Source organism: Filicampus tigris, chromosome 17 (assembly GCF_054856515.1).
Source record: "Filicampus tigris isolate MCC_2025a chromosome 17, RoL_Ftig_1.0, whole genome shotgun sequence".
Taxonomy (NCBI): Eukaryota; Metazoa; Chordata; class Actinopteri; order Syngnathiformes; family Syngnathidae; genus Filicampus; species Filicampus tigris.
Genome location: NC_141233.1, coordinates 12,687,807 through 13,568,027, shown reverse-complemented (window position 1 = coordinate 13,568,027; position 880,221 = coordinate 12,687,807). Strand labels below are relative to the sequence as shown.

General features: G+C 42.9%; 60 protein-coding genes, 2 long non-coding RNA genes and 1 other non-coding gene across 124 annotated transcripts in view; 31 read left to right on the top strand and 32 right to left on the bottom strand.

Annotated features, from left to right (window-relative positions):
* The window catches only part of zbtb20 (zinc finger and BTB domain containing 20), a 74,680-nt gene extending 50,370 nt beyond the window's left edge, over positions 1-24,310 (bottom strand). Inside the window, exons 1-3 of one of the 2 annotated variants that reach the window (XM_086013026.1) lie at positions 24,228-24,310; positions 24,096-24,132; positions 5,886-5,968 (exon numbers count right to left, since the gene is read on the bottom strand). The gene's annotated coding sequence lies outside the window, so the exon portion shown is untranslated. Of the gene's footprint in view, positions 1-5,885; positions 5,969-8,087; positions 8,140-24,095; positions 24,133-24,227 lie in introns of those variants that run through there. The other variant, XM_086013027.1, reaches the window with a different exon arrangement.
* On the top strand, positions 175-44,591 carry dlg4a (discs, large homolog 4a (Drosophila)). Of its 2 annotated transcripts, none has more exons than XM_086013022.1 (22): positions 175-231; positions 19,984-20,145; positions 25,135-25,191; positions 31,473-31,526; positions 32,572-32,622; positions 33,102-33,226; positions 33,816-33,985; positions 34,112-34,248; positions 34,721-34,865; positions 35,513-35,648; positions 35,719-35,875; positions 35,965-36,067; positions 36,147-36,261; positions 37,498-37,674; positions 38,241-38,283; positions 38,367-38,397; positions 38,559-38,606; positions 38,718-38,819; positions 38,942-39,114; positions 39,808-39,920; positions 40,002-40,093; positions 41,642-44,591. In XM_086013022.1, exons 1-22 carry the CDS (start codon positions 190-192, stop codon positions 41,746-41,748), a joined length of 2,340 nt encoding a protein of 779 aa, XP_085869148.1. In that variant the 5' UTR covers positions 175-189; the 3' UTR covers positions 41,749-44,591. The 2 variants fall into 2 exon arrangements, with proteins under 2 accessions (XP_085869148.1, XP_085869150.1); XM_086013024.1 differs by lacking the exon at positions 175-231 and adding an exon at positions 9,600-9,904.
* A 7,169-nt stretch (positions 44,592-51,760) lies between these two features.
* Positions 51,761-86,587, top strand: ephb4a (eph receptor B4a). Of its 2 annotated transcripts, none has more exons than XM_086012179.1 (18): positions 51,761-51,909; positions 51,995-52,546; positions 69,091-69,161; positions 70,588-70,869; positions 72,583-72,973; positions 74,268-74,420; positions 77,180-77,515; positions 77,610-77,734; positions 79,116-79,281; positions 80,240-80,339; positions 81,363-81,427; positions 81,564-81,677; positions 82,033-82,280; positions 82,369-82,584; positions 82,990-83,139; positions 83,811-84,004; positions 84,439-84,597; positions 85,386-86,587. In XM_086012179.1, exons 2-18 carry the CDS (start codon positions 52,468-52,470, stop codon positions 85,492-85,494), a joined length of 2,958 nt encoding a protein of 985 aa, XP_085868305.1. In that variant the 5' UTR covers positions 51,761-51,909; positions 51,995-52,467; the 3' UTR covers positions 85,495-86,587. The 2 variants fall into 2 exon arrangements, with proteins under 2 accessions (XP_085868305.1, XP_085868306.1); XM_086012180.1 differs by having other exon boundaries at positions 51,792-51,909; positions 52,358-52,546.
* A 10,781-nt stretch (positions 86,588-97,368) lies between these two features.
* Positions 97,369-122,086, top strand: LOC147133467 (voltage-gated potassium channel subunit beta-2). Of its 4 annotated transcripts, none has more exons than XM_086013034.1 (14): positions 97,371-98,019; positions 115,570-115,613; positions 115,699-115,736; positions 115,911-115,990; positions 116,253-116,297; positions 116,727-116,771; positions 116,892-116,935; positions 118,098-118,184; positions 118,269-118,354; positions 118,445-118,565; positions 118,650-118,744; positions 118,911-119,031; positions 119,294-119,382; positions 120,379-122,086. In XM_086013034.1, the coding sequence occupies exons 1-14, from the start codon at positions 97,718-97,720 to the stop codon at positions 120,466-120,468; spliced, it is 1,287 nt and encodes a 428-aa protein (XP_085869160.1). In that variant the 5' UTR covers positions 97,371-97,717; the 3' UTR covers positions 120,469-122,086. The 4 variants fall into 4 exon arrangements, with proteins under 4 accessions (XP_085869157.1, XP_085869160.1, XP_085869156.1 ...); XM_086013032.1 differs by lacking the exon at positions 97,371-98,019 and adding an exon at positions 100,740-102,062; XM_086013031.1 differs by having other exon boundaries at positions 97,369-98,019; positions 118,098-118,354.
* Positions 122,087-124,267: 2,181 nt separating this feature from the next.
* LOC147133466 (sialidase-3-like) lies at positions 124,268-128,246 on the bottom strand. The gene is made up of 3 exons (XM_086013263.1): positions 127,885-128,246; positions 127,507-127,744; positions 124,268-127,063 (listed from the first exon to the last, which is right to left on the bottom strand). Exons 2-3 carry the CDS (start codon positions 127,729-127,731, stop codon positions 126,068-126,070), a joined length of 1,221 nt encoding a protein of 406 aa, XP_085869389.1. The 5' UTR covers positions 127,732-127,744; positions 127,885-128,246; the 3' UTR covers positions 124,268-126,067.
* A 6,633-nt stretch (positions 128,247-134,879) lies between these two features.
* On the bottom strand, positions 134,880-139,914 carry chrdl2 (chordin-like 2). Its single transcript, XM_086012983.1, has 11 exons — positions 139,527-139,914; positions 139,139-139,251; positions 138,962-139,055; positions 138,106-138,248; positions 137,535-137,628; positions 137,280-137,341; positions 137,010-137,163; positions 136,091-136,279; positions 135,840-136,013; positions 135,663-135,755; positions 134,880-135,559 (listed from the first exon to the last, which is right to left on the bottom strand). Exons 1-11 carry the CDS (start codon positions 139,591-139,593, stop codon positions 135,432-135,434), a joined length of 1,311 nt encoding a protein of 436 aa, XP_085869109.1. The 5' UTR covers positions 139,594-139,914; the 3' UTR covers positions 134,880-135,431.
* A 158-nt stretch (positions 139,915-140,072) lies between these two features.
* Positions 140,073-142,772, bottom strand: spag7 (sperm associated antigen 7). The gene is made up of 7 exons (XM_086012984.1): positions 142,627-142,772; positions 141,958-142,025; positions 141,786-141,874; positions 141,614-141,698; positions 141,434-141,523; positions 140,920-141,076; positions 140,073-140,834 (listed from the first exon to the last, which is right to left on the bottom strand). Exons 1-7 carry the CDS (start codon positions 142,709-142,711, stop codon positions 140,719-140,721), a joined length of 690 nt encoding a protein of 229 aa, XP_085869110.1. The 5' UTR covers positions 142,712-142,772; the 3' UTR covers positions 140,073-140,718.
* A 1,229-nt stretch (positions 142,773-144,001) lies between these two features.
* On the top strand, positions 144,002-144,955 carry LOC147133463 (uncharacterized). The gene is made up of 3 exons (XR_015081897.1): positions 144,002-144,172; positions 144,391-144,502; positions 144,662-144,955. It is a non-coding gene; the product is annotated as an uncharacterized LOC147133463 (long non-coding RNA).
* A 2,220-nt stretch (positions 144,956-147,175) lies between these two features.
* mepcea (methylphosphate capping enzyme a) lies at positions 147,176-153,411 on the bottom strand. Of its 3 annotated transcripts, XM_086013224.1 has the most exons (6): positions 152,667-153,163; positions 150,309-151,897; positions 150,126-150,215; positions 149,176-149,394; positions 148,953-149,076; positions 147,176-148,867 (listed from the first exon to the last, which is right to left on the bottom strand). In XM_086013224.1, the coding sequence occupies exons 2-6, from the start codon at positions 151,845-151,847 to the stop codon at positions 148,833-148,835; spliced, it is 2,007 nt and encodes a 668-aa protein (XP_085869350.1). In that variant the 5' UTR covers positions 151,848-151,897; positions 152,667-153,163; the 3' UTR covers positions 147,176-148,832. The 3 variants fall into 3 exon arrangements, with proteins under 3 accessions (XP_085869350.1, XP_085869349.1, XP_085869348.1); XM_086013223.1 differs by lacking the exon at positions 152,667-153,163 and adding an exon at positions 153,242-153,411 and having other exon boundaries at positions 150,126-151,897; XM_086013222.1 differs by having other exon boundaries at positions 150,126-151,897.
* A 189-nt stretch (positions 153,412-153,600) lies between these two features.
* LOC147133461 (serine/threonine-protein kinase PAK 3) lies at positions 153,601-180,575 on the top strand. 9 transcript variants are annotated; one of them, XM_086013202.1, is made up of 19 exons: positions 153,601-153,675; positions 154,511-154,613; positions 157,049-157,238; positions 157,754-157,990; positions 167,467-167,660; positions 167,771-167,871; positions 169,038-169,191; positions 169,276-169,313; positions 171,520-171,582; positions 172,706-172,864; positions 172,953-173,127; positions 174,092-174,161; positions 174,776-174,824; positions 174,924-175,036; positions 175,366-175,483; positions 175,935-176,034; positions 176,122-176,318; positions 176,426-176,563; positions 176,995-180,575. In XM_086013202.1, exons 5-19 carry the CDS (start codon positions 167,489-167,491, stop codon positions 177,082-177,084), a joined length of 1,737 nt encoding a protein of 578 aa, XP_085869328.1. In that variant the 5' UTR covers positions 153,601-153,675; positions 154,511-154,613; positions 157,049-157,238; positions 157,754-157,990; positions 167,467-167,488; the 3' UTR covers positions 177,085-180,575. The 9 variants fall into 9 exon arrangements, with proteins under 9 accessions (XP_085869328.1, XP_085869331.1, XP_085869324.1 ...); XM_086013198.1 differs by having other exon boundaries at positions 153,603-153,675; positions 172,703-172,864; XM_086013203.1 differs by having other exon boundaries at positions 153,606-153,675; positions 172,703-172,864; positions 174,098-174,161.
* A 76-nt stretch (positions 180,576-180,651) lies between these two features.
* On the bottom strand, positions 180,652-191,351 carry LOC147133460 (calpain-5-like). Of its 2 annotated transcripts, none has more exons than XM_086013196.1 (13): positions 191,150-191,351; positions 189,434-189,622; positions 187,847-187,978; positions 187,390-187,598; positions 186,669-186,861; positions 186,399-186,589; positions 185,601-185,678; positions 185,311-185,506; positions 185,083-185,205; positions 182,967-183,169; positions 182,378-182,499; positions 182,144-182,280; positions 180,652-181,541 (listed from the first exon to the last, which is right to left on the bottom strand). In XM_086013196.1, exons 2-13 carry the CDS (start codon positions 189,596-189,598, stop codon positions 181,359-181,361), a joined length of 1,932 nt encoding a protein of 643 aa, XP_085869322.1. In that variant the 5' UTR covers positions 189,599-189,622; positions 191,150-191,351; the 3' UTR covers positions 180,652-181,358. The 2 variants fall into 2 exon arrangements, with proteins under 2 accessions (XP_085869322.1, XP_085869323.1); XM_086013197.1 differs by lacking the exon at positions 191,150-191,351 and adding an exon at positions 190,394-190,559.
* Positions 183,698-215,072, top strand: LOC147133458 (uncharacterized). 2 transcript variants are annotated; one of them, XR_015081910.1, is made up of 8 exons: positions 183,698-183,747; positions 186,774-186,889; positions 187,857-187,957; positions 190,032-190,098; positions 199,246-199,402; positions 208,298-208,415; positions 211,514-211,582; positions 214,869-215,072. It is a non-coding gene; the product is annotated as an uncharacterized LOC147133458 (long non-coding RNA). The 2 variants fall into 2 exon arrangements; XR_015081909.1 differs by lacking the exon at positions 199,246-199,402 and having other exon boundaries at positions 208,298-208,359.
* Positions 193,181-211,509, bottom strand: LOC147133459 (neuronal migration protein doublecortin-like). The gene is made up of 7 exons (XM_086013208.1): positions 211,371-211,509; positions 208,288-208,713; positions 205,863-206,206; positions 199,233-199,335; positions 197,897-197,986; positions 195,579-195,676; positions 193,181-195,507 (listed from the first exon to the last, which is right to left on the bottom strand). Exons 2-7 carry the CDS (start codon positions 208,649-208,651, stop codon positions 195,451-195,453), a joined length of 1,056 nt encoding a protein of 351 aa, XP_085869334.1. The 5' UTR covers positions 208,652-208,713; positions 211,371-211,509; the 3' UTR covers positions 193,181-195,450.
* Positions 215,073-218,329: 3,257 nt separating the features above from the next.
* Positions 218,330-228,050, top strand: LOC147133457 (transmembrane protein 47-like). Its single transcript, XM_086013209.1, has 3 exons — positions 218,330-218,714; positions 222,842-222,982; positions 227,298-228,050. Exons 1-3 carry the CDS (start codon positions 218,414-218,416, stop codon positions 227,477-227,479), a joined length of 624 nt encoding a protein of 207 aa, XP_085869335.1. The 5' UTR covers positions 218,330-218,413; the 3' UTR covers positions 227,480-228,050.
* Positions 228,051-230,555: 2,505 nt separating this feature from the next.
* Positions 230,556-268,974, top strand: LOC147133454 (U2 snRNP-associated SURP motif-containing protein). Of its 3 annotated transcripts, XM_086057229.1 has the most exons (27): positions 230,556-230,671; positions 241,630-241,777; positions 242,611-242,687; positions 244,088-244,232; positions 259,885-259,969; positions 260,057-260,168; positions 260,365-260,474; positions 260,572-260,639; positions 260,744-260,847; positions 261,634-261,698; positions 261,779-261,944; positions 262,045-262,244; positions 263,423-263,466; positions 264,461-264,565; positions 264,642-264,708; positions 264,910-265,079; positions 265,389-265,551; positions 266,002-266,081; positions 266,175-266,262; positions 266,335-266,463; positions 266,538-266,727; positions 266,804-266,884; positions 266,949-267,012; positions 267,113-267,260; positions 268,024-268,134; positions 268,397-268,569; positions 268,665-268,974. In XM_086057229.1, the coding sequence occupies exons 5-27, from the start codon at positions 259,892-259,894 to the stop codon at positions 268,777-268,779; spliced, it is 2,631 nt and encodes an 876-aa protein (XP_085913355.1). In that variant the 5' UTR covers positions 230,556-230,671; positions 241,630-241,777; positions 242,611-242,687; positions 244,088-244,232; positions 259,885-259,891; the 3' UTR covers positions 268,780-268,974. The 3 variants fall into 3 exon arrangements, with proteins under 3 accessions (XP_085913355.1, XP_085913352.1, XP_085913353.1); XM_086057226.1 differs by lacking the exons at positions 230,556-230,671; positions 241,630-241,777; positions 242,611-242,687; positions 244,088-244,232 and adding an exon at positions 257,983-258,114; XM_086057227.1 differs by lacking the exons at positions 230,556-230,671; positions 241,630-241,777; positions 242,611-242,687; positions 244,088-244,232 and adding an exon at positions 258,190-258,434.
* Positions 231,997-235,675, bottom strand: il13ra2 (interleukin 13 receptor, alpha 2). Of its 2 annotated transcripts, none has more exons than XM_086012696.1 (9): positions 235,648-235,675; positions 235,384-235,487; positions 235,113-235,264; positions 234,877-235,033; positions 234,680-234,800; positions 233,656-233,840; positions 233,372-233,529; positions 232,929-233,061; positions 231,997-232,850 (listed from the first exon to the last, which is right to left on the bottom strand). In XM_086012696.1, exons 2-9 carry the CDS (start codon positions 235,478-235,480, stop codon positions 232,834-232,836), a joined length of 1,020 nt encoding a protein of 339 aa, XP_085868822.1. In that variant the 5' UTR covers positions 235,481-235,487; positions 235,648-235,675; the 3' UTR covers positions 231,997-232,833. The 2 variants fall into 2 exon arrangements, with proteins under 2 accessions (XP_085868822.1, XP_085868823.1); XM_086012697.1 differs by having other exon boundaries at positions 233,381-233,529.
* On the bottom strand, positions 239,134-256,864 carry lrch2 (leucine-rich repeats and calponin homology (CH) domain containing 2). Of its 3 annotated transcripts, none has more exons than XM_086057232.1 (21): positions 256,427-256,864; positions 249,847-249,991; positions 249,533-249,659; positions 248,757-248,862; positions 248,522-248,658; positions 248,300-248,430; positions 248,116-248,203; positions 247,727-247,823; positions 247,493-247,590; positions 247,236-247,303; positions 246,631-246,735; positions 246,345-246,413; positions 245,317-245,376; positions 244,252-244,300; positions 244,026-244,166; positions 243,558-243,608; positions 242,916-242,979; positions 242,228-242,340; positions 241,622-241,759; positions 241,456-241,533; positions 239,134-240,339 (listed from the first exon to the last, which is right to left on the bottom strand). In XM_086057232.1, the coding sequence occupies exons 1-21, from the start codon at positions 256,725-256,727 to the stop codon at positions 240,220-240,222; spliced, it is 2,286 nt and encodes a 761-aa protein (XP_085913358.1). In that variant the 5' UTR covers positions 256,728-256,864; the 3' UTR covers positions 239,134-240,219. The 3 variants fall into 3 exon arrangements, with proteins under 3 accessions (XP_085913358.1, XP_085913356.1, XP_085913357.1); XM_086057230.1 differs by having other exon boundaries at positions 247,493-247,566; positions 256,427-256,746; XM_086057231.1 differs by lacking the exon at positions 246,345-246,413 and having other exon boundaries at positions 256,427-256,746.
* wdr44 (WD repeat domain 44) lies at positions 268,183-277,557 on the bottom strand. The gene is made up of 21 exons (XM_086057225.1): positions 277,429-277,557; positions 277,049-277,190; positions 276,647-276,680; positions 275,893-275,967; positions 275,121-275,706; positions 273,814-273,962; positions 273,630-273,725; positions 273,376-273,512; positions 273,010-273,093; positions 272,798-272,904; positions 272,440-272,591; positions 272,222-272,360; positions 272,077-272,141; positions 271,853-271,969; positions 271,646-271,768; positions 271,361-271,552; positions 270,741-270,842; positions 270,489-270,604; positions 270,090-270,217; positions 269,872-270,006; positions 268,183-269,786 (listed from the first exon to the last, which is right to left on the bottom strand). The coding sequence occupies exons 2-21, from the start codon at positions 277,147-277,149 to the stop codon at positions 269,698-269,700; spliced, it is 2,727 nt and encodes a 908-aa protein (XP_085913351.1). The 5' UTR covers positions 277,150-277,190; positions 277,429-277,557; the 3' UTR covers positions 268,183-269,697.
* A 1,353-nt stretch (positions 277,558-278,910) lies between these two features.
* On the top strand, positions 278,911-302,501 carry klhl13 (kelch-like family member 13). Of its 5 annotated transcripts, XM_086012737.1 has the most exons (10): positions 278,911-278,990; positions 279,878-279,938; positions 280,093-280,163; positions 289,401-289,472; positions 292,931-293,072; positions 293,306-293,438; positions 294,163-294,359; positions 294,617-295,412; positions 297,921-298,034; positions 301,504-302,455. In XM_086012737.1, the coding sequence occupies exons 3-10, from the start codon at positions 280,111-280,113 to the stop codon at positions 301,989-301,991; spliced, it is 1,995 nt and encodes a 664-aa protein (XP_085868863.1). In that variant the 5' UTR covers positions 278,911-278,990; positions 279,878-279,938; positions 280,093-280,110; the 3' UTR covers positions 301,992-302,455. The 5 variants fall into 5 exon arrangements, with proteins under 5 accessions (XP_085868863.1, XP_085868859.1, XP_085868860.1 ...); XM_086012733.1 differs by lacking the exon at positions 289,401-289,472 and having other exon boundaries at positions 301,504-302,461; XM_086012734.1 differs by lacking the exons at positions 279,878-279,938; positions 289,401-289,472 and having other exon boundaries at positions 301,504-302,461.
* Positions 302,502-309,376: 6,875 nt separating this feature from the next.
* On the bottom strand, positions 309,377-314,758 carry LOC147133451 (LRRN4 C-terminal-like protein). Its single transcript, XM_086013418.1, has 2 exons — positions 314,643-314,758; positions 309,377-312,552 (listed from the first exon to the last, which is right to left on the bottom strand). The coding sequence occupies exon 2, from the start codon at positions 312,542-312,544 to the stop codon at positions 311,828-311,830; it is 717 nt and encodes a 238-aa protein (XP_085869544.1). The 5' UTR covers positions 312,545-312,552; positions 314,643-314,758; the 3' UTR covers positions 309,377-311,827.
* A 4,449-nt stretch (positions 314,759-319,207) lies between these two features.
* On the top strand, positions 319,208-323,056 carry LOC147133450 (uncharacterized). 2 transcript variants are annotated; one of them, XM_086013362.1, is made up of 3 exons: positions 319,216-319,322; positions 319,607-320,259; positions 320,650-323,056. In XM_086013362.1, exons 2-3 carry the CDS (start codon positions 319,794-319,796, stop codon positions 321,594-321,596), a joined length of 1,413 nt encoding a protein of 470 aa, XP_085869488.1. In that variant the 5' UTR covers positions 319,216-319,322; positions 319,607-319,793; the 3' UTR covers positions 321,597-323,056. The 2 variants fall into 2 exon arrangements, with proteins under 2 accessions (XP_085869487.1, XP_085869488.1); XM_086013361.1 differs by having other exon boundaries at positions 319,208-320,259.
* Positions 323,057-325,078: 2,022 nt separating this feature from the next.
* On the top strand, positions 325,079-358,143 carry ltbp3 (latent transforming growth factor beta binding protein 3). Of its 4 annotated transcripts, none has more exons than XM_086012891.1 (28): positions 325,083-325,848; positions 340,865-341,143; positions 341,324-341,487; positions 341,570-341,675; positions 344,171-344,257; positions 344,884-345,000; positions 345,084-345,230; positions 345,499-345,606; positions 345,689-345,745; positions 346,308-346,385; positions 347,462-347,587; positions 348,343-348,474; positions 348,551-348,679; positions 348,752-348,871; positions 349,006-349,128; positions 349,799-349,921; positions 350,050-350,169; positions 351,203-351,331; positions 351,776-351,946; positions 352,653-352,733; positions 352,828-352,956; positions 353,113-353,250; positions 353,328-353,468; positions 355,216-355,344; positions 356,066-356,227; positions 356,306-356,395; positions 356,478-356,606; positions 357,474-358,143. In XM_086012891.1, the coding sequence occupies exons 1-28, from the start codon at positions 325,611-325,613 to the stop codon at positions 357,626-357,628; spliced, it is 3,708 nt and encodes a 1,235-aa protein (XP_085869017.1). In that variant the 5' UTR covers positions 325,083-325,610; the 3' UTR covers positions 357,629-358,143. The 4 variants fall into 4 exon arrangements, with proteins under 4 accessions (XP_085869020.1, XP_085869017.1, XP_085869016.1 ...); XM_086012890.1 differs by having other exon boundaries at positions 325,084-325,848; positions 347,459-347,587; XM_086012894.1 differs by lacking the exon at positions 355,216-355,344 and having other exon boundaries at positions 325,079-325,848; positions 347,459-347,587.
* Positions 358,144-362,267: 4,124 nt separating this feature from the next.
* On the top strand, positions 362,268-396,885 carry sptbn2 (spectrin, beta, non-erythrocytic 2). 2 transcript variants are annotated; one of them, XM_086057444.1, is made up of 40 exons: positions 362,268-362,819; positions 369,504-369,699; positions 380,167-380,318; positions 380,488-380,661; positions 380,772-380,863; positions 380,980-381,060; positions 381,782-381,897; positions 382,118-382,230; positions 382,324-382,511; positions 382,614-382,731; positions 382,816-382,974; positions 383,078-383,380; positions 383,489-383,642; positions 383,741-384,135; positions 384,229-384,492; positions 384,566-384,777; positions 385,337-385,474; positions 385,559-385,778; positions 385,852-386,388; positions 387,033-387,235; positions 387,319-387,409; positions 387,512-387,658; positions 388,260-388,523; positions 388,609-388,833; positions 388,930-389,019; positions 389,156-389,434; positions 389,528-389,658; positions 389,738-389,942; positions 390,029-390,403; positions 390,874-391,118; positions 391,187-391,325; positions 391,427-391,511; positions 391,633-391,829; positions 391,953-392,080; positions 392,159-392,234; positions 392,686-392,763; positions 393,461-393,633; positions 393,728-393,901; positions 394,113-394,155; positions 394,242-396,885. In XM_086057444.1, the coding sequence occupies exons 2-40, from the start codon at positions 369,543-369,545 to the stop codon at positions 394,464-394,466; spliced, it is 7,146 nt and encodes a 2,381-aa protein (XP_085913570.1). In that variant the 5' UTR covers positions 362,268-362,819; positions 369,504-369,542; the 3' UTR covers positions 394,467-396,885. The 2 variants fall into 2 exon arrangements, with proteins under 2 accessions (XP_085913570.1, XP_085913571.1); XM_086057445.1 differs by lacking the exons at positions 362,268-362,819; positions 369,504-369,699 and adding an exon at positions 372,917-373,490.
* Positions 396,886-398,228: 1,343 nt separating this feature from the next.
* Positions 398,229-405,664, top strand: dpf2 (double PHD fingers 2). 2 transcript variants are annotated; one of them, XM_086013078.1, is made up of 12 exons: positions 398,229-398,367; positions 399,765-399,925; positions 400,116-400,223; positions 400,315-400,493; positions 400,834-400,926; positions 401,068-401,149; positions 401,342-401,383; positions 402,563-402,700; positions 402,808-402,939; positions 403,023-403,135; positions 403,222-403,303; positions 404,187-405,664. In XM_086013078.1, the coding sequence occupies exons 1-12, from the start codon at positions 398,336-398,338 to the stop codon at positions 404,267-404,269; spliced, it is 1,245 nt and encodes a 414-aa protein (XP_085869204.1). In that variant the 5' UTR covers positions 398,229-398,335; the 3' UTR covers positions 404,270-405,664. The 2 variants fall into 2 exon arrangements, with proteins under 2 accessions (XP_085869204.1, XP_085869205.1); XM_086013079.1 differs by lacking the exon at positions 401,342-401,383.
* A 124-nt stretch (positions 405,665-405,788) lies between these two features.
* On the bottom strand, positions 405,789-422,647 carry LOC147133446 (sodium/potassium/calcium exchanger 3). 2 transcript variants are annotated; one of them, XM_086013074.1, is made up of 17 exons: positions 421,712-422,647; positions 418,121-418,222; positions 413,794-413,870; positions 413,638-413,712; positions 413,436-413,520; positions 412,841-412,944; positions 412,680-412,754; positions 411,810-411,835; positions 410,604-410,657; positions 410,371-410,513; positions 410,029-410,195; positions 408,956-409,169; positions 408,718-408,884; positions 408,496-408,610; positions 407,239-407,351; positions 407,077-407,142; positions 405,789-406,987 (listed from the first exon to the last, which is right to left on the bottom strand). In XM_086013074.1, exons 1-17 carry the CDS (start codon positions 421,809-421,811, stop codon positions 406,877-406,879), a joined length of 1,794 nt encoding a protein of 597 aa, XP_085869200.1. In that variant the 5' UTR covers positions 421,812-422,647; the 3' UTR covers positions 405,789-406,876. The 2 variants fall into 2 exon arrangements, with proteins under 2 accessions (XP_085869200.1, XP_085869198.1); XM_086013072.1 differs by having other exon boundaries at positions 418,121-418,225; positions 421,712-422,645.
* A 1,269-nt stretch (positions 422,648-423,916) lies between these two features.
* sipa1 (signal-induced proliferation-associated 1) lies at positions 423,917-454,597 on the bottom strand. 2 transcript variants are annotated; one of them, XM_086013070.1, is made up of 18 exons: positions 454,200-454,597; positions 452,248-452,290; positions 450,222-450,415; positions 437,664-439,128; positions 437,158-437,282; positions 436,889-437,077; positions 435,411-435,585; positions 434,700-434,803; positions 434,028-434,185; positions 432,850-433,456; positions 431,441-431,715; positions 430,988-431,356; positions 430,393-430,519; positions 430,154-430,283; positions 428,623-428,721; positions 427,985-428,045; positions 427,279-427,357; positions 423,917-426,202 (listed from the first exon to the last, which is right to left on the bottom strand). In XM_086013070.1, exons 4-18 carry the CDS (start codon positions 438,772-438,774, stop codon positions 426,059-426,061), a joined length of 3,753 nt encoding a protein of 1,250 aa, XP_085869196.1. In that variant the 5' UTR covers positions 438,775-439,128; positions 450,222-450,415; positions 452,248-452,290; positions 454,200-454,597; the 3' UTR covers positions 423,917-426,058. The 2 variants fall into 2 exon arrangements, with proteins under 2 accessions (XP_085869196.1, XP_085869197.1); XM_086013071.1 differs by lacking the exons at positions 452,248-452,290; positions 454,200-454,597 and adding an exon at positions 442,692-442,880 and having other exon boundaries at positions 450,222-450,547.
* Positions 454,598-454,737: 140 nt separating this feature from the next.
* Positions 454,738-462,894, bottom strand: LOC147133444 (histone acetyltransferase KAT5-like). Of its 3 annotated transcripts, none has more exons than XM_086013077.1 (15): positions 462,776-462,894; positions 462,628-462,694; positions 461,569-461,637; positions 461,353-461,489; positions 460,420-460,488; positions 459,124-459,342; positions 458,974-459,048; positions 457,770-457,832; positions 457,296-457,544; positions 457,118-457,207; positions 456,887-457,027; positions 456,705-456,798; positions 456,475-456,634; positions 456,302-456,383; positions 454,738-455,869 (listed from the first exon to the last, which is right to left on the bottom strand). In XM_086013077.1, the coding sequence occupies exons 1-15, from the start codon at positions 462,803-462,805 to the stop codon at positions 455,735-455,737; spliced, it is 1,680 nt and encodes a 559-aa protein (XP_085869203.1). In that variant the 5' UTR covers positions 462,806-462,894; the 3' UTR covers positions 454,738-455,734. The 3 variants fall into 3 exon arrangements, with proteins under 3 accessions (XP_085869203.1, XP_085869201.1, XP_085869202.1); XM_086013075.1 differs by having other exon boundaries at positions 459,124-459,294; XM_086013076.1 differs by lacking the exon at positions 460,420-460,488 and having other exon boundaries at positions 459,124-459,294.
* Positions 462,895-466,410: 3,516 nt separating this feature from the next.
* Positions 466,411-480,006, bottom strand: abcg4a (ATP-binding cassette, sub-family G (WHITE), member 4a). The gene is made up of 15 exons (XM_086012286.1): positions 478,951-480,006; positions 475,185-475,411; positions 471,827-471,944; positions 471,535-471,667; positions 471,165-471,215; positions 470,782-470,927; positions 470,564-470,687; positions 469,658-469,772; positions 469,431-469,570; positions 468,619-468,717; positions 468,370-468,538; positions 468,191-468,291; positions 467,858-468,016; positions 466,969-467,087; positions 466,411-466,880 (listed from the first exon to the last, which is right to left on the bottom strand). Exons 2-15 carry the CDS (start codon positions 475,408-475,410, stop codon positions 466,655-466,657), a joined length of 1,926 nt encoding a protein of 641 aa, XP_085868412.1. The 5' UTR covers position 475,411; positions 478,951-480,006; the 3' UTR covers positions 466,411-466,654.
* On the top strand, positions 479,383-484,635 carry LOC147133442 (cobalamin binding intrinsic factor-like). Of its 2 annotated transcripts, XM_086012292.1 has the most exons (6): positions 479,383-479,505; positions 482,067-482,124; positions 482,207-482,357; positions 483,228-483,369; positions 483,443-483,576; positions 483,980-484,635. In XM_086012292.1, the coding sequence occupies exons 3-6, from the start codon at positions 482,243-482,245 to the stop codon at positions 484,045-484,047; spliced, it is 459 nt and encodes a 152-aa protein (XP_085868418.1). In that variant the 5' UTR covers positions 479,383-479,505; positions 482,067-482,124; positions 482,207-482,242; the 3' UTR covers positions 484,048-484,635. The 2 variants fall into 2 exon arrangements, with proteins under 2 accessions (XP_085868418.1, XP_085868417.1); XM_086012291.1 differs by lacking the exon at positions 479,383-479,505 and having other exon boundaries at positions 481,659-482,357.
* On the bottom strand, positions 484,623-488,752 carry LOC147133441 (complement receptor type 2). Of its 3 annotated transcripts, XM_086012289.1 has the most exons (6): positions 488,618-488,752; positions 487,320-487,509; positions 486,325-486,492; positions 486,071-486,238; positions 485,782-485,982; positions 484,623-484,892 (listed from the first exon to the last, which is right to left on the bottom strand). In XM_086012289.1, exons 2-6 carry the CDS (start codon positions 487,411-487,413, stop codon positions 484,879-484,881), a joined length of 645 nt encoding a protein of 214 aa, XP_085868415.1. In that variant the 5' UTR covers positions 487,414-487,509; positions 488,618-488,752; the 3' UTR covers positions 484,623-484,878. The 3 variants fall into 3 exon arrangements, with proteins under 3 accessions (XP_085868415.1, XP_085868414.1, XP_085868416.1); XM_086012288.1 differs by lacking the exon at positions 488,618-488,752 and having other exon boundaries at positions 487,320-487,764; XM_086012290.1 differs by lacking the exon at positions 488,618-488,752 and having other exon boundaries at positions 486,325-486,489; positions 487,320-487,764.
* Positions 488,753-488,758: 6 nt separating this feature from the next.
* hinfp (histone H4 transcription factor) lies at positions 488,759-492,569 on the bottom strand. The gene is made up of 9 exons (XM_086012287.1): positions 492,169-492,569; positions 491,558-491,784; positions 491,328-491,439; positions 491,096-491,248; positions 490,934-491,011; positions 490,586-490,706; positions 490,324-490,462; positions 490,045-490,169; positions 488,759-489,954 (listed from the first exon to the last, which is right to left on the bottom strand). The coding sequence occupies exons 1-9, from the start codon at positions 492,326-492,328 to the stop codon at positions 489,594-489,596; spliced, it is 1,476 nt and encodes a 491-aa protein (XP_085868413.1). The 5' UTR covers positions 492,329-492,569; the 3' UTR covers positions 488,759-489,593.
* A 266-nt stretch (positions 492,570-492,835) lies between these two features.
* dpagt1 (dolichyl-phosphate (UDP-N-acetylglucosamine) N-acetylglucosaminephosphotransferase 1 (GlcNAc-1-P transferase)) lies at positions 492,836-496,615 on the bottom strand. The gene is made up of 9 exons (XM_086013492.1): positions 496,129-496,615; positions 495,933-496,053; positions 495,492-495,705; positions 494,945-495,091; positions 494,757-494,841; positions 494,474-494,662; positions 494,282-494,369; positions 493,693-493,848; positions 492,836-493,621 (listed from the first exon to the last, which is right to left on the bottom strand). The coding sequence occupies exons 1-9, from the start codon at positions 496,281-496,283 to the stop codon at positions 493,556-493,558; spliced, it is 1,221 nt and encodes a 406-aa protein (XP_085869618.1). The 5' UTR covers positions 496,284-496,615; the 3' UTR covers positions 492,836-493,555.
* A 905-nt stretch (positions 496,616-497,520) lies between these two features.
* On the top strand, positions 497,521-515,066 carry c2cd2l (c2cd2 like). Of its 4 annotated transcripts, none has more exons than XM_086012073.1 (15): positions 497,521-497,826; positions 498,063-498,494; positions 506,021-506,116; positions 507,106-507,225; positions 508,140-508,250; positions 509,267-509,377; positions 509,630-509,729; positions 509,796-509,928; positions 510,076-510,140; positions 510,822-510,940; positions 511,204-511,360; positions 511,455-511,523; positions 512,238-512,332; positions 513,302-513,512; positions 513,814-515,066. In XM_086012073.1, exons 2-15 carry the CDS (start codon positions 498,135-498,137, stop codon positions 514,056-514,058), a joined length of 1,992 nt encoding a protein of 663 aa, XP_085868199.1. In that variant the 5' UTR covers positions 497,521-497,826; positions 498,063-498,134; the 3' UTR covers positions 514,059-515,066. The 4 variants fall into 4 exon arrangements, with proteins under 4 accessions (XP_085868199.1, XP_085868197.1, XP_085868198.1 ...); XM_086012071.1 differs by having other exon boundaries at positions 512,199-512,332; XM_086012072.1 differs by having other exon boundaries at positions 511,425-511,523.
* Positions 515,067-515,696: 630 nt separating this feature from the next.
* On the top strand, positions 515,697-516,357 carry h2ax (H2A.X variant histone). The gene has a single exon (XM_086012151.1). The coding sequence runs from the start codon at positions 515,810-515,812 to the stop codon at positions 516,236-516,238; it is 429 nt and encodes a 142-aa protein (XP_085868277.1). The 5' UTR covers positions 515,697-515,809; the 3' UTR covers positions 516,239-516,357.
* A 497-nt stretch (positions 516,358-516,854) lies between these two features.
* Positions 516,855-519,374, top strand: hspb9l (heat shock protein, alpha-crystallin-related, b9-like). The gene has a single exon (XM_086012076.1). The coding sequence runs from the start codon at positions 518,264-518,266 to the stop codon at positions 518,891-518,893; it is 630 nt and encodes a 209-aa protein (XP_085868202.1). The 5' UTR covers positions 516,855-518,263; the 3' UTR covers positions 518,894-519,374.
* Positions 519,375-519,529: 155 nt separating this feature from the next.
* fam53c (family with sequence similarity 53 member C) lies at positions 519,530-526,723 on the bottom strand. Of its 2 annotated transcripts, none has more exons than XM_086012074.1 (5): positions 526,450-526,723; positions 524,537-524,839; positions 524,011-524,068; positions 522,591-523,564; positions 519,530-522,438 (listed from the first exon to the last, which is right to left on the bottom strand). In XM_086012074.1, the coding sequence occupies exons 3-5, from the start codon at positions 524,015-524,017 to the stop codon at positions 522,127-522,129; spliced, it is 1,293 nt and encodes a 430-aa protein (XP_085868200.1). In that variant the 5' UTR covers positions 524,018-524,068; positions 524,537-524,839; positions 526,450-526,723; the 3' UTR covers positions 519,530-522,126. The 2 variants fall into 2 exon arrangements, with proteins under 2 accessions (XP_085868200.1, XP_085868201.1); XM_086012075.1 differs by lacking the exon at positions 526,450-526,723 and adding an exon at positions 525,911-526,364.
* A 571-nt stretch (positions 526,724-527,294) lies between these two features.
* Positions 527,295-531,486, bottom strand: slbp2 (stem-loop binding protein 2). The gene is made up of 9 exons (XM_086013368.1): positions 531,337-531,486; positions 530,485-530,637; positions 530,111-530,191; positions 529,956-530,033; positions 529,749-529,892; positions 529,135-529,308; positions 528,859-529,021; positions 528,134-528,260; positions 527,295-527,930 (listed from the first exon to the last, which is right to left on the bottom strand). The coding sequence occupies exons 1-9, from the start codon at positions 531,387-531,389 to the stop codon at positions 527,866-527,868; spliced, it is 1,038 nt and encodes a 345-aa protein (XP_085869494.1). The 5' UTR covers positions 531,390-531,486; the 3' UTR covers positions 527,295-527,865.
* A 317-nt stretch (positions 531,487-531,803) lies between these two features.
* Positions 531,804-534,585, top strand: zmat2 (zinc finger, matrin-type 2). The gene is made up of 6 exons (XM_086013369.1): positions 531,804-531,907; positions 532,689-532,788; positions 532,896-533,019; positions 533,149-533,222; positions 533,504-533,649; positions 533,915-534,585. Exons 1-6 carry the CDS (start codon positions 531,806-531,808, stop codon positions 534,056-534,058), a joined length of 690 nt encoding a protein of 229 aa, XP_085869495.1. The 5' UTR covers positions 531,804-531,805; the 3' UTR covers positions 534,059-534,585.
* Positions 532,669-575,323, bottom strand: LOC147133429 (uncharacterized). Of its 2 annotated transcripts, XM_086013372.1 has the most exons (9): positions 573,622-575,323; positions 566,036-566,185; positions 565,495-565,550; positions 562,660-562,741; positions 561,950-562,109; positions 542,347-542,535; positions 536,380-536,483; positions 535,944-536,114; positions 532,669-533,076 (listed from the first exon to the last, which is right to left on the bottom strand). In XM_086013372.1, the coding sequence occupies exons 2-6, from the start codon at positions 566,115-566,117 to the stop codon at positions 542,532-542,534; spliced, it is 384 nt and encodes a 127-aa protein (XP_085869498.1). In that variant the 5' UTR covers positions 566,118-566,185; positions 573,622-575,323; the 3' UTR covers positions 532,669-533,076; positions 535,944-536,114; positions 536,380-536,483; positions 542,347-542,531. The 2 variants fall into 2 exon arrangements, with proteins under 2 accessions (XP_085869498.1, XP_085869499.1); XM_086013373.1 differs by lacking the exon at positions 573,622-575,323 and having other exon boundaries at positions 566,036-566,460.
* Positions 536,108-546,921, top strand: lcp2a (lymphocyte cytosolic protein 2a). Of its 3 annotated transcripts, XM_086013366.1 has the most exons (33): positions 536,109-536,492; positions 537,976-538,038; positions 538,283-538,329; positions 538,630-538,695; positions 539,190-539,218; positions 539,326-539,360; positions 539,464-539,662; positions 539,780-539,868; positions 540,397-540,454; positions 540,608-540,673; positions 540,843-540,862; positions 541,047-541,066; positions 541,483-541,563; positions 541,631-541,649; positions 541,724-541,739; positions 541,824-541,902; positions 541,988-542,040; positions 542,214-542,248; positions 542,369-542,558; positions 543,235-543,329; positions 543,649-543,724; positions 543,835-543,900; positions 543,991-544,010; positions 544,117-544,136; positions 544,336-544,452; positions 544,522-544,540; positions 544,612-544,627; positions 544,719-544,794; positions 545,255-545,307; positions 545,619-545,695; positions 545,827-545,901; positions 546,053-546,202; positions 546,284-546,921. In XM_086013366.1, the coding sequence occupies exons 1-33, from the start codon at positions 536,415-536,417 to the stop codon at positions 546,425-546,427; spliced, it is 2,247 nt and encodes a 748-aa protein (XP_085869492.1). In that variant the 5' UTR covers positions 536,109-536,414; the 3' UTR covers positions 546,428-546,921. The 3 variants fall into 3 exon arrangements, with proteins under 3 accessions (XP_085869493.1, XP_085869492.1, XP_085869491.1); XM_086013367.1 differs by lacking the exon at positions 546,284-546,921 and having other exon boundaries at positions 536,108-536,492; positions 543,263-543,329; positions 546,053-546,200; XM_086013365.1 differs by having other exon boundaries at positions 544,336-544,540.
* Positions 548,583-550,580, top strand: foxi3a (forkhead box I3a). The gene is given in 3 exon segments (XM_086012768.1): positions 548,583-549,064; positions 549,799-550,338; positions 550,341-550,580. Coding segments are annotated over 3 exon segments (1,014 nt in total). The 5' UTR covers positions 548,583-548,619; the 3' UTR covers positions 550,370-550,580.
* On the top strand, positions 564,502-569,954 carry LOC147133430 (uncharacterized protein C11orf87 homolog). Of its 2 annotated transcripts, none has more exons than XM_086013371.1 (2): positions 564,502-564,817; positions 564,913-569,954. In XM_086013371.1, exon 2 carries the CDS (start codon positions 565,029-565,031, stop codon positions 565,431-565,433), a length of 405 nt encoding a protein of 134 aa, XP_085869497.1. In that variant the 5' UTR covers positions 564,502-564,817; positions 564,913-565,028; the 3' UTR covers positions 565,434-569,954. The 2 variants fall into 2 exon arrangements, with proteins under 2 accessions (XP_085869497.1, XP_085869496.1); XM_086013370.1 differs by having other exon boundaries at positions 564,504-564,817; positions 564,943-569,954.
* A 151-nt stretch (positions 575,324-575,474) lies between the features above and the next one.
* mybbp1a (MYB binding protein (P160) 1a) lies at positions 575,475-588,851 on the bottom strand. The gene is made up of 27 exons (XM_086013364.1): positions 588,594-588,851; positions 588,033-588,128; positions 587,850-587,933; positions 587,690-587,764; positions 587,247-587,354; positions 586,823-587,013; positions 586,181-586,348; positions 585,634-585,751; positions 585,042-585,334; positions 584,867-584,971; positions 584,154-584,279; positions 583,608-583,814; positions 583,394-583,502; positions 583,096-583,186; positions 582,456-582,619; positions 582,271-582,381; positions 582,082-582,192; positions 580,979-581,152; positions 580,740-580,897; positions 580,513-580,647; positions 579,416-579,503; positions 578,520-578,651; positions 578,350-578,418; positions 577,327-577,440; positions 576,954-577,055; positions 576,745-576,869; positions 575,475-576,039 (listed from the first exon to the last, which is right to left on the bottom strand). The coding sequence occupies exons 1-27, from the start codon at positions 588,768-588,770 to the stop codon at positions 575,664-575,666; spliced, it is 3,807 nt and encodes a 1,268-aa protein (XP_085869490.1). The 5' UTR covers positions 588,771-588,851; the 3' UTR covers positions 575,475-575,663.
* A 724-nt stretch (positions 588,852-589,575) lies between these two features.
* On the bottom strand, positions 589,576-594,212 carry tbl2 (transducin beta like 2). The gene is made up of 7 exons (XM_086013461.1): positions 594,012-594,212; positions 592,209-592,333; positions 591,923-592,107; positions 591,005-591,156; positions 590,790-590,916; positions 590,565-590,717; positions 589,576-590,320 (listed from the first exon to the last, which is right to left on the bottom strand). Exons 1-7 carry the CDS (start codon positions 594,136-594,138, stop codon positions 589,861-589,863), a joined length of 1,329 nt encoding a protein of 442 aa, XP_085869587.1. The 5' UTR covers positions 594,139-594,212; the 3' UTR covers positions 589,576-589,860.
* Positions 594,213-595,042: 830 nt separating this feature from the next.
* pom121 (POM121 transmembrane nucleoporin) lies at positions 595,043-601,977 on the bottom strand. Its single transcript, XM_086012788.1, has 13 exons — positions 601,341-601,977; positions 600,334-600,540; positions 600,081-600,230; positions 599,872-599,952; positions 599,620-599,791; positions 599,432-599,520; positions 599,279-599,358; positions 599,077-599,198; positions 598,873-598,972; positions 598,420-598,689; positions 596,740-598,260; positions 596,450-596,554; positions 595,043-596,195 (listed from the first exon to the last, which is right to left on the bottom strand). Exons 1-13 carry the CDS (start codon positions 601,883-601,885, stop codon positions 596,095-596,097), a joined length of 3,543 nt encoding a protein of 1,180 aa, XP_085868914.1. The 5' UTR covers positions 601,886-601,977; the 3' UTR covers positions 595,043-596,094.
* A 490-nt stretch (positions 601,978-602,467) lies between these two features.
* LOC147133425 (G protein-activated inward rectifier potassium channel 4-like) lies at positions 602,468-604,698 on the bottom strand. Its single transcript, XM_086012789.1, has 2 exons — positions 603,407-604,698; positions 602,468-602,844 (listed from the first exon to the last, which is right to left on the bottom strand). Exons 1-2 carry the CDS (start codon positions 604,443-604,445, stop codon positions 602,648-602,650), a joined length of 1,236 nt encoding a protein of 411 aa, XP_085868915.1. The 5' UTR covers positions 604,446-604,698; the 3' UTR covers positions 602,468-602,647.
* A 1,598-nt stretch (positions 604,699-606,296) lies between these two features.
* zw10 (zw10 kinetochore protein) lies at positions 606,297-613,244 on the bottom strand. Its single transcript, XM_086013330.1, has 16 exons — positions 612,991-613,244; positions 612,489-612,623; positions 612,310-612,411; positions 611,839-611,916; positions 611,554-611,713; positions 611,308-611,460; positions 610,508-610,705; positions 610,146-610,282; positions 609,872-610,054; positions 609,445-609,674; positions 609,174-609,245; positions 608,843-609,012; positions 608,316-608,446; positions 608,108-608,239; positions 607,438-607,640; positions 606,297-607,083 (listed from the first exon to the last, which is right to left on the bottom strand). Exons 1-16 carry the CDS (start codon positions 613,093-613,095, stop codon positions 606,963-606,965), a joined length of 2,310 nt encoding a protein of 769 aa, XP_085869456.1. The 5' UTR covers positions 613,096-613,244; the 3' UTR covers positions 606,297-606,962.
* A 578-nt stretch (positions 613,245-613,822) lies between these two features.
* On the top strand, positions 613,823-618,602 carry mks1 (MKS transition zone complex subunit 1). 2 transcript variants are annotated; one of them, XM_086012613.1, is made up of 18 exons: positions 613,823-614,140; positions 614,310-614,431; positions 614,506-614,558; positions 614,631-614,792; positions 615,317-615,414; positions 615,488-615,616; positions 616,029-616,133; positions 616,209-616,317; positions 616,430-616,486; positions 616,887-616,929; positions 617,024-617,086; positions 617,162-617,232; positions 617,308-617,377; positions 617,457-617,564; positions 617,721-617,854; positions 617,943-618,025; positions 618,103-618,200; positions 618,304-618,602. In XM_086012613.1, exons 1-18 carry the CDS (start codon positions 614,064-614,066, stop codon positions 618,393-618,395), a joined length of 1,674 nt encoding a protein of 557 aa, XP_085868739.1. In that variant the 5' UTR covers positions 613,823-614,063; the 3' UTR covers positions 618,396-618,602. The 2 variants fall into 2 exon arrangements, with proteins under 2 accessions (XP_085868739.1, XP_085868738.1); XM_086012612.1 differs by having other exon boundaries at positions 615,314-615,414.
* A 339-nt stretch (positions 618,603-618,941) lies between these two features.
* Positions 618,942-630,627, top strand: ap2b1 (adaptor related protein complex 2 subunit beta 1). 2 transcript variants are annotated; one of them, XM_086012373.1, is made up of 22 exons: positions 618,944-619,104; positions 619,958-620,012; positions 620,137-620,242; positions 620,533-620,668; positions 621,106-621,351; positions 621,862-622,052; positions 622,987-623,208; positions 623,285-623,405; positions 623,523-623,618; positions 623,812-623,927; positions 624,037-624,202; positions 624,414-624,512; positions 624,672-624,931; positions 625,007-625,199; positions 626,279-626,320; positions 626,789-626,944; positions 627,051-627,196; positions 627,278-627,407; positions 627,493-627,577; positions 627,714-627,800; positions 628,892-629,046; positions 629,272-630,627. In XM_086012373.1, the coding sequence occupies exons 2-22, from the start codon at positions 619,976-619,978 to the stop codon at positions 629,341-629,343; spliced, it is 2,862 nt and encodes a 953-aa protein (XP_085868499.1). In that variant the 5' UTR covers positions 618,944-619,104; positions 619,958-619,975; the 3' UTR covers positions 629,344-630,627. The 2 variants fall into 2 exon arrangements, with proteins under 2 accessions (XP_085868498.1, XP_085868499.1); XM_086012372.1 differs by lacking the exons at positions 628,892-629,046; positions 629,272-630,627 and adding an exon at positions 628,008-628,883 and having other exon boundaries at positions 618,942-619,104.
* A 44-nt stretch (positions 630,628-630,671) lies between these two features.
* LOC147133421 (serine/threonine-protein kinase pim-1-like) lies at positions 630,672-634,777 on the bottom strand. 4 transcript variants are annotated; one of them, XM_086012378.1, is made up of 11 exons: positions 634,559-634,777; positions 633,884-633,953; positions 633,684-633,817; positions 633,464-633,589; positions 632,906-633,015; positions 632,758-632,802; positions 632,469-632,684; positions 631,539-631,719; positions 631,302-631,475; positions 630,911-631,021; positions 630,672-630,806 (listed from the first exon to the last, which is right to left on the bottom strand). In XM_086012378.1, exons 1-10 carry the CDS (start codon positions 634,707-634,709, stop codon positions 630,930-630,932), a joined length of 1,299 nt encoding a protein of 432 aa, XP_085868504.1. In that variant the 5' UTR covers positions 634,710-634,777; the 3' UTR covers positions 630,672-630,806; positions 630,911-630,929. The 4 variants fall into 4 exon arrangements, with proteins under 4 accessions (XP_085868504.1, XP_085868500.1, XP_085868502.1 ...); XM_086012374.1 differs by having other exon boundaries at positions 633,684-633,953; XM_086012376.1 differs by having other exon boundaries at positions 632,469-632,681; positions 633,684-633,953.
* On the top strand, positions 633,207-640,317 carry LOC147133420 (hepatic and glial cell adhesion molecule-like). Of its 2 annotated transcripts, none has more exons than XM_086012380.1 (7): positions 633,207-635,402; positions 637,279-637,620; positions 637,816-638,097; positions 638,554-638,647; positions 638,717-638,784; positions 638,987-639,057; positions 639,138-640,317. In XM_086012380.1, exons 1-7 carry the CDS (start codon positions 635,294-635,296, stop codon positions 639,258-639,260), a joined length of 1,089 nt encoding a protein of 362 aa, XP_085868506.1. In that variant the 5' UTR covers positions 633,207-635,293; the 3' UTR covers positions 639,261-640,317. The 2 variants fall into 2 exon arrangements, with proteins under 2 accessions (XP_085868506.1, XP_085868505.1); XM_086012379.1 differs by having other exon boundaries at positions 639,125-640,317.
* Positions 640,318-640,661: 344 nt separating this feature from the next.
* On the top strand, positions 640,662-645,151 carry tmem120aa (transmembrane protein 120Aa). Its single transcript, XM_086057145.1, has 12 exons — positions 640,662-640,862; positions 641,946-642,064; positions 642,163-642,294; positions 642,409-642,468; positions 642,547-642,642; positions 642,750-642,839; positions 643,306-643,371; positions 643,455-643,516; positions 643,607-643,699; positions 644,256-644,320; positions 644,612-644,680; positions 644,762-645,151. Exons 1-12 carry the CDS (start codon positions 640,788-640,790, stop codon positions 644,873-644,875), a joined length of 1,041 nt encoding a protein of 346 aa, XP_085913271.1. The 5' UTR covers positions 640,662-640,787; the 3' UTR covers positions 644,876-645,151.
* A 6,721-nt stretch (positions 645,152-651,872) lies between these two features.
* On the top strand, positions 651,873-686,657 carry mcama (melanoma cell adhesion molecule a). 3 transcript variants are annotated; one of them, XM_086057144.1, is made up of 18 exons: positions 651,873-652,025; positions 652,239-652,415; positions 655,687-658,186; positions 678,095-678,228; positions 679,187-679,415; positions 679,514-679,584; positions 679,681-679,768; positions 680,024-680,203; positions 680,763-680,890; positions 681,484-681,634; positions 681,745-681,860; positions 682,414-682,555; positions 682,655-682,785; positions 682,896-683,037; positions 683,677-683,712; positions 684,729-684,855; positions 684,938-685,061; positions 685,777-686,657. In XM_086057144.1, exons 3-18 carry the CDS (start codon positions 658,126-658,128, stop codon positions 685,777-685,779), a joined length of 1,863 nt encoding a protein of 620 aa, XP_085913270.1. In that variant the 5' UTR covers positions 651,873-652,025; positions 652,239-652,415; positions 655,687-658,125; the 3' UTR covers positions 685,780-686,657. The 3 variants fall into 3 exon arrangements, with proteins under 3 accessions (XP_085913270.1, XP_085913268.1, XP_085913269.1); XM_086057142.1 differs by having other exon boundaries at positions 684,726-684,855; XM_086057143.1 differs by lacking the exons at positions 651,873-652,025; positions 652,239-652,415 and having other exon boundaries at positions 655,472-658,186; positions 684,726-684,855.
* On the top strand, positions 670,316-670,387 carry trnaw-cca (transfer RNA tryptophan (anticodon CCA)). Its single transcript has one exon. It is a non-coding gene; the product is annotated as a tRNA-Trp (tRNA).
* Positions 686,658-689,310: 2,653 nt separating the features above from the next.
* LOC147133416 (E3 ubiquitin-protein ligase CBL-like) lies at positions 689,311-700,003 on the bottom strand. Its single transcript, XM_086012403.1, has 15 exons — positions 699,373-700,003; positions 697,616-697,863; positions 695,901-696,047; positions 695,655-695,811; positions 695,138-695,259; positions 694,888-695,025; positions 694,149-694,236; positions 693,942-694,073; positions 693,624-693,836; positions 693,146-693,262; positions 692,663-692,961; positions 692,369-692,539; positions 691,984-692,081; positions 691,671-691,859; positions 689,311-691,265 (listed from the first exon to the last, which is right to left on the bottom strand). Exons 1-15 carry the CDS (start codon positions 699,514-699,516, stop codon positions 690,937-690,939), a joined length of 2,592 nt encoding a protein of 863 aa, XP_085868529.1. The 5' UTR covers positions 699,517-700,003; the 3' UTR covers positions 689,311-690,936.
* A 960-nt stretch (positions 700,004-700,963) lies between these two features.
* On the bottom strand, positions 700,964-702,818 carry alkbh4 (alkB homolog 4, lysine demthylase). The gene is made up of 3 exons (XM_086012404.1): positions 702,649-702,818; positions 701,812-702,000; positions 700,964-701,737 (listed from the first exon to the last, which is right to left on the bottom strand). Exons 1-3 carry the CDS (start codon positions 702,748-702,750, stop codon positions 701,216-701,218), a joined length of 813 nt encoding a protein of 270 aa, XP_085868530.1. The 5' UTR covers positions 702,751-702,818; the 3' UTR covers positions 700,964-701,215.
* A 250-nt stretch (positions 702,819-703,068) lies between these two features.
* On the top strand, positions 703,069-710,455 carry lrwd1 (leucine-rich repeats and WD repeat domain containing 1). The gene is made up of 16 exons (XM_086012337.1): positions 703,069-703,123; positions 703,885-703,971; positions 704,049-704,283; positions 704,463-704,582; positions 704,659-704,805; positions 705,175-705,246; positions 705,661-706,005; positions 706,106-706,220; positions 706,309-706,403; positions 707,196-707,406; positions 707,495-707,567; positions 708,332-708,475; positions 708,554-708,657; positions 708,917-709,075; positions 709,594-709,703; positions 709,783-710,455. Exons 2-16 carry the CDS (start codon positions 703,892-703,894, stop codon positions 709,927-709,929), a joined length of 2,157 nt encoding a protein of 718 aa, XP_085868463.1. The 5' UTR covers positions 703,069-703,123; positions 703,885-703,891; the 3' UTR covers positions 709,930-710,455.
* A 516-nt stretch (positions 710,456-710,971) lies between these two features.
* On the top strand, positions 710,972-719,999 carry bckdk (branched chain ketoacid dehydrogenase kinase). The gene is made up of 11 exons (XM_086012338.1): positions 710,972-711,428; positions 713,021-713,089; positions 713,177-713,287; positions 714,305-714,352; positions 715,662-715,781; positions 715,884-715,982; positions 716,103-716,176; positions 716,471-716,599; positions 717,779-717,868; positions 717,949-718,104; positions 718,801-719,999. Exons 1-11 carry the CDS (start codon positions 711,192-711,194, stop codon positions 718,943-718,945), a joined length of 1,278 nt encoding a protein of 425 aa, XP_085868464.1. The 5' UTR covers positions 710,972-711,191; the 3' UTR covers positions 718,946-719,999.
* A 1,369-nt stretch (positions 720,000-721,368) lies between these two features.
* Positions 721,369-727,073, bottom strand: orai2 (ORAI calcium release-activated calcium modulator 2). Its single transcript, XM_086012339.1, has 3 exons — positions 726,759-727,073; positions 725,229-725,476; positions 721,369-724,872 (listed from the first exon to the last, which is right to left on the bottom strand). Exons 2-3 carry the CDS (start codon positions 725,469-725,471, stop codon positions 724,324-724,326), a joined length of 792 nt encoding a protein of 263 aa, XP_085868465.1. The 5' UTR covers positions 725,472-725,476; positions 726,759-727,073; the 3' UTR covers positions 721,369-724,323.
* Positions 727,074-727,803: 730 nt separating this feature from the next.
* usp28 (ubiquitin specific peptidase 28) lies at positions 727,804-755,908 on the bottom strand. 5 transcript variants are annotated; one of them, XM_086012081.1, is made up of 27 exons: positions 743,762-743,922; positions 743,579-743,668; positions 741,438-741,515; positions 741,172-741,292; positions 740,759-740,843; positions 740,023-740,185; positions 738,609-738,695; positions 738,368-738,505; positions 738,205-738,275; positions 737,264-737,340; positions 737,046-737,194; positions 736,821-736,948; positions 736,285-736,380; positions 736,023-736,202; positions 735,398-735,603; positions 735,229-735,299; positions 734,385-734,613; positions 733,744-734,094; positions 732,956-733,086; positions 732,283-732,576; positions 732,030-732,125; positions 731,739-731,917; positions 730,972-731,050; positions 730,433-730,512; positions 730,239-730,362; positions 729,749-729,947; positions 727,804-729,093 (listed from the first exon to the last, which is right to left on the bottom strand). In XM_086012081.1, exons 3-27 carry the CDS (start codon positions 741,504-741,506, stop codon positions 728,918-728,920), a joined length of 3,579 nt encoding a protein of 1,192 aa, XP_085868207.1. In that variant the 5' UTR covers positions 741,507-741,515; positions 743,579-743,668; positions 743,762-743,922; the 3' UTR covers positions 727,804-728,917. The 5 variants fall into 5 exon arrangements, with proteins under 5 accessions (XP_085868207.1, XP_085868204.1, XP_085868206.1 ...); XM_086012078.1 differs by lacking the exons at positions 743,579-743,668; positions 743,762-743,922 and adding an exon at positions 755,876-755,908; XM_086012080.1 differs by lacking the exons at positions 743,579-743,668; positions 743,762-743,922 and adding an exon at positions 745,230-745,472.
* Positions 743,255-748,828, top strand: htr3b (5-hydroxytryptamine (serotonin) receptor 3B). Of its 2 annotated transcripts, none has more exons than XM_086012084.1 (9): positions 743,255-744,041; positions 744,473-744,636; positions 744,800-744,844; positions 744,928-745,037; positions 745,258-745,427; positions 745,837-745,994; positions 747,165-747,375; positions 747,468-747,662; positions 748,215-748,828. In XM_086012084.1, the coding sequence occupies exons 1-9, from the start codon at positions 744,011-744,013 to the stop codon at positions 748,478-748,480; spliced, it is 1,350 nt and encodes a 449-aa protein (XP_085868210.1). In that variant the 5' UTR covers positions 743,255-744,010; the 3' UTR covers positions 748,481-748,828. The 2 variants fall into 2 exon arrangements, with proteins under 2 accessions (XP_085868210.1, XP_085868211.1); XM_086012085.1 differs by having other exon boundaries at positions 743,282-743,355.
* htr3a (5-hydroxytryptamine (serotonin) receptor 3A) lies at positions 749,764-754,317 on the top strand. Its single transcript, XM_086012083.1, has 9 exons — positions 749,764-749,868; positions 750,267-750,430; positions 750,566-750,610; positions 750,698-750,807; positions 750,889-751,058; positions 751,434-751,594; positions 752,305-752,515; positions 752,589-752,825; positions 753,188-754,317. Exons 1-9 carry the CDS (start codon positions 749,796-749,798, stop codon positions 753,487-753,489), a joined length of 1,473 nt encoding a protein of 490 aa, XP_085868209.1. The 5' UTR covers positions 749,764-749,795; the 3' UTR covers positions 753,490-754,317.
* Positions 755,909-756,939: 1,031 nt separating the features above from the next.
* On the bottom strand, positions 756,940-865,373 carry zbtb16a (zinc finger and BTB domain containing 16a). The gene is made up of 7 exons (XM_086012401.1): positions 865,136-865,373; positions 862,099-863,406; positions 822,898-822,995; positions 798,728-798,814; positions 773,391-773,561; positions 766,853-767,023; positions 756,940-763,750 (listed from the first exon to the last, which is right to left on the bottom strand). The coding sequence occupies exons 2-7, from the start codon at positions 863,316-863,318 to the stop codon at positions 763,521-763,523; spliced, it is 1,977 nt and encodes a 658-aa protein (XP_085868527.1). The 5' UTR covers positions 863,319-863,406; positions 865,136-865,373; the 3' UTR covers positions 756,940-763,520.
* Between the last annotated feature and the right edge of the window lie 14,848 nt (positions 865,374-880,221).

Here is an 880,221-nt window from a genome sequence, read left to right as displayed (position 1 = left end):
CTTCCAGGAAAACTCTCTCCTCTCGTCTACTACGACATCCCCCCCCCCTTCCCCTTTCCCTCTCTCCCCCTCCTTCTAGTCTGCCCCCTTACCCTTCCCCAGTCTCTGTAGCTGTCTCCCCATCCCTCTCCTCCTCCTCCTCCTCCGCTGCGGGTGTCTGGGAGGCTGTTTTTCCTCTGTCTCTCGCTCATGAAGGGCCGCACTAAGCTGCCTTCTCTCTGCCCATGTGTGGTAGGTAAATTCACCTCTTGTGTTTGTGTCGTCCTCTGCCTCCATCTCACTGCTGACGTCTTCCTCTGTTTTGCATGTTAGCTCGATGCCAGCTAGTCGTACTGGCAAGCTTACATTGGGGTGGGTGGGGGGGTGGGGGAGGGGGGGGGCGTTTCGGGGGCGGAGGCGGGGGGGGGGGGTTCTCCGTTTGCGCACATTGCATCGAATGTGATTCCAGAGTCATAGTTGAATCAGGAGAGTACGTATGAGGGAATGAGCCATCTACGTGTGCGCTGGCTATGTTTATTCATGCGCTGGGTATGTTCGGTATGAGCGTGGCCTGACACATGTGGGCGTGCATGAGCCGGTGAGCACGCTAGGACATGCGGAGGGAGTGCAAGTCAAGCAGACTTGTTGATTAAACCATGAGGGAATTGGTAAATGCAGATACTTTATGCGTTTCCTGCACGGGACAATATAGGCGAATATAGTGCAATTAGCGTGTATGTCCCTTTATGAGGACATGCGCGCATGATTAGTTGAGACGATGACGGCAAAATTGAACAAAATGGTGATATGGTTTAAGGGAGCTAATAATAGTTTTATGGTTGGGTAGGGTCATCAGTGAGTGTCAGCGTAAAAAAAACAACAACAAAAAAAGGTATGCATGTGATTAATAGGAGCATTGATAGCAATGTTCAATAATAGTTTCTTTTTCCACAACCTTTTAAATTATTCTATATATTATTTTTTTATTGTTTTACATGGTTGCATTGTGTTGGTTAACCACAAAATAATTTGTGTTTCACAAAATTGAATTCTTCCTTATTATTGTTATTGCTCTTTTTATATTTTCCTGGTCAACAAAATTGTAGGTATGTTAATCCAGCAAGAAGATTTTGATTTCATGCTAGCTCAACTATAACGACAGAAATCCCTACTTAATATTTTTATTTTTTATTGACATGGACAGGATTCCATACAGCATATCTGATAATGAGTACCTTCATATGTGTTTATTTGCATTTGTGTAATGTTTGGCTTGTGTGCGTGTTTTGTTTTTTTTTTGTTTTTTTTTTAACCCCACACCGACTTAATTATAGTACTACAGTCAGAGCTGATTACACGCACACGTGCCAGTGACAAGCATAAGGACCGCAGCACACCAATAAATCCTCAATGGACTCGCGACAAGACGACAAACTCTCCAAGAGGTTCGATTACAGCCACAAGGGGCTAAACAAGGTCTGCAGGAGTGACTTAGAAAGAGCGACAGTGGATTTGCTGTGACAGAGTCATTTGAATAGGGACCACGACGGTACATTCAAAATGCAAGTATATTTCGACCACTGAGATCCAAATCTATGCATCACAAAAAAAACAATTACACTCTCCTCCAAAAAAAAGGATAGCCTACGTGGCTACTTTTTCACTGGTTTGAAATTTGGAAGACATTTGGCATCTATTTTGGATCGAGGGAGGAGAACTGAAATCACCTCAATTATTAATAAAAGTGGCGCCTTGAGATGTGATTGGACCGAGCGGATTATTTTTTGCTTTGACGTGAGGGTGCAAACTTGCTGTATTGTTGCAGGTGACTCAATTCACTTCACAACAAGTAACAGTTTGGCAGATATGATTAAATATTCTTCAAAAGAAAAAAAAAAAGACTTAAAGCTGTTTATTACCACTCTTGGCTGAAGGTTACTGTCAAACTAAACCTAAAACAAATACATAAGTCGTATATTTAAAACAACTTCATAGCCTCCGCTAGCTTAATGCTAACATACAATGGAGAACACCATAGGCACACAATTAGCATCTATATGACACTGTTGCTAAATTTCAAGCAACAGACATTTGGATACAAATTATGCACTTGCAGGCTTATAACAATACCTACAGGTATATATTCTTTATCCTGTACGAAGAACAAATCTTACTGCCATACTGGGAAGGCATTAGAGTAGTTGATTCTCCAGTACAGTATATGCACGCTTGTCTGTCTTTGTCCAATTACAACTTTCTGTAGTTTTTGTGGGGGGGACTGTAACTGATTAATGGTGTTTCTGTTCATTTCAATAGGGAAAGATGATTTGAGATACGAGCGCTTTGAGTTACGTGACCCCCCCCCCCCCGAACGAATTAAATTTGTATCTCGAGGCCACTTAAGTGATCATGCATTTTTTTTTCCTCTTTAACACAAAACAGAAACATTTACAGATTAAGGCATGTGCTGAGCGTTAATTGAAACTTTCATGAAAATCATAAACTAATGTGGAAAATTCTAACTGACATATGGCGCAAGTGAAAAACAACCACTAGTGTATGAGTAATGCCGGCACAATATGCCAACGTTGAGTGAACTCTTCTCCATTCCCTTTTCATCTCAGGGGGAACCATCCACTTATTTCTTTCAGTCCAAGCAGAGGCCAGCATGATTATCGGCAACACGTTCTCATGAGAATTAAGAAGGAAATCGAACACAAAGTAAAAGACCGGACTAGTTGGAGCATGCGTCACCGTGCCTGCGTGTGTGTGGGCGCAAACCACCACAACCACAAAGAAACCTTCTGCAAAATGATCAAACACTTCAACTTTTCCAAACATGACATTTTTTTTTTTCTCCATTGAATAAGCTGAAAATGTCGACTTTTTTCTATTAATTAGTTGGAGGATAATACTATCGAGCTGCGTGCAGAAAATCAAGCATTCTTTTTTTAACATTGATATGCGCGATACTCACGTTGAGCATGAACCATGATGAATACTTTCGCGTCTTAGCAAACGGTGCACATGGCTGAGTAGGCATCGTTTATCATAATACCCACAGTCAGAACCACCCTGGTATGCGTGCATTTGACTTCATGAAACCCTGACTGTGGATGATACGATAAACAAGGACGCCGTCTTGAATTGAAGCAGGCGTAGCTAAAATAGCCTTTAGAGCCGAGATTGTGAGGAATTCCAGTCTGTTGTCATGAGTTTCTATCAAGTAGACAAAGTTTGGAAAAGCCTGTACTAGACTGATCACAACAATCACAACGTGAAATGGCTTCCTACCATGTGCAGTTCACATTATCGCGATGCAACACAGAAAACATTTGTTTTCCTCAAGCACAGTGTCACAACACTGCGCTGTCATTTAACAATGTCATGGTTGCGCGTTATTCGTGCACCATGGTTTTCCGCCACTCTTTTCTCTCGCCCAAACTGATTGGATGCGATGGTTCAGCAGCGAGCTGTCACATATGTTAGATTGCCGTGAAGCGCTTCATACTGAATTTCTGATGGCACATGTGATTAGCACATTGATCCACCCACAAAGAGGAGAGCGCCGGACTTGGTTGCATGCGTGCATGTAAACAGCATATTTCCTCAGCCTCTGAGAAAAAAAAAAAAAAATATATATATATATATATATATATAATCATGGTATCTGTAAATCATCATGTAAAAGTTGGCATTTTTACATGTGCAGTTACGTAACTAAATTCCCCGAGCCATTAAATGGGAAAACACAGTACGCTCGTTTTTTCCAGGTGTTAGTTTTGTGTCAGTTGCAGCTTGTAGACACCTGGTGGTTCTGTGTTTATCTTCTTGGCCGGAAAAGCATGGCCATGGATGACCAGTCTGGTAACACGCTGTGCTCGCTCTGTGCCAAGCTAAAGCTATCAGCGGTGTCTCTTTGTTGCATTTCATGCATTTCCCCCCTCCCACAAAAAATTAAAAAAACTTTGCACGGATTGCTTCAATTGGGATTAAAAAAAAGAAACAATTTTAATTCCTATGCAACATACATCAGCAGGCTCACCACATTATTCTTTTATAAGTCATACATTAATGCCATTCTGACAAACATAAGTCACAGATTTTTTTTTTTTTTCTTCATCTTAAAACTTCTCCTTTAGGTTTTTGACTATGTGGCAAATTTGTAAGGCCACACGCTGGTGCTTTACGCCACCCGGTTGATCATTTCCATTCCCGTGGAAAAGAAAAGTTAAAACCAGAGGGAGTAGGTGGGTGTGGGGTATTATGTAATGATTAGCAATGTGCTGCCCACTAAGGGGAATGAGCAGTCATGGTCATGCTAGAAAACTTACACAATACTGTACCACAATGCACATCTCGTATCGGAATGTGTATACTGAGCTGGAATGATGCCGCCAGGCCAAATATACTGCACGGCAATTATGGTAAAGAATAAAGCACTATTATTTTGATTGATAATGAGATCACAATGAATAAAAACGATTATTCATTCATTTCAAAACATACTATTCAACGACCAAAAGTCATCGACTCAAAATTACCACCATAGCCGTCCTTCACAGATTGGGAATGATATGTGCCTTTGAGTATTGTTATATTACCTGTCAGGATGTGTTCTTACAGAAATTGTCAGTGAATATTTGTTCTTTGAAGGATTATCACTCCTGGAAGTCGATGCTAGCTTCACATTAGCATGTCAAAGGGATTTTACATTGACTTTAGCATTAGCAACGCCAATGTTTTGGAAACAAAGCATTGTATTTAAATGTACAATATGCGTAATTATTTTTGTCTTGTGTTTAGTTTTACACTAAACTCCAACTGGGGTGTCATTAAAGAGCTTAAAGTGCGCTCAGGGAGGGCAAAATCACACACACGTCACATGCTTACCATGCAAGTAATATGGTGCATTCGGGGTATTTTCACAAAGTCGGGAACTCACACGTAGGCGGCGCCCTTTGGCAATTGTTTTTCTTCGATTAGAGTATTTTAAAGATTGAGAGAAGCCAAAAAATTGAAATCACAATTAAATCTCGACTAATCACCAAGTTTTTCTAATTTAAAAACTAAACTGACAAAACTTTGAAATCGTTTGTTACAACAGTAGTGGTAATTTTTTTTTCACACCTCATACTTCCTTGACACCAATTACTACTTTCCTATCCCCTACTATTTCCTATGGCTTGGGCTCCATCTTGTGGCATCTGACAGTGTTACAGCAATTGCTGAAAATAGGTTCCGCAGACCAAAAAAACACAAAGAGGTTAATTCATGAACGGCAAACAGCAAATAGAAAAAAAGAGTCAATCGTACTTATTTTAGAACATGTTTACCTAACGAACCCGAGAATGTACAGTATATCTTGTGGGGAATAATTAACACACCGACACGAGTCAGACTCGACTCGAGCCTGACAAGACGCTTGTCAGCTGTTGGTTGCTCAACAACGGACAGCGATGGAAACAGGATGAAGCACGAGCTGACAGTCAGCAGCTATCTTTCATCCAGATTTTTTTTCCTCATCATTTCAAACCCTCCAAAACAGGAAGCCAAATGCCACGGCTTGGCCGGCACTCGGCCGTCTACTTTAGCTGAGGAGGGGGGACAGGCAGCAGAGGCCGGCGCCATGCTGGAGAAAGTGAGGCGATGGCTTTATAAAATTGGAGCGGCAGTTGCTGTGTCACGTTCTGGAAGATCATGTATTAGCCCAGTTCAGGTGTTATTTAAGGTTGATGCTCAGCCATTTCACCCCTAACTACATCATCTATTTTAAAGCCACGCAGCAACTAAAAGGAGAAGTTGAATAAATGAGGACGGTAAATGTGTTGCAATTTGCAAAGGGGGGGGGGGGGGGGCAATGCGGCTTTTAAAAGTATTTTTGAACTATAACGTGCACACCATACCTCATGCATAATGCAGTTCTCCGGGTCATCACTATTGGTGATGACTCCATTCTGGCATGTAAAATTTACACAGCTGGGTGGTTCTGCAAGACACACAAGCAAGAATATGTGATGCGGAGTAGTATGGTTAGTGTGTAAGAGCGGCAGAGTGAGCTTTGAGTGCTCCTGCTGTTTACGTCAAGGCTGAGCGAAAGCAACGGCATGCAAGATGGCTGTTGTTGTTGTTGTTGTTGGGTTTTTTTCCTCTCATTTAACTGGAACATTTGTGATGGTTTAAGAATAAAACACTGCACGCACATGAATGCTGGGTTGCTTTGCTAACCCACTTGGTGGGCAACTGGGCTGATTATTTTCACCCATCAGATTGAGTTGAAGATTGGATTTGGGTAGGCTGAAGAGCTGGCTGCCATTTTGCACAGTTTTGTTGTGTACTGAAATTGAAGTTGCTTGTTCCTCTTAGAACATGATGGTAATACAATACATTTTAAGCACAGCTATGCCGATAAATCCTGAAAACACATTTCTTGCTAGCTTTCAATCATCAGTATTGGTAGTTTGACCCTTTCTAGGATCAAAATCTTGTGTTGGGTCAACTCCTCAAAGCCAATGTGGTGGGTATAAATAACCCAGCATTGGCTCGATCATGAAACACAATTCACCCTGAGAAAATAATGTTTTGATATGTCGACCCTATACTAGTTTGTAAAATGTAAGCAAAAGTCAACCAGATCAATAAAGTAACCTCCGAGCATGAGTGAGCTGATATGAGGGTGAATCCTGTCAGCCAAACAGCTTGCAGCATGTCCCGAGGAAAATTCCGGTGTGTCTCATTTGTGTCACACGGAGCGCTTTTTTTTTTTTTTTTTCTTTCTTTTTTTTTTTCTCCCCTCTCAGTGCTCAACCAGTTTTGACGGAAGCAGTCATTCCATAAATATGGTGATCTGAACACTGTTGGCAAGTGGAGCGTTTGTTAGACGTCTGCCACCCCTTTGCACACGTTGTCATGGAAACACTCCAGCTCTTTTGGGGTTCTCTCTCACTCTCTTTCACACAATGCAGCATTACGATGTTAAAACCTACACAGTGGAATACCGCGGCTCTACTGTGACCGTCATGCCTTACATAACACTGAGGTAGAGCAGGTCAAGTTCAGTTAACAGAGCGCCGTATACAGACTCATACACATATTCCTATGTCCAAAGTTGTCGGAAATGCGCCGTCATATAAACTATATTTTAGGGTCATGCAACATTTGACTTTTTGGAAAAAGCCATAACAGGTGAATATTTCCTCAAATTCGGTTTCATTTCTCTTCTGTTTTTATTTTCAGTCTCTTTTGTATCATTTGATTTTGTGTTACTATTGTGCTTGATTTTAAAACCACTGCACATGGTTGATTTTTATGACGGATCGATGGAGCTGCTAGCACATATATACGCCTCACAGGTCCGAGGTGGGGAATTTGAATCCAGGAACTTCTACGGGTACTCCGGCTTCCTTCCACATCCCCAAAACATGCATGTTAAAATCATTGAAGACTAAATTGTCCTTAGGTGGGAATATAAATGCTTGTTTGTCTGTATGGGTTCACCCAAACTCTGCTGGGATCCCCTTCAGCTCACTCACAACCCTAATAATAAGTGGTACAGAATATGGATGGGTGGATATTTAGCTTTAGCTTAAATTATTTTGGACGGAAGCAGGAAAGTGTTTGCAAAGTGATAACATCACCTAGTGAGTTTTTTTTTTTTTAAATGAATGAATTATCTGTGTATGTAGTTGACACCTAATCAATTAGTTTGCTCATTTGTGCTGAGCTGCGGGACACTTTATTATCTCACTGTGACTTCCATATCCATTTCCATTACCTCCATTTGCACGTGCACGTACACGTGGGGGCGTCTACTTGTGGCAATTATTTCGCACGGAAACTCTTGGCAGTAGCAAAGTCGGATAAAACATCTCTGAAGTTACGTTAACCGGGTGATGAGCCAATAGTTTCAACATGTCAGTACACTCTATCTCCTTAGGAACGTGTTAATTATCAGAGTTTGATAATGGGGATGTGAAAATACTGTAGATCTGATATAAAGGGAACCTGTGGGAAATAAGTGGAACCACCAGTGTGTGATTTAGAAAAAAAAAAAAAGGGCCTATTGCTGGCCTATTACTCATCGCGGCAAGCTCACAGTGAACACTTACAGCCGGAGAATTAGAATGCATTAACTGCTGCAATGAAGGACGTCTGTGTCTCGTCTTTAACAAAGCAATATCCATGGAAACCATGATGTGAGTTTCAGAAGTCATCTCGGGGGGGGGGGTTGTTATGTCATCTGAGAAAAGCACAGAATGACAATGAGGAAATGCGTCATTTAACTTTGGAGACGTAACACACACGCCCTCACATTTGTCATCGTCACTTTTACACATGATAATCCAAGCACCAAAAGTATACTGTATACACTCAAATAGACGGACTGCTTGGTTGAGGGATGTAACACTAAAGCACATTTTATAGTAACCCCTTTGGGCCTTGACCTGATATCCTAGACCCGCTAGCATGCTTCCCAGGATATCCCTCACGAGAGAGTAGTGAGCGGTGAAGTCGCTTGTGTATTGGATTTTTTTTTTCTTTTTTTTTTTTTTCCCTTTCTTAACCGCTGACGTCACCTGGGAGCATGGAGCCCAGCGCCGCAGTCGGTCCTGAGATGAATGCACAATATTTAAATGTAACCTAGCCGGTTCTCTCACTCCACCCTGTGGGCTTTTCATGTCAACACAGTCCTGCACGGGAGACACATTGCACTGTAACTCAAAATTAAGTTGCATATGGGTGGATTTTTTAAAAAAAATATCTACTCCAAAAAAATACAAAGCAACATCAATTTCTGAAATGAATGGCTCCCATGATCCTCCATCGCAGTGTACTCATATTCACACGGACTGTAAATTCTTTAAATAACTGACCATGCATGTTTTGGAGCTGTGGGAGGAAACTCGGGTAGCTTGAGGAAAAACAACGTAACCACAGAGAGAGCATGCAGACTCCCATGATTGAGATGATGACAACAAATAGGCCATTGTTAAATCTAGCATCTGCAATACTATTGCAGGCATTCCAATAACATTACAGCCTTCCGTTTAACTGAGGCGTCAGCGCAGTAAGGGCAAACATGAAAGTAGCTTAATGCATCACCTTTGTGGTTTTGTGTGTGTGCCCGTGTGTGTGTGTCACTGACACTTTTGGACTCATTTATTAAAGGCGAGGTGGAAGCCACCTTGAGCGAGCACGCTAATGAATGGCAGCGGGGTTCACCTCAATCACTAAAGTAGACACACCACATGAAGGCACTTTGTCTTTCAGCACCACGGAGAGATCCACTTCCGCTGGCTCTTTCTGTGCCGACAGGGGGCGCAGTCGTCCCACTCCGCGCGGCGACAGAAACATACCATCTAACTTACAGCGGGGTGATTTAAAAACAAAAAATAAAAATAAAAAATAGCTAACATCCGCTTCCTGTGAGTGTTGTTTGTGCTTAACCGGCTCTCAATATCGTCCTGGTTTGATTCCGGTTGTGTAAACTTTCAGTAAATTATTAGAAGAGCGAGCGAGAGAGCGGAAGAGAGCGAAGGGGGGAGAAAGGGGGTGGGGACGTATATCACGAATGCGCCCCCACGTCAAACCACAGTCCGTACAGTATAGAACGCCTTAAAGGTGGCCAACATGCAAAAAGTTGCTTAAAACGCGGTTAGTTGGAAGCCGGGTTTGTTCCCATTAGCGTCGGTTATTACCCAGCAGGGACCCCCGCCCACCCCCCACTCTCGCGGCTCCCAGGCGATCGTGTCGCGGCGCGGCGGCGGCGGCGGCGGCGGCGGCGGACAGAGCAGCGGTGTGGATGTGAGGCTTCAGACTGATGTCTCTGCCTAATATCAGGAATTTAAAGTGTCTCTCGCCGGTCATGTGCCAGTGTAAGGTCATCTGCAGCAACCGGACCCTGTCGCTCATGTTCGGGTGTAAGGTAAGCCGAGCCCCGGGGGGGGGGGGGTGCATGCGGTGCCGGACGCTGGCTGCACCAACGCCCGCCGTCAGGTCCTTTCGCGGAAGAGGGGAGATTCCGCGCAAATGTGGCCGTTGAGTGAACGTGATTGATTGCCATCTCATACGCTGGAAAGCTTGCGAGAGAATGTTCGCGGCTGACTATATGATTTCTTCCTGCGCGTAGCAGTTGCGGCTTCACTAGTTTCCTGCAATGAATGAAATCACTATCTCCACAGTAGGCCAGGTCCTTCAGGGCTAAGCGGAGCTATTCATGCTGACTGGTCCACATTTAGGTTTGCATCATAGCAGAGGGGAACTGCACTGCATGATTTTTGACCTTGGGAAATGCACTTTGTCTAGCCCAGAGCCACTTGAACGTCCTTCATCACCAGGGAGAGCCTATGTGAGGCTTTATCCCTTCTTGGAATCAGATAACGAGAACGCTGCCTCCTCTGTTCTCTTATGGCCCAAGGAGGAATCTGAAGCAGGCAGCTGCTTTATATCTGTAACAATGAATAGCAGCCTATTATGTTAAACTGTGCGTTTCCAGTACTCCGGCTTAGTGGTAAATATATATGAGGTGGTCTTTTTTTTTTTTTTTGTCATGAATTCCAGTTTGCCCACCTTGGCCGTCCCTCCATGTAATGCACCTGGCTTTTTCAATGTAATTTCAAAATACTGAACTGTGGCATTGTGCTTACAGGGCTTCAAATTAATTGCAGGTTTGTGACAGTTTGTTTTTTGTTACAATGTATTTTCTCTCATAACTGTAGGAATCTATTCAAAAAGTTCACCCATATACAGTTTAACATTTGAACTAGACTCCACTAATATGGTGGGCTTGCTGCGGACCAAATGTGCTTAACACTGCATTTTCTATTTGTTTAGTTTAATGCAAACAGGTTTGCATTTATTTGTATATCAAAACGAGTACTTTTTTTTATTTTTATGGGTGATTCCTGTGAGAATTGGCTTTTAACAAATACTCACTAATTGTAAAGGCACTGTGTGATGACCATGTTTAAATCTTCAAAATTCACAAACCCACTAACATATGTTTTGGTGTGTGTAGCAATTATGATGAAAATACAACACAGACATTCCCATCACATTTTCAGCATCATAAAATGGAATAATAGCCTTTGCAAATGTGTGCAGATCAGTATATGGAATTATGGCATTATAAGCACGGAGCGGCAGGCGACTTTGTATCGTGAGAAGCCAATTAAATCCACTTGAATGGAAGGGAAAAATGTTTTCCTTATCCCGCAGAAACACTGAACGCATGAATTAATTGAAGGTCTTTGGTCAAAGCTAAATGTGTTTACCGCCTACACGCGCACCTAATACAGTGACCAGTGAGTATTCCTGCTGACAATCTACATACACAGAGCTGCTGTAGCAAAAACACAGTCAATCACATGACTTAGTGGCCCACTCCCCCCTCCATGACTTCTTGCTTACCTCCCTGTGAGATGCCACGCCTCCCTTCTGGCAACTATTAACCTCCCGTTTCCACATTACAGACCTCGCATTAACGTGAAAATAAAATGAAAAAAATAAAAATTGGACATGGTGTTTTTCACAGGACAGCGACTATATATATATATATATTTTTTTTTTTCCTTTTTTTTTTTTTATTTAACCTTTAAAACCTGCACAACTTAAATTAAATTGGAGAAATGAAATAACAGGGATGAAGCTGTGTTTAAAATGAACCAATCACATGCAACCTCGTGTAAAATGGGAGCCCGCACACACCTGTCACCATTTACAGTACCTCTGATTCACCCCAAATAAAGCTCAGCAGACCATAATACATTTTCTCAAAAGTGTTTGAAAGATTTCGTCACAGTCCAATAAAACCGAGGCTGAACCTTTGGGCCGTAATTGCTGCATCACACTTTAGGGCTGTTTTTCTTCAGCTAGACTTTAATTTGGGGGGGGGTTAATCAGAGCCATCTATGTGCTGATCCTATTTAACATAACTTTGAATTTGATCGCTTAATTCTGAATACTGCCACATCCCTGTAACAAAGGGCTGTGGCCATATTTTTGCAAACGTATTTCAATTGTTTATTTTTAACATAACCCCTTGAATATATATATATATATATTTTTTTTTTTTTTTATGGAGTTGTACTGTTCCTATCGGTCACATGAAAACCTGGCAATTGAAGAGGGGTGTGTAGACTTTACTTTTAATCCACTGTAGTGTCAATAAACACATCATACAGGAACATAAACATTTATATTTTGAACATTATTCTTGTTTTCGTCTTTCATGCTTTGTTGCAACCATGTCCTTCTTTTGGAATAAATGCTGCAAAAGGCAAAGCATGTCAATTTCACCCCGAAACCGACATCATCGGCGGATCAGAGTCTGAAGTACGTTCCGCAGAAAACGTTGGTGGGATTCCTTCTTGCCCCACGTCAGTTTGTATTTTGAGGCTCCACTCCACTCGTTATGCATCCAGCAGCCTGAGTGGCCTTTAAACAGATTGTGTCCGGTCTGTTGTGGTCCCATAGTGGCTTGTTATCTTATTTGACCGAGTCTTTTGGGACATGATGTATCGACAATACACTGCAGGGCTACCAGGCACTGTTTGCAGCTTTCGTCAATTCTGTATGCTTGGTGCGGATCTGCGCGGTAACCCCGAGAAGGATCATCTTTTCCAAGGTGATGTAAGGTTGCTTACATAATTGTTGTTGGATGGAGCCTCTCAATCATCTTATATTCAGCATCTTAATTAAAAGGGTCTTTCATGTGTCTCGAAGCATTCACGAGTGCTTTAATGGGCTCTCTTATGCTTAATGCTCATTGATGGCTGCGCGAGGTTTAATGAAGACGGACCGTCCCCGATGAAATGCGCCTTTAAAGATACGGTGCGGCGCAGCGCGCGGACTGGAAGGCGGCGAGTATCGAGTTTAAACGGCGCACTGACGCATTTAACGATTTCAGGCTCACATCGGGCGCGCTGTCATCTCTAGATCCCGATCAATGATCGCCTCGCTCTCAGGATCGATTCGGGTATGGCTTTACTGGAAAACGGGCGAGGCGGTGGCCTGCTGTCGGACAAACAATGAAACAAGCAAGAGTCACGGGGATTTCGATATCAGGAGCCGGCTATGATGTACATTATGAATCACTGGAATCACATCATCACTTCACAGCTTCGTATGGATCCGAGCTATTTGCGCCTCGCTTGCCCCCGAGACGAGTGCCGTATGCCTCAAACTGTGACAGCCTGGGAAGCGGCACGAGGAATGAGTGGCAGCACATATTTACTGATGCGGTTCATGTCGAAGTCTGAACCATGCGGGGTCACCTCTACCTCCTTCACTCGTTCTTTCCACTTCATTTGCTATCAAACACTACAGCTGTTCCTTGCGGCTCGTAGGTGCAAGCAACGCTTACTTCAGAGTCACCTTGATGTCGTTCACGTCTTATAAACGCGCCCGCCGGATCGTTCCTCGTGGGCTTTTTTGAAAGGAGAATGAAATGAGGTTCTCCTTGGCCAGGAGCTGTCAGATGCTCAAGGCCTTGTGACCAGGTGCGTTGTTATAGTGACGCAGCCATAAATTGTCCTGTCACAACTCTTTTTAGCAACAAGTGGCTGTACGCAGAAAAAAAAAATTATCTGAAGAATCTGTGCCTGCTAGCTAGTAAAAAAAAAAGTACTGTATAAGCTTTGTAAACAGAAGACAGTGAGACAGAGTACTCTAGCCTACCTTATTTGCGTCCCGATATATTTTTCCCCGATTTAAAAATGTGTAATCCATTTTCAGACTTGGCGGGGGGGGGGAGGAAAAAAAAAAAAAAAAAAATACCATTCACTTTTCCCGGAAACTCCCAACGCACCACTAAAACCAATCATGCATCACTTCCCTCGTTCAAAATACGCTTGTACAGTGGGCTGCGTACGTCCATGAGCACCCATTTGGCATTTGAATGCGCAAAGTGATTATCTATTAAGCCGCCTTCGCGCTGATGCTCGAAGTGAACTTCTGACTTCCTCGTGTTTGTGCACAGGCAGCCAATAAGACACGTGCATCTTATTAAAAGTGCAGTGTGCTGACAGGGAAGAATCGTCCGGCTGCATCAAAGGGCTGCTTCTTATCATGCAACCAGAGGCCAACGGACTTGTGTGTTTGTTCCCGGTCAAACCATGAAAGCGGAAGTCAATCCAAACACTTTTTTTTTTTTTTTTTTTTAAAGAATGCGTTCTATAATCAGATTTCTGATTAATATTGCGTTTGTGGTATACAAGTTAAGCAGTAAAATCCACCCGTTTTTTTACGTCACTTCTGTCGACTGAAAATGACATCACAACTGCTCAGGGCTCAGGTAACGACCAATCATGGCTCAGCTTCAGAAAACAGGTCAGACATGATTGGTCGTTATCTGAGCCCTGAGGGCGTGTTATGTCGTTTTCAGTCGACAGAAGTGACAAAATGGCCGCCCGATGAGATGGCTAAAAACGGGTGGATTTTGCTGCTTAACTCATATTTAATATTAATCATATTGCCTTGTTTCAAATAGTGGGCCTGCATAAAACATATTCTTGAAAAAAAATGTGTGGGTTGACTCCCCCTTTAAGCAGTGCACCGTTTAAAAAAAAAAAAAAAGTTCCCCCTTCTCGCATGTTTGAGAGCGCTGCAAAGTTAACAATTGAAGAAAAATAAACAAATTGTCTATTCAGCATAACGCCATTATGTTCTCAAGAAAATCGTTAATCATTTCATCCCAAGTGTGATAGGCATCACAACTAATCGTTTTTAATACCGACGTATTAGCGTAACGTTTGAAAGAGGATTGAGGTCTTCGGGGTGTAATGTAACTAAATAAGGTAGCCAAAATATTCAAACCATCTTTTCGCAAACAAAAGTAAACCACAAACCGCAATCATAAGTAACATTTTCCAACAAAATAATCACCCTGTTTGTAAAAGGACATTTCTTGATGCATCCTGTGTATTGGATGCCATTATTGCCTTCGCTATTTGTTGTTTTTGTTTTTTTGGTTTTTTTTGACAATACAATTATATTCTGCTCTATTGATCAGATAGGTGTACCTTCTGGGAAATGTAACATCATCTTTGTCCGCCTTTACTTCTCCTGCCAGTCCTCCATTTCCTATTTTGGAGATAAGGATGCGAGGATGCCAACATAGGTAAATGTCAGATCAGATTTGAAAATATGATGATACATTTGTGCGGGTCCCGTCAACGTTGCAGACGGTTCGTCCCACAAAAACAAGAAGCGGAGCCTCCTTAATGCAAGAAAACAAATTAAGTAGAATTTACTAGGGCGAGGACACGAGCAGAGAAAATGCCAAATTGAAAGGGGGGGGGGGGGGTAGAAGAAAAGTTGTTTTCCTTTATGTATTTTTTATGCTTCCCTCTCTGCTTCCCTGTTGTAATGCAAACCCTCTGCACCCAAGCAGGCTGCATTGGGAATACAGTACATATTTTTAGTCTTGCGTTGTATCACTGAGAGTATATTTTACAGGTCATATGAAAGTTTTAGTTGCATAATCCAAATACTCCTGGGCAGAGTCAATAATCATTAACGCAGTAGGTTGCGGCGTCTGCGTTATTTTCCATCAAATGTGCGCAGGTTGCGGCTCATAGGTTGCATTATAATAACGAATACATCTTGATCGAACGTGAACACTTGCATCTTAAATGATCTGGAAGTGGTTTCAGTGGGGCATGGGATATTGTTGTTGGTTTCAAAATGCACCCGTAGACCGTGTGCAGCATCCCCGCTTTGATTGTAAGCAGAATAGATTGGTACAATATCCTGCCTGGCAGGATTTTTTAAGTATTTCGGCCCGAGTGTGTTGTTGTACCAAACATAGCTACGGGAAGACTAACACTTGTCAAAGCGGTGCGCGGAAACACCTCGGAGAATAGTCCGAAGGTAGCACTGGCAGAGGATGAGTGGACCGCCTTGTCCTCGTGAGGCGCACGTCTACATGGGAAAAAAAAAAAAAAAAAAGAAAAAAGAATCCGTACTGTCGGCTGGCAACTGAAATTGCTCTCATTGCTGGGCTTGGACACTCAACAAATGAACTGAGACGATAGTATTTTTGCTATGGTGACCTGGAGTGGAAATGACAGAATGAAGGAAAGAAAAAGAAAGTATCTTTGTGTTTTTGCCTGTATTGAAATGAAAATAAGCTATATTATTATTTTGTATCTATTGATTTATTTTTTTTAACCTGACGATCGTCATATACGTACCCGTTAATTGGACGGTGTTCCCTGCTTCTCTCCCAAAGTCAGCTGGGAAAGGCTCCAGCTCACACGTGTTCTTTTTATTTTCCCTTTTTCACGTTTAAACCGCGACCGATCTGTCAGGACCATCCAGGTTAGAATGTCTCTTGGAACGCATCTGTGTGGAGTTGGCATGTTCCACGCGAGCTTGCGCGGGTTTCCATCCGCATCCCAAGCACATGCTTAGCTTAGGCTAACTATGACTCGAATTTTCGAATGTGTGAACGTGAGCGACAGCGGTTGTTTGTTTTGTGTCCTGCGATTGACTGCCAACCAGTCCAAGGTGAACTCAAGCCAATCGGGATCACGTCCAGTTCCCTACGACGCTAATGAGGACAAGCAGTAGTGACAATGGAAGGATGGAGGCACAATACAAATAAACTACAGTAGATATAAAAAGTCTACACACCCCTGTTCGAATTCATTTTTTCATTCATTAAAATTAAGTAATTCAAAAACTTTTTCCACCATTGATGTGACCTCTTTTTAAGTAGGAGGTGAGTAAAAATAAATAACTAAGAAGCACTTTTAATACTGGCGTGTTTGTGACGACTCCGGTTTAGCACGAGTTGGAATGCAATTGGTTAATTCTGAACATAGCCACACCCCCAGTTATAAGGGCGTGCGCACGCTGGCGCAACCGCATGATCTCACCTGTTTATTTTTTACTTCCTCTCGAAAAGATTTTTTTGTACAACTGATAGGTCACATTGATGGTGGAAACATTTTTAAATGAAACGTATTCATCTTATTTGGTTTCTAACACAAACGGCTCAGCATTTGAACAGGGGTGTGTATAACTTTCCCCGTACACGTTCGGGTGACTTATTCAATTAGGCTTGTTGTCTGTGTGAACACATGACGGTCGTGTGTAAGCTCTCCCCCGCCCTTTTGTGTTTGTAGCCGACTTCACGATAAAGGTCATTTATTACCATCTGGTGGCTTACTCACGTGAGAAGGCAGGATTCTAATTGTGGAAATTACAGCTCACCGTGATGTTATTAAAGCGTGCAAAAATAGCGCCCTGTATTGTTTTGCTGTATCACATTTGTTGACAGTCAACTTAGTGGTGTTTAATTCACATGTTTCTCTGTCAAAATCTATTATCTTATTGTACTGTACATGTCACATTAATAACGCTGTCACGGCATGCTAACTGAACACACACCATCAGACACCCATCTTAGCAGCAGCTGTTTGAATTAATAATGGTTATTTTGAGAAGTATCAGTGTGGATTTTCTTTTTTTTTTTTTTTTTTTGCAAAGTAATGCATAAATGACGAGCTTCTCGCAGGTCTTTTCACATTTGCAGTCTGAAGGTTCTTAGGCAAATTACTTGCCTGAGAGGGCAAGGTTGAATTTCCTTCCTTCACCTAATGCGCCGTCATCTAAAAGCTCAAGCTGGCTCCTTGAATTACAAACGGAGATGATGGAAGATAGCATTTGACATTTGCTCTACATTACGTTAACTCATCGAACCATTAAGGGAGCGGCTTATATTCCGCCACTCCGCGTAGGATGATGATCACAATACATGAAAATGCAGACTTTGTTACAGTGACCTTATTGTTCTTTTTAAGAATGGTGATATACTAATTCAACAAAGCTGAGCAGAACCAAATATATACTTTTGTTTGGCACTTTAGAGGTCTGGTAGAGATGCTTATTGTCGCAAACTGCGATTAACGCAGTTGTTTGCGTCAACAGAAATCATGGGAAACCGTTTCTGCACATGCGGTCCAATTATAGTAATTAAATCTGATTATACCTTTTTCATTCATTCCTGTGAGTGAGGGAGTGCACAGTATATTTAATCATAAATGAAGACCAACAAAAGGCTGTTTAAAGGCATTTTGCAATCACAATTCCATTTTCTATCACGAGGGATTTTGTGGACGTGAATTGCGTATTTTCCTTTTTAAATCTTATCGTGTTCAAATTTAGCTCACCAAATCATACTACTGTACATAAAAAGACAATGTAGGACGGTAGCAAATAGGCGTTTCACATGCATTGGCCAGTGGCGCACAAAGCAGATCATTTAGTGGTCAGACTAAGCGCACCTCAAGCCCCAACCCAAGAGACATTGTGCAAAGAACGCGAGCATCGGCTGCCACCTCCCCCACGAGTGGGACAGAAGGCAACATGGCAACGTGATGCTTGGTCATGCAGGAAAGTGCTTCGGGCGATTTCGTGTCGTTGCTTGTGTGATTGACTTGCTTTGTTTACGTTTTTTTTTTTTTATTCAATATATCAATTTAGTGATATTAGGCAGGCTTGCTTTCAATTAGGAGACGCAGGTAAAGGATAAACGAAAAAAAACAACAACGACATACTTGTATTTAATGAAAAATCAGCTTTGAATTATGGCACCGCCAACAACAAATCATTCCCCCCCCCATGGTTGCTGTGCTGTTGTTTTCTGCTTCAATTTGTCAATTGTCATTTACAACCATCCCCCGCCCTCCCCTCCACTCTTTTTCCCCTCCTTCTCTGACTTGCTGTCTCAGTGAAATGCGATCCAGGCCCGATGCCGGCACCCCCCAACTGTGGCACTGCAATCTCTGTTCTGCTCTGGTTGCTAGGCAGCCTGTCCGAGACGGGCCTCGGTCACGTAGCTCCCGCTACGTCTGCCTCCCCCAAAAAAAGAAAAAAAAAAAAAAAAAAAAAAGGAAAAAAGAGACCGAGTAGGCTAGCCATCAGACAATATCCGGATGATGCCTTCCAATTTTTTTGTCCGTGGCTCATTTGGAGCGCAGCGCTGCAAACCGTGCGCAGAAGGCGAGGTGCATGTGTGTATCCAAACATAAATGGCAAGCTAAAGGACAACTGTGCCCACCTTTTGACACGCATGTGATGGAAAATGCTGCCTGCAGATTTTCCTGTCATCACACCTCCAACAAAACCTGCCGTGTATTGTGGGCTGCTGGGCCGGCTGCCCGTGTGTGGGCTAACGGCAGGGAGTGGTGGCGGTAAGGTTACGGGGAGGAACGCGCATGATCTCGACTGAAGCGCTACATGAGTCACGGCGCCGCATGCTCCGTGAGGTTGTGGAGGACGCCGCCTTGCCAGATCAGATGGCTTCACTTTGTACTTGGAGACATCGCATACGGCATTGTGCTAAATTCACCAAAAGATTACTGGACTTTATTGATATAGTCACTTTATTTCCATAAATCTCCGCAAGTCTTCACATGTTCAATAGATCACGTCGATAAGATTCCTAGGAAGTCATAATGTCCCGTCACTGGTGAGCTATTTTTTGAACAAACCCGCGGGCTAGTTATGTGGTTCTTGTGGGCCACCTGGTGCCCACGGGCGTTATGTTGGTGACCCCTGCACTGCATGTCATATCCCAAATAAAATTAATATAGGATATAATATTCATAAAAACACTGTATTTTTTAACGGCCCGACCGATATGGATTTTTTTAGGCCGCCGATAACCGGCAGACTAATTTAGAAAATATATAAGGAGTAAAATAACGTATTCTTTGGTCCCTTAATGAATTTGACTCAACAGAGTGAAAGATGGGCAAAAATCTGCCAATTTTTTGCAGATATTTTTGGGCGGGGAAAGGGGGGCACTGGGCTTGGTTTGAAACCTGTCTTATGTAATGTGTTAATAAGTAAAATAGAAAAAAATTGGCAAAAAAAAATAAAAAATCAGTTGGCAATTAAACCAGCCTGTCGATGAATCAGTCAGGTTGTCATTTTTCAAAAATCCACACCCGGCTTATTTTAAATCGAGTGTCACTTCCGTCCTTGTTCCTGCAGAAGTACAGGTACCAGGATGAGGAGACGCCCCCCTTGGAGCACAGTCCAGCACATCTGGCTCCAGGGAAAAGTGCCGAAATGCTGCACATGAGCGACAAGAACCTCGCCGCCATGGAGGCCATACACGGCTACACGCCACACACACATATCTCTCCTGTCAAGGTGAGGACAACACACACCATCTTATGCTTGTTGTTGATCAATACCTAACACTATTAGAGCAGCTCAATGCACTTGCCAGTCAGCACTTGTGGACCGTGCATTGCGCGGCATAGACATGAGCCCAAACATTTTTGCAGCATACCGCAATCACTCTCATCGATCCAATTCGAATATTTTACATCAACCCAACGATGTTCACCACAGCAAATCTGAATTCAATTCTGCCGGTTATTAACAATGTCACAACCTTTCCGTTTAAGAGACTTTGTTTTGTGATCATAATCAGGTAAAAGGCCCAATCCAGTGCATAATTACACTTTGCACCAGCAGGAAGGAGTATTTGGATTAATTACTAGTACAACTTTTTTTTTAAGACACTGAAAAAGGACAGTGGAGAACTTTACCAAAACGCATCTGGGTAAAGGTTTTGGCCTTGGTGGTGGTCGATGCTGCTTTTGAAGAGTACTGCACTGTAAGAGATTTACAATATTCCAATCCTCACTTTTAAAAATTGTACTAAAACAAAACAAAAACAAAAAACAAAAAAAACGGAACCCGAGTATTTACTTTGGAATTGTGGATCGCATAGACGACAGCGCAATTGGGATAAAGTCCCTTCGGCTCCCTCTACAGACAGCAAACTGCTGCGCGATGTTAATATGACACACTGCCACACGTCTTGAAACGCAAACACAACTAGACACCAGAGCAAACTAGCATCAAAGAAACATGATCGCTGTCACTTTGACAGCATTGCATCGCAAATGGAGGCAAGAGTAAGCGATAATGCCCACTTACTAATGATCCATTTCGCATGCCCATCCGTGTTGTTGAACACCTTGAGCGGCTTTTAAGTGTCTGCAGCCAAGCGAGTCACGTGGGACGGCGATGTCACGGCGGAGCAGATATGTCCATTATCGGCTCTTTTTTTAATGAGCAGAGAGAAGTGACTGAGACACTGAGCTCTGCCCCGGTAATTTAAATCAGGTCCCGCTCAGGTTGAGCTGCGGTGGCCATGGAGCTTTGTCCTGCGGGGTGCTGTGAGGTATTTGGGGAGAAGCTGTCAAACTGCCAGCGGTGTGAATAAACGGGCAGTCGGAAGTGAGGTACCGCAGCTGCATGGAGCAGCTCGTTAGCGGACACAGTGCATCAGACTACAGTCTCGTTATGAGGTTATTTTAATGAGCATCACATCCGCGTGCTAGCATGGATTAGGAGCAGGTAGTAAAAATGATTCCACTGTAGAATTGATTGAAATATTGAAAAAAAGAAAAAGGAAGCGCTGTATCGGATCGCCGCTGAAGTAACGCAATAAAGCCGCTGTTCCACTGAGCGGCGAACAATGGCGAGTGTTTTCGAAGGCAGCGAATGTTGCCTTCACGTCAGTGTTGGTCAGGGGCAAACGTCTAAGTGTTTTTTCTTGTCGCAAAGGAATTTTGAACATGTTCTCGCGACGACAAAAGTACTGACGAACGTCTGCCGACCGCTTGGCGACCATTTGCGAACTTTCTAGACTCGCACTAAACTTCCCAGCTTCTTCGTTGTAATTTAACACAATTATATCGTCACTGTCCTGTGAAAAACACGCATGTCCAATTTATTATTTTTTTTTTCACGTGAATGGGATGTCTGTAACGCAAAAAAAACCTTTCACATAAAAATAAAACTATTGAAAAAAATGGACAAATGTGTTTTTCTACAGGACAGCGACAATATGTGGCTTAATTTGCTTTGTTGGTTTGTTATTTAAAAACAGTTGTTTTAAAGTGAAATTGTTATGTAATATTTGCCATTCATGTGCTGCTTTAAAAAAAAAATTGATCGGCCATAACTCACCAGTCACTAGTAGCTTTTTCTCTGAATACTCTTACAAAAGTAATTATTTGGAGGACTACTTTTTACTTGAGTCACATTATCAAGTAACAGTACACTTTTTTTGCATTAGAAATTATACTGAAGCTCAAGGAAATCAAATGCACACAAAAAGATCTTTTGGCCTGATTTCACTCGTTTGAAAAGGTAGGAAATACAATGTACCTCACCAATGTTTCTTGGCGGCTTGATTAATTCCCTTAAATTTAGGGGAGGTCGTCATCCAGCACCGAGCTGTGGAATCAGTCATTATTCAGAGATGAGAGGTGCACCATTTATAATGGGGACATGGGGGGGGGGGGGGAGACGTGCTTCTTTCCCTAAAATCTACCATTACCAGATAATCAAAGTCTATTTAATTTCTTTTTTTTTTCCCACTCTGTGGTGTGTGCCAATCCATTACTTGAGTCACGCATTCCTGCCTGGGGCGAGTGGTCGCAAAAAATGTATTTCTTCTCTCTGCATGTGTGAGTCCACTTGGGAAGACGACTTAGTCTGACTTTTATTCTAACTCCATGGATGAGGAGACATTAGACACATACGACGTAACAATCCATCTACATGCTATTGCCAATTAATTCACCCCATTATCATAATGGGACAGACAGTCAAATCGGGCCAAAACATTTTTTTTTTTCCAACATGCGTGTTCCAATGCATTTATTAGAATCCATTAAAACTGTCTTCATTGCAGAGTAGTAATGAGGCATTTAATGGCACAGAACAACGCACTGACGCAAAAGTGATTAACTATAGGGTGTGTTTGCATATAATACGCAGCCACCTGCTGACAGTTTATCTCAGTGCACTTAATGGATAATGTTGGCTAATATACTGTATATTGTTTTTGGTGTAGCTTTGAGTCTTTTGTTTACATATATCATGTATATAATAAAAAAAAATTTTTTTGCATGTTGTGTGCGCTTTTCACTGCTGTGTTGCGGTGAGATGTTTCCCTCTCCTGCATGTGGCCTATTTCCCATATTATAGTTTCGCACAAGCTATTGATTTGCAAGTTTCTCCTCCCTCTTCGCACTGCACCAACACCTCCTTGATCCCGTTCTCACAACAATTTAGTGGGATTTCATATATGAAAAGCAATGCATATTAATTGGTAAAAGGTACATATTTGGTAATCTTATGAAAGACTTCCTATTAAATTTGTGACATCACATTGCCTACATACCCTCTCTTGCTTGTTGGCAGCAAAGTAAAAAAAAAAAAGGAAGAAATAACAATAAAATGCAAATTACAATCCAAGTTCTAACCCTAACAATTAAAGACACTATTAATATGTGCAATGAAACATCTTAGATGCCATTAAAACTCAATAAATCAGCTTCATAGAGCCTGTCCAGACTATTTGGCTTTAATGTTGAACAGTGGAGTGGAGTTTAATTACTGGTAGGTGTTGATGACAACTTGGAAACAGTAAGGGCAAAGACATAAATAATCAAGGTCTGGGAAAATGGTGTCCTCACATTTGGCAGAAGAAGAGAGGTCACAGTGAGAAGCCAAATGAGAAAATAAAAGGCCAGGGAAAGGATGCTTAGGTCTCTGGGGGTTAAATTAAATGCTTAAACTCTGCTATTTTAACCACTAGTGGAATGTGCACCTGAGCAAGGCAGATTGCCTTCATAGGAACTGCTATTTAGTAGGCTGTGTACATATTAGAAAAGGGAGTTGTTTGCAGATTGAATTGCTGAAAACGTGTCCACTGGAAGCAAATACAGTATTATGGGCTGCAACTCACTCTGTAATGTATAGCATGGCATCTTAACCAAAATATGTTTGTTGTCATTATGATTACAAATGCAGTGGAACAAAAGGTTGAACTCATTCTGTTTCGGGACACGGGTGGAAAGTCAAAGTTGTTTGTTTGAATTTTGAAATAAATGTCCTCAAATGAAATAGAAAGCGAAGCTTATGATTTTACAGGCACATTTTAAGGAGCAATTAATTGTCAGAACAGGAATGGCAAACCAGGTTAATCTGTTCATATTTACACATGAAACCAACAAAAAAACACTCAATTCAAGTCTTAACTTGAATCTCAAAGGCGTAATGTAAATACTCACTTCATAGAAGTCCTCAGGTACGTTGTGTATGGATTACCTATTTGTTAGCGAGAAAACCCAAAGGGAAAAAAACAACATAGGCGCATAGTTATTCCTTTAACACTGGCAACAAAAAAGGAAAGCAATTCTTACCTAGCGTCGCGTTCCATTGCATTTAATTAACAAAATCAGGGGAACAATTCGAGCCAAAAATCAAACACGCGAACTCTTCGCCAGTGAATGACGTCACTTGGTGGCTCTTTTTTTTAATTGGTTGCTGATAGATGATGTCGCTTCCGTGCGACACAGATTGGGAGGACTACAACTCCCAAGCAACTGCTCGACAGTCTCTTCTTCCGGCTAACGGACGTACAATAATACAGAAATAAATACATTTAACCCCAAAGGCTGATTTATTAAATTAATTGGCAACGAGGAAAACGAAGTATAATTACGATAGGATTCTAGTTAGTTTTGTAAACGGTAAATCTAGTTTCAGTGGGTTTGCGTTTTGTTTTTTTAAGCATGTCGTTTTTAACCTTATCAAATGTGCAATTTTAGTCTACGTTATTTCGTTAGTTTTCGTCAATTAAAAATAACCTTGCTTCATAGGCCTATTTTACTGAAAATATTGGTCGAATTCCGACAATTAGTACACCAACTATAAAGGTTGTAATCTAAGGCGTTTTCACTCCCAATATCTAATTCATGCCAATCAGTACAAGGGCTTTTTTGAACTACAGTGTGTTATAAAAATGAATGCGTACATAAAGCAGGAATATACGTTCAGATTGAAATGGGCGTGGTCCAAACTAGGAACTCGGGAGCAATATAATATGATTTTAATTATAGCCTTCATCAATATTTATAGTAGCTGATCTCGGTTCTTGTATCAGCTCTGGTGACCTGCTTTCCAATATTTTCTGCTGAGCGCTCACTGCGACATGAAGCTGTCAGCATCCGCTCTGATAAATTAAAACATAAAACAAGCCTTTGTTCTCTCCCTTGAGCCCACTCGCATGTCCAGCACAATTACCCTCTCCCTTTTGTTGTTTTGCAGCCAGTGTTGATGTCTACAGGACACACTCCAATGTACACTTCTGCTGTTTCCACACTGGTAAGAGCACTAACCCGCGCCTGTGAGGAAAGCCTGAAAGTTGTCATTATCTGTCGTCACTGTCCAGACTTGCTTGTGTGCTCGTTTCCTGACATTTTCCTCAGTCTGGTTTTGGCCTGGTGCCTTACCGATTAAAATGACATAATCATCCATCATTCCAAGATATTTATCTGTAGCAAGGATGAGGTCATATTTTTGATGGTTGTCTCACAGTGTCCATCCATTCATTCATTTAAAAAATGTCTCGGTGCATGAGAATATCTTCTCTGCGGTGTGTGATACACTGTAGATTACAGGATTGTAACAAAAGTTTTGCCAGGGTAATTTAGCACATACAGAGATATACTAAAACATGTTGATGAGCACGTCAGTGGTAAGAGCAATGACGGAACACATCCCTCAGGGGTCACTTTTCAAACGTCCGTGGCCTGCGGTTTAAAGAGAAAACATCAATAATCTTTATTGCAGATCACACATTAACCTGTAGGTGTCAGTGTTTAACCGTGCAAAGTGGCGTTTCCTGACCTTGAGCAGATCATTATTATGATCTCTTAATAAACTTGTCATAATCAGACAGGTGGCGTTAAATCTCATGCCCCATGAATTGCTCACATCACTTTTTGGAAACCAAAAAGTCAACCGCCACAAGGGCGCAACAGCGACCGAGCATAATACATTTCAAATGAATGTTGTGAATCTCACACATGCTTACTTCTATTTTTCTCACAACGGTTTGGCGAAGAAGACACTGCCTCTGTGATGCATTGCAGTATGTGCGTGGGCACCGATGCAGCTGGTGTAGTACTCGCGTGGTCGTGTTAGTGTGTAGGTGGTGTCGTCAGTCTGTCGCTTTATTGCATTAATGGCGCAGGCCTCGCCAGCACTCCAGGCCTCATTGATTTACAGGTAGGAGGCTCTCAGTGAACACTGCAATACTTTAGCAAAGTAAGGAAGAGGAGAACTCGGGTGATGTGATCGATCCAGCAAACATCTGGTTTAGCTTCAAAACACGCTTTAGTCGGGGTCATAACGGTCAATACTCAATATGAGACTGCATTTTAGGCTGAGTTTAGTCCTATAGTTTGGTGAAATATCGGGAGCCAATGTAAATATGGATTTGCGATTGGATGAGCGAGTCACGTGCCTCCGACGTACAAATGTGATTTTGGGGGGCCACATTTACAGACAGCTGTAACCATCCGTTATCGAAGCAGAAAGTATTTTGCCATGATAAAAAAAAAAAAAAAATCTCACTTTTTACACAAATAAGAGTGGTTCCCAAAAATAGGCGTATTTGCAAAAATGGGGTGGGGGGGGTCCAAAGTAGCAGATTAGATCTTGGATTAGATTGTATCCTAATGGAGGGCAATGAGTGTGTATTTGAAATCCCAAATAAAGATTACAGTACACACAACATGCTGTTAGTCCCACACCTGCACAGCTAGTAGAAAGAACCAGTAGGCATCTTTTCTTATCTTACACTTTGTCTCTTCTAATCTAAAAGAGATGCAAATCACTGTCGCTCTAACAGAAAAAAAAAAAAAAAAAACCCTTCTTGTTTTTCACGCTAATCATCCTCAAAGACTGTCAACCCTTTACAGATGTCTCTGACATCCATCTTTAATTCCAGGCTTCTATAGCATTTCCCCAAGAGATCTCTATTATACCATCCCCTCTCTGCTCTGCACTTTTGTCGTGCTCTATCTGCTGTCTATCTTCATTTTCCTCGTCCTCCTTACTTTTTCTTTAATAAATGTTTAAAGATGTCCCTGCAGCTTCAGTGTAATTACTGTGCGGCAGCAGTCCAGGTCCGCTGGGAAGGGAAGGGCATAACTATGCATGAAAAAGGAGGGGGTGAGAGCCGCTCACAGTGTATGAATGACAGAAGCCAGATAGAGAGGGCCCACACTTAGAAAGGTGACATAATTGGAAAGGTAAGATGGAGGAGTTTTCTCTAACAAAATGAGAACGTCAGCTGACAGCTTGTCCTTCCGCATGTCCTTACATAAGTATGATCAATGGGTGTGGTACGTCTACTGCAGGGACGGGCAACCCGCAGTCCGCGACCACACTCTGAGTGGCCCCTTGATTCATTTATAAAAAAATTTTTTTTTAAAAACACCAACATCAGATTGAGTTTACTTTATTGTAGCCGACTCGCTACCCAAGCAGGACTTCTTAACCTGCTTGTGATATTAGCTGCTTGTCCTTCAGAGTTCCACCACAGCAGAATTCCTCTCTCGCGTCACCACCGTGGCCATTATATTGAAAGACAGCCAAGTAATTGCCAGCAAAATTCCCCGCTTGCTCCTGCTTTGCCTCGGCGCCACGGGAGGGGAGGAGTAAAGTACAGTATAGCAGCAGAAAACATGAACTGCATTTTTCACCGAGCACAGACCGGCAGCAGAGCGACGTCGCTATCGCTGCCCGCTGATATGGATGATGGAGGACGTCAGGGATTAGTTCTTTTCTTTTTTTTTTTACTCTGGATGGGTGACTTCTTAAGACAGGGCGACTAGGACTCGGATAATAGCCGCGAGTCATATCGAGGATGGGGAATTTGCCAAGCTCAAGCTGCTGTTTTGAGGGATGCAGATGAGGTCTATTGCGTTCAGAAAGAGCAAAAAAGAGGAAGGCACTAATTGGGTCACGCTCACCGAAGTGCATGTTGTGCCCCAAAGCTCTGCACGGTCGACTCAAGTGGTTCATCTATGTTGTGGATAATAAGCAGGTGTTAAGTGGAAACACTGTACTGTATGATTCTGTTTTATCAAAGTGACGTGGAGGCTACATGGACTTTGATCCAATGGATCACTTTGCATGAGCGCTTAAGCAGTGTTTTGGAAAGCAGGCACTTCAAGCGTGCACTGGAACTCTTCTCGACACTCGATTATCGAGTGGGTGTGTCGTTTTTGAGATGTGGGCAGGGTTTACTCCCTGACTAAACCACCGTTTAGACCTCTGGGCTGAGATAAAATGTTCATGACTGTGTGGCATGCGAAAAAGATGGGCTGCCAGCTCCTCAGCAATGTACGCAAAACCAAGAAACGACCACGTCATACAAGGGTAGGTTTGCAATTCCTGTTCAATTGTAGTCGTTTGTACATTAATGGTTGCGAGAGTAGAATATTGGATGTGTAAATCTATCCAATTTAAAACTGTTTAGTTGCGTTCCAGTCTCTATCTTTTTGGGTCAGTGTTAATGAAAATGTTGATGACAGGCGTAAATCCTCTGCAGTGCACGCCATAACTGTGCGCGGAGGCGGGTGAGACCCAATATTGGTATTTTCGCAGATGACCTCAGGCGAGGGACGAGGAGGGCTGCGCCGCTGTGGGAGTGGTCAACTCCTCATTACTATTAAATGCGGCATGCTAGGCGCTCACATTGAGGAAGCACGATATCGTCGCTGGCCTGTGAAGAAGACTTATGTCCATTTTTTTCAATTTTCTTATTTTTTACGAGAATGGTGTTTCTGTTACAGACATGGCATTAACATGAATTTTTTGTTTTTTTTCCAAAAGTGTTTTTCGCAGGACAGCGACTATATTCGACATTATCATGAACGATTGAATGATTTCTCACGAATAAATACAAAACAGATAAATATCAACAGGCAACCCTTTTATTTCTAAAAAAAATCCGCCAGTGTTCACACAGTCAAAGGACCACTTCTACAACATTCCGAGTAAATCACAATGTCCCACCATTGTTGACCTTTTTTTTTTTTTTTTTTTCACCGGCCCACAGGCTACTCATGTGATCCTTGGCGGCACCAAGTTGGCGACCCCCGGTTTTAAATCCTATCCACTGCATGTTTGTGACTCAACTTCTATTCATGTAAATTCCAGCAAACGTGGAGGTGGTGGCCATCTGCGCACACATAAATGCACGGTGCCACCGCTCCTAACACTCCACGCACAGGATTTAATAGTGTGCCCAACGAATAAGAAATCTGCTTAATCTGACATCCAAATTAACTTCTGTCCAGCCATGCACTGAAATTAGAACACGTAGCTTTTAGCATGTTGCCTGAAAAAAACATGGCCCAACTCGCCTGGCACAACTAGTACACGTTAATAAAACGCCTCACACACACACACACACACACACAATGCTTCTCATTATACAGTCTTAATGCAAGACTCACTCTACGGCACTATTAGCTAACTTGTTGTGTCTCAAGTAATAGTTAAGACATCCGTCCTTACTGTACTACGTAGAAACATTTTGGGCTTCCCACAATGCCTGTATGCTTAATTGTTGCGGTAATTTATTGGGTATTTGAGAGGAAAACATTAAACCTGTTGACTGTTTAATGGGCCTTCCAACTGTGAGGTGTACGGTTATGTCTTAACTCACCTCTCTGATGCATCATTTGCGTTTCACAAATTGGGGTGGAGAGGGCAAACTCCCATTAGGTGATTGACTGACGGCGATTGTTTGTGTATTTTAGGAAAATAATGCTACAGGAAAGACATGTCGCGCATATCTGGATGCACATCAAACCAACACGCTGGCTAATATTATTTCAATCTGCTACTTGACTCTGATGAGGATAATGAGACAAAGCTGCCAAATTCGGAAGAAAATCCTGAAATTTCCAGCGACCTGCACTGAAAAACGGTCCCCGCATTGGCTTAGATTTCTGATGGCTATGTTCGTTATTTCTGTCTGGAGAATAGACGAGGGTGGATTTGACGTAATGTTCAACGGCACGGCCCGCTGGACGCGGCTACACGTTGATGCTATGCACAGGCACGCTTTTCATGGCAGAGTGAGCATTATGTGGAGGCGGCCGGAGACTTGTATTTATCGTTTATGTAGGACTATTTCGCGTTGCTGGATTAGAAGCGTTATCATTAACTTGAGGCTAACAGCAACCCTCAAGGTAATGATTTCAGATTGTGTTTCATCGGCTTTTTACAGCTCTTTCTGTCATGTAAATGCTGCAAATACGCGGCTGTGAAAAATAACCTCAATTAGAACTTGCACTAGGCCCAGTGTGCTCATTGCACAAATAGTTTAGCGCTTGAACTCGAATATTTTCCGGCATCGTGATCATCAATCCGTGGCGGATATGGTGCATGGGAACGCGCAAAGCATCCGCGAAATCCAAATAGAATGTCTGTGAGGCTGAAAGGGCCTGCTGAGAAATTAAAGTGTGTTTTGATGTATTTGTAAGGACAGTAGAATCTGACTTGAACTCACTTACGGTGCTTGAATATAAATAGGGCCGTGCAGTTTTTTTTTCCCCTCAAAGAAAACGATTCAAATATGGCTAGAAGTGCAGTATAGTGTAGTACCTCGTGTCAATATTTTGTGCAGAACCATGTTAGATCAATACATGGATGCTGCAAGTCGCTTGTGTCGGCATGATCGTGCAATAATATTTCACAATACAACTAAACGCACGGTATTGACATTTTTTATGCACGCTCAACAATGAGTGCTTTTCTGACGCTTTTATGGCATTTATGAACATCATCATTCGATAGGATAGGAGTAAATAAATGCTGTAACCTTATGTTTGTGCAATAAACAAGAGTTCAGTGATCGAGGACTGCTTTTATTGTCACCTGCAACTATGTTTTTGCAGTTAATGTTTGCGTTTGGATTAATTAATGCTGTGTGTCTAAGAGCTGTCAGGACAGTGAAGGTCAGCAAGCTGATTCGACGCCACTGCTCTCGAAAGCACTTTAAAATGCCCGGCGTCTGAATACAGTACACGCATGGCAGAAAGTAGCATGTTCATAAATAGCGGGTTTACATCCTTGACGCACCAAAGTGTGTGATAGGAAATACAAGGAAGGAGATTAAAAGCCGAAGAACGTGCATAGATGATCTTTAATTTGTCAACATGTTCAGTCTGTTTACTCTAACGGACGCTTACAACGAGTACGTTACAATCATGCCGCATTTTGTTGGTAGAAATTGCCACTTATAGCCTCAATAATACATGCGGCGCAGTTATTTAAAACAGCTGCGCCAAGATAAGGCAACGGCTTCGAGTTGAGGAAATAGTTAGCATGAATTATTTCTCTGACCGTCATGAAAACATAATAGCGACCGGCAACGGGCTCTCACTCGCGATCTTTTTTCCTTGAACATAACAACCGTACCAAAGTGGGGGGAAAGCGGTGCTCAGAGCTGATATGGCCAATTGTCATTGCTGTGACGGAAGGTTTCACGGTTATTCTGATGAGCGCTGCCTTGTCTTCGAGTTCCCGGCATGATTCTCTTATATAATGTACATCGCTTCTCTCCCTCTCTCCCCCTCCAGGGAAACAGTCCTCCTGTGGTGGTGAACACGGACACGCTCGATGGATCGCCATATGTAAGGACCGTGTCGAATCTCTAACACGACTTGGCGCAGTGACTTCACTAGAAATTCCTTTGCATGGGTGTCGACCGATGGTCGCCGCGCTGATTATTTAACTCATTTCAACTTCAAGTAGTTTCATTTGGTGGAATGACAACATTCGGTTCAGGTCCTGCTGTCATCGTGAGTGCGATTGATTGTATGTTTTGTGTCATGCCCGTATTAAAAGCCGAAGTCAACCCAAACATATTTTTCTCAACAATATGTTCCCAGCAGGCCCACTAGTTGAAACACGGCATTCTGATTAATTTTGTGTTTGTGGAATATAAATTAAGCAGCAAAATGCACTCATCTCCGGGGGCGGCCATTTTGTCTTCTGTCGACTTAAAATGACATAACTGCTCACAACGACCAATCACGGCTGACCTGTTTTCTGAATCTGAGCCGTGATTGGTCGTTGTGAGCAGTTGTGATGTCATTTTCAGTCGACAGAAGACAAAATGGCCGCCCCCCCAGAGATGGCTAAAAACCAGTGCATTTTGCTGCTTAATTTATGTTCCACGAACGCAAAATTAATGGATGGATGCATTGAATTACTGAAAAAAAGCATTTTGAGGATCAACAAAATGAGGCTTGTGAAAAAGGCTTTCCATACACGACTATTTTTGTCCCACTACAATGCTGGGGGGGGAGGAAGAAAGTTTTCTAGGTCAGACATCAGTTCCTTAAATTCCATTTTCCACAGGGACGCCCTTAATTGCCGAGGTGATACTGATGGGTTGTTATGCTATTCAGCCGGAAGGTAAATTACACCAAAAGAACAATGTGGCTATTCATCAATCGGATACCTTACTGGCATAATCAGAATAATGCTTCCCGCAAAAATGGGTAAATATAGCAAGTATAAGTGCCCAGCCATCATGTCAGTGTCCATGTCATTGATTACCAAAACTTAACCACTTTTTTTTCCTCCCAATTATTATTAATATTTCTACTTTTACAAATGATTTTGCATCTTATTCTCTCTTGAAAGTCAATCAACTCATTTTGATTCCGGCAGGTGAATGGAACCGAAGGGGAGATCGAATATGAGGAAATCACACTGGAAAGAGTGAGTCCCAACAACAAATTAATCGTCGCGTTAAGCTGAATCGGACTCAGCGCGATTATGTTGATAGAAATAGTTTGAATCTAAAAACTGAAGTCTTAGCCATGTCCTTCTCCTTTCTGACTTATCTTAAAATGGATTAAACTAAAGCCTTAGAACTACAGTTAATCTTTGGTAGTCAATTGATCCACGAGATAGATTTTCATTGGTGGACAATGGACATAATGAAGAATGTTGACGTGTTGCAGATCATAGCTCTATTCTTTTTTTTTTTATTTCTGCATGGGTTGTTGACAATTTAGTAAATGGGATTTTCGAATGACCGCGTACGTTCACAGCAACGTTATGTCGTGAAAACATGATGGATACGGAATCCTTACCATCACTGAAACGTGATAGATACAGAATCCATAACATCACTGAAATTCCCCTGACGTGATGAATTATTCACTGTGTGTTTCTACTTGTCATTGCTACTGCAGGGGAATTCAGGCCTGGGCTTCAGCATAGCAGGAGGAACAGACAATCCCCATGTGGGCGACGACCCGAGCATCTTCATCACAAAAATCATACCTGGAGGAGCAGCGGCCCAGGATGGACGCCTGAGGTAACGCACGCCGGGCTTCACAATGAACACGACTTACAAGTGCAAAAAGGCGTCCAAGACACAACATAACAGGAATATGTTAGCAGATTTAGCATTTGGACGTCAAGACATTCACTTTATCCAAAGCACTTTTTTTCACTGGAAGAAGAGGAATTTTCCGGAATGCAGCATATAACAACCCCGGCTTCCCTCGAGAGCCATGAGCCAAACTTTGTGCAGCCCTCAGCAAAGAGTCTTACAAAATCGAGCACGGTATAATTGAAATGGCCATGAAATCAATTTCAAGCACATGCAAATGGAATCGCGATAAGATAAGTATTTAGTCGCTCGGAAAAAGGACTGTGGAACATTCTAAAAAGAGGGGAATGAATTTAAAATTTGAAACGCGGCTTTCCGAGTGCCGATAGGAAGACCCTTGATAACATTCATCATTACCTCAACTTTTTAGCTGCCATTCCTTTTTCTATGTCGCTATTGATGGACGGCTGGATGGACACAATTTGGGATGAGGTTGTAAGAAAGGTCTGACGTGACCTTAGTACTGATGACTTCTCCCATCTTTTGTTCCTTTCTCTCTTCCCTTCGGTAGTGTGAACGACTGCATCCTATTTGTGAATGACGTTGACGTGAGAGAGGTGACACACAGCCAGGCCGTGGAAGCTCTTAAGGAAGCAGGTGCTATCGTCCGCCTCTACGTTCTCCGACGGAAACCGGCGGCGGAGAAAATCACTGAGCTCAAACTTATCAAAGGGCCTAAAGGTACATGAAATTGTGGATTGAAGATTATGCGTGCGTTTAATGATGTGCTCGTAAGGGCTTGAAAATGCACCCTCTGCATTCCGAGGTATTTACCGATTCCTCTTTGGTTGGATGTGCCATTCTCAGGGCTAGGTTTCAGTATTGCTGGAGGAGTGGGAAACCAGCACATACCAGGAGACAACAGCATCTACGTCACCAAAATCATAGAAGGGGGAGCAGCACATAAAGATGGACGTCTGCAGATCGGGGATAAGATCTTGGCGGTCAGTGACTCTTTTATGACATTGGCGCCCACCACCTCAATGTCACAATATCAAAATGGCATTTTCCAGGGCCCCTTCTTCACTTTCCTCCCCCTTACAGAGCCGCTGTGTCGTCCAAGTGCCACATAGCCACAAACATATGTGCTCACATTGCTTACATGTTTGACTAAAGAAATGATAGTACATTCACAACTATGTTAATATGTGAGTGGGATGTGCTCGATGCAATGTCAGAACGTTACTGCCCCCTGCTGGAGAGCAGGCACAATAGCAGCTGACTTCTGCCTTGGGTTTATTGAGTGGGCAATTCATTTGTAATTATGTTGTTTCAGCAATGAAAATGAACTTCTTATTGCTCCCTCTGCTCTCTGGGAGCATCGGATTGAGCCTTTATTATTTCACGTCTCGTTCGCGTGAGCCTCTTGCGCCGTTATTGATTGCGTTCTCCTGTCTATTGATGGGCAACAATTAGGTAAACAACGTCTGTCTGGAAGACGTCATGCATGAAGACGCGGTGGGGGCACTGAAGAACACAGCCGAGGTGGTGTACCTCAGGGTGGCCAAGCCCAACAACCTGTTTCTGACCAACTCCTATAACCCGCCAGATCTCACCAACAGTAAGTCTGTCTCAAAAGGGATGTCGCAATGCATGGAATATCGGATAGGATTATTACTAAAATGTCCAAGCTTTTGGTGAATGTGCTTCCAATACACCCAGTGAAAGAACCAAATTTAGAATAGCAGTTTAAAAATAGAGGAGCAAGGACATAACATCTTTCTAAACGACTGGAGATGAATGTGGGCGCTGTGTGAGAATTCAAAGACGAGGTCGAAAGGTTCACGCCTTTTTATTAGGGATGCACTTTTGAGTAAAAATACTTGCATTGAGCATGGCAAGAGTTCCTCTCAAATAAAACACTTTTTTAGAGTAACAGCTTGTTGTTACTGACATTTTAACATCCAAACTGCATGTTTCTCTAACAGCCTTGCCAAACATTTTACTTAAATGTCACCTTTAATACTGGCTATTTTAATTCTCGAATAAAACTGGCAGGACAACTGAAGTGATGCATCGCACCACCGCTTAGCTCTCCTTCCTCTGACAGGCAAGCGAAACTCGTAGGTTGACCACGTGAATACCGACATACCGCTACCGATACTGCCTTATTTTGTATTATGAGTAAACGGATTTGCTATTGATGACTTCTATGAAAAAAAAAACAACAACCTCTACTTATAAAACCTTATCATGTTTATTCCCCAGCATATTCCCACATGGATACTGAACTCAGCCACCCCAACTATCTCGGCTCAGATTACCCACAAGCCCTCACTCCCACCTCACCGAGTCGGTTTTCACCTGTGCTGCATGGCCTGATTGGAGACGATGATATCCCAAGGTGAGAAATGTCACTCGAGACACATTTACGGGTTTGTAGCATTCCCGTTCGATTTCCTCTCCTTTTCCAGAGAACCTCGCAGGGTTCTGATTCACCGAGGCTCGACGGGTCTCGGATTCAATATCGTCGGAGGAGAAGACGGAGAGGGCATTTTTATCTCTTTCATCCTGGCGGGAGGGCCGGCCGACCTCAGCGGAGAGCTTCACAAGGGCGATCAGATTCTCAGTGTAAAGACGTGTTCAACAGCCCTCCGACAATTACGACACGGCCCTTTGAGTGTGTGTCTGCTAACACGCACCCGTGATACGTTTGTCAGGTGAACGGCGTGGACCTGCGAATGGCCACGCATGAGCAGGCGGCTGCAGCTCTGAAGAACGCTGGCCAGACGGTGACCATCATTGCACAGTATAGACCAGACGGTAAAGCCCGGACCGTACGTCAACAACCAAATGTTTCTTTCAAGAATCTAAAATAAGATTTCTGATTTGCCCCCGTTAGAGTACAGTCGTTTTGAGGCCAAAATCCACGATTTGAGGGAGCAGTTGATGAACAGCAGCATGGGCTCTGGGACCACCACGCTAAGAAGCAACCCGAAGAGGGGCTTCTACATCAGGTACGGCACCACCGGCGGAGCTAGAGGGGGGGCCGCAGAGGCACTAACCTCCTACCCCCCCCCACCCCCGGAATTTGCTTGGACACCCCTGGTGTCGGACCAGAAAATTTCACCTTTGGGTATTTTCACATTTTTTTCCCACATTTCCTCCCGTCCCTCGTTGGGAACATATAAGGAATTTTTCTCAGCATTTTATGAAGATTTTTTTAGGTTTGTAAAAAAAATGTTATTCGAACTCCCACAGATATCCTTGGCCACCTCCCCCATGGCCCCAACGTAAATTAACGTCATAAGTCACGCTCGGCTAAAAAAAAAAAAAACAAGAGTGCTGGTGAGGTGGCAGGGACTGACATTAGAGGTAAACTGTGTGAATCCGTCGTATTTCATGGCCAAGAAGAAAATGGCCTCTCCGTGTCACAATACTTTAATCTTGGTTAAATTCAACTAAAGTTATAAACACGTAATTTATACAATGCATAGCTGAAGCATTGCTGTCCAAACATCTTGGGTTTTGAGAAAAAAAAAATCTAGACTCCTCACTATCCGAGTCAAAGTCAAGTTTGAGACACATCACCGTCCCAAAAGCAGTCTTCAGCTTTCAGTCTTAATAGCAGAGCCAGAAAGTAAAAACTGCCGGTTTGGCTTTAGCCACAGGTGCTTCAGGCAGCCGAGCTCTTGACTATGGCAGGGTTTTTTACTTTCTGGACCTGGATTTGACACCTCTGCTCAATACCGAGCCCGATCTCGCGTGCTACCGCATTACAAGGCAAAAGCTTAAGCTTGTCTTTTTGAGTTTAGAATTCTAATGAATTGTGGTGGATTATGTAATTTTCTACTTAGATTTACTATAGTGTGTGGGCAGTATAATCATATGCTGATTCTGATCATTTGATTGCCTCTGGGAAGATCCATTTTATCAGTGGCCTGCAGGTCATTATCATAAGCCTTAAAAAACCCAGGATGGGGTTGTAGTTAAGGGCTGAAATGTGCAGGAATAAATGGCATTCGGGTCATGCTTCTTTTACAAAACAGGGTTTGGTGTCTTCGGTTCAAATTGACAATTTAGATCAAACCTCGTGACAAACCTTAAACCTTGGCGGAGGTCATGTAGTCGACAACAGTACAAGAATTTCCAACTATATGGAATGAAATGGTCAACATCCCTGCACCAATTCCAAAAGGTTTGCGATTGAAAATGTAAAGAAGCGGACTCAAAGAAATTGTTGTATTTTACAGGGCTCTGTTTGACTACGACAAGACGGCGGACTGTGGCTTCCTCAGCCAGGCGCTCGGCTTCAGGTTTGGGGACGTTCTCCATGTGTTGGACTGCGGGGACGAGGAATGGTGGCAGGCGCGCAAGGTCAGCCCCCAGAACGAGGCTGAGGAGGTTGGCTTCATTCCCAGCAAACACAGGTCGGACGCACACTTGGTCAAGATGATTTGTCTTTGTTAAAGCGGAAGTCAACACAAACATATTTTTTTTCAAGAATACATTCTATGCAAGCCCACTAGTTGAAACAAGGCGATATGATTCATATGAAATATGAGTTAAGCAACAAAATCCACCAGTTTTTAGCCATCTCAGAGGGCGGCCATTTTGTTACTTCTGTCGACTGAAAATGACCTCACAGACCGTCCTGGCTCAGATAACGACCGATCACGGCTCACCTTTTTTCTGAAGCTGAGCTATGACTGCTCGTCATCTGAGCCCTGAGTAGTTCTGATGTCATTTTCAGTCGACAGAAATGACAAAATGGCCGCCCCCGGAGAAGGCTAAAAAAAACGAGTGGATTAACCCTTATTCCGCAAACACAATATTAATCAGAATGCTGTTTTTCAACTAGTGGGCCTGCATAGAAAATATTCTTTAAAAAAATATATGTTTGGGTTGACTTCCGCTTTAATCACGCAACTAACGCAACCCCTCCCCAATCCCTACCTGTATTTGCTTTTTATATGCTTCCCTGCGCCCTCCGCAGGGTGGAAAGAAAAGAGTGGTCACGCGTCAACACCAAAGAGAGAGTAGGTTCCATTAAGCTCATCATTCCAGACTGGCTCGTTTGGACTGGTTTCTAGTGTGTAAATCTTTATTGCTGTCCTTATAGGATCACGGTCGGGACACCATGGGAACGCAAGGTAATTAGCAAGCTTCCCATTGTATGAATTTGCAACACGACAGCATTTAACATCCATCGCACGCTTCTTCACAAATGAGCTCACGCATGCCAACACAAATGAATGTCACATGATGATGGCAAAAAGAAATCCGGCTGATTGCCTCCCTGATCTGTCGCCAGGGAGGGATAAAACATCGCACAGTTATGAGACCGTCACCCAAGTGGAAGGTAAGGCCGTAAAGTAATATGTAAAGTCCATTACTTGAGGCGATAAATGCGGGGTTTTATTGTCATTTGCCATGAATGCTGAATGACCATGCTCTCTTCTCAATTCATTAGTTCACTACGCGAGGCCCATCATCATTCTGGGCCCTGTGAAGGACAGGATAAATGATGACCTATTGTCCGAGTTCCCTGATAAATTCGGCTCGTGTGTCCCTCGTAAGTAATTGCGCTGTCAGTCACTGACACGCAGCCGCGTCGTTGCTCCCGCGAGATGCATTTGCTACCATTTTGCGATTGAAAAAGCCGCGTTACGCTGAATGTTTTTGCTGCGTTAACAGACACCACGCGTCCCAAACGGGAGTATGAAGTGGATGGGCGGGACTACCACTTTGTGTCGTCAAGGGAACAGATGGAGAAGGACATCCAGAGCCATCGCTTCATCGAAGCGGGCCAGTACAACAGTCATCTGTACGGCACCAGCGTCCAGAGTGTCCGCGAGGTGGCGGAACAGGTGCGCAAGGGGCAATGATAATCATGAGGATGCTCAAACTGTTTTTTTAATACACTCCTGAATTTTTTTTAATTTATTTTTTTAATATAAAGGGTAGTCCAAGAAATGAAAAACGTGCTTTTAATTGTCTGGGAAATAGATTGTCTAGGCCAGTGTTTTTCAAACTTTTTTGAGTCAAGGCACATTTATTTCATTGAAAAAAATCGCGCGGCACACCAGCAGCTGAAATTGTGAAAACACAAGCTGATTTGAACAAGATAAGTGTTATATTGTTTATATAAGCATTTTTAACATTGAAGAATGACGTTATATTATAACGTCTTGAATAGGAATTAAATAAACACAAAGAAAAAAGTATTTTATAATGTTTCATATTGATACTCAGTGTGAAACATGGGCCTGTTTGGATAATCATGTGTCACTAATTCGCTTGTCTCTAAACAATGACAATTAGCTACCTGCTGCTGCTGCCACCTGCTGGTATAGAAGAGTACTACAATGTAGTAAAGACATGAGTACGCTGCCAGATGCTAGACCACACATGCACACAAATTAGATAATTTCCCACGGCACACCTGAGAATATCTCGCGGCACACTGCACAATTTGAAAAAACACTGGTCTAGACCAATGGTTGCTATTTTTGATCTTTCAAAACTCAGCATTTAGTTACAGCCTTTATATGTGCACGCAGCAAGGGAAACACTGTATTCTGGACGTGTCGGCCAATGCTGTACGACGACTACAAGCTGCTCAGCTTCATCCTATTGCCATCTTCGTCCGGCCTAAGTCACTGGAGAATGTTCTGTACGTCCACTTGAACTTGGTTGAAAATGGATTCGATTTGCTATCAAGAACTATAACATATGATTTTGCCCGTGTGAACAGAGAGATTAACACCCGCCTGACAGAGGAGCAGGCCAGGAAAGGAATGGATCGAGCCCTCAAGCTAGAACAGGACTTCCTCGAGTGTTTCTCCGGTAAGAGCTGAATGTAGCGGAATGCTAAAATGTAGCTTGTATTGGCAGCCAACAGGAACAGGTGGTTGCACACTTGAATCATAGCTGACAAGAATATATATAGAGCCAACAGTTTTGCCAACTGTCTGTATACAGGATAAACGTACAGCATGGAGTGCTACCTTCATGTTTTTCACAAGTATTACAGATATTTATAAAATCCTGGTACTATGTACCATAGTAATAACTGAGTCCACTCTAAAAGTTAAAGGGGAAAGTCAACACAAACATAGGCAATATGATTAATGTGAAATATGAATTTAGCATCAAAATCCACCTGTTTTTTTTACCATCTCAGGAGGCGGCCATTTTGTCACTTCTGTCATAACAGACCCTCAGGTAATGACCAATCAGGTCTCACGTGTTTTCTGAAGCTGAGCTATGATTGGTCATTATCTGAGCATCTGTGATGTCGTTTTCAGTCGACAGAAGTGAGAAAATGGCCGCCGCCAGAGGTGGCTAAAAACGGGTGGATTTTGTTGCTTAAAACGGAAGTCAACCCAAACATATTTTTTTCAAGAATATGTTCCCAGCAGGCCCACTAGTTGGATACGGCATTCTGATTAATCTTGCGTTTGTGGAATATAAGTTAAGCAGCAAAATGTTTTAGCCATCTCTGGGGGCGGCCATTTTGTCTTCTGTTGACTGAAAATGACATCACAACTGCTCACAATGACAGGCTGACCTGTTTTCTGTTTCTGAACCGTGATTGGTCGTTGTTGTGATGTCATTTTCAGTCGACAGAAAACAAAATGGCCGCCCCGAGAGATGGCTAAAAACGGGTGGATTAACTCTTATTCCACAAACGCGATATTCATCAGAATGCCCTGTTTCAACTAGTGGGCTTGCACAGAACACATTCTTGAAAAAAAAAAGGATTTTTGGAAAACCTAATCATTAAAAAAAATGGCTAGCATTCATGCGTATATCAATAACTGTAGACGGGAATTTGTTCACAACAAACCCGAAACCTAACCTACTTGGTCGCGGTAGTAATGTGCGCACCTGTCAAAATAGAAAGGAAGGTGCAAAGTTGCATCCCTGTGCATGACTTTCATGCTTACCAGTGAATTTGGGTAATGGCAACAGCAGATGGTAAACGTGAGCTGAAGCATCTGCATTTGCACCCCACTGCACTTTTAGTCGTAAAATGGCTCCATTTAATGCAAGAGAGGCTTTCAATACAGATTTGAGTACATATTCCCAGTTCATTGCGCAAGCGTATTTGATCGCTCCAGATGGCTGTAATATGTAATTTTCTTAAACTCTACCGACAAATGTTAAAACATGCACTTTTTTTGCAGCAATGAACGTCACATTTACATTTTGGGTGCTTGACTTGTGAGGGGCCTCGGCATGTTTTAACATTTAAGAGACATTTTCAGGGCAAATACCAGCAGTTGGAGGAATACAAATGAGGCCGCGCACCCGCAAGAATCCAATAGCGCCTGCGCTTGCTATCAAGTCTTGAACCTATTTTGCTTTCCCTTCTCTTTCCTCGTCCTGCAGCCGTCGTGGAAGGAGATAGTTTTGAAGAGGTCTATCACAAAGTAAAGACAGTGATCGAGGAGCAATCAGGGCCTTACATTTGGATTCCCACCCGGGAGAGGCTGTGATGCCCTCCCCCCACCCCCCACCCCTCCCCGCATATCATCCACCGACTCACGCCGCCAAGCCAGCCTCGCCTCATGGGCCGTCCTCCAGAGAAGTCCGCGCTTCACTGAAGGAGACAGATAACAAAAACACAGGAAGTGACACCGTGAGAATGACACCAGAAAGAGACTGACGCGAGCCGATGTGTAAATCGACTGAAACGGACTTCATTAATTTTCCACTTTCACCGGGCGGGGCCGAGGCCCACGTTCACACTTGGCACTAAAAAGCCATTTCGCCTCAAACTGGGGACGCAGATGTCTTCAAGCGCGTCGCTGCCGGACGCTGTTGCGCGAATATGACGAGGAACCACCTCACTTTCCGTTTCCTCACATACAAGGGAGTCTAATCAATGTGATTAGGGTCCGGCGTGTTCCGGATGCATTTTGGTGTCAAGTGTGAACTGACGCATATCTCATCAGTCTTGAAACAGTCTGGAGGTAAACGAGACATCAGGTTTGAGCAGAGATTTAAAAAAATAAAAATAAAATAAAAAAGGTAGTACAGGGTGACATGGGTGGACCCCGAGGTAGTTTCAAGCCTCCACCTGAGATGAAGGTGCCCTAAAAGACTTTGGTTACCACCGTTTTTGTAGAACATCTGTCCACCAGTCAACTCTGCCTTGTTTCAGGACCGAAAATGAGTAGTGAGTGCTGCTGAGACCCTCAAGACCACAAGTCTTCTCCGGGCTAATCAATGTTTTTTTTTGTTTTGTTTTGTTTTGTTTTTTCTGTCTTGTTTCTGAGGTGAACTCGGAAATTACAACCTCAGTGACCAAGACTGATGCCCTGTCAAATATTACAAGGCACTATTATTTAAACGGCAGTGAAAACGATTAGAATGAGGTCAAAAGAAGAAAAGAAAAAAAAAAAAAACGAATATGCATTGTGCATGCATCCTCAAAGACAATGGAAGGACAGGACACGGAACCAAGAAAGTTGTGAGGACAAATCCTTTAAAAAGGCGAGTTAAGTAGAGCGTGGGCGAGTTTTTGAAGCATGTCTCATGATGAAGGAGAGACACACGGTCACCCGCGTGTGAGCAGAGCGGGAAACTATCGACACACACGTTAGCCTCTTATGCGCACACGCCCACGCACGCCCGCACACTCGTGCGCCACAACATGTCGAATTGTCACCGATGAGCCCCCTCTTCAAGAGGTGGGGTGTGTGGGGAGGTTGGGAGTAGGGCGGGGCCTTTGTGTGTTTCCGACCTTTGTCTGGTCACAAACCTGGATGAATGTTATCACTCTCTGGGCACGAACTGCGGAGCCTGAACGCACCCGCCATCACTCTTCCGAACCAATCCCTCAGCCACAGACGTTCACACTGTTTTCCAGTGGCTGTCCAAAAAGCCATGGCGTCACGGTGTTTGTGTGTGCGCATGTGCGTGCGTGTGTGGGAGCTTACAGGTCTTCTTTTACTCTCTTGCTTCCAGTTCTACTCTGCTTTCTCCCTCGTGTGACCATGCATATTAAAGCTAAGTCACCAATAAATGGTCTATATATATACAAATATAAATATATACACATATATCTTTTGTATGACAATTTCTAACAGGACTATAGTCTGTACAAAAAAAAAAAACAAACAAAAAAAAAAAAAAAAAAGGAAGAATAATCGCCAAACACGTTCCCATTGGTTCCTTTGTTTGAATTTGCAGTTTGGTTTGTGGAATTTAATCACTCAGCCAAAAAGCTACACGGAAATGTTGATGTAGACGAGACCTCACGAGGATATTTGACATCGTCCAGTCATGTTGGGAACCAATGGAAGCACCTATACAATGCAGATATGTGTGAGTGTGCGCAAGTGCAAGGGTACAGCAAAAATATGAAATATAAATGATAGCATATGAGAATATCTCTCTTTTATAACACCCACAATCAGTTGTAATGTTGAATAGATAAATGGGTGGTGAGCGTACGGGTGCAAGGGCGAGTGGATGACGCGCACATGATGTCGTGCAATATGGCTATGATGTTATGCAAAGAAGAAGGTTATATGTGTGTCCAGATTTCAAATTATTAATTGCACTGACAGCATTTTATGCCACAGGTTTAAAAAAAAAAAAAAAAAAAAAAAAAAACACCAAAAAAAAAAAAGGCGAAAAAGCAAAAGGATTTCAAGGTTTTATGAGCATGTGTTTGTGTTGAGTTCTTTTTTTCTTTTCACTGAATTCTTAAGAGTGCAGGTAAATTATTGATTGCTCAGTCATATTTATTGTTGATTTTTGCTCGCCGACTTCCTCCGGCTCGCAAACGGAGCAGCCGGGGCTTGTTGATGACAAACACCGATTTATGTTTTGTTTATTTATTTGGAATTGTCTGTATATTTTTTATATTATTTTCCACATTGAGAGAGTTTTTGCGGTCTTGCTGTAAATACGATGCCGGATGGCTTTAGATTTAGCTGTGGACACTGCAGAATTGATGCAGGCTACTGAATCCAGAACTACAGCCCAGTTTAACAGCTCCGACAAAGAAACATCCGCACACACACACACAAATATATAAACAAGCATCCAGTCACCTCCATGAATAGAATGTTTTCAGTTTGTTTATTTGAGGGTTCCGTGTATTTCTTAATATCTCTCTCAGCCATCCATATCATATAGTGTGATATTCCTTATTAAAAGAAAGTATATTGATTTTTACAGAAAAGACTGATTATAACAAAGTTGACTGATGCAGAAAATTATATTTAACAATGACAATATCGAGCAAAATTAAAATGTTCCAGTTCAGTGAAGCGCTTGTTGTAAATTAGCTATGAAATAATAAAATTAATTTAAAATGCTTTTGAAAGTGGACTCAGAGGGCTTGTTTATTTTGATCCATCTTTGATGTGAATGTGTTGCGTAATCTGTGTTGGTGGTTGTCGGTGCGACCAGGGGAGGGCACTCCTTCTCCGTTTGTAAACTCTCAAGCTGAGCTCTTGCCTCCCACCTTCCTCATCTCAGCAGCCATTTTCTCTTGACGAAAGCATAGTGGGTGTGCGCGTGTGCGTTTGTAATGCAAAACATGGAAAGTGTCATTTAATGCCAAGACTTGTTAATAGAAGAAGAAGAAGGAAAATATGCAATAAGGAAAATATAAGGTAAACTGCTTTATCAATACTTGAGGCAAACATAAAATTGCATTCTTTAACACATAGATCGTAAAAATGCACCCTGGTCCCACTTTAGATACAGTAAAGTTCTAAGACAACAACAATCAACCAAACGCCCTGTAGAGAGTAAGCATGAGGATTACAACTGCCATGGATATTTGGATTTTTTTTTCTCCCTATCCAGTCTGTTTCTTCAAACAAGCACAGAAATTATGATCATAAAATTCTCCAAACATATATGATGACATAAGTATGTACAATATACAGAATGAAACAATTTATGCATCATGATTATTTAATTTCTGGCGTGCGCGACTACTAGAGCAGAGGATAAAGAATATATGCCAGGGAGTATTATTATATTGTCTATCTACATGTGTTGCTGCGCAAACTGTAGATGTCATTCGCTAGCCCATCTATGGCATTTCCCATTACGCTAGCAGAGTTAGTAGCAGTAGCAAGGTGCTGTGGTTATTTTAAATGCACTATGTGATTCTTAGTTTTATCTTTCGTTGGACAGTACATTTCAACTGAAAGTGACATTAAACTTAAGGCCTCTTTTTTTTAAATAATTGACAAAATGCTGCCGTCTTTTCTGTTTTATGAAAGGTACAGTATACGCAGGTTACTTGTACCCTCTGTCATGTAAAAGTAAAAAGTAAATGAAAAAAGACTGATTGTTTGTCCTTCATAAATAGTATTGATGTGTACCAACAATCCTCCTAAAAGTCATTGCAACGCATTCGACTGAAGACTGAATGTGCAGACAAAGATTGAACATTGCAAACAATGTAAAGGCCGTCACGGATGTAAACATTTTTCTGTAAATACCGCAGCTTTAAACAGGATATGCATGCATAATAACACAAACCCATTCATCCACCTTCTCCTTTTGTTTATTCCGAGAGGAAATCTTCCCCTGCAAAAAGAAGCATCAATTAGTTGATAACAGACGATAAGGCAGAAAGAGGGTTGAGTGTCTATCAAAGGTCAAGAACGAGTATGGCAGATATCCTCCATATGAGCCGTGAGCAGGTGTCCACCGCAAACAGAACGCCATGGAATGCATCGGGCCGGCTGGTGGGACATGCATGCTTCTGTTCTTTGCAAGACAGATGGATGACTAGAAAACCATCGAAATGGGTTCTCTTTTGAAGATGTCCGCAATTGAAGCCACTCGGATAAAAGAATTTAAAAGCACATTTCGCTGTCTGTGAGCATACACTCAAATTACAGGAGGTGGCTAAACAGAAGCTGGGAGAAAGTCATTTCTGGAAAAGGCACAAGAAAAACAATGGTAATCATAATAATAATAATAATTTTCCTTGGAGGTTTTGGAAGGGGATTTTTTTTTTAAATGGCTATACAGAATCTATCCGAGTTGTAGAAGAAGAAGAATGTGTATTATTATTTAAAATGATTTACATTTGATTAATGTCCTACATTTTGAACCACAGCAAATTACCTTTTTAGATTCTGTAAATGATCTTATATTCATATCAGTACTCATAATTGCCAACAATCCAACTTGGAAAATTCACTACATTTTCACAAGGCAATAACATCGTAAGAAAGGTCATAAAAATATTTTTTGTTTCTCCACGAAAATGATCAAAACCTTCACCCTAACTGCTGTTTTCAAGAGATCATTTTATTGACCTGATCACAATAGGCTGGAAGTATTTTTTTAACATAATATATGTCTTTAAAAATACCCGTGGTCACATGGTCATGTGTTTTCTCTTTAATTTGAAAAACGTCATGATGTTCCAAGTCAGAAATGCGCCACTAATTTAGTGCAAGCATCCTGTTATTGCTGCCAGCGAGCCAAATAAATCTTACAGAAGAAGCGAAAGGAATGCTTCCAAATTGTATCATTAAATCAAGCCGGTGATTAGGGTACAATTTCAGTCCCTACATAAGTGAGCATAGAAGCTTGCAGCGAGAAATTAGCGTGATGATTTGGTTAACTATCAAGGTGAAATTCTTTTCATGTCATCCTATTGAATTACCAAGAGAATTTATTGACTTTTTTTCCCCCCAAAAAGAAGCTGATTTCATCACTGTAATTCTGCAGTTGCTTCATTGGGAAAAAGAAAAAAAAAAAAAGGAAAAAAAAAAACTTGGATGAATTAGCAGCTGATATATGAGGAGCCTGGTGCGTAGTGGAAATTTGAGCTGGAGAATTGGAAAGAAGGATTTCCGAGGCGACTTAAAAGTGGTTGACTTCTGTCTGGAACCATTGAAGCAGTGCTGCGTTACACAAGCGATCAAAGACGGTGTCATCATCACCAAACCAAAAGGCACAACAGATGCCATTTGGAGCCTTTGCAGTCTCCTTCCTTGAGTGCCGCAAAGCATCGAGCCCAAAAATGAGCTTTAATTAATGACATGTTGCTTGAATGATTCCATTGCATGAGATATTTGACGCGCGCCTTTATAATACTGTGCAGATTTGGAAACCAGGACGAATGCGTGGTTATCTCTCAAATTCAGAAAATTCAGCTGCTAGTCATCAGTCGGCCGGAAGATGACGGCTATCGGCGTCATTTGTTACTACCTCCGTTGCAACGTGACAGCTCCAGTCGGGAGTAGAGGCTCAAACAGCTGCCTTCAATTGTCATATTCTATTATTTATTTCAGACTGCTGGGCTGCTTTTACTCATTCACTCTTTGCATCGCCCACCCCCCAACTATTTTTCAGGGCTATTTGGCCCATCAAGGTCCCAGCTGGCCGCTTCGAACCCTGCACTCATTTGCTACGTGTTGGTCAATCTGGTTAATGTCATGTACAGCTCTATCCGTGTACCATGGGGAGGTAACAGAGATCACTTGATTCATACTCAGACGTGGTGATACCTGGTCCTATTTGAGAAGAGCTACATGTTTTGTTTGTGGGAGAAGTACACACCTGCGGCCTGATGCCACCACGCTTATATTAAGGATCAATTCAGTCAGAAAAACAGAGTTAGCTCAATGCGAGGAATGTTCTTCCTAGTGCAACATTGAAAAGGGTTGAAAATGACAAGTGACGAATGGGGTTTTTCGTTTTTATTGCTTTTCATTGTCAGACCAGAAAAGTCGATGATGGTATAAGGCAGTGTTTTTCAAACTGCGGTGTGCCGCGAGATATTGTCAGGTGTTATCTAATTTGTGTGCCTGTGCGGTCTAGCGCCCGGCAGCGTAATCAAGTCTTTACTACATTGTAGTACTCTTCCAGACCAGCAGGTGGCAGCAGCAGCAGGTAGCTAATTGTCTTTGTTTAGACACAAGCGAATTAGTGACGCATGTTTATCCAAACAGGCCCGTGTTTCACACTAAGTATCAATATGAAACATTATAAAATACTTTTTCCTTTGTGTTTATTTGATTCCTATTCATGACATTATCATATAACGTCATTCTTCAATGTTAAAAAAAATGCTTATATAAACAATATAAGACTTATATTGTTAAAATAAACTTTTTTTTTTTTCACAATTTCAGCTGCTGGTGTGCCGCAGGATTTTTTCAATGAAATAAATGTGCCTTGACTCAAAAAAGTTTGAAAAACACTGGTATCAAGCTTTTCTCGGTGAATAACAAACCTTTCACAACACGTCAAGATCATTTAGCCATTTTCACACTGCCCATGAAAACCAGCTTTTTCCCCATTTTTACCCACACCCCGTGTAGCTGGTCTTGTGAAAATGACCAGCCCAGAATAGGAAGATAAAGGGAACACATGAATAGTATCAGTGGTAAAATTGTGAAAGTGAATTGCAGAAGGCCGAGAAATACAGTATGTGTGAAGTTTAACACTCAACAAATAGTTATACTGCCCCTTTGTGTTGAACGCAATTGTCACTGTCTGACTGACATTGTATACGTCACACCAGACGCTGGCGCGAACATCGGCACACAGCTAATTGTCCCGTAAAGTCTCTGTAAAGGAAAATAAATACGTTTTCGATATTTGACACCACGGCGACCAATAAATTTGAATGGTTAAAAGAAGTCAAGGTGTTCTTTCCACTGTCAACCACAAAACCGCAACCTTGCTGAAAAATAGATCGCTAGATTTTCCATCGAGCAACTTTCTGATGCCAACAATGATGCATATTTTACCCCCTTATAGTCTCTGGTGGCTAAAAATCCCACCGGGTCATCGTGGGGCTTTCCATCCCGTGACTTGAGGCACTATAGCCACCAGCTAGCCGCATAGCTAACAGTCTTCCGGGCTCTCTTTGGCCGGCAGATGGGCCTCGGGCTCTTCCGTGGTATCGCCTCCTCACTTGCGAACTGATATATTGACACAAACTGATCTGTAAAGTGGAGCATCCAGTGAAGATGCATTTTCAGGGTGCGGTCATAGCTAGCCAGCTAGCTAGCTAACTGCTTGCTGCGCATGCTGTAATGGTAGAAATGATCTATCTATCTATCTATCTATCTATCCATCAATCCATCCATCCATCAGCTAAGGCAGTGTTCCAGTTTTATCTCCTCGCTCTAATAGGATTGAACTTGTTATAAAAGGCAGGAATTGTGTTAAGAATACAGCTTTGAGTGTGGCGTTAGCTGGCCCCTCTGGCCCCGTATTAAAGTGGCTGGAATTAGCCAGCCACCGCCCCTTTAAATGCAGCAATCTAATCCTATTCATTTTCGACTGAGACAAAAGACATCTGTCCAGCAAGCTACCTGTGTTCTCTCTAAAGTAAAAGCCTCCCTGCATGCCGCCTTCCCACAGGCACCCGCATTGATTGGCTTCAATGAAGTGTAAACACATTTAAACAGTTTTTTTTTTTTTTTTTTAAATCCGGTTTAGGGTGCTCTTTGGTCTGCCTTCTTCTTTTGAGAAGAGGCTGTCAGATGATCACGTTTCACAATTCCTCCTTGACACGACTTGAAGAGGAATGTAAAATACCTTAAAGTGGGATGATGTGTTCTCCAAGCTGCAGAGTCCTTTCAAAACTCTGCGGGAGATAAGTCAGTGCTCCTTTTCTTGGGTTTGTTGTTTGCAGTGTCCCCACAAGGCCTGCTTGGCCCACATATGACAGCTTTAATCGACAGTAGCTCGAACTCTATCACAGAAACGAGCTCGAGGTGATGGCAATGGGAGAGAGCCATTGAAATGTATTCAGTTTCTCATTTATTCAACTTCTGCCAAAAAGATACACAAGCAGAACCCCGAAAACAAGAAAAACTGGTCACGCCTTGCCGAGATTAAACCCTGCCTGGCCTTGTTAGTCAGCTGAATTTCTAATGTCGTATTTATATTTTGACATTTAGACTGGCAATTTGCATTTGCTATTATTTATGTAGCTGTCTTTCACGGATCTCTTTCAAGAAGTAACTCAATCATCCCCCTTGAGAAAAGGACTCATTAATTAATGAAAAAAAAAAAACTGCCTATGCTGCATCACTGATGTAATGAATGCATAATGTTATGACTCTCATTAAAAAAAATGCTATGTTCAGATGGCTTGTTAGAAAAACATTGCACAAGAGATGTCATTAGACGTACACGTATCAAAGGCACCACTGTGTTAGCGCAAACGCATGAAAGCTACTTTGGAATGCTGGCAGGGTTTAATTATGCAACTTCAATATTATCTCAACAGACTCTTTCCGCGGACTAGCTTGTGAATGTTGCAAAAGCTGCAATGCCTATATTTGGCAGAATGGAAATAGTCTAGTATCTACATTTCACAGGCTTCAGCCAGTTAAATCCCAGGTTAAAGGTTATCTGGCCTAAGGGATTGTCCTTGAAAGCTCATATTCTTCAGGCCTGAACATGTATTGTGGCCTAGAAAAATCAGATCACTCCCCCACCGCCAGCAGAGCCAAGATAGGGGCCAAATTCAGGACAGAATCGGGCCAACTAAATTGGGATAGACTGATAGTACCCGCGCCGACCACCAGGTTTCATCTGGCACAATTTAACAGCATGCACTGGGTTGCTCGTTAATTCAAGAGAAATGAAAAACGGAAATGAAAATAATTGTATTTCAAAATAAAACAATGGTTTCATTCGGGGCGCCCTTCTCTGTGTGGGAATAAACAAACAACACAATGAGGCAGACGCACCTCTGAATTGAAAGGATGCAAAGAGCAATTTAGGGGTATCACCTAGGTATGATACATTCCCAGTATAGTCAGGCTAAGACCTCATTTCAAAGTGTGAAATACCAAGAGAAGAGGACAGTTTCAAGTGTGGCTGGCGAAAACACTTTCATCATTTGGGTTGTCTGTGTTCTAAAAGATCAAGTGTGAAATGTAATGTGCGTTAATGGTAAATGGGTACGCAGCAACCTTTTGCAGTTAAATTAAAATTTGAATGTCATTACTGTGGAATTTTGTCGCAGCATCGAGAAAAAGTTACATTTGTGAATTGAAACTACAAGTTGATATGTGTACATATCAATCATAAAAATAGTGCAAAAATATAATGTATATCCATTTTTCTATCTTGCGTCTCCGGATTAAGGTAGCTAACTTTGGGTACACTGTGGACTGCTTGCCAGCCACTTAGAGGGCATTTATAGACAAACCATTCACTTTCAAGAATTACATGGCATGACAGCACATAACGGCTGAAATTTGACAGGACAAATAAAAATAAAAAAATCTAACATCCACGTACACTTATTGGAAGCAGTGACGCCAAATCAATTGTTCCAAAAATGAAGAAAATAGACGGATGGGATTAATTAATAAAATATTAAAATTCAGGTTGTCCATAGGTCAGCGCTACTGACAGTGTTCTGTCCACGCTTTTATTTTGACGGTACTTTCCGGAATTAGTCCTTGATATCACTCGCCCCTGACGTCCGCTGTCCTGGAGACAGAATGGGCGGAGCTTGCGAGCGCTGCCTGCCGCTGGACTCTGGAAGCTGCGGCGAGGATGAGGAGAAGTCACTTACGGGTGGGCAGCTTCTCTGCAGACGGCTTCAGACAGCGCAAGTTTCATCAAGCGCATCATCTTGCTTATTGTCGTTTTAAAAGAGATTGACAATTTTCATCCATTGTCGCCAGGTAAGACCTGTCGTGACCTTATTTTCGTATATAATCGTTTTATTTCACCGGCGAGCCAACTAGTGTGGTGCATTTGCATTTGCAGCTGAACCACTGAGCACGTTGCCTCGTTTTCTTGTGCTGCGTTTGACGAAAATGAACAAGAAAGGACTCATAAAAAATGTGAAGTGTTCTTGTTGGAGATTTTGACTTTTTGGGTGGCACCTTCTTGAAGACTTTGGGAGAAGTCTCGTGGTGCACTAAGAGCTTATTAAACAACAAGTTGTCACCATGACAGGAAACTTGTGATTTTGCCAAAAGGACTTTCCCAAGTTGGACTAAAAGTGACGCGCCCCTAATTTGTTTTATTTCATTTTTCATCATCACACGTATGGCGTCTTATCATTTTTATTAAAGCGCACTCCAGCTCCAGTATTTTTGGCCTCTCAGTCGTCCACTTTAAATGCAGACTGGTCTGTGGTCAACGAGAACACAGCCGAGACGCCGGTGCCATCTGATTGTTCATTCAAGGCTAAACAGAGGACACAAGTCCATTGTGCGCCATTCGCCATCATCACTATGGAGCTGACATACAGGATCATAGGCCTGCTGGGATGCATCTTCCTGGACTCCGCTCCTCTGACTTCTGCTGAGGAAGGTGAGTCCCAATTACTTTGTTTGTTTTATTGTTTGGCCAGGGGATTTCCAGTTTGGAATAGTCCTTAAGAAAGCGCGTGGATACCAAACCGCAAGGAATTCTCAAATGAGGCTTCTGCAAACATCACTTAAGTTACATTTCATGCCAGTAACCATGGATACGTCGGTGCAGGCGTGCCATGAATCCCAATGGGAGTGTGTGTAAATGTTCCTATCATTTAAGATTATTTTGTAATGTATTTCTTATAATGGGTACATTCGCATGACATTCAGTTCGTGAAGTGCCTAATTGAAGTTGTCAACACGCGTCTTGTAATGGGGAAAAACTTGTCCATTGTTTACTCTGGACAGGATCCAGATGAAATTATTCAGTGCATTAGGCCGCAATTACAATTCAACAGTTTCAGACAATTATTTTGCTGCGGTAAATTGTTTATTAACGATCTTATTACGTATCTTTAGATCTGATCAAAATGAAAATACAGTATATGAACATTCAAGTTCAAGAAACAAATGGTTACATTTCATAGGGGGTCAAAGTGCATTTAGTTTCATCGTACTTAGGTGCCCAGAAAGAAAAATCTGAAATGTCTGTTGTTCTTCATAAAGACCTCAACAGTTGTCCTCAAGTCATTATTGTGTTGGTTTGGCTGATTTTGTATTTTGATATAAGTGCTTTTGGGAATTGAGGGTGTTTGAAGGATCAGTATACCAGCTGTTAAGTTTGTATTCTAAACAAAAATCCTGTGTGAGGCTTTTGATCCCCCGTCAGGTTTTTCTGGTTAATGATATTTACATATGTTAAGCACGCACAACCACCGACAGTCATATCTTTTCCTTAATCCTCCTTGCCGATATCTTGAAAGTTGCCGCAACTCAAATAGAAGAGGTTGCGTTGTGGTCGCCGCAAATTCTTTGGCTAATATCCCAAACTATTCCAGCACTGCTCATCACTTTCGAACGTGCAACAATGCATCTCATGCCAAGTTTCAATCAATGCTGGTTGTCAACAGGAACGCACGGAACATGCTTGACTTCACTTATTCTGTGGCAGGAACTCCAATCTGTCAGCTGCCTCTGGTTGGCCCTTTCTTGGAGGGGGGGGGGGTGGCTTTACGGTGTCTCTTCTACTATAGAAGCACAATGATGAGGTCAGCTGCGCTTTTGTTGTGTGCAGTCAAACATTAAAATGTTCAAAATCTACATGATAAAGGTCTTGATGACCAGTGAAGTTGTGCTGTTATTGATGCTTTCCAGATGTACAAATGATGTAATGTCAAGCAGATTTTTTTATTTTTTTATTTTTTTTTTATTTAGCCTCCTATAGACAAGAATTGTTTGTTTGGTGGTTACGCAATGTGATTTCCTGTGTTGTGGATAAAGGAACGGCCGTCTCTCTGGTGACACACTTTGGACAACAGTGGAATCTTAAAGTTCACTGCCCCCTTGTTTGTTTACACTGTGAAACAAGTTCCCTTAACTTATCCATTTGGTTACAATTGCAACGCATACCAGACGGGAGAAGCCGAAAGACAGCCAAGAGTACCACTCTCGGAAACCCTAAACGATAATCGCAATTTGAAAGGGTAATCCGTAAACATTTCATCCCTGTCGATTTGTCGACCCTTCAGCCGCATCGTGGACAACTTTCAAACGTCAATAAGATGAGTCATGTTTTTGTCATCCGAGTATCCCCTTGTGTTGGCATCGCTTCAAAAAAGCCAAAGAAAAAGCCAAACAGGCTTTTGTTAATCGGTGACAAGCTTTATCTTGTGACTGACATGCGTGATATCATGTATCGCGATTCATGACTTTTTAAGTTCAAAATCCTACGACCATCAGGGCATTCGAATTCGGACTTGCCGCTATGTCGTCATCTAGCAAATTGTTGATTCTGCACTGAAGTGAGTGCAGATGATACTCGCAGCTGCCAAGCCGCTCCTTTTCTATTTTAGCCAGGCCGTAAATGACTTACTACATCGTTCCGGGGTTGGATCTCTCGTCGTTCCATCCCTGCGAAGATTACAACCCAGACCTCTTGATCGGATAATTACTTTGGCTGGAAATTGATAACAAACTTTGAGGGTTGGGGCTTCAAGTCGGAAAGTGGTAAAAAAAAATAAACAAAAAAGCTTTTTGCCCCCCCTCGCATGTAGGAATTACTCCTTGTATACAAAAGTACAAAGCAAGGCCCGCAAATTGACAAAGACAGAAGCTTTCAGTTCTTATAAGACGACACGCTATGGTAGGAGATTAAATTATATGAGTGTAAGATTTACATTACTGAGCTTCTGTGGTGGCGTTAAAAACCACTTAGAAGACGGTGGCTTTTGTTCATTACCACATTTGGAAGAAAAACACCACACTACTGTAAACAGAGCATTATTTTGAGGGGCAAGCCAACCCCTGTGATGTGGCAGCGTTCATGTGGACATTTGTAAAAGCCTCTAATGTACTGCGCCCGGTTCCTGCGTCACTATGGTGCACCATTGTCCCATTCCACCAAATGGGACAACTTCCAGTTGTCATGCTAAACACAGGTCTGTTCCATTCAGGTGTGTGTACGATACTAATACTTGTGATTTGGCGTTGTCTGCCGGTGTGTAAGAAGCAAGGTTCAGGCATTGTCATTTCTGAGAAAATTGTCAATTCTTTCGTACTGTAAAGAAGACTCATCTTTAACCTGCCGTATGGTAGGTAGCAGCAATTGATACTTTCTCTTTTGCGAGAGAGTGAAGTCGCCGGTCTGGTTTGTTTAGCGGGGGCCAGCCTCATTGTGGCGGACGAAAAACGTTGACGGCACTCTTTTAGCCGCTATCTAAAAGGGGGGGACAAGGGAGGTGCCACCCTGACTGTTGCAAATTTGACTATGGTGCTCCATATGCAAATTGTCCAAAAAAAACTGCAGAATGCCATGATTTGTAGTTATCACACACACACACATATACATATATATATATACATATATATATATATATATATATATACATATATATATATATATATATATATATATACACATACATACATACATACATACATACATACATACATACATACATACATACATACATACATACATACATACATATATATATATATATATATATATATATCCTGGTGATGTCTGTTTATTTAAACAACATATTCCATATACCTTCTATTTTTTTCCACCTCATGCTGGGCATGACAAGCAAAAAAAAAAAAATACCACAATGTTTCTTAACTGAAACTCTCATAGTCTTCAAAACCATTAATCCTCAAAGAGAGTTTTTTTTTTTTTTTTGGGGTATCCGCTACCCACAAGGCCTCACGTGAGCCACAATCCTTTTTCCTTTAACGCACATGTAGGCTTTTCTTTTGCCGCTCTTTTTGCACATCCTCTTGTCTCCTTGATGCCTGACTGCAGCTATGCTATTTATTTCGCTTGCTGACTCTCTCGCCCTGCCGCAGAAATGTGGATCTTTTCCCAGAAATCCTTTTAAACGGAACCGATTTTTATAAGAAAGGGATTTGCATTTAAAGCAAGTCCCCCAGCCCCCCCCCCCCCCCGTTTCTCACCCTCTCTCCAAAAGCTGCTCGCCCGTCATCCTCGGCACCTCAATCCCGTGATTAGCTTCCTCAAGAGTTAAACAGGCATCCGAGTGCCACAAGTACCCTCGTCGCGCGGATGCGTGGTCCCCCGTGGAAATGCAGGTGGATGACAGTCGAGAGGATGCGAAACCCCCGCCCCCGCACCCCCACCGCCAACCGCTCCGAGCCAAGCCATACATCCACATCAGGCATTCACTTTGGAGAGCCCGTCTGTCCTCCACCCACACTCTGCTCCTTGAGAGTGGGACACAATGAGGACGGGCTGTAGCAGAGTGTGAATGAGGCCACTGCCTATCTGCCTGTAAGCACCACGGAGAATGGCACTTTTTCATGGCGGGGGGGGGGGGTCTCTTTTGAGTCATGAAGAGATGCGAAGACTGACCTGAGCCCGCGTATATCTGCATAATGAGCAATTTGCATTTTATGATGACACACACCTGGGGCCATATTTGAGATCATAATGAAGTGATTAAAGGGCCTTTAATTAGAGGGAAAACTGCTGATTACCTCTTGTTTATCATTCTCGTTTAACTGCCATTCCGTTGCTTGCGCTTCGGCTGGAAATCCACTTTTGTTGCCATTGTTTTTCCCCCCTCATTCAAGAATTGAATAGTAAAAAAAAAAAAAAAAAAGCAGCTTACAGTCATCTGCAGTATCTACAACCTGGTTGTGCAATGACGCCAAGAAGCAAGCTCTTGAGCCCGTGATATTTCCCTCCCTGACCTACATCGTATGTCGCATGCGCACACTTTTTTTTTTTTTTTTTTTTTTTTGAAACTCAAAATGCAACTCGGAGACCCCCTCGCACCCTAAGCGTATGCACACCGGCTCAGCACGTCTCGGAGGGGCTGGCTTGCGTGCACTGCGCTGTGTGGGTTCTGCTTTCTGCAGCGTAACAGAGACATTCCTGTGAGCGGGCTGCCCTCCTACAGCTGCACGCAGTTAAGAGCTTAAGCGGGGAGTCGCGTCTTAAAGCCGAGTCGGGGAGTTTACTTTACGAAGCATTCAAACGCCACGTTTGGCAGCTGGCTGACTCCTCTTTTTAAGGAGTGCTTCACCTAACTGGTTCCTTCGCATTTTGTCTGAGCTCGTTGTCATTTGTAATTTTATGTACCCTTGCGCAATGTAATGAGATTTGTAACTGACAATCGCAGAGTTTTATACGATGGTGGTGTTGTGGTTTGCAGTGGTGTAAAATTGTATTGTATCCTACTGAGCTGTTTGGGATATTTTGGCCTATTTAATGCAGATCGGCTGATAGGTTGGATCTTATCAGACAGTTTAGGTGTACATAATGAAGAGCCCCGGTGACGATATTATTCTGATGAGACCATGAGATTGGACAGAGTCGGTGTTTTGCGTTTCAAAAAAAGTTTGGAAAACGTGATTTGGCGCAACAAAGAACAAAAACGGTGCTCTCTGTAGTCTGATGGCTTCGCATCCAAAGATGAGCCACAAACTTGCACACTGGCTAGTGTAATGCACGGACTGATTAAAAGAGTTCAATTATTGTGTGTCTATTGTGATTTTGAATGACTAAAATCAGGACGTGTCCAAATTACATACTTTTTGGGTTCGGGGGGAGTCTTGTCATAGTTCTTGGAAGGTTTATTTCAAGACAGCACTGCTTGGAGCGGACCACCTCCACAGCAGATTAGTCACTGTGGTATTTTTTTTTTCTCCTCCCGAAATACATTTTGCATCTAGCTTTAGTAAAATATTTTAGCTATAAAAATAAAAAAAAACTTAAGTACATAAGCAAACATTTCTGGGGCTTATATGTGCTTTGGCATGAATAGGAGCATTTGCTTTTGGATTATGTTAAAAAAAAGTTTTCGGATGGATTTTCAGGGGCAAGAAATTGAGGTGGGATAAATATAATAAAATAATGTGACACTTTGTTGTAGAAGACTGACAAATGATCAACTCAGGTGATTAGAACAATCCAAACTGGGGGCGTGGCGGTCTCACGCTGGTTTAGGAGATCATCCCAGATTTTATCCCTGCATGGCTTCAAATTGTTCAAGCCGCAGGAGGTCACTGACCCCTGAACCCTGGGCCTCTTTGTGGACAGGGGAAAAGAGGATGAAAATGCTCCTCCAGGAGAAAGAAAGCACACCAATTCTTTCCCATGGTGCTTTTGTTGGGATGACACACACAATCTGCTGCCCGTGTGCATTGATGAAGATGATAGAAGCTTCGGACTACTGTAGTCGGTAGGTCGAACGTGCATTTGTTCAGTGACACTGGTTGCCCTCTGATTCAAACTGCCAGCGTCAAAAGACATTTAGCAAAAAAAAAAAAAAAAAAAAGCGTATTTAACTTTTAGCTGAGCAACATTTGTGCATGCTAAACAGCCATTCAAGTGTAAAAATATGCTAACCCATGTAATATTAGTACCTAAAACCATAAAACACTCTTTCAACACTGTTAAAAAACGTTCTTAATTTTGCTGTGTGTACCAGGCGTGAAAAGAAGCTAGCCACTAATGTAATGTATAATGTCAAATCACTACAATCTTTGATAAGTGATGATACGCCCGTACGTGGCTAGCTGTTTCCTGGCTAGCGATAGCAGCTAACATTAGCAGCCGACGCCTCATTTTAGACACGCAGAAGTTTTACTGAATTAAGTAAATGAGTTTTGTTGAAGTCTGGAGTTCTTACAATAAGCCCAAATTGTGTAACTGCTGTGACTGTGTTTTTTTTTTTTTTTTAATGAATGTGCTTTAATATTCTTTGTCGCACAACTTGAAAAAAATACTGTTACATCAAAGTCTTGGGAAATGATATCATCGGGGACCAACATGCATCTGTTCTCTGAGCAGCTGCATGCTTTTTGGCCTATTAAATCCTACGGAGTGATATTTTGGGTATATTTCATCAGTTCAGCTCCAAGCTTCCTGCGGTGTGACAGTTTACATTATGAATAAAAATGTTCTTGGCTGCGTTAATCAATACAAGTGACCCACATTTTTGCGGCGCTTTTCTCTCCCACCATCAGCAAGGATTGGAGATTTGGGGACGTGCAAATTGCTTTGGAGTCCATTTTTTTTTCCCCCCTCCTGAGCTCGGAATTTGACAGGATAAGAGGAGGTGAAGATTGTTGAGTGAAGATGGGAAATATGGAAGATGAGAGGACGTCTAAACACAAGAACTCGTTTTTTTTTTTTTTGTTTTTTTTTCCCCCACTCTGAAAGTCACTTTCAAATGTTGCCTCCTTTTGCTTCCCATTGCTCTTTATTTAAAAAAACGCATAGAAAACCTGTGAAAAAGTTTGCCTTTCAACTTTTCTTTTGTAATTCATTCCTCCTTTCTAAGGATTGCGTATCAGTAAACCACCGGGGAGATGCAAAAGTGCTTTCAAGGAGCTCTTGATTTTTTTCACATGGCCGGTTTATCTTTGAAGAGCGCTTGGGAGAGTGGTGCCCATAATTGGAAGACGAGGGAGGTGAACTCACTTAGTGGCGGATCAATATTCCGGAGATGCTGAAATGTGCTGTGGAGCGAAGCATTTGCATCACTCATAGCGGGGAGAGTGCATCACATTAAAGGCACCGATGTGTCGATGAAAGAATGCGTTTGAAATGACGGACGCGTACACCAGTGGAGTCAAACTTAAGTTTAGATTTCTGCCCTCGTGTCATATTTGTAATCAAACAAGAAAAGTCACAAACGCTCCAATCTATTTTCCAACAGTCCTGGGCAAGTCCTCGTTAATTTTTCATTGCCTACAATGGTCTCCTTGGGAATAGTTTGGGCCAGAGAACTGTGTGCGAATGTTGTTTATACAAAGGGAGAGATTGTTTGAGTCCAAGACGCGCAAGCGCCGTGCAGCATTTGACACCCCGGGTCAGAACTCATTACTTGTGGGCGGTGATGTAAATGGCGCAGAACCAAGTTGATGTCTCATATCCTTTTCAACCTTCTGTTAACCTCCCATTTCACGCCGGGGTCAGAACTTTTCTACCACCCCGATGGACGTAGCCATTTGAACTTGTGCGACTTTGAACGATGTCGTGTTTTTTGTTTGCTCCTGAATGACTATTAATTCAGATGGAATCGCGGTGAGCATTTGTTTTGTGCTCAAACACCCCCCCCCCCCCCCGAGAGAAATTCTTTCGCTGAACGCTTTCTGTTGTTATCGCACCACTCAGAACTATTTAATTTAGGACATTTAGGCAAACAAAGACGGTTGCCCTGCCGGTGAGAACAAAGTTAGGTTGAAAAAAAAAAAAAAAAAAGCCAGAAATGGAAGCAATTTCGGGCTTGTGCTGCAAAAAAGGAATACTCAACCTTTTGCCACTTAAAAATCTGACCTGTGCAAAGTCTGACACGGCTATAATTTAGGAAAGACACACCTTTGACTAAGAAGAAAGGATCATTGAGTGGTTTCTGCTGCAAGCCTCCGCCATTGTGAATACTGTCGACCCTTGGAAAGGAAGTCAACCCAAACATATTTTTTCAAGAATATGTTCTATGCAAGCTCTGTAGTTGAAACAAGGCAATATGATTAGTATCAAAATGTGAGTTAAGCAGCAAAATCCACCCATTTTTAGCCATCTCAGGGGGGCGGCCATTTTGTCAGTTCTCTCGACTGAAAATGACATCACACACCCTCAGGGCTCAGATAACGACCTATCACGGCTCACCTGTTTTCTGAAGATGAGTATGTGCGATGTCATTTTCAGTCGACAGAAGTAACAAAATGGCCGCCCCCAGAGATGGCTAAAATCGGGTGGATTTTGTTGCTTAATCAGAATGCTGTGTTTCAACTAGTGGGCCTGCATAGAACATATTCTTAAAAAATATATGTTTGGGTTGACTTCTGCTTTAAAAACTGTCTACCAGGGACGCTTTGGGGAGCTAAACGTGAACCGTTTCAACAACAGACTCCAGTTGTTGTAATCCTGACTTTTTGTGAACATGACAAAAATTTGGAGCCCCAAACATCGGGTTTAGAGTTTCTTTCACACACAGATTCTTTATCAGATCCGTAACAACAACAAAAAAAAGCTACCTTTGCTTTTTACGAAGAAGCCCATCTTTTACACAGTGAGCTAGCATCCCAAAATCAGACAATTAGATGTGTAACATGAGCGCCGCATCCCTATCCAACAATGTCAGTGTTCACCTTTTACACAGACGTCATCCCAGATCTGATAACTACCCTCAAAGGCAGAATATTGGCAGAACAACATTCCAAGCCCTTTATAACAAACAGTGACCCAGAAAAAAAGGACATATCCTGGCTTGAAGAGGCAATATAAAAGGGCGTTCATAAATTGATAGCATTACCATTTCAGTCCAAAAGCTGAAAGTGGTTGTCCGTGTAAACAGAGGATATTACTTTATGAAGTTCATATGTGAATGGAATGGAGGGTAGTTTGTTTGTGAATCTTTCCAAAAATCTCTTCCGAGTACCTACTTTTTTTGCAATATTCTCAACTCTGTTGCCATGTAAATGTAACCCAAGTCCAACCAGAACAATGTCAGCTTCATATTACCAGAAGGAGCGGATGATTTCTACACTGGAGTTTGTTTTGTTCTCGGAGGTTTTGTTCAAATGTGAAATAGGACACAAGAAATTGTTTCTGCTGCAACAAAAAAAACAAAACAAAAAAAAAAAAAAGGGGTTGTCAACTCATCGGTTTATGCCACTATTGAAGCAGAAAGCCAGACATGGACAATTAGGGGGATTTTCCTGTCAATGTTCTTGCCACCTGGTGAGTTCCTGTTCTGCGAAACCGCCTATTAAAGTAATATGTTTGTCCACTCTGATGAATGTGTGGCTCTCGGCCAAAAAATTCAGAGTCTATGTTTCCGAAGAAGTGTACTTTCACCTCCTGTGGATCTGATTGACAGCGGCGTGGATCCTCTCTGGTCCTGTCTATAGTTTCTGTCCAATTTTGAGAAGACTCCAAAACTAGGTCACATCCTGTCCCGGGACGGAGAACAGCACTGGCGCTTATTGATATGCATCCCCAACAGACACAAAAAAAAGGGGGAGAGGCGTCAAACATTAACACCTTTCTTTCATCTCAAACTCGCAGCTCTCTCAAACCAATTTCATGAGCTCACACGTACTCAAACTAGCTGAGCACATCCACGCGGGCCACAGGAGGCTTTTGTCATTCAGCGTTGAGCAGTTAAACAGTGTCTGGCTCGCTTAACGTGAATGGTTTTGCACGTCGGCGAGCTACCCCCCCCCTCCCCCACACAAACACCCCCCACCAGACCCCGGACACAGGAAGGGGACAGGAATTACAGGAAGCTGAGGTTTAATCCGACTAGACACAACTCTGCCATAAGACATACAAACACGGCCCCGCGCACACACTCGAGGTTGTATCTAAATAGTTAAATTGACAAATGGAAAGCTGACACGGCATGAAAAATTCCTGATCTTTTGCACTCGCCGCTAACAATAATGTTTGTTATACATCACCACTGCCGAGAGGAATGGCATTCCCATCAAACGAGCACGATAATCCTCTGCAATTATTGAAATTCTCATCTGACAAAAACTGCCGTAATTAATCCCAGGCGTTCATACTCAAAGTAATGTTAAAAAAAAAAAGGGAGCCATTAATTTACTCCACTGTTATGTTAGCAGGCAGAAGGAATTAATCTAAATCGGGGTTCAGAGAACTGAACTGCCTTTTGGAAAAGATGCATATTTGCTTTCCTAACAAGGCTTCTAAAAATACAAGTATGTCTGTTTGTCATGAGAGTAAATGAGGTGGAAACAGCCAAACTGGCTCTGTCCAAAGATAATAAAACTCCAATTCAAACAACAGTTCAGATATTGTATTATTTTGAAAAATATATTTTCTTAAACCAAAGCAGGCCAGCTGTCCTTTAGTACACCGTTTTCATGCTAAGCTAATTGTTCGGCACCATTGCAAATCAATCCCTTAATCTAACTATGGGCCAATAAATCTCTTCCAAAAGCTTCACTTGTAATTTTGAAACATGCGTCTAATTTCTTTAGGCACCAGTCAGACCGTTGACAAAAATCGAAAACATATGCAAGAGTCCCCCCCATCCAGTTGGCCATTCGTCAGGGCGCTTACCAAAAAAAAAAATCTTAATTTGTTGCTTTGGTTACTGCAAAATTAGGACCATATTAAAAACTAAAAATTCCAATTACAAAAATATGGATTTTAATCCCCATCATATTAAAGCATTTTTCTTGTAACTCTATAGCTGGATTGTTGTAGCAGTCATTGTTTTCTTTTCGGCATGGCCCTAATACTAAAGAAACAAAAGTAAGGAATTTGACATTAACCATAGGGGGCGCTAGATCGAAATGTTTTTAGCCTTCATATGCTGGCTGACCTTTACCGCTTCTTGCTCATATTGAGTTACTTGAAAACCTTCAGCTTTCTTCTCAAATTTCACTGTCATTTTTGGCTTATCCAAAGCCTTTTGTGTTGCAGAATATAAAGGAAGCTGCGCAAAGCACTTCATTTATTTGAATTCCACTAAGTTTATTGACTAGTAATTTTCTAACGATAGTCTTCAAAATGCGTATTAGGATCAAGTGACGCCCAGGGTACCATTACTCATAAAAGCAATTACTTTCCGCCTCACAACAGACAGAAAACAACTACATGTGCATAAAATGCCCTTCTTATGCTGTATACATTTTTTTGCACACTAATTGCTGATCCTTTTTTTTTTTTTTTTTTTTCCATGACCATTTATTTTTCTCCTGAAGGTGTGCGAGGATAAATGAGATTTTTTTTTTTTTTTTGTGAATTAAACAAAGTCTAATTTTAGCAGAAGTGCTCCTGTTAGCTTCCCCGAGCCGCAGCCCGAGCGGCAAACAGCGACGGGAAAGCCGTAACGCAAGAACGATGAAAGCTCTGTGAACCGTCCTGAAATTGAATATTACTTTGTTAATCTCAAGCCTGAAGACAGACTTAGACAAATTGAGGGTGCAGTATTGGTTTTTACCCTCCCCTTTCGTTTTAAAAAAAAAAAAAAAAAAAGAAGAAGAACAAATACAAGGTCAGGTTTTACATTTCAAAAGAGATCCACGCAACACCCTCTATTGTTGTCTCCCTTTCTTGCAGAAAATTTAAACCTTCTCATTCCCCGTTTGTTGTACCAAAATGGTTGGATGATTTGTATTACGTAACCCACCTACTTTGGACTCTCATTTTCTTGACTTAGAAGCATGGGCAGGCCTATCTGGTTTCTTTCTTTGTAAATATATCATGTACAGGACCATTATTGTTGACCACTCAAGCTTAGTGTCCACCTCTCTAATCTGACTCTAATAAGGACAATTGTACTGTAATTACTGTGCGAGTGTTTGTTTTTGTGGTTAAATATGGCCAGATGACGAGACTTTATTGTTTGTACTGTTTTCTGTTATTGTGAAATTGGGGGGGGGGGGGGGGGGGGGGGGGCAATTTTCCGGCGGCTGGGTGGCCAACACCGCTGCTGCTGAAAGAATGTGGGGGAAACGCCGGCTTCCTCTAATGAGACTTAATTCTGAGTCTACTTCAGTGAGAGGCAAGGCCATGCGAGCACATAATAGAAAACGCTCACCATCTCATCCGAAAACACTGACGCTCACGCATCCTGTCTCATAAACTTTAATGATAGAGCCGCGATAAACAGTGATTACTATGCTTGGGATGGGGCGCGGGTGGGATTGCGGGTTGGGCGCTGCTTCTTTTTTTACCCCGTCCAATCAACATATGAAAGTGTGGCAGGTGTGCACTTGAAAGAAGAAGAAACAGGCCAGTCGGATCGGGTGGGATGAATCAAGGGATGATACAATCTCAAACTTTGTCTTCCAATTATCCTCGTTTGTACATTTATGGCCGTGCCACACCAGATTGAAGGGTAAGAAAATAACCTAGCAAAAATGTTTTTTTTTTTTTTTTTTTTATCTTTGTCAAAATGCGTCTCGCTGCCAGTAGCTAGGTGTCAGTTGGTAATGAAAAAAAAAAAAAAACGCCATGCTTGTTGAGCCATTAACGTCGTACTGTCAAAGAGCAAGCCATTTTCGTCACTTTAGATTGGTCAATAATTTGTAAAAAAAAAAAAAAAAAACAGAATAAATAAATAACAATAATAAGAACACCCTTGTGGTAACTGACCAATAGTATCAACATGTAAAATAACATTAAATTGGCCAAATTTGGACATAGGAGGTTATCACAAATGCCACGACAGTGCAAAATGTCCTCTTTGAATCCTAAAAGATACGTTTGCATTTTCTTCCTCCAAAATTGCAGACATCATGTAAACAAACAACCTAAACGACACCGTTTTTTTTTTTTTTTTTCTTTTTTCCTTTTATCGGTTTGCAGTTAAAACATCCTCACGTAAACATCCGACTGAAGCTGCTGGGCTTCTCTGCTTTTCAAGTGGAAATCGATGTCAAGCTGGTTGTTATTTTCCAAGGAGTGAAAATGTTGATAAAATCAAGCATGGCACTCAGGAGAGAGCAGGCTCGGCGCAAGCCAAACAATCCTAATTTGAGTTGCCTTTGCATTTATCGTTACCCAACCCACCTCTCGTATTTGATCATAAGGATTCCCGCATTATCCACCAGGAAATATAAACTGAAAACATCTTGGATTTCTATTTCTACCTTCATCTGCATGCACAAAAAAAATGTTCACTAGCGAGTCGTTTTTCGGTAACTCCGAAAACAAACAAAACTTGGACTTTAATTTGGTGCCATAATCCTGCATGTTATGCAATAACGAGTCATGTATTATTTACTAATAAGTGAGAAATATACATTGCGGTAACATGATGTCATGTGAGCTTTACTGATATGAACGAGGCAATATCCTAATATCCTGTGTTTGGATACTGCGTTGGAGAACAGTCACCCAGATGAGAAAACAACACTGAGGTGGAATGCTGTAAGAGAGATTTAGGCAATTTTGTTTTGTCACAGCGAGAGTCGAGTCGGGGATTGCTGTGAGTTCTGCATTTGTGTGTTGCGCGTGTTGCCTGAGAAATGTGTTGAATTAGCTGGAGGCAAGATGTGAGCTGCTGTGGGCGTGAGCAGCAAAACAAGGACACCAGGAGTCACCTGACATCTGATATTATTTATTTTGCGCTCAAATGTTATCTTAAGAAGGAAAAGCAGCTGTACAGAGGAGGATGTCCAATAATGTGCATTTAATATTTGGTGTGTTTTTGTAGAGAAAAAAAAAAAAAAAAAGGGGGGTGCCTCTCGGTGTTGCTCTTTGGGGTGTGTTAAGTGTCTCACTTTACGCAGGATCACAGAGATGAATAAGTGTAGGCACTGCAGTTCTTAGCGTAATTAAATCAAATACAGCCAGTGGTGTTGAACACTCGGGAGGCGCTGACTGGCTCACAGCTGCTAGCCGTCTTTCAACTGATGGGAGTCGGGGAAGGAATTTTAGACCCCGCGTGCAGCCGTGAACATTTCCACCCGTGTTGTGTTTCATACTTTTGACAAGTTGGAATATGAACAGTGGTTGACGCTGCGGGTGAAGTTTTCATCACGAACATTAACCGGGGGATGGGAGTTGATCAATGTGCTGTGCATTTGGTAGAATATTCCTGATTTGGATTTTCTCACGTCACAAATATATGCGAAGACACCTTGCCGTTTTAAGAAATGTGTCCATGTGTGCATATTAAATATATTGCAGTGCTTCCAAATCAAATCTACGACTGGCACGGCCAAATAACTCCGATCAAAACGGAGCTTTATTATCTTTGTAAAGGCCCATTTTTTGATAAGGAGCTGTACCGAGTCCCCTCACATTGTACAGGTGTGCCTAACGATGTGTCAGTAAATCTGAGTCGCCCACCCCATGCGATGTGAGCATGTGCCGGACAGCCGAGCAACGTGTTGAGGCGAGTCCGGGGGTAGAAACGAGCAATACACCACTGTTTGACTTTGTGGCAAAAGTGAAACTTGTGAACGGATTTTATTTAAGACAGACAAGCGGCAAACTCTTGGTTGTGTGCGACAACAACGGTGTCATAAATCCCAACAACCGCGATAGAGGGAGGAAGTCTCAGCCAAAGGTGATGCCTCTGATCACCGTTTGATCCCTGGTTGTTGATTTTACAATCAAACAAGAGTTCCTTTCCTGTGTAAATGTGAGCAGTTGAAAGATTGTTTTGTCACTGTCAAGCTTTTTTTTTTTTTTTTTTTTCCCCTAATCTCCCTCATTGCCAGAAAAGCCGTTTAACTAGTAGTTTTATTGACAGTACAGGTAAATTGTAATGGGAAACGATACGTAGTAGACGGCAATAGATCATGGCACATCAGACTGATTCAACCGAGCAATTTAATAATTACAATGATAAATGCAGCCCGAAAACTCAATTTCCTTCTACATCCATTTTCATGCACTTGATGGTGGCACATGAGAGAGTTGCATTAAATCCTGTTTATTGGTCCAACCAAACTGCCGGACCCTGAAGATGAGATTTCAGGAGGGAACGCGGTGGCCTCTAAAACCTGATCCCAGCCACAATTCTTGTCGAAGAACTGCGAGGCCAGCTGAGTGCCGCAGGCAAGATGTCCTCCGGTGAAAAGAAGTCATTTTAAACCAAATACTTCGCATGCTGTTCAGGTTTGACTGAGATCTTCAATCGCTGTACAACCTTATTGGTTGGTTTGTCGGCTTGCGGCCTTCCCCGTGAAAGATAACGCGGGAGGGAAAAAAAAAAAAAATCCATTCAATTGTAAGAAGCAGATCGGGACCGGAAGGGTTTAAGTCCTGATATACAATATGAGTATCCATGTGTGTTTTTGAGTGCAAGTGTGGTCGTTAAGCCGCTTGAGCGTGTCACAGGAAGCAGGCGAGACGTGGGAGAAGGAAAACAAATATGAGAAAGAATGGGATTTTAGAGTGGTGGCGATCTTCCTGTCTGTAATTCACTGGCCAAAATCCTTCATGCTGAATGTTTGTATCTTCACAATATATTAAGTCTTTGCATTTAAAAGACGAGTCAACCCAAAAATGTTCTTTACAAAAATATGTTATATGCAGGCCCATTAGTCCAAACATGGTATTCTGATTAATGTTGTGTGTGTGGAATGAGTTAGGCAGTCAAATCCACCCGTTTTTGCCCATCTCAGGGGGCCATTTTGTAATTTCTGTCGACTGAAAATGACACGACAGTTGCAACAACCAATCGTGGCTCAGCTTCAGAAAACAGGTGAGCTGTGATTGGTTGTTACCTGAGCAAATGTGATGTCATTTTCAAGAACAGAACTGACAAAATGGCCGCCCCTTGGTGGATTTTTATGCTCAAAGCGGAAGTCAACCCAAACATAATTTTCTCTAGAAAATGTTCCCAGCAAGCCCACTAGTTGAAACATGGCATTCTGATTAATTTTTGCGTTCGTGGAATATAAGTTAAGCAGCAAAATGCACTCCTTTTTATCCTTTAGCCATCTCTGGGGGAGGCCATTTTGTCTTCTGTCGACTGAAAATGACATCACAACTGCTCACAGCGACCAATCACGGCTCAGATTCAGAAAACAGGTCAGCCGTGATTGGTGAGCAGTTGTGATGTCATTTTCAGTCGACAGAAGACAAAATGGCCGCCCCCAGAGATGGCTAAAAAGGAGTGCATTTTGCTGCTTAACTTATATTCCACAAACGCAAAACTAATCAGAATGCCATGTTTCAACTTAGTGGGCCTGCTGGGAACATATTCTTGAAAAAAATATGTTTGGATTGACTTCCGCTTTGACTCCTATTCCACAAACGCAATATTACGTGTTTAGACCAGTGAAGGCGCATAGAACACATTCTTGTAAAGAATGTTTTGGGGTTGACTTCCACTTTAACCTACACAAGTCTACACCCTCTAAATGGAATTGAATGATTCAGCAGTTTTTAAAATTGCGCAGGTGTAACTAATGTTGCGGCTGGCATATTTTTGCCGTGCGTATCTGAATCCATGAAAATGTCTTTCACAGAAGTGCTGATGAATACCAAGATAGAGACGTCTGATCTGAGATGGACCATCTTCTCACGGGCCAAACCTGAGGTATGTGAGCACGGCGCCGCCACCTTATCAGTATTTCTAACCCAGACCTCATGGTGATGGGAGAGATTTGGGGGGCATCTAGTTATTCTGTCGGCGATGAAAGAGCTCCTTATATGGCAGGTAACCTCGGAGCGAGCGAATGTGCGATTTGAGACTATATTGGAAGCAGATGCTTTGATGCACCCCATCAACAGCGGAGTGGAATCCACTGGCAGCCCACAATTTGGGATTCCAGCAACCCCAAAAAAGAAGCAGATTTGTAATTTGATCAACCAATGAGTGGTTGCTGGGTTATTTTTGCCGGCAGCGACCATATCTTCGCCTCTGTTCGTGTCTTGGATGGGAAAATGTTCTCAAGACATCTATAAGCGGTCTTCTAAACAGGGAAAAAAAAAAAAAAAAGACACGTTGCTTTGATAAGTTGTGTAAATGTTCTCATCCGCGGCCCCTCGATCAACAGTTAGGAATATGAAATGGTGAAAGTATATGCTGAGAAAACATTTTCTTAGCCCCTCTACCGCTCTCTTCGACTGAATGACTCGAACGTCCTTTGAGATGATTAAACGTGTTTTGGCACATTTCGAGATTCATACAAACGTGGGCAGGATTTGACATGATTGAAGTCAAGAGCGCGTTCTTGTTGTCACTCCCGCGGACTGTCAGACGTCGTCGACACGTGCAGCATTTGTTTTTTTGAAAACATGAGCTGCCGCAGTCCACATTGTTTCATTAAGGATTAAGAGGGAAAATCTCTCTCTCTCGAAAAGGCTACGAACCCGCGTCAGCGCTCGCCTGCTCGCTCTCAGCCTCTTTCAACGCATCATCCGCACGCTGATTTTTTTTTTTTTTTTTTTGTAAACATTTACATATTTACATAAGTGACATTCTTCAGCACATCTGCTCGATTCCGCCTTGATTATGTTCACGTCGAGGGCGTTCCCTGCACTTCAAAACATTTGATGATGAGCATGACCTCGGTGCAATCAAATATTTGATGCTGCATTTGGTATTTTGCACGTTTGTGCAAATTTGTTCCATAACTCGAGCATTCCTGTTTTTTTTTTTTTTCTTTTCTACCGAATAGACTAGTCTAGCTTGCCGCAATGTGCTCTGCTTGACAAGTGAGACTTCAAAATCCCACAAGCTGCACTGCAGCTCAGCGTGCGGAATGATTTAAAAAGCCGGAATCCAAGTCGCGATGGAGCTGAATTGAAGTCTCAGAGAGGGACTGCGGTAGCCGAAGCAGTGGGCCGGTAAAGAACGGCGCATTATTTAGAGGAGAGACTTTTAATGCGGTGGCCTCGAAAAGACTCCGGTTTTTACTGGACAATTAAAAGCAGCCGAGCTAACAGAAACGTTCTACTGTTTGGCTTTCTGGGTCAGATTCCTTTTCAAGTGGCGTTGAAAAACTTGTCTTTGCTCTCAGTGGGAGGAAGTGAGCGGTTTAGACGAGGAGAACAACAGCGTGAGGACCTACCAGATCTGTCAGACTGACAGCTCATTCAGCCACTGGCTGCGAAGCGGCTTCATCCAACGGCGCGGAGCCTCGCAAGTTTACGTGGAGCTGCGCTTCACCATGATGGAGTGCTCCTCGGGGAACAGCCACCACCGCAGCTGCAAGGAGACCTTTAACCTCTACTACTACCAGGCCGACTCCAACGAGGCCACAGACACGTACCCGCCGTGGATGGAGAATCCGTACACAAAGGTATGCCCGCTAAAGGCGGCGCTGTCGTCCAAATGCAGGCGCGGAAGCAGAATCGGAACAATATTGAGACGCTTTATCGTTCGGTCGATTAATCGACAAGAATGGACCAAACTGGCTTATCAATGTAATCCAAAAGACTTTTTGTCTTAATGACCTGGTTTCGCAATAGTTTTGGACGTTATAGTAGATGTAGTGACCTCTTTCCCATCATTTTATTCGTTTAATTTAGAGATCGGCCGCCAAGTTTTTCTTTTCAGGGCCGATACCGATTATTAGTGGTAGAGATAGACCGGTATGTTTTTCTCAAGGCCGATACCGATTACTGGTAGTCAAGGAGGCCCATAACCGATATTAGGGTCCGATATTCATTTTCACTAAAAAGGAAAATATTGGTGTCAAAATAAAAAATAAAAAACTCTGAGCTTTGTTTAATCGTCTTTGACCACAAAAAAAAAAGTCATTATTATAAATGTTTGCCAATGTGGCCATCTTTGTTGTAAAATTCTTACAAAAAGAGATTGAGATGTATTGACTTCAAATAAAAACAAAAGGTGCAGTACCCAGGGTCAGTAGAATCTCTTATAAAGTTCACTGAATATCTAAATAAATACTTCCTTGAAGTTAACACTGTTTTAAATTGATTTATTATCGGCCATCAGCTTTTAAAAAAAGGCCGATACCGATATTCGCCAAAATACTGAATATCGGCGCCGATAATCGGCCCGGCCGAAAACCGATATTTTGAGCTGTTATCCATTTTCAGCAAAAAGAAAAATATTGGTGTTAAAATCTAAAAAAAAAAACCTTAACTTTGTTGAAAAATCTTGAAGCATACGTTTATTGAACAATTGTTCATATTTCTGTAATGCTAATTTTATTATTATTATTAATATTTGCCAATATACATCTTTGTAGTCAAATTCTAACAAAAAGGCTCAACACCAAACGTTCAATGAAAACTTAAACAATTACTCCATATAGTTTTCTACAGTACATAAAGTCCTCCAATGGTAATGGTAAAATTCCACTTATCTTTGTTTTGATTTCAAACAAAAACAAAAAGTGCAGTGTTTCCAGGGTCAGTAGAATCTCTTATCAAGTGAACTGAAAATTTAAAAAAATAGTTCCTTGAAATTACATTTTTTAATTAATTTAATAAATAATTCGCCTATCAGATTTTTTAAAAAAAAGCCTGATGCCGACATTCGGCAAAACTCTGAATATCGGAGCTGAATTAATCAAAACCGATAATTGGTCCATCCCCGTTTAATTCTGCAAACTTCATAATAATGATGCTTTTTTCTCCTCAAAATTCCCCCCAGCCATTTATAAAGTATCGCATATTTTACGCTGTTCTTGAGCACACTGGGAGGCCTTTTGCGAATGGCACGCTCCTTCAAATTTACCACCACTCTGAATTGTTTTCTTTTTTTAACTCATGAAATGCTCACTGCGATGAACAGCCGCAACACACTGGGGCATGTTTCGCCTCTCCGCGTATAAATGTTTATAGCACTGGGAAACAACGTTTGCCAGGGAGGTAGTAAATCAACGTGAACCCCTAATAGCCTGCTTGGAAAAGTTTCAATAATGTAAAGCAGATGTGACGTGTCGTTAATGTTTTCAAATCTGTTGAATGCTGCGAAAGCTTGTTGATCCCGTGTGCTGGAATCTGGCCATAGTAAGACTTAAACATCTTTCTTCCTGTCCAAGGTGGATACAGTGGCTGCAGACTTTCTCCTCAGGAAGGGCGGCGAGCGGAAATCCAACGTGAAGACCATACGACTCGGCCCTTTATCCAAGAGGGGCTTCTACTTGGCCTTTCAGGCTCAGGGCTCCTGCATGGCCTTGCTCTCCGTCAGAGTTTTCTTCAAGAAGTGTCCCCCGCTCGTCAGCGCGCTTTCCTCTTTCCCCGAGACCATTCCTCGCACTCTGGTGCAGGAGGCGCAGGGCGTGTGCGTGGAGCACGCGGCGCAGCAGGGGCCCCGCGCTCGCTCTCCCAAGCTTTTCTGCGGCGAAGATGGCCAGTGGGTGGGCCAGCCGACCACCTCCTGCGCCTGCGTTGCCGGATACGAGGCCGCCGAGGGACACACAAGATGCACAGGTGGGGAGGAGGCGGGGTTAGCTGTGCCTACCGCCGGCAAGCGGCGATGCGGGCGACGCCCACAAAGGAGAAAACAATGGCGAGCCGCGGGCGGGGCTGCGCCGAGGGTCGGCGCTTTGCAGAGGACGTGGGAGAGCGGTGCACATAATGAGGAGGGGAAGCGGTGACAGAGAGAGGACGGGGGGGGAGAGGTCAGGTAGAGCAGCACTTATCTCAGAGGGGAAGAGCAGGGTCAAAGGCTGACTGCTGGGACAACTTATGGTTGAGTGCGATAGAGGGATGGTGGAGTAGAGGGAGGGGAGGGGGGGTTGGTCGGTTTGTCTCCATATGAAGGGCATATCACTTTGAGAACATCAAATCAAAGGCCGGGAGAAGCGGTAGGAGTTTTGCAGCAGCTTTGCCTAATGAGTCCAATTAACAAGCCCCTCCCCCAATACCCTCCAAGTGTGGATTCTATGTTGCACGCAGAATGCGGAGAATGATTTTGCGCATGTGGCCAGAGCTAAACAAAAATAAATAAATAAATATTCGGACTAACCGAAAGCAGCGCTCGGCATTTGGCAGCTTTCTGTCATTGACGAGAGCTGTGAGAGCTAAAAGCAAGCGCCAGAGCATTAAGGGAAATTGCCTTTATAAGAAGATTGAACGGTTAATTAGCTTCGTAGGCTAACCGTTTTGGAAAATGAAATTGAGTGAGCTCTAATCCCATTATCTTGCGCGTAAGCAACACGTGTGTTTACTGGCCCAAACAAAATGTACAAGACGTTACACGTTGATTCGGTTCGATGGATGTGCTTGATCGTTTGGGCGGAGTCATCGCAACAAAGCTCTTGCTGGCCATCGTTTACTCCTCTCAAGTCCAGTTGTTATTTCCACTCAAGGCAACGCTGACTTGTCGCTCTTTGTGAACTCAAGTTCATCTTTGAAACAAACAATGCGATGAAGGAACTTCCTGTCGCCGAGCGAAGCAACACCGAAGCACTGAAGGAGCCTCGACTTGAAATTGCTCGGCTCAAAGACGACCCCTCTGTTTTTCGTCCTGGAACAGGAAATCTGTTTGTTTTTTTCCCTTATCTCTCAAAGGACTATCATGTTTTGGCTAACCCCCCCCCCCCCCCCCCCCCCCCCCCATATAAATGACTATCTGATTTATTACTTAGCTCTCATTACATTCTTCCTTCAGCCCATCTGCAGCCATCTGGCACCTGAGCACAGTTAACACGCATGTCGGGGAGCCACAGGTCATATCCAATGTAAGAGCTCATAACGCTTTTCCTTCATTTGTCCTCTGCAGCTTGTCCCGTGGGTCACTTCAAGTCCAGCACGGAGGGACAGTGCACAGTCTGTCCGGGAGCGAGCCACGCCTCCATCAGGGGGGAGTCAGTATGCGCATGTCGCCCCGGATACTTCCGAGCACAATCCGACACCCCCGGCACCCCTTGCACCAGTGAGTAACCACCGAAAAAAAAAAAAAAAAATGGCCGATGAATTCATTCACGCTGGCAAACGTAAAAGCGCACACACGCTCAACTACGAGTTTTGCCGGCTTTGTTTTTTTGCCGCCTCTCGTGCTAATTGCCCCCCCCCCCCCCCACTTCTTGAATCTGCTTTGTTTCTTTTGTGCCACAGCTGGCCATTGTGTTGTATGTCATTAGTGACGGATTGTTGCGGGGGGCTTCCACTCAAATGTGAAGTAGCCAATTGATGGTCTTAAGTGACACCTCCACGCCGATTCCGGAATTCAAGATCATGTGCGAAAGGAAACCGGCTCGACAGTGAGGTGCACTTTCTCGGATTAGCAATCGGGAGGATGTGAAGTATTGATCACATGTATTGTTACCGATAACTTTGATGACGGCACCTTAATCCTCCCATTTTTACTTTAGCCGTTGTCTTCATTTGGCGGCACGGGTGAGCCGGAGCCAATCACGTGGCAGCGATGCAGCTTTTAGAGCTTTTGAATGATCGATTCGGAGCCCTTTGACAAAGCGTCTTTAAACGTTGTATTTCCTCGCGCCTGGATTATTTCAGCGCAGCGTGACAATTGTCCGGTGCTGGCTTTTTCCCAGAGCAGTTTTGCTGTGCGTCGTGCCGCGCCAAGTTTTAAACGCAGTGTTACGCGGGATGGCCACTCGGGATGAGTTAAATAAACAAAACACAGCTTTTATCCAGTCGCAGGCTTCACCAGAATTATCACAGCAATAGATTTATTTTCTGTAGCTCAGTGATACGGCTTGTTTGTTTTCCTCTAACACTTCCAATTCCATCTCTTCGAGCTTCATGTTGCGCTTGCTTGCTCTTCAATTGTCCAGGGTGAAAACAGGGGCGGAGCCAGACGGTGGCTAATGATTGAGCCTGGAAAAATTAGGGTGGGCCTGAATATTTCTCTCTGAGCGCAATCCTCCTATCCCGACATATCCTATATTCAAATAAAATGACTACGTGAATAATATGAAGTTCAGATCTTCCTTAGACAACCACAACTTATGCCTGTCTTAATATTCAACAACAACAAAAAAAAAAACAACGAAACACAAATTCAAAAATAATTTACTAATAATTTTCGAAAAATAGAAAAGCATATATTTTTTCATGAATTTCACTGGGTGGGCAGTCTGCCAATCTGGGTGGGCCTGTGCACACCCACGCCCACCCGTGGCTCCGCCCCTGGTGAAAACCCTACCTAAAGCACAAAAGCCTATTTCAACGTCTGCTACTTGGGATCTTAGTAAATCAGTGCGTTCTTACTTTGGATTCAAGCTTCCACTTATTCTCAACTGGCTTTTTCACCCGGGATGAAATCTTTTACCAGACATATGCGGGTTTGATTCTGATGATAAAATGTAATCTGATTGTTAAGTGGGGAAATGAATCCCCTCTAAACTACCTACCCGCAGGTGATGAGTGCAGAATTCATACCTCAGCCACAGTCTGTGATGTTGCCCCACTTGGGCTTCCGCTGAGAAAACTATTTGCACGCAAGACAGCTGGAGGCTCTGTGACAAAGCTGCGTCTCCTTGGCAGCGGCAGAAGCTCTCGGTCTCAGCGGCGGAGCGCTTCTGCTTTGGCTCGAGGCGGCGACGGCTATCTTCTCACCGTTTTTCGCGCAACGATCATTATCGTCCACGTTTCGGCGCGGTGTAATTGCACCACTTAAATTCTGCCACACGTGCGCTCCGGCTGTGACGCAAACGCTCCGGAGGATCATTGTTCTGCTTCCTGGCTACATGTAAAGACTGAATAATATGTCATTGCCTATATGAGAAACAAATGGACTGCGGAGGTCGCAGAAAGGTGAAAACGGCCTAAAAACACAACTGCGGGGGTTATAATTGGATTTAATGGAAAAAAAATTGGGCATGCCCTGATTGCATCAGGTTTAAAAACACGCCCAGCAACGAAATTATGATTAATTTTTCACAATGTAATAAGGATGACACAATATTCGTGACTTTTGGAAGGTTGTTAGTTCACTGAAGTGTTATGCTGATTTGCCTCTCACTGCTGTTCTTTACTAACCTGTCAGACGTACGGTGCGCTGTTTTTTTCTCTCAACAATTATTCATTTTTGAGTAATTATACCATTCACAATAAAAATGATCAATAAAAATATCAAAGGGAAAGAAAAGGTTCTATGCAGCCCGACTAGTTGAAACACGGCATTCTGATAAATATTGCGTTTGTGGAATAAGAGTTAATCCACCCGTTTTTAGCCATCTCTGGGGGCGGCCATTTTGTCACTGCTGTCCACTGAAAATGACATCACGGTTGCTCAGAGCTCAGGTAACAGCCAATCATAGGTCAGCTTCGGAAAACAGGTGTGCCGTGATCGGTCGTTACCTGAGCCCTGAGCAACTGTGATGCCATTTTCAGTCGACAGAAAGTGACAAAATGGCCGCCGCTTGAGATGACTAAAAACTGGTGGATTTTGCTGCCTAACTCATTTTCCACAAACGCACTATTTATCAGAATAATGTATTTAGACTAGTGAAGGCCGCATAGAATATATCATAGTAAAGAAATTTAAAATGTGTTCTAATATGTCTGTATATAGTTTAATATGTAATTTCACACAGCTGTAGTGTGTTAAACGAGCATAAAAATGCACATTGAAAGTTCTTAGCATGTGCCTTTGATTCCACCTTGCACAATAACCAAATTTCCAATGTTATAGTAGTTTGTTGATGACTAAAACTTTGCCCACAGGGCCTCCCTCAGCACCCCGCAGCATCGCCTCCCAAATTAACGGCACTTCGCTACGACTGGAGTGGAACGAGCCTCTGGACAATGGCGGCAGAGCGGACCTCAGCTACAGCATCAGGTGCCTCATGTGCAGAACGCCGAGGGGCTCGTGCGTGTCGTGCGGCGACAGCGTCAGCTACCGGCCGGCTCAGCACGGCCTGACGAGTCGGCGGGTGGAGGTGTGGGGCCTGCTGCCTCACACCACGTACACCTTCGCCATCCAGGCTCTCAACGGGGTGTCTCAGCTCAGCGGCAAGGAGCCCTCCAGCGAGGGTGTCAATATCACCACCAGCTACGATGGTAAGAAGCCGCTGGGAATTGCTCGAAAAAAGGTATGAGGTAACGGGGACATTTTTTGTTTGTTTTTTTTAATTCCCTCCGGTTATCTGCACAGTGCCGTCACTGGTGTCCGTGATTCGTAAAAGTGACTCAACGGAGAGCAGCTTAACCCTTCACTGGTCCGTCCCTGTGCAGCCACACTACACCATCCTGCAGTATCAACTCCGCTACTGTGAGAAGGTACGAGCGTCCGTTGGAAAACGTGCTAACAAACTAACCGTTCAGATGTTGTCTTTGTGCTTGCCAGTCACAAGATTAGGGATACCTATCTGATTCCAAAACTGTATCAACAATTTGGCTTTTGCTGAGTTTTGTTCGGCACAGTCAGGCAGAATTATATTAGGATTCAGTGGACTTTATAGGGTGCAACAATCAACCGGATTCTATTGGATATCACAGTTGAGCTATTTTCAAATCGCAAAGGCTGCAATTTGGGGGGGGTAAAAAAAATCTGCTTCATTCCATTCAGTCAGTAGGCTTTATTTTTTGAAATACTTATATTTTATTAATATAGTGTATAATTTCAGTGCTCAAAGCGGAAGTCAACCCAAACATATTTTTTTAAAGAATATGTTCCCAGCAGGCCGACTAGTTGAAACACGGCACGGTTTGTGGAATATAAATTAGGCAGCAAAATGCACTCCTTTTTAGCCTTTAGCCATCTCTGGGGGCGGCCATTTTGTCTTCTGTCGACTGAAAATGACATCGCAACTGCTCACAACGACCAATAACGGCTGACCTGTTTTCTAAATTTGAGCCGTGATTGGTCGTTGCGAGCAGTTGCGATGTCATTTTCCGTCGACAGAAGTGACAAAATGGCCGCCCCCAGAGATGGCTAAAAACGAGTGGATTAACACTTATTCCACAAACGCGATATTTATCAGAATACCCTGTTTCAACTAGTGGGCTTGCATAGTACATATTCTTGAAAAAAAAATGTTTGCGTTGACCTCCCCTTTAAGAAGCGCAAGTCCACATGTTTACATTGTTTCATGAAATGTGAAACATTTGTGGCGATTTCTTCAGATTTCTTTTCCTTATTGTTGTAATTTGATTTCTAATTTAATGACGTACGTTTATGCCACACTGATATGATTTTGTCAAGTTGTCATAATTGACACTTGAGTTTTTTTATATTAGATTAAACCTAGCCTATTAGATCAAAACATGTACTGTATGTATCATTTATTTTAATACAGATGAATTTATTGTCCATGCGAAGAGGAATTTGAAAAAATAATCTCATAATAATATTGAGGGAAAAAAAAGAAAAAAATCACAATTAGATTATTTTTCTAAATCGCTCAACCCGTAGTATTTTATGAGCAATATTCATTTTGATGTTACCACCATATAATTATCGTATTTGTTCTGTAATGAAATTCAACACGTCTTGATTAATTTTGGCATAAACCACCGGAATTCCAAGCTGTGTTACAAGCACAAGCGCTGTATTGTAGCTGTCTGGCGCCCGTGTGCGACGTGGCTGTCGTCTCCTCACTCGTTGCTGTTTCACTCACACCTCCATCCCTGCCAAACTGTGTTTTCGTTCTGCGTATAGGAGCGGCGCAGTGAGGATCCGTGCCACTACGCGGAGAGTAACAAAAACCAGGCCGTGCTGACGGACCTCCGCAGAGCCACTCAGTATGAAGTGCAGGTCCGGGCGCGTACCATGGCCGGTTATGGCAGCTTCAGTCCTGCAGCAGTCTTCCGCACCCTGCCTGATGGTAATACTAAAAACAAATAGGAATATGACAGAAACCGCAAAGGCACTCATGTGAACGTCGGACACCGCCAATGCCAAACGACCCTGTTCACCTCCTGCTTGTGTCTTTCAAAGCCCTGCATTATTCAGGATGAAAACCTAACATCTCGCAATGTGAACAAAAGTGCACAACATTCCAGAGTCCGCCCCAAGATCGAATAGGTTCCCGCCGAGGCTTATGCCCCGACCCTCCGGAGTTTAGTTTGTGTGTAATCTCACTTACTAAATACTGAATGTGATGAAAGCAAAACCTCCTTGAGGGAGTTTAAAAAGAAAGGCTTGATTTTTCTCACTTGGTTTAACAACATTCTAAATGTGTAATCTCTTTAAAAGCGGAAGTCAACCCAAACATATTTTTTTCAAGAGTATGTTCCCAGCAGGTCCACTAGTTGAAACACGGCATTCTGATTAATTTTGAATTTGTGGAATATAAATCAAGCAGCAAAATGCACTCGTTTTTAGCCATCTCTGGGGGCGGCCATTTTGCCGACTGAAAATGACATCGCAACTGCTCACATCGACCAATCACGGCTCAGATTCAGAAAACAGGTCAGTCGTGATTGGTCGTTGTGAGCGGTTGTGATGTCATTTTCAGTCGACAGAAGACAAAATGGCCGCCCCCAGAGATGGCTAAAAATGGCTAAATTAATCAGAATGTCATGTTTCAACTAGTGGGCCTGCTGGGAACATATTCTTGAAGAAAATATGTTTGGGTTGACTTCCGCTTTAAATGAAATTAATGTTGTCCTTGTGTGATTATCGTCTTTGCACTGACAATCTTACACTGTCATGCATTTGAGTTCTTTTTCTGCTTCCCTTCATTTCCTGCACTTCTCATACTTTTGTTCTCCGTTGATGTGAATCTCCTCCCTTGACTTCTGTGGCCACTTTAAATTCTTTGCTCTGTTCTACTCTGCCAGGAATTGACTCTTCCTCCCAGTTCTTGGTGCCGGGCATCCTTATCGCCATCGGGATGCTGCTGCTCGTCACTTTCATCTTTGTGGCGGCTTACTGCATACGGTGAGAATAAGGGTGGGGAGGAGACACACGCCGCAAGAATAACAAGAAATGGAAAAACGAGGGGAATGTGGCGTTTTACTGTCACACGGCGCCGCTTTGCTCGGTTGTTTACGCAAATCATTTGCTGTCTTGCACTCTGCTTTGCTCCTTTGTGAAGTGGAGCGGCGCGCTAGTTTTGCTAGCACAGCTAAAACTTATCCTGTTCATTAAGGACGCGTTCCTTGGGCTTCATTGTTTGGAGTGAACCGCGTGCGATGGCGTCTCAAGTTGAGAGAGTGTGTGTTTATATACGTCGCTGCGGGCGAGAGAGCTTGCGATGACGGTAGAGGTAGCAGGCAAGGAGAGACAGGATGCAGGCGTCCCAACCCTGTTTCCACAGGACAGGAGAACAATAGCAGTGACCTTGTGACACACACAGACACACGCTCACGTACACACACACACGTACACACACTCACAAACCGGTGGCGGAGGCCCAGATCTGCTTCTAAGGGTGGTGCATTAATGCTATTTTAGGCTTATGAGGTGGGTGAGGGACTAGAAATGGACGGCGGCAGGGTTCCAGCTGCTACATGGCGCATGCAGTTTTACAATATCGTAATTAATAATGTGTCAAATGCATGTCATTTGTGTTAGTAAAAAAAAAAAAAAAAAAGTGAAAATACAACAGGTGGGGAAAAACATGATTGTTTTTTGATGAGAAGGTTGTTGCCTAACTAATCTCCACTAGTGATTTAAAAAAAAAATCTTTGTCATTGAATAGCGGCTACAGAAATATGCCTTTTTTTCTTTTTAAGTCTAAATAATCATATCATCGTACAGTTTTTTTTCCTGCAGATTTTCTCAATTAAAAAAAAAAACATCCGCCATTTTGTTATTGTTTCTTCTTCATCTTCTGCATCTGATCATTTGCATTCATTTCATTTGACTCGCATTTGGCCAATGGAGCACGACAGTCCAAAAAGCGAAACGTGCATCTCTTTATCGTCCCTCTAATGGTATTTTGTCTCCGTTTACCTGCAGCAGACACAGCCGCGTAAAGGATCCAGAAATGAGCGACAAAAACAGCCAGTACTTAGTAGGCCAAGGTAACGCGCTCGTGACAATGTGCTAACATCAGGAAAAATCCTCCTTTCATCTCGACGCCGCTTGTCACTGCTCATACTTCTCTAACCTTTGTTTTCTCTTCCTTTCCCACGACTTTTGTGTGCTTTACTCCCATAGGGGTCAAGGTTTATATCGACCCCTTCACCTACGAGGACCCCAATGAGGCAGTGCGCGAATTTGCCAAGGAAATCGATGTTTCCTTTGTGAAGATTGAGGAGGTTATCGGAGCCGGTAAGCCGCCAGTTGTATGCGTTCGACAGTGAATAAAAACTTTGTTTCACAGATGTTCTTTTGAGCTGCAGATTATCTTCTTTTGAAATGTCATTATTTGGAGTGTATCTAATTTACTAAGCTAAATGGATGCAGTGACATTTAAAAGCAATTTACCGTATTCTTCTTTATCAGGCTGAATTCAATGTTGCGGCACAAAGCTATTAACTGATAAACACGTTAACCATATTAACGGCGCCTATTCAAAGCAAAAGGCCAGCACTAGCTGCAAGCAAGCTTTACATTACCTCGCCCTCCTAATGAGGCAAGCGCCTTTGTGAAGTGGCTGAGCGCGTTTGCGTCCGTGTCGCGACAGGAGAGTTTGGGGAGGTGTGCCGAGGGCGGCTGAGGGTCCCCGGGAAAAAAGAAAACTACGTAGCCATAAAGACGCTAAAAGGCGGCTACACCGAGAAGCAGCGGCGCGACTTCCTGTCCGAGGCGTCCATCATGGGCCAGTTCCAGCACCCCAACATTATACACCTGGAGGGCATCATCACGGCCAGCTGTCCAGTCATGATCCTCACCGAGTTTATGGAGAACGGTGCTCTGGATTCTTTTCTGCGGGTCAGTTTGGGGGGCAAACTCGCCAATGCTCAACAGCGCGTTCTCGTTGCCTTCTCCAACGGAAACTTTTCCTCCGTCCTCCGCGTAGCTTAACGACAGCCAGTTCACGCCCATCCAGCTGGTGGGGATGCTACGCGGCATCGCCTCGGGCATGAAGTACCTCGCGGAGATGAGCTACGTCCACCGAGACCTGGCGGCCCGCAACATCCTGATCAACAGCAACCTGGTGTGCAAGGTGTCCGATTTTGGCTTGTCACGCTTCCTGCAGGAGAACTCCTCCGACCCAACCTACACCAGCTCCCTGGTAAGCGCACTTAACTTCATGCCCAGGTCACAAAGCTGATCATCTGAAAATCAACTGGTGGATAGATAGGTAAACCGGACTTTCCGCAATCAAGTGGAAGAACATTTAATCGTTCTGCCTACCGCTATACGTCGCTGGTGTAAGTGCAGTGGATGAACAATGATATGTTATTTGTGGTAAGCAAATCATTTTTGGGGCCAATTTAGTCAAGTTGGATCATTTCCTGCACAAACGATGGCCAGACAAGATCCAGTACCAGAACTGTGTTAAAAAAAAACAACCATCTTTTGGAATTCTCATTTGATTGGACACCTACCAAATATATAATATTTTATACGGTGAATGTGAATTGGCATGATCAAAGTTCGACATGAAGGCTTCACTTTTTCTTTTGCACTCGTGCAGGGAGGGAAGATCCCAATCCGCTGGACGGCGCCGGAGGCGATTGCCTTCAGAAAGTTCACATCGGCCTCAGATGTGTGGAGCTACGGTATCGTCATGTGGGAGGTCATGTCCTTTGGAGAGAGGCCCTACTGGGATATGAGCAACCAAGATGTAAGTTGGATGACAAAATCCACGTCAGGATAATATGAACCAAGATGTAGTCACTTATTAGGCACCTCATTAGGTATACCCGCACAATCGAAGGAGATCTGCTACAAGAGCTGTATAAAAATGGGCCACAGTAATACACAAAGGTTTTAAATCAATACCGTCTTGTTAGTTTTACTCTACAGCTGGCATTAGTACTATTCAAACCGATTTTTGGATGTAGCTCTTGTATTGGAGTCAGATTGCGAATCTTAACGCGTGAACATCCACCTATTCTTATTTCACTATTCACAAAGTGATCTAGTCACATTTTTTTCTATGTTAGCTATCCCCGGCTATTTTTGGAAAACTCACCGAGTCGCGGCTCTCTATTTTGATCCTGTAATGCCCTGAGATGTTTGCTCTTTGTATGTTGAGGAGGAGCTAAGTTTAACCTGGGTTGTTAGCGGAAGATACAGAGAGTCTCTAACGCATCTGTGTGTGGTTTTGCTCTGATGAGTGGCTATTAGAATCGTCGAGCTAAAGGGTAATTCGCTATTTGCAGCAGGCCTCGGCCTCGATCTCTGCAAGTAGTGGATGTATGTATTTTTGTTCAAATTATTTTTCAAATCTCAGAAAATGAAACGGCTCCACATGTGTGTGTTTTCCAAACATTTTTTTCCCCGTTGGTCCAGGTCATCAATGCCATAGAGCAGGACTACCGGCTGCCCCCTCCGCCCGACTGCCCCACCCACCTACACCAGCTGATGCTGGACTGCTGGCAGAAGGATCGCTCGGCGCGGCCTCGCTTCGCCGAGCTGGTCAGCGCCTTGGACAAACTGATCCGGAACCCCGCCTCGCTGAAAATAGTCGCCCAAGAGGGAGCCGGGTGAGTGGACGCTCATGTGCCCGACCGACCGATAGGTCATCGGTCAGATGAGGAGTGGCGGCGACGACGACGACGACAACGAGCGCGCGCGTCCTATTGTGCCGATTCCTCTGTCGTGTCAGTCATGTGACAGGCATCCCCCCCGCCCCCCCCCCCCCTTCCTGCTGTTCATCTTACGCACCACCCTCAAGTCCTGCTGTGACCTGTCAGCAGCTTGCTGTGCACGTTTCCCTCTGTCCACATTCTAACTGTCCCCAAGCTCGTATACAGTAGAGGACACTCCACCCCTGACAAATGCCATTGTTTGTCCCTGTCAATCACGTGGCCTCACATGACAGGAATCTCTGACAGGAATGCGGCACAAGTATGTAAGCTTCTATCTCTTTTTTTTTTTGGGTGACTTCCTTTGTTTCCTCTCCTCCTTCCTCCCCCAGCCCCTCCTACCCCCTGCTCGGCCAGCGGTCGCCGTTGGCCCTCTCGTCCTGTGCCTCGGTGGGGGAATGGCTGAGGGCCATCAAGATGGAACGCTACGAGGACAGCTTCCTGCAAGCCGGACTCGCTACTGTGGAGCAGCTGGGACAGATCACAACACAGTCAGTTCTTACAGAACTTACTTACTACGTTAAAGTGGAGAGTCAACCCCCCCCCAAAAAATTTTTGCAATAATGTTATATGTAAGGTCGCTAGTCTAAACACGGCGTTCTGATTAATATCGCGTTAAAATTCAAATCCACCCGTTTTTAGCCATCTCAGGGGGCGGCCATTTTGTCACTTCTGTTGACTGAGAATGACATCACAACTGCTCAGGGCTCAAGTCACGACCAATCACGACTGACCTGTTTTCTGAAGCTGAGCCATGATTGGTCGTTAGCTGAGCCCTGAGCATCTGTCATGTGCAAAAGAAGTGACAAAATGGCCGCCCCCTGAGATGGCTAAAAATGGGTGGATTTTGCTGCTTAAAGCGGAAGTCAACATATTTTTTCAAGAATATGTTCTATGCAGGCCCACTAGTTGAAACGCAGCATTCTGATTACTCCACCCATGTTTAGCAATCTCAGAGGGCGGCCATTTTGTCACTTCTGTTGACTGAAAATGACATCACAGTTGCTCAGCTAACGACCGATCACGGCTCACCTGTTTTCTGAGTAAGCCATCGCGATGCCTCGTTTCGACTAGTGGGCCTGCGTAGAACGCTTTCTTGTAAAGACATTTTTGGGGTTGATATCCCTTTTAACCACTTCTTACTAGAGCTGAACAATCTAAACTGGTCTGAACTCATCAAATAACAACATCGCAATGTAGTACAATATATGTATTTGTGTATGACTGAACTGAAGCTGAATTGCAATTTCGTTGTATTTTTTTTCTTTTCTTTTTTCAGAGACTTGCTGCACATGGGTGTGACTTTGGCCGGCCATCAGAGGAAGATCCTCTCCAGCATCCAAAACATGAACTTCCAGAACAAGAGGACAGCACCAGTGACCTTCTAGCTCGCCTGAACACTGATGTCAGAAAATCAGCCCGAAGCGCTCTGGATCCTCTCCTGAGACTTTAACTCTGGACCCGAAGCGACACATTGGCAGAATTTATTATTCACCACCCGGAAAACCCGAGAATCAATGAGAGTTGCCCGGAGCTCAGTCATCACAGACGACTGCCGACACGTGTAGAGGGACTCCTCGCTCAGTGGGCCACGCTTATGTGTCCAAGGACCCCCCCCCCCATTTCAAGTGCCAAGCCGGGAGAAGAATAAAGAACACGGTGATGAAAAGCAGCTGCTTGTCAAATGCAGCAAAAGAAGCTAAAGGCCAATGAAAAGGTCTCACACTGCTGTGTTAATACACACAAGGACCACTCACACACGTCTGCTGCCATCTGGATCACAGCTTTCATATCACCAATTGAACACTTGAACTGTGTTGGAGTTTTTTTTTTTTTTTTTGATTATTCATTCGATTTCAACGTGACCTCTCTTTACTCAGGTGTGGCGTGTAAAGCAGGCTTTGCCGTGCTCGCTTGTCATCATAACTCCTCTCATCCTCCTCCGTCTGGCTCTCGCGTGGAGGAGAAAAAGAAAGACGGCGCTTGTCGCTAGAGAGGGAGTTTTAATGTCCGTTCGCGCTGTGTTTTTGGAACATTTTCTACAGCATGCTTTTATGGAAACTTGAACAGGGACCGAACATGGTCTCAAATGTCAGTGCTTATGTCACATTCATTATCTTCCAGTGCCATTCTCGGTTTTTTTTGTATGTGTGTGAAAAAGTGTCAATTTTTGAGCAGTAGAATATTTTTGCTTGATTTCAATGTACAGCAAGTGTATTTTTATTCCATTATTATTCTTTTCAACATCGTACGTCGTTTCTGTTTTTCGCCTCAAGCTGTACAAAAAGTCTTCTTAAAGACTCAGATTACAAATAATGCACCCAGTGTGCCGAATCCCCCGGTTTCAGAATGGAATGCTAATAACTGCACAGAGCTGCTGTTTGATTAGCACCGCCACCCCGCTCCTTGTTTGACTGACTACAGGCGCTTGGTAAAGAAAAGAGATTGTAATTCTGTTTTTTTTTTTTTTTTTTTTTTTTACTCTCAAGATTTTGCATCTTTTTAAAGGGTAAGGCCAGTTTTTCTGGCATTTACGGCTATTAGTTTGCATAACGTCCCCCAGGAGGTTGACAGCCGGCATGCATGGGGGGGAATGCATCCTGCCAAACAGTAATGTCGGATACGAAAAGGCGCACCACTTCTTTCTAAATGCTTCATTCTCTGGGCCATAAGACACAGAATCCTTTTTTTAGCTGGCATTTTAGATTTTTAATTTGCACCACTGAAGATAAGTGAGGTAATGCAGAACCCCCCCCCCCCCCCCCTCCTTTTCTTTTCTTTTTTTTTTCCCCCTCGCTGTACCTGATGGGGCAGATTGTAGCGCACAGGAGCTTAAACATGGCTTTTCTATCATCCGGGATCATTTTCGGTGGCTTTAAGAAGATTGAGGCGCAATTAACCCTAGCTGATTAACAAGAATCCGTCGAAATGAGGTGCAGGAAGCGTGCGGCCATTTTATGGCTACACTTTTAGAATCAATACAGAGTGGACTCAAGACTCCAATCAGTGTAAATCAACCCTGCGCTTAGTGTGCCATTTTTTTCAATTTTTTTTTATGCTCATCTAAACCATGACAAGCCTTCATCCAAAGCACTGGGGATGCGACGTAAGTATGTCAGACGTTCCTTATGAAGGATGGTGGGAAATGTGGTCTTCATATTGAAGATCTCAATATACTCCACTTTGAAATAATAGATTAAAAAAAAAAAAAAAAAAAAAAAAGAGATGTTTGATTACTGTCCTGTGTGTAGGCTAATTTGTATTCAGTATTCATAAATAAAGATGCTCATAAATAGTCATTGTCTAAGATGTTTTATTTGTCAGTTAGATAGAAAAAGCAATTTGAGCTCCGACAACATCTTAAAAATCATCTGGCGCGTTTAGGGAAAAATAAACCTCTGAAGTCACACAAGAAAAACTCTGTAATTGGCACAAGTGGGATTTTTTTTTTCTTCTTTTTTTGTGATGCCACCACAGAAAACTACCAGGAATAACTAAAAAAAAAAGGGAAAGTGCGATAACCATAGAACCCGAAATATTTATTTCAGATGATAGAAATGATTAGGAAGCAAAGTAATCCATGTGTCCTAGCCAAAGCCTAAATTTGTGGACATCAATAATAAAGTAACCGGCTCATATACTGTACACTGAAAAGTCAGAACTATGTAGCAATAATGTGAAGAGACTCGCACAATTTACAGTTCTTACTCGTCTTGATGCTAAATAACAGGATTGAATCAATGACTTAAAATTTGTCAGCACAATGTTATATTACTAAAGGTTTGATGCTGGCAGCAGATTGAATGTGGAGCAGAGTATTTCTTCTTCCCATTATTCCTTTCCTTTTTATGTCTCGTAATTTGAACAACCTGTTTGGAAAGACTGCGTTGGCCCTTTCAGCGTTTCCCGGTACAGTACACCGAGATGACATCACAGAGTCCCCATGAGGCCTTCCAGCGAAAATCCACGTCATTAGCCTGTCTTCGGTCTCTCCTGACAGGCCCATGTGACCCGGCTGTGACTCCTGTCTTCAAGTCTAATCGGTACAATAAAGCAGATCCACCTTTTGACCAAAGACATTTCCAGATCGGTTTCAACCTCCCTGTTGTAAAGTTATTTTCATCGCTAGCAGATGTGAAGTTGCAGCTCCTTGTCTCTCTTGTTCATATATATAAAAAAAAAAAAAAAAAAAAAAAAGCTAACGGGGTGTTTTTCTACCTTTTTTTTTTTTTTTTTTTTTTCGGTCTCTCTCATCTATCCCGCCGCCCCACTTTTATTAATAAGAGCGCAATACCGAGGCTGACTCCCGGCTTGTGTTTCTCCAGAGAGCGTTTGCCCCAAAGGCTGGGAGCTTGTCCTCTCCTATGTTTCCCTTCCTGGTCCTCAGCCCCTTTTTAATCAGGAGGAGATGTTCTTTTCTTCTTTCCCTGCCTCGGGCTCAGATGGGCTCACAGCGAAGGAGACGAGTCTTAAACTCTGCTGCTCCGCTTCGTACCATAACCGGGCGAACCTGCCGGGACTTTTTAGACGCCGGCCTGATTAATGCACTTTGATGATCTCTTTCCTGACTCGTCGCTCTACTCGCGATGCTCTTGTGTGGCCCGGAAGCATCCCGGCAGCGGCGGTAAATAAAAGGCATATATTTTGGTTTAATCAAAAGACGGACGGACCCGCATTCATCTCTGGTTTCTACTTCTGTCAGTGCTCGGGGTGACCCTTGACCTCGCCGTATAGCGCAAATCCAGCTGCAGCTTTGTCCCGCCGTCTGAATGGCTATTCATTAGCGAGCAGGCCGACCAGCTTTTTGCGTTTGGCGGATTGTGTCGTTCCACTCGCATTCCTGTGTGCATTCAAGTGTGCCTCGTTGTGTGTGTGTGTGTATGTGAGGGCGTGGGGGGGGGGGGTCTGTCAGTGGGACAGGTACATGTGTGTGTATGCGGAAGGAAAAAGGGGGGGGGGGGGGAGGGGATGCAGCATGTGATCCTATATGGAAAGAAAATAGTTTCATTACTCTGCCAAATGCATAATGCACATTGCCCGGACGTAATCAATAAAAATAAGTGGAGCAATTTGCCGATAACTATTTATGTTAGTTCAAACTGTATGGTGCTCATTTGGTTTCTCATCCTTCTTATGTGCAGTCAGATGTGTGTGTATGTGTCAGTTAGACAGGTACGGTGTGGAGTTTGAAAGTATAAGTGGGGAAGGGCTTTGGAGGAGGCTCTAAGCAACATGTGACCCTGGAGAGAGAGAAAGTAGGTTCAATAATAATACATATGCGTAGTACGTGTGTGGCAAGCGTGTAAAGATAAATAAATAAATAAAGAAAAAGCCAAATTGACAAGCAACCTGTCAGGAAGAATTAGTATTTTAGCGAGTCTAATAGTGGACTATGCTTTACAATGTATTTATAAATATAATCAGCGGAGAGGAAAATGCACTGCCGATAATATACTGTACATTGTATACAATATTATTATGTTACAGTATATGAATTAGATGAACTTTTGGACAACCGCTCCAGGATGTTCCCCACCTCAAGCTGGAATAGACTCCAGTTGACCCATGACCCCCTAAAAAAAAAAAAAACGGGTAGATGTTGTAATGCAACGGCAACTGGCGACAGAGAGTGGAGTCGCATCATGCATCTTACTTTTTGACAGACTAATTGTCATACAAGTGGGGAAAAAGATCATTACTGTTAGTAGTGAAAAGTAAAAACAACACAGCAGTTGAGAGCTCTTGACATTTTTTCGCATGACTTGGATCTCACATTAGGCCGTTCAACTCCGGGGAGGCTCCACTGTATTTATATTATCCACCCTTTATAATCAGACTTGACTGAGCTAGTTTGGCTTCTCCTCCTACTTTTTCGTCCTTGGAAGCAGAAAGAAGGACATTTAGATTTCAAACTAAATCAAATGCAAACTTGAGCTGCCAGATCTGCTTGGAGCCAGATTTGCTTTTTGGCAGACAGTTTTGATCCAAATGTCTTGATGTTTGTGGGTCAAGCAGCCAATGTAGATGACGCTTCACCTTAGATCACCCATGTATATATACATATATACATATATATATATATATATATATACACTGTTCCATACCGTGTTTTTGGGCATTCCGTTATTTCCAGCGATTTTACACGGCCCTACGATGGCAACCATAACTACGACTTTGACACCCCTGATGAAGCACTTGCCCAACAATCCAGCCTCCAGCCATCTTTTGGGTTGTCCTGTCATTCCCTGCTGCTCGCCGTCCTGTCTGTTGACTTAGTTGGAGCCAGGCAGCGGCTGGCGCACCTGCTCAAACAGAGCGGCTAAGACTGCCATTACGTCCTCAGGCTGCAAGGGAAGTCGACGTCGAATGAAGTTTGGACTTTCCACCGCCCAGCTCATCTGCGGGCGACAGGCCCCCTGCTGTCTCCTCAACGTTATGATTACCGTCACTGCTACTTCATTTCTCAGGGAGATTACTTCCGAGCTGTCGTCTTCAGAATGCGTTTGTGCAAATTGCATTCTTTGACTACCAAATTAAAAAAATGTGCAGAAAGGTGCGTAGACAGAACTGCTGCTCCTTCCTTGTTTCGACTTTAATTGTGCTACCATTATCCACTAATTCAAACTAAAGAAGTAACATTTCCTATCGGCAAAACAAAGTCTTCAATTTCTGTCTTTTACAGGATGAGGAACAATATATGGTAACTTAAACTTGAGTCCAATTGAACTGCAAAATGAACCATGTGACTGCTTCCAGCCAAGCAACGAAGAAAGGAAATGATAATAATTCAATATCCAAATCTAATGTACAAGTCATGAACAAAAGGTTAGACGGGGAAAATTAGATTTGAATATTACAAATATGACTCAAGTAATACAAAAATCCTGTAAAGTTATCTATGCTGAATTTTGAATTCAAAAATCTACCAATGTTCTATACTATATCTCCTGTGCAATGTCACGTGAAGCTTATCCCAACTTACTTGGGCAAGCGGCAGACTACGCCCAGGACCGGTCACCCGCCAACCGCAGGGCTCAGCAAACAAGCAGTGACATTCATACTGTACACCCACCTAAGGACAATTTAAAGTCTTCCATAACATGCATGTTTGGGAGACATGGGAGGAAGCTGGAGTACACAGAGGAAACCCACGCAAGCAGTGGGAGAACATAAAAACTCCCCACAGGAAGGCCAACCCAACCCAGAGTTTGCCTTTTATTTATTTAAAATTTTTATTTTGGTTTATTTATTTATTTTTGTTGGAAAACATGTTGAGATGAAGCCTCTAATTCCAGTCATCTTTCTAAGTGTTTAATAATAGCAAAATAAAGAAATTTCTACATAAATCAATGAATTTTTTTTTTTATTGCATATCAAACACATCGAAGTAAGTTGTGTTTGTTAAAGCAAAAGTGCACGTATGTAAAGTGGCCTTTTATTGTGACTCACCTTTTTGAGGAATAATCATGCCCTTTTTTGCTCATATCAATGCCTAAATAAGTTTCTCTTTTTTTGTTTTTTTACACCAAGTAAGTACCACCTAAAAAATTAATAATTTGAGTATTGATTTTTGTGAAAAAAAAATTAAAAAATGCACAAAAGTAGCACTTTATGTTGATTTCTTGTCCGGCAGTTTAATGCCATCCTTGAATAATCATTTTTATGCAAAAAGTGAAAAAAAAAAAAAAAAAAAAAAGAATCTTGTACGTGCTTATTTTGTTGTTTGCTTCCAACCCTTTGTCGTTGGGTTCGGATAGTGGCTCTTTTTTTTTTACATTCATTGAAAAATGTAGTAACAAAAATGAAAATATATTAACTGCACATATTCTACATGTATTTGGTCCCATGTTGGCCCCCAGTAGCACTGATGAAAAAAAACGGGGTCTCCTCCAGCACTTAAGCTGCCCATCCCTGCACTAGTGGGACCCGTACCACACTTTGAGAATCACTGTACGAAAGTACATTATTATACAGTAGTATGGTACAGTAGGCCTATATTGCTCACTAATACAGATTTGTGTGACCCAGAGCCGAGAGAAGGAAGGCTTTTGTTTGCCCGTACGCAATTCACGGCAAATGGGAGCAAACACAATATTTTGCTTGGATTATTCAAAGGTTAAACCGGTTTTCCCCCCACATGGCAGCGCTCCAAAACGTCCATAATTCAGACGACTTCAAAGCGCGGATCATATTTTCACTTGGAGGTGTCGCTGGGGTGAAGAATGTGAACATGAACACTAACACCTTCACAACAAGCGTCTGGGCCTCCCCGGCTCCCCTGTGGTGCCTTTTTTTTTTTTTTTTTTTTTGTTTAGCGCCAAGATGGCTTCTCGCGAGGAAATGAAAGAAAGTGTGAAGCTCCCCCGATCGCTTCTCAGTGTGAATCGTCTCGGCCCGGATTCGGAAACTCGATCCTCGTGCCAGGGAGGAGGAGAGCGGGGCGAACCGTCGAATCCCTCCGTCCGCGTGAGGTCGTCTTTAATGCGTGAAATCGCGCGAGCGCGTCCAGCAGCATGTTCAACATGTTTGTGATCGCTCTGATGGATTTCCTTCTTGAACTCTGCTGGCCAAAAAGTCTGATTGATGGCTTTACGCTTTTAACCTTTCACGGAGGCCTTCGCCCGCACGTGCTAGCTCGCCCTGACTCACCCTCTCACCTCGCCATTCCTCAAAGATAACCCCCCCGCACCTTCGCGCTGAGCATCATCATCATCATTCAGTTTTCACAACCCCCATCAGAGTGCGCCTGAAATGACTCTTAAAGGGCCTCTTTTAATCCATGATGACCACAAAGACAAGCAAAAGTTGCCACACCAGACGTTTCTTTCCCATCAAGTCTGCCTTTAGGGTGCATAATAAATACGGCGCCCTGATGCCCTCATGCTGTGTCAGCCCGTTTTGGATGAATGACGGCCTATCATAACTGTTGAATTATACTGTAAAAACACGGCCACTCACGTCTATTACTGACCGTGTGCGTTTTGCCGCATATTGTGTCAATCTGCAGGGCAGTTGGGGGGCGAGCCGAAGTGTGTGCGTGCGCCGTGCGGTGCACCCCGTTTAAAATCCGCAGCACATGGTTGTAATTTGAGCAACATCTGGATGCAATATGAGACAAAGGGGGACAGGGGGCAGCACTGCGTGTTTGTGGAAAGTGAAACTGTAATCTGGAAAAAGTAATCAAATTGCGGGTGGTTAAAGTAATCTGATCGGGAAATTAAACCGTCTGCAATAATCTGATAACAACCGCACAGAAGTCACCATTGAGGAAAGCGTATTCATTAATGACGGCAATTTGATCATGTCGAGGTATCTGATGACAAGGAATTTGGTAGCTAGGGTTGAAAATGGCAAAAAATGATATTAAACAGCAATCTGATTACATTGAGGCACAATGACATGGAAACAAGGCGGCTGAGATACTAGAATTCACAATTTGAAAAAAAAAAAGGACTCTCAATACAGCCATCAGAGTTCACTTGCAATTGTTTTATAGTGATACAGTGCAATCAGTAAAGTGATTATTCTCATGCCATTTTAACAGTATTCACATTACATTTGGGGAGTGATTTGATTTCAGATTACAAACACAGTACAACCAGTAATTCAATTACAGAGAGAAAGTGTGGGGTACAGTAAAGTGTGGAGCTCCAAGCACATGGTTGGTTAACAGAATGAATTGTATTATTAGGCCTTCACAATTATTGTTGTTTTGCAATGTATTGTATTCTTATGTATGCATTTGACTTTATTTTTTTACATTTTTATTATTACAAAGACAGCCGGGATAGGCTCTGGCACGCCCGCGAACCTCGTGTGGATAAGTGGTTCGGATATTGGATGGGTGGATGGATGGATAAAGCAGTGATTCCCAACAAGTGTTGAATTGTATCACATGATGTATCTTTATTCACCATACCCATGCCAGCAATGTATAGTAGTGACTGGCAAAGAGTATCAAAAGGAAACCTTTAGTATTGTTCAAAAAAATCTGCCTCCACGTTTTACATTTCAGAGCTGTCCATTGATCTGCATCTTGCAAGCGCTTCTCCATCTCGAACCGCAGCGGCACACTGCCTCCCTCTAGCGGCAAAATGATCACATGACACACAAAAGTAGCGCGAGATCTTATATGGCGCTGCCCTCCATCGGCAATATACATGTATATGCTTACAAAAGAGCTCCAAAATCCGTTTTCACCATGGTGGAGGGGGGGGGGGGGGGGAGTCATCATTATAATTAAAAAAAAAAGGAAACCCTAATAGATACAGAACATGTAATCCCCCCGCCCCTCCACCAAAATGCTTAAAGTATTATACTAGATACAATTTGTGTTAAATAATGTAAAGAAGTCAATTAGAATATAGACTCACTGAAAGCAATGAGTCATTCACAAAAGTGACCTCGTTTGTATACACTATTGTAATTTGTGGCTTGAACTGAGGTGCACATTTTTCATTTCGATACTGATTTGAGCTCTATTAGCCGGGGAATCCTTTTCCTATTCTCTATTTCAGTTTCTATAACGGCCCTTTGAGCGCCATACAAAATTTATGAAAAGAATATGACTCAATATATCACAAGCTTTTGTGGGGTCTAATGTTTTGGGGGTTTATGGCATTCAACAGTCCCTCTGAGGCTCTATCAACTGCAAAATGGAACAGATCAAATGCTCTTGTGGGCTGTACGGTTCCCCATTGCTGCTTTAAATTATTCAAGCGTTTTTGGATTTCCTCTCAAAACATACATTGACAAAGATGTTTTGAAATTGGTCATCATATATAAATAAATATGATGTTTTGTGTGTGTGTGTGTGTGTGTGTATTGTTATAAAACCAGGCAGTGTGAACTGAAGGAAGGCAAAAAGTCCATTCATCATCATTTCGATAGGTTTATATAGGCACAATGTTCCGAAACATTTTATTGCATACTGGCTGGGTGCAAGGCGGGAAAAAAAAAACAGTTTTGTATCGCTTTTTCGACAGTGTTACTTTTTGCTCAAGTTATGCAACAAATGACTATAAACAAAACGTGAACTGTCCCAAGCCGGAACTTCACGCATTGTTACGCAACACCAAATCCAGACATATCCTATATATATTGGTTCATTTCATCATACAAAATCTCACCACTTTTTAACTACAGCTGTACGCCGACACAGAGGGGGATCAAGAATGAGCACCCCCCCCCCTCCCCCCAGCCATCCCACCCAACCCTCCATCTGCTTGTACAGCCGCAGTCAATCGCAAGAGCGCTTATAGCGGCTTAATCCCAGATGATCTGTGCTTTCAAAAGCCACTGCTGCAAAGAGGCCGACGCAGATGTGGCTCTGGGCGCAAGTGGGATGCTGAGGGAACACACTTGAGAAGACGCAGGCATGAATGGATCCTCGCATTGTCAATGAACGGGACTTTTCTGAACTCATGTACTCGATTCATTCAGTTATGGCCTCGAGAAGGTCACGGCCTTTTTTATTTAATCCTTCCTGTCTGATCTTTGACCAGCACAGGAAATGCTTCAGAATAATAATAATAATAGAATGAGAATAATTGCATCTATTTCATTTTGTAGTATGGAAAAATCTGACTAAGAACTTCAAGGTGGGCATGAGGAACTTTTATGTTGTTCAAAAAAGGAAATCAAAATATTTCAAACATCCCACAGTATGATCCATTCATCCATCCCATCTTGATATCGCATTTCTAATTCGGGTCATGGGTGATTTGGAGTTTATCCCAGCTGACTTTGGCAAGAAGTGGGGGCACACCCCAAAATGATTATAGTCGACAAAAACGAATGTAACACCTAAAACAAAAATTTTAAAAAAACGTTTGCGTTAAGGACATTTTACATTTATCAAGCTAATTACAGCTAACTGTAATTATAGCAAAGCTCTTTTGTAGTTTATTACACAGCATCTTATATTTTGATCTTGAGCTTGTGTTTTTTAAAAACTAAAGCTAACACTAATGAAAAACTAAACTAAAACTGAGCGTTTTTGGAAAAACTGAAAAATCACAATCACATTCACAACTTAGAGCAGGGGTGATGGGCAAAGAATGTTTTCTTTCGTCAATTTAGCTGCTTTAGATTAGCTAAATAAAACGCTTTCAAAACAACTTAAATCCATGTATTTTATCAAGTAATTTTGGGGTAAATAATGACATTTTACAAGGCTGTCTTCTTACGTCATTCTTTGTGAATAGGAAGAAGCCTTGATGGACCAACAAAAGCAAATAGGGTGCTCCTCCATTTCCGTTCGTAGTTCAACCTTCCCTCGGCAAGGTCCGCGCCGTACACAATGTTCGGCTCGTTTTTGGTAAAGTCTTTTTATTTTTTATTTTTTTATTTTTTTTATTTATTTATTTTTTTTTTCGCACAAGCTTTTTGTCCGTTTTCTAACAGTAAATGGAATTCATTCCTCCAGTCGCCGTCAAGGTTCCAACTCACTCACCCAGTCACACAATGACTCGTGGACTGTCATGATTGCAAAGAAATGCCTGTCATTACAATTGTGAAGGCATTCCTATAATAAAGCATCTTTCATAACATTGGATAGCTTGCTGGCGACTATAATTTAACCTGCATTTGTTTGTGCAAATCCTGCCGTTAACCTACGCAAGTCGCTTTTTCCTCCCGCGGTCAAGATGAAATGCTCGATTCATCCCCGCAGAATTGACTATTATGTGCTTTGTGTTACTTTCACGTGAACTAGCGTATGCTACAGTAGATGAGTCTATGTCAGGGAAGCAGTGGCAGGGCGGTGCTTTTGGCACCCGGGCCTTCAGTGGGGACTTAATCCACCTCTTAATACCACCGCTATCATGTCGCAATTATAGAAAGCATCAAGATGACGAAGACCTTGGGCAGATGAGATTAGCACAGCGGCACATCGAGATTGACATGCGGATTTGGGCAAAAAAAAAAAAACAATCTGGCGGTTTCCCGTCGGCGTCGTCGTGAGCGAGGGAAACGCATGCTCAATTGTTTTCAGGTCAGGTGATTCACTCGGCCACGTTGGTTGTATTTCGGCCGGCATGCGTATCAGATCGTCAACGGGTCCCTCTTGCGCAAAATTGTCTCCTAAGGTGAAGGTCAGAGCGTTGAGCCGCATCAGCCCGGCCTCTTCCAGATTACAGCGAGAGCGGAGTTACTTCATCCGCCCCGGTAATCTGAACAAATGTAAGCCGGTGGGGCTTGAGCACAAATCCCCCCCAGTGTCCCTCCTTTGAGAGATCAAGAGCGAAAGATGCGGATTGCTTTTATTCCGATCCATTTTTTTTTTTTTTTTTTTTTTTTTAATTCAAAAGAGCCACCTCACATCAGCGCGAGCGAGCAGTTTGTTTGTTGCTGACAGGTGTGCTCTTTGGTTTTATTTTAGTCATAGACGCCGCAAGGAGCAATCCGCGACTTTTTTTGATGTTTCGCAGGGCCCGCGCGTGCTCCCCTGCAGACGTTTTGATGCCCGACACCCTCCAATCTTCACCGATCTTCATCAAGGAAGCGCCGCCTCGTTGTTTTGTCCCAAACTCACAAGCCGCTTTTGCCTAAAGTAGCTGACACAATTGAGCTAAAGACTGATTAGTTCCAGCCTTTTGGTTCGGGATAACGATGTTCGCCAGCCGCGGGGGCACCGGAGGAGGCAAGGGAGGGAAATACTCCGTGGAGGATCTCTACGGCATCAGCAAGAAGCCCAAAGCGTCTTCGTCCTCGGGGAGTATCGTGGCCAAGGCCGGCGGAGCCCGGAGCGGCAAGACCGGCACGGAGCACAAGACGGATTCCGAGGCCCTGGCGTCTCAGATCCTGGAGGCGGCGCACAGGCTGGTGGAGCGCCGGCGACTGGAGCTCTACCTCCGAGAATGCGGCCTCTCGCTGGCCGACTGCGAGGCGGAGCGCTCGGCCATGTCGTACAGGTGAGAAGAACACGCTGAAACTGCCTTTACTATATTAAAACATGATCAAAACTCATTCCACACGACCGCTTGGACATTTGTTAAGATGATTTTTGTTTAGTATCGTTTTTATGTTATTTATTCTTCTATTCTATTTATATTCGAGGCAGTTCGAGTTTCATTGTCAGCGTCAACAATGACAATATCGGCTTTGTAGTTAATTCTGTGCGATGCATTTTTTTAGTCACCTATTAAACACATAAACGGGGAGAAGTTTCTGGTGGCTACTTAATATTGCTGGCCACAACTTTAGGCACACTTGCACAATCTTGTGAGAACTGAAAGATCTGCTTTAAAAATATCTCACAATGCATTATATACATTTTTAATTGGAGGTATTTATTGAACAGTATTTATTCAATAATATTGTTTACCCCAAAACATAATGGCATATATCATTTTTGTTTTTTTGGAGCAACAACAACAAATTCAACAAACAAGATGAGTCCATTTCCATTTAACCTTTGCGGAATTACCATGACCTGCTTGGCTGAGAATCTACGCAGAAATAAAGAAAAAAACACACAATTTTTTGCATTGTGACAGTTTCGGGCATTTTTTTTTTTTTTTCCCCCTTGAAAGCTACAGCGACAGCAAACATTAAAAAAATCCTCACAGCATGATGCTATAAATGATGATACTATAAAAATCAATCAATCAATACTGAAAACCTTTAGATGATCAATTAAACGACAAGAGTTTTTCTATTGTCGCTCATGCATGTTTAAGCAATGATGGAATGGAAGGTTGTCACTTCGCTGACCCAGAAAGAACCGTCACACCGTTTGATGATATTTCAAAGCTGAATAAAAGTGTCTTGACGTCTTTGAGGATCTCTTGTGTCCCCCGAAGCCCCGCACCCCCACCTCCCAGAGATGCTCTCAAGCTTGACAGGGTCAGCAGCGTCACCAACAATGGGGGTGGGGGCTTGGTATTTGAGTTTAGTCATACTGGAGGTCAGTGACGCATGTTTTGACAGGCGGTTGTTTGTCTCACTGGCTCGCTTACATCTCACTTTAAAGTGCTCAGTGAAGCTATTCTGGGATTTTTTTATTTTTTTATTTATTTTTACAGAAATAATTCTGGCAATGTTGGAATGAGGAGACCTTTTGATATCATCACATAGGCCACTTATGAAATACATGCATTTCATTTTCATATTATTATTATTATTATTATTATATTTTATTAATATTTTTATTAAAATAGTATGCATTTCTGCATTTAATTCTGCGTATGACTGGGCAATTTTCTTTTGTTTACGTGGTAATGTTGAAACTGAGCATAATGTTTCACTGGCTAACAAAAATATTCAATACTGTTTTTAGGGGAAAAAAACTCTGCCTTGTTATTTTGAACACTTTGGCCTACTACGCAACTGTTTTTCAATGTTTGTCACCGTGCTGGTACTTAATTGAAAGCCAATTGTTTTTGAGGTGCTACTTGCTATCAAAAATTGACACACCACTGTCCCAAAAATGCACCCTGCACGTCTGACGTTTCCCAACCAATCAGCATTAAAAAAAAAAAAAAAACATAATATTAAACAGCACCGTAATTTTAATCAGAGAAGACGGTCACTAGGTGGCAGTATTATCATGGCCCTTCCCTGCCGTACAGATGTGCACTTCTATCACTTTATTCTTAGCTCTTTGCAAAATAACCTACATAATTTACCGAATCGATCAAATATGGTTGCATGAAAGGGACACAGTAGCGGGGGCCTGCTTGACTATAATTTTGGAAACGTACGACCCAATTTTCCTCCCTTTCAGAGCTTCGCGAGGGATAAATGAACTCAGGATTCAAGTTCATGTGCGCTGCAGGGAATCTTTTTCAGAATTGTATTCCGATGCAAGCCAAAAGCAACTATTAATGGCAGAAGTCAGGGAAATGTTTTAAAAACACACTAATGCCATTTTACTTTTGGGTGTAGTTTCGATTCATCGCTTTATTTAGCTCCTATTTGCAGAGGTGTGGAGAAGACTCCTGCATTTTCACCTGATATTTTTAATCGACAGTCTTTTTTTTTTTTTAATACAACACATGGCGGTTTTCATTCTAGTGGAAAGTTACCAGCTTAACAAAAGTTCCACTCTGCTGCTATGCAATCTGCTGTGGGACTGCAGAAGGCTCCAAAGCCAGCTTCCAGTTGACATATAAGCAAACTGGCAGAAAATGATGAATGTGTGCAATTTTATTTGCAGACTGGGATGCTTTTTTGTTGTTGTTGTGGTGGTGGTGGTGGTGGTGTGCAGATTTTGAACACGTACCATAGACGTGACTCGTCATTTTTAATGCGATTCAATGTGTGTGATGTGTGTTGTGATGATGTGGCATATGCACTCATCTGACTCACACCCAGAGATGGCACAGATGTTGCAGTGGAATTGCGATGGCTGCTCATTCAGATAAATGGGTGTGGTGGTGGTGGATGAGATGCAGAGCTGCACAAAATGCCTTCACGTATACGTATGGAGCTGTAAGTGCGATGTGGGGAGGGGGCGGGGGATGTGCACAAATCATTATGCGATACGCGGTTGTAATTTATTTCCAATTCTGCCACAAGGCAACATTGCATAAGCAGCACACACATGATGTGAGGAAATTTGTTCACCCGTGTGATGAATGGGAGAGTCGGAGAGAGAGCGAGGGGGGCGGGGGGGCGGGAGGCGCGAGGGGGGGGGTGAGATAGGTTGCGCCGTGTGTCAAGAACATTTTGGGGAGCTTCTGGAAAATGCAAGAAGGGCAAAAAAAAAAAAAAAAATGTAAAAAATAACGATGAAGGGATGACGCTCACTGTGAGCCTTTTGCAGCTGAGTTGCAGCTCTACAACGCTCAGTGCGTTTTGCTCCGTTCCATTCTGCGCGAGACGAAGAAGCGGGAGAGCCGCGCACGGCTCGTACAGCTGCTGCCGGCATGTTCGCCGCTCCGCACACTGAAGAAGGTAATTCTAAAAAAAAAAAAAAATCCATTTGTGGGATTTGATGCCCTTTTTCTCGATCGCCTGCTGGGGGTTTTTTTTTCCCCCCCCTTTGCATCAAACTGCGCGCAGCTGCCGCACGCATGATGATGATGATGATGACGATGATGATGCACTGAATTTTTGATGTAAGCCCGTGTTTTGCCACCTTGCGACAAAAAGAAGACGGGAGGAAAATGCTCGACTTCGACGCCAAGTGTGAGGATGTGTGTGTCATTGCTGCGGCACGCCGGCGAGCTCTCCGGCTCAAGGCGGGAACAAGTCACCTCAGCTGAAGAGGAGACACAAGCCCCAGGAGCCTGTGTTCATATTTGTGGGCCCCTCTGGTGAGGACTCCCTTAAGAACACCCCCCAAAATCTGCAAGCAAGCATCCTAGTGCTTTTTTTTTTTTTTTTTTTTTTAACGAAAGTGGACTGCAGTCCTGATGCATCTTGTGAAAAGTCAGAAAGCCTTCTGTCAGGTTTGCATCAGCAGACAGGAGACGGAGCAGACGGCAGCTCTGCATGTGTCATGTTAGAGGCTGGACACTTGCCTGCACCCCCTCCCCCTGGAACTCTCAGGCAAAATCTTTAACCTGGGCCCACCGGAGAGAGACCCCATCAGGTGGAGCAGCAGCGAGCGAGCGCTAACTGATTCAAGTGGACATTTGTGAAGTCAAAGGTTCGACTCCTAAAGTCAACCCCCGGAAACCAGGGTCAGGATGCAGGTGTCCTTCGCCTGCACCGAGCACAACCTCAAAAGTCGCAGCGAGGACCGACTTTGTGGCCTTCGTACCGCTCCGCCCCCGGGAGGCAGCAGCGGAGGAGTAGGAGGAGGTGGCGGCGGAGGAGGTGGCGGCGGAGGAGGTGGTAGTGGCGGAGGAGGCGGCGGTGGAGGAGGAGGGAGCGGACAAGAGCGCAATGGCAACTACACGTCCCAAGGGTCGGTCAAGACCAGGGAGGGCTCCGGGTCACGCCAGACCCCTCAGGGCCACGCGCACATGAAGGAGGCCATCGGGCGCCACACTAGTATGAAGTACAGGTGAGTGTGCGACAGGTGGAGGACAGGATAAGGACATAGGTGGCTGAAACACACATCCGGTTTGATCAGCGTGTCCTTTTGACCTCCAGATAATATAACAAACCGAGCCACGGCAACAAACATTTACAATACAGAGGTGCTTTCAAGTCCGAGTGACACGAGCCGACGGTCGGCTCATTTTTTTTTTTTTTTGCTTTGACTTGATGCAAGCTCTATAGTGGCAGGTGACTCAACTCGGCAGATATAATTTGTAAATATTCTTCAAAAAAAGAAGCGGTTCTTTTTTGCTATTACTACCTGAATGCTAACAAAGAATGGGAAACTCCATAAGCACATGAGCTAGCAATTAGCATCTATGTGGCGTTGTTGTTACCCTTTAAGCAACACATAGACACAACACAAATACTAACTGGCATGTATTCTTTATCCTCTGTGAAGAATGACTTGGTTACTGTCATATTGAGAACTTGAGAGGAGATGAGCCTACAGTACAATATAACCGTATGTCTGTCTTGTAGCGCCCCCGGTGGCCAAAGCGTGCATATCAGAATGAGCAGTACAATCGAAAGAAAAAGTGTGACAAAAACTGTTTGCCTCCACCAACTCCCCCCAAAAACTTCCCACCACCAACGTTCCCCTCGTCTTCATCTCATTCATGCTATGGATGAGAAGGCCAACTTCAAAACAAACCTAACCTGAGAATAATGGACATCAATGCCTCGCCCCGGAACGCTTTTATTTTGAAGTTGTTCCCAGCAGCGCGCGGTGGCATGGCAGCTGTCTTGATTCGTCTTATATTGCCATCACAAACTGTTGCCACCAATACAATGTCATCCAGAAATTATGTTCAATCACTAATTAAGGATGCTAAAAAAGCTCGAATTAATTACCGTTCTATTGACATACGGCGCCTGTTGCCAGCGTTAGCGTCTAGTGGCTAACGGCTAGCCACGAAGCGAGTGCCACATAGGCTGGCAAGAGCCGTCGGACTACTCCTCAAAGGCGGTTTAATAGGCCAAAATGACTCTGCACACTTTTGCTGACACTCTAACACAGTTGCAGTTCAATCTGATCAATGTTTTAACAAACCAGGCTTACTCAAATATGCTGTTTTAAGCGGCAAAATCGTTCTGATGTCACTTCGTCGTCTCATACTCGCTAATGGTTCTAGAGAAGAAAACACAGTTTGTTGCTATGCAGGGTTTAAAGTAGAAAATGTCATTTTATTTGAATACTTCATTATTTGATAGAATTTTCAGTGGGATATCAGAATAACAAAATATTAAATAGCTGCAGCCCGAACAGTGGCGGAAACCAGAAAGTTGCTAATGGGTGGGCCTGGAAAAATCAGGGTGGGCCTATTTCTCTCACTTCACGCAATCCTCCTGTCCCGACACATCGTATATTCAAATAAAACGACAAACTGAATAAAATAAAGTTCAGATCTTCCTTCGACAACCACAATTATGCCACGGCGGGCAGTGATGGAGCCAGAAAGTGGCTAATGGATGGGCCTAGAAAAAATTAGGGTGGGCCTGAATATTTCTCCCTCTGAGCACAATCCTCCTGTCCCGACACATCGTATATTCAAATAAAAACGACAAACTGAATAAAATAAAGTTCAGATCTTCCTTCGACAACCACAATTATGCCACGGCGGGCAGTGATGGAACCATAAAGTGGCTAATGGATGGGCCTGGAAAAATCAGGGTGGGCCTGAATATTTCTCTCACTGAGCACAATCCTCCTGTCCCGACACATCGTATACTCAAATAAAACGACAAACCGAATAAAACAAAGTCAGATCCATCTTGGACAACCACAAGTATGCCACGGCGGGCTGGAATTACCACAATCATGCATGTTCCAGAATAAAGTAAAACCACTGACTTACCATTACAGAAGGCGGAGTCTTCTGGACTTTGAGTTAGAAGCATTGAAAAGTCTCTCGACGCTGCAGGAGGTCAAAGGGAGCGTTGTGATGACTCTCAACAGACTGTTGATATTTGGAGAAATGTCCGATGGGCAGCTGTCCTATATTTCCATCAATGTGGGAAAGTGGTCCCGATTCGTTTTCCTTCTCATGTGCTGAGTGAACACAGTATATCCAGCATCAGATACCTCAATCTCATACAAGTCACACGGTGCCTTGAAAATGTCTTTGTCACCAAAAGTGGCTGACGCAGGTGCAAAGGAGGCCGATGCTCTCATTATCCCGTACGTGTTCTTAAATCGCCGGTTTAACTCTTTCTGCCTGTCAAGGATGCTGTTCCACAGGGATTTCAAATCACTGTTACTTTTGATCGGCGATGTTTTCCCCAATGTGTTGGGGAGATGCAGCACAAGCATAAGAGGTCTCCTCCTTGGATGGCGACAAGGACGTGTTTCCTTCATTTCCCGAGGCAATAAACGTCTCGTGGTGACCAACCTCAGCAGCTGCTAGACCTGTACTCGAATTTTCTATGCAAGGTTTTTTTGGGGTTTTTTTTTTAAAGTGGCTCATATGCAATATTTTTGCCATTGCTAAACTCCACCTGCTGCGCTAGCGTAGCGACCAGCTGTGGCGCCATCCGATTGTTGATGAATTTGAGTGTCGCGAGGCGACGAAAATAAACAGCGAAACGCTAATTAAAAAATAATTTAATAGTGATGTTTTTTTTTTCACGAATCTAACTGGGTGGCCAGTCTGTCAATCTGGGCGCCGCTAACAACTGCCAGCTGTGGCGGCGTCTGATTGCTAATAAACCTGAGTGTCGCGAGACGAAGCGCGATCATGTGAAACACAAAGGATGTTTTTTGTTTTTTGTTTTTTTGTAATGCGCTATGTTCAATTCTTAACATTCAATACATCAAAAAAAAAAACGAAACGCAAATTAAAAAATTATTTCATAATGATTTTTCTTTTCCATGAATCTCACCGTGTGGGCAGTCTGTCAATCTGAATGGACCTGGCCCACCCATGGCTCCGCCCCTGCGCCCTAATGAAAATTTGTAGCCAAATTTTTCCTTGTCATTTCCATTCTGGTGAATGACTTGGAGGACACAAACAGCCAATGCAATGATTTATTCTTCAATTGCTGAAATCTGGCATCAACGCAAGCTTAAGTTGGCATTTACACATCTCACAACAACACATGAGCAACTTGGAAGAAAATCGGTTGGCTGTAGACTAGAAAAGCAGCATTATTTTTGGCTTGTCGCCATGAGCTTTGTTGAGTCCCAATTTATCATTGTTATCATGTCTTTCCTTCTGATTGGCTATGATAGCCTGAGGGGTGAAGGGTTACAGCACCACCTGTTACTTTGGAAGGCCCTTGGAAAATTGGGAGAGCGTTTTAATGTAGACAAATTGTGTGAAAAATAATAGTTTTTCCTCATCCTTATGCAAGAGTGACGCCAGGTGACATTGAGGTCGCCTACAAACATTGTGGAACATAATGTGCAGGTTGTCTACATGTGCATTTAGCTCAGCCCCCGCAGCGTTTGCGTTATATAGTATGTGTAAAAAAAAAAAAAAAAACAGAGAGAGGGAAAAAGACAGAAAGAAAAAATACACTTTAAGCCCCTGCTGGACATGAGCATATTTATTTAATCCACAACCAAACTTTTTTTTTTTTGCCACAGATTACTGTTAATGTCCACCTCAAAGAAATTGTTTGTTTCTCAAAACGATCCGCACCTATCTTGGAGGCTTGAAAAAGCTTTTTGTGTGGCCGGAGAGAAAAAAAAAAAACATTGCAGCACACAACATCAAGTCTGAGTCATGATGTATGAAAACAGAGCAACATCATATTCTTTTTGGATTTCAGCGTGTTGAGGTTTAGACACGGAATACGTTTGTACAAAAAAAAAAAAAATCCTATTTGTGCGCACATACTATCATACGATGCTTCATCTGTTCGCTGCGTCATTGCAGAATCCAATAAGTAGGAAGGGGTTCTTCTCATGATCGGTTTCCCTGCTAATCAGGTTGATTGAACCAATTGCGTCTTTTCTTCAGTTCATTTGCTTTTCATTTATGAGCTCTTCAAAGGGGAGCAAAGCACGCAACCAATTGCGGTCATGCAACATGCACACTTTTTGGATTAGTCTCGCCACTCCGCCATTCTCGAGAAAGTGTCGCTAATCGCCAGCGCTGTTGTCGATCCGGCATATGGCCACCTCCAGTTGCCCATGGCAACACCCCCCCCCCGGCATAGCCTTTAGTTTATCACCAACACCGCAAGCGTTGCTGCTGCTGCTTATCAGGCCTACGCTGGCCGCAGTCCGTGCTGTGCATTTTTAGAGCATGGCGAGGAAAATCAAAGCTCAGCTACTGTAGCCTTTGTGCTGCTGACTTTGTGTAGCAGACGTTAGGACTCAGTGATACAGATGTGACACGAGTCACACCTTGCAGATGGCACCTGTCGTTCCTGCTGTTTGCTCATGTTTGCTAATCCCCGTGGGCCACCTCATTAACCTGAGTAGCACTCGGTGACAGTAACACCTACTGCATGCTATCCCCTGCTGGAACTCAAGTTTGTTGATTAATCATGTCTAGGCAGATACTGACGGCATGGTAAAAAGAAAAAATATCACATATTAATCTAAAATGTATTACTTTCAAACGCTTTTCTTAGATGAATGCACTATTTAGGTCGGTAAGTAAACGTAAAAAGAAAAGAAACGATTGATTTTTTTCTAAACGAAATCAAAATGTAGTACAGCAGTAAAAGTACTTATTCCTCAGATAATAACTCACTCCTTCTGTGTGCTTCTTAGTTTAGCAAAGTAACACAATAGCGTAAATGAACTGATGCTAGCCATGCTAGTTAGCTAGTTATCTGCCTGGGTAGGATGTCAATAGTACAGTGGTGCCTTGAGTGACTCGGCTGGTTATTTGACATCACGGCGGTCATTCAGATGATTTTATCACACCTGGGCATTTTACAAAAAAATTGCGGTCCATTTATCTCCTACCCAGCCAGGGTACCCTTCCGCAGTTCGTTTATCCGCCATTTTGTCCGGCCGGACCAAATAGTAATCACCTATAGGCCGGTCCGTTTATCATTTTAAACGGACTTCCGTTAGCATTTCTGACGACCAACTTCGACAAGCTACCACTAGCATTTATTTCTTAATATAGTAGATATAAGCCCAAGAGATATACACTGTTTAATAATTTATGAGCATATTTTCTATTACTAATTCATCTCAAAATCCCAAAATCTCACAGCAACAAGGATCTTTAGACCTGTAAAGGTGTAAGCATGCTAAGATTAGCACAAATCGGCTATCAAATAGACAGTCGCTCACATCCAATTGAGACCTTGGAAAATATTGCTAAAAATAGCTCCCGCTCTCTCACATGAGCAATACAGCAAGATACAAACTCCGTGCATAGCTGATGTATATGTACTGTATATGCACATGTAATATGAATGAATTATTGTTGTGATGGAGAAATGAACGGTTGCGACGTGACTGGGTCAGTCCACTCGAGCAGGAAATGTGCAGGAATCGCCCGGGGCGGGCCACCGTTCCGGCAAGAAGCACCAGGGGCGTTGTGGCGTGAATGCTGCCGAGCGCCACCTAGCAGGATGACACCCGACTTCCCGAGCTCCGCTCATTAGCCCATTGGGCGTTTCCGTGGAAACCAGGCCCTCATTTTTTTTTCTTTAATGGGGAAGAAACAACAAGCAGGGAAGGAGGTCAGAATTATTTCCAGCACAGCTTCACTTGCCACGATTGGATGTGAAAAATCCACTGAGCTGCACGACCAGTGGAATGCATCTTCATCCCGTTTTGGCAAACAATGGCAGCATTTGATTACCCCAAATGCTCCATTGTGTATTCTACTTTTCTTGCCAGGGCTGGAATAAGTTGAAAAACCGAAATCTTCCGATGAATCTTTCCACAGATTCGGACGTGTCACGTTGTCCTCGGCCTTGCTTTCAGCAACTCCGCTCCAGCGATGCGCGAGTGCTCCAAAGCAACTTCTGAAAGTCAACATTGCGTTAGAATTAACATGTTTTCCGAGCTCCGAAGTGATCCCGAGCACTCGATACTCTGGCTGTGGTTAGACAGAGCAGTGCATTAGCATCAATTAGCATTGCGATGTGAGTGCGCTGACATTGAGTCTGCTGCTCTCTCGGGGTGCACTTCAACTGTGCATTTTTAAATGGCTCAACCCTCAGCAGCACATGAACAAATCATCCAACCTCAACAGCCTTGTCAAGTTTTGCCCATATTTTCCCTTCATTAGGTGCCCGGACATATTGAATGACCTTCATTATGCTCCTTTAGACTGCTTCAGTTTGTTGATCTTAACCAGTGTTTGACAAACTTTATTGATCCAAAGCACATGCAGCCGTGCCTTGAGATCAGGGTTATAATAGGTTGGGATTTTTTTTATTATAGTTATTTTTTATTTCTTTGAAAATGTTTTGTTTTAGTTTAGTTTTTATTTGCTGTATTATTAATTTTATATACATGGAGTATTTGTTGAGTGCGAGACAAAAAATGTAAGAAATTAATTGACAAAGATGATATCCAAGAGTATTTTTACAATAATTATAGCTAGTTTTAGTTGTATAAACATAAAATGTAGTTTCAGTTAGGTTTGTCTTTTTTTTATAAAAACACGCATTTTTATTTTATGTTGTTTTGGAAAACGTTTTTTTCAATTTTAGTTGTAGCTATTTTGCTCATTTTTGTTAACTATACTAACCTAGCTTTACATACAAGTTTAATTTATCATTGTCAAATCCAGAGCTGGGCATTTTACAAAAAATTGAGCGTCCGTTATTCGTCATACGTCTGCAGCTTGGGTACTCTTCGGTCGTCCGTCATTCGTCTTTTTTTTCAGGGGGAAAAAAATAGTACCCATCTATAGGCCACTTTCACTCACTTGTATCTTGGTTCTGGCCTTACAGTGTGGAGTTTATTTACATTGTTCTCCCTGTGATTGTTTTGTGCCCTGCGATTGGCTGGCGATCAGACCAGTTAGCACCCCACCTAGGCTCCAACTCACTTTCCACCCTAATGAGGACAAACGGATATAGAAAATGGATGCGTGGGTAGAATATTTGCATCTTTTTTTTTTTCTTTTTTTCAGCTTGTCGCTGTGACAGCGAGTAGCTCAGCTCATATGCTTTCCATCACGCAAAAATGCATCAGCTGACATCCTAATAGGCCCAAACATGTGGACAACTGCATTCAATCATGTTAAATTCCTTGAGCCGTCCAAGCCTATGAGGTATAGTATTTATGAGGCAGCCGGCCAGGGAAAGTGAGCCGTCATTCAAATATTCCGCTTCATCGCTTATTGTCCAGACATAGTAGAGCAAGTTGGCAGGTGGCACTGACCTTCCCATATATCTCATCTCATTATTAGGCTAACTCTGGACCAAAATACACATTTCAAAGTCCTAGTAAAGTCAAAAATAAATATGGCTTTTAAATCTGACATAGCGCAGAGAAGAATTAGCAACCCTGCTGTTTTTGAATGCTTAAAAATAAAAATAACCCGGCATATTAAAATGAGGCTTCAAAGTCAGCCCCAAGCCGCCGGTCCACATTGGCAAGTCTGACTTTTAAAAATTTATTTCTCCCCCTTCTCACGCCTCCTCCCACTGCTTGACATGCGTGCACTCTCAGTCGGCAATGAGGCGCTCTAAAGCGGCCACACCGGCAGATTATTTCAAGGGAAGATGTATTTTTCGCGTGTAGGCCTAGCAAGCTAGCTAACCGCGCGTCGTGCCATTGCATCAGATAACAATTGATGCGGTTGAAAGCCCAATCACTTATATAGCGTGGGAGGGGCCAGGGCTGAGATTTACACAATTCATTTATCAGTCTTTGCATATTTTCAGCAACTATCTTCAAACACGTATAATGTATTTGGAAACTGAATTTACATTACTGGGTCTTCAAACCACTTTTAATCGTACTCTAGTAAAATAAAAACCTTTGAAAACCATCATTATGTTTCTGACGTAGGAATTATATGTGTGCCTTTGTCCATGACCGTGTCTCCTGGGACCTTTCCAACCGTCATAAAGTGGTTCACTACTTTAATATCAACTGGAGCTGCTCCACTTCATTACGTGCATTTTAATAGGAGGGTCGTGACCGCTAATAAAGCTGTATGAGAGAGACGGAGCAGTTTTTTTCCCCCCATTCAGTTCTCTCGCAGCATGTGCACAGTTTCTTTAATTAGGACAGACCCACTTTCTTAACTGTTTTAATATCTGAACAAAAGACGTCCCGTTACACAATGATTTTATTGTTTAGCACGGCTCATTAATAATAGCTGAGGTGAGAAGCAGAGCACTGACAAGAACTACTTCTGTCACACGCTAGAGTTTAAGTGAGAAACACTTAAAAGGCTTCCGCCAAAACAAATGAATGAAAATATGAAAATTGCTAAAGGGGAAGTCAACCCAAACATATTGTTTTCAAGAATATGTTCCCAGCAGGCCCGCTAGTTGAAACACGGCATTCTGATTAAATTTGCGTTTGTGGAATAAGTGTATATAAATTAAGCAGTAAAATGCACTCGTTTTTTAGCCATCTCCGGGGGCAGCCATTTTGTCTTCTGTCGACTGAAAATGACATCACAACTGCTCACAACGACAAATGTGAGCAGTTGTGATGTCATTGTCGGGCAAGAGAAGACAAAATGGCCGCCCCCAGAGATGGCTAAAAACGAGTAGATTAACACTTATTCCACAAACGCAATATTTATCAGAATGCCCTGTTTCAACTGGTGGGCTTGCATAAAACATATTCTTGAAAAAAAAAATGTTTGCGTTGATTTCAGCTTTAAGAGTCCATGATGACCAGGGATTAAAATTAATACGTGAAAAAAAAGGAACACTATACAATGGTCTAAGAAAAAAATTTTGAGTAAATTATTCGTGCATTTACTCAGCAAGAAATAGTAACTTATTAGATGCAGTATAACAACAATATGATAAACAAAGTAGAAATGTATTTATTAATGAACTATTTCACCTTTCAGCAAGATATTTCTGCAGCAATTGCAAATTTAATCGACGTAATTTTGCAAGGGCGTTTGGGAATCTCTGCTTGGGCTAAACAAGGGCAAGGGCAGCTATCTCAAGTGACGGTGCGGAAACTTCTGTATCGGGAAAAATTTGTTCTGCCTCTAACTGCGGTGCATTATTTATAGGAGCCACGAATAAAAGACATAAATAGAAACTGCAAATGTGAAGCAGTTGCATTCTCATCGTAACACGGAAGTACTTCAGCATGATGAACTCAATCCTTACAAAAGCATTTGCATCAATACAGGCCACCTCTTAAAAAGTCCCTTCACGGTGGAGCAACACATGTAGACAGATAATACGGTATACTGGAACAACACTCGCTGGCATATATTCTTTATCCTCTGCAAAGAGTGACAACTATGTTATTCTTGACATTGTATTTAATTATGCCATTCCTGTACGTTTTTATAAATTACAACATTATAAAGTACTATTTTTTTTATATTTTGGAGGAGGTGGATAAGAAGAGATAAATATTCTTGGTACATTTGCGGTCCAAAAATGTATTCTGTTGTTAAGTATAAGGTGTCCCTTAAGTCTTGACACACTGCCGCGTTTTCGCATCAAGTGCACATGAATCTAGCAATTCCTTAGAAACACATTCTGTGTTCTTTCTTATAATTGAAAAAAAAAATGCTCTTCAAAATGTCATTTCTCGAAAATAAGCATTTTTGCCAACAGTATGTGTCCAGACTTAAGGCACCCTGTAGATTCCTTTCATGGCCAACAGCCTCGGGGCATCGTTAAAAACATGCGGACAGTCTAAAATCTTGCCACCAATTTGCATAGGAAAAATTCACATTCAAGCAAACCTGCATACACACACACACACACACACACACGCACATTGGCGTGAGTGTTATTAATAATATCTAAGGTGTGCTTCCCTGTGGAGAACAGCCTGCTCAGCATGAGTGTGCCTTCCGAAGACAACTGCACGGCGCAAAATATCCATCAAGTGCTCGAGACCATCTGCACGTATTGTCTCGCTGCCGCCGCGGGTGCGCGCTAACTGGAGGTGTCAGCACAGGTTAAAATGCTGACTACACCATGACAGAGCACCTGTGTGCCTTCCTGCCCCGCGCCATGAATAATGTATCATAACAACCGAGTCCCGTCCAATCACCTTGTCTGGGCTTTGTGAGTTATTGTGCGACAGAAAGGAGAATACCGAAGTTAGCAAGCGCCGCTTCTTACGAACGCCGGAACAGCATCTGCGTGCGCCGCTCATGCGTGCATTCATGCCGCAGCCATATGCAGATGTGCGCCCGTGTTGCAGCTCCGTCGCCGTCGAGCGTGAACGGGCCCGTCGACGCAATCGAGCGGCCGCCCGCCGTGCTTGCGCGGCAGATAATGGATTTTGCCAAAGGGCCTCAGTCAGATGAAATGGCATGTCGGCGGACTTATGTCTTGGGCTGCGTGTTTGTTGGGTAGTGTGAGGAACGTGAGGGGCAGGTTGTCGGCGAAAGCCAAGAGCGAGCATGTGCTCTCTGCACTCAGTGATAGTAAATAAGCAGACTGCAGCACTGCAGAGAGCTGTGGAGTTGGGCTCAGTGCGGGAGGGTGCAGATGGAAGAGAAACACTGATAAACTCCATTGAGTTTTCGTTTGTTTTTTTTAAGTGTATATACTGGTGCACTGTACATGTGGCGCATGCATTTAATGCCAGGATGTTGCGTGTTTGAAGCCTATTTCATGTACGAATATATCCTTGCAGATATCATACTAGTCCATAGTATGCCCAGTTAGTGACCTTGGCTCTAATACACACCAATCCCAATTACTACGGTGTGTCATCCACTTGAAAAATAAATTCTTACCCACGAATACAACAACACTTGGTAGCTCTGAAATTACCTTTATGATTAGCCACATTTCACACAGTGCATTCGGTACCTTCAGTGGGGATTTACTGCCTTAATCCATCTCTAGATATAATGTACGTCGCAATCATATAAACCATCAAAACTACACAAAACACAATTTAGGATCAATATTCCCCCAATTGAGGGCCAGCGCCGGGACCCTGTGAGGATGAATTTGAAATCCGATTGGATAAGTCGTCCCATTGCTGATAGCTTTTAGTTACATCCGCCAGTACTACTGATTCTGAAGTCTCACTGTGACTGACTTGGCGCCACAGAGAGAATCTGATTGGACAGAAAAAAAAATAAACAAATCTTACATCCACATACAGCACACAAGTGGAAGCACTGCAGCCAAGAATATAATGCCAAATAAAGACGATAGACCGTTGGGACTCAATCATGACAGTTTCATGGAACAAATATTTGAATTTAGCTTGTAAATGTAGGTCAGTCCTTCTGATAGTGTTTAGGCCTGCAGCTAGCTAGCCATAGCTAGCCATAGCTAGCCATAGCAAGCTAGCTAGCTGGGTGACTATCTATCTATCTATCTATCTATCTATCTATCTATGTATCTATCTAGCTATCTAGCTAGCTAGCTAGCTATCACAATCATTAATAGACAAAGCAAATGAAAACAATTTAGATGTGTGATCAGAGAAAGGCTTTAGAAATCCAATGTGCCTCATATATGATATCGCCAATGTTCAAAGTGAGTGTGCTGCCTGCTGGTCTCAGAGGAGTCATGCTGTCAGTCGGTTGGGAAGCCGTGCTGGAGAGTCGGCTTTGCATCCCAGGAATCGGCTTTAGTCGAGCCCACTTGCCTTTTCCTTGCATCCTCCTCCCTGCAGCCAAGCAATCCTGACCCTGCTGGAGTGTGCTATTTTGACAGAGTCTAAACAATGAGCATTTCACACCCACACGCCGCATACACTGCAGCGCGTGTACGCACGCTCGCACACACACCCGCACAGCAGGACACAAACGCTTACATGTACAGAAATCTAAAAATAGCTCAAGGGTCAGGCATTAAAAATAGAGCAGAGAAAATAAAAGCAGGGCTCGCTGGGCTGAGTCTAAATGCTCTGACAGACTGTCTTCCTGCATTTGGTTATTTGTGGCGTACACAGGCAGGCAGACAGGCAGTGTAATGGGTGGGGATTGGGGGGGGGGGGGAGCACTGGCAATGAAAAGACAGCGAGCAGCTAGTAGCTCTGCAGTTCTGATGCTCCTCTCCCACCCTTTTACTTGTCTCTAATTAGGATTTAGGAGAGCACACATGCAGGAGGGGATCCCGCATCTAGCCATTTTATCCGTACATGCTCCCGTAGTCACAAGCAGCTCTTTTTTGCCCTTTAAAACTCTGCCGCCTGGGTAATCTAATGTGGCATGTTGGGTAATAAATATCTCCTCAGCTCCTGCTGGTACATTTTGGGCCATTTAGCGCTCAGACCCGAGGCTCTGGGCTTTTGGCTCGGACTCCATCTGAGCTGGCTTCCTCGCGGCTATTTTGCTGAAACGGACCACGACTGTGAGCTGTTAACATATGAACGGCAGAAGGTCAACTGTTCTCGCAACAATTAGACACATTTTAACCACAGGCACACTGGCACTGGAACAGCACGGCGGAAGCAAGCATTCATATGTACCGGTACACGCTAACGTGATTTACTTTTCATTCACTTGGGAAGATGAATTCGCGGTATAACTTTGAATCCCGTTATATTGTATCATTTTGACACCCTAGCATATCATTTTGTATTGCGTCACGTATCATTCATGGCAGTAGTTGTTGGTTCCCCTCGGAGGGCTTTATGATGGTGAAAACAATATCAAAGTACAGTCAACGCATGTTAACAACAAATTGAATTTGTAAGCACAAGTCATGGATAATTGTGGCATGCAAATATCGAAGTACAGTCATCCCTCGCTAATGTTGAGTCTCACTTATTGCGGGATCCGTGCCTCGTGGAATTGTTAAATTGTACAGTACAGTACAGTGACTAAACTGCACATCGTCGGTACACAATGTTCGCTAACTGAATATAGCCCAACACTAGTTAGTACAAATTTTAATCATCCAGAACAGGTGGTTTAGATAAAGGGAGGAGGGAAACAGCTCAGTCAATTGCTTTATTATACAAACGGTAACGAAATACGGTAAACAGAAGCACAACTGCTGGTGGCCTCAATTGACACTATCACTGAACAGCAGAATGGCGAACGCTACAGCCAGGAAATGAAAGTATGTCTTCATACGCTCCTTTTTTCAGGAGTGCAATGAGATTTCAAAATAAAGACATACATGGTGACATGGCCTGTTTTTTTTTTATTTTGCTTCTCGTTAGCATTTACTGTATTAGTGTATTGATCAATCAATCAATATATATCACTCAAGTCATTTGTGCAACTGTCAACAAGTTGAGCTCCCTGCTTCAGTGCGATTACTGTGATAAATATTGTGAAGGGTTAAATGCAGAGGGCGCATTTGCTGAATATATGCCCGTACAATGCGGATCGTGACAATAAAGGTGCTTCTTTAAAATTATATTTTATTTCAGAGGTTGTGTCTTCTCTGTCTCCTCACAGGAACCTCGGGAAATCCGGTCTCCGCGTTTCCTGCCTCGGCTTAGGTGAGTTCCCAAGTGTGAAATAAAATCCCATCGTTCTCTCATGGCATCAAATTTAACACACATCCATAACTCTCCTCTCATCCAGGCACATGGGTGACATTTGGATCACAAATATCTGATGAGGTGAGACCTTACTCACAAACATCCTTTTTGGGGGGGGGGGGGGGGGGGTCACAATTATTACAAAATCAATAACCACGGCTTCTGTATTCTTTTGTCGTGTGGTCATGCCTGGAGTGGTTGCTACACATCCATCACATTCCTCTCTCAGACTCAACTTCTATTTTCTTCCCTCAGATGGCAGAGAACCTGATGACCTTAGCGTATGAGAACGGGGTCAACCTATTTGACACCGCAGAGGTTTATGCTTCTGGAAGGTCAGACGTCATATATGAGCTAGTCTGTATATATATATATATATATATATATATATATATATAGATAGATAGATAGATAGATAGTTTATGTATATACAGTTTATATATATATATATATATATATATATATATACACACACACACACAATGCACCTCCCTTCAGTCGCTTTAGTCATATATCATGTTATATAGGTGTGTGTGTGTGTTTGTCAGTGTGAATTATCATTATGAAATTAAGTAGCCTTAATGTGTCTCTCCACAGAGCAGAGATCACCCTGGGAAACATAATCAAGAAGAAAGGATGGAGGTCACTTACTACTACTTATTAATCCCACTACTACATGTGAAATACATTCTTTGTGTCCTTGTGGCTTGCTACAAAGCAAATACTTCACAGTGGTGCCTTGGCGTACGAGTTGAATTCGTTCTGTGACCATACTCGCCTTGGCCACCAGGGGCAGCGTAATACAGACCTACAGTACATATACAAAGTGTATTTCTATTTTATCACTTACAAAAAGGTCAATTTTGCATACTATGTCCACTTTAAAACATTTGCTGCATATTTTCGATGGTCAAGCGCCACCGTTGTCGGGATCACTCTTTCGAATGTCTCGATGACTTTGTTAAGCTATATGGAAACAACAACAAAAAGATTGTATTTCATGTATTATATTGTACGTTGGGCAAATATTGTTTTTAAACCAAATAATCAATAATTCCTATTTCCTAATAGACGCTCAAGTTTTGTCATTACGACAAAGATCTACTGGGGAGGCCAGTAAGTATTTCAGAGATATTTTTCCAGTACAGTATTACTATAATTTCAAATCAGGATGTTGTTCCCTTTTTAGCTGTGCTCAGATCGGGATAATCCGAGTGTACTTTTGTCATTTCACAGAGCAGAAACAGAGAGAGGGCTCTCCAGAAAGCACATTATTGAAGGTAAAGCATCATCCCATTGCTTTTTGGATGAAACTATCTGGTGTGAATTAGTGACTCAGGGTCAGCTGAGGGAACAAAAGAATACGATGAAGCTCCCATGGAAAATCCAACTCGGGATCATTGTTTTTCCAGCCGTCTAATCGTCTCTTCCCGCACAACGTAATCCTAAAGAAGGCTACTTTTGTTTGTTTAGCGCATACTGTGTAGCATGGCCTTGGGCTGTCCAATTAAATGAGGATTTGACTGGGCGTCATTGTCACAAGCCTTTCGATTTGAGGCCGTTACGTAACACAGGTCAAGTTTGTGCAGCTTTTAACGTTTGCACGGCACGCCGGGACGGCGCTCATACTTGAGCTTTTAGTCGGCGTCAGGCCTGTCACTAAAATGTGGACAAAAATGATGACACACGCACGAGGTTGGAACGCAGGATTGACCCATGACATTTGACAAGAATACATAACAGATGGGCTTTAAGTCGACATATCCCTTCTAAAAACAGATTTGTTTCCGACCCAGCAGTACTGCATTGTTAAAATTGTTTCTGACTCAGAAGTTGGTTTATTTTTATTATTATTTTTTTTTATGTTCCTTTCACGAGTTGTACGACTGAATTCAAATGTCAAATAAGACTTTTCCTCTGGCGTCATCATGAGTCTGACATTTGTCGTTTTTTTTTTTTTTTTTTTTAAATAACTTGGCAACTGCCATGCAAATTGCTGTAAGACACTCGTGTCCTTCTGAAATATGCGACAATATTTGCGAACAACTGAACCAAGCAGGCTAATATGCTAATAAGACCATTTTCAGCAATAGGGAAGTATTTGATACTGCATGTTTAATTTTGTGCGTCTATTTTGTAGTGGTTGCGTCATATTTTTTCTAATTAATAAAAAAAAAAAAAAAAAAAAAGTTTGGGCTTTGTTACCGTATCGTATGATCATATTGTACTGGATGTAGGGTTTGTATCATTTTATTAGTATCATAATCCATTGTATGATATTGCGCCGTATCGTAACACAATATATGGTATCGTTTCACGCGGTATTGTGTCCATTTACATTGTATTTTGGTACTGTTTTATATCACATCATATCATCACATTGCATCATGCTGCAATGTTTCATACATCGTTATATCGTATAACGTCTCTTATCCATGGCAGGTTTAAGAGGATCTTTATCAAGACTCCAACTCGATTATGTGGACATTGTTTTTGCCAACAGAAATGATGTCAACAGTCCAATGGAAGGTAAGCGTGGACATGCCTACGATCACGTGTGGTATTCAAGTAGAGTCAGGTATTCAATCCGGCATTCTAAACTGCCATCCACAGAGATAGTGCGGGCCATGACGTTTGTCATAAACCAGGGCATGGCCATGTACTGGGGCACCTCACGCTGGAGCGCCATGGAAATCATGGTGACCTTCGATCATTGCTTGCCATTGTCCCGCTTTCACTTTGTGAATACAGATGGATAACCATCTTTTTCCAACTCTTTCCCGCATTAGGAAGCTTACTCGGTAGCCCGCCAGTTCAACTTGATACCACCTGTGTGCGAGCAGGCAGAGTATCACTACTTCCAGAGGGATAAAGTCGAGGTGCAGCTCCCCGAGCTCTACCACAAGATTGGTACAGATTCATCCAATAGTTAGATTCCAGTAGATCACCTCTGCTTAATTGTTGAATAGGAAAAAGACAACTGGTTTCTTTCAGGTGTCGGAGCAATGACCTGGTCACCGCTGGCGTGTGGATTAATCACTGGAAAGTACAGCGATGGAGTACCAGAGTGCTCCAGAGCAGCAATGAAGGTCAGTTTGATTTAACCGGCCTTCCTGTGGGATTTTTCTCAGTGTAATTCCCCACCCAATCAGCGGGGTGTTTTTTAGTGCGAAATCAGTAGAGAAGCACTTTCGCACACTCACATCAGCACCCCCCCCCCACCCCCCACCCTCTTCCATTTGGCTGCGGATAAAGGGCTACCAGTGGCTGAGGGAGCGAGTGAACAGTGAGGAGGGGCGCAGGCAGCTGGCTAAAATCAAGGAGCTCCACCTACTGGCAGACAGGCTGGGATGCACCGCCGCACAGTTGGCCATCGGTATCGCCCAGACAACACTTCACAGATATTTAAAAAAATAAATAAAAAGTAAAATAGCACAACTCTAATCCGTTGCTATGGAGAGTTTAAAAAGACAACATCAAAAAATTGCCCAAATTTTGTGGCCTGTCTCACAGTCAAGAGGTTTGGTTTCTGTGGATTTTTTTTTTTTTTGAAAGATATTTTGGTCATTGAACAACATAAGCATGTATTCCATGTGATTCTCTTTGCATTTAACTTTCTAAACTGTTTTCGCCCTCAGCATGGTGTCTTCGCAGTGAAGGAGTCAGCTCAGTGCTTCTGGGTGTTTCAAACACAGACCAGCTACTGGAGAACCTGGGCGCACTGCGGGTAAAGGTGTTTTTTTTCTTCACGTCAATCGGATAAATTTAAGTTCACTGGATGTGGTTATGTTTACACCAACGATCTGGTTTTCAATAGACGGTCTCGGTATGTCTCACTCCACCTTTAGGTATCGTACAACAGTAAACAGCAGCTATTTTGGTAGCCTTATGAACTTTTGAAATGCAAATATAACTCAACTGAACTGTACTGCTCGATGGAAACAGGTCTTAATGCACAGTCAAGTTACAGTATTCATCCTTTTTGGCTTATTTGTTGACATTTAGCATAAGAAATACTTGTCGAGTCAATGCTTCAGATCAGGGGTTGGCAGACTTTTGTGGTCAAGATACTCATGCGATTTTTAAACAGACAGCTGGGCCAGAACATTCGGGAATGTGATTTGGAAATAATGTATTTATTGGAGTTTTACATTTCTTAATATTTTCTGAGTCTGTGTTGCAATTTTTCATATTTTAAGAGTTTATATTAGTTGCTGTATACACGAATTTGGAGTATTATGTTTTTGGGGTTTGATTTTATCTTGTTAGGTTGCAGAGGGAAATGAGCTTTCTGCTAAATGTGGTGCAAACATCACTTGATATATATTGATTAATGTGCAAATTGTGCATAAACTTCATTAAAAACGTTGTTTATTTTATCATTATAATAATTTTTATAAAAAAATATTTAAGTAAATTATTTTTAGGTAAATAAATGAAAATAACCCTAACCCAAAATGAACATTTTGATTAATCAATTCTAGGGGGGACAAAATGGCTACATTCATGCAACAAATATTACAGGACTCTGATGTAAAGCGGGCCGGATTTAAGAATTAAGTGGGCCGCAAGTGGCCCACGGACCATACTTTGTTTACCGTGCTTTGGCTATTCACTGAACGGAATTTTCACATTTGCACATTTTGATCATCTTCTGAATTCACCCCATTGTAGTTAAGTTACTATGCGGCCAGCATTTCATTCCCCTATTCCTCCTTTACAGATTTTATCCCAAATGACCCCCCAAACAGTGACGGAGATGGACGCCGTGCTGGGAAACAAGCCGCACTCAAAGAAGGAGTCTCGCGCTTGAACGTGGCCCACGAGCAAAAGCGAAAAGAACGACCAAGAAGACAAAAAGACTTTGCTTTTTCTCTGCCGTATACTCAACAACTTGCATGTCCTCAGCAACATTATGCTACCAGAATGAGCGCATAAACCATTGTGCGCAATACATTGTATCATGTATGGGAAAAAAAAATCTTGCAGTTGTTAATCAGAACAAAACAGGTCATATTAACACTCACTGACTAGAAAATTATGTCTACTGTAGAGGAGGTCAAAGGATATAGCGAATGGTTGCAAAAAGCAAATAAGACTTTGAATGAGAAAAGGGGAAGACGACGACACCGCCTCTGTGCTAAAATGCAAACTGGCTGAGTCGGTGGTGCGTTCGCTGTACATGGGAATCTCCGGCTTCCCTCAGGCTGCATCTATACGGTCTCAACTGTGCGCCCAGCAGCAGAAGAAGCATCAAGAGGGGGCAGAGGTTGGTTCAAATGTGTCGTGCCTAACTTTCCCCCCAGTGTGCATGCGACTGGTCCGGCAAGGAGTCACTGTTTTACCAAATTGGGCACAGTGGATCACTTGTGAGGTTAAAAAAAAAAGAGGAAGATTACATCACATGCTTTTTAGAAATAGGCAGATTACTCAAGAGGTACGAAAAATGCACTAAGAGCGCGAGATTATAGTTTACAAAGTTTGGCTGAGAATTACTGCTCTTAATGATAATGAATGCGTTTCAAAAAGTAGCGGAAAGATTGAAGTCTTTGGATTATCATGTGTATTTTTATGCATTACGTTAATGGGGTTAAAGCGTGGTCACCGTCTACGTACATTTTCCAACCCTGCTGCTCTCTTGGCAGTGTCTTTTTTTTTTTTTTTTTTTTTTGCCTCATCTGTTCCTCAACTGTGCGCATGTCCCTTTAAGAGAGAAAAGCCCCACCAACAGGTTGTCAAATATGGCATGGCTTTTATCGGTGTATGTAGATTTGCAGTAGCCTTGAAGGCCGGACTTCACGGCAAAGGATCAAAGAGCTAAAGCTTGAAATGATTTGTTGAAGACATTTAGAGTACAGGTCACATGGGGTGAAATTTAGCAAATGTATGCTATTTTTTTTTATTTTTTTTTTTATGGTAGCCTTTTATTGCTTCTTTAATCATCTCTCTGGGAATTTCTGTTTATGTTTCCTCGTTCTGAGCATTTACTACTCTCGTTTCCATGCCTTTTCCTTTTATTTTTTTATGACCTATATGTAGAGTGAGGGTTGTGTTCCTTTTGTCATTACCCACCATCGGGACTCTTGGGTGGAGAGTGTTATGATGACTTGTTTAGGTTGGCACACAATTCAAGTGTATATAGGCCTATCCATGTGGCAAGCAAGGCAAAGGGGCTCGTTTAGGAATCGCGAAGGCGTCGCCCTCTGTTACTCTGTGACCATGTACAGTCCGACTGAGTGTTGCGTCCAGTCTACATGAACTATTCAATCCAAACTATGAGAAAATGTAAACTTTGCCTGCATAACTTCTATTTTACTGTCTTGCAACAAAGAGAAAGTGCAAAGAGGGGCAACAATACATGCTGAACATGCCGAATGTAACGTGTCTGTTGCTGCGTCTAAAGGAAAGCACATTACATGATTTAAAGGCTCCTTCTCTCTTTGTTGTTGGTTTTTTTTTTGTGTGAGTCTTTTTATAACACGATCAAAAAGTTGGGGGTTCATGCGCACGTACGTCTTAGCTTATAATTACTGTATATCCCACTTAATTCATAGTTGTCCATCTGAGGAGATTGTTTGTAATGGTACTTGAAGTTAAGACATTTTTCTCTTCTACAATCATTAATGCCGTTGGATAGAAAGTTACATTTCATTTCAGCAGACCTTATTATTAGAACATGAGCACTTTCATGGTGTATACATGGAAATTAGTGATCATCTACAACCCACCTTAAATGGGATGTGTACTTTGCAGAAAGTTCAGTTATACAATGACATTCTCATCCATCAACATATTGCCAGTTGATGACATTTAGGACTCCTTTACAGTGTCCAAATCGAGCAATAAATAAACACGCCGCTACGAATGAATTCCTCTCTGGCAGTGACATTCAAAACTCCGCATGAACTCTTTGTAAAGGCAGAATATTTTATACAGAATTTTTTGGGATTGGCTACCGTGAGACTGAACAGATGTTCGCGCATGCTTCATATTTAACTGGTTGGAACAGCGGCGTGTCCAGCGATAGGAAATTTAAAAAAAGAGCAACGATTGCAGAGACATTTGCCACATCAACAGCAAACATCTGTTCCGCCCAAACTGGTGAGCCTCACTGAATATCATCAGAGCAAAGATGACAAGTGTGTGGGTGTGCGTGGGTGTTTTTACAGTCACTCTGTGATACAGATTAGCATATGTGCTAAAGAATTGTCACCAAAAACACTGCGCGGACATAAAATCAAATCAAAATAAACGTGAGTCATAATGTGAGTCATCCAATCTGGGAAGGTTCTGATCGGGAAAAAAATGATAACAAACAGGGAATAAACAGCCCCATCTCTAATAAAGTGTAGTACTATGTGTGTAGCTTAGCAATTTTCGTCACCTTTGTTCTCTCTGTGTGTCATTGTCAATGTCTTCACATTTCTGCTATTTAGCCATTCGTTTGAGTCAAGTCACGAGTACACATTTCATCCTGAATTTCGCCAAACATGCGTTTCACTGTCTTTAATTTATCCTCAGAATGACATTGGACAAGGCACAAGGCAAGCTAAAGTGAAAATCCATTGCGTGATTTTGCACATGACAGCTCATAAGCTTTGCTTTGCTGCTGAGGAATTCAAATGGTACAAGTGATCAATTGTCAAGGAAGAAGGAAAGTCAGATTTGTTTCAAGCGGAAGTCAACAGAAACATTTTTTTTCAAGAATATGTTCTATGCAAGCCCACTGGTTGAAACAGGGCATTCTGATAAATATTGAGTTTAATAAGAGTTAATTTGCTCGTTTTTAGCTATCTCTGGGGGCGGCCATTTTGTCTTCTGTCGACTGAAAATGACATCATAACTGCTCACAACGACCAATCGCGGCTCAGATTCCGAAAACAGGTCAGCTGTGATTGGTCGTTGTGAGCGGTTGTGATGTCATTTTCAGTCGACAGAAGACAAAATCTGCCGCCTCCAGAGATGGCTAAAAACGAGCGCATTTTGCTGCTTAATTTATATTCCACAAACGCAAAAATTAATCAGAATGCCGTGTTTCAACTAGTGGGCCTGCTGGGAACATATTCTTGAAAAAAATATGTTGACTTCCCCTTTCTCAACGCTCAAAAAATGCTGGGTTGTTTTCCAAACCTAGCAGATTGGGTTACTTTCACCCCAAATTGGGTTCATTGTTTTGACCCAACAGATTGGGATGAAGAGCCGAAGCCGGTCGCCATTTTGCATTTATGCGCTGAAGTTGAAGTACGTTTGATTTAACATTCTTCGAAGACATTGGCGGTGATTCGTTCACAAAGCCAAAGAGTTTTTTGTCGATGATATTTAGTTTACTTGAGAGACATAACCCAAGGGAAGATATTTCCAGTTTAGCAGCTTTATGCTGGTATGCTAAATATTAAAAACCTCGGGACAATGTTGTGTAACCAGTCTTGTTTGCATACTCAAAGAAATGCGTTCGACTTTTACATTCAACATTTGAACCTCCCGATTTATTGTGGTAGTACATAAATATATAAAGTCATGAGATTTACTGTATAATAGTTGCATGGCAGTATTTTATATGTTCAAACTTAGACCTCTGACAGCGTAAAAGTACAACGTGACAAAGAGCCAGCTGATTCCATTATCGTGTTTTATTTTATACAAAAAATGCCATGCAGCTTTTATCACTTTCCACAACAGTCAACACAAACACACTTGACGCTAGTGAAGAATCACTTGGAGAATCATGAACATTTGGCAAAGAAGGATCCTAAAATGATTCGCTCCTTAGTGCGTGCAATTTCTTTTGGAAATCTTACAAAAGTCATCATTCGACAACCACCGGGCGCTTGACAAGAATTTTGTAGGATTTTGGATGAAAATTGGCTGTGTTGCGTCAAAATTTGTAACTTTTTCTGTGGACTGTGGCGCTGTTGCTGGAAAGTGAAACCGTTAAATAGTCCAATATACATGTCGACAGATTTACAGTCCAACGTTGGTGTGATTTCCGACAAAATTCTTGCGAGGTCATGTTATTTTCAACCAGTCTATTGCACACGCTATTCAAAGTTGTCGCCTTCAAAAACGTTCGACAGAAAGTCCCAATATGTATCATGAAATACATACATGGAGAGGTAAATTGTAAAAAATATGAATTCATTTGACTTCATATGAGCAATACGTAGAAAGAAAGAAATCCCCCCCCCCCCCCACACCGGTTTTAGATGACTTCTATTTGGCACGGTTTGGACGTGGCAAACTGGTTCTACTGCCCCCCCGCATGAAGGCCGCATGAAGGCATACGTGAATCACAGTACGGTACGATGAAATTAGAGGAAAGCTGGATCGTGGACGAAATGCTACACTCCTTGATTGAAGGAAAAATGAAAAGAGGTAGGAAAAAAAATCTGCAAAATGGAGACAAGTTCATAAGATGCGGGGAAGCGATAAGGAGCACTTGTCAAGCATGCTACGCAAACGCGCACATTCACTCACACGCGCACACAAAGCCAGTTAACGGCAGAGCAGCATGCTTAAAATCAGCCGACAAAACAGTTTGATTCCTTAAATAGCTTATGTCCTCAAATAGTGGCCTCCACGCCTTGAACAAATAACGAGATAAAACAGCATTTGACCCCAAAAAAAAATTGAGCGTCCGTTATTCGTCGTCCGTCTGCCGCGTGGGTACCCTTCCGTGGTCCGTCATTTGTTTCAACGGGGGGGGGGGGGGGGGTGGGGGGTAGACTTTTCATATCCAATGTATGCTTCCGGTCCCACAACGGACCGCCTCCAAGTTTTGTTACGTTCACGCCCGTTTTACGCCGACCAACCAAGACTGTCATGGCAAATGTTTTTTTTAACAGATTCAAAATTTTGTGTAAACATGATGCAAACGTATCATGAAGGCCAAATGGTGATTTTTATTATCCAATTTACCTAACCCGTAGGTATTGTATTTATAACATATATAACATCATGCCAGTCCCGAGTAAAAGTTGCAATGACTCAAATCACCATTTCTGTTTACTACTTTGGGAAGCGAAATCTACCTCGACTACACGGCGTTCATTGATAGAGGCCAAGAATAAAAGGGAAGAGCAAAAAAGGAAGCGCTAAAGCAAGGGAAGTTACACAATCTACTGGAAAAAAAGAAGTGAAATTCGTCCCGGACAAGACATCGGCGTGTAAAGCTCTAACTTTACACAAGCATGATACTGCAGTTGAATACATTTGCACCCTTGCCACTATTTGAGGAAATACGGTAGCACAATGGACTTCGGTACATCGTCATGTCAATAAGTAAACATCAGACCACACGACTCCTGCATGCATGCGCACTTCCACGAAGAGGAACACGAGTAGACACAGAGCGATGTTAGCGTAGCCTCGTTTCATGCTTCGACGTCGAGCTTGCGCAGGCGACGCTTTGTCGTTTAGCACGCCTTCCCGTTTGTCTGCATGACCTCTTTGAGCGTGAACGACATGAACGCGATCTGCTCAAGTTCGCTTTCTTTGCCGCACTCCATCAGGCACGAGAACAGATCGCTGTCCCGGTTGTAAGCTAGGTCTGAGTAGCCGCTGGGCCCGCCGTGGACGATCCTGGGCCGGTCCCACCCTCGCGAGTGCAGGGGGGACCGGTTCAAGTACACGCCCATGTCCTGCCGGCTGTGCTTATTGGTCGGGTGCATGAAGAGGAGCCAGGTTTGCGTGTCGGGGGAGAGCGGGGACGTGTCGCACGCTTTGCTCTCGCCGTCCTCACTTGGGATGAACTCGGGGGCGGGGAAGCCGATGACGCTCCCTTGGCAGCCTTTGGGCTGTTCCACCAGCTCTCGGGCCGTGCGGGGTTTGTCGAAGCAGACGCCGCTGTTTTCGCTCAGCGCCTCGCGCCTGTGGCCGCCGAAGTTGCGGGCGTTGCAGTACAGGTGACTTCGGCCCTCGTGATCGATGATCTCCGCCATCTCGCACTCGCACGACTTCTTGAGGAGCATCTTGCCCATGTGCCACGTCTTGCCCAAGTCCGCGCTGTAGAACGTCAACGCGCGCGGGTAAACCGTGTGAGGAACGGGGAAGGAGAAGCACCTGTACGGGATGTAGTAGGCGTAGGCTGGGATAATCAACCTCCCGTTCTCCAGTTGGACCCCGTGGCCCGGGCCCACGGCGAACGTGGCCCATTTGCGGAGAGTTTGTCCGATCGCGCTTTCCGTCACGTCTTTGGCCTCGCTCCAGGTGCGGCCGTCGTCGCCGCTGCTGACGTAGCAAAGGCGCGTCTTGTTCTTACCTGTGATGATCTGCCTCTGCTCCGAGGTGTTGCCCAGGATGCAGACGAAGAATAAAAACAAGGTGCTGGTGTTTTTCTCAAACACGGGGCAGGGGTTCATGGTGCGGTGGTCCGGCAGGCATGCCGTTGACAACTCCTCGCTCGACAGCCACTGGAAGGATGAGACTGGGGTTGAAAATACTCACTGGACTCTTTATTAGGTACACCAGCACACTTGAATAACATTCACTCAGCTGCCTCCAAAGATAATCATTCTCAGTTTTGACCTTTGCCCATGCACGGTGGAATCAAAGTATAATAAAATCATATAAAGTATGATGTACCCTTCTTATGTTATTGCCTGGCCAAATGTAGTCCATGAATAAGAAACATGTCAATGTGCACACAGAAATGTAATTTTGTCAATATGTGTTTCGGTGGTGCCACCAATGTGGCAAAGCTCGATTTTAGATCACTGTGGTGGTGACCCCTTCCATCCAAGGTGACACCAGTCCTGGGACTTTTCTTACACACCTCGTAGGTTAAACCCAAAGGGAAAAATGAGCACAATCATTGGGAGTAGAGTACATTGGTCATTTTTGTTTAATTGCCTACCTGAACAGATCCGTCATCACTCCGCACCCCTCTTCTCATAACCAGAAGTTTGGCATCACAGTCACGTGAAGAGGTCCTCTTCTCTGCAAAGGCAAGAAAGGTGCCACTGTGCCTCAGGTAGATGAGAGCGGGGATTCTGTAGGTGATACCACTTGGCTCCCTCTCAAATAAAGTTGTTTTTGGTGGCTCCTCTCTGGCGTCGCTCTTCGATGGCGTGTTCCCCATGATGCACCAGCTCCTATGGGGGGGGGCATTCAGCACGTTTATTATCAAGTCACAACATCTTGGTTGCATACGTTCTAAAGCAGGGAAGAAGAGTTCACACTCACACGCATCGCGTCGTTGCGCAACAAGGCACGAGGGGGGGAAAGTCCTTACCTTCACTTGTCACGCCTCACATTTGTCACCTTGAGCTGATCGACACACTGTCTCATTTCATTAAGTGAAGCAAAGAGCCCCGGCGATCATGACACTGACGCCGAGGGACGAACGCAAGAGAAGAAGACGCGGTAGAGAGAACTACTTCCTACACACTTCCGTGTTCGCTTGGGCGCCGCTTTCCCAAACCTGCACCGGGTTTTACCCCACAAGGTGCCATAATTGTTATTTGCTCGTGGCTGTGTGCTGACATTTAGATACTATCCATTGACACGACAGAAATCATTCGAAAAACGAAATGAAAAGAAATAATGTCCCTGCGCGTCCAGTCGAGAAGCCATTGCAGCGCATGCGCAGTGTGACGTCTTCAAAATCCTTCGCAGTGATAATGTTGCCAACACCGAGTTGATAGAAATATTACTCCGATCAATATTTTTTTAGAATAGGTGTCCGAGGCCCGGATTTTATTCTTATTTTTTGTTCTAAATATATGCATTCATAAATTGCTGGCGTCTCGCTTCCGCGTTTGCCAATAAATTCTTTATCGCCACCCATTGGACAGGAGGTATACTGATGACTTCGCTGTTGCTAGGAGATATGGCACACGACGTGGAGGGGGAAAAAATTCTTGGGATATGACTGCTTCTGTCTTTCAGAGTTAGCTTTGACTCAGTAATTCCAGAAAATGTTTTCCAGCACAGACATTTCATATAAAAACACCAAGCGAGTAAACGATTCCTCCCGAAAGAAACACATTAACCTGCTAATTAAAGAGCCATCCTGGAGGGCGCACAAGAGCAATTAACAATCCACAGAGTCTGGAGTAGTATTGTTTTATATTTCATTTTATTTAACTTGGATGAATATTGATCAAGAACAGAATACCATTTTAAGTTAAATGTCTGAATTGAGGATGTTTTATAAATTGAATTAGTCAACTTTATATAGTATTTGCTTTTTCGAGCTATGACAATTAAATGCTCTTCCACTAGATGGCAGAAGTTACAGTTAAACACCCACCTGTTGCCATTCATACAACAGAATTTTTTTTTTCAGTCCAGTATATACTGTGGTACTGACCAATGTCCTATCTTAGTAGGTCCTTTGACCGGGTGATTGCAGAAAAGCAGAGAAGCAAAAAGCATGACTTTTGTCACTAATGCCTGTTGGTGACTGTGTTTGTATCTGTAACTCCCCAAATTAAGAATCTTGTTTGACATATTTGAAATTGGCCAGCAGGTGGTGCACAACTGTCAAAATGAAAATGACCTGCTCAGAGTTCTTCAGAGATTATTTTTATGGCATTCTTTTGTACAAGCGTTCTGGAGACAGTTTAACGCTGATGCTTGATGACAACAAACTGTCCTCTGACGTCTTTAGAAGCTTCTCAAACTTTAAGAGGTAATTTATGTGTTTGTTTTGTAATCCTACTGCCTTCACGGTATTTCGGCATTACAATAGTTTGACTTGTGTTATCATTGTTTTTTTTTTCATCTAAAAATCAAAGAAAAGTGTTGATTCATATTATTCGGAGGGCACGCAGTTTGACACAGTCTATACATGTGCACGTTTCACATACATCCTTCAAATCCTTGAAAATGACACATATTAACTATTTATAAGCCTAAAAATGCTTAGCTCTACAAGGCATCATGTCAAGCATTAAACTACAGTAGGCTAGTAAGTCTAGGTTTTCATCAAAAAGACAAAAGTTGTACAGTAATTCTAAAAAAAGTACATGTAATATACTTGTAAGTCATTGTTACATAATGCAAAGTTTAGATATTAACACGGCAATAAATGTAGGGGAAAACTGTGCTTGAATAACAATTCAATGAAACTGTATTCGCACGTAAAAATGTGCCTAATTAATTTTTAAAAAATAAACAGTTCTTAAACATTAAAAACAAATGTATTGAACTTAAAAGTGAAATACAACTGAACTGTACTCGGGCAGTGTTTCTTTGGTGTACCACTAGATGGAGCCCACGTGCCACTACTTCGATCATTTGACAGAGTATTGACAAAACTACATTTCATACTTAATAGAAAATTATAGAAAAAAAACTTTCTGACTTCAAAACTGTGTTTATTATTAAAATTATTATACTAACTTTTATTTAGTGAATAGATATACTACTTGTAAATTATTAAAATGTGCACTTCTATATATGCCACTATTTCCCCTTTTTTCTTATTAATCTAATTTTTTTTCTTAGCTAACTGGGTGTGCTACAACAACTGGGACATCTGTCCACTTGTCTCTCAATTTTCATACTTAACATTTATTGAGGCCATAATAAAAGTAGGATAATCCAATGTGATGCATTATTAAAGAAATGAAAGCTGATAATTCAGGGCAGATACATACGGCCTTAACGATACAGATGCTTCTTTGTTGCTCAGGCAATTGACATTCCTAAAGACAAGGGTGAAAGTTTCAAGAGACACGGGGATGGGGCTGCGCCTGAGAGATTCTCTCCCCGCACAAAGAAGATGCAAGCTTAAATCAAATCCTGATGTTGCGCGGCCCGATAGTGAGGACTCGCGGCTAGTTTTATTCGGCAGAATTTCTTCCAGGCCGAAAAACTCGTTGGCTGCACAATGGGCCCCATGGTGAAGAGGAATGCCCATATTCTTTTTAACGGGACTTCAAACAGCTGCTCAGACGTTGGAGAACACACTGAATGAAAGAATCTTAATATTTACAGAGGCTCCAAAGCAAGACTTGATATCATCCAGACGCCGTACACACACAACTCCTTTGCATGTATGCTTTACATTACAATCTAGAGAATTATGATAACAACTAAACATTATTTTTTGCACGTTAATCAAGGAAATTGAGAGCGAGTACAACACTAACTCACTCACAATTGTGGCGCAACACCCTTTTACACATGTAAATTTTCTTCTTTTTTTTTTCCCCCACTTGTGTGAAGAAGACAGAATACAAGGAGACGCTTATGCTGCTGAGGGATTCGGAGACAAAATACGGGCGCCTTCTCGGGAGAGAAATGGAACAATGAGTTGAAAGAGTTGCTTGAGTGTCATCCAAGGAGAAAATAACTGAAAACATGTCATAACTCGTGCGTGTGGATTATATTTATAGAGGCAATGTGCAAGGACACCAAAACAAAGGACTGATATTTATTTAACATGGTTACATTGATCAGAAAGGATTGTGAACGACATGTTATCGTTTTGAATAATAAACAAACAACTACTGCCCAACAGCCCATTTTCTATGCCGCTTAATTGAACCTGACATGATATACTGTAAACCTGCTGGCTATTATTGTGTTGCCCCCAAACCAATCAGATGACGGTGTTTTTATGACATCATCACAACCACTTCCTGCTCCCGACACAGTTTACAATGTTTAAAGCTCCTCCTTCCAATGTTCATGTGTCACCTTGCAGCGGTGCTGCATTTTCGGAGCAAACTCCTGTTTGTGATTATTTGTGACAAGTTACAACAACACCACAGAGGAACATCTGGTGCGCAGCAGTCTGAACTGAACATGAAATCTACGTCTACACTGGCCAAAGACATAAAAGGCAAATTGTCCTATCCACGTATTGTTGACTATTAAGATGAATGTTGTAGTTTCATTTTTAAAAAAAATTAATAAAACATAAGTGAAGTCAACCTAGTTGATAATTGAGGTTCACGAACTGATATTTGCATTCAGAGTTTGAAATTGTGGAAATTAACAATGGAGGTAAAGTATAGCTGCCATTAAATGTCGATATAGCAAATGTAAATACATCCCAGCATATCATAGAAATTCCCAGATACCTGAAAAGTGCCCCCTAGTGGTTGTAACAAGCATAGTATCGGCATCTGATCAAACTGATTCGATGTTAGCGAGTGCTTTCATCCGCTGATTCCTTTTACATATTTGTATTTGTGTGAATGCTTGACTCTCAGCATTCACATTGCAGTCAGCTGCCTCTAAAGAATTAAGGAATTGTCCCGCTGAGCAAAAAAGACGCACTCTCGATAAGACCTCTTTTGTCCGAGGACCATTTTTAAAACCCGGTGGAAGACACATTTCTATTCTCTGGCTTTTGATCAGACTTGAAATTATTATTGTCTTTATTTATTGTCTACTGTTTGTAAAGTGCTTTGTTACAGTTCAAGCTGTTATGAAATGCGCTATATAAATAAAATTGTATTGTATTGTATAATGTAAATACTTAAAGCGGAAGTCAACCCGAACATATTTTTTTCAAGAATATGTTCCCAGCAGGCCCACTAGTTGAAACAGGGCATTCTGATTAATTTTGCGTTTGCGGAATATGAGTTAAGCAGCAAAATACACTCTTTTTTAGCCATCTCTGGGGGCGGCCATTTTGTCTTCCGTTGACTGAAAATGACATCACCACTGCTCACAATGACCAATCACGGCTGACCTGTTTTCTGAATCTGAGCCGTGATTGGTCGTCGTGAGCAGTGGTGATGTCTTTTTCAGTCGACACAAGACAAAATGGCCGCCCCCAGAGATGGCTAAAAACGAGTGGATTAACATTTATTCCACAAACGCAATATTTATCAGAATGCCCTGTTTCAACTAGTGGGCTTGCATAGAACATATTCTCGAAAAAAAAAAAAAATGTTTGGCTTGACAACAACATGATACGTTTCACTCCCAGCATTCACGTAATTTTATTGACGTTGAAAATGCTAGGCTCTCAGCATTAACGCGTTACGGAATTAAGATAAACACCCTGTTTGCTGAAACAGCATCACATAACACCTCCATTATCCAAAATCAAAGATTCTAAACGACTAGAAAAGTCCAAACGCTTTGGACAGCATTGTGCAAACTGTTTACCTGACTGTCCAAGCGAAGGTCAGCCACTCGAGCTCGGCTAACAAGGCAGCCGACACCGAATCGGGCTGCGACGAAAAGGGACCTCATCAACACTGCTCATTAATCAAGTGCCAAATGAGCTCGCTCCAGACTGGCGCCGTTCAAGCTTTTTCCTTTGATGAAACACACTCATGTGTACGGTTCACATCCCAACCACTGAAATGTGCTCGGCTCTATTTTCTCTTATCACCATCTTCTTTGCGAGCGCGCGTTGTAAAAAGTTCACATTTAAAAGGCGATCACGAGGGGCATCGTGTTCATGACACTTCTGCTGTTATGAGTCCTTGGAATGACTCACACTAGGGAGTGAAAAAAACAACAGGCCCCTCAGCATATTTCTGAAGTATTTGTCATGAAGCATAAACACGGCCGAGTGCATGAATCAGCTATGAAAGCAAACACGCCTGTAAGGCTTAATTACCTTTTAACACAATTTGTTGCCAATCCTTCGGTGCTTCACTTCCACTCGAACACCATGGAAAGTGCAGTTAGCCCGCTAGCTAGCTAGTCTCAACATGGCATGGAAAGCCCCGCAAAGACCCTGGAGAATTTACTGTAGACTTTAAGCGGATACATTTTCACGGCTCAACTATGGAAGGGAAGTTTCATAGGAAAAATATGACACTAAGTAGCGCCCATTTTTCAACGGGGCATGCAGACGCGGCCACAATGTTTGAGGGTGTAGACAACGGGTTGATTTTTCATGATTTTGAAGCCTCATTTTGTATTCTTGTCTTCTTTGTTTTGCTAGTGACTGCTAATGTCACTTTGTGGCGCGTCAAAAACCATGACTGTTTATCATACTAAATCGTGATCGTGTTAAAAGACTGAAGTCGGTCAAAATCCAACGAAGGTGGCGACCCCGATTCTCAAAAAAATGTGCTTCGCTTCTCCCTCACGCTGTCCTGCATGGCAGCAGGGTGGAGTGAACGTAAACGGAGGCCCGGGCAAGTGTGTGATTTATACCCAGTGACCGCCCCCAGCTGCTACAGCTTGCCGAGCCAAGAGAGTAAGCGCGCCGAGCTCAACTAGCGCCTGTGACAAATTCAAACCTCGGGTAAAATAAACGATGGGCTTTTCCCGCTGGATGGCCCGACAGAAGTGTATCAACGTGAAATGAGAGCGGCGGCGCAAGCTGTCGGCTTCGGAGGCTCGCGCAAACATTTTTTGTGTGAGTAATGAAGGCACGCAAATTGGAACTATCTCCTGTAGTGTGAGAGGGAGCGAGCGATCTGGCGCTAAAAGTGTGAAAGGAGTACAATGAGTCATTGTGGGAGGGGAGGGGGCACACGAGGAGTTCATAGAGGAGCAATATTAGTCCGGAGGCTTCTGGCAGCTCTCACTGAATCATGGGAAACACGCAGATAACTTGATACCTGTTGATCTTGAGGTGAACTGTATCTTGGTGTTTAGAGCTTACAATGGTTACAGTTGGGTGTATAATGGACAGCTGAATTGAGTGAAATAGCTAACTCAGTGCTGGGTCCAAAGGGGACCGGGCCATTGGTGGGTTATTTATACCCAGTGGGTTGAAGATTTGGCCCAGCATGTTAAGTCAAGGTTTTGATCCCACAAGGGGAAAAAAACTATCCATGCATTATGAGTTAAAGCAGCACTGGGCAAGAATTCGACCTTAATAAAAAAATGTTCACAGCTCTTTTGATGAAACATTGACTTACAAGTAGTTGGATGGGACTTTTGTCATGCCCCGGGGGGGTTATGTATCGTTTTTATTGGCACTAAGCAACTTTGAGGAGGATGGGAGCAACCCTGGCACACAAAAAAAAGTAGCACTGATGAAAAGTTGTGGCCCCCTCCAAACGTTAAGTTGCCCATCCCTGATTTCAAGTGTTCACGGAACCTACCGTGTATGTTTCTGGAATGTTTAAGGAAGCCAAAGTGCCCAGAGAAAACCCACGCAAGCAAAGGGAGAACATGCAAACTCCACACAGGAAGGCCTGAGTTGACATTTGAACTTCTAACCATTTAGTTTGCTGCCACATTCTGACATTTTTTTTTTTTTTTAATCATACTGTCATTACGTGCCTATAATCATAATAACTCCTTTTTACGGAAGTCCGGAAGCAAGTGAAGCAAAAAGCAAGGGAAGGCAAATTATAGTTTGGACATCAAACAGGTTATATTTTGGCGGATTCTGAAGGACAACATATCCAAAATATTGAAGCTGAGAAACGCGTGTCCTATTATAACCACACATTTGCCTTTGTTGTCTCGTTGTCATCTCGTACTGGGAGAGCACTGTACAACAACAAAAAATCACGATGGACATAAAAGCTTCCACTCTAAGTTTGGAAATGTGTAATTGTGCTATTTTTCTTTCCTTATAGGCCTCTGGTTAATACATCACAACATATTCTAGTAATCCCCAGACAGCAAGTTAATGGGCCCATTTAAAGATCTTTTTACAAGTTTTTTGTTTTTGTTTTTTTTTGGCAGTTGCCCTCAGCAGGCCAGTAAGGGCACTCTACTAACAACAACTTTACATCATGTGAGAACATGTCTTATTTACAATAAATATGTATATTAAAAATAATAATTGTACATACCAAGCAGCTTGTGGCCTCATATCCTGGAATAGCAAATGATTTCCATGCATTTAAAGTATGCGTTAATACTGTCCAGTCACAGTCCAAGAGCGAACGCCAGTTAAGGCGAGCAAAGGCCTTCGACCTGCTTGGGATTGAGAAACGTCACCATCTCCCGAATGCCATCTTCGCAAATGGTCGCCGCTTGATCCACTTTGCCTCCTCCCTCTTTGAATTTCCCCCACATCTCTGGAAAACAAACCCCAACAGGAATCAGCAACAACATCCTAAGCAATGCAATTATGATTCAGAATCATGCATGAAAATGTGCAGAAAACGCTGCGGAAGAAACCTTCGTCAACCGTTGTCAGTAACGTGTAATTTTCCGGGTGATTCTGAACATCTTTCCGTTGAACATCCCCAATTTCCATCAGTTGTGAAATACCTGTAGGAAAGACGTCAGTCATTTACATACCAGGAATAGTGTTGGAAAAAAAAAAAAAAAGTACAAATATGAGATGTACTGTACCATCTACCATCTTCCACACTTGCACCTCCACCTCGGCAGTATTTGCTCTTTCAATAGCTATTATCCGAACTGTGCTGGGGGAGTCCACTTTCAAAGCCGAGTCCACTTTATACACCAAAAGTTTGTTTTTGTGTCCCGAGAAACACCGAGTCTGGTTACTTGCAGCTTTATGTTCTACATGGAAATATAAGTGGAGCATGCGGATGAGTTTCAGCGGCTAATAGAAAACACAGCGCGCCGCGTTTGGCTACCTGGACACATTTTGCAGCACTTTCCCGGTGACTTCACCGGATGTTGGCACGCATACTGGCTGGGACACGTGATGCGTTTACACTCCTGCAGGCCGTCGCTACACGAGCACACGATGCATTCCAGGACCTTCCCCAAAACCGGGTGCCACATGTCTCCATGCGAGTATGTCTTGCCGTTGTATAAACATGCTGATGAGAGACGGGGGGGAAATAATGGTAATAGTTGACTGGAGGGGAAAAAAGTTTAAAAAAATTTTTTTTTAAAAAGATCTTAGGGAAAAATCAAACCCCAGTTCCCCACCAGATGGCGCTGATTTTCTTTCTTTTGTTCAAAAATGTATTTTATATGTAATACAGAGTCATGCATGTCTGTGTAGAATAAACCTGTTGCCTCTAGTTGTCATTTAAAGCGGAAGCCAACCCAAGCATATTTTTTTCAAGAATATGTTCCCAGCAGGCCCACTAGTTGAAACACAGCATTCTGATTAATTTTGCGTTTGTGGAATATAAATTAAGTAGCAAAATGCACTTGTTTTTAGCTATCTCTGGGGGCGGCCATTTTGTTTTCTGTCGACTGAAAATGACATCACAACTGTTTACAACGGCCAATCACGGCTGACCCGTTCTCTGAATCTGAGCCGTGATTGGTCGTTGTGAGCAGTTGTGATGTCATTTTCAGTCGACAGAAGACAAAATGGCCGCCCCCTGAGAGGGCTAAAAACGAGTGGATTAACACTTATTCCACAAACGCAATATTTATCAGAATGCCCTGTTTCAACTAGTGGGCTTGCATAAAAAATATTCTTGAAAAAAAATATGTTTGCGTTGACTTCCGCTTGTCGTCATTTCGAGCACTCCCCCTCCCTTCGCGTGCAATGGACTAATCCATCTTCTTAATCATAATAAACTTGAGGCAAACCTTTCTGATGCTTCCTCTGCAACAAAATTTTCACAGTGGTCTCTGCAGCCCCTCTGAGGTTAAGTTTATTGAGGCTCAGGTGTCTGAGAGAAGTCCTGACCTGGGGGGAGTCTGCTCTGGCCAGCTCTCCCGAACACTGGTCCACTGAATGTCTCTTTTAGAAACACACATACAGGACAGGTACTTGAGCAATGCAAATATTTTGGAGCAAAAATAGATTTAAAAACAAAAAAACAGTGTAATTTGTGATGTATTCGTCAAATAACACACAACGCCTCTGTTCAGCTGCTGGTTTCCATCCTCTGCCAATGACAAGCCACTGGTGCCGGAGTCTAAAGGGAAACAAATTGTGAATTTTCAATCGATCTAATTGCACAACAACATGAAAATATAATTTAAATATTAGCGCTTATTTCCAAATTAGGAATAAATCCGAAAATGCGCTCACTCAGGCCCTGACCAAATGATTCCAGAGCAAGTTGGAAAGAGATGTGTTTCTTTGACAGCTGGAAAAAGTTGGACTACCTTTACACACCAAACAGCAGGTGTCGGCAAGCGTGACCGGGGAAGAGCAACTGATTGGTTGGCAAGTTTTAACTGCGCAGAAGATGTTTCCATTCTAAGAGGGGGAAAAAAATGTCAAAGGTCTTTTTAGTTCCAAAAGCAAAGAGAAAAGAGCTTTTATGATTTATTTTCATGTGGTATAATGGAGAATAATACAAATTGTAGTACTGCACAGCTACAATCTGGATCAGGAGAGGTTAACAAAGTAAAATATGGATTTTGTTTCAGGAACATTGTGATATCATCTGAGAATAGAATATCCAATTAAACATGCATACAATAAATGTTTTCGGAATGTGAGAAGCTAAAATGTATTTTTATATGTTCACTTGGGTGTGGTTAATTTTTGACTTTAGCAGTTTCTTCCACTTCCACTATTTTCAGTTCCAAAGATAATAAGATGGTATCATACTATACCATTGTTAACATATCGCAATAATATCGGCTCATGAGTTACTGCCCCCCCCCCCCACCCCCCCCACCCGCAATTATACAATCTCCTTTCACTGCAAATGAAAATGATGTGACTCACGGAGCACGAGCACATGGCACACTGGTCGCTTGGCTTGGCTGGTAGGTTATGCTTGGTGAAGGTCTCTCCGGGTTGATAGATAGTTCCATTATATCTGCACACCTTCACAGGAGCTCTCAGACCTGCTGGGACCTTGGGCTCGTCTTAGAAAAGAGAATACCACATTGTATTGGGTCACAACAAGCGCGGCTTTGCGTGGCCGCCGAGATTACCGACCACTGTGCCACGGCACATTTAGTAAGATGCTGTATTAGTAGTCCTTCTTTGTAGAGGACAAAGAATACATGCCCGTGAGTATTGGGAAATCATATTGTATGTCAGCATGTGTTGCTCCTCCATTTGTGTTCAAATATCTGTTGCTTTTGAAACCGCAACTACCCATGTTACCCGTTAGCATATAAATGGCGTTTTGTATTGCTTGTTAGCATTATGCTATTTTCCTAAGGCTAAGCTATGTGGTTATTCGGTTTATCTTTGGCTTATGTTTAGTTTGACAGTAAATTTCAACTTGTAGTGGCACTAAATCGATTGATGCCTCTTTTTTGATGTATCGTTCACCATTTGTCCAAATGTTTATTGTGAAGTGAGTTTAATTGAGGTTACTGCCACCAGACAACAATTAAATGTTCTTCCACTAGATGGCAGAAGGGGCAATTAACCTGTGTATCCACCTGTTGCCATTCATTCAACAGAATAACAGCTTTATGTTCAGCTAAACAGGTTTCGCAGCGAATAAGAAACTTTGTGAGTAAACCGACACCACAATACCTTTTGAAACTTGTTTGTGGATGTGCAGTGATATTGGAATGTAAAATATGGTTTGCCTTGGCTCAATAAATGTTGGGAAACGCTGTACCTGTGCATCGTGGACAACACTGCTGTGGGTCGGCTACTGGCCTGCCACACGGCAAAGGAGGACACTTAATTTTACTGCATTTTACATGGCCTTTCTGAAACAAACCACGTCGTGTATATCACATCATATGTAATCATAATCCTCGTTTGGATTTTAAAGTTACACAAAAGTACGTACCTCAGTGCAAGAGCAGCGCATGCACAAAATGAGTCCGAAGGGCTCCAAAAAGGGATGCCAACTGTCTCCTGGCTTGAATGTCTTGTCTTTAAAGTTGCACAACACCCCTGGACCTGCATTAGTGATTACAAATGAGAGGATAAGCTCAATAGAACGAAACGAAAACGTATGCATGTGATCAAATGATAAAACAATTACAAAGGGATAGCAAAGAAAACTGGATTCATTCAGATCTCAGTGCAGACTTTATGCGGCAAAAAGAAAAAAAGCTTCTACCCCAAACACCAAACTGATTGCAACTTTGGAGAAGAGCGAGAAGATCTTTTTTCCTTTTGGATTAATGTCCTTCTTGAAAGGCTACGCGCGTGGCCGAGAAGTGAAGTCTTACCTTTGCGGCCTCTCAGCTGAGCATCTGCACACCAAACGAGCATCAAAGACACCCACAAGGACTTCATTTTATCAAACCCAACTCGTGCGCGATACGGTCCGAGAAGTAACAGTCAAATGCGTTAAGTTTCTACGCGAATCTAAGAGCACGGCAACGCGAGGGAAGTTTTGCTTCATTGAGCGGTGGCGCCTCCTGCAGGATAAAGAAAATCATGACATGCGATCACAGAAATTGTTTTGTTGTTATCATGATGTCTTGGAAAATGATTTTTAATGAATTATTACTAAATCTAAACCTGCATCCAGGACTATTATATTCTGTCTGGTTTTAATCATAATATAAATGTAAATACGAAAAATAGCCCAAAATAAAACTAAATATCCTAAAAGAAATTACTTGGTTGCCATTGCCATTCCATGACTACAATTATAAAATATAGATTACCATAATTAACTGCAATAAAGTAAAGTATTCAGTGCAAGATTCAAGCAAAATCCGTCAGGGGTGTGACTACTACAAAGTAGGTTCAAGAATCATTATACCAAGTTTGTTTTTTTTCTTTATACATTTTATACATTGGTGATAAAACCAAGAAACCAAAAATAAACCAAGAAACGTTTGTCTTAAAAGAATAACCAAAGAAAGGACATTAAATAAAACATGACGTCAGATGCCTCGGCTCCATCGCTAATCGTTGTACACACTGACATGACATCATGGAGTTGTGGTTGATGACAGATTATTTAAACAAAAAAAAGCCCTGACGCTTAAAACATACATTTGTATTGATTAAAAAATCTTTGAGCTGTTTAAATCTTAAATCTTGAAAGATTCTGACTTGTAAAAATGGTCATGGGGGTGGGGAGAGATTGGTGACATAATGATGTATGACCTTTAAAAACCATGGTCATGTGATCTCAGCACTTTCAATACTAAGAATCTGCATTAAAATGTCCAAATCCGTAGTGTAGATAACACTTGGGGCATCCTATTTTAATACACGCATGCTCCTTATACTGTCAGTGGCTCAATTATGACCGAGAAGTTATTAGCTAACACGCTGTTAAGAACTCAGAAATCCTGAGTGACAATCAGGATCTGAATAAAGCATCCACCTGCCATATATAAAGTCTCTGGAGTACAGAATAATGAATTTCTAGTCAGGGACGTCCACGCGGTCACACGAGGCGACTCAGAAAGCGCTGCTGTGTGCGCTTGTGTCGTCTTCTAACTTCTGCCGCTTCTTGGCTCGGATTGCGTTCATGGCTTCTTCTATGGAGCGAGTGTCCCTCTTGTTGGCAACCGGCACTGCGTAAAGTGACGTCAACCAGAGGGAAATGATGACACGGGAGAGTGCTTGCGTGCTCTAGCGGATGCTGTTAGCGACACTCACCACATCCATATGCCTGGTTGGCTTCCAGTGTGTGTGCTGCATCTTTGGCTGCAGACGTGCCAATCAGGTGCACGTACTTGTCTCTGTAGTTGGAATTCGGGCACACCTCCGACTTGTTGCTCTGCCGGGATGCTTCTTCTTCCAGAGCCGCCTGCTCCTACGGTAGTCAAGAATAAAAAATAAAAGTTCCATCGTAAGACACGGCGACAACATGATAAACCGGCGTGCTAACGGGAAATAAATGGGCAGTAAGTTGCTAATAGGAAGAATAGAGAACTGTTTCTAATATTTTGCACCTCTTAAATATCTTATAAAGGGAAACAAAAAATTAGAAACACCTCTCAGTAAATTTTCGTGTCAATTACTGCACAACCTAAGGTCATTTTTATTGACAGTGTAAAGTCTGAGTAGTTTTTTTGATTGTTTTTTTTTTAATGCAGCTCCTGTATTACAGCCCATTAAGGCTAACCAGGAGTACCTAATCATACGTCCGGTAACGGGCCTCTTATCTTACTTTTAACCTGCGTCGCTGCTCCGCTAATTGAGGATCCCACTCCTCTCCTTTGCGATAAGCCTCCAGCTCCTCGTCGGATGGCGCAAACTCCTACAAAAGCATAAAAGTAGAAGCTCATCACGGTGCCTCGTATTTATGTCAATATCAAGTGGATTAAAAAAAAAAAGCATCTTTTCCGACCTTCTTGAACAACATGACGTAGCGGCTCTCTTCATCCTCCCCGAAAGAAAAAGAAGTCAGACCAGCCACTTCAGCGACATCGTGCCTGCGAGCAGAACAATTATTGTTGGGTATTTACATCTCTTCAAAAACAAATTTCACTTGTGTAATTGCAATATGTAAGAAACCTTACAATATACTTCGCTCAATCTTGCCCATTGGGTTATACTTTCGCTTCTGTTGTGTACTGTCTTGGATGAAATCTGACACTTCTTTCTCCATCTAAACATTGAAAGAAGCGGTTAAGCATCACTCTGCATGCAAGTCAATGTCAAAAAACAGCATCACTCGGATCAAGTGCTCACCTTTTTCCTGAATGCTGCTTTCTTTCTTTTCTCCTCTTCTTCCATCTTCTTGAGCCTTGCTGCTTGCTCTGCAAATGTCATAAAAAAGTTGAGAAGGTTCAGCTACTCCAGATGTCCTCATACGATCCCACAGCTCCTCCTTTTACCCTGACATGCGCTTTTTATAAATCCAACACTACGGTGATTAAGTAGGCAATAATAAACACCATTAAAACAAATGGATAAAATAAGGAAATCTATTTCCTCATATTGTAAATCCACCGTTAATGAGTTTTTTTGGACACCGGTTGGATCGTTTGGCGTAGACATGACGTCACAGGTTTTTAACGGAGGAACCAATCACAACACTACGAATACGTCAACAGCCAACCAACACTGGGTATACAGACATAAAGCTATTAGCCAGTTTGTGTTGTGCCCAAGGTAACGCATCTTCCCCCGAGATAGACCTGCGGAGTCTGATAATGAACATGAGATCGTGGGCGGTGTCTTTGGCTAGGGAGGAACTATTTCCCAACCGTGAGCTGGATGGCCAAACCGGCTTATAGCAGCACCAGAAATAACCTCGTTTGCCCTTTCCACATTTTTCTCAGTCATATATCATGTCACTTGATAACGTTTTTAAAGAACGCCGATTGAGTTGCTACAATGGCCAATATATTGTTATACCTCGAGCCTTTCGCCGGCTTTCCTGGTCGCCGACTGTTGGAGGTTTTTCCATCGAGTTTAATATTGAACCTAGTAGATCCGCCATCTTGACTTGATAGCAAGAACACCGACTACGCGTGCGCACCTAATACGGTCTTCTTCGACGGCTCCATAATCGGTAGGTAATATACTTGGCGCCTCCAAGTGTGCAAATCGCATAATACACATACTGTACTGCATTATTTTGGTTGGTGGACAGTTTCGCGTTTTCTGGACTTTTTCTTCTATAACTTAAGAATACATTAGATACATGAACTATTTTCAATGTTGCCAGATTAGGCATAGTTTAAAACACAGATTCGCATAAGCTTAATGAGGAAGTCACCCCTAAAATTTTCTTTACAATAATATGTTCTATGCAACTCACTAGTTAATACATGGCACGCTGGTTAATATTGCGTTTGTGGAATATGAGTTAAGCTGCAAAATCCGCTTGTTTATAGCCATCCCCGGGGGCGGCCATTTTTTTCACTTGCTGTTTACCGAAAATGACATCACTCTTGCTCAGGGCCCAGGTAAGAACCAATCATGGCTCAGGTTCAGAAAATAGGTGATTTTGGACACCTGGTTTTTGACATTGACTTTATTTATTATTCTCTTGTAAATCGTTGCTTGTCTTTATGTGCTTGGTGATTGACTGGCGACTATATTCTGCCTCTTGCCTGGTACATAAAGTATATGGATGGACATTAATCCCCAGCCAAACAATTTCATAGTCATTCCGTGGCTGGCCTTCGCCCCTAAAAAAAAAATCATCATATATATTTTTTTAGATTGATTAACCATAGAATCATAGATTACAAAAGAAACAAGCTGGTTCAAACATTTTAAACAATCACTAGGGGGCATGCTGCACAAGCATCTGCGCAGCTGCATGTGTCCATGCCTTGTAGTCTTATTGTCTGGATGACAATTCGCCCTGCGTCATGGCAGCAGCATGTTTTGTATAGTTTGATTGTGGTTTCTCAGCATCAGCAATAACCCATTAACTACTGCTGCATTCAGATGTGGGCAGAGCAGTGGGCGAACACAGGGCAACCCTAACACGAAGCAGGGCACACTGTCTTTCAAACTAGACGTAATCCTCGAATATTACCTGTTGGGGGGGGGGCTTGCTCATTAGGTGGCACCTTCTCTGCCATATGGATGTATATGTAAGTAAATTATATCACTCACCCTTTCTTCTTCGGATTAAAAACAAGGAATTGTTGCAGCATAATATGTCCTGTCCAATACTGAAGAGGCCACACATAGCAGGTTGACTCAACTGGGTGAGCTGGCGGCCGTGACCTTCACTTCTCAGACTCCCTCCATTCAAAGACACTTTGTTACTGGGATTTGGACAGAGCCCGGCCGACTCCACCCCCGCGATTGAAATACTGTATAAATGCAGCAGCAGCAGCAGCAGCGTGCCCACAGCCGAGTCTGAAAGCTTATTGGTGCCCAAACATGAAGGGACTAGGCTCGGTTCTCCTCGTGCTTCTCCTGCTGTTTGCCGTCGGGGAGGGTAAGCAACAGATCTGACCATTTTCTTAACGGTGTGACATCAAGTCAACACATGTTTATGTAAAGGCATATACAAGGATCCCTTGTGGTCCAACTTGGTCAGTCATACGTGGAAGTCAAACGAGTTGCCAGGGGTTCTTCAAATAATGTCTTTAAGAACCGAGAATAGTGTTGTATCTGTAATAATAATAATAATATCATTAATATTGTTCTCTCCAGGCAATGATCCAGAACCACAATATTGGACATGTGGGCACAGAGGACTCTGCAGACGGTTCTGCTATGCTCAGGAGTACATGATCGGTCATCATGGGTGCCCTCGGCGATACAGGTGGGCATGCAAAGATCCTGAAATATACACTTTAGGCTCACGCAAATGAATGTTTTGCATATGGAATAGAAATTTCATGAGAAAGTTCTGAGGACACCGTTATATATAGCTTAGATGGAATTAAACGTGTGACGATCACGTGTCCGTGTTGTCTCGCAGGTGCTGTGCTATACGCTTTTAACGCCTGCCAGTCTTCAGCTGGAACCTGCGAGAACAGTCACAGAGTGATGCGGGTTCTTCCGAAGCCTCGAGTCCTGCTTCCAGCCCTCTAAAATTCAGCGTGATTTGAAAATGAGCACTTTTGCTGTGAATCTTTTACCTATAGCCTCATAAACATATCACTTTGTTTGAAATATTATATGATGTATTCTGCAGCTTCTATATTTTTAAAAATGGACCATTCCAAAGATCTTCTGAAATGGAGTCTTACTAATAAAGGTGTGAAATTACAAACTCGCTGTTTGGTTTGTCTGTGTGCTACAACCTTTTATTTCATTACCCCAAAAGCAAAGCAGAAACGTTGACATTGTCAACCAGTTCCGCATGGTCATATTTTGTGATAAACAAAAGCGGATACAGCTTTTGTAACATATTAATAATTGTGTTTCAAAAAATGAAATTTGATTATTTGGAATCTGAAATATATTTTAAAAAAATGTAAAGTAGACTAGTCAGGATTTGTTTTTGGAATTTATAAATTTTCTACACAGCACTGCTTGTCCTCATGAGGGTCGCAGGTGAGCCGGATCTGATCCCAGCTGACTTTGGGCAAGCGGTTGGGTACACCCTAAACTAGTCCTCAGCCCAATTTGTGCTGCCACTGTGTTTGCATGGACATAAAATGTGGAAATGAGTCCAATTCTGGCCAATGAGTCCAATTCTGGCACTGACGCGACACAATAAGAGTCAAGTGACTGATTCAAATCGTAGCAGTGGTGGGCCAGCGCTTTTGTGAATGAAGTGTCTCTTGTTTTTGTTCTCACCATCGTGTCTGCCTGTCTGTCTGTCTTTCTGTCTGTCTGTAAACAACATTGCCGACCAGACATCAGACATCACAGTTCAACAGTCTTGATTGCGAAGCACATTCTTTGTTATTCTGCCTGTGAGACAGAAAGGTCAAATGTCTATGCAGGTGAATGTTGACAAACGAGACCACGAGTTACAATCAATAACGGACACTGGCGATGACTATGATTACTGGCCGCTCGTTTTTGAGCGAAGCTATACATTTTAAAGATGCCTGAGGGGATGGCGGGCATTAAAAGTATGGATGCGATTTGTCAACACAAGCCTCTATTGTGTCATGCATTGTCATCTGGTATGAATTTCTGTACGCCAACGTGACCCAACGTCAAAACAGCAGACCCCCACAGACTTGTTTACGCCAGGCTGTCTGTCTTCGCTCTGCTAACGTGACAGCTGAGAACTAAAAAAAAAAAAAAAAAAAAAAATCTGTCATTCCAGGTTTTCCAAGCAGGGTTACTACACAAAGGTTGACTCATGGAACCATGCTGAGGTCAAAGAGTAAACAAAAGCGACAAAGGGAGTCAAACCTCACGGAATAGTTTAAATGACTTGAGTGGATATAGTGTCAACTATTTTCACACGTGGCTTTTGAATTATTGTTTCACTGTGGCCGAGTGGTTAGTATGTCTGCCTCACAGTGAGGGGATTGAATACATAGTCTCAGAACACTTACTGGTTGTTGATAATGTCATCCTTATATGCTTAATTAGCAGCACAGTTCTTTCATTTTTCAAAGACAAGAGAAGGCTTGACCAATCGTGACTGCAACCATTTTTAATCCATTTAAATTGTAACCATGTCGCCTAGAGGCAGGGAAATCAAGTTTCCCTGACTGCAGGTAAATTTCATTCTGACATCTCCTCATCCTCACCTCCCCCTCCAAATCAAAACAAACATCAAGATGAAAAACTGAAATCTCTCCTGCAGAAATGTACTTTATTCCCTCAAGTCATCAGTGCAAAATCAACATGAAATATAGTGCAGCTAAAAATCATAAATCCCTTCAGTTCCTGTATCTGTTGTGCGACTGGAGGAACTTATTTTGCGTGTGAGGGAAATCCAGCAGAAATGTCCATACATTGGCATTTTGCTACCTATAAAATAGAATGACTGTACACTTTAATTCTTACAGTGCATATATTTCATGTAATGCTATGTGCAGCAAAGACACACTTCCGCTTTGGATACTTGGTTGTGACATTTTCAAAGGGAAGACACCACTGCTGAGACAGTTAGGTGCAAACAGGCAAAAATATTACAGCACATGTATTAGCATATGTTCATAAATTGGCTCTTGGTATTACAGCCAAGGGCTGATTTATGCCTGAGAAGCCGATTGTCTTAGCTTAGCAGAAATATGTTATTTGGTGAAGTCAATTAAACTTCACTTAAATTTTGTGTTCTATAACTCAAGTCACTGCCAGACATTTTCAGACCTCTTTTACCCTAACGTTTGAAAAAATTTGAAACAAAAATCTAAATTCCTGCGATTGAACGGCTGGACTGTGAAAACACAAATAAGTGTCTTTGGCAGTGAATGAGTTAAATGAATGATCTGATAGTGGTGCAGTTGAATTTAGAAAAATCTAATTGAAACAGCATATAGAATGAAGACAAAAAAAAAATTAGAGTGCATTGACACCAACGCTCCTTTCAATCAGTTTATATTAGAAAAAAATAACCATTAAAGTTGCTGATGAAATATTCCATCCATGTGCCTTCTGGGGGAGAATAAGCAAACGATTGCAATTTACATCATTCATCAGATAGATTAGTGATCCTGTTTAGGACAAAAAAAAAAATTAAAAAAAAACCCCAAAAAACTTCACCTCACAAACGGGAGGCAAAGGCAAACACAAACCAACTATTCACAAATAAGCAGTCAAGAAGTCAACAATGACAAGACTAAAACAAAATTCCAAACGTATGTACATTGATCATTCACAGAAACACGTCATTTATCTCCTCGGAATAAACGTGAATTTCAGATCAGCAGTGCTTGTGCACACCAATGCAGGTACAATCAATCGCTGACTGCCTGTAAATGACAACGAAACAGCTGACATACGGTCATCAAAATTCAAGTGCAAAAGACCCATAAAACATTTGGCAGCACCTTAAACTGCAAATGATCAGTACACGAATGTGTTTCTTAAAACAAGGCATGGTACGGTCTCGTGGTTTGTAGCCATCACGTTAGAGTGCATTCATTTGCGTTGACATTGTGCATAATTGGCAGATATTGGATTTGAAGTGTGTTGAAGATGCTGCAGCAACTCTGCCATGGGTCCTTTGCTGCTTCAATTCCACATGTATGAGCGCAACACGGATATGATTATAAACAGGACGTAAAAGTAGAGGTATGGCGTCACTGACATGCCACACCATATTGCCAAATAGACAGCGTCAGGTCTCAAATGCCGGCTGACGCAATGTGACCAATGAGCGCCTCCTCCGAAACGTCCAAATTTGAAAATGTGACGTGACATTTAAAGCCAAGTGGGGGGGGGGGAAGCCTCGTTGTCAAAAGAAACATTTCAAACATGAAATCAACTACGAACTGGGGGTTAGGGGTTGCTAACTGACCATGTTTTTTGTCTGATGTGAGTGCAGCTTTTACAATACAGACTGTCATGTTTTAGATGATGGCTGCTTCAACTTTTCATTTATTCACGGTGAGTCAACTCATTTTTTTTGCAATAACGTGTGCCAAAAACGGAACATCAAGGCTGTGATTTGGCAGCAATCCATGAAATTTAAGGCTGATGGACTAAAAGCAGAATTTCAACTTGGCTATTTTCATTAACGGAACGAGAGCGATGCGTTTAGGCCACGTCTTGCTAGTATGATGGGGGAATGAGTCACTAGCTCAACTTTGGCCACACTGAGCTCATGGAAGTGAATAAAAACGGCTTTTCGAAATGGTAATTACGGAACATTCGACAAGAGCACCCAGACCTGCTGCATGTGTCGCCGTGGTGGCACACGACACGGAATTCGTTTAGAAATAAAAGATATATAGCCCAAGGTATCTCGAACGCACCACAGGGCCATGCATCACTCGTATCATTTGAAAATTGTCAAGTCCGAGCAGAGTGCCTCTTCCCTATGTGACTGGAGAGTCTTTTCATCTTCACAAAATGAAAAAAAAAGTTAAAAAAAAAAAAACAGAAAAAAAAACGATCCTGCTTTTGGTCCCCTTCTTAGAGAATGTCCTTTGTCAATAGTCAGAGGCGCCGATGGAACCGTCCAACAGCTGGCTGTGTGGTCACTCACATTCAGTCCCCTCACAAGGCAGAAGCGGTCATTTGTGAAAAAGGTAGATTGGCCTCTGAAAACCTAAGGGAAGAAGTTGATCATCAAACCACAATTCAGAACAATCATGTTTTTTTGGGTTTTTTTTTTTTAATGAATAATTCCCCACCTCTCATTAAACTTCTCGGCGTCCCGAGGAACTCGCAACTGGTGAAGCCCACTTCATTGGTGAGATAGGATGAAAACTGATCGGGCTTGAGGCGAATGCTGTGAAAATTTCTGTTGATGTTATCCTAGTGAGCAAGGCAGAAAACAGTCCGGTCATTATTATTATTAAAGAAGAAAGGGGGGAAAAAAAAAAGGCTTGGGATGAAATGACTTTGTGCTTTTACCGTCAGCTTCTTCCTCTTGACGTAGGATTGCCAGGGCTGCGGCTCGAGGATGAAGAGGCCTCCGGGATGAAGGTGTCTGTAGACTCTCTTGAAGAGGCGCTTGAGGCCGCTGTCGCCCCAGTTCAGGTGAACCCATTTGGTGACGCTCAGACACAGGATCACGTCGTACTCGGGCCGCTGGGTCACCAGCAGGTTGTCGTTTTGCAGCACATAATTGGCCTGAGGAGAAAGAGAAAATGATTCAGCAACTTGCCTCGCGTTTACAGAAAAAAGGGAAATATCAACAGCACTGCCTGAATCTTTAATGTTAAGAGGCCATTTTGGACTACAGCCGAGTGCTTATGAACCACTTTGTGTACTGTAGCTATTTTTTTTTTTTTTTTTTTTGCTAATGTTAAAATAAGTGCTCACAATCTGGCAACATTGACAGATTCAAAATGCAATGTCTTTGGCATTCTTTGAGTTGAGCTGACCACAATAAGATTTCGGACGGAAAAGCCTACTTTAGTTTGTGTTATGTAAAACACATAATCGCACTATCAGTATCCATTAATGAATCGAACGCAGACGAGGGCATGGGGTCGTTTATTAAGACGTGTCTTTTGCGAAAAGGCTCATTTTGAGTTTTTAGAGCTGCTGCTTATAGGTGACGATCCAGCACCAACCGATGGGAGTTTTTTTTTTTTTGTTCCTCACACGTGGTAAACTATTACAGCAGAATGCAACGCAAGGGCGACACAAACCCTTGACATCTTGTTACTATAGAAACACGAAAACGACCCAAGTCAATCGCTCAGTGGAAACGGGGCTTGTCATGTAATGTTTAAAAATAGAAGGTGGCCAGCTTTTATAAATGAAGCTGAATACTTCATATATTCACATGGCTGCTTTTGTTGTTTTTTTTTTCAAAAATAATGGACCAGCTCAGTTTACAGAAGACGCCATCTAACCTTGATGAAGGACACATTGGCGGGGAACTCCCCTGGCTTCGCGCTGGCGGATTCAGTAAGAGGAGGTGCAGCAATGGGCCCCCGGGAGATCTGCAGGGACAGAGGGAAAGAGCAGCTCCCGGCCTGATCGCTACCTACGTGCGGCATTTCTTCCAATTTGCCATCCTGTCTCTGTTTCTCGACCTGTTCCGTGCCACAAGACTCCCTGTGGTCCGCCGCCTCTGCGAGGCCGCTTTCCCCTTTCAGTGCGTTGCCGTTTTCCCTGCTCTCCGTGCGCCTCTCCTCACCGCCACAGCCGATGCTCTCCCCCCGCGTCGCCCGCCTGGCCTCTTGCGTCTGCATCTCCGAGAGGTAATGTCTGATGTTCTTGCGGGCAGCGTGCACCAGCCCGTTGTCAATGTCCAAACCCAATATGCGGGCGGGCCGCAGCATTTTTGCAATGTAGAGCGTGAGGTGGCCCGAGTTGCAGCCTAAATCGAGCACGCGTTTACCTTCAAACCACTCGGGACGAAGGACGTGCACGCGCGGGTCTTCGCTTGCGCTCGGGTTGCGGTAACCGTAGTATTTGTTGTAGTTGCCATACTGGAACTTCTTCTTCTGTTGGTCCTTGGCCTGGTTGTGGGGATGCTGGTGCTGGCGACCTCCTGGAGCAGATTTGGTTCCACTCCTGGGTGTGTGGAAGGAGTTTTTGGATCCCCCTGGTTTATGATTTTGCTCACCAGATGCAGATTTTGCTACAGGGGTAGAGTGAGTCACAGGGGGGTCCATTTTGCCAGAGTTGCGCCGCCGCTTGCGCCTGCTTATGTGCTGGTTAGCCCCCACCAGAACGGAAGAAACGGAATCCTCCGCAGACACGGACGTGGCTTCTTCCTTCAGGTTAGACGAGTCGTCTGCAGAGTGGTCACGAGAGTCCCCCTCGCCACCGGAGATTCTGTCTGACGCTTTAGAGACTTCCACATTAGAACGGGTTACCGTACCAGGAACGGAAAGCGAGTCTCCAGTTTTGACCTCATTTTTCCCATATTCCGAAAGATGTAACTGGGTTGAAAAGCTGCCGCCGTGATGCCTGTTGCGATGCCTCCTCCTTCCGCCGCTTTTTAAGGGGGACACCAAAAAGCTGCTGTCTCCTATGCAGCTGTTCAGATTGAGAGGATCTGTGATGTCCCGGGGGATGAGGATCTCCACAGGGTCTCGACTCTTTGCCGGCAACGGGGACGATTTCGGGGTTTCTGCGTTCAGCGCCCTGTTGACCTCCTCATCCTGCAGGCTGTTGAGATTTAGTGGGTCAAAAATGTTCCCACCTAGCAGGAAGTTAGTGGGCAGGACGGAGTCACTTTCTGAGTTTACCCGCCGTCTCCTTTTACCGGAGCTCGGATGCTTGAAACTAAAGTTTGATGTGTTGCGTCGCTTTGCCACTCTCATTTGTTGATGCTGTTTGGCGTGATGGAAGCTATTCCTGCGATTGATATTCGTCTCGTTCCCTTTGGATCTTGGCACAGCGCCATGAGAGTGGCTCACGGCGTCCACTGTGCTGGTGTGTTTTGGTGAGGCGGCGGTGCCGGGGACTGGACAAGAAGCCGCCAAGTCCGAGACGGCCACGGCTGCACCTTCCGCTAAAATTGAAGCGCCGCTAAAACTTCCAGAACATTCTGAAATCTGCAGCGATGAAGCACAGCTAGCCTGTGGGCTAGCAGTTTTTAAAGTGTCTTCATCAACAGACATTGCGCTTGAGTTCCAGAGCCACTCTGGACATGGAAACACTTATATTGGATCTGGAAGTTAGAGAACAGATCAGATGGAAAAGTTAGAAAAAGCAACATCATTTTAAACGGAACACTGACAACAATAACGACACTCTAAGGAGCAACGTGACAAGTGTATGCCATCTTTGTGTGTGGGGGGTGGGGTGTAATGGGCAACCCCTCTAAACTCCCTGAAAATTTCGGCCCGTACAAGCTTATTGGTGGATATTTTCAACAAAAACTTGTCATTGAACTGAACAAAACAAAAGAGTCAGAAACATATATTTAGAAATAATGAACTTATGTTTTACTCTCAACTAGGTGTTTTTTTGACCAGATTTTCTATAGGTGATAGCACACAAAAACATTTTGAAAGTCTGTCTTACAAGAACATTAACTACACTTCTTCTACAACCAATACAAATAAGAAATAAACTTACTTTTCAGAGAGTCTTCCTTACAAAATCAGGCTACCTTGTCTTTCACACTTACTTAAATCTAACCACTATCAAATTAAAATGTTGGCATATCAAGACAAGGCAGGGGTTAATGACGTGAAAAAGTTCGAGCCACTATGCTGGACAGTTATCCTGTTAGCATGTTAGCTCCTAGCATCCGGGCTAACGTCGAATAAACGTTCAATTTAAAAGACATCCGACAACCACAAAAAGTCCCCACTTCGGCTTGTCGCTGCCTATAAAACCCCCGTGTGATTCGAACGGTGGTGAGTATGTTTTGGCAATGGTCACCTTTTCGAGCTCAGTCCAGTGTGTGGACACCATCAAAATAATAGACTCACCTCGCAGCTCTCCCCGCCTCCGTCCGGACTGTCACTAGCCGAGCTAATGTTAGCTAGCGGCTAACTAGCATATAAGTGCAACCACATCGATGCTAACATGCGGTTAATACAAATATTATTATTAATAAAAACATCAATCATAGCACGTGTGTCTGCACTAGTTTGGTCGTGGTACTGGCTCCAATGCACAGCACACGCTCCTATCTACGTCCTCGGTCAACTCTCGATACGCGTGCCAGGCAGGTAGGTGAATAAATGACTGTGGCGTTGGAGTCGCATGGCGGCGCATCCGGGCTAGGTGATGTAGCTTCAAGCTAACGGCGGGGGGCGGAGACGATTTAGGCGAGGATTGATGGCGAGAGGCCGGCCTGATGTGGGACAACTAGCAGCCTCTTTGATCCACATGTCGGTCACCATCAGGACAAGAATGCCACCACTGCAGGCTGTATGGACACACTTTGCCCAAACTTGACGTATTTGTTACGTATGCAATGCTGCTCCCCTTCTCTATGTCAACGCCCCCCCCCCCCCACACACACACACACACACACACGCACACACACACACATGCTTGCCTGTATTAATTGACGCTGTCAGAGAGTATAGGTGGCAAAGTACGCACTCCCATGCTGCAGAAGTTCAGATCTTTATATAAATAATAATAATAATAATAATATTTAACAATACAATACAATTAAATAAATAAAATCTCTTTAAGGACAATCTACCAAGAAAGCACAGCACAATTCACGTCATAACTATAACGCAGAAGAACACAGCCAAGTAGGCATAAAAGTCTAGAAAGAACAAACTATCGATAAGACTACCCATTGACCATATATGTACAAAATGCAAGCATAAGAAAACAACAGCAGTCTCGCACATCACAACACAATCAAGATTTACAAAGTCAATGTGCAAAGACAAGTGCTACACGTCGGAGCAAGAGCAACTGATATCAAGAAATTGAACACTTTTTAGTTTAAAACTGTACAAAGAAATCAACGAGGTTGGTTTGAGTTGACTTAAAATATCTCAAGACCCTGCTACCTGAAAAATCTACGTCAATACAGTAATAAGTATTTGTACTTTGTTACTTTCCACCAATGCTAGAGTGCAATTACACATGTGTACTGTTAGACGCTGTGGATGCCCGAACTATTTCCACTAAGACACACATGCAGAAGTGTTGTTTAAGAAACGTGGCTAAAAAAAAATCAGTATACTGTAGGTCAACATATGCTAAACACTGCAGATTAACATTTGAAGGAAAAAAACATTCAAAATCTCAGCTTTGTCCATCGGTTATTGTTACGCAAAATGTTATTACTATTATGTAATAATAATATTATATTTTAAGATAGAATTTATTGTGTGTGCTATATAAATGAAATTGAGTTGAGTTGAGTTGTTTTTCCGCAAAAGGCCACCAGAGAGAGACACAACGTCAGATCAACTTTTGAAGGCCGCCTGCCGGTCCACACTTGTGCAGTCTCTTCCTTATCCTAGCCTGAATGTTTTTTTTTTCTGTAAAAATTGTCTCACGTCAGGTTGTTCTATTATTTCAGTGTTTGTTTTAATTAAAGGGCAGTCATTTGAAAACAAATATTTACCAAAACAAATTCTGGATAGGGGAGATACGAAACTGTAGATTAAAAAAGAAAGAAAAAATCAGCCGTTGATATTCTCTGCCCTTGATCTGACAGCTTGTTCTTAGTTGGGTTCTAAACCAGTACCGCCGTTGGGTAAATGCACCCCACTCTCTAATCTCCATAAAGGAGGGGAAATAGGGGAGAGGGTACCTGTTCCCCCACTTATGTCAGTCTCTTTTCTCATGGAAATAGGGGTGCGGCCCTCGATTCCGGGCACCATCTGCCCTTCCTCGGGGTTTGGGCCCCAAGCACTGCAGACATGCTCTATTGTTTGTGTGCGTCCAAGCAGAATGTGGTGAGTACACGCGGCCCTTGTGGCCCAAAAAAGCGCTTTGCATCAAGAGCACGGGCCTGCTGTTCATTAGCATCCATGTGACAGAAGTGGGGTGGGAGGCTTCAAGCATGGCCTGTGTGCCATAACATCAGGGAGTGTGTTTTGCCTTTGAGGTCTGGTCAGGCTTCACGTGTAATGTCATTCAAAGTACCCGTTAAGTTGACGAGTCAAATGCCCTTTTGTGATCATGAGTGACGCTTTCTAGCTAATATGAACATATACGTCATACAAAAATGCATTTGTTTTAGCTGAGCTTTGCCAAAGTTGGATGTCTTAAGATGTAACACAAAGGAGGCAAACCGATCCTTTAGTGACTGACCCTTTGCAGCGATGTTGTTGTGTGGGCCAATGATTTGACTGATTAAAGTGTCATCTGCCGTCTTGGAGCGAAAACCTTTGAATATAATCATTTAATTTCAAAATGAATAGGAACATTAAAAAAACATAACAAATCCTGGATAGTACTGCTCACATCTTAATGCTCATTTTGGAACCCGTATGAAAGTGTCCCAAACTTAACTCATGGACTGTTCAGGCCGGTGTGCCTGTCATAGAAGTGATTTAGAAAATAAGTAGGAAACTAGTGGGTCTGCCTCGAAATGCACTGCATTAAAGGAAAAACAACAATAATAGGACATATGAAGGTAGTTAGATGTTCAATGATGTCATTGACTTACTCAAGAAAAGTTGCATGCACATTTTTGGACTGGTCAATAAATCATAACGTGACCTCAGTACACTAGACCCGCCTGCCCTCCTCATTTTCCAATCTCCACGCTGCCGGCTGCATTGAGATTAGTTATTGAACTGGTCAAGCAAAGGGAAACAAGGCCGCTTCAGAGACTCGGCGCACAATAAGCCAGCTGTCAGCGGGTGGGGCTTGCCCGGACCGCGGTTGTCATGGCTAGTTCATTGCGTCGCCTTCACAGAGATGATCGGTGATCCTATGCGAGTTTGACGGGTGCTGATTAGTACTAACAGAAGGCTTGATTGGGCCAGCTGGATTTATTCAAACTCTAAAATTCCAGCAACGCATTTAAGGCCAATGTAAAAGTAAACGCCTTCATTTTTTCATTGAGGATGACCATTTCTGGCCAGTGAGCTTTACCGCATTACCTTTTGATGATGCTTCCAACTGCATAATAATCAACACTAGTGTCTACATGTATTCATGAACATTAAAGGCCTCTTCCCAAGCCACAGAGGCTCCACGTTTGCCTCTCTGTTACTCTTTTATATTCAAAAGGTCATCCCAGCCTCATCTGAATCAGCGCGGATGTCCTTTGAGGTATAAAAGAGGAATTAGATTCCCAAGATTCTGATCTTTATCCACCTTTGGCGAGTTTTATTAGAATAGACAAACGGCATTCATTCAACCACTTTGATTTTCACATGCATCAGATATGCTCTGTGTTAGCTCCCACTGAGCCTTATTATCCCCTTTGATGCAGCAGGTTGAAACGTGTCATACAACCTAAATTTCAAAACTTGGCAAGGCCTTCCAAAGTATTAAGTGCACGACATTTAAAATCAAGCCGTAATCTGCCATTACTGTGCTCAGCTGTCCTGGTTAACTTGCTACAATCAGAAAAAAAAAAAAAACATCAATATTTACTTGTGATCAACTGGATAGAGGCCCACTAACCTCAATTAAATTCCTTTTTTTTGGGGGGGTGGTGCTTGGTGGTAATCTGGCGTACCAACACACACATACTCGCACAGTAAAAGTAGTCGTTGTGTTGGTGGATGCAGCTGGAGCATGGATGAGCGTGACCTATTATTATGTTCTGCATGCCAAGTTTACCAGTGAAAGGCTTAAAGGGATGTAGTAAAATGAAGCGCATTTAATAGACTGTCCATAGCGGACATTAGTGTAGTTCCATCCATTCCACTAATACTGGACATTGCTGTTGTTACCTCTTGTTTGAATCATTGTGCAATGTAATATTTAATACATTTGTCATTTTAGTAAATAATCCTTACTTTATATTTAAAAAATGTTTGATTTATAGTTTCTAATTTATAATGGTATGTTCTGTTATACAGTACATATTTACTCTATGTTGTCCCTGATTCTACAAATTTTCATTATGATTTAGTGACGTGTGTCCGACTCTCGTGCCTACTTGAGAATGTTGGATTTAAAATTGCATTTGTCTGTATTTTCAATGTCACGGCTTAAGATAAGCACTCATGAGAGTTCAAGAAAAATTAGATAGTCAAAAGATGCGTGTCGGATTATACTTCATCTGCCACATATCTAAGACCTCTCGGGATAAAATACAGGGACCTTTGCTGAGATTTTGAGGTTGAAAAAAAGGCATTTTAACTGCGCCACATTTGCAGTGATAATTAGGAAATGCCTGAAATATTTTTCATGGTGTTGTCTTTTCAAGTCACCAAGCTGTCCATTTGAGTCAGTGCTATCAACGAAACATCTACGTTGCTCTTCGACAAGGAGTGTCAACGTTACAGGCGTTGTCAGGACAACCAGCCAGGATCCACAGGGCCCTGGTGAAGCTTCCACCTTGAGCTAGATGCTAGCCATGAGACTCAGCAGATGCTGTGCTCTTCAGCCAATCACAGGTGAGCTCGAGCAAAAAGATGACATCATAGGCAAATTAAAGGCAAATGTAGGCAAGATTTTGCTTGCCATGTCTGCCTGCCTCTGAATCCCCAATTGCTTGTAGGCTGTATAAATGACGCTGGGTTATTTATTGGGGCACTTTTATTTAAAATACTTTAATTTCTGTACCACAATTTCATTCAAATCTGGCAACAAAGTTTTGTCATGAGACAAGGACACACCATGTGCCAATTAAATTGTTCTAATGAGTAGATTTTTGTCCAGATTTGTGTGCATGCACTAAAATCGTTACAAATCTACAGAAAATCTGACATTGTATTTTTTCTTAAGAGATGAGTAGTTAAAGTATGCACAAAATGGTGGGGGGGCAGAAAGTGGTCATTCGGTCCCACCCTCCCGACCGTCTCACTCAGCAGTTTGGTCTGTCAAACAGAAAACCAACGGTGTCTTGGTCTCTGCTGGCTCCTCCCCCAGACCTGCTTCTCTCATTAATATTCACGCTCTCGACCAATAGGCGAAACTGGGCGGATGACGTCCCGAGCTAGGGAACAGCGAGCAGCCAGCCAGTGAAGCGTCCAAGCCAGCCAGCCTGCCGAGCAAGCCTGCTTTTAGGGTCAGGAACTGGTCTGACAAGAGAATGGCAATCTTGCGCTAAACTGTCACTTGGACCAGGACGAAAGACGATGGTTCCACCACAGGTGATGGCTCATAGGCGTAACACGGACCGAGAGAATGTGAAGACATATTTCAGGTAATTCCCTCTCTGTGTATGCAATTGAATGGGGATGTTAGAGAGGGGGAGGCAGGAGGAGGACGGGAGTGGGGAGACAGTGTATTTATGTCGGGGTGCTTTGTAGTCCCTTTTACCCGTCTTCCACTCTGCAATTGGCCCCGGCTAAGGAGGCAGCTGTTTGATCTGCAGTCTGTTCGAGTGGGCCTGGGCGACTGCATTCATTAAAATGGGCTTGACGTGTTCTTTTTTTTTTTTCTTTTTTTTTTTTTTAACCATCCTATATCTGCGCCCCCACCTCCACTCTCCTCTGCATCTAATCAACTCTGCACGGAGTGCAGGCACCCCCTCGCAAATTAGTGATGGGGAGGTGTTTCTAATCAATAGTGGCGTTTGTGTAGGCCCGCAGCAGCTGCAGTTGCAACACAAGGACCCCCCCAAATAAAAAAGAAGCCTTGCTATTTTGGGTTGAGACCTGAGTCTGATGATTGGATGGGAGCTGTATGTGCGGATGCTTCATATGCTCACGGATGCTCTTTTGTTACCTCTGTGGTGCATCCTTTTGAGGCCTCCCTACAAAGGATGATGTCGGAGGAAAATGTCTTTTTTGGGGAGGGGTGGGGGGTCAAAACCATACACAAAGCCGGGATGTGCCTCTGTCTCCCGGCTTTGACATGTGCAGCAGTTTCATGGCGGCTCCACCGACAAGCAGATATACAACATCTGGTCATCTGGTCTGACTTCTTTGGGGATGGGAGTGGGGGCGGGGGCCGGTCCTGTGAGAGCCTAGCCGCTATTAGTCAGATTCATCCACAGCCCATCGGTGGAGGACGATCGGACGGATGCGATCCAGATTGAATGTGCGTTTCCACCGTCACCTCCGCTCATTTTAGTGGCGGCGTTCAAGTGAGCTAAAGGGAGAGATCCATCTCCGACGGCGTCCGTCCCTGAGATTTGTGAGGCGCAAGGCCTGCTGGGAAACCTGTTGTGTAGCTGTCAGGCGTAAGAGAGATTTTAGGGAGTCAACCCGGTGATGGAGGGGAGGGCGAGATGATAGCAAGGAGAATTGGGGGATGGGTTACAGAAGGTGTTACTCCCTGTTAACACTCGTCTGTTGTATATTGATAGTCAGGAGCTTCAATTTCCACGTCTAACAGCATCCAGCACAGGAACGTCCCTCTGACATCTGTCTGCCCACCACCACCGCTCAGAATTCACCGTATTCGGCCTCTCTATGTTGTCTCTGTAGGTTACATGCAACTCATGAAAATTTCATAGCTGAAAACAAGTAGGCAAAAGGTGACATGGCCCATTCCCACAACACTCGTTTGTATTTCAGCGTTAGTGGAAAGATCGGTAAAACTGCACCGGCCACTCCGCTGTTTGTATAGTAAACAAATGTAAATATGCAGGCGATAGGGAACCAACACAAGTTATGATGCTTTATTCGAACAACTTTCAGTCTGACAAAACTTTCAGATTAGGATAAATTAGCTTTCCGCTTTTGCTTGTATTTGAGATTTTCCTTCTGAGGGATTCCAATCTGAATCTTGACGACAAAATGCAGGAGGATTGCGATTGTTTGACCTTGGCAGAGGTTTGCTCTCCACTGAGTGATACCATGAAAACAAAAAAACCAACAAAAAAAATACTGGATGATTTTATGATGGCCTATTTTCCCTCGCCTGTTTGCATTTCTTCGGCCTCCTTATGTTTTCCATTATGGCAGATGTAACCCAACACACGCAGCCTCGCTTACCTCGCCTCGACTAACAAAAGCAGCAGAACGTCGTCTTGGCCTGCAGCCCACTTAAAGTGGACTCTGTGAAATCTGATACACGTACAAGGAGGCCTCCATCTGTTGGAGTCGGGGTGAGACTGGCTGCCGGCTAACGTATTGTTCCGTCAAAGTTACCGTTAAGGTCTCCCGTGTCTTCCATCAATGTTATGCGGGGTGTGCGCGTGTTTGTTTTTCGGGTCGAACTGCCCCCAGCAGTGCATTGTGGTAGGTGTGTCAGGGCTGCAGCGTGAGTTGTGTGTCATGGATTAGCATGTAGGATTGGAAGCCATCTGGCCATTTTGTCCACGTTGGGGAGGGGGAGTAAGTGCGAGCGACGGACGGAGGGAGACACTCACACACTGACACATTGACACAGCTTCAGCCGTAATCTCCCTACTTGATGCCGGTTGCTTCTCACAATACACTTGCTCGTCCCAGCGCATTCATGTGTTTGTCCGAGACTCCGCGATGGCGCCCTCCTCGTTCCCATGCGTCAAACTCCAGCTGTAAATTTGACTTTAAGGACGGTCCAGAGGCTTTTTTTTTTGGGGAGGGTTCGACCTTCCAGCAAGTCAGAGCTACACCCTTTGACTGTAAGATGACTCAGACGATGACGATGGACAGAGACGTGCTGAATATAAGGATGAAATGTTGCAGAGTTGGAAGAGGTTTAAGAGATTAGCAAGTTTCACTGGGTCAGGCGTTCGCCCAGGGGTTGGCTGAACTCAAAAGTCTCGCGTTGGAGAGGCCCGAGATTGGGAGATGTTCAGGGAATTCGGAGGATGACTGCAGACGCCCTCTCGTCGATTCACATTTATGTTGTAAACGCACATTTTGGCAGCTCTTTTTTTGTGACGGCTCTGGATTTGACTTACAGCGGGGGAGAGCAACACGCCGCACGCTCCAGCGGCAGTATTTCACTGCTCTTAATTCCCCAAAAAGCGGTTTTGGCGAGCGTGCGATTCAAGCTCTGCAAATGCAGGTGAAAGGGAAGATCGCACAGTGTTGCTTCGCCTCCAAAAAGCTCCGTTTATTTTCTCAGCTGTGGGGAGGTGCAACTGTTGTGCACGCTTTCTGGTAATTCGCTCAAAAGTGAATATGAGGCTCGCGAGAATGTGTATTGGGAGGGAGCAGAATCCTAGCTTGAGCAAAAATATGTGTCTGTGCAATTTAGCATTTATTTACAAAGTAACAAATTCTAATTGGTGTGTTGAAGTACTTCACTACTTTATATTGAGATGTCCTACCGTAATATTATGCCTCTGTATAACGGAATAAAGTAACTAAAATATTGTAAGAAATAATAATTGTAGCCAGCTCTTGCATTTATTACTTGTGTACTTTATGGAGTGTCTGCTGAGTGTAACGACTTTTCAATCATGTATTCCTTGAATGTGAGTGGAAACGCAAATAAACCCAAAACACGGCCGTAGGGACGTTAAAAAAAGGAAGCAAATGTAGGTTACAAATACATTTCCTATTCCAAAGTGTTAGCTAGTTAGAATAAATTTGTTATATTTATGCCCCTGGCTTTCCTGCACACGCACGCGCACGTTTATCGGTCAGCATTTCATCACTGTCTGCTCTCGTTTTCTCACTGCACTCTCTTTCTGTTTTTAGGTCACATGCCAATGACGCAAACCACAACAGCACACCTTGATTGCGCACGCTTGTCGAGGAGTGTGTCATTTGTAGCACACCCTTGACGAGAATTGATTGGCTGTTCCTAAAACAGGCATTACAGCATGCTTGTGCAAGAGAACATGTGTATTTGTCATGTGGCATCATTGCTAGCAACTCTGACCGCTAATTGAAACTGCTGCCTGCTTGCAAAACATTTGGACAGGTCCGGAACGGCTTCTCTTTTTAATACAACGAATATGAACCAAACAAAATTAAATTCAAACTCAACATGTGTAACATACTTGAACATTAATACAAATGCAACACCAAATATTTGAATTCTTAACGTGCTTGTAGCTTATTTCAAACTGTAAAACGCCAGGAAGTAAATACCTGTCAAAATAAAAGACTAATCATGAAGATATGCCTTCAATACTTCCCCTTTAAAGCAGAATAATTAAAGCCTTTAAAGAATATGTTCCCAGCGGGCCCACTAGTTGAAACACGGCATTCTGATTAATTTTGCGATTGTGGAATATAAATTCTGTAAGTTAAGAATAAGAATATAAGTTAAGCAGCAAAATGCGCTGGTTTTTACTCATCTCTGGGGGGCGGCCATTTTGTCTTCTGTCCACTGAAAACGACATCACAACTGGTCACAATGACCAATCACGGCTGACCTCTTTTCTGAATCTGAGCCGTGATTGGTCAGTGAGAGCAGTTGTGATGTCATTTTTAGTCGACAGAAGACAAAATGGCCGCCCCCAGAGATGGCTAAAAACGAGTGGATTAACACAAACGCAATATTTATCAGAATGCCCTGTTTCTGCTAGTGGGCTTGCATAGAACATATTCTTGAAGAAATGTTTTTTTGCGTTGACTCCCACTTTAAGGAGGAATTGTTGTTTTCATCAAAAACAACTTGTTAATTCTCCTTAAATGCTTTCAGGATCCGACAGATGTCGTCCAAATGATCGGCGTTTTTGTGTGTGCGCATGCTCCTGCAAGTGTGACTACGATATAGCGGCACACAGCTAAATATTAAATGGCAGACAGTCTGGGCTTTCACACCTCCCCCCCCAGCAGGGGGGTTTAGGAAGGATGAGGCTTTGGTGGTGAATAAATTAGTCTGCAGGATGGACTAACCAGTTTTCTTAGTTTGTTTAATAAGGCGAATGTTATCCCTCAGCCGTTGGAGCTGAGCAACTGAATCCTTCAAAACTCTGGGGAATGCAGGTCTAATTTGACTTGTAATAAACTTGTATTAGAGCAGATGTAACTTCATCTTAAAGATTTAAAAAAAAAAAGGGGGGGGGGGGCACCTATATGAACACGATGTAATTCTTGGTTTACAGATTATTTTGAGGCAATCCATGAAAAGGCCACAACCAAGTAAAACAAAAGATGACAGTGACATCTGGCTAGTGGCTAATAATAGCCCCCCTGCTATCTGATTAGCGATGTTTGTGCTCCGTGCTGCATGTAAACGAGCGGCTGAGGGATAGCGTGCTACAGGTTTGTCTTTGAAAAATAAATAAATAAATAAAACAGAACCTCCCTTCCAGAAGTATGTGAAAAGAGAAGTCTTCAGAACTAAGCCGGTTTTCAAGAGGTCAGTCAGAATGGGAATCGTAGAATCCATTAGCCTTAGCCTTTGATGTTGCGCAATCATGCTCTAGTTGGCATATTATGGACGAGTATAGGCCTTTTATGTCAACACAAAATGTTAGCATTTTCCAAGGCGTGGACAACACCTGCTAAAAATAGACATTTGCTATTTTATGAAGAAATCGTAATTGTATTGGAATTAAATAATCACACTAACAACGACTTCGGCGAAGCCATTACCGGCCTGCCGTGGATTCAAGATCAGAGGCTCTTCCTGTGTTAGCAGTTCATATTCAGCATTAATGTTTGAAAGGCCCACTCGTCATGGTGAGATTAAAATTTCATGAGAGGGAAATGTGAAAACATCCTCTGTAATATCCGTCTTGAGTGTTGAAGTGTCAGAGTTGTTTTTAAATACATTCCGATTCCACATTTAGCAAAGGACACTGACACAATTATTGACATTGTTTACATTTTATTAACTGCTTTAAAGAAGAATATAGAAAGGTGTAAAGGCCAAATGCAGACTTTGAATCAAGGACATTCTCATTTTAGGGACAGTGCAGCTTGCCTGGCAGTTTGTATTGTAATTGGGTCTTTTTTTTTTTTTTTAATGCAAGGGAAAAATCAGGGTTGTCTGGGAAACATCTGACTACTCAAGCAAAGCTCCAGCAGCCAACAGGTGATTAGAAAGACAACCACTGAGGAGCAGAGTCCAAAAATGGTGATGACTACATACAATACAATTCTTATTATTATTATTAAGTGGTCACAATCTGGTTTTAGGTGATTTTTGCTGCACACTAAACATACTGAGTTGTTGTGCTGTGGATTTTGAGCAGATTGGGTTACTTTTACCCAAGGTTGGGTTCATTATTTTGACGAATATTAAATTGGATCAATTAAAACATAATAGGTGTTCAAACTTAATGTGTAGTTTTAAGGCTTTGTATCAGCTTCATCATAGTTAAGTCTGGTAAACAATTACTTTTGGGGACTAGTCTATTTTTGTAGCTGTTGTCTACTCAGGTGCCAAATGTGTGTGTTTTTTTTTTCCATGTGTCACAAAGGAGGACCTGAGGTGTTGGGATTAAGTATGAAGTATATTGAGACTCATCTGCATGTTGTCAGCTGAGTTCATTATGTGGTGTTGTTACTATTGATCAATTTTACCTCTGTAATTGGTGACCAGATAGTGATCCCCCATTGATCGCATCTCAGTTGCACTTGTCATAAGCCATAGTGCTTGACCAGTCCTCACAATGATATCGTCATCATTAGCTTTAACGGTACTGCAGACTTGCATCAATGGTGAGTCACATATAGCCTTCCTAAAATAATAGCCCAATCATATTTTGACAAAAATCTATGTCTTTTTTTGCCTTTTTTTGGAGAATGTTATGTAAAAAAGGTTTTTTTCAACATATTCTGTATCTCCACAAAAATCTAAATACAATTTTCTGATCAATGTTGCGTTGTGAAAAATCCACCATCTCAGGGGTCGGCCATTTTGCATTGTATTGAAACATGCTGGCAACTGAAAATGACATCACGGTGCCAAACGGCTCAGCTTGCAAAAGTCACATGACCAAATCCAAAAAACCGGTCACAGAGCCCTTAGGCACTGTGATTTTCAGTCGACAGCAAGTGGCTGTACAAGGCAAAATGGCCGCCCCCTGAAATGGTTAAACACAGGTAGATTTTCTGCACAAACGCAATATTAATCAGAATACCGTGTTCAGAGTAGTAGGAGCACACAGAACACATTATTGTAAAGAACATTTTTGACTTAGCGTCTCCTTCAAACATCTCATGAAAACTATACTATAATCAGTTGTCTCAGTTGTTCATGTTTTCTGAAATAAAAACCCTGAAAATATGACTGAGGCCATTATTTTAGGAAGGTGATGATATAATCGTCCGGCTTTCGACCTCCACGTTGTTGTCACACGCACCGTGCTGCTTTAGACAGTAAACAACGGTCGCAGACCCAACCGGAAAATATCTTTCTAAAAATACATTAATGAGCTCAACATTTCATTTATAGTTTGCCCTTCTCACACTGGTGTGCAACAATGGTAATGTAATGAGAACTCAAAAAGCACTCTTGTCAAAAAAACAAAAAAGTTAGTGTTTTTGTTTCAAACAGCCTCACATAAGGTGAAAGCTTATAAAAGGTTGAACGTCCTTCCTTGTTGTCCTTTGTTGCTGACACAGCTTTTGCTCCAAACTTCCTGAGAGACAGACAAGACATCTCATCAATTAATCAATCAGGGGCTGGACTAATCCCCGCACTTCCCCAGAATCTTAATTCTGCATTTTGCCAAGCGCGTTTGGACAATCTGGCCTGTGCTGTGCCTGAGTTTACAAATCAAGGTCCTTAAAGACAGTTTTGATGTGGAACATATTGTGCTGTCCACCTTGATGTAAGTCCGGCATCAACATAGTGACCTTGAGGACTTCTTGAAATTTCTCTCTGAGGTCTACTTTGAGAGTGAAGTTGTCTTCTTCTGCCTGGAAGCTCTGATCAGATGGGTGAGCTCCTTCATCCAAAATCAGGGCTTCTTGAAAGGTCCTATCCCTGCATGCAGAGTTTTCAGTTAAGATTTGACACCTTGTGGTGGAGAGAAGACTATTTTTTTTATTTATTTATTTTTTAGCATATCTTGTCTTGGTGGTGTCATCACAATCCCTTCATCCTGCCCATCAAAGCCCAATTTAAAGCCTACTCCGAAAGTCCTTTTTCCTCAACTGTCTTTTTTTTCCACTCTGGATGATTTTCTATTTTCTTGAGCACTGAGGGTGCAATACTTCATTCTGTAAAGTCTTTTCCGTCAGAACATTGGAGACTGGAAGGTGTCACCTCTGCATCAACTAGTGAGTTCCTTCCATACCTTTTGACTGACCCTCTGACCTTCTGTAAAGCTCTCGTGCCTTAACATTCATCTCATTCGTCAAGTCAAGTTTTTAATTGTCAATGGATATTACATAATGTTAAATATGACTTCATATGAGTTAAGCAGCAAAATCCACCCGTTTTTAGCCATCTCGAGGGGCGGCCATTTTGTCACTTCTGTTGATTGAAAATGACAAATCAGTTGCTCAGGGCTCGGGTAATGACCAATCATAGCTCACCTGTTTTCTGAAGCTGAGCCATGATTGGTCGTTATCTGAGCCCTGAGCAGCTGTGATGTCATTTTCAGTCGACAGAAGTGACAAAATGAAGAAGTCACTCTGAGATGGACAAAAAACGGGTGGATTTCACTGCTAAACTTATATTTCACAAACGCAATATTAATCAGAATGCAGTGTTTAGACTGGTCGGGCTACATAGAACATACTCTTGTAAAGAAAATTTTGGGGTAGACTTCCACTTAAGTAAAGCCTGTCACATTCATAACGGTCTGATGATCGAGACAGTTTGACTCAGATTTTCACTTCTTTCATTATTTCCTCTACTGTTGGACAACAGTATTTCAGTTGAATATGAATAAAATGGAGCTCGACCAAGCAGCCCGGTTTTGTGTTGGGCCTTCGAGGTTCAACTGTATAACAAAATATCAATCTGAAATTGTTCTAAAATGGAGCGAGTTGTCCTTCTTCTGTGAGAGTAGATTTTTTTTTTTTTTTTTTACACGAGCACCAACATGTCTTATGAATAGCAACAGAAATGAGAGCAGAGAGTCTTTGTCATAGTAATGGAGTTAATAAATATCTAGTTTCATCATTTCTTTTGACAAGACGACGAATACGACCTAACCAGCCATGTTGTCGAATGCAAAGAGACGGCCACTTACAGTAGTATAACCTAATGGTGACACGTGCGATTTGTGAGATTCAGAGTGCACGCTGTGTAAGAGCTCAAGGGGTGGCTTTTGTTTGTTAATGTAGGTCTCCATGAAGGGGGCGGCCCGGCTGGCCCGCTTTTTCTGGGACAATCGTGCAGCACATCACATGATGGGCTTGGCCTCGGGGCGAGGCGGTGAAGGAGTCTAACACGCTAGTGGGATGGGGAGGTGGAAAACGACTACATGAGCGCTGAATATCTTAATTCAGTACACAGGTCGTCACAATGTGAGACATTTCAATTCACTTTGTGGCGGCCATTGCTGCTTTAACCAGGTTGCTGCTGTTGGAAGGCAAAAATAGGCCAAAGCTCAGACCACTTTGCACCCAGCACTGTGAACATGTTCCGTGATCCGTCTGACGTGACAGTCACATTACCCCAATTCTGCTGCCGCGGAGAGCAGCTGACCAGAAAAGGAACTGTGGACATCACTACCCTTGACTGGACTTTTAGCACCGTTTTGTGGGATGTCACATCACAGGAAACAGGAAGTGCTGTTCATCACTTACCACACTCTTTCCCTCTCTGCCCTAATCAATTTTTTTACACAGTTCTCTAGTCTACATACACCGTCCAAAATGATTTACGTTGAAAACGTGATTGTCCCGCTGCTCTAAGCTGACTCTTTCTCTTTTCCAGGACATTGTGAGTGCTACTAAAGATGTCTGATAGTGTCGATATTGAAGAGAAACCGCCAGCCCCCCCCTTGAGAATGAACAGTAGCTCCAGAGACTCTTCATCAGTGAATCCCGCCTCCAAACCGCTTCCAATGGCCCCTGAAGAGAAAATCAAGAAAGTGCGCCTGCGCTCCATCTTCCCCGGAGGTGATAAGAGTGAGTACCCGTCGCCCCATCTCGTCTTCACGCTTCGCCCGTCCGTCACTTCTCCTACACAAGTTCAATATGTACACAAGCGTTTGAAATCGCTTTGTCGTTTTGTTCAGCAAACAAGAAGAAGGAGAAGGAGCGTCCCGAGATATCGCTCCCTTCCGACTTTGAACACACCATCCATGTCGGCTTTGACGCAGTAACGGGAGAATTCACAGTGAGTGTCGATTTCACCTGATGGAACAGCAACCGATCGCCCATCTGGCAGCACTCATCAAGAAACATCACACTTTCTCAAGGAAGCCGCAGTCCACTCATAAAATATTTCCATTCCTAATATGCTGTTGAGACCCGAATTTGAATATTTTATATGGCATTGTTTTTTTTTTCCCATTCTTTCATATCCACTCGGAATTATTAATAATAGTAGGCAGGTGATTCCCATAAACGTTTTTGTGTGAATCCACCAATTGATACCCATAGCTACAAATATTTGTCAAATTGCTTTTATTCGTAGTGTATGTGAGAATGAGAAACATCTAAAAAAAAAATTATAATAATGTCAAATATGACCTAGTTCAAACTCAGTTTATATTTATAAATGACAAAATCTGTGATTTTGCATTATTCACTGTATTCAATGGACGCAAATAGCAAAAAAAAAAGAACAAAGTCTCACAGCTTTTGATTTGGGAGCACGATTGCTTGTTAGCGTGGATTCCAAACGCGTAATTGTGTAATTTAAAAATAACAAACAAGGCCTCGTTTGTTCGACAAATCTGCGGCACAGCAGTGACGTAGTGTGCTTGCTTTTGACTTGAAGTCTAAATTCCATCAGTTGCTCAAAGCTACAAAGTCGACGTTTATTAGACATAAAACAAAGCATGTCGCATCCTTTAGTTCCATTCACTCACAGATGAAAAGTTTTGCCTGCAAGGAAAGTAGCGACGCTCATTACGAGTCATTTTGTACAGTATATAATTTTGTAATATTAGAAAAAGACACTCATGGTTTTTCAATTCAAATGTTCAAATGTCACAGGTGGCATATTGGCTCTGGCCTTCCTTTGTGGATTTTGCATATTTTCTCGGGAAATGGATGAATGGAAATGAACACTTCTCTGTCTGTGACATACAGCATCGACATCATGTTTGCCCTTTTTTTTTTTTTTTTTTTTTACCGTTTAGTCCACTGGTCAGCCAGTGCCTTCTGCAGTTACCATGGTAACAGCTCGGCGAGTTTACAATTTTTCCTGACGTATTAGGATGGAAACCAATAACTGTTTGAAAGAAATACATATATATCATTCCAGGTGTTGTATTTGTGTATTTATTTATTTAAAGTGTGAACCTTTGGAGTTTGACTTCCTGTGTGTGGTTGCAGGGCATCCCGGAACAATGGGCGCGCCTCCTGCAGACCTCCAACATCACCAAGCTGGAGCAGAAGAAGAACCCGCAGGCTGTATTGGATGTCCTCAAGTTCTATGACTCCAAAGAGACGGTCAACAACCAGAAGTACATGAGCTTCACCTCGGGAGGTACGGAGCTCCAAAATGCGAAGAAATGAACGACAGAAGGGTTTTTGAACAGCGTTTGAATGAGATTGTTTGTTTCTATTCCAGACAAGACTGCCCATGGTTACATAGCGGCAAACACTCTGGTGAGTCATTGTATAATTTTGCTTTATTATTTAGTATGTTCATATTTTTCGATTTATGCATGCTACTTTTTGCTTCAGGTGGCTCCTTTGGTCTGTTTATTATTAGCGCTTTCCCCACGCTGTAAAAAAAAAAATCCACATTGATTAGATTACACAGTGCAATCACTCAAAAGTCTTAAAGGGGAAGTTAACCCAAACATATTTTTTTCAAGAATGTTCTATGCAAGGCCACTAGTTGAAACAAGGCATCCTGATAAATATTGCGTTTGTGGAATAATAGTTAACACACTCGTTTTTAGCCATCTCTGGGGGCGGCCATTTTGTCACTTCTGTCCACTGAAAATGACATCCCAACTACCCAGGGCTCAGGTAACGACCAATCATGGGAGCCGTGATTGGTCGTTACCTGAGCCCTGGGTAGTTGTGATGTCATTTTCATTGGACCGAAATGACAAAATGGCCGCCCCCTGAGATGGCTAAAAACGGGTGGATTTTGCTGCTTTAACTCATATTCCACAAACACAATATTAATCAGAATGCCGTGTTTCAACTCGTGGGCCTGCTGGGAAAATATTCTTGAAAAAAATATGTTTTTTTTTTTGTTTTTTTTTTAAATAGAGCAAGGCACATTTTGTCTTAATTTCCACAACAAGTGTAAAAGTCTAACAGGTAAGTTGGAACATTTTGTGCATTCGGTTCATGGGCGTGACCGTTGGAGTCAGTGCACATGCTTCCCTTTCATGGGCAAAATGTGCACATTCCACTCATGATGCTTTCCCAGCAATTCCCTGAACTTTGCAGCCATCCCAGTCAGTTTTTTGCACTCACAAACTGATCCACTGTGAGAACGAGCGCTGCTCATGGTTTATTTTTCCGATCTACTTAACTCGATTTTGAAATACAAACAATAGCCCGAGCCTCAGTCAAGGCTCAACTGCACCGAGGACGACTCCCACTAGGCTGACCTCATTCCTAGCTTTGACCGGAGTAATCTACGCTTTTAATGCCTTTCCCCGCACACACGCTCGGCCGGGTGAAGAAGTGCAATCCGAGTCTGGCGGGGGGGCGGGGTAGGGGGGGATTCGCCGCCCCAGGCCAATCATGCGGGGCTGCTGCTTGGGTAGCGCCGGCGAGTAAAGCGAAGAGGTTGCGTGTGAGAGCGTATTTGAGGGTGTCTTGCAGCGGTTCAGGACTCCGAACTTGTGCCATAGATGGATCTTAGTTTGTCTCTTAGTGTGTCCAGCGGTCTCAACTATCAAAAAGTGGACGCAAAAGAAGAGGGTTGCTCAAGTCAGTCTCGAGGTTGACACTTGTGTGTAATCAAGGGTCAGGATTTTTGTGAGGTTTTAAACCATTATCTCGTGATGCTCTATTTAAACAATATAATTCTAATAGACACGCGCTAGCTGTTTATCACATTGCATCTGTATTCATTTAACAGCTTGTATTGGAGCTCACGAGGTTGTGCCTAATGTTGAGACAAAGTACCTAATGTGTATTGATTGGTCTCTTTGAACGTCATTTCAGTTGTCAATTCACATTTTGGAGCGACGAGACACAAGCACCGAGCCCCACCTTGACCTCAGATGAGTGGATTGTCCGATTGTCATTTTTAGCTTTTCAAGACTTTGATTTGAAATCATACCATAATTATGAGAGCGTTGTTGTTTGAAGAATGGAAAAAAAATGCCCTGATAAGTAGTCTTTGGATTTGTTGACAGCAATTTGCCATCAACACACCAAATTGGCGTCAGTGTCAGCTTTGATATGTTTATTGCGGCTTAGGCCACCGAGGTTCATTCAATTAGAGACAAGTATTGAGTTTCGGAGCCGTAAATGCGACGATGATGAGATGTGACGCAACGGTGACTGCCATCACGCCGCTGTCATTTGTCCTCTTGTCTGTTTTCTGTTTTGGAACGACGTTGTCACCTGCCGACAGTAAGGATGCTGATATGTGTAATCCCATTTCTCGATTGCGGACGATTTGTTTGACGTTTGTTTTTACTGAATGGAAATTAAAGACTCCTGACGCGGCGTCCGTAGCCCCAGTTCAGTTTTATGGAGACGACCTCCATCCCTAATTAGCGACCACCCACATAATTCCCCCCACCAACCCCCCTCCCTCCCCTGAAGTCCACTCACTCTTCGACACTGTGTGGGTTTGTTTTGAGTAAATCCTCCCATTTTCAACCTTCACATTCAGAACCGACTGCTGTCATCTGGGCCTCCTGTCAGCCTTAGAACCTGCAGCGCATTATTTGACAAGGTAACTCCTCCATATTACTATTGCACATCTCTGCATCGGCTTTGAAGGTCCAATCATTCGATCCAAATGACGCCCCCTGGCGAGTACAAAAGAGCTCGTGCGAATTTTCTTTTTTGAGGCATCATCATCACTCTCTGCGGTCAACATTGCATTCACGGTGTCGGGAGGCGGGGGGGTGTATATGAGTAAGAGCACCTCTCGCTGGTGGTGGCAAGGCAGGGGCGCATGCCACGAGGGGGGGGGGGGGGGGTGTGCTGACTTTAAATCCGCATGTTCCGCAGCTCATCTTCTTTCCGACTTGATTGAGAAGTCTCCCTTTTAACTTCATCACCATTGACGGCATAACCGCATGGCCTTTTTTTTTTTTCCCCCCCTAAAGACAAGACCACATTTCACGACTTACAAACATCCTGAGTCTAATTTGTGCACCGTCGAGTCGACCCAATCCTTCTTGGAGCCGGTGACAGGCCTTGAACGAAGGACTGGATCTTCCCTTCTTTGTTTAATCGCCAGAACTAAGCTGCACTGCTTCATTTATGCATGACAAGACTGGAAATGGATGTTTCCATAAGAGGAAAACGATACAAGGCTAATTGACTTTTGGATGAGGGGTTAGGGGGCAAATACTCCGGGTTAGGCATAATAAATATGTCTGAAGCATATTAGTGTAGACTTTTGCGCTTGGTGGCAGGTATCGTGCATATCCAGGTTGTCTGCGGGTCATCCACGCATTGCACTTTACTGCAATGTTGCAGCATGTTTGCTCCACTTTAGCATCGTCGAATACGTAAGCGCGTGTCCCTCGCAGAAAGTGCATTCTCATCCCAGGTTCTTGGCACACAGAACCGAACCTAACTCCTTTCGCTCTGACAAAAGTGCACCTTTTCCCTTGAGCTCTCACTCAACCGCTAACACGTTCCTGCCCTTTAGCGCAATTGTTCCTGACAATTGTGCCGCCTCATTTTCCTGACACGTTTAATGATATGACACGGCTCTCATTTACAGGATGGTTTTTTTTAGGTTTATAAGATGAATTCGAACAAATTTAGCACATCTCCCGGTTTGGGTTCCGCACGCTCGGAAATTTTTTGTGGTGTTTACATGGTTTTTTTTCATCCAGCAGGGTGCCAAAACCTCAACGTCAGAGCCCCCGATTGCTCCACCTGTGTCCGAAGAGGAGGATGAGGAGGAAGAGGAAGAAGAGGAGGAGGAAGAGGAGGAGGAGGATGACGACGACGAACTGCCGCCCGTCATTGCGCCTCGACCCGAGCACACTAAATCTGTGCGTTTTATTTTTAAAAAAATTTTTTTATTAAGAACATGCTAAATCAAATCTTGAGATGACTCCAGCGTGTCACATGCTCTCGCAGATCTACACGCGCTCAGTCATGGACCCGCCCAAGCCTCCCACTCCCATCAAAGAGGTTGTGACGCCACCCGAGTCACAGGTCCAGCCCGACAACACATCGAGCACAATGTACCGCCACACTGACCGCCAGAGGAAGAAATCCAAAATGACAGATGAGGAAATTCTGGAGAGACTCAGTATGTGTCTTTATATGCTGCTGCTTATTGTCCTGCCTTTATAACTTACAAGTTACAAATTCTGCCTACAAGAAGATCATAATGCTTAAAAGCGGAAGTCAACCCAAACATATTTTTTTCAAGAATATGTTCCCACAAGGCCCACTAGTTGAAACACGGCATTCGGATTAATTTTGTGTTTGTGGAATATAAATTAAGCAGTAAAATGCACTCGTTTTTAGCCATCTCTCGGGGCAGCCATTTTGTCTTCTGTCGACTGAAAATGACATCACAACTGCTCACAACGACCAATCACGGCTGACCTGCTCTCCGAATCTGAGCCGTGATTGGTCCTTGTGAGCAGTTGTGATGTCATTGTCAGTCGACAGAAGACAAAATGGCCGCCCCCAGAGATGGCTAAAAACGAGTGGATTAACACTTATTACACAAACGCAATATTTATCAGAATGCCCTGTTTCAGCTAGTGGGCTTGCATAGAACATATTCTTGAAAAAAATATGTTTGCGTTGACTTCCGCTTTCAGCTTTGATCATTCTAAATTTGGTATTTAAAAAAAAACAACAACACATCTCTGTACAGGGTAAGAAACATAAATGTATTTTTTCTCCAGGGGCGTTTTACTCAGATGAAGAGAGCACTCCACTTTTTTTTTTTTCCATTATAGGGAGCTGCCTTTTTGAGAGAGTGGCACTATTTGAGGATAGACGGTGTATATGTAGTCCCATGCCACTGCAAACTCCAATCGCAATGTTGTGACCAGCGAACGTACGCATTCATTCACTGCCGCTCTCTAAGTTGTACTATGAAAATGCTTTGGCTTAATTTCTAAAATTAGATGTGCTCCAAGGAAAAGTGTCTCTGCCGTGCCCAGATGATTTTTTTTTTTTTCTTAAGCATTTACAAACCCACACAGACGTAGAAACTCAACAACATGCACAATCATTATGCACGTGTTTTGTCTCTGACTCAGGGAGTATCGTGAGTGTGGGGGATCCCAAAAAGAAGTACACACGCTTTGAGAAAATAGGACAAGGGTAAGTGTGTGTGAGTGGAAACTTGGAGCCTTGGGAGTTAAACTGAAAAGATATTCAATAAATAAACTGTAACTATTAGCAACTGTAATATATAGAAAGTAAAGACCTCTGTTTTTTTTTAATCTATTATAGCCTCTGATGATGCTCTCCTTTTGCTTACACTAAGATAAGCAAATCCACTGGGTTGGAATTTGTTCTCCAGTGTGTTCAAAGAACTACAAATTTGTCCTTCTGCATAGTATCGACTTCCCTGTGCTATTTCTTGGAACTTTGCTTTATCATCAAATCTGCCATTGTTACCGCAAATTGTTAGCATTTCTAAAAATGAAATCAGGCCTTTTGTGTGTCCAGTCTGATGATTGAGCAGGAAATGCGATACAGTGGATGTGTTGTGGATTATTGTCATGTGCCAAATACAAATTGAATTTCCCCTCAAAAGTATAGTCATTGAATGAAACGGCGTTGCCTTGCAAATTATGATGAGTTACTTACTCTCCATTTTTATGTGTATAATGGAACCATAGAAAACAGTTTTGAAATCACTGTATTTAATTTAGCTTTAAAGACCAAATCATAAATGTGCATGTTTATTGATATCATTTCTTTGTCTCCAGAGCTTCTGGCACTGTGTATACAGCCATCGACATAGCAACCGGCCAAGAGGCAAGTGACAATTGTGGCCCTAATTATTCAAATGTCATTAGTTCATTGTTTTGATCCATATATTGTTTTGTTTTTTTCCTCTTACTCCTTTTATATCAGGTGGCCATCAAGCAGATGAACCTGCAGCAGCAACCCAAGAAGGAGTTGATCATCAATGAGATCTTGGTGATGAGGGAAAACAAAAACTCAAATATAGTCAACTACCTGGACAGGTCAGTTATGAACTTTATAATACCATCCCTTCAAATTTGAGTCGGAATGCATCAAAATGTTTGACCGACTGTATTAGAGTGGCGCAGAAAGTTATCTGATTCTTCCACTTGTCTTTTTGCTCCTTCCTCATTGGTTTTAGTGGTCAGCATTATTTATAAACTACATTACTGCCCCCTACTGTTGAGGAATGAAGAATAGGGACAGTAATAACTGCTTTGCTTCAGTTTTATTGTCATTTTTAGAAATAATGACACAGTCATGATGACAAGCACACAAGAAGATACATTCCTGGTTATATGTGCTTCTCATGTATTTTATTTTTTTTCAGTTACTTGGTAGGAGACGAGCTCTGGGTAGTGATGGAGTATTTGGCCGGCGGCTCGTTGACGGATGTCGTGACTGAGACCTGCATGGACGAGGGCCAGATTGCAGCAGTTTGTAGAGAGGTAAGAGACGCAGCTGAGGCCTCAGCAGCAACAAGCACTCCCAACTGAGTCCTTGTTGAAATGACCTTTATTTGAGGTCCAATTGGTAACGGGGAAATCAAGCCAAACATATTTTTTTTCAAGAATATGTTCTATGCAAACCCACTAGTTGAAACAAGGCATTCTGCTAAATATTGCGTGTGTGGAATGAGAATTAACCCACTCATTTTCTGCCATCTCTGGGGGCGGCCATTTTGTCACTTCTGTCCACTGAAAATGACTGTAAATCCAAATCTAAAATCTCATCCACAAAATACTACAGAGTGAAGAGAATGGCTGTTGGGAATGAATAAATTCAATTTCATGGAATAGATATTGGAATGTAGGTCAGTGTTTTGATAGTGTTTTAGTCAGCCGCTGATCCTGTGCCGTTATTGAGCGAATACTCCAAATGTCTTTGTGTTCTCGTCAGTGTCTTCAAGCGTTGGATTTCCTACACTCCAACCAGGTGATCCACAGAGACATAAAAAGTGACAACATCCTTTTGGGAATGGACGGATCTGTCAAACTCAGTACGTTTCTGACTCTAACTTGACATTTGCCAAAGGAAGACGCTTTTAAGTGTTGGCTGATGATTTTGCCTTTGTCTCTCGCTACAGCCGACTTCGGCTTCTGCGCCCAGATAACTCCAGAGCAGAACAAGCGCAGCACAATGGTGGGAACGCCCTACTGGATGGCACCAGAGGTGGTGACCCGTAAGGCTTACGGCCCAAAAGTAGACATCTGGTCTCTGGGAATCATGGCCATTGAAATGGTGGAGGGAGAACCTCCGTATCTGAATGAGAATCCTCTCAGGGTAAGAATTGCCTGGCCAAGGTGTTCATTCATCGCACTGGCAAGGAGATTCAAAATTCATGCTTTCTTATATGACTCCCTCCATTTTGACCATGCCCGTCTTTGCAGGCCTTGTACCTGATAGCTACCAACGGGACGCCCGAGCTCCAGAACCCAGAGAGACTGTCGTCCGTCTTCAGAGACTTCCTCAACCGCTGCCTGGAGATGGATGTGGACCGCAGAGGTTCTGCCAAGGAGCTGCTTCAGGTAATAGCGGGCTGAAAAATGAAAGTACAGTAGACTGAAGGGAAGTGGACAGTTTTTTTTGGGGGGGGGGGGGGGATTTAATGTCGTCTTTAAGGCAGACCTCACTAGTCATACCGATATGACACGGCATACTGATTAACATTGTGTTTATGAAATATAAGTTAAGCAGCAAAATCCCCCTGTTTTTATCCATCTCAGCGGGCGGCCATTTTCTCACTTCTGGCGACTGAAAATCACACTTGTGTAACAAGCGATCACGGCTAATTTGTTTTCTGAAGATGTGCCGTGATTGGTTGTTAGCTGAGCCCGAACAAGTAACAAAATGGCCGCCCCCTGAAATAATAATGAAAGCTTGTTTGTGTTCATGCTTGACACGCATTCCGTCTATTGTCTTCTTTATATTACATCCATGTCCTTTTTCCTGTGTGCAGCATTCGTTCCTGAAGCTGGCCAAGCCTTTGTCCAGCCTCACGCCTCTGATTGTAGCTGCCAAGGAAGCCATAAAGAACAGCAGTCGCTAGGGGGCGCCCTCTGTCCTCACCCAAGGCTGGACCCCCGCCTGCTAGGTGTGCGTTCATGAAGGTGGAAGGGTGCTTCTGATATTTGCGGGCTGGGTGATGTGACAGCCAAAAGTGCAGAGGGGGCTGGGTGGAGCCCTGTGACTCCCCTTCTCAAACGCCTTCACCCCCCACCAGCAGCCCCCCCCCCTTACCCCGCCCAGCCCACCCATACGTACAGTGCGTCGGACGAACGGCGGCCTTGCAGCCTCTCGGCACCGTGCTGCTAAAAAGACCTTTTTGTTTACGTCTTCAGCACTCTGTACATGTGTAGAGCAGTCTGTCACTAGTGTGTGTGTGTGTGCGTGCACATAGGTTCTGTGGGGGGAGGGGCGGGGGACAACTGCTTACAAACCAAAAAAAGAGGGGGACAAGGGCCTCAAAGAAGAGCTTTTGGTAGAGTTTCCTCTTCCTCTCGTGTGGGGTAACACATCACGCCTGCAGTGTTCTATCAGAGTCACGCTTGGACCCAAACTGTGCTCGTATGACTGCGGAGGAGCTGACGGTGGCTGTGTGTGCGTGTGCACGCGTGTGTAAAAGTGCAGTTACAAGGGGAAAGCCATGGTTAATTCAACCTGACCAAAGTTGGATTTGAGCATTCTACACTGATCCTGCTTCATTTTAGCTTAGCATTGCCCTTATTTATTAGCTCAGTTGTCTGACCCCATTTCAAATTAAACCAATATATAATATTGAATATGGTATAAGGGTATATTTAACCTTGATCCGGTATGCTTAGACTCCTATTAATATTCATAGTTATTACTAAAGCCCTTCGTTGTCCCAAATTTGCATGTATGTGCACTGCCGATTTTATATTCCATTATTTTAAAACACATGTACAAATGCTCAGCGGCATATTTTGTTGACATGCATTTTAGCGTTGTTACTAAATAGTTCTCATCGGTTTAACGAACTATAAATCTTGCTTCAAATGTAAATGAAAATCCTTTTATAAATGCAATTTTACAGTGTACGTTATTGATAAAAGTAGACCAAGCGCATATTTAAATATGGTCCCTTTCTCCTTTTCACATACTAATTTATAGATGTGGCATATAAAACTGCATCTTATGACATTTTTTAAAATAAAAATATGGCCATTCCCTCCATCATCATTATGAATTACGATAAGGTGACCACCCACGTCTACTTTATTTTTTGTTTTATTCTTAATCTCATTGTCCAACCTCACCCTAAATTATTCATTTGTTCTAAATGATCAATTGCGGAACTATTATGATCGCAACTTCCTCATGAGCCCAATCAAAAATTGAAACGTCACATTTGCGCACATTCATCTGCGCGCATATACGACACAGTAGACAGCCTTGTTTGTGTTGGCGTATCCCCACGTAGCTACACTACGGCGTGTGCACATGCGTGTTTGTGTGTGCGCGCGCGCGCGCTCTTGTCTTCCTATCGTTGTGCGACATCTTTTCACCCTATTCAATTGCGTGCGCGCGAGTGTCCGAGGGCTACCTCAAGTCTGCACGAGTCCAATCCTCCACCGTGACTTTGAGGTGCGGGGGGAGCCGCCCAGCCACATTTTGTACCTCCATTGTACAGCAAAAGTCCACAAGATGGAGCGATGTGACACATGAGTCGTGCATGTAAAACAACCAACTATACACTGTATCTCATCGTTCACTTAGGTTAAGATTGTTAGGATATGTGCAGTGGATATAAAAGGTCTGCGCACCCATGCCTAAATGCCAGGTTTTTGTGACACAAAATGAGACCAAGATAAATCATTTCAATATTGTTTCCTCTAGTGATGTATATAATCTGTACAGCTCAATTGACCAAAAAAAAAAAAAAAAAAAACTGGAGGGGAATGGGTGGCTGCACAAGTTTGCACACCCTATTGTATACCACCATTTAAAGTGCCTCCTGTTAACCCCAAATACATCTCAGATATTTAGCACGTTTTTTCTGACTTTTTTTTTTTTTTTCTTTTCTAGCAGATACCCTAAAGGATTTGTGTTACCCTGCATAAAAATTGAAAGAGTTCATACCTCCCTCCACCTTGAATTGGGCACCCACTCCAACTGATAAAGACAAAAAAGATTTGATTTCAAAATTTTGGTAAAGCAAAGCACTCTCCCAAATGCAAGGGGAAAAACTTTTTTTAACTGTCATTTCAAATTGGTACAAACACAACAGAACTCATCACAATGAGAACACAATTGCTGCAGCGAAGCAGCATCATGCTTTGGAGCTGTTTGTCTTCATGTGGAACGAGAGGTCTTTGACAAGGTGGTGGCAATTATGAATTGTTCAAAATGCCAGCCGGTGGTAGCACAAAGCCTCCAGGCTTCTGCCAGAAAACAAAGAAAATGCCAGGAAAAGCCTCCTAGAACATCTGAGATTTATTCTGGATGGAGCAGAGGCCCTTTAAATGGTAGCAGTTGTGTTCTGGCTCCTATGTAACATGATTTCAAATGTGATCGGTAAATTCCAAACAGCCACATGCCAAGTTATGAGGGTGTGCACACTTGTGCAACCACGTTATTTTATTAATCACGTTATTTTATTAATCCCACTCTGGCTGCACATGTTCTAGGCTACCTAAATGACAGAAAAGCCTTTGAATGGATTTTTGTTCTTTTTATACCGCTAAAAAAAAAACAGTCATTTGAACAGGGGTGTGTAGACTTTTTGTGTCCACTGCATGTACAGTATGTATGTATGTATGTAAATATGAAAGAGGGGACCGTCCCCTCTACCCCCACCTTTTTTTTTTCAAACGATGTAACTTCAAAATAAGACATTTCAGGGTGCTTTATGTATGTAACAGTCAATGTTTTGCACTCTGCAAATGGAACAAAAAGAAGAACACGCACACCCTCTGCACTCCAGGGGCTCCCATTTTGGGCCCAGTAAGTCGGGACACTCCATGTGGACTATGAACTGCCGAGTGTGTATGCGTGCGATGGGTATGGCTGGCCCGTGAGGACGCTTGGTGCAAAAGGCGTCAGTGTCGCCCATGTACGGGCGCGAACTGTGAGCACTGAGAGGTGGAGGACGCCTCAGATGTGCCGCCTTCCCCGTTCTGTGGTTGCTCCTGTGCATTCCTATCTTCTGAATGTGTCAATCTGTACACGTGGTGTGAAAATTCCTCTATTAATGTGTATCAAGAGAATGGAACAAAGACAAAAAAGGTTACTTTTTAAATTATTATCATGATTACTACTCTTATTCTTGTCAAGCTTTGTAAAACTGCTGATCCATCCGGCGTACCTCAGCAGACTGCTCCCCGCCTTTGAGAAAGGACAAAAAAAAGCACGACGGGGGAAATTAGGTTTTGGATAAACTATTTTTAATTGTGGTTGAAGCAATAGACTTTTTGAACTTTGAATTGTGCATGGCTGTGTCTTGAGTGTAAAAAGAAAAAAAAAATATTGCAGTTTGGGAACTGGACTGAAATAAAACGAAACTGTTGCTGTAATGCATCTTGGCTATGGTGAGTTGCATTCAAGGTGCCATTTTTTTTGTGGAATTTTGCAGCCCTAAATGCAGAAAAATGAATCCTGGAAGGTGGTTTATTGTGTTTTTATATTTTGCTTGCAAGTTATACACTCACAGAGGACACAACGTAATCCAATACAAGAGCTGTATTAAAAAAAGATAATACTCAGATGTAATTGACACTGTCACATATTAATCGGGTTTCAATGCATCATACTTGGACCTGTTTCTAATATTTCGCCCCTTATAATGTAACCAAAATATTAGAAACACCTTGCAATATGATCTTCAAACATCTTCAAAACCTGTTCAATGAATTTAAAAATGAAAAAAAAAAATCATTGAATCTATTAAAGCAGAAGTCAGCCCAAACGTTGATTTTTTTTAAGAATATGTTCTATGCAGGCCCACTAGTTGAAAAAGGCATTATGATTAATATTGTGTTTGTGGAATATGAGTCGAGATGGCTAAAAACGGGTTGATTTTGCTGCTTAACTCATATTTCATATTAATCATAATGGATCTTTTCTGCCTGCATACAACATATTCTTGAAAAAAATATGTTTGGGTTGACTTTCCATTTAACAAAACGAACACCTTACAGATTATAAGTGTACATAATTCATTATAAAATGTATAAGTTACAACAACATACAAAGGAGGTTCAAAAATTGGCATTCACACGGTGCTTTACTTGACAAATAATGCGAATCATGATGACCTTAATGGCAAGCCGCTGTCAACGTTTCACAGTTCCGTACGGGGCCTCAAATGGTGGTGAGCTGAGTGGAGGTGATTACTCTCAGACTGACGCTGCCGGGCATCTCGTCGGCCATGTTACGACCTTGCTTCCTCAGCCGCAGCCTCTGAGGATCGGTGCTGTCCTTTGCCGAACCAGACAGCACCACTTGGCCCATGAACTGGTCCTGCACAGCATTGCTGTTCCAGATCTGGTGTCGGGCAGGCAGTTTTGAGAGACAAAAACAATCTTATGAGAAAACACTTATGGATATACATGGAGAAGGAGGAGACGGTCTTAATTCCTCAGAAAGATGCAGTAGTTTAATAGTGATGGCAGTTTGATTTTTTTTTAAACACTGACCCCAATGCTATTAATTAGCCCGTCTATGGTGTTTTACATTGTTTGCTAGCATTAAGCTAAACTGACTTTCCTTAGGTAAACCCTATGTGGTTTTGTTAGATATACAAAATGTAATTCTCTTGGTTTTAGGTTTAGTTTGACAATAAACTTCAACTGGGAGTGGCATTAATCAGCAAGAATTGTTCACTATTTACCAAACTGCTGTTTGTTGTGAAGTGAGATGAATGGCGTTCACTGCTAAGTCAAAGCAAAAAAAGAAAAAAAGAAAGAAATCGGCCCAATGACGACTTGTATCGCAAGGCACCACTATATAGTGCAAAAGTCAACTACCTCATAGTGAGGCATTCTGTGACCAATGATCATGTTTCCATGACTAATACAGGACTACACAATAAACCAGGAGACGGAGTATACATAATGTTAGTGAAAACAAAAATATAAATGCCTTACCTGCACCGTTAAAGGCTTCCTGGGCTTCTTCCTGTAAAAAACACAGCTGGTTTCAAACTCCGGTGTCAAAGTGTCCTTCTGAATTGTAGATTTTACTGAGTGGCCCTCGCAGCTTATGATCACATATGGGTCTGCACCTGTGTGGAAGCACGGGGATGGTGAACCTCAGCAAAACTCAGCAGGATGCCATTTTCAGGATAATGCATAAATTTGGGTTTAAACCAAATAACTGACCCCCTGTACTGTCCTGGTTCTGCAAGCCCTCAGCAGCGTGGACATAGACGTGGGTCACGACTTGTGGGTATCCCAGGAAAGAACTCCAACATCTCACCCTTGGCTTATCCTCGCTCAGCTCCCTGGAAGCACAGAAATTTCACACTTGACTTCCTAGATCAGGGGGCCCCAACCACCGGGCCGCGGACAGGTGGCGGGCCGCAGGCCACTTTGCACCGGGCCGCGGCGGGCAGCACAGACGAAAGAAAGACAAAAAAAAAAGTACAGTACTTCCGGTTTATTTTTTATCCGAGGCTGAAAAAAAAATATTTTGAAAAGTGACCGGATTGTTTCCGTTACATCCATCTATGACTGACTCTTAATGCATGGATGGCAAATTGTCTCCGTCGCGTAACGCTAATAATAAATTTTCAAGATAGCAAATGAGTAAAATAAACAGAAGTATTTGGAAAGTTTCCCTCCCAAAGACAGTTCAGCAGTGTGCATCATAGGACAGGAGCGAGGCGGTTAACAGCAATGAAAGCCAACATAAACAACAAGCCTAACTCAGCAACAGGAATCCTAACGTGTGTTGTGGTGTTGACAGTACCTGCAGCCCGAGTCCAGGTCAGTGAAGAGTCTAATCATGTAGTCGCCCAGAGTGTGAGGATTGAAAGTGGTGGGCAAGATGACGTAGCGGCCCTGCTGCAACGTGCACCTCATGAACACCGTGCGAGCGTTGATGTAGGTCGACGTCGCCACGCACTTCTGCGTCAGGATATCGTGAAGTCTGTATTTTCTGTTCAGTTCAACCTGATAGAGAGAAAGAGCAGAAAATGGACTTGTCTGAACCGTCTAACAGTTTCAATGAGAGAACTTGTGTTTTTCTGCCCCCAGGTGTCAGAGTTAAGAATTGAAACCTGTGCGTAATAGGGACTGTACGGCACTGTAAATAGCTGCTAGCATCCACTAAGTGTAACATTTAGCAAACAATTGAATCGAACATTTTTTTTAGCTGTCTATTTTCATTACAATGTCTGTGAGCGATTGTTTTCCAACGAATCTGGTGGGGTGTTTCTTTTTATGTTGATTACTGAGATGTTTATGTGATGGTTAGACATTATAACCTTAATCGTATTTGATATGTATATTGTTTAGTGCAGTGCTTTTCAAACTCTGTGTGCCGCGAGGTATTGTCAGGTATGCTGTGGGAAATTATCTAATTTGTGCGGTCTAGCGCTCGCAACGTAATCATGTCTTTACTACATTGAAGTACTCTTCCATACCAGCGGGTGGCAGCAGCAGCAGCAGCAGGTAGCTAATTGTCTTTGTTTAGAGACAAGCGAATTAGTGACGCGTGTTTATCCAAACAGGCCCATGTTTCACACTGAGTAAGTATCAATATGAAACATTATAATATACTTTTTCTTTGTGTTTATTTAATTCCTATTCAAGACGTTATAATATAACGTCATTCTTCAATGTTAAAAATGCTTATATAAACAATATAACGCTTATTTTGTTAAAGTAAGATTTTTTTTTCACAATTTCAGCTAGTGGTGAGCCGCGGGATTTTTCAATGAAATAAATGTGCCTTAACTCAAGAAAGTTTGAAAAACACTGGTTTAGTGTAATGAAATTAGCTTAATATTTCACTGTCATCCTATCACATTTGGTTTAGATCTAGATTTAAAAAAAAATTGACCTCTTTGGGCAACTATTAGCATAGATGCTAACCCTCTGTGTCATTGGTCTTGTTGGTAAAAATTAAAGTCTTGCCATCATATCATGTAAGATGAACATGTGCTTATTAAATTTGCAGAAAACATGCCTTAATCCACGATTAGCTCGAAAAGAATATTGTTGACGTGAAAAATTCTCACTGAAACACCTTTCCCCATTTTCCCACCATGTTACAATGAATCTCATGAAGAAAGAAAATAATATTGACAAGATGAGATAACGAGGGATAAATGAATGTTTCCAGTTGGCCATGTGCAGACAGCAGCTTCTTAAAATGACATTTTGATTGTGGTACTGAGCTCAAATGCTGTCCAGAACCTTCACAAGTGTCAGCAATCAGCACGATAAGAGTGCATGATGTGTGTTTGACCATAGCCAGATGTCAAAGTCAATTGCATTAAAGGAAAAGGGTTGGCACAAACCGATGTGTGGAAAGCCTAAACTGAGAAAACGTAATTCGAGCCTGAACAGAAAACCTTTGTGAGAAAGCGTGTATTTTAAAACTAACAACGTTTGTTGTGTCACTGCCTGGAGTGTTCTTTAAGGTTTCTTCAGCTTGAAACAATCAACTTCAACGATTGCATTATTTGGTGTGATTTAGTGTCTTGCTGAAAAATGGCCTGATAAACGTAATATGTGTCATTAAAACCACTTGTTGAGTCTTCGGCCAAAGCCAAAATGTGAACAAATGAGCCTTCTTTCGTCCCCAAACAAATTCTTTTCTGGCCTGAGTCGACACATCCCAGACAGGAGACATTTTAATGAAGCATGCCAAGAAAGTAATCAATGTCTCGAACTTTTTTTTTTTTTTTTTTTTTAACTTTTTTTACATAACAAAATATTGAATCCTATAATTTCCATGAATTACTTGCTTGCCTTTGTTCTACTCAATGAGCCTTCATCATGAGTAGTTTTACTTTATTTTAAATGTACTTCATCTACATTGTTTAACGTCACTATTATTTCCTGTGAGATTATTTTACCTTGAAGATGCCGAAGCCGATTGTTAGATTTTCCCCTTGACCGAATTTCCTGTGGATTTTCATATCTCTTTGTTGTAAGGAAACGAGGACTTCGTCGGCCTCCTTTGTCACATCAAACATGTACTACAAAAAGATGTTGGAAAAAAGAAGTCAGAACAACACCCTTATAACATTTGAAAATGCTTTTGGCATGAAGTACAGGTATTGTACACTGTTGCTCCGTAGTACCTGCGGGTTCTGCAGAAATGTTTGCTTGTGGTTGGCACAGCCACCACAGCGGTTTAAGAGAGGCTCCGCTTGCTTGGTCCAACTCCCAAAGTGGACGATCTCATGCCAGGTCTTATGGATGCTGATGACCGACGTATTGATGAGACGACACACGTCGGCATCCGTAAAGTGCTTGCACCAGTCCGTGAACGACATCCTGCATGCGGTGGGTCAGGTCGAAATGATTTCAGCGGGTGGTGGGCGTGGTCACTTACGGAACATCGTTTGCAATGTGTAAATCGATTGCATACCAGAACTCTCCATTGTCCTCCACTGTGATGCCAAGGTTCCCCCTTTCGGTGTCACCGACTTTTGACCATTCCTCAGAACTGATGATGATTAAAAGAGGGATAACTATAGATTGCAAACACTACCCTGTTAACATATCATCAGGCTTTTAATAAATGTGTCTTCGTGAGGATTGGGACAACCCAGCTGACTTTGAGCAAAAGGCAGCCTGAGTAGTTATCAGCCGGTCACAAAATTGCCGTTGCCATGAAAAAAAGGCAACTTGAACAACAAATCTAACCCAATAACGTAACCATCATAATGTGTGAAATGAGATACCATATAGGTTAGGGGAGAAATTCAAATGGGAAGTCAACCCCAAAAAATGATTTCTAAAATATGTTCTATGCAGACCCACGAGTTAAAACAAAGCATTCTGATAAATATTGCATTTGTGGAATATGAGTAAAGCAGTAAAATCCATCCGTTTTTGTCCACCTCAGGGGGCGGCCATTTTGCCACTTGCTGTCGACTGAAAATGACATCACAGTTGCTCAGATAACGACCAATCATGGCTCAGAAAACAGGGTGAGATGTGATTGGTCGTTACAGGAATTCTTTCCCCTCAAATCCACACATTCAGTTGTTTATAAACATTAATATTTAAAATATTGACAGTAAACGGATGTGCATGGCCTCCGGACTGGGTATGTGAGTGTAAATGATTATATGTGCCCTGATATTGACTGGCGACCCCAATGACAAGGACAAACGCCATAGAAAACGTCTGGATGGATTTGGATGCATGCTCGGGGTCCCACCTGTCACTCCAGGCTCCATTCCACTCAGTCTTGCCCCACGGATTCCTCATGCGGATCATGGGGATGGTTTCATTCTTGAAGTAGGCCACCAGCCCGTGACCCAGACGCACCCTGTTCACCGCTGTCACCGAGTAGGCGTGACCTTTCACCAGCCCGTTGGCCATCTTCAGCTCGTTTTCATGAGGTTGTGCCTGATGAAAAGAAAACACCTCACGTGAGGAGCATTTCGTTTCAATGTTGACAGCTCGGACGCGAGGACACGGTGCGCACCTTAATGGAGCAGCTGATGATTCCGCCACGGTCGTACACCTTGAGTAGATCCGCAAAGAAATGCTCCAGCTTCTTCTGGTCTTTATAGAAAGCCTCTGCTTCCAGGTTGACGGCCTCAGCTACAGCTCCACTGAAGTCCACCACAGCGTCTCCAGTGTTGCCCCCCTCCAGTGACTCATAGCAGCCAGAGAGCCTGGACACACAGTGCAAGGCACCTTAAGGTTGTATTTTCACTATCAGTGGCATTTTATCAATGGGACAACCGGCACTTGTTGATAGGAAAAGTTCAAAGGCCCACACAAAGGAGCTAACAGTACTAGGAGTTGTTAATGGGAAAATGAAGCTTCAGATTTGCTTCATGAATCAGTTGTTGTATTTTTTGACTACTCTAGATGGCACTGTTGGTTTAAATAAATGGGTTTAAAAAGGGCAAGCCAGTGTGCTTTCTTTGGAGGCCCATTCCTGCCAGTAAAAAAAAAAAAAAAAAAAAAAAAAAACACTGGCGGAAACAGACTTATGTTATAAAAAAAAACTGTCGCGAATGGGCTTCTTCCAAAGTAACAAAAAAGAAAAAAAAAAAGAAAAAACTTTTTTTTTTCTCTTCATTTTCCCATCACTACTAGGAGTACAGTACAGTAGAATATTATCAGTCCAGAAGGAGTTGAGTTGAGTTTCTACAATCCACAATTCCAAGATGTTGCATGAAAAGTGGTTGACTCACTTTGCATAGGCTTTCTCCAGCAAAGCGCTCCAAAATTCATTGTTGTCATTGGAGTGACAGTAGATGAGCTCGCCGTTGATTGTAGGAAGCCGGTCATCCACCACCACATCCACCCACTCTCCAAACACCCAAAACTGAAAGTGAAAGATTCCGGCATAGTTCTCCGGGTGCTTGGCGTCCCACTCCTGCTCCTTCCAGTCAGGAATTACCTGGATACACAACCGAAATCCTTTAATTGTACCGATATTTTAGAAGTTTAAAACACTTTATTTTAAAGGTTTCAACACTACTTTGAGTTCATTTTTAAACGCCGTTCAAGATAATAAAATGACGACAAGCAATGCAAAAAAAAAAACAACAATGGCAAAAGAAACATAAGATTCACTAAGAATTCCTACTGTCAGCTAACGTGAACCTTCTCGCATATAGCTCAGCTCGCTCAATCCATTAATCTCACTTTCTTCCAGAGGTTCGGCTTCAGCGCCAGACACGAGCAGGCGGCCACAAACCAGCAGTTCCCCACGGAGCCCTGGTTCAAGTCGTGCGAGCTGACACCCTCCACAAACAGGTGAGGGTCATTGCTGATCTCCTGCAGCACAACAGCGTGGATGGAAACATGAAAATCACATGAGAATATTTGGCCACAAGGAGTAGTTAAGCAGCACCGATCACATTTGGTAACTTGACATTTGTCACAATTGGCGCCGCATGCTTCAGAAGGCAGCCAAACCATGTGAGAGGACGTTTAGTAACCGCTACGATCGTCTGGAAATACCACTGAAAGGGGAAGTCAACACCAACATTTGCTTTACAATAATATGTTGTTATGTGTGTGTTTATGGGATATGAGTTACAAAGCAAAAGCCACACCTTTTTATCCATCTCAGGGGGGCGGCCATTTTGTCACTTGCTGTCGACTGAAAATGACATGACAGTTGCTCAGGGCTTAAGGAGGACCCAAACATATTTTTTTCAAGAATATGTTCCCAGCAGGCCCACTAGCTGAAACGTGGTATTCTGATTCATTTTGCGTTTGTGGAATATAAGTTAAGCAGCAAAATGCACTCGTTTTTAGCCATCTCTGGGGGCGGCCATTTTGTTTTCGGTCGACTGAAAATGACATCACAACTGCTCGCAACGACCAATCACGGCTGACCTGTTTTCTAAATCTGAGCCGTGGTTGGTCGTTGTGAGCAGTTGTGATGTCATTTTCTGGCGACAGAAGACAAAATGGCCGTCCCCAGAGATGGCTAAAAACAAGTGGATTAACACTTATTCCACATACGCAATATTTATCAGAATGCCCTGTTTCAACTAGTGGGCTTGCGTAGAACATATTCTTGAAAAAAAAATGTTTATGTTGACTTCCACTTTAAGTAACAACCAATCACCTTTTTCCTTGAAGCTGAGCCGTGATTGGTTGTTACCTGAGCCCTGAGCAACTGTGATGTCATTTTCCATAGACCATAATTGACAAAATGGGCGCCCCCTGAAAAAACAGGTGGATTTTGCTGCTTAATTCGTATTCCACAAACACAATATTAATCAGAATGCCGTGTTTCAATTAGTCGGGCTGCATAAAACATATCGTAAAGAAAAATTTGGGGTTGACTTCCCATTGTAGCTTTGCTTTTTGTTTTCAAATGTATTAAACATCAGTTTGTAGCTTGCATTATTTAAGACAAATTTTCCTAATGTACATCAGCAATAGAATGGGCTTCTCTCAGTCTTCACTTTTTTTGGCTTCTCCTTTGGTGCCTCTGGCATGATCACATAAATGATCCGCCCTTTCATTCAAAAATGTTCCTTTTCTTGCGCCTAATTCACTTGTTTGCGTGGAGCGCATTCTGCCTGCGAGTCAGAACTGATAAGCGATAACAGCAGGTCACTTCAGGTCCACAACCGTACCCAGCACCATTGATGAGATTTACACAAGATCACTTTGTCTGCATTCTCAAACAAACTATGGAATCTTAGTCCCGTAAGTCTGGATTGTTCATTCTTGGCATGCCATAATTTCCCAAGAGTAAACAGTGCCACTCACCCCAGGACGTTTCCATTGCACCATACCAGGAGGTGGTTTCTGAAAATACACTGACGCATTCACGCACGGGAACTCGGGATCCTCGAACAGTTTCTTGCTCTTGACGCAGTCCTTCTTCAGCTCACTGTAGTGCTGGTTCTTGTAGGGGGTCGCCGAGGAGAACATGGTCCACAAACGGAAGACGCACAGCTGTACAAGGGCATGACACACACTTTGAATTGGATGCGCATTGACCTTTCCCCCCCCCCCCCCCTGCGTTTTTTGAAGATCCTGCCGGTAGATGTCTGCACTTCTTTATCCCCAGAAGAATATTGTGAACACCTCTGGAGAGTATAGCTCTGGAAATATTGGAATAAGTTACCGACGCTTTTTAAAAACTGAAAGCATACGCAAAATGAACAGGCAACAACATTCTCATACGCATCTTTTTTTTCTGTTTTGGGTGAATGCAACGGTAATCACGTTTTGTCCACATTGGCCCAAATTGCAGCTAGAGCAAAGCGCCACATGACTAAAGGAGCAATGAACTATGAAGCCGTATAACGGATGTTTTAACTTTTGACCCAACAAGCTAAACTCCTTCATTCTTTCTACACAGGCCAAAATGAATAGTACTGAAGTGAACCAATACTCCCAAGACAACATTGAAACAGACTTACATCAAAGTAAGTAAAAGTCATGTTTTATTTTACGCGGCCAAAACATTAGATATGTAATACAATTCAAATCTGTTGATGTATCACAAATGTTGCCTTTTAAAAAAAAAAAAAAGAAAGAAAGTATCCTTGTTGAACTTATGCCACCACACAATCCACATACGTGTCTTTCTTATCTTTCCCTACATTGCGACGGTGGTAGATAAATGAAAAGGAACAAGCTATTGTCTATGCTCGATTCTGATGAACAATTCCATGTAAACAATTCTGGATCCGATAGAAGAAGCAAATGAGTTGACCATACCTCCGCCACGCAAATGCCTTCCTGCTCCACAATGAGGAAGCTCCTGGGTGTTTTTACCTGCCCGCCTTTGCCCTCCCACACACCGTCGGTGCATTACAGCATTGTTGGAGCCGCACCCTGCCTGTTTTTCACCGCTCTTCTCTTAAGCGTAAACTTCCTCTGATATTGTTTTGTGTTCATTTGACGTATGAGAAATCGCTCAACTCGGATTACTCAGCTGATTTATGGTTTAATTGAGGCGCCTGTGCATGGGGCAGAAACTACTGGATGCAGCACTGACTCCTTGTGTGTGTGTGTGTGTGTGTGTGGAGGGGGGGGGGGTGTTATCTATTTTAGAGTTCCAGGCTAATGTGATCATGCAGTGTATTTTGGTAAGGTGTCTGTATGCAAGTAAGACCATAGGCATCATTTTCTTTTTTTTTTTAAGACTGCATGTTTCAGTTTTTTTTTTTGTGTGTGTAAAGAAGAAACACATCCAATCCAAGATCTGTATCCACAAACAAAAGATAATAATGCCCCGTTTTGACTGGCAGTCTCGAACAAGAACATACTGAAAGTTTTGGCTAATATTTTGGTGACCTCATTTAGTTCTGAAATATTACAAAGACTTCCTCATGCGACAGATCAGTATCAGATTTTTTTTTTTTTTAAAGATACAAATCATGCATGCAAGTATACCTAAGCAAGTGAGTTAGGTCACAAAAAGGCATTCGGTAGATAAAAGCATCTGAGGAAAGCATCTAAGATAACACTCACCTGTGGAGGGGCCGCCTTGTCCTTGCTTCTCTGAGGTGAGTCACATTCAAAATCCCTAAGGCGTCCCACGTTTGGGCTTCAAAATCTGTTTCCATAAAACGCGAGAGGGGGACGGGCTCAAATGCAGATTGTGAACTGTGCAAACTCCCTGAAGCCAATAGTTGTAATCAGGCCCCAAGCAGGAGTAGAAAACTGGTCTGACCAGCGGCTCCGTGCATTCATGCAAAGACTGCCGAGGAGAAAGAGGAGGGAAGGGGAGACTGAAACGGAATACTTCAGAGCTCCCCGTAGGTGAAACAAGCCAAAACCTGTTGCGTTTGATTTGCATCACGGCCGTAAACCATCAGAGAGCACTGTGCGTGTCTTTGATATAGTGGCCGTTCTGTTTGCAATCGCCTAGAAAGAGGCCAGAGGTCAGTCGTATTTAAAAAGGCTGACAATTACCAGGACTAACAGGGCATTCGATGTGCACACTAGGTGAAGTGTAGTCAAAAAGACAAACTGGCATTCACTCTGTTGTCTGGATTGAAGTCGGGGAAGGAGCACAAGGAGCTCTTTGACTGTTTGAGACAGAAGGGGAAAAGAAGGCTTTCAGATAATCTTCCACCGTGAAAGGAAAAAGAGGCCAGAGAAGAAGAATGTTCCGTGACAGCCAAAAGAAATACGACTGGCTCATGAAGAAGTATCGAAATTAAAAGTAAAGCTCACGGATCTCCATTGAGCTGAGAAAGAGATCGAGGTGAGGTTTCAAACTTAAGTCACGTTCACGCGAGAATGATGACTCGCACGCACTTCAGAGCTACAATATTTTTCACATTTACTCGAGCCGTCCACTTTTCTTGTCCGATTGAAACCATTGCAACTTTAAAACAGTCAGATTACTCAGGATGTCTTTGGGAGCCATCACATTGCCCAAATTCTTCAGTTTTCCCAATGAAGTGCCCAAATTCAGATCTATGTTATAGAGTTCACCTTGTACATTGCAGATTTTCCGCATTCCCCCAAATCCCTCCATCCGCAGTTCTTCCAGTCCCAGGGTGAGAGGTGGGGTACACCCTGGGACGGGCTGCCAGCGGACATATTGACAAAAATCAGTTCACACACATTAACATCGATCAATCCATTTTTGGAGTCAGCGATATCCAACATGTTGTTTGTGGAATGTGGGGGCAAGCCAGGCAGGCAAACTCCACACAGGAAGGCCAAAGCAGAGATTTGAACCGCAAACGCCAAAACTACGAGGGCAGATGTGCTAACCGCTACTCTAATGTGCTGCCTCCTAGTTACAAATAAAAATATATATAGTGAATGCTTAGGTTTGTTCCAGAATGCAGTGAGTTTGAGTAAAGTCGACAACTGACAGGTTAAAACTGGTTTTATCCCACACTGATAAAAATCATAATTATGCTTCCGGTATTTCTTTATCGTCTTTCCCAAAAGAATTACAAATAAAAAAAAAAAAACACATCCAAGAGCAAATCACACACCCAGTGAATGAGTCTTGTGTTTAAATGTGATTGAAACAGGCTGGGTCAAATATGTGCCCCGCAATGTCACAGACAGTTCAGCCAATATTTGTGAAACATGAAGCAATTTGTCTTCATTTATTGCCGCAACAGACTGGGGTCACTTTTGTCTTTACCCAGGTCAAGTGTTTGTGAACGTGCAATAAAATGCCATTTAGCTTTAAAAGCCCACGAGTACCACGAGCTGACAAACATGACTTTTTAAATCTCGTGTTACAAATTCACTAGTAGGCAATACATTGTTTTAAATAGAGGACAGTTGCCCGATAAGAGCGTTTTCCATCTTCTGCTTCCTTTAATTGATTTTGGGCAATGTGACAATTTAAAAATCTATGTTTAGATGAACTCTAATGTTTAGCTTTAAGCATTTCCTCCACCGCGTTAACCCCCCCAAAGTCGCAGCAAGGGCCACAAAACACCACTGTACAATCAAAAGATATCAGATTCCTTTTAATAATACTTATAACTCTTCCTTTTAAAGTGAATAATGATGACAGAGGTGAAGTATTTGTACAAGTGTTTTAATTGCAAAATGATACCAGTTATTACATTGAATGAAGCACTGAAACAAGCCACTGTTTAACATTGCAAAATACCACCCAAAAAAACATTGTAAATTCCAAAGAAAGAAAAAGGTTATTTATTTAATGTGAAAAGGCATAAGTGGAATATAAAAAGAGTACATGAGGGAGGGTATTTACACCATGATAAAGTGTCTAAGTCTACAAAACAAGTATTGTTGCGAGGCCTCGTTTGAAAAACTAGTTAAAAAAGAGCAAGCAAGGTTTCTCATTTCTTGTTTTGATCAAAAACAAGGCACCGTTGTAGGTGACGATTAAACCACGCTGGCCATCTTACGCCGCAGAGGCCAGTTTACACAAGACAGACGTATTGTATTGTTTCATATGCCGTAGAAATAAAGCGGTAGGATAAGGGGAGGAACACATCCAAGTGTGTGGAAATTGAGCTGTGGCAGTGAGAGGAGGGGGAAAAAAAAAAAAAAATCATACAAAATGGTGAGCAAAACCTTGTATGGCAGCGCCCTCTGTTGGAAAATGATTGCAATGACAGCATAGGCGCATTTATTGAATGTCCTACTCGTGGGCTGAATTGTTTATGAACTGGTCAGCTCTAGTAAGAAAATTCAGCACACTAGTGGAATGACTATGTGCACTAGTAGAACTCAATGACGTTTTTGTCACTATTGTATGGCTTTTCTGCACACTAGAAAAATATCGAATAAACGATTGAAACTGCTTTTCATTATGTGTAAGCTTGTTGACGGGACACGCAATCTTCATCGTACTCAAAAGGCATGGGTATTTCATCACTATTCCTAAAATCCAAATGCATAGATTTTGAATTGGAAAAACAAAAAATAGGATGCTACACAAGCAGCAGTTTGTTGATTTTAGTTCACGGGGTAAATTGTGGTCCTGCATTGTGACGATGCCATGCAGACATTCAAAGTGCCTGCAGTTGGTTGTGCTTCAGTGTCATCCAATTGAATCAAAAGAGTCTCGGGCTTGATTGCCTGCAAACCCTGAGAAAACTCTTAAGAAAAAAAAAAACCCATACTTTTTATTATATTAAAAAAAGAGCTGCAAAAGGAGCCTTAAAAAAGTACTAGTGCTCATAGCTCACAAGTTCAAATGTAGAGAAAAATCCAAGACGTACCTTTCATATAAATTAATAAACTTTATAACATATTAAAAGCAACATGTAATATGGCAAGCCTGCGGAGGAACATGCTTAAATCACCAGGTGTTCCTCTTTTTTTTTTTCCTTTTTTTTTTTTTTTTTAATAAATCCTGCAACACTTTGGCTTTGCGACCTTTACGTAATTTATCTGTGACTTATTAAAATGCTCCCTAAACACTACTGTATATTGACTGGCCTAATTTAACATGTTGAACTTTGGTCAATCTTATGCATCATTAGGTCCTTCCTTTTTTTTTTTTTTTTGCACCTATAGCTTTAAAATAATTCACCAGTATCATGCAATGCGCAGTATGTACAACATAGAAGGTATATGATGTAACCAGGTATAGCCTGCTACGGGATGTATGGAGCCAATTTAAAAGAAGAATCACCTGAGGAATGTGTGGAATGTTTTTCCTCAATGTCTTTGTGGTTATTGCAAATCTTGACCAGGATAGCTTCCTTTGCAGGAGATCTTTCCACACATTTCTCCCTCAAGAGTTCTTCTTTCACTTTGACTACACACTGAAGAAGTTGAGCAAATGTTAAGACGACATAATGGAAGCACAGCAATGGTGACCGGAAAACCAGGGGAGGTTAGGAGAACTATGCACAGTATTTACAGAAGGGTCAGATCACTGGACCTTCCTCGAGAAAAAAAAAAAAAAAGACTAGCTTTTGTGCCCTAAAAATCGGAGGGATACATGGGGAGGGGCTGCGTCACGGATAAAAAGTCGTACAAAATTCAGATTTGACCCCAAAAATCACCCGTTTTGCTGCTCGGAATTTTGTGATTAAATGTGTCCAAGAACCAAAGTGAAAAGTCGAAACAGTGAAGTCTGCTAGCCAGTGAACAGTATAAATACATTTGTGCCATGGTGAGACAAATATTTTGGTGGTAAAAACTGATTAAAACCAAAAACAAAAAAAAAAGTGTTTTTTTTTGTGTTCAAGCAGCAAAGCGCATTCTAGTTGACACATCAGTAGATCTCCCAGACCATAAGGTGGCGCTCTAGAGGAGCTGGAAAGCCACACTGGTTTAAAAAAAAAAAAAGTTGGGGGGGGGTTCAGAGTCTACATGGACTCCCCGATAGAATCATCGTCATCCAGAGATAAGGGCAGGTAGAGGTCCTGTAAACAAACACAAAACATGATGAAATGATGTGTTTAAGGATTAAAAAAAAAAAAATGTGCGTTGGTACCTTCTGCTTGTTGCTGAGCGCAGGACTGGTAGGGGTGGAGGTGGGGGAGTGCTTTGAGACGGGAGTGGAAATCTGACTGCTGGAGCCTGTCCCGTTGGCTGAGAGGACGCGGTAAAAAAGGCAGATTGCATTCATTAGAAGGTTCGGACTTTGATTTCTAATTCACAATTTTTTTTAATTCTCCGTTATTTGCTGAAAAACTCATATGCTGTTTTTGTGCTCAGGCCAAAGCACTGTTTAATAAAAAATATTACCATAGCGTCCTATTGTAGCATCTGATGTCTACGAACTACGTAGAAGTGAGTTGAGCCTAGTACTTTTTAGTACTTTGCCATCATCCTGTGACAACTCAATGACTTGAGGATATTCAAGTAGTGCTTGCGGAATCTGCGGGGAAATTAACCTGCCCCTTTTCTTCCGCTTGACTGTTACATTACATATGACAATTTAGGATGATTTGGAATAAGATGCCCATCTTGGTTTTGTCCTCAATGTGCTTTTGACTACATTGTTTTTACCAAAAGGCCGCTCCACCGCTCACATTTTGTTTCATTTAAGAGCAAAAACAGCCATTGCGCAAGCAAGCATCAAAAGGATTGTTTAATTTGACATAGCACCATAGACTGTTTTCCTCCAAGACCACAACCTTACCCTGTGATTTCCATTCCTCCCAAAGTTGAAAAAGAGTCATTTGTTTGGTTCTCATTGTGTCGCATTGTTGGATTCCATCCACATCCAAGTGGTTTAAAAGGAGCTTTTTGTCTACGACTACAAGAGATAAAAAGACTCGCGCAGCCTGCCAGCCAGGTGGCCAGTGAGTGTTTTAAACACAACTTTGACAGAGAATCATTGTTAAGATGAATGCAGGCTTCATTTAAACTACTCGGTCAGACTAAGTGTATCATTACGAAGAAGCCCACCCAAAAGCCGCGACACCATTATCACATTAGTACATAAACTCCCCCAAGCATTACAGACCACATCGAGGATTGGATTTCTTACAAGCATTTAATAATATTCCACGGAAAAACAAAACCAGGACCTAACGGAAACATTTATTTCATTTACCGCAGGCAAACGTCCATCTGGCGTACAAATGCAATCAAAGTAGCGCTAATGTCTGCAACCAGCTGCATGGCATCCCCAATCAATACAAATCAATAAGGCAATCACGTCAGCTGAATAAGACCGAAGGATTGTACCTCCACCCCCACCGCTATTGTGTCGTCTCCTCTTCCGCCCAGCAGGAGGTTTTACATGTCACCCGCAGTGTAGCTTGGTCAAGACGCTTGAAGTGAGGCCAGTGACGTGACGCCAGTAACGCCAGGAGGAGAATTTAGAAACGAAATTCCGAAATCCCCTCCCGACAGAGAGATGCAGCATTGTTGTATTGCCTCCGTGAAATTTTAAATACCACACCAACAAAGAGTGGGAGGCTGTTTATCTTTTGATGACAGAATGTAATTTAGCACAGTTATCTCATCCTTTTCCTCTCAATGGCTCAAAGACTCAGAGATATTTTAATTGAATAGTAAAATAATGACGTAGACATTTGGACCATTCTCCTTGTAATGAGTCAACATACCAACTAACTTATTCTTAGATGGAATGGCTTCATTTATTTATTTATTTATTTATTTTACTTTAAAGCGGAAGTCAACCCAAACATTTTTTTTTTTCAAGAATATGTTCCCAGCAGGCCCACTAGTTGAAACACGGCATTCTGTGTTTGTGGAAAATAAGTGAAGCAGCAAAATGCCCTCGTTTTGAGCCATCTCTGGGGGCGGCCATTTTGTCTTCTGTCGACTGAAAACGACATCACAACTGCTCACAACGACCAATCACATCTCACCCGTTTTCTGAATCTGAGTCTTGATTGGTCGTTATGAGCAGTTGTGATGTCATTTTCAGTCGACAGAAGACAAAATGGCTGCCCCCATAGATGGCTTAAAAAAAAGAGTGCATTTTGCTGCTTAACTTATATTCCACAAACGCAAAAATCAGAATGCCGTGTTTCAACTATTGGGCCTGCTGGGAACATTTTCTTGAAAAAAATATGTTTGGGTTGACTCCCGCTTCGAATCAGCTGCCTTTGATTTTCTATAAGAAGATGAAGCCAGCAATTGCTAATGGATCTCAATGTGGTTCAGACACTACGTTACTAATGGTACTGATAACTAAACAATAAAATAAGAAACAAGCTATGTAGAAGGGTATAGTTGTTGACCAGCACAGTTTCTGATAGACCAGCACAATTTATCTGATCTTTTGAATTTTCTCCCGCGTTCCAATTAGCCAAGTTGAAGAAAAGAGCTTACTTGATTCAGCAGGGGACTTGCAGCGTTTGACAGATACAGGACTCTTGATCAAACTACGATGAGCTTTCTGATTCTTCATCACTCTACACTCTGCAATTGAAAAACAAAAAACAAATCAGCACTTTATTTTAACAGCGTTTTACAACAGTTATACTTGCTGCCCAAATGCTTTTTTATTTGAATGAATCATGTACAAGTTTGCTTGAGGGTTAAGCTACAAATTGTTACCATTTATGTCTGCTGACAAATATGTTGCCAGGAAGAATTTGTCTTAAATGCTTTGCGCTAACAAAACCAAATATTTCCTTCGTTTTAATGTGTTTGGTAGTCTTGCATTCCATCCTTATATTAGCTGCCTGAACTAAAAGCACAAAATGACCTTGGCGGCATGTAATGTGCACCAAAAAAAACAAACAAAAAAAAAAAAAAAAAAACATTCAAACACAAGTTCTTGTGTATTTTTATTAAGTGGAAAATGTGGCGAGTTGGATATTGCCCAAGGCCACAGACCTCATTTACGGTTGCCGGGTAACCTCTTGGCGGGGGCCCAAATACCATGAAGATGAACTAGCGCTCAATGATTGCTTTTAAAACACAATTCTTATGCAAATAGAAGCATGACAAAATTGTGTCTTAATATTGTGGCGAGCAATGATGTTAAAATAGACACTTTCTTCTCTTGGTACTAATATATTGTCAGTGCACCCTGCATGCCCGTCTTCATCCTAACCTTCAAACAAAATCCACCCAATAGACGCATGTGCGACTGTTGACAACTCAGAAGTGCACTGCGTCATATTGCGAGGTGGTAGACAAAGAGAAAACGGAGCGTTATTATCCTTGGGAGGCGGAATTCTGTTAATATTGGGAGGAAGTGGCTTAAAAACGGCTAAAAGAAAGAACAAAGACCTGATGGGCGTACGGAGACTCACTAAGAGGATTGCTTGAACATTTCTCTGCAGTATCAGTCGCGGCACATCAGCTGGTCTAAACCTGTCACCGGGCAGATTAATGGTGCTTTTTCTACCTTTTCTTCATTCCCGCTGCTGCCTGCTGATAACAGACTGCCTTTCTGTCTCCTCATTGGCCTCCCTCTGACTGCGTCCCTCAACAATCATTGAGCACCACATGCAATATTAAGACTACTGTATTTAGCCACACTTGAGGGACAAAAATAACAGCTCTCGGGATATTGCCGCGCACTACTGCAACCACAATAATAAACAAAAATAATATAGCTTTTAGTTTTATGAGAGATTTTGTTTTTGTCATACAGTTTGTGTATTGCATATGCATACAGAGGTCATTTGGATCGTTTGCCTCATGTGCAAATTACCATTCTCATCCAGAGAGAAGTCATCCTGGGCGTAGCGGAATTTCTCAGGTCCACATGCAACAAAGACATCATCGTCCCCAAAGAAATCTTGAAGACAAGTAACCTATGAGGTTAAAAGAGAAAATGTAAGCAGGACTACAGGGCATGACAAAAGTCCCATTCAACTACTTGTAAGTCAATGTTTCATTAAAAGAGTTGTGAATATTTTGTATTAAGGTCGAATTCTTGCCCAGTGTTGCTTTAAAACAAAAACCCTTTTTGGATTGAATTTTTACACAAATGAGTGTATTTATCTGGCTATTCGCAAACGATGCCATGTTGAGACAGGATTATTTATTTTAATTTGACTTTTTCCATGGTTAAAATCAGGATCATTGTTGCAAGTTCACAAGTAGTAGTTTTTGGTATCCCCCCCCCATTCATTTTCACTTCATTTCTTTCAAGCAGCCTTCGGAATTCTAATCTCAGCCAGCGTGTCGCTTTTGTGCTTTACTCGTCATGTTAACATGCTTCCAGCCACAGCGAGTGCCAAAGGCAAAAGGCCCACCTACGCAAAAGGCTCTCAGACACTGCTATATGAAGTTACACCTTTGCTGTAATGTTTAATGACTCGACTTTCATCGCTGGGGGGGACTTTTGAGTCCGCAGCAGCTGTTGACAAAATGTGCTCTTCGCGGACAGATGTCTGCAGCCACACCTTCTGCTTTTCTTTCCAGCCTAAAAAGGCCTCATTATCACATTAGAAATGCTTGTTAAAGACATTCACGCCGAAATCTCTTTACTCCATATTTCTGCTTGCCAGATTATCCATTTGGTAGTTTGGTACAGAAATAAACGAGAAAAAAAAAAAAAGACCCATAGGAACCCAACCCACCATTTAGATAAAAAAAAAAAAACAGTGAGTAACATATGAACTATAAGTCACAGAAATGCAAGACTCAATCTAAGTGACAATGTCCTGAAGACTTGACATGATGGATGCCACTGCAGTGTCACATTTGGGGATGGCGGCGATGCATCATGGCGCATTTGCTGATACACATCTCAGCTATGAGCTGCGGATAATTTGGGAAGGCCCCACCCGGCCCAGCAGCTGTCCTGGCCGACAAGTTACAAGTGTGTGCTGGTGACTTTCTGGCGTGGCATCCAACAGCTGTACCCTCCCTCTCAATGGCCCATAGTGTGCATAGTGCCTGCCCCCCCCCCCCCCGCCAACTAGATTAAAGGCAGGATGATCCACATTGATGCGCAGAGATGGTGCTTTGACTCTAGGGATTAAATGCTAATTAGCTAGCCAGGACAATTTTTCAGAATGTGTATGGTGTTTTTACCATGAACATTGGCAAAGGGATTATGCACGTTACTTTCATTGCTGCTGTGTAGCAAGAGGAGACGGAAGCTTTTGGGAGGCACTCATTTCTTTCTCAGAGGAAGAGAAATGGGCCAAAATGGGTCTGCAGGGGCGAGGCACGAATGTTTTAATAGCTTTAAGAACAGAGCTGATTAAAAGGGATAACGTGGTTATCCTAAAGATTGCTACCTTAAACTCTCAGCAGGAATATGTGTGCAGAATAAAGGCAGTGATGCCCTCTGTGCAGGCCCTGCGGGGGATTATGCTCATTCATGGATTTTTCCAAGATCCATTTGACTCACCGTACAATCCTATAAACAAATGTGAATATATGTCAACTCAATATTTTCTTCCATTTTCTTTTCCTGAAGGTGTGTCAAAATGTAGCTCCAGGGGAAAGTCAGTAAAGAGTGTCTACAAACCCCAAAATAACCTGCATAACAACAACAACAGCGGATCCCTCTGAGCCAAGCACTCAGACTAATCCCATTGCCAACAGGGATCATAAAAGTTTCACATTATCTACACAGCTGCTTTTTACAAGTTGTAGCATTTAAAAAAATGTCTATGAATAATACTGTACATCTAGTGCGCATTGGTCTTGCAGCTGATAGAAAAACAATCTCGCTTGCTCTCCAAATGACATGGAAAGCATGGGAGGGAAAAAAACTCATATGTGACACTACAACAACACTGCCAGCAGAGCTCAGGTGTTTGAAACCAATTTTAAGTATTGTCCTTATTTGAGTGCAATTTATAAGAATGTGCGTGCACATTGGAAATTAGGGGGTCCTAACTGGCTCCTTTCAGACCCCCTTAAACGCCCTCCCCCAAACACCATCCACTCTCCATGCCACCCAGCCCATCCCCTAATCTCTGCTTGACCAGCTGTCAAGAACACATGACCCCCAGAAAACTCGAACAACTGAATTATTCCAACTGACCGACGGTCAAGTTGTGGGACCAAGAGAAAAGAGAAATTGGGGTTTTACCGACCATTTGAAAGTTAGGAAGAAAGGTTTTCCTACTGTGGTTCTACACTAAGATAGTCCAAATTTTACTCCATAGTTTATATGCCGCACACTTCAGACAGCTTCTACCTTGACGAAATACAAATGGCCATTAGTCCATTTGTCACCAGGAAGAAAAGAAATCAGATTTAGTTGATTTTAAGTTATGAAGAAACTAGGTTCCCACCGTAGAACGCCAACACCCTTTGAGAGCTAGTTCAGTGAAAGTCATGCTGAGATTCCACTCCGCGAAATAATGACCGCGGAATCTACTGTGCAGTGCGTCCTGAGCGACTCGCATTTGCAGGATTCACCACAAACTGTGACCTACGTATAACCTTGGCGCACCAACTCGCAGCATCAGCACGTTCCCATCAATGCTCATCTGAAGCACAGATGAGCGACTCCGGCAGAGATATATCTGCACAGTCATGGGGGCCAGCTGGTGTCTGATCTGTTCAGCCCCCCAACCCCCCCCCCCCTCCCATTCCTATCCTGGAGGAAGCCAGCATCGCATTTGTCTGACTGATGTTAGCTAGAGCGTCATTAAAAGACGATTCTTCCTCTTCCCCCTGGGTTATGTTCACTAGTTGATGCTGTTTAAGATGGCAGCAGCGTACACGGAGACCACGCCCCTAGATGAACCTAAGCGCATGTGTGTGTGTGCGCGTGTCTCTCAGGGGTTGAGAGATTTTCACGTGACTGAATAAAATGAGCAAAGTAGACAGGTACGACTCAATGTAAATTACAAAAGGCCCACTCAGCATATCCCAGCCTTTGTCCAAAAACGGAATCCATCCCGGCAGAGCTTATCGCCATGACAACAGCTTCTGCAGTGAGGCCAAGAGCGAGCAGACTGCAAAAGCAGACTATTCTCCCCTCTTAGCAGATGTATTTAGTCGTTAAGACGCCACAAACACGTCTGCGGCCGTCTCCCATGCTGCAAATCATTCCCCGTAATTAGCTTTTAAAGCAATTGGGAATCTTCCCCCCCCCTTTCTTCTATTGTGTTATGTTTTGTTGTGAGAAGCATCCTCACGCCATTGCTGCTCCAATGAGAATTATAAAAATAAATATAAAAGGTTGCATTTAAAGCAGGGTCACACTCGGGGACAAAGTGCTGCAGAGACAAAATGCACTGTGCACCTTAACTAAACAGATTTGCCAAACAGCATGTGGCATTTATTAAATGAAAGCCTTCCCTCGATTCATTTAATACAAACGAGACGCAAACCAGACACTGCAGATTTAATACAAAAAGGTCTGCAGGCGATTAGATAAAGGCTGATTTAATGCTAAATTTGTTAGACGAGTAAGACACAATTTAAAAGGCAATGGGAACAATTAACCCCCCGTCAGCAAAAAATAAATAAAATGATCGCAATTGGCTCAAAGGATGGAAAATTACTGCTGAATGTGTCGGCCCCACCCTTTTGGACTCAAGTGAAAAGCAGCAGTGAATGAGGGGAAAATGAGAGCAATTTTTACTCAAACTGAGGACGGAAGCGGATCTAATGTCTGTACTGCGTTGCGAAGAAAAGTAAAATCAATACTATTCCTAAAAAAAATAAAAAAACGCTCGAGTCCAACAGGAACACCCCCCCCCCCCAAAAAAAAATCCTCCATTAAACTACAGCACCAGCAATCAATCTCTGAACGGAATGAAAATATCATAACCTGCATTGATTGTCAACTTTCACAGCCACTAGACTGCAGGATGTAGTATCCGGCAGACCGGTCCACACCAGCTGGGCTCTCTTTGTGCCTGGGATGTGGTTGCCTAGCAACCAGACCTAGCAGCTATCGCTATGCAATGGTAGGAGGAAGAGCGGCGCAAAGTCAGGGAGGGGCAGGCACTGCATCAGTAACGTTTCTACCAGATCACCTCGAACGCATCGTTGCTAGAAAGTCGACCATTTCTGTACTTTGAAATGAGCCTTCAACACATTTCATTACAAACGTCAAGTAAATGGATAAAACATTTCATCCTTGTAGTTATGACAATCCACTCCTCTCTGATTAGGATACTTGACATCTGACGGGAAAACAAATCCTTAATGCATGAATGACGTGCACTGCAGCAATAGTTCGTATTTTAGGATGACTGCCGCATCCAAACACTTGGCACTCCAGCTCGGCAACACCTTGGGCCTAGCTGACGGCACCCCGGGGAGAATGCATTCAAATCAAATTCCTCCTTCTTCCATAAGACAGCATCTCCCCTCCAGCAAGGTCTTACTACACACAAGAAAATGGAGGGACTACAAAGTGGCTATTCCCAATGGGAAAAATTGTGACAAAGGAGAGGATTGCAATCAACCTTAAAGCGGAAGTCAATCCAAATATATATATATTAAGGTCCACTAGTTGAAACAAGGTAATATAATTCATATGAAATATGAGTTAAGCAACAATATCCACCCATTTTATGCCATCTCTGGGGGCAGCCATTTTGTCACTTCTGTCGACTAAAGATGACGTCACAGACCCTCAGGGCTCGGATAACGACCAATCATAGCTCAGCTATAGAAAACAGGTCAGCCGTGATTGGTTGTTAACTGAGCCCTGAGCAACTGTGATGTCATCTTCAGTCGACAGAAGTGACAAAATGGCCACCCCTTGAGATGGCTAAAAACCAGCGGATTTTGCTGCTTAAAGCGATAGTCAACCCAAACATATTTTTTTCAAGAATATGTTCCCAGCAGGCCCACTGATTTATTTTGCGTTTGTGGAATATAAGTTAAGCAGCAAAATGCACTCGTTTTTAGCCATCTCTGGGGGCGGCCATTTTATCTTCTGTCGACTGAAAATGACATCACAACTGCTCACAACGACCAATCACGGCTGTTTGTGTTGACTTCAATATTTCAATATTGCCTTGTTTCGACTAGTAGGCCTGCATTGAACATATTCTTAAAAATATATGTTTGGGTCGACTTCCCTTTAAATCAGGCTCACAACAATAGACAAAATCTGTGGACAAGCTTTGAGGTTCACTTCATTATTCATACCCTCCCATTAAGATCAAAAGGTAGCAAGTGTTTATATCGAGCTGCGATCTTACATCATTCGTGGTTTCAAACCATCAAAGTGGACATGTAAGGCTAGATACAAAGTATGATTGCGTGCTATGAGCCTGTAAGGTCCACGAGAACAGCTAAGCAATGAACACAATGACCACCATTGTCTTTCAGTCCATGTTCACCTCCCTCGCGGTTCAGGTCATGAGTGGCCTTTGTTGTGGTTTTTAGGCCAGGGTGCTTCTGAGAAGCTTGAAAGTCCTGGGAAGTTCTGTCTTGCACCCACCGAGTTCTACAAAAGGACCAAGCCCTGCATTGTATGTGCCTTTATGGCAGAACGTGTTCCCATATTGTGGTTTTATTTGAGTTGAGGCATCATGGGTTTGAAAGGATCCTGAGAGAGCGTTATTAGATTTTGTGACGTATTCAGTAATGCTCACACATAGTTTAGTTTCATATTAAAGAGGCTGAAAATGTACTTTGATGCCAGAGACTACTGTGATTTACACTACTCTGAGTCATTTCACATAAGTTATTAGTCGTACTAGACCAATTGAGAGTTCACAAAATGAGGGGGAAATTTGTTGCACTGAAAAAAAAAAAAAAAAGTCACTGAAAAAAATGTGGAAACAACTGCAGATTTGCCACGCTTGCACCAGCTGCTCAGTAGATTTTGCAATTCAGTACCATTTTAAATCACTGTAAGGAAGTATTTGGTTTTTTTTCTACTTTGGCAGAAAAGCTACTGTACTTAGAATTGGGTATAAATGCACAATAAAATCCAATAAGCAGCTATAATAATTAATGAAAACTGCCGTCATTACGATAAGTTAAAATGCACGTTTGCACACTACCACAATAAAATCTCCAATTTTATATGATGTACCTTTAAATGTGTCCAACCAAAAAAGGGATCTCAGAAATGCATCATGACATTGAATCATTTTGATACCATAGGGCTAACCTGTGCCTACAAGGGAGTAACATGGTGCCCCATTTAACATAAATAGATTTGATGAAAAGACATGCTGCAGCGATAAAACTCAATTTTTGCTGAATAGAAAGAACGTATCGTTCTATCGTCTTTCACTATATGTGTTGCGTCATTTGTGTTCAAATATTCGTAATCCACGCTGGTTGTTAGCCCGTCAATGGCATTTTGCAAATATTAGCGTTACGCTAGCGGCCTTTTGCGAGACTACTTTTCTTGATGTCATGTTAAGTTTTACGGTCAACTTCAATGGCATACCTGTTTGCCGTCAAGCGTGTAGATCCTTTTGACCACCCCGCTTTCCAGCTTGATGGCCTCCGTGATGTCGGTGAGCACCTGCTCGAAAGAGTGGGCGGTCTTCTTGTTGAGCAGGATGCGCACGGCCTTGCGCGGTTTGACGCCGCTGCGCATCACCGTCACCAGCTTGGGTCGAACAAAGTCTTTGCTTTGCTCTCTGGGCTCACTGGCAGCACGAGCCGCCAACGACTGAATGTTTTTCTGGCTGGCCGAGGCCTTCACATTCACCGACCAGTTGGGGTTGACGTTCTTTGTGTAGTCGACCTTCTTGTAGATGTTCTCCGAAGCGCAAACGTAGCTCTCCCCTGAGAAGACAGCAAATTCTCTATTAGGTTAGTGTTACACCGCTTTGTGGACACCGGAGAGTCCCGGCGGTGTCCTCGCATATCGCACACAGCAAATTAAGATTTAGATCTAATTTTAATGTTCCAAGGGAGTTACAAACCTTGTTTTGGTCTAAAGAGAGTACTTCAAGCCTGAAGACTATATTTCATTAGGTGGAGACACCCGATATTTGCTAGATGGTATCCTCTGGTGACACTTATGATTGTTTTTTTTTTTTGTCTTGTGTTGAAGGGGGAAAAACAGTTTACAGGGGTGTCAAACTCATTTCTGGTACGGGCCACTTTGTGGTTATGGTTTCCCTTGTTGAGCCATTATGACTGTGAACCTTACAGTATATGATCACATATACACAATATACATTGATGATAGCTAGTTTTGAAATCAGAAGCCCATATATTAAAAAAAAAATAAAAAATAAAAAATAAAAAAAATCTACTACTTTTCAAATGAATTTTAAGGGGGGCTTGGTAACGAAAACTCCCGCAATATGTCAATGTTATTAAAAATGAAGGCAATATATATTATAGTGTATCAAGAAACACAAAGTCGACGCACGTCATTTGCCTTGGCGGGCCACAAAGTGATGTGGCGGACCGGCTCTGGCCCCCGGCCCTTGAGTTTGACACCTTCGCTTTGCATCTTAAAACATCACATCTCCTGTGAGAACATCACATGACTGTGCTACGATGCTCCCTGGCCACAACATTAGGTACACCTGCACAATCAAATGAGATCCGAGACAAAGGCTTTATCAAACCGCTGGCCTTGACAAACAAAACTAAATGTACATGTATGAAACGGATGTTACGCTATTTTAGGACCGCAAAAGACGGATATATTTCGTTACATTAGCCAATCAAAACTGAGCATTATATTAAGGTTTGATATAGCTATATATATCCTTCAGATGAACGCCCTTCTTCAGGAAGTAGCCATAACGCTGCTCATGTAGCTTATCAGAAAGCGTGGAGAGAAGGAGAAACAAAAGACAGAAGGCGAAGAGTGGGAGAGAGCGCAGGACATTTTTGGCACCAAAAAAAAAAAAAAAAAAAGAACCCAGAAGGCAACAATTAGGCCAAATGTGGAAAGATTACAGCAAAGACAAAAAGCAGGATTACGCAGTGTTCAGGAAATTGAGCAATTAATTATACCCCACAAGATGAACAATGAAAAAAAAATACCCACATGGCTTCCTGTCCCATTTTTTTTTTACTACAATTACCATGTATTTATGTATGTATCCCCACAGCAATGTGAAATAAATAGTCAAAGCAAATTCAGACTTATTGTTGAATGTATTCACATTGTCTTTTCCAGCTATAAAAATGCACCTGCAAAGATTTACAATAAAATGGCACCTTGACATATTTGAGGAAATGTCAGAAAACAGTTGAGTCTTTCAAACAAGTCGAATTGTTTAAAAATGAGGGAAAAGGAAAATCGAGATCATTAATTACATCATTAAAAAACAGCAAAGAATATACATGTGCATCTTTTATTCTCCTAATTGCCGTCATTTAGCAAACAGGAATTTAGGCAATCATCCTGCCAAGCTGAACCTTCATTTAATACCTGCAATGGATTTGAACATTTTCTGGGTTATACGCACACTCAGAATCTGATGAGCCCTCTGGTGTGTATCCTAGAGACACCATCAAACTAAACATTACAATAGATTCCCGTTGGCTATGGTGCTAATGCTAATGCAATGCTAATGCTGCCCTTTAATGGCGCATTTGTCCCATACTGAGATGTTGAGAACTCAGGATGAAGCTAATCTTTTTAATACTCAAAGCACTGAACTGTGAGACAACAGAAAAGCATAAATGTGGCTGATGTAATTGAACTGCATCACTCTAAAAACGAGTAAGGTTTGAATACATCAGCAGGATAGCTAAATTAAAGTAGACCATGTTAGGTGAACACCTCTTCGGATTAAAAGTTGATTCAATAAGACTGAGCTGATAACATCACCAAATCTCACTCCAAGAGTCCCTCAAAGAAATGTCACAAAAAAAATAAATAAATGGTTTTTTTTTACCTTCCTCTAGTTCATCCAGCGCTGAGATCCGACTGGAGCCGTCAATGGTGAAGATGAAGCGAACACCCTGAGGCAAGTTGATGTGGTCGGAGAGCGAGCGGGTCAAGTCGGCCAGCAGCGCGTCGAAGGTGCGGAATCTGTCGGTGGCCACGGCATACACGATGCCCTTGAAGTAGCGGTCCCCGTTGCGGTAGAAGCGGACCTTTTTGGCCTTCTTCTCGTTGGACAGCGTTTGCAGGGTGCGCGTGCGGTAGAAGCTGCAGTGGGCGCTGTGCGTCGGGCTGGGGAGGCCGTTCAAGCGGCCACCACGCGGGGTCCGGGACGCCTTGTCTCGCTCGTCAAAGTGTGCGAAGTCTAGCTCCATGGTGACCAAGAGTTGGGATACTTCTGACAGATGTGCGGTGAGGGGGACCAGCGCCACGGAGTCTACAAATACAGAGGGCACAATTGCAATGAAATCATGCTACGCATGCTAGTTCAAAGGGAAGTCAACCCCCCCCCCCAAAATTCCTTGCAATATGTTCTATGCACCTTCACGAGTCTAAAGATGGCATTCTGGTTGATATTGTGTTAGAGGAATATGAGTTTAGCAGCTAAATCCACCCAGTTTTAGCTATCTCAGAGGGCGGCCATTTTGTCCTTTTGTTCCGTCGACTGAAAATGACATCACAACTGCTCAGGGCTCAGGGCGTTACTTGAGCCCTGAGCAACTGTGATGTCATTTTCGGTCGACAGCAAGAAGCAAAATGGCTGCCACCTGAGATGGACAAAAACGGGTGGCTTTGACTGCTTAACTCATATTCCACAAAGACAATATTTATCGGAATGCCATGTTTCGATTAGTGGGCCTGCCTAGAACATATTCTTGAAAAGAACAATTTTGGGTTGACTTAACGCTTTAAAGACCTTGTCAAGCGAATTCAGAGATTTGTTGCTACATCTATTATGATGGTACTTAAAAGGTGGAGCTAGACACTCCACAGTCAGAAATGGAACTAACACTTCACACTTTTTTTAAAGGACATTTTTATATGTTAAGCAATTCACGCATAACATGCTGAATTCTGAAATGACTGGTTTGATGTTACAGTAGTTGGATAACGCAGCTGTGAGCCGCTCCGCTGAATTGAATTGTAGCACTTGGTGGAAACGTGGGACTGGCTTTTAAAGCACTCATTTCCAACCACTGTGCCATAGTATGCCAATAGAGATTATGTGTGCTGAGGAAAACTTTTTGAAGATCTTTCATTAGAGGACACAATATGAAATACATAATTAACCTGTGTATTCACTTTTTTTTTCCTTCTTATATTTGTTTGGTGCTGTGAAGTGTGATTTTTTTAATGAGCCTCAGCTCAACAAAAATTGAGAAAGTTTTAAAGTGTCAAAATGGCCTCCATTTAAATGGGAATTTGTCATGGGTCATGAGGTAAAGAACACAAAGTAAATAAGTCTTTAAAAAAAGAATAGTATCAAGTAGTGTACTGTATGTGACACCAGAAAGCTATGCGAGGAGATATTTAAAAGAGCGGCATGAATTTTAATGAGGTTGAAAGCCTCCTGCCACTTCAGGAAATATGCAAATGATTGTCCATTAAACAATCACCAAGCTGTGCTTTGAGACGAACAGTCCCGAGACTGGAGGACCATCCATCCCTTTCAAACTTGAGCACAGTTGCATACCTACACCCACACCTCACCTGCACCTCATTCACCCCCCCCATCGTTAAGTACACTGACTGGCATAAATTTAAGCATAACTGACACACAGGTTTCCACAACAGAATAAAGAAAACGGGGTGGTTCCAAAAGAAATTAAACATGGAAGAAATAGAGATTTATTTTTTTTCACATTTGTAACATGCTTCAAGAAAGACTTGATTCAAGATTTGAGTCCATCGCTCTTGTATGAGGTTATATGCAAATTCTTCTACACCAAAGTCAGCCAACCAACGCTTTACATACCTGGTTTGGCCTTTCCTAAATTAATACCGCAAATTTGGGAGCATGGAATTGTCCAATATGTCCTATGAATTAAATTTAGGCGCAACTAAGGGCTCAATAAGTGGCATGCCCGAATACTTTTGTCTGCCACATTTGAATGTCCAATTTAACCTTTTTTTTTCCCTTTTTGTTTATGAATCATGACATTTTGAACACAGCAAAGAGATATGATGGCAAATGAAAGCATTGGGTTGAAAGGCCAATCGATCATGGAGGTGACTATAAATATCTAAAAGCAGGAGTATGCACATTTCCGTTTGATATATACAGAAACTAAATATCTCGCAGCAGCGCACGATGCAAAACCCCGCTCAGCGTGCAATGACGACTGCGGTGATATCGTCCATTCTTCCAAATGTACAAGAAGCCTTCAGCTGAATTTTACGAGGGGCACGGTGACAGGGGTGTGACCAGCGGTGCTCCTCAGCTGACAAAGAGCAGCTTCCAAGCCCATCTGCTGCTCCAAAAATGACCCTTCCCCTTCACAGCACTAAGTGGAAGGACAGTCCATTGTCTGCATACAAGCTGGTTCCTGCATTTTAGGGTGACATCACCGACCATACTACATGCTGCTAAGGATATCCACCCAAGTGCTAAAAGTAGAATTTCTAGCAACCAAAAATGGACTTCTCATTCACAGGCTCGCAAGATTACTATCAATGTTGAGAGTATATTTTAGGTTGATTGATAAAAATGTACCCAAGAACCACGAGATTGGAGAGGAAAAAAAAAAAAAAAAGCATGCGTTTTGCATTTTTAGCTGGTGACTACAAACTAATGATGTGACACTGCCTCCATTCACAATATCATATAGCTTATTTTTTCCCACCCTAGATGAGCACACAAAAGGGTGGAAGCAAAGTTCAATTAATTGACGCCGCATTTCTTGATGAGGAGGACTGGCACATGGCACCGGCTGCCGCCAGCTTTTCTTTCTTTTGTATGCGCAATAAGCAACTCTCACATGGATAACTTGGAAAATAACTCAAGTATTCTCTTCTAAAGTCTCAAAACTAAAATGAAGATTCTGCTTTCTGCATTAAAAACGCACCCGTAATCCCACCTAGGAGTGGACTCACCTGCGTGGATGCTTGTACCGTCGAGCGTGTGCAGAAGTGGGAGTGTGTGAGTAAAGGAGCGTGTGTGTGCGTGCGCGCGCGCGCGTGAGTCAATGCTGCAGGAAAAACTCCACGCCTCCCCTCTGCTCCCCTTTGTCTGCCAGCCGCTGCCTGCCTGCCTCACCGGAGCAGCCGCCGGGTCCTAGAGCCGCCCCACGGACACGCCCACTTCGGTCAGTATTATTGGTGCCAAGTAAAAGTGGGTCATTAGTTTTTGAATCACATCACACGAAGCACTATACAGTCCTGAACATATTTTGTACTGTTTAGCAAAATGCGTTGATGAAGTGTTTTGCTCGTTGAACTTGGCTTGCACTGACCACCAATCTGAGAAGTGAAAAATACTTACCGGTAGATTTTGCGGGCAAGCTAGCTGATGCTTTTAACAAACTTCAAATATGAAAATAAAAATAAAAAGCAGTTCACTTGCTAATACAGTGGTATCTTGATTTAGTAGTTCAATTGGGGACGAGGGTCGGACACAATAAATTCATTGATTTTAATCGACTGCTTGATTCTTGTATCTTGAGCCACTAGAGGCACTGTTGATTTTTTAAAAATCAACCATTTTGATTTAAAAAAAAACAAACATGTAAGCTCAAGGAGGTTGACCTCCATCAATCAATCACTCAATTCCTTACTTTTATTGCACCTCGTACTTCAAAAAGCAACACAAAATGCTTCACAGAAGGGCTAATAAAAGACAACAAATCCATCCCCTGGTGGCTTGGCATCGTGGGAAAGAACTACATTATCAATTTGAGCTTAAAACATACTGTAAGGTGCATTAGTGTGGGTTTTACATTAAGCAACATAAATGTACTCCTGGGAGCACTTTGGGGGAGTTAGGAGCTTTGCTCAAGGGCGCATAAACTTGGAGTCCGGAATTATCCATGACAGTCGGGGGGGCTGAAAGGTTAGCCCCTCAGTCTGCCTGTGGTGGAAATGTGATAGCTGTTGTGTCTGTGGCCTTTAAAGAGAGGAATGGACATCATCAGTAATGTGCATGCTTGACTGCTGCATGCGATACACATTGAGACAATTATATTCAAGGCTGGAGCATCTTTTTGACAAAAAAAAAAAAAAAAGCTTGTCAAATGGAGGCAAAGGTGAGCAGGAGGACTCCAGGGGGAGCATACGATACTCCCAACAGGCCGACAACATCCGAGGACAAAACCTAACTATCCAAACAATGTGAAGAAAAGGAACTCCTTTTCTGTGCCTCCAAAGTGGGCCACAGTGCAAATGTCTTATGTTTCTTTAAAGCAAGCTGTCCCTATTAACTTTGTTAAGACTCACAATACACAACTTTTGTTGAACCCGCACAAACAGTAAACACTGCCAAACATTATGATATAATGCCATTCCACACCACCGCATTACTGAATATTATCGCTGATTTTCATTGCTTAGTCTTGTCCAAGCATCACTTTTCAACTCAGCTGTTGCCATACTGCGGCACCTCTCCTTTGCATGTCACACATAAGCTCTAATGCACTGTGATCGGCTCCCTGAGTGCTACCCTGCCCCGTCCGACGGCAACGCGCTGTCAAGATGGAGCGGTGGGGTGGGCGGCGCATGGGCAGCAGATTTGGATTTTCCGCACTCAGCTGGATGCCTCGTAGAGAAGTAAACATGGAGGATCCAAATCTCTCGTTTCCTGTTCCTACCATGAAATTAGCATTAAAATTCTAAAGTGGGAGCGGAAACACACTGCCTGACTTGGTGGGACCTGAAAAAAAATGTGAGCTGCTTGTTTTCAGAAAGCTAACGTTGAGATGCATTTAAATTTATGCTACAGTAGGCGGCATATATAGCTGGGTATAGAACTCCCCTGTTCAAACCAACATAAATCATTAAAAAAACAATATAACTTTTTGGCAGTAATTGAAAAAGATATGTTATAAACTATAACACTACTCACCAAAAGAACAATACCTTGAACTGGATCATGTTTGCAGCAACATGCTTTGCCACTGTATTTTCTTTAGTTGGACATACAGCCTTAGATAAGGTAGAAGGAATTACAGACAGTTTGAAATAGCAATCGGTGTTACCACATAACCTTCAGGGCTCTGCTAGGAGGCAAAACATATGTCCGGAAAAGCCTACTAGAGCATCCGAAATTAATTTGCTGTTAATCAGAAGCACTCTAAAAATGTAGCAGGTGTGTCCTCACACCCATTTAACATGTTTCAATGTGATTTTGAATGGTTACTTCAGAACACAGTCGCGTTCCACTTATAATAGGGGTGTGCACACTTGTGCAACCACAGGTTTAGACATGTCATTGGGTTGAAGGAGGTTGAAATGATTTATCTTGTTCTGATTTTTTTCTTCATGCCACAAAAACCTGGCGTTCGAAGAGGGGTGTGTAGACTTTTTATATCTTCTGGAACAAAACAACAGATCATGAAACTCAAATCAGCCCCAGAGATGAGGAACATGAGGTTACATTGTGACGCTTGTCCCGGCTGTCCTACAAAAGTTGTAAAGTGATACTCATAACGGAAGTATTCAGAATCCCATTTGAATATCCTACCGCAGTCGACAGAAAACAAAATGGACCTAGCCTGCTCCTGCTTGCGTATTGTACGCGACGACGACGAGTTGGTGACTTTAGCACCGTTGGAGCCTGAGAGGCCGAATGAAATGAGAAGCATAAGTGGCCCGCAGCTGGTGTCTGCAGAGAGGGGTGGAGAAGGGCCTGCCGGCTAGGGGGCAGGGTCTGCTGGAGATGGCGGCGTTAGGGAGGTCGCAGCCATGGCGACGGATGGAGGAGGAAGTAAACAGATGTCCACAAGCTGGCAAGACAAGCGGTGGCTGGTGAGAGGACACTGAGAGCCAGTTGGACATGCAGGGACACAAACAGGCTCCTGTGTTTACATTTATCCTACATCTCTCTTCGTGTATAGCGAGTGTAAAGAGAAGTATTTTAAAGCGAAAGTCAATCCCAACATTTTTTTTCAAGAATATGTTCTATGCAGGCCCACTAGTTGAAACAAGGCTATATGTTTAATATGAAATATGAGTTAAGCAGCGAAATTCACCCGTTTTTAGCCATCTCAGGGCGCGGCTATTTTGTCATTTCTGTCGACTGAAAATGACATCACAGTTGCTCAGGGCTCAGGTAACAACCAATCATTGCGCAGCGACAGAAAACAGATGAGCCGTGATTGGTCGTTATCTGAGCAACTGTGATGTCATTTTCAGTCGACAGAAGTGACAAAAATGGCCGCCCCCCTGAAATGGAGTTGGCTTCCCCTTTCGGGATTCTACAGAATTTCCCCAAAATATGTATGGTCTCTCTTTATCGCAGATTTTCACCTGTGGCAGGTGGGTTTGGGAGATACATACACCCCACAATGAACATGAGATATGCATTTGGATTGTTTTGGTCGTGCCACCAAACCAATATGTCGCAATCCTAATTGCCGCCCTTTTGTATTTGTTTCCCAGCCTTTCGTGACCTCGTGAAATGATTCGACAGTGAGGCTGATGCGCTGGGAAAGCTTCCATCTCAGCAGTCCCAACACATTTCATCATCGTCTCCCTCAAAGCCCACCTCAGCGTTCTGCGCAGTCACCGCAGCGGACTCCAGGAAACAAACCAAAGCAGCGCCGTCGGTTTGAATCCCGGGGCATATTGCCGAGTCGGCACGAAAGGCGGTAAGGACACACAGGCGTCGTTGCATCCGTCAACACTCGGTGTCAGCGTGACCTTGAGGCGGGCACTCGAAAGCTACACGCCGTGGGGCTCGCTTACATGCTGGCACCGACTTCAAATAGTCGCACGAAAAGAGGCAAACATGCTTGCGACAAAGTTAATGTTTTCGTAGAGTGACATCCCGGTTTATTGAAACGGTGGCCTTCAGTTGAGTCCACCAAGGCATTTTCCAAATAGTAATTCTTATATATAGACAAAGCCACATTGTGCTCGGGTTTTAATTTTGCTCATTAACATTTATGAGTCGCTGAGAAATTAAACTAATTTGATCAAAATGGGGGTAGTAACTAGTGGTTAGCATGCCTGCCTCACTGGTCGGAATTTCGGGCAAATTTGCATGTTTTATAGTCTGCTTCCTCCCACACTGAAGTCAATCAGGGGTGTCAAATCAGACAATTTCAGGTTTTCCTTAAAAGACGTGGAATAGAACACTACTGTTCAAATGTCGGATTTAAAAAAAAAATTTTTTAGAAAAGCACTGTTTTTAAAATTCTGATTATTTAATGTTATTGTTTGTATGTTACAAAATTAATGTCTAAGTGTAGAGTACATTTTCAAAAACAAGTTTGATTTTGAAATCGGAAGTCAAGCAAAATTATGGCATGTTTAGATTGAAGCATACACTACAACAAGCATATTGCTCAGTTTATGATAGGAAGGGGATGTTGCAGGGAAAACATACTCGTAATTTCTGATAAACGTGACCCAAAAATTGTCTAACAAAAATTGTCTAACAAAATGAAAATAAAAGCCTTGTTTAGCAAAAAACAGGAGGTAGACAAAATTAATTTGCAGTGAAGGGCCACAATGCAGTGATGTGGCGGGCTGGATGTGGCCCCTGGACCCCCCAGTTTGAAATGATTATTTATTTATTTATTTTCCATTGGCGTGAATGTGAGCGAGTCCCGTCCGTCTCTGTGGTTGTTTTTGTCCCATTGTGTGGCATCAGACGTATTGACTTGAATATCAAGTGTTGTCATGCTTGATTTGGTGACTGTAAAAGCGTGGAAATTCAGATAGATAATTCAGACTAGACAACAAACCCAGAGGGAGACTGCTTCCACAGAGTTTTATAATTGGTGAAGTTTTTTTTTTTTTTTTCATATTCCTGCTCACATAAAATAAACCACAATAAATGACATCATGAAGGACTGCAGTGGATTTCTAGTAAATGAAGAGATGAGCACGTTAGACCTGTGCCGTAAAGCCAGCAGTAAATAAAGCCTCATCAGTTACCATGGAAGCTTATTCACAGCCGGAAAGGCCTTGAGAGGATTATTGGGAACCTAATCGGGAAAAGTAGGAAAAGATGGAGGCAACAAAGGATGAGGTCATGTGATGAGTAGTTTATTAGGAAGCGCTAACCAACGGCAGCGTCACCCGCACTGCCGCTGAATCACTCGCACGTCTCAACCTCTTTCTTTGTTTTTATGACTTCTCCGTTGTTCTCCAGCATTCCCAGAATGCTCATGAGTCACTCCTCCTGCACGTGGGAGGCTTTAGAATATGGTGGCTGGATAAGAGCTAACAGGAGGATTGTGCTGTAGGTGGTTGTCTTGGTGGATAAGTTCGACTTAAGCTGAGGATCACCAATAAAAAAAAAAAAAGAAAAAAAAAAAGAAATAAATCATGACCAGACTTTTCTCTGTCTGCTCTTTGTGGGGAGTCAGTGCATGTGCCATCGCAAGTAGCTTTGTCTGCCTGGAGGATTTTCTAATGAGGGGCTTTTTGGAGGAGGATGACAGGCCGATCGGCTTGTCGTGCCCGCGAAGAGGGCCGTTTAAAGGAAATGAGCAGTGTGCTCTACGTGGATGTGATTATTACTACACCCTCCCCTCACCAGCCCTCCTCTGAGGCCCTGCTGGCATCTTGGCAGCAGTATTAGCAACAGAGAAGTCTGAAACTGTCATTATGTCAAAGACATTGAAAACCTGTAATTTAGCCTCCAAAATGTGTGGGGTACAATGAAACCAAACTAGGCCACAACAATGAGCCTCTTTTTACTTTGTACCAGACGCTCGTCAGCCATAACATCAAGTACACGTGTGAGCGACTCTAATGACATCCGATAAATTGACTTTACCAAAAATTCCGCCTTTACAAAGGTAACTAGAAATGCACATAGACAATCGTAACATATCTCAGCGGTTATCTTAAAAATGTCCCGCGATAGTGCTCCAGCGGGACATTTAATACAACTCAAGACTGAGATTTTATAATTTCATGTCACTTCCTTTGGTTGCAGACCGTAGTAATCTCCGCGACTGGCTGGGTTAGGGTTAGGGTTAGGATTAGGGTTAGGGTTAGAGACCCGAATGAAGATAAGATCCATAGAAAATGGATGGATGGTGTGGCAATATCTTACACAGTTCTGTACAGGCATTGGCAGCATGTGTGTTTTTTTATTTCTACTACATCAGAACTGAACAGAAAGTTAAATAAGGGAAATTACTCATAAAGGACGCTGTCATGATCAGATGCAGATGCACTGCAGAGGATAACAATAATACACATTCATGAAATCACAATCAACACTTCTGCAAATGGCCCATTTGGAATGCAGTGTACATATATTCGAGAAAAGAGAGAGAGAGAGAGAGAGAGAGAGAGAGAGAGAGACTGTTATGATTTATAATACCATGTGCAGTTACAACATACATCACCGAATAAATACTGCCATCTGCTGGATGGCTAATACTCTTACAAGTGTTACTTTTAAAGGTAACGTCGCGACAGTGTAAGATATATTATTTAAATATATCCTTTTAATTTAGGTCAGTATTATGTATTACGATGAATTTAGAGACGTAGTTTACGGTATTAGCATATTAAATTAAATATAATCCTGGCATACTCCCTGAAGAAATGTTCAAAATAAAAGCATTTATACCTGAGACCATTTTTTTTCTTACATAAAACAGTTAAGCATATGTTGTATGCTAAAATGATGTTAATAATAATTATCTTGTCTCAATTTACTCACAAATGTACTTCCTCCGTGTGAAATCTGGGCCTGTTCAGGTGAACACATGCTATTATTATTTTGTATGAATGGCAGAAGGGTAATTGTGCCTTCCAGCATCTAGTGGAACTAATAATTATTGTTGTGTCTGTCACTGTACGTCGCTGACATGGATGAACGCTCAAGACACATTTGCTGGAAATTTTCACTTTTAATGTGAAGGCTTACCGGATGTGTCCGGTCGAAAGTTTCCAAGCGGGAAGCGCACAAATGCAGCGGGCGTGTGTTGGTGTGCGTTAGTGAGTTAGTGCGTGTTATGGTGGCAGACGGCGCACACGCACACTCCACATCCTCCTCCTCCTCGGGTTCTTTCCACGGCGACGGCCCCACGGCGAGGACCATGTCGGTGAACGACGTGTACGTGCTGCGGCCCTTCAAGCTGATCGCGCTGCTGTGCGTCTTCCTGGCGCTCTGCTTGGACTTGGTGGCGCTGCTCAGTCCGGCCTGGGTGACGGCCGACCACTTCTCGCTTTCCCTGTGGGAGTCTTGCTCCCAGTCCGAGGCGAGGCAGCCAGACGAGGAGGCTTCGTGGAGCTGCTTCTCCACTCTCACTTCTGGTCAGAAGCTTTTTTCCTGTGTCTTCAAATCCGATGGGATGCTCTTTGCGTTTGGCTACGACGGGGAAAAGTTTGTTCGTAGGCTGTTGAATTCTTCAAGCAAAACAAAAATCACATTATTTTTCAAGATTTTAAAATTAAATTAAATTGTAATGCTTTGAAGAATGAATGGAATTATGTCAATAACACCCCAAACATCAAATAACGTCGTTCATGCATCACAGCTTCACTAATTATCTATAACTATCAATATGATGTCATGATTACTAATAATGGACTGAAGTGCTGTACTTTACATTACACTGGTCAGCAGCAAATTGTAATCAGAGTTGGCTGTACGTGATCCTGAATATAGATTTAACGCATTTCTTGGCTTTTTTTCCTAGCACATAAGGTTGTTGTTGTTATCCCTTCGGCTTATCCCCTCAGGGGTCGCTACAGCGAATCAAGTGCACGCTCGATTCGCCTCATTGATTTGGCAAAGCATTTATTTAAGATATTTTCTTTTTTGGTTGTTTTTGTTTTTTTTGTTTGACCTATACAAGCTTGCGCAATACGGATTTTACCATGCGTTGTAATGTGTATCTTGGGTGCTGCAGGGAAAAAAATCCACCAGTTGCTGAACCCTTAATTTAAAAATACTGTGTTACTAAATATATTACTATAGTACCTATTCTTTTATTATAATATTACTGTTGTTATGAAAACTTGACACAGAAAAAATGAGGGCAGATTCAAAATCGTGAAAAGTTTACTTTCATCTCTGAAAAAAAAACAATCGTGCAAAGTTGTTGACCAGTGTTATCTCTGGCACTGACTTTCTTTTAAAGCCAAACTGTGAACTTATTTTTTTTTTTTGGGGGAATGTGAATGATTGCAAAGTGCAGTTTTCATCATATATTGCTTGTTTAATTCAAACAAAGAGCTGATGACGTAGCCTACCATTGGAATTCTTCACCATAATTGGACATCTGAATTATGTAAACAAAAAATCCATCCGTCCTATAAAAACACATCCAAATCCTATCGAGGAAAAAAGCCAAAAACAAATACTGTACATATTATATAGGCACATTCTCCACATCCAGTAGACCCATATATCACAAATAAACACTTACACAATACAGTTCGTATATTTATACATGGTCCCTTCACATATATATACCCAATTGTTCTTCTGTTTACTCAAATGTACATGCATACATATGCTGTACATCCATCACCCCTTGTGTCATTTAGTGTATGATAAGTGATCAGTTCTGAGATACTGTATAACATATTACAGTATTTGTAATTGTTACTAACTCATTCAACTCCAGCTTCCTCCCATATTTCAAAAAACATGAAGCTCAATGACTCCAGATTGTCCATATAGGTGTGAATGTGAAGTGTCCAATGTTTGTTCAGCCATATGTGCCCTGGGATTGGCTGTTGGCTGGTCCAGGATGTACCCTGCCTCTTACTTAAAGTCAGCTGCAAAGTCACAATGAGGACATGTGGTTAAAAAAAAAAAAAATGGACGGATGCATGATCTCATTCATTCATTCATTTGAAATCAGATTTGCATTTGTGCTCAATTGAAATCAAGCGGGATTAACATTTGTCATTACAGTCGCCAAAAAATTATATATATATATATATATATATATATATATATATATATATATATATATATATAATGTATTTTTTAAATTAAAATTCTTTATGTTCATGTTGCGATAAACTGTTAATCCTGAGTGTAGTTGAGTTCCTAATCTGACCTACACAGACATCTCAGACCCTCATCATCACATCATTCATCAAATGTTTGCTTTGTTGTTCCATTGACGTGAGTCCTTCACACACAGTAGCAGTGAGCTGTTTGACAAACATGCAGGCTGATTCATGAGCAGGCAGGATATGAGTTTGAATAGAGCCCATGCTGATAAAGTTGCAGCCAGCAAGGTAGTCACCAGTCATATGAGTCAGCCCCTATTGTTTTTAAAGCATTTTTGTTGAGATTAAATGTGTTTTCATGTAGTAATGAAGGCGGGTGGGCTGGTAAGGGGGTCGATCCATTACTTTCCGAGGAGCCCTTTTAACTCAATGACACACACACACACACACACAGTTAACAACGAAGGCTTTCAGTAGGATTCGACGGACACGTGGACCCACCAAGTTGTAATCACGTGGCTGCTGTGTTTACACTCTCACCCCCTTGTTGTGCACTCAGGCAGCCAGGACTGAGAAATGCAACATAAAAATATGTTAGGGTTGATTTCCTCTTTAAAACCATTTTGTTTTCTGGTGTTTTCCTTGTATTTTCAAAGGAATGATTTTTGGTTGATTTTACAAGGAATGACCCATAGGCTAACGATTTGCGCGACCTTTTGCCGTGATCAAATTTGGACGCATTGTGCAACTAGCGACACTGTCATTTGACAGTTCCACTGTCGTTGTACGCGGCGTTATTGCTTACATATGTTATTTGTGTAAAAGCATGAAAAGGGTGCTTCTTCAAATGAGTCGTACACATGTTGGGTGTACAGTTTAAGATGTTCACTGTTGTACTTGCACATACGCACGCATGCCACAAAGAATGTAGCGGAAACAAGGCTTTGGCCCGAGCTCTGTGTTGTGGAATGTGCGGGGCCGAACGGGGAGGTGGGTTTGTCGCTTTTGAGTGTTTGCAGATCCCATTAAAGCAACAGTGGAGGGCTGGCTCGGGGTTAAAGGCCGGGCCACTTTGCCAAAAGGCATCATAAGCAGAGGTGCCAAGCGCAGTCTTAACACCGAACCCCGACATTTCATTTCATCACGGCACTCGGCCCTGCACGCAAATAGCGAGAAGCGCGGGAATGACGATGAAATGTTGTGACCTTAAAAATGTGTGACGCTGGTGTGAGGCGTCTGATCAAAATTCTAACCACATGATGTGGTAAAGCTGGAAGCCATAAGCCTTCGCCTCGCGTGCTTCTTATTCAAATGCCATTGAGCTGTTATCGCGCGGGGAAACGTTCCTTTCTCTCTCCCTGATGACAAACGGCGCTCGCTCACCGATTGTTCGCCTCATCCGATGCAAATTATTCTTTTGAGCTCAAGCCTGTCTACTGTCTCCTGACGCTGACAGGTGGGATTTCAAGGATGGGAGACACAACGAAGCAGCTAAGCGAGGGAAGGAATATCATTTTTGGTGTATGTGCTTGACTAGAATGCTCATGGTGAAAGTCAGAGAAGAACACCGTAGGGACAAAAGTAGGACTGAACGATGTTGAAAAAGAATCTAATTGCGATTACTTTTCCCTTAATAGTGTGATCGCGATTTAATATGCGATTACTTTTTTCAAGGACCACTTCGCATGTAGTATTTTTTTTAAAGAGGAAGTCAACGCAAACATTTTTTTTTCAAGACTATTTTCTATGCAAGCCCACTAGTTGAAACAGGGTATTCTGATAAATATTGCGTTTGTGGAATAAGAGTTAATCCACTTGTTTTTAGCCATCTCTGGGGGCGGCCATATTGTCACTTCTGTCGACTGAAAATGACATCGCAACTGCTCACAACGACCAATCACGGCTCAGATTCAGAAAACAGGTCAGCCGTGATTGGTCGTTGTGAGCAGTTGCGATGTCATTTTCAGTCGACAGAAAACAAAATGGCCGCCCCCAGAGATGGCTAAAAAGGAGTGCATTTTGCTGCTTGATTTATATTCCACAAACACAATATCAATCAGAATGCCGTGTTTCGCCCAAAGTCATCTCCAGCTCGCTTCCTGTGACCCCACTGGCAGAGGACAGTTTGAGCCTGAAAAATTGAAGACGAAAGAATAAAGAGAGTTGCGAAATGAGAACAAACTGAAAGTCAAGCAGCACTCTGGACTGGATTGTTTTCGACTTGTCCTCTTATAAACAAAGTTACAGAGTCAAAACGGAATCCTAGTCAGCAACCACAAACCACAAGGAGTATAATGTTTATTTTTACATTTCAAATGCCAAAGAAATGATCACAAGGTTTTTCTTCAACCCGGGCCCAAAGTCATCTCCATGACACCTTTGATTTTTACGTAACAATGACTGCCTTGTCGCTCCTTTGAAATTTTGCTCGGATGAAGTTCTAAGATGATCGCACGTGTTCCCTCCCGCAGACTGGCAGATCGCCACCCTTGTGCTGCTCGTGGGCGGCGCCGCCGCAACCCTGGTGGCCTTTTTGGTGGGCCTGATTTCCCTGTGCCGCGGGACGCAGAGGAAGCACTACCGCACTGTGGCCATCTTCCTCTTCACTGCAGGTCAGTCTTCTTTCAGCTTGTGCTGAATATGTATCGCGATCTCAAGTGGACGAAAATCCACTTCTGTCCGTCTTTTTTGAAAAAGTGTCCCGCTATTTGTCAATCGTCAGCAAACCGGGCGTGCGTCAGTGACCGACTTACTTACGGAATACCCATCTCTATTGCTTTCATTTTATTTCATTTTATAGCATTTATTTTGGCTGCAGTGCTTCCAGTACGTGTACATCTGTTCGATTTTTTTTTTTCTTTTTATTATTATCTTTTCTTTTATGTCCAATCAGATATCAGTCACCATTGATTGCTGTTATACTGCATTTGATGTTTTCTACCATTTATAATATAAAAAGTAATGAAATAACTAAAACTAATGCTAAAAAACATTTTCGTTATCGAAATGAAATACAAACAGGCGTGCTTTAAAAAAAAAAAAAAAAAAAAGGTCACCAACTTTATAAAACACCATATACTCAATTTGATGAAAAACTATTACTAAAGCAAATGAATGAAACATTTTTGAAAAAAATGAAAATTAACAAACCGGCTTTAAAAATGAATTAAAACTGATTAAAAAAAGCAAATGTCAAAAAAAAAAAAAAAAAAAAAGAACTATATTGAAAACCCCCAAGCTTATCACCTTGATTGCAACACAATAGTGCTATTAAAAGATGGATTAAGAATGGTAAGCCCCAATTGAAGGTCCAGGTACCAAACGACGGCCCGCCAATGGTCGCAAACACATCACCAAAAAAGAAACAGGAAGGCGGCAAGTCCGCCCTCAGCCCCAACCACAAGCCTTTCCAGGCAGACAAGCTTTTATTTGTTCCAGAGCTCGTATGAAATAAAGGCTGCCGAAGGAGAGAAGCAGTGGTGCGTCGCTTGAGCTCATTTCTTCTGCGGTGAGCGGCCCACAGGCCCGCTTGGCCCGCCGGCCAAGAAAAAGCAGCCGCAGAATTTGCAGCGGGACCAATAACGAAAAGTGGCGGAGGGGGAGAAAAAAAAAAAAAGCATCACTTGCATACTTGAGGGAGGGGGAATGTGGACACCAGTGGGGGAGTGTCCATCCTTTACGCATATAATTAAGACGAAAAAGTTTTTTGCAACTATTTCAAAAGGTTTGTATAAACGGTCTTGCAGGATTAATAGAGCCATTTTTTTTTCTTAATAAAATGTATCCGAATAATAAATAGCAAATTTCTTTAGATGTTCAAGTCTTGATACACGTTACGTGACCATGCTCGTAACTCAGAACACTTGCAACTCAAATCATCTAATTCACATTGAAATGCCATTAATGTGTTCCAGCCTCCCCCACCCAAAAAAAAAAAAAAAAAGTTTGAATTGTGTTTTTTTTAATGAGAAGTGTTCTATAATATTGTGGTGTCTAAAAATAAACACTAATGGCAACGTTGAACAGATTGAGAAGAACTCATCACTTTTCGCCAGGTTTTACTTCAATTCAATGGATATTGTGCTATTCCGTCTGGTGTGTGCGCCTTGGCCACACGGGGGCAGTATAATGCAGACGAGAGCGACAAAAAGCTGTTTCACAAATGACTTCACAAAATTCAGTCATATTAATCATTATTTGGAAAGGATAAAGAATATAAGCCCGTCAGTATTAATATAGTGTCACATACTGCCTGTCGTCCTGTGTTGCTCCACCGCCTGTGTTCAAATACTCACTCCTGCGACGACTGTAATCTTGAAAAACCTTTAAGTCAGCTCACTCGTATCTTAAGGCCAATCAATTGAGATTCCCCCACAAATTCTTCCCAAAACCCCCAAAATCAACCAGAATTCGAAAAGCTTTTCATGATGTTGACAGTTGCTCACCTCGACTCATTTTCTTTCCAAAGTTGAACAAATTCAAGGTCAACATTTTAAGTTCATTCCGATGAATCGTGATGAATGTAAGTTTTCGGCTGGCCGTCAGCGAACGTTGCCGTTGTTCCTCTGTGAAAACATGACGCATAAAGGGCCAGTGTGCGCAGTCGACTTAATGGCTCTGCCGCTGCCTGCTAGCCATTTGCTGAAAAGCATGCAAAGCCGCTGTTATCCTTTCCTGTGCGCGTAATTGCTCTGAGAGCCTGGCGAGAGAGAATAAGGCCACCTTTACATGCGTACGGCGCACAAGACGGCGCATACTGGGCCCCGTTAAATGCCCCTTGGCAACGCCGCGCTATTTATTTTCTGTCCAGAAATATGACCTCAGCTCAGTCTGGGCTCCATCAACGCGGCTGCATTCTTTTGGGCCGCCGCCTCTCCTACCGGGAGGAAGGAAAAGGCGGACGAGAAGTCAGGCTCGAATCCTCCCAAGCCGCAAAGAGTTAGCTCAAGGAAAATGACTCACGGCGATAAAAGCATCCAAGTCGTTTTCCTTTTATGTCCGGGTCAAGAGTCTTGACTTTCCACTGACATTGATGCGGGGTCGTGCCATGCAAAGCTATGCAAAGTTTGTTTTGTTTTTTTTTCTCTAGCTTCCACCAAGCACACACACACGCGCGAGTGTTTTGTTTGGATCACCCATCGTGCCTTGGTTTGGTTGTCTGCCGGATTATGCAAAAAAAAGTCAAGGGAAAATTTGGAGGAGAGGACATTATTTTCTCGTTGCCATTTCTGTTAGTCACAAAAGAACAATTTCACTGTTTGTATCATTTCTGTCATCATAACCATACCTGTCAACCCCGGGCTGTGCCGAATCTGTGCCCGTATAGTTCTGTATATAATCTTCCACAGTATCTGTTTTTAATTAATTAATTAATATTTATCGCTCAGCGGGGGGTACTTTGCTCGTGAAAGTTGGCCGAAGTTTGCAGTCGGAATCGCTAACGGACGCTCCGGATTAGAGCCGAAATGGTCAAGGCGAGATCGGTCTAACAAAAAACGAGTTTTTAATTTTTTTTTTTCCCCCCGTACAAAAATTGTTATACGGCGCACGCAATTTGAAATGATCAAAAATCGTATAACATACGGGGGAAACGTACAAGTCGACAGGTATGCATCACCATTATAGTCTCCTATTGATGCCAATGAGATTTTTACACATTTTCATCTTACATAAAGACAGCAGCTTTGTCACGGGAAAATGAAACTGCCTCAGTGTCTTTTCCTCCCTTCACAGTGTTCAGTAACATTCTTCTTACTAGAGAAAAAAAAAAAGTATCATTCCTTTTCCCCACAGTGCGTCACTGTTCTTTTTCTTTCTTTTACAGCAACAACATTCTTTGAAAAGAATCTTTCTGCTCTTAAGGCCCTGATACACCAAACCGACGTCGGAGGTCGTGAAGCGTCGTGCCGTCTTTAAGCCCCGTCTGATTGGTGTAGTGGCCACCGTCGCAGTGTCGTAACCCGTCTCTAAGCGTCCGGGGGGCGTTTACGCATGTTGAATCGGCGTCGCCAGCCGTGACATTTGGTCACTCCGATTGGCTGTCAGCTAGCAAATCAGCGCTCGGAGCGCCAACGGGAAGTGCCAAATGCGGATAAACAGTGAGCAGTGTGCCTTAATCGTCTTACAAGAACAAGAGCGAGGGTTGACAATGTAAGTATTTCACAATACCGTGTCAAGAACGTGATGGGTTTACTTCGCGTGGGAGTTAATCGTGAGCGAAGAATAGAGCCGAATGCATTGTTTACGTTGTTATAATCCGCCCCCGGCCAACAGCTTTTCGGTTGGATTTTTTCTAACAATGAGAAATAGTGACTACCGCCGCCGATGGTATGGAAGGGTATTACATCTTACGCATGCGCAGAAGGTACTTTCATGGTCAGCGTCGCTGTCTGTCGTTGCGGTGTGTTTCGCCAGCGTGACGTGCCGAAAGCCGGCCGGACGCCACACGGGGGTACGTCTGTTGGCGAACGTCGTTTTGGTCAAGGCCTTTACATTACTTCACAAGGATTTCCCCCAAAACACATATGCTGCTTTGAAGGTAGACACATCGCTGCTCAACTACCCTTTCCAATACTGAAGCTATCAAAAAAAAAAAAACCTTACAAAAATAATAATGCTCAATTTCGATTGAAACTATGTATTCATTAAAGAATATGTTTATTATTGTTGTCGTTTGTAGTTCTTAAAGAGGAAATACAAACATATTGTACCAAAAAGTGAAATACACCTTACCTGTATAGGCAGTGATTATTTCACATTTAAGTTGTTGTTGACTTTATTTTCAGTGATCAACAACTGTAAATTCTGACATACGTTCGCTTGCAGATTATGTTATCACCATAGCAACAGACCTGTAAAGTGAGGACCTCCCGCCCCGTATTTTGTGAGAACAACAAAATCGAGTTTGTGTTTGTCTTTCCCCACCAGTCGTGCTGCAGGCCTGCGCTCTGGTCCTGTACCCGATCAAATTTATCGACGGGACGGTTCTGCAGACGTATCACGAATTCAACTGGGGCTACGGCCTCGGCTGGGGCGCCACCATCTTCATGCTGGGCGGCGGAGTCCTCTTCTGCCTGCGGACGGACATATACGAGGATGCTATGTACTGACAGCCACCCCCCCCCCCCCTCCCCCCTTCCACCCTTGGCCCTCTTGGTTATTTTTAGTCAGGTTGTGAAGACCTAAAGTAGGACAGGTCTGTTTGAATAGATCCCCCTCACTTTACTATCACCCCCCCCGCACCTTTTGCTCACAGCGTGTCCCTCAGCCTGGCCGGCATGGGGGTGAGGTGGCGACCTTTCTGGAGGGCCACTGGTTGCTGGACATTTCCACTGCATGGTGACCTGGATGTCCATTGTTGGACAAAATGGACAGTCGGGTCTGAACATTTAAAGGCAACGGTGCATCGCCATGTTTTGGCCTTTTATTTTGGCCTATTCATTTCTAGCATTACAATGAGGAGCTTGTCAATGTATTCACGGCACCGCTTTCCCTGCATTCTGCCTGAAACATATCATAGAGTGTCTTCTCATATCACAAGGCTCGGCTTTTATATATGCCGCAGCCACTGTATTTATAGTTTGTTTGTCTCCAATGAAAATGTAAATGTGTAAAAAAAAAAAAAAAAAAAACTGTTTGTACATGAAGGACTTTCCTGAATAAAATGTGTCGTTTTTGGGAGTGATGAGTGTAAGTTGTTGGTGTGTCCTGCCAGCAAGAGGTTTAAACATGTCAACCTTTGACCCATGAGTAAAAAAAGCATCAGGGGTGCCCCCTTATGTGGACTTAACGTGCTCGTCATCAAGGGCTCACATTCCACATGGGGATATTTCAGCAGGTTGGCGTGTCATTACAATAATAAATTTATTTTTTTTTGGGGGGGGGGGGATTGTTCGTTTGCATACTTGCTCCATTTGCTGCAATTATGTTCACAGTTTGCACCTAAGTGTGAAACAGAAGGCACCGACATGCTGAGAGACTGGTGTGAAGTTGTCACCCCTCAAAGTTTTAAACTGCAACAGCTGCTTGGAGAACCGCTGCAAATAAACAATTTCAGCAGCTGCGGCATCTGGATGGATGACCACATAGGAATTATTTGATGTTCGTATGGGAATGAAAAATGAACCAACACCAAGGGGAAAGTCCCAAATGTCTGCATTTGACCCTGTGATGTTAAATGTGAAAAGCGTCTCTTTAGTGGCTTTCTTATAAATAGCGAGCTGAAATGTGATCTGGGTGGAGGTGGTGGAGTGGCAAACAAATGGGAAGAGGTGTCATACAATTCTGGGGCAGATATTCATAAAAACCACAAAGGGTTAAGAGTGGCACATTTAAACGTCCTGAGCATATCTCATTTCTTGGAATTGTACACCACTGCAAACTATACGAGCGCACATATTGTTAAATGAGTATTAATAAGATTAATACACAAGGAAAATGATGTATTGTTAAAGTATACGGTCACAAATCCAGTCACACCTCTTGACAAAGAACGCTTGTTAGATAGTAGTGAGCCAGCTGCATATTTCCGACTACTGGCTGTTGTTGACTTGGTGCAGCCTTCATTCGTGATGTAATTTCCCTCTGTGTTACTTTTGACTCTCTTCTACCCTCGTGTGGTCAAAGGTAATATTGCTTTGTTCTTGTGAGAGGGTTTACGCCACAGTTCATTTCTTGGCTTAATATGTTGATCTGGCGATTTGTTTTCCGGCAGGGGGGCGCGTCATGTTTGTTAAAACACTTCGCATACTTTCTACATTTTTTTTTTTTTTTTTTTTTTTACAGCTGACTGAAAGCCAGTCTAAATTCTTAAGGACTGGACAAAGTGCTTCACATAGTTAGAACGCAGTCATACATGTACAGTAATATCAAATACAGACTCACAAAATTTTACATTATACATTTAATGCAATTCAAAGTACACATCAAGCAAATCACACAAAAATAATTTTTAAAAGTATAATTTACTTGAGGGCGGCACGGTGGTCGACTGGTTAGCACGTCCGCCTCACAGTTCAGAGGTCGTGGGTTCGATCCCGGCTCCGGCCTCCCTGTGTGGAGTTTGCATGTTCTCCCCGTGCCTGCGTGGGTTTTCTCCGGGCACTCCGGTTTCCTCCCACATTCCAAAAACATGCATGGTAAGTTGATTGGATACTCTAAAATTGCCCCTAGGTGTGATTGTGAGTGCGGATGTTTGTCTCTGTGTGCCCTGCGATTGGCTGGCAACCAGTTCAGGGTGTCCCCCGCCTACTGCCCAAAGACAGCTGGGATAGGCTCCAGCACGCCCCGCGACCCTTGTGAGGAGAAGCGGTACAGATAATGGATGGATGGATAATTTACTTGAATGCATGCCGAGACAAACGTGTTTTAAAATGCTCAAAGAGGCAGAGCAACCAGTACGAGTGAGTTCAGATTTGACGACATGGACCTAAACTCGTCACCATTTCCCTCCCTTAAGGTTTACCAGCACACAGCTGTGAGTACTTTGGATGCGACCACAGCATTCCTCAATAGTGCAAAGAATCACAATAACTTCATGTGTGCTAGCAACGGAAGTAAGATACAGATGGGGAAAATGCTGAACGCCAGCTGAGTCAATATCACCAAGGTGTCATTGAGACTGCTTCTCCCAAAAGTTGAAATTTACCATTTGACACCATGTTATGTTGTAAGGTCAAGCTCACAAGTTTTAAAAAAATAAATTAACCACAAGAGCAATCAAAAATATGATCATGAAAATAGAATATACACAATCAAAAGACTTGTTTTATCATATAAGAAATATATAATTTTTGTATCGTTTAACCCTATATTACATCGGCTCTTGTGTGGGACATGCCAAATTCATGTACAGTTCCTCCATGAAAAAAGTATAAAGGAAGTCCTCAATTTACGAACGAGTTCCGTCCCTACACTGGCGATGTAACCTGAATTTCCGCGTATGTCGGATTTCACTGTTAAAGTCGAAATTTACATCAAAATGCTTGGTATAAAAAAAAAAAAACGAAAATACATTAAAATAAAAACATAAGATTCTGTACTTAGTATTACTGCTGAGAGGTGGACGGAGAAGAAGGAGAGGAGGGCGAAAGATACTCCCGGCGCGCGCAGGCGAGATCGAGACACGCATGCTCAACCGCAAGGAATGCTGGTCGTTGTATTCCAGGAAGTGCTTGTATGCGGAAGCGCGGTGTTTGGCGCGAAACCACCGTAAATACAAAAGCAAAAGTAAACAAGTTCAGAGACGCGGCACAAAAGCACACTTTTGGAGCCAGGAGGAAACCGGCTGCTTCATTCCTGTGGTGAGTGACATGAATATTAAGTGTTTTATTGACAGTTGAAAGTAACACGCGGAAATTACGTCCATTTGCGCCACGACGCCGCGGGTGGCCGTCACAGTGGCTTATTCAAATACGGGAGCAACACTGTACGGTCATTCACGTAAACGGGATATTCAGAATGTTTCAGAAATCGGAATTTTGAACTTACCCCGAATATTGACTGCATGTAAATGTAGTCATTATGGTTTTGGGGACAAAACGCGGGCGTCGTAAAGCCGAAACGTCGTAGGTCGCGTACGTACGTCGTAATTCGAGTACGAACTGTACTGTAAAATGAAGTACATTTATTTTGAAACACTCAGCAACGTCCTGGTATGTGTGCAAATGTTTACCCATTTATTATTCCGCTACATTTTCTTGTTGACTGAATGATTCTGATGAGGACACCAAAGACACTTGTTGGCCAGGCATATGAGCGCAGCTTGAAAATACAGAGATGCCCCACTCTGGTAAATATTTAGTCGAGCTGTCCGGCCCCTGGGGACAGTAACCAGCTAGGCCCTGCAACTTTTCAAACTGCAGGGACAGATTCCAGTTACTGAACCTGGGAGACGGAGACAAACCTTCTTGAAATCTGAGGAGGGAAAAAAAAAAAAGTTGCTAGTGTAGTGGTTCACATAGTTGATCGTAACAACAGCTGTGTGATGTACTGCTGACCAGTCCAGGGCGTTACATAACTGAATTGTCTCCAGTTCCCAAAAATAACAATCCTAGTGACAAATAATAAAGGGTTGATGGTTGAACGGAATATGTATACAATGCAGGTTGAAGAGCAAGGATATGGGATCATGCAGGCAAACCTGCAAGCGCTGCATCTCGTCTCGCGGTCCTCAGCGGTGGAAGTCCTCAGCAGCAAAGTGAAGTGAATAGCAATGCCTGAGCTATACATTACCACCACTCCAGTCTAATATCAAGTGTGACCCCACCAAAATTACACATTAACTTGAAGCATGTCTCCCTCGCTATCGCGTGTCTCCTTGTGCACTCACATGCCACATGCTGAACATGAATTAAGAAAAGACAAACAACACGGTGAAAAGCAGCAGTGGTGCAAATGGGCGGAATTAAAGATGAGGCCTGACATTTTCCAATAATTATAGCGTAACCTACACAGACACAAAAGTGTATAATGGGCAATTATGCATTGCTAGTGGGAAGCCTGCAGATGGCGGCCTGGCTGACCTTGTCAGTATCATTCGTACAAGGGATCAAACAACAAAAAAGCTGAGGTCATCCGGGATCCAGATGGATTCATTCCCAAGCTGAAAGTATCACGCAAAACTGTGTAATCCAAATGAGCTTTATTTTCATTTTTTTTAAGTTAAGATTTACCTCAAGGAAACTGCTTGTTGTACTGTAACTCTTTATCAAGCTGGAATTAGACATGATCAGAGTTGACAGATTTACAGAAAGCATTTACCAAGAAAAAAAAAAGGAACATTAAATAAAATTATCATTTCCCCCATGTAGCCTTAAAATTCACACGTTGCAAAGTATAAATATATTGGTGTGTTGGCTTAAAAAAAAAAAATCATCTTCCCTCTCATTTAATTATAAGGTTCGTCAAAGTGACAAATATTCCTGTACAACATGAAAAAAAAAAAGTTTGATTCAGCGTGTAGTAGAAAGTAAAGGGGCCCATGCGGCAGGGGCGGAGCCAGAACGTAGCTAATGGGTGGGCCTGGAAAAATCAGGGTGGGACTGAATATTTCTCTCACTGAGCACAATCCTCCTGTCCTGACACATCGCATATTCAAATAAAACGACAAACTGAATAACATGAAGGGTCGGATCTTCCTTAGACAACCGCAATTATGCCATTTTTAATATTCAATAAGATAACACATAAAAACACATAATTTACTAACCATTTAAATTATATATATTTTTCATGAATCCCACTGTGTGGACAGTCCGTCAATCTGGGCGGGCCTGCACACCCAGGCCCGCCCATGACTCCGCCCCTGCCCTGCGGATCCATGTGGGACACCGTTGTCAGTCAAGTGCTGGAGACTCATAACATGTGCAATGTTATTCTTCACATTCTGATATCCCTGATTAGAAATGGTACATGGCGGTAATGCAGATAGTCCATATCACCTCCAAGTCGATGTCATCACTTGTCAAAATTCTGGAACACCTGGAAAAAGAACGAGAACCGTGTCTTAGCACATGGCGCAGTTACGACATTTTGTCGTGTTTTGTTCAAATACTGTACATGTTTGGGGACTCCATTCACTCCAGAAGCTTCTCCCCGCACAATATTTGTGCAACCTGGAGCGTACGCTGAAGCACTCTTTCTCGTCCACAGCAGGCAAAGTCATGCTTGTGTGCATGGTGGAAATTTGCTCCTGTGGGAGATATGAGGAATTTACAAATCAGAGTAAGAAAAAAAAAAAAAATACGGATTGATACATTTCAAGGAAGCGTATTGCTGACAATATAAATGGATTTTAGATAGACTTTAAATTTTAATATGAAAAAAAAAAAAATCATTACACTTAATAAAATTTGTCTTAAAGCAAGTTCTGTCGCTGCTGTGAATCATTTTGTCTGCAGGCGGTGCTGTCATGTTCTCCCTGTTTTCGAACGAGCTAATTCCAAATAAGCAGGAGTGGCTGAAGGCTATGAGCTATTTTTCTGGGTAGTTTTGCGTATTACCCGACGCACAGATTCACTTTGAGGTCCGTCTCTGGTGCGCTTCACCTCCCATTCGAGGCAGTGTCCCGGAACGTTTCCGTTCGGTTTCCTCCAGACAAGTTTGATACGGGCGTCTTGACCTGGCAGCAGAATGGGCTCGTTTGCAGAGTCAGGCTTCACTGCGTTAAAAAAAAAAGGAAAAAAAAAAACGATATTATGATGCTAACAGTTGAAACAGGAATGCAGAGGGATAAACAAAGGGTTGCATGCTTGCACATTGGAAACGGGGCGGCTCGCGTGGATACCATAGTTTTGGATTTGAAGGGACGTATACGTAGGCCTCAGGGGACCTTCTGGAGAGGAGCCGTTTACAAGGAAATTGACATCAGTAAAATCGGGGAGTGATTTTCCAGTGAAGCTGCAGCCACTTCTGACGCCGTTCATAAAGAGGTACTTGGGACACTCCTCCGTTTTTTCCAGTTCTTTGTGCCTGCGGAGGTGAAACATAACGTTCTTTGTTAGTTCGACGTCGAGCACTTTCGGCAGTGACGGGAAGGGAGGATTACTACTCGATGCTAAGTTACAACCAACCTTCCTTGAGCCAGCACCAAACAAAAAGTTACAGTACTGATATCTCGTGGCACTGTGCTCACAAATGTACTTGGCGTGTACATGCCATGACTTCTGTTGCATGAACGTATAAATATGTCCTTGGCACTGAATGAGTTAAACCATCAAACTTAGATTTAGGCCTCTTCGGAAACCAGATAAGTGACGTGAAGCTAGACTATTACATCGTCGTGACCTTTCTATTTGCTAAGGCCTCTTTCCCTATCTATTTGCACCCTTGCTCACTTATCAGTTGAAACCAGTTGAGTCACACAAAGGAAGATATTGTTAGGTGATACGGCTCTCCTGCGGGGGCGTGGCTAACACAGTCGTATAAGAACAGGAATACAATTTTGGACATGAGGGACCTTCGCGTGGCTGATAAATCTTCAAAAAAAAAATCCCGCGTGCTCGATTTTTCTGCTACTTTATGGCATGAAAGCATCTCACCTGAGAATATATAGCCTTCTGGTTGTTAATGTGTAATTTTTGATCGCCGAGCCAGGGGCGGAGCCATGGGTGGAGCCATGGGTGGGCCTGGGTGTGCATATCACTGGGTTTGTCATTTTATTTGAATATACGATGTGTCGGGACAGGAGGATTGTGCGAAGTGAGAGAAATATTCAAATATTCAGGCCCTCCCTGATTTTTCCAGGCCCGCCCATTAGCCACAGTCTGGCTCCGCCCCTGCCTCCAACAGGAAGAATAAATGAGACTCACCAGTAATACATATGTAGCTCTGAGTTGGCTACAGATTTGGGGTGTTTTCTCCACTTGCAGATCAAGTGCTCCATGTTATGAAACACGCACTGAAAATATTTCACGGCATCACCCTGACGACCTGTTGGGACGGAGCAATGCAAAGTTACTGAATATCAGCGCAACTAGTCCTCGCGCCCTCTCTGCACCTGACTGACCTGCGCTCGGTGGCTTCTGCACCACTTCCGTGTAGTTCAGACTCTTGATCCAAGTGTCATTAGTGCAGTGGCCACTCAGCAGGGCGTACACTCGAACTCGGATTTCCTTCATCAGATCAAACTGCGCGCTGTACGTCCTCTGAGGCGTCTGAATAACCTGAAGAAAAATATTCTCAGTCGCTACGCTTGCATTTGAGTTATTGAAGCAGTCGTTCCACGCATGAGGCGATACTCACGTCCCAGCTCTGCGTATACGCGTTGAAGTATTCCAACTGGTAAAGCTTAGGACATTCGTTTGTATTAATGAATCTCGCTGGGGGAGTCCATGTGATCTCCAGTCGGCCAAGATGACCGGGATCTATGATTTTAATCTCCTCGGGGGGATCCACTGCGAGGAAAAAGACATTGCACAAAATAGCAAGCTCAAATGAAGTTGCACATTTCTGCACAACAAGTCACCCATGACAATAATATTCCTTTCCAAGTAGGAGGATGTTTCTGACCTACCTTGAACAACGGCGCCGCACTGCTTCCCCCCCATGCAGATTATTGAGAACACCATCAGTAAATCTCCGTAAAGCAGTTGAAACGCCGACATTTTCATGTAGACACTGTCAAAATGTTGTACAAATGCAATTGACGTGACGAAACGGATGAAAAGGAAAAGACAGGCAAAATGTAAGGTTGACTAACATTGATTCCAAATGTGTGGGGGGGGGGGGGAATTGAAGAAAAATATATGCAGAAAATCCCACAGGGGGAAATACTTACATGAGTGTTCAAAGAGTGCGTGTCGAGTGAGTGAATGACTGCCGGCCAGTGTTTTCGACTTCTAAGTAAAAAGCCAGGGGGAGGGGCTAAATCAAAAGAAGATCATGACAAGGCAAGTTGTTAGGTGCTATCAAAGCAAATTTGCTTCATTACATTCATTCATGCTGACTCTTGTGCCCCTCGAGTCATCGTAATAGGTGTGCAAGAAAAATTCCAGAACTGGTTCTAGACCAATTTCAAACCCCAACCATGACCTTTTCACCTTCTTTGTGGGCCAGACGATCAACCGGCTCCTCCTGCAAAGGCATCCCTACGACATTTGCTTCATTCGGTGCGTGTGTGAAAAAAGGCGAGAGTCCTGCCAGTCCTGGAACTTTTTTTTTTTTTTTTTTTTGACACACCTTATATAGTGTATCATTTAATGCCCCTCACCTTGGAACAGTGGGGAGAAGGAGCGAGCTGTAATGCAAATCAAGAAAATCAGCAACTAACAGCCCACCCCCCCAAAAAAAGTTGAATAATTCCCTATAGATGCTAAAATATGGTGAAAAAGCACTGCTTTTGGTCTGAACAAAGCTCCTCAGCACACTTCCAGACAGTTCTCGAAGCTGCCAAAAGGTGGTTGCAAAGCACTGCTTTTGTCAAAATGGAGTTCCCGAATTGACTTCAACACAGTTTCTTAGCAACAAGCTGGCGTCAAAATCATGTTTTTATTGTTTTAGCCTGAGCACAATCGCGACTATACGTACTGGCTGACAGGGAAGGACTCCTTGCGGGCAAAATGAGGACACGCGCACTATAGAAAATAAAGAGGACGGTTCGCATGATGGAAAAACACTTTCATTCATCACGCATATTAAACTCCCGTTGAAAGAAAAACTTTCCACATTATGTTAACAAACATTCCTTGGGATTGTTCTCCAATCCCACCCTGAATTCAAACATTTTGTAGAATGTAGAAAAAAAAAAAGAAAGAACACAAGAGAATGAATTGCAAATAATTTATTTATAATGAACACCTTTTGGAGTTTTTTCTTGTAAGAAACTTGGAGGAAAGTTATTACAGATGATATGTACAGAGCTTCGGTCGTTTATTAGTTTCACATGCACTTGACCTACTTTAACATACAGGGGGAAAGTGTTTGTGTATAATTTTAGTTGTTTTTTTTGGCAGTGTCTTATGTCATGGTGACTGGTGGTTGTACCGTTGTCGTTGAACGTGTCATGAAATGCCATGAATTGTCATCTCGGGGTTCATGGTGTCGAAATCAGTCAACGGCATAACGAAGAGAAACGCTAAGGCGATTATTTGAATGGAACAAAGAAACGTATCGGTCGATTGGTGGACAACGGAGACAACGTGAGAATGTTGCCGTTGAGCTAGTTGCAAAAAGTACCAAGAAACATGGGACGGTTGGACTTTAACTTTACCTGTAAAGTGCATCTTAGGTTCATCCTGAAAATTGGCCCCGGAGCCAAATATCACAAACTTTTTGCGAGTAGTGGGAATGCTCACAGAAGAAGAATGTCAGTGTTTTAAGGAGTGTTATGATAACAAGAATAAGCCCTGCGATGCTTTTTAAAAATAGTGCAGCTCCAATGAACTTTTTTTTTTTCTTTTTTAAATAATAATTTCTTGTCAAATCCTTTTTTTTTTCCCTCAAAAACTTCTACAATACCTACTAGAGATGTACGTTTTAATTAGTCTGTATTGACAATGTGTTCAAAGCCTCTAGGGATTTTAAAGTGAAGTCAGGGGTGGGAGTGTGGGGGGGCCTCGAGCAGCGGAGGACTATATGTGCAGAAGATCGATAAAAATAAAGAAACCTGCTGAAGCAGAATCTGTTAGACGTTAAAACAAACATGGTGACGTGACATTTAGCTGTTATGCTGCACGCAACTCAAATAAGATGCCAACAGAAGTAAAGTCAGCCCGAAGTAAGAATGTTTTTAAAATCCAGGTTAAAAACTCGTTTTTTTCCCCCCATACCTTTGATGGAGGTCTTTTAACTGTCAATATTTTTTGAATTGTTGTACAAATGTTTAATTGTTGCCAATGTACGTTTCTTTTAATCATTCTTAGTGAGATTCTTTTGTTCTCTTTCCTTAGCTGTGTGTTTGTAAATGCTTCTAGGTGTTGTGCTTATGGTTGTGTGAAGCACATTGAATTGCCTTGTGTATGAAATGTGCTCTATAAACAAAATTGTCTTGTCTTCCCCAAAGGCTGGATTGATTTACGTCTGGTGATGAATTATTTCGGTGTCATAAATGCAATATATCGAAAAATGCCCCGCCTTGAAAATTCACACAGGCCACAAAGGGCCTTTCAATGAGGATAATAAATCGCTGTCTTAGTTATTGTTATCATTATTTGTAAGTTTGAAATAGTGTGTAATTCATTGTGTTCCTAAAGCAAAAAGGGGGTTAATGTCTGTGTTGGTCGTTTTGAGTCATAGGTCTCTCATTCAAATCCCAGAAATGTCATTAAAACATTCAAAGGTGCTCACATGATCGTTTCACAAATGCAAAGTATGATTCATATGACCCGTCAGCAGCATATGATTCACGATGGACCGGGTTGGCACACGGAATGTACAGAACAGATTGTTATAGTCAGTGTTAAAATAGTATGCATCAATTATGCAGTTTTTTCCCCTCTCTCAAGCGCCCTCTTTTTTTTTTTTTTTTTTTTTTTAGACCTGTCACTTCATTTGCATATTGGCTGTGTGATTATAAACTCATTGATGAAAACAAAACAGTGGATATGTGGATATGGTGGTCAAGTCAAAGGTCATGTGATGCCTGAGGTAGCTTACGTATTGGTTTCATTTCTTATTTCCTCTTGAATCACTCAGATGAGCCTAATAAAACCTCAAATGCTACCATCACTCGTGATCAACCAGACTGCTGCTATGATTCGAACATAAATGTAAGCTTTGACAGTTAAAAAAAAACAAAAAAAAAACATGAGTAATAAATGTGCCTTTCTTCCATGAAAATTAGTCAGTATGCCGTACGTAAAAAAGGGAAGCAGAAATGGGACTACAAGGTATGAGCAAAAAAAACAAAAACCAAAAAACAGAGAAGAACAAGCACATCAGATTGCTGTTCAGTGCAAAAAATACACACGTCTCGTTTCAAGTGAGAAAATCGTCATAACAAAATCCCATGTTCTGGTTTTCTGAAAATGTATTCCAACTTTACACGTGAAGATGTCTCAGATAATATGTTCCTAATTTGGCACATTCATGTCATTCCCATCTAATGTAGTCCCAAGAAAAGGTTTCCAGAATTCTGCAACCCTACTTTTAAAAAAAAAAAAAAAAAAAAAAAAAAAAAAAAGTAAATACAAGCAGTATGTGTTTCTTGGAAAGAGCAGATAAAATCACAATTCAACCACAAAACAATTACTCAGTCAAAAACCGAGAAGGGACACTTGTTAAATCCTGGAACGATCATCATGTCATCATCATCAGTCATGTCACGTCATGTTTTGAGCCTTGTGGCCTTTATTCAAATGAGGTTATTTGAAAGGACCCGTGAGTTATGTTAATGGCAGTACAAGAAGGCTAAAAAAAAAAAAAAAAGGAATCGTCATTAAATAAATAAATAGTAGCGTCAATTCAAAACAAACCAGGCAAAACATGAGGTTGAGGATATGGTTACTGATTCAAGACCGCATCATGATCAGAGTTGTGGCCAAAGTACAAATGCGCAAAAACCACCCCAAAAAAAAAAAAAAAAAAAAAATCATGTAACAAAACATAATTGCCAAACAAACAACAAATGCATAAATCATTCCGCTTTCCCTGACGTGATTGAACACGAAACAGTGCGTGCACATTGTGCTTTGTGGAAGTCATCCCGGCTTGTTTGCCTTCCACTGAAAAGAAAGCATCCAAAATAAAGATGAAAAGCTCCTTTGTGTCTCGCGTGGCAACGTATAAAACCGGTACAAAATTTCAAAATACATGACTTTAAATAAAAACAGGAGGAAATGCTCTGAAACCACAGTGGGCTTACATGTCATCACAGTGGTCATATACACAGCGCAGGATTTGTACACTAGTTTACAGAAGGTTTGCTATGACATGACTTGGACAACAAATGTGGTCGTCATGCATTTGGAAAGGCAAAGTTTTGGAACGGTAGAGTGCTCAAACTGGCAGATAAGTTAGCTGTATAGAGTAGAAAGAACCCAATCGGCACTGAGTCGAAATACATGTTCAGCAACGAGCGGGGGTCAAAGAGTCAGTTACATGTCACAACCGGCACTTAGAGGAGGCCCGATAACCGCCGAGCATCGGAAAGAGGGATCGGCAGGACTTCTTTTCGAGCCACCGCCTTGTCCAAAGAGTGGTGGAAGTAGCAAGAGGATACGAGTCAAAGCCGTGATGGACAGGAAGTGTCGCACAGACAGCAGGATGTTGACTTTCTTGTCTACTGTTTCAGTCAGGCACGAGTAAAGCCAAGAGCCACTGGGTCCTCGTCTTCTGATAGGGCTGGGGAAAAAGGGGGCGGGGGGGGGGGTCTCCGGACCCTGGTAAAGTGGGCGTGGGCTCGAGCTGGGCGTCAAGCAGCTGATAGCTGCGTGGGCTTCATGGCCGGTAGATCCAGCAGCGCCTGTACGGTCACGCTCACCTTCACCAGGCCACGCTCTTCCAGGATGTGATGTGGCAGACACAGCTTGTCCTGCATTAGAAAGGGAAAAAAAAAAAATGATGCAAGTGCAAATTCTACTCAGACAGCTCCGGAGGAAGCAAAAGTACTCACATGCTGTACTAAAGCAGAAGTACAGATACTTTTGTTTCAAGAAAAAAAAAAAAAAGGACTGGTAAAAGGAGAACTCGTTATTCAAATCCGATAATTAGAGTGGAACTAAAACCTCAAATTTTAAAAGCGAGAATACATGGTATGTGCCAGCACGAGTTTAAATCTGACACTCTGTTTAACTCATTCGCTGCCATTGACGTATTTATTTGTCTTTTCACAGTTTTATATTTTTTTCAAAAGTTAGGGTAAAAGAGGGTCTGAAAATGTCTGGCAGTGAATGAGTTAAAAATATGTTTGCGGAATAAGAATTAAACAGTTGAATTAATCGACTTACGGAGGGCGCCATGTCAAGCAAAATCATCATCGGCTGCTGAGCTGTAGTGACGACAAATTGCCAGGAGAAGGTTCCCTGCGGTGCTCAGCTGCTCAATTGAATTGAATTGAAAATTGAAAGTCTGGATATTTATTTTTGAATAACAAGTAAAAGTAATGACACATTTGAGTAAGCCTGGTTTGTTGAAAGAGCAGCGAGAATTGGTCGGCTCTAAAAAGCGGATTTAATTTATCGTGGCCTCGAGGAATAATGTCTGCACTACCCTCGGTCGCCACTAGTCTAACAATGGGGCACCACGTTGATTTTGGCTATTTTATAAGGAAACACGGCGAAATACCTCTTTAAATCAGTCTCATAATCTGATTTGAAGGTATTTCTCTCATAATTAGCATTGTCATCCGCATATTCAATAGTGTTACGATCCTTTTTTTCCCCCTCCAAATTAACTCAGTTCGAGACTAATTCATTCTAATTGAGGGGGTCACTAAGGCTGTATGAGGATTTATTTCAGCGATTTTAAGTTCTTTCAGTTTATGTGATGTTACATAATGATCAAATCTGTATCTTGGTGTAAGAATGGGAGATATAGTAATAAAAATGCGCCTGATAGACATATTGGCAGCGTCACTTAAAACATTGGTCAATAAAAAAAAGGGCATTTATAAAGAGTGAGTAAAGCATGGAAGGCTGTAAACGGTTACCTGCGGAACTCCCATTTTTTTACAGGCATCCAGGAAGTTCTCGACATTTCTACGGCATTTTGCCATGCTGAGCTTTGGCTGAGATGACACAAAGAGGAACATCACAAAAGGCAGACACCTATTATCTACCTGGCACTAAAAAGTGTAATAAATCAAAATCCGCTACCACTGCAGGCGAAGGTACGTGGATGCTGGCCACGGAGCGAGGGCAAATGTGATTGGCTAAATGACAAAGGACCACGCCATCCATCAGAGCGGACCCGACGTCATCTGGAAGCAACACCTTCAGTCTGGACTCAATGTTCTGCAAAAGGAAAAACAGGTTTGCTTTTTACACAGATAAGAGTGCTTGGTGTTTAGTGGTATTCATTCAGCAGTGTTTATTATTGCGGTTGTAGTTTGCATTGATGGTACGGCGATTATGTAGCGGAAAGAACATGCGGACTCCGCGGGAGAAGGGCCGAGCCGATTTTTCGAATCCAGTTGTTTTAAAGCAAAACCCAGCTCAATTCTCAGCAGGACGGGCTCAATCGTTGCCCAAGCGATAACATTCACAAAAAGCCTTTTCGAACAGATGTTGCTCAACACCGGTCACTCGGGACTTCATTTGAATCGAGGAGACATTTACTGGAGAAAGCCAGCGTGGTCAGACTACAAATACGGCGCGGTATTTTGAGAAAACGGACAACCTGACAAATGCTTTGTCTTGAGACACAACTTTGGATACATGTAAAATCCTAATAATTATTTAGTCTGCAAATGATGAGACCACCTGTCGTAGGATTCCTATCTGCTCAATTTCCTCTCTTAAATGCTCCATCTTTCTCCTCATAGTGAAGCTGGGCTCAGTTGAGCTGAACTCCTGATGATTTCCTCTGGTGAAGGCTGAAATATAAAATTAGGAAAACTATCATGAAAAAAACCAACAACTCAAAGGACATGGAAAATAGTTCTGATTCATTTTTTACCGGTACATTGAGGATTTTTCCGTTCAACAGCCACGGACACAATGCTTATCGGTACTGATTTATAACAGTTGAATAGTTCTAAATATGGTGTGTCGAAATGTAAACAATGTTGATCGTGAACCCACTACCCCAGGAGTTTCCCACTGTGATTAACCGGGAGGCGATCTATTTGTTTATGTTTCCCTAGAAACCTCCTCACTTCCAGAGAATTGCGCAGAAGTTTCACTTCAGAAGAAAATTAAATCGGAGATTGCTATTTTCCAAGTAAGTGATCCATTACATAACTGCATTATGTATCTTCAACACGTTTCCCAAAAGGTGATATACATCAATCAATAAACATTGACTTGGAATAATGTGTTATTATTATGTTAACACAGTCATGATACTCTAACAATAAACACACTGGTTGATGAGAAAATATGACTGTTAGTTTCATATTTTTGCCTACTCATACTAGAAATGTTTGTGTTTAAGTGTGCACATTAGTACCTGATCTTGGCTTGAGTCCAAACACAGTAAGAGTGGTGCTGAAATCCGAGTTGCGTAAACTCTCCTGAATGAATGTCATATACAGGATTTAATTAAGTTTGATGATGGTGATTAAAGCGGAAGTCAACCCCAAAATGTTCTTATAAGAATATGTTCTATGCAGGCCCGCTCGTCGAAACTTGGCATTCCGATTCATATTGCGTTTGTGGTATATGAGTGAAGCGGTAAAATCCACCCGTTTTTTTTTACGTCTCAGGGGGCGGCCATTTTGTGACTTTTGTCGACTGAAAATGACGTCACAACTGCTCAGGGCTCAGGTAAGGACCAATCATGGCTCACCTGTTATCTGAAGCTGAGCCATGATTGGGATCAGGTAATAATCAATCATTAGTCGTTACCTGAGCCCTGAGTGGTTATGATGTCATTTTCAGTCGACAAAAGTCACACAACGGCCACGCCTGAGATGGATTAAAAAAAAAAAAACGGTTGGATTTTGCTGCTTAGACCATTTTGCGCAAACGCAATATTAAACAGAATGCCATGTTTGGACTAGTGAAGGCACATAGAACATATTATTGCAAACTTTTTTTTGAGTTGACTTCATCTTTAACCACACAATCTCTTTCCCACACACGCACACACCTCGCAGTCGTCATTCCCGCTGCAGTTTTTCCGGGCGCTCTGGCATTTGTACTGTCAAGATAGCAAGCAAAAAAGTATTTAGTTACTTTTTTTTTTTTTTTTTTTAAATCAATACAGTACTTTCTTTGCAAAAACTAATAACCGATTTCCCGCAAATCTCTGGCGTGATCAAAGTGTAACCACCAGAAAGCTTTTATCCCCATTTGATCATCAACAAGAGTACGCCAGAGGTACTAATAATTTGCATGTATGGGCGGGGCAACAGTTTTCAAAAGTCAGTCCAAGTCAGTGGTTTTTTTTGTTTGTTTTTGGAGGAAAACAATTTTTTTGAATCCAAAATAACTGTTATTCATTCAACAATTTTCGATGGTTAAGATCGAAAGAGCTTGGAAAAAAAAATTGAGCACATCAATTTGGTTTGGTCAGAAAAAATATGCTTGAAGGAGGCTTTCAAGAGCATGAGCACACCTTGAGATAATCTTTTCTCAGATATTTGTTTCTCTTGCGATCTTCATTTTGATTGAGAACAGGCGGGACCTCGGGCCATTTGGACTCGGAATCTGACTGATCCGTCTTCAGGCTGCCGTCAAAGGAGCAGGACGATGGAGGCTATGAAAACAAGGAGATATACTTGGTCGCCCCCAGGCAGCGGACACGCAAGTAAAAGAAACACATGTACGTAAGTAGGTAGTACCTGTCCACTTAGCACCGATGCGCCACTACTTCCCTCATCCAAGGAGGCACTATAATGAACAAGAGAAATACTTGAACTGTCAATTAACTATAAATGCACTGCATTATCCCATTAGCAGCCCTCAAATAAAAGGAAAATGACCTCAAGTGAAATTGAGTACCCATGATAACTAAAATATTAGAGAATTATACTTTCACTCAAGCGTTAAAGAAGAAGTCAACCCAAACGTTTGTGGTTGTGGAATATAAATTAAGTAGCAAAATGCACTCGTTTTTAGCCATCTCTGGGGGCGGCCATTGTGTCTGGTGTCGACTGAAAATGACATCACAACTGCTCACAATGACCAATCGCGCATGACCTGTTTTCTGAAGCTGAGCCGTGATTGGTCGTTGTGAGCAGTTGTGATGTCAATTTCAGTCGACACAAGACAAAATGGCCGCCCCCACAGATGGCTAAAAATGAGTGAATTAACACTTATTCCACAAATGCAATATTTATCAGAATACCCTGTTTCAACTAGTGGGCTTGCATAGAACATATTCTTGAAAAAAAAATGTTTGCGTTGACTTCCTCTTGTGGTATCATGTAGTTCATTTAAACGGGAAGTCAAAATGTTCATGTCATCATTGTAGTATAATAATAGATACAATTTCAGATAATTAATAGATGAGAAAAAAATTACCCACCTGCCAAAAAAAAAAAAAAAAAGAAGCTATTTTGCAAAGTAAAACTTTGAATAATAATTATTATAATAACCGGCTAAAACATTGGGTAAACCTGCACAATCTTGCAATATAAGAGTTTACAAATTCTCCCTTCACAAATGTAATGATTTAATACGGCTGGATTAGATTGTGGAGCTGTATTTTATGAGGCCGCAGTAGTTCGTATTTCAAGTTGACTCTACATATTGACTATATTTGGGGACGGATAGAATTTTTGACAGTTTAGTCTACTACATAATGGATTCAGTCGCGCATATCAATAACTGCAGCATCATCGCCGTTCCACCAGCACTTCTGAGCGTGTGCGCAGAACAGGAAGCAGGTGGTAACAGCAACGCACCTACGAGTTTGAGGAGGAGGCCTGGCTTTGCCCCCGGAGCTTCCAGAGTGACTTAGGAATCTGCAGACACAACCAAGTACAAGTACAATAACAGTCACGCACAAGAAAGATAATGTTACATGCATGACTCGGCAGTTTTCCTCGGTAAATCGCGTTTATGTATTTCTTAGTAGCAAATAATTAGATCTCTTCCTCTCCTTGACATCTAATCCAAGTTATACTGAGCAATAATAATTTAAGGAAAATAGCTTTTTGAAGAGATCCAAGGATGCTTAAAGCGGAAGTCAACCCAAACATTTTTTTCAAGAATATGTTCCCAGCAGGCCCACTAGTTGAAACACGGCATTCTGATTCATTTTGCATTTGTGGAATATAAATTAAGCAGCAAAACGCACTCGTTTTTAGCCATCTCTGGGGCGGCCATTTTGTCTTCTGTCGACTGAAAATGACATCACAACTGCTCACAACGACCAATCATGGCTGACCTGTTTTCTGAATCTGAGCCGTGATTGGTCGTTGTGAGCAGTTGTGATATCATTTCCAGTCGACAGAAGACAAAGTGGCCGCCCCCAGCGATGGCTAAAAACGAGTGCATTTTGCTGCTTAACTTATATTCCACAAACGCAAAATGAATCCGAATGCCGTGTTTCGACTAGAGGGCCTGCTGGGAACGTGTGCTTGAAAAAAAGATGTTTGGGCTGACTTCCGCTTTAACAATGAGTGTAATGAAAAATGAAGAGTCCAATTGTTGTGCTATGCGTGCGCAGGCGTAGCTAGGAGTGGCTAACAGCTGATAGCTAACAGGCTTGACAGCAAAAAGCAGCATGATGGAAGCTTCTTGTAGAGCAAGATGCAAGATGATGCAGAGAAAGATCTGGATCACTATTGGAAGTGTATTTTTTTTTTAAAATGTATCGCTGCAGTCAAAAATACTAATAGGATAAAGGCTAATAGGAAGGTAGTAATTAGCATGTCTTAAGAATAAATTAAATTCACGCAATGGTTGTAAAGAAAGCCTCTTTCTCTACCTGTGAGCTCGACCAGTCACTCTGCGTCGATGGATCAGACTTTCTGCTCTGCAAATTAAGGAGCGTCGTCTAGAAGCCACATATCACGCGGCCACCACACAAGGAGAGGGAGAAACAAGATGAAGGGCAAAGTGATGTGAAGTGACGTGAAGCCGATAAGATTGTTAGTGCTAAGCGGAGGTGAGAGAGGACAGGCATGAAAATGAGCTTGAGCCGCGTTTGCTGTGCGCGGCGGGAAGTCACGGAGGAGCCACGCTCGCACGCACGCACGCACGCACGCACGCACCTGTTCTGCTGCTCCTGCTGCAAAAGCTGCACGGCAATTTTCCTCAGATCCAGCACCTCCTTCAGTTCGTCATCCTCCTCCTCCAGTAGCTGCTCCTTGTCGGAGCTGCAACGCAAAGAAGGCTTATTAAAGCTTGACATGTACAAACGAATTCATCATCAGCCCAAATTATAGTCATCTACTTGTCGCCAGGAGAGTTGTTTGTCAAATATCACCCAGATTTGTCGGTCAATAGTTGTTGCAAAAAAAAGTTGGAAAAACCCCTGGGCGTTCTAGTGTGTTAAGGGTACACCCTGTCCCGGACTGGTTGCCAGCCAACAAACTGAGATGTGTTTCAGTAATGCTTATTTAGTTGCAGGGGCTTGGAAAATATGAGAAACAGCTCTCAGTATAATGCAGTGCCAGTTTGTTGTTATTAGCGAATTTATGTTTGCTTGGTTAACCAAAAGCCCGAGATGATGCACTTACTATGTGGCATTTTACAGCCTTATGTAACAACAACTAACCGAAGCTTGGCTGTAAAAAACGGAGGAATTTATTTCTGGAAATGTACAAGTTGACGTTTTCATCATTTGTGTTTTTAAATTCCAAAAACATCATCTTACCCTGACTCCTCTTTCCAGCTCTCCTTGTCTTTGCTTTGGTGAGACAAGTTAAGAACCTTTTCCAATTCCTGAAATACACAATGGAATATATATATATATATATATATATATATATATATTTTTTTTTTTTAAAGTATACAGGATTTTTCTCCTATTGCCTAATATGCCTTTTCTATGAAAACTGTCACTTCTGAGTCAGAGCTTGAAGCACTACATTGTACATTCAAGCATGTTTCAGTGTGCAAAGAGCTTCTCACCTTAATACACGACACATGGCAGTTCTGCTGTCCATCACACTCTGACAGAGCAGGATCCTCATCTGGGTTGGGTTCTATAAAGTCATACAGATCCTGATCTGATAGAGGGAGGAAGCATCCGCGATGATCACATTAACGCTCACTTATGTATATATGTCTAGGCACTTCATTCAAAAATCCCCTGGTCTCTGTTATTGCGTTCAAAGGGGTAATCGGATACTTATTGTTGGTAACCTTTGCAAGAGTCCATTTTAGAAAGGATTGAGAGGGCATCGGCGCGGGCTGTCTCAGACACCTGAGAGTGGAGGCTGACGGTGTCGTCGTCTGAAGGCTGCGTGAGGCAAAGAGAGAAGTCATTTGTGTCACAATCTGGCCTTCAATCTGTGATGGGTTCCCCCCATCCAGCGGAGGGAAAGATTTGATTTTTTTTTTTTTTACAACAGACAGAAGGGCCAATTCGTTCATACATAGATGGGTCCAAAAAAAAAAAAAAAAAAATGTTAGAATGAATATGTACACTTGTTTATTACTTTATTATTTGTAATTTATTTCATTTTAATGAATTAACCAATTATTATGGACAAATCCTTGATAGAACAGGGTCCATTCTTTTTATGTCTAACCTCTGTTGTTGACAGCCTCTTGTCACCATTGTCACTCCCAATTCCAGAGTCGGGCCCGTGGTTCTTACTGGGATAAAAATCTTCCATGCTGTGCACAAGTGAGAACACGGGTGGGCGAGTGGGTAACTGGTGACAACAATTCAACGATGGGTTGATTAAAAAGGGAATTTTAGGATAAGCATACCTATCTGTGAGTGGCTGCGGAAGACAGCGTTTGCCGAGGGAGGGGAGGTCCAGGGTGTCTGGCTTTTTGTCCGACCTGCACGCTTGAATGTTCAGGTACTTGAAAATGTGCACTTTTCCCTTGAGGCAAATCTGCAAGGTTTGCAAGAGATGTGGTCTTTTGTCCACTAGATGGAGCAGTTGTGCCAGATTAGTATTGCTGGCGTTGATGCTTTGGGCTCACCTGTGCCGGAGGAGACTGCATAGGATTGTTATCGAGGATGATGTGCTGCAGTTGCCTGAGTTTCCTGTAGGCTGCTGGGATCTCTGTGATCTTATTGCAGGAGAAGTCAAGTCGAATGAGAGGAAGATCAGCCAACTCTGTCAACAAAAAGGACAGTAAGAGTGTCACAAAGAGCTCCTGTTGCTGTGTGTGGTGTACTATAGCTGTAGCTACTATAACAGTGTTTCACTCTGACCTTCCGGAAGAATCTGCAGACAGTTCTTCCTAATGTTGAGTTCTCGTAAGGCATGGAGACGCCCGACATGGGCTGGTAGCGCCTGGATCTCATTACAGCTCACATCCTGCAGGGGGAGCAAGAGTAAAAACAGCCAACAAGAGTGATAATGCTGCCCTGCTTTTTAAAGCAGTGTTTTTCAAACTTTTTTGAGTCAAGGCACATTTATTTCATTGAAAAAAATCCCGCGGCACACCACCAGCTGAAATTGTGCAAAACAAAAAAGCTTATTTTAACAATATAAGTGTTATATTGTTTATATTAGCACTTTTTAACATTGAAGAATGATGTTATATTATAACGTCTTGAATAGGAATTAAATAAACACAAAGAAAAAAGTATTTTATGATTTTTCATATTGATAGTGTGAAACATGGGCCTTTTCTGATAAACATGCGTCACTAATTCGCTTGTCTCTAAACAGACAATTAGCTACTTGCTGCTGCTGCTACCTGCTGGTATGGAAGAGTACTACAATGTAGTAAAAACATGACTGCGAGGGAGGGAGGGAAGGCTAGAGCGGGTTCTCTTTTTATGTTGTATTTTGACGTTTTTAATGTACAGCACTTGCATCATATGTGCGAAAAGTGCTATATAAATAAAATTTGAGTAGATTTGATTACGCTGCCAGGCGCTAGAGCGCACAGGCACACCTGACAATAATTGCACACTGGAGTGCCGCGGCACAGAGTTTGAAAAACACCGTTTTAAAGCATTGAGGGAGAAAAGCTGCTTACAAGCTCCATCAGTTCTTTGGCTTTGCCGATCTCTTCAGGGATGGACACCAGCTTGTTGTTGCTCACCAGCAGAACTTTGAGCGGAAGGTTGAACAAGTGCTTGGGCAAAACGGATATGAGATTTCGACTGGAGATTTAAAAAGACAAAACAAAACAAAAACATGAGAACATACATTTAGAATGGTGCGCAAACAACACATATTCAAGGCGGATTTTTCGCAATAAAAACGTAACAGATATTTAAAAGAAACACACACGCACATGATAATCGTATAACAATAAGCTCCACGGGGCCAGAAGTGTGGCGTGATCACCTGATGTCAAGATATGTCAGTATCTGCAAGTTGATGATGGCTTCTGGGATGCACTTGATGCAGTTGTGGTAGAGGTTGAGGGACTCTAGTGGGGCAAAGAGACAAACTTCTGGAGGGACCTCAGAGAGACGATTCTTGGACAGATCTGCAAACAAAAACAATACGCGCTTAAAAGACAAAACCACTTTTGTCCTCATGGTCCACAATGTCTACTGAGAACATACAGCCGACGTACGTGGACGTCGTCTCTGTTGTGGGCAAGAGCCATTGACTACCAGACAGACAGATCAATACATCTTAGTCAGTGGGAAGCATGTCCTCATTGAACACTGATCTAAAATTACAACCCTCTTTGTCTTATTGCATGGACTGTATCAGTATTCCCTTTATCGATCCCACTGGAAGGGACATTAATGCCTTAAAGTAATGGCATGTGATTTATATAAGAATGGGCAAAAAGACAATTCTGAACATATTGACACTGAAAGAAAGGAAGAAAGAAAGGAAACAAAATGGCTTCTATTCACGTCATGCGTGCACGTGGACAAAATGTCAGTTCGTTTTGCATTGGAAAGCGGCCATATGGAAATTTCCTCTATAAATGAGATGACACAACCGTTCAAAATAGCTCAAAACATATATGTAAAATAATTGTTCTTCCATTCGAAATTCACAAAATGCCATCACAAATACAAAGTGTAAAATACGTAGCGTTATAACTGCACAGTGTCCTGAGAAACGCTCAAATAACGTTGGACCTAATCATTTATAGATTACATTTTAGAAATACACACACATTACAAAAAAAAAAAAAAAAAAATCCTACAGACGTCAACAACCAGGCTTGAGATCCTTTATGGATCATTGAAAGATCAACCCTGGGGCTGGACGGGTGAAATGTTGTCTTCTTCCTAGAGGCGGAGTAACATCTTGAAATAATTCAGCAGTGCCGAATCACATATTTGTACACGGCACTTAAATGAACACTCAATAGATTAATCAGGTGTACGTTGTTATTTGCATAGCGGCCGACGCCAGAAGGCAGAAGTGAGAAGACCACATGAGACATTCGTCAGTCTGTAGGAATTGGCCCTCGGGGGGGGGGGTTCAAGGAAACACAAATTATCACCTACAGAAGACCAAAGCTGCGGTCAAAGAGTGTAAGCACCTTCCGTTAAGAGCTTGATGCTGTACCGCAGCTGCATTTGGGAAAACGCCGCCCCCCCCGAAGCCTCACAGCTGGGGCTTCCTAGCACCACCGTAGTTTGGTGGGGGTGGCGCGCAGGCGTGTCCGCCTCCCTTACCCTCCTCCAAGCCAGACCATACGCCATCTGTGCCCCCCCCCCCCCCACCTGCTGGCCGGCAGGCTCTCCCAGCAAGAGCCCACTCTGCCGCACCTCCGTGCCAAATCATCAATCCATTCATTTGTGCCGGAGGTACAGATGATGTCTGGCTACCCAGTCCGCCAATGACACAGCAAACTCTAAAATGGACATCCTGCTGAGCGCTGCTTCTCTCGCGGCCGTCGCTCTTGAAAGGATTTAACACAGGAAGTAACCCTTTAAACATTCGAGAATGTCGTCGACATAAAGGAGCCTTGTTGCGGTACATTTACTTAGCATTCTATGACTACATTTATCTGAAGGATAGAGAGAAAAAAATCTATCCATACATTGGTATCCTATTTAGATAGAATACAGAGGAAAATATAAACAAGTCTCTAAACAAGTACCGCTACATCTACAATTATAATTGAGTCAATATATCCATAAATTGCTTTTGACACTTCCCCGTTTCGCCTTAAAAAGTAATTATTTTTTTATTTATTGTATTAAGTATATGGCTTGTTGTTAGAAATGCATGTTGGTCAAGATTTTCAACATAAATTAACTGCAAGCAGACAATGTAAATGCAAACAGCGAAATATTAATAAACATGTTTAGCTAATGTTAGCATTTAACGAGCACAAGGCTGGACAGCCACTTAGCAACAACATGTTTCAGTTGGCAACCTGACTGTGTAGTATTTAACAAATATATTTTGAATTTTTTTTTTTTTTATATATATCAATTGAAATTTTAGCATGACAAAGTGGCCATGCTAAGCTAGATAGCAGCCAACCGCACACATAATATCATGAAAATTACGAACTGATGATTTATTTTCACAAATGACTTGTTGTGGACAGTAAAACCATGTAAAAAAAAATGTATTTAGCATCAACTACTTATTACACTCGTAATAGCAGAGCAGTGCTAACTACAGTACAGTATATTTATAATCAGACCTGAATTTTTGATACAGCTATAGTACTGGATCAAATAGAATTGTTCAAGTGTATTTAAAGAAGTGCGGATTTACAACCTTTAAGCTGTGGAATGCAAACCGAGTGTTAAAAGCCGTGTGAAGCTCGTGTTTCGTGATCATAGTGAATACTTTCGCCTACGTTGACCTCATTGCATGAAACGTTGGCCACATTAATATCAAATGACTGCAGAGACAGAACAAAATAAGTGCGAGCCAATTATGTTGGCTTAGGGCAAACATCCAGTAGGCGGTGTCAAATAAATGAGCAAAATGATGTATTTCAAATGTACTGCAAAGTATACAAACTGTTAAATGCACTGCAAATACAATCTTTAATGAGAGATTAACTCCAAGGCGTGATTTACTGTAGTCATGTAGTTACAGTCAGATATTTAAATGTGACATCATTAAAGTGATACGGCCTCATTCTCGCGCTGTCAACTACTGTCGTGTCTCAACATGCACAAGCGCATCGTGAAAGAGCCCGGGGCCGGAAAAGCACTGCACAGGCGAATTACAAAGTACGATTGTCAAGCTACACTCACGTGGTTGCGACCATGCCAAACGTAGTTAGAATTCTAGGCAAGCGGAAGTAGTCTGCAGTCTATGTAATTGTTTTTTTTTTTGTTTTGTTTTTTCTGTGAGTCAGCCTGCATTGTGCTTGGGCTATTATGACGAGCACAGTATTTACACAGGTTGATAATTAAATTGAAGAATGTTGAGATGTGTGTTTGAAGGCAGACGGTCCTTTGTGAGGCTCAAGAATGTGAGAACACATGACTTGGAAGAGCTTTGTAGGTCACACTCGAGCCATGAAAGTACTTTTAGTCATTGTGACTGAGCATGGAAATCAACTGGGGAAACACATTTTAACCCTTGCCGGTCATAGACCCATTTTGCTAAGTTCAGGCAGGAAAAAAAAACATGATATAATGACTAATAGTAATGATACAATAATATTTCCAGGGCCGGAATGTTTACATTTTGCAAGTATTTCACAGCTTCCCTTTTTCATCCAGCCCGAGTGACCTACAATCAACATTAGACTTCTTTATCTTGCCTGTGACCTTGTGCACATTGAGGAGGTCTGTTTGGTTATTAAATACAAGCCCAACCCCTTCTTCAAATGCATAACCAATTATTACGGATGTAACGATGAATCGAAAAGCAATTTAAAATCGATTCGCCCCGATTAATCGCTTCGATTAATCGAAAATCGAGTTGATTAAATTCAGCTAGAAAATGATGTCTTGAAATGTTTTTTTCATTCCAGATGCAAAATATGCTTTTGCACCAAACATCATTCCGTATTACGCTTGTGGATGGCTGCAGAACCACACTCTTGCATAGAGACAAGCATGGTAGCAATTTTTTAAAAATCGGAAACTGAAAATCGAATCCAATCGGGACTTGGGTGAATCGTTACATCCCTACCAATTATTTAAGACTCTTGCACAACAAGAAAAAAAAACGATTGCCCAAATCTCAACTTCTGGCCCACCTGCACTGAAGAGCCTTGCTTCTTCCTTACCACTAATTCGCGACCCACTTTTAGAGAACCTCAAACTGTCATTTTTACCACCTGTCCGCGCACCATCCAAAATGGCTTCGCGACCCAATTTTGTGTCTTAACCCACCAGTTGAGAATGATTCAATCCAGTAAATGAACATTTCAAGAGAATTCCAAGTCCCTTGCGCCACTGTGCGCATGCTGTGACTTGCAAACAGTGCAAACACCTCACACTGCCTATCAGTGCTATGTGGGTCCTTTCTAGAGTGAGCTAACGTTGACATCTGAACCCGAACATCTGCCCGGGTTGCTAACCAAGCCCTCTCCGAGGTCAGGCCGTCCGCCCGCAGCTCTTTCCCATGAGAAAACAAACCGAGTGGAGACAAAGTGCCAGTGGCACACTGCAAACAGACACCCTTGTGCGAGTCGACTCCTCGCTTTCTTTGCACAACACCGCTCATTAGTCAGATGACACGCACTCAGGCAGACCCTGAGTACAAACAGCGGCAACACAAAACCTCGCCTTCCAGTCAGCTTTGAAAGCTCTCCTGCAAAAATAAAGGCTGCTGGCGGTTGTCTTTCACGATATGCTGCGTATCGAGACGCGCTGATCACACTTTGCACGATTTGAAGTGAGGTAATTTTTACCCTTGCGCAACTATTGATACAACTATAAAAATGACCATGTTGAAACATGTAATAAAAGTGCACAAGGGGGATTTGCATAAGGCTACTTCCTGGTTAATGGAGGAGGAAGAATGGACGGGCGTTGCTATTTACTGATGCCGCAGTGAAACATTAAAAGGTGAAAGTAACTGATTGCATATGTAAATGTTTTTGTTTTTTTTTGTTTGGTCGGTTGCAACAAAGGTTTTCACGTTTGCTTTCCTCCTACCAACATTTTATGCGTACATGCTGTAACGATTTCCACCAAATTCCGAACGATCAGGGAGGAACCCATTCAATTTTGGAGAGGAATTTTATGTCAAACCACCTCCCAGAATCATGACACGGCCTTTATGCTTGTCATCCTAGTGTGAACCAGTTCTGCAAACCAACAAATGTGTTGACAAAACAGTCTTTGACGTTTGATGGTCTGCGCTCTACTTAGTGACATTTTAGGCGTGTGTGTGTGTGTATGTGCGTTATTTTATTACGAGACGTTTGACTTGCGGCAAGTATAAAGATAAGACTTGGATCAAGTCAACAAAGTTTATTTAGGAAGCCTCATACCAAGGTACGGAAACTAACGAAATAACTGAAACTAAAATTGAGAAAAAACTTTTTGGTTAACGAAATAAAAATAAAATTGCTTTAAAAAAAATAAAGAAACTAACAGAAACAACATCAGGAGCTAAAACTATATATCGAAAATGTGCTTTATTTTCGTCTTTGTCAATTCATATCATACATGAGCGAGTAGGGTTCGTTTTAAAATTCATTTCATTTTATTTCAGTATTGCTGTATAGAAGAGGAAGAGTCAAACAATCGTTTGAGGATTGCAGTTTATACTACTTACTGATCTTTTTATATTTTTCTTACAATTGACAAATATTTCACATATTTAAAAAAAAAAATTAAAAAGCTAAAACTAATACTAAAACTAATTAAAACTAAAACGAAGAATCCACCTAAAAAATTCTTACAAACCTGCTCTAAATACTATTCAAAACTAACTGAATTTGAAAAACAAAAGAGAACTAAATCAAAACTAACTATCATGAAAAATCCTCCACTATTAAAAGCCTTCATACTCACGTGCTCGCCCCGGGAATCCATTGTGCTTTGCACGACATTGGAGCAAAATCTGAAGTTCGGAAACTAGGTTGCCTATTAATGTTCAACGTAAGCAATTGTGGCAAAGCTACCGATAATTATTATAATAAATAAAGAATACCCTTTTACTACATTTAATTCCCTGGTGTGCGCACTTCCAATAAATCACTGTTCTGCTTTGAGGTGCACAGGACAAAAGTGTAACAGCATGTGCTATATGGACATATCAGAGAAGAAGAATCATTAGGTGACATAAAGCGTCTAAGTGGCAAGTATAAGTGACTTAAGATGCTGACAGAATGAATAACGACTGATCAGGCTGCCTACGAGATAAGACTCCTTGGAATATAATAGAATCATTAGAAATGTGTGTGTCCTTCATGTGAATCTTCTAAAAAGCCCAGTAGAATTGTACTGTATATAAGAGCTGAACACCCAGCCCGCCCCCCCAAAAAAAACATAAAAATTAACTAACCAAACGGCTGCGTATAAAATAAGAGATAGGAACTGAGACTGGAGTGTCTTCCTCCTTTCTGCAAGCATAATGCACGCAAGCATAAAGCAGGGTGAGGCTGCAACTACCATCTTTTGTCCGCATACGACCGAAATGAATGCACCGCGCTAAAAAGATATCTCTACATTTTAGAGTTATTATCCATTCATATTCTCTGCACTGCACAGTGGCTGATTTGGGTGCGCCTGCCGATGTCTCATTCATGTATCTTGAGGGGCGGTGGGGGCTGTGGAACGAGGGGCTGCTGGTTTCGCCCAAAACAACCGAGCAGTAACCGAGCCTCTCTTCTTGTGCTTAAAATATCTGATCCAAATCATTACAGTGGTCGCTTTGCGTGGAAATATACGGAGAAGCGAAGTAAGCCCCGTGCACTCGTTGTCCTCACAATGTAACATCCGGGTATGCAAGTGAACATTTCAGAACACATTTTTTTTTTTTTTTTTTTACACCAAAATGCAATGGTGCCACCCACCTGCTTGTGTTGTATCGGTGAGGTCGTAGCTCACGCCGGGGTACTCCCTCAGCTTCCGCCCGCTTAGGTTGAGGATCCCGGAGCACACGGCATCCTCCAGAGCTCGCTCCAGGCTCCGGGCCGTGAGGTGCTGCTGCTGCTGCTGCTGCTGTTGTTGCTGCTGCTGCTGCTGCTGCTGTTGGTGCTGGTGGTACTGCTGCTGGTATTGGCTGCTCCCCGGGCTCCAGTGAGGTCCGCTCGGGTAGTGATGATGGTTCTGGAGCGCCGTGACAGCTCCCACACTTCCTTGACTAGACGCCATTTTCGTTTAAAAAAAAAAAAAAAAGTGGGGGTGGGAGTGTTGAGAAAGGGGAATTGAGTCTCTGAATGATAACAGCAGCAGCAGCGCACAGCCGCAGATTCTACGCCCATGCGCTTGTAGAGGCGTGCATCACTGAGGGGAGGCGCATGGGGGTGGGTCACCACGGAGGTGGAGGTGCTGATGATGCTGGCGGTGGTGGATATGCTACATACAGTGGCCATTTTAGGCATTAACCCCTCCCCTCCAATTGATTAATAAGCGGCAGAGGTGGCGTTCAACTAAAATAACGGTGAAGGATTTATTCAGTAAGATGTTCGAAATGTTTACCAGGTGCCGGTTATTTGTAACAGGGTTGCTTCAAACAGCAAAATATATGACATGACAAATGAAATAGCTGAATCAAAATCAGTTGGGATAGGCTCCAGCTCACCTAATGAGAACAGGCGGTATCAAAATGATGGAAATGATATTAAGTGATGATGCATTCAGATATTATCATCCAAGACTTTTTAATTACTAACCATAAGATAAGAATATTGATGCATATGCAATACTGTACATACAAAAGATTACGTTGTTTGGTGTTTAAATTCTTGCATATGATTATTTAAAAAATGGAAACGTAGACTGAGTCAATGGTGGTCTAGCGTTATAATCCCTTGACTTGTTCAAGCCATCAGTTTCCTCGCTATGGGAACGTGAGTGTGAATGGTCATCCGTCTCTATACGGCCCTGTGAATGACTGGCCATTAGTCAAGGGTTTAATAGTCTGCTTTTCGCCCAAAGTCAGCTGGGATAGGCGCCAGCTGACCACAACCATGAACAAGATAAGCGGTATAGCAAATGGATGGATGGGTGGAATTCTAGGTGATTCCCAGCCATTGTGCATGAGAGAGGGAGAGTGAGACCATTAGGTGTGCCGTGGGAAATGATTTGCTCTGAGAATTGTTATTAATTTACTACATTTTTTGGGGGAGTTGATCTATCTATGCTAGCAGCCTGTAGTGACAGGCAGGACAATGAAATGCTCTTCCACTAGATGGCAGAAGGTACAATTAACCTGCATGTATAGGGCTCCATCATTATTTAAGTACTGGAAAATCAATGTTGAGTTTTGTTTGGTGATATTGTGCTAATGTAAAATGTTTTGGGGCTAAATAAAACGTGTGCAAAACTCATGTAGACGACCATTTGAGACCAAGCGAGCCCAAAGTGAACCAAACAAAGAGTGAAATGTCCCCCCCGTCCCCCTCATGATTATGTATGAGCCCTCAATGCTTGCCGACTGAGCTCCAGTCGTCTGTGCATTCCGCAATGTGGTAGCATGTTCTTTTACTATCTGCTATCGTCCCTGCCAGAATGGTGAAGCAGTAATACTAAACACACCGTAAGTTGCACTTTAAAAATGAAGCTGGGAAGCTCCCGTGTGCATGCGTTGTGCTTTTAATGACGTATGTCGATGCTCGCTAGGCGTAGCTAATGAGTAGCGGTCTGATGCGTTAGCTAGGCGCTGGTGACTTGGTTACTTCACATTGCTTTATTGACTTAATTATATGTCGTCTTTAAGGGTAGTTTTGTGGGGGGATATGTTGTGGTAGAAACTTGCATTTCTTTAACGGTTTGCTCTCATCCTCGTGTACAACCGTCGGCGAAGCTAAATGTTGATGTTAGCATAGCGATGCTAGCAAAGTGAAGCGTCGGGAGAAGGTAAGGAGACGCAAGGCCCTTTAAAATCGTCGTTTTCCAAAAGTGCAGTTTGTTTGTTACCTGCCTACCTCGGAAAGCCCTTATTGTTTTTGTTTTAAACCAGCAACGGCGCGTGTTGCTAACTCTGTGATCACACTAATAATGCAGCTCTCTGTAGGAACTACTACAATTGTGATGTGTTTTGTTTTTCCTCACACGCTGCTTGTCATTTACTACACATCTGTGTCACATTTAAAATAACCTCACTGTGTACAAATTAAGTGGTGGACGACCAGGCAGTTGTTTTATATTCAATTGCATGAAAATGGTCGTTCATAAAAGGGGAAGGCAGTGATTACAGGCAAAGCTGCATGAAACGACAAAGGCCTGGGTTTGTGCTAAGGTGCATAGAAGGATACTGTTAATGTTTAAAGCACAAATAGATGGGATGATATTTTACTGTACTGTACATGCAACGGTGCATGGGAGGAGACAGGCAAGTATTCATGAAAGCATACAAGTAATCATGCATGAAGGCTCCCAGCTAGGATGCGAAGAAAGATACAGGCTAGTGTGGCATCTGTTTTTCTGCCCTTGTATTAATCTTTTGACTTTTAAAGTGCTACTACTTGTTTTACTTTCTTCGCCTGCTTTAAAAAAAAAAGTGCTCATGCCCAAAGAGTGTGGAGCTACACCAGGTTAGGTCATATTGCTGAAAGAGTCAACGACCAGGTATGTGAGCAGCCGCTGGACCTAATTAAAACCTAACCAGCACATGAGAGTGAGAAAACCAGTAAACACAGAAACACCTCACTCATGCAGGATGAGTCGCGGACACACTTAAAATCTTACCGACACGCGGTGATTGAGAGCATCAGTAAACATAAAATCCCAAACATAGACAGACAATTAGTACACTCAAACAAATACATAGACCTGACCAATCAGACAAAAAGGATATTGTCGAAAATTATCTCCATTCTTTGTCTCCTGTTGGCTTTAGATTAGCTACGAAAGATTTAAGATTTAGATTCTTGTTTAAGATATTGGATGCAGAGAACGGGACGGGCCCCGATTTCATCTGGCCTTGCCTTGGGTCCATGATTGCCTGACCTTAGCGGTTTCCTGCTATCACATTAGTGTGCTTGAAAGGTTACAAGTAGAGGTGCAACGTTTACACGGGAGGATTCATGATCGCATGGAATGCATGGAAGGACATAGGCAAAGATACAGGCCAACACTAACAGGATTTCAAGTCCTGCTAATTTGAATACCAAACAGTTCATTTTAGAAGCCTGAGGCTATGGGATTACATCATATTACCTTAAAGAATTACACAGCAGTTACCTTTGGATGATGCTGATCTGTGCGAAAAGAGATGAGTTGTGAGGTTAATGTGGTTGTCATTGACATGCATTTTTCAAGCCTAATTAATTAGTCAAATAAATACCGGTAGTCTCTCTTTTTGCAGTACAAGAATGGCTGACAAAAAGGGAAACACTGTTACTCCAGTCAAAACGCTAACAAGGAAGGAAAAAGAAGTGCGAAAGAAAAAGGTAAGGCGGCTATGAGCTTGAACTGAAACGGGAATGTTTCCAAAATGTTAATTCATTAACTGTATTGCATGTGTGTTGATGTTGTAGGAGCAAGAAAAGGCAGCTGTTGTTTTTGAAGAATTTCTAGCATCATTTGAGCCCAACCAGAAGAGTGGAGTGAAAACCTTTGTCCGCGGAGGCATTGTGAATCCAACTAAAGGTCAGGTGTTAAGACTTGCTACCCAACACCTCAAATCTCGTTTTATAAGTCCTATGCAAATACTAAATACAGTACAAAGCACATATTATACACTAATCCAACACTGTCATTTAAATGTCACCTACAAGTACAGCAGAAGGACCAATGATCTACTGGCTTAATCGTGAGTTTTTCGGGACTGTTTTTCTTCTTGCAGATGAGGAAGCAGCAGAAGCCACCAAAAGTAAGCTTTATCGACCTGCCTCAAAGTTTGTTCCTCTGTCTGAAGATGTCACACCAGCATCGTCTGCAGACAGCAGAAAGTCTGTAAGTCTGGACCCATATGAATATCCAAATTTAGCTGTCGCATTTATTTTTAAAAAAACACATCTGTGGCATGCACAATGGCTTCTATGATTCACAGGCTTTTAAAAGAAAGGCAGAAGAAAAGAAGAAGAGTAACCTAGAGCTTTTCAAAGAGGAACTTAAGCTGTACGTCTACACTAAAATTCCTCGTGTGGTGTTTAGCTTAAACTTGACACTGTTTTTTTTTTAAAAAACAAATATTTTTTATACGTTTGTTTTGAAAAATGTAGAATTCAGGAAGAACGCGAGGAGAGACACAAAAGAAAGCAATATGAGCCAGCTGGTGGAGGAGGAGGATACGGACTTCTGGAATCCCCGTTGTTAGGACGACCAAGTAAGAAACCTGGCATACACTGTTACACAAACAAGTCAAAATACAGTGGTGCCTTGAGATATGAGGAACCCAACTTTCAAGTTTTTCAGGGTATGAGCCGTAGCCGTCCATAAGATGATTGGGGGGAGAAAAACGTTTGCTTTGACTTGCGAGCACAGATCCGTATTCTAACGTTTGTGAAACTCCATATAACAATACTTACAGACATATATCCTTTATCTTCTGTGAAGAACAACTAATATTACTGCTGTACAGAGAAACCAAGAGAGGAGCTGAGCCCTGAATTAAATTAGTATCTCAAGGCACCTAAAGTTCTACATGAACGTGGTGCGGAGCCGCGACGCGACTGTGTCGGGCCGCCTGAATTTCACTGGCTCTGGCCCAACCAGGCCAGTACAAATTTTCATAAATAAATACGATGAAATTAACATGTTCTTACTGTTTCAGTCTTTAATAATTCAATATTTTGAGTCATCCACTTAAATGGATCAGTCGTCGATGACCTTAATACGCTGTGCCCCTGTACCTAATGTGATCTGGATGAGAAGCCTAAAAATCACTCAGCCACGTTACATAACTGCCCCTGCATTTGATTATCATCATTGTTATAATGGCAGTTTAGTTTTGAACAGGAGTTAATGGAAAAATAATGAAATGACAGGGAAGACAGTATTTATTTTTTATTTTTTTCATAATTGAAGCAGTGTCGTCCATTCCATCCCTTGATCGATGTACTTTTCAAACGAAGTCTAGCACTGCCCTACTTAACCTCATTGTGTTCCACAGCATTTTATGACGACCCGACAATACCAACCACCACTAATCTATACATCAGCTGTATCAGTCCAAAGGTGAGCGCCGCAGGTAGAGCCGACCACGGCGTGAGCTCATTTTAGCACAGCCGCTCACACAAAGCACTCTTGTTTCTTAGATGAATGAGGAGATCCTGTGCAAAGAGTTCGGTAAGTACGGTCCTCTGGCCAGCGTGAAGATAATGTGGCCCCGCACGGATGAGGAGCGCTGCAGGACTTCCAACAGAGCCTTTGTGGCTTTCATGACACGGAAAGACGCGGAGCGAGCTTTGGCAGCGCTAGATGGTACGCCTAAAAACGTGCTCCTTTCCACATTTATTCTCATGGCTCTCTCTCATAATGTTTTTTTTTGTTTGTTTGTTTTTTTTTTTGGGTGGGATTTTAGGGAAAGTGATTATGGGGTTTGAAATGAAGCTGGGATGGGGCAAACCAGCTCGAATTCCACCACAGCCGCTCTACACTCCAGTCGGGGTGAGGGCCGCGCCGCCCCCCCAGTCCGGCCTACCTTTCAACGCTCAGCCAAGGGATCGCTTTCGAAATGACTTCACCAAACCGCTGGCCTTGTCCAAAGTAGATCTCGACAAGGTAACACTGTGCTTGATTTTGCTCTATGCATGCGCATGATATCAGAGCATTTGTGCCAATCAGACACTTCATTGGGTACACCTGCACATTTAATGAGACGGGCGTTTTTAAAAATGTCTCTTCAAAGTGCTTGGTGTTGATTGACACTTTCAGAGGGGTATCAATTTATCAATGTGTTTCTAACAATATATTCCCCTCAGTCATAACTATGTATCATTATCTTAGTAATGGTAGACAGTTTTACACAACTTTTGTGTTGGACTCTTTTTTTTTTTTTTTCCCCCCTTCTAGAAATTCTGAATGACGAATGTACTGTGGGTAAATTAGACACTTTCACTTCATTGGTCCAAAAACAGCTATTTACAGCAAATAATGTATCGTTGTTCATGTGCCAATAGCTGTGATTTCCGTGGTGTGCAGACTAGAGTAATTAATTTACATTCCACTAGATGGCAGAAGGTTCATGATTACGTAATCAGAGTATCCTCTTGTTTCCATTCATAGAACAGAAGGGCACGGCACAGATGACATCCGTATTAGCTATTATATACTTTTATTGACATTTTTGTATGGCGTTTTTTTTTTTTTTTTTAATTTTTTTTTTCGAATCAAAAAAAATGTGCTCAATATGGGTTGGGAAATACTACTGTCGATTGTGCAGGTGTACCTAAAGTGATGGCCATTCAGTTTACATCACTGATAGGTTGAGTCTGTGTTAATTTGTTGGAGGATAAAACGCAAGGGAATTTTATCCAATAGTCTGGAAAAATAGTTCCTCACTTTTTCGATAGGGGACTGTCATCATTTAGTGTTGACATTTAAGGAGCTACAGTGACATAGCGGAGGGTCTGACCTCTTATACTGTAGCTTCTTGCTCTGGAGGCCAAATTGTGTTTTTTATCGGTTCAGTTTATTGTAGACAGGTGTATATTATTGAAACCGTTTTTTTTTTTGGGCCATATTACATAACCAAGGTAAAATATTGAGCATAATTAATGCCATTACCTTGTAGATTTATCTTCGGTCTATTAGTCAACCAGTGCCACACTTTAGCACCCGTTCCTCTTGCTATAGTATGTATGCTATCGTTTCTCTGCTGTATGTGTCCTGCAGTATTTCATCTGTACAAATACTCACATTTGTCATATTTTCACTATTTGGTTTGACTTCACAAACAGACTCTGTCCGAAGCCGTAGTCAAAGTGGTTATCCCGACCGAAAGGTACACACACTCTCCCTCCTACGACTGACCAGCTGTTAGAACACAAGTGATAGGACAGAGGCAGGTGCTCTAACGTATTCATTAAGATAAAAAACTTTGAACAAAACGAAAACCAAGAAAGAAAAAAAAAAAAATCAATAACCATAACTCAGCAAACAAAGCTCTTAAGACCTCTTATTTAGCGCAGTTTTTCCTCTCTCTTCTCTCTGACTCTTAACAAAAAGGCATGTTATGTGGTTGACAACACAGATCACCTGCAGAGCAAACATGGCATAAAGTAATGTCTGGATTTCTTGGTCAGAAAGAATTATTCATATTTGTATCCATGTAGTGTAGCCTGAATGTACAGAATGACTTTGCCAAAAAAAAAAAAAAGCACCGAAATGTGCACTGCAAGAAATGTAACACGTCGTAATTTATGCCCCGCAAATAGTCACCTGACTCGAGTAATTCGAGATATGATCATGACTCTACGTAGGTCATTCACTCTCTGGACACATAATCCCAATAAATAAATAAATATGCTGTTGTTTTCTAGAGTGAGACTTATCCTTATTTCACTTACCACTTGAGGACTTTTCTTAAAAAGAAAAAAAAAAATCATCATATAGATAAGATCTAAGATCTGTATTGCTAGTCATCTTTGAAGGTCAAATAGCCAAATCCAAATGAATGTCTTCATGTTTTGTTGCTGAGGAATTCTTTTTACCTCTTTGACTGAGCCAGAAAGAAGTGAGGGCAGTGACTGTGCACTTGAGTGAAAACGGGGTGTCCTTTCAGACAGGCAAATATTTACGCTCCACATTTTCAAACAGTAAACGCTTTGACAAGGGCCGACGCCGTTAGACGAGCGCAAAGAGCCAGCCTGCAGTTTGCACGGGTCACTAGCTCAGTGTAAAGAGGTATTAAGAGATCTTCCCTCCCCACTGGAGCTGAGACAGAGAGAACATTGAAGGCTTGACATAAATAAATCACTTTCTGTCTTTCCCCACAGAAATTTATTATTCCTCATCCATCGAATGATAGAGTTTGTGGTGCGTGAAGGTCCTTTGTTTGAAGCCATAATAATGAACAAAGAAAAAAGCAACCCAGAGTACAGGTACAAATAATGTGTTTGTCTTAACCATTAATTAAGCCTGCGAGGTACTTAAAATGCTTTTTTTCTTTTGGCTCAGGTTCCTTTTTGACAACAAGAGTCAAAATCACGTTTACTATCGCTGGAAACTATTCTCCATCCTCCAGGTATTTATTGATGTGTATTATATATCACTCCGCTCCTAATAATGTGTTTTGTGGACGTTGTTGTCTTTGCTAGAAAATTGCACTGCGTCCTTTTCCTGTGTGGGGTTTGGATGTTAGGGCCATTTTTTTTTTTTTTCAAGGCAATGCTGATCATGAACACCAAGCCCTGATTGTGAGTGTATTTTATCTTCACTTCCTCAGGGAGAGTCTCTGACCAAATGGAGGACCACAGATTTCCGTATGTTCCGCGGAGGCTCCCTTTGGAGGCCCCCCGGTTTCAACAGTTATATGGACAGAGATGATGAAAAGGAGGAAGGGGAGGAGGTCGCTTCTCCCGAGGAGGAGGTGAAGAAGGGACAGCTCAGAGCCGAGTGAGTACACCAAACTGGCGCGGTGCAGTTTGCACACGCAAAATTATAAAACAGGATGTTAGGGTTGGCCGATACGGCCTTACAATCCAATGTCCAATTTTAATACATTTGTTTCCCTCCTAGCTTATGATAAAAAAGAAAAAAGAAAATTACATTGACTTAATTCTACCCCCTCTTTTGGAGTTTGATCTATTTCTCCTGATGCCAACAAGCTTCGAAATGGTTGTCAACTTGCCAAGAAATTAATCACCCGGCCTTAAGTGTTGTTGTTTTTTTTGTTGTTGTTAAAAACAAAACAAAAACACACAGGCACAGACAGAGGTTAGAGGTGCTGCTTCAGGAGCTCACTCCCAGCAAAGGGGACATCGCCGACGCCATGCTCTTCTGTCTTGAACGAGCCGACGCAGCCGAGGAAGTCGTGGGACACGTCACAGAATCGTTCTCTTCGCCTCAGACTTCCCTTCAGAAGAAGGCATGTTTTTTTTTTTCTCTTCTCCGTAGATGTTTTTATTTTGACATTTGTTAGAACGCAATGCTATACATAGTGCAGTAAATCCCCTTTTAGAGAAACTTTTTTTTTTTATTTTTTTTATCCTTTTGCCTCTCACATTTTAGACAAAAAGCACATTTCTTTTAAGTGTTCCTTGCTTTTCTCACTCTGTCGCTCGTACAGTTGTCAAATTAAGAAGCATAGTGTGCTTGCTTCAAGATGATATTTGTCACTCATGCATGGAACAGCAACACATACAAAGAGAGCCTATACAGGGATATATATTGCACTGTAAAAATCCATAAAGAATTGATCGCTTCAAAATCTGATATACTGCCACCGATGACCTGTGATGTGGCGGAACTGGACATGGTATTTTTTACTTTTAGCTCCCTCCAACAACTGTTAACCTCACTACTTTTGCTCTTGTAGATTGCCAGCTTGTATCTCGTATCAGACATTTTGTACAACTCCAGTGCCAAAGTAGCCGGGGCTTCATATTATCGGAAACAGTAAGAGATGCCTTTTTATTCATCCTTTTGTGCGCGGTCTTCTTGATGTTTTTCCTGTTATTAATAACTACGATTGTGATGATTTATTTTTAGTTTTGAATCCAAGCTATCGCAGATCTCTGGAGTGCTCCATGAAGCGTACAAAAATATACAAGCCAGGCTGCAAGCTGAACAATTTAAGGTAACCACATCTTTCATGGATGAGGATGTTTTGTAGGACCAAAAAAAAAACAATTACTCTGCCTCCTGTTAGCAAAAGGTCACAAGTTGTTTTCGAGCTTGGGAGGACTGGGCCATATACCCGCAGCCTTATCTTATCCGCCTTCAAAACATCTTCCTGGGCTTTGCCAAAGCTGGAGAAGAGTTGACGGAAGTGGCAGAAGTGAGTGGGACATGTCCTCTTCCTTTGATCGGTCCTCCACGCGCTAACCAAATGACTTGACGCTCCTCTCTTAGGACGCTAAATTTAAAATTGACGGCGTACCGATGGCCGCTGCTCTCCTAGACGGGCTGCCTTTATGCAAAAGGCCAGCCGATGACCTCGACGGCTGCCCCATGGGCTGGGACCCTCTGGACGGCGTTCCCGTTGATGACATAGACGGCGTTCCCTTGGGAAGCGCCATCGATGACATTGACGGCATGCCACGTGAGTGGAGCGCGGCTGTTTTGTCTGCGTGGCGTGTGACTTCAAGCCTGACCTAGTTCCCCCTTTTTGTCTTCAGTGGATGACAGAAAGGTGTCTCTCCCCAGAGGACCGTTGTCCAAGTGGGAGAAGACAGCCGAGGACGAGACTTGCTCACAAGGTAACGCAGCTCTCAAATGTCCTCTGCAGAGCGCAGGCTCCACCTAACGTTCTTTTTCTTTCAGCCTTGCCCGAGTCCAAGTGGGGCACCGCGTCGAGCAAGGACGATGACAAAGAAGTGAATGTAAGGTAAGGGCCCCTTGTCACTGTGTTGCTTTATCTACGGTCCGTCGACGCGTTTCAAAAGCATTCGGCGTCAAGGCTGTCCTTTTTGTTCTGTCGTGCGCAGCGTCAACTCACTGGATGGAGGCAACTCTGAGAGTGACAGCAGCGATGACTCGAGCAGTTCGCCCAAACATGACAGCGCACATTTCCAGAGCTCGCTCAGAGGTTTTCACTTGTCTGAAAGCCAGAGAAAAAAGCTGAGAGAGCTAGAAGTGAGTGAATCGTTCCGAAGTTGCTGTTAGTCAATCAAACTGTATATCTAAAATGAAAAAGTGATTTTGTTATTGCCTTTCTTATTCAAATATAGAAAAAAATGATTTTCGTAATCCAGTTTTAGGCTAAGGTCAAAATTATGAAATTGCCCTTCTTATTCAAATATATAAAAAAAAAAAAAGGATTTTCGTAATCCAGTTTTAGGCAAAGGTCAAAAATATGAAATTGCCCTTTTTATTCAAATATAGAAAAAAAAAGGATTTTCGTAATCCAGTTTTAGGCAAAGGTCAAAAATATGAAATTGCCCTTTTTATTCAAATATAGAAAAAAAAGGATTTTCGTAATCCAGTGTAGGCAAAGCTCAAAAATATGAAATTGCCAAATAGCCAAAATCTGCAAATAAATTTTGTATTTCTGCATAGATGCCACAAGATGGCAGCAAAGCACTTAAACCAGAGGATGTTAAAGCGCTAACACCATGCATCTATCATAGACGCAATCATGAACCCATGTTACATAAATGACCGTATAAAGTCTTCTGCGTGGACATGAATGAACTGCATCACATCCACTCAAACAATTTCCAACCGAGTCTAGGAATTTAGAATGTTGAACTAGTTTTCTTTTGTTACATTAAAAAAAGATGCAAAATATATATATTTTTTAATCTTAAATGATTTCAGTTATTCCTCTTTTGAAAATCAAAATTCACTTCCACCTCAATACTAGTAAACACATTTTAACATAACCCTTGTAACCCAGTTGAAGGTTATGAAGTTCCAAGATGAGTTGGAAAGTGGCAAGAGGCAGAGGAAGTCCGGCATGAGCATCCAACAGCACGTAGAGCATTACAGGAACAAACTGCTCCAGAAGGTATTTGGAACACAAAGGCGCTCTTTTGAGCAAGAAACGCAAACTCAGTAAGATAAATAATTCTTTAATGGCAAATTTTGGATTGGCAACACTGACAAAAGTACAATTAGAGGAGCACAAAAACAACGTTGCTCAGTGGGTGCAACGTGGTTTTAATCTGGCTTCACAATGAACATACTGGTCCCAAAGAACCTGCTTGCTAATTAAAACGAGTGTGTGCGTGAGTTTCCTTCAAATTGAACCGTTTCGTAATCTGCTGCAGGAATTTGAAAAAGACGACGAGAAGCCCGAGAGATCGACATCCAAATCAAAGGAGAGGCCAACAGAGGACAGAAAGGACAAAAAGAAGAGCAAAAAAAGTGAAAACGGAGACCGACAACGGAGTCGAGATTCTGACAGGCGCAACCGAAAATCAAATAGCATCTCTCCTTTGAAGCAAGTGACCTTGACATTGTGCAAAGAATATCGCAATTACGATCACTATTCTCAACGTGAGCTTGTCTCCCCAACCCCCCCCCCCCCCCCCGCAGGTGTCCCAGACAGTCCAAACGCTCCCGATCACCGTCTCCAGAGTGGAGGGGGCGGAAGTCCCGCTCGCAGTCCCCACATCGTTCCCACAAGAAGACAAAAAAGAGTAAACATTGACTCTCGCCTGCAACTGCACGCAGGTATCCACCACTCGCAGCGCTCCGTCGTCTTGGTCCCAAACAAATTCCACCCGCAAGATTCTGCTCTTTTGTATCATATTTGGACACTAATTATATTTTTGTTTTACGTTTGTTTATAAAATAATTTGAAATGTGCGATGCTGAAACATTAAATCACTCTTAAGTGATTGTATGAATTTGTACGTGTGTATGTGACCGTGTGATAGTTCTTCTCCCAGAGGTGCAGGGCAAAAGTGCGAGGGCCAGGTATCAACTCTCAGCTTCAAAATTATCAACAACAAACATTTTTATTGAGGACGTCATCAATACAGCGTTAAGTTGCTTACAAAAGCAGTAAGTGTGCAATGTTACATTGTAAATTGACAGTCCTAATCTAGTGACATGTATCAAATGTAGAACCATTAGTGTTTCTGAAAAGTACGTTTTAAGATACCTGACCCCCAATAATAAACATGTACAGATTTCCTGTATCTAAAACGTTGCTATAATCAGCAGAGGAAATGTCGAGAAGCTGAAACATTTAAAAATAAAGCAAATCAAAAACGTTTTTTTTTTTTTTTTTTTTTTTTAGGGCACATTTACAAATAACCACGATTTAAAGACACATTGAAATGTGCGACTTAGGGTTCGGAGAGAGTGTCTTATTTGCAACAGTTGGCAGATAACGTCTGAGAAATGTGACAGAACAAGAAGCTAACCACATAGTCTGCATCAATCAACACGTCTCCGCTTCAACCACATAACGGTAACATTGGCAATTAGAGCTCTTAGAAATGCCAAACTACTCACAGTTGCTTGGTATTTAAGATGAAAAGGTAGCGCAGTGGCGCAGCCGTCACACTCTGAACTAAAACAATTCCGTAGCTGTGAGTTACAAATAGAAGTCTCATTGAGCTCAGTATTTCTTCACATTGATGAAAACCTTGATGGCTCCAGTGAAGTCAGCAGAGAGTAGAACCTCGGTGTGATCCGTCTTCAGGGCACCTGCGACACAATTTCCCCTTTAGCGCCACAGCTGACACTACTTTGCGATTGGCTCCCATGGTATAATTGAAGCTCCGCACAGTACCTGAGGGAATCGTTTCAGATTCATTGGAGTCCAGACTCTTGCGGTCAGCGTCTGTTTTTTCTGCGCCGGTCTCTTGCGGCACGATGAGACCGGGGTGAGGTGCGAAAATGGCCGAAGTGACGACAGCGTTGTGTGCTACGGGGGTGGGGGGGGGGGGAGAACAAATGCACGCGTTGGGCAGGTGGTTGCATAAAAATGCAGTCGATGCACAGTCATACCTTTAATCCCTTCCCAGAAGTCATTGCGATCCCGTCGTACTGATGTGAATTTGCTGAGGTCGTGGTAAGTGCTCCAGATGTACACGTATTTGTCCTCCGAGCCACTGACGATGAAAGAGTAGTCGTGGCTGCGAGGAAACGGCGTTGGAATTTATTTCGCGTCAAGGTAGAGTCAAAAGACTAATTGAGAATAGAGACTCAAATTAATACATCAAAATGTGTGGTGAGGATGATCTATTTTGTTTCAATATTTCATGTTTTAGTCACGCGTATTACATACTGATTCTGACTCTACTCCAGATGATGCTCGTGGCACGGTTGCATTTTTTTGTGTGTCGTATTGACGCATATTTATGACATAATGGTTATTGGTGTTGCTCTGGCCAAAAGGGTCCTCACCTGAAACTCGCCTTAATCTGACTGCTGCTGTTGACGTAACCCTTGTACTTCATGGATAAAGACAAGTCCCTCAGGTCGTAAAGGCGGATGCGGGAATCATTTGAGGTCACCAAAATCTGAGACGAGAGATACAATTGAAAAATATGTCTTTATGGAGGCAATATGCTAAAAAGATCAAATTTGCCCCAAACCTTTTTTTTTTTTTTCAAATTGTAAATGACAAATTGAGTCACGTTAAGATGAGTTTGTTACCTTATTCTCTCCAGGTAATGGTTCGATACCAGTGATTTTTCGCCCAACTTTGTTCCTGCCTCTGGTGGACCGTACGTGTATTTGGGTATGATATTTCAGACGCTAGAGAATGCATAAAACAGCACATTATTTCAAATGACGTTTCCAAGGCAACCAGCCAGTACAGAGTATATCTTAAAAGCACTCGCTTTTGGTTTAAGGAATGAACACAAATGACCTCCTTTGTGACGATGCTATAATGTTCCCCAGTGGTTCACCTCACACCATTTCATTCTCATCTCCCCAGTGGAAACCTGCTTCCACATCGCCTCTGACTCCCATGTCCTGGTTCAGGCTTAACTCATTTAACCAAGAGCCATTCATCTACCACCCATCTTTCCCAAGGTGTTCCCCAGGGTTCCGTGCCGGGGCCTCTTCCTTTTCAGCATCTACATTCTGTCTGGTCTGAATTTCCACTGTTATATTGAAGACATCCGGATTTACATGGCCAAATCTGATTACCACAGCGACCTGCTCCACACTGACAAACTGCTGAACTGAAATACAATCCTGGATGCCCCCCCACCCCCCCCACCCCAAAAAAACAAAAGGAATGAAATGGAAGTTTGTAGGTAAGGTACCTCTGTGTCATAGAAGATGCATCTTCCGTCATAGGTGCCGATGACGGCATACTTCCCGTTTTGACAGAAGTTAGCAGCAGTGATGAGGCGCGTTTGGCCGTCCACCTCATTCCATAGTGCCACCTTCTTGTCCGGAATGTTCCACAATCGCAGCTTTCCATCCAGAGAGCCACTTAAAAAGTATCTGTCATCCTGGGAACAAACAAAACTACTGCATTTAATAATCTGGCATCCGTGCGAGTTGGGAGATTTTTTTTTTCTCTTCAAAGTATGTGATCAATTTACCCTGGGATGGAATGTGATCGCCGTGACAAAATCAATGTGCTGAAAGCAGCAGAGACACTCTCTCCTGGATATGTGCCACAGTCTGACCGTTTTGTCCATGGATGACGAAAGCAGGAAGAAGTTCTACAGCAACGCAGCAAAATGCATCGTATGAGGCACGACGGCATTTGAATGGAGGATGAATTGAAAGCTGTGAGAGATGCTCACCTTTGACCAAGACAAATCCAAGAGATCTGCTGTATGGCCTTTGTACTTGCAGAAGGGGACCTGGCGGAATGGGGCGTTCCTGTCTTCTGTGTCTGGGTCCTCTGGGGCACAGCTTGCCTGGAACGCAAGGACAACAAGATCGCAATTACACTCATTTAAAAAAAAAAAATCATTCAGCCCTAATTTATTTGACAATGCAGCCGAATATTTAGGAAGTCACTCACCCCGGGATCAGTGTCAGATTTGGAGGAACACAAGCTTTCCTGAGACGGAGACGGTGACACTCGACCTGACGAAGAAAGCGCAATCCGTCACTTCTCATTCGAATCTCGCCATAAATGTCAAGGGACTGGGGGGGGGGGGGGATACCTTCCGTGTTGTATTTCAATCTCATGTTGTTAAAATAGTCAAAGGCGATCTTTAAGACCCAGATGCGAACCACGTTATCTTGGCCGGCAGTTGCCAGCAGCCTGCCGCAGTGTGAGAACTTCATCGTCCACACGGCCCCCTTGGAACAAGGAACAAATGCTGCTATCCGACTCGTTTCGGTTCACAATACGGGAGGAGAAAAGAGCAAATTGTCCTACCATGTGCTCGCCACTCAAATCTTGTACGACCTTGATTTGATCAAAGTCAAACGGACCCTTAAAGCTGTGCGCTGCCTTAAACTTGGCAGGCCTGGTATAGGGCATCCCCTCGTCGTCACTGGAGGACGGGTCGTCTTGATCCGTGTGGAAAACTAACACACCCAAGAACATTTTTCGGAGTTTGCGTAACAATAAAAGGCCAGAAGAAATAAATGAGCACATTTTCTTTACTCTTTTTTTAACTTCTGGATAAGTGGCTGACAGCGTTGCAACAACAGGGAAACTTGATAGTGGCATGTTCATCGAATCATGAGGGCAAAGTGATGACATCTTGATTTTTTTTTTTTTTTTTTTTTACCTTCATCGCGAACACTTTTCACTTTGTTTACTGCCTTCTCTCCGTATTCCTCTGCAAAATGCTTGGCCTTCTTCACCGACTTACCCAGGAATTTCTTAAACTGAGTTCTGCAAATGAGGACAGATTCGGACGAACGTGCAACGACGGTGAACGTGTGACGGGAAAGGGCGTTACAATCGCAGCGGAGGATCGAATAAGATGCAGATCCTTACGTTCTCTGTTTCAGTTTGCCCCCATCTGTGTCTGCCAGTGGAGCCTGTGACTTGTCATCATCGTCTGACTGCGCTTCATCATTCCTGCGAGGGGAAAAAAGGGAACACTGAACCACTTCCCTTTAAAACATGTTGCCTTGTTTTCCACTGGACACGTTATATCCCCCCCCCCCCCCCCCAAATGAGTGTAAACACTCATAAGCGGAGTAATAACATTGACTGGTCTTGTGCAAGGAAGAAAAAGCTAACGGCGCATAACCATTGACGCCATTATGTAGCCCCGCTCTTGACTATTAATTAGTGAATGCTTGATTTCAGTAGTAATGCGCTAACTTAAATAAATATGACTAAACACAACCCACTTACGTGATATACTCTTTGGTCCTCCTCATGATGTGCAAAGTGAGGGGGTTAATCCCAGCAGGAAGTTTCTCCTCTGCCTGGATTAGCGGGATCTCTTCCCCAGTGTCTAGGTTCTTGATCATCACACTGGCCAGGATTTCCTGTTTTAACATTCGGTACGGTCCAGTGAATCTCTGTGTAAGCAACGCGCTCCGACATGGGTGTGGCTTAAGGCCAAGATAAATAATCCAAGGCCGCAAAGCACAACACACGCAAACCTCATCGGTGAGTTCCCTCCCGGAGTTGGAGCGCGGGCGCTGAGGGCCTGGAACTTGTCCCTCGCCCCGAGACGAGGCCTCCTCACCCTCGTTCTCCTAAAATCCACAAAACAGCCATCCTTTGTCAACCGCTGCAGTCAAGAGCGCGCGGCATATAGCGTCGCCGCGTCGTTGCGTCACCGACCTGTGCGGTCACCACCTTGTCCCCGCTAGTGGCGCTGGCCAGATCCAAGGAGTGCTGCAGCTCTCTGGTTAAACTCCTCACAGTGCTACTGGGAGACACCAGACCTGACGGTTCCAGAGGATCGCTGCCGACTGGACCCACCGCAGATACTGCACGGATAAAACTATTTAGTCAATGTGCGAAACAAGAAACATTGTTCAATCTCTAGTACAGTGTATACAGTCAAGACCGAAATTATTTCGACCCCTGGCGTATGAATAATTCCGGACTTGACTGTGTATTTGAGGAAATAAGCGTTTTGGGAACAATTATTAATACAGCTTTAAAAATGTCAAGTGACATATATAGCTGTGGGCAAAGTACCACCGCGTCATTTTAAAATGAAAAAAAATATTAGCAAATTAAACTATTTTACATTTCACAGTTTTAAAAATGGAACGATTGAGTAACTGACTTATATGTATAATAATAAATCGTCCCTGTCCTGTGGAAAAACACTTATCTCCAATTTTAGAAACTTTTTTAAATTTTCACTTTAATGCGATGTCTGTAACGCGGGAACATGATTCATGTAAAAATAAGAAAATGAGAAAAAAAAAATGGAGATAAGTGTTTCTCACATGACAGCGACGAAATGTACGAAATTAACATTCTTTTTTTTTGGGATGAAATAATTAGGCAATTATGATTGGGTGAATGATAAATACACTTAAAATTAGCTTGAACGATTGCTTTATTAATAAAATAAGCTAATTAACATTTTTTACTGATACACTTGAACTTTCCGTTAATTTGATCTACAATTGAGCTGACCCCTCTTCTGTTTTTTTATAAATCAAAAGTGGCCCTTCAGTCGAAAAGTTTGCCCTCATCTACCATCCCTTTTCCCAAAACTATTTCTAGTTCTAATCAAAAGAAGTCTGTCCTTCTATGATTAACCTGGAACACTGCAGTCTTGTTATTCATTTACTTACATTTTGCATAAGTCAGTAATAAGCAAACAAGCCTCGGACCCATTGTTTCCCCTTAAAGGCTGCAATGAAACGCAAACATCAACACACACTGAGGCATTGAGACACATCTTACATAATGTAAACACTCAGCGGTTGGATAAGACCCCTTGCGCCTTCTGAGTTTGATTTCTACACTTGCGAAAATCTTTTAAAGAAGCTCCTTTACTGTTACAACTCGACCGTACCCCAGCGCAACAAAGCAGACTCGCTCGAGTCTTGTCCGACACCCATTTTCCCGTTATCGCGCCCCCGCATTCTTAGTGCTGACGCCAAATACGTCACGCAATATCTTACCTTCAAGCCCACTGGGCCTGAGACACTCTTGAGACTTCTTGGAAGGGAGACGCTGCATTGCAGGTGGAGGCGGTCGGGGCGGAGGAGCGCCACTGGGAGGGCGCGGTCGCGACGGCGGAGGCTTCTTGGTGCTGGCTACAATGTCTGGTTCTACCGTGAACTGCCGCGGTGGTTTTGTCGGCCCGGATGCGTCCATAGAGTCCGTCGGTGTGTCTGCGAAGGAAACCTGCTCTAAAATGTCAGCGGACCTGGGCTCCCGCTCCCCTTGGGCGACGGCGAGCGCCCCGTCGGGGTGACTCCGTCCTATTGTGCTGGTGATGTCTGGGGGCTGAACAACTTCCTGTGGTCCAACAGAAGGTCCTGGAAGATCCAAGGGATCGGGGGCAGGCAGAGAATACACTCCGTTTGTCGCCGAACATTCCGGTGGCGCCTCGGGCCTCGGTTCATCAGCCGCAACCGACGCCTTCACAGGCACTTGCGGAGTTTTGCTCTCGTCCTTCGACTCCACGTCAACTTGGAGTTGATCGAACAGTTCAGCGACAGCACCGTTTTCCTTTTGGCTCTCCTCAATGATGCTATCGATGATCTAAAGGTGGAGAAGGAAAAAAAAATGCATCTTAGTCAAACAGTGGCGATTGTGCAAATCTACTAGCAGGGACTTCAGCTAGTGAACGTTTTTTATTATTCTACCAATTATTCCATCGATTAATCGGATAAAATCTGTAAGTGTGTGTGTGTGTGTGTTGTTGAGCAATAAAATAGAAAACCACACATGTAGGGAATCATCTTGAGTAGTCTCAGAGGCAGCCTCTCCGCAGCTCTCATCTTCATTGGATCTATGCGAGAGCTGTTCATAATGAAAACATTTTGTGAAATCAAAAAATATAAAATCATACGAGTTGTTTTAATTTATGTTAATGAGATCAAATGTTGTTTTTTTTTTTTTTTGTAGCAAGTGTTCAAATGAATTAATCTGCTGCTCGGTAATTGTGTCAGCAGTTTATAGCTATTACTACCATTCCACTCTTGAAACACAAACTTCTTGATATTTCTATTGAAAAGATAACAAGTTGAACCTGAAGCCAAATAATCCGTTCTGTAACACTTGTTGCCTTACACATTTATTTTCCTCAAAGGGGAATCATTTCAATTGTTTTCTCACCATCATAAATCATTAAATGAAGGGGAGATATTTTAGGTAAGGTTTAACATTATTAATTGTCACACAAGTCGAAAGAGATAAACTACTTGAAGGCACTTTACAGACATACAATGGGACGTTTGATTTCAGAGGTTCCATTGTGTGTCAGAACAGTGCCCTGACCAAAAAAAAACAAAAAAAACCATGATGTCATTTTCATATATAGATATAGATATAGATATTGTACTTAGAGGAGACGGAGCAGTTAAAATGTAGACGTTTATCAAGCCTTACCCTAATACTGTAATGTTCTCAAACCAATGGCAAAACATTGATTTGGCAGGTTATAAAATTCATATCAAATTTACAACTTCAATAAACATACCTTAGGTGAAGGAATGACAAATTTCGCAGTAGACCTACAAGACACAGAAACACGGTTAATGATAACTAATCTTCAAATTACTGGTTATGATAAATTGTCAGATGGTGCATGTGATTTTCATTTTTAATGTCATGACTAACTAGCATTACTTAAAGGTTTTCGAACATTCAAGAGCCTTGCAACACTGCACATTTACATTATGTTTAATGGGGAAAATGTTTCAAGGTTTTTGTTGCATTGAAAATGAAAGATTACACGGATATGAATGCGATCTATAAAACAAATATGAATGAGATGACGTTCTTACAAGCTTTTATTTTGGAAGATCGACACAACACACTGCAAAGGGACGCTACATGTTTTAGCTACGCGTACAGCTAATAACAAAATGCGTTTTCTTACACTTTGGGAGATGGGCTGAAATGCACGTCCTCTGGAGCATCGTAGAACTCGTCCGTGTCACTCGTGTCTGACGCCATGCTACCATGAAATGAACTCTCCATGATCTAGCTAGCCAGTCTAAACACCAGCAGGCAGCTGCTAACTAAAAGAACAACATGCGATCGAGTTAAGCGAGAAGACGCCTCGTCTGTCCGTTTTGTTCCTTTTGCATAGTAACGGTAACATGGAAAGGGCTTGGTCCTGTGTTGTTCGGAAAACACTTTCCTGTCAACGTCACAGCATTACGTTACACTGTGCTCAACTAGATCTACATTGGACACATAGCAAAAGACTGCAAGTCTAAACAGCCACTTATACACAACAAGCCGGCGATCATTTACTTATTTGCAATCAGAGTATCTTCCGAGAAGCAAAAATGGCGTCTTTACGTCAATTGCCAAGCTCGTGCTAGTCGGAGGCAATGGGCAGGCTTATAAACAAACCCATTTCTTAAAAAAAATATATATATCAGCCAATACACAAAGGGCGGGGCATAAACCGTGGTGTACGTCGCCTCCTGCTGTATCGGAGTAGAGGCAGAGGTAGAGGTGGTTGTTGAGCACATAAAATAAATACAATTATTATAATAAAGCATGCTAGAACTAGCTACTTGGGGCAACGTACTGCACCCCACCCAGAGCAATTAAAAGGCCCTGTAAAGTGAAAATGAATCTAAATTTCGCACACCGTAGAGAAGAGTGTTGTCAACAACCCTGTCGAATTTGAATAAGTAAAAAAAGATGACCCAAAATTATGAAAAATAAAATTATTCTCTCCGCACTTCAACGCTGTGGGTGTGTCTGAGTGAGTGCACTGGAACCACTGGTTTTGGGAAACGCGCTCTTCACAAAACTTAATTTTTGAACCGCAAAATCTGCATTAGTTAGTTAGTTAGTTAGTTAGTTAGTATTAAACCTTTTACCTTTATTTATCCAGTAAGGCATTTGAGAAAATATTTTTTATTAGCAATAATGCCAACATGGCTGCAGACAGCAGAGTAAAACAAAGCAAATACATATAGTACAACAAACTATGATACTATAGCTACAATACTGTATAATAGACTGTTTATGGCATACAGTGAATAAAAGGTTCCCAAGAGGCTATCAGGTGTTTAAAATATTCGGTGGCTATCCCACCGGGTCTTTGCGGAGATTTTTCACACCACGACAATGAGGCACTCGAAAGCAGCCACACCTTCCCAAAGCCAGGTGCACATGCTGGCTGTTGTGAAATAAATACAATATAAAAGATAAGGGAAACGCTTATTCACAGTTTGAACCTGAGCAACGTGCTTTATTACATGAATAAAAACATCAGGATGAAAAAAAACACCACTGCCAGCGCTGCAGTAAGTGGATGAATGATCAATAATCAATAATCAGTATTATGGGCCCTCCAACTGATTTTTTATGGCCCCATGGCGGCGCATTGATGCAGGTCGGCTCAAGTACACTGCATTTTAGCCCAGTAGAGTTTTTTATTTTACTTTGAAAATCATAGGTGGTTTGCGTATCTGATTTTCAAAGTAAAAGTGAGTAACATTTCTTGTTCCACTGTCAGATGTCACATACATGAGACTTTCCGCGTGTTGACTATAAAATGTAGTTACTCCTATGTGTCATGTTACGCTTTGATCTGTAGCTTAATAATAAAATGAATCAACTTTTGCAAATGGGTGAGACTGTCTCATGAGAAACACTGTATTTAGTAACGGAAGTTTTGAGCCAATAAGAAAAGATTGCCATACTATTTGACCAATGAAAAGTTTGGATGGTCGTGCTTTGCCAGTAAGCGATAATCCGATTGGCTAAAACACAATGGGCGGCTCCAATGCTCTAAGTGGATTTGAGGGCTTGGAAGGAAAACAAGGACATCAGTCAGCGTTACCTCGTCGTTGAAGGTATGGAATTTATCATTTAAAGTTGATAGAGTGATACTTATCACACATACCATAATCGAATTGACTATCGAACATATTCAATTCAGCAGACAACAGGTTGACAACCAGTCCGCCTATTAATTGGTCGAGGCAAATCAACCGGACCAAGTAGCAACTAACTATGCGACCAACTAACTCACGTTAAGATCAAGCTTGTTTAACAGTTCTAGACTACCAAATTACTACATATAGAATAGGTACCAGTAAACACAACTGGCAACATCACTGTCGACTGTTCTTAATGTATATTGCGCTAGCTAATAATAAACGTTGACGAGTTAGCTTAGCTATGCTGTTAGCATTAGCCTGCTCGCTGGTGGCAACGTTCACCGCAAATGACCGGAAAATGCGATTTGTTGTAGCCTGACAGCGCTGCTCATGTGACGATGTATTGTTTCAATCGACTCGTTGACATCGTCCAGCTCGAACGGCAGTTTCCTTTGCTCATAAACAAGTTGGCTAACTCATTTGGGCACTTTCCCTTTTCACGCATGACAATCACTTCCCTTGCGTTTGCAAGACGTTGCATTGCGCCAGTGAAAGGTAAAAAACTTTAATATTGTTATGTTGGGAGTCCCTTTGACGCGTTACAATTTACACGAGCCGTTTCCATTGATGATGGATTTGGCGCTTTTGAAGCAAGACAACAGAGAGATGCTTCAATTCAACTTTAGCTTCAATTAGCCTATATTTAGAGTTAGGATTAAAACAAGAAAAGTAAGATTGCATATTTCAGCGTGAGATGACTTGAAGGACTGCCAACTCGCACTGACTTGTCAAGATGAGTACAGTATTTCCAAACTTGAAAGCGAAATCTGGATTGTAACGGAATTTTGTCTGCCTGTCAGACTTTTTAATTTCAGGATAAGTGACTGTGTGGAAGGAATTCTTTGAACTAGTTGCCATCAGGTAAATTAAGGCATTCAAACATGGGTTAACACTTGCAATATTCACATTTGTACTGATTCTTTCTTAAATGTTGCCCTGGCCGCTTTGATGGACCATTTGTCGAATGATGTTGAAATATGATGTTGGTTGAAAATATTTTGTTTTGCTTCAAAAGGTGTGGCCTGGCAAGGGTATGGAGCACCCTGTGCACAGAGGGGACGCAATGCCCATTGCACAGCATGACAGGTAATGTGCAACACTATTACACAACTAGCAACAAGTGATTGAAACTTTATTTGAGAGAGTTTAAATGGCACCCTCAGTAAAGGTAGATGCAATCGAGTTATGACACCAGGTTGATGACAAAGTATAGTGTATTCCGGCTGCAAGTCTGTCATACCATCTGGAGAAAAAAGCTTTCATGTGGAATCAGAGGTGTTAATCAGGTAATACCTGATTAGGAGTTAAGATGCTGCAGTTGAGGGCCATGCTTAAGAGCCACTCCTGCAAAAGTATTGGACAAATGTATAGCGATAGCTTGATGGAAAGTGACTGGGTTTATTTTCTTACGGAATGCTTTCCAACCTTTGAATATCATTTTCTTACATACATTTGTGATGACATGACTGATAATACTCTTATTGGCCAAAGAGTATCTGCTTTAGAGAGAACTGAGATGTCTAAATGGAAAGTAATATCAGTCAAAACCGACAGATTGGGGAATTTTGACAAAAATATCTTGAGAAATTAACAATTAATTGGTTGCTGTTTTTAAGTTATACTGGCATGTTCTCTTTCTGTCTTTTCGTCCCAGTGTCACCTTGTTGTGCGGCTGTAGCTCAGCTTCCAGGCCACCCAAGAAGTTTTCAAGTGAATTTAATAACAAAATAAAATAAAATATATATATATAAACAAAACGTGTCGCGACCGTAGATGGACACCACATGTAACGTTAACATTGCGGTGACAATTTTTCCTCTGAAAATTCACTAGAGTGCACGATGTGAAGAGTAAAATAAAAAAAATCGCCCCACCCCCATCGGCGTCCAGCCACCCACCCAAGTAGATTTCAAATCTGTGGGAAACACTGGCTCCCAATAGCTGACATCATGTTAAACTTATTTTCACAGCAAACTAGTGAAGTCTGATTCAACAGCGTCTGTGCTGGTTGCAGTTCAGTAGTTTCCTCCATTTTTTTCCTTTATCGACGATACACCAGCTCCGAGACATATTTCCGATCTTGCCAGTGATCGGCGAGTTAGTTTCTGGTGAAATTCCGGCTCCATTCACAAAAGTGGGAAAATGGACGCAGAAAAAAAACTCAAGCACTTCCACTGCCAGAAGTAGCTCATCCGTAAGGACTTGGAACAAAATAGTCATGGTTTGAGTCTCATTGCGGACAAAAATATTTAAAAAAAAAAAAAAAAAATGCTGCTATCTAATGGTGATAGTGCTGGTCTGCGTCCTGACTACTGTGCTTGAGCAAGGCACATGACATAGCCTGAGCTCAAGGGTACAGTCACTGCGTGCATGCCAAATCGCTCTCACCTCTCTCCTGGCATTCCTTCATGAACGGCGTCTGCTTCTCTGCGGTGTGCAACATTTAATATATTGCAGTGTGAATTGAATTCCCTCTGGAGGCATTATAATAATATGGTAATGTAATATTGCGGCCCACTTCAGTATATGGAATACAATTATATCGGAACACATGGCAATTGCACCTACGAGAAGTGAAAATGCCACTTCATGTCCACTCGGAGAATGTAATTACATCCGATAATAAAGTTGAATCTAAAAATAAAATTGCCTTTGCAACTGTAACAATCCTCAGTTTTGATTGACACTGTCAAAGAGGTGCTTGTGAAAAAATGTTTATTTTGCTTGTGGTTTGCCGTGGTGTAGAGCTGTGTCAAATAATTTGATTACCTCAACTAATTACATCGTAGTAAAAAAAAAAAAAACATGTTAGGAATAGCTCTCAGTATGGCGTAGTAGAGTTTTCGCATTTGCAACCACAACCACAACAATTAACATTGTTAAATTAATTTGTCTCTTCACAGCGTTTAGCAAAGTGGAACAGTATTCAACCCTCTATCAAGTTTTTGACACAGCTCTTCTATTGGATATCATTATACAGTGTTGTCATGACGTGGCTGGTTAGTCTATTTTTCAGTCAAGACGCTAATATGTTGTTGAATATGTGTTTCACTTTTTTTTTTTTTTGGGGTTCTTTTTAATGGAAAAGTGCATGGTTGAGTCATGTTGAACAAAATGCGTATGTACTGTTGAGCTTCAATTGTTGCGCAACCTTTTCGTCACCAGAGTTCTAAAAGGCATCCAAGGCTTGTTACGTGAAAAGTTCAGAGCTTTGTAGTATTACAGCTGGCTATATTTAGCCGATAGTCAGCGTATGACTTCTGGTATAAGTGAGGGGATGACAGATGGGGCGGCAAAGTTTTTCTTGACCTGGCGACAGTGGAATATTTGCGGACCGCCAGTGTCCTGTGTCCAGTTCTGTAGATTTGACAGTAGCGCATGTGATGTGATGTATTTCGAGTTTGGAATGTTAATGAAGAAGCGCAGCAAATGTTGTCATTAAATATTCATATCATAATTGAGCAGCATATTGGGTATAATTCAGCTGCCCCTGTGCTTTTTGCAATAGCCATTATACAGAGGCACGCCCACCTCTGTATATTAAAAAAAATTGCATTTACGTCTCGTTGAAAATGAACGCCGAATCAGAATTTTAGAAATCGTGTCAGAAACGGGTCATAGCATATTGTCGTCAGAGAGGAATGTTGGAATGGCACACACGTGTCCGAATGTGTGACGTATCTATGCGGGGGGTGCACATGTGTGTAAGCTATGTGCACGCTACGTTCCAATCGACCGCCTGGAAGTAATCCAAACTTTTTTCTTTTTTGTTTTTTTTTCAAGAAAATATTCTACATAGGCCCACTAGTTGAAACATTGGAATATGAAATTCATGGAATATGAATTAAGCAGCAGAATCCACCTGTTTTTAGCCATATCAGGGGGCGGCCATTTTGTCACTTCAGTCGACTGAAAAATGACATCACACTTGCACAGGGCTCGGATAACGAGCAATCATTGATCAGCTTCAGAAAACAGGTGAGCTGTGATTGGTCGTTACCTGAGCCCCGAGCAGCTCTGATGACATTTTCAGTCGACAGAAGTGACAAAATGGCCGCCCCCGGAGATGGCTAAAAACGGGTGGATTTTGCTGATCAACACACATTCCACAAACGCAATATTAATCAGAATGCCTTGTTTCAACTAGTGGGCCTGCATTGAACATACTCTTGAGGAAAAAAAAGTTTTGTTTGACGATTAAAAAGTCAGTCGATAAAGCTAATAATAATAAAGCTAAGCAGTGTACGCTCTCATGCTTCCATTTGAATAAGTCAATATGACTTTGTAAACATGTGATGAAAATCAAGCGCTACATAAGTGCACTTTGTTTACCATTTACGAATGTTCCTGAGTGGTCATGTTTTTTTGCCTTCAAAAATTAACAATGCAAAAAAAAAAAACAAAAAAAAAAAACCAACCCCATAGTTTCCCGAGATCCGAACACATTGGAGATTGCTCGTCATGCCGCAACAAAATTGTGTTCCACCTTAAAGATCCCACTTTATTGCCACTTTGAAATTGTATGTAATAGAATATCAAAACTTTACTCCGAAGGATCAGCGCTATCGTGTTTTATGCATCCCTGTGTCGTTCCAAAGAATGCCATAGCATGACCGTAGCGGTAATCACAACTGCGCTAACAAGGTGGCACTGTTGCTTAGCTACACTTGACGAGCCGTTGGAAGGCTGAGCGCCTTTCCCCCCCACCCCCTCCTACCACTAGGCAGCCGCTTATGCAGCGAGGCGAGCAGTCGCGGTGGATGCAATCTATTGGCTTCTTGGCGCTGCCGCTAATGTCACAACCCTGCCTGTAGCCCGCACTGCCTCCACCCGTGTATTTCTGTCGCCGCCGCCGCCGCCCGCCCGCTCTCCCTCCCCCTTAAATGGTGTGGGCAGGAGTGGTATGGAAGACTGCATTGAGAAGCTTCGCATGGAAATGCTCTTTGCCGTTGGTATTGCTCTAGCACCGTTCTGGTGACAACAACATGCCGTTGAAATGGAAAAGCGGTTCTCCTGTCAGCTGGAAATTCCCAGTGCCAGTCCTTAAGACGTCCCGGTCCTCACCGCTTTCGCCTGCCTACATGTGAGTAAAAGCATTCATCGAGCGCTAATGTGGATTTGGGGGCATTTCTGTTTGTTTTCTCACTTTTGGGAAATTTCACATTTATTCGTGGTTCCGGTTTGGGGTTAATTAAATGCGATTGCGGGGTGGAGCGTTTCATGAGATTAGCCCTGTCCGGCATGCGTTTAGTGTTTCTCTGGCATGCTGCTTTGGGCAACGCTCCTTTCGCTGCTCGTCTGGGCACTGCGAGAACCGCGTCCACGAGTTTTGCCGTCTCCCTGTGCCTCTTGTTTATTTATTTGGAAACGGGGACTGGCCGGCTTGGGAGGAGTCTGCCTTTGTCGGGATGTCTGGCTTGCCCCGGTTTAGAAGCTATTGTCATCCGCTACTGTTCTAGAAGGGGGGGGAGGGTAGACCAGAAGGTCTTCACACAACCTTTTGCCAGCCTCTCTTTTTGCCTTCTTTTCATCAGCTCTCCACTAATGTTCCTATTCACCACAATTCTGGTGCAGAAAGAGTGAAAATGTGGGTTTCAGTCATTTCAACGCAAGCTAGGCGACCTATTGGGTAATTACATTGGCCTTTTTTTGTTGTTGTTTTTTGTTTTTGTTTGCCCAAAGTGGATTTATGCAATCGTCAATTATTGCACAGATTTTATTTTGAGCTGCTTACGAGTTTAATTTGGTGATCTTGAAACTCAGCACCGCAAGATATTGCATTAACCCCCCCCACTGTATGTTCATTTTACACCAGTATCACCAGTGTGAAGTGTCTTGAATTTTGACAGATATAATACACACATTCCCTGTTAAGACTTGAGTCTTGACTAATGTTGGTAATTTAGGAGTGAAAATACCACAAGTTCTCTCCCTACATTTGAAACAAATGAATAGGTAAGGGATGGATGGATGGTTGGACTTGTCTTGTTCAGATATACAAGCTTGCCACAGTAGTGGCCTCCGCCCTGGTCCTTTTCCACCCCCACCCAGATTTATTATAATAGTCTGTAGATCAAACATCCAGCCGCACATCATCATCATCATCATCAAGAACACTTTCTAATCTTGTCATATCTTTAATTTTCCTTTCCAGTATATTTAATAGGAAATATGTGCCTGTCTGTCTTTTTTTTTTTTTTTTTTTTTTTTCCTGTTTGTTCCTCTCCATTCAGCGCACTTTTAAGACTCAGTCACCTCTATGACATACATGAAAAACAAACACGGCGAGATTTCAGCAGTTGTCCGGCCGGAGTATCTTTTAGTGGCCCGCATGCTGCACGAGGTCTCATCAAGATCACGCAAGTGGCTGGGGAGGGCGTTTGCGTGTCTTGTTAAGGCGGTTGTGCGCGCACACTGGCAAGCCAAGCATGTCAAGCCCCGAGGCTCCACCTCACCCCGTCTCACCAGAACGGCTCGCTATTTTCAAGCGTGTCTATTGTAAGCTGTGTTTTTGGGTAGGTTGATATCGGGCCCCCAATTATAGGTTACTCTGTGGTCAGGGAAACGTCGCTCTTTGCAGGTCCTTTACTGTGGAGCCCTTGAGGCTTCAGTGATATTTATAACTGCATGCTGCTAGGGTAAAGGTTATATCCACAGCTAGGCTTTTGAATACGTGCTAGTTTTTGTTCCGCTAACTAGCTCAATGTGGGCAAATCCAATCATCGTACGATACACAAAGGCTTTACAGTTGACAGGTTTTTCCCGCAAGACATTTTTCAAGTGTCTGTCAGACGCGTACTGCGGCGGAATGTCTTGTGCCTGCGCTCGAGATGAATTTGGCAGTCACTCAGGCAAACGGTTCGCGCAGTTTCAGAAACCCGCTTCAATACCAACCTGGGTTCTTTGATCTGTTAATCAAAGTACATGTACATGATCTGCCTTCCAAAAATAATCCAAATGCTGTTGACTCGACAGCTGACATCAGACTCGAGAAGAGCTGGAGGATTGTTTTATTTTTATTTATTTTTTCTTATCAATTTCACTTTGAATCTCACATCCACTGAAGAAATAAAACACTTTTTTTTTTTTTCATGACGAAGTGATTCAGATTAATTAGTTGCAATGTTTTTGGCAGATATGGCCTAAATTGAAATTGAATTGAATGACTAAACGCCTCACAGCAAATGGTCGTCTGATTTCATAGCTCGCTTGTTTGATGTGGAAATAAAATCTAATTAAGAAAAAACAACAACAACAATTTCCTTTTAATCAAAAAAAAAAACGAAGCACAATTTTTCGATACAAACACAATTCGCACAAAAAGCGATAGCCCATCCAGAACCCAGACCTAAATCCAATAGATCATCATCAATATTACAGCTTTTACACGTTGTCATGTGAGTTTTGTCGCCCCGTGCGCAATCATCACACTCCTTCGGAGTGTTAATCATCTCTTTACTTTCTGGGTTGACATTATTCTTGCGCATTTTTCCCCAGTCGAGATTTTTGTCAAGCAATTACGTCCCCACGCTGCTACTCTGCACCGCCAAAATTTGTAGCATCGCATCATTGTCAAGACGTTTTCCTGCGGTTGTGGTCGAGTGACAACTTGTGCTCGTATCTGTTCCTAAAAAAAAAACAAAAACGTAAAAGTATCTCTAAGCAAAGTACTATTTCAGTCGCCTTGTGTCTTTGTTAGTGGTGCGCGTCCTGTTCTGGGTTTTCTTCCTGCTGCAGTCGCCGTGAGGTTGATTTAGCATTTTGTGCTATGTTGACAGATTGTCTACGCCGCCCACACGCAAGCCTTTTTTCCCCACTTAACCATTTGTGGTTCAGCTAGAAACATTTTTCCTTTTGATTGCCCATGCACTTATACTTTTTTTTTTTGTTTGTTTTTCGGCGTACCAAATTTTAATATACTAACAACTAACAACACTTATTTTTTGGTAAATGAACTGTAAATAGTTGCCTGTAAATGGCAAACTCCTAAATCATATGTTGTAACGTATTTTGCCTCGAGTGATGCGTTGAATGGTTTTGATGCTAGGACTTTCAGGATTTTCAGGATTTATTCTTCTGGTTTAGTGTTCTCATAATTGGTTGAGGAATTGACTCTTTGGACGTATATGTTTTAGTTTCTCAGTGGGATAAATTGTCTGAATTCAAGATGATGAGGCACATTCTCATGATAGCAATCTGCCTATGTGTTCGCTATGTAGTTTGTACTTCACTAAATGCAGTCTGACTGAAGGTCTGTTTGCTGGAATAGAGCTGTGAGACAGAACATTTATCAACAAGACTGCAAGGCTGTGTGTTTTTTCTTTTTTTTTTTTTTCTACCTAGCTGCCTTTGTGCGTCAGGAGCAAATAAGCGCTTTGCAATTTCGCTGAATTGTTAGCGTATTGAGTTATCGGTTTATCAGATGGGCGAAGTGTGTCTTCGCCGTCTAAGCAGGTGGAATCGTGTTGAAAAGCAGCGTGTGTAAGGACAATTTGTTACGCCAATAGTAATAATGAGGATAATAGGTTTTTTTAATGTATTGAAAGAGACATAGGTGTCAAGTAGATCTTTGACTGCATTATCCCACCACATTTGCATTGTTGCTATTCCGAGCCGGGATTTGTTCTGGCTCTGGAAGGTATGGCTGGAGATGCTGCGTTATTAAAAAAAAAAAAAAAAAAAATTGTTCTTGTAGTCAATGAACACTCAACGCATTCTGTGAAAGTCAAATGAGTTTGGGGGCGTATTACTTTTATTACTGTGGGATTGCTAAGATAGCGCTCAACACTACTTTCCCATTTTTCCATCCTGTCATGTAGTTGACAAACCTTTAACTGATAACAAGAATGTTTGATGAGAAGCCTTTCCGGATGTCCTTGAACAAACGTGAAGCATTCATCAAAAGCATTTTCAATTAGATTCTTCCATACATGTCCCCGGTGGCGGGGGTGAAGTTTTACGGAGCACAACATTGTCTGTCAGACGCCTTCCAGTCGAAACTAAATGATTTCATGACGCTCCTATTGGTTCGCAGCTAGCTAAGACCGCAAAGCTATTCCTATGAATCTTTCAAGAGCCACTGTCATCTCGCGGAAAAGCCAAGTTGACTTTAGCTTCTTAAACTGTCACTGGTAGAAGGATGTTTTTAAGCTTTCCTCTGACATGAAGGGGATTTGATAGACTGCCACTTTCATTCCCTCCTTACTCATTTCTTCATTTCCCTTCGCACTTTTTAGTGGTTTCTTTAACTTGTTTTTTTTCTTCAAACTTCAATTGGTAAATACGAGTTATTTCAGTTAACAATCGCAACCGGACCTACAAAATAAGAGCCTTAGGCTACGTTCACACTGCAGGGCGTGATGCCCAATTCCGATTGTTTTTCTTTTTGTTAGTTTTTTTTTATTTATTTTTTTTAATCCAATCTTTTTATATACTCGTTCGCATGACAAGAACAAATGCGACTTCTAATGTGAACGGATCATGTCCGTTGCCAACTCTGCAAGCCAAATGAGCAGCACCAAATGCAGAGCCTTACTACATATTTCAAACAAGTTCCCTGAAGCATTAAATGATGTGTGATCGCTTTTGTTTATCTGCTGGAGTCCGGGGACTACTTATTTATTCGTCGCAGTCTGCCTCGCGTTTTCCTCTCTGCATTTCTCCATAATAGTCCTTTTGACTTTGTTTTAACTTGTCTTGCCTGTAATACATACGAGCCGAACCAATAATCCGTCTCATTATAATCATCACTAATAGACACCAACTTGCAGAGCATGAGCAAATATGACAAAAGGCTGACACTCTTAAAGGCGAAGTCAACGCAAACATTTTTTTTTTCAAAAATATGTTCGATGCAAGCCCACTAGTTGAAACGGCATTCTGATAAATATTGCGTTTGTGAAATAAGTGTTAATCCACTCGTCGTTAGCCATCTCCGGGGGCGGCCATTTTGTCTTCTGTCGACCGAAAATGACATCACAACTGCTCACGACGACCAATCACGGCTCAGATTCAGAAAGCAAGTCAGCCGTGATTGGTCGTTGTGAGCAGTTGTGATGTCATTTTTAGTCGACAGAAGACAAAATGGCCGCCCCCAGAGATGGCTAAAACCTTACAATTTATATTCCACAAACGCAAAATTAATCAAAATACCGTGTTTCAACTAGTGGGCCTAATGGGAACATATTCTTGAAAAAAAAAAAAAAAAAAAAAAAAAAAAAATGTTTGGGTTGACTTTCGCTTTAATGAGTGGAGATCAACTCCACTTGGGTTCAACCGCCGTTGGATGCTGTAGCTGTTGTCTTCTGTGTTTCGTTCCGGCAGCCACCAACACTCCTTTGTGGTGTGGACAAACCACTCCCTCGTCGCTGCCTGTCCGCCTTACCACCTGACAGGGTAAATGTAAATGGTGTCCTTCCTGTGATTGTGATCACTGTGAGTTTTACGCAGTGCCGGTGTCAAAGCCTGCTAGCTTGTTCTCGCCGCCCTGTGTGACCCTTCACCTTCATTCCAAGAAACAAAAGCGGTTCCATGGAGTAGTGGTAGCAGTGACATCCGTTTGGTGTGTTTTTGTTTTGCTTTGGATAAATTCCCATTAGTCTTCCCGTTCCATAGCCCTGTAGAATATAAAACAAGCGGCAATCAGCTCAGTTGTTTGTCCTTCACATGCCCATCGTTATTTGTAACATTGGAACCACAAAGGTTGAACGCAAACAGTTTCAAGATGGTGTCCTCATGTTGAAGTTTTAAAAAAATGTATTTAGGGATGAATGAAATTCAAAAGTCGCTGGCACTGAATATTTACTAATAACGCAAAGTTGCTAAGAGCTCAAATCATTTTTCTTCAGCCTTTGAGGTTCCGCTGTTTTACCGCTGTAATTTCTACTGTGTTTGATAGTGATCGTTTTTTTTTTTTTTTAATCCTGTGTGTTTTATGAAATGTCTATTTTCATGTTCATATTTAGGAGCTCCGTAAAGTAACATTGCTTTTGGACTTCATGCCCACATATTTGTCGATTGTGGATTTGTTCGCGCGTTTGGATGGTTTTGCGTCGGTAAGCACTAATTGGTTGCCGAGACCTCCGAAAAAAATGTATTGTTGCTATCGTGCCTCTGAAACCACAATCGTACAATTCAATCTCTTTGTTCCTTTATTTTATGTGTTCTGTCAACACACACCTGCTAATCGAACGCCGCGGTGAGCTATATTGTTCGTCAATAGCCTGTGAAAAAAATCCGGAAGCGCTCTGCTTTCAAAACCATTAAATACAGTTTGCACAAAGCGCACGGGAGCGCACGTTTGACGTTTATTCGCTTAGGGACTGCGAGCCTGTTTGAGACAGATTTACCGCTGCTATGCTGTGCCAAACATTTTTCGTAACACAATATTTGATCAAAATCAGCCCAACCAACGTTTAAAGTGTGGGGATACCCTTGACAATTCCATCATCCTTTATCCGGTGGAGAATAGCTGTAATATATATATATTTTTTTTAAAGCACGCATTCGCTGAAGGTGTGAATAAATCTCCACATAAGGCAGATAGAAGGCCCGTTGTAAGGGATTCCTTCTGGTGATAAACGGACGTCTTCATTGTTTCAAAAATACTGCCTGTCTGCTCACGGGAGCTTGATAGCAGCTGATATCTACATTAGTGTTGCTCTTTGAAACTCACTTATAGACCGATACTTTATCTTACTCTTTTAGGGGTAATATTTTTTTTTGCTAAATAGCCTCACATGCGAACGTCATTTAAAAAAAAAAAAAAAAAAATTTCTACTACAAAGAAAAAAAAAAAAGAACGTCTCAAGAAACCTTCTTCCTTAATTCTAAAATCGAGTTCAATGTTGTCCGGGCCCAGTTGTTTAATAATGTCCTTTGTGCATAACACAGCTCTGCACTTTGCACTCATTAATTTCTTGCCTGAGTCTAGACACAAAAATGTCACTACGCATTACAAAAGAGGGCAATCAAGAAGCCTCTGGAGAGCAGCTAAGAAAGGGGGGGGAAAAAGTCACATAGGTCGTTTGAACATGTTCGCTCTATTTTTTGCTTTTGTTCAAAGCTGCGTTTCTGTAATGCACCACTCATTTACACGCACTGACGTCATGGTCACGGCCCTTAGGTGCCACGCAGTTTATTACAGGCTGCAATGCAGATGTCCTGGATGGTGCAAATGTCAAATCGGTACGGCTGGCCCTGGTTTTGGCCACTTTGCCGCTACGCCGTTTCGGGGCATGAATTATATGCGCAGTACATTTACAAAATGGAAATGGTTCATCCCCTAAGAATTATGCATGTGTTAAATGTTTTTTTTTTTTTTTTTTTATGGTCTCGCTCCGTCTTTTTGCTGTGATGATTTTTTTTTTTTTATGTCCAAGTCTAAAGGTCAGCAAAAGGTTAGAGACACATCACAAGGAAATGAACGACAAATCTCTTCAATCAAACAAAGGTTTTTGATCCGTGGTGGGGAAATGTGAAGAGTTAAACATTGCAGAAGGTCATCTTCATCTTATTCTAAGCAGGATTTTCACATGATGGCCGGACGGTTTTTTGGCATCAAGATACCATTTATTGATCCCCAGAGGAAACATCTGACATACCCGCGAGCACAAGTCTTTGATATTTCACCGTTGTTTTTTTTTATCAGTAATCATAAGCAAGAATAGATTGTTTTCCGTTGTTCTTCTTTTGTGAATGGTCTCTTCATTTATGTCCCTTGAATAAATTGGTCATGATTTGGGATCAATCGATTTTGCAGTTTACAGTCTCCACTCGTTCCTGCAGTGGAAGGAAAACGGGGATTATCCCTGAAGTAGCAGACAGGGCAGGAATGGCTGACATCTTTATGAAAATGCTTGAGTTGGCAAAAAAAAATAATAATAGTTTGAACGGTCCAATATACCCACCTTGATTTTAGGAACAAGTCCAGTGACTGTCAGCTCAAATTTTAGCTTGAAATCATAACTGCATTTTTTTTTGCTAATGGCACAAATCTGTTTTAGTAGCCCAAAGGACAACGAAACTTTTTTTTTTTTTTAAATAGACACACAAACAAATTGAATTTTATTCATTGACCAAAATGTATTGAATTGAAAACACGATTTAAAGTGTGAGTGTTTTTTTTAAAATTTAAAGCGGAAGTCAACCCAAACATATTTTTTTTCCAAGAATATTTTCCCAGCAGGCCCGCGAGTTGAAACACGGCATTCTGATTAATTCTGCGTTTGTGGAATAAGTGTTAATCCACTCGTTTTTAGCCATCTGTGGGGGCGGCCATTTTGTCTTCTGTCGACTGAAAATGACATCACAACTGCTCACAGCGACCAATCACGGCTGACCTGTTTTCTGAATCTGAGCCGCGATTGGTCATTGTGAGCAGTTGTGATGTCATTTTCAGTCGACAGAAGACAAAATGGCCGCCCCCAGAGATGGCTAAAAAGGAGTGCATTTTACTGCTTAATTTATATTCCACAAACGCAAATTTAATCAGAATGCCGTGTTTCAACTAGTGGGCTTTCATAGAACATATCCTTGGAGAAAATATGTTTGGGTTGACGTTTTTCCGTAATAACTGGTCATTTTTAGTACATTTTGTTTTGTGGTGTCTTTCATGCACAAAAGTCCACTTTTGCTTGTTGCGCTTTGCAATTTCCAATGTCCCAAAATACTGTACATAGGGTAGTTTTGCAATTAATATTTTTTTTTTGCATTCAAAAGAAGATTGCTGGCGATAATTTAGAGGAAGATCATTTCCTCTAAACTAATTTACAAACTGCCTCCGCGCGGAGCTGAACTTGACTGTGGAAATACACGTGCGACGAGTAAAAGCGAATTGTCCTTCCCTCTCGCAGATCCCTCGTGGAGGACGACGACACTCACATGAAAGTGGCTCTGGGCTACGGTGATATGGGCATCTGTGCTCACCTTCAGGCATCAAAGACTGGAAACACGCGTTTTTTCACAAGCAACACACACAGCTCCGTGGTTCTTCAGGTGAGAGCTCCATTCAGTCCCGGCTTTCGCCTTGAGATGAGAACAGAATAATTCTCTCCACGGTTTATCGCAACCCTTTTCAGAAATTGATTGTGCCAAATATTGAATACTCTCTATGATGAGAATTACAAGCTTAGAACGGTTGATCAATTTTCATGAGTATGTATTGACCGGGGTTCCTTGTCGACTGAGACGACATACTCACGGTAACGTCTGTCGTTTCTTTGTCGCAGGGATTCGACCAGCTTAGGATAGAAGGCCTGCTATGCGATGTCACGCTGGTAGCTGGCGATGGCGACGAAGCCTTCCCCGTCCATCGGGCGATGATGGCCTCTTCCTCGGACTATTTCAAAGCCATGTTCACAGGTGGGTCAGAAGTGACTGAGAAAATGTGCTCCCCCTGTGTCTTTCTGCTGTAATTTGTGTGTGGGATGTGCATCGATGATTCATTGAATGGATGCATAATCTTTTTTTTTTTTTTTTCTTTTCTGCGATTGTGTTCTCAAGTAAAGCATTCCCCCCCCCCCCCCCCTCTTATTCACAAGCGCAGCCGTGCTGTGAAATAGTACCAGTTATGTCACGATCACTTGTTCCGCTAAGAGCGACCTTGCGCTTACATCCTACGCCATTGTGAGAAACCGAATGCCAAGCCATTAAGAATTAGCCGCGCTGAGGTGCAGAATTGTACGGACCGCAAACGTCAACATTGAACTCATTCACTGCCATTGACGTATTTATTTGTCTTTTCACAGTCCAGCCATTCAATCCCAGGAGTTTTTTTTTTTTTTTTTTTTTTTTTTTTTTTTTTTTTTTTTCAAACGTTACGGTAAGAAGGTCTGAGAATGTTTGGCAGTGAATGAGTTAAGGTACGGCGTGAAATTATATTCAAAGCAAATGTGGGGTTTTTTTTTAAGGTAAGAGTCATATTCTTGTTGGATGCATGGATAAAACCAAATTCTAACTCTCTATCCTCCAGACTAAAACATTGCGTGGATGCAGCTGCTCACAGAGCCGACAGTCAAAGAAGATTATGTATTAGTTGCGTGGCAGCGTCTACTTTTTGCTGATCCTCCGCTTTGCCCTGATGCAGGTGGAATGAAGGAGCAGGATTTAATGTGCATCAAGCTCCACGGAGTTAACCGAATAGGCCTGAAGAAGATCATCGACTTCATCTACACAGCCAAGTTGTCGCTCAACATGGAGAATCTGCAAGACACACTCGAGGCAGCCAGCTTCTTACAAATCCTTCCGGTGTTGGATTTCTGCAAGGTCTTTCTTATATCCGGGGTAAGCAAGCGGGTGCGCACGCGAGACATTTTCACCAAGTGTACGGTACAATATTGGATTTTTACTCATCCACAGAAGTCAAACTAGCTTGACTTTTAGTTTTCAAACACACTTGGGGAATCAAGCACTTGATCACTGCAGATCTTTTGAATGAATGAATGACAAGAATTGCCCAAGCAGTCGTTCTTATTAAATTAGTTGTGTGGAAAAAATTTAAAATGTCACTTTTTTTTAAAAAAAAGTTTCCCGTTTTGCAGGTTTCCCTCGACAACTGCGTCGAGGTGGGCCGCATCGCTAACACGTACAACCTCACCGAGGTGGACAAGTATGTCAACAATTTCATCCTGAAAAACTTCCCCTCACTTCTGGGCACCGGCGAGTTTGTCAAGCTGCCGTTTGAGCGCTTGGCGTTTGTGCTGTCCAGCAACAGCTTGAAACACTGCACCGAACTGGACCTCTTCAAGGCCGCTTGCCGCTGGCTACGCTACGAAGACAGCCGCATGGACTACGCCTCCAAACTCATGAAGAACATCCGCTTCCCCCTCATGAACCCGCAGGAGCTCATCAATCACGTCCAGACGGTGGACTTCATGCGCACGGACAACACGTGCGTCAACCTCCTCCTGGAAGCCAGCAACTACCAAATGATGCCCTACATGCAGCCGGTCATGCAGTCGGAACGGACAGCCATCCGCTCGGACAGCGCCCACCTGGTCACGCTGGGCGGCGTCCTGCGGCAGCAGCTCGTGGTGAGCAAGGAGCTGCGTCTCTTTGACGAGAAGGCGCACGAATGGAAAGCGCTGGCGCCGATGGACGCTCCCCGCTACCAACACGGCATCGCGGTCATTGGCAACTTCCTCTATGTGGTGGGCGGCCAAAGCAACTATGACACCAAAGGCAAGACGGCAGTGGACACGGTGTTCCGCTACGACCCCCGTTACAACAAGTGGATGCAGGTGGCGTGCCTTAATGAGAAGCGGACCTTCTTCCACCTCAGCGCACTCAAGGGACACCTCTACGCTGTCGGCGGGAGGAATGCGGCCGGGGAGCTCGGTGAGTTTCTTTTTCCCTCCACGCTTTCCTCCCTTCTATCGAAAACGGCAAATATATGTGCTAAATATTGCGCAAGATTAGACACTTGACTCAAAAAGGAAGCGGTCTGATAAGATTAGGGATGGACCGATAATGCGAAAATACCCCAAATTATGAGTTAATCATCTTCAGTCAACATCTTCAGTATGTGTTCCTAACGGAGCCCGTATGCAAGTACAAAGTCTCACCACCCACTATCGGAATTGACGTTTTAGAAAATGGCCACCCTTGAGGCAGTCATCTTTTTGATCGCATAATTAGACTAAAGGGCAGCGCCTCAACCTTGTATGTTACAATTGTATCTTGAGTCCTCAGTTTACTCTTTCCTGGCGCTCCTACCATTGTGTCAATGAGTTGGAACGAAACAAAGGCATTTTCCTCGTTTCGTTTCCAGTGATGTAATCCGATTTTTTTTTTTTTTTTTTTAAAGATGTTCTTTTGAACCACATTGTTTAATTTGGGTGTTTGGCCAGATTTTTAGGCATTTAGGTAGGCAAAATAGCACAGTAAGAATTTTGTAACCGGTTTCCATGGAAGTCTTTTAAGGTCATTGGAAATTGTTTTTAATGGTCTTTTAGGATTAAATCCGATTCTTTTTTTTTTTTTTTTTTTATGACCTTCTCTTATAGTTCTTTATCAAGCAGAGTGTTCCAAGTCAGCAAGGTTCTTGTTCTATTGGTGATCATAAGTCAGTTTCTCTTTTTTGCCTTGTGCTCTTTTCCAACAAAGCAATCTGTAAAGATAAACTCTTTGCTTTTATTTATTTATTTTTTTTCTTGCCTCTTTTCTTAATCCCCTGAGATTATTAGGACTAATCGGCCAACACAGAACACTTGTCGCTTGCCGATCCAATTACCGTGTTCTGTCCCCGTTGTGTTTTGGGCCAAATCTGAAGGTCACAAAAATCCTGTGGCTCGATTCTCTACCGCCAGTTGTCTCCCGGCTGCCCACTGGTTCCATTAAGATTTGTGAGGGGAGGGAGGGAAAAAAAAACCAAAAAAAAAAAAAACCCCTGCAGGCTATTAAGGTCACTCTAATCACAATAGACCTTTTCATCTGATAACTTGAAAGCATGCCAGCAAAGAGAACGTTCTGGTGTAAATCTCCAGTATTCGAGGGTTTGCACTTCAATCTGTTTTTATTTCTTCAATTGTGTGACTGTACACTTATGTGCACAGCTCAAGGTCACTTTTAATGACCAATGATGAGTGGGCAAAGTATTCATCCGTCCCACCCACTGAGAGACCCTCTGCTTGCCTGCGGGGTGGAGACGATTCTCCAGTAAATCTCTGCACTAATTGAATTATTTCTCCTAGTTTTCTTCTGTCATTAAAAAGCCGTAAAAGATGCATCATTAAATGTTGTTGTTTGATAAATAGCCTGGTGTTGTCTTGATACTGGTCAGTATTCATCATTGCAGAGACAATATTGTAAGAATTGTGTATATTTTCCTAGCCTGCTGCTGCCATTTTTTTTTTTTTTTTTTTTTTTTGTTTATGCAGATAACGCATTGCTAGTAAGGAACGATAACAATAACTAGGGATATAACAATTATCAGCCGGGCTGATTATCGGCGCTGACATTCGGTGTTTTGACGAAAATCGGTATTGGCCTTTTTTTTTTTTTTTTTAAATCTGATGGTTGATAATAAATCAATTTAAAAGAGTGTTAACTTCAAGAAAGTATTTATTTAATATTCAGTGAACTTTATAAGAGATTCTACTGACCCTGGGAACACTATGCACTTTTTGTTTTTATTTGAAGTCAATACAATACAATATCTCTTTTTCGCAAACATTTATAAAAATGATTTTTTTTTTTTTTTTCAAATCAACGTTATGCAAATCTGAAACATTGTTCAATAAACATATGGTCAAAGACGATTAAACAAAGTTCAGAGATTTTTTTTATTTTTATTTTGACACCAATATTTTGCTTTAGTGAAAATGAATATCGGCCCCTAATATCGGTTAGCGGCCTCCTTGACTACTAATAATTGGTATCGGACTTGAAAAAAAACATAGCGGTCTATGTCTAACAATAACTTCGCTGTTTTTCGATACCCTGTAGAGCTTTTCAGCTAATTCTCGTGCTATGAAGACTACTGTAGCGGCACACACGCGTTTGCGCAAACTCGCAGAACAACCCTTCTTCCCTGTCAAAGTTACCTGCTAACATCATTCCATGAATCACATGGTTTCGTTTCCAGATCGTTGCCGATTTTACAAAAACATCCTCGGGGACTTTGACAGAAATGATTGCGCAATCTTACTATCTTCCAATTTCCTGTTTGCTCCCTGCTGATGTGTTTTTTAGGATGCGCCGCCCGCGTTTTAAAGTTGTGCTTTCAGCTCCCACGCTGAGACCCTCCAAGGCCTCATTTGCTGCTGTTTGTCCTCCTCAGTTGTGTCTTGACCTACTTTATACTAATACGTTCCCTTTCCCCCCCCCCCCTTGGTCGTCTCGAAGCTACTGTGGAGTGCTACAACCCGAGGACGAATGAATGGACGTACGTTGCCAAAATGAATGAGCCGCACTACGGACATGCCGGGACAGTGTATGGTGGCTATATGTATATTTCAGGTAAGTTGTGACCATGCAACCAGTTTACAATTGAGTTCCTCATTGTAAACACATCATTATTTCCAATGAGATCTGTTCGTCCTCAAAGCCGAAAAATGTTTTTCGTCACCGTTTTCAATGTAGTTTTTCTGAACTCCCATTTTGGTACCCTTTTTCTGTTTTTCTTTTCGCTCCACATTTTTTCTTGATTAAATTGCGCGGGGAGGCTAAGAGTGCATTCACAATAGTAGTTTAGTAGTACCCTGGTCAAGGCCAACGCACACAAAGGTGCACATTGGCCGTAATGGAGTTGACAATGACCTAAAGTTACGAAGTACAACGCAGCATGACGTAACCTGTTGCGAGATTGTTTGCGTTGTATTGTGTGATGAACCCGAACGTCTGGAACGCAAATGAGAGATTGGTTCGGTGGCAGATTGAGTGCATGACTGCCAGCCTTCGGAGGATCCCTCATTGAGAGGTTCTTGGCACGCCAGGGACGACAGCGGCTTCAAGTCTCTGCTCGCTGCTTATCAGCGGCTTTTTAACACCTGCTCTTTTAATACGACGCATTTGCCCGACAGAAGCTTTGCTTAATATGCCTTTATGGGAATGAACCCATTTGATCTCCCGAGTCAATTATTTAACAGTCCGATGACTTCCTCGAAATGTCAGCGTTTTAATGCTCTTGGTAAGGCATTGGACGATTCCTCGCTTTCCATCGCCGGGTCGGTGCTCGCTGCCGCGAGATTTTTTTCTCATTAATGCCATCGTCTATTCATGTTTTACTTGCCAGATTTTGACGATGCTGCGTCGGACATGGCTAACACTAGCTAGCACGCCAAAGATGAAACTCTTTACTTGTACCCCGCGTCTTCGTCCGGAGGTGTTTAATCGGGTTAATATGCATGATATCGTCTTAACGTACTCAGTCGACTGGTCATTTATTTGAACGAAGTTACGCCACTCTTGTTCCGCGTGAGCGTGGCGCATGCACGTCGCTGGTTTAGTGCCGCTTCGTTGTTTTGGATGCCTTTTCTTCGTTGGTTTTGCGGCTTCTTCTTCGTCGGTGTAAGCGCTTGTTCGTGTTCGGAGGCCTGTTGCGCACTGCCTGGTATGTTTTCAGATTTTTTTTTTTTCCCACCTCACGTTTTATCGAAGGCATTTTTTGTTGATACCGATCACGTGACTATCACGATGCATACCGATATTGAATTATCGCCTTGTAAAGCTAGATGTGACAGAACCCTTAGACGCAAAACAAAGCAAGAGACTGACTTCATTTTGAGACATGTTAAGGCCCTTAAACGGATTCATCTTTTTAAAATCGGTTTGCTGGCTAATGATGGACTCCCGCGTTGGTCTTTTCGCTTGCTTCGTTTTGGGTGTCACATGGTAGTTGTTCACTTTATGGGATTGAAAACAGCATATCATGCGCTATGGAGATGAGCCCTAGTTTCTCTCTGTGTGACTAATCCTGAGCAAATTTTTTACAACGGAAAGTGGGGAGGTGATGATAACTGGATGAAGTCTGTGTGGGAGGTGTCACATGGAAGATCCTCTGTGTTAATCCGTACTGGCTGCGGGTACGGCGTTCTTTCACCAACATACATGATGAGCCTGAGAACTGTTTTGAGCAACGCTTGTTTTTTCAGCCTGCACTTTGCTTCCAAGTTTTCGTCGGATGCATCCGACATGCCTTCGTGTTTAGCGTAGCTGGATTTTAAAATAAACGCTACGGAGCATCAGGGAGATCAGAATCGTTGCAGGTTGTTGTTTCTTGGGAGAGGACTAAACTGGATCGTGGGTGGGACGGTGGGCGAGTGGTTAGCAGACAGTAAATTAATTAGATTGTGCAGGTGCATATGATGAGGAGGATTTGGAGTGTCTCATTTTGAAAGTCACCAACCTTAGATTTTAAATCCCGCTGCTGTAAAAGTCTTTAATCTAGTGCGGGGCTTTCAATGCTAAAAGGCAGGGTAAATGCCAATTAGCGGGAATTTTGTTTGCACTGAGGCCCCCGCGGCGCCCTGGGGTCCCGTGGGGCGATTAGAGCCGGCGTGCAAGGGCGATCCACGCTTGAAGTGCACTTCCGTGTTGCTCTGTCACAGCGGATCAGCTCCCGTTGTATGGCCGCGCGCCGCTCGGCCTGTCTGAAGGTATTCTGTCAGCTGGATGAACCTGACACATGCACTCAGCCCGCGAAGCGTCACAGCTCGAGCGGCGTGACGCAGTCGGAGATGCGAGGTAGTGGAGCAGCGAGGGGCTGCGGGTCGAGACCCCCCCCCCCCCCCCACCCCACCCCCGCTTTACTTTGTCGGCCCCCAGTAGGTAAATTTACCCAAATGACCGGTTTTCATGATTTAACGTTCGTAATCATCCGATGAGAGATTTGTGAAGCCGTTCCGTGAAATGGCTGATTCTTCTTGGAGGTTACTTGAGGTTAAGTGTTGGCTTTCACACAACACGCCTCCAGCAAGTAGTGGGGCTGACTGAGGAGATGCGAAAGGATGATTGTACGGCACTTTTATATAAAATCAGCCATTCTGGTGGTGTCTTTGAAAGGGTTGTTGTTTTTTTTTTTTAATTTATTACAAGAGCTCATAAATTCTAGGCTGACGGCCTAAAATTGAACCCGACAATGTGAAGTGTGTGTTTATGTTTGTGGAGGAACGTTTTCTGTTTACTGGCGTCCATTTAAAAAAAAAAAAAAAAAGTTGGAAATGATGCGATTGGATAATAACAGTAGAAACAGTTCACTTTTTTTCATTTTTGATTGGCAGTTGAAAATGGCAAGACTGAATGATATCTGGAATTGTCCCCAGCGGCTTCAGTGTGTGGGCCAGTTGTTGAAAGAAAGTCTGACTTGATCATTTGAGTAGGGCGCCGCATCGCATCACCCCAAAAGGCGGCTCAGGCTTCTTCAATCCAGCGCGCACGCGATCTGTGGGCAGCATCCGAAGCGCTTTCTGCTTGTAGATTCACTGCAAATCTTATGCTGCTCTCGCTTGGAGGTCTTTCTGCCTGGGGGGGGGGGGGGGGGGGGGGGGTGCGGAGCGGGGCGGGGATGGGCTGGCTTCTACCCAAATGCATGCTGGGATTGTGTTCCTCTTTATTTTAAGCCTTCCCTGTAGACATGTCCTGTTTTTTTTTTTTTTTTTCTTTTTTTTTTCTTTTTTTTTCTTTCTCCCCCCCTTTCCTCCCCACTTTGCCTCAGCTTTGTGCGTCTCGACGTCTACCGTCTTGTTTGTGCATGTTTGCGTGAGCACATTGTGGCCCTTTTGTTGTCGTCAGTTCACTGGAGAGTGAATGCCAAATGACTTGAGTTTTGTTTCGTTTTTTTTTTTTTTGTTTGTTCCCCCCCCCCCCCCCGCCTCCTTTCTGCCTCCACTGAATGCGATCATATTTTTCCATCTGCTTGGCCCGCGTACCAACGCGCGAGAGAGCGAATGAGTCAGATCGGCTAATTAGCCCTCCCTTCTCGCCGCAGGCGGCATCACTCACGACACCTTTCAGAAGGAGCTGATGTGCTTTGACCCAGATGCAGACAAATGGACTCAGAAGGCGCCCATGACCACCGTGCGCGGCCTCCACTGCATGTGCACGGTGGGCGACCGCCTCTACGTCATCGGCGGCAACCACTTCCGCGGCACGAGCGACTACGACGACGTGCTCAGCTGCGAGTACTACTCCCCCGCCCTGGACTTATGGACTCCTATCGCCGCCATGTTGCGAGGCCAGAGCGACGTGGGCGTGGCCGTGTTTGAGAATAAGATCTACGTCGTGGGCGGATACTCGTGGAACAATCGCTGCATGGTGGAAATAGTTCAGAAGTACGACCCCGAGAAAGACGAGTGGCACAAAGTGTTTGACTTGCCCGAGTCGCTCGGCGGGATTCGAGCCTGCACGCTCACGGTGTTCCCGCTCGAAGATATGTCAGGGTCGCCGTCCAGAGAGTCACCGCTTTCAGCACCTTGATGAGTGATGAGGGGGGAGGGGGGGGGGGGGGTGCTGTTTTGCTCACGCCCCCATAACCCTTAACTCCCCAACAAACGCATATAGACATTGTTTGCACTTCCTTTTCGGACTAAGTCAGTACGGCGTCCCTCAGTTGTGCAGAAGCCCCTCAGGCGGCTAAAGCCACGCACCGCTACGCTAACGCCAACCGATTTTCCACCTTCGTGTTGCATACTCGGTTTATATTGTGTCATGAAGTACCTTGACGTGAAAAGGGACTTTGCAAATCAACTTTTCTACCTGATTTTTTTTTCCGCCTGTCGTATGTCTCCAGGCGCGTTGCGGTCGGAGAAGGTTACCAGGAAGAGCTCAGGGCTCTGTGCCAGGCCCGCCCGAACAGCACTCCTTCGGTTTTACTTTCCTGCGATTGCTACAAAGCTGTTAACAAAGTGGTGTTTTCTAAATTTAATAAAGACGGTTTTCAAAGTAGACATTTGTGGCATCATTACCGGTTAAGGGATTGCTCGGTTGGATCAGATTCAGATTCTTCACTGTGATTGATTGGTAAGATTCCCAGCAACGCCACCTGTCAGCTGCTGATTGTTTACTGCTGGTGTAAACAATCCGCTCACCGGCGTTACCTGGAAACTGGCACTCTCTCTCTCTCTCTGTCTCTCTCTCTCTCTGCTGGCAGACGGAAGCGTCGCCCGGTCTGCCCACCTGCTCGCGGTCGATTAAGTCCTTAATAGCAACATATGGTGTCCGAGACGAGCACTTCACACTGTTACCGGGAACAAAAGGTTTGTGTAATCATCAGGTGAGTTTGGTCCACACAGTTATATCCTCATTAAACTCCCATTACAGCACATTACTGTCCTGCCTCTGATTCCCCTTCGTTTTTTTGGCCTGTTGTGCTCAGAATAGATTTGCATAATATTAGGTACACTTGCGCCAGCTTCAACCACAAGTGTCAAAATCAAGGCCCGGGGGGGACACATTTGGTCCATTGCATCACTTTGTGGCCCATTAAAACCAATACTCTACTGTGTCTACTTTGTTTCTTGATAAATTTGTACTTTTCGTTTTGGCAGAAAATCTGTTCCTGAATTAAAATTTTTTTCCACTTAATTGTTTCTTACCCGTTGCCAAAATAGTTGTGTGTAATATGATGATGTGACTTGTGATATTGTTTTCACAGTCAACGGTCCTCTGGGGAAAATCATGCCAACGATGTGGCACATTCTGGAAATTGCTTTGACAACACGAATCTACACTCTATCAGACAGGTAACCCTTTCCAATTTAACGTTGACATAAAATGATATGTGTACTACAAATCTTGTATTTTTTCCACCTATGATGTATAATGACAGAACAATTAAATGCTCTTCCATTCGATGTCAAAACGTTCGCCTGTTGCCAAACTAAGTTTAAAGGGCCCCCCCAAAAAAATCTTTGCAGTAATATGTTCTATGTTCACCTTCACTAGTCCAAACACGGCATTCGGATTAATATTGCGTTTGTGCAACATGAGATAAGCGGTAAAATCCACCTGCGACCGACCATGACTCACCTGTTTTCTGAAGCCAAGTCATGATTGGTCGTTATCTGAGCCCTGAGCAACTATGATGTCATTTTCAGTCGACAGCAAGTGACAAAATGGCCGCCCACTGAGACTTTACTCATATTCTACAAAAGCAATATTAATCATAATGCTGTGTTTGGACTACTGGAGGCGCATAGAACGTATTATTGTAAAGACATTTTCGGTGTTGACTTCCACTTTTAACAAAAATGCACAGTAAATTATAATAGTAGTGAAAGGCAGGACCACTTTTGGGGAAAATTAGCATATAGCAGCGTGTAAAATTAATTTTCCTTTGAGGGATTATCATATTAGAGCAAGTCGAATGAGGTGACGACACCAGAAGCACTTCAGTAGGGAAGCGACGACGACGCCGGACACCTTCGCACTGTTCACCCTTCGACATCACACTCGCGCTCGGAGGCTGGCGAATGAAAATGTCGATTACTATCTCGCCAATCCAATCCATGTTCGCGCAACGCACACGGCGGAGTCCGAGCTGTGCAGCCCTCTCTTTGAGGGAACGAGTGGGCACTTTCAAAGAAAAAAAAAAAAAAAAAACTCTTCATTTTCAACTGCCGGAATTGGAACGGCATAGTCGCAGTCTGTGGAGTTCCTCTAAATCCCAAAGTTTGTGCAAGCCAGTGTCAATATTGCACGATGGCGCCTGTCTTTTAATGAACAATGCGCCCTCAAGAGAAGAGAACTTAGAGCCCACCCAAAAAAAAAAAAAAAAAAGTCGTCACATCCTCCTTTCATCATCTTTACTACCTGCGCTTCTTGGTGGATTTCATCACCACTGGTGGCCCGTTTTGCCAAATGACGACATGTGTGTGTGTGTGTGTGCGCGTGTATGTCTCGACATCCTCGCACACATTTGGCTCGCCGTGCAGCCGGGAAGTGACCCAGATCGTCCAGCCTGCTGGGTGTGTTTACATCCGAGCGCCCCTGATGACATTGTCAGTCAGGAGGCATATCTCAGTAACAGCGCTGAGAAAGGGTGGGGGGGGGGGGGGGTGTGGGTTGGGGGAACTCCGGCATTCCGCCCCGCCCCCGCCCCAATCGCGTTGAAACGCTCCGCGGGGATGCAGATCCTGGCTGGCTTCTGACTGCGCGCGCAACGGCGTTAATGGCTATTGATCCCTGGCCGACGGCAGGCGGCCAAAGTATCCCGACGTTGCTCCCGTTGCATAACGGTTTTCATTTCTTTTATGCGCTGAATCAACCCCGTGATTCTGAAATGTTTACATGCCTTTATTAAAACTCTGTCGTGACTATTCATAGGTCGGGTTTTTGCGCTCCACCCGGGCTCTCGCTCCCCTGTGAATGTGGAGTGAATACTCCGGCCCTGATTCATATCTGCTTCCAACACCAGATGGATTGCGGCGCATATGTGTGTGTGCGCGCGCGCGGTGATGCCAGAGGTGGTATCGGTAATTGGGATTTGTTTTTCTTCAACATCTGGCCATGCCACGGACCTAGATTTGATTGTCAACGCGCGGCTCGCTTCCTCAAATTTGCAAAGCGTTGTTGCGCTTCCAAACCGGAGCATCTCTTGGCGGACTTTGTACGGTTAATCCTTTTCATGCATCTATGCAGAAGAATAAATAATACACACGGCGGAGCTCGTGTTTATGAGGCGTTATTGCTGCGCGGTGACGTTTGCCATCCAGATCATTTCCGCTTTGATGGCCCCGCAGGCCGTTTTCCCTTCAAGTCGATGCATCCCGACGTAGCCGTCAGTCAAGTAAGCAGTCGTTTGCGGACTCGAAATAAGAGAGAATTTCCCTTTGACCCTCTGAAATTGGGCACGGTGAGAACAGCTGCTCCGCTGGGGGATCTGGCAAGGTTAAATACGGCTCTGGCTTCGCGTCCCTGCAGGTTTACTACACGGTTAAAGACCCAAATGGCAGCACCTGCCCAAGTCCTTCGGCACACCAAATGAGGCATATTGCGTCTCTGATGACTCTTGCGTAATACTTTTGAGCAGAAAACGAATGAATGCCAGCTCCTTTTCTGCTCCTTTTCTATCAAGCCTCATCACAGCAAAAGCCTTTTTAACAAATGATGCTGAAAGGATTAGCCATAAAATCAGGAACAAAAGGTGCAACTCATTGGGTACGGGTGACTGTTTTTTTTTTTTGTTTTTTTTCCCACCCAACAATTAATAGCTCTAAAATATCGGCCTTTTTAATTTGATCGTCATACTACTTTTAGTCCCCGAGGGGAAATTACTTTTATGTCGATCAAAGGTGAGATCATGGACAGAAAAGCAATGTTTTTGCGTAATTGTCTGGGGTTAGTCCCAATATAGGACTTTAGGGGGTTAGACAAAAATTACATGTATTATTTTACACGCAATCATGCTAATGCTACATCGAATAACTTCTTTCATGTTACAGCAACATAATGGGCAAAGAAAAAGGGATAGAGAGCAGCGTTTAGTGACGTTTGCTTGATGCCGTGCCACAATAATTTCAGGCTGGCAATAATTGCCAGCCCGTTAAGGTCACGTCCGATCGTTTGTGTTTGACAGTCTTGACGGATAACTCGGGCGTATTTGCCTGTATGTCCCATTGTACGGTGGCAGGTTGCCATGGTTACCTGAATTCCACAGCACATGAGATGAAAAAGCACTTGACGGCACACTCTCTTAGAGCACACTGCTGTCCTGCTTTCCTGGCAGGCAGTTGATGGAAAAAGCCAAGCAGACAAATGTCTCTTTTACATTCCCCAAAAAAAAAAAAAAAAAAAAAAAAAACAGCGGTGCAAATGACATCAACTCATTTCCGTTCCCTCTTCCTTATCACGGAGCTGATACCTAAGGTGCTTAGGAACTCGCTCAACAGTAATGACCTCTAGTGATCTAGACGGCGCTTTGATTGCCATTGAAGCGCGATATAAAAGCCGTTTGCGCGGTTCAAATAGGATATACGCGCTGACACGCAAACCCTTCAACATAAATCATCCGGCATGTCATACAAGCCAATCACGGCAGCTGAGTAAAGAAATAACTATTATTTCTGTAGTTACTCATCTTGTCTCTGGCCAAATGCAAATTAAATACCGGTTATTAATTGCATGAGAGTTAAGGACCGGCGAGTACCAATTTACAATTAGATGTTAATTAATGACTTGGGTAATTACAGAAGAGTGGCCTGGCCCTTCTACTTGCCAAATAATGAGCTATTATTTTTGTGATTATGCTAACTATGGCTGATACTAGAGTGTATTGTGCCTTTGAGACTTGACACTTTTCCATTTCAAGCCCCCACAATTAGTGTTGTTGTTTTTTTTTTTTGTTTGTTTTTTTTTTTCAGAAATGAACTGCACACAGAAAATATACATGAAAACAGAAAAATGTGTTTGCTGACAGGGTGGACATTTTTGGCTAATGTTAGCATTTTATGAGCCCGTGGTGGACCTTGTCGTCCATCTTCATACATATGAAAACGATGAAACAAATAATTATTCTTTAAGTAGCCAATTTCCAGCTTCCATTAAAGGCAGACAAAATGCTGAAAAACATCAGAGGCTATTTTTTTCACCGGGCAGTTACCCTGTAATGACAGGGTGGACAGCCATTTCAGGCACGCAAAATGTTCACTGTAACATGATGTCTGTTAGATTTTTTTTAAAAAACGGTATACTGTGGAATGACGGATCCACATTTTAAGAGATGTATCATGTAGTCTGTGTGTGTGTGCGTGTGTGTGTGCGTGTGTGTGGGGGTGTGTGTGTGTGTGTGTGTGTGTGTGTTGCAACTGCTCACTATGCCTCCCTTACTCCGAAGCACTGAAGTATTAATATCCCTGACAAATTTTGTGTTAAAATTAGTTGTGGTGAATGTTTTTAAGCGAAAATAGCAAAAGAAAAAAAAAGCTAAGACAGTGAGTTTTTAAAAAAAATAAATAAATAAATAAAAATAGTGAATACTTCTATTATTTCTTTAGCCATTCTTTCTCAGCGCAGGTACAGTTGCGTCCCGCTAAGTTAGAATGCTGTAGAAAATAATTCATTTTAAAAAAGTGTGAATCATATACAGATTTTCAATGTGATGATGATGATGATTTTTCTTTGTTTCAAAAAATTATTTATGAAATATTTCACAGAGTATAGTGAAGCTATATTTTTTAATTGAGCTATTGCCATAAATAGTTTTTCACTATATTCTAATTTCTTGATGTACACATGTTCTCCATGTCCCAAGTTACATTTAGTGTATTGGAATGCTATACGTAAACACCTTCTTGTAGTCTCTCTCTTTGGCATTACCAAAAAATAAAGTCATACTCAACATACCCAAATTCACTTCAGCTCAAAATGTTCCGAGTCTACGAAGAAATTTGAGATGAACTAAAGGATGGATGTATTTAATAATGCAGCCAGCAGAGGGCAGCAAAGATCTGACAATCGTAGGCAATGAACAGTGGTAGACAAAACACGCAACCTCCTCACTCCATGTAGAACACTTGAGTGCACAGCAATTATTGCACCAATCAAAAATGAACAACTGTTAAGCATTAGCCCTCACTTTACAAACACATGAATCCAAAGCCGCTTGCGTCACCAATGGTGAGTCACCAATTCACAGATAATCCAGGAATTTTGGTGACACGTACACACACACACAAAGTTGCTTTTGAGCAGAAATTTAGGCAAAGTAGCTTCGTCAGTGAACAAAACTGCTGCCGGATGTACACGAGTCACCTTTATGACGAATGGACGACTCAACATGACTCCGGATTGAGAAGGTGAATGCTCGTCAGATGCAGACCATGTTGCAAAATGCGTCCACGCTCGGGGGAAGCGTCACAAGCCGTAATCTGCTTTGTCGTTTCCGGCATCTTAAGTGAGTGACAAACAGTTCACAAGAAAATAAAAACATGCTGGTACTCATCTAATCTAAACACATTCTGTGCCTTGTGACCGCTTTTGACATTCAAATCTGCCTGAGGGGTACACTACATGGACAAAGGTATTGGAACAAATGGTCATTCACTATATGTACAGGAAGTACGAATAGCAAAAAAAAAGATATGGTTTTGGCCCATCCCTACGCTGCTAACCAGAATGAAGAAAAGGATAATATTTCCACAAACAATTATGAGTCCCCTCACCCAAACCAGATGCCTGTTGTAGTGCCAAAACTGACCCGTGAGGGGCAGCATGGTGTCACATGGCATCTAGCCTACTCCGAAACAAAGTAGAGAACGTAATATAGAAGAAGAAATGGCAGCTATGCTAACTGTTAGCTTGGCGGGTAGCTGCAATACAGTACGCTTCTTCTAGTCACTTTTATTGTGCGAATGACTTGTGAAACATTTTGTGGCAAATACCCAACACAGTCAGTTGCCTCTTGCTGCTAGGTAGAGTTAGTAGGGCTCAATCATCACCACTCCACAGCAGGGGCGGAGCCATGGGTGGGCCTGGGTGTGCACAGGTCCGCTCAGATTGACAAACTGCCCACCCAGTGAGAGTCATGAAAAAAAAAAAGAAACTTTTCCATTTTCAGTGAATTATTATGAAATTATTTTTGAATTTGTGTTTTCGTTGTGTTCTTTTTTTAATTGAATATTAACAATGGCATAACAGTAATTGTCTAAGGAAGAGCTTAACTTCATATTAGTCAGTTTGTCATTTTATTGAAATATATGATGATTTTTCCAGGCCCACCCATTTGCCACCTTCTGGCTCCGCCCCTGCTCCACAGTCCAATAAACCCGTATATGCCAGCCACCTACATAATTCTGACCTGTTTGGACTTGTTTCAATCTGAAATGCTAAAAAAAAAAAAAAAATGTGTTACAAGACCATGCAACTCCACTTGACAATCAGACCAGACACATTTATTGAGTTGAAGTGACTATTTTTCACACAGCACAGTTGATAGTGTTTAGCACGTCTGATCACAACGCTAAGGTTCAAATCCCCGTTCCAGCCGCCCTGTTTGAAGAAAAAAAGATGCCGTTGGAACTCAGTTGTGATATGAACGTCAGTTGACAAGATGAAGTGGAGATTTTGAAATAGTGGACATTCTTTCTTATCATGGCTTCATACCTGCCAAGTGATGGAAGACTGCGAAGTCTCAGCTGGAATGAAACAAGACTCGAGAAACCTATACCCACTGGGGGGAAAAAAAAAAAATTCCCACAGCTGCAAAAACAACGGTGAACACTTGAGCTCAAACTTCCGACAACATGACAGATGGAGCAAGACGCCCGTTCAACAACTGTTAAGTAACGGCCCAGACACACAGTTGGACTGGAATGGTGTTTAATAGAACCATGGAGAAATTTATACAGTACAGCAGTCAGAATTAAGCCTCGCTTGGTGTGCGTTTGATTACGCCAAAAAAGTAACATTTACAAACAACAACAAAAAAAAAACATCTCACAGAGAGCTACGCATCAAATCAATGCCACGTACAATATTTTATGGCATTAGGACTTAATAGTATAATACCTCCAACATGTCAGTTATGGGTCTTTGTCTTAAATATTATTAATTTTTTTTTTTTTTTACCTTTTTCATGTATTTGACCTCAAATAACCTTACAGATTGGTTTACTTTGTACAAACAACCCTGCTGTGTCTTTTTGCAACGTTTCCTGTCCGATATTTAGATTGCTCTATACACAAAAACATGCAGCACTGGCTTAGCCCTAAATTTAAAAAAAAAGAAAAGAAAATCTCCTGTCTGCTGTTTATATGTGAAATGTGTCATCGGGATTTATTTTCCTCTAAAACTTGGCAGAGGAATTAAGCACCTATATTTCACTCCCACATAGCGTGAATGGTTTCCCTCTCTCAAATTTTTGCACGGGGGGAGGAGGGGACACTCACCAGACACTTCATTAGGAATGCGCAATCTAATGAGATCCACATCTAAAGTCGTATTTAGCTTCGAGTGTTCATATTAGAAATGCTTCTCAGTATAATGCGATGCAAGTGCAAACCACAATAAAAATTGTTTTTAAAAAGTTTAGCCGGCATCAAATGGTACGATTGGCGCCACGCCAACGTGATCGCGCCACGTAAAAGAGAATTTGCATGTTTATTTTAACCGCAGCAAAAACGAACAAGTGTTCTCATTAATATTTTATTGTCGGCCAGTAAATCTCAATCATTTTCTATTTTTATGACCACCCAGTTTCTTTTGCGTATCCTGTTATATATGTACTGTGAGATTTTGTATTGACTTCTGATTTGTGGAATAATTAAAAAAAACAAAAACAGTAATACATAAATATGTTATGTTTGTGTGAATGTGTAAGGTATGAATAAAATAATTTGTCAATTTGATTACTGTATATTTATATATTAAATATATATTTTGTGAATAACTAAAACATATCTAACTGGGTGAAGCAACTTTGCAAAAGACTAAAAAATGTAATTGCATGTTTCAATTTTTTGGATTGAACAATTTGTCATGTGTTTTTTTGATAGTGAATTATTTTGTAGCTCTGGCGGATCTAGGGGGGGTACACGGGGGCACTGCCCCCCCCCCCCCCCCTAAAATATGCTTGGGTTAGTTATTGACTTTTGGGTATTTTCAGATTTTTCTTAGTGTTTTTTTTCTCCACATTTACCCCCCTGTTCTCCGTAGAGAACATAATGAATGTTTCTCCAGGTTTTCTAAAGATTTTTGGGGGTTTGTAAAAAAATGTTTTGTTTGTTCTGCCGACCCTATGCGATAGCCTTGGCCACCCCGTGGCCCCCTCCGGGATAAAAAGCTAACTAAAAAAAAAAAAATGCTTTTTGCAGCTGTATTTACAAAGAAAACCAGTTGTCACACTAGTGCCTTAAATCGGAAGTCAACCCAAACATCTTTTTTTTCAAGAATATGTTCCCAGCAGGCCCACTAGTTGAAAAACTGCATTCTGATTCATTTTGTGTTTGTGGAATATAAGTTAAACAGTAAAATGCACTCGTTTTGAGCCATCTCCGGGGGCGGCCATTTTGTCTTCTGTCGACTGAAAATGACATCACAACTGCTCACAACGACCAATCACGGCTGACCTGTTCTCTGAATCTGAGCCGCGATTGGTCGTTGTGAGCAGTTGTGACGTCATTTTCAGTCGACAGAAGACAAAATGGCTCAAAACGAGTGGATTAACACTTATTCCACAAACGCAATATCTATCAGAATGCCCCGTTTCAACTAGAGGGCTTGCGTAGAACATATTCTTGAAAGAAAAAGAAAAAATGTTTGCGTTGACCTCCGCCTCAAAAGATAAAAGTGTCTCATGTGAAAGCGCTTGTTGCCGTTCAGGTTTCGGCAGCGGCTCTCACGGCGATGCTGTTCTGCAGCTTCCTCTGCTGTCGGCGCCTCCAGAGCAGGACAGCCAGCAAGACGAGCAGCAAGAGACCCAGAGCGCCTCCGATGAGCCCTGCCCTTAGAGACGCGCTGCCGCCCTCGGGCCGGTACATCACGCACGAGGCCTCGCTGTCGCCGGCCTCATTCAGCGCCACCACGCAAACCTCGGAGACGCTCTCGACGGGTCCCACGCCCCCGCTGCGTCTGCCCTCGCCGAACACGTCCCTCTCCGCCCCGCCGACCGTCACCCGATAGGCTTTCACAAAGGAGTAAGGGGCGCACCAGCGGAGGACCACGTCGGAACCGTTCCAGCTCACCGTTTTGAGAAAAGGAGGCCGCGGCGGCACGAGGTGAGACGTTTCCCCCGGACATAAGCAGTTATTGGCGAACGAGAGCTCAAAACAAGTGGGCTGGTCCTCCTCACAGGGGTTGTAGTCACATCTCTTGTCGGTTCCTCCGTTTGCCGGTATCACCTTGGCCGGAACGGTGGTGACGTCGTTCTCCGTGTCGTAATATTCGTCCGGGGGGAGCTCGGGCGAGAACGCGCGGGGTCTGAGGGGTCGTGTCCGATTGGCCCCTGGCTCTTGTTTTGTTGTGGGCTGGGAAGTGGAACCACTGAAGAGAAGCAGGCAAATTGCCATCAAGGGAACATGTGTGCTGGCAGCCATCACACAGCCTGGAGATGATACAAAGAACAGACCGTATCAATAAGTACTTATATAGTCACATCTTGGACCCCATCAAGACCCTGCTATTCCCCCCTGAGGGGTGGACTTTTGCTGCTATTTTATTTTATATGAAAGGGGGGGGGGGGTCTCTGCTGCGCAAATTAGACTGCTGGAGGACAAGGGTGAATGATGAATAGTGGTTGTGGGAAGTAATCAAGTACAAATCAGGGTTATAATCGTTTCGGGATTTTTTTTATTAGTTTTTATTTCATATTTCTAAATTCATTTGCTGTTTATTTGTGTTTAGAGCGGTTTTAGCTGTCAAACTATTTTTTTTAATATTGTACTGTATGGAGGATTTGTGGATACTTAACCACAGTACTCCAGTATATATTTGTGTACTTATTTTCTGTTGATTTTTTTTTTTTTTTTTTTTTTTGACATTTACTCCCTAATTTTTTAAAACAGTATTTTTGATTACTCACTTTGTCAAAATAGGCTCGTTCCTTTTTTCAACCTCCGCTAATGACACCTTGACCAAAAAAAAAAGGTAGGCGGGGGGCGCAAAAATAGAGCTAAACGCTAAACGGAGTAGACATTTTGATTGATTGCGATTTGGAGGCCTTGTATGGCAGAAAAAGTAGGGACAACAGTGACCCAAGTAGCATTAAAGACAATGGCAACAAATTCAGGGAAGCATCTGCCGTTCAAAAATGTTTCTAATATGAAGAAAAAAAAGAAGTAATGCAAGATGCAGGGTTTTTTTTTTCAGTTGTTTTTATACTAAGTCCACAACATTAGTAAAGTCATTGGGTTGACCTTTTTTTTTTTTTTTGTTAGCATAAAAGTCAACCTGTGCAAGCTAGCTAGCTATTCATCAAGTATGAACCACTATGTGAGTTAATAAAAGGAGAGAAACTATTTTGTGACAACATTTTTTTTTTTACTTTCTCCCCAAACTGACAAAAACGAATATTTTATGCAACTGACAGTAACAAAGTATTTTTTACTTAACCCTAACCTTATTTTTTATTGAAGTACAGGTCGTGAATCAGCACTTCTACCAGTTTTTTTTTTGTTTGTTTTGATAAACACGACAAGCCTATCTGCATTTAAGCACAGAGTGTAAGTACGCTTGCCAACTGTGTCAAACAGTAATGCAAGAAAACTCCACCCGCCTTGCCTGTCAACTTACATCAGGGAAAAGAAGGATGTGGGAAAACATCAAAAACAAGTGGGGAAAAAAAATGATCGGACACATCAAGAACGGTGAATTATGTTCCACTCTAGAAGGAGCCCATCTTAGATGATTTAAGGGGGAGAGGCGGGGTACACTCTGGACTGGTTGCTAGCCAATTAAAGGGCACATTGACAACCATTGCCATTTATATTTACACCTATAGACAGTTTTGGGGGAAAAAAGGGCATTTTTTGGAATGTAGAAGGAAGCTGGAGAAAACCCGGGAAGGAGACGCAAAGCCACTCAGGAGCACCTGGGCAGAGATTCGAACCGTGGACACCAGATCCGTGAGGCAAGACGTGTTAACCACCTCGCAGAGCTACATTCTAAAATCATGTTATCCATCCAAGAAAAGATGACATCGGAATATTGGGATGATTGAAATATTTGACGATATCTATTCTTGTATTTTTTGACAAAGATCTTGTTTTGAATCTCATTCAATTGTGCCAGTTGATATGTCCAAATGCAACTTTTATTTTTTTTTTTTTTTTAGTACAGAAACATCAATATTTAGTAGCAGGATTTAAAGCAGTGTATTTGTATCTGCTCGGGTTAATCCTCACATGTTAAGCTCGCACTAATTCAACATTCCAGACCGTATTGCACAAGAGAGTTTCGGCGAATGCCTCCACACACCCATGCGGGACACAGTGCAGCCCACTCAGCTGGATCCACTTACAGGAAAGCTGCCCGTGTGGAATTTTCACAATGAATCAACGCAAAGATCTCAAATACCTCATAATACAATTTGTGTCTGATTGCACAGGAAACACATTTTCTGCCTATGTGTACTTTTTCTACCAAGCGTCAAAAGTGATCAAATGTCGGATGGGTGGGTGGGGGGGGGTAACTTACTTGTTGCTCGCAGAGGTTTCTGTAGTTTAAACGCTTTTAGGAAGCTCCTTGCGCTGCTGTTCTGTCCTCCACTTGCCTGCTTCTCCTTTATGTATTATTTCTACTCCTCTCTCTAATGACTGTAACCTCCCACACTCCCCCCCCCACCCCCACCCCTTTTTGGACCCTTCATGCACCCGCTCCACCTCCCGCCCCGTCAAGAGTAAAATGTGTCTGCATGTTTTCAGAAGAGTTGACTATCACTCACAGTGGATGCAACACGCCCAGGTTGCCAGGTTTTTCTGGTTTAAAAACGGTGACCCCCCAAAAAATAATTTCAGAACTTTTCCCCACCGTTAATGTGACGTTTTGGAATTATGGTTGAAGAATTCAACCTTGATTTTTTTAAATTTTTGCGAAAACACACTTGAAATCCCCCAAACGCGTGTGCGCAAATGTGTTAAAGTCTGATGAACGCAGGGTTGAAATTTTGGGCCAATTTTCCAAAAGGTATGTTTTGTGCAAAAAAACACTTATCACCAAATGGATTTAATTTTAAGTTTGAAATAGCAGTCAATGTTAGCCCAGAACTTCTGCGGAAAAGAGGAGAATATAAGGAAAAGCCTACTAGAACATCTGAATATAAGTGTGATTAGTTGATTCTGAACACATCCGCATTCCTAGTTATGAGGGTGTGCACACTTGTGCAACCAAATTATCTGAGTCGTTTGTTTACTTATTTTTAATTTAGTTGTAAAGATTGTAGATGACGTCCTCTATAATCTTCGCAATTTAATTCCGGAATAAGTTTTGACAGGATTTCTCTTGGCCTCATTGTTTATATCACAAAAACCTGACATTTGGACAGGGGTGTGTAGACTTTATATAGCCACTGGAAATCATCATTTCTAATCAGGCCAGCGCAGGCAATTCATCTGCATTCCTTCGCACTAGTATTAACATTTTTTAAATTCTAACGTTAAAAAAAAAAAAAAAAAAAAAATTCTCACTTGTTAATGAACTCTCATCACCTTAAAGGGAGCTAGAAAACTCCCCCCAAAAATGACTGCGGATGCTTTGTACGTGAACGATTACTAAGTGACTCCGGATTGCCGCTCACGCCTCATTTGGACCTCTCACCTAAATAAAATGCATGACTTTGCATGGAACGTCCCAACAAAGTCCAAACAGAAACGGAATGCGGCTGAGGGACATCTGCTCCCCAAATACAGGAAATAAAGCAGATCAGACTTGCGTGATGCCCATTCGCCTCTTTTCATATGCAGACTGAATTGGCTCGAAAGGGAGTAAAAGGTCGGGATGCTGAGAAATTTAGGAGCATAAAAGCCACTCAGTTTACTAAAGCAGACTTGGTATTTATAAGCAAACTGATGGAACACACACGTCAAGTATTCCATCTTTGCTACATTGAAACTCAAAATGATTCATTGGACTGTCCTCACTTTTCTCCCCCGTGGGACCAGTAAAATACATCTGTCTAGTGCCACAGAATTTTCTAGCGATGACCTGATCTGGGCTTGCATTGTTTCTTACAGAACGTCACATTTGGAGCAAAAGTATTGGAACGGATAGAAATAGATCATACAGCATCACTGTATTTTTGTATTTTCCTTTGTCTGGTCTGTATGGTCCTCAAGAGCCCCTATCCAGTCTGTTTTTGATGTCTCCCTCCTCCTATACAGCTGATTCAAACACTCTAAAAACAGTTGGGTTAAAAAAAAAAAAAAAAAAAGGCCAAATTTGGGGTCAAAAATGGACCAATCCACTACTTGGGTCAATTTGACCCAACTTTCTTTTTTTTTTTTTTCATTTTCCTTTAAAGAAAAAAGATTAGTTTTGAACAAAACGACCCCAAAAATGGTTGGTGATGCTTTGCAGAAGCCTGATAACGATCCTGATCGTTTTTTCCTCGTATCGACCCTTTCGACATCTGTTACGTGGTACACCAGTGGTTTCTTTGTTTTCTTTCTCGACATGGTGAGGCACATCTGCGCCATGAAGTATATTCATGTGAAAATCCGATGTTTTTAGTGTAAAAATAATCCATTTGCATATCTGTCGTCCTGCTTTGTGTTCGTTCTGTGTTTACTGTCTAATTTGGAGAATTGTGATTAAGTGTTTCTTTTGTGACAAATTCAAGCAGATGGGAATTGTTAGTGAGGTCTTGCAGCCAAAGGCTTGCAATACACCAAGTCGGTTTTCCCCCAACGTCGTTGGATGGCTGGGATGGGCCCGCATTTTCCATTAAAAGAGAATCAATAAGTGACGACAGATTTTCATATACCGTAATACGTAGAGTAAATCTGCACGAAATTTCCCTTCAGGGATTGAATTTAATTAAATGGGTAAAGTGGAGTATAGTGTAAGGTCCGTGTCTCTTTCGGTCATTGGATGTTACGTTTGAAACAAGATATTAAAAATTGAAAAGCGAAGCATTATTTGATTTTTGTTTTAATATCAAAATTGAAATACAGCTTGATTTTCTAGTTTGGTGTCTGGAACGAGTAAGAAAATGTTTAATTTGATGTTTGGTTTGACCAAAATAGAATACTGTATTTCACGAGACACAAATCGAAATACGGCTCATATATTGGTTTTAGATTTCTGGAAGTTGTCACCGAACGCATTTCTCCTAGTGACCAGGAGATGGCGACAGCGTAGCGCCTGTAGACGATATCGTGAACTGTATTGTCACCTGGAAAAAAATGTTAATATCCTCTGTTAAAGAAACTAAGAAAAGTAATAAAAACAAATCAAACTTTAATGAAAACTAACTAATGAAAATCAGAAATAGCTTTTGAATTATGGTTGAACATCTTTATTTTATTATTTATTTTCATGAAGATTTTTTTTATATATATAAGGCACCACTTTTGAGACTTCCACTTTTTTTGTCTGTTTGTTGTTTTTGTTTGCGCTAACAAGCTATTTCTGATATTCATTAGTTACTTTTCATTCAAGTTTTATTTGTTTCTATTACTTTTCTTAATTATCATTATTATTATTATTATTTCTTTCACAGAGGATACCAACATTTTTTTTTTCCCAGGTTACAAAACAGTTCACAATATCTTCTTCGGGCGCTACGCTGTCGCCATCTCCTGGTCACTAGAGAAATGCTTTGAAATGCTGATAACTGCCGGGAATCTAAAACAGATACTATACGAAAATCAAGCTGTATTTCAATTTTTGTGTTTGTATTTTAAAATGAAAATCAAATAACGAGTCGTTTTTCCATTTGCTCATATCTGCTTCCAAATATAATATCCAATGACCAAAAGAGACACGGACCAGTGTAAGCATATGGCGAGGTTTTCGGTTCAAATCCCGGTTCGGGCCTTTTTATGTGTTGTTTGCATATTCTTCCCAAGCTTGCATGCGTGTTATCCAGGTAGTTTCTTCCCACATTGTAAAAACATGTTTGTTAGGTACATTGGATGGTTGTTTGCCGATATGTATGTATGTATATATAAACTGTGCATAATGTTACAGTTGTTTACAATACTGAAAACTGTATTTTGGAGGAATAAAGCTCTGCCTTTTTTTGTTTGATTCCTTTACGCTACTACTGTATTTTAATATTAACCATTATAGTGGTGCTCGTAGTGCTAAGTAAATTATGAAGTAAGAGAAATTTGAATCTACCGGTACTAACTATATTATTGTACTACTACTCAATGAACTGTCTTGTCATGTTCGGAGCGGTCTACAGCGCCCTCTGACGTATTTAAGTAGGAACAACATTTTCTGTTGGGAGTCAGTGCTGTCATGCATGTCTTGTATTTTTTTTTTTATTCCAGTTAAATAGCACGCTGAAAGTGATATCAGTTTGTGTTCGCGCAAATCTGTTCATTGATTATAAATGTCTCAAATTAAAATTCCTTATGCAACCTCCTTGTTTACATTAGTTTCAACACGTTTATACTGGGAAGTCGATAAGCACAGTGTCATGCTACTTGAATGTGAACCATGGGTGTCTAATTTTGCAAATGACCCAAGTATATCACATAAATGTATACTCATACATCAATGACAACGTTGTTAGGTATTCTTTTATCGATGGTCTGCTTTAAGTTCCTTTGGTGTTTTTAATTTCAGTACGGGTAAGTTTTATTAACATGAATTTAAATATGTTTTGTACTTTTTGGTTTTAAATCCGGGCTCGCCAAAATTATCAGCAACCTTTTGCAAAACATGAAGGGTTTGATATGCAAGTGCAATCATTCGTATTAATTTGTCACTTTGGTTCTGTTATATTTTTGTTTATTGTATGAAGGACCAAAGTGCCAAAATTAAATAAGTTGCTAACATAACTAAACATAATAAAATATAATTAAATGTGTCATGAATGATTTAATTACGTATTTATATAATAATTTTGATTTGTACTAATTCCACTATTTATTTACGTTTAGCAATTAAATGTTGAACTTCACAAATGAATGCAGTACTATTTAATGTATTATGTATTTAATTGCAAATTGGCCTAGAACATTTTGGCACTTTTTGGGTTCTCTGTAAAATTATTATTTTCGGCTTCATTTGACATTGCGCGTTTAGTCCAACGTTGACACGCATTACTGGTAGTGACGTCATCAAATTGCGACGAGCCAAACGCAATTCCGTTGTTATGAGGTCGCAAATGGAGGAATCGACACAGGGAGAAATCATTACATTTTAGTAAGTAACGCAGTTGAACTATATTCCTACATATAAACGGTCGATACCGTGTTCTCAGGGTTACGCATTGACACGATAGTTAAAGTTAGCAGGCTAATGCTAGCACGCGGATTTGGGCCCTGTTTAATTTCCGAATGGTCTGTTTTGGTCAGTGACGTCAAACGAAGCGGTAACACCTGACTCTTACCATCTATCGAGCATACCTGCCAGTTCTCCGCTTCTAGCACGACGTTAGCACTATTATTAGCCTACGCTAACTCATTAAGGAAAGCGATGGCTTCCAGGCGGGCAGGATATACGAGCGCCGTGGATTCTCCTTCGTCAATTAGTGGCAACCGCAAGCCGAGTATCAACATTCCTGACAGGCCTGTGGTAGAATCCTGCTACGACCGCAAACCAGACAAGGTTGTATACGGCAGCGTGAGTGTAACATCGCTGAAATCCCGCCTTGCACCGACCATTCAATCTGCCATGTCGGCTGCAGTTGATACTCTCCTGGCCGAAGTGGTGCTTGTACTCAACGAGACTCATCAAGAGTTGCTGCACAAGGAACAGGAGAACGAGAGGCTCAAAGTGCGTCTGGAGGTGTCTGAGAGGGAGTTGAAGACGATGCAGGATTGTCTTTGCAGTGCTCAGAAGCTCATAGACCAGCTTCAGATCTCATACAGTGGCCCTCATAATATCGGTCAGTCGGTTTTTGCTCCGTCTTTGTCCTCTATGGCGGCAGGCGTCGACCGGGACCATCAGAACCCTCGAAATGGCGGCGTCGACATGGGTCTGGGTGGTTCCGTGGACGACTCGCTTCATGGGTTTGAGCCAAGAGATGATTACAAGATGTGCCAGCTGTCCATTCAACCGGATGGTTCTGTGACCAACCACGCTCTGGACTCCTTTGCAACAGACACATCTCACATGTGCGCTGACGCCAACAGACCAGGTACGGCGATTCTAATACCCTGTAAAGAATAATCATACGGCCCAAACAGTCACTTCCACCTGTACACCGGTGTGAGTGGCACTGGAGGTGAGGTGGGTGAAGTGTATTGCCCAAGGACACAACAACACAGAGCGGGAATCAAACAGTAGACCTTCTGGATGACCCTCTCTTCCCTCTGAGCCACGGCTGCCCAAATTCAAGCAGAAACTCGCCAAAAACATACAAGTTTAATGGTTGCAAGATAGCCCAATATCCAAGAAGTGATCCTAGTGAAATCCAATGAATTGATTGACTGAAAATATTTGATGGATGCATCCGTAGTCAGGTGTCACTATACATTCATATTTTAGTCTTAAAACTCATGTAGGTTTCATGCTGTTTGTGCTTCAGAGGAGAGGCCGTCTCAGGGAGCGGGCGAAGCGGGCAGCTTTGAGATCAAAGTGGAGCAGGGACAAGCTTCGAGCTCCGGTCAAAACAACAGGAAGGACACAGTCGGCGATGGCCAACAGTCGTCGCACACCATGGGCTATGTTCAAGTTGGAGACGGGGGGGATGCCCAGCGCACCTTCACCCAACCCCTGCGCCACCAAAGGCCTGTTCGAGAATGCAGCAGTGCCCCGCAGCAGCGAATGATGGATGGACAAAAGCCTCTGGCGAGGACTTCGGGACCCGGAAGAGGTCACGGCGTTTCACCAGGCAGAGCAGACGAGACAGCGGGACCTTCGGGCGCCGACCCGGCCGTGGAGCCTTCCGGGGATCGTCCGCACCACTGCTTAGAGTGCGGAAAGACCTTCCGTCTGATTTCAAGCCTGAAGAAGCACATCCGCATCCACACGGGAGAGAAGCCGTACCCTTGCAGCGTCTGCGGCCGCTGTTTCCGCGAGTCGGGCGCCCTCAAGACCCACCTGCGGATCCACACCGGCGAGAAGCCGTACTCGTGCTCCGAGTGCGGCAACTGCTTCCGCCACTTGGACGGCCTGCGCAAGCACCGGCGCACGCACACCGGAGAGAAGCCGTACGTGTGCGCCATCTGCGGAAAGCGCCTGAGCCGCCTGCAGCACCTCAAGCACCACCAGCTCATCCACACGGGAGAGAGGCCGTGCTGCTGCCCCTTCTGCAACCGCAGCTTCAAGGAGCCCGCCGCGCTGCGCAAGCACATCCGGACGCACGGCGAGGAGGGCGGCCACGTGGCCGGCGGCGGCGGCGGTGGCGCCGCCGACGAAGCCGACGCAGTCGACGACGTGAACAACCTGCACCCGGCGGCGCCGTCCCCGCAGATGAGGTTTGGAGAGTGGGGGGCGGAAGAGGAGGCGAACGCAGTCGTTGACTGTGTGTAGAGACCTAATCGGCGCATGCCCGCCAGGTGGAAAAATTGCTTCTAAATACAACAATGCGGACCTCTAAGCTCTGAAGATTTGACTTTGGCGCCACAGGTGTTTTGAAAGAAACAGTTTTGTGTCCGAAATCTTAGCCCATATCAGTTGCAACATCACAAAATGCATTTGCAGGCCAAGGCACACAGGTGGCTCTTTAACAGTAAAGCCATGTAAGCCAATCAGAACCTGAGAAGTGAAGCGAGGAAAAGGGGAATAATTGGCAACTGATTGTGGAGTATTAATCAAAAGTCATCCATCCGTTTTCTGTCGGGCTCGTCCTCATTGCGTTGCGGATGAGTGAGAGTCTACAGTAGTGAAAGGGCTGAGATTTTGAAAGTAATTTTGCTATTTTACATGCTTTGGTGTTGTTAATTGTTCACATGAAGTTCATCCAGCACCGCTTGGGGCACACACTAATGACTTGGTCCGCTATTTGACAAAACCTGTAGCGGATATTACAAAAGTTTCCAAAAAAAAATGTGAAAGTGCCTTGCCTGGCTTCAAAATGATCAGTCAGTCCTGCTACTGAATGTTATTCTTACCTGAGCGTGACTCAGGTCACGACATCCCAAGTTGCACATATTTATGGAATTTTGCAATTAAATTCAACGCGCATCATCTTCAGAAAATCATTTTGTATTGTTAATACAACAACTCTGGTCACAAATATTCCGTGATTTTTAAAATGTAATTATTGTATAGCTTACAGGGTACTTGAGGCATTATTTATTGATCATTACTTACATTATTGGCACTATCCACATTAGGCACACGATATACAAACATCTGCCTTTACATAGAAAATAAAAAAATAATCTGTGAGCAAATGTTCAAGAGGCAAAATGATTTTTAAAAAAAAGAACGGCCAGCAAATGTGTTTTCTGATGCACTTTTTGTTGTGTAAATATGGCTGTAATTTAACTATTTTGTCTAATCAGGGTTCTTTTTGGTGTGCAGCAGAGGATTTTGTTTTATTCATATTTAAAACTGCTGACTCGCAGTGTAAATATACTGAGCAAATAACTGATGTTCCTCCTGCTTGTGTCCTGTATAATCTCCTCAGCATTCAAACAAAACAAAAAAAATACTGCAGTGCAGGTATTTGTCTGTCTCCTTGTATGCTGTACTATAACAAGCACCTGCTATCTAAACAACGTACTGTATATTTTATCTTCATGGAAGATGCTCCAAATGTGAACTGTTTGTCTTAGGATACCAACAGTGTGGCTTGCCAAGGTAGCTTTGCCCTGATAATGTTGTAGTTTTTTTTTAAATGACATTAAAGGAGGCCTTTGCATGTCATTTAAAGATGAAAACGGGAGGTCCCTGTTAAATGTGCAATGACTTTTCTATGCTTCTGTGCCCAAACTGTAATGTACCTCATGTTATGTTTCATCCACTATAAATGTTACTGTACTAAAGGGCCTTGTTTATAGTTGCACTTTATTGGACAAATGATGGAATTAATCATTTTCATGGTTGCATCATGTAGGTTGTTAGGGTTTGCAGGCAGTGAGAGCATGTGCCTCCAAAATAGTGGTCTTGCTCATCTTTAATTTCCTTGCTCCAGAGGGAGGGCCTCGGTCTCATACAGCAGAGGAGGGAAATTGAGATCTGAGGTGAAGTATACACACACTGAGGACATTACTTTAAAACAATTGGACAAGTTTATGTATGCACGTTCATTTTGCTTTCAAACATGTCATCAGGAATTTCACCGAAATCTCTTATGAGCAGTATCAAGGTCTAAAGTGTAGATTTTAGTGCCATCTTGTTGTGAACAAATAGAATGCAATAATCCAAGCTAAATTTGTCTCATTCGGGTATCCGTAGCAAAAAAAAAATGGCGGTGAAAGATGGTCGTATATAATTAGAGATTACTTCACCTACGATTGTATATTTTACCCCAAAAAATGTTGATGTGATAGAACATATTTTATTTGCATGTTATAGACATTAATAGTGTATTTTCAAATGAATGAACACTGAAAAGTTCTAACATTCTACACACGGTCACTTTAAATGTATCAACCTTTTTTTCCCCTCCACATTGCCATCTGCTGGTTGGGATGTTGCACTGTCCCACTTGTCATCAGCTGAGTGACCTGAGCTGCGACCCCCTACTACTGTGGACACGCTTTAAGTTTTAACCTGTTGCTTGGAATCTCACTTGGAACGTAAGTTTGTTGTTCTGTTTCCTTTCTAAGCAGTCAGCCAGTGAACAAGACATTACGGTCCAACTTCGTGCAGTGAGATGAATGATGATGTTACAGCGCCCGCGGTTGCACTCTTGCATGATGTCATTGCATCACCACTGTACTGCAGCCAGACAGATGGTGGCGGTCTCTGGACACACCCCCGCACAAACGACACCAAACTAATGACAGCTGTGGTTGCAAACGCACGCAAACTGCTCTGCTGATGCGTTCCTTTGTTGTGATTTAAGGCTTAACACTAAAGACTTGCTTTAATATCTGCATTATAATTCAGCTAATCAGCGAGTACTGTACTGTCAATTGTCATCAATCAATTATTCTACTAACAAAACAAAGATTGCCTGTGGTCACGCGCTCATTTGTGTTTTTGCTTTGTTTTTTTTGTGTGTGTTTTTTTTCGTTTAGGTCTCAGCCATCCAGGTCATCTGTAAAAGTTGAACCGAGGTAACTCGAGTCTTGTTGTTCGGCTAACAATACGGGGGGTGGGGTCAATGCAAACTCAAACTGTGACCAAAACCATTTGGGCCCGATAGTGTACTTGCTTTTTATTTTCTTTAGACCACAGGATCATTTTGAATGAAAATGATCCTGATATGCTTCGTGTATACATTGCAGGCTATTTATTTTTGGTGTCTGTGTGTTGGCAGTTAATGACGGCAACGAGAGATGTCAGAGCAGCCTGTGAACTCCATGGAGTCATTTCCTCAGCGCCTGGAAAGTAAACATTTACTTTTTTGGAGAGGAAGTGACTCACTTTCTCTCTTTCTCTTTTTCAATTGTGTCTGCCTCACTTTCCCTTGTTGACCACATGACCTCAAATACCGCCTTCCTCCCTTTGGGACCGCAGTGCACCCTCCATTCCAGACACACTTGACTTTTCCCAGGCATGAAAATAATGATTGAAGTCATTTAAAGTAGGGTGGGGGGTTGTCGACTGAGTGTTACGTCATTGGGCTAACTTGCTCTAATGAGTCTATTCTGTTTACAGTGAATGGTTGACGGTCATGTTTGCTCACGAAGAACACAGAGGATATAGGATGGATAGGTGCCTCCGCTTTTAATGCAAATCATAAACTTGGATTGTAATTTTCGGATTCAATGTAAAGGGAAAAAAAGTCAACCCAAAGTAAAAATGTTAACTTAATTTGTCAAACAAGCTTCCTCCGGATAAAACTCTCATTTATGACTGTCGAGCAAGGTTTGATATTAAGGTGACGTAAGGTGTTGTTAGACGTCTGACACACAGGATGCAGTATGTTTATATTTATATTCCAGGTTCTGGAATGGGATCGAGAATCGCGGCTTGTGGTGCGTTCAAGGCTTGCACGGGAGGTGGGGAAAAAACGCAGTCGCGGACTAACCAACTCGAAAAGCACTTTCAGCTTCACTCCTGCACCGCCTGCCTGGCCTGCTGCCAGCCTTTTTGCACGGAGGGCTGGCTCACTTCTCCTCCGCCTCCTCTTTTCTTCCCTCCTTCTCCCAGTGCCGCATACGCACTCCCGGGAAGCAACAGGCGAAGAAGGAAGAGAGGAGGGAGAGCTGCGGAGAACTTTTTGAGGGGGAACTTCCAAACATGCCAAAGTGGTCGCTTTTGCGGATGGATCGCCGAGGCACACCGGAGGAGTGATATTATTCCTTCTTTGGGAGGGGAAAACATACGAGGAGCTTCATTGTCGTCAATCGGCGAACACAGCGGATCGCCCCCGGCGGGTGGTTTCATGTGTCCGGCTGCGTGAAGCGGGCACCGGAGGATGCCACGATGCCCTCGCTGATCTGCCGCGTGCTTCTCCTGTGGCTCAGCGTGCACAGGCTGGCGCGGTGCACGGAGCGCTTGTCCACGCGTGAGCGCTTCAAGGTGGTCATCGCGCCGTTCATCTGCAAGCGGATCTGCCTGAAGGGTCAGTGCCAGGACCGCTGCGAGCAGGGCAACAACACCACGCTCATAGCGGAGAACGGCCAGGGGGCGGACACGCTCATCGGACAGGGCTTCAGAGTCGGTGAGTGGACAATCAGATTGGATTTGGGGGGCGGGGGGGGGGGGGGGTCGTGGGATTTAATTAGGCTGCATGGGATCAACGCCGAGTGGCGCTCTGATGACTTCAATTCGCATGTGTATGTGCATTTGTTCATAGCACGTCATGGTGTGGAAAAAGAAAAGTTTGAAACCCATCATCACAGCTAGGCGGGGAGAGTAGCCACAAATTGTACTCGAAGTCAAAAGTAGCCCTTCAAATAATTGCTAGAGAAGGAGTAAGGAAAGGAAAATACTCAAAGTAACTTCGGATTGATTTATTATTCAGTCAGCACGTGATACAGACAAAAATATAAATGCAAGGGCAAATTCATTTATTGGCCAATAATGTCGTTTAACTAAAGCAATAACAAGTTGTTAGATAACGTAAATGAAAGCAAATCCAGCAACAAGGAATTGTCTTAATGAACTTTTCTTAGTTTAGACTTGTGAAACAGCACAATAGGCTCCCTAGGCCGACATTATCAAAGAGACTACAAACATCTGATCGGCTGTATCGGATCGGCAGATATTTCACATTTTGTGCAAAATCAGTGATTGGTTGTAATGTCATAATTTGCTGACGATCAATGACGTCATTGATTTGATCTGCAAAATGAGATATTACTGCAAACACAATCTCGTTCTCTCCAGGCATGTTCTGTGCTACCATCGTTAATAATCCAACGTTTCTCAGCATATACAGTACAGTCAGATTTATTTTTCCATCCCCCCCAATATTTTCAAATATTTTTTAATTTTTTTTTTTTTTAACTATAATATATTTGAATTTGAGCCAATTTATTCCAGAAGTGTGTATCAGACTAAAAGCTCACTATATAGCAAGACAGCTGTACAAGGCTTCCCAGTTGAAATGAAACCATTAAGAAGCTGCTGGGAAAATATACCGTTTGACTTTGCTTGTCATGTTCTAACGTCCTGCTTTAAGTATTTATGCCCTGGCAGTAGTCGCTGTAACATTTTCTCAAAAGTATTAAATCAGCGTTGCTCATGATGTACATTAGCTGCTTCTCCAACTGGGCCCTGGTGGTCTACGAGCCATAGCTTGGGGGGTCCGCAAAGTAATTTGCAATAAATTACGTCTTATCATCTAGAAAGATGGATGCCGCCTCACCAATAAAACAAACATAAGAAACCAATAACTTCTCCCTGTAGGGAGGACAGTCTTAACACGTTGCACTCAAAGGTTCGACATAGTACCCAAATGCGTTTTGGGGACTATTTAGCACCCATGCTCAGTGGTTAGCCAATGATTCTAGATAGAACTAAATGCTTCTTGGATCTCAAAAATCACCATTTTGTGATGCTATATCACCTTTTTAAAGAACCAGTAATGAACCCCTAAAGAACCCCATCATAAAAGCTATGATAGGATTGTGATTTTTTTTTGTTTATCTACTGTGGCAGTAATATAACAGCAATTCCACTTTTATTTGGGGAAAAATACGACATTATTCATCCAAGGTGCCAACTTGTCATCTCGACAAAGTACTTCTCCGTTGTTGTAAAGATCACTTTTTTGGGGTGAAAAAGCGGAACTTTATTTTCTTAACATGACCATTTATTTTCTCCCAAAACGTGAATTTGATCATGATAATGTGACCTCTTTTAAGCTTGAAAGTAGGCACAACTTTCCTGTGGCATTTACATGGTAATTATGTTTAGCTTGGTGTTAAAAAAAAGTCGAGAACACCTGCAACAGATGTGCATGCACAACAATCAGTTCCAATACAAGAGCTGTACCAAGGCTCATGATTTCTTCCATCTACTTTTTAAAACATCTAATAGTAGCAGTCGGAAAATTAATTAAAAAAAAAAAAAAGTAAAGTCACCATTCAAGTTTAAATGTTCTTAGTGGAGTGACAAAACCCACTATGGCTCCTTTAATGGACAAATGGCCTTTGTTTGAGAGATTTAATCAAACCAGGACAAAATGGCTCTCAAAAGCCGAAGACGATTAACATAAATCCACAATTCAATTCATTATTTGAAATGAATGACGCGCAATGCAAGAGCTGTGTCAAAAAACGTCATTACTAAGTTCGGAGTTAGCATCGTACCGACGACGGTTTCTGATAGTTTTAGCCACATTGCTAATTGTAATATTGTTTTAAATGACTGGAAATACAAAAGTTGGAATAATGATGCCCAAAAAAAACCAAAAAAAACCAGTCTAGTCTATATCTGTAAACTGGCACCTCTGCTGGTTGCAGATTGTCGTGCATTCTCTTTTGCCTCCTTTGCTTCAGGGTTGATAATCGATCAATTCCAATTGATCAGCAGAATTCTTATTATTTAGTCATTTCATTTATCGATTCTTCCATACCAAAGGAAGCGACCTGAAGTTGGCGCAGTTGCTGGTCATAAATAGAGGATCAACTTCACTGTAAAAAAAAATTTAAAAAAATGGGTTGACTCAAATGTCAACAAACGTCGATAACATTTTAAGTTGGGTGATTTAACTAAATGTTTTAAGTTTTACTGTTGTGAAATATTGGCATTCCTGTATTTCACACCCAAAAAAAAAAAAAAAAAAGACTTTTACAGAGCAGTTGTCCTTTTGATTGAACTCCAACATTAAGATATAAATAAAAACAACTTGTTTGTTGTGTTGGGCTAACTGACATTGTTGCCATAAATGTCAGTAATTTATACTGTAAAGTTTTAAAGTTCTGTTTTAGTCCAGTTGTTTTTTAGAGTGTGGTTTGGGGGAGGAGTCTTGCCATTGTTGGTGGAGATATCCTTATGTGTGTGCTTTGTTGGTCATTTTGACCACACGCACACTATAAGAGCAGTCAGAAAGGCACATGCTGATTTTTTTTTCTTTTTTCTTTCCTCATCATGTATGAGATGTCTCCCAAAAAAAAAAAAAAAAAAAAAAATCAGCTTGTATGTTAAAATCAGTATGTGTTTACCCTGATTAAAGTTGTTCCCACTCGGTCCAAAGTAAAACAAACGACGATGACCTCTCCTCCTTTCTAAGCCTCTTCCACACTTTTGCTGACTTTGAGACCCACAATTGATAAAAAAAAAACAAAAAAAAAACGATTAGGCCTGTGAAATGAGGTGGAGTTCCCGCCTCCCTGGAAAATGTTCCCATATCACACTTTAATTACGGAGCCGAGGCTCATTACATGGCACATAAATGCGCTCTCAGATCTCGACTTTCCCCCAGTGAGCGGAGCAGCGTCTGGTTGGCGTGAGTGAGTAAGTCTTTCTCCGCTCCATCACATCAAATGCGGCCAGACGTGGAGCCTTACTGTCTACTTTACTCGCGCAGCCCGCAATTGACCGAAAGGAAGTGAGGATGATTGGTTATCTCGGATCGTTCGGTAGATCAGATAAAAGGAACTTGTCAAAAAATGACGACTCACGACGTTCTTTTATTCCGTCATTGTAATCAAATATAGTCTCCTACGTCGTAGTAAAATGAATACAAGTTTGACATATTGAGTGACAAATGAAATCGCCCTGAGAATTTGTATCGATGTGCTCGAAAAAAAAAAAAAAAAAAAAAAAAAATCCCTTCCCTCCATCTGTGGAAGTCATTAGTGAGTGAACTTTTTCGTGTTTCCATGACTGTATATGCTGCTGCAAATGAAACCTCTTTTGACTCCCGTTCAAAGAAGCCGTGTGTATTCTGCGTCATATTACAGACACATGAAAGATAATTTTTCCCTCCGGAGGTCTCATTTCATTCGGTGTCAAAAGTTCAAAACTGTTATTATGTTTTTGTTTTCTCCCCTTTGCACTCGCCTAAATCATGTGACGAAGCCTTCGACGTGTTTTGTCATTCATAACTTGCCGTAAAACAAGTCGCAGCTGCATTCGGAATATATCAGTCTGGTTCTTTTAGATAAGCTTCGAAACCTTTTTAATGCATGTATTTATTCATATGTAAATGTATATTTTCCCCATACAAAGTTATCTGAATAGAAATAGTCTGTTGCGGGCTCAAAATGAATAATTGCAAAACTTTTTTCCATCCTTAATGTGTCCAATTTCAACATTAAAAAAAAAAAATCTTGGGGAGTAAAAAATAAACAACTGGGCAAATTGGTTGCAAAAGTGTGCACACCCCCGTATAACTGGAATGTGGCTTTGTTCAGATTAACCCCAAATAAAGTTCAGCTGTCTAATAGTTGTTTGCTGACACTTTTTTTTTTCTTTATAGCGGAAGCCAGAATGTTTTTTTTTTTTTTGTTGTTTTTTTTTTTTTCTAACTCTGACAGCTATTTCAAACTTTTCATAGTTCCAATTACTAATTTTTGAGTCAAACCTGTACCTTTTGGAGTTAAACCAAAAAGTTCAACAAAATATATGAAATTGTTTGTTATCAAGGGGTGTGCACACTTTTGCAACCACGTTATCTCAGTTATTTTTTTTCCCCCCTATTCTATGTACAGGTTGCACTGTACCCGTTACATTAATGGTTGAAATGAGTTTGGAAATGAGTTGGCATCTATTGGCATTAGAACAGGGGTGTGTAGACTTTTGACATCTGCCCTGCCTGACCCGGCAGTGTACATTCCAGTCATCTCCTATCGAAGGGGTTGTAGAAAGACAGTATTAGTGGGCGGTACTCTTTTGCTTTAAAATAGTACAATTTCTACCCGTAAAACTGGTGTCACAAATAAAAATAATGACATTTGTACTCGCGCTTAACTCTGATGGCAAACTTCAGAGCGTCCGCTGTACAACGCTTTATTGGTACTTGAGGAATGTCAACATTTTTAACTCTCTGACACCACCACTCACGATGCTGGCCCATTTGTACAATACAGTACATGCACAGATGCTAAAACCGAGGGGTCCGTGCCTCGGCCATTTTTATCATCAGCTCAACAATTCCTTTCTTCTTTTTCCAGGGAGCGCTTTGATTTACAAGCCTGATGTGGCTTTTAACCTACAGACAAGTCTTACAGCTGAGCATGTCACAGATTCATGCGTCGTCTCTCTATGGCTCCTCACCTCCGATTTGTTCGTGTGTCACATTTTGGAGCTTCCGTGTCAAATAATTCCGGCATTGCATTTTAAATTCCTGGAATAACCGGTGATTGTGACATATGTTCTGGAAAGGTGGAAGTTGCTCCGCAAAGCACCTGCATCCTGGATTCGTCATCCCATGCCAAAAAAAGAAAAAAAAAAAAAAAAAAAGAGCGGAAAAATGGGACTGAGTTGTTCGGCTCTTGCGGCAGCCTGAAAGGGGCATTTGGCTTCATGCGCCACACGAGATGCGTGTTGTTCTGCGCGAGGCCTGGAATGTGCGCGAGAGTGGACCAGTGGAAATTTCTCTCCCCTGTGTTAAATCGGCCGCAGCTATAGCGGCAACAATATGAGGACTTTTCCATATTTGTGACGTGAGCTGAGCAAATCTGTTCGAGTGTGCGCATGTGCACAAGTAGCCGCGAAGCATGGACAAAGAGGACTTGGGCTGATTAATTCAGGGAATGACCCCAAAACAGTTATGCTAATTTGGAGGAATGCCAGCAGATGAGTATCACATCACGGTAGGGCTGCGGCCATCGAATTATCGGGTATTCGGATAAAAATCAAATATATATATTTTTTCTTAAAGTTAAAGAACAATTAAGGGAAAAAAAAAATTCCACTTAATAATGAACGACCAACTGGTTTTCATTTTTAGATCATCTTATACTTCAATTGAAACTGAGCACAGCAGTACACTGTTTTCCTCTCTAGAAAAATGACTGAGATTTTAGACAAATCCTCAAAGGTTGTACATATAAATCTCTATAGCTACAATCTCTGTTTTGTGTTTTGACACTGTAATTATTAGGGATGTAACGATTAATCGAAAACCGATTCAAAATCGATTCAACACGATTAATCGAATAATCGATTTGAATCAAGACGAATCGAACTTGGACATCTCAGCACTCACTAGACCTATACAGCAACACCTAACAAAAGACAACACACATAGATCATTGACCTTTTTCACATGCAAGGTTGAGTTCCTTCATGAGTTCCTTATGTTGCGGCTGACGAAATATACCGTTGGAATCAAAGTGGAATAAAGTCCAGGGGTCACCCAGAGTAGTACAAAAGCAAAGAAAGAAACATTATCTAGTAAATTAAGCTCAGCAAAATGTTTTTTTTTTTTTTTTTATTTCGATTTGTTACTATTTGTATCATGCGTTGGGCAAGGCAAATGTGTTTTTAGTTCATGGAACCCCGACTGTGGATGGTATGATAAACGACTTCTCAGCTATGTTGATCGTGTACTAAAGTGTTCAAAGTAGTAGTAGTCTTGATGAATGCTCACTTCAAGTATCGGAGATTTTACTGTTATGAAAGATGGTTTTGATAATGCTATCAACATCTGCTTGGCTAGATAAGATCTGAACTTATGGTGGCAGATCATCCCAAGTGTACACACATTCTGTATTCCATTATCGGCTTCCGGAATTACATACAGTCTATTCCCACTGACTTTTGGCCAGCCGAGAAAGCTCCACAAAGAGAATATAGTGTATTTCCCTGTCCCACATCAAAAGCGTGTGCGTTGTCATCACACTGCAGGAGGAGAGACGCAGGCATCGCTATTGATTATGTCAGGACTGAAAGAAGGACCCCATCTTGTTGTGCTTACCCGTCAAGGGCATTTCCAAGGTCATTATTCAAAGCATTTCCACATATAGTCAACCAAGGGAATATATATATATATATATATATTAAAAAAAAAACAACAACTACAATCTCTTGTAGTATGTGGATGTTGACCTCTCATGTCACAGTCTGGGCTAGTATTGCTGAAAGTGGACCTCATCATCGTTAGTAGAAATGGCTATTCTGGGAGTTCCCATGTGGTTCTCTATTTTGAGTGAATGACAGTAGTAGCCTGCGGTTTGTTTTTATTCCCCCCCCCAACACAGGTCAGAGATCCATGGGAGTTTGAAAATGTTGTGTTAAATACAGTTACGTTTGCTCACTGCCTATTTAGAGTGGTTTGGTTTATTTGACCCTAAAGGCAACCGCACACACTCCGCTCTGTCTTTTGGTTTGGAAAAGGCTCTCGCACGCTCTCGTGTTTGGAACGGATAGGCTCACGCACATTCATTAAGCACTATGACGACGTCACAGTGGCCCAGAGTCTGCTTGGTCACATGACCAAAACCTGACTGCAGGCGGGCCGTGATTTGTTGGCAATATTAATCGGAATACCGTGTTTGGACTCGATTATCGGCGCGCGCAACGCGGAAAGATCACTTATATTTAAAAAAAATTGATTTTCAAACGTAAACAGAAGGATTTGTCAGGTCATTGAGTTCAAGTCAGTCAATTTGACTCATGTGAGTCTTTCAGAACTTTTTGCCAAGCAAGTTGCAAGTGCATGAAATGAACGACTTACGTCCGAGTCATGTGATTCGAGTCGCCCACATACGATTGGTCGATTAGACAAGCATTCACACTGAGATTCGCTGAGTGAGAACTGAACACGTTACATTCACTGCAGTCAGGTGAACGTACCGCTATACCCTCGGTGACTAAAGTCTCTTGTCCACCAGACAATCCATTCACTGAATCGAAACATTCTCTGTTCTACAGGGAGACCACCCCTGCGAGTCATTTCAAACCAAATTCCTCCTTGTCATCGTTTTCTGCAAAAAGAAACTGAAAAAGAGCCAGTCACTTGCTATGGGCTATGAAGCATTGCAGTAAAATAATGTTTGGAAAACAAAGCTGCAATTAGGGTTGTTTTTTGGGAACGTCATAAGGGAACAGTGCGCATGTTTGCACGAGCGTGCGCGCCGGAGTGTGCTTGGTGTCCAAACGCTGTTTATCGACCTGCAGCTCAAACAAACAGCCTTCTTTACCATCTTTAACACTCTCCGCCCATTTGCCTGCATTTGGGGGGGGGGGGGAGAATGGGAGCAGTTATTTAAAGCCGCTCGGAGGAATGCGAGCGCCCGGGACTGCCGCCATCGCGCGGGACCCTGTAGCTGTAGCGATTAGCCAGGGTAAACAGAATAACACGGCTTCTGCCAGAGCTGCCGCCACGCTCTTAGACTGTGCTGCATTCAGAAACCTTGAAGCTGACACACTCACCATTACTGACTGTTATCTTACAGAATCACATCTGTGCAGTGAATTGGTAGCGTTTCCAGTCTACAGAGGTGGCAGGAGCATGTTGTTTAAGCGCTAGCTAGCGTTGGCTCAACTTGTATGCTAACAAAACATTACCATTATAGTTGCTAATGCTGTGACGTGAGGACCAAAGAAATTAAAATGAGCAAAAGTTAGCAAATATTCTATTCATTAGCCGGTCTCTAACGTGTCCTATTATGCGTTAGCATTATGCTAACGAACTTAACGCAGTTACGTGGTTGTCTTTAAACACATAACATGTACTTCTTTTTGTTTTATGTTGTTTACTACATGGTACCCTTGAACAATGTCGTTTTGTCTTTCTGTTTGTGCATAGCCAGTCATTGGAAAATGTTGAATTTGTGTAAGTGTGTGTGGAAAAGCGTATACACCAGTGCCAGCAACGCCATTCAGAGATCAAGCAGACAGAGAGCAACAGCAAGTGGCTGCAAACCAACTAAAGACTGCAGAGAGGGATAAGATGATGACAGCTTTGTCCCATGCAAAAGTGCTAGCTTGACGCCTTTGGACAGATGCTTTGGGCTGTATGAGAGGATAGATACAAGTGTTGCTCTTGCGTTCCAATAAAGACAGTTAGCTTTGCCTAGCATTGAGAGAAATGCCCCGTCGAGCATTTTTAAAGCTCATTAGTGTTATATCAGTGTGAAAAAACTATTTCCTCCAAAGGGACAGCCCCAGTGCATTATGCACTGTGGGTGTGTGCGTGCGTATAAAAATAGACAGCTGTTTTCTACTGTCACACTTTGACCATAACAGTTTAGACAACTGGTATTAGGGTCATGTTTTTCCCGGATTTGTCTGTAACCACTTGTCCACCGTGCTGTCATAACATTCAACCACTAAAACATGTAAAATGGAAACATGGAAAGCAAGTAAATTATTATTATTATTATTATTATCTTGAAGCGGACGTCAACCCAAACATATTTGTTTTCAAGAATATGTTCCCAGCAGGCCCACGAGTTGCATTCTGATAAATAATGCTTTTGTGGAATAAGTGTTAATGCGCTCGTTTTCAGCCATCTCCGGGGGCGGCCATTTTGTATTTTGTCGACTGAAAATGACATCACAACTGCTCACGGCGACCAAGCACGGCTGACCTGTTTTCTGAATCTGAGCCGTGATTGGTCGTTGTGAGCAGTTGTGATGTCATTTTCAGTCGACAGAAGACAAAATGGCCGCCCCCAGAGATGGCTAAAAACGAGTGCATTTTGCTGCTTAATTTATATTCCACAAACGCAAAATGAATCACAATGCCGTGTTTCAACTAGTGGGCCTGCTGGGAACATATTCTTGGAAAAAAATATGTTTGGGTTGACTTCCGCTTTAATAAAGATAGTAAATAATGTGATGACCTTTTCCCAGTTTGTTTTGGTAAAACAGTACATTTATAACTCATGGATGATAATTGTATTTTAGCATTAATACTTTCAGTTAAAGGGCAACAAATTATGTGAGTGGTTAGCACGTTTGTTTCGCAGTCTAGAGGTTTCGAGTTGGAATTTAGTATTTTATATTAGTGATTGTATTGTATTGTATCTGCGGGGGCGGCCATTTTGTCACTTCTGTTGACTGAAAATGACATCACACACACCTCAGGGCTCAGATAACGACCAATCATAGCTCAGCTTCAGAAAACAGGTGAGCCTCTTTAACGAGTTGGTCAAGTAAAAATGTTCTTGATGGTATGGACACCTAAAAATACATGCGTGTGAGTTTTGACCATTCAAATGTTATGTGTGTATGCAAACCGACAATTCTCTCCTAAATTCTGACAACGTAGTGTAAAATGATTCAGTCTTTTGATTTACTGTGTCAAGCTCGACCGTAAATGCTGCTGCTGCGTTTTAGTCAGCATGTGCGCACAGTGCGTCAGAGTCAGAGGCCAACAATACGAAAACGCCACAGTGGAAACACGCAGACGAAATGTACGAGCGTTTGTGTGTGCTGCCCTGTGCAAAAGTGTGCAATGTAGCCCAGAAAGAGAAACAGTGTCTATATTTAATCCGTGTGTGGGTTGGTTGGTTCAGACAGGCCCGTGAATCACAGAGGGAGTGACTCAACTGGCGTCGTTATTATTTTACAGTTGGATTCCTTTGATTGGGGGCGTGGCCAATGGTTGTTTGTGGCACAGTCCATGGAGAGGGGACACATCAGGTCATTGTGTGTGTTCGTGTGTGTGCGCGTCTGATTTTTGGAGTGTGCTGTATGTGCAACTTTTTTTACTCTAGTGTTTTTGTGGCGTGTCATTTGTTGTTTTTGTGTGGGAAGGGTGCGGCTGTGGCTGGAACGACGCTGTAGGGGAGGGTGGGGGGTCGCCTTGCGTTATGATGATGCGTCATCCACAGACACCATCGAGTGGGTGGTCGCGTCACAGGCCACTCTCAGGGCAAGCCTTGCTTTCTTTTTTCCAATCCTTTCTTTTTCATTTTTCCTCTTTCCACCGCTCTTCCATTTGTTTCCTTTCCCCGTTTCTTTTGTTGTTTTTTTCCCTCTTCTTTTTGTTCTTCTTTCCTCCCTGCCTGCATGTGTCCCTGTCCTCCGTTCTCACTCTCACTCTATCACTTTCTTTCCTTCTGCGCCCTCTTCCTTCCTTCCTTGTCCCTTCCCAACTTTCTCCTCACTCTTTCTTCTCTTCTGATTTCTGCATCAATTCTTTTTCATGTTTCGTTTTCACGCTCTTCCCCGCTTCCTTCGTTTTCCACGCGCCCTTTCTTCCATTTCTTTCCCCCCCCCCATTCTTTGCCTCTGTCTTTCCTTCCGTCATCCCTTCCTTTCTTCCAGCGGCCAACCCTTCCCATCCAATTTTTTTTTTTTTCATACCGAAATCTTATGCTCATTTCCATGCACGTACATGATGTCTGTTTTATGTCTGTGGAATGCGAATGTGCTTTTTTAAATAGAAGAGACAGGTCATCACAAGCTCTAGATATCACGTTATTTTCTTTCTTGCATGTCTTCTTACTTTTATTCCCTCGCTCTTACCGCGTGCTCTATACGTCATTTTTTTCCAGTGACACTTTATCTCCCCACCACACTTTAACATAACCTGCTGTGGAGCCTTCAAAGCGAGCGTTCCCCTTATATATGTCCTAACGCATATGAGAAAGCCCTTTTCTGTCAGGCCAGTGAAAATCCTACATTTCCTCTCCGCCAAAGCATGACAAAACTTTGAACGGCTTAACTGAAACCACATGTACAACAACGACATGGATGCACGAAGGTGGAGAAGGGTGCGTTGCAACCGCAATCTGGCAATCTCTTCCGGGGCCGTGAGGAAAATGAAATTAATTGTTGTATCGCATCCACTATCACGCCATCCCGACGGCCCCCGCCGCCCCGCCTCCTCCGGCTCACACAATCGCACCATCGCATAAGCTCAGAGGAGCAGTGCATTTGATTTTTAATAACACCCCGTCTCAGGAATGTGTTGGATCCATAAAGGCAAAGGCGTGGTACGTGCGCAGATGCCTGTCTCCCAGACTGAAAGAAGTTAACTGATGAGTTAGTGAGCATGGGTGGATCAAAATTCTGGGCTGATGAAGGGGACAGTCTAGATGTAGAAATGTTGTCATCTTTCCGCAGCTAACACCCCGCATTCCATTGGCAGGCAGACCGATTTAACTCCAAAAAAAAAAAAAAACCTCTCCAAAAAGCATTGGTCACCACTATGTAAAGTGAAGAACCACTTGATAGCATTGTAAATCATTAAGGATAATCATAAATGTGTCAGTCCTGCAGCCTCAAAGAACAACAAGACAAAATCCAATTAGCAGTGTAATAGAGACAAGATGTGTAACTTGGAAAGTTTTTTTTTTTTTTGCTTAATAAAGCTGCTGACAGTAAACTGGGTTTTAATGATTTACACAGTATTGTAACCACAAGTGGTTGCTACTACTGTACAAATGAACTGACTAGCTTTGGTGGAAAAGAGGTTCATGGCAAATTCACTTTTTCTAATCTAACTATACACTTAATAACCAAAGGACAATCGCTATAAAAAGTCTACACACCCCTGTCCAAATGCCAGGTTGTGTTGTAGAATTATTGGATTAAAATGGATCGTTCCACCATTAATGTGACCTATAAGCAGTACAACTTAATTGAGTTTGTGTAAATACTAAATAATTAAAATAGCAACAACTAAAGTCAGGTGGTTGTACAAGTGAGCACACACTCTTATAGCTGGCGATGTGGCTATGTTCAGAATGAACAAGTCACACTCAAACATGTTAAATGGCAGTCAGCACACACCTGCCACCATTTGAAGTGCCTCTGATTAACCCCTAAAATTATTTGTTGTAGAAATACTTAAAGAGGGGAAGTCAATGCAAAACTTTTTTTTCAGGAATATGCAAGCCCACTTAATATTGCCTTTGTGCAATAAGTGTTAATCCACTCGTTTTTAGCCATCTCTGGGGGCGGCCATTTTGTCTTCTGTCGACTGAAAATGACATCACAACTGCTCACAACGACCAATCGCGGCTCAGATTCAGAAAACAGGTCAGCCGCGATTGGTCGCTGTGAGCAGTTGTGATGTCATTTTCAGTCGACGGAAGACAAAATGGCCGCCCCCAGAGATGGCTAAAAACGAGTGCATCTTGCTGCTTCATTTATATTCCACAAACGCAAAATTAATCAGAATGCCGTATTTCAACTAGTGGACCTGCTGGGAACATATTCTTGAGAAAAAATATGTTTAGGTTGACTTCCGCGTTAAAGCTTTCTAATCCTTGGTTGAGGACGTGTCAAAATGTAAATATGAGCCTGCTTGATAGGTTAATTGAAGACTCTAAATCGTCCACAACTGTGAATGTGAATGGTTTTTTTTTGTTAAAGTTAGCTCAAGTCGCCTTCAGCTCATCTGTGACCCTGAACAGGAAGAAAATGAAGAAGAGTAGAAAATGGATGAATACAAAAGTCCAATTCACTTGAAGGCCCGAGCCCAGACTTGAGTACCGGTAATACTACCCTGAACTGCCGGATAACCTCTCCATCTCCCTTTTTGAGTTTCATTCAGGTGACATTGATCCTGACCGCGCTACCTCAGAAAACTCCCTCTCTTCTGGTCTTTTTGCAGTCAGACCGGGCCTCGGCTCCGCTCTCCCTGAGTCCAGCCTCTGTGGTTTTGTGTGGGATCGTGTGACGTTGTGTAACATTGGGAAAGGGGGGGGAGGCTCTTTGGCTTTGCGTCTGCTTCTGTTATCGTAATTTTCCTCCCCCGCGTCTTTCCCAGTTCCCAACTCAGAGTGTAGCCGCAACCCGATTGCGGAGCTCTTATGTCAGAGCGTGTCTGGTTAAAGATGACTCCTGAGTGAGTTTTGCTCACCTACTTTCTGTCCTTCATGCTGCATGTCGCTGCCTGCAAGGCGCTTTTGCACTGTCACCTTGTGTTAGTGTGGTTGCTTGTCAAAAATCCATTGCAGTGGCATTTTCAGATGAAAGTATTTGGTAGGTTACGCACCAAAAACATTGCGGCATTCTCTTTCAGTGTGTAATTTGCCTCTCATAAATGGCCCTTTCTCTTCCAATGGCAATGTTATACACTTTTTGTGATTTATTATGTAAGTCGACAACTAATAAAATGTATCGTGATAACTTATTACGACGAAAATGCATTTGGACAAATCAAGAGCTCCTAAAACACCTTCCTGTGAATAAACACCTAGTACTTTATTCTGTTTAGTAAATTCAGCTCACAGCTATAATAATTTTGGACTTTTGGACAGATTCCTCACAATAAACCTTTCCACCATGCTGGCTCACTTTTTTTTTTTATTGCGAACCTTTCAGGTTTGTTGCCTTTTGTCTTTCTGGTTGTGAGGATGTCCCTGCTGTGTTTAAAGTGATCCAGGCCCATAATTACCCCGCAGTCCAGACTCGCTGGCAGTGCGCCCCTAATTGTTTCCATGTGGATGCTTTCCTCTTTGTCTCTTTATTGTTTGAATGCAATTTCTTAGCGGTGAAAAGAAAACACTCGTTAGTACACGTGTAGTGGTGAGTAGCTGTGAAACTGAAACGGCCTGTTTCTCTTTTTTTCCCCCCGAGAAGTGCCAAAACAGCAGGTTAAAGGTACAAAATGGAGATTCAAACGTTGCAGTGATGGCTGGCTAAGCCATGGACCTCTTTTTCTCATACAGTAGATTGGGATAGGCTGTTAAACACATCAATGACATCACTTTCTGTTATCCTGCCAAGAGCCCGCTTCTGATTGGCTGTAGGGACTTGCTCGGCCAGGAATAAGTGAAGGATGTTTTCTTTTCTTTTTTTTTTTTGTAATCCTTGTGCAATGTACACTGACAATTACTTTTGACAAGTTGGTATTACTCTTGTAAACTTTATTAGGTAGTTGCATCATCAAAAAGATCAAAACATCCGACTTTACAAAGGGAACGTCAACAATAAAATGAATGGCAAATATAACATTAAAGGTGGAAATCAATCCAAACATATTTTTTTCAAGAATGTGTTCTATGCAGGCCCACTAGTTGAGACACACCATTCGGATTAATTTTGCGTTTGTGGAATAAGAGTTAAGCATCAAAATCCACCCCTTTTTAGCCATCTCTGGGGGCGGCCATTTTGTCACTTCTGTAGACTGAAAATGACATCACAGTTGCTGAGGTAAGCCAGCGTCTTTTAGAGCATCTGAAAAAAAAAAAATCTTGCACTGGAAGCGGCGCAATCTCTAGTAGGTCAGGGCTCCCAGAGGCCGGCAGAGATGGCCAAGCTGGACACGATGGCTCACCCATGAAACACCTCACAATATGTGCAGTCCTCGTTGATGATGAAGCCACACCGGCTCACCCTGTTTAAATGATTGTCTCCTCCTCTCTGTTTTTCCACAGTTGTGTGTCCCCTCACGTGTTTGAATGGTGGCGTGTGCAGCTCCAGGAAACACTGCCTTTGCCCGCCGGGCTTCACAGGCCGACTGTGCCAGTTTCCTCTGCGGCTCCCCCAGCGAGTTCAGGCGGCGCGAGGAAATAAGCAACCCGTCTATCCCATGTCCCTGAAGCCCGACGGCCAGAAGCTGCTGGAGCAAGCCAGCCTGGGACGAACCCAGTTGACTCAGTCGCATTCTGTTTTTTCCATACCGTTCGCACAGCCGGGTCATCACTCCTCTGACGGTAACCATCTTGCTTATGTCTCTACAACGTTACGCAAATACAAATACATGCATTGGTAAAGTTGGTAAAAGATCTCACGCTCTTGTACTCGAGGCGTCGAAATAAAATGTTGCGGCCGGTGTACGAAATGAATTGGCCGGTAAGTAACCATTTGGAGTCACGTCCTTGTATTGTTTTCAGTGAAGATAAAAGTGCGTGTTCACCACGCACCAGACACGTCTGTGGTCATTCAGCCTGTGGACCAAGCAGACAGCAAACCTCCCCAGAAGACGGGGCCGCGCCCTCCGCCCACGCGGCACAAGCCCAAGGGGCGTTGCTTCCAGGAGACCACACCCAAGCAAGCCGTGAGTTTCGTCACGGGACTAAAGAGATGGAGGCCAAAGACTCAAGAGATGCTCTTCCTAATCATTTGTCTCATTGCTTTAGTGCAACAGCACCCCGCTTCCTGTTCTGACCAACCAGGAGGACTGCTGTGGCAGCGTGGGCAACTCATGGGGACAAAACAAGTGTTACCAGTGCCCCAAACTGCCGAGTAGGCCTTTTTAAAATATTACAATTGCATTTTCATAGTTTTGTTCTTGTTTGCCTGGTTCTCTGAGAAAGTTTTTTAAAGCAGCACCGGGCAAGAATTCGACCTTGATACATTTTTCTCACTACTCTTTTGATGAAACATTGACTTACAAGTACTTGAATGGGACTTTTGTCATGCCCTGGGGGGGGGGGGATCTGTATCGTTTTTACTGGCACTAAGTAACTTTGAGGAGGATGGGAGCAACCCTGGCACACAAAAAAATACAAATGTCCTGAATTTCTTTACGGCATACTCACTTCCTCCTATAAGGACGGCAGTTGATTCGAACGCCTACGCGCTATTACTGGTGTCATGGCAGAAGCCCCCAAACAAACCAAAAAACAAAGGTATTGTTTAAACAAAATTAGATTCATTACCACGTCGCTATTCATCTTTCACGCAGCCACTGGAAATAGCAATGTAATTCAGTCCAACTTGCTCCATCGAGAGCTCAAGATTTCACGACACTATGCGCTGAGCTTCGGAGGTTAAAATACAGCATTCTTGTACTTCAGGAACTTTGACAACAATTACACTGGTCAACAGCAAATTTTTAATCAGGGATGGCTTTATTTGTCCCTCAAAGTATTTTTGACGCTGATTTAAAAAACATGTCTTTGCTTTTTTTTTTTTTAGATATTTTATTTTGTTGTTGTTTTTAAGTTTGACCTACACTGTATAAAAGCATGCGCAATGGGGATTTAATTTATAGCTCTGACTTTTCCGTGAAAAAAACAAACAAATTCCACCTGTTGCTGAGCCTAACAACTTGAAAACTTAGCTGAACGTTGCATTAAAATGATCAGAAGCTAATAATGGCAACACTGTTAGCTAGTAGCATTTTGTGCTAACAACACTGCTGCTCTGCTTAATCTTTGGCTTTGACTTCTTGGGCCACCACTTAGAAGTGATTCTTTCTTACTGGAACCTCATCCGTGCCAGCTACCAAGTCACTGGTGGAGAAACTCGGTGTAGAAGTGGTTATTATGTTAATTAACCCCACTATTACATAACAGAAGTGCAGAACAGACATATATTCAGAAATAAGCAGATAACTAAAAATATATTTGCTTGTTTAATTTCACACATGGCGAGTGGCCAGGCACTCCAGAGAGTTGCAAACAAAAACAAACAACAAAAAGTACATTTTCCGTAATATTTCTCTTTTACAGTCGGCACAGCAAGAATACGCTCACTGGCATCGTCTAATGAGCTCTGTATCGAAAAGTCTGCCTTTAACAATGTGTTTATTCCTCTGGGACTCATTTGGCCTTCTCATGCACTGCAGTTAAATGAGATAGCAGAAAAGAAACATTTGTATTGGATGTGTCTAGTGAGCTCAAAATAATTCCGTACGGAGAAATAATGTAACTGCGTACGTTTTGCCAAAAGCGCGGTCAATGTACATTTCAAAATCAATACGGATGATTGTTTGTTGCTTGGCGCTGAAATATGGATTTGATACCACTCGACATGAAAGTTGAGGAGGAGAAAGCAGATTGGATTCTAGCGACCCACACGCAGACAGCGAGACAGAGGAGGAGAATGTGGAAAATAAGGCGCTTCGACATCCCCATGTTCCTATCAGCCTGCCCAGTGCAGGACTGTCATCACATCGCCCAAGGTTGAATTTCAAGAAAATGTTGGCTCCACATTCTTTCCACTCAACTATTATTCCAGCTCTCGGCACTGAGTCACACAATACAGCCTTTGACAAAACCCGATACTGTACGTCTGGTTAGAATTTAGACTACAGCCCCCGAGTCCTGTATGCTTTGTTCCATCTCTATTCATTTATCTCTTTTAGTTTTACACGTTTATTCCGCACAAACGCTTTGATCTTACTATTTTTATTTTATTTTTTTCCAGTTTACATTCAAAATATTCCAGTCCGGTCCACCCACAGCTCTCGAAAACGTCTACTTATCTTTTTACTGCTTTTTCTTTGCATCAAATTCAGCGGGGTTAGGAACTCATGACAAACGAGGCTAATGCATTGTTAAACTTTAAAGCCGCATTTCGAGATGTGTTCATTGTATTGCGAGACGGGATTTAGGGAGCAGAAGGGCTCATAAAAGCTATCATTAGAGAAGCAAAGGAGAAACAAAGTAGTTTGTTTAGCCGTAAAATGCGGCCAGAAATCTTTCACTGGCTTTGACAACTGCAATTTCTCAGACGTCGGTGCCAAAAATACACGCTGGCGCTAAAACCAGGCTTGTTTTTTTTTTTTTATATGTTCTTTACCATTTACACTGAAACTCAGAACATTTTATTGGGGGTACTTTGATTATTTTGGGAAATTGACTTAATTGCCTTCTTGGTGCAAAGCAATATGCTTTTATGCTCGCTTTTATGCATCGACTAAAGTGAGAGGCGTTAACGAGTCAGTGAAAGGTTTATTCTTGAAAGGTCTCTGGATGCTATGTTTACGCACGTGTGCTCTGCCGTGTCCTCAGATGCTTCTGTCAAGCAGACAATTGTGGAAGATTACGGATCCACCTGCCCGCAAGGCTATAAAAGATTCAACAGCACACACTGTCAAGGTAACGGGCTGATTAGGTCATTGCTGACAGCTCCACTGATGGCTTCTTTACACTATCCTCGGTTCATCTTTCATCTTTTCATTTTCATGAGTTCAGCCACCTGTTTTTAGCCGTCTCTGGGGGGCGGCCATTTTGTCACTGCCGTCGACCGAAAATGACATCACAGTTGCTCAGGGCTCAGGTAACGACCAATCACAGCTCACCTGTTTCCTCAAGCTGAGCCGTGATTGGTCTGTGATGTCATTTTCAGTCGACGGAAGTGACAAAATGGCCGCCCCCAGAGATGGCTAAAAAGGGGTGGAGTTTGATGCTTAACTCATATTCCAACTGTGTTTCAACTAGTAGGCCTTCATAGAACATATTCTTGAAAAAAGATACGTTTGGGTTGACTTCCGCGTTAAGATTCTTTTCCTGACAGAAACAGTCTGTTTTGCTATTTCTTTGGGAAAACAGAGCTAATTTTTAAATCTGAACAAATTGGAGATTGACCCGGAATAGGTTATAACTTCCGCAACAATTACTGAAACTGTACTCTCTGCTCTCCTGTCTGAAAATAGAGCTCAGCTCTGACTGTGTATCAAAATAACTTTTCCATGTTTTTACTCCCACGCTGCCTGGCCTTGAAGATATCAACGAGTGTTCCATGCAGGGTATCTGTCAGAACGGAGATTGTTTGAACACCCTGGGGAGTTTCAAATGTTCCTGCAAGGCCGGTTTTGTCCTGGAGAGGAATCGATGTGTTGGTGAGTTGATGTACCGCTAAAACATTCAAACATCCGTCCTTCAGTCCTCATCGGGGTCAAAGCATTCCGTTCTCCGCCTGCAGCCGAGTTGGCTCAGTGCTTCCGGATGGTGACCGACGTCAGGGGTTGCGAGCATGCCCTGTCCGCCCAGCTGACCAAAGACATGTGCTGCTGCACGGTGGGCAAAGCCTGGGGGCGCAACTGTGAGCGCTGCCCGCAGGTGGGCACAGGTGAGGACACCAGTGAGGCAAAGTGGCTTACAAAATGCCATATTTTTATCATTATACATCACCGCAAAGTCGGTGTCACTCGTTTATACACTCACGGAGGTATTCAGTTTATATTGGATGTTGTTTCGAGTTGCCTCATGTTGGAATTTAGCTGAATGAATTTAGCTAATTAGAGACAGCTCCGTCAATAGCCGCATGCTAATAAGCAAACATTTCATGTTTTTAATTTCAACGGATTAACATATTTTTCTTCACACGTGATACTCAGTGGCCTTCAGTAACATCTGCCCTGCCGGCAAAGGCTATGTTATCCACGATATTAGAGAAACTGTGGTCTTCCCCCCGATAACCTACCTACGCAAGCCTGAGAAGGAAGGTCAGTCAAGTCTCTTCTTTACACACACTGCTACTTGCAAGCACAGTTCCAATTCTAATATTTCTTTTTTGTTCTCATGCAGAGACAACAACTGCTGTGCAGCCGGCTCCAACCACCTCTCACAGCCCTCGCGTTCCTGGTGAGGTGCCCTCTTCCGCACTTGGATTTCCGCATGTACATTTGTACTGTACACGCACTTTTCAAAACAACTATTTTCCCTGGAAAAGGAATTCTTTTGAAGTTAGTCTCAAATATCACCTTTGAACATCGACAAAATGAAAGACAGAAATATGGGCTTTAAAGTGCAATTAATTAAATTGAACCAAGATTGAATATTTGATTTAAGAAATCTTGTCAAGTCAAATTTATGAATTTCCCAAATCATTTTGTTTGTACAGTATTCGGTACTGTATTCCTCATTTCACTACATTTGTTAAGTCCAATTTTAGGAGGTTTAGAAATGGGAAGCTTTTATCTTGGCTGAAGTTCGCAAAAAAGTAAATTTTTAACATTGAGTTTACTTGTAAGAGATAAAACATTTTTAAAATGTCCCTTATTACCCAAAAGCGTCGTAGTGGAACAAATGAACACAAATCAACGTTTACTACTTGTTGTACTTCAGTAGTGTGTACTTCAACAGTCATGCACATAACCTTTTTTTTGTTGTTGTCATATTTATTTTTTATCTGTTTTACCGGCAGTTGTCAAACCCACCCCTCCGACAATCATCCGAATGACCCCTGGCAATGACCCCTTTGAAACCCAAACTAAAGTCTCACGTGAGTTGCCTGCAAACTTCAAATTGATTATTCGGTCTCCTCCATTCTAAAGAGCCTTGTAGGCTAGTACTGTAGCTCACAATTTAGAAGCTAACTCTACTAATGCATTTCTTTTATGTTACCATGTATGCTAACGTTGTTTTCAGGACTAAGCTAAATCTACAGACTTTTTCAACATTTATTATATGCATTCCACTAAACAAACCTTTAGGTACTGTTGATATTGTCTCTTATGTATTAAAGTATGTTGGCTCAACTGTACTACATTTTAAAATGCTTCAGTGCCATGACATACAACGCATTTGTTCACATAAACAGACACCATTTTGTTTTGTATTAACACAAATATGAACCACAGCCCCCTTTGCCTTAAGTGTTTGTTTGTGGGTGTTTTTTTACGCTGCCAAGTGGCAACTGGTCCCGAGCCCCAATCTGAGCATGGCCGCTAATGGAATGTTGCTAATGACCTCTTCGGTCTTCTCTGCTTTCTATGCTTTATTAATATTTGTACTTCTTGTGCTGCTTTATGGACAATTTTAACACACCAGAAAGCTAGGATTCGGAATTCAGTTCATGTCTACTTTGGACTGGATGTGTATACACTCACCTGTCACTTTATTTGGGTCCACACAGGCTTGGTTTAATGATTTAAGAAACTGTAGCCGTAGTACTCTGGGTGAGAACGGAAAGTTTGGAGTTAGGCTACAGGTGACAGATAACTCGGAGGGTTGTTTGAGAATTTGACGTTAAGGAATGACTGGCTAGCTAGCTTATTAATAATTCAGGATGCTGCTAATGTTATATGTTCTTCTCCATCATCATATTCCTCCCTGAATAAAAATAGGAAAGCAGACGTATTTCTTTGGCTCAAATGGCCTCTGCAGTCATGACAGCTCAATGAATATCCTTTCGGATGTATGTTTTGTGGCATCGTAAATCTTCACCAGAATCCAATTGTCCTCCTAGAGTACTAGCAAAAGTGCTCGCTAATAAGGTGCCCAGTGAGTGTATATGCATGGCTCTACAGTCGCAGATGCTGGCCCACGAGTATGTTGTGTGTTCCCTCCCTGAAGCAGAGACAGATGAATGTAGGCTAAGCAGGAACATTTGTGGTCACGGAGAATGTGAGAACAGCCCGAACGGCCACATCTGTCACTGTCACCCCGGCTACCGTCTCAGCCCGCAGAGGAACATCTGTGAGGGTAAGAGACGATGGTGGTGCAGGAGGGCGAGGAGGTGCACACCTGGAGCTTTTTAGGGATGGTGCCGTCGGAGGAAACATGCACGCATGTCCCTTTGCTTCGAGCACATTGTGTCCTGTTACTTTTTTTTTTTTTTCCAAGCTGCATTTTCTCATTAGTTTGTAGTCCATGAATGGGTGCTGCTTTGAATATTTCATGAGGAACACGCTGCATCGTCTGAGAACTGAGATCCAATACAAGAGCTGCATTATTAGATAATATTTTAAATGACAGAAAAAACAAAAAGAGATCATGATGCTTAGTTTTGATTAACACCATCATCGTAACTTTTAAAGTACCGGTAATGGGTTTTTTTGTTCTGTTTTTTTTTTACCTCTGCCAAGGAGATTTTGTTGTCATTGAGGTGAGTTTGATTTTTATATGTAAGCGTTTTTCTACAGTTTACCCATTTTTTTAAAAAAAGAACCAAAAAATATATCTTTCATATTTTCGTCGAATCCCATTAAAATGTGCCGTGTGCAAGGTCAGAAGATGTTAAACCAAAATGAATCTCTATACCAAACCAGATGAAAATGTAACATGGGAAATCCATGCCAGCGTCAAATCCTGCCTAATCTCATCAGATTATTTAGATTTTTTTTTTTTTTTTTTTTTAACTTTTTGGCAGAATTTTGGATATATCTTCTTTATATGTGTGTTGCGTCTGGTGAATGCATGTCAAAAGTAACATGCGGCCATTGCTCCTTCCTGTCCAGATGATAATGAATGTGAGTCGGAGCCTTGCGGTCAGGGCAGAGGCATTTGCGTCAACACAGACGGCGGCTACAAATGCCACTGTCGCCAAGGCTACAAACACATGGTGCAGCACGGGAGGCTAAAGTGTGTCGGTAAGTCAGGCTGAGTTACGACCACACATTTATTTATTTTTTGTCAGGTGATGAATTTGCTTCACTGTGTCGGCAGATGTGAACGAGTGCTCCAAGCGGGACATATGCGGCGCTGGAGGCCAGTGCGTTAACTTGCCCGGTTCTTATAAATGTGAATGCCACAGCGGCTTTAAGAGCAGGTCACACCGTCATCCTGTTTGCGAAGGTAAACAGACAGGAAAAGAAAGATAAAACAAATATTCATGATGTAAGTTCTTTTGATGTGGATTTCCTCTAGATATAAATGAGTGTTTGAGTCCTGACACTTGTCCGAATGAGCAATGTGACAACACGCCCGGCTCCTATGAGTGCGTTCCTTGCTTGCCGGGTCACGAGGCCCGCTCTGGCATCTGTTATGGTGAGTACAAAAAAATGGACAAATCCACATAAAGACAACTGAGTTCTATAATTCGAATTTCTCTTGCATCTGTATTTGCAACACCACCCACCCCAAAAATAATTTAACAGCTCATTTGAATGTGTGATCACCAGATGTAAATGAGTGTCAGAAGCCTGGAATCTGTCCTAACGGGAGATGTGAAAACCTTCCTGGAACTTATCGCTGCCTCTGCAACGAGGGCTTCCTCCCCTCTGTCGACAGCAAGGGCTGCAGTGGTGAGTCGTTTGAGGGATTCGGCGGGCTCGCTGTTTCGCTAGTTGCTGCTGGAGCATAGTCCAGTCTTGAATGCAAAACGTACGTACAGTATTTTTTTTTTTTTTGGACTGCGGCGATTTTTGCTTCTGCAGTATGCAATACTGAGGACAACTTTATTTCAGTAATTCAACAAATATTCATTACACGCAGAGTGAAATATTTCATGATTAAATTTTCACGCTCGCTAGCTGACGGCTTACAAAAACACAAGAAACAAGGAATTGGACTATTACAACTATTCAAATTTTTTTTAACTCGTTCACTGCCATGGGCAAATTTACTTGTCTTTACACAGTCCAGCCATTTGATCCCAGGGACTTATTCATATTTTTTTCACATTTTTTTCAAGCGTTATAGTAAAAGAGGGTCTGAAAATGGCAGTGAATGAGTTAATAAAGATATTGTCTCTCTGAAAAACATTTTCCCATGTGTTTAATGAATCTGTACATGTTTCACTTTTTGAATTGTACTACTGAAATGATAATAATATCTTAGATTTCCCAGCAAAGTGGTAATGCACAGATGATGACTTGACATGGCCTTAATAAAATATGACTTTATAGTTATTCAATCGTTTAATGACGATAAATGAGCTTTCCACCCCTACCCTGTTCCTCTTCTGTCACGCAGACATCGACGAGTGTGAGGACGTCAGGCTGTGCGCGTACGGCCGCTGCATCAATACCGAGGGCTCCTTCCAGTGTCAGTGCTACCCAGGCTACCAGCGCACGCAGGAAGGCAGCCACTGCGAAGGCATTACTCCTCATTTCTTTTTTTTTTTTTACGTTGACATGGTTTATAGTGTACATAAAAGTTCATCATTCACTTTGCTTAGCTCAGTATCTGGAGACGTGATTTACACCCTGCCGTTGTCCCTCCAGATATCAATGAGTGCGAGCGGCCGTCAAACTGTCAAAGGGGCCGCTGTATCAACAGTATGGGCTCGTACACCTGCGAGTGCCAGAAGGGTTACACGCTGGTGGGGGGCCGGCGATGCCAAGGTCAGTCGGTTCAAATGATGCCGCCCGGTTTATTGCTCATCACCAGCAATTAACGCTGGGTATAAATAACCCTGCACTGGGTTAGCTATTCCAGCCAGTTTAGGTTCGTTTTAACCCTGCAAGTCAACCCAAGCATATTTTTTTCAAGAATATGTTCCCAGCAGGCCCACTAGTTGAAACACGGTATTCTGATTGATTTTGTGTTTGTGGAATGTCAGTTAAGTAGCTAAATGCACTTGTTTTTAGCCATCTCTGGGGGCGGCCATTTTGTCTTGTGTCGACTAAAAATGACATCACAACTGCTCACGACGACCAATCACGGCTGACCTGTTTTCTGAATCTGAGCCGTGATTGGTCATGAGCAGTTGTGATGTCATTTTCAGTCGACAGAAGACAAAATGGACGCCCCCAGAGATGGCTAAAAACGAGTGCATTTTGCTGCTTAACTTATATTCCACAAACACAAAATTAATCAGAATGCTGTGTTTCAAGTCGTGGGCCTCCTGGGAACATATTCTTGAAAAAAATATGTTTGGGTTGACTTCCGCTTTAAGTGTTGGTTAACCTAGTGAGTGACGTCAGGTGCTCTGACTCCACGTCTGGTCGTTTACCACACGGCTAGTGCTCCTTGCGAGTGTTATCATTTTGTCTTTGTGTCTGAAAGTTCATCAGCCTCTGTCGCTCTTCAGTTTTTACCCCACTTTACTCAAGCGGCAGCTTATCAGAAGCTCAGAATTCCGAAGCAAGGATTGGACCAAGTGACAGCTTGTAACTTGAAAATATTTGTACTTTGTAGCACTTGTAATAAGTCAAGGTACCATTGCATTAGTATATTTTGCTTTACACATCCTTAAATGTGATTTGTCATTGTTTTATGTCATTTTCCAAGCCATGAGTTTGCCTATTTTTAAAATGTCTGAGCAAGTATACCAATTCCCCCCCGTGTTTTCTTACTTTAATCTACCAAAGCATTCTTTCAGCTGGTGTTTAGATTGGAATCAAAAAGTGACATGGCGCGTTGTTTTCTTTTCAGACATTGACGAATGCGCATCCGACTGGAGTCTTTGCCAGCCGTACGGCTCTTGCGAGAATAGGCCGGGCTCGTACGTGTGCGTCTGCCATCACGGCTACGTCCTCTCGGAGGACAAACACAGCTGCGAGGGTAAGCTTCTTCTCGTTCCTCCTGCATTTCTTGATGACGAGCTTTAACCAGCCGGAACATTTGATTCCTCCCAGTCCCAGACTCTGGATCAGATCACGTCAGACCAATTACAGAAAAGTACTCCCTTTTAAGGACTAAAACTGGAAATTCCCACTGCAATTGTTTGTGTGAATGTGAATACATGCCCATTTCCCAGATGAAATGACAAAGAACTCAATCAGCGGTTATACTGGCTAATGCAGCACAGCCTGTTGACTTTAAAAAGCGCAATCCATTTACAGCGATGGCATGACATCATTGTCTGACCATTGATTTTTTTTTTTTGTTGTTTTTTTTTTTTTTTGTAATGGATACGGATAATGACTCAGCATTATGCTTCCAAAGTCATTTGGGTACACGTCAGATGCTGACCTCTCACAATGTTTGCCCCCCACCCCCTCGCAGCGCCTCAGATGGTAGCAGATGAGAAGAAGGAGTGTTACCTGAACCTGGATGACACCGTGTTCTGCGACAGCGTCCTGGCCACCAACGTCACCAAGCAGGAGTGCTGCTGCTCCATCGGGGTCGGATGGGGGGACCACTGTGAGATCTACCCGTGTCCCGTTTCTCACTCAGGTACAACCAAAACGTGCTCGGTATTTTTGGATTTATCTTTATTTATCTTTTGCTGGGATTGCGACACAAGCCCAACCGCATGCACGCTTCAAGCATCCGTCATTTTCCTAATGTGCACCATCCACACAAGCAGCAAAATGAACCAAATATGTTAAGGGCATTTCAGCCGTGTTTGCAAACCTTTACTGAACCAAAATGCACGATTTGCATTAGAAAAATGTCACAAAGTGTATATATATGTCGCTGTCCTGTGAAAAACACTTATCTCCAATTTTGGAAACTTTTTTTAGTTTTCACATTAATGCGATGTCTGTAGCACGGAAACACCATTCATGTAAAAATGAGGAAATGAAAAAAAAAATGGAGATAAGTGTTTTTCACGTGACAGCGATGATATACTGAACTAATCATGTGCTTGTCTCAATTTACTCACAAATTGACTTTAGTGTAAAATCTGGTCTAACATGGAGCTTAGTTGACTTCAAAAGTCAGTTAAGTTTAATTTGAGCTGACAGACTTACGGTCAACAAGATTGTTTTGTTGAACACCGTTAGTGATGTGGAAATAATATACCATAAACTCCTGGAGGATGCCTGATGTATGAACGTGGCCATCTACCACCAACTCAATATGCATTTTCGGGCATAGCCGACGATTGTGTTGTGATGAATATGTCAATTCCACTTTTGTTGTCTTATTCACCCAGCTGAATTCCACTTCCTGTGTCCTCACGGGCAAGGTCTCTATTATGACGAAGGACTCATGTATAGCCGGCCTGCCTACCAGGGTAGCTATTGCGTCATCGCTGTTGCACTTTCCTCATTCGTCTGTATCCTCACTTACTTACTTACTTACGAGACTCGTGCACTCTTTCCTCACAGATATTGACGAGTGTTCTCTTTTTGCCGATGAAATCTGCAAGAAGGGTCGCTGTCAGAACACGCAGCCAGGGTACGAGTGCTACTGTCAACGGGGCTTTTACTATGACGGCAACCTTCTCGAGTGCATTGGTAGGCGTCTCAAGCACAATTCTCCCCAAAGATTCAATGCAAATGTATCATGCTAAATGTCAAATACAACTGAGCAATACTAGCCACTGTTAACTTTTTTCAATTTCTGCCGTCTCAAAATTTAATCGACTCATTATTTCCGTGGTTCTCCGTCAGATGTGAATGAATGCCACGACGAGTCTCTGTGCAGAAACGGCCATTGCGTCAACACCGAAGGCTCCTTTTACTGCAACTGTGAGCATCCGTGGACCCCAGACGCCAACAAAAAGAAATGTGTGATAGCGGCAGTAGCCGGTGAGTACGCTGCGATCGTCCCTCCAAGACTTTGACGTCAGCGTGATGATGTGTTTTTTGGGGGTTTTTTGGCGCAGACGTGAATGAGTGTGAGGATCTAGCCAACTGCAAGAACGGTCTCTGTGTGGACACTCCAGGGTCTTACTACTGCATCTGCTCGCCGCCTTGGACCCTCGCTATCGACCGTAACCGTTGTGTGACTCCTGAGGAGCAGGCCGGTAAGTGCGGAGCCTCCTTAGAGAGCATCAATACAGCATCCCGGAAAACACAATTTTTTCTACTCCCTTGATTTCACTTTTTACATTTGAATGAAAACGTGTTTTTAGTCCGAGTTTTTTTCTTGCATAGCAATTTGCATTTTGTACATGGATTGATTAAAAAAAAAAAAAAAAATTTAAAAAAACATTTTTTTGGGGGGGCGTTACTATAAATGACTTTTTACGCCAAGCACCACCTAAATAATTTCTTGGCGCCCCATCATCACGAGCAACATTAAATTACAGTAGTGTCGTCGGCCTAAGTGTTCATCAAAAAATGAGACCGAAATTTGAATCCTCATTATATTTACTGTAAGCCACTGTAACATTATGCACGGATTGAACATTAACACTGTGCTTAAATGAAATAAAGTAAAAAAAAAAAACTGCATTTAATTAATGTATTGCACATAAAAGGTGAATAAAATTGTACCTAAAGATTGAATGCAAATATATTGAACTTAAAAGTTAAATACAACTGAACTGTGAGTAGGCAGTGATTCTTTTGATATGAAAACTGCAGTCCTTTAATTCCATTTGTACTACAACAGAAATCATTCATGATTCATTAGAAATCTTAATTGAATATTCCACAAGTCTAGTCGATGCAGCAACTTTAGAAAGTGAATCGTTCAAATGCAGCTAATGCCGAGTAAAGCGTAATTGGAAAAAAAAAAAAGGCTCTTTTGCTAAATTCCTTGTCATACAAAGTAGGTATGCTACGTTCTACTTTGTGATACTAAAAAATGCCATGCCTAATATTGAAGGCGGATTAAAGCTAGCGTGTCTTTGTTTATGCTAACGGAGCATGAGGTGTCAAGTTTGCAGCTTTGTGTTTGTGAGGCAGAATGCTATTCATTATGGATTTAATTTGGTCCTGTCGTTTTGTGATACCCGATGTTTAGCGCAGCGGTTCGCAGGAGGGTGTGAGGCAGGATTAGTTCGAATTAGGCAGGAGAAAACAGTCAAATAAATGCTCGGCTGGCCCGATGGTTTTATGTACTGTATATGGAAGCAACAAGCTGGGGTGACGTTTCCCTGCAGTTATTTTTCCACAGTCAATATCAATCTACAATTTCTTCCCAAAGACACCTGGTAACATTTTTCTGTTTTCGCTAGCATTCAGATATGACTGACATGTTTGAGATAACACCGTGCCGCTGGAGGGATTGCCCCTTCTATTTTATTGGCAGTGCACACATCATGCTGGCAACCTTCTCTTCTTGTCTGTGAGACATGTCGTTGCTGTCCAAACCTGAAAGCGAAACTTTACATCATCTTTTGACAGGGCAAGTGGATGTAAATGTGAGTTTGGTTGTCCAAACGTAAAAAGCAGAATAGAAATACATCACTCCGAAGTCTTGACTGTACTTTTTTTAAATTGTCATTGACGTCTCAATTTAGTTGTTCGTCTACACCTGCACAATCGAATGAGAGCCGATGCCAGAGGTGTCTCAAACAAATCTGCCTTTCCAAAGATAACGCTCAATTTTGATGAACCAAAAGATTTCAAACTGATTTAAAATGCACTTATCAAAGTAATACGATGTCCACTGTGTTATGTCATGCAATTCCATATTCCTGCTCTAAATACTGCCAGTATCGTTTATGCAACTGAAACTGTTTCTGTTTCCACCACTTGTGCCAATTTTAGCTGGCCCCAAACAGATGTTCATACTGTAACCAGTGTCTGTGGTGCCCTTTGCAGATGTGAATGAGTGCCAGGATCCCTCGTACTGTAAGAATGGGAGGTGTGAGAACACGCCCGGCTCCTTTCACTGTTTTTGTGACCCTCCTCGCACCTTCAGTGCGGCGCTCAAACAGTGCGTCTATGACGGTGGGTAAAATCAGTATCAGCTAGTTTAGTAAAAAAAAAAAAAAAGAATAATAATGATAATCCCTAAAGAAACTTTCTCCATATTTAGATTTGTTCATCCACAGCATCATTAGCTGTACTATGTGGCCATTGGCAGCAAGCTTTTTAAATATCATTATTATCTGCTTGACATCATGTATGTTTAATGCATCTGGTAACAAAAATCAGTGATTGTGTTGTTTAAAAGTATAAAAGTATCTCTCAAAATGTGATTATCTTTAAAAAGGCATCTTTTGTGATACCACTACTGGGACTTTTGAGAGTGTGCAGGTGTGCCTAAGGAGGCGAGCAGTTTACTAAAGGAGGAATATTGCATGGCCTAGAGAGGCGTTCACGAGCAGAACTGCTGAGTGGGTGATGCCAGACGTTTTGAAAACCTCTTTTACCCTAACGTTTGAAAAAATTGGGGGAAAAAAATCTAAATAAAGTTGTGGGAGTGAATGGCTGGACTGTGAAAAAGACAAATAAATACGTCAATGGCAGTTAATGAGTTTAGCACTCAAAGCTGTTAGCCTTAATTCAAATTCCTCGATGGTATATGAAAGCCATGCATTTATATTTGTGGATTTTGGACCATTACAAAAAAAACAACAAAAAAAAAAAAGCTTCCTGTACTCACTCTGTAATGCAGAATGAAGACTTTTGTATGTGGTAATGAGCAAATCCTCTTTTCTTTACCCAGATCGCACTGCAGCCCACAAAGACGTGTGTTTCCTGCAGGTGGACGAGGGTTTGATCTGCAGCGATCCAAGGAGCGTCATGCTGGTGACCTACTCGGAGTGCTGCTGCCACTACGGCCGCGGCTGGGGGCCCGAGTGCAACACCTGCCCGCCGAGGCATTCGGGTTAGGAGAGGTCAACGGCACGATGTCACGCCGCCACCACGGCGACTTTTCCTCATGGTCTTTCTTGTTTGTACGCAGAGATGTTCAACCATTTGTGCGAGATGCACCTGGAGACGGAGTCGGACGGGGAGCAGGAGATCCTGACATCTTTTGCTAACTATAATCCAGGTTGAACCTTACCCCCGCAATATTAGAGTACAGTTCCTTCCCTTTCCATCTGTCCCACGTTTTTAAAAATGTTCTCTGCCAGGTGACAGTTCAGAGGAGGATTCAGACGAATGCAGCTGTGCAAATGGCCACTGCGTGCGCTCCTATCTGGGCACCATGTGTGAATGTAACCAAGGATTTAGGTTGGACCACTCCCACACGCGCTGTATAGGTTTGTACTCTTATCATATTATTGCATGTTACTTTTTATGCAAACATGAGTCAATGTATATGTCCATTTTTACAAGTACCACTGATTGCTCAGCGATATCATGTCATGTTTTAAACAAACATTAGTCAGCTTTTATGGCTTTTGCCAATCATTACATATAGCACCTCGTCGGCGACCATTTGGACAAAAGGAAGTTAGTTGTTTTGGACACCATTTTGTTTTAGGGCATTCATGTTTTAAAGTTAAAGCGGAAGCCAACCCAAACCTATTTTTTTCAAGAATACGTTGCCAGCAGGCCCACTAGTTGAAACAGGGCATTCTGATAAATATTGCGTTTGTGGAATAAGTGTTAATCCGCTAGTTTTTAGCCATCTCCGGGGGCGGCCATTTTATCTTCTGTCGCATGAAAATGACATCACAACTGCTCACAAGGACCAATCACGGCTCAGATTCAGAAAACAGTTCAGCCGTGATTGGTCGTTGTGAGCAGTTGTGATGTCATTTTCAGGCGACAGAAGACAAAATGGCCGCCCCCGGAGATGGTTAAAAACGAGTGCATTTTGCTACTTAACTTAGATTCCACAAAAGCAAAATTAATCACAATGCCGTGTTTCAACTAGTGGCCCTGCTGGGAACATATTCTTGAAAAAAAAGATGTTTGGGTTGACTTCCGCTTGTACTTGGAGGATTTGGGGTGATCCTTCCATGATACCACACCGCCCAGTCAACACACCCTGTGGTGTAAACACAAGCCACATTTGTGTTTTAATTTCTGCTACGCTGAGTTCGACTGAGTGAAACTGTTTGCTGAAAACATGCATTTAGTGTTTATTTGTGATTTTTTTTTTTTCTTTTTTTAACCCCCAGATATAGACGAGTGCGCAGAACCAGGAGTTCGCAGTAGTCTGTGCGAGAACGCTCGCTGTGTGAACACTGTGGGCTCATACAAGTGCTACTGCAAACAAGGCTTTGTGGCCACACGCAGGCCAAACAAATGTGTCCGCCGTAGAACCCATTATTAAGTAAATGTTTTTGTAATTAATTATTCAGATCTTGATTTTGTTTTTTAGTGTTTTTTTTTTTTTTTTTTTTAAGTTGTTTTCTACTCAAGCCCAATTGAGATTTGTACATTGTCTGAAGGCTACACGTAGCACTATCCCTCTTTAAATCTTCGTCCACATTCATGACTATTTAATTCTAAATTGCCCTACTTTGAATTGTGTTATTCAAACACAGATTGTTGATTGTGTTATTGTACAGTTTGTGGATTGAGAGTTGCTGTAAAACTTGTCAATTTTGTTGATGTAAAATATGAGAGACCTGAAGTTTTTGTATAATTTGACATGTGCACCTAAGTAGACGTTAAGCTAGAAATTAAGAAAAAAAAACAAAAAAAAACATGCACTTAGCAATGAATGGTGGGAGTGTTTGCCAACTGTAGCTGATTTTTTGGAAGGCGAGAATGTTTTGCTGCGTTGAACCATTTTGAAAATGTGTTAAGGATTTAATAATAAAAAAAACTATTTCAATCAATGTGTACATTTGTTAAGATGGGTTTTGTTGCTTTTGTCCTAACCCTAATCAACATCATGATTATTAAGAAGTACAGTATGTCGCACTACTAGCGTTCTCCTTCACCGCAAGTGGCGGTTGAGTATTTGCAGCTCCGCCTCCGATTTGAAACGTTTGGTCCAGATACAACGATGATGCCGCTCATCCGGTGAGCTCAGGGAGTTCACGTCGCCACCAGCCCCTCGCTGTCCTGGTTTCATTCTGTCAGAGCATTATGTAATTTCAATCTGGAACAGCAGGGTGACCTTCAGCAACTAGTTGAGGCAGATAAGAACGAGGTCATGACGGCAAGAAATGGAGGCTGAGCAACAATTACAACTGAAAATAGCGCAGCTGCCCTTTTGAGGTGACTCGAAAGGTGGTGAGAGGATATTAATACATTTTAGTGGGTCGCACTGCCCGGAGAGTAAACCTGTGATTGCTCTGCACTGCATCTGCTGAACCTAAGTATGTGTTTTGTGGGTTGTGTGGCAGTGGGGTTGGGGGGGGGGGATAAACATAGCCAGAAATGACTTCCTGAAACGAACTGTCTCTTTTTATCAGTCCTCTTGTTAACCACAAACTTATTTTTATTTATTTATATTTTTTTTTTAAAGCAAGCGCAAAGCCATTACATTGTCTTGGCTACTTTGGAAAAAGTGTTTGGGGCGGGGAGGGGGGCAGTCATGTCGCTAATGTAGTTTGACTATGACTATGCAAACAACCGCACCTATTTACAAATATATTTTCTCTAAAGTTAAAACAACATGGCAGTGAGGTACAGATAATCCCAAAATATGTCCACAAATAGCAGCTTTTGTTGTATGAGATGCCGTGCTTCAAATTAGTCGTCGAGTGCCAACCTCTCTTGCCAAACAAAGCCTACGTCTTACTCAACATGATGTCAAACCTTCAATAAGTGCTTCAAACATAACACATTTTTTTCTTCTGTGGAGTGCTAAATCTTTGTAAAATGGCGAAAGAAATCCTGCTTGTCTGCTTCAGTCAGGTTGATCATCGGGTGTCTATCTGTCATATCGCACTATACCGCCCACCTAGTCACTAACTCAACCGTTACCAGTGTAGAGTAGAAATGAGAGACTAAAATGATTTCTAACTGCTTTGATATCACAGTTTCTGGTGTATTTATGGTTGAATTTATTAATATAGGCAATTATTAACTTTTTAGGGGCAATTTTCAATGTGTTTTTTTTCAACAATTTGTGGCAGAGCTCGGACAATAGTGGAGATTTCTGCACATTCAAGAATAAAGGGTGTTAATATAAACTTCAATTTAATGCCTGGTAGTCTTTACACTTGAGTAAATGAACACTCTAGGCACTATTTGGTTGTGGAATATGAGTTAATCAGCAAAACCCCCCCGTTTTTAGCCATCTCAGGGGGCGGCCATTTTGTCACTTGCTTTCGACTGAAAATGACATCACAACTGCTCAGGGCTCAGGTAACGACCAATCACGGCTCACCTGTTTTCTGAAGCTGAGCCATGATTGGTTGTTACCTGAGCTACTGTGATGCCTTTTTCAGTTGAAAGCAAGTGACAAAATGGCCGCCTCCTTGGATTGACAAAGACGAGTGGATTTTACTACTTAACTCATCTTCCCCAAAAAACAATACTCATCCGATGCCGTTTTCAGGCTAGTGGGGCTGCATAAAACATATTATTGTAAAGGAAATTTTGGGGTTGACTTTTCTTTTAAATGAAATACAGAAATCAAGTGTGCAAAATTGTCTCCTTAGAGATAACAGTGTGTTCCTTGGATTATATACCGTTTTCATATTACAGCATATGAATACGGTTTAGTTTTTATTGCAGGTTGACTGTTTCTGTGCTCCAACCAGAGTAGTCCCTCTCGTAACCCTCTTGTCATTCTTGAAGGGCAGCACAGAGCCCCTCCTCCTTTCCCTCTCCTCGACCGGAGTCATATGATTCAGCTTTAAGGTTGAGAATATCGCTCCCACATTTCACTGGGAGAAAACAAGCGCACAGATGACATCCAACCATGTGTAAGCACCGTCACGCCAACTTTGCCAAACGCATGCCTGCCCGCCGCGACCCCACCCTCGTTGCTGCGCGCACCAAAAGATGACCCCGCCCGTCCGGGTCCCATCTATAGAGAGCAGACAGAGGGGGGTTTAGCTCAAACTGCTGCAATCTGCAGAAAGCAATGTGCTGGACGTACTCTGGCAGCCAGTGGCAGACTTATATTCTGCACTCAGCTCTTTCCCTTTGTCACAGTGGATTGGGGATGAGCTCCCTGCACCGGGTGTGGGTCTGGGCCCTGGGGTGTAAACATGCTGGGTGTGTGCTAAAAACGTTGACACATATTCACAACGACTCATTAGCGTGATTGGAGGGGATTTTATAATGTAATACATTATAAATAATACATATTAGGCAACTTTCAAAGCTTTGGATTGTCCTTTTCTCCTATGCACCGTTTAAAATGGTATTTTTAGTACATGCCACCGGCATGGCCACAAATAGCCTACGGGCCGGACGTTAGACATCCCTGATCACTAGTTCACAACAACATCACAACTATGCAGTGACGATGGAGCGGATGGTGACTGAGTGCCTTGCTCAAAGGCACCACGTGTAAGGTTAGCCTACAACCCCTTAGGCCCCATGGGCAAAAGATAACACCCAAAAATGTCACGTGGGAGAGCTTATTGTCAATATAAAGGCGTCGGGTGTTCAGCGATAAAATAAAATATTTCAAATTGATAGCCAAGTGTCAAGACTCATTGGAAATCTTCAGCCTACAATAAAACATCCACAACGAAACTCGGCTCGGCTTTTTCAACTCCCACAAATTGCTTTTAATGAATGGGATGATATTTTCCCAACTGCTCGGCCCTCCCAAGAAGAACCAACATCCCATAAAATCCTCGCCACTATCACTTTGTTGGTCGAGCTGCACCCACATGCGCACAGACCCAAAAATAGGTGCTGTGAGTTGCACTGCTTACATGTTTGAGAGGCAACGATAATGGCGTCTTGGGATTTCAGAGTATTCCAGGATCGACTTTTGTGTGGAGTTCGGATGTTTTCCGGTTTGCTCAGCGTTTTTTACTCCCCGATAAATGCATGATAAGTTAGTTGGATATTCTTATGTATTTTCTGTGCCTTCTTTATGTCACATCACAATGGAAGGGACATCCAGTTCTTGTAATGTTACTGTTTGTGCCATATTTTCTCTATACTATACTATACTATCTCTTTGAGGCCTTTATGTTTTCATGTAATGCATGGTGCAATATCACTGAGTGGGAAACGATGAACCTACGTTGCCAGGTGTCAGGTCAACTACTACGTCATCAGCGGCTACAATTACATATGTTTGGTTCATTATGAACATTTCCAAATCGTTAACCTAATTACAATCATTTTTATTGGCCATGTATGTAAAAACACACAAGGAATTTCTCTCTGGTAGTGTGAGTCATAGCATTAATAAGCTAACTAACACAAAAATTGGATGTTGGTTGGATCAAAATCTTGACCCAACATGCTGGGTCAAATCCTCAGCCCAATGTGCTGGGTGTAAATTATCCAGCGTTGGGTCAGTCAATTTTGGATCCAGTGCTGGATGAGCGATTTCACCCATTTTGGGTTACTTTTAAGCCAACAGTTAATGAAACAAATGGCGGAGTTCACTTGCATTCACATTATGAAAACACACTTTTTTTCTTCTTTTTTTTTTGTTTGTTTGAGCAGTGTCCACACCAGCCATTCAGTTTCTATAGCGCTTGTCTTCATTTGTGTCACGGGTGAGATGGAGCCAGATGGAAAAAATGAAAATAACACGAAGATGGTAGTGGGTTACAGAGATAATAGACGGAAATGAACAACAGTCTTGGCATTTCGGAAGCCAACATGTAATTTTGCTAACAGCAGGATTAGTAGCAGCACTGTTTGTATTATAACCCCAATGAAATGTATCACTTCATTACAAAACAATATCTTACCAGGCTTTTGCATTTAGCACCAGGGACAGCACCATATTGTGTTTTTTTTTGTTTCGTTCAATCGCAGTGCAGAAAGAGCATCGAATCTGTGCACGCTGCTTCGCATGTGACCAGGAAGGGTCAGCAAGCACCCACCCACACTCCCCCACGCACACGCCGAACGACCACCAACAGCAGCACCTCCACCGCTTTTTCTTTCTTCGAGGCGAGCCGCTACACGCGAGCGCAGGCAGCGGGAGCGCCAGTGAGGTTGGACCCGGGCGGAGCGTCGGATGCTCGGCCACGAGCTGCTGCGGATATCCGCCTCGTACCTGCGTCTCATCAGTCATGTCCCCAAGGCGGAGCGTTTTCATGTGTTTCAACTAGATTCCGAAAAGGCCATTTTTTGGGGGGTTGCCTTTTGAACACGGCGAATTGATAGCAAACGCGGAGGAGAATATCTTTTTTTTTGATGATGCGGATATAACGCAGGGACATTATTAGCATCCTTTGGGATCTTATTTTTAACCTTTTTTTTTTTTACGCTTTTTAACGTTAACGCTTGAATTAGCGGAGTGGCACGCGCCGATTGAACGCCAGGGAAGCACGTTTTGATGTCGACTTAAAATTCCATATTTAAGCGAGGGTAGGGTGCAATAAAAACATACAGCAAGGCAGAATACAAGGCAAGAGGTAAGCATATCTCCTCATTCTTCTTCCATCTTCTAATGGCTTTCTGGCTAACCTACTAATAACCAAGCTAATGAGAGAGGAGAGTGATATCATTCAGGTGACTGCTGTTAGCCCACAGCCACTATTAGCATCCCATACCAACAGATAGCTTATCGTCACCAATGTGTGTTTATTGAACATGATGACAAAAGTCATATTTCACACACTGGGGCTCATCTGTTGGTCAAAGGCAAGCTGCTTGGCCAGGAGTTGGTCTGTGTTTAAAGTAGGAGCCATCAATCAGTACGTCTGTCTCTTTTGCCTTTGTTTGAATCCATGTCAAAGCCTGCCACATTCGGACTGAACATGCTGCGTTCACGTCCACAACGTGGAGCTGTAGGACGAGCAACTAAAAGCAACGTTTACTTGCTAGCTAGCTTCTTCTTTGTCTCATATTTTCTGCCTTGATTTAGTCTTTATTTACTAGGTGTCGGGCTTTCGATGTCCAGAGCTGTTATATTATGGTAGGACAGATGTATGCTGCATGGCCTAAACAGCAGGGACGTATCAGCTATAAGATGCGTGGGCTACTGATTATTTTAACAACAGTATAAATTAAACCAGTATTTCCCAATCTTTTTTTTTTTTGCACACATTTTACTTTAGAATCTCAGAACACACCACTAATCAAAAATGTCACAAAATTAGATACAAAGGTCAATATACCTTGTACCATTTAATGGAAGAACATTTAATCGAACACATTATTTGTAATATGTGATATTTGTAATGAGGAAATCATTTTCACACCAATTAAGTGAAATTAGACATTTTTTACGTGGCACACCTGATGGTATATCATTACAGTCCATTTGTTGGGAAGTACTGCTTTAAATCTTACTTTAACCAACTTGTTGTTGACATAACATAAATGACAAACAGCATCACAGCTGTTTAAAATTGGCTCGTAAAAATGAATGGCAGTTGGGACATGCTTGTTCAGTATGTGTATGCACATTGAAGACTTTTAATTGCTTTTCTTTCCCAGACCATTATATTGTCCTCATAAGGGAATTGTTTTAAATATTGTATGATCGTGGGTTTCAATACAGCTCCCCATACACATATTAGAACTTGTCTGTCAGTGCTTTGATGCAAGCTGATAAAATGTATGACAGCCAACTATGGCCTGAATAGAAAATGTGTGTTTGTGTGGTTATATTTTAATTGCCCTGTTCCTTTTCCACCCTTTGTCGTTCACACTGGTCTCCAGTTCTTTGCATCGCTTATGAGTCATGTTACAGAATGTCACTGTGATCTTTTTTTTATTATTTCCTACTAAGGGAATTGCACAATGATCTCGCTGTATTGTTATGGTAAGGGCAGTTAGTCACTGGGTCCAGGGATGGCCATAGCAGTGTGTTAGAATTTTACATTCATTGCATTTGCTGGATTGATTGGTATTCAGATCTCATCCCAGCTGACTTTTAGTGAGAGGTGGTGTACTGTACAGTACACCCTGAGCAAATAGGGCACATATAACCAATTGACCATACACACTAGGGCTGAACTATTCACGGTTATTTTCTGTTGATATTCATATATATTTATATTTGTACAATTTCATAACATTTCCCATCATGCACCCTTTCAGTAAAAATTGAACAGTGCCACTAGAGGGCCACATATCCTCTTTTCCACCAAGTACAGTAAATCAGTGCTACTGAGGGAATTGTCTCAGGGCAGCATTAGTTGTATGTTGGCACTGTGGTCAATAATTCACAGTGGCCCTCTGGATATGTGGCCGAAATGGTGTGTGCAACAAAATACTCTAGTAATGAATACTTCATGGCCAATACTTGGGTCTCCCCAAAGCTGGGTTTCCGTAACATTTGCAGCTCAAGACCAAATTAGAAATTTGGTGCCTCTTCAGGACCCAATCCTCCTCCAATGTTTTGCCGTAACATCAACATTCAAGAACAAAGCAATGAATTTATTGCATTGCTAAAAAGCCATTTGGCATGGCATTCGACATACTTAGCATTGAGGAAACAAAAGTCAAAGACTTGGCTTATTTTGCTTTTAAGATGGGAGCGGTAACCTGTTGTATGGGAGCTGGTCCTTACTACAGAAAAATACAAAAATAGCTTGCGCACGGTTTCTTTCCAATGCTATTATCATGCTAAGGAAGCTTGTGTTCATGCCCTTGAAAAAATTATTTAGCGACACGATTTGTCACTCATTATATTGCTGTTAACATTAGTAGAAAGGGAATCGTTTGCTAATCAGTACCTCAGTGATATATTATGTGGTCCAATTTTGTTTTCTAGAATTTACTTGAAGTGGCAGCAGTTTATGATTCGTGGAGGTTTGAAATCTTTTCAGACATGGGTTGAGTCTGTATATTCAGTATCGTTGTGCTTGCACAAGGATAACAACGTCTCATCCGGTGTTTTTGGAACAGTGTCTTGAGCTGAATAGTTTTGGGGAAAATGATCATCGCCTCCGCAGCGACTCTTTTGTCACATTTCCTTCTTGCGCCGCATGATTGAACTGACGCAAAAGAGAAACGAATGATGTTTTCCTTTATTCTGTATAAAAAGCTGGCTCGCTGAATCAAAGTGACATGTCTGCGTCTGCGTGCGGAGGGCACGGTGGCTTGACTGTTTGACGAATGTGATGCTACAGGTCAACAAAAGAGCCCGCTGTCCTATTCAGCGACGCATTTAGACTGGGATCAGCAGCCTGTGGAGGGGCCTCTGATGCTTACATGCCCTTGGCTGCTTGGTCGTTACAAACAGGAAAGGCCCCAACAACTGTCCCAGCTCTCTGCTGACTCCTTCATTGTATGGGGCCCTTTTGTTGGCACAGGAGTTTTAGTTTTAGTGCTACTTTTATTGTGTGTGCAGGCAGAGTAAAAATGTGTAAATTCCTCTGTGTACCCTCGTTTAAAGCGGAAGTCAACCCCAAACATGTTTTTTTTTAAAGAATATGTTCTATGCAGGCCCACTAGTTGAAACACAGCATTCTGATTAATATTGTATTTGTGGAATATGAGTGAAGCAACAAAATCCACCCGTTTTTAGCTATCTCCGGGGGCGGCCATTTTGTCACTTCTGTCGACTGAAAATGACATCACAACTGCTCAGGGCTCAGGTAACGACCAATCACGGCTCACCTGTTTTCTGAAGCTGAGCCATGATTGGTTGTTACCTGAGCCCTGAGCAACTGTGATGTCATCTTCCGTCGACAGAAGTGACAAAATGGCCGCCCCCAGAGATGGCTAAAAACGAGTGGATTTTGTTGCTTAACTCATATTTCATATTAACCGTAATGCCTTGTTTCATATAGTGGGCCTGCATAGAACATATTCTTAAAAAATATATGTTTGGGTTGACCTCCACTTTAAATTAAATATGAAGTACGGCACGGCTGCTGTCGATCTAACCAACATCAACCTTTCGCTAAAAACATCAGAGGGCCTTTATGTTGATAAATCCTTCTATCATCACACGCAGTCCACACTGGTTATTAATCAAATCAAGCGGCACTTATGATGAATGGATTAAAAAGACTGAGCTTGCAATTGGATGCATTGAGCTGAAGATTGAAGGAGTCATACCACTGATGTAGCTCATCTGCCCACAGCAGATGTCGTGGTGTTGTTGTTTCAAAACCACAAACTAGTTGGGACTGAATCAATCGAACTGAGCCGTGCAGCCCCGCCTTTGACGCAATGGCTTCCCAATTAATCAACAATCAATTTCACACAGTTGGCAGGTGAATTGATGAAGCAGTTATGTTAAAAAGTAAACACACACTGTTAACATGCAAGCCATACGCATCCCTGACGCTGTGAAAGTGACATTGAATTTCAAAACGTTAAACTTTAACCTGTACTATTCAAGTAGGGGGAAAAAAATTGATAATTAAAAAACAAGATGGTTTGTTAAGCGACTCATACTTTGGTGAGCGGATATTATTTCAAATTGCGCTTGTACAATATTGTGTCTTACTGTAATGTCTTATTTTGCGGCGCTGATCTATGACGTCATTGCTTGGTCAGCAATTTATGACATTACAACCAGTCACTGCCTTAGCATAAAATGCTATATATCTTCCAATTATTATATTGTTACCTGCTGCCATTTTTATTTGATTTTTTTTTCCACAAAAGAACCTGACAATTTTTTTTTGTTGTGTATTTTGCGTTTGTGTCTACTACTGTTGGACAGTGGCTGTGTGGCTGGCTAATGTACACAGAGCATGTAATTCCCTGCAGGCGACGGATTCTGGGCTCAATTTCTCATTTACTCTGCTCCTGATTAATGCGGTCGCATTGACAAACCGTCCAGCTGGGCGAGGAGAATGGGCTCGCAGAGAGGCGGAGAAGGAGGGGTGACAAAGGGGGGGGGGGGGGGGTTGTGACGGAAAGAACGGCGGGGCTGCCCATCACGCCGCTGGCTCTGCTCGGCAAAACAATCGGCTGGGGCACGCGTCTGTCAGGTCAGAGGCTGAGGTTTAGCCCCGAGGCACCGGCGGATGGCCCACTTCCCCTTTGCAGGAGGAGGATCGGATGAGTTCAAAATAAAATCAGAAGACATCAGTTAAAATGTGTCTATATGTTATTGTACGGAAGTTGTTGAATCATTTGGGGTTTTTTTTGTTTTTTTTGCTGCAGCAACATACTGAGGCATATTGATGTGATGACGATTTGTGTCATTATTATTATATTAACATTGTTTTGAATTTGTGGATTATGCCTCAGGGGGATTTGCTTTTATGGAACCCTTTTTACACCCCCCCCCCAATCCACCCCCCTCCTCCCCCCCTTTTTTTTTTTTAGTCAACATCTGTCTGTCTGACCATCTTTTCCTTTTTCTTAATGTCAAGGAGCAGTATTGTTGTGGACTAGCTCTAGGCTGCGCATCTGATACCCGTAGGAGGCTTATTTTGGAAAATATTGCCCTCAAGAGGATCCTGCCTGGTTACCCATAACAACAGATGCACTGTCGTCGTTACTATCCTCTTGTTCGCACCACGGAGCCGCGCGCGATTCAAAGCGCTGAGCCGAGCCACGTTGCGCCAAATCGTAATAGGCTCCAGCGGAGTATATGGTTTCATGCTGAGCGGGTGGATTGACTGTGACTTTTCCAGGCGGTGTGTGGCGCTAGCGATTGCGGCGGCGGCGCTAAGTGGAATAGGTCATCCCAGCTTGTGTGTGTGGTTTCATTCCATGATGTGATTGTGTGTGTTTGTGGGAGGATGAGCAATAGCTTGTATCATAGTAGGTCAGGGGGATTGTTTGTCTGATCCATTGAGGAGCGATTAACACAGACACTGAACAACGACCCTTCATACTTGTTCCCAGAACAGGATTGTTTTGTCTCTCTGCCGGTCTCCCTTCACCTCATTGCCCTTTTAGACACCGCCCGCCCTTAACCACACCCACGGACACGTTTTCATGGACATGGCCACTCTGCTCGGGTCTGAGGTAGTGTCCTTTTGAAATCTGGGTCATTTTTCAGACTGTTGGGGCGCAGGTTTGTCAACCATACACAGGCTTGAATCTATCGCATTCAGTGGGAGCGATATTATGATTCATATTCATGATGCTTTTCCAGAGTTTGGCGGCAGAAGTGAAATTGCGTTCCCTATTAATGACGTATTTCTGAGCCAGGGTTTAGTGGGAGGAATGAAATTGTGAATTTTCGGCACCTTTTTACGTCAGCCGCGTGGTAATGTGGAGGCCGTGTTCTCTCGTCTTCACTAATCCCTGCCTTTAGTTCCTATTCCCAGACACTCCTTAATCTCCTGCTAATAAGATTTTCAAGCTTTTGTTTGATTTTTTTTTTTTTTTTTGTGGTTATTTATATATAGCTAGCTACAATGTATGTTGCAGATTTTTACTTGATGTAGTAGCATTCAGGTTTACTTTCAGTATTGAATGCCACGCTTATGGATGTGCTTTTAGTTCTCACATGCTTAATAATGCAATGGGCCCAGAGTGCGGGGGGCGGGGGGGTCTGTGGTGTGGCCTTTCTGTAGCTGGGGTCAAAAACACAGGCGGTTAAAAAAAAATATATATCATGAATAGTCATAGTGGGTTGCTGTTTCTATGTCTCCTCATTTGCTGTTAGACAACAAAGCAAAGTATGATGGACTGTCATTTTTTAGACGTCCTGCTTTGATAAAGATGACTTTATTTTGTTTTCCATCATATATACACACACCACAGTCGCAACAAACTGTTATTAGTGAACCGACTCGTCATGGATGTTAATCTGACCAATGCTCCCAAATAGTGGGTTAATCCTGTGCAAATTTCCATTTGCGTATTTATGCACCAACAGCGACGTTTGTGTGTTCATACGTGTCTTTTGTGCCTGTACAAGTACATTGATTTGAAATGTGCAGTGTCCACGTACGTTGCCTTTACCAAATATTCCGTGTTCAAGTTGGTGTTGGAACAAATGGGATGCTATGAAAAGAGAACCATTAAAACAAAATGTACAGTGTAATTCTGACTCCAAAATCAAATGCCTAATATCTCATTACATAAGAGCTGGCAGCTAGTTGTACAGTGAAAGCTCCTATCTGATGTGGAATATAAAGCTGTGCAGCTGTCAGCTTTTTTTTTTTTTTTATTATACAATATCCCCCACCTCCCCAGTGTATTCTGACTTTTGTCTTTTCTGACTTTAGGTTGGATGAATTTTCCTCTTGCCTGGACGCCCGGACACCATGAGCACCATCTCGCCCACAGACTTTGACAGCTTGGAGATCCAGCAGCAGTACAATGACATCAACAACCGCTGGGACCTGGCGGCGGAGACCGAATGGGACAACGAAAATAGTTCCGCGCGCCTCTTTGAGCGCTCGCGCATCAAAGCTCTTGCAGGTATGGGTTACCTCACCAACTGGATGAATCCGAAATTCATCTCCTGGTCACTTTGCAGACGAGGATTCTGTCTTCAAACACCGGCCCGGGTCACATCCTGAGTCCCCGACCTTATCTTCCTCGTCGCCATGGTGTGGAGATAGCATGCAATCCATCTTTGACTAATGGTCTCTGATTGGCTTGCTGATTAGATGACCTTTTATCACCCCCATTTGCTTTCACTCTGACTAACAGTGACGTGATCCAGAGTGTACCTTTTAGTTAGAGCTGTCCACTTGTGATTGGATCACTCGGCGTGTATGTGAAGTGTGGCTCTGAGCATGGCTGAGGAGTTCTCCTTCAATGATTTTGCCTCAACGATCAGGCGCGTTCAGCCTCACTTTAAAGATAAAGAGCTTTGAGAGAACTTAAGATGCAAGACTTAGGGGGTCGTTGTCATAAGGTAATTTTTAGCTGAAAGTAGATTAAAAGGAGGAAAAAAAAAAGACATGGGCGGTTTATTTAACTCATTCACTGCCTTTGACAAATGTACTTGTTTTTCACAGTCCTGCCATTCAATTTTTCAAACGTTAGGGTAAAAGATAAAGTGTTTCTTAAGTTTCTGTGAACTCCTGAAAAAGAAAAAAAAAATCTTAAGTGTATGAACTCCTGGAAAAAAAACAAAAAAAAAACTCTTGGACGGTTTATTTAACTCATTCACTGCCATTGACGAATTTACTTGTCCTTTCACAGTCCAGCCATTCAATCCCAGGAACTTAATATTTTTTTCAATTTTTTTCAAACGTTAGGATAAAAGATGAAGTGTTTCTTAAGTGTTTGAATTCCTGGCCTGGCATGCATATTACATTTTTTTTCAGTTGAATTTGCACAGGCACGACATTATCGTCCGGATATGAAAGTCTTGTTTGGAATAAAACTTCAAAGAACTACAAAAAATGACACAAAAGGAACATATCAAAGGCTAATAGTAATCAGAACAAATCTAATTAGGCACTCGAGTTGGGTACTAACACGATTCCTTGTGGTCCAAGAGATGCAATTTTGTCATTATAGGGCAAGACAGAAATAGACGCAAAAGAAGGCCGTGTCAGAGAGAGACCTGAAATTCTGATAAACTCCGTAGTAATACGGAGAAATATGAGGAGGTGACGACAAACTTTTTGCATCTTCCAAGGAGGAGTCTCAAAATGATTTCATACCAAATTCGCTGAAACCATCCTTAGAATCGTTGTTTGAAAAGCACACGATGCCTACGCAGTGTTTTGGGTTGAAAATGCTTTTAAAAGTAAGCTTGCGAGATGCCGAACTCAAACCAGATGTGCTCCGAGTTGTGAGTTTCTTCGAGCTGGGTGAGCGCTCTAGATGTTCTCTTGCCTTCTCCTGCCCCGTTTGCCCTCCTAGTTGCTCCCAACTTGCAGTATTGAGGAAAACCCAGCAGAGGGGGGGCAAGAGGCAGGAACATCCACAATTAGGCACTACACCCCAACTGTAACAAAGGATCTGATGACATTTGAGAGCAGTTGAAAAAGAAGACTTTTAATGTCAAGGTACATCTAGAAATTCATTTTCCTCATAGCCCCCCAAAAAAACACATCCATCGCCGCCTGTGTTGACGCCAAGGCATTAAATCATCGCTGGCATATTATTCGAGGAAGCTAGAGTGCTCTTCTACTCAGCTTCTTTTTTTTTTTTTTTTTTTTTGTCACCTGCCTGAATGACACCCAAAAAGTGCGCACTCCGATGTAAATACTTGCGATACCATCTCGGCTGGACAAGTACAGGCTTGATGTACGCATTCTTTGACGTGCCGCAGTAAAATCCCCCCCCCCCCACCCTTGGGCAAGGGTCCCGCCTACCTTTTTTTTGCAACTTACAAGACCTGCATCCTGCGTGCACGTTGCTGTGCTTAGTCACGCATTCAGACGTGCATTATCATTGGGATCCTTTCCTGTCGAAAAGCTTTTTCCGCGCCTCTCCCGCGTTTGTCTTTGAAGTCTGCCATTGCTGAGGGATCGGGAAGTCTCCGAGAAAAATCACCTGCACTTGATTCTGGGGAATCGACTCTCATCGGAGATTTGTCTTTGTTTGTCCACACTCGGGTCTCTTAAGATTCAGCGCCGTGAAGTTCATACAACTGACATTTCGCGGAACAGCTCATTCATTCCATCTTATTTGCGCTCATTGCCTACTATTCCGCCCCCCCACAACCCCCACCCCAAGCCACTTTGTGCTCCCAGGCAGTGTCCATTCAGACCATTGCTATCATGAATTATTAGCTGTATGTTTTTGTGCTTGAACGCGGTGCTTTCTCTTCTCTCCGTTCATTGCTTCTATCAGGAGGAAGCATGTTGTCGTTGGATCTCATTAGGCCAAACAGTCACATAAGACCCAGGGCAGTTCATTTGCTAATGAGACCTAACCAGATGCTCCTTGCTCATCAGGACATGGATAAAAAAAAAAAAAAGAAAACAAACAGCTCCTTTTAACTCTGCCCCCTGACCAGACCAAAGGCCACGAAATGAAAAAAGGTCATAACCCTAAGTCCTCATGCTCTTTATTGACTTGCGTAATTCTTTGCACATGTCGGCGCATTTTTTTTTTTTTTTTTTTCTGACAGTGTCACCGTTCTAAATCGTATTCGTATTGCCTTCATCTCCCAAAACATCAAATGAGTGAACAAAGCTCGATCTGTAATTGTTTTAGAACGATTCAAAACGCTTCAAAACCTGCTCAATAGGTTTCCTGACATGATTTCATACTCGGGCGGCAAAGAGCTTGCCGTGTCGCCGAGAACCCTCAACAACTTCCTTCTTGCCTCAAGTGTTTTTTTTTTATCTTGTACCGCAACATTGTCCCGATGAAGACAAAAAAAGGACGCATGAATGTTGTCTCAGAAAAGGATCGAGGAAGGAAGCGAGACACCGGATAATAACACACTTTTTTTTTTTTTTTTTGTGCCTTCTTGGCAGTCCGCACCCCTTTGCTCCATGGAATTAAGGTGGCTGTGAGTAATCTGCCTCCGGTTGCAGCGTGCAAAGTGTTCGTAATGGTTTAGTCCACCTCCACCCACCGCCCCCCCCGCCTTTGCCCTCTTTGGTTCAGCATTCTTTGGACTCCTCCCCTTAGAAGCACACCTTATGCAAATGAGACGAGGAGGGCACAGCAGGCTTTGTTTACACAGCAATCCGACCACAGCCTGTTAGCCTTTCCTACAGTGCACTGCTCAGTTGGTTGGGAGGAATATTCAATGTTCCTTTGCTGGAACCAAAAGAGATTGTAATCTTTTTTTTTTTTTTTTTTTTTTGGGGAGTGTGGTGAAATGATTCACCCGAGGAGGTAAAACAGAGACCATATTGTTCTTCAGTTTTGTTTTTTTTTGTTCTTTTTCTTTTTTTTTTTTTTAAAGTAAAGACGCCCCCCTTGCGTTTTCATTGGACATGGTAGAGGCCTTCCAACTTTTTTTTTTTCACCAACTCGCCTTTGGCCTAACTGATTGAACACGTTGTGAGGATTTAGAGGAAATTACAAACCAAGAGGTTGTGGATACCCAAAAGGTTGATCTTCTGTAAAGCCGTTGAAAGGATTTGATGCAGTCTTAAAGTGGGAAGGTTTTTCCTTTTGCCGTGATATGCTGGAGAGCCCGCGTTCCTACTGTGTGTAAGAGGGACATTTTGGAGGGAAAGCCATGGAATGGGACCACAGAGACAGGGAGCCTTGCTTGTCTCCTGCTGCATTTGTGAACCAGGTGCAATACTCAAATATCCTGGAAGGAAGATTTAAACAGCTACAAGGTGAGAGGAACTCTTACATCTTGCTAATTTGACTCCAAAGAGAGTGCTTTTCAAATTGGATTTGCGTCAAGTCAATGAAAGCGCTCGAAACACACGAGGCCTCCGCTCAGTGTCTAAAGCGGCACCTGATTACTAGGCCACCTGCCCTCGGCTTATTACAATGCGTGGCTCGTCGCATTTGAACAGTGCTCGCACGAACCCAAACCGTATTTTTCCTTTTTATTCACTGCAAAGCAAAAAGGGAGCGACGGGAGCGCATTCTTGCCTTTTATTTCATTCACAGGCCACAGGGTGTTCGCGGTCATTGTGTGTGTTCACGTTACAGTGCGCGCTACTGGCTTTGTGCCACCGCGACGCATAAAGGTCTCGGTGTTTGCAAGCTTCCGGCCCGACATCGGTGGGGCTCTTAAAAAGAGCGTTGTCTTACACTTTCTCGAGGGGGGGGTTGCGGGGCGTTACGGATACATCTGAATTGTAACAAGTGCTCACTTGCTGTATTTCAACAATGTGGAGGGTGCAATTAGTCATTTGAGGTTCGGACAAAATAGTTTCGCAGACAACGCGGGGACGGAAAGAAAAAAAAATAGTCAAGACTTTTTGATAGTCACTGACAGGATTTGTGTACATTTCCAAGTTGTTAAAGACAGAACTGTAAATAGACGCCCCACAGTCACACGTCTTATGAGTAACTCTTACTTGTGTTTCCGGTTTGACTGCACTTGAGGCTCATTCTTGGCATGTCACTCCTTCGGCTTTGTCTTAAGTCATGATCTTGGCTGGATGTGCACATGTACATAGTTTAGTGTCTGGGCCGCCACGCATCATACAATCGCAAGCATTCCTATTGTTTTTGAACACTCAAGTTTTAAGTCCTGCCTTGAACTGTGTGTTTCGATCGGTCATCGGTTCACCATCGGTGCTTGAATATGACTCTGCTACCAAAAAGGTCATTGACGTAAGTGGATGATTAAAAGAGTTGACCAAAGTGTTCAACGAATATTGGGTCTTGATAACGAGGCGCTGTTATGTAAGACAGTCATAAAAAGTCGCACTCGTTTTTCCAATTTGAAAATGACGCGGACGCAAACACGCAGCCCGTCTAAGTGAAAAGCGCATAAGGCAAGCCCGTGGCACATAATAACTGAAGGATAAGGCAAGTAACTCATTAACCGCAGTTAAAGTCGATAACTGTAATGCAAGCGTGGGCCACATAGTTAAATTTATGTCTGAAGAACAACATTTGTTTATGCACGCTCAGTTTATTTTTCCCAATAGAAAGATGTGGAGATATTGCGCCAACTTATTTTGATATAAAAATGTTCTCATTGTTTTCAAATCACAGCATGAGCTTGATATGATATATGGTCAGGGTGCTAGTACACAAATCCAACTTTGCGCTTATGTTTGAATTTATTGTGCGTGAAGCTTGTCAGGGTAATCAGTGTCAAAATGTTGTTTTTGTTCTTCCTCCATTTACCCACTGAGTTAACCTTCTGTGGACTTTTGAACTTTACTATAGCCGTGGCCGAAATTCCTTCTCAGCGTGGTTGTTTTAAAATACTCGAAATGGCAGCTCATGAAGCACACAAAATAAATAGATCTTCACACAACTCTGTGAATGGTCTTAAGACTACACGGCTTAACTTTGGCACACATTTTGATGATTCCCAAACATGCCCACCATAGCTTATATTTTTGCATTGTCTCCTTCATCGCCGTTTTTTGTGAGGTTTCTCTGAACGTTAGGTTTCTAACTAGGGGTGTTGTAACCTCACCTATCGGAAGCTGTAACTCAAGCGTCCCGCAGCTGTATCGAAGAGTCACGTTACCTTTTGTGAGGAGTTCAGCATCGGCAGAAACGCACACAAGCGCGCGAGCCAAACACAAATACCCTCTTTTTATTTGTACAGTTAGACCAACATTGACAGTTTGCTCTGGGAAGTATGTCACAAGACGGTGTCCATTTTGGAGGCTGAGGGACAATTGCTGTCTTGTTGACATTTCACTTCTGTTTTTATGCCCAGATGTTGAGGCTTTCGAGGTCCCTGTTTCTGTCTCCTCTCCCATGGGATCGGCCTTGGCCAATCCCTTCCTCCCCGCACTTACGCATTATCAACTGCAGCTGCAGATGGCAGAGAAGCATGACCTGAACGGTGCATGATACCGTCGCTGTCCTCACAAAGGAGGCCGAATGGACGCTACTGTAATGGATGTCTCGCCGTTATTGGCCTGTCTTCTCGGTTCATGAAAAAGCAACGTGCTACTTTGCTATCCTGTACATGTGACCTCTAACGGTTGTGTGTGTGTGGGGGGGGGAGTACATACCTCATGTTGAAAGGTGGCGGTTTTACCACAGGCCTACTTTTAGTTGCAGAGTAGAGCGAAGACAGTTCCGCTTTCATAGCGAGCCTTGTGCATCTGTATGTGCCATTTTGTAGTTTGCACTCACATTCACAGTTTTATTTAAACACCAATGATTGGGTTGGTGTTAATTCTATCAATGGAAATATGCTTTGCAAAATTTTACACAAGCCATTACTGGTTTTGTTGCCCCCCCCCCCCATGGCTGTCGTTTTCACGTACAGGTAGTAACTTGACGGATACAGTTAGCTTACACAAAAACAAAAGTATGGCTGGGCTGGCAAGAAACATTGTAGAGAGTGGAGCAATTCTTTAAAGGACCTATTAGCTCATTCACTGCCAGACATTTTCAGACCCTCTTTTTCCCTAACGTTTGAGAAAAAAATTGAGCGATCCTGGGATTGAATGGCTGGGCTGTGAAAAGACAAGTAAATCCGTCCATGGCAGTGAATGCGTTAAATGTTGGTAAGGCTCTAAGTTTGCGATACAGGAAGTTATTTTTCACGTTCACGAGTGAAAAATACGAGTTCAACGTGACTCCCAAATCATTATCTGTTGGTCATAACGGGCGCTGAATGACGACTCTGTGATCTCACTTGCCAGTTGGAAAAACACAATCCTGAAGTGTCATTTTTAACGTGGGCTATAAAATTGTGAGGTTTAAGATTTCAGCTGGCGTTTCTCCTTTGTTCATTAAAATAACACGTATCTGGTTTTGCTCAAATAACTGAGCTGAAATGCAAGACAGAAGTCACCCTCCCACGGATTTCCTCGTTCCTCCACCGTAATCTTCAGAGGGAATGACCAAGAGAAGGTCACTGAAGCAGATTAAAGCCGACATTTGTTTACCCATTCTTCCCGAGGACATGGTGACCAGAAGCAATCATTATGCAAGTTCACGGTGAGATGGGATGTCAGAGGTTTATGGGATCAAGGGCATTTCATCCCAATAGTGAAAGAACCAGGAATGGCGAGGGAAGATGATTTCACAAGGAAATACATTTAAAAAATAAAAAAAAGTTCTCATCAGAATTTTTGTGATGAGCTACTTCTCTGGTATCTTTTGGTGCTAGCTTATCGCAATAGTCCAGCATGGTTGACCGTATCAGTCAGATAAGACTGTACTCTACTTTCACGTCATGTGAAATGACGCTTACTATGGCGAGCTATTTTCAGACGGGGTCACTTTTTACCCCCAGTGACGACACGGACCAAAGTGCAGTGTCATGCAGCACAGCAGCGTGACGGGTGGATTCGCTGGCCACGCCGTGATCCATGTATTGAGCTCATTTTCAGTCGTGAGAATTCAAAGAATGCTTCTTTTTCCCCTTTTCTCCTCCCCATGTATGCTGTTCTTTATCTTTTCTTGGAAAACCGGTTTATCATTGAATGAGGAATACAGTAATAGACGTGCTGCTTGCATTTGGCCACGACACAAAGCGTTGGCAGAATTTGAACACGACAACTGCCGAGAGCTGAAGCGGCAAATCTTTACTCGCTGCCACGTGTCATAAATCAGTGTCAGTCAGTGTATGGTTTTGTGTTCTTTCAAATGCAATATTTCATTAAATTTGACATATTCTGTGGAACATCTTAGGTATGCATTTTGGGGTCCTGAAACAAAAAGACCCGTTGCTATGAATTATTTATTTCATAAATGGGCATGAGACATGGCCTTTGGACGGTGTTTAAAAAAAAAAAAAAGAACAACTGACAGACAAACAGGATTTAGTCTGTCTTTTGCGAATATTACCTGGACATTATTCGTATGGTCGTCATCAACATTGATCCTTGATCGCTACGCCATTTATTATCTACCCTGCCTGAAAAAAAAAAAAAAAAAAACAGCTCAACTTTTCAAACCATGCTGCTTCTCCTCCCATGAACAAACAACACAACCCACAAGCGCCGTTATTGTGACAAAAAACAGCTGCACTCGGTTTGTTATCATCTGCCTCAGCGGCAACCGATGACAAGATTGTGTTTGCGTATGATGTATAACCAGCAAAGCCGTCGTAGATTGCTGTCTGCATTTGTCGGCGACCTTCCTGTTCACTCGCCTTGTCATTAGGGCACTATGGCAGCGTGTTTTCTGCAAGACTCCTGCCCACTGCCCCGTTGTCTGCACTTCAGCTTGAGAGTTCTGTCACGACATGACCAAGCCCATGGAGGAATGTAGCCTCTTCACATTTTATTTCTTGAGAATAAATTACAAGCATGATCATATTCTGGACTTCCTCTTCATGCCTCAATATTGCCACTTGGAGGAGCCACTGGTCATTTGTGGACAAAATTGGATTTTCACTTAAAGCGGAAGTCAACCCCAACATATTTTTTTCAAGAATATGTTCCCAGCAGGCCCGCTAGGTGAAACGCGGCATTCTGATTCATTTTGTGTTTGTGGAATATAAATAAGTTAAGCAACAAAATGCACTAGTTTTTTTTAGCCATCTCTGGGTCGGCCATTTTGTCTTGTGTCGACTGAAAATGACATCACAACTGCTCACGACGACCAATCGCGGCTGACCTGTTTTCTGAATCTGAGCCGTGATGGGTCCTTGTGAGCAGTTGTGATGTCATTTTCAGTCGACGGAAGGCAAAATGGCCGCCCCCAGAGATGGCTCAAAACGAGTGCATTAACACTTATTCCACAAATGCAATATTTATCAGAATGCCCCGTTTCAACTAGGGGGCTTGCATTGAACATATTCTTGAAAAAAAAAAATGTTTGCATTGACTTCCCTCTTTAAGGCTTTCTAGAGTTTAACAATTCGGCATTGAAATCCGTACAAATATGTTGGTCTTGGTGTGTCATATGGCAATAAGAATGCATTGTGTGTCCATGCGTTTACACATTGAACCACAAAATGTCAGATGACTGCCTAGCACGTGATTCTTAATAGCAGGCTGAGTTTTATAAATAGAGGTGTGCCATGTAACAATAGGGGTGTGCCATGGAACATCACAATAGTGCCCTTTTTAAATGCATTCATTTGTTTCTGCAACATCCTCTAATGCTGTCTTAGCTGTGGGAAATTCCATCGTCCTCTTTCTCTCTAGACGTTTTTTCGGAGTTGATGAGGCTTTATAATGCTGGATTAATCCCACCTTTAATAGGGTGTATCAAATCAAATATCACAAAATCTTCACCATCTCTTTGCTTTCGCCGTTCAGGCTGTGGCTTTTTTATTGGCACATAATGAGCCATTTATAGAACTTTGCTAACATAATTCATCGTTGCTTCCTTTTCAAGTGCAGAGCAAGCCGGAAGAGTTTAGTGTCGACAACGTGAGAATTTGAAATGGCCATAGACTGATTAATCGGGCATTTAGGGATAACCGCAACGGCCATCTGCGGTCAGCCGATAAAGTGTTAGCAAGGTGTTGAAATAGAAATTCACCACGTGATGGGGATATGTTCACAGACTCGTGAAAAGGTTAGGATTTGACGTTTTGAAAATTCAGTCGACAACCACATTTGTTACTTTCTCCCTTTTTAAAGAGTTCAAAGAGGAAGTACATTCATTCGGCATGCAATAGTTCAAGTGTAATGCATTGTGGTATTGCTCCACCTTAGAAGGCATGTGTGATATTTTAGAATCAGTTCTTTTTTTTTTTTTTTTCCTCTAAAAGTTTGCAAGAGTGGTTGATTACGCAACTGTTGTCTTGTGTTTCCTCATGTTGACTGAACTTTACCCTTTTTATTAATAAACTCGCAATGTGGCAGATTCCATGATACCTTGCGATGCTTACGGTGCTAACTTGAAATAGTCTCACAGTATTTGTGCATACATATAAATGCTGTGTTTATTGTTGCTCTATTAATAGCCACAAATTGACATACTAGAGTAGCATATTCAAAAGGAAGGGGGAGGCCTTATATCCTAGAAATGAGGCCACCTTGTTATCTGGTAGAGAAGGATTAGCCTCTTATTCCCCTGGTCCATATGTCTGAGCTGCCGTTAGAGTTGAAATCATTCATTCTTTTTCTATAATTTCTCTAAAATAATCATAAACATTTGATTGGTCACGATATTTCCGCTTACCTGTGTAATCAGCATAACATAATGAGCGGAATGGTCACAAAACTTGTAAGAAATTAAAATTGCTTCATATAAGCGGTCAGTGTAGTGATCCGAGTGACTTAATTCTATAGTTTATGGAAAATGGACTGAACCTTAGGATTTACTGACTGCTTCGCTCGCTGAGGTTTAAAGTTGTGCATTCTATGTGTTTTGGAGGGGGGTCATTTTACCTTTTTAGGCCTAGTTGATTTAAAAATAAAACTTTTCTCTCTCCTTGTGATTCCTTTCCAGATGAGCGTGAAGCTGTACAGAAGAAGACCTTTACCAAATGGGTGAACTCTCACTTAGGCCGAGTCACTTGTCGCATCGGTGACCTGTACACGGACCTGCGTGACGGCCGCATGCTTATCCGCCTGCTGGAAGTGCTTTCGGGAGAACAGCTGGTCAGTATCTGAGGGGGGGAAAAAAAAAAAAAAAATCAATCTCTGTCCCCCATTCTGGCACCAAAAGTGATGATGATGTGCCTCATTTCATCATTTTTATGCGTGACTTTATTTCTCTACTGGCTTTTACAACCTGAATCGTTTTTTTTTTGTTTTGTTTTTTTTACAGCCCAAACCCACCAAAGGCCGCATGCGTATCCACTGCTTAGAAAATGTCGATAAAGCGCTGCAGTTCCTCAAAGAACAAAAGGTCCATTTGGAAAACATGGGATCACATGACATTGTGGATGGGAATCACCGTCTCACCCTGGGGCTCATCTGGACCATAATCCTTCGTTTCCAGGTAATGTTAACAATCGCCATATGCCAAAATGCTTGTTTCCATCTCAGGCTGTAAATCCAAGATGGGATTATGTGGGCACCATCTTGAATTTATAAATGATGTGGCTACAGATTCAGGACATTAGCGTCGAGACGGAGGACAACAAAGAGAAGAAATCCGCCAAAGATGCCCTTCTCCTGTGGTGCCAAATGAAAACTGCCGGGTGAGAAAGCAGTTGTGGAAGCTATCAGGCCATTAAGATACTGTAGTCCTAAAGAAGATACTGCCGGATCTGTGTGTCATGTTAATGATTCCTCACCTCTGTCCCGGCCTCCGCAGCTACCCCAATGTCAACATCCACAACTTCACGACCAGCTGGCGGGACGGTCTAGCGTTCAATGCCATCGTGCACAAACACAGGTCATTGACTTCTCCTTGTACTCGATGCGGCTTACGACATTGGTATGTGCAACAAAACGGGCCATTGTGGGCCCTTTCAATGGAGCTCTTTTTTGAAGGGAGGTTTTACACCTTTTATTTTATTCTTTTAACTTGTACCACTTGTTGCAGTGCCAGCACACTTCTCAGGGTTTTTTTTTTTTTTTATTCAGGTCTTCTCCTCAGTCTCGAGGATGGGCGAAAGATAAAAATAAAAGTGGGAGTGAGGCGACCTAGATCACCAAAATAATAACCCACTTATTTTCACGTCGAGCCATTCTAGGGAAGTCGCTTGCACATCCAGTAGCTAACGGTGCTGTTAGAATAGCGTACGGCCATACGTACGTGAAAGGCCATCTCAAGCTAAGACTCTGCAATGATACAGTGCATAATGTTATTGAAGGTTAACATTGCTCTATATAAACCATGACACTACCATTAACGTAACGGCTCAAGGTATAGAGGGTGCAGCACATGATTGAATTGTATGAGCATTCCCCTCCTTCCATTGGTTATTTTCAATTTCCTGGTGTGTCATCACAGACTAATCCGTTTTTTTTTTTTTTTTTTTTAAATCGCAAAATATATGTTAAGGTCTTATTCTCCGGAGCTTAAAAAGGTGACGACGCATTTCAATCTTGCCTCCCTCCCGCCCCTGCGGTTCGTTCCTATTAAAATAATAATAGTTCCTTGGCCTCCGCAGACCCGACCTGATTGAATTCGACACGCTGAAAAGGTCCAACGCTCACTACAATCTTCAGAATGCTTTCAATGTGGCCGAGAAGGAGATGGGCCTTACTAAGCTGCTGGACCCAGAAGGTGAGCGATTAAAGCCACTACAAACACACAAAGCATTATGTAACTTGCACCGAAGCGCGTTTCTACTCAAGCAATAATTCCACGGCCAGATTAATGGATTACCACACTCAATTATAGTGTCGATGGCACTACATCCCGTCAGTGACTTGTGACAATCTACTTCCAAATATGAACGTAACGCAAAACACACTATCTCCTCCTCCCCCCCCCCCCCTCTCAGATGTTAATGTTGATCAGCCGGATGAGAAGTCCATCATTACCTATGTGGCGACCTACTACCATTACTTCTCAAAGATGAAAGCGCTAGCAGTGGAGGGCAAACGTATTGGCAAGGTTAGCAGTCCCGCGAAATCATATCACATCCAATGAGTGTGCGGTTGCTATTTGTTTTGTCGGGTTGCTTTGATCCTTCGATCTGCCGTGCAGGTTCTTGACTATGCCATTGAGGCTGATCAGCTGATAGACAAGTATGAGACCTTGGCCTCAGAGCTGCTGGAGTGGATTGAGCAGACAATAGTGACCCTGAATGATCGGCAGCTGGCCAACTCACTCAGCGCTGTGCAGAATCAGCTCCAGGCTTTTAATTCTTACCGCACTGTGGAGAAACCACCCAAGTGAGCAACGGAAAATATCTTATTTTAAAGCGGCGTAACAACAAGCCTGTTGGTTTTCGTTGGTATGTCGAGTTTTGAACCGACATTGTTTGTCTGTTACAGATTCACAGAGAAAGGAAACTTGGAGGTGCTGCTTTTTACTATCCAGAGCAAGATGAGAGCCAACAACCAGAAAGTTTACACGCCAAGAGAGGGAAAATTAATCTCTGACATCAATAAGGTATTCATTCATATGCATGCATGCGGCGATTAGTCTTTAGTAGTCGTGTGTAGCGCTTACTTCCTGTATTTCCTGTACGTGCAGGCCTGGGAGCGGCTTGAAAAGGCAGAGCATGAACGTGAGCTGGCACTCAGAAATGAGCTGATTCGCCAAGAAAAGCTGGAGATGCTTGCGGCACGTTTTGACCGCAAAGCTGCTATGCGAGAAACATGGCTGAGTGAGAATCAGCGGTTGGTGTCTCAGGTAATTCTTTGGAGTCTTTCTGTAGCCGCCTTAACAAAAAACAACAACAAAAAAAACCACACCCACAGCATACATTTGATGGGAGCTCAAATTTTGCCCTCAGGACAATTTTGGAACCGACCTGGGAGCGGTGGAAGCTGCCACCCGTAAACACGAAGCAATCGAGACTGACATTGGCGCATATTGGGAGCGCGTGGCCGCCGTTGAGGCTGTTGCCAAAGAGCTCGAGGCCGAGGGCTACCATGACGTGCGACGCGTGCTCGCAAGAAGGGACAATGTGCTTCGTCTCTGGGAATACCTCAAGGAGCTCCTCGCTGCACGCAGGGAGCGACTCAACGGCCATCGGGACCTCCAGAGGCTGTTTGAAGAGATGCGTTACATCATGGACTGGATGGCCGACATGAAGGTACTGACCGCCAATCAAGCGGGATGCACCGAGAGTGACTGTGATCAGCGGGCAAACGCTCCCGACTTTAATCGTTTTCTACCATTGACTATTTTCGTGCCTCTGTAGAGTCGTCTGCAATCCCAAGACAGTGGCAAACATTTGCATGATGTTTTGGACCTACTTCAGAAACATACTCTAGTCGAGGCTGATATTTCAGCGCAGGCAGAGAGAATCAAAGCCGTGCAGGGAGCTGCAAAACGCTTCACTTCTCATGACCAAGGTGAGGATTAAAGCGTCAAATCGTACATTCTGTTTGGCGAGGCTTACTTTTGCGATAACATTTGCGGTCATAATTGTTCTTTCCTTTCAAAACGCCAGCTTACAAACCGTGTGAGCCGGGGCTGGTTAGCGAAAAGGTGGACCTGCTTGGCCAAGCCTATGAGGAGCTGGGGCGGCTCGCCGGCCAACGCAGAGAACGCCTGGAGGACTCCCGACGCCTTTGGCAATTCCTGTGGGACTTGGGAGAGGAGGCAGCCTGGATCAGGGAGCAAGAGCAGATCCTGACCAGCGGAGAGTGTGGCCGGGACCTGACTTCTGCCCTTCACCTGCTCAGTAAACACGAGGCTTTCAGGGATGAGATGGCGGCCCGCTATGGCCCGCTGAGTAACAGCGTTGCTGCAGGGGAAGCGTTGGTGAACGAGGGACACTTTGGAGCCCGGGAGGTCACGGAGAATATTAAAGACATTCGTGCGCAGTGGGCACATCTGGAGGAGGTGGGTGGATGATCGACGTTCGTGACGGGTATGCCCCAGCAAAAAGCAAACAAATGACTTTTCTTGGATTTCCCGCTGTTTCTCTTTCCCCAGACAACAAAACTGCGAGAACAGAAGCTTAAAGACTCAGTGGCCCTGCATCAGTTCCTCACGGATGCCAATGACATGGATGCTTGGCTATTGGAAACTCTCAGACAGGTGTCCAGTCAGGACGTGGGCCATGACGAGTTCTCCACCCAAACGCTTGCTCGCAAGCAGAGGGAAATAGAGGAGGAGATCAAGAGCCACCAGCCCCTCATTGAATCCCTGCATGAGCAGAACCAAGCACTGCCACAAAGCTACGCTAATTTCCCAGAGGTATGCTCGGAATGCATTTGAAATGCCGTCATGCTGTCTGTAGTACACAAATGACTGTTTATTGTCAATGTAGGTGGAGGGCCGGCTACCCGCTATCGAGCAGCGCTATAAAGAGCTGCAGTCCCTGTCAGTGTCTCGGCGCCAGGCCCTGGAAGGCGCTTTGGCACTTTATCGCATGTTCAGCGAGGCGGGTGCCTGCCAACTCTGGGTGGAAGAAAAAGAGAAGTGGTTACATGGCATGGAGATCCCGACCAAACTTGAAGACTTGGAAGTGGTGCAGCAGAGGTCAGTGCGGAAGTTGAACGATTGAGAAAAGAGGCAGCATCCAGTAGTCGGTTGTGTATCCTGTAGCGTAGAATTCCGCGGCGGGCCGCGCCACTGGGACTTGGGCTTCGGTGGCTACGAGACTCCACTTTAAAATGCCGCCGCTAACAATTATAGAAACCCATCAATACTACATGAAAACACCAATATAAACAGCGCACAACTGTGCCGCATTCGTCACGTGGAGCAGTTTGGAATCAATATTAATCATAATCACATGACAAAAACATGAAATGCCTCATACTCACCGCGGATGCGGGTTATTAGATCGTTATAGTCTTGGTTTCTGACCGATCAATCAAAGGATGGAAAAATGCTGACGTCATTGGATGCTAGCTAGCTGGCCCTTTTGAGGCGAATTTAAAAATTGGTTTGGTTAAAGAAAATGGCTCAATTTAGTTTTAAATTACATCGGCCAGCACTTGTAATCCTGAAGGCGCTGGGCAGATTAGATTGGCATGGCAGCACATAGAGACTGAAAAAAATGCAGACTATGAATTGAGTTCCGGTGTGGCTGCAGGTTTGAGACACTGGAACCGGAAATGAACAACATAGGAACCAGCGTCGGCGACGTGAACCAGGTGGCCGAGCAGCTGCTGACTTCGGACAACTGTAACAAAGACCAAATCCACCAGACACGCGACCATCTGAACAACAGGTTCGAAATGAGGCAGGGCCGCCGGTACTGACCCAAGCAGGACGCAACACGATACAAATAATGACCCCTTGGTATCGTCCCTAGGTGGAAAGAATTCCAGAGACTGGCTGGTCAAAAGAAACAAGGCCTGGAGTCAGCCCTCAACATACAAAACTACCACCTGGAATGTAACGAGATCCAAACGTGGATGAAAGAAAAGACCAAAGTGATAGAATCTACTCAGAGTTTGGGAAACGATCTGACCGGAGTGATGGCGCTACAGCGCAAGCTCACAGGCATGGAGAGAGACCTGGAAGCTATTCAGGTACGCAGTAACCTCGGTGTTGGGCATGGAACGGCGAAGGTGTTTTTTAAAATGATTGTTTGTGTCCTTACAGGGGAAGTTGGATGATCTCAGAGAGGAGGCAGAAAAACTAGCCAAGGAACATCCAGATCAAGCAGGGGAGATTCACGATCGCCTGGCAGGGATACAGGAAGTGTGGGAGGAGTTGAACGCCACCATGAAACGGCGCGAAGAGTCGCTGGGTGAGGCCAGCAAGCTGCAGGGCTTCCTCAGGGATCTCGACGACTTCCAGTCGTGGCTGTCCCGCACCCAGACAGCTGTGGCCTCCGAGGACATCCCCACCTCTCTGCCCGAGGCTGAGAGTTTGCTAGCCCAGCACGAGAATATCAAGAATGAGGTGGATAACTATAAGGACGACTATGAGAAGATGCGAGTGCTCGGTGAAGAGGTGACCCAAGGCCAAACGGATGCCCAGCACATGTTCTTGGCTCAAAGGCTCCAGGCGTTGGATACGGGCTGGCATGAGCTGCGTCAAATGTGGGAGAACCGCCACAGTCTTTTGGCCCAAGCGTTCGACTTCCAGACGTTCCTAAGAGATGCAAAGCAGGCCGAGGCCTTCCTCAACAGCCAGGTTAGGAAAACCGACCTCACAACGAAAGTTTCTTCCGGAGAGCTAGGACCACAATGTATTCTAAAAATATCTAGAGCACAGTCTGAGCTAGCTCTAAGCAAACACTTGGCTGACAGCTGGTGTGCTGAGGAAAGACTACCACGGTGTTGCGGTCATGATTGAAAATTCTTTTGGTAATATGTCTTCAAGCGGAAGTCAACCCAAACATATTCTTGGTCTATGCAGGCCCACTAGTTGAAGCACGGCATTCTGATTAATATTGCGTATGTGGAATATGAGTTAATCCACCCGTTTTTAGCCATCTCAGGGGGCGGCCATTTTGTCACTTCTGTCATTTTCAGGTCGACATGAGTGACAAAATGGCCACCCCCAGAAATGGCTAAAAAGGGGTGGATTAACTCACCCCTTTTGTCACTTCTGTCATTTTCAGTCGACATAAGTGACAAAATGGCCACCCCCAGAGATGGCTAAAAAAAGGTGGATTCATTCATATTCCACAAATGCAATATTAATCAGAATGCCGTATTTCAACTAGTGGACCAACATAGAACATATTCTTGAAAAATAATGTTTTCGGTTGACTTCCGCTTCGGCAACTAGAGTGGCAAATTGAGCTCCGAACATTCCTTTTCCTCTCTTTGTAGGAGTATGTATTATCCCACACAGAGATGCCGACGAGTCTTCAGGGAGCGGAAGAGGCCATTAAAAAATACGAAGATTTCCTCACCACCACTGAGGCCAGCGAGGAAAAGATAACTGGCGTTGTGGAGGCGGGACGGCGCCTCATTAACGATGGCAACGCAAACTCTGATAAGATCCAAGAGAAAGTGGATTCTATCCAGGAAAGGTTGGAGCGTATTTCAAACAGACGCCATTTTTTCCCGCCCGTGAAGACATCACATTTGAACTTTTCTCATTCGCTTTGACCAGGCATCTCAAGAATAAGAACGCTGCCAATGAATTGCTGGCAAAACTTAAGGATAACCGTGAACTGCAGCACTTCCTCCAAGACGGGCAGGAGGTATGAAGAGCACATCGGTGGCAAGAGTCGAAAAATTTTCAGGCGTTTTGTTAATCACATGATGAATAATGTTGTCGTCTATTATCTGTTGTCTTTCTTTAGCTCACATTGTGGATTAATGAGAAAATGCTGACGGCTCAGGACATGTCCTATGACGAGGCTCGAAATCTTCACAGCAAGTGGCAAAAACACCAGGCCTTCATGGCCGAGCTGGCTTCGAACAAAGACTGGCTGGACAAAATCGATAAGGTGCGACTATTTTAAAAAAAAAATTTTCATCTAAAACGAAATATCCAAAGTGCGGCCCGGGGGCCAAATGCGGCCCCTGTTCAAATTTCTCCCGGCCCGCGGCGTCTGTCATAAAATTAATAATGAGTGGCCGGGCAGTAGTGTTGACCACTGTACAAAATACACATGTAAAAAAAATATATATATAATGAAAATAAAAAAGCTGTTTTATATTTCACCACCAGATGGCAGCACACCTGTGGCTGCCCTCTCGGGTACTTCGGAAATATGCTCAGAGCGTGTGGCCCTTTCCAGCCCGTTTCTAAAATACAGAAAGGAAATGAAAGTTGATCGAGAGCGCCGTTGCTTCCAAGTGGAAATTGTCATAGTTTTTCACTGAAACACAAAACAACTGCGTCTGCCGAGTTCGCTAAGAGACTGCGGCTGTTTTCAAGAAATTCAATATCACGAGACCAAACAACAAATGGTAACAAATGCCGTGAAAATTGGCCCCTCGGCAAATCTGGCCCTCTTTGCAAAAAGTTTGGACACCCCTGATCTAAAACCACACCCGGAAATGAAATTGCTCATTTTCAGGCTTGTCTTTTGCTCCCTTTGACAGGAGGGCCAGGCCCTCGTGGCAGAAAAGCCAGAGTTGAAACCTGTTGTTCAGCGAACCATGGAGGACCTGCAGCGTCAGTGGGAGGAGTTAGAGGGCACCACCCGCACCAAAGCCCAGTGCTTGTTCGACGCCAATCGGGCAGAGCTGTTTACACAAAGCTGCTGTGCTCTGGACGGCTGGGTGAAGAACCTGGAGGGGCAGCTGCACAGTGACGATTACGGCAAGGACTTGACCAGTGTCAACATCCTGCTCAAGAAGCATCAGGTAGGCCACAGCAGCCATTTAAGTCTCGTTTGTGGCAAATCACTTAAGTGACCGAGGTCTCACGCTGCGTTTTCTTCCCGCATAGATGCTGGAACATCAGATGGAGGTCCGGGAGAAGGAGGTGCAGTCACTGCAGTCTCAAGCTTTGGCTTTGTCTCAGGAAGATGCTGGACTTTCTGAGGTGGACGGTCAACAAAGGCGCGTCACAGACAGCTTTTCCAGCCTTCGGGAGCCGCTCAGCTTGAGGAGACAGCGGCTGCTTGCCTCCAAAGAGGCACACCAGTTCAACAGAGACCTGGAAGATGAAATTGTGCGTTGAATTCTGATAGGCGGGGTTAACGAGTCTATTTGTGTTTCCGCTGATTCATTCATTCCCTCGTAAATGATTTGAACCTTTTTCCTACAGCTGTGGGTGAAAGAGCGCATGCCCTTGGCAACCTCCACGGACCATGGAAAGGATCTTCCGACAGTGCAGCTACTTATCAAGAAGAACCAGGTATTTTGACAATAGGCTTTAAAATAGATGACGATTTCATGTTTTTTTTCCCCCTACAATACTGGAAGATTGGTGGAAAAAGATGTTCTGATTGCGACCGTCTCAGCGCCGTGTCCTCCTTTTGTTTGTGAATCAGACGCTGCAAAAGGAGATCCAGGGACACCAACCCCGCATCGACGACATCCACAAACGAGGCAAGACTCAAAGCCAGGTGGACGGTGAGCGACAGTCTGTTCTGGAGGAGCGACTTGTCGAGCTGAAAGAGCTTTGGGACCAGCTGATTGGCGAGACCGACAAACGCCACGCTCGTCTGGTGGAGGCCAACCGAGCCCAGCAGTTCTACGCGGACGCGGCGGAGGCGGAGGCCTGGATGGGAGAGCAGGAGTTGCACATGATGTCGGAAGAAAAGGCCAAGGTAAACCGCGACGGATCGGCCAGAGAACGGACGTGCTGCCGCTTGCCCCTTTGACCTTCTTTTCTAAAGTCGTCGGCAATGTTTGCCTCTCAGGATGAGCAGAGTGCTCTAGTGATGGTTAAAAAGCACCAGACTCTGGAACAAGCACTTGAAGACTACGCCCAGACCATTCACCAGTTAGCCAACAGCAGCCGATTAATGGTCACCAGCGAACATCCAGAGAGGTTAGGGAATGCGTCAACCGTTGCGCGTATTGGGAAGTACCTTACAAACCACTGATTGGGGCCATGTTCAATTTGACAGCGACAGGATCACATTACGACAAGCACAAGTGGACAAGTTGTACGCTGGGTTGAAAGACCTCGCGGAGGAGCGCCGTGGGAGGCTTCAGGAGAGACTTCGTCTGACCCAGTTAAAGCGGGAGGTGGATGATTTGGAGCAGTGGATCGCAGAAAGGGAGGTGGTTGCCGGCTCCCACGAACTAGGACAGGACTATGAGCATGTCACGGTAAGTTTGATTCCACCCCCGGCGCAATCCTGACGATTGTCGCGCGATGGCGAATGTCGCTGAAGGAATTGTTTGTCCCTCCACAGATGCTGAGGGACAAGTTCCGCGAGTTTGCTCGCGACACCAGCACAATCGGCCAAGAGCGGGTCGATGGCGTGAACGGCCTGGCGGACGACCTGATCGAGTCCGGCCACCCGGAGAACGCCAGCGTGGCCGAGTGGAAGGACGGCCTCAACGAGGCCTGGGCCGACCTGCTGGAGCTGATCGACACGCGCACGCAGATGTTAGCCGCCTCCTATGAGCTGCACCGCTTCCATCAGGACGCCATGGAGGTCCTCGGGCGGGTGAGGGAGAAGCGGGAGGCGCTGCCGTCGGACCTCGGCCGGGATCTGAACACTGTCCAGCATCTACACAGACAGCACAACACTTTTGAGAATGACATTCAGGCCCTCAGTGGACAGGTAATCAACTGATAAAAGGCGTCCCATATTGATACGAGATGGTCATAATATCGTCGATATCGCGATATTACAATTGCCACAATATATCGTCGTTGTCATGTCACGATATTAATGGCAGCAAATTTGTTGTTTTCCATTTGTGCACTTCCAGCACCCTCTGGTGGTTAATTTATTAGTGCAGTTTAATTTGACTATGTTTAAGACCCACGCTCATCGCCAATAGGAGCCCATGACTGGCCAAAACGATTTCTTTGCGAATGCTATTATGTACAAAAACTGAATATTGTGAGGTTTTGTTTTTTTTCGTGAGCGTTTTATATATCGCCACAACATTGTGATGATTATCGTATCGTGCGGTTCATATCCTGATATTATCAAACCGTGACGTCCTGTCACCCCTAACGGATACGCACGGTTTGCGAGTGGAAGAATGAACCTCTCCTCCTAATCATCTTGTTTCTTACCCCAAGGTGAACCAGGTGCAAGATGATGCCGCACGGCTGCAAAAGGCCTACGCCGGAGAGAAAGCCGACGACATTAACCGGAGTGAACATGCCGTCAGCTCCGCCTGGGAGGCTCTTCTCAAGGCCGGCGAATCGCGCAGGGTGCTCCTCCTCGACACGGTGGAGAAGTTCCGCTTCTTCAACATGGTGCGGGACCTCATGCTGTGGATGGATGGGGTCAACCTGCAGATTGACGCGCACGACAGCCCCAGGTAGGAAGTGCAAGCACGTTTCCTGTTGGAGCTGCTCGTATGCTTACTTTCTCATTGCGCCGTTGCAGGGATGTCTCGTCTGCCGGCCTGGTCATTGCCAATCATCAAGACATCAAGTCGGAGATTGAGACCCGAGCAGACAGCTTCACAGCCTGTATTGACATGGGGAACGCGCTCATCAACAATAACCACTATGCCACTGATGAGGTCGGTTTCTCTCGCTGCGATTCACCTATTACAATAAAAAAAAAAAAAAAAAAGAAAGAGGACCATGTCATTGCTCATCACGTCTTTTTTTTTTTTTTCAGATCCGGGAAAAGCTCGCTCAGTTACAAGCAAAGAGAGACAGGATCAACAAAAAGTGGCAGGACAAGATGGACTATTTACAAATTAGTATGTAGCCTCGTCTTATTTTAGTGTTTATGGGGGGGGGGGGCATTCAAGGCGCCGTTTTTCTTCAGGTAGCATAGCACAAACGTAACGCCGTATATTTTTCTCCTTCCTTGCCTCTCAGTGCTCGAGGTACTGCAGTTTGGACGCGACGCCTACGTGGCGGAGTCTTGGTTGGCTGGGCAAGAACCTCTCGTGCGGACAGCAGACCTTGGCTCCAACGTGGACGAGGTGGAAAGTTTAATAAAACGCCACGAGGCCTTTGAGAAACTCGCTGCTTCCTGGGAAGAGCGTTTTGTCCAGTTGGAGAAACTTACTACAGTGAGTCGGCCGCAGATGAAATTGTCATATTCGGATCGCTCTTAATTCCTCAAGTCGGGAGAGGGCTTCAGTTTAAAAATAAATAAATTTAAAAAAAATGACAACGGAGTGCCTATTTTTCAGCTGGAGGAGCAGGAAATTCAGAGGAGGCGAGCGGAAGAGGAGAGGGCACGGCGGCCCCCCACGCCAGCCCCCCTGGAGGAAGTGGCGCAGTCGGAGGCCGAAAGTCAAGTGCACGACTCTGCGGCCAGGTAAACCAAAGGTTGATTTTTATCCAACATCAAGCTGACACTGTCAACATTGTGTTTCTCTCTCTTTATCAAACACAGAACCAGTCTCGACCAGACAACACTGAATCAGTCCGTGTCTGTGAATGGAGTACACAGTGACAACGACACATCGCAGGTGAGGGAGAGATTTATTTATTTTTTTTTCAATCACGGTCATGGAGCCAGACTACGGTACTTCAATTTCCAAACGGAATAAAAAACGGATCCCTGTTGCAATGAGACGACAATCTTGCTGTACTTCGTCACGAGCAGTCAATCAGAAATACACCAACATTTTGAATCCAAACATTTCTTGTCAAAAAATGTCTGCGTTTCATTTGTGTTCAAAATGAGCCGAGAGTCAAAAGTGCGTCATTCAACCATATTGCAAAACTGTCCCGTTTGTGAGGGTATGTGTGCCTTTGCATTGTTTTCTTCACTTAATCCGCATTGTCCCTTGTCAGATTGAGACGTTGTTTCTATGCAGGCTGTCACTTACATCATCATTATCTTTTTTTTTTTTTTTTAACTCAACAAGTTTTTTCTAGCTGACACGATTTAACAATGTCCTGTTGCGTTTTTACCAGACGTCGCTATCGCTATCATTGTCGCTGGGATCGAAATCCGAGGCTAAGCGCGTGTGTAAACCAAAGCAGCCGCAGCGTGTGAGTACCAAGACTCGGTCGGCTTTGTAGCTTGCGCTCAGCTCCTGGTCAACTGCGGCGCCATTGCTCCCTTTTGTCACAATTCGCCATCGCTTTGCCACGTACCGTCAAGATCATTTTGTCATGGCCGCTGTTTGCCAGCTGCGCTCCACGGCATGATGCAGATTCATGGACGCATGGTGTTCATTGATCAAATATGCTCATATGTGCTCATATTGACCAGGACACGAGTGACTAGAGTTGTATATGTGGTGGTATTTGTGGAATTTATATGTAGTTTGCTCTAGTCCTTCCCTGTGTTTCGACAGTTGCCTTAGCTAGATTGCCTGATCAGCATACACTCAATAAGACGCCGAAAAAAAACAAAAAAAAAAACGTATTCCAGCGGTGCTGTGTCTTTCGTTTTAAGCTGTATCATTTCTGAACTATTTATGACAGGTGTGGCACATAATTTTCCGGTAAAGTGCGGCTACAGTGTAATTGTATGTCTCAACTGTGCAAGCGACTGTAAACGTACGGTTAAACATAACGCGCGCGCGGTGCTGCGTCATCACGCAGACGTGCCGAACTGAATACTTGCGGCGACTGTCATTCGAGCTTCGCCATGTGAATAGCTGCTTTGCTCCCCCACGTCCCCCCGTCGACATCCGCCCTCCTCCGCCCCCACCTCCACTCATGTTCCCCTCCGGAACGGCAGGGCTCGGAATCGGAAAACGGACCAGGTCGGGACAGCGGCCTGGCCTCCTCGCGCCTCGAGCCGTCGGCCACGTTACCGGGCCGAGGGGGGGCCGACGCCGACCCGGACACCATGGAGGGCATACTTTGTCGAAAACAAGAGATGGAATCGCACAGTAAGAAGGCAGCTACCAGGTAACAATCAAAATAAACTCTGCTTTTTTTGTGTGTGTGTGTGTGTGTGTGTGTTCATCTGTACGCTTCTAATTGCTTTTGTATCATCTCATAGGTCATGGCAGAATGTCTACTGTGTCCTAAGAAAAGGAAGTCTGGGTTTCTACAAAGATGGCAAGAGTGCTACTAATGGGATTCCATACCACGGAGAGGTCCCCATCAGCCTTGGGGAGGCTGTTTGCGAGATCGCACATGACTATAAGAAGAGGAAACATGTATTCAAGCTCCGGTGAGTGAATAGCGAGCTATCGCCTTATTACTGTATTTCTTCAACTAGTGGCCTTTTAAAATGGATTTTGTTCCATCTGGGGTAAAAACTACTGAGCCGTATCCTGAAAAGTAAGTCAATGACTGCGATCTACTCCTTCGAAGGGTGTCTGGGAGAAAGTTTGGTTTCCTGACTTTGGAGTCAACTGACCGTGTGAATGTTGTGCTTTCAGGCTCGGGGATGGAAAGGAGTTCCTGTTCCAAGCCAAAGATGAGGTAATCTACGATAAAGGCTTTCTAAATGGGTCGCATTTGTGACGCGAATCAATCGCTTGACTCAAACTGTCTTTGTCCACTTGAAGGCGGAAATGAGCTCCTGGATCCGCTCCATCCTCAGCTCCATTCCATCGGGATCAGGGGACTCGCCCGGAGGTCCGCGGGTCCTCAGCCGCGCCATGACCATGCCCCCCATCTCGCCCATCTCGCCCGGCGGCTCAGTCGACACCGGAGGCGTGACCATGCGCAACAAAGACGGCAAAGACAAAGATCGGGAGAAGAGGTTCAGCTTCTTTGGCAAGAAAAAATAGGACTTTTGTCAAAATCATGGATGGAACCCACCCACAAACTTGAACGAGGCAGACGTAGAAGTCCAAACAACACACTGGCCTCAGCGCGGCCGCGAGGCGCGCTGAATTTCGACAGCTGCAGAAAATGTACTCTTTTCTTTTTTTTTTTTCCTCTGGTTTTATCTGTCGCTTTCTTTTTTTGGTTCACCAGTATTTCCCAACTAAGTGCACCTCAACCACGGAAGCCCTCATCCAGAGACACACCACACACAGTAATTAACGCAACTAATGTTGTTTGAGGAGAGGGGCGGGGCGGGGCGGGGCGGGGCGGGGTTGTCCCGTTCATCTCTGGTCCACTAATTGGTTTCGCCCGCATTGTGTGAGCTTTGTGTTCCTGCCGTCGTGACGCCCCAATTGATGAAAGCTCTTTTTCTCTTTTGGAGCAATCGCCTCAGACCCTCTGTTTTCTGCTTTTGAGCTTGATGTTATTAACCTGACCAATATTAATGCTGTTCTGATGATTATTTATCTTTTGTTATTGCTGGTTTGAAGAGAACTAATTGATTTGATTATCCATGTTGTGGAGAGAAACAAAGTAAAACTAGTGGAGAATGTTGGGTTTATCCTTGTATGTATTATAATAATAATTTCTCTTAGGAATGATGGTACTTGAGTTTTTTTTTTTTTTTTTTAAATAAAGCTCATTTAATTTTAGCAGTCTGCAGTAAGTGAACACAAATTAAATTGGGAAAATTTATATATTTAATAAGCTTTTTTTGTTTTGTTTTGTTTTTTGTATTGCTAAATTTGCCTGAATTGATTATCATTGGAGTGACTTTTCTGCTTGATTTGTGATGTTTTTTTTTTTTTGTCTGTACAAAGCAGAGAAAATTAGTTTTTCTAGTGTGTGTCTGTTTGGTGTGTGTGTGTGTGTGTGTGTGCGAGCGGGTGTTGTGGTGATGTGGATTTTGCACGTCAATATTACTCCTCATCAAATAACAGCCTGATGGATGCTACTTTTTGGTACTCAAATGCAGATAAAAATTGAACACGAATACAAAATAGTACTGGAATTCTTTTTTGCAGATAAATGCTTTTTGTTTACTTCTGGGCTTTTTTTTTTTTTTTCTGTAAACTGACATGACCAAGGAGTTTTCTTTCTTTTCTTTCAATCATCACTCTGGCATTTGGGGGCTGTTGGTAGATAAAAAGCTGAAGCACATTTGGTGTGGCAGACGGGGGATGGATGGCAGCACGTGTCCAATCACAGCTGACATGGCTGTTGTGGATTTGATGTGGGGGAGAATACGTGCGCTGCGGGATTGCTGCCTTACTTGAAAAGATACCCCCGACCCCTGTACACAAACCTACATACCCTCCATTCACTCTCCCTAAATAAGCTTTGACAATATGGAGATAAGAATGTGATCTAATTGGGCTATGGACTATCTATGTAGGTACAATAGGCCCAATGAGCATCAAGGTCTTGTCAAATAGGGACACGTTTTGATTCCTCTAAAATGATATTTGTGCTTTGTGGCATGACTATACTGTAGGTTTGTTTATCTTTGTGTATCACCATCAATCAACCCATCTGTGCGGATTTATGCTGAGAACGTGATTGCTTCGTTATCAGGGTGGGAGAACAGCGTTATGTGTAATTGGCATCTATAATCAATAGAAATAAGATAGCTCGGTCGATGAAAAACACATTAGGCGTTCTATTAGAACCTTCACACCACTGTACATGTTAAACGGTATTCCGTGAGGTAGTAGAGCACTTTTCTATAAATACATATTGATAATTGTCACTTTCATCCAGGTGTCAATTTGCCTTTTCTAACTGCCAAAGTTCAACAAGAGGTAACTTGATGACAATACTAAACTGTAAAGTTTGGGTTATGTTACAGGTAATCTGTTAATGGTCATCCGTTATGTGCTGATCACGACGACAATGGCGGGGAGATTTAAACCTACATAATGGTTGCACTGGTTTGGACTGTAATACTTGGCCTTACTTTGTAGTTCCAAATGAATGTGCAACCAGTACAACCATTGCTCCAATCCGAGTACAGGGTGACCAAATGTCCACTTTGGTCTACAGAAGCTACAGTTACAAGGGTTAATAATGCATAAACAAGTGACCATTGGCACTGTTACATTGAGCACAATGATTCAAATGTCACGGTGGATGAGTCCTGAGGTCAAAGGTCATGCAGAGTATTGTCTTACTTCAACTCATTTGAATGTAAATGAATCCACTTGGGTTGGGCCAAATTGGTCATGGAAGCAAAAAAAAAAAAACAAGTGCTCTCTTCCACCCTCACATAAACTGCACTGCATGCTTGAAGCGTGTGCAGTTCTCCTCAGAGGACTTTTGACAAGAAGGAAAAGTTGGTTGGCTGCGAGAACACTCGTGAAAATAAAAGTTCTGAATGAAGTACAGCTTTGATGTGTGAACTATTTCATAGAAGTTGGAGGAGGGGGGGTGCACTGAAAAGGGGTGATTTTTGTAGAAAGAGGCAAGGTATTTGCAGTCTCGTTGGAACTGGTCCTTTTTTCATCCAGTGGTTTGTCTTGCAGCATTGGATAAAACTTTTCATTTTCTCTTTGCTTTTGACAATGTCTGTTTTCTTCCTCTGTAGTTGTTAATAACACTACTATTATTAATTGCTATTATGATCATTATTGCTACTGTTGTTACTATTACTACTACTGTTACTAATGCAACTTACTGCAAAAAAAAAAAAAAAAAAGTGTAATTGCTGTCCATTTTTCAGGTACGTGTCTGTAACAGCAGACTCTTCCACATGGTGTCAGTGTGCCGTGGAGCATTTTCATTACAATTCCAGAAATGTTTGTTGACTTCTGTATCTACAGCTACAATCTTAGGAATAATAAAATCTGGTTTAATCAAAAAGGTGGGTTTTTTTGTGGAGTGAATTATGAACTGGTTTTATTTGGGTCAATTACTGGGGGAAAGAAACAGCTAAGTTTAACACTCCTTACTGCAAATATGCCTTTGTTCCTCTTTCTATGCCAATGGCGTATAATGACGGGCAGAACAAGTGTTCATCCACTAGATGGCAGATGTTACAATTAATCTGGGTATCTAAATGTTGCCATTTATACATAGAATTATAGTTTTGTGTTCAGCTAAACAAGCTCTTTCGTGCAAAGTAAATATGTGAGTAAATTCAGACAAGATCATGATTTCAGTATATATACTTTTTGTGATATTTTAGTTTGATGGTGTGTTGTGCTGTTTTGTAATGTAAAATATGCCTTAGCTCAAAGTTGGAACACACTGCTGTATACGAAAAAAGTTATACAGCTATAAAACATCTGTGCGATATTAAAACCGTACTTTATTTTACCTTTTATATTTTCTGTCGAATGGCGACATTCCTGCGCTTGGCCCACTGGAAATGACGCATTTTACGTAACATTGTAAACATCTAGCTTAACAACACATTGTTTTGCGTTTTTGTACCAGCAAATATAAACATACAGTACTAGTTAGTCTCTTCTGAAGAATCCATCTCTTTTCCACACCGGCTGTGCTTCAAAATAGAATAAAAATGTTTCACACGTTGGTGAGGTAGCGTCATCAAAGTGACAGCTCTGTAGAAATTCCAGCTCGGCTGACAGAAGCTTCATACTGCAACATTTAACCACGTTTTATCATCTTAAATGTTTTTAACGCATGTGAGGTGTACAACATAAATATTTGTATTCGGGCGTGGAACGTATCACCGCAAAACACGGGGGTTCACTTCCTGTCTTGACAAAATACTCTTGCAATGACGAGCGATGGCCGCTAAGTGGTGCTAAGTGGCGACACTGGGAAAACATTTCCCAGCAGCCCCTTGGCCGCATCCTCAAGCAAGATGGCAGCTGTTGTCGAAAATGTTGTCAAACTGTAAGTGTTCCACTTTCCTACACACTTGTCTCGCTTTTAGACGACAAAAACTGAGGCCAACCCACGAGGACCATTTCATTATTAGACTATCATTTGCGTCACTGCGTAGCCCGAACAACATTCACACTGGACGTTTGAAGGTTATCAAACGCATGTCGGAACGTCGTCGAGTGTTCTGATGGTCGAACATGTCCTACAATGGAAGTTAGCAGGCACGCGTTTGGCGTCTTGAATGCGTCGAACCACTGGGATGCGGCAAATGTATATGCTGTCTGTATATATATGCGTGTGGGTGTGATTAGTTTTCAATCTTTTAATGCTATTTATTTTGACATCTAGCTCACGTCGGTTGGTAAGCACACGCCAGGTGTCTGTCACGCTAACTGGCTAAAGTTAGCCAAAGTTGGCGTTTGGGGGTAACTGGTTGACTACAAGTTCCAAATTGAATTGAATGCTCCTCATTATGACACTCATTCAAAGTATCAAATTACTGGACGAGTTAGTCGTTCTGTACTACAGTTATTAATGTGCTCAACTCAATTCTCCGCGTCGTTCCTCAGTTCTGCTCGGAGTTTTAATTTTTACGGCTGGTGTTTTGTGGACTTCAGATGCCATCGAAATAGCCCAGCTGTCCTTGAGCTCAACAATCGCAAAGCGTCACCTAAACTTTCCTCCACTCCGTTTAAGTCATTTATTCAGTCAGCATTTATGGTAGTTGAGGATGTGAAAACTAAAAATTGTGAACACGTTCACATATACACGTTTTCCTGTGGAACTTGTATTCTACTAGTTGCTGAAAAGCATATTTTTGTGATCTTTCAGAACTGCTCCTTTGGAGTTGGGACTTTGTTTAATTTTGTTACCTGTTGAAATAGGTACAAAATAAATTCCACGGCCAAAGAACCTACATTTGAGTTTTCTGCACTACTCGTATCGATACTTGATACCGTGCTGTTACGCCTTGCAATTCTGATGAAAATGTTTTGATTTAATCAACTACTGTTCAGAAACGCAAACTTTTATTGAGCATGGCATACGTTTCACTCAAATATAACACCTTTTTTTTTTTTTTTTTTTTTTCCCCCTTGCTTGTTGTTACTGACATTCTCACATCCAGCTGCATGTCTCTCCTGAAAGCAGGAAGCCAAGCGAGACCCCACCCTCGTGAGATAATGGGTTATAAATCAGTGCCGGCCCCTCCTCCCCAGGAAGAGCTGTCTATTCTAAAACCGACGTGTCCTTATGTGATGTCGAAAGCTGCAGCATAGGAACGTCTTCCAGTATTTCCACGGCTTGCGAACCTGAAAAGCTGTCAGCCCAAAAACCAAACATGTCCTAACAGCAAGAGCGCACTCTCAATAATCTCTTTTTTTTTTTTTTTTTTGGCGTGTCAGCAGGTTGGGAGAGCAATATTACAGAGATGCCATGGAGCAATGCCATAACTACAACGCTCGCCTGTGCGCGGAGAGGAGCGTCCGCATGCCCTTCCTGGACTCCCAGACGGGCGTGGCTCAGAGCAACTGCTACATTTGGATGGAGAAAAGGCACAGGGGGCCTGGTAGGGATCAACGTCGCTCTGCTTCTCACCACACAAAATTTGAAAAATGAGTATGTGTCAAATGCTGCATTCAGATGTTGCTTTGTGTTGTCACTTCACTAACCCCACACTTTCTTTCTTCCTTCCGTCCTAAGCGAATGTAGAGAAGCATGGCAGGTGGCGTTTCATAGAAGTTCTTCTTGTTCCTCAGGCAGGGCTCCCGGCCAGCTCTACACGTACCCGTCCAGGAGGTGGCGCAAGAAGCGAAGATCTCATCCTCCCGAGGACCCTCGTCTCGTCTTCCCCTCGGCGAAGTCGGGTATCTTGGAGCGGGATGCTCTCGAACGGGCCGCGCTCTTTGGACACTCGCGCGGCATGACGGCGCCCCGCTTTTGTGTTTGGCTGCGCAGAGCTCGATTTGGGACCGAAGAAGGATGCGCTCTCGTCGTCTGACGGCAGCAGCCTGGAGGCCTTGCTGAAGGGCGACTCCCTGGAGAAACGCGCAGCCGCCGATCCCCGGGCGTCTGAGGAAGACTCCAACCACGGCGACTACAGCGCCGGCCCGAATCCTGCCGCACGCGTCAGAAAGGTGGTTGACATAGATTGACGATTTGTTTAGAAAGTGTGTCAAGTAAGTAAGTTGCATTGTGATTTCAGTGGGTTGGAGGGGTATTGTAAGGATTAAACGCGCAAGCGAATGTTAACTTTAAATGGGCGGGAGAAACAGAATGGCAGAAAAAGACGACTAGAACATCTGAACTTCATATTTGGTTAATCAGAGGCCCTCTATAAACAGTGGCAGTCGTGCACTTAATCCCATTTGAGGTTGACGGCGAATACAGTGATAAGAGGGTGTGCGCACTTGTGCAACCACATTGTCCGAGTTGTTTGCTTTTATAAGTGAATCAAAAATGACGTCCACACGGCAGAAGATCCTGGAGCCAGACGACTTCCTCGACGACCTGGACGACGACGACTACGAGGAAGACGCGCCCAAGAGACGAGGCAAAGGCAAGGGGAAGGTGAACAAAAACACACTTGAGCAACTTGTGTCCGGGAGAAGTCATAGTTTCAAGATTGTGTGTGTGTGTGTGTGTGTGTGTGTGTGTGTGTGTGTGTGTGTGTGTGTGTGTGTGTGTGTGTGTGTGTGTGTGTGTGTTCAGGGTCGCGGCGTGGGCGGCAGCAGCAGGAAGAAGTTGGACTCTGCCGCACTGGAAGAGCGCGACAAGCCGTACGTGTGCGACAGTGAGTGACGCCGCCCGTCCGCGGCTTTGCCTTGACCTCCATCGCGCCCCCCCGCCGCTTGTGATCCCGACGGCTGGCCGAGCCGCCGCGGACTCGATCGCCGTCTTAATGCGTGTCGGTTTTCGCCTTGAGGGGATGACATTCTTCTGAGTGTCTTGTCTGTGCTTTCTTGTCTCCTCCCCTCTCTTTCAGACGCTATCAAACAAAAGCATATTTTCAAACCTTCTGAAAAAGGTACATCAGCTTTCCTTTCTTTGGTCGTCTGCATGTCGCTGTCGAGTGTCACTGGCGTTCTTGTGTGGCCGGCAACTGAAATGGGGAGGGCAGCCACTCGAGGGATTTGCCGTCCCAACGCAACACACACGCCGTGCTTCAGTTTGCGCATGAACCTTGTAGATGGAAGCACCTGATTTTTTTGTATTCATTTTATTTTTTTATTTCTTTCTGTGTGCTCTTCGTCCCTTCGTCTTTTCACTCCCCGCTGTGCACCATTCATATTTTAAGTTCTAGCTTGTGTTTATTAGTGATACATGAAAAAAAATTTTTTTTTAAATGTATGTAATTTCCTTTAGATTTTGAGGGCAACCACCCATTGATGCAATTTTAGAGCGTTTTGAAGTCGCCAATGTCAAACGCCATTCAGTTGGGCTAACATTTGCACTGTGTTTGCCCGACAAGTGTTGAAGTCCAACCCAGTTGGATGGCTTCATATGGCGGCCTTTTAAATGGAACGAACGACATTTCATTTCCCCCCCCCCCCGCTGAGGGGCTCTCCTTCCCTCGCCCTTCCTCGGCTGCGCTTTCGAAGAGGGTGGGCAAAGTGCATGTCGGAACCATTTCGCCGTTTCCGCCTAAAAGTTGTTCATGACGTGAAAATACGTGGCCCTTGATTTTTATCCCGGTACGTCCAACCCTGCTTTGCCTCTTTGGCCTTCCGAGGTTGCCGCTCAAGTCACATCACGCGACTTGCCGCCTCTCGGGCGATTGTGGTCAAAGTGGCGGCGGCCCAAAGTTCTTGAATCCTTCCTGATTACGGCGGGCGGGAGTGCTAGTCAGAGGAAGTGAAAGAAGAACTTTGTCTTCGGGATGACGCGCGCGCTCGCTCCCCCTCACATGCACACCACAGCTTCCTTTCGCCACGCGCACGCCGTATTAACAAAGCGCCGCGTAATACTGAAATGAGGTTCAAAGCCATTTTGAAGACGCCTCATTTAATTGCCGGCTGCAACCGAGCGGGCGCCAAAATGTGTTTGCAGCAAACAGTCAAGATTGCCCGGTTTGTTTTTTTCAGTCTTGACTATTTTAAGATGATATCTGAGCCAATTGGGGCATCGGTTGTTGGACGCGTGGTTGGTTGATTGTTGTTGTTGTGGCGGTCACACATGTCGTTGTCATTTCCGGTGTTGGCGTCAGTCTGCGGCAAGCGCTACAAGAACCGCCCCGGCCTGAGCTACCACTACACCCACTCGCACCTCGCTGACGAGGAGGGCGAAGACAAGGAGGAGATGGAGGTCAGCGAGCCGCCAACGCCACTGCCGGAGGCGCCCAAAAGTAAGCCCTCGGCGCCCGTTTGCCTCGGCGGGATGTCTTGGTTGGCGGCGCGGCACTTGAGCCTCTCTCTCTTTGTTTTTTTTTTTTTTTTTTTTGGTCTCGATCAGCCCCCAAGAGAGGCCCGGATGGTCTGGCCCTGCCCAATAAGTACTGCGACTTCTGCTTGGGAGACTCCAAAACCAACCACAAGACGGGCCAGTCGGAAGAGTTGGTGTCTTGCTCCGACTGCGGCCGCTCAGGTTGGTGATGGGGCGCCGCTCGCCGCTCGCCGCCGCCGCACCGGCTCGCTCAAAGGCGCTAAAAGGAGCGTGGTGGGTTTTAGGCCACCCGTCCTGCCTGCAGTTCACCCCCATCATGATGGCCGCCGTCAAGACGTATCGCTGGCAGTGCATCGAGTGCAAGTGCTGCAACATGTGCGGCACCTCCGAGAATGACGTGAGCTCAACTTGGCCTTTTGCCACGCGCGGGAAGCCAAATCTTTTGAAAATGGGTTTTGAGAGATTTTGTTTTTCCCCTTCAAGGACCAGCTGCTCTTCTGTGACGACTGCGATCGAGGTTACCACATGTACTGTCTCAAGCCGCCCATGGCTGAACCACCGGAGGGTACGTGTACGGATTTAATAAAAAATTCACTCTGATCACTTTTTACACACCACAAAAATCCGTCCACACGAAAGCACATTCAACGATAGGATTCCTGTTTGAAAAGTGACGTAGAGTTTGGAAAAGCGTTCTCATTTTGGAGAATATATTGCTGGTAAATGTGCCAAAACTATCTGGCGAGTTCATTTTAAGCCGGTTCGCTCAAGTAATACATGCATGTATGCAGACATTAAATTTTCATAATGCTTTGATTAGGACAAAAAAAAAAAAGAACTTGAGGCAAAATATCAAAACGTCAATTTTCTATTAATACAGTCACTTTAGCAGAAAAAAAATAAAAGTATTAAATAAATAATTAATAAAATAATGTGATAGTGTTAAGTCATGGGGCAAGTGAAAACTCTCAATTTTACAAGAATACATTTCAATGAACAAAAAAATCATAGTAGCACAATCAAATTTAGTTTTAAATTTGAGACTGAAATTGCAAAAAAAAGAGGGGGAAAAAAAGTAAATGTTTTTGAGTGGAAAACTCTTTTAAACGTTTTACAAGCAAATGTTTATTTTACGCTCATTTCATGTTTGAAGTTCTTAGAGTTACAAGAAGGAATTTGAAATATTCTGCATCTTAATTTGATAAATGTGTCACATTTTGATCTCATATTGTAAAAAAAAAACCAAAAAAAAAACCCAGTACCTATCAGCACTGAAAGCGTTTTTTTTGGCTTTTTTAAGCCGTCCTGTTTTATAAAACAGAAAAAGTCACTGAAATAGAATACAACAGAATTAAATAAACTATTACATAAAAGGTCAATAAACTCAAAAATCAATCTGGACATGGCCAGTTGAGCAAATGTGTGAATTGCCCCGTTTGTGTCGTCAGGGAGTTGGAGTTGTCACCTGTGCGTGGACCTGCTGAAAGACAAAGCGTCCATCTACCAGAAGCAGGACGCCCCACCCTCGTGATGGCCGCTCCTTCTGCACACACTCCTGCCGTGTCGCGCGAGTGTGTCCAGAGGGAGGCTGCGATTGGTCCAAAGGGAAGTACGTGCTACCACGCTGGCCTCATGTCTTCACACGTGACTGTTACGCTCTCCGTTTTTTTTTTTCTCTCCGCCCCGCAAGATCAAGCAGCATGCCGCGCAAAGCGGAGCTTTTCTACAATTTCTATCGTTCTTTCTAAAGTTGATCTCGGTACACTTTAGCGGATGTCAGTTTGGGTTCGTTTCGATTTCGGAGACCTTCCCCACCGCCGGCTAAAAATAGATCTCATGACAGGCTCGTGCAAAGGGCTCCGAGACCGCAGGGAGGGGGTCACGTCTCAAGTGCAAAATAGGCTACTCTCGGGAATCGTTTTAATGGAGATAAGCTGCAATGGATATTTATTAGCCATTATGATATACATTAATATTGAAAAGTTTCAGGTCACTGACTAAATATTTTTTTGTAAAAAAAAAAAAAAAGCACTAGGTTGTAGATAATAGATGATCGCTTTTGATTGATATTTAAGATTACGGCCATACTTAAAGGAATTAAGTATATATACAGACTATATCATTCTAATTTTTCAACTACAACTTTTTGTGGTTGTGGCATTTTTTTAAAGAATATTGTGCCACGGCTAGCCAACTTAAAAAAAAAAAAAATATATATATATCTGAGGTTCATACTAAATAGAAATATGAGGCAGCAATTGAACAAATCTTTATATGATGTGGTTTTGGCCTTTTTTTTTTTTTTTTTTTTTTTCTTTTTTCTTTTTTTTGGGGGGCATGGCGTGCTGGCTGAAATGCTCTGACAGGTCATGTATCTGTTCCTCCCCCTCGTTTGATGGAAGAATGCAAAAATAGACCCTCGCCCCCTATCGTTCCCAACAGCTCTTTGGGGGCTTTTAGTGACACATCATAATCCCTCCCACCAAACTACTATGTTAAGGTCTTCCTTGCTGTGTCGTGGCAGTTGTTTATTTATTCTATATCGCGGCGCCACTCGATTGTTTTCAAGTCGTCATTTGCTGCTACAGGACGCTAGGGTGGGGCTACTTTGCCTGCTTGTGTTGAGGCCGCAGAGCGGTTTGTTGAATTTGGATGTGACGAGGACAGTCGCTCAGGAGGCACAGCAATGATGTGCCCTCAAAGCATCAAGCGTCATTTCCCTCGACGTGTGAAAACAAAGGCCGCCGCGTAAGAAGGCAGAGGCACGAGTGGAGCTTCTTCGATTGGCTTTGGCTTTTTCTAGAGATCGTGTGAGCGTGTTTCACGGTAAGATCACTGTAGGCGACTTCTCTTAGGCTGACTGATGGAATGTCCCAATGTACTTTTCACTGTAGGAAAATAAAAATAAAAAAAATACGATGCACTATGATGTGTTTTTGGCGCTTGACTCAGCAGACGCAATCTGAGATGCAAAATGAATTATTCCTTATTGTTCATAACACGTATTTTAGTCGTACTAAAATTGTGCGCAAATCAGGCGCAGACACAAATACTGGCGCACTATTTTATTGCACTCGGGATATATAACAGTCTATATCAATGCCTAATTAAAAATAATCTACCCCCGTCACATTTCAATATACTTAATTAACATCGCCACAAAACAGCCATTAAACAAAACATTCAATCTTCGGTTTCCTCAGTGCGCTCCCTTTCACAAAAAACTACACACTGAAACATATGCACTCATTAATTAGTCATAGGATCTAGTTTCAAGATCAACAACGCCACAAAACACGCTGGTCTCAGTCAGACCTTCATTGCTGCAAATCTAAGTGATTGAAACATTTACAAACAGTCTTGACAAGGAGTCAAGAGTAATTAAACATCCATTTGGAAATCAAATCACTTTAGTGGAACATTTAAGACTTCCATTTGATATCCGCTTGTAACCAAAACGTGGTGGCTTATCTCATTAAAAAAAAAAAAAAAAAGATCAGATTGCTTTTATTTTATGAGACAAGGCGCAGCGGTCGATCATATTGCATTCAATTAATGCACGAAAGTACCGGTGAAGATTTGTGCTTAGCAATTAATATTCCACCAAAGTGAATTCATCGTATTGAAATCTTAGAAGAAAGCTAAGCATTCTTCGTACCTCAGTGCGACCAATCAAACTAACCTAAACGCATTAAAGTTGGTGACACTCATTAAATATACATTGTCTATATAATCATAACACCTCTAAACAACAGTGTAGGCCAATCTCTTGACATCATTTCAATTGTACCAATACTAGGCAAGAGGCCGAAAATGTGCATTCCCGTCGTATTTCCACTCCCGACACGTTCAAGTTGTCCCTGTAACGTGGGACGTTCGGGCCTCATAGGTTGCCGCTACATTATGTAAATACAACACTCAAATATAGACGAGAATAAACAATAAATACTGCTTCCTTTTTAGCACGGGTGCGGATCAAAAACCGAACAAACGGGCGGTGGCGCCGTCGAAACGCTTAAGAAATCATCGTCGTGAAAAGTGCTGCGGTTAAAAGACTCCAAAAGTGTGTTCGGAAAGCAAATCTTTCTTTTTGGCTTGAGCAAAAAGGCTGAATTGAGGTGCAGTGTCGCTTCAAACTTCACATGTGCCCAAAGAGGATGGAGCAGAGCAGGAAGATGGCGTAGAGGAACAACAGGCCCAGACCCAGGCGCCGATCCAGCCGCCAGCGGTTCAGATGAACGCTCGTCACCTGCGGGGGGGGGGGGGGAAACAGCGCAGGTTCGGCTGGCTTCACGACTTCAAAGTCAAGCGTGGGGAAAGTCGAGCGTGTTGACTCACAGTGAGGAACACAGATGCCAGCAGCAGGATGACAGAATACACCAGTCCCTTGTTATTGATGGGTACCTGTGTGTGTGTGTGTGTGGGGGGGGGGGGGGGGGTAAACGAGACGTCAAGCGTGCGCGGCGGCGGCTACGAAACGACGCGCGAATGCGAGCCTACGGATGAGCCGTGGTCCACCACCAGGGTGCGGAGAGCCCACGGGAAGCCCAACCCCAGCAAGATGTCAAAGATGTTGCTGCCGATGGAGTTGGACACGGCCATGTCGCCCATGCCTGAAGAGAGACAAGATGTGAGTCCGCAACGAAGCAGCAGAGGGCGATAAAGATTTTGACGCTTTACTTATGAGGTGGGCAAAGTGCGGCCGGCGGGCCCATATGCGGCCTGCTCCTTTCTGTCACGTGACGCACTCAGCTTTTACATGCTCTTAATTTTTTGGCAATAAATTTTTTGGGGCAGATATGTATTGAACATTGATTTATTTGATCATATAACTGATGTCAATACAATGAAAACCAATTTTTTTTATTACATTGGTTGAATTAACACACATTTACATAATATACATTTGTTTCTTTTTTTCCTTTTTGGTTGATTGATTTTTTTGCGTACATGAAAAAAATGTCAAACAATTTCACATACAAAAACATTTTGAAACACTGGTTGATTTACTGTTGATACTAAAAACAGTAAATAGTACAGTTAACACGCTGACATCCACAGTATGTTTAAAAATGTTTTACTAAGCAATTCTTGTGTTGATTTCATTTAAATAGCATGAAAACATTTCATTTGTTCATCTTGTAAATTAGAAATAACATTTACCATTTTACATACAATGTACATTTTTTTCAAATTATTTTTAAAAATAGTAACGTTAATTTGACTTCTACAGTAAATTTAAAATATTTTCTGTAATTTATAAAATTAGTTGATTCATGTACTATAACTAAATCTTTTTTTAGCTAGCTGTATACAGTCTATGTAGCATTTTAATTGATTAATTATACATAAAAAAAAACTAGTAAAGCTAACAGTTTGACATACAATTAAAATTGGTTTATTTACTTTATTAAATAATTGGTTAATTTCTTAAAATAAAAATAAAGGGAAAAAATAAAATGTGACTATCAGTTGATGTATTGAATATGTATGTATTGTAAATAAAGTATTTTAAAATAACTACATATACTTGGAAAATGTTTATTATATTGAACAACCGGTTAATTGCTTGATTGTAAATAAAATGATACATCCACCCATTATCCGATCCACTATTTGGCTGCTTGATCATAAATACAATTGAAAGCCATAATGAACGATGATTTTATAAAAACATTTCACACACTTTTTTTTTTTTTTTTTTTTTTTTTTTGGGAACCTCATCAACGTTTGAACTCAAACGCAGCACTTGAGCACCTTGTCGGGCAACGATGAGGCTCGCCATGCAGTCGGGCACGCTGGTCCCCGCTGCCAGGAAGGTGATGCCCATGATGTAGTCTGGTATGTCTAAGGTGAAGCTCACAATGGTGACCTGACGGACAGGTGAGCACGGATCACATCACAAGACCTCTGTCAATTATAGTGACGATACCAAGACGTTCCATAAAGGTCACCGACTAGCAGCATCCTGGTCCTTACCATCCACACCATGAGGTAGGAGAAGACAGCGATCCACAGCGTGGAGGCCGCAAAGGTAACCATGAACCAGCGATGCCAGCGCGGAACAACGCAGTTGGGCACCGTGCAGTAGAGCAGGAGGCCCAGAGGCCACGTGATGACCCACTTGACCCTGGCTGAGCGGCCAGCTGACGCACACGCGCACACGTGTCACTCGAACCCGCGCTAGGACGTCACACTTCCTGTCCAGCTTCCTCACCTGGGATGCGGAAGGGGTGGAAAGCGCCGCTGTCGTCGTCGTCGTCGTCGTCTGCCCCTGGCTTGTCTCCGGACTCTGCGGGTCCTACGCCGCCACCGTTCTCCAAACTGCAGGAGCCTGTCCTCTTCAGGCTGTTGGCGGCGGAGCCTCCTCGGGACTCGAGACCGGCAACACTGCCCCACGGGCTCTTAGAACTCCGGATGAGCCTCTGCCTCTGGGAGGAAAGAAAAGCATTTCAAACCGCGACGTGGAAAATAACGCGACTATGTATCGTAAGGCGATTTTTGGGGAAAAAAAAAAAGACCATATATAGTAAGGCATTATAAAAAAAAACGACCATGTTTTTGTGAAAAAAATGTGTGGTAAGGCTTTTTTCTGAAAAAAAAAAAGACCAACGCCTTACTATACCCTGACCAGGTTTTTCACAAAAAAAAGGTAAGGGTCCCCCTTACCTCGTTTAAAAAAAAAAAAAAAAAAAGGTATACTTTTTTTTCAAAAGAGAAATACCCTTACCACTTTTTTTTTACAAAAAAAACACCTTACTATACCCTTACCACGTTTTTCCATGTTACTTCTTTTTTTCGTAAAAAAAGACTTACCACTTTAAAAAAAAAAAAAAGCTTACCTTGCAAGGGTATATTCTTTTTTCGAAAAAGAAATGCCTTACTATATACCCTTACCACTTTTTATGAAAAAAAAACGCCTTACTATACCCTTCCCAATTTTTTTTTTTAAAAAGGCCTTACTATAACCAAACCACTTTTTTTTTGCTGTTAAACGCCTTACTTTCAACCAAAAAACGCCTTACTATACCCTTCCCAATTTTTTTTTTTTTTTTTTTTTTTTTTTTTTTTTTAAAAAGGCCTTACTATACCCTTACCGCTTTTTTTTCAACCCAAAAACGCCTTACTATACCCTTACCTCGTTTTTTGAAAAAAAGGTAAGGGTCCCCCCTTACCTCGTAAGGGTATATTCTTTTTTCGAAAAAGAAAAGCCTTACGATACCCTTACCACTTTTTAAGTGCCTGACTGCAGTTCTAAAATGTGTGTGTGTGTGTGTGTGTGTGTGTTACCTCGCTGATGAGCACACGACCAGCCATGGAGAGTCTGGTGCGAGGCGAGAAGTGTGGCGTGATCATGATGCGCAGGCCGGCATCGGAGAAGGACAGCTTGTGAGGGCTGAGGATGAGAAGCTCGTCCACCATGACGACTGGGTTGTTCTCCTGATCATGGACTTGAACTAAAGGCACACAGACAGGAAACTGTCACCCTTGACGCCCTTCTGGGTTCATAAACCTTTTTTTTTTTTCCTCCTCTAAGGTGTATTCTCAAACTTCCCCTTCATACTTTATACAATCACATTGATAGACAGCGTTTAGCTACAAACGCACGACAAGCGTAGCCGTTTTCGAAACCTTTGTTTAGCAGGGCCATGGCGGTGTGGCAGGCCGAGGCGTCGTCCGCCATTTTGTCCTCTCCGCGATCCTCTGAAGCGACGCAACACGGCCCGGCGTGGCGGAACTGTCGCGTCACAAATGTCAGAAGGCGAGTGTTGAACCTGCCAACAGACAAATATGACGCATCATTTAACGACGGGAATGTCATGCCGCTTTGGCTGGGTGAGGGCAAGGGGGGCGTGGCCTCTTACTTCATGATGATGATGTAGATCACGTACATGGTCATGAGGAGCAAAGACTCCCACCTGCAAAGCAAACGCGGTTGGTGCTGGATCACGACAATAAAGACCAAATCTATAGCAAGGTTCTAAAGGCAATGATTCATTTTGCAGCAACATCGGATTTTACGTTGGAAAAATAACGTTCAACGTTTGTGCATTTTGCACCAAACAGGAAGAGGATCATCATTTCTTTGTGCGTTTTCTGCACAATTTGAAAAAAAAAAAAAAAAATTCAGTTTGGAAAAAAAAAAAAGGATGGAAATTCTTTCGTCTGATCTTTCGCCAAAATATTTGACAAGATGAATCGACTCTTAAAATAATCGTTACTTTGCGAAACAGATGTATTGTACATATTTTGCCGCATGTGACCTGTGATTGGTTGACTCGGAACGTTCCAGCTGGATGGAGAACAAAGTGCAAATAGAAAATGGCGCGCGGGTGGGCGTGTGCTTGTTCGAGCCCGATGAGGGAGATGTAATGTGACTGCGGCGGGAGATGTGGTTTGCGCCACCGCTACCAAGTCCAATCTGATTCAATGACACGATTTGCTAGCACGTCTGGGGATTACAGAATTATGCATTAAAAAAAAAAAATGGCTCTCCAAACACCACAACAACCGCGACAGCAAACAGTGTTCAACAAATCTGTAACAGCGTCAAGCTAATTTAATAAATCATCTGTCAGCGCCAAGCGTTTTTTTTTTTCTACCGGGAGCTTGCTCATTAAGTCCCCTGCGCTCCGCGACGTACAATCGGGCACGATAAAATACAGCGGGACGACATTCACCGAGAACGTTGGCATTTAGTGAAAAGTCACCGCTGTAGATCACCTGGGATTTCATTAAGTTGAGGGATAAATCAGTGGGTTCATTAAGCCGCATCACACCTTTGCCAAGACAGAAGAGAGAAACGAAGCCGGAGAATCGCTCCAAAATCCCGATTTGACCGGTGCGGCACTCAGAGGAGAAGCTGACTGCAAGTACTTGCCGGTTGTTTTGTCTTTTGATGGGTCCCAATCATGAAAACAACAAATCGATGTCGCGCCCAACGTCGGGGGGCCTTGACCGACACGTTCGCCCTCGCAAGTGACAGCTCATTAGTTTGGAAGCACGGGCCAATTGCGCCCGTCCCTCAAGAGCATTTTGCAAAAAAGGTATCAAAACAAAGCGCGACTCACCAGACGACCACGGCATCGTAAATCACCTTGAAGAGAGGACAGACGATGATTACAATCAGAAAGACGAACAGGTCAATACAGTGCAGCTGGTCAATTCATTCATTTGATTGATTTACTAGAGTTAATTGCTCAGATGATTTTTTTTTTTTTTTTTTTTTTTTTAAGACAGCTTCAAAGTGGAAGTCAACCCAAACCTATTTTTGAAACACGGCATTTGTGGAATATGAGTTAAGCAGCAAAGTGCACTCGTTTTTAGCTATCTCAAGGGGCGGCCATTTTGTCATTTTTGGTCAACTGAAAATGACATCACAGTCGCTCGACCACCAATCACAGCTCAGCCGTTTTCTGAAACTTAGCCATGATTGCTCGTTATCTAAGCCTGGGGCAACTGTGATGTCATTCTCAGTTGCCAAAAATTACAAAATGGCCGCCCCTTGAGATAGCTAAAAACGGGTGAGCGTCTCATATTCCACAAATACAATATTAATCAGAATGCCTTGTTTCAACTAGTGCTAATCATGGCTCAGATTCAGAAAACAGGTCAGCCGTGATTGGTCTTTGTGAGCAGTTGTGATGTCGACAGAAGACAAAATGGCCGCCCCCAGAGATGGCTAAAAACGAGTGCATTTTGCTGCTTAACTTACAATCCACAAACGCAAAATTAATAAGAATGCCGTGTTTCAACTAGTGGGCCTGCTGGGAACATATTCTTGAAAAAAAATATGTTTGGGTTGACTTCCGCTTTAAGCAAGTTTGTTTTCAATCAGGAGAAAAAAAAAAAAACGCAAATCCCAGAAGAAATAAAAAACAAAATCATAAATGACATTTACGCACTCACACAGCTCGAAGGCGGCGATGCGCGCAACTCACCCCGATGAGCGCCAGCACAGACAGGATGTAGTAGGAGGAGTCTCGAAACAAAGACCACCACGTCAGCTTGACCGTCTGCGGAGAGGCACAGCACCGTCACGTGCGGCGTTCGGCACAGTCGCGGCAACCGGGTGACAATTTCATCCCAGCGTCATTTTCACCTGGCCTGCGAAGATGCCGCTCAGGCCGATGATGACCAGGATGTTGAAGACGGCCGAGCCCACGATGGTGCCCACGCCAACGTCTCCTTTGGTGATGAAGACGCCTGATAGGGACGATCGCACACGTCGCTCAGCTGTGCCACCATTTTTTATCAAAATGACAGGGGGTGCGTGGGGGGGGGGGGGGGGGCAAATAGGTACTTCCTATCTACATGTATGACGAAAATATCACTTGAAACAAAATACATGTCGGCCCGGGAATAGCGAAAATATGCATATGATTGACGCCCACTGAAAAGCATTGGGAAAATTGACCCCAAAAAAATAAAAACATCATTTAAAAAAATAAATAAATAAAAAAATAATAACTGAGGTTGATCTGCACCACCAAGATGGAATTAATTCCATCATTCGTCACTGAACTTATCTTGGCATTCCCACGGCCGTTAAGAATGTTGAAAGTTACCGAAAGGATCGCTTGCCAGGGTTATTGTAGTTACTGAAAACCGATTAAATAATGAAAAACCCCAAAAATATTCACACAATGAGGACGCAGGGCGGGACATGCAAACCCGTTTGAACACAAATTTGTCACCAATGAGTGATGTGAAGAGCTCCGGGGCCGAGCTTCCCGCTGCCATGAACGTTGCCCCGGCAACATCCTCGCTCAGCTGAAGATTCTGAGCGGGGGAGGAAAAAAAAAAAGAAAAAAAAAAAGAAGCATCATCGGTCCAACTTTTGTAAGCATTATGAAAAAGAACTAAAAGACACGTCCGGGCATTCTTGGGCGCTCTCACCTCGGATATTTTCTCAAGCGAAGGAACAAAGTAGTCATCGCAGACGATGGCCAGAGCGTAGAACATGTAGATGGCCTGAGAAGACACACAAGCACTTTGGTCAGAAGAAGCAAAACTAAATCACACACGCGTCCGTTAACATTTTGTAGTACTCACACAGAGGACATGCAGTAAGACAGCTCCTTTCTTCCTCTGCTCCTTGGAGAAGATGTCCTCTGGAAACTCGTGAATGGCTGAAAGGCACGGGCATGGTCATGGAAATGATGCCGAAAAACTCTTACCTAATTCAAAAAGTGTGAACATCTACTGTGGTAGTGAATGCTTTTAAGGAGGAAAGTCAAACCCCCCCCCCCAAAATAAAATTATTTGCAATAATATGTTCTATGCGCCTTCACTAGTCTAAAAATAGCATTCTGGTTAATATCGCCTTTGTGGAATATGAGTTAAGCAAGCTAAATTCACCCATCACAGGGGGCGGCCATTTTGTCATTTTTGGCAAATGAAAATCGCAGTTGCTCGACCACCAATCACAGCTCACCTGTTTTCTGAAGCTGAGCCGCGATTGGTCGCTACCTTAAGCCCTGAGCAACTGTGATGTCATTTTCAGTCGACAGCAAGTGGCAAAATGGCCGCCCCCTGAGATAGCTAAAAACGGGTGGACTTCTCATATTCCACAAACGCAATATTAATCAGAATGCCTTGTATTCAACTAGCGGGCCTAGTTGAAGAATTTTTGGGGGGGGGTTGACGTCCTCTTTAAACACAACTGTCTGACATGATTTAGTGACTTAGTATTTTTTTTTTTTTTTGTTCTGCAGGAAGCTGTGATGTCTGAATGCAAGGCTTCTTCATCACATTAACAACGTACAAAGAAGAAAAGGGAAAAACAAACCAGGAAGTGTTTATCATTTAAAGCATAATTAAAAACCTCCTGCACTTTCACACACGTTCTCCAAGGAGGCCGTTTTGTGCTCGATATGCACCGAGGCATCATACAGGAAGTGAAAGCGCCAGCTGCTTCCCGTGTGTCCTCAAGTGCAAAAAGAAGACAAAAAAAAAAAAAAAATGGATAATGACAACTCGGCTTCCCTTTCCGACCTGACAAAGAGTCTCCAGAGAACGATACAGTACTCCAGCTCCAATTTTCAACTGATCCGAGCGGGATGAATTTAAACTACTGGGGGCACAGGGAGGGGTCGGTGGGTGGTTGGGTTGGTGGGTGGGCTGGGTTGTTTTGGGGGTGGGGGAGGCGGGCTAAAAATAGGCGCAAGCCTGCAGAGACTTCGCAAGCACACAATAAGGAAAGCAATTGAAACATCTTTTGTGACGCCCTCTATGAGAAACGATGCGTGTCGGCGAGGGAGAGCCGAGAAGTCCCCCCCCCCCCCCCGGCCACCCCCCACCGCAGGAGGAGTCATTTGGCCATGTTGAGTTAGAAAATGTAAATGTTTGCGCAGTTATGTTTAGACTTTAGCCCGTGTGCCAGAGCGCAGCGCCGGCCGCCCGCCTCCCATCGTTGTGGGGCCGCTTTTTCAATTGCGTTTTCTTCGGGATCGGCAAGGGCAAAAAAAAAAAAAAAAAAATGACGACACGTTCAACCGTGGAGGTTTTGGGATGCAAATATGAAGGTAGCAATACGAGGCTGCGCGGCACCTTTTCGACCGTCTCAGTCGGTCGTCGGTCATTAGGAAGCCAGCCAGGCTGCTTGACGTCATGAGATGCCCTCTCAGGTGTTACTGTCACTGGCAACACTGCGCTGTAACATGGAGCTCTCATAGACCCTTTGAGGAGTTGCTCTGATGAAGCCCGTTGCCGTGGCAACGTTCTCCCAGGGGGATTTTTTTTTTTTCTCTTTTTTGATGGGTGGCAGTAGGAAGCCAAAGGCAAGGGGGGGGGGGGCGGTGGGTATGTGTCGTTCCCATGGTTAGAGTTTATGAAAAATGAAAAAAAAAAAAAAAAAAAGAAGTGACAGCAGCTCGGGATTGCAATGTCTAAAAATATTTATTTTTCCTTTCCAAACTCTCAGGAGAGGTCTGAGAGAGAGCGCCGGGAGAAGGATGGAAAACAGACCCAAACGATAGTGGTTTATTGATGCCGTGTTTGCGCTAAAGCTCACGCCGGGTGCGTGCGTGTGTCACCTTCAGTGGTGGCGTGACGCACGTCATGCAACGTTACTCTGACGACACGTTTATCCGCACCGCTAAGAGAGAGCATCTTTTTCGCTTGAGGTCTTTTTACTGCTAACCGACAGATGGCAACTGCAAGAGCAAACACTTTGGCTCCCCTCCAAAAGTATTGCAACATTAAGGCCAACTTCTTCATTCTGGCGGTAAACGACGGATGAACAATGAATCGGATTCGAAGCTATCGACCGGGGCGCCAGCTAAAGCGGCAGCGGACACATGCACGCGCATTGTGCGTTTTTCATTACAAATAAAAAAAATACAAAAAAATAGATGAATATTTCATCCCTGGTGTGTAATGTAAATTCAATTATGCATTTGGTCTTTGATTTTGCCATCCTTTGAGGTGGACTGAATACAGCAAAGATGAGAGGGGAGGCGGGGCTTAAACCGACGTCGCCTTTAAACTGCAACATGAAAACGTGCAGTGGATATTTTTATTTATTTTTTTTTTTTAATGTAGCTTATAGGTCACATTAATGATGGATTGAAAACGTTTTTAAATAATGATTCTTCTATGATCTTTTTTTAACACCACAAAAAAAATGGCATTTGAATAAGGGTGTGTAGACTTTTCATATGCATTCTAATAACATTGGCATTTTGTCATCTTGTACCTAAAGTGATGAGATTAGAAGCAAAATCAAATTTCCTAACACGAGCTCAGAAGTCATTAACTGTTGTGGCAGACATTTTTTTTTTTTATTATTAAACAATAACAAACTTTGATCTGACTGCCACTTTCTTTAATAAAGGACTTGCAGCCAGCTAGCCTTTGATGACGCACTCATGAAGAGACTTGCTTCATTTGCATAATTTGGATTGACTGCCACCCCCTTATTTACGGCCTATTTTAGCTCAGTGCAATCATCTGGGCTTCAGAACTTAGCATTTAGTTGCCTAGCAACAACCTCAGCGGCGGCTCGTCAGCCGAAGTCGGACGATCATGCTGTCTGCCGTCTTGTTAAGCAGAGGACGGATGAAAAGATGAGACAACAGAGCCCGGGGCTGGACATCAACACGCAATCCCCGAGACGATATCCCCCGCGGCTTCGGCCGCTGGCTTTTTAATCACAATTACGTTCCGTGTTACGTAACGGCTGCCAGGACTCCTGCTGGGGAAGACGGTAGCTAACTGGCTACCTGGACCTTCGCAGGCTCGCGTTAGCTCATTTTATCTAGCTCGTGTCCTCACGGGACACAATTAATCGACTCTGAATGAACATACTGCTCATCAGACGCTGCACCGAATTGTGTTGGGTTGAAAATGAGTCATTTATTTTAATGATTTGCCCCCCAGGATAAAGCGCACACACCGAAGGGGTATTTATAGCACAAGCAAGATACCGTATTAGCATAATTTGCATATATTGAGCTGTAATAATGAAGGTGCAAAGAACAATAGACGACGGCGGTTGAGTGGCAGCTGAATATCGATCGCACCATCGCCGTGTGAATACAAATGATGAGAAAATGAGCAAGCTGTGCGCTTATCTTGCCATTCGCTGCGCTACCGTGAGACGTCTTTCTTGCGCAAGCGCCTCGCCATTAAACGTGTCAGCTGTGACGATGAGTGAGGCTCGCCTCGTCAGCCAGCTGGCTAATCAGCTTGGCATCATCATCCTCATCATGTCCAATTTCCAAAAGACGACAATTACCGTCACAACTTGAAACGGATTTTCTCCCTGGCACCTTCCATGAAACTTGAGACGGTCTTTATATTCCGGAAAAAAAAACCCGGAAATTTTCCCTTCACCTACAGGAGAGTGACAGAAATGTATGCTTCCCACATCATATTGTCTCCTTTGTTATGGTGCCAAAATTAACCCTAATTGTGCCATAAAACATACTTCCTCAAATTTGCAACGATTATTTCAGCTCTTGCACTCGATGTCTTTATATGCGGCGCGCATGGTTACCTGACAATGTGTATAAGACTCCGACCAAGATCATCGTATGAAGCGGTTCAGAATCATGAAAAAAATTCATGAATAAATAAAATGCATCAACAAGATGCTGATTAATATGTGCAGATCACCATAAATGTGTTTTACTAGTCAAACCCGGCTCGCTCTGAACAACCAATCAAAGGATGTAAAAATGCTAACATTATTGTGGGCCAAGCTAGCTAGGATTTGAAATTTGATTAGTTAAGGAAATAGTCCCATGGTCCCTTCATAGTTGAAGTTATATCAGCCATCACTAGTGTAAAATTGACATGGCAGCAGATGGGGGCTGAAATCTGATTGGATTAAAATAAAAAAACACAAACATCAACAGGAAGGTGTAGATTGACTGACCTGCTCCCTGTTCAGCCACACTCTGGTTGTCGGGCATCTGCATGAGTCGGCGTGTCCATTGTGACGCGCCATCATCCACACTTAGTCCAGACCCAGAAGTTTCTGCTGCAAAAAAAAAAAAAAAAAAAAAAAAAAAAAAAAAAACACACACACACAAAGGCCATCAGACCAACACAACATATACAGTACATGTATTTTTTGTCAGTTTCAAGTTATTCTGCTATTTTTCCCCTTATATTGGAATGGCATTTTTTTTCCCCCCAAAATCTTTAATTTTGTGACACCATTTGATCCTAGTCTTAAAAAACAACCGCCGATGTAAATTGCAATCCGATGTCGAGTCGGGAGACCACGCGAGGCAGCAGCGAGCCCAGCAGCAGTCAGCTGTCCTCGCTCATCATCGGTAGTGAGATCTTTACAGCGTGTATTTTAACTCTCCGTTCCATTCCTCGACAGCTTATCTCTGGAGTGGGTGCAGTTATTGTAGCGTTACCGGGGCGACGGTACAGGAACACCCACACACACACACACTACAGATAATATTATTTCTCATTATCTTCCCCACAGGAATGAAATGCACAGAGGTCTTGTCTCAAACGGGAGGAGGAAGTGAGGCACTGTCGCTTTTAATGCCTTTTTGCGGCTGATAGGAGCTCTTCTGTACCTTTGTACCTTACAGTTCAATGAGCCCATTTTGAGGAGAGGAGGCGAGGAGGCTTTCATGCCGCGGCTTCAAGAGGAGCTCGGCTAGTGCGAAATTGGGTTTCTGCCACCGTTTTCACACGAGAGGCTCAGCATCGAGACTCAACTTTATTTATAGAGCACGTTAAAAACAACCATCGCTGAAAATTAAGTCGTGCTATAACAAGAATAGTTCGATAAGTAAACAACATAAAAGACTAAAACGATGCCGGGTATCATGCAGAGAAAAAGCCATCAAATAAAAAATATGTTTAAAGGCGGACATTATGAATTCTACTACTATTTTTCTTGCACTGTACCTTAATCAATGGCAATGGCAAGAAAAAGTGCAGTACTGCACTACCACACTGCAAACTACCACAACAAGGCAACAATCACTGTGTAGTATGTAACGGAGTGGTAGATAAGTATAGATTTTAGTAGGTCAAGAAAATCATTACATAACGGGGGTGGGTAATTATTTTATAACATCACCAATAAGTGTTACTTGTGCCAAGAGTGAAGGTTAAGATATAAACATGAAACATTAAAAAAATAAAATAAAAAAAAAGCAGCATTCCGGTTGTTTATTTTTACGACAAATGTACCGCAAGACAAAAAAAAAACTATTAGAGTATTTCAAACGTGAAATTCCAACAATGCCTTCCTGATCCTCCAAACAACTGTTGCCTGTCGCAGTAGCAGAAAGACAACATCTGATGCTGTCAATCACATTGCGGGCTGAGCGGCATCACTAAATAGCTGCTATCATAATGTACAGGAAGTTTAGGGTTTTTACTGTCTAAAAAGTCACGGTCATAAAATACGTCACCTAAATGTTCAACTAAAACATAGTTTAAAACATTACATGGAGGTGAAACAACGCATGTTCAGTAAGGCCAATTATCAAGCATTAGCATTAGCAAACACAAAGTATTAGCATCTCTAGCGTTGTCAAGATGGTGGTTGGGTTTTCTCTCTGTTGGCAGGTCAGAGTGACTTTTTTTTTTTTTTTTTTTTTCTTTTAATGAAGTTACTCATGTCACTCCATTTTGCAGACTCACAACTGAAAGAGCACATCCATAAATGGTGCTACAAGAAGAGCTACTTGCAATGCTACACATGCTAACACTGTCCAGGTATGGCCAAAGTAGCTTGGCTGTCACCCTTACAAAGAACAGATCACATGTTTTGTACAGTGCTTTTAAGATGAACAGCCTTCGGTCCTCAAGCAAGAATCCTCCCCGGGTCGCAGACACGCTCATAATTCTGAGGGGAAGTCTAAATATTACTGACATGACTACTTTTTCAGGCCACTGATGCCGAGGATGGGGACGAAAGCAAAATGCACTTGAGAGAGCAAAAATAACGTTCGCTTGTGTTCATGACATTATATGGTTCGCACACACGCGGCACACAGGTGCTGATGCTGTCGATGACCGCGTAGCAGGGTGCGAAAGGCGTTGAAATGATAATAAGTGAGATAAGTATTTTTAGAGCCGGGGTTATGCTTTTGGCTTTAAATAATGTTTGAGATCCAACTCATTTTATTCTTTGTGACTCTAATGAAATATAGAGGCATTGACCAAAATGTGGAAGTTGAAGTCGTAAAGTCTTAACTTCCCTCGACAGGAAGACAAAAGGAAGTGATGCAGACTTTTTTGATTTTTGCAAAGAATAAAATTATTTGTATCCGATGGATGTGATCCTCAATGATTGGACTGACATTTCAAATGCATCTTACGTAATATTCCTGCAGCAGCTATGAAATACAATCCAAATTCCAAGAGAAGCTTTTACCACCTGTAGTACACCAAAAAATAATATGAAAATGATTTTTTTTTAAATGGCACATTAGGCTAGCTGTACAGCCACGAGTGTGCACTTCTGTGACAGCTAAACACTGCATTTTCATTCAATTTCAACCGGAAGACTAAATGTGATACATATGCCTTGACAAATGTAATAATGCTAAATTTTCATGCAATATGTTGTCTCATAGTTGCCACCTTTCAGTGTGAGCAGTGCATTCCTAGACCATTATTGCAAATGAACATCCATTTATCTTCTGTACCGCGTGTATCCTGTTCAGTGTCGGCAGACGTTGAACATAAAGGCAGACTACACTTGAGCACAGGGCACATATAGAGAGACAACCATTCACACATTCAGCAAATCGCAGAGGGAACTCAATAAATAACATTCAATTTTACTTAAAACTTCTTTCAGACGGTGTCAGTGAAAACCGAGCATTACTACCTACGATCGCGATACAGCTTTTGCGTTATATATTAAATATCTTGTTCATCTATCAATGCCAGTGACATGTACTGACAGGCCGAACAATTACATGCACTTCCACTAGATGGCATAAGGTATAATTAACCTGTGTAGCCACCTGTTAATATTAATACAACAGAATAACATATGCACGTCGCACTAAATAAGACCAGATTTCCCATTGAGTACGAAAATTTGTGAGTAAATTGTGACGTGCATCATTAGTTCAATAAATCTGCTTTTTGTGACATTTTTGGTTGATTGTGTGCCGTGAGATTTTTCTAATGTAAAATACAGTATGCGCCTTGGTTCAATAAGGGATAGGAAACACTGAGCTACAAATTATAAAACAAAAGTGGGGAACATTTTTCCCATCAGCGGCCATTGTTCAGGTTAGTTTCCAAGGGATGATATTAATTGAATTATCTTTTTTTTTTTTTAAGTGACTGTATGAATGAACATATATTTTTTAAATCCTCACCCCCAGCCACAGGTTTTCACATCGCTTGTATAAAGGCACATTTTACTGTCATTTTAAAAATTACATAATCATATTGCCTACACAAACATGGTTGTTACTGTGCATACTGAAAAGCGTGGAAGTGTTTGCAAACATTTCTTTCAACTCACCTGGTGCGTGGATGACCTGAGCGAGCCACAAGACGGCGAGCAGCCCGACTCCGCAGCAGCAGAACCGCTGGAAGGGCCGCCGGTGCCTCGCTGCTCTCATTCCTCCTCTGGCCGCATGTCCACAAACATCTGTTGCGCCCTGTCGTCAAACTACTATCGCAGTACACCAGCACCAAACAACACTGCTACTACTATTACTATTACCGCTACTACAATTATTACTGTACTGCCAACTACCTCCCGCGGAGAGCGTGGAAAAAAAAATAATAGTCAGGAAACGCTCCCACTTTGGTTTTCCTGCCCTTCGCACTCAGCGAACAGGCCAAGCCGCTAACGGTGCCACAAAGCTCCGGCCGGGTTGGAGCGAGTCACGGCGTAGTGGCGCGGCTGTCGGCGTTCATGTGAGCAGACTGAAAGGTCGACAGCAGCCCCCACAGTGAGGGGCAGCAACAGGAGGCGACATGCTGGGAGAACCCCCTTCTTCTTCCCTCCTCCTCCTCTCACCCGCACCTCCCCTCCTCGACCACCAGGCGGCGACAGAACTCTTGGATAGGGACCGGGCCGAAAATCCGCGTATTGACGCTCATTTGACAATTGACGATGCATCAACATTTCTTACTGTAATTCCACTATGTAAGACATGTAACTAAAGTGTATATAATCACGCGATGACATCACGCAAGGCCAACGTCATTTCGCAATTTTAGGCAACAACTAGAGCTTCAGTAACGTCTCTTGAAAATAAATTGGCAACATTGGTCCTACCATTATTTGTAATGAAAATTTCCCCACTGTGGGATCAATAAAGGCATTCTTATCTTATCTTATCTTAATCTAAACCCGAAACGCTCAATTCCGAACACAGGCATATAACCACAAATGTACACGAGCGTTGTGTAACAGAAATGACAAATTCGACTCATATTAAAAATGACCGACAAAAGGCATTCCACTCACGAAAACTGATTATATTCCTCGAAAATCCACCATTCTTTGTTTTGCTGCAAGTCAGTTTGTGCTGTTTTCTGCATATCAGTTCTAATACATTTATCACCAGGGAAATAACAATTGAATCCTACAAGTTGCGTTTGTGTTAAACGAACTTTTAGGCTACAGGTGTGTATGCTTTTGCTAGCAGTGGCCAACTCAGAATCTGATTGGTTAGCATAGCTGTCAGTGAACAGCAACGCGTCAAGGCCGATTACCCCTCCCCCTAGATAGAAAAGTAAAATAGTAGGCTACTGGGAACAGGTTGAACCCATAATGTTAATTTAAAAATATATAAAATTCTGTACCTACAAAAGATGATGTATTTGTTTCTCTCTGTTTTTAATTATTCGGACAGTGTTTGGACCGAGCAAAGAGGTTATTCACTGCTTATTGGCCACGTTAACACCCGTCCATTGTTACAAATGCAAGGAAAACACTAATGTCACTCATACGTTTTGCTAATGTGTGCTAAATATAAAAGCAAATGATGCTGCCCACTTGCAATCACAATCATTCATCATCATCGTCAAGCGTTTAAGTGTCCAACTGTAGTGCCCCCTTGTGGTAAAACGGCACAATTCTCCCTGAATGACCATGCATTGACGTCATTGGTTCAGAGTTTGAAAACGCTTTTGTACTTGAACGCATTATTATGCCCTCGCTTCTTGGCAGAACACAAAACAAAAAAGTGAATTTGGTGTCCACGCAAGAGTAAAATATAACAGTGTGCGTCTGTATTTACAGCGGAGTCACACGGCCCTGCTGTGTCTACGCGTGTTGCGCGCGCGTGTGACAGCGGAGCTCCCTGCAGTGAAGACTCCATCCTGTGCTCCAGCCCCAAATAAAGACATGGGCCGGCACATGTCAGTGCAGGGAGGAGAAAGCATTTTTCTTTGGCTGCTGTTTAAGAAAAGAATTACAATAGGAAAGTATGTGGATATGTTAAAATTTGTATGGTGGTGTCACAATGTGAACAAGACATCAACTTTAGTCCAAGTGCCCCCCCCCCAATGAAGTTTACACCTCACAAATGTTATTGTCCGTCTGATGAACATTCCTTTCGTAAGGAAACGTGACATTGTTTGTGTCTTTCAAATTTAATGGATTTTCAGATATGATTTTTCAAACGCAATGCCCGTAAATTGAGTTCTGAGAAACGTTAGAACATTCAAGACATTCATGTCTGTTTCAACTTGATTGCAATGCATCATCAAGTCATGTTAAGCACCCTTTTCCACTTTAATTCAGTTTTCCAAATCGGATTATTATTCTGATTGCTTCGCTTACAACCCCAGTTGTCCAGACCAACAACACATCATCGCCGTCATCATCATCATCATCATCGCAAATCTGTTTTGCTCACACAGCAGATGAAAGATCAGATGTGATTTGTTAAGATGTTCATCGGCAACTGAAACCTCAAGTCAGTGCAACCAGGGGACGACGAAATGAGGAAAATCGAGCTGGCTCAACAGACATGACATTTTCAGGTAGGCACAAAGTCAGAGAACTCACACTTTGACCGTCCTGTCCGGATCTCGCTCGTTAAGGCGTACCTAATGGCGTTAAGACCTTGTGAAAGCTAAAATGCGTGCTTGACAGATATGATTTCATCATTGCTGGCTTCCTCTGAGAATAGAAAGTCACATTTCAAACCAAGCACACCTTGCCTCATGCTTGTTCACATTTTTTTTTCCTCCAGTCAGCTCCCCTCAAGTTTCAACAGCTACAATAAAATCCACATTTGCATGAGTAATAAGTTACATTTTGACGCACACGCACACACATACACATACGGGGGGAAGGGCGGGGGGGGGGTGGTGGGGGAGTTTGGAAGTTACTTGGCACATTCTCATGCTTCACCGACCTCTTACAATCTAAACAACAATACGAGACGCAGTTAAAACAGGTCTTGTCACACCGATAGTTCAGTCTGGAGGCTTCAGCATGTCCACGAGATGATCATCTGTATAACAGGAGCTGTACAAAGCATCCTCACCTACGGATAATAAACATTAGATTCATAATTTCATCTGTATATACTGTATCTTAATATGCTGGTACCGGGTATTCACAGTGACTCTAAAATAACATTACAAGAGAAAAAAAGTCTGTACACTAAACAAGAGCATTGAGAGTCTGAGTGGGTGTTTGAAACGCAATGGAGAGAAGGATCTGGATTCCGCTGGAACGCTTCAAGAGCTGCCTGGGCGTTAGTTGGCACTGAGGAGAAGCAGTCAGTCTCTTTTCAAACACACCTTGTCAGCGGTGGGCACATTTAAAAAAAAAAAAAAAAAAAAAAAAAAAAAAAATGAGGTAAGATAGAGGAGAACGCACAGGCAAGAAAAATCAAATCCAATACGTGCCTCTGTCCAGCGCTGATTTGACCCAAAAAAAGTGCAAGGAAGAATACAGAAGAAAGAAAAAAAAAAATCACGTTTGGAAGATATCCTCTCACTGCTACCACTCATAAGCCAGCCGGCAGTCACAAAACATTGTTCGATGCACTATTATCGTTGGATATTGTGTCCTTGACACCGAAAGCTATACAAGCTGCCGTTTGGCGTGGCGAGGCCAGTAGGAGGAGAACTTCTACAGTATGGCTGCTACAATATTGAGCGAGGTTCGAGGAAAACAAGTCGTGGAGGGAAGCTGCTCTTTTCCTGCCATTGTCTTTCTTTCAAGCCCTAGAAGCCCTTTCCCGCGCACAAACACATCCACTGTATCTTGTTTTCCCCTCATATGTGCAGGCTTCCTTTATTTTTTTTTTCTCCACTTAATGAAGGGATTATTAGGAGCATCCCTTCCTAAAACTTGAGTACAGTACGACTAAGAAGCAAGAGATTGGCATTCTTACATAACGCAACCTCAAGAGGCTTGCAATTGCCCTCCTTTGCCTTGGATTTTTTTTTTTTTTTTTAACACTGTCTTTTAACACCTTTCACACTAGAACGCAACACTACTCTTCACATTTAGTGGCACACACACACACACACACCTGATTCTCTACACTGCACGTGTACACTTTTGGTCAATTTTCACATCAACATGCTCTCAGTCGTCACTTAAAACGGAAGTGCTGATCAGCCCGGCTTGTCAAGTATTTGAAGCAAAGTACAGTAAGGGATGCACACGCATGCGCAAAAAAGAGCTCACTCGGGCATAGCGGACTAACAGCAGCCAGAAGTACACACTTGTAAGGGAATGTCATTACTTTGAGGAGTCTATTTTGCATACACCTTCGCCAGCAGGCAGGCCGACGAGTCACTCTTACGGAGGATGCGCGACGAGCGCGCACGCGACGGCGCTCTGCTGATTGTTGTTGCCGGACGAGCGTTTAGAGGAGTTTGGCGCGCGCTAGCAGGGTTTGTTGACGTTGCACAGAAGCTCGGTGACTTTGATGAGGCGCGCCACCGTGCTCTGCGACTCCTCCTGCAGCCGCTGGTTGTTCTGCCGCAGGCTCTGCACCTCGGCCTGCAGCACCGCCTTGTCCTCCTTCTCCTGGAAGACACGGGCACACAAACAAAAACAAAAGGCCGTCTCTCAGATCGCTGCGTGTGGCAGGAGCGGAAAGGGAATCGGGGGGGGGGAGGTAGAGTGGGGAGGCGGGGGTGGGGTGGGCGGGAGCATGGTAAAAGACATTGGTTGAAGTGAAACGACACACACGGTGAACAGTGAATGACATCGCAAAAAAAAAAAAAACACAGACAGTGCTATTTCCAAAGTTAGACCCTGACAAACACGGTGTTTGTGTCAAATCATTTAAATAATCATACAGATTGTTACACATTATTTTACAACATAGTTTCTCTCCACTATCCCATTTATTCATAGTTAAACATTAAAATTTGAACCCACTGTTAAAAACCACTGTCATTTGCTGTCAATCGTTCCATCAAAAATGTTTAAAGTTAAGATTAGAAAGTTAACCATGAAAGGAGTCAAAATTGAAAAAGAGTCACAGTTGCTGTCCCAGTCAAGAAAATTTTATAAATAACTTTCCATATAAATTATAGGGAGGAATAAAAGATTTGTACACACACATAGAGTAGACACACATTCTGTACAGTATTGACAATTCTCAATGCAAGGCAACTTTGTGTTCAAAGTATTTCCGTCAAGCAGCAGTTTGCCGAAAGAACAAAGAAAGTCCATCGGAAATATCCTGGCTCAACACATACAATTTTCCACACAATTTTCCACATGAACATAACATGGACTAGGTTCAGCCCAATGCAAAAGCAAAATCCCGATTACAGCTTTTCAGTGGCATTTAAATTACAACAGGAGTGGCAGCAGATTCACCCAAGAGGAGAACATTTTACAGTACTAGTGCAAAAAAAAACAAAAAACAAAAAAAAACAAACAGTGTTTATATTTAATCTCTGCACCGAGGCTGCCTCTATAGTCAAGGTTGCCGCATTGGCTGGGAGGCCTTGAACATGTAAACAAGACACAAAATCACCTGGCTCAAGCCCAACAACGTTCAAAACGCTTGTTCCCACCTGCTGACTCTCCTGTGCAATTCAGTGGAAAAAAATAAAATAAAATAACAGCCAACATGAAAATCAGAGCACCTTTTGCAGGTCATCCTGCAGCTTCTTCAGCATGGCCTCCAGCTGTGACACTTTCTCCTCCAGGTGGCCCGGAGACTCACTGCAGCGCATACAAGGAGCAACACGTCAGAAATAAGTGATGTTATGGAGGTCTGTCAATGAGTACAAACAGACAACAAAATCTCTTATATAATTGTGAAAAAAAAAAAAAAATGCTAGCGCACATTCAATTGCTCACGTCAGTCAGTTTGTGCTAGCATGTTATTTAAGCTAGTATGCTAGCTAATGCTTTTGGTGAGCCTTGGTGGATTGTTTGGGCATCAATGATTCATGGCATTTTGCTTTTTGAGGCAGGGCTCAGGGCTTCACTGGATTGCTCGACTCCATTTCTAATTCTATATTCAAAAGGTGAAAGGGCAAAATGACGCAGCTTGACATGTTCTTATTGCAAGATATATGTCAGCCATTTCAGTTGATCCCCAGTTTCTTGTGCCTTTCTTAGATTCTAGCTGTCACATTCTGAGCCCCACGTTGGCACCCGAATTGAAACTGTGACTCGTTTCAATGGAGTAAATCTTTTGATTTGGTCTAGTGTGGTAGAAATAAATAAAAAAAAAAAAAAAAATTATGGATCGATGATGGATGGATAAGGGAACAACTCGGAGAGGATCCGTCTCGAGATCGGCGATATTAGGACGGCATTTGTTGCGCAGCAACCGCGACCCACCTCTCCTTTGTGCTCAGCTTGCCATCCGTCTCAGCTCCTGATTGGTCTCCAGCTTTACGATCTGCGACACGAGACACATTTGATTAGCGAGCACTAGCATAGCGTCCATCGTCTAGTTTTCACGCGGAATCTATACGCTGAGCACAACGTCAGGCGCATCCGCAATAAATCACAAGACCTGTATCAAACATTTTGCCGACGATAGATAGAAATGTACAAAATAAATAAATCGAGGATATCGTGCTTGTTAACCATTGTGTGGTCGTCACATTTTGCAAACTGTCCTTCCTTTATCGTTAGTGCCAGAAAATGGCTGCCATCGACTTGCTTCACTGAATTTCAAGAGCAATGTACTAACGCAGTTCACTCAGGGGGAATAAGCTATTATTCGTGATAAACTTACTGAATGTTATAACGGTTTTATTATTTTTGCAGGTGTGCAATGTTGGGGGTGGTTAATGTGTGTATGAAGACACAGCTTTACTGCTTAGATGCCTGAACACATTTGCCATTCCCTTCTTTTTTTTTTTTTTTTTTTTTTTTTACAACACACTATCAGTGAGCATGATGATGTCATCAGCTCCCCTCCTGATGATTATTTGACATTCACATCACTGCACGCTTAAATAGTTGCTCACCCTCGCGTGACAGAGCCTCCAGGATGCTGCGGCAGGCTGTGGCCAGGTCCGCGATGGACTGCCACTCTTCTTCGGTAGAATCCGTCGTCTCTGAGAGAACTGAGAGCAAGGATTTAAGATCAGTACAGCCGCAGCGTGAAACGCGTCTTAATAAAATGCATCTGGGGCAGAAGAACACTGCGACAGCACTTTTCAGAGACGCTCTCATTTTGACTTTAAAGTTTTTTGTTTGTTTTTTTTGGGTGGGGGGGAGGCCACCACAAGGTGGCGCTGCTGTGTTAATGCAAACTGGATTCAGTTGATCTGCTTGATGCTTCTGCAGATGTTTTAGCCCAGTCTAGACTGAATGTAGGGCAATTTTTTACGTCAGTGTTGATGTGAAAATGAGGATTTTCATTTTTTTTTATTTTTAAAAAGGATTTATTTTTATCACTATGGCCATTGTAACAGGACAAAAACAATCCCCACTGCCACACTTGATGAGGTACCTTGTGATTCTACAGAAGGCAAAAATAGTCCACGGTTTTATTAATGACCCCCCTCCCATCCCTCCCTCCACACACACACACGATCATAAATCTGCGGAGCGGGTGTCCACTCATGGCTGTTAAATGGCGAGGTTGATAGGCTCAGCGGAGGCACAGCAGATGGCATTAGGAGTGTGTCTTGAACTAAAACTCCACCCCTCCCACCACCCATCTGTCCCCCTTTTCATCCCAGCCCTGGCAGGGGGTGGCAGCAGAGCAAGGGGTGATATTAGATTAGCGGAAAAAAAGGGGGCAGGATGGACGGAAGGGTTGGAGGAAGGACAAAGGGGAGCAGAGGGATGATAATGAAAAGAGCGGTTTAACACAGAAAGGATATGGGGGGGGAGGAAAACGGCATTTTGAGGCACAAAACAAGCAGAGATGCTTTGTTATTGTTTCATTTGGGCATCATTGGAGCAGCCTTATTCGAGTCCAAGCTCAGGGTCATAATATGACTCGTTTTAACGCATGAGATATTGTAAAACAAAAAAAAAAAAAATTACAAAAAAAAACTGCATGTATAAAACACCGTGTTATTCAACACGAGTTACACCTGCGCTAATGAGAGCCAATAAGAGTGTCAAATTGTCTCCTTTTGCAAACATTAAAATGTTGCCAAGGCAGGTTTTTTTTTTTTGGTGGAAGTCAACCCAGACATATTTTTTTCAAGGATTATGTTCTATGCAAGCCCACTAGTTGAAACAGGGCATAAATAAATATTGCTTTTGTGGAACAACAGTGAATCCACTCGTTTTTAGCCATCAATGGGGGCGGCCATTTTGTCACTTCTGTCGACTGAAAATGACATCACAACCGCTCACAACGACCAATCACGCCTCCGATTCAGAAAACAGGTCAGCCGTGATTGGTCGTGTTCTTGAAAAAAAATGCGTTTGGGTTGATTTCCCACTTTAATACAGCTCTTCCATAGAAAATGATCCTAATGTTGTGTTCAATGAGTGCGTGCGTGTGCGCGGTCCATTTCTCATCTTTTCAAGTCTTACTCTTGGTGATGGAGTTGTGAAGACTTAAGGCTCGTGAGTTCCTCTCAGCTCGATCCACGCATGACAACCTCGAGGAGGAGAGGGACGATTCGCCCGCTGAAGCTTTGTCATCGCCAAAGTCGGCAATGAACTGTCGATACAAAAAAAAAAAAAAAAAAAAGGAGACAAAGACGGAGATGAAGGCGAGGGCCGGTATTGAGCGCAAATCTATGACATGTCCTTCTGTCTCGCGAGGTCACCTGCTCGTCCTCCGGGGCGAATTTGGGCTTGACCGCCAGTATTAGATCAGGCGTGGCGTCTCTCAGCTCGCCGACATTCTCGTAGATGTGGCTGTCCTCTTTCAAGGCCACGTTGTCATAAATGTGTCTGGGCGAGAGATAGATGCCACATGGGAGGGGGAAAAAAAACAAAACGTCAGAGGTCAACAGAATTTGAAGCAGTCAAATAAACACGTAATCCGCAGGATTGCGCTCTGATTTCTGTTCCTCTATCCTACTCTGTTAAACCGCTTTTTTTTTTTTTAAACACATCGTAATGCACCAGTTTTTTTGTACAGGATGCTAAAAATCATTCTCGACCTTATCAGCGCATGTTTCTGATGAGTTTGGAATTCTCATTTGCATAAAGCCAATCTGTACAAAGCAATGTTTATTTCGCTTTGATGCGTGACCTACTTATTTGGCATCTCTCTTTGGGGACACAATCATGCAACCATTGTTGTGTTTCATGAAACGGTGAGGCTCATTTCTGAATCTGCACTTCCACACGGGAATCGGTGAGTGAAAGTTTACAACCTGAGGCAATTCTCTTGGCTGATTGTACCGAAAGACTCACCCCTCGCAGGTACCGCCGTAGGATGAATGCCTCTCTAAAGAGAAGCTGCGTGTGAGCTGCGAGCCCTCCGCGTCCCGATTGGACGTTTGGTCCTGCAGGGACGTGGCCCGTAACAAGGGCAGGCTTGGCGGCACCAGTAGCGAGTCCGCAGCCGATCTCTCGCTTGGCCCCTGGGGCTCTTCTGCCCCGCCGCCTTCCACCTGGAAATCGGCCGCGTCCGCTTCGGTGATGCTCTCCCCCTTTGGCTGCATGTCGCCGTCTTCCTCCTCTTTTTCCCGCTCGTCAAGCACCCAGGCCTCGCCGGAATGGTCCTCGCCGGGCTTACACTCGGCATCCTTGATGGCTTTCTGGTACAGCTCAGAGAAGCTCCTAAAGGACACAAAGAAATCATGATGTTTTTCCAAAGTTGATTATTATCTCAGTTGTATGAATTACTCTTTCGCTCTCCCCAACCTGCGGGGTTTGCCGTTCTCGTCTGGCGGGATGACGGTGATGTGGATCTTGTGCGCCGTGCGGAGCAGCCTGGTCCTCTCCTCCGTGCTGAGGTGGACCAGGGGGTGGCCGCACAGGCGCACCACGCGGGCCCACAGCTGCAGGCCGCCACTCTCGGCGTAGCAGAAGCGCTGCAGTTCCGTCACAAAGCCCTCCTCGTTCATCAGGAAGCCCGGCTGGCCCACGCCATCGCGCAGCGGCGTGACCTCCAGGGCCTCACACCCCCGCGTGACCAACTGCAGATGAGAGGAGGATGCTGACTTTCATGGACAAATACGTTATCGACTGAAATGATGATGAAAGGGAAAGTCAACCCAAAAAGTGTTTTTTCCAAGAGTATGTTCTACGCAGGCCCACTAGTCTAAACGCGGCATTCTGATGAACTCATTCAGTACCAGACCCTCTGTGAAACGACATAAATATGTCATTGGGATAGAATGAGTTAATATTGTGTTTGTGGAATACGAGTTAAAGCGGAAGTCACCCCAAACATATTTTTTTCAAGAATATATGTTCCCAGCAGGCCCACTAGTTTAAACACAGCATTCTGATTAATTTCCGAAAATGACATCACAACTGCTCGCAACGACCAATCACGGCTGACCTGTTTTCTGAATCTGAGCCGTGATTGGTCGTTGTGAGCAGTTATGATGTCATTTTCAGTCGACAAAAGACAAAATGGCCGCCTGCAGAGATGGCTCAAAACGAGTGGATTAACACTTATTCCACAAACGCAATGTTTATCAGAATGCCCCGTTTCAACTAGTGGGCTTGCATAGAACATATTCTTGAAAAAAAAAATGTTTGCGTTGACTTTTTCCTTGAAGTAGTCAAATCTGCCAGTTTTTAGCCAGCTCAAACGGTGGCCATTTTGTCACTTCTGTCGACTGAAAATGACATCACAGTTGCTCAGGTGACGAGCAATCATGGCCCAGCTTCAGAAAACAGGTCAGCCGTGATTGGTCATTAACTGAGCCCTGAGCAACTGTGATGTCATTTTCAGTCGACAGAAGTGACAAAATGGCCGCCTCTTGAGATGGCTAAAAACGGGTGCATTTTGCTGCTTAACTCATGTTTCATATTAATCATATTGCCTTGTTTCAACTAGTGTAGGAGCATAGAACATTTTTGGGGGGTTAACTTCCCTTGAATAGACAAGACTGATGAAACATGGTCATTATGACACTGTCACTGGAGAGATACTATTACCCCACTGGTTAGCTGGTAGAAATCATGCGCTTCTACCACTTCATAGTCAGGCATCAAGGGTGAATTTTGAACACTCTTGAGTAAGCGCAAATGATTCCTTGTCGGATACACGGTTCCACGCTGCGGAAGTATGAATGCGTCCGAATGTGATGATCACCCACCTCCAGCCTCTGCACCACCTCTCTTAAATCCTCGGCCTGGCTCTCCATCACGCCGATGGACACCGACTCGCCGCGCTCGTAGAAGATGTCCAAGCAGGGCCCGCCTTCTTTTGTTTCGGCCAGCGCCTTCCATCCGATGACGTCCCGGCAGGAGCAGTTAAACACCACCCTGCGCGTGCACCTCTCGATGAGCACCACGGACTCGGCCGAGACGCCCAGCAGACAGGGCAGCTTGTGCTCTGCCGCCTCGCCTTCCTCCCCGCCGTCCACCAGCACGGCCCACACCAGCGCGCCGGCGCTGTGCAGCTCCGCCCCCTTGGCGCCCTTCAGCTTGTCTTTGCGCTTGCCCCCCAGGGAGAGCAGCGGGAACTTGGTGGACGAGTCGATGGGCGTCGTGGTCACGTAGTTTTCGGCTAAGTCCTTCAGGTATTCTTGTCGCGTGCGGGTGGCCATCGAGCGGAACTTTTCCGACTTTTCTGCAGCGTTCTCAGCATTGACCGCCTTGGCCAGGAGGAAGTCTCGGAAGGCTGGCGAGCGTGGGAAGAGAGCGCCCTTAGGGAAGAGTGGGCCAAATAGTGGCATGTCTTTGGAGCGTGTCACAGCCACCCTGAGAGGCAAAGCGAAAAAGAGGGATGACGGCGTAAGGGAGGTGGCGGTTAGTATTTGTCCTGACTGCCTTTGAGAGGTTTGAGTACAACTCGTCAGGTTTATAAACATTTTAGTGGGCCTGATATGGTGGTGCAGCATAGACATCATTCATCCTGCTAATGCTCAATTTTCATTTGAGACTTTGATGAATTACCAACATTTTAATTGGCATTATTATGCACATATTATTCATGTTTTTGTTGTTGTTTTTTTAAACTTAAAGTCAGTCGACAGCAAGTGGCAAAATGGCCGCCCCCTGAGATGGACAAAAACGGGTGGATTTTGCAGCTGAATTCTTATTCCGCAAACACAATATTATTCAGAATTTAGACTAGTGTGGCTGCATAGAACATATTATTGTAAAGAATCTTTGTGGGTTGACTTTCACTTTAAGTGCAAGTGTTTGACACTATGGGATCTTGTGATATTGTGCAGCATGTGACTGTTGAGTGATTGACGTTTATAGTCGCGCACAAATGTCTCCATGCTAATGACGCTAACAGAGTGCAATACAAGGCATGGCATCAGACCTGTAATAGGTGTTGTCCGTGCAGGGCTCGTGAACCTGAACAATGATGAAGACGTGTTGGAAGTGTGAGCGGATGGACTTTGGCGTGAAGGGCAACGCGCCCGGCTCCTGGAACACAATGGTAACAATGTCGTTGCCGATGTGGCGCTTCCTCAGCAACTAAAAATGATAGGGATAATAAGGATTGTTAGACAAACATGACAAACGCCACTCCGTAAAATTGGACGAGGCTGCAGACTGAAATCTTTGGAAATCAAACCCAAATGTTTTCACTCCACAGCAAGAATAAAGAAAGTGGCATCACAGTGAATTATAGTATTAACCAATACAGCCGGCCATAACGCAGAGCGTTAAATAATGAATTTCTGGCCTCTTTGTGTTTATAAGAGCATATCATGTCCATGTTGTGCATTAACATCTTAATGACCAGATTGCACAAGAACGTGACCGCTTTTGACCGGCAAGGCGACTCTGAATGTCCCTGGTGAGAGTGAACACTGGGGGGGGGGGGGGCGGGATTTTCATGTCATGCTTATTGTTGACTACAGAGACTTTTCTTTTTTTTTTAGAGCATGTAACAGTCTCCAGAAATTGTGATTTATTGCATGGAACCTCATGCTTTTGTCTCCTAGAAATGATCTACGTAATAACACAGTTTGTGCTTTAATTGTACCTGTTGAGTGTTGTTGGCCGTGTAGGGCAGCATGGTGGACACATGGAACATAATCTCATAGTCCTGGTAGCGTGTGTAGAGGGAATGCGTCCCCGTTGAGTCGGCTGCGCAAGTACGAGAAAAACATGTCATGCAAAGAAGCAGTGACATCATAATTTGGACACCCACTGTGAGAGAACCAGCAGAGCTACTTTGCAAGACAGGGGTGCCGAATGATGAGTTAAAGTGGAAGTCAACCCAAACATATTTTTTTTCAAGAATATGTTCTATGCAAGACCATTAGTTGAAACAAGGCATTCTGATCAATTGCGTTTGTCGAATAAGAGTTAATCCGCTTGTTTTTAGCTATCTCTGGGGGCGGCCATTTTGTCACTTCTGTCGACTGAAAATGACATCACAACTGCTCAGGTAACGACCAATCACGGCTGACCTGCTTTCCGAAGCTGAGCCATGATTGGTCGTTACCTGAGGCCTGAGTAGTTGTGATGTCATTTTCAGTCGACAGAAGTGACAAAATGGCCGCCCCCTGAGATTTTGCTGCCTAACTCAACTAGTGAGCCTGCTGGCAACATATTCTTGAAAAAAAAAATAAATGTTTGGGTTGATTTCCGCTTAAAGTCATCACAGGCGTAAACGGATGCTCTCCTTTTGGTAGCTTTGTAACAAAACGTGAGAGACGGACGTCAGCGCGTGGCGAGTGTTTACACTCACTCTTGTTGTCCAGCTGGGCTCGGTATTTCTCCCAGCCCTTCAGTCGCACACGATCACCCAGAAGATCCAAAAACTCCTCAAATGCCGGCCCGGAGCTCTCGTTGTTGTACATGTCCTCCTCGGAACTCTGGCCGGCTCGGCAGTACATGACGCCGACCTTTCGCTGGAAATTCAGCTAGAGTGCAAGACAAAAAAAAAAAAAAAGAGACAGAAAGGTTTATAATAAATCAGCGTTAGATGTAAGTAGTTTTCTCGCCATATCTGCATCAAGCCTGTGACTTGCTGACATCATCAAACTATACTTCTTTGCTGATGCTTTTCTGGGCGGCTTCTAAGCAACCAATCCAGTGTGAAATTTGACAAGCAAGTAACTTTTTGTCGCTGGACTGTGGACAGAATAGCTGAGAAAAGCGTGATCTGGCGCCAATGGGGAAAAGTACAAGCAATTTTAAAGAGTAGAAGAAAAAAAAGCAAAGCACGATATGCAGTGTCTCCTTTTTGTCTGGAGATTGACTTTCTAAGACCTTCCACGTATTGATGAACTCCTTTGTTGTTCTTGCAGTGAGTCCTGAGTCAATAATCATGCCGCATGATGAAGGATCTCTCAATCAATCGGGCTGCATCTTTTTGAGTCTCCCAATTTTCATCAGCAATCATCTCAGATGTGCAAGTTATTCGTTTAGTGATTCCTCCTTTCTTACATTTAATTAATAATTTTGAAAGCTAAAAAAGGTCAAGAAAAAAAATTCACATATGCAATAAATGATGTCATCCCTGATGAGCTTAGTGATAAATATTTGGATTTATTTTCAGATCAAAAGCATAATTCCACAGTGAAAATGTGTACCGGTGTAGCTCACATTATGCCTTCTAATCCCCATTTTCTACCTCCAACAACACAAAACTAATGACTTGCCCCAGTTCAAGCTTCAGTTTCAGACAAAGAACTTCATCTGTCTGTGTGTGCGTGTGTGTATCAAATAAAATACATGCTCAAGAAAGCAAGAGCACCCTGAGCTGTTTAAACATTTGTCACCTGGAAAAAAATAAAGAAAGAAAGAAAAAAAATCAACGAACGCTTTACATGGAGCCAAGGGAAGAACCGGAATCCACATATGCGTTACATAATCCAACCCAATCTGCGTCACCTTCATGGGATGTTAAATTTAAACTGCTGCCAAATGCACAACCTGATGAAAGTCGTCTTAGCAGAAACCTGGATAAACTTCGCAAATTACTATCAAATGACATCCCTCCATCCCAAATAATCATTTTTGAATATGTATTGTAAATATATAATTCAAGGGATACATGTGACATTGATTTAATGATAACATCAATGTGACCAAAAAAAAAAAAAAAATCATACCCATCATTAATGAATAAATTGAGGTTGAAAAAAAAAAAAAATAATAAAAAAGACACCAAACAACGACACTTAAGTCAATCTAAATAGTTGGGGGATGCCGCGTTCTTACCCCTTGCTCATCCAGCTTCAGCAAGGTATCGCGGACCTTGGGCGAGTTGGAGGCCAAGCGAAGGCAGTGCAGGTTGAGTTCGGGCATGATGAACTCCAGCAGCCGCTTAGGAGACAAACCTCGAGGGGTCGTGTGACGCGCGGCCGAGGGAACAGACTCTTCCAAGATGGACCCTCGCAGTGTCTTCATCTGAGGAGAGAAATCAATCCAGGACGCGAGTTCCATCAGTGGCTCTCCGCAAACTGAGTACCCGAGAGTTCCATGTTCACCTCTGTGGTGCGAAAGATGATTCGGTAATTGTACTGAGCTCCGCTGGTGCCTTCCTTTTCCTCCCTGCGGAAACTGATGGCCACTGGCCCGAGGCGATCATCCATGCCAAAGAAATTCTGATGTTCTGGAATGAAAATACACGCACGCGCGCGCGCGCGTATGCACTTAGTGACCATATCATTAGGTACACCTTAACTCATTCACCGCCGTGGACATATTTGTCTTTTCACCGTCCACCCATTCAAACCCAGGAATTAATTTTTGTCCATTTTTTTTTAGGGTAAAAAAAGGATCTGAAAATGTCAGGCAGTCAATGAGCTCAAAATGTAATAATAAATTCATTGTTGATTAATCAATATCCATTCTTGTGGTTATAATTTGCGATATTGTCCAGGAGAAGAATTTCTAATAGTTTGAGGGTACCTCTGAGTGACTGGCGAGTGTGTGTTCATTCAAGGAGTCAGATTTTGATATGTTGAATTTCTTTTTGCGCTTCGTTTCTTACCTTTCATGTAGAAATATTTGCGATAATAATGTGCCCCCAGATCTGCATGCTCTATAAAATAGTTGCTTTTGCCCTGCTGCTGGATGTGACTTTCTCTGGGCTCCTCCAGGACGGACGCTGCGTCGTTGGGGGTTCGCGGGCTCAGCCACAGCCCCCGCCTGGCCCGGGATGGGCCCAGGCCCACCTGCTCCTCGCCGCCCGTCTCATTTCGAAAGTGGGGGCAGCTGAGCAGGAGCTCGTTGTCGTTGCCGTCGCCTTCGTCCAGCAGCAGCGACTGCTCGGGGTCGTCCATGCCGCCGTTTCCCAGGCCGCCCGGCGCGGGTGAGGAAGGCGTGCCCTGGGACAGGGGCCGCATCTGGGAGGCGGCAGAGGCCCCTGAGGTGATATTCTTTTTGCGTCCGATGCTGTCTCTATTGGTGGCTGCCTCCGTGAGGTCAAACAGGATGCTCTGGACGTCATAATGGGCAAAGTTCCTCACCCAAGCCCCGCCCCCGATGTTGTCATAGGGACCAGGCTGAGGGAGTTGAGGGGACGCGGGTTTGGACTTCTTACTAAGACCTTCGGGCTTGGGCGGCTTGGCAGGTTTTGGGGACTCCCCTGTGGCAGAGGACAAACCTCGGAAGAAGCCGTCAGGTTCTGGTGGGTTGCCGTGGAGTCCTAAAAGTAGGAAGGGGTCTTTAAAGCGGAGGGCGTTTGGGCTGAGGGGCCCTCGGTTTGCACTTCCTGCATCCTGGACTTGAGTCTGTCTCTCCAGCGAGGACAGACTGCCGTATTCCCTGTGTAGCAGCACCCCAGAGTCGCCCTGAGCCCCCACGCCCGCCTTCTCGCCAACCGCCCGAGTCGCTTTCCCCCCGGCCTTCCCGCCGGAGTCCAAGTCTCCCAAAGTCACGTCGCTGTTGCTCCTCTGCATGATGTGGCCCCGGCCCACCGCGCGCAGGGTCAGGCCCGCCCGGCTCGGGGTCAGGTTGTCTCCATCGGAGCCGTCTCCCTCCCTCCTGGGCGGCCACTCCACCACGCCCGCCTCCCGCTTGGGATCAAAGTTGACGGCCGCGACGGGCGGCCGCACATTCTGGCGGCGGAACTTGCGGACGAATAGGTCGTCGGACTGCATGCCGCCGGGGAAATGACCTCCAATCCAATGATATGATCCCCAAAACGATCCTGATGAGGAAGCTCTACTCAGTGAAAGCGGCGCATCAAGTCCTGCTTCGAGACTTGAAATGATCTCAAGTGTACACGCGCATGGCCGCGCTGGCGCGTGACTCGATATGCCGAAGCCCGGAGCGCTGAGGATGTAGCGGAGGCTCAACCGGGTGTGCGGCAGGCAGTTTTGGGAGTGATCCGGGAGTTGCAAGGTGCCGCTTCCTGCAGACTGAGGTGGACCATCACTGAGGCCCGATTCTTCTTCCTCTTAGGCGAGGCCCTGTCTGCACCCCCAACATGGCATCCACTGATTCTTCAGCGCCTGCAAAGAAAGAATACATCTTTAAAATGTTCTTCTTCTTTCTTAATCTCGACATTAATAGTGACATTGTTGGATTGTGAAAATATGCCTTTTTTTATTTTTTTATCATCACTTGCTGTGGTGACCTCTGATGGGACAAGATGCAGGTCACAGCAACATACAGTTGTTTTGTTTTTTTTGAAAGCGGAAATCAACCCAAACATATTTTTTTCAAGAATGTGTTCCTAGCAGGCCCACTAGTTGAAACACGGCATTCTGATTAATTTTGCGTTTGTGCAATAGAAGTTAAACAGCAAAATGCACTCGTTTTTAGCCATCTCTGGGGGCGGCCATTTTGTCTCCTGTCGACTGAAAATGACATCACAACTGCTCACGATGACCAATCACGGCTGACCTGTTTTCTGAATCTGAGCCGTGATTGGTCGTCGTGAGCAGTTATGATGTCATTTTCAGTCGACAGAAGACTGAAGAGAAACACAAAATTCATCAGAATGCCCCGTTTCAACTAGTGGGCTTGCACAGAACATATTCTTGAAAAAAAAAAATGTTTGCATTGACTTCCCCTTTAAGGAAATAAATGATCAACACTGGTGTATATTTTGTATTAATGTTGACTGATTCTGTGAATTAAATTGTATTCATTCAGTGCAAAAGCAAAATACTAACAATTTTTCTGAATAATTAAAATACATAGAAGTTGTCATTAAATGTTTGTAATACTACCGCGTTGCCGTAAAAATTCAAGTCAACAATGTTATATTTCATCTGGATCGGTTTCATTTTGTATCCGCGCTCTCGTTTAGATCTTGTAGTACAATTTGAAAAAAAACGGTTGCAAAAGTATCTCTAAATAGCTCCATAAGCCTCAATACAACCAGCCCAGTAAAGCACGTTCACAATGGACGGTCTTAGCACTGGGAGGGTATGGGAGTGGGTGGGGCGGGGGAGTCTTCCTGACTCACTGGAAGCCTGGCAACATACAATAGAAGGACACACTGTCTTTCACATTTGTTCCCACATGCACACTTTGGATTCATGCGCGAGCATTAACATTTACAATCACTACACGATTACAAATGCATTTTAAGGAATAATATTTGAACCGTGGTAAATAGGTTCTCTGTTCCAAGTCCTCGGGTAATTGCTTTAAAATAAATAAATAAATAAATAAATAAATAAAACTGATAACATTAAGCCTATTTTGGGTCATCTGTTTTCTCTGGTGTCTGTCTGTGTTTGACCACACTGACGTCAATCACGTCAAGCTGAAACCCGTCGCCGCTCGTAACGACGTGAGGCTACTTCCTGTCAGCCTTTTTCGCATGCATCTCAGGCTCTCGCACTTGCATCCTGAAGAGCAGGTGCAGCGGTATGCGGACACACACACACACACACACACCCCCACGCACACGCACACACACATAGTGTTCAATGAAAACACGTCACAAAAGTCGGCACTCTGCTCTCTTGTACATTTCCTGGCCTAGTTAAAAGACATACAGAGGAAGTGTTATATTTTGCAAAGAAGCATTTACAAACAACAAAATACAGAAGTGGTGTACCGTGTCACAATCAGCAGTTTCGGTCGTGCGGCAAGATATGCTAATGTACCGACTGCAGAGGTGTTCCCATGCAAGCTCCTAATGAGAAGACCGAGCAGGACGTGTTGCTGACTGCACATTGTGTGTGTCAGCTCCATGTGGACTGTTGATTCATATCGTCTGACTCAGCATTTCGGGCACCCACACAGCTTTGTCTTCTGTGACTCTTCAGTGATTAGTAACGTCGGAGCGGTACACTCGCTTTTTAGTGCGACCAGTCCAGGGTACAGTCAGCTGTGCTACGCTTTAGTTCACCTGCGAAGAGCTATAGGAAATGGAAAATACTGGTGTCTGTTTCTTTAAAGGGGAAGTCAACCCAAACATATTTTTTTTCAAGCATATGTTCAATGCGCCTCCACTAGTCTAAACACGGCCTTCTGATTAATATTGCATTTGTGGAATAAGAGATGCAAAATCCACCCGTTTTTAGCCATCTCAGGGGGCGGCCATTTTGTCACTTCTGTCCACTGAAAATGATATCACAAATGCTCAGGGGGCTCAGATAATGACCAATCATAGCTCAAATGTTTTCTGAAGCTGAGCCATGATTGGTCGTTATCTTGGCCCTGAGCGTTTGTGATGTCGTTGTCAGCGGACAGAAGTGACAAAATGGCCGCCCCCAAAGACGGCTAAAACGGGTGGATCAACTATATTCCACAAACGCAATATTCATCAGAATGTCTTGTTTTAACTGGTGAGCCTGCATAGAACAAATTCTTTAAAAAAATACGTTTGAGTTGACTTGAAGTCCACAAAATCTAAATCAACAAGTGAGGTCAGTGGTGCTAAATCTATTCGAGCCAAAGCGCGTTTTGACTGCAAGTTGGTCCAATAACTGTCACATTTTTCATGTTGTTCCAACATGCGGAAACAGTGCCGCTCTCCACCACCACAAAGCCACCTTGAAACCGAACATATGTCCACGCTTCTTAAGACCCCCAACTCATCCCATAAATCAGCCCTTGTTTCCATGACAACATGTCCCATGCCAAGTCTAAATGCGGTATGATGTCCAACAGGACTTGGTGATTTCGCCACCTCACCCTCCCCGGTTGAAATGAGCCCTCTGTCTATTCAGATGACGAAAATAGACAAAACTTCTATTGACTTTTAGATTGATTTCACATATATCAGGTTTTTTTTGGGGGGGGGGCAGCAGGATGTGATTGTACACTGGAAAAAAAGTTATGTTGAAGTTACTCAATTGAATTTCTTGGTTGCACACAATAGAATCATCTGGATTTAGATACATTTTCAAGTAGATGTACAGTCGACTTCAAAATATATTTAAAGCCAACCACTTGTCAAAATGGAATTGAGTCAATTCAACACCCCGTTTTCAGCGCATTGTCGATCTTACAACATGTTACAATTACATGTTCTTTCAATGATTGCAGTTGTAGCCAGTAGCTTAGCGAACAAAAAAGGCCTAAGCCGACATCCATCAAAACGCCAAATATCGGTGCCGAGAATCGGTCTATCCCTAATATCCTGAAATCCTGAAAAAAAATAACATTGACGATCATTACCAGTCTAATGTTTCCCTAGATATTTGCCAGTGAGCAGTCTGGCTTAACCATGTGCCCGAATATAAACGGATCAATGAATGATAGCAGCATCAGCTGAGTGGCAATAAAAAACAACTTAAGGACATTATGGGAATAAACAGTAAATGCATTTTGAAAGGCTCTCAATACTACAAGCTACAAGTGGTGCCTTCTCGGTCTGCTCAGGCTGCTTCTTAGCGCCATGTATGGAATGTGGCCAGCATTTCCAATCGCCACGGTTGTTATTGTCATGTGCCCGTGTTTTTATTACGCAAACCTAATAATCACAGATTTCACTTTCCGGGTGTACAGCAGCGCCTGGGATGAAATTGTTGCAGCTGATGCGGTCATTAGCGAACATCACTTTAGAGTAAACAGTCACGATATAGTCATAATAGCAGTAGCGCTCACTCACATGATCTCCTCTGCAGTCAGTGTGGTGGATGATGCGAGCGGGTCACGACCCCTCGCGCCATCTGAGTCGCAAATCTACAGCCACGTCAACGGCGAGTCAACTCCATGCTTTTAAACAACGCAGAGGAGGAAGTGCACGAAAGAATGCTCAACTTCTTGATTTTGCTGCTTCATTAGGTACACCTGCGCACTATAACGAGAGTACAAGAGCATCAAAAAAAAAAAAAAAAAAAAGGTCACAATGTAATCCACCGAGCAACTTCTGCATTCCGACGTGCGAGTTGATGGAACACCATTCAAATGGAGTTGCTGTAGAATCATACTAATAAACGTATACCTCTCTAACAAAATGCACCGTCTCAGCCCGGGAATCTGAATAACAGATGCGTAAAGCCTTTATTTGATTTCATCTCGATTCTTCTGAACCAGCGCAAACACAGCAATTCTTTGCTCATGTGCGTACCAGAGCAAGGCCAAACAAAAATCAGAAAAAGGGAAAAAGGGCAGACACGCAGACCGTTTTTGGGGAAGTCTTTGTCGCTTGACATATTTTGCACACCACACGCGCGCGTCCTGCGAAACAGGAAGAGGTGACTGACATTTGAACCCCAGAAAGGATGAGCGTCGTCGTCCTCATTTGCACTTAACACTTGAGCGGGCGGGCCGTCACGACATCATGATTTAATTGAATTCTCTTCAGGTGAATAACATCGTCTGAAAGGCTGAGCAGCAATTTGCTATCGTCCATGCTAAGGTCCTTACAGTCCACATTGTTAACCACTTGACCGAAGCTGCTCAAAAGTCCAACTTCAATGACAGTAAAAAGCCGCCTCGTCAGTTTGTTGGTCTATAAAAAAAAATAAATAAATAAAATAAAAAAGAAAGATTGATTGCAGGAAATCTAAAACCGCCCCTCTTTATTGACCTATGCAACACTGTTACATTCGACCCGGGCCGCCCAACCTTTTGACACTGGCCCGGTCTGCTGCTGATGCTTTTAGATAAAGTAAAAGTGTATTAATGTGATGGTCTGACGGTCAAATTCAGTCCGCCCCTCCCTGGCTTCACAAGCCCCGCCCTATCGGAGTCACACTGCGGACAGTGAACTGGACGCCTTCCAAAGGCTTTTAAATCGATTGCACTGCACTACTCTCTCTTTTTCTGTCATGCCTTGGACAGTATGTCTCCCGTTTTGCTCCGACGTGTTGCAAGAGTCCGTGCGTGAACGCCTCCATGCCACTGCACCTGAGAGTGAAAGATTTGAAAATACTACTGTAAGCTAACCCAAATCTTGTTATAGTTGTACAGCTTTTTTTTTTTTTTTTTTGGTACGTTATCTGGTGCTTCTCTCAAATGAATTTGATTGTTTTTTTTTTTTTTTTTTGGAACATGTGCTGTGAAAGAAGCATGATTAAATTGCAGTGGATCTGGTTAAAGGCGCAAATAAACACTGTACAGGGTTTTATTTTCCTCATTTGAGTCATGATGGCATCAGTGGAAGCAACCACCCGGCTAGAATCATAACGGCACCTCCTGTCCGCCGCGATCCTGCAGAAACCAGGAAGTAACCTGCTGACTAACAAGCAGATGGAGGAAGAAATACAAACATAACGCTCCAACATTTTTGTTACACTTTGGTTTACAGTTTAGCTACAGGCACATATATAAATCGTTTTTTTTTTTTTTTTAACTCGATTTATCTGCGTGGCCCGGTATCAAAGACGCCCATAAACGGGTACCGAGCCGCCGACCGGTGTTTGGGGGTCACTAACCTAAAGTACATTGTGCTATTTGCACAAGAATACTTGCATTATTGCATGATTATTTTCTTTTCATCTTCTGCGTATTCCCGCTTGCTGAAAGTTAGCGATTATTTGTGAACCGCTTTAGACTGAGTTTGAAACTTTTTAACTAACAATATTGAAATGTGTCTTGCAGGCTTCTTCCACTGCATGTTACCCAAGTGCAGTTCTACAAATTCAAAAGAAAAATATTGAAGTCTAATCAATAAAATAAAAAAAAGGATCGCAATGGACATTATACATGTCACTTATGGTAATGTATTCAATATTTTTATAAATTAGTATTTCGGAGAGGAAGCAAATTTCTAACTTGGTTCTTGAGCTGAAAAGCTTGGGAAAATCTGCTTTACAGTAAATGTCTCATTCTTAAACCGCTGCACGACAACTTCATCTTTACATGAGACTTTCAGTAAAGTGTGGTGCAGTTTCAGTTCTGTGTGGGCGTTTTTTTTTGTTTGTTTTTTTTTTCCCCCTTTGGTGAGGAGATTATTTTTGCGTACTTTTGTTTAGGGTCCTTTTTAATGCACGAGTCCTATCAAAAACAACTTCGGGTGTCAAACGGATAAAATCAGTCTGTCTATCTGTCTGTCTATTTGGAGCAGCTACATGATCAGCCAACCTCTTGCGTCAGTTAACGCATAGAAGGAAGCAAGGTAAAATCTATGCTACTGTGGATATTAATAGCCAAGTTCCTCTTTAAAAAAAAAAAGGCCAAGCTGAAAGCATTGCTGAGTAAAAGCTATTGTTCCCATCGCGGCCTTTGTGCTGTTGGTAAAAGAACGCACCTCTATTGTTTGATATGTATTTGCCATGACATCAACATGGCGAGCTGGCACAGCACGACCACTTCCTGTGTATCTCCAAATATGAAATGGCGTGATGTGTGCTAGTGTGGCGAGGAAATAGTGTCCGTGGATGTTGTGCACTGTCCTCGTGGTGACAGGAAGAGCAGCTGTCCCGCTGCGACTGCGTGTGCGCGTGTGTGTGTGTGCGCGGGCGCGGGCGTGTGTGTCTGTATGTGTGTGTGTGTGTGTGTGTGTGTGTGTGCGGGGATTGGCTGAGAGGGCAAAAAAAGATGGAAAGGAACGAAGCCCGGACTTCATGACTACATCTATTATGCTGATTTTGAACGCCTCTTCTGCTCTTGTGCCCCGTCCACTTCCAGAGGAAGACACACTGAGCGCCTTTTGCACTTGTTTACGCTCGTGAAAATGACAACAACATCGGAGCGTGTCCATTAGTGTGAGGGGATCAATTTGTTTACTCTCACTGAGTCTCGGGACTGGCTAACTGTTCAACTCCGATGCCTTGTTTTCAGTTTGAAGGGGTTATTAGTCGAGCCGCGGAGGGGAAATTCAGGCCTCGTTGTCCATTACGACACCAGAGGGCTCCGATTGCTGTCATTATTTGAAGGAACTGAATTCTTTGCCTCTGTGACTCTTTTGTTGACTTTCACAAGCAGGTTTTTTTTTTTACCACCCACCCCCCCTGCTTTTGCCACAGAAATGTTGACAACAGTGCGGCGACGGACGCACTAGTCCCTTCTAAAACTCAAAGTTGGCAGGCCTACTACAACAAAATGAAGTCCAAAATGACGAGGATTTCAAGGACGAGGAAAATAAGATCACCATAGGTAATCGAATATTTCCGCGCCAATCCGCCCTAATTTGACTCCTTTATCAAAAATACTCATTCGGCAGACAATGTACGAATCTTAATGTTATTCAGCATCCGTGCACCTGCCGACCTACATATACCACGAGCCGGCACGCTAACGATGGCGCTGCGCCAAATCGGCTCATTTATGAAAAGCATTCAGTGAAAAGGCGACCACGCTGCTCTATACCTCGCCGCACAGAGTTTAGGAGACTTCAGAAGTGACTTTGGGCGCAAACGTTCCCTTGCCCCTCCTTTGCTAATGCTCGCGTGTTTGTTTGATGCGGACAGACGGTGCAGCAGCCAAATGCATCTGCTCCAGCTGCTCGGCGACATCTTTGCATGGTGGAGAGGCAAGTGGCTGCCTAATAGAGCCCCCCCCCCCTGTGCATTAGGTTGACAATCTATTATTCTTACAAAAAAAAAAAAAAAAGAAAAAAAAAAGGTATTTTTACATGGGTCTCCGGGCAGGATGTTTTATGCCCTTTGGATTTGCAGCTATTTGCAGGTGGCGATGTGCTCTCTTTCAGTGGCTCTGAATGGCCTTGAGTGCACTTCTCCTGTGTAATGGCAACTTGAACAATGAGAAGGACCGCCACTGCACGGCCTAATGGTCTAATGTACGTATGCGGGCGGGGACAATATTGAGAGGGACTTTGTGACTACAGATAATGGGGCTTCTCTCCAGGTCTTGACCCAACCCCCCCCCACCCCCAAATACTGAGGTGACGAGGTATTTGCAATCAGAGCAAAAATATTGCTTCCATGTGTTACCTGTGCTCATTTGAAAGTTAAAGAGAAAGGTTTGGGGAAGGAAGCCGACTTTCTCCGAAAATGATTTCTCATGCGTTTTGATTGCGTAAGATATGCACTCACTGGCCTCAATTAGGGAGTAATCTAATACCTGAAATGCAAAACAAGAGCTGTGTCAAAAAGGCTGCTAAACAAGTTTACTACTGTTGTAGTTTGCAGTTCATTGCGTCACACTGAGAGCTGTTTACTAATATTTGGCATATTTAGCAAAATGAAAGAGGACACCACAAAAACCTGCCCACGTGTCTTAAAGAGGGAGTCAACGCAAACACATTTTTTTTCAAGAATATGTTCTATGCAAGCCCACTAGTTGAAACAGGGCATTCTGATTAATATTGCGTTTGTGGAATATAACTTAATCCACTTGTTTTTAGCCATCTCTGGGGGCGGCCATTTTGTCACTTCTGTCGACTGAAAATGACATCACAACTGCTCACAACGACCAATCACGGCTCGGATTCAGAAAACAGTTCAGCCGCGATTGGCCGTTGTGAGCAGTTGTGATGTCATTTCCAGTCGACAGAAAACAAAATGGCCGCCCCCGGAGACGGCTAAAAACGAGTGCATTTTGCTGCTTAACTTATATTCCACAAACGCAACATGAATCAGAATGCCCTGTTTCAACTAGTGGGCTTGCATAGAACACATTCTTGAAAAATAATATGTTTGCGTTGACTTCCACTTCAACAACAAGCCAACTACCCACACACACACACACTCTTGACAAAAGAGATTCTGCACCTTGAGTTGCTCGCATTTTCCTTTCCATGGTCAGTCAGTGCAACGTTGCCAATTAACGACTGCAAACTATCCGTGCCGTTTTAGTAGTCACGGCGATAACAGGACCAAACCATTAGAGCTCAAGTTTATTTCCCCGGAGTGTGACTCACTTTTACTGCGCGTTGCAGCTACAAGGCATCACTGATAGTCATCACAGAGCGCGGCGATATTTGCAAACAATAAAAGGACGCTGATGATCGCGGGCACAACTTCAAAAGACACTTAACGGGTGCCTTTCGGGGGCTTTAAACGCGCAGATGAAGTACCAGGTTGGCGTGCGGCCGTCATGTAACTTTCTGAGAAGTGGCCATCGTGTGAGTCACGCGTTAGCGAATGAACATGTTAACGTTTGGGAAAGTCTTAGTCACTTGGACCATAAATGAGTGGGCGTCTACAATCGAATATCTTGATCGCTAAACGGAGCGACGTGGAATAAGATAAATTACAACTGCGTCTGAATGTCTGAACATGGCTCGTTTAAATTGCTGCCAAGTCAACAATCTGGATTCGTTTAAATTTCATTTTTTAAGTGAGCTAATTTCAACGGCAAACAATCGGACGGATATATCTTTTTTTTTTAGTGTTACGCAAATTGCGTTTGGGATTCTTATTCTGTGTTTTTCTGTGGTCCTAGTGGCGCTAGTGGTACACGGGCTCCCTCTAGTGGCACGTGAAAGAAACACAGGTACAGTTCAGTTGCATTTCACTTTTGAAGCACAATACAGCTTAAGTGTTTGAAAAAGTTGAGTTAGGTATAATTGCTGTTTAACTTTTGGATGCAAAACATTTGATCTGAATCATTATTTGGAGTATTTGTTTTTATTTTCCTATATTTAAATGGTGTTGATTTTCATACCTTGCATCATGCTACAGTGGCTGAGAATATTGAACTTTTTTGCGCTGAAACCTCTGTTTTGGATGAATAGGTAGGTTTTACGTTAGTTTCACTTGTAACGTCTTTGTCCTTTTTGTGTTTCTGTCAGCCATCATTTTGGATCTCCGTGTGGGTCAAACAACGGCATCCCTTTCGCAGGAACTGAGCCAATTACTTGCCGGGTAAAACAAGCACAATATTAAAATTTGCCACTGTGTGTTTACTGGACGGAAACGAGCCAAAATGAAATGAGATGAGAAGCCGAGAAGATGAGCGCTAATTTGGTGGGGAGGTACGTCGCGGAACATGTGGATTGTCACCCACATTTAATGGGAACATTAACTACCATGAAAGAATGCGGACTGTCAATCAAAAACTGAGAGAAAAAAAAAAAAAAAGGGAAGTTGAAACCAACGATGCCATCCAAAGAAAACATAACTTGGGAGTTCAAAAAGAAACTCATCTTAAATTCAAGTAGCGCATATAGTCCATCGGTTTCACCTTTAGCGAGTCCGTCTATCATCTCAGGTCAAAGTGGCGTTTTGCGGCTTAAAACGTTCATGTCCACCGCAATGAATAGCACGTAGCGCGGTGGGGGGGGGGGGAGTGTGCGGCTCAATGTAAATTAAATGCCCCGTCCTTTTGAGTGGCCTGGCTTATGTAAGTGACTGCTGCTGCTACTGCTGCTGTTGTTGTATCTCTATCGCTGCATGCGAGCTCCTCCATCCCGGCATCTTTCTGAAAGGTCTCACACGTACGCACACACGCACACACACTAGCCCCGTCCTCAATTAAAGAGTGCAGGAGGGTGGTGGTGTGTTTCGGGGGCGGCGGGGAGGGGGCGGGGGGGGGGGGGGGGGGTAACGAGGTTCTACCTGATCCAGCGTCCCTCATTCTCGGCGCCACCTTGAAAACAACACCCCGATTCATTTCATCGTCATTGTCTTTGCACGTCACATGCGACGATATCGCCACATCGTCTTCGGACCGCGCAGAAAATAACGATTGTACGCCAAAGGTGGCAGCTCATTGTTGTCTTTCAAAATAAGGATTAGGACCCAAATCCCACTACTCTTTTTTTTTTTTTTTTTTTGTCCATGCATGTTCCCTCTCTCCATCCGCCGCACCACCACAAGGCTTTTTGCACCGACTCCTTGACTGTGTCATAGTGCTGCTTTTTTTTTTTTTTTTTTTTTTTTTAAAGACAATCGGGCCTCACAATAGCGAGACAGGAGAGATGGGGGAGGAGGCGGAGGAGGAGGGCCAGTGATGAAATGCGACAAAGGTGGCAAAACTGGGTTGAATCCCTCAATGCTGTGCAGCCACGGCGCACAAGGTGGCCGTTGGGCATCTTAGCTCACTCCGGCACCTCGCGGTTTTCACGCTGACAACACAACAACAAACGGCGGGACAAAAGATGCGATGACACCGGGCATTATTTCGTCACCCCTCTTCGCTCATACATTGTCTGGCGGCCGGATCGCGCGCATGCCTCCACACACTCGACTTGCGTGGTGCACTTCCCGACGTGCGCGCCCATTACGGTCCCAAAGAGGACACGGCCGGCCGAGGCTGGACGTTGACGAGGGAAAGAAAAGGCTCTTACCTCCGACATTTCAGCTCCGCTCCACCCGCTCTCGTTTCATCCTCTTCCTCTCGGCCGACTCCCTCCCCTTCTCTCCCCATGGCAGCATTTTTCTGCTATCTATCTCCACGCCGGGGCTCGCTCGCCTCCTGCACCTCCCTCCTCCTCCTCCTCCTCCGCTCGGCTTAGTTCCTCCTGTCTGCTGCTCTCTTCCTCTGTCCCCAAATAAAGGGAAAAAACGGCAAACAATAACACACACTTCCCAATTTGTCTGCCTCTTTTCTGTTCGCCAAGTCAAGGGGCAGGTTGATGTGTGCTGTCCTCCTCCCTCCCTCTCTCTCTCTCTCTCTCTCTTGGGCTGATTCGATTCCATTCACATCACACTAAAGCCAACCCCCTCTTTCTCCTCCTCCTCTCTCTCTCTCTCTCACACACACACAGGCATACGCATGCACAAACACACAGCTTAGCCCCAGTCTCCTCCCCCCTCCTGGTCTCCTTGACAGAGAGAGACAGCAGTGGTCAGCTGGAGCCCCCCCCCTCCCAAAAAAAAAAAATTAAAAAAAAAAAAGCTCATAAATGGTAATGCGTGATTGGTGCGATGTGTCTATTCAAATGAAGGAAATGTCACTTTAACGTGATCACGTGCACACGCACAGAGGTGACATGATGATGTAATGTTGACACATCCTGCAGTCAGCAGAGCTTCTTTTTTTTTTTTTTTTTTTTTTTTTTCCACGCTGCTTATTTATGCAGCTATTCATTCTGACACGTTATCAACATTCCACTTAAATCATGACTGGCTCCGCTAAAGTTGTTTTAATGCATGCTTGTGCATTTCGTTAGCAGGATTATTTCGCCTTTTTAATCGCTGAGGTGGGAAGAAGCCATCTCATTTTAGAATTTATTCATTTTTTTCGCTTTTATGAACCATGTGTTTATCTAACCAAACACAGCTGCTCAAGTCAATGTTTTGGTTTTTTTTTTTTTGTGTGGAGTAAAACATTGCTTTTCCTGATTTGTCAGTAAAGAATACATTATTCTTAACCCAAATTCTTCGAATGAAATGCATTTTAACGTCAATTCAAATATGTCTCAATGTTGGTAATCGATGGTGTACGGTGTGGCGCTTATCCACGAGATTCTTGTTTGACCTTGGCGGAGGTCTGTGCTCAACCAACTTCTATTCTAGTTTGTTTGTTAGCCGGATTACACAAAAGCTACACAAAACCTTGTGGAGGTGTGTGTGGCATATAAACCAAGGAAGACCATGTTAAATTTAAGAGAGGATCCAGATAAAGATGCGGTACCAGGCTTTTTTTTTTTTTTTCTTAAAAGATTCTTCCGATGTCTAAGAGATTTTGTTGTACTTTACGTATATCTTACTAACAAAATGGTGGCTTCAGCATCAGGTGGGTTTTTATAAAGGTGCCGATCTGTGCGCATAAGGGCCCATTCTAGTTTTCTCTGACAATTCTGGACAGACTAGATAAAGACTCAAAATGGGGCAGAGTTGAAAATTGTGTGCGTGTGTGTGTGAGAAAGAGACTGTTTGTTTGGGGCTATCTCTGTGTACTCCCCAAACGTAGGGGCTGACATCATTACAAACAATCAACCTGCTTCAGGGCAATTAGCGTACGGGGTCCGGACGACACATTTTATTTTCATCTAAATTGGGACCTACATCTTAAAAAAAAAAAGAAAAAAAAAAAAACTGACCCCTGTTAAGTTTAAATTAAACATTTAATAATATTCCATTGAGGAGGGGGGGGGGGGGGGGGGGCAGTGTCCAACACCATACCCCCCCCCCTTTAATTACTGTACACGGTCCCACCCCTGGACAGACCATATGGCTGTTGTGTGCTAGCAGGTCAGCAGCGCTGGTCAAGCAGCGTGGGGGGGGGGGTTAAATGAGGTTGGGGGAAGGGAGGGGAGTATGTGGGAGGCTGTGTTGTTGGTGCCGTGAGTGTCATGAACAGATAAGAAGCATTTTAACAAATAAAAATGTGTTGTTGATAGGAGCGCAAAAGTTTAAAAACATTCATACCGTAGTCTGGGTTCGATGTTTAGATGTCAATAGTAGATCCAATCTAAAAGAAAAAAAATATATATATATATGTAAGTAATTAACAATGAATCATTTAGAAATATAATTAATTTCTGACATATATATACACACATATATATATATATGTATATTTTTAGTATAGTGTTACAAATTACCACCACGATAAAACTATTGTTAAACACACATAGAGGCGATAGACAAAGTCTACACACCCCTGTTCAAATGACAGATTTTTGTCATATTAAAAGGTGAGCCTAAGATAAATAGGTCATTTCTAGACTTTTATGATATTTATGCGACCTATAATCTGTACAACGCAACTGTGGTTGCACAAGTGTGCACTCTCTTACTGTATAAGTGGGGATGTGTTCAGAAATATCCAATCACATTCGAGCTTATGATGAATGGGAGTCAGCACACACCTGCCACCATTCAGAGCCTCTGAACTCTTCAGATAAAGTTCAGCGGTTCCGTTAGGCTTTTCCTGACATTTTTGTAGCCGCGTCTTACAGCACGAGCTATTGTCTGAATCGAGCCTCCACAGCATCAGTGGCATCTCATTCTTTGTAGGTATAGGTCAGAAGAAGGGCACAAAAGAATTTTCAAGGAAATAAAAGGACCACGGAACACAATGAAGAAAGTCGGAACATATAAGTCACCACCAAGTGGAGAAAATATGACACAATAGTGACATCAACAAGAACTGGGTGTCATTCCAAAATTGGCAATATGGATGAAGCGCAGGAATTTTGGGCGAGCACTCGCTGTTTAGCACATGTGAAAACAAAAGCCGGTCTTCTTCATATGTCTGGTCTAGTCCATTGGGTAGACTTAAATGAAATATCCCAAAAACCACGTGGGGAAATGCATTTGGCCCCATGAAAACAAGGTTAAACTCTTCAAAAATTCCCAAAGTGTATGCTGGGCGCAAACACCACACTGGTCATCAACAAAAGAACACCACACCGACAGTAAAGCACGGTGGTAGCATTATTCTTTGGAGCTGTTGTTCCTACCTGAACCAGAATCTTTAGTTAAGGTGAAGGCAGTTATGAACAGTTCCAAATAGCTGAAGAAAGTCAAAAGCCTACTCGATCATGTGAACTCTATTTCTCAGTCACTTTCAATGATGGCAGGTGTGTGCTGACTCCAGTTTAACATGGGATCGGTTGTCTGAACAGTAGCAACCTCATAATCAGGTGAGTACCCTTGTGCAACCTCATTATCTCAGTTATTGATTGTTATTTTCTTCGCGTCTCAAAAGCACTTTTTTTTAACCCCCAATTGAGGTGTACAGCTTATAGGTCATAACAATTGTGGAAAATTGCTTGAAATGAATTATCTTGGGTCTCATCTTTTAACACAAAAGCCTGACATTCGAACAGGGCAGCGCCGTGTCAATCACAACCGAGGATGATTGCCTTTGTGTTTCCATTCCGTTCTTGTATTGTAGTTTATTAAATTGTGTAAATCTTTTTTTTAAGGCCTCAACTGAGTGTTTTCCCGTACTGAGAGGTTTATGAAATAGTTGAATATAAAATGCCTGATTACTCACTAATCCTGGATGGACCCCGAAAGAAGCAGAATATAATCAATCTAGCAGCTCCCAGAAATGAGAGACAGCATGCATTTATTGGACAAGATGAGTAGTTACTGCCGAGGCCCAATAAAATCACCCAAGATGTTACATACGAGACTTCCCGTGAGCCGTCCAGAGGCATTCTTATTATATACTTCAAACCTCACCTTTGCAAAGGGGGATAACGGGAGACTTAGTTTAATAAAACTAATATCTAACTTCGAATAATACGTTAAGTTGATTTTACACAACAAGCTCATTGGTAACCCCGAATTCACTCGAGTAAATATGGCCGAATTCTAATATCAAAAATACAAATCAGACGAAAACTGATACTTCACGTGTATTTTACCTGTTCGCTGCTGTTGGATTTGAATCCACTGTTCCACTTACAAAAATCAGAAAGCCACATTTTTGATAACTTCGGCAAATATTTAAACGGGCAATATTAAGTACAATGCTGCCACCTGGTATTGATTAAGCAAAAGGCGACGGTGAAGTCAACGCTGGACTAACAATGCTGCCGCCCTGTGGTCACTTGTCATACTGCGATTCCAAACAACGTGACTGTTTCCATTTATTCTGATATGCATAAATATCAGGCAAACTCACACTTTAGGCCGTTCAAATGACGCTTTCTTTCATAAATATCCAAATGAAAACATTTGTCAAAATAAGAAATTCAGTTTAAAATGGCAAAATACGTGATTTTAAACCGGACTTTGCTCGTTTCTATCAAACAACTGCATTTCACTTGGCTTATTTCAAGAGTAAATTCCACATCATTTCTGAAACGCATAAAGCACGCACTAATATATCACGTCTCGTCTCCTAGTGTGCGGTTAATAGTATGTATTAAAAAAAAAAAAAAAGAATTAGACAACTGTACACAAAATGTACATGAATCTTTTAACAGTTCAACATGGCTTGTATGTCAGGTATACAATCAAATCCGGTATGGGGTCCCAAAACATGGAAGTGATTTATCCAAATGTATATTGAACATGGGTCAAGATGAAAATCACCAGTATGAGGGATGCATAAAACTCATCAATATAAGGAATCAGATATATTGACTATACCAGTGCCTTAAAATTTTGAAAATTAAATCTGCTTGAAGTGTTCGTAGCGTTTTCTAGCTTTCTGAGGAGTTTGGCGACTGTACGAGATTTCAATAGCCAACATGAGGGACGGTTGCGCAGCATCGGAATTATCACTAAAATACATGAACATCAATTTAAAAAAGTATGCCAGGAGGATTCTGACTACACAACATAAGGTGTGGAGACAATTGAGGCCCTGAACACATGGAGAAAAGTTGTAAAAAGTTCTAGGGGTTCTTGTCCATGAACTCTGGTTTTCTCGACAACAAATGCAGAAGAGTAATGTGTGACACGGGTACTGTTGTACTTTCAACAAATGAGCCTCAGGAAAAGATGGCTAATCAGTCGATTAAAAATTTCAGTTTGGGGGGGGGGGCAGGGGTTGATGTCCCTACAGTACTTAGAAGAATTCCATGTGGAGGCTTTTAACATCCATAGATGGAGAATCATTGTAGAAATTCATATCCAAAAATGCCTCCACATTAGTCGTTGAGAATGTTTGCAATTTGATGATAAATTAAATGAATTGCACACAGTTTAGTTTGTTGAACTTGATCACGTACCCAGCAGAGGGAGTGTTGTAAGTTTTGCTGATGTCATTGTTCAATAGACTCTTTTAGAGTCCTAATATACAGTATTGAACAGGTATTCACAATAAAAGCTTATGCAGGTATTTTTTTTTTTTTTTCAACTTGTCCTGGGTTGGAGAAAAAAAGGGCTTCTGTATTGCGAAACCATTGTGATCCCAGCTTCGTGTCTGCTGTCCAAATGGTTCGAGGAGACTTCACCACTTTCCCCTCTTGCTCCAGTCCTTGGGCGTGAAATGAAGACATTTTGGATCTATGCGCGTGTGTCTCTTCTGCATGGCTCTTTCGTGTCCATCCACGATGTCTTCGGACAGAGTCAAGATGTACTGGCCCTAGATTAGAAGGAACATTAACAAAAAGAAGTCACTTTACAGCCCGGACAGGAAAGTGGGGACAAAGTCTAGCACTTTTTGAATATAACTATTAAAATAATTTACATTTTCCAGAATATTCTAATGTAATAACTGTATATATGCACGACTATAGGTAAATGCTGAAATCATTTTGAGATTGATCCATTAATTGATTAATTAATAATTTGATTTGTTCACTGTGAGTTAAACAGAAGAAATTCATTTTTTTTTGTTGCTACGGCAATATTGCAAGCGCATACCAATGACTATTGCGTTTGAAAAGTGAAAACCCAAGTCAAGAATATTATATTATTTTGTAGCCATTTACAATATTGTAGGATTAAAAAAAAAGGCAACTGGGTTACACCTTTTACCTGGTACATCCTGCAAATAGGTTGATCACTCACTCACCTTATAATAGTTGATCAGGTTGAGGTACTGCAGTGTCGAAATGACATCTTCTTTCTTGACACTTGTGATCTCACTGATCTCGCTGACAAAGCAAACAAGACAAAGAAAAGAGGCAGTTGTGTGAAACCGTCTTTGACAGTCGTATTGTTGACCCAATTCCCACGCTCATATACTTGATGGTGATCTGTGGCCTCTCGCCATTGTCCGGTTTCAGGTCCATGAGAATCTCTAGGATGGTCTGTGACCAGTAGGAGCGATAAGACAAGAGCCCGAGGTCCGAGAGGGGTTTCTCCGGCGTGCCCGTCTTTCCTTCGACCTTGGACAGCTCGTAACCTGAAGGGCAGACCGTGATGAGGTAAGCGTTTGGATAACGTGACCGTCAAGGCGCTCTACGTGCACTCACTGAACTCGATGAGAAGCTTCCCGTAACCTCTCCGCTGATAAGGAGGCAATGTCAGGATACAGGCCACATTATAATCCTCAGTTGATTCCTTTTCCTGAGAAGAAAAAAAAAAAAAAAGGGAAAATCTTATTTGGACTGCGTTCATGTAGTTGCAAGCGGACTACACATAAACGGACGCGTACCTTCGAGAAGTATCCCACTATGTGGAAGCCTTTGGAGTCGTACTCCGTCATTACGTAGAAGAGGAAAGGGTCCGTGTCGTAGTACAGGGTTTTGTGGTCCAGGAAACACTTTGCAAGTAAACACAGGTTCTGGGAATAATTCTTAAAATAAAAGAAAAAAAGGAAACAAAAAAAAGAGAGAGTTGTAAAGAAATGCAGTGGAAGGGCAGCAGATGGAATGTTCAAACTAACTTTGTTTTTTCTGCCATCAATCTCAAAAAATGAGACGGTTCCTTTGCGGTAGATCTCGTTGCCTGGAGGATGTCTGAGGTTACATTTTGTCTGATCAAAGACAAGAGGGAAAAAAATCAAAATAAAATCAGACCAACCACCAGGATTCAAGCAGTTTTTGTAAAGATGTTGTGTTTACCAAATGTCTCTGTAGACACTTGAGACTTTTGAGGTACTTGAGGCAGAATTCACAGAGGTAGAGGATGGGCAGCGACGTAAGTTCCTGCGGGTACGGGGAAAAGTACCACGGCTTCAGCCTGTGACGACCGAGTTCTATACACTCGATGTTTTTCATTCGGGTCACGATGTCGTCGTGGCTGCGGTCCGACACCAGACTGCCTGTCATGCGGGGTGCGGACGGGATGCCGTCAGAACTGTCCTGTGAATCCTGGAAGCGAAAACAAAAATGGATATTAGACCCACGCGTGTCTGGTTTAAAGGGATACTTTTTCAGAAATATAAAATAAATCAAATGGAATATTTATGTTTGGATTTCTTTGAGCAACGTGTGGAATCACAGTGGTTGTACAGAAAAAGTAAGACTTGGACCCGATGGGGCACAGCGCTATTTGGCAGCAACACACACATTTCAAGAACAGGAAATCAAACAGACCTCTGGTGGTGGTAGAAAGACACTGGCACTTTGAGGCTTGTTATACTGCAAAACCTTTATCATCTAGTAGAGAGAGACACACAAACACACGGGCTTTTGGAAACTAAAGGGGAATGTAATGACTTGGATTTTACACTGTCAACACTTTGGGGCGGATGGAGATCGGTTGGTCATTGGATTGGATTGTTGGTGAGTTTTCAGTGAACATGTTTACATAAAAGCTCAAAATGAGACGAGCTCCTCTTAGGGTTTACCACCATACAAATTAAATTTGGATGTCTGGTTTTGGAGAATGATTACTATCAGGGTGAAGCTCCATCATAAAAGCCTAAATAACATTCAAACAAATACAAGAAGTGATTAAGTATGTACTTGTTTTTATACATTCACATCATCAGGCACAGTTGGACTATTCTAATGAGATCTAATAGACAAGCTGTTGGCAGACCTCACTTTGTTTTTTTTTTAATATGTCGACATTGCTCATAAATTTGGGGTGAATCCATCGGTTGAAGTTCAATATAATCAAATTATAAAATTGCTAACATCCGCATAGTGACCCCATTGTGCTGATTCACATGTATGAACAAGACCATTTGCTGGCTGGATTTGCCTGAGATTATTATTTTATAAAAAGTTGTTTTTAAAATGATTTTGTTGAGCAATATTTAATTTTTCATTGTCCTATTTAATTTCATTTTTTTTCATTTGTCATTTGTGTGCTATTTAAATAAATGTATTGACAGTTACTCAGTATATAAGCATTTTTTTCCCCCACTGAATGTTTATTCTTTTCTGAATAAATATACGTGGAAGACTACTTTATCACTTCATTTGAGTCATATGATCCTATAGTAACAGTACTCTTACTTGGAAACAATTTTTAGCAACTCTACCTGCCTGTGAATGGATGTGAAAAAATTATCACATTCAAGTACAGTTATTATCTTCCATCACTGGTGAAAGCAGCATTTTTGTTTTCACAGGAATGGTGTACGGTCATTCCCTCTTGTAGTAAGAAACAGTCACAGAAAAAAAAACAACAACAACCATATGTTGGTCACTGTTTCACTAATATTTGCAATTAATGCATAAAAAAATAAGTACATTTAAGATAACACCTCAATAAGGTGAAAAGTTTGAGACAATATGCGTGCAAAGTGGTAGCAAACTGTGGAAATGTGATCACACTCAAATTCCATACCTCGTCCGTGGGTCCACAATTTGCTTTCCTCTTCCTACCGGGCTGCGAGGGGATGAGCCTTCGAGCGGTGCCGTTCTTCAGAAAAGAACAAAGGTGTTATGCAAATGACGTCTGAAAAAGAGTTGCACACAAGGCGGGTTTGATCGTTACCGTCGTGAGGGAAGAAATCTGGTCATGGTCTTCTCGGGTCTTGAAGGTGTTCGTCTCTCTCGCCGCCGGGTAAACAGCCGCCGGAGAAGCCTCGGTTGAAGTTGGCAGGGAGGGCACTGGGGGGGCCGGCGGCACCTGCGGTACCAGGGGGACCGGCTCCACTTTCCTCTTCTGCAGTGAACAAGAGTTGTTACGACACTCGGCTTCCGTCGGCATCGGCTGCAATGTGCGCTTTGGGCAAACAGCTGGCGACTCAATGAGACGTTGGCCCGTGTTAGTTGGCGTCAAGGAGTACAACCTGCGGCTTCCGTGAGCTGAGAATGAGTCTGACTCGTGGCCACAGCTTATTCAATCAAGTGGCTGAATTTGTTTTGGTTGTCTTTGGCTTCAATGGTAATTGCACCTTATTTCAATCTGGTGTTAAGATAGCGATAAACACGGGTCAGGTACAACTGTAAAAGTGTTTACATCGCCTACTAAAAATGGAGCTTCTGGATTAAAATGTAGGCATTAAGTGTCATGCTAAGACTTTGTGGGAACAAAACAATGTGTGAATATACTGCAAGTTCCCAAATCATTTAGAGCAGGGGTCACCAACCTTTCTGAAACCGAGAGCTACTTCCTAGGTACCGATTATGGGAGGGGCTACCAGTTAGATACACACTTCAGAATTTCCATTTACAGTCTGTGAATACACTGAGCATGTTAAATCATTTCTCACAATAATCAGGAAACATCAATATCAATATGCAACATTACTTCTGTAAATACCTGCTACTGTTTACATTTTCAAACAATCACTTCCACAACATTCCTGGATAATCACAATGTCCCATCACTGGTGAGCAACTTTAGGATACAGGCCCATGGGCTACTCACCTGGTCCTTGATTATTTGCAAATGCAGCTAATTCCCACCAAAACGCACACCGGCCCACATCGAGAACTGGTTTCTCCAAGCATAAGGAGTGTCACTATTGTGAATATAGATGAGCTCAAATCATTCCCTCCTATACTGTGATTTTTCTTTTGAATTAGAGTGTTGTAATGAAAATATCAACGACGTCATCCGTGACTAGTCGACTTGACTTTCATCACCTTTGACTTAAAAAATATGAAGTTGTGCAACCCCTAGGGCTTGCACCTAAGTGGGTCATCTTCATGGCTGTTTCCATCAATACGACCATACGGCGTAACCTGACCCGTATTATAATATTCAGTGTAACAGGACGCATGTTAACACCAGGAGTAAACAAGGTCTTTTGCTCTTTGGGAAATGGGTAAATTCAAGTTGTACCGGAGTGGGGAGGGTTTTGCCTCTGGAAGGAGCTGTGGCAGATTGTAGGTTGAGATCTAGACTCTTCCTCTGAATTGAACAGAAAGGAAGAGAAGCAGGTGGGGTTAACTGACATTCGTATGGGCCTCGGGTTCATCACTCAGATGGACTGTGGACACAAAGTCCAACTGACGTCTCTCTTTTTTTTACGATCCATACAGCGTTTAAAACATTTCTTGGCAGTTAATACAAAAGGCACAAATGATGGCCTTCCATTCAAACAAAACATTTCACTCAGATGGCAATGATGGAGATCTAATTAGTTTTCTTAATGTAGTAGCTGCATATAGTGGTGTGGAACTCAGACCACAAATAGCAACTGCACTTTTTTTTTTTTACTCCAGATTAAAAACATTTGAGTTTGATTTTATTTTAACCAATACATCACCACATAATATGATGTGAACAAAAGTAATGAATAATTTGGCGTAATCTGTTCAATTGAGGATGTAGGCAATTTTAGCAAAGGTGGCCAGCATTCTGAGGAGATGATTAACACCCCCCAAAAAAAGTCCCAAAAATGACACAGGCCATTATTTTAGCAGGGTAACGATAAGTGAAAATTTAGGAAGAAACTTTATCAAGGTAATGATTCAATTCAGATTCAAATCACATAAAAATTAAGTTAAAATGTATCTAAATAAAGTTTCAAAACAATTTTTAATATAAAATACAAACATACCAAACTTGACATTAAATACAACTGAACTGTACTTGGCCAGTGAATCATTTGAGTACCACTAGAGGGAGCCTTTGTACCAAATCACTGGCCTAGACCACAACAAGGTTTGCTTCGAATCTGATTATCCTAAATTTGAGCATTAAAAATCTTGACGGGAATATTTACTTCTCAGTAATATTCAGTGCTGCATTCCTGAAAGTATATCCACTCACCACTTCTCGTTCAGGTGAACTGGGGCGGGAGCCCGGAAGACCATTCTTGGTTGGAGTTTTTGCTTCCTTTTTCGGGAACTGGAGCTTCTTCATGTCCAGTCTGTCTGCTGTGACCCACTCATCCAGACGCTTGTTGACTGTGAGCACGGATTTTACACAATTCAGTAATTTTAGTGGTTTTGCGAGAACAACAATGATGTGCCAAAATGTACTCACAGTCAATGTAGTGAACATAGTAGAGCTTTCTCCCGGAGACTTCCTTCACACTTAAAATCTCAGCCAACGCTGGACAACAAGAAAGACATTTCAGTAAAACAGTAACTCAAATGGAAATATCATAATTTTGTGAGGGTGACATTCTGATAGAGTTTTTAGGGGGATACCAATGTTGTTGTGCTCATTGTTGCGTTGTCCCTCCCTCGGCTGCTCAGCCGCTCTAGCCTCCTTCTCTATCTACCCTCTGTCCCTTTATATCATCTCTCTATATCAAACCAACCAGCCGAGGCAGTCGGTCTCGCCGCGGAGCTGGATTCTGTTCAAGCGTTCTTTCTTAGAGGGAGTTTTCCCTCATATGGGGTTCATTTGGATTTCTTATACAGGTATGTATAATGAGTGTGGTCCTTGACCTGCCCAAGGTTTAAAGTGCCTTTAAAAAAACTTTTGTGAATTGGCACTTTATAAATAAAATCCACTTCATTTGATCTGTATATTTGGTAGCGAGGGGTCACATTTGTAGCTACACAGTAAATACAGTTGGCATTGGTTTAGGCATATCAAAATTAGAGCGTGAGACATTCATTAAACAAAATTAATATATAACAGACTCTGCCCTTTTCATTATTGGAAACCAATAAACCATGGGTGTAAATTAATCCATTAAAATTTGGACCGGATGATGCGAGTGTCAAGAGGACAGTGATGCTGACACTTAAGGAGACGTCAAGCCGATGCTAGAGACTGAAGTACTACCCTCTAACTAGAAAAAATAAAAAGAAATATCACCACAACTATCTGAGACCAGACGTCACATACTATCGATTACTGACAATTAATATATTTCTAGAAATAAAAATACTACTTTATCGGGATTATTTTTTAAAACAATATGCCGGTTAGAATTGGGTAATTGATACAACCGCGCGTTTAGGATGTCCCGACTATGAGTGGGTTATTACGGATTTGTAACAACAGGCCGGGGTGTCTTAAAAACAACTGAGGTTCGCGAGTTAGCATTAGCTCGTTTAGCATTTCGAAAAACAAGCGAACAATGCTTACGCCACTCGTCTTCGTGTTCCTGGTTCTTACGGAGAACGGGAAGGCGGCAGCCCTCGACAATTTCAACCTGTCGGGGGAAATGGGTTCATTTGACACCTGGATAGTCATCAACGACTGAACAAGAAGAGTACATCACTCGGAGACTCACCGATGATCCGCTGTCGGCCATTTTCGTCATCCTTGCGAGCTGGAGCGGGGTGTTGTGGGAAAATGCCGCTGACGTCGAAGGTCAATAAACCAATCAAGAAATACTCTGACAGCGTATGCGGTAAGCGGAAGTCGCTAAACGAAACAGGAAATGACATAAAATCGCATCAACTACGTAAGTTGATGTGAGCAAAATACAATTATATTAGCTGGAGTGATGTCATGTACAGAAACCCGTTACTTCAACTGATTAAAAACATAATCTTATCTGGGTAAAATGTGTAGATTGTTTTTATTCATACATGTAATTCGTTTTAAAACATTACAAAATTACTACTAAACCTATGGCTCTCAAACCTTTTATACTCAGTACCAACCTAAAAACAATTGGTTCTCCAAGTACCACTATAATGACCAACATTAAAATACGCCTAAATGAGTGTAGGCCTAAATAATTATCAAAAAGAAGAAAATATTAGAATAAAGTCCAGATTGTAAGTGAAAAACGTCAAATTAAACATAAATAAAGTCATATTATTACAAGAAGAAAAATATGACGACGTTGTGATATAGGAAGAACAACAGCTATACAGGAATAAAGTTGAAATATGATTTCTTTTTTTTTATTATCGGATCTATCTTTTTTTTCATTGTCATTTCATAATTATAAGGACATGAATTATAGCATATGGACGGATGGATGCCAGTCTGCTTCTTTTGTGGTGCCACTGAGCAAGGCACCTTAGCTCTACTTGAATGGTACAAATTAAGCATCCACAAGCAACAGAACAAAAATACACCACGCTGCCGATTCCTGTGAGTAAAACAATTCACTATTTACAAGCAATGGCAAAGGTTATAAATGATCTTTATTATAAGCATTAGAACAACTTTTAGGATACAGAACTACAACGTTTTCAAATGAAAATAAAAACTAACGTTGAATGATACACAAATAATATGAGACAAAAATAGGTCCTCGCACATTTGTACATATAAGCTGTAGACAAATAAATCACACATGACAAGGAGTCAGGTGACTTTTCAAATCTGTTCAGGCTAATGGTAACATGACCATTAAAAGCGTGTCAAGAGATAAACTGTCTGACTTGAACATGCATTAAGATGCTGCCTCCCTTCAAATTTCATAGTCCCTGAATACTGCTGATGTAATACATGATGCCGTTCAAGTAGTTGATCCAAGTTCTCTGGAGAGCTACAGAAGGCTACAGAATAGCAATTGTAGGAAAATGTCAATTTGGATTTTGACAGGCCAGTTATCGTAGGAACAGTTTGGATTTTCTAAAGATTGTAGAAATGTGTCAGTAAACGCCTATTCAACACATGTTTCTGTGGTTTGGAAGCAAATGAGACCATCATCTTTTGAAAAGAGCATTCTGATGATTTCAAATAATTTGAAAAAGAGGAGGATTTTTTTTGTTTTGTTTCATTTTTGTTAGTCTTCAAACAAGCATTAGCCAAGATAATGACTTCAACACTCGTGATTTGTTGTTGTGTTGATTTTCTTCCCCCCGAGCAGACAGTGTTTTAAACATCTTGCAGAGTCAGCAACCAGCTATGGGTTTTGATCTAATTTGAGGATGGTGAAAACACTTACTGTATCTGTTGTGTAGGCAGTAAAATGACTATGCAATATTTCCTTTTCAGCCACAATTTCCTGCACTTGAGAGGCAATTATCTTGACACGATCTGGCAGTAAAGGAAGTACCTTCCCTGTGGCATTAACATCATTCTAAGTAGCATTGGCATTAGCTGTAAAGCAAAAATGCTTTCACCCCTGTAACGCAACCGCTAACATGCGCCTTAAAATGCCTTTTACTGAGCAGTCACACAAAAACAAAAACAAAAAAAAAAAACATTTATTTTCCTTACTCAGATGTGTCATTAGAGTTACGATTGCACGCAATGCCATTGGCAACAAATTAAAGTGCTTGAATAAAGTTTGCGTTGGAAAACATACACGAGATGATAGTTTTGGTGGGATGTTGGACAATCAAATGTCACAATGTTTTCTATTGCTATTAATAACACAACTAGGCCCCCCTGCTACAGTGTTATTTTTACCAAAGTTCCAGAAAGGGAGTTACAATTCTCATCATACCTCTTAAATGAACTGCCATGTACAAAAGAATGCACTTCACTGGTTGCAGTCAGATGCAAAAGTCAAAACCACCTTCCCCGTTTGCACTTTTCACCTGAAAATAAAATGTGTTATTGTTTTTTTACAATTACGATTGTATCATAATACTGAAATGACCGTTATTGCCCTGCATATCCTCGCCTTCCTTCATTGATTGCATCTCACTGAAATCTACATTGTCATTTTTCACGCCTCCATTTCTCATTCACAGCAGCTTGGGCTTTTCTTCTTTTTTTTTGAGGCTATGCCATCTGCATGAACATGGTAAGATGCATACATTTAGGCGCATAACGATAGCACGGAATTTCAACATTCTGTTGTACTTCCCAAGAAGCACTCATCAAACTTTAAGCTGTAAAAAAAAAAAAGAAGAAAAGATAATACAAATAAATAACATTCTAAAACATATACTGAAAAGTGCATTGTACTTGTATTTTCTTTTTTTCACAGCATAACATATCCACTGTACAATCGTTGATTATATGCCTACATTATTTTATACATTAGGATTACTAAGTAGCATAGATTGAATAAGAAATATTTCATAGCAAGTCTACAGGAAAATAGTTGCATTGCCCTGAAACAAGGATGCGCATGTGTGTGTGTGCGTGTGTGCAGTTCAGTATGTATGCGTGTGTGTGTGTGTGTGTGTGTGTGTGTTGTTGAAAGAGCGACGGACAGACAGACCAACATACATGTTGATATAAGTTGCGTGAGCAAACATCCAGCACTGAAGCAGACAAAGCTTATTTCATTCTAGTTCAGAGGCACACAATCAGCCCAGCCAGCATTTCAAGTATCGAGCATCGTTTTGGACATCGGCGATGCTGACTGACGGAGACGAGAAAACGATCGTTCCATCGCAGCTCGCGGACGAGGGGGAGGCCCGAGAATCATACACGTACTTGGACGAATTGCTTCAAAGAGTAACGGCGATTAGACAAGCATCTCTTTTGTCCCCCCACCCCCCCCCCCCCTCCCCACACCGCTTAGCTCAGCTACTGCACTTTTCTTTAAGTGCAGCCAGTTCATTTAGGATAGCCCTCCGCATCAGACTGGAAGCGGCAGTCATGCCTGCTTTCTCCAAAGTTGTCTCCTGGATGCCTCCCGCAGTACAAACAAAGAGTTCTCCTCCTTGGCGGCAAACGAGTAAGACTCCCTAATGACATCGTTACAAATTCCTTCGTCCGCATGCGTGTTCGCGGCGCGCCGTAAAGGCCGGTGAAAATGATCCGGCGCGGGGAGGCAAAGTCATTCTGTGGCAGTTGGTATGTTGGGATCGTATCCCCGAAAAGGACTCAAGGAAAGTGGGAAGCTGACAAAAAGGTCTGGCACTTGCACTTTCCCTCCCTTTCACAACAGGAATGTATTCTTCTTGAAATACGGGCAGGCGTTACAATGAAACACCGATCATTGGATTTCCGGTGAATCTAGGTTTACTATCTAGGCGTTGAAAGGCAAAAAAAAAAAAAAAAAAAAAAAAAAAAAAAAAAAAGTACTTGATGTGCCATTCTCCTCGGATACGAGTACACAGTACATTCCGGATCCTTAATTAAACATGCTTTCTGTATCTTTCGTCACGCGACTGCGATGATGATTGTAGACGGAATCCAAGATGGAGGACAACTTATGAGGGGAAGCGGCAGAGGAAACGTTCATGGGTAACAAGCGGTTTTTCATTGGGTTGATGTTGAGCTGGCACTTTCCGAGTTGATCTCCTCAACGCTCGGACTTGACTTTGTACCGCAGGACAAAGTAAGTGGCCAGTCTGAGAATGAGGAAGAAAACGCCCAACACCATGAAGTCTACGTAGAGCTTGGCATCCTCCACATCCAGCAACTGCAGGACCTCCTCTGGCTTTTGGAATTTACACACGATATCTGGACATTCAAGCTCAGTGCGGTTCATCCCGTAGATGGAGAGTATCACTCCCTCAAAGCCATACCTGGGAGAGGCAAAAAATAACGAGCGCATAGGTGTCTTGAACGCTCAAGGATTAGAACGTAATACATTGTAAAGAAATCAGAGCATACCTGACATAAGATACGTAGGAGCTCCACTGCAGGTATTTTGGAATGGTGTCAAAATTGACAAAGAAGCCAGAAAACAGTAGCACGGGTATGGCTGTGACCGGACCGACGAATGTTGCTACCTGTGGGGGAAAAAAAAGCATTTGCTTAAAAAAAATAAAATTAAAAAAAATTTAAAAATCACCTTCTAAGGCAAGTGTCTTTGGAAAACAAATAAGTTTCATTTTAAATTACTTTGTCCATTTTCCAAATGTAATTCCAAATTTAAAAATTATGGTACTTTAGTAACATTCAAATATTTTTTTATGGTTTATACACTCTAAAAATAGTTGGGTTCAAAATAATACAATTTTGGGTCAAAAATGGACTGACCCACTAATTGGGTCGATTTGACCCACCTTCTTGTGTTGTTTTGTACAAAACAGCCTAAATTTTGGGGTTGTTTTGTGCAAAACTGACAATTTTGGGGTTGTTTTCTGCAAAACAAGCCAGAAAGTTGGGTCAAATTGACCCAAGTAGTGGATCGGTCCTTTTTTGACCCAAAATTGTGTTATTTTGAACCCAACTCTTTTTAGAGTAATTGAGCTATTGTACCCCTGATAGGCAAACCATAGATAAATCCCCCAAAATTCAAGTTTCCAAAGAAAACGAAATGTTTGATGCTACACCCAACATAAACTACGTGAAAACGAGTCAAAATACACATTGACTATTTCATTCGAAAGTATCACCTTCAAGCAAGTGGAATCGAATTTCACATTCACTGCAGCAGCTCAATCAGTTCATAAATACGACGCACCATTTTTTTTTTTTTTTTACATACAGGTAAAAACCAAACCAAAACGATATATTGGGTGTTATCCTCACTTCGCGTGTCCGAAGGGCTTCTCACCTGCAGAGACGTGGACGCAGCGCCGATAAGCAGACCCAGCGACTGGGCGACCAGGGCCGTGGACGTGGACAAGGCCACGAAGAGCAGGTAGCGACCAGCCTCTGGAGGCTGTTCCGTCATCCAGTACACAATACTGCAGTACATGATTGGACAAATCACCTGTGAGGGAGACAAAACACCTCCTTATCCTTGTGGGCCTCGCTATCAGTCCGAAAGCTTTACGCGATACTGTTATTAAAAGACCGATTGCAAGTTCAAACACATTACATAAATTTGGACTTGAAATCTAATTCCCAAAAGCCACCGTTGAGTCTCAAATGTAGGAAACATTACCTGGAATGGTACGTCTGCCACTGTTTTTGCCAAATAGTAGGCCTTTAAACTGTACCAGTAGTTGAGGTGTTCCCTTACAAACACGGACATTTCCAGAGGAACTGTGGGAGCAAAACATCGATAAGTGACTTGCCACTCACGGCGTGTGATTATTCCCAGGCCGCGGCGGGATATCTTACAGGTGAGAACGGTGGGCATCAGGGCGGCAAACATGAGAAAGAGCATAGAGAAGAAAAGGAAACCCGTGTTGTTTAAGACTTTACTGGCGTCGTTTCCGATTTTCAGGTAGAGGAGACCGATCAGCACGCCGATACACAGATGGGACATCACTCTGAGGTGGGTCAGCACCTGTAAAGCCGTCACAAGTACTTTTCAAATATCAGACGTCGAATTTGACGACAGGATATGTTGTGAAAAAGTTTTTTTACCGTGTCCCTGCATATTGTGATGAAGGTTCTTTTGAAGAGGATGCAGAACTGTGTGAAAGTACTGGTGGCAAAGCTATGTTTCTCAAGGGTCCCCGTGTCCTGCGCGGGGGATAAACGTATCAAAGGCCATCAATTTCCATACGGTTTGCAACAAAAAGCCATTTGGAGACAGTTAACAGATAATTAGAAAGAAAACAATACTATGGTTTAGAATCAGCAGTAACACGTTCAAAACACTCATTTGTCATAGTGCGTAGATACACCAAAACGGGCGTTTTAGGAGCCCATTGCATATTTTATGCAAATGGATGAATGCCGCTAAATCCAATCCGATTAAAATGCAATTTCCTCACTGTTCTTGGTTATGGTGCTGTCAAAAAGATTAATCGCGATTAATCGTATTTTTCAACCACTTTTTTTTACGAAGCTTTGAACCGTTATTTACTTAAATATAGGAATTAATGTGGAAAAAAGTACATTACAATTCAAAGATTGTTCTAATAGCTTTCGCTCTTCCTTGAACATGATTATTTTCCTGTAAAAATACAACAGTTGAACGATACACCAAAGATGTACGGTACAACACATATGGTATTTGAATTTGGCTGTGCAAAGTGTGCAGATTATTTTGGATTTCTCCAATGAGCCGTCAAGTAACTTTTTTAAGTGAAACTACGTAGAAGTCCGTATTTGCGATTAATCGCGATTAATCTTTGGACGGCACTAAAACAAACGCAAAACAAAGCGGCTTATCCTTGGTTCTACGCTTCTCATAGGTTCCACTGTGCGGTGTAAATGTCAGAATCGCTCACACTGTGGCACTGAGAGGGACAGGAAGAGTCACTCTTGTCTCTTGAGTTCTTCTTGCCCTCCTCGGAGCACAGCCCGCCTTGGACCGCCTCGAACAGCACCGGGTTCAAGTCACCGTACTCTCCGGATGCCACCTCGATGACTGGAGGGAGAGAAGACGAGCAGCTCGAAGAAGGCCCGAAAGACGCTCTCACGTCAGGGAGCAAAAACGAGGAGGGTCTCAACTCACTGAAATCCGCAGGATTGTGATATGTCGGGCAGTGGAGGCCCAGGTTCTTCAGATAGGGGATGAGGTAAGGGACTGTGCCCTTGTAGATGCATTGACCTTGACTGAGGATGTACAACTAGAAGAAAAGATACAACGGTGCTTTTACACTTGGGTAACTGAGCTGTACTCAAAGGCATTCATTCTAAAGTGGTAACCGTATCAAAAATAAGAAGTCGAATCGCAGCAGGAGGGCAATTTTGAAATAAAAACGGGAAAAAAAAAACGCTACAACACTAAGCAGGGGCGGAGCCAAAATGTGGCTAATGGGTGGAAAAATCAGAGTGGGTTTGAATAATTCAAATAAAATGACAAACGGAATAATATGAAGTTCAGAATCAGCCTTAGACAACCACAATTATGCCATTCTTGAAGAGGAAGTCCACATTTTGTTTTCCAAGAATATGTTCTATGCAAGCCCACTAGTTGAAACAAGGCATTCTGATAAATATTGCCTTTGTGGAATAAGTGTTAATCCACTCGTTTTTTGCCAATCTCCGGGGGCGGCCATTTTGTCTTCTGTGGTATTCATTTTTGGGATGGAGGGGCAAAATAGAAGGAACAGCTTGTTCAGTTCAAATGCAGTGCATTTTAAACTACACCCACAAACATATTGTTAAATGAATACATGCCTTTCATCAAAACTGGACATTATTATCCATATAAAGGTGAGATGTAGATTGCAGCTTTTGTATAAGGTGCGGTCGTGGCTGCCGATAATTGTACTATAAACTGTATGTAAAAAAAAAAAAAAAGAAAGAAAGAAAAAAACATCAAAACAACTGTCCTGCTCTCTTTGTCAGATAACGTGACTCGGTCTTATCTTCCCAGCAGCTAATCGAAAGAAAGCAGTGCAGGCACCCAGGTTACCTTATCAAACATCTCAAAGAGCTTGGCACTGGGCTGATGAATGGTACAGATGATCGTTCGTCCTCCCTGAGCCAGAGACTTCATGAGGGAAACCACCTGGAAGCACGAGGCGCTATCCAGTCCGCTAAATGTCACAAAAAAAAAAAAAAAAAAAAAAAAGAGGCGCGGGCTTGAAGTGCGTGGAGATTATGCAGACTAGAAGAAACGTGATGTTGTACCTGGTTGGCTCATCAAAGAACATGACGGGAGGGTTGTTGACCAGCTCGAGGGCAATGGCCAGCCTTTTGCATTGACCCCCCGAAAGAGAGTTGGTACGCGTCGGAGCACAGTCCAGAAGGCCCAAAGCGGTCAGAATCTCATGCACCTGAAACATAAGCAACATGCTCAGAACTGTTCACCTTTAACTCATTCACTGCCAGACATTTTCAGAACATCTTTTTTGGAAAAAAAAAAAAATTGAAAAAAAAAAAATAATAAGATCCTGGGAGTGAATGGCTGGGCCGTGAAAAGACACAAAAAAATACGTCAATGGCAGTGAATGAGTTCATATCAAATGACACCAAAATAATGGTCAAATGTTCATATATTTAAACAGACTCACCAGCTCCTTTTTGACCTGCATGCTCTCATTGAGTTTCAGATTGGCAGAGACCTAAATGACAGTGAAAAGCGCTATAATGGACATCCGGCGCTTACACGCTCAACATACGCTCTAAAAACAGTTATAAGTTAATGACACAATTTTGGGTCAATTTGACCCACTTTCTTGCGTTTTATTTTATACAAAATAATCCAATTTTAGTATTTTTTTTTTTTGTAGAAAACTAATCATTTTCGGGTTGTTTTTGCAGAAAACAACCCAAAGGCTTGGATCAAATTGCCCCAAGTAGTGGATTGGTCCATCTTTGACCGAAAATTGTGTGATTTTTAACCCATCCGTTTTTAGAATAAACAAACAGAAGTGACCTCACCATCATGGCCTCCCTGGTCGTCAGGTGCGGCAGCAGCATGTCGTCCTGCATGATGTAGCAGGACATCTTCCGGAAGGTCCGCAAGTCCCTCGGGCGGCCGTTCACCAGGATTTGGCCCTTCATGCCTGTCTCCCTGCGTCCAAACAAAAACGATGAGTACCAGTTCAAATGTCATTGTTATAATGTCATTATATAATATATTCATATAATTAATACATTAATTAATATATAATATATATATATTATATAATATAATATATATATACAACAATTTTAAAAAAAAATGTCTCACCTGTATCCCGCCAGGATATTCATTAAGGTGGACTTCCCGGCTCCAGAGGGGCCCATGATACCTATCAGCTCTCTGCTATTAAATCTTCCGGACAGACACTTAAGGAGGGCTTTGTAACCTGATGAAGAAGAAAACAACCAATTAATATTGATGCATGTTGTCTTGATCAGACAATTAGAACGTTTTTTGTTTTTTTTTTAATTATTTTTTTATAGTAGTGCTAGTAGTAGTAGTAGTGGATGTAGGACGTGTAGTTGTTGCGCAATTCCTAGTAGTAACAGTCTTCTGAGTCAGTTTAGCTGCACCTTTCCCGATCCCAATATATTTTCAATTACTCAAAAAGGAAATCATAAACAAGCAAAGGCTGTTTTCCGATGCCCTCTAATTGAATACGGTCACGCTTGATTAATGACACAAAAGGACGTCGCATAATAAATGAGTTCAAAATGTCAGAATAAAGTCCGTCACAAACTCTGAAATGAAGCCATAAATGGAAAGTGAGAGAGGTTTACTCGACCCCTTGTTGTGAGGGAAACATTTCCCCTTTTCTCTGTGCCGCATACTGATGATCCAGACCTCTGCTGTAGCCCGTGCATAATAATGGTTTTATCCGTGTGACACGGCGGGGGACATCTTTATCACCGTCTCTCACTCAGCCGTATGGCGGGAAGAGCAACTCAATGTCCACCAAACAAATCGCTCAAAGTCAAAACATACCAGCACACAATCTGATTTGCCTCTTCGCGTTTTCATAGTTTGCAACGGCGCAGAATTCCACTGCATCCTGTTGTGTCATTTTTGTAGACGATAATGGGGGTTCACGGACGAGGGGCGCATCGCTGATTTATTCAATCGGAGCCGTGAACGAAATAAAGCCTGATTTCAGTTTTCCTCGAGCAGCGTGACGCTCTCCGCCTGACTCATAAAACAATCAGCAGATAACATTTACAGTCCGTGCCACTGTTCCCCGAAGGGCAAAGGCATTGCTTTATCATGATCTGCTATTTACTCAGCAAATTGATAGGGAGGCACATGAATTATGCAGCATTAATCAAGCAAGCATCTAATATCATACCACAGGAAAAAAATATATGCACAGTGCTGGAATATGCTGTCTAAGGTGCGCGTCAAGCAATGAGCTCTCACCTTCTTGTGAAAAAAGGGTCAATATTTTGGAACGCAGAGTGATTCTACCCCCCTTCCACAACTGAGTGTTACCTCCCCCAGGGCCGCAGGATGGATGGTCAGTCTTAACATGTAAGCCAACTTTATGCTTAAAACTCATTCACATTTTCAGACCCTCTCTAACATTTGAAATTAAAAAAAAAAATATGTACCATATTTTCCGGACTATAAGTCGCGTTTTTTTTTTTTTTTTCATAGTTTGGCCAGGGTGCGACTTATATATGTTTTTTTTTTCTTCTGTATTATGCATTTTACAGCTGGTGCGACTTGTACTCCGTAGCGAGGTATAGTCCGGAAAATACGGTATATAAATTCCTGGGATTGGAAAGACGTGTAAATTCGTCAATGGCAGTGAATGAGTTAAAAAAGGACATAGTGACGGCCTGGCAGCTTGCGCGTCACTTCAGCTCTTTTACTGGCCCACCAATAAAGGAGAGAACGCGGCATTAATCCAAAGAGCAGGATGATCATCATCCGTAGCACTTGCCGTGTATGGCCCATTTGCCACAGTCATCTCCAGGAATAACTCATAAGCAGTGTCATTGAGATAAAAACTTGTGTTGTGTTCATCACAGGCCCTGTGCACGTCATCCTTTTGTGCTCCCGCGTACCAATTTGGAGGTCCGCTTTTGGGTTCAGCAATAATTTACTGCTAGAATGGAAGAAGCGCAGACTGTATAAACATCTGCTGAATAACAACCGTGATATGCTTTGCGTTATTGAATTCTTATCAGGCTTTGCAACAAACAATACGGGCCTGATTTATGGAGGATTGCATGTGCAAAAATGGGCGCGAACTTGATTGCGCACACACAGATGTGGAAGCAGGTTGTCAAACGTGCTAAATTGCCGTGCAGTTCGTTTTTCAACTTGTGGGAGGGGCATATGCAAATAGATGAAATCCCAATCATCAACCACCATTCTCTCGCTTGATTATTATTATTATTTTATTTTTTTTTATCCTTTAATGCAGTGTTTTTCAAACTGCGTGCGTGCCGCGAGATATTGTCAGGTCAGAAATGATCTAATTTGTGCGGTCTAGCGCTGGCAGCATAATCATGTCTTTACTACATTGTAGTACTCTTCCATGCCAGCAGGAGGCAGCAGCAGCAGGTAGCCAATTGTCTTTGTTTAGAGACAAGCGAATTAGTGACGCATGTTTATCCAAACAGGCCCATGTTTCGCACTGAGTAAGTATCAATATGAAACATTCTAAAATACTTTTTTCTTTGCGTTTATTTGATTCCTATTCAAGGCGTTATAATATAACGTCATTCTTCAATGTTGAAAAATGCTTATATAAACAATATGTAACACTTATCTTGTTAAAATACGGTTTTTTTTTTCACAATTTCAGCTAGTGGTGTGCCGCGGGATTTTTTCAATGAAATAAATGTGCCTTGACTCAAACAAGTTTGAAAAACACTGCTTTAATGAGACGTGAAAAACGCTGGGTTATTGCGCTTACGGTGAGTATGGCGACGGAGTGAGCCGTGGCGTGAAAGACTTTGCACTAATTGGTATCACGGAGGCACTTCCTGTTCACACGTCCTCCGCATGACGAGCCGAGAAGCCCGCAGAGGCCACGCTGGCGCATGCAGAGAGCGCAGGCCCGGATTTGATGAGCCAAGGAGAAACAGTATCGACTCCTGCTCAATACTTCCTGTCTGATCTACTCTGCTTCACAAAGGCCGCCCCCTAAATAAACACAACATGGGACGACGCTTTTATTATAACAGCCACGGCCTGAAATGAATCATGTCTGGCCCCTCCCTCTTAAGTGCACACGGCCTTGTTAAACCTACGAAGGAGGTAAACAACAAAGTTCGGAGGGGTTGGATTTTCTGTTGGACATCCTTTCATCGTTCAAAAGGGCGGTGTGTTTCAATGCTGTTCATATTTCATGAGCAGATCAATCATGTCTGACAACACAGGAAAACGAGGGGCAAACAGGGCGACGATCTGCGAGTGTAAATTATTTACTAGGGCTGAACTTTGCTGAGCGCTGCAAAAGGCGCACTTCTGCCCGTGTACGCGCGCCTCTCACAGAGAAGAAGAGACACGGCTAGACAAAAAAAAAATAATAAATAATAATAATAAATTCTTCCAATTGTGACAGTTTTTACGCTCTCACGTTTACCCGGCGGGGGGGGGGGGCAACACTGTACTGTACCTCTCCTCCTCCACCAGGGACCCTCACGGATGGTGTAAGACAACTCGTTGAACTCCAAGTCCACAGCGGAGCGACGCGGGAGGTGGGAGAATCGCTGGGCCTCAGTGATGTGGTTTTCCACTTTCTTCAGGTGGGTGAGCAGGGGCGCCTCAGGGGGTGCCCCGCTGTGAAGTTTGGTCTCCTCCATGGGGATGCTGACGGACACCTGATCCGTCTTTTCCGTCATGCTGAAAGAGGCACACAGACGATTGAGCCGACGCGTCGGTTTCAATACAGTCCCAACTTGAGTCGGTGCAAGGAACATTTCTATACCGGCTTCCTGCGACGCAAAGAATATATCTGAAAATCTCAGCTCTGAATCTTAGACCTAAATATCATCGTATATCCAATTTTGGAAAGAAATAAAATTTCCATGTTCATGCGATGCCTGTAACGTGGAAAATAAGAAAAATCACGTAAAAATAAGAACATTGAAAAAAAAAATGGACATAAGTGTTTTTCAAAGGTCAGCGACGATGTACTCATTCCTTATAGTTCACGACTAGGGATGTAACGAGTCACTCGAGCCCCGATTCGATTCAATTTTCAGTTGCCGATTTCCGATTTGATTCTTTAAAAATTGCTGCCGCGCTTGTCTCTGTGCACCAGTGTGGTTCTGCAGCCATCCACAAACGCGAAACGCTGTGATGGTTTGGCGCAAAAGCAGAATTTGATCCACACCTTCAAAATGTGCCATGCATCTGGAATGAAAAAAACGTTTCAAAACATCATTTTCTAGATGAATTTAATCAACTCGATTAATCGGGGCGAATCGGTTTTAAATCGATTTTCGATTCATCGGCACATCCCTATTCGCCACTGTATGAGACTTCCAGACCCCTCAGGTGGTCAGTTGCCGACTTATTGAGCGCTTCCAGAACCAGAACGAAAAATGCTAGGATTTTATCTTGAGTTTCACATTTTTATTTCTTTGCCTCTCTCACAAATGCCTTCGCAAAGGTTATCATGCTTGATTGACATTGACGTGTTTGCGTCAATATTATACCGCACCTTACACAAAAAGTGTACCCTTAGGTGGCGGTCTACCCTTGACAGCTGACTTTTACAGCTTCAGAGTTATCATTGTGACCCTGGAAAAGGTTGCAGTGGAGTGAACCTCTGCTGTCAAATAATAAGGCATATTAATTTGGCGAGTGCCTTGAGGGACAAAAATATGTCTGCCCTGCTCTATTTCTGACGGGGCAAACGGAAGGGTGTGTTTCGAGCAATTTCACTCATACGCATCTTACATGAGATAAAAGTATAACTGATGCAGCACAGAATGTGGCAGCGCAGTTCTACTCCTCTGCAAAGTAGCATAACAAACTCAAATGGAATTAATGGCAAATTATCGTCAAAAAAAAACGGGCCTGGTTATGACGGCAGATCTTTTCATGCAGGTTGGAACTAATTCGATTTTTTTCAAGTGGAACCATTTGGGACGTCTGTGAAATGAACATTAGGAGAATGCGAGAATTCATTGATTCCCGTATGATTCAGTCCAGGGGACGATTATCCGATGAGCCCCGCCCACCGGCGCCGGGTAAAAATGAGTCACCTTGTCAAAAACGGCGCCGGGCACGATGCGATTACTGATGATGGCGTTAACTGGCTCCTCCAAGGCGATACGATTGCGAGGGTTCAGACCTGATGTCTGTTTTCAGTCCTGCTCATTTGAATCCCCATCTGTGATATCTTCCAATAATCTTCCAATACATATGCTCGACAACATTTGAAACTTCAAAACATTCTGTTATCAGATATCTTTGGAGTCGTTACAATTGTTGTACGTCGTTCAAGTGCTTTGCTATGAGAGATTCACGCATCTCATTGACTCCATTTAAGGATCATAGATAGAATACTTTTCATTTGGTTATGATTAATTCTACGATTTCCCCTAATAGTCACTCCTTATTTGCCACTGGTGTTCAATTGTTCAGTTCAATTGTATTTAACTTTTTTTTCATACAATTGTACATGCGTATGCAATAATGCAATAGTGCATTTAATATTTTTTTCTGTATTTTCCAATATTTAAATTCAAAATGGTCATTCATAATGTTACCGTGAAAATGATACACTTAGGAATAAAATCTTTGCATCATTTTTGACAAACGCTTGCTATATTTGTTAACTCATTCACTGCCAAAGACATATTTATATGTCTTTGCAGAGTCCGGACATTCAATCAGGAACTTATTTATATTTTTGTGCATTTTTTTTCAGAGAGTCTGAAAATGTCTGGCAGTGAATGAGTTGGTGGTGCTTGGAGAACTAAGAATTTTTCAGGTGGTACTTGGTGTCAAAAGTTAGCGAAGCAAGTAGGACAAACGGCTAATTATTACGCTACATGATAACAGTTTGTGTTTGTAAGTTTTGAGGCCCACACCAGTGTCAAGCTAGTGCACATTTTTTGTATGCGTTGCTTAAGAAGGTGTGATGCTTATTAGGGCTGCTCGATTTTGAAAAAAAAAAAAAAATATCAATCACGGTTATTTTGGTAATAATCGAAATCCCGATTACTCAAACGATCATTTATTTTTTTGGTACAAAACAAGAAAATATTTCATCGTAAAAAAAATATAAAAGACGAGTGAAATTCTTTGAAACACTATCATTATGTAAGTTGCAAACAAAATGTATAAAATTAGTGATTATAAATTATGTAGCAAATGTAGAAATTCAAGTACGATTTCCTTGCGTGTAAACAAACATAGCACTTTGGATATAAATGCATATCAATAATCGTTTTTTGTGACGATGATGCCAATTTTGTAATCGTGGAGCGTAATAATCGGAATTGTAATCGAATTTGGATTAATCGCACGGCCCTAATGCTTGTAGCGCTTCCAGAACTGCATGTCATTGACCAAACCTGTGCGTTCATACAATCAGTGAGTACAAACATGCACTGCGGCCAGTCTTGTCTTGAGCGATACTCAAATATGCTCACACGAAGAACCTTGACCATGGCTCTTCTATTGATCACCATGCCATTAGTGAATTTCCATTACCAGGCTGCATATAGGCCCTGTAAAACGGACTTTAATGGCCTCTTACTCAGATGAAGGCCTGCCTGTTGTGTCATCATGTGTGGCGCCCACTGCCAGGACACGTCAGCACATGCAACCCGATAGTAAAAGTCCACCATAGAAGGATGAAATACGCTTATTAATCATTATCCATACATCCTTTTTTTGAAAGTGGATCTTTGCGCGTGAGCTCGAGCCCATCCTAGCTGACTTAAGGCAAGAGGCGGAGTACACCGTGGACTGTCTGCCAGTTAATTGCAGGGCACATAGACAAACTATTCACACTCACAATTATAACTGTGAACAATTTAGAGTTTCAATTAACCTAAGAAGCATGTTTTTGGAATGTAAGAGGACGCCAGAGCTCCATAGCATGGGAAGAACATGCCAACTCCACATATGAAGGCCTAAACCCAGATTTGACCCCCAGTCTTAAAACTGCGAGGCAGACGTGCTAACCGCTAACCCACCGTACCGCCCCTTATTAATTATTATATTTAATGACAAGCAGTTCCGCATAAATAAATAAAAGCAGCCATTAGCTGGAAGCTGACAAGAATCAAAATGCTCCTATAGCTGAAAAAAAAAATGCACTGTGACATACTAATCAATCATATAAATGTTTGTATTCAGGTCACACCAGTTTAACATAGACATTCCTTCACATTGCTGCATCCCACACATACTGCACTTACTTATTGTTGTGTGTTGAAACGAGCAAGTGAGACGCCTGTTTTCCCTCCCTGGGTGGGATAGCAACAGTCCACAGGAGATCCCGTCAGGGAAAAAAAAAAAAAAACAACAAAAAAAAAAAAACAACACAATCCCAGCACGTCAGAAGCGCCAGCAAATAGTCCCAGCCGGCGCGTTGATGGACACTCCAGGGCCAAAACAATCCAATCGGTTTGTGGGTGCAAAAACAAGACGGCTGCTCCTCGTCAAAAGATCTCCCGGGGTGCGGCAGCCGCTCATGGTGTCATCGTCATCATCATCCCGCATCCTCTGCACAGACAACTCCCGAGATTAAAATCATGTCCGGCGTCAAACTACGGCGGCAGCTACCCCATGACACAACCCCGCGTTATCTTTTGACGTATCCATCCGCTCTGCTCCCGCTTCCCAATTCTCACTCGACGTTGACGATGGAGGATGAAGATGGGAGGATGGTTGATAAGCCTCCGGTCGGATACTAGGATGGAACTAAAGTGCTGCAACAGTAGCTCGACGTGCGGACGTCGGACGGTTGCTCGGTGAGCTTGTGCGAGTTGGGGTGCGCACGCCGGTCTGGGGCGTTGCTCCTGGAGAAGGAAAAAGTAGAAGAAGAAAAAAAAAAAACACACACACACACAAAAAAAAAAAAAAAACACGGCAAATAATATTGCTTAGTTTCCTGCTTATTCCAGCTAGCATGTGTGCATTCACTGCCCACCGGAGTGACGATTAACAATTACATCATTCTTGATCAAATCCAGAGTTTAAACATTCACTAACGACGATTTGATCCTCGCCCGATTACGTTTGAATATTTTAAAACCGAAAAGGTGCGTAAAGAGTGAAGATTAAACAGTGGAGGGGATTGGCGTGCTCCACTGTCCCTTTAACGGCCGCACCTGCGCATCTGCCCGGTGCTGATGCTGCAGTGGCCGGGTTATTTTCGGTAAATCAGCCGGGGTTACTCGCGTTCAAGTGGGCCCAACATGTCTTACATCAGCCCAAGGGAGGACATCAATATCCCTTTTGAGCCAATCACACCTGCCTCTTTTTCCGGAGCTGTTTAACAGGAGCGCTTCATATCCATCTCATGTGAGCAATTTCATTTTACAAGTGTCAAACTCAAGGCCCCCGGGGTCAGATTCAGTCGCTACATCATTTTATGTGGCCCGCTAAAAGCAAATCATGCGTCTATTTCAAGTTTATTGCTAAAATCCGTAGCAACATTGCACACAGTCTTCACTTTTAATGACGTTGAGATATTGTAAGCTTCTTTATTCTTAGACCAAAATCTCTTATTGAAGAAAAGATGAACACGGCAATTTATTTTCTAAACTATAGGTGTGTATAAATGTGGGATCGGGTACAGCAAGATTTTGAATATTAATGATGTTTATCATGACCTAAAGAAAACAATTGGGTTAAAAATAACACAATTTTGGGTCAAAAAAGGACCGATCCGCTACTTCTGGGATGTTTTTTGCAAAAACAACCGCAAAAATGGGTCGTTTTGCACAAAACAACACAAGAAGGTATGGGTCAAATTGACCCAATTTGTGTATTGGTCCATTTTTGACCCAAAATTGTGTTATTTTTAACCCAACTGTTTTCAGGGTGATCAATCATCATTTACTTGACCGTTTCAGCCGCTTTCATATACTCACATTTCACGCTCTGCTTCATCTTGGCTGACACGGACAGCAGCACAACTGAAACTAGTAAGGCAGTTTACCCCTTGAAATCGTTACGTGTGATCAGTCGCCATGAAAAGGCTTCGATTAAAAACTGCTTATTTTCCTCTTGACGTCTCCTCTGGAATAACCCTGCTTCATTTTTTTTTCCCCCCAAGGCACCAACAAGTTTGCATTGCTTGTTCCTGAATCAAGTCTGAAAAAACACTCTAAAAACACTTGGGTTAAAAAGAACACAATTTTGGGTCAAAAAAGGACCGATCCGCTACTTCTGGGATGTTTTTTGCAAAAACAACCGCAAAAATGGGTCGTTTTGCACAAAACAACACAAGAAGGTATGGGTCAAATTGACCCAATTTGTGTATTGGTCCATTTTTGACCCAAAATTGTGTTATTTTTAACCCAACTGTTTTCAGGGTGATCAATCATCATTTACTTGACCGTTTCAGCCGCTTTCATATACTCACATTTCACGCTCTGCTTCATCTTGGCTAACACGGACAGCAGCACAACTGAAACTAGTAAGGCAGTTTACCCCTTGAAATCGTTACGTGTGATCAGTCGCCATGAAAAGGCTTCGATTAAAAACTGCTTATTTTCCTCTTGACGTCTCCTCTGGAATAACCCTGCTTCATTTTTTTTTCCCCCCAAGGCACCAACAAGTTTGCATTGCTTGTTCCTGAATCAAGTCTGAAAAAACACTCTAAAAACACTTGGGTTAAAAAGAACACAATTTTGAGTCAAAAATGGACCGATCCATTACTTGGGTCAATTTGACCGAACTTCCTAGGTTGTTTTTGCAGAAAACAACCCGACAAACAGGGGCGCTACCAGAGGGGGGGGGGGCATGGTGGGCAGTGCCCACCCACGGACACACTTTGCCAACCCAAAGAATCAAATCAACTTTTATTTGTTTAGCCCAAATCACAACAACAGTTATCCCCCCCAGGTAAGACTAACGCCCACCCACACCTGCCATCCTGGTAACACCACTGCCCACAAATGGGTCATTTTGTACAAAACAACTCCCCAAAATTGCGTTGTTTTTTGTACAAAACAAGACAAGAACGTGGGTCAAATTGAGCCAATTTGTGGATCGGTCCATTTCCGACCCCAAATTGTGTTATTTTTTAACTCAACTGTTTTTTAGAGTGCAGATGTAACACAGTGAGGGTTTGCAAGTATTTTGACCATACTATTTGCATTTAGCCGGATACGGTTACTAAAATACTGTATTAGAAACAGCTCTCAGCACTTTTTTTTTTTAATATACTAAATGAATTCAAACTATTTCCTATAATCTTATCCTCATCATAATCCAGATTGCATAATGACATATTTACCCTGTGGGAATAAAGACAGCCTTTGTTCACGTTCCTTTGCGGCAATGCGCTTTTTCTCTTCCAAAGGAAGGCGATTCATCATTTAAACGACAAGAAATAAATCACTGCGCCATAAAGGTTGAAAGTAAGCACTTTTAGATGTGGGTGTAGTTAAAACCCAACAAAGGATGTATTTGTAAAAGATACGTGGTGACTGTACAACAAAGTGTTTGCTGTGCGGGCGAGAGCCACGTTACGTATAAATGGAGTCGAAGAAAGACGGAAGGAAACAGTTGAACGAGATGGCATCAACGAGAACGACACTCCTCTCCGTGGGCCTCCTGCTGTTTTCCATTCAAGGGACGCTCACGATCACAGGTGATTATTATATTGCCTTAATTGGAAAAAAAATAATGAAACGCAATCCAAAAAAATACTTCACTGGGAGGATATTAATTGGAGATAGACCGATATGGGTTTTTTTTCAGGGCCGATACTATCGGTAGTCAAGGAGGCCGATAGCCGATATTTGGAGTCGATATTAATTTTTTAGTAAAAAGGAAAATATTGGCATCAAAAAATAAAGCAAGTGAAAACTCTTAACTTTGTTGAAATGCCTTTATGCATGTTTGTTGAACATTTTTTTCCTGATTTGCATAATGTTGATGTTTTTTATTATTATACGTTTTTGACAATATGCATTTTGTTGTAAAATTCTAACAAAGTTCAGGGAGTTCCCAGGGTCATCAGCATGCCTTCAATAGTTACATGAAAACTCAAACAATTGTTACCTCTACTTTTCGACAATAAATAAAGTTCCCCAAAATTTCAGAATGACAGAAACGCTCAAATTTCACTTATCTTTGTTTTGATTTCAAACAAAACAAAAAGGTGCAGAATGTTCCCAGGCTCAGTTGGAATCTCTAATAAAGTTAACTGATTTTTTTTTTTAAATAGTTCCGTAAAGTTAACACAGTTTTAAGTTGATTTATTATCGGCCATCAGATTTTTTTAAAAAGGCCGATACCGATATTCAACAAAATGCAGAATATCGGCCCGGCCGATAATCGGTCTATCCCTAATATTCATGCTTAGATCGCCTTAACTGTGTTTGTTACTGTGTCTGTAACTCATACAGAGAGCTGTTTCTTGGTTATTATAGTCAACGAAAACTTAACGACAAAATTTGTTTAAATTGAAATAGTGAAGTAACTGTGATTGACCCGTGTTGCGCAACTCTGTGCGCAGGACAGCCCTCGCTTCCCATTACATTGTCTGTGGTGAACGACCTGTCCAACATGAGCCCCGAGACCCATTTGACGTCGGTGGTGGAAGGCGGGGTGCTGTTGGGGGCTTTGAGGAGAATACAGGAGACGCGGCCTGACTTTGAGTAAGAGCTCGCACATGTGTGAGCCTCAGCTGTTTTTCTTCCATATTGGAGCTCGTGTGTCGCAACCCGCCAGGTTCACCATGAAGGAGGACCCCAACTACGGCTTGTTTCTGGAGAGCGTCAACGGCGTGGCAGGAAGTGAAAAGGATCAGACTTACTGGGAGATTCTGTCCGAAAAGGCGGGGGAATACACGCGCTTGGATGCGGGTGAGTTTCCTCCGTGGAGTAGATCACATCTGAGGGAGGTTTAATGAGCTGTAATGACACACGGGGGATTTGGGTTTTCATCAACTCGCAGCTTTGGGAAACCCATGAGTGCGATGACGGATTCCGCTGCAAGAAGTGATTAACAATATTAGGTCCACTTGAACGATCCAATTTCCATTTCAAATATGGCATTTTAATTTCTTTTAAATGAATCGGCCGAAAATCGACATCAGCCTCAAAGAATCCATATCGGGCGGGGCCTACTTTAGACCACAAAACACAAAAGCACATCGCCTTTGCTTTGTTTTAATAAACCAAGTATCAACATCGCTGAAAATGTTTTTTTTTTTTTTTTTTCCTTCCGACTATTCCAGTCGACCATATTTGTTGTGTGTTTTCACAGGAATCGGCTGCTACACACCAGCAGAACATGAACACATTGTGCTGAGGTTCAGCACTTGGGCCAAATAGTCATGAACGCCCTTCAACGTGCACCACAGTCATCTGAATCATTTGTGAGAGTGACAACTGAAGTGACAACTTCTTTTTGATTTCATAGAAGATGTAGGACTTAGACAAAACAAAAAAAAAAACAGCATCACCTGCTGGTTAACATTGGTAATGCACGAGCAGCGGCTACGCAAGTGTACCTTCCAAATGGACGAAAATATTCAAAACAAATGACAGGCATTTCAATTTAGGTGATGTGTTTGAGGACAACAATTGCACAGGAATGATGCCTCGGCCTAAACATTTGATATTCACAAAATACATCTGAAAATAAAGATTCGGCGAGCCAAATACTTGATTTGGTGCAATGTCTTCATACCTTTCTGCAGCACAGTGTTCATATCAATGACGACAACATTTTCCGTGTTGAATGCGCCCCCTGAGCTCTCGCAGTGGTGCTCCTCCCTTTAGCAATGAGATTAAGGTTTCAACTCCCTCAGGGACAGATGGACCAAGCAGTGGAGCCGCTAATCTACACCGTTTCATTCCTCTCTTGTGTGTTGAGCTTTGACTTGACAATAAACCAACACAGTAAGGTGTGCACACCAATGTTTGTATTCTGTAATCAATCCTGGCTCTTGGATCGATAGTACGCGTTGAGAAAAGTGATACTCTCTCTTGGAAATATGTTGAGCAAACCAACAAGAGTCAATTGATACCAAAAAATGAAGAGATGAAGTGACTCAATTGATGTCAACCGTTACTTGTGTCGACTCCACCGCTCAGTTAAACCAGATGAACAATCTGCTGTCCTTCTGTTCTCCAGGCGATGACTTCTGAGTTTCTTTTATTTTAGCCTGTAGAAACTGAAAACACGCAAAAAAAACAAAAAAAAAGAGAGAGATGGGTCATACACACTGTGGAATTCCACAAAAGGGATGTATATTAAAGTGCAACCTTTGCGATTTGAAAATTAAAGTCAACCACATTGCAGTGTCAATTTAAATTCAATTTATGGTTCGGCCTTACGTATACTAGAACGGTTATCTTTGTTACGGTTGCGGGTGAGCCGCAGCCTATCTCAGCTGACTTTGGGCAAAAAGTGGGATTCAACCTGGGATTGGTAGCTGGCGAATCACACAATTTCGTCTTCAACTAACCTCAAATGCCTTGTTTTGAATTTGAGTCAAAGCTGGAGTACCTGGAGAATCCACTTTAACAAGGTGAGAGCAAACTCCACATAGGAGGACCTAAGCTGAGATTCAAACCCAGAACCTCTTGATGTGAGGCACACATGCGAACCACATACTCCCTGGAAAACACACTGTTCTGTTTAAATAAAAAAGGTTTTTGCCCAAACTCTTATTCACTGCCAGACATTATCAGACCTTCTTTTACCCTAACGTTTGGAAAAAAAAAAATATATATATATATATATATATATATATATATATATATATATATATATATATATATATATATATATATATGACTGTGAAAAAAGGTGAATTCAGCAGTGAATGAATTAAAGAGCGCCTCTAGACTGGGCGGTGCCAAAAGGGAAAACACCGAAGTAGCAATCAGAGTAGATCTGACTTGTAAAATAGCTCCACTATAAATTGGACAATTACCATTCCTCATACAACAACAAACAACAGTATGGATGATAATGCTTGTAGCTGCAGACCCCGAAGCACCAATTAGCGGGGAGGATTTATTAGCGTCGTAGTATATCGAGGTTCCAAAGCTACTTACGGCATGATAAAGCGCAGTCACAGATGCAAGGGATACACTGAGCAAAAAAACGTTTCCAGCCGGTCTCCTTTTTCTTGCAGTTGTGGATTTGAGCGCAGCCTTGCTTGGGACGACCAGAGTAGCTTTTATACGCGCAGGTAGCGTTGCAGGTCCCGTTGAGTTCCCGCTCACTGATTTCAACGGAGCCCTTTTTGCACATTCCTACAAATAAAAAAAAATCAAAAAGGGGGGAGCAATTTTAAGAGGGAGAATGAAGGCCGCAGTGTTTTGTGCCATAGCGTTTACATACTGAGGCAGGAAGGTTTCGGAGTCCACAGGCCATTATCTTGGCAAGTCCTGCTGGCGTTTCCCACCAGCATGAAACCAGGACGACAGGAGTACCTCAGTACAGATCCCACCCACCAGTCGTTTCCAGAAACAATTCCATTAAAATCCACATCTGGCTCCCCGCAGTTGACTGTTAGAAAACGTAAAGCACGCGGATTATTACATCAAGGTATATTACAATTTGGACTGTTCAGCATCCTTTTATTGTTGCATGACCTCTGCACAGGGACTTGTAACCCAGCCAGCAGCAGCTTGAGTCGCCACAGGGATCTCGCCTGAGCTCCTGGTGGCGCGCCTTGCAGCCGGACACACAAAGTGGGGCCGTCCCTGACCAGTAGAGGTCCGCCAGGAAATCTGGTTGCCCAATCCATTCTGTGTCACCTACTGGAAACATTTTTGATTACTTTTCCCCCCCCCCACCACCACCAACATCATGAAGCCACTGCGCCTCGGCACGTTAGTGGAAGATCATCAAGTGCGCTGTAGGAAATTACTCAAATTCATTTAAAGTCGGAAGTCAAGCCAAACCTATTTTTTTTTTTTCCAAGAATATGTTCCCAGCAGGCCCACTAGTTGAAAGACGGCCTTCTGATGAATTTGGGGTTTGTGGAATAAATGTTAATCCACTTGTTTTTAGCCATCGCCGTCATTATCAGACTCATATTATCAGAAATAGTATTCAAGCAGTACTTTTTTTTTTTTTACTTATTACTTGACCAGTTAGCATTGAATTGCTGTTCTCAGAACTAATCAGGGCCGTATCAAAATTTAATTTACTTCAAATAATATGCAACATTATTTCAGTATAACGAATTTACTGAGCAACATTTGATTTTTTTTTTCTTTTTAGGTGGCTGATTATCTGTAAAATGGTTGCAGAGTTGATGTGAATTAAAATTTCCCATTAAAGTAATGTGTACCATTATTAGTCAAACTGGATGAATCACTTTTTTAATAAGATGGTCTACTATCAATTTTTCTTGAAAACGTAACAAAAAAATAAATCCAATTCTGTAATCACCCATTTATGGCGAAACGTTTGTTTGGCGGTGTGGCGCGAAGCTAAAAAAATATGTATGAGTCCCTTGGCTCATGGGCAACATTGATTTATTTATCACGTGGCAAAACGTCTTAAGAGTTCACCCAAAACAGTTTCCATCATGAAACGAGCTTTCTCAGCAAAGTAACCAAGGCAGCGAATTAGGTCTTACCACTAACTTCTACTTCTTCGATCCATTCGGACACTTGAGAATTTGCCCTCTGCAAGGATGTTAAAAACAGCAGCAGCACTGGATTCAACCTCATGGCTTTTTATGCTCCTTTTCTGGCAAACCCTGCAGATCTGGGAAGTCAGTCATGTCCAGTAAACGAGTCGATACTTTCCTGTCCGAGCCAGGCGAGCTGAGTGAAGAAGATGAGAGAGGTGCCGCTAAGCTGTGTGTGTTGCCTAATCTTCTACACACATGCAGCAATATCATGACGGAAGTGTGTTTCTGGAACAAACAGTGGGAAAACTAAAGACGTTTACCCTATTTGCATTTGAACACAGCCAAATATAATGAAATTGTAAAAAGAGTTTGCCTGTATGCATAACACTCGAAAACGTCTTCTTCCTCAGCACTGACAGATTGGGTTTAACTTTGAGCTGTAATAAAGAGAAAGTGACATCGGGGGGCGCAGTAAAACACTCATAATGCACGAGCACAATGCAGATGAAACTAAAAGCCACTTAAATATTTTACAATAATTCTTAGTTTTGACTGCCAGTCAGGGGTCTACATTTACCATAATAATTCATCTGTGTCAATACATCATTAAAAAAAACGATTTAAAAAAAATGTTTTGCCGCTTTTGTGTAGCTAAAGGGTAACCAAATATATTATAGCTAAGCAGCAAAAACAGTAAGTCATAAGTCATAATATCGTAGGGATTTAGGGGAAAAAAAAGATTAAATGGGTTAAAAGTAGGGATAGACCGATTATCGGCACCGAAATTTGGCTTTTTAACGAATATCGGCATCTGCCTTTTTTAAAACTCTGCTGGCCGATAATGAATCAATTTAAAACTGTGGAAATCAAAACAAAGATATGTGAAAGTTGAACATTTCTGTCATTTTGAAATTTTCATTTACTGTAGAAAACTACATGGAGCTATTGTTGAAGTTTTCCTTGATCCTTTTTAAGACATGCTGACAATCCTGAGTGCTCCCTGAACTTTTTGTTAGAATCTTATAACAAAGTTATTGTTATACTTTCTTGAAATAATAATTAAAAAAAACAAAATCACCATTATGCAAACCTGAAACATTATTCAATAAACTTGCTTAAAAGAAACAACAAAGTTGAGAGTACATTTGATAGTTTCTTTTTCCCTGAAAATGAATATCGGCTCCAAATATCGGTTATCTGCCTCCTTGACTACGAATAATCGGTATCGGCCCTGAAAAAAGCATATCAGTCTATCTCTAGTTAAAAACAAAAAAAACAAGTCAATGATGTTGTAAACTTGCCCGACTTCAGTGCAAGCAGCGTGTAGTCAGCAGGGATCGGCTCCAGCTCCCTGCAACCCTGAACGGGATAAGCGGTATGGAAAATGGATGGGTGAATGAGAAACAAACATTTCGCAGCACAATATTTGAAACGGCATTTTAATTTAAGTTTGGTATACAGTACATAAACATGACAATGTGGTAGTACATATCATCACATCATAGTGCGGATGCCATGCTCTCTCTCTCATAGTTAAGTAACCTTCATGTTACTGAAAATGATCACACAATGTGAGGCTGCTATAAAGGAGGTAGGAGACATTGGATTAATTCAAATTAAAATTATGCAAAATTACAATCCGGTTGGGCGAGAGTTGTCAAGTGCCTAATATAGGCTTGTTATTTTCATGAAAAAAATAATAATTCTACTATATGATCACATTTTACCACTCACTGAAATTAGGTTTCAGTTGAGCTAGAAAAAAAAATGTATACATTGGTGCCTTGAGATACAAGTTTAATTCTTTCCATGACCAAGCTCGTAATTTAAAACACCCAAAACATATTCCAGCATTTAAATGAATGGAAATGCCATTAATTCATTCCAGCCTCCACAAAAATAATCAACAGAAATTTTTGCAATGTGATTTTTAATAATAATAAACAGAGTCATAACATAGTTTAATAGATGTTATCATTAAGCTAGTGGGCACATTCAAAAGGTGGTTTTAAAAACACAACATGTAATTCTCTTTATTTTATGTTTCATTTGACAGAAAACTTTACCCTTGAGTGGCATTAAACACCATGAAGCCTCTTCTTTTTTATTTTTTGAACAATTGCTCACCTGCCAAAATGCTGCTGCTCGCGAAGTGCGTCGACTTCGCAGCCCACCGTACGGCACCTCGGGTTTGCGCTCGCAAACCAAAGCAAAACATCCGCCGGGTGACTTGTACCTCAAGGCAACACTGTATTCGCATACGGGTCACGGAAGTGGTCAAACTGTCTGCGTGTCCTGTTCTTGAGCAGCATCTTGATACTCCAGTATGACGGTGTTGTCCGCCGCCTGCGTCAACCCTCCAGTGAGAATGGAGAACAAGATGCTCTCTTCCTGGCTGCCCTCCTCGCAGCTGACGGCGGGCGCCTCTGTCTTCTGCTCCTCCACCAGGAGCCCCCTCAACCCTACCTGCGTCTCTGAAGGAGCCGCCCCGGGGGACGCGTCGCCCTCCTCGCCGCCCTCCTCGTCGCCCTCCTCGGCCTGCCCGCGTTGCCTCTCTCGCATCAGCTGCTCGGTCAGCTCCACGCTCTCGTAACGGATCAGCTGCAGCCGCAAGAAGCCGTCGTCGTGCTCCTTGTACCTGGCAGCGACGAGCGGGCGGGTCAACGTGAAATTGCACATTATTCTTTTTTTTTTTTTTTTTTTTTTTTTTAAATTCAGCGTCGCGTACCTGAACCGCGGGTGTCCAGAAGGCCATTTGAACTGGTGTTTTTTGTGCAGGTGGACCGTGAGGTTATTGCCCCTGGTGAAGCACTGATCGCACACGTGGCACTTATAGCGAGCTATAAAATTCCCCTGAGCAAAGGCGATTTCAGTATGAATATCATCGATTTGCAGCTCATCACGCTGCATACATCCAAGACCCACCCGTCGCAGGTGAAAAGCCGCGAGAGTGAGAGAGCAACGTTTTCATTCGAATATTTTGAGAATATTATGCTACCACTCTTACCTCGTGCTCTTTTTTGTGGTGAATCTTCATTGTGCCAAGAGTGCGGGAGGTGAAAGCGCAGCCGGAGACGTCACATTGGAAAGCGGGCTCTATGCTGTGGCTGTCCAGATGTTTACGCAGATCCACCAGATTCTTACAGCTACAAATAGGGTATCAGAATATCAAGCACTTAATTATGACATTTTATAAAAGGAGAAAGGACTTTCTGTTATTTTTTCATGTTATATTTTACAAACAAGTGCAGCTTTGCCGGATGCGGCACCTGTATTCGCAGTATTCACAGCTGTACGGCCTCTCGTTACTGTGGCGGAACTTGATATGGTTGCGCAGCGCCGATGGTGAATGACAAGTCATGTCACACAACGGGCACTTGTAGTGGCTCACTAAACAAAGCAGAGATGAACAACATTGTGAGGTTCATGGCATGGAAAATCGAATCAGCATTTTTTTTTGCTGACTATGACAAAATGATAAAAGGATATGAAACACTTTATCCCGGTAGCAATTATAGACTTATACAGACCAGCTTGGTGTTGTGTTTTTAAAGTATTCGAGCGAGGCAAGAGGTTGAAGTCAACTAGCGAATGAGCCATGGTAACTAGCTACTAACCGTGGGTTCTCATATGGTCTCTGAGCAGTCTCTCTGTTGCAAAGCGTTTTGAACAGTGGGAACATTGGAACCTTTGGCCTAGAGAAAACACATAAAACAAATACTTTATTTATACTTACGATTTTGCTTATACATATCCCTGTACAGTGTCTCTATTTTCACCTTCCATAGCACTCTGCCGAATGATGTGGTCAAAGAACTTGGTGTTATTGGCGTACATCGCTCCACATCCTGGACATGCCACGACCTTCTCCTGCGTGTGGCTGCGTAGATGCTCCCGTAACTTAGAACGGCCTTTAGCCGTAGCTTCGCAATCTATGGGATAAAAAGGAAGGAGCTATTAAAAAAGAAACAACTGCTATATCTGAACTATTATCATGAGATGATGACTTACCCTTCCATTCACAACGTACTGGGAAATCACAATCTCCTGCTGGTATGTCCATAGACAAGCTGTGAAGCTCCACATGTCTGTAGAACCACTCTGGATTCTCATAAGGTGGTTGCTTTGACAAACATGCAGAAAACAAGCAATTACATTTTGAAATCGTACAGTTTTGGTGAGATTTATCACAGATTGCTGTTTGGATGACAGAAGACATTTCATAAACATCCCAAGCATACCTCACACTCCTCCCACAGACAGGTAAAATTGTCAGGGATTTCAGGGACAATGTTGTGGTTCTGGGAGCCGATGGAGCATGTGCCAATTTCTGCCTGGCCGTTAAGCAACTGCTGACCCAACTGTTTCAGTTTGGTATGGTAACAGTGAAAGAAGACATGTCGCCGGAACTCTTCAGGACCCTCCACAGAGCAGAAGCCGCAGTCTCTCCAAAGACAGTTTCTCTCCTCTGTTCAGAAAAGATGGGAAAAGTAGTCCAAACAGTTCAAAACATAAAAAAAATCCAGGATATTAAATCAAAATGGAGACGTTGCATAGAAGAATCTGACGAAAACAACTCCCTTGGGAAAAAAATGATGACTTTACAAATATGAAGTGCCAAACTCCTACTTATAGTTACTTGTATTGACATAAAACAGTCGGTGTCCTCAGGCTTTTACCAAGCTTCTAATGTTGCTAGACTCGTGTAATTGAAATGATTTTACGTCATCAGAGGCTTCTGTCATGGCTGTCAAAACGATGATCAACGCGATTAACTGGATAGTTCCCTATATTCAAGCACCCAACGAGTGAGTGAATAGTACAGAGGAACACCCGACTGGTTTCAACTCACCCTCTGGTTCGTCTTCATCCTCATGCGCCACGTTCATAGCATCCAAATGAACCTCGACATGCTTGCAAAACTTTTCCATTTGACTGAACGACTCCGGACAGGAAACCCACTCACATTCGAATTTCAACGTTGTTTTCTGTAGTCGTTTATTGGGAGGCATCTCCTTGAATGGCTAGTTTGTATACAAAAACGTTAATCCCAAACTGGAGCACGTAATAATTATACTAATATTTTCACATTATCTTTAAAACACTCAGTAGTAAGAAAAGTTATTCAAATGATCAGCGACATACAACGTACACTGCAGATTCTAGCTTTTGAGTAGCACAAAGATGATGTAAACATCCAGGACCGGCTACTTTTGACAAGCTGTGCAGCGCTCTTAATGGTTCTACGGGAACAAGAGAGTACTTATTGGTTCCCGCACTTATTCTACCGCAAGAAGTGAAAAGCAATCAAGCACAAACAAATGTTCATCTTATCCTTTTTTGACATTAAAATATATTTTAAAGGTTTCTATATGTATATGAAACGAATTTATTGGATTGTTGGGGCAAACTCAAAAACAAAGTTTTTTGCCCGTCTTGACGAATAATGTAACATTTTACAGCTTATAATATTGTACTTACAAATGTTGGGGGGGAAAAAAGAACAGATTATGCTGATAGCGGTTGTGTATCTCAGCCTTTATTTTACAGTTTGAACCAACCATATTTACAATCGCCAGCATCCCATTTGAAGTTACCTCTAGTACATTCTAGATTCTGGATCAATCTAGAATCTAGAATGATCTAGTAGTCCAGTGCCTTTTGACAAAGCAATGAGTCCTTGGTGGCAAAAAAAAAGAGAAAAAGATAGATAGATTCCATGCATGATTATCATGTGTTAAATTTGACTCTTCCGTTTGCTGTGAAGATGTGAATTTCCCCACCGCGGAGGTAAAAAGGATGATCAAATTAAAATCCCTTTTATTTATATAACATCCCCAACAGATCCAATTGAAACCATGGATGGTTGCACAATAAATAAATTCACATTGAATTTTATTCAAACTTTAAGATGCATGATCTTGGATGCTTCAGATATTAAATCAATCTCGCTACATTCCTTAGAAACCCAGTACAAAAATATACTCTTTTGGGTGGAAAGAATGATCAAAATGATTAAGTAATACATTGAAATTAGGGTTACACACTGCAGAATGACTTACATCATATTTGTACATGACGAGAACATATTCTAGCCAATTGTAATCTCCCTGGCACTGGATTTTTGCCACACATTGACGCTCAGGATCAAAAGCAATTGAGGTAATAGAATATTTTCAAAGGCACAAACAATGAGCCTGTAAAATTGTTCCAGAAATATCAGTTTCTCTCGTCATCCTCTAAACGTCGTAGAAGAGGCGCACCAGATGGTAACGGATCCCAAAAGCCAATGCGCTTCCCATCACCTGCACAAAAAAAAGTGAAGTATTCATGTTATTTCGAAAGTTGGCTGTTGTTCGGGCTGTTTTGGCTCTACCTGTATCAGGAGCATGATGGCAGTGAGATTCCTCTCGTGGGTGGGACCGAGGAATTTCAACACAAGATTTATTATGGTCATGTTGTTGCACTCAATAAATTCATCATCATCTTCTTGGCCTCTGCGCACCTCAAGGAGCTTCAGTAACTCTGCAACCTGCCGAGGAGGACGTTTTTTTTTTTTTTTTAATTGGATAAAACAAACAAATATGAAAATAGCACATGGAAGCCTGTCATGGTTTGCACTGCCACAGGCATATCCATGACAAACTTATGCTTGGTCTTCGGCACTACAAATTAACCGGACTTCACAAAATACATTAAATATCAGCGTGCAGCTGAAAATTTCAATGATATCTAATAAAATATTTTCTACCTTGAGAGAAAAGAAATCATCATCTAAACTCAACTTGTGAAAGTTGTGTCTAATATTTTTTTCCCCCATTCTATTTCTAAATAAGAGCTACCGGTATTAGAAACACCCCCCAAAATATGATGCGGTGCAGTATCACAATACTGCAAGCCACAACTAATAAATAATGTCAACACAAAAACTCCCGGTCTCAAATGAGATCTTATCCTGAACTTACCTGCAGAATGAGATGTCCTAGTTTGGAAAGGTCTTTGCTTTTGAATTTAGAGTAACTCATCCCCAGTTTGCCTGTGTCTGGATTCAACCTTACATGTGCATTTTATAGTAGGAGAGAAATGGATAAGGGGCTCAAAGATGAAATGGACATCATATGCAATGTGTACATTTCGGCTCATTCGAACAAAGTTACCTTGGAAGTCTGTGTCTGGGGCAAGGGATGATATGGAAAAGCTGTGGCACGGAATAGAGAAAGTTAACGACTTGAGGAATGAAGAACAACAGCATGGTTTTGCTGAAGTGTCCCAGGATGCCGACAACAGCAAAGGTCATCCCTGCAAAGTAACAGAAAGTGTCTCCCACGAACACGGACGAGGGGTACCTGTAACAAAAAAAAAAAAAACCCAAAAAAGCGATTGCAAGAATATTAAACCAATCTGTTTTACATCATCCGCGTCAGAAAATAGTCAACATACCAGTTATGGTAAAAAAGTGCTAATGTGGTGAAGAAGAATGGCATCATGAAGTAGAGAGAGAAAACATGGTCGTCATGGTAATCCCCTAAAATTAAGAAATAATAACCATCAAATTGCATACGTACGAAGGATACACATGAACAGAATTCAAAAGACTTTGCGGGGAAACGAATGAACAAGCAACACACCGCTGAGCTCCAGCAGGTTGAAGATGATGATGGAGCCAGAGATGAACAGAGCTTGGCCTGACTCGATGCCGTTAATACCAGCCAGGATGTTGATGGCGTTCGTGCAGAAGACTGCAAGCATGCCCATGTAGACGTAGTACAGAATACCTGTTGAGAAGAAAGAGCAATTAAATGAATGCTTTATTAATCAACAGGAGGGACAGCACACATGCTTGCAAGAATTAAAAACGCACTTGAAATAAATTGGGAAAACCATCCATCGGCACCCAGCAGCTATGACCAAAATATTCAACATGTTATTAAATTAAAACCCTTCTGCTACATGTGCAATGCATAATTATCCATCCACACTTCCATTTTTCCTACCAGATTCACAAGTGAGCTAGAGCCTATACCAGCTGACTTTAGGTGAAAGGTAACTTAATTCCCTTTAGAAAAGCTTTTTTTTTTTTTTTTTTTTTGTAGAGCACTACAAGATAGATCTCATCATGTGTAGAAGATCTACCAAATGTGTGCTGGTGAGTTGACGACAAGCAACCCGACTCACCTAGATCCAGATGCAGCCCCAGCAGTGCTCTGAACGGTTTGGGCACCAGGATGACCGTGTTGCCAAAGTTGGTGAAATAGACCATGAGAAGTGGCAGGGAGGCCATAGTGGGAAGCAGGAGCTTGTGCCTCCATCGCAGGTTGAGAACGTCATCGGCGAATCCCAGGAAGATCATGCAGCAGATGGCGAGCAGCGCACCGATCAGCTGCACAAACTGAAGAAGCGGGCAGAGTTTGAAAATGATTTCATTTGGTGAGCGTTAGCAAAAGGACTCAGACTCTGTACTTTATAGATGGACATTTGAGTTGTGGAATGTTTGAGTCAATGCTTCCTGGTGCATGTTTCTCCATGTCGCTGGATAGTAACAAAGTGCAAATACTGTACAGTAGTTGTACTTTGCTACTCCGAAACGCTGGGTTTAGTGTGTTCCTGCCTACCTACCTCATCATGTGGGAAGCCATTGCACTGATCTCCCACTAAGCAACTGAGGAAAGGCACTGGGATGAAACAAAAGAGGATGATGAGGAAGACTGTCCCGCTGATTACACCCTGTGATTCTGGACTAGAGAAGCAGAAGAGGATCAATCATTTTCCATTCGCCACTGAACACAATCAAAGTGAAGACAGCAGTGCTCACACTTGATTTTTTGTCAGTTTGTTGAGGTCCATCCCGTACAATCTGGCCGAGATGAAATGGTCCTTGAAAGTGGGAATCAGCTTCATTGTGGCCAAGCAGCCGAGTGCTGACATGAGGCCGTTGATGAGCAGCGGTAACAATGGCGACGGCGACATTTTACAGAGGTTTTTGTGCTTCTTTTTTTATTTTTTTAGTCTGAACAGGTCAACGAACTATGCAATTAATGTAACGTTGCCCAGTCAGTCACTCAATGAACAAACTATGGCAGTCGCCACTCTGGTATAACACACCATACTACCATTTTAAGACAATATACCACGACACATAATTGGAACAAATAACGAACAGCTCCATAAATCAGAACAGTGAGTCATACCAGTTGCCTCCGGGAGACTTTACGCTAAAAGACGAGCTAGGTTTCAAAAAACATACTCCACGACTGTCAGGTTACACTGTCCGGTTCCTAGTGTGAGACTGACAATATACTTCCGGATCGTAATTTCAAAATAAGATACATACGCAATAACAGAACTGTACAATAACTATATCCTTCAAAGTGTATCAACAATGGTAAGGCTTTAAAAAACAACATACATTGCCATGTATCATTCTGAAAGATATTTTAAATGTTTTTGGTAGATTTATAGCCACACGAAATATGATTCAATTGTTCTGCAGGAAAATTCAATCTAAAACAAAAGCCATATTGTGCTGCTAAATTGAGAATGGGGTCAGTGAAATGCCCATTACCGACTACTGTTATTTTTGTAAACGCAGAATGGAGTGTACAGTTCGACTAGTGATATTTATGACAAATGACCAATACCTGCAAGCATTCTAGGTCAGGGATAGGCAATAGGATTGACCTCCGATTTGTAATCCGGCTATTTTTTTTTTTTATCAATTGAATGCTCAATTATTCAATGAGTGCATTTGTTTATCTCGTTGAATAATCAGTTAATAATACTGGTCAAATAAATCATCTTTTTTTTTAAATGCAAGGAAACCTTTTTAGATGATTTTTTGTGCTGATTCTGAATCTTTTCTCAAGCACCTCAACTTTTTTATAATAATAATAAATAATTAATGAATAATTATAATAGTAATACTAAACGTTTAGGGACACATGAAGCCATCTCTGATTAAAATTTGTTGACCAGTGTTGTAAATACTCGAATAAAAGAATCAGAGTAAAAATAAAAAACACATACAGTACATCAATTTTATTTAACAAAATATTTTTTTATTGTTGTATAAATAATAAATGTGATACAACAGTTGGCCCACTCTAAATTGGTTGAGCTCATCGAGCTCATTCCTTGGCGCTTTTATTTCGAAAGCCGTGTTTTCTTTTTCCGTTTTACCTTTCGTATTCCGGCCCTGCAGCGCCACCTACCGGTTGACGTCATTCTCCCCGTTCAGATGTCTTATTGCGTAGAGGTCTGTAACGCTGTAAGATCAGTGGTGATTTGGAACCGAGGGGATCGGGTATTTCGAAATCATTGAGCGTTGGAGTGACATTTAAAAAAATCGTTTTTAATGAGAGGGACGCTCGCGCGACGAATGCTGAGTGTGCAATTAGACAAAGTCATGTGTTGTTGGCGCCGCTGTTTATCGCCATGAAGGCAGCAGCTTCATGTTACCGCGACTTGCTTTCGATTCCCTGCATGCTGCAGCCAGGACCGTCCAAGTTAAACGGTGGGTTCATTCAAATCTCATCCTTAATATCAAATTTGAGCTTCCTCAATTCTAATGCACCTTACACGCACCTTACGCTTAGATGCACAATGTCACACCGCATTTAATTATGACCTCAAACAATCTTGTTCGGGTCCTCCAAAAGCACCACCGTTTCTATTGTTGATTCTTAATTTAGCATGTTATAATGGTCCAAATTGCTGTCAGGCTAACTGTCTGTTTGGTGCCTTTCACAGGTTGAAGGGTGCCCGTCTGCCCTCTTCTGACAGTCCCAAACATTTCCACGTAGACATGGGAGGCTGCAGGAGATGGTGATGGAGCTCCGGGAGTTGGGCTGGCTGGCTCTGGTGGGGCTTTTCCTGGCCTCCTTACTCATCGTGCTGGTCTGGCTCTTCCAGTTCTCGCTGAGCCTCCTGCGCCAGTGGAGAACCAGGAAAGCGGCCGAGGTGCATCGGCCTCAGCGGCGTCTCTCCCTCGGGCAGCATCACGGCTTGGCCGCAGGTGTGTGGGGCTTCCTGCTCAAGCTGCGCCCGGCTCGCGACGGAGGAGCCGTGTCCGAGGTCGGGGTCAAAGCCTTGTTGGCCTCCCTCTTCTCCTTCAAGTCGTTCAGCGAGCAGTGTCGCAGGAGCTGGGTCAAAGCTCTGAATGAGCAGGCATGCAGGAATGGGGTGAGTGAGAATTTTCCGTCTTCATGTGAGGAGGCACGCAAGGAGCGAGGGAGCACGCTTGGCAGTGTGTGGAAAAGCGGCACAGGTGTGAATTTTGATGGTGGATGCGTGCTGGAAGTGGATGTTGGAGTGTGTAATGGAGGAGAGGATGGGGGGCACGTCCTTGCGTAACAGCTCTGAAGCATAAGAGTGTCGAGGTAAGATCAGCCAGTATAATTGCAGTACCAACGCCTACACCTTGTAAAAATAGCCTTCTTTACCCCTGCCTGGAATGAAACGGCGGGCGCTTCGCTTTCGAATTCTACCCACAACAGAGAAATGTTCGTCCGTTTGGCCCCTGCATAATCTTTGAAGCAATTTGCATCAAATTTGCTTTTAAACCTCAATAGGATTTAGTCAGACGCTACTCCAAAAAGTTAGGGATATTCAACTTTGGCGTGAAATTTAAAGATGAACCTACAGTGCACCTCTACAGGTGAATTTAGTTTGAACTTCTCCAAACTTTTCAACAAATGGTCAGTGTACTTTTTGCACAGCTTGCTGTTCTCCAACGACGACGTACTGACACATTTGAACAGCTGCATGTGGCCATTCCACATTTAAGAGGTCAAAGAACATTTCACCTGTGAAGATTATGGTACATGTTCGCCAAAAGTCGGATATAACGTCTCGTGAGTAGCGTTTGGTTCAATTTGATTCAATGCCGACGTCATGTTTTACTTTGTTATTACAGAGCACATGAAGACAAACAACCATTCGCGCCCACATTCATATCTACGGCCGATTTCGAGTATTCAAGTCAACCAACGTGCACATTTTGAAATGTGGCGAGCCGCAGACAAAAGAGAGAAAACTCACACAAGGATTGTGAGAGCATGAAAACTCCACATTGTACACCCAAAAAGTCTCAGCATTGTTTGATTTAGCACTCCTATAATCGAATACGATATCGCTCATTAGAACACTCGCCTCCGCTGAGATCTACTTTTTGTTTGAAAATGTTTGTTCGTCCACTTGTTTGGTAGTTGGCAGGCTATTTGTACTTCACGGATTTTGGAAGTAGCGGTTACGATTCTGGTCGATGCTATCAGTCTGGACTGCGGAGGCTCATCGTCCTGCGAGGAAACTCAATAACAGGAGATCAGAAAAAGGTCCCATTGACTGTGCGATAAATTAATGAAACGGATCATTTCCCCGTGCAGGATGTCCGTAATTGCAGAAACGAGCTGTTGTTTACAGCGTGCCCATGTGATATCAGCTGACACTTTCTCAACTCGGACATCTTTACTCGCTCATTCCTATGAAAACCTTTTCTGTTATTCTAGATGCGTCTGCAGCGTATGCTAATCACTTGGCTGGAAATGATACCGGAGCGTGACGCTGGCTGAGATTACAAAACGCAATCTCATCGGATAGACTTTTCAGGTTGCCTGGGACGTTCTTTGCATCTTTCTTTAACTCGAAAAACCTGCTGAGGGACATGAGCGCTACGAGCGAGGCACACCCCGTACTTGGCCCGGCGCGCTGAATGTCGTGCACTTTCTCGTCTGCTTTGCATTTTGGCAGTTGTGGGTCTGCGTCAGCAAAACAAGAGGCCCCTGGAAGCGGCGGATACCACGTGCGTTTTTTTTTTTTTTTTCATATTTATTTTATTTACTCATCAGATTCGACATTCAAAGGCGAGATCATAAACAGAAGTAATGTTGTCATCCTTGTCAGCAATGATGTCAAGGCGTTGCCATGGTATTGATGACGATTCCGTATATTGATATGAGAGACGTCCACGTTATGTTACTCAGTTTGTTTTGTAAATTTTGAATAGGCAAAGTCAGGAATGGTTTCGTTGTCATCTTTCTCCCCGACATATTTTTGGTGAGAGGAACGCAGGTCAGTTTGATGGATGACGTTCACATTTTGTGCTAGTAGGCTAAGTACTTGCGATCTTAACCTAGGCCCAAAAAAACGCTATCGCTTTCTTCAAGGTAGAGCAAGTTATGACATATCGATTCAATTCCATTTAAAAATGCTGACCTGATCTTATTTTCATAACTGCACGTACGTATCGGAACATTTGTAGTTACGTACTTAAAGCGGAAGTCAACGCAAACATTTTTTTTTTTCAAGAATATTCTGATATTCTGATATGCATCCTGATAAATATTGCGTTTGTGGAATAAGTGTTAATCCACTTGTTTAGAGCCATCTCTGGGGGCGGCCATTTTGTCTTCTGTCGACTGAAAATGACATCACAACTGCTCACAACGACCAATCACGGCTCAGATTCAGAAAACAGGTCAGCCGCGATTGGTCGTTGTGAGCAGTTGTGATGTCGTTTTCAGTCGACAGAAGACAAAATGGCCGCCCCCAGAGACGGCTAAAAACGAGTGCGTTTTGAAAATGAATCAGAATGCCGTGTTTCAACTAGTGGGCCTGCTGGGAGCATATTCTTGAGAAAAATATGTTTGGATTGACTTCCGCTTTAAGTCAATTTGAGCTCCCAGAGGCAAACTCTTAAAAATATCAATGAATAAAATAAATACATAATGATCAAACTATTTTGCCATGAATGTAAATCAATGTGCCGAATGTGAAGTATTGTATTATTGTATTCAAGTAGCATGAATACATGCACTCCCAAAAAAAAAAAAAAAAAAAAAAAAAAAAATCACATTTTTGAACAAAGTGGGTTCCAAAAATTGCTACGCTTCCCACAGATGGTTGTTAGCATCAGTAGTGTCAATTTCAATCAAGATTCAAATTCTCCTTCCAGTTATGTAAATCGGGGTCGGAAAGGAGAGCTGCCGAGCGAGGAGCTAAGTGCTCCACTGTTTGCAGCTGCGTTCTTCACAGATTTCTAAATATGTCAAAAGCAATTACGCTGATAATGACTGTGAAGAAACCCTCCGGCCCCTTCTTCCGGGTCTGTAATCCAGCAAATGGGCCTCCATTGCAGCTGGTTAATTATGGTCATGTCAACAGGACGACTTCCTCATCAACACACGAAGACGTACTGTATGCGCAAGGAGTCTCCTCAGAAAAAAAAACAAAAAAAAAAACACATCCATGTCTGTGGTATCCCATGATGCATCCTGTTTATGACTCACTTGGATAGAAAATGTCTGCAGACTTATTGCCGAGCAACTGCACGCGGTCGTTAGCGTCCATTAGCGCGCGTTTGCGCGTGCAACTTTTGACATCGAGGGCCGGTTATTGATCGTCACTCAATGGACTCAAAAGATTTTGAGTATGCAAATGAAAGTGACAGGGGGAAGAGCTGAAGGCCGCAGTTCATGTCTTCCTTCAATGCCTCCGTGCCGCCGGTAGATGATTAATGCACTGATTATTCACAAGTAGTTTCATCTTAAACGACGGGGGACATTAAGCGCTCGCTGCTCATTCAGAATGGAAACACAGCGCACGGACCTTTTTCCTACTTATCACAGCGGTTGAGGAGAATCACTTATGCAGAGAAAATCATTTTATGTGGCCCGCTAAAGCAAACCATGTGCGTTTATTGCGAAGGTTTCTACCAAAATTGAGCTGCTGAGAACTAGAGTGGGCTAGCTCCATTTTTATCATTTTTTGCAGAGGTGCGACTTTTAAAGCGGAAGTCGACCCAAACATATTTTTTCGTGGCGAGCTGTTGTGATGTCATTTTCAGTCGACAGAAGTGACAAAATGGCCGCCCCCAGAGATGGCAAAAAAGGAGGGGGGGGATTTTGCTGCTTTACTCATATTTCATATTAATCATATTGCCTTGTTTCAACTAGCTGGGAACATATTCTTGAAAAAAATATGTCTGGGTTGACTTCCGCTTTAAGTTTTATGGTTGCAATCTGGTCGATTTATAGCTTGGTCATTTCTATGGCAATGATTACCTCTTCAGCAGAGAGTGTTGTTTTCCTCAGATTGGGACATTTTGCCAAATAAAATGATTTTGATGAACTATATTGACGAGACTTTGATACAAACGTCAGTGTCATCATCTTTCATCCAAGTTCAAGCGCTGGATTCTGATCAGCATCACCAAGGTTGCCTGAAAGAAACAAACCGAGATAAGAACATTATCTAAATTCAAACATCTGGCCCAGTGTTGCACCGACAAATCAGGAAAAGTGCAAAGTGCAATAATGGCCTGATTCAATTGCTTCCAATGGCAATAATAAAACGGACTCTAAAATGTTGCAAGCGGTTATTTGCTGCCACAGTTGTGACCTGAATCTTTCATTGAGAAACTAAAAGAAAAAGACAGAAAAGGCAACTGAGGGACAACCGAAGCCACAGGCTGAGTGTATTCCTGGTTGACGCTCGTGCTTTTCACAAGTGTCCGGCCCTCGGGTCCTAAACAGAATGTTTCTGACAAACCTGAAGTGACACAGTTGCGGTCCTCAGGATAGCCCACAAATAACCTCTGCCGACGCATGCGCGTGAACAGAGGTCACGAGGACAAACCAGTGGATGCGCCGCGAGCTTTGGCCTGCTGATGACAAAATGAGGTCTGGTGCCTGTGCTGCGAAGGGTGCACGACGCCACGCTGCAAATTCCAATTACCGATTAATCGGCCGAGTGAATAAAGTTATTTGTTGGTCCTTTAAAGAGGAAGGTCAAACCCAAATTTTTCTTTCTTTCTACGAAAATATGTTCTATGCAGGCCCACTAGTCGGAACATGGCATTCTGATTAATATTACGTTTGTGGAATATGAGTCAAGTAGCCAAATCCACCCGTTTTGATTCCATCTCGGGGCCATTTTGCCACTTGCCGTCGACCGAAAATGACATCACAGTTGCTCAAGGGCTCAGGTAACGACCAATCACAGCTCAGCTTCAGAAAACAGGTGAGCCGTGATTGGTTGTTCCCCGAGCAACTGTGATGTCATTTTCAGTCGACAGAAAGTGACAAAATGGCCGCCCCCTGAGATGGTGAAAAACAGGTGGATCAGAATGCCATGAATTACAGGCACAACATTTGATTTCTACATGACTTGATATTTGTTTACATACGAGAGAAAAATCGTCAAAAATCTTTATGAATTTTTTGGGGAGGTGTATGTTTGAATTTGTTATAAGATGTGTTTTAATTTGCCGTATGGTGTCATGTTTGCTCACTTTTAAAACAGCGAATATCGGCTAGCCGATTAATCGGTCGCCCTACTAAATCACCAACAGATTATTATTGAATACAGTAGACTACGTCCTGTTTGAAAAAGAAGCTTTTTATGTATTTCTCCGTGAACACAAGAACATTTTCAAAATGTTTATGAATGTGTTAGAAAAATACATTTTTGTGTATGTGCATTGACAAATCTTATTAACAACCACCGGGCTCCATACAATATGCGGGAGTACTTTTTTGTTGTGTAGTACGCAACAGAAAATGTTCATCCGGAAAGGGAATTCAATATGAGAAGGCCATTCTGCCTTCCATGAGCAAATTGACCAAACTAAAGTCATTCCGCTAAGCCATCTTTTGAACAGGCGTTGACTAATCCTGGCAACCCTCCCCCTGTGTCTAACTTTGCTAATATCTCACGGTCTCTCTTTGTCTCGTCTTCGCATGATTAGCGGTGGCGTTCAGGGGAATTTGCTCACTATGTCCTTATGCTCTTTCTTAATTAGCCCGACGGCAGACGCGAGTGCTCTTCCGCAGAGTGGTACGCGAGCTTTTTTTTTTTTTTTTTTTTTTCTGGATGCCGCGCAATCCGAGATACATCACTTTGTATTTGCTCCGCCCTCTGGATGCGATGAATGGTCGGCTGACTGAGCGGTTTTAGAGGCTTCAGCCAAGCAAAGTAAACATCGCTGTTTGTAGTGCGTAGTCATGTGACCATAATGTTGGTCCAGACCCGCGTCGGCCTGCAGCATTGCACTTTGCTGCCCGCCTCTCTCTCGCGCAGAAACGCACACTAAGTTATATCATCCTCCCACTTCGGCCCCGCCTCCACCGTTCAGTTTGGAAGAGATTGGATGTGCATCCAGAAAGACATATGTTCGGACAATGGCGGGTTTGTTTTGTCACACTTGCGTCCCCTGAGCCAATGAGGTTCACTCAAACAGATCCTCAGGCACTCACACATAAAACAAACACATCAGCTGGTGTGATGTTCGATTTTGGATCAGTGTTGGGCTGTGGCGGGGGCGGTGCATTTGGTTCCTTCAGGGGGCATTTACACAATTGAATTGAAGTACCACAACTGTCACATTGCAATTCGAGGAACTATCAATACTAGGGGTGGACCGATTATCGGCCGGGCCGATTATCGGCACCGATATTTGGCTTTTTGACGAATATCGGCATCGGCCTTTTGTAAAACTCTGCTGGCCGATAATAAATCTATTTAAAACTGTGGAAATCAAAACAGAGATATGTGAAAGTTTAACATTTCTATGTCATTTTGAAATTTTCATTTACTGTAGAAAACTACACAGAGCTTTTGTTTAAGATTTCCTTTATCCTTTTTAAGACATGCTGACAACCCCGGGTGCTCCCTGAACTTTTTGTTAGGATTTTATAACAGAGATGGCTAAAATTTCTTGTAATAATGATTTTTTAAAAAATAAATAAATAAAAAAATCAACATCAACAAACCTGAAACATTGTTCAATTAACATGCTTATCGACGTTGCAACAAAGCTAAGAGTACATTTTCCTTTAGATTTTGATGCCAATATTTTTTCCTTTTCACTGAAAATGAATATCGGCTCCAAATACCCGTTATCGGCCTCCTTGACTACTAATAATCGGTATCGGCCCTGAAAAAAGAATATCAATCTATCTCTAATCGATACTATACAAAAACTCAGCTCAAATTCATTTTATTTTACACGTGTGCTACAAATGGGTTAAATGGACATGGCAACACAATAAATCCAAATTTTATAGAAATCTGTGGCTGTGAAGATATTGCAATTGAGGCTGCATCCCCCATGAATTTGAACATGCTCCCTACCAGCCTCGAGTCAAACATATGTTGCCCATCTTCATGCCAGCGCCCTCGGGCGCCGATCGCCATTCCGAGTGAACAAATGCAACTCGCTGCTGGCCGTAGCACGGTTGTCACGAGCGGCGCTGCAATGACCTCTTGTTTTTCCGGCAACGGCGTTACACTACCAGCTGTAAATACGTGCGCGGTATCGTCATTCGTTTGGAAAACCTTTGGCGTGAGAAAAACGCTCCTTTTTTTAGGTAGTAGTTACAAAATGCTGTAGCCTTGAAATGGGATCAGCGCCGTTCTGAGATGCCTGACACCAACCGCGCTTGAAATTCATAAATTGCCCCAGTTAGTCGGTGCCCTCGTGATTTAGAGGAAGTTTCATTAGCCGGCTGGAAGAAGAAGAGAGAGAAAAAAGAAAAAAAAAAAGCCCTCCTTAAGGACTCTGACTAATTGCTTGCTAGCTGCATGCAAGTCTGTACCACAGCAGTCCACAGTCTTTTATGTCATCCCCCAAGTCGCTTGCCTCTTCATGTTCACGTCCACTTATGTAATATTTAGTACGTTTGTTCTCTGCCTCCCTCTGTCTCTCGCAGAGCTCCATCCAAATCACTTTTGACAGCAGTGTCCAGTTGATTGCTGCCCCTGCAATTGAGAGTGTGACCTGCACTGACCAATCAGCACACAGAACGGTACGCATTTTCCTGTCTGTGCCTATATGCGTGTAGTAGAGGCGCAACGATTAATCGACATCTAATCGCTTATCAAATTAATCGCTAATTATTTTTTGGTAATCAATGAGTGTTTCGATTCCCTTTTTCATTTAAAATGGTTCAAACGGCTCAGAATTTCAACTTCTCAATGGTATCGGATTTCCAGTCCAGTCCTCCATGAAAGTGGGCTGATGTTGGATCAAAAATAAAACATTTGCTTTTACTTTGGAAAACAATGATCAACGGTTTTTTTTTGCCTATTTTCTGACATGCTACGGACCAAACCAGGAACTGAATCTTAATTCAGTTACGTTAGTGCATTTTCCGCATTGTCCATTTGAAATAATGTCATGTTTTTCAATAAAGGGATGGGAAATCAAAACACGTTTTTGGAATCCGATTCATCGATTAATCAACCGAATTAGCATTACATTATTCAATTATTAAAATAATCGTTAGTTGCAGATCTAGGTGTATGCGTATACCCCGCCCTGTTTGTCAGTAGTCATTAAGTGTGCTTTAATACTTAACAAGACCTCTTTCGGTGACTAACAACATTTTAAAAACACATCGAATTTGATTCTTTTCTTATTTGGCATGTGCCTCACACTACCGCAAAGTATTATACAACTCACAACACGATGTGCTTGAGTGGTTGTAGCCAAATGAAGAATTAATTCGACCTTTCACTTTCATGAGACTTGTTGGTGTTACTGTAGCAACTTATTGTCAGGAGGGGGACAATCCGTTATTGTCTCTTGTTCGCAACACAAACACAAGCGTTCAATGGACACGTGTACGCTCACCTGTGAAAATGAAGAGAAAGACGTCAAAGGGAGGAGGTATTTTGTTTACTGGCATAGTGAAAGCGCAGCATCGTGAATTTGGATTCAGTCTGTAAAATAGAAAAACACATCCTGGACTGATTGTGTGAAGCTCTGACGACACCCTTTTTTTGTGCATGATAGGTTTTACATTGTCAATGTCGGGTGGACACAGTGGCGTTTCCTGTGACGGTTACTCGGCAGTCCCCCGCTGCCGTTGCCATGGACACCTATCAGATTACGATCGCACCTACAGTGGCAAAGGTACTGCGGCACGCCACCTGGTATCTTTTAGAGTTTGCGCGTCTCTTTTATAGGCGAGCACGCGACAGCATTTGCATTGCTAGTCAAATATCTGCTTAACTCATTCATTGCCATTGACGAATTGATTTGTCTTTTCACAGTCCAGCCGTTCAATCCTAGTAACTTTTTTTCCATATTTTTTTCAATTTTTTTTTTTTTTTTTCAAAAGTTAGGGTAAAAGAGGGTCTGAAAATGTCTGGCAGTGAATGAGTTAAAGCGGAAGTCAACCCAAACATATTTTTTTCGAGAATATGTTGCCAGCAGGCCCACTAGTTGAAACACGGCATTCTGATTAATAGTGCGATTCTGGAATTAAGTGTTAATCCACTCGTTTTTAGCCATCTCTGGGGGCGGCCATTTTGTCTTCTGTCGACTGAAAATGACATCACAACTGCTCACAACGACCAATCGCGGCTCAGATTCAGAGAACAGGTCAGCCGCGATTAGTGAGCATTATTATTGTGAGCAGTTGTGATGTCATTTTCAGTCGACAGAAGACAAAATGGCGGCCCCCCCACAGATGGCTAAAAACGAGAGGGTTAACACTTATTCCACAATCGCACTATTAATCAGAATGCCATGTTTCAACTAGTGGGCTTGCTGGGAACATATTCTTGAAAAAAATATGTTTGGGTTGACTTCCGCTTTAAACAAAAGGACATGTCGCCATCAATGATGATGAATTGTGGATATGCTGTTCTGAATGAAGTATTTTCTACCTATCTCTCTCTACCAATAAGTTTATTTTAAATATACTGTGTCTGCAAGAAACATTTCAATCGTACACTGTGTATCATGGAAAAGACAATACCAATGGAGTCGTTTTACAGTCTGCTGTCTGCCTCCATGCGTCCTGTGTCTAATTCCATCATCAGGTGGTCGTAAGTCTGGAGGATGTGGAGGATGAAGGACTCTTGGTGTCCTGGACTCTTTCCAAGCAACCATCATTGAAACTGACTGCGTCGCCATGCAAACTGCCAAGACATGTGAGAAGATTCTATTAGCGGTCATGTTGGTGTTAGTTTTTTTTTTTACCAGAAAGATTCTGCACTTTTAAAGTGGAAGTCAACTCCAAGATTTTCTTTATAACATGTTCTATGCAGCCTCACTAGTCCAAACTTGATATTCTGATTAATATTGTGTTTGTGGAATACGGATTAAGCAGCAAAATCCACGTTTTTATCCATCTCATGGGGCGGCCATTTTGTCACTTGCTGTCGACTGTAAATGACATCACGGTTGCTCGGGTAACAACCAATCACGGCTCAGCTTGAGAAAACTGGTGAGCCGTGATTGGTTGTTACCTGAGGAACTGTGATATTATTTTCAGTCGACAGCAAGTGACAAAGTGGCTGCCCCGAGATGGCTAAAAACGGGCGGATTTAGCTTCATAAAGCGAAGTCAACCCAAACATAATTTTCTCAAGAATATGTTCCCAGCAGGCCCACTAGTTGAAACACGGCATTCTGATTCATTTTGCGTTTCTGGAATATAAATGAAGCAGCAAAATGCACTCGTCTTTAGCCATCTCTGGGGACGGCCATTTTGTCTTCTGTCGAGTGAAAATGACATCACAACTGCTTACAACGACCAATCACGGCTGACCTGTTTTCTGAATCTGAGCCGTGATTGGACGTTGTGAGCAGTTGCAAGACAAAATGGCCGCCCCCAGAGATGGCTTAAAACGAGTGGATTAACACTTATTCCACAAACGCAGCATTTATAACTCATATTCCACAAACACAATATTAATCGGAATGCTGTGTTTGCACTAGTCGAGAATATTATTGTCAAGAAAAACTTCCACTCTAACATGGAGGAAATACTTTTTCTACTGAGTCTATCTTCTGTATAATGCAAAAATGACAGTACTGTATAAAAGGTGAACATCTGAACAGAGCTTACATTTTAGTTCATAGAAAGGGATATTTTCTTTTTTTTTTTCCGTGGTTCTCTTGCTTGTGGATGAGCAGTTTTCCCATTAATTGCCGGTTCCTTCCAGAGCACGGATGACAAGGGAGACTTGGATGTGATCGAGAGCCTCATCGAAGATACTCTGTTCAGCTCTCATCCAGCCATGATCCTCAACCTCAGGACTTGTACAACTTCTCCAGTAAGTTTTCTTCTTCCTCGCTTTCAATCTGAATATCTCTCAGTCGGAATATAACGTTCCTAAATCTAAGGCTTCGCAAGGCTCCTCGGAGACTCGACGTCCATAGCCGTGAACGTGAGCCTAAATAAACGCACTCCGCCTCTCGCCCAAAATTCAGCAGCAAGCTGCGGCTCACCCGTGACTCCCAAAAGATGACAAGCGGTAGATCAACAGCTGTTTTTCGGGCTTCTCACACTCATTTTCCGCTCACAGGTCCCCGTGGAGCACCTATCAGTAGGATTGAAGCCTGTACCCCAGAGTGTCTTTGTGCAGCGACTACTTCTACGGCAGCTCAGGGTGACCTTAACTAAAGGTCAGACGCATTGCCTCTGCGGCTTCGGATCCCCGCCGCCTCACAGCGCTTGTTGTGTGTTTGCAGGCCAGCGGTGTAGCTCCGTCGAGCTGTGCTGCGTCCTCAGCCTGAACCGGCCCTCCTCAGAAAGGACAACCTGCTTTCTGCCTGTGCCCCACGACCCAAAGACCCCAATGGAATGGAGGGAAGAAATCACCCTGTGAGAAGGCATCTAATAATATGTTCATAATAGGCAACAATCAAAAAAGAAGTGAATGTTTTTTTTTGTTTTTTTTTTAACTACACATTGCAAAGTGAGATTTCTTCCATCATGACTCTAACACAGCTGTGGCCTTTTGTGTCGAAGGGAGCTGAGCCCAGAAACCAAAGAGCTGAGAGTGAGACTTCTGGAGCGGAATGGCAGAAGCGAACGTAAGCGACAGCGCAGTCTGGGCTCCTGTCCAGGAACTTATTTAGCCGCAATGCTGGCTCACAACGCTACAGAATCGATATGTACCAGTTAAAGCATAAAAGTCACAGTTTGCAGTGGAATGTTGTTGGCGTGCATTTGGGAATGTTAGGAAATGTTATCAACTCAAGTCGCCGGATATGCAGTTAAGTGTTCGGACAATGCCAGCGGTTTTATGATTTGGCCCTAAAACATAAAATGTCCTGGTTCGTAATGCTATTACGTCATCCATTGTTGGTGGGTCTGTCTTGAATATTGCCTTTAATCAGGGAAACGCATACTCCTTTGGATTAAGATAACTCTACCGAAATCTCTTAAACTAAATTTCAATCACATCTTAAATTGAAATCAATCACGTTACTGCTGCGATTCTCAAAGTGTGGTGTGTGTGTGTGGGCTCCCTCTAGTGGTACGGCAAAGGATCACTGAATGAAATGTTCCGACTGTGCATGTTAGTGGTTTAAACTTTTTCTAATCTAGTATACGATATCTGTTATGTACAGTTCCGTTATATTTAACTTTCAATTTTCGATTTCTATTCAACTTTTATGAGCAATACGTTGTAATTGGCGTGTTTTGTACCTCACTGTGGGTCCCCCCCCCACCCCCCCTCCTTCCTTCTTCTTTTCTCTTTGGTCTGCTAGAATTCCTTCCAGGGCATGCCTCCTTTGCTTTGGACCTCCAGTCCAAAGTTCCTACCTCTGTCGTACTCACAATAAAGCCGAGCCACTCCTTGGAGCCTCTCGCCACCATTACGGCGGAAGTGAGTGACAAGCTATTAAACACATGGCAACCATTAAAAAAACATGGAATGATTAAGCATTTCTGTGACACGTGTTGTAAAGAAGCTGATAACCTGCTTGTCATTTTACATCTTGCTGAATGCGCGATAAGATTTGTCACGTTCTTGAGGGAGGTTTCCCTGCAGATCCCATTGCTAAATGAGACATACAAAGCTTGTGAAATGTGGATTTGCTGCCATGCCGTTTTGTTTGTTTTTTTGTTTTGTTTTTTAAATCCACTTAGCTGCTCTATGTGGAAACTGAGGAACTCCGGTCATCACCGCGTTCCTCACTCACCCCCAGCAAAAAGGTCGATGTGGACCGGACCATCATGCCGGACGGAACCATCGTCACCACGGTGACGACGGTCCAGTCCAGACTGAAATTGGAGCGCAGTCCAGGTACGTTTGAATCAGGAATCACTGCGCTAGTTAACGACGTATAACTGGAGTTAATAATCTGTAGGTGATTCTCCTTTGCGTTCCCCGTCCAAAGTTGAGGTGACAGAGAAGAAGCCCACCGTTCTCTCTGATGGAAGAGGGACCCCGAGCCCTGATCCTAGCAGTGAGTTAGAAACCATGAGGCCTAACAGTACATGGACAAAAGTATTGGGATGAGCCTCTGAATTAAACCACTAGTCATTTGGAGATTGGACCAGACCTCATACATTTTGGATCATTTATGCTTTTTGGGAATGGTTTCGGGAAGGCCCTTTTTTGCGGCCATTTTGTCTTCTGTCGACTGAAAATGACATCACAACTGCTCACAACGACCAATCGCGGCTCAGATTCAGAAAAGAGGTCAGCCGTGATTGGTCGTTGCGTCATTTTCAGTCGACAGAAGACAAAATGGCCACCCCCGGAAATGGCTAAAAGCAAGTGCATTTTGCTGCTTAACTTATATTCCGCAAACGCAAAATGAATCGGAATGCCGTGTTTCAACTAGTGGGCCTGCTGGGAACATATTCTTGGAAAAAAAAAAAAAAATGTTAGGGTTGACTTCCGCTTTAAGCATGATCCATAAATGTGTGCTTGGATGACCTTGCCGTTGAAGAACTTGAGAATTCTATAAAACACTTTTGGGATGAATTAGAACGGAGGCCGGACACAGACACACTCCAGAATCTTGTAGGTAGTAATAGTCTTGTATGTGTAATGGCCGTGTGTCCCAGTCTTTTTGTCCATGCAGTGCATTGAGAGAAACAGCGGGAACGCTTATATTTGTGCTTTTGTTGCGTAGAGGGCAGCCGCTTGTCTAATGGCTTGGATCCTGTTGCAGAAACAGCCATTCGTCAGCTGACCGAGTCCAACTCCAAAATGGCTCGAAAGACTCCGACAAAGAGAAGCACACTGATCATCTCAGGCGTGTCAAAGGTCAGACAATTGTCATCATGGATGGAATGTTGTAAAAACTCAACCAAACGCTGATGTATTAATATTATCATTTCAGGGGTAGAAACCAAAGTTATCTGTTTAACGAAAAAAACGTAAGAGGAGGAGATATTTAAAGCGTAGAAAATATTTTGGGGTCAAAATATGACATGGGCCATTATTTTAAGAGGGTGACGGTATACCTAAATTTAGGCGTCAGTCTCAGCTACCACACCCTAGACCCCCCCCCCCCCCCAAGCACATTCAGATCACATTACAGCAATCTTCTGACCTGATTTCTGAGTGAAAGAGAAATGTTTCCACTTCAAGAGGCCGCAGTGGTAACCTGACACATCTCAACACGGCATAAGAAGACAGTGCAGGTTATGACAGGAGAGCAGAGTACAGCTATTTCCAAAAAAATATGTTTTTATCCTCAACGTTTCAAAGACATTATGTATTGTATACCTCGCGGTATATTTTGGGTTTTCAAAGTGTGTATGTTGAGCGTTTTAGTCATGCAGTATGAGAGGTCCGTATGCCTTTTTAGTGCCAGAGCAGATGTCTGGTAGAGCCCTTCTGTTTGTGTTGGGCGCCACCGAACAGGACATGATTTAAGAGGGGGCAGATAGAGAGAGCAAAGTATAAAAACTTTTTTTTTTTTTTTTTTTTTTTTTTTAAAAAGAGCGGGCAGCGGAAAAAAAGCAATAACGTCCTAGATAAGGTTACATTCGAATCACAATCTTTTTAATGTACAAATGTATGCCGTCGCTTTAATACAAATAACAGCGAGATTGCCTTGCGAGGGAAGAAATTTGAAAAAAAAAAAAATAAAACAAAAAAAAAAAACGTGACTTTTCTGTTTTATGTCCTAACGTTGTTTGACTTTAAATGTGAGTTTAGTACTTCAAGTTGTCAAAAGAAAGTAGCAGAAAATTTGCATACATGATGCTGATTCCTTTTACTTCTCAGGTTCCCCTTTCTCAAGATGACTGCACGCTGTCAAGCGGCTACGCCGCAGCAATGGACGCAGCCATGCAAGGCAACCATTTTGGGGCGGGACACCAAGAGCCGGACGAAACCACACCTTCTGATGTGTCAGAGCGTCCGTCAGTGGATGATGTGGAATCAGACACTGGCTCCACCGGTGCTTTGGAAACACGCAGCCTCAAGGACCATAAAGGTGACACAATTGCACAATGTCATGTAAATGTTGTCTTTTTAACGTTGGTTTTATTGTTCATTTTTTCTTTGGACTGCTTTGATCTTAGTGGCACTATCGTATTTGATTTTAAAAGTGCTTTGTGCGTTATTATTACATGGCTACAAGTAAGATATTTTGCTGCCACCTGTAGGCTGGTGCTAAAAAAAAGGCCGGCACAGGGGTGCAATTCACTGCTCTTAGGTTAGGGGTTCGACTCTTAGCTATTAGAAAATGGAGGGGGATGATATTTAACGCAGTATTCCCTACATCCATCCCATAGTGGGATTTCTGCAGAGCGGATCAAAGCTGTTGTTCCGCAGAAGATATCGCGAGAAGGAGCCCTGCCTCAGCCAGTCCCACGAAGACGTCTCCAAAATGGGCAATAACTTCACTGCGGCAGCGGAGAGGGGTCGAAAGAAGTCCGGTAGCTTCTCACGACGTCTCATCAAGCGCTTCTCCTTCCGCTCGTCAGGGAAACGGAAAGCCTCGAGCACCAACGGAGGGGCGGGCTCCGCCAGTAACTGATCATTTCTGCTGTCATCCCCTGACAGCTGTTTGAGCACAAGACAAAATTCCATGCCAGTCTGATGTCCCTCGGACGGACGACACCTCTGGGAGTGCTTTTGGGAGAGGAGAAAAATTGCTGCTTCAGGACATAAGTGGTTCGTTATCAAAACGCTAAAGGCGAAATGGGACGGAGTCTATTGTTTGGAGTTTTTGCAGGATGGGACAACGGAACATTTTCAATGAATTTGGGGTTTATTTTTGATTGACAGATGTTGGGAGTTCTTGAAATGATTTAAGGATGCCAGAAGAATGGCATTGGTGCACTTTGGAATTGACATTTTTTTTATATTCTACATAAGACATAGAATAACTTTATGAAGAATAACTTTATGAAGGCAATATATGATTATGTGAAGTGCTATTTATTTTATCCATACCATGCGTTGTCTTAGTTGCGATATACTGTAAAATAGAGAAATTGCCGTGAATTTTCAATGCAATTGTCATTTTAAAATTAAGTTGAATTCCATTTTAATGGAATGTTAGTCATATTTGCTTCTACATTGCATTAAGAAATTGTTCAATGTAGTTTTGAAATTAAGCAGGAACTTGTTATATACTGTACTTTTTTGACAAAGTAATTGCTCTTAAATGATTTCCAGTTTGCCCGAATGTTTCCGTGATAGGAAAGAAAGCAGGCTTATGTCGTCACTGATCTGTGCTTGCTTCGAAAGGATTTAAAAAAAAAAAAAGTAATTTCCAGGAATATTTTTCAATAACAATAAAATTGCTATTATAGTACTGTGAGTGAGCAACTGCAGTCACAAGGACAATGATATGATGTGTACAATGTGCTTTAAGAAAGTAGGATCAATTCTTAATCACTGTTTAGATAGAAGTACAAAGACAAATTGCCTGGCTAGAATGTGAAACCCGAAGTGGTGGCCGCAACATGTGGCACGTGTGATTTCTGCTGTTATTTTGGTGTTTTAATTTATTTCAAATAAATTATTTAAAAGCTCTGCATTTAGACGTTCTCGATGTTGCATACTCGCAGAAGGAATGACAATAGTTTTAGAAACAAGCAAGTAAGCGGTGGTCGATTGAATCTTTTAGGAATATTTCTCCCCTAAAACTCAAGGTACATAGACTAATTCCTTCAGGCCTTTGTTCTTGTTTTTCTTCTTTCCTGTCCGGCAATCTGGACACATCAAGTGCATTGCTGCCCTCCACTGGTCAGGTGTCCAACACGCATAGAAAACCAAAACTAGCACCCATTACATTTTTGGGATACGACCCAGTGTTCAAAAACTACAAAACCACCCTTCCCCAAAACCCAACCCACTGACCGCACCAATCATCACCTCCCTTTCTACCGCATATGAAGGACAATGCAGCAACATCCTCCACAGTCCACTCCTTTGTTCCGGTTTCACTTTTCATTTGGTCCCTTCCTTCTTGAGAGTGTCCTACTTGGCGCCAACATTTTGAAACGGGAGGGAATAACCACCATTGGCTACACATTCCACGCGACGCTTAAGAGCCAATCGCCTTTCATTCTAATGCGATTGGTCGGCCATCAAACACATGGCACCAATCGCTGCTGACTTTCTTTTGCATTTCATTCCTCAAAGCCAACCACACGATACTCTATCGTCATAGAAGCCAATCGCGGAAAAGGGCGTGACAACCCGGAGTTTTATATCCGGGTAGTGCAACGGTTTAGCTCAATACTTTTACTGCACTGCAACTGTTGAAGTCAGTCAACAATGTCTGGAAGAGGCAAAGGTGCCGGTAAGGCCCGTGCGAAGGCTAGGACCCGTAGCAACCGGGCAGGTCTTCAGTTCCCGGTCGGTCGAGTCCACCGTATTCTCCGCAAAGGTAATTACGCAGAGCGTGTTGGTGCCGGAGCTCCAGTCTACCTAGCCGCCGTGCTGGAATATCTCACCGCTGAGATCCTCGAGCTGGCTGGTAACGCCGCCCGGGACAACAAGAAGACTCGCATCATCCCTCGCCACCTCCAACTGGCGGTGCGCAACGACGAAGAGCTGAACAAACTTCTCGGCGGAGTGACCATCGCTCAGGGCGGTGTCCTGCCCAACATCCAGGCCGTTCTGCTGCCCAAGAAGACCGGACAATCTGCTCCGAGCTCCGGCAAAGCGGGGAAGAAGGCTTCCTCCCAGTCTCAAGAGTATTAGCCACGTGGCTAGTAACTCATCCCAACGGCCCTTTTAAGGGCCAACCAAACTATCTAATGAGTAAATGTCCTCCTTGTGTGCGTCTTCATTTTTTAATAAATTGATTTACTAAAGGTGAACGTTGCATGTGGGCTGCCGTTATCTGCTAACCGGGGCACTGCTTTAGACTAGCTTAGCACATCCGGTGAATAAGTTTGCTGGCCACTCGCCCCTTTAAATGATTTTATCCTCACCACACAAAGACAAGCACGTTTCGGCACAAGTCGATGCTTCAAGATCATTCACTACGTCGTATTACGAGTGGCCGAGGCCTAGTCACATGTACGGTTAAGATGGCTACGTTTCCTCCACCTAAACATGGACAACATGCTCATTTTGTCTTAAATTCGGCGTCCCATGCTGCTGAGTTGAGTTGTCACACCACTGGGAACGCACCAGTACACTTTTGTAATGTTTCTATACTTGGTTGCTGAAATGTTTGAGTTCTGCATTGCATTGTCCATCCTGTAGTTCATGGTGTATTTCAAATCATATCTTATTACAACACAATTGTATTTATATAGCGCATTTTAATAACAGTTAGAGCTGTATAAACAAAGCACTTTACATACAAACAACAAAATAGCCATAATACAACAAAATGGAATCAATAAATTAACATAACACTATATAAAAGCTAGTGATGGCCAAATGAATACATATTTTGTGAAGCACAGAACGAAATGCTTCTAGAAGCTTCAGTTGTGCGCTCTCCTGGCGAAAAGGATTAATACAGTTGAACGTCTTTGCTTTGAAAACTTTGATGCACGTAGGCAGTGCGCACGCGCACACACACGCAAAAACCGGTTGTTTTGATTTGTTCCACACTGTGACATGGAACATGAAGTCAGACAGGATTCCCCATTGAGGTTAACTTTATAGAGAGTCCTGTCATGACTCATGAAGATTACCACAGAAGGTGAAGCGGAAGTCCATATATTGGCAGCGCCAAAACTTTTCCTGTTGCTCTGCAAGTAATGACAATTCCGGGTTTACGTCACACGCCTTAATGTCGGTGTAAACAAACTCTCCGTTCATTGAAAAGCATTGGACTTCACGTCGTTATTTAGTATCTGGGGATTATTTTGAGTTTTCGTTTACCATTGTCTGCCCTCCCGTTGCAAAGAAAAACGGGTTAAGTAAACGTCACTCGGAGGAGAGCGTCTACTGCGTTTAAGTAGATAATGATGCAGGCTGGTAAAAGACCTAAAATATGTAGAAAACAAAACTATACATTTTATAACACTCAAAAACTATTCTTACCACTTTATGTAGTGCTCGCTACAAATCAGTCTTGTTTGGCCTCCATTCCTAACCGCCCTCTTCTCTTCTCCGGCGTTTAGGGTCCACGGGGAAAATGTGGAAATTAATCATTCACTTTCCATCATGTTAATAACATCCAAACGAACAACAACTTTATGACATTATTTTCTGAGGACGTTGTATGCTAGTCACAGGCAAAACGGCAACAAACTATGGTGTTTGCTTTCACCGACGAAGGCGCGTTGCATTGTGTGTAACGTCAGAAATGCCCAGATGTTCGGAATTGTCAATTAGCTCACCTGGAACTAATTATTTGGGATTTTGTACTCATTTCAGTGGGAAAAGATGATTTGAGAAGCAAGTGGTTTGAGTCACAAGCACGATCATGGAACAAATTACAGTCATATCTCAAGGCACCACTGTACCTGGGAAAAAACAAATACTCAAGGACAGTATTAAAATACTTCATTACTTCCCACCACTGCTACTTTATGAAGCCTATGACATAGTTGGGTGTCGGAAATAGTACAAAGCAGCAACATGTCGGCATGCGCCAGCCGCCTGTGCTACATTTAGATTCTGACACACACACACACACACACACACACACACACGGGAATGTTGTTGGAACTTTCGTCTGGGTGTATATAAGCAGCAGGGACGCCCCACCGCCAGACACACCAGACCCTAAGCTGCGAGGATCAAGAAGCAAGAGCAAGCAGGATGTTGTGCCCCAGCGTCTTCCAGCCGTCCGCCGCCGCCGCCTTGAGGCCCTTCACGGACGCCCACTGGCCCATCCGCAGCCTGTGGCCCGAGACGAGGCCTCTCTTCTACCACATCGAGCAGGAGATGCTGCGCCACATGCAGGAAATGAGGCAGAACATGGAGTACATGGAGAGGCTGCACCAGAAGATCTTCGAGGAGATCGACCACACGCCGCCGACGGCCACCTTCAGGCCCATCGCCTTCCACGAGCTGAGGCCCGAGGGAGGAAGCTTTGCGCTCAGCCTGGACACCCAGGAGTTCTCCCCCGAGGAGCTGTCCGTGAAGCAGGTGGGCCGGAAGCTGAGGGTGAGCGGAAAGACGGAGAAGAAGCAGGAGGACGGCAAAGGCTCCTACTCGTACAGGTGTCAGGAGTTCCGGCAGGAGCTGGACCTGCCGGACGGCGTGGACCCCGAGACGGTCACCTGCTCGCTGGTGGGGGGGCGGCTGCAGATCCAGGCGCCGCGGGAGAAAGCGGCCGGGGACGGGAAGGAGCGAGTGGTGCCCATCAACGTCGCCCCGGCGCCGGCCATCGCAGCGGACGCCACGCCATCTTCTGAGGTCAACGGCCCCTCGACTGTAGAGAACTGACAGAGTGACACCTGGAGTGATCTGATGGACAGAACACGCTTTGTAACAAGCTTTCTATTTCTGATGTTTTAGCCAGCAATTATGAATCATGTTGACAATAGAAAAAAAAAAAGCACTGACTCACATTCTATTTCCAACAATGACGGATGATGCCGTCAAGAGCATTCTTTTCGGGCATGCCACAGCACTGTCAAGCTATTTTTAAATGTGGCCTCATTAGCACAACAAAATTGTTTTCTATCGTTCTGGAATAAGTTCTTGTGTTTTCTGAACCCCACATTAATATTTAAATACAATGTAAAGACTTAAGCCGTTTGTGTGTCATGATTTAATGCTGCAATTCATTTCATTGTGCTGCTGCTCCTTTTGGTGTGCCGGCCTTGGCCACCGGGTGGCGGTATAACAGTTATGCAAACCAAACAAAGAACAGTAATTCTTCTACCACTACTGTGACTCAACAAGATGCTGCAACACTTGTCATTTTTTTTTACACGATAGAGGTTCATTTTATTTAACTTTTAACTGAGGAAAATAGGGGTGTATATATATATATATATATATATATATATATATATATATATATACACACACCCCTATTTTCCTGAGTTACTGATGACAATAAACACGACACACATGTTCATTGTAAAATAATTCTCAATAATTTATTCACAAACTGCTTTTCAAATTGCCATGTTGTCATTACTTTTTTGAAAACACACAATAATAATAATAATAATAATATTAAAAGACGAGTCTCTCTTCTAACTTGTTCATAATCGCTCTTTGTCCATCGTGCTCAAGAGTCTCATTTTGGCATTGATGACCTGCTCATGTGCCCGATCAGAAATATGAATAGAACAAAAATTAAAATAAAAAAAAAAACTCTGAAATGAACTGAAGGATTTAAAATGTTCACAGCTACAGAAACACATTTCCTTTTCTTTCCCATGTTTTTTTTTTTTCTCTCCATTATTACGTTTTGATTTACAGAACGTTTTGTTAAGGCTCATGTTGGCCAATGTGGAGCAATTGACTGAAAGGAGTGACGTTGGCGGGGTAAGGGCTTTGTGCGCGCATGTGTGTGTGTGTTATCAGAAGTTATGTGTCCAACATTTCCTTACTTTCAAAGACGTGTAAATTTAGAATCAAAAGCCACACAAATAATGTATTCCTTTACTAAGCCTCACCGATACAGTCCTTCAAATTGCTATTCCCAACAATTAATCTTCATGATTGTCCTTACCGTTGTCTAATATGGTTCTCCAGATGAACCTTTTTCTTAGTTGTCATTGGTCATTTGCTACGCACACCCACACGCGCACGCACACCCAAAAGCACTCACACACACACACGCAGTGAAGGTGACGGGAAAGTATGAACACTCAAGTACACGACAGCATCAGTGGCTACTTGGGAGGAACAGGACGACGCCAACGCCGATCCGGGGTGCACCTGAACACATCGCCCCCACTTCTTAGTGCAAAAAATGTGACGATCTTCCATGAATTAACTATTTGTAGGCTCAGTTCAGATAAACTAGTTCAAATGTGCTGCAATCAATACTGCATGTTATAGAGCTTATCAATAAAATAGCATTTCAGATGCTGCCTTGTAGAAAACTAGGAACTTTATGACTCTCAGCTTATAGTACAGTGCAATGCAATTTCTATATTTTTCCCCGTCTTAAGTGCTTCAACAGATTCACTGGACCAGTGCTTCTCAATTAATTTTGCAAAGAGGCCACATGAGAAACTGGAACGCTTGTCAACATGCCAAGCTCAACTTTCTCTATATTGTTTTGAATGAATTTCGAAAAAAAAAAAAAAATCATATTGTCCTGTTTCGATAAACTGCTACATGTGCAGATATGGTACGTGTTTTGTTTTTTTTAATTATATGCTGTCATTAAAATGACATCTCGACACTGACTCATATTAGCCGTTCAGAGTCGGACTCCCAAATATAGATAGATGAGTGGGAAGTATATTATTGATAAGTGATGACTTATACGTAGACTATGTGAAACTGTGGATTTGCGTAGCCGAGAGTACTCTCAGGCCAACTCTTCTTGGCCCTCTTCCCTCCAACGTGCAGGAAATAAGCATGTTGCTAACATTAGGGCTACTGTTGTCATTTTTGCTAGACTCTTTTTGGGCAAAATAGTTGCAAGAGGAGTTGGAAAAGTCTCCGAATAGAGTTAAAAGGTCGCCAAGTTGGCAACACTGCAGACACAACTCGTAACTCTTGCTTTGCTACCATGCGTGTGCTAGCGTCCACATGTGTGGACATAACGTAAAAGCGCAACTTTCAAAATAAAAGCACTGTTAAGTTTGACTTCATGGTCCTTGCGAAGGCGGGTCAGAGACGTCGGGTGGGCCGGATGTGGCAATACTTGAAGTTTTTCACAGAGGATAAAGAATAGATGTCTGCTGTTAATATATTGTCTCAATGTGCTGTTGTTTTTTAAATATCCATTGCCTGAAGCATTAGAACGAACATTTGCAAAACTTTTTTTTTTTTTTTTTTCCCATTCTGGTCTCGCTCTATCGCAGATTTTCACTTATTGCAGGTTGGTCTGAAACGTATCTCTCCCGTGTGACAAAATGCATCGCGGCTGCCAACCTTTTTTTCTTAGATCTCCCGACTAACAATATAAATATTAGATTAGCTCAAGTGCTTCATGAAACTGCCTACGTCCTAGCAGTCTGGAACGCGGCATCGAAGCAAATTTGTTCTAATTTGCCTGACCTGAGCCTTCAGGAACAACGGATGGCTGCTCTTCCAGTACGTTGCAAACATGATGGTGGCCTGGCGATGTTTCGGGTGGACGCCGCATGGTGGCAGGCGAGAGGGGCCTGTCGGGAGACTCGGCAGCCGGGGAAGACGGGGGGACCGCAGACGACGCCTGGTCGTCAAAATCTGGCGTCGGACCGCTCCCTCTCTGTTTGGTCTTCACTTTGAAGCTTTTCCAACTGCAGGGGAGGAGACTTTCCGGCAAGTAGTCACATCATCACTGTTGTCGTCAATCAGCTTTGATTTACCCCAGCTCGTCCAATGAGAGGTGTTCCTGAGAGCCTCGCTGATTGGTGGCACGGTGGGGTTGGGGAGTGAGTGTCGGGACTGTTCTAATTTTAAAATGAAAGCAATCCAATCTAAAAAAACAAAACAAAAAACAAATAAATAAATACATTTGAAAAAAAAAAACCAAGGTCGGCCTTCCATTTACAAACGCGTCAGTTTTCTTCGATTAAATTCAAGTCCAGTTCTGTACAATCCCTCTCGAAGACGGCCTGCTGCTGCTGCTGCGCCGCCTCGCGCTCGTCCGCGTCCTCGTCTTCCTCGCCGTCGTCGTCGTCGTCGTCGTCGTCCTCGCGGCACTCTTCGTCGCTCTCGCTCAGCGGGCCGATGCTGGACCTGCCCAGACACTCGGCGGGCGAGCAGGAGCCCCGGAAGTCGCCCATGAACGACTCCATGCCGATGAAGAGGTCGCCGCCGCAGGCCAGCCTGCCGCCGCGCTCCAAATACTGCGGGTCGATGCTGCGGGTCTGCGGCATGAGACGAGAGCAAACGACTCTTTCACACAGAGATCCTGCAAAGTAGCTGCATCGCAGCCCTACCTTTGCCTTTTACACCAAAGCAGGTCTATACTTTTGACGTTATTGAGTTACGCTTACACCAAGCGTGGTGACACTCGTACCTGAGTCATCTTGGTGAAGTCGAGGACGGGGCGGGCGCAGGGTCGGTCGGGGTCGCGGCGTCTCTTCAGCCCAGGTTTGAGCAGCAGAAGGTCACAGGGCTGCGAGTGGCACCGCGGTAGCTGCGGAGGCAAACTGCGGCGCAGGGACGACGGTGTGCTGCACGCCGAAGAGGGCGAGGCGGGCACCGGGGCCGCCGCCGCCGCTCCGCCGGCCGCGCAGCAGCCTGGCGGAGGCGCCGCCGCTTGGCTGGGAACGGGAGGCGGCGGCAGGAAGGCGGCGGCCGCCGAGTCTCTGATGAGCACGGGCGAGAGGGAGAAGCGCCGCTGGGGAGGCGGCGGCGGGTGGAGCGGCGACGGCGACGAGGAGCACGAGGACGGCGAGGGGAAGAAACAGCAACAGGCGCCGCCCCCTGCCGCCGCCTCGCTGGGGTCCCAGGGGAAGTTCCAGGGCAACGGCGAGTCGGGAGAAAGTGCCAGGCTGAAGAAGGTGGGGCTGGACGACGAGTGCAGGGATGAGTTCAGAGAGGAGCTCGGGGCGCGCAGCGGACAGGCGCCGCCCGCCGCCGCCACGCCCGCCACCCCGGCGCCGCCCACTCCTCCGTGGCACTGCTGGCGACTGACGGGAGTCCAGACCCGCGAGGCGCTGGGCCGCCACGTGTAGCGGCAGCGCGACAGGTCCTCCGGGACTGACAGAGAGCGGCAGTGGCGTTTGGGCGGCGGGGGGGGAGGGGGAGGCGGGGCCGGGACGGGAGGGGCCGCCGCTCCGGGGAGGGAGAGCTCGGACGCCGAGGTGCTGGGTGCCAGAGGCCGGTGCTGCTGCGGCTGAGAGGGGGGGCCGTCCAGGGGGTCGCCCCCCTCCTGAAGGTGGGCATCGGGCGGCACGAGGGGGACCGGGCCGGGGGGGAAACTAGAGCTCAGCAACCCCCCCTGCAGGCTGGACTTAGAGGGAGGGCAGAGCTGCCAGTAGCTGCTCTCTGAGGACACACACGCAGAGCATTTACACACAGCTCATAGGCACTTCTTTTCAATCATGGATTACTTACATTTCACAGAAAAGAAAAGACAAAAAGTAGCAATCTTACAAGATTTTTGTAAAAAAAAAAAAATTAAAATAAATGTGCATTATTATTATTATTCTCTTAGGACCACTTTTTTTTTTTACTAAAAATATGACTTTATTATGTCAAGATTAAAGGAGAGCAACAAAAAAAAAAACCCTCAAAATAATCTCTAGAGACTATGACTTAATTCTGCACAAACTATGTGACTTTATGACTTTTTTTCTCAAAAAAAAAACCAAAAAAACTTTGTATGATTTTTATTTCTTGTTTACAGTGCGGACCTAATATCGCTTGATAACATTCAATCAGTACATCTTGATTGAAGGAATTTGAGAGATTTGTTCATTAAGGACACTCACCAGGCATCAAGCCATCTGGGGGCCAGCACTCTGCGAGGGTTTTCGGGTCCAGCAGGGACTAAGAGACAAAAAAAAAGAATAATAACACAGGATGTTTTTTGATCAACATCACACCTCGCATTCAGTTTCCCTCAGGACAGCGCTCTCGCGCTTGTGCGCAATGACAGGCAACATTGCGACAGGACTTTGAGGAAAGTCGAACAGTGCTATTTAAATGCAATCCATTTATCTTTTTCAAATGTCACGGCGGCAAAGTTCGCTCCTTGTGGAGTTTCTTTTATGTTGACAGCTATAAAGACGGATGAAGGGAAGAAGACGATGTTTGGAGTTTGTTCCTTTTGAAACACACGGTTTTGTTTTTAAACATACGGCAACTATTCAGTGGATCATCTTGGTTTGATGTTAGAAATCGGTGAGTGTGTTTATCATTTAAGTGAAAATGAATAAATAGAAATTCATATCAGAGTTGCGTCGTACAGTGGTGGAAGTACGCTGTGGCGTTTTGGTGGACCCCGCCACCACTCACCAAGTCCGAGTCCCCCGGCTGAGCAGGGTCGCCTTCCAGACTTCCTCACGTTCTCCACCAGCAAGGCGACCACGTCATGGTGGCGGAGGAGGAGGAGGAGGAGGAGGAGGAGGAAGAGGGGAGGAGGGAGAGGAAGAGGAGGGAGGCGTGAGTCACGCCCACTTGTGTGCTTCTTGTCACTTTAAGGGGACGGGCTAATAGCTGCAGACTCCTCCTCCTTGCACCTCCGGGCCAGGTAGCCCCGCCCACCTTCACAAGGACCACATGACAAAGTCTTGTCCGCCGGCGGCCTCAAGAACCTGCCTGGAAGGGTGGAAGTGGTCAAGTTCAGTTAAATGCTCATAACGTACAAGTAGAACGACTAGGTCGCACTAGTACAACGGCTGTCTTACTATAGATGTTTTTTCCACAATTGTTTGTCATTCTGTACACTAGTTGAGTGACTAGGTGTCACGAGTAAATGACAAGGAGACACTGGTAAAATGTCTTACTAACTTCCGTTCCTGTATATTTCAGTACAGTGGTAGACGGACTAAGTGTTTTTTTTTCTACAGCCTGACTGATGTAGATTTATAGAGGCCGATGCTGGATTTTAGCAAAAAAAAATACTGATCACCATTTAATCGGCTACTTAATTTAAAAAAATATATACAGTTTAATGTATAAAATACATTCCCCCTAAAAATATTTCAATGGGTGCCAATTATTTGTAGATTTACGCTATTTGCGGGCCAGCCTAGTACCAATTCCCCGTGAAGAGTGAGGGTCAACTGTAAATATATTGTTCAAAAATTAAATCTTAATCAGCCAGCCGATTAAAACCGGGCCCTATTATTTTCCACTACTGTATGACATATATGCCTACAAGAATGACTATGGCACACTAGTATAAAGTATATCCATCTAGTATTTTTTCAATCACAGTACATTAATGTATTTGGAATGAGAGGAAGCTGGAGAAAACAAGCACCAGGACAACATTCAGATTTGAACCCCCTTCCTTAGAACTTTGAGGCAGATACGCCGCCCTATTTTGACATATAAGGAGATAAAATCAGTGTAGAATGTTGACTACAGCCCAAGCGTTGTCAGACACCACTTGTGTTCGTTTGCTGAGATTTAATTGAGAATACCCAAGTAAATGAGGCCGCCCCATTGAGGCCGCCGCAGCTAGCTCGATGCTAACGCTTCCCATTGTTTTCAACGGAGGATGCTACTTCTTGCCAGTTGTCGTTCGAGAGGAGCGTAAACGTGACGGTGTCAATTTGTGCTTTCCTTCACCGTTTCACGGTGGGAGACGATTCATAATAGAGATAATTTGGGTGGATTTTTGGAGGTGTAATACAACGTTGGTTAGTGCTCACATTCACGCACCTGAGCACTCCGCTAGCTATAAATAACATGTCATCTCGTTATAACTTTCAAGGTCGACGCTGGGTTACATTCGCCCGCTAAACTGCTGGAAAACATGCCGACGAGCTGCTATTTGTGTCCGGCTGCCTACCACATACGCCCCAACCGGCCGCTGCACTGCGGGGCTAGCAAGGCAACCGAACCGGCCGCTAAGCAAAGCGAGCCCCGCACCAAGCTAGCAGCGGTTAGCCGCAACTGTAAATATCCGACGGGGACGTTGCCATCCACCGTCGCATAGCTCTAGCTTTTTCGTGTAAATAAAAACCAAATAGTCACAATTAACATTCGCCCCCGGTGTCATTTCACGTATATTCGGTTTCAAATGGCAGCAGGACTGAGGAGGACAACATGATGGGATGCTGCGGGATGGATATGTCCGGGCTTGTTAGCTCCCCCTCCCCTCCATCACCTCCACCCTCCTCTCACCCCAGACGGAACCGCAAAACAAGCGGGCACGTTGCACACACACGGCCGCATCGACGGATGGATGGCAGGCTTACCTCGTCGGACAGTCCCCTCTCCGGGTGCCTCGGTCAGCACCCGGTTACTCGGCGTATTGACCCAGCGTGATTAAGGAGGCGAACGCACCGCTCCAGCCCGCCGCCGCCACCGCCGAGCTCAGCATCCAAAAAGCAGCCACCGCAATGAATTATCGTCTGTGCACGCGTGGCACAGGCGAAAGCTTCCCCCCCGCTACGATCGATACCCGGTGTCGTACGATTATTTAAAACATAATGATACAGATTTGTACGTGCACACGAGCGGCGAGGCATTCATAAATAACATTTACGGTGGCAGGGAGGAGGGGGATGAGGGGCGGGATTACACATCATAACCCCCCCCCCTTCCCACTAGCATCACCTGCCATTTATTTACATTTATTTCAGCCCGTTTTATATTAAAAGACAATTGTACCACAGAATAAAATATCTTTCAGAATCAATTTTATTGCCCAAGTATTCTCTCTAGTGCTTGGAGACTTACGTCTATTGCAGCAAAAACAAAGCCGAAGTAAAATATTAAAAGTCCATATGTCTAGTAAGGTGATACTCAAGTGCATCAATTATAAAGACTAAGCCTCAAAGCGCAATATAATAAAAGTGAGCAGTGTAGCGTACAATGATCAACAATTTGCAAATGATGCAGTCGTTTTGCCAGTGGCTCTCGAATTTTTGCCCATTTAGTACCACTTCAAAAATAGCTCTCCAAGTACCACCATACATGACCAACATTTAATTAAACATTAAAATAGTCACGTGTTCATGTTCAGCAAAAATGAGGCCACTGTGACACACGTGAGATCGGCAGGTTTAAACGGCAGAAAACAAAATAGAAACAAGTTGCATCCAATTTAACACTTTATTTACATCTTTATTAATTTCAGCTTCGCCTTCAGTATTCAAAGCAGCATACGTTATGTAACGAATAAAAAACAACAACAAAAAAGATGGTGAAAGGAGCCTTATCAGAACAGAGGTGAGCGTGGACAAACAAACCAGTAGCCTCTACAGAGGCCATAAAGTGACAGCAAAAAGAAACAGTGGTGACTTTAAATGCAAACTTTAGCAGCTTTTCGTGTACATCGAGAACACAGCACAGGTGAAAAAGTGCAATTAACACAATAGTGCAAATGATAGAAAACTGCTCGGGTCAAAGTGCCAAGTCGACCTCTGTCTGTTATACACCAGGATACATTACTCAACTGTTCCCTCCAGGGCTGAAGAAGAGCAAAGAAATTCAAGGACCAAAAATCACATCATCCCTCCCCTCTCTTATTTCAAATCCTCAGTGTTCTTAAAAAGCCAAATATATCGGAAACACACAGACAAGATTAAAGTCCAGACGACGCAATTCAGCATCTTGATGACGAACTTGCTCAGTGATGACTTAACCAGACTAGTTGGAGTGAGGGACGATCAGTAGTGATTCCATAAGAACTGGTCCGAAATCATAGGGACCTGTTGGTCATCAGCACCGAAATCTACAAGGAAACGAAATACAGTACCAAAAAGGAAAAAAAAAAAAAATTGACCTCAGAAGGAGCCAAAATGTAAAGTACAGGCTTTGCTTTTTCTCTCCCAGTCTCACTATCATGACAAAAGCGCACACTACTGCCAGTAAGAAGCGCCTTCCAACTCAGTGACATCTATTCATTTAGTCTGCCGGACGTTTTTGCGCTCTCACCTCCTGCGTGCTCATCTTCCATGTGGAGGTGGAGCCAGTCAGCCATGTTGTTTTTGGTCAGCTGAATCCCGAAGGAGCAGCTGAGGCCGGGGGGAGAGCGAGGAGGTCGGCGGCTCCTCACGGGCTCCTGGAGAAATTTGGAGAAGCAGATTGGCTCGACGTGAAAAAAAAATTACACTACTCACAGAGGGAAAAAAAAAAAAAAAAAAAAATCAGGGGTAATCTTCACGGTTAAAATTACAGGATGAGCCTAAGATACACAGCGACTTTTACAGGTGAAATGTAATTTTCCACAATTCTGAATGCACATGTCCAAAAAGGGGTGGGGCCTTTTAATAATAAAAAAAAAAATTCACTGGTGTTTTTTTTTTTTCCCTCTCTAATTTCAAAGGACATCCAGTTCTATGCCTTTCTGTGACTCTTCCAGTCACCTTTCTGATCACAGTGTGACACTAAACTCAGCTGCAAGAGTGCAGCGGCGAGGTACTGTACTGCTGATCAATTGGTAGGTGTAGTCTTGGTCTCAATTCTAATTGAATAAGGAAATACATCGGCCCATGTTAGAGAACTGCAAGTTTTGCAAAAAAAAAAAAAAACAAAAAAAAATACTGGGACGTCAAATGAACTTTTATCAATTTTACTGCATTTTAAGTTCAACCTGAAATTCCCCCCAAAATATTGGAACCTTTAGTGAGTAGTGTATGGAGCGGAACACACGACGTTACCGGTGACAGTGGAACACTCCAGGCGCCAGGCAGCTCCGGCGACATGTCGGCCGACAGGGGAGACACAGAGGAGGCCTTCGGGGCCGCCAGGGTCTCCTTCTCTCTCTGCTTCTCTCCTCCATCGTCACACAAGTCAGAGGTCATCTTTGCCAGCTGGTTCTGCCTGCCAGAATGCCATTTCACAGCCAAAACTAAAAATACAGCAACCACCTCATGGACAGCACACTGTCGATTCAGTCAGCGCGGCGCTCCAAATCCAACTTGAGCGCTACCTACAGTTGCTCCACCGGGTCGAGAGTGAGGTCGCAGGCGTCCGACGGGGCTTCACTCGGCGGGTCCCACTGGTGCAGCGCTCGCCGCCACAGACGAACTTGCATGTCCCAGGAGCGCCTGCTGTACTTCCTGTACTTGTTGGGAGTGGACGGGTGGAGCTTCGTGTCTCTCATTTGTCTGAGGGAGGGAGGTTTGACAGTGTAACGTTCTCTCATTGTAATCGACACTATGTGACAAAAAACTACTTTGTGAAATGTGGGCCAGTTTATTTAAAAAAAAAAAAAAAAGAAAAAAAGTCACAAGCATGCATAAATCTAGTCATTTATGTAATATGGGTTTTTGATTGTGTGCATGCTAAAATTATGGCATTGTTTATTATATACACGAGAACCTTCTGCCATCTAGTGCAAAAACAAAATTGATCAGCCTGTCACTATGTTGCTAGGTTAGATAGATTTGTAGATTAATTTCATATATAAATTTCACACAAGCACACTAAAGGATTTGTGACAGTAGATACGGAACATGTTTGACATTTACAATTGCTGTCTGTTGTCAAGCATGAGGAATAATTGGCTTGGAAGTCAACTTTGTACCCGTGATCACGTAGGCCTTACTTGGGGACTTGCTGCAGGTAGTTCTGGTAGCCGCTGGTGTTCTTGCCGTACAGAATTTGCTTCTGTCTGCGCTTGAGAACCGCAGCGTTGGTCTCAGTGTTGTTCGGGTCTGGAATGCGAGGGTAGCAGCGCGTGAGCGAAGCCCTGCGGAGACGGAGGGATAAAATGAAATTCTTTGATAGTTGAAAGGTGCCATGTTAATCACACCTCTTGTCCAGATCTTCCGTTCCCACAGCGATGCTGCTGGTGGACACTTTAAGAATGCAACGCTCCAAGATGGACGCCCTGGACACCAAAATAATGTCAAATATACTTTGGAAAGTTATACAGCTGCAACCCTCAAGATTAAAATCCAGTGAAACCTGCGTGGCTTGCTGACGGCAGATCTCTCCCCTCCTCGAAGGCCGATCCCCGCTGGAGACATCGGGATCGGAGAGACATTACTGCAACCAGGACGGGAAAAGCCAAGTTTTTAAATCTTAAAATGGAACTGTGCATCTTATGAGAGCAGGAGCTCTCTTTAGGCCACGCCTCTCAAAGGCACATAATACCACAATGCGTGAGACTCTTCACAAAAGCAATTTCTTTCCGATCTCTGTTGTTCAAAAGATTTACCGATAAAATGGTGGTGTTTTGGGGATGGGGTGAATTAACAGCATTTCAATAGGAAAATGTATTTAATATTCAAATAAATTAACTTGGTAGTTTAGGCAAGGTACAAGTTTAAATGACTGACCTGACGAGGCTGTCAAAGACAGAGCTGCAGCCAGGGAGGAGCCAAGGCTCGGGGGTAGAGCAACCAGCAGCCACAAGTGGTTCGGAGAGGCCATTCCACATGGCCGTTGACCAGCCCTTTGCACAAACGCATGACCGCGGGCTGAAACAGAAACTGAAGGCAGAACTCAAGTCAGATCAGCCACTCCAAAAATCAAAACGTCTGGGTAGAAAAATCTACACAGAAATAGCAAACAAACAAAACAGTGGAAAAACAGGCCAAGTGCATTATGAATAAGATACAATTTCCCCCAAAACAATATGCATAAATGCAACTTTGGTCATCAAAACCATCTTGCCATACCTCCATTTGCAAAGACCAACCTGAGATGCCATTGCATCTTTTAGTCAGTTGACTTCAAATTCGATGACTTCTACATAATATCCATTATAAAAGATTTTGCTTTACATTGTGTCAAACAAGACCACCTGATTGTAACGAAAAGCTTTGCAGCCAGTCGAGTCAGAGGACTTCCCGTAGCCTTTCACATTAAAAGGTTAGAGCACTGGAGCTGAAGCACAAGTCGTCATATTAGCCTTGCCCACAAAAGCCTTTCTAAAGTCGCGCGCCGTCGTCTCTCCATTAAAGTAATTCCAGAAAAAGCATTATTTAAAAAAAAAAAAAGTATATTAGTTTATTATTTGTAATGTGCAGCCATATAGCATATCCAATTCAGACTCCGCTGCGGTGGGTGTCGCGTGGCAACGTAAGCGCTAACTTTGCGGACATTTCCGGGGTCTTGTATGTGTGTTAGTCAAAGATATAAAATAAAAGAGATATATAATCTAATGTATATAGTGCTACGTTACCAACCTGGAGGAGAGCAGTGGACTCTGGGCTGCAGTTTCGACTCCGCTGCTTGACATATTGGCAGTTTTGAACTTGGCGCTTTCGCTCCAGACGAACAGACGCCATGTTCCCTTTTCGCGGCGTCTTTAATTAGATGCACCTGAAGAAGGCGTGGCCTAGGGTAGTTTTTAAAACGCTAAACTATATAAAAATGTCTTAAGCGGGACTTGTTCTCACAAATCGATTTTTAAATATCTTGGCCAAGATAATGGATGGGTGGAGTTTCATAAATGTAAGAAGCTACATACGTGGTATGTGCTGTCTAGTACCAAGACTGTCCTGTGAAAGGCACCAGAATCTAGGCTCTTTACGTTCTTATGCTTGCTGTACTCTCCTTTTCTGTTTAAAATAAAGACGCCGTGGTTGGGCTGCACACTAATAATAAGTTACTTTTTTTTTATGATTTACTCATAAAAACATTTAAAAAAATGAAATGCACTTATTCTCCAGTGCAATAGGAGGCGCTGTGCTCACAAATGTAAACACTAACTTCTACACACCGGAAATTGTCGCAAACATGGCGTCTGGCAGCGGGGTTTGTATATTTTATACTTTGTTCTTTGGATTGTTTACACGCTCACTAGTGATTTGTTAATAATGACACAAATTTGCATTTTTATTGGTTTGCCTGTGCTTTTTGTCTCTTAATTCGAGCTTCGAAATGCGCTCTGCCGGCAGCTAAAGAGCGTTAAACCTTTAGACCTATGAGAAACATTTGTACTCAATATTGAATCAAAACGCTGGCTTTGCGCTTATAGAGGCAATGAGTTGTTACGAGTACAAATACAGGACAGTCGGTAACTTAAGATGAAAGGTGCACACTTGATTCGACTGTCGTTTTGTGATGGATCCCTCTATAAAACTGCAAATCATTCATTATTGTAGATTGTGCTCAATGAGTCTCAACAGTAAGATTCATTTTTCACAAGTTTCACTGTTTTCAAACTTGTACAGGGTCCTCGGTCTACAACGATTTTGTACGTAGGTCAGAACACGCCGCAGTCCATCAATAATTTCAGTAAAAATGTGTATGAAAAACAAGTATTGGTCCTAAAAAAACCCCAATAAAAAACAGCACGGTTTTGACTGACTTGTGCTGCATTACAACGTATTCTTACGCCTATGCAAAGACCAGCTCATTTTACACCATTCATAACCTTGAAGTTTTATTTTGGAAAAACACAAAAAGTGAATTACAATGTCAATCATTGGTGTTTGTATGGATAATTTGGGGGATACTCGCACGGGGTGCCATTCAATCTCGGACTGTACTGTCTGTACTTTATATGTAACTGACCCTCGAGGTTCTCTTCCAGTCGAGTAAGAATGACTTCCGTCGGAAGTGGGACAAAGACGAGTATGAGAATCTTGCTCAGAAGCGTCTCGTCGAGGAGCGGGAAAAGGAGAGCAGAGATGGTGATTTGTCATTTTGTTTCAATTTATTTGAAGATAATCCGGACACATTTAGCGTCAGACATTGCTGTTAAATCATCAAAATTGAACAAACTCATCATGTGTTTTAGGGAAAATTGCGCCGCCGGTCAAGCGGGAGAACCTGCGTCATCGAGACTACAAAGTGGACCTGGAGTCCAAGCTGGGGAAGACCATCGTTATCACAAAGACGACGCCTCAGGCTGAGATGGGCGGGTACGTAGAGCTGAATTGCCTCGTTGAAGATTTCAGTTTTGTATTTATGATTTGGCACTAGACAGATGGAGATAAAATGTATATATTAGTAGAAATATACATAATAAAGCTGTTCCATCCTCATTTCAGCTACTACTGCAACGTTTGTGACTGCGTGGTGAAAGACTCCATCAACTTCCTGGATCACATCAATGGCAAGAAACGTGAGTACTCTTTGCACTCAAGTCAGCAGATGTGGTAAAAGTACCACTGTACCTAAAGTAGAAGCTTGGATTTGGAAAAATAAAAAGACTGATACAAGGAGACGTTTTGATTCAACATCTTATACTTACATCGAATAATACTCTAGTAATGTACAGACACCTGAAAAATCCACTGCATTACGGCAACAAAGCCTTACTTCCAACCTCTAGGAGTCATCTTACTGGGCGAAATCCATCCAAGCGTGTGTTTGTAAAGCGCTTGCATACGTGTGCCTGTGCAGATCAGAGGAACCTCGGCATGTCCATGAGAGTGGAGCGGTCGTCCCTGGACCAGGTGAAGAAACGCTTTGAGGTGAACAAGAAAAAGTTGGAGGAGAAGCAGAAAGAGTATGACTTTGAGGAGCGCATGAAGGAGCTGCGAGAAGAGGTCAGGAAGTCAATCTATAACATGTTAACGAGTGAGCGAGTTTCCCCAAAGTGCTTCGGTGCAGTCAATACATTTCCTTTCTTTGTTGTATTATCTGCTTCTTCCTTCACAATTGCGCCATGTTGTTCTGTGGTTGAATAAAGAAATAGTAAAGAACAGTATGTACGGCACCTCAAAATGTTGTTTCCTGGTAAGGCAATAAGGGATAGAAAAATGGATGGGCATTAGTAAGGTGTAACATCATTGTGTGTGTGTTTATGTTCAGGAGGAGAAGGCAAAGGCCTACAAGAAGGAAAAACTGAAAGAGAGGAAGCGTCGGGCCGAGGATGACGGGGACTTTGAGGATGATGACGAAATGGCGGCCGTCATGGGTTTCTCGGGGTTCGGGTCCTCTAAAAAGAGTCACTGACACCTCGAGGACATCACCGCTGTCGAGTCAGCACGTCTGGTAACGCTGTCACGGGAGGAGAGCCCAGAAGGAGCCCAGAATGAAGGACGACTATAGAGTCCTCCCGCCCAGATGGCAGCGTTAGTATTCTCCAGTATGTTGAGATTCCCCCCAAAATGCTAATAATTTTCTTGTTTGCCAGTTTGATTAATCACAACCATCTTTCGTGCTATTTTGGAAAGGTTGTAACTCAAAGTTGAATAGACTGTTCATTTGCGGGTGAAGAACCTCCCTCCGTTCGACAGAAATAAGACCAGCATTCAATAAGTTATTGGAATGTTAGAACATTTATTTTTGTTCTTCATTAGAATTTGTTCTCACCAAGTCACGCGTTTATACAGTATTTATCTTGCAAAATGTGCAAACATTGGATGTCAGTGAATACAAAATTCATTTCCTGTCAAGAAACTCATATTTGCTGTATATTGTCAAGTTTTCTTCTGCTTCAAACACGTTTTTGATTTTAATAAACACATTTTTTTTTTTTTTTTTAAATCAGTTGTTGACTAAATGGTCTGGAACAACATAGAGTTCTTTTATTTCTGGCATGAAGAATTCCATCAGGTTTTGAAACATTTTATAGGTACTTGGCTTGGGCTGAGCCAATGCGGACGTGATCTGATTTTATATAAAGATCGGAACAGGCCTTCGCCTACAACTAATTAACATAATACTAACACAGCAGTTAAGTCATCATTTCACTATTAGTATGAAAAACACATCCAAGCCACAAATATAAAACTATCAAATGAAAAGCAAGTACTACAGAAATCTTCTGCCACATTGATTTTGTGATGCTAGCACTGAGCTCGAGACGAGTAGCAATAACACAAGTAGAGCAAGGGAATCGGCTGCTTTTTTGTATTTACTTAAGATCAACTCATTTCAAATGCCGATGCTGGTTGTGAGTTTCAGTGTCATAAAAAGCAACAAAACACATGCACCCCCACCCGCTCCTCTAAATGTCAAAATGTCATCTTTTTTGTCAAGTGACAGGAAAGTTACTCCCACGACAATCACAAATGCGAGGACAAACATCGGTTTGAAACCACAAACAAGTCATTTCAGGTCACCAAATACTGTACTATTTGATTGTTGAGATTTTTTTTTTTTTATACATATATTTCCTGTCACCTTGTAATCTCTATGAGACAGTGACTGGAGGAAAAGTAAATCAACATTTTATACGGAAAGTGCAAAATGATAAATTCGAGAATAATACTTTTCCTACTCTACTCAAGAATTTAAAACGGAAACAAACATCTAGCGCCAAGACCATGCACGTACCATGTACACAAACGGCTGCATTCAGTGGGTATATTATTCAACATGTACAAACGACCTTCACATGAGGCTCATCAATAGTATTAGCTAGCGTACTAGCTGGAATAACACAACAGCAATGATACATTGGCAAACGTGTATACGCTAGCTCTTTACACAAATGTTTAAAGTAATTCAATTCACCTTTTGATATTTTTCTCACAATAAATGTTTTGGGATACTGTAACGTCAAAGTAGACAACACGGGCTATTAGTAGCTGTATCTGCCGAGAAGCTGGAATATACTTTCAGTTTTACTTTTGATGGCGCATGTGGTGCAAAAACGGGACGTAATCACTAACAACAACCAATATTCCACCAGATGGCGCCAAAGTAATACATTTATTGCTTTGGCAGGAGTATCAACTAAATAAGATTTTCAGCAATAACGGAGCCTACCCTAAATTCCCACTCAAAATTTGTGAATCCCTTAAGGTAAATGTGCAGGGATTCACTCTAGACACAATGGTACGAAGAACTAAAAGTTCCATCAACTTTAGGTGGAATTGAGGCTAAAATATACCTTGTGACGGGTCTGGGCTGCTGACTCAGTCAAGACTCAGTCGTCAAAGTCACCCACCAGCTCTTCCGCTTTGCGGTGAAAAGACTTGGGGTGGGGCGGGGGGTGGAGGGGCGGAGGAGGAAGATGCTGCCTCCGTCTTCCCGCGTCCTCCCCTCTGCACTGTCACTTCCTCTGAGGTTAAGAAAGAAACAGCAAGTGAGAGACATTGACAAACACACCAAGTGGAGGAGACAGGAAGAACAGTGGTAGCCATCTTGGTTCCAATTTGACATGTCGGCCTAGGCGACGACGTGAACGCCCGAGAACCCTTTCACCGGTTCTTCGCTTAGGAAGCAGACCACTGGATGAGACCGAAGTTTAGGTTGTCGCAAAGGGCGCGGCCTAAACGAGGAACCACGGGGGAGCTCGATTCTGAGGCCCCACAAAAATAACTTACTGGGAAGTCCTCTGCGGTGAGGAGGAGCGCGCAGGATGAACTGCGGCCGAGTGCCGTCCCGGTCAGAGGTCATGGAGTGGAGCCCTCAGCAGCTAGCTGACTACCTGAGGAAGGTCAGACTCACTTTTTAAGTCGTTAGAAGGAATCACGTAGCTCTCCATACAATTCTGTAAAAATCTCAAAAACATGTGGGTCAGCGCACATTCCTTCATTGCCTTCATCGTTTCTCTTTACTTTGGAGTCAGCCAGCCGTCCCATTGAACGTCTCCAGTTGGTCCAAAATGCTGTTGATTGCCCTTTTAATTGGAACACTTAAGAGGGCGCACACAACTCTTGACCCTGAGTTTTGCTTTGCAGGCTTGAGAACAGACTGCATTGCGACTGGTGAATCATGCCACCAAAACAACTTTTTGTCCATGGTTCACCTCAGACTTTCGTTTTTTGTTGTTATTTTGCATTGGAACTTTCTTTTCCTACGCTATCTGAGCGAAATGACCCAGAAGCACTTGGAGGAAAGAGTTTGAATTTTAAAAATGCAGAGGAAAGCTGGCTCACTCTACCCTTTAACAGACCTTTTGCACAGGTTTGGATTTTTTTTATCATAGTTAGTTTAAATTTTATTTTGACTTTTTTTTTAAATTCAGTGGTTTTAATCAGCTTTTAGAGCAAGTTTTTTTTTTTTTCAATGCATAGTTTTTATTCGTTTTAGTATTAGTTTTTTTCTAATATATGGAGTGTTTTTTGAGTACAAGATAAATTAAAAAATGTCACTAAGTATTGTGTAATAAAGTAAATGACTATTTGACATTCCTTCTTCTGTATGGAAGTACAGCAATAATGACTAAAAAAATAAATACGTAATACATTTAAAATGAACCCTGAAAGCCCACGCATGATATTAATTGACAAAGATGAAAACAAAGGATTTTTTTGGCTATAATTACTAGTTTTAGTTTGCTTTATAAATGTATGACGTAGTTTCAGTTAGTTTTTTTTTTTTTTAAAGCATGTTCATTTTTATTTTATTTGTTATTTTGTTAGTTTTCGTTAACTATAATAACCTTGCCCGTGGGCAACTTTTACAAAAGGATGTCACCCATTATCCTTTTTGGCAGCAATATGGCAGCCATTGATAATGTTTACCGACTCAAAAAATTGCAAGTAAGTTACTGTTATGCTACAAAGCAATAACTTGAGATGTTAATACTAGACAATGTGTCTGTTAGCTCAAAATATCTATCCGGTAACAAAATACAATACCAACTTCTGGAGGCACGGCAACATTAGTTTAGCCTCTTAACTGTTTCTCATTATTGGCAACAACATGATTAAAATAAATAAGACAAGGAAGACGATTTTTTTTTTTTCGTCTTTCGGAAAAATGTGGTTTCAAGCTAGAGATTTATGAAGGCAATACTCAACGTTGGTTCGGAAATGTGGAGTGTTGGCCTTTCCTGTGTTTGAAAAGAAGTACGTTTTTATTTCTCTTTGACCCAATGATGTATTTGACCCAAGTTAAGGAAAGGTGGTATAAATGTTAGGCTTGATTTGACTCTGTGAAGAGGCCCCACATTTGTGTTTGGATGTGTGTTGCAGATGAATCTGTCCGACTGTGATAGAACTGTGTTGAGGAACTCCATAAACGGAATGCGATTTGTGGTAAGTTTAAGAGATCCACATCCCGTGACGCCCTCGTGTTTACGTTAAATCTTACTTTGTCATAAATTGGCTACATCAGCAATGGTTTTATTCAACTTCCATTGCTTGTTTGGGAAAAAATTGTGTGTTATTTTGCACTATTCATGACGCATTGAAAGGGTAGCAGGGAAAAACCTGTAACGACATGTTAAAAAGGAATTAAATTGTTTTAACAGCTTGATAATACCTTGTTTTCTGTTTGCAGAACCTGAGTGAGAATGACCTGCAGAAATTCCCCAAACTTCATACACCGTAAGCTTTTTTTAAAAATTCCCCACCGGTGCACCTAAAAACAACAGCATTTTCATTTCATTAGGCAGCACTTCATGCACTATATGGCATGTATGTGGCGCCTGATTTAATTTATCAATCAAGTACTACATGTACCTTGGTGCGTAGAGATTATTATGTCAGCTCCTGTTGCGTAATAATGGCGCGGAAGCACCGACGGCCCATTAAATTTCATGTATTTGATGAAAAAAAAAAGTATCACTTGTAAAACGAAGGAGATTGTAAACATACTGTAACTTTTGTGTTTGTGTGTCCTTACAGGATTATTTCCAAACTGAGTGCTGACATCAGCAAGAGGGAAGAAAAACGAGGCCTGTTTGGTAAAAAGTGGGTTCCTGTTTCAGTTAACATATAAAAGAGAAATTAAACGATTTCTCATCGAATTAAAACACAATTTTATGTATCTATCCAAACAACTTTAACTTTTGTCTGTCTGCTAGCTTAATGCTAACTTGGAATGCAAAACGGCATAGACGGGTTAGCGAAACTAGCATCAATGTTACATCTTTACACATGTTTAAATTACTTATATTTGAACACAAACGGCAGCACAGAGCATCCAACAATACTCACGGGCATATATTTGTTATCCTCTGTGAAAAACGAACCATTTTGACTCTTGATATTGTTGCTGCTTAGTCATCAAATATGCGCATAGTATTTACTTCACTGCCCCCTGTTGGTTAAGGCGCGCACGAAATATCATGATGCACAAAATATTTAATTATTTACATTATATCACATTATTTAATTACTGTATCGTTTTGTTTGCAAATAATGTTTTTACAAATCAAGCTAATTGCTTTTTCTCTCCATCGCAGAACCATGACCCCTAAATTTCACGAACCAGGTAATTATTTTAAGCTTTTGACTATAACTAACTCATGCTTTACGTTACGTTACATATTGGTGACTTGATAAAGCTTCTAATAAGGTCATATCTTCTGTCTTTGACAGTTCGCGATGTTAAAGGTTCGGCTGACAATTATTCTGTAAGTTGTTTTTCCCCGGTGACAGATGACATGCATCATATCAGTTAACTCACATTTGCCGGCTAATCTTTCAATGACATCTTGCGGCCATTTTGTACTTCAGGACGACGACAGCGACGTCAACGATTACGAGAGTCCCAACAGCGGCGGCGAGGACAGCAGCCAGAGCGACTACGAGAAACCCAACGACGACGTGGACGCGACTGAGGCCGAGCATTACGAACTTCCCCCTTCGGAACCCTCGGAGGACTTGGCGCACAAGCTGCGCAGCGCCGTGCACCTGGGAGACGCCGGATACATCGGTAATATTTGACATTTGTGGAATTCAGGATGATACGTTTTTGATGTCACGATAGTTTCTGTTACCACGGCAACAAGCATTACTTTGACTTGAATGTGTCTCCTCTGTGTCCCTGTAGATAGCAGGGACAAACACGCGTCATCAGGTGCACCGCCTGCCGTTTGCCCCCGCCCACGAGTGGCACCACGCCCGGCGCTGTCACCTCGGGTAGTGTGTCTTTAATGTTTTAGCTTCATTATCACCGTTGAAGTTTCCCGATTTCACCCGCCAAAAGTCGAGATTTTTCATTCAATTCATATTCGTTTTATTAAGTAGATATTCTGCTGTTAGAAATGCATATTTGTCAACCACCAACACTTTTTTTTAGAAAATAAATTAATATGTAGAATGAAAAGACATAGTGCGTATTAAAAAAATGAAGGAAAACACGCCGTAATGACAGGGTGGACAGTAATTTCAGGGCCGCATGCAAAATGTTCAATATGATTGTAAAAATGGAATATACTGTTCGTAAAACAATGTCAAAAAAAAATATATAGTTAATTTAATATCATTTACCCGCTAGCTGACAGGGTGGATAATGACAGCTGCAGCTGATTCTGCTACAATTTTGTGATGATTGCTAAATTGCTAAGAATGATTGACGAGCAATCTCTTAAAAAGCCAGCCACATCTATTGATTATTGTTATTTTGTGTGCGTGTGTATGTGTGTGTTTGGGGGGGGGGTTGTGCAGTCAGTTGAGTCCAGTCAAGATCACTCACCGCACTCTTCTAGACGAGCATCCGAGACGTGTGAGTAAAAAAAAAAAAAAAAAAAAAAAAAAAAGAATACTGTTAATCTTTCCTTATATTACAACGAGTCAGGACGTTTAAATTATATAACCAAATTTTGCTTGCTGTGATTGGTTAGTCTCAGAGTGTCATTATCACATCGTGATTTTTCAGCGTTTCCGGGACCGCCGCAGATCTTCCGTGGCAACAAGCCGGGCCGTAATTCCTCTCCCATTCGAGGTATGCCCCAATCTAGCGCTGCTTAGCTACGTTCAAAGACCAACTGCGCTTGAAAACCCCGAAATGTGTCGAATAATTCAATCAAATGCTTTGAGCTCTTTCAGTCATCATAATGAAGCCAAAACAAAACTGAAATGCATTGAAGAGATTTTTTTTTTTGTCCCCGCAGGTCCTAATGCAGCAGAGAGAGTGAGTGTACATATTTTTGAATGAAGTGTATATATATATATATAGAGAGAGAGAGGGAGAGAGAGAGAGAGAGAGAGAGAGAGAGAGAGAGAGAGAGCATATTAACCTATTTTATACAGTTGTATAGAATAGCCTGTTGGATGAAAAGTAAAGTCTTTATTGTATTTTTCGTTGTGTGTTACAGCCAGGCATACCCTCTCGAAGGTAAGCAAGCGCATAAACACTAACGCGGTGTTACTATTGTTCCTTCAGCCAGAACGTGGCTGATGGGTGGGCCTGGAAAAATCAGGGTGGGCCTGAATATTTCTCTCGCTGGGCACAATCCTCCTGTCCCGACTCCCGACACATCGTATATTCAAATAAAATGACAAACTGAATAATATGAAGTTCAGGTCTTCCTTAGACAACCACAATTATGCCATTCTTAATATTCAATCAAACACAACGAAACACAAATTCAAAAATAATTTAGTAATAAGTTACAAACAATTTTAAAATATATATTTTTTCATGAATCTCACTGGGTGGGCAGTCTGTCAATCTGGGTGGGCCTGTGCACACCCTGGCCCACCCATAGCTCCGCCCCTGGTTTAACATTATCTTGGATTTGTCCACACCAGGTCCAAACCCCTTGCAGCACCTCCTTCCTCCTCGGCCTCCGCGGGCAGGAGCAACCTATCCATCAAGCCTCCCCCTCCCAGGTAGGCCGGTTTCCCGCCACTCATAATCACTCATTTGTTGTATGATCTCACCATCTTGTTGTTACAGGATTGATGGCGTTAGGGAGGTAAGTTCAATTTTGACACGTGTTTTATCATGCGTGTATTCCAAGCATCTTATCATCTTATCTTCGCCTTCTAGCATACGCACAACGATGGTGAGAAACGTTTGTTTTCATACGATGCAGCCACGCCCGGGGATTTTTCCTAAATACTAAAAGCCCTTATATATTTTCTTCCAGCACCCAAACTGAACACATTCCCCCTCTTCCACAAGACTCCGCCCTCCCGCCCAACACTTCCGGGCCGCCACGGTGACAGGTAGAGAATCGCAAGATGCCACCAAAGGTTCAGACTTTTAGTGTTAAGGGAAAAAATGCATTTTGGTCTCTTTGATATTTGACAGTTTGCCTCCCGGCGCCACTTTTGTCGGGTCACTGCCTCTCAGTGTCTCCTCTGGTAAGAATCGCTATTTTTAAGATGAATAATATTGCTAATAATAGCCAGTCAGCAAACCCCTACAGCAGAACCCCTCCGCCCTCAGCGATTATTGCACCTTCCAAAGTGGAATAAGTGCCCGTTTGTTTAATGTAGTTTCAAGTTTCAAACTCCTAAAACTTCTTCTCCAACAGCTCCCGATGTTGAAGGCTGGGATGATGATGAGTTTGTGAGTACAATAAATACTCAGTAAAAAAAAAAAAAAAAAAAAAAAAAATCGACACTTACCACGCTAGCAAAGTATTTGGACTCCTATCTTGAACATACCTGCTTCCAAACGTGTCTCCAGGACGACGAGGATACCGGTTACGAGAATCCAAACAGCGGCGGCGAGGACGGCGGCAACAGCGACGATGACGGCGCAGGAAGCGACGACGCCGACTGGACCGATAATTATGAAACGCCTCCCACGGAGCCCTCCGAGGAGCTGAGTCACAAGCTGTTCCCCGCCGTCACCTGTGGAGAAGGCGCTTACGTCGGTAGGATGCCGAATGTAGCTTTAATGGTCTGGAAATTGCACCGTCGTTAGATTCAATCACACAATAGCTGCGTTCAGGGCTCTGCAGCGAAACATTGCATATTTGCGGTTCGCCGTTCACATATTCAACTATTTGTGATTTTAACATTTTTTTTGGAATCCTCTATTATTCGCTCTAATTTCTCAGGCCCAAGTATTGCTTTGCTGTCATCTCAGCTGAATTTTTTTTTTTTTTTTTTTAGAACACAAGTAGCACTTTGCCTGCATTTAGAGGAATCTTATGTGCTAAGGAACTATGTTGAGGTAAGGTGAGGAGTTTCAGTAGTGCTATGCCGCCATCCGGTTATATTTTGCATTAATTTCACATTTCATATACAAGGAACCGCAGCATACAGTATTTGCAATTTTTTTTTTTTTTTTTAATTCACCATTAAAAAAATGTGGCATCTTAGTGTCCTAAGGACCTATGTTAAAATGAATTCAAGAGCTTCATTTAGACAAAAGGAGTGCTTTCCTGAGATCTTGGCAAAGAGAGGTCCCGCACAGAGTGCCATTCAAGCTAGCACTAGATTCGAACTTTCCATAGTAACCACTTTTTGGTCAAATGTAATTCTGACATGAATGTGTGACTTTTGTAACCCCCCCCCCCCCAAAAAAAAACCCCACCCCGTCCTCAGATAACAGGGATAACCATATTTCCTCCAGAGGCCCGCCGCCAGCGGTCAGTCTTCGCCCACCGGTCTCTTCGCTTCCACCTCCATCGCCCCGCTTGGTGAGACTCGAAACTGTGACCGTAAACATACACGCAAACTCCCATACACAAAGTCTCAGCAGTCGTGTTCCGGCCGGTGAGAATTTATTTACCTCGGTAGCGCCCCCTGGATTGGAATTTATTTATTTTTGTCTAGAGTGTTTGCATTAGGACCATGAAATGTGTTATTTAGTTAAGTTTGCGTTTTAAAATGTACATGAGTCTGCCATTTTGGTTTGAAGTTGCCCTTTCACCAAAAATGATCTAAATGTAGTTTTGTGTGTGCTTAATTACAATGGACAATATCACGAATGCAATATTTATATTGTGTACTTTGCAGCCGGGCGAGTCGTCGTCCAGTCGAGATCACTCGCCGGCAACGCACTGTGCCAGACAACAACCACCACCAGGGAAATGTGAGAAACAATTGCTGTCAGCCATCACTGTAGATTAGCATCACTTGATTCAAATGATCAGTATACCATCGATATCGTTAATGAATGTTCCAATTCACCGTTGTGTTTAGTGCTTCCAGGGCCACCTCAGATTTTCCGTGGCAACAAACCAGGCCGAAACTCGTCTCCCGTTCGAGGTATTTTTTTTTTTAGCCACAGACTGCATTTATCGGTCAGGTTAGCATATTACTGTGTTGAACCTCATTTGTCTTTCTTTTGTCTAAAAGGTCCCAACACAGAAGAGAAGGTGGGCGGTGTTTGTTTTATTGGATTATACAACTGTATTCAAATGAAGCATCTTGCTCACAAATATATTTTTTTTTTTCACGATCCTCTTTTGATCTCCGTTACAGCCGCCTGCGCACTCTCGAAGGTAACGAATTCCACGCGCAAAAAGTTGTGCTCGCATTTGTCAAAACAGGAAGTCAACATGACTCTATGACTGTCGCTGCGATCATGTGATAAGAGTTGAGCCCGACTGGAATTCCTGTGGTTGGAAACCTAAAATGAGCGCCTTAAGTCAAATAATTATCAACTCGCTGTGTTCTGTTGATGAGTGTGCTTGTCTTCAGGCCTCAGGCGGACGTCCCTGATCCCCCCGCCAGGTCCAAACATCTCGGGGCTCCTCCTTGTTCCTCGGCCACCGTCGGCGGGAGCAACTCCTCCGTCAGGCCTCCTCCTCCCAGCAGGTGGCCAGACCTCCTTTCACTCATAATTAATCCATTGATGAATGATAATCTCATTATTTCTTATGACAGATTTGACGGAAAGAGAGAGGTAAGTAAAATTGTGACTAAGAAACGTGATCTGCGCACAATAAGTTTTTTTGTGTTATGCTCCCCTTCTAGCAAACGCACAGTGATGGTGAGAAACCTTCATTTTCATTCAAACCACTCAAGACTGATGACTTTTTTTTTTTTTTTTTAAAATATTAAAAGCTTTATATTATTTCCAGCATCCAAACACAACACGTTTACCTTCCATAAAAATCAAGCCCACCGCCCACCACCCGTTGGTCGCCATGGAGACAGGTAGAAAGTCACATACAGTGGCTATCAAAAGTCTAGACACCTCTGTTCAAACACCAAGTTTTTGTGTTTGAAAAAAAAAAAAAAGACCAAATATTGAAATTTAGAAAAAAAAAAAAAGAATATATATATTTTCAAGCGGGGAAGCAAAAACAATGAACTGAAATAATGTAATTTTTAGTTGGATTATTATTTATAAAAGCGTGTGCACACTTGTGCAACCACGTAATTTCAGTTATTTTCACTTCCTATCTGAAAATGATTAAGGAAAAAAAAAATGAATTGAGTTGTAGAGGTTTCAGGTCACATTAATGGTGGGAAAGTTTTGGAATGATATCGTGGCATAATTTCTCCATAATGCAAGAATCTAGCGTTTGAACAGGGGTGTGTAGACTTTTTGATCCACTATTTCACAAACATACTTTTGGCTTTCAAGTGTGTTTTCTGTTTTGTTATCTAACAGTTTACCTCCCGGTACCACTTCTGTTGGGTCACTCGCTCTTAATGTTCATCCTGGTAAGAAAACTATTTACACAATATTTAGAAGTCACAATACGTTTAAATGTTTTGCTCATTTGCTGATAGGGCCACTAGAGGGCATCATTCTCCAGGATGACAAAAAAAAAAAAAAAAAAAAAAAAAGAACATCTAGTCCACTAGTTTGAACGATCAGAAATTGCCTTACTGCTTTTTATTGGACTGTTTCATATTTAAGGACTGCAAGTCTTTTCATACAAATATTTACCGTAATCCTCACTTGACTACAACATTAACTTAGGACATTATGACAAAACATCCTCTTTGGGTGAATATGTATGTGTGTGTAGCCCACGCGGATAACAGGAGCAACTTTGCTGGCTCAGACCGCTTTCATCTTCCGCCGCAAAAACCTTCAGCCAAACAGGTAACGCTCGTCTCATCACATTTCTCTTAAACAATACATCCGAACAATTATTTATTTAAATAACGTTCTTGTAATGGCAATAATTATTCAAGCACATTGCGCAAATAAACTGTGTGCATGTGTGTGTATAGGGGATGGACCCTCGCTGGTATGTTGGTAAAGTGACCAGGGGTCAAGCTGAAGGGTACTTGAAACAAGTCAGCAAGGTAACACACACACACACGCACACACTGCTCTCCATGTAATGCATTTGTTCACTGGTATGTCTCATACCTCACCTTTAAAAAAAAAAAAAAAATGATTCATTTTCCATGCTTGAGCTCATAGAGACTTGCGTGTGTTTGTATGTGCGCGTAGGACGGGGCGTATCTGGTGCGGGACAGCTCCCACCAGAAGTCCAACCAGCCGTACACACTGATGGTCCTCCACCACAACAAAGTGTTCAATATCCAGATCCGCCATGAGAACGACCAGTTCCAACTTGGAACTGGACTCAAGGCCCAAGAGGTAAACGGGATCTCGCACTTGACAATACGCTCATCGTGTGATGAATTTAAGTGACGCCTGTGTGTCTATATGTGTTTGTAGTCCTTTCCCTCAGTGTGTGACATCATCAAATATCACTCCCATTGTCATCTGCTCCTCATTGATGCCAAAAAGCGCAGCTTGGGACAGCAGAACCAGTGTTTGCTATCAGAACCAGCAGGGATTTACATGACTGGAACGCAATGATGCCACGGAGACCTTACAATCATGCAGTCCAACAGTTTAGAGCCTTTCTGGGTTGAACTGATTTAAATGCTGTTAATGTAGCTTTTTTTCTTTTATTTTTTTTAACTGATTTAAATGCTGTTAATGTCGATTCCCCGCCCCCCATTTTTCGCTTCTTCTCATCCAAGCGCTCAAGATTCAATATTGAACAGTGGTGCCTTGAGATATGAGTGACCTGACTTATAAGGCACCACTGTATAAAGAAGTTGTAGTGGCTCAATCTATCTTTAGGCCACTGAAGGTGACGGTTGAGTGCGTAGGTGAAATAAATCCTTTGACGGAGCGATTTTGTATTTTACTTAAAACGGGAAGTCAACGCAAATATTTTTTTCCCCAAAAATATGTTCTATGCAAGCCCACTGGTTGAAACACGGCATTCTGATTAATATTGCGTTTGTGGAATAAATTTTAATCCACTCGTTTTTAGCCATCTCTGGGGGCGGCCATTTTGTCTTCTGTCGACTAAAAATGACATCACAACTGCTCACAACGACCAATCACGGCTCAGATTCAGAAAACAGGTCAGCCGTGATTGGTCGTTGTGAGCAGTTGTGTTGTCGTTTTCAGTCGACAGTAAACAAAATGGCCGCCCCCAGAAATGGCTAAAAACAAGAGCATTTTGCTGCTTAATTTATATTCCACAAACGCAAAATTAATCAGAATGCCATGTTTCAACTAGTGGGCCTGCTGGGATCACCAACAACTTGAAAAAACAATATGTTTCGGTTGACTTCCGCTTATACTATGATAAATATAATTCAAATGCTAGAAAACAAATACGTTATATCCTTTCAAAATAATAATGTTGGCGAACTAACGACGGTCAAACAACTACTGCTCCCTTTGTCTACTTACACACCTGCAAACTGATGAGTACCTCCAACTTAAAACTCATCCCACAAATGCAATATTTATCTTGTTTCAACTAGTGGGCCTGCATAGAACATATTCTTGAAAAAAGCATATTTGGGTTGACTTGCACTTTAAATTAGGTCTGTGAACTTGTGAACAAATACAACGGTGACACCTAACGCTCAACTTGGTGACTTGCATATATGTACATGAAATGGCTCGTACAGAAATGGTGGCACAGCTTTTAGTTTTACAACAAATATGGAATAGCAGTAGTGGTGGTAGATATTCATGTATTTTTTATTTTTTTTTTTATCATTGTCTACTGGTTACTAAGAAGTGTCACTTTCCCTTATACACGCACACACAAACACACATCGTTGGGACCCGTATAATCCCAGTCATCAGTTACAGCTCAGCCCGTCTTGTTTTGTCTGCGCCGGGTGTCGATTCAATGCTGTCGCCAACTGACGCGCGGACGCACGTCATTGGTTCTTCAGGATCCCCGAAAAAGAGTGCGAGACAGTCCCACCGGTGTCGCAGGTGTTAATATGAACCGATAAGAAGGCCAAGCGTCACTTTTGCCTGTACAGTCTAGCGCTGGTCACGCATCACAGGCCCAAATGTTGTTCTCGTATCAAGATTAGTACGCGCAATGTTGAGTTTCATTATAAATACAGTATTTGTTGACGTTTCTGTGGGACTCATTCTTGTGTGACTTTGTGGACTTGTCCGTTTGGAATCATCGGCATGGAATCATTTACACAAGAATTCAAAACATTATTAGTGAGTGAGAGTGTGTGTGTGTGTGTGTGTGTGCTTTCCTATAGCAGCGAATGCGACTGCTTCTTTTAGTATTTAGATTTGATTTGTCCTGCATAACAATATGGTGAGCGGAGGCCACGACAGCAAAATATATCATGTAAAATACCAAACGGTAAGTCAGGCAACAGTTCAATTAAGTGAACTGCTTGTCACACATGAATGAAGATTCAATGTTTTTAATCGTTTTAATGATAGATTAATGACAGGGGGTTTGAAGTGTTTGAAAAAAAAAAAAAAAAAATCTGATGTCGAGCAGATGAGTAACGTCTGAAACCGTAAAAAGAGATTCAATCAGTCATTGTCGTCTGCCCCAGGGCAGGAATTCAAGCTGCCAACAACCACCAAGCGTGTGCATGTGTTGTGTGCGTGCTTCCCAGCAGCCAATCAGCTCGCGCGTGGGCGGTGCCTCCAAGTATAAGTGCAGGTGTCGCGAGCTTGCAGACAGGTGTCGTGTGTGCGAGTTCAACAGCATCATCATGGCGTCCTTCGTGCCTCTTTGCGATCCCCCCCAGCGGGAGCTTCCGTGTCTGGGTGTGGATCCGCGTGACTTCAGCCTCTACAGCCCCCCGCCCCCGCCCGAGCCCAGCCACGGCCTCGTCCCCGGGCCCGGAGGCGAACAGCACCCCGGTGGTCCCGCTGCCTTCTCCAACCTCCAGGCTCCGTTCTTCCCTGGCGGGGCCTGGTACTCACCGGAGAGCATGCTGCGCCTGGCCCGCCCGCCTTACTCCTACTCGGCCCTCATCGCCATGGCCATCCAGAGCGCGCCCTCGCAGCGGCTAACGCTGAGCCAGATCTACCAGTACGTCTCCGAGCACTTCCCCTTCTACAGCCGCAATAAGGCCGGCTGGCAGAACTCCATCCGGCACAATCTGTCGCTCAACGACTGCTTCCGGAAGGTTCCGCGGGAGGAGAACAATCCGGGTGAGTTTCCTGGTTGAGGTGATACTTTGTTGTGTCTCTCTGAACTAGGGTTTCGAAAGGGTGATTTTGTGGCTTTCAATGGGAATTTAGGAAATGTCCAGGTTCATTTTAGTTATATAGCACAAAAACACTACAGAAAATGAGATTGAAAAAAAAAAAAAAAAAAACCTTGAACAGAACACAGACTGTCTGTCTTGGTCCGGTCCAATATGGCTGACATGGAGAGTCGAGCGGGTACTGAGAGAAAACAGAATAGTGGTGTTGAGGGATGACAACAATGGGCACAACAACAGCGGTGGCAACAAAAGTAATAGTAACGTCTCCCAACACGAAGGTTGTGAGTTCGATCCTGAGAGAAAGATCCTGATCCTGTGACCATACCAAAGTGTCCTTGAGCAAGATACCGAACGGTGTGAAAACACTTTGAATACCTTAAAAGAGGGGAAAACATTTTCCCAGTAGTCCCATGATGACAGACACCCAAAACGATGATACTGATCCGCTCCCAACACCACAAAACCGATGAGCACAAACAGATGCACATAAAGATGCAACCAGAACCTCAAATTTGAGCTTGCAACACAAAGCAAAACAATAACAAACTGAAGACTCGTACTCCAACTTGAAATTTCCTATCAAGAGCCAGCCCAATTTGGTCAATTTCTGATTTATTCCCATGGAAGATCCAAATTTTCGCATCCCCAACTATTAACCTCCATCTTCCATTTCTGCAGGTAAAGGAAACTTCTGGACCCTGGACCCAAACTGCGACAAGATGTTCGACAACGGCAACTTCTGCCGCAAGAGGAAGAGGAAAAGTGACACGGCGACGCCCACCAAGAAACGTCGCAACTCCTCGTCCGACTCCTCGTCCGAGCCCAGTCCCAAATGTCCCGGCCTGCATAGCGGGGCAGAATTTTCCGCCCCGTCAGACCGGCATATCTCGTCTCGGCCTTCCGTGTACATGCAGGTCCCAGATGAGTCCTCTCTGCTTCCTCCGCCCCTTCCTCCTCTCCCTCCTCAGGGTTTTGTCTACTCGCCAGGAGCCGTGGTGCCTCAGTGGGACGCCTGTAGCTCGTCTCCCCCTCCTTCTCGCGCCCCCGACGTGTCCTTCCCTTCCTCTCAGTCAAACCCGCCACACTTCTCCCCGTCGTCGCTCTACGCCCACCTGGAGACCGCGTGTGCTCCTCTGCTGGAGTTCCACGAGGGGCAGCCGGCGGAGTTGGACTCCTTCCAGGCTCAACTCTTGGGGAGCCTCACGGAGGAGCTGCCCCTAAGTCGTTGGTTCTCCAGCAGGGACTCTGACATCTTTGAAATGTCCGTCACTGTGTGAATGGCTCTATTTAATATGTTTTTTTTTTGTTTTTTTATAAGTGTAAAGTTGTGGGTGAAATTTTGTTTTGAATAAAAAAAATAAATACAAATGGAATCATGGGGTTTCCAGTCTTTCATTCTTGCTAGTTTACGATATCAAGTTTTTAGGGTTACAAAGTCCATAGTAATAATCGGAATGGCTTTCAGTACTATGCGATGAAATTTTATGCCACCACTATAACAAAGTGTGAAATTAATAAAGTAATCCTCTGGTATAGTGTGGTTCCCACTATATCGCTGAATTTTCTATTAAACATATCATTAGGCAATCATGATATTTATCCAAGTCTTATTTGAATGTTTTGGGGGAAACAAGAGAAGAAATTATTTTTTTGACTGGTCACAGTAAGTTAAAAATGACTTGGGCAATTATGCTATTAGGCTCATGAAATCTCTTTTTTTTTTTTCTTTTTAATCTGGGAATTCTTGTTGTATCCTGAAATAATGACACTCACTCTGTCATACAAGTGGGAATCAAACTACAACAGACTGATACTTGTCTCTGTGATTTATTTGACGTCTCCCAGTTAGAGAATGTGAACTGTTTGATGTATTTTGATTGAAGTTAAATGGGAAGTCAACGCAAAAATTTATTTTTTCAAGAATATGTTCTATGCAAGCGCACCAGTTGAAAGCCCACATTCTGATAAATAGTGCGTTTGTAGAATAAGTGTTAATCCACCCGTTTTTAGCCATCTCGGGGGGCGGCCATTTTGTCTTCTGTCGACTGAAAATGACATCACAACTGCTCACGACGACCAATCGCGGCTGACCGATTTGGTCGTCGTGATCAGTTGTGATGTCATTTTCAGTCGACAGAAGACAAAATGGCCGCCCCCAGAGATGGCTAAGAACGAGTGCATTTTGCTGCTTAATTTATATTCCAAACGCAAAATTAATTAGAGTGTTTCAAGTGGGAACATATTCTTGAAAAAAATATGTCCTTTAAGGAGAAAATGCAGGACATTTTCTTTGAGAATATAATGTAAAATACCTATTTCAAACTTCTCCTCGGAGTTTTCATTATCCTGCTACATTTACATGACGACTGAGTGAGTCTGATGACGACACCAAAGGCACTTTATAGCGCTATTGACCCAACTAGGTCGGCTCCAGTTCCGAATAAAATCAAATTTGCAATTTTGAAACGGAGCTGAAAAGTAAGAAATGCAATGAGCCCAACTGAATCAACTGTTAGCTGGACCCATAAAGGTTTAGAACCCCATTTTCAGTTCGAACGCTGTCTTCACACCATCAAAGCACTTTAACGTGACGTCACATGAATGTGAATGCTCGGAGTGTGACACCACTCACACAATGATGAGGCATGTCATGATCGTGATAGCGATAGTGGGGGTATTTGATGAGCCCCGATAGTGCCCTACGAATCCACGTCCCACTTTTGGCGTGCTGCCACGGGCCTCTATGCGAGTGCGTGTCTCCACGCCATGTGTTTAGTCATCACGTCGTCCATTGATGTGGATGTGTGCATAAATAGGCGGCACACGCAGACGAGCTGATAGGATCAGCCGATCAATACGGCCAAGAGACGTCGAGTGTTTACAACACAATAGGCAGAGTGTGCCGTCTGTTTAGGGCCCGCATGTGCTCGCGGCGCCTCGGAGGAACCCCTGAGGTCCGCATTACGACTCACTTCATTTCACTTTAGTGGTTTTTGGGTACATGATATCGGGTCATTCGCAGGATAAAGATTTTTGAAAACTTAAAAAAAAAAAAAAGAAAAGTGACAGCAACGTTGTAATATGTTAGCATACCAACTGTTAGCATGTTAGTTTTTTTTACCAAGTCTTATTTGGAATGATATAAAATCCCTATCCAGCTGCCATAGTCCTTTCTTGTACTCAGGTTACAGTCTTGCTATATGTTAATAACATACCTCCGGTTTCGTTAGTATTTGACCAATTCTCATCCAAGGGCACAATGAAAAATCTTTATTGAATGCAGTGTGCTCTGTACTCAAGGTGCTATTTGGCTATGTGTTAGCATGTGAGCTTGATTTTGATCAATTCTCATGAGACAAAAGACTCAACTACAGGGTAAGACGGAAAATCATTACTGAGCTGTCACAGTGCTCACTGCTTTTCTCTAATCTGGTTGCTAGCTTGAAAAATGTCAGCATAGCATGTTAGCCTTGGGCCAATATCAATAAGATTTGAGCACCTCCCCATTGAGGCACAGGAAATTCGGAACATAACGTTGCAAATCCAAGCTACGCTAGATGTTAGCTTTCAAACTAAAAATTTCCCATCGCATCGGGCTTCAAAAGGTAAAATAGCTTTCAAAACTGACAAAAAATGTAAAAAATTAGTTTTTACAGATTAGCAAAATGTGGCCACTCATTTAGAAATAAGGCCTAGTGCGTAATAACTTCAAAATATTAAACCCAGTAAAGAGTGAGTAGGAACATTAAAAGGAAAAGAAAAAAAATACAATAATGAGATACCGGTACAATATATTTGATTGTATTCCAGTTAGCATGAACTTTCTGAACTAATTGACTAAGTTACCAAATATTGTTCTGTGCCTTTTAATGGGCTCTATTCTAAATGACGGTTACGGGGATTTAAACTGCTTGATTATGTCTTTACATTAAGAGGCATGTGTCAATCTAGCTGTCATGCTAAGATCGCTACATTGTTTATGCAACAACATAGGCACACATGTGCACACGCACACACATACACGCACACACACACATTTCAATTTCAATTAACCACAGAATTTAACGACTTAATTGTAAAGTAATTGCTTAAATCAGCATGTATATAAAGATGTATGGTTTGGAGCCAATCATAAAAAGATTCCTGATGTAAAAATCGAGGATCCCTGCAGGGCAAGTGGAGCATTGCAATGTGTGTGGTCAACCTGCTAACTGCCAGGCTGATTGCTGGCAGGCTTACATTTGCATGTCACACACACACGCACTCACACGCACACGCATTTGCAGTTGTTGAGACTTGCAGCAACCTCAAACTCTGGAACCACCACTAATGGGTTATTCGCAATATTTATTTTTCTTACTCATTTTGAAATTTGCATTAATTTCCCTTCAGTGTCAAACACCAACTTCTTTTTAAAGTCTGCGTAAAAAAGAAAATATATATATTTGGGGTCGTGATGAGATTTTTCGTGGAGCAAATAGTGGCCTATGCGCTGCATTGCGGAAGATTGAGCACAATACATTGTGGGGATACTGTTTGGCCTCTCTACTTATTCAGAGATAATGGTGATGGAATGTAGCGCCCCACCTTGGTCCTATCTAATGCACTGAAAGGGAGCGACGGCGAACGGCAAACTTTTATCAAGAGTATACTGACGAACGGAATAACATTACCCATCATTAATTATGTACTATTCATCCTCCTCATTTAGTAATAGATATTTTGAAATCGTTTTTGTTATAAACAATATTTGTATTCATTTTTTTACTTTGCGGAACAATGTGATGACAGCCGCCACTGGTCTCTCCCTTTAAGTCACATAATGGCATGCCATGTTTTTGGGAAAAGAAAACAGGATGATTTTAGCAGGGTGTACTACAAATCTTGATCCTTTGGGGTATTTTGACGAAAGCATGTCACAGACATGTCACGATGACACCTGCGAACTGTTATAAATTGCGGTGGGGTGGGGGGGTGGGGTAATGCGTAATATGTCGGTCTCCCTTGAAGGTCACGCTGGAAGAAAGTGATGGAATCCTATCTGTGAGCGTTACTGTTGTTGGGGGATGCCACAGTGGTCATGCTGGTACGGTGACAGCTTTAAAGAGCAGCGACCCTCATGTTGAAACTTCATCCAACCCAACCACTAACCGAACAGACTCCCCCTTCCTCGTTCCCACCCCGCAAGAGGCGTCTCCATTAGTCCTGTCAAGGGTGCCTCACCTGTAGTTTTCCACTCCGATAAGACACCTGCTCACTGTCAAAATCACCTGCCAAACAGTTTTACATGCAGATTGACGTCGTTGGGAAGATTGATCCAAGTATTGATATTATGACTAGGAAGTGTTGAAGCTTCCAAAAGCAGCTCTGACCTAGATTTACGACCTCAATTCCACTGTTTGCTCAATGAAATTGTTCAGTTATTCCCAACAGACTGTTGTCTTCATTTCGTAGCATTTCTCTTGGTTGCAATGCCTCCGAGTAAGTGTACTGCGATGATGTTCCATTTTTTTTTTGCTATTAGATTTCACCCTCTATATGTTGTCAGGTCAATCTAATCCGCCCTGGGCTTCAGAATGAGCACTGCTGGCTCATGTACTGTGACCTAAATTATATTAGCAACGGGACAGTTCGAGCTAGCCCGCCATACCGTCCACATTTTCTGTACTCTGACTGGTTGTCAGAGCCAAACGTCCGCTATAAAAAGTCATAATGAGGACAAGCGCTAAAGAAAAAGGATGGATGAGAATTAGATTGTGTAAGGAAAGCACGCAGGCATGACAGCATGTGTTTTGATTTTTCCTGTAGGTGGCAGTGGTGTACCTTGAGGCCAGCCACTCCAGCAGACTATAAAATGTTAGCATGAGAGCAGTGAAGGTCAGCCAAGAGTTAAATTGAATCCAGTGCTGGGCTGAAAATAACCCCTAAAAGCAGGCAATCTTTGGTCGTTCATCATGTGATGTCACAGTAGTTAAGAAACATCAATAACAAACACTTTAAGGGGAAAAGATATGTGGAGTCCATGAAAAAGAGGCCTGGGGACTTTATTTCATTAACCCCTCAACACCAGTTTCACTGATCAGGACGAAAGTGGGTGCAAATGTTCATTGCACCCATGTTTCATACCCGAAACTGAAAAAGGCAGCCATTTTGGGGACAAAAATCAATGAAAAATAGGCCTGGAAATTAAGAAAAAAATAAAAAATAGGCCCCTGACACCGATTTCATCAATCGACATGAAATTTGGTGGACGTGTCTATCATAACAGGATGCATGAAAAAGTCTCAAGCACCCAAAAACAAACCAAAAGGTTTGAAGCAGACATTTTGGAGGAAAATTCCATGAAAAAGGGACCTGGAATGTAAGAAAAAAAAAAATGGTGTCCTCGTCACCAGTTTCACCAATTAACATGAAATTTGGGAAAAAAGAGGAAAAAAAGAGGAAAAAAAAAAAAAAAAGCACCCAAGGCCGAAATTGAACAAGAAATCCTCTACTAATCTGAAGCGGCCATTTTTGCCCAAATGAACCTCAATTGGTATCCTAGACAGATGGAAGACGTGAATTTTTTTTTTCTGCCTATGCCATTTAACGTGGACATTTTAAGCTCATTTTGCGGATTCACCATGAAAATGAATGTGAGGGCACAAATCGCTCGTTTAACAAAACCATAAGTCAACCCAGTAGCCACATCTCCACTTGCTTTGCTAAAACACTTAACACGAATCAACATCTCCCGAGCCTCTTGTTTAAAAGCAATAATATCTCCCTGTGAGTCCTCCCACCTCTCCTAACCAGCCTTGATCACAGTTCACAGGGGGGCTTTTGGAGATTTTTTTTTAATTTTTTTTTTAGCTCCCACGGCTGCGTGAGTGGGATCCCTGCAGCGTTCCACAGTTGCTCCACGCACAAAACCCACACAGCCAGGATCAGTTGCTTAGGAACAGCATTGTTCATCCCGCGTGGGCGCGATCACGTGTGGCCTTTTGTTCATGTCAACTTATGTGTCATGCGAACTTGTGTGTACAGTAAGCGTGCGCGCGTATGTGACGCCGACGAGGATGAGGATGATCGCATCACCGTGCCCGAGGCTTGATGCTCTGGCCTCCGCCCGTGGATCGATAGTCGGAGCCACGATTACGTAAATGACAGATTTAACAATAGGAACAAATGACTGGGTTTCTTACCATTTTTTTTGGGGGGGGCCATTTAAAATAATTCTCACTTTTGTTGTCTTTTACTAAAATATAGCATTCACATACATGTATTGCGAAATTACGCAATTATTGCCATCAAAAATCCCAAGAAATAAAATGCTTAATCTTCTCTCTCTCTGCTCACCACGCATACCACCACCCGCACTTTCCGTCACAACAATCGGATTGAGCAAGTATAGATGTCCACATGAATTTTGGTGACGAGTGATTGCAGTTTTCTGACGCCAAGATTTCTCTCTGTAGTGAGCGTCTATGTAGGTCAATAAAATCCCCCATTTTGAAAACGATTGTCTTCAATTCTGATGACGATTGATGGTCATTTTCGACATCAAGTGACATTAAGCGTTTTTTTATTTATGCTTACATTAACCATTTTACACTGTCCTTTACCATGTCTGCCTCACATTCAGGGAGTTTGGGTTTTTTCCCTCTCACAATCCAAAAAATCAGATTAATTAAAAAATTTGTCCTTAGATGATTGGCTGGCGACCAGTCCGGGTGTACCCCGATCCTCTCACCAAAATCCAGCTCGACCCCAATGAGGAAAAGCCGCTCACTCGCCAAACCAAACATGTCCATGTCCCAGTCAGAAACCCGAAGTGATTGTTTCATTTTCGACGCAAACGGAAGATATTTAATGAGTCCCGGTCAAAGCGCGGCCGTGTTTATTATAGTGGAAGTGAGTCGGCTCGCCATGTTGTGTTTGCACTGCGGCTCTGCCAAAGCATATTTATGTGCCTTGCAGCTTTCTTTCTCACAGAATTCTTCGATGCTATCCACACTTCACACGCTATCTGATGCACTTGACATTGTGAAGAAAAGCAATATCATGTTGCACTGCTTCTTAGCAGAGGTGGCCACTGTAGACTTGCTCCTAACAAGAGCCTTTTTAAACGTGTGGAAAAAAAAATATGACGTATCCATCAAACGAATGATTATTAATATAGTATAGTGACTCAGTAAGCTACAATAATAGTTTGCCTTTTCCCACAGAGGATAAAGAATATATGCATGTGCTGCTGCATCATTTGTGTTCAAATATAACTACCGCAACATCAATGTTAGTTTTGATAGCCCGTCTATGTGGTTTTGCATTGTGTGTTAGCATTTAGCTACTTTGGTTAGCTATACAACGTGGTATTCTTCTATGGTTAAACTTCAACTGAGAATGACAATAAGCAGATTGAAGCAAATACTTGGAATCTTTTTTTGGAAGAATTGTTCCGCTTGTTGTCGAGTTTGTTGGTATCGTTTAGCGCTACGAACTGAAATTTTCAGCTCGAGACTAAGCCCTGGCAAGGATGTGAAAATGGGGAAAGAAGTCAAGGCACCACTGTTTGGATTATTTTCCGTTAAATAAAATCAGCATTTAGAAACTGCATTTTTTTTTTTTTTTTTTAAGTTTGCTTGTGTTGTCTTTTTGAGATGTTAAAATTGGCATTTACATGTAATAATAAAGCCAAAAATAAAATACAATAAAAGTCAGCATTTGGGAAGGGGCCAAATAATTTTTCACACTACCGTAACCGCCTAGAGACATTTTCCGCATAGGCCTTGCACCAGAATCATTCGTTTCTTTAGAGGAAGACATCATTTAGAGGACGGAAAGAATTCCCATTTAATAAACACACACACACACACACACACACACACACACACACACACACACACACACACACACACACACACACACACACACACACACTCATGTAGATCCACACTAATCTTAGACGACAGAGTCATTAAGAAATACAATAAATCCATTTGTGGAGAATTTTTCCCTCTCTGCACGCCCCATTCATTGCTTCCAAAAAGCCATTTGTGTCGTAATGAAAGTATAACGCTCAGTGTGTGTTTGTGTGCGTGCGTGTATAAGTACCAGTGTGGTAAACAGGCTTTTCTGCAATTAATTTGAAATTGTGCTGACAGAGACTCACCGGGAAAGAAGCCGTGTGTGTGTGTGTGTGTGTGTGTGTGTGTGTGTGTGAGCGTGGAGGGAATATCAAGATTATGGCCTGCAGCTTCACGGCACCTCTTTTGTATGGTATGATATCAAGCGCGCGCACGCGCAGATTGGACAACGATGCGCGTGCATGTCGATACAGGAGCCGCCTGCAGATTCGCAATCCTCGAAGCCACTAATGCTGCAGTCGGGAAAGAGGAAGAGGAGGAAGAGAGCTTGTGGCTCAGTGCTCTCGAAAGGAGAAAAAATGGGACTTTCACTCTCCTAATGAGGCTTTTTATAAGCAGAATGTGGGAGATACTAAAACCATCAATCAAATATGTCATCACGCTGACCGCTAATTCTAATGAGAGTCACTTGGCCGCCTCACTCACATTTACATACTGAGATAGTGTGAGCGTGTGTGTTTGTGTGTTAGCATGCCATTCGTACCAAGGAACCGGCATAAATTGGTTTAACCCTTGTATTGTGTTGGGGTCAAAATTGACTCGTATTTCAATTCTGGGGTCAATTTGAACCCAACACAATACAAGGGTTAAATTATACTCCTACAAATCCTCAAAGCACATAAAACTTATCTAAAGGGGTCCCACAGGGGTCCATATTTGAACCACTACTATTCATCCATCCATCCATTATCGATACCGCTTATCCTCACAAGGGTCGCGGGGCGTGCCGGAGCCTATCCCAGCTGTCTTCGGGCAGTGGGCGGGGGACACCCTGAATTGGTTGCCAGCCAATCACAGGGCACACAGAGACAAACATCTGCACTCACAATCGCACCTAGGGGCAATTTAGAGAGTCCAATCAACTTACCATGCGTGTTTCTGGAATGCGGGAGGAAACCGGAGTACCCGGAGAAAACCTACGCAGGCACGGGGAGAACATGCAAGCTCCACAGGCCGGAGGCCAGAGCCGGGATCGAACCCACAACATCTGAACTGTCGGGCGGATGTGCTAAACAGTCGACCGTCGTGCTGCCCCACTACTATTCAGTCTTTACTAAACACAGTCAACTTCCACTGCTACGTTGTTGCCACAAAATTCTAGCTAACTATGACATCTGAAGTAATAATTTAACCAACTGTCAGGCGTATACTCATATACTCATACAAATCCTCAAGGCATATAAAACTTACCTAAGGGATCCCACAGGGGTCTATACTTGAACCACTACTAGTCAGCTTCCACTGCTATGTTGCTGCCACAAAACTCTAGCTAACTATGACATCTGAAGTAATCATTTAACCAACTCTCAGGCGTGCCTTAAAGAAATCAAGGATTGGATGACTGACATGTGTAAAATGGCCTGAAACAAATTCTGTTGCCTTTCTGGGTGGTGTTTGCATGTTGTTCTTGTGCCTGCATTGGTTGTCTCCTGATACTCCGGCTTCCTCCCGCATTCCAAAAACACTGAAGACAATTGCCAAATGTAGCATATTTGCCTGCAGATTAGTTTAGAGCTTGGTGCAAATCCGGTTGCCACACGCATGACCATCTCTTGGCGTTATCAAGCCAATGCTGTGTTATACAATTACAGGGGATTATTTTTTTCTTTTTTCTTTCCAAATTTGTTTTTTGGACTTGCAGCATTTTCCTGGCACCAAACCACTTTGAACCCATTTGGACACCTGAGAGGATGTTCCTATAATGCAGTGTGGCAGGAATGTTAATGGCGGGATGGCTATTTATCAACGCGGAAGTTGGCCACGTTCCCAGGAAAAGAGCTTCTTCATTTGAATATTTACGACCCATGAGGTAATGTTGTCTCTGATCTTAATCCTCGTCTCCCGGCGTTACGGTCTTACAATATTTTCCATATTGCTGCGATAAACACTGGGAGAGGAGCGCTTGCGTGGAGCAGACGGATGCAAGGTTTTCTGACTAACACGGCAGCTGCCGCCATAAAAAGCGGGACCCGCCTCCTGACCACCAACATACAATTTGCAGTTTACGTGCGACAAGCAGGACAAAATATGGCGCCACATGCTGCTAGGCTTGCCGCCGCCTAATAATCTAATCTGTCATGTAATCTGCTAACTGATGCCAAATGATTTTGGGATGAATGAGGTATTATTTGTTTCAGAGTGACCCAGTCGTGTGGGGCAAAAAATTGAAAAAAATCGACTAAAGGTAGTACAGATTTGGGGAACTAAGAGGTTAATAAAACTACAAATGTGGGTGGTGGTATGCGTGGTGAGCAGAGAGCGGCAACCGGGTTGGGATACTATGGTTCACACTGAAAACAACACGAGGCAAAGCAGAATTACAAATAGGAATAAGAATACAAAAAATAATAAACATAGTATAATAACTAGGGCCCATCGATTAACCTGTTTGCCGATTTAATCGGCAGATATTAGCCATTTTAAAATATGCAAAAATCTGTCATTTTTTTTTGCAGATTTTTCTCTCTGTTGTGAAGTACAAAGTAATGTAAAACAGTCAAACCTGTCATTTATACCTTTATCGTTGTAAGCTTCAAGGGGCCACAAAATATATGTATGTTTTTAAAAAAAAGTAATCAGCTATGCTAATTCAATTCTGCTCAATATCAGCATTGGCACCAAAACAAACAAAAAAAATAAATCAATATCGGTTGGGCCCTGCAAAAAAAATCCAGGAAAAAAAAGGTTTGTAACAGGGTTTTGATCATATTTTTCTAAATGCCATTATAAAGTATTTTGTAAAAACATATAGTAACAAACAAACAGTAATTCCAAAGAATACAACTAACAGGTCTGTGCTACATTGCCCTATGACATTGTGCATGCCACAATCATCATACACGAAGAAAGGCTTCACAACTCAGCGACTCAGTAGACTTCAATATTTGATATTTTTTGCAGAGGATAAAGAATGCATGCCTGTGAGTTGCTTAAAGGGGTTATAACTATTGCAACACTGAAGCTAGTTTCTTACGTTTTGAGTTGTGTTCCAGCACTGAGCTAAAAAAGTGTTTGAAGACAAATTGAAGGTCGACCAGCTTGTATTTGCGGATTGCAAGGAGGCTGCGGTCCATCAGGCAAAATGAGAGACCTCCCCGCATTATTTCCCAGGGAATTGCCTCATGATTATCTCCCTCAAAGGCGCTCTGACTATAACTCACGTTCATTTCCGTGCAAACACCAAACGCGGCGATTTCTATCGGGAGTGTTTTGGCGACCTCGAACGCCTGCATTGTAAATCGGTGCCTCGGCATCGCAAAACGCCTAACGAGCTGAAAGACCTCATTTACATCCTCCCCATCACATGTTACGACGGACATAACTCCGCGAGAGAGTGCCAGCTTTCGCCGCGTCCCTGCTGTGCCACGCTATAAATCCATTGGCAAGGAGTCGTTGACTTCCGAGTGTCCACTGTCGGCGTGATTAATCGCATCGAGGCGGCTAAAAGGCCGCGGGGGGGGGGGGACGCCGCGGGGACGGCGCAAAGACGACCGCGCCTTCGAATGTTAGCGGACGGCTGTTGCGTGGATTCACACTCCACAGTTTGTACTTTCACCAAATGAGGGGAAGCCTGCCAAACTTCGCAAAGAAGATAAAGTTGGGTATATTGACGAAAGCCGCGTGTGTGTATCAATCAAGTCAACGATGCTTATCAGAAGTCAACGCAAATCTGTGCAGAAAAAACTCAACGCAGCTCTGCTTACCTTTTGGCTTTGACGTGGAGCAGTACGCTAGGTGGGATGCAGCTGTTTATGTGTGGCAGCGCCTCCATATGATAGTGTGTCTGACAGCGTAGTCCAGCGACCATCACTTGAAAGTGGCTCTGGAGCTTCCCCCTGCCCCGCTGATCACAGGCACATTTTTCTGAAATAGGCAGATAACGAAGGATTCACTTGGTTGTTTGGTTTCACGCTTGATGGGTGGGCAGGCATTCTAGAGGCCCAACCATTTGAATACAAGCACATCAAAAGTCTTTTTTTTTTTTTTTTTTTCATAATGTGTCCTCTTTAAATAAGATGACAGCCAGCTCTTCCATTGAAAGCCGGCATTTACTTTGAAATGCTGATTTTTGCTAATGACAAATTGCGCCGCTTTTCCCGCCCCATGAATATTAAACGAGCGCGATGTTCAAGCCCTCCCAACATATGCCCGGCTCTAAACTGGGCCTGAATGGTCGCATGAATGTTTCAGCATGCACTTATCTACGGTGAGTTCATCATCCAGGGACCTTCACACACTCCTGAGGTCCATCCATTTTTCATGGAGGCCTGCTGGCAACGGCCGAGGGAAAAACTGGGAAATGACTGTGAGAATTTTTTTTTTTTTTTGGCGCCGTGGAATACCAACAAGCCGGGTGGCCTTCAAGAGTATTATCATGAAATAACGGCGACATAAATAAATGGAGAACGTTTACCTTCAGCTGAAGTAAGCGATGCGAAAACTAAGGCACGGGGGTCATGTGAGGCCTGCCGCAGCATTTGATCCACTATGCAACTCTGAAAAGAAAGGAGAGGAATTGTTATCCAAAGACTAAAAAAAAAAAACAATGGGTGTTTAGGGTGAAAAGTAGGTATATACATTTTCGATCTAAATCAACTCATTTAAGAAAGGAAGGAAGGATGGATGGATGGAAATGAGCATGCATGAAAGAAAATTGGAAGCAAGGTAGGACAAAGGAATGAAGTAAGAAAGGAAGCGTCAACACCCTACGTTTGGTCCACCCCATAATAAAATGAACATTCCTAGGCAGCGCAGCGCTATAGCGGTTAAGCATGTCTGCCTCACAGTTCTAAGGTACTGGGTTCGAATATGCTGCCTTCCGCCCACATTCCCAAAACATGCATAAACAATGTCAATGAAGACTCTAAATTGGCCACAGATGTGAATGTGAGGGTGCTGGTGACCAGCCCATGGTGCATCCCACCTCTTGCCTTAAATCAGCTGGAATAGAAAATGGATGAATAGCCAATTTTTCATAAATTGATCCTGGACTTCATAAAAAAAGTGAAATAGCCCCCGAGCTTGACTTAATGTGTGACTATGAATCCATAAATTAGCATTGATGAGTTTCCCTGATATGCATCGCTCAATCCTTCAGGTGAGTCACTGGAAGGATTATAAATAGCAGACTCGTTTTTATCGGAGCGCGCTGCAGTTGTTCTCAACCGTGCGCCAAAAATAAACCTGATGAGAAACTTGTCGAATAGAATTCTACTTATTGCCAGACGTGCTATCATAAAGACAAAACCCGACAAGTGACCATAAACGCAATTCAGTCTTCAATCAAGCATGTTTTTGGATCGCGGGATGAAACGCAACCCATGACCTTGCCGTCAACTTAGTAACCCAAAAAATGTTCCTTACTCTATAAATATGCAACAATATGTTGGACCAACACATGTAAACAGATAATACATCGCTGTCCTGTGAAAAACACTTATGTCCAGTTTTTCATTTTTATTATTTTTTACATGAATTATGTTTCCGCGTTACAGACATTGCACTAACCTGAATTTTTTTTTTTATTCAAAAATTGGACATGTGATTTTCACCGTCCAGCGATGATATGTTCTTTATCCTCTGCGAAGAACAACAAGTATTTTTACTGAGGATCTGTGACACGTCTCCGTGCACAGTTGGGGCACACGGAGGGGGCCAAATCCCTGCTTATGGAAATCTTGAAGTGGTGGTTCCTTCCCTTTTTTTTTTAATATTTTTGGGGCTTAAAATAAAAGTGTTTCCCCCCCCCACATGCTTCAATGTTTTTGTTTTTTTTCTTCAAAATGTAATTAATTGAATGCTGGGCCAGCATCCCAGCGTGAATAGCGTGGCTCCACTCTTAAAGGTATTTTTGACAGTGGGTGACAGATTACGGATTCATTCTTCTTACGTTATTTCCTGGGGGGGGGTCAACCAGCATCCCCCGAAAACAAATTATTTTCCACTCAGAGCGCATGACACTCAATTGCTTCAATCTGACCGCACCCTTGGGGAAAGCCCGCTGGCTACCACACCGATCGTCGTCGTCGTCGTCGTCGTCCTTTATGAGAAGCTAATTTACCTCACGCACACTTCACTTATCATTTGGCTCCGGGGTGAAACTATTGTCTTTTATGAACCATCACTTTTGGACACTTGGAAGCAGAATTTAAAAAAAAAAAAGAAAAAAAAAATTAGGAGGGGGGGGGGGCATCAGCTGCCAGTGGAGCTTTAATGCAGCTGCAGCTCCTCATTCACATGCTGAGTGGAGCAGCAGAGGAGGAGGAAGGGGGGCGGGGGGAGGGAGGAGTTTTTTTTTCTTCTTCTTCCTCATCTCGCTCCGGCTCTGCTCATTGTTGGACAGCTCGCCACGCGCGCTGACTGAGGGACTCCCGACGCCGGGCGAGGGGTGCACATTGAGGGGATTGCGGCAATTAGGACAACGGAGACCTCCCTGGCTGGATGGTGTGAGCTCCATCACCACCACCGCCATCATCATCATCATCCTCCTCCTCCTCCTCATTCTCCTGAAATGCGTCACTGCGCTCACACACAACAGCGCGGACTGGTCCCTGCACTGACTTTCACGCCAGGTAAGCTTTTTGTTGATGAAACGGCGTACCGAATTGCAATTCGTCATGTTGACTGTGAAATGGTTGCCTGCTTTTTTTTTTTTTTTTTTTTTGAGCGGGTGTGTTTCCCACTCGCCTCCTAATAGGTGAGCGCATGCGCGGCCCGGCTTCCCCGCGTTGAGCATCCACCTCCCCCGCAAGCACACGCAGCACGAAGGCTCCCGCCGGCCGGATGCCGCCCCCGAGCTCCGCGTCCTCCCCGGCTCCCCGGTGCCTGGGCCCGGGCGTCAACGGCACATGCGCCGAGCAGCTGAGCGTCGCGTTCCCGCCGCTGTCGTCCACGCTGGCCCTGCTGGTGCTGGTGGCTGCGCTGGCGGGCGTCGTGCTCGTCTCCGTGGCAACGTTCCACTTCCACAAGAGGAGGCTGAGGAAGCGTAAGATCCAGAGAGCGCAGGAGGAGTACGAGCGCGACAGTCGCAGGGCGGCGGCGGCGGCGGCTGCAGGGGGGGCCGCGCGGCCGTGCGTCATTGCGCGCCCGGTGCGGTGCGCCGCGCACCGGGAGGAGGAGGCGGCGGCGGCGGAGGAGGAGCGCGGAAGCGATCCGGCGGAGCACGGAGGAGCCCCCGCGGACTGCTAAACTCAGGGAACGAGACTGTGGAATAAACAGGAAAAAGCAATAAGGCACAAAGAACTCTCACCCATCTCTGCTGCTGCTTGTCGATGACTCTCATGCAGAATACTGAGCAAAGCAGGCCTGTAGGATAGTACACACACACACACACACACACACACACACACACACATTAAAGCAGTGATTCCCAACCTTTGTTGAGCCAAGACGCATACATGGTGCCTTGAGATAGTAGTTTAATTTGTTCCCATACCACACTAGTATCTCTGGGTTAAAACCTTCTATTCTATTGCCAGGCTAAAAACACCGAGATGCCAATTGAAATGTTTCCGGCGACAAGCAGGTGGGTAGGTGAACCTTTGCGCACCATTGTCGCGCACCACTCTTGTATACCACTACACTGGTATCCCGATTTTTTTCTCCATTAAAATGATTGGAAATGCAATTCAACCGTTGCCCCCCCCCCAAAAAAAAAACCACACAAAAATGTGTCCTTTAATGCCACTTTTTTCAGTCTGAAAAACATGCAGTAATACCCTTTGTTCTCCATACAACCTACAACCATAGCAAATAAGGGCACAAAACATGAGTGTACCTAATTACCATACCTTTACTTCTTGTTCTTCTGTGGGGTCTGTTGGTGGTTTGCCAACGGTGCATTACTGCCACCAACTGGTATTGTCCTTCCATTGCAAGGAAATCAATGTAAATTGATGGTGGCCGGAAGTCGGGAATGTCTTGTCAATTTTTGTCCGTACCTAAAGACAAAAAAAAAAAAAAAACATCTAAGCACTGACTCATGTCTTGAAAAACTCATATGTCAAGGCACTCGTATCTCAAGGCACCACTGTATTTTACATGAACAAAAATCTTACATATCCAAAAAAGTCACAAGTGGAAGAGTACTTCATCGTTCTGGCTGTCACCGGATGTCATTGGCAAAGATAGATGAACAAATCATTTGTCGGAAATAATTTTTTGCATAGTAGTTGGGAACCACTGCACTAGAGCAGGGGTGTCCAAATTCCATCCCGCGGGTCCTTTTGGGTCAGCAGGTCGTTTTTAAGGGTCCTGAGCAAAGTAACCACCATATTGTTATTGGGAAAAATATTAGGTAGTTACTAATTAAATTCCTGCTTTTCACTATGGCTCTGTCTCAAATAGCAAAAAAAAAACATGAGAATTGAAACCACACAATTTTTTTTTTTTTTTTAATAATTGCCTATATAGAGTAAACCATAAATATACTACTAACTATGATAAAACAGAAAAAGCATTTCAAACTTCTCTTATATTACCCTTAAAAATAAATGGTTTCCAGGATTTCTTTTTTTTTTTTTTTTTAATGCATTTAAATGCAGCAAAAACCTTCCATTACAACCCAGGCTAAACTTAGCTCCTCCCTGACAGACAAAGTTCGGCTCTCATTCAAGATCATTTGTGTCATTTCAACATACTTCCTTGACACCAATTACTCTACTTTCTTGTTTAGACAGAGCTTATGCGGCATTTTAGGGCATTACAGAAAGGCAAAAAATTACCTGAATAGATGACTTTTCTATTGCAGTACCACCCAAAACCACGTGGCGGGGCAGTGCTGAGATCCGTTCCGACCGTTACACTACCTCCCGTTTTACCTGCTTCTCAATAACAACAAAATTGACACGAGGTTTCTTTTGTTTACGTTGGGACCCTTGGAAATTGCCAAAATGACCCGAAAACGTCCATGGCAAACTAAAAAACGTCATGTTTGTTTTTGCACATGCGCTTTTGAGACTTTTTTGGGTGTGTACTCTTGATAGCCAGGCCAAGCAAATTACATGTATTTGTGGCAAACTGGCTTCGGAGTCTGAATTGTTTGTAGTTTCTTTGGGGGTCATGCCAACAACATTGCGCTTACCAAACGTAAGGACGAGCGGGCTTGGTTCACAACGGCGTCGCCGTTCCTACGTCGGCGACGCAACCCGACATTGTACGTTATGTGTCGCGAAAAGGCAACCGTGTAGGTAATGCGAAAAAGATGTGACATTTTGCAGTAGCGCCATCTGGTGGACAAACCCGAAAGCCAGAAAAAAAGAGGTCCTCAGTTTACGACTTATGTCAGAACAGTTAATTGACCCACATACTACTTCAATGCGCACCATTCGTAACCTCAAAATTTAAATATTTGTATGAAAAATACTTGTACGCATGAATATAAAATGAGTGTGCCTTCTTATGTCAGTGCGACCATGTTTTTACGCCGGCCAGAAAACTAGCTCACGCATTGTTTATATAACCTCGCGGTCACAATTACAGTAATCAAAAACATATTTTTGATCCATGACATGCCGATTCACCCATTTTCAGATTTTTTTTTCCCCCCCTCCGTTATTCACAGAAAAACTCAACTCACTCGCATTTTTGTGCTCAGGCCAAGCCATTGTCTAATATAAAAGATTTGCTTTGACCGCATTTTGGTGTCAAGGAACTATGCTGAAGTGAGTTGAGGAGATCCGTGTGGTGCTTTGTCACCATGTTGTGACAGCTTGGTTGATGTGAGTGGATAAGCTTTATTTAGACAGAAGTAGTGCTCTGCAGTCATCCCGTGGCATCTATAGTGAATTATTTTCAATGATGAACCTTGTTGTGCCATGTGACCCCGCATTCTTACAGTGCTGCACAAACTAGTTCAATGCGCGCTGTTGGCAAACTTGACACCCCTTAAGTTGAGACCGTCATAAAAAGAGGACTCTCTGCACTTTCTCCTCTCTCATATTTGGGGAAATGTGGTGACTCGTTGCTAATTCCGATGCAAGGGAAGTACAGTGAACCCCTGCATAATCTTGTTTTGGCATTCTCAATTTTGAGGGGGGGGACTTGTTAGTACTTTGGCGCCACCCTGTTGAAGTGAGTGGAGAAGCTTCATTTAGACAAAAAGTAGTGCTTTGTCGCCATCTTGTGGCATCTTTGTGCCAAGAAAGTTTGTTGAAATGAGTTGGGGTTTCATTTCGACAAAAGTAGTGCGTTGGTGCCATCCTGGTGTCAATGAAGTATGATGAAGTGAGTTGAGGAGTTTCATTTAGTCAAAATGAGTGCTTTGATGCTATCTTGGTGCCAGTGAACTATGCTGAAGTGAGTTGAGGAGTTGCATTTAGACAAAAGTAGTACTTTGATGCCATCTTGGGGCCAATAAACTATGTTAAAGTGAGTTCAGGCGCTTCATTCGGACTAAAAGTATTGCTTAGGCACCATCTTGGTGTCAATGAACTTGACACTTGTTGAAGTGAGTTGAGGAGTTTCATTTTGACAGACGTAATTGCTTTGACGCCATCTCGGCGCCAAGGAACTACGTTTGGAGCGAGCTGAGGAGCTTCTTTAAGACAAAAGTAGTGCCTTGACACCATTTTGTGGCATCTGTCAACCTTTTTTGGGGGGGAGGGGCGTCAATTCCTCGCACAGTTTTGCTATTGCGGGTGTTCACTGTACTGGATATGATGTTTCATTGTCTATTTTTGTATCTACAAGAAGCCTAAATGAGCTGTAAACATGAAACATTCAACAGAACATTACAAGCAGGAGAAAAAGGGGGGCAAAAAAATGCTTCGTCACCTTGAAGATAAGCCGAGACATCGGCCCATTCGACCGCTCATCTTAACCCAAACACGGAACTGGTTTTAGCATAAGCGACACGGGCGGGAAAATCTCTTCGGATTCTTGTCCGCGACCCCTCGGCGGAATTTCGTTGATTTTTGTCTTTTTTTTTCCCGGACACTCCCGCTCTAGCGCCTCTCGCTCGGAACATTCGCCCGCTCCGCCTCTCTTCGGACCTCCACCTCCCACTCGCCTAAGAAGCTTCTTTAAACTCCGGAGACGTTTTAAATTTTAACTCCTCTCCGGGATGTGACACACGATTGCGTTGAATTATTCACAGGCGGTGACACAACACACACTCGTACACGCACACACACGCGTCGTAACGGCTTAGCTGATCTTCCTTGGCATGTCCTCTGACACACTAGCAGTATGTAGTTAGATTCTTAATGGATGTTGTGGTGCTGTTAGGCAGTGCAAAAGCTGCACATATAAACATATAGGCTTCTTTGTTTGGGCATCGTAGTATTTCTTCCTTCCTTCCTTCCTTCCTTCAATTAAGTGACTTGAAGTGCTCCAATGTCTGTTTTAGACATCTTAGCTCTAGTTATGCAAGACTTTTTGGCTGTAGTAATGCACATGAGATCTCGTTTTGTTTTTCTTCTTCCGCGCGTCAGATAGTAGCGTAACGTTCAAGTGCTAATATTTGGAACATCCATATAGCGATTGTGATCCATGAGTACCCTTACCCTCGAGCAGCGGTTTTTGTTTCTTTGTAAACTCTTTCTATCGTAACATATTATAGTGGGCCTATAACATAGAGAGTCATGGATTCTATCCGTTCACTGTACATGTATGACATCATGAGGAATGTTTTCTGTAATCTGCCTTATACAAGGAATATACTGTATGTAGTATTTAGAGTTTATAAATAAATATTGGGGCGTAAACGGGTGTTTTATCTGTGTGGCGTCAATTCTCTACGTTCCTTGCGCGGGGATGGAATGACGGTTACGCGGAGTGACGGCCCGCTCGCCTAGTTGGAGATAGAGAGAGGAAAACAAAACGCGGCCAAGTGTGCTACTTGAAGATACTCGTCTCCAATGAGGTGAATAACTAACAGCCTGAAAAAATTTTGGGGTAAAAATTGCAGTTTCGAAAAGTCATGTGTACTTTCTGGCATATTTCAGTAAAACTGGAATTTTAGACAGAACCCAGAGTGATGTTTTTAGACCAAAACATGGTAAATGCTAACCGTTTTGATCAAATTTGTCAAAAACACAGCTGTTTTTAAGACTCCAGAGAGGATTTTTTTCAAAGAAAACCTCGTAAATGTATGATTTTTAACATTCTGGACCAATCTCCACAGTCACGTATTACAATATGGTGAGAAAATTCCTTTCTGGATTCTTTTCCAAATTCTGTTTTGGTGAACTTTGCCAAAAAGTCGAAATTTGTTTTTTTGTTTTTTTGGGGGGGTTCGGCATATTCAGCGAAAAGGCAAAAAAAATCATGGCATCATCACCATTTATAAAAGAATCTTTCCTATTTATTTATTTACATTTTCATTTTGTTTGGCGGTGTGCAGCATTGGCTGAGCAGTTTTAGTAGGTGCATGTATGTGTATCGGCGCCCTCAAAAACCAAAACTAATAATAATTCCAACGGAATGGACAGAATTTAGGGATAAGGGCAGTAGGGCTCCAAAAGGAGTGGAAAATTTCCAGAAAGTTTTGGGTACATTTCCATGGGAAATTTAAGCTTGGGAATTTTGGAAATATTTCAAAATGGCAAAAGACAATCGTTTATTGATTCCGAGAAGGGAAATGTAAGAAATACTTTAACTTGCGCGGCGACATCCTCGAAGCTCACCCGTACCTAAATTTTGGCTGGCGACGCAAAGCAATAAAATCAGCTTGCATGAAATCTGGTTGCCGTTGTCAGCTGAAATATAAAATATATTTCCCCCAACAATATTTCAGCTCCGTATTTACAGCCGACCTTCAATTTTGTATGAGTATCAACTTTGAAAAGTCCAGCAATTTTGCACTCCTAAAGGGCAGTGACGCTTTGTTCAATTTCCAAAATTCCTTCCAGCGTTTGCTTTGTTATGTAACCACTCGGATGCAATTAGACAAATGACATTCTCGTGGGAGCACATGCCGCTGCGCACAAAAAGCCCCCCACACCCACCCCAGTTGAATACAAAGCAGATTGGAACGGCGTCTGTCCGCCGTGACATTCCCATCCATCTTTCCCTCTGATTTATTGACTTGAAGGTTACGCGCAGTATGCGGCGCACCCTCCCCTTTTTAAACGGCGCCACGGCACGCCTTGCTGGAGGTCAGAGGAAGCGAATCGGCAGCGAATCGGCATCGACCCCGAGTTGGCCAGGTACCAGGACGCGACGTAGCCGACTGTCCCTCAGCTAAATAAAAGACTTGGGAATAAAAGGCCGCCTTTTTGGGCAGGATCCCGGCTCGGCAAGATGCACAATAACCTCATTGCCGTGAGTGCAAGGGAATGAAACGATTTGTCTCGGCTGTCAATTTGGAAATAAATCAGCGGGGCGATGATTAATGTCGAAATATATGTCCTTCACATACTGTACATGTGCCCTCCATCAACGCTTTAATGACGCAGTAAAAATTGATCACTTTTATGGAATAAGAACAAATGGTGGCGAGCGGCGACGGATGTGATTCAAAACACGAGTGCCGGGATACCCGTGTTTATTTACAAGCACAATTTATGAACACGCATCCCCAAGGCACTTTTTACGCCAAGTAGGGCTGAGAGGAATGAAAGCGGGCAGAATGTCCGCGGGAGAATATATGGATATTAGCTACATCTTAAGTGACCAGGAACGGATAGGGGAAAGTGACAAGGGAATATGGATGTGGAGGTCAAGCCAGACAGGAATAGAAAGGAGAGATGGCAGTAAGAGCTGTCCTGATGGGAAAATGGCCAAGAATAGATGAAGGTCAGGAAGGAGAGGAGGTCATTGATGGCCAGGAATAAGCAGAGGTTAGCCAGGATCGAAGGAAAAAAAAACGCACTTGATTCTGAAAACAAGATGGCAGTCCAACGTGATCACCCGAGCAATCAGATTACCCCTCAATAGCAATGACTAAATGAAAATATATGTTGTTCTATGAAAACCCAACGAAGTCAGAAACAATCAACTTGCGGAAAAGGGCGGGAATCGTCAAGTCTCAAGGTTCAAATTCTACATTGCGAATGGGGCTGAATCAGTCACGCCTTAGCAAACCAGAAGCCACTGTCATGGGGCGATTATTGAATTCGAACTCGTGCGCAAGAAAAGCGGATATGTAAGGAAGGAACGTGAAAAGTTTGCAAGAAATAGAGTGGAGGTCACCTGTCCGTAACCTTTGTGCCCCGTGGCATTAGAACTGTTGATTATGATGAGTCAGGAACGAAGGAAAAGAAATTAGGAGGAGATCAAGAATGGAGGTATGGATGAGACCAATATCCATGGGCCAGATGGGGGTCAGTGATCATGGAAGGGAAAGAGGAAGGTTATTAGGAATTGATAATAATGCTAGGTGAAGGTCAGAGACCAAGGTTGGAGCTTGAAAAAAAACCCAAAAAACTCTAAAGAGTGAAACCAAATTATGATGAGTACAAAAAATGAGCCTCAAGTTAACAGGTTGATCAACTTTTCAGTGACTATGAAATGGAAGAATATCAGTAACCTGGACTGGTTGGAATTGAGGGTCGAAGTTCACAGGACAGTGACCAAAAAGTAAAAGTGCCTGGGAGGGATAAAGGTCAGCTACCAAAAAACAGATGAAACCGCTGACCACAACATGGACTGAGGTGAGAAAGGTGGGTGATCAATAATGGATGACTGTTAGTAGAAATGGATGGAAAGAGTTGACCAAGATGGAAAATATCAGGTGCGGATGGAAGGAGGCAACCTGTTATTAAGCAGTGAAAATCCACGTATGTTTTCATGTGGAATAGCCTAGATTCCACACTTAGCCTCATTTCATCATTTTAAAGGCTTTCGGCATCCCAGGAGACACGAGATAGATTTGGCAACAGGAGCTGATTGGCCAGGCAGTGTGGGCTGACTCCTCTGAGGCTTTAGGTTTATTTTTAATATAGAACAATGTTGTTTGGGTTTAGACTTTCATTAAAAGCAGAACTTTCTCGCATGGCTGCTACTATTTTTTTTTTTCTTTTAACATCTAACGTTATTCCTAGAGGCCTTGCAAAAGTCATTTATTGGGATTGAGCACGGTACACAATGTTGGTTTTATAATGAAAAAAAAATCTCCATTTGTAAAATATTTGACATATACATTAAACGTATGGATTTGAACAGACAGTCGGTTAATGAATTAAGATTATGATAAAAATAAACTATTTTACATAGTAGCTGTCCAACAGATACCAAAGGCAGGAATAGCGCCACCTGTGGTAGCAAAGGCCAACATATTTCAAGTCTGAGCGGAACAAGACTGTTGAAAGGCCACGCTCCAAGACAAATTGCATCATAAACACTTATCAGATGCCCTTGTAAAACACTGGCGCATCCAAGAGGGAACACTTCATAAGGTAAAGGCATGAATTCAGATGTGGCCGCCGTCTCTTACCGCCGTTTAACTTTGCCACCATTGTTCTTCGGGGGCCGCATTAGCAGATTGCTTCCCGAATGTTGCTTAGGGGGACACGGAGGACGCCGTTGGGCCGCCGCCGCCTCCTCCTCCTCCTCCTCCTCTCATCCCCCGGCGACTGTCAGGGTTCTTCAGATGATTTGTCACCTCGGCTGCCGACTCGTTAGAACAGGCCCTTTTTCAGCCAGGCGCCATCTGAAGGAAACAAACACTTGGAGGGAATAACAAGTGGGCCTTGCTAAAAGCCTACATCAGTCCATGAGCAAAGCATAAATGAGTGTGGCGGTACCTCATCCTACGAGTGACCGTAATGGTAGCGGCAAACGTCACAAGCAGCAGTTTGGTAGATAACGAACAAGTCTTCATAAGAAGTGCTGCTCATGACCACTTCAAGTTGAAATTCACTTGAAAAATTAAAGGGAAATCAGACATTGTGTATTTAACCAAACAATATTAACTTTGTCTTATGAACGTCTGCTAGCTTAATGCTAACACATGACGCAAGGTCATCGACGTGTCTAAATTCCCAGCAGTCTCAAAAACACCGCTAAGTGTCATTTAGGTTATCAAATTATCCAACAAGATGTGACATGGCCTCACTCGGGACACTTTGTGCGACTCCAAACAAGAGCTAGCGCATAGGACGAGTGGTCGGTATCAGAGCGCGTTCCCGTTTACGCGGCCCAAATGAGCTCGGTGATGGATGAGGCGGCGGCCCGCATGACAAGTCTGGTGGATTTATGGCAGCAAGGCCTCAGTCGGTGTACACTCGTCCATTGTTGGGAGCACTACATCAGCTTTGTGACAGCCAAATTAGGCTTTGGCGTGATTGCGCCCCGTTTTTGTTTGTTTGTCGGGATAAAGTGGCGCAACGTCAAACCCCGCGCGGAGATCATTTTTCACAAAGTTACGTAAGTTCCTTTAAGCCAACTTGGCCGACTTTGGGCAGTGCACATTTTTTCATTTAGATAAGACATTTTATGTTTTCAGGCTCAACCAAAACATGAACAAAGAAATGACATTCTAATGGAATTTGTATAGTGGCTTAAATGTCAAATATACTCCAGAATTGTTGGGGAAGCCCTGGGGTACAAAATCACAAATTTTGCATTGTACAATCGCAGAAATGATCAATGCTAAATATTTTCACGGGCATATATTTCATTAGCTTAGTATCATAATTGCGCAAGTCATTTTGAACCTAGCCAGAATATCAATAAAAAATACTAATGAGCTTGCAATTTTTTTTTTCCAATTATCACAATTAATATTTAACTGATGTTAAAAATGTGCTAAAATATCTAAATTTAGAAGAATATTTAGTGTTCATTATTCAAAAATTATGCAGATGTATAAATGATCATTTAAAAAAATTCAATTTTCAAAAATACATATAAATTAAAAAAAAAAATTTTAATGAATGTTAGGATTGATTAATGACCCGACTGACTGACAATCGACACAGATGAAGAAAAAAGTATTTTAGTAAGCATATTGGTATTTTCTCGTTAATATTTTGACAAAGTTAAAGCTGTGCTCAATCCATCATTCTGTGGAATTCTGTGACAGCATATCTAAACATTTATACAATGCCTCCCCGTTTCTGCTTGTTGCTTTCTTTTAAAGAGAGCTTATTATTTTCCAACTTGTGCCTTATATGAAAGCATAATCTATCATTATTATGCAGAGTGTCCGCGACTGCCAACATCAAATGGCTTCCAACGCAAATGGGGTAGTGTCGCAGCTTCAGTGCTTCTTGTTGTTTTGTTTTCAATTTCACACATCTAATTAATGTTACATAACACACAAAAGGTTGAGGAGTGGGTGCAACGTGATGATAAATCTCCAGCAGGAGAAAAGGGTTTATTGTGGTATGTTTGTTTTTTTCTAATAAAAGTAATCATGCATTCGGAAAATAAGCACACTCATCCTTACACTCTTTTGGGACTCATGATGAAAAACACAATAAGTTGATAAACAAAACAAAAAAATTAAAATCAGACTTTTTAAAGACTCCGCCTTTATACTTGCCCTCCTTTATCTCTCATCTGTTTGTTTTTTTTCTTCTTTTTAACCGACTTGCTGTCATCTTGCATTTTGCTCTTCTTGGCCGGGCTGGCCTGCGGCGCCAGAGTGCCGTCCGCCACCCGCTTTGTCTTTTTTGGCTTATTCTTCTTGCCTTGTCCTTTTCCTACTCCCGCTTTGTTCGCCTTTGGGGCCGGGTTGGCTGCGGCTGCGGCGGCTGCGGCTGCGGCGGCGGGCTCCAAGACGGGCTGTGGGCGTTTTTTCCTCTTTTTGCTTTCTGGCAGGAAGCCCTTCTGCTTCTTGGCAGGCTGCTGCGCTCTCGGCAGCTGGCCGCCATCCTTGCCGGGCTTTATCTTCTCCGTTTTTGGCTTCCTGAGGATAGCGGAGATAAACAAGATGACTTTGAATACGCTCTCCAACACGTGAAGGTCTGTAGAGCCTCGATAGAAGCTGATGTCACTGTTGGTGTCAGTAAAGAGGAATTTGGGGGGGGGGGGGGACCGATTCTCCATTACTTGATGAAAAACTCACCTATTCAGCGTTTTTACTTTGGCGCCATCTTGTGGTGATCCATGTTGAATTGAGTTGAGGAGTTTTGTTTCGAGAAAACTAGTACTATCTGGGGGCAATTAGGAGCTTTTTATTTTACGGGGGGCCTCATCAATTATTCAGTTTTTTGGGGGGGAACCTATCCTCTGTTATTCATTAAAAAAATTGCCCCGTCAGGTCAAAGAAATAAAGTACTTTGTTGCCATCCTGGTGTCAAGGAACTATATCAATGTGAATTGGAGTGTCTTTTAGACAAAGGCAGTGTTTTGGAAACGGTGCCACAAGTTATATCACATCGCATCTGTATAGCTGACACTTTTACGACAAGAGTTTAAAGAGAAATTAGGGTTGTTCTATTGTTTAATATTATTCCCTTGGGAAAAAATGCAACAAATAAGCACCTCACTTCAATTAAATGCATCAGGGGTAAAAAACAAAAAATAAAAAAATAAATTAAAAAAAAAACACACAGGTACCTTTACAGTGACTGATACCACCATGTTTCCATTTTCCGCTCATAGCACTCACATGACTCCAAAGTCTCTCATGACAGACCAGTAGGTGTCCTCCAGCTTGCCTGTCTTCTTGAAGGCGAAGACTTCAGGCATGAGCTGCAGGGAGCTCTTGAGAGCCTCCAGGTCTACGGACAGCTCCTACACAGACAAAGATACTGGATGTCTGACCTTAACCACTCCTTTTTCTTTTTTAATCTTGTCTCCTGCTCATGTATAACATACCTGCAGGTGGATGTGTTTGACCAGGAAGCGACACAGCTCCAGAGCCTTCACTATCTTCTCCCGCAGAGCCCTGCCGTCCGTTTGACCTTCCAGCGTGACAGCCTGAGGAGAGAGTAGCTGATTTAATAAACTCTGCATCAGGAGCAGAAACCATTCGGGAACCTTTCTATTTGCATTTTATATTTAATACAGAGCGGTGATTCAATTATCAATGTGTAAGGAAAAGTAGTGCATCTGTCTTGAGTTTCTTTGCCTGTTAAATACCCTTGCATGCAAGACTGACCAGACAAATAATGGGTGAAATCTGCCTAGCATCAAGTGATGTCACCAGCAAAAAGCAAAGCCATTTATTTAAGGAGAAGCGTCGCCTCACCGCAGTTAGCTGGGCCACCACGTTGGTGCAGAACTCCAACCACGGCGCACCACTCATTACTTTCTGCACGTCCCTGTTTTGCATGGCGCGCAGCATCAACACACACGCTTGGCCCTGCACGCACAAACGACACACAATTTCAATATAGTAACCCCCCCCCCCCCCCGAATATTTGCACTTTGCTGTTCACAAATTCAATTAAAAATTGAGTTATTTTTTTCTGTGGGACTCGTGCCCAGAGTTGGAATTATGCTGTAAAAAATATAATTATTTGATAATGGCAGATGAAGAAATTACTTAGATATTTAGTGCTTATTTCTCCATCTTATAACCAAACTATGCAATGAGATGGCTATTTATAACATATTTCCAGGCATGTGTATAGCATTATTTATTTATTAATGTATAGTTGCCATTCAGATGTGCATGTACATGTATATCCTATTTCTTATGCATGTATGTGCAATTGGGAGAAACTGCTGCTCTCATTCTCACTGCCTGGCATTATAAATATGTACCTGTACAAACAAATGCATGGGATTAAATTAGGATATCATGGAAAAATCACTCAATTTCAGCCGTTCAATTCAAAAAGTGAAATTCCTACTATAGATTCCCGACACATAGAGTGAAATTGTATATGATTGTTAAAATGTTTATGATTATGCTTTAGAGCTAAAAAAAATCCCAAATCCGCCATTTTAAGAAATGGGAATATTATATAAGAACGATTCAAAATGATTTAATAAAGAAATTAGGTATGAATTGGGCTTCTGAAAATGCGTTTGATGAATCTGTCAAATATGAAGGTAACTTTTTTAATTTAACTACTGAAATGAACTTCGCTACCAAATTCTAATTTCTAATAAATATCCATGTGATTATTCTTGTGTCCACTTTGATGAGGTGAAACCAGAATTTCCCCGTTGCGCCATGAATAAAATAATTCAGACACCTTACCCAAAATGTATGCAAAACTGCTGAAACGTGATGTTAAAAATTCTTGACAGGAACCAAGATTACCTGTTGGTGCTCTCTGACGCCTGATGTGATGTGCTGCACAGTCACGTCCAACAGGTTAACACACAAAACCTGTGTGTGACACGCATGAACACACACGCAAATACGCACATGGGTTGTATTTAATTAGCGCCGCCACATAACAAAACATCTGTTGCACTGTACGCACTCACCGGAAATCTGGTGAACAGGTCAGTGAACATCTGGGTGGTCAGCGGGCTGTTCCTGTGACGCATGAAGAAGCACAGTGCCTTCCGAAAGATGCCGGCCACCCGCTCCACGTCCACATTGCCCATGAACCGCAACTGCGCACGCGCACACACACACACACACACACACACACACACACACACACACACACACACACACACACACACACACACACACACACACACACACACACACACACACACACACACACACACACACACACACACACACACACACACACACACACACACACACACACACACACACACACACACACACACACACACACAGAAACCAAGAGACCAAAAATGAGCTTGAAATGCATTTTATAGACCACTTGACATCTTGATTTTCTCGTAAGTTCAATACACATAAATAGGCAAAAAAATGAGCATTGTTGTTTTTGTAAAGCTATTGTGGATCTTATTATTACATACTTGAGCGATGATGCACTTTATAGCAATTAGGTAATGAGCTGAGGACGGCCCAAATTATCTTGCAGTGACCCACTTTGTGACCCACTAAAACACAGCAACAGGAACACAAATGTGCATCGATAAAAAAAATTTAAAAAATGCCTTTGACCCTAACTACAACAATCCTGTCAGCTGAATGCATTCTCATTTGACCCTTCACCTCATGTTAAACGTCATTGACACTGACACACTACCAAGGCCAAGCAGTAAAATTAGCGGACTGAACTGGCCACTGATAGGGGGGGAAAAAAAGTGGGACAATGTGATGATAAGAAAAATCTGTATTTACACCGCGAAATGAGCTGCAATTAAGTCAAAGTTTTTGAAAGCGTTGGGTGTCGCCACCTCATTTTAGGAGGAAAGAGGAAGTAAGAGTTACGTACGTCTGCAGCAGTTCTGGACACCGCCACCTCCTCTTTGCTTGCGGCGGCGGGTGCTCCTCGTAACACTTTGACAACATACAGAGCGGCACTGCAAACAAAGCATACAGATAGACGAGGTTAGAAAAAAATTAAGCCGAAGTAATCAGTTATATCGTTCAACACAAAATTGGCTCGACGATTTATTATAAAACGCTAGATGAAAATGAACAGGAAGGAAGCCATTTGTTTTAAAAATGCCATGAAAAATGGGCTCGGACAATCAGACTAAAATTGGCCCCATATCACCAATTTTACCAATTGGGGAAATCCATGAAAAATGGGTTTGTGACATTAGAAGACGGGGGAAAAAAGTACCCACGAAAAAGTCTCAAGGACCCAGGCCTCAAAATGAACAGGAAAAAATCCAGGTCTGGGCAAATTCCAGGACTCATACTTTGAAACTTCGGTTCTGGATATTTTCGGTACCCAAAAAAAAAAAATTGTTTTTTTCATTTTTTTATTTTTATTTGGAAAAGATGTCAAGTAAAATGTACTTTTTTTTCCCCGAAAAAAAATAAATAAAAGCGAACCATTCAGGTGATAATCTAAGAAATTACACCAGAATAAAAAATACATTAACAATAAAGATCTCTTAATTTTGTAAATTATTAAGACACTGAAATCTTTAAACACTCAGCAGCAACAGCCTATGACACATCTAAGTATTCAAGTTAAAACCAAGTTGTCATTATAGTACATATATACACTTTTGGTGATGAAAAAATACATACATTAACAGTTACAATTATTGCTAACTATATCAAAATTGTTTTTATCATGAAAATGTTTTTAAAAAGTTTTTATGAAATTACATACACTTTTTAGGCATTGAATTCTTTGCGTTTTCCAACAGCATATTGTCACGAATTGGGTTATCCGTGTTGTGGTTGGATTTGCTGAGTTGTGATGTTTCCGAGGTTCATGAATGCACAAATCGGAAGCAGGAATCCCTGACCGATTAGTGTCGTTAAACTGCAAAGCTTTTTTGTCAATGCCATAAAAGGTGGTCGGATCATGGCGTACAACTTTAATATTATTATTCATATCATTATAATCACCTGAAATAGTAGAGGCCAACCGAGGACTCAGACAACTTCTGCATTTTCGTCATCAGCTTGTCAAGAAGGTTGTGAAGCTCCTCCCGTCGGTCTTCCGCGGTCTTGCAGTATACCTTGGACCTGCACAGCTGGTTCCTACAAAATACAGGGATCACAGAAGGAACAAAATTAATTACAGGGGTTTTGTTGTCGGCGCTAACTGCAAGCATAGACGGTGGGTGAGTTACTTGAAAATGTCCGCTGCTCTGCGTAGGAAGTCCTGCACCTGCTGCTCATTGCCCAACCTCATCCCTCGCTCGATCATGTACAGCAGAGGCTCCAAAAGGTCCAGGACCAGAGGACTGCCAGCCTGCCGGAGCACGAACACCTCCACCAGGTCCAACACCTACAAAGTCAGAAAAGAAAAACAGCAGGGTTTTTATTTTAAGTCAAATCTGACGCAGCTGGACACTATTCTTTGACCTACCTTGATCTTGAAATCACACACAAGTGTCTTCTCTTTCCGCATTTTGGTCTTGGAGTCTTTCTTGGCCTGGATCTTCTTCTGCTGCTCAGAGAAGAGCGCCGACAGGCTCTTGTCCAGATCCATCATGGCGTCATCATCCAGGTCGTCGTCGCTGCTGCTGTCCTCCTCTGTGGCCTGGAAAAGGAGTATGACATCATAATAACAGGATTCACTTTCGAAGTACACATTTTGTATCCAGTTTGGCCTTTTGATCGCATCAACTCTATTTTAGGTCCCAGAAATCTGTTATTGTTCTGGAAAATAGAGTTGTTTCAGTATTTCACTGTATATAGATGCCATTATCTCCTGAGGAGCCATGCACTGCCTTTGGGTTTTATTGTTACGTTTGTATTCAGGCGTGATATTCAACCTCAGAATATGCTTTTCCGTAGTTATATTCTGATCACTGTCTGGATTTCTTAGCTTGAAGTGTTCTTATGATGTAGTAGCTAAGGAAGGAAGGACGGAAGGTAGGTTTCGGTCTATGCAGGTAAAGACGGCAGCAAGGAACATTAGTAGATTCATGTACGTAGTTAAGGAAGGTAGGAGAGGAAGAGGGGATTGTAAGAGAGGAAGAAAGGTTTCGGTAAGTAGGTCTCATGATGTGGTCAGTAAAAAAGGAAGGGTGGAAAGTAGGCTTAGGTAAGGATAGAAGCAAGTAAGGTACTGCATATTAGTGAGAAAGGGAGAAGGAAAGGGAGGAAGAAAGGAAGGAGGCATTTAAGGAAGGAAGGAAAAAGGTTTGTCGATATGTGTAATGAAGGCAGTTAGGTTCAGCTATGTAAATACGTTTGGAAGCAAGCTAGGTGAGAAAAGATGGGTGAAAGGTAGGCAATAAATATATTTATATGTATTACTCGAGCATTATATTGCCACTGGCTAGTTGATTTATTTTTCATCAATTTTAATACGTTTTTAGCGTCTTGATCCACGTGAATTGCCTGGCTAATGGTAACGCTTCTATCAGTGGCGCCACACGGTGGGGAAAGTTATTATTACATGCATGTGACACAAAATAAGACTCCATGCTAATGTGAAGTTCTGTTAAAAAAAAAAAAACTCACCAGAGCATTCTTCTGCTGCAGCACCTTCATCAGCTCCAGTTTGAAGTTTTGGTCCACCTCTTCTTCATTCTCATCCTCATTCTCCTCAGAGTCATTGTCCGACTCTTCTTCCTTTTTACGAACAAAAACGACTTGAAAGTAAGGACAACAGGTCGAGTGGAGAGAGAAAGAAAAAAGAATATGAAGCACCATCTCCTCATCATCATCCTCCTCCTCCGGTTTCTTCTTCTTGGCTTTCTCGGCGTCGTCCACAACGAGCACAGGGCCGTCCTCGTCGTAGTCTTTATCCGGATCCAGGACCTAAACGCGCAGAATCAACATTTTGAGTGAAGTCGCCCCGGCACACGATCACGAACACGCGGGCTGCAGCTTACATCCATGATGGCGGTGAGGGCGGCGGCGTTGACGTGGGGGCAGATTGAGGCGAAGACGGTCTTGCACACCTGCCTGATGTGCCGGCTGGGTTGGGACAGGAGCGACAACAAGATGTCCACCATCACCTCCACCCACTTGGGCTCCACCTCCTCCTGTTTGGTGGCTACGGGAAGAAAAAGTTGCCGAAATATCAGCTTCTAGGGTGACATAATTGTCAATATGCTGTCAAATTGTTTATACTGTACTGTCGTAAATTTGTTTTGACTTTCATAATATAAACTTGTTTTTAATGTGATCAATTTGTTACTACTTTAGCATTTTAGTTTTTACTTTGATCATGTAATTTGTTTTTACTGTTGTAAATTTGTTTTGATTGTAAATCTGTAAATCTAAATCTCCAATATAGTTTTAATTTAGCTTGTTACTTTTGAAAATTTTTATTTTACGTCATAATATTTTACGTCATCATTCAGTTTTGTAAGTTCAGTTCCCAACTGCTAAACAGTTTCAGAACTTGTAAAAGTGTTACACACGATCTAAGTTTGTTTTCAACTTTGTAATTCAATTCATATGTTGGCCATGATAATTCTTCCTTGGAGAATTTATTAGCTGTTGCAACAACTATATGTGACGGCTCACCTTTCTTCTCTTTCTTTATGGCTTTCTTCTCCTGTGCTTTGTCTATGCAGCTCTGCAGATCCTTCATGACATCCAGCAGCTCATCTGGAGCCTTTACCAAACACAATTTGTTGATCATTGAAAGGACGGGAGCAACCGAACCACTGTAACGTGGCAGATTAGTGTGCTGTGAGAACTCATCACCTGAGTCGCAGATTCACGGATTTAATAACAATGAATGTTGGGAAACACTTTTTTTCGAAGATTAAAAAAAAATTAAAATGCGATGTGGTTGCGCAGGTGACTTGGTCAATCGTACCCTGAAGAGGTGCATGCCGATCAAGAGGAAGAGCTGCTGGAAGGATCTGTTCTCCGCCGAGTGGCCTTTCTTGGCTTTCTTCTTCAGCCTCGCCACCGACTCTAACATGCTTGGAGAAAACAGATGTCGAAAGGTCATTATCAAACACATTTGATAAAAGACTCAAATTAAAGTGCGGTCGTAGGTGAATAAACAAGAGAAGATGGGGTCGGACCTGTCCCAGGCCTGCTTCTGCTCCTCAGTGAACGGATGGACGGGACGCACGAACGCGGGCTTCTGGAGCAGTTCTTGGGTGTACTGGACCAGGCGGTATAGCCACAAAACGCCATCAGACATGACGCCCAGCGTGCGTTTCTGGGTCAACGCCACGCCTTTGGACGCCTCATCGGCTAGTGGCAAGTTATGCATGGAAAGGAGGAGCCTGGTTGAGAGAAATATTGCAAGTGAAGGAATGCCACGTTCCAAAATTCCAAATACTTTTGTACATGGAGTAAATCTACAAAAAACACTGAAAGGATGACTTTAGTGCCATTTTGAGTCAGAATGGTGCAGAGGAACTATATTGAAGTGAACTGAGTAGAGTCATTTATACAAAAGTAGTACTTTGCCACCACCTTGTGTCGTTTTGTTGCCAACGAACTACGCTGAAGCGAGTTGAAGAGTTTCATTTAGACAAATGCAGTGAATTTTTCGCCATTTGGGGGTGATCTATAGGCAAGTATAAAACTTTTGGGGGCAGAATTTTTGCAAATTTACCCACCCAAATACGGAAGTGACCAGCACTGCTCTGGTTTTCGGATCCAGTGGGACGTGGAGCTTATCTTCAGTTTCTGGAATGTCGGAGCAGGCCTTCTTGATGTTAAAGAAGGTGTGGAAAAAGACAAATCTGGTAAAAAGAAAATGGCATCAGCATCACTGGTGGGCAGTAATGTACAAACACAATGGTACCTGAACTTAAAAAAGGCCCAACTTGTGAAATTTTTAAGTATCAGTAAAGTACAGTATCAGTACTTCTAAAGAACCCTTTTCCAAGAATATGTTCCCAGCAGGCCCACGAGTCGAAACACGGCATTCTGATTAATATTGCATTTGTGGAATATGAATTAAACAGCAAAATCCACCCCTTTTTAGCCATCTCAGGGGGGCGGCCATTTTGTCACTTCTGTTGACAGAAAAGGACATCGCAAATGCTCAGGTAACGACCAATCACGGCTCAGCTTCAGTTAACAGGTCAGTCGTGATTGGTTGTTACCTCAGCCCTGAGCAGTTGTGATGTCATTTTCAGTCGACAGAAGTGACAAAATGGCCGCCCCTAGAGATGGCTAAAAACGAGTGCAATAACACTTATTCCACAAACGCAATATTTATCAGAATGCCTTGTTTCTGGGTTGACTCCCTCTTTAAGTACTGCATGTGAATACTTTTGAACACCTCTGCTCATCATGGTGCCAAAGGAACCTTAAAGCCTCATACCTGGCAATCTCCATAATGAGCTCCTCATCCTTCTTCACTTGGTTGTTGTCCACGATGGAGACCAGCCTGGCCACAATCCACTTCCTCAGGCGAAACACGGCATCCCTGAGGAGGATAACAAGCAAGTGAGCGGCCAATCGACTTTCCGGGCTCGCCGGGGTTCCTCGGGACTCACTCTTCCGACAAGTTTTCCTGGCTCTCCATCTGCCTGCGCGAGGTGAAGTTGAGCAGCTCGTCCATGCGGGGCCGCAGGAAGGTGGTCCTGAGCCACGCCACGTAATTCTGCAGCGCCGCTGGCTGCAGGTGCTGCACTACGCGCCACACGGACGGCACCACCGGGTAGCCTTGATTGACCAGCGAGGAGAAGCCCACCATCACCGCCAGCTGCTTTTCGGCATCCTGGCAGCCCTCCAGGAAGTTCGACACATAGGTTTCCATCTCGGGTGCCATCTTGAAGCGTTCTTGTTTCTGGAAAACAGATCAATGAGTCTTAACATTTGATGGTGACTCTGCATTCGGGGAAGAATCCCCACATGCTCGATATCTAATACTAATGATGAGCCTCATGTGAATGTAATTTGTTTGCGTTGACTCATTTAACTACTGAAATGCAGTTGTGTATGTAACATGGGTTCATCATTGTGTACTTTCTAGATGCATGGTGTTGATGCTTTTGGATCCTCTCCTTTTTATGTCCTTGGCCGCCATCTTGAGGCATGTCTTCGCTATTACAACCCCCCCAGTCGCAGCGCGAATGCCGGACTAACCTGAGCGGACACCACATGATCGCCGTATTGCTTCATCACCTCCCCGGAGAGAACCTCTCTGAGCTGGGACAAGGATAGAAATGGCAAAGCGCTGCCCAGCAGTCTGAAACTCACAAAGCTACACAAAACAAAAAAATTTGAAATAACTCATTCTTAAGTGTTATTTATAACTACATTATTATCGATTAATTTTTGGACAATATATAACCTTGTTAAATGTACGAGGCATATGTATTTTGTTAATATTCAATCAATTATTTATTGAGAGACCGGTAGAAAGTCAGGGTCAAGCATACAGAAGGATCTGTTACTATGGTGACTGACTTGGAATTTCTCCAAGCTGTCTTTCTGAACTGGACAATTCAGAGTTTCCAACATCTCATAGTGAACTTACTCTGAGTTTTCGTATGACCTTCTTTGTGGGAATGTCCCCCAATTCCAGTAGCAAATTCTATAGTCTGCACTGACTGATATTCACCAATGTTTGCGCTCGTGCTTCAGTTGTGTGTGTATGTGTGTGTGGACTGCCCTTGTCCACATTACTCACTGCGCGGGTCCCCATTGCTCCTTCAGCATTCCCTCCACGATGGCTTTGTTCCAGAAGAGCTGGAAACTGTCTTCCCTCAGCGAGAGCTTCAGGAGGTCGAGGGCCAAAGGCGGAAGCGTGCAGTCCTTCTTCACCGAATGGGCGGCCAACTTCAGTAGGTGTGTCAGCCTACAAGAAAGAACAAGGCACACCTTTAAGGTTAAGGCTGTATAATGTGAACCGAGCCAAGATGCCCTAGTAACTGACGACCCCCTAAAAAGTTTTGAAATTGCCTAGCAGAATACTAACTCTGTCTAAATGAAACCCTTTAACTGGCTTAAACACCGTTTCTTGAAACAAAGATGCCAAAAGATGGCAGCAAAGCACTGCTTTGCTCCAAATGAAGCTCGCCAATTTACTTCAACGCAGTACCCTGGCCCCAAATTGCTGAAAGATGGTGCCAAAGCGCTAATTTAGTCAATGAAAATCCTAATAGCACTTTCACATAGTACTTTGGCACCAAAATGCTATGTGATGGCAACAACGTAATACTTCTGCTTGGACCATAGTACAAAAACAATTAATAGGTGAGTTTTTCAGCGAACAACCAAAGATTGGCTCCCCCAAAAAGGTGCTATTAGGTGAAGATTTTTCACTTCTTACTTTACGATATTGTCATTGTTGATGATGTTGGAAAAGCCCAGCAGCTTCTTGATTTTCTTGGGTTGGAGAGTCTGCGGGAAGCGCTCCAGCGCCACCAGCAGCAGTTGAAGCTGCTCTGGAGTCTGGAAAGCCGAGGCCATGTCAGCCTGCAGGGCACTCAGCAGGACCTCCTCAAACACTTTCTCAGGAACCTGCCGAGGCACCAACACAGAGGGGACTGGTAAAGACTGCCATGGAGTGTGTTTAAATAGTGGACAGAGAATTTTCTGCTAGGAAATTTGGAGGTGGTGCTCTCCACCTCATTTCGCCTCTAAGACCTCATGAAAACGTTATCCTCTGATCTGAGTTGCACAAGTTGAGTGTCATTTTTAACTTTACTCTAAAAGTGAGAAGAAGAAGAAAAAAAAATAAAAAGAGTCATTACCTCGGTGAGGATGTCCATCATGGTCTTGTTGGGCAGGTCCTTCAGATGTTGTCGCTGCTGGGTGAGGTTTTGCAGAAGCTGCACACAACCCAGCACCACCTGCGGCTCCTGCGTGGGTGCAATATGTAACAGTTGGGCTCTATCTTAAATCATGCAGAGGACATTCTGAGGTCAAATGCCCATTTAACACTAATTGGAAAAATAGGTTTGTCTGCATTTATTCTTGGATAACAAATTAGTTTGTCTATGATATTTTGCTCTCTCCATCCAGCCATTTTCTATAGTGCTTGAATACAGCATATCATTTTTTTCATGTTTACATTTTTAGGTGAATGGTGTTTTCACGTTACAGATATCGCATTAACATGATTTTTTTTAATCCAAAATTGGACATACACACACATATATAATATATATATATATACACACACACAAACACTTACTTTGAAAAGGCGGCCTGACTGATGTAGAGCAAGAGCGCCAAACAAGCTCCCAAATGCAGCATTTCTGACAAATTTCTGGGGTACAAGCATAGGAAACAGATTTTATTCTCACACAGTAATGTTATCCAAAAAGGGAAAAAAAACATTTTATAACATTCACCTTTTTGGCTTTTTGTACATCGTGCTTCTCCTTGATTCTATCGAGGATGTTCTGTAGAGTGAGGTCCTCAAATGTGCTCAGGAGCTGGAAAGAAAAGATTTATTTTTGCGTCACATCACAAACACTCACAGGTCAAAATATTAGGTACATCCAAAGAGGGGGTGCATCAGAATGTTCGCCCACCTGACCCAGAGCCAGGCTGAATCCGGGCCTCGCCGCCTCCCGCGTGTGAGCAAGTCCATCCACCAGCCTCTTGAGTGTGTATTCCACCTCATCCTCCTGTGGACAACACAATGCATGACACATGGCATAACATAATTATCATTTAGATTTTTTTTTAACTATCATTTTAAAATAAAGTCATGCTGGTTATTTGCCTCGCCATTTGTGGTAGAGTGCCTGGATGGCCCAAAAAAAATACTTAAATTCGAATTGGGAAAAAACTAATAATTACCAATGCCTTTTGTTTTGAAATGGCAATGTTGGCACACGCACATTATGTAGATGTTATTATACAAACGCAAGAAAAATACAATGAAGACTCGAACTTGTTGCTGTGGTTTGAGCCGGAGTAGTTTCTAAGTGGTCACGGTGGTTCGTGTACAAAACTAAGAATAAATAAAGGATTTAGACCTTACAATAATAATAATGGAACATTTCCATATCCAGTTAATGCTACAATGCAGTGTACTATACTGAAATATTATCGAAAGCAATCATTGAGTGCAACGTGTTGCCTGCCACCTTGTTGTTTTGTTTCAGGTATTTCAGAAGATTCTCCACCGCGCTAAGCCGAACTTCCTGGTCGGGTTTGGCCAAGTCCCAGAAGAAGTCGAGGAAGACTCGGTTCTGCTGGAGGGCGCTGGCCGTCCGGACCGGCTCGGCCGCTTTCTCCTGAAGTTCCACCATGTCCACGGACATCTCACAGGAACATGCTGAGAACACGGGGAGGAAAAAAACGTGCCTACCTCTTCCTGGGAAGCGAGTACTTCCGGGTCAGACCATTTGAAAAGAGGACAACTTTATTGACAACGATAAAAACGTCACGATGTTTTGAATGTTTATTAAAATATACGCTGGCGAGACATCATATTTTTCTTGGCTATCCATGTAATAGTAGAATTTTCAAATATACAGTTTTATAACAGTTAAAACAAATGGACTGCAGGGGAAGATTATAGCCTAATTTTACGATATTTTATTTACATTTCATATCCGTACACATTTTACATGTCGCCGGATTTTCTACCTAAACCTTTTTTACAAAACAAGTGATCGACATACTATATTTTTCTTGTATTTTTCACCGAGAAAAAAATACGTTGAATATAACGGTTTCTATGATGAAATGCTAAAACACTCATTGCAAATACTCCTAATACTTTATAGGACTTCAAAAGTCAGTAATAATGCTTTGGTGCCAATTGAACTACAGTATGTTTACGTACACACATAGTGTACCTTAATTTAGGCCAAAGTAGTGCTTTGCCATTGTCTAAGCAATTTCACAAACCTATGTGTTGGAGGGTGACGGGGCATCATTTCCTCACCAAATTTTACTATGCACGACGGAGTTCGGTCCCTATCTACAGTAATATCGTCTACCAATGTTATTTATTGTCTAGTTAGTCTGATTTATTGATGAGGCATCAACAAATGCATCTTTTGTAACGGTGCACTCACCATGTTAACTATGATTAAGTATGCAGGGTTTTGTTTTTTTTTGAAAATATATTTTTATTTTTCACCTCATTTCCTCATACGGACCAGGTTGAAACATTTAAAGATCATCAACTTCAGTTACTCTTAATACAAAAAGCTCAAGTAACTTGTGAGAAATACAACTTTTGTATGTTTCCAGCTTGAATTACTGAAAAACTTGGAGCTGTGAAAACAAATTTTTTTACAAGAGAAGGTGCAACTACAGACCAGACATTTTTCTCTTGGCATAAAAATATCTTTTTTTCATTAAAACTACATGGAAAGACAATCACATTTAGTTCAGGCGTGCTCATTGGACGGGAACGGCCAGGGCGGCGTCAAGGGCGGTCTGCGCATCGCTGATCTGCTGCTGCAGCCTCTGCTTCATGGCTTCATTCTGTGCCTTCTTCAGCATATCCTGCATGTCCCCGATGGCCGCCCGGTAGCCGGGGGCGTTGTGAAACACTCGGATGGCCTTGTCACCGCTGCACGCCAAAAAGCGACCGGTGACGTCAAAGCGGAGGTCCGTGATGTTGAGGCTGTGCACGCCGAGCAGCTGCTCCTCCAGCTCGCCGCTTGAGGCGTTGTACATGGCCACGTTGCAACCGTCGCTGATGGCTACCACCCGGCCGTCGGGCGACAGCGCCGCCAGGCTGCCGTCAGATGACGAGCAGCGGACGGTCTTGAGCAGGTAAGGGTCTTGCTGCTTTTTGTACTCGACGTTCGTGTTCCACAACTTCCACGTGCGGTCTTTGGACACTGTCACCATTCTGAAAGCACAACAAGAAAACAAAAAAAAAAAAGAAGAAAAGTGACATTAATTCCTTCCTTAGACCGCCAATCGTCCCCTAGCAAAAACACATGTTGGTGGGGCGCTAGTCAAACATGTTGTTGGGGCACTAGTCGGGACCGCCAGAAAATTAAGACTCTCCCAGGTATGATATGGAATGAACGGTATTTAAGTAGACTTTAGTCTACAACTGTATGTGTACAAAGGAAAAGAAAAAGTTGTACTTGTGAGAGTCATTGGAGAAGGCAAATGCGTGCACTCCCGCAGAGTGGCCTTTCAGCTCGAAGGCTCGCGTCACCTCCTTGAACTCGCCCGTCTTTGCGAAGCAAACCTCCCACACCTTGACGTCAGGCGTGAAGCCGCAGGATGCCACAAATCTGAGAGAGAAACCTTATTATACTTGACACCTCTTTGCTTGTGCAACGTAAGGGGCCGGACAAGATTACGACCTGCCACATGGGGAGATGGCAGCATAAGAATTGGTCATCTGGTTAGTGTTAATAGAGGCCAGTATTTCGCCTTTCAGGTCCCAAATGTTGATGCTGGTGTCGGTGGAGGCGCTCATGATGAACTTGCCTGCAGGAAACAGCAAATCGACAACGCCACATTTAGCATTGGTGTTAGTGTTTTAAAAAATCTATGTATAATTTTTTAGGATGGGTACCAGTTTCCGCAATGCCGATGTTGAGGATGCTGGCCTTGTGTTTGGCCGGGAAGTCGTCGGAGGCCGCTTTGAAGTTCATAGTGCCGTCTTCCTTTTTGCTCATTTTGAAGACGCGGATCACGTCGCCGTTAGCCAGCCAGGTGATAAACGCCCTGCAGGGGAGACAGCGACACATAGTCATGGAAAAGGAAAAGAGAGGACAGAGGTCTTGACAAGACATTTTTACACCTTCTAGCCCTTCTGTTATGGCTAAGGCGGCTTTTTCGTATCAGTTGCCATTTCAATTTTGAGGGAGACCTCCAAGGGCCTTTGTACACATTTTAAAGGAACTTATGCCTTTGTAGTCCTACTCTGCTCCACTGTCTTATGGAGTTCCACAGGGTTCAATTGTAGGGCCACTTCTTTTCGCTTTCACTTCTTTTCTGCCATTGGGTTCTACAGTATCTTGAGAAAGCAAGGGCTTTCATCAAATTGCTAAGATGATGACAGTCGCATTTATGTGCCACTAAAGGAAGATAGATGCCTTCTCTTTAAAGCTGCTTTTATAACGTCTTGAGGACATTAAAGCCTGGATGGCCTAGAACCTTTAAAATTTTTATGAAAAAACAAAATGATTGTGTTTGGTCCCAGTGGCCCGTTAATGTCTTGTTTGTTTTTATTCTTCATAACGTCTTTATTATTTTATTGTATGGTGTGTATTTGTCTAATGTTAGGTGTGTACATTCATGTACAATACTTGATTTTAGCTGCATTTTTTTAGTACTTTATAAAATTACCTAAGTTTTAAAATGGCACAAAGAAGGTAAGGAAGGTCGAAAAGCAGGTTTAACTGAAGGACAGAAGGATGCACGATTTAATAGCAGGTTTAATGAAAGAAAGAGCAGCGACCAGCCCAGGGTCCCGAGTAATGGAACTAACCTGGAGTCTGGGCTGAAGCGCACCAGCGTGGCGTGGTCCAGCTCTACGTTGGCCCTCAGACACTTGTGCTCTCGGTCGAGGAAGTCTTTAGTACTCCATATTCGCACGGTGCGGTCGTCGGCACACGATGCCAAATACTTCCCGTTGCTGCTGAAATCCAGGCACGTCACATTTCCGTTGTGGCCCTGGACATAAAGAAACATACTTGTAGCCATTTTGTCGAGCTAGTCTGGATGCATCGTCACTCAATGAAGAGCACCGCGAGTCTGACAGCTTTCGGGCTTACCTTGAGCGAGGAGGCCAACAGGGGATGGCTGAAGTTGTGTTGTGAAGGTTTGTCTCTACGGCTCCGCTGCTGCTTCTCCTGCTTGTGTTTCTTGGCTGCGGGTCCCTTCGCCGAGACGGCTTCAGCTTGGAGCAGAGAAAGCACAGCAGTTCTGAGAATTATGACAAAATTCTTACCTCGATCACAACTTCTTTATATGACTTTGACAACGGCTATTAGGTGTGATGCTGCCTCATCACCATCCATGTAGTATGATGACCTGCTTTTCTCTGCTACCTGCTTTTGGACACTTTGCATCTTCACAGCAGAATGGCGCAGACTTGCCCATATTTGGTGTTGGTTGCTAAGCGACTGAACAGGAAGTAGCCTGATGTCTTTTCTTGCTGGTTTGGACTTAGAGTAGACTGGAACTAGGCAATATGTATTTAGCAGTTTCACAATGGAAAGCCAACTTATAACGAGGAGGACGTGTAATACAAGTGAAGCATGAAGCACATTTTATTACAAGCTAACATTTTTATAGAGAAAAATTGTAAAATCACACTTTTGCCACTTTCAGCCAACCTGGGGCCAAATTCCCAAGTAGTAATCACAGGTGTGTCCCCCCCCCTGTATGTCCCTGATAACCACACATCTATTAACCCTCTTGACTGCTAAAAATGTCTGAGAAGTGTACGTATTTTCCTAGTTCTGTATAAGCCATGTAGCATAATTGTCACTTATAATGAAACTTAAAAGTCTGGATGCTTTTTTTTTTAGACAATAACAAGTGAAAATAAAAAAGGTTAGACACATTTGAGTAGGCTTTTTTGTTAAAATCTATGTAAAGATTTGTTGCAGAAGGAAGCTCGCCAGCCATGGGGTTAGGTCTGCATGCAGATTAATATCCATGTAATACACAGGGTTAGTGCTTTCCTTATCTATTGCGTCACATACGTCTCTATGACCTTTGAAAAGGTGTTTGGGAGGATGCCGTAACACAGGCATTTGCTTTTATTTTGCTAAGTATTAAAGACTTTTTGTGTGGCTAGAAACTGGTTTTGAACAAAAGGGTGTTTGGGAGCTCTAGTATGTCGACTGTCGGTTTTCCTGAAAATAAGTTACAGGGATTCTGCCTGATAGTCTGTTGTGATTTGGCCCTATATTGATGACTTGTTCTAAGAACAACTGTGTGCAAATATAATGCAATGACTCGTAGAAAAGAACATTTAAAGTAACTTCGGTTAAATAATGTGTTTCTGACATGTATGCCTCAAGACTCAACAGGTGCCATTGGATGTACTGTAATCCAATTTCACCCCACTTGTTGTCAATCATACAACGTAGTAGGACCTTTGCGTTCAACTAAAGGGGCCTTGCATAAACAGGCCCTACATAAAATGAGTACGGATTGGAGAAGTTTATAATTTCAGTATATGTACTTTTTGTTGGTGTATCGTCTGTTTTTTCCATTGTAAACAGGATACCTTGCCCCATAAAAGACTGCGAAACACTGACATATAGACTATTTCAGCCCCATAGTTGGTTTCCAATGCAAAGCGTTGCATGACCAATAATAGGTCAGAGTTCAGTCGTTACAGTCCCTGGAAGATCCCTTTCTGCAAAAAGCTCAGTAATGATGCGTGTATGGACCTAAACATCATGTAAACAAGGTTGTTGTAAAATAAACACAGTGAACATTAGAAACACAGTGAATAAGAGCAAGAAAGACAATTGACTATCAAGTTTTTGTGTGCACAGCAGGTGACAAGAAAGCACGCTAACATTAGCATCAAGGCTAGGCAGCCTCCTGTCAACTCCTACCGGCACAATTGGTCGTCTGGGAGGCCTCTTCTCGTAGTTCTTCTTTCCGTTTCCCCACGGCAAAAGCGACCAAAATCACCAGAGCACCCAGTAACAAAGTCAACGCGACCAAAGCGACCAGCTCCATCTCTCGTCAAGTGGTGCTTTCTCTTCCTCGCTGCCACGTAATTTGATTCACGCCGCTAACGACGATGGGATTTTCATTACTGACGTGGGCCGGCAGCTATTGAACGTCGAGGGCGCACTGTCGCCAGCTGCAGGCATGGTGCGGAACTGCACTGCAAAAATATTCGAAATATTGTACTAAATGAATTTAAATGGCCCTGAATATTTCTACACCGTGTATCACAAAAAATACCTCGCACTCCAAGTACTACTATTATGACGAATATTAATATACAGTAGAGTAGTGGGCCTAATGTTCATCAAAATAAAACAAAAACGCTTAGTGAAGCAGGTAAAACGTATTGTACATCGTAGGAATAGGCCAATTATCGGTGGCAATATTTGGCAGTTTGAAGCATCGACCTTTTTTTAAAAAATTCCAACAGCTGATAATCAATACTGATAATTCAAAGTAGGTTATTTTGGCACTAAACAAATTGTTTATCTCGAGCACATAGGCTAATAAAAATGTAAATTGCTTGAAAGCAAACAATTCTTAAAGATTAAATGCAAATGTATTGTAGTTAAAAGTTAAATACAACAGAACTGCACCATACTAAATGTTCCTTAGTGGAAAAAAAAATCAATAAATCATGCCACTTTAACATTATGCAGTTTGGACATGACATTTAGTGATATTCTCAAATACCATTAATTGTGACCTTTTCATTTTCCATCATTCAGGTTCATGCTATAGAAAGTTAGAAATCCTCAAATTCAGCACTTTCATCGTCCAAATTTACAATTGAGTGATAGATTTACAATGAGAACTTGCTACTGAAGGTATCAAATTGTAGGGATACTGTCTTAAACTTCATTTCGCGATGTTAATAAAAGTTAAAAAAAAATATTCACACCATTATGTATTAAGTTCTGAACTTCAAACATCCATTTTTTATTAAATCAACATTGACCACCTGGAGCTGCGCATGTGACATTTATGACGAAACCAAAAAATATTTGTCATGAATATCTCTTAACAGATGATGGTGTTCTTCTGTAAACTAATTATTCAGATTCATGGCTAAAACAGTAGTTGATGTTGACATGAAATGAACATAAATCAAAGCAAATGCGAATGATTATTCAGTGCCTGGGATTCAATAGCGAGGTAGTCTGGCACAAAGTTAAAAAAAAAAATTACACGATTTTGTCACAATCGGCTTTTTGGTTTGCACATATTTTAAGTTTTAATTAAGTCCTCCGAGTAGCACTTCATTTAAAAAGGAACAATTGAACAAAAGTTTATGTATTACCAGCAAATGTTTTTCTGAAGTTGTGTATGATTTTCGCATTGTATGGCAAGGTGCATATTGTATAGGGTCCATTGGTTGTATACAAATCCCCCAAAAAAAAGAAAAAAAAAAAGAATGCATCCCTTGGAGGACTTTTGGGAATGTTTGCAGTTAAGAACACAATCTGAACAAACTATGATGAAGCAATCAAACCCATCTACTCAATTGTCCTTTATGCACATACAAGGCAGTCGCATACACAGGCAGGTGGCATTTAAAAAAAAATAATTTAAAAAAATGCAAACTTGTCAACTTTGTTATGTATCCTTTTGCATTTGCGCATGTCCCCGCCACCATCTGTCCGAACTTTGCAAGGAGAAGGTCGACGAACGTACAAATCAGTCTGCGTGAAAAAATAAATTTTGTCTCCATTCTCCTTAAGACCGTGCCCAACGGGAGTGTCCAAAACAACGGTGGATATGATTTCAGAACACTACTGAATTTGTCCTTTCCCTCAAGTACACGCGGATTCCGTCTCCTGAGCGCAGGGAGTCAGCCAGGCACGTTTCTACATCCTGCGCCAACGAGGCGAGCCGAGGGCTTTGGTGGCAGTCTCGTTTGGAGGGATTGGGAAGCCGTAGCAGCAACTCAGAAATCCTCTCAAAAGTTCAGCCGCTGTGAGGTTACTTCTTCCTGTTGTGCTGCCGCCGCGCTTGCAGTCTCTGCCGCGCCCCGCTCGGCTTTGAGCCTGCCCCGATGGAGAAGGAAGGAGTGGCTGGGGAACCTGGTTGGGAAAACAGCATTTGTTCCAAGTCAGCAAAGGCCCGATTGTCAGACGTGTATAAAGGATTATCCTGAGCGATTATCCTGAGGTGTCGGGTGCGTTAAGAGTGATTTTTCCTACTCAAATCTGCTCGGAGAAGGGTCAGGGCCAAAAATCGTAAAATTTAAACATGATTTGTTATCTGATTTTAGGAGAGTGGATCCTAAAAAATAAACACTCCGCACTTAACTGAATTTCTTGCATTCATGACCTACCAAAAGGAACAGCGTTGAAACCCTGCACTGGTGTACTGGGACTTCCGAAGGGAATTGGACCGGCGGCTGCGGCGGGGCTCTGACCGAAAGATGGTGTGGATGTGCCTGTTGAAGAAAGTCACAAACCAGTTGGAATGAGGAAGTGAGGAAACAATGCAGGTGTTCTCATTTTGTATTTGTGTTTGTCCTGTTCAATAAATGGCTGAATGCGTCTGCCACTGCGGCTCGCCTATCATTTCAAAACCCAAATCAATCAACCCAAACTGCAGGATGGACAGTAATTAACTCACCAGCAGCCCCAAAATTGAAGCCTCCCATCTGCAGCGCAGGATTATTAGCGACAGGTGTTCCGAACTGAGTTTGCGAAATGGCGGCGCCAAAGTTAAACCCGCCGGATGTGGGTGGCACAGGGCCCGAGGGGGTCTGCTGAGTAGCGCTGCCTCCGAACGTGAAGGATGGCGTGCTCTGACTCTGGGCTGCCTGGCCGAAGCCCGGTGCCGCAGAGGGCGCGGTGGTCCCGCCGAAAGCGAAGGCGGTCGAGCCGCCCCCAAATGCCGGTTTGGTTGGCGTCACAAAACTGGATGGTGCTGTGGCAGCGATGGCAGCTCCCCCGAAGTTGAAAGGCGTCGTGGCAGGGTTGGATGCAGGAGCGGTTGATGCTACGCTGCCTCCGAAGGTAAACGGTTTCGGTGCAGCAGCCGTGGCGCTGAAGGTCGACTGTGGCGCCGGGGCTTGAAATGAAGGTTTTCCAAAAGTGAACGTAGACTGGGTTGTGGAGGCAGCAGCATTAGCCACATTAGCCGCATTAGCCGCATTAGCGGTGGTGGCTATGGATGCCGGCGTAGCAGCGGCCATTCCAAAACCTCCAAACGAAGCCGTGGTTGTGTTCTGACTGACTGCGGCCTGCCCAAAGGCAAACACCTTCTGGCTGGTGACTTGAGGGGTTGACTGTGAGGCTCCAAATGTGAAAGCGTTACTGGAGCTGGTGGAGGGGGCGGTTGTGGCGGGGGCGGTCGCGACAGGGGCTGCGGGTGCAACTGTTGCGGCGGCTGGGGCTCCAAACTGAAATCCTGTCAGAGGAGCTGGCGCTGAGGTGGTACTCGTGCTAGTTGAGGGTGGCGCCGACCAGGTTCCGAAGATGGATTTTACAGCTGGCTGGGCTGCGGGCGTCGTACTGGTGGTGGCGGCTGCGGCGGTGGGGGCCAATCCGGGGAAGAGTGGCGAGGCAACGGTGCTGCTTGTTGAAGCGCCGAATATCGAAGAAGTTAAAGAAACTGTCGCGGTGGAGGTTGTGTAAGGTGGCGGCGCAAAATTGGCCCCTGCGGTGCTAGAGATTGTTGTGGATGTTGCGGTGGAGGTTGTGTAAGGTGGCGGGGCGAAGCCAGCCCCGGCGGAGCTACTCCCAAAAATTGGCTTGAAGTTTTGGACTGGGGGTTTGCTCTCTGGGGTTGTTATAGTTGACGGGGTGGAGGCGGTGGTGGCGAGAGCAAAGATGGGTTTGAAACCCGAGGCCAGCAGGGGGTTGGAGTGGCTGAGAGTCGCGGTGCTGGCCGGGGCGGGGTCAGAAGCAGAGGACGCGGCAGGGATGCCGATCTGGCTCGACATTCCAAACAGGCCGGCTGCAGGTAGTGACACAGTGCTACCGGCGGGCTTGGAAACCTGGCCCAGGACCTGAGTGAAGGCGGAGGGCTGGTCCACACCGGTAGACGGGGGCTGAGACTGGGAGGCGGGCGATGGCTTCAGGATATCCGTTGCGGTCGGCGTCTTCACGCTTGAGACACTGGGTGGTACCGGCGAGGTCAACGCAGAAACTGTGGACATTATGAGCAAAAAAAAAGGGAGAGAAATAAGACACTTCAGCATCAGAAATGCAAGAGTTACGTTTCAACCAAAACAAAACCGTGAACACGCCAACGACATGTTCCAGTAAATAGCCTTTGACCTTGCCATGTGCAACTGGGTTGTCCTACCTGTGGTGGTGCTGGCGGCAGAGGCAGAGCTCACAGGACTCTTCATCTTGAGAACCTCCAGGAGTGGGTTAGAAACTGCAGGGGCTGGACTGGGATCCAGGTTGATGACCGGGGTGGCAGTGCTGGAGCTTTTGGGCAGAGGGGCTGCCAGGAGGCTACTCAGGGTGAGGGTGCTGGAGGCGGCGGCGCTGGTGGTCTTCAGGGCTACTGTAGTCGACCAAGCGGGCGCGATGGTTGTCAATGAAGAGGAGGATTTCTCGGGTTCGGGAACTAGACGGGGACAACGTAACATGGTCAGGCTTCAAGATGGGGTTTCAAAGCTTGAAATAAACATGGAAAAATGACTGTAAAAAAATAATGCGATGTAGACGTTAAACTGTAATTCTGGTCTTTGACGGGCACTGTAAATCTAGCCTTGGGTGCTTGAATTTAAAGTCTTCATCATCAACTCACCAGGTGTCTCAAGGACCTTCTGGATCTTGCTGATGGCGGCCTTCTTCTCTTCATCCAGATCCTTCACAGTGATGGTGTAGCCCAGCTCAGGTGGCGGGGGCTGCAATTCAATAAGCACAGAGAGATAGAAGAAAAAAAATAGGCGGGGGTTAAAACTCTTTCCACATCATACAACATTCCAGAAACTCTCAGTCATTTACTTACCAGTGAGATTTGATCGTCCCGGTTGCTGGACACCAGCTGGATCTTCCGTTTTCGCTTCCCGCCGCTACCAGCAGAGTTTGTTGAGGTGCTGATAGGGACTGTGGGGACTGGAGTCTGTTTGGCTACAAGTAAATAAAACATTGAATACACGACCGGCTTTTAACAGGCATGACCCGAGAGCAAAGAGACGGTGGACACGCACATGTATCGGGTGCTTTGTCCGATGCGGCCCTTTCTGACCGCACCGAGGACGCCGAGCTCGGAGAAAGGCCGTCATCCTCTCTGGTAAAAGAAATGGTCCATTTACAAACTGTAACATCCACTCCAATGTGGAGGCTGAAGCATGTAAACGCACCTCAGTCTCTTGGCGACTCCGTCTGGTGTCTGAGAGCGAGACGAACCCGGGCTGGACATTGGCGAGCTCGGCGCAGATGGCTTCTTAAACTTTCAAATGCAAGCATATGGTTAACAGTTCAACTCATTTCAGACACTTTAGGGCAACACAATTTGTAGATTTGACTTGACTTGATGTTACGTGATTACCTGCATGAGGCCCAGTGTAGAGCTGTAGGAGCTTTGGATGGGGTTTCTCTTGGAACCCAAGGTCCCTCTGGGGGCATGGACTCCACTGGCAGAGCTGATGGAGGAGGTGCGGGACCTCTTGAAGGTGGACTCCTCCGCCACTGAGATCATCCCACGTTTTAGGCTTCCCGGCCTGGATAAATAAAAGATATAGCACTGTGGTATACCCAATCGACAAAAGAAAAAGTGAAAGTAAGGCGTTTTTAGACTCACTTGGGCACCAGTTGCGATGGCGCTCCATTGGGCAAGAGGGGCTCAAAAGCAGAGTGAGCGCTTCCTCCGCTGTCGTTACGTCTATGGAACAGATTCAAAGCATGTGCATCCCAAAACTAATGTGTGCTAATTTTGGACATGATCATTGTGATGTTAATTTGCAGGGTCGCAACCTGTAGCGTAACCTCTTAGCGTTACGTTCTGTTTACCTTCTCTTGCTTCTCTGCTCAGCATTGAAGCTTCTGTCCGCATCGTCGACCTCTCGCTTGCGGCTATCCTTCAACACCTTGAGGACGCTCTCTCTGGAGCAGGGGTCCACGGGGGCCCTGGGCACAGCGGCGCAACTCAGGTGCTCCAAACTAAAGACAGGAAGAGAGCAAATATCCAGAGAGTTAGTAACGCAACTGAATTTTGCCTAGTTCCTCTCCATTCACAGTAATAGTAAATAATGTTGAATCAAACCTGGGGCTGTTGTGGTCAGGCCGGGCGATCTTGACAGTGACGGGACTGTGTGCAGCCGGGGAATTTCGAGGCGTGAGGATGCTCTTCTTCCTGAAACCGTCCCACCTGACGGGAGGCAGGACTCCCACCGAGGAGGTGCCCGGCTGCTGAAGGGGGTAGTGCCGCTGCGGAGTGATAGTGAAATGTCCCATTGGGTCCGAGGGCTCCCTGAAACAATGAAGGAATTATCCACGCATTACTTAAAATGGGTTGACATTATGCTATCTGATTTTCCATAATTAGCGCTTCCCCCACCCCAAAATAATAATGTATCTTGGGGTTGATGGTGATTATAGGTGAATTTACTAGAACACATCAGCCACAAAGTCACTTCGATCAGACGTGGCCGCCGGACACAGCATTTGAATCAATGTTTCTTTAAACACCAATGAGCAAAATTACATTTTTACATTGACCTTCACAAGCATGCGTATATAAATGAAAAAGAAAATAACTGTCACGACTAGGGATGGGCAAATAACAATACCAGGTATTGGGTCGATAGCAGCCAGGGTACAGAGTAATCGCAAAGGCTGTCGGGACCAGTCACCAGCACAATCATTGCCATTCTACTATTCAGAAGTAAATAGCATACATGGCTGAAAGAACATGTTTTCTAAAGTCAACTGCGTCTATGTAAATCCTCTCAAAAATTATTAGTGTGTTTCTTGACATAAAACACAACACTGAACAATGCCAGCACAAAATGCAGCAATAATAGGGAATTGATAACGCTTACTGTTACAATTGCCTAAGAAAAAAAATGGATATTAATTTAGAGGTGCTCCTGGTATTTTGGTTAGCTTTTTTGAATATTGGAGAGGATCAGAATATTTGATATAGCTGCCAGTACTTTAAATTGCTGTTCTTACACCAACAATAACAAAAAATGCAGGTGCATCTTATCCTCGGTGTACCTAATGGAGTGTCCGGCGAGGGCACTGTAGTTCATTGAAACACGGACATACCCGGTAAATGACAGCCTCCGGTTCGGGGTGCAGACAGCATGGTTGGGTCTTGATAACTTTTCCCGCAGTTGCTCCCGGGGGTTCCGGACCACTCTGGGCCTCCCAAAGTCGCCGGTCGGACTTTCCGGCTTGCCAATGTAGCTCCCCATGAGAAAGTCCCCGGGGCTAAAAAGAAACGTGTCGCTTGCTAGGTGCCCCCCGCGATAGATCGCAGCGTCGGCCGGTCTTTGTCTGAAAGCCTCCAGTGACGACCCGCGTGGCTCACGTCTGCCGACGTCGAGTTTGGTCCTCCTCCGCGACGCCACCGACACGTCGCTCACCCACCAGTCCCAAAAGCGGCGCAGGTAGCCGGTCCGAGCGTTAAATCCAGACCGAGGATTGAGGCCTAATCTGGCGGGAAGCGGTGTTCCGCGACACAGATGGGACGCGCCGCCACAAAGCGCGAGAGTTAAAACAATGTAGCGAAACGAAGGGATGAAATAAAGGGCGACAGTAACTATGCCTAATGCAGAAAGAAGCGCTAATTTCTTCTCTCTAGGTGACATGGCGGCAGCGCGCCCATCATGCTGCTCTCCACATCTGCTGCTTCTTCTGCGTTGGATACTGGCTGTTTGACTTTGACGTTTGGTACGGCAACGCCACTCAACGAAAGGTAGTGGTATTACACTGACACTCACTTAACGTATTGTAGAGTCATGTCATGTCATCTTCTAAACCGCTTATCCTATATAGGGTCGCGGGGAGTTGCTGGAGCCTATCCCAGCCGTCAATGGGCGAAGGCAGATTACACCCCGAACTGGTCGCCAGCCAGTCGCAGGGCACACATAGACACTGTCACTGAGCGGGAATCGATCCCACGCTGCCCGCACACAACTCAGGCGTGTGTACCACTACACTATCAGCGGACTGCTAACGTATTGTAGAGTCATCTGCACCATATCGCGGTTCACTTTTTACGATCACTTAAAAATAAGTGTTACGATGATGTGTCTACTGCAAAACGGACCTGATAATTCCTGCTCGTTTTTAATTGTATTATGTATACATTAAGTAATTCTCATCAGTTTACCGATAGGCATATAATAGAGACAGACATTATACCATCACTGAATCAGGGTTAGAATAAATTAGGGGATTTTTCATTGTTTTTATTTCGTTTTGACTTTTGAATAAATCCATGTAACCATGAATATTAACCTCACCACAAATTCAAAATAAATTATTATATTCATACATCAAATTGACCCTTAGTTTACTTAAAAAAAAAAAATTACAATGGTCTCTGCTTGAAAAAATATGAGAGAAGGCTAAAATGAAAGTTCTTGTTCAGCTGCATTTCTCCGGTCTTTTTCACTCAGTAGTGACATTTGCACCTCGAAGGTTTTGTCAAAAGCACCGTAGTCTACGCGGAAGGCGCCTTTCTCCAGGGATATGCACGACTCAAAGCGGTGACCCCACAGGAGCTCGTCCTCCGTGTAGGACGTCCTGGCCTGGCACGTCATGCCTGAGAAGCAATGAGAAAAAGTCACCTCATCAAATCACCTTCATAATTAGAGATTCGGGTTAGGGTTTCAAACCTCCCCCCAAAAAACAACCGAAATGTTTCCTTTTTTTTTTTTTTTTTTTTTGTTAAAATAAAAACATCAATCTATAATATTGTACTTTATAAAACATACAGTAATGATAATCAAATCGATTGTAAAGAAAGGAAAGAGCTTTTGCAGCATTTTTTTTTTTGTTGCTTCAATTCAATGAACATTGTGCTGCTCCTTCTGGTCTGCCACCTGGGGGCAGTAAAATACACCACGAGACAGATAGGGTCTTAACTGCTCAGTAACCTGCAGTAATGAGCCGTTCTTTGCAGAGGATAAAAAAAACATGCCTGTGAGTTTGGGTATACTATCTGTCTTGATGTGTTGCTCCACTGTTTGTTTCCAAATATCCCTTGCTTAAAAGCGTATAATACCGATGCAGACTGAAGTTACCTTTGGGCCTCACGCTTATCTTTGGGGTTATAGATGGACAGGCTGTCCGGGATGGATAGAAAATTCAGTAAAAGTACTAACCTGAGGCTTCCACAATACCCTCCAGGATAACAATGATCTCAAAGGTCTCCCTCTTCAAACGCTCGGCCCCCACTTCCCAGAAGGGGCTGCTTTGGTTGATGACGTGGGTGATGGTCTGGGGCTCCACCAGCAACAGTCGGTCTCCACCCGTGTCGTACCCCAGGTTGAGCTCGGACTGCTCGAGCGGGATGAACTCGCCCTCCTTGGTCTGCCTGGATTTGATGAGCTTGGCCCGGATTTTGGCGTCCACCATGTGACTCTCCCTAAGATCCCCGATGCGGAAGAGCATGCACAGCCTCTCGTCTCGCTCGCATATGACGCAGTGTTTGCTGAAGATCAGCGTCTGGGCCCTCTGCTGGGGTCGGGAGATTTTGACAAACATGCAGCCCACCGTCAGCGCGTCGATGATGGAGCCCAGGATGGATTGCGCCATCAGGAGCACCACCCCTTCTGGGCAGTTGGCCGTCACCATCCTGGAGCCGTAGCCGATGGTCCTCTGACTCTCCAGAGACAGCAGCAGGGCGGACAAGAAGCTGTCCACGTTTTCGTAGCACGCTCGCCACTGCCGGTCGTGCACATGTGCGATGTCGCCCCGCAACCAAGCACCCAGGAAGTAGATCCCGCCAAAGGCCAACCACGTGAGGATGTAGCACATGGTGAAGACGAGAAGGAACCAGCGGTACTTCAGGTCCACCAGCGTGGTAAAAATGTCCGAAATGAACCGACTTTTGTCCTCAATGGGCCCCAGGTTGACCCGGCACTTGCCGTCTTTGGTGACGTAGCGTTGACGCTGGCTGCCGGCGGCCAAGTGCGCAGAGTGCACGTCGCCCAAGAGCTTCCGCCGCTTCCTCTCTGTCTTTGACCCGTTCACCGTCTCGGTTGTTTGAAGAGAGAGGCTGCTGCTGCTGGTGGAGCCTCGCGATTGCCACCTGGAGCTGAAACGCTTAAGTTTGCTGCCTTGGAGCAAACGTTGAGACTTGGGGGCCTCCTCGATAGTTTCCAGTGGAGCCATTTTGACGGTGTGCTGCTGGGAGGACATCACAGCGGCAACTTTGGGCCTCCTGAGGAGAGAGTGAAAGTGCTTCCTTTGGTCTAGCTTCAGTCTGAACTGAAACAAAGGCAATTTAAATCAGTAGTCAACCCAAACTTTTTTTCAAGAATATGTTCTAGGCGCCTACACTAGTCTAAAGATGGCATTCTAATTAGTATTGTGGAATATGAGTTAAGCAGCAAAATCCACACATTTTTAGCCGTCTCAGGAGGTGGCCATTTTGTCACTTCTTTTGACTGAAAACGACATCACAGTTGTTCAGGAATCAGATAACGACCAATCATGGCTCACCTGTTTTCTGAGGCCGAGCCATGATCGGTCGTTATCTGAGCCCTGAGCATCTGTGATGTCATTTTCAGGCGACGGAAGTGACAAAACGGTCGCCCCCTGAGATGGCTAAAAACGGGTGGATTTTGCTATATTCCACAAGCACAATATGAATCAGAGCGCCTTGTTTCAACTAGCGGGCCTGCATAGAACATATTCTCAAAAAGAAACAATTCGGGGTTGACTTCCACTTTAAAGCAGGTACGAACGAGTACTCTCATGTCTTATTTTCATGGCAAATCCTCAAAATAATCAAACTTTGTCCAGCATCTGTCTAGGATACCTATTCCGATAGAGGCTCATTTGGCCGAATTCCCTTGGAATGGGTTCTTGAGACTTTTTTTGTGTTTACTCATGACAGACCTAAACAAACTTCGGGGGTTGGATTAGCCAATTTTGGAAGTTAGAATCACAACAATGAAGCAGGATAAAATAGTACATATCAGTGTGGTCTACAAACATAAACTTTCAATATACTTAACGCACTGTACAGTATAAAACGCAAACACATGACAATACAGTACAAGGCAAAACCATACCTGATCAGAGATTGATCGAAGTTGTGGTGCGGGCCGACGTTTTGCGGCGGGACTCTCGATCCTGATGGGTTCTTACGTCAAGACTGTCACACCGCCCGCTTTGGACCGCAGTTCCCTTGCCGCACATCACAGTGGAGATCATCTAAGGGGCTTTGGAAACGCTCGGACCAGATTGCGTTGGACAATGAAATTAAAAGTGTCTCTTGCTGGCTTTAAGAATGCCAGATGGTTTGTGAGCCTGAGCTGTGATGGTTTATGTCTCCGTATACGTTGAGGCTTCATTTGTGGGAAGTGGTCCCAGCCAGTTTCCCACCACACATTTCACAAGTGGGGGATTATTGTTAATCCTCAATATCCATCGGAGAAGCTCCAAAGAAACCGCTAGATTGGAAAAGATTACTTCACCGTTTGCCAGGAGGCTTTAAGAATGCTTTGACCAGATGTGGCAACTGTCATTTTTTCCCCTGTAAATCGCAGAGTAGATACAGTGTACTGAACATATACACTAATACAGCGGTGACTTACGAGTGACCCGACAATTGAGTGGTGACGGTGAACTCAACATATTTCACAACAAGCAGATAGTGAACAATTTAGAAAGTCTGTTATGATTAATGCTGCTAACAAACAATGCTAAATGCCCGGCTACTGAGTAGCAGCGGCATTGGGCCCTTTATAACTCACAGGCATATATTCTTTATCCTCTGTGAAGAATGACGCAGTACTGTGGCTTACTATGTAATTGTAACCATGTAGTCTCCATGTATGTCCCCTAAGTATTATTGTGCCAGAGGCCATGGCGCACACACCATAAAAAAGCACCACTGAATTTAAACACAAAAAAAGTAAAAGCTGTTTGTTTACGTTCCATTTACTTATGTAATTGTTTTTATAAAGTACTGTACAATATCATAGAGTGCTAGTTTCTCATTAAAAATGTCAAAACATTTTTTGGGCGGAAGACTAAAACAGATAAAGGGAATTCTCTTTTATTTCAATGGGGAAGATACATACATACTGTATATACACACACACACACATATATACGTATGGAGGAAAACAAACAAGACGCATTTAGTGTTTGATAAAAATGCAGATAGTATTGCTGTAAGACATTAACCCTGCATGTGGACAGATGGCGGTCCAGTGGTTACACAATCGCAAGGGTAAATGCACAAAGCTCTGCGATGAAGGCAGTCGACGGGGTACAAGTCTTTGTGTAATCTCTGTGGGAATAATTGCCTTAAGTGTGCCCGTGGACGGAACATTCCACACATCGATTACAAGCAATTTACAAAATAGGGAAATACACTTTTGTCTACACGACCACACAGGCATACCCCCCGCGATCAGGCACTGACCTGTCACCGTCGTTACGCCAGAATAGCACCTTATCCGGAATGGCGTGCTACTATAACACGTCACTATATCGGTTTGAAGTTGTTTTTTTTTTTTGCGAGGCCGCAGGGATGTGCCTGCGACAAATGATTGGCACCTCGTAATTTCATTAGGTACGCCTGTTATAGACTGTTCCAATATCATAAAACGTCATATACTCTAAAACAGGGGTCACCGACATGATTCCCGTGGGAACCTGTGTTTCAGTTTTTCATCGGTGGTCGTTTCCTCCACCAAACCTTTATTTGATTTTGGTCATAGCCAGGGCTCTTCTCTCCGTGTTCTGGAACAAGGCCCGGATTAAACTCTTCACCTCTGTGCTTGTGAACTCCAATGCCAGAGGACCTTTACTGTCTGCCCACCTGAGGAGAGGAATAACACATATGGTGGTGACCCACAAGGGAGAGTAGATTATTGCTTGTTCTGTAAACAATTGTTTACAGAACATTCTAAACACTACGTCTAACTTCCCCATAACACAGTGAACCCCAGCATGCTTGCATTTTGGCATTCGTGATTTCTTTCAGAACCTATCCGCTGTCATTCATTGAGAAACACTTCTGCTTGTTATTGTGCTCAAGCCAAAGCAACACAATTATTACTTCTTCATCGCTGCAGTTATGTAGAAGCTTGAATTTCACAGACAAAGTTTGACTAAAATATTAGTGGCAGTAAACTTACTACGATTGATTTGTTAAGGTTTCTCAAGTCTTTACCTGTCAACAATCTCCTGGAGGTTGGCACGCAGCAGGATGGCCAGCTCCTTGAAGGTGCTCCACTTTTTCACGTAAACAGGCACCTCCTCCTGATACTTCTTGTTCTTGTGCTCGTCGGTCAGCGGTGCGAAGACCAGGGGTCCCTCCTCGATGACCGTCCGGCAGAGCGCATGCAGGTGCTCGCCGTCCTCCGAAGAGATATCCTTGAGTCGGAGAAAAACTTTGATTTTTACTTCCTGCTTGTTTCCCTTCCCACTGACTTGGATTTCAATTTCAGTTTCTCTGAATAAAGGACTACAATGTGGATTATCTGCGGCTTGTGCACATCCAATTCCATCGGTTTGACAAAATCGAGCATTTAGTGAAGATGTTAGTATCGTGGCTAGAATCGGCAGCATCCGATACTTTAAAATAAGGCCAGTACAGGCCTGATACTGATACTTGCCCATCCCTAAATATATACTAGTAAAATTTACATTAGACAGAAAGGACATTTTTCACAATAAACTCCTTCCTAATTTAAACAGAAAAAAAAAAAAAAATCACATTGCTTGTTTCTCATGTAATACTCTAATTTCCTTGTGTGAATTGTGGGAATATGAGTTTCACTTTTTGAACTAATAAACTAATGCAATAAGCTCCATTTGGTGGAAAATGGATGCAAACAAACCTCCAGCATCATGATCTTGGCAATTATTTCCATGATAGCCGTGTTAAGCAGGTTCCCCATGGCTTTGCAGTAGATGCCGACCGGTAGGACATCCTGCCACACCGTCCCCAGCTGCTTTAACTGATGGATCACCTGCAATCAACCACGTGGACAACGTGTCGTTACGAGGGCGAGGGACGAGAAAGCCCGCTCCCACTCCCCCACCCACCTGCCTCACGGCCTTGCTGGCTGCTGTGTAGTTGTCGGCGTCGTCCAGGTTGCAGAGGTTCTGAGCGGTGGAGAGTCGCTCCAGCAGTTCTGCCCTCTGGATGTTCAACTGTGTAAGAAAGCACTGAGCGCCTGGAAAACACGCAAACAAAAAAGGAAAGCCGCATTTAGAGCAGAGGTGGACAACATCTTGTGCTTCAAGGCCACAATTGATTTTTATTTTTAAAACGGATAGACGCAGGTCATTTGAGCTTGTGACAAAAGATGGGCCTTCCTGATCCTTGTTGCTAAAACGAGAATCGGTTCCATCAGGGAAGTAGCTGGGACACCATATTTGTGTGGAGTACCTCAGGGAAATGTTTTAGGGACCATTGTTTTTCTATTGAACCCTCACCGTATTTGTTTTTAAGATTAAAAAAAAAAATCCAAGCAGCAGTGTCAGCTATGTCCAACATCCATCTCAGAAACAAAGTTAGACGTATTCTAAGTGGAGCTCTGTCCCTCCACCAAACGTCAAGACAGCGTTACCTAATTTCCTGAATGCTGGCACCATGTCGACAAAGGTGACCATGCCCTGGCTGAGGTGCTGCGGCAGGTGGGGTCTAAACTGGTGGCCCAGGGTGAGGAAGTGATGGGCAAGGTACATGCAGTTGTTGTGCTGGATGGCCGCCAGGTGGGGGAACTTGAGAAGGTTCTCCCTGGGGGGAAAAAATACAGACATGTGTCTTACAGACAAAAAATGTATATTCTGATACTTATGATATTTATATCATATCTAAGATGTATATCGCACAACTCCAGAAGGTGATTTTTTTTTCTGGTAAACCAAAATATGAGGTGTGCAAGGAATCAATCGTACTTGTGATATGTCGGCACAACATCGTAGAAGAGTTGGAAGATGTTTCGGACGGTGACGAAAAGTTGGGAAGAGCTGTGGAGGAAAAAAAAACAAGATATACTTGAACATCTCTTTATAGAAGCGATTTAAATGACACCATTTTGAACTGCAAACAGATTCAAATGGCTCATTTAGAAGCCGGAAAATGTGACAACAGTGACCATATACTTGAATTGTTGCCGGAATGACAACAGAATGTTGTAGTTGCGAGGCGCGAAGGTCAGAAACACACCATTGTGCGGAGCTTCCGACAGCCTCGCGCAGCGTGTTGAGAGCCAGCTCCATCAGCTGCTGCACCGACTCGCTGATGCGACACGGCGGCAGGCACATGCTCGACGCCGACAGCTGACTGGCGTTCTCCATGGCGCTGGCGGCCTGCTCGCTCGGGGCTTCCTGCTTCACCCGCGACAACGAGTCGGGAACAGGAAGCTTGGGGGGACTGAGTTTGGGCTCTGGCGTGATCTTAATGAAAAAATGAAATGTTTTTTATTAATCTAATAATACATAATTTAAAAAAAAAACTTGCTATGTTGTGTAATGTTACATTACATTGGGCACAAAGCGAAGGTCGGGAGGAGAAATGTGTTGCGGACGCCCTAGCTATGGCTCACGGGACCCAGTTTGTGAAATGCAGATTTAAAGAGCCAAATGTGTCGTACCTTGACGGTGTTGTGCATTTCAGACGTCATGAGTTTGCGTGCCGCCACGATGACGTCCTTGCATTTCTTGCTAGCAAAGTGACAGTTGACGTCTCGGGCGTATTTGAGCAGGGCTGTAGATTCACCCTGCAGAAACTCCATCTCCTTCAGAGCCTTCTCGAACTCCTCCGTCTCCATGATAACCTGTCACAAATACATACAGGTCGTATGACCAGTTGCTAGCTGGCTCAGATGGGAAAAAAAACACACAAAAAACGACAGTAATGTGGCGCACGGTGTTGTATTTTTCCAGTTGGCTGCTGTTGGTAGGGATGGAGTAGAGCAAGCACTCATGGATGATGCATCGGGAAAGCTCCTCCCATATCAGCTCCCCCACGATGGTGGACAGCTTTTTATCATCAATAGTCACGTCTGGGGGAAAACAAAATTTGGTTGAGGGTGGAGATTTTTATTCCTACAAAATAATGAAGTTCCTTTAGCCATTTATTGTTAACACATTTTCTTAAATTAAGTAAAACATTTTATACTTATATTACACCCTATATTTTCTTGCTGATCCAATCAAGTTTAATTCGGCCTTGGCGGATGCCTACGCTCTATTCCGAGCTGCGTTAGTTCCTCCTGAGCGTGACTTACCCAGTAGGTTTGCGTGAAGAGTCTTGAGCACCAGGAGCAATTTGGTGTAGACCTGCGACGGAGTGGCGCGCTCCTTGTGAGATCCATTCAGTTGCTCGAAGGTCAGGACGATCCCCTTTCCCTGCTGCTCGGACACCAACACCGACAGAGACGGGTGCACCACCGCCGGCTTCAACATGTTCTTCAAAAGCACCTGACCTGTAACACAAAATGGCAGTAGTGGGCTTCATGCTCCAAAATTTGATACCAAATAGAGAACACCAAATAGAGCATTCGACTCTTCCCTTGTTTTTGTTTTAGGGTTTTATTATCTTGTGGTTTCATTTATGGACATCACTTCATTTGTGCTGTGTTTTTGTTTCAGTGCTATGTAAACAAAGGTGATTTGAGTCGAAATGAGTTTGTTGGATGCACAGATTAGCGTTAGCGTCTGATGTACCGTGTGAACATACTTGACTGCTCGGAGAATTGTCGGCAAAGTGGCGGTGAGAGGGTATCAGTTGTTTAGTGAGGCGTCTATGTGCCACATTGGGGGAACTTGGGGTTTTTACTTCCTGTTTCAAATCCCATTAACTCGATAGGACTCTGCGCAAATTACTGACTGGAATCTTCTGTGATTGGTGCCCATGTGTTCATTTTGACAAGGAGCAATGAGTAAAATGATTTCGACTGCTACGTTAGCTCCTCATGCTAGCATGCTCAATGGGGAAAAATGTTTTTCACCCAAATCGGTGGTTGACCTTTGAGGGATACAGTATATCAAATAGAGGGTGATTGTTTGTGTTGCTGTTTGCTCTCACTGAAGAGTTTGATCTTGTGCTGAAGGGCTCCCTGGATGGCCAACGCTTGCAGGACGCTGCACAGCACAGCAGGTGGTTTTGGTTCGCTGTCCTTTTCGGAAGAATGGCATAGGCAGAGCTCCACTTTCAGGAAGGAGTCCAAGCCTGCAGGGCCTGTCAAAAGCCCGAAAAAAATATATATTTACCCCATTTTTGTCAGTGTGTGGTTAAAATAGATACTGTACAGATCTGTTGATTCTTCCTCACCCTTCGAGGATGGTAATTTCCAGATGACGAGGCACTTCCATTCATCTCCCAGATGATAGATCAGGTTTTCCTTCTGCACTGTCAACTCCGAGCAGAGCGTGCTAATCAACGGAAGCTGTGTCGCCTTCCAGCCTTTGAGAGACTCCACGGTTGCCGTCGCCTGGGAGGAACGAGAATGACTTTGACTAGCGATTTTGATTTGGGAATCTTGTGTTGAATCTCATTGGATTGCGAAAGCGTAACTATTAGGTTGCAGAGTGCATTTAGTTTGACAGTATTACATACCTTTTCCAGCTGGTTCGCGGCATCAACATACTTCTTCTCCTGAAGGGCTTTGTTGGATTTCTCCATTGCATTATGAAACTAAGGGGGGGAGACAATGAGTGTCAGTAACTAGCGGATTGTTGTTTATTGTGGGCACACGGTTTGACGATTATCTGTAGTGCTTGTCCTCATTAGGGTTGGATGTGAGGGGGAGCCTTTCGCAGCTGACTGACTGGGTTGAAGGCGGGGTTACACCCTGGGACGATAAATTTAATTCAACTGTGCATGTCAATCACAAAGTGAGTAGCGACGTTGTTAGCATTAGCCATTACTTGTTAAACCAGAAGTGCAGTGTGCTTGTGTACTGAATTATCGCATGTGGCTTGAACGACCTTGACAAATGGAGCTTTAACTCACTGAAAATATATTTATTTGAGTAATATTTGGGAATGTTCAACAAAATTTTGCTCTGTGAGACAGTGCGCTGCTTACGTCTTTCAGGTGTCCGAGCATGGTGATGACGATCGTGTTTTTCTCCAGCTCCTGCTTCAACTTTGTATACTCAGCCACAGCTGCATGGACATTTAGTTGAACCTGTTTTTAAAAACAGTGACATTGTAACACTGTAATTAGCAATGTTTTTAATTCTTTCAACCCATCTTCATACATACCTCTGTCTCAATAAAAAGTTTAAGCGTATCCATCTCTTTGGAGACCTCGTCAACCTGCACCATGAGGTCCTCAGACGCTTGTAGACTCGGCAGGAAGTCTCTATATCGCTTGTTTATCATGCCACATACTTCTTCCTGTAAAAAATAGAGGGAGAAACAAACTGTTTGTAACGGGATAAAATAAAGAATCTGAACCAGTCATTATCATCACATAAGTTACAACATATTTCTCTTTGGTTTCTTCTACACATTAGAGCAACGATTGTAGAAATTAATGATGCTCATAAAGCGAAAGTAAAAGATATAGAATATACTAGCGTTTAATGTAACGGGGCCACGTAAAATGGACAAAGTAAACCAATTTCATGTTCTTCTGAAATACATCGCATTCGACAATCGTTGTCCTGAAAATATACCTATAAAATGGGTACGTCGTAATATTTATAGTTATCCCCCAAACTTTTAGCAAATTAGCATCATGTTAGCTAGCGTGGCACTTTACCTTCGTATCTTCTATCTTGCGTGACATTTTGCTGATTTTACTGGACAGGTCCTCTTTCTCCAGTTTGCCAGAAATGGCGAGGACTTCGGTGACAAACGACGACATTGCACGACGCAAGGTAACGTGACTATATTCTCAATATATTTTTTTCAAAATGTTTTTTATTTTAACCAAAACTACGATAGCCCAGCACAGCGCCCGCCAGGGTTTTGATTGGCCACGAGGCAAGACAAAACGGAAAACCCCGCCCTTTCCTTTACTCGCCGTTTCTTATTTGATCGCAAAGTGATCCATTTCCGCCTCAATTTACATTTCATAGGTACACATAACGTGATTTGAAACAATATATATTTACAACCCATATTATAATGATGTATGATGAATGGATGAATGACTGAATATTTTTAATTAAGCGGGATAAAGCTACGATCTACGTTACGTTAGTGATATGTGAATGGTGGAAAAATAAGGACGAAATAAGGAGAAATAAGGACGCGTTAATGTATTTATATATGTAATTCACTTGAATACCTCCTGATTTTGATCAACGATTATTTTTACTTCATATTGTTATAATTTGTATAGTTAAAAAGTATTTATTTAGGTAAACCCACGAACGTGGGTAAAAGGAATGATATGCAAGAAGGGTCAATGCGTCTTTAAAACACACACACACACAAACACACACGCATACACACAAAAAAGAGCAACAATTATGATAAAAAAATATGAATACTGTATTATTGCGACTAATATGTTCATATAATATCCTTCAGTAGGTGGCGGTGTTGATTCCAAACTGCAGTTAACCAAAACAGAAGAAGACCGTCTCTCGTCTCTATGGAAACTGCTGGCTACTATCGCTGCTCATTAGCACCTTTTTTTTATCATTTACTCTCGGGCATTGAATCGTTCTTTGTTATTTTGAGAGAAAAATTTAGCTAGTTAGCTGACTTACCTATCTAAAATGTAGATGAAGTAACTTAGCTGTTTCGTTTGTTGCGCAGGAAAATTGACTGCTAATTGGTAAATATAGATAGTTTAATGCTAATGTTTACGAGCTGTAATCCGTCATGGCAGACTGGTCTAACAGTGACACCGGAGAGGCTGTCTACCGGTCTCTAGATGCTATCAAAAACCTACGGATAAGGTTAGTATTCGTGTGAAAGTCTTATGGTGTGTTTTGCAATTGGGGCTCGTATTGTCCGGATTAGCAGCAGTATGCACTAATCACAAAAAGTCGGGGATACTGAGCTATCGGGTAAAGTTTCAGGATGAACTTAAAATGCACTGTAACCTAACCGAATGTCAAATTAAAGGGTTTCCTTAAAGAGGGTGACCACCACAGCAACTTTCTCCCAGCAACTCCAGCAACAAGTTCTGTCCAAGCAGGATGGAGGAGTCATTGAACTGGTACCCCTCACCTCGCAAGCCCAGCCTGGTGAGAGAATTTGTATTTTGTATGGTGGCCACAGAATTGTAGTCAACAACCTCACATGTTCTTTTTGTCACCAGGTGATAACAAAGAGGATGCCGTTGTTGGCTGGCAGGAGAAGCTTTTCAGTCAGGTAAGACCTCCTTTCACAACAAAAACGACTGCATGGTTATTGAGTGTCTCTGACAAACTTGTTTATTAACAGTATGAAATGGAGCTGTTTCAAAATGAGACGGCGTGTCAGAGCCCGCTGGACCGGCAGTACCACAAAGAGGTCACGGCCCTGACTAAGAGCAAGGGCCAGCAAAACCGCAGGATTTTTACCTACACTGATTATGATCGCTACACCAACTGTCATCCGCTGCAGGTGGGTTGGCAAATACTCCAGAACTTTTGCAAATAGTGATCAGTTCTTCAAAAAAAGAGGTTTCAGGCTGTTTATTGTCACTACCAGTTGAAGTTTGCGGTCAAATTAAACATAAAACAAAAAAAAGTCCACTTAGCTCAATGCTAGTAAACAATGCAAAATGCTGTTGACATGTTAACGGTTAGCATCAACAGTCACAGTTTTTGACGCAACAGATATTTGAACAGAAACGGTGGCGCTTTATACTCTGACATGACAGCATCATACTGAGTCCCTTTCAGTCATAGAAGAAGTGGTATTCTTTGTTTGGGTCTGTATGATTGCATTATACTGCCTTCTGGTGGCCAAGGCGGGCATGGAGCAGCACAATGAATTGAATTGCAGCATTAAATCATTGTGCACAAACTGTAAAATCCTTTACATTCTCAGTATTTACAATGGCAGTCATAGGCAGCCAGTCAGGAACGAGATTTCCTATCACAAAATAATTCATGAAATGTTTTTTTTCTTCACCTTAAAAGCAGCAAGGCAGCGAATTGCTCAACACAGGCAAGACCAAGGCCACCTTCCTAGCCGAACGGATGGCCACAGTGCGACATCGAAAGCAGGACAGGCGAACCATGTGGGTGTGAAGCTCTGACTCCCGTCCCTCCACAAAGACAGTGTTTGAAGATGGTTTTGTTGTTTTCTCACAGTGACTCCAGTTTCCCCAAGTCCAAGATCATCAACTGGGACCCGAGCGATGAGTTCAAGAGGAACAGCCATGAGGTGAACAACGTTATGCAGACAATGCATGTCATGGGAGACCTGGGGCCTCCTGGAAGGTAAAACCAACAACAACCACACATGCACTTTTACGCCTCATTTTCCCTACATTTCTCCAGCAAATACAAGCAAAGACTAAACTTGAGAAGATTGTAATCCGTGGGTCATCTTCCGTTGATGTTCCCTTGAAATATAGTGAAAAGAGGGCTTGGCATAAAAATTGTCAACATACAGATGCAATATCATTGAAAATTCAACTTGTTTAAGACAATTTGTTTTACAAATTCTTGCGGATGTGTGAAGATAGACATACTGATGTCTGTTTTTCCAATCCAGATCTAATCCAAATATGCCAGCAATTTTGATTAAACCTGGACAATCTTGTTTCCCGTACATCTAGAACTTCGGCTGTGTAAGGTTAGTTTTTACGTCAGGAGTGACATACGTTCTCTTCAAATATTTTTCTCTCAGTTTGGGTCGGAAGGAGAACGAATTTTTGCTGTTCACCGTAAAAACAGACGGCAACGGGACCATCATAGTGAAACCCGACTTCAACAATGGCAAAGAGCCCTACAGGCAAGCTCACTGACGACATCAAGCGTATTATGTGAAATTCAATGTTAAGATCCATATTTGTTCTGCTTGTTGCAGGATATCAACCACTGGGACCAACAAAGAAATCTGGCATCTCACCATCGAGAACGTATCGGCAGCCATGAAATCCGAGGAAAAGGAAAGAGAGCAGCACTTATACAAAGATGTTCGTACACATTTTCTTCCAGAATATGCCATGAGATTACTTAATATTACGGAAGATGTGTATCATGTTTCATGACATTAACAAATTCACGTTGCTCTGTTTGAATACATAGCTGTATGTGAGGCACAGGGAGTTCCCAAATAGTCTCGTTGGACAGGACTTTGAAATGGTATGTCATTTGAAATACTGTATGCAAGTATAAGTGGTGATAGAAAATGGATGGATGGGTGTTTCTCAGTGGACGTCTGACCCTACGATCCAATACTAGCAGTGGTTGATTTTGCTTTATGGGCATTAGAAAGGCATTGACCTAACACATCCAACAGATGGTGCTGCGTTAAAAAAGGATGAGTGATGCTTTTTTATTTTGCCAACTTTGCCAAAGCGACAATTAAAAAAAAAAAAGTGACATGACCAATTCTGATTTTCTCCATGAGTTACATTTTTTATTTCGTATGATATTACGTGTGTGGGCAGATTTTCTGTGTCATTCATTCACTGCTAAAATGTGACTTTTTAGTTTAGCATTGCCGTGAAATATTTTGATGTTTACTCATGTTTTCTTGTAGCCTCCTCCAGGTGTTCTGCGCTACATAATGAACGGAGAAATCGGTAAGGAAGGCTCAGCTCTTTGTTGACTGTCCGGGTTTCTAAAGTATCCACAATGAAACCGAAGTCCCCGTCTTCCTCTGTTTTGTCTCTTCAGTCTCTGCCAAGGGCTTTGAATATGATCATTTATATGTTCACTTCATAATGGAGCTGCCAAACAGTAAGTTGCCGTCACTTATTACGCGGACGCCGTGGCACACAGCCTTGAAAATAATGTTTATGTCTTGTGAACTAGATTGGTCCAGCTTGCCAATGCAGCCCCAATCTGGAGTGACGCACACCTCTCGGACCAAATCATTCGTGACGGTCCGTACTTAACAAGCTAGTAGACCAATTTCAGCACGGCGCATATACTGATATTTTGTTCAACTGTGTCAACAGGACAATGTGGCGTACTTCGGCTACCCTTTCACCTTTGAGGTCTTCCACATGAGTGAGAACGAGAGCGAAGGTTAGTGTCGGGACACATTTTGGTTGCACTCGTGGGATTTCCCGATGAAGCAACTCGATGGCATTTCCTGTCATTGCAGAATCAGGTCTCCAGTGGCCGGTGTTGTATTTCAAAGTTCTCTCACTGGACTCGTGGCAACGATATCGAACCGAAGGCTACGGCTACCTACTCTTTCCCTCCATGCCTGGTATGTTAATATTGGGATGTCAAATGTGAACATTTGATAGATAAATGGGTAGGTAGGTACACACAAAAACATGATTATGGTCCATTTGAGTTTGGACAGTCAGTTTAATGTGAGATGTGTAATATTGGTGATAATCTAAACGCGTGTGCTCCGCAGGTAAACACATTCTGACATGTCACACGTGGAGACCCCTTCAGACAGGCACGGTCTCAGCACTGAGGCGCTTCTTCATCGGAGGTTCCCCGGAACTGGAGGACCTCAGCTACGTGAGGATACCAGGACATTTTAAGGCAAGCCCGGAAATGTAGACATACACAAGTTAGGAATATTGCATGCTAGTTATTTTTTTATTTATTTTTATTTTTTTTATGACTGTAGGGAGAGAGGCTAAGTCGGTTTGGATTTTGTACCGAATCCTCAGGAAGCGTGACGTTTAATCTTCATTGCATTCAGCAGTCTAGGTAAATTCTCAGATTATAGACTTCTGAAAGAAACATTTCTTCATCGGTTTGCTGTGTTGCTCTGTTGTATCCTCTAGGGCGTTTGTGGATTCCACTTCAGCAAGGAGAAGGAGGCAGAACACTTTCGACCAGGCCCAAGGATTTAATCATCATGATACTCTCTTAAGCACCATGGGTAAGCGGCGGACTCTTATCAACTGGAACTGGAAAAATGTTTTATGACAATGTAATGCTATAATATGCAACATTTTGATGATGTGTCCATTTGATTTCACCAGAGGCGTTTCAACGGGCCAGAAGAAAGATGCAAGAAGTTAGAGAAAGTCTTCCTGTAGACTTCATCGCCTCCGTCTCTCAAATGCAAATATGATCTGCTGAGGAGGGAATATGACTTTATTTGCCATTTTAAAATAATATAGGGCTGTGATGTTAAACAGAGAAAGGTGATCTATATCACTGCACTCTCTTTACCATTTACACTATAGTGTTGTATTTGCTGCAGAGTTTCATTTTCAAATAGATATGTTTTTGTATGTGTCAAATATGACAAAGGATGATTAAAAAACATTTCACTGTTCATTGGATTGAATTTCATTTTGCGCTCAGCCTTACACTTAAATAATATAACAAACAAATGGCTTTATTCAGAATAAGTGATAAAATATGGAAATTTTCAAGGACAGTGTTTGGTTTAAAAGACGTACTTTACATTTTTACATTACAAGTGATAGGTTATGGTGCATTCATGAATCGTGGGAAAAAAGTGTACTATAACGTCATTACTGTTGAGAGCAGCAGACTATCACAGCTACGGCCCATAGGACATAGCTACGCATCTTTAAATACAAAAATAACAATGATATAAGTTAAGGCCCGATTAAGATTATCAATTGATTTTTTTTTGTAATTCTTTTCGATTTAATGAAAGTGTATTCACATTCCATTCCGCCCGTGCAAGAGGGAAGTGGTCTGTGAACGTGTCATCCGTTACAGTCTCCATCTTCCCCCGACTGGGTGTAGGGAACAGCCTTCGTCCTGCATCTATTCAGAGATTTCACCTGTTCTGTAAACTCATCTCGGTATGTAAATGGTGTCACTCAGTAACGATGTACACACTATTACTGTTGCATGTGATTTTTTTTTCATCGTCTGTGAACACGGTCACGACCTAGGTACGCTGTCAATCAACCGCAATGGAAACTGGGCCGAGTGTATCTTTCCTGATTTGGTGACATATTTCCTGTTTGAATACGGTTATGAATGACACCGGCGATATAATTGATGATTTTTTTTGGTCATAATTTAATTCTTCGTGTCTGTCGAGACTCGAGTCGAAGGAATCCGATTAGCATCCAAGCTAGCTAGCCAGCTAGCATTAGCGAACATCTGGTTGAGCTTCACTAACGAGGTTAAAGTGAACGTTATCACATCCACATACGCACCATTATCTGATATTACATACTCTTATTGACGGAGGAATAAATTACGTCAAAGTAAACGTTATTGTGAAAGACTTAAAGATGCTACGTCGATAGAAATTAGGCGGAACAAGCCCCGTATTCTCTCTGGACAATTAATTAGGTACATCAAATGAGATGGAATAAAAGGGCCTATCTAAAATTCTGCTCATATGGCATACGTGACGAAAGTACGCACACGCTGTAATCAGTTGGAAGTACAGAGACTTGTGTTAAGTGGCAAAAGTGATTAATCTTCTAATGAAAAAAAACCTACAGACTGAAAATTATTTACTGAAACTACCAATTCCTGAAAATACTGATCTATAGTAGCACAATATTTGTACCTAGTTGTTGTTCCTTACTTCCGACCACTTCTTGACAGAATAGTTGAGATCAAGTGAGTGTATGTGTAAGGCAAGGAAAGCTGACAGCTGCTTTTGCTTGTGATGTTGAATGTTCTGTTCTTCTCCAGACTACAAGATCCACAATCATGACAGACTCCAAATATTTCACAACAAACAAGAAAGGTAAGTCAAAAATGTTGAAAAATCTGCAATTAATTTTCCACGTCATCAAAGTAGTAAATTGAAAACATTTTATTCACACTGATAGGAAGTCGGTTCAAAATTGATCTCATTTGTGCACTTGCAGGGGAGATTTTTGAGCTGAAGGCAGAGCTGAACAATGAAAAGAAGGAGAAGCGAAAGGAGGCCGTCAAGAAGGTCATTGCCGCCATGACAGTGGGCAAGGATGTCAGGTAACGTTCAGTCAAACTAGTCAACACAGCTACATTGAGGACTAGGTGATTTAAGCAAGTTTATCGATCATTTATTTGTCGGAACGATTTATCCCTCAGGGTGCGGCATTATCACATGACAATAGACATTTTGATGGCTCGTTTTATAATGTGAAATTGTGATGTTCACATACACGTTTTGACAAAAGGGACATTTTACAGGAGGGAACACTTGTTTTCACATTGTCTGTCGAAGTTAATGCTAGGGGAAAACGCTTCTAGGTCTTCATTCTGACTGAGTGTCTTTCCAGCTCTTTGTTCCCGGATGTGGTCAACTGCATGCAGACCGACAACCTGGAGCTGAAGAAGTTGGTGTACCTGTACTTGATGAACTATGCCAAGAGCCAGCCTGACATGGCCATCATGGCTGTCAACAGCTTTGTCAAGGCAAGCTCACCCTGTTGCCGTGCCTTAGCTCTGGATGCAGTATGTCTTCCCGCTCTCAGTTTACTATTAGATTTAAATTTCTCACTGAGAAATAAATACAGGAAAGCGTTGTTCTCCTCAGTGTGTCTCAATTCAACTTGTGCGTTCAATGCACCATTTTTTATACACATTCCTGGATATTTGTATTTGTGTCATGTGACCAGTATGTCAAGGGCTTTATCTCACCTTTTTACTAAATTCAACAGGGATAAACTGCAGCCCACCCCCAACCCTAATAAATAGCTGGCTGTGTAGTACCACCACAATACTCATTTAATATACAGCATTCAGTTTCCACTTAGCTTATTCATTTAAAATACTTTGGAAGAAGTTGGGAATTTTCCTTTTGGTCCACACAGTGAATATTTCCATCTAATGATTCTCGTGCTGTCCTCCAGGACTGCGAGGATCCCAATCCCCTCATCCGGGCCCTGGCTGTCCGCACCATGGGCTGCATCCGGGTCGACAAGATCACCGAGTACCTCTGCGAGCCGCTGAGGAAATGCCTTAAGGACGAGGACCCGTACGTGAGGAAGACGGCGGCGGTGTGCGTGGCCAAACTTCACGACATCAACGCCCAGATGGTGGAAGACCAGGGCTTCTTGGACTCACTGAGGGATCTCATCGCCGACTCCAATCCCATGGTAGGTTACCAAACCTTGAAGATCCACTTAAACAAAAAAAAGCCTCCTTTAAATGGACCAGGGCTGCAGCTATTGAATGTTTTTAGAATCAGTTACTCTACTGATAGTCCCATTGATTAATTGAGTAATTTGATACAAATTGATTTTGCATTATTAAAGAACAAAATGTGCAGATCAATCCACTTGGGGTCGCCATCTTCACATTCTATACTAATATCTGTGACTTTGAGTGTTTGGGGATTTTAAAGGTGACCGTTGACCATTCTGCGTGTTGACTGCCTGGGAATTAGTTGGTGGTAGTAGCAGCTCGTCTATGAATTTGCTTATTACACGTGTATTTTGTTACTGTTCGTTCAATAAAATGATAAACAGCTTATGTCTGTCCTCGACCACTCGTGAGGGTATTTCAATACATTTTAACTAGCGCTGGTAGGCTATGTAAAATTTGTTAACATTGATACCTTGTGATAGCTGTCATAGTACTTCTTCACTTCCTCACGTCCCTTTTAGGTTGTCGCTAACGCCGTTGCCGCCCTGTCTGAGATCAGCGAGTCTCACCCCAACAGCAACCTGCTGGACCTGAACCCACAGAACATCAACAAGCTGCTGACGGCCCTCAACGAGTGCACCGAGTGGGGCCAGATCTTCATCCTGGACTGCCTGTCTAACTACAACCCCAAAGATGAGCGAGAGGCCCAAAGGTAACTTGTTGTTTTTTTTTCGTTATGGGCCGTATCACAGTAGTTACTAGTGATGGACAAATGAAGCTTCTTGAAGCACTTGTGATATTTTTTTATTCCTCTAGATCAGTGTTTTTCAAACTATGTGCCACGGCACACCAGTGTGCCGCGAGATATTGTCAGGTGTGCCGTGGGAAATTATCTAATTTGTGTGCCTGTGTGGTCTAGCGCCTGGCATCGTAATCATGTCTTGACTACATTGTAGTACTCTTCCATACCAGCAGGTGGCAGCAGCAGGTAGCTAATTGTCTTTGTTTAGAGACAAGTGAATCAGTGACGTATGATTATCCAAACAGGCCCATGTTTCACACTGAGTATCAATTTTGAGTATCAATTTTATTTAATTCCTATACAAGACGTTATAATATAACGTCATTCTTCAATGTTAAAAAATGCTTATATTAACAATATAACACTTATCTTGTTAAAATAAGTTGTTTTTTTTCACAATTTCAGCTGCTGGTGTGCCGCGAGATTTTTTTCAATGAAATAAATGTACCTTGACTCAAAAAAGTTTGAAAAACATTGCTCTACTCTTGGTTTATAGATGCAGTGGAAATTGTATGCCTTTCCATTGCACTAGTGTATATCTTTAAACCACTAGTTGTCACGATAGTTACGGTTCACCTCAGGGAGGTTAAAAATGACAGGATGTCCCTAAAGCATGGACACACACCTAAAAATGCAATTTTTTAAAGATATTATATATTCTGCTTTTTTTTTCAATCATTTTCACGTGAACTCTCTTTAACACAACATTTCCCCCATTTTCCACACAAAAAATGTCCACTTTTGGCACACTGTGTCTTTAATTTAATTTTTTTTATTTTTTATAAACAGTACATTAATCCACACAAAAGATTGATTCCCTCATATTTTCCCCCTCTCTCCAAAGCATTTGCGAGCGCGTGACTCCACGGCTGTCCCATGCCAACTCCGCTGTGGTCCTGTCCGCTGTCAAAGTACTGATGAAGTTCTTGGAGCTGCTGCCAAAAGACTCAGACTACTACAACACCCTGCTGAAGAAGCTCTCGCCGCCGCTCGTCACCTTGCTGTCCGGTGAGCCCGAGGTCCAGTACGTGGCTCTGAGGAACATCAACCTCATAGTCCAGAAAAGGTGTGTGTGACATATGAGTGCAAACAAAACAACAGTGGCACCTTTTTGACACTGAAATCTTGCGTTTTGAGTGCAGGCCTGAGATCCTGAAGCAGGAAATCAAAGTGTTCTTCGTCAAATACAACGACCCTATTTATGTGAAGCTGGAGAAACTGGATATTATGATCCGTTTGGCCTCTCAGGCTAACATTGCCCAGGTAAGTTACATGAAACGGGCCTCACAAGATCTTGAAGTGTGATGTGATGGTGTTCTTGCTTTGACAAAAACAACAACACAGTTGATAGTTGTATTCTTCATGTTTGGTGCCTTACAGGTGCTGGCTGAGTTGAAAGAGTATGCCACAGAGGTGGACGTTGACTTTGTGCGCAAGGCTGTGCGTGCCATTGGCCGCTGTGCTATTAAAGTGGAGGTATGACATACATATTTGACATACATATGACGTACATATTTAGTAGCTTTTGCTCCGCCACAGAAAGTAGCACTTTCTCTTTTGAACTTAAACGTCAGCTGTACAGATGCCACCTTTCCATTCTGTGTTGTGATCAAATCTATCACTTTTCACAATGGTGATGACTTGCTGTCCCCGTTCTGAATCGCCCAAGCAATCGGCGGAGCGCTGCGTTAGCACCCTGCTGGACCTCATCCAGACCAAAGTCAACTATGTGGTGCAGGAGGCCATAGTGGTCATCAGGGACATCTTCCGCAAGTACCCCAACAAGTATGTCTTTTCGCTATCTAACAACTAAGCTAAACATCAATAAGATGTCATGTTTTTGCTTAAAGTATATGTAGAGCGTCAGACTCCTGAAAGGCCCGACTTGTTCTAGGTACGAGAGCATCATTGCCACCCTGTGTGAAAATCTGGACTCTCTGGACGAGCCAGACGCTCGCGCCGCCATGATCTGGATCGTGGGCGAGTATGCCGAGAGGATCGACAATGCTGATGAGCTTCTGGAGAGCTTCCTCGAGGGCTTCCACGATGAGAGCACCCAGGTACCCTTTTGTAATTTTCTATTTGTGTTGCGTCATCTATGTGCTTTTCCCTCTCATGCTCACCAATCAGCACAGAAACACTCAAAACTACAAGTTGTCCTATTTGTCAGTCCTGCTAACCAGTTTGTGCTATCATCAGCGTGTTAAATGTACGATGTCACCATGATTTAGGAAAATGTTGGCGTGAGCAATGTGTGCGTTTGACTTACAGGTGCAGCTCACTTTGCTCACCGCCATCGTCAAGCTTTTCCTCAAGAAGCCGTCTGAGACTCAGGAGTTGGTGCAGCAGGTCCTCAGCCTGGCCACTCAGGTGAAAAAATACCCCCAGGAAATCTTCATTTCCACTTTTTCCCTTTGCTTGCCCCTCCCTGCGACTACACGGGGTCCTCGGTTTACCGACATGCATTTGAAGCACAGGAAAGTCACACAAAGTATAAATCCATTGTATTGACTTTGCCATCCTCCGCAGGACTCCGACAACCCCGACCTGCGCGACAGGGGCTACATCTACTGGCGCCTGCTGTCCACGGACCCGGTGACCGCCAAGGAGGTGGTGCTGTCAGAGAAGCCCCTCATCTCCGAGGAGACAGATCTGATCGAGCCCACCCTGCTGGACGAGCTCATCTGCCACATCGGCTCTCTGGCGTCCGTCTATCACAAACCGCCCAGCGCCTTTGTGGAGGGCAGCCATGGAATCCACCGCAAACACCTTCCTGTCCAGCATAGCAGGTACACACACATTGTCCGTGCACTCATTGGCATACCCCCTGCACATTTTTCTCATTCCTGTGTGCAACCTGGCAGCATTGACACAGGCGAGAGTCCAGTGAGCGGCGGGCCGGCAGCGGCCATGGACCAGCCGCATGTTATCCCCAGCCAGGGTGATCTGCTGGGTGACCTTCTCAATCTGGACTTGGGCCCACCTGTCAACGTGCCCCAGGTCTCCTCCATGCAGATGGGTGCTGTCGACCTCCTGGGAGGCGGCCTGGACAGCTTGGTGAGCTTTGACAACCTCCGTAAAAAAAGTTAATGAGTTTTTAAACATACACTAATATGAAAGGACAGTTAAGGTTTTGCCTCTACAAAACAATCACCACCATATGATCACCAGCTAGCTGAATTTAAATATTACAGTATTTCCTCAAGTAGTGCCCCATTTAGTCGCCAGGAGTGACAAATAAGTCTCCTTTATCCCATCAGGGTCAAAGTGGATAGTGTTCCCCTACTTTACATACCCACTATACACCTTCAACACATTAAGCTTCACTTAAACATAGTTAATGAGCACTGGGATGCCACCTGATAGGGCCAAAGCAGTCCATTTATTTTGGACAGCTTTGGGCTGCGCACAAAATTGTTCACAGGGGATCTTTTTTTTCAGGAATAACAAGGAAAAAAATAGGTGGATAAATTAGTCGTAGATCGAGAATATGTGGGTGAACAAAGCAGTTGGCATATTTTTTCAATTCACAGACAGACATGAAAGAGTTAACTGCTCATCGTGCTAACCAAAACAGCAGCACCTGCTGAAACACACTTCAGAAAAATAAATATGTCCCTCTTATTAGGTAATCACTGAAATTATCTCAGTTCATAGATGATATTGTTGCATTTAAAGGGTTACGCAGTTGTTAACCCAAACAGCAGCACCGTTTTAAGCCAGTTTCACTTGACATATATTGCAGTAGATAATTATTATTTAAAAAAAAATATGGCTCCCATCTTCTAAAGATAAGTAAGTACATAGCCACTATTTGAAGTATACTGTACATTTTTTTAATAGAATGTCTTTAACAGCACTGAGAAAACATAAAAAACATTTGTCTTATTATGTTATTATTATTTTCCACATCTTAATGCTATTTTTTTTTTAAATACTTTGATGGTACTTGTGTAAATCCCCCCCATTCCCCAATTTTTGAAGTTATTTTTGTTTCAGAATTGAGTGAAGGCTCCTCTTGATGCCTTACTGTTGCTAAGAAAAGTCTCTGTCTTGTCTTTGTGTGTGGTATGTCTGTCATGTTTGGATTCTTTTTTTTGGGGGGGGGGGCTCCTCTCTTTCTCTCTCTCCTTTAGCTGGGGGGAGACCTGGGCGGTGGTGTTGGGGGGAGTCCAGCTGTAAGTCCCAAGCCCCTTTTTGTTTGCCGCATGCTCCCGCACTTTTTAACCCTCTATTGTCTCAAATCGCCTTCCTGTTTGATTTCAGCTTGACGCTCGTTGCAAAACCTTGGCAGGTTTTGGCCTGTGGCGAGGCCTTTTGACCTCTGTTGTAGTTTGGATTTGCATGGATGTTGGCATTTAGAAAGCTTTGAGGCAGCTGACATTTTTAATTTTTGTGATATTTCCTGTACACAGATTCCATTGCAAATATCCTTAACGGGCCAAAACATGCAAAGTCGCACTTGCCTCTCATTTGACTTTGCTCACCTCTTCTTCTCATAAAGGCTTTGGTAACCCGGAGAACATTTGCATGAGCTTCTTGTGGTTTTTCTCAGCTTCGTAGCACTTTTGTCGCCGCCGCGTTAGTGAGACCGACTCAAATTCGCCTGATTCACTCCTACTCCTGCCGTGATGTCGTTGCTTCAGGTGGGCCAGAACTTCATCCCCTCCTCCGTCCCGAGCACTTTTGCGCCGTCGCCCACTCCCGCGCCTCCGGCCGTCAGCAGCAGCGGCCTCAACGACTTGTTTGAGCTCTCCACGGGCATGGCCATCACATCCGGAGGCTACGTGGCCCCGAAAGCTGTGAGTTTTAAAAACACTCCTGTTCAAAACGGATTACATCAAGAGTAGAGAGATTGAGAGACAAAGTCGGGACATTTTGACCATTGACGCCGGCGTCTTTTCCAAGGTGTGGTTGCCTGCGGTTAAAGCCAAGGGACTGGAGATTTCCGGAACTTTCTCTCGGCGCCAGGGCCACATGTACATGGACATGACCTTCACCAACAAGGCCCTGCAGCACATGACTGACTTCGCCATCCAGTTTAACAAGAACAGGTCGATAAGCGCTCCGGCTGTGTGTCCCTAGGTGATAGCACCCCGCTGTAGGTTTCAAAGCATGTTTGTGGTCTACTGCAGTTTTGGGATGATACCCACCAGCCCGCTGCCCATTCACACTCCGCTGATGCCCAGCCAGGGCATCGACGTCTCTTTGCCCATCAACACTATCGGGCCGGTCATGAAGATGGACCCTCTCAACAATCTCCAGGTGCAGAAAGACATCCGAGTGGCAATTGATTAACATGATGGGATTATATGTAATTCTGCTCTGAAATGTTCTGCTTTGCTCACAGGTGGCCGTGAAGAACAACATAGATGTCTTCTACTACAGCGTCCTCATCCCTCTCAACATATTCTTTGTTGAAGATGGAAAAATGGGTTTGTTGTCGTCTCCATTACATGAAAAAAAAAAATGCTTTCAGATAATAGATAAGTAATGTTGTACTGATCGGTTATTTTGGTTCCCTGCACAATTTAACACAAGTTCTGATACAAGCCTCGTCTCTCTCCTCAGAGCGACAGGTGTTTCTTGCCACCTGGAAAGATATTCCCAATGAAAATGAACTGCAGTACCAGATAAAGGAGTGCCACCTAAATGCAGGTAGGTCCTGCAAATGATAACAGCTACAAGTGACACTCGAGCCCAATAAAAGGTCCTTTTAAAGCAAGTGTACAGAAGGAACGGACGTGAGAGGGGCCAAGCCCTGCCAATGAAGTATTTAACAAAAATATATTACATTCTTCAACTCCAACTGATCCACAGTCCTCACTTGTTTGTTTTCTGTGTCCGCCCACATGCTTGTCTTAGGATACGTCACAATCTCTTCCACCTGAAGGAAATATCAACTTCTTTTATTTCAGAATAGCTGCTCGCCCATGCTAGTTGTCCAGTACATTATTTAAGACCTCCCATTAGAGCTAATTATCATTGTCCTTTTCCTCATAGATGTGTTGCTGGTAGAAATTCTTACATTAGCTTGCACTTTGTGTGTGTTTGATGTATGGTGTGTAAAGTGGAACCTATGAGGTCAAACACAATCCTTTCGAAGACTGGTTGATTTATGATTTGTTTGGCTTTTGAAATTCGTTTTCCTATATTACTGTATCAACATCGGTTGAAGTCTTTCTGCTTTCATGGAACTCTGTGTATATTTTCCTTGTAGTCTATTTTGCTGTTGCAGTTGTACTCTTTCCTAATATCTATTATTGTTTTTAAACACTCAAAGATGAGTTTATTAGCACTTGTGTAAAGTGTTGTAAATATTTTTTTTGCCCATGTGCAAAAAGTTGATGCTTTATGGCCCTCTCGTTTTTAAGTGCATTGCCACCATCTTTTGGCTTTAATATGTAATTACAAACATCCTTTTACATATTTTTGCCATTCGCGGCAGGTCCTAGTCCTTATGCCCCTTATTAGCGGGCTTGAAAAAATTTAATAAAAAAATTGTGCCCTATTGTGTCATTTTGAAGTAAAAAAAAAAAAAAAAAAAGTATGTTTAAAAAAAGCCAAATAAAAAGCAAAAACAGTTCAACTGTCGATGCTAGCTGAACTGAGCCCTAGTGAAGGTACATTGACAGCCCGAGCACAAATTTCGACTTCAGAGGTTCCAATGTAGTATTATGCAGTCGCGTCAAATCTGTATTTGTATTTATTTTTTTCAATCGGGTGAAATTGAAATTCCACTCTTGCAGACACAGTATCGGGCAAGCTGCAGAACAACAATATTTACACCATTGCCAAGCGGAACGTGGAGGGTCAGGACATGCTCTACCAGTCCCTCAAACTCACCAATGGAATCTGGATACTGGCCGAGCTGCGCATTCAGCCAGGCAACCCCAACTACACGGTACAGTATCTCATCTGCGGTGGATATAAAATCTACACACCCCTACTCAAATGCCGGTTTCTTTGCAATATCGCAGAAGCCTTTAGGTTTTGTGCTAATAGTGAACTTGTGTTTTGGAACAACAGGGGTGTGTACCATAGACTTTTTGTGTCCACTTTATATACACGCCATTAAAGAATCAAGGTTAGATCACCGACCCCTCTTGTGTCCTGGCTCATCCCGCAGCTGTCCCTCAAGTGTCGGGCCCCCGAGGTGTCTCAGTACGTGTACCAGACGTACGACGCCGTGCTGAACTGAGTGGCTGGCTTCGCTCCCGCCATCCAACCGCAGTGTTACTTTCCTCCTCAAAATGGAAGCGAAGTATAGATTTCCTCCCGGTAGATAACAAAAAAGGTAAATGTTCTAGTTATTAATGGAAAATATGTTGTCATTGTGATCACAGTTCCGACACCCATTCACAACATTACAGCTTCTTTCGCAATAAGTTTAAGTGGAGGGGGTACAAAAATATTTTGGCAGTTTGGACTGTGAAAAATGTGTCAATCATTCCAACCTTAAACGTCTTAATGTTGTAACTGATCAAAGTGAAATTGTCCTCAATAGAGAAACTCCATTCTTTTTTTTTTTTTCTTTCTTTTTTTTTACACACATCTATCTATGCCCATTTATTTTTGATACTAGCTACTATTAAAAAAGAAAAAAGAAAAGTTAACCTCACTGATCTAAACACACATTTAGTATCACTCCATCTTTGACACCTCGGCTATTTTTTAAATTAGTTAGCATTCCCATCAGGCCGGTGTTTTAGTTAATGACCAAATTATTGCAGAGCAGTCTCTTAAAAGCTAAATGTAATGGACCTTTTCCGGCATACTAATGCACAATTATAACTCTAAAGTAACAAGTAATCCCAGTGTGGGCACAATTTGCTGGCCAGTTTTCTAATTGTCCCGCTATTGCAAACATGTAGTCTGCTTTGGAAAAAAGAAACAAATCACAAATGCTATTTATTGTTCATCTACCTCCTTTCACGCTAGCCTTTTGGTTGCAGTTAAATTTTTCCATTGTCGAGCCAGTTCGAACCTTTTGCACCTCAGTTCAACCACTTACAGGACCAAGCATTCACTTGTGAAATGCCAATTTTTGTTTTGTTTTATTATGAATATAGCTCCAGCTAATGACCCTCAATTGTTGTCGCCTTGGATGGAAACGGCCAAGGGCCTTGTATAGATTAGTGATGATGTCGTTTGTGTCGTTATAAACAAACTACTATGGCATTACCCTTTATATTATAATACAACTAAGATGGCTTCTAATGGAAACGGCTTTGTGAGTGTATCATTCATGTTGGTGGGATTATGTAAAAAATGTCCACTTTTATCTCTTGTCGTGGGTTTTCTCCAGATTTCTGTATGATTTTTTTTCTTTTTTTATGCACATTTATCTGCACTCCCATAAACACTCTAAACAGTTGTCAACGATTATAGAAAGTGAGAATGTTATTTCATACATTTTTCGCTGTAATGCAAATGATTTGCTATTGCAACACAGCATCTGATAATAAAGTGTCGCCACCATGCATTTCTGTGGTCAGTAAAAGTTGAAAATACTTTTTAATGTGGGATTACAACAACAGAGTTGGTTTATTTATTTTTTTCGGATGGCGGATGGATGGGGATCCTGACTTGTGGCTTTTAATTTTTGGTTGGTTATTAAAACTTTATTTACTGACAATTTGGTGACCTCATCATCTTGGCAATCTGAAGCAAAGACAGATAACAGGGGGTGAATTCACCGAAACGTTAAAAGTGTTCGTATGTACCTTAATTCTACGTATTGAATCACCTTAAAAAAAATGTCTTACCGCGATGACCTCTCCGCCGTTATCTGAGCCACCTGTGCCGCCGCAGTTGTTTGAGGGTGGGCCGTTCTTCAGGCGCCGCCGTCAGGCTCTTCTGCAGGAAATCCCGACAATCTTGGTACAATAAACGTGATGAGAACGATTTAAAAAGCATCCATCTATTTACCATACAAATGATCCTCACTGGAGTCCAAGCTGAGCTTTTTTTTTTTTTTCTTGTATCATAGCCATAATAGAGATAGGATGTCACCTCTGTATCAGAATTCTTGCTCATATCTTGGACAAAATAAACTGATCAATGGGGGTCTTAAGGACTAGAGTGGCAGGCTTTCCTTTGTAGTTCATTCATAGCCTTACAAGAGAAATTAAGACTCTTTTTTTAGATGTTCCTTACCGTATGAAAACTTGTTGCTGATTTGAATCTCCTCCTTGAGGAACCCTTCTGTTTGAAATTCCACTTCATTGTGGAGAATTTCAAAGAGCACCGTCCCGATTTGCCACGCGGTGGTGGGGCCCGGCCGGTACCACTGGTGGCGCAGCCACTCGGGGGGCTCCAGAGAAGGAGTTCCTGAAACGCCCAGTGTACGATCAAGGAAAGGCAGGCATTGAAAGGTAGAAGTCACAGTCTTACCAAAAAAGAGTCTGTAGAGAGATCTTTTCTTGGTGAAGCAGCTCAGTCCAAAATCGATGATGCGTACGTGAAGGCCGTCGGGCGTGCTCTCGATCAGGATGTTTTCGGTCTTGATGTCGCGGTGGAAGATGTGCTTCTCCTGAAGTTTTTGAGCCACATCCAGCAATTGTTTCAGTATGACCTGTGAAATAAACACCATAGGATTATTGACAGACTGTCCATCCTCTACAACTCTCTTTGTCCGTCCATCCGTCTAGCTGCCATTTATGTGTTCCACCAGCCATTTGCCTGTCCGTCCATCTTTCAGTCAGTCTGTCTGTAGGTACTGACCCAAGTATGGACAGTCCATCCATCCATCTACCATCTTTCGATCAGTTTATCTGTACATATTGACCGACGGACGAACAGTCTATATGTATGGCCACCCGTCTAGTTTTCTGTCTGACCTGACATTTGCTCGAGTGTCTCTGTCCTTCCTTCAGTTTTTATATCTGACCGTCCATCTTCCGATCTCATCCGTCTGCCCATCCTTTAATTTATCTTTTCATCTGTTCTTAGGTCAGTCTATCTGTACGGCCATTTGCCTATCCGTCTGTCTGTTTGATCATTTTTCAATCAATACCCATCCATCTCTGTCTTTCTGTCCATCTCCTCATCCATCTTTTGATCAGACAATCTGTCTGGCCGTAAGCCTATTTGACTCTGTCCTTGCATCGACATACCCTTCCATCTGTCTTGGATATCTATCTGTTCTTCTGTCAGTCTATTCTTCAATATGCCCTTCTGTCTCTCTGTTTGTCCCAATTTTTCAAGTTTGTGCTGAATCATTAGTCATGTCTAGACTGCCCAGTGTCTCCCATGATACATCTCACGAGTCAATGTTTGTGGTTAAATTTCCGGCTTAACCATAGATCCCCCCCACTAGCGTACCTTAGCCTCGCTCTCGTCAAGACACCCTCCTTTCTTGCTAATGTACATTGTGAGGTCCTCAGCGGGAACGGGCCTCTCCATCACCAGAATGAGCTTCTGGTCCAGGTCATACCAGTCCAGCAGGGTGACGTAAGGCGAGCGCCCCTCAGGCAAGTCTTTGGCGAGTTTCTTCATAACCGCCACCTCAGAGGACAAGTTAATCCTGTCCTTATGCTTCTGGAACGTCAGATGCAAGGTGAGTAACTACACTGATCCGTATAACGATTCCCCAAAGTTGGCTGTCTCTTACCTGTAGATTCAAATTGTTGTCTTTTGGGATGTGCTTGATGGCCACCTAAGAAGTAAAAACTTCAGTCAACGCAGACTCAACTTAGATGTCTTGAATGCAGACAGGCCGGGACTGCAAGCAGCATGGTTTGCACGTACGTAATACTCACATGTGTTATACTCACTGGGAAATTGTCTACTTTGCGGTAGCCGGCAAAGACGGATCCACAGCCTCCTTCAGCCAGCAGTGTTTCCTGCACGTATTTGAGCTCCACTTGAGCTAAACGGCAACACAAAGATTTTTGCACAACTGAACTGGAAAATAGTGGGGGAAAATGTCATCGATCTTCCCATGTCCTCATAATCTGTCCTTTTTGTCTTGGTCTATTTATATGTCTCATTTTCTGTCCGTCTTTAACTCATTCACTGCCATTGACAAATTTACTTGTCTTTTCAGTCTAGCCATTCATTACCAGGAATTAATTTTTTTTTCAAACGTTAGCGTAAAAGAGGGTCTGAAAATGTCTGGCACTGAATGAGTTAAAAATGTATCTCTTGTCCGTCCAGTATTGTTTCCGTACATACATTCTGTTCATCCATCTTGTCTGCCTGTCAGTCTTTTTCTGTCCCCCCAACTGTCAGTCTAGAAATCTGTCCTTAATTTGTTTCTCTTTTAATCTACTATCAATTGATAGGCTTTTATCTTAAAACTGCAAAGTTACACCAACCCCAACAAACTCCTGAGACGTCGTCATCACTGGGTTTCATCATCTTTGGATGGATGCTTGGTTCCATTGCATCCACCGCCAGGAAGCCTCCCGCTTCTGCAGCCACTTGAGAATTTCCCAGGCTTGCTACACGATAACCACATACCGTACATTATTTCCCCTTCAAATGTTATGTAGGGGCAGTTTATTAAGATTCTGCACGGTCAAGAAGTGCGCCCACCATTGTCACCGGAGTTGCAGGAAGACTGCTTGTCCTCGGTAAGATCACAACCTTTCCTCTTCTTCCTGGCTGGAGTTTTCGCGTCCTCCTCCACTTTCCTCTTGGCTCTCGTGGCCCAGGCCTCTGTCTCAGAGCTGTGAGAGGGTTGACACAGGAACACCCGGCCCGCCCTAAGACAGCGTGTCATGTCGGGACTGGACCTCATTTTTAGACCGCTGGTTCCATGGTCTGCCTTTGGTCTGCTTTGCCGTGTGCTGCAATGCGTCGGTACTTTGAACACAATATTTAGTTCAGTTTGTTGTCTATTCATACGTCGCTTTATTAGGTAGATCTTTAGCATCGAATGGGTCTTAAAAGGATTCAGTTTTAATGGGAAAATGTCTGAAGTGGCCTACGTATCTGTATCATGGTGAGATCTGTTTCTTATATTTTGGTTACCTTATCAAATTACAACCTGGCCAAAGTAGTATAAACCCCTCAAAGTAGAATATATTGAAAGGATCAGACAAATGTTTATCATCATATAAATGTAGTATTTGTGGATCGAAGGTTTTTTGTCATCTGTATTTTAAATGGCATGACAGCCAATTCAAAGCCAAAATGTGTTTGCTGGTTGTATATGCTCAGCAAGCCACTGGTTCTAATTAATTTTCCAGTTTAATTGAATTTGTCCAAAATGTATTTATTCCACATACACAATCTCTATTTATCTCTCGCTCATACATAATATCTATGCTATTGACATCTGATAAGATATCAAACGGGGCCAAATTTCACTGTCATTTTCAATCAAGGCTTAAGGGGTATGCTTATTCAATATTCATGTTCGATCTGTCACATGAGTATTAGGTTGAATTTATACTCAAATTACTTACCTTTTGTCATTAGCTTCCTCAACTTTGCAAACAAAAGGCATTTTTTGTTACCAGAATTCATGTCTTGAGGGGGCCGAACGGTGGTAAAAATGAATAGACAAACATATGCATGTTTTTTTAATATGCATATAGCGAAAACAACAGTCACCATTATTTTTTTTGACGAGTGACGCTGCAAGGGGGCCGGCGTGGCAGGTTAGCTTGCAACACCCCCCTCACCCCCCCTTGCCCCTCAGCCGGACATGTGTGCCTCTCGAAGATGAGCATTTGGCGTCACGCGTGGGCACATGCAGTCTTTAGTTGAGTGACTTGTGTGTGCATGGGGGGCTTTGGCGTTGAGCCCCGGGCGCGGTTTGCTCGCCTTTCGAACGCCGACTTTGCAAGGGCGGCGTTCGTCCGACGTACGTCCAAGTGACGTAGTACGGAATGACGTCATCGTTACGGTCGCAGTGCTTGTTAACTTACACGAATACGCCCCGTCACCCTCGTTTGCGTCTCTACGGCAGAGCTCACTTCTTCAACTCCACGAATATTTCACATTATCATGAATTCTTCAATGTTTGTTGCATTGATATGGTCGTTTTTCTCCTAAAATTGTTGTTTTAAAAAAAAACATTTAATGCATTTATCTCATTAAATAAATGTTTAATATTGATTTTATTTTAAAACGCCTGTTGTGACGTCATCCCCTGACGTGGGGGGCGTGACAAACGGAGCCGGAAAGCCAAGGTGAAGATGATGATGATGATGATGATGATGACGATGATGATGGCAGAGCCTGACTCCAGAGTCAAACTAAGTCCATGGATTCTATTTCTGTCCTGTCTGGATTTCTTTCACACAGGTTAGTCATAAATTTAGTTCTAAACTTCAAACTTGCAAAAACAGAAAACCATTTTTTAAAGTTTTATGCTAACTGTGGGCTACATTATATTTATTAGAATAAAGCAAAAACAGAATATTGTGCACTGTAGGGCCTCATATGGGGAAAAATAGCTATAGGTAATTCATTGAGAAGATTATGAGACTTACTGTAATTGTATGTTAAACAGGGAGTTCCATGAATAAAGTTTCACACTCAACTTTGTTTTGAGATCATTTCAGTGAGGATTAGCTAGACTCCCCCAAAATGTTGGCACCACTTTGTATAATTATATTTGATAATGCATCTGTTTTATTTGGCATATTGTACCATGTAGGATAAAAACATTGACGGTAAGATGTCAAATTCAGAATCACACTTTACTGTTAATACAGGCAAAACCAAACTTTCAAATCAAAATACCAAAACAAAAAGCAATCAACATAATCTACTCTGCGTGGAGCACCAAAACACATTTTAACTGCAATAAAATTGTGCATTTGTTTTTGTGTTTAATTCCATTGTTAAGATGGTCCATATTCAGTGGTTTAAAAAAGGCTGAACAAAAACATCACAGATATCAAGCTGCCTCAGAATCAGCATTTAAAGAAGTTCACTTAGTTTAACTTATCTGCATGTATGTGTGCGCGCGCTAGTCTATCCATCTTTGTGTGACATTAGCTTTTCTCGAGAGGGCATTTTTCTACCCTTTTGTGTGTGAGCGCGTGTCCGGCCTTCACTCACTGTCCAGCCATTGTTGCAAGCTGCACAGTCACTGAGCCGCTCTGTTTCTACACAGCCAGAATAGCATAGCCGAGCCTGGCAGCTGTATAGCTCCCAGTGCCTGCCAATAGGGGAACAATGGGCACTTTTGTTAGCGGATGCTTGCCCATGCATCCTACAGACTTTGACTTGAGGTTTCCATGGTGGTGTCGAGCTGCTGTGCAAAGAGCCCCCCCAGCAGTGGTTGTGGAGATCAATGCAAAGTCTCAAGTAGGCCCCAATTTTCTTTTGAAGGAGACATAGTGAACCCCCCTCCCGTTCGTGTTTCAATAAGCATTAATTCACCAATTTCTGTCATTTTCCGTGGTACCTATCCTGAGCTATTCACTGAAAGTTTCTCTGATTTGCAGTTTTGTGCTATTAAGAAAGTATTAATTTATAGAAAAGTAGTAATTGGTGTCAAAGAAGTATGTTGAAGTAATACATCTCTTTTGTCTAAAAGAAGCTTCTCAACTAACTTCAACATAGTTTCCTGGCACCCGGTTGCCACAAGAAGGAGCAAAGTGCTGTATTTGCCTAAATGAAGCCCTTCAACTCACTTCAACATATATCGTTAGCAGCAAGATGGCACGAGATGGTGCCAAACCACTCTATTTGTCTGAATGAAGTGCCTTAATTCATTTCAACATAGTTCCTTGGCTCAAGAGACTGCAAGATGGCGCCTAAGGACTGCTGTTGTCCAAGTGAAATGTCTCGATTTATTTAACATCGTTCCTAAGCACCAAAATGCCACAAGATGGCAGCAAAGCACTACTATTGTCCGGATTAATTTCCTAAACTGACTTCAACATACTTTGTTTGCACAAGATTGTGGAAAAACACTACGTTTACTGTATAAGTGGAGCTCCTCAACTCACTTCCACATAGTTCTTTGGCAGCAAGATGGAACCAAGTTAATATTTTTTATTGCTTTGGCCTGAGCACACTTGTTGATCTCCGGCACAGTGGTTGAAAATCATTACTCCGCGATCCAACTGTTTGTATACAATACAATGTCAGTTTTCCAGAATATGTCCCCATCACTTGACCTGTTTTTCACCATTCAAGACCGGTCACAATTTTTCCGTCTCGACAGGTATGGTGCTAGCGGTGAACATGACGCTCCCCAGCTCTCTCATCCGGGGCACGCTAGGAGGCGAGGCCCTCCTCTCCGTTCACTACGTCAGCTTCAGCGCCGACCTGCCCGTCATCAAGTGGCAGCTCCGCCGGGAGAAGTCGGTCACCGTCGTGCAGTCCATCGGAACGGACATCGTGGGCACTCTGAGGCCCGAGTACCGGGACCGCATCCTGATTTTCCAGAACGGATCCCTGCTCATGCACAACTTGAGGCTTTCGGACGAAGGGATGTATGACGTGGAGATCTCCATCACGGATGATACGTTCACGGGCGAGGGCAGCGTCACGCTCACTGTGGATGGTAGACGGCCCGCTGTCCTGAAGTTGTATGAGAGTGAATTGAATGTGCATGTTGACATGAATTGAGGGGCTTCATTTATTCAAAAGTGCTTTGCCACTATCTTGTGGCAGCTCTACACAATTCTACACCTTTTTACCGGGGGTGTCAATACTTGCTAATTGGGTGACTAACTTGAAATTTCTCACTCCTTTCCAGAGCCATTGTCCAGAGCTTTCATCCACATAGAATCATCATCAGTGCTGGAGCGCAGCGAAAACGTGGTCCTCAACTGCTCTCACGACGCAGGCACTCGGGCCACGTACAAGTGGATGAAAGGCGGCCAAGCGCTGGGCAACGACAGCAGGCTGCAACTGTCACATGACCACAAGCTCCTCACCATCACTCGCGTCACCATGGCGGACGATGATGTCTATGGCTGCATGGTGGAAAACCCCATCAGCGCCGTTACCAGCCTGCCCATCAGATTGAGCGTCTACAGTGAGTGTCGTCACTTAATAGAAATGCAAATAATCTGTTCCAGCACCCCCAAAAACACCAACCAAAAATGTTCTAATGTATATTTTAATAAGAAAAACACCACTACAGTTTTTTTTACTTTCGAAAAACGTCATGATTTCATGCTTTCATTGTGCGGCACCTTTTGGTGTGCGCAACTTTGCCACCAGGGGGCGATATAATACATGCCTACACACGATAGTCACAATTACTGTACTGAGTAAGATGCAGTAATTCATCACTTTTCACAGAGGAGAAAAAAGATCTGCCTGTGAGTATTGTTATGTATATCCTTTGTCTGCTTGTGGGGTTATCCATCCATCCCTTATCCAAACCGCTTATCCTCACATAAAAAGTTTTATAACATCCTAACAAATAGTCAAATTAATCCATGGAATCAGTTAATCACCCAGCCTTACGGTTCTTGTATCCTAATAGAAAGAAGTTCCGTCTATATCATCCTCTCCACTGGTGGCATCTTCCTCCTTATCACCTTGGTAACAGTGTGTGCCTGCTGGACGCCATCCAAAAAGTAAGTTAACAAAAATCCAAAAACATAATTGAAATCAAGGTTGCACTGCAAACGTTATCTGTTTGTTAGGCCGAGGCGACCAACAAGAAAGTCTTTCTCCAGGTTTTATAACCAGCGCACACCGACTCGTCACACAGGTATGAAATTATAACGTGAAAATATTTATTTCATTATGCCAATACGGGTATTTGACTTTTTGGATGTATGTATTTGTATGTCTCTTTTAATATGCATTTTGGAATGAAACAATGCAGCAAGGTTATCCTGTTTTTTTGTTTATTTATTTCCGTTCTTATGCATTTCAAATTATTTTATTTATTTTTATTTTTTTTACTGCAGCTGATGCCCCAGAGGTGACACAGTGCAATGGGAAGAACACTGTGACGTCACTTCACATCCTGCAGCAAAAGGTACTTAATAGAAAATGTCAAATGCTTGTTTGGCTGCTTCAGAATGCAACCGGCCCCATTTTTGCAGGATCTTTCCCCAGGTGACTGTTCTATCAACAGCATCGGATCCGCTTCGGAACCGGAGCACCCGCCCAGCTACACCAACTACGTTGATTCTCTCACACGGGCCACTGCCCACTCCAACCAACTCCAAGTATAGCTGAACGATGGAGGATATGTAAGAAGAACTCATACATGGATTGGGACTCAAAGAAATCTTGTGTATACTTCTTCCTTATTTGAGAAGCTTTGTTTGTTCATATCCAAAATTCAATCACAAGGAGTACTTCATAGTGATTTATTTCAATGTAATGTTGCCTGACATTTTTTTGTAGATGAAAAAATGCCATGTACATGGTAATGTTAATTTAATGAAAAACGAAAAAAAGTTGTATATTTTCAAGAAAAAAGTTGTGAATTATAAAGATCAAAGATGTAATATTATTAAAACAATGTATATTTTCAAAGAGAATTTTATATATTTTTGAAAAAAAAAGTATTTAAAAAATATAATTCAAATAGTTGTAAAATTACAAAAATCGTACTTTCATAATATTATGACTTTGATCTTGAAGATGTAAAACTTATTTTTTAAGACTTCGTTTGTCATTGATGTAAAAGTGTTTTTTTTAAGGTGGCCCTTCTACTCTGTAGAAAATAATCTAATGTTGATGTGCAAAAAATAATGAGAATTTCATCATTTGTAATAAAATATATATTTGTAAAATCAATATGTATAAAAAATACAGTATGTTTTAGCTCGAAAATGTATAGTTTAATCCTCATTATACTACAACTGCAACCCCGAAGGTATAAAAAAAAAATTTCGAGAAAATATATGACTTTATTTTCGTAATATTGCAACTTTAATCTTGAGTATGTCTTTTTTTTCTGGTCAGGATGCCCGTAATGCTACGCTGTAGATAGATAATAAACCGATGTTGATATGGAAAAATGCTGACTGTTTATTTCACTTTTGTAATATATGGCTTGAAAATGTACGACTGCTAGCTAAAATATACAACTTTATTTTCGTAATATTACGTATTTAATTAAAAAAAATATACAACTTCGTAACTTCAAAATACTGTATGAGACTTGATCTTGAAACATAACTTTGATCCCTCGTACGTAGACACAAGCTGATTGGCTAACTACGCTTTATCCTCTACTGGACATCTGATTGGCCCGCTCGTGCTAATTAGCATAATTCAATCTTTATGTCACTCACGAATCGAATTTGACAGTTTGTTAAGTTAGATTTAGTTCCATAATTAACGGTAGTTATGTAATTTATTATGAAATTATTTTTGAATTTGTGTTTTTCGTTGTGTTGAATAATAAAAATGGCATAATTGTGGTTGTCTAAGGCACTTTTTTTCAATTTTATTTGAATATACGATGTGTCAGCACAGGAGGATTGTGCCCAGTGAGGGAAATATTCAGGCCCAGCCTAATTTTTCCAGGACCACCGATTACCCACATTCTGGCTCCGCCCCTGCGACAGACTCGCAGATGAAAAAAAGAAATAATAATAAATTGAAAAACAAAATAGATTTTTATTTTGAAAGCCATAACCGGAACTCAGTTTTTTGTTTGAATTAGTTACTTTACACCAGACAGCAACTGTTACCCACTTTCACAACTCCTCGACGTTTCCCCCCCCACGTACGTTCCATCCCTCCGCCGAAATGTTCAGTCCGACTGGCGTGTCCGAGTGTTTTCGCGAGTGGGGAGATTTAGAGAAGGACTATCAACAAATTCAGGTGAGTACTTTTCACCGTTCTCAATTGTACGCTTTGTACTGTAGGCAGACGTCAACAGAGGTAACGCGGAGGCTAGCAAATAGGAGGCGTCGCCCTGATCCTTGCGTTAGATTACATTATTTTTCATAATTAGCCGAATTTATGTGTGCCTTTAGGCTACATTGAAGTAGAAATAAAACATACAAGAGCTCAAATGACCTCAAGAGTTTGGGGGGGGGGGTAAACGTAGTTGACACATGTTTATAGCTAGCTACGCTACATTTTACACATGTCCTCGGTTCACGACGGCGTCACGTCCCTATACCGGCGACGTAACCTGAATGTACGTATGTCGGAGTCACTGACCCATACTAACACTAAATATTTGTAGGAAAAACATGTCGGTTATAAATGTAAAACAGTTTAATGAAAACCTGTTAATTTGAAATGTCCTATGTCCCGGACAGTCGAAACACCTCACACAGTAGTTTGTTTAAATCATTAATTTAGCTCACTCCGGTCTTGTTCAACCATGTACACTTCACATATGAGCGTAAATATGCGGAGTAAGACTTTTTTTTTTTAAAGCAGGAAATAACTGGGGAATATTTAATTCCCAGATATTATGATAGATTGACGTCTAAACAATGTTTAGGTAACATTTGACCACGTTAAACAGTCCTACATATTCTGATTATATTGTACATGACTGAGTGATTAAGATATTTTTACGTCAGGGAGGAGGTAAATTTAACCTGGGTTGTTAGCAGTAGTCAAAAGAGTCTTCGCCACAGTTGCATGCAGCCGCACATTTTCTCAAAATCGAATAATCGGTAACCATTTATTTTTAGTGGCAATATTGTAAGTTATATTAATGTATTTTGAGATGCAGTTTGTCGTTTACAGTATTTACGGTTACAACTATTAATATAGGCAATTATAAATGCAAGTCAATATGATCACCATCATTGGAAGTCATCTGAAAATATCCCTATTGCTACTTGTTACTCAATTGCGATTTCCCACCCCAGGACAAACGCCATAGAAAAAGAATGGATAAAATTGTGCCTTTACAAAAGTAATAATGCTCAATTTGCTCCTCAGGACACACATCGTCTATACAGAGTTAAGCTCGAGGAAGTCACCAAATTGCAAAACAGCTGCACTTCTGCCATCTCGCGTCACCGGAAGAAGCTGAAAGAGCTCTCGTCATCGCTTGAACAGTAGGCTTGTCTCCCTTATTAATCATCTGAACACCAACACGTCACCGTGCAATGGAACAAAGTGTTGTGGAGTCTCACATGCTCTTTCCTATTTTTAGATGCAAAGCCAAGCACCCAGAACAAAAGTTAAGTCCGGAGGAAGTGGGCTCCATCGTCGACATCCAGGTGGCAATGGGCGAGCGAGTCGATACCTTCTCGGAGATGGAAGCTTTTCTGCCAAAGAAAAACGGGTTTGATTGCCTTCATTATACATTTTGGGCCCAACTTTTTTTGTATACGCGGCGGTCAACGTACTAATGTACTCCCTATTAAGTCACTTTATTGAATGACTTTTCCCGTTTCAGGTTATACCTCACTCTTGTTTTAGGAAATGTCAACGTCACGCTCCTCAACAAGCAGTCAAAGTAAGTCCCGCCCATCCGCCTGTCGTCGCGGTGACCGTCTTCTAGCGCACACGCTTGATGTCTTCAACCTCTTCTCAGATTTGCCTACAAGGATGAATATGAGAAATTTAAGCTGGTCCTCACGGTCATCATCTTCCTCTTCTCCTTCACGTGCCGCTTTTTATTCAGTTACAGGTAAGTCCGAGAGCGGCGCCTTGGTTGTGCTGCTCTTTCTGCTTTCTGATAGCAACAGCCCCAAGTTCATTTGTTTTTTTTCGTTTTTTTTTTTTTTCCCCCCACAGAGCATTAGATGCCCTTTTCAACTTCCTCCTGGTGTGGTACTACTGCACTCTCACCATCCGCGAGAGCATCCTCATCAACAACGGCTCGAGGTGCATGATTGAATAAAACGCAAGCGTTCTTTGCAATCGGCCACCCACAAACAAGGCAAATATTTACATTCACGTTCACATCACTGAGTGTCCATCGAGTGAACCACTACGCCATCGGAGGCTAATACGTGATGACCCCTAATGTATTTTGTAGAAGTGAATTAGGAGTTAGTACCGTGAAATTCCTTATGGCATTTAATAATTCAGTTTTGCTTTACCTCCCAACGAATGCTCTTTGCGAGGCATTTCACACGCGCGTAGACATTTTCTGTCTGTTGTACGGCGCCCTGCTGGCCATCAAGCCGAGCTGTAACACCACAGTGGACAATGAGTGTAGAAAATGGAAGGACTCTTTGCGTATTCAACAGCTAGGCTAGCAGTTGAATAACTCATATTTGGCGTATTTACACAATAATGTTGAAACCTTAACACCCTGACCAGCTGTTTCCTGCTTCACTACTTTCAGGATCCGAGGCTGGTGGGTGTTCCATCACTACGTGTCAACCTTCCTGTCTGGAGTCATGCTCACGTGGTGAGTCCACGCTGAGTTCACCTCTCTCAAGTCAAGTCTAACCCCCCGCCACCCCGTAACGTTTTTATCGTCTCTGCCCGCAGGCCCGAGGGGACTCTGTACCAAATGTTTAGGAACCAGTTCCTCTCCTACTGCTTGTACCAAAGTAAACCAGCCAGGCCACACCATGAACGACTTTGACTTGGACATTCGGACTGCACTACTGTGTGTGATTGGTTTTCTCTCCACTCTGCAGGTTTTGTCCAGTTTTTACAGTATTACTACCAGAGTGGCTGCTTGTACAGATTACGAGCCCTCGGAGAACGACACAACATGGACCTCACTGTTGGTTAGTGTCATATATTTACTAGTCTAATTCTGACTCCCGAGTTGTCCGATTTTGAGTATCTGCCGAGACCGCGTCCCCGTCCGGTACCTTGGCACTTGCATATAGAAGAACAAACGTGCGTGCACACAGATGGTCTCAGTTGTCTTGATTAAAAGTATTTGGTGGTTCAAACTATGTAAACAAATCCAATGTTTTTCATTTCAAGCATATCAGTGGTAAAGCACAATTATGTTTAAATATCCTGTCTTAAATTAACTAAGCTCTATTCCAGAATACAACTAAGCTATGGCTGTTTGCGATTGTTTCGTCGTTTTGCGACCTTTGAAAATCAAGAATAAAAAAAATCGGACCTTTTTCACCCGATACGGTTCAGATAAAACTTCCGTAATCGGCCCGATTTCCGATCACCTCATCGGCTCTGAACAAATCCAGCTTTAAAGTGTTTTGACTGACTATGTAAACTTTGAAACTGCCAAAATAAAGATTAGACTCTCTTCTTTCATCAGGGAACAGTTTTTGTTTTCTTCGTTCATGTTTTTTTATTGTATGACTTCAGAGGGTTTCCAGTCGTGGATGTGGAGGGGGCTCACCTTCCTGCTGCCATTCTTGTTCTTCGGTCAGGTGAGTTGAAACTTTCCAAATATGTCTTGTTTATTTTACTCATTTGCTAGCTTGTGCATTTAATATTAGCGTTACGTGACGGAGACAACTTGATGCGTTAAGAGTCAGTCATAGATTGATGCAACGGAGAGAATCCGGTCACTTTTCAAAATTAAATGGCTTTCAGCCTCGGGTAATAAATAGTACTGTACTTTTTTTTTTTTTTTTTTTTTTTTCGTTCCGGTACCCGTTGGTTTGGGAGCCCTGATGTACCCTGTTTAAAACAAAACATGTTGTTTCTCCCCCTCGTAGTTCTGGCAGCTCTACAACGGTCTCACACTTTTCAAGATGTTCCAGCTACCAGAGTGCAAAGAGTGGCAGGTGTGCAACTTATCGCATTCACCTTCACATGCGGTCTATTGAAGCACATTCCCAAATCAAATTGTGCCGTTTGTGGTCGAGGTGGCGATGTGCGGCTGCTCCTACATGACTTTGTTCCTGGGCAACTTCTTCACCACGCTGGGGGTGGTCTACCACAAGTACATGATGAACCAAGACAAGCCCAAGTCCTTGTAGGACTTCAGCGTTTGTACCTCCATTTTATTGTTACGCTTATCTGCTCCCCTTTGTGTCGTCACTCAGGAAGTGGCACGCATCGGTAGAGGGATAGAGGAGAATGTTACAAGTGTACTTACTGTGGATGTGATTCATGGGTACGGCTCACATCACAAAAAAAAGCATGTGCATAGTCCCACAGGGAAAACATTTGTGCCATGTGTTATTTGCCTTCAAAATGTGCTGAATAAATGCACTCCTCTGCAAAGGCAGCTTGCTCAAAGTTGTACAAAATTAGATACTGTAATATGTTTTTTTTTTGGGGGGGGGCGGGTTCAAATTGGAATTGAGAAGGGACAGCATGGTGGATTAGTGGGTGGCATGACTGCCTCAAACATGAGCGGTACCAGGTTAATAATTTAAATTTGGGATTAGCTCTCACGCTACTCAGTCTCACACACACACAACTGCATATTTTTTTCCCTCACATGTCCAGTGGCGTGTGAGTGTTTCAGTAGTATCTCCATCCCTGAGTAAATCATTTTTTCGGTAGTGGGCGTGGTAATCCTAAATGATGTCCCTGACGACCGTACTCAAGTCACAATTACAGTAAATATTTTTCATAGATATCAAACAATAAAATCAAGAACAGTAATTAAATGATTAAGCAGTTAGTCACCGTAGCGTTCTTCTCGAAACCGCATATCAGCACCCCTCCCCGATTGTAGTTTGCAAAAAAAAAAAAAAATGCAGTGTGCTAAAATGTCCAAAAGATGGCGGCATTGAGACAATGCTTCACAATTTCATTGAAAAACAATTCGTGCAGAATTAAAAAAAAAATTGTGGTTATCATTCGGGGCACCACATAAGCAGGTGATTAGCCAGCCTCCCCCAAAAAGTTTAATACAATGAGTCATTTATTAAAATCAAACTACTTTTGGAATGCTTTCTAATGCAGGGATGCTCGTTTTCCAAGCACTTGCCGGGGGCAAGTATTCGAACAAGTTGCGCACATTTTCATATGTATGAGGTCACAGTAGTGATATTCCTGTGCGACTGCACACTACGTCCTCTGCTTTATGATTTAAACATTTTCTCGACTCAAAAGACATGAAAGGAGGGCGACAAAAAGGGCGCCACAAGATCACAGGCAAACCACGGCTGAAAGTTTAAAATGAAAAGCAGCTTTACGCCCAATTTTGCTGCACTGGAACTTCCTGAAGGAGAGGGGGAAAAAAAGAAAAAAAGAGTACGTAGAATGTATGCGTTAGGGCTGGAGGGCGAGGTTGGTGGAGGGGAGTCTCCTCTTGTGCCAGTTCTTGCTCGTCTTTCATGTGCCTCATTAGAAGCTGCAAGGGGAACGAGGAGCCCAAGGACAAACTATGTAGGGGATGGGGAGGGGGGCCTGCCAAAATGTCTTTTTTAGCCTCAGGATTGTTCACCTTTAGTTTTTTAAACAATCCAATATGTAGGTCAATATGCTAAGCTATTATTTATTCAATAGAAAATAAACATGAGCATACGCCACAGCTTCACTGGGCAAATGTTGTTATAGATTGCCGCAAAGACATTCTTGCATGTTGTGAGAAAAAAAAAAAAGGGTCCTTTAAAAAAATGGGACCAAATATCTTGGAAGAAGAATGGGACTCCATATATTTCAGTTTTCACTTGTAGGTGTACTGTGTAATACATACCCACAAGAAATTGACGATCCCTAAAAAGGTTTAGTTGCCACTGGATGGGAGTAAAGTGCTACTTTTGTCTAAATGTAGCACCTCAATTCACTTCAACATAGTTCCAAGGCACCAAAATACCACAAGATGCAACAAAGCATTACTTTTGTATAAATGGAGCACCTCAATTCACTTTCAAATCTGTTTAGTGGGCACCAAGATGGTGCCAAAGCACTACTTTTGTATATATGAAGCGCCTTAATTTGCTTCAATGTAGTTCCTTGGCACCAAAATGCCTTGAGATGGTGGCAAAGTACTACTTTTTATACAAATAAAACTCCACAATAAACGTGGACCTTCAATATTTCCTTGGCACCAAGATGGCACCCAAGCACTGCTTTTGTCTAAATGAAGCTCCTCAATTCACTTCAATGTAATTCCTTTACGCCGAAATGCCTTAAGATGGTGGCTAAGCACTACTTTGGTCTAAATAAACTTCAACATAGGTCCCTGGTAGTAATTTGTCATAAAATGGCACCAGAGCACTGCTTTTGTCTAAATTAAATCCCTCAATTCGCTGCTAACATAGGTCCTTGGCACCAGCATGCCCCAAGGTAACGGCAAAGCACTACTTTTTTCTCAATCAAACAATGTAAATCCAACACACTACCTTACACTACCTTTATCTAAATAAAGCATCACAACTCACTTTCAGCATAGTTCACACTTCAGTACAGTAACAACAGTACGTTCATTTGGACTGAGGGACATTTCATAGAGCAGCAGCACCCTTACGTACAATAAAATATTTTTTTCGAATTCGCAACTGGCCAGTATAAAAAGAGCCGGGCCGGACCTTTTTCACACCTCTGCCTTCCAGCTAACTGGCCTCCCTGCAGGAGACAGATAAAGAGCCGCTCCACCGGGGCCTGAGCGGCTCGTCCACCAGGGAGGCGTGTTATCTGGAGCGGGTCAGACACGCACTCACTTCCTCAGGGAGGTGATAAGCTTCTATCACAGGGATGATTAAAGGAGAAGAAGGAAGAAGTGAAGCCCAGAAGGGGACCGAGAGGAGGCTTTGATTAAGAAGAGGATCATAAGCCGTACGCTATGTGGACAAAAGTCTTCGGACACACCGCTTTAATTTCTAAATAAATCAAAGACGTATTGCACAACTATTTTGGGAACAACGTGCTTGGAGGAGTTTGGTGTGGAAGAACACCCTTGGGATGAACTACACCAAGTGAACTCCATATTTGCTTCCGCGTTCATTTCTTGCTGGTGTAAAATGGGCGGAGAACCTTTTTTCTATCAGTGTTGAACCTATTTGAGGTTATATTTACCCGAAGGGATTTATTAGAATTTTTTTGTACTGCTTATTTTAAATTTGCTTTATATTAATTCCTCCAAGGTCCAAACTAAATGTTTAGAAAAGTATGCAATGTGTTTCCTTGTATATAAAACGTTATTTGCAGCATTTATATTTATGGGACAAGGTGAAAGTAGCAACAACAATAAGTCCTCTTAAGGCCAGTCTAAATTAAAATATGCAATTTAAAGTATTTTTTTTCTAAATGTATTAGTTTGTAATATTTGTAAGCTGTAGGTTTAAAAAAAAAATTGTATAGCCTTTCTTTTTTTTCTTTTTTTTTTTATTAAGTCCTCTGATAGCCAATCTATGTAAAGATTCACTGCAGTATATTTACAGTATATATATGCGGGTGTGTCTTACATTTTAAAATACCTTATTTGGTACGCATTTTAATTTTATATGAATCCCTCCATGGGCCACAGTAAATTTAGGAGAAAATATAATGCGTTATATTTTTATATCAATGTATTTTCATTTTCTTATTTTTATATTTAGATCTATAATCCAAAGATGTGTCTATGTATTATTCCAAAGAAATTAAAAACTGAAGTTGTATGATTTTTTAAAAATGAATTTTTAATGAATACTGTTCAGTTAAGGTTGCCCTTGACCACGCCCTGATGTAACGGCTGAGCCTCAATTTTTTTTTTTGTCTGTAAAAGTAAGCTCGACCCGCCATTTTGAATACATCTTCAGAGGAACCTCTTGAAAAACATTTAAAACACACACACAAATACTAATTATTATCATAATTATTATATACTTGATACACATTTTCTTTCAGCGTTGCATCATATCATTCCCTTAAATTTAACATGGCCCTTTGAGGACTTTATCCAAGTTAGATGCATCTAATGATGCCAATCAGAGGTGATGGGTGTCATAATGCATTCATCCATTTTAGCTAAATACTTGAGTCAAATGAGCCCCTCTAGAAAACAAGTGTTAATGCTATGAACACCCCCCCCTAACTTCCCCTCCCTCATTAGCAAATTAGGTCCCACAGCAGCAGGCCATACTCGCAGTAAGGTGAACTGTGAGCAGAGCACAATGAAATATGCATAATTTAATAAGGGGGCGGGGGGGTAATACATGATTGCATCCACTTGTCTAATGAGACTGAAACCTTCATGGCCCCCGTCGAGTGCAGGAAAAAAGAGAATTCATCTTTATTTTAAGGCAGTAGGCCCCAGCAGGACACCCCACCTAACCGAGGACCGATCGACCCCCCCCCCCCCCCCCCCGCACCCCTCAGCCACTATTCAGCGAGCTGATTGCGCACTGCTGGTTGCCATAGCAGCCACCAAATTCAGACGGGAAGGATTCTTTTATTTATTTATTTTTATCGCTTGTTGGAACTATCAAACTGCATTTTGGAGCAGGCTGCGTGCCGCTGAAGATCATGGTATTAAAATATAAACAGCTCGTGGAAATGATGAAATTATTGCAAAATAAATCATTCGGCTTTAAGGGACGCACAACAAGCACTCTATTTAACGATGAAAAAAAAAAATAATAAAAACAACTACAAAGTTTCATATTTTAATCGAATTCTTTATTTAGAACGTTCATACAATGGGAAATGCTTTTAGACCATTTTAAGAATAACATCAGTCAAGTGTTATAACCCTTGCAGCAACAGATATTTGAACACAAACAGTGGAGCAAAACACGTAGACCGACAATTTGACACTACTCACAGGCATGCTTTCTTAATCCTCTGTGAAGAATGACTAAAATGATTGTACAGCGGACCCCTGCATATTCAGCATTGGCAATTTCACTTCTTTGCATATTTGTGGGAACCTATTGCCTGTTATTTGGGGAAATCGTGTCTTATTTGTGTTTTTTTTTTTTTCAATTTTTTTATATCGCTGGCGTCTGGCCTAAACCTCATAAATCACATTTTGGTGAATTTCATATCATCAAAAATCCGCTGCTCTTATCAAAATTGCTCCCTTTCATCTCTTTCATGACGCAATGCTAATGAATGAACAAAGTTCCTATTTTTCGGGTCTCTTGATCTGATCATGACTATCTATCTGAAGGCATTTTTGGTTCTACATATGATTATATTTTTGCAGTTAAATGGAATAAAATGTATTTTATCAAGCCATCTGTACTGTACTACTGTATTCATATAAAAGGTAAATATATAAATACACACAATCATCCCACGCAGTCCTTGACCCACATATCAGGTATGTTTGGCCTTGAGGGGCCGTCGGATGAACAACTAGACAATAAAGTGCTTGAGCGGGTCCACTCCCACACGCACCGCACGGCTTCTTATGGACCAGATGGCCGATTGCTCTGAGCTGCGAGAAAAATTAACACACAAGGCATTTTGTCTCACGTCCGCCCGCATACAAAAGCGCGACTAAATGCATCGGGGTCTCCCGCCGTGCGCAGCTAGCCGTGTATCAGGTGCGCTCAATGGTCGACGTTAACTGGAAATTGAGTTTGTGGCCGCCACACGCCGGGGCCCTGCTTGACATCGTTCACTCTCCAAAGAATTCAAAACCGCATGTATCCAGGCTTGAAGATTGGTAAAACATTTGATTAATTTCCAGTACACGCAAGCGTGGAGGTTTCCAATTATTTAGGTACAATGGAAGGACAAAAAACAGTTCCAGGAAGCCCACTCTTGGAATCGTGAGCACACTACGCAATGAGGGGAGATTTTTCATTAAAAGGTTCGAGTGGTGTAAACATGTTTTTGTACATTTACGCAGTCTTACCTCTCCACTGTGTGTTCACATTTGTTCAATCTACAATGTTGATTTTTGGGCTAATTGACCCCAAACCGAACTAACGTTTCACCTTTCCCCATGCCGCCACGACGACGACATGCTCTTTAGTGGCCTCGCCAGCTTAAAGACCCTGACCACAGTTAATTGTTAGAAAATAGTTAGAAAATTCCCCCGACCACTTCTTTCTTAGCATGACTTGTGCGCGCTCGCAAACCGACAACGAGGTGCTCTAAAGCAGCCACGCCAGCAAAACTATCAGAAAGGATGATGTCTTTTTGGGGAGTAGCTAGCTAGCTAGCTAGCTAACCGTACATCTCAATTGCGCCGGAGAACCGCTGATGTGAGGCGAAGACGCTCAACGAATTAAAATCACAAGTCGAGACGCCATTGTATTCAAGTAAAGCACGACAATAACGGTAAAGCAATTTCCACAACTTCAGCATGCAGAAAACATTGCAGTCAGGCTGCAATGCTAAAGCACAAAAGTGCTGTGTGACAGCTTTAAAATATCACACCCATTCCTTTCTATCCAGTGTTGGTCTTTTTGCATTTACTTCCAAAGGCTCATTGTTGTTGTCTTCACTGCAGCCATTGTTGCAGAGCACTGGTCTCCCCTGGTTACCACCTAACGCTTTTTAATGGCTGTACTGTCTCGCTCAGTCAGGCCTTTAGACCATCACTTCTCAAACTGGGTTCCCCATTGTCGTAACTAGGGATCTGCAAAATAATTAGCAAAACATTTGAATGTCTTGTGGCTCTTTAAGATAGTGGAACGTCATCCCATACGCGGTGTTCGCTTAAATACACAATATGTAATTCTCTTTGTTTTATGTTTAGTTTGACACTAAACTTCAACCGGGATTAGCGATAAACAGCTTGAAACCTCTCCAGCGTAAATGGTGCTCTTCATCTGTTTCCAAACATCACACTTGAGCACTGTTAACACCCTCTGGGAACTCCACAGCACTTAATGTGATCAGATGATGGAGTGCTAAGGCTGCGGTGACCTCACCTGGGGTCGTCACTCAAGTTACGGGGGGGGGGGGGCAAGAACCAAACATGACCTTATGTAGGGTTCCTTTCCCACCCAGTAACGGGTGGGGAAAAAAAAAAAAAAAAAAAAAAAAAAATATATATATATATATTATATATATATATATATATATATATATATATATATATATATACACGTTTTTCTTTCTTTCATTCAAGTCATGTCTGTGTCCTGAATTAACCATCAAGTATTTAACACGTCGTTTTTGTTTGACCGTTGCAGGCCTGGATGGAGTTCAGTTCAAATTTCCTACTTGGAGGAGGTCCACATACCAAAGTTTAGAAAAATACATAAAACGTGGCTGCGGCATCCTGCTAATGTGAGTACTCAACAAATTCCATCATGTCACCCGAAGTATGGACCACCGGCCAACATTAATTATTCAGTTAACTGCTTATTTTTCAAAATTAGTCAATTTAAAAGGAATTTAATTATGAACTTGATTGATCGAAAATTTTATATATATAGGCCACCTGGGCCCCAACCCTCCCTTTTTTTTTTCTTTAATGTTGACCTCGCTCCCCCCAACTAGCGTGTCCTGAACGAGATGCGGGCGGCTGTGTCAAAGCGGAGGTGTGCCACCTTGATGCATGACTTCATTAAGGCGTCTTGTGGCCATGGCGACTGTCTTTGGGAGTGGCGGTTAGCGCTAACGTGATGGTGGCCTCCGAGGCGGACATTGTCACAAGACCTGAGCGATGACGCCGGGGTAAGCCTGCAACCCATTTATGCCCTCTAAGCTTGCACAAACACGCACAATACTCTGAGTGATGGGGTACTGTCCGTCTAATCATTCCTCTTATGGTTCCAGTCCTGCAGCGAATGGAAAGTAGTAAGAAAGTGTAATAAACACTGTGCTTAATAAATGTGGGAAAATGAACAGCTGTACTTTAATAAAATTTCCACCAAAACATGTTGTACATATAAGTTAAATAAAAATTGCACCTAAATAAATTTTAATACATTTCCGGTGGGGCACTTCTCCACTTGCCCCAAATGTAAACTAAACAAACTCTGGAAATTACAATTGGAGACACGGGTGGATACAATACACATTAAGAGGTAAATCTACCCATATAGTCTTGTTTGTGTGGTCGTGTTAGACAATCCAAATAATAAAAGTGACACGATAATAGTGATCTATTCACTCCTTCATCTTCCGTTTTGGCTAGTGGGCATTGTTGTCATTCAAAGTAATTTGCTTTTCGATATTACAGACATAAATCGGCTTTAATTGTCAGTGTTTCCCACTCCCTTTCTCTCATTTCCTTCTGACGACCCGCGTCCTTGACTTTGTCTGGCACCCCCACGGTGAAGTGCTCTGCCCCCCAATCTGTGTGCCCGCCGCGTCTGCCACCCAAGCCGTCCTTTAAAAACAAAAAAAAGTCCTAAAATAGAACATTCTGTAATTCTGTAAAAGAGGAACAATTATTTTGTTGTGTATAAATTAAATAACACATAACACCATGAAATTATGAATCAATTAAGCTAATGTCTTGTATGATGGCGCTGATGCAGAATTTTACAGCGTCTCTGCGTGAAAGCGAAAACCCATTCAATCCTCAAAGTGGACACCTTGACTTCACCTCCTGTCGGCAACACGGCCAGTAAAAAAAAAAAAAAAAAAAAAATCAAGATGGGAACAAAGAAGTTTGACTTGCTTTAAAATTGAATGATTTGGCAGAGAGCAGCCATCATTATTTCTGCCTTGGGGAACGGGAGAAGAACTTCGCATGAGGTTGAGGATTTTTCGCTGCCAAGTTCAAAGATGTTTTCTTAAAGCCTTTCACTCGCTTTTGATAAAAAACAGACTTGGCGAGGAAATGATATTGGGAGAGACCCGCTTCTGGATTTTTACTGCTGAAACAATAACTCCCTGACACTTTTAACTGTGGGATTCGCTTCTATCCTATGCAGTCAGATAAAAGTATGCGAAACGTTTACAGTTGAATTTCTGCAATAACTTGGTCATAAAATGTACTCTAAGCAATATGATTCATTATTTTCTTAAATTTATGCCACAAAACAATTTACATCCATTCATTATCCGAACCAAGCTGTTTATAAATTTCCCGTTGTTGTATATTCAGTATTTGTGTGGGATTATTTCCGTTGTTCCGTTGGCTAATATTCCGTTTTGGCGACTCTTTCCCACCGTGGTTCTGTCTACTAGCACTTGTTCAAACTTTTTTTCTGTATTTTGTATTTTGTCCACGACGTCCCTTTGTCGTCATTGTTTTTTATTTCTCTTTAGTATTCTGCATCTGTCGATAAAAACTCACACATTCTTTCAAAACGGTTATAAAGCAGAAATCAAACCAAACATGTTTTTTTTCAAGAATATGTTCCCATCAGGCCCTTGAAACACGACATTCTGATTAATAATGCGTTTGTGGAATATGAGTTAAGCCGCAAAATCCACCTGTTTTTAGCCATCTCAGGGCGCGGCCATTTTGTCACTTCTGTCGACCAATCGCGACTCAGCTTCAGAAAGCAGGTCAGCCGTGATTGGTCGTTACCTGAGCCCCGAGTAATTGTGATGTCATTTTCAGTCGACAGGCGTGACAAAATGGCCGCCCCCGGAGATGGCTAAAAACGAGTGGATTAACTCTTATTCCACCAACGCAAAATTAATCAGAATGCCTTGTTTCAACTAGTGGGCTTGCACTGTTAAGTTGAAGATGGAAAGGGTTCCTCAAGTATTTCTAAAAACATTTACGTTCATCAGTCCAGGATACTACTACTACTCTCCCTTCGCAGTGGCTGTCCTGTAAAGATGACTGAAAGGGCAAAACACGCAATAAGATGAAGAAAAATCCTTGGAAGATCAGTTCACTTTTTCTGTCCAATTTATCCAGAGACCCAGGCAATTCCAAAGGGCTCACATAGTTTTATTGTGCAACTCTACGGCAGAATGAGCTGACTATTGAAATAAATTGAAGGAACGACATTGAAAGGGAAAAAACATTTTGTAGGCGACGGGCCGGGTTGAAAAGGACGCTGCCTGAACACGCCTCAGGTCAATAAGCAAGAAGGTCATAGTTCAGCGGCTTTGACTTTACGGATGAGTTATGAAAGTCTGTTTTTCTAACCTCAAACGTGTTTTTTTTTTTTTTTTAGAACAAACATTTAAATGGTTGAACAAGGAAAATGTACCAAAACCATATGAACGCAATACATTTATGTGTCTTATATTTCGAAAAAAAAAAAAGGAGGGTTATGTGCTGCTGTTGATAACAAAGAAGTGCACGTGTGTGTGTCAGTAGATGAAAAACCTGTTTATGAGCAGCTGGGCAGCCTGCAAATAGATTTCACTGAGGAGAGAGAATTTGGCCGGAGTCCAAAGCAAATAGTCCCCCGATGATGAGGTGCAACATGCACTTTTACACATGTGAGCTTTTACTGCGGCTGGACCGGTTTGTAGACCACTTGGCAGGGACGTGGAACCACTGGAACTAAGTGCTCCTGCTCTTGTGTAACCATTCCCAGTCATGACGGATCCGCATAGCAAAGCTTCCCAATTAATGATCAAGTCCATCTGCGGAACACTATGCAGACTTGTGATCTACTGACCTACTTACAGTAGCAACCCATTCATCCCAAATACGTACCTACCTACCGACTGACGTAACAGGAGCCAGTACTGTCCGTACTATTTTATCTAGCTCTGGTCATCACATAATGATCAACCGATCTAGATATCTACCTACCTGCTTACCTACGCAACAATTGCAATAGCTAGTATACTGTAGGGTTCGGAACTCTGTCTTATAAAGATTGTGGCACTTTAATTTTTTGGGGGGCACAGCCCACTTGCCCAGTAATTGGAATTTTAGAGGGCGCTCTATTTTTTTTTTTTTTTTTTTTTTAGCCATGGAGCCTACTGAGTGCTTGGCACCCCACCAATTTATTTCCATCTAAAAATGCCACAGGGCAGACTGATACTTGATTTCTTTTGAATTACATTTTGTGTCCCTTAGACAACCCGAGTGTAAACGCATCAAGAAACCCCGGCGGCGGACGACAAAAAAGAAATAACACGGCTTTTAGAGAGCGGAGCCACGAAGGCGTAAATGTTCCACGGTCGCAGCAGCTGAAGGGGCCCGCGTGAGGGCGACTGGACAGCTGGGGGTGTTGCTTGGAGGTGACCCCCGGAAGCTCCGCTGTGGCAGCTGTTTTGGTAAAGGTGGCTCCGGGTGTATCCAAATAATTCCTGGTTTGTCTTCTGTAGTTGTATAGTTGTGCAAAAGTACCTTGGCTTTTTGCAAAGCTCAAGTGATGCTGACGATTGCTGTAAATAGCAGAATTATTTTCTTGGGGGCAAAAAAGATCCGCACTAATAAGCGTCAGATTCACGCCCTATACATTTTATGGCCACAAGGGGGCAGGCCCTAGCTACTAAATCCTGAAATAATACTTAAATTTGCATTTTAGTCCAAATTTCTTCCTCGACATCGCCTTGTCTCTCTACTTTACTGATTATTTGTATCTTTTGTTTTCAGTAACGAGTCACAACAGATCGCGCTTGATTTCTTTCTTTTTTCCGGGGGAGGGGGGGTCTTTGAAATGTAAAAATGGGAGAGATCCATCATTTTCAAAGGAGAAGTCAACGTTTTAGCCTGGAGCAGTGAGACACACCCAGGTCAGAAGATTAGTTTATCTATGAGCGACGCGCACTTATATTTACCTTTATTTTTAGGATGCTACAATGTTTAATGATCTTTTTCTGTGTGAATCTGTGAATACAATTTAATGTTGTTGCAAAGTGTAATAAGACAGATATTTTAAAAACAGCACTACCCAATGAATGAAAGCAGTTTGTAGTTCTTCCCCAGTGTGGCCAAAAGTTTAGCAGGAATGACTTTCAACAACTTATCAGGTGATGTTCTTTTATTCATTCATTCATTCATTTCAGCTTACTTTTGTAATTATATCTTGATTAAAATCCATTCATTAGAATACAAATAAGGAATAAAAAGCAATTATAAAGAGAATGCGATTTAGGTGTGGTATTGTGATAAGGAATTGGACCTTAAGGATTTAGATGAGGTGCTAAATTAGGAAATGATAACACACACACACACACACACACACACACACACACACACACACACACACACACACACAAAAGCCCACAAAAGACCTCACCATGAATCTCCAATCCTCCTTATTTCTCTCCTTAACCTCAATTTGGTCTCAGTTTTGTGGCTTCAGCTTGTCTCCTTTCCTAGTCTCCTTCCTTAATGTAGTTTTTCACTTGTCTCTCTCCTAAATTTGGCCTCCTTCACTCATCCCCTTCGCAATCTCTGTCCTTTTCTCATCTGCAGCCGGTCGCCCTCGTGTGTTTTCTTTTCCGTTTTCTTGTGTCCTTCCCTCGTCTCCTTCCTGCATCTGGTCTCGTCCACTTGTTTCCTTTGTTCTTGTCTCCTTCTTGCCTCCTCCTATGATCTCCTGCAGTCTTGTCTCTTTCACTGCTCTTCTTGTCACCCTTCAAGTGTCTCATTCCTCCTTGACTACTTTTTACTCAGTCTCCTTTACTCATCGCCTTGTCTCCTTAATTTATTTACATTGCTTGTCTCATTATCTCCTTGAATTGTGTTTTCCACTGAATTTTGTTTCTTTCACTCATTCTTGCCTCCTCTCATCTCCTACAGTCTTCATATGTCTCCTTCACTTAGAGCCTCAGTTTTGTCCTTTCACTCATTCTTGCCTCCTTTACTCATGTCCTTGTCTCCTAAATGTGTCTCCTTTGTTTGTCTCTTTGTCTCCTTAATGTGTTTCTTTCACTAATCTCCTTGTTTCCTTCATGTCTCTCCTTTACTTGTTTCCTTGTCTCCGAAATGTGTATTCCACCTTCACTCCTTCGCTAATTTCCTTCAGTCAGCCTTGTCACCTTCATTTATCCATTCACTCATCTCCTAGTCTCCTTGTGTCTTCTTCGCGTGTCTCCTTGTTTCCTTAACTTATCTCCCTCACTCCATTTTGTCTCCTTAACTCATTCTTGCTTCCTTCACTGATATCCTTAGCACCTTCACTCGTGTCCTTGGTCATCTCCTTATGTCCTTCCTGTGCGGTAAGTTCAGGGATGTCATTAATATTTGTCAACTATGGGCATTTGAAGCCCTTTGAGACTTTCATGTGATCAAGGGGCCACGGGCTATATAAATAAAATTGACTTAACTTGACTTGACTCGCCGTCTTCCTTCTTAGTCGTGTCTTCGTCTCCTTCCTCGTCTCTTCCTCCTCCTCCTCCTTCTCCTCCTCTTCCCCCTCTACCACCTCCTCCTCTTCCTCCTTCTACACCTCCTCCTCCTACTCGCCAGGCGTGCGTTTTAGGCTACAGTCTAACAACTTGTTCTTGCTCTCCTGCGCTCTTGATTTAGTTTGTAGCTTGGATACAGCGAGCATCGACGGACGACATGACTCTCCAGCAACGAAGAGCGCTTTTCTTTCTCTTTCTCTTTCTTCACGCCTGGAGCGGTGAGTTGAAACCAAATGTTGACGTCTTTTTTTGTGTGTGTAAGTGTACTTTTATGGGCTGACTTTGAAAGGACGTCGTTTTGTGTTATATCGTCCGTGCGGCGCTAACTTGTTGGCGTCAAGTCGCCCCCTGGCTAGAACGGTTAATTTGAACGATAATTAACGTGCATTTTGTTGATATACGCACTTTTTACAACATGCCGGTATATATTTTCGTAATTTATTAACGTTTTAACACGGCAGAAAGTCTGGCTGTTGTCAAATGCTTTAATGGTGTGTTTAATTAACGCACTTGATACAGTGGCAATTACGCAGCTTGGAACATTAATAATCGAGTATCACAAAAAAGTCCCAATTTTTTTTTTTTCAAATGTTGCCATTTTTTAATTAAACAATCACAAGAATCTATAATGTTATGGTCCAAACCTAGAGACATTTTACAAGCATGGAGTTTCATATGCGTCGCGTTATCACGTGGTGAACTTGACATTCATTGCTAATACGGCAATATTGTGACTGTCTGTCCTTAAATTGTGGATGATCTTTTTATTCGTCTTTTTTATTCGTTATTCGTGAAGATTGCCTCACTGCCACGGATGTATGACTTATTTTAACACGTGTTAATTACTGCATTGCGTTAAAAAGTGTTTTACAAACATGGGGTTGAAGCCTCAAACGGAGTCGTCTGGATTAGTTCATTTATAGTATGGTTTGTTGTTATGTTAGTGCCTTTTGTGTCCAAGCTGCAAATTATTGCATACAGGTTAAAATTCCCACATTATTCTTGAGTGGTAAGACACTGCATCCTTGCCAACAGGATAAAACTCTCTCTCTCTCTCTCTCTTTTTAACTATCCAGTAGCCTGTTATTGAGATGTAGTCGATCTAGTTAATCCAAACCTTCTACCTTGTTTAAAATTCAGCACTTGGGAAGTGTAATTAGAGTAAAGCAGAGCTCCCTTGTCTCATTAGACCCTCAGTGGTCCAGTATTTTGTTTCTTGACGATGGAGGTTTGGCATGAGCTGAACAGCAAACTGCCAAAATATTCCCCTGGACTCCCAAAGACGTTGAGTCATGTCTGGCTTTTTTGTGTGCTCACAATCAGCGATTACATCTCATTAAATGTCGGTTCAAGTGCATTTATTCAATAATGCTATTAACGGCGATTAATGGCTATTATCTATCGGATACAGTGGGGGGTTGGACAGAAATCTCTGCTTTGTTGTTGTCATTACGAAGCAAATGCAGCAGAGAGAAGACCGTTAAATGGCAAAAATGTATGAAAACGATCAAAAATGGACCTCACAAAAGCTTATATGAACGAAATCTCACAGGATTTTGGCATTCCTCATATCTTTGTTCCTGAATAAAAGTGTAAAAAACAAACTGTTCCCCAAGCTTAAATGCAAATGTATTATACAAAAAAGTTAAATACAACCGAACTGTACTTAGCTAGTTCTTTCGCGTGCCACACGTTGAGAATCACTTAATTTTCTGAACATACCTGTATGATGTTTATGGTGGAAGCAGTCTGACTTGGGAATAGATTCATTACATTTGTACAGTTTTCTGTGATGTTTTAAAAATATGGGCAAATCAAAGGCGGAGCAGCGTTCCAGAACGGGTTGTTTTGGACTTTAATGGTTCCGCTTTGCGCTGTGTTATTGCCATCATATGACGACGTGATGACTTTTCCTACCTGCCTTTTGGTGACCCGCGAGCCGCAGTACTTAAAGTAAATGTCAGTAAAAACAGACGTCTCGTAACTGAAGCCGGCCTTTGCTGTACACAAACAAATAGACGGTATACTGCAGCTGCCCTCGCAATTGGACAACACTCACCTTATCCTTATTTTTCCCCCTTAAATCCCTGTTTTTGACTCTTATCAGCCTTGTCTTAATTAGGTTTACCACAACCTAATCCTCGTCTTCCCTTCTACCTCCTTCGGAGACGGACTAAAGCCGTCTGTTTTAGGATTAGCTCGCCGGCCGCTGATGGAGAAGCCGCTGAACCAGGTTCTTGTCAAAAGTGGAGTCGTCCCTCTAATGGGCCTTGAGGAGCACTTACCTAAATACAATTTGTGGCCACAGGAGCGTTACCTTTTTTTTTTTTTCTGCATGGAAGTAAAGCCATGGCAGATATGACAAATTCAAATAAAGTACCGGTAGTGGATGCTGACCTGTATTGATTCCACAGGGCCGGTGTTCATCAGCATGATGGCCATGTTGCCTTACAGGCACGGTTTTTGCTCATTAAATCAGCAGCATCGCTTTCACTGTGACATCTACAAAACGCAAAGTCGCTGCAAAAAGCGGGCGCACTTGCACCGCGCCACAATGAAGCCCTGCACATAAATCATGCTTCATCGGCCGCTTCTGAGCTCAGCAAGATCCTTCAGGTTAAAATATGTGAGACAGCTGCACGCCGCCACAGTTGTTCAACGAATGGAGCCTGACAGTGCAGCATTTTTATTGGCCAAAACATCAAGTGACATAGACAAGAAGCTCAGTAAGTAAGTTATGTGTATGCTTGCAATCTGAATGCTTTTGAAAGGTAATCCCATTTGAAAGGGTTATGATAGTTTATGGTTTGTTTGGTTTGTTATTTACAGACTGTACAGTGGTGGCTTGATTTTTTTTTTTTTTTTAGCTTAATTTCTGTTATATTTTCTGTTATGTACTCTTTCTGTTATATAATGTTATAAAGATTGATACACCTTTTATCTTTCCCATTGATTACCTTGTCTGGCAGTTTAAAAGCGTGTTGTACACCAATTGTCAAATGGCAGATTACCACCTACTGGACTGGAGGGGAATAGTGTGAAGGCCCAGTACCTCAAATATTTTAATCGGTATGAATAGAGACAGACGTTTAGGATTGTTCCAGCCTCGGCGGAGGTCTTGTGCTTAACTGAATGACATTCCAGTCTAGGTGCAAATAGCCACTTACTTGAATGAAGTTTTTATTTTATTTTGTACAGCGTATCGGATCAAATCAGTTGAATCGGTTCCCAAAATCGTTGGCTTTTTTATCCCACTGAGTAAATCATCCTGCTGTAAATATTGGCCGATCCCTCCGTGACCCCGCCTCCGCGCTTTCCGCGCGTCTCGGCATCCTCGGCCGAGTGCCCGAGGATGCCTCGGTAGCGCCGCCGCGCTCGTGTGGGCGACGCAGGAAGTGTGCAGCTGTTGGCCGCAGTTGTTCGCCGGGATTAGCGCCGTTAGCCTGAGTGATAGCCGAGACTGACAGCCATGCAATCGAATGCACTGCCTCATTGTTTTCATTAAAGAGAGTGCACCGCGGTGATGCAGAGACAATGGTGTAATACCACAGAATTAAGTGCAGCCTGTCGCGCGTCACTCAAACACAATACGTGTAATTAATTGGACTTTTCACCGGATATTTCCGGAAATCTGATGAGAGAAGCAGTTGTGCTGAGGGTTGAGTGTAAAAGCAGAAATGACGTTGCTGCTAAAACACTTAAAAGGATGGTTGGCGTGAAGGAAGGTTGATCAATTTGAAGCTAAAAAGACCAAGATGCACTAAAATGTGGTATATTTTGTTATATTTCTCCTAATTCCACTCCATTTTGTAGCGGTTCGCTTTAAAGCAGGGCTTCCCAAAGTCGGACCAAAATTGCTTGACAATAACATAGTTGACAGAACTTTGCCCTCGCAACTCAACTCAATAAAAAACGGAGCCCTGACCCATTTTCAAGGCTCGCCTCAGATGAATCCCATGTTTTTGGACAGTCAAAGCCAAAGCTGCCATCTACCCCGAAAGCCTAAAACTGCGTGGCTTTTTTTTCAAAGCTTTTTTGTGTGTGCGCTCAGTGGATGAGCTGATGTCAGAGCGGGATTTTATATTCAGCAGCAGCTGCCTGTGTAGTTTGATCCCACGCCTTCCGGGAGGGAATTTCTCTCCCGTAGCTCCCGTATCGACTACCTCCTCGGTGCCACGGAAGCGCCCGGAACGTTCCTCCCTGCCGCTGCACTCCTTTATTCTAAGCGCACCATTTGGAAACGGTGGAAAATCCATACGATGTGCCCTTGAAAAGATAAAACCTGTTTTGGGAGTTTCAGCTAGCAAACTTTGTCTTAGACGAGATTACTCATGAGAAGCAGTCAGATCATGTTTTGCCATTTACAAACTCTTCCTTCATTTAGTATTTAAAAAAAAAAAAAAAGAACAATGTGTACACCATTACTTATTCTTTTAAAGTGCCACTGGGAAAAACACAAGCTATTTTCCTGGATTTGGCGGCTCGGCTCGCGCAGTTTGAATTGTTTGCACAGAAGTGTCAAGCGAATTGTGGTTTGTGTGGTTTTTGTCTGCTCCCTTATTATTTGCCCGAGCACTGAGCCATGGACAAATATTCGCCGTGACGCCTGTTTACAGTTTAAGATCGACTTACGCTTTACTTGTTTTGACAGACAGTCTGTCCGGGCGAGATTACATGCTAGCGCTTCATCTTTTACACTGAAAAAAACCCCAGCAACTTTTTTATCAGAGAACACTTGTGAGAAACATAAAAGGGAACATAAACAACAAGATAGCTGAGAGACACGAAGAACTGTTGCACAGTGACCCAGATCTAACTTCATCCATGATGGTGGGATGCTGGGCTGACTTCTAATTGCGGGAAAGACTAAAGACGCTCATAAATTGTTTTATTTAAGCAAGTGCAGATAACCTTGGGTAATGAACGTATTGTTTTGATTTGATGATGAACAGTAATCTTGTATTCTTGATTATCACCGTCAGGTTGACGCATGCGGGTCAAAATGGTGTTTTGAAATTGGCCCGTAGCCTTTAAATAGAGCTTAATCTAATACTAATGGACTTTCATCACATCGGACGTTCGGTTGAATTATAAGGAAAAACATGACTGAAGTTTGGATTGTACGGTTTGCTTTAAAAAAAAAAAAAAAAATTATTACAGTCGTTTATTTGATCTCTGATAAAACCAAATATGACACGTTTTATGGACTTTGCCTATGCGGTGATAACGAAAGGTCTGTTTTCTTTGTTCTCTCGATGTGATCCCCGCACAATACATTTTGAATGGACTCAGCAGCAGCATTTCGGCGTGAGGCGGGTTTGGCTCGACTGCTTATCGCTCAACTCGTCATAGGCAAAAGTGGCCATCTGCACATGACGTCCCTTCATATTTGGAGGGCCCATCTGCGGGACACATGGCCTCTCTTGGGCTGCGATCCAATTCTTGGCATAAGTCCCACCAGTGTCAGAGCGACAGACAAAAAAAAAACAAAAAAAACACCCTCCTTCATTAAGAGGCCTCTCCCGCCTTCTCTTCCTCGGCCAGCAAACGGAGCTTAACCGGCAGCTGCGCACATCTGACGGCCCACGCTGTCGCATGAGGCGCACTACTCACGTTACACAGAAACCGGACACCACAATAGTGCCCGGGACCTTCCCGCCTTTTCTGAGCCGTGACCCCCACCAACCCCTCCCCAAATCCTCTGTGTCTTCGCACACCTCTCTCATGCCCCTCCTCGCCAGGCCCTTTTTTTGGGGGTTGTTTGGCATTCTGAGCGCAGTTGATGAGCCTGGGAATGTTTACTTAGCTGACAACATCAAGTAACATGTAAGAAAGAGAAGCAAGCGGATAAAAGTTGAAATCAACTTAATGAATGTTGGATAGGGTGCAGGTTGGAATAAAAGAAATACCAACCCTTAGCCCATCTAGATTTTGTCATTGGCTTACCATTTTATCATCTGTAAAAAAACACCTTTTCATGAAAAGAGTATTTTAATTACCTTTTAAATGCTTCTGATCCTAACTGAGCAGGATTTCTACTTTAATTAAGTGTGAATTGTGGTAGCCCAAATGTTTTAGTTGCTGATTGGTTCATTAGTTACTTCGCTAGTTAGTTAGCTAGCTAGTTAGTTAGCTATCAGGGTAAAACAACATACAGTGGAACATGGGTTTTGTTCCAAAAACTATGATTAAAACAAAATTGTACAAAAACTGAAACAACATTGATAGGTATGTACAGATTAACTACTTTAATTTACAGAAAACAACAAATAAACACAAATGATTTCACTGACTTTGATGCGAACTATTTTCAACTGTACAAAAGCTTGGACAAAATGTTACAATACAAAAATTGGGATATAATGAAAACCGAGGTTCCACTGTTACATATTTCAGGCAAACATTTTGGACATTTGCTGTGTGTGGTTAAAACCCGACGCATAATGGCAGCATCCATCGCTTAGTAACATTCTGTTTTACGCTCCATGAATCAGGAAGTAGCATGGTATCTATCACTACTTGTTTAGCCTTAGTGGAGATCTTAACTCTACTGAATTCAGTTCTGGTTACTTGTTGTTGGTTTGTTACTGGCGAAAATCTTTGGAATATCTCTTAAGGCCTAGATAGACCAAAACGACGTTCGCCAACAGTGACAGACGCTTACCCCCGTGTGGCGTCCGGCCGGCTGTCGGCACGTCACGCTGGCAAAACACACCGCAACGACAGACATTGAAGTACCTTCTGCGCATACGTAAGATGTAATACCCTTCCATACCATCGGCGGCGGTAGTCAATATTTCTCATTGTTAGAAAAATCCAACCGGAAAGCTGTTGGCCGGGGGCGGATTATATCAACGTAAACAATGCATTCGGCTATATTCTTCACCCACGATGAACTCCCACATGAAGTAAACCCTCACGTTCTTGACACGGTATTGTGAAATACTTACATTGTCAACCCTCGCTCTTGTACTTGTAAGAAGATTAAGGCAGCGAAGGCGTGCTCACTGTTTATCCGCATTTGTCACTTCCGATTCAACATACGTAACCGCCCCCCAGACGCTTAGAGACGGGTTACGACACTACGACGCTGGCCACTACACCAAACAGACGGCGCTTAAAGTTTGGTGTACAGTATCAGGGACTTTACACTTCTTATGTGGATTTGGTCAACCGCGAACAGTTTCATCCCTCGAGCATGCCTTCTTAGGTAATCACAGTTTCATGTGACACTGTAATGTAAACGAATGACATTGTTTATGGCTCTTAAAGCTAATGACGCATGGCATATTATTGCAGCCTGGGACGCCCCATACAATCTTTCTATTTAAATAAAAAACGGCATTTTATGCACTTTTCTCCTGTCAAAATATAGACTCACGTCCTTGATGTTCCCCTACTGACCCAATCCACTTATAACTAAATAATGGTGACAAATAGCACCTTCTTTTTGAAACCAGCATAGCTGAGTAATTATATTAAACTACACTGCTGGAAAGTTTTACAAGGAGTCAGTCAGCCCAAAGCCAATCATCGATGGTGGTGGCTGCTGAGTTGAGGCTTTCTGTAAAACAAGCCGTGATGAACTCTCGTCGCTCCGGCTGGAAAGAAGAAACACATTCCCTCCTAAATCCTGAGGGCTTGAGAGGTGTGAAACTTGATCTCAGTAGCATTATGTCAGCGGCAAAGAGTTTCACTTATATCTTCAAGTCAGCTCGCTGGTAATGGATATGAGGCATGTTTCTTCTCGGGACAAAGCCGATGCCACCGAGCCGTCTCCACTTTGTTTGCTCAGGGCATCCCCTCGGACATCATCTTTGTTCCGAGGAATGCCAAGTTGTCTCATAGCTTTTGTTCCCGCTGTTAGTGTCAAACAGCGAAAAGTGACCAGCGTGAACCCGGAGACTGAAGTAGCTTGTAAAAATATATTTATGTACTATTCAACTTTACTGGAATTAAGTTGCAGCAGGATGTATCGAATAGCGGTGACTTAAGTAACAAAATAGGAAGTAAAACATTTTCTGTGACATTTTAGGGCAAAGAGTCATTAACAACCACTTGTCAAAATAAGTAGCTGTAATTCATTACTGTCAAAAGGACACAGCATGAGTATTTGGACTGAATCACAACATAGCAAACGTTAATAATAACGAGGTGTCATAGAAAATTATTAGCTCTTAGTTGTTTGCACTCTTTGGACATGGTTGCTTCAAGTAAGTGAACGTAATAATCACATTCTTGGACTGGCTAACAGGCAGCCAACTGTACACACTCATTTGCTGACACCCACATCACTCACCAGGCCATTCCCCACCTTTTAAAGCCATACAGACTTAAAGACACAGCTACTACAGTAGAACATGAGGATGGTGACCTCAAGTGGCCAAAATAAATGAATACCTACACCTCACATATGCGCGTTTAATAATGCAAAATCCTTTATTTAATTACTCGATCAATCGATAATATTCGATAGTTGCAGCCCATGTAAACCACTGTACATGCGCTTTTCCTACCGAAAATGGCAATATTTTTGAACATTTGAGTTTTCCGATTTCACGTAGCAAACACAACAAACATGATCTGTTTTCATTTTCATACAGAATTTCCCACATAATCAATAAACTACCGACTTACTAACTTAAAAACCGTCTCCTGAAGTTTGCAATGCCTGGCACGGCGCCAGTCGCCCGCCCATCACCGCACCGTCCGTCGTCTGCATCTGTTCCCAAATTAAAAATGACGCGAGCTAGAACAACGACTTTGAAGTCAAAAAGACATGTCTGTGCGCGGATCCTACATGTGCGCATGAATATTCATGTCAACCCCGAGGCTAACCAAAGTGTTTTCCTATTGTGCTAATGAGCTGTGCTATGCCACAAATGCCACATACGGTATAGCTGGCTGTCTGTTTTCACCCCCACTGATTAATCCCATCATTACTGTAAACTGCGCAGCCATATTGGTTTACATCCTTAATTAGCTTTTCCTCCTGAAAGTAATCTCACTGTTAAGCAAACCGTACGAAGGCCCGTTTATGATACCACGCGCAGGTTCATATGTCAGTGGGTCTCGAAATGTTTTGCTAACCCCGTAGGCTCGACCATCACGGTCAGATTTATGTCCCCCTATCGTGTTATTGAGGGGGGACTCTCCCCTCCAGCTGATTCATTGTGCAGTCCTAATTCTTTTTGTCCCTCTCCTAGGTTTGGTTATCAGTTTCAGGGCATTTGTTTGGCAGATTCCCCAGAGGGCTAATCTATTTAAGTGTCTCTCTGGAGCACTAAACTAAGAGAGAGAGAAAAAAAAAAAACAAGCTGGTGGAGGAATCTCACCGGCAACTGTTGATTTACAATATCTGGAGACTCTCTGTTCCTTGTAACAGTCTTACACGCCGCCGTTATAAATCATGGTAGTCTTGGAACTACTTGAACGCAGCCGAGACAGAGGTCACTGAAAACCAGTAAACACTGCCAATTTATATGATGAAACCAGTGACATTTTGACTTTAGCTCATTGTAAATTGTCTGATTCCTCTGTTAGATAGTCAAGTGTTTGTATTTGAGTTTGACAAAAACATGAAGGATTTTCGCACTATGCAGCCGCAATAGAGGGGAAGCGCTAAATCCGAATGCCTCTAAAGCCGTACGTACTTGGAGTTCAACCGAAATTGTCAAGAACAGAGTTCGAACCGATTTTGAACAAGATGTCATGATGCACAAGATTTTTTTACCTTTCGAGAACAAACGTTGCCACAGAGCGGTGCCAGACTGAAAAATAGCACCATATACAGTATCCCACAGAAGTCGGGCTTGCCAAATTACAAGATGCATTGATTTATATCTGGATATGCACCGAAGAGCATCTGTGTCCTGTTCAAAACATACGATTGATAACGGGTCTTGGGTTTATTTCATGAGCAAATTGGGGGTCGTCTGACAGTCCTGAAATGGAACAGGATAGCAGGCTTTGTTCTCAGATAAGAATCCCACACTCAACGGTGAGTCACAATCAGGATTTATCCCGCAGACAGGACTTTTCGCGTAATTTAGCGCCTGCTGGACACGGCCAATGTCTTTTGAAAACGTGCCTGATGAAAGCCGGAATGTGATCCACCTGTGCGGCTCAAGTTTAGCGTTTGGAATCTACCTTCGGGGACTGTGTCTCCTCCCCCTCGATTGAAGAATAGAGAATCCAAACTAAAATCAGCTAAGCCTGTCGAAGGTGTGCCGGAGTTTGTGATTAGCGGTTGCTTTACGTGCTTGGACTCAAAAAAAAAAAGAGACATCGCAGACATGATGAAATAGACGGGTGGATTGTCTTTAAACAACACAAAGCACGTCCCAAGTGTTTAAGTTGCAGCATGTGTCCTAGTCATGTAATATGCATTCATATTGATAAAACAGACCCCATCCAGAGATACTTTGAATAAGTAATGAGGTGTTGCATTGTCAACAGATTGTTTTCTTAATATGCCTTGTCAAATGCAATACAGCGCTGAAATGGAAAAACACATTCAACTGGATTAAAATCATACGTAAATATGTTTAGAAGCCATGACCAAATAAAGGCTAAAAAAAAAAAAAAAAAAAATGCTGACACTGAGTAAGCCTGACTCTGACTCTGCAAGGTCCCCTGAAGGGCTGGAGGACTCACGACGCCACGGGCTTCCTCGGCCTCCAGCCAGGTTGGCATCTGCTGCCCAGTGGAGGTCCGGAACACTGATATGGACAGGATTTAAATCCTTAAAGACACCGTTGTTTGTTATTACGCAGCTACGCAGTAGTGTCACATTTATTGTTGATGGCTTTGTCATCGTGGTTTGCTGCTCGCAGTTGTGAAAGGACAGATGATGTCGGCGCTAAATAAGATTCATTAAGTTGTCAAAAGAGCCTCAGATTTAAGTGTCAGTAAAAAAACAAAAAATAAAAAAAACAATCAGGATCCTTTAAATTCCAGGCCGTGATGGACACGAATTCACCTTTTCTGAACTTGTCCAAAGGCTATAAATGCAAGTGGTTCCGAGAAATGAGAACAATTCTACATGGTGGGAGAACGGCGGCCTGCGCATAAAATTGGTGGACTTGCCCTTCAATACGAGCTGTCCTCAGCGCTGACAGGTTCCTTTCAAATGGCCTCTCCTCAGAAAACTTTCATAAAGTTGGCTCAATATACGGGTAGCTAACTTTACAAGTTTTTTTTCCTGGGCTTCACTTCCTCAGTGTTCAGTAAAGCTAAGCTGCTAATTAAAGTCGTTCTGTAGACGTCACAAAACTTTGTTTTCCAGCTCTGTTGCTAACCAAAACAACAGTCTCTCAGATGAAACGCAGAATCTTACCGCATGTTGTCAACTTTCCCAGCGCGCTTTCAAATATGCTTTTGCCTTATGTTCAACGACGATTAGCATTCCAGTAGGTTGCGCTAGCTCCACATTGTTGTTTGCATCATTTGAATGCCTTCCGGGAATCTGCACAACTGAAGTAGTTGAGCCCAGTCTGATTTGTCAGTTCCATATGACATATGAGCAATATATACTGTATTACCTGAAGCAAAATATATGATTCACGTATGAAAAAATGAAGTGCTAGACCCCAATAGACACCACCCACCTTCTGTAGTTAGGTAACCAAATGCCCCCGAACACTATATAAGAGAAAACGGAGAACGATTATCTAACTGGTGGGCGGCAGTAACAATGTTTGATACACTCTAAAAACTGTGTTGACGACTACGCAATTATTTATCGTTAAACAATAGTTTAAAAAAAATCAAACAAAAACGGTCGTCTTTACCGATGACATTCAAATACGTATTTGCTGTCTCGGAAAAACTCCTTGAAACACAATGTCGCATCTGATGGGCGGCTTGGGAAAGTGTCGTAATTGAATAAGATCAGCCGACCTTTCATTAGAGCGAGAGCGCCGGCGTAATTGACTTAAGCAGGCACGACAGGAGCGCGAGGAACACACATCAAAAGGCTGTTTACTTGCTTTAATATCATCAGACTTAATAACGTCCCACGCGCACGGTCTCGCCACCAAAGCGAGTCCGTCGCGGGACACTCGGGAGTCGCCGGGTTGATTCCCGAGGTCGTCTTAGCTGACAGATCAAGGCGCCCGCTCTGCATCTTTGAACTTGACATTTCAAAAAGGCGGGGAGGATAAAGAGACGCTAACATATCAAATCCTCCCTCCGCTGCTCCCTCGACCCTCTCATTGGACGCTGTTAAAAGATCTAATGAAAGAGCGGGGGATTTTCACCGCATAGTTAGCTTTTAGGTGTCACGCTTAAACGGGGGTCTCCTCGCCCGTGTGCTTGGAAGATATTGCTGCATTGAGTCCACCAGTGACTCTGTGGCGCAATGGTAGCGCGTCTGACTCCAGATCAGAAGGTTGCGTGTTCAAATCACGTCAGGGTCAAACTTGTGTGAGAAACCCTTCTGAACTCGTCTTCGTTTTGGGGCAATGGTGTTGTGGTCTTCAATTGTTCAATATTTCTTTTTTGCCCGATGTAAAATGAGTACTGAGGCAAGAGACACACAAGAGAGTAGAATCTGGTGACTATAAACATAGGATGCCGTGTGACTTCTGTTTGTTAACTGCAAAATAAAGTGAGTCAAATAAATACAAGACTGCTTGTTGAGAATACCATAAGTTATAAAATAAACTTCAAGTTCATTTTTGGGCATCGCTTTAGCATAACATCGGACAATGTTTTTTTTTTTTTTTTTCCTTTCACAGGTGTGTATGCACATGTGAATGAGAAATAAGCATGTGTGTGGTCTCGTGATAATGCTCTACTGAGTTAACCCCCCCCCCTCCTCCACCCCAGCTCCCCGCAAGCATCACCAGCCCTCCTTCCGCTCTTCCCACTGCTCCTCGCACTCCTTCCCACAAATCACTTGACAAATGGGCTACCCACAGGTGTTGTTAGAGCGCCCCCACGACCCCCCCGCCTTACAAACACACTCTGTGGGAATAGGGGGCAGCGTTCCCATTGTTCCAGCTGCCCTGCGTTAAAGTGAACTGCACCGCCCTCCATCCTCCGCAGCCCAGCGGGACACAGTGCCACCAGACTACTGGGAATCCAGTCATAACCACAGGCCCGGCTCAAGGTCTTGGCACGAAGCCCACGTCCAGCAAATTAAACAAGTAGTGGATGTTTGTCTGAGGCCAGTCCCGAGAAAGGAGGTATCATGCAAGGATGTGTCAGAAAGGTTCCAGGACTGATCTGACAAACGATATATTTTCAAGCAATCCCCCTGGTGTCTGTCTCACTGCCGTTGTGTTTCAAGGAGAAGTAAATGGCGAGTTTGTTGTGTCAATACATGTCAGTTGCAGATCTGTAGCAGGTGTCAGTAAGGCAACGTGATTTGCAGCATGAACCCCCACCGGCTGTGTTTACACGACAAGCTAGCTTATTGGGAAAAAATGTGTTCATGGGAGTTCTCTGTTTGAAATGGTCGTCAAGGAACCATGTTGGTGCTGCTTTTTGTCTTCCGGCTCGTTCGGGCGGGAGCGAGAAGCGATTGCCACCAGTTTCCAGAGTTGTAAAAATCCCAAAGTCTTCTAAATGGCTTTGCAATGTTTTGGAACATCTGCAATCCTCCGCTCGCAACAAGCCCACCATGTGCTTTGTTTTCATCCCAACCCCGCCCCACTCGGCTGGCGTCCCCGCCCCCAACGCTGCCTGCCCAGCTTGCGCCAGTCTTCAAATCTCACAGAGCAATGATTTGCGGGCCAACCAGACATAACACGAGCAGCCAAAAGGCTAATCAGTTCCAAACATCTTTCCGTCTGTGAATTTTCTGCCTAAGTGTGATTTTATCATTGCCGTTCTTATCAAACCACTCATTGAGCCTGTTTGAAAGCACAGTTTCAGTTGCTTTGAGGGACTTTTCAGATGTCCCGTATTATTTTAACATCAAGAGAAATATGGAGAGGAGTCCAAGGTTGTCAGATCTTGATTGCAACTCAGGTGTGTCGATCGGCTTGTGATGGTAATTGTGCTGTTGAATCATGTATGGACTTTGTGCGTCTGAAGGGTCTTCAGGGGCAGTGGCCTGGGCGCAGGGAGTAGCCGCTCGCCCTCATTATCGCAGCAGTGCACCTGATCGCTCTGATATTCTCTTTGAGAGCATTAAGGTTCTCAGCGGGATACTTTGGGGGCGGGGGGTGCGGCGGGGTTTTGCCATTTTGATCCCGACGAATTAGGTGTGGCGTGCTCGGCCGGCAGCTCCCCTCGCGTCTGGTAGGCGGGATGAAAGGAGTGGGAGTACAGGAGCGGGCTATTGTTGTCAGGCACGGGAGCAGCATCGATGCTAATATGCGGGAACAAACAGGCACGGCGTAATGGTTGGGGCGATGGAGACGGTTTATAATGGACACAGATGGTTATCGCTAATTAGTACGCTCATTCTCATTGAAAATATTCCGTTTTGTTTTCGTAAATGAGATGATTTGTTTTTATGTAGCAATTCCCGAATCCCCTTTCGAATTTGGATCGCACTCTTCTTTCTGGTGTGTCAAATTTAGAAGTAAGGCCGGGAAAAAAGGCGACCACAAAAATCGGTCGGCAAAAAAAAATGTCTTCCCTTAAACTATCATTTGTCATTTTAAAACCATATTTGCGTCGCCCCGAACCATGTTTGGCTATTGCGCGTGCACGGGACGTTCTATTCACCTTAATAATTCATTTTGTTTGGTTATTATTGCTCCAGTGGAGCACATAAGAAGGCCTTTGTTGGAAAAAGTCAGCGTGCCGTCGTCACAGGTTTGATTGCAAAAGAGGCCTCAGGTAGCGTTCGAATAACTTCATGTCCTGTCTTTCACTCGCCTTATCACAGAGTGTCGAAACCGCCACATTCTCTTCAGCTCGACACATTTGACGGTTCTTGCGTCATTCTGTTGGAACAGCGATTCAAAAAAACAACCAGCTGATTGTCACGAAACATTCCTCAAGGGTTAAGGGTTGGAGTCGGAGTTGTACGTGATTAATTATGCACGGCATATGTTGCTAACTCTGCATTTCCATGTCAAGCCATGGGGGTGCAATGTGACTCCCAGCTAACTACTGTTTTTTTTTTTGTTTTTTTTTACCAACGAGACTTACTACACTCCTAAGTGAGTGCGTATGAGCCAGTTTGACTGCATATTTTCAGTCTATCGATTGCCAAAAAACCCCACATGACCCCCGCCGTTGCATGTAGACTGAGTTTAGCCTGTTGACCTTTAATTAGCCAACCTGCATCTGCGGAGCAAACTGCATGCCTGAACCCTGCCGCGGCGGAGGCGGGCCCATTGATGGCAACACATCAGATACAAGCATGAATAAAACATCCGCGTTCCTCCCTTTAATGAAGTCTCACCCACCGGGTGCGATGTTCAAAAATTTATGGAGTTGCCTGAGAAGTTGCCAGTGAGCAGGAATAATTTACAAATTCCTCAAAAGCCGGCGAACATCGGTGGACTTTTAGTTTGAGGTGGAAGGGCCACGGCAGTTTGGTCTGTATTTATGCTGACGTTTGAGCGGCGGTATGCCAGGAAGTTAGTGGATGCATGGAATTAGAGGGGGGAAAAAAATGTGCAAGCCAAACCAAAAAATCTTTTGAAGCAGCAAAATCTAGCATAATTGTCGCTGTCATTGGATGGTCATCAGCCAATGGCACGGCCCGATAAAAAGCATGTACGAAAGAAACCGCTTGTTTTTGTTTGTTCTATTTCTTATTTTCTTTCCCGAAAGTTTTGCACTGGACGTCGACCATATGCAAATGAGAGCGCTCCACACCTGAAGGGGATCCACCCCACCCCCCCAGAACATCAATCAGCGGTTTGCTGGGTTGTGACCGGCAGAGGTGCTGTGCTATGTTGCATGAAAGAGAAGATAATTGCATAAAGAGCTGCCTTTGAGGAGATTTTTCGCACTTCCTTATCTCTCTTATGCCAAAGAATAAAGAAGCGGCGGACTCGCTCGCGGCCACTCACTGTCACCACGGGAACAGACCGCTGCGAGATTTGTGCCACATTGTGCTTCTGAAAGCCCCCCACGCCCCCCCCCCCCCCCCTCGCTATGACAAGGACCCCTCGTCTCTCTGCTGTATGCGTGTGTGTGCGCGTGTGTGTGTCCTCTCTTTGATGTCAGACAGTGCACTTTTGTCCACCAGGTGTTCAACAGCACACCAGGCCTGTGCGCAGAGAACTCCTCCTGCTTGTCTGGCTCACTTTTATGCTAGCTCTTCAACAAGCTGAGGCAGCATCTCTCGATACATTTGCTCAGTGCCACTGACTTTTAACGCATAAGTAAGGCGATTTTGCCTCCTGAAAGTGTCGATCTAATTGCCGTTGAATTGAGAATAGTCCTGTGAAAAGCACTTATCTCCAATTTTGGAAACTTTTTTACTTTTCACTTTAATGCAATTTCTGTAACGGGGAAACATGATTCAGGTAAAAATAAATGAAAAAAAATGTAAATACGTTTTTTACACGTGACAGCGACGATATGCTATATATACATTTGAGCTTCCACTGTATTCTTGGTTTTTGAATTTTTGCGTTGCAGCTCATTCATTTTTTTTGCTTTGTTGTTTCTTCTGGCCTCCTTGTTTTCTATAGTCTTTCCTCCGCATTGATTCCATTTTTGCCTGCTTGCCATCTTGACGGAAAGACAAAACGAAGGTTTTAAGAAGATGCTAAACTTAGAAAGCGGCACTCTGCGGATGCTGGGGCTTGGAGAACCGTCATTACGGGAAATGTTTATTATCTCACAAGTGTCCTGGCTCATTTCATGGCTCGCCAGCCACGTAAAGGATTAGAATGAGGTTGCGTCTGAGGTGATTTGGAGCTCTTATCAGTGGCAGGGGTGCAGATCTACCACAGGCCTAAGCCGACAGCCTTAATCAAACCGGGAAGCCAATAATGGTGACCATTCTGGTTAGCGTCCGGGGCTATTGTCCGTTAATGGCATAATGAGCCCTGTATGTGTACGGCTTTCCTTTTAAGTAGCTCCCTCACCAAAGCCTGTTATTTAGCTCATTTGTTTTGCTGTCTTATTGCACAAGTCACGCAGTATTTTGCATTGTAGAACAAAAATAAAAACAGTTGGTCACGTCCTTGTGTTCATTTGTTGCTTGCTTTTATTGACTATGCAGAAACGTCACAACAATTTGCCTTGACTTTGTATTTGGCGGATGATAGTCGAGAGAAGAACCTGTTTGCTGCAGATGAAGTCCTTTATTTTTACTTGGCACTCTTACGGTCCGTCAGCGTCGGGGATAAGCTGGGCAAATTAAACGATTTAAATCAGTTCCAGGCCTTGTGCACGACTTGGCCACCAGTGGGTAGTAAAATACAGTCACATATAAATAAAGGGGAATTTCACAACAAAGTGACTCAGCAAGCTGCGGTAATATTAGTAGTTTTTGCAGAGGATAAAGAATATATGCCTTTTAGGGGTGTGAATCTCCCCACAAAAGACAATTTGATCGGTTTTTGATTATGTGGGGTGCGAAACCATTCAAGGACGATTACATTTGAAAGTGGAACCATTCGATTCGGTTCGACTCAAATGGGATTACGATTCGATTCGAGAGGGAACGGCTCAGTTTGTGGACTTATGTTGCAGCAACTTTTTTCTTGTCGTTCTACATACATTTGAATGAACTTGTCAATACTGTAATTGTGCCATTTCCCTAAAAAATATCTCTCTCTCGTAAAAGACGATTCGATACGTATCTTGATATATTTTAAAGTGGAACGATTCGATTTGGTTCGATTCGATGCACTTACATCTTTTAAATCAAAAAATGACTTTCCGATTCAAATCATCTGTTGGTCATTTTTACTCCTCCATGTGAATGGATTTTGTTTTACAAATGTTGCAGTCTATAATGCAGAACCTTTGTAGTGGCGCAAATACTCATAAAAAAAACTACCGCTCTTGCTAGATTGTTTTTTTGTGTAAACATTCTTTCAGTGAGTTCTCAATGCTGGACTTTTCGCCTGTAGTTTCCTCAAATGTCTGCTATGAAAGGCTACATTGTGCGTTGGTGGCTTGGGTTATCTTGTGCAGTGATAAGCAGTCAGACTACAGGCCCGATCCTGTCAGCACACTCAAATAATCGTTAGTTGTTTTTTTTTTTTTCTTTTTTTATGAGTCAGCCTGCCCACAGACAAGTCACGTTAAAGAATGCGCACACACGCACAGGCGGGACTTTTGGTTGTCAGGGTCCACAGATCACGGCTCGTGTGTATTTGTGCCTTAGTCCGTGCCACATAAAGGCACAACAGGAATAGATAAGAACCAGACCCAGGTTGGCTCTGGAAGCCAAATCCCCGGCAACCCCCTAGCGCTAATCGGATTAGCAGAAAAGTTTTAGCGGCGCGGCCCCAAAGAGCAACAACATTTTTTACATTGACTTCTGTGATATATTATGCCCCGCGGCCTGCATAATCTGCTCCTCAATGACGCCTTGTCATTTTTTTTTTTTTTTTGTCTGACGAAACAACAACTTCAGCGCACCGTGAACTGTTGTTCACCTCTTGTGCTGCGGTTTGTGTGATTGTGTGTGAGTGTTTTATGTGTGTGAGAGAGAGAGCGCAGGGATGCGGTCCACCCAGGTGGGGGAACAATGGCTCACCCGTCGTCTTAGAGAAATGGTTGGCTGAGCACTGGCCGGGCCGAGGAAGGGAGGGGAAGGGAGAAAAACGGGAGTTGTGACCAAGATTGGTGCAGAGCAAGGCAGGGAAACGGGTTGCTGATGGGGGTGCAGTCAGCTGAATGGGGGCGACTGGGCGGGGACGGGCGTCTTAAAGCTCTTTTCATGCTCGGTCTGATTTAACAAATGCTGAAAACACGGAGGAGGACCTTGTCCAGCTGTTGTTTGTTGTCCTCTTATTTTCCCTGCACGATTTTCACAATCAGTGTTTGTGCACTTTCTAAGGATGAAAATATTCTGTTTGAAAATGAAAAGGACCAGGTATTATATCATCTACAGAAAAATCTCACCCTTCAAAATTCACATCTTAAAACACCAAGCACAATCTGACTCATGAATTGAGATTTATGAATTCGCCAATTTGCGTTTTTGTGCGCTCTCTGAAACCCCCTAAGATGCTGCCAAAACCCTGTTTAAATAGGAATCGGTGTCAAGGAAGTATGTCGAAGTGATACATCTCGACTGAAGGGCAAGCTTTGTTTGTCGGGAAGGAGCTCGGTTAAGCCTGGGTTGTTAGTGGAAGTGATAGAGAGTCTTGATGTGAATGTACATGTGCACTGCACTTCTGATGCAGTTTTTCAAAATCAAATCATCTGATAGCCAATTATTTCTAAGCTTAATGTTGCAAGAGGAGCTGGAAATGATATTGTACCCCTTCGGGATGGTAGTTCTAAGCAGATATGTTCAGCCTGTTGATATCGGCAGTTATGAACATTTTTAAAGTGGGTTGTCACTTACTAATGGTTTTTCACTACTATTTACTACAACATTAGAGATTGCACATTTGTCGCCAAGGATCTCACATGGTCAAATTTGCAATAGAGGAGGCAGCAGTCCTCTCTCTGTGCTTGCAAATATGAAACAAACAAATGTAGCTGCGTGTAACACAACAAAAAAACTCAACCAGCGCTTTGAGGGGACATGATCAATGGAGATAAATCAAAGAGTTAGATCTGACAGCGTAAGAGGAGCACAAGAGTATCCCTCCACCATCCCGCATAACTCCTGCGAGCCAGATCCAACTGAATATTGGGCCCCAAATGTTTTCTTTTTCACTGTGTGTGAAATAAGCGCAGCCAAGTCCAACATGGCTGAAGAACAACTTGGCTCGCGGATTCAAAAGTCCGGTGTCAGCCTGGCGTCTCGCCTTCTTCGCCTAAATTCCCCGCGATGATGTCCGGGAAACCGCTCTTGCGGCCAAGATGTGTCAGTCAGCCAGGCGGAAGGAAGCGAGACGAAAAAGTACACCATGTGGACAAGAAGCCTTTTCTTTGTTGCGCTTCTGTTCTCGTCTGTCTCGTGCCAAAAAAAAAAAAAAAAAAAAAAATGGCGCTAAGGGTTGCTTAAGGGTTAGCGTAGAAATGAATAATCCATCGGTTGAATTTGACTCGCTGTACTTTTGTGTGTGTTTCAGTGCGGGCCGGGGTGGAGGTGACGATGCACGAGAGCGTCGAGGTGTACCTGGGCGACTCGGCCGAAATCCCTTGCCAGTACAATTTCACCGAAGCCAAAAGCGTTCCCAGATTTGTCATGATCCAGTGGTTTGTGGTGAGTGGTGCCCGGAAAAAACAGAGCTCTCGTCGATGTGGCACAGTCCAACTGTGCAAGAAGGATTACACCAAATCTCTTCACTCAAGAGTCTGACCTGAATGTAATGAGCAATTCCTAACTGGACCAAACTACACTTTTTTCGCCAAGTAGTTTTTACATAATGTATTCCCATCCAGGGCCTCCTTTTCTTTATTTGACGCTATTGGACAAGGGTCTAAGCATTGAGCTGATACGAGCAAGTGCTAGTCGCTCATTGGTCAAGCATAAAAGATTTATGAACTGATCATATGTGTTGGTGCCGTATGTTTTCAAATATGCGTTCCTTGAAGGGTCATAATTACCGCAACTTCAATGCTAATTTCGTCAACACGTCCGATGGCGTTTTGCTCGGTGTGTTAGCATTAAGCTAGCTGACTTTTTGTGAGGCAAAATGATGTGAATAATGTGTTTTTGAGGCTGGGTCTTTTGGAATCATCCAACGATAAATCAATAAGTTAATTATGGGCTTGTGGTCGCTTATTGTTCATTGTGGTGTCCCTATAATATTTGAGGAGACACAAATGTCAATTGACGGCAGTGAACACACACACCAACGTTAGCCGTAGCCCCGGACAGTGCAGTGTTATTCTCCACGGTCTCCGCTTTGCTGCGGCGCTCAGTTTTCCGTTTGCCGTCAGTCTTTTCGAGGGTAAAATGTGTCACCTTCCAGCTGTGTCATTAATACAGGAGAGCCTCCATGGTGATTGTTTTTTTTTTCTGTTAGTGTGTCCTTCCGACCGATGCGTTCAGTTCGCATGGTTTTTGCGGTTTTCCACACTGTTGCACTTCTAGATTCATGGACAAAAATTGTATTTTTCTCCCTAGGTAGACACGTGTGCTAATACTTTTGTCCATATCGCTAATGTGCGCTTCATGCCTGAAGAGTGATAGTGACGCATCTAACGGTCGTCTGCAGAAAGACCAAGTCAGCAGCTCGCGGATTCGCATCTACTACGGCGATGACGGCATCGAGATGGTGGACGAGGGCACGGAGTACAGCGGTCGCGTCCAGGTGACTTTAGACCAGCACGGAACTCAGCTCACCATCCAGGAAGTGCAGCTGTCCGACGAGCGGGAGTTCATCTGCCAGGTGAACGGTATTTCCGCCGGCACCACGGAGAGCAAGACTCATCTCAGAGTGTTTGGTGAGGAGGCATAATGACAGGCCATTGTTAAACAATTTGGATGGAACAGCTGAGATTTGTTGGGAGCTCGCTGAAATAACTAAATGGATTTGTTCTAGCTCCTCCGGAGGCTCCAGTCATCAAAGGTGTCCAAGCGGGAATATCGGTGACCAATGAAATGCCGTCTAAGGTGAATCGGCCCAGCATGAACCCAGCAGGTTTACGTGGCAAGGCAACTTGATGCTAACTATAGCCGACGTGCTTTTCACCGGGACTGTGCCTTTAGGTGGCCACATGTGAGGCCCGGAACGGTTTTCCCAAATCCAACGTCACCTGGTACAGGAACGACATGCCTCTGGTGTCTTCAGTGGGACGTAAGTGATGGAAGCCAATGTTGGAACAATCCTGATGTCTGCGGTTTGGAATTTGTCACACATAATCTCAACCGTCATAATATGGAAGGTGTTCGGTCGACAGAAGTGACAAAATGGCTGCCCCGAGCTAGCTAAAACTAGTGGGCCTGCATAGAACATATTCTGGAAAAAAAAAAAAACGTTTGGGTTGACTTTAACTCTTGAAAGTTCTTGAATTTGATTAAAAAGACGCGACTTGTGACTGTGCTCCCGCAGGTGTGAACGTGTGGACCGGCGACACGGTGGAGTCAAGTGGCTTGTACTCGGTGCACAGCACGCTGGAGTACCAGGTGCTCAAGGAGGACAAGGATGCTAACTTTTCCTGCGAGGTCAGCTTCTTCGTGCCCGGCGCCATCAGAACCGTCGAGTCCAGCAGTGTCGGCGTCACCGTTCACTGTAAGTCAACACGCATACTGTGTAAGCACTGTAATTTATATTGTATGGTCTATGTAAAATATGTATTTTATGAATAATGGAGAAAAGAGTCCAGAAAATGTAATTAATTAATTTAATGTAGCGCTAAATTTAAGGAAAAATCCAGTATAAGGACATACACTGTATATCATAATTAGAATATGCTATTACCTGTATCGGGGTATACATTTTTGTCCATATTTTATGTCCTTAATTCTTCAAAGTCTGCCATTGTGTTTTTACTTCTAAAGCATACAGTATAACTTCTTTTTTATTTGGCTAAAAATAGCCTGTCATTCAAAGTGCCATTGCACCAGTTTTACACCGTCAGGTTTTTGCCAAGCTTTCTGGAGAACACATTTGAAGACCCACACTAGCTTTGTGTCGGCCCATTGTTTTTGGAACAGTGACACAGTGGCGGTCGGAGCCAAACACAGTCTGTGCTGTCCGCCTCATGGAAATGATCTTGTTAATGGGACTTTACCAGCATGCTGAGTCAGACTGTTTAACTTTGACTGTGTGCGTGTGCGTGCACACGCAGACCCAGCCACCATGGTGGAGCTGTGGAGGGAGTCGCCTGAGGGATTGATCAAGGAGGGGGATACTGTGGAGCTGCGTTGCCAGGGCGATGGCAACCCCACGCCGACCTTCATCTTCAGCCGGGCGCGGGTAAGAATGGAGGCCCTTTCTCCCCGGCGAGAAAGTCCCCCGAGATAGGGGTGACACGCAAGAGACGCGCCGGGAATGTTTTTGATATGCAGAGCTGGCAGGACTCCATGTAGACGTGAACATGCAAAGGTCTGCGAAGGCCTCCTCTGATTTGACCTTGCAGATCCAGTCCGGGCTCTCAGACGCCGACAGGGATCGGGGCTGCAGCCGGTTCCCATGTCAAACACAAAACCATTGTGTTTGCTCTGCCAATTAGGTCACCGGGACTCGCAGTGTGAAACTGTGAGAAACAGGAAGAACATTATTCAGCTGTGCACATTAAATACAGTGGCGCCTTAGAAGTCAATTACAGTCATCAAATTCCTACCCCAAGTGCATTGGAGCATCAGATACGCGTAGGATAACTTGCCGTCTTCCTGAAAAATCCGTCATTTATACCAGAAGACACAATAGCCCGAGAATACAGCCATTTTCGAGGATCTCTTTGTGAAAGAGGTTAATAACTCCTCCTTCCAGCATCTTTAAATATTAGCCAACAAAATGCGGAATCCATCCCTTGGTTTGAGCGTGACCGTTTGAAATCTTTGCGGCAGGAGCCCGGCCAGGACGAGGACTTGGACAGCCGCGGCAACGTGTTGATGCTGCAGGCGGTGTCACGCAGGGACGGCGGCCTCTACCGATGTCGACCCCGGGACGCCACCTCGCACGGCGAGGTCAAAGGAGAGGTGGAGCTCAAAGTGCACTGTGAGGAAACAGCGCACACGCGCGCAGACAAGTGTCCCGGTCATGCGATCACATGAACAGAATGTGTACTCATTCAGTGCGTGCGTCCCTCTGTCCTGTTGTGTGTTCAGACCTGGACCCCGCTGTGGTGGTACCCAAAGAATCTGAGGCCATGTTGAAAGGGGAAGATTTGACTGCGTCATGCAACGCTCTGTCCTCCCTGAAAACATCGACTGTCTGGTACAAGGTTTGTAGGACTGCATCATTTGATTACCGCATTTCAAAGTAGGGCCACCAATGAACAGGAGACAGTTTTGCAGCAATGTGAACCCAGGTCTGCTATCTTAAAGCGGAAGTCAACACAAACATTTTTTTTTTTTTCAAGAATATGTTCTGTGCAGGCTCACTGGTTGAAACAAGGCATTCTGATGAATATTGCGTTTGTGGAATAAGAGTTGATCCACCCGTTTTTAGCCATCTCTGGGGGCGGCCATTTTGAAAATGACATCGCTGTTGCTTAGGGCTCAGGTAACGACCCATCACGGCTCACCTTTTTTCTGAAGCTGAGCTATGATTGGTCATTATCTGAGCCCTGAGGGTGTGTGATGTCATTTTCAGTAGACAGAAGTGTCAAAATGGCCGCCGCCCTGAGATGGCTAGATTTTGCTGCTTCACTCATATTCCACAAACGCAATATTAATCAGAATGCTGTGTTTCAACTAGTGGGCCTGCATAGAACACATTCTTACAAAATATTAAATGTTGACTTCAGCTTGACTTCAGCATGTGTGCGCGCGCAGGACAGCAAGATAGTGGGCGAAGGAAACACACTGCACCTGCAGGATGCCACCTACGAAACGGCGGGGGAGTACGTGTGCAAGGTGACCGTTCCCGCCCTGCCCGCCCTGCACACCAGCGGCTCCGTCCACATCGTCGTCCACGGTCAGTCCGTGCAAAAAAGTCATGTCGCACCGCGGGCCGCGCCACACACTTGTGTATCATTGCGGTCGTCCGTCTGCGTATACGCGCGCGTGCACACAGGTGGTCCTCAGCTGGTGGGCGAGGAGCAGGAGGTGCATCTGGAGGAGGCAGTTGGCAGGATGGTCAACCTGAGCTGCGAGGCGCGCGGCCACCCAGCGCCCAGCATCACGTGGATCTTCGACGGTAGCCAGGTGACTCGGCGCCGCATTTGGGGGAGGCAGATGTGCCACGGCTACAATGAGAGTCATTTTGCCGGCCGACCTCGCTCGCCCGCTCGCTGACGTGCGGTTTGTGTCCGCAGAGCTGGCACGAGGTGTTCAGCAAGTCCGGCGACCACGTGACCCACAGCGTGGTTTCGGTCGCCGTCAATTCGGACATTAGCGCCATGTGCAACACCTCCAACGACCTTGGCATTGACGTCAGAGCTTTCAGCATCAAAGCCAGTAAGCAAGGGCTCACTCTGCATCACCAACTATTGATACACCAAGCTTGGACTAACACAAAAACAGAAAAACAAACACCAACAACCAAAAACAGCGTCAATGTTTTTGAAAAATAGCACTTGAGCAAAATTTTACTTTGTAAAAACATACGGTAATAACCTAATGTCATGTGTTTTGTAACAAAGAAAGAAAGAAAAAAAGAAAACAAACAATTTGTGCATTGTGACTTCATGCATCAAAAGTACATTTTGCACATTATGGCCAAAGTTTCTAAAGTTGAGCCTTCTATTCGTAAACACTCGTTGATTTGTAAGTGTTTGATTGCCTATAAATGCCACAAGATGGCAGCAAAGCACTGTTTAAAAACTCCTCCCATACTCCCCTCGACATCCAGTAGATCCTTGCTACCAAAATGTCGCAAGATGGCAGCAAAGCGCTAACCTTTGTCCAAATGAAGCTCCTCTATTCACTTCAATATAGTTCCTTGGCACCAAAGTAAGACTTTTACCGCTTTGTCCTGAGCACAAACGCAGGTGTCGGTGGAACGAGCGCAACATTGTGGGTGAAACATGAGACGTGTGTGTGTGTGTGTGTGTGTGGAGTAGCGTTTAAAAAGCGTGTTGTTCTACTTGTTCACAGTTCCCCTGGTCACCTCCAGCGCTCCTTTCTCTCCCGGTAAGATGGTCGTACCGCTCGCTGGCTCGCTCGCTCATTTCATCGCCGCCTCACCAACCACTGTCTGTCCTCCTCCGCCTCCTCCTCCTCCGCGTTTGACAGCGAAAGGCTTTGAGGACCTCCTCCATGCCTTATTGATGATCTCTCTTTCTGGGACTCTCGCCGGCTTCGCTAGCAGAGCCTTTCGGATGGCCCGCGGGCAGATTAAATATTCTCTTTTGCGTCGACAGAACATCACAGCCCTTTGAATGACTGAGTGAAAATTCTCACTAATTACGGTATCTTACGAAGCAGCATGCGCTCGACTCGCGCATTTTGTTAGCAGACGACGTAAACTCAAAAACAGTCTGTCACGTTTGTTTTTCCAAGTTGCCATGAAAATTGCTTGAGTTACTTAATTCTAACCCAAGAAGAAGAGCGTAGATTTAGATCATGCAATCAAACCCTTAGTGTCATTTTATGAGGCACGTTGGATGCAGGTGTTTTTTTTTTTTTTATGAAGTCGCCAGCGAATGTTTTCGATGCAGAGACAAACAGCGCAACCTCTTTGGGTTTTAGTCCGTCTATTACTATTCATACATTCACTAAGTATGCAAATTGCTGATGTGGATAATTTTATTCAGGCAAAAGAAAGTATTCTAAGTTTCAAAATGCACCCGCATCACCCACGGTCCACATGAAAAGCAAATTTAAATACATGTACTGCACTTTGGGACAAGCACTATTTCTGTTCTGTTTATTTTGCTTGCTCTATTTTTGCATCTGTGTCAAAACTAGGGATGGGCATAATAATCAATCAACGATCAGAAAAGTTGTTAAGCAAATGTGGCAAAAAGAAAGGACAATAAAATGCTACTGTATTGGGACGAAAAAAAAAAGATGAATTCCGTCAATCAATGAAATAAAGTGAAATGCCTATCCCCAGTTTGTTGCCAATAAATGCTATTGTTGAAATGTGCTTTTCGGTAACAAACTTGTTATTATATGTGCGTTTCCTGTGTGTGTTTGTGTAGCAGAGGGCAGCGGCGTGATCATCGTGGTCATCATCCTGTGTCTGCTGTTGCTGGCCATCCTGGGCAGCGTGCTCTACTTCCTGCACAAGAAGGGCAAGATCCCGTGCGGGCGCTCGGGGAAGCAGGACATGTGAGTGGCCCCCGTTTTAGGCTAGCATATCCCGGCCTTCACCAGGCGCACTACTAAAATGTTCCCCGCGGCACACCGACAGCTCCAAAGAGAAGACCGCCAAAGATGACATCGTGGTGGAGATGAAGAACAACGCCAACGCCAAGAGTGAGGACACGGTGCTCCTCAAGGCCATCAATGGAGACAAAAATGGCACCACCGAGCAGGTAACTTTTTTTACCATTTTGGGACAATAAAGTTGCTCAGTTATAAGAAATTGTAATACATAGAAAAAAAAGTGGGGATAAAGAACACATTTAAAAACGATTTCAAAAAATAAGAAGTTATGTTAGGAAAATAATGTTGCAGTTTTATGAGGACAATGTCGTATTGTTTTACCTATAAAGTCGGAATATTACATTAAAAGAAGTCAGAAAATTTCCAAAATAAGATATAAAACCACAAAAATTATTTTAAAAATCTTTACCAGACTACAGTTGTAACCACAACAGTGTATGGGATGGATTCATTGCCTTGATCATTTAATTGTAATTGTATTTTTATTTTTTATTTTATGAGGATAAAGTCGTACTATTATCAGTCGTAAATTACAGAAAAAAAAATCAGTCGTAATGTTATAAAAAAAAAGGTGTAAACATTTTTGTTGTTACCAGAATAAAGTTGTAATTTTATGACAATAAATAAATTAACACGTGAACAGAAAAAAATTATAATTTGAGAACGAAGTCATGATAATACAAGAATAAAATGTGATTTTAGGAGAATGAACTTGAGGGAATAGCGAGAATAACGCTGTAAGAACAAATTTGTAATGCCACAAAAAACAATTAATTAACGTATTAATGTTAAGAGACAAAAAAAAAAAATCATGTCCCTGAACGTTTACATTCTGTTAATGTCACTGTGTGTGTGTTCTCCTAGTGAAAGTTAGCAAGAATCAGCAGTGGAGAAGCTGATCTGAGACCAGCAGGGACGCCAATCACACATTCCCACCATCATACACTTCCACTATTTCTACACACACACATACACACACTGTCTTTTGAGTGAATGTTTTTCATTTTGTAAAAGTTCATCCGTTGTTCTGTTTGCTGTTTGTTTCATCATCGCTTCGCCATCAAAGTGTACATATTATATATATATTTTGTTATTTAAGATATTCACACACACACACCGCACAACCACACACATAAATACACGCAGGCACACCCGTTACAAACTGCTGTCATGCCCGTTTCTCCTTTCCCCGTTTGTACTGATTGTAAATACGCCAGCGGACTGTTGCCGGATGCATTTCAAAGAGGTTAGCGATCTGCTTTGCCTGGTTTTGTTTGTTTGTGAGATTTCTGCGGACTACACTGAATAAGTTTGTATGTATTATATTTGTGTTGTGTTCCACCAGTTTTGCGTGTTTAAAATTGTTCCCAAGCGTGCTTACATTTATACGTTCAGAAGCGGTACTTTCGTTACGGTACTTTTGAAGAGAAGATTTCAGTTTGATGCAGGCACACTGTCGCCCCCGCCGGGCCCGTTTTGTGAATATCATGTAGTGTATTTCTTATTTGTTTGTGAATTTTTTGCAAACTTTTTTTCTTTCCACTGACGTGCGATGATGTCGAGCTCTGCTGTGTTCCGGAAAACTGCACACCAGGGAATACATTGTTCATATTTCGTTTTTTTTTTATTTCCCTCTCCCCAAAAAGTATGTAAATTAAGTACAGTATATGTGATTCGTTGATGCTTGCGTTTTTTTTAAATAATGTTTTTGCAAGAAAATGCCAAATAAAAAGTTTTTTTCAATATGTTTGTGCTTATTATTCTTTCAGAAGCCATTTTAAATAGCGGCAGGTGTGTGCTGACCCCTATTTAACTTGACTTTGAATGTGATTGGTACTTTCTGAACACTGCCACAGAAAACTTTTACTTAGAAAACAAAAACAATCTTTGAGTTGACTCTTTTCATATCCACTGTACAGTGACAACATGGTGGCAGTGCAGTCGCTATTTGTGTTTGTCCATGCGCCACATACTCAGTTTAGTGTATGAAGTGCTGCATCCATGAGTGAAAATACTTTCATTTCCTTTATGGGTGCTTGCTTATTTTCCATGCTCTAGGCTACTCTCACTCAAGTAGAAGCCGCTGTATTTATAAATGTCAGTCGTAATAGCCGGTCAAACCATTTGCCCAGCAGTATATGTGGCGGGGAATTCTATCACTCACTTTGGCTGATTTAAGCAATACAGGAAATAGGGAATGTCCAACAATTCTTAATCCTTGAGGTATTTTGACTAAAGCATGGCACACACACTTAATAAAAATAAATACATGTTTAAAATTATGGGGGAAAAATGCATAATATGTCCCCAAGTAATGGGAGGTGGAGAGTCTTTCCAAAGCGACGTCAGCACGCATTGGGAAGCAGTAGCTCACATTCCAACCTGGAAAAGGAGTGCAAACAAGCTCACACATCTGTAAAGGATTATTGTTGTTTTAGTAGTTTTTAAAAAAAATGATGCGTTTGCTTTCAAATGACCACACCAACTGCGGCACGGCAATCACTGTGAAAAGCAGGGACGTGAAATGTTTTATTTAATATTTTGCCCTGTTTTCAGTGTTTTTTGAATATTTGTTTAGGAGTTTTTTTTAGACGTCAATTGTACGCGGTCGGCCCGGTGTCGACTGTAAATTCATTTTTAACATGTTAGTGCTCGCATTTCCGAGCTGCTACTGAAGGCATCATTTACGAGCCGTACACACAGCAGGTGTTTTGACGTACAGTGAGTACAGTAGTACACGAGGACGCTGGTCGGCGTAGCTGATCTAATGTTCAACAAACAAGTCATGTAAGTTGAGTCAAAGTGTTACATGTTGACAGTGTAGACAATTTATGACAAAGTAGTTGGTAATGTTAAGGGAATACGGTCATGAAATCCCTTAACCCCCCCCCACTAGCGTAATGCTAACATCTAATGCTAAAATCTATGGAAAAGAAGACCATACATAAAATAAAACAGTGCATAAACATAATATTTAATACGAACGATATAAAATGATGATACAATAACAACGCAGAAGGGTTGGTGTGTAAAATAAGGGAGAAAGTAACGCAGCTGTTGCAAAAAGGTTAATATTACCCGGCCAAAATATTTCCTAAAACACCGTGTGTACACTTAATAAAGGTTTTATGATGTCAATTCACTTCACGTTGTTTCCTGAAGGGGGAAAAAAGTTAAATGACATCAATTTGGAAGTGAAAGGATCGTGTTCACTGTGAACATAGTGAGGCACATAATTAGCAGTAGCCTGGTTATTATTAGTCGTAGCAACGTGGATTTCTTGGCTAATGAACACTCCAACAATATTTTCCCAGTTAACTATTCCTGCTTCCAATTTTATTCGCTGGCTCTTTTGTTTATGCTTTGCAGCTGCAGCAGCTCCTGTAAAACTCGCTTTACAACTGAGTAAGATAATGTCAAAGACTAGCGGTAAAAATAATAATAAAAATAAAAGCCAGACGCTTTGGTGTCATGAGACTCACTGTCTCACTGTCTGAGACTTCTCACTACCTCACGATGAGCCAGTGTCTGCTGCCCTCTTGTGGCAATACAGCGGCTTACACTGAACACGACTGCCCTGTTTGACAAAGGACACTCCAATTTAATTTTAACTTAATTTTGACTTTAGCGCGGGTAGTTTAGACTACGTTTCCGAGGTGCCTACTAATACGGGTCACGTCACCACTGTAGGAACAGAGCTAATCGTAAACCGAGGACACCTGGAATAGTGAGTCACTGTGCTATGGAAGCCTGCCTGCTTGCTTTGACAACCTGGTCCCTCACTCAAATCTGATCCATAAACAACTCGCTATTTTCTTTCCCACGCTCGCCGCGGCCATCGAAACGAAAATTAGACTAATGACGGACTGCATATTTATGGCCGACTAAATAAAGGGGTTTCCGTCTATTTTAATTTTTTTTTCCCGTCAACCGTCAGCAAAACGGGCGTCCGTCAGTGGATAGATGGACCTGTCAGTCACTTATAGACGGAATACCCAGCTCTGACTGTACGTCACAATATATGTATAAAATGTATTCAAGTTAGTAATATAATCAATTTATCCGTAGTAACTGAAAATTTCCCCACTGTGGGATCAATAAAGGCATTCTTAAGTGACGTCATAAACCTAGTTATCATGGGTGGTACCGTGTAGTTCAAATTCAACCAATCAGATCCTTGAGCCCACCCTCCCACCACCACCACCACTTGACAGGTGATTGACAGACTGAATTGCTATCGATTGGCAATTAAGAAAAAAGCACACAAGAAGTTTTAATTAAAAAAAAACTATTAAGAAAACATCCATACTAATAAAGTATATCAATATATAATAACTCTTCAACACATATAAAATGAAACAAAAAATATATCAGTGATGAAGCGCACACTCACACAACAAAGATTTTAAAGAAAATACTGTTTAATTAAAAATCTTAATGGCTTGGGCATGAAAACATGGCAACACAACGAATGCCGAGGATATTAAAAAGACAATAAATAAATCATATTTACATGAAGACGACGAGACGACGACAAAGCAGCGACAAACATTTTAATAGGCCAGTTGTCGAGAAAAAAGGCGAGTTAAAAGACTTTTTTTTTTTTTTAAAGCGTACATATATTTAAGCGTCCATTTTAAACGAGACATTTCCTGCCTTGTAAATGAAGCTTGTTGGAGCTGGCCGATCGTACGTGAGAGCGAGGAGGGGGGCGTGTCTTTGTTTAAAGAGACTGGAGCGTAAAAGTCTCAAGACGGATGATAAAGCGCGGCGCTTATCGATCATGCAAGGTCCCTCGAGTGGAGCTCCGAAATAAAAATGTACCATCTTAAAAAGTCCTCCTTAAGGCCTTAAACGTGACATTTCATAACCTTAAGTCAATGTGCTACCACATTATGTTACATCAGTCCCAAGACAATTCTTTAGTAATAGCATTAAAAGTATTGGAGTGTTAATCTCTTTTCACATTAATACCATCAGTGACTACTGGAGGAACAAAGTCTTCCAAAATGGCGAGCAAACCTGCCAAAAGGCACATTTACAGACGTTACTTAACTGACACCTGACGTGCTCTATCCAAGTAAGCCCACGCCTATGCTGAAACGCTCCTCGTCGGGACTGGAATGTGTCCACTCTTCGGTCATCCATTGCGAGCGGGTAAGCGTCTTTGTTACCGTTGCCGCTTTTTAGTCGGAAACGGTTCAAAGTTGCGAGAAGCTCGAGGTGAGGGCGTAACGGCTGCGTGGTTTAGCGCCTGAACGTCAAAACTTGTCGTACGACCGAGTTGACATGTGGAACTCGGGATGGGCAAACGGGAAGTCAAAGTGCATGCGATGCTAACAAATACAAACAGAAGGTAAAAGAAGTGTCGTTCAAAAGTTTAAAAAACTGGGCTGCAGAAAAAAAAAAAAAAACATGCAGAAGTAGATGCTTTTGTTGGTTTCTAAATGGGCTGCGGAACAATTAGAAAAATGCTGTCGTTTATGCCCCAATGGGCTGCAGAATAAACAGAATCAGGAGGCAAGGTGGTATTATTGGTGCTACATAAAAACGATAAAATGAGTGATGTGATGTGCTCTAGTGGTGGCCTAAATGGGCTGCGGAAAAACTACAAATGATGCAAAAGTGAAGCCGATACTATTGTTGGTGTCTAAATGGGCTGCGGAACAAATAGAAACAGGAAGTAAATGTGACGCTTTTGTTTCTGCCTGCCAAAACGGGCTGCGGAAACAAACGGGCTACGTTTTAGCTCCAAATGCCCATCCCTGCGTAGAACCACGGTCAACCTGTTCGTACGACGACATTATTATCGTTGGAACAAAGGTTCATTTGGTGGCCACGTCATGGTACGACACAAGCGGCTAGCAGCGGCGGCGGCGTCACGTTGAATCGAAATGGTCCCTCGGGTGGTTACGGCGTACGCTTTAACGAACATTTAAAGGCTTTTGGAGTATTCCATGTGGGACGAAGCGTGAAAAGGTTCGGAGGCGACCGGCGGCGCGACGATGGCACGAGGCGGCGGGACTATGTGGCGATGTGGGCGGCCGAGGGCACGGACACAAACTCTCGGAGGATGTTTTTGGCCGTCTCCAGGTTGTTCCTGGCGATCAACAGCGCCTTCTGGATGTCCTGGATGGAGTAACCCTGAGACATCAGGCACTCGATCTCGCCACTCAGCGCCACGCCGGCCGAGGGGGGCGGCGGCGGCGTGTGCGAGGAAGAGGGCCGGGGGGGCTGTTCCGGCGAGGCTGAGGGGAGCTCGCGGTTCAGCGGCCGAACCCGCCGGTCCGAGTTGGCGCGGCGCGGGAGGGGTTTGGGGGGGCGCTCAGGGTCCATGCCGGCTGCATACAAACCTGCGGTGGCAAAAAAGAAAAAGGAGACCTTAGTTTAGCATGTACAGAAGGCTGCTGAGGACCATGTTTACTATTGTTGCCGTCTAAACGGGATTCGGAACAAACAAACTTAAATGATTGTGATGCTCGTGCTTAATCAGGCTGTAGAATTTTTTTTTTTAAAGGTTAGTAAAATTGAAGGTGGTGACATTATTGCCGCCTTAACGGGCTGCAGAACAAGAAAAACAAAGTAAAAGTGAAAGCGATACGACCGTTGGTAGATAATCGGTCTGCGTAAAAAAAAATAGGAGGAGGCAATAAAACGAAAGGTGATGCTATTAATGGCTCCAAATGGATGCTATCGTAAAATAGAAACGGGAAGTGAACGCCAGGCAAAAAGAAGATGCCGTTTGTAGCGTCACGTACTGGCTTCCATGGCGCCGTCGATGCTGAGCGTGCTGAAGCCTTTGGAGGGACCGTTGACGTCCGCCAGGACCCGCCGGGCGGGCGCCGGCGGGGCCAGCGGGCGAGGGCAGTCGTACTCGTACGCGTCCTCGAAGGCGCCGTCCGTGCACTTGGCCTGGTAGGCTGCCGAGGAGGAGTGCTGAGGACGCTCTGCAACACGCACGCACAAACAAATGCATGAAGTCAAGCACACAAGAAGTTGACGTCATGTCCCTCAACACAGCAGAGCTGCTACGTGGTGAAGGTAGCGACGGTGTGGAGAGGGGACGCGTACCGTGATCGAGGGCCTCCGAGGAAGCAGCCTGCGCCTGGATGTTGCACATGGCCTCGTACACCTGAGGGTCTGCGGAGTCCACGTCTACGCCGTCTCCGCTGGAACCACAGGTGAACAACAGAATGCTCAACGTTTTTTTTTGTGTATTAGCCATGTCACACCTTACATTCTAACAATCTTAATTAGATTTTTATTTCAAGGCTGCCATATGGCTGAAAGGATAAACCCAAAATATCAATTCCGCTTCTAAAATACAATTTCGGGGTTTTGGCGCCATCTTGTGGCTACAACTAGAGCAACCCCCCCCCCCCAATTTATTTTATTTTTTTAAGAAAAAGCAGAAAATTGTTTTCTCCAAATCGACACCATGTCAATGGACAATCACCTGATGTCGTCGTGGTGGTTGGATTGGCTGGGAGGCGGCGGCGGCACCAAGGAGCCGGTGATGAGCCACGGGGCCCCCGATGCCGGGAGGGAGGTGGGACTCATGTACTCGTTCTCCTCGCAGTCGGTGGGCAACTTCTCCCTGCTGGACACGGCTGATGTGGGCAGCGACCTGAATGAACGCAAATTTCAGACCCACTTGAAATAGATGACAAAAATACATGAACATTTTAATAATACTTTAATTGAACGATTAACCATGATTTGAAACACGACGGTGGCGAGAAAAGCGTACCTGGCGGCCAGGCAGTAGATGGCGTTGGTGGCAACCTGGGCCTTGCTTGCCTCGGCGCCGCCGGTGGCACCCCCGCTTGGCGGTGTGGCGGGCAGCGCGGCGGTGGGCGCTTTGCAGACGGGCCGCGGCACCATGTAGTTGGCGGCCCAGGCGGGCGTGTCGGGCGTGCAGGGCAGGGGTCTCCTCTGTAGCCTCGAGTCCGCCGCCACCAGGGAAGGCCGCTCCGGGGGAGGCGGCGGCGGCAGCTCGCGGAGCGCCGGGGGCAATGGGAGGGGCTTGTCCCTGTGGGTGGCCCCCATCTGTTTGCGGCAGAAAAAGACAAGGGAGGCTCTTTTTAAATTTAAACCCCGGCCATGGGAGACTTCCAGCCATCTTTTTTTTTGGGGGGGGAGAAGAATTCCCGGCAAAGCTAATGAGTGGTTCCAGCAGTCCAAATGTTATTTTTTCCTTGAGTGGACCGTGTTTAGTCGACTTAAACCAGACCTTAGCGCAGGCTCCTTGGACCAGCTGGCTGTGTGAGTTAGAGGGTCTCTGCTGAAGGAGGTCCAGCCGAGGCGGGACCGGAGGCAGCTGGGACACGGGAGACGGCGGGCGCTCCACCTACACACACAGATTTCATTCGAAGTGTGTTTTACAACTCAATGGAAAAAAATAAAAATAAAAAAAATAAAAAATTCTCAATGCCCATAGATTAAATAAGATATCAGAAAAGTACTACTTTTATCCAAAATGAAACTCCTCAACTGACTTCAACATAGTTTCTTGGCGCCAAAATGCCAGAAAAGCACTACTTTTATCTATTTAAATTTTTTTTCCCCTCACTATGACTGACATGGCCACCTGTCTGCTTCTAAAAATCCAATCCAGCCCCCACCCCGAGCACAAAATTTTGCCCACTTCAGCGGTAAACGCAACGCCAAACATGGCGACTCCTTTTTGTGGTATCGCGGACTGAACGTACCTTGCTGCAGGCCAGCCTGCTCATGACGAGGTTCTGGTCCTCCAGACGCTCGTCGTCGTCCTCGTCGTTGGCGGCCGCCTCGGCCCGGCTGGCCCCCCCCTGGAAACCGGCGAAAGCCCCCCCGCTGGCTTTGGGGTGGAACGGGTCCACCACGATGGGCTCGGTGCCTTTAATCTCGCAGCGGCAGAAGGGGCAGCCCTGACCCTCCGAATCCTAATATCACACACGCGACACATTTATAGACAAGAGCGGAATGGGAGGGGGAGGGGCGGGGGTTTCGGGGGCCGTTCCCTGGAGGCGGCGTGTGCCGTCGCTCACCTGCCAGGCGGTCAGACAGGAAGTGCACATCAGGTGTCGGCACGGCTCGATCTTGACGTCCTTGTCGTTCTCGGCGCAGATCTTGCACAGCTGGAACGTGGAGCCCATCTCGCAGTACAACTCGTACTGCTCCTGCAAAACGGACGAGACCGCGCGTTTGAACACGGCGGCGCGTGCCCGGGAGTCGTGTCGGTGAGAAGAACCAACCTGGGTGACTTTGATGTGGTCTTGTGGGGAAGGTTCGCACAGGCCCGTTAGGTCTGGGTTCTGGGCGCGGCCATCTGGGAATAAGTAGCTGGAGAATACGCGCGCGGGAAGGCCAATCGGTCAAAATGGCACTTTAGAAACATACACAGGTGGCTTGCTTTTCAATTTTCATTTGTAACTCAAAACACTTTCTCCATTGAAATGAACGGGACTAATATTGGACCGTGAGAGCCTTCCCAAAAGCGGCAACAGAAATCATTCGTATCCGCCTGCGAGTGTTCGTTTTATGTATATATTTGCCCTCTTTGTTGTGTCGAAAGAAATTGTCGCTGTGTTTATATTTAAAGTATTTTTTTATACATCGCACCAGAACCTGGCGCCGATGTCATCCGCTTGTCGGATGGCGAGCTCACACGGTTGCGTCGATATCCAGGGCTGATAAATGTTATGGCTTAGATGCTGCAGTGTTGCAATTCTGCCTCTTAATAGTACCTCAAAAGGTGGCGTATTGGCCGGTTTGGTACAGACGAGCCACCTGAAGGTGGGAAAAATCCCCGGCTTTAGCAGCCGATGTGAAAGGGGCTACTGTTCTCCACACTTGCAGTTTACCGTCAGCTCGCTTCGTTTACACATTTTTGCATCCTATGTTCCACGCATGTGGTCCAATTGGACGGCTGACTTTGCAATAACGGCGGCGGCCCTTCCAAACGCGAGATGAACAAGAGCAAAAGCAACTCACAATCCCTCTCTGTAGCCGTCGATGAGCGCTTGGAACAGCGGCTTGTTATGGGGGATGGTCTGCAGGATGTTGCCGTCCGCCGTCACGTAGCCGATGGCCCACTGGCCCAGCCGTGTGCAGCTCAGCCTGAAGATGTAGCTGAGGAAGAGGAAAGACGTGTACGCCCGTCATGTCGTTTTTGCTGTTTAAAGTACGCCCGTCCTGGGGTGAAATCTCGTGATGAACATAAAATGCGCTTCGTGGTCTTTACCTGCCGGGCTTATGGATGAACCTGTGCAGGCGAGCCTTGACCTCGTCATACGTCAGGAAGGCCATGTAGCCCGGGTGTGTGACGGCGAGGCTGTTCCAGTTCCTCAATAGAGACGACCACGGCTACACAGACAACGTAGCAAAATGTTTTGGGGAATAGCAAGAAATGAGGCACAAAATGTGCTACTCTGAAATCACTCCGCCGCTCGCTCGATTTAATCGACCAATAGTATCGCTTTTAAAATTGGGACTTTTTTTTTTCCGCCAATCAACAAATAACATTCAAACATTGCTCCTGCCCCACAAAAAAAAAAAAAAATCTGAATTTTTTTGAGGGGGGGGGGGGCTTTTTCCATACTAAAGGTAAGCTTTAAAGGACCCCCCGAAAAGTTACTTTATTCATTATATATTTTCTTAATTAATCGCCTGATTACTCGCTAATCAATATTTGGCCAAATATCGGAATCAGCCTCCAACGGAGTTGATACAAAGCTTGGCAGTTTAGTCTCCTGGCTGACCTGGAAGAGCCTGGTGAAGATGTCGAACTCAAAGACGGAGATGTAATCGTTGCAGGTGAGGTCGATGGTGGACTTGAGCGCCATGGCCTCCAGGCCCGAGCTGATGGGGTGGAACTCGTGCAGTGCCTGGCGGAACGTCCTCCATGGCACAATGGTCCTGCGGGGGGGCGGGGGGGAAATCAAGAAACGGACACAATCAGAGACCTCACAGCGTGGACGCGTCGTGCTTTTGTGACGCAAACTCACTTGTCCCCGAAGGAGCGCCTCCAAAACTCGGCGGCGTCGGCTTTGGTGATGCGGAAGTTGTCGCCCTGGAACAGGCCGTTGGGGAAAATGGCTTTGAGCTCGGCGAGCATGTGACTGAAGATGAGTGACAGCTTGGTGAGATTTCGCCTGAGGGGGAGCAAGATGGACATTTGACTCGATGACGTGCGGTGGACCTCTCAAAACAATCCCAGGGTAGTACAGGACAATGATAGAAATCACATGACCTCATGAGGAGGAAGGACAAACTTTCGCTCTGTAATCACTTTGAGGACAAAGAGGGAAGTCGATGTGTTCATCAGATATCTTTATCCTAGAATGGCTGCTCTTCTTGCCGCTGCTGCCCGCCGCATTGCAACACTCTCACGGTAAACCTGACATCACATATTGCGTTTTATGTTTGCTTTAGGTGTATCTGAGCATCACCCAAAGCGCAAGACGCCTCAATCAGCATGTATCGCGTTAGGTCGCTTAAAAAAACAAAAACAAACAAAAAAAAACTGCCAAGCCACTTAATAATGCGAGACTATTTATGACATTGACAAGCATCTATATGGATGCCAATTATCTGTGAAATGTGGAAAAACAGCTCAGTACTTGGCAAGTTACACTTGCTATTTTCTAAGGGGCAAAATATACGACAAAAATCACAAATAATTTTGATCTTGAAATTATTATTTGTGCCCGAGGACACATTTTTACTGACTGTGTGATGCAATTTAATTAACTTTATTATACTTGAATGGTAAAATGTTACTTTAATTGCCGTACAGTTAGTAAAGATTTCATGACCGGCTAGACCCTGGAACAAATTAATTCATCCGTTTCTCCATTATGGGGGAAATAGATTTAATAACAAACCTATAAACAATAATTATTCAGAAAGCCGTAACAAACTGTCAGCTCTGTGTGCTAAAACTGGAATATGCAAATAAATATCTGACAAGAGTGTGCTTCAGGCACCTTATCGTTTTTTGTTGTTGTTTTTTTAGTTGAAATACATCCTACATTTGAATGTTTATAATAGAGCTTTTGTAACTAAGTCAACATTGGGTTCAATTGACTTAACAAAATATGGACAGCAGAAATCTGATATATACATAGGCTAACCTCTAACAACAGACATTAGTTTGAAGACATGTAGTAAAACATGGGTTGGTTTAATCCAAATCATCTACTTAGGAACCCCCCCCACACACACACACAAAAAAAAACAAGCTTTTTGTGAAAAGATATATTTCACACATAACACGGCTTTGATGCTAATCATTTTTGTTTTAGTGACGCCTAAAACATCTGAACAGTCCTTTTAGTCTATAAAATACTCAAAGCAACAGTGAAAATGACCTTTTGATGGCAAAATTTTCAATTTTCAAACATACCATCAGTGTAACAAATTTACATTTGACAAACTTCTAAAACTATTTGCACGCTATTTAGTAGTAGTATTTAGTAGTGTGTGTGCATATGTATGTACATTATGTCGTCGCTTCTACTTCTAAATTCAAACAATCTCTGTCACCTATTCTCTCTTTTGTGACACTCTGTAGTATATTTCACATGACAAAGGCTTTGATCAATCACAAGCTGCTTAGCCATATATTTAATAATCAAATCTGAGCTAGCCATGACTTTTCCCCGCCCATTCCCATAAAAAAATGTAGTTGATGACAATTTCTGTCACTGTTGACGTTCACCTGGGCTGCGAGTTCTCCTCGTACATCCTCTCCTTGGCCTCCTTGAACAGGCTCATGGTCTGCTTGGTCTTGTTGGTCAGGTTGTCCATGACCACGCGGAAGTACTCGTTCTCACCCAGCATGTCCATGCGGCTCTCGTAGCGTGACAGGATGGTGCGCAGGTGCTGGTACGTGTCGGGCAGCAGGTCCAGGATGTAAGGCGGGCTGTTCTTCAGCGCCACCTTAGGGTTCTGACACAAGCGCACCACCTGCAATCGGCACATAACAGGAGTTCTGAGTGCTAAATGGTAGCAGTGAACTTCACCTCAACAGAGAACAAAGCGACCAATGACAAAATATACAGAAGCCCACTAGCTTAATGCTAACACATAATGCAAAACACCATAGACCAGCTAATGCAACTAGCGTCAATAATGTGGTAGTTTTAACTTAAGCAACACGAACGGTGCAACACGTGTCAATATAACACACACAGTCATATATTCTTTATCCTCTGTGAAAAATGACTAATATTACAACAGCTTATTGAGGCACTTAGTTCAATTCTTCTTCGAGTATTACGTACAGTATGTCGCCATTAAAAATCCCCCCCCCCCCGGTGGCCAACGCAGGCACACCAGAAGGCAAGCAATGTCAATGCGCGCGAAATCATGATGCATAAACAGTTTTAATTCTTTACATTTTATTTTATTATTGTATGTTTTTACGTACTGTAGAGTGCTATTTTTCTTATTACAAACACGTTACAACCATTTTTTTGTGATTGTATTAGGAGTGTTTTGAGTTCCGAGCATGGTGGCGAAACAAACTAACTGTAATAGGTTTGGTTACAATTTGCAAGTTAAATGAGCAGCCTGTTGTAAAAGATCCCTAATCCATCACATTCTTTCTTCATGTGAATCATGATCTGCGGCATTCCAAAAGTAGGTCGTCTGCTTATTATAAAACTGTGACCAACAGTTTCAATTAGTTTCACCTTATTATACGGTCCAATTGGAAATAATGTAAAGTCAATTAATTTTACTGCACTTTCCAATAGTTACCGGTTTAAAAGCTTCATTAACTGTACAGATGTTTTAAGCAGCATTTTCCCATAAAGTCAAATTGATCGCCCTTTCAAGACATCTATACATGCAATGGAGATATGGAGATGTTTGTTAGAAAGCTTGACAGAAGTTTTCAACTTTTCATTTATGTTAGCATCAACCTATCCATTTTTCTGGCAGTGCTTGTCCTCATAAGGAGCCGATGCCAACTGATTTTGGGCAAGAGTTGGGTAAACCTTTTGCCTTAAGTTATTTAGTGTTAGTAATGCCGCTAGATACTGTTCACCTATTGGCTGGAGATGTTCATTTAAACTTGCATCTTATCGGTCAAAGTCAGATAAAAGCATACAATTCTTTGCCATACTCGTATTGCACAGGCGATTATCGCAATTACGATATTTTCTCGAGTCCATGTTTTGTCTGCCTTTTCAAGCACAGTTCTCCAGAAAGACGATACAGTATTCGGTTGATGAGGCTTGTTTACAACCTCACCAAAACAGATTTTTGAAGCAACCATGTGTATGCAGCTAACAAATAAAGGCCCAAAGCTTTATTTAATTCATACTAAAAGGCAGTAAAAAAAAAAACAATTCGAGGGATGATTGGATTCAGTGGCTTCATCAGTAGTCACATTTGAGAACCCTGAAGAGGGAAGTGACAGCTAAAACAAGCCGAGGCCGGTGTTTAACCCCGACAAGAAACGATGCTTACCTTATCCATGAGCTTCCAGCATTTCTCCACCATTTTCTTGTCCACCACAGCGGGCTGGTGGGGCTGCAGGGGCTGCTGGTGGGGCTGAAAGGCGTCCTTCATCAAGCCGATGAGACCCGCGCCCCTCCTCGGATTTCCGGCCATTAATTCGCTCGGTGACCGGGGGTGGAGGGGGGTGAGCCCGCTTGACAGCCTCGGGATGAATCCTCAATCTTGACTCCCTTTTTCGACACTTACTATACTCGCACCGCCCTACCGCTATGGTTATCCGGCAAGCTTGGGGTGAAAAAAAGAACACAAAGAAAGGGGAAGAAAAGGGCGCAGTGGAAACGATGAGATCGCGACGCTGCTAGCTACCGAGCTACATTGGAGGGGGGAGAAAAAGCCTCTCGGCGTTCCAAACTCGACATAAACGCCGCCGTGACGCGGTGACGGCCGCTTAACGACGACTTCTCCCGTCGAGTCAAAGCCGCCCCGCGGTGCCAGCGGAGCTAAGAATAAACTGGCGGTGTATTAATGAGCCGCACGGGGCGATCAACAAGCAGGTTGAGACCAGGAGCAGTTCACAGTTTGCAGCCGACGAGAAGTCAGCCAGCACAGCCAGACCAGACGCGGATATCCGGCTGACACCTCCAAAATAAAAACGTGTCAAGTAGATGACACCGATTTTCTCTTTTCTTCCATGTTTTGTACATGCATACTACCAGTTACACACGGGTACTCGCTTTACGAACGTTCCAGGTTACGAACAGCGAGCAAAGAACTAGTTTGCAGAGCGGTGTAAGAATAGTCGTCACGTTCGAAAATCACAAATATTCTCAAAATTATTATAACTATTTGATGAAATAAATAGAAGCCCATGTTGCAAACACTACTATTAAACACACAATCCGAAACGATCACAAATATCCGACGGGGGTTGTACGCGGTACTTGACATTACGCTTACGCAATTGTGGCATGAATCTAACGCCATAACGCAAAAGAAAAAACTTTACAATGTCCAAATATTAGGACAGGATAGTTTGCACAGCAGCGCAAAATTGCAGGAAGCGGATCACTTAGTTACGCTGCACTTCTGTTTTTCATATTTATAGGCTAACCTAAAAGTGTTTTATGCAATACTGTATTCATATCAATTATGACATGTCAAGGTTAAAAACAGTAAGCAAAATACTTACATTATGACTGTACTGCATTTGTAAGCTGTAAGCAGAGTTGGCAAAATTACTCACTCCTCTCCTTAAGTAGAAGTACAAATTCAAGCAAAACAGACTTGTAGAAACACTGATTTGACTCCTTTGCTTAATTAAATGTAAAGAGTAAACAAGATGAATAAAAATATGATGACGTTTCAAGGTTATACACTGTGTGCAGAAAAGGTTTTCATTTTTACTGTCACGGTTGCATGATGACGTCAAAGGAATATTGCTATTTTAAAACAAACTTGTTATTTCTACATACGCACAAGTGCTACTGTATGAAAAGTTACATAAGTTGAAAAAAACATGTTAAATGCAGAAGTCACAGCAATGTTTGAACAGAGGTTTGCCGTTAGGGTCAAAGACAAATTGCATTTAACAAGACAAAAGTTATTCTTTGGTTCCTTTATTTAAATGAGATCTGTTATGTTAAAACGCAAATGCAACTTAAACAAGGGAAACTGCACTCTACTGTAGTTCCTCAAACAAAATATGTCAGTGAAATGGTAATTGATCGTAAAGGCATACAATCAGTGCTGAATTTGAGATATGCTGAGTCGACTTTGTCCCTTCATTGTTGGCGTTTGTACAGAACAGCGACATTTAAAACAATCAGAAAATCAGGGTGGTTATTTGGAGGATCTAAATAGGAGCCCCATTGAAGCTGGCAGCAATTTTGATTAACTGAGCTCCCAGCTCCGCCTGCTGCCCACCGGGGAGGAACTCGGCTGACAGCTCCCTGTAAGTGCTGCAAACTCTGCGCTGCCGAACGTCCTTCCGGAGAATGCCGTGTTTCCAGCGATGCCGCGCCTCTCCGTGCAACACCACTAAAGATCTGCGCGGTAGTGCCACGGCTACGTTCACTTCTCCTAAGAGTCCAAGATGTGGGAGACCCCCTTCCAGCGACATGGTGAGCGTTGTGTCCGACAGCATGTTGACGGTGACCAGGCGCTCCCCCCACAGCCAGGAGTCGTCCAGGTGAGGGTCAATGGCGGAGCCTCGCTGAGGGTGGTAGTCCAGATTGCATTGCTCCACAGGCTGGAAGCCTGACAGACTTTCTTCTTGTTGCATTCGCAGCACTAGTTTTTTACTCAATGCAGGAAGTCCACTGAAATTGGCGGGACGCACTTTCCTCTTCTTGAAGTTCACTTTTGGGCCAAAGTCCTGTAATAACATCATTGTAATTGCAACATCATTATTATTATCTGATCAGTAATGTTTGACAACATCGTCCGTACCTGTTTCTTTCGACCCGATTGGGACAGATTCCAGACGTCCTTGTCCATGCTGCTGATCAGCTCCTTTTCCTCCTCCTCCAAAAGAAAGTCTTCCCACAGGAACACTCCGGGAAAGGGAAACGACGCTGGTTCGCCATCTTTGCAAACGGCGAGCTTTGTCTCAGGGTTGTACAAGAAATGATGCACGATCTGCATCAACATGGAAAAGACCAAGAAAACGCTTCACCATTTTGACTGTTTTAAATGTCAATATGCTTTCAATGACAAAATGTGTGCTGTATTTAGAATTTGGGAGTTATGTTTTCAGTAATTTATGAAATCAAATACAAACGTTCATCTTACTCAAACATAGCAATATCAGAGGAGCTGATCATTTTGCCGTAATCGCTTCCTTTTTTCCAGGGCTGTATATTAAGAATGTTTTTTTTAAAAGTGTTTTTGCAGTCGTAGTTCTAATTTTTGTGTTGTTCTTTAATTTTTGTTGTATTCCCAAATCAATAAAAATATTAAAAAACCATACAAAACGTTGGGGAAATTTGGCTTCGTATTGAAATTTAGGATGATCCTAAAATATGTTACTTCCTAGTATCAAAGATTTAAAATATGCACCTTTTTTTAAAATGAAGTGTAAGTGCAAACTTAAAAATATTTTCAATACAGACAACCATACAATAAATTACAAGCAGTAACATTTCGTATTTGTATGACTCCTCAATAACACGGCGTCATCCGGATTGTTCTGCGAGAGCCCCCGTAGTTCGCATTCTACGGCTAAATTGTTCATACGCGACTACAAAATACGTCAATTAATGGCAATTTACTACAACAACAATTTACCTTCTCTTCTGGAAAGTGGTTTTCTTTTAACTTCTCACACAGAAGACAGCGCCGGATACCTTTGCAAGCACAAGAAAAAACAGCACTATCCGGAACCATCATCGTACCTGCATCTTCTTCTATTGAACGTTAGGGACGCGTCGCTCCAAACAAAGATGACTACTGTCATCTAGCGGCTAGTTGAGGTAGCTCGTTTAAGACTAGTACTGTACTGTAATCTAATGTGAATGTCACATCAACTATTATAGATAAAAAAAAATGGAGTAAAATTTTCAAGATACATGTTGCACTTCATAACGACATATATCATTGTATATTATACCCAAAAGTCAATTTTGTCATTTTGTTTAGATGGTAAGTCAATAAAGTAAAAAAAAAAAAAAACGACCTTTGAACCACGCCTACCGGATGTACGTCATTCGTACCCCGGGAAAGTTCTGTTGTGCTGCGGGGTCCGTGAGTCGCTGTATGTCCAGTAAGTACATTTTTAAGGCTTACATTTCACAGTATTTAATTCTCAGTACATATTTAAGAAAACTAGGACCCATCTGTAATGTGTCGGATTATAAATATGACGGATTATATCCTAAATTGGTCGTGGGGAGCTCACATTACTACGTACAGTCCTTTTCAATGGTAGCAAAATGGCTAGTTTTTCTCTGTAAATGTTTCTACAGTATATATGTTATATTTTGTGGCGAAGTGCGTGAATTGATTGTTTTTGTATCACTAGCATCACTTTTAATTACCCACTCTGGGTGGTTTTACATGGAATTGACTAAAAAGGGGGTCATAAAGGGAGTTTTTCCAGCTGGTTGTTCAAACTATCAAAATATTTTAAATAACTAATATTCATCCATGTACAACAGTAGACAAAGTAATCAATATTAACAGTACATACCACACATTTTCAGACCCTCTTTTACCCCAACACTTGAACATTTAAAAAAAATATATAAATAGGTTCCTGGGATTGAATGGCTGGACTGTGAAAATACATAAATATATCTTTGGGATTGTATGAGTTAAGTGGTAAAATGTCTCCACGTGTTTAACTGAACATGCCCAAACAAAGACACCATATATGTCTTAAACTTTTGATATCATTGTAGGTGGGTATAATTGGCTGCGGTATTTGGGTGTGGTTGCAGGTCGTTCATCATGCCTACACCCACGTGACTGTTCTTTGTTATACTTGACCTTGTCTTTTAAGTGGATTTCATGCTTTTTCTTCAGAGGAACAATGGCGACGTTAACAGAGAAGATTCTACTGGAGAAAAGCTCTCCAAAAACCAAGCGACTCGAAGAGATCACGACGCTAAAGTAAGCACGTTATATGATTTATTTGCTGCCAAACAATCCCAACTCCGATCAAAACTAAGTTTTGAGCTCATTTGCAGTCTCTCCAAGCTCGGACTGAAATGTTCAGACTTGCCGGTCAAGATGCTTTCCCGTCTTCGGTCCCTGGAGCGCTGGGATCTATCCGGGAACAGACTGCAAGAGTTCCCCAGAAACTTGGAGCTACCCGAGCTGCGCTTCCTAGACCTCAGCGACAACCAGATGGAGGACGTCACCTCTATGGCGTCTCTGTGCAGCCTGGAAGAGGTCAAGATGGAGGACAACCTTTATATTACTGTAAGAGGGAAAAAAAAGGGGGATTTATTGAATACTAACGTCGGTTGCAAAAGTAATGAGATATGAGAGCCGTATCATAAATTCCTATAGAAGTGACCGGGGATATTAACCCCCTTGCTGTAAATGTGTAATGTCATACTTTACCCACGATCATGACACTTTCTTTGATTCTTTCACAGGTGAGTGACAATTACAAGCTAATGACGCTGCTGCCCAAATTGCGGAGTTACAATGGCAAAGACATCACCAGCACCGCCAACCACGTGCGCTTCGTGTTCACGGAGAACCTGAAGAGCAGGGTACGGCTATTTGGTATATCCTTGACTCCAGTTTAACCGCCAAGTTCAAGAAGTCCACTGACAAACTGTCTCTTAGATCATTGCCTTGTGGGGGAGGAGCTACAGCCTCCCACATGCCGCCACGCCGGAGAAAATGGCCGCCCTGGAGGAGGACTTTGTCAACGCAGCGCGGACGGAGGTGAAGTATGGACCCAGTTCGGTCAGCAGTTTCACAAAATGGAAGGTAATGACAAATATCGAATGTTAATTTTTTCGATCTTTAGTGTTTGGTGTATTTCCTTCATAGCATCCCCTCCGATGAGCATTTACATGTGCTCTGGCACAGAAAATATACAGAGACTGGGAGGAAGGTGAAAAATAGTAACTCAAATGTCCCGAATGAGCAGAAAATTTGGACTTTATTTGATTGATTCCTGTGCTATACTGCAGCGAGTCACCAGAGGGTGCACTAGTACTCTGTGTGTCAAGCTGTGCCATGCAGATGTGATAGTGAAGAGTCCTTAAATAACCTAGTCGTAGCGTAACACCTTTTGGCATCCCTTCCGTGAGGTACTAGAACGTCATGTGTGTTTTTTTATTATGTGTCTGCTAGGTTGAAATCATGGCCAGGGAGTACCTGCGCTCCCTCACGGAACCAAAGGAGGACATGTCAAACATAACCGATGTAAGACAAAAATGCAGTCATCACTAGGGGGTGTGCGGTGGCGTCGGCGGAGGTTGGGCTTCCTCGGTTTACGATGTTGCGATAAGAATTACGTAGTTTGCGCAGCACTGAGTGAAGCCGTCGTCCCGTTTTCCATTGGATGTACAGTTGTGGCCTTGAAGTGTTTTTCATACATATATTTACCGTACTTGTGACTTTACTAGCACGTTAGCCATAAGTACGGTGCAGCCTAAGAATACTTGGCACATGACGGCATGCTCGATTAATGGCGTGCTTACTATGTATTTTACATGCTTGATATCGCTTTCTTCGAATTTTGCTTTACTTGTCCACTGAGACTATTGAGTTAAGGGAGACATGGGAAAAAATGGGTGCCGGGTGACTTGTTATTGCCCCTGTGTGCTTATCATCCAGGAGGTCGTGACCCCCATGAAACGGAAGCAAAGCCTTGTGCTGACAAGAAACGAAGTGCGACTGACCCCCCGCAAAAAGTCACGCGCCGATCCGGCCGCGTCCCCCTCGGCCGGGGGCAGCCCTGGCAAATTGAGGCTCAGCCCGAAAAGCCGCGCGACCGCCGGCGTTCCCGTGAGCCCCGCCGCGAGGCCGCTGTGTTCCTTGACGCCGACACGTTCCTCCGCGAGGAAAGAGGCGGCCGGCAAGAGTTTGACACCGTCGAGAAAAGCGGCGGCGGACGAAGCCAAGAGTGGACCGAAGGCGGAGGCGATTGATGATGTGATGAAGAGCGTCGACAAGATGCAGGTATTCAAGCGCAGAAGCGTTTCACCTTTGCTTTGACCTTCTCTCAATTACGTTTCACCGCAAAGTTCCTCAATGGTGGTCCGCGATGACTGTTGTGCAGCCGGCGCGTCTGCAGCCTCTTCACGTCCTGCAGTGTCACAGCGTGCAGGACAACTCGGAAGACTTCTCCACTCAGCTTTGGGCCTGCGCCTTCCAGCCTCAGCCCGACGTCTGCGGTACTTGTACTCAGGACTGTCACTTGCCGGACTTGTCCTGGCCTGGGGGGGCCATTGACAACTGGGCGTGTGTGTGTGTTTTGCACAGGCAGTCGCTTGGTTGCGACATGCGGCGGAGGCTCTCTGTGCGTGATCGACTGCGAGACTGGCATGGTGATGAAGAAGTATAACGCGACTGGGGAGGTTTGTGTCATCGCACTTGTTCTCCTGGATACGATAATCTCTGTCTTTATTTACCTCAGGCCAAGGAGGAGTTTGCTTGTTCATGTACAACCCAGGCTGAAATTTAAAAAGTACATATTTGTATTATGGGTAGGTCTGCGTTTCACAACATTTTGGTGTTTTTAGGAATTGAAAAAAAATAACATTTATACATTTACGTCACTGCCCAACAAGAGCCTAGCCTGCATCTAAAAAAAAGAACTTTATATAAAGACATATTTTTTAAAATGACATGTTTTGTGTATGTATTTAATTTTTTTATATGTTGCACGTGTCCAACAAAAAGCATAAACTGTTTTTTTTTGTTTTTTTTAAAATTCGATATTCATTTATATTTTTTGGATTCATTTCATTTTCATCTTTCTTCCTTGAAATGCGAGATGGTTGTGTCCCAAAAATATTATTATAATTTTATATATTAAAAAAACCCTGCATTTTTGATGTCCTTATTCATATTTTTCATGTTCATGTTCCTATTCAAAAAAAAAACCTGTCGCTCACCTTTTTTGCAATTATTAAACATTTTGTTAATTATAGAATTAAAATGAAGAAATTAAATTGTTGAACTAGCGATATAGTCCAAATTTGTAATGTCATGTTAAGTTTAGTCTTGTAACTTGCAATTCTGAAAACAAATACAACATCCGAGACTTAAAAAAAAAAAAAAAAGACCTTAATCTGCTCCCACCCACAAATGCTCACAATGCAAAACAACGCATGAATATGAACATGTCTGTTAATTTGTCATCAAAGGAGTTCTTCTCGCTGGCCTGGTCCACGGTGTTGATGTCCCGAGGGGCCGGAGCCTCAGCGCAGCCCTGCAGCATCCTGGCGGCGGGCGGAAAGCGAGGCCTGGTCAAGCTCATCCATCCGCGCTGCAACATTGCCTATGGCGAGTTCCGGGCGAGCCGCAAGGCGCTGTCGGTCCTCCGCTTCAACCACCGCCAGGGCAACTTCCTCTTCAGTAAGCCGTCGGCGTCGCCGCAGCAAAATCAAAGGACTGTTTCACAAGAAGCAGATTTAATGGGCTGCTCTTTTCTCGTCTCTTGTAGCGGGCTGTTACGACAACAAGATCGTGCTGTGGGACATCGGCGGCATAGATAGCAAGTACAACTTTAAAGTTGTGTGAGTGATTTTATTTATTTTATTTGATTTTTTAAGAACTACATTTCCACACTTTAGGTCCCCAAATGTATGATTGAGCTGCTGACGCATTGAACATAATTTTCTTGCTGATATCTAATATATATATATATTAATTAATAAAAAAATCTTATTTGTATACAGTACTTTTACATTACATTTAAACTCTGTTGCTAACCAAAACAGCAGCATTGACGCTTATAAACAGGTTCTCATATGAATTTAAATTGACTTATAGCAAATGATTTTCTTGTCTTAAAGGTAGTCTTATGTTATGCGGAAATGACGATTAGCGTTCCAGTATAGGTTGCAACGATTAATCGAATAACTCGATTACAAAAAGGGTCAAACAAATGAATAGAAAACAAACTATAATGAGCACATTATACACAAGCCAATGATGGCCACAACTCAATCAGTCTCTCGGTACTCAGTATTAGCCAGTTAACAGGCAGCCAATCCTAGACTCATTAACTGACGCCCACGTCACTCACCAGGCCAGGCCCTGCCTTTTAAAGCCATACACACGCAACAGTAATGTGAGGATGGCGACCCCAAGTGGACAAAAATAATCCCCGCACCTCGCGTGCATGTTATTGTATGCAAAATACACTTTTACCCAATGAATTGATGGGATATTTGAGAGAATACGTGTTTCTAAAAAATATTGACTTATCTGCTGCGGTGTTGTGTCTAATAATGTGTGTAATGTGTTGAGAAGTTCTTTGTCCTTTTGTCACCTCCAGACAGTTGCTGGCGTTGGAAAGCAGCTCCACGCCGCTGCACATCTGCCTGCCGCCCAGCAGGCCCGACGCGCAGCTCCTGGCGGCGTGCGAGGACGGCCTGCACTGCTACAACACGCGGCTCGCGCCCAACAGCGCCACCAAGAGGTCGGTGTTACAAGTTTGAACTCGCTGAGTGGTCAGCCCAAACGTCACTCAAAATACGCGTCTGCTCGGCTTCGGAAGGTCGAAAGAAGCGGAGGTAACCTTCCCCGTTTACGAGAAGGAAGACAAAGACCTCAACTACCACACCGTGGACGGCCTCAGTTTCCTCACTGATGACATCGTGGGTGAGTGGACGCTCGTTAGCAACGTTGGGTCTCTTCAGTGTGAATGTTTGTGTTAATCGTATAGATCCATGTCCTGTGAAAAACGCCTATCTCCAATTTCGGAAACGATTTTCATTTTCACAATGCGATGTCTGTAACGCGGAAACACCATTCATGTAAAAATGAGAAAATTGAAGGGAAAAAAAAAATGGAGATAAGTGTTTTTCCACATGACAGCGACGATATGCTAATGAGCTAATGTTGCTGTGTTGGTGGTCAGCCTCCAAGAATTTCATGCACGACTGCATCTACTTGTGGAGCTGGGGGCGGACGCGATCTCAGCGGCCCAACAAGGGCGGCTGCGTGCGCGCCGCCGTGCTGGCCGAGCTGCGCTGGGCCCACACGGAGATTCCTTACCTGGCACTCAACACCTGTCCCGGTAAGATACGCACCCCTGTGCCCCCTGTTGACCGCCCGGTCCAGTGCCAACCAAATTGACATAGCAACCATTTGTTTGTCTGACTGTTGTCATCCGACGTATGCCTTTACTGACTTACAGTATGTCGACGCACACACAAAGTGTCCTTCATATTAATTCATGGCTCGTTTGCCTTTATTTTATTAAGTCGGATATTGTTCACTGTAATACATATTAATTTATTGTGTTAGTAAAAAAAAAAAAAAAAAAAAAAAAAATCTCATAGGAAGAGGACCTTGAAAAAAAATAATTGGACGTTTAAATCGAAATATTGAAGGAAATCATTCAAATTTGTTCAGCCCTACTTTTGACGCAGTCGTCGGGTTGTCCACATGTTCATGATTGGAGCAGCAACACCAATTGCGTTATTCATTACCCTGAGGGTCAGTTTACATGTTGACTTATTACAATTAGAGGACTAACTGCAGGACATACAAATAAGCGGTAATGCATAATGTATTACATTGTTTGCCTTCGAGGCCGATCGTACGTCGTGTGTGGCGACAACGAAGGCAGGTTGTGGACGTACCATGTCACTAACCTCCAGAAGGACAACTTCCAGATGGGGAAGCCAATGGAGCCCACCGAGGTAAGGAAGGGATGCGGAGGGCTGGAGAATGAAACGTCCTCACACGGACCGCGCTAACAGCGTCGCTCGCTGCGCTCAGGTGCTCCAGTGGCCCGCCCCCGTCCGCAAGGGCCTCGGCCAGGTGGAGGGCCCGTCCATCAACAGCGTGGCCATGGACCCCGACCTCCAGTACCTGGTGGCCCTCAGCGACAAGAACATGGTGATGGTGTGGGAGAGGGTGCCTTGAGCAACTTAATACAAGCTATTAATACCACTTGAAGTGTCCAGTGAGCCGACACTCGTGTGGGTACCCAATGTCCTTTGGGTGCATTTCCAAAATTCAAGAGGTCAGCGGTGACATAACGCGGTGTAACGTTAGTAGCCACTAGTATAGTATGCAAACACGCATAACACCTCAGTAAGTAATCACACATTTTACTCTTTTTTTTTTCTGCTCGTAATTTGACTACGAGATCCTTTTTGACATTTAAATCTTGTAAATTGTGCAATGCTATTGTGGAAATGGTCACCGTGTGACACATTGTTTTGATCATTTAATCGCTGTGCTTTTACAAAAGCACAGCAAAGTCAGCATGAAATGTGAACATTTTAACAAGTATGGTGCTTCCTTGTACCTTTTATGTCATTTTATTAATGAACTGTAAACTGGTTTATTTTGTAATTTTCACATTTTGGATAGTAGATTTTGGTTTACTTTACAGTAGAAGTAAATACTGAAAACTAAAACCACAATAATAAACATTTTTGTTGAATGAATACAAGGTTTATTGTCCCTTTTTTTTGGGTGGTTGAGTGTATGACCACAACAAAAATAACCAAAACTCGAAATAGTCCACTTTTGTGCTCCTACTACACTTTAATACAGAGGCGGGAGCATTTTTGCTAATGTTTTGCCATTTCGGTTACAAAGTACTCAGAGGGCCTACTCAATGTATGAAAAAAAAAAAAAGATACGAGGATGGATTTACAATGTATTATTAGCATTTGTGGCTAAATATGTTTCTCTGTGACTATATTTGATTCGGTTTCATATTCACGTCACTGTCCAATCTAATCTCGGAAGTTTTGCTTTGTATGCTTTTACTCAAGTGTCAAATGTTTCTGATGCTGTTAGTGGTCTTGAAAATACAATAGTCAGTACTGGGAAATGTTTACAAGTTCCTCTTCTTCCTTTTTGATTGCGTGAGCATGCGTGGGGACGCAAGCCCCGCCCCAACGTCCTGATTGGCCCGCTGATTGCCTCCGCTGTCTCCTAGTCAATCCAGCCCCCCACCTCATCTACTCACCCTTCTCACCCTCTCAGTAACACAAGAGGCCACTACTTGCATTCCTTACGACAGTACCCTCTCGGTACTGTAACCAAAGCGTGTACGTGCCTTTGTGCACAAGGGCCGCCGCGACCATCTGATGGCCTCATAGCAGGCCGGGCCGAACTCCCCTTCCCCTCTCTCCGTACGGGAACAGGGCACCCCGGGACTCGCCGCGGAGATGCTGAGCGGTGCCGCCGGCCGGGCAAGGCCGAGGCTGGGCAGTCTCCTCCTCGCGCCCGCTACCACAATGACACCACCACTAGCACCACGAGCGCCGCCGTTGATGTCAAACGCGGTCGGCCGCCGACTGAGGTCCACGTCCTCACTACAGGGCTTCTCCGAACTGGCCCGAGAGCGCTCCAAGACGGTGACGTCGTTTTATAACCAGTCGGCCATTGACGTCTCCGCGGAGAAGGTGAGGATGTTGTTATTGTGTTTGTGTAGCTAGCCAAGGTAGCAGCGACGCTAACGGCTAGCTGGAAGTCAGCTGCGTTCACTGACGGTCATTTTTTACGACCTTTTCTGCTTACCTTGTTAAACTCAAGCCGCCCTGTAACAGTTGGATAAAACACGTTTAATATTCATATACATCTCTAAACTTCCACTTATTTTTATCAACGAGCAATATCATCTTTTTGTTCGTAATGGCGTTGATACAATCAATGAAATGGTGGTGGGAGGGAGGTGGGGGTTGCTGACGTTTTAACACCTCACACGTTCATCTTTTCACATTCAACGACACCCTTTTTCATTAAAATGTGTGTGTTTTGTCGACAATTTTTTCCTTTGTGGACTCGTTTTTCTTTTATTATATATTGTTTTTGTCAAATAAGTCGGACACTAGGAGGAGGATGAAGTGCACGGGTCACTTTTGGCGTGACCGATTTTTGATACAGGGCCCTGAACGCAGCAGGATGTTTTTCTGATACTTCCCACAAGGAGTTTTCGATTTCCATCTTTTGTCCCATTTAAAGAACAACTGGCTCACCATGTTTGGATTATATTTCACTGTGAAACAACTACTTTCTAGTTCAAACCTTGTTGGACTGAGCCCTGCCTCGAATAACGAAAGAGTAATTGACACCATCTTAAAAGGTTTACAATTGCCTATAGATGCCACAACAAAGCACTATTTCTGGCTAAATGAAGCTCCCCAACTCAGCAACAACACAGTTCCATGACACCGAGATGCCCCAAAATGGTGGCAAAGCTCTATTTTTGTCTAAATGAAACTCCTCAACTTAACCCAACACGTTTCTTTGACATGAAGATGCTGCAAAATTAGTGAGAAAACACTCTGTCTAAATTAAACTCATCAATTCACTTAAACATACCAGTCGTTCCATGGAACCAAGGTGCCACAAAATGGCACCAAAGCATTACCGTAGACAGTTTAAAAGTCTAACGAAGCGCCCCAATTCACTCCAACATAATTCCTTGACACCAAGATGTGTCCGTCTTCAATCTGCCGCTTTTGTGTACATTCCAGCGGTCTACACGTCCCAAGGAGTTGTTTTGTTTCGGCTTCGAGTGCCAAAACAGCTCGAGGATGCACGTGAGTCAGAAAGAGAGGACATTTAGGGGGAAAAAAAGAGGGCGCTTTTATGTTTGCTGTGCTGGTGCCAGAACTTCCAGATGTGCATAAATCAACCGCTGCTTTCTTGTGCGCAGTGCTCGCATATTTATCTCCTGTGCAAAAAGCACAATGGCGTTTTATTTTAATTCCATTGTGCCTTGAGAGCCTAGTTACCATTATTTGTATTTTGCTCTCACAACTTTTATTGAGCCGAGGTACCATTTTGACATCAGAAAAACATTACCAAATGTGTATATACAGTGTTCCATAAAATATCGAATCAATTATATAGATCACATTAAAACAACTTCCATTTTATGTCCGTCTGATTCATCGACATCAAATGTCGATTTTTTTATTTTTATTTATTTATTTTTTTTATGTTACATTTCACCATGATGTGATGTTGATTGAGCCGATATGTCTTGCAGGCCTCGGTGCGACTCACTTTAGCCACTTTGCTGTACGCCGGCAAGTCGCCAGACGGACACCACATCCTGGTAAGTACTCCCGCCTGCCCCACACCGGCGCACACACACGCGCTGCGCTCCGAGCGCTTCCTTTCAAACTGTGGTCTGATTTCCCAGAGCAGCGCCAAGTACCTGCACAAGGAGCTCCCGGTGCGCATCGCCCACCGCATCAAGGGCTTCCGCAGCCTGCCCTTCATCATCGGATGTAATCCCACCATCCTGCAAGTGGTACGAGAACGCAAACGCTCGCACCTGACACTGTCGTTTTTTGCTTCTTTTACATTTCTAGGACATGGCGAGGCGTCGTGCGTTTTGCCAGTGGGGGATTATTTATTTAGTCACCTTATTTATACTTGCAGTATATTCATATTCAGTTGTCAAAAAATATGCACGCATCAATGCATGGAATGATACTTTTAACTCATTCACTGCCAGATCCTCTTTTACCCTAACGTTTGAAAAAAATGTGAAAAAAAAATAGAATTAAATTCCTGGGATTGTAATGGCTGGACTGTGAAAAGACAAGTCAATTCATCAACGGCAGTGAATGAGTTAACAATAAAACTCATCTAGCCTCACTAACTGCATCTACATGATTAGAAATGAACGCTTTGTTGATTTTATTTCGTTTTATTTTCATCACATTTTTTCAGATCAAATGCAATTTTCAAATGGCAAAGGTTGCAATTTGGGGGGCGGGGAAAGTACGAAAACTTTTAGAAGCTTTGTTTGAATTATTGTTATAATCGGATTGATGAGTTTTGTTGTTTTGTGTCCTGTTTACGGCGTGCGACGAACAGACTCCAAAATACGGAAATGCTTTTTTTTTTTTTTTTTTTTTGCACCCATTCCACAAAAATGTCGCGTGCAGAGTTGATAGTGTTGACAATGCAAGAATCAAGTCGCTTATTTCAAGCGGGAGGCCATCAGGGAACAAACACTTTTCGCCTCTCTCACCCCCCCTCCTTTTTTTTTTTTTTTTTTTTTTTTTGGAGATGAACTTTCCCCCACATTCTTTCTTCCCTCAGCACAAAACACTCTGCAGCTGCCTCACACTAAACCAACTTTGTTCAGTGGACAAGTGACTTACTTATGGGATATGATTTGTTTCGTAGTGTGAGTGGAGGAAACTTTCCGCAAGTTGAGTAGCATGCGAGCGACAAAATGTGCTGGAAACGTCCCGCCGAGGGGCTTTTCGGCTCACGTTGACGACGCCGCTTCAAACTCTTCTTTCTCTTCTTCCAGCACGAACTCTACATCCGAGCATACCACATGCTCATCGACTTCCCCCCTGTGAGTGAAAGACGCGCGCACCGCAGCACACACGTGTAACGCATGATTGTAAACACACGCGGGGTCAGGTCGAGTTCAAGTTCCTCATAGGATGTGCTTACTGTCAAAAAGGATTGAAAGGCTTCCAAGAGCCTCGAAAGCGACCACTTCAGGGCCGTAGGAGACGAGACGCTTTTCCCCGCCTTTGGCTTTTCCCGCAATCATACGCAGCAGTAATTAGATGACGTCAGCGTCCGGTGTGACGAATTGTAGGCCGTCGTTGCCCAATGTTCAACACGGCAGTTGAGGCGTGGCACTTTTGCCATTCCGCCGTTGTTTATCAAGAAAAGTTACACGGGGAAAAAAAAAAGGGTGGCGTTCGGGATTTTCGGGCTCTTAGTTCTACTCCCCCCCCCCCCCCCCACCCCCCACCCTTGTTCGTTGGTGTCGGTGCAGAAATCGATGTAACCTAACCGATATGGATTTTTTGAGGCCGATTCCTGTTTGGCACTGTCATGTTCTGATAAATGATTACATGGCCGATTTATTAAAAAAAATATATAATTAATAAAGTAACTTTTTTTTTTTTTTTTTGGCCCCTTAATGATTTAGATGTTTGGCTGTTTCACGTGACGTAAAAAAATTGGCAGATTAGTATTTTTTTTCAAATTTTGTAATGTTTGAATGTCATCTTTTTTGACATGTGACTTTAATATAACACATAATGCTTATGTGTTATGTGTACCAAAAAAAAAAAAAAAAAAAAAGCAATTGTCCAAAAAATTGCTTCATATTTGCCGATTTAAAATAAAATTCAATTTAATTGGTTAGGCCCTGCTTTGTATGCCCCAATTTGATCCATTTCACATTTTTTTTCACAAATTGCTACTGTTGTGGGTCTGCTCACCAACAAAGTGTCGAAAATAGCTTGAGAGCAAATCTCAACCCCATTGCACATTTCAACTCTCTGCAAAATCTCGTAACTCCGCCCCCTCCGTCTGACTCCATGGGAGCCTTGCAGCATTATTTCTCAACAAGATTAACATCGCGACAAATCCTTGATAGTCAACAGGTGAAAATGGGTTGGATATATTTCAGTTCAGCCCGTCAGCCACAAAGGTACATTTACACTCCGATTAAAGTCTTCTTATTAAACAGCCCGGTCAGCTCGTCGTTTTTAAAAAAAAAAAAAAATTTTTTTTGATTGTATTTAAATAAAAAATTCTCTGTTGACTTGACCATGTTTCTTATCCAGAACCGCAACACAGGCAAAAGTTGTCAAGAAGAACCGCCAGAATCATGAACATAATCGAAAATGTGGCTGTTGCAGATCAAGGATCAGGACGTGGAGGTTCGCTTCTGCAAGCTGGTGCAGCAGCTGCTGGACGACCACAAGGACGTGGTCACCATGTTGGCGCAGGGATTCAGGGAGTGTCGCAAGCACATCCAAGTAAGACCAGCAAACACCTCGCCGTTATTATTGATTTGTATTGCTTCTATCTGTTTTTTTTTGTTTTTTTTTAAAGCCACTTTTTCTACTCGGTCATTCCAGGACGAGACTATACTCCGCAGTTTCCTGGACACCACACTGTGCTCTCGTCTGGGAATCCGAATGTTGGCCACGCACCACCTCGCCCTGCACGAAGACAACGTACGTCTGCGTCTGACTGTTCCAGTGATCCCCCAAATTCATCCAGTGTCGCAAGCTAGTTTCTGTCTGTCTGCTTATTACTGGTGGCTACCTACCTTCTTGCTCACGTTGTGCTTGCAGGCTGACTTTGTGGGCATCATCTGCAGACGTTTGTCCCCCAAGAAGATCATTGAGAAGTGGGTGGACTTTGCCAGGTCAGTGCCTCTGATTGGTTGCTCGATTTGATTGACAGCTAAAGGGATAGAGTGTTTGTTTTGGGTCGCCTGCAGCTGATTAGCGCACACACGCGCAGAAGATAAACTTTCCACGGGTTATCACTTTGTGCTGCTGTTGTGTCAGCTTATTGCTTTGACCCCGTTCTCCTCTTGGTGTGTTTGCGTGGTAGCAAGTACAAGTGTGTGTGTGTGTGTGTGTGTGTGTGTGTGTGTGTGTGTGTGGGGAGAGTAGGTTCTCGCGTTGAGCTTCACGTGTGTGTTGTGTGCTTGCAGGCGCCTGTGCGAGCATCAGTACGGCAACTCTCCCAGAGTTCGCATCAACGGCCACGTGGCGGCGCGCTTTCCCTTCATCCCGCTGCCGCTCGACTACATCCTGCCCGAGCTGCTTAAGAACGCCATGAGGTACGCACACACGCACCCGCACACATTATAGGAAAATGTCCAAAGAGAAAAAAAACAACAACCATGTATAGTAAGGTGTTTTTGGGTGAAAAAAACGACCATGTATAGTAATTCGTTTTTTGTGAAAAAAAACAACCAAGTAAAGTAAGGCGTTTTTGTGAAAAAAAAAACCAACCATGCATATAGTAAGGTGTTTTTTGTGAGAAAAAAACAGCCATGTATACTAAGGCATTTTTTGTGAAAAAAATGACGATGTTATAGTAAGGCGTTTTTTGTGAAAAAAAAAACGACCATGTATAGTAAGGCGTTTTTTCTGGAAAAAAAACAACCATGTACGTATAGTAAGGCTTTGAAAAAACAAAAAAAACAAAACATGTATAGTAAGAGTATATAATATAGTAAGGCGTTTTTTGTGAAAAAAGAAAAAAAACCGACCATGTATAGCAAGGTGTTTTTTGGGGGGGGACGTAGTCGTAAAGCGTTTTTTTTTTTTTCAGAAAAAACAAAACAACAACCATGTGTTGCAAGGTATTTAAGGAGTCTTTAATTTATTTAAAAAAACAAAAAAACGACCATGGGTGGTAAGGCGTTTTTTAAAAAAATAAATAAATAAATAAATGACCATGTATAGAATATGAAACAACAAACCTGCTCTAAAACCTTAAAACTAACTGAATTTTAAAAAAACAAAAAAATGACCATGCGTGGTAAGGCGTTTAAAAAAAAAAAAAAAAATTAATAAACAAATACATAAAAAATGACCATGTATAGAATATAAAACAACAAACCTGCTCTAAAACCTTGAAACTAACTGAATTAAAAAAATTAAAAAAGAACACTAAAAATGCTTGTAAACATTGTTTTCCACCCAAAATTGGGGGGGAATGGAGAAAAAAAAATGTTTCTCTGTTCAATAACAAGTAACAAATAACAATAAAATGTCTTGGAATGAAATGTGATCAAATGAACCGTCTTAAATCTTGTAATAAAACCAACAGAGTGAATGAAGACTGAAAACGTCACACACATAGACAAGTGCAACACTGTGGAATTCTTTTTAAAACAAAAGAAAACATGAATAGCATTTTCATTCATTGCGAGGCAGAAAAATCATTTGACGCGAGCGTGTTTTGAGTTCTGCGCAAACGCGATGCGTCACGTGCTGTGCGTCGTCATCAGGGCCACCATGGAGAGCCACTTGGACACGCCCTACAACGTCCCCGACGTGGTGGTCACCATCGCCAACAACGACACCGACTTCGTCATCAGGTCGGTCGCCTGCCGCCGAGTGGCGGACCGCCGAGACCCACCTCGATGTGACCTTTTTTTTTTTTTTTGTCTGAGTGCAGGATTTCGGACCGCGGCGGCGGCATCCCGCACAAGATCATCGACAAGGTGATGGATTACCACTTCAGCACGGCCGAGGAGAGCGCACAGGACCCTCGCATGAACAACTTGTTCAACAACATCACCAACAGCGGCAACCAGTCGGGACCCATGCACGGGTAACCGCCAAAACTCATTTTCGTCCACAAACAGTTCTGAAAGAATCAACGCAAGGGGGGTTGAATCTCAGAGTTAAATTCAGCGGACCGGATGCAGTGATTCTTTTGCGTACCACTAGAGGGAGCCACGTTTTGAGAATCACCGCAAATCGGAAAATACAGTCCATCTGTATTCAGTGTGATTGTATTTTTTTTCTTGGTCTAGAACAGATGATTCACAATTTTGCTATTATCCATGGGGCAGTAAAAATCGGCGGGACACCAGTGGAACACATTTATTTTGACGATTCGGTATTTAGAAAGTCTTTGTTTTTTTCACCCCAATAATGAATATCAGATGATTAAGTCCTATTCCCATGGCGTCTCAAAATGTTCATAAATGCATGTAAATTTCTTAGAATCTAAAAATGTATGCATTCTCAATTTTGCCTAAAACGTTGTTTCTCACAAAACAATTGAGTTCTAATGTTGAGGTTCAGTTTCAGTATTCATGTTATTAGAAAAAAAACCCAAAAAAAAACATGTATTTTAAGGCGTTTTTGGGGGAAAAAAATGACAATGTATAGTAAGGCGTTTTTTGGAACATATAATACAGACATTGTTTTGACGGGAACGCTGCTACAATGCTGCTCCGTAAGCATGCCGAAGAGGTGGGCCGCTACATCTTCTATTCACATTTCTTTTTTGCGGTTGCAGGTTCGGTTTCGGGCTGCCGACGTCGCGGGCATACGCCGAGTACCTCGGGGGCTCGCTGTCCATCCAGTCCATGCAGGGCATCGGCACCGACATTTACCTGCGTCTGCGCCACATCGACGGCAAGGGCGAAAGCTTCCGAGTGTGACTCCACCTCCGCCTTGCCAGTCTTCACAATTCCTGCAATTCTTTCCTTTATTTTTAGCCACCTTTCTTTTTTTGCCTTAGACTGATTATAAGCTATGTTAGCTCTCAAGTTGAGGACTTGACTCATGCTTTTTTTTTTTTTTTTTTTTTTTTTTCTTGTAGCCTGTTTTTGGGTTAGTTTATTGAGAGAAACTGTGCACGACGGCCATGATGGCAAAAAAAACCCCAACTCCAAACAAAGTTACTGATAATGGAGACACTCTGTGAAGAAAGAAAGATGAAGGATGATTTTAGTTGCCACAAAAAAGAAGCACATTTTTTTGACCGGTAGATTTTTGGGGTGGTGGGACAACTTTTTGCCTTTTTCAACATGACGTTCCTCACTTTGTTGTTCGTTGCCTTTGTCGCTTTCTGTACTGTACTTTTTGCTATGTTAGCATAGCACACCCGCAGAAGTATTTTTGTCTTGTACTTTTTAGTTTTAATTGAACATGTGCTTTCTTTCAAGATTTTTGTTGAACAAGAATGCATGGACTGGACGAGTTCTGGTGCTGGTGGACAATCTTTGACGTTCAGTTGATTTAAGCCTTGAGTCGTTTTTCCATTTTGCAGCTAAACGGGTGTGTCCCATTTGTTAACATTGTTCCATTAACTTTTTGTGCTAAAGACCACTTTGAAGTGATTTTCAGCTGTTGGATGACAATTTTTATGGTTTGAAACTATCTTGTGTAAATAAGTAGTTGGAATGCATGTGAGAAATGAATAGCTCACGTCAATTGAAACGAAGGCGAGTGCGCCATCTGCTGGTTGGAAAAAGAAACACCAGCTGACTGGAAAAAAAAAACATTTTGCAGTGCATCCATTTAGCTATAGTTTTTAGTTAAGTCTTCTATTCGTTTAATTTTGTGTATATTTTGCCCACATGGAGAATTAAGTATTCACAATGACAACAAAAAGTATTTCCAGTAGAAAGCTGATTCACGACTATTTTACTTACTATTTTAACGACCTATGAATACTTGTGTTCTCCACATTAAACATTTTCATTGTTTGGACCTCTGACTCATTGTCATTATAAATTTGTTAACTGTTAAATATTTTTATGCCCCCTGCCAGGGGCATAAAGCCCCAGACAATTCCTAGAATCATTGGGACACACAAACCCCTCCACCACGGTAAGGTGATGGCTCACGGAGTTGTGGATTTTATTCAGAATGTAAATTATAGCAACATATTTACATTTTCAAATTGCATACTGAAATGTTTTAAATGAATATAGCTACATATTGGCCATAGAGATATGTTACTTTTAAGTTATATCTTAAAAGTATTACAATTACGAATGTTGTTTCAGAGAATAAAAATGTTTCATGTTTCTTCAGCAGCTGATATTTTTTTTAAAACACTATTTTAAAAATTGTAGAAATGATATAACAGTAACAATTTGTACACAATTCCTGTTAATTTAATGCTAAGAAATATTCATTTATAATCTAAGAAGTTTAAACCCAAACATATTTTTTTCAAGACTATGTTCTATGCATGCCCACTAGTTGAAAAAAGGCATTCTGATAAAAATTGCGTTTGTAGAATAAGAGTTAATCCAGTGTTTTTCAAACTTTTTTGAGTCAAGGCACATTTATTTCATTGAAAAAACCCGTGGCACACCACCAGCTGAAATAGTGGAAAAAAAATCTTATTTTAACGATACAAGTGTTATATTGTTTGTATAAGCATTTTTTTTTAACATTGAATAATGACGTTATATTATAAAGTCTTGAATAGGAATGAAATAAAAACAACAAAAAAAAGGATTTTATAATGTTTCATATTGATAGTGTGAAACATGGACCTGTTTGGATAAACATGTCCATGTTTCACACTTATTCGCTTGTCTCTAATCAATGACAATTTGCTACCTGCTGCCTCCTGCTAGTATGGAAGAGTACTACAATGTAGTAAAAACATTATTACGCTGCCAGGCGCTAGACCGTCCAGGCACATGAACTAGATAATTTCCCCTGGCACACCTGACAATATCTCACACGGCACACAGTTTGAAAAACTCTGAGTTAATCTACCCGTTTATAGCTATCTCCGGGGGCGGCCATTTTGTCGACTGAAAATGACATCACAGTTGATCATGGCTAAGGTAACGACCAATCGCAGCTAAGATTCAGAAAACGGGTGAGCCATGATTGGTTGTTACCTGAGCATTTGTGATGTCATTTTCAGTCGACAGAAGTGACAAAATGGCCACCCCTTGAGATGGCTAAAAAGGGGTGGATTTTGCCAGAATGCCAAGTTTCAATTAGTGGGCCGAAGTGACGTAAAGGCTGCCACAAATTGCGCTTGCTCTTTCTCAAAAATGTGAAACACGAGCTACGTTTTATCACGAGTGAGAACAAAAGGTACAGCACAAAATGAAAGGAGGAGGGTGTTTAATTCAAAACAGCTCAAAAGAAAGATGTGGGACATGAAGAAAAGGTGACAGGAGCGCGTTGAACAGCTGACTCGTATGGAATGTGATATACTTGAAACAAAGTCCATACAATGTTTTAATGAGCAAAAGTTACATTCAGACGCTCGAGGGAGGTCTCCATTTCATTGGTATCAAATAAAAACATGAGAAACCTTGTTAGCAAAAGAGCTAGTGTAAACAGGACAAAGTGTTGATCACAGTAACACGTTCATCGTTCAAAGGTGCATTTCGGAGCCTCTAGAAGTAGCTAGCCGAATTGAAATACAACTTCGCACCTCAGGGGCAGGGGTAGCTGCTAGTGAGCTCCTCGACAACAGCTGTGGTCGTTTTCATGCCTGGCACTGGCCGTCACTTAATCTGATTATCTGATTAACTCATCCACTACCAGAATTTTTCAGACTCATTGTGAAATGAAATAAATATGTCATTGGGATTGAATGAGTTAAGCAAAACGAGCTAAAGACTTCATAACTAGCTAAACGAGTTGCTAGCTAGCTAACAAAGTTGCCATCTTCTTTGCTTTGTGGCTAGCGAAGGAAGTTAGCATGTCTTCTTACAAGTGGTATCTGAAACCTTTTGGTTTTGAGTTCTCCATGTGAGCAAATTGAAGCGTTTATCGTTTGAAGCAGCTTTAAAAAGGTGTTGTGAAATTTCTCAAAGACAAAGGCAATGAAAGGGGGGGGGGGGGTAGCCCTTAAAAGTAAAGTCAACACAAACATTTTGTTTTCCAAGAATATGTTCTATGCAAGCCCACTAGTTGAAACAGGGCATTCTGATAAATATTGCGTTTGTGGAATAAGTGTTAATCCATTTGTTTTTAGCCATCTCTGGGGGCGGCCATTTTGTCTTCTGTCGACTGAAAATGACATCACAACTGCTCACAAGGACCAATCACGGCTCAGATTCAGAAAACAGTTCAGCCGTGATTGGTCGTTGTGAGCAGTTGTGATGTCATTTTCAGTCGACAAAATGGCCGCCCCCTGAGATGGCTAAAAACGAATGCATTTTGCTGCTTAAAAAATGTTTGGGTTGACTTCCGCTTTAAGTAAGAACAGTGTAACTGACCAAAACTTGGCTTAAGACTCTTGACAGTTAAATCATCACCCATGCAGTGGAGATACACATCACATTCATTGATGACAAATATCAACATAACGGGTTTGGCATTGGTAGCATTTACATGCAAATATACAGAAAAAAAAAAAAAAAATCACAGGCCACTTCATTGGGAACATCAGCACAATTTCATCAAATGGAGCTCATTTGTTTTAATTGACACTTGGGCAACCATTTTCAAGTAATTGAGGCTTGGTATCCAATAGAATGGAGGTAACTATGAGGAAATGTAACAAAGGTGCTCTCCTTGGGGTTTCTGCTGTAATAAAAGCACCAACAATTGTCCTGATCACTCAGTTGTGGAAAAGCCGCCATTTAACAACGATCGTGTGTGTAAAGGCAGCGTTCCGAATGACCTGACCTCTGAGGGTATACAACAAAACATGCCGTCTACTGAAAAGCACTTATTTTCACTGTTTTCATCTGAAACATGAAAAAAAATTGGGGTGTTTGGGTTTGATTTCTGGAAGCAGTTTCTATTTTTTTTATGAAAACAAAATGAGTACAAAGAGTTTTGAGACCACCATTGCCTCTTTTTTTTTTTTTTTAACATGTATATATATCAAGTTTGGTTCATTTATCACAGTGGAGACTCGAGCCCAGATTTGCAGCAGACACCGTCTGAAATACAAAAGGGATGAATGCCACACAAGGGTCGAAATCACCAACAGGAGATGCGTGTTTTTCATTGGACGGCAAAAAAAAAAGGCTGAGTGGACTAGGTGCAGCATGTGAAACCATGGTAACAATAACAGCAACATGGCACAAAGAACATCATAGCCCTTTTTTAACATTCAACATGACTCACCGCGCGAACAAAATGGACATCTAAACATTTATTTGATAGCGCTTAAGGTCCATGTACTGCAAGAAACAAAAAGTTTCTCATGAGACTTGTTCGACAGTGCGCTGGATTGTCTTACTAGTGAGGACGGACAGAGACCAAAACTAGTAAATGAAACTCAAGCTGCAGCTTAAGCCTTTAAGTGACCTCATCCAAACTGCGGGCTTGCAACAAATGCAGCCGCCGCGGAAAGTGAAAGTGCAAAATGAATGCCTTAGGCACAAAATGGACGCCTAAAGCACAAAAACTTACAGTAAGTTGATGTTGAGGAATAAATAGTAAATGATGCAGAAGGGTTGCACAATTCCGTGAATTTTCAACATTGGAAACTTTCTATGGGGGGAAAAAAAAAACTGAAACGTACACATTTCTGGTAGTTTTGATGACAAAGGGTATACTAGTTCATGGACCTTAAGAACAAATTCCACTTGTGCATTTCTTCGATATCTTTGAATGCTTTTAGTATTTAGTCACAGTCATTCTTATTTTTTCCCCACAAATCAAAACTATTGGCCTGTCCCCACTGCACCTGGCATTAGGCCGCTTCAAGATCGAAAGTCTCAATGTTTTTTTTGTTTTTTTTTTTAAACGCTCTTTGGCCAAGTAGAAGTGTGACGCAGACTTTGGTGGTTTGTCAGAGTGCAGACTATGTTGTGGACAGCAGGCACCGTTTTAATCAACGACAGTGTAAAAAGTAGTCCCTTTTGGAGATGCAAAGACTCCGCCCGACAGTGAGGGCATAGGTACACATCTTAAGATGGCTATCACGGATATTGAATAAATGCACAAATGGCCTAAAGCGCAACATGCTTAAAAAACATAAGGCAAAATGGACGCCTGAGGCACATAAGCATACAGTAAGTTGACGTTTTCGAATAAATAGCAGTGACCGAGAAGGAAGCTGGCGGGTAATGTCTCGAAACGGGCGAGGGGGCCGTCACACGACCTGCAGCGCCCTCTCGTGACCGTCCAGCTGCACCTTGATCTTGTGCAGCTCCTCGATCTCCTGGTGGTGGCGCTCCGTCTTGTGGCGCACCAGCGAGCGGTAGAAGTGGACGGTGAACACCACGAAGATGACGCCCACGGGCACCATGATGATGGTGGACGCCAGCGCCGCCAGCCAGCCGCTGTCCCGCGCGGCCGGCGCCGCCGGCGTCGTCGTCGTCGTGGCGCCTCCCGAGTCCACGGGCAGAAATTTGATCCAGCAGAGGAGCACCACCTCGGCCAGGAAGAGCAGGATGCCCAGCGCGGTGGAGAAGCCCCACGCCAGCTCGATGTAGTAGTGCATGCGCTCGTGCGGTGACTCGCTGACCGAGTTGAGGTTGTGGATGTTGCTGACCGCCTCCACGTTGGGCAGGATGCACGTGCTGATGAGCAGCGCAAAAAGGTGCACGGCCACCAGCACCGTGGTGCACACGCTGAACGCCACCAGCAGCAAGCGCGGGTAACTGTACTGCATCTCCAGTTGCACCTCCACCATGGCCACCTCGCACCGCAACGCAACACAACACACAGACACACACACACACACACACACACTGTGGGCTTGCAACAAACGCAACGGAAAGCTTCAAAATGGACAGGCTTTTATAGGGTGACAAATGAACAATTATTTTGAATAATTTGACGATATATGTCGGATTAAAAAACAATTTCCATTCCTTCATTCAAAAACAGAACACTATTTGAAATACGCAGGAGGGAAAATGCACGCACGCACGCACGCTGAAAATGCAAAGAGGTGAATCGACGAATGCCCAACTGAAAATATGCGGGTGTCCACTCACAGTTTTTCGTAAGTGTTGTGACGCGATATATGAAATAAAATTGCAGGAAACTAACCATTGCGAAGCCGGAGAGCAGTGCCGAGGTCCTGCTGGAGGCCTTGAGTTTGGCCCTGCTCAGGTAGAGCTTCCTCCAGGAGAGGGCCTGCACCGAATGGTGGTTGGAGCTGACCAGCTCCAGGTAGCTGCGCCGCACCCAGTCCCTGTAGTCCATGCCGCCGCCGCCGCCGCCGCCATCCGGGGCCCGCTCTGACATGCCCGGGGCCGGCGAGCCCGTGGGCACGTTGAACTCTCTGCTCATACTGCCTGATTGGGAAACCATTCATACAACACAATAGCATTTGAGTACGGGGCTGCATTCAGAATTAGCCAATCATATTCGTAGGAGTCAGCACACTCCTCCCACCAATTTACGACTAAAGTTCAGCTGTTCTAGTAGCGTTGCTCTGAACTCACAAAGACTTTTGAGGTTAATATTTTGGTTCTACCTACAGGGAGGTTGCACTGAAAAAATAGGGCCAATATACCAGGGTAGTTTACAATGGGACCGAGGGTTTTGAGATAAAAAATATGGTGCAATTAACTACTCTTGTTCTCAAACAAATGTGACTTAGCATATGTTAAAGAACTAACAGTTCTCAAAGCTTAAATGCAAACATACTTAACTTGCATGTTAAATACAACTGAGGTGTACATAGGCAATGATGCTTTTGCATATTTGCGTAATTGACAAATTCACATTTAAGCCCTAGAAAGAAGTGTTTATCATACAAATATTTACAGTATGACTTCACTATTACGTCAGAGTAGTTACGCCACGGCCGGAAGAAGGTATCCCCGTCGTAAACCGAAGATCGCTTGTACAGTATTTCTATTTTCTTTCATACCAATGGGGAAAACCGTTTTGAAATCCGACCCAAACTACTGTTGATACAACACACATTTGCAAAAAGGTATCCAACAAAATACCAATAAGCAATCATAATGGCATGTGATCTAGCTCAACCAACTTGAATGTTAGTTAAAAAAGTTTAAAAAGTTTAAAAAAAAAAAAAAAAAGAAAAAAAGAAAAATACACAGCGTCAAAAATGCTAACGTAGTCGAACGTCTTCCGCGTTCTATATATAATTGAGCGCATTAAATACTATTAATGAGTCATTTTATTAAATCACTGACAGTTAGTGGGAAGCTTTATGATGTGCTTGTCAACAGACGAATTTTAAATGGTCGTCTTCGCCGAAAAATGTATTATTTGTTGAAGTTTTTAGCTGTTGAGTACACTTTCTCAGCAGCCCGGCGGACGAACGGATATTTAAAACTCTGCTAAGTCAAAAGTGGGATCCATTTGCACACTTTTGCTCACGTCTGACTACGTTACTAATAATTATTTCCCAACATGTTTGGACACGTTTCGAAGCGAAAACGTTGCATTTGAAGAGATTCTCGGCCGGGGTTTAGCTTCAAAACCAAACAAAACTCGAACAAAATCTCACAAACTTCTTGCTAGCTAGCCAAGTTAGTTAGCTAGCGCGACTCTAATCGAATTTCCCGAGCGCTCGACGGTAAAATGTCATTTTATTGGACTCACCTGGGCGTCAAAGTGGTGTGATTGTGAGCAGCACAGCAGTATAACAACAAGAATAGCTTCTATACCGAACACGCTCCTCCTACGTTTCCCAACGTTCTAACTAATCGGGCACAGCTTCCGGGTTTCATTTACAGTTGCTTGACCACTTCTTTACTTGCGCCACGACAAACAGTTCCGAGTCAAATCGTTATGGGGTTTTATTTGACTTTTTATGGGGAAATATTGAAGACAATTAAGCCTTTTTTTATTCCAAATTATTCACGTAAAGTCTTCATTTGTGCGACGTGGTTCAGTTTAGCATTTTTTTCTAGTTCAGTGTGACTTCCGGCTGGTCAGGCCTTCAAAATAAAAGCAATACGTCAATAGTTACTTTTAGACTGAAAAGATAAGAGCTCATTTACGACTGAACCACTATTTTTCATTAGAAGAATTTATTTTTAGCCTTGAAATGTTTTCCATACAAATGTATAACAATAACTGAGGCACAGAACAATGGGCAAACTCAGTTTTGCTCATTTTTCAGGGGAGTGGTAAAATTAAAAAAAATCTGCAACGATTAGTTCCTCTAGGTACTTGTTTTTACAGAAATATAATGATTCAAACATAATTTTTGAATCGGATCAGATTGTAAATTCATATTGGATCATATCCTTGCACACTGAGCTGTCATCATCGTTGGCGTCATACAGGTTGGATCCCATCAGTATCAGCTAGATTGCCTGTATTTGGGAATTCTGTACAGCACTTCACTACTTAGCTAGTGAGTGTTGCAGCACTGCATCTACTGTCATCTGTTATTTATGAAGTATCTCTATTTATGGCTCTGAATATTTTTGTGAGAAATGCCACAAAAAGATCACATTTTCTGCATTGCTCCAATGATGGACTATCGGCACTTATTGGACAGCTGCCACAGGCCCAGCGATCATTGAAAAAGTACTCATGATTATTTTTTTTTTTTTTAACAAATCATCCATCATCATAAAACCTGGTTCAGAACCTTCAGGATTCTGCTAGAGGGCAAAAAAAGTCAGGAAAAGCGGACTGGAAACAGCTGAAGTTTATTTGGGGTTAATCAAATGCACTCTAAATGGTGGCAGCTGTTTGCCTAACTAACAGGCTTAAATATGATTGGTCAATTCTGAACAGCCACATTCTCATTTATAAGAGCACACGCAATTGTGCAACTGCATTATCTCTGTTGTTTTTTTACTTAACCTTTTGAAGAAAAAAAACCGCCTTTCTCTTCATTTGTCTCAAATAGGTTATAGGTCACACTAATACAGTAGTGGAAAAAGTTTTGAAATGATTTATCGTCTCATTAATTTTTCACAAAAACTTGGTTTTTGAACAGGCATGTGTAGACTTTTTATATCCATTATGTGTGTAAAGAGATGTGAAATAATTTGCAAAGAAGAGAACACAAAACGTAACACATTGAGTATGAGCCAAGAGGCGATGGTGGTATCGGTGGCATATGAAATAGAAACAAGTTGGACTTGAGAATCTCATTTGAGAAGACGCCTTCATTTCATACACATGCCCCACACATTTTGCTTTTCCCATACAGTGACAAGGCACAGGGTTTGCTCCGTAAGGATCAATGTAACCCCAAAAAGGTTTAATAAGAGGGCCTCTTACTAATGACTCTATTGCACTTTCCTCTAATCACATCTCTCAGTAGCTCTGTTGACTTTCTGAGTTTCAACTACTTAATGCGACTTATCAAAGTCTGTTACAAAGTAAAAATACAAAATACATATTTAGAAAAACAAACGCAAATCAGCAATATTTGCCCGAGTACAAATGTGTAGCTGTCGTGCGAGCACATAATCCCACTCATCTGTCATTCCTGCAGTTCTTACAAGGAACAACTTGTGCTTAACTAAATTTTCTTCATCGATGAATCAGGAAAATTAACAAGTGATTAAGTGCCTCAAAACACGGTGAATCAACAATCAATTTTAGACAATCGATCAAGTCTTCCTTATCCTCCCATCCCTTGTACTATTGTGTGTCAAAATGACTGCTTGCTAAGATGAACCACCTAATGCTTACATGGCTAGCAACACACTTTACAGGAAATACAGGAGACACATAAGGTTCAACCCGGCAGTCCGGCAGCCATCTTGCAAGGATTAAAAGTCAGTTTCGCGACGTTACTTGACGGCAACCACGGTGGTGTTGTGGATGGACTCCATGACGGCGGCCAGGCGGCTGCACAGGTCGTGGGCCTGGTTCACGTGGACCTTGGGGGGGTCTTTGAGAACCACCGTCTCAGCCGAACAGTCCAGGACCCGTGGCAGGAATTCGCCGAGTTTCATCTGCAGTGAGTCTGCACAGGAAAAGGAGAGGGCTGGTAAAAATGAGGTTTGTTTTGGGAAGATTAAGAACGGTACCCATGTACCGATAAGCGGGCCTAATGTTCACATGCAGAAATAACTTGGATCTGACATTTACTATTTTTTTAAAATGAATCAATGAAAATTAGACATTGCATTTATTACAGAATTACTTAAAAAAACTTGTAAAGCAGGCCTGCACAAAAATGCCGGTACCCCTAGCAAAGATTGAGTAGTCACTGTGCTGTTTGGTGCCATGGTGCGTACCACACTAAACAACGGAACAGAGGAAGCAAAGGAGATAGTTGTCACGGGTAATAAAATGTGACTACAGGTGCGAATGCTATTCAGAAATTTAAGATCCACGAGACTGTAGCCAGCCTCCCTTGACATGGCTGCAGAAGGAAAACCGCAGAGCACAAAGTAAAGAATAATCCCGCCTGGCCAGAGCGAGACATGCAATGTATCCACGCGGATTACCGACAAGATAAAAGCACCTATTGCTCGCTCAAATGCTTACACATCACACGCAGCAGATGACGCAGGAATACTCTTCATACCCTGGACTTTTGTGTGTGTGTGTGTGGGTGTTTCACCAAATTGCTGTGTGTATACCATGCTTGAAAAGCTGCGCTTAGACATGCGTACCGTCCAAGTCCTGTCCCAGACAGCAGCACCACTGACTGCGGATGCTCTCCATGGTGTCGCGGTCCTCCTGTGATGGCGGCGCCTCGCGGCTCATCAGGTGCAGGCAGGGGATGACCACTTCGTCCATGATGGCCACGCCCTCCTCCACCTTGCTCTCATCACCGCTGGCGAAGAGCCGCGTCGCGTTTTCGTTCAGGGTCTGCGGCGCAGCAGGGAGGTGATGCGCAGAAAAGACCTCTTATCAGATATTTTCTACTCTCCATCTACCGTTGTCTGCATGTAACTTGAAATTCAGAATGTCACGAGTGTCTTTTCTTTGCATCCGAGTCGAGTCACTTGACTTGATTTGAGTATTGGCTGATAGCGAGTCAAAAAAAAAAAAAAAAAAAAAAAAGAAACAGACATCTCCACATTGCGCACAAGCGCTCAAGAAAATGGACGGTTGCACATTCATTTTGAAAATAGCAACCTCGTGTGCAGCGTCACTCACCGTGAGACACTTCCTCCTGTAAAGTGCAATTAAAGACGTGTCCACGCCGCGTTTCTCTCCGCTCGTCAGCAGGCCGGCGTTGGCGTCGTAGGCGTGAGCCAGGTAGGTCAGAGCCTCGCGCATCCTGGGATACAAAAAAATAAAATAATCATGCTTTGCGAAACCCAACATGCCAATGATATGGGAACACTTACTTCCCGTGCTGGTAGTGCTCCAGTCCAGTCAGTAAGTAGACAAAGACGGTCCGGAAGGTTCTGTAGTCATCATGCCACTGCTGTGGAATTTCACAGGACAAATGCATTTTAGTACACTTTGCATGTATAGTTCACACTTTATAAATATATGAATTATCTATTCACTGAATCCAATTTGGCCTTGTGTCCAAGTTTCAAATTGCAGACTCGCTCCTCAAGTCTTAATCTTAATTCCACCGAGACCTAATTACACCGAGGAGTTACTTGTGAACACACTCAAACACACGAGTTGGATAAAAATTTTCAAAAAAGTTTTACTAAATTCACACCCGAATAATATAAAATCATCATCAGCGTAAAAAAGTAGAATAAATCCCAGTGTACTAGTCTACCTTGCCGTATTCATAAAAAAATAATTAAAATAAAATAAACATTTGCAAGGCTCTCCACTTGTCTACATTAATGCCTTAAATAAAACTACACAATTTTGTCAACAGAAGAGGAAAAACATTGCCAGTGCAGTAGGCTACATCAAGTACCAGATAGTCATCCATGTCCATGTCCTCTGGCTTGATGAGACGCAGCTTGGCTCGGGCTTCCCTCATGATACTGATGGCTCTGCAAGACCAACGGTGGGAGCTGATTATATGCTTTTACATGATAAGTACTCACCACAACATAGGGTACACGCACATCAAACGAGAAAGATATCAGGAAATGTTCCCATTGAGAATCTGTACAAGAGAAGGCAAGTTTGGCTACAGTTGTTATCATTTGAACACTAGATGGCAGTATTTACATACATTACTATTGTGTTCAGTTGATGAAAAATGTTTTTTGTTTTGCTTTAATAAATGGTAAATAAATGTTGCACGCATAGACTAATTGTTTGGCACAACAACAACATACAAGTCATGTCCTTTTGGGCTCTATGCTGGCCACTTGCATCCACCTTGCTTCCTTTTTTGAACCAATTTAGCTTGAATATGTTCGGTTGTGGAATTTTGGAGGATTTTGTAATTTCCAACTTCAGCTCTTAAAAAATATTAATAATACCCTGTAAAAGTCAAATTGTTCCTTTGGGGTGTATCGTGGACACTTTTGGCCAGTTGAAACCCATGAGAATTGCATTTTCAAATTCCTTGTTATTGCATTGACAGTGAAGGTTATATTTTACACTTATGACAACAACCGATGTTACTTAAATGCAATACAAATAGCAATAATATAAACTATGTCTCTGGATAAAAATGGCCAGCAACAAGCTATGTGAAGGTCAACGTGTGCGTCAGGAAGCTCTCGTCACCTCTCATCGAAGCTGAGGTTGCGATCAGTGAACTGCTCGAGCAGCGTCCTCTCAATGACGCGTTTGGGCGCTTTGTTCTGGAAGAAGTAAACGAGAGCATGCTGCAGGCGCGCGTCCTCCCGCGGCGTGGTCTCCTCCTGGGAGAGCTCGTACAAGCGGGAGTACTCCTCGTGGAAGGCCTGGCGGAGGCATTTTGCATTTGAAATTGAATTAGAATTTACCGTAATGTTGATAAATTGGCGCAGTGTGAAAAGATAAGTTCCAAACATGTTCAAGGACCCAAAGGCCAACCTTGATGAGTCCAGCCTCGGGACCCTCTGAGTCGAATGCTTGTCTGGCCTTTGCAATGGCGAGAATGATGCCCTGCATGGCTGGGGTCAACATCATCTGTCAGATGACGAGACAAAAAAAAAAAAAAAAAAAAACTCAACAGATTAGTTCAGCGTCACAACGTAATTTTCAAGCCAATTCAACCTTGCCTTAATTTTTCAATGTGACTTTGGAAGGTGTTATTTGTTCTCCCTTTTGAAGGTCAGGCACTTACCTCTTCATTGTATCCGTCAGCGTCCGCCCTCACCATGATCCTGCCCACGTTGGGGATCTCCACCTCGGACACGGCGTTCTCGACCTGCCGCCGTATCGTGGGCGCCTGCTGCTCCTGCGGCTCCTCGCCCTCCCGATCCGCTTCATGCTGAGGAGGTTCCTGCGAGGAGGCCTTGACGTCACTTTGCGTCCTTTCTTCCACTTCTTCCTCCTCCTCCACTTTTGCGTCTTCCTTCTTCACCGAGAGGTCTGATGTCGAACGGTCACTGCTGAGCTCAACTTCGGGAGCAGGAGTCTGGAATAGAGCAGACAAACATCAATTAAGTCGCACTTTTTACAACCATGGGAAGCGGAATCATCTGAGGAACGTCTTTGTAGAATGTAGTGTGTGTGGCACTGTAAACACGGACATACTTCATTTACCATTAATTAGAGAGTAATATCCACTTTATCACCAAGCTGTCAAACTCATCATGTGGTTCCAGAAAGTGTGCATGCCCTTCACTTTATCTGTACATTCGAGCGTGACGGTGACGTGACCACAGCCTGTATCCCCATCACTATGTCAAGTGGTGAAATGGGACACTTTAATAACTTAGTGACCTGGAATATATGACCCATATCCAGCAAAGCGGGGAAGGGGTAAGTGGGTGGTTTCACGGGGCTTAATGCACCTGACTCTGAGGCTCCATCTCAGCTGCGGTGGCGTCAGCACACTCCTTTTGTCCCAGGGTGTCGCTGTTGTCGGGCTCACCGCCATCTGCCTGGCAGTCACAACTCTGAGGGGGTGCTGCTACCTCAGATTCTTTTCGGGGTGGGGGGGGAAAGAAAGAGACAATTCGTTTCTTTGATTTGAAGATAAAATGAGTGGACATCTTATTTGAACCGCTAGACTTTTCCCACAGTTTGTCATTTATCGGCATCCTTCATTGCATCGATAGATCATAGGTGTGTGAGTAGTTTAGTTAGGATCAAGCGTTAAGTACGCAACACTGGTGAAGACTTAGAAAATTGACATTAATATCAATATATTTACAGATGCAAACATGTAAAACATTCAATCTAATTAAAACTCAAAGAAATATAATGCATAATATACTGTAGAAAGAAGTGACTTTTCTGTGACATACAGTTCACTTGCATTGGGACCAGGTGGACAGTACAACCTATAATATATAAAAAAATGATCATATCTATAATTGAAGAATATATATTAAAATAACAGATTGGCTATTACCTCTGTTAGAGTTGGCTTGCATCGGAGACAATATTTTTCCTTTACTACATAAAATATTGTATTAACGGTATAAAGTACTATTATATAAAATACCAACGTCTTAATACATACTTTCAATTGTTTAATTTGTCACTTTTCTCCGTTTGAGTATTTATGCTTAATACTTAGTCCTGGGTATATTTGATTTTCTTCATGTTTTCAAAACGCCGATGAGTCTCGAGAGACCTTCAAGTGGGCCTGCAGAGTCTGTCTCTGGGTCACTCTGGGCTTCAGCTTGCGCTTGTGAAGCGGCAGCTCCCTGGGCCGGCTCCTCCGTCTGCTGGAGGCCCGACTGCGGCAGCGGCTCAACGGGTGCCGGGGGCCGAGGGTCATGGTCGACGGTGGCGTCGGGGGGCTCGGCGGCGGCGGAAAGCGTGGACTCGCCCTGAGGCGCCGCCGCCGTCTGGCGGAGTTGCTCCTCCCACTCGCTGAGCTCCTGCTGGAACCAGCGGTTGTCTTGGTGCACGTAGCGTCTCAGGACCGGCGGCAGCGAGTCCATGCCGAGCAGCACCTGGCCCGTCTCGTCATCTGTGTGTTCTGAATGGAGGGGAGTTGGTATTATTATTAGGCTTTTATTAGGATTTTAAGATTTAAAAAATCCTACCTTATGTATTTAATGGCATACAGTATTTTCAGTTTTCTATTTTTTAACTGTATATACATCTAAAAGAGCGACAAACCGGAATTGTCTTCTAGTATATTCTATTTACCCGTACGCTTTTTATTTCACAGTTGACAAAAAAAAAAAAAAAAACGGCAGAGGTCAAGTTTCAGGTTTAAGAAGAACAGAAAAAAACAAATGAAGAACATAGGTTGCAGTCCAGTACCAGTAATAAGATGCGGAAGCCTGTCATCAATGTACATCAGACAGTAGGCGCTGGCGTTGGTCATGCCGCCAAATGAGTCTCGTTCCAGCTCCTCCCACGAAGACTCGGTGATACTGATGTCATTGTACTTCATCCAGCGCTGGTTGGCGTGGTCGTAAATGTACGCCCAATAGTGGCCTGCTGAGGCCTGGCCCTCGTGGACCAGCACTGCGTGAAGTCTGTAGGGTACCTAATCAAACATATGGTTGAAAAAAAAACAAAAAAACAACAAGAACAAGTGTAAATAACAGGAATTTGATGACAGCACAATATTAAAAACGAGACTTCATTTTACATAAAATATCACGCAATGCAGTCCAAATATTATTTTCTGGAAAATATGAGATATGAGAATAGGACCTAACATAGAGTCTCAATTTTGGATAGAGAGATAAAAAAAGATTAAATCCTGATTTTACAAAAAATAAAGTCTACACATGATGACAATAACAGTATTTAGTAAAAAAAAAAAAAAAAAAAGGTATTTTACAAAAATGAAGTCCAAGCATTTCAAGAAATGTGAGTTTGTTTTTGAATTGGAATAAAGTGGAAAAATCTTCCATTCATTTTCAATTTGGCTCTAATACTCCTTTGTAGTGAATACTGTATATGTTAAATGAAATAATCATTTAAAAAAAGTATAGTATAGTATAGTATAGTAGGGAGACAGTGTAAAATTCTTGACGTTCTTTTAAGTGGAGACATTTATACTCGTTTTCCTGATACAAATCAATAGTTGAAAGTAATGTGGGCCTCGCGCACGTTGCACAGCGCTGTGCGACAAAGGGACTCGTGCAAACATTACCTGGCAAAGGCTGTTGTCTGAGTACATGCCCTCCAGCGTCTGACTGAGTCTGTCAATGTTGGCCTTTAGCTCTGCGGCGGCAAAACAACACGAGCACGGAGGGAATAAATCCAAATGACTGATTGCAATACCAAGCGCGGCCCACAATGGCCAAAAGCTCCCAGTGTACCGTTGATGTCGTTCTCCACTTCCGTCCTCCATCGCTGGAGGCAGCCCTTAACAAAGTGCAGCTCCTCCTCGGTGACGCCGTGGGGGGCCGGGTGGGGCGGGCAGTCGTTTGGGTGTCGGCACTGGGTGAAGGGCTTGTATATGGGGGTACGCTGGCAGCTGGACACCAGGCCGTCCTCCTCCTCCACCTCAGCGCCTGCCACCTCACTGAGGGAATTGCCATTATCAATCCATCCAACCATTTTTCTATTGTGATTTTAGGATCACGCCAATAGGAAAACATTTCACATTGCATTTTATTCCACCCTGTGCCGCTACATATGCACATGTTGTGAACAGTATTCAAGATGATAGTCCGTAATAGTCATTCTTATGTTATATAGTTACTTGACATAAATAGCAATAGTATTCCAAAAATGTAAAAATGAAGGCATCTTGCACAATAATTGCCTAATGTGTTGCCGGGGTTGCAATTGTGCCTACACAAAAGGTGTAAATTCCATCTAGCTAATGTGCTAAATAAAATGTTAGTAAATTGTCATTTATCGGTGATCCACTTGAAAAACACAAAGTTCATGCTTTGAAGCGCACTTCCAGATTTTGTGTTATATCATCTCGGGGCTCACCTGTCCTCTTGGTTGGCGTTCTCGCTGAGCGGGTGGAAAGGAGGAGTGGGTGAAGAAGAAAGCGGTCGGGCATCTTCAGCAGGGGAGACTGTGGAGGGCTTGGTGGAGGCAAACTCTAACACAAATTGCAGCATGTCAGCCAGAGGGTACTTGTTGGGTCCCGAGCCGTAGTTTTTATAGCTATAGAGAAATAAAAGCGATGCCAATTAGTGCTTTTGTCATATGAAGTAGAGAAGATTGAACAACAGGATCTCTACTGTACCATTCCAGTTTCTGTTGAAGAGCTGCAAGCTGCTCCTTGAGTTTTTTCACTTCTCCTCTCCTCTCATGCGTACACGTCAGGTTTTTGTGAAGATACCTGTCAACAAATGTGAGCAAAAATGGATCAATACCTTTCACAATAATTATTACGGGTATTCATCATGTCTTCTTTTTTTTTTTCAAGCAACTGTAACATGGGCAATTTAAACATTAAAACTGCACTTAACTATAGGATGTCGAAAGAAATACTTGGAAAAAAAAAAGATTAAACTGAAACGTATTACACATAAGAGTATGACTAAAAAACGTACATAAATAGGTTAAAGGTTAAATAAAACTGAACTTTCACTTAGGAAGTGATTCTTTCACGTACCACTAGTTGGACTACCGCACTTCAAGAATCACAGCAACAGTAAGATAATTCATACCTCCAAAGTGAACATCATATTTGAAAAGGCACCTTTATTGTAGTCGCTCTTGTACTGCTGCATATGTGTGTGGCTATAATTCTTTCAATTTTCATGGCCAAGTGGTCACCTGTCCATGTAGATGATTTGTGGAAATTCCAGTTTCTTGTGTATCTTCTCGGGACGGCCAAGCTGCGTGTTGAACTCAAATCTGGACAGTTCAAACGTCAGCACGGGTGGCAACTTTTTGAACCATCGCTGCAAAAAAACCAAAAAACAAAAATAGACGTAATCAGGACATAAACATGCTTTGAGTCGATCCTACGTGTAATAAAAACCTCCTAACGTTACGGACCTCTCGTCCAGACGGTGCGGTGTTTTCTGCGTGGAGCGACTCGATGTCCCTCTCCACCATGGCACCTTCCAGGCATTCGTCCAGGTTGTTGAAGCCGTTCACTTGCAAAGGGTACTGGCCAAACTGCTCAATGTTACATAGAACTTTACCTAAACAAACACACGTAGGTGTGAGTGGTCCATATTGGTCAGGACACTATTGCTGAAGCTTGCACATACCCTCGTGCTTCCGCTCGGTGACAAAGGTGCCATAGAAAAGTTGGACCATGGGGTTGTTTTGTTTGTCTGTTGCATTGCTGAAAGCAAAACACAATAGAGTATTAATGTCTAACTTTGATGCAAAATACATCCGTACATCCACAGTGGGTTCACTTGGTTTGCGGGTGAGCCGGGGGCTACAAGAGGCGGGGTACACCCAGGACTGGTTACCGGCCAATCAGAGATGTGCAACGCATTTTAATGGGCTCATTAGTCCACCGTATTCAGTTTTTTATTTTGCATATATTGTGTTAACATTAGTACTGTGCATAACGTGAAGACAATAACATTAAATAAACTTTCTAGGTATAAAACCTCTCTGTCATTTTTGATGGACACTACTAGGCAACAGTATTTTAACTTGGTTTAGGTGGTACTGTACTTGTAAACTTGTAAAAAAAAAAATGTCTGTTCTAGTTTAATGCTACAGTCATTTATCGAGTAAATAATATCGTTTTTTCAAAGTCACAAAGGTACATTAAGAGAGAGTTAAAAGTGTCAGAACAGCGATTCATTGATTTGTAGTTTAGAAGTGCATCAAATTATTCTAATCGCTAGGGGCAGTAATGCTCCAGGTTAGAACACAAAATTTGCGCTACTGAGATGAAGATGACGAAATTTCCACTACATAGAGAAGCTTTGTTGAGACTTGATGCGGAGATCAAGTACATTCATGACGTGACGCAGATTTTTCATTCAGTTTTGGAGTAAAAGAAAAATAGTCATCACACTTCGTGGCCTCCAGTCTATTTTTTCTGTAGAAACTAACAACTAGTCCCCACATACCATATGTACAGTATTGTGGTTATATTATTATAGTTTTTGTTTGTGTTTAAAAAGTGTATTTCAGTAAGATTAATCATGGAAGCCTCATATCTCATGTAACCTACTCTTGGACTTACTCTCCATTGGCGGCCAGCTGAAAGGCATCTTCTAACCAGTCGAGCAGTTTATGGGAGAACTCGCTCACATCCTGGTCATGTACGGATACAAAGAATCAGTTGGCACTTGGCACGGTATTTTCCATCCCAAATAACGGACTCATTGACTGTCTATTTCTTGCACCTGCTGCGCCTCGCTGGTCCTAAAAGCCTCTCGCAGTAGCTCCACGGCAGCAGAGGGGTCGACGAACCTGCGCGTGGAGCCCACCATGAGGGCGAAGAGGCAGCGCAACTCCTGCATGAAGGCGATATTCCTCTTGTCCTATCAGCACAAATTCAGGGTCACACTTCACCCGCTTGCTAGCAAGTCTGTCTTCCGTGATGATGACGACGACGACGACGACGATGAGAATGAAGATACTCACCTCGTGGCTCTTGCACCTGTCCAGGATTTGCTCTGACAGACGGTAGTTGAGTACTAGCCTTTTAAAAACAGGCAGGTGGAACAGTGACTGCAACACAACAAGACACCTTCATGTACTTGAGACTTTACCGTGCTTATTACCTCTGCCAAGGCAGGTATGATTTAATGGGCACTTGTTGGATTGCCAGTTGGCAGGATCACACAAAAACATGGCTGTCATTAAGGCGCTCACTGCTACCTTGCGGCACCACCTGTTAATTCTTTTCTGCTGAGAAAATGACTCACCTAATGCTACAGAACAGTTCTTACTAAGCTTTGATTTCACTTTCCACATAATGAGTACGCACATGCGCTATTTACTTTCCTTTTAGACCCCAAGTGTGTTTCAATTAGTCTTATGTGTCATGATAATGCGTCCCGAATTGAGCACTGATGTGTCTCCTGATAACATCTGAGTGGGAAATTCAGCGGAGACTGATCTCATTGTTACAGTCACTGGTAGCCGCGGAGGGTAACGAGAGCTTGAGAGTGGTCACTTTGGCTCAGATTTGATAGCGTAATTTCATTTTGGAGATCATATTCACCGTTGTTGAATCTACAACACTTGCTCGGATGGCAACAAAAAAGGGGGTGTCATTTGATTGTCGTTCATGCTACCAATAATACTTAGATTAAAAAAAAATAAATAAATTCCATTTCGCAATGGAGTCTGATCTCCAATCATTTAGACTCAATGGCTCCAGCGCTCAATTATACACTTTTCCTCCGTGTCAAAAGATGGCACCTGTTTCTGAATGAATTCGATAGGGTTTTTATGTTACGATTTACGGACAGGGCAGGACTTTCAGCAAAACATATCGGCCAGCTGAAGTACCTCCGGGTCACACATAGCGTTGGGTTTTTGCCAGTATATGTGAAAAACTATTTTGACACATTGCCTATTCAATTTTGGAGCTTCTGGATGATCAAAGGTGCTGATTTAGAGCCAGTCACAAAGACTCAAACCAAGCATGTATGACATCAAATAACTCCTTTCAACTCTGCGTTTCCGAGCTTTTCCAGGTGTTCAGCTCAGAATGTTGTAAAGGCCAACCTTTACAGATTCTTTTTTAAAATGGCTTGCTACTTGAAATCACCATGAAAGGAGGAAAAAAAAACAAAACTTTATGGGTAATTTTTATTACAAAAGCAACTCTTTTTTGTAATTGTATAACAGCTCCGAATATACAATAGCCTTCACACAAATTCACGTTATTCAATTTGTACGGCAGTGAAAAATGTTAGAACATTGCTAGGACAAAGGTTTTGAGATAAAACCCTGGATTATGTTTTCAACAGCAAAAATGGTTTCAAAACATGCATGTCCAAGAGCTATTTCAAAGGTTACGGATGCACACGTGCAAGCTTCTGCTCACCTGGATGACGGCGCTGAACCAGCAGGTGTTGCCCACGTTGCGAATGCCAACGGGCCAGTCGTCCTTGCGGATCCAGTCCGCGGGGCTGCTCATGTCGCTTTGGGCCTCGCATCTCTTCCTCTTGCTCCTCGCCGAGGTCTCCTCGGCGCTGGCCTCCAAAGCCCTGCCGAGACATCGGTGCATCCGTTGGTTGACGGGTCAACCCACGCAGATCCGTGGTTGGCCATTTGCAAGCTCGCCTATTCGTGGATTTTACTGGTAACCTGTCAGTGTGCATTCGTTGGACCATGTGTGATGTCACGTCAGTTTCGGCTAGTCTGTTCTTTTGGCTCGTATGCTCGCTAATACTATTGATGAGTCATGTGAAGGTGGTTTGTTTGTGTTGAATAATTGAACTACTGAATACAGTCGTTTATGTAACATCCCGATTGTATACATGCTACCTGCATGGTCTTGATGCTACGCTAAATATTCTTTGTCTGTATTGCTAATGATCAAAGTCAATTAATCAATCCAAACATTATACCAGCTGGTGGTGTTCTTTTACGATTCTCTCCATTTTAAGTGTTTTGCTGTTATTTTGCGGCACCTATGGGCAATTACGAATCCCGGTCATCAGTTATTAGCAGATATTCACTATTTGGGCTTCAGGGCTATGTCCCGATCCTCCCCAAATAGCAGGGGTTCACAGTTGAGACAAAAGAGTGGATGAAAAAGGAAAGCAAAAGGTTGGTACCGATGAAACTCTCGCTCCTCTTCCTGAGCCTTGTGGGACTCCTGCAGGCTCAGCTCGATAGCCGTTTGGAGTTCATCGTGAGCGCCTGAAAGGAGAACATCTTTAGAATCGATATTTTGCAGTTAGTCTCCATTTTACTGGATTTATTTAATGCGACGCACAGTGGACCAATAGTAACCAGTAATCCATTTTGGAATAATCCTGTTTTATTTAATGCGACGCACAGTGGACCAATAGTAACCAGTAATCCATTTTGGAATAATCCTGTATCATAATATAATCTGGAAAGCTCTCTGATGTTTCAAACAAACAAATAAGAAGAACAAACGTAGCAATAAAAGGCTTTCTTGCCCTAACAAACACCGAGTACTGAATTTTTAAAAAAACATGAATAAATATGCCATGGAGCATACCTTTCTGTCCCTCCCAGGCTCCCACGGGCGCCTGGGACTCTGTGGGTTCTCCAGCATCCCGGACCTCCGCTGGCTGACTTGTCAGCAGTCCGACGGCCTGTCCGATGTCACCTCGACTGGCCTTAAAGAGAGCGGGGAGATAAGGCAGGAAATGATAAGGACGCATACGTACTCTGAATATATACACACGCAGGACACTTCATTCGACTTTATGATCTGTGTCAAAAAACACATGAAAGGCAGCATCGAATGGTCTTTTGGCTTACTTGTAACGCTCTGCCGAGAATCTGCGGATCCTGGATGCCGGTGATCTCCCTCAGCTGGTTGATCAGCATCTCAGACTGCTGAGGAAACAAAAGCAACAGATGGATTTGAGCTACATGCAAAAGTATAATGGATAAATGTTTTTATATGAGTATAAAAAGTCTACACACCCCTGTGAAAATACAGCCTTGGTTTTATCGGACTATAACATCAGGCAAGCGAACTCCTTTACCCTTGATGTGTATTTTTAATTTTCATGACTGAAGGATTGAAAAACTCAAACGGTCTTCTGTTGTGTTCTACCTGCACTGTACCGTCAAATTATATCAACAAACCTTAAACAGCAACATGGCAAACTGTTCCCAGTAACTCCGGCTTTCCCGCCAGATGTCCTTTGCCTTCCATAATCATGAGTCATGTGGAATAGACGATGCCTCGTGAGGCGCACTTAAAGCATGTGACGCACATGGGCACGACAAATGCCCGAATGCCAACCTGTCATTGTCTTATGAGACCAAGACGGTGACTGAGTCACCAGCACAATGAGAATCAAGTCTTTGTCCTCAGCGGCACATCATGCTTCAATAAAGTTTGGAAAACGAATTCTAACCCATGACATCATCTTATCCTTAGTGAGGGCGACATGTTAAAAGGAATCCCCTTCACATACTGACATTACTTTGCATGTAAAAGAGTACAAACAAACCGCCAAGCGTGTTTTCACCTTGTGGACACATAAAGCATTTATATACGAACTAGAGCCTGCTGAGTGAGACGTGCTATATAAAGCCTGTCGCTACACCAGCAGGTGGATGCATCACACACACACAAATACACAGACACAGAAAGCCAAGAGCAGAGGGACCAGACTTATATGGCGTCCGGGGTATATCTGAGACCCCCTTGGTTAGCCTCTATTTTAAGCAGCTGACATGGATAGGACTGGCTTCTGTTTATCATTCTACTCGGCATGCCACCAGACTCCATCACAAAGCCACTGTGACTCTCCTCCCTCCCTCCCTCTCTCTCTACACACACACAAACACTGTGCCAAACAAATATTTCAGGTTGGATGACACAAAGGAACAGTTTTACAACCTTAAATACTGTTAGGGACCTCAGTGTTGGAAAAAAAGACAAGATTGTCCATTGGATTGTAGACAAGTGAGAAGACGGATTTAAATGCAAATGATTTGTTTACTTGTTGGATTTGCTATATAAATAGATTATATTTTGACGGTGTTAAAGACAGTCATAATACTTACTTAGACACAAAACCGTCAAAGGATAAATGTGGTACGATAATTCACTAAAATAGGTGTAAAATGCAGTATATCATAACCCTAATTTAAAAATATGTAACTCAATGTTCTTAAACCTTTTACATTTTCAAGTGAGATCCCCAAGACATCCTCCAAAACATGGAAGTTTTTTTTAATTTTGAATAGTATGAAAAAACTTAAACCACGTCCTATTTTCTTACCGTTTTGTGCGACAACCACAACACAAGAGGGGGTTAGTAATAGAGGGGTTAGTTAGGAGCTTTCCTGCTAACATGTCACTTGTGTTAATTACACTCCACGTCGTCCATTTTTTTTTTTTTTTTTTTTTGTGCTCACCGATTTGGCCGAGTTTTCTCCATTTTCGCTCTCTTCGTTTCTCATTGCAAAATCAAAACCAAATTTCTTCCCGTTTTAAAATTTTCTGCCCCGAGAGCGGAGTCACTGCCACTCCATCTGTCACACGCAGAGAGCGCAGAGCCGCCCGCGCGTGCTCGACTCGTCAGCGTCAGGCGTGCGCGCGCCCCAGCTGGCGTCAAATCGGACGTGCGCGCGCAGCCGCGACGTGATTGACAAGGAGGAGTGTTGTGGGACACAACATGCTGATGATTTTTCTCCAAGTTTTCCCAGCAGTTGTCCAGTATGTGATTATTTATATAAAACTATATCGTGTATAAAAATTACATTTTAAAAAATCAAGCCAGTGCAAGAGTAATGCAATGTGTTATTGGACTAAAGGCATAATGTTAGTAGAATAGTCGCTGGACAAAGGACAATGTTGTTACAAGAATAAAGTCAAACACATTAAATTTGCCGCTAAATTACATGCTTTGCATTAAAAAAATAAGTATATATATTCTTACCCCTTGTGCTTGGACGCCACTGCATTTGTCATAGTATCAATGATTTCAAAGTTGGGCCCAGATCGTGTCTTGTCATCCAGCAAGTAGTCTCTGGTTTTAATAATATCAATAAAAGTAGTTTAACGCGAACTAAGAAAAACACATTTGTATTAAATTCATGTTTGTGATCCTCTGTGATGGAACCTCTGAGGGGCATCCTCTCTCATGTGTTCCATCATTCCATGCACGGTATCAGCTTACTCGGTAGGTGAAGATCAATATCGAAGAAAGTTTAAAAAAAAAAAAAAAAATGTCCACACAAGCCTGGTCTGTGTTCTGGCTCTTCATTCACTTCCTACCACCTGGGCTCCTATTCGATGCAACTGAGGATATTTTGGTAGTAAAAAAAATAATTAAAAAAAGAACAGAAGAAGACAGAAGAATTTCATCTTGATGTCTGTCATTTGGTTGCTACTGCTGTCAGGTAAGACGCTGTTCCATTGATTGAAATACAGTACTTAAAAAAAAACAAAAAAAACTTCAGCTACTGCTTCAGCTGCAATATTTTTAACACGTTTGCAAGCCGGACAGACACTGCATTCAGAATAAAACATCTTTAACAAAAGTAATCAAGTAGATTGAATTCTGTTGTTCACCTATAATGTGACTGCATGCTCGGTCGGATATGAGAGGAGGACACATCAATGTAATTAACACATGATACTGTACATAACATTCTGAACTGTGATAAGACTGAATTTAAACAGGGCTGTGCCAACACGGGATGGAGGCCAGGGGCAAACTGATCTCAAGGCCACCTGCTTTTTAGATTTTTTTATGTACGAGTTTGGAGCATAAACATGCAGCAAATTCATCGGTTTTTCTATTTGATCGCACAGTAAACGTGTCTTGTAGGCCACATGGCTGAAAGTGTTCCAGAGAAGCCGAAAAGATCGGCGCTGAATCAGCTGACAAGAACGTTGCTAAGGAAATACGACTGTGGAGTCCGTCCTGTCCACAACTGGACCAGCGCGACCACCGTCTTTGTAGACTTCATATTACAGTCGGTCCTTGATGTGGTAAATAAAAGCTTTTTTGAAAACATCGAAACACTTGAGTGATTATAGGTAACAACCTGTTATTTGGTCAATGGAGTGCAGACTAGTGACGCCCTGAATCCGGAGGCATTCGTCTTTAAAATTCCCACTGTACCCTTTAAAAAATGTTCTGGTTTTGTTTCAGGATTCCAAAACACAGAGTATTACCACAAGTATTTGGTACAGACAGGTAAGGTGTTCTAGCATACCAAGGAATCAAATACATATACATAAAGGAAAGGCTTTTACTAAATTGTCATCATGGTTGCTCAGATCTGGACGGATGAGTTTCTGGTTTGGGACCCGGACGAATTCGATGGCATCGATGAGATTTCACTGTCATCTGACGCCATCTGGATACCCGATATCATCGTCAATGAATTGTATGTCTACGGCAATCGCAATTATCGTACGGTATTATTAAATTTGTAAACAGTATAACTACTGTAAAGATCCTCAAGGGAGTTAGCATACTCAGTGTTATAATTTCATCTTGCTACTTCTACCGTATGACAAACATTTCACCCCGAGGGCTGCAGTTACATAACAGACTGGATCGAAATTCAGGCTCTCACCTTACTTCATGTCTGGTTTGTCGTCTAGAGTGGATGAGGGGAGGTCGCCGGCCATCCCGTACGTCTACGTCAACTCGTCGGGTTGCGTGAAGAACTACCGGCCCATGCAGGTGGTCCTGGCCTGCAGCCTGGAGATGTATGCCTTTCCCTTTGACAAGCAGAACTGCAGCCTCACCTTCCGCAGCTGGCTCCACTCAGGTGGGCTGTCTATCCGTGAAGGCACCTGGCCAAAAGTCGCATGAACTAGAAAGAAAATGCTCAGGCAACGGCACTCAGTCGTGCGCATCGATACTGAAATATTGGTATCAGCAATAGGAGTTCTATGCCTTTAAAATCGATTTTCAAATCAAAATATCAATACGTCTGATACTTTTGTGACGCTGCTCGGTAAGTCGGTCTCCGGCCGCTCGTCAATATCGAGAACGCAGGGTGTGGTCTCACGAACGTGCCAAGTGCCGCCACTTCCTAAGAACTCGAGTCGCTTTGTAATCGGAACGGCTGTGTGTGTTTGTCAAACATTGCTTGTTTATCATTTCCCAGTGTTTGATTAATGGTCCCCATTCCTCTGCTTCATATTCACCGTTCGTCTCCCCCCCCTCTTCTCCAGTGAAGGAAATCGACTTGGCTTTGTGGCGTAGCGCGGAGGCCATTACTAACGATCAGAGGGAGTTCATGAATGACGGCGAGTGGGAGCTGCTATCCATACCGTCGCGCTACTGGCGCCTCCGGCAGGACGACGCTGACTACGCCCACGTCTGTTTCCACGTACGTCAAGTTTGAAACATGTTTCATACACCGCTTATAAGACGGCGTCGGAGAGCAATTGACATTTTCCTGCACCACCTCGATACGTGATGTGGGCCGAGTTGATGTATTTTGCCTACATTTTACGGACGGATCAGATCCACCCCTGTCAAAGCAAGTTACTTCAGCTGCCTAATTTTGACCGTCAAAACAAATCGGGACTGGGCACTTCAGACCAAGTGCAGCCTTGGAGTCAATGTATCCCTACAAGTTACACCAATGTACTCCCCCCCCCCCCCCCCCCGGAGAGTGCATGTGGAGCAACTGATAAGTGTAAAGAGATTGGCTGTGACCTTCATGGATTGGTCTAGCGAGCTAATGCCAAATGATGAGGCTCGGGCTGTTTGTGGGTGGCAAGAAGAAGAGAGGCTCTGATAGACAGGGAAAGGGCGAGTGACCATAATGAGACTGTCTCAATGGCTGACTGATCAATGGACGTCTTGTTAGCGGCGAGGCAAATGGCCCCATAGCCATTTGCAGGTGGAGCGCTGGGGTGGCTGCTATTCATACCGCTCAAAGGAGCCAAGGGCTGTTTGATGAAGGAGAACTTCATGGATCACTGAGTATTATAGATCATTCGTTTTAATACACCTGCAAACGATTGTACTGCTGCATGACGTTTATCCGAAACACATTTCACATGCGAAACTGCACCGCTTCGATTGATGATCTTATGCATCCTTCATTAAATAAAATTTCATTTGAATAAAACGGCGACCAGTTCAGGGTGGAGTCTGCCTTTTGCCTGAAGTCACCTGGGATAAGCTCGAGCTCACCCGAAACTGTACAGCAACTGGATGGGTGGATAACATCCAAGATTTGAACCCCAGAAAGTGATTACATTTTACCTAAGTGCTCGTAACTTACAACAACAACAAAAAAATCGTTATCCTTCTTCTAAAACCACAACTTGTTTTCCGCTTGCGGTGTCCATTTTGACTTATAACCAAACATGGTTTATTTTCTCTTTATAGGGCTACTACAGTACTTGAATCGACTAAACTGTGGAAGCGTAGCCAACATGATTAGTAACAAATGTCACTTGATCAAGTAACACGTCTCCGTGTACGGATTTGAGCAGTCAAAGGGTTCCCGGATGAGGATTGTTGGACAACCTGCTTTGTGGTTCAGGTTTTGATCCGAAGGCGCCCCCTGCTGTACGTGGTGGGCCTCCTTATCCCCAGCGCCTTCCTCATGATCGTGGATGTGATGAGTTTCCACCTGCCTGTGAGCAGCGGCACCCGCATCGGCTTCAAGATCAGCACGCTGCTGGGTTACACCCTCTTCAGAGTCAACCTGACGGACGAGCTGCCGGCCACTGCCGTCACGACCCCGCTCATAGGCAGGAAAACGATTACTTTGTGTTCTATAGGTTGAGCAATCACAGTTGTCGCTCTCGCTCACCTCACATGAAAAATCTGAACATGATTAAAGGTGTGTTCTTCGTCGCGTGCATGGCGCTACTCATGCTCAGCCTGATCAAGTCCATCCTGGTGGTGAAACTGCTCCACCACAGCGAAAAGGAAGTACGGGAAATGTCCGTGTCAGCCTGCCTGCTGGACAAGTACGGCCTCGCCGAGAGCACCGTGACCTCCACCAGAACCCTTGACCGGCTCAACCATTCTCAAGGTAATGTTTCGGGAAACGATTTCCAGATTTAGTTTTCTGGAACTGGGGTTACGGAGGGACTAGATTTGCACCAGGAAAGGCAAAGTTTGGGGAAAAATGAGGGTAGAGAAGTGTCACAAACCTCAGAGCAGTGTTTGGTCCCGGGGGAGGGTTTGGGCGAGGTGTGCCAGAACTAAGAGTCGTTGCCAGGTTGTTGTGGGGCTTAAGAAAGTGAGGATCACATTGAAGTGGAATTGATTCATTTGGGCATGGAAGACTTTCCACTTCAATTTGCTCTTTAGCTTGGGTGTTTGGCCGGGTAGCATAATTTGGGTGGAATGAGTTGTAATATGTGATAAAGGCAGTTGATATCCTTAAAATAGGATTAGGAGGTTTTGGTGATTTGGATTGACTGAGGCAGGTATCGGCCACCAATGTCTCAGTCTTTGGGTGGAAGTATTGTGTTCAGGTTAGTTAAGGCAATGAAAAGAAGGATCAGGTTGAATTTCACAAGGTTCATTTGCATCCACGTCTGAAAAACACGTTGCTCACCGTTTTGGATTTGGTTCCTAGATTTTGAGTTTGAGGGCTCCCTGGAAGAGGACCTGGAATCGGTGACCGACATCCAGGAAAATCCTTCCAGCCTGGAGTGGCTCCTCGGGGAGCTGGTTTCCATCCGTCTGGCCTTTTCCCAGGAGGACACAGAGTCTTCGGCTCAGGCTGAATGGCTGGCACTCTGTTCAAAGCTGGACCGCTTCCTCTTCCGCCTCTACCTGATTGTTCTGGCTGTGTATGCCGGGACCCTGCTGCTGCTCTGGGCCAGCTGGAGCTTTGCCTGACGACGCATCGGGTGCCTCGCCTGTTCCGTAACGCTCTCTCTGAGTTGCCATTTTCGTGATATCCTTCGCGCTACAAAATACCGGGCCTGGAATAGCGTTTGAACGCTAGTGCCAGAATAGAAAACAACAGAACTTATTTTGCAATGCCGCTTCTGCGTCTTCTTTGTCTTGTTTGGTGATCAATATCCCAAGAGATTTGGATGCTTATCACAAGAACTGAAAAGAAAAGAATACCCTGAACAATTTGCTTGACTTTGCTCTCAAAGTAAGTTTAGTCAAACTTGCTTATAACCTGCCTGAGCGTCGGACTACTTGTGTTTCTAAATAAAACATTACCGTCATTGTCAATTTGCCTGTTGAGTTTCCTTGTGCTCTTCGGTGTAATGCAACTATAAAGCACAGAATATAGAGCGACATCACGGGAGAAAATCAGTTATAATGATTTCCCAACAGTGGAAATGTACTTAGTGATACTGCATAATGAGACGACACTCAGGGGAGCGAACGGAGCGCTGCTCTGATCGCGCTCCTACTTTCATCCCGCCGCCACAAAACAGATCAATAAAACCCATTCGGAGCTCGGCGACGGCTGCCTCTCTTCTCCCCGGTGGCTTCCTAATAGTCTGGATGAGAATATCAAAAGTGCGCCATAGAAACCTGCCAGTGGAAGGGTCTATATTAATGCACTTTTAACACTATCTGCAAAACTCATCTGCCAGCGGATCAGGTTACAGGATGATCATGTAACGGATCTGACGACTGCGTGTAGTCACAGATTTTAAAATCAGTCGATCTTGGATGGCTCTATTCAAATGATTACTTTATTAAAGGGATTAAGACCCGTTGCTCGGTGACTGACAAAATCAGCGGCATAGTACACTGAAGGACGGTACAAATGTTTTCCAGAAAGAAAACCACCGCGACCAATCCCTAACACACTTATTATGAATACGTTTTTGGGTCATGCTTGTTTGGTGGCACTGCATATTTATGATTACAAGGTCAGCATTTTGGATTCAGCACCATGCAATTGAAAAAGCCACTGCTTGTCTTAAGCAATAACATCATACGAATCATACCAAACAACTTCTCTCCGGCCTTGCACTAGCCCGATTTCTAATGACTTTGTGAACTATCTTGACACACAATCTGGTCACACGCCCCTTGCACTTTTTCAGCTTCTGTTTAGCTCATCGTATGAGTGTTCGGCGTAGGAGTGGCCTCTCACTGAGTGAGGGTGGCTTCGCCCTCGCGAGTCGGGCGACGCTAACAAGGTTTGCACAACGAGACGAGAAGACTTAGGCGAAGTATCACAATGAGACCAACATCAGCCTGGACGGCGCTGGTTCTCTTCGTTGCTATTCTGGGGACATCGAGACCCTGCACAGGTACGGAACATTTTTTTATCCTCATATTGAAAGTCTATGATGAATACCTACCCTTGTAAATACTTCATTTGATTGTTTGACTATGCCACGTTGTAACAAAATATAAGCCCTTTGATATTTTAGCAATCCTATTTGGCACGTTGAGGAATGACTGAAATCGTGAGTCAACGAATACATGGTTGACGTCTGAGAGTTAGTCAACACTGTATAAGGGACAATATTTAAACTATTTCCATTGTTGTTGTTGGTCTTCGACTCGATGCAATGCATACGATAAATCGGCATCCAATGTAAAGTTGGTAAACAACAGCTAAGTTGCAATGATTGTCTTGACTGTCGACTGAACTCTGGCGAAAGGACCGTTCTTGTCATAAGACGAATGCTTAAAAACATTTCAGTGAAGAAACCGAGCGGCACCACAGGCCGATTTGCCAACGCCACATTGGTACGTCTCTCTGACTTTTTGAGCGCGGGCTACAAGAAAGGGGTTCGACCCGTGAAAGACTGGCGGACGTCCACCCTGGTGGCCATCGACCTGATGGTTTACTCCATCCTCAACGTGGTGAGGATGTACGGGATTGTCACAGAATGATTTTTTTAATATGACCAGATGTTCAAACCGGTAAAATGAATAATAGATGAATGTCAAATGAATTCACGTCAAGATTCTTGACATTTTCTTTTTACGACTCAACAGGATGAGAAGAACCAGGTCTTGACAACGTACGTGTGGTACAGACAGGTAAACACACGCAAAGTTGCTCTATTTATCAGGGCTATAACTGCTATTAAAGTAAAGTAAAAGTGCTTCCATTCTTGAACCTTCAAGTCATGGACAGATGAATTCCTCGTCTGGAATCCCGAGGACTTTGACGAGGTCAAACAAGTTTCTCTACCGACCGCCAACGTGTGGGTGCCGGATATCCTCATCAACGAGTTGTAAGGCTCACGGTCTGCGTCGCCTCTTCTGCACTTGCCGGCAATCATGTTGACATTTGTGGCATCTGCTGTCAAAACAAGCGTTGACGTGGGGAAGTCCCCTGACATACCGTACGTCTATGTGACCCACGACGGAATGGTGCGCAACTACAAACCAATCCAGGTGGTCACCGCCTGCACGCTCAACATCTACAACTTCCCATTTGATGTCCAGAAATGCAGCCTGACCTTCCAGAGCTGGCTCCATACAAGTACGACTAATCACTTCAATTTTTTTTTCCCCCCACTATTTTGGTCATGTTTGAGGTCAAGGAAACAGGACATTAAAAGTGGTTGACATTAAAAAGTCTTCGAGGACTCGACTAGACTAGTGAATTTTTGATGAGCTGTAATTCCAAAGCCTCACGTCAGGCGTGTGCCGATGCAACAGCGTCGCTCCCCACAAATTCCATTTGACAAACAACACAAATTGAAAACCCCCAGGCTTGTCGCCATTCCTGAGAACGAGCTTCATGTTGCGTCCGCCCCTGCTGGGACGTGTGCTCGGAAAGCGTACGCCTCACTGAAGGGGCAAGTCGTTGCCATGACGGTCTCACGCTGCTCCCGACATTGTGTTCGATCTGCAGTTGATGACATCAACATCACGTTGATGCGCAGCCCAGAGGAGCTGAGGGAGGACAAGAGCGTCTTCATGAACCAAGGAGAGTGGGAGCTGCTGCACATTCTGTCCAACTACAAAATTTTCAGCGTGGACAACGACGACTACTATGCCGAGATGAAGTTCCATGTGAGTTCATCCGATTGGACAGAGATGCGACTGTGGCCCCGCCAGGAACAAACGGCCAGTGTGTTACTATAAACATCCGGTTCTTTTTTTTTTTCTTTCCAGAATTAAAAGACCATTTCCAGTCGCCTTTGAGGCTGTCAGGCAAGGGCTGTCTAAACGTTTTTTTCTCCAAGAGCATACAAAAAGACAGAATGACGTAGGAGCCACTTAAAAATTCTTGCTACATACGAGGTCTCTTTTAAAGCTGATAAGGCGACTGTCCTTAGGGGGGGGGGGTCCGCTGCCATGTATGCCATGAGAATCAAGCAGCTGAATCACATCGCCGCATTCAGAACCAAAACAACAGCAATCGGTACCAAACAGACAACTTTTAAAGGAGGATCAGGACCTTGACACAGAAGAAGTAGCGGAACCGTTATCCATTACTAAGACATATTTTGTGACTAAATAAATACTTTCTTAGCATCTCTAGAAACGCTGTATAGAAAACCGATGTGTTATTACTAGTAGACGTTTAAAGTGTTGCAGGGGCCGCGTCACATGTTGCTTTTAATTTATGCCGCGGGCTGCTAAAAAGCGGACAGCAGGCTATAAACGTCTCCCGGGCCACAGGTTGGATATCCCTGCGGTCAGGTGTATACACACACAAACCGTACAACAAAAAATTGTTACTTATTTAAATAAGACAAGAAAAAAAAAAATGTCAACAGGTGGTTATCCGTCGGCGGCCGTTATTCTACACGGTCAACCTGTTGCTGCCCAGCATCTTCCTCATGGTGATGGACATCGTGGGCTTCTACCTGCCACCCGACAGCGGCGAAAGAGTTTCTTTCAAGATCACCTTGCTGCTGGGATATTCCGTCTTCCTCATCATCGTATCCGACACTCTGCCCGCCACCGCCATTGGAACGCCACTAATAGGTGACTCGGGAGGGCCCGTTTTGTTTGATTGTGTCTGCGTCACTGAGTTGGTCTCGTCTTTCCTGCGCCGTAGGCGTGTATTTTGTAGTTTGCATGGCCCTCCTGGTGATCAGCCTGACGGAAACGGTGTTGATCGTGCGTCTGGTCCACAAGCAGGACCTGCAGCCCCCTGTGCCTCACTGGCTGAGGTACCTGGTTCTGGAGAGAGCTTCGGCCCTCTTCTGCATCCGCAAGAAGCACCGGCTGTGCTCCAGACTGTCCTCGCAAGCCTCAGATATGGATGACTACAAGGACAACAACTATGGCACTGGTGAGCTTCTGTTGAGTCATGTTGCCTGCTATATGAAAAATCCTGGACCTTAGTTTTAAGGTTCACATTCAGTATTGCCTAGCCATCCATTTTGTACACCGCTTAGCCTCTTGCCAGTCAGTCGCAGGGCACGGCGGTACAAAAATTCACTCTCAGTTCACGCCGTTACTGAGTGGGGACTGAAACCACGCTATCGAATCTGATATTTAGGTTTGCCTGATACCATAAACAAGTTTGACATACCTGGGTGATGAGATCCACTAGCAGGCGACTGAGCTGCACTGTATTTGTTGACGGAGAAGCGCGTGGCTTCAATGAAGTGGCGGTTACACTCGCCGTCCATCTATTTTCATCCTCATTAGCCCAGTGCACGCTCCATCACACCTGCGAGATTGGCCGGCAGCACGAGAGGGAGGCCACGCTGCTGGGACGGGGGCTGCCCCCCACGAGGGTCCCGTCACCACCTGTCGTGAGCAACATCCTGCAGGAGGTGACGGCCATACGCACTTTCCTGGAGAAACGGGACCGCGGCAACGAGGTGGCCAAGGAGTGGCTGCAGGTGGGCTACGTTCTGGACGTGCTGCTCTTCAGGGTCTACCTGGTGGCGGTGGTGGCCTACAGCATTACGCTGGGCACGCTGTGGTCTGTGTGGCAGGTGGCGTGAGGCCGGAGCCGCCGGACACCATTAGGGTCGCTCCGTGGAAGTAGAAAATTGCACAGGAGTTTGCTGAAATTTGGAGACACTTGCATGGTAACCCAACGGGTAGTGAGTCCATGTCCTTGGTACCTTTGTACAGTCGAATGGGTTGACAAAAAATTAAGCGGAAACGTAAGACTATTTCAGATTTAGCGAAGGTTGTGCGATGCTTTTGTCCATCTTTTTGGGATGTCTGGAGATGAGGCCTTACCGTTCCATGTACTGTACTTATTGATATGATTTGCTTCACATAAAGGATAACAGCAACAGTAACACGGCAAATATATGAAAGTGATTACTTTGCTTGTTAGGAACAGCAGTGCTCCTGGGTCAATTTGCACATTTGATTATCAGTGTTGGGAATTTAAAAAAAAATCCCATTTAACACTATTTATATAATGTCATTGCAAATATGTGATACGACATAGGCAGTGCAGTATATACTCACAATTATTATTTGGCGCTTATCTACTGTACAAACTAAAATTATTACAGTAATGCATAAAATGTACTGTATATGATGTGATTTTACACTATATGCATTTGTCCACCTGTCATCCCCCATACATTTTTATGATGTCCAAACCGGCAAAATCACTCGGTGATGAATTCAATGCTCTAACCATGTAAAGCCATTCCAAGAAGCCTTCTTGTGCTGTCCTGCTGAAAATGCTGTAGTTCTCCCATCCAGCCAGAAAGCGGCGCTATGCACTACTACATTGAATCATTTTAAAATGGACGAGAAACTGGGCTGGCTGGATTTATGTCTGGAGATATTTAACACATGTATTTAGAATGTTGGAAATGATTTTGACCAAATAACTCGAAATGAATTAAATTGATTTCATCCTGCAGTATATGTCATTACACAACTGAAAACGTGGCATGTGTCCACGTGAAAATGCCTGCAAAGCAAAGAGGCATTACAGTACACTTAAAATTATTTAATAAACCACATAATGGAACAAATTCATATTTGTGTTCACATAGAAATTAATCAGTTTTAACTCACTAGTTTAGGCGCACGGATGTTTTGACTTCTGGCTTGTCCCAAAGTAAAGTAATTACTCTTTAACAGATAACAGATATCTCTAAAACAGATTTATTTATTGACATTGTCTTTCAGTTTTATACAAGACAGTGGGGGGCAGAGAGGGAATAATATAACTTTAATTCATTTCAATGGGGAATATTGATTTCATTTACAAGTACATTGAGTTACGAATGAGGTCAGAGAACGAATTACACTCGTATTACTGTCCTTTTATAGTCATGCGTATTCGCTGACCGAGCCCTACACTTTGGGTTGTGCACCTGCAAGTAGAAGTGACTCTAGGTGCAAGGCACAGGCTCCGCCTCCAGTTGTCATGGTAACAAATGCCAAACTCATCCGGCAGTACAGGAGGTGGCAAATAAAGTCGCTCATGTGCATAAGACCTTGCCGGCCACTAAAATGGGCTACTGTAGCGTGACTCGAAAGACGTTGGGTAAAGTGCACTATAATTCTTGATCCTTGGGGTAATTTGACAAAAGCATGCCACATTTGTTAATATTAAGACATATAGAGACTGTTTTAAATTGTGAAAGAAATGCATGTCGCTTTAAAACATTGCTGGTCATTTCAGGAACAATGTTTAGTAATATAAACAAACTGTACATGTACTAGTGATGTTAACCCTAAGAATGTGGGTCAAAGGTCCAGACAGAAGGCTGGTGATGGCTGACCTCAAGACGCTGAATGACGCAAACTCCAGTGCCCCTATGGTCCTTCCTTCCTCATCAGCTACAATAACATCAAAGTACAAAGAGTGAACATCTTTTGATAGCAACTTTTCCCTTACTTCCTTTCAAAGCGCCCTCAAACAAACAAAACACGACATACCAAACAAATGATAAGCGGACTGCTTTGATGTCAGTCAGTCAGTCAGTCAGCGGGCACAGAGTGAACACGACACTTAATGAAAAAAAATAAATACAGTTTCAAAACTGTTTTGGTATGAGCAGAAACCCAGAAGGGAAAATAAACAAAAAGAAAAGCTTGTTTTGAAAAAATGCCATTGTCATTTGCTTTTTCAAAAAGCACCCAAAAAACGCCACATTTAACTACACTGTACATGTTTTTCCAAATAATGCCAAGAATAAATACTAATACTGCTATGGGAATGGGGGAACCTCGGCAAGTATAAAGTGCAATAAGATAAAAATAAACATCAGCATAGCTAACATGCTAACTAGCCGAGAAGTACGAGGCCATGTAGTGAGCTAAGCTAACGTTAGCAAGCATAGTTGCCCAGGAGCCAAGCAAAAAGTAATCATAACTTAATTATAAAGTAATATAAATTACATGACTCACCTGTCCATCAGCTTTCATTGTACTGCATGTTCAAATAAGCAGAACAAAGTACCGGTAGGTCAGGTTTTCTTTTAAAATGTACTCCCGCAGGTGGCGCCATTTTCTCGTTTGTCGCCTTCCACAGGCACGCTCGATGCAGTCTGCGCACGCGCGTGAAATCAAACCAATGTAAACATTTCAACCTTTTTCCCCCACGTATTTTAAAATAAGTAAATTATCCAAATTTAAATATATTTTGTGTTGCTTAAAAAAGATTAACGCATGAATGTCAACTTCTGATTTATTAAAGTTGGTCTGCAACCCACGAGATAAAACTCCAAAATTTAAAAACTGCTAATTTTGTATGAGTTAAAGGTTACGTTAAAATGTATCTAAATAAATGACAGTTTTAAAGATTAAATTCAAAGGTATATGACCTTAAAGTTAAATACAACTGAACTGTAATGAGGCAGTCATTCTTTCATCTACCACTAGAGGGAGCCCGCGTACCACTTGTGACATAATACTTTTACTTCATAAATTTTAAGATTAGTTGTCGGATAATTCATCTATTTGAGCTCACAAATGTACTACAGTTCTAACAAAACCTGTAATTTTCAACTTTTCTTTCCGAATTTTTAGTTTTGCAAATGATTATGCATCTTGATTGTTAATGTGTTTTCAATGTATTTTTTTTTTAATTAAAAAAGTTGTATATTACTCCTGTGGTTCTAAACAAAAATACACCTGAAAAGGAACACACAAATGTGATTCTATAATCATGATTAGTAGGAATGAGTGTACAGATAATTAAAAATAATGGTTGTTGTAAAATTAAGGAAACCAAGCCAGTCAGTGAGAGTGCTCAGACAACTGACGTAAAGTCCATTGTTTATTTCCTGTGTGTACAATTGATTTTTTATAATGAAACCCATAAATAAAAAAAACAAAATCAATCCACTACAAAAAGACAATATACTGTTAGTAGGATGTAAAAACCAGAAAACAAAAAAAAGATTGTAATATTTTTTCCACGATCAAAAAGGCACAACATTGAAGGACTTTAGTGACAACATGGAAGGACCTGCAGCATTAAATCTTTTTTATTTAATTTTTTTCACACTCCACCAGAGAACACTGAAATGTTACAAAGAGATGTGTCTGATTCTATATGGAAATAAACCAAAAAATAAACAATATAACCTCTATATTAACAGACGGTGGCAAGACATATGAAAACATATTGCCACAGCGGGGGAGTTGTGAAAAAAAAAAAAAAAAAAAAAACGCACATTGTCGCTGGAAAAGACAACGGACCTTTTTAATTTTTTGCAAAGCTCTAATGCAAATTTCAATGATATGAACAAAAAAATACAACAACACAAGAGAAAAAAAATAAAAGAAAAACAATTAAAAAATAATAATTGGGCACCTTCTAAGATTAGGCTAAGATTAGGTGCTGAGGTAGACAAAAACTAACAATTCAAATCATCATCATCATCATCATAATAATAATAATAAAAACAAACACTATCGTCTTGAAATTTCTTAATAATACAGAGTGACTTCTGGATTGGCACTTGTGCTGCCACCAAAATGGAGAAGGAGAGAAGAATAATAAAAAAGAAATTAAACAACCAATTAAAAAGAAAATGAAAAAACTTTGTTACGTTAAAAAAAACAAACAAACAAAAAAAGCTTTGTTACGCTTGGTCCGAACGGGGCGAAGTTGTTGGTCCTCAGTGCTAAGATAAAAAAATAACTTGGTGCTTCCTTTTTTTTTTGTTTGTTTTTATTAATTTTTCTCCATTTTCTTTTAAATGTACGAGGAGACCTCAATGGCACATGAGTGTGAAATGGCGAGAAAAACACCACATCAAAAACACACACACACGTACAAGTGCCCACTCCAGGGATGCCATGAGTGCCTCTTTTTTACCCACGTGCCCTGAATGTATCATGTCGGAAAAAAAATCTTAATCAAAAGTAAAGTGGGTCCTTGAGATACAATCTTAAGTCACTCAAAACACTTGCATATGAAATCATCTTTCGCCATTAAAATGAATGTAATCGCAACTAATCAATTCTAGGCTCGCCCCAAAAACAGACAATTTTTTTGGAATGTGTTTTTTTTTTCAAACAAGAAAAATAGAACCGAATATTTTTGCACTTTTTAAAACATAGTTATGTCATAATTATGCAAAAAATGAGACAGGTTTAGCCAATTTTTTTCCCTTCAATTCAGTGAATATGGTACTGCTCCTTCTGCTGTGTGCGCCATGGCCACCGGGGGCAGTATAATACAAAAAAGGAGATGGTCAAAGCTCCTCAGTAAGCTGCAGTAATAGTAACCATTCTCTGCAGATGATAAAGAATACACGCCTGTGAGTATTGTATAACGTGTTGCTAGCCACCGCCACCTAGATGCTACTCATTAGCCCTTTTATGGTGTTTTGCAAAAGCAGTGGTTGTTTTAAATACGTGTAATTCCCTTAGTTTGATGTTGGTTTGACAGTAAACTTCAACACTGCCAGCAGACAGCGCTAGTACCTGAAAATTTCACTTCAAATAAAAAAAAAGTCTTCTGGGTAACGGCTTGTATCTCAAAAAACTCGGAAGTTGGGGCAACTTGTATCTCAAGGCACCACTGAACTTGATATTCAAAAGGAAGGGCATTAAAAAATGGTGTCAGCTGTCCATAGATTTAGCTATTTTTTGCAGAATTTTCAGCAAACCTGTTGCTGACAAAAAAAGGAATGAAAAAAATTAACAAGCTACAAATCAATAGCATTAAGAGCCCTAATTATGAATTAAACATAAACATGTATCATGACATCCCATGGCTGCTGGCAGACATTTTTTTTTTTGCAAAAAATTTCATCTGAAAATACAGAAACAGAGCACGTCTTTTTTTTTTTTCAACAATTTCTATGTTTAGGCACACAAAGAGTACGGGAAAAAACATCAGAGAGGAACACTGAGGGAAGAACGATATCGATGCCAACATGTCTATAGAGTTATATCTTTTTCAAACATAGAAAGAAAAAAAACAGTGGCATAGAATAAAAGTTTTGTATCTGATTTAGTGCATTTTTCCACTAGTACGCACACACACGCATAGCTACACACTCGGTCACGCGCACGGAAAAAGTAGAAAACATTCAGAGGACGATGATGTAATTGACTTGACGGGGAAGTGTTGCATTGTGGGTAACGTTAGGTTGGTGGCATTGTTTTGCTGCTGTTATTTGCAGGTGGTGTTGTGGACAAAAAGAAAAATACATCCCCGAACCGCTCGGCTCACAGTGTTGCGGGACGTGCCATCCCTTCTGTTTTAATCTTTTCAAGTACAAAAGCAAATAAAAATAATAATAATAAACACGCCCACGGTCAAGTTTGATTGATAGGATGGTGAGTGACAAGTACTCTTTTTTTTTTTGTTTTTTTTTGTCACATACAAAAAAAGTTGGCGGTAAGATTTTTAGTCTTTCACCTACAATGCAATTGACATCCAGAAAGCAACACTTATTATTATTATCATTATTATTACAATATGTTCACACAATATCAAAGAGGAGCAAGGCAAAAATTACACCCAGGAGACAAAAAAAAAAAAGCAACAAAAAAAAGACAAACGTGTGCCCTGCTCGAACTCTCCACAAAAAAAATAAACAGGACTGACACGCAATACAAAAATATCACAATTTGTTTTTTGTTTTTTTATATCAAATTGCCTCCATTGGCTCGCGTTCAGGAATTCATTTTTTGACATTTTTTCGTGATGATTACTAATTGTCCATCGCACGCTGCAAAAAAATCCCCCAAATGACCTCCAGCACCTTTTGATCCACCGTTCACATTACAAAACTACAAGTCTATTCACATATGTTCAAGTGTCTACGTTCGTTTTTGAACCCGCGAAGCAATAGTGCTTTCTTCTTATCTTCCTCCTTCCTCTGCGCACCACTTAAGGCTTCAAAATTGCTTTTTCATTTTTTTTTTTTTTCCCATTTTTTTTTTTTTTTTTTTGCTCATTCCAAAATGTTCTCTTGGACTACATTCCCCTGTCCCATCAACCTTTACTATGGTTATTTTTTCAAACTGTTTTACAAAGATTTTTGCTTTAAAATTACCGTATTTCCTCATGTAGTGGCCTGGGGCGATAGTATTTTTGGATCTCTGATACTCACGTGTTTTACGGACTGAGCCCATGAAAACCGGCAAATAATTACCGCTACCTTATGCAGTAATTGCCATGTAAAAATAAATCTAAAAAAAACAACAACAAACAAACAAACAAAAAAATCAACAACAACACGAATAAGCAGGGAATCAGGTCAATTAAAAACACAAATAAGTGGTGGTAAGGTGTAAGCCATGAAAAAAAATGGGGATCGGATAAAAAAAAAAAAAATGCAAATAAGTGGGAGTTTGGGGATTGGGTTAACAAACCGAATAAGTGATTTTTTTTTTCAATTTGTGAATAAAAATAAGCAAATAGTTACAACAAAACGGGACAAAAAGGGAAGCAAATTAAAAAACATTTGCATTCTTCCAAAATGCTGTTTACTTGCCTCAATAAGTGCTGCTGTTTTGGTTAGCAACAGAGCGAGCAAACCTGATGTAGTCTTACTGACTACTTTGTTCCCCTGGATGAGAAAAGGGCAGTGTACACTGGGGCTAAGGCATTTATCTATTTGAAGAAGAACAACACACCGCATCATTTGAGAATGGGCCACTATTTGAGGAAATACGGTCAATCAAATTTGAGGAGCAAAACAAATCAAAATACACAAGCGTGAGATGAAGTAGCAATGATGAAAGAAGTCATAAAACGACAAAAAAAAAAAATGTGCTTTTGCCAAAACATGAACTTAGAGGTAGCTTTTTATAACAAACAACACATACAAAAAAAAAAAAAAAAAAAAGACCAAACCTGCTGACTCTTTAACAAGCGCGGTTAATAATAATAATACCAAGTTTGGTAACATGCACAGACAAACTAAATCCCATCGCTGTCGCGGCACTTTTGAAACATGTGTCTGCGCACGCACACACACACACACACAAACACACACCCACCAACACGCACGCATACACAAACACACACACTGCTTCATCACGCTGTGCAACGCATCCTTACGACTCGCGACGCTAACAAAACGTGGGGGGGGGGGAACAAAACAAAACAAAACAAAAAACATGAGGTCACAAAATGAGGTAATTCAAGTATGAAGTGAAAACCAGGAGATGAAACCACAGAGAAAGAGTCGATTTATCCGTCGCCCTATTGGTCCTGCCCTTCTGTCAATCACTCAAGCAGTCCAATCGGCGCTTCCCGCTTCCTCTTCCTTGGATAACAGTGATGTTCGTTCGTTGCCGGGCGGTTGGCGTATTTCCCCAGCCTTGGCGTGCAAGTCTTTTCACATTCACGTGTTGAGAGAGCGCCGGTCAGTCGGTCGGTCTATCGGTCAGTCGGTCGGTCTATCGGTCATTCGGTCGGGCGGCGTCCCCCCATTTTCCGACATTTTTCATTCCCGGGTTCGTCTTTTTTGTGGTTAGTGTGAGATAAGCGAGAGTATACGCGGATGGCGGCGGTGTATTGCTATGATTAATGTGAATCAAAAGCTTGACTGAGATCAAACAGAGACTGTTGTCGTAGTTGCGGTGGATACATTGATTGATGATGATGCAGAGCGTAACAAAATATAAGTCAGCCTTTTGAAACCCGGACCAGGAAGATCAATGAGAGGACGCCGACAAAAAAAAGCAGCATATAGCCCCCACCCACCCCCCAAATGCCCTCCACCTCCCACCCAACCCACCATTCAGGTTCATCCTTTGTTTTTAGCGCTCCCCTTTCATTTACTGCATATTCCGACCGGCTCGGCTGGCGATTCTCAGGGGCTATCGTGAAAAAAATTCGGCGAAAGCAATGCGCCGACATTCAAGTATTTGACTTGCTAACCAAGCAGAACTTTTTCGTTCACGGGACAAACTTTGGTGGAGGGGCGGGGCAAGGGCCAAGGAATGAGTTGTCCAATTTCGGTGCAGACCCAAGAATTCTTATAGTAAGGACACTTTTTGGGAACTTCCACACGGGATAATTCATGAATCTGAAATATTTTGTAGAAATCTCAGGTGCATATGATACCGAGAAAAGTGTACAATTTGATCTGAGTGCCATTCTGGTTACCTCCACACGAAAAAAGTTCGGTGACGCTTTAACGCTGCCCCAGTGAACTTTTGCGGGGAAGAAGGAAGAACTGAAAAAAAAATTAAGTGCAGCTCTTCTCATTCTGTCCATCCAGAAATTGGTGTCTTCTATGGGTGCTTTTCACAAGATCCCTCCATTTTAGTGACCAATCAAAATCCAGGCAGCTTTTGGCCTTGGCAAAAGTTCGCGATCTACCGAATGCCATGCCAACATGAATGAATGAATGTTTTTTTTTTTCTTTGTTAGCTGGATCAGGAGAAAACTACTACTACAGTGATTTACATAACATTTTGCAAATGGGCGATACATGGGCCAAGGAAGAACGAAATCAATCTCGTGCTGCTCTGGTAAAGGGCGCCAATGCAGGACTTCTTGTTTTGAAGGGGCACTTTTTGGAATTTGCATCAATTTGTCAGCGGATAATCTAAATCCAGAGAAATGTTTGGCCAGGGCAGAAGCCTGCATTCGCCTAAGTGCCATTCTTGCTAACTCTTCCAAGGAGATTCATTAGCATGATTATGAAAAACGCTACTGAACAGATTTCTACCAATCTCTTAGTGGATAAATCAAAGAATCTTTATAAAAAAAACAAAAAACGAGGGGGTGTATCAAAGCATGATCGCACAAAAACTATTTAACATAAAACCTCAAAACTTGGTGGAGGTGTGAGGCATGGGCCAAGGAAGAAGCCATTTCATTTTGGTGTGTTTTTTTGCCAGTAGTAATAACACTGCGAGAATTCTGGGACATTCTCCTCCGATTCTTCAGGAACCACTGAGGTGAGTATCTACCAAGTAGACAATTTGGTCCTAACGGTCCCAATTTTTATCTTAATGGGGGAATGACGGGCCTTGGTAGGAGTCAACACTCATATTAGTTGCAACAGCAACTACCAGAAACACAAAGTGTTTAGCGTTCTTTCCCAAAAACTTAAATCACATTCGCATCGTCTTCACATGATCTAAATTTGTTTGGAGATTGGTAGGGTAAAGTAAAAACAAAAGAAGTGACGAGAACAACGAAAAAAAAATCAAAAAAATCTAGTGTCACGGGCTTAGAGATTCCACAAAATCAGAGTTCCAGATTTTGCCTGGGTCTGATAGCCCTTGAGAATCTGTCAACGCTGTAGCAGCAACACTTTCCCTGCAGCTCGTGTTTGCATCACGAGGCGACCTGAAATAAAAAACAACAACACAGTAACACAATGCGCGTGTGCGGGAATGACCCGGTGATTCCGAACAAACGGCGGAGACGGTGCGTCTCTGCGAGTCTTTCCAGGAGGACCCTTGTTTTGTCACCTCTTTTGCAAGAAAAGAAGAGTATGCGCGACACTCTCATCAGTCTTTTGTCGCTCCCCCTTTTGCATCACCAACCCTCTGCCACATCTTCACCTAGCGCCTTCACTAAATTCTCCTTAGACCCGCCCCTTCCCCATTACCTCCTGTGCTCTCAGACGTAGCAGAGGTACAGGTAGGTCTTCTCGATGCGCCAGTCCGGGGGGATGTCTTCGGGCTTGTGGCCCTTCATGTGCTTCTGCATGGCCGACAGGCTGGGGCAGTACTCCAGGCAGATGGTGCATTGGTAGGGCGAGGCGCCGTTGTGGGTGCGCAGGTGCTTGATCATGGCCGAGTAGTCCCTGGATCGTTGGTGGCACAGCTTGCACTCGAATGGCTTCTCACCTGAGGGGTGGGAAGGCAACGGTCGGTCAGGAAAAAGTGACTGACCATTTTGGCAGAGAGAAATTTGGTAGAGACTACACTGTATTTACTTTGCGCGGTATGGATACAAATTTTATCCGAGAGGAGACTGAGGCCAACAAAGTGCTGCAACTAAGTTGAGGCAGTGGAGTAAATCACTGCAGCACAAATGCATCTGTTTGAATGCAAACAAACACTTGAGATTGTGTCCTCTATTTAATTTTCAGGCAAAAGAGACAAATATTATCCAAGGGGAGACTGAGGGGAAACAAGAAATTTGGCCGCTGCAGCAAATTGATCAAGATTCAGTGGCAATTAACCCTTTGTGTCTTTTGTCCATGTAGTTTGTGCTAAGAACGCTAACTGTGCTTAGGATGCTAACTGCGCCAGCGACACTAACTGCGCTAATGCTGATGTGAGTGATGTCGAGGCGACGATTCAATTTAAAGACATGCAAATGGCGACCTTTCGCCAGTGGCATTTGAAGGGGGTGCAGTCGCAAACGATCAGGTCGCCGCCACTGTCTCCCAGACGTCGCCCGTCAGCCCCAGCGTGACCTTGACCGCCACGAAGAAGCCAATAAGCGTACACGCCGGCCAGCCCGAAGGCTGCTGATATCGATAACCGCACTGTAAACAAGGTGGCCCTCACATAAGCAGCTAATAATGAATTGCAAATGCCCCCTCCCCGGAGCCCCCTTCCCCTGGCGGTATTGATCCGCCATCGGCATGTGCGGAGGGGAGTGGGAGCAACGGTGGGGGTGGTTAGGTCCTTGCCAGTTGTCGATGATTCATCAAGCGGCTGCCTTTTATGTGAGGTGGCCTTTGACGGTGAGCTTGTCGCTTGCTCTTGTTATCTGGCGTCGAATCCCCCCCACGCTTACCCCCCACCCCTCACAAAAAGGAGTTGGATGTGTGTGTGGAGGTGGGAACCAATTATTGGACAGGCTACCTTGATAGTGTGGCTTAACAGCTGCCTTATTGAAAGGGAGATGGCCGCGTGTGCCGTGTGTGCGAATTAGAGCAGAGGTTCTCAATCTGGGGTCGGCGAGCTGAAGTTTGGGAGGGCGGTCTGCAGGATAATTTGAGATAAATTACGCGTTATGTCGTACCATTTGAAATAGCGCATTAAGGCTAGCCTGGTAGCATAATCGCCGATGTCAAATTTAACGTTTTCGGAAAACAAGAAAAAAAACATTCAATCGACTGTCCATACGCTTTGATTCAGTCTTTTGTGGATTACCATGAATTTGACCTGGGTGACTGAGAATGTACACAGACCTGAAGAAGCAAACGCATTGGTATTTTTAGTTGATATTGTGAGAGTCAGTTAAAAGTGACATGGGCAATTATGCTATTAGGCTAATGCTATGGGGACCAACGTACTAAAACACTTATACCTCCCAATGGGCAAATTAAAAGGCCTGATAAGATTGTGATTTATCACATATTGTTTCAAAAATAAGTGTAACTCCCCATTAAATTTTGACATGAATATCATACTTAGGAGAGCTGTATTTTACACAAACATATTGTAGTCACATTTTTTGTGACAAATTTCTTTTTGTAACATTTAAACTTTTTATTTTTTTATAGGCAACTTTGGAAATTTTATGGCATTATGGCACCCATATCTGATTGACGTTGGGATTATGAGGAGAACCCCAGAAATACAGAATCGGTGTGTGTGTTACTGTGAGGAAACTGCAAGGAAGCACAAGTGCCCCGGTGGGCTTCTCGATCTGTCTTAGCCGAGCTCCCTTTCTTGGCGGACGCTAGCTTATCACTGTGTCAACATCTTTATGGGCCTCTAAATATACCGCGATCAATAGGCAGTCTTTGGAGACATTCATTTACTGTAGCACGCCGACAAAGATATGCATCTGCTGTGTGAGTTTGTGCGTGTGCGAGTGTGTGTACCGCCTCATGAGCTGCTGCCACAATGTGTGACAATGAATGCATTACCGGAAAAGCTCATTTCCACTCAACATTAGCGACACATGCACCGTCTAATGACATTCAAATACAAGAGCTGGATTAAAACAGTTCATCACGAAAAGGAGTATTATGGATAAAAACAATGTTGTGGAGTGTCCACGTCACAGACCTCACACATTTTTTTTAAAATAACCGCTTCTCCATAATGTTATTCCTATGAGAAACTGTTCATGTGCTTTGCGAGGTGCTGCTATTTTGGTTAGCAACAGTTCAAATGTACGACAGCATCTATGATCTAAACTATAGTTGAACCATTTATCAATGTAGCTTACTGGCAAGATGAAGCTAGGTAAGTATTAGAAACAGTTCTCGGCATGCTACGCTACTTAATAACTGCTAGCATTTTATCAATTGCCATTAAAATAGTATCCGAATACAGGGAAAGATTTTATAAACCTATCAACTTGCATTAGCTCATCTTGCTATGTGTTAGCATACCAACTAACTGTTACCATGTAAGTATTTGATCAATTTTCATTTGAAATAGTATCGTAAAGTATAGCATAGTATAATATTACTCTGGCTTTTATCTTGCTAAATTTTAGCATAAAATCTGTTTTTTATCAAATGTATTTAGGAATAGTACCCAAATACAGGGCTACAAGGTTGTTTAATAAATCTATTAACCGATGTTAGCTTGTCCTCTACTTCAGGTTGCTATCTTGCTATTTGTTGTTAGCACACAACTGCTATGTAATACAGAGTCAAGAAGTTCAATTGTTATCTATCGGGCTTAGAGTTTTGGCTACTCAAGTTGCTATCATGCTAAAAGTTAGCATAACAACTGCTAGTATGTTAGCAATTGACCAAATCTTATTTAAAATAGTACCTGAACATAGGTAAAGATGTAAAACACCTTTCATAACTTGAGTAGCTAGCTAGCTAAGTTTTACATACCAACTGGTAGGATGTTCATACTTGATCAGTTCTAACCTACCGTTGTGAAGGCATTTTTTTTAATACACCTGTAGGCACGTAGATGTAGCTACAGTACTTAATGCGGTGTCCTGTGAGTGCCATTAGTTTCATTAACACACACCACAAACGTAAATAATACAAGTGATGATACAACTTGGAGTGTGTTTACCTGTGTGCACACGATAGTGGGTCTCCAGCTGGTGCTTGAGGCTGAACTTCTTGCCGCAGCCGTTACATTCGTAGGGCTTCTCCCCTGTGTGGATGCGCTTGTGGCCTTTCAGCGTGCTCTCATCGCGGAAGCAGCTCCCGCAGAACTCGCACTCGTACGGGTGGTCCCCAGCTGCAAAGTGCACGTTAGTTTTTCGGTCAGGCACCATTCTCTTTCAATATTATTGCAAATGTCACTTAGCAATTGGGCTACGCCCATGGTAGGGTTTTCATTTTTGGTACTCTGCCTGCCAGGTACCAATTTAAACCATTTTAAAAACACGGTGAATGGAGGGCTGTTTCCCAGGCATTATATTCATGCTGGGCTGCTTTTCACATGTTGTCATGTTGATATTTTTCCAACAACAATCACTTAAGAGCAGTTTCAAATGACAAACAAACACGAAAAAAGCTCAGCGCTCCCTCCTCTCCGTTATAAGGGAAACTGCCAGGATATAATTTCTCCTTGTTTTCAGCTCTCTCTAATCAATAACGCATTGCTTGTGTTCTCGTTGATCAACCAGGAACATTTCCTGAAATACACATCCTTGGTTCCATCATGGTATACCTGTAATTTGCTTTAGCTACTAATTGTATGGATGGAAGAAGCTCGGCTACATTTTGTCAACACACAAGAGCTCTCCAAAACGCATGTGGAAAAATTGGTTATGATCTGAAGAAACCAAGGTTGTATCTTTCGGTTGTAATTCCAAAAAGGTATGTTTGGTGAAAACACAACACCATACCTACAGCAAGGAATGTTGGTGGCAACAGTGCAGCACAATGCTTTGGGGCTGTTTTTCTATAGCTAGAACTTGGAGTCTGAGTCAAGTTACAAGGAATTATAAACACTTCGAAATAGCATTCAGTGTTACAAAACCTTCAGGCTTCAGAACTGTCGAAAAGAGCCTACTAGAACATTTGAATATTAATTATTGCTAATCAGAGTGACTTGAAATGCTGGCTGGTGTGTACTGACTCCCATTTAACATGAGTTTGAATGTGACTAGTGAATTTCAAACATAGCCACGCCCCCATTTATAAGAGGGTGTGCATACTTGTGCAACCACATTCTCTCAGTTATTTTTACTTCCCCTCTCGAAAATAAATAGTTTTTTCTTTATTGAGTTGCAGAGGTTAAATGTCATAATATTGGAAAACATTTTCAAATGAATTATCTTGGTTTCGTTTCTACCTGGCACTTGAACAGGGGCGTGTAGACTTTTTCGATCCACCGTACAACCACCTCCTTGTGTCACATCCTCCAGTCAAGTAATGTGGCTATTTATTAATGCTTTTCGCTCCAACGCTGCAGGTTTAAGTCGCCATCAATGACCCATGCCTTTCATTATCTGCCTGTCCGAGCGGTGACGTGCCGCTGAATAAATTGCATTTCTCGTTATGCCCGCCGCTAAGAGACAATCTCACCGCTGGCCCCCCCCCACGTGTTACGTTATTTAAGGCCTTATTGTACGCAGACGACATGCTGTTGCACGTAGACAGGCGGATGAAAGACGCACTTTAAATGCTGATCACATTCGGGCCGCGCCACATTTGTCACGGGAGACAACGCGTTCAAAGGAACGAGCTTGCCTGTAATGTGACGGGCGTGTGGGAGATGTGGGGTGGGGGGGGGGGTCGTGTGTGTTGAGGATCAATAAATGTGACACTCCTTATTTGTCCGCATGAAGTTATCAGCGCCTCCTGCTGTACGCCGAGGGGCGTCGCGGCCACGGAGGAGATGGCCATCCATCAACGAGCCCGGCGGCCGCGTGCCACGCCGCCAGAATAACAATGCGCCTGGCATTCAGCCGCCTTTAATTAGGCCGTCTGATCGCAGCAAGTGAGCAGGATGCTAATACGCGAGACGGCGACGCTCAATGGTTTGTTTACACCTAATTCCGTCCTGTGCTATTTTCATGAATATACCGGGTAAAAAAATCCCAACCGAGAGCAAAGTGCAAGTGCAAGAGGTTATGATAATAATAACGAGAGAATTAATACTCATCAGAGCTGATTTTGAACTGAAACGCTGCAGAGTAAATATGGAACAAGTAGAAAATGAGGGAAAAAAGATGGATTAATTAGGAAAATGACCCATATAATAAGATAGTAACTTGAGTAGACAAGGCTGAGGCTGATTGATAAGGGTTCTACATCTTTCTGCACCATTTCTAATGAGAATTACTAAAATGCTAACATAGTATAAGCTTGTATGCTAACAATCGGCAAAATAGCAAGTTGAGTAGCGAACACCCTAAGACTGATAGATAAGTATTTATTTAGGTATGGTAATAATATCAAGCAAAATAGCAAACTGAGTAGTGGCAGCGCAAAGGCAGAAAAACTTTTCATCTTGTACAATCAGGTGTTCCTTACATTGATAATTGCTAAAATGCCACGATAGTAGCAGTGGTAAGCTAACATATAGGAAGACTGACAAAAGTTACTCTGACTGGATTTTCTCCCCCCCTTCTTTTTGGGGGCTGCATTCATAAGGTATCACTTCATCATTCACTATCGTATTGAAAATCTAATTTCCAGCGAACGCGGCGGGGGAGCCAGTGGCCCGAGCTCTACTTTCTCTCTCACTTTATCGCTATTTGTTTTCTTTTCTTATGTCTGTAAACTTTATCAGGACACACTCAGCAAACTCACTTTTGGATTCTTTAAAGAAAAAAAAAAAAGAGAGAAAAAAAAAGAAAAAAAAAGTGATTTAGTGTGCTGTTGCATTTGAAAGCCGTGATTACTTACAAGCGGATATCGTGTACAAGAAGAGATAAGAACGTGGGGAGAATAGCAGGCATTCAGTCTGGGCTCAGTAGACAAATCATACTTTACACAACACACACACACAAAAAACAACAAAGTGAACAAAAGTGGGTCTTTAAAGACGAAATCAACCCAAACATATTTTTTTCAAGAATATGTTCCCAGCAGACCTACTAGTTGAAAAACGGCATTCTGATTAATATTGCATTTGTGGAATATGAGTTAAGCTGCAAAATTTTAGCCATCTGAGTGGGCGGCCATTTTGTCATTTCTGTCGACTGAAAATGACATCACAACTACCCAGGGCTCGGGTAACGACCAATCACGGCTCAGCTTCAGAAAACAGGTCAGCTGTGATTGATCGTTACCTGAGTAGTTGTTATGTCATTTTCCGTCGACAAAAGTGACAAAATGGCCGCCTCCAGAGATGGCTAAAAACGAGTCCATTAACTCTTATTCCACAAACGCAATGTTCATCAGAATGCCTTGTTTCAAATAGTGGGCTTGCATAGAACATATTCTTGAAAAAAATATGTTTGACTTTCAATTTAAGGGGACATATTATGGAAAATTATCTTTTAAATTGTATATAGCTGGGTGTCTGGAGTCCATCTTTTACTGGAGTGTGTCCTTGTCTTCCGGCTCTCAAATGGAAATGATGTATCTTCAACCATAACCCTGATGTTGACAGATGCTATAGTACTCACAGATATATATTCTTCATCGTCTACAAAAAAAATGACCAATATTACAGCATCTTACACTACGTCACAAGAAGAAAAAGTACCGCTCTGTGTTTGCGTGGTATGGGCGATACTGGTGTTTTGAGTCACAATTACAATTTACATTTGTTGTATTTAACTTTTACATACAATAGATTTTAAATGTAAAATCTTCCTATATTTAAGTGCAGGACTGTGCATAGTGTCACAGTGGCTTGCAACAATATTAATGGCGTAAAAAGTTGGAGAAACTACTGCTCTAATGGAAAATTGCTGGAATCTGAGTTGAAAGTTGAGTTGGAAAATTCTAGACTGATTCTTTGCTTCCTCTCAGGAAGCAGCAGCAGGGAGGCCACAGATGAGGGCCCGGAACAGTGAGGTGGAACCGCATCACATGGGCACTGGACCCTTGGGTGCCCCTGGGCATCGCCACCTGCGTCCCTCTGCCACCACACACACAAACTAACAGACACACACACACACACAGAGCTTCTCATCTGACACCCCAAAGGAGTGCTGAGGGTGGCGATGCCCGAGGGCACCATTGAGAGGGGGCGGGGGGGGGGGGGGTGTTCCGGTCTGTGTGTTAATTCTATAGGTTTTAAATTACGGGCACACGGCCACAGCTGATTTATTTGCTTGCTCAAATACAGCTGCGAACACAAAAACGATGCGGCGGACGACAAATTGTCTCACACGCACACACTTGGGCACAGACAGACAGTGAACAACAATGGAATATTAATGAAGGTCTGCTGTGTAATGTGTGCGTTTTAAGAGAAGGCACAGCTGCCAACACTGTATAATTGAGCACGTGCACTTGAACCTTTAATACACTGTGCATACATGCAGTAAACCTACCACAAGAGCAAATAAAGCTAAGCGTGTGTGTGCGCGTGTGTTGTAGACCATGCAGGTGGTTGGAGGAGAATAAAGATGGCCAGATTAAGATGCTGAAATAAACACCATTAAATTCCACGTCTCCGACGCAGATCCAGTGTCACGGCTCTCGGCTGCGTTGCGGAGATAAGGCAGCAGACAGGTAAATGAAGCACGCATAATGAATGTCCCGCAAACAAAACAACAACAACAACAAAAAAAAAGGCTTTTTTTTTGCCCGCTTATGCTGTTTGTCACTCCGCGCAAGGGAATGTTAAGTCACGCAATGTACATTCTCGTCTGGGAAGCTATCGGAGCTTACGTGTGACGTGCATTCAAAATTTGGAGCTCGTTTTTAGTGGGAATCCTAAAAGAAAGTTTGTAGGATTTCATCAGAAAAATGTAGGAAAAAAAACTGTTAGATTTTTTTCCACTGAAATACCAGAATTTTTTTTTTTTTTTTTTTCCAAGTGCTATTAGTTGGTTGGACACCACCAACATGGCACAATGATATATAAAAGCCTTTATTTACCAATTTTAGATAAAAAAAAAAAGACAATATCATATTATCATATCACAATACCATACAATAAAATATGATATTGTATCATGACATCAGTTAATGATATCATCAAGAGATCACAGTATAATCATATCATGACCAACCACAATATCGTAGTATCATGATTTTCTACTACACATCTTGATATCATCTGATAAATAACACAAGTTATCTAAAGGTTCCTTTCAGACGCGTTCGGGCCCCCCTCTTCTTCTCTTCCCCCAAAATATGCATAAGATGGTTAACTTCAAAGCGCGCATTCCAAGGGAATGCCACGTTCCGTTTCTTTTCCCGTCGGGGTAAACGAGGACCTATTTCCTACTTGGTAATCCCCCACTTCCTCCTCCCCGAACACAAGTCATATTTAAACGACGCTCTCATTTGTGATTTAACACCTGACCAACCATTTCCAGCGACATTCGCGCCGGCTGGGCGGGCAGGTACTGTAAAGCCCTCCACCACCCCTCACCCCCTCCCTCCACGCATCTTATTGGTCCGGCTCATAAATGGAGGCCGACTGCTCTCATCTCGCCGCCTTTTCCTTTCAAATATTTATCCGGAGCGCTGGTGAGCTAAATCGGCCGTGACAGTGAGACTGTTATTTAAGGTCGCAGACAAGCTGCTGAGGCGGGGGAAGAAGAGAGAGCGAGAGGAGGGGAAAAAAAAAAAAAAAAAAAAAGCATCCACCCTTCACCACCGGAATGGAATTCATTTCCATGTGTTCATATCCGTCCATTTGGCCACATGTGTCAACAATGCATTAGCATCCTGCTGTGGCCTCAGCACACACCCCCGCTACATGAATGAATAAAAGAAGTCACCACCGCCGCAGAACGGATTTGATTGCTGACCTGAATGAAGATGAATGGCGGAGCGGCACTCGCGCATGCTTCACTATGTACCCCCACCCCAAATAAAACACGGCTTTTTACTTACAGTAAGCTATTTTTAGCCTCGTCTCGCTTCTCTACCGAGGATGCACACAGCTAAGGGGACAGTGGCAAAAGGTTATTGTGAACTCGGTGTCCATTTATACGACTTGATGACAGAAAAACACCCAATAAAAATCGAAAATTTGAAAAAAAATTCAAATCGAACCGTCCTTCCATCGTAGCGCATTGGGACACGTATCGAATCGTCTTTTAGGGATGCACACCTCAAAAATATATAAACTACCGGTATACATCTAAAAATAAATAATATAATAAACCTATGTTTCTATTTCTGCCGGGATTGATCTTATTTGTACATGAACAATAACGCCACACGTTCCGCACCTATAAAACCGTCTTGCAATGGCATTACTTAGGCGTTAATTAACAAAATGCCCAAAATAAACTTGTGATCCCCGTGACTAACCGCGCTAAACATCCCGTTTTGTCAGCATAAATCCCCGTCGCGCCGTTAATCGTCAGACATTTCACTTTGATGTGTCAACACCCCACAAAAGGAAATCAAAATAACATAATCAAGCATGCAGGATGATGCAAGCCGGTTGCGCATGAGTGTATTTTAAATAGAGCGAGTGAGATGGCGCAGACTGTCTGCGGGGTGCCTTCACTGACCTGTGTGTGAGCGCAGGTGGCGTTTGAGCGCCGTGTGGCTCGGGAAGGTCCGGTTGCATTCGCTGCAGATGTAGCTGCGCACGCCGGCGTGGACCTCCATGTGCTGCTGTAACGCCGTCTGCGTTTGGAATCGCTTGCCGCACAGCAGGCAGAAGATGGCCATGTCAGAGCCTGCACGCAAAAAACATCAATAGCGGTTATTCTTTTCGTCACTAACTCGCAAAAAACATCAATAGCGGTTATTCTTTTCGTCACTAACTCAAGTTTGCATCCGTTGCCCTGAGAAATGGACACTCCACAGAAACTCCTTGTAGGATATTACAAGATATCATGTCATCATATCATCACAATATCATAGTATCATGATATCATTTCATTGTAGTAGCAAGATACCGTGATGCTGATAATGTGGCATGTTATCACAGTAACATCATAGTATCAGCATCTGTTATATCACACAATATCATATCAATGTATTATAGTATCTTGACACATGATATCAAATGATAGTCAGTACCATAGTATCATGATATCATATACCAAAACGTAGGAGAATCACGATATCATAGTATCATATCATTTTTATCATAAAATCATATTAGTATATCCTAGAATTGTTACCACTATATCATATTACAATATCATAGCACCATGATATCATATAACAGAGTTACCAACATGTCATGATATCCCAGTATAAAATCACAGTGTTTAATCACAGTGCAGTAGTGTAATGATATGTTAGCATAATATCATAGTATTACGATATCAAGTAATTGAGAGTATAACAATACTTAGTTTCCCTTTATGATACTTGAAAATGACAAAAATATAATCCCTCTAAAACAACAAAAAAAATAATGGGCACCCAAACATGTTTGGCCACAATACAGCCAAATGTGTTATAATCCTTTAGGCAATGGACATTTGAACACAATATAGACACATAGTCTACCACAATTACTCAAAGGCATATATTCTTTATCCTCTGTGAAATATGACCAGTGTTACTGCAGCTGACTGAATCCCTGAGAGTAGTGGTGACTCGTGTTTGTTTTTGACAGCACAATGAACTGAATTGAAACATTAAATCACAGCACTTTTTTTTTTTTCCTTATTAAAAAACTTTTGGGGGGATGCTGGAACGGGTTTATGCATTTCCCTTCACTTCAATGGGCAAACATGATTTGAGATAGTCTCCTTCCTGGCTGTGCCATATTATGATGCCTGAATAGAACACGCCAGGGCATTTTAGCACCCTGACTGTGTACTGTACTCTGTTTAGGCGAGGAAAAAGCCTTGCACACAACACATTCAGTGTGGCTGTTTGCACCGGGATAAAGATCTCCTATGCAATACTTCAATCCTGTCTTGACTGTTTCTCTCTCTCCAGCTGAGATAAAGAGCACACAGCTGCAAGCAGACAAACACATCACAAACACACACTAACAGTTGAACACACTTGCCTTTACACTTTTTCAATTACCAGGCCGGGTGAAACTCTAGGGAAGGGCTGGGGAGTGTTTGGAAGCCGGTTCCTATTTAATCAGTCAATAACGCATCTTTGGGGCCAAGCTGACACTAATTTAAAAATCTATGAAGAGCGCCACGCCACCTCACGTTCATAACCAGCGCGGCGGCGGCAGCGAGCCGAGTGCCAACATTGGCCTCCTTGTTGGATCAATTACAGTCCCACGAATGGAGGCTGAGAGAAGATGACAAGAAAGTCGTTTTTCATTACATATACAGTAAAATAGAACCATGCAATGCCGTGAATAGCAAAAAATAAATAAAAAACAGCAGCAATTGAAGCCCCGCCCTAAAAATGTTCAATTTGTTCCGTGGCCAAGCTTGTTGCCCAATTTACACTTTAATTTCAAACTCATCTTACAACATTACCCTTAAAAATGAGAGACTTGTAGACGGTAATCTTCAACCCAACCAAAATAACCCAACCTTGGTTATAAGTAAGCCAATCTTCTCAAAATCCACAGCGATCCAGTGATTGGGTTAGGGAAACATACCAGCAATTTGTACTATGTGTAGATTTCAGATTACTTTGCAATGAATATTACTAGGGATGGGCGACTATCGATACCATGTATCGGTAAGGTATCATGTATTCAAGGAGGCTGCAGATACCAGTCACCAATACTTGGCGCTATAAAAAAATGATCCAACATCGAGTAAGTCTTCCTGGGGACTAGTTGGCGCTACACTCTGGCAGTATGTCACATTGGCGGGTAATTTAGTTTCTTCTCAATTTTTTTGTCATTGTGTTAAATGAAATTTTATTTATGAAAAGTTCTAAAGGTATCAGTACTCAGTAGCACTGAGTATTGACAAAATACTCGTACTAGTATCGGTCGGAAAAAAAGTGGTATGAGCATCCCTTAATATTACTTTTGATTGTCCTAATTTTGCTACCATCTATCAAAAATAGATGCAATGATATTCCTCGAAGTTTGTGTGCAATGGGGTCAGTCAAGGCGTTCTACTTTAAAGTCTGCTTTTCTGCTTTTTTTTTTTTTTTTTTTATTGATTGAGGTGGACGGCTTGTGAAGTCCCTCAAGGACCCGAGGTACTTAAGCGGCTTTGACTGACAAGCGCGCATCCAGTTTCGGTCAAACTCCTCCTTCCACTTGCCTTTTCTCAGCTATTGCACAAACACACAAATATATGTGCTGTGCAAAATGTGGCAAATAACATTTATTATGTTATTGCATATTCAAAATAACGGTCTAAAAAAAACGGACACCTAAAACAAACAGAATTAAACATATTTAAACAGCAACATGTTCAACCAAACCAAATGATTTTGTCAAACGAACATTAGCTAGCTAGCTAAAAGCTAACATGAGTTAATGCATATCAGCAATAGTACACACTCAACAAATATGACAGACGTGCCGACAAATTCCACAAACATCAACACACTGCACAAACAAGTGCACGACAACTGAAACGCTCTGATCACTTGTGCAGAAAACCACCCCATAAACAAGACTTTTATTACACTGATTTCCTTTTTACGGGGAGTAATCAAAGAAGGTTGAACGTTAATTATTGGATTATCAGATGCGAGTTTACAATAGAATAAAGTTGTTCTTGCACAACAGCGAGGCTTTGCGGCTTGAGAAAAAAAAAAAAAAAAAGATGTCCGTTAAACCGAGTGGAGGATGTTCAGGAGCAAGCCGGACGCTCCTTTTCCCTGAGTGACTGCGAACGCCTGGTGACACGTTTTTGGCTTGAAACGCGCATTTGCGCAAAGTAGAGAGAGTTCGCACAACTGCAGTACACACTTTGATTAGAGAAAATTAAGTGCTACAAACCATACTGTCGGCGACCGTGTGTGTGTGTGTGTGTGTGTGTGTTGTGTGCCTCTGATGGCTGAAGAGAGCGGCGGAGAGATAAAAGAAGAAAAGGCAGGAGAAAAGTAGTTGACCCAGAAGGTCCATTACAGTGTAAAATTGAGTCAGCCTGAAGTGACACCTAAGAGGAAGCACTGGAGGTGGCGGTGGTGTGTGTGTGTGTGTGAATGTGTAGATGCTGTGTGTGTTTTTTAGCCTCAGTCCTGTTTGGCTGTTTTGGAATAATTTAGCTGCCCTAACTTGCCTCTCGCTCTGTCTCCCGCATCTATTTATAAAGAAACCCGGGCCCCTGCCAGGCCACGGCGGTGCCGGCGCATCGTTAATGGTGGCGAGTGGAGTGGCAGGACTGCTGTTATTTAAGTGGGGGACGGATGGCGGGTAGTAATGGAGAGGAATACTCCCCAATGGGAGGTGACAGCGGGCAGGCGGGCGGGTGTGCCAAGGGGCCGGGTGGCCCTAACAGTCACTGGCTAGCTGTGTGAAAACACCCAGAATGTGACATCACTGTCTGATTAAAACTTCTTCAATCTACTTTATCGCAAAACAATCAATGAAATCATGTTTTGTGATGACGGGATTTATTGAATACATTCGCTTTTTTTTTTTTTTTTGTGCAACCCCTAGCTTCCCGCAGAAAAATTCACCTATTTGCAGTTTTTGTGCTCTTTTTGTGACACTCGAAAAAGTGCCACAAGACACAAGTCCTGCCTAAATAGGAGTTGGTGTCAAGGAAACATGTTAAAGTCATAGCTACATCTCGAATGAGCAACTTAGATCTTTTTGTTTGTCGGAGAAGATTTCGGTTTAGCCTGGGTCGTAAGCAGAAGTTAGTTAGAAGACAGTCTTCATGTAACTTCATGTAAAGGTTTTTATTTTTCATTTTTAAGGGTAATGTTGGAAATTTAGTTTGAAATGTTTAGGCGCAAATTACTCACGATTTTTCACATTTAGCAGTAGGGCTCTACCTAACATTTGTTTTTGTTGTGTTTTGCGACACAAACTTAAAAGTATTAACATTATAATTGCCTATAGATTCTAAAAAGATGCTACTAGTCTATATATCACTAAACGGTTTGGATCCTGAAGAAATGCTAATTGAATATAAACCCGGTAGGGCTCTGAGGTCTGCAGACTTGGGTCAATTAGCGGGGCCCAGAGTTCAAAGCAAACAGGGTGAAGCTGCATTTAGCGGTGATGCTGCACGCAAATGGAATAAGTATTTTCTAAGTGTGTTTAAATGTTGCCAATGTACGTTCTTTTAGTCATTTTGGCAAGCTACTTTTGTTTTCCCTGCTTTGCTTCTGCATGTTGTTAGCGTTTGTGTTTGTAAATGCTGTGTGAAGCACATTGAGTTAGCTTTCGTATGAAATGTGTTATATAAAGAAGAAAGAATATCTTGAGTGGCTGAATACGCAAATAACAAACCGTAAATATGCAGGTGTTGATTCTTGCATTTAATTCTACAATAAACCTTAAAAAAAAAAGACCTAGGAACCGCCAACTGTTGGAGGTGAAATAACGTTGGAACGACACCTGCTTCGAATTTGGACCACTTGCTTGGCCGTTGCAGTCGTCCGGGTTTGTGCGGCGACAGCGTTGGGAGCAAATGCAAAAAAATTATAGTTTTGCAAGCATCCTCTGTGTATTTTCATCTATAAGGCATTCATTTATTTTAAGTGTAATTTTGGCTGATGAGTTAAAAGAATAATATTAAAGTGATTTGGGATAACAATTTGTAAACTATTAATATCGGCAATTACGAATATTCTTGGCGGGGTGTCCATTACTCACAGGCCCCTTGTGTGAATAAAACTATTACAAATAGCTCTCAGTATGACGCCGTGCAGTTTATAGATAATCACAATAAACATTTAACAGATAAATGCTGGCAAAAATGTATTTCCAAACGCTGCAATTAATTGTATGCTAATCACGGGCAGTATAAGAGATGATTACTTTTAAATAAGCTGGAATGTGGACAGCGTACAGCATAAATTAGTGAAACCAATCTAATTGGACATTTTATTGCTGAAGTAAATGTGATCTGTGTTTAACAGCTACTTAAAGAAAAAGCTGTAATCCCCACTAAGTAGCATTGTAAACAACAATAAACACAGTCCCCTGCATGTTTTATATACAACATCTAAACACAATCGCTCATGCGAGTCCTTGGAGAAGCAGCCATTCACATGCAGGAAATCTAAGAAAAGTCCACTTGTATTTGTTGCGTCTGTGCCTGGCGGTTTTCGTCGGGTGGCGATAACTCAAAGTCGGGGGTGGGTGGGGGGTGGGGCTTTAGGAGTGAGTGCTGATGCCGGAAGACGAACGACGGCCGGCGAGATTAATGCCACCAGATGCCAGGCGAGATGCCATATTAATTACCCGAAGATAATGTCATCACGGCCATATGGCGGCTCCACCGGCCATTGGGTTGACAGCGAGTCTTTTTTTATTTGCGCGGTCACGCCATCTGACTGGAGTGCCGTGCTTGCCCGTTGTTATGGAAATTACAGAAGCGGGCACACAAGATACCCCGAGTACCTGTTAAATAAAATACAATACAATTTATATAACGCATTTCAGCTACAGATGTAACAAAGCACTTTAAATACAACAACAAAATATCCATATTACAACAAGTGAAATAAATCGGAATACCTGCCAACCTTGGCTATTCATGGGGGTCGGGACCAAGCCGTGCTACAAAATAGGCAGCATTTATTTTTTTTTGTCATGAGATATGAGCAAAAATTTGAGATAGCTACACTGCCAAATATTTGAAAACTCCCCCCAAAAAATCCATACTTTAGACCCTCACCATTACATGATGCAAGCAAACTTCACAACAGCCAGTTTCCTTGCTGTGGAAGGACAATATCAGAGGGTGGCGGTAATGCGGTGTATATGAAAAGAATAAATATTTGGTGTTTTACACATTTGTGGCTAAAAAGTAAAGCGTGGAGAGTCTCTGTGGATGAAATGCAAAAATATATATATAATAAATATATACTCTATTCTTATTTTTCCTCTCCCTTGTCAGAATCCAGCTACAGCAGAAAGGGAAAATCACTTCTTCCATGACAATCATGCCATGTTTTTTTGATTAGATTAAAAGCAATATAGTAGCAAACGTGGTGCTCGGGGTCACGGTTTTGCCGCTGCAGCGAGTTGCGTGTCAATCGCCTGGTGTGCGTGTTTGAGTTGCCGACTTTAATTTGTTCCCGATTGTCCAGTTCAGTCGCGTGCGTCGGGCCCAATTATTTTTCCACGTTTCTCATCTAAATTTCCCACTTGTTCCGTGTGAAACACATACATGTTAATGATAAAATCCACACAGCGGGTCACACCCGCGTTCGTCTCAGCTACCGTTGAATACATTCCCGCCTTCAAGCGACTCCTCCCCTGCTATACTGCAGTGGATATAAATTCAGCAGCGTCGCCCATGTTTGTGCGTTGCCCGCCCGCCGCTGCGCAGACTGTAAAGATCATAAAGGATGCATGCTGGGAATTAACGTCAGCGTGAGCAACGGCGGCGGCGGCCTTTTAACATGATTCACCGCGACACGGCCGCCCTCGTATCTCCGTGCCGAATCGCGGCTCATTTACAAAGACGGACCGCGCCGGCCGTCCAATCCATCCCATCAAGCCCCGCCGCCGCCCCACATCACCGCCGTAACGCCCCGTCCTCCCTCCCTCCCTCCCTACCTTCCACTCCACACAAATCCGATTTAATCAGACAACTTGTGCAGTGTGGCTGGGAGTAAGAAAAAGGATAATTAGTAAACAGAGGAGCTCCTCGCCAGGCTTCATTGGCATTCGCGCCAGGTTACTGTGTCGCATTTAAAATGCGGTCTGATGAAGTCTACAGAATCAAACCATTTGTTACTCCTATTGAGGAGGCTTCGGGCTACTGGCAATTAAATTGGAATTAGCGGCGGGGAATGAGATAGGGCAGATTCATAGCGAGCGGGGGAACAGAGAGGCCTCTCTGTCTGGACTTGGCTCGGAGATTGGACGCAAATTTGCCGCCGCGCACGTTTTGTTTGTTTCCTGCGCCACGGCACTTATCTTTTATTAATCATAAACCCGCCCGCCACAGTCTAATGATATACAAGAGCGGCATCATTTTTTTTTTCTTTTTTAAATCTACCTTTTCAAACATAATAACAATCATATTTTGTTTTGACTGAGCTGGTGTTGATCCAGTCCTGTTGTATTTGATAATTGAGACCCCACACTATGGCTAGCGAGTGGACATTAAAAGGGACATATTATGGCAAATTGACTCTTTAATGGCTTGCATACAAACAGGGGGATCTCTGGAGTGCCTCGCCACCCATCAACTGTGAAATTTAAACAACTCAAGAACTCAATTCACTTCACTATAAGCAGATCTTTGGCAGATTGTGAACATTTCTTAAAAAAAGCAGTTTATTGTCACTCCCAGTTGAAGTTTACTGTCAAACTATACATAAAACAAAGACAATTACACCACGAGTGTTTGAAACAACCACCGAGTTTAGCTTCACATTCCGCTAGCTTAATGCTGACGCTAAAGGCGGCTTGAACACAAAATGTGCAGCAGCACATGTAGACCGGCAACACATGTGGACAGACAATATCGCAGCACTTACAACCAATTGATATCATAATCCCACATTGAGTTCCTCTGCCCACGACTCGTAAGCTAAACCTTGGATAAGATCCAGTGCCACTTTCTAATGACCGCTGAATCATGCTGTCTGAAACTTGTTTGGTAAGGCATCGACACTGAAACAGTAGCGATGGGGTTATTGTTTTGGGTGAAGTGTCGCCTAGATGAGTGAAAATGCTTATTTTGTTTTTATGGATGCTCACAAAAATGTATCCAGAGAAAACCCACGCAAGTATGTGCAAAACATGCAAATGACATACTGGCACACCGAAGCTTAGATTCAAACCCAGAACCTCAGAACTACAAGGCAGATGTGCCAACCAAAATATGTTATTAGGATGAAAAACAGAGCTCAGTAATAAAGTGTGTGTGTGTTCTAGTGGCGACACAAACAACAGAAATGCACTCAGATGCTTTCAAGGTTAAACACAGAGCTCAAGTCCATTACTGGAAAGAGAGCAATGAGGAAAAAAACGATAACGAAAGCAATCGTCAAATTTCTGGAAGAGGTCCGTAGTCGACCTCACATTCGGACAGATGAGGTTTTAATTTAAAACTAAATCAAACCAAACAGACTGCGTGCCAGTCGTTCGGCGATTTCAAACCTTTATGTTTAAGGGCCACATTTGATTTTTAAAACAGACACATTGATAGATGACATTAAAGAAAGTGTTTTTGTAATCGGGTTTTAATACGGAAATTATCGCTTTATAATAGTGTACAGTACTTCATAAAATGATATAGTAGCAAAGAAATAGAATGTAAAAAATAAACAGTTTGTGCACCATGACTCATTCATTCTTGATAATTCATTGCGGCTCCTTCTGGTGTGCTCAGCTTTGCCACTGGGGGCAGCATAGTACAGTCATGCAGACAAACAAAGAAGAGTTTCACTATTAGTGACTCAGACACACATGACACCCACTTAAAATCGTCACCCATCTTGGAAAACAGTTTTCTTTGTAAAGACATAATGACAAGAAGGCTTCCCTTGAAGCCAGAATACACCTGATCAGGTAACATTCAAAAACTTCTAGCAAAAAAGACGAATTATCCACCCATTGACATTCCCATGATTTCAGTACTATGAGTAATATTTAAAAAGGAAAACTGCAGTCAATCCCAATTAATGTTAGTCTTTTTTTTTTTTGCAGAGAATAAAGAATATATCATTGACATCAGGCGGAAACCTTGTAACCTCCGAAATGATCACTTTAGGAACCCCCCCAAAAAATAGCATGTTTACATATCATTGCTCCGTCAAACATGAAAAGTTGATGAAGCCATTTTTGCATTATTGTTTGATTTCAATCTGACTTATGACTTTCTGATTTATGTTTATGCCACACTTGTAGTGCCTGCTTAAAAGATTGTCAAAAGGTTTAGTTAGTTAACAAATCTAATAGACATAGATTTGAGCTATTTTATTTTAACACATGCCTAACCTAAAAGACCATAACATTTATCATAAATCCGATATTGTAATACAGATTCATTTATGGCTTGCGTTTGTTCAAAATAAATGGGAAGAGGACCCCGAAGAAAGAATCGCATGGTAAATCGCTCTCGAAAAAAAAATTGCAATCGGATTAGTTTTCATATCGCGACCCTACTCTCCACTGTGCGTACGTTTTCATGGCTGTAAATGATTTCTAGGCTTTTCCATTCATTGCTTTGTATCAATATGAGGCTTAGTGAGCAAGGCGGCCTGGGAGCGACTTATCCAGCGGCACCCATCAACCGCCAGTAACCTCCACCTTCACCCCGGCGTCCTGCAAAGGAATCCCAAATCTGTCCTCGCCTTCCCAGCATTGATTCTCCTCACTGGCCATCTGGACAGTGGGGGCCGCCAGTGTAAAAAGAAGAAAAAAAAAAAAGGGGAAGGGGGGGGGGGGTGTATGGTGAGTGTGGGTTGTGGAGTGGGGGCACAACCCACATTAGTCACGGGCTCTTTGGTTCTTCGACCTATACGCACACACACACACAGAAAATGACCCTTGAACACCCCCCCCCAAACACCGACGCCGCTGACATGGTCTTTCCTGGTGGACAAAAGGCTTTTAGCACCTCGCTCTACTGTCCGACACGGACACGCCGGACAGGATGGGTGCTTGTTTTTTTGTTTCCTCAAAGGGGGGTTGGGGGTCTTGGGAACAAAAAAAGGATGAGGGCTGTTAAGGACAGGAGAAGGAGGAGGATATCTGAGCCGATGCATGTATTTGAAAAGCAATGAAAAAAAAAAAATAATAAGGGTATTAGCTACAAAAGGCCACGCTATGCTTCTCGGGTTGGCTTACGAGAGGAAACGGCGGGACGAGGGCAAAGTCACGCCGCGACAAGCTGCTCATTGTGGTTGGACGAGACACACTCGCGGCAAGGCGGCGTCTTCAAAATGAATCGGAATGCAACGGAAAATGTGACAAGGACCCCATATATCTATATATCTGCAGTGTATATCTATCTCTATATCTATATTCATCGATCTATAGTTTGACCTTGGTACATTAATCTATATTTGTCTCACGTGACTAAATAAGGTAGCCCAAATATTAGGTACACCTCGGTATGTCACAGCGCATAAAAGCCATGTAAATGTAAGCCATATTCTCTTCATACACATTTTTGGCCGTAGCTAATGAAGACAGTGCAGTGAGCATTCAAAGTCTTTTCATCCCTGCGCAACATCTGCTTGATGGGTCGTAAAAAAAAAGTGAGCATGGGATAAAACGTGATATTTCGGTTACGAAAGAGGCATTCAGGTGCGCCTCCATAAAGGCCCAAATTCGATGATGTGTGGTGTTTACGTACGTTTGCAGTGAACAACATTAGCCTTAAAGGCCGTTTCATTAGCGGCTGCTCAACGGAGGCAATAAAGCGCGGCTCAGCCAGCTGTGACCTTGGAGCCAAAATGGTGGACGTGGCCGACTGCGCGGCTCGAGCGGCGGAGGGGGAAGAAAAAAAAAAAAAAGAAAGCTTTTTATTTATTGATATCGACCTTACGCGTGTGTCCATCAAACTGCACTGAGGGGGAAAACGCGGCAGAATGAGGGAAAGGTTTACAGTGCTGCGCCTCCATTTGGCTTAATTCCATTTGGAGGGAATTGATTTGGAGATGCTGGAGTTTGTTCTCTCCGTTACTGCCTCGCTGTCTAAGGCCTTATTTCACTCGCTCGGCAACAGTATCACCAGGCGGACAAACATTTTGTGACCTGGCATAGCAAAATGAGTCACAGTGACTCTTATTTCAGAAATGAGGCTTTGGCATGATCAAAATAGAAAATGACCAAAAAAGAGAATGATCTTAGCTTTACAATGATATACCAACCATTGCGTTGCGCTTCTCATAACATCATTATTACAGAAATGAATCGGTAGATGCGACGCCCACTTTAAAGTGCATCTTTCAAAAATGATTATGATATAACATCATAATGTGAATTTCTTCCCCACCAGTATATTTATCATAAAGAATCCATGACAATCATTCATTTGGGTATATTGTTAAATTATTATTTGTGGAAAATTTTCTGATTAGGAACAATTTCAACCTGGAATATTTTCATTCTCTCTACTAATATGATTTAAAATGTATTTGGAGTGTTTGTATGATTAGATTTGGATATGTTTTTAACAGTCAAAGAGCTTAAGAATGTTGCAATGTCTCTTAAAACAAGATTATTTCTCATTTCCATTATTTCCTCTGAAAACACTTGTCTTGGTAATGGACCAGCCTCCTGGAATAGACCAATTTCCACTTTAAGAGAGTCCACACATCAATGTGACCTAGGCATCATTCGTATTATCGCTCAGTGTGTAGCGTATCCTGAGGTCCACTTTTGTTCCGTGGACAGAAATCAAAAAGTGGCTGAAAGTAAGAAAAGAGATTTCCTGGGAAGCTTGACGCTTGCAACAAGTACTTGCAGTACTTGCAAGTAGAATTTGACCATATTTGTACTATGACCATCCATACAATCCATCATTTTTTTTTCAAATATCTGAATGAAAAAAAACCTGCAGCAAAAAATATCGCACTTATTTCATCCAGGGCAAAAGAGCAGGTGCTTGGGCACAACTCGGGGTCTATGTGTGCGCGTGCCTCGTCCCAGTTCTGTTGTACGGCATGTCATGACTCTTGTCCAATCAAATTCCTCGGTCAGAAAAACTACGTGTTATGCGTCACTGGAAATGCAAAACATGCAAAATAATCGTATATAAAGCTGAAATTGGAATTGATGCGCTTGAACCTGCAGTTTAAATCCACCCTCAATGATGAGTTGAAATAAAGCCAGTGTCATGTTTAAGCCTGCCGGCCTCAAAATTGGCTAAAAATGCAGATAAGACTGCACTCAATTGCTCCGGCAGGACTCCTCCAGCCTCGTGGATTAGCGCCAGATAATCATATAACGGCCATGATAGTGCCCATCCGTGCTCAACGAGCCCATAAAGTCAACTCTGAGTAAAGAGCAGCGCTGCTACACACGCACAAACACACACACTTGGGGATGGGGGGGAAAAAATAGCATGTGTTCCACAGCTGGGTGACAGTTCTGCCTCCGACCAGCTGGGGGCACCGCAGAGGCGGGAGTCCTCACATGACCTTCTGAGCAGGAGTTGACAGGCAGTTCACAAGGGAGGGGAGAAAAAAATAAGGGGGGAGAGAAGCCTCTTATATGCTATAGCAGACACAATGTTGGCTGCCTCGCACGCGCTTAATGGCTGAGAATGGAGATTAGAAAGTAGTTTAGAGGGTCAGGTGTTTGATGCAGGGGGCTTGGGGGTGTCAGGGAGTATTTTTTATTTTTTCTAAGCACATTCCAGCATGGGAATTGCACTGGGAAGGAATGCTGGGATACACCACAAATGGCAGAACGTTTCTTTAAAAAAAAAAAAAAAAAAAGGTGGTCATCAGAAGGGCCGCAGTTGTGCTTTCAGCTGTTTATTGAAAGGGACACACAAACAAATACAAAATGACAACACTCCCAAGGAGTTGTGGTAGGCCAGGACTCACAGCCATGCCTCACACGCAGACTAACCTGCTACGGCTTAAGATGTTACTCACTAGGCCTCGCCCCTTAAAGGTACACACCCAACACGCAAATACGACAGTAGGTACAGTAATTGCACGTTGTACTTTATACTCAACACATAAGCCAAGATATCACTGTAGCTGATTTAAACAAAAAAAAAATCTGTTACAATAACGTAAATGTATTTTCACCTTCATATGTACGATACTTTCTTCTTTTTTTTAAAATGAAATAAATTTGCAAAAAAATTCCCCAAACTTTTTTCATGTTATTATTGGGTGCTCGTGTAGAATTTTGAAAAAATATATATATTTATCTATTTTGGAATAAAGCACTAGTAGCAAAATGCGTGGAAAAAATGAAGCGCTGTGAATTATTTCAAGATGCACTTTAACAGTCCTGTGCTTTTAGCAATGAATGGATTTCATAGCATTCAAAGGGATTAAGTACAGCACTTCTGCAAAAAAGCACTCTTTGTGGGCATTCTCTGACATTGAAATGGCCAGAACTAGACCTAAGAATAAAAGAAACAAGCCTAAATGGCCAACTGAGGTCACTTATTCTTTGGATGTTTCACATTATTTGACATGCCACCAATCTCACCATTTTGTGACAAAAATATGATTTCATGAGCTTCATTATCTGTATTACAAATAAAGCAATACAGGTAGAGAAAACAAACTCTGAAAACTATATGCAACTGGCTTCCACTTGCAACTCTATCTCCTCATGACTTCCTCAAAGCCTTCCTTCGTCTCGGGGCCATATTTCTCCGAGAACAGAGCTTGGCAAATTATAGCATAGCGTAGGAGTGAGGGACCGCTAGCTCCATGACCCAGACGAGATGCAATAAATTGTCTTTTTTCTAGGCCAGGAAACAAACCGGCTGACACGCGTGGTAAAAAACATTCTCCAGACGCAAACGTTAGCAGGTAGGCATAGCGATTTTAAACCTAGCATAAGCCATAGCTATTATTTTTGTTTGGAGCATCATAAAATGTCTTTAATTAAGCACAAAGTATCATCAACATGTTGCTTTAGAGTACTAACTAATACTGTGTGAAGCTTCTTTGCAGACTAGCCCATTTAGCAATGTTAGCTTGAAAGCTAACGCTAGCAACATCAGCCCAAAAGAGTCATACTCATTTTTCCCCCCCTTAGCAGTAGCAAAGATTTATAGCTCCTGACGGGTCTCTTTCAAAGAGGTCCTTGTGTTTTTACTAGCGTGTTGGCCTTATCTGAAAATTGTAACATTTGCCCTGAAGATTACAAGCAAAAGAATGGTTGACTTTTTTATGGGCGTAGAAAAAGTCCTTTAGAAATAAGTTAGCTTTTTACGACAGCGCAACGCAAACAGACAGACAGTTGCCTAACTGATGGCCAGATGAGTAAATTATGTGTAACAAGACAACCCCGGTCAAGCGTGAAGAACATAAATACGATACTTATTTTTAGTAGTGCCTCATTTGAACTTTTTGAACAAAAGTTTCTCCCCCCAAAAATTTCCATTCAAGATTCAAGCTTTTCAACCAAAAGCATGTATCTTTAAATTAACCCTGACAATGACATAATTTTGTAGAAGTTATTCGTACAAATTAATGCTTTAATGAAACTGCTAATAATTATAAGTTTTGACATTTAAAAAAAAATATTTGGAGATATGTACTTTTCATTGGACAGTCAAAGTACATTAAATTGGATTCCCTTTTTTAAAATGCTTTGGCGCAAAAAGTGTTTCCAATGCTCAGTTTTCAGCATTTACCATTGCGTTGCTGTCCAATGAAATCCATGAATCTTCAGATTTTCCAAGCTTTGGTTTTTCCATTCAAAAATAATGGATAATGGATAAAAATAAAGGATGAAAAGAACATGATTTGAAATCAATGGTTCTCATTGGATAGTAACAGTGCATTTTTAAAAAAACGTTTGGTAGTGCATTTTTGGCTTTGTTAATTTGTTCTATTGACATTTTTACAGGTATAACAAACTTTTAGAGATACATAGTCTTCATTAGACAATGTTGAATTTTTCAACATTTAAAAAAACCCATCAAAATAAAGTGCATTTATGTTTCTGTATACAGAAAAAAAACACTCAAATTTGGAGATAGAAGCATTTCATTGGCCAGCAACTGCAAACATTTCAAATACTTTTTGTTTCCTTGGTATGTACGTCTTGCATACAACATAATATTCTGTCTTGCAAAACAGAAATAGAATTTTACTTTTATACATTGGCAACCCAATAAAAATTGATTGACGGTTTGGGCTCCGACATCAATTTGGGAGCCGCTTTCTTCTGAAGTACATTAAGTAGGTAGGAGCCCCCCCGGGGGCTAATCAATGAGGCACAAAAGCCCAAAGCGGCGTCCAAATGAAACGCAGCCATTTTGAAAACAGACTTTCTCTTCTTCTTCTCCAGCGTGTTTAGGATTCCTGGCCTTTCACCTGACCTCGGGGGGCGGGTAGCTGTTGGCTCGCCGTGATGGAGGTTAAAGTGTAATCCCGGCCCTGTGACCACAAAGGCTTTGGGCCCCTGAGGGCCAAGGACCAGCCACATTTTCGGAATTGCAACGTTATCCCTGCGCAAAGCCTTTGCAGAAAGCACATAATCAAAGAGTTGGACAGTGGAGAGATGCTTTGCCTCACAAAGATTTCAATCAAACACCATTAGATTTATTTTCTAAGCACAAGCAAACAAAAACAAACCAGATTTTCTTAATGATATGTGCAGTGTAGTTTTCAACAAAAACTGCGATTGGTCTTTACCTGAGCCCTGAGCAACCGTCTTTTTTAGTTGCCAGCAAGTCTTTTTTATTTGCCAGCAAGTGGCAAAATGGCCGCCGCCTGGGTGAATTTTGCTGTTAAAATGCAATCCCTTGTGATTTATTACTAAAAACAACAAATACAACAAAATTAAGTTGGGTTTTAGAACAAAATGTAAAAAAAAAAAAAAAAAAGGTTATACAAATGTTTTCCATTGAGAAGCAAAGCACTTTTTCTTTTACCATTTATTAAAAAATACAGAATTCTTAAATTTTTTTTAGGTGGCTTTGTTAATTATTTGAATGAGTTTCTTTTAGCTAGACATGCTGTTCATAGGACGCTGACGGCTAATGAATGGGAAACTTTCAATGGGAACTTTCTTTAGGCTTAGCGGTTACAGCGCCGCCTGTCGCTTTGGCATGCGCTCGCCAAATATGGACAGAATGCATTCATTTGCGTTGATGAAAATTGGTATTGACCGAGAACAGGGCACTTTTGGACTAAAATTTGTTGATGTCCGACCATAATGGTGCTAATTGCCACAAGTGAGGTATTTCACCGATATTGTGTCGCCCTAATTGCTTACTTAAGTCATTCATTAAAAAGCGTTTCCACAGCGGCGTGCATGCCCCATTAGCATTAGTTTGATTCCATGGGGAGGCTGAAGGGAGAAACCTTAACAAACGCTTTTGAGCAGCTCGCCCCAACGCAACCGAAAGAATTTGCGCTTTAAAGAGCGGCTTGAGAAGACGGGAGAGAAGTGAAGCCAACCAGAGAATAGCTTTAATTGACGCCTCCTCCATTTTCCCAGGCACAACGGCGAGAGGGAGGGAAGGGGAGGGGGGGTGCAGGGTGGGGGGGGTGGATGATGTGACACCGGTGTCCTGGTGTTTCCACTGTACAATAGGAAGCAGATTTGCAGAAGAGCTGACCCCTGACCTCTAAAGCCCCAGAAAGGGTCCAGGGCGTACCCTCAGCACCCCTCCCTCACCCCAAATCAATCAGAGCCTGGACTGTAAGAGGACACTTACGGGCGGGATCCTCACCCACCCCCAAACATTCCATGCCTGGAAATGTTTTTTTTTTTTTTTTTTTTTTTTTTTGGACAGCAGCCTGGGGGGTTGTTTTACGTAGACAATTCAATAAATATTCAAACTGGGACATCTTCCCATTTCAAAGTGTTAGCAACGTAATTTATTTTGAAATGGCACAATTTACTCCAATCTAACATTATTGCCCCCCTTGATTAACTTGGCAAGTGCTATCTATCTATCTATCTATCTATATATCTATATATATATATATCTATATATATATATATATATATATATATATATATATAAAATAATAAAAAATATACCCCAAATTGTGAACTGAATATATACATAATAGAGGAATAAAAGTGTGAGTCTTAAATAAAATTGGACAGCGTCAGTAAAATTATAATTATTATCCATAAAATGATTTTTGCATTATTCGCACTGAAAAACAATGTAATTTTGTTGTATGTTTTATTATTGAATATAAAATTAAACAAATATTTAATAAAACAATAGCAAAAAAACAAATTATTAAATAAAAAGGGGCCTGTTTAAAATAAAACTAATATTGTACATCTAAACCAGTGTTTATTGTCAATTGTCTTGATTATTTTCTTTACTGTAATTTAGTCCAAAGCTACTTTATTTTACTGCAATTTACTGAAAGATAGTTCTATTTCTATTTTACATATAATTAAACATTATTTGATAAAAACAGTAAAACACTTCATGAAATAAGATTGACATTTTAATTTAATATTTAATTTCTTACAATTGTCTAATATCTTACATATTACAATATTTTCGGACTATTTTCTTGATTTAAATGAAGACTGTACATTTCAAATATATAATTACTATTTTCATACAAATCAATTTATTATAAAATAAAAAAAATACAATTAAAAATATTTTAAAAAATAAAATCAGATAAAAAATTTTATTGAACAAATATTGCTTTAAATTTTCTATTTTAAATACAAAATAACTTCATTCTTTTTACAATAACTTTTAAGAAAATGGTACTTAACCTTTGCAACGCCTTGGAAGAAAAGCATTCTAATCTACTCTGAAGCCCGGCTTTATCTTTTAATTCCTTCAACTTAATGCCACACATAAGCGTTAATGATGTTAACTCAAGACGCATTAGGCGACTGATGCCTTTGTCTCCCATTAAAGTTGCTCAAGGTCAGCCGGCACATTTGGGAGGTGGCGAACATCTGGCTGGTGACCTCGCGCGCTCTCGCACCAGCATATGTGAACGCATACATAATTAAATGCTAAATTAATTTCAAAGAGACAATTTTCACATTAGAGCTCCACGATTACGAATGAAGGTCAGCGCGGTACAATGATGGTTGCTCATACAATGTCTTACCAGCTTGAATACACACGCGCATGCACGCACGCTCCAACGACGCAATGGCAGTTGTTTGGTCCTTCAACAATGTTTAACTCCAAATCAAGTGTGACTGCGAACACTTGGCCTCTGTAGTCAGATAAGACATGGCCGCCCAAATAGACTGGCATTAATTATTAATGAACGCCGGCGCAACTTCTTATCATCTGGTATAAAGATAAATATTTAGCGCCCACGCTGCTTGTAAATGTTCCTTGTAATTGCTTTGATGAGCCCACAATTAGCAGCAGCGGCGCGTGCTTGTGAGTTGTAACGCCGACTCGGGCCACCGCCGGATATCAGAGCAATCCCGATACAGACTCAAAGAAGAAAAATATTTTTAATGTGATTTTGTTTGATCTCATTAACTACACTTTTTAAGATGTAAATCATATTTTTGATCATGCTAGCAATAGTATCTTTTATGATTACTTTGTTCAACCTGACTGTGGCGTTCGATACGGTGGTCCACAGTATTCTGTTGGCTCGTTTGCAGCACCAGCTGCACATTAGTGGTAGCGTGTAAGAGTGGTTTGAACTCTATTTGGCAGACAGAACTTTTTGTGTTAGCCTTAATTGCTCTGAATCACACTCTGCCCCACTATGGCATGGTGTTCCACAGGGTTCAATTTTGGGGCCCCTGCTGTCTTCAATGCATTTGATGGCCCCTGGGCTCCATCTCAAGCAAACATTGTAGAATATTTCCTTTCACTGCTATGCGGATGACAGAATAAAAATACAAAAAGTATATACAAGAACATGAATGAAAACATACTGTACTAAAACTAACAAAAAAAATACAAATAAAAAATATATCAAAATATAAATAATACATAATAGACATGAAAAAATAAAAATACACCAATAATATAAAAAGAAATACAAGAATACCTTTCCAGACATTGGATACGCAAACTGACATTTGATAAAATATAACCTAAAATAAAGGTTGGGGAACCGCTGCGCTACATGACACATCAACATTTGGGAAAAGGAGATCGAAATTCAGCTGTGATGAAAGCATTCCAGTTGGCATCCCAAAGACACCCAAAAGTGCAGGAGCAAGAATGTCATCTAATCAGGTGACCTGCAAATTCCCTCCTCGCAACACACCTGAGCAAACACGCCTGGTGACCTTTTGCCGCTGCTAGTAAATACTAAAGAGGAGAAGGGTCAAATGAAATATCACACGGTTTCTCTTCGGAAAAAGTCCGACCTAGTGACTAAACCTGACTTTTAATGACAGAACCTATTTTTCACTTAATATGCATTCAAATGAGTCCTGTTCCCTGAGTATGCATTCAAATGAGTCCTGTTCCATTGACATAGTGTGAATGCTTTAAAGGGGTCGAGTCAAACATTTTCTTTACAATAACGTTTTAGGTGTGGTGGTGGGCGTCACTGGGAATAGGAAAACGTCCCTGAGCATGGTCGGCCATCTTCATTACCGAGGTTACTCGATGACATGGTCGAGAAGTAAATTAGCGAAAGCTGGTGTCACTAGGCAACTGGGCGCGATGCTTCTTTTGTTCGGGGTGAAAGGTTGGAAGCACTCCTTCTAATCTTGCTTCACAATTAAGGAATAATAAGGACTGAAAGAATGGCTGCTATTGTGAGCGCGCTAATCGAAGGGGTATTTGCACTGTAAATGGAAAAAAAAAAGGCCCGTTGATATTTTAACACTCTCCTAAGATGTCGGCAAACAATCGCCGCGTAATTACAAGGGGAGATTTACTTGGAATAACAGCGCAGACAAAAGAAAGCGCCGTCAATGTTGATTGTGCGTCGCTAGCTCCCGACGGGCAAGCCTTTCAAGCCTCGCCAAGGTTAAAATGCAACAGGGGATATCTGGAAGGAGCCTCCTGATGTTCACTGTCCCGTTTCCTTATCAGTGGTGCTTTTATATCATAGAAATCCCGAGGTACTGTGGCAAAATTGGACCCTCGTATTTGTCAGTAGCAAACTGGGAAAAAAATATCTGACTGTTTCCACAGATCAGTGAAGAAGCAACCTTACCAATAGAAATGTAAAATACAAACGAAAATCATAATTAGTCAAATAATAGAACCATAATAAAAAACTGAAAATCAAAATGAGACTAAATAAAAGAAATAATAAAGAAAAATAAATATGAACTAAAAAGCAATAGAATACAAAAAACTAAAATAAATTAATACAAATATTTTTGTTTTTTATTATTTTTATATTTATCTTAAAAATACATGAGGGGGAAAACAATTTCGCACATTCGCACACAATGACAACGAAAACTATTTGGTTTTCAGGTCCAAAACAAGATGCAAGTGTGTGTGTGTGTGTGTGTGTGTGTGTGTGTGTGTGTGTGTGGGGGTGGTGTGGGGGGGACAATTTTTTGGGGGGGAGGGGGTCGCAGAAAGGGCGACGTCCAGGGGAGTTAAGATGCCCCGACAAGGTGGGGGCTCGTCATCCGGGCAACGCGAGGGGGCCGCTGAGGATATTGGCCGGCCAGATTTGCGGCGTGTCCTGCTGACTTCCATTTTATGGCCCGTGAATCGCAGCGCCCGCTGGGAGTCCATAATCCGCCCCCCGCCCCTGCCCGCCTGCCGCCGCCCGGGCCCCATCAATTTATTGCTCTGGATTCTGGATGTGTGGCCACCGTCTGCGGAATCACCCATCCCATCCCAATTTGTTCGAGGATCCCACCCACTTATTTCTCCCTTATAAGAATACCGACTCCCTCCCGGACAAGCTGTTGTCCCACGCTTTCACGCCGCGCCGGCTCAAAGGGCCCAGTGCCCACCAGTTCGCAGGGGTTCCGCAGGGCAGCGGGGCCCACTCGGGTTGTTTCTCAATGAAAGCCCTTAGTGCCAGCTCTCATTCACGCATAATTTCTCGTTTACGTGCATCTCCTCTGAGCTGCTCTCGGTTCTACGCGGCATCAATCAGCGCTTTTCCTCCGCCTCGGAAAAACTCATTTAGATCTTATCGGGGGAAAATTTGTTTGCAGGGGAAAGAGGAGGCGGCTCGTCGCGAGAGAAGGGACTGTAGTCAAGGTAGCGCCACATGATTCAATTTACCGGCGAAAGAGTCTCGGACAACTTGTAGTCAGATTATTTTGGAAGGCGAGAAGGGGAAGGATGGATGCAAAGAAAAACAGATGAAGGAGCAAAGGAACGTTCCAAATAAAGCAAGAATAAAACATCTTTTGACTGGATAATTTCTAGTGGTTTGGTTGATTTCTATTGTGGAAGGTGGCAATTATCAAGAATAACTGGTGAAAGGAGCAATTGCATTATATTACTGTAGGTTATAGTAGTGCATTTTGCTAGCATATTTTGGTGAACAAGGTGTCATTCTTTTATTTTCCAACCCTATGTACTATTTCTATTAATCACTTTCATTTCTAGGCGGCAGTTATCAAGAATATGTGGTGAAAAGAGCGTTTGCACGTATCGCACGATAGTAGTACACTGCCCTAGCATATTTGCCCGTGCAGGACCAGCGTGCCACTTTTGTAATATTCCTATTAGTTTTGTTTATTTCAATTGTGCAAGATGACAGTTAACGCGAAGAATTAGTGAGGAGCTGTCGCATTAATTATATGGTAGTAGTACATTGCGATAGTGTATTTGCCCGTGCATGACCAGCATGCTGATGACTTTTTGCGCTTTTTTTCTCTCTATAGACTATTTTTATTGTTTATTTCTATTGTGCAAAGTGGATGTTAGTATGAGTAACTGGTGAAAGGATTTGCTATTTTTTTTTCTTTGAACTTAATGTACTCTATTAGTTCAGTTAGTAGCAGTTAACACGAAAAACTAGTGAGAGGAGCTGTCGAATTAATTATATGATGGTACATTGCGCTAGTGTATTTGCCCGTGCATGAATAGCATGCCGCCGACTTTTGGTTCTGTTTATTTCTCTTTTACAAATTGGACCGAATATTATTTAATCATCACATGTATATCGCATGTGCCCATGATTGACTGTGCTGTGGAGATTTACTTTGTATAAAAAAAAAAGAAAAGAAAAACATTTGTAGTAGTTTGTATTATTTCTAATGTGCATTAAAGTAGAAAAATAAACCTTTTGATGAATGGCCCTTTTTATTGTAATTTTACTTAACAGATACCTCATTAACAGATACCTCATTAACATATACCGGCATTAACACAGTTAATGTTTCATCACCAAATTTATTTGCTTATTCTAACAAGCGTCGCTTTTATACCCCTGCGACAATGTCCGGAGTCTCCTTGTGTGTGCGTGTGTTTGCCTTGCGTATGGCAGGCCTAATGCTCCCTGACAACTTAATAACATCACAATTAAGTCGATGCTAAACAGATGCCAGGCTCGAGTGATTTGAGGCACTTTTGACGCCCGCGTGTTCGACGTCGCCATCGGCCTCATTCGCTAGACGGATGTGACCGGCGCTTATCGCATCCTCGTTCGGGACCTTGTTGCTGTGCCTTTTCAGCACATGTTCTTCTTCATCCCTCGCTCCCCTCCTCCCTGCCGCCTCGCTGCAGCCAAACTATTCCTGGCTTGAGAAAAGAAACTGTTTACTCTGGAATCATGCTGCGCTCCCACTGCTGTTGCCCGCCAGGCGCTTTGCATATTTTCCGCCCATATTACGAGGCTTGAAAAGGACAGGGTGGGAGAAAAAAAAAAAATTGAGAGGCAATGAAACAGGCGTCGAAAAAGACCCCCCCACCCCCCACACTCTTTGCTGTTATCGCCGGGTGGAGATGATTCATGTACCAACAGTCCCGACCGAAAAAGTCCTGCCAAGGCCGCCGGCTCGCAGTCACACGGGAGTGGCTGTCGCCTGCGCCGCCACGTCGAGTAACTGCTCATTTCGTGACGCGGCCTTCGCTCACTCGCGGCGCATTTCCATGCAAATTACAAGTCGCGCCAGTGAAAGCTACAATCTTAAACAAAACAAATCTACTTGTTACTCACCCCCCACCCTTACACACACAAGCTTCTTCTGACCTTTTTTTTTTTTGCTGTTTTTACACTCATTGAACACACGCAATGTGTGGTATAACCTTCAACAGATCCAGTCGGCGCTTCCAAGCAACCGCCTCTCATTGTGTCACGATTGTGTATCACACAAGTGTCATTAGGCTGCAGTGCACTGCGCCGATCGATACAAGACTTTACTGTGCACGCAGGAAGAAAAGGAGCCTATATGACACAATACAGGAGGAAAATATTTAAGGGGGGGAAATATGACTAATGCAAACTAGAAATGCAGGTTTTTGCTTTTTTTGGGGTCATGGCCACAATCGCTACCCTGCCCTAATAATATGAACATCACAATTTTAAGCAAATTAGCACCGCCCATCAACAAAATGCCAGACTTCCTGTAGTTTTTTTTTTGGGCATAGCTTCTTGAGACTTTTTTGTGGATCTACTAATGTTAGACATGCCGACCAAATTCCATGTTGTTAAATCAAACGGACTTCGGGAGCTCAATTTTCAAAGAATTACCAGAAAGTGCAACAGTGCCTATTTTCGGGGTCACTCCCCAATCTCAATATGTCTTTGCGATCCAACATCGTCCCTCCCTCCTGTATAAAAATACTCCGATACTACACACCGACGCCGCGTGACCTGCCCGGCGTATACTTGCCGTGTAAGAGCCATGTCAGTTGCGTGCATATAGCGTACTTGTTTTGACTCAACTTTATTTTGTAGTTAACATCTGCCACAGTCTACGTTCTTCTTCATCTATTTTTAACTGTAGGTACTCCTTTTTACATAGTCGCCCATAGTGTTCAGACTGAGACATCACATAACATACAATAGTACTTACATTTTGCCTTTTTTATTGTGGATTACATTGTTTACAGAAGCCACTCTGGTTACTGTAATTAACAGAGTTCCTGAACTCATCCTCGCATGCCGCCGTCTGACGAGCGCAGTGAAAGCAGCCCGCCGCCAAAACATCTTCCCCACGGTTTGCTGGTTGACGGTCACCCCCCCCCCCCCCCCCCACCCCAAAAAACTGCTAAAATTAGCCCCGGCTGCGTATGTTGCATAACAGATGTATGGCACATAAACAAGGCAGAAAGTAAATAGGCTTGAAGTTGGAAATATGACAGCAGCGGCATTTTATTTTGAGGATGAAAGCTTCCTCGACCGCCTGGGAGAATGTTTGCTTACAAAAGTCCCAGTTTAGTGGCAGAGATTCACTTAAGATATTCTTGGAGTAGTTTTATTATTTTCCATTACTTGCGAAGAAGGAGAATATTTGGTGTTTATTCCCTACGTCGGAAATAAACGCCACGTGATGTTTTCGCCGGGAATGACGATGACTTCAGGAATGCGTCGGCGAGCTCCAAACCATCCCGTGGTTTTATTTTTTCTTCCCCCGTCGAGGTTGAGTCAGGCTGCAGCTGATCGCTCCACACCACAATAGCGACCATTCAACGTGGCGAGGCGGCGAAGCCAAATACTGTCGTCAAGAGGGCGTTGGGTCAGTGCCGGCTACTGTATGCACATACTATGACAGCCTTTACCTTTCATAGGCAAATACTAGCGCTGCACTGTGACGCGTCCGAATAAAGATAATCGGATGATTAGCGGCGAACCTGTGAACAGTGAATATGTGGGGGATCACTATATTTATTTAACCATTATTTCTGATGGCCAAATTGTTAAATGATCTGTCACACACCCACACAGACTGAAAATTAAGATCCGAGCACACCATTAGGTCTACTTAACAGCAACGGACATTGGAGACAATCCTGTCCGTCTAAATTAAACACCTCATTCCGCCTCACATCTGCTGAAGGAGGAGGATTTACTTCCTCTTATTTCCATCTTGGCAGCCGCACTGTCTTCCCATCTCCGTAGCGGGAGGGAAAGGGGCATCGTGATAAACAACACCAGGCCCTGCCAAGTTTTCCCGACTATGTTGATTACTGTTGCATCCGTGGTGATTTAGGGCTAATCCGGCGCGCTGCCACCTCACTGTCCATCATCATCTCCGCCGAGCCGGACGAGATTGGCCAGCGCGGGCTCGTTGTCAAAAACAAAATATCTAAATGTACCGCAGCAATACAAGCGAGCGGTGTTGTTTTGTTCCTACCGGTGTGGATCTGCCGGTGAGCCTCCAGGGATTCTTCCGTCTGGAATTGAGCGCCGCATTGGTCGCATACGATGGCTTTCTCGCCAGCTGGAGGGCAAAAACACAAGAGGAGAATGGACGTTTATTACACGCGAGGCAACACGCCGACAACACAACGTGGGGAAACGAGTCTTGCACGCGCTTATAATGGAAAATGTCACAAATTCATCAAGTGAAAAAAAAAAAAAATCACAGTTTTTGGGCTATGCTGATATCTTACAGGTGACAAATTATGGTTATTTGACGTTTGAACTGCTTGTAACAAAATAGTTGAGTCTCTGGAGTGCCCGCTTACCCATCAAGTGTGAAATTAAACAAATAAGTATCTCTTATTGTGACGTGTCTGTGAGCAAGCCCTTTACATAATATTGCGCACTCTGAGTTTCTCCAAGCTTGGCAGCTTGGCTGTGCAAAGATCTACAAACAAGACCACATAGAAACGCTATGATGTCACTATTAAACATTTAAACAGACCTGTGTTGCTCAAAGAACGGATTAGCATTAACTTCTGAAAAGTGAAAATGATTGTTCGGTTTCTGCATTTGGCCAACAACGATCCGAACGCTAAATTGCGTAATCCGATAGTTTGGTGACTAAGTGCTGCATCCAAGAGTGAAAAATCATGAGGACAATGAGCAAACTTTGCGGTAGCGCGAGTGTGATACAATCACATCGCTCTGCCTTACGACTGTCCATTTAGCTTAATGCTAACAAACATTGGAAAAATACAGATGGGCTAAATAATACCATCGGCTTCGCCAAATTCCATCCATAAACAATTGATATTGGAACAAAAACAGTGGAGCAACACATCCTCTGTGAAAAATGGCTATTACTACAGCTCACTGAGTCAGTTGTGAAACTCGTATCCGTGTTTGTCTCTGTCTGTATTATACTGCCCCCAGGTGGCCAAGACACACACACTAGAAGGGACATCACTATGTCTGTTGAACTGAAGCAAAAAATGTGGCAAAAACATTTGGAAGTCTTTACATTCTATTTATTGATGTCATGAAAGTACAATATTAGAGTGCTACTTGGCATACAAACATTTGGGAATTAGTGAGAACATTTGGCTTAAAACAGTACCAAACCAATCATGCGAGTGGCTGGCCGTGCTGACCTTTGACGGGACAAGCCGAAACAACAACAACAACAACAGCATTTAGTTGACTGATAACTGGGTTTAATTTAACGTGGAAGAAGCTTGTGTAGCCTACAAGATGGCTGCGTTCTCATTTTAAACACATACGGCTGCGATTAATGCCACCCATGAGAAAGTTAATCAGCCCAAAAAGTCCATTTGGGTCAATTATTTTGAAGCCCGTATTCAAATCAGAGTGCCTAATTTATCTGTTGTCAACGTTAACTGCCACTTTTCTTGTTCTTGCTTTCCTAATACAAACAGTTTACTGTGCTGCCTCCAGGCTGCCGATGTGTCATGTTCACTTTATCAAGAGCGCGTACAACCTCGAACAGCAATTAACGTACGTATACAGTCTGCACATCACATCAGAGTGCAGGCTAATTATGGTTTTACGGGCTTTGGCACAGCGTACTGTACATGCCATACGCATCACACATCAAACACATGCACCAAGTGAACATCTGGTGGTTGTGTTTGTACGCCTGTGTGCGTGTGTGTGTGTGTGTGTGTGTGTGTGTGAGTCCAGCGCCAGCACACGCCGATCTCTCGGTTTGTTCTTGGCAAGGCCTCGCGGGTTACGACACCTCTAGAGAGAGCCAGAGAGCACCGTGAAAACAGGAAGGCGATTCTTAGATGACCCCCAAAGAAAAAGAGAATGAAAAAGAGTGAGGGGGGGAGTGATATTTGGTGCGGTTTTGCAACCGTGGTGACATGAGGGAACGGCCTGTACTGTAACGAGTGCAGACCGAAAAAGCAGAAATGACACAGAGCGTACATGACACTGTGTGCCTGCCAGAAGAGTGCTTATGCAACAAGTTATGCAAAAGAGAAAAAGAAAAAAAAAAGAAATAAATAAAAGACAGCGAGTGCGCTGTACGAGTGAATGTGGCCGGATCGTCAAACGCGACCTCACGAAAAGCTTGGTTTAATCTGTGTTTATTTCCATTTCACTAACCCCCCCCACACACACACACACACACAAAAACAACTCTACGCTAACTGCATATTGAAGAGGCATCATTAACTAGGCGTATGGCGGCTGCGACGGCGAGCATATGGCAGATTAGTGGCCACTTAACCTCTGCTGATCGAGACGCGGAGTGCTAGCGAAATGACGCAGCACAGGTTGACAAGCACACGTCTGCGTGAATGAGTAACAGGCCGTCGGACTGAATAGCGCTCACTTACTTTGCGGGAAGAGAAAAGTTTTAATCGCATTCGTACCAATGCAATGAGCATTTATAGGCTCTCCCAGACTTATTGGTAAAACCTTGCGCCACACAATGTTTCATTTTCGCCGGAGGGACAGAAAATAATGTGAAAACGTCGCAGAGAAATCATTGTATTCAAGCTAGGTGCGCTTAGCGAGTGGCAACGCAAGATGGCCACCGGTGGCTTCATTTCTCATTACGGCGAGTAGGCGAATTAGCAGTCCGGGCTATTATGTCCCTCAGCGGTTTTTATCCATCTCAGGGGCCGGCCATTTTGCCACTTACTGTCCACTGAAAATGACATCACAGTTGCTCAGGGCTCAGGTAACAACCAATCACAGCTCAAGCTCACAAACGTCACATGACCAAACTGAGAAAACTATTTAGCAGGACAATCGAGTTGAAAAGCTCCTCTGTGTGATGTTGAAGCACAAACGTTTTCCTTTCCGGAGGGTAAGTTACTCTTCGGAGCCATCGGATACTGTTTGTTCGGAAGCAGGGGGGAACCGAGCACAAATTGCTCCAGGTTGTCTTTTATGTATGTACCCCACTTCAGCGTGTTTCTTTTCCATCATTCCGACAGCAGAAGGACATCCCCTTTGTAGCATTGGGAGAGCAGCCTTTTGTAGGCTGTGATATAGAACACTTCGGACAAAGATAACAGCTGATGTGCACCCCCCCATCCGCGTCCAAAAAGCCCATCTTTCCAAGTTCACCCGCTCGCCATCAAAGGGGGACCTGGAGATTTATCACTTTAATTTGGCAGGGAAAGTGGCTAATGGCGAGGAGGGCCGCGTCCACCCGCCCCCACCCATGGTCCTCCCCCCGCTGCCGTTAGCGCCTAGCGGGCTAACAAGTGACGGGCGTTTGGCCTGGGCGGTGTGTACCTTGGCTTCGCCCACTCAGCCCCTTCTTTCGTGCCCCGCCGCGACCTCGCACAAGTTGATCCTCCTTGAAGCGAGGCACTCGGCGGACGCCTCCTCACAATTTATGGGCGGGTGCCACAAGCGGGGGGCACGGCCCGCACTAAACTGCCTCCCGCCCCGTGCCTGGCCCATTTAGCACATGCCTCATGGCCTCCCACTAGACTCACCGCTGCCATTTCGGCTTTTAAAAGCGAAGCTGATTTACTACAAATGACCTCGCTTTTACAATACCATAGGCGCCGTTGTGTTGATCTTAGCCTCTGGAAAGCCACGGCTGCCATTTTTTTCTTCTTTTTTTTTTTTTTTTTCTTTTTTCAAACCAGATTAAATTCTGTCTTTTCACACAAAGTTGACACCTGAAAGCAGCGCGATGAAATCACGCAGGTTGATCTCATGGCCCACCGAGGGCCAATGAATTCACCATTGCCATTCTCTCTGTGTGTGTCATTTATTCATCTAAAGAGGCGAGGCACATTTATCAACTTTAATTCATCAGTTCAAAGCAAGCTGAAAATGAAAGAGAAAACCAACATTGCATGTCGGTAAATGCCTATACAGGTGATGTGTACAAATATTCTCGCCTAAGAAATTAGATCACCTGTCAATAGGAAGAGAACATCATTCCGTGCTTTAATGCAGACGCTTTCTATTACAGTGAATTGATGACGTTTTTACACTATATAAAGAAAGTTGTGATGAGTTTGAACGGGAAAGATGCATCGCAAACACAATTCACCTTTTTATGCCCAAATTTAAAAAGTCAGAAATTAAAGCATTAAAATACGTGGACAAAAAAAAAAAAAAAATCCAATCAGGAATGCAAGCAAAAAAAAACTGTAATTTTACATCTTTTAAGCATTTTTGGGGGGCTGCATATTATGCAAACATACATGCAATATAATTATGTACAGTTTTTTTTTTTTCTTTCCAATATTCAAGCGCAAACTGTGCATAATGTAATAGTAAATTATAACAATTAAATATACATTTTAGGAATATAGCCTCTGTCTTGTTTTTCAACGTTGGTCACGATCATGGTACTTGAAAACTACCCTTTTTTTTTTTTTTTTGAGGTGGTACTCGGTGTTAAAACGTTTTAAGCACCACTGGTCTAGTACATTGCAGTCCCGTACTGCTGTGAGTTCCACAAACCACACGCTGCGCTCATGCACGTGTGCAGAGAGCTGCCTGGTCGAGACGCAGCGGCGATCAAGTGTTGTCGAGAGGCGCGAAAAACCACTTCCCGTTTCACATCCTCCTTAGAGAGCTGTTGCGCAAGTGAGCGTTGTTGTTATTTCATAAAAAGATGCAAAAAATAAAAAGGAGAACAAGGCAAAGGGAGGGCTGCCCTGCTGTCAATCGAGCCACTGGAGTGATATAACGTCTTCCACTTTGACCACTAAATCAATAGTCAGCGTTTCTTGGTGCGGTTAACGTGTGCTGTGATTAGCGAGGGACTTTGTTATTGCAAACCAAGCACACTTGTGGAAGCTTTTAAGACAAACACCCTGAATGAATGTCTTACAATTTGGAATTGTAAGTAAGTCGTGCCATCGTTTATAAACATGTCAGGAATTCTGGTACCAGCTGAAAAGTTTAACCAAAGTTGCATGTGCAATCATCTGAACTCTCCTTATAATTAATTTGCACATAGGTTGAATAACTCAAACTTTAAAGTGATGACGGTTATACAAGAGCAGCTTCTCGCTGGTGCGATGCGCTGCGATTTACATATGTGATCCGATTAGTCGACTAATCGCCACTACAAGTGGTCGACGAGAGAAATAATCGTTCTTGGCAGCTCTATATGGTAACGCAGAAGCTGAAATCTAATTGGACAAAAAAAAAGGGAAAAAAAGACCTGAAATGAAGGCAAAAGACTGTTGGACATTAAATATTACAATTTTGTGTTGGTCCGTGCTTCGACAAGATTGTGATGACAATGTTAGCTGGAGACTGTTACTGTATGTGAACTTCAGGAAATACTGAAAATGTGTCCTTACAGTTGTGTTGAATGCCTTCTTTTTGGGTCCAGACAGTCAACACTTGAGCTGTTCTGCGAGGACTCGATAAGTAACATTGTCTCCCGCTGCGCATTTCCAATCCTGCTCCGCTGGATTTTTCTACACCATCGAGGGCAGATATCAGCAGCAGGACAGGTACGTGACTTTGGAACGGAAGAGATGCATTTAAGGTTAAGAACTGCCTGGGGAAATGTATCTTGTGCGGACGCTAGCACACTTTGTGATCATCAAAGTAGCTTGACTACTCCAAAACAATTTGATGTTGAAAACAGCTACGACCACGCTACTGAGGTACTGCCTACTATTAAGATCGCTATTGCCTAACACGAGGGGTTGAATGGATAAGTGGACTAGTCGACAAGTCCGCCTTCACTCTACGTCGCCGGCATGGGCGGCTGAGGATAACTTTCGAACCACTTAAGGGAAATTCAAATGATAGCGGCGCAGTGGTTGTGAATCACTGGATTAGATTATGTCGAGATTTCAATAATGCCGGTTTTGTTTCGACGTGTACGTCGGTACAATGAGTTCTACGCATTGTCCAGCAATGCATGGCTCACATGAGAGTCACGTCCAATTCCCTGCGCAATAGCGCATTGTCCTGATTGCTTGCGCACACATTCCACTGCCTCGTGGTATTTAAGGTTTCAACTGTTATGAGATTTTGTGATTTTTGTGTATGTGTGCGCTCTACACACACACACTCGCAACGTTTGCTACTTGTTGTTCCAACCTACTTCCTGTCACAGGTATCATTGTTTGCAACAGATGCCCTCCTTTGGGAGCGCCAGTCGAAACGGAATCTTTCATCAAAGACGCTCTCAGAATTAAACATCAGAGCGAGAGAGCCTGTCGCCGCTTGTAGCGCCACAAAGTAGGCCATCACATCCAGCGAAACATTCGCCCGGCATCCTTTTGACGCGCTTCTGAGATAGCATTGCCGCCCCCCTCGTTTATTTTACAATTTTAGTCAAAAAAAAAAAAAAAAAAAAAAAATCTGCAATATTCCATAAGTGACACGCTCCCTATGCAACTTTGCCTTCGTGCAGGAGGAGGGGCTAGGCAATCCCATTTGGGAAGGCAGTGAGGCTAAAAGGGAAATGAAAAAAAGGCTAATTACGGCGACTGGACAAGCAATATCACACCCAGAGTTTTTTTAATAGTATAAACAGTGTGTGAGTGCAAGTGTGTGTGTGTGTGTGTGGTAAGGAGACAAGCAGTGTGGCCAAAACAGACGTTAACTAAATGTTTGCTGAGCTGAAGTAAACCACTTACGCAAGACAAGACTGTACAACAAGAAAATCTATAAACATGTACAGAAAATAGTCTCACATACAACAATTTCAAACTGCACTCGCTACAATCCTATGAGGAATTACTAGCAGAGCAATAGTCCGTGTTTACACTTTTAGTCTGGTTGAAAAGAACGGCTTTTGTAACCAACCCTAACCCACGTCAGCTACGGCATACCCGAACACCCTAACCTTGAAAACTCTACGTCTGAAAAAAATATATACTAAAATTCCTTACCTCAACCCCAAAGATCCACAACGTCAACCCTAAGACCCCAATTTAAATCTTGTAACCATAACCTTAAAACACTTCATTCTGACACAAAAAAAAATCTAACCTGAAATCTCATTCCCTAACCCTAAATAAAGCCCGTATCCAAACCGTAAAATTCGCAACACTAAAATCCACCGTTGCTGTGGCGGACAGGGAGCTGGATCGTGGCATGTCGAGTAATGTGAAGTAAGCGATGATGTGATCAAGTATCGCATCAGTTGCCCTATCGCAGTTTTATTTTAGAACTTGGCACCCAATCAACGAATGGCTGCCCGTCTGCGAAATATCTGTCCGAAATATCCTGTCGAGACCTTCCAGTTCCTGGGAATTAGAGTCTCTCGGGACCTGAAGCGGGAGACCATCGACTCCATCCTGCCACGGACCTGTTGGGACAGTCCTCTGCAGGATTCACCGAATCAGTCCCGTGTTCCTCCATCACAGTCTGGTTTGGACATGACAGTTAGGACTGCTGGGGAAAAAAATAACTGGTACTCCCCTACTCACTCTTGGGGACTTGCACGATGCAAGAACCAAGACAATTGTCTCGGACCCTTTACATCCTGGTCACCACCTCTTCCAACTCCTTCCCTCAGGTAGGCGCTATCGAACGATGCACGCTAAAACCAGTCGACATTCCAATAGATTCTACCCTCGTGCCATCAATTCCCCAAACAGTCGCCTCAAAATTCAATAGTTGCACCTTGAAGACTTTTGCCGATTTTGCACATACCTGTGTAACAGTATTACTGTATTGATTTATTGTAAGCTTCAGCTCTCTATTTCTAAAAGTACATAACCTCAACCTTAAAACTTGAATTTAAGACAATTACCAGCGCTAAAATGCTGCCTCAAAGAAGAATGGTAGGGACTGATTATTTCTAGAGCTTCTGTGAACAGACTGCGCTCCACTTATGAGGGCAAACTGTTATTTTTAGGTCAAACCATAACACCTACACCGACGACGCGGCGTATCAAACACATTAAGACAACCATCAAAGGCAGTCACAAATGAGATGTTGGGAGCAAAGAGTGTAATAGATAAATAGAAATAATCTGTCAGCAAGGGGGTGCGCTGGGATTGTTTTGGGGGGGGGGAGGGGTGCGGAGACGAGCCCATCAAAAGCGTCACAAACGCGCATGGCTGGAGATGAGTAGTCAGTGGTGCGGGGAGGGAGAAATCAAAGGGAAAACCGCGACGGAGACGGAATATTCAGGTCGCTCTTGACAGCTTTACAGTCTGTTGCGCCAGGCGGGGCGTCTCGGGACAAATATTGACTCACACAATCACATACTCGTACACGAGGCCACGTTCAAAAACGGATGCGTTCCGATTGCAACGTCGGTTGGCCCATGTTGTTGTTGGTGTCTTGTCTTTTCTTTTTTTTTTTTCTTTTTTAAATTCTGGCTTTTAATCCAGTTTGCTTGAAAACCGATTTGTTTGTCCTGTAGGTCACACACACAGTATTCCTGGCCTGGCTATTCTTTATTAGGCTTTTCTCTGAATGGCACAACCATTTCCAGAGATTCTCAGCCCTTGGGGGATTGAGGGTCATCTCAGGGCACGCGGCTACTAAACAGTCAACAGTGCCGAGGCTGCTATGAAAAAGGATAACGTGGAATTACACTTTTATGATAAAAAAACAGTTTGCTCTTCTTTGTTAATTCTGACAAATATTGATGGGCATACGGTATGACATCTGAAGGTCATTTGGCACATTTCCAGGGATCCTTCTAACACGCTCCCAGTACATGTAGATATTCAGTACGATGGCTACCAAATTTGAACTACAAATCGTCACAACCACGTAAACTCAAATATGGTCAATTCCATAATTTTTTCACAAATGAACAATATTGATGTGTTGAAAACGTCTTGAGAGCAATTCTGTGAACACTCTTGGACATTTGAACTGTCTGATAAGCGTCTGAAAACTGTCTCTCTTCCTCACTCCACGGGAGTCGTGCAGCATTATGTCACCTCAAGATTGAAAGTCAAATAATAATGTGTACATTTAGCTAGATTGAGTAGATTTAAGTTAGCCTGTTTTGTTAAAAATGGATAGCTGGAATGAAAAGGAAGCGCATCAGCCAAAAAGTGTGTACAGATTCATTTCCGCCCATTACACTGCTTAGTCAGCTCATTGTTTTTATTGCATCACTCATCAAGATCTTTGAAAAAGAGTTTGGGGAATATTATGTAACTACAGTCATTTGCGTTTGTGAAGGCTTTTTGTCTGGTCGTGGAGTTGGCGCAGACTTGTGCATGGCTGACCGCGGCAATTTGTTCCAGCCATTTTAATCAATGACAGCGTGATGAATTAGCGATATTTTTTTCAAGCAAATAAAATGATCAATTGAACAGGATTCGGGGGCAATGTTGAGGCGCAATGCTACTATAGCAATATGAGGTGGCGTAGGTGTTAAATTTCATAACGCAAGTTTTCAAGTGATATATTGTCAACAAGTATACATAAAATATTTTAAAAAATTGATCAAATAATAGCAGCATGAAGCACAAACCTTTGTCTCAAATGTTTAAACGTTTCAGTCTTACGTGGCTTTTAGGGCCTCGCTGGAACGTCTCCTGCTGACCGACACTGAACGAGTACAAAATAAATCCAGTGCAGGTTGTAAAAGATAAAGTGCATTTAGGTAGTTCTTGCCAGACACTGACCAAATGTCCCCCTCAAGCCCCCCACCCCCTCACACAACCACACCCGCTTCAATATCTTGGCCTGACTAACCCCCTCCCATCCTGAAAGGTGAAAGGTGCCATGTGTTTTCAGCTCTGCTTTCAACCAACCCCCTTACACACACACACGCACACACACACACACACACATCCACGCACGCACGCGCACGACTGCTGTCTGCCCACCATAGACAAAGAAGAAAATGTATGTGAACAGTCCTGCATGTGTTTACTGTTGTGTATGTGAAGGAAGGAAACAAGAGCTGGATGCATAGACCCAGCAAATCCCACCCCCTCGGGGCTGTCCTGGTGTGAAGGGCAGGAAGTAAGTTAGGCGCCCTAGTGGCCCCGGGGCCCGCTGGTATTAATAGAAGTGAGCTGCGCCAGGGTGGGTGGGCTTCTTTTGAAACTATATATATATATATATATATATATAAAATGGAAAAGTGCTGCTAGATTTCTGCTCCAACGAGTTGATTTCAGTAATGCGTCCGTGTTGTTTAATGCCGAAACACCGTTGGCGATTAATCAACTTTAAGCTCTTATCATCAACGAACTGAGTTCAAGTTGATGCATCGACTGGTCGACTCGCCGGTTCAATCAGGAATGCGAGCTATCAATGTCATGCTTTGACCACAGCGTTAGCGTTACGGAAACAGATTGTTTTACCTGGCTAGCCTTTTTTTTAACAAGCTAAAATTTTGCTAATTTTCGGGGGGGATAAGCTCATTGGCTTTATTTCCAACCCTGGTTCTATCAGGCCCACCCGAGCCTCCTGACCATCTTGTGAACTTTTCCTCTCACCGTGACCGCCGCAGAATGTTTCTTTTGCCAACAGCTGGCCGGGCATGCAGCATCGCCTTTACAGGGCTGTTAATGCATTTTTATAGTTAAACAGAGCAAAAGATGAGGTGGGGAAAACTCATTTGGCTTGTCGGCTGTTGCCTTGAGGGAGGAGAGGAGGAAAAAGTGGGGGGGTTAGGCGTTTCGAATGTTTAGATGAAGTTCAGCAATGGTAGACAGTAGCAGGTAAAAGCGAGGTCTGCCCGCGAATTTTCAGGGGGGTTCGTTTGCCGGCTTGGGGGACTTTTAGCGATGTAACAGGAGCTTCCTGGCTGGCGCTCATTAAAAACCTCTCACAGGGAACACACGAGGCTTTCACAGCTTTGTTTGCTGGAGCATTCTTGGCCGACACTGAGGGGACCAAAGTCCCGAGAACTGTTACTTTTGTTTTTTTATATACAGTGAAACTAAATGGTCAATCTGGCTGAGAACTAATGCAGTCAGACACCAGCAACCCCCTCGCAACTACCCGCCATTATTACCAACAAGTCCCTCACCTAGCCCGCTCAATAACCTGTAAAGATTTACTGTTTAGGGCCCATTATTTCCTGCTTTCAAGTCACACATTGTCAAAGGCGAGGCAGAGTTTATTAAGGCTGCAGTCACGAGGCCCGAAAGCAAAGTGATGTGTATGTATGTGTATACATTTTTTTACGTCGAACTCTCAGGTGATAAAAGTGATTGGAAAAGGGGGGAGGACAGTGTTAAATGGAGGGAGAAAGGAATACTCTGAATTTCTCGTAGTTCTGACTTCTACCGCACCTCGTTTTTAAAAACATTTTCAATGTAGAATGGTGTTTTCAAAAACGAGTGACGAGTGACACCGTACGAGCTATCATTTATCATTTGGCCAATTCTATTGCTGTTTAAAGCTGATCCCAGTTGAAGTCCTCTGTCAAACATAAAACAAAGAAGCCATGTATATTTAAAACAACCTCATCGTTTTTCGCCTTTCAGTCCACCAGCTTAATGCTAATGGAATTAGCATCTATGGTGGAGTAATTTAACACTTTGAGCAATCGATTGGAACATAAATGGTGAAGTAACACATTAAAAGACAATATAACAGTACTCAGTCATGTATTCTTTATCATCTGCAAAGAACAACGATTATTAGTGCTGTACTGATGAGCTTGGAGGAGTTGAGACGTCTCAATGAACAGTATATCAGTCTGTGTGTCGTATACTGCCCCCATGCGGCCACGAAAGAGAGCGCAGAAAGTGCAGCACAATGACTCTTCATTGATGCAGTCGTTTAATTATGAAATTATTCGAGCATTTGTTACAGAAAGTACAATATTATGAACTTCTATTTCGCTACAATTCCCAAAGAACCCTTCGTAATCCTGCAGTATCATCACATGAAAAAAAAAAAAAATCCGGAAAAGGCTCCAATCATCTGTTTCTGTACATAACAGGACATCCAGTATGGATCGCAGTAAACAGGAAATGCATCAAATGCGCCTTTTTTGATTTTTTTTTTAACAGCTCTCAGGTGCATCGATTTACATGTTTGTTTTGTTCGGGCAACCTCTGCTTCGCGCCGTTAAAATGTTCCACATAAAAAGAGAACACGTGCGGCCTTCAAACGCTCAAATCGGATCAAGTAGGGGAAAACTATTTAGCTGACGACATGAAGTTCGTGTTATCCGCCAGTGGACGCCATGCTGAGTCCTTTTCCATGAAGTCATCCTTTACCCTTGCTAAAGGAAGGGGACGATTATTTTTAGGTGAGTAATGTTAAAATGAATAAATAAATAAATATCTGCAATTTGAGATCCTAAACTCAGACCGTCTCTTTTATTAGGTGAAGATGACGACAATGTAACTCATCTAAATTCATCAGCATTTAATTGGATTTTTCAACCCCCCAAACAATGCACCGTAATCAGTTGAAAAGATAGTTTGTAAATGTTCACGATAAAAATAATGTGCTAACAGATTTGAAATCATACCAAAGTATCGCATTGTTGCTTTAAAATACAGTGGAATAGATAAAGTTCTCTGAATTCATATGATTCAGAATTCAGCACCAAAATTGTTTAAAAAATATTTTCATGTTATACAAAATTTAGAACTCTGTCATTTCCAAACGTCAAATATTTCTTTAAAAAATTAAAAACAAAAAAAATATCCAATTCTGATTTGTGCAATTTTGGTATGTTCAATTTATTTTAGGCAAAAATGCAATATTTTAAAATTATTTTAAAAATGTTTGTGCATGTTGTTTTGTACTTTTGTAGTATGAGATTTGATAAAAAATGACTTGACTGTTGAGTTCAGTGAGCATGAGAAGATTAAAAGTTACACTTTGCAATTGGTCATGAGTCTTTTTTTAAATTTTTTTTTTATTTTGCAGCAGTGAAAGTTTTCTAATTCAGAAATGAAAAAAATTAATGCAGGAGGCACATTTGCACCGTTTTTACTTTCTACGTCGTGCAGCAGTTAACTTTATTTCGCTTATTCTTTTAACTTTTCGCAACATTTTTGGATAGGCCCTACACTTTGTTAGCAAAATCCTTTTTCCAGTATTTTTCTGTCAGTTAACTTGTTGCACTTAAGATTACGAACGCTAAAAAAAATCTAATGAATGAGACCCATCAGGACGCCCGACACCTTGGCTTTATTTTTATTGCTTTACAATGTTCAATGATTAACTTTGTTTTAAAATTCTATTCCACTCTTTGTTTTGCTTATTTTAGCTTTTTTTTTTTTTAAAAACAATTTTAAGAGTGTTAAAGAGTGATAAAATCTGCGACTGTGAATTTTGACATGGAATGTTACTTCTAACAGTTAATATGGACACAATTTTCACAAGTATTCATTTGTATTTTCAAATTACATTACGATTGTGCAGCTATCAATGTAATGTGTCTTATTTTCCATACAATGTCCAACTAAATTCTAATGAGAAGCTGCTGATGTTTTGAAAAGGTCTTTTCCGTCCACTGGGGAGTCCTTTCAGGGTAGAGTTATTTACTAAGCACATTACACAATAAGCAGCTCCCAATGTCAACATCTTTGTAAGCACGAGGAAGCGCAACCTGCAGCTGAAACACTTTCCAGTTCCTCCTTCCTCCTGCAGCCCGACCTGCCAACTTGCAGCACGGGCCTCTGGATATAAATACAGCAGAAGTGATACTGTAGAGGCGATGACAGGGCTTGGCGGGCGGCCAAAAGCATGCGAGAGCGCGTGTATGCGTGAGCGCGAGTGTGAGCGTGTGTGTCTACGATCAGCTGAGGCAGAAATAGGCCAAACGGTGACTCGGTGGTTCAAAGGGTTCAACGTGTCCTGAGTAGGGGTTTTTTTTTTCAGTTTTTTTTTTTTTTTTTCCTCCTGCTGTTACCTCACCCGGATTAACACGCAGGGAAAACAAAAGAAAAAAGAGGAAAAGAACATTTGATTTTATTCATTCATTTTAGGATTATGTATTCAGTGTATTGTGATTATTAATCAGTACCTTATTGTGGCTTTTTTGCAACACTGACGCTCACTTGCTAGCGACGCTTTGTCATGTTTGCCGTTTGCAGTGTTAAACAATCTTTTGACACTTGTGTGATAGTATGTTGCAGCCTTAGCTTCTTCTTTACAGACAAGTTAGAGGTACCGTGGTGATTCTAACACCGCAACAATGATGCTACTTTCACTCGCCTGTCTGTAGCGTTTTGCAGCGTGTACTATCGTCAATCTGGCAAAAGGCAAAGTTATGTGGCTTGGTTCAATACACAACGTGTAATACCTTTGTTTTATGTATAGTTTGGAAGTGAATGTCAACTGGAGGAGCATGAATCGGCTAGAGGGACATATTTTTTTTTTTAGGTTTTTGCACATTCTTTTTAAGGTTTGACTTTTTAGCCCACATTTTTTTCTTTTCTTTTTTTTTAATGCTGCGTGGTCACTTGCTAGCAAAGTTAAGGCAATCTGATTTCTTTCACTTGAGTGGCAATATGTTGTGGCCTCTAATTTAAATAAAGGGAATATATGAGGACCAGACAGGGTAAAAACACTTTCTAATTTAATATTTAAAAAAAAAAAAAAAAAAAAAAAAGGACCCACAAAAAAATATTTGGACTTCTTACCAGGTTGAAATGATGCAACTTTCAAGCACCTTTCAAAGCATCAAATTTCATGGTTTTTTTCCCAGTATACAGTTGTGTTAATCTACATAAATTGTCAGACAGCTGTTTTTTTCCCCCCTTAGTTTTGAAAAATGTTCTTTCTAGCCCACGTGCCACATGTTGCCCACCCTTGCTGTACAGGATACTGTTAGCGATCTGGTCGGCTCAGAGATGCAAATGAATAACAGCCGTTTCCCCTTTCTTTCAGGCTCCCAAGAAAAGCCTTTAAAAGATGCTGTTTACTACCACATTAAAGCGTCCGTCCCTGTGACCGAGCGTATTAGTATTCTGCGGCCACTTGCTTGTTTTCAACAGTTATAACACGACATCCGCGCCGTCTTTTATGTCTCGCCTCCCAGTGGAATTAGCAGCATAAAAGCAATCCTTATGTGTCCTGGCTACTTCCAGATGGCTATGGGAGTGCTTTTATCTTCCCGTCGTCGTCTCCTTTCACTTTTTCCGCGACGTGAAAGTGCCATGGGCAGATCTTTGCTTCGCCGACTTCATTCTCCTCATTCCCCCAAAATATAAAGAGCGTTTCAGGAGGGAGCTTTTCCATGAATGGGATTCATAAGCGTTCTAATCTCGCGCTGCGAAAATTGATCTAAGAAGTTTCCCAGAGCGATCGGCCGGTTTACATAATGGGATCATAACTACAAAGTGCCTGGGAGAATATTTACTTTTATCGCTGTTTGCTGTCACAACTGCTTTGTTGCTCCCAGCTGGGATTCGCATTCAGGACATTTCGGTCAAAATTGTAAAAAGATTTTAGCATGCAAGAATGCATTTTTTCCAAAGACAGTCAGCCTAACACAGTGGAAACAATGACGTTAAATGTCGCTGAGCCAGAATATGAACAAAATTTCCTCCCAAAAAGTCATCATCTTTAGAGTTGTTGGCATACATCACAAAACCACTGTTTAGCGAGCGGCAGCAGATTAACTTGATTATTTGATTATATATTAGTGGTGTGTATCTCTCGAAAAGAAGACGATTCGATACGTATCTCAATGGACGGCTCGATTTGAAAGTGGAACGATTTGATTTGATTCAATTCAGTGGGATTGGATAAAAGATGATTCGATACGTTTCTAGATATATTTTAAAGTGGAACGATTCAATTCAGTCCATTTCGATGCGCTCACGTTTTCAATCAAAACCAAATTTCCAATCCAAATCGTTTTTTTGTACACAAAACACTGCCTCAAACGTCAGACATATCTGTCTCACAGTTCTGAGGTTTTGGGTTTGAATCTTACCTTTTCGCTGCTCTCACGCGTGGGTTTGTGCGCTCACATTCTGATAATATACATGTTAAAGTCTGTTCACTGAAGACTCAAAATCATCTATGGGCGATCGATATACAACCCCCGACTGTATGTTCGCTGTCAGTTCACAATGAGACACTTGTCAAACATGACTGCCTTGCATTGGCCATGTCAGCGCATGCCGGAGGTTCATTACAAGAAAACGGTCATGTCGAGAATCTAATATAGCGCGCCTGTGTGTGAGTGTGTGGAGGCATGACAGCGGGTTATATCATTATAGGGACAAGGTTCAACTGTGTGCCGGACATTAGGCACCGGGCCTGCAGCCATCAACTGCGTGAGTGTCTCAATGTAGGCACGATATGGTTGACATCACTTTGTTTGTTTCAAATAATGGTAATAAATGGGAATAAAATATTTTTAAAAAATCTAAATGGCTGTGAAATATTATTACATTTTCTGAATTGAAATCTCAGAAAAGTTTTGCAATGAGTTGAAATTGTTATTAGGACAACAAGATTTACATAGATCATTAAATGCTAAATAAGGCGATTAGCAGTAATGAATTATGATCTTAGATCCAATGTGCTAGGGTTCAAAATTCTATGACTTGCATTTCATAAAGACCTAACAATGAGTATTAAAATTGATTAAAAAAAAAAAAAAAAAAATTTAAATCAAAAATACTTCAACTATCGAATAAGGTGATGAGAAGTAATAAATTATTTTGGCATCAGACCGATAGTGAAATATTCAAATATTCTCTGACTTGAAATTTCACAAAGCCCTGACAAGGAGTTTTACATTTCTTGTTCAGAGATTACTTGAGCACAGATATTTGAAATGTTGAAAAAAGTAACGAGTCGTAGTTGACAACTATGGCGTCTGTCCCACTGTTCATTTCAGCTGTGAAATGTACAGTAAAAAAATTGACTTGAAATCTCACAAGGACCTAACAAGTTTCACATTTTCTTGTAAAAAGCCTTTTTTTTTTTTTTTTTAAATCTAAAATGTCAAACAAGGCGATAAGCAATCATTATTTTGTTAGTGAAGTGTTAAAAAATTCTGGCTTCAAAATTTCAAGGCCTAGCAATGAGTTTTACATTTCTCATTAAGAGATGACTTTAGTTGGCATGTTTGAAATGTTACGTTAGGTGCCGAGCAGTAATGAACTAGTTTGGTGATAATTCTCCCACTTGAAATTTCACAAAAGCAGTTGCCTTTTGTGTCTTGGCTGCACTTGTTGATAGAGTCCCTTTGTTCTGATGAGCACAAACCATATTCCCTTGGATCATTGAATCTCCATAACCTTCCCTCTCTGAGTTTGCGTGTGCGCGCTTGGAGGTCATTTAATGCTGTCTTTGCATGCATAACAAACAAACACACACACACACACACTCCCCCCAAAAAAAAAAAGACAGGGAGAGCGAGAGCGAGCGGGAGAGAGATGCAGCGGTGGCGACAGTGGTGATGAGAGCCGGTGAGTCCAGGGACACAGATAAGGTTGCAGGAGCAGGAGGCTAAATTTAAATGGTAATTGGCCGACTTCCACAAGCTTGTGGGCATTTTAATGAGTCATAATAACTTCATTTAAAACCAGCTGAGCAGAAAATAGATTGGCGAGGAGCCCGTGGCTAGTATGGATTTGTGTTGTGCCGACGCAAGACAGACACACACACACACGCACGTACACAAAAAAAACAAAACTCGAGAGACGTCTATCCAGGGCATCTCACAAAAGAACAGTGACTCACTCATACATGGTTTCTTGATGTAATGTGCTATTAACACAAAACATGGTAATACATATTCAAATCAGCCAACCAATTGTCTGTTTGCCACTATTTTGTTTCCAGAGCCTGATTTTGTGTGAGAAATTTCAAGCTTTTCAACCAATCACACTTGCCTTTGATTTTTCCTGGACTACACTACAACAGATGTAATGTAGGGAACTTTTTACCATGTTTTATGAGAACGCTCATTGATTTACGGGACGTTTGTGGCTAAAAATACTCTTGCTAAGACATTTATGTTGGTATGTTTTTGATAGTTTGGGAATTTTCATTGTTAGTTTTTATTTTTTCCTTTTTTTAAAAATATTTAGTTCATTTTATTTTGTTCTCAGAGAAGGTTTGTTAGTTAAAAGTTGTGCTATATGAATTAAGAATATTTTTGCCATGTTATTCCTTTATTTTTTTTTTAAGAAATGTAACCGGGTGACCGTATATTAAAATATGCAAACTAGTTATAGTCAACCATGGCATCTGTACATCTGTTACCGATCTTGTCGGAAGTCATGCCTTCCACACGCTACATGCACCCGGGTTGTACGTTGCCCACCCCCAGAAACACCCCCACCAAATGATTCCAAAATTCACAAACTGCCTTGTCTGCATGCATTAGTGTTTGTTGGCCGTGTGCGTTCTACAGTCAGTATCATTCAAATTTGCAGGAGATCAAATTAATTGGCAAGCTTTTGGCAATAATTGACTTTGACCACACACACACACACACACGCACACACCCACGCACACACCCCTACACATTGACAACAACAAAGCAGCTGGGCTGACGGAGGGAGGGAGGGAGGGGAGGGATGATGAAGCGAATCCAAAATTTAATCGACTGTGTTCTTGTTTTGAGCAGAAGGCACAGAGTGTACTGTACAGCGAGGACACATAAAAACGTTCAGTCTCGACTAAAAGAAAAAAAAAAAAACAGAAAAGAGAAAAAGGAGATACAAAAAAGGAGAAGGGGTAGAGGTGGGGAGAAGGAGACAGCCTTTGGTAGACACGCAGACGTTTCGGCAATCACTCTCCATCAAAACACTTGTCTCGCATACAAAAATAAGACCTGGCATCAGTGCGGAATACCAAATCAGGCCCATTAAGCAGAGCAAAGGGCCGCTCGCTACTTAGCAACCTTCCAAAAATGGATTTAGAGCTACGTTATCTCCTTCACTCAACACCTCCATGCTATGTCAAAGCGTTTGATTGACAGGCTACAGGAAATAGTGATAGATAGTTGCATTTATCGTCGCCAGAGAAAAAGTTGCGAGGGGCGCCAAACAGAGGATTCGTTTGGAATAGATGATTGACACATTTCTGCGAAGTCATTTCATGTTGTTCAGTTACGCTCTCACCCTGTGGGACTGAGTGATAATTGGAAGAGTTTTGTGCATGCTTAGCATGTACACAATGCCCAAAGCTTGAATTAGCCGCAATTTAGCATTTAGCGTGTGTCTACTATACAAGCTTCGAATTTGGTGGCAATCGGACAAAATCTCGAGCAGTACACTTGTACCTTGAGAATGACGTGACTCGATTTTCGAGTTTTGGGAGATTTTTTTGCTTTTTTTGTTTTTTTCATTTTTTGCTTTGACTTGCCAGAGGAAACTCGAGACATTTGCGCTTTATAGCGACAGTAACCTATTCACTTCACAAAAAGCAGTAAATTGGCAGATAGTGAACGTTTCATGTTTAATGCCGCCCGGAGTTGAAGTTTGTTGTTGTTAAACCTCCGCAGTATTACGTTTGCAAACAAAGTTAGCTAAGCCGCTTATATTTCTTCTTCTCGTGTTACCCTGTCTTCTATGTATTTTCCAGCAGTCCACGCTGCCTCTCACAGGTCAGTCTTGGTACTACAGCAAAGGGGAAAATTCCCAACTACTGAAAACGTGTTAATCTTAGTCTGTGTATTGAACTGTATGTAAGAGCTGTAACTTCTCCGTGTGTGTGCAGATGCATTATCAGCTGAAGCACCAAAAAAAAAAAAAAAAAAAAAAAAAAAGCTAACATATAAACTGCCCTCTGGCTGTACTTTCATTTTTCTTCAGAACTATTTCTTTTTCCGCAACTTGCTTTTAATAGATGGACTTTTCCCCCGCCACTCAGCCTCACTCTCTCACTCACACACACACATTTCTGAATTTGTGGCCTGGAAGGCAGTCAAGTTTCATTAATTTCTGGGTTTGGGTACAGTACAGTGTGTTCCTGGACTCACATCTGCGAGCGATCATAAATTCTGGTATGCTGGCAGAACATCCAGACCTGCCGGCACAAATGTGTCGTCATCAGCGTGAGGGAAGAGCCGGCGCTGTGCCAGGACAGCCGAGCCGCCACCGCCACACACACAAAAAGTGAAACTGACGGCAATGGAAGTGTGAGACAAAGACGCAGGTTTTTTTTTTTCTAATAAAGAAACAATTCAATCTCTTTCCCCCTCATTTGAATGCTCCCGATTTCACTATTACTATAGATCGTAAAATACAAATTTTATGATAAATAAAATAAATAAAAATGTGTAATATATGTCATATATTAAGTTTGTAATTATGTATACTCCATTTTGAGAACATTTGAAAACAGCAGGCTTCGCTTGGAAAGTGCACTATCCTAAATTCGGGGAAAACTAATAAAATAAACAATAGAATATTCACATTCATGCATTAAAGTAAAATAAACTAATAAAAATAAAAGTTCTATAGTTCTAGATTAGGTTTATAGTTTATTTCAAATTCTTAAATTTAGAGTAAACCAAATGAAATAAAGAGTATTTTATGATTTAAAGTTTAAAGAATAATACATTTCTCAAAAAATAGAATACCAATTTTTTTCTATAATTATGTTTGTGTTAAAAAAGAAATCAGAAGCTGAGGGAAAACCAAGATAAATCATATCAAAATAATATAAAACTATAAATATTTACAGAAATAGAAAGCATTTATTGTCATTATATGATGTAGGAACATCGACATTGGGACGAAACTCCAAATTTGTGTTTTCCAGAAAAAAATTTGGAATAAAAAATAAATAATACAAAAACTATACTAAACAATACTACATTATACTTATGTGTATTAAAAAAATCTATATTAAGAGAAAATAAAATGGAATAAAATTACAATAAATACTGTATATTAAAATGAATGATTATAACATTAAATGAGAATTTGTCCAATGTAAAACATGCTTGTTAGTAAAACCCTTAATATCAACACAATGACATAGGATCCCTCATGGTCCATGTTTAAGTGCGCTGACATTCTAATAGCAATTGGGGTCCCTGTTTATTGCCAACAGGCATTCAGGGACAATCTGGTGATCTGATTATATAACATTGAATAAAACCAAATAAGGATCTGGTTAGTGTGGTTTGGAAAAACAGGTTATTTTGCAAACAGAACAAAACAAAACGAATATTTATGGAACGCTGACTTAGTTTGGCAGCAGTTGAGGAAGTTGGAAACAGTTTGCCAAACATTACAAATGCTGAAAGAAGTTTTAAAGATTTATTCATTTGGTCTAGCATTAATCTTCTCAGGCACTAGCTTGTTTTCGTTACCTTTTTTTTTTTTTTTTTGGGTACAAGCACAAGCCAAATGAAGGAAGAGTTCTGGAACATTTACAGAGCTTTGTGGGTGCTCGCTAACAAGCAGTGACAGTGAAATGCAAACTGTATGCAAAGACTAGAATGTCTCTATTTTATTCTTTCAATAAAAGTGGAAGTGAAATGTTGGCAGCTATTTGAACGGAATCCAATAAAATAGTTACGCAACAGACAAGAAGACCGTGATATAATCAGCGGGTGACTTAATCATCAACAAGTGGAGACATTTCGCAAGCTCTGCAACCATACAATCATACAATCATAACTAGTCACACAGAAAATGTGCAGACTTTTAGATCTCAGGTGGATGTTATAACTCAATAACATTACGAGAGCAGACAGAACAAGCTGGGAGTGAAAAAATAAATAAAAACAAGCAGGCGCACTGTAGACTGTACATACTGTACCCTCCCTCAGTGGTGGCACGCAGCCCAGACGGGACACCGGCCAAATGTCTCCAAACAACATGTGCACGCAGACAGACAAACAGACAGGTAGCTGGGTAGGAAAGCAGAGAGGCAGGCAAACGGGCAGAGAGACACAGGCAACAAGACAGGTAGAGTAGGCAGAAAGACTGGTAGGTTGGAAAACATTTGGGCACAACAAAAGACAGTTAGCTAGTTCAGAGGTATAGTGATGCCCCTCTAACTAAATAGGCGAGCAGTCAGGAAGCGAGAGAGAGGCAGGTAGGTTGGAAGGACGAGACGGACGGACTGGTAAGTCAGCAGTTAGACAGACTAACTGGTAAGCAGGCTGGCAGAAAGAGGGCTAAGCAGACAGGTACAGAGAAAGACAGGTAGCTAGTGCGTTAAGCGGAGAGACAACTGAATGGGCAGGTAGACAGGCAGCTGCAGCAAGATTGGCAAGAAGAGGCGGGTGGGTAGGAAGGACAGGTGGACGGGTACACAGATAGACAGGTAGGTCGTCAGCTAACCAAATTGGGGGAAAGGCAGGTATGGAGACAGACAGAAAAATCTGTACTAAACAGACAGAGGGCAGACAGCCAGGTGGGGCGAGACCAACAAGAAAGACAAGCTGTTGGGCAGGGAGCTGGGTCGACAATCTGTTGAAAGGATGGGCAGGCAGACAGGTACAGTGATAGACCGAAAGATAGCTAGCTAGTTTGTTCAGCAGAGACAGACAGTTAGATTCAACAGGTGCGTCGGAAAGAGGGGCAGACAGGTGCATACACTACCAGTCCATGCTATTGAATGAGAAACCACGTCCAAATTTCAGAATGGTAGGCAGGACAAGAGAGGAAGGACAAGTATATAGACAGGAGAAGAAAAAGGTCGGAAAGTAGTTGGGTAGACAGACAGAAATATCGGTTGCTGGTTTGGGAAGCAGGGAGACAGGCAACTAAATAGGCAGATAGACAGGCAAGTGCGGAAAGACAAGCGGGTAGGTAACCACCAAGATGGAGACAGAGAGACAGACTGAGACAGACACAAAGAGAGAGAGACAGCGGTAGAGCGAGACTGGAAGGAAGGGAGTAGACAGCGGCGGTGTTGCTTGGTGAAACATCCACAACACGCGTCGCATACCAAAGAGCCGCTCTGCTCTCTCTCTTCATCTCTCTGATATTCTGTCGGCTGTGAAGCGAGCTTGAAGGATGATGATGGCGGTGGCGGCGGCGTTTGGGACTCGGCAAAGTGTCATCATTACACAGAGAGTAAAAATGGAGACGCCGTGTCAGAGTGAGAAAAGCCTTGAAAGTCAGAAAACGGTGGAGGCGGAAAAGAGAGAGAGAGAGAGAGAGAGAGAGAGCGAGAGAGAGAGTGGGGGAGAAGAAAAGTGTACAAGAAAAAGTATCAAAGACTCTTTGCCACTGCACTGTCTCTTCCCTAACCGTCGCCTGTCTGCAGCACAAGCGCCTCTCTCGCCTTTTTCATCAGCAGAAAAAGTACCTCAGAAGCAACACGGCGCCAGTTGTCACTCGCTAAAAAGAAAAGTTTGTGCGCGTTTCGTCGCCCGGACCGAAAATACGCCGGTTGAGTTCTCCTGGCGGGAGAGGATCGCGGGTAGAAACACGTCTGATGACGCCAAGCACAAGCTATCATTCACCTGTTGACTGCAAGACTGAAAACACAAAAACCATGACGAAATTAGGCTTTTCACGAGCAGGATTTCGGAACCGATCACCGACTGTGTTAAAAAAAATGATCGCCAATCCGATCAGAAGGTGGACCAATACATCTCCTCTATTTAAACAACTTGTTTATTTAATGTACAGTCTACCTCCTCAGCTTGTCCCACAAATAGCCAAACTTTGCATACAATTGACAGCCATTGAAATGCATTGGGGAAAAAATTATTCAACCCTAAAAAATGTCTCCAAAATGCTGATAAACATTCAATTCTCATTTTTGACTTTGCTATTTCATTAACAAAAGTTTTTTCTTTTCAATTTTAGTTATTTCATTCGTTTTCCTTAAAACCTTGCTCGGGACTCCAGGATGCGAGGAGGGTTGGCATCAAGGTCAAGCAAGAAACGTTAGAACAATGTCCAAGTTCAACAGGACTAGCTATACCCAGGTTATGTGACTCTTGTAGGAACAGAACACCTCCTGAAACTGAGGATTGCCCCAACCTTAGACTGACTCGAGCTCACCCGTGACCCGAAAGAGGGCGAGCGTTATATAAAATGAATCATCAGACGACACTGAGCCGTGAACTGCATTTCAACCTGCGGTTTCGGGCCGCTTGCCGATACAGAAATCATTACGTGCTCTGTTCCGACTTGTCTTTAAGGGCCACAAATGTCATGAAAAAATGAAGTGTGAACGGGTGACGCTGCACAGGCACGTCTTAGGTTACACTTCCAAGAGCTCCTTGGGCCATTCCATAGACAAACCAGTGAAAGTTGTACACATTGAGGGAGTTGTCTAAGTGAGACAAAGCAGGCGAGTTACCCCTTAACGACCAGAGGTTGGTTTGATTTGCTCACCTGAATGAGACAGCAGATGCATGCGTAGACGGAGGCTGTCCAGGAAGCTCTTGCCGCACAGCTCGCAGCCATAGGTCTTCATTCCGCTGTGCATCTTCCTGCGGACCGGGCGGAGAGAGCAAAAACACATCAGGACCTCAGGCAACAGGATGATTCTACAGACGGATCGGGTCGCAATCGCCATCACGCCAGCTTTCTCGCAGCGAGCCCCCCGACCACGAATGCGCGTTGTAAATAACGCTAGGCGTTATTAACTCCCTGCATCCAACGAGCTGCAGATGGCAAAGGAGCCATAAAGCCAAAGAGAAAGATTTATTCCGCACTTCTCCGAGCGTTCATGGGCCACTTTTTGATTAGCGCTCTCGACACTCACAAGAGGAATCCGATAGCCGACGTTAAGCTGTAACAGTTTAAGCTCCCAAGGTCAGACACGGCGAGGGGTCAATATTTGATTGTAGGGGGCCGAGAAGGCCTTGAAGGTTAGCTAACTAAATAACATGTGACAACACACAAAGTCTGGCCTTCGCCAAAGGGGCTCCGTTACGAAATTCTCAAAGAGCCTCGGGCTTGGAACAAAGCCAGTAAAACTCTTGAGAGATATCTGAAAGTGCTCTAAAGCAATTAAGGTGACACGAATTGCCACACAGCCGCCACAGTCGCCTTGAGCCCGGAGAGATCTTCAAACACCTTGCCTTGAGAAAGGTACACACACACTCGCGCGCACACAGCTTTGATTATCGGCAGAGTCGACACATTCAAAGCTTGATCCTTTAAGCTAAACGATACCAAAGTCTGATCACTTGACTTCACTTGTGAACGATGTGGAAATCTAATAAAAGGCTACATGCGAGGAGCAAAAAAAAAAATCAAAAAAATCAGGGAAACTCTGCACGGCTGTTTCAGCGTCATGATATTCACGATGATCGCCAGTCGTCAAGCGGACGACTGAGCAGATCACCGCTTCTGCGAAGTGTTGTTACTTGGTTATTTTGGAGTTTTGACAATTTATGTTGAAAATATTCTCGTTTTTGATACAGCGCTTCCATTGGCTCTCATCAGATTGCACACGTTTACCTGTTTTGGCCAGTGAGCACCGTCTGGCAGGGTAGGAAAGACAAAATGTCAACAAATGTCAAGTCAAAATGAGCTTGCGGTCTCCTTCCGCTCAGCGATCAGCCAAGCAAATTCCCGGGGAAAAACAACGCCCTTGATAAGCGATACACTCAGCTCGGGCGAGGAGATGACAGCCATCCATCTTGGAGTCTCTCAGAGAAGCCGAAGCAGGCGGTGCCACTCTAACCCCCCCAAAAACAGAAGTGATTGATGTCGCACATTGAATGCAAATGGATGCGCTTCGGCTTTGGGAAAGTTAGCGACACAGCCCAGAGCATAACCATCCCGTGATTGGCACCTTTGGAATAAAAGCTGCAATTACGGTGCAATGTCCTGGCCTTGACGAGGTTCAAGGAATAAGGACAAGAGCAACTGGAATTGTTGTATCAGGGAGGTTTCCGGTCATACACACAATTGGATGAATCAATAACAATCAAGCGAGGCTAGGCTACATTGTAAAGGTGCGTGACCTCATCCTGTCGGGCTGTACACAAGCTACCACCCTCGTACTGGAAGTAATTTCCTCTGACGTTAATGTAGCAACACAAGTTTTCAGTTACACTTATTTGCCACGGTACCATCAGCAATGACAACTTTTGGTATGGCTTGCGATGCTCTATAGTCATTCATGCTAGCAGTAATCAAGAAACACATCGGATGCTCTTTTTATTTCAACGTCTGGTTTTACGTACTTATCAAGTCCGCACAATTGTGAAAAATTCTCATCAATGTCAGAGTTCCTCTCTTCACAATGGTGCAGGCAAACAGCATTTTGAGGTTACGAACAGCGTGTGTCAAAAATACGTTGTCACACAGCACAAGAGGGCTCGCACAGTTTTTGCCATACTTACTGCCTTTGGATTTTTTAATATTTAGGGTCAGGAAGTGTTTTTCTTACAAATATTTATTGTAATTCTGACTTTACTACTGCGTGACTGTGGTGCATTCCGACTTGCGTACAAAATTGGGTTACGTTGCCGCTGGTAGAATAGAACTCAGGTATTGCACTTTTTAATCAGAGATGCAAGTCAACTTTTCTAGATGATTTTTTTGGCACTGATTCCGAATCTGCCCTCATTGGGTTTTTTTGTTTGTTTTTGCACATCCGGTTTTCATAATAAAAAAATATATATATATAACAATAATATAATATGTAATATAGTTATGTAGTTAGTAATTATTAGGAATGAAGGCTTAGGTTCTAGATTTTTTCTGAAACGTCAGAGCTATAAATTACAATGCAGGGTAAAATCCTTATTGTGCAAGCTTTTTTATATCAAACTCAAAAACCAAATGTGATTATATCTCAAAAATCTGATGTGCTAGATATATATGCTATAACTACATTACCAGGAAATCATAATGTCCCCTGATGAGTTTTTTTTTGTTTTTGTTAGAACAGGTCCACGGGCGCTACACCTGCTCTATTCTGTTGAATACAGTGCCTAATTCTAATCTAGGTTAGTGAAAGCTGTTGACTTAATTGCTGAGCAATTTTAGATCACTTTTTTTTAATTTTGTATGTCAGTTTCTCACAGGTCTCTGTAGTAAACCACAAGGCACGCCCTGTTCTTCTCATCTTGTATGGAATGTTGTTCTTGGAAAGAAAAATCATTATGGTTATTAGGCAAGTTAATACGGTTGTAACGAGAGAGGCAGGCCTTAAAGAGACAGGAGCTAATACAAACATCATGCACTGTCCTTGAGTGCTCTATTTTATCATTTCGAACAGAAATTCCCAAACTAAAGTTGTGGAAGTGGACCACATTTCTTCAAAGAAACATTTCAGCATTTTCTTGATATAAATTAGCAGTTAAAAACGGAGAGGGGGTGCACCAACTGTGTCAAGGAGGTGAAGGGGGTGCTTGGCTTAAAAGGTACACCTTAACTCTTGTGGAGTCCACCATCCATCTTGAAATGAGCCCAATGGATGACAGAGACTTAAGATAAATTGAATCCAAATGACTGTAATTCCCTTTGACAAAATGTCCGTCGGCACGACACGGATTCGCCAACGAGCAACACGGTGGACAAAAGGCGGCGGACAAAGGACGGATTTTTTCTCCCCCCGTTAAGGATCATAGGTGAAGTACACACTTTCGCGAAGATAAGAGAAAAACACACTTAAGCGGTAAAGCGCAACACACACGGCGCACAAAGCCTTTCAAAGGCCTTTTGTGTCGCCCCTCAATCTGACCATTGTGTCGCCCAGACATAGAACTGATAAGGTATGGATGGTCTTATTAAGGCCACTCCAATTGGGAACCGTGCCATGTGGGCTCAACAGCAATGTAGCGCCCGTGTGTGCGTGTAGCTGGCCAAGTGTATTGTGCCTAAACTACAATGGTTCATTGGAAATACTACGTTACTTGAAGATGGATGGACTGGCAACAGCCTGTGACTGGTAATGAAGCATACTCAATTTAGAAATTATTGTTCCTACGTTATAGCATCCAACGCTTGATGTACAATAGTTACAGGTAGGTAAACTCACATACAGAATCAGTCAGTGGTAGAAGACATTGCTATGGTTTCTAACTGTAACGGACGCTAGCTTGCGCGGTGCGAGTGTGTATTAGTAGAACCTCACTCCTCAGAGCCTTTAAAAGAGGATGCTGACCAATCAGTTAGTTAGCTAAAAGCTCAGCGGTCAGCGCACTCTACTTCCATGCCGGTGATGCGGTGGCAGCACGGGTTCAAAGCCCAAGTAGGCGTTGCTGGCCTGCGCAGGGATTGCCACTGTTGCAGCGGTGCCGTGACCCGGATTGGGACTGACGTTTTCAGCAGGTGTGTGGAGGTGAGTGTCACAGATGGCGGATGCACGGTTGAAATCTTACTTCTCAGAGATTTCAAAAGAGGGTTCTCGACACTGAGTTAGCAACCTGTGCTTTTAGTTCAGTGGTCAGGGCACTCAAACTTCCAAATCGGTGACACGGTGAATCCCATGTCGGTGTGGCTCGGAAGGTTTCGGTATGACTCTACTAGCTATTGACGCATTACCCCTCTTGGATAAAATGTTTGATACATTGTTGTCGTTTGTTTGCATGGTAGCAACCGATGCGCCGTATTAAAGCGGAACAAACACATCAAGCCGAGGCGATACAGTGCGTTGGAAAAACGTCACTAGATTTGTTGACTCCGACTTCACACACTTAGCAAACTTTTAACAAGCATTTTATATACACTTACAGACTGGTGCTTTTTAGCAGAGCGCATCATCTATCGCCGCATCACACAATTGATCACCGCAGCAAAGTTTAATGAGATGTAAAAGGATACTAAATTGCCACAGCTCATGATTCAGCTCAGAGATATACGCACGCTCGAGTCTCTTTTCTAAGTGCTGGCTTTCATGTTGTGTGTCTGAAATACATGATTAGTGTTTGTGTGTGTGCGGGTGATTCGAAACAGACTGACTGCAGCCATTAAGGAAGTTCACATAAAACTCTCTCAGGCCATTTGCCAGCTTAATAATCGACTTTGTCCGACAGTCACTTTTGACAAGCGGCGTAAATTTGAAATTTATGTCAACAAAACATATGCTAATCACGTCCTCGTAAAACAAAAACGCCGGTGCTTGAAATGCAAATTGCGTTATTGAGTCGTAACAGCTTGCCGCGCCATGTAATTTTTTTTTTTTTGTCCGTCTCCCAATTTTGCCGGTGGACTCGTCTGGTCGTATATCACTGGTGCTGCCGGTAAAATAAAAGGACCCATGCTCGCAATTTGTCATATTAGAGTGTTAAACGAAGCCTTACAAGGCGGAACGCTAAAATGCACAAAAAAACAATCGGCACGTGACATAGCACTTGTTCAGTAGGTAGCCATTAAAAAGAAAAATAGGTTGAAATATTCTGCCTGTGACTGTGAAAGGTGTGTTAACTCAAATGTGTTCAACTACGATTTAACAGTGCCACAATTAACTGTACAGTGGTACCTTGACTTAGGACTGCCCCAACTTTTTCGAGTTATGACAAATATAATTTTTTGATGATTAATTTCAATGGGCAGAAAATGATTTAATACACAAGTAAAGTTAAATGGTACTAGTTACAAGCTTGGTAACCAAATTAATTACGTCACGGTACCACTGCAGTATACAAATAATGCACATTTCCCATTATTTAATACCTGATTTAAACATCCTTGTATTTTTATTTTATTTTTTATTTTGGGAAAAATATGATTGAAGAAGCAGACACATTACTACACTCAGGATGGTACCATTTCTACCTAAATTTGGGCCAGGAAAAACCCTGTAGCCCGACGTGATTGGCAAGCCTTTTTTTTTCCCCTCGCCATGGCCTTGAAAAAGTTGCTCTCTATCTTCCGTCCATCCTCTTATTTTTCTCCCGCATCCGGCGCTTCCTTGAAGGGAGCGATAAAACAACCTGGAACAACGTTCGTAAATAAAAAGGCGCAGTGAAGAAAAAAAAAGAGAGGGATGCACGGCTTAAGATGGAGAGAAAAAGAAAACACTAAAAGATAAAAGGGAGCCAATTGATAAGAGGCGGTAAATTGAAGTAAGGCTGCTGCGTAACGGGCGACTTGTTTGTTAATTCATTCGGTGGCCGGGAAGAAAAAGAAGGGATAATTGCAGCAGGAAAGGAAAGGGAAAGGAGCTCATGGTTTAGGGATGTTAGCATCCCAGGCGGGGTTGAAAGGAAATTGACTTCTTCCCCCACCATCCCCAAAAGGGCCTTCTTTGAAATCTGAGCATCATTTTTTTCTATCTTAAAATTAGCTTCCAAACCAAGCTGACAAAAAAATTCCATATTTCTATTATACTCACATACATCTTTATCTACCAGCGAAGGGCTAAACTCATGAAACTGTTGTAACGTTGGAAAAAAAGTCAATTACAGTAAATATAAAAAATATCAAAATTACAGATGATGCAATAATGACATTAGATTTCAACTACAACTGCTAGTGAGACACACAGTGTTAGCAACCCAGCATGATTGTGAAGACATTAAAACACCTATTACCACTGGACATTAACTGCAAGTTTTGTTGATGAAATAAACGGCAAAAACACAAACCGCAGGCTAGTTAAGGATGTCAATTTACGGATGATGCCAGATTGAAGTTAGCATAAACACACACATTTTGACACTGTCTTCAAGTATAATACCAAAGTCAAACGTTCTAGACACTACTAAATTTGGGTCAATGAATATTTTTAAAAACGCACAAAAACTACAAGACCGCAAAACTGCATGCTACTAAAGACTCCAATGCTCCATCCGGCCGCGTTTATGAGGATTTGACACTTCTTGTCTTATTTTTGCAAATACTAACTTATTGAAAAAGACAAATATTACCCCCAAAATTAACTTTAAAAAATGCATAAAGGACATATGTTAAGGTACATTTTGACATAACGGATAATGCTGAGCTGAGGCTTGTTAGCTCGCAGATATAATTGTTAGCATAAACGAACATTTGTAACAATCGCCCAAAATTATACCTAAGAAGTTAAATGTACTGAATGTTAAAAGCAAATTTGTGTCAATTATTATTATTTTTTTAAACATACAACTACAACAAGAACTGATATGCTAAGTAAAGATGCTAATACTACCCGCAGATGGGGAAATTTGAGACAAAGTAAATGTATATATGATCATTCCTAGATGATATAAATGGATTTAAGTACATTTTGACATCACAGATGACAACAGATTGAAGCTAGTTAGCTAGTAGCTACAATCCTTAGTGTGATAGTAGCAAAACTGGGTGAAGGAATATTCATAAAAACATTTAAAAACACAATAAACTTGATAACGTAAGATGTTAACGCTATGACCAACAAAAGTTGAACAGTGACGGCGTCTGTTTGCAATGTTGCCCACTATTGATTATTAGTTTTACAATTACGTGCAAGGAGGAGCTTCATTTTTTCCAGTCCATTAGGGGCGGCTCACCAAGCGGGATTAGCGTCCTAGAAAAAAAATATAAAAGAAAATCCTGTCTGAATGTAATTCGATTATAGCGCACACTTAATGGTAAAAAACAACAGGGACAACAGTGACACCTCATCGATTTGTCGGGCGCACACACGTCATGTCTACTGCGGTTGCTAGCATTTACATGGCTCCATTTGGTGGCTGTCTGGAGAATCAGGTGGTAAAAGAAAAAGCTCCCTTTCTGTCATTTTATCCCACTTTTAAGCCTCCCGATTCCATTACGCCACCCCTCTGTCTGTGCTCAATCAAAATATATCAGGCAGGCTGGCGGAATGCCACTGTTTATCCCCAAGTCCTCCCGCACATATCAATGACTTACCTCCACCCAACCTCCCCAAATGCCGGACCCCTCCAGTCGGGGGAGGTCATAGAAATCATAGCCACACACCCTGTTGCTTGTGTCGAGCATGGACCAGTAGCATACGACATGCAGGAAAAAAAATGCAACATTGGTTTATTAATTTACGCCCGAAAAAATACAAAATACCAAACAACCCTTCCCGCTATAGGAAATAATGTATCGATAGTAAAAAGCATGTAAAGGAAAAAAAATATTCCCAAAATGATACCAACTTCACTAAAAATGCCCACAGATTTAGTGCCAAGAATTTCTACCCTGACCTAACACTACAGAAATTGATTAGCACTGCCCATCTCTCTAGTGTAGCTGGTTCAAATTTGTTAGCAGTCAGACACATTTTCAAATGTAAAAGAAAAAACTTATACTAAAGGCTTTTACATTGGTTCTCTAACTGACTACATGACTGAACTGTACTGAACAAAAATAAAAATCCTGTACTAGATTACAAACAGTCACTATAACATTCTGCATAGTTTGACGATCTAATTCAGTGATTCTTTTGCATACTACTAGAGGGAACCCATCACTAGAGGTATAAGCGCCAAATTCTTTTACAAAAATTCAACACAGTTACTTTAAAATGCCTGAACTGTGTCTTAAATATTTTCCATTGATTCATGGACGATACAAAATTTATATTTGCAGCTTCCTACGATTAACACGACAAACAGCAGTGTTGCTCTTCACCAACAGGGCTGGTTAAATAAAGATAACGAGGGAATAACTGCACACTTTGGACCGGATTTTTCATTTTGAGACCTTAAAAGATACTTTTGTCAAGCGAGTAAGTAAGATGACACGCATTAATAAAACATTTTTCTTAAACCTGTGAGAGAAACCTCACTGAGTTCAAGCATCACAGCGCTAAAATCAAGGTTTTACATTTTTTTTATGTTGCCATTTTGCGTGTTTCGTCTGAACTGAGAAGCTCAGGCGTGCACATATAAAAAAAAAATATATATATAAAAAAAAAATATATATATATATATATATATATATATATATATATATATATATATATATATATATATATACATATATATGTGTGTGTGTGTGTAGAAGCGGAACGCCTATAAAAAGCAGCCAAACAAAGTGTTCCCTTCTCGCCTCATGCATTATGCAGTGGCATCACCTTCCATCAAGTGGCAGAAAAACCTCAAAGATGTCTAAGTTTAGCTGGCAGCCTGAAAGCCAAACACACGGGGAGGCAGACGACATTATTTTGACTGCCGCTGTCTGTCGCGCTAAGCACCTGTTACATCAATAAAACAGAGACGAGATGGGGTAAAAAAAGGAGTGCTAAATGCAGATTGTGGCACGTAGGTGAGACGAAAATGACGGCACATCAAAGTTTTGACCTTGGTGGAAAAGTTTTGTCTGGGGAGATTCCCTACAGGCACTATGTCAAAACAAAAGTCAAAGAAGGCGGAAGAAAAATAAAAATAAAAAAAGAAAGGAGCGCGATAGGATTAAAAAATAACGCTGATAGCTTTTGCTCGCTTTTACAGAAATGCGCATGTGTGGGAGATTGACGTTTTAGTTGGAATTCTATATGACAGCTTACCACAAGTGCCATTCAAAAGAATCGATAAATACAGTTCAGTTGTATTTAACTTTTGAGTTTGATATTTTTGGATTTTGTTTTTAAGAATTGTTTGTTTTTAAGCATTTGAGGTATAATTTTTATTTGACATGACATTGCAGAGAGCTCTTAAGAGTTTTGTGCTTTATGGCTAGCCGACAAACTGCCTTGCTCCATTTTCTGTCACCCATTCAGCTAGGATTCAAGTTGGGCAGCAATCAGAACAAAAAGAAAAACTCAAAGAAATTCATCTTTTATGGAGCCCTGGAAATGGCCAAAACTCTCTTTGCAAATTTCCTGTGCCTTATTAGGTAAAATTTGAGCAGCAATATTCAACCCTACATTTAGGCATTACTTTTTTGTACTTAAAATAATAGTTCTGCACAGTTTTTATGTCAATGTGACATGGATGCACAACAATCTCTTTTTTGGGCCAATTACAGCTGAAATCAACTAATAAAAATGGTAAAGGGCAAAATTAATTAGACACGCATTTCCCCAAAATCATTTGCAATTAAAAGTTGCTCGAACTAATTAAGATGTTGATCAGTTTACTTGAATACAATCTGTTTAAAACTTTTACCTACGGAAACGTAAAACAACAATAACAACAACAACAACAAAAAACATGTCAATTATAGATGAACCCAGCTCAGAAAAAAAGGCTGAGGAAAGCTCAGTTAATTAGAGTCAAACACGGTAATAGCTTCAAAATCTGCAGAGTTGTAAAAATGTAAGCACCGCAGATGTAAGATTAGCATTTCACCTTGTTGCATCACTTGCACAATAAAGTCAAGAAAAATATGCCCAGAGATACAAAACAAACTTGCGTGCATTCTGCAGGTGAAGATAACATTTTAAATTCAATATTTTTTTTAAACAAGTCTGATTCAAAGCTTTGAAGATAACAGTAAATTTGTGATATATATATATATATATATATATATATATATATATATATATATATACACATATATATATATATATATATATATATTTTTTTTTTTTTTTCAGGGGGGGGCGGTTATCACTAAATATTTTGCATTTATAAAAAAAAAAAATAAAAAGGGAAAAGGGAAAAAACCACCAACGCTAGCTTGTGCTGCTTCCCAGATGTTCACTGGCTGGTGGTCAATATTCCGACCACATTGGTGTCTCGTTGCCCGTGCAAACACGCTTGTTTGTCTGGAATTCTCTTCACTTTTTGGCAATTTTGGTATGTTCTTGGACGGGTCTCTCAAACACTTATGCAACCTCTCCGTGATGGATTTACTGTTCGTACTAGAAAAACTTGTCCATGTAACCATGTGTTGCATGTGTAAAACAAGTAAATACATAATTGGGTAGACGACAATACAATGAATTGCTAGTAATGTAAAAAAGCTATCCTTAGCAGACATGGATCCGTAATATTCCACCAACTTTTCTGCCTGTTCCTTTTTTTTTGATGTTTCATTTCGAATAAAAGTGTTGATCCCGTTGGGAATGATTAAATGTGACTCGCGCAGTCTTGGAGTACTTCAAGAGAGTTGCAAAGATAATGAAGCGTGACAATTGCTCCTATTTCTAGCAGCACTCCGATCCTCCCCGGAGCTTCCCAAACCTGACTTTGGGAATCATCTGTGGACATTACGTAACCATGCTTTTCTTTTATTCGTTTAAAGTTTCTTCTCTCCTCGCGACCTACCTAAAAGATCTGTTTTGTTTGGGGGGGGGGCGTGTGCCTTCAACCACTAACACCCCCCCCCCCCCCCCCCACATCCCCAGAGTAGCTTCCTAATGTATGTAGGCGGCAAAGTTCAGCAAGCAGGTGTGACGGCTGAGCGGCAGCCGCTGAATGGAGGGGGCGGTCTGTGCCAAGAATTAGTCGGTTTGAATCAGCCTTGATGGTCATGTCAGACTTTTGGATTTGGCCACAAAATGCGGTTCATAACAAGAGCATAGACTGTATGGGTAGCCCAGTGGCAGAGGAGGCAAGAAAAGTAATAGCGCACTTCTACTAAGTGAGCCACACACTTTGTTCTTTGAGCGTGTTTGAATCCGTTAAACAGCAACTTTGCTATTAAGTGCAACGGAAACACAGAATAAAAACAAATACTGTAGAACGGCAAAGGAGTTGTACAAAGGACAAAGCATTGCATTAGCACCCAACATTATCGTTGCCCAAGTCATTTTTAACTTAGTTTGACCAAATCAATAAAAACTACCAACTTGCTTGCTGAAATGTTTTTATCTTGTTTTCCGAAAATATGACCTATTTGCCCTCAAAATTCTACAAAGGTACATCGAATAAAATGAAAAACAACACGTTTGTACTAAGAAAGGTTATCGCACACATCTCCTAAATGAGAGTTGCTCTGCCATGAGAGTTTGAATCAGCAACTGTGCTATTGAGTGTGATACAAATCGAATGATAACAAGAAACTGGAAGGATTTTTTATAAAAACAGTGAGCAGTGTAACGGCCAATCAAAAATGCCATGCTGAGCTCTCATGACAAAAGCGGTTTCCGGGCGAAGCATATTCGGCTCATGTGGTGTGCATGCCTTGGCCTGGCCACCTTGGGGCAGTGTAATACTGACATATGGATAATACTGTACTGGTGGCTCAGCTCCTCTTTCAGTTTCTCAGTACGGCAGTAATATTAGTCATTCTTTGCAGAGGATAAACAATATGCCGGTGAGTATTGTTATATTACCTCTCCGCATGTGTTGCTGCACCATTTGTGTTCAAAGCCGTGTACCAATTCCCATTGTATGTTAGCCTTAAGCTAGCGGCTAAGACTATGTGGTTTCTTTAAATACACAACATGTAATTTTCTTTATTTGTCATTTTTGTGTGCTCAATAACATTCACAATGCATTTAAAAATGTGTTTTAACCATTGTAAATGTAATTAAGCATGTTTAAAATGTTGTGAGGGGGTCTGGAATGTATGTATGTCCCGCAATTAATTGGCCTCACTGTTTCTGAAAGCACACTATTTTTCAGCGTGAACGCAAGACTCCCAGCCCTGGCGAGACGCCAGCGGAGGTTTTCACCACTCGCCTCTTCCTAATGTAATGCGTCTCTTTAACACGGCAGCAGACGCAAGTAAAATCTAATAATCCTAAACATAAACGCTTTTTAAAGCCTCGCGCTGGATCCGTGCCACTATTATAGTACGTACACACACAACATGAGGTTACACAGCTGCGGGAGGGGGAAAAAAAACGGAAACTACAGGAGCGAGCGAGTGAAAGGATAAAATATGTGCTGACAGCTTTTTGGCCGCGGGCTTGCAGCATTGAAAAAGTAGCGTATGGGTGTCGGGCCGAGGTTGTGAGAACATCACGCACGCACACCTACCGCCACCACCATGACGGACTACATGACGGATAATGTACTTTCTCATTCCAACGGGACGCTAATGTAGCTTTAAATGCTTGCGGAACGCTTTCATTAAGGGGTGGAATGGCGGCGGAGTCGTTATATGCGATGCACTGTGGCGGAGGCGCCTCGGCGCGTCAGTTATACACGGTTACATAATGTTATGGTGTTGACTCGACTTGCCAAAGGCATTGTGAGCAAAAATTTGAGCTCACGACAGGTAGCAGTTTGGCGGAGAGTGAATAACTCAAAATGTACTTATAACTATGTTTTTATACAGTACAATACAATACTGTAGAGTGCTATTTCTCTTATTTTCCTTTTTATTGGAAATTGTAGTCAGACTTCAAAACTGTATGACCTCTACTCCGGCATTTCTACTTTGGAGGTTTCACCGTGTTTTATTGTGGCCATTCTTGCATAATATTAACCATGATTCATTTGTGCCAAAATGTGACATTTTTAAAGCTCCTTTTAATAATTAATGTGAAACAAAACCTTCCACTACATTATTTAGTGATTCATGCTCATTCCGACTGTCATGCTCACTGGTCGGAAAGTTGGAAGCGCATCAGAACATCTGCTTGGGATCCACTAAATCCTTAGCGTGTGCATGCCTTGCTCAGCACAAACAGTGTGACCAGTTATCCTTACTTTTCAAAGTACACAGGTGCCTTGATTTACGAGTTCAATTTGTCGCATGACCATGCACGCGACGAAAAACACTTGTATCTCAAATCATCTTCCGCCATTTAAATGAAGGGAATGCCATCAATCTGTTCCAGCCTCCCCCCCCAAAAACGACAACAATTTGAAATGCAATTTTCATGAGAAAACTAGCACTCTACAATACTGTACTTTTTTAAACAAAACACACAGTCATGACATAAAGCGGTTTTGTCACACTTCGCATCAACTGAATAAGATAGCGGACAATGAAGTATGTCAGCTCAATTGTATCTCAGGGCACCATCAGAAAAAAAACTTAATTTTCATCAATTCTCTACTTATTATCTTCATTGGGGTTACACGTACACTTGGGCACTTTTTGCAAGCGGCGCGGTGCACGCTGGACTAGTCGACAGCCAATCACAGGGCGCATACAGACAAACAACCATTGCCACGTACATTCACTTAAAGTTTTGAGTCTTTGATGAATGTATTCGGAGGAATAATCAAAATGTCTCAGAGAAGAACAGTCATTTCGACCATTTCTTAGTCAGTAATACAGTTTGATGTCTATCCAAATTTGGATTATTTGGCGGAGAGGCCGACGCTCTAACGAGCACCACTCAGCTTTTTGTCTTTGCTGACATGGAATCAAAATATGCTTCTCACGCAGGCTGTTGCCACTTTCACAGGAAAAAAAATAAGGCCTAGCAGAGGGACACATTTTGAAAGCAGGGTGGTGCGCAAACAACGGCTTGTGGGCCCTCCTACGGCCTGCCAGAGCACTTGACTATAGCCTGCCATGCAAAAAATAAAAAATAAATCTGGCTTTTATAAAAAGACTGAACTAGGACAGGGGTGAAATGAATCCTCAAAACCCCTTTTATGTGGTGTGCAGTCAAGCTAGCCATAGCAATGCTATGCATGATGCTAGCACCCCGCCAAGATGGTGAGAAGCTCTGGCGTTTTCCTGAACGCAACATACTCATAGCTGCTCTGCCATTGGCTAGCCTAGCATCTTCCTGGCATCCCATTGGCTAAGAGGGACCTCTACCGTATGTGTCTATGTGTGCAGATAGACAGGTAGATAGACAGATATGTGATAGATATGTCTATGCATCGTCCTCGTCATTCGCCTCTCGTGCCATGAGGTGTTCCGATAGTTTTACGCGAATTAGAAACGAGGAAAAGAAAAAAAGGAGAAATCGTTTTTTTTGTCCATACAAACAAAGCAAGAGATAATAAGAAAAGGGGATGCGTTTGGTTGATCTCACCAAAGAATATGACCGTAATGTATCGACAGTCGCCACGTTATTAAATCAGTTGTTTACAAAACGCCAGGCAAAAATCACTTCTGAGAGAGAACATGAACCAAAGAGGGCAAAAAGCGATGAGGACAGCAATTAAAAGGTAAACGACCATCATTTTTATTCTTTACTATATTCTTTGTTTTTTTACATTATGCACATCTCATTTATTGTGCAATAATCTAATTGTAATATATATTTGTTACATGTTTTGATGCATTTTTATGCTTTATAAAACATTTATGTCAGAATATTGGGGGGCTTGGAACGGATTAGGGCATTTATATGGAAAACTTACAAAATGTTCTACTTAAGAAACTTCTTCCAGAACCAATTAATTTTGTAAGTAGTGGTACCACTGTATACCAGAATATGTTGAACTCTTTTTTTTTTACCACTATTGCCACTACTTTTATTGTCATTCTTCATTTTCCAGAAACAGAACTGCTGTCTTCTGTTTGAATTGGAATGAGAAAAGCCAACTGTTGTGTCATGTGCACATGTTAATATTAAATCCAAGGTTCTACTGATAAGATGACTGACTGGATGCCCATAACTCCAATTTTGCCACAGAGAGAAGATGGTGACAAGAGAGTATTTTATAGATAAGTATTCAATGTGTTTACGAAAGTACGACTGTATGCGTAACTATAAAATTGGGATTTCTCCATTGTGGGACTGCTCTTACGGTATATTATTCTACTCTATACTGAAACAATGGCTTGTGTACAGTGCCTCCAGGCTGTGCCCAAGCCGGCGTATTTAGCGAGACACCTGCAGAGGTTCTGCCCCGGTGTCACGACAGCATTCAGGTCGTTTGGCTAAAAGTGCACCGGGGGCGTCATTCAAACGCGCCTCTTAACAAACACATCTCCATCTTCTTATTCCACCTGTCTTCCGAACCTCCCCCCGGTCGCCTTTGCATTGCCGGCAAACTCCCCCGCGCGTTAGCCCAGACAAGCAATTTACCGTTTTTGTTGTTTGCCTGACCTAGAGAAAACAATTTCAGAAGGGTCTTCCCGAGCTCTTAACAGCGCGGTTGAACAGGTAAAAGCGACGGTGTACCACAATGGCCCTTTTTTTTTTTTTCTTTACCTTTGTTTTTTTTTTTTTTTTTTTTTTTTGTCGGCGGACAAGATGAATTGGTGAGCTGTCAGCTCGAGACAGGCCGAGTAGCAGTGTTTCTGTAATGGGACACTGGAAGTGTCTTTGATTAATGGAAGAGCCATACTGAGCTGTTAGGGAAGCCGCCGCGGCCCCAGCGAGAGCGATTGAGCGGCGGATACGTGCCGACAGATCTGTGAGCGAGCGCAGCCTCCTTCCGGGACAAGAAACGCGCAAAAACAAAAAAAACGAATGTTTAAGTTAACATGGAGCCTATTTACAAATCTTGCTATATAATATAGTTTGGTTCAGACCTCAATCTTGCTGCTGATGCTGCTGTTGATTTGCAATTTAGTTCTTTTAATGACTTGGGCGGGGAAAAAAACATGAATCTGATGTTCCATTTCATAGAGAGAAGCGCATCAAGATTTAAAAAAAAATTCTAAACCCATTTACCATGGGTAAAATCAGTCTGAATGTGATATTCTCAGCACCAGTACATAGCTCCACCAAGGCTTAAACATCTGTCACCTGCAAAAACAATGACGCTACTTGATACTGACACACCTACCTAAAAAAAGATAAGGATTCTATTATCCTAATGGAATGGTGAAACATGTTCGTAGGATTTTTTTTTTTTTTTGCTATGAAAGTCGTAGCCACCGTTTCCAACCTTGCCTATACTACACCTAAATATTCTGAATGTGATATTTTAAGCATTATACCATTATATCTGCAACCACATTATTTTTTGAAACGCTATTTATTTTGATTACATTTGTTGCATAGCTTCACTTTCGCACATGTGGATTGATTCAATCTTGATATGGGCATCCAAGTGGTAAATCAGAAACATTAACGCATGCCAGTAAGAACACAGACCACAATAGTTACAGTTAAGAACTGAGAATGCTAATAAAATGAATCTGTCCTAAATGATGTCTCGTTTTAGTAAAATCAAAAAAAATAAAAAATCAGATACCATCTTCCGAAGACTCTATGGAATAGCAGTGAAACATCACATTAACAAATCTATCTTATCTTGTAATAAATGGTCTCACTTTGACCCAAGATCAACCACTGGAAAGCCAGTACATTTGGGAGAATCTCTCTCACGACAATTCCAGCTCATCCTGGGATATGAGGAACCTAAGATGTGGGATGGCTGAAGGGTGATTATGTTGGCTTCCCAAGGGAGCACGTTCTTCACCAAGCTCACCACTGAAGGTATGAAAAACATCTGGACAAAGCCACCAATCACAATGGCTCCACACAGGCCCGTACTCAGTCCACCCGCGCTTTTACCCCCAACCCTTGGAGGACCAAGATAGCCATCGGGCGTCACTAGGAGTGCATGATTGGCGGCTATTTCCTTCCTGGGTCGGGCGAGGGTTAACGGGGTCACCACGGGATGCCCGTACAACGCAAACGCCCGAGGTATCATTTAGTTAAAGGTCAAGGGGGGCGATTATTTATGTGCTAGGCAGTTGGGTTCTGGTTCGAATCACATTCAGGTTGAAATGGCGACATACCTTGTTCATTCGATTGTAGTTCGGAATGTGAAGTTTTTGGATTTTGTTTTTGGACGTAAAGGAATTATGCGATTCCAACAGAGCTAAATCTTGATCCATAGACCTAGAAAGGTGTCAGGATGTTGGTGTTTAACCAAAGACAATCTTGACAAGAGATACTTCACGATGGCGTTTTCAAGTAAAACCAAATCCAGAACTGAATCCAAATTTTAGGTGCATTGACTGGTGGTGCTCTGTGGTCGCCGATGAAAAGATATGCCAAAGAATTCCAGGTGCCCCGTCAAACGTAATTGTCTATAAAAGTCAATTAAGAGCTAGGTTGATCACATTTTCAAGAACGCAGGAGGTGAGTGCAGTTCTGGGGATAAGCGATATGTTCATCAAGGGCAGCGGCGTCTAATAAGAGCAGGCGTGTGTGATCGTCAACTGAGACGGTCAATTTGCTAATAAGGGTGTCGCTAATTAATCAATCAATGTGTCCGGCGGGAGCGGGCACAATTGTCAAGAGTGGTGTTTTGTTTGCATTTCTACTCAGTGCTTCAAATACAAATTGATTTCCAATGTGTGTGTGTGTGCGTCTGTGTTTGAGGCTGAACAAAAATGAGGGTTTAAATGTTATTTGAACAAAAGTGAAGCAAAACTCCTGGCTGTGCACCAAAGTGTCTTGAAATCTTTGATGGTCCCTCAACTGTAACGAACAATTGCCCAGGAATACATCAGCCTTGGCAAAGGTAATGAGGTGTACTTTCAATTAAAATAATCTTACAAGGCTAGCTCATTTCTTCTTTATAATTTGTGATAGTGAATAATGCAAGTATTTTTAGAATTGGGAAGCATGATTTTTTTTTTTTTGTATATATATATATATATATTATATATTTAGATTTTTTTTTTCAACTGAGTCATTGGTTGTTTTATACCTTGTAGATTACGCTACCTCTACTGAAAACACCTGAACCTGTATAAATGTTGATTGATTAATCCACAAACTCAACATTCCAGTATTACCAACCTTATTCCTTAAAACATTTTCACTCCATTTTAGACTTCCTGCTCAGTTTCTTATCTCAGAGATGACACCCCCGATATTTACAACGGACTAAACTGGACAAATGCTGATTGATTGATGTTTAAACCCAACTTTCCAAAAACAGCAACTTAATTACTTTATATTTAGTAATTCAACCAACACCTTGGTTGTGTTTCTTACTTTGCTGATGACATTACTTCTAGTAAAAGCACTCCCAAAAGTCAACAAAGGTTGATTGATGGATGCGTAAACTCAACTTTCCGGTATTAAGAAGCGTCACCAAGCCAGACAGTATTCATGCCTGTATTATATTTGTGTGTTTGTGCGGAAGTTTCTTCTGCGCAAACAACAGAGAGCCCCCTGGGCGGAAACCCAACACTCCCGCACCCACGTAGAAGAACAAATGGTTTAAGGTAAAAAGAGAGAAGTTTTGCCAGAGATGAAAAGTAAGTAAAGACCCTCTTTTCAGGTCCTCGCCTGACCTCAAAAGAGCCCCCCCCCCCACGCACTCCCCCAACATGTTCTCAGACAGTTACGAGGGGGCTGGGCAGTGAACAGAGACCTGAATATCTGCTTAGCCTGATTAAAAGCCTCACATATGAAATAACCACAAAGAAAAGTGTTGTCATAGATATGTTGGTGAAGTTTTAAAAACAAATGTAAAGTTAAAAAAAAAAAATAAAAAAAAAACGGGTGTGCAAAAGTGCTGCACGGTTGCAAAGGGGGAAGGAATTTATTGAGGGGTGGGGGTTGTCGTGTTGGACGTACTGGTGTTTGGTAGGAAGGAGGGAGCCTAGTGGTGCTGTGGGGGTCAGAGGTCAGCTGCTTGCACTCAACAGCTGTCCTAAAAGCAGCAGAGATAAGGACTGAGAGCATCCTGTGTGTGTGTGTGTGTGTGTGTGTGTGTGTGCGCACTCATGTGTGGTTTTGCAAATTTGTGTGTCTAATAGCAGCCAGTGGGCAAACAGATACAGTAAAGCTTGACCAACTGGAATCTTCACCTTGCAAGGAGTAGATTAGGACACCGAGGGAGGGAGGGGTGGAGCGGGTTGATGGAGGGAGGTCAAGGCTTGACCGGTAGGCCAGGTCATTCATCAAGCGCTAATGACCGGAGCTTTATGCTGTCGCCATGAATGACCTTTGTCCGAAGCCATGCGAGGCTTGACCGCCGGACAATGGGCATCGGCAAAAGCATCCATTCCAAACATGTCATTCCGGTTCTGAAGGAAGCGGCCGTTGATTGCTAATGTGTGTGTGAGGGGGAGGAGCTAAACCTTTCCAAAAAAAAAAAAAAAAGTTTGTACACTAGTTAATGGCTTATCTCCAGGAGTAGACAAGCAAAGGCAAGCTGCTGGACACCAAGATTCTACCGCATACAAGACAGATCAGAATACTCGAGTATGACTGGATAACACTGGCAGTTGTGCTCATAGAATGACAACATGTCAAGCTAGATCACTCATACCAAGAGTGATTGGCCACACTCTCGAGTCTTGGGGTCTGATTTACTAAAGGTTTGCATGTGCAAAAACAGGTGCAAACCGATGTGGAAGCTGATTTACTGCTAAATGCGCTGAACTGCCGCATCGTTCATTTTGCAATTACGGGGAGGAGTAGATAAAAAAGCATTCATTCAGCACACGCAATGTGGCTTATAAATCCCGAGACGACTAATTTTGCGTCTTTAAATTGTGCGTCCGAAAGGCAGGTGCAAACTGGCACGCAGCGTAGCACAGGCAAAACAAGAGGTGGACCTTTTATGCGGATGCCGGCTTTTTCACACCTATCGGAGCAATACATTTCTTTCCTATGACTCAGTAATATATTTGTCTTAGTGGAAGACAAATGTAACACCTAACACTTCCAATTGCATCACTTTGTCATTTTATGCTTCGGCTAGAGTCAATGAACACGCAGCTTAGATCCCGCTATTTGGCATCTTAGTAAACGATTGCAATCTTAACGAATCAACACACCAACAAAGTGCGCAATCGTTTAGCGAAAACACAGGGATTAGTGCCTCCTATGTGGGATCTTGATGAATCAGGCCCTGAATAGCTAACAGCTCAGCCCATTTGAACTCTACTGCTAACCAAAACAGCAGCACCGAAAAAAATCAACTGTGGGGTTTTAAGCATCTTGTGAGCAAATTCCCTGCATGGTGTTAAGTCGATTAGCGTCCGTTAGACCGATGTCATTGCTCCACAATGTGGTGTGCGTATCAGTTCTCTGTATGGCTTCATAAAAGTCTTTTTTTTTTTTTATGTTGTTTTCAACTCCAGTTTCACTGGCATACACTGTAATATATCAGTAAAATGGAGACAGTGTGGTTTTCAGTGCATCTCTTGGACGGACTCTAGTGAACTCAGCGGTGTTGCTCTAAGAATAAAAGAATGAGGGATGCTCTTTTTCCTGCGTGACACAATCACTTCCTTATTGGGAGGCCCGAGCACATTGCGCCACATGCTGAATAAGATCAAATACCGCAAAGCAGGAAGTTGCTGCTGGCACGCAAACACAAACACCTTACTCTTTATTATTCCAAACATGAAAAGGAATTGAATACGAGGGAGCGTTCATCTCTGAAAAATAAGTCGGTAAAAACAAAACCAGTTGTTATCTTTTCATTCATTCTTGGCCGCGCATGCCTTCTGGCAGGGATTGCGCCTCTCTGGCGGGTTTTAATAAATGCCACCTTGATTGTACCACTGTATTATTGGGAAGTGCGCAAATGAGACTTCTTTTCAATAATAATAATAAGAGGAAGAAGCATAATATCTGTTGGACCCATTCTTGCCTCCTGGCACCGGACAAGTTTAATTAGCGGCAGTTGATGATGGCGACAAGGCGTAAACGTGACAAATGAGGAAAAGCTTTATCGCGCTGCAATAGTATCTGGAGATAGCAGTGACATTTTGTTTTTTTTCTAATTCTTGCAACGATTTCAAAGGAATGCAACAAATGCAATAACCCGCACACTCCAACTTCACAATTTCAGTTCCTGGACTCCCCCTATGGTCGGGAATGGTAATGTACCTTTAAAACGCTTCACTTGTTTTTCCAAGGTTTTTTGCTTCGGACCAGAGGACAGAATGGCCACACTGTCGAACAAAATACATTCAAGGGTGCCTCAGGTAGCGGGAACAAAAGGCAAATCTCGCTTTAAATGTGTCAAAATGGCACCTTGCCATTGTGGCTGATAACAAAGCCGCTGAAGAAGTTTGCTTTGAATGAAGTTCAGGAAAAAGACACATGGTGAGAACGCATTCAAGCTTGAAGTGTTAACAAATGTAACGTTGTCGTCACGCTTTATGCGCGTTGCACTTAAGCCAGGGTTGCTGCAAGGTTGTTGCCTACAAGAGCCCTTTTCATCACACAGTTAAAAAAGAAACAACATTTTGTTATGAGGGGAAAACTAGCCTTAGTACATACAAGTTTTCAGCAAATCAAAGAATTTGATGTCCCTGCATACAGACTCCATCCGTCAGCGCACTTCACGCGACCTCATTTCGGCCAACATCGAAAGATGAACTCGCGTTTTTGTGCAACACTTTTCTGGTTGTCAGAGAAGAAAAAAAGAATGTGACAAGAAGAAGATAAATAGTAACCAGAAAGCAGACTTGCATTCTAAGCAGAAACGATTCTGGGAGTTAGGTTGCTACATGATTTTATTGTATACATGTGTGACAGTTAATGATGAGGTTTTATTACCGAAGGGCGTAACTATGGTAACGGACCACAATGTACGTCTACCCCATCACAAGGTATTGATGCAAATTTAATATATCTTAACCAGCGCTAGTTGCAACACATGCTTCAATGCCCTGACAAGTGATCAAGGACAAACACAGCCACTGGTGCACTTTTAATCGCTTGAACATAAAATGAACACCTAACACGCACATTCATACACGAGCTGCAACGGCCACAGCTGACTCCAAGGACCTCAACACATAGACCGGCTGACAGTTAGCCAGTCGCCAAACACAACAGCCATTGCTACACTCTCATTCCCTGACTCCCACGCCACTTACCAGGCCCCACCCACCTTTTCAAGCCACAAAATCAGCCACAGATATTTTAGTGAGGAACATAAGGATGACCAATTAATTAAAAATTGTCCAAATGCTCAGAATTTCAGCTTCTCATTAGTATGCAATTTCCGTATAGTTCTCCATGAAAGTGGACTATTTTTTTTTTTTAATCGAAATAAAACATTTGCTTTTACTTTGGAAAACAAATCACCATATTTGCCTATTTTCTGTCATGTTACAGTCCAAACATGTAACGAAAGGTAATTAGTTTATATTTGGGCATTTTCTGCACGGACAGTTTGATATAATGTTATGCTTTACAACAAAGAGATGGAAAAAAATAAAATAAAACAAAATTTGAATCACAACCACTGATTAATTGCCAAAGCAATCAACAGATTAATTGATTACTCAATTACTCAATTGTATGTTGGAGCCCTAATATATATATATATATATATATATATATATATATATATATATATATATATATATATATATAAAAAGATAGATGGATACATAGATGATAGATTGGACCACAATCCGTTCTGTGACAGCACAAACTTTAAGGTAGCACAGCATTTAGGTTTCCAACGGAATCAACACAATAGATCAGACAGCGGCTTGTGTAACTGGATCTTTCATTTTAAATCCACAGGAGATTACAGTTGACATTGATCTCAATCCATAAATCTGCTCATTTCATCATCAGCACTGACACTGACTGACAGGTAGACCATCAGTTGTGGTACTACTATAATCTACCGTCCATGTCTTGCTTTATTGTAAAGGCAGCACGTTCATCTCAGTTCATTTAAAATGTCAATGACAGTCCTAACGACAAAAGGCATCCTGATGTAGACTGCCTGTCGGGATTAGCATGTTTGCAATGTAATGTTTGTGCAGCGTCGCTCCGTATTGTGGCTACAAGCGGATAAAGTTCAGTCTTACCCATTCCGCCTCTAAGACGCAGGAAGCATGCACACATCTGTTGGATTATCTGACGCTGGGAGAGTTTATTCTGACGCTGGGAGAGTTTATTCTTCCGAGTGATGCTCAGGAGAGATTATTAGGAATCATGCCAAAGTGGGTATGTAAAAAAAAAAAAAAAAGTCTGTTGTTATTCAGACTGCGTTTACAGGGAGCGGTCTTGATTGATCAGTCATAGCGCTTAAAAAAAAAAGTTGGCGCTGCCGCTAACTTTTAAAGGAGAATTTCATCATTCTGACTGGGAGTGAGAAACAAAATATGGCCGACAACCTGAATCGCAACTAACCTGACATTATGCACGTGCACGTCCGTCGTGTGTCGGGTCGCGGAGATGCAACGGCGCGGAAGGCGTTGCTCCGCCGGGCCGCCCCCTTGCGTCAGATTTCTTCATCTTGTTTGGGTTGAACTGTGTCCCTCGTGTTTTGGGTTTGAAAAGTTGGTTTCGACACAGCATTAAGTTGGGTGGAGGATTTGCGTATTTCAGGATTCAACTTCTGCATATCTTACATTCAAGACGATGCCTGATTCATTCACCGATTCGATTTATGGATAACTGTTTTCTGCAGGCACGGTGGGGGAGTAGTCAGCACTTCTGTCTCACAATTGGGAGGGCCTGAGGTGAGATTTGAACCCTCGTGTGTGAGCTTTGCATTATCCCTCCATACCCCAACTACCCTCGCGTGTGCGTAGGTTCCCTCTGAGAACTCTGGCTTCCTCGCACATCCCAAAAAGTTAGGTTGATAGAAGAAATTTTCAAAATAGTGTGTATTTGAGTGTGAAGGGTTGTTTGTTCAAATGTACCCAACGATTAAGTGGAGACCACTTTAGGGTGTACCCCACCTCTTGCCCTAAGTTAGGCTCCAGCTCCCCTGTGAGGACACGAGCTACTAAAAATGGACGGACAAATGGTTTGCTATAGTGGGTCAAAAGGGTAAAAGGCCCGAAAAATATGTTACAATATGTATTGTTGTTGATTTTAGCATTGCTATTTTCTGAATGGTGTCAACAAAAACTCATTTATTCAAAACGCAATGAGTCTTTGTTATACCTGGACAACTTTACCAGCAAGCTACAGTGCACACAGTAAAATGGTTACTAGGGCAACTTGTTTCTAATTGTGTTAGTTCTAAACAAAGAAAAGTGTGTTCTGATTAGCATTATTCTGTCTGGCGGAAAGTCAAATAAGCAAACGAGTGGCGCGTGCGACGAAGCACACTCCACCGCGCTCGCCGGATTAACCAAAAAAGTCATTAGCCGAGTACTTTTAGTGCCAATGAAAAACCTTTACAAGGACTTTCCACGGCTGCAGACGGCAGCCTCATGCAGGTTTATGGAAGCGGTGTGAAATCACAGGTGAGGCGTTTCAAGAACTGAGTAGAACATGGTCGAAGGACCGGAATCAAAGTGGGAAAGAAGTTGCGCGTTTGCTGTGCGGTGACGCTATCGGTATTGTAGAAGAAACATTGTGATTATTGTCGAACGATTTCCATCTGGTTGAGAAAGGAACTTCATGACGGTAACGATCGCTGTTTGGAAGCCTAGAGGTGGAAAGGACTAAGGGTTACGTTCAACGTTGGAAAACGTTGGGCATCGTTGGAAAAATAGTCAAGGAAATGTGGCGGATTAGTAGAACACTGACATTTGTTTTGGATACTAAAATAATTTTTGCTATTTGGAGCTTGGTCACTAACCCCCGCGGAGAACGACAGTTCACTGAAATTTGTCACCACGGCACGGATGCAAATCTTATATGACACATCTTTTCACAAATTTATACCAATATACTGTACAAAGCTGCATTATGTCAATATCGGTACGACAAGAACATGAGGCTGACATCAGATGATCAAATTGACCACATCAGCGAGCTGTGTATTCCCTTTGACTGTGCACACTGCACTTGTACACTTCTTAGTCCAGTTCTAGTCCCCCCAATTTAACACCACTCGACTGTGCGGTCTCGCAAGAGCTAACAGTTTGACACCTTGACAACAACGCTTCTTCCCGAGCCAATAAAATCATAAAAACGCCTTACAGGCCTTCTTGACTCTTTGAACAGGCGCGATACACAAGGCAGCCTCGGAGACGGCAGACATGACGGTGCGAACTGCGACAGTCTGGCACTAGACACCACTTTACGCCATCCACACAATCCAAAGCGCGCACGGCTACGGGGAAATATGGCACAGATTGTCCATCAAGATGATTTTTGGCACGACAAAATGGCGGCAGGTATCCGATGCGTGGGGGCCTGTCCTTCCGCCGAAAAGGGAGGGCAGACTCTTTCCTGTTGCACTAAGGCAGAAACAACGGCCGCGCCCAAGGACGACAGCCGTTTGGGCGACGAAGACGGTAATGTTCCCGATTCTTCTTTTGAAGGTTTTCTTCTGTTTGGGGTGGAGTGTTGTGAAAGTGAAGGATTCGGGGAGCGGGAGGGGGGGGGGGCGAATTTGGTGCGTTGGTTTATGTTTGTGTACGCGCTGGCAGCTGAGGCAATCGGAGGGTCTAAAGCACATCTAAGTTTGGGCAATTAGTTCCAGTGCCACTATTAATGTGCTGAAGGGGCGCGCACGGCAGGGGGTTGAGGGCTCTGCTCAAAGGGTTTCGGGCTTCGCTAAGAAGAGGGCGGACGGGGGGTTGGATATGGCCAACAAAGGTGGGGGTCAGGACCTCAGGGCCATGTGAAAGCTGCACCATGTCCACTGACCCCCTCCTTTTACCCAGAGCACTTGGACCAGCGTGGACGCCGCAGCTCTGCACAGTGCAACGCGCCGATTACTGCACTGCTCAACCTTCACTTACAGATCCGACTCGGCTTTAGAAAATGTGTTATTTAAGGATAAGAACGTCTTTGTCATTGTTACAGATGCAGCGAAATTGAAGGTGCATTCTCCCAAGCTACTTTAAACAAGAGTAAAAGTATTTTACGCAATCATTGTTAAAACCTTGGTTGTTAAAAAAAAAATGTCTCAGGGGACATTAAAGTACAGTCAAATGAGTAAGAGCAATGTGAAATTCCTAGCTTATGTCAATTTGTCAGTGTTCAGTCAAAGTGCAATGGTTTCTTAGCCTATTGGTTCTGGCCTTTAAAATCCTGAACCGGCAGCCAAAGGGTAACCGCTGAAACTGCGGGTGTCCAGTATGGGTCAGGTCCCTGAGGAGGTATGTTGCCTTCCTTAGGCAGCGAGAAGATTTATTTCACAAACATTCAGGATTATGTTACATTTTTCCACCTTCGGTGAGCAACATTACCGACTTCACGGAAAAACAGAAACAGAACACCAGACGAAACCATCCGACCGAGATGCGACGGCCAATCGGACAGCCAGTGGCGGATTTCCGTGGGGAGCGAACTGCATTTCTGATCTCCTTCCATAATATGTCAAAGGCATTTGAAGGACGTGCAGCAAGTCATACGCGGGGGAAATGTTATGCCAGACGACCCCATTTTCCCCCCCAAGCTGCCGCATGTATTTTGACTTTGTTCATCATTATTTTTTGCCTCTGACGCCGACCGCTACCACTGCAAAATGGATGAGCAAGACAAAACTCGGCTTGGAATGTGGCTTTTCAAAGAATGTACTGAAAGTTCACCTGTTTCATTCTGACAGCCACGTTCATCACAGTGAATGAAGACACAAGACAGTATGTGTACCGCTTGGGATCTTCAGTTTACGACAACGTTCCCTTCTTATGACTGTGATGAAACCCAAATTCAATTGGAACGCGCAGTATTGGATCACTAATCTATGACAAGTAATGCAGTAAAAAAGGCATAGTTACATTAAATATTTGTCACAGTCAATTCTGATCTCAGTTCATGTAATGTGACTTCACTCAGTACTCAACTTGTTCAATCTTTTAAAGCCGTGGAATGCCTTCAGAAATAGAAAAAAGTCGAAACAAAGCCATTTGGAGTCAATAAAGGCATGTCAGAATACTTTTTTTTACCTTACGTGAATCTCACACTCCCTGAAGGATGCTCGTGCGTGCACCCAATCCCTGATCTAGATTGATCTAGGGCATAATTAGCCAATATTGCTTTATAAACTAAACGTCGGCAGTACTGTATTATCGCTTCCTGTGGCGATCGTTGACAAAAATCAAAGTCACACCATTTTGGTCATTTTCTAATTAAAGTGGAAGTCAACCCAAACATATTTTTCGGATTAATATTGCGTTTGTGGAATATGAGAGATGCACCGGTTTTTAGTAGCTCAGGGGGCGTCCATTTTGTCACTTCTGTCGCGTGAAAATGACCTTCTCAGGGCTCTTATAATGACCAATCATGGCTCAGCTTCAGAAAACAGGTGAGCGGTGATTGGTGGTTATCTGAGCCCTGAGCAACTGCGATGTCATCTACAGTGGACAGAATTGACAAAATGGGCGCCTCCTGAGATGGCTAAAAGTGGGTGCATTTTGCTGCTTAACATATTCCACAAACGCAATATTAATCAGAATGCCGTATTTCAACTCGTGGGCCTGCAAAGAACATATTCTGGAAAAAAATTTTGTTTGGGTTGACAAAATGTGGACATCTGCCGATTTTTAACTATTTGTTAAATTGAAATCAACTTCTACACACTTTTGAAATTTGGATGAATAGAAACAACTTTTGAAAAAAAGCTTTGTAATTGTCCAAATGATATTGATTTTCTTTTAGCCTTACACACACAAAAAATGGTTGCAATAAGAAAATAGACCCATTACTTTACTTTATTTGGCAGGTTGGGTCAAAGCGCTGCCCACCGGACAGTTTGACAGCCGCCTTTGTGTTTCCGTTGGACAATAGGGGTGAGAGGTGGGTGGCAGGGGGTGTACACCACCCCCAACAACTGAAGCCTGCTTCATCTGTAAAGTTCTTGCCTGCTGACCTCTCACCCCTACTGTCATTGTCCCAGTAAAAATAATAAAATCTGTTCCGGGTGCTGTGTTTATGGTGCGTCCTGGCGGGCGGTTCCCCTTCACCCCAGCGATGCGGTGCGCCGTGGTGGAAGGTTGACACATTATAGCGAGATTAGGCAGGTGGTCGAGCCACTGCCAACTGCCAACCATCTTGAAAGCGGAAATGGGTTGGTGACATGGAGCGAGATTGAATTTATAAACTAGCCTCACTTTGGAGGGGACGTTAAAATATAAATCACACTTGGGCAAAAACACAAGCCCCTTCTCTTCTGGAAACTCTGAAAATCACATTCACCGTTTGGGAATCCCCGCAATAGTGCAGCCATTCCAAAACTTTTCAACCCACGCAACCCCCCTCGACATGCCAACAGAGATCAGCTCACCCGCTTCTCCCCCACACGCCATCTAAAAAACACACGACACAGTTTGGGAATCCCTGCTATAGAGGGTCAAGTTTTGTAGGTCAGAGTGGGACATATCCCAGTTGTGTGGCCGTTGAATTATTGCTTTAACTGTCAACTAATCTAAACAGCCCGAGAGCCCTTTGTGCTGTCAGGAGTCCAAGCTTTCGCTCTCAAACCAGTTTTACCTGATGGATAGTTTATTCGAGTACACAGATGCAGATCCAGTCAGAAAAAAAAAAATGGACAAGGGAGTTAAATGATACACAAATACAGCTGGAGGAGTTGCAGACGGATGATTTGTGAAAACAAGCCAACCTCATTTATCCCGGGAGGCCAGTACAGTGAATCAAATACTTTTTACCGAGACTCTTAGCTAAGGCTCACAAAACAATTTTGAGTAAACTGTTGAAGGTGTTGGCAAGACATGTTCGTTTTCTGCCAAGAGCCATTCAAGTTTGCTTTGTTGTGTCTGTGAGTAAAAACCGCTGTAACTGTAATGAAGTTTGTTCCAAATGTCCATTTGAATCCATTCAACACTCTAGTTTAGAAGTGCATGTAGGTTTCCTTACCAAGCAGCAACTTCCCCCCATCACACAGACAAAAGTCAGGTCTGTAACCCCTGCTGCCGCCCCTCGCACCCCCCAGTGCTCTTTGACCCATACTGGAGGCCTGACTGAACACAAACAGTGGTCGTCCCCTCAAATACCCCTCCGGACCCTCATCCACGGCGGACTCCCATTTCACCCGGCCAATGAAAAGCCATACTGTAAATAAGAGGACCAGGGTTGACCCTGCCGTTTATCTGGTCCCGAGACCCCTGCGTCCAGTGTGGTGTAACAGAGCCCGATGCTCACAATAAACCTCCTCATGGGCGTTAGGCAGTGGGCTCTCTTCCCCACTGGGCCCACTCAGAATGGGGGATTAGTAAGGAAAAAAGGAACGGCCCCTGTTAGGCTCTCCGAGGGGGTCGACCCCCTCCGAACCAGGAGTGCAACCCCGTCCTGAGACACTTTAGCCTTTGTCCCCGGCGAGGGACGTGGGAGCAGAGAACGAAGGCGAGAATGTTGAGGCGGGGCTAAGGCCTGGGACCAATCAGTCGGACAAAAAGCGGGATCAAACCCACGGCTCCAAAACACAACTATCGCCGTTGCCGCCGTCATCATGGGAAGATAAATATGGTTGATATGGCTGTTATTGCACGCATTGTTCTCCCGCTCCTGAACCTCTCCATCCTGTTTTCTCTCTCGACCCTCTGTCCCTCTCTCTCCATCTCGACCCAACCAGTCGAGGCAGACGGTCGCCTCACAGAACCTGGGTCCTGTTCAAAGTTTCTTCCTTAGAGGGAGTTTCCCCTTGCCTTCGTCGCTAGGAGCTTGCTTATGTGGAGCCTGGTTGATTTTCTATCATTCATAAGCAGTGTAGTTCTGAACCTGCCCAATGTGCTAAGTGCCTTGAGATAGTTGTGAAATGGGGTTTTGTTTTCGATGGTCAACAATCATTCCAAAAAGCACAATTTTTCTTATCACGTAGAAAAATAAACATTCTTTTTTTATCAAAAACAAGGACAAGTGATCCCCATATATTTGAAAGGCAGTGCCGGTATTTTTATGATTCGAGGTCATGTTTAAGGCCATTTTGTAAGCATTTCTTGCAATGTAGCACAAGGAATGATTTAAGTGCAAAACAGGTAATGTAATGTCTCAGCCCGGTCGTGTCCGCCGGTGAACCGTCGCCTCAAAGTGAGCGCACGAGGCAGCGCGAAGGGAGGCTGAGAGACCAAAAGACACGGAGAGCGAGGTTTCAGGTCAGAGGCTAAGTGAAATATATCCCCGCTCGGAGGCATGCAAGTGAGAGGATGCAGGAAGCTGAGGGCCAGAGATAAGGGGCGCAAGACGCGGCCGATAAGCACCCAAACACCTGCTGAGGGAAGGCCTGCGCCACGAGCAGCACTCGGTAAAACACAAGCGGCACTGGGGGGAGGCGGGGGGTGAGTGTAGAGGAAGGAGGAGGAAGAAAAGAACAGAGACATCAGCCGGCGAGAACTGCCGTTGTAATCTGCTTTTCCTTTCCCAAAGGTGAAAGCAGTGACGGGAAAGTGTGGCGGCAGTGGGGAGGGATGGAGTGCCGCCCTGCTTTAGTGCACGCCTAATGGCATATGGTGGCAAGTATACAGCGTCATTTGTAAGGTCGGCGGCGAGACAGCAGTGACAGAAATGATGCTGCTTGAGTCATGACATGCCAAAGCCACCGGCTTCGGCGATCAGTCCACAAAATAGAATGGCTCCCCTCCCACCCCCCCACCTTCTTCATCCCCCAACACTACCACCACCGCCTCCTTTTTACTACCCCATTCTCGCCTTTGCTCGCCCAGGGACAAACAGACAAACACAAAACAATCTGGGAGCGGTCAAGGGAGACCTTGAAGATGCCTGACAGCGCGAGAGACAGGACCCATCAAGTGTCAAGGGGAAGAAATTCGGCGAATTTTGAAAACCAACCCACCACTTCCAAGCTATTCAAAGCTTAGCCGGCAATTCCGAGGTCAATTAAAACAGCGAGAAGGACCAATTCCTTTCCGAATAATCTGTTTTCCCATCAGCACTCGAGCTGACAAACGGCCTTCCGACATCTTAACGTTAAATATCAATGGCCACCTTTTCATCTCTATTCTAAGGATGTGCCAACGAACAAGGTCGTCTCATCAGTTCTAGTGCATTTCTACGAAGCTACGTGCATATTGATGATGTTAGTCAACATAAAAATGCATTTGCAGGCTGTCAACACTGTAATATCCAACTATTGCCTCGTAATAAAATATTTTTTATTCTTGACCAATATGTTCGAGCTCTATTGAAAAGTGACATGGAAAATCAACTTATTTTGTGTGCTGCCTTTTTGAGGGATTGAAACCTCACAGTTTGAATAATTTAGGCAACACTAGCCAAACACAGGATTTCTCTGCCCATGACTTGACAGCTAGACTAGATGAAGATTTGCCAATTTCAAGTGACTACACGGAAGCACTATCAAGCTGCAGCGTTGGCACAAATTAGCAGCTAACATCTTTATCAGCTCAAGAGTCGGTCGGACGCTCAAATATTTGGCGATATTTGTGTTTGGTAATGCGTCCGCTGCATTCGCCACATGCGCGGTTTGAGACACTTATTGACGAGTGTAATTCGGAAGCTTCGTGATGATGTGCTGCCCTCAGGAATGAAAATAGAAATGAAGTTTTTACTCAATTTCATGGGGGCTTTAGTTTCGCTTCTGACTCAGGGCTTTTCAGAACAAGTAACCGCTCGCATAATCGCAATGTCCTAGCTCCACGCCCATGAGTGGTTTATGCTACTTGGGATGTAATTGTTCATCGGTTGTGTTAATTTGATGAGTTTACAGTCTATGAAATAGAATTATTTTGGGGAGAGAGAACCTGTTTGATCTGTTTCTTTAGCGTAAAATATTTCCAGGAAGTCAAGGTCGTTGTTACTCCCGGTTGCACCTTAAACTCCGATGGGAATATGTGATGCATCAAAATAAGCCATATGCACTGGTATCAAATAGTCACCTGCAGCTATCATCCACATTTCTTCACTTCTTATTCTACGGCTTCTAGCATACGCTGCCCCCCACCGCCAGCTGGCATGTGCGGGGCGGGGGACCTATCCATCATCAGCTCCCTTCTTCGGCTTAATCTCTGCGGGCGTCTTCGGTCAGCAAATACATAAATCAATTATGGTTTTAAGGTTCATGCCGTGATTTACCCAACTGATCCCTCCTGGATTACAGCTCAGCTTAGGACCAGTCGGTCTGGGGAGAAAAAGCTCCGAGCCGCCTTGACACTCTTCATCATCGCTCTTCGATGCTCGCCAAGCGGGGCGTTGGGGGTGTGCCACAAGTTGTTGTAATAAAAGATTTTTTGTCAAGTCTGCTTTCTGACTGTTGCCATTAATTACATTAGCTGCAGACAAACATGAAATTATTGCCCTTCATGCAAAATACAAACTAAAAAGAATGCTGATTGCTGGGCATATCTTTTGGGTATTTTTAAACCCTCTTGAAATTCAAAAATTCGATAGGTGTGTCTATAATTAGTAGACCCGTCAAAAAAGTCTGAAAAACCCATGCTGTAAAATTGGTCGTTTTGGGTTGAAACTGCCATTTTATGGTTACTTAGGCCAGTAATTTCTAGCAAACCATCAAAAAAGAAACTCGAGATTTTGTCTCATTACGCATTTGAAGCCTGAACTAGACAGATAGGCGGTAGCGTTTTCGGATTTGCACGTGGGCTAGGCATGATAGCAAGCTTGAGGAATCGACACAAAACGTGATTGTTGCCACCAAAGATCTTGTATGTTTTGCTTTTGTTTTATTTTATTTATAAGAGCAGTCGAAATACCAGGATGGCCATGTTGTGTTTTTGCTGTTGGTGTTGAGCCGATTTACAAGAAACTAAAGAAATGACCCATTCAGGATTTCCTGACATCTTTTGACCTGTATTTTAACAAAGTTCAAAACCCAACTGTTTTGGTGAAAATCTGACTCATTTCAAGATGTGCGCAGCTACCCTGCCTGTTGTTTTGTTGCTTCGAGCCCTGTGATGGTGCAGAACAGTGGCGGCTAATTTAGCATCCACTGCTCTCTGGCTGCTCCACAAGCCGGCGGATTAGGAGCTTCCACTCACCTCACTTTCCTACCTGAGAGCGCTTTTGTAACAGGTGACGGCAGAGAGAATGGGCTAATTTTTATGACTAGCTTCTTAGCGTGCCGCTATCACTCCACTGGGGCCCCTTTTGCCAATCGCTGGCGAGCCATTCAAGTAGCAACAAAGAGGCTAATTAGAAGCTCTCTCACTGCGGGCTGCGCGGGCCTCCCTCCGGTTTGATACTTCCCAGGGAGGATGGGGGCCCTCCCTAGTTTTTTTCACACGAAGAGGATATTTGTGAGCACACTCGGGTTAGCCCTCTGGCTCTTACACATTTAAGCATTGTGGAGATCCTCTCTATGGTCTGCCAGAGTGACAGAATCAGAGGTGGGGGGGGACCGGCACGTTTCCTTTTATGTGGCGGGGACCTGAGAGGGGATGCTAATGGGATATCGATGGGATTAGAACCCAGAGCAGAGCAGGTCCAAGGTTCTATGAACTCTTAAGTAAAACCCATTCATCCGTGAGGCTGTAATTCTTTCGGCGTTTTTCTAAAATGGAAAACCTTGATACAGATGTCTTGTGGGAGTTGAATAAAAGAAAAAGAACACACTACTAAATACACACAGTGAGCTTCCTTTTGCCAGTGCCAAAACCGGCCACAGCTTCTGGGGTAAAAGATAGACATCAGAACATTTAAGGCCGATAACACATTTGCATGTCACCCGATAACACGCTGTAATTAGTACTCCCCTCGAGCTCCCGTTCATGACTCTACAAAACAAGAATGGACACACACAAGGCCCAGTACAGTATGTTATCCTTATCCGTCCCTACAGACTTCAAGGCCCCCACAGAGACAAAAGATGGGGGCCTCAGTGTGTTGCTTTCCGGGCAGGCCCCCCACCCTCCAGCCCCTGCCGCAGCGCAACAGCCGCGACCATGTCTGCGGCGGCAGCGGCAGCGGCTGGTCGGGTCAAGCTGCTAACTTTTCTTGCGCAACCGCCTCCTTCCACTCTTATCTCAGGAGGGAGGTGATTTAATCAGCCTGCCGATTAGATCATTGCCTTAGCCACCCGCTTTCCTCCGATTCCAAAGGAGCATCGCCGCTCCCTAGGAATCAGCATCAGGAGCAAGCTCTGAGAAAAGAAAACCTTGATCCGGACCAAAGACATTTGAGTGCTTGTGTGTCGTCGCTTTGACAAGATGCAGGCCCCCTCCCCTTCGTGTTAAGTCTCTAATCGATACATCTCCCTATCCTGACAGTCAGGACAGAGCACAGGTCTGAGATCAGAGCAACGGCGGTGTAAATCTTTACCGTTCAACCGGAGCCTTTTAAAGTCGGTCTATAATTGGGCCGCAGCCAAAGGTTTTCTTGGTAGCGGCTGTGGCTTTGCGGCGGGTCAAAGCGTCGGCTCCTCAGGGCTGTAAACAAACGAAGCAGCCTTAGACGAGAACGGGAAGGCACCTGCTCGAGGATGAGGGGCCTCCGCTCGTCTCCGGTTTCTTAAGTGTTCGACTCAACACTCACAGTGTGATTTTGAACTGCTAGTTAATGGGTAAGGACAGGTTGGAAGGCTTCTCTCGGGTTAAGATTAACCGGGCAGATCACAAATGGTGTTTCCGTAGGATTATGCATTCCACTGGACTTCCGGGAAGAATGACACTTTGGCCTAGGAACAAATACTTACGGTGCTCTGCAGATCCTGGTGAATGTTGAAGATCTGCAAGGTCTGCACGCGAGTGTATTCTTAGCTTCTCTTTCAAATCAGTGAAATTGTGTTGAATATCTATACATGTTGATGAATTCAAGCACCGAGGAGGAAGACTGAAGTGGACGTGGTTATCAGGATGTCATTGAATAAATGTGGTCTTATCTCATTCACAGCCAGACATTTTCAGACCCTCTTTTACCAAAACGTTTGAAAAAAATAGAACAAAAAACATGAATAAATTCCTGGGATTGATTGGCTGGAATTGAAAAGACGAATATGTATTTGGCAGTGAATGAGTTAAGTATCTGGACCTTGTTTCTATGCTGTGCATTTTGCTGTGGCACTAAAAGTATTTTCCCTTCCGTGCTACTTTATGTAATTTCAAATTTATGTTTATTTCCTACAGTACGGATTAGAGGTAAAATCGGGCCTAAAAAAAATCCAGCCCGACCCGACCCAGGCCCGCGGGTATTATAGCCCGACCAAAGCCCGAGCCTGACCAATTAACTTGATTTGCAGGCCCGAGCCCGAAGCAAACACGAAATTTCATCATTTATTTGTGAGGACTCGGGAGGAGGCGTGAGTTATAATAACAAATTAATGCCTGTCTTTTGTAACAAAATCTAAGTCAAACAAGACTGTATAAACATATACATCTTTATATTTCTGCGTCTGCAGAGGTTACATTAACCGACAATTTTCCATCATTGACGGATTTTTTTTAAGAGTTGACGGGAAAAATTTAAGGCCGTCCGTCATTTTGACGGGTTAAAAATTGGGCCATAAACCACAGCAGCAGTACGTCCTTAAGAATCTAGCGCGGCACTTTAAGAGAGAGAGAGAGAGAGGCAGATCGTTTTAGTATACATTTTTATAAACATATATTTATTAAAAAAAAAAAAGTCAGCGAGAGAGAAGCTCGGCCTGACCCGACCCGAACGTAATGATTGACATTTTAGGCCCGACCCGACCCGAATTTCGGAAGCTCAGACTCGGGCTTGGGTTTAAGATCTTACCTCTAGTAAGGATGACAGTTTTTGGTTTCTCTCCTAATATGTGCGACTTATAAACCTGTGAGTAACTAACAACTTTTTTATACAACCAGCAACCAAGTCGGTTGCCAATCGTCAGCAACACAAACTTGTGACAGGTATACAAAAAAAAAAAAAAAAAGAATCCACCGTGGAATCAAAAGCACAAACGAGACAAATCTGGTAGGATGCACATTTGAGCGAGAGGGTGGGAATAAAATAAAAACAAGGGAGTGGAGACTGGTTGATAGTTGCCAGGACACACGGGAGTCGACGTGTGTGAAAAGCAACCAAACACTTTCCGCTGGCTTCACCTCAGCATGACGAGCATGCGTGTGCATACAACATTATCACCTGCTGCAAACTGCACGCCTCTATCTGGACTCAATCTGCGTTTGGTTTACCGAGGAGGGGTGCCAGGGGGTTATCGGACCCCCACTCTGATATGCACAGATAAGAGCCTCGGGCCCGCTGTTTAAACACCTGGAGCCCCGGGTTATTAGAGCGCCCTCCACAGAAGGACAGGAAACGGAAGAGCGAGTGCCGCCGCCGTCGCCGGAGAAGTAATGAACAGCAAAGCATGAGAGTGCAGCCGTTAATGCAGCCGTGATTATTTCCACCGCCGCTGAATCAAATAAGCAATAATAGCAATAGCGGGAGCAAACAAGCAAACACATAGAGAGGAGCAGGAAATCCTCATCTCATCTCTAAAAGTGGCCCGGCTGTATTCGGAAAATTTAAAGCACTGATTGCTTTCTGGAAATGCTCACCTGTGCTACGCACATTCTGGCGTGGCGCCGCTCATTTGCACGAGACGGGACGATGATGGCGGGGGGGGGCGATAAACATCAAGCTACTTCTGGCGCACAGGGGGCTACGTTTGGAATACCAATACAGTGGGTTTTTTTTTTTCTTTTATAGCAAAGCGCCTTGCATTCATTTGCCCCAATAAATCGCTCGCGCTTGTTGTTTATTGATTCATTTCTCAATGCGAGATTTACTGAAATGCTGCACTGACTACTCACTACAGAAAACTACTGCACCAACTAGAAGATCACTCCACAGGGCTAATTTATTGCCAACAAATTGTACAGCTTTATGGAAACCCGTATTGATGATGTCTGATGACAACTTTGCATCTCTACTTTTAACGTGGAAGTCAATCCAAAAAAAATGTTTTGACAATAATATGTCCTATGCGCCTTTACTAGACTAAACATGCCATTGCGTTTGTGGAATATGAGTTAAGCAGTAAAATCCACCCGTTTTTAGTCATCTCAGGGGGCGGCCATTTTGTCACTTGCTGTTGACTAAAATGACATCACAGCTGCTCAGTGCTCAGGTAACAACCAATCACGGCTCACCTGGTTTCTGACACTGAGCCATGATTGGTCGTTACCTGTGGACAACTGTGATGTCATTATCAGTCAACAACAAGTGGCAAAATAGCCGCCCCCTGACATGGACAAAAACGGGTGGGATTTAATGCTTAACTCATATTCCACAAATATGAAAAATCTGAATGCCGTGTTTGAACTCGTGGCGCTGCATAGAACATTTTTTTGAAAAGAAAATTTTAGGGTTGACTTCCACTTTAATGTTATTCTCCATGTTTGCTTATGTGCACTATTAAAATGATGTAGCTAAAGAGGCAATGAAAACATGTTTATTAATTAGGAAATATTTTGAACACATACCATTTAATGGCAGGAAACCGCTATTTCCGTTTCAGAAGAAAGCCAATGCTAAAAATAAGTTCAAAAATAGTTCATTTGCCTTTATTTTAGCGCAAGTCGGTCAGCTATAAAACCAAAACATTTATGTAGAATAATTCTAATTAATTCATTGCTTGTGTGTATTAAACGTTAAAAGACAACCTCGAAAAAAAAAGAATCGCATATTAAATCGCAATATTGAAGAAAAACCTTTCAGTCGTTCATCCCTAATTTGCACCCAAACAAAAGTTTGCAGAAAACGTAAACCACTTGTAGTGACAGTTTCACATTACAAATGGCCATTTGGTTCATTTTATTGATATAAACCAGAGTGCATTTGAGTGGCAACTAAATCTCAACAGGAAATGGTGCTTTCTGGCACATTCATTTCAACATCCACGCGCTTATAAATATAAGGAGTCACCTCACAGCAGTGACCTGTGCCACATCTGGAAACAATCCCACTCATGTTTGACGTGACCTGCCTGCACCAAGTGAACTCTTGCCAGCTCTGTGTGTTTGTTGCTGAGGCGGCGGTGACCCTGACACAGTGGCAGCGGGGAAATGATGCGTAATTAGTCAAAGGCAACACGACTCTCGCTCGCCTGAAATAAAACATCTTATGTTCGCCGTGAAAGGAATCGGCGCAGACGGCAGCCGGCCTTTTTCCAAGTGCGTGATGCAATGTTTGATTTTGACACTTCAGGAGGCCGCCAGGACGCTTAACAGCGTCTTGTCGGTGTGTCTACCCGCCTAAATTAACCCATTAGTATGCTGCGGGGCAGAGCTGCGAGATCAATGCATGAAACGGTGTGGAAATCTCCTTTGATACGAGATTTCCCAGCTCGCTCGAATTGATGAAATTCCTCTTGAAACACAGGCAACGTTCCACACGGCAGGCTTTTCTCAAGGCGGCGCTGCCTGTCCTTTAACGCGCCTGGACTCCATTTGGAGTGCGTTTTGAAAGCTGTTTAAAACTTGCCAAATGCCACCGAGAGGTAGAAGGGACGGAAAGTTGCTCTGACATTCGTTCAGACAAAACTTCTACTTTGACAAATTCTTCCTCACTGCAATGACAGCAGTTAAGCAGCGCGCCGTGTGGTTTGTGCAGGGGGAATTCATTCGAGGTATGAGCCCAGCAAGAGGTGACAGGGTTCAAATCCTTCAGTGAACTTTAATCGCTGTGCATTCCCATTGATTAGCGCACACATTGAAGGCAACCTTCAAGGAAAGACAGCGAAAAGCTCGCGTGTGCATCGCAGATAAATAAAATGATGCCAAATGACTCGGAAGGCCTTGGGAAATTTGGCATTTTCCCGTTTATCACATCAGTTCGCAGGCCTTGAGACGGCCTTTTTAACGCAGCGTCATGCTAGTTTACTACTGCTCCACTGCCCTGGAACTACCTCCTTATCCCAGGGTCCAGCGCACATTTCCTGGACTCGCTATCATTACTGACTCCCCTTGTGTGTGGCAAAAGGGAGGTGGTGGGAGGGAAAGGTGGGCACCGCTTTTAAAAGCATGTCTATGTCGTTTATGGTTGGAGGAAATTTGACAATTCTACAAAAACAAGCCGTCAGGACACAGGACCAGCACTCTTAGTCACATCGGCATGACACAGGTAGGAGAAGAAAAAAAAAATCCAGCCAAGGACGGAAACAAAACTCCAGAAAATTAAAAGGTCAAAAGACAGAGCGGCAGAGAATCATACGCGGAAACTGGTCTTACCTGTGCTGCTCCACAGCGTCATTATCCGGAAGTTCCGCCCCGCAAACGTTGCAGCGTTCATGCTGGTTCCTGCCGTCGGGTTTCATGCCCACCGCCAGCTCGCCGAGCTTGCTGAAGAACTCCCTCTGGATGAAGCTTTGAGGCAGCAGCCCGCCGTAGGCACTGAAGTCCACCGACATGGCCAAGGCCGGCGACATGGGCAGGGCGGAAGCCATCGAGACCGGCATGGACATGATGGCGTCGCCTTTGTGGTTGACCGGGAGGGAGTAGAGGGACGCCAGGTGTTTCTCCGCCATCCCGGCCATGGCCTCCAAACCCATGTGGCTGACTTCGGCCTGAGCGTCGCCCATGCCGTCGTCGCGGACGTAATGCAGCTCGCGGGCGCTGGTGATCACGCTGCTCCTGGTCGGCGTGCCCGGTCCGTCTCGATTCCGGTCCTCGCCGCTTCGCTCGCCGTTACTGGAGCCACCCGACTCCATGCTTTCGTGGCCGTTGCCGCCCATGTCCACCTGCATCATTTCCGTCTTGATCTCGCTCATGAGGTGGTGGGCGTTGCCGTGTTCGCCCCCGAAGCCTTGCTGAAGCAGAGTCTGGCCGATGGACATCAGGCTGTCCACCGCGGCTTTGGTGGGGCTTAGGTTGGCGACGCCAAAGGACGTGGAGACTGAGGGACTCTGGTCCACCATGCCAGACATAGCGGCCAGTTGCTCCGTACCTGACAGGTAGAGACTCTCAATGGAATGCTTTTTGGAGCTCTTGACCCCATTGTGGCCTTTGCGCTCGTCGTCCTCCTCGGTGCTGCCGTCGTTTACGCTGACCTCTGCGTCGTTCTCATCCGACGACTGGATGGTCTCCAGGATCTTAAGACATTGCTCCTCCAAATACTCGATCTCCAGGATCTCTGCTGCATACAGCAAGTCATCCAAGTCCTCCACCTTGGCCTGGAGCGTGGCAGTGTAAGCGTAGTCCAAAATCTGTTGAAACGTCTTTGGCGAGAGAAAGTCCAGGGTGTAATGCTGGCTGCTGCGGTGGAAGAGGATCTCAAACATTTTGCTGGTGCAGGCCAACACAGTCCGGTGGGCGTGGAACTCCTGGCTGTCCACCATGATGACCACGTCGCACAGCGTCCCCGCCATGCGCATCTGGTTGGCTTTGTGCAGGAGCGCCGTGGGGTGGTTGGGGTTCTGCAGCTGGATCATACCCATCTTTGTTAAATCCATGACGTCGATGGAAGTCTGCGAGGCCAACTCATGAGGCTAGCCTTCCCCCGCTCCACAGTGGTTTTAGCTACTGGGAACCAGACGAAACCTGCAATGAGGAAGACAGGCCGTTCTAAAAAAAACATCAAAACAGTCCAAGACTTTTGAATGACAAGTAGCTAGTCCGCGTGGCCTTTTCAATCCCAACAACCCTGCAGGGATGCTAAAGAGACAAGAGCAGGAACATTGGCGCTGACTGTAGATTTGTGAAGAGACAATTTGTGAGCAGTCTGTCTGGCTCGCCCTGCATACCAATCAGGCCGACATATGTCATGCGAAGAGAGAGAGAGAGAGAGAGAGAGAAAAAGAAAAGAAGCCAACACGTCTTCATTCGTTTAGCTGACCGGTTAAACAGGCTTGATGTGAGGCAGCCTCACAAAAGAGCGTCAAAGCGGCCTTTTCGGAAATTAAATAGCCGTCTCGTTCAGTATTCCCATCACAAACCGGGGGGAGAGAGCGGCGGGAGTGGTGGCCAGAAATGGCTGGGAAGTGAGAGCAAAAGCGGGACACAACGCTGCGACACTAAAACATCCGAAAATGAACAACTAGTCTGCAGGGAAGTCATGTGGGCAACATGTTGAGCCACATTCTCCAGCTTCCAAATAAATAGTTCATTGTAAGTGACATGCACAGTTGACCCATCATATCTATACTATAGGTCCAATGTATATTGTCAGGCATTCCAAACTAGGGGGGGACACAGCCCTGCAGCCATTCTTTAAAACACTAATTGCATCATGTGCACAGCATCATGCACTGCATCATGTGCGGGGAATCCAAATATATGTGCAGCTTTTGTTTGCACAAATGACCATTGAATAAATAGTACTGTACTGTACACCCGGCTAGTTTGCAAGGATGGCATCGATTTAAAACAGGAGACGAGAGGCGATGACGAAACGACAGCCTCTCTCTCCCAGTCAGTCAACGGAGGTCATTCGCGACATTATCTTTATTACAGCTTTGCCAATAGCGTCCAATTTACGACCACCTCACCACCACCCACCCCTCCGTAAATGCTTGTTGCGCTCCCTCGCTCGTGTACGCACTTAATGGTGCCCCTTTTCACGCGCGTTATGTTATTAATAATACACACACACAAAAAAAAAAAGACGCGCGCCGTGCGTCTAGACAGCGCAGACATGCACAACACGTTGTGCATTTAAACACATACAAGCCCTCTCCAGCTCAACCAAACACATCGATGCGATCATGTGAGTGTGACAAATAAGCATGCATTCGATATTCCGACGCACGCTCCGGGAAAAAGTCCGCTTCATTGGCGCACAGGTGGTCACCGAGGAAATGACGCCAAACAATTTAACGTCACATTTACAGACGGCTGTCAATCAAATCAAAACGCACACAAATTGCCTGCGTGGTGTAGTCCCGAATGAGGAAAATAAAAGCGCCATTTTTAAAAAGAAACCATGCCAAAACGTCACTCGTTTTAAGTGTCGTCTGGTCTCCGGTCTCCAAAACTCCTCCAGGTGGGTGCTGCCTAACGCAGATGCTTTTGAGGTTACATTATCGTCACGTTCACCATTTCAAAATTGTGTCAACTTTCAGGACCTTTCATCCAAGGTAAGAAGCGACGTCCGTGCTTGTCAACAACTCGGCAAGGTTGAACGGGGACACGGCGAAAGGTGCACCCGGACGTGGTGAACGAGCGCAACAAAGTGCGTGGAAGGGCTTTAAATGACTACTATGAATAATAATATTAAAATATAAACAGTGCTGCTAAAGTGGCGTCGGCTCATGTCCGCCGGGTTACTCACCTGAAGTTAGCGAGTCACGTCCGGAGTGTACGCGGGCAAACAGAGGGGGCCGGCGGGCTTGTAGAGCATAGTAAAGCCCCGCTCTGTGGTTCTCTCGCTCTGGTTGTCTGCGAACACGCACTAACTCCTTCCCTTGTCTCGCCGGAGCGAATCAACGCGGCGCTGACGTCAGGCTGCAGACGAAGCGGCGCAAACGGCGAGAAAGTGAGACACCTAGGGGGCTGTCTCATGTCCACATGTGTCTGTCTTGTGTGTGGCGAGCAGTCAGGGAAAGACGCGACCAAGCCACGCCCCCTTGCCCACTCTTCATCAAGACAACGTGCGCGCCCTGAAGTCATCTCGTCTGACGTCAGGAAATCTCGCGTGACTTAACTTAAGTAAGGTATGGAGCTTTTGTTATGATTTTTTTTTTTGGAGTATAGGTGGTGTTTGGGAGGAAAAGTGTGAAGCTTGGTTTACACATCGCAAGAGAGACGAAATGGTGGGTGTTGAAATATTTCGCTGGAAAAAGTGTAGGAGTTGAAAAACCAACATCCCCCATGAGTGCGACAAAAAGTGCGGGTGTTGAAACCTGGATAGTGAAAACTTTCACTGGGATAAGTGTGGTGCTGAAACACCCACATCACCAGTGACAGAGGAAAAAATGTGGGTGAGGAGGCCCTTCACTGGTAAAACTGTGGGTGTAGAAGCACCCTTATTCCCTGTGAGTGCAATAAAAAGTGTGGGGTTTAAGATATTTCGCTTGAAAAAGTGTGGGTGTGAAATCATCCACATCCCCACAGGTGCAATAACGTGTGATTGTTGAAACATTTCACCTGGGAAAAGTGTGTATGTTGACGCCTTTCACAGAGTGTGGGTGTTTAATTGGAAAAAAAACAAACATTTGTTGTTGTTGATGCTTGTTGACATCCCAGTGGATGTGAGAAAACATGGCTGTTAAAGTCTTTCACCGTAAAAAGTGTGGTTGTTGAAACACCCACATGCCTCGTGAGTGGGACAATAAGTGAGGGTGTTGAAGCATTCTACTGGTGAAAATATGGGTGTTGAAACACCCATACCCCCAATGAGTGTGACAATAAGTGTGACATCAGCACAGAGTGACACATGCAAAGACCAAACAGTCCTGACCCGAAATTCTTTCTCAGAAATCCTCAACTGCCAGACTGGCAAGCTCACCACTTCTCCATCGTATTGCCGTCTCAGCACTATATGAATATAACGATTTATCAGTTACATACAGAAATACATTTGGCTATATTTGACCAAACACGGTGGAATGTGGCTAGTGTGTCTGACTCATGACTCACCGTCTAAGGGATCCAGGTTTGAATCTCGGCTCCAGCTATTGCATGTGCGGTTTGCTTGTTCATCCTTCCATGTGATGGTTTTTGGTGAAATTCCGAATTGTATTTCCAGTCTGTCGCTGGCAAAAAGAAATATTGATGTCCAAATCGACAAGTGTGTATGTTGGCATCAACCCACACAGCGAGCCTTCAAGTTGGAGACGCCATTGTGTAGTGAAGACATGCCTTGGGGCCACAGTTTGTCACACGACATTGCAATGTAGACCTCGGTTCATTTCCTCTTCCTGTTCCGTCTTGGAACCAGGATGACATGACCAAGATGTTTCCTTAACTCTATCCAGGAAATGTGTTCACCTTTAACAGTGGCGTGTCACAGGGGTGGTGCCCTCAAATGTTCCGATTTCGTACCCTTGCCCCTTGACGACATGATCGCTGTATCGTTATGGTCCCGTAAGGAGCACAACTACTTTTTGATATCTTAGTCTAAAAATGGACTTTGATGCTGCACCATCTTTCTGAGACTGTCTGCTGATGTGCTTGTAGTTAAAGTTAGAGTTTCTATTTACCACCTAATGTTAGTCTTACATTGTATTACAATGTGAAATTGTCCCAATTTTCTCCCTCCCACAGACCGCATACATCGGATTCTCTTAAGAGTCCAGTCCGAGCAACTAAAACCATGCTCCATTACACGTTTACCCTCAAGTGAAGTTCTCTGTGGTCTGACGAGGACCTTTTTCCCAGTTGGCGCGGGTAGGACTAGGTGTAGACAAGATGATGACTTTAATCACCTCGGTATCTCAGACACACATCGACACTTTGCTGGCCAACGCTGATAGAATGCGTGTGCGTCAGAGCGCTCGATCAGAGGGAGGAGGCGGCGGCTTCGCAGCCTGCAGACTGTCACTCAGGACGTCCCACCAATCATCTATTGATAGCACGATGCTCACGTTTGATCTGGAGAACCGTTAGGGCTAATACAAAATGGAGAAAATGCTGCAAATTAGCTCTTAATTTTCTTGGCTGCCTTGAGAGAGCCTCATAAACTCGTAAAGTAGTTACAGTCCATGTCACCTTTTCAAACATTTTAAGACAAGCAGACCAAAGCAGCTACCGAAATGCTCGGACCATAGTAATCCACCGCATACTCACAGCTGACTATTTATTTATTCCTTTTTTTCTTGTAACCTAAAACCAGCTATTTGTTGAAGAACGAAACAATTCACCGATATTGTGCTCCTGCTGAAACGCCCCGAGACACACGATGCAATGGCGCCAAAGCCCTGTCTAGTTGTAAAGTAGTCCTCCAGTAGTCAAGGAACTATGTTGACGCGATACATCTCAAGTTCTACTTTCAACACAAGATCACGGCAATGATTAATAGACTAATGCAAATCTGCTATCTGAATGCTTAACATACAATGGGAAACGTGGGTTGACGGAAATTAGCATCGCTATAGCAGCCATTTTAGCAGTTACTTTAGCATAAACACTGCACTAACACATACAAAATGGACAACCGAGTGAGGTGCTTGGCTGGTAGAGTCAAATCTACAAATTGATGAATCAAGCAGAGTGGCTCATTTCCTGTTTAATTAGCAGCCTGATGTTTAAAATTGCTAAAGTGGTATGTTCTGACCTAATATTTGAAGCAGATCTTTCATCTCTGACATTGGTCTTAATGTTTTGATTAGATCACGTCCATTCTGATTGTCATTGATGGAGCAAAATTTGTGGGACTGCATTCAAGATGGACTAGTCCAATGCTTGAGAAGGCAGACAGGAGCAGTCGAAACAATAAATAAATTGATGCGTTTTTAAGATTGTGACTTAAGACTAAAACATTTACTTAGAATTGGAGAAATTTTCATGAATCAGTTTTTATGAGCTGATTAGAGGGAACTTGGAATTTTTGGGGCACCAGCAATTGCTTGGTAGTCCGCCTTTGTGTGGCAAAGTACTGTCTACTCATGCTTTTATCTGCGGTTTTATGACAGCAGGAAAATTAAAAGTGTAACACAAAAATTTGCAATAGAAACTTTTGGTAATTCAACATTTACACCAATAGGTTTCACAAAAAAGTTGAACCAACAGGTTCTTGAGCCTTTGACAGTTTAGGTTTGAAGGGGGGCCGAGGTGCAGGCGGTGGCTTTCGTAAAAATCCAATTTCCGTCAGACTGCCTTACAGTAGTGCTCTGGGAATCTTTAGATTCATCCGGGCACGGATCACAGAGTGCTTCATTACCTTTGAGCTGCGTGCTGTGCAGGCTTAGCCGGGGATAAAGAAAAAGGCACTCCCTTAATCTGTTTATAATCCGCCGTTTTACTGAGGGGGGAAAAAGGAAGATGAGGGCTAAATTATAAAAAAAAAAAAAAAAAAAGAAAAGAAAAAAAAGAAGCAGATCATGGGCGCACTTTGATATAATAACAAGGAGTTAGCGAGACAGCGACTGGAGAAAGTTTGGGGGCTTGTGTCAGATTAGACACAAAGAACATTAAGTGTCAGATGAGGAATTATAGCTCATGATTGGCTGTTTACATAGACTTTAATGCAAATGTAAAATACACACACTCTTCTCACACACATTTTACTTTAAATGGGGGATTTTCAATGCTGATTTATATCGCTTTTAAATTCAAACGCACAAATGGTTAATAGTTTAATATTGAATTACAAAACTTACTTAACTGCCCCACCCACCCCACAAATGTTTTTAATGATATTATCAGTAAATTTAGGCTACTGACAGATGATAACATTTCAATTTATTTCACAGTATTAGGGCACTTATTGAAATACTTTGAAATTAAAATTCTTAACAATGATGATTTCATTCAGTGTCATGTTAGTTTTTGGACATTTTCAATATCATGATTATATTTACGATAGTGATATGTAAATATGTTTATCTGTCTTTCAATAAAGATTAGGGCACACTAAAAGGACGTGAAACTACAAATTGACAATTTTTCGATTATTGGATGTCTTGAATGAAATTTCACGCTTCCCTCTTAACGTGTTGTTTAAATAAAGTGACATGGTACCGTTTCAGTGCATTGCAATTAATTTTATGTCATTTTATTTCAACTCACAATTTTTGGTAGTTTCATACCAATTCATTTTCTATAAAAAACATTTTTAATTATCAATTTATTGTACACAAAAATGTTTTTTTTTTTTATGATGATTCATTTATTTAATTTTAAACTCTTGTTTAATTGGCCAAATATGGCCCCGGACAAAAAGCTAACTACATCACAGTCACAATACTTCAAATATTTAGTCCTGTTAAAAAAATTAACAAAAGATACTTCAGCAGTTGCTTATGAAATGTGCTGAAAATATGTTTATTTTATTTTACCTGTTTGCATCAGTGTACATGTACAACAAATATAAAATAGTCCCAGTTATGTCTTATTTTTGTGAGGCGTTATGTTTAATTTAATGAATGCCATCTTATGTCATGCCACAGTGCATCCATTTTCCAACAAAAGTGAACTGAAGACTCGACCAAAGATTAAATTGTGCATTAAATCAGAGTTGAAGGACCATAACGCAGCATCGTGGAGGAAAGTATTTGCGGTTAACATCTATATGTTGCTGTCTGCTGACCAAGCCGACACCCCCCCCCCGCATTGTGTGCGTCCTGTGTAGGCATGTGTATGGAGGAGGTTTGTGTATGTGTGGGGGTCGTACGAGGTTTGTAGGGGGGGTGTCCTGGCCCCCACACAGTGGACCTTTGTGAAACCCAACCACACTGAATGGACTCTTTTTACACTTGTGTAAACCTCGGGTTTGGGGGGGGGGGGGGTATTGGGGGCAGTGAGATACCGCCTCTTCGACCCCTGACCCTCACCTCTGACCTGTGCAGGATTCTGGTCTGGAAGTGCTTTTTTTTTTTTTTTTTTTTTCAAGCCATGTGCTTGCGGTCGGAGCCATGTACAAAACTTGGAGGTTGGGAAGTTTCCCCATTTCTGGTCATGTGACCTTATTCCATATTGCATTGAAATCTCTTCCTCAATTTTCGATACACCGGATTGGTTCCGTACCTTTCAAAATTCAGAAAATTAAAAAAAAAAAAGTCTCAAGAATCCATGCCCGAAAAGAAAAATCTGCCATTTTTGGTATGTAGCGCCCCATTTCAGGGTCATTTTGGACATGTCCAGGTATCTTTCAAAAAGCAACTTTCTGTCCGATTGCTACAGTAAATGTCTGTTTGAAAAACACTTGTAGCCTACGAATATACAACAACAACCCAATAAAAAAACTGTAAGTACGTCGCTAGTTCATTGAGTGCAGTTTGTAACTTTGAAACGTCATCTATAAGGACCGTTGTAAACCGAGGATTAGCTGCATACTTACATTGAGCCCTCCATAGGGGTTCGATGTTGCTTACATTAAATCTGACTTTCCTTCTGTTGACCAACCCACCGGTTCGACCACATGCACACGGAAAGCAGTTAAACCCGCTCTTGGTTAATGGGTGAAATGGCCGTGTTGACCCAAGGGTCTTAATCATCTGCCGCGTGTTGACTTCTTCATTTCAAGGTGGCAGCTGAAACCTCTCAGGACAAACGTACCTTGAAAGAATCACTCTGATCAATAGCGCTGCTGTTGTCCTGGCAAACTGGCCGTGTGTGGTCAGTTCCAGGTGAACGCTACCTTGACCTGTGACCACTCCTTAAAGGCATAAACACAGAATGGCTAGTAGTAATTAAATATTATAGATACAGGTGTATATAAGATTTAAAGCAGATTTAGGCTGTTAGTGCAAGGTCGGCCATCCTTGCCAGCATGTGATAGGAGATCAATGCTCTCCCATGTACAGTGAAAGTGGATGAGGCACACATTGACCCTGCACGTCACAAGCATTTCACTGTACAGCAACAACAGTCGCTCCTGTGGGACCGCCATCCACACTCCCTGTCTGTGGGAAGTACGTGGGCAACGGGTGGGAAAAAAAATGGAAAGCTACGTTTTGGGGGATAGAGACTGAGACCTGCAGCGAATCGCAAAAATACACGATTGATGTCCTCTCTAAAAGAGGTTTGTAATTACATATAGATGGCACAAGCTGACAGCAAAGCCCTTAAAACACGCCATGACACAAAATAATCAATGATTGAAAAAAACAATTCTACTGGCGAAGCAGCGGTAGACTACACACGGAATTAATAGAGATAGCAGAAACTTATCTTCAGTTTCACTTTTGTCCTTGCACGAGGTGTATTCACGGACCGCCAACTCTATCTGAAATGCATGCTAAAAAACGCAATGGATTAAATCTAACAACAACAGCAAGATTGCGCCAGATGGTGTCAAAGTAACACTTCAATTGTGTCGGCATAACCACAAAAAATGTGAATAGACAAGTTTTTCAGCCAATAACTGAGGATGAATTCCCCACAGAAATATGGGAATATGTGAGTGCGCGAGTGCTGAACCGCGTACATTAACGCAAAGCTATGTTGGCTAGTTAAGTACAAAACTATATGGTCGTCCACAGAGCTTACTCAATCCGTCAAAAATCAACAGTCTAACTTTTGTTTGCTCCAAGGTAAACATAACAATGTGCAGTAATTGTATTATTTGTAATAGCTATGCTGCTGTTTGCTCAAAATGCTAATATTCCGCTGTTGAAATGAGGATTAGTTAGCTACTATCAAGCTAAGATAACAAGGCTAACTAAGGGCTTTTGAATGATTGCAGAAGGAGAGCTTTTTCAAAAAATTCTGCCTCAAGATACTAAAGATTAATTTAAGGATATTATTAGCATTAAAGTACAGTTATGACACTGTCAATTGAGGTTGTATTTTTGCAGTGACATCATTACTGTCCCTAATGTTTTGACCGTCTCCTTTTGAATAAACCTGCGGACATTGAGGCTTTGGGATGCACATTCATTATTCCTATCAGATAGAAAGTTGATCTGATAAGATGTTTGGGACACTCCAAGGACTTTCGCACCACCCTCAAGACACAGAGTCCACAATGGCCACTTGAGATGCGTTACTTAGGGAGATGAGCTGCTTTTAAAACAATCATTTACAGACATTATGGAGTGACAGGAAAGGAATTTCTGAGCTTTTTTTGGGGGGTCATGGAACAGCGATGAAAATATTTTTCTCATAAGAATGGCAATTTCAGATTGATGACATGTTTAATTTTCTCTCTCTCTCTCTCTCTCTCTCTCTCTCTCTCTCTCTCTCTCTCTCTCTCTCTCTCTCTCTCTCTCTCTCTCTCTCTCTCTCTCTCTCTCTCTCTCTCTCTCTCTCTCTCTCTCTCTCTCTCTCTCTCTCTCTCTCTCTCTCTCTCTCTCTCTCTCTCTATATATATATATATATATACACATATATATATACATATACATATATATATACACACATATTAGAAATTGCTTTGAAATTGCCCCATTTCCTATACTCAATTCTTGTAAAAATAACATCGACCCATCATTGGAATGCATTTTAACTCTTCACTTTTCTCCATAATAAGGTGCGAAGCATCAAATGCTTGACTGTCTAACACTGGCATGTTAAAGTAAAACAAAAAAAACAAAAAAAAAACAGATGAGGTGATCTTCAGAGCTCCTCCATTTGGCTCCAGTGTGAGCGTATTTGTCTACCTGTGTTCAATTTCCCCGGCTTTGATTCGCTCCATCCTTTTCTTGAAGCGCCGCCTAATAGCCTCTTTCCCTGCTCGGGAGATTGCATGGACACGTTGGAAGGGGCAAAAAGCCCCCGCAGATAGACGGCGTTTAGTGCGCCGCCTGCGTACTGGAATTAATCTGGCATTGCCGTAATGAGTCAGGGAAGGCCTAGAAGGTGAGATGGGGGCTGATGGAGCAGACGGGATGCATCCCCCCCCAAAAAAAGAGGGAAAGAAGAAAATGTGTTATTTGTAGATTTCAATGCAATTTCTAGCAGTTCAATTTCTAAAATGAGGACATGGAGCCAGCCACTGTGTTTTTTATCATAATTTAGCGCACACAAAAAGCCACAAAAGCTGGACTGCAGTCTTCTCCTTGCTTCATGGACACTGTGCACAGCGCACTGACCCACTTAGCACACACGCACTCAAATCCCTTTTATAAAAAAAAAAAAGGGGGGGGGGAAATCCACCATTCTCTCTCAGCGTGAATTTTGGAGCATAAGGGAGAGTCGAATCCCTCTGCAGTGCGTTGACGTGTTTGCATTGGCCGCATGTAGCATCTTCCTGCATCAACATCAACATTCACACAGCGGACAGCAACATCTGCGACGCAATGCTTGCTTGCCCTTAAACCAGTAGCCGTGTGTGAGCGGGTTAGTGAGCTTTCAACTGGAATTGAACAATGGACTTTTGGTGCCGAAAGGACAGACAGACATCAGCCAATTAGAAGGCAACGGATTCATTCCAAGGCTTGTCTTTGAAGAAGACACTGTTACTTCAACAATCTAATGATTGAACTAACTAACTAACCGGACAAATGGAGGAACAAACCAAGTAACTATTTAACTAGACAAATGGACACACAAACAAAATAGCTAACTGAAACAAATGGACAAACAAACAAAGTAACCAACTAACTAAGTAACGAAATGGATAAAAAGACAAACTAAATTACCAACTAAGTAACTGGACACACTAATTACCAAACTAACTAACCGAACAAACAAAGTAACTAACTAACGAACTCACCGGATGGAACAGATTGACTTGCTCAATGAATGCACAAACGAACAAAATACATTAATTTAAATTAAATGAATAAAAACACCTATGAATAAAAAAACGGAAATGCATTTCATCAATGACAGAGTTATACAGTAAATAATATGAATAATTAATCAACTATCAGATTAATTACCCCTACAAATAACCCATTCCGGTAGACATCGCCACCGCCCCCCCCCCAACCCCCCCGCCCCACACATGATGATGTTGAAAAGGAACTGGAAGTTGAACAGTTTCAGAAGCCAAATCAGGACTGAAAAGAAAAAAGAAAAAAGAAAAGTTTTGGAGCGTAGCCATCTGTAGTATTACTGTGCTTCAGCTGCCTTTCATCCAGCGTGAAGAAAAGATCCACTTCACCTCCTGCTACACACAAAACGAAGGAACCCAGTGGAGCGGAATGAGCAAAACTCACTGAATCCTCTTCTGTCTGTTTCCTTTTAACTTTTGTTATTTTAACATATACAGTCTTTACTGGCTACAATGTGCAATTTGCCCAACTAGCGCTACTGTGTTGCATTTAGATCAAAGGAACACATTTAGCAAGTCACTGCGCTGATCAGAGGCGGCCGGGTTCTTGTGTCCATAGTGCCGAAGCAGTGGAGCGATGGCAAAGCGCACAGTAATCACCTTACAGTCTTCCCAGGAACAACAAGCCCGCTCGCCGCAGGATGGCCGCTGGAAGCTAATCCGTTAGCGCATCTCTTCCCTTTCTCTCACCAGCTTCCGCCCGGCCAGCATCAAACAGCTACTGCAGCAAACACAACTGTTCTTACAGCTTCAGATTCGTATACGCTCGAGCCGTCAATTCACATTATCGTATGCCGTCCTTAAATTACCAGTGGAAGATAACTCACACAAATGATGTTCTGTAGTGGCTCTACAACGGCTCCCTAGGGTACTCTTTCAACAAATGCCTATTTTTAACCACGTATTGCAATGATTTTTATTGAAATCAGAACATGAAACGGAGGAATTGGAAAACAGGAATTTGTAACTTCAGATATCAAACGAGTATGTGTCGCGGTAGGTAGTCGAAAGTGTGTGGTGTGATCATGCAGCGAATGGCGAACGCCATGTAAAAAAGCCACCGATGTTCAACTTGAAATAAATCATTTTTCCGCCGGAAGTAAATCTTGTTTTTGTTGTTTTATAGTTTGAGGTGTCACAAAAGCAAAGAATTTGTGTTAAAGTCAAAGTCTCTGCTTGATACGTTTCTCTTCAATAAAAGTGAGGTTTCACTGCTTTTTGGTCAGGAAGACGTGTATTTGGTGTAACTAACTCATCTTCGACAGCTAGAAATTGAAATAACAGTGAATGGGTTAAATGTTACAGTCCAGTAAAGTGATGAAAATATTGTCCATTTGAGTTTGCAATGTAAAAGCAGCCATAGACTACATTGAACTTTGTGTAAGTTTTCGTAAGTAACACGCAGCTTCCCCTGCCTTGGCGTGTTTTCTTTTTGATTCTTACCTCGGTTGATGATCAATAGCCCGCAGTGCCTTTCAGACAATGTGTGATCTTCATTAAAGCGCGGCACACAATCAAGCGTCTTATCGCCCGCAGCTTATTCATCCAGGATGCTTGAAGTGATGTGAGGAAAATCCGCGCCCGCCATCATCTGGAACACCAACAAGACACCCCCACCCCACCCCCCCAAAAAAAAAAAAAAAAAAAAAGATAAAGATAAATAGATCACCTTTTGGAGTCAGATGGTGTTTGCAAAAGGTGTTGGTAGTAATTGCAGCTGTTTCATGTTGGTTACCTGCCGTGCGGACCCGCTCGGCCGCCTTGCGTTCTCTTGTCTGTTCTTGGGCCAGGCAAGCCTGGTGGGCAACAATGCTGGCAGCTGCGGCTGCAAGCTGTGAGCTGAGGCTTTTCATTTAGCGGCAGTTTTTTGTTCCCGCTTAAGAAGTGATGTGGGAAGTTATTTCTTTGAAGGATACCGCACCCTTATCCTTCTGCCTCTGCGATCAAAAACCCAAAGTAGCATCAAACCCAGGTTGGAAAAAGCCAAAATGCAGCATTAGGTGAGGAAAAGTAGCGGCTTGGAACATCAAGCAGTGGATATATCCGATACTACTGTGTCTCACAAATTGCCGGTTAACTTTGCGCCCCCAACTTTGAGGTGATGCCGTTCGTACAAAGCAGCATCAAGCACAGAGTTGTATGTCAGAAATTTGACTTACTGATTTCTGTAGGAATATAAAACAGGATTAAAGAGGATGGGCCTTTCAGTAATCTTCAGCAAAAACTAAACAGAGCTGAAATCCTCCCTGTTTTTCTTCCTGTTTCAAATTTAGTCAGACTACATAGTGTGCCACCATCTAGTGGTCGACAGTGGACCTACGCCTGAATAAATGGGAGACAGAACAAAATTCCGGCTTTAACCGGCAGCGTAAAAGGGCTTCTGATACTACCTCCGAAAATGGAAAGTCGCCGACTCAACTTCTTCCGCCCATCCCATGTCGTTTACACAGAACAACAGGCAGTAAAATGCTCATGAGCCCTTCTTTACATTTAGCATTGTTTGTTAGCATTAAGCTAAATTAAGCAAAATCTTTATTAAGAGAACGCCGTGTGATTGTTTTAAATGCACAATGTGAAAGATTTTTTGTCACGCTGCATCAATTGAATGGCCATTGTGCTGCCTGACTTGGCCACCTGGGGGCAGTATAAAACAGAAAGACAGATATGCCGTTCACTGAGACATCTCAACTCCTCTTAGCTCATCAGTGCAGCGCTAATATTACTTGTTCTCCGCAAAGGATAAGGAATTTATGACTGAGATTACTGTTACATTGTCTGTGCAGATGTATTGTTGCTCTGTTTGTTGTGGTCCTAACACCACAACATAGACACGTTAGGATTACATCAATGTCATTTATCCTTACACTGGCAATTGTATTGTTTGTATGTGTGTGTTTTGCTTGATGGCTGGCATGTGTTGTGAAAAATCAGAGTGTTCCGCAAAGGAATGTTTGGCCGCTTGAATAAAGAAGACGACAGACGCAGCCTGGAAAACAATCAAATAAACCCAACGGAATCTGCTTCGTCAAATTGCGAATGCACTGCAGCTGTCATTGGGAGCAGATCGCATCCATTAAACGCACATTGTGAGGTTTGCTGTCTCTCATTCAACTTTATTGACATGACCATGTTGTGGTGTTGCTGAGTCATCTGGTGCCAATGAGTCTTCAAAGATGCTCATCATCTGCTTTGCAGGATAACATCAACAATGAGAATTGAATATTACTGATTTTATTTTAGATGGAGTCAAAATGCTTGATGAAAAACCACTCATTTGTCTGCCACTTCACTTTTGAATAAACCCTCTGCAGCCATTCGGTAAAAAGCGCAGAACCAAGGCCGAGCAAGCCTGATGTGGTTCAACAGCAAATTGTGCAATTGTGAAAACAGGCAACAAAGATACACAAAAGTACGCAAATACTGTACATCCAGTTTTGACAAGTAAATGTGCTATTGTCTTTTTTGTTGTTTTTATTATGCAAAAATTTAATTAAAACAACAAAGAACTTCAATTTTACCCATGTGGCCTCAGTAATAGTGTGGAAACCTGCTTTTGATTGGACATAATTCTGTTATTTTTTGGCAGAGGCCAAGTCATGTTCCAGGCCTCCACATGTCCAACAGGCCCCGGAACTGCAAAACAATGCTTAATAATAAAAAGCACAAGCGACAGCAAAACATGTGCTCCACTACTCTTATTTTTTGGGGGTCATAAATGCACCATATAGCCCTGAGTGGCCTGAAATGCCCCCAATTTCAAATCATGTACGACTTCTTCTAAAAAAGTCTCCTGCAACATCTTAAGGTCAGACAGGTAGAAAACCCCAAAGCACGTGCGCCTGCCTAGTCCACCGGTTCGCTTATCTGCACGGTGGATCAGTCTCGGACCACACTGGACCATTGTTTAGGCCAGTTTGGGGGAGGGGTCTGTAAAGGACCCCACTAATCTGCTGTGTGCAGAGGTGGAGGTTGGTGGCAAATAAGGACAAGAAGGGAAGAATCCAACTGAAATCTGATTACTTTTCATGTGGCGGGACACCACCAACACATGCTTTAATCAGGAATGTTTACAGACTAGCTGAACCGCAATCCAAAAGCAATATCTGAATTTCAATGGTTAATTTTAATTAACTTGTCATTTATCTATTATCATTAGCATCTTTTATTATGATCTTTTATTATTATCATTATATTTTTGCATTATTAATAATAATAATATCATTATAATAATAATTATTATTATTATTATTATTATTATTATTATTATTAACAGAGGGGAACCAACAATTTTCTCAAAAGTGTAGCGTTTGTGGAATGAGGCTGAGATGGAGCATTGCAGTATATATCGCCACCTCCTGGTCACTAGGAGAAATGATTTCGGTGACAACGTCCGGGAATCAAAAACAGATAGAGCCGTATTTCGATTTGTTTCACGTGCTGTATTCGAGTTTCGTTTTAAAATTGAAAATTGAAAATAAAACCGTTTTTAGACTTTTCCTCAATCGTTCCAGAAAACAATTGAAAATTAAGCTCTATTTCAATTTTGGTGTTTCTATTTTAAAACGAAATTAAAATAACGAGTCGTTTTTCCATTTTTCATATCTGCTTCCAAACATAATATCCAATGACTAAGAGGGACATGAAAATAGAATACAGCACGTGACACAAATCGAAATACGGCTCGTATATCTGTTTTAGATTCCCGGAAGTTGTCACCGAAAGCATTTCTCCTCGTGACCACAAGATAGCGACAGCGTAGCGTCTGAAGACTATATCGTGAACTGTATTGTAACCTGGGTAAAAAATTGTTGGTATAATAGTAAAAACAATAATGATGATAATAACAATAATAACAATAATAATAATAATTATAATAATAGAAATAAAAGAAAACTAATAAAAACAAATAAAACTTTAATGAAAACTAACTAATGACAATCAGAAATAGCTTTTGACTTATGGTTGAACAGCTTTGTTTTAAAAATGACAAGCATAAACTCATGAAACAGGCCTGGACAAAAATGGTGGTACTCCGAGAAAAGATAATAATTTGACCATATGGACATGTTCAACCAATGTTTCGTCGAAATAGCATCACAGATGTCTTCCAACTTGTAAGGAGTCAGTTGGGCAACATTTTCGGGCAGACGACAACGATGGGAAAAGACCAATATTCTTGGCTGGTTGATGAATGATCCAACAGTGATCACTTACGTATGCTCCACTACCCAAATCAAGAAATGAACAATTTTTAATAAATAAGTATATATGTATGTACTGTACGTATATTATCATTATTTTTTTTTAACAGAGGATACCAACAATTTTCTCCAGGTTACAATACTGTTCACGATATCGTCTTCAGGCGCTACGCTGTCGCCATCTCCTGGTCACTAGGAGAAATGTTTTCGGTGACACTTAGGAAATTGGGAATCTGCTGCCTGTTGGTGGTCAACGTGCAAAATTACATCACAGCGACAATCTATATTGCCTTATTTTGCTTACATTAAAAAAGCCATTTCATTATCCATATGGAAAATAAAAACTAATAGAAAAAAATGTCATTATGAATAAATCACGTGGAATTGAATTATTTAATTCAGCAAGATTAAGAAATACCAAATAATATTTGCTTTCCCTGTTGAAAGAAAAACTTTAACTCTGTCAATGAATTCAAATTATAAATATGTCAATATGTTTATTCCATGGAATAGAAGTGACTTAATTAAACATTAAATTACATTTAAAAAATTATTTTCCTGAAAATAATTGACTGTAGTGCAAAATAAGAACCGGTATAATCTGCCGCTGCTGATGTATTAAGAGAAGCTACAACAAAACAACTTTTTATTTAAATAGGTTGTTGTCATGGCAAAATATTTGACAGTTGCTTTTATATTGTGAATTGAACCTTAAATGAACAAATCGTCATTAAATATTACATGATATAAATAAGGCAAACAAAGGCAACTGTTGAAATATGTTATAGTAAGTGACGATAGATATTTTTAAATAAATGCAATATAAAAATATTGCAG

What these genes read in the sequence shown, in the direction of transcription:
- LOC147133429 (XM_086013372.1), bottom strand. Translation starts at nt 566,117, where the DNA reads ATGGAAGGACAATACCAGTTGGTGGCAGTAATGCACCGTTGGCAAACC. An exon ending in CAGAAGAACAAGAAGTAAAG is followed by an intron (nt 565,551 to 566,035) that starts GTATGGTAATTA and finishes ACTATCCTACAG; the next exon opens with GCCTGCTTTGCTCAGTATTC. An exon ending in ATCGCTTACTTCAGCTGAAG is followed by an intron (nt 562,110 to 562,659) that starts GTAAACGTTCTC and finishes TGCCTATTTCAG; the next exon opens with AAAAATGTGCCTGTGATCAG.
- pom121 (XM_086012788.1), bottom strand. Translation starts at nt 601,885, where the DNA reads ATGTCACCTAGAGAGAAGAAATTAGCGCTTCTTTCTGCATTAGGCATA. An exon ending in CTACACTGGGCCTCATGCAG is followed by an intron (nt 599,521 to 599,619) that starts GTAATCACGTAA and finishes TGCATTTGAAAG; the next exon opens with TTTAAGAAGCCATCTGCGCC. An exon ending in GAAGGTCCTTGAGACACCTG is followed by an intron (nt 598,690 to 598,872) that starts GTGAGTTGATGA and finishes GTCCCCGTCTAG; the next exon opens with TTCCCGAACCCGAGAAATCC.
- abcg4a (XM_086012286.1), bottom strand. Translation starts at nt 475,410, where the DNA reads ATGACGGAAAAGACGGATCAGGTGTCCGTCAGCATCCCCATGGAGGAG. An exon ending in GTCCCTCTCAGTGCCACAGT is followed by an intron (nt 468,718 to 469,430) that starts GTGAGCGATTCT and finishes TCCCCCGCGCAG; the next exon opens with GACACGGGGACCCTTGAGAA. An exon ending in GATGCCCACCGTTCTCACCT is followed by an intron (nt 468,292 to 468,369) that starts GTAAGATATCCC and finishes TTGCTCCCACAG; the next exon opens with TTCCTCTGGAAATGTCCGTG.
- LOC147133444 (XM_086013077.1), bottom strand. Translation starts at nt 462,805, where the DNA reads ATGACGAAAATGGCCGACAGCGGATCATCG. An exon ending in GGAACACGAAGACGAGTGGC is followed by an intron (nt 461,638 to 462,627) that starts GTAAGCATTGTT and finishes CTTGTTGTCCAG; the next exon opens with CGTTGGCTGAGATTTTAAGT. An exon ending in GCAAAACCCTCCCCACTCCG is followed by an intron (nt 459,343 to 460,419) that starts GTACAACTTGAA and finishes CGCACATTGCAG; the next exon opens with CCGATGCCGACGGAAGCCGA.
- il13ra2 (XM_086012696.1), bottom strand. Translation starts at nt 235,480, where the DNA reads ATGAAAATGTCGGCGTTTCAACTGCTTTACGGAGATTTACTGATGGTG. An exon ending in CGTATACGCAGAGCTGGGAC is followed by an intron (nt 235,034 to 235,112) that starts GTGAGTATCGCC and finishes ATTTTTCTTCAG; the next exon opens with GTTATTCAGACGCCTCAGAG. An exon ending in AAAGTGAATCTGTGCGTCGG is followed by an intron (nt 233,062 to 233,371) that starts GTAATACGCAAA and finishes TATCTCCCACAG; the next exon opens with GAGCAAATTTCCACCATGCA.
- LOC147133454 (XM_086057229.1), top strand. Translation starts at nt 259,892, where the DNA reads ATGGCTGACAAAAAGGGAAACACTGTTACTCCAGTCAAAACGCTAACA. An exon ending in CTGCAGACAGCAGAAAGTCT is followed by an intron (nt 260,475 to 260,571) that starts GTAAGTCTGGAC and finishes TATGATTCACAG; the next exon opens with GCTTTTAAAAGAAAGGCAGA. An exon ending in GGACGAGACTTGCTCACAAG is followed by an intron (nt 266,885 to 266,948) that starts GTAACGCAGCTC and finishes TTTTTCTTTCAG; the next exon opens with CCTTGCCCGAGTCCAAGTGG.
- LOC147133461 (XM_086013198.1), top strand. Translation starts at nt 167,489, where the DNA reads ATGTCTGATAGTGTCGATATTGAAGAGAAACCGCCAGCCCCCCCCTTG. An exon ending in CATGAGCTTCACCTCGGGAG is followed by an intron (nt 169,192 to 169,275) that starts GTACGGAGCTCC and finishes TTTCTATTCCAG; the next exon opens with ACAAGACTGCCCATGGTTAC. An exon ending in ATAGTCAACTACCTGGACAG is followed by an intron (nt 175,037 to 175,365) that starts GTCAGTTATGAA and finishes ATTTTTTTTCAG; the next exon opens with TTACTTGGTAGGAGACGAGC.
- hspb9l (XM_086012076.1), top strand. Translation starts at nt 518,264, where the DNA reads ATGTTGTGCCCCAGCGTCTTCCAGCCGTCCGCCGCCGCCGCCTTGAGG.
- h2ax (XM_086012151.1), top strand. Translation starts at nt 515,810, where the DNA reads ATGTCTGGAAGAGGCAAAGGTGCCGGTAAGGCCCGTGCGAAGGCTAGG.
- LOC147133466 (XM_086013263.1), bottom strand. Translation starts at nt 127,731, where the DNA reads ATGGGGAACACGCCATCGAAGAGCGACGCCAGAGAGGAGCCACCAAAA. An exon ending in GTGATGACGGATCTGTTCAG is followed by an intron (nt 127,064 to 127,506) that starts GTAGGCAATTAA and finishes TCATCCTTCCAG; the next exon opens with TGGCTGTCGAGCGAGGAGTT.
- dpagt1 (XM_086013492.1), bottom strand. Translation starts at nt 496,283, where the DNA reads ATGTCGCCGTCGCCATTGTTACCGCTGCTCATCAACGGCCTCATGTCA. An exon ending in GGGGCTGCATCTGGATCTAG is followed by an intron (nt 495,092 to 495,491) that starts GTGAGTCGGGTT and finishes TCTTCTCAACAG; the next exon opens with GTATTCTGTACTACGTCTAC. An exon ending in GCACTTTTTTACCATAACTG is followed by an intron (nt 494,663 to 494,756) that starts GTATGTTGACTA and finishes TTTTTGTTACAG; the next exon opens with GTACCCCTCGTCCGTGTTCG.
- tbl2 (XM_086013461.1), bottom strand. Translation starts at nt 594,138, where the DNA reads ATGGAGCTGGTCGCTTTGGTCGCGTTGACTTTGTTACTGGGTGCTCTG. An exon ending in CCAGACGACCAATTGTGCCG is followed by an intron (nt 592,334 to 594,011) that starts GTAGGAGTTGAC and finishes CTCTGCTCCAAG; the next exon opens with CTGAAGCCGTCTCGGCGAAG. An exon ending in GCCATCTCCCCATGTGGCAG is followed by an intron (nt 590,718 to 590,789) that starts GTCGTAATCTTG and finishes TTTCTCTCTCAG; the next exon opens with ATTTGTGGCATCCTGCGGCT.
- zw10 (XM_086013330.1), bottom strand. Translation starts at nt 613,095, where the DNA reads ATGTCGTCGTTTGTCACCGAAGTCCTCGCCATTTCTGGCAAACTGGAG. An exon ending in GTCGGAAGCTCCGCACAATG is followed by an intron (nt 609,246 to 609,444) that starts GTGTGTTTCTGA and finishes TTTCCTCCACAG; the next exon opens with CTCTTCCCAACTTTTCGTCA. An exon ending in GCCAGCATTCAGGAAATTAG is followed by an intron (nt 608,447 to 608,842) that starts GTAACGCTGTCT and finishes CGTGTTTTCCAG; the next exon opens with GCGCTCAGTGCTTTCTTACA.
- bckdk (XM_086012338.1), top strand. Translation starts at nt 711,192, where the DNA reads ATGCTGAGCGGTGCCGCCGGCCGGGCAAGGCCGAGGCTGGGCAGTCTC. An exon ending in TCGCCCTGCACGAAGACAAC is followed by an intron (nt 715,983 to 716,102) that starts GTACGTCTGCGT and finishes TTGTGCTTGCAG; the next exon opens with GCTGACTTTGTGGGCATCAT. An exon ending in CAGTCGGGACCCATGCACGG is followed by an intron (nt 718,105 to 718,800) that starts GTAACCGCCAAA and finishes TTGCGGTTGCAG; the next exon opens with GTTCGGTTTCGGGCTGCCGA.
- htr3b (XM_086012084.1), top strand. Translation starts at nt 744,011, where the DNA reads ATGTCTGTCATTTGGTTGCTACTGCTGTCAG. An exon ending in GATATCATCGTCAATGAATT is followed by an intron (nt 745,038 to 745,257) that starts GTATGTCTACGG and finishes TTTGTCGTCTAG; the next exon opens with AGTGGATGAGGGGAGGTCGC. An exon ending in CCGGCTCAACCATTCTCAAG is followed by an intron (nt 747,663 to 748,214) that starts GTAATGTTTCGG and finishes TTTGGTTCCTAG; the next exon opens with ATTTTGAGTTTGAGGGCTCC.
- usp28 (XM_086012077.1), bottom strand. Translation starts at nt 743,099, where the DNA reads ATGAGAAACGAAGAGAGCGAAAATGGAGAAAACTCGGCCAAATCG. An exon ending in CACCGAGCGGAAGCACGAGG is followed by an intron (nt 737,195 to 737,263) that starts GTATGTGCAAGC and finishes GTGTTTGTTTAG; the next exon opens with GTAAAGTTCTATGTAACATT. An exon ending in GCTTCCGCATCTTATTACTG is followed by an intron (nt 734,095 to 734,384) that starts GTACTGGACTGC and finishes CCCTCCATTCAG; the next exon opens with AACACACAGATGACGAGACG.
- htr3a (XM_086012083.1), top strand. Translation starts at nt 749,796, where the DNA reads ATGAGACCAACATCAGCCTGGACGGCGCTGGTTCTCTTCGTTGCTATT. An exon ending in CGTACGTGTGGTACAGACAG is followed by an intron (nt 750,611 to 750,697) that starts GTAAACACACGC and finishes TGAACCTTCAAG; the next exon opens with TCATGGACAGATGAATTCCT. An exon ending in CCAGAGCTGGCTCCATACAA is followed by an intron (nt 751,059 to 751,433) that starts GTACGACTAATC and finishes TTCGATCTGCAG; the next exon opens with TTGATGACATCAACATCACG.
- zbtb16a (XM_086012401.1), bottom strand. Translation starts at nt 863,318, where the DNA reads ATGGATTTAACAAAGATGGGTATGATCCAGCTGCAGAACCCCAACCAC. An exon ending in GACGCTGTGGAGCAGCACAG is followed by an intron (nt 822,996 to 862,098) that starts GTAAGACCAGTT and finishes CCCGGTCCGCAG; the next exon opens with GAAGATGCACAGCGGAATGA. An exon ending in GCATCTGCTGTCTCATTCAG is followed by an intron (nt 798,815 to 822,897) that starts GTGAGCAAATCA and finishes TTTGCCCTCCAG; the next exon opens with CTGGCGAGAAAGCCATCGTA.
- LOC147133467 (XM_086013030.1), top strand. Translation starts at nt 101,743, where the DNA reads ATGCAGGTGTCCTTCGCCTGCACCGAGCACAACCTCAAAAGTCGCAGC. An exon ending in CAGAAAGCACATTATTGAAG is followed by an intron (nt 116,936 to 118,097) that starts GTAAAGCATCAT and finishes TATCCATGGCAG; the next exon opens with GTTTAAGAGGATCTTTATCA. An exon ending in AGAACCTGGGCGCACTGCGG is followed by an intron (nt 119,383 to 120,378) that starts GTAAAGGTGTTT and finishes CCTCCTTTACAG; the next exon opens with ATTTTATCCCAAATGACCCC.
- LOC147133459 (XM_086013208.1), bottom strand. Translation starts at nt 208,651, where the DNA reads ATGGAGCTAGACTTCGCACACTTTGACGAGCGAGACAAGGCGTCCCGG. An exon ending in ACACGCTTGACGGCAAACAG is followed by an intron (nt 199,336 to 205,862) that starts GTATGCCATTGA and finishes TTAACCTCATAG; the next exon opens with GTTACTTGTCTTCAAGATTT. An exon ending in CAAGTCCCCTGCTGAATCAA is followed by an intron (nt 195,677 to 197,896) that starts GTAAGCTCTTTT and finishes GCGTCCTCTCAG; the next exon opens with CCAACGGGACAGGCTCCAGC.
- mybbp1a (XM_086013364.1), bottom strand. Translation starts at nt 588,770, where the DNA reads ATGTCCGTGGACATGGTGGAACTTCAGGAGAAAGCGGCCGAGCCGGTC. An exon ending in ATGTACAAAAAGCCAAAAAG is followed by an intron (nt 587,765 to 587,849) that starts GTGAATGTTATA and finishes CTTGTACCCCAG; the next exon opens with AAATTTGTCAGAAATGCTGC. An exon ending in TGGTGGCCCAGCTAACTGCG is followed by an intron (nt 577,056 to 577,326) that starts GTGAGGCGACGC and finishes CTCTCTCCTCAG; the next exon opens with GCTGTCACGCTGGAAGGTCA.
- zmat2 (XM_086013369.1), top strand. Translation starts at nt 531,806, where the DNA reads ATGCACTTATTCTCCAGTGCAATAGGAGGCGCTGTGCTCACAAATGTA. An exon ending in GGAAAAGGAGAGCAGAGATG is followed by an intron (nt 532,789 to 532,895) that starts GTGATTTGTCAT and finishes CATGTGTTTTAG; the next exon opens with GGAAAATTGCGCCGCCGGTC. An exon ending in TGAAGGAGCTGCGAGAAGAG is followed by an intron (nt 533,650 to 533,914) that starts GTCAGGAAGTCA and finishes GTTTATGTTCAG; the next exon opens with GAGGAGAAGGCAAAGGCCTA.
- wdr44 (XM_086057225.1), bottom strand. Translation starts at nt 277,149, where the DNA reads ATGGAGAGTTCATTTCATGGTAGCATGGCGTCAGACACGAGTGACACG. An exon ending in TTGTCATTCCTTCACCTAAG is followed by an intron (nt 275,968 to 276,646) that starts GTATGTTTATTG and finishes CATTATGAACAG; the next exon opens with CTCTCGCATAGATCCAATGA. An exon ending in CTCAAGATGATTCCCTACAT is followed by an intron (nt 275,707 to 275,892) that starts GTGTGGTTTTCT and finishes CTCCACCTTTAG; the next exon opens with ATCATCGATAGCATCATTGA.
- chrdl2 (XM_086012983.1), bottom strand. Translation starts at nt 139,593, where the DNA reads ATGAAGTCCTTGTGGGTGTCTTTGATGCTCGTTTGGTGTGCAGATGCT. An exon ending in GTGTTGTCCACGATGCACAG is followed by an intron (nt 138,249 to 138,961) that starts GTACAGCGTTTC and finishes CTCTTTTCTAAG; the next exon opens with ACGAGCCCAAGGTCCCAGCA. An exon ending in GTGCCATGTGCTCGTGCTCC is followed by an intron (nt 137,629 to 138,105) that starts GTGAGTCACATC and finishes TCCCCCTCTTAG; the next exon opens with AATGGAAACATCTTCTGCGC.
- ephb4a (XM_086012179.1), top strand. Translation starts at nt 52,468, where the DNA reads ATGGAGCTGACATACAGGATCATAGGCCTGCTGGGATGCATCTTCCTG. An exon ending in TCTGACTTCTGCTGAGGAAG is followed by an intron (nt 52,547 to 69,090) that starts GTGAGTCCCAAT and finishes TGTCTTTCACAG; the next exon opens with AAGTGCTGATGAATACCAAG. An exon ending in TATCACCACCAGCTACGATG is followed by an intron (nt 77,516 to 77,609) that starts GTAAGAAGCCGC and finishes TTATCTGCACAG; the next exon opens with TGCCGTCACTGGTGTCCGTG.
- sipa1 (XM_086013070.1), bottom strand. Translation starts at nt 438,774, where the DNA reads ATGCAGTCCGACGACCTATTCGTCCGCAAGTTCCGCCGCCAGAATGTG. An exon ending in CAAATATTTCTACATGAAAG is followed by an intron (nt 437,283 to 437,663) that starts GTAAGAAACGAA and finishes TTTTCATTCCAG; the next exon opens with AACATCAGAATTTCTTTGGC. An exon ending in TACGGCGGTACCTGCGAGGG is followed by an intron (nt 430,520 to 430,987) that starts GTGAGTCTTTCG and finishes TCTCTCGCCCAG; the next exon opens with ACACATTTATGACAACGTGG.
- lrch2 (XM_086057232.1), bottom strand. Translation starts at nt 256,727, where the DNA reads ATGGCGTCTAGTCAAGGAAGTGTGGGAGCTGTCACGGCGCTCCAGAAC. An exon ending in AGAGGCTGTCAACAACAGAG is followed by an intron (nt 247,824 to 248,115) that starts GTTAGACATAAA and finishes TGCCTCACGCAG; the next exon opens with CCTTCAGACGACGACACCGT. An exon ending in TGAGAAAAGATTATCTCAAG is followed by an intron (nt 243,609 to 244,025) that starts GTGTGCTCATGC and finishes CTATCTTGACAG; the next exon opens with TACAAATGCCAGAGCGCCCG.
- lrwd1 (XM_086012337.1), top strand. Translation starts at nt 703,892, where the DNA reads ATGGCGACGTTAACAGAGAAGATTCTACTGGAGAAAAGCTCTCCAAAA. An exon ending in GCCTCAGCCCGACGTCTGCG is followed by an intron (nt 706,221 to 706,308) that starts GTACTTGTACTC and finishes TGTTTTGCACAG; the next exon opens with GCAGTCGCTTGGTTGCGACA. An exon ending in AGCCAATGGAGCCCACCGAG is followed by an intron (nt 709,704 to 709,782) that starts GTAAGGAAGGGA and finishes CGCTGCGCTCAG; the next exon opens with GTGCTCCAGTGGCCCGCCCC.
- hinfp (XM_086012287.1), bottom strand. Translation starts at nt 492,328, where the DNA reads ATGCCTCCCAATAAACGACTACAGAAAACAACGTTGAAATTCGAATGT. An exon ending in AGTACGTTGTGAATGGAAGG is followed by an intron (nt 491,249 to 491,327) that starts GTAAGTCATCAT and finishes TTTATCCCATAG; the next exon opens with ATTGCGAAGCTACGGCTAAA. An exon ending in ACCACAAAAAAGAGCACGAG is followed by an intron (nt 490,170 to 490,323) that starts GTAAGAGTGGTA and finishes GCCTTTGCTCAG; the next exon opens with GGGAATTTTATAGCTCGCTA.
- LOC147133460 (XM_086013196.1), bottom strand. Translation starts at nt 189,598, where the DNA reads ATGTTCTCCTCGGCGACCCCCTACAAGAACCAGCACTACAGTGAGCTG. An exon ending in CATTTCTGCAGAACCCGCAG is followed by an intron (nt 185,206 to 185,310) that starts GTACTACGGAGC and finishes ATCTTTTTGTAG; the next exon opens with TACATGTTTGATGTGACAAA. An exon ending in GGAAGCCTTTAACGGTGCAG is followed by an intron (nt 181,542 to 182,143) that starts GTAAGGCATTTA and finishes GCCCGACACCAG; the next exon opens with ATCTGGAACAGCAATGCTGT.
- LOC147133416 (XM_086012403.1), bottom strand. Translation starts at nt 699,516, where the DNA reads ATGGCCGGAAATCCGAGGAGGGGCGCGGGTCTCATCGGCTTGATGAAG. An exon ending in AGGCGCTCCTTCGGGGACAA is followed by an intron (nt 695,812 to 695,900) that starts GTGAGTTTGCGT and finishes GCCCCCCCGCAG; the next exon opens with GACCATTGTGCCATGGAGGA. An exon ending in TTCATCCATAAGCCCGGCAG is followed by an intron (nt 695,026 to 695,137) that starts GTAAAGACCACG and finishes CCTCTTCCTCAG; the next exon opens with CTACATCTTCAGGCTGAGCT.
- tmem120aa (XM_086057145.1), top strand. Translation starts at nt 640,788, where the DNA reads ATGTTCAGTCCGACTGGCGTGTCCGAGTGTTTTCGCGAGTGGGGAGAT. An exon ending in CTCCTACTGCTTGTACCAAA is followed by an intron (nt 643,517 to 643,606) that starts GTAAACCAGCCA and finishes TCCACTCTGCAG; the next exon opens with GTTTTGTCCAGTTTTTACAG. An exon ending in CATTCTTGTTCTTCGGTCAG is followed by an intron (nt 644,321 to 644,611) that starts GTGAGTTGAAAC and finishes TCCCCCTCGTAG; the next exon opens with TTCTGGCAGCTCTACAACGG.
- dpf2 (XM_086013078.1), top strand. Translation starts at nt 398,336, where the DNA reads ATGGCAGCTGTTGTCGAAAATGTTGTCAAACT. An exon ending in CTTCCCCTCGGCGAAGTCGG is followed by an intron (nt 400,224 to 400,314) that starts GTATCTTGGAGC and finishes TTGGCTGCGCAG; the next exon opens with AGCTCGATTTGGGACCGAAG. An exon ending in CAAGCCGTACGTGTGCGACA is followed by an intron (nt 401,150 to 401,341) that starts GTGAGTGACGCC and finishes CCTCTCTTTCAG; the next exon opens with ACGCTATCAAACAAAAGCAT.
- mks1 (XM_086012612.1), top strand. Translation starts at nt 614,064, where the DNA reads ATGGCAGACTGGTCTAACAGTGACACCGGAGAGGCTGTCTACCGGTCT. An exon ending in TTGGACAGGACTTTGAAATG is followed by an intron (nt 616,487 to 616,886) that starts GTATGTCATTTG and finishes GTTTTCTTGTAG; the next exon opens with CCTCCTCCAGGTGTTCTGCG. An exon ending in TACTCTCTTAAGCACCATGG is followed by an intron (nt 618,201 to 618,303) that starts GTAAGCGGCGGA and finishes TGATTTCACCAG; the next exon opens with AGGCGTTTCAACGGGCCAGA.
- LOC147133441 (XM_086012289.1), bottom strand. Translation starts at nt 487,413, where the DNA reads ATGAGGTTGAATCCAGTGCTGCTGCTGTTTTTAACATCCTTGCAGAGG. An exon ending in CGAAGAAGTAGAAGTTAGTG is followed by an intron (nt 486,493 to 487,319) that starts GTAAGACCTAAT and finishes AAATGTTTCCAG; the next exon opens with TAGGTGACACAGAATGGATT. An exon ending in TTACAAGTCCCTGTGCAGAG is followed by an intron (nt 486,239 to 486,324) that starts GTCATGCAACAA and finishes GTTTTCTAACAG; the next exon opens with TCAACTGCGGGGAGCCAGAT.
- sptbn2 (XM_086057444.1), top strand. Translation starts at nt 369,543, where the DNA reads ATGAGCACCATCTCGCCCACAGACTTTGACAGCTTGGAGATCCAGCAG. An exon ending in GCGCATCAAAGCTCTTGCAG is followed by an intron (nt 369,700 to 380,166) that starts GTATGGGTTACC and finishes ATTCCTTTCCAG; the next exon opens with ATGAGCGTGAAGCTGTACAG. An exon ending in TAAGCTGCTGGACCCAGAAG is followed by an intron (nt 381,898 to 382,117) that starts GTGAGCGATTAA and finishes CCCCCCTCTCAG; the next exon opens with ATGTTAATGTTGATCAGCCG.
- LOC147133446 (XM_086013072.1), bottom strand. Translation starts at nt 421,811, where the DNA reads ATGAGAGCAGCGAGGCACCGGCGGCCCTTCCAGCGGTTCTGCTGCTGC. An exon ending in CGCTTGAGAAAATATCCGAG is followed by an intron (nt 413,521 to 413,637) that starts GTGAGAGCGCCC and finishes TCCCCCGCTCAG; the next exon opens with AATCTTCAGCTGAGCGAGGA. An exon ending in TGGCATCTGTGTTCCTCACT is followed by an intron (nt 406,988 to 407,076) that starts GTGAGTCAACAC and finishes CCCCCCCCGCAG; the next exon opens with GTGACGAGCGTTCATCTGAA.
- LOC147133451 (XM_086013418.1), bottom strand. Translation starts at nt 312,544, where the DNA reads ATGGCTGCCAGCACACATGTTCCCTTGATGGCAATTTGCCTGCTTCTC.
- mcama (XM_086057142.1), top strand. Translation starts at nt 658,126, where the DNA reads ATGACTCTCCAGCAACGAAGAGCGCTTTTCTTTCTCTTTCTCTTTCTT. An exon ending in CTTTCTTCACGCCTGGAGCG is followed by an intron (nt 658,187 to 678,094) that starts GTGAGTTGAAAC and finishes TGTGTGTTTCAG; the next exon opens with TGCGGGCCGGGGTGGAGGTG. An exon ending in GGTGGAGCTCAAAGTGCACT is followed by an intron (nt 681,635 to 681,744) that starts GTGAGGAAACAG and finishes TTGTGTGTTCAG; the next exon opens with ACCTGGACCCCGCTGTGGTG.
- lcp2a (XM_086013365.1), top strand. Translation starts at nt 536,415, where the DNA reads ATGAACTGCGGCCGAGTGCCGTCCCGGTCAGAGGTCATGGAGTGGAGC. An exon ending in CCAGGCATACCCTCTCGAAG is followed by an intron (nt 541,067 to 541,482) that starts GTAAGCAAGCGC and finishes TGTCCACACCAG; the next exon opens with GTCCAAACCCCTTGCAGCAC. An exon ending in GTCCCAACACAGAAGAGAAG is followed by an intron (nt 544,011 to 544,116) that starts GTGGGCGGTGTT and finishes TCTCCGTTACAG; the next exon opens with CCGCCTGCGCACTCTCGAAG.
- LOC147133420 (XM_086012379.1), top strand. Translation starts at nt 635,294, where the DNA reads ATGATGATGATGATGATGATGATGACGATGATGATGGCAGAGCCTGAC. An exon ending in CGTCACGCTCACTGTGGATG is followed by an intron (nt 637,621 to 637,815) that starts GTAGACGGCCCG and finishes ACTCCTTTCCAG; the next exon opens with AGCCATTGTCCAGAGCTTTC. An exon ending in CACACCGACTCGTCACACAG is followed by an intron (nt 638,785 to 638,986) that starts GTATGAAATTAT and finishes TTTTTACTGCAG; the next exon opens with CTGATGCCCCAGAGGTGACA.
- LOC147133425 (XM_086012789.1), bottom strand. Translation starts at nt 604,445, where the DNA reads ATGTCCTCCCAGCAGCACACCGTCAAAATGGCTCCACTGGAAACTATC. An exon ending in GGGTATTGTGGAAGCCTCAG is followed by an intron (nt 602,845 to 603,406) that starts GTTAGTACTTTT and finishes ATTGCTTCTCAG; the next exon opens with GCATGACGTGCCAGGCCAGG.
- LOC147133457 (XM_086013209.1), top strand. Translation starts at nt 218,414, where the DNA reads ATGGTGGCAGACGGCGCACACGCACACTCCACATCCTCCTCCTCCTCG. An exon ending in CTTCTCCACTCTCACTTCTG is followed by an intron (nt 218,715 to 222,841) that starts GTCAGAAGCTTT and finishes TCCCTCCCGCAG; the next exon opens with ACTGGCAGATCGCCACCCTT. An exon ending in CATCTTCCTCTTCACTGCAG is followed by an intron (nt 222,983 to 227,297) that starts GTCAGTCTTCTT and finishes TTTCCCCACCAG; the next exon opens with TCGTGCTGCAGGCCTGCGCT.
- alkbh4 (XM_086012404.1), bottom strand. Translation starts at nt 702,750, where the DNA reads ATGATGGTTCCGGATAGTGCTGTTTTTTCTTGTGCTTGCAAAGGTATC. An exon ending in ACCACTTTCCAGAAGAGAAG is followed by an intron (nt 702,001 to 702,648) that starts GTAAATTGTTGT and finishes ATGTTGATGCAG; the next exon opens with ATCGTGCATCATTTCTTGTA. An exon ending in AATCGGGTCGAAAGAAACAG is followed by an intron (nt 701,738 to 701,811) that starts GTACGGACGATG and finishes ATGTTATTACAG; the next exon opens with GACTTTGGCCCAAAAGTGAA.
- dlg4a (XM_086013024.1), top strand. Translation starts at nt 9,800, where the DNA reads ATGTCTCTGCCTAATATCAGGAATTTAAAGTGTCTCTCGCCGGTCATG. An exon ending in AGGAAATCACACTGGAAAGA is followed by an intron (nt 32,623 to 33,101) that starts GTGAGTCCCAAC and finishes TTGCTACTGCAG; the next exon opens with GGGAATTCAGGCCTGGGCTT. An exon ending in TGCACAGTATAGACCAGACG is followed by an intron (nt 36,068 to 36,146) that starts GTAAAGCCCGGA and finishes TGCCCCCGTTAG; the next exon opens with AGTACAGTCGTTTTGAGGCC.
- ltbp3 (XM_086012890.1), top strand. Translation starts at nt 325,611, where the DNA reads ATGCCCTCGCTGATCTGCCGCGTGCTTCTCCTGTGGCTCAGCGTGCAC. An exon ending in GCAGAGGAACATCTGTGAGG is followed by an intron (nt 347,588 to 348,342) that starts GTAAGAGACGAT and finishes CTTCCTGTCCAG; the next exon opens with ATGATAATGAATGTGAGTCG. An exon ending in CGGGAGGCTAAAGTGTGTCG is followed by an intron (nt 348,475 to 348,550) that starts GTAAGTCAGGCT and finishes CTGTGTCGGCAG; the next exon opens with ATGTGAACGAGTGCTCCAAG.
- klhl13 (XM_086012737.1), top strand. Translation starts at nt 280,111, where the DNA reads ATGGAGCACCCTGTGCACAGAGGGGACGCAATGCCCATTGCACAGCAT. An exon ending in CCGCCTTACCACCTGACAGG is followed by an intron (nt 289,473 to 292,930) that starts GTAAATGTAAAT and finishes TCCCTCTCGCAG; the next exon opens with ATCCCTCGTGGAGGACGACG. An exon ending in TTTCAAAGCCATGTTCACAG is followed by an intron (nt 293,439 to 294,162) that starts GTGGGTCAGAAG and finishes GCCCTGATGCAG; the next exon opens with GTGGAATGAAGGAGCAGGAT.
- LOC147133450 (XM_086013361.1), top strand. Translation starts at nt 319,596, where the DNA reads ATGGCTTCCAGGCGGGCAGGATATACGAGCGCCGTGGATTCTCCTTCG. An exon ending in CGCTGACGCCAACAGACCAG is followed by an intron (nt 320,260 to 320,649) that starts GTACGGCGATTC and finishes TTTGTGCTTCAG; the next exon opens with AGGAGAGGCCGTCTCAGGGA.
- c2cd2l (XM_086012070.1), top strand. Translation starts at nt 498,135, where the DNA reads ATGGTGATGGAGCTCCGGGAGTTGGGCTGGCTGGCTCTGGTGGGGCTT. An exon ending in GGACTTGTACAACTTCTCCA is followed by an intron (nt 509,378 to 509,629) that starts GTAAGTTTTCTT and finishes TTCCGCTCACAG; the next exon opens with GTCCCCGTGGAGCACCTATC. An exon ending in TCATCTCAGGCGTGTCAAAG is followed by an intron (nt 512,333 to 513,301) that starts GTCAGACAATTG and finishes TTTACTTCTCAG; the next exon opens with GTTCCCCTTTCTCAAGATGA.
- spag7 (XM_086012984.1), bottom strand. Translation starts at nt 142,711, where the DNA reads ATGGCGGATCTACTAGGTTCAATATTAAACTCGATGGAAAAACCTCCA. An exon ending in AAGCAGCATTCAGGAAAAAG is followed by an intron (nt 141,875 to 141,957) that starts GTGAGCACTTGA and finishes TTCAATGTTTAG; the next exon opens with ATGGAGAAAGAAGTGTCAGA. An exon ending in AGCAGCGACGCAGGTTAAAA is followed by an intron (nt 141,077 to 141,433) that starts GTAAGATAAGAG and finishes TGACTACCGTAG; the next exon opens with GAGCAGGCGGCTCTGGAAGA.
- LOC147133430 (XM_086013371.1), top strand. Translation starts at nt 565,029, where the DNA reads ATGCCGCCCCCGAGCTCCGCGTCCTCCCCGGCTCCCCGGTGCCTGGGC.
- LOC147133442 (XM_086012292.1), top strand. Translation starts at nt 482,243, where the DNA reads ATGGAGTCGAAGAAAGACGGAAGGAAACAGTTGAACGAGATGGCATCA. An exon ending in AGGGACGCTCACGATCACAG is followed by an intron (nt 482,358 to 483,227) that starts GTGATTATTATA and finishes CTCTGTGCGCAG; the next exon opens with GACAGCCCTCGCTTCCCATT. An exon ending in ATACACGCGCTTGGATGCGG is followed by an intron (nt 483,577 to 483,979) that starts GTGAGTTTCCTC and finishes GTGTTTTCACAG; the next exon opens with GAATCGGCTGCTACACACCA.
- ap2b1 (XM_086012373.1), top strand. Translation starts at nt 619,976, where the DNA reads ATGACAGACTCCAAATATTTCACAACAAACAAGAAAG. An exon ending in CTTCCTGTCCAGCATAGCAG is followed by an intron (nt 624,932 to 625,006) that starts GTACACACACAT and finishes GCAACCTGGCAG; the next exon opens with CATTGACACAGGCGAGAGTC. An exon ending in ACCCTCTCAACAATCTCCAG is followed by an intron (nt 627,408 to 627,492) that starts GTGCAGAAAGAC and finishes CTTTGCTCACAG; the next exon opens with GTGGCCGTGAAGAACAACAT.
- mepcea (XM_086013223.1), bottom strand. Translation starts at nt 151,847, where the DNA reads ATGTCTGTTGATGAAGACACTTTAAAAACTGCTAGCCCACAGGCTAGC. An exon ending in CCAATGTGTCCTTCATCAAG is followed by an intron (nt 149,395 to 150,125) that starts GTTAGATGGCGT and finishes CTTTCTCCTCAG; the next exon opens with GCCAATTATGTGCTGCAAAA. An exon ending in TCAAGAGGAAGAAGCTGACG is followed by an intron (nt 149,077 to 149,175) that starts GTAAAAGCACAA and finishes CTTGCTCACTAG; the next exon opens with GATAACATCAACAGAAATTT.
- slbp2 (XM_086013368.1), bottom strand. Translation starts at nt 531,389, where the DNA reads ATGTCAAGCAGCGGAGTCGAAACTGCAGCCCAGAGTCCACTGCTCTCC. An exon ending in ACGGAAGATCTGGACAAGAG is followed by an intron (nt 529,893 to 529,955) that starts GTGTGATTAACA and finishes CCGTCTCCGCAG; the next exon opens with GGCTTCGCTCACGCGCTGCT. An exon ending in GGAGTGTTCCACTGTCACCG is followed by an intron (nt 528,261 to 528,858) that starts GTAACGTCGTGT and finishes AAATTTCTCCAG; the next exon opens with GAGCCCGTGAGGAGCCGCCG.
- orai2 (XM_086012339.1), bottom strand. Translation starts at nt 725,471, where the DNA reads ATGAGCAGAGAGTTCAACGTGCCCACGGGCTCGCCGGCCCCGGGCATG. An exon ending in TGCTCTCCGGCTTCGCAATG is followed by an intron (nt 724,873 to 725,228) that starts GTTAGTTTCCTG and finishes TTGCGGTGCGAG; the next exon opens with GTGGCCATGGTGGAGGTGCA.
- fam53c (XM_086012074.1), bottom strand. An exon ending in ACTTCACCAAGATGACTCAG is followed by an intron (nt 522,439 to 522,590) that starts GTACGAGTGTCA and finishes CTCATGCCGCAG; the next exon opens with ACCCGCAGCATCGACCCGCA.
- LOC147133421 (XM_086012374.1), bottom strand. Translation starts at nt 634,709, where the DNA reads ATGGTGACTGTTGTTTTCGCTATATGCATATTAAAAAAACATGCATAT. An exon ending in CGTCTCAGGAGTTTGTTGGG is followed by an intron (nt 633,016 to 633,463) that starts GTTGGTGTAACT and finishes GTTGCCGTTTAG; the next exon opens with CTCAAGTGGAGCTCAAATAC. An exon ending in TCTCTACAGACTCTTTTTTG is followed by an intron (nt 631,476 to 631,538) that starts GTAAGACTGTGA and finishes TGGGCGTTTCAG; the next exon opens with GAACTCCTTCTCTGGAGCCC.